This window comes from Lissotriton vulgaris, chromosome 10 (genome assembly GCF_964263255.1).
Source record: "Lissotriton vulgaris chromosome 10, aLisVul1.2, whole genome shotgun sequence".
In the NCBI taxonomy this organism is placed as follows: domain Eukaryota; kingdom Metazoa; phylum Chordata; class Amphibia; order Caudata; family Salamandridae; genus Lissotriton; species Lissotriton vulgaris.
The window spans coordinates 60680846-61834278 of NC_141698.1; the positions used below are offsets into that span (position 1 = coordinate 60680846).

A 1153433-nucleotide genomic window follows, 5' to 3' on the forward strand; every position below is an offset into this window, starting at 1 on the left:
GACAGACACACAGCACTGAAAGTATATAGTCTCATGTTTTAATTCATGTTTTTCTACAATCCATGCAGGAAACAGAAATGAGTTAACATCTATGTATTACTGCAAGTGACAATAATGGAGCACAGCTTCGGGCTGCCATGAAATCGAGTCCCCCCGGGGGCCACCTGGGCATTCCAGGCATTGTGTTCCATGTCTTCCTTCTGTAATTCCTAACCTTTGCAACTACCTCCATTATAATGTCAATTAACACAAATTACAGAGATAAACTTGTCATAGCTGACTGGAAGAGACCCCAGTAGAGGGCCTTATTGCTATTGTAAAAATGACACACCATAAAAGAGTCTTTTGGCATCGTGAAAGCTGTAACACGTTTTTTGTTCCCCATAGCCATTTAGAAAGTGTGATAGGTCAATGTAGTTGACCAATTAGGGCCTGGCTTATATTACAAGAGGTTCATAATCTCTGTCCTTCAAAAATGGACACTTCATGGGCAAGAACAGCAGTGCATTCTGGGAAGAGGATGTCATTCTGGGATGCAGGTGCCATTTTGCTGTTAGCTGGTCTGACTTGTTCTGACCTCTGGGTCCTAGAGTGAAAACCCATGCTATCTTATACTTGATCCCAATGCCCAACATTGGGTAAAAGGATATCCAGAGCGGATTTTCATACATACAAGGGGATTCAATTGGGTCTTTAGTTGGTCACTGGTTATCCTTAAAACCTGGCATGGATCCGGTTGACGTACCAATGGTGCACTAGAGGGGCAGCAGCGTACTCCGCATTTTACCTAAGGTCCACAGCAACGACTGGAATTTGATTTTTATTTAATATCACCCATTTTTTCTTACTTTTATGATTACCTCGTTAGAGGAACAAGTTAGATCACCTGGGAATTCTGAGGAAACCATAAATCTCTATTGAAGTCTATGACATTTAGAGTTTCTTTCATTTTTTAAAAATAGAAATTTTACATTTTCGCAAATCTGGCCAAGATTTACAATGGTGCAACTGAGAAAGGCCTTAATGATGGAACTAAATAATAATAATAAGGAAGCTTATAAAGCGCCTGGTTACGCCCACGGCGTGTCCCCGCTCTGTAGTAAGTGGGAGAAAATAGATCCCATGCCCAGAATAGATCCCAATGCACAGATGTATCATCGCTTCCCTCTTTTGGAAGGACACTTCAATCATGGTTTCAGTATTGTGAATATGTACTATTCACACTGGTTCCAATGACAAGTATTGAGAAATTCCATAAGGAAATTCTCGGTAGCCAGAATTATCAATAACTTCCTGCATTTCCTCATGGAAATGCTGCTTTTATGACTTAATGCCTTTGAATAGGGAATTTCTGTGCAGACCCTGTTTTACAGAGCAGAAGTCTGAACGTTGTTCTGAACATGTACCAGTTGTGATTGGCCCTCTCTCTTTTGCTCTCTTTTTTATAGGCCCTTTCCTGCAGGTTGGATCTATAACTCAGGTTCAGGGCCTCTAACGACCTGTATAACTCTTTCCAGTGGCTATAGTGATCCGAACTTTGTTTTCCAGCCTTGCCTTCTTTTACTTGAAACGCTGGTCTGCATTCAGGACTATTTTATTTTAAATTTTTTAGGTTACCACACAATTTCAGTGACAGGGTGCTTCATGTAGCTGTTCTATTAGAGTCTCTAAACTCTCTGCATACCTTCGTGGGTAATAAAGGAGCAAACCCTATTTCTGGGGTCATAATTTTGTAATTTTTTCAGGTAGAAAGAGATGGTGGAATAGAACTCATGAGTTATTCCTCACCAAATGTAGATGACTCTGTGATAAAATTGTTTAAAATCTTGTTTGAAGGCAAAGTATGAGGTTTCTGTGGTGGGTGCGAATTTGTCACTCGTATTGTGGACCTGGCTTGCAAGGCTGAGGTGGAGGCACCCTTTCCTCAGATCCTGCAAGCCCAAGTTTGCCGGTTAAATACAAGTGGTACAATATACTGAAGTAATACTAGTTCCCCTTCGTGCCGATTGTAACTGTTATATGCCTTTTGAATGGAATCAGCCAATGTGTAATGGTGATCGGCCATCTTGTCAGAGGCCTCTATGCGCACCGACAACAGCAGAACGGTCTCTTTGATTCACCCCATGTCAAGATGACAAGTGAATCATGGCGATGGGAGCCATGGGCCATCGTGAAAGGGAAGGATGGAGCCATGAGCTATCATAAGGGGTAAGAATGATTGAATCATGGAGATAGGGGCCATCATGAGGGGGAAGGATGAGTGAATCATGGAGATAGGGGCCAGGGGCCATCATGAAAGGGAAGGATGAGGGAATCATGGAGGTGGGAGCCATGGGCTTTCATGAGGGAGAAGATTGAGGGAATCATGGAGGTGGGAGCCATGGGCTTTCATGAGGGAGAAGATTGAGGGGATCATGGAGGTGGGAGCCATGGGCTATCATGAGGGGGAAGAATGAGGGAATCATGGAGGTGGGAGCCATGGGCTATCTTGAGGGGGAAGAATGAATGAAGTGTGCAGTTGGGAGCCAGGGGGCTATCATGAAAAGGAAGGATGGGTGAATCATGGAGATAGGAGCCATGGGCCGTCATGAATGGGTAGGATGAGGGAATCATGAAGGTGGGAGTCTTGGATGGTCATGAAGGTGAAGAACGAGTGGATCGTGGTAGGAGGAGCCCTGGGCTATCATAAAAATGTAGGACCAGAAAATCATAGAGATGAAAGCCAAGTGCTGTCATGGAAGAGAAGGATGAGTGAATCATGGAGGTGGGAGCCAGGGGCCACCATGAAATAGAAGGATGAGGGAATCATGGTGGTGGGAGCCATGGGCTGTCATGAAAGAGAAGGATGAGTGAATCATGGAAGTGGGCGCCATAGGCCGTCATGAAAGGGAAGGATGAGTGAATCATGGAGGTGGGAGCCATAGGCCGTCATGAAAGGGAAGGATGAGTGAATCATGGAGGTGGGAGCCATTGGCCATCATGAATGGGTAGGATGAGGGAATCATGAAGGTGGGACCCTTGGATGGTCATGAAGGTGAAGAACGAGTGGATCGTGGCAGGAGGAGCCATGGGCCATCATAAAAATGAAGGACGAGAAAATCATGGAGATAAAAGCCAAGTGCTGTCATGAAAGAGAAGGATGAGTGAATCATGGAGGTGGGAGCCGTAGGCTATCACGAGGGGGAAGAATGAGTGAATCATGGAGGTGGGAGCCATAGGCTATCATGAGGGGGAAGGATGAGGCAATCATGGAGGTGGGAGCCGTAGGCTATCATGAGGGGGAAGAATGAGTGCATCATGGAGGTGGGAGCCATGGGCCATCAAGAATGGGGAGGATGAATGAATTGCGCAGTTGGGAGTCAGGGGCCACCGTGAAATAGAAGGATGAGTGAATCATGGAGGTGGGAGCCCTGGGCCGTAATGAAAGGGAAAGATGAATGAATTGTGCAGTAGGAAGCATGGGAGACAAGCACCCGCATATAATACCCTGCTTGTCTCTTACATATTGAATGAATGCCAGGGAGCCATTAAGGACAATTAAAACCACATTTCATTAGCTCTATTTGGCACTAACTTATTTGGCTAAATTGGTTTCCATTTTGGAACTATATTTGATTTTTGCATTTTAGTATCTGTATCCGTACCTGCAGTCTGCTTTAACCTTTAGTGCAATTTTTATTAAAATCATATATATATATATATATTTTTTTATCATTGTACAGTTTCAAATGAGCATTGGTCTACTTTGAGCTTTCATAATAAATAAATAAATAAATAAATAAACAAACAAACAAACAAACACATAAATAAAGTCTTTCATGAAACACTTCCCTCCCAGCCTTCTGTCTCCTGTGCACTCTGGTGTGCAATATTGGCCAGACGCTTACTTTTTTGGCCTGGGTCAGCATTCCAATTAAACTGGCACAGGATTATCCGCCATGTTGGCGACAAAAAAACATAAACAAAGGACTGGACAACAGAATAGACCCTCTACGGATGCACACATTGGCAATTTGATGGTCTGGAAAATGAAACGTGAAGTCAAAGACGTTGGTCTCTTGTCGCTTCATGGCCTCAGGGCAACCCAACATCAGGAGAGGACAGAGAGAGGACATGGCTCATGGGCGGACACTCAGTGCCAGAGGGGAAAAGTGGTGTGAAATCGATGGTTCAGATCTTGAAAAGTTAGTACAACGCGTCCTTTGTTATTCTTTCTAGTAAAAAAAATCCTAATGGAACAATTTGCAAGTACCCCCTGGAGCTGGGACTTACTATATACTTGCCACCTACCCTACCTCTTCCCAGCTTGCACTGCCTCTGCTGTTTGGCCTGCGTGGACGCAAGTACTGCAAGAGCTGTTGCATGTGTGTACTTTGGCTGATAAATCTCTCTGTTAGGGATGTTTGCCCTGCTAGTTGGCTTGTGTGAGGGAAGCTTGCATTGCTCCTCGCGAACCAGAGGGTCCTGGAAGCTTGCACAGTGGCTGATGTTCCTGGTCTAAGGAACATTGCACTGCGAATGGCTTTGCTTGTGTGGATGTGAGGTCCCTTCTCACTTCTGCTAATCTGTACTTCTTGTTCACGAGGAAAGATTTCACTTCTGGTACCTCTGCCATCCTTGAAATCCGGTCCAAATATCCAGAAGTGTGCAAAGGAACACAAGATTGCCCCCTTTTCTCCCACTGATACACCTAGTCCCACATCCCTCTGACTCTGACTCATTCTTGCATTAAACTGTCAGTGGCATCTGCCCATCATGGCACCAGCCAGGGCACCCCCTACCTAGTGGTCCAGCAGACACCATGACCATGAAGGTGGCTGGTCTAGCTCTGATAGGAGTGAGGGCGGTGAGTGACCAGAGAGTGATGGAAGGAAGGCTGTCAGACTTCCTTGAAGCTGGAAACATTCAACAGTTCAAATGTGTTGTGAGGACAAGAACATATATCTCAGCATCAGCCGTAAAAACTCTTAACAAAGTTTCTTTTGATAATAAATTAAATAAATAAACAAAAAAGACACACAATTTGCAGACGTCGACAAAGATCCCCTATACGAAAACCATGCAGTTGACAAAAACGGTGACGCTGCAGCCACCTCCCGGTGGCGAAACGGCAGCGTTGAGTTTGGTAAGTGTTGGCCACCATGGTTTGGTTTCATAGACAAATGTGTCATCATCTCTGTGCACACCGCGGAGGGCCAGGACACGGACACACCAGATGCTAATATTGCAGATTGAGGCGATGCGTAATTTTTTGCTTAAACCTCAACAAGGAGAAACCAAGTGAGGATGGAACCCAGGATGGGCAAGTCCAAGCCTACAACCACCCACCATCTCCATCAATCCAGACAAGGATGTGTGGTCAGGCACCATGGAAGACAAGGGTTTAGCTCTCTGGCCCCCTTCCTGACATCACATCTCGCCCGGACCCTCCAAGCAACCCTCTTAAACGGAGATCACAAATTCGGGGTTCGTGTAGGAGAAGCCATCAAATTCGTTCTGATCCAAGTTCATGATAAAGAGCTTGTCCGTCGGTGTCAGATCCACCGGCTGTCGGGTAAACTCCTTGTCAAAGTTGGAGGTGTCTCGTTTGTCCTTCTGTGGTAAGAGAAAAAAGGCAAAAATAAAAAGGTGGTGTTACAGATCACAAAAGATTTAGCACACTGTGACAAAAGCTTGAAAATCTGCAAAACATCTGAGCATCAAAGACATTTGCCAAAGACAATTCATTCTTCTTTAGACAGGACTCCTAGGTATATTGATCACACTGCAGAGCCCTGGGAGGTTGCAGCACACAGGATGCACCAGGGATAATGGTCACAGATGGCAGATTACACATTTAATAACAAAGTGTGTGCATGTGTACATACCATGTCCAGAGTTCCTTTTAGGCACCATGAATTTAGGACTAGGAATTGCTATGCCCATCACTGTTCACCAAAAACCATTTTGGTACACCAGCACGACACTGGGACACTGCGGCCTATTGATGCCAGGCAAAGTAGCAAGCGGTGAGGGGTAGGTGAGTTGTGGGACAACCTGGACCGTTTTCTTCAACCAGCGGGTCAGTGCGGCAGGCAGGCAGCAGCAGGCTAGTGGCACTTAAGTGGTAAATCCGGCCCTAGGGCTGGTTGATAGGACTGTATTTTATTGTTTTTTTGGGGCTCCTCGTCATCTCATGGCACTCGGAGTGGGTTAAGGTGCCACACCACCACCACTCATTTCAGCCTTTACCCCACTCCCAGTGTTTTGAGATAATAGTCTGGCATCATTGACTGCAATTGGTGGGAGAGGGTCCAAAATTGACAGTATTCATGCCCTCCCCAGTCAAAGATCAAGCTCAGCAATCAAAGTGATGCTATTATCAATTGCCTCTACAGTAAAATTATGATTTACTCCCTAAAAACAATTAAATCTGCAGGCGCGGCTCACACAGGTAAGCGCTGTGGGGTGGTGAGCCGGGGTAGTGGAATTCGACATACGACGGGATAGTCAAAAGTAAATAAATAAATAAAACCTCTTACCTTGCGCTCGTCGCATCACTGAATCGGCGAAGCGGCGAGCACAAGGTAAGTGGTTTTATTTATTTATTTAATTTTCACTATCCCGTTGTATGTCAAATTCCTCTACCCATCACCCCGCCTCACCACCACACCGCGTTTACCTGTGCGAGCCGCCAGTGAAAACCTGGGCACCCCCAAAACATATGGGCATGATCTGCAGATGTTGCTGCACATTGAAGGACATTTTATCCCATAACTTCTGTTTACATTTTTGCAAGTGAACTAACCTAACAATAACAACATCAGTTGTCGCTGTTGTTTCAATTATGCCAAATGCTTCTCTCCTAGATACATAGGGACTGATTGACAAAGGGCTTCCACACTCATGGCGGACACCCCGCAGCCATGAGGGAGTCTCCACACTCGTGGCGGACGCCCCGCAGCCGCGAGGGCGTCTCTGCACTCGGGGTGGACGCCCCGCAGCCGTGAGGGAGTCTCCACACTCGTGGCGGACGCCCCGCAGCCGTGAGGGGAGTCTCCACACTCATAGCGGACGCCCCGCAGCCGTGAGGGCGTCTCTGCACTCGGGGTGGACTCTCCGCAACTAGAATTCTCAATGCAGACGTTCCGCTCCGAGTGCGGAGGATCCACCCTGAGTGCGGAGACTCCTCTACAACTGCGGGGCCTCCGGCACAAGTGCGGAGGCCTTTTGTGAATCAGGCCCATAGATCTTGCTAACATGGCATCTTCAGGCCATCCTTACCTATCTAGCAATCAGCAGGAGCCGATTCAGATAAATGTTTTCAGCCTCACTCAGTGGGGCGTACCACTGAGAGGCCTGATGACTTTAAATTTCCTTACAGCAACTGGAGCCCTCAATGAAGGTTGGACTGTATCTTGATAATAGTCTAAATGAATGCTCCTCCTATTTCTTACCCAGAAAGCTATTCAGCATTGCACTTATGTGAAGATCCAAGCCCAGGAGCTCAAAGTGAGAAGACCCATAGCAGGCAATTCTTTTTAAAATTCACTTTAATAAGAAGAAACGTTTGTTAAGGAATTTGGGCTGAGAGGAGAAAAGTTTTCTTCTGCAGAGCATCACAGTGACGAGAACCAATGGCTTAAGAGGGCTGAATCATTACCATATGTTGTATGCTGTGGTCGGTGGAAGCGTGTATGTATCAACCCAGGTGGTAACAAACAAAACTTGCCCACATAATAGTGATAGGACGCAACAACCTACTTCCGTAGAAAAGACAGTTAATTTTAATTAAACAAGGTACATAAAAATCCACCAAAGCAATTGTCTTAAAACTATTTTTTTTTAAATATAAGAAAAAATACAATACACATAGTCAAATAAGGAAATACAATAAAAGCAAATAGGACACAATAATCACAATTTCATAAGAACATAATATCAGTTCTTGAATTAATTATAAAATATGTTGTATTTATTGTGTCCTATTTGCTTTTACACTAACTACAAATGGTCGAGAAATAGAATGGCATTATTATAGGCCATAAAACACACAAAAGGTGACAGAAGGATGCTTGCAATAAGTCAAACTATTGGCATCAGGATGGCACTACAACCCAGCGTTCTTCTTCTCACCATGCCACCTCAGTTTGGGCCCAGCCATATGCAAATCAGTCTTGACCCTGCTCCTCATGGGAACAGTCCAGCCCGAACTGCCAGGCCAGGTCCTCCCTGAACCGGAACACAAGTAGCCCAGGAAAAGTTTCACCCTAGTTATGGGCTCATCAGCTGAGTATGGAATCAGGCCCAAGTGATTGCCCATGGCTGAGATTAATTCAAACATTCCTTCCATCACCCTGTTGTTTTTGCTTTTAAATAATCCGGTCACTCCAAAGGAAACAGCAGTAGCATTCACAGAGTTAACAAATGTAAAACTTTACCACCAGGCAGTTTCACAGAGGATTTCTCAAAAATGATCAACATCTTATTAATGTCAAGGATAAGAAAATAAATCCAGTGAATCCTGGATACAGGGAGAATGCAACGAAATTAGAGAGAAACAATTAAGCCTGTATTTGTTGTAAAAGATGAAAACATTTATTGTTGAGTGTCATGGCGGCTGGTGCCTCCTCTGAAAACTGAGTCTTAAGGCTGATTATAAAATGTTGGCTAAAAATATTAAACACATTTTAGTAACAAGTGATAAGTTAGTTAACAGCCAGATTTGATCCTAGGACTATAACATCTACAGCAGGACTATCGAGTACACTACACAACCGCCAGCAGTCATATTAGTCGACATCGATAAAGTTTGCAGCTTCACCTTCTGGAATCCTTATAGGGCAGTTCCAGAAAATTGACTTCTCCAATGGCATTTTACAAAGCTTTGAGGACTTCAGCACACAGTTCCATAAGTCCAAGTTTGACACTGCTCTTTAATATTCAGCAAGTAACTTGTGATGGATGCCCATAACTGACAGCATTGCCTGCAGTGTACTTACAATGATAGGCAGGCAAATTAAGACAATCCAGCACACATCACTCCTCTAACTTCTAACAGCATCACCTATTTAAAATTAAGTTTCAAGACGATGACTCAAGAGTAATAGCTACTGATGCAGCAACAACTTTACCTACAATATTCATAAAAATTAGACATATCTCTCCTTCCATGACTGCTTGGTCCATTTGGGGCTTGTTGGTTCCTCGTGTGGCTTTAGAAGGTGGTTTGGGATCTGTCGCCTGCTTGTAAGGAGCTTCTTTTTTTCAGTTTTCAGGGCGGTGGTGGGTGCCAATACTATTAGCAGGAATAATGCAAATGCAAGGGTTGATTCAATTATGGAAAGGTCAGAGGCTAGATTCAATACATGTGAACACGAAACAGGTTACCTCTGACACCATTAATGCACAAAATAGTTCTAGTCCCAAACGGTTTTTAATTAACGTTGGGGTGAAAGTATCACAGTTATGTTACTTTTTCTCTTTTTTTGTAGTAGTTGCCAAACAAACACGGCCCATCAAAACAGACCCCTTACATTTAGACATAAATACAAAAAATATATTTACAACAGACAAGATCCGATGTATCAGTGAATTATATACAGTGCAACATTCAAACTCAAGTATAGTGTACATATCAAAACAGTGAACCAGGTATACACATATTCACTCAAGAGGTACAAGATACCTGAAAAGTCAATTTTCAAGGGAGAAACAAAAAAAGTTCTATTATTTTCTGTAACAGGGCAGTACCCTACAATGGACTGTCCACAGAGATGCCTGACTTTATTGCCCAGTAAGAAGTATTCTGAATGTATCTCTAAGCACGAGAAAACCCCCGTTCATTTGAAGAAATGGTTTGGTCCAATGATGGGCCTGATTCCAATTTGGTTTAACTGAGAACTTCTCGCGTAAAAAGCAACGCGTTTCGACCTCCCTGTCGGCGAGAGGAGAAGCGGACCCCGGCGTACATTTGAACAACAAAGATGAATTGCTGTGACTCAGCGAGAGTACAACCACAGCATTACCAAGACATTTCCCCTTAAGGATCCCGGGTACCTTTGCAAGAAAAAGTACACAAGTCCTTAAAAACACATTCCCCCTGACGAAGACCTTCACCAAATCTGTGCCAACAGGAAGGTCGAAACGCATTGGTTTTTAGGCGAGAAGTTCTCAGTTAAGCCGAATTGGAATCAGGTCCATCATTGGACCAAACCATTTCTTCAAATGAACGGGGGTTTTCTCGTGTTTAGAGATACATTCAGAAGACTTCTCACTGGGCAATAAAGTCAGGCATCTCTGTTGACAGTCCATTGTAGGATACTGCCCTGTTACAGAAAATAATAGGACTTTTTTTGTTTCTCCCTTGAAAATTGACTTTTCAGTTATCTTGTACCTCTTGAGTGAATATGTATATACCTGGTTCTCTGTTTTGATATGTCCACTACACTTGAGTTTTGAATGTTGCACTGTATATAATTCACTGATACATCGGATCTTGTCTGTTGTAAATATATTTTTGTACTTATGTCTAAATGTAAGGGGTCTGTTTTGATGGGCCGTGTTTGTTTGGCAACTACTACAAAAAAAGAGAAAAAGTAACATAACTGTGATACTTTCACCCCAACGTTAATTAAAAACCGTTTGGGACTAGAACTATTTTGTGCATTAATGGTGTCAGAGGTAACCTGTTTCGTGTTCACATGTATTGAATCTAGCCTCTGACCTTTCCATAATTGAATCAACCCTTGCATTTGCATTATTCCTGCTAATAGTATTGGCACCCACCACCGCCCTGAAAACTGAAAAAAAGAAGCTCCTTACAAGCAGGCGACAGATCCCAAACCACCTTCTAAAGCCACACGAGGAACCAACAAGCCCCAAATGGACCAAGCAGTCATGGAAGGGGTCTGTTTTGATGAGCCGTGTTTGTTTTGCAACTACTACAAAAAAAAGAGAAAAAGTGAATTAACTGTGATACTTTCACCCCAACGTTAATTAAAAAACCGTTTGGGACTAGAATTACTTTGTGCATTGATGGTGTCAGAGGTAACCTGTTTCGTGTTCACAGTACTGTTAGCAGGGGCACCGATATTCTGATCACGCTTGAACCCATGTGGGCAGATTCTGTTGTTACAATACTTCTCTTTCTTACTGTGACAAGCGGAATGAATATGTGCACAATATGAAAGTTAGTTTCTATAATCTGTAAATGTGCGAGGGCCCGATTCACAGAACTAACTTAAGACAAAATCCTAAACTTACTACTTTTGGTATTCACAGAAGTTAGGATTTTGTCTTAAATTTGTCTTAGGACAAACTTAAGACAGACTTAAGACAGACTTAAGACAAAATCCTAACTTAAGTCTGTTTCAAGTCTGTCTTAAAACAAACTTAAGACAAAATCCTAACCTTTGTGAATACCAAAAGTAGTAAGTTTAGGATTTTGTCTTAAGTTAGTTCTGTGAATCGGACCCTGAGGGTTTGAGAAGGGTTGCTCTTGTCAGTTTCCTATTGACGGCACTGGGCTGTCCCACCTTCCTTCGGACAAACTCCAACACTCCACTGGAAAGCAGATTTAAAATTGTATTTATCATCAGCGTTGCCGCACATAATCCGTTTCGACTGGCTCCCCAGCCTTTTTCAAACTGACTATACATCATCACGGTAACCAATAAATACATGCAATATGTTACACATAAACAGGGAAGAAATACTTCATCACTCAGCTGTCAACATAAAGGGCAAGATGCGGCTTCAATTAATACATTCATTAAATGCATGCTTAAAACATTTATAACATCTATATTAGGCACAATTCATGAATGATTGTCCTAAAATTCTTTTTTAAATTATTGTTTTTAAAAATGTTTTCAAAAAAATGTCTGCGGAAATCTCTTACATGACATTATATATATATTTGTGCAATGGCAGTGAAAATAAATGACACTTTTACGACAATGCAAAGGTCAGATTCAAATGTATTTCCACATTAGGGACACATATGATACATGTACCCAGTCATCAAGATATGTCAGAACCACCATTCCAAGATGCTTTTCCAGCATTAAACGGATAAGGAACGTTAAACTCCTCTGAAGGGATTCTGGGGATATAAGCTTTGGGAGGAGGAGGGCAGGAATCCCAAACAGGGATAGTGTACGCGGCTCTTAACTTTTTGACTTCTGTGCCCCCCCCCTCTTAGACTGGGGACACCTACTGAGTCATTACTAAAAGCCTATGACCCTGGCCTAGGAATATTTGACAATTTGAACCACAAACAATGCAAAACAAATACAGAAACAAGCATTCATCAACCAAATACACAAATGATTAAATATTTTATTTCATTCCCAATCAAATATTTTATAAAAATATGTTTTAATTGGAATGTTGGACCTTGTCTAAATTCTGTTGAGGCAACTCATCGTCCATGGCATATTCTGTTTGATGCTTTTGCACTGCTCCAATGTCTCAATCTGAGGGCACTAACTTACATTTTAGCCTCCAATTTGAAATTCCATCACATTTGCAGAACGTTTTTAAATTCTAAATGTTGCTTCTTTATTTATATACACTTCATTAATCTGCTAATAATATTGAATATATTATTTAATTTCCTAAGCAGCCGCCGACCCACTAATTAGGCTTTGCATTCTCCAAGGGGTTTCTGGACCGCAGGTTAAGAGCCACTGTTCTAGTGTATTAACCCCTTCGATGCGAGTGACGGAACCATTCCGTCATCAGTCACGGTTGAGCTGTGCTGATGACTGAATGGTTCCGTCACGACCACACCCGCGATTGGAATGTTCAGCACAGCGCTGAAATTTCGGCCGCAGGCAAGGTGTTAAGGACCCAGTGATCAGTGGGTGACACCCACCGTTGCACGTAAACAGATTACGTAGTCGATCAAACTCTAAAAACAAATGCAAGCTAGGAGTGCTAAGGACTTCTATATTTTCTACATGATATTTCTCAGCATGTTATGAGCTTAATAGTTACCTTTTCCATCTGTTTCAACAGCTTTTTAGTAGCTATTTTCACAGATAAATCTGTTAATATGATGACAAATTATTTGCTCTAGATATGGTATATTTGCCATGACTATTTTTTGCAGAGTAACGTCGCTCCTTAGCAAAACTGATGATTGACCAATCAAAGTTTCACAGACCATATTCTGTGACACTTCGATGAATCAATGCCATGTCCCTATTGGTCAAGAAGAAGCCATTGCTCCGCTTGTCAAGATAGAGCCAGGTCTCTATTGGCCAAGATGAAGCCATCACTCCCCTGGTCAAGACAGAGCCAGGTATCTATTGGTCAAAATAGATAAATTGCTCCACTGGACAAGATAGAGCCTGGGCTCTATTGGCCAAGATAGAGCCATCGCGCCACAGGTCAAGATAGAACCAGATCTCTATTAGCCAAGATAAAGCCATCACTCCACTGGTCAAGATAGATATATTGGTCCAATGGTCAATATAGAGCCATCGTTCCAATGGTCAAGACAGAGTCAACACTTTTCTGTTCGAGACACGTCAACAACTCTATGGATAATCACAGAGTCTTCTGTCGACTATTCATGATAGATACATCGCCTGCTGTCGAAGAACGGGCCATTGGGTGACGATTCAAGTGAAAGCCTGCGTCCAATAGAGAATCATCACTCTGCTGAAACAGACAAAGCTATCACTCAACTGTTGAAGACCTTTGTTGAGCCCTCCAGGGACAATAAGTGAAGCTGTAAGTGGAAGTGAGGAGTCACAGAGAAGGTCAGTTAGTCATTGATTAAGAGGTAAGAGGAGACTTTTATGTATTCATTAAATTACAGGATCAATACATGGAGCAGCGTCACCAACGACTGGCTACGCCTAGCTGTCGATCAGAGTTGGTTCAGCGAATGAACCATATATAGTTTACATAACATGCACAAGGTTAGATGAGGAGAGGTGATGCCCCTCCCTCTTAGAGAAAAAGCCATTTATTACCTACAGCAGAGGCTCTTAAACCTTCGACTTTTGTGGGACCCCACATCATCATTACTGGAATCCGGAGATCCACACGGAATCGTTATTAGATTCCAGGGCCCGCACTGAGTCATTAATGAGAGCTGGGGACCTCGATCTAAGCATTGTTGATGATTTGAACCACAAAATGGCTACCCAAAAAACATACAGAAATAACATTTATCAAAACAAATCCATAAACAGAAAATTATTTTAGATAATTCACCCACAAATATTTAAACAAATCAAAATGTTTGTTTCAATGGAAAGCCCAGGGGCCTCAAATCACAGGTTAAGAACCACTGATCTTGAGTACATGGGCGGCCTCTTCATTAGAGCGGAGGAGCATTACCCCACTATCTAAAATGCCCCAGAGATGAAAAAAAAGGTAATAAAGTTAATTTATTACCATTTTATTTTTCATCAGCTCGTCTCTGAGCCTGCAACAAACCAGCCTTCATCACTGACTCACACAATCCCCATCACACCTTTACTGAAAGCTGGACCAACTGTAAGGACTCAGCCACTCCTCCAGTCCTTCACCGATCATGCCACCTTTTCATGCACACAACCCAGAAACACACAAAGGAGTGGCTTTCTCCTCAACAAATCACTTGTGACCACCACCACTCCATGCAACCTATCCTCCAATCCTCTTTCAAGTAACACTTAACATCCCTTTTAAAACAAACATATTAGTGCCCCCTGACTTCATTCAACACTTTATTGACAAAGTTGACACCGTCCTTGACTCACTTGCACCCTCTACTACTTTCATCCAACTACAACACATCCTATTATCCCACTTTTCTGCTCACTCATTGGCCAAAACATGCCTCACACCACCACATTCCCAGGGTGGTCCATGGACCTCATACTTATATCGAACGTACTGCCCACTCTCAACCTGCTGTCAACCCGTACCCATCTGACCATCCTTTGAAATTCATGAAAGTCAACATTTTCACAGCACTCCCCCTAATGAACACTCCTAACTCTAAGAAGACTCGCTGCCCGGAATCCTTTCGCATCACCATCTAACTTTCTTGAGGCAGCATACTAAACCTATTCCAAACGGGTTTCCACGGTAAACAACCTTTACGACGCAACTTTTACAACCCAAACCATTACAACGCATTGTGCTGGGGGGCGCTCTAGGATAGGGAATAGGTTTAATTTACTATCCAACATCTTCCCTACTATCCACGGGGACTGGAGTTGGAATAGTAAATTAAACTATTCACTATCCAGCGCCCCAAAGCACTATGAGTTGTAAAAACCGCGTTGTACAGGCATGTGTGGTAAAAGCATGCGTTGTAACGTCATACATCCAGTTTCCACACCCTTCTCACCAGCGAAACACCAGTATCACATCAATCCAGCTCAATACATATCAATGGGCTATCCAGTAAAACTAGATTAATAAAAGCTATAAAGAACCCTCTGCCGTACATGATAATGATATTTCAAGTCACCAAGGAGTTCCATAACCATATAGAGAAACAGGGCCAACGGTCAAGTCCGTTTGTAAGGTTTTTGAACTCCAAGGTAACTTGCAAACTCATAATCAGGTACGCTACGGGGTACTTTATCCCTTATAATATATGGTCACTTCATCACCTTTCCCACAAACCACTTAAAACCATGGTGGGTGGCTCTTTCATATGAAAGAACAAGCATATTTGAAAATATGAAGAATAAAAATAAAACCTCTGGTGCAAAATTAAACACATCAAACACCTGTTAGCAATTTGTTGCAAACAGGTATTAGAAACAGTTTAATAGAAGTCAGATAAAAAATAAAAGCTGCACTAGCTCAGAATATATAGAAACAAGCAGAGCCATTCTAACTTTTCTCTAACTATCTAAGGAGAGCAAAGAAACATAAACATGCTCTCTCGGCTTGTCATTGGAAGCTAAAAAATAGAGCAAAAGAATGAAAATCAAAGTTTCGTTTTCATTGCTTTAAGAAGCGGTTTCTAATTTTTCCAAGGCACGGCACAGAAACTAATATTATGCATTATCACTTTATTGCCCTCACACACAGCAGCAACAAATGAATCAGAATTAGAACTTTAAACATTCTGAAACTTGTTAGAAGATGCATATGACTCTGGACCTGCGGACATCTTCTTCCTTCTTTGTTGCTGCTCATACACAGATAAGTACATTCAAAGGTTCTGTCTTACTTTAGTGTATGAGAGTGGCCTACTTTGGACAGATTTGTAAATATATATCTAGGAATGTATATCTTCAAGGAATGATAGTAAAAATAGGAGGAAAAGCAGTAAGGAGCAAGTTGAAGAGCAAGCTCTTGATGTAGAGTCAGGGGTTATGTAGGAACTTTTTTGGTGGATCTAGCAGAGAGAATAGGCAAGAAAATTGATGATTGTGTAGAAAGGCACATAGGTAAAAGGGATACTGCTAGGAGTGTGGTAGAGGATGAGAGGTAATTGTCGGTGGAGGACGTTGAACCTGTGGCAAGTCGCTCAGGTCAGGTTGGTCAGCAAATTGAGATGCACGTCAATGCGAGTGTAAAATGGTCTGAGCGTAAGGCTCCGGAACTGGGGACAGCTATGAAGGCTAAAGGAAAGGTTTACAATGTGGTAGCATTTGACGAGACGTTAAGCAGTGGTGACGTAGATCTAACCTGTTCATCAGATATGGATGAAACAGAGAAAGAACGTGAGAAACCAAAGAATTGGAAAATGGATCTAAATAGGATTAAGATAGAAATTAGTGATTTTGTAGATCCATTGGGGGGAGAGATGTTTGACCCTGTTTTGATACAACATCCACCATCACCTGAGTGGATGCCAGCAGAGCGTGTGGCTCAATATATATCCTATTGGATATGGTGAAAAATCCCAAAGGACAAGGTTGAGGTCTGTGTGTCCAAGACCAATTTTGGATTCAAAGGTGGCATATATGCCAAAATTGGATCCGAAAATGATGAGTTCCTTTAACAAATCAGGCCGTGACCCTAAGAAGGGGTTAGATAAGGGTCTGTCTGGATGCCAAGATAGGCTCCTAGATATACTGGGTCCACTGATAAAAGCACTCGATATGTGTGAGAAGGCTCACCTAGGAAATGCAAGTGTGAATACTGAGGAAATGTGCCGATGAGTCCAGAGGACTATATGCCTGTTGGGCAATGCGAATGCTGCTCTGTGTATGGAGAGGAGGAAAAGCATTCGGATGAAGATCGACTCTAAGTTGGTGGAGTTGACCAGCAAAGAATTTGGGGTAGAGAAATGACATGTTATTTGGTGAGGAATTTGTGAGTGATATGTCCAGGAATGTGGGCACATTTAATCGCTTGCAAAAGGCTCAGAAAGATATCAGGAAGGTTTTTGGTGGGGCCGGGAGAATGCAGGGCAATTCCTTCACCATGGACAAGGCATCACTGTGGGTTGTTTACACGAGGACTCTATGGTTACTGATACAAGGTGGAGCAAGGTGTGCTTTATCCACAGAGGCAGAGATCAAGGTCAGGAGGGAGTCGAAGTGAGAGGAGATCGAGGGGAGGAGCAGCTATGTTTAAAGCAGGACCCTAAATGTACCCATGTAAAACTGGGTAGCAGACTAGCTCAGTTTGTGACACGATGGATGGAAATTACAAAAGACTCATGGGTGTTGAGGACGGTGCAAGGATATCAGATAGATTTTGTAGGGACACCAGTGCATAAAGGGTGTCTGAGAATGTTAAGATTTCCAAGAGAAAGGAAATGTTAGTGACTCAGAAAGTGGAGGCACTTCAAAGGGGCAATAGAGAGGGCAAGGAATTGTTCAGGATGTTTTGTGAGCAACATATTTCTAGTAGGAAAAAAGTACAAGGGTATTAGGCCAGTCATAAATCTTAGAGAGTTGACTGATTGGTTATGGTACAATCACATCAAAATAGAGGGTATACACATGTTAAGAGACATTTTAAGAAAAGGAGACTGTCTGACTCCGTTGGACTTGAAGGATGCTTACCTGACAATTCTGGTGTGTATGGAGCACAGGGACTACCTTCAATTTCATTGGAAAGGAATACGTTGGGGGTTCAAGGCACTTCTGTTCAGGTTGACCTCAGTTCTGTGATGTTTCAGAAAGGTCATGAGACCAGTAATGACTTGGTTGAGGTCAAGGGGAGGTACGTCTGATGGTTTATCTAGATGATGTTCTGTTAATGGCAGAGACAAGGGACTTGGCATTGGACCAGACAGGGTTGGCTGTGAGGATTTTGGAGGGCTTAGGATCTGTGCTAAATAGTGGCGAATCCTCTGCAATGCCTGACTCAGAGCCAGCAAATGTAAAATAAAACAATGTTCTTGTGTTGTTTTCTCTTGCATCTGCAGGCTCTTAGCCAGCTGTGTTGGGAGGGGCGGTGCAGAGGCATGGGAGGGGGAGGAGGAGTGCTAGTGTACTCCACTCCCTAAGAGTTCATGGGTGTTTGCCCAGCTGTCTCTGGCCGACCAAAACACACATGCACACTTAGGTTTTCTACAGCCCAGCTGCATTGAGCAGCCGGGCTGGAGAAACCCCCACAATCTCACTGGTCAGAGCAGGGCGTCTTTCCTGCCTTCTCAGATCAGCACAGGGATTGGACAAGGAGTCTTTCCCAGGGGCTGCTGGGATCAGACAGGAAGAGGCGAATCGCACGAAGAGATGCGACGCTGGAGACGGCAAACTGTAGGGTTTATTTTTAATATTGTATTTCTATCCGCCCATGCAATGCCTCCCATGTGACTCCACCCGTCCACCACCCTTTGTTTATGGCAGCCGCCGCTGGTGCTAATCAGGGACAAGTCATGTTTGATGCCCAAGCAAGAGATGGGTTTTTTAGGTTTTCAGATAAAGACCTTGGAAGCTGTGTTAAGATTGCCTATGGCGAAGGTGGAAAAAGATTCAAGAGAGTTGGAGAGTGGAACGTGTGGAATGGAAGGGCATGATTTGGGGGTTAAATACTCACAGAAGGTGAGGTTGAATGACGAAGCTCTGCAGAAGGTGAATTGGTGGTTGATGAATATAGAAGCATGGAACAGCAGGTCAATTTTTGGAGAGGTACTGGAAGTAGTGATTGAGTCAGTCACAAGTCTTCTAGGTTGGGTAACCAGGTGTGATTCAGTGACAACAGGAGGATGTTGGTCAGTCAGCAAGAGTGGGATGCATATCAATTACTTAGGGTTATTAACAACATCGTTTGCAGTGAAGAGTTTTGTCAGGGATCAGTTTAAATAATACATGTTATTGAGGATTGACAATGTCTCTGTGGTGAGGTATGTCAACAAGTATGGAGGACCACAGTCAAGAGTGTTGGCGGAGATAGCAAAGGAGTTTTAGGGTTATTGTCTAGACAGGGAGATCATGGTTCAAGCACAGTACATTCCAAAAGAAAGCAATGTGGATGCGGATTGGAACTCCAGATACCTAAGGGATTGGAGGAATTGGCCGTAACAGGGATGTATTTTTGAGTTTGTGCAGGAGATGGGGTCCATTGGAACTGGATCTATTTGCAGACAGGTTGAATGTACAGTGTCTGGATTTTTACAGTTGGAGACCAGATCCAGAGGCAAGAGCAGTGGATGCTTTTCTGAAAAATTGGGGGGAGGGGAGGCTTTATGCGTTTCCTCCCTTCGCAATGATTCACAGGGTACCGATGAAAGTCAGGAGAGAGAGGACGGAATTGGTGCTGATGACATCGATTCGGCAGTCGCAGGTATTGTTTCTGGATTTGATGAGTCTGTTGATGGATGGTCCGGTGTTGATCCCTTGTTTCCTGGTGGATTTTCAGAGAGGATACCACGATTGGTAGTCAGGTCAGCTAGTGTTGATGAGATGGATGATTTCACAAGAGTATGGCAGGTGTCTGGATTATCGGAGGAGGCTTCAGAGCTTATCAATGAGTCTTGGGCACCAGGTACAATGACGGCTTACGGGACAGCAATGGAGATGATGGAATGGTTGGTGTACTGCAAGAGGTTTTGCTTCCGTATCAGCACCTGTAGTGGAGGTAGTAAACTATTTGACAAAAGTATTTAATTTAAGGAAGGTTTTTATTAATGTTCAGTAAATTTGAGTCAGTCAGCAACTTCAGCCGGGCATGGTTTAGTAGATGGGGTGCCAGTATGGCAACATGAGTTGGTGAGAAGAATAATTAAGAGTGTTCGTATGCAGGCTCCACCAAAAACAAAGTATTCTTCGCTATGACAGTGTTAAAAGAGGTTGTAAACTGGGGGAGTAATGAGTTCCTTTCTTTGAAGCACTTATTTTGGAAATGTGCTGTTTTTCTTTGTTTAGTTTCATTTAGAAGGGTTTTAGATATAAGGACTCTGGAAGTGTCTTCAAGAAGTTTTCAGCCAGAAGGGGTATGTTTTGAGGTAAGGAAGAGAATGAAGACTATGTAAAGAACGATTTTTTATCCAACGGTGGAGGGTCATGAGACTTTATGTGCTATGAAATGTTTGAAGGAGTATGGGAGAAGAACATTGGGATTGAGAGCTACAGGATGTCTACAGTTGTTGATATACTTTAGGTATCCCAGTGCCCACACCTACTCTGGCTAGATGGGTTAGGGAGGTAATGAGGAAGGCACAAATTGATCTGAGTCAGTAAGGCTTACATGACTGGAGTAGCCTTACTGGTATTAATAAGGTAGCGGATTGGTTTAGTAATGAAACGTACAAGAGATTTTACATTAAGACTGTGGAAAATGCTGTAGACAACATTATGGATGGGCTTTGAACATGCAAAATATTGGCTTCCCTACCTTTACATAAAATTTAGATTTTCCACAATTTTAATGAGCAGAAAATCAAGATTTTGTGAAAGACCCAGAGGCTAATATTATCCCTCTCATAGTCTTCCCAACCCTATTTACGTATTTGCATTTGTTTTCCAGGACAGAGTTAAGAAGGAGTTTATGGAGAAAGGATCTTGGATATTATGGAGATCGTTGTGGATAAACAGCAGAAGAAAAGGTTTTTTTTAATTACATGTTGTATTTGAAATGAGTTTATACGCAGCAAAAGGAAGGAAGATGGCGGCGGGCTCCAGGGTTTTATGCATGTTCTAAGAAGTTCCAGAATGTTTAAAGTTCTAATTATGATACTTTTTTGGTGCTGTGTGTGACGGCAATAAAGGGAAAATGCATAATATCAGCCTTTGTGTCTTTAATAAAATCTTGATTTTCTACCCAACTAATAATATTCAGGTTCTGACGCTTTTTCTTTATAATCGGTGATTGTGTGTTACAAGTTGCAGATTATAAAGAAATTAGAGACTGCTGTTTATAAAGAGATTACAGAATACCATGGTGGAGATTTTACCATTTTTTCACGTAGCTCACTGCAGCAGCCATAAATGCTGCACTGAGTGAAAAGGAGAGAGGAGGATAGTGCCCAATTTACTAAAATAAGGCACTCTCTTCCCCTCCACCTTGCGCGGGTGCTGAAATCAGATGTCGTGCGCCACGCAGACACCTTAGCGACATGGTGCAAGGGTGTGTCTGTGAGTCTAGCATAGGTTTTGTACTGGAAGGGAACCCTTCAAGTGCAAAATACGATCCTGAGACTAACTTGAAGCCTTTTACCACTTTGCATGTGTGCTGTACAGTGGTTCACCGATAGAATGTCGATGTTAAAAATATTGATGTTCAAAATATCGAGAAAAATATATAGACTACAAAAATATCGACTCCCATACCTACACAGCGAAGTACAAAAATATTGAATCAAAATATCGATGTAAAAAATATAGATGTAAAAAAATTTTGATTTATATATGTATATAAAATAAAATAATATATATTAAATATATTAAATATTAATTCTTAACTTTTTTTTATTTAATATACATTTTTACAAAATATTTTAAAAAATAATACAAGAAATCAACACACAAACAGAATAATGTATCCATATATATATTTAATTTAAAATAATGAATCAACTGTTATCTTTAATTTATTTTAAAACTTTAACATTATATAAAAAATAAAATATATATACAAACAATTCAAAATATAAAAAAAACATTCCAGAATAAATTAAAACATTAAATTGTGAACAAATATTCAAACGTAAATTGCCCAATACAATCAATGCAACAATAGGAAAAGTGTTGGATAGCATAATAAGGACATTTACTATTCCAAATCCAGTGACTGCAACAGTAGGGAAAGTGTTGGATAGCGCAGGGGTAAAAATTACTATTCCCACTCCAAACAGTGCAACAGTAGGGTAACTGTTAGTTACCAGAGAGGTAAAAATTACTATTCCTACTCAGTGAGTGCAACAGTAGGGAAAGTGCTGCATAGCAGAGGGGTAAAAATTACCATTCCAAACTCCAGTGAGTGCAACAGTAGGGAAAATGTTGGATAGCAGGGGGGGGTAAAATTTAATATTCCCACTCCAGTGAGCGCAACAGTAGGGAAAGTGTTGGATAGCGGAGGGGCAAAAAATACTATTCCCACTCCAAAGAGTGCAACAGTAGGGAAAATTTTGACAGCAGAGCGGTAAAAATTAGTATTCCCACTCCACCGAATGCAACAGTAGGGAATGTGTTGGATAGCGAAGGGGAGAAATTACTATTCCCACTCCAGTGAGTGCAACAGTAGGATAAGTGTAGAACAGCAGAGAGGTAAACATTACTATTCCCACTCCAGTGAGTGCAACAGTAGAGAAAGTGCTGGATAGCGGAGGGGTAAAAATTACTATTCCAACTCCAGTGAGTGCAACAGTAGGGAAAGTGTTGGATAGCGGAGGGGTAACATTTACTATTCCCACTCCAGTGAGAGCAACAGTAGGGAAAGTGTTGGATAGCGGACGGGCAAAAAAATACAATTTCAATGCCAAAGAGTGCAACAGTAGGGAAAATGTTGGATAGCGGAGGGGTAAAAAAATGTATTCCCACTCCAGTAAGTAAAACAGTAGGGAAAGTGTTGGATAGCAGAGGGGTAAAATGTACTATTTCCACTCCAGAGAGTGCAACAGTAGGGAAAGTGTTGGATAGCAGAGAGGTAAAAAATACTATTCCAACTCCAGTGAGTGCAACAGGAGGGAAAGTGCAGGATAGCAGAGAGATAAAAATTACTATTCCCACTCCAGTGAGTGCAACGGGAGGGAGAGTGCTGGATAATGGAGGGGTAAAAATTACTATTCCAACTCCTGTGAGTGCAACAGTAGGGAAAGTGCAGGACAGCGACGAGATAAAAAATATTATTCCCACTCCGATAAGTGCAACAGTAGGGAAAGTGCTGGATAGTGGAGGAAAAAAAATTACTATTCTCACTCAAACACTTAAAAAGTAAAAAAATATTAAAAATTAAATTAAATAAAATATTATAAACAATGTTTAATATATATATATATATATATATATTAAATGTATAAAAAGAACACATAATATAATATTAAGTACATATAACAAAAACCTACAAATATTATATAAAATAAAATAATAAATACATTTACAATAAAATAATTCTTTAAACTAGAAAATATTTACAAACAGAAAAATTAATTAAAACATAAATGTATTTATTTTATTTCATACCCTATAACACCACACCAATAACAAAGCACTTCAACATTTTTAATTACATTTATTTACACAATTAACATAATTAATAATCAATTAAAAGATACAAATTAAAAAAACTAATAATCATTAATTGACTATACACAGTTTACAACTATAATATCCACAACAACCACCTAAACTAAACTATAAAATAAAACGCAATTAAAACTTGTTTTAAAATTAAAAACTATTACTTTTAACAACTAATAATTAAAATGTATTTAATACCCACCCTTTACCCCCTTTAAAAGTAAAAACAACACACACAAAATGAAAAATTAACCAAAATAAATATAAAATGATTAACATTAATTAACAACTATATATTAATTAATTAACCACAAATGACTTCCCATCCTTTACCCTAAAATTAATTACACAAATACCATAATTAATTATTAATTACAAATTAATTAATTTAATTAACAGCCAATTATTAATTCATCAATGAAAAATCAATTCCTTTCCACACTTTCCACCTATAAATACCACAACACACACCTAAGATTAATTACACAATCACCATAATTGATTGCCAATTAATTAATTAAAATGAATAAGCAATTAATTAAAATTACTTTACGCATTTAACACTGTTATATCCCAATTAAACAAATTCTAATAAATAAAAACTAATCAATAAAAGCAATATAATTAAATTGCTTCTCACCCTATTCCCCTTTAAACCCACAACCTGCTACGGAACTAAAAACGCAAAATTTAACAAAAAAGAAATCGTACATTTAATATAATTAAATGACTTCCCACCCTATTCCCCTATCAACCCACAACCCGCCACGGTACTGAAAAACGCAAATTTCAACCCAAAAAATTTAATAGATTTAATATATTTAAATTACTTCCCACCCTATTCCCCTATAAACCCACAACCCGCTACGGAACTAAAAGCGCGAAATTCAAATTAACAAAAATTAATAACTACAAAAAATGTAACATATATATTACAAATACAAACAATTCCTATACAAAAAAACATCCATCACATACATATAAAATATAAACTAAAATACATAATAATAAAAAACGATATTTTTAACAACTATGGGACTGATTAGGATGGGCGGCGGACTTGTGCATGGGAATGAAGGTGGGTCCCATGGGTAACACCCAAGTGCACCCCCCACTCCCACACCCCCTGGGGGCCCGCAACAGGCCCCCATTGCAAATCCCCACCAGTTTTTTTGCCATGGAAAGGCCTTTAAAACCCAGCATGCTAATCTGGATGGTGGTGCCTGCTAGGCACCACAACCATATTGAGGCCCAAGTCCGCCTGGCCGGCAATCGGAACGATTGCCAACTTGCGGAAAAGCGACAGACACACATTAACTTCTACAGCGATACCCCCGCCATTATAACATGGCGGTGGTAAATCAAGTTGCAATGGCGGGCGGATCGCCACCGCCGGGCCGGCGATGTCGATCCGCCCGCCATCCTAATGACCCCCCTATATTTTTGCAAATGATATTAAACACTTTGATATTTTTTACATCGATATTACTTACCTTAAGTCGATATTCTTGACCACGATATTCTTGCCATCAATATTTCTGACCCACGATATTAATGACTCGATATTTGTACAACTCGATATTTTGTACTCGATATTCTGTCTCTGCACCCTGTACAGTGCAGCACACATGCAAAGTCGGAAAAAGCAAGGAGAAATGAACGCATTTCTCTTTCCCTGCGCCTACTTGAAAAGGGCACAGTTTTCTCACGCTAAACCCTGTAAAATCGGGTTCAGTGCGAGAAACCTTGGGTGGTTGCATGGGGATGCCCATGCTCCACCCATGGTACGCCCCCTTGGCGCTAAGTAATGCTAAGCAGTGCTTTGCACTGCTTTGCATTACTTTCACATTATTTCCAACGCTAAAAAGTTTAGAAAAAAAAGATTTTGCATTGATTTGCGTCCCTTTTGTGACACAAAAACGGCGTAAAATCTTAGTAAGTCTCCCACCATGTATTATAAGGCTGTTATGCATGTCTTCCGTAGGAAGCCTCTATTTTTTACACCAGATTCTAATTCTGGCTACTCACTGCTATGATGTACCAGGCCAGGCTCTCGGAGAGCCTGTAAGCCCCATGATTGTCTGCTTTGACTGACAGCAGAAAGCACAGCTGCAGGAGGAGGAAGGAAGGTAGGAAAAGTGGTGAGGGTTGGGTAAGGATGGCAGGTAAGGTATTTTTTTCACATTTGGGTCAGGGAGGAGATGCCCTGTGTGTGTAACAAGAATTGCCGGTTAGGGGGATGTCTGTCACTTCGGGGTTTTGGCTGTCATAGACAACATGAGTGTTGTTCTTGTTGTCTATTTGATGTCACACAGAATCCCGAGGTCAAAAAAAATCTCTGTGAATCACACATATCCATCTATAATTCTAGATATAATTTTAATTTCTGAAATCCCAATTCTAACTGGGTAAATTGGTCTCAATTTCCCATTTTACCTTGATTTGACTAATTTTCTGTTTTTGCACAATTTAGAAACCTCTAGAATAATTTCAGTTCAGTGTGCTGCATGAGACGTATCCATTTTAATGCCATTTAAGTTGGCCCTTTAAGTAATGCACCAGATTATTGCGACTGTCACTAGGATCATTCATGGTAACCTCATCAGATCATTCTTCATGAAATCTTGCTACATTTATTTCAGATTTTAGTAACTGACACTGGATGCAATAATGCAATTTTAGAAAATGGACCAAAAATCTGGGGGACATGGAACAAATATAGAGGGAGTATTTTTGATCCTCCATCGGATGGGGAGGAAGATGTCTCAGAGGCGGATGAGGATTGAGATGAGATGGGTGGTGGGACGGGGCTTGAATGGCCGTTTACGGCTGGCGAAACTGTGCATTGGTAATAATGATTGACTTGTGTAATTCTGAAATGTGGTGCTATGATGATTTTTTATACAAAAGACTGTCTTATTTTGTAATAACTCTGAAAATGAATAAAAAGTTAAATTAATAATAATAATAATAATGCGATTTTATGTATTAAACTGAACAGCTTTCAAATGAGGTTAAGGGACAGAAAAGATGAGGACTAAAGCACAGGAAAGGATGAAGAAGGCCTCAATGAAGAGGCTACAATGGCACCGAAACGTGTAAATACTGTGGATCTGTGCCGCATGGTACAGGAGCTTGCGACAAAAAGAGGAGCTTGTGCTCCGCACTCCTGTGCATCCAGAGATACAAACATTAGGGTTGGAAATTCAAACATTTACATTAATACACATAGGGGAGATTTACTAAGATTTTACGCCGTGTTTGCATCACAATAGTGACGCAAATTGGAGCAAAATCTTTTCTTCCTAATTAACCTTCCAGCGCTAAACTTGTTTAGTGCTAGAAATAGCGTGCATTACTTAGCGCGCATTACTTATCGTCAAGGAGGTGTACCATGGGTGGTGAACCACCCAAGGTGTCCTACGCTAAACCTAATTTACTACACAAAGTAGTCAGAGTTTAGCATCAGAAAGCTATTCCCTTTTGAAGTAGGCGCAACGCAGGAGAAATGGTTTCACTTCTCCTTCCTTTTCCGACTTTGTACATGTGCTGCACTGTGCGTCACACACACAATGAGGGAAAAGGCTTAAAGTCAGTCTGTGCATAGTATTTTGTACTGGAGAGGTACCCTTCCAGTACAAAACCAATGCTAAACTCATGGAGACATGCTTGCACTTTGGCGCAAAGATCTTTCTGTGGTGTATGGCTGCTGATTTCAGCGCCGGGACTAGGGAGAGGGTAGGAGAGTGACATATTTCAGTACATTTGGTGCTCAGCTGCTGAGAAATTAGTAAATCTGGCCCATAATTCTTTGTGTAATTTTGCAACTCTCTCAGAATTCTCAGAACATTCAAGGATCATTTGATAATACATAAGTGCTCAAATGCCATGCACAATTTGTCTTTTCTTTCTTCACGGTATACCCAAGCAAACCCTCAGTTTACACACGTCTGGGCTTCACACATCAAAGCTTTGCCCAAGGTTACACATATTTAACAGGCTCAGGAAGCAATCACTCGGACACTGGCTTCTGAGCTGTCCACACAGACTCAGATTTAGGACAGCAAAGCTGCACTAGAGGTTGACAAATCTCATTGGCTCAGGCTTCAGGCAGCAAAGCCATCCCTCTGGCTGCACAGATTTCACAGCTCAGGCATCAGAGAGCAAAGCTATCCCTCAGGTTACACAAGTCTCATAGACTCGGGCTTCCGAAAGCTGCCTAGACTCCCGGCAGATGGAGGTTTCCAGTTATAAATGGCTAACTGTGGAGCACCATCCTGGCGGCAATCCTTTAAAGGCAACAAAAATATGTCACAATCTGCTCCCTAAACAACAGAAGAGATACTGGTAGAAGGAATTGTTTTGGGCTCTTTACATTGAAAAGTGGTTTGCAAGTGTGTAGAACACACAGAGGCGGTAAACCCTGGGTGGCGGTTGCAGAGGAGGCGGTGATTCCCGACATATAGTAAAGTTAGCACTGGGGCTGCCAGATTTGGGATTTGTGAAGCTTCATGAGCCCACCAAATCAGCCTTCTGTCTTGTTGGCAGCCATCTTGGAAATGGGCCACTATGACGGTACTAGACAATCACACTTTTATGCTAAGATAGTCTACCGACAGCAATTAGATAAAAATAAAACACCCTGGTGCATATTTATGGGGGAACATCCTTTACAACGTGGATGTTACACCGCAGTTCCCTTTCGACGCAACTTTTACAACGCAAGTTGTAACAACGAATTGCGCTGGGGGGCGTTCCAGGATAGTAAGTAGTTTAGTTTACTATCCAACTCCTTCCCTACTATCCACGGGTACTGGAGTTGGACTAGTAAATTAAACTATTCACTATCCAGCCCCCAACAACGCAAGTCGTGCTAACGACTTGCGTTGTAAAACATGCGTCGTAAAGTACTGCGATGTAAAACATCGCGTTGTAACGACATACATCCTATTTATGAGTTTTGTGGCGCAGGGCAGTTTAGCAAGTCAGCTTGGTGCACTGCCCTGCGTCACAGGGAAAGGGCAGGAAAGGTCTGCATTTGTCCAATACCCCTGTGCTGGCGCCATATTGGCAGACTAATACCAACTCAGGCCCCCTTGCACCATTGTGCAAGGGGGCCTAACAATCCTGAGAGGCTTTTTCCCCTCTCTCTCTCTTTGTGTGCTGCAGGATGCAGAACACACAGAAAGAGGTAAAAACATAGAGAAATAAAGATATTTCTCTTCATTACACCTCTCCTTAGGAGGCTTAAGATTAAAGCGCATCCTCAGGTTTACAAGTTCTTGTAAATCTGGGAGTGCAACAGAATCAATGGGAGTTGCGTGGGAACACCCACTGCAACGCCTTCCAAGGGCAGAGTAAGGTAAGATAGCGATTCATGTTGTGTTGCTTTACTCTAGGTTTTTGAAGCCATTCAAAGCCATGCAAAGTGGCTTTGCGTGGCTTCATAAACCTGACTTAGAGGTTTATGTCATGGAGGTACGACGTTCCATGGTGCAAGCACGGTAAAACGTTAGCTCAAGGTGGGAGACAGACACCTTGCTTGTTGTGACGGTGGGCCCGATTCACAAAAGTAATCTGAGACAAAATCCTAACTTTACAACTTTCGGTAGTCACAAAAGGCATTTAGGAGTAGTAAAGTTAGGAATCCTAACTTTACTACTCCTAAACTGAGACAAAATCCTAACTTTACGACTTTCGGTATTCACAAAGGGCATTTAGGAGTAGTAAAGTTAGGATCCCTAACTTTACTACTCCTAAACTGAGACAAAATCCTAACTTTACTACTTTCGGTATTCACAAAGGGCATTTAGGAGTAGTAAAGTTAGGAATCCTAACTTTACTACTCCTAAACTGAGACAAAATCCTAACTTTACGACTTTCGGTATTCACAAAGGGCATTTAGGAGTAGTAAAGTTAGGAATCCTAACTTTACTACTCCTAAACTGAGACAAAATCCTAACTTTACGACTTTCAGTATTCACAAAGGGCATTTAGGAGTAGTAAAGTTAGGAATCCTAAATTTACTACTCCTAAACTGAGACAAAATCCTAACTTTACGACTTTCGGTATTCACAAAGGGCATTTAGGAGTAGTAAACTTTACTACTCCTAAATGCCCTTTGTGAATACCGAAAGTTGTAAAGTTAGGATTTTGTCTCAGATTACTTTTGTGAATCAGGCCCATCATTCTTAAAATGAAAAAGACCATGGCATGGAAGAAGGACTACAGTATTTGTGGTGACAGATTGAAAGCCAACATCAAGCTACTGACACAAGAGGCTATATTTGAACTGCGCCTAGACAGTCTCAAAATCGATATTAATACCAACATAGGTAAAATATGTACAGTGTGCTTTACAGACAGCTGCCAAGAGGCCCCAAGTCAGTGCGCCACCTTTAGCCAGTACAGCCCTTTAAGCCCAAAGCACCTCACTTTCTTGGCCCTGTAGTTTCACTTTTAATATTGTAAGCAACTAGTGTGGCTTTAGAAACCAGCCTGGGCTGCTCAAAGCTAAATGTAATACGAAAACATTATAGGACTTAAAGGAATGTTCATGGGCAGCGGAGGCAGCGTTTGGTCATTAGCCACTGAATGTTCCACGATGAGAATGCATTGGAAGGAGAGAGTCACCGCCCCTTCTTGACGTTTACCTCTTTTCCCTTGATTTTATGATTTTCACTTTGCTGGTGTCTCTATTTTCATTCATTTCTTCTTATCCTATCAATCTCTGTTGCTCATGTCCAACTCTCTAATTTGTTCTGCACTCTATAGTCCCTTTTATCTCTAATACATTGTATGTTTTCTGTGTGTACAACAGGGCGAGTTTGACGAATGCAGGTGTGGCCCTCTCAGGAAATCATGCTTCGGAGTCAGGAGTGTGTATGATCGAGCTGCGGCCTCCGTCACTCGCTGCTGTGAGTAGCAGGCCGCACGCCGCCTTTCACCCATTTTGTGTCGATTGATTGTGTGCCATTTAATTATGTATCAGCAACTCCCATTATGTAGAGCGCCTAGACAAGGCTGTCCTGTAAGCGCTAAGGGTTATGCTAGGTATATTTACAACAAGGGGTGGTGAGGGACAGAGTCTCTGAATTAAGCAGAAAACTCTCACCCAGTCAAGAGATCAGGGCTAGATCCAACACCGTTTTTTAGCTCACTGCACCATCCCAGTTTCAGAACCTGGCTGTATGCAAATTAGTCTGTTCCTGTCCCAGTGCATGATGGGAACAGGGCAAACCAAACTACAAAAGCCAATTCTTACACTGGGAAGGAAACAAGCTCCCGGGGACCGGTCTCTGGCATTACAGCCGTCTTCGGCCCGGTTTGCTTGAATCCTGATGGTGCAATGAGCTAGGGACTCACATCTGAGTATACCCTTCCACGCTTAGGGTGGACAAAAATATTTACAACAAGGGGTGGTGAAGGACAGAGTTTCTGAATTAAGCAGAAAACTCTCACCCAGTCAAGAGATCGGGGCTAGATCCAACACCGTTTTTTAGCTCACTGCACCATCCCAGTTTCAGAACCTGGCTGTATGCAAATTAGTCTGTTCCTGTCCCAGTGCATGATGGGAACAGGGCAAACCAAACTACAAAAGCCAATTCTTACACTGGGAAGGAAACAAGCTCCCGGGGACCGGTTTCTGGCATTACAGCCGTCTTCGGCCCGGTTTGCTTGAATCCTGATGGTGCAATGAGCTAGGGACTCACATCTGAGTATACCCTTCCACGCTTAGGGTGGACAAAAATATTTACAACAAGGGGTGGTGAAGGACAGAGTTTCTGAATTAAGCAGAAAACTCTCACCCAGTCAAGAGATCAGGGCTAGATCCAACATCGTTCTCTTCATATGTTTTCCACCTTTTTAGGTCGAGGACCGTAGGCTGCGCTTGCGCAGTCTCGGTCAGAGATTTAATGTTTTGTAGAGTGGGGCTTGAACCCGCCCCTCTTCTCCATTGGCTGGCCTCGTAAATGCTGGCCAGCCAATGGAGGAGAAGGGCGTCACTCCCTTTAAGCCCCGTCTTCTTTCTCTCCCTGACATCACCGGAAGAGAGCACGCCCCTCATCTCGCTGCCTGCACGCCCAAGTCAGCTCTCTGATTGGTGTTCCTTATTAACCAATCAGAGGGACGACTGGGGCGTGCAGGCAGCGTGAGCAGACACATCGCCTCCTCTCCCCCCAATTCATTCCCCCGATCTTCTCCCCTCTTTTTCCCTCTCCTGATCCCATAGTTACATTACTTCTCTACAGCCCGCGCCCGGTATTATTTTCAGGGGGAGCTGTGTATGCGCGTGTTAGGGAGAGGCTGTATGTGTTGTGGGGGAGCTCTGATGTGTTGGGTGGGGACAGGAGTGTTAAGGGTTCGATGAGTGTTCTGGACCGTCACCCTTTCTCTTTGACTTCCGGGTCACGTCGCCTCAATGTTCTGACCCGATGCGTTCCCTGAGGGACGGGTTTTACTGGCTTGGAATATTTTCTCGGATGCTCGTGTACATGAGACGCCGCCCAAAGATAAACAACAGGGCGAGTTTGACGAATGCAGGTGTGGCCCTCTCAGGACATCATGCTTCGGAGTCAGGAGTGTGTATGATCGAGCTGCGGCCTCCGTCGCTCGCTGCTGTGAGTAGCAGGCCGCACGCCGCCTTTCACCCATTTTGTGTCGATTGATTGTGTGCCATTTAATTATGTATCAGCAACTCCCATTATGTAGAGCGCCTAGACAAGGATGTCCCGTAAGCGCTAAGGGTTATGCTAGAAGCAGCAGTTTGCAGGGGACGCCTTCGTACTCGAACACATCATTCGATGTTTGCTCTTTAGAATTGTGGGGACTTACAGCCCTTTCTCCTCGGTGCGTGTTCACACGTGCATAAATAGGACTGTCCGTGGATGAAAGGTTGTCTGTCGCCCATGCTGACGAGGGAGGTCACAATACCAGAAGAGCTCTGTCTGCGTCAGAATTGACAGCATTGAAGGAGCTCGAACGATGAGCACTCTTGTGGCTGATATTTCTTCTATGCCTGTGAGGTGTATGACTGCCTGACATCGACCCGGCCCCTCCGATCCGACGTGACTAGCTCTGATAACAAACAGCACAGGAGCGCCCTGCGGTCCGGCTGGGTAATGCACGCAGGAGATCGCTGTAGTCGAGGTACTAGGGCTGATGGCAATCAGTGAATCCAAAGCCCGGGCCTTTGTGTTGCTGAGGGTGATGGCGCACAGCGCGGCTGCTCGTTGCACCTAGTAAAGGTAGGCAGTATTGTGTGTGCGCGCGCACATATATTCTGTGACGCGTGACACACACATCAACTTTATATGTGAGGTAACTGGCCAGAACACAACTCAACAGCCTACTGCGCTTCAAATGGTAAGAAACAGAGAAGTGAGTGGCGCCTGTGTGCATTGCCATACACAACAGGATGTGTATGTCTCTGTACCCTCTTTGCCGTGATACACAGCACAGAAGATTTAACAGTCGGCAGACCGCTCCTGTTGACAAACAGCTCCGTCGGTGCCGACCACACTGTGCGTTGGAAGAGGTGGCTTTAACGATTGGGGTCAATGGGGAGGGTGTGGCGTTACGGCCAGACCGTCCAACTTTGGAACTAGGGAACCAGGTTGGAGGCTCGGCGTTGGCTCAACATCTCCTAAAATCACGTAATCCCCTGTGCCAAAAAACATGAATGTGACTTTGTGTAATGTAACTGATGCTGCTGTAAAGCGCTCCAATACCTCTGGTCGCACCCGTGCTGTGTAAAACTGCAAGAAAAAAACAGTCATCTCTGAGAACCGCCTCTCTTAGGGCAGAAATCCGGTATTTTGAGGTAGAAGGGGAATATGTGTTTCTCTCTATAAAGTGTATGCAAACCTGAGTGCCAGTTTTACACCAAATGTTTTACTTCTTGGCAGAGTCCTCATGCCTCGAGGTGGAACGGAGTCCAAATCATCTAATAAACAGAGTTACAGATCTCCCTACCCTGAGCCCCACCCCCTCCCTCGTCACAGTGCAGTCACGGGCAGTATGTGCAGTGCTGGTCGAGTTCAGATCCCTTCCCACCTCGAGGGGCACGGTGCAGTGATAGCCAGTATGTGCAGTGCTGTTAAAGCAGAGCAAGCCAGTGCATGCTGTCTCCAAGACAGCTGGAGGGGCAACATAGAGGAAGGACAACACGACAGGCAAGCTTGGTGACCTCTGGGCTATTTGCTATAGCCAAATGAGGCGACCATCTTGGAACAGGAGATGTTTTAACCTCCATTGATGTCAAATACGAGCGCTACCCCTCTATACCAAATGCAAGAGGGTATGTTAAAACACTGGACAAGCAAACTGCCCTTTAGACTGACAATGGATCACAAAGTATTATAGTGATCAAGCAATTTGTATTGTAAAGAAACATCACATAGTCTTTTAGAAGCTATGTACTGCTAATGACCATATACAACATATTTATCAGAAATAGACGATCAGAACTTCATAAAATATACATTTAAAAAAAGCTGTGCAACACACTAGCTTTTTAGGTCACATCTTTTGCCTACTGTGCTACTCCAAGCAGAGATCAGTCATACGAATAAGACTTGGTTCAGTTGAATCAGTCCAGCTGTAATTATTTGACCAAGACTCTAATCAGGAACACAGCAGTCCCAAAACGGTTACTACGACCTTGTTGTGCACACATCCACCTCCCTCTGCACAGTGTGGCGGTCTATTGTATCTATTTTCTAGCACTGCCCTTGCTACCCTGGCGTCATGTGTAATTAAGGCAACTGCAGGAACAGAACAAACTGGAGGCTGATGAGTAGGAAAGGGGGCTATAGAGGGGTTTTCCTTGTGATGGCACTGAAGGTAAAAGGTACAGTGATGTCACTTGCTGTATCTCTGGCATTTAGGTGAATCTTCTGTGGCTAATCAACATCCCTGCTGCACAGGGATTTTCCTTGTGATGGCACTGAAGGTGTGTGTGTGTGTGTGGCTCTGTGTGGGTGTGGCTCTGTGTGTGTGTGGGTGGCTCTGTCTTTGTGTGTGTGGGTGGCTCTGTGTGTGTGTGGGTGGCCTGTGTGTGTGTGTGTAGGTGGCTCTGTGTGTGTGTGGGTGGCTCTGTGTGGGTGGCTCTGTGTGTGTGTGTAGGTGGCTCTATGTGAATGACTGTGTAGGTGGCTCTGTATGTGTGTGCGGGTGGCTCTGTGTGGGTGCAAATGCAATAGGTCTGGCATTTGCGAGCGATTAAGCTATTGGCATTGTAAATGACAATGCCATTTATTTATGTTTTAAAAACAAAATCATAAATAAAAATAATGTCATGAGCAATGCCAATAGCTCTAACTTTAACAATGCTGAGACCATTGCATTGTTTCCTTTTCCTTTTCTGTCCACATTTAAAGGCTAAGTCAATTTCCTGCAGTTGCCTGGAATCTCTTTTTCTCGCCCTGGTTTTGCAATCACTTGTGCTTGTTCTTAAACTGCTCTCCCTCGATGTCTTTTCCTGTCATTGTTCCCTGTTAAAATGTTTACCTCGTTTCCGCCTCCTCTTTCGACATGCCTCCCCTTGTGCACAGCTGCTAGTGAAGTTGCACGTGTAGCACAGTATATGTTAGGGAGGTTCATCAAATTATCGGTGGTACCCAGCCATAGGTCACGTGAGCACTTCCAGAACTTTTAGAAACCTTGATCATCCACAAGGCACCCTATACCATATGTTACTGCATGCTCTCAGAGCCAGGCACCTCACAAACCAATCATTTATTACTTGCATATTGTGTCAACCAATCAACAACAGACACCTACACTGCTCTCCCACATGCCCATGCACCAGTCACAAACCAATCATGTATTACCTGCATGTTGTGGCAACCAATCATCAATGGACACCTACCTACACTGCTCTCCCATATACCAGAAAAGCAGCCTGTGCACACGTGAACCGTATACTTAAATCTACCTACTTGTTGACCTATTACTGAAAAGCAGGTAAAGATAGAATTCAGATGTATATATTGGAAAACTAATACATGCACGTATACAGGGCACAATTCAGGGATACACGCAGGTACACAGCATCCACCCACTGTTCTCACAGTTCTCACGAAGTTGGGCCCCACAAAAATATACGCAACTTATCCCGGTATAATTTTCAGACACCAGCACACGTTCAGCAGCGTCTGCACGCTGTCTGCTTTCCATTCCCAGCAGCAATGTGCAGGCAGTGAGGGAGCCTTTTTTCACCTCCAGCTAGGTCGAAGTTAAGGGGCCATCCGGCCTCCTTTTGTTTGTATATCCTGACTGGAGGGGGCCTGGAACCTCACACTCAAATGCAAATGCCACAGAGGGGAAACAAAGGCACACAGCTTGCCTTCTCTTCACAGGTACTTAAGAGAGGCATGCTTTTGCCTTTGTTTATTCGCTGTATATAAGAGATGCATGCACTGTAAGAATGTCAGGTATGTTGGTATGTCCCAGTATTTACACAAAAAACAATTTTAGGAGCACTATTTTATTTCTTTTATAGAGCTACGGATGTCAGAGCTCTTTACGTAACATACATATTATACATTGACAATAAATTATGTATATGTATAAATCAGTGTACAAGATGAGTTACATGAGACAGGGTTACAAGGCTTAGGAGTCACATGTCCTTCATAGCTCACTGTGCAGTATTACAAGGATTACAATTTATGAACTTCAGGTAACAAAAGGATCTCTGTGTTAAAAGCAGTAACCCACTTTACTATCTACATAAAATAAAAATCTGTCATCTGCAAGCTACATGATGTGCTTTGAAGAGACACATTAGCCTTATACTACTTTGATTCAAATCTGGGACTTCACAAAACACAGATCTCTCTAACAAATGTGTTCACCTCCAGAGTTATCTCACCATTATTACAATTCTCTGAGATTTACTGGCCACCTTTATAGCAGAAGCCTTAACCCAATCAAATGTTTTAAAATGTAGACTTTGCAACCAATGAAACATAACAGATCTACTGCCATGCTTTTCTTTGTTGCCAATTTCTTTGTGGCAGGGCTTAAAAAAATAAATTTATTAGTTGAGGCCCAGATTTTGCGTTGGGATTGCGCCACTTTTTTGGCACAACCCGACGCCAAATCTCATTTTATAAATCTCATAATGCGCTTAAATGTACCCATGATATGCCTGATAATCATATGTGTGAGGTCTTACTATCTGATGTCACTTTTTGTGATGTCACTTACAGTGATGTCACTTCCTGTGACTGCACATGCAAGGTCACGCGTCCTGATATCATGCACTGTGATGGCACGCTTCATGATTTCACGTGCATACTGCCTAACCTGGTTAGTCCACTGCTTCTTTTTTTAGGACTTGTGCCCTGCACGTATAGATGTGTTATGGCGTCTATTGAGTAATAAAACACTAACTAAGGGACACCAATGAGCAGGGAGTTATCATGCTGTCATCTGTATCTGTTCAAATTAACACCACCAAAGTCTGAGATCATGATATGCTGTTATTAGTGCTCTGAAGCGGTGTTCTGACTGCGTGAACGCTTACACAAAATTTTAAAATAAATTAAACTGCTTTATAAATAGACATTATTTTCACTTCACTCTGCTATATTTTGTTGAATGTGTATAGTTCTGTATCATTTATGCTAATCTCCTTTCCTCTCTTGTGTATATTTGGACACTTTCTTCGGTCATATAAAAAGGACCTCATCTTGTGCCTTCCATTGCAGTAGTTTCCTCCCTGTCCACAGATGTACATTACTGTCTGACATGTAGCATGGACACTACCCTTTTCAGTTCTCAGTGGCAACTACCTTCTGGTATTAATGATGGAAATTACTGTCTGACACAAGTGATTGGCATTAACTACTCATACTTGTGATCCAGATGACATTCCGGCTCATCGGATGGCCATGATCTTCTGGCACTCAAGCTGGATATGACCTGTGGGCGCATGTGACAGACATAACCTTCCGCTGCATGTGGTGGATACTTCTGGCATTCATGGTGGACATCACCTTCACACACATGTGCTAGAACATTTGCTGGACATCACCTTCACACACATGTGCTGGAACATTTGCTGGACATCACCTTCACACAGATGTGCTAGAACATTTTCTGGACATCACCTTCACACACACATGTGCTGGAACATTTGCTGGACATCACCTTCACATACATATATTGGAACATTTGATGGACATCACCTTCACACACATGTGCTAGAACATTTGCTAGACATCACCTTCACACACATGTGCTGGAACATTTGCTGGACATCACCTTCACACAGATGTGCTAGAACATTTGCTGGACATCACCTTCACACACACATGTGCTGGAACATTTGCTGGACATCACCTTCACATACATATATTGGAACATTTGATGGACATCACCTTCACACACATGTGCTGGAACATTTGATGGAAATCACCTTCTGGCACAAGTGATGGACATGATCAGATGCAGGTGGTGGACATTACATTCAGCCACACGAGAGGGACATTATCTTCAGCAGCACATGATGGACATGACCGTCATCCACACATAATGTACATTACCTTCTAACATAACAATGAACATTACCATGGAGCACACATGATGGAAATGAACTTCTAGCACACGTGATAGACATTATCTTCTAGAACATGTGATATACATTACCTTCATCTGTATGTGATGTATATTACATTCTGGCACAGGTACTGGACATTACCTTCAACCACACGTGATGAACATAATCTTATGGCATGCGCAATGAACATTACCTTTTAGCACACATGACAGAGAATACCTTCTAGCACACGTTGTGAACATGATCCTCAGATACAGGTGCTGCACATTACCTTCAGCCACATGTGATAGACATTACTTTCAGCAAAACGTGATGGACCTTACCTTCTGCCGCACATGATAGATAGACATTATCATCTAGCACACATGATGAACCAGATTACTAGATGCATTTGCTGCACATTACCTTAAACCACATGTGATGGATATTATTCGCAGGCACGTGTGATGGACATTACTTTCAGCCACATGTGATGGACATTACCTTCTGTCACACTTGATGGACTTTACATTGTAGCACATGTGATGGCTTTGATCATGAGATACAGGCGCTGGACATTACCCTCAGACACACATGAAAGGAAATTACCTCCAGCCACATGTGTGGATGTTACCTTCTGCCACATGTGATGGACACTACCTTCTAGCACATGTGATGGAGATGACCTTCTAGCACATGTAATAGACATGATCATCAGATACAGGTGGTGGACATTACTGTTAGCCACACGTGATGGGCGTTACCTTTAGCCACACATGATGGACGTTACCTTTAGCCACACGTGATGGACGTTACCTACAGCCACACATGATGGACATTACCTTCAGCCACACATGATGGACGTTACCTTCAGCCACACATGGTGGACGGTACCATCAGCCACATATGATGGACTTTACCTTCTGGCCCACGTGATAAACATGATCAGACACAGGTGGTGGACAGTACCTTCAGCCACACATGATGGACCTTATCTTCTGCCACACATGATAGAAATTACCTTCTAGCACACGTGATGTCCAAGATTATTAGATGCATTTGCTGCACACTACCTTCAACCACATGTGATGGACATTATTCTCAGCCACGTGTGATGGACATTACTGTCAGCCACATGTGATGGACATTACCTTCTGTCACACTTGATGGACTTTACATTGTAGCACATGTGATGGCTTTGATCATGAGATACAGGCGCTGGACATTACCCTCAGACACACATGAAAGGAAATTACCTCCAGCCACATGTGTGGATGTTACCTTCTGCCACATGTGATGGACACTACCTTCTAGCACATGTGATGGAGATGACCTTCTAGCACATGTAATAGACATGATCATCAGATACAGGTGGTGGACATTACTGTTAGCCACACGTGATGGGCGTTACCTTTAGCCACACATGATGGACGTTACCTTTAGCCACACGTGATGGACGTTACCTACAGCCACACATGATGGACATTACCTTCAGCCACACATGATGGACGTTACCTTCAGCCACACATGGTGGACGGTACCATCAGCCACATATGATGGACTTTACCTTCTGGCCCACGTGATAAACATGATCAGACACAGGTGGTGGACAGTACCTTCAGCCACACATGATGGACCTTATCTTCTGCCACACATGATAGAAATTACCTTCTAGCACACGTGATGTCCAAGATTATTAGATGCATTTGCTGCACACTACCTTCAACCACATGTGATGGACATTATTCTCAGCCACGTGTGATGGACATTACTGTCAGCCACATGTGATGGACATTACCCTCCGTCACACTTGATGGACTTTCCATTGTAGCACATGTGATGGCCTTGATCATCAGATACAGGCGCTGGACATTACCCTCAGCCACACATGATTGAAATTACATCCAGCCACACATGATGGATGTTACCTTCTGCCACATGTGATGGACACTACCTTCTAGCACATGTGATGGAGATTATTCTCAGCCACGTGTGATGGACATTACTGTCAGCCACATGTGATGGACATTACCCTCCGTCACACTTGATGGACTTTCCATTCTAGCATATGTGATGGCCTTGATCCTCAGATACAGGCGCTGGACATTACCCTCAGCCACACATGATTGAAATTACATCCAGCCACACATGATGGATGTTACCTTCTGCCACATGTGATGGACACTACCTTCTAGCACATGTGATGGAGATTATCTTCTGGCACATGTAATAGACATGATCATCAGACACAGGGGGTGGACATTACCTTTAGCCACATGTGATGGACGTTACTTTCAGCCACACATGATGGGCGTTACCTTCAGCCACACCTAATGGACGTTACCTTCAGCCATACATGAAGGGTGTTACCTTTTGGCCCACGTGAAGAACATGATCAGACACAGGTGGTGGACCGTACCTTCAGCCACACGTGATGGACATTGCCTTCAGCCACACATGATGACCGTTACCTTCAGCCACACATGATGGGCATTACCTTCTGCCCACGTGATGAACATGATCAGACACAGGTGGTGGACAGTAACTTTAGCCATACGTGATGGACATTCTCTGATGCATACACAATGAACACTACATTGTAGCGCACATGACAGAAATTACCTTCTAGAACACGTAATGAACATTACCTTAAGCTGCATGTGATAGACATTACCTTATGGCGTATGCGATGAATACTGACTTGTAGCGCACTTGATGGACAATAACCAAGCACAAGTGATAGACATTATCTTTTAGCACAGCTGATGGACACTACCTTTGGCTGCACATGACGAACATTACCTTCAGGCATACATGTTTGATATATTTTTATTTATTATTCATGTTTGCCGTTTTAGCGTGAACTTGGGCCAAGGCATCAGAGTCCTCGACATGTGCACCAGATTACATTACCTGAGGTCAGATTTATTTTTAAGGCTTGGAAAGATCAAGTGATTTGCCTAGAATCATAGCATGTTGACCAGAAGCCGGGACTCAAACCTGGTTCCCCATTTTCAAAGTCGGGAGCTCTCTTCTGACAGAGATGTTGAACAATGCCTTCAGCTACACATGATGGACATTACCTTCAGGGATATCCCTAAAGTTATTACCTTTTAGCACACATTTTGGAATGTACCTTCTTGCACACTTGATGAACAGTTCCTTCTGACAATGTATAGACGTCATGTCTGGCATTCACAATGGATCACCCTCTGGTACACAGATACAAGTCAGAATTCTCCTGGTGAAGCATGTTCAATGATTCAATCATACGGCAAGCTAAACTTAGGGCATCACTTGTAATGAAGACTCTTCCACGTAGTTGTAGGTTAATACTTTATTTAAATGACCCTAGCAATACAAAACTGTAGCTTCTTTGATACCATCCTTCCTAGTCTCCTCCAACCACCCATCAGCCCATCACGGCCATGAATGTCCCACGTTCCAAAACCACACATCACCCTCTCTTCAAAACCAACCCCCACAAAAAAACACACAAAATCCTGTTACAAGAATTCCATGTTATATAGAGCAACGATGCATTACTAAAATATAACGACAGCTGGAAGATCCCGTAAAAGCTATAAGAGCCAACGCTACCCTATCAATAAGAAACAAGCATTTACAATGCAATGGTTTCGCCTTTGGAAAAGTTCGAGCTATTGGCATTGCTCATGACTTTTTTTTTTTACTTTAAATAAATGGCATTGTTGCTACAAAAAAAACTAACAAGGGATGGTCCTTTGTCCGTTTGTATGAACATCTCTTTCTGTCTGATGATATACTGAGTGCTATAGGGCCTGTGTTTTGCAGTGTCTTGTCCTTTCTTTGTGGTTTGCAATGGCTTGGGGTGAGTGGTCCTTTCTTTGTGTTACCCCTACCGCTAATTGGGTGGTCTTAGGTTCCATAGTTTGATAAAATCATAAAATGGTGGGGCTTGTGCTGTATATCGATGTTTGACCGTCTAGGTCCCTTTTATGATCCCCTTCCTCAGTCTATCCCGGAGCGCTGCTCTGGGTGCCCCTCCACCGCCAGCTCATGAGTGAAGATCATATCAATGAACAAATGTTAAAGAGCAGCGCGAAAGTTGAATAAACCGAGTGCTACACCACATCGGTTATTCAGCGTGTTGACCTCCTCGTGCAAGCGGGGGCACAGCAGACCTATAATTGCAGCTCAGAAGTATGTGTGGGGCCAGGGAATGGAAGGGGTCGCTAGAGCAGTGTCATTCGTGACAGTAGCCCGCACTGATGTTGCATGCAGCTGGGTCCTCGGCGACTGTCGGGACTGCTCCTGTGTTACGATCCTCTGTGCGGGGGGGGTCATCCGGGTGCTCCAGCGTGCGGGGTGAAAGAGACTCTGGACCCTCCGAATCCGCCGTCTCAGTCCTCGTTGCCGAGGGGGCTCGCCCTGGTGCTCCGGGTGTCGGTGTTAGGCACTCGTTGTTTGGACGCTCCAGCACAACTGGGTCCACCTCGGATCAAGATCCTGTCTTCCTGTGTTCCTGATTTGGCTTCTTCGGGGATCTGCGAAATCCACTCTGCTAGTATGAGCCTGTACTATGCGGTAATCTAAGGCAATGGGTGAGTCGGTCGAACGGTGGGTCTCTGACGTTAAATATAGCACAGAAAAGCATGCCGATACGGGTACCGTAGGTGCAGTACTTCAAGGTGGCTGGTGACTAAAGTGTGAAGACTTCAGTCTCCTGCAACAGTATTTTTATCGGGAAAGACACGGAAGCGGGAGGGGGGGGCGGGAAAGACACGGAAGCGGGAGGGGGCGGCGGGAAAGACACGGAAGCCGGGAGGGGGGAATTGCAGCTCAGTAGTATGTGTGGGGCCAGGGAATGGAAGGGGTCGCTAGAACAGTGTCATTCGTGACGGTAGCCCGCACTGATGTTGCATGCAGCTGGGTCCTCGGCGACGGTCGGGACTGCTCCTGTGTTACGATCCTCTGTGCGGGGGGGGTCACCCGGGTGCTTTGGGGAACGGATGCGCGGGCAGTGGATTAAAGTGACCCTCATCCTCGTGCCAAGCAGCCGTGGCTGGCATCTCGGGCAGGGTGGGCACGGGGGCTTCTGTGCGGCCCGTGCAGTGAGCACCACACAGTGGGGTTTTCTTTAATGGGTTTATTTGTTGTTTTCATCAAGAGCGGCGCCTCGGTGCTCTTGTGACACCGGATACACAGGGGTGAAAGATTTTCACCTCTGCTGGAGACCCTTGTGAGCTGGGACTGCAGCGCCCTCTAGAGTCCTGGCACAGATGGCAGCTGTGTGCAGGGCGTCGAGGCGCCCTCTCTCTGCTCGGCAGGTTGGCACCCCGGGGCGCGCCGCCGGACTGTAACTGACCAATATGAAACTCAGAGCGGGCTCCACTGGACACTGGTTTCTAGGAGCTACATCGTCCTATGGCCTCTGGCTGGACAGTGCGAGCGTCCCCCGGACCCTTCCTCGGGGTAAAGTGTTCAACGGAGGACAACAGTTTGTACCCCCTCCCGCCAAAAAATCCACCCCAGACGACGCTGGTTAGACACTGAAGAAGCGTCAACTTCGGACCCCACCCCTCACCCCCCACTCGCTGTGACCCCCTCCCAGCCGCGGGTCGCTGCCAATCACCAGCATCGGGCACTCTTATGTCGCTCTGTTTGATGACGGGTTTAGCAGCTACTGTGACATTATTCACCAGACGCCCCCTTTATTATAAGGACAATATGTCGAGGCCTGCGCCCCCTCCCACCCCACCCACACCGGCTCGTTTCTGCAGGGGGGCTGCACCCACTGGCCGAAGATGGCGAGGTGTATTTGCCATGCTGATGGCTGGCAGAGACTGGCACATTCCGCAGGCCTGGCACCCGGAGCGGACTCTCCCGGGAGGCCAGGCCTGTCCACGAGACCTAGTTTCGGGTGTGGCTACCACTGGTGCGGCAGGTGCAGTGCACCGGGGCACAGAGCCCTGAGGGGCCCCTTGAACCGCGATAGTTGCCATATTTCACTGGTCCAACAGAGGCCACAGGGCTCACTTTCCTTGCTTGCACTGAGGCCCTCGCTTCCTTGCTTTGCCACTGTCTGGTTCTTGTATGTGCAGTGTCCACACACATGGAGGTATCATGCTACACCGGGGTCAAAGAGACTCTGGACCCTCCGAATCCGCCGTCTCAGTCCTCGTTGCCGAGGGGGCTCGCCCTGGTGCTCCGGGTGTCGGTGTTAGGCACTCGTTGTTTGGACGCTCCAGCACAACTGGGTCCACCTCGGATCAAGATCCTGTCTTCCTGTGTTCCTGATTTGGCTTCTTCGGGGATCTGCGAAATCCACTCTGCTAGTATGAGCCTGTACTATGCGGTAATCTAAGGCAATGGGTGAGTCGGTCGAACGGTGGGTCTCTGACGTTAAATATAGCACAGAAAAGCATGCCGATGCGGGTACCGTAGGTGCAGTACTTCAAGGTGGCTGGTGACTAAAGTGTGAAGACTTCAGTCTCCTGCAACAGTATTTTTATCGGGAAAGACACGGAAGCGGGAGGGGGGGGCGGGAAAGACACGGAAGCGGGAGGGGGGGGCGGGAAAGACACGGAAGCGGGAGGGGGCGGCGGGAAAGACACGGAAGCCGGGAGGGGGGAATTGCAGCTCAGTAGTATGTGTGGGGCCAGGGAATGGAAGGGGTCGCTAGAACAGTGTCATTCGTGACGGTAGCCCGCACTGATGTTGCATGCAGCTGGGTCCTCGGCGACGGTCGGGACTGCTCCTGTGTTACGATCCTCTGTGCGGGGGGGGTCACCCGGGTGCTTTGGGGAACGGATGCGCGGGCAGTGGATTAAAGTGACCCTCATCCTCGTGCCAAGCAGCCGTGGCTGGCATCTCGGGCAGGGTGGGCACGGGGGCTTCTGTGCGGCCCGTGCAGTGAGCACCACACAGTGGGGTTTTCTTTAATGGGTTTATTTGTTGTTTTCATCAAGAGCGGCGCCTCGGTGCTCTTGTGACACCGGATACACAGGGGTGAAAGATTTTCACCTCTGCTGGAGACCCTTGTGAGCTGGGACTGCAGCGCCCTCTAGAGTCCTGGCACAGATGGCAGCTGTGTGCAGGGAGGGTGCGGGTCAGGGCGTCGAGGCGCCCTCTCTCTGCTCGGCAGGTTGGCACCCCGGGGCGCGCCGCCGGACTGTAACTGACCAATATGAAACTCAGAGCGGGCTCCACTGGACACTGGTTTCTAGGAGCTACATCGTCCTATGGCCTCTGGCTGGACAGTGCGAGCGTCCCCCGGACCCTTCCTCGGGGTAAAGTGTTCAACGGAGGACAACAGTTTGTACCCCCTCCCGCCAAAAAATCCACCCCAGACGACGCTGGTTAGACACTGAAGAAGCGTCAACTTCGGACCCCACCCCTCACCCCCCACTCGCTGTGACCCCCTCCCAGCCGCGGGTCGCTGCCAATCACCAGCATCGGGCACTCTTATGTCGCTCTGTTTGATGACGGGTTTAGCAGCTACTGTGACATTATTCACCAGACGCCCCCTTTATTATAAGGACAATATGTCGAGGCCTGCGCCCCCTCCCACCCCACCCACACCGGCTCGTTTCTGCAGGGGGGCTGCACCCACTGGCCGAAGATGGCGAGGTGTATTTGCCATGCTGATGGCTGGCACAGACTGGCACATTCCGCAGGCCTGGCACCCGGAGCGGACTCTCCCGGGAGGCCAGGCCTGTCCACGAGACCTAGTTTCGGGTGTGGCTACCACTGGTGCGGCAGGTGCAGTGCACCGGGGCACAGAGCCCTGAGGGGCCCCTTGAACCGCGATAGTTGCCATATTTCACTGGTCCAACAGAGGCCACAGGGCTCACTTTCCTTGCTTGCACTGAGGCCCTCGCTTCCTTGCTTTGCCACTGTCTGGTTCTTGTATGTGCAGTGTCCACACACATGGAGGTATCATGCTACACGCGAGAGGGCCTGTACGACCTGCTGCCGCCCTTCCGCCTTGCCAGGGCGAGCTGGCATATGAGCATGCGCACTACAGAAGGGGTGCCAGCTGCTTGTGCAGAGGTGCAGCCGCCCGTGCCAGCCTAGCACATCACGAGAGGCGCGAGATCAGAAGGGGTGGGGGATGTGCCAGCGGGATTGTGTGTTTAGTATGGGCGTCCACGTTTGTATGTGTCTGAACACTTTTTAGTCTGTGTGTGCAAGGAGCGTGTATGTTTTTGTGCCTGTATGTATGTTTGTTTGTACGCATGTGTCTGTGTGCACACTTTCTTTTGTGTGTCTGTGAGCACGTGTTTGTGTTCTTGTGTGGGGGAGCAGGTGTGTGTATTGCCCCCACACTCCAAGTAGCACAATATTGCTTACACCCGCACACTGAGGCTAGAAGTTGTGAGTGTTTCTACCTCCGCCATCTTCTCCTCACGCCCTAGCGCTTCGTCTGAAGGGAGCGCTCAGGCAGCGCTGCCTGCCACCTGTGAACCAATATTCAGCCTTAAAAGTCTCCTGTCTGCAGATGAAATATTAAATACCCGAGCTGTGTGTCATGGCGCTTTTATTCCTACCTGGCTTGATGTGCGAGCAGGGCCTGTTAGTGCCACATGGACAGGCCGAGGGAAAGACACGGAAGCGGGAAAGACACAGAAGCGGGAGGGGGGGGGGGGGGGCTGCGGAAAAGACCACCCGCACACTGAGGCTAGAAGTTGTGAGTGTTTCTACCTCCGCCATCTTCTCCTCACGCCCTAGCGCTTCGTCTGAAGGGAGCGCTCAGGCAGCGCTGCCTGCCGCCTGTGAACCAATATTCAGCCTTAAAAGTCTCCTGTCTGCAGATGAAATATTAAATACCCGAGCTGTGTGTCATGGCGCTTTTATTCCTACCTGGCTTGATGTGCGAGCAGGGCCTGTTAGTGCCACATGGACAGGCCGAGGGAAAGACACGGAAGCGGGAGGGGGGGGGGGCTGCGGGAAAGACACGGAAGCGGGAGGGGGGGCTGCGGGAAAGACACGGAAGCGGGGGAGGGGGGGGGGGGGGGGGGTTGGGGGATCCCAGCGAAGCATTGTCAAAACCAACAGTCCCCCTGTGGGCGCGTTTTTTTTTTGAAGGACGGCCTTTCACCTGGTGTCTCTCTCCCCGGGACTCTCACTAGGGCATCGGCAGTCGCAGCCAGGTAGGCGCTATCGGAAGACTCAGTTTGCGCTATGGAGAGTTATTTTATTTTTTCCGGTCCAGGCCATGCTGGGGCACAATGTGAAGTTCAGTGTGCTGACAAGGGGTGAAGAGGCTACGGTGGCCAGCCGTTCCTGATTGATGCTTTCCGCCCCTTGCAGGACACCGCTTCTCTCTCTGGGCTGCCGGGGGAGGGGGGGACTCGAGCTGGCGCTGCCGTCCGCTTGCTCCGTTGTATGGAGCAGAGTTCCTTCTCTTTTCTGCGGGTGGGGTCCGAAAGTACACTGCACCTGAGGCAGTCCCCAAAGTCTGCTCCTCTCCTTCGTTGCTCTCCCCACCCGCCACAGTCTTTCATTACACGCGCTGCGCGAGGCGGGGAGGGGCGGCGTTATACTGCGGGTGGGCTTCGCTTGCTCTCTTGGGTGTCCAGAAGCTTCCCCTCAGGCTGCGGGGAGCTCCTTTTGAAGTTCACCCCACCACTGCAGCCTCACGTCAGATTAGGACACTACAGCGACGACCTGCGGAGCCACGCAACACAGCACTCACCGTGGGCGGAGGCGCGGGGCTGCAGCTGTCCTACTCGGCAACACCTGCCCGGCAACGTCCTCCGCTTCTTCCGGGGCTCCCTCCAGGCAGGCCACGGGAGCCCCGCGTGGGCCGCCATACTTCTTGTGGGCCGCGTCTTCCTTCTTCCCCTGGGCGGCGGGGGGGCGGGCACTTCCGGCCGGCCGCGCTAGGATTGGCCGGCCGGCCGGCTGAAGAAAACTCGGAGAAAACCTCGGAGAGGACGAGGGGGGCGGGCGGGAGAGGACGAGGGGGGCGGGAAAGGACACGGACGTCGGGAGGGAGGAGGGAAACGTGGGGACGGCGGGAGGAGGGAGGACAGCAGCAAGCACGGCCGGCCGGACCAGACACGGGGGCGTTCCCGGCGTCGCGTGACGTTGGCAAAAGCCAAAGAATCTCGGGAACGCCCCCGTGTCTGGTCCGGCATTGACGGACGCCTCTCTGTTCCAATGGCTAGCCTCCATTTATGGAGCTAGCCAATGAAGCAGAGAGGCGGGTTAAAGTCACCCATACTAGAAACTACAGATTTCGCTGGAGGAGGAGCCTAACGGCTCCGCCCCCCAGCGAAACCTAAAAATGGGGAGGAAAATATTAGAAAGAGAGTTAAAGGAGCTAGGAATAACATAATAAGAAAATAAACGAATAAGTAAAGGGAAATGAACATTCAGCTTATAAATATATGCTTCCTACCACAATCTTCATACTTATCTGGCAAATCAACTTGTCTGCCTGACTTAGCTACCCTTCCCTTTTGTCCAGCGCCTTTCACTTTTGGTTCAGCTACTAGCAGCATGAAAGACTTCTTCACATGTTAGTCCTCCAAAACAACACTTTCATACCATTTGCTGGTCCACCTGATGAACCTTGCACAATGGTGTCCATACCCAAGTTTTGTTCTCCTCGCTTCACGTCCCCTCTTCTCTCTGTTAGAACCACTTCCTTCTCAATTTGAGGACCACTTCCGATGCTTACTGCCACTACTTTTCATATTGACCCCATTTTTTAAATGACTACACTTAGGGCTCTATTACGAGTCTGGCCGTCCATGGACCGCCAGACTTGTGGGAGCGCAGCGGTGGCGATGTTATGGCCGCCCTATTACAATTAGAGTGGTCAGACCGCCATTGTCCCGCCGCAGCCACCAGGAAACCCCCTGTCCCCTGGCGGTGTTGCAGTGGTCAGGAAGCTGCGAAATGCTTGGCGGGACCGCCACGGACCCACCAAGCATATTACGAGTTTCCTCTATGCCACGTGGAGAGGGAGAGGAAGCAAAGGGGGCCCTACAGGGCCCCTTTTGTGCCTCTGCACCCTGAGGTGCATGTAGGGTGGTACAACATGTGCCCCCCTATGCGCATGCAGCACAGTGCCTGCATGGCATGGACTTTACAGTCGTTACAGTCCCTGCCGTGCAGGAATTGATGTTGGCGTTCCAATTGCGGTGCCCATTTTAAGGGCACCGCTGTGGGAAAGTTAAAAAAAGCCCACCGGATACAAGAAATACTCATATTCTGGCAGGCGGCCCGACCACATGTTTGGTGGTGCTGGACTGCGAAACTAAATCGTAATCAGGCCCTTAGCCAATTTTCTAAAATGCCATACTTCCTCATAACTAAAAGAAGTGGTAAACAATTTCATTACTTTGAAAGGCCCCTGGAACATAGCACAAATTTTAACTCCCTTCCTTTGTTCTTTTACGACGTCCCAATCTTCCACACTAAGTTTAATTTCCTTCACTCCGTGTTTGCAATCATAATCTCTCTTATACGTTACTTGTGCCTTCCTTATGTTTTCTTTCACCTTATTCAATGATCAATAGTTCATTATGTTGTTTTTCAAACAAGCTTGATTATTTCTAATACAAGGATCTCTCCCTCTCAACAATTTCAATGGACTATAACCAGTAAATGTAGGAAACGTACAGTACGGCCACAACAATCTTCTCACTTCAATTTCCCATTCCTTACAATTCCTGAGCACCATGCGAATCCCACCCATCAGAACACAATTAAACCTCTAAAATAGCACCATTCTCAACTGGAGGATACAAGGATGTGTGTCTCCGCGTGGTATTGTTTCTGGATAAATACGACCGAAAAAAACTTTAAAGTGAATTGTCCCCATTATAGCTTACCAATGACTTGATGACTTGGGAATGTCCTTCCATAAGCATGTCATATCAAGAAACTTCACTATGTTCACAGAATCAACTTCCTTAAGAACACACAATTCAGGCCATTTCATAAATTAATCAAGTAACAACACCACATAACTTGCACCACCATGGAAATTCACAATTAATGCTAAAATATCTATGCCTAAGTCTTCCCAAGGTCCATCAGGACATTTGTTGGGAAACAAAGGTAGACTAAACGTGACCAAGGATTTATTCTTTCAGTAGCATGTGCAAGAGTGTTCCTTACAAATCTTTCAGTCTCAACATCAATACCTGAAAACCAATAATGAGTCTTAATCCGTTTCTTATCCTTAAAAATGCCTAGGTGCCCTTCATAGTTAATTTGCAGTATTTTCCCCCTAAGACTTCTAGGAGGAATCACTCTGTCATTCCTTCTGAGAAACACATCGTTTTACAGAGAGAGTTCATTCCTAATTTCCCAAAACAGCCATAACTCATCACTAACTTTGTTCTTAAACGGCCAACTTTTTAACAGATATTTTTGTAAATCCCACAATACTGGATTCAATTTATATCCTTCTTTCCAATCTTCCTTAGAAATCTCTTAACACTTTCCAAAATCCACAATTGCCACAGACTACTTCTCCCACATACCCTTACAGGTTTGTGGCTGCAGTTTTAATGGAGCCTTGATCCAGAAATTACCTACCTTCTTATTAATCCCAGGCAGATACTACACAGCGTAATTATAATACAATAAATGACAATCCCACTAGCATGGGTGTTATCTTATTCATACTAGCAGTAGATATGACCTTGGTCATGCGCTTTTGATCTGCATGAATGACAAAAACGTGATCCCCACACATACTGTCTAAACTTGCTTGTACCACATACACAAGTCAACGTTTCTCTTTCAATTTTCTTCTGCTGCAGTCAGTGAGCATGGCAGAAATGATATAGTATGTTCCACCTTACCCTTGCCTTTCTGAGTTAACACTGCTCCCAACCCCTTCCCACTAGCAGTGTCGCTCTTAATGGTATCAAAACAAGATTGGAGCACCTCATTTCAAACAAATGTGTTACTCTTTCTCAACAACTGTCTGATCTCAAATATTTTATTTGCCATATATCCTTGACAAACTTCAATTAGAATTCTGCATTACCCAAAAAAGATCTGACATCATCTTTCAAAACAGGAGAGGGAGCTTTACGAATGGCTTCTAATAATTTCTTATCAGGAAGGATTCCCATCTCACTGAGCTCTTGCCCATAATAGGCCACAGAGTTCATCCCAAACTCACACCTTTTAACACCTGGAGTGCTACAGCAATTCCCACAGAGTGCTGACTTTTTTGAAATCCCATTGTTCATGACAAGGTCAGCTCGTCATAAGCACAGCGCAGGTAACACCCATGACGAGCTGACCTTGTCATGAGCATGGAAGGGGTTAAGGTCTGGTGTATGGTATTTGTCTCTAAGAGTACCCAAGGCAATTTTCAGTCTATTGTCACATTCTTCTCTATTCTTACCTATAATCAGGATATCATCCTGAATAAAAATCACCCCCTCTTGGTCTTTGAATAGATGGTACATGAGTATCTGAAATACCTCTGCAGCGGAAGCAAGCCTGAATGGCATGCAATACAATTGGAAACAGCCATAAGGCATGGTAAAAGCTGTCAAGTGTGTGCTATGAGGATGTAAGGCGATCTGGTGGTAGATTGCTGGCAAGTCCAAAGTGGTGAACCACTTTATGCTCCTGGTCTTGACCAACATTTCATAGATTTTTTGCAGTGAAAATGTATCAATTATAATGAATTTAAATCATGTAAATCCACACACAATCTAACATTACAGTTGGCTTTACATGTAACTACCAATGGAGCTAACCATTCACTTGTCTCAATCTTCTCAATTAAGCCCAAATAAATTAACTTCTCCAATTTCTATTTCACTTCATCCCTGACACTGAAAGGAATTCTCCTTACTTTATGTGAGACGGGTACACAATTGCCTCTAAGGATTATCCTATGCTGAAAACCTTGTAACATACCCACACTTCCAGCAAAGATTTCAGGAAACTCTGAGAACGTGGATTGACAGAACTCCATTACAGAATCAACTACATCTGCAAGAAAGACTTGTTCTGCATTATTAGGATTCAAAATTAAACCAATATTCCCTTGATCAACCATCTAAGTACTGAAGGATCTTTCTCTGCAACATATAATTCCCCTTCTGCTACCATTCCTTTAAATTCAAAAGTTACAGTACAATACACAATTATGGGGATTTGCTCACCAGTACAACTTACTGGATCAACATCAGATGGTAATAATTCCTTGTCCAGATAATCCTCATAATTGACTATAGTATGAAGTGAACCAGAGTCTTCCATAGTATCCAGGGAAATACGATCCAGGCACATCGAGCAGATTGGTTTTTAGGTATTACTTAATCCCAGAACATCATACTCCATAGTCAGCACACATTGCATCCTCATTTTCTTCTGGTATAATGACCTTCTCTTCCACTATAAGAGCAGCGTTGCTTTATAGCTGGGCAACGTTTGTCGTAAACCAGATGATCCTGACTACCACATCAGTAATGCGCTTTACAACTGTTCTTATCTTCTGGTTTTTGCAGTTAAGAAGTTTTAGATTTAGGAACAACCGTTCCCAGAGACACCTTTTGATTCTTAGATGAAGTGGAGAAGTGTGGCTCAATGGTTAGAGTGGCAGACCCTGATGCAGAGGTCTGGCCAGGACCAGGGTTCAATTCCCGGCGCGGCAGGGTCTTGGGCTCAATTGTCCATGGACTCGATAATTCTCACCTCGGTGCCTACTCTAATCATGGGTCCCCACTCTGCAACTCTGGGCAATAGCTTGCTTAATCTCCACAACGGCCCTAAAGCGCTGGGATGCCTGGTTTCACCTTGGGGGCGCCCAGTAGGGAGCATCTCACATGGAAAGCCAGGACGGGTTCCACAGCGGTATACAGCGCCAAGATGCCTGTCAGGTGATAGTGCGCTTTACAAGTATACATACATTTACATTTACATGAACACTTGGTGGCAGTGATCTTACGGATCATATCCTTCTCCTTCAAATTACTTAAAGCTGCTTTCGCACAACATTTCAATACTTCTGATTTTTTTGCAACCGCAATGGCATCCTTCAATGAGGTATCTCTGTTAGCCCATTATCTTTCTTGAACATTAGGGTCATTAGTGTGCATGACAATTTGGTCCTTAATAAGTTCCTCCTGTATCACTCCAAATTTGCAGGGTATAGCTATTTCCTCAAATCAACTAAAAGGCCATCCACAGATTCCTCAGTACCTTTCTGCTTTTGAAAGAAGTTGAATCTGTCTACTGATATGCAAATAGTAGGCATAAAAACATACAAATCCTCCAAGGCATGTTCAAAAACATTAGCATCATCCACAACTCTCTGTTTTTTTCTCCATTAGGTGATATAATCTTAGCCTTTCTAGCCCTAATGTGTGCAGTAACATTTTTTTTGCTTCTTTGCAAAACTTCTTCCTCCGGGTCCTACTCAATGGTTGAGATATAATTCGGAAAATAATTGAGGCCATTTCATCACAGGCTAACCAGGCATTGACAGAAATGATTGTGGAGGCAGTAAAGACAATGTTTGTGCACACATAGTGCAGATAACACGTCATGTCACTAAATTGAAATGCAGAGCTGGAAAGTCCTGGTAATTAAGCAAAGTAAGTAGCAAACACTCACTGTTAGAACTCACTGGGTGAATAACAAAGGGCAGAGAAGAACCAACTGTTAGAAATAAATACAGCTGTTCGAGAACTCTAAATGCGAGTGAGCAATAACTCAATGTTGTATATCATGCACCTGTGGCTTTGGTGAGAGTGCATCCAAGATGGCGCTTACAAAGGTTATGTCACATAATTTAATACATGGTGAGCACACAGAATTGTGGGGCGAGACTGCTAACATCGGCAACATAGCTACATCGCACTCGAAAACAGTAAGGTGCGCACGTGCTGTGCAACCATTAACAGTTATGCCAGGCTTAATCCTCCAAATGTCAATAGAAGTGACTATGTAAGCTCCCACATGCAATCACACGTAGCGAGAGCAGAAGTGGAGTCCAAAAAACATATATGCTGCCAATGAAGAGTCCGATCTCCAAAAGTCATCCACCCGCATGTGAACGGGTCTGGAGTCATATAGCTCATCACCAAGTCTGTAGTGAAGACGCTTCCACTTAGTTGTAGGTTGATCCTTTAATGAAATGAGCTCAGCAATACAAACCTGCAGCTCCATTGACACCATCCTTACCAGTCTCCTCCAACCAACCATCTATCCATCCTTTGTCATGGAACTTCATGACAACACGGCCATGCACATTCCACATTCCAATGCCACATTATTCTCATGGAAAATGTAGCTTTTCCACAGCCTTGGTGGGCTGAAAATCTGGATTTTATTAAAGACACGGAGGCTAATATTGGAATGTTGTTCAAAGTTCTTTATTCTGTGTTCTATAAAGCTTTTAACATGCTGCTGAGTGGTGGCAATAAAGGATTTATTGCATAATATTGGCCTCTGGGTCTTGACATAAAATCCTGCTTAAGGATTCATTTGCCTGGGAATTAATGCTTAAGGATTCGATCTCCAAAGCAAGCTTTGGTTAAAGTTCCACTGTACTGGCAAAGCATGCCTAATTAATTCTCTTGGGAATGTATGCTTAAGGATTTATTCTGCAAAGCAAACCATGCTAAATGATCCATTGCACTGCATTGCATGATTCATTCTCTTGCCAGGCATGCTTAAGGAATCATTCTGCTGGCAATTCGCAAAGGAAGCTCTTTCTACCTAATTCCTCTTTTGGCAGCATTCTCAGTCTGTCATCCAAGCAATACACATCTGTGAGAAACTGAGTTGTTGGTTCTGCCTATGCTTCTCTGGGGTAAGCCCATACTTCCTGGTAAAAGGGGCCTTCGTGATGGGATACCTCATCCTGTCCACTTCCCTAGGGCTAACACAGCATCCCTCCCTACACTGGGAATGTGTTTCTGGGACTGCCCCGTCCTCACTCCTTCCCTATGCATCTCTTGGGCAACCTCATAGCCCTCAAACAATTTATCTATGTCACCCCCACAACAAAGTTAGGCACTGGAAAGCTGTGAATGTGGACCGTCTTATCTACAGTGGGCACTAGGGTGTTTGCTGCTACCCCTGCTGCCGGACTTCACTTGCTTAGCTTCGATGTCCAGCTCTTGGAGACTTAGCTCATGGGCCGTTCTCCTCTCCTCCATGGCCAGCTCCTTTTCATCCAAAGCTCACATAGCCTTTCTCATCTCTGCCCCCATTGTTAGTCTGCGGTACAAAAGGGGGTGGTGATGGACGGAGCATCTGAATCAATCAAACACTCACCCCCAGTCAAAAGATCTGGGTTTAATCCATCACCGTTCTTTAGCCCACTCTGCCATCCGTCAAAATGCCAGAAACCGGTCCTCGGAAGCTTGTTTCCGGTCCAGGGAAGACATGGCTTGGCAGTTTGGGCTGGACTGTTCCCATGAGGCACAGGGTCAGACTGATTTGCATATAGCCATGTCTGAACTGGGGTGGCAGAGTGGGCTAAAGAACGGTGATGGATTAAACCCAGATCTTTTGACTGGGCGTGAGTGTTTGATTGATTCAGATGCTCCGACCATCACCACCCCCTTTTGTACCCCCATTGTTAGTCTGGTCATCTGCAGCCTGAATTCTCTCTCAGCCCTCCTTTCCACCAACTCCTCAGGGGAGAGGCCGTGAGAAGACACACTGCTCTCGGCCCCAGCAGGGAGTTCCTCTCCTGTGGCCAAGATGCCCTCCTCCTCCGAGTACTGCAGCTCAGGACTTGTCCCCGGGTCATCCCCATACTCCTCAATACCCTCTTCCTCATACTGGTCCTCTGTTGTGCCGGGCCTGACTGGCCATAGCATGCACCGGGCGTTTCCCCCGGTAGTCTGCTAGGGTGGGGACCGGTTTTGGGCCCCTGGGGGGCGTTTTTGTTACCGGGGTGGGCAATATCGGCCCCCTGTAACAAAATCGGCCGAAACCGGCCCTCGCAAATTGCTCATCTGCACTCCCCCTCACCCCAGGGGGTGCCGGCTGAGCAGTGTGCCAGGCCCGGTTTCTGTTCCTAGTCCGGGCCTGCTGTTGTGGCTTGCAACTGGGAGCCTCCTCCCAGGCCCTAGGAGCCTTCTGGAGCTCAAGCTTCCAGATGCTCCTCTTTGCTGGAAGCCCCCTCTCCTTGCAGAATCCTCTGACCTCATCTGCAGTGTAGCCTCCAACCAGCTAAGCTCAAACTCCATCCTTCCAGGTTGTGTCACAGGCACAGTCAACAACATGTATACTAAAAGCATGTGCTATGTTTTAGGTGCACATTTCTATACTTTTCTCTCTGAAACACCACACCCCGTCCAACTGTGCAGCAGCCCTTTGCACAAGAGCTACCTTCAAGATGGAAGCAAAAGTTGTTGTCCATTAAAAGAGAGCAGAGCATGTGTGACTGATGACTGTTCAAGATCCCCAGAGCAAAAATAAAAACACAGGGAGAGAACAGCCACAAAGAGGTGCGCTTCTTACAGACTTATTTTCAAACACTGAGCCCTGCACCAAAGTGAAGCAGGAGCGGAGGAAAAAAATCTAAATATTGGGTAACAATCCCTTATAATTGAGAACCTGTGTTTTTTTCTTTTTTTACAGAGTTTTATGTAGCGTGAACTGGACCCGAATCGGGTATCAGAGCGCTTTACATAGCATCAGTTGCAGTACATAAAGACACATTCATATTTGTTTTTATTGTTAGGGACGGGGGATTAAGTGATTTGCCCAGAATCACAGGATGCTCAGCGTCATTGCCGAGACTCGAACACAGGTCCCAGGTCGACCGCCCTAGCCGTTAGGCCAACTCCTCTCCCCTAGAGAAGAGGATGTGCTTAGAGTGGTGATTTCATACATTGAAGCTTCCTGAAACTCAGCCCCAGCTGAAGCAATGCCCTTAATTAATACTGTTTAATACACTTGCTCAGGCCTCTCCGGCTGAGCGTATTCCTGAAGCAGTTAAATGTCTGAGAAGATTCTAAGAGGTGTCTGAGTACAAATGAGATGAGGTGGCCTCATCCTCTCAAGTTATCTCCTGGGCTGGAAGTATAAATGTAGTGAAAATGGCCCAATCACAGAGGCTACTTTACCTGTTCCAGCTCTTGCTGACAATGATGAAGGGAAATTTGCTCAATTACAGAACATCATTTGGATCTTGTTTGGGGGAATGGCAATCCAAGGCTCTCCAAAAGACCATTGCACCAATTTAGCTAGAAAGGAGATATGGAGCTTCCAGAAGCGGGCGCACAGCTTAGTGACTTAGATCCATCTCAGAACCATATAGACCTCGCTGGCATGGGTAGAGCTGGCATGGGTAGAGCCCTGTGGGACCTGTTATGGCTCCACAAGAACCAGAGGCCCTGCACTACATACTTAATCACCCTGGTTGGTTCTAGCATGTGGGTTTGGGATGGATTTGCGGAGGAGCGCGGCCGCACATTGTTGCCCTTGCCCCACACTCCTAGTCTCTTCAATAGGGGCTCGTCCCTGGCACTGCAGGGCGGTCCTTTCCACAAATGGTGTCCAAAGGGCAGAGATCCAGACTTTGTGGTCTGCTTCAGGAGAATCCATCTCGGAACTGATGGGGCAGCAATAGGAACTGGGGACTGTTGCTAGGAAACGGTCACACAAACACAATGGGAACTATTGACCAAGGACATACGTTGCAGCTCCACATGCCTTAAAAATATTCAAGTGCCCTGTAACATCCTTTATGAGCGGTATTACGTGTCTACTCACCCACATCGCATGTAAGCAAATGTTAGCGAAAAATGTTGGCGTGAATGTGGAGAGTGGGGCGACACTTGACGTGTGTGGTGGAGTTGTCCTAATATTAAACAGGTTTGAAAAGTGCCCAGAACTATACAAACAACATTAGTATACCCTATACCACCAAATCCAATAATCACAATTATGGGTACCAGGCCTTCGGGTACAAATTTATGACTAGGAGTTGTAGACAGTGTTGCAAAGAGCTATTGCATTCAATTACAAAAAGAAAGAAGTCCCTTCAATAAACCAATGGAATCCGAGATTCAGGAACACTTGAGCAGCACTGTGGAGGGAAAACATGAGGAGTTTGAAGACAAATGGCAACTAGTATGAGACGTTTTGTTCCAAGGGGTTTCCCTTGGACCAACCAATGGTGCGCCCGGGATCTTCCCCAGGCCGCGAGGAAGGACAGCCTTAGATCTGTGGGCGAAGATTCCGCCTCTGTGAATGTTGGGTCTGTGGGTGTTGGCCTGACGGGAAGTGGCGTGGTGGGAGAAAAAACTCCAGGTCTTGTGGAGGATAAGAGATTTTTAGAAGTGTCGAGGTCCTGATAAACTGCCACGTTTTGGTGCTATTTTCTTAAATGTTCTTGGGATCATTCGGGGTGGAGGTTTGAGGAACTTGAGGGTCACTTGCGAATATATATTTGTCTTTAGTTGGATTCTTGTTCAATGAGAAACAACGCCTTTGTTTTAAGTCCTTCAAATGCTTTATAAGTTCTGCTGACGTAATAGTCAAAAGCCTAAATACAAAAGGAGTCTTTAACAAAACTACTGTGCCTGACAAACTATGATTTCTGAATTAAGGGGTGCCAAGATCAATTATTTCCTATAGTGCTGCTCCGCAGTAGAATACTGCCTCGTAAAACTGTCCAGTGAATCTACTTCTCAGAAACTTGGTGAAAGACCAAGCATGCAAAATATTATGATGGGGGGCCGAGCCAACCAATCAGAGCTTTCTCGACCTTGCATCCCATCTCTCTAACTAGCAATTCTGGATTAACACAGCCACCATTTTGTCTTTTTTTTTGTTTCACATATCAGTGTCGTCGTCTCAAAGAACGAAAGCCTTCGACTAAAAACATGTTGTCTTCCTGATGTGGAGAGATCTGGCAACCCTACAACTAACCCTGAAAAATGTGCTCAACACAGGCATGGGGTGGACGCCTCAGAGTTTAAGGCCCCTCCTGGGCAGCACTTTCGCCTAAAGGCGTCCACTGCCCTCAAACCAGTGTTGGTACCAGCAAATATTAAGGTAACTCAATGACAGTGGTCCAAAGATGACGGAAAGCCAGCCCGCCATTTAGTGCCCGCTTCGGAGCAGTGCACCTGGATACCTCTGCAAGGTGTGCTGTGCGGGGGGCGTTATATTTTGAAATATCTTATGGTGTTAAAAGCATCTGCTGCATAGTTTCTTATGTGCCCAGCAATTTTCATGCAATAATAAAATGGTCAAACTAACTCTAGCGATTAATGTAGTTGCTGGAGAGATGGGGTTCTGTTAGTTCAGTTTTTACTCACTATAAAGTATTGCAGAGGGTCAATGTACCCGCTGCAAGGCACGTGCAGCATGCAGATCACAGAATGATATTTATGTAGGTAGCTCAGTGGGTTACTGCTTTTGTCATAGAGATCCTTTTGTTATGTGTAGTTTAGAAGTTACAATCTTTGTAATATAGCTCAGTGAGCTATGAACTGGTATCAAAGACCTTACGTTTTTCCCCCCAGTCTTTCATTATCCTAAGCTTGCTAAAAAGGGTTCATTTGGGAAGAAATACATTCTTATTAGTAAAGCCAACCCCAACCACTGTTATGTTTTAAACCCTAAGTTTGTGCTTCTCCAGACCAAACCCTCTTAAAATATACTGCCTACTGGCAGAATGACGTGTGACTCCTACAACTTGTAATACCCAGTTTTTTATTTAACATTTCCTATACATTGATTTACACATGGATGACTCTGTGTCTCTGTATAATGTCTGTGTGATGTAAAGTGCTATGACACTCTACCTTGGTATGAGTAGCACAAAAAAATATAAACAAGTGAGGGGTGAGAGGGGCTATGGAGAGATGAGCGGCAAAGCTAGAAGGTGGTAGTGAGGGGACAGTGGAAAAGCAGATCAGGGGGGTGGCGCTATCAAAAATTGTCTCACCAGGCGCCACCGATGCTAAAGATGGCACTACTGCTATTTACAAACCAGTTTCTAAGTTGCTGAATACCTGTATTAACTGATTACCCTATGGTACGGTAGCCCATTGGGCTCAAAGGGCTTCAGCTCCCCCCCCCCGTCGTGTGTGTCAGCCCGGTCTGGCTACCGGCTTATTGCAGCCGCACCCGAGTACTTCACAGGTCTTTAAAAGCCCATTTACTTGTTAACGAGGCTATATTTGTGTTTTCATGCCTTCTTAGAGCCCCTGCATCTCCACTTTGCCTATTGCTGTAAGAAGTAAGCCTCCCCCATGACATTTTTTAAACCCCGCCCCCCCCCCACCGAAATTTGGCTCTAGTTGCAACTCTGGTCACGTGATATCTAGATATGTTGCATTTTTGTTCTGAGTCACATTCCATGTTCACTTGGGTGTTTATGACTGCGTCTCAGTTGTTTGCGCTATTTCCAGATCCTTGTTAGTCAATCACTAACCGAGGCCCTGAATGGTCAGCCAACTGGTTTACCTGGTGATGTCATAAACTATTCCCCTGTCAGAAGACCAATCATATGCGTGGACTCTGGACCACAAACGGATACACAAACATTCTACCCCTTGCTGAGGGCAGGGCTAAAATATGCCACTCTCCATCTGAATCCATCTCTTTTTGCTACTCAGCACATAAAGTACCCGCCTTCTCTGTCAAATGAAGCCGGCGTATGCGTCTTTTGTAAAGAGCTCTGTTGTCCAGTTGGGTCCAGTACACAATATATTACATCTCAAACAAATACATACATGCTAGCTATACCTGGTACGTATGTGATATGTCCTGTAACATATTATTCTGGGTGTTGGGGTACCCTATATGCTGCTCGGCTCCTCTGGTAATCAGTAAATTACAATGACTTTCTGTAAATAGTAGGGTGAAAGATCAATGGATCAGATTTGTAGAGCGCTACATGTCTCCCGTGAGAGGATCCAGGCGCTGGGATGGTAGTGTCACCTGGACCTCCCTACTACAGCTCCTGTAGGTTCGTCCATCCCAGCTCAGGGCCTTGTAGCTGTAGCTCCAGAGAATTGATTCAATGTCTAGGGGGGAGGGGTGACAGTCATGGATCATACAGGTGCAGCCTGTGGGGTGGTATGAACCTTTCTAAAACAGCTACAGGCACTGGAGGCACAGTAGGAGGGGGTTGGCGCATGTTGGGCAATATGTACACACCACACAAGATTTCTAAAATATGCTATACTTGTGGTGATTTGTGTACGTTAAACATGTCACAATTCGCCCACTACAGTGTGTTTTGAGAGCACGAAGAATAGAGCCACGTGAATTGGGTGGGTGGGAGTGGACACGAGGGGCGAGCAAGAGCTATAGATTTACTGGTCTTCCATACAATACATTCTATATGATGGGTTGATCTATTCTGATATAAAAGTCCCCACGTTTTTGGAATGTAGTTTTCTGGTTTCACCCGCAGTATAACATCTATGAAACCCGCCTCGAACCCTCTCTCCTGGGCTACTGATTGACACATATTGTTTGCAGCCTTCAGTGTTAGTTAGGTGAGCACAAATCCATCTGTGTCCATAAATGGCACATTCCGTTTTACAGATTCATGATGGGTACATTTTATGACTGAAATCAGATTTACAATGGCAGGGGATCTGCTTTTATGGGGGACTTCATGACATTGTAAGTTAAAAATTAAGAGAGGTAAGATGGGCAGAAACAGAGTGAGGAGGGGATTCCTATGTATGTTGTATTTACCATAACGGTAGAACTTTGTAGGGTTTTTAAAACCTTTGCCTACGTTTTAGCACTATGCACTCAATCGTGCTTTGAAATCAGCAAAATACAGGTGCAAGTGATTTTAAGGGGAGGGCACGGTTCACCACCAAATTCTGCTCTAGTGTCATTGACACTTTCGTCCCGCCCACAACATCGGGGACACAGGATCAGCTCCCTCCTGCTTTTGGTTTACCTGATTATGAGTGAGAGCATGCTGCTCATATACAATACATATCCACCCAACAGGGAACCCTTGTCAATGCCACAGACTACTGTGTGTACTTTTACATTTAAAAGATATTTTGGCTTTCAGACAATGTTTGTTTTACTTAAGTGAGAGACCGGCAGCTGCCCTAAAATCCTCCCCACGCCTCCAACACTGCAATTGGTCCGCTTGACACACATGTCTTCATATAAAAAAACTGTTATGTGTAAAATAAGCATTTGCAAAGCCAAAAGGTCAGTATCCAATGCCAGACCTATTGACTTTGTCAATGCTTGTTTAAGTTTGACTTTAAGAATTCCAGCGGAGGTGTTCCTAGAATAAAGCCTTTTCCAGACATAATAAGAATCTGGGATCCAGGTGCGGTAGGTGGAAATGTTGGCTTTCGGATGAGTTGAGTGGGAAAGGTAGACACGCGTAATGCCTTAAGGATGACGTTTCTTCGACGCACTCTTCAGAAAGCCTCACCTGTGTTCATTGGCCAGGTGTTCTGAGCAGGCATGGTCTGTCATGGTGTGTCTGAACACTTGGCTGTCTGTGGTAACTTGTAATGCCTTTCAAAACTCCTTTCCACCACATCACCAAAGTGTATTTCATGTCATTTCTTCTCTGTCAGTACAAGCATCCCACAGCCTAATGACACCATTTGATCACCGAGAACACTTGGTTACCCAACGAGAAACAGGAGTGGTCTATTATAAGCAGCAAAGGATGCCCTATTAACTGAAAAGTGCTCCAGTAAACACTTATGTATGTTTAAAGTAGAAAATACAACTTTGCACAGTTAATGCTTGCAAACTGCAGCGTTCAGCTGAGCTCTGCAACGCCTCCTTGGCTGGCCTTTAATAACACATCTTGAGAAGCCATGCTCTGCTCTAGGAAAAGGCTTGGAGCTACTGTCACCAAGTACAACAGCAAAGTCAAAAGAGACCAAGAAAATCAAAATCAAAATGAATGTTTGCTCGATAAACAAGAGGAAAGAAAAACATCCCATAACAATTCTGTAGAAAGTGATCAACACACAATCAGCGGCTAGACAGGTATTCAACTTAAAAAACTGTTCCAATAAAAACAAGCACTGGCAAAGCCAATCTGTCGGGCTTTAATGTGCTAAGACATGAGGTGTTAACACATTACAGCGAGACACATAAAGGGGGGAAACGCAAAGGAACAGAGATGGCTGTAGCTGTAAAGTAGTCCATCATGCAGTTCATTGCAAGCATTTAAGTGGAGGCGGAAGGATAAACTAAATAAAGCCAATAACATTAGTTGAGGCTAAGCCATGATGTGTTTAAAAAAGTCTTAAGCCAATGGCAAAAAGAGAATGGTTGAAGTAAGCCAATAGTTGAAAGGGGCGGAGCCAAAGCCCACTCTAAGTATGCTGTTAGCAATCGGTCTGTTAGACCTAAACATGGCAAAGATGGTTAAGACTTCATTAAACCGAAGAAAGAGCAACTGGATATTAATGGCAAACAAATCACATCAAATCATTGCAGATCTCACATTCGAATCCATATTTATACACAGCGAACTGTGTTTGAGTGACGCAATGAAGTATCGCAACGCCGGTAACGGAGAATGCAAGAAGCTGATTTGTGGCATCAGTTCTAACCAGTCTCAGAAGCTGTCAAACTGGATGGACTGGGTTTGAAGTGGTAAAAGTTCCCAGGCAGTTAAATTGGAGCTGATTAATAAAACCTGTGAATACCCACTGAGCTGCATCGAAGGTGAGCACAGATAAGCCGGATCCCATTCAGATCCTCCGGGCAGTGAACAGGGTTTGAGATTCACCGTTCAAGCTAGAGGGCAGAATGTTGAGTGCTTGGAGCTGCGTTGAGCAGGGCACTCGTAGTTGAGTTTGCATTTTGAATTCAACACTTGCAGTTATTGAGCTGCAACAATGTGGGTTTTAAAAGTCCGAAGCAGTGAATAGATCCTGTTGTGGATTTCGATACAGCGGTGGTAATTAAATTAATTTTATATTACAGAGTTTTATATAGAGCGAACTTGACCCGAATTGGGTATCAGAGCGCTTTACATAGCACAAGTTGCATTTTATGAGGACACATTCATTATTTTTTTATTATTTGTTAGGCACGGGGAGATTACGTGATTTGCCCAGAATCACAGGATGTTCCACGTCATTGCCGATTCTCGAACCCAGTTCCCCAGATTCGAGGTCAACCGCCCTAGCCATTAGGCCAGCTCTTGTACAGTTGATTGACTCAAAGAAAGAGTTTGCAAGAGATATGAAGATTATTGCTGGTTTTGATATCAGTCTTTAAAGAGCACACTTTGAAGGCAGTTGTGGGGGTCTGCCTGCAACTGCAGACCCCACAACTCAGACTCCTAGAGTTTCTCTAACATTCAGAGGTCAGTAGGAAAGAAGCACCACAGGGCATGGAGGTCCTTGTTTGCACTGGGTCTATTCCATCCAAATGCCCCTTTCCCTCTTGCATGAAGCGGGGAGGTTTAACGGGTCGCGACAATCCCAGCCGGCCGTAGACTCTTGTGTCTCTGGTAGCGACAGTCAGAAGACTGCACATCCTCAGAGACAGTTTTTTGGTCAAAGATATGTCCTTCTGCTTCTCAGTTCCAAAGTAGTTCTAAGGAACAGGGGTCCTGGCATAGGTTTGAAGGACACACATCCATACCATAGGGTAGAAACTTCTATCTTTTTTACCCTGCAACAACTTCTTGATCCCAATCCGTTGGACTGACAGATTACGAATCCTAGTGGGACTTCCTAAGCGAGTCAAATGGTCTCGCTGAAGCATTTGCGTTGTTGAGTTAGGTTTCCTCTCCTACGCGGAAATGTCAATTCACATATCCATCCTGAGCAGGAAAATAATGTACATTGATTTTCTCTCAAATGTCTTAGTTGGATGAATATATCAAACATATGTTCCAAGTCTAGGTTCTCAGTGCATAAACAGACATTAAGCTTGGACGGAGTTCGGGGAGTTCTGCTATGCAGAACTCCGTAAAATGCAAAAAGAGATCTGCAGAGCTCCGCAAGAGGGGAAGTGAGTTAGAAAAAATGCAGTTCTCTGTAATTTTCAGTGCCAGGTGTTTGTCCGCGCTGTGAAATTATTGTGAACTGCACCATTCACAGCACAAGCGGGCGCTGCTTTCTTTCTGCCACTCGAGTAGATTTTCAATTAGAGCGGCAGATTTCTCAAAGCGAACAGATGGTTTATTAATGCGAGAGGTCGTGAGCATAAGCGCCACTCACATTGAGAAATCTGACCGTCCACGTTGGGAAATCTCGCCAGGAGGTTGATTTCCCTCGCTTGTGCTTGCCAACATGACGTTGACGTGAGTGAATGAGGAAAAGTCTCGCCGGGAGGTGGATTTTCCCCGCTTGATCTTGCCAACTCAATGTTGAAAAGCGCAAGCGAGGAAAAGAACTCAGCTGAGCTCCGTGGAGCAGAGTTTTTCCGAACTCTTTAAGCTCCACGGAACGCGGAGTGTAGAAAACTCTGCAAACAGAGCGGAGTTCACCGCCCGGAATTCCTATGCATCTGAGTTTAACTTGTGGCTCAACAGTTGCCAAACAACAAACAAGCATTTACAATGCAACGGTTTCGCCTTTGGAAAAGTTAGAGCTATTGGCATTGTAAATGACAAAATTTGTATTTATGTGTTGGTGTTGAAAACAGATAAATAAATGGCATTGTCATTTACATTGCCAATAGCTTAATCTCTCGCAAATGTGAGACCTATTGTACCCTACGGACGAGCTCAGCAGACAGCAATTACTAACACACACCCAGTGCCACACACACACACCCAGAGCCACACACCCAGAGCCAGCCACACACACCCAGAGCCAGCCACAAACACACACACACCCAGAGCCAGAGCCACACACACACACACACACACACCCAGAGCCACTCACACACACCCAGAGCCAAACACACACACCCAGAGCCACACACACACACACACACACACCTAGAGCCACACACACACACACACCCACTCTCCCCGTGCCTAACAAGCCCCCACCGCTTCGTGGCACTCTACACTCTCTCTCTTGTATCAACCGGTGGTGCACTTTGGGCATAGAGCCTACTGTTCAGTGAACCAAATAACTACCTTCTGTGGGCACAGGCCCAGTAACACATTGTCCACTGAGGCAAACACGTCTCTAACCCCTGTATGGCGGTGGTGGCACGTTCGTCACAGTCCTGTACCGATGGCCATCCCTCACCCCATGAGACAGTGCCCACTGTCCTGGTTCATCAGTGCCCACTGCCCCTGTGTATACTCTCCGGGTATATGTTGCTCCCTGTAGCGCTGTACACACACTCGCCTCCCTCTTCCTAATACTCCAGTTTAACCCTGTCCCGGTACGTCACTTTAGTGAACTCTCTGCCTGAACTCATCTGACAGCGGCTCCTTACTGTAGTGAGGGTGGGGGCGTCCATGTGGCTGTGCCCCCTGCTACTTCCCGTCCGTGCAGCCGCGGTAAAGTAAACACGGCTAGCCACATGTAAACAAATGTGCACAGTCGTAATGAAACTGAAAGCACAGTAAAACAACTGATTTGCATAGAATCTCGGAGTGTTGCATGGTGCAGCAGACTTGAACTGGGACCCCCAGCTCTTGAGTCAGCAGCCCTGGCCGGTGCACCACATACTCTCCACTCCTGTCTTATTTGTTAGAAAGCTTTTTCCTTTTCCCGGACGATGATTTTTGAAAAGCAGCTCCTTATTCATTACTTTGGCAAAACTGAAGCATTATTGCTTAATTTCCTTAGCACTCTGCAGTCACTCTGCACTCCCTAGCACTCCCTAGCACTCTGCAGTCACTCTGCACTCCCTAGCACTCCCTAGTCACTCTCCACTCCCTAGCACTCCCTAGTCACTCTCCACTCCCTAGCACTCCCTAGTCACTCTCCACTCCCTAGCACTCCCTAGTCACTCTGCACTTCCTAGTCCCTCTGCACTCCCTAGTCCCTCCCTAGCACTCCCTAGCACTCCCTTGCACTCCCTTGCACTCCCTTGCACTCCCTAGCACGCCCTAGCACTCCCTAGTCACTCTGCACTCCCTAGTCACTCTGCACTCCCTAGCACCCCCTAGTCACTCTGCACTCCCTAGCACTCTGCAGTCACTCTGCACTCCATAGCACTCCCTAGCAGTCCCTCTGCAGTCCCTCTGCAGTCCCTAGCACCCCCTAGCACTCTGCAGTCACTCTGCACTCCCTAGCACTCTGCAGTCACTCTGCACTCCTTAGCACTTCCTAGCACTCTGCAGTCACTCTGCACTCCCTAGCACTCCCTAGTCACTCTGCACTCCCTAGCACTCCCTAGTCACTCTGCACTCCCTAGTCACTCTGCACTCCCTAGCACTCCCTAGCACTTTGCACTCCCTTGCACTCTGCACTCCCTAGCACTCCCTAGTCACTCTGCACTCCCTAGCACTCACTAGTCACTCTGCACTCCCTAGCACTCTGCAGTCACTCTGCACTCCCTAGCACTCTGCAGTCACTCTGCAGTCACTCTGCAGTCCCTAGCACTCCCTAGCACTCCCTAACACTCTGCAGTCACTCTGCACTCCCTAGCACTCCCTAGCACTCTGCAGTCACTCTGCAGTCCCTACCACTCCCTAGCACTCTGCAGTCACTCAGCACTCCCTAGCACTCCCTAGTCACTCTGCAGTCCCTAGTCAAGTCAAGTCAAGTCAATAGATTTATATAGCGCGCTACATACCCAGAGGGTCTCAAGGCGCTTGAAGAAGGGAGGGGAATTACTTGTCGAATATCCATGTTTTAAGTTGCTTTCTGAATGCTAGGTGGTTCTGAGTAAGGCGAAGGTGAGTGGGAAGTGAGTTCCAGGTTTTAGCTGCCAGGTAGGAGAAGGATCTACCTCCCATGGTGGTTTTGTTGATGCGAGGTACAGTGGCAAGGGCTTGGTTGGAGGATCGTAGCTGGCGGGAGGGGGTGTAGAAGGACAGTCGTGTGTTGAGGCATTCGGGTCCGATTTCGTAGAGTGCTTGGTGTGCGTGGGTTAGGAGGCGAAAGTAATCCTCTTATTGACGGGGAGCCAGTGGAGGTTTTTCAGGTGATCAGAGATGTGTTCTTTACGCGGGATGTCTAATATGAGCCTGGCTGAAGCGTTCTGGATGCGTTGGAGTTTTTTCTGGAGTTTTGCGGTGGTACCGGCGTAGAGGGTGTTTCCGTAGTCCAGGCGGCTCGTGACCAGTGCGTGGGTGACCGTTTTTCTAGTTTCGGTAGGGATCCAGCGAAATGTTTTCTTGAGCATGCGAAGAATGTTGAAGCAAGATGAAGAAACGGCGTTGACTTGTCTGTTCATGGAGAGTGAGGAGTCCAGGATGACGCCCAGGTTCCGTGCGTGGTCCTTCGGGATGGGTGCTTTTCCAAGGGTCTCTGGCCACCAAGAGTCATCCCAGGCGGAGGGGGAGGTGCCTAGGATGAGGACTTCTGTTTTGTCTGAGTTCAGTTTCAGACGGCTGTGCTTCATCCATTCGGCTACTTCTTTCATTCCTTCATGCAGGTTGGTTTTGGCAGTGTTAGGGTCTCTGGTGAGTGTTAGGATAAGTTGAGTGTCATCGGCGTAGGAGATGATGTTGAGGTTGTGTTGGCGTGCGATGACCGCGAAGGGGCTCATGTATACGTTGAAGAGGGTGGGGCTGAGTGAGGATCCTTGTGGTACGCCGCAGATGACTTCAGTGGCCTCTGACTTGAATGGTGGAAGGCGGACTCTCTGGGTTCTTCCGGTGAGGAACGAGGTGATCCATTCCAGTGCTTTTCCTTGGATTCCGACGTTTCTGAGGCGCTGTAAAAGGGTGCTATGACAGACTGTGTCGAAGGCTGCGGAGAGGTCGAGGAGGATGAGGGCGACTGTGTCTCCATTGTCCAGTAGAGTTCGAATGTCATCTGTTGCTGCGATGAGGGCAGTTTCAGTGCTGTGCTTGGCTCGGAAGCCGGATTGTGAGGAGTCGAGGGATTTGTTGGTTTCGAGGAAGGCGGCGAGCTGGTTGTTGACCGCTTTCTCGATGACTTTGGCCGGGAATGGAAGGAGTGAGATAGGGCGGTAGTTTTTGAGTTCGGTGGGGTCAGCTGTGGGTGACTAGGGAGTGCTAGGGTTACTCCCTAGCACTCCCTAGTCACTCTGCACTCCCTAGTCACTCTGCACTCCCTAGTCACTCTGCACTCCCTAGCACTCCCTAATAACTCTGCACTCACTACTCACCACTCTGCACTCTCTACTCTGCACTCTCTACTCTGCACTCTCTACTCTGCACTCTCTACTCTGCACTCTACTCTGGACACTGACTCTGCACTCACTACTCTGCACACTCACACTCTGCACTCACTAGTCTGCACACTCACTACTCTTCACACTCACTACTCTGCACTCACTACTTTGCACTCTGCACACTCACTCTGCACTCACTACTCTGCACACTCACTCTACACGCTCACTCTACACACTCCCTCTACACACTCACTCTACACACTCACTCTACACACTCACTCTACACACTCATACACACTCACTCTACACACTCACTCTACACACTCACTCTACACACTCACTCTGCACCCACTCCCTGCACACTCACTCTGCACACTCACTCTACACACTCACTCTGCACCCACTCCCTGCACACTCACTCTGCACACTCACTCTGCACACTCACTCTGCACTCACTACTTTAAAGGCACTTGCCGGGGGCCTGGCCAAGATGCCGAGCAGGTAAGATGTGCAGGTCTCGTCTCCCTGCTCCCGATTGCCCTTTCCTGGCTCCTACGCTGCTGTAAATCCTCCGAAACAATCGATTTTGGGACAGCAAGAGATCTGGGGCCGGTTGAGTGCCAGAGGGACTGGATTACAGGCACCGGCGATCACAGACACCAGGGGAGTGGAGCAGGCGCAGGGGCAGAAAATGGCAGCGCCACCGGGCAGAGCTCGAAAGGCCTGAGCACGGTAGAGCCATCCAGGTGTGCGCAGTGAAGGACTCTGCGGCCCGAGGCTCAGGCATTCGCCGGTGTGCAGCTGAGGCTTCGGATCCCCCGTGAGGAGTCCGACACAGGAGAGAGAGAGGCCCTTGGGAAAGACAGAGCCCAGACAGTAACGCACACAGAGGGGCCCGGAAACGTCTGTGAGCGGGACCGCAAGAGGTGGGATATCCCCACTGAGAACAGAGGTGACTGGGGGCCGAGCTGCCCGGAACACAGCCGCACCACTTCTGCGACCGTACTCGGCTGACGGAGACCTAGAGCGGGACCCAGGGGCAGCCAGATAAGGCCCAGAGAAGAACAAGGGCACAAGTTCTAAAACAAGACTGGGATTGAGGGAGGGCTGTATTATTCTTTTATCACTGTTTTCCACACGCATAACAATTCTGCACAATATCTTTGACCTCACACTCCATGTTTGGCCACCAGAAAAGTTGCCTCAGCCTCCCTCCAGTGTGTCTGTCATGCGCAATCCAATCCCGCCCACTCACTCACATTCTCTGGAAGAACAATGATCTTGCTTCCACAAATTAAATACAACTTCAACTCTCCCCCTAAATATCCCGATTCATTCCAACCGCTCCGTCATCGATTTTTTAATCCATCAAGTGAGCGTCCGTCGTGCTTTCCCTTCCAGAACTCTTCCACCTGTGATCATGTGCAGCAGAGGTTTGAGATCCATTCTGACCCTAGTGGAAAGAGCCCCATAGACGGTCCCTAAAATGAGTGATTCCCCAGCGGCGGACGGTGGCCTCGTTTGCTATTATTCTTTCATGGCCTTTCACTTTTGTGCAGCTTTTAGCCCCACATGACTGGCACCTGCAGTGACACACGCTCCCTTGTAGACATTGGAAAGGCCCTTTCACGTCTGCAAAGACACTTTCAGGCTCAACCATAGAAATACACTTCTTTAGGACTCTCATCGGTACAGCCACTTCCACAAAGGTATACACATATATTGAAAAAAATTCAGCCAATCCAAAATCGCTCCTTTTTCTCCGGTCGAGGAGTCGCCTCATTTGTCTTCTTAATAATCTTTTTAGGCTTGATACCATTCACAGAAATATCAAACCCCAAAACAGGTGACTTTATCTTTCTGTTCCTGAAGTGTGCTACTTTATTGTCAATCTGCTCCGCTTACAAAATAAGTCCTACGGGCTCAAAGATTTCCTTGAGATGCCTATGCTCTCTCCAACAAGGCTGCTGAGTACTCTGGAGTTTCACCTCATCCTATTTCATTCACCACCTCGCATTCCCAGACTCGTACCTGCTTTCTCCTGATATCACACTTTCGCCATCGTTCATTTCCTATTATTTTCTCCCTGATCTGCATTCTCTTGTCTTCAGCCCGCAGTCATCAGCACACACAGGCCAGAGAAGGCACCAGAGCATCATTTCACATTAGCAACACCCAGTGGCAGAGCACAGGAGCTTGGCAGCACCCTGAGGGAGGACAGACTGACCGAGGGCTCTAGGGCAACAACTGACTGAAAGATACGCTGGCTCCAAGCATGCTATTAAGGAGCAAAGTGCTAACAAAAAAAGTTCAATAGTTGAGAGTCCACAGAGAAGGCACCTCGAATGGTGGGTCCTCTAGCCTTGTCCTGCACTCGTCTCTCCGGGTGGGACTTGCGTGGATTGCAGACCTGAAGACACAAACGGGAGTCAGGATAGGGACAAGTCTCTCCTTAAGCATGACTTGCCTAATATGAACTAGTGTGACCTCACACAAGTGTGAACTCAGAGTTTGCTTCCTTGTGCAGCACTCCGTGTGTGCGCCATCTGCAACCAGGGACGCTCAGTTCACCTCTGCCCGTCTATACTCTGCAACTGACAGTGTTTCCCTTGTAGAAAGGAATCTCACCTAAGTTGATTTACTTTAAAAAACAAGCACCTACGAGGACACGGGGGGGGCAGGAGAGGACCAAGCACCTACGAGGACACCGGGGGGGGGTGGGAGAGGACACGGACGGCGGGAGGGGGACGGGAGAGGACACGAACGGCGGGAGAGGATACGGACGGGGGCGGGAGATGACACGGACGGGGGGAGGGGGGCGGGAGAGGACACGAACGGCGGGAGAGGACACGGACGGCGGGAGACAACTGACTGAAAGATACGCTGGCTCCAAGCACGCTATTAAGGAGCAAAGTGCTAACAAAAAAAGTTCAATAGTTGAGAGTCCACAGAGAAGGCACCGCGAATGGTGGGTCCTCTAGCCTTGTCCTGCACTCGTCTCTCCGGGTGGGACTTGCGTGGATTGCAGACCTGAAGACACAAACGGGAGTCAGGATAGGGACAAGTCTCTCCTTAAGCATGACTTGCCTAATATGAACTAGTGTGACCTCACACAAGTGTGAACTCAGAGTTTGCTTCCTTGTGCAGCACTCCGTGTGTGCGCCATCTGCAACCAGGGACGCTCAGTTCACCTCTGCCCGTCTATACTCTGCAACTGACAGTGTTTCCCTTGTAGAAAGGAATCTCACCTAAGTTGATTTACTTTAAAAAACAAGCACCTACGAGGACACGGGGGGGGCGGGAGAGGACACGGACGACGGGAGAGGACACGGACGGTGGGAGGGAGGCGGGAAACGTGCACAGGACAGCGAGGAGGGGGAGGGGGGACGGCGGGAGGAGGGACACGGAGGAAGGCAGGACAGCAGCAAGCACGGCCCGGCCGGACCACATTCGGGGGCGTTCCCGGCTTTTGGCTGACGTAGCATGACGTAGCCAAAAGCCAAAAATTCTCGGGAACGCCCCAGAATCTGGTCCGGCCATGACGGACGCCTCTCTGTTCCAATGGCTAGCCTCCATTTATGGAGCTAGCCAATGGAACAGAGGGCGGATTCCAAGAGTCCCTTACTGAAGACTAGAGATTTCTCTGGGGGCGGAGCTTACGCTCCGTTCCCCAGCCGAAACCTAAAAAAGGGGCGGGTGCATTAAGGAATTAGGAGCACATACATCATGCATTTCACTTGTCGCAAACAGGCAGAATTGTCCCGTTTGCGACCGGTAAAACGCTATTTGCGATGCATCAAGCCCAAAGGCATTCACAAAATAGGTAATCACAATTTTTGAGATTACCTATTTTGCGAATGCAATTAGGGAATCGCAAATTGCGATTCCTTAATTGCAATGCATTTTGCATTCGCAAATTCCATTTTTGCAAATTAGAATCGCAAATTACTATCAAATTCAAATCAATGGTAATTTGCAATTCCTTTGAAAAATGCACAAAAATTACATTTTTCAAAGTGCAATGTGGTGCATACACATGCCCTTAGGGAATGTTTGTGCACCACATGTGCATACTTATCTTTGCTGGGGTGCATCAGGGTGGCCTTTTGGCCCCCTTGCACCCTTGAAATTGCATGCGCAATTTGCGATTACCTATTTGGTAATCGCAAATTGCAAATGCTGTTCCATTCATTCCTATTGGCCTCTAGACCCATAGGAATGAATGGGAAGGCATTCCTTAATTGTGAATTGCAGTTTGCAATTCGCAATTAAGAAATGTGTAGGAATCGCTAACATTTTTGTGAAACCTAGATGCATAAGGAATTGCGATTCCTTAATAGCGATTCCTTAAGAATTCCCTAAGAATCGCTATTAAGGAATCGCTTTTCCTTAGCTTGATGCATGGGGCCCTTAATCCGGTCCAGCACACATCCCTCATTTAATATATAACAAATCACAAAATTGTGTGATGAACAACATATCCTTTCGTGGTTTTGCTCAAAAGTTGCCACCATCATATACATTATTTGAAATATTCTAATCATACTATTATGAAAGATGGCCGCAGATTGGGCTACCTGGCCACAGCCTCATTATCTGACATTATCAACGAAGAGCACAGGTTATTCAACTTCTGCATGTTATACATCGCATGTAACTTTGTCTACACTCCTACAGTTGTGAGTTATAAAGTATTTGTATCTTTTATTGGGAGTCTGTAATGTCAAAACATATCATTCCACTCTTGTGTCATCTTGTCTGTACTTAAAGGCAGGGAGGGCACTATTTTAAAGCAATGCAGGTGACTGGGCACCAGCTTTCCCTAGGGACTTTGATGCCCCTAATCATTTACGTCCAGAGATGTAGCAGCTTCATTTGCCAAATGGTATTCCACAAGTTTGCATTGAGGAATAATGACCCCACAGTTGGAATGTATAGCCACTTCAGCATGCATCAGAACAAGGGAGGCCTCCTTTGTTATTGCTTCAGCCACTTCCTACCAGGCTGTCCATGGATTGGTGTCAGACTTCAATAGTTTTCCTTCTTTTTCCCAAAATGCAAATAATACAGCCAAGAAACTGTATTTATTTATTTTTGCCATTTGTAGAGCGCACTGTAACCCTACGGGCATCCTGGCGCTAAGACAACATACGGACCGGATAACGCTAGGCAGATATTAGGTACAGAGTTAGAGACTCCGGGGGCGGGCTTTAGGAAAGAGCCAGGTTTTTACTTTCCTGCGAAAAAGCAGCAGGTTCCGTGTGTTCCTGATATCCAGGGGCATGCTGTTCCAGAGACGGGCAGCTGCCACACTGAAGGCTCTACCTCCCATGGTTGCCTTCTTTGTCTTTGGTACCCGGACCAGGTGAGCAGATGCGGAACGAAGATTGCAATTGGGTACGTACCATTGGAAGCTGGCTTGGATCGGCTTAGGTCCTTGCCCATGAAGAGTAGTCCAGGATGTCATTAATGGCAAGAGCAGATATACGGGCAGGTTCCCGAATAGATGCTCTTTGGCTGTGACCTCACCTTTGACTAAAGAGGAACACTGGTAGGGAAATCCTCAAAGATGGCCAAGATGGGGGGTCATCGGAGGCTCGTTACACTATCTGCGGCTCCTTCCAAGACGCGGTCTGGACCTTCCTCCATCCGACTCTAGAGACCAATACCTTAGGCCGGTTTCATGACAGACCTTAAACTCTTTCTTTTTGAACCCCTTTTACATACTGGGTTATCTTAGGACCTTTGCTCCGCCCGGTGTGTGGCTACGCCGGGGCGTTGTAGCAGACCCGATGATAAAGCATGTCACACACAGTGTGTGTGAGTGAGGGCAGTTTTTCATCACTCATGAGTGTGCCAATGCCTGCACACGTTTGTTGATTTTGTGTTCTTTTTTGTCGTCTCCACCCCTTTTTTGTGTATACTATAGTGACATAGGGGGTTCAGGGTGGAAGATTTGTATATAGACCCTCTCCCCTTTTGTGTGTGAGAATTATCTTAGGACCTCTCATTTATCTCCAAATGTGCAAATTGCTACCTCTTAGTCAACGTATGGTTTCAAACTTATATATCAGGGGAGACATTGACAATCGTCTGCCTCCGTTTAAAATCTCCTGCAAGTACTCACCTCCAGGTACTGACCTGCGTACTCAATGACCCCGCCCTTTCATCTCATGGGCATCAGATCTCTTGTACCTAAGGTCTGTGCATAATATGGGCATTCACTCAGTTCAATTTACATCTAGCAAACTTTCTGTCTTTTTTTTCTTTCATGCCAAACTTTATGTTTAATTCTCCAATGTCGCCCATGTACATCTTTTTTTAGCAACACACCCCCCGGCACTGACCTACAACTCTACAATTTCTGTCTTCTCTCCTCAAAACCCCAGATCTTAGAGCCTGAAGCAATTACTTGTGTAACAAAGACCTTCTGACATTCCAGTTTCCATTTGTTAAACTCCTCTTTTTATATTTTTTTTCTTTTATTAACGCTGCAGTCTTTTATATGTAAAGTAATCTAACTCCTTTTTCAGTCGAGTTTGCACTTAAAAACGGCCAAAGAATATTTAAATGCCTAATGTGCAGTTGGGTCTCAGTGGGAGCCCTCCATCCATCTGTTCCCTGCCGTTCTCCAAGCCCCGGAGGTCTTGTCTTCAAGAAAGTGCTGTCGCGTCACATTATTTAGCGCAGTAATTCACAAGCCACTGAAGAGTGAGACTTTGAATCTGGTTGACTCGGTTAGTCTTACACTGGCGATTTACCTGAGCTCTGCTGGCCACGAGGATTCCAGCCAACATTGTCATCATCAGGGCATTGCCGCTGACCCGTCATCCTGCTCACCCTGGACAGACACCACCTCATCAGCCCTTTGCTTCAACTAAGTCCCTTTTGGACATTTTTATATTCAGAAACAATTCAAAAACATTCAAGAAATATCAGAAAGAGATTCAAAGAATCAGTAGAGCACAATGGGGCAGATTTACAAGCCCCTTGCGCCACTTTTGCGTCACCTTTCCCATGTTAAAAGGGACGCAAAAGTGGCGCAAAGGGCTTGTAAATCTCCCCCCATTGTATTTAAATGATGACTTCTACGTCAAGCTTTGGACGTTTACAGAAACGGATTGACATCCAGTGTGCTTTCTTTTGGTGAATCTCAGAGCCTCTTTGTCCACTCCCTGTGCCAACGTAGGGTCTCCTACACACCCCTCTAGCGGATTGCCTTCCTTTTTGCTCTCGGACATAAAGAAAATGTGTCATGGGGATTACACTGGACACTTCGCCCACTTACTGAGTCCAGTTTCTATTAGTTTTGGCTTAGAGACAGCTTTAGTAGTATTGCAGAGATAAAGAAAAAAATCATAAGTAAATAGTCTACTGACACATTCTTAAATATCTTTCGCCCTGAAGAAGTCCTTCAGACGAAACGCGTTGGCTACGCTTTGTATGAAGATTTTGCATAAAAGCAAGAAAGAAAACTTTAAGTCCTACTGAATTGATTCTTTGATTATTGTCACTGTGTATTGTGTGGGGTGCTGAACCATTGTGTTGTATTGCATAAATTAATAGTCTATACCCATACATACATAGATGGGCTTTGGATCAGTTGATTTATATAGCGCTGTTTATCACCTGAAAGGGTATCCAGGTGCTTTCCATAGCCGAGGGACTAGCCGATCAGCAAGGTCTTGAGCGCCTTTCGGAATTCCGGTAGAAATGGGGAGGTCCGGGGCTGTGGGGGGGAGGTCATTCCATGTCATTGCGGCGAGGTAGGAGAAGGAGTGTCCTCCGCTACTGCTTCGGTGGATGCGGGGTTGTGGGGAAACAATACTTTACTTTTTTTCTATCACTTCTTTATATTTTTAAATTTTTATTTAGTCATCTGTGTGTTCAATTTTCTTCTACAACAAAAGTTAAAATATTGTAGTATTTTATGCATTAAAACCAACAAGCGTTTCTATGCTTGGGTTAAAAACATCTACCTGCTAGGAAGTGGCTATAACATTCAGTTATAACTGTATGCATTTTAATTTTATTATTTAAAAATATATATTGTAAGCATATGGCTACTATGTGTAGGCAGTGGCATACTTTATTTGTGTTTTCTTCTTTTTTATGTTTGTGGCATGTGCTTTTAATGCAAAAAGTAAAGGACAAATAACCATCATACCAGCTTGCCAAGCCCAGACATCTTGGTTTTGCCACTTCTTGTTTGCGTGGAGCCATTTACTGCCCAATCTTTAGGCGTGGAAGTGTTTAGAGTATAAAACTAAAGCAACTGCCACAAGTTTAGGAATGGAATGTTATGGCTTCCTCTGAAATTGATGCATGGAGGCTGAGCATCAGCTAAAGACCCGACTCCCAAAAAATCTTTGTACTTTGAGTCACTAGTTTGTGTTGTATCAGAGTCACCAGTTTGTGTTGTATCAGAGTCACCAGTTTTTTGTTGTATCAGACTGCACCGGAAGTAAAAGATACAGCTTTAAAGTGTGGGACAATCTACACTGCAGATATGTAGTAATATTATACAGCACGTCTGTGCTATGTATACAAATACATATGTTGTGTCTGTACTTCCTTATTGCTGTATATAAGAGGTGCAATTAGTACCTAATTTAACAGTACTATATTTGCTGACCTTGGAAGGATGAATGGCTGAAATGGTCTTCGAGAGATTCAACCGTGTATCGGTTGGTCATCTCAGCCATTTTATTATAGTATTAATTTTACTTATAAACAGTATAGTTATTCCTGAGAAGGTAGTTTTATTTCTGATTTTGCAGTTACCACTGGTGAGGTCGTCCCTTTGCTCTTCCGGTTTTGAAAGGAGGCTGGGGTGCACTGTGTATTACAGTGATACCAGCACCTCTACCACCTGCCCCCGTCAGCCCAGCAAACCATTGATTTCAGTTCTCCTGTTACTGCCAAAATGAAAAGAATGAACAGTTATATTTGGATCTCTTTTGAAGACCTGAGTATTGTACTGTACTGTATTGCATTGGTATTTATATAGTGCTTTCCATACCGTGCGGGTACAAAGCACTTTTTTGAGAGTTGAGAAAGGGGCTACTCCGATTATTTTATTTATTTAGCACTACATAGCCCTCGCAAGTACCAGATATATTCTTTGGTGCCCGCTGGAAGCAAGGACATCTTAAGGATTTTGGGAGTCCGGGTCAAAATGAATTTTGGGGGGCCCTTTTCGGACCAGCGTTCAATTAATGATCCAGTTTCAGCTCTTTCATGCTCTCTCTGGCCAGGTCACCGACAGTGCACAAGCACACTGGTCCAAATTCTAAATGTGTTTAAATCTATTATTCATGGACTACGTGTGTTTTCAATTTTGTAACACAGCAGCGGCTCACTAATATTACTGCAAATAATCTAAAGGACACCCTCCCATTTCTCATATGTGATGTCCTGTTTTGATCTAATATTAAAAAAATGATGGATGTTGCATGAATCAACAACAAAACATTTATCTGCAAAATGTCTGTAATAGACTCTCACACTTCACCCACATAAAAAATAAATTAAGGGAAAACTGCATTTAAAACAATATGTTTAAGAGTTATTTAAGATCATCAGGGCAAGACTCTGCAGAACAGACCTGGCTCTATCAGGGGACTTCTGAAAGGCTGGTGCCCTGGGCCAGAGCCCACCTTGCCCATGACTTAAAACGCCTCATGGTTGAAAGCGTGTTGGTCGCAGGGTGCAACACTGTTGAAGGTGTTGTGGTTGCAGGGTGATCACCGGAATCATGGTGGAAAGCATTTTGGTTGCAGGGTGATCCATTTGACATTGAATACTGCAAAGACTTCCAGTGCTTAAGCACGTTTTTGTTAAAAGCCATGTTTTATTACTTTTTCTGAATTCCAGGAGGTGGCACGTGCTCATTTTTAGGTCGAGCCTAGCGCAGCGCGCATGCGCTGCACTAGGAGATGACCTCTTGTAATCACTCTGGACTTCGAGCAAGCTTGTCCGTGTTGTAGTGACATTTCATTGGCCTTTGCATGTGGCTTCAAAAAATGAAAGCACCAACTGGCCGAAGGCGGCTTTTTGTTCCACCTTTTCTTAAAATGTTGACTCCTACAGCATCCACCTTGTGGTTACGAGCAGCGGCGCGAAGTGTGCCATCTGTTGAGTGTTATATTTCAAAGGTTGTTTTTGGTCTGCTTCGCGCGGTCGCGCTTGCGAAAGATTCCTCCCCTACCCCTTCCTTTCCTCCTCTGACTCCTTTGTGCCTCTTCCAGGAGCCGGCTGAGACAGGAGGAGACGCAATTGTTTTCGTGTTGCAGGCATTCCACACTTTCACCCGCTCTCCCTGCACGAGTTTGATGAGGTTCCGGCTATTGTGAGATGTTTAGTTTTAAAACCTTGGAAAGCATTCAGAAAGGACACATTTCTGCAAGTGTGTTACTCCTTTCTAACAAACATCATGTTATTGGGCAAACTGCTTCTCCCTGTTGCATCTTCCCTTCGAACCCCTTCTCCTCTTGGAGCCCGCTCCTTCTCTCGACCCCATGCCCCCTTCACACTCTGTCTTCCCATCTCTCCCTTTCTTTCAGTCTACACTGCCTCTCACTTCCCGGTTCTCACCTTTCTGACCCGCTTTCTCCTTTAATTTTAACCAACGCCCCAAGGGTGGATAATGTCGAAGGAAGGTACGCTGCACACCAAAAATAAACACATTATGTAAAAGTGTACCATTTAAAGGTCTACTAAAAATGTAGCAAACAAAAGGCTTGTGATAGCAAAAAACATTGTGGCAAAGCTGAGTGTCATACATGTACGTCCTTAGAAACCATTCAGAATGGACACATTCCTGTATGTGTGTTACTCCTTTCTAACAAACATCGTGATATTGTGCAAACTGCTTTTCCCTGTTGCATCTTCCCTTCCAACGCCTTCTCCTCTCGGTGCTCACTTCCTCTCTCAGCCCTATTCCCCCTTCACACTATGTCCTCCCATGTCTCCCTTTCTTTCAGCCTACGCTGCCTTTTACTGCCCCGTTCTTGCCTTTCCAACCCGCTTTCTCCTTTAATTGTGACCAACGCCCCCAGGGTGGATGATGTTGAAGAAAGGAACGCTGCGCACCAAAAATAAAGACATTGTGTAAAATGGTACAATTTGAAGGTCTACTAAAAATGTAGCAAACAAAAGGCGTGTGATAGCAAAACACATTGTGGCAAAGCTGAATGTCATACGCGTACGTACTTAGAAACCATTCAGAATGGAAACATTTCTGCAAGTGGGTTACTCCTTTCTACACCCATGGTGGCGCCAGGGTACACTTACCAGGCCGGCATACACTTAACTTTCACCAGCTTAACACAGGGGCGTAATGTAGGCCCCTGCAGTGAGCTTAATTTAAGCCGGTATCTGCCGGTACACACATGGGCAATCGCCAACAATGTTTAATTATGTCTGAGACCTATTGTGACACATTCACAGGATGGCCAAATAAGGTAACAAAATACTTATTACTTTATTATAATTTTTCAACCTGCTGCACAGCAGGTACGCTCCTCTACAACATATCCTAATCACATTGGCAAAGCCAAGAGGTCTGGCAAAACACTTATAAGGCCCCAAAGGCGAGACCTATTGGCTAAGCCTATGCTTGTTTGGGTAGGGGTCACAGATTTGTACAGAGGAAGATCTTTCATCTCTACTGCTTTTTTAGTGTGAGGGATGAATGCAAGTGGTACCATCCTCATTACCTGGGTCTAAAATGTAGATTTAGAGTAAGGAAAGGTCAGATTACTGTGGACTATACAGTGGACTCTGAAGGATGTGGGAGGTAACCAGCCTATGAATTTCAGGGCAGCGGTGGTCTCCTCAGTTCAGACAACGGTCCTCATTTAGAATATGGCGGATGGTTCATCAGCTCCCAGGCCAACAGAGGGATCTCCATCACTGTCCCAGTGACCCGGACCCTGCCAAACTTCAGAGATCGCCATCAGGAAGGTGCAGATCTCTAGGCCATCAGCAGAGGACATTGAATACGAATGTGTTGAGCCTTCTGCACGAACGGTGACATTAAGCAGAGAGGAGGAAACATGATTTGTGTTCTGTCATTGGTTTAGGATTGTGTACAATTCAGCCGTTGCTTTATATTCATATCTTGTTTAGTCTTTTAAGCAGGAGCTCATGGTCCACCGTATCAAAAGCTGCTGAGAGGTCCAGTAGGAGGATAGGAGGCCCTCCACTTGACTCTACTATGTTCTTGCGGTCATTCCAGATTTCAATGAATGCTGAGTCAGCAACTCTTCCAGGTTAGACTATGTTTGTTGGTCAGAGCAGAGTTGTTTTTTTGTCGAGAAAATCTGATATCTGATTGAATGCCGCTTTTTTGATTAGTTTGTCCATGAATGATCCATTTGGTACGGGTCTGTAGTTTGTTGAGTCTTTGGCATCTAGTCCTTGCTTCTTCAGGATTGGCTTAATGTAGCCTATTTTAAGTCTGATGGAGAACTCGCCTCTTGACAGTGATTCATTGGTTATTTCTGTGTCCTCTACAGCAGCATGTGTGGATTGAAGGATGTTCTGGAAAATATTTGGGAACAAGGGTCTGCAGGTGATCCAGCAATACTGATTGTCTTTATTAGCTTTTTTTGTTTCTTTTATGGACGGATGTTTAAATGCTAAGTTTTAGCTGTATATTGTTGCGGTTATAATTTAGCCAAAGTCCTAAAGCAGTGACATTACTGGCTGTCCTTGTTAGGAAGAGGGTCTCTGAATGTCTTGCTTTTTGATGAGTGATCCGCAAATGATTTGCACAGTTCTGGAGTGTGATTGCCTCTCTTTTGGCTGCACTTTGTTTTTTGAAATTCCAGAATTACCTTGAACAGTCTTTAGTTGAGTTGGTGGTATTTGAAATATACTAGCTTAATTTCTTTGCTTTTTTATGGGTGCTTTTTGCATTCTGTATTGTGTTTCTACAATGTTTTTATCCTTCTGGTCATGTTTTTGCTCTGTTGTCCTTTGAGTGATCTCTTTTTTAATCATTTTTCAGATTTATGCTTGAGTCAAGCAATCTTGCCTTCTGTTCAGTGCCGCTTTATTGAAGATCTTCGTCAACCAGTTCTAGAACTGTTGTACAGACATCTATCGATTCTGTTGATGAGTAGCTATAAATTCTTTCTGTAATGATTCTACGTTAAAGGCCTGCCTTGGCTGTTAGATGGTGTGTTTTTGATGTAGTTGGTGATGGACCACCTTTGGTGTGTTTACACTGAAGTAACTGATTTGATAATTGCTGCAGGTACTGGGTTGTATTTCTTCAACCACAATAAGGTTTTTTTCTTGCAAATATGGCATCAAGAGTATGGTCTGTGTCATGTTGGGTCCAGAAACAACACGGTGGTAATTCAGTTGTTCATGGTTGTTTCGTAGGACTGGCTTCTGGTGTAGGTCAGGTGTCTCAAAGCATGTGCTAATGTCTTCTAGGTTTCCGATATTAAGTCCAGGAGCTCATCTAAGAAGGTTGCAGCATACGGAGATGAGATGGCGAGTCAGGTTTGAAACTCAGGCGTTCAGTGATCTTCATTCATGGTTATATCTACGGGGGTACTTGTACACCACAGCTAGACCTCAAATGCCCCTATTGTTGGATTGGTTGCTGTGGAGCATTGAGAATCTTTATGGATGTGACCATGCAGAATGACTTGGGCATCGTCTCCCATCTAGGTTTGTGTGATGAACCGAGGTCTGGCCTGCAGATGTCTAGGGTACCACGTATGTGGGTTCCCTTCTGTCTTTAGGATCTTGCAGGAATAAGGATGCAAGCTAACTGTTCATTGGGATGATTGAAAGGTCAAGTGGTTTCTGTGCTATGGGCTAATAATGCGCAGTCATACGTGTGGTCAGTTCTACCCCCTGTAGTGTACGCTTGATCCCCGAGGCCATGGTTCTCCAAAGTCAGTGCTGGAGGGCCGGATCCTTGGCAGGTTTTTAAGACAACTACATTTATCTAAAGGGGGATATACTAAAAATCTGGCATGGATCCGGCCCTCCAGGACTGACTTTGGAGATGCGTGCATTAGGCCAATACCATGATGAAGGATGTGTATTCAAGACAGTTAATTTCATGCATCATATTTCCTGTGAAAGGATTTAGTTTCTGCTAGACTGAGGTTTGTCTGGTGGTCAATTTCTTGTCTTAAAATGTAATTATTTTTCATTTTTGCAGAATTATTGAGTATTTGGATATTCTCTCAGACTGTGATTCAATTGCCTATTCCCCTGCTAGTTCGCACGCTGCATAACAATACATCATATCCATTGATACTTACCGAGCACCCATGGGAAGCACAGTTTTAATACTGCTAAACTCTTGAATTCCCTGCCGCTGTATCTTCGCAGGGAACCCAGTCATCTTGCCTTTCGAAAACAACTAAAAACACTTTTGTTCCCTTAAGTCCCATCTCTCCTCTCGTGTTAGGCCTAGAACTGGGAAGCTCCCGGGTAGCCATGCGCTTTATAAATGTTTCTTTCATTCCATTTCAGATACTGCACAGTGAGATGACTCATTCTCTCAGCAGTCTGAGACACACTCGTCAGCTCTCTCGCGCTCTCTCTTCCCCTGTACCACTCTCCTCTGCCCCTTTTCCAAACCGAGGGGCTGATTCACAAAAGCATTTAAATTGGCGAAGAGGATGTATGACATCACAACGCATGCTTTTACATCGCAAGTTTTACAATGCATGCCTTTACAACGCATAGTGTTGAGGGGTGCTGGATAGTGAATAGTTTAATTTACTATTCCAACTCCAGTCCCCGTGGATAGTAGGGAAGGTGTTGGATAGTAAATTAAATCTATTCCCTATCCTAGAGCGCCCCCAGCGCAATGCGTTGTAATGGTTTGCATTTGTAAAAGTTGCGATGTAAAAGCACTGCATGGTAAAAGTTGCGTTGTAAAGGATGTTTCCCTGGCGAAGAGTACTTCTTTTTACATACTTTTACACACCACTTTCAATTGGCTCCAAAATGACCAACCCCCTACTAATAAAAGTAGTAACTATAAAGGAATATTATCTAAATATTTCAATTTTATTGCCATTTTAGATGTTTTGGGGCCAATTCACAAAAGATTTCAAGAGTATACAAAAGAGTACTCCACAAGTATTATTTTCCATCATCCAAAACGCTTTTGTGAATCGGCCCTCGGGTGTTTACATACACATTCTGATGCCAAAAACTACATTCTATTCAAAATTATTCTATGGAAATCCACCATCCTATATGGCACCGAAGTCCGGAGGCAATTGTAGGATCAACTTATGCAGCAAAATTGACAGATCTGTGCACCAAGGTAAGGCAACTTTTTTGACCTAAAAGCTTATGCTGCCCATACTGCATTATTGTTATCTATCTATTAAGATATTTTAACGCGTATAATAGATATTGATCAAAAGGGATCTCAAGCTTTAGAGCATTCATAACAAGAAAAACTATACACATTCAGCGGGTACTGTTCAAAATGTTATTTGCCAGCAATTTTAATACATTTGACTTTCATGAAAGCACAGGAGAATCTATGCATTAATACCGACCATGCCAATTTATAGAGTAAATCAATGCATGCGTAGAACAAAAACATAGCAGAACATAAACCTACCTGCACGTGCTTCTCCTAATAAAAATGTGCACCTTTTAAAACTTGAGTCCTAGAGCCATGTGTTTAAACTTGAGTCCTGATGCCATGTGTTTAAACTTGAGTCCTGGAGCCATGTGTTTAAACTTGAGTCCTGATGCCATGTGTTTAAACTTGAGTCCTGATGCCATGTGTTTAAACTTGAGTCCTGGAGCCATGTGTTTAAACTAGAGTCCTGGAGCCATGTGTTTAAACTTGAGTCCTGATGCCATGTGTTTAAACTTGAGTCCTGGAGCCATGTGTTTAAACTTGAGTCCTGATGCCATGTGTTTAAACTTGAGTCCTGATGCCATGTGTTTAAACTTGAGTCCTGGAGCCATGTGTTTAAACTAGAGTCCTGGAGCCATGTGTTTAAACTTGAGTCCTGATGCCATGTGTTTAAACTTGAGTCCTGGAGCCATGTGTTTAAACTTGAGTCCTGATGCCATGTGTTTAAACTTGAGTCCTGGAGCCATGTGTTTAAACTAGAGTCCTGGAGCCATGTGTTTAAACTTGAGTCCTGATGCCATGTGTTTAAACTTGAGTCCTGATGCCATGTGTTTAAACTTGAGTCCTGATGCCATGTGTTTAAACTTGAGTCCTGGAGCCATGTGTTTAAACTAGAGTCCTGGAGCCATGTGTTTAAACTTGAGTCCTGATGCCATGTGTTTAAACTTGAGTCCTGATGCCATGTGTTTAAACTTGAGTCCTGATGCCATGTGTTTAAACTTGAGTCCTGGAGCCATGTGTTTAAACTAGAGTCCTGGAGCCATGTGTTTAAACTTGAGTCCTGATGCCATGTGTTTAAACTTGAGTCCTGGAGCCATGTGTTTAAACTTGAGTCCTGATGCCATGTGTTTAAACTAGAGTCCTGGAGCCATGTGTTTAAACTTGAGTCCTGATGCCATGTGTTTAAACTTGAGTCCTGGAGCCATGTGTTTAAACTTGAGCCCTGATGCCATGTGTTTAAACTTGAGTCCTAGAGCCATGTGTTTAAACTTGAGTCCTGATGCCATGTGTTTAAACTTGAGTCCTGGAGCCATGTGTTTAAACTTGAGTCCTGATGCCATGTGTTTAAACTTGAGTCCTGGAGCCATGTGTTTAAACTTGAGTCCTGGACCCATGTGTTTAAACTAGAGTCCTGGAGCCATGTTTTACAACTTGAATCCTGGAGTCATGTCCATAAACCTGAGTCCTGGAGCCATGTCTTAAAACACAAGTCCTGGAGCATGTTTTAAAACGTGAGTCCTGGAGCCATGCCTTAAAACCTGAGTCCTGGAGCATGTTTTAAATCTTGAGTCCTGGAGCCATGCCTTAAAACCTGAGTCCTGGAGCATGTTTTAAAACTTGAGTCCTGAAGCCTTGTGTTTAAACTTGAATCCTGGAGCCATGTTTTAAAATGTGAGTCTTGGAACCATGTTTTAAAACTTTTGTCGCGGTGCGCAGCATCAGTTTATTCTGGGTCACATGGTGAGTCTGCTTGAATCATACATTTCCAAGAAGGAAGAGTCTCATATTGCACATTACGTATGTATTATTGAAGTGTCTCTTATGGGAACAGTCCAGCCCGAACTGCCAAGCTATGTCTTCTTTGGACCGGAAAAAGCATTACAACTTTAAAAGCACTTTATTCAAAAGGGCTTTCTTAAAGAAAAGACATAAGATATCGCTAATCCTCTATCAGAGTATAGTGGGGGCCTGCCCACCACATTTTGAGATGTTTTTACGGCCCCTGCAGATCTCTGAATGCACTGATGGTTTACTGAATGGCTGTCATGTTTCAGGTAGCTGTACATCAAACGTTCTGTTTTTTCAGAAACAAACTGCCACAGCAAGAGTTTGGTTTTAAAAAACAAAAGACTTCCTGGGGGATGCGGCAATGGTCCTCATTCCCAAAGAGGGTAAAGACTCACAAGACCTGGCCTCCTATAGGTGTCTATCGATGTAGAACACAGACAACAAAATACTCTGTAATGTTTTGGCCTCCAGGCTTTTCACTGCGGTGCCAGGTGTGGTGCACTCAGACCAGACCGGTTTTGTCCCAAGCCAGAGAATGATGTTCAATTTCAGATGACTTAACCATATTTTCCTCCTAGAGTCCTCAGAGGAAGATTATGCTCTTGCGGTGATGGACCTCAAACCTGTGTTTGAGTAGCTGGTTGGCAATATATGTGGGAGGTCCTGCTTTTCATGGGTGTTGGTTCTGGGGCCACTAGTGGGTGCAATTGTTGTACACCGACCCGGTGGCCAAAGTACGCACGGGCGGCATTGTTTCAGATCCTCGGATATCGGGTAGAGGGACTAGGCAGGGTTGCCCCCTTTCCCCAGTGCTTTTCGCAGTGGAGCTGTTGCTCTGTGGGCTGAAATCCTGGATGAGGCCCTATGGCATACGAATAGCGTACATGACCCACATCACATCTAGGTATCCTGACGACATGATGGTATAGTTGCGGGACCCTGTACAGTCGATACTCTTGCTGCTGGTAGAATTAGAAGCCTTCACACAGATGAAAGGTCTGTATACAAACAGAAACTAAGTCCAAGCTGTTTCCCGTGTGGTGATTGGGACTTAGGCGCACAGTGGGAGACTGACAAATTCTGGTACCTAGGGATCTAGGGTACAATCTGGCCAGAGGCGCACTATGACCTTAATGTTGGGAACCTACTGGAGCGACTATGCCGATCGGTCGAGTGTTGGACGAAGCTGACACTCTCTATGATGGGATGTGTGGCTTTGGGTGAAAGCACACGATACGCGTTTACACTTTAACCCCTTCCATGCTGCCGTCGGCCATTGGCCAACTGCAGCACTACCTTGCTGGTGCTGCCGTCGGCAAATGGCCGACGCGGCCCCGCCCATTTTTTAAAATGGCCGCACTGCCGCGAAATCGCGGAAGCAGCCAACGGGTTAATGTTGACCACACCCCTTTCTTTAGGCGCTGCTCACTTTAACCTGAGTAGCCGAGCAGCGTCTAAAGAAAGGGGCGCGGACACCATTAGAGTGTTCTCGTATTTGCGAGATTTTGAGCTATTACCATTAAAAATTACAATGCCTTTTATATATATGTGTTGCTTTAAAAAACACATAAATATAAGACATTGTGATTTACAATGCCAATAGCTTAAACGCTCACAAATGCGAGACCTATTGCCTTGAAAATTCTTGGTTTTAGGACGAGCCTGGGCAGCACATGTGCTGCTCTGCGAGGCATACTGTATTCAGGTATGGACTTGAAGCTCTGCCCACTCTCCGCCCATATTTTTCATTGGCTTGTGTCATTGTCAACTGTAAACTGTTCATTGTTCAATAGGCTTAGTAGTCCCTCCATAGTACCGCCGTGTCTCATTTTATAACCTCACATCAGGACACCCTCTGTTATGTGTTTTGTTACCCGGTGGCTTTCATAATAGCCTCCAAGCACTATTGTCTCAAATAGCTTTGTCCTGCCTGCTCTTGCAGGCAGGACACCTCTCTCCTAATACTTTTTTGTAATCCTTATAGCACGGGTGCAGAACGCATTTGCAATGCAATAGGTCTCACATTTGTGAGAGTTTAACAATTGATAGTGTAAATGACAATGCCTTTTATTTATCTGTTTTAAAAACAACCCATCAATAAAAGGCTTGTCATTTACAATGCCAATAGCCAAACTCTCGTAAAGGCAAGATCTATTGCATTGCAAATGCTTGTTATGAATGTTTTTCTGTTTGGGACCTCTGTGGCAGAATACACCGCTAGACTCTCATGGGCATATTACCAAGCAATAGCGATAATTATCGCTATTGCTTGGTTTGAGACAAAAATTTACCGCTGGGCTGCGGCGATTGTTACCGCAAATAAACCTTGGCATTACCAAGGTTTATCGCAAATGCGATAAAAATCGCCGCAATGCATGAATATCGCTGAAAAGTCAGCGATATTCATGCATTACCGAGCTAATGCTCTTAGCCATGTTATCCACCTTCCATTGAATAACATGGCTAAGAACTGCTCAGGGCAGGTGTTAGCTTTTAGAGATATTCGCGCTATCTCCAAAAGTTGGTAATAGGAGATAGCGATGTTAGCGACTGTTTTCAGTCTCTAAGATCTTATAAATATCACTGACATGCAAAGTGGGGCCCAAGATGTTCGCTATCTCCTACTAGCTGTTTCTAACTGGTGTTAGCGACAGCTAGGTAATAGGGAGATAATTGTATCTCCGCTTTCTTGGCTTTTAAAGCCCAAAAAGCGGAGATAAATCCCCTTGATAATATGCCCCTAAATCCGGCCCTATTTGTTCATTTCCTATAGGACATATTCGAAATTTAGTCAAGGAATTCCTAAATCATTGCAATTAAATCATTGGTCTCACATTACAGTCTTATCAGATCACAGCTCTACCCTCAATTATATATTGACATTCTCTGCAGAAGGACATTATGTGTTCATCTATATTTTACATTCCTTTATCCTCTGAAATGTGGTAGGCTTCATATTGTTTATTTACAGCACTTCCTGTATTGTTGTCAACATTCTTACAATATTTGATATACTTGATAATATGTATATTTAAAATGGGTCTCAGAAGAAGGCACCGACAAGAATCTTTGCATAGCCTAGACTTGCTCTTCAAGTCTAGATTTACTAATTTTCTTGTAAAAAATACCACAATTTACCGAGACGTGACTTGTAGATGAGCTGCCGTATAACTTCTGCGTGAGGCCTGCCATGCATGCTAACAATGGATGCGTACGTGCGTGCGTGCGTGCAGCGCCGTGACGCACAAACTCAGTCAGTGCACAGGCTGGGTACTGAGAGTAAGTGTGTGGGGGGGGGGGGGGGGGGGGGGGAGAAAGAGACAGCAGACGTGACTGGGAGATTTGAGCAGAGAGCAGAGGCAGAAAACAGAGTGAGGAGTGGAGAGATGCAAGACTGAAGGGGGAGGGGACAAAAAAAGAGGCGGGAAAGAGAAAATACGGGGTGACAGACTAAGGGGATTGATTTTGCGCGCACAGAGATTTTGGCGCGCATAAAGAGTGAACAAGAGACAGAAGGAATTAAAAGACGAGACAGAGCGAGAGGCTCACAGTGAGCGCAGTGGAAAGATAGAGGGAAGGAAAAAAATGAGGTGCGAAAGAGGGAGACGAGAAAGGTGTGAGAACATGTGCGACAGACGGACGAAAAAAGATGAGGTGTGACGGGGGTGGGGGGTGGAGAGGGAGACGCTGTGAGACAGATGGAGGGGAAAAGACAGCAGAGGGTGGAGAAAACTGAAGTGATGACAGAATGAGTGGAGGAGGGGCTAAGCAGAGTTGCGTCATGAGGAAAAGAAGGCAGGTGGCGAGGGAAGGAGAACAGCAAAGATGCTGTGGTGAGAGTGAAACCATGAGCGAGACATACATCTCTGAGATGACGTTATCTGTTTTTTTATGACGTGATCTGTTGTTTTCACTTCTGAACGAGCACCCCAGAAGCCTGAGTTTGAAATATGTTTTGCCCGGATTCGCATCATTTTAGGTTTAACTTATTCCGAGTTTGACGGATGTATGTGACAGGGTGAAGGCGGGGCAGCATTTCTGATTCTGGTCGCCTTCCTCGCACCAACATCCAGTAGTTACAAGGTTTTCCCAGGACTTGGGAATACGTGAACGGAAAAGGGAAGACCTGGTCCTTGTCTTCAGGGCAGGCAGGTGGAGGTCAAGGAGTGAAGGATTGTGGGAGCGGTCACTTTCCTAATCTTTTACTCCAATGAGATGTGACGCTCCCCGGCAGCTGGTATTTTGGGGGTCTGCGCCATTTAAAGAAGTTTACTAAATAAGGAAGCACTATAGCTTTGTGAGAAGCATTGTCACAGTTCTCTGTTTGCAACTGTATTTATTTAATATTTCAGCACCTTGGAGAGCACTCGAGTGCAAATGAGTTTGTTGTAAAGAATGTGTAGAAAAAAAGTAACCCTTTACATTCTTGCACAGAATGTCAAACATAAGCAATGCAAACATTAGAAGAGCAGTCTAATGTCTTTTGCATCTGCTTTTCAGGGATTGCGGAAGAATGCAAAATTTGGCTGTAAAGAAATCCATGTGTTTTTCCTAGTCTCTGCTTTTGTTTGTGGAAAAAGCATCACATTTTTGGCCTTCAGACTAGTTGAAACCCGATGACCTTGCATGCTTCGCTATGAAAAGAAAACAATATTTTGATATAACATTCAATATTTGTAATTTGGGCAGTGTCGCGTAATGCAATGCGATTAGTTTTGTGAATTTGCACATATTTCAATTATGGGCTACAAAACTGAAGGGAATCTTTTTCCCATTTGCGTCTAAATTGACTTACTTAGCGCGTTTCCTGCTGCAGGCTACAGTACAGAGCTTGCTTTTAAATGTACACCATGCATAAAAACCTTCATTTGATGATTTCTATCAGGAAAATGCTACAAACACCAACTTTGCACCCTCTAGGGTCAGTAGAATGCAAAAGTTGGATGTAAGAAATCCATGTGTTTTTCCTACTCTCTGTTTTTATGCAAACATTAGAAGAGCAGTCTTATGTCTTTTGCATCAGCCTTTCAGGGATTGCGGAAGAATGCAAAAGTTGGATGTAAAGAAATCCATGTTATTTTTAGTCTCTGCTTTTTTTGCGGGAAAGGCATCTCATTTTTGGCCTTCAGACTAGTTGAAACCCGATGACCTTACATGCTTCGCTATGAAAATTAAGCAATTTTTGATATAAAATTCAATATTTGTCATTGGGCCAGTGTCGTGTAATGCAATGCAATTAGTTTTGGAAATTTGCACAAATTTCAATTATGGGCTACAAAACTGAAGGGAATCTTTTTCCCATTTGTGTCTAAATTGATTTACTTGGAAAGCGCGGTTCCTGCAGCAGGCTTGCTTTTAAATGTACACCATGCATAAAAACCTTCATTTGTTGATTTCTATCAGGAAAATGCTACAAACACCAACTTTGCACCCTCTAGGTAATACATTACAATAATATCAGTGGAATCACTAGATTTGTATTATATATACATTGCATGTTCATGCTTAAAGTATGTAATATGAACAGTCTGAAACTTATCTGCAGGGTGTAACAAATAACTGGCCACATTCTGACTGCTCTCTTGCGGTTCTCACCTAATCTTTGCTTTTCACACCTACTCTCTTTCCCATGGGCTGAGGAAGCCAGCCACAGGGTTTCAGAATAAGCCCAAACAAAGCAATCAGGAAATGGTAGTGAAATTGCTCGAAGATTACAAGGCTACTTATCCCCATGAACTGCTCCCACAGGGGAATAGTCCTCTGTGAAGATGGTCCTTTCACGTCACATTCGCGCCACCCCAGCATAGGAGCAAGGAAAGATAGGAGATTAGAGATGGTCATGTTCTTTAGGTGGGAGTAACTGGTGTTGGAGGATTATGGAGAGTGGGAGAGGAGCAGCTGTGAATATTCTTCCAGAGATCATAACTCTGAACAAGAAACAGAATCAGTTTCCTGCAACTATTAGCTGAAAAAAGCATGTGAATCTTAGGGTCTGATTATGAGCATACTCGCGGTGGTGCAGGGGTTGCAGTCCACCGTATTGCCGATTACAACTTACAAAGTCGTATTGGCGGTGGACTGCCTGCTGTGCCAGGGCGGTGGTGCAGGAGCGCCACAACACAATGTGCTTAGCAGGGACTGGCTCAGCCCGCCCAGTATATTTTGAGTTCTAGCACCGCCAGCCATTTCATGGCGGAGCCCCAATATGAAAAATCTGGGGGTGCAAGAACCCCACGCCATGGGGATACATTCAGGGGGGCACAGAATGTGCACCCCTGTCTGTATTACCCCCAGTTCCAGCACAGCTTGGATGTCACCGTCCATGTTGTGCTGGAACTTTTTGGCTGTTCTCATTGAGATGCCTTGTTTTCAAGGCACCGCTAAGGGAAAGGCCAAAGAACCGCCAACTGTATTATGAGGTGCACATTTACAACTCATAATACAGTCGGCGGTGCTTGCGCAGCTTTGGCACAGAAGAAGTGGCATTGTGCCATCGACGCTGCGCCTAAGTGGTAATCAGGCCCTTAGTTTGATTCACCTAGGGTTCATTGGCAATCACAAATTGACTTCACAATTTGCATCATCTTGCTTCATCTATTTCCAGGAGAGAGCTGACTGGATCCAGAGTAAACAAAAGAAGACTTACCTGCTATGAGCTTAAAGAATTCCTGGCATTGGCTTAGTGGAGACTTTTTTTGAATTGGTCTTTGTTCCAATCTCTAGTTTGACTCCCTGGTAATGGAAAATCATCTCAGTGTCAGAACTGATTTCAGAGGTCCATGGGGCACCCAGGAGATACTGGGCCTGACTGTGTGAGTTGAGGCATTTTACTCCTGATGTCCTGGGACCCGACCTACTATGGATCCTGAGCAACTGGACCAAGTACCCCTTCAGCCCTCGATTCTCAGGAATAGCGTGTTCCGAGCAGTCCAAGCCTTCCTCGAAGGGAGGAGGGTAGATAACAGGGGAGTGACTGAAGGCTCAGAACTAAATATGAGTGTAGCTGCAGCAATAAATCATTGTCCAGCTAAATATTCTTTAAAATAGAAGTATTTTATGTCTACTGCTATCAACACAAAGGAAAAATACAACATTCTCAAACTATTCCACAGTCCCCCTGAGGTCAGGGCGCTAATGTTTCTATAGGTGGCCCCTCAGATCCCACTCCCTCCTTGCTCCTAGCGATAGTGGTTATTCACTCTTAGGTAACATCCAGGGCAAGCCCCACTTATAGTCGGAGTCTCAAGAGACCACTCTGACTCTATTTTAAAGTCAACAGTGTTCCAGCACCGTAGTGCTAGCTAGCAAACAAGTTCCACCGGGCCGGACTAATCCAAAATCAGTCTTGCCCGCACCTGCAGGCTTGGAGTGTCTGGAGTCCCTGGGTGCGCCCCGTCTATAGGCACTGGGACCGACAGCAGGTGAAGTTTGCTGAGTGCAGCCCAGGTGACGCAGAGTTCCTCACACACGGTATCTCCACCAAAGAAACCAGAGGTTCTTTGCAGCTCCTCCTTGCAGAGTAAGTGTCCGATCTGCCCCATGGTATGGAAGTGATGCAATGATCTTGAAACAGGCCCCTCGCCTTAGTGATGGTACGGGTGCTGACATGGTGGCCTCACTTCTCCGACTGGGTATTGTACATCAGGCCATATGTCTTGTTTCTCCCGGCGACCCCCTCTGGCATATGGGGTCATTGTACCTTCCCTGTACACAGGCATCGTCCCGCTTGGCACAGCAAAGTCTTCAGTGGTGGCCCCGCCTGACATACAAGGTTGCAGCTCACTACAGCTCAAGGGCTACAGCCCTCCCAGCCAGGCAATCTTTATGCAGCGACCCCTTCTCACATATGGGTCATGGCACGCCTCGGCTCAAGGGCTATAGCCTTCACAGCATGGCATAGTTTACGAAGTGGCCCCTTCTGGGATACGGTGTCGCAGCTCCATCCCCCCTACACACACACGCTCTAGCCTGAATAGCACAGTATTGCACACGGCTTAGTTCAAGGCAGGCCCTCCTCTGGCATACGAGGATCACCAACTTTATCCTGCACTCGTGTAATGACCCGATTGGTGCAGCAGCCATTTTCTCACACCTTACAAAGGGCAGTTCATTCAACAGGGCTCCCCACTGGACCTCACTTCCTCCAACGCTCTCCTCTTCCTTAGAGGGCACACTGTTTTTTTCAAGCAGGCAGGCGCTGGTGCTCCAGGGTAAATAGTCTTGGCTTCCCTGGGTGATGTCCCATCACCCAGCATAGAGAAAAGCAAGCCTTGGGCCCCAGTCCTGGTCACTGGCATAAGTCTGGCAGAGCTTCCCTTCCTCATACAGAACGTATGGCCGCTTGGCAGATGACAATTTTCAGGGTCTCACGTTCTCCATCTTACAGTCTATTTCCAGAAACCAAATGTGATTTTGAGTCTGAGTCTCTGAAGTTTATGTTTGGGTTCTGTTTCTTTTGAAGTCCCCACTCTCTGCCCTCTCTTCCTCTTGAAAGCAGTCTGCCACAGCAGGAGTTTCTCCAAAGTGGATAGCCCCACAGTGCAGGCCATGAGAGTGACTGGAGTTCACACCTGGATGTCAGCTACGGTGATATGTACAGTACAAGGCTAGACCAGGACCCCAGCCCATCTCTTTGCGATTCTCTTATCAGCCCCATCACCTTCCTGAGTTGTGCCAGGCCCTTTCCTTGTGACCTCTCACTAAATCAAAGAGCCCCCTTTGAAGTGTACGGGGGGGTGCTGTGTCTACATACTCCAGTGGGTGCCCCACCCAGCTTACAGGAATGTAGGAATACACAAATCTGTATGAGGGTATTCCTATATCTCTTCTTCTCATGTTTCACCATGGAGGCCTGGGTGTCCCTAAATGGAACATATAGCCTTCCAAGCATTGGACCATTCACAGGCTCACATACACCTAGTGTATGTATACAGCACACCCACACTGCACAGCACTGTATCCTTCCTGTTCTGTACAACTCATAGGCAGATACAATCAGCACATGCATTTAACATGCACGCACTGCACCCTTCATGTATTGTACCACACAGCATTTAACCAGCACACACTGCACAGCCATACATACTTCATGTACTGAACCACTCACAGGCACACACCCAGCACATTCATCAACCATGCACGCACTGCACACTAATGCATTATCCCTCTATTGTAACACTCACATGTACACATACATTCCAGCACAGGTACACCACTCAATAACAGCACTTCACAATAAACCAATTAGGTCAAGGGCAAGTTAAGGACACAGCAGCAGAACTTTAAAATGAGGGAGCCTGTAGGCCCCACTCCAGTGACACAAGATAAAAGGGTCCTGTTCATACTACTAATCATTACATGGTGTGCTGCCACCACCGCGCTTGTGCTGCTTAACCCCTGGTGAAGGCAGTAGCCTCTCGCCGCTATGAGGTTAGTGCTTTGGGCTCCCCTCTTGGTCCACGAAGACAGGAAAGTGTGAGACTGACCTATGTCATGGCATACACCGATAATCTGTGTTTGTTTATGATAACAAAAATCAGCATTAGGGATCCAGACATCAGTACAGTTGGGTGCTCAGGGCAGGAGGGCATGTCCAATACCATGCAGAGGACGTTTCCGTCCTAACGCTCAGTGTAAGAGAATCTATCTTCTAGCGGTCCTCAAGTATAGCGGGATTCAGGTTCTGCCAGAGGAGTCTGCTTGTCCTGTCAAATGTCTCGTCCTACGGGTGGCTAGAGAGTTTAGAAGGTCCTGAAAACAAGCAAAGCTGTAGCTGACTTAGGACCACCTACTGAAAAAATAACAGGGGTTCTGCCCATATTACCCTCCCATACCTGGACAAGGAGCATCAAGAAGATGAAAAAGTAGAAAAAAGTAGCATTGAGGGATTAATTCAACATTTAATTAAGAACATGAAAACATTAATTATCCTGTACAGCTGGACATTTCCTGCCCCTGCAAAACCTTTCCCATGTGTCTCCTTTTTTCAACAAGCAAATGAACCTTAAATTGTATCCTGAAGGTCAGTAGAGATGAAAGGGTCTTTAGTGCTAAGAAGAGGGAGCTCCAAGTAGACGTGGCAGAGACTGCAGGAATGAAGAATGCTTGATTGGTTTCAGCGCTGAAGGTTCGGGTCTTCATGTGATTTTGCATATTAAATTATTAGAGTGTCCAGAGACTTTCATATCACATATTAGACAGAGGGAGCAGCGGCATTGTGCAGTAGCAGAGTATGTTATGCATGTATAACTGCTTTCGAAGATGCCGAAGTCTTGGCAGGCAGGTCTGATGGATGCATGATTGACTAACTTCAATTCTGTAGGTGTGAGGAAATCCTCACTCATCCTGGTGAGTTGTAATTCAAGATTGTCAGATTTGGTAGAGTAGTGGTTAATTGTAAACTGAGAACACCTAGTATGAAACACGCCGGCGATATACATTAAGAGTTGAGGAGTGGTACAGTACCATAGGATATCCCTTCATTCTATAAAGGACTATTGAATACAAATACTTCCCTGATATTGGGGCACTTAGGAATCTAAACATCCCATTCTGAGACTCCATTTAATGCTAGCAGGGCAGACTTTAAAAAGGACCACCAAACCGCGTATATAAACTGACTGGGCACAATAATCCTATGTTTGATGATTTTGGATATAATTCGTTTGACTTAGCCTTAGGGCATTTTGTATCTATGTGGATTTATATTTAGTGTTATTTAATATTTTGACTATGTCACATTTTCTGTATGTTTACTATCCATGAAACTATGATATGAGTTGCTCTCTACTGCGCAGAACAATTTAGTATGAATCCTAGAGAGGTTACTTGGGCACAATTGAGATTTGTGAGCCATTCTCAGGATATCAGACCATGGTTCATCTTTTGATAGGAGGCTTTACATGTAATTCGCATTCTACCACTTACTTGTAAAGTTAGCTTCAGATAATTTTACATCATACAGTATTACATTTCATGTGTCAATTTTTGACATAGTTTGTACCTGATGGAAGATACTTTTAGGTAACTGTGGTTGTCACCAACAAACTGATAAAAGGATACACACAGTTTGTCTACCAGTATCCCCAGCACCTTTAACCCCTTCCATGCTCATGACGGAATGGTTCTGTCATGAGCGTCGGTTGAGCTGTGCTCATGACGGAACCGTTCCGTCATGAGCCGATAGGCTCATTAGAACCTTCAGCACAGCGCGAAAATTCGCGCCGCGCTGAAGGGGTTAAATAGATGCTGAGTAGCACTGACATTGAAGGAATAGTCAGGTTCTCAGGAATTAACTAAGAACTAATTGAGAAACTGGTCTCATGAACCCATGTGTTGATCATAATGTACAACATTCTCCCAAGGTCACTTGTATCGAAGGCCACTGGGAAATCAAAAAGGACTAGGATTCGGAAGTCACTATCGTCTAATACGGGGATGTGGAAATTAGGGTAAGAGTTTCAGAACTGCATCCTGTTCGAATTACAGACTGCTGAGGAGCTAGAAGATAGTCACTGGCTATGTGTTTGGCATAATTGACAGTCACATTTTTTTAAATCATTTTTTTTCAGGGGAACAGCTATGATTGGGCGTTAGTTGCTTCTGGACACAAGGAGGAGATTTGGTCTGGAAGCCTATTTGCTTACCACCCGTCAACTGGTTCTAATCCCGCCATTGGCATTTGTTATGTTATCCTGAACGAATATATTTATCACCATGTGCTTCTACTTTAAATATGTGCATTGCAATGTAAACATATGTGAGCAAAATGAAAAAAGTGGGTCTAGCACTGTTCAAATTGAGAATTCCCAATCTCTACAAATCCCATTCTGGTTTCAACTACACCACAAAATACAATGCTGTCTTATGAGCCAGGACTCATGTTCAAAGTCATCCAGCTGCAATAAAATGTTCTTTGAAAATCATTTTGCTTCTATTTGGAGCTGGGTTTACTCTTTAAATAAAATGCATGATCAAATCCACGGATGTTTCATTAACCACATCGCTGCTACAGGAATTTTCCTGCTGTGGTGATCATGTATGAACAGGGTGTGGTCGTGACGGAACCATTCCGTCATCAGCACAGCTCAACCGTGACTGATGACGGAATGGTTCCGTCACCAGCATCGAAGGGGTTAAAGGGGCAATGATCTATTTTTATTGTGTCTGGAAAAATTCTGGAGCTCAGTGAGGGTCAATAATTTTTTCCAAGAGAGACTCAGCAAGGCAGTCGAGGCTTTGACACAATGTGAACAGGGAGGGTCTTTGAAGAGGTTTGTGGCACTCATTTGGGCAGTACATTTGATGCGGTGTTCACTCAGTATTGGTAAAAACCTGTACCACTTATTGCACGTTTATGAGACTACTAAGGAAGTGTATTCAATAGCTAAGCTTTTTGAGTGTCGCTCTGATAGTATTCATTTTACCATTCCTGTATATTTTCCTTGTTGGTGTCTGAGATGGGGTGTTGTGCAGTAGGAGACATGGAGTTTGCAACCTCTTGCGGTACTGTTCAGGTTTTAGTGGTGATGATCAGGTTTGTGGATAGGTACATTTAGTTTGTCAGGCTTTGGTCTTGTAGGATTGTCTCACCTTCTGGGTTTGCTGGGCACACAGAGATGGAATCCTTTAGCAATGCTGTGTAGAGAGGCATTGGTGCAGAACTGTAATATCAGTTGTAGGTTCTTAAACGATAGTCTCATTTTGACAGGGAACTGGTCGAGGTTTCTTTGGACAGGAGCGATAGGGTATTTCAGTTTATAGGTTCACATTGAGCCCTTCAGACATATTCTGGACTATCTGAAGGAACCCTGCTTAGTATACAGGGAGGTCTGTATAAAGAGCAACACACAGCCAACTTTGCAAGGGATCAATCGAGGATCACATGGATATGAATAAATACACGGAGAGGTCCTTTAAGTCTGATTCTGGAAGACTTCTCCGATTATAGCACTGTTCTGAGATTTCATGCGAAGGTCACACAGTATCCCAGTAAAAAGTGAGAAAGCTAGAATGAAAAACCTATCAATGAGTGATATCCAATGCCCATTATAGAAAGCTCAGATTGGTCAACTGGTTAATACACCAGTGTAATCCAATGGAGGTTGGCACTGCTTCTGCCACCAACTGGAGCAGTCCAGATTTGTGCAAGTTGTGCCTCATTTCAAAGCAGGTAACTCAACCTCCTGCTGACACCAAATACAAATCTGGAGGCAACAGTGGAGGGGATACACAGGAACTGCTGGCCTAATTCTGGATGGTGCAAAAAGAACCGATGATGGACGGAATGCTAAACAAATCAAACATCCACCCCCAGTCTCAGATCTGGGTTGTATCCATTGTTGTTTTGCACGCCATGTCTGCCAGTTTAGACCCAGCTGTATGCAACTGAGTCTTGACCCTGTGCCCCATGGGAACAATCCAGCCTGAACTGCCAGGCCTGGTACTCCCTGGACCAGAAACAAGCATCCTGAGACCAGTTTTGTGGGATCACCCCTCATCAGCCAGGTTAGCTTGAATCTGGTGGCGTAGCAAGCACAGGACCCACATCTGGGCATACCTTTCCCACTTAGGGCAAACAATGAAAAAAGAACAGATGATGGACAGAATGCTGAACAAATTAAACATTCACCCCAAGTCACAGTTCAGGATGGTGGGCATCGCGGTGACAAATAAATCTTCCAAAGACTAACCTCAGTATGGGGAGTCCTGGAAAACCATCTCCCACTTCCAGAAAGAAGGAAAGCAGAACTCCACCCAACACATCTCTACACAACAGACTAATTCACACCTGTGTACCACTAAAGTAGTTGGCATAAACTATACAGCAGATAGAATAACAAGCCCATATGTCCATCCACCTGCGCAGAGACGATCATCTGTAATCTCGCTTTGCTCTTGAAATATTGCCCAGTTGGCGAGAAATACGACCGACCTTCGTGAACGATAATTACTTGGGGTAGATTTAAGAAAGGCGAGGGGATGTTGAAGAAACAGCAGGGGCTACCGACAGAGGGAATTAGATGTAGTTTATTTGCCAATGAGAGCTCTGGATTATAGCGATGGTAGATTACAGCCCCCTGCTTCGGCGCAAGGTTGTAGGGCTTGAGATTTGGGTATGGTAAGTTATTAGACTTGAAGAAGTGCCTGCAACACTTGAGGGAAAGAAAACATTCCAGGAGTGTGTTGAAGAGGAGCAGAGAGAACAGGGATAATTTAATCATCTTTATATCTTGTGCATCTGATTTACCTGCCGGGGAGTAACTGATAATATGAGCTTTGAAGGATGACAGCCTAACAAAACTCTTTGTCTCTCCGGAGACTCCATATCTTTGTAATTAATCAGCCTTTGAAGAGGAATGCTCCCTGATCACAGATACCTTTGCTAATGAATTAACATCGCTATCATCCCACACTGCTTCTGGCTGATCATTGTATTCACTTATACTGGGACGCTTTCTGAGAATAATTAAAGTACTTGTTACCAGAAACATGCTTTTGACAGATTCATAGTAAAAAAAAAAGTCTGTAGTGCATTTGATAAGGGTAATACATTCAAATGACTTTTACTAAAAAAAGAAAAGAAATTGTTTGTTTTTGTGCAGCCTAAAAATGGAGGGATCAGACTGTAATTTTGAGGTGTTTTTGTTTTAGGGATAAGTATATAGGCTGGCTGATGGTTAGGAACCTATGGCACGTAGGAATTGTTTCATAATGTATTCATCAATGTAGAAAACTCTATTAAGGTCTCTGAATATTATGTGGAATTATGCAAACGTTCAAGATGGGAGAGTTGAATTAAAGTGACTGCATGAGTTACAGGTGGCAACGGGGCGCCATAGTTACATGAAGCACCAATCATGGACCCTCGAACAGGCGGCCAAATGCCATTCGCCTTCAACTCCTGGACCTTGCACCATCATGGGTCTGGGTCCGAGTAGTTCATGCAGTGGCGCGGTCGATTACCTTTTCCCATCGCTGTGCTCGGAGGCACTGGTGCCCGATTTAGTGCCAGCCTGCTCGCCATGCCCAATGGAGAGACAAATGCTCTAATGTCCTGCAATGGCTAAGATGACAGAGAGAAGCAGTCCAGACCATCTGAGCACTGAGAGACAGTTATCAGCTATCAAGAGATACTTTCCATGGTATTTAAACAGAATATCGGAAACACAAATATCATGGGATAAAATATTATTTAAAAAATATTGAGGACAAAAATATTGTGAAGGGGGAGGAGCTACGCCAGCAAACAAGATGGCCGTGTAAGCTCCCTGCTCCGCCGACCTCCGTCTCCTGCCGGAAGATCCTGTTATTTATCCTGTTTTTGTGCCCTACCTCGGTGTGTATGAACCGGACTGGAGCTTAACGGTGCGATCCAGAGATTTCTACCAGTTTGGTAGACAAAGATACGTTGAGTGGCAGTTTGTGGCCTAGACCAGCCTGGAAGCCGGGGTCTCGAGTACTGGCCTAGCCGGGTTTCAGTTGAACAACATCGGCTGTAGTTGTGTGACAGGGTCCGGTCTACCGAGGTGGAAACATTTCTTGGACCGAAGTTGACGATGATTGGATGAATTGGTGACTATCGAAGGAGGGGTGACGACGCACAATTGGAGTGGTGGACGGGAGTCCCTGGCCCGGTGGCCCGGTTAGGGCCCCGCCGGTGTTCGCTGGGTTGGGATCTCCGCCTGCGGTGGCTGAGTTTGGATTGTTATTGTTCCCAACGATAAGTCCCCCTCTGAAGTCGTCCGTTCCGCATCCATCTATTCTCCCCAGGAAGACCAGGCTCTCTGGGGACATGAATATGACCGAAACTGAGAGAGATGTTGTGGAGCGGACTGAGAGTGACCCGTCACTACGATCTGTGTTGGCAGACATAAGGTCACTTCATGTTTGCGTTGAAGCCCACATCTATAAAATGATAGTGTCTTTGTCTGGAACTGGGCGGATGGGACCGGACCCTGGTCCACTCCAAGAAGCGGAATGACTCGAGATACTCAAGATGGCCACTTCGATGGAGGAAGCAGACCCCGTACTATGGGAGGCGTTGGAGCCTCTGACCAGTGTTTTGGGTGCTGAGAGCAAGCCTGATGCCGCAATTGGATTGTTAGGCCTACGATTGTTGCCGACTATGGTAGGGCTACTTGATGCTCCCTTTCCGGAGACTTTCGATGGGAACTGTTGTTGGTTTGAAACTGCGTCACTCCCCTATACATCAGCAAGACGGCAGACGAAACAACCTTGGGAATCCATGATGATGTGGGGAGTCTTTGGAGTTAGCAGAGTTCTCAACACTTTAATCTCTCTGCTTCGTCTCGGTTTGAACTTTGCTACAGCTTGTTCGTGCATTGACTATCCAGCGGAAGCGACAGTTTGTCCGGAAGGGGCACACATGTTCAATCGGAAGGGTCAAGGATGAGACTGTGTGATTGAGTTTGCCATCGGGTATTACTGGACACAGGGTTTACAACCATGATGCGTCCGGGAGGTTGGGTGGTGTTTGGAGTTTTCCCTGTTGTGCTACGTATTTGCTTAATAGATTTCGAGACCTTAGTCTGGGGATTCTCGGCTTTGACGGGGGGAGCGGAGACCGGGGGCATGTATGAAGATGCCCTCCTTCATTTTCTACTTTTAGTATTTAGTTAGTAGGGGCGACAGGCACACTGCTAGATGGGGTTAGGCGATAGCCATATGCAGGGGTGCAGGGTGGGGGGATGGGTTTATTGTTTTGTCTTTTTTTTTGTTTGTTTGTTTGTTTTTATGGTTTCTTTTTCTTCACACTCTCTTTCACTTTCCTTTTATAAGTATAGTTGGTGAAACATCCTGACTTTGTTGGTATTCCAGTATCTGGTGCTCATGCTTCTTCTATTATCCTGATTTTATGGTTGGACAGACTCTGAGAGCTTGCCCTTAATGTGAATCGTATATTGTACTGTGGCACATCCTGTTTCTCATACATTGGCGTAGGCGTCTTAGCCATTTCCTCACTGCTTAGTATCTATCCTGTATCTACATCTGTTCGCCTTATTATTATGTCTGAACGTATGGCACCTGATATGTCTATTACTTTCTTTCTTTTGAAACTAATAAAAAGATTTACAAAAAAAAAAGAATATTGTGAAGGTAAGTTTCTATAGGTAAGCATATTTTACTATATATATCTATGTATATATATGTACCTTTTCGATATATATATCTTGAGGTACGTAGATGTGGAGTTAAGAAGAGTAAACCTATTCGTACCTATTTGCACTTAGCTTCTCGATATTTTGGTCCTCGATAGTTTTGACACGATATTCTGTCCACATGAAATTTGTGTTTCCGAAATTCTGTCCACCTTCTGCAATGTTCTGTACACCTTCTGTACACCTTCTTTCTTCTCTACACTGAAAACACCAATATGACTATGGGCCAGATTTAGAGTTTGGCGGACAGGATGCTTTATCACAAACATGGTGGAGTACGCAGTCTGCCACGCCCTCGGTCATTACGTGGTATTATGAGTCGAGAAAATCATAATCTTTCTGAAGACAGAGACCCCGCTGGCTCCGTCATCTGAAAGCCTACTCCGGCAGGCTGTAGGAGCAGGGACATCAGTCCGCCTTCCTTATTTAGAACAGACAGTCTGTTGTATTTTTTTTTCTGTGTGTCACTGCCAGGAAAAACCTAACGGTACTAGACAGAAAAAAAGAGCTACACAGCGTGGGTAAAACTGGCAGGGTGTAGGGGGCATTAGTGTTCGGCTTTCAATAACAAGCTCCTGTTTGTGTATGTCTGTGTCGTCCCACTGGTGGAATCCAAGCCAGAGCATGTAAAACATACCTTTGGACAACATCCTTCTGCTGGCGTGGGTCCCACAGCATCTGGTGAGCAGCAGTACGTTGACTCATATATGTACATGCTACATGCTAAGCATCATCTGCTTAAATACAACTTCCCTTAAAACAACATGAGCTCTTTATTCCAAAAGCAATGACAGAGGCAAAGGTGCCAAAGGCCAAGTAAGAGGCGGCAGCTGTTGCCAACATCTACCCCTAGTTCATGCCTATGGCCCTTGCTACCAATATGGGGAAAAACTGCTCATTTTTTGCATGCCCAAAGCCCAAATGACAAGAATACCGAATGAATGTGCTTGCTTAAGGCCCAAAATTGTCAATGGTCCTTCTGATGCAACAGAACGCAGGATTGGCTACCCTCAGGATGGACAACTACCACCCAACATGCAATCCACCAGCTCAGCTGCCTCGGTGGAGAGGGCGGTGGATGGAAAGTTCCACAAGAATACCAAAGATATTCCCTTCTTGGCCTCACTGCAGGCAGGGTTTCGACAGACTGCTGTCTTAGCTTGTAAATGGAAAAAGCTCTAAATGTTAATGAACTAAGATAGTGTCAGGGATCTATTTTTTTTAACTTTATTAATTAGAGGCAGCGATGAACCACCATGTGTTTACTGATGCAGGTGCAGCATTAAAGCAGCAGATTCAGGCACTTAAGGGTAGTTAGTTGTTCACTATTTAGAGCTCATCATCTAAAACCACGTTTTGGAATGAACTCTATGGACAAAGTACTTTTTCATCAGTCATCACAAGAGAAAATTAAGTTTGAGTAAATCTGTAAACCTTCATCTTTAAGTATGTTTATTTGCATAGTGTACTGATCACCCGAGAGGGTATCCGGGCGCCTGTGTATGTGTGCGGGTGCTGATATGAAGAGCCAGGTCTTCAGCTTCTTGAATAACTCAATAAGTGAGGAGGAGGCTCTGTGTTGAAGGAGGTTGTTCAATATCTTGAGTGCGATGTAGGAGAGTGAGTGACCTCCAGTTTTGCTTTTGGAGGATGTGGGGAGTTTGTGCAAGTAATAGTGAGAGAGAGCATTGGTGTCTGGTGGTTTGAAGTAAGTGTATGCAGCTGTTCAGGTATTCTGATCCTGTGCTGTGTAGGGCTTTGTATGTGTGAGAAGTTTGAACTGGCTACGCTTGCGAATGGGGAGCCAGTGAAGCTTCCTGAGGTGCGGAGTGAAGTGGGTGCGGCATGAGAGGTTGAGGTTGAGTCTTGCAGCAGTGTTCTGGAGTCGGTGGCGCAGGAGTTTGGGCATTCTGGTGTAGAGAATGGTTTCCGTATTCCAGCCTGCTGGTGATGATTGCTCGCATGGCGGTCCGTTTGGTGTTTTCGAGACAGCCGTTTGAAGATCTTTTGCAGCATGCATTGGGTGTTGACGCAGGGGGTTCACACTGCATTGACTTGAACCGTCATGTTGAGCTTGTCGTCTAGGGTGATCCATAGATTTATTGCATGGTCTTTTGGTGTGAGTGTTGGTCCTAGCTTCGACCGCCATCCGATGGAGTCCCCTGGGGCAGTCTTGTTGCTGAAGACCAGTACTTCCATCTTGTTGGAGTGGAGCTTCAGGCAGTTGGTTTGCATTCAGTCTGCTATCATGGTAATGCAGTTGGTGAAGTTGGTTCTGGTTGGTAGTTGTCTTGTCCATCAGAGAGAAAATGAGTTGAGACACAGGAGAGGACTGTGATGTCTTGTAATCGGATGATGTTAGCGATTGGTGTCATGTATATGTTGAGAAAGTTGGGCCTGAGGACCGATCCCTGTGGGACTCTACATCTTACTTTCATGGTCTCTGATGTGAAGGCTGTCAACCTGACCCTTTGGGTTTTTGCACTGAGGAAGGAACAGATCCACTTGAGAGGATTCTTATATGCCAATCTTGTGGAGTCGTCTGATGATGGTATTGTGAGAGACAGTGTTGATGGCCACAGTCAAGTGAAGCAGGATCAGGGCAGCTCTTTTGCTCAGTGAAGTACGGCTTGAATGTTATCAGTGGGTGAGATGAGTGCTGTTTCGGGGCTGCAGTTCTTTCTGAATCCTGATTGGGTGTCTAGAAGATGGTGAAGTTTGAGGTGGGTTAAAAGTTGCTTGTTGCCATTTTCAATCATTTTGGCTGGATAGAAGAGGAGATGGGTCAGAAGTTGCATAGTTGACTTGGGTTGGCTGTGTTTCTTGAGGAAGGCGTTGATTTCTGCAAGATTCCATTCATCCGGGAACGTTGCGAACATGATAGAGGTGTTGATGATGTAGGTCTGGGTGGTGCTGATTGGTGATGTTGGGGGCATGGGTCCTTCGGGGCCCATAAGTGAATGGTACGCATGATTGCGGCTGTGTCTAGTGAGGGTTGTCCATTCGGTCAGATGGACATCTTGTTTTGTGGTGGATAGCTTAGCTGCGGTTGGGTTGGTGTGCCATTTTGCTGTGAAAGAAGCTGGATAGGTTGTTGCAGAGTTGTCCTTCATGATCAAGAAGATCTGGTTGAAGCTGTTGGAGCTTCCTTCAATGCAGTCCACTATTGATTGTTTCTTGGTGTCTCTTATTTGCTGGTGATAGTGTCTGAGTGTCTAAGTAGTTCTGTGTGTGGTGTTGTACTTGACTCCATTTAAGGTCTAGCTGTTTATAGTGTAATTTCGTGTCTCAGAGATCTTCGGTGTACCAACTGGACTGCTTAATGGGTTTGATGGGTGCAAGGGAGTCCATGCTGTGGAGCAGGGGTTGTTTTGGTCTTCTGGGTGAAAGGTGGGGGTCACTGAGTAGACTGTTGGCTATGGAGTCGATGGTGAGCAGATCAATGTAGTCAGTGATAAGGTTGATGAAGGTGGCTTGTGGTCTAGGTGGTTAGTAGGCAAGGGTTCTGTTCAAGGTGAGGTTTTCGGAGATTTGCAGCTGAAGTGCAGATATTCCATGAATGTAATCCTGTTGAGAGATCTTGTAGCCCGGTGGGATTTCTACGGGACAATCGGGAGCCAATGAGGGGTTGAGCCAGGTCAGTGTGATAAAGAGGATGTCGGATACGTCATTGTTCTGCATGTCCCATATTTCAGTTGTGTATTTTCGGAGGGATCGTGTGTTGAGAAGCATGCGTATGGGTGAGTGTTTATGTACGGGTTTGCTGTGGCGTGTGGTGTAGGGTGAGGGGTAGGTGTTGATGGTGCTTGCGTGGTGTGTGTTGGGACGGGGTGTTAAAGGCAGTGTAAGTATTTGTGTGGGGGTTTGGGTGGGTGGCTGCTAGAGAACCAGCAGTGGGTGCAGGGAAAAGCTCCTACTGTGGTATGAAGAGCGGTGCAGCAGCAGTTGGGGGAAATGACATCTGGCTCTAGCGACCTAAGAAGGGATGCAGAGTATTACTGGTTAGTGATCGGACCAGGTTTCCTGGAGCCGAGTGTGCTCCAGGCACGGATGGTTACACTTGGGCTTAACCTTGTTGTGCCTTGGCAAGCCCACTGTGTGCATCAGCTGCACGTCCATGTTGCAGCTGTCATTAGTAGGTCCTGGGAGGGAGGAGAAATGCAAGGTGCAGTGATGTTTTCTGAACTGATAGGTGATGAGAAATTAAGTGCTCTTACTTGGCTTCCTTTGAAGACAGTTTTGGCGGGGAAGCCAATAATGTTACGTCCTGTTCAGATGGATGATGAGAAATTCTGTGATATCATTTCCTGGGAGTGTAGATGATGGAAGATCCAGTGTGACACTTCCTATGCTGATGGGTGATGGCAAATTAAGGACTTTAGCTTTGCATCTTCTTTTAAATACAGTTTTGGCGGGAAAACCAGTAATGTCAGTTCCTGTCCAGATGGATGCTGGGAAATTCAGTGATGTCACTTCCTGTGCAGGTGGATGAAGGGAGTGCCAGTGATGTAACTTCCTGTGCTAATGGGAAATAATTCTAATATGAAAATGTAAATCTTTTAAGTAGTGCCCAGTTCCGGTGATAATATTGGACTCGGGGGCATCATTGTACATCATCACAATATTCTTTTGAGGAAGTTCTAATAAGTTGCAACTAAGGATTTGACACTGGACAACAATTCTTCATATTAATCCAAGTGAACTCTAAGCATTTTAGTGTGTTTATTTTATTTTAAGCCATCTACATGGTTCATAATTCTTCCCATGGATATGCTCTGTCGATTATATTTCTCAACATATGCTTTTGTTCGCTCACAACTCTCATCCACTCAATTGCACATTTGTTCTACAAATCCACAGGCGATACCCAAATAATTCTAAGACAAATGCTCCTACTTGCAGATCAGTTAAAACACAAGTGGAGTTTGGCCATCCTTGAAAGTAGGGATCATAAACAGCTATCTCAAATTTCACAGAGCAAGCAAAGTGAACCAGCATGGTTTCCGCCAGATATTCAATGGGTTCAGATCACAAGCCTTATGCAGCTACATGTGAAAAAAGGAAATAGTTGGGGGATTGTAATTTCCTGGGATACATGCACTTTCTCAAGCAGGGAAGAATGTCCACATGATGGCATTTCTAGTTTATGTAAATGGGGAAGGGGTGAGGTAAATGGATAAAAGAGGTGGAAAGAAGCTGGACAAGACAGGGTGGCCATGAACAATTATTGACAACCCTAAAAAACTGTTGAAATTTGTAGTTTTTGCAAAATGTTTGAGGTCATTTTTTCCTCCCTTTAAACACTTGTAGATGTACTCCAATAAAATGGTGGACTAAGTGTATTTGCAGGGTGGGAAAGGAAAGGTTATGAGGCATCAAATTTAAGGGTTGCAAGAGAAGGAGTTTGTCCATGGTAAATATTGATTTCAGCAATGAAAAATAGCAGGAAAAAATACAGTGGAAATGCAATCTTGTGCTTAATCCCAATTGCGTCTGATTAACCTCCAGCTGACAATCCGCCATGCTTAGGTGTACGGAGGAAAACTAAGAAGATGAATTCCGTGGAAAAAATATCTAAGATAAGACCATGTCCCCTTATGGAATACGCCATAATCACACAATTTTAAGAAGGCAACTCGGGTCTGAGGAAACTCAACATAACCTCTCCGCCTCCCCCCAATAACAGAGAGAAAGGAGACAAGTTCTTAATATGCAAGATTATATGTCAATAATTTGATTGCATCATGCTTCCATTATCTACCTTTGAGGAAGATTACTTCAAATGTGTTTGTAATTGCACGTTTCCCAATCTAATTTTAAGTTTTGCCTTATATCATAAACCAAAATGGTGATAACATAAGCCCCATCGCTGAACTTGGCATTGGGCTGATCAGGCACTTCCCCCAACACAATTGTGAGGACCCCTATTGCATCAATTAATAAAGTACAAAAGTTTATTGACGGTAATTGTCCCTAAGTGTCCCTTACTGTCCATAACACACACGTTAGTGCTTTTTGGCATATCCGTTGTTATGTATTACTCTTACAACCTATCAAACATTTCTACCCAATGTCTCAAACTACTTGTTCAATACCTAAATACCACACTCTAAGCTGATCGTCAAGGCCATGGATTATGAAGATCCTTCTTCCTACTCAACAGTGAGCTCCCGATAGCACTAAATAAAATGATCACTCATTAAATGGATGCAATTCAAGGAACTTAATGGCATACTAAGTTGGGACAAGACCGCAGGGCTTCTTCCTGACAAAGCCAGTTCCATAATCCATTATCCTCGTATGACGGAGTTACGATATCCTTGTCTTGTTTGTAGTAAAGTTATTTAAAAGCATGCTTTCCAAATACGATTGCTGCTAATGGCTGGGACTAGACCGTACATGGCCTTTCGTAGAGCCCAGGTGATATGCCTTATCTCACGTGCATGCCGAGGTAGAATACACTGCCCAGTATGCAGTCCCACTAACAGACCGACCAGACAGCGGTCATGGTGTACTGCAGAAAGGAATCCTCTGCATGTCACTCTCCTTAAATATCAAAAGAACAAAATAGAGGAGTACTACCCGATGAGGGTATGTGAAGGCTCTTGTCTGAACTCAGGAAGAATTGTTCCTTTGTTAGGAAACCCCTCACTCACCACCTAGTGGTGACTTGCTTCATCATCGGGGCCCACCCAAGTGGCCTAGCGTCACTTGGGTGTGCTTCAACACCTGCAACTGCAGTGGAGCTGGTAGTGAAGTGTGGGGTGCAAACAAAAAAGAATGTGAGTGTTAAAAATGTCCTGGTATTCTTTTGTATAAAGTTTTAATAAAAAAGATACTGGACAAAATTAAAAGATAAGGTTGAGATAATAGTGGGGAAGTTACGGTCCACTTATCTCTATTTTATGTGTTGGTCGACATGTTTCTACCATCAGGGGAAAATCCCCGGTATTCCTCAGGACCAAAACAAGGAAGTGGGTGGTATGTGCCCCCTAAAAGACACACCCAGACCTAAATCCTTGGACAACCAGAAGGAAAATCAGCTTCTGGGACGCACACCTAGAATGGAGGGTGCTTTAAAAACCTGTAGGGAAGGAAAAGAAATGAATAAAATAATTACTATCCTGTTACGTAGTGCAGTGCTAGAGTGCAGGATTCGTGCAATTATTCTGGCTTCCCACAGTGGTGTTTTGCACAGTGCCTTCATCGAAGCAGAGCGTGTCTACATGTGTTGTGCAAACGTGCTCTTAGCTATGGAGATAAAATATCTATGGAGTAAGGTCTGATGTTGGCCTTAGTGCGTGCTATATAGGAAAGAGACATGCTGGCAACAAACTCAGGGGTGCACTATGTAGGAGTGCTCATATTGTGTACCGCCGTGGATTGAATAATGTGCCAGCTAGGTAACATTTAATTACTTTTGTATGACCTGATCACAGTTTGTGGTCAACAGAAAAAGACAAACTGGACTGACAAACACACACAACATAAAGTAATTCACAACTTAAGGTATGGCAGACTGATGGAAAACAGGGCTTACAGTGCTGTAGCTCAACTCGAGCTGCATCAAGCAGGAGGGGGGCGCTATGCCGGTAACAACATAGTCTAAGGAGAAAAAGATATGTCCACCATGTAAGGGGGTCCCTATTAGGCACTGGCGTTGGCCTCCGATTTTGGTTCTGTCTGTTAAGAAGGAAAGAATAACTTACAGTTGTCAGGGCGAGATCAGGCGGTTCACCTACTTCCCCGTGCTCGCTGCTCGGGAGTAATGAGACAGCGTGGGCGTGGTGTTAAAAAACGTAAGGTAGCTGCCGGTCCCGCCCGGGAGAGTATGGGTGCCTCGGAGGGACAAGGGTGGGCATGGTTACTGGCAACAAGCCGCGCACGCGTGGTAGCGCGATAGCCGCGCATGCGTGGTAGCGCGAGGCTAACTGCTGATGGTAGGCGAGGGAAACGCTCGGCATCGTGTTTGAGCGGTTGGCTAGGCAACGGCAAAGCACTGCGCTTGCGCAGAAGTGATGTAAACAAAGTTGGCCCGGGAGTAGCGGAGTATGCCGCCCGGCGCCGGGTGTTTTGGCAGTAAGAGCGATCCAGGGGTATGCATGGCAACAGCGAAGCGCTGAGCCTGCGTAGAGGGAATGTGACTACTATTGGCCCGGGAGTAGCGGAGTATGCCGCCCAGCGCCATGTGTAGGGTAGTCTCAGAGGGGTAAAGGGAAATACTGAGATTATTGAACTACGGGTCAGTGAATCTCCTTGGAACCTTATCGGAGGCGTATCATAAACAGACAGAAGAAGTGTCTTCAGTCTGTGGGGAGTATAAGAAAAGGGCATATAAGGTGATCAAGACACACAGGGGGGGGCTGTATGTGGTTTGTATGCCCTTAGAGTCATTAGTAGAAAACACTGGGAAAATGAAGGGAACAGGACATGGGTTATCCTAGGTAGCCGGAGATGCTTATGGGGGTCTGATAACTTGACTGAAGAGGTGTCTTCAGTCAGTGGGGCATAATGCACCAGGGCAAGCGGGGTGGAAAGACGGTGCTTAGGCCATGGGGAACTGGATGGGTTTAGTTTGGTACTTCAAACATTGGTTGATAGTTAGGAGGGAAAAGGAAGAGTGACCGACAGCCATTGGTGTAATCGTAACTATGGGAGCTGATGTTCAGGCAGAGAAGATGGTTCATCTCAGCACAGAGCTGATGTTCAGACAGAGAAGATGGTTCATCTCAGCACAGAGTTCCATGGGATATTGTCATTAAGCCCATGGATATGAGTGGAAAGTCTGTATATCCATCTCTGTTCCTTTTCAAAAAGGCGGGCCTGGATGTTGGGGCCCGCTTGCAACTGTTCGATGACCGTCCACTTCATGTCGTTTGTAGTGTGGTGGGCCGTTAGAAAATGATCTGTGAGTTTTGTCACGTTCTTTTTACATCTTATTGTACTTCTGTGTTCACAGATTCGTTGTTTGATTTTTCGCGTCGTCATGCCGACGTACGGTTTGCCACAGGTGCAGGTGATAAGATAAATCACATTGGAGCTATTGCAATTAGTGTGGGATCTCTGCTCCCATGTCTTTCCTGGTTCCAAATTGATGGTCTTGGTGTTTTCAGTGAGGTGGCATACGCTGCAGTCCCCACAGCGTGAATGTCCAGTGACTGGTGGTAAACCCCAAATCTGAGTCAATGTAGGTTCGTTGGTGTTGTGATTGTTTTTGGGTCTAGTGTTCACCAAGGTATTTTTTAGACTGTTCGCTTTTTTGTACGAAAAGAGTGGTTTTTCCCAGTGGAATGATCCGGAGTTGATGATTGACCAATGTTTTCTAATACTTTTACTCACTTCATTGGAAATGACATTGTAGGTCGTGACACATGTCAGAGGGATGTTCTCAGTATCTTTTACAACTTCCTCAAGAAGGGCTTGGCGTGGTTGGTTCCTTGCCCGTTGTCTGCATTTTTTCGTGATCTTGGTGGGGTATCCACGCTGAGACAGTTTGGTGGACAGGTCATCCGCTTGTTCTTTGAAGTCCTGGAGATTGGTACAGTTCCTCCGTAACCTAAGGTATTGGCCATAGGGGAGGTTCTCCCGTAGGGGCCGCGGATGGAAGCTTTCAAACCTAAGAAGGTTATTCTTGGCCGTAGGTTTGAAGTGAGTCTTAGTGGTCAAGGTGTCCTGTTTTTTTTGGATTTCAATGTCTAAGAAGATCATTTTTTCTTTATCTATGCTGTGAGTGAAGTGTAGATGTGGGTCACGTGCATTGATCCAGGTGATAAAGGTAGTTAGTATCTCCTGGGGGCCCTTCCAGATTGCCAACACGTCGTCAATGTAACGGCGCCAGAACACCAGGTTTCCAAGGTAAGGGTTGTTAGGCGAGAGTATGTGTTGTGTTTCAAAATCAAAAACATAGAGTCCGGCTATGCTGGGAGCAAAAACACTGCCCATTGATGTGCCCCCTATTTGGAGGTACAGGGATCCCTCAAATTCAAAGAAATTCCTTTTGAGAGCCAGGGTGGCACAGTCAATGATGAAGTTGACGGGTGTTCTGTGTTCCCATGTGGTTTTTTCCAGAGTTTCCTTCAGTACTCTTATGGTGGCGTCTTGGGGAATGTTAGTATAGAGACTCTCTATATCCAGACTGATCAATATCATGTCTTCCTCCATTTTTATGGTTTCTAAAATGGTGAGGAGGTTTTTTGTATCTTTCAAATAGGTTGCAGTCCCTTGCACAATTGGTTTCAAAAAGTAGTCGCAGAATCTCGACAGTGGTTCGAGGAGTGAGCCTATTCCAGATACTATTGGTCTCCCAGGAGGAGGGTTTTTGTTCTTGTGCATTTTAGGGACTATGTAGAAATAAGGTATTTTTTCTTCAGTTTTGGTCAGATAGTCCGCTTCCTGTTTGGATATTTCGCCTCTGTATTCTGCTTCTTCCACCAAGTTCATAATTTCTCTTTTCAGATCATCTGTGGGATCCTGGGTGAGGGGGAGGTAATTGTTCCTGTCCTCTAACAATCGTCTGCATTCTTGTTGGTAATCGATGGCATTCATGATCACTAGCCCCCCGCCTTTGTCGGCTGGTTTAATGACGATTGTATCATCCCTTTTGAGGTCTGATAGAGCTCTTCTCTCTGCTCCACTGATGTTCTGATAGCGTTTGGGGATTCTTGTGGACTCTATGTCTTTAAACACTGCTTGCTCAAATGTGTTTATCTCCACAGGAACGGTGTGTGGTGGTGGAACAAAAGTTGACTTGGTTTTTAAGCCGGTTTCATTAGGTATTTCCTCCGTGTTTTCTTTGTTGCTCTTCTCAAAGAACGCTTTGAGTTTCAATTTCCTGAAGAACCCTGCTAGTTCGCAGTGTAATTTGAATCTATCAAGATTCGCAGTTGGGACAAATCCTAGTCCTTTGTTAAGGACCTTCTTTTCGATGTCTGTTAGGACATGTGACGATAGGTTGGTCACTAGGTCCTCATGTTGCTGGGGCCCGCCTTGTTGGATGCGGTTTTGTTCCTGGTGTTGCTGCTCACCATGTCCTCTTCCTCCCAATGGACGGTGTTGCCCCTTCTGTTGCGTCCTCTCCCGCGCCTGCCTCTGTTCTGAAAAGGAGGGCGGTATTGGTTTTGTTGAAATGGATATTGCTGGAAGGGGGGTTGCCATCCGTACATTGGAAATTGTTGTGGTTGTTGATATGGATTGAAAGGGGGTTGATTATATTGTGGCCACTGGTAATTGCCTTGGTAGCCACCTCTCTTTCTCTGTCGCGGTGTGCTATTGTTTGAGCCACCACTGCTGTTGGAACTGTGGGAAGCATTACTGGATGCATCAGAATCTTGGTCCTGTGCGCTGGTCCCTTTGTAGTCTTTATCAGAGTATGGGTAGGCCTTGACAAAAGAGAATTTTTTAAGATCTTTTTGGAATTTGGAGACCTTCTGTTGGGTTAGGTTTTCCCTATATTCATTGATCTCCTTATTTATTTCATCCAGTCTCTTTTTGTACCCTGTGATGGTAGCTTTTATCTGGCCTTCTACGTTTTGGATTTCTATTTGGATTTTTTCTGAGAGTCTTATGGCTGTTTTTAAAATCAACATGATCCAATCATGCGTACAGTGCCAAGCTATTAGTGCCCAATCCCTTCTAAACTCCTCATCCTCCAAGAAAATCCGTGGGGCATTGGTCACTAATAGACCTTTGGGGGCCATGTTATTTGTCACATACTCTTTGAGAATTGTTCCATGAAGTATCGTCCTGATTCGGTTGCGTTTGAGTTCAGAGAGTTTTTCCCAGTCAGATGTCTGTGAAATGGTATTGCTAATGCTGGGATCTGCGAAAGCATTGAGATCGCTCATGATTGAGTCTATTTCTTCTGTCGAAAAAGATAAACCCTGATTTTCCGCCATCCTAGTGTAGTGATCACTCTGTTGTGTGTGAAATTTGAAAGAAAAGAAAGTCTTAAACTCTCGCAGCTGTGCGCTGCCCAACACTTGGAAAACACGTAGGAGAGTAAGGAGTTGTGTCCGTGAACGTCGGACGGGAAATACTCCTGATTCCCTGGTCAAGGATCAAAAGAACAAAATAGAGGAGTACTACCCGATGAGGGTATGTGAAGGCTCTTGTCTGAACTCAGGAAGAATTGTTCCTTTGTTAGGAAACCCCTCACTCACCACCTAGTGGTGACTTGCTTCATCATCGGGGCCCACCCAAGTGGCCTAGCGTCACTTGGGTGTGCTTCAACACCTGCAACTGCAGTGGAGCTGGTAGTGAAGTGTGGGGTGCAAACAAAAAAGAATGTGAGTGTTAAAAATGCCCTGGTATTCTTTTGTATAAAGTTTTAATAAAAAAGATACTGGACAAAATTAAAAGATAAGGTTGAGATAATAGTGGGGAAGTTACGGTCCACTTATCTCTATTTTATGTGTTGGTCGACATGTTTCTACCATCAGGGGAAAATCCCCGGTATTCCTCAGGACCAAAACAAGGAAGTGGGTGGTATGTGCCCCCTAAAAGACACACCCAGACCTAAATCCTTGGACAACCAGAAGGAAAATCAGCTTCTGGGACGCACACCTAGAATGGAGGGTGCTTTAAAAACCTGTAGGGAAGGAAAAGAAATGAATAAAATAATTACTATCCTGTTACGTAGTGCAGTGCTAGAGTGCAGGATTCGTGCAATTATTCTGGCTTCCCACAGTGGTGTTTTGCACAGTGCCTTCATCGAAGCAGAGCGTGTCTACATGTGTTGTGCAAACGTGCTCTTAGCTATGGAGATAAAATATCTATGGAGTAAGGTCTGATGTTGGCCTTAGTGCGTGCTATATAGGAAAGAGACATGCTGGCAACAAACTCAGGGGTGCACTATGTAGGAGTGCTCATATTGTGTACCGCCGTGGATTGAATAATGTGCCAGCTAGGTAACATTTAATTACTTTTGTATGACCTGATCACAGTTTGTGGTCAACAGAAAAAGACAAACTGGACTGACAAACACACACAACATAAAGTAATTCACAAGTTGTGAATTACTTTATGTTGTGTGTGTTTGTCAGTCCAGTTTGTCTTTTTCTGTTGACCACAAACTGTGATCAGGTCATACAAAAGTAATTAAATGTTACCTAGCTGGCACATTATTCAATCCACTGACAAACACACACAACATAAAGTAATTCACAAGTTGTGAATTACTTTATGTTGTGTGTGTTTGTCAGTCCAGTTTGTCTTTTTCTGTTGACCACAAACTGTGATCAGGTCATACAAAAGTAATTAAATGTTACCTAGCTGGCACATTATTCAATCCACGGCGGTACACAATATGAGCACTCCTACATAGTGCACCCCTGAGTTTGTTGCCAGCATGTCTCTTTCCTATATAGCACGCACTAAGGCCAACATCAGACCTTACTCCATAGATATTTTATCTCCATAGCTAAGAGCACGTTTGCACAACACATGTAGACACGCTCTGCTTCGATGAAGGCACTGTGCAAAACACCACTGTGGGAAGCCAGAATAATTGCACGAATCCTGCACTCTAGCACTGCACTACGTAACAGGATAGTAATTATTTTATTCATTTCTTTTCCTTCCCTACAGGTTTTTGTAGCACCCTCCATTCTAGGTGTGCGTCCCAGAAGCTGATTTTCCTTCTGGTTGTCCAAGGATTTAGGTCTGGGTGTGTCTTTTAGGGGGCACATACCACCCACTTCCTTGTTTTGGTCCTGAGGAATACCGGGGATTTTCCCCTGATGGTAGAAACATGTCGACCAACACATAAAATAGAGATAAGTGGACCGTAACTTCCCCACTATTATCTCAACCTTATCTTTTAATTTTGTCCAGTATCTTTTTTATTAAAACTTTATACAAAAGAATACCAGGACATTTTTAACACTCACATTCTTTTTTGTTTGCACCCCACACTTCACTACCAGCTCCACTGCAGTTGCAGGTGTTGAAGCACACCCAAGTGACGCTAGGCCACTTGGGTGGGCCCCGATGATGAAGCAAGTCACCACTAGGTGGTGAGTGAGGGGTTTCCTAACAAAGGAACAATTCTTCCTGAGTTCAGACAAGAGCCTTCACATACCCTCATCGGGTAGTACTCCTCTATTTTGTTCTTTTGATCCTTGACCAGGGAATCAGGAGTATTTCCCGTCCGACGTTCACGGACACAACTCCTTACTCTCCTACGTGTTTTCCAACTCTCCTTAAATAACCATAAGGTAAGACTAGTTCCCCCTTGTTTCATCTACTTCTTTCGTTGGCACGCTCTAAGAATCTTAATAGTGATTCTACAATCAATAATCCTAATGTTTGCAGAGTTTCTCATACTGAAGCACAACGTAAGGTGTACCATGCTACTTCTTTCTGTTATACATTTTAATTTAAATTTCCAAAGTTTCCCCCTGCGTGCAATTTTTTTTCCTCCTGAGTTTTATATAGCGCAAACTTGACCCGAAAGGATCGGTTATAAGAGCGCTTTACATTAGCACCAGTTGGGTTACACAAGGAGACATTCATTTTTGTTAGGCACGGGGAGATAAAGTGATTTGCCCAGAATCACAGGATATTGAGTGTCATTGCAGAGACTAGAACTCGGTTCCCCGGATTTGAGGTTGACTGCCCTGGCCATTAGACCACATCCTCTCCCCAAAAAATTCTGTAAAACGAATTCTCCCTTTTTCTTTCAGTATGTGCACGTTAGTAAAACCTGTTCTGAACTTCACATTTACACCTAGACATTCTTTGTACAATAATAGTCCTAGAGTTTGCAGTGCTAACGCAATTCCTGTGGCGCTTACCACGTGTGCCCATTGCTGTCTCTTAAACTTCCTTATAGGTTACATTTTTTTTTTATCACGGAATAATCTGCTGCCTTGAGAAAGACTCTAGCGGATTAGCATTGGAGCTAAACATGTTGTGGCTGTCCTACAGTCATGGAATAGATGGATCAACGTAAAATAACACTGAGATATCAGTACTAATAATAAAAACAATTACTATCACAGCAAAAACAAAAATTGTTTCCTACCCTAAAGAAATATTACTAAAGGAATTATTTGGGAATAAAAATCAAAAATACAATCCAAGAAAGAAACCCAATTTATTATGTAATCATGTCCGGCACCCTTTCGCACATTAACTAACAGTTTTAACCTCTTAAGCGCTGCTGACGGCCAACGGTCGTCACGAGCGCTACCTCCCCAGTGCTGCGCACGACCATTGGACGTCCATTCAGCACTAGTTCCAATGGACAGCGCAGCACTGAGGAGGGATATTTGCGAAGCAGCTAAGGTGTTAACTACTATATGTTTTTCTCTAACTACTTTCAATGATATATTTATTGATATTAAGATAACAATGTTAGAGATAGGCTAAAAACACCCAACGCTATTATACGCTTTCATTTGGAAGGTGTGCAGATGAGCATATTTTCTTCATATTTTATGATGTAAAGTGTCGAAAAGATCAACAGTTTACCTATTTTCCACCAGAGATCAAAAATAAATTTGAGAAACAAACACATATTTAAATTTGTTTTGAACCACAGGGATATTTGTATTCATAATGCATGATTTGTATTTCTCCCCAGGTAGTTATTCTCCAATTACATCGCTGGCGAAGCATACTAATATCAGATATCTTTTATGTGTTTATTTAAAAGGTAGCTTCAGAATCCTTACTTGGTTTGGAAAAGCCAACATCTGACTATGGAGTTCCACGCTTAGTGATTTTGAGGGACGGCGTTTGATAAAGGTTATTGGTAGTCGCGGCCGGTGCAGGCAAGACTGGTGGGGCGGGCGAAGTCGACAGATTAGGGAAAATAAAATAAAAAATAAACAAAACCACGTACCTTGCACTCGCCGCATCGCCGATGAGGCGAGCGGAAGGAAACTGCACCGGCCGTACCCGAATATTGGTCCTATTCAGTCTTTTGGAAGAGAGCTAACTGTCCACGGAAAATTCGGATCCAGATTCACAAACTCAGCATTTGAAGATTTTTTCGTGTGTCGTTATCAACTAGAAGTGTGATAAATTCTCATGTGCAGGTTGTTTTTTTAACTCACACATACTTGTGGTGATGTGGGTGTTCCAGGTTCAGTGCTGGGGAATGGGCATTGCAAATGTGGTTAACACCTTCAAAGTAATAACAGAAACATTTGCAGTATCTTTCCCACCCTTACTTACACCACCGATGTTGCACCGGGTGCAAGAAATGTTGTAAACTGCATGAACCCTGCCCGTTTTAAGGTTACTGTTTACATGGAAAATAATATATCAAGTGAAAAACAAAAGCGAAAAAAAGATGTGACATTTCTTATTTACCCAAACCCAACACCGGCAGTTTCCGTGCAGATATAGGGTTAAGTGAGCCTTACAAAACAAGAAAGCTACAAACATATGTTTGCCTGGAAGACGATTGGCATTTTGTATATTTTTGCAAAAGTCTTAAATGTCATATATGCATGGGTGTTGGTCTATTCATGCTGAGACTTCTGATTGCTTTGTGAATCACATGCCCATATGACCTTGAGTCATAAAGCTTTCTCTGTGAGTAGTTGCGTCATACTTCTGACTTGTGTCTGTCAGGAGCTACTTTACTAAACAAATAGGCACATTTGTGCACAGATATTTCATCTCACTGCAATAGTTTTACTCCTTTTTCCTGCTATTTTTAAATACCCATTCTGAAGCCCTACAAATTTATGAGGCATCAACCTGAAATTGTCCCAGACTAAGGCACATCTGGCGACTAAGCCCAAGCTAGAGTTCGGTGCACAAAACCAACAATGGTCGTCCACCAAATCTTTAGTACATTCAAAGTGGTGCCTAATTTTATCCGATGGTTTTCAGGGCTCAGCACCAGCACTTAATTGTCTACCCCAGCTGTTATGACAGTTTGCTGCATGGTGGTGCTGTTTGTCTTCTTTAAAGATGAGTACAAGACACTTGTTTATTAATTGAGTATATCCATTAAAATGACTAATACCAGCCACCCAATCCAATATTATGGCGTAGGAGTCCTGGGATAGTTTAAATTGTCACACTTGTAGGGGTGCGGTGAGTGATAGTTGTGTTTGCACTGTCCTTGGCAGCACTGCCAGATGCAATGAATGGTGCATGCTGCAGTGGCTTCCTGACGAGGGCTTTGCCACTTATTTATTTACAAATGAAGCATGGATTTATGGTTTATTTAGTATTTTTTTGCAGTTTCTATAGCACAAACTAGACCCGAAGGTATCAGAGCACTTTTCATGAGCACCAGTTGCGTTATAAACCGACACATTCATTATTAGGCACTGGGGATTAGGCGATTTGCCCAGAATCACAGGATGTTTCAGCCTCCCGCCAGACTCAAACTTGGTTCCCCTACTTCAAAGTCAGCCACTCTAGCCATTATGACAGGTCCTTTCGATGTACAGAGATGATCGGTGGGACAATGGTCATCTATAAATTTGGTGGACTGTAGCCCATCAGAGTAACAGAGGAAATGGTCTCCTCCACCTCGACAGACTGTACTCCATCCGCCAAATATTAAATCAGTCCCTAAAGTTGCAAGAGAAGGACACAGAGAGAAAAAAGCTTTGTGAATTGGGTCCTATATTCTCATTATAGAGCACTGCCGCGAAAAGTAAATACACCGAAGGAATGGAAGCAGAGGGCTAAGCCAGAGAAACCAGAGGGATAAATCACAACACATAACAGATGATCATTTAATGCGGCAATCTCCCAGCGTCAAGCTCTCGGTATTATTTATATACGTGTGTTAGCACACGCTGAGCTATGTGCTTGATTTACCGCCCCCCCAGCACCATTTTCTGATGCTTTGCTGTTTTCGCAACATTTTATGTTGCGGCTAAATCACAACAGTTGAGTTATCTGCAGTTATTGCGCGCGCCTTTTGGGTTTTTCAGCGATAGAACCCGCCATGTGGTTTTCACAACCTGTCACAAGATCGACGCTTATTAAAAATTTGTTTTCACTGCTCTCGCGGTTTATATCATATGTGTTAAATTATCACCTTAAAGAGATGCTTTTTAATTAGACATGCAACCTCGGATGCTGCATCTGAATTTGCTGCTGTAGCCCCTACCCCAATGTAAAACTGTGGATTTTAATGTGATTAATGAATTTCATAATTAAGTGCGCAGAGTTCGTTAAGCGCTGATTGCATGAAAGCTGAATAGTGCATGACAAACAACACCTAGGCCCTCATTCCGATGTCCGAACGCCATCTCCTCAGGCAGGTGTCCGACCGACAACCTGCGGATTAAAATGCGACCGCCGTGTAGGCGGTTGGAAAACTGCTCTTTTCCATTCCAGCTTTTGCTGCGGCCGGAGAAAAGCGCAGCAGCACATGCCGCAGTGGAAAAGGACAGTTCTCAAACATCCTTGCATCGTGTGCCAGGCACCTTTTGGGGGGGCACTTTCCAGTGGCACAGGTGGGTCAGGGCCCTGCTTGGAGCCCCCAAAGTCTCTTTCCGCCTGCCTCTAAATGGCAGTGGGACCGCCATGTAAAGGCTGAAGGAAAGGGACATCCTAATCCCTACTGTGGCACCACCTCGATTGTAGGGATTAGGCTACCCGAGCCTGTTGGAGTGATGGTCAGCACCCCCCACCCAAATCGCTCTGATCGCCGGAACTGTAATACTGTGGTCTGGCCGATACACTAGATGTCAGGCAGACCCCCACCGACAGGCTGTCGAAGACGGTCTGCCCGATATCGGAGTGAGGTCCTGAGTTCTAAAACTGAGAATCATATAGGAATTTTTTGGTATAACCATGAAAATACATAGTAACCATAACTAGAAGGTAAGGCCCTAATAGTGTAGTTAAGGTTTGAAGAATTCCACACTGTTCATAACACCTATATACATTCATCTGTAGAAAGGTGATGGTTCTTTTGAGTCAATACAGTAAAAAGTCCAAGACTCCTAATGCAAGTTGAAGTTGTTGGGACTGCCGCACAGATTTGTAAAAAGTTATCTACCTGTAACGATGATTCTTCAGCAATTGGATATTCCATAGATGCTTTTTGGAATAATTCTCTGGCACCAAGCGAGGATCCTGGAATACTCTCTTCAGAAATAAACTGAAGTGGTGCCTTAATATCAATGAGCACAAAACATCCAATTGTATCATATCGTTTTAAATAGAATCTTAAAATCTGGCCTTAGGTGCTATCTTTACTATTAATTATAGGTTTTATATGGCACTAGCTAGACCTGAAGGTATCAGAGCGCTTTACAGAATCCAGTCACTAAGCATACGATGTGCAACAATCTTAGGTTCAAGTACACACAAAATATATACAAGGAAAAAATAGTTAGGCAATGAGGGTGGAACACACAAAATATAAACACGGAAAACTAATTAGGCCATGCTGGTGGATTACTGACTGTGGTCAATTACCACAGTAGGAGTCCAAGGAAAGAAAGACATTTTAGAAAATAGAAGCAAACAAAAACAGCCAATAGTTCAACAGGGTCTGAACTTCGAAAGAGAGACTTTTTGAATAGAGTTCAGATTGCTCATGTGTTCGAGTATTTTTTGAGGAGATGGAGTTTCAGGTCTCTTTTGATTCTGATTCGGATAAGAACAATTTTTTGCCCTAGGATGACCAAAGCGATATTGGCATAAAAGTGTAAAAATATTCTAAAAATCAGCAAAGGTAAGTGAATGGTAAAATATTTCTGGAAAAGTGTACAAAAAACTGATTACTACTACATTATACTTTTGTACTGGAATAGGCGTGGCCAGGGATCTGACGTGAACAGCTGGTCAATGTTCACACAAAGTCTGGGGGTCGCCAAGGTTGCTGATCAGTTAGTATGCTGAAGAATTTTTCACAGGGGAAAAAAAGTGCATAAAATCAGAATTTATTGTCAGGGAAGCCAAAACATTCAGGGCTCTTAAAGTCAACAAGGGTTAACCAACGGCCATTACGCAAGATGGCCACGGAATACTGTTATTTTTCAATCAATCATATATATTACTGAAATAAAACGCAGCTGTCATAAGCGACACATATTCTTCGCTGCAGAACACTAAAACAATGAAAAAAAAAAAACGAAATTCCTGTTTTTCCCGATTTCTCTTCCACACAAAATCTATCTCTGCCTAGGCCTAATTAACACGGCATGCATGTCTAAAGAAAAAGTATAAACATATTACTTAAAAACACAATGAAAGGAAAAAATATTGGAGGAGGACAAGTCTTCATCAAAAAGGAAAAGCAAAGGAACAGCTAAAGCAAAACAGTTTTATAGAAGTAAGTGTTCGTAGAACTTCTTGATAATGGAAAGACAGACTCTAAAATGAAATTTTATTGGATCAATTTTTACAAGGTTTTACTGCTTTTTATGTGAATATTTTTATTCTGTGATACTGTCTCTTGCATTTGTTTAAAGACTATGGTCGTAATAAACATATATTTTGACTTGACTCTAAAATGACAGCCATGCGGCTATGTTTTGTAGCCTGTGTGAGATTAAAATGGACAAAAAAGTTGACTCCTTAAGGATGACGAGCGGCTACTAAAGTATTTTCAACTAAATGTAAGTCTTGATTCTAGAAAGATCGATATTTGCTCATGTGGGCTTAACCTAGGTTTGGACTACATTTGTCTATTTTAGACTTCCGACAGAAGTCATGATATATGCGTGACGATGTATTTGTTTGTGCCAATTTAGCTGGACATGCGATTTAGGTCAATTTCCCATTCCACAACTTGTGGCCTTTGCTGCTTCTTGTTGTCAAAGAATCTTTTGACAACAATTGTGTTAGTTATTTACCTCTGATCTTTGATCTTTTAAAGCAAGCATAACTAAAGGTTGCTTTCACTGGAATAAAAAACAGTATCCACGACGGGTACCCATGCATAAAAGGGTACATATTTCACCATCTTATAAAGGCACATGCAATGCTTTCCAGTAAAGTGAAACAATTGAACTTTAACAAGAATAAACGAATCCCTCATTTTACTGCATTTTTTTATGTTATCATGAACATAGAGGGGGTTGGAGCATGCCCATTGGTTGGCTTTCCTTGTAACTCTCATTTGTCTGCTTCTTATTCATGTATCAGCGTTTCAATCTTCTGTTTGTCCCTCCCATGGAGCATTGCCTCTTCACCATGTGTGTGCCTGGTGTCTGTGAACTGTTGTTTTCTTTTTGTGTTTACACTCAGAGATAGTGCATGTGTTTTTGAGCCATCTCTCTCATGTCATTCTCTCTTCCCACATGCTTCTGCCTGTCTCTGTGTGCTTCTTGTCTGCCTTTCTATTGGACTTCCCTGTTTGCTTCTCCATCACTGTGTTGCTTCCATTTACCATCCACCCTCTCCATGTTGCTTCTGTGTCTCCTGTGTTGCTTTCGACCCCACTGTTACTTTGACTGACTTGCTTCCGCCCCCATTGCTGCAACATTGTTTCCGGTAACACCCACCTGCTTTAAAATATATATATATTTTGCATATTTTGTTTTTAGTTACCGATCTGACTTGGCCATGCTGCACAGCTGCACAGACTAGGGGATGCTGTAGAGTGGCTAAAAACCACTGGCGAAACCAACAGGTCACAAATGCAAGACCTATTGGCTTTGCCAATGCTTGTTTACAATCGTGTATTTTGGGCTCTCCCATATACCTGGTTCTGTAAAGCCAGAATTAATCCTATTCAGTCAATCAAAGGCAGCGCCTTCAGTGGTTTACCCAAAGCCTTCCGTAACATATTGGGCACAAACTCCGAAAAAGCGACATAGCAACACCTATGAGTATTTTGTCTAAGTGTGGAGGGCACGGGCAAGCATTTTCTTTGGACGGATAACCACCATGACTTGCCTCGCTTACCTCCTTTAAAAAAAACTTTTTTGAAGTACCATGCTTGCTTAAAAGCAGTGATGGGATTTGCGCCAAGGCGCTGGACTCCGTGCTGGTGTGTCGCACACTAGATTTCTTGTACATGCAGAGAGATGTTGCATTGTAATGCCAGCTCTGATGCATGCAGTACATACGTGTGTGAATACTAGTGATTATGGTGAGAAGATGCGGTGAGCGTAGCCATGGAAACATAAGTCAGTGAAGGCAATACATGTGAACTGACGTTCCGTTAAAATAAAGCCGCCATGTAATTACATTAATTTTCTTTTTTTTAATACTTACTTTAGAACTCTTTCCATTGGAAGTATTCTCTTGAAGCATTGACTGGGCATTACAGTGCCCACAGGCCATGACGTCACGCTGCCATTAAGACAACGCTGAATACGTACAATGGGGATGTGGCCATTTTCACCTGCATGAAAAACTCAATTCCAGGGTGCAAAGTTGAACATATAGTGTTGTCAATGTGTTTGTTGAATGCCCTGCGATTCTGCAACAGGTTATAGTTGATCAGTAGTATAGTAATAAAATATTGAAAATGTACTCTTCAGTTTGGGTTAATAGGTGTACATCAACAATTCAGTTATTAAATGTTTGAGCAAATGTATAAGGCAAATTAACTGTGTTGCTGGGGACTGGTCAAACGTCCTAAAACATATTTATTCTCTGGTGGCACTTTCAGTCTGAAAGCAGACGGGGCTCATTGTCTCCACAGAAGGAGTTGGGTAGAGGTGCATTTTAGCTCCATTTCTTTTTTTATTGTACACAAATGGCTTAGAGGCATTTTTAATAGAGAAGGAATTTGATTTTCCTCAAATTGGAGGCAACTCGGTCCCATTGTCATCTTATGCGGACGACACCGTGATAATAGCTTTGACAGCTGATAGCCTCCAAAAATCACGTAATGCTTTTATAGATGTTATGGCAGCAATGGATCTAAAAGTCAATTTCATTAAATTATTTGTTATGGTGTGTGGCCCCAAAGCAACCAAAACAAGAAAATTCGCTGTAAGGGTAAGATTACTGATAAACTGTCCAATTTTACATACCTAGGGAACATTTCTAGTAACACTATGAATTGGGACCCCCTTATTACTGCAGGGGTCCAACATACTAGTTGGGTTGTGGAGGGGTTATTCCGCTTTGCCTGCAAGTTAGGCCACAAGCTGGTGACAGAATTGCTTACCCTCTACAAAGCTAAATGCTTATCTGTGGCATCTTATGAAGCAGGAGTTTGGGGTTACCACAAAAGCCGACACTTGCAGATCTTGGAAAATAAATTCATAAGAAGGCTATTGTCGGCCCCAAATAGTGCCCCCACACTTTTTTGTCATTATGAGCTGGGGCTGGACTAGCTTGAAGATCAAATAGATATTGCCCCTTTGATTCTTTGGGCAAAGATCTGGCTATCTGAGGACTTATTGTTCTCAAGGGAAGCCATTAAGGACTGTGCCAACATGGATAGCGCACTTGTCGATCCCTTGGCTCCGCTTTGTGAATGATAAATTTCACGAGTTAGGGCTGTGGCACTACTATGACGTCCCTGCAAGAATCCATACAAATGCGAAAACCATTATAAAAGAGGCATATTATTCTGGGGCATATACGGGCCACTTACAGCTGGTAGTGTCAGGTCCCTCACGTTTGTTCCCAGCAGGACAGCAATTCTATCTAACTTTTACCACCAATGCTCAAGCACAATTCTTCTTGACTAGATTTCGTCTAAGTACCTTACACTTTTTAGTGGCATTTCCCAAACAATAAGGATGGGTTGATAGACTAATGCATTGTCCGTGTAACATTTTGGAAGCTCAGAGCACTTTGAACTTTATGTTGTTCCGTCCCCTTTAAAAAGAGCCATGGGGACAATTCTTAGCCCCACTTTTGAGGGAAATCCGGCCATGTACCTAGATTGGCGGTTTTAATTTTTTGCATTCTTTGTCTACTTTACCTATTTGTACTGCAGTTTCTAATTACATTAAAGTTGTAATGTTTATAAGAAAGAGCTATGAGTCAATATAGAAGAACAAAACTTTTGTAACCATTTAATACCAATTATTCACATTTTTGAAATTTTATGGTTGACATTACAGACTGTTGCATTTGGGTACTTGGTGTCAGGGTTTCCATTTCCTATAAAAATTGTCTGAATGCCATCTCTTGTTTGTTTGTTATACTGATTTTATTTATGCCTCTGTAATTATATGATAATGACATTTTATTGCAGAAAGAAGTATGTGTGTGAAACATTTATGGTCTTTGGAACCAAATAAAGTTAGTTTAAATTGAATTGAAAGCAGAGACGCACACCACTTCACTAAATTAATGTTTCAGAAACACCCACAACACCCCACCAACGTCATCTGATCACTGCTACTCTTCCTCCATTTTGTTTTTAAAGTGGAAAGCATATTTTATTTTGCTCCATACTCAGTAGCCAATGAAATGCTGCCTTTTCAGGCGCCAACCCAAAGATGGTGAATGCAACTCATTCTTCCACACAGATTAGTATCTCAGGGCATCCACTTGCTTTTTTTTTAACAACATGTCTTTCCATTGAGAAACTGAGAGGAGAGAACTCTTCCAATGTAAAAACACACAAAGAAAATTTTACTTAATCAAGTTTGTGACTGTCAAAGTGCCCAAGGCTAAGTTTCTTCTCAAGAGAACCAACCCAGCCCTATGACCATTTCAGTCTGCAATGTCAAGGACTAGCTCCCAAGTCCTGTGAACAGGGTGAAGAAGCTAGGGGGGAAAAGTGTGGCTACACCCAGTACAGGTATTTACTGAAACTTCTACAAGGCAGAAGTATCTTCAGCCATGGGCAGGCCCTATGGTGGTCTTACGATTTAAGGTAGAACCACTATAGCAGGCTTGCTAAGGAGATCATGGTGAACTCTCCTCACATTTTGTGCCTCAGTCTGTTTCCCTAGATGTAACATATTACATATATAATGCAAATTGCAGACCTACCGGCAACAAAATCTACTATATTGTTTCAGATCGCCTAAATGTGCATCTAGCCGTCATCCCAGCAACAACAAAGAAAATTGTGGGGGATGATTTTAACTGTAAATTCGAACCACTAAGCATTGACGACCATGCCTTCATGGCTGATGAGGACGCTGCCTGGTCAATCCTGGAATTATAAATCCCTGCCCCCATTAAGAAATGGTCTCCCGTAGCTGTTCAAATTAATGCCCTCACATTAAACCAGGGGATACGTGCCGGCAATGGTAGATCAATCTCCGACAAGTCAGGCAAACACACATTTGATAGGATGAACCACAGCAGCCTGATCGATTATATAATGTTGGATGTTAAATTATGGTCACATCTGATCGACATGATGGTTTTTCCCCGCTCCGACAGAGACTACAACGCCCTTATTCTCAAGCTGAGTGCGTCCACTAAAGTATCTTCTTGCACGTACGGTGAGCCCTTTGATATAAGACTGAGAATCACTAGCAACCGGGGTAGGATTAAATGGAGTAGAGTAGAGTGAAATGTTCATGAGAGTCTATTAGCAAGATCTATAGACTGGTCTCCAATGGCATGGTGGGCTTGGCAACTCTGGTCTTGGTAGGGGAGGCCTGTGAGTCCCTATGGGCAATTTCCGAGGTACATAATCGGATGTTCCAAAACTTTGTGAACCATTTCTATAATAAATCCGGGCGAATAGTGGAGCGGAAGTGCCCTTCATCTTGGTATAATAAATCATGAAGAGATGCCAAGACTAGACTAGTTCATGCGATCAAGAAGCAAGATAGACCTCTGATATAGGTCACCAGACAGTATTACAAAAAAGCGTTATCAGTCGCCAAAAGAGATTGCAAGCAGGGAATCCGGGAGGGCCTTTTAGATACTACCAGATCAAATGATCATTGTTTCTTCTGGAATTTGGTGCCACCCGGTAGTAAGGCGGGGTTTTGCTTGATAGAAAACAACATTGCAGCTAGTGATTGGGTCTCATTTCTCCAATTTGTACATGCAGAAGAGTGAGCAGTAGGCCTCCTTAGGTAGTTTAATGGGTCCTGAGGAATAACAACAGTTTTGTGGAGGTAGAGGGGAGGAGGCCATAAGTCCAAAGCCCGTATCGCCGAGGTTTGTAGCACAAAAGCAGGAGCCCAATGCCCAGGAAGGTTCAGTGCAGAAAATAGGTTTGCCCATCATGGGAATTGTCCCAAACAAAGCCCCTTGGTTAGACAAAATTCCATGTGATATGTTTCTGAGTGAGAGAGGCGTTTGGAGCATCTACTTTTCAGAGATATTCACGGATATCACGAACGGGCCACCGATTCCACCGACGAGGGCCGGGCTGAAATATCCCCATTTTTAAAAAGGGCTCCCGTGACACGCCTGCAATTTATTGACTTATAAGTCTAATAGACAGTACACAAATGTTATTCTGTAGGGTAATCCTAGGTAGACTCCAGGATTGGATCTCAGCTAATGAAATCCCGACACCTCTGTAGGCGGACTTTGGAGAGTGCACAATCACAATCGACCAAGTGTTCCAGCTACATATGGTATACTGGATTGTTCCCTTGGTGGGGGCCGACTTTATGTTGTTTTTGTAGAGCTGTGCTCCGCTTTTGATTTAGTCCCGAGATCGACCCTGTGGCGGGATATTCACTGAGAGGGGGGTGCCTACACATTTGATCGATATTATAGTGAGACTGCATTTCAAAAACTATGCGTAGGTACGGTGTGGTAAGGCAGGTGAGCTGACCAAGCCCTTTCCTGTGACTAGAGTAGTCACTTGCCACCACGTCTTTCACATTTTACATCAATGGCCTTGTTAATTTTTAAGACTAGGGTGGTAATGACGCACCCAGATTGGCAAACATGAGGGTTCCTGCTCTCATGTTTGCTGATGACACTTCTTCTTTCCAGATTCCCTATTGGACTCCAAACACTGCAGGACCAATTTGAGTCCATTTGTAAGCTGAGGGGTCTAGAGATCAACGTGAGAAAAACTAAGTACATGGTCCTGAACCCAGGGCACTCGACCATGGCCAATCCAACCTTAGCAGGGACCCCGCAAAAGAAGATGCATACTTTTGTGTATTTAGGCAGAACACTAACAAAGCACTTGGGGTGGCAAGCCCATATTATACAGCGTTGGCTAAAAGTTGGAACAAGTTGTGGGTGGAATTATCAAGATGTTGCTCGACTCACAGTTCCGCCCCCTACAGGCGGCTCTACAGATTTATAACCATCAGGCCCTAGTGACAGCCTCTTATGGTGCAGAGCTCTGGGGGCATCTTGGTGCGACCTCATTAGCAAGGGTGGAAAGGTGTATCCATGGGCACTCCTTTGCTTCCTTTTAGACTGGACTTTGGGCTAAGAGCATTATCTGATAGCAGAAGACTCTGCCCCATGTTTTACTGGAGGAGGATCTCTGCTACCTCTGAGCTTCTCTCTTAATGGCAAGGGTTAAAGGAAATACTTTCCCACGTGGACTCTAGTAATATATCCTGGATTAAACATGTGAAGGCCACCCTGTTGGAGATTGGGATAGCAAACTTATGGAGTACCCCTGGTGAAGCAGGGGCTACTACTAAGTTCAACATTAAAACAGCCTACTGGCAACATAAAGATTCTTCCCTACACTCTTAGACGAGCCAGGGTCCATTTTTTTTTAAACTCTTTATTCGTGACTGCATCAAGTATCACATTGTACATTTATACATGTTATCATCAAACAGTCTTTTCTCGTTTTCCCCTTTTAACTTTCGGCTGTTTGACATATAATCTTTCTCATTTGTACATTAAGTCTAATAATTGACTATCTTTTATTACATCAGTAGTCGTGTTGCGTTATCATTACATTGTCGCCTCATAACTTGTCCCTGTCCCACCCAATTCCCACCCTACCCCTTAGGAAAGCCCTAAAAACTTGGATCTACCCTTTGTCAGAATCAGGTTACAAAGCACTGCTATGATCCTCTCCATGTCCGATGATTGATTACTTACCATCATTACCTCTCAGCATTATCTGACAACTAGGAGTCGAAGCGCCAAGATACTCCTTGGAGTGGTAGCGCGCTATATAAGTACACAATCACATCACATCACATCACGTCTCCTGGCTCCTCCTTTGGTTAGGCACTGTGTTCGTCGGCATAAATACCCAATCCTGTCCAGAAAACTGTATTCGCGTGGTGCTGGCTAACCTGTGCACTTGGCGGACATATCCCTACTCTATTTCTTCTGCTCTCCATCCTGTAGGTCTGGCTATGGGGTATTCACCTGCGAGGGTACCAGGTCTACTTCCTTTATTTCCAACAGCATCCGCTCCCATTCCTGCGCAATTGGATGCTTCCGGAGCCCCCTCTCCTCTTCTCTACGCAGGGTTACACTCTCCGCCCTGCCCCATTTCAGCAAATCAGACCACCACACCTCCACACTCGGGGCCCTGGCTGATTTCCACCTCATAGTTATGACTCTAATTGCCAACAATAGTGCCAGGTCTAAGAACTTCAGCTGGGCTTTTTGGGTCTTGGGTCTTTTCCTGTGCCCTATCAGACAAGGCAGTGCCCCCTCCGGTAACTGCATGGTTTTGACAGTATTTAGTGTATGGCGGACTCTTCCCCCAGTAGCTGCGCAGTCGTGGGCATGTCCACAGCATGTGGAGGAGACCGGCCTCATCCATCAACTATGGGAGGAAGCTGGGAACATCCTCTGGGGGGTGAGATATGCTCTGTGCAACACCATAGCCTGTATGAATTTGAACTTGACGTTTCTGGATACCCTTCTGTGGTGTTCTAGGACAATCTTTCAAGGCCCGTCTGTCATAGCCAGGGTCCATTAACAGACGCTTTCCTTTCCGTCAAGGACTCCGTTATGAAGGAGGACAACATCCTGGATGAGATAGAGCCACCCTTAGCTTGGCGCTTGTATTTGCAATTCCGGTATTGGACGTTGCCCCTTCATTCTTCTACTGCCAAGTGGGCTCGGGCTCCGAGGGTTGCTGACCAGCGATGTCCAGCCTGTGATGCACCAATGAAGCCATTGAGCACGCCTTGTTTCTTTGCCCGACCTACGCGAGCAGCAGGAGATATTGGATAATTCCACTGTGCCGCAATATGGGTGTCAGGGAACAGAAGGAAACCAATAGGATACTGAGAGTCGACAACAGAAAAACGCTGGTTTATGTACTTACCAGATACCTGCTGAGGGTTTGAAGTGAGGCAAAAAATATGTGTGTTGACCTCGAAAATACAGATGGTCGTGACTCAAATAACGTGTAATGTAAATAACACCCAATCAACACCCCAAGTCACAGCCTCATTTGACTCAAATAGGTTGCTGTTTGTTAATATATAATAATTTGCTATCTTTGTTTTCTTACTGCTATAGAGTTTGGGAAATTTGTCTCTGATAGGTAATGGAGTTGGAAACCCAGATAATCATTGTGTACGACCCCTAACAATCCTGACAGTGGCATTTATTTACTGATGTGCAACACTTTCATACCAGTCTAACATCTCCCATCAGAGAGTTATATGCATCATACTTGCATGCTTTGTTTAAGACATTTCTTTTACGTTGATTTTAACTTAGTTATTGTCTATTGATTATTGGGGGCATTAATATATGAATGGATGTGCTCACTGGTTATAAGTGCTACCTAAATGTTTAGCTAATTTGTATTAAATGTTTTACATGGTTCTAATGTAATGATGTTTACTGTTTTTATGTGCTTTTATGGACGAGTGTCGAAATAAAGATCTTTGAATTGAATTCTTTGTGGAAAAATAGATTTCCAAAAATGGAAAATTAAAAGCAAGAAAGCATATAAAGCAAAATAGCTGGGCAAAGGCAAAATGTTTATGGAACATCTTAATATTGCTAAGAAGGAACCTAAGATGGCGGCCATGCAGCTATGTTGTGTACCCTCAGTGACATTAATATGGACACAAAAGTTGAATCCTTAAGAATGAGTGAACACAAAAGTATTTTCCACTATATGTAAGGTCTGATTGTAGAAAGCCAAAAAACAAGGTTGGTGGAGGGTCTAAGGGGAAAATTATTTAAAGACCAAAGGACAGACAAATCCCTTATTCACAGTATAACAATACAAAAGGACTGTCAATGGTCTGTACAACTAATGGGGGCAAAGAAAAATGCGACGGACTCTGTGTCTACCTATAAAATGTGTACAACAAAAAGGAAATGAATCCCATCAGCCCACCCATATGGCAGAGCTTCATCATCTGGGATAGAACCAAAGATGGTTCGGTGAAGGAGCCGCACACCTGTTGGAATTATATGCTTCTCCAAACCCAAGGAACCACCAGTGATGGATCGAACCAAAAGTCAAATCAGTTTGGAATGGTGTGGGATATTAAATTGCAGTGAGAAAAAAGTGTGCAAAAAGAATCAAAAAGTGAGATGTAAAATTGGCTACCATGATTTAAGGAAAACTTTATTAGGGAAAATCATGGTGTCAAGATTAAAATGAGTGTGAGACAGTTTGACACAATAACTGTCTATTAAGGATGGTATTTGGTGAACATGTTTCAGCCATTGTAGGAAAGTATACCCGGCTTTCGTCAGGACCTCTTGAACACTACTGCAATTAAGCTTGACCTAAGCTTAGTGAAAAAAGCAAAAATTAACACAAAATAATGATACAAAACATCCTACCGTACATTGGATTTTCCAGACGGGGGATGTCTGTTTCATAAGGTATTTAGGATTCTTTCCCAAAAATGCTTGGGAGAAAGCCTCCCCCTCGGCTCAGGATCAGTCCAGGGGCACCGACGGACAGAGCGGGCGTCCAACCCTGAGCAGTGGCCAGGAAGTGGTGAGGCTTTCTCCCAAGCATTTTTGGGAAAGAATCCTAAATACCTTATGAAACAGACATCCCCCGTCTGGAAAATCCAATCTACGGTAGGATGTTTTGTATCATTAATTTGTGTTAATTTTTGCTTTTTTCTCTAAGCTTAGGTCAAGCTTAATTGCAGTAGTGTTCAAGAGGTCCTGACGAAAGCCGGGTATACTTTCCTACAATGACTGAAACATGTTGACCAAATACCATCCTTAATAGACAGTTATTGTGTCAAACTGTCTCACACTCATTTTAATCTTGACACCACGATTTTCCCTAATAAAGTTTTCCTTAAATCATGGTAGCCAATTTTCCGTTCAAATCTGTTTTTATTGTGAACACAGCGTTAAGCCTACAACCTCGTGTCGAGGCCGGCCGCGTACATGATAACTCGTGCGTTGCTACTCCAACTGGGGCGGGGAAAAGGCTTTAACACAGCGCCTTGCCTACAACCCTCCAGGAAGGGCCGGCCGCATGTCTTAGGAGTTAAGTTCGCAGGAGTGTGTCGCATGCGAATGCGCTTCCGCTTCGTAAGAGAGGCGTATGGTGAGCAACTGGCTTAAGTGTCACAAAGGAGAGAAAGCCCAACCGGGCGTAACTGCCTCGTAGAGAGACGAAGGCCAGATTGGCAAGTAGGAAAAAAGGAAGTATTCGGGATTAGGTAGTCTGAGAGTAGGCAAAGTAAAGGAGCGGGGGTGGTAGGTATGTGTGGCGGTTCAGGGGGCAGGGCATGGGAGGGCATGTGTATTAGCAGTAGCGCTTGCAGTGCGAATGGCAGTCAAGGGCACAACCTGGCAGGGTCCGCAGGGGTGATGGCGTCATTCGAAGAGGTGCAGAGCGCGGAGCCTAGGGGGCATATGTCGCGCATAGCTAATAGAGCAGAGATATATGGTAGCCAATTTTACATCTCCCTTTTTGATTCTTTTTGCACACTTTTTTCTCACTGCAATTTAATATCCCACACCATTCCAAACTGATTTGACTTTTGGTACGATCCATCACTAGTGGTTCCTTGGGTTTGGAGAAGCACATAATTCCAACAGGTGTGTGGCTCCTTAACCGGACCATCTTAGGTTCTATCCCAGATGATGAAGCTCTGCCATATGGGTGGGCTGATGAGATTCATTTCCTTTTTGTTGTACACACTTTATAGGTAGACACAGAGTCCGTCGCATTTTTCTTTGCCCCCATTAGTTGTACAGTCCATTGACAGTCCTTTTGTATTGTTATACTGATTGTAGAAAGACCTAGGTTTAAAGCATATTTCTAGCTTTTTTAGAATTCCTAATCTATTCTGAGAGTAGTCAGGAAATACACACAATAATGTATGTGTTTTGTCTTGTTACCTTACTTTAGCTGTACATGTAGTTTGCATCAATTTTTCTTTCAGCAACTTCTGGACATTTTGAGAGTATGTTCTTGCCAACTGAACAGGAGCCAACAAATAATGTAACCTTAAGAAAAAAACTCAAAGCCACATTGTTTAATCTAAAAGCCATTGCTTCCTTGCCCAAAACTACCTAAAGCTTTAAGGGGCACATGCATCAAGGTAGGCAATTGCGTTTCCATAATTGCGATTCTTAAGGGATCGCAATTATGGAATCACAATTGCCTATACATGTAGGTTTTGCTGAAATATTAGCGATTTCAGCATATTCCTAAATTGTGAATAGCAAATTGCAATTCGCAATTAAGAAATAGCTTCCCATTCATTCCTATGGGCCTAGGGGCCGATAGGAATGAATGGGAATTGCATGTGCAATTTGCGAGTACCAAATAGGTACTTGCAAATTGCGCATGCAATTTCAAGGGGGCCAAAAAGCCACACTGATGCACCCCTGAAAATGGCATGTGTGCACACGTGGCACACACACATGCCCCAAGGGTATGTGTGTGCGCACCACATGGCACTTTGAAAAATTCACTATTGTGCATTTTTCAAAGGTTTTGCAAATTTCCATTGACTTGCAGTTGATGGTAATTCGAGTTTTCTAAATGCCAAGTCTCATATAGGAAAGGCTGCTTGCTGCATGCCAAATGCATATGCAATTCAGGTAATCGCAAATTTTGCGATTACCTATTTTAAGAATTTGCATTTGGGTTGATGCATCCCAAATGCCAAAATAGCGGTCGCAAAGGGACATTTGCGACCGGTATTTTGGTTGATGCAAGTGCCCCTTAGTACTGCATAGTAAGAATTCCTCATTCATTCGTGCACTATTTTGCCAAGTGAATAGCAAATCACCATTTTCCTTTACTTCATCAGGAACTTGTTCACTAAAGTTTTTTTTTAAGTGCCAACTTACTGTATATATAACTGCATATAGCTAGCACTCAGGGTGTCCAAGATTTGTCCACCAGGGACATATTAGAGGCCAGATTGGCATGAGATCTACAAGAGGCATTTACATACCATGAATCTACATGACACTGGGACGAACTTTCACTCCAGTCACACTATGCAAACGTTAGATATCCCTCCATAAAAATTAAACACAGATTTTTACTATCTAAAGTTTTATTCTTCATTATTCCAGGTAAGCGATTGCTGATTTAATGATTTTCTCTTGTAAATGTTGGATTAACAAAATTCCGCTTAGGGCGTGGAACTCTCACAAGTGACGTGAATGTTATTTTATGGACCGTCGTATAATGCGGATCACTGACAGAATTTCGACCTCCAAAATATCGACCTACAAGAATATCGAGTCAACAATATCGAGGACAAGAATATCGACATCCTATCTACAACATGGTAAGTACAAAAATATCGAAAAAATAATATAGATGTCAAAAATATCGATGTTAAAAATATCGTTTTTTTTTCTTTTAATATATAAATGTAAAATAAAGTATATAACACTAATAAATAAAATCTACATTGTTAAAAGTATCTAATAATGTTTAAAATTAATAAATAATACATATATAATAATAATACATTAATTAAATATATACAGTAAATATATAATATATATGTACTGAACAATAAGTATTAATAATTATTATACTAATTTATAAATTAATATAATATATTCTAAATTAATAATACATTTACAAACATAAAACAATAACATAAATAAAATGTAACAAATATAAATAATTAAATAAACATTTAATATTTTTACAATTAATTATATAAAATGTTGGATAGCGTAAGGGTAAAAACTACTATTCCCACTCCAGAGAGTGCAACAGTAGGGAAAGCGTTGGATAGCGTAGGAGTTAAAATTACTATTCCCACTCCAGAGAGTGCAACAGTAGGGAAAGCGTTGGATAGCGTAGGAGTAAAAATTACTATTCCCACTCCAGAGAGTGCAACAGTAGGGAAAGTGTTGGATAGCGTAGGAGTTAAAATTACTATTCCCACTCCAGAGAGTGCAACAGTAGGGAAAGCGTTGGATAGCGTAGGAGTTAAAATTACTATTCCCACTCCAGAGAGTGCAACAGTAGGGAAAGCGTTGGATAGCGTAGGAGTAAAAATTACTATTCCCACTCCAGAGAGTGCAACAGTAGGGAAAGTGTTGGATAGCGTAGGAGTTAAAATTACTATTCCCACTCCAGAGAGTGCAACAGTAGGGAAAGCATTGGATAGCGTAGGAGTTAAAATTACTATTCCCACTCCAGAGAGTGCAACAGTAGGGAAAGCGTTGGATAGCGTAGGAGTAAAAATTACTATTCCCACTCCAGAGAGTGCAACAGTAGGGAAAGCATTGGATAGCGTAGGAGTATAAATTACTATTCCCACTCCAGAGAGTGCAACAGTAGGGAAAGGGTTGGATAGCGTAGGGGTAAAAATTACTATTCCCACTCCAGAGAGTGCAACAGTAGGGAAAGCGTTGGATAGCGTAGGGGTAAAAATTACTATTCCCACTCCAGAGAGTGCAACAGTAGGGAACCCGTTGGATAGCGTAGTAGTATAAATTACTATTCCCACTCCAGAGAGTGCAACAGTAGGGAAAGCGTTGGATAGCGTAGGGGTAAAAATTACTATTCCCACTCCAGAGAGTGCAACAGTAGGGAAAGCGTTGGATAGCGTAGTAGTATAAATTACTATTCCCACTCCAGAGAGTGCAACAGTAGGGAAAGCATTGGATAGCGTAGGAGTATAAATTGCTATTCCCACTCCTGAGAGTGCAACAGTAGGGAAAGGGTTGGATAGCGTACGAGTAAAAATTACTATTCCCACTCCAGAAAGTGCAACAGTAGGGAAAGCGTTGGATAGCGTAGGAGTTAAAATTACTATTCCCACTCCAGAGAGTGCAACAGTAGGGAAAGCGTTGGATAGCGTAGGAGTAAAAATTACTATTCCCACTCCAGAGAGTGCAACAGTAGGCAAAGCATTGGATAGCGTAGGAGTATAAATTACTATTCCCACTCCAGAGAGTGCAACAGTAGGGAAAGGGTTGGATAGCGTAGGAGTAAAAATTACTATTCCCACTCCAGAGAGTGCAACAGTAGGGAAAGCGTTGGATAGCGTAGGGATAAAAATTACTATTCCCACTCCAGAGAGTGCAACAGTAGGGAAAGCATTGGATAGCGTAGGGATAAAAATTACTATTCCCACTCCAGAGAGTGCAACAGTAGGGAAAGCATTGGATAGCGTAGGGATAAAAATTACTATTCCCACTCCAGAGAGTGCAACAGTAGGGAAAGTGTTGGATAGCGTAAGGGTTAAAATAACATACTTATAAATAAAAGCTTTTTTTAATTTTATAAATATAAACTATTAAATAAATATAAACCATATACAATACCTATACATAATTATAAAATACATGATTAGCGAAATATATTTAACCAAAAATAATTTTTTTTAAATACCATTTTATAATATTTAATTACCATTTAATAATTAATTAACAATTATATTATTAACTAAACAATTAATTTATAAACATTATTACTTAATTAAATTAAAATGACTTCCCACCATATTCCCCTATAAACCCACTACCCACAACAGAACACATTTATCCATTTATGAATTAAATAAAATGATTTACCAATCAATTAAAATTAATTACCAATTAATTAAAATTAATTATCAATTACTTTATAATTCCTACTAATTATTGAATAATTAAACATAATTAATTAACTTCCCACCCTCTTCCCCATAAACCCACAACCCGCTACAGAACATATATATCAATTAATCAATTTATAAATATGAAATAACAATTAATTAAAAATATTTACAAATTATTTTAAATTATTAAATAATAATTACAAAATAATTTTTAATTTAACATAATTAAATTACTTCCCACCCTATTCCCCTATAAACCCACAACCCGCTACAGAACATTTTTATCAATTAATCAATTAATTAAAATAAATTACCAATTATTTAAATCTAATTACCAATTATTTAAAATTAATTAATAATAACTACTAATTATTAATTATTTAACCTAATTACTTCCCACCCTATTTCCCTATAAACCCATAACCGGCTACAGAACATATTTATCAATTAATCAATTATTTTAAATTAATTTCCAATTAATTAAAAATATTTACCAATTAATTAAAATGTATTAATAAATCCTACTAATTAATAATCAATTGAACATTATTAAATTACTACCCACCCTATTCCCCTATAAACCCACAACCTGCTCCGGTACTAAAACATATAATTTGCTTATAATTAAATGTATTAATATAAAAAATGAATACACATAATATTAATTATTTTAAATACTTAAGTAAAACATATAACACATACATAATAAAAAACAAAAAAAAAATACAAATATCGATATTAGTGTCATCGAAATTAGTAACATCGATATATATGCTATCGATATTACTAACTTCGATATTACTTACATCGATATATAGAATTTCGATATTACTTACCTTAGGGTCGATATTCTGTCCAACGATATTCTTGACATCGATATTCTACACCTTCGAAATATCCAACACGATATTTTGGTAGGTCGATATTTAAGACTCGATATTTTGACTGTGTACCGTATAATGCACAGCCCGCCACTAGTATGGCCAATGTGAGCCCCCAGGTGACTGGGTGTGACTTTCCAAGCAGATCTGAACTTTCACAGAAAGGAGTTTATGTTGGTTGGAGATTATGTGTTATAAAGATTGTGTTCCGGTGTGTCTCTCAGTGTGGTGGCTGAGTATTATCTACTGAACTGTGATTGCATGATTTGTTGTGCGGTTTGGTGTTTGAAAGGGGGGCCAGGCTTCTTTCAGCTTGGAGACATGCCCATTGCATGGTGAAATAAGGGTAGGACCAGACTGATTTTGGATGTCTGATGCTTCTGCGTGAGGTTTTATTTGTTTTTGAGATGCGTTTACAAAATGGCGGCCACACATGTGCATGACTTCTTATGGCAATAGTGAGTGATGTCAGACTGCTCCGGAACTCGATGGGCCGGTTTATAACTACACGGTAAAAGAGACCATATCATTGGCAGAATAATCGCATAAGACCACATACATAAATATACAGCATATTAATGCACTGGCTTCAATAGATCCCGCAAACCTAGACGTACATCTGTGTGTAGGCCTTAGTTCTACAGCCCAGGTGTATAGCACGTGTTAGTACATCACACCAGCTCCCAGATGTTGAAAGTGAGAGAACGCTAGATTTAAAGCAAAGTGCTTAAATCCCACACCCTGGATGCCAGCGGAGTCCAATGCGTGTATACTAGGCTAGATCTATGCGAAGTTTTTTACCCAGTATGCACTTAAACACAATGGATCTAACATAGATCATTTACAGAATACTTGGTTACCCTGAAAATGTGGGAAGGTCCAGCCGTCCAGCATCAAGAGTGGGCACCCCTGCTCATGAGGGTAAAATGACACAGAAACTCAGGTTTGTGATCAAAAACTTTCCTTTTGGGCACAAGTGCCCACCCTGGCCCCTTTGTGCAGTGATGGAAACAATGACTATTTCATACCCATTGGCTGTGAGAACATCATTTTCTCCCACTTTAAAAAATCTTTATTATTTTTTCAACCAGTAACTATAGAAAATAACTTGCAGTAGCGCACAGTATCAATATCTTCATTATATTAGTCAGGACACAATTGCACCAGGCTATCTGGCATTACATCTTGTTGAGCGCGGGGAGGCAAATGTCTTAAAATTCTATGTATCGATCATCAATCGACTATCACAACACAGTGCACACACAACTTCCCAATTCCATTCCTGGCCAGAGTCTCAAAGAAATCTGCCACTGCTCCCCAACCGGGCTTTCCATGTCCATTCCCAGATCTTCAACTTTCTTCTGCAACAATTCAATTGATTGAAAATTTGGCAGCTGATCATTCACCCTCTTGGGGCACTTACCATTTGGGGTTGGGAGAGGTATGGAAATAATCCTGATGACCATTCGTAAGGCCCAGTGAGTTTGGGGTCTTCAGAGATATCATGGTTTAGGAAGCCACACAAAAGGTAAGGTAGGTCCAGTCATGGTTGGTCAATGCTCCCGGTGTATCTTCCACGAGTCTGCTTCGATAGAAAACGTATGGTCAAGCCTGAATTATGAGGCCATGCCGCAATGTGTACAGGCGAACAAGATACGCAATGACAAGGACTGATTCTAGGCATCTGACCGGCTAACTCTGAGCAAGAGTTGGAGGATATAAAAAGGTGGATAGGAAGAGGTGGCTCTTAGGAGGCCACTATGATTTCGGGAAGCCTCCTTCCAGCATCAGGTGCCATTCCAAACAGCAGGTAGCACAAATGGGTTACACACACACTGGCACCCATCAATACAGGGCAGTTTGGGGCGGTGCTCCACCAGATTTAGAGGAAAGAGGTAGGGAGACAGACAACGTTGTGTACTGCTGGAAGAGGCACATGTTGGGCATGCAGCTTAAATTTCGCCCGAATCTCGTAGGCATTGTGGGTGTCCATGAGGCACCACAGAGACTTTGAGGCGCTGCCAAAAGCGGCAAACGAGCCCTGGCTCAAAGTAAGTGATGCCCCGGACCTGAGCCGTTAAGTCCGCTGAGTCCTGTCATCCAGTCCTGCCTTTCACGCTTTCTGTTCTCGTTGGCTGACTATACATGGGGTCAAGTTTTCAGAGCAGTAATTATGTGTTTACACATGTAAATGAAGGCAGTTAGCTGTACTCCCAGCTGGGAGCCAGGAAGATGCACTTCTGGCTCTGATCCCCAGGGGATGCTGTACCAGCCTCATCATCCGAGTCTTGTAGTGTCGTTTCTGGCCTCGTGGTTTTAGGCATCGCACAGGCAAGTACTCAGGATGCGCAGATTCCAGCCCCACAGCTTCAAGCAACACACCTCAGAATGGAAATGTGATTCTTCCTGGCAGAGTAAGAGCCAAATGACACCAGTTCCAAGTGCCGTACAATGCTGCGGACCACCCCGTCCCGCCTTTGCCCTAAAATGCCAGCCTGTAGTCCTCCATAGATCCTAAAAAAACACCCTGCCCTTTTCTTGTGATTCCCTGATTTACACTCTCCTTCCACATATTCCACCACTCAAATTACTTTCATATTTCACTATACTAATTCACCACTAATCCATTATGCGTTCCAGAGTAGCACACTTCGACACCTCGTATGGGGAAGTAAGCGCTATATAAATGCAATTACAATACAATATCATACTTCTATTGGAGTACTTACAACGGGTTATATAGAAGATTATATCCACAAAATGAGCTTTATTGCAAGAAAACGATGCTCAAAAGAAGGACATGTGTCTGCTTCTCTGTTACTTCAAGTCGTGCTCATGGCAGACAATACAAAGATGTCCTCTAATCTCGCCTCTATCTAGGTTCTCACACAGAGATAGCCTTTCTGGCTTTATTGTTATTCTGCAAAGGCCTTGCTGCAACTGAACACGTCAGTGAGCCTTGGAAGATGCAGACAATGGAGTGTTTTCTTCTGCACAGCCACAAGGCTGCCAGGTGAAAGCTTGCTGGATTAGAGTCTACCTTCCCAAAGTGAATGAGGATACTCTTTTCAACATGACCGGACTTCTAATAAATGAAATTATTATGCACCTCTCTCATGGTGATTATAGGCGTGTCTACCCTGATTAACATAACATAACATAACTTGTGTATTTGTAAAGCGCACATATCACCCAAGGGTCTCAAGGCACTGAATAACAGATGTATATTGTTACCCAACTCAATGGTACCCATTTTATCGACCTCAGATGGATGAAAGGCTGAGTGGACCCGCCGGGTTTAGAACCTGTGACCATGAGGTTGAACACAGGCCCCTACAGTGGATGCATTAGTCCACTGCGCCACCAGACCCGACCCGAATATAAAAGGAAGGGCAAAGGTTTGCCAAGCAAAGTGAGACCAGTTGGTCACCCATGATAAAGAGTGGACGCCAGTGGAAAATGTCCATCTACTCCTGCTTTTGGTCACTTTTGGGACAGAATTGTCCCCTGCATGGTTTGCAAGTGCGCGCCTGCCCTCGGTTACCCAAATTTAGGCAACTACGGAATGTTGGATTTTTAGTCCCCGGCGCATGCAACAATCATGCGTAAGGGCTGAAGCAGTGTATATGTAAAGATACTGAAGAACAAGAGTGGGGTTCTGTGGTCTGGAGCTGTGCACCGAGTGTGGGTTTTTGTTTACATGAGACTACTGTTCACAGAGCTGTTCTTACCAGTGGTGGCAGCATACTGTTTGTGATTCTCTAGTATCAGTGTGGTCTTTTCCCAGTCCCTGGTCATGAGGGAAAAGCCTACAGGCAGTGGTGTAGCAAGGACAGGTGGTACCCAGTGCGGAACACTTCTTGTCACCCACTGCTTGACAAAATGGCACAAATATGTGTTTAAAACACATATTTTTGCCATTTTGTCCCCCCATCTTGACACTTGAAAGTTCCACTAAAGTGCCATGAATCTTCTGCGCAGCATGAGAATATGTAGTTCTAAGACTAGTGGAATCCATTTTGGATTTTCCCTGGTAAAGCATGTCACAAAATGGCGTCTGGGTAATGGACTACCAGACAGGCAGAGTGTATGCCTGACCTTCCTGAAGCTTTTTTGAAGCACCAAACATTAGGTTATGGGACAATAAAGACAGAGCTCCTTAAGCAAATGTAGTAATGACCTTTCAGCAACGACTTGCCTATTTAGTTCTAACTGAAGACTCCATTCTAATAGCTGGAGGGTGTGGAGAGGTGGAGACACTGGTCTTTGTAAGAGCAGATGAGCCATTCTGTCGGGGTCTGCCTTTTGTCTCGCCCAGAGGTACTGATCCAAATGGTTGATGGGTGTTGAGTGCTAGGACTTCATTCCTCATTGTGCTCCTGTTTTGGGCGATATTCTTGTAGACATCCCTCATCACTTCCGGCTGTGGGATGTCACCTAAACACAGACTTTGCCCTGAAGAGGTGGGATAAAAGGACTGCGCGAGCCACCTCAACATTGGAATCACCGTCCCGGTCTGAATAAAGTCTGAAGTTTTGTCCAATGCTTCTCAGTGACTGAAGAGGTGACACTCTGCAGTGTGTCGGAGAAATGCTTGATTTCCAGGGATGATGTCACTGACAGCCAGTGCCACAGAGGGGAGGGGATATCCTCTGAAAGTCTTCAGCTACTTGCTGAAGCAGAGCTGTGGGAATGCCTTGAGAAGGAGTTTACCTGGGCTGCTGAGAGAAGGGAGCAGATGCCACCCTCCAGATTGAGCCTGGCAATCTGGGCTGAAGACCCCAGGTGTGACTCTTACCTGTGGTCATCCCAAACAGAAGGGTATTGCAGGAGCCAACTCAAGGGCAGATCAATGTGAACTTGGCCTGGTGCATGAACAAACAGATGTGTGACCACCTCCTGTGGTCCTCCTCGTGCTGTGCTCTCACGAACTGTAACCCGCAGAGGCACCGCCAGTAACCTGTGATCCGCTTGGGCACCTGGGTGACTCAGCGGTGACCTTCGGGTGGGCTATCATCAGTGTCTAGGTGGGGCTCTGTGACATTTGTGGTTCCATCGACAGAGCCAAGAGAGAAAGCAGGACCCCAAACATGCAACGTAACCAAAGAGGACCTTACACCGGAGACTCTATGTACCACAGAAGGTAAAAGTTATTCTAAGAGTGTCAGCCAGAGAAACACTTAGCTTAGAAATGAGACAGTCAAGTCAAGTCAAGTCATAGAATTTATATAGCGCACTACATACCCGGAGGGTTTCAAGGCGCTTGGGGAGGGGAGGGGGGGCTAGATATCCTTAGGGAGGGGATTATTTGTCAAATATCCACGTTTTAAGTTGTTTTCTGAACGCTAGGTGATTCTGGGTGAGGCGAAGGTGGGCGGGGAGTGAGTTCCATGTTTTGGCAGCCAGGTATGAGAAGGATCTGCCTCCCATGGTGGTTTTGTTGATGCGAGGGACAGTGGCGAGTGCTTGGCTGGAAGAGCGAAGTTGGCGGGAGGGGGTGTAGAAGGACAGTCGAGAGTTGAGGCAATCTGGTCCGATGTCGTAGAGTGATTTGTGTGCGTGGGTAAGCAGTCGGAAAGTAATCCTCTTATTGACGGGTAGCCAGTGGAGGTCTTTAAGGTGGCCAGAGATGTGTTCATTGCGTGGGATGTCTAGTATGAGTCTGGCTGAGGCGTTTTGGATTCGTTGTAGTTTCTTCTGGAGTTTGGTGGTGGTACCTGCGTAGAGGGTGTTTCCGTAGTCCAGTCGGCTCGTGACCAGAGCATGGGTGACTGTTTTCCTGGTGTCGGTGGGGATCCAGTGAAATGTTTTTCTGAGCATGCGAAGGATGTTGAAGCAGGATGAGGATACGGCGCTGACTTGTCTGTTCATTGAAAGTGAAGAGTCCAGGATGACGCCAAGGTTCCGTGCGTGGTCTGTCGGGATGGGTGCTTTTCCGAGGGCTTCCGGCCACCAGGAGTCGTCCCATGCAGAGGGGGATTTACCTAAGATGAGGACTTCTGTTTTGTCCGAATTCAGTTTCAGACGGCTTTGTTTCATCCATTCGGCGACTTCTTTCATTCCTTTGTGTAGGTTAGTTTTGGCGGTGCTGGGGTCCTTGGTGAGAGAAAGGATCAGTTGAGTGTCATCCGCGTAAGAGATGATGTTGAGGTTATGTTGGCGGGCGATGGTCGCGAGGGGGCTCATGTATACGTTGAAGAGGGTGGGGCTAAGTGAGGATCCTTGTGGAACGCCGCAGATGATTTCAGAGGCCTTGGACTTGAATGGTGGGAGACGGACTCTCTGGGTTCTTCCGGAGAGGAACGAGGTGATCCATTCCAGTGCCTTTCCTTGGATCCCGATGTTTCTGAGGCGTTGTAAAAGGGTGCTGTGGCAGACTGTGTCGAAGGCTGCAGAGAGGTCGAGGAGGATGAGGGCGACTGTGTCTCCATTATCCAGTAGAGTTCGAATGTCGTCAGTTGCTGCAATGAGGGCGGTCTCAGTGCTGTGTTTTGCTCGGAAGCCAGATTGTGAAGAGTCGAGGGATTTGTTGGCTTCGAGGAAGGCGGCGAGCTGGTTGTTGACAGCTTTCTCGATGACTTTGGCCGGGAATGGAAGAAGTGAGATGGGGCGGTAGTTTTTGAGTTCGGTGGGGTCAGCTGTTGGTTTTTTCAGGAGGGCGGTGAGTTCAGCGTGTTTCCAGTCTTCTGGGAAGGTAGCGGAGTTGAAGGAGCAGTTGATGACGTCTCGGAGGTGCGGAGCTATGACGGAGTCTACTTTGTTGAAGATGTGGTGAGGGCATGGGTCTGTGGGGGATCCAGAGTGGATGGAGTTCATCAGGCGGATGGTGTCCTCAGTGGTAATTGGGTTCCAGGCGTTAAGGGTGTTAACGGGGGGAAGATAGTCAGCTGATGGTAGGGTGGGTTGGCTTCCGGGTTGGTTGTCAAAGCTGTTGTGGATGTCAGCAATCTTGTTGTGGAAAAAAGAGGCTAGGGAGTCGCAGAGGGTTTGAGAGGTGGTGATGTCGTTGGAGTTGGCCGAGGGGTTGGAGAATTCCTTGACGATGTTGAAAAGTTCCTTGCTGTTGTGGGCGTTGTTGTCGAGTCGATCCTTGAAAGCTGTTTTTTTGGCTTTTCGGATCAGTTGGTGGTGAGTACGGATGGCGTTTTTGAAGGCGACCTTGTTGCTGGTGGATGAGTCTTTTTTCCAGGCCTTTTCATGGCAGCGGCATAGTTTCTTGGATTTCTTGAGGTCATCGTTGAACCATGAGGCCTTCTTGATTTTGTGGTGGCGTTTTATCAGTGGTGCTAAGGTGTCTGCTGTGTTGGATAACCAAAGGGTGAGGTTGGAGGCGGCCTCGTTGGCGTTAGAGGAGAGGGCTGGGGAGGTTTGAAGGAGCGATGAGGAGATCTGTTCCGTGGTGGTTTTGTTCCAGTTTCTTTGTAGAGTTGGTTGGAGGTGAATGATGGGTTTCGGCTTGTTGTAGGTGAAGTGGACGCAGCTGTGGTCAGTCCAGAGGAGCTCCGTAGTGTGGTTGAAAGAGACATGGTTGCTAGAGGTGAAGATGGGGTCGAGTGTGTGACCTGCGATGTGAGTGGGGGAGGTGATCAGTTGTTTAAGTCCGAGGTTGGCGAGGTTGTCTAAGAGGGTGGCGGTGTTGCGGTCGTTAATCTTCTCAAGGTGGAAGTTCAGGTCTCCCAGGAGGATGTATTCTTTGGAGGGGAGTGCGTGTGGAGTGATGAAGTCCGTGATGTCTTCACTGAATTTTGCGCGGGGACCTGGTGGTCTGTAGAGGAGGGTGCCTCTGAGTGTGGTTTTGGGGTCGATGTGGATCTGGAAGTGGAGGTGTTCGGAGTTGGCGAGGTTGGCGTCAGAGCTGGTTGAGATGCGGATTGATTTCTTGTGGACGATAGCGATTCCTCCTCCTGTTTGGTCGGTGCGGTCTTTGCGTGTAATCTTATAGTCGTCAGGGATAGCGATGGCGATGTCAGGGGCGGAGGAGGCGTTCATCCATGTTTCCGTTAGGAAGGCGACGTCTGGAGAGATGGTGTCAAGTAGGTTCCAAAGGTCAATGGCGTGCCTGTGGACCGAGCGGGTGTTGAGAAGGATGCATTCTAGGTGGTTGGGGTCGGGAATCTGTGGTGTGGTCGGAGCGGAGACGTTGACGGTGCCGCTAAATTTGCAGGAGAGGCAGGAGAACGATCCATGGGTGCGTCCTGGAGCGGCTTGGATGCAGTTGGGGGCGCGACCGGGGTTAAGGGCTAGGAGGGCGGCGGCATCGTAGGAAATGCGGGGGGGCTGGGGAGCGCGAGGGGCAGGGGGTCTGGCGCTAGGCGCGGTCCAGGCGCGGACGGGCTAAGAAACCGGATACCATTAAGAGACTGGCCTGCATGTCACAGATACAGCAACCTGCTCGCACATTACCACTGTGGGCCGGCACCCGTAACTTATCTTCAAACATCGCTATTGCCTTATCTATAGCACCTGATTTAGAACCGTGTTCCTTTGCATAACCTATCCGTGCTGAATTATGCAACTTGTTCAATGAAGTACTTTTCCTTTTTCATAAAGCTAAAGCAATGGGCTGGGCCGCCGCTATTGAATTCTCTTGTGCGACGGTTGAGTCCGGAGTCTCCACAGCCACACGAACTCCCCAGGAAGCCTTGGTCACATCGACTGGACACCCGGAAAGTCAAGTCCCAAAAGGGTGAATTTGGGGCTCTGTTTTCAGTAGCTGGAGTAGATCAGGCCCCTGGACGTCAATGTTAAATTAGCTCAACCACCACAGTTGTGGCCCCGTAACCCATGTTTGCCACCAAGAACAAGAGTTTGACAGTTGTTTGCATTGTTTCTCTTCCTACTGAGTCTCCTGTCTGTTCTTCGGTCACCTAAGCTCATCATCAGCTCAAAGATACAAATCTGGAAGATGTGAATAGCCTTAGTTTTTGATCCAATCAACCAAATTCAACTATGGAAAAATCAAGAAACCTCTTCTTCATACCAGGTAATTATACCTCATTTGTAGCTCAGCCTATGTTCTTCTGGGGATCTAGAAATGTAGCTAGAATCTGCTAGTCCACAGAACAATCCACAAACACTATGCTTCCTCTTCAGTGTCTCTGTGCACTTTCTCATTTACTGTGTCCAAATCTCATTTCCTATCCAAACATGAACAGCGTCTGTAGCTTTCAATGTCATCGTCAAACTTTGCATAAGAAATCACGGCTTGTGTGATGAGGAAGACACGGTGTTGTGCTTCTCTCGTGGACACTCTTATGGTGCAGATAGAAATCCAAAATCAATGCGTAGAGGGTAAGATAAAGACCTCGTCACTAAACATGTGTCGTGTGGGAAGACTTGTGGGACATTCTCAGTTCTGCGAACATGCAGTTCCTATCCTTAATTTGAATTCAATGATCTTTAATATTAACAGTTAGTCTATATATTGCATTATTAAAGTTTTGAAGCAATTCAAATAAAAGATTGACTTACTGTTATTGTCCAAAGAGTGATTAATAAAAACTTTACTCACTTATCAGCTAGGACTGTACCAGCACAGAACAATGCAAAGAGTCTGCTTGTTAAGATATACAAGCTGAGACAATGAAAGCTAAGGATCACAGTACCAGACGTTGCTGAGATGCAATGCCGACGAGAGGCCGTCAAAGCTAAAGATCACAGTACCAGACGTTGCTGAGATGCAATGCCGACGAGAGGCCGTCAGAGCTAAGGATCACAGTACCAGATGTTGCTGAGATGCAATGCCGACGAGAGGCCGTCAAAGCTAAAGATCACAGTACCAGACGTTGCTGAGATGCAATGCCGACGAGAGGCCGTCAAAGCTAAGGATCACAGTACCAGATGTTGCTGAGATGCAATGCCGACGAGAGGCCGTCAGAGCTAAGTACCACAGTACCAGACGTTGCTGAGATGCAATGCAGAGGAGAGGCCGTCAGAGCTAAGGATCACAGTACCAGATGTTACTGCGATGCAATGCAGAGGAGAGGCCGTCAGGGCTGAGGACCACAGTACCAGACGTTGCTGAGATGCAATGCCGACGAGAGGCCATCAGAGCTGAGGACCACAGTACCAGATGTTGCTGAGATCCAATGCCGACAAGAGGCCGTCAAAGCTAAGTACCACAGTGCCATTCGTGGCCAAGGAACAAATGTGAATCGAAACAATTAAAGCTATGGATCCCAGAGCCAGAAATCACTGAGGAGCAATGCCAACAAAAGCCAATCAAAGCGCTGGTCGTCCTTGAGGAACAAAGCTGACGAGAACCAATCAAAGCTAAGGATCTCATGCCACACCTTGCTGAGAAGCAATGCTAAAGAGAGCCAATCAAAGCTAAGGATCACAGCACCAGACGTCACGGAGTAGAAATGCAGAGGAGAAAAAAAATCTCAAAACTAGGATTTAAGTGGCAGATACTGCTGAGGAGAAAAACTGAAGAGAGCCAATCAAAGCAAAGGATCTGAGTGCCAGACGCCTCTGAGGAGCCATGTCGACACACATCACTTTCCCTGGTGATCTGTGGTCAGTGCGCATGTCTACTCTTGAAGACTACATTTGTTTGCTAGCTTAAGGAAGAGTTCCACTTCTGCTTATTTCAACATGGAGTCCCCATGACATACACTAGAAACACGGCCTGGTAAAATGGTCTGGATTTCATTACAAGACCGGGGACTAATATTATGCACATATCTTTTAATTGCCACTCCGGCAGCACCTTTAAAGAAGTAGAATACTAGAATAATACAACTATCCGAACTGGAACACCATCAATTCGTAAATAATCCCTACATAGAATGTTTCGCCTCTTTTTAAATGATGCTCCTGAGACAGATAAGTTACCTTATGTATGGTGTTTTGAGGACTTTATATGTGTAGGACAGAAGAAATATGTGGTATTCTGTTGCTTCTAATATATGGAAACAGAGTATGTGGCTTGTATCAGAATTTGTGTGATTAAATTACAGAATTGGCAGATCAGGTAAGTTATGGGAGGCGCGGTCGATGCACCTGGATTTTCACCTTGCAACAGGAATTCAGAAGCCGTCCCTGTGGGAGAGGGAATTTCACAGCAAAATACTACATAGAAAGAAGGCTAGTAATTTGCAAATGAACTAAGTAGCCAGGCCATAAAAGAGATGAAAAGGATAGATCAGTGGTCAGGCCTTTCGTCTTCCAGAGCCTGGATGAGGAGAAGAAAAGGCATAAGATGGAGCTACGCAAGGTACTGGAAAATAATGAAGAGGTGGAAATGGGATCCAACTTATTATCCGTGGCCTTCCCCACAGAATGTAGCAATGAAACTAGTATTTAAGATTACTTGGGTTAGTTAAGGAAGTAAAACGTGAGCTGAGAATTGAGATAAGTCGAAGCTGAAACGCATGATCTGTGCATTGAATTGGCCCATACATTTGTATTTAGTGCTCTGTGAAGAGTTTGAAGCCATGGACAACAACTGAGCACTTTACAAACTATACAATTAAAGAACAATTGCAAATCAGCGCAAAGTGGGAGTGTGACTTTTAGGAATAGACAGATGGGAGATGGGAGACAATGCAAAAGCAGTGGAAACTGATGATACCAGCGTTCAGAGAGGCTGGTTTACAAACGATATAGCTGCAAACAAAGGAAACGGATATTTAATGAATGGCAAATTTAAGAACACAATAGACCTGGAGAAAAAGGCATAAATATACTGTCAGACAAAGACAGGAAAAGAAGAAAAAAAACAATATTTTTGAGGAAAAACAATTTCAGGAAACGCGCGATGAGATACGGCCAGATGTTGCACATGGCGGAGAAGGTCTTGGTCCTTTGCTTTAATATGCAGACACATTTTGGGGGGAATGAAAAGAAACATGGATGAACACCTGTTCTAAAACAAGAGGCATAGCTCGTGGCAAGAAGGTAGGATAGATAGAAAGCGGGTAGCCTATCCAGGTGACTGAGAAAAATTTGGGACAAGTGTATGAGGGGGTAGGTGGCTTAATTTGACAGCTTACTGAATAAATTGAAGCATGAGGGACTCGAGACAAAATATGTAAGAGTTGCCTCCACTGCGACCTAAATAAGGGTGATATCGACAAAAACAAATGTGATATAGTTATGTCGTATGGGTGGATAAGACAGGCAGGTGTGGTAGCCCTGGAAGAGGTGCATACGCCGTCTGAGACAGCTGGGCAGATGTGGAAAAACTCATGCATTCTGGATGTTTTACGTCTTTGCTCAGTGGCTTCACATAGAGGGGTGATGGTGTTATTAACAAGAAATGATGGTGTTAAACTACTGATATTTGGAAGGTGTTTGTGAGAAGATGGGTAGACTGATTTAGTGTTTAGTGGATAAATTACTCCGTAACATACAAATAAATAATTGAAGGATAACCCACTCGCCTTATTACAAGTGCAGTAGGATATATTTGTAAAAAAGCAGATAGGATATCTGTTGAATGTGTGATGGACTAACATGTCCGGCAAACTCTAAATCAGGGCCCGAGTATGTTGGGTGCCCTTTGGGTGCATGTTTCAATCCATTGGGAGTGACCTGCTAATGAGCTTTATATATAAAGATTGTGCTTTGTATTTTTGTTGGGTCACACAAGTTCAGCAGGCTCAGGACCGGGTTAAATTGCTTGGAGGTTGAGAGTCTCCAAGATACAGCTCTCGCGCTGGACAGATTTAAGGCAACTTCTTAAAACCAGGAATCCTTGCCAGGGTGGAACTGGGACTCCAACGCAACCCTGGCAAAAATGTTCAAACCAGCTTCGCTCGATTCCTCCCCTCTCTCAAGCTCTCCCTCTTTCCATCCATCCATTCTCTCTCTTTTGCTCTCTGTGGTCTCTCTCTCTCTCCTGAAGCCTTCTCTGTGCTGCTGTGATTAACCTCCAAGAGCTGGAGATAGTAAAAATGACGGGGAACATCCATGACAAGGCAGTCAAAACACCGCGCTGCCATTACCACGTGTCTTTTACAACCCAAGTCGTTACCACGACTTGCGCTGGAGGGCACTCTAGACTAAGGAATAGATTTACTATTCCAACACCTTCCCTACTGCACGTAGGCTGGAGTTGGAATAGTAAATCTTACTATTCCTAAGTCCAGCACCCTACAGCGCAAGTCGTGGTAACGACTTGCGTTGTAAAAGATGCGTTGTGATGTACCGCAATCTAAAAGATCGCGTTGTAACACCGTACAACCAAAAATGACCAAAGCAGCGGCCTCCAAATTCTCCAGCCCCTTGGGAAAATGCCCGATGGGATAGATGGCAATTCTACCTCTGATGTTGCCTATGCATGTGTGGTATGTTTAGTATTTTACTAACTTCCACTAATTTTGTATGGGTTTTTCAGGGTGCACTGATTGAAGACGATCCGGCCCCAACATTCCTAAGCATACCCAACTAGAGTATTGTTATCTGGCCACAAACACTGATTGAGGCATCGGATCGTCATCAGCTCCTGGGCGAATGATCTCTGGACTGTGCTATGCTGTGTAATAATTCAGAAAAGGGGGTGGTGATGAACAGAGTTTCTGAATTAAGCAGACCACTCTTTCCCAGTCCAAAGATCAGGGCTTGATCCATCACCGTTTTTTAGCTCACTGCACCATCCCAGCTCAGAACCTGGCTATATGCAAATTAGTCTGACCCTGGCCCAGTGCATCATGGGAACAGGGAAGACCAAACTACCAAGCCAATTCTTATACTGGGAAGGAAACAAGCTTCCGGGGACCGGTTTCGGGCATTTCAGCCGTCTTCGGCCCGGCTTGCTTGAATCCTGATGGTGCAATGAGCAAGGGACTCACATCTGAGTATACCCTTCCACGCTTATGGTGGACAAAAATGATTCAGAAAAGGGGGTGGTGATGAACAGAGTGTCTGAATTAAGCAGACCACTCTTTCCCAGTCCAAAGATCAGGGCTTGATCCATCACCGTTTTTTAGCTCACTGCACCATCCCAGCTCAGAACCTGGCTATATGCAAATTAGTCTGACCCTGGCCCAGTGCATCATGGGAACAGGGCAGACCAAACTACCAAGCCAATTCTTATACTGGGAAGGAAACAAGCTTCCGGGGACCGGTTTCTGGCATTTCAGCCGTCTTCGGCCCGGCTTGCTTGAATCCTGATGGTGCAATGAGCAAGGGACTCACATCTGAGTATACCCTTCCACGCTTATGGTGGACAAAAATGATTCAGAAAAGGGGGTGGTGATGAACAGAGTGTCTGAATTAAGCAGACCACTCTTTCCCAGTCCAAAGATCAGGGCTTGATCCATCACCGTTTTTTAGCTCACTGCACCATCCCAGCTCAGAACCTGGCTATATGCAAATTAGTCTGACCCTGGCCCAGTGCATCATGGGAACAGGGCAGACCAAACTACCAAGCCAATTCTTATACTGGGAAGGAAACAAGCTTCCGGGGACCGGTTTCTGGCATTTCAGCCGTCTTCGGCCCGGCTTGCTTGAATCCTGATGGTGCAATGAGCAAGGGACTCACATCTGAGTATACCCTTCCACGCTTATGGTGGACAAAAATGATTCAGAAAAGGGGGTGGTGATGAACAGAGTGTCTGAATTAAGCAGACCACTCTTTCCCAGTCCAAAGATCAGGGCTTGATCCATCACCGTTTTTTAGCGTGTAATAGGCAGACGAACACTTGTCTTTTTTAACTGTGAAAACTCCAATTCTGACAAGATGGACATGGTATGTGAACCCTTCCACCTTTTGCTTCTGTCTCCGCTTTCTGCTCCAATACAACACGTTTCTTATGATTGTTCCAAGTTGATCCTTCAACGGCACAATAACAACAATATAGTTGATTCCCCATCTCTTCGTGATCCCCCTGTTTTTCGGTAATGACCTTTGAACTGTACAAAATTATTGCTCCTCATCACAATCTCTTAGATGGCAAACAGCTAACTTTAACCTCTACAGTTAACATAAATCGTCAGCGCCACTCTAGTCTCTGTTTTGCTGCTTTGACCATTGAAAAATACTATACCAATATAGTTCACTCACATCACCTTGCCCTTTGATGACCTAAAAAAAAAAAAAAAATTAAATTGATACTTGTATAGCACACTACTCACCCGCAAGGGTCTCAAGGCGCTTGTATGAATACCGCTGTGGAACCCATCCTGGCTTTCCCTGTGAGACGTCCACTCCTGGGCACACCCAAGGTGGAGGCCAGGCATCCTTAGCGTTGTGGGGGCCGTTGTGGAGATTAAGCAAGCTATTGCCCAGAGTTACAGAGTGGGACTCCATGATTGGAATAGGCACCGAGGCGAGAATTATCAGGTGCGTGGAATTTTGAGCCCATGACCCGCCGAGGCGGGGAATTGAACCCTGGTCCCAGGCTAGACCTCTGCAGCAGGGTCTGCCGCTCTAATCATTGAGCCACACTTCTTAGAACTGCTTGATGTGTGATAATGTTCAATTTCTCCATCTTCAGAGTTTCTTAAGTGTTCAATGTCAACCTTTGTGCTACACAAAATGATATCACTCACCTCCTCATGATTTTCAATTTGTCGAATGATCTTAAGGTAGTTCAGTTTCAATGGCCTCATGGTGGTCGGCTTGCAAACTTCTTGTCAGAACATGTTTAAGAACTAGGATAAAACTCATGCGGAAACATAGAACACCTCAATTCCCAGAACCATTCTCCTGACGTGAGGGTGAATTTACAGAGGTTATCTGCTTGGGAGGCAAAGCCACAATATATCAAGTGGGGTGGAAGGATATCTCTGGGGGTTTCTTCTGTTGTTGCACTGGTGTCACTAACATCATTAGCCGTGTAAAATTGTGTAATTTATGTTTGAAATTACATGAAATACCGGGAAGATGCATTCAAAAGTAAGCCTAAACTATGAGATGTACACTCTAGGGTGTGGTGAATCGAAATTGAATGCAAGAGCATACCTGGTACACAGCAAAGAGGAGAATTTGTCTTTAGTGACACATTTTTACTTAAACATATCCCTCGCATGACATTCTCTGCTAGAATTAGTCCCCGGCAGCAAAACATTGTGCACAATTTCACATTGACGTCATTCCTCAAAGCCAACTTGCGTGAATTACCCAGATTACTTATGCGCGACTGAAATTCACTTGTAAATGCACCTAAGTAACATCAAGTGGACCTTCAAACAGCACTAGAAGAACACTCCAACCTGTCCAGTTCTGGTCACACCCAACAACACTTGGAGGACAGGGTGTTGTTTTTGTAGAACCGGTGTTATCAGAAATGTAGGAAGTGAAAATGGAAATGTGACTCCCTGGTAGACAATATGACACGTTTGGTGATCTCACCCCAGTGTGTTGGTTATTATCTTGCAGAGTGAAAAAGCAAAGGACACACACATGATGGACGGCATGCAAAGCAAATCACACATTCACCCTTATTCAAGAGATCTGTGTTAAATCCATCGTTTTTTGCTCCCCATGCCACCCCAGTTTAGACCCAGCCATATGCAAATCAGTTCTGACCCTGTGCATCATGGGAACAGTCCAGCCCGACCTGCCAAGCCAGGTCCTCCCTGGACTGGAAACAAGCATCCTGGGACCGGTTTTGGGGCATCACCCCTCATCAGCAGCCTGGCTTGAATCCAGTGGCACAGTGAGCAAGGGACCCAATGGGGAGCGTTTTAGCTTACAACCCTATGAAGGTCTATCCTCACATTTATGGGGCCTCTGTGTCAATTTCCAGAGAGCCATTACTAAGTCTCCTGCTGATTTCCCTTGATCTGTTGATCAGCACGCGTGTGTACAAACACATCAACCAAATACAATTGATGAAAATGAATCAGTATAATGTTAAAGGGCAACTGTGTGCAGGTACATTATTGTTTTGGAGTTTATAAGTGTCTGCTTGAGTTGGCTTGTCATTGATCCCTTTACCCACCAGAGGGTCACAGAGGAGGGAGAAGGAAGGGTTGAGCTCCCTCATACTATGCTTCTCGTATCGCTGCCATGTGGTGCCACGTCATGGGGAATGCCTTTAGCCAGACGTGGATTTGTGGCCAACAGCACTTTGCACACTGGGCTTTTGAGCCAAAGTTAACAATTTTATAAGAGAAAAGCAAGCCCCAGATTATACTGTGGAGTTGGCTAAGAAGCCATGCAAGGCTGAAGGTATGACATGCGGCATCAGAACATACCGCTTAGCCGACAGTAAGATGAGCCTTTTTGCCGGTGCATCTTCCCTGCCACAATCATAACACAAAAAACGAGCAAACAAACCTGGTTAACCAAAAAAAAAGTCTAATGCAAGTTTTGTTCAAGGAGTCCCTTTCTTGAAGATAACACTGCTCTCCCAGATTATGTAGCATTTTTCATGATATGGTTAGAATTTCATTCTAGACAACCACAATGGGGTAGCTCTCAATTGTGGTTCAGCCTATGCATAAATTGCTCCTAATTCAGATTTATCAAGTCGAGCACGAGGCTGTTGGATCCTTTACTGCCTGTCCGACACGTGGATTTCACAGGGCTATATAGTCAAACATTTAATGTTCAGTGATTGGCCTAATATCTAAAAGGCTTACAGGTCTGACAAAATGGCACAGTGAGTATTGACTAACGCCACACATTCTAAGCATGCCATAAGAGTCAAGAGGATACCTCACAGACTTGGCTTACAAACTTGGGGAACCCCAACAACACATACTATGATGAATGTCAAAGATGGCCTCAGCCTAGCCAGGAATCCTGTACTGTTAGAAGAGAACTGTTACCATATTGCTTCCTCTTTGAACCAAAAGTTGATGCTCTGGGAGGAATAATTCCAAGATGTCCCACTTTTGTAAACTTCCTACTTATGGAGAATTATTGAGTAATTTACAAAAAAATATGCAGAGGAACTAAGGGGCACATGCATCAAAGGTTTTTGCGAGCGCAAACGGTGCGATTCGCACACATTGGCCGGTTGCGATCGCAAAATGGCCTTTTGCGGTGCATCAAAATTTTGGGGCCGAGCAATTTAGGTAATCGCAATTTTTTACGATATCCTAAATTGTGATTGCATTTAAGGAATCGCAATTTGTTATTCCTTAAATGCAATGCGACAACCACTTTTAAACAGCGATCTCGCTATTTGGGGGCGCAAATTACCAAGGAAATAAACTGGTCGGTAAATTGCAAAAACTTTGGAAAATGCACTAAAGTGCATTTTTCAAAGTTTCATGTTGCACACATACATGCCCTTGGGGCATGTGTGTGCACAACATGGGTGAACATCACAATTTCAGGGGTGCAACAGGGTGTCCTTTTGACACCCTTGCACCCTTGAAATTGCATGCACAATTTCTCATTCATTCCTAGGGGCTGTAGGCCCATAGGAATAAATGGGAAGACATTCCTTAATTGCGACTCACAATTTGCGAGTCGCAATTAAGGAATGTATAGGAATCGCTATTTTGATAGCGATTCCTACATGCATAGGCTTTTGCGAGTCCATAATATGCGATTCCTTAATAATCGCAATTAAGAACTCGCAAAATCCTACCTTGATGCATGTACCTGTAAGTTCCTGAAAAAAAATGAAGATTTGTGTATTCTGCAGAATTTAATTTAACCTCCTGGAGAAATTCACAGACATAGTAAACATTTTTGCGAACGTCATGAAAGTCAAATTACAGATCTTGACTTTCTTGAGAATCTAACTATCCCAAAAACTAAATTGAAAAAACCCTGTTTAAAATAAACATACAGCACTTCAATACGATATTAATGAACAACAAAATAATTCAAAAATAATTTAAAGTTAGAAATAATTTTTCCATTACACCAAAATGTTACACTAACAACTCTATTACACCATATAACTCTTCACAATTAAAACAGTTGTAAAGAAATAAAAAACGAATAATTAATGGAGAAGTACCATTGATGGGGTGTCAACACAAAACTTTAAAATACGGCAAGTTAAGCGGTTAATAATCTACCTAAACTTCAATCTTTCCAACGATTTTTAACAATGATAAGCTTAATACTATACATATTGCCAATATCACTAATTAAATCAATTATGATTGATTAGGGATGGAAAGCAACGTTACTTGACAAAAAAAAGTAAGAGTGAATGATACCAACTACTTTGGTCAATGTACTATCAGACAATGAAATGTAAGGCGTAATAACATAGGACAACCATAACAACAATCCTATGAAACATCCCCTCAAAGTCAGAAAAATACCAATATGTTTAAACATACAGAAATATTGCAAACCTAGAACTGAAATTCCGTATCATTGAATTTACCAGGGGCTAGACGTAGGTAATTCTATTTTACCACTTCTTAAATACCAAATTTTACCGATTCGGTATTTAAGAAGTGGTAAAATATAGGGTGGGGGGGGATGTAGGTATTACAGAATCGGTAAATACCGAATCGTTAAGATTCGGTATTTACCAATTCTGTAAATACCGATTCGGTAATGCTCATTGATTCCTATGGGCATTGAAGCCCATAGGAATCAATGGGCATTACCGAATCGGTATTTACCGATTCGGTAAATATAGATTCCAGCAAGGGTGCAGGGGGTGCCACTTTGACACCCTCTAGCACCCCAAATACAGTCATGTGTGCCATGTGGCACACAGACATGCCCTAAGGGCATGTCTGTCTGTCACATGCATAGGTGTGAATGCACACCTGGATTCTGTATTTTACCACCCAATTGGAGTGAGTGGTAAAATACTGAATCTGAAAGGCCTTTGGGACTCAGAAGAGTCCCACCTACATCTAGAAGTTACCGAATCGGTAAAAATATCAATTCGGTATTTTACCGATTCGGTAAATTTACCGAATCTGTAAAATTGGCCCCCTACATCACAAAACCCCATTTACCGGTCGGTAACGGCAAAAATCGGCTGTTACCGGCCGGTAAATGGCCACCTACATCTGGCCCCTAGTGTCATGATCATACACACTCATTCAAATAATCAGTCTCATTTCCATCTTTCACACATTATTGTAGAGCAGTAGTTGACAGTTAAGACAGGATCTTACCTGCTAAACTTACCATGTGTGTATATTTTCTGTTATACTGCCAGTATGGAAACTCCATCAACATGAACTTGACCTGAACACACATGCACACACTAACACACACACACACACAGCACACCACACCCTTCCCATCCCTCTGAAAATATAATATTGCCCAATAACCAAGTTATTTGGCTCATACATACTATTAAAATGACATTAGAACATGTATTACTGCAGAGCAAATTTAAAGTTTCATATTATGACATTACTACAGTGCAATCTAACAATCTGGAGAAATCACAATCACTGTTTACTGTCCCTCTTAGGCCCCTACTCACAAGAAGTATTTCACTGCACAGATTTAACCCCTTGTGCGTTTGTTTATGACTTCCACACTGGAAAGAACAGAATGGTATGAACCAAAATGGAGGTCCACCGTGACTGATATGCTCTTAATTTTCATTTTTGTGGGAATTATGTTGAATTCTCCAAGCAAATGCTTTAAATTTCAATTTTTTGGGGGAAAACTCTTTTTAAAAAATGTACAGGATTATTTTAAAATATTTGCAGCTCTTACTAAAATTTGGGTACCTTTTTTAGACCTATACACAAATGTTTTAAGGTAGGGTGAACTTTCCAGAATAATACGTAGAATTCTTTGTGAAAATATGCAGAATTGTTTTAGAACAGGCGCAGGATTGTGAAAAATAAAATTCTATATTATCCTGAAAACATGCACAAAAAGTTCAAATAAATCTGACAACCGCGATAAAATGACTAATAATATATGTTTTGAACTGTACAAATTTCCAGAAGCTATTGAACTATGATATCCGAGGTCCTTCAACTGGATCAAACGAAAAGTATCCTACTTCATCTTCACATGCAAGGCGCAGACAGAGACCAATGGCCCATTTAAAGGACCTATGTGTCCTCCCTTGAGAGATATGCCCCTCTCCCTCTCCATTCTACTAACATTCCGGCATCGGCATCCCCAGACCAGGTATAGGGTTCCAACAACTTTGAAATAAAAGGCAGCTTTTCTTAAAATAGTCTATCTTGGGTTTTATTGTACAGTGGTACTGAAAAAGAAAATAAACCTTGGCACGTCACAACTAGTCAGCAAAAAAATATAATAACGATACAAATATAACAATTAAAATATCAGAACAGCATTGAAGAAAAAAATGTTAATCACAAACATCGTCAATATGAGGGCCAGCATCTACTACTCCATTTTAAGTTTTTAACCAAAACTACTGACGCCCCCCAACAGAACGACGATGTTGGAGAATGTGTGCAAGACAGAGATTGGTGGATGAGTTTGTTTCTTTATCCATTTTTTTAAACAGGATTAAACTCTTAAATCTACCTTTTCAAACTTTGCTGTTCGTCTAAGACAAGTTAAGTTATATAGGGGATATAAAACATTTGACACATATTTTCGAAGCATACTGTTATGTAACAAACAAATTCATCATTTTGGCATTTTCAAAAAAGGAGAAAAAAAAAGAAAATAAAATATGGATAAAAGAATCTCATTAACGGGACAGCCAAAGCCTCTCAGAGCGGGTACCTGTGCAAGACTTCCTCCTTCTGGCAGTGCACACCGGAAAGTCCAGGCTCAAGTGGGGACTACTGAGTGTGTATCTTGAGGACTCTCGGGTCATGTGCCCTTGTTGGCTATGGGTGGTGAGTACTGGATAGCAGCTGCTGGTCAGGCTTAGTTACCTATAGAACTATGCTTCTAGAAGGATTGAAGATAACTCTCCAGAAGTTCAATTCACTACCATTAAGGAAGACTCTTGTCTGGTGCTGGGCACAGACTATGCTATTCATCTCACGAGAAGCCAATATGTTGGCTTTTGTACGCATGCAAATGCAGCATGCTAAACTTCTGAAACTTTTTCATTATTAGACCAAACACTAAAAAGGTTTATCAGACTAAGGTGGTCTTCTGAGTAAGACTTTGTTGTTGCACATAATCATGATCACAGGTATGACGGTTGTCTCCAGAGCAGGACCTTAGTTTAATTTTTGTTGTTTCAACATGACCATGTTCCAGGATATGATAGTTGTCCCCAGGGCGGGCGGGGTCAAATTTCATTTCCAAGTATACTTCTGACACATTCATTGGCAAGTCTGACCTCAAGCAGCAAAGGGGTAGTGTGAGCTCTGGTGTGGTTGAACACCAAGCCTTCATTACGAGTGCCTCGATAAAGGGTGAGGTATTACGGAACGTTGTAAATACATTTACCCCGGGGTGAGGTATTTATCAAATGTGCTGAATTTGAACTATTCTGAATTTATGTCTAAAATGGGGAAATGCATACAGAAACAGTTTTTATCTCGGTTGTCTATGCAAGCGTTTAATTTTTCCCGCAATTTTGCTGGGATTGACCCAGAATCCCGATCCCTGTGCGTACCTCTGTTTATTTATCATAATTTCATTCCAAACTCATAATCAGGGCCTAAGATGTTAAAATAGTTGTCCCTGACATTACTACTGGGATCACTGCACATCAAACAGAAGTAGTAACTTTACTGTTCAACTCTATGATGTAATTTCCATGTTTGTAGGACAGAGTGGCTCTACTATTTTCCCTGGCGGCCACTGATATAAGAGCTGTGGCAATATATCTTTCCAGTACGTGGTTGAAAGAGAGGCAACCCTGATTTTCCCAAATTATATTTAACTGCTTCAGAGAAATTATCAGGATCTGACAGTCGAGCAAGGGGCACTGGTCTACATTTGCGAAGCGCATCACACTTTGTGGCCCTTGTGACTTGGAATATATATATATATATATATGACGTCTTATGTACATGTGCAGATGACAGATTTCCAACTAAAGAGACAGCCTAAAGATTAAAAGAAAACTTTTCCTATCAAAGAATGAGTCAATTTATGTAGTAAAAACTATTTTGGAAGACTTGAACCCCCAACTATAGAACAACTGGGGAAACGCCAATGTAGACGCATACCAACAAATAGACGCTGCACCCCTAGAAATGCTCAACTTGATGCCCATCAATAGCCCACCGGTTCCCCTCTCCATATTACAGCCTTATGTCCAACTCCCTCTTCCCCCTACTTCTGTACAGAACTTGGATAAGCTATTGCTAGGTTTGCACTGTAATACCCACATACACATATACACGTGCCTGAAGGTCTTTAACCTTGATTATCGATCTATTGAACCCTTCAGACTACATATACCTGGGATAAACATGGGCATCTGTAGCACCCAAGGGCAGGTGTATTTTGGCATTAGCTTTACTTCTTGAAAACCCTCTGCCATCCCTTATGCCACAGGCACTTGCTTATCAAACACCACAATGGCTGCCAGCGCTCTCAAGGCCAGTGGCCCTATCCGAGAGTGGGGAGCTTTCCGCGGTAAACACCATGGAGGCGTGGGAGAAGCATTTGTGCTTGGTAGCAGAGTAGTGCTTCCAGGCACGCCTTAATCGTCCTTTAAATTTCATGTACTTCAGCAATCAGCAGGTGACCTGCCTCAATATCAAATTTCTAATATTTCAAGAATACGTGCTATTGAATATCTGCTAAGACTATATCATCAAGGTAAGTATGGATTAACTATCCTTAAATGCACATCCACTTCATTTAGTGAAATAGATTTCTTTTTGGCCTCAGCATTCTTGCATACACCCCCAGCAAGAGTGCAAGACGTCGGTTGCTACTTGACTGAGAATCTAAGCCACGCGACAGATTGTCCCAGTGGAATAACATCATGGTGGCTTGCGGCTGAGGGCTACTACAGCGAGATGGACTCAACCCTTGATGCGAGTCTCACGACTTAAAAAGCTGAGTTGAACACAACAGGTTATCTCTGGAACTGAAGGATCCAGATGCAATATTTTAATGGTAAAAAAGCATCCTTTTCCTGGCTGTCAAGGGGAGATCATCAAAATTCGCCTGACGGGCAGCAGAAACTTGACACAGGCCTCCATTAAAGGGTTTGTCGAAAAAGACTCCTCTACAATTGATTTAAATGCCAAAGTGCAGAGACTTGTGTAGGGTCCTAAAATGCCTAATTTGGTCACAGGGGCAGTGTACGGTGGCCTGGGAGAATGCTATCAATTTTGAAAAACCTAACTGGGTCTACGTACAATTTGCCGATGAAGGCAGCCGGTTTTGTTCAGGAGGCTGGTTTGCATTTTTTGTAAGTGCTTTTTTATTGGGTGTTAAACACTATCAAGCAAATTTGAGGACTAGACGAGTGCCTGACACCTCCATAGGCAATTTTGGTTATTGCTGGCTAGAGTTAGCTCCTTTAAGTTTTCCAAAAAGCCCAAACATGGCCGTGAGGCACTCCATATTCTGCATGGGGACCATTCAACAAAGCTGCGGTGTCCACCTCATGACAGAAAGCTGAAGAAAGCGAGTCCCTTTCGTTCAAGTTTTTTTTTTTGCAATAGTGAACACTGACCTTGTGAAGGGCGCTCATTGGATGGTTGGCTTTCAGGTGCTATTGCTGCCAAAAGAGGAGGCCTCTTCCCTGAGCCGTTTCAGAAATACATGGCTTTGAAACATGGTCACTCATCCCATTAAAAAAAAAAAAAACATAAATATATCTTTTTTTTAACGCAGCCCACCACCACAGCCCCGCCCATGGAGCAGCGGCGCCTATGTTGGCTGCGCCTGGCAGACGGCAGAACTTGAGCGCTCCGGCGCCCCATCCTAGCTTCCGACTTCCACTGGGAAATACTCAGAGTTAACAAAGGAAAATCCATCAAATTCTGATTGGTCAATGTTGCAGATGACTTCCTGGTCAGGTGGAGTGAGGACGGGTGGATGGCGGGTGAAAAACTTGTCGAAGTTCTCAGCGTTTCGGCCGCACTATGAAAGGGAAAAAAAAACTTGTGGTGGGTAGGGACAAAGTAACAGAAAACGGGGTGCAGGGAAAGGGGGTGGGGACTAAATGGGATCAGAAATAGAGACATTCAGGCGAAATGGATGCAGGAGCGGTAAAGGGGAGGAAGGCGGAATCATGTTAACAGAAGCATGCCAGTCAACATGACACAGTTAATGAAACAAAAACCAGTAAACAAAACACAACCAAAGGTGAGGTTCATGCTGGGCGCTAGCGCATGTGCAAGGCGTTCAGTACTCTAAGGGGAGTTGTGTTTCAGTTGGGGTGTAGGTTGTGCACTGTTTGGTGATGGCCTGTTTACCGGTCCCCTCGCTCATGAGTACAGGTTGCTCAGTTGTTGTAGGGTTAAGATTTTTTTAGGGGGATCCTTATAGTATTTGAATCAACTTATAAGTTACTTGGTGCATTTATTTATTTTGGTAATGAAATATGGTACTTGGAGTCTGCATACACTGCTTGGTGTTGAGGGCTTCAGTGTGTTTTTCTGTATGCATTAAATTGGTTTGAAGCTCAAGTTGTTATATGAAGACCTCTGTTGGGGTGTATTGGCTATGAATTATGTGGTAGGTGCCTTGTGGGCACCTTGATAGCTTGCCCCACTTACCATCAAGTGTCATGTTGCTGCTCACCACATATTTTTCCTAGGGTGCATTTATGATCCTCTTTTGGGAATCTGTATTGTTCAACCCCTACCTTACAAGGTTTCCAAGAGTCCTGCATAATGTTTGCTCAGGAGAATCAATCCCCCGTGCCTTTGCTTCTACACATATCTCCACTGCTTTCCGCATATGTCCTGAACTCTACACACACCAACAGTTGCATGCTTGCCCTTCCGGTTAAGTTGGTTGTTTAGTCCACAGGATGACTGTGTCTGCTTGTTCCACCCCCTCTAGTTGCACATCATGGAGTCACTGCTTAATGAAACTCCATGGAAATCTGATAGTTTTCCATTCTAGTTTGGTTTCCCTCCGGCGGTTATCCATGAAGCCCAGAGGGTGCCCATCTGACCCCACCTCATGGATTCTCAAATGCACCCAACAATGAAGTTGCGATAAATCCATATGTATATCCCACACCTCTCACATGGCGTCCAGCAAGGCGTTTAGGGAAGGGATACCCACAGGGTCGAAGGTTCAGGAGAAGGATGAAATGGTGGAGGAGGGCAGAGATGATTTTCCCGTCCATTGATGCTCAGCAGACAGCTGGAGATCATAGGATATTTAGGTAAAATGTTGTAGTTCTCCCTTTCTGAGGGCCAGGTTTTTGCATCTCACTCGCACTCAAACAAATCAATCGATCACCTTCGCGCTTCAGTGAATCCCAGCCTGCAGCACAGAAATCTAGGGTAGCCTAGAACTCACATCACTCCAGAAGTCTAGGGTAGCCTAGAACACACATCACTCCAGAAGTCTAGGGTAGCCTAGAACTCACATCCCTTCAGAAGTCTAGGGTAGCCTAGAACTCATATCACTCCAGATGTCTAGAGTAGCCTAGAACTCACATCAATTCAGAAGTCTAGGGTAGCCTAGAACTAACATCACTTGCTCCTTTCTTGCAAAGAGAAAAAGCCTCTCGAGGCTGGAACAGAAAGGATGGGAAATTACAGGTATGTAAGGAGGCGGGATGAGGGGTGCCGGACATGCAGTGGAGGGCACACTCGTCGGATTCCTACTGAGTCCAAGAAGTTTTCTAAAGCAAAAAAAAGGAGGGGTTGTCTCAGCAGTCTAGGCAGAATTATTTGTACCTTGGCAAGGGAAGTCATGGCAGAGGACAGGATCTCCCAGATGACTGGCATGGATCCAATAATATTTACCAACAATAGTACCTCTGACACCATAGATGCAAAATCAGTATTTTCACAGAAGTCCCTTTTATTGACTCTGCGTTATTGTTCATTAAATTCTCTTTATATTATTTAACATTGGTATCCGCATTCCTTTCAAAAGCTCTCCTTTTGTACACAGAAAAATTATAAAGGGTTGTTACCACGACAGAGCGTGTTTATATCACAAAAAAAACATATATGACTTTACACAAAAACATATATACATTCGCAAAACAATCAAAAGAAAGGGGTTATACTGTACACTTCAGTATTGTGGTTATTTCTAATCATCCTACTATACTTAAACCAACTGTGAATCTGGGGTAGAAGTATATATCCCTCAGATTTTAGGTAGACTCAATAGTCCCAGATAGTGCAGGAGAATGTTACTGTCCGAAATTATGCTCTTCAGGGTGTAAGTCCTTTTTCTTATATATACATGTAAGTTTAGTATTTGAGCATAAAGGTCTCCAATTCACTAGATAATGCCAACGCGTTTCGACCGTCTTGTTGTTGGGACTAGAACTACTAGTGTAGTGCGGTCTTCATCAGGGCTGGGGTTTGGTTGTAGGGCATCACCTGTAAGAGGTAATGATACCATTTCAGTATTAGTGTACAGGTATTCTGAACATGAGTGTTTTTGGGAGGTTGTGATCACGTACCATTGGTCTTTGTAGTCCATGTATTGGGGTGCTGTTGTTTCCTTTTCTTGGTTCTATGGGTGTCTACAATCTGGGTCTTTGTTTTCTCTGTCGAGAGAAACATAGCGTTATTAGTTTTTTATAGTCTGCTCTTTTATTATAACACATTCTGCATTAGTGCTCTCATCATAGCATGAATATCCAGGCGCTGGTTTAAAGGGGAGCGCGGGTTGGCAGGTTGTGGATTCCTGTGTTGGTTATTTTCGTGTGTTTCTCTCGGTGTGGCTAAAGGTTAAGGAAGTTCACTTGGTTGGGCGCACGAAGCCCTGTTTCTAATATTTACTTTCCCGGGAGCACTCTTCGTCACGTTTTTGCTAGCTTTAAGCTTAATCAGGCTCGGGTTAGCGCAGAGTGATAGGCGCGGGGGATCTCCTTCCGTACCTGTTATTATTTCGCTGGATCCCGTAGGTTCCTCTTCCTTACTCTTGCGGCTATCGCAGGCAGCGTCCGGAGGGTATCGCTCGAACCTTAGGTCGCCCGTGATAGGATTAACTTAGCCTTATTCCTATTGGGCGAGGGTCGCCTTCGTTGTCACGTGGGGTTTGCTTCCAGACGGTTGCATAGCAACTCGTGTGCGCTTTGTTTTTCGAGTCTTTCTCGGTGTGAATTATTTCGTGCATACTGTTGCATGTGCTCACCACGCTTCGTTTGTGTTGGTTTTGAAACCTAACTATGATGAGGAAGGTTCAATGTTCCTTGGTTGGAGCTGTTTTTAAAAACCTAATTTGAATGAGAAAGGTTCAGTGTTCATTAGTTGAAGCAGACTGTTAAAAGTACTCGACTGGTTTGAGGGGTGTCTATGGTTATTGTTACACATTGGTCACTTCTGACATCTCGTTTAGTCCGTTGTTCGTAGTGCCCAGGTACAAGATTGTCCTTGCTTCCAACTTTGACAGGATATTTACCGTCCAGCGCATTTCTTCTGGTCTGTGTCTGTTTTCTTCACAATGTGTGACCATGGGTGCGTTCGGGGTTTTGCATCTAATTCTTGAGCGATGCTGAGAGATCCTGGTTTTGACTGGTTGACTCGTTTTCCCTATGTATGCCATCTCACATGGGCATATTATACAGTAGATGACGTGGTTTGTATTGCAGTTAGTAAACTCATCGTGCTGTATATATTTGTTTCCATAGGTGAACCTCGTGCCTTCTATGGTGCTTTCGCACGAAACGCAGTTTCCACATTTTCTATGGCCTTTGATTGGTGGTAAACTCAACATGGATCTTAGTGACGTCTCTTCTTTTGGAATATGAGTGTCTGCTCTGACCAGCATGTTTTTTATATTGCCATTCTTTTTGAGGGCAAAGATTGGCGGTTGTTCCAGTGGTTTTAGGCCTTTAACTGTGTTCCAGTTTTTGCGGACAATTTTCTTAATGTCATTTGTGGCCCCTGAGAAGGTCGTGACGCACACCAATGGTGTGTCTGTGTCTCTTTCTTTTGGTGTGAGGAGAGCCTCACGGGGGTAAAACCAGGCTCTTTTCATAGCTCTTTTCAGCAGTTTTCTTGGGTACATCCTTTCCTCCAATTTTTTTGAGAGTTCTTTTGCGTTTGAAAAGTAATCTTCTTTTTTCGAACAATTCCTTCTGAGTCTGTAAAACTGGCTTAGAGGTAGATTTTCCCTCAGGTTTCTTTGGTGAAAGCTCTTGAAGTGCAGGAAGGTGTTCCTGTCCGTTTCCTTAGTGTATAGAGATGTGTAGATTTTTCCTTCTTCATGTTTTATCATCAGATCTAGGAAATTAATTTCTTTTTTGTTATGGGTCAATGTGAACTTGATGTTCTGATTCCTGTTGTTAAGCCAAGTGGCAAATTCTTGCAGTTGTTCCTCATTTCCTCTCCATAACATAAAAACATCATCTATATAACGACGCCATATTTTAATATGGCCGTCGTAGGGGTTATTGTTATATATCCATTTGTCTTCATAGAGCGCCATGTACATAATGGCCATTTCCGGCGCGAAGGGACAACCCATTGCCGTCCCCATTGTTTGTAGGTACTGTACATTGTTGAAATAGAAAAAGTTGTACTTTAGGCAAATTTCAGCTAGTTGGAGCAGAAAATCGGATGGGACACTGTGTGGTCTCTCTCTTGTTTCTAGAAAAAATTCTATTGCCTCCAAACCTTCTTCTTGAGGGATATTTGAGTAGAGGCTGACTATGTCCATAGTTACCATTATTTCGTGGTCCTCATCAAATGTTTGCTGTTCTAGGAAGTTTATGGCTTGCATGGTGTCTTTGATGTAGCTTAGGGTGGAGCTGACCAGGGGTTTCAGGAAGGTATCTACATATTTCGCTGGTCTTTCTAGTATTGAGTTTACTCCCGAAATGATGGGGCGTCCTGGTGGGTTTCTTGGATCTTTATGGACTTTGGGGAGGATATATAGACGCGGTGTTCTTGGTGCTTGATTGATTAAGTACTCCCCTTCTTTTTTGGATAGCCACCCTTCCTTTTGTCCATAGTTTTTCAGTGTAGTCAATTTGATTAAAATGTTTTTGTTCCAATCTTCTTCTGAACAGCAAACATTTGATGAGGACCACGAAATAATGGTAACTATGGACATAGTCAGCCTCTACTCAAATATCCCTCAAGAAGAAGGTTTGGAGGCAATAGAATTTTTTCTAGAAACAAGAGAGAGACCACACAGTGTCCCATCCGATTTTCTGCTCCAACTAGCTGAAATTTGCCTAAAGTACAACTTTTTCTATTTCAACAATGTACAGTACCTACAAACAATGGGGACGGCAATGGGTTGTCCCTTCGCGCCGGAAATGGCCATTATGTACATGGCGCTCTATGAAGACAAATGGATATATAACAATAACCCCTACGACGGCCATATTAAAATATGGCGTCGTTATATAGATGATGTTTTTATGTTATGGAGAGGAAATGAGGAACAACTGCAAGAATTTGCCACTTGGCTTAACAACAGGAATCAGAACATCAAGTTCACATTGACCCATAACAAAAAAGAAATTAATTTCCTAGATCTGATGATAAAACATGAAGAAGGAAAAATCTACACATCTCTATACACTAAGGAAACGGACAGGAACACCTTCCTGCACTTCAAGAGCTTTCACCAAAGAAACCTGAGGGAAAATCTACCTCTAAGCCAGTTTTACAGACTCAGAAGGAATTGTTCGAAAAAAGAAGATTACTTTTCAAACGCAAAAGAACTCTCAAAAAAATTGGAGGAAAGGATGTACCCAAGAAAACTGCTGAAAAGAGCTATGAAAAGAGCCTGGTTTTACCCCCGTGAGGCTCTCCTCACACCAAAAGAAAGAGACACAGACACACCATTGGTGTGCGTCACGACCTTCTCAGGGGCCACAAATGACATTAAGAAAATTGTCCGCAAAAACTGGAACACAGTTAAAGGCCTAAAACCACTGGAACAACCGCCAATCTTTGCCCTCAAAAAGAATGGCAATATAAAAAACATGCTGGTCAGAGCAGACACTCATATTCCAAAAGAAGAGACGTCACTAAGATCCATGTTGAGTTTACCACCAATCAAAGGCCATAGAAAATGTGGAAACTGCGTTTCGTGCGAAAGCACCATAGAAGGCACGAGGTTCACCTATGGAAACAAATATATACAGCACGATGAGTTTACTAACTGCAATACAAACCACGTCATCTACTGTATAATATGCCCATGTGAGATGGCATACATAGGGAAAACGAGTCAACCAGTCAAAACCAGGATCTCTCAGCATCGCTCAAGAATTAGATGCAAAACCCCGAACGCACCCATGGTCACACATTGTGAAGAAAACAGACACAGACCAGAAGAAATGCGCTGGACGGTACTAAGACATATAAAAGGCAAAAACAGGGAAAATATCCTGTCAAAGTTGGAAGCAAGGACAATCTTGTACCTGGGCACTACGAACAACGGACTAAACGAGATGTCAGAAGTGACCAATGTGTAACAATAACCATAGACACCCCTCAAACCAGTCGAGTACTTTTAACAGTCTGCTTCAACTAATGAACACTGAACCTTTCTCATTCAAATTAGGTTTTTAAAAACAGCTCCAACCAAGGAACATTGAACCTTCCTCATCATAGTTAGGTTTCAAAACCAACACAAACGAAGCGTGGTGAGCACATGCAACAGTATGCACGAAATAATTCACACCGAGAAAGACTCGAAAAACAAAGCGCACACGAGTTGCTATGCAACCGTCTGGAAGCAAACCCCACGTGACAACGAAGGCGACCCTCGCCCAATAGGAATAAGGCTAAGTTAATCCTATCACGGGCGACCTAAGGTTCGAGCGATACCCTCCGGACGCTGCCTGCGATAGCCGCAAGAGTAAGGAAGAGGAACCTACGGGATCCAGCGAAATAATAACAGGTACGGAAGGAGATCCCCCGCGCCTATCACTCTGCGCTAACCCGAGCCTGATTAAGCTTAAAGCTAGCAAAAACGTGACGAAGAGTGCTCCCGGGAAAGTAAATATTAGAAACAGGGCTTCGTGCGCCCAACCAAGTGAACTTCCTTAACCTTTAGCCACACCGAGAGAAACACACGAAAATAACCAACACAGGAATCCACAACCTGCCAACCCGCGCTCCCCTTTAAACCAGCGCCTGGATATTCATGCTATGATGAGAGCACTAATGCAGAATGTGTTATAATAAAAGAGCAGACTATAAAAAACTAATAACGCTATGTTTCTCTCGACAGAGAAAACAAAGACCCAGATTGTAGACACCCATAGAACCAAGAAAAGGAAACAACAGCACCCCAATACATGGACTACAAAGACCAATGGTACGTGATCACAACCTCCCAAAAACACTCATGTTCAGAATACCTGTACACTAATACTGAAATGGTATCATTACCTCTTACAGGTGATGCCCTACAACCAAACCCCAACCCTGATGAAGACCGCACTACACTAGTAGTTCTAGTCCCAACAACAAGACGGTCGAAGCGCGTTGGCATTATCTAGTGAATTGGAGACCTTTATGCTCAAATACTAAACTTACATGTATATATAAGAAAAAGGACTTACACCCTGAAGAGCATAATTTCGGACAGTAACATTCTCCTGCACTATCTGGGACTATTGAGTCTACCTAAAATCTGAGGGATATATACTTCTACCCCAGATTCACAGTTGGTTTAAGTATAGTAGGATGATTAGAAATAACCACAATACTGAAGTGTACAGTATAACCCCTTTCTTTTGATTGTTTTGCGAATGTATATATGTTTTTGTGTAAAGTCATATATGTTTTTTGTGTGATATAAACACGCTCTGTCGTGGTAACAACCCTTTATAATTTTTCTGTGTACAAAAGGAGAGCTTTTGAAAGGAATGCGGATACCAATGTTAAATAATATAAAGAGAATTTAATGAACAATAACGCAGAGTCAATAAAAGGGACTTCTGTGAAAATACTGATTTTGCATCTATGGTGTCAGAGGTACTATTGTTGGTAAATATCGTTAGAGATTCCACCTCTGATCCCCTTAACTGAATCAACCCCCCTGTATTTCTAAAAATGGATCCAATAATGACATCTCACCACCTGCCAGTGAGAGTGCCAATAGATTTCAGTCACCCAAAGGGGTGTAAAGTATCTAGATAGGTAGAGCACTACTTGTCACCCGTGAGGTTATTCAGGTGCTAACCTCATGCCCAATGCTTTTAATGCCTTTTGTCCACATGTCAGAGCTTACTGGGCCCTGGTTGTAAAAGTGCTGGTGGCTAGAAAGCCAAGACTAGCTGAAAATGTCACAAAACGTATAGGGGTCCTTGGCAGCAGTGTGGCTAGCTCCCATCAGAATTGCTTTAAATGGGCCAGTACTGTCCAGTACTGAGTACCGGCATCTTTTTATTTAAAGAAAGAGAATACCTGTAAGGTTTCAAGGGAAAAGTAATACATGTAATTGGAGAGTACCGGCACTCCTTAAAAACAAGCAGGTACTCTGGTACAGAGCACCTGCACTTCTATTTTTCCATTTGAGGCACTGGATACACATAAGACAGAGATCCCTTGTTAGCCAAGTGGCTAGCTCCCAGCTGAAATCGGCAAACATGGGACAGAGGCTCTTAGTCAGCTCTGTGGATAGATCCCAGCAGCATGTGGCACATATGAGATAGTGACCCCCTGGCTGATATGTGGCTAAAGGTCAGCTATAGCTGACAAACATAAGACAGGAACCCCTCCCATCCTAGCTAGCTCAGAGTCCAGCTAATTTTTCAGATGACTTCATGGCACCCTGACAGCTGTGTGGCTAGATTTCATCGATAAGGCAGGCAGCAGTGCCTAATTTGTCAAAGGTGCCAGGGCCCTTCTCGGGAGCCCCCTGCAACTTGCACCAGCCATTGTCCCTGCCAGCACTGCCAATGACAGTACCAACATAACTAATACTCATTTCACTTCACACTTATGCCAATTCTGACTACTCTAGGCCACCAAAAGCTAGAAGAATTGCATTGGTGGCTGATAATAATTCAAAATACATTAAAAATGAATATTATCTCAAAATTTGACAGACAGCGCCGCCATGTGGAAGACTGTCATTAGAGGTGGTGATGATAATAAACTGCTGGTGCGGAGCACCAGAAACCACTGGCTGAAATTAAGCAGTGCTTTGCAGATCTCTGGTGAGCAGCTCCTCTATGCACCGGTGGATGCTGTGAACCTTCCTGGTGCTCACAGGTAAAGGTGATTGTCTCAGGACCGGGCTGGGCTTTATTTCAGGCAAGGAGTCGGGACATGTACATGTGATGGTGCATACATTATGCTGACTTTTCTGTTTTGTATATGACTGACATTGTCGGAAGTCACTTTTGTGTGCTAGTTAGTGAACTGGAAGCGGGGGTGGCCTCCTTTTGAGTTAGGACCTGTTAAAAGACCTAGTAGAGTGTATCGACGGTATGGAAGGGGGTCGTGGCTGGGGTCCAGCTTTTAGAAACCATTCATGACTACGGTACACCTCTGATGTGACCAGGAATACTTCTATGATGCTGGAAGCCCATCTTCATGAATTCTGGTTATGCTTTTATTGTGCATGTTCACAGCTCTGCAGATCAGCTTTGATTTTCTTCTATTTTGTCTTCTAATGTGCAAGTTGAAATAAATGCATTCCTTTCTATTGTATTCATTACTGATGAGGTTTGAGTCTGAATTGAAATGACTCAAAATGGCTCCAGCTATTTAGGATTCCACAAAGAAAGACCACTAAATTGGGCAGAGAAGGGCGCTATTCATTGCACACTAGACCGGATACTGGATGGCCAACACCTGGGTTAAATGGGTACTACCCGGAGTCCGGACTAGCCATCTCGAAACCTCAGCCAATAGTCCCGCGCCCTAGGCAGGGTGTCCTAGAACCATACAAGAACCTCATGTTTTTTTTAAAAGGATTACCTACAACCACAACCTATTTGCTCCTGCACCAGCACACCACTCTTGGTACATATTACCTCAAAACCCAAACCTGTGGGCTAATGTTCTAGAACCCAGGGCTGTATGGGTGGGGACCCCTATAGAGGTAATAGGTAGGTACATTTCAAACTATGCACTGTTAGCTGTTTATTGGGAAAATCTATTCCTTGAGTAATATAACCAAGTTGGGTGTCAGCGGCACTATGCTTCAAGCATTAAAGCCTACATTTTGAGGGGTCCATGTATACCAGTGGGCCCGGTAACAGGTATACCCACCAGCCTCTGATATCAACATGGCCCCCAACAATGGTAAATTTGGGCAGGAATAACAGGGATGTTAACATGCCACTTGTAATGAGGGCCTATGTGTTTTATTCAATCTGTCGATGGATCGGATACTCCTGTAAAGTGTCAGTGCTTCGAAAAGGAGCCGCCAAGCCCCTGCGTTAGTAACACACACACACATGTAAAATAAAATGGAATAACATATGGAACATTGCAAACTTAATGGTTTTTTTCAGAACTTCTTCAAATGTCAAAAACAATTTAAAATGTTTTAGAAAACCGAGGCAAACAGTAAAAAACACAAATAATATTTTCTTTTAACATTATGGGCTAGCTACACTGAAAGTACAATTGTTAGTAGCAATCCATGCAGAGAACATGTGGATGTTGGACTGGCTTCCAAAGACAGGTAACAAACACAAGAACAAAACAGAGACAAACAGAAGCAACCCAATGACAACCGAACCATGAGAACAATACAGTGATACGTTGCTGCCATCTTGGAATGACTGAATCACGAGACAACAATACGGGGGTACATATTCATAACACAAGGCAGTCTGAAACAGACGGCAAAACGGTAAACCATCCCAACCCAAGATGGCCGAAATACATGAGAAAAATACGGAAGAGCATCACTGCCAGCCGTGATCAAACATCAACAGAAGACAACACAATCCAATGTCCACTGAACAACAAGAGTACAATAAAGCGAAACTGCTGCGATCGAAGGAGGAAAGGATTAAAAAAAGGACAGGACACTAACAGTGGAACATCAACACAACCACAAGAAGGCAATACACGGATCCAACACTAAAAAACAACGATAAACAGACTACTAGAAGACAACAAAGTACAACACATCTGCATTTCATGAGCAAGTGAATTGAAGGAGACCAGGGTGTAACTTCGCCACTATTAATGGCAGAACTACACGAAGGCAAAATTGATATACCGTTTTTTGCAACCCCCCCAAAAAACTCACAAGGCAACATCCCTGTCATTCAATGATAGTTGAACCATGGATGGAAAATATAGTGAATGTCTGCAATTGAATAATAACAAAACCAAGCACAGACAAACTTGAAATCAGTACAAAAAGTGTATCTCGGACTACCAAGAGTAATTGAACCAAAAAAACAGGGGAATGGACCTGTAAAAAGGATCTTTCAAGGGCGAGTGTCTAAAATTCAAGGACAGGAAGGCCACATGGATAGCAATGAAAATTAACGCACCGTCCACGAATGCCCCATCACAGGATCTGTTCATCACAGGACATCAAACTAAAAGATGACTTTGGGTACCACTGCCACAGTCAAAAGACAAGCAAGTAGGCAATAAAAAAGAAAACATTCCTTCATTCCAAGACAACTGGACCACAAATGGACAAAACAAAGGCGCATCGCCGCCGCCGTCTAAGGATGACCGATGTACATGGGGTTGACAATGGTATAGTGCTACATTCCTGGGTCACCCAAACTACACTGTTGCACATCGCTGATCTCCGCTATGTAACACATAGATGAGTCCTACTAAAGGCAGAGTGCCTTGGAGATGCTAAACAATAGAGATATGCTGTTCCCCCACTCAGACAACGAGATACAGGGAAAGGTGGAGGAAAGTCCTCCTTGTCGGAACCGGTTGCTGGAGTCTGTACACGTGGGAGATGTATCGGTGCACGTCTCGATTCAGACAGGACACCACGAATCTGGTGTCTAAGAGCCCCAACAAACTGTATGGGGCGAGTTTTACCCCTCAATTCAGTTACCTTTAGGATTGGCTGGACTTTGTGCTCGCTTCCAAGAAGTGCGGTAGGTAGGAGCCTCATTGCCCACCACCACCATGTGTAGATAGCAATTAAACACTAGGTCCTGATGAAATTCAATGGATCAGTATTGACCACGAAGCATGAAGCATGTCGACCACACGAAATTAGATGAGCTAAGTTCCACTGGACCATAGAGCAGCCACTCAGTTAGTTGTTAATAAGGTGTATTATCATCCGAATAAATAGTTTATGTGGACTATCCAACCTTTTTTTAACGCCACTCACTTGCACATCTACACTGTTCTTAAGGGCCCTCACATCCATGCACCAAACAGCAGGAACAGAAGATCTCCACTAAAGTGCCCCTTTATGGGTGCCCGTCGGGTATTGCAGCACCCACCCGACGAGGAGCAAGTCCATATGATGCAGCATGACACCTAGCTTGCTGGGTGTGTGAGGACTCTAGTTTCGACAAGGAGGACTTCCCTCCACCTTTCCGTGTATCTCGTTGTCTGACCGGGGGAACAGGATATCTCTATTGTTTAGCATTGTCAGGGCACGTATGCTGGACCCCGTTAACAAGCCCTCGAGTCCCCATTTGTTGTTCGTGAAAGTGCCTTGGAGAGACAGAAATTATGTCAAACTGTAGATGACTAGGACAGCAGCCCATTTTTGCATCAGTAGAGGGTAAAGTATGTCTGGATTGTAATCTGATGGGTAGTTCAATACTTAACTGCTGGTAACTGAAAAGTGTGCTCAGGTAAGTCTTTAAAAATAGAAACGAAAATAGCTGTTCTGCCCAGGACTCCAAAATCAAAGCAGTTTTGTGCCCCATGTCAGCTCCATCACCGGTCTGTCCTCAAGGGGTGCCAAGGGATGTGGGCCCCTTGCACCTTCAGCCATCAGCGTCTCTGCTCTGGCTGCTATGGCATGTGGGTCCCTTGCACCTTCAGCCACCAGCGGCTCTGCTCTGACATGTGGGCGCCTTGCACCCTCAGAAACCAGCTTATCTGCTCTGGCTGCTATGGCATGTGGGTCCCTTGCACCTTCAGCCACCAGCTTCTCTGCTCTGGCTGCTATGGGATAAATGGCCCTTGCATCTTTAGCCATGTGCTTCTCTGTTCTGGCTGCTATGAGATGTGGCCCCCTTGCACCTTCAACCACCAGCGTCTCTGTTCTGGCTGCTATGGCATGTGGGCCCCTTGCACCTTCAGCCACCAGCTTCTCTGCTCTAGCTGCAACTGGATGCGGGTCCCATCTTCTCTGCTCTGGCTGCTATGAGATGTGGGCCCCTTGCACCTTCAGCCACCAGCTTCTCCGCGCTGGCTGCTGCGGGATGTGGGTCCCTTGCACCTTCAGCCACCAGCTTCTCTGCTCCAGCTGCTAAGGGATGTGGGTCCCATCTTCTCTGCTCTTGCTGCTATGGGATATGGGTCCCATCTTCTCTGCTCTGGCTGCTATGGGACTTAGGCCCCTTGCAGCTTCAGCCACGTGCTTCTCTTCTCTGGCTGCTATGAGATGTGGGCCCCTTGCACCTTCAGCCACCAGCGTCTCTGTTCTGGCTGCTAAGGGATGTGAGCCCCAACTTCTCTGCTCTGGCTGCTATGGGACTTAGGCCCCTTGCACCTTCAGCCACCAGCGTCTCTGTTCTGGCTGCTAAGGGATGTGAGCCCCAACTTCTCTGCTCTGGCTGCTATGGGACTTAGGCCCCTTGCATCTTCAGCCACGTGCTTCTCTGCTCTGGTTGCGAGTGGATGTTGGCCCCTTCTGCCTTCAGCCCACAGCTGCTCTACATTGGCTGCTAGGGGACGAGGGGTCTTCCGCATTAAGCCACCAGCCTCTCAGCGGCAAGAAATGTTGTCCCTCTTGAGTAACAGGTTCTCCTCTGCCAGTGCAAAGAGATGCTGCCCCATGACACTTCAGGCACCAGCCTCTCTGCTCTAGTGCACAGGCATATGTGACCGCACTCTTCAAACAAATCAACCTCTCAGCTCTGAGTCCTAAGTGCTGATGGGCTACCAGCCTTTCCGCTCTGGGTACCAAGTGACGTTATGTCCTGTAGCCTTTTAACCACCACCCTCTCCTCTCTCTGTCCCATGGTATTATGTGCCCCACAGCCCTTTACCCAATAGGCCCTCCTCTGTGAGTGCTAAGGGATTATGTGCCCCATAGCCCTTTAAACAATATGGCCTCCTCTGTAAGTGTTACGATATTATGCACCCCATAGAACTTTAAACAAGGGCCTCCCCTGTGAGTGTCAGTGTATTATGTGCCCCACAGCCCTGTAATCAATAGGGCCTCCTCTCCGAGTGCTAAGGTAATATGTGCCACACAGCTCTTTAACAAATAGGGCCTCCTCTCTGGGTGCTAAGGTATTATGTGTCCCACAACCCTTTAACCAAAAGGGCCTCCTCTGTGAGTGCTAAGGGATTATGTGCCCCATAGCCCTTTAAACAATAGGGCCTCCTCTGTAAGTGTTAAGATATTATGCACCCCATAGTACTTTAAACAATAGGGCCTCCTCTGTGACCGTCAAAATATTATGTGCCCCACAGCCCTTTGGCCATCAGGTTCGGCTCTGGGTACCACAGGATGCTGTCCTCTGACGCAACAGCCATCATCTTGTTCTCTCTGGTTCTTAGAGGTGCTGGTTCCAGACTCCGTCAACCACCGGCGCTTCCTTTACTGAACTTATGTAAGCTGTAGTCAGGGCTTTAAGTAGGAAAAAACTGGTGGTGGTAAAAAAAGGGGCGTTGCAAATTTCTTAAAGGGGTGTTGCCTATCTGAGTAGGGGTGTGGTCTGAATCAAGATACCTAGCGTTGTGTGCAGGCCATCAGACGCACTGCAGGAGGAGGAGCCAGCATTGTGGCAGGCAGGCACAGCCCTATTGAGACCCAGGTGCTACTCCTCCCACCACTCTACATGCAGATGTGTCTATTCAGCCTTGTGCTGACTCAGCCAGCCTACTGGAGCCGCCCCCAGCCCCTGTCACTCACAAACCAGACAGTCAATACACAACCATGCAGAGGCACACAGTAAGGTTGAACTTTCTGAAAGTGCTATTTCCAAACTTAGAATTTAAAAACCCTCTTCACTAAAGGATGTGTTATTAAATTCTGAGTTCAGGGATACCAGATTCCATATGTCTGTCTTGCCGTTATGGGAAGATATGCAGGTAAACATGTTACACAGCATTCCCCATATTATCCTATGGGCAAGGTAGCCTTTCAATAGTGAAAAACAAAATTGGCAGTATTTCACTATCAAGGCATGTTAACCATATTAGTAACACCAAACAAAAACCTGAACATCTGGTCACCCTACCTTTGAGGCCTGAAAATAGAGCCCCCTAGAGCCCCCTTTCGAGCCCCCCCCCCCAAAAAAAAACTGGGGGGGGGCTCAGACCCCCCCTACTTAAAGCCCTGGCTGTAGGTTTGCATTGTGTCCATCAGTCACCAGCCTCTCGTCCACACTGGAGGTGCATGGGGTGTCTTGGTCCGCTCTCCCTCGGTCACTGGCCTCTCCTGCGTGGCTGTCTGTTCCATGCCCCTTCTGTTTATGGCTCCTGCATGATGAGCTCACAGAGAATCACCTGAGTTCACATACTGAACGAATTTAGAGCTCTGGTTTTGAAACATGTTATATTTTGCTGCGACTTCGGGGAAACAATCAAGTTATGCACTCCAAATTATGAAAAACTCTAAATGAGAAAAGGTGTTTCATTATCAGCTAGTCTTGTCCTAGTTCTTTAAGCAGGGAGGAGAAACACTGCCATCTCCCCAGCTCCATCCTGTGACCACCACCGCTAACTACACAGGCTGTGTGCACTGCTGACTTGAGCAGGCGCCTCCTGGGAAGGGTCCTCACACTCAGGGCGAGCCGAGCCTGAGAGAGAACATGAGAGATACCTTTAGACCCCATGCTCTTGAAGCATGGGACTGCCTCTTCCCCAGCCCTACTGGCCTTCCATCATTACTGGCCTGCCAGAAAACATCCCACAGTCTCTTTGTGCTCATCGGCATCTCAGGTCACCTGGGGTTTCTAAACCCAAGCTGCTGAAGTCAGAAATCAGGCCCGACTCTAGAATGTTTTTTTTGGGTGGGCCATAAATAAGTATGGGTGGGCCAAGAAGATGAGCCGGTAACTGGCCAAAAAACAACAAAGTATTTGATCGATCCAATATTTTAGGTATCGGCCGGTCCGGCTTTAGCGCTGGTGGCTCCTGGTGCATTAATGCTTTTTGGTGCCCCCATGCCCTATGACCGCCTCTTTGGACTCTCTCACTTCCACCGGGTAAAAGTGCCGCTCCTCTCTCCAGTCATAAGTTATTGCTAAACACAGCGCCCCCCTCTGAGGTCAGCGCCCAGTGCAGCCGCACCGGTCGCACTGCCCTAAAGCCGGATCTGGATATCGGCATATGTCCGCATTTAACAATGTTAACACAATAATCAGCACCCAAAGAGCTGCTTTCTTTGATGTGCTTCCGGGTTTCGGGAAGGGACACTGCTTGTCAAATCTTTAAGATGCAGGACTTTAGGTCTGCAGCAATGCTGTTGGTCATATGCAGCAGCAGAGATGTTTCAGCTGCCATACAGAGCCACTTGACAGCTTTTCGTGTTTTTTAAAACGTTGGCAGCTTTTTACTTTGCAAAGCATTGAAGTTTAAAAATACGATGCAATAATCCCAGACTCATAATTCTGTTTTTAGTATATCCATGCTGGTAATTTGTGCATCACAGCAGCTAACAAACTCTGCTGACCTCACACCTCTCCCCAGGCCTCAAAGTATCCCATATCAAAGGTCTTAACCCTTCGCTGCTCATGACGAGCTCAGCTCGTCATGAATAATGGGGAAAATCAGTTTTTAGCACAGGAGGGGAATTGCCTTAGCAGTCATGTGGTTAAAATAAATGATATGGGAGATCACACGGAAACATTAAGGTGAAAACGCTTGGTTTTCAGTTCTGGTTTGGCCTTGGGTGGGCCAATGTTTCCTTGGGTGGGCCTGGCCCACCCTCTAGAACCAGGCCTGTAGGAAACTGGTCTTTTTTGGGCGCTAAGGATGGTTAAAAGTAACTCTGATCCCAAACCTAAGGCCAAAAGTCTCACCTACCACAGAAGGAGGATCCTCAGACCGAGGCGGCCCCCCTTCTGCGAGTGCATGTGGAACCGACGCTCTGCTTCTGCAAGAGAAAGGCAGATGGGTGCACAGTGTATCTACTTTGAGCACTAGCTAAATGCCCCTCTTTTGCCATGGATATGAACACCCTCCTTCTAGTGCCTACTATAGCGTACCCACCACCACGTTTGTGCCCTGAGATTTCATCTCTGTGGACGAGTTTGAACTCTTCTCCAAAACTTTCTAATTTTTAGGAGCTTTTCGTCCTCTGTCGAATACTGAACTACGAGGAAGCCTTTCAAAAGCAGGGGTCCTTCATAGAAACCTGCATTCTCTGTCTGACTTTAGCTGCACTGGGAGGGAGCAGAAGGCTTCGGCTGAGGGGGCACCCTGCAGCTGGGAGGGAGATCTGGACTGCTTTCTAGGGAACCAGATAACTACCTGGACAGGCTATTAGGGTTGCGGTACTGGCAACCACATGGTTTCCTTAGTCCGTCTTCTCTTTCTGAGGTGCTGGCCTCTCTGGCTGGGCGTAGGGGCATGTTGCTGTTCATTCCAGGCTAGGTGAGATGTTATAGAAAGCCTTTCCCTAAGACTGGCTGTGCCCCTGGCTCTCATAGGCCTCTTCTTCCATAGAAATGATGCCCCTAATGTAGGGGTGTCCAATGCATGTCCAGAAGGGCCGCTTCCATGGCGGGTGTTTAGGACAGCAACTGACTATGGAAGAGGCTGGTCCCCCTCCTCAAAAATTGCCTTACGCCGAGATGGGTTGCCTCGCTTCATCTCCTGGGACCCGGGTTCAATAGCCCAGGGACCCCTAAGGAAGAATAATGTCACTGGAGATTGGTGAAGTGTCACAAGAGTGACTAGATCCTCTGCTAGGCAAGTTGCGGTCTCTGGCAAGAACTGCCCACCCCCTAAACCCAAGATGTGGAGATCACCCCATACAGGGGTTGTTCCCCCAAACTGCTACACGTGTCAACATAGCGTGCAGTATAGTGTCTCTCGACCAGAAATGGCGCTCATTAGCATCACCACAAAAAGTATGCTTCCCCGGGAAGGCGTACCTGCCCCTTCCCCCCACCACCCGCCCCTCCCCCATCCCCACCGTATTTAACTTTTCGCTGCTGAGAAAACAGATTGTGCATTTTTTATAAACTTAACCAGGGACCAGGGCGCGTCAATAATTCATGCCCGCTGTAATCTTGTAAACTGTCAAAGGTTCTTAGCTTCCTGTGCGCACCGAGAAATAGGGCGCGGAGAGTGCAGGTGCCTCGAAGGTGCACACGTTGCCCTTGTGCCACGTGGGCCACGTACAGTGCGGGGGGCGCCAGTGCCAGGCACGCAGAACCCACTGCCAGAAGGCGGGGGTCGTTTATCGGTCGCCATCTTGCGGCAGCACCGGGTGCCGTGGAAACACAGGGCAGGAAACTTTGGGGTGCAACGGTCAATTAACGACCTGTTTATGCTCCTATGATCCGAGTTTCACCAAATGCCAACAAAAGTGAAAGCGCGTACAAATGGCGTTTCTCTGTAAATGTGGCTAAAAAGTGGAATTCTCTCCCTTGCCGGATACGTACTGAACCCTGCTATCTTAAGTTTCGAAAGCTCCTTAAAACATTTCTTTTTCCCAAGGACCCCTAAGTAACGGTACCCTCTTCAGTTTATTCTCTGTTCTATTCCGTTAGTGCTGGGACGCTTGTGGGCAGCCATGCGCTTTATAAATCAAATTTCATTTCATTTCATTTCATTTCATTACACCACGGTATTGTGATGAATGTGAACGAGGGCCTGGCCGGGTGCCTTGGAGTGGTCTTAAAAACACCGCCTGACTAGCGGCACAAACCACTGAAGCCGGCGGGCAGTCCTCAAACAGTGCCGAGCTGTGCGCGTGACAGGGAGCGGACGGGGCGATGGCGATCTGCAGGGCACACACTTGGGGTACACGCAGGTAGACCGTGTCTACCCACTATTTTCACACCTAAGAAGTTGGGCCCCAGATACCAGGACACTTTTCGCAGCGCCTGCATTGAAGACTGCTCTCCACCAAAGAACATCATTCAGGCGATAGAGGCGCTTTTTAACATGCATTTTCCCCCTCCAGCTGGGCCTAGAACAAATGGCTGCTTTAATCCCTCAAAAGAAAGGTTTCTGTTTCCAGATACCTGAGAGCCTTGCTAGAGGAAAGGACAGCCACTGCTCAATGGGGTTGGCTGTTGGGAAAGTGTATAATGTGTAGAAAAGGAAAAATTGTTCCTTTTTTAGGTGTCCCCTCACTCACCGGGGTTGCCCCACGGTGACATGCTTCATCATTGGGGCCATCCCAGTCCTCTACGGGCTGGGGCGTGCTACGACTTGCGGAGTTACGTAGGAGCACTTAAATGGACTATGTGTGGTGCATGTGTATTTGTGGGGAGTGGACTATGTGATGAGTTAAAAATACCTGCCCAGTAGGTTACTAATAAACTTTATTCTGACCTCTAGGTGGTAGTATTAAAAACGGGGTAGGGAGATAGGCTGTCCTAAACTTAATGTGTCCAGATGTACCTATCAACTCCTAAGTCGACATGTTTCGTGCATACCCCAAGCACTTCTTCGGGACTACACAGGGACCAGCCCTGTGTTCGCCACTCCTTACTCTGTCACTGAGATATTTACAAAAAAGGTTTTAAACTGCAGCAAACTCTGTTAAGTGCATGCATTTATACCTACGTATTTTGTTCCAAAAACACGTGGTTCCTGAAAGATAGAAAACAACTTTAAAAATCAAGGGGTGGTTGGCCCCATTAGGTATCACACACAGTTTTTTACAGAAGTGATGTACTCTGTGAATTCGGAAGCAGACTCGTTGGCCGTGCTTGTTTTCATGCACAAAAACGTGATTGATTTCGTGCATTTTTGAACATGGTTTTTAACCAAAACACCTTTCGCAGTGTCACACCCATACATTCAACAGTCATACACACTCATACATACTTTCTTATGAGACCTAACTGGGCCCCATGGAGTCGGAGGGGTATCGGTATCCTCGCAACTCTGATGAGAAAGAAATGGAGTTGTTAAGTCACCCAGTATTGTTCGTTCTCTAGGCATTTCCTCCGTTTTCAAAATCGGCATTCCTTCGTGCCCTATTCCACTTACTTGTGCTCTGGTTACCTCCTGTATTCAGGCACCTACTCTTTCTCCCTCCGGTCCGGATGTTATCGGACTGGAGGTTCCGTGTTGTTTAAATGCTGATGCCATTCGCGGTATCCCAGCGCTGTCGTGGGAAAGCCCTTTGCGCACGCTAGAGCGTATGCTACTCTACCCGTGCCCCGTCTACGTGGCGGCCATCTTAGGGGTGGCGATCTTCGCTCATAGTCGGGAAAAAGTGTCTAAAGTGACTAATATTGTATTACGACACCTCTAAATAAATTTAGGGTGATATACGGAATACTAGTCATATTATCAGGGTTTTAACCGCCGTGTTCGAAAAAAATGGGAAATAGTTCAAAATCGAACTGATGGAGCTGGCGTGCTAATGCTACCCTTCCAAAGAGTATGGGTTCTCACTAATATCCCATGGTAGTTTATAGCTGGTACAATACAGTATTTTAACAAGGGATCTTAGCCTTCCAGTAATAGCTTCAGCCACACAGTATAATATTTCATCAGGGATTATACAGTTATTGCCAAAAGTTTGTAGGGACTATATTCAAGAGACTTTGCAAAAATTCACATATAATGGGGCTGGTTTCCTAATATTTACATGTGTCTTTTATGTAAACTGTCCCCAAGGTATGTCGTCATTCAGTCCCACGATATGGGAGCGGAGTCTAAACACCCAGCGTTGCTCCTTTTCTAATAATTTCTTCTCCATGTCAGCATGGGGTGGTTGGGTTTCCAGTACTACCCAGCGCATGTCATTGGGTGTGTGTGCTTTTTCCAAAAAGTGTGTTGTCATTTTGGTGTTCGAGTGTTTGCACCTAAAATTACTGCGATGTTCAACCATTCTGGTGTTAACCTTTCTGGTTGTCATTCCAATATAATGCAAGTTACACACACATGTGATCATGTAGACAACTCCTGATGTATTACAGTTTGAAAACTGTCTTAACTCCCATTTGAGGCCTGTATTACAGATCACCTGCTTGGTGGTTTCAGTCAGGTGCCACCTAGAGGTCAGAATAAAGTTTATTAGTAACCTACTGGGCAGGTATTTTTAACTCATCACATAGTCCACTCCCCACAAATACACATGCACCACACATAGTCCATTTAAGTGCTCCTACGTAACTCCGCAAGTCGTAGCACGCCCCAGCCCGTAGAGGACTGGGATGGCCCCAATGATGAAGCATGTCACCGTGGGGCAACCCCGGTGAGTGAGGGGACACCTAAAAAAGGAACAATTTTTCCTTTTCTACACATTATACACTTTCCCAACAGCCAACCCCATTGAGCAGTGGCTGTCCTTTCCTCTAGCAAGGCTCTCAGGTATCTGGAAACAGAAACCTTTCTTTTGACTTTAATGACTGGAGGGCGAGCCGAGCTAGTAACCCTCTAACTCCCTTAGTTTCTTCCTGCTTTAATCCCTCCCATGCTCGTGACGGAACCATTCCGTCACGAGCCTCGAGTGGGCTGTGCTGGTGACAGAACGGTTCCGTCACGGCCGCCGCGCCGCTCCTGCGTGGCGCGAATTCCGCACCTGCGCTAACGTTCTCTAGCGCGGGCGGGGCCGTGACGGAACCGTTCCGTCACAAGCACAGCTCACCCGCGTGCCGTGACGGAGCGGTTCCGTCACGAGCACGGGACCGCCGCGCGGCCCCCCCACCCCCTTAGCACTGCCGCAGTGAAGGGGTTAAAGGCCAACAGCTCTCCTTTTGTTGTGAGCATAATCCTGTCTGAGAGCTATCTGCAGCCTCACACCCAGGTGCCAGAACAGTCGAGGGGAAACATACAGAGTGTTACTGCTTCCCAAACAAGAGAAACTTCGACTTGGAAGGAAGGTTCCGGCTTTGTTCAATCCCAGGATAAAAGAGCATGCAATGTCAGCTGTGTTAGACTGTCTGTGTATTTACACGAATAGCCATTTAAATGCCCGCCATTTAAATGCCCATTTTGTTTATTTCTTTTCCAGATGCCACTTTTTGTGATCTCACTTCCTGTGATGCCACGTGACATCACGCACATTGATGTCACACGTCATGATGTCACTCGCATACGGTCTAAGTTAGTCCCTCACTATTAAATACATTGTGTCCTGGCTTAACAAGTCTAAGGGTTGATAGAAGGAAGTGGGGGAGACAAGGAAGCCCCGCCCCTTACCCTGCCCAGGGGGCCTGGGAGCAAAACAGAGAACTGGGGGTTCGCCAGCCAGGGAGTATAAGGGAGGCACCGGATACAGGTGGACTGCCTCAGGTCAGACTCTGAGGCTGCGGATAACCGGGGAGCCTCGGGCCACACTCTGCAGCCACGGACTGCCCTGGGGGCGACCCCCTGGCACCCTACCCAACCCCTGGTATTTCCATGGAGTCAGACACCGGCCGTCAGAGGGAAGAAAGAGAGAAAAAATGCAGCCCGAGGAAAAGGACGCCTTGCTTACACCTAGAAAAGAGGCGTGCAAAGGGTTTTTTCTCACAATAAAACCACACACGACTGGGCCTTCATGTACAAACTAGGGGTCTGGGATGCTTTTAATACCGCACTGCACCATTTTGTATAAAAGTGTAATTTGCAGAACCTTTCCAGGTTGTGCGAGAGGTCACCTGCAGCGTAAAACCTCACAAGGTGTGTGCTCGTGCACAAAACACTGACCTTTAACCTTCCATCTCCATATATTGAGAACAGACCATAGAGTGAAAGAGTGGATATTAAAGTGTTTTGTTATTTGGGGCAAGTTTTATTGTTTGAGTCAAAGTGAGGAGGGGGGGGGGGGGAGAAACTAGGCTTTGGTTTAGCAGCGGGTGGAAGGCAGTTCCTTGAAGACCAGTGATCGGCAAATAGGCACACCTAGGCCGACGTAATAAACCCTTCACATCCCAACATGGAGGAAGCGATCAAAAGTAAGAAAGGACATGTACCGAAGAAAAGTTCAGAACGAGTAAAAGGCCAGACACATGAAGGACAGGGGCGCAACTAGGAAAGACGCGAATGAATGCCGACCCCCAGCTGGTGCTATCAAAGAAGATCAAAAAGGAAAACCAGGGCTTATTTTTTATCGTCACAGCTCCTCAGTGACTCAGACCAAGGTTCTCCAAAGCCGGTCCTGGACGCCCTGATCCATGCCAGCTTTTTAAGATAACTACATGTATCTAAATGGAGATGATATACAAAAAATCTGGCACGGATCCGGCCCTCCAGGACCGACTTTGGAGAACCTTGACTTAGAGCAAAGGCCAACTGGCTGTAAAGTTCCAGTTGTTTCCCATCACTGAGCCTCTTAGCATCAACTAAAAGGCAGATGAGGAACCAACGGCATGACAAGAGGTCGACTATGAGATGTCATCGGGGATCAAGGATATGGGATATCACTTCGCAATCCCTATTATTTTGGCAATTGACACCTATTCTTAGCTAGATACTATTATGACTCAAAGGGGACGAGTTGACGACCATGGCGAAGGTGTGATCCACGACCACTGATGTAAGCTTGTATTTCTGCTCGGTGTAGTCCAAACCCATATAGGGCAGATCCTAGAGAAAGGGGATTAGGAAGAGCTACGTGGAAGAGCGGGTGGACCACCAGTAGACGAAGGTCTAGGAATCTTGTCTCACAGGGACCCTACAAAAGGCTGCAGCTGCCAAGCAGAAAAATCGGTCTGATTTATGAGCCACCAAACAAAAAGCAGCACGCGCCATCTTAGGATCAATTTCTAGAGGACTTGGAAAATGCACAAAGATCTTTCTGCGCAGATGATTTATTCCAGCGCCTGAGAGGAAGCTGCAGAGTTTTGACCAGGGCGCGCAGGCCTTCCACAGTTTGTTGGCGGGAGCAGCGTTATTGGATTACCAAGGCGGCAACAGTGCGGAAGATCTGGAGAACGTGACGCGCTATGTGTAAGTAAAGGATAATTAGATCACAAACAACACTAATTATCTCCATTAAAAGAAAAAAAACAAGTGTAAATAAACTTGGCGGGGTGACGGAGGGAACATGCTCAGGATTGGTATGCAGAGACCGAGCGGAGGAGCTGTAACGCAGACACCCAATGTCAAAACAGAGGACGCACAGAGGCGCGCGCTGCAATGAGGCGCTCAAAACTGCCATGTTCCAATCACCCAGACAAAGGTTAATCAGGCGGAAGAGAGAGGAGGCGCAGCAGGGTACCAGGCATGGCGGCATCTCAGCTTATAGCACGTCAGAGACAAGGCAGTGTTGCCCTTTCAGCCTAGTGCTTTAGTAATGGGACCCCAGGTCTTATAACATAGAGAAAACTGTTAACACCGCCAGGGAATCGCCCTGGCAACGATAGACACAACATGAGCACCACAACGGGAAGCCAATAGCACACGCACTACTGGTGGAGCTCCCACTATTAACACCAGCAGCAGATCTACATAGAAATAGTAACTAGAGATGCTGCAGCCACCAGGGTTGCTAAAGTGTTAGCACTATCAGGAGAACCAAACCCACAAACCCCACCAAAGAAAGCCAACCAAATAAACCAGCCCCACCAGGGAAGTCAAAACCACTAATGTCATTAGGAGAGCCAGACAACACATCTCAGGCCACCAGGGAAGTCAAAACACCATGAGGAGAGCTCACGATAAACCACCACCAGGTGAACTAAACAAAAGAGCCAAATCCACAGACACTATCAACACAGAGTCAGCCAACACCTCTAGACCCACCGGGGAAGTCAGAGCCACAAACACCACCACGAGAGCCAAGACCACAAACACCGACAGGGAAGTCAAAGCCACTGCAAACACCAGGGGAACCAGCCGCCAGCACTAGCGAAGCCAAAACCATGCCAGTCAGAAACACTAAAACCACCACGGGAACCCACACCACTGGTGCTGCCAAGGGATTCAACTCCATGAACACGTCCAGGGGAGCTTGTGTTCTTAACGCTAGGGTAACTGTCCATGTGGGCAAGAAGAGATGCCAAGCTCAGCAGGGAAACCAAAGTCACCAGCACTCCGAACGGAGTTTAAGTAAATAGCACTGCCAGGGGAGTCACGTCACTAGTACTCCGGTTGGGGTGGGAGGGGGAATTAGGGGGGGGGGGGCAAAGGCTACTACCACTACCACGGGGACCAGGGTTACTAACATACCAAAAGGTGTTGAAGTTATGAGCAAAGCAGCAGCAGCAAATACAAGGCTATTACCCGCAGCAAGGGAGTACAAGCTAATCACCCCACATTAGAAATATGAATTACTAATATACCAAGTCTAAGGTACCATCAGTGCCAGCCAACATCAGGCTGGTGTACCAACCCAAGTGGGAGAGTCTGAGTTAACACCAGAGGAGCCTAAAACCCCAACACAACCAGTGAAGCGTCAGAGGCGGGTCAGAAACCACAAGCAGCCGAGCAGCCGCAGATACCAATAGAGGTACCTGAAGTGCCACCCAGCACTGGTGGAACGCAAGTCTAGCTGAAGAACCTGGGCAGCATCAGAGCAGGCCGTGTTACCACAAGCATTAGGGGAGCCACATCCAGGGGAGGTTGAGGTGGCATCAGAAGAGCTGGAGCGTCACTAGCAGTAGACAGGCCTATGAGCTACTGCTAGAGGAGCCGGGGGAAGTATCGGAGCAGCCAGAGGTATCACCAGAACCAGGAACAAGATCATTCCCACAGGAGCCCAAGCTACCACCAGTACCAACCAACTCAAAATACCATCAACAGCAGTGGTATTCAAGACAACATCATCACCATCAGTAAAACACAACCATGAACACTCAAGGTACCATCAACCATGAATACCTGATGCATTATCAACACCAGCAGGATCTCAAAGTACAACATAAGCACTGCAGCAACATGTGATTCCACCAATAAACAGAGCATTAACTGCAATATCCGAAGACTCTTCAGTATTATTATAATACATTTGGTCAGGAGCAGAATATTTAACAACTATCTTTGGATGCTAAATGTACTGAAGTCGAACGGGGACAGCGAGGACACCAGAAAATCATTGGTAGCTCGATGAATCACTATTCACTTCAGAGATGGCAACCAACCCGGAATGCGATGTGTGCTATCAATTTCAGGCTTTCCTGAGAAGTCACACCAGCAGAGATTTAAGGAAGTCAAGAAGATGCCAGTACCGGTAACAAGACGAGAATCTATTGGAACCCACAGCGCATCTATTGGAACCCAAAGCGCATTCAATGATCATAGAGCAGCAAAGGAACCAGTACTACTCTCAACGCCAAGGACAATGGAAAGCCCCATCTGGCAACGGGGGAGAGTGAAGGATGCAAGACAGTCTCAGCGATTGTGTTATGACCCATGCACACTGTTAGTGTTTATGACTCTATCCAGCCAAGCTCCTTGATGTACCCAGAAGCAATACACAGCACTACATATACTCTGTCTGGGTATTGCAGAGGAGTGCAGCGTAGCACCATATACCGCTGGGAACAGGGTGTGGAAAGCATGCCAGGACTTCAGTTCTTCTATGTAGAACTTGCCGTGCAGCGTTATGACTGCATGACCAGATTGCATTGACTTTTTTCCACCCGTTGCTCGGACAACAGCACCCAGAAACCACATCAAACTGAACTAAAAGAAAAGAAAGATGAGAGAATTCCTTCATCATCCAGAAGTAAACTAGATTAAAGGGTTCACCCTCACTGCACATGGCCGATGAACACTGACTGTCCGTGCCGCTGGTGCAAGAGACAGGGGCGGTCGCACGACTCCCAGTCCCAATGGGCATATTGATGACCGGGCAGAGAGGAGTATATAACTTGGATTACTCAAAATATCATCAGTGTTGGGGCTGCAAGAAACACCATTTGTCCTGGGGGTGAGATGAACCCTAGAAGTACCATCAGAGTAGGCAGCACTCCAAAGAAAACAGCATCCTTGGGACGTCCCAGCTAAGGTGCTCAAGTTATGATCAGACTGGCAGGCACATTTGGTATAAGGGAGCCACCATTTCGAGGTACTCCGATGATGATGAGTGCAGAATACTTGTTCCAACATACTTACTGCACAATTGCAAAAGTCTTTCTGGAAGAACATATTTTTCGTGAGCAGAAAAATCCCTACCCAGACCCCAGAAATGTTCATAAACTGGCACGCGTAGTCAGGAATATAAGATGTTCAGGATGCCTGGTGGTGCAGAAAGACATGCAAAGGCCCCCTCAACAAACAGGCTAACATGTATCACAAACATACGAAGAGGTAACACATGTAAAACATATATAAGATTTCACATATAGATACATTAAATGTCACAGAATGTGCACATTGACAATGTGTTTGTTATAAAACCCGCAGTTTTGATAAGGAACTGCATCCAAAACCGGTCAATGATCCTTGGTGCAAATAGTAGTACTTGTGAGGATGCTTCACCTCATACTTTTCCAAAATACTTAAGTGAATTCTCCTCTTACGAATAGGACCATGAAAAGCTTCTCAAAGAGCTCAACAGTGTTCATGGAACTCATCCACTTCTACAGGGAATGGGTTACCTATAGTCAGATCTGGACATTTCAAAAGAGGAAATTTACGCCCCTAAAATAAAAGATTGACAAAGGTGTAAGCCCAGCGAGGTGGCGTGAGTTACTTTGGAGATTAAGCTTCGGGTACAAAGAGATCTAGTACTACATCGGCTCCTGGCCCTCCTTCGTGATGCCCTCCAAAGGGAGGCCAAATACAGTCATTGAGTTACTTCCACAGTGTGATCATCTGGAAGAGGAGGAAAGGGCCTTGGTGGGGGTGGGCCCTTGAGAGTGGCCATGGCTCTGGAGCTCCTAAAATGCTTGAGCAGCCGCCAAGCAGAGTCCAGCGCTTCAGCACATGGCCCACCAGTGAGAGGACCACAAGGAAAGGCCCTGGTGGCTGCTTCTTATGTCCTATGAAGACTGAAAACCCGGCATAGATTTTGTGAATATGGGGCATCCACCTTTGAGCTGCAAACCCATTCCATTGAATGGATTCCACAACCTTACTGTGGACCATGTGACAATGTCTCTTCACCGGGAGAGCGTGGGACAAGTGCGGACACTGAATGATACATGGTGGTACAGTGAGGATTGGCAGCTATGCACATATGCAGTAGGGTCAAGCAGGGACATTTCCAGAGGTGATGTGATGTACAACAGCCTTCCTGAACCAGGCATGGAGCTGGAAGTGAGAAAAAAGAGCATCGCTGTGGTGGGAACACAATATATCCTTGCCGAATACATGCTACCGGCTTCACAGCACTAGAAGAGTGGCCCACACAGCATTTTGAACAGGCTGCTTCCTCCAACATATATGAAATAAATTTACAGAAGGCAGAAGGTCTGTAAAATGAATCAGTAAAGAGGTCAGAGATTTGACTTTTTTTCTGCTTTGTGTTGCAAACTCCGACCACTCCTGGTCACTATCTCAAGAGGAACTGGTTATTAGCTAGTTCCAGCTATCACAATTCCAGTGATTTTCAGAGGGCCCTGGTGCCACCCTTTGGTAATTTGTGGTAGCGCTGCAAGGCAGGCACCTAGAACAGTCATTCTGTAGCACCAGCACTGTCTGCAAAGGTCCACTCAAGAGTTTAAAAACTGGTATGAGATTCCAGATGGGTTCAATCTCCTGGTGCACTTTCTTAAGCGTCACTGTGGATGCATTACCTGGGTTTCAATTCTTTCTTGGAACAGAGATGCTAAAGTCATCTCTCTGAGACTAGTAAGCACATCATGGGTCCTATTTTGCTAACAGCAGAGGCAGGAGCTACACAGATGTGTTTCTACAAATATTGCAGAGACCAGGCTAAGCCTAAAATCTGTGCTTCATAAAAGGAATAAAATGTTTCTCGTGTCTGAAGAGCACCAGGTTACGGGATCATCTAGGGAGAGACGTAGATCCCCTCCCTTCTGCGGAGAACCAACAAAATAGCATTAGTGTTGGTAAAGGTCCTGGTGTCGAATAAAGGATGTGAGTGCATCACCGGCTGATGTGCTGAGGGTTCAAATATTTCATAGTTCATTCAGTGCATAAGATCATGCTGTGGTTTCTGAACATAAATCTGATCCAGGCCTGTCACTGCATTGCTGAACACCTCTCTACACTGGGCATTATCTGCTCAAAAGATGGCAAATACTCAAAACACACACAAATGCTGACACGGAAAGCAATAATCATATAACAGAAGATGATACTGCCCAGTTTCAGGCAAATGCAATCACCAGAGCCAGCTGCTGAAACATAGTAAATGAATGGGTTCCATACAAGCGAAGGCCACATTGACGGCTGTTATGCTTAAAAGCCAGAGGCATGAAAGACTTTGACCGTCCGGTTCCATGTGAACAGTCAGAGCCGATGGCTATAGTAGTACATTTGGTTGCCATCAATATTTGGACTCTATGATAATGGATTAGGCGATGTTTACCACAGTGCCCGGATCTTCTCTCCGCAGCCCAGTCCATTCCCTTTATTTTCCGCGATTTAACTCTCTTGCCACGTGCTAAGCAATATCCTAAGATCAGGCTATCAACAGTGCTCTGCAAACAGCACGGCCATCATTGAACTGTGATTTTGGCATGGACTGTCACCAATGCTGCTAGAAGTTTTTGGATCCACAATATCAAAACTTTAGAATTCTTCCTACAATTACTCGTGTTGACTAAGTTATTGACATATATACTAAATATTGATCAATGGTGCTGACAGTTTTTGAGTAAAATAACACTACATAAAATACATTCGGCTATCTAACATAGGATTTAAAATAGGTCAGAGATATCAGAACAAAAACAAATCTATCACTGTTTTGAGATTATTTTCATATAGTGAATTAACATTATGTGCTTAAGATCATCCATGCGGGGGTACCGCCTTTCAAGATGGTCCCCACTGTCAACTCTTCCTTACTTCTCCGTTCTCCATTGATCTTTATAAAAGAAAGCGAGCAAGTTTGTGTTTACTTGTCTACACATGGGTGAAGCCTTCGTGTGAAGTACTGTGGGACACCCGAAATATGCGCACAAGTGGAGATCCCGACATTCTTCTACCAAGGAAGCTAAGATACGTACAATTTGAAAGCCAATAACAGAACTAAAGCTCAGCTCAACTTTATTGAAATAAGGAATATTAAATTGTTTTCTGATCTAAAAAGATTATGTTTGGACCACCTCATATTATTCATTTTTAAGAAAATCCTCATTATAAGAAAGCTTGATCAATTATCCAGCCTAGATTTAAAATGAACAAAGAAGCATCTCCTAAAGCCTATTTACTGCATACGTTATCACTGTAAAAAATACTTTGATAACCGCAATTGGAAATTTGTGCTTCCAGATCCACTGTCGACCCACATTTAAATGTTGTGTCCATGAACACTGCTTATTCCAAATCCGCTATGCAAAATCCTGCAGACCTCCTGCGGATCAGTGTGGGTTGTGCCATTAATACCAGAGCTCCCTGTGCCCAGAGAACAGCCGCAGGGTCCTCATCGCAAACAGCAGAATTCAGGGGTTTATATTTTTGGACAAAATGTTAGCGAATGCCATACGGAGTGGAACAAACATATACAGCAACACAAAACAAAGAGAGATTCTGTACAAAGACATGAGCACACATGTGGACAGAGACAGGAAGAGAAAGAGCACTCACAGCCTTTGGCTTGTATGGCGGCTGAACTTCTTTGTTCGTAAGTTTTTCCCAGTCGATAAATCGGAAGAACGCGTGTTCCTTGATGTCCCGCTCGCCTTCTGGGCCGCAGCCCAGCCGCTTACCAGGGTGCTTGGTCATGAGCTGCAAGGATAAAAGATGGAGAAGACATCATTGTATAAGGTCCGAGTCAAGTCGTCTGTCGACGTTTGGTAGACTATCCAAATAGGGATGCCCATTCCATGATACTTGGGTAGCAGTGAAGGTGGGATATGAGTCTTTCACAAGTAATAGGTCCACAATTGTCTTACTGGGAACCAAGTACCCACTGTAGCACTTATTTTTTTTTTTGCAACACAAACTTGTTTTTATTTATGTTAGGTTTCCAGCTGTTACAACAAATGGGACCCATGTAGTTCCCGCATGCATGTTTATCTTTTGACTTATTATTATTTCTATTTTTAATTTATTTATTGGCATTTTGGAAACCAACACAACAACCAATTTACAGAAAACAGCCAGTTCGTTGCTTATACAATATATAGTGACTATTCCGTTCCAGAAGCAAGGGAGTTACTACTACATTCACCCATGTAGCACTTGACTCTCTTAGGGTAGCGAAGCAGGGCAGTTCAAGATCTTCTCCGGGGTGGTATTGCGGGGTAGCATTCTGCATTTGCTGGCACACAACAACAACACTCAATAAATGATTGTCCAGTTGTTGTTTTAAAAAGGAAGAGTACATTTATTGCATACACACTCACACACAATATGAAATGCTATGCATTATATTACAAATATGTACATTAGGTAGATGGAAATATCTTTGGTGCCACCCTCCTGTAATATTAAACCCTTAGAGGGCCATGAACCCCATAATCACGATACCCCCGCACCTATACCAGATGCAACATTATAAAGGGGTGCTGCTGTTTATAAGGCAGGCTAATTGCCTTTGTTGAGAGGTCACCACATCAAATTATGAAGCAGGCCAATTGGCTTTGTCAAGGAGTCACCAAATCAATATCTAAGAAAGGTATATTGGCCTGGGGGAGGGATCACCACATTAGTAAATTAGTCACATATTATGATTTGCTACTAAAACCCAATTGAATCAATAACCATACGGTGATGCATTCATTATTGATACAAGCGCTGCAACATCCATCAACAATATTGTTAATAAAATATTTACAGTCATAAAAAACCACTGGCATATGTCAGAGTGCTTCTTTTGCACTACTCGGGCACCATGACGTTGCCGTAGAACCAACCGAGAGAGGTCCATGCACTCTGGAGCCCAAGAGCAAAAGCTGCAGCTCCCAGAGTGCTCGAAAGCATCATAAACCTTTCCTGAGGTCACGTTCTTTACTCCCCAGTAGACATAAGACCACCCTCACAACACTCAGAAAATATGCTGGCTGTGCCCCTGCTCAGATTGGTACAAAAGGGGGTGGTGATGGACGTAGCATCAGAACCAATCAAACACTCACACCCAGTCAAAAGATCTGGGTTTAATCCATCACCGTTCTTTAGCCCACTCTGCCACCCCAGTCCAGATTGGGGCATAACAGCAAGAAGAATATGTAAGTAAATAGTTTGCAGGGAATTATGGGCAGGGCCGGACTGGCTGTAGCGGGCACCGGGCATTTCCCAGGTCGGCCGCCACCAGGGTGGAGGCCGGGTTTAGATCCCTGGGGGGCCGGTTTTGTTACAGGGGCTCGGTTTTGCAACATGTAATATCAGCCCCCAGCAACAAAAGCGGCACAAAGTTTCCCACTAGCAACCCCCCCCCCCCCCCCCTCCCAGGGCCAGCCGAGCTCTGCGCCATGGCCGGTTTTGGTTCCCAGTCCAGCACTGATTATGGGTCGCTCTAGGGTCAGAACAGTATATATATTATAAGCGGGTCCTGCCGCTTTCATCACCTTGTTGTGGCGCTGCTGCACATTTCTTTTTCGTTTTGAGGGGAGGCATCACCGTCCTACCTGGGACCCAGATGCAGTGGACTATGATGGGGTTGTGGAAGGAGTATGCCCACCACCCTCAGACACAGGCATGGGGGGCTGGCGCTGTGCTTGGCCTTGCTGCTGCTGCCTCCCTTATTACCCTGCAGGATGGATTTCCAGGATATTTGTGGTCGGGCCATGGGGAATGGGATCCCCAGGGCCAAAGTCTGGATCAGGGAGGAGGACCCCACTCATTCCACTTTCCCGCTAAGATGAATAAAAAGTAACATTGGGCCAACCCCTAGGCCCCAAACCACCCGGTGGTTTCAACAGACATATCAGTGGAGCCTCACATACTCCATTTTTTCGAGTCAGTGGTCCTAGTTAAACTCCTTACAAATTAATGTCCCCTGCCCAGCTGTGACTATTTTTTCCATCCTGGGCTCGTTTTGATCCTGGTGGCAAGCTCTAGTCACCAGGAGTATTCTCAACAGGTCTTCTGGCCTCTAAAAGGGTGCATTCTAAAGGGAGCTGGGTTTACTGTTTCCCGGCACGAGTCTTCTCCTCTGCCTGGCTGCTGCTGCTCGTCTACTGCTGGTTGGGGTACCTTGCACAGCCCCTACACTATCAGCCCCCACAGCACCCTCCTGACCTCACTCCCAGACGCTGGAGCCCCCGACTGTCTTGATGGCCACCAAGGACAGGCACTGGAGTCCTGGTCTTCTCCCAGCTGGTCCACAGGCAGCATAGGGGTTTTAATGCCACTGGGAAAGAAGAGACCCATCCTAGTCCCGAGGTCAAATGGAGATGTGGTCCTCAGTCCACCTTGGAGGACATCAGGTGGCTTTTCCTTCCAGCTAGCCATCCTTCGAAGGCCTTCGCCTCCCAGGTCCAGGGTCTGTTCAACTGTCTCTTCCTTGTGCACGGTTCATTAGAGGGGGGGGGGGAGGCTCCAGATGCCATCCTGGCCAATCCTGGGATGCCACATCCTCCCTCCACCCCTCTCTAACCCTCCTGCACAGCATTCTGGGACAATCCAACATGCTGCCATCAAGTTTACTCTGCAAAGTTGTCCTCTGAGTGTCTTAGCTTTGCTCCTAACGGACATCAATACTATATCCCTTTCCACCAAACATTCAAAGGGAAGCCCCTCTTTTTTTAAAACATTCTTTTTATTTTGTACTATAAACAACAATACAGAGAACACTTAGTACATTCTTCAAATCACATTAATGATGTAGTGGAACTTGGGTCAATCTTGTATACATATCTCTTGGTCAGAGCAACCTATCTCGCTATGAATCTAAGTCTTCTTGGGAAGCTTGCACTGGTAAGCTGGGTGGAGTACATATGTTCCCTCTGTAATCATTCCACTTACTCTACATTTGTACCCACTTCTTCGGGCATCCCCTGGATATGTATACTGTTTTCTCCCGAAACATGCACCAATCCATGTCTTTTTTCCAGTCCTGTACTGTCGGGACCTCTCTTACTCCCCATTTCCTAGCTATATTCCTCTTAACCACCATCTGACCCAGTGACACCCATGTTCTCTCTTTACCAACTAGATCCGTTGGCTCTTACACATTCAGTAGATATCTTTTGACCTCGGGCATTAGTCTCTTCTCCAGCACCTCTCCCAAGCATTTGACAACCTCATTCCAATATCTACCAACATCCGGGCACTACCAAATAATATGGAGGCATGTACCTTCCCGACCGCACTGCCTCCTGCAACTAGGGTCTTCCCTATATCCCATTCTGACCAACGTTGGCCCAGTGACATATATTCTATGCCATATTTTTCACTGCACTAGCCTCAGTTTTGATGAAATCGCCACCTCTTTTGGCGATGCCAGTGCCACTATCCAGTCCTCCTCCTCCAGCCCTGCCAAGTCACTCTCCCATTTTGCACAGAGCTGCAGTAGGGTATCATTGAATGGTTGACTAGTTTTGAGTACGTCAAGGAGATTGCTTTTTTAGGCATATACCAATCAAGGAGCCTATCCTCAAGGGGAGAGGTCTCAGGAGGGGTCTCTCCCCTCTGGATCACCGCCCGCAATGCGTGTCGTATCTGCAATACCTTAATCTCTCAGTCTCCGCCATTTCATATTCTTGTTTTAACGTCTCAAATGGCACCACCTTCCCCTTTTTCCAAAGGTCACCCACCTTCGTTATCCCAATAGTATCCCATTTGTCATATCCTTTTGTCCGCCAAAGAGAGCCTAGTCATTACGTTTCCCTTAGAGGGGTGGGTAGTGTTATTTTTTGCGTCCAACCCATACTCATGTGCTGTATGCCAAACCTGGATTTATGCTTCGTGGGACCGGTCAGGTTCATTTTCCTGGGCTTCGCATAGAGTGCACAGGTGTAATTACTCCCAGGCAATAGCCATCTGTCCATTGCATATCCCGGGCCAGTTGGAGGTCGATATACACAATGGTTGATGGCTGCTAATTGTGCAGCCCAGTAGTACTTTCTGATGTTAGGTAACCCACTACCCCATCATACCAACCTCTGACTAATTCGCAGCGGACTGTTTCCCCAAAGCGACGCTCTCTATGCACTTTCTATTTCGGCAAAATTGAGTATTACTAGTATTCCTTCTCAGCCTATCCCAGTATCACTAGTACTCCTCTTCAGACTATCAAAGTATTACTATTACTCCTGCTCAGTTTATCACAGTATTACTAGTACTATTTCTCAGCTTATCACAGTATTACTGGTACTCCTGCTCAGCTTATCACTGTATTACTAGTACTCCTGCTCATCTTATCACAGTATTACTGGTACTCCTGCTCAGCTTATCACAGTATTACTAGTACTCCTGCTCAGCTTATCACAGTATTAATGGTACTCCTGCTCTTCTTATCACTGTATTACTGGTACTCCTGATCAGCTTATCCCAGTATTAATTGTACTCCTCCTCAGCTTATCACAGTATTACTAGTACTCCTCTTCAGACTATCACAGTATTACTATTACTCCTGCTCAGTTTATCACAGTATTACGGGTACTCCTGCTCAGCTTATCACTGTATTACTAGTACTCCTGCTCATTTTATCACAGTATTACTGGTACTCCTGCTCAGCTTATCACAGTATTACTAGTACTCCTGCTCAGCTTATCACAGTATTACTGGCACTCCTGCTCATCTTATCACTGTATTACTGGTACTCCTGATCAGCTTATCACAGTATTACTAGTACTCCTGCTCATCACAGTATTACTGGCACTCCTGCTCAGCTTATCACAGTATTACTGGTACTCCTCCTCAGATTATCACAGTATTACTAGTACTCCTGCTCAGCTTATCACAGTATTACTAGTACTCCTGCTCAGCTTATCACAGTATTACTAGTACTCCTGCTCAGCTTATCACTGTATTACTAGTACTCCTGCTCATCTTATCACAGTATTACTGGTACTCCTGCTCAGCTTATCACAGTATTACTGGTACTTCTGCTCAGCTTATCACTGTATTACTAGTACTCCTGCTCATCTTATCACAGTATTACTGGTACTCCTGCTCAGCTTATCACAGTATTACTAGTACTCCTGCTCAGCTTATCACAGTATTACTGGTACTCCTGCTCATCTTATCACTGTATTACTGGTACTCCTGCTCAGCTTATCACAGTATTACTAGTACTCCTGCTCAGCTTATCACAGTATTACTGGTACTCCTCCTCAGCTTATCACTGTTTTACTAGTACTCCTGCTCATCGTATCACAGTATTACTGGTACTCCTGCTCAGCTTATCACAGTATTACTAGTACTCCTGCTCAGCTTATCACAGTATTACTGGTACTCCTGCTCATCTTATCACTGTATTACTGGTACTCCTGATCAGCGTATCACAGTATTACTAGTACTCCTGCTCATCACAGTATTACTAGTACTCCGGCTCAGCTTATCACAGTATTACTGGTACTCCTCCTCAGCTTATCACAGTATTACTAGTACTCCTGCTCAGCTTATCACAGTATTAATAGTACTCCTGCTCAGCTTATCACAGTATTACAAGTACTCCTCCTCAGCTTATCACAGTATTACTAGTACTCCTGCTCATCTTATCACAATATTATTAGTACTCCTGCTCAGTTTATCACAGTATTACTAGTACTCCTCCTCAGACTTTCACAGTATTACTAGTACTCCTGCTCAGCTTATCACAGTATTACTAGTACTCCTGCTCAGCTTATCACAGTATTACTAGTACTCCTGCTCAGCTTATCACAGTATCACTAGTAGTAATTGGTATTACTAGTACTCCTCCTCAGACTATCACAGTATTACTAGTACTCCTCAGTATTACTAGTACTCCTGCTCAGCTTATCACAGTATTACTAGTACTCCTGCTCAGCTTATCACAGTATTACTAGTAGTCATTGGTATTACTAGTACTCCTCCTCAGACTATCACAGTATTACTACTAGTACTCCTCAGTATTACTAGTACTCCTCAGCTTATCCCAGTAGTACTACTCCTCCTCCTCAGTTTATCACAGTATTACTAGTACTCCTCCTCAGCTTATCACCGTATTACTAGTACTCCTGCTCAACTTATCACAGTATTACTAGTAGTCATTGGTATTACTAGTACCGTTCCTCAGACTATCACAGTATTACTAGTACTCCTCAGTATTACTAGTACTCCTCAGCTTATCCCAGTATTACTGGTACTCCTCCTCAGTTTATCACAGTATTACTAGTACTCCTCCTCAGACTTTCACAGTATTACTAGTACTCCTGCTCAGCTTACCACAGTATTACTAGTACTCCTGCTCAGTTTATCACAGTATTACTAGTAGTCATTGGTATTACTAGTACTCCTCCTCAGACTATCACAGTATTACTACTAGTACTCCTCAGTATTACTAGTACTCCTCAGCTTATCCCAGTATTACTAGTACTCCTCAGTTTATCACAGTATTACTAGTACTCCTGCTCAGCTTATCACAGTATTACTAGTAGTCCTGCTCAGCTTATCACAGTATTACTAGTACTCCTCCTCAGACTTTCACAGTATTACTAGTACTCCTGCTCAGCTTATCACAGTATTACTAGTACTCCTGCTCAGCTTATCACAGTATTACTAGTACTCCTGCTCAGCTTATCACAGTATCACTAGTAGTAATTGGTATTACTAGTACTCCTCCTCAGACTATCACAGTATTACTAGTACTCCTCAGTATTACTAGTACTCCTGCTCAGCTTATCACAGTATTACTAGTACTCCTGCTCAGCTTATCACAGTATTACTAGTAGTTATTGGTATTACTAGTACTCCTCCTCAGACTATCACAGTATTACTACTAGTACTCCTCAGTATTACTAGTACTCCTCAGCTTATCCCAGTAGTACTACTCCTCCTCCTCAGTTTATCACAGTATTACTAGTACTCCTCCTCAGCTTATCACCGTATTACTAGTACTCCTGCTCAACTTATCACAGTATTACTAGTAGTCATTGGTATTACTAGTACCGTTCCTCAGAATATCACAGTATTACTAGTACTCCTCAGTATTACTAGTACTCCTCAGCTTATCCCAGTATTACTGGTACTCCTCCTCAGTTTATCACAGTATTACTAGTACTCCTCCTCAGACTTTCACAGTATTACTAGTACTCCTGCTCAGCTTACCACAGTATTACTAGTACTCCTGCTCAGTTTATCACAGTATTACTAGTAGTCATTGGTATTACTAGTACTCCTCCTCAGACTATCACAGTATTACTACTAGTACTCCTCAGTATTACTAGTACTCCTCAGCTTATCCCAGTATTACTAGTACTCCTCAGTTTATCACAGTATTACTAGTACTCCTGCTCAGCTTATCACAGTATTACTAGTAGTCCTGCTCAGCTTATCACAGTATTACTAGTAGTCATTGGTATTACTAGTACTCCTCCTCAGACTACCACAGTATTACTAGTACTCCTCAGTATTACTAGTACTCCTGCTCAGCTTATCACAGTATTACTAGTACTCCTGCTCAGCTTATCACAGTATTACTAGTAGTCATTGGTATTACTAGTACTCCTCCTCAGACTATCACAGTATTACTACTAGTACTCCTCAGTATTACTAGTACTCATCAGCTTATCCCAGTATTACTAGTACTCCTCAGTTTATCACAGTATTACTAGTACTCCTCCTCAGACTTTCACAGTATTACTAGTACTCCTGCTCAGCTTATCACAGTATTACTAGTACTCCTGCTCAGCTTATCACAGTATTACTAGTACTCCTGCTCAGCTTATCACAGTATTACTAGTAGTCATTGGTATTACTAGTACTCCTCCTCAGACTATCACAGTATTACTAGTACTCCACAGTATTACTAGTACTCCTGCTCAGCTTATCACAGTATTACTAGTACTTATCAGTATTACTAGTACTCCTCAGCTTATCACAGTATTACTAGTACTCCTCCTGAGACTATCACAGTATTACTGGTACTCCTCAGTATTATTAGTACTTCTCAGCTTATCCCAGTATTACTAGTACTCCTCCTCAGCTTATCCCAGTATTACTAGTACTCCTCCTCATCTTACGAATACATTTCACGTCCTCCTTGATCTCAGCAGTATATTACTAACAGTGATGCTGATCTTGTAAATGTATTAACAGCAATCTTTTGATCTTGGGTGGGCACCCTCAACACTCATAATCTTAGCACTGTATTTCTTAAATTAATTTTGATCTTAGTAATTTATTTATAATACTGTTCTTAATTATGTAGATGTTATGTTAACTAAGTTGTGTGTTATTACAAGCCCTCCTTTGATCTAAAGTCTATATTACTAATACCCGCCTTATTTGTCGCAATGTATGACTAGTACTTTTAATCATACAACAGTATTACCAATTATCCTGTGGGCCTTGGGTATGCATTACTGACACTCCTTTTGTTCTTGGCATTGTGCAGTTTACACTTCCTTTAATCTTAACACTGTATTACAAACCCGCTCTTGATCTCTGCAATGCATCCCTAACACTCATTTCATATTAGCACTGTGTTACTAAGGCTCAGTTTGATCTTGTAAATGTATTACTAGCCCTCGTTCCATCTTGGAGGTGCATTGCGAACACTCACTATAATTTAGGAGAAGTGTGGCTCACTGGTTAGAGGAGGCAGACCTGGAAGCAGAGGTCAGCCCGGGACCAGGGTTCAATTCCCGGCTCGGCTGGGTCTTGAGTCCTCAAATGTCCATGGACTCGACAATTCTCGCTCCGGTGCCTACTCGATTCACGGGTTCACACTCTGCGACTCTGGGCAATAGCTTGCTTAATCTCCACAACGGCCCCTTGTGGCGGGATGCCTGGCTTTCACCTTGCGGATACCCTGCCGGGGTTATCTCACAGGGGAATACCAGGACGGGTTCCCTAAGCAAGCGCTTAGAAACCGCTCGGTGATTTGCGCTATATAAATTCCTGTACATTTACATTTACATTTACATAATTTAAGCCAAGTATTACTAATGTTTTTTGCAGCAAATTGGATGTTATGTTAACAGAGATTTGTATTAATACTAGCACTGTTCTGAAACTGGGAATATATCACTAAGAAATCTTTTGTTGTTAGGAATGTATCAATAGCACTTTTAACGAAACCATAGTATTACCAGCACTTGCTTTGCTCTCAGCAATTTAATATTTACAATCTTACTTTGATTTTAGGAACGAATTTCCATTTTTCCTTATGACTGAAGAAATGCACCGCTAACACATTTTGTTGTTATAATTGTATTGCCAGCACCCCATCTATGTATGGATGAGACCCTATGCATTGTGCTATTAGCACTGATTTGATGTATGTGCTCTATTATCAAAATTCACTGATTTGATGTATGTGCTCTGTTATCAAAATTACCTTTAATATTAATAAAGTAAAAGGATATTACCAATTCAGTATTAATGAATATTACCCACTTTCTAAATAAAAATACTTTAAATATACTTTCTAATTTTCAATGCAACCTTAAAGCCGGAGATTCCTGGCTCCAATATTGAAATGTCAATGGCACAAGTCAGCGGCGTTGCATTGCTAACCCCCTGCCGCTCTCTATACAGTAAAGCTAACCCGTGTTTCTGCCTTGTGCCATCACACGGGTGACAGCGCCTTGAAAGCACGCAGTTGTATGTGTCCGTGCATCAGCAAGCTGTTTGATCCTGTGAAGCTGAAGTCTGCCTACCTGTGGGAGTTATCCAAACATTCATTGATCCGAGTCTGCATCAGTGACATAACAATGACGTGTTTGAAACCCAACGCAGGGATCAATCCTAACCCAGTTACACGAGTCCGGGGTTGGCAGCAAGCCACACTCAACATTGATCTGTGCTGTGATACATGGGCGCCGGGGCTGTGGGGCTGAGGTCTCTCTCTTTACGTCTGCGCTTCGAAGCCAACAGGCGAAGTCTGAAATCCACCTCTTGCAGCTTTACCTCAACACCATATCCCTTTCAGGATTCGCTTCACCCTCACTGTGTGCACATCTAATGCTGCCAAGCTAAAATGTGTATCTTTAATACTACTCTCCAGCATGCAGATCGGCTGCACAGCCTTGGTAATGCGTGTTATGTTATGTTACTGTGCTTTTATATAGCGCTTGTACATTGAATGGTTTCATGGCGCTCTAGAGAAGCAATAGCGTGTATATCAAGCACCGTACACCAATGTCTGCGTCTCAGCACTCCCTCAACGAGTGAGTCTTCAGTCATGCACACAAAAATGCGCATATCCAGCACTGCCCATCAGTGTGAGCCTCTCCAGCACTGCCCTGACAATGTGTGAGCATCTGATAATCTGCCCACAAAAGTGTGTATCACAGCACTACGAATGAATGTTCGCATCTCCAGCATGCCCAGCAGGAGCAGTATCCCCAACACAGCCCTGACAAGGACAGCACTGCCCAAGTGTGTATCCCCAGCACTGCGGTGCATCCCCAGCACTGCCCAAGTGTGCTTCTTCAGTACTGCCCACCAATGAGCACTTCTCCAGCACTTTCCATAAATGTGTTCACCCCCAGCACCGCTCCTAACTTCTGCCGCTTCAGTACTTCACACAAAAGTGTGTATATCCAGCGCTGCTCACCCATGACAGCATCTCAACCATCCTCCACCAAGGACTGGTCTTCAAGTGGGCCGGGTCCCTCCGCGCCTTTGATCCGGCAGTAAGTAAAAACTGTCACTGAAACAGATCCCCATCAGGCTAGAGGCATGTCTTTAACTTGACAGACAAATGCCGTGATCGATTTCTGAACAATGACTGTAAAAACGGTTAATTTAATCCAAGTTAACAATGTAGTTCCACTTTACATCTCACATGCTGTACTGAATCTTGCCTTACCAAAAGTGGTTAATTTGTAACAAAATAAAATAAGTGCCTGGGCTCTTGTCAGGAGGCAGCTGGCACCAGCCCATTTCTCCTGTTAGCGCCGCCTAAAGAACCAACTAATAACCATGAAAGTGGGGAGAGGGTGTGGAGTAATGGCTAATGCTGCTGACCGCAGAGTTGGGGAACCAGGTTCCAGCCTCGGCGTCGGCTCAACATTCTGTGATTCTGGGCAAATCACTGAATCTCCCCGTACCTACAATAAATGAATGTGTCCTTCACTGGTGCTCATGAAAAGCACCGGTGTTGATGATTAAGTGCAAGAGCTGGACATCGGAACCCACCGGCTGAAATTAAGCACTGCTTCCCTATACGTTTTTGCCTTTTCCAGGGTGTTGTGCTTCTGTAATTTCTTTCTGTGCTGCATATTTCTCTGGTGCAGTGGGTACTGTGAGTCGTCTGTATGTGTTTGTGAGAGTTCAGGTTGCGGGTGGGGGTTTAAAATGAGCTTCGACTGAGACCTCTGATGTTGAGGTTGAAGGTATTGCAAGTTTCGCACGGTGCCCGTCAGTGAATCATAACGGGGTTCAGAATACAGAGCGCACTGAGCAAGGCTCGTGTGCACCACCTGTAATTGTGATTCAATGCAAAAGTGTGTGAAAGAGGCCCAAAGTTGTCAAAATATTGACAGGTTGAAACTAAAAGAAAAGCGACGCTGAGAGGTAAATGGGTGTCTTGCTTGTGCAGTGGAGGTGGTGAAGTTGAGGTGATATCACCAGGAGAGAGTGAAAAGAATGCTTTGAAGAGAGATGAGGTGTGAACTACACAGATGGAGGATTTCAGAAAGATGTGAGAAAGAGAGAGACTGCAGACTAAAGAAGTGTGAAGGGACGAACATAAGGTATTTGAAAACCACCAAAGCTTCGCAGAAATTGTGTAATGTCTAGTCACAGTTTCATATTTTCAGAATTTAAACTTTTTCCATTCTAGTTATTCACATTAAAATCATAAATTTTACTCAAGTATCTCATACTGGGAACAACCATTGGAAAAGGCAATACGTTTGGCTTGTTTTAGGTGCATCTCAGTTACTGTATTTTATGTCTGGAGGCAAAAACAGAAAGCTCGGAGAGAGGATCAGAAATACTGATCTGGTAGTACATCATGGGAACCATTCTTGCAGAATTTGGAATTCCCTACATCCGGAAATCAGACTGGATCATTCAACTGCTTCTTTTTTTTTATTGATTTTTTATTTCAGTACTTTTATTGAGGTATTTACAAGGTACAGTATACAGGTATAGAGTCACGAAAAGGGAAGTTAAAGCGATACTGATGAAGACATTTCTGACCTAGATACCAAGCCTCTCTGGGACTCGCATGTTTACATCTGTCTATACTGAACTGTTATGATTGTAAGTTGACCTTTTGGTTCACAGTTACTACTTCCTGTACCATGGTGATAGCCAAACTGTAAAGCGCTGTGATACCCCCAGGGGTCATGTTCACACTATATAAAACTTTTAAAATAAAAATAAATAAACAGGATTTTAATTTACATGTTTTTAAACCACACCCATAACCCCTTGTGTGCTGAGTGCTGCCGTCGGCCAGCGGCCGACGCGGCCCTGCCCATTTTGCGGAAGTGCCGCACTGCCGCGAAATCGCGGCCGCGGCAAAGGTGTTAATTATGCAGGCCACGCGCCTTGAAAATAATTCCTAGTTATGTTTCCTAGGTCACGCCGGTTTCAGACCCCCACCCCACTTATTTCATCCCACGTAAAGCCCTGCACCAATGTGTGAATCTTTGAGCGCTGTTCTAACTGTGACAGCCTTTGCAGCGCTGCCCACAATTGTGTGCATTTCCATCACTGCCCCAGCACGACAATGTGTGCATCTCCAGCACCGCCCCTCAATATCTGCAACTCCACACAGCCCTAAGAGCGTCCGCTTCTCCTGCACCAATCATCAGCGACAACATCTCCGGCACATGACTGATAGTATTGTCAGTACCGCCCACTAATGTGTGCATCTCCAGCACAACCACACCGAAGTGTGCAGCCAATAATGTGGGCATCTCCAGCACTGCCCGCCATTGTGTGCATCTCCAGCACAGTCCTGATAATGACAGTATCTCCAGCACTGCCCACCAATGGCAGCATCTCAAGTACCGCCCACCAATGACAGCTGCTCCAGCGCTAACCACCAATGACAGCATCTCTAGTACCGCCCACCAATGACAGCTGCTCCAGCGCTAACCAACAATGGCAGCATCTCAAGTACCGCCCACCAATGACAGCTGCTCCAGCGCTAACCACCAATGGCAGCATCTCAAGTACCGCCCACCAATGACAGCTGCTCCAGCGCTAACCACCAATGACAGCATCTCTAGTACCTCCCACCAATGACAGCTGCTCCAGCTCTAACCACCAATGGCAGCATCTCAAGTATCGCCCATAAATGACAGGTGCTCCAGCGCTAACCACCAATGGCAGCATCTCTAGTACCGCCCACCAATGACAGCTGCTCCAGCGCTAACCACCAATGGCAGCATCTCATGTACCGCCCACCAATGACAGCTGCTCCAGCGCTAACCACTAATGACAGCATCTCTAGTACCGCCCACCAATGACAGCGTCTCCAGCGCTATCCACCAATGGCAGCATCTCAAGTACCGTCCACCAATGACAGCTGCTCCAGCTCTAACCACCAATGACAGTATCTCTAGTACCGCCCACCAATGACAGCTGCTCCAGCTCTAACCACCAATGGCTGCATCTCAAGTACCGCCCACAAATGACAGGTGCTCCAGCGCTAACCACCAATGGCAGCATCTCAAGTACCGCCCACCAATGACAGCTGCTCCAGCTCTAACCACCAATGACAGCATCTCTAGTACCGCCCACCAATGACAGCCGCTCCAGCGCTGCCCACCAATGGCAGCATCTCTAGTACCGCCCACCAATGACAGCATCTCCAGAGCTGCTCACCAATGACAGAATCTCTAGGACCGCCCACCAATGACAGCCGCTCCAGCACTGCCCACCAATGACAGCATCTCCAGCGCTGCCCACCAATGACAGCATCTCCAACGCTGCTCACCAATGACAGCATCTCTAGTGCCATCCACCAATGAGAGCATTTCAAGTGCTGCCGATCAAAGTGTGAATCTCCAGCACCACCCACCACTTCAATATGTCCATCTCTAGCACTGCCCACCAGAGTGCCTCTGCAGCACTTCCCATCCAGAGTGTGGCCCCTCCAGGACTGCCCACCCATGCATGCGTCTTCAGCACAGCCTTGATAGTGACAGCAGCTCCACCAGCACCAACAGGTGCTTCTCACGCACTGCCCACCAGTGTACACATCCCCTGCACTGCCCACCAATGTGCACATTGGCTCAGAGGAATAAAGCAGCCACTGCAGGGGCCTGTGTTCGATCTCATGGTCACAGGTTCAAATCCCGGCGGGACCACTCAGCCTTTCATCCATCAGAGGTCGATAAAATGAGTAACATTGAGTTGGGTAACAATAAACATCTGTTATTCAGCGCCAGGACACCTACGGGTAAGTGTGCGCTTTACAAATACACCTGTTATGTTATGTTACATCCCAGCTCTGTACTGACCATGTGAATTCAATCCCGACGCAGTGCCTCAGCTACATTTATGTTTCCTACTTTGACTATCTTGAATTACTTCTCTGCAGCAGTTTCCCCTCATAAGTGTGTTTGTACTGTGACTTGTATAGCGCTAGGAGGCAGGCCCAGACCAGGGACCCACAAGCAGCCCAGCAAAAATGTCCATGCCAGCCGCCCTCTCTTCAGTTCCTCATGCAATCTCTCCCCTTTCCACTCATCCATTCTCTCTCCTTCTCTCCTCCGCCCTTCTGATCTCTTGCTCTCTCTCGTTCTCTCCTGAAGCCCCCCTGTGACTGCTGCAGTTAACCATAGGAACCTGGGGAAGGTGACAGAGGCACAAGCAGAGGTTCAGGCTTTCAAAACCAACCTACAGGGGCTCCAGCCCATCGGGGAAATGCCCAGTGGAATTAAAAGGCCAGTCCGGCCCTGCAGTCAGGTGCAGACTTCAAAGGGCTCGCAGGTTCCAACATGAGTAAGTTGGAAAAGCAGCGAGCACACCTCATACCTTCCCTGGCCTTTCTGTTTACAAGGAATTCCATTTGATTGTATTATTGAACTAACATTATTGCTTTAAGTCACCTAGGGCCAGATGTAGGAAGCCAAATAACGACCGCAAACGCCGAAATTTGCAGAATTTCAGCCTCTGCGATCGCAACTTGGCTTTGAGGAATGTAGGTAAGATTAAACCTATTCGCAAAATAAGGAATCGCAAAAATAGCGATTCCTTATTTTGCGATTGCATTTAAGGAATCGCAAATTGCGATTCCTTAAATGCAATGTAAGTAGCAGAAAAGAAAGTGCACTTTAGCCTTAAGGAATCTCTAATTACCACCAACTTCAAGTTGGTGGTAATTAGCGACTTCCTTTAAGCAAGCATTGGAAATGCAATAGGGCTCGCATTAGGAAGGTTTGAGCTATTGGTCTTATAAATGATTTTTTTTTTATTTATGTGGGTTTTTTTTAAATAGCTAAATTAATAGCTTTGTCATTTACAATGCCAATAGTTATAACTTTCGCAAATGTGACACCTATAGCATTTGTAATGCAACACGTTTTGTATTTACGTGACTTAGATGTATTGATATTACAAATAACAATGGCTTTTAATTTTTAAAAATAATACTTAAATAATTTATTTAATTTGTAATGGCAATAGCTTAAACTTTTGTAAATAACTTTTGTGAAGATTATGTTCAGTGTTTTTTATTGTGACGAAAATTCAAGAACAGAAGTGAAATATTAACATCTTTTTGTGATTTGTAATAAAGCGTGAAAGCTTGAAAACAGCTTGAAACATTGAAAGAACATATTTGAAGCAGTGATGCTGTAGTTGCGCTGAGTGATGCTGTGGTTGCGCTGAGTGATGCTGTGGTTGCGCTGAGTGGTGTGTGCATCGGTGGAGCTGTTTGGGGGGTGCATCGGTAGAGCTTAGTTGGAGCATCGGCGGAGCTGTGTGGTTGGTGCATCGGCGGAGCTGTGGTGGGTGCATCGGCGGAGCTGTGTGGTGGGTGCATCGGCGGAGCTGTGTGGTGGGTGCATCGGCGGAGCTGTGTGGTGGGTGCATCGGCGGAGCTGTGTGGTGGGTGCATCGGCGGAGCTGTGTGGTGGGTGCATCGGCGGAGCTGTGTGGTGGGTGTATCGGCGGAGCTGTGTGGTGGGTGCATCGGTGGAGCTGTGTGGTGGGTGCATCGGTGGAGCTGTGTGGTGGGTGCATAGGTGGAGCTGTGTGGTGGGTGCATCGGCGGAGCTGTGTGCGTCGGCGGAGCTGTGTGGTGGGTGCATCGGCGGAGCTGTGTGGTGGGTGCTTCGGTGGAGCTGTGTGGTGGGTGCATCTGTGGAGCTGTGTGGTGGGTGCATCGGCGGAGCTGTGTGGTGGGTGCATCGGTGGAGCTGTGTGGTGGGTGCATCGGCGGAGCTGTGTGGTGGGTGCATCGGCGGAGCTGTGTGGTGGGTGCATCGGCGGAGCTGTGTGGTGGGTGCCTCGGTGGAGCTGTATGGTGGGTGCATCGGTGGAGCTGGGTGGTGGGTGCATCGGTGGAGCTGTATCAGTGGAGCTGTGTGGTGGGTGCATCGGTGGAGCTGTGTGGTGGGTGCATTGGTGGAGCTGTGTGGTGGGTGCATCGGTGGAGCTGTGTGGTGGGTGCATCGGTGGAGCTGTGTGGTGGGTGCATCGGTGGAGCTGTGTGGTGGGTGCATAGGTGGAGCTGTGTGGTGGGTGCATAGGTGGAGCTGTGTGGTGGGTGCATTGGTGGAGCTGTGTGGTAGGTGCCTCGGTGGAGATGTGTGGTGGGTGCCTCGGTGGAGCTGTGTGGTGGGTGCATCTGTGGAGCTGTGTGGTGGGGGCATCTGTGGAGCTCTGTGGTGGGTGCATCGGTGGAGCTGTGTCGGTGGAGCTGTATGGTGGTTGCATCAGTGGAGCTCTGTGGTGGGTGCATCGGTGGAGCTGTGTGGTGGGTGCATCGGCGGAGCTGTGTGGTGGGTGCATCGGCGGAGCTGTGTGGTGGGTGCATCGGCGGAGCTGTGTGGTGGGTGCATCGGCGGAGCTGTGTGGTGGGTGCATCGATGGAGCTGTGTGGTGGGTGCATCGGTGGAGCTGTGTCGGTGGAGCTGTGTGGTGGGTGCATCGGTGGAGCTGTGTGGTGGCTGCATCGGTGGAGCTGTGTGGTGGCTGCATCGGTGGAGCTGTGTGGTGGCTGCATCGGTGGAGCTGTGTGGTGGCTGCATCGGTGGAGCTGTGTGGTGGGTGCCTCGGTGGAGCTGTGGGGTGGGTGCCTCGGTGGAGCTGTGTGGTGGGTGCCTCGGTGGAGCTGTGTGGTGGGTGCCTCGGTGGAGCTGTGTGGTGGGTGCCTCGGTGGAGCTGTGTAGGTGGAGCTGTGTGGTGGGTGCCTTGGTGGAGCTGTATGGTGGGTGCCTCGGTGGAGCTGTGTGGTGGGTGCCTCGGTGGAGCTGTGTGGTGGGTGCATCGGTGGAGCTGTGTGGTGGGTGCATCGGTGGAGCTGTGTGGTGGGTGCATCGGTGGAGCTGTGTGGTGGGTGCATCTGTGGAGCTGTGTGGTGGGGGCATCTGTGGAGCTCTGTGGTGGGTGCATCGGTGGAGCTGTGTCGGTGGAGCTGTATGGTGGTTGCATCAGTGGAGCTGTGTGGTGGGTGCATCGGTGGAGCTGTGTGGTGGGTGCATCTGTGGAGCTGTGTGGTGGGTGCATCGGCGGAGCTGTGTGGTGGGTGCATCGGTGGAGCTGTGTGGTGGGTGCATCGGTGGAGCTGTGTGGTGGGTGCATCGGTGGAGCTGTGTGGTGGGTGCATCGGTGGAGCTGTGTGGTGGGTGCATCGGTGGAGCTGTGTGGTGGGTGGAGCTGTGATGCAAAATGGAAGAGGCTGTTGGGGTAAGCCTTACTGGTTAGGCAGGCGGAGTGAGTAAGAGACAGGCAGCAGTAAAGAAGACTGCCCAAGACGTTTCTCTCTTTTGGCAACACTTTGGTGGCCGAGGCACCGCTCCACTCCGGATTTAATACCCATCTCTCATTCTGAAGTTAGTTGATAAACCTTGTTTATGCACCTGTACACTTGGCTGAAGACGAGCACCATCCAAAATGCACAGGTAGATATCCACATTTATCACTTAATTCCAAGCAGAGGCAGTCTACAGGATAAATATGGTGAATGTAAGGCCTGACTCTTATCTCTTCCCCAACCTCTTGAATTTATGAGCAGGAGCCAGCAAGAGGTCTGCAGTCCGAGACTCAGTGCTTGCCTCGAAATCCTCGAAATCTGAATAATAAGGCAGAAAATGTATAGCAGACGCTCCACCAACCTTGATTTCCTAAACAACAATACTATTGAGCCATGTACTATGATATCATCTCATCAAAACAATACACGGCTCAAGGACCTCAGGCGCTCATTACAAGTGCCCTGCTGTCGTAAGCCATAATTATCGAACCCAATAAAATCTTGTGCCAATATGTTTAGCATTTATTTGGTATAATAATGGTCATCTACTCTAGGTCTTTCCCCGAGGCGTAACAAGTAGATTTTGAGACTCGGAGCACCAAAACCAACAGGTCTCTGCATTTTCCTCGCAATTTCATTTGGCAGGTTTGACCTGCCGAAAAGTACCTGGGCAAATTGTTGGTGTGTGGTTTGCAACTAAACGCATCATTCACGTATGTACAGTGAAAGGAGTTACCACACATACTGGAATTTAAAGCGCCTCATTAGAGAACTAAATATCAACCGATGGCAGGGAGTTTAAACAAACATACCATCAATCACCCAGCCAACCCCTTTGAAAGAGGGAAACAGATACCACGCTGTCCATAACCTTGCTATCTAATGCATTTTCGTGTCGGAAAAAAGAAACGGATTGAAAGATTTCAGATAAGTTACATAACTTCCTTATTATGTGCAGACATCTTTGTTACATACCATGAGTCTACAATCATGAGAAAGAAAATGGGTCAGGAAGTTTCTCATTCTGAAGTGCAAAATGAAAGTCTCTTGCGCGACCTCCTCCCACATACATAACCTCTATGTCGAGCAACAAACTGCAGCTTCCCGGTACATTCCATTCATTCCTGTAGTTGGAAAAGCTTTCTCAAAGTTTCTTTTGATCATCGGAACCCAGTCAGCAAAATACAACAAGTTAAACAAGTTATAAAAGGAGACTAAACTGAAAGTACGGCCAGCAGGCCGTGAATAATTAGGGGGTGACAAATGCGCTGGGAGGGCTGCCTTTGATGTGGTAATGCCAGGCAGGCAGGCAGGCGGCTGGTGGCATTGTGCACGCGCTTCGTGCACTGCAAGGAATCGCCAGTGGTGGTTAAACACTGGGTAAGCCCCCTATAGAGCTTGCCAGCTGTGCGCATGCGCACAGCAGGCGAGCCCTAAAAAGCACTTTTTTGATTTTTTTAAAAGTGCCATGTGGCACACATTCATGCCCTTAGGGCATGGCATGTATTTGCGCCACATGTGCACACATTCACATTTCAGGGGTACAACAGGGTGTCCTTTTGAAACCCTTGCACCCTTGAAATTGCACCTGGAATTTGCGAGTGCCTCTTGGTTACTCGCAAATTGGGGGCCGCTAATCCTATTCATTCCTCTGGGCCTCTTGGCCCATAGGAATGAATGGGATGATATTGTCAATGTAAATTGATACTTGTATAGCGCACTACTCACCCGCAAGGGTCTCAAGGCGATTGTACGAATACCGCTGTGGAACCCATCCTGGCTTTCCCTGTGAGGCGTCCACTCCTGGGCACCCCCAAGGTGGAGGCCAGCGTTGTGGGGGCCGTTGTGGAGATTAAGCAAGCTATTGCCCAGAGTTGCAGAGTGGGACTCCATGATTGGAATAGGCACCGAGGCGAGAATTATCAGGTCCGTGGAATTTTTGAGCCCAAGACCCGCCGAGGCGGGGAATTGAACCCTGGTCCCGGGCTAGACCTCTGTATGAGGGTCTGCCGCTCCAATCATTGATTCGCAATTCCTTGATTGCGAATCTCAATTTGCGATTCGCAATTAAGGAATATCAAGGAATCGCAAATATTTTTGCGATTCCTACCTACATTCAATTTAGCGAGTCCTTAATAGCAATTCGGTAAAAAAGGCTATTAAGGACTCGCTAAATTGAATTTACCTACATCTGGCCCCTAGAGTGCAGTAGGTGGAAATGACTAAATGGACAACAAAAGTGTCACAGATTAGAGGTGAGCAAGTTGCAAATTCAGAGGGCCAGGGACGAGCCAGGGGTCTGGCTTGGCTCCAAGATCCAAAACACAAGCAAAACCATCAAAAGATTCAGTATGTGAAACAGGCAACAAATGTCATGAAATAAATGGAAGTAAGACTATTAAAAATGAAAAACCACACGTTTTCAACATATCTGAGTTTCTCAAGTGTATACGAGTCTATTACTACTTTGAGTGACATTTATTGAAAGTGTGGCTGTGGGCCTGCTAATCAGACCCACAGCCCAGCTGTTCTCTCTCTAAATTGATACCATGTACTTTAGGTACATACCTGATTGGGTATTGGGTCACCTTTGTGAGCCCCTGTATAGTGTATCATAGGTACCCAGGGCATAGGTGCATCCAAGGCCTACCAGCATGTATTATGCCACCCCTGGCTGGCCATCCAAACTGACACCACAGGCTGATCACTCAGCTTGGGTAAGGTGGTGTAATCACCCCTTACTTAGATATAGTATATCTATATCTACCCATATATATAGACACATATGCACCTATAAGTCACTCCTATGGCAGGCCTTGACAATCATGAAGGCAGAGTGCTTGGTTTTATGTGAGAGGGTGCCCTAGCATGAGCTGAGCCCTTCTGCAGCTTTCGGAACCCTCTCCTTATAGCTGTTCTATGATATAGCCATACCATATACTCTTAAGTGCATTATAATCCTCGTGGTTAATGCTAACTTTGGTTTGGCTTTATCAAAACATGTCGTGTAAGGTGTCAAACACTTGGAATACTACCCCCCCCGCCAGTTCTGGGGGGTAGCATTCCACCCTTCTAGAGGGAGAAGACATGTAGTTACTGCTTTACTCGATTAAAGTTAAACAGAGCCTCAGCATCACAAAATGGATACTGATGCCACAGACACGAGTCTGACCTCCTGCAGCTGGGGGAAACTCCAGCAAGGGAGGCCTGGACAATAGGGTTCCTGTCGAGGGAGGTGCTAGCACCTCCCCAGACAGCCTATAGTGTATTGGGGCAGGGTGGGTTGAATGGAAAGATGCTTTTCCAGACACTGTCTGGTGCACACAAGGTGCTCCATGCATAGCCCGGTTCAAACCAGTTGCTGGGGCACTCCAGCCCCACTCTGGCGCGAAACTGGAAAAAGGGAAAGGGGTGTAACCACCCCCTTCTCAGGTCCACCCATAGAAGGGACCTAGTAGGTAATCCAGCCCATTTCTTTAGTATAAAGATAGGTGCTGTGTCCCCAGGACTTTAGATTATCCTGAAAGAAACTTTGATACAAACTCTTGGACCTTCAACGTTCTATATCGAGAAAAACACTGAAGACGTCTCCCTTGTGGTCAAGGAGTGACCACCATGTGCAAACAGGCACCACCAGTAACATGCCGGTCTGCTTTGTCGAAGTTCCTGCCGGAACCCGAAGATTCAGCGACACAGGAACTGGACTCTCAGACTTCTCTGACTCTGACCCACATCCACAGCAAAGCTGAGACCCGTGGTGGACACGAGAGACGTGGGACCGGACACCCTGGACATCCTGCATTTCTCTAACAGTGCAACTACCGAGGCACCCTCGCAGTTGTGCATTGGGGTATGAGAAGCCCCAAACCCGAGCGCCATTTGCACCGAAGCTCAGCCCTCCACGAGTGCCACGTGGGGCCCGCTCTTGCATTTCAGCTCAACGCGTCTTCCCGGTTGCTAGCCGGCTGGCTAGTTAGCCCTCTGAAGACTTTCCTTTGAAACCAAACTGCTTTCCTGGTTGCTCCAGGCTTGCTCCAGCTTCCCTGCAAAGGAGAAGCTCACCAGATCTTGCTGGTCTGCTTCGAAGCCAATCTTCACTTCCTGCGTGGATTGCGTTTACTAAGGCTTGTTGGGTCCAGTCCGGATACTGACACTGCAGTCAACTAGATCCTTCGAATCCAGCTCCTGGTCATCGTCGACACCTCCTGGTCCTCGTGGCTGCAGAGACAAGCTTCACCTAAAATCAACTCGACATCACCTGGTTCCTTCCTGGTTCCTTCCTGGTCAATGGCTAGTGGCTCAGACTCTGTCCCCTCTGCTTTCAGGTTCTTCTCATCTCCGATCCACCCTTGGATCCTCCGGGACACTTTTCCTCTGGTCGCCTGCAGCACTTCTTTGCAGATCTCCATAGAAAACATCAACGAAACCCAACACGAAAAGACACCTATGCACCCGGCCTCCCTGGGTGAGGTAACTCGAGTACTCCGGTGCTCCCGTGGGTCTTGACTCTCGAAGTGTCCTAGTTTAAAGGGGTTTTACCGTAGTCCACCCGGAAGTGTCCTTAAACAGTACCTTTGTAACTTCTTCGTTCTTCATTATAAGTCAATGGTAACTCGCGACTGTGTTTAGACACTGCACGCATCTCCCGTGGGTCTCCTACTTCCTCAACTTTGGTTGTCTAGTGTAGCCCCAGCGATTCCCTAGGCCTATTCACTATTTCTGAAGTGGTCCTTATACCACGGTTTGTGAGGCCCCTAGGGCAGAACTGTATTTGTGCAACTTATAGTATGCTAATTGAGTAACTTGTGATGAATTTCGATCTCTGACCTCATAAAGAGTGCATAGGGGTTGTGTTAGAAATAAATACATATATATTTGATATATACCTTGTGTGGTGTCCTTTCATTTGGTACTCAAGGAATTATAATTGGTATAACAGCTTGCTTTACATGCTCTCTGAAGTTTTAGCCTAAGACTGCTGGTCCATGCTACTACTAGGATAGCTTGTCTATAAGGTTGACTTTACAACCACCATCAATAAGGGTCGTTTAAACTGGCGCAAGGTGCCCACTAAATTAATGGACATCATATGCCAGGCTAACTTCTCACAACAGGCGTATGAATAGAAAAAAGCAAAGAACGGAAAAAAAGAAGAAAAATGGAAAGAGATTGGAAAAGCCAGAAAGAAGGGTGGAAGGATGGAAAACGAACTCAATGTGAACAGGAAACAATGGAAAAAGATGGAAAAGGACAAAGAATGTTCACAAGAAGAAAACATAAATGGAAAAAGGTTTGGTAAGAACAAAAACGAAAATAAAGTAGGAAAGATTAAATGAGGAGCAGGAGAGGGATGAAAGGAGAAAAAGAAAGCTGGTGTGGAACAAAGAAGGAAGTGAAGAGAGAATGACGTAAACAAGAAAGTTAAGACGTGATCAAAATGAAAGAATTGAAAGAAAGGAGGGCAAAAAAGGGGGATGATGGAAAGAAATATAATTATATATATATTTTAAAGATGTGAAGTAAAAAGAGAATTAAGAAGCAAAATAAAAAATAGATAAAAATGTTTTCACAAAGCCAATCTTTCACTTACATTGTGCAGTGTTTGATTTGGCTTCTCCCTAAAGGAACAGACTTCAGTGACTAAAAAATATATCCTCCAATACGTGAGCAGGAATGCATTCCATTGATTTAGGTCTCAGAATTAGTGCAGCAGAATAGAAAAATATCAAGTGAATACCATTGGCTGAGGTCTTGACGGTAGGGCAGAACGTCTAAAGAAAGGTATTGGCTGGAATACTGGGGGGAGTGCAGAGTAACTAGCTAATGATATTGGCCGACATCTTGGAGGAAGTGCAGAGTATCTGTAGAATTCCAGCGGATGAGGTGCTGTAGGGAGGCAGCATACATTAAAGCATATATTGAGGTTTTGTAGAAGAGATCAAATGGTACAAGCGTGGCGCAGACACCCTGTGGACAAAGGGTTAAAATATGGGTTGACATTATAACTACATTTCACTTGCAATCCTCTGCTTTACGTTTACAAACAACTGTAATTTCGTACTTTCTGTTGGTCTCTTTGGAGTGAACTAAGACCACAACTCCCAGAATGCAGGTGTTTGTTAAATGCAAGCCCAGGACTGTAAACATGGCGGCTCTTTGATATGTGTCCGGGACAAGCAGTCACTGAGGTTGAGTAGGGAGCATGTGGGGTGCAAAGTAGAAAATACAAGTGTGAAACTAGCATTAACTGGCCCTCTGATGCAAGTGGTCACTCTCACACCTATCTGAGGGAAGAGAAAGGAAGGGAACTGATACACTTGCCAACCTTAAGGTCATGTTCACCATGAGATTCCTCACCCCTGCGAGCTGTGGTGGATTTTTTGTTTGTGTGTACCCTTCATTTTCAGTCTTGTAATGTTCTATTTTGTACCACTTTTCTCTTGTAACGTAACTAGCTCTGTTGTACAGCAGTCTGACACCTTCGGGTAATGTCCGCGCTTTATAAAAATGCACTAAATGTTAACCCCTTCGCTGCGGGGGTAATTCCCCCGCTGTGCTGGGGCCCCATGCTCATGACGAGCTCAGCTCGTCATGAGCTACAGTGCTCCTGTGCTCATGACGAACTCAGCTTGTCACAGGTGCATTGGCTCCTGTGGAACTCTCAGCACAGCAGGGGAATTCTCCCCGCACCTGAGCGTTCCACGGCTCATGACGAGCTGAGCTCGTCATGAGCACCGGAGCACCGCACCGGAGCACCGTGCCTCATGACGAGCTCAGCTCGTCATGAGCATGGAAAAGGTTAAAAATGTTTAAAAACGTGTGGGGCTTTAGACGCTGTGTCCTGCCTTATCGCCCACCTGTCCCCAACAACCCATATCTACAATTAACTCATCTGGAGCTACATTCTATGTCCTGGGGAGGTTTAAACTGCGCCCCCGTTTTGCAAAGTATTTACACTGAGCTAGCATCCTCTTCTGCAAGAGGGTTTCCAGTTCACCTGCCCTCGTGTCTTTTACTGAAATGGCGGATTCCACCCGGAAGCTGCTCCCCATTTTTTGCGACCAGGCGTGCGGTGCACGCGCCACCGGGCGCCATAAGTTGGACGTGGCGCTGTTTGCGGCCATTCTTCTGGGTTTGACGCGGCCTCGGCGAGTTTTCCAATCTGGGGGAGGGGAGGCGTGATGAAAGGAGCCCTCGTGCGCTTGATTGATGCCCCCCATCTTAAAATGTGCTGTACGAGCCCGCCAACCCCGCAGGAGCCCCAGCCGGCGCGCGCGCGCCCCCCTCCTCGGCACGCTCGGGCGCCCTCGCGCCACCAGGAGTGTGAAGAGCTCCATTAAGGAAACAGCCCCCGAGCAGCTGTGGCACTCCCGGGGCCGGCGCACGTGCCCGCCCGCGTGTGAGTGATGTGACGGAGAGCGGAGGGGACAGGTGCATTTATCCCATCCTGTGCGCCCCCCTCCCCCACAGCACACTCGAGCGGGCAGGGCTAAACAACCCCCCCAGCTTCCAATCAAGACTAGGATACGCGGACGTGAAATGACCTAAACGCCAGGGCACCGGAAGTGATATCATGCACCCTTTGCCCTCGATGACATCACAGGCTTTGTTCTCAACGCCTCCCTCTGCTTTTGATGGTCAACCGGAAGGGCAAGGCGTGGACACTACAGAACACAGATAGGGGCCTGATAATCCTGTGTTTATTTTCTCCTCCTGAACGTAAGCAGTACCCCTGCAATGGCAGGGACAGGAGTAGGGAAGCGCAAGGCTGCTAAATGCACAGCAGGGGCTGCATATTTGAACCTTTACTACTGCTAACTGCCCCCATACTAAGAAAACCCATAGGCCAAGAAAAATGCACACCTACACCCCCACACCCGTCTCCCTGGTACACCTAACTGCAGTGATGCCCGGCATCTCCTCCATTAAAATGCATATCTATTGATGGTTCCCGGCATTGACTGTGAAGTGACCTGGAAAAAATTCCCTGAGGCCTTGGGCGTACTTTGCTCACAATCAAAGTGGCTTCTGCGTGTCGCGCCCCACGAATGTCATCAGTTACGTAAACAAACGAAAAAGTGATGGAGGGGGGGGGGGCTCGGGGATGACCACTGTTTTCACCACTTGGTCGTTGTAGACAAAGACCTGCCGTATGCTTGTCAGTCTCGGGCGAGCTCCAGAGGGCCAGTTTAGCCTCCTCGCCAGACCAAGTCCCTGAGCGATGGACACCGACTGAGATCACATCAAGCGTTCCATCCATCTACCTGTTGTTTGTTGCATCATTTACATAAAGCCTGCACCTGATTGGCCTGCAGATCCATACAGGGAAGGTCACTGCGAGGAGTCCAAGTTTGTGTGTGTAGGTGGAGGGGGAAGTTGTTCCAGTACTTGGCAGTGAGTTAGGAAATAGTCACTTCCACAGCGTCTTCGACAGATGGTGGAGTTAAGTGGGACAGAGGTTCTTTCACCGGAGCTAGTAAGTCATTCTACAGGTAGTCGCCAGTCTGTCTTTAAGGACCACAAGATCCACTCGCTCATCATTCCACCCAAGCGGCAACCAAAGACTTAAGGGCAGAGCTAGTAAGGAGTCAGGGACTCACTTGTCTAGATGGAGATTCTCTTCATCTTCTAGGCATCACTTTGGTAGGAAGACAGTTCTCAGGCATCGCTCCTTATTTGTTCCAGATGACCGAAGATGGACAATGCTTAGTTCAGCATCCTGGAAGCATCACCATAGGTCTTACAGGCTGGGTTGGAGGCACAGTTCTTCAACCATACTACATAAAAGCACCAGTATACGTTGATTTAACAGGGACCTGTGCAGGATCTCAGATCTAATCAGCGGCTATACTTTCTTTGAAATACATAAAGGCCTGCCTAGGAGGGATCACAGGTGGATTCCATGGCTTTTCTGCTGAACAGTGACTGCAGCAACATTACTTTCTTAGGCAAGGAGTGTGTGAAAGGACCAGGAGGACAAAAGTTCCAAAACATTTCTGTGCTTCTTCATAGAGCGATGAGGAACCAAACACCAAAGCAAAGTTCTGAAGTACTACATACAATCGTGAAGTTAATATTATATTTTTTTAAGGGACATTCACAATGTCACACCAGCTTCTATGTGTAAAGTAGGCACCTGCCACCTCTGTGTCTACCAGCATTTTGCATTTTCTGGGGGGATTAGTGTGAGCCAGGGCCTACTTAGCATTATACAGTAAATGTGTCTCCCATTAAGCCTGTATCCTCTTCTCCCTATTTGTTCTCGTGTACCCATGACCTTTCCACTTCTTTCAGAGTTTGTCTCTCTGTGAATCAGTCTCAACACGCGCCTTCAGCTCGCAGTCTTGTCATAATCATCCCCTGTGTGTTCCAGTCCAAGAAAGATGCTCAGGTCCTGAGTTTGTTTTGTTTTCACTGCAGATTATTAAGACAACCCAGGCGTATTGACATGAGACTGGAAGTTGGGTCTCAGCACAACAATCCCACAGCATTCAAGCACCTTCTAAACTTTGGTATTATGCAAAGGTTGTGCCTTCACACAACCAGCACGTGACAAGAAGCATATGGCTGTCCTCAATGGCTATGCTAGATTGGGAACAGTTTTCTAGCCTCTATTCCATGGTCATGCCCAACAACCTCCCCGAGACGGCCCAGAGGGACGCCCGAAGTACCGGCGGGAAGAGCGGTGCTCTAATTTACCTGAGCCGCAGCCAGGTGAGGCGCAGTTCTAACGTCCCACTAATTCGTAGGACAAGTACTTCACAAAGACGTCCAGGTGACATCTTTTTGGTTGATTTTAAATACACTTAGTACTTTAATTTTATGCAGTAGCGACGACACGGTCCTGAAGAAAGCAGCGGACACTTTTGAGGTCCACAAACTGCAGAAACATGTTGACCACTTACATCGATATAGTAGATATTTGCTAAAACTACTATGATCCCGCACTGGCTTTTAGACCTGAAAATACGAGAGACACCTATTAAAGTCATTTAGCTCTCTATTATCCAATTTTTAAATCCCTTCACACATTTTTCACCTTTTTTTCACTAACTTTACGCACTGCATCCCAGTCACCTCTAGTTGGTTACATCTTTCACCCACAGAGTTACATTGGGTTACGCTCGTGCATACAGTACATTCTAAACTGATGCAAGAGTCTTCTCCTTGGTGAAAGGAGTCCCAAATGATGACAAGGGCGGAACCAAGAGTTGACTGATGGATACTTTGTTCACTTGAAGAAGTACCTTGCACAGCTATGAGGTCAGTTGTCAGACACGCTTATCACACTTCATGATTAGACCGACAGTTACTCAGGAGTATGTGTTAAGTTATTAACCCCTTCGATGCGTGTGACGGAACCATTCCGTCATCAGTCACGGTTGAGCTGTGCTGATGACGGAATGGTTCCGTCACGACCACACCCAGTTATGGAATGTCCAGCACCGGAGAGAAATCGGGGCATCACGCAAGGTGTTAAGGGAATGTAACTGTTTTTGGTCTCTAAATATTTCCCTAGGACCCTCCTTGTATTGGTTGTTTTATCATGCCCAACAACAAACAATTTCTTCTTTATCATTGAAACACGTGTGGCAGTAATCCCATAAACAGCTAGCTAATGTGCGGATCAGAACTTAAATGTGTAACCACAGAAGTCTTTGAGAGCACAGGAGTGGGTTGGGCGCAAATGTCTGCTCAAAAGTTTGCCCTCTTTTGACCTAGCAGATGTAGGTGAAAGTTAGGGCGTTTAAAAATTGCACAGTTTCTGCTCTGGTTGCCAACTTTGATTTCTCTTCCACATATTTCCTCACCCATAAGGTATATTTGCACTAAAGTAGGCAGTCCACCTGCCTTAAACATTGTCTATGGCTACCGCTCCTGTTACCAACTCCCATCCCTGCCTGTTTAGTATCGTTTTACTCATCTAATAATATCTCTGACTTTCTGGGCCTTCTCTCATTAACCCCTACCTCCATTTTCTGGTGTATATACAGAACCCTGCTGCCCCTCTGGCAAGATTTGCACTGGTTAGCTGCCTATACGTTTTAGTCTTAAATGCAGGGCCATTGGAATTACGCGGCAGATGAGGGTCAAATTATGCGGCTGGGTTGAGTAGTAGATCATGCGGCAAGAAAAGCCAAATCATGCAGCATTATGTGGCACATTTTGGGATTGTATTATTTCATTATTTGGACATTTTTAAACTTGTTAACACTGTCTAGGCATACTTTTCCTGTTGATTTATTCTGTGATAGGACACCCCCTCTCTTTCATAGACCTGCTCTCATTCTGGGTCATTTTCACCCCGCGTAATTGCTTTGCCCATGGTGTTTGCATTCGGATTCTCATCCCCGTCAGTCTTTTACGCATCCCAAGGGACTATGGAGTCCCACTCCCACCATCGTCTTACCCCCTTGCAGATGGCCACCGCTTCCTTTGACATAGATTTGGGGTAGGCAACGTTGTGTTCCATGATAGACTGGAAAAGCTCGTCCTCGTCTTCCCCTTCGAAGGGAGCCTGTAAGGGTGAGAGGGAAAGGGAATAAATAGACATGGCATTCCCCACAAACCAATCAGACAGGAAGCCATGAGACTTCCAGCCATCCAACCAGAGAAACGGAAGCAGCCATACAACAGCTAGGAATGCAACAGAAAGGAGGAAGCAGCCATTTCACTCGGTGCCACCTAACCAAGGAGGAAGAAGCAGCCATCCTTGCTATCCAACCAGAGAGGAGGAAACAGCAATGACACTCCTAGCCATCCAACCAGAGAAGAGGAAGCAGTCATGACACTCCTAGTCATCCATCCAGAGAGAAGGAAGCAGTGAGGACACTCCTAGCCATCCAACCAGAGAGGAGGAAGCAGTGAGGACACTCCTAGCCATCCAACCAGAGAGGAGGAGGAAGCAGTGAGAACACTCCTAGCCATCCAACCAGAGAGAAGGAAATAGCCATGACGCTCCTTGCCATCCAACCAGAGAAACGAAAGTAGCCAGAAAACAGCTGGGAATGCAACGGAAAGGAGGAAGCAGTCATTTCACTCATTGCCACCCAACCAAGGTGGAAGAAGCAACCATTTTACTACTAGCAAGCCAACTAGAGAGGAGGAAACAGCTGTGACACTCCCAGCCATCCATCCAGAGAGGAGGAAGCAGTGAGGACACTTCTAGCCATTCAACCAGTGAGAATGAAGAAGCCATGACACCCCTAGCCATCCAACCGAAAGGGGAAGAAGCGAGGACACTCCTAACAATGCGACCAGAGCGGCTGAAGCAGTGAGGACACTCCTAGCCATCCAACCAAATAGAAGGAAGCAGTGAGGACACTCCTAGCCATCCAACCAGAGAGAATGAAGCAGCCATGACATCCCTAGCCATCCAACCAGAAAGGGGAAGACTCGAGGACACTCCTAACCATCCAATCAAAGAGGCTGAAGCAGTGAGGACACTCCTAGCCATCCAACCAGAGAGGGGGAAGCAGTGAGGACACTCCTAGCTATCCAACCAAAGAGAAGGAAGCAGTGAGGACACTCCTAGCCATCCAACCGGAGAGAATGAAGCAGCCATGACATCCCTAGCCATCCAACCAGAAAGGGGAAGACGTGAGGACACTCCTAACCATCCAATCAGAGAGGCTGAAGCAGTGAGGACACTCCTAGCCACCCAACCAGAGAGAAGGAAACAGCCAAGACACTCCTTGCCATCAAACCAGAGAGGAATAAGAAGGAAGGCACTGGCTGTCACTGAACCGAAAAGGATGAAGTAACAATGAACTATGACACCAACAGCCGTATAACCAAAGATGACGGAGCAACATTTACACTGCCAAGCAGCTAAAGGAAGGAAAAGCAGCCAAGATATTATTAGCCATCCAGGGAGAGATGAGCAGGACTTGTGACTACTACAAGCATCTATGTAGCTACAACACTCACAGTCACCTACCATAAAGTGTTGAAGTATGGACAAACTGGTCATGCACAGACATTTGGTGATATAAAGTCACAAGGCCAACCCCCGCCATTCACAGATAGGACAAGACGCTCATGCTGTTTACCTGTCCGGCCAACATTTCGTAGAGTAAAACTCCGAAGGCCCACCAGTCCACCGACTTCCCATAGGGCTGATAGGCGATGATCTGCAAGGCACATACAATGTGAACATGAGTACTGCACGGCTGGCGGAAAACTCTGCATTACTAAATATGCACAAATACATAAACAAATGCTACGTTCATTGATCTCCCTCACCTCTAGCAGGGGTGGGCCTGGGGGTCGTGATATAATATATATCATATGGTGCTGAATCTTCGCAACTATAGGTTAGGCATACCAGAAGCCTAGTTGCAATAGACCTATTCTGGGCTTACCAAGAACTTACTCCTGCTTACCTCCACCCATTGTTTAACATTGGTTGGCTTTATTGTCACTCATTTGCTTGCTTCTTATTTAAAGGCTTTCCTAGTCTCATCTTGTGTTTGTCCCTCCCCTGGAGAATAGACTTGTTACCATCTTTCTGACTGGCCGGCTTCTATCCTTCTACTACTCACTTTAGGGTGCTTTTTTCCCCTTTTTGGTTAAACATGCAATAAGAGTGCATGTGTTTTCTACTTCTCTCTTTCTCTCCCCATATATCCCCCAAAATGCTCCCCTGTGCACCCTGTTTCTCTCTTGTGTACTCTTCCCCACCCCTCCTTCGTGCGCCGTTTTATTCTCACCATCATATGCTTCTACCCCACTAGCTGTGTGCCTCGCTTCCTCAGTGAATGCTTTTCACCTCCTAGACCCAACCGCTCCATGCTTTCGCTCCTCTGTTACCCACAAACCCCAGCAATCCATAAAAAAGTGCTATTGTGCTTTAAAAAAAACGTTTAAAAATTATCGATCCAAGTGGCTTCTGCCATCTCTTGCACCAGTTAACAAAAAATGAAAGCATATGCCGTCTGCGGCATTGTGCTGGCACACGCATGTGTTTGAACTCATGCATTTGCCAGTAGAACACGGCTGCATCTTAGAGCCTTTTTAATGATGTCGAGTATCGCCAAAAGGCCCCAAGAGCGAAAACTACTGGCTTTGCCAATGCTTGTTTAATTTTATTCTGAAAGCCAAGAGTTCGGGCATCACTGTGAGTTGTGGTGGGCGATGGTGGTGCGTTCCTTCGAAGGGCGCTTGAGGTGCGCAGAAACCACCCCTGGAGTGGTTCTATCCGAACCTTGCCACTCGGAGCGACCTAGTGTTTCCCGCCTTTGGCTTCTCCGAAGCGCCTGAGGATGTACAGGCCTCTGGCAATAGTTTGGGCCTTTTCGATAAATCAGATCATTCTCAACCTAACCGTCATTTAACAGAAGCCAACCCAACTGGACCAAAAAGTAGCAGAGAAAAGTGTCTTGGTTTGTTTCATGGAAGCATTTACATAGTAATATTTTGTTTTTTTCCTTTACTGAAGAAAGGACGAAAGCCCCTGACTGTGCAGCTGCCCTTTCCCGCCTTTTCTACCTTTCACCCTGAAGTTCTCCTGTTTGTTTCCTTTTTTTGCTCAGTTTGGGGATGCCACTGATTCCAGGGGGGGGGGGGGGCTCTACACTGAAAATCTAGGGTTCCCCGATTACACCCCTGGTGTGCCCTAGGACAGTGAAGAAAGGGATAATAACTAGTCTCCCCACCACCTCCCGCACAGCCATTTTGCTCAGTATTTTCTAGCGCCACGTAGGGTTCTAAGGCACTATATTGCATAGAATATATCACATGGCAATAACACCTCTTCCACTACATCTACCACTGCTCTGTAAGGTAAGAACATATTTACTATTCTTAATTCCACCAACATTCACCTCCCATGGTAAGTATGGGTGGAGTTCAGAAAGGTAAATATATACTTACTTTACAATGTAGCGGCGGGTTCATGTAGTGCTCGCCTTGGCTGGGATAGTAGGCTCTATATACGTTCCAATAGTTGTAGCTCGATATTAAGGACATTGATATATTGTCCTAAAGCCCAAAGAATTGGATCCAGGTTCTAAGTGCCTGATATATATGGCTGATAGCTGGTGCACATAGATTTTTAAGACTTCATATACAACATATGGCCGAAAATATGCAATTACTCAGTTAGCTGGGCTACTGAGTGACTTTGCATCGTCCACAGTGCCGGCCCCACCCCTTCCACCCACACAGTTTGGGATCATGTCCTCCATTTTCAACATAGTGATCACAGTAAAGAGTGGATGGGTTGGGTAATTCTTTCTGAATTTTGTTTGCATTATTATTCACAATCATTGCACAAGGTGGGAGCATTTACTGGCACTGAGCTGGGGGCGTGTCCTCAGGGGAGCTATGTCACGGCCCCTTAGTAAATTTAATCTTAAGTTTGTAGTTGGACTTAGTGCCTACAAGTCTGGTTGTGACATTATCTGTGTGGAGATTCACAGACATCACAGGCTTCACTCAAAAGATGCTTGTCCCCTTGAACGACAGGGGTGTCAATGTCACCCCCTCTCTTGACCACACCCGCAAAAACCCAGGATGAGAAACAAATGGTGCAAATAAGTCCCTGACGGCTCTGTAAGCTGCTTATATCTGGAAAGCTTTCACATTTAAAACAATGCATTTAAATTGCATCAAGTTGTTTTCACTTGTTTATTGTTTGTTCAGATTTGGATATGTGCACATAGACAAACAGGGCCCAAGTCACAAAGGTATTTCCTCTCATAGACGTCCATTTACTGCTACAAATACCTCAATTTACACCTGCCAGGAGTTCACCACAGGATTCCTGGCTGGCATAAATAGTTTTACTATTGCAGATTCCTCATCCAAAAATATGAAGATACCAATCCCTGTCTCATGTTAAACATGGGGAACGTATTACTTCCGGTTTGGTGTAGGGGAAGGGCTTTCTCAATAGGGGATTTTTTTTTTTTAAACAAATCTAGTTTGTACAGAGAGCTCCATCCGCCTGTGCATAATTTTATGCTATGTACGAAGGGGCGAATAGTAGTAGTTAATTTGTAAAAAAAATATAAGTGTGGGGGCTCTAGTCAGGAGACAGCTTGCACCAGCCCATTTCTCCTGTTATTTACAACAAGGGGTGGTGAGGGACAGAGTCTCTGAATTAAGCAGAAAGCTCTCACCCAGTCAAGAGATCAGGGCTAGATCCAACACCGTTTTTTAGCTCACTGCACCATCCCAGTTTCAGAACCTGGCTGTATGCAAATTAGTCTGTTCCTGTCCCAGTGCATGATGGGAACAGGGCAAACCAAACTACAAAAGCCAATTCTTACACTGGGAAGGAAACAAGCTCCCGGGGACCGGTTTCTGGCATTACAGCCGTCTTCGGCCCGGTTTGCTTGAATCCTGATGGTGCAATGAGCAAGGGTCTCACATCTGAGAATACCCTTCCACGCTTAGGGTGGACAAAAATATTTACAACAAGGGGTGGTGAGGGACAGAGTCTCTGTGTTAAGCAGAAAGCTCTCACCCAGTCAAGAGATCAGGGCTAGATCCAACACCGTTTTTTAGCTCACTGCACCATCCCAGTTTCAGAACCTGGCTGTATGCAAATTAGTCTGTTCCTGTCCCAGTGCATGATGGGAACAGGGCAAACCAAACTACAAAAGCCAATTCTTACACTGGGAAGGAAACAAGCTCCCGGGGACCGGTTTCTGGCATTACAGCCGTCTTCGGCCCGGTTTGCTTGAATCCTGATGGTGCAATGAGCAAGGGTCTCACATCTGAGAATACCTTTCCACGCTTAGGGTGGACAAAAATATTTACAACAAGGGGTGGTGAGGGACAGAGTCTCTGAATTAAGCAGAAAGCTCTCACCCAGTCAAGAGATCAGGGCTAGATCCAACACCGTTTTTTAGCTCACTGCACCATCCCAGTTTCAGAACCTGGCTGTATGCAAATTAGTCTGTTCCTGTCCCAGTGCATGATGGGAACAGGGCAAACCAAACTACAAAAGCCAACTCTTACACTGGGAAGGAAACAAGCTCCCGGGGACCAGTTTCTGGCATTACAGCCGTCTTCGGCCCGGTTTGCTTGAATCCTGATGGTGCAATGAGCAAGGGTCTCACATCTGAGAATACCCTTCCACGCTTAGGGTGGACAAAAATATTTACAACAAGGGGTGGTGAGGGACAGAGTCTCTGAATTAAGCAGAAAGCTCTCACCCAGTCAAGAGATCAGGGCTAGATCCAACACCGTTTTTTAGCTCACTGCACCATCCCAGTTTCAGAACCTGGCTGTATGCAAATTAGTCTGTTCCTGTCCCAGTGCATGATGGGAACAGGGCAAACCAAACTACAAAAGCCAATTCTTACACTGGGAAGGAAACAAGCTCCCGGGGACCGGTTTCTGGCATTACAGCCGTCTTCGGCCCGGTTTGCTTGAATCCTGATGATGCAATGAGCAAGGGTCTCACATCTGAGAATACCCTTCCACGCTTAGGGTGGACAAAAATATTTACAACAAGGGGTGGTGAGGGACAGAGTCTCTGAATTAAGCAGAAAGCTCTCACCCAGTCAAGAGATCAGGGCTAGATCCAACACCGTTTTTTAGCTCACTGCACCATCCCAGTTTCAGAACCTGGCTGTATGCAAATTAGTCTGTTCCTGTCCCAGTGCATGATGGAAACAGGGCAAACCAAACTACAAAAGCCAATTCTTACACTGGGAAGGAAACAAGCTCCCGGGGACCGGTTTCTGGCATTACAGCCGCCTTCGGCCCGGTTTGCTTGAATCCTGATGGTGCAATGAGCAAGGGTCTCACATCTGAGAATACCCTTCCACGCTTAGGGTGGACAAAAATATTTACAACAAGGGGTGGTGAGGGACAGAGTCTCTGAATTAAGCAGAAAGCTCTCACCCAGTCAAGAGATCAGGGCTAGATCCAACACCGTTTTTTAGCTCACTGCACCATCCCAGTTTCAGAACCTGGCTGTATGCAAATTAGTCTGTTCCTGTCCCAGTGCATGATGGGAACAGGGCAAACCAAACTACAAAAGCCAATTCTTACACTGGGAAGGAAACAAGCTCCCGGGGACCGGTTTCTGGCATGATGCACTGGGCCAGGGACAGACTGATTTGCATATAGCCAGGTTCTGAGGTGGGATGGGGCAGTGAGTTAAATAACGGTGATGGATCAAGCCCTGATCTTTGGACTGGGTAAGAGTGGTCTGCTCAATTCAGACACTCTGTTCATCACCACCCCCTTTTCTGAATCGATTTTGGCCACTATAGGTGTGGCAGGGTATACTCAGACATGAGTCCCTTTCTCACTGCTCCATCAGGATTCAAGCAAGCCGGGCCGAAGACGGCTGAAATGCCAGAAACCGGTCCCCGGTAGCTTGTTTCCTTTCTGGTGAAGAATTGGCTTGGTAGTTTAGTCTGCCCTGTTCCCATGATGCACTGGGCCAGGGACAGACTGATTTGCATATAGCCAGGTTCTGAGCTGGGATGGGGCAGTGAGATAAATAACGGTGATGGATCAAGCCCTGATCTTTGGACTGGGTAAGAGTGGTCTGCTCAATTCAGACACTCTGTTCATCACCACCCCCTTTTCTGAATCGATTTTGGCCACTATAGGTGTGGCAGGGTATACTCAGACATGAGTCCCTTTCTCACTGCTCCATCAGGATTCAAGCAAGCCGGGCCGAAGACGGCTGAAATGCCAGAAACCGGTCCCCGGTAGCTTGTTTCCTTTCTGGTGAAGAATTGGCTTGTTAGTTTAGTCTGCCCTGTTCCCATGATGCACTGGGCCAGGGACAGTGATTTGCATATAGCCAGGTTCTGAGCTGGGATGGGGCAGTGAGATAAATAACGGTGATGGATCAAGCCCTGATCTTTGGACTGGGTAAGAGTGGTCTGCTCAATTCAGACACTCTGTTCATCACCACCCCCTTTTCTGAATCGATTTTGGCCACTATAGGTGTGGCAGGGTATACTCAGACATGAGTCCCTTTCTCACTGCTCCATCAGGATTCAAGCAAGCCGGGCCGAAAACGGCTGAAATGCCAGAAACCGGTCCCCGGTAGCTTGTTTCCTTTCTGGTGAAGAATTGGCTTGGTAGTTTAGTCTGCCCTGTTCCCATGATGCACTGGGCCAGGGACAGACTGATTTGCATATAGCCAGGTTCTGAGCTGGGATGGGGCAGTGAGATAAATAACGGTGATGGATCAAGCCCTGATCTTTGGACTGGGTAAGAGTGGTCTGCTCAATTCAGACACTCTGTTCATCACCACCCCCTTTTCTGAATCCATTTCTCCTGTTAGCAGCGCCCAAAACAGAACCAACTACTAACCATCAAAGTGGGGAGAGGATGTGGCGTAATGGCCAAAGCTGCCAATTTCGGCGCTTTGGAACCAGGTTTAAGTCTCAGCACCAGCTCAACGTTCTGTGATTCTGGGCAAATCACTCAATGTGAATGTGTCCTTAACTGGTGCTCCTGAAAAGCGCTGGTGTTGGTGATTCAGTGCCGGTGCTGAGCACCAGAAACTAGCGGCTCCAATTAAGCACTGGCGAATAGGACCCTCTGGGAGACATCACATGAAATTCCCAGTAGTACGCCTGGAAACCTTTACCCGGTGCAACATTTTAGGTGCAGTGATGGAAACATAAGTGAACTGCAAATAAAGAAAATCCACCCTCCTAGATAGGAGTACTTTTATGGCTGCAAACAGGCCTCACAATGCAGATTATGGGAAAGAGTGGTGAAGGCTGAAATATCAATGATCCCTTGTACAGCAGCTCTTTTGTTAAAAAAAACTTACTGTGCTGTAAAAATGTACTGTGCATTGTGCAATCTAGCAGTGTTGTAATACCATGGTGACAGCCCTCAACTCCTCATTACTTTTTGCCCCTGTTAACATACAAATGTTCTCTAGAGCTCATACAACATCAAATGGATACTGTCAAATCAAATTACACTTGAGACAAAGAGAAATGTGCTCACACACACCATTGTGTGCAGCAGCTGGTTTAACCCACCAAGCTATCTTACAGACAGTGGAAACTGTGACTGGCAGGTTCTTTCCAGTCACTGTAGCAGATTTGCAACATCCTCTTACTGGGACTGGAGCCTGCCACCTGGAGGTGGCACCCTCCAGGGCTGTACCACTCTCACACTTTTTAGTGGGGTTTACTGCAAGTAGTTGGTTCTTTATTCCTTTAGGACTTGAACTTCCTGTATTTCACTAAGTTACACCCCTGGCAGTGTGCAGGGCTCCCAGTGTATGTGGGGTAGTTGTGAGCAATAAGGAACATTCAGCCCAATTCATCATTGTGAAGTTTTGCGAGTCTGAAATAGCGATTAATAAGGAATCGCTATTCCAGACTCGCAAAACGGGATTCATGTAGGAATCGCAATATTTTTTGCGATTCCTACAGCTTCCTTATTTGCGATTAGCTGATTGCTAATCGCAAATAAGGAATAACTCCCCATTACTCCTTATTTGCGATTAGCTAATTGCTGCTCGCAAATAAGGAATACTCCCCATTCATTCCTATGGGCCAAAAGGCCCATAGGAATGAATGGGGAGTATTCCTTATTTGCGATTAGCAATTAGCTAATCGCAAATGAGATTGCGATTTCAAGGGTGCAGTGGTGTCCAAAGGACACCCTGTAACACCTCTGCAATGGAAATTTACACAGATGTTACACACACACATGTCCAAAGGACATGTGTGTGTGTAACATGCAATTTAGAAAAATGCATTTTAATACATTTTTCTAAGTTTTCGCTATTTACCACGAGGTTTGACTTCGTGGTAAATAGCGGTTCTAAATTGCGAATTTGCAATTTTTAAATGTTTCAAGAATAGCATTTAAGGAATCTCTAATAGAGATTCCTTAAATGCTATTCCTCGCAAACTTGCGAGTTCTTAAATAGCGATTTTTGCATTTGGGATGATGAATCCCAAATGCAAAAATCGCACTCGCAAAGGGCCAGAATCTAAGAATCTGGCCCTTTGCGAGCGCTATTTAGCTTCATGAATCGGGCTGTAAATGCTTTGAAAGGCAAATCCCAGTCTTTTCTTCATCTTTGGCCTCCTGGGCTGGAGATGGATTTTATCTGGTGATTATTTGGTACTTGGGGTAGGAGCTCCTTACCTGGCAACAGGAATTTTCAGCCACTCCTGCTTTGTATGTGGGTCTTACATGGTGTTTTCACAGGTACGCACGCTCTGCGTCACACTTCTCTGCACCGCTCACGCTAGCCACAGGTATCTTCACACCCTTGACACTGAGTGCAAATATTTCAACACTTATTGGCTAATGCAGAGGTCTCGGTGCACTGTGAACCCTCAATGCAGTCATTCCCATGCCTCTGATACAAACTGCTCTTGTCTACACACTGCTAGAGTTAACTGCAGACATCTCCGAGCATCTGCTGCCTACACCAATATTTCTACACCTTAAACACTGTGTACAAACACTGCCACAGATGAATACCGAAATGGTAACAACGCCAAGCCTCCATTGCTAACGACACACAGAAAAAACTTGTCTTGTCCTAAATACAAACACCTCTACACTACAACGCACACAACTGCAAGGAACTCTTCAACATCGTGAAAGAGCTCTCCAACCCCAACGCCGGAAACAACGACATCACCCCATCGCAAGACCTCTGCAACTCCCTCGCCTCCGACTTCCACAACAAGATCGCGGACATACACAACAGCTTCAGCCCACAAACAACGCTCCCCACGACTGCACCAACGCTCCCCACCACCACCCTCAGCGCCTGGACCCAGATCAACACAGAAGACACCATCTGCACAATGAACTCTATCCACTCCGGATCTCCGACCGACCCCTGCCCCCACCACGTCTTCAACAAGGCCGACGCTATCATCGCACCCCACCTGCGGGACATCATCAACGCCTCCTTCTACACCGCCACCTTCCCTGAGAGCTGGAAGCACGCCGAACTCAGCGCTCTACTAAAGAAACCAACAGCGGACCCCACCGAACTCAAGAATTACCGCCCCATCTCGCTCCTCCCGTTCCCAGCCAAAGTCATCGAGAAGACCGTCAACAAGCAACTGGCCGCCTTCCTCGAGACGAATGGATCCCTCGACCCCTCACAGTCTGGCTTCCGAGCCAACCACAGCACCGAGACCGCCCTCATCGCGGCCACCGATGACATCCGAGCCCTGCTGGACAACGGTGAAACAGCGGCCCTCATCCTCCTAGACCTCTCCGCGGCGTTCAACACTGTCTGCCACCGCACCCTAGTGCAGCGCCTCAGCAACATCGGAATCCAGGAGAAGGCACTGGAGTGGATCATCTCCTTCCTCGCTGGAAGGACACAGAGAGTCCGCCTACCACCGTTCAGATCTGCAGCCACGGAAGTCATCTGCGGCGTTCCTCAGGGCTCCTCGCTCAGCCCCACCCTCTTCAACGTCTACATGAGCCCCCTTGCGGACATCGCACGCCAGCACAACCTCAACATCATCTCCTACGCCGACGACACCCAGCTGATCCTCTCCCTGACCAACGACCCCGCCGCCGCCAGAACCAACCTCCACGAAAGGATGAAAGACGTAGCCGAGTGGATGACGACCAGCCGCCTGAAACTGAACTCAGACAAGACGGAAGTCCTCATCCTTGGCTCCTCGCCCTCCACCTGAGACGACTCCTGGTGGCCCCCCGCCCTGGGCGCCGCACCCAAACCAACAGACCACGCACGCAACCTGGGCTTCACCCTGGACTCCTCCCTCTCCATGACCAGACAAGTCAACGCCATCTCCGCGTCCTGTTTCAACATCCTACGCATGCAACGGAAGATCTTCCGATGGATTCCCATCGAGACCAGGAAGACGGTCACCCAGGCCCTCGTCACCAGCCGACTAGACTACGGCAACGCCCTCTACGCCGGAACCACCGCCAAGCTCCAGAAGGGACTCCAGCGGATCCAGAACGCCTCAGCCAGACTCATCCTCGACATCCCCCGACGCAGCCACATCTCCGGACACCTGAGAGACCTGCACTGGCTCCCCGTCAACAAGAGAATCACCTTCCGTCTCCTCACCCACGAACACAAAGCCCTACACGACCAAGGCCCGAGCTACCTCAACAACCGCCTCAACTTCTACGCTCCCACACGCCGCCTTCGATCGCCCAACCACGCCCTCGCCGCCGTCCCCCGCATCCGAAGAGCAACAACAGGAGGAAGGTCCTTCTCCTACCTGGCCGCCAAGACCTGGAAAACCCTCCCCACCGACCTCCGCCTGACCCAAGACCACCTCTCCTTCAGGAAGAAGCTCAAGACCTGGCTGTTCGAGCAGTAGCGGCACCCCACCCCCTCCCCCAAACGCCTTGAGACCCTCTGGGTAAGTAGCGCGCTCTATAAATGCCTTGATTGATTGATTGATTACACCTCTAGCGCTAAAGCCCCCACTTAAACAAACACTGCAGCAAGTGCAACAAGCATTTGCAATGCAATAGGTCTCGCATTTGCCAGAGTTTAAGCTATTAGCATTGTAAATGACAATTCCTTTTATTTATCTGTTTTGCTCAGTGCTTGAAATGGAAAAATAGAAGTGCAGGTACTCTGTACCAGAGTACCTTCTTGTTTCAGAGAATTGCCGGTACTCGCCAATTAAAAGTATTGCATTTCTCTTGAGAAGTGCCGGTACACTCTCTTTCAAAATAAAAAGGTGCAGGTACTCAGTAGGGGACAGTACCGGCCCATTTAAATCACAGTTTTTGCTAATTAACACATACATAAAAGGCAATGTCATTTACAATGCCAATAGCTCAAACTCTTGTAAACGTGAGACCTATTCAAAGTAGCTGCCATTGTCCCGTTCTGCTCGGAAAGTTAAAGCATGCATGCTGCACTGAATGTTGCAGGAAAGCATCACATGCCTGCAGTAGGAGAAACTTGTTAAAAAAAATAGTGCTTACAGACTAAAAAAGACATACCATGTAACAACCGAAGTAAAAGGGCCAGTCCTCATGGGAGGTTACAAATGAAGACAAGGCGGTACTATGGAGTGTCTAACAAGCCTATTAACGAATCAAGAGCCAACATTTACAAAGGGCAATGACACAAGCCAATGACAAATATGGGCGGAGCTTCAATTCCATACTCCAATACAGCATGCTGCAGAGAAGTGCATGCGCTCCCCAGGCTCGACCTAAAAAGGGGGCATTAGTAGTATCTGTGCACATTTTTTTTAACAAATGCCCACTGGAAGTTGGGGACCATTTGCATTCAGTCTTGTTTAGCAATACTTAGTGTTACAACTAGGGAAAGCGAGGCAGGTCCATCCTGAATTCAAAAATGGAGGGAGGGGTTCTGGGTGGAGATGCTGGGAGAGTGGGTGGGAAAGGTCCTCCTGCTGGGTTTCTTCTTTTTGCAGTTTTTGACATCTAGTCTAGTGTGGCACTGTCCATCTGAGAGGGACAAGTCCTTAGACAGGCAGGCGGGAGTGGTGCTTCTGGAACTGTGCGTGCCATGCAGTCGGTCTTGAAGGTGATGTGGCTTTAAAGAGAGAGCTGGGTATTCCTCTGACGAGGACAGCGGCAGCGTGGGTGATATCTTTCAGGGAAGCCAGTGTGATGCTGGGGGGCCTTGGATCAGGCCATGAGGATATTGCCTCCAACTAGATAGAAGAGGTCTCTTGTGTGCACCTGAAGTCTGTTGCCGCAGCAAAATAAACCAGTTTTACTTCCTTGAAGAGGGGTGGCTGCTTCTGTGGTGTCTCGGCTGCCTTGATGATGTGTGCTTGGAATGAAAGGTTGGTGCTGAGGGTCAGTCAGCCACCAAAAGGAGACCAGCTAACCTGTGCACTGCTTTCTTTTGTAAATTTAGATCCTTCTGAGCTAGAAGCTAGAAGGAACCACCTTCTTGAATGCTGCAAGTCATGCAACAGACGACAGATTATGCGGCAAGTGTGGTAAACACATAATTATGCTGAAAATGCTTCGCCACAGAATCGCATAATTCCTGTGAACCTGTGTACTTTCAAGGATTAATCTTAAATAAACCTTACGATTCGTCGAAAACAATAATGACAACCAAAATAAACAATTACATCACTAAAAAGAAAAGTAAACAATGGTTCAAAGGGCGTGCCATGCTTAACCTCATCCGGTGCCGATTTACCGCCGGTGCTGGGCCCTAATGTAAATGGGTGTGGTTATGACGGAACGGTTCCGTCATGAGCACAGCGCGACCGATGCTCATGACGGAGCCGTTCCGTCATGAGGCTGGACCACGTCTTACAGCAATTGCAGAAAACAAATTATGAAGTAACTAAGCTGCCAAGATAGCTTAGAGGGTTGAGCACCTGCAGTTGATGACCATGGGTAACCTGAAAATCATAAGTTTGAATACAGTGGCTTCTCAGTCCTTCGTCTTACTGGGGTCCACTGAACGAGAACCATTTTGTTGGGTAGGCCGGAGTTGAATGTGATGTGCTGGTGTGATAACTTGCTCCTCATTTTGTATGGAAGGTGTCGGGGTGATCCAAGTTGGGACCAGAAAAAAACCTGTGAGGAGGATGGAAGGTCTAAGGGTGACCTAAATTGGGACCGGGGAACACCTGTGAGGAATAGCAGCCTGTTTTGCCCTTTTCAACCCAGAAAAGGAGGCTGGTAGCGTTGAGGCGCCCCCTACAGGCTGGAAGTGGATAATACATTAAGGAATGTGCTCTCCACCTGGAAGAAACCACCTGTTATTGTGAGCATTTCTTTGTTTGCCCCCGAGACATCAGAACCAAAATCAAGGGGGAGCAACATAGTGCTGTGAAGTTTACCGTTTTCATAATGAGCTATACATGTTTTCCTAATGTGCGCAACAGGGACTGCTCTAAAGGACCTTCAGAGAGTCTCCATCGTATACCAAGACCTGCGGTCACTCATCCTGTGTGAGGAGTGGGAAGCTAGATAAATGAACTCCCACAGTTCTGGACAGGAGAGTTCAGCTCACTGAGCTGCCGCTCCATCCATACTCCTGACTGTGCAGGTGAGGAAATGTAGAGCGTGTTTACGCAGCAGGAACACATCCTTCCCCAGACAGGACCAGCCCTTGTGTCCCCAGGATTGCACTGCTAGGCAGAGCGCCTTGAAGTGGCCATGAAGTAATATGGGGTAGGAAAAATGGTACAGAAAGATTGTAGGTGACTCTTACACCCTGGCTTTATTTAGGTCCCAACCAATGAATGCATTATTTCTGTCACGACACAGGTTTGAGATGCAGGGCTGGCTGTAGCGCTGGTGGCACCTGGTGCAACAATCATTTTTGGCGCTCCGCACCCCATGACTGCCTCCTCAGATTCTCTCACTACCACCGGGCTAAAGTGACCCTCATCTCTCCAACCATAAGTTATTGCTAAACACAGCATTCGCCCCTCCAAAGGTCAGCGCCCAGTGCGGCTGCACCAGTCGCACTGCCTGGTTGAGATCGGTGAGGCAACCAATTATTAGGGAGAGCCGAGTCAGAGCCGAGCCGAAGGTCAGGGTGGGCTCTAAGAGCAGATGTACAAGGCGAGCCCCGAAAATGTATAGCACGTATACTGTGCAAACAACAAAATTTAAAATATGATAAAGACTCTTCAAAATTCAAGCAAGGGCATTTCTGTAACACACAGATGCGTTTCAACTTACTACATCAGATTATATCAGTGCATTGAGAGGCATTTGATAAAAGAGACAGCTTTGAAACATCACCTTAAACATATTCAGGTCCCCCTCTCCCGCCATGTTATTTGTGAATTAAGAGGCAAGTCAGCTGTCGTGTGAACACTGTATGTGGGCTAGATTCCTACATGGAGATTCAATATAGTCTATTTAAATCAGACACAAGAGAGGTTTGGAAAGCACGCCCTGAAATCACATCATTTCCAAAGTGCTCTCATATGCGACTAGGAAAAAGGAAGCTCAGTGAAATAAAATATTTGCCCAGGATCACAAAGTTTGTTAAAGCGGTGAAACTGGGAACATTGGTAGGTTTTCTGATTTCACATTGTGCCATTCAGCCACTAGATGTAGATTTATTTCCCACCCCTGTTTTTCCATCAAAGTCCAATGCTTCTTCTTTAACTCTTGGTGATGGAGGGTAGAGCGTGGGTGGCAGATAGAAGCCACATGAACGCTCAGCTCGTTTTGGGGTTCAAGAGGACCCCCAGCTGATCCGGAGCAGGCACCCGGCTCGAGCTTTCAGAGGCGCACCCCTCTCTAACACAGGGGTGGGCCCAGAAGCTGCGTTTTAGTAGACCTGGGCGAAACTTGAATTACCCCGGTCTAACAGGTGTAATTTTGGAAATTTTGCATGCTGAAACGTACGTGTAATTACACAATTACACCAAATTGCATAATTTGGGGTAGAAATTTTAATGTGAGATGTACTGTTTGGGTAATTTTTGAACGCAAGTGTCATTTATTGACAAGTTGACCATAAAAGGCATTGAGCAACATAAAGACACATTAAATAGGTGAAACGATTTTTTACAATGAAAATTGTTCCCATAAAAATATGCAATAACAGAACATAAGTTCCAGGAATCAAATAGCGATAAAAATGAATTAAAAGCATAAATATAGCAGCAGTGGTATTTTAGTAAAAACAATTGTGCAGTTTTCAAGACATTGCACCCATAACTATTATGGTGGTGTATAACAACCAAGACGCAGTGCATAAAATAATGCATACATTATTTAAGACAGTGCTTCTGGCTTTTTCCTAAGTAACCATACTGCATATAAGTTTCGCTAATTCCAAAGACCGAAACCTGGCTTGTGTCAGACAGCAAAATGAGATAGGGCTCCCGGTAATGTCTCACCCCAATCAAAATACATAAGGGTTTGATCCTAACTCCCCCTAGGCCTGTCTTACTTGGGGTAGACCAGGGTGGTAAATTTTGTTCCGCTCGCGGAATTTGCAGAATTTGGGTAATTTGCGTTCTGTGGAGAAAGCGGAATTGCCCAAAAATTCCACGATCCAGGGCTTCGCTGAATTATTTTCTTGCTCGCGCTTTCAAAATGGGTGTTCGCAAGATATTTCACCCTGAGCAAGCAAACAGTGTTTGCCAACAGGAAAAAAACACCGCAAAGGGGCGGAACAAGCAATTCCACGTGTTTGCGAAATTCTGCGTGCCCTCTGAGATTTTTTACCATTTTGCTGAGCTTTGCGTGGCGAGACTAAGCAAATTCTACTCACCCCTAACTTGGGGCAAAAGAATAACACGTGTTCAACATCTTCACTTGCAAGGTTACAGAATACACAAGCTACTGTCCTCGGTTAGTTGGATTTCCAGCTTTTTATACATTTATTGACCAATAGTGTTCCCAGCTTAAATTTTATAAAAAAGTCTGCGAACTATGGGTGGTTGAATCTGGTCTAGGAATATTTCTTTTGCAGGTGTGGTTTTGCAGGCTAAAAATTCTTCCACCAAACCCCTGGTTTTGTCCTTGCAGTGGTGTTCAATAACATCAGGCAGCTTTAACTCTACCCTTGTTGCCAACACCAATTGTGAATGCATTACTCCAATGCCCACAAGACCTAAGTCACTGAGATGGAATTTAACCCCTTCCATGCTCGCGTCGGTCAACGGCCAACGCGAGCAATACCTCGCAGGTGCTGCGAACGACCGTTGGTAGACACAGCCCCGCCCACTCAGTAGAACTGTTGCACCGCGGCGGAATGTCTGCCGCGGTATACGGGTTAACGAACTTAAACCAGGGGAGGAGTTGCCCTTTACTAAGGCTCAAAATTTCGTCCACTGCCAGCCTGTAATGATGAAGCTCTGGACTGGACCCCAGTCTGACCCAATAAAATAGGGGTTTCAGCAGTGCCAAGTCACCCATCCTTTTGAGACCTGTGTCAAGGAATAGTGGTGACATAGGGGTGCTCTGTGGTCAAATAAATAGGGATCTCGAGAAGTTATCTCTTTTGTGATCAGGCCTTTAATATATTTAATCCCCAAACTACTGCCCCATACAGCGTAGCGGCCTGTCACTTTTCCCTATACACCTCTGTAGCAGGGGATGCAGGTTTGGGAGGGGTAGCCTTGAAACCGCTTAGTAATTGCTGAGGCAGAGTGAAGCAACACCAATTCAGTATGTGATTTCCAGTTTTTGCTCTTGTCAATGTTGATCCCAAAATAATCAACATTTCCTACTATTTGCAGGATCTTCCCATGATTTTAGTGTTTGCTGTATTCACCTCCAAACCACGGGTGTCACAAAACTCCGAGAATTTATCAAGGAGGTTTTGGAGACCAGATGGAGTTTGGGAGAGCAGAAGGGTATCATCTGCAAAAAGCAACGCGGGATGAAACAAGCAGCTAGCCGTGCGGAATTATGAGCACATTCGGCTAGAAATTCGACCACAGCATTAATACACAATGAGAAGCGTGTTAATATCCTTTTGACTCTACTCCTTAGCTTGTTTTTACATTTGAAGCAGATGTTCCCACCTCTTTCTTTCTTCTCCCTTTTTCTCCCTCTTCTCTTCTTTACTTTCTCCGTCTTTTCTTTTTTTCTTTCTGTTTTCTTCTCTTTCATTCTCTGCTCTTTGTTACCAGCAATTGGCTGATGTATGAATTTCATATGTTTTTAGGATGGTACTTCTACTTACCCCGTATACCTGGGTTTTATGATACTATCTGTTCTATATTATAACATATCACTTTTGTCATCTCTCTTTGTATTGTGGATTTTCTTCGTTTTAAAGAGATATGTTATTACTTCTTCTACCCCCGCTCACTAATTGCCGCTATGTCATCTGTTTTTGATCTGTAATCGCTTTATTATCTAATGCTATGTAGAATTGCATTATATTATCAATTTGTTACCTCTCTTAAATAACAATACAATATTTGAACACAAAAAAATACACTACGAGAAGTGTTGGCAAGAGTATGCCCCTTGTCGCACCCCTCACTGAACCGGGATATGATCAGTTAGGTTTTCACATGACCCCCACCTAACTTGTGCAGTGGTTTTGTTGTGTAATCTAATAAGAGTGTCCAAAAGGATGCGGTCTATTCCCATGGCGTATGAGTGGCATTTGTGCCCTGAGGTCCACAAATGCCGGGTATAAGTGGTCCCTAGAGAGCCTAAGACATTTGACCATAATGAGATCGAAGGAGAATATTTGAACTCATTGTGCTCACCTTGGAAAAACCCAACCTGTAGTGGTGACAGAATAGAGGCTTCATTGATCCAGTCCAGTAATCTGGCTAGGATCTGCCAAGACAATAGAAAACCTTCTGTAGGTTATCTAGAAGGCTGATGGGCCGATAGTTGTTTGGAAATCCTCTATCTCCTTTTTTATTGACTGGGAGAATTTCCGCATTTTTCCGAGGTTCTGGCTCTGTCCCATCTGCCAATATTTTGTTTCAAGGAGTGTTTATGTAAGGTGCCCAAACAAGGGGTTCAGAACTAAACAAATCACTGGGAACTCTATTGGGGCCAAGCGGCTTCCCAGGAGGCATGACTAGACTAGCTAGAACGGTTTCTTCGGAGGGTAAAGCAGGGTGAGGTAGTTACATTAGCATTCTCCAGGTCTGGCATTTTTGTTGTTGAGACATTCGACCCTATGCTAGGTTGAGCATGTATTGTGGGAAAATGGTTAACCCACTCTTGTGGTTGTCTTGTTAATTCCACAGGGCTGTAAGATCTTGGCAACCATGTGAGAAAATAATGCTATAATGTCTGAGAATCATTCTTATTGGATGCTTCTACTAGAGTTAGCCAATTAGAGTCTGTTAGACCTGACAGTCATAGGGTGGTCTTTCCCAATTTTTGCCTGCCTTCCTTCATTTGTCTGTACTTGTTTTTGCTGGCCACAGGACTCTCGCACTTTACAACTGCTAATCAGTGATAAAGTGCTTGTGCTCTCTCCCTAAACATGGTACCATTGGCTCATACTCAATTGGCATCTTTAATTTAATTATAAGTCTCTAGCAAAGTGCACTACATGTGCCCAGGACCTGTAACTTAAATGCTATTAGTGGGCCATTGTCCAGCACTCTGTCTATCAATTGTTCTTTTTGCATTTTCTTACCCAGACTACGACGAGTATGCCCTGATGTGGGTCCAGTCTCACCAGACCACTGGATTGAAGTTAGCCTGGCTGATAGGGGTGACACCCCGAAACTGGTCATAGGATGTTTGTTCCCGGTCCAGGGAGGACCTGGCCTGGCAGTTCGGGCAGTTCGGGCTGGGGAACAGGATCAAGACTGATTTTGAAATCACTGCCACTTAAAACTACTTGCCAAGACTTAAACTACTCTTTCATTACATATAAGTCACCCATAAGGAAGGTCCTTGGTAACCACAAAAGGCAGGTAGCTATGTAAGTAAAAGGCGGGACATGTACTTCTGTGTTTTACATGTCCTGGTAGTGACAAACAGCTAAATTCGTTTTTCACTGCTGTGAGGCCTACTCCTCTCATAAGCTAGAATTGGGACTTCCTTAAAATACCTTTAAACTGTAAATGGATCAGAAAGAAGTAGCTTTTTCGTGTTTCCTATATTTGGAATGGTATTCATAAATCCTCTTTACTAGTAAGGTCGGATGTAACATTAATATTTTAGAAATGCCACTTGTAGTAAGTGGACATTTCGCTGCTTGTACGGCTCTGGGTGCAATACAGCCTGCCTTTAATACATGTCAGGGCTAGGTGACTGATCACTTTGTGCATTCCTTCTTGACAGCCACAGACACAGGAGAGTGCTGGGTGTAATTTGGCACCCATCTCCATTTCAATAGGTCTTCTTGGGCAGATGGGAGGAAGTGGCTCACCCTTACCCTTCAAAGGGTAGTGGCCTGACCAAATACAAAGGACTGATAACTCCCAACTGGGAGTCCGGATTGAGGGCTGGGATTGAAATGGATACTGGTGCCCTTCAAACCCACTCTTTGAAGTTTCCCTCGCATCAAAGGGCCATTTGGGTATGCGTGCCGGGTCTCTGGCCCCATCAAATCAGACCCTTCTGGACCTACACCGAATCTCTGTCAGAAAAAATGGTGGTGCTGCGTAAAGGACTCAACTGGCTTGTTTTTCGGGAAAGACTGCATTTCTGTTTGTTGCCCTGTGGCCTGCTGCTCTCTGACTCTGCTGGAAGGACAGCTGGGTTCTGTCTTCCCTCCAAAGTGATCTCCAGGGGCTTGTTAGCTTGCCTCCTGTTTCTGAAGTCTCAGGGACACAAAAGACTTCCTGCAGTTCTGCAGCTGAGTTTCTGCCAAATTCGATACCAAGCAGCACGAAGCCTCGCAAAGCCTCACTGCACAGCCTCTCGAAACCTACGCCGGCAATTGCAAAGCCTCGTCGTGCAGACTGCGCCCAAGGATCCAAGATACTGTGCTCAGTGGGCCCAAGTGGGTCCCTGTAACCGGCCCACACTCCACTGCGGTTGGCCTGAACTTTGGATCTGCACCAGTACCTCATGACCTGGAGTCACCTTTTTTGCGCTTCCTGCTTCTAAGCGCTTATCGCATTTATTTCTTCAACATTCAATAACTCACCTTCTACTTGATGGATTTACACGTTTTGGACTGGTTTTACTCAGATAAATTTGTTTCTATTTTTCTAAACTGTTGTGGAGTCTTTAGAAGTGAATTTACTATGTTGTTGTATGATTTACTGCACAAATATTTTACACATTGCAGTCTAAGTTAAGTCTGCCTGCTCTGTGCCAAGCTACCAGGGGGTGAGCACAGGATCATTTAGGATTGTGTTGTGACTTACCCTGGCTAGGATTGTGGTCCCTACTTGGACAAAGTGCATTCCTCTGCCAACTACAGTCCCGATTTCTAACAGAGACTACCCAGCTCAGTTTGGTGCTTGTAATTATCCATTTATAGTTTGTACGGGTCACAAGTATTCCCTTGTGGACTCCCTCTTTCACAGATTCGAAGAGTTGGCCCTTTGCCTTGCAACATTCTTTGGTGTACCATGTAGGTGACTGTGAGTAAAGGGAATTATTACTGTTTAGGGCCCTAGTGCAGCATTGCTTCAGGGCAGCAAATAGGGCAAGGTGATAATCTGGAAAATGTCATAGGTGTATTTATTAGGTGGTTTCAGAGTGTCATTAAAATCATCATAAATACCAGTTAGAGTGCCCATATCTAGGCACAGCTTGGACCACTTGATTGCTTTCCTGTTATTGCCCAAGTTTACGATTGCTTCTGATGTATCACCTATTGTAGCAGAATGCCTCAACATGTGGCCATCCAGTGTGGGCCTCAGTCACGATTGGTCCATGTGAGGATTTCAAAATTCTCTGCCATATGCCATCATTTGATGTCCAAGAAGACATAGTCGATTCTACTTTGTGTAGGGCTGTGGGCAAATGTGTGAGCATGCTCTATATCGGACAAGAACCTCTCATTGCACGCATGCCATAATACAAGGTTAGAGACAAAAGCTGGGTAGCTACTACTGTCCATGATAATACGGGTTTGCTCTCTGATAGGGGTAGACCTCCAGCTTCATCTTTTAGACCACAAACAGAAGCTAAACCATCCAGCGGCTTGAAGGTGGTATTGAAATCACCAGCAATTATAAACTGAGCGCCATCTACTCTCTTAGCAAGGTTGTGAGCAAGTAAATGTAGTGTGAGGGATTCTTTAATGCGTGGTACAGAATGATAGTAGACATTAAAGAAATTTAGCAAGTCAGGGTCATCTTCAGGACCAGGTTACTGTTGTGTTCGTGCTGATGTGGGAGAAGACCTGGGAATAATCGATCACTTGTTATGGGCGCGAGGCCCGGGGCAAATGATGTACTGCCAGCCGGAGTACATCAGGGGTATGCGCCACAAGATTCCAGGGGTTGAGAATGATCCAAGGTCAACATTCAAGGAAGTGTTGGAGGATCGGTGACAACACATGGGTGTCCTGTGTGTGAGGGGGTTGGCAGCCAGGGGCCGGTGGCATGAGTGAGCGTCCGGGGGCTGAAGGTGGGACGGTGTGGCGGTAGTGCAGGGCGGAACTGCGATCAGCTGCCAGCGTCAATGGTAAAGCGTCCGGGGGCTGGAGGTTCAGTCGGGAAAAGAAACGGCTGGTGTGCAAGGTCCAGGCAGGATCCTCTAGGAGCTGGCCACCAGGATCCGCATGAGTCCCTCTCACACACAGGACACCCAGTCCTGTGTGTGAGAGGGAGCAGGAACACAACGGTAACCTAGTCCTGAAGATGACCCTGACTTGCTAAGGGTCGAAACGCCATTGACTTCCCAGCGCAACTTTAGGAGCTATTCTGTGGTTCACAAAATGTTAAATCCTGTGTAACTCCTGCAAGTAATTATTTGTGAACCTAAAGTACTTTGTAAATGTTATCACTATCGTTCACCCTGCGCCGATAATCGCTGTGTCACTTGTCACTTGTGCCGTCCACCCTGTGTGTCACAAGCACTTATGTGCACAAAGTGTTTTTAGGTTACACCCACATTCAGTGTAAACAGTGCTGATACTACTGTTTTCCTACATTTGCTCTGAATACATAGTGCCTTTGGGATATCCTTTAACCTTGGTCTCCCTTCTCTTTATTTTTGCAACTGTATGTGCATGTTTATTTAATAGCCTATTTAAATATCACCTGTTGAGAGACATTGTTCTTGTTACATACGTTCATCACCCAGGTCTCAACTGGGTATACGGGTGTACTCCTGTTGTTTGATCTCTGATTCTAGTGTCTGCCAGGAGAACCCACTATATCATTATCTCGCATGAAGATTTAGTTTGAGTCCCGAATTGCATCCACAAACTGCATTCTACCTCCAAAAAGCCACCTCTAGATTTCCAAAACCATGCATGAAAAACTGACCTTTTCTTAAAACTTTTGATGGTGACCTCTCCTTTTTACTTACAAACTAGCAGCCTGCCCCGGCGTTGCCCGGGGCAGAAGGGGCTGGGGGCAGCATCGCAGCAGGAGAGGCGCAGCAGAGCGGCCGTTTTGTTGGTCCTGTCCGCTTCTGCCCACGCTTTGTTTTCCCCGACGTCCCGACTTTGTGGAAAAGGCTTTCTGAGCACTCAGTGTTCATGGCCCCCGCCCGTCGTAGGTCCTGGCTGCTTCTGCCCATGCTTTGTTTCCCCCCACGTCCCGACTTTGAGGAAAATGCTTTTTGAGCACTCAGTGTTCATGGCCCCCGCCCGTCCCTTGGTGCGCACCCGCGGATGCTTCACTTACCTCATCCGCCACTCCTCCCCGCGCTGCTGAGTTTACCGCTCCACTGCTCCTCCGCTTCTCGTCGCTCCTCACCGCTTGTCCGCTCGCCGCTCCTCCCCGCCTGTCCGCAGCTCCTCCCCGCGCTCATGTCAGCCGCTCTTCCTCTTGCTCCTGAACGCCGCTCCCTCCGCTCTCCCGATGTCATCACGCACATCGTGGCCGGCGCTACTTCCAAGGGACTACTTTTTTTTTATTCGTAAATATTTTAAAGAACGTATATTTTTTTTTATATAGCCTATGTCCTTCTGCTTGCCGTGACGTTTTCAAAGATGTCTTGGGTGTTTGGATTATCTTATCTATACTACTATTATAAAGAGAGAACTGTGTCCTTTGAGGCAAGGTAAACTCGAAAAGTACACCACCAATCCAAACACCCAATACATCTTTGAATACGTCAGGGCAAGCAGATGGACATAGGCTATATAAGAAAAAAATATATATGTTAGAAGGGAAAAGCAATTTTTCAGGAAAAGTAGTCCCTTCAAAGTAGTGCCAGCTAACGACGTGCGGGCTGACATCACGGGTCGGCGGCCAGGAGCGTGGAAGCAAAACCCTGCGAGGGCCGGAGCGCGGAAGTGACACCCTGCGAGGAGCGGACAGGAGCGCCGAAGCAACACCCTGCAAGGTTCGGAGCGCAGAAGACACACCCTGCGAGGAGCGCCCAGGAGAAAGAAAGCGACACCCTGAGAGGTCCGGAGCGCGTAGGAGCGGCCAGGAGCGCGGGGAGGACCGTCGACATCGACATGCCCAGGAGAGCGCGGAGTAAAAGGGGACAGGAGCGTGGGCAGAAGCGGCCAGGAGCAAGAAAGCGAGAGCAAGGAAACAACACCTGCGCACGTGATGCTGGTGAGTACGCTGTGCTGCTCCCGATTCTGGCCGCTCTGCTGTGCGTCTCCTGCTGCGGTGCTGCCCCCAGCCCCCTTCTGCCCCGGACAACTTCGGGATGGGCTGCTAGTATAGTATATAGTATATAGTATAGTATAGATTGTGTTTTTGTTGTTATTGTGCTTGTAAGTAGTGTGACTATTGTAGTGGTAACACAGACTTGAATTGTTATGTTGCTGAAAGTGTATTTTTCTTTTTCCGTTTTTCTATCCCTTTAAAAAGATTTTTTTTTTTTAGGATGGCTGTGAGTAGTGCCACAGTTTCAAAATAGAAAAATGTGACCTGTTTTCTGATGAACATTTTTTTGGGAAGTCTCTTTCTTTGTTTAACATTTTTTATGCCTTAAATAAAGTTTCAGTTTCCTTTGTTGAATTGTGTGGGCAACCCTTGGCACTATTCAAGTGTTTTTGGGCAGTTGTGTTATTTTTGTAATAGTTCTGTATTGCTAGTATCGTTTGATGCTGTCCACAAGATGGGAGGAAAGTGTTGTGTGACCTGTTCAATGAATCAGCTTTTATTTTCAAGTCTGTTGTTTTCCTTTTTGTATTCCTTTAATAAACTTTTCTTTCCTGTTTGTCAATTGTGTGTGCAAGTCGTGGCACTGTTCGAGTGATCAGGGCTAGTTGGGTTATTTTTTTTGTTCGTATGTATTGCTTTCAGCGTTTAATGTTTTCCGGAATGTGGGAGGAAAGTCTGTTCAATGTGCACTTGTTTGCGTTTCGACCGTGAAGAAATGTCGGCTTGCTTTCTTCGTGTTTCCTCCCCTTATCACATAGTTGGGCAATGGTTAAAGAGTTCTTATTTTTTTTCTGAGAAGTGGTGTGTGTATTGTTATTTCCGCGTTGTGATTGGTGTACTGTCTGAATAACCCTGACCCCTGTGTGACGTCATTTTGGAGTCATCTTCGATGGAAGTCACGGCCGCTTTTAAATGTAATGGGACTAATGCGTTTTTTGTATGTATTGCTTTCAGCGTATTATGTTGTCCGGAATGTCTTGTGAATGTGCACTCGATGTTGGCTTGTTTTCTTCCTGTTTCCTCCCCCTTATGACGTTGTTGGTCAATAGTTAAAGAGTTGTTATATTTTGTATCCGAAGTCCTGTGAATGTTTTTTTTGCTGCCTTGTGATTGGTGTACTGTCTGATTAACCCTGCCCCCTGTGTGACGTAATTGTAGAGTCTTCGTAGATGGAAGGCACGCCCGATTTTTAATGTAATGGGACGAAGGCGTCAATGTTGTCTGGGTAACTGCAAGGAATGTGTGTGTTTTACTACATTTGTCATTCCGCACTGTATGTGTGTACATAAATAGATTGAAAGTGCATTTCCGATGTATGTTTTGGGATTTACAACTGTTTGTTATACATTTAGTGAAAGCGCATTTCCTCTCTCGGTCTGCATATTATGCGTTATAAATTCAGTGAAAGCGCATTTCCGGTGTATGTGTGCAATGTAAGTGTGCATTTCCTCTCTCGGTCTGCATATAAATTCTGTGAAAGCGCATTTCCGTTCTATGTGTGCAATGTAAGTGTGTTGTGAAGGCATGGCCCTGTAAACGCCCACATTTGTTGTTTGAGACGCCCACGGCCATGTTCTTACACACGACCACGCCCCCAAGGGACTACTTTGACACTTTTGGCATTTTTGCTTTTTTAATGTATATGGTGTAGACATGTATAGTTTATGTCCTTCTGCTATATCTCTCCTTTCAAATGGTGTATTGGGTGTAGTGATTGGTGCATTACTTTTTTAGTTTACCTGGCTCAAAGGTTTGTGTTCTCTCTTTATAATAGTAGTATAGATTGTAATTGCATTTATTTAGCACTGACTACCCCTGACGAGGCGTCTAAGAGCTTTTTGGTGAGTAGAACGCTACTCTGGAACCCAAAAAGGATTAGTGTTGAATAAGTATAGGGAGATATGAAATTAATTCAAGCCTCAGACATCTGAGTTTGTTATTTGGATTGAAAAAAGATAGTGGAGGGATGAAAGGGGGAAGGGGTTGACCCTCTTCTACCCTTCGGTATGCCGTCTCTCTCTGAGCAGAACCTATGCTACCTCACACGCATGTTTGCATAATGTCAAGCATTGCATTTCTGCAACCTGCTCACAACTAATTTAAAGATCACAGTCTGTCCCTCCTTGAAAGTCAAACATACCCTTGAAATCCAACAAGATGTATTGTCCTCTAGCCCATCTCCTAATCCCACCAAACACATGCATGGTCTCACATACCCCACCCACTAATGATCACACCTCACTCCTAGGAATTTACTCCACCACAAAGAAACTGGGGTAAATGCATGGAATGGTTTGCATTAGAGCACAGGGCTAACCTCAATACTCAACTGTAACCAATAACATTGTACTAATCACTAACCTTGGGTTTCCGAGCAGTATGCTGTGCCTACATAGCGCTTTAAAGCCTCATGCGGGGTAGTAAGCGCTATGTAAATGCAATTACAATTCAGGCTTCTAAAATCTTACAATGCATGCTTCACAGAGCAAAAGCTGTCCCTCAAGTGACACAATCCTGCAGGACTTGGCAAATGACAGTAGAAGAAATGATCAGGCGATGCAGAATTTACAAGTTGAGGCCACTAAGAGCAGAGTTATCCCTTGGGTGACACAGAAAATAAGAACCTGGGGCTCACAGCAGAGCTATCCCTCAGTGAACCCCGAGCTTGCCAGTCTTTACCTTTTAGACAACAGACCTCTCACACTGCGGGATTATACAGACCTCACAGGAGTTGGCACTAGACAGCAGAGCAATCTTTCAGGTTACACGGAATTTACAGGTTGAGGCCTCACACAGCAGAGCTAGCCCTCAAGTAACCCAGAATTTACAGATGTTTATATTTTAGACAACAGAGCTATAGTCCTCACATTTGGAGGGTTAGGCATCAAGTGACACAGACAGCACAGGTGCTTGAACTTGACATCAGAGCTACCTTCAGACTACAGATGATTTACAGGTTGAGATCTCACACAGCAGAGCTAGCCCTCAGGTAACCCAGAGCGTGTGAGTGTTTATCTTTTAGACAACATATATGGAGCCCTCACACTGCAGAGTTATGCCTCAAGTGACACAGACCTTACAGGTGTTGGCGCTAGACAGCAGAGCTACCTTCAGACTACAGATGATTTACAGGTTGAGATCTCACACAGCAGAGCTAGCCCTCAGGTAACCCAGAGCTTGTGGGTGTTTATCTTTTAGACAACATATATGGAGCCCTCACACTGCAGAGTTATGCCTCAAGTGACACAGACCTTACAGGTGTTCGCGCTAGTTAGCAGAGCTACCTTCAGACTACAGAGGATTTACAGGCTGAGGCCTCAGACAGCAGAGTTAGCCCTAGGGTAACCCAGAGATTGTGGGTGTTTATCTTTTAGATAACAGAGCTATAGTACTCACATTGCAGGGTTATGCCTCAAGTGACACAGACCTTACAGGTGTTGTTGGCGCTAGACAGCAGAGCTACCTTCAGTCTACAGATGGTTTACAGGTTGAGATCTCACACAGCAGAGCTAGCCCTCAGGTAACCCAGAGCTTGTGGGTGTTTATCTTTTAGACAACATATCTGTAGCCCTCACATTGCAGGGTTATGTATCAAATGGCACAGACATTGCAGGTGTTGGCGCTAGACAGCAGAGCCACCCTCCGGCTGCACAGGATTAACAGGCTGAGAATTCACGCAGCACAGCTAGCACTCAGGTAACCCAAGGTTTCAGGTGCACATCTTCTAGACAACAGAGCTATAGTCCTCACATTGCAGGGCTATGCAGCAAGTGGCACAGACCTTACAAGTATTGGTGCTGGGCAGCTAAGCAATCTTTAAGGCTACACGGAATTTACAGGTTGAGTCCGCACACAGCAGCGCTAGGCCTCAGGTAACCCAGAGCTTACATGTGTGTATCCTTTAGACAACAGAGCTATCGACCTCACATTGCAGGAGTAGGCATTGAGTGACACAGACCTTACAGGTGTTGGCGCTAGACAGCAGAGCTACCTTCAGATCACACAGGATTTACGGGTTGAGGAATCACACAGCAGAGCCAGCCCTCAGGTAACGCAGAACTTACAGCTGTATATCTGTTAGACAACAGAGCTATCGTCCTCACATTGCAGGGTTATGCATCAAGTGACACAGACCTTACAGGTGCTGGAACTAGACAGCAGAGTAATCTTCAGACTACAGAGGATTTACAGGTTGAGTCCTCGCACAGCAGAGCATGGACTCAGCTCACCCATAACATACACGCATGCTTCAGGCATCTGAGTTCTCATTGGTGAACCAGAACATGCAAAGCTATCTCTCAAGTTACACAGATCTGACAATTTGCAACAAACAGTTTGCACCTCCACGGATACATGGTTTCAGAGGCGCAGGGGGCGTGGACACCTCACCGGAAGCTGAGCTCTCCTGCTCGCCCCTCCCTCTTCTGTCTGTCCACTACACTATACGTGTGCACGGAAGCACGCTGCTTCAAATCTTCACTTGTCCTGCCAACACTATGCATGTGCACGGAAGCACGTTGCGTCAAATCTTCACTACTCCTGCCTACACTATGCGTATGCACGGAAGCACGTTGCGTCAAATCTTCACTACTCCTGCCTACACTATGCGTGTGCACCGATGCACGTTGCGTCAAATCTTAACTACTCCTGCCTACACTATGCGTGTGCACGGAAGCACGTTGCGTCAAATCTTCACTACTCCTGCCTACACTATGCGTGTGCACGGAAGCACGTTGCGTCAAATCTTCACTACTCCTGCCTACACTATGCGTGTGCACGGAACCACGTTGCGTCAAATCTTCACTACTCCTGCCTACACTATGCGTGTGCATGGAAGCACCCTGCATCAAATGTTCACTACTCCGGCCTACACTGCGACTTAAACATGGCTGTTAATGTCAAATTTGGTGCAAACAGGTTTTTGTGCTTAATTTGTCATAAAAGTTTGTGCAAAATGTGTTATCTCTCGAGATCTTCCCGCACTTATATTCCCATGCTGGAGCTGGAGGGTGAGTGGGGTTGCTGGGATTTGTGGATACCCTATAGTGCCATGCTCTCTAATAGAGTGCCTGGCACAAAGTTAAAAAAAAAGGACCTGGAGCAGGGTGTGGCCAGCGGATGGACTCTGGGTGCAAACAGGAAAAGGTGCTTGGTCCATGCTCCATGGGAGGGACAGAAGACTCTGGAAAATGCAGGGGGAGATGTGCAGCTGGCATGAAGCAGGAGGCATGGCCAGTAAGAAGCAAGGAAACACTAGTGACATGGAAGCCAACCAATGCTAAGTATTGATAATTATTGGGCAGACTCTAAGCCTGTTTTTTAAGCTTTTTTATTACAATAGCTTTTGCTGACCATGCATGTTTGCTGCAGGTGAAACCTAAAAACCGCTCAAAACACTGCCCTGTTGATACCACGCCTGTGCTTCCTTGTATTAGGACATCCTCTCTGCAGGAACTCTTCAGGACTACAAGAACCAGAATTGCTGACGCATTGACCTGGGAAACACCAGAGCTTTGTGAAAAGCCGTGCCTCGATCAATCAATCAGGATTTATAAAGTGCGGCTGATCACTCAATAGGGTATCCAGGCCAGGGCTCGAGTCGGGGTACCACGCGGGTGGACGGCGTCCCCCCACTTATTTTACCGGGGGGACGCCATCCCCCCTACCAAACAGCTGGACTTCACTCTTTGGCCTCTCTGGGACGAGATGCTCAGCACCTTTCGTGACGTCACTTCCTGTCGTGACGTCACTTCCGGCGACAGCGTCCCACCACTTCTTTTTTTACGACTTGTGCCCTGATCCAGGCGCTTGCAGGCCCCGAAGGCTCATTCGGACAGCCAGGCCTTGAGGGCCATTCGGAAATCACCAAATGAATGCGTAGGGCACTTACATCACCAAATGAACGCGTAGGGCTTTGGTGCGTAGGGCACTTACATCACCAAATGAATGCGTAGGGCTTTGGTGCGTAGGGCACTTACATCACCAAATGAATCGCGGGACATTTCCAGGCCCGGCGCAGGGATTAAAGGATTATGAAGATTGGAAAGAAATGGAAACAAGTTTCCCGAGAGAAGCGCTGGTAGGTGATTGAACGCTGCTAGGGGAGGGAGCGAGCTACCTGCGCGGAATACTGAACAACAAGCAGCGGCAAACACAAGCATCCGGCACACAGAGCTCGCTGGCGAAGCACTGTCAGGATGACCTTGGTCCACGGGGTTTCAATCCCAATCACAACACGTCTTGTGTATTTATTGGTTTATGAAATTTTATATAATGCGGACATTACCCAAAGGTGCCAGAGCGCTTTACAATAAAGCAAAGATCATTCCATAAAGATTTGCGTTACATAGTTATGTAAAGTCTCTGCAGAAAAACATACGTCGTTATAATAAGGTCCAAAATGACCAAATGTTTGATCCTTATAAAGGGAATTATATCAGGTCTGCAATTCCCAATGCTCGATCGTAAAGGTTGTTATGTTACACATTTACAAATCTGTGGATCCTTCCAGATTTGCAGCTGATCGATGGAGTAGGTCATATAAGATGTGACAGAGTACAGGTTGCCATCTGGGAAGGGTTAGTGAAATGAAGGTAGAACAATTAATTTAAGGATATAGTCATAGGTTAAACCATAGGGGTAAGAAGGCAGGTTCCAGCAGGAAAGGGTCGCTAAGAAGTCATTACCTGGAATATCTTTGAAGGAGAAGGGCTTTTACTTGTGATCTGAAGGTCGCCAGCGAGGTGGTGGTGGGTGGGTTTGGGGGTAGGGAATATGTTCTGGTTACGCTGCCAGAAGAATATTGAGCCAGGAGTCGCTCCTTTTTGGAGATTGGGGGTTCTAGCAGGATTTTGGGGTGGTCTGGCACCCCCAGGGAGCTTAAGTTTGTTGACCAGGTAAGTGGGTGTGGATCAGTGTAGGGCCTTGTGGGTGATACAGGCAGTTTTGTATATGGTCCTGGCTTCAATGGGGAGCCATCAGAAATTGGCGGGCATGGGTGAGATGTGGTCACCTCTAGCACAAGTGAGGTGTGGTCAATCCTAGCACAGGTGAGATGTGGTTAATCCTAGCACAGGTGAGATGTGGTTAATCCTAGCACAGGTGAGATGTGGTTAATCCTAGCATAGGCGAGACGTGGTCACTCGTCGCATAGGTGAGACGTGGTCACTCCGAGCAAAGGTGAGATGTGGTCACCCCTAGCACAGGTGAGATGTGGTCACCCCTAGCACAAGTGAGGTGTGGTCAATCCTAGCACAAGTGAGATGTGCTTAGTCCTACACAGGTGAGATGTGGTTAATCCTAGCACAGGTGAGATGTGGCTAATCCTAGCATAGGCGAGACGTGGTCACTCGTCGCATAGGTGAGACGTGGTCACTCCGAGCACAGGTGAGATGTGGTCACCCCTAGCACAGGTGAGATGTGGTCACCCCTAGCACAAGTGAGATGTGGTCACCCCTAGCACAAGTGAGATGTGGTTAGTCCTACACAGGTGAGATGTGGTTAATCCTAGCACAGGTGAGATGTGGCTAATCCTAGCATAGGCGAGACGTTGTCACTCGTCGCATAGGCGAGACGTGGTCACTCCGAGCACAGGTGAGATGTGGTCACCCCTAGCACAGGTGAGATGTGGTTAGTCCTACACAGGTGAGATGTGGTTAATCATAGCATAGGTGAGACGTGGTCACTCGTCACATAGGTGAGACGTGGTCAATCCTAGCACAGGTGAGATGTGGTTAATCCTAGCACAGGTGAGGTGTGGTCAATCCTAGCACAGGTGAGGTGTGGTCAATCCTAGCACAGGTGAGGTGTGGTTAATCCTAGCACAGGTGAGGTGTGGTCAATCCTAGCACAGGTGAGGTGTGGTTAATCCTACACAGGCGAGACGTGGTCACTCGTCGCATAGGTAAGACGTGGTCACTCCTTCTGGCCCCATAAAGAAAGCAGGAGGGATGTGTAGGGATTCAGGAAATACTTTACCAAAAGCAAGAGGTACACGGCCGGCAGCGCTCTGAGGAAAAGGTGACTCGAGGGCAACATTCCCAAAGAGATTTCTTATATTAAAAGAAGGGTCTTTCAAAAATAAGATTTATTTCACGGTCTCCTGCAAACCATCAAAGTTAAAAGGGTGGCAGACAGAAGCCCTCCCTGATGCTGGGATTGGACAGATGCTGTGCCTGTCATCGAGGTCAAGCTGATGGGTTTATGCACTGACGGTGGAGAACTGTTCACAACTTGCAGGGTCATGTGTATGAATCAACCACGTCTTGTGCGGACATCTCAACTCATGCCTGGATTTTATCCACCAGCACTTTAAATGCTGGGTCTATAAGCCCCTCTTCACACTAGCAAACGTGAAACTGCAAGACCCCCCCCCCCCCCTTCTTTCACAGTCTAGCTGCCTGACTGCAATCCACGGTGGACCACAATGCCTTCCACAGGAAGTTAAACACTTTTCTTTTTCTCTAAGCCAGCTTTAAAGACTTTTCATAGTCCAGCAGCTCGGCCATTTGTACCTTCTGCTGTGTACTTTTTAGATCAATCCTTTCAGCGCCAAGATACTGAAATATGTTTGAAAGGCGCGCTTTACAAATGCATTCAGTCATTCACGTCCCAGGGCGCAACACTTCGTGTCACACAGGCCATAGGGACACCTGGCGGGGTAAAGTGCAGGGCAGACTGTTTTTTCAGCGTGTGTGAAATCAGTGGCAAACTGTGAGTTCACACTCACACAAGTTGTCAGAATACTGCTAAGATCCGTTCAGACCCCTGCTTGGACTGGCCTCCATATGTGTGGTATCTCCAAACAAGCCTTCGGGTGGACTAAACATGGAGGCACAGCTCTGGAGTGAGTCAGTGAGGGACTATACACGGAGGCACAGCTCTGGGAGTGAGTCGGCGAGGCACTATACATGGAGGCACAGCTCTGGGAGTGAGTCGGCGAGGCACTATACATGGAGGCACAGCTCTGGGAGTGAGTCGGCGAGGCACTATACATGGAGGCACAGCTCTGGGAGTGAGCTGGCGAGGCACTATACATGGAGGCACAGCTCTGGGAGTGAGTCCGTGAAGGACTATACATGGAGGCACAGCTCTGGGAGTGAGTCGGCGAGGCACTATACATGGAGGCACAGCTCTGGGAGTGAGTCGGTGAGGGACTATACACGGAGGCAAGGCTCTGGGAGTGAGTCAATGAGGGACTAAACATGGAGGCACAGCTCTGGGAGTGAGTCGGCGAGGCACTATACATGGAGGCACAGCTCTGGGAGTGAGTCAGTGAGGGACTATACATGGAGGCACAGCTCTGGGAGTGAGTCGGCGAGGCACTATACATGGAGGCACAGCTCTGGGAGTGAGTCCGTGAAGGACTATACATGGAGGCACAGCTCTGGGAGTGAGTCGGCGAGGCACTATACATGGGAGGCACAGCTCTGGGAGTGAGTCAGTGAGGGACTAAACATGGAGGCACAGCTCTAGGAGCTCTGGGACTGAGTCGGTGAGGGACTATACACGGAGGCAAGGCTCTGGGAGTGTCAATGAGGGACTAAACATGGAGACAGCTCTGGGAATGAGTCAGTGAAGGACTAAACATGGAGGCACAGCTCTGGGAGTGAGTCGGTGAGGGACTATACATGGAGGCACAGCTCTGGGAGTGAGTCCGTGAAGGACTATACATGGAGGCACGGCTCTTGGATTGAGTCAGTGAGGGACTATATATGGAGGCACAGCTCTGGGAGTGAGTCGGCGAGGGACTATACATGGAGGCACAGCTCTGGGAGTGAGTCAGTGAGGGACTAAACATGGAGACACAGCTCCCGGAATGAGTCAGTGAGGGACTATACATGGAGACACAGCTCCGGGAATGAGTCAGTGAGGGACTATACATGGAGACACAGCTCCGGGAATGAGTCAGTGAGGGATTATACATGGAGAGACAGCTCCGGGAATGAGTCAGTGAGGGACTATACATCGAGGCACAGCTCTGGGAGTGAGTCAGTGAGGGACTATACATGGAGACACAGCTCCGGGAACGAGTCAGTGAGGGACTATACATCGAGGCACAGCTCTGGGAGTGAGTCAGTGAGGGACTATATATGGAGGCACAGCTCTGGGAGTGAGTCAGTGAGGGACTATACATGGACGCACAGCTCTGGGAGTGAGTCAGTGAGGGACTATACATGGAGACACAGCTCTGGGAATGAGTCAGTGAGGGACTATACATGGAGCTCTGGGAGTGAGTCAGGGAGGGACTAACAATGGATGCACTGCTATGGGAGTCAGCCAGTGAGCAGAATGCGGAGCTCACTGAAACTGAGCTTCAGGGAGAAGCAACGCTATACCGAAAATACCTGAGCATTGTTCCAGCCTGCTTTCCAGTAAACACCACCCACCCACCTCCGGGTGGTATCGGAGGAGGGACCCTCCCTTTACCGACTGTCTCCAACGCCCCATTCTGTATCCCACTTAGCATTCTAAACTAGAAAAAAGCAACACACAACAAAAAACGCTAAATAAATATTCAGACATGATTATAACCTGCCCTCGTTAGCTGACCCTTAAGAAGACAAGATCTGCAGACGTGAGAAAGTGAAATAATTAGAAAAGCGCATGTTACAAGAACATCTGCCTCAAGGCACAGCAGAAGCTGCCAAGCCTTAGTGGAGGAAGCGGATCTGCAAACACCTCTAGGGAGAAAACATCAAACACAAACATGCTTAAAACTCTACTTAATTATTCTTGGAACTAACACCTTCTGATTGTAATATCAAACACAAACATCCGTAAAGCTCTTTTTCTTGGTACAAATACATCTATGGTGGAAATATCAAACACAACCATCCTCAAAACCCTACTTCTTGCAACAAACACCTTCTGATGGTAATATCAAACACAAGCATCCTTAAAGCTCCAATAATTCGTGCAAACACCTAAATGGTGGTAATATCAAACACAAAGGTCTTCAAACCTCTAATTATTGGTACAAACACCAAAGTGGTAATATCAAACACCAACATCTTTAAAAGCCTACCCCTTTTGAGATCTAGGAAAGTTTGAGGGGTGACTAAAAGAGCAACAAAAAAACCCATAAGGGCAGCGCAAAGGTGAAGCCCGCGACCAACCCTGATCCCGACATCAACGCACCAGCTCTAGCCCGCGACCAACCCTGATCCCGACCTCGACGCACCAGCTCTAGCCCTTGACTCAGAGTTATCAGAGGCGACACGCAGGAAGGATAGCACCCAACAAGAACAGCCTCCAGCACCAAGTCGTCGGACCCAAGAAACCCTAAATTAAGCTTCTTGAAAGCCAACTGTGAGGCGCTCAACTCCCCCACCCAAGCAGTCCATAGGGCCAAGCCAAGACCGCAAACTGTTTCCAGTGAAGGAGATACTCACTTCTATTGCCAAGACAAGGCCACCACCACAGCCTTTGTCAAATCTGACCGGGATAAAGATAACACAGGTTATGTCCTGGAGCAACAACTTCAGGCTTTCCCCAACCCACAAAAAAAAGCCACGCTTGGACACCCGCGCCAAGACCGAGCATCTGGTGGAGGTACTAATGAACGATACGAAGCAGTGGCCCCTCAACCTAAGCCTCCTGATGGGCTGTCCAGCCACTCCGTATATAGGGCCACATGGAAGCCAACTGGACAGAGCTTCAATGCAGATCAGGTGATAGCGTAACTCGCGGCGACACTGCACAAGCCAGTCACATCATGGTCTAAACAACGCTGTTCTGGAGGTGTCGCAAGATGACTCCATAGTATGGCGGGAGAGGCTCCTAAGTGCTTTTGAGCAGACGTAGGACCCGCCCACCGACCAGCTCTGTTCATCCCCCTTCTTATTCCCAAAACACGACTATAACACCTTGCTCTCTCTCCCATTAAACTCACCCAGGGGCCCACATTTCCTTGGTGGAAGACTCCCACCCCAAGATACACAACAAGGAGGAGAATAACAAGAAACCTTAACCCACCGAACCCCTCCATGCTCAAAAGGGGGCCAAGATAACATAGCTATTACCTCATCGGTTCAGATGGCAAGGCCACTCCCAGATTCGCCAAACCACTCCCCCAAGTCACATCCACCTTGTACCAGCTGTAGAGCACCATGGAAGTGATTTTGTCTGCATTAACAAGCTGGATACGCAAGTCGACCTAGTCAACACTCTTGCAGTCCATGCACGGGGAATCGAGCACAAACTGCGGGCGCTGAATGTCATGATAAAAAAAGTACAGCATGACCCAGTTACAACTCACCATTCATGGTAATGTTCTTCGACCATGGACACTCTTGCCAATGTCCACATAATATTACCAGAGCTATTGGAAGAAGTCAAAGCCACCCAAACCAGACCCTCCGCCAGCAACCGACGGGCTACTACCGAACAGTGTCACCTCAAGAATCCACCAATAGGAGCATCACTCCTATTCTCCATACAGGAGGAGCCAGATGACAACTTATCCCAGCAGGTGGGGCATCATCAATGAAAGGATTAGATACCCCCCATAACACAGCCAGCTTCCCAACAAGAGCTGGCAGTGGTTCTGCCACCTACAAGTCCACGACATTCACTCTCAGCGAGGGAATGTAAAGGCCTGAGAAAAACAAGGAAAAGCGAAGGTGAAAAATTGAATGACCATGCCTACTCCGCACACAACCAAGCACACCACGGCTACTCCGAAAAGAAGGAGGCTACAGAGCAGGCCCAAGACGCAGCTCTCACCATTGTTCCTTATATATTTCAGTGGCCCGAGAAGCCCATGGAAGCCATTGACCCAGACACGGTCACCCTGTCAAGAGGAAATTCTGTGCCACAAGCACCAATAACACCTGAGCCTCATGAATACGCACAGGTGTCCTCTCCCGACACAGTTCGCCCATCAGTGCTTCTCCAGGGCACAGAATTCACATCAGCTAGATCACGCCTCGTCAGTGCACCGAGTATCGGCGACCATACCAACCTTAAAAGATCGCTCTTTCTTGGTTGGACCGAGCCTCGTTACAGGCATTCTCTAACCTCAGGGAAAATCAATGCTCAGAGATGGGTCACCGTGGTGTCCCCCCACCCCGAAATCCAAAGAGCTGCAGACCGACCTTCCCATCATTCAAACCTCACAAAGCCGGGCCCTGCCACTCGCCGTGCCAGCCGCAACATCCACAACGTGGGAACAGCACCAGGGGCATGGCAGCACAAATCAGGAGGACGCAAATCTCGAGTTGATCCCTCGTTAGAAATCCAGGGGACGCCAGGACAACCTAAACCAGAGGACAGTTCTAAGGCTGCTTGATGCATCACGAGGCCTGCACCATATCGGGTCCAACAACGAAGAAGTGGTCGGATTCAGTCCCAATCCAGAACAACCAGGGTACGAAATTACTATCATCAACTGGTCTTACAAAAACATTGCATCCCAAGTCTGGAAGCAGCGGGGAAAAATTGCAGCACTGGGAATTGACACGAGGAAACCAGCTCCAGTCTGCTATACTAGCCCTCTACTCCCGCAACGTCCAATGTCATCTAGACCCACACTCAACTTAATGCACCTTCAATCAACCGAGCCACAGCTAACAACCTGCTGTTCACATTTCAAACCTTACAATGAAAGACACAAAACACCTTGACACACTATCTCCTCTAGGTGCTAAATTCATGCCTTCAATATCCCATGGCTCAGAACTGCTCAAAGGGAAAGATGAGGCAACCTTAAAAACCCTAGATTAAAGCCTCTTCAAAAATAAAAAACCCTTTTTGTGGTTGCACAATTAATTACGCACTTATAACTACGCACTTATATAGCGCACAACTACCCGTAGGCATCTTGGCGCTTGTACGAATACCGCCGAGGAAACCCTCCTGGCCTTTCCCTGTGAGGAGCCCACTCCTGGGCACCCCCAAGGTGAAGTCAGGCATCCTCAGCGTTGTTGGGGCTGTTGTGGAGATTAAGCAAGCTATTGCCCAGAGTTGCAGAGTGGGGCTCGTGATCAGAATAGGCACCAAGGCGAGAATTATCAGGTCCGAGGAAATTGAGCCCAAGACCCGCCGAGGTGGGAATTGAACCCTGGTCCCGGACAGACTCCTGCATCAGGGTCTGCCGCTCTAACCATTGAGCCACACTTCTCTACACGCCTTGCAAGCGCAAATCAGGCTTGAGTTCAGCCTGCACAGCCAGGGCCCAGTCACGAGCGGGGCCCTAGTATAATTTTGCTAGAGGACGAGGGCAGATGAAGCAAACTCGCTCTCACATCAGTGCTGGCTGGAAATAGAATATCAGGCCCACGAAAAGGAATCCGCCTTCCATACATTGCAGCTGTCAATCTCAGTTCTACAGTTAGAAGAAACTTGGCACACCCCTATGGAGTGTGTTGCCTTCAAACGAATCACCAACAGAGCAGCCAAGCTTTTATCACACATCACAGACAAGGCTGCATTAGCGAGCAAACTGCACGCGTGGGCGGTTACACCATCGTACGCAGCATGAGGTCCCCAGCCCGACCTCTCTTCCCATGTCTCTGAGGCCAAGACACATGTTCTGATGCTAATCCACCTTGGTGTCTTTCCAATGAGACACTTGGGGGCACATGCATGAAAGTTACATTTTGCGATTGCCCAATAGTGATTTTTAAGAAATCGCTATTTGGTAATCACAAAATCCAATGCATCAAAACCGGCTGCAAATAGCGATTCTCTGACTGCGATTCTGTAAGAATCGCGAATGCATTTAGGGAATCGCTATTTGCTATTGCGACTCCATTTATTCCTATGGGCTTCAAGGCCCAAAGGTGGGAATGGTCTTGCATTGCTAAAATTGTGATTACCTTTTTGGTAATCGCAAATTAGGTAATGCAAAGGCAAGGGTGCCCGGGGGTCTAAGGCCCTCCTGAGGTGCCCCTAACAAAAACTGGTGCACATGTAAGGCAGGGCATGTGTGCGCCACATGGCACATTGAAAAATGCAGTTTTTAAATTGTGATTACCTAAATTGTGAATCTCAAAAACCTTCTTGCATTGCAAAAGGCCATTTAGCGATCGCAAACGGACAATTTTTGTGAATCGCACTGTTGGTGATCGCAAAATACCTTGATGCATTGCCCCTAAGTGCCCTCCCGGAAGCAGTCTTGGCCCGCCACTCAGTGCAGTCTTTGCGGTTATATCAACAAAACGCGGGTTCACTTACTGTGTGTCTGCCCGGCCATGCAAAAACTTCTAAGAACCCCTTTAAGATCTTTGCAGTTCAGGTCATGCCACCCAGCTCCAATAGCCTTACTAACGGGCTGGAAGTGCATAGCACCTGACTTAACTCACTCCTCCCACCTGATCTTCCAGTAGAGGGTCGCTTCAGTACACTCAAAATCACACTCTAGCCACCGTTAAGAAGTTGTAAGAGCACAGCACTTTACTCTCATGGTCCTCCTCTTATACTTACATCCTTATACCCCTACCTGGACAGGCTAGTGTGCTAACAGCTGAGTGTCGCTTCAGTACAATCGACACTGTACTCCGACCACTTTTAAGAAGGTGGAAGAGCACAGCATTTTACTCCCTAGGTCCTGCTCTTCTACTCACATTCTTACACTTCCACCTGGACTGGCGGGTGCAACTACATTAATGCACAAAGCACTATGCACTTTATCCTTCGGGTTTCAGTCCTCAACTGAGGAACGAATGAGGTTCATAAATCATTTGCCTATACATGTAATTTGGTCTTTTATGTACTTTTATCCATAATTGATTCCTTGACCATGTATATTGAAAAGATTTTAATTAATCTATCAACAGAGATTTGCTAACTTCATGGTGGTGGTATCAAACAGAAAAATCCTTAAAGCTCTAAGAACACAAAATGCAAATCCCTTCCAAGGCAGGGCACCAAACACAACATCCTTAAATCTGTAATACTTAGTGAAATTATCGCCATGGTGGTAATACCACACAAACAACCTTCAAGCTCATACCTAAGCAAACACCCTTATAACTTCTGCACTGGATGAAAACCTCTTCCAAGTGGGTAGGACTGAACAACAAGCACCCCTACTGCTCAGTGGCTGATGGGACCCCCCCCCCAGAATGTGAAGGGGCCCCCAGTCTTCCATATCTCGCAGATATTCATTGGCTTTTAGCTGAATGGAGGCCCCCTGATGGGTTAGGGGCCCCCTGAAAGACTGGGTCACCAGCACAGCTGAGTCTGCAGGGATCTAAATTACATCCCTTCTAAAGGTCCAATACTATGCAGAAACACATCTCCTGCAGCAATGCTTTTGAGAAACATCCTTAAAACTCCAGAAGTAAAGTTAAACATACTTAAAGCATGGCACTCAAACGGATGTATGTCATTACTACGCTGTTTCTACACCGCGCTACCATTCCAACGCAGGTATCACAACGCAAGTCGTTACAACGACTTGCGCTGTAGGTGCTGGACTTAGGAATAGTACGATTTACTATTCCAACTCCAGCCTACGTAACAGTAGAGAAGGTGTTGGAATAGTAAATCTACTATTCCTTAGTCTCTAGCGCCATCCAGCGCAAGTGGTTGTAACGACTTGCGTTGTGATTCCTGCGTTGTAATGGTGTCGCGGTGTAGAAACCGCGTAGTAATGGATGTTCCCCCATCAAACACCCCTGCAGCTACATTACTTGTGGTAAGCAACTCAATAGTTGTGATATGACGCACACACATCCTCTGGAGGTCCTGAACTTAGTGTATTCACTGCAAGGGTCTCAGAACTAACCAGACACATCTTTAAACCTTCCTCACTAAACCAAACATTCTTAGACTGCCAGCACTAAATGCAACCTATTTCCAAGGTGATAATACCAACCACAAACGACCTTAATGCATACGCTGATAAGATTTCAGTACTAAATACACGCTTCCTTAAAGCGTCCTCACTAAATACAAATATTCTTAGAACACCAACACTAAATGCAAAACCCTTCCATGGTGATAGAACCAACCACAAGCATTCCCAAAGCTCCAGGGTTTTGTTATTAAATACACACATCCTTAAAAAGCTCCTTCACTAAATCCAAGTATTCTTAAAGCCCCAACACTAAATGCAAACTCCTTCCATGGTGATAAGATCAACCACAAACATCCTTACAATTCAAGAATTTTGTGCATATGCTGACAGTGTCTAAGGCCCACATGTATGAAGGCATTTTGCATTTCCAAGCGGTGCGATTCACAATTTCAGGCCATTAGGAACCGCAATATGCCGAATCGAAATATACAAAAGGTTGTTTTGGTGTCACAAAATGTGCTTTCTAACCAGTAGAAATTGCCTTTTGGAAATCACTAAATAGGAAGCAGCAAATGGGGTTTTTCAAATAGCAATTCACTAACAGCATGTACAAAGGAATTACTAATTGCAAACCTGCTGCAAAGGATGTGTATCATGCAGGCCACAGAACAGTATTTTATGTGCATAGCTTAGTGGGTTACTGCTTTTGTCACAGAGACTCTTTTGTTACTGTGTAGTTCATAAGTTACAATCATAATCTAGCACAGAGAGCGCTGAAGTGGTACAGATGAGAAAGTTATGTTTTCCAACTCTTTCATTATCCTAATGTTGCCAAAAAGGGTTGGTTTGGGTAGTAATAAATTCTTATTAGAAAAGCCAACCCTAACCACTGTGTTACGCAGTAGCGGCTGCTACAGGGTCGTAGTGGTGAGGCGGGGGCGGGTCAAAAATAAAGAAAAAGGGGAAAAGGAAAAGAAAAGGTCTAACATTCCCAGCTGCCACATTCCTCCATCCTCAACCTCTTCGGTCGACGAGCCAGGAAGCATCCAGGCTCCACACTCCCCTGACCAATAACAACGCTGCTGTGCAGCATTGTGATTGGTCTGAGCGCCGTGGTTCAGCGCTCAGAGAAGGGCTGGGAGGCTGGGCATGTTCTCCACTGGGTTGTACAACACAGCCCAGTGGAGAACATGGCGAGTGCGCATGATGGGCCGGCCAAACAGTCATGCGCACTTAGGAGAGTGCCACCACTCCTTCCCCTGCTCTGCGGGACGCGCAGCCCCGCACCGCCCGCAAGGGTTTTACATACTCAATAATGGAAAATAAAATGATAATAACGTTGTTATTATTAGTGTATTTTTCTTGTGTGGCAACGCTCCTCCGCATGAGCGTAGGAGCCGCCACTGGTGTTACGTTCTGATTCTTGAGTTTGTGGTTCTCCAGACCAAGAACTTTAAAAAAATGGCTACCAGTATGGATGACTTTAATCTTACACCATGTAGTACCCTATGTCATATGCAACATTTTCTATACACTGATTTACACACGTTTGATCCATTGTCTCTATACTTGTGTGTGATCTAAAGTGCTCTGACACCCTACACTGGTATGAGAGGCGCTATAAAATAAATGAAATATATATGAGAAAGGGCTAGGGAGAGATGAGGGTGAGGGGCACTGTTGTAGGGTGATAGGGAACCACTGAAGGGGCCCAGCAAAGATTATTGTATCCAGGTGCACTGCAAGGTCACCATTTACTATGCTTTAAAAGCGAATGCAATTGAATATATAATGAAACATGTGTAGAATTCACTATTTTTGCCAACATTTTCGGGGGGGGGGGGAATCCCCTTCCGCCCCCCCAACCCTCCTTTTAGTGGTCAGGCTCGCTCGTTGCACTCACTGTGCACTGTACAGAGGCTGGTCTGACAAAATTTGCCAGGGTTGCTTTGGGCTCTCAGTCCGGCCTCGCGTCCTACCCTCACGGGCCCCTTGTGATCAGGCTCGGTTCTAGCGGGTGGGCCGGGTGGGCCAGGCCCACCCAAACATTACCTGGCCCACCCAAACAGATGCCTTGGCCCTCACAGTGAGGGCTGGAAGGCAGGCGTGCAAAGTAATTGGGCTCAACAGCTTCCCGGGCGTGCACACAACACACAGACAGTTTTAGAGGAAGCCGCACCTGAGTAGTTCGCAGGTCTTTAAAAGACCATTTACATGCTAAGGAGGCTTTGTTTATTCTTTCACCCTTCATCTCAACATGGTGAAAGGCAACAAATCCTTTCTTTGGCACTGGTAACCTTTGCCTACTGTTCTGCTGTGTGGATATTTCTTTTTCTATGCAGCCAGGAGAAAAGAAGTTTGTTTATTCCTATTCACCTTTCCTGACCCCTGCAGCTGCTTATCACATGAGGCTGTGACACAAAGTTTGACTAATGAAGTAGTAGGTAAGAGAATGTGATACTATTTTTTTTTATCTGCACAGGCCCAGCAGGACACATACTTCGTGTATGCTTCATTTAAACATTTTTTATCATTATCATGGCTGGTGCAGGACAACAAGACAATAAAAAATGCCCAGATAACGCAAACATTTGTCTGTTAGTAGTTTTTAAATTCAGATGAACTGTATTTTATGTGGACAGCTCAGTGGGTTACTGCCTTTGTCACAGAGATCCTTGTGTTACTTGCAGTTCAGAAGGTACAATCCTAACATAGGACAGTGACCAATGAACTGACACCCAAGAGCTGCATACAAACATGAATGGTATAGTTAGAACTTAGCTTTTTTTGTGTTTTGTGATATAGTTAGAACTTCCTCAGTCTTTCCTTATTCTAATGTTGCTGAAATGAGTATGTTTGGGCAGATATACAGTTTTATCAATAAAGCTGACCCCCATGGAATACTCTTTAAATCCTAAGGTAGTGTTTCCCAGACCAAACCCTCTTAAAATATACTGCCCACCAGTACGGATGACGTGATTCCTACACCTGGTAATCCTCATTGGCTTATGTGACATTCCCTGTAGACTGATTTACATATTTGTATGATTCATTGTCCCTGTTTAATGTGTGTGTGAGATATAAAGTACTGTGACACCCGACACTGATATGAGTAGCGCTGTACAACAAATGAAATACATATGAGAGAGGGGGTACGTAAAGATGAGGGGCACTGTTGGAGGGTGACAGTGAGGGAATCCGAGGAGGAGGGGGGCTACAGGGCGATGAGAGGCACTGGTGGAGGGTGGCAGTGAGGGGGCCTGAGGGGGAGGTCACAGGGTGGGGGGACTACGGAGAGATGAGGGGTGCTGGAGGAGTGTGGCAGTGAGGGAATCTGAGGAAGAGGTCATGGGGTGGAGGGGAACAAATAAATAAATGTGAAAACTACAGAGAGATGAAGGGCACTCGTGGAGGATGGCAGTGAGGGAGTCCGCAGAGGAGGTCAAGGTGTGGGGGTGCTATGGAGAGATGAGGGGCACTGGTGGAGGGCAGCAGTGAGGGAATCTGAGAAGGAGGTCATTGGAGGAGGGACTTGAGAGAGATGAGGGACACTGGTGGAGGGTGGCAGTGAGGGAATCCGAGGAGGAGGTCATGAGGGGGAGGGGCTATGGGGAGGTGAGGGGCACTTGTGGCATGTGGCAGTGAGGGAATCAGAGGAGGAGGTCAATAGGGGGGCCATGGAGGGATGAGGGGCACTGTTAGAAGATGGTAGTAAAGGTATTTAGGGAGAAAGAGGTTATCGGTGCCGCGCCAAAAAAGACTTTCGCATCAGCGCTAAAGCCTGCCCAGTCATGGCCTTCCTGTTTTTGTTTATTTAAGTAGCAGTCGGGTCATAAGGGCTACTGTGGAACATACTTTAAAGTGTGTGCTAATTATATTTACTGCTATATTCAATGTTTTAAGTTTGAAGGTGATTTTACTAATGTTTTTACCAGGAAAAATGAAAGTGGAGCCCGATGGTGCCTGATATTGGGTTGGGGCCCAAGGTCAGCTGTGAGATAAGGTGCACGGGAGAGGAGTAGTGGATAATCAAGTCTGTAAGGGAGTGCGTTGCAGAGTCCGGGGTCAGGTGGAAGTAGTAATAAAGAGGGATTCTCACTGAAGGCTCGCACAGAGGGAGCCCGAGATGTGTCACTTGCCTGATAGTCCCACCTCAGAAACCTCCGCTTCCCATCAAAGGAACTTTACATGGAAAAAACACTTTTTGAGAGTGATAATATTTAGGAAGAGATTTGGAAAAGAGTGCGTTTTACTGGGCCTTGTAAGACTAAGAAGAGATAAAGGAGGGCCCTGAAGCAGGCCTGCCCAGGCATATATGCGACAAATCAAGCCCGCAGTGGCCCACCCAAATAAAAATTCCTGGAGCCGGGCCTGCTTGTGATCTTGAGCAGGACAGTTGTGTCCTCAGGACCTTATGAGGGCAGCCGTGTCCCCGGGACCACATCGACTGGCCCAGAGTGCAGCCCAGTTGATAACAACAACACAAATCAATAGCACAATTAAAGGCAGCAGAGCGTGGTGCGCTCCTGGTGCCGGCGGGACGTGCGCGCGGCTGCTGATGGCTTCATTGTGGAAGCAGCGGTGGAGCCGGTGTCACCTCCGCAGCATTGGACGGACCAGATAGGAACTGCAAAGCCAGGACCGCTTATTTCATGTTTCTTATCTTTCTACATCGTAGAGTCGGACCTGCAAGCCGTCTGCAGAAAACAGTACGCTTTTTGCCATTGGAGTGTAATGTGTCCAATGCTAAACAAGCATTGTCAATGCCAATAGGTCTCGTTTTTGTGACCTGTATGCTTTGTCCATGGTTTTTAGTCAAAGTGCACAGCATTTGTAATGCTGAACCACCTCCCATACACACACACCTTTGCCCACGGCTCTCACTTCATTTGCGTGCCTACAAAATGATACAGAGGCTTTTTTTTCTTCTTAGTTACTAATCTGAGTTGGGTTTTCTATACCAGAGGAGCCATCTCTACCCAGGGGTTCTATACCAGAGGAGCCATCTCTACCCAGGGGTTCTACACCAGAGGAGCCATCTCTACCCAGGGGTTCTATACCAGAGGAGCCATCTCTACCCAGGGGTTCTATACCAGAGGAGCCATCTCTACCCAGGGGTTCTACACCAGAGGAGCCATCTCTACCCAGGGGTTCTACACCAGAGGAGCCATCTCTACCCAGGGGTTCTACACCAGAGGAGCCATCTCTACCCAGGCGCTCTATGGCACAGCTAATAATCATCCTGAGAATGCTTACAGGAGGACAGAAGAGCTTTTAAGGAGGAATCCAGAGACCAGCAGGGAGAGCAATACAAAATAATATTTGTTCGCACTGAAGTCAGCGGCCTAATATGGTGCCAACTCTGGTTCTAGTCCAGAACGATGTTGTAATGATATATTCTGTTATGATATTTGCATAGCACACATATGAACAGTGATGGGGCATCAAAGTCGTTTTGGCCTGCCAGTGACTATTCCACTTGTTTTGGGGCCACTGTTGAAGAACACAATGTCAATCCTGTTGTGATGCTCTGCCGTAGCGATTGTGCGCTTATTCTGTTCTGGGCTGTTCACATGGGGGGCTGGGTCAAAACTGATTTGCATATGGCTGGGTTTAAACTGGAAGGGCATGGGAAGCCAAATAAAGATGGATTTAGGGCCAGATCTCTGTACTGCGGCGAATGTTTGACATTGTTCAGCATTCTGTCCATCAATTGTACTTTTTCAGGTCAAGCCTAGCGGCAGCGCTCAAGCACTGCTCGCTCTGCGAGGCATGCAGTAGTCAAGTATGCTGTGGAAGCCTCGCAGTCTCTCCGCCCATATTTTTGATTGGCTGGTGTCATTATCTTTGGTAAATGCTAGCTTCCGATTGATAATGAGGCTTGTTAGTCCCTCCTTGTTACTGACTTGTCACCATTTGTTACCTCCAATGCAGACTGGATCTTTTACTTCTGACGTTACACGGTCTCCTTCATAAGTTGGTAAGCACAATTTTTTATTTATTTATTTGCAGCGTGGTCCACTTTCACTTTAGCGGGTGCGCTTGTTTATTTAATTATTTTGCCACGCAGGCCGAAAGAGAGAGTTTCTACTCACTAATCTAATAAGCATTTGCAATGCAATAGGTCTCGCATTTATGCGAGTTTGAGCTACTGACATTGCAAATAATGCCTTTTATTTTTGTTTTCATTTTTAAAACATAAATAAAAGGCATTGTCATTTACAATGCCAAGAGCTTAAACTTGCGTAAATGTTAGACCTATTGCATTGCAAATGCTTGTTGCATTCTGTTATAGGCCCTTGGTCGCTACCCTGAGCTTTCTCTGTTGCCTGTGAGGATGCGGGAAGGATCACATGAGCCTGAAGGTGTTCTGTGCTGATGAGAGAGGGGTTTCTGAGCCCCCAGCAGATCTCTGAAGAAGAGAGAAGGATTCTCTGATCTCCATGGGAAAAGAATTTTCTCGGGAACTGAAGGTACTTTATGAGGATGAGAGGTATGCCTGAGATCACAGATGCTACGCCAGGATGAGAGAAGTATTATGGTTCCCACACCTTTAAACCAAAACTTGGTTTGAACCATTTGAGCTAGCAATAGACAAGTCTAAGGCAGAAAAGAGGGTTTCATGGCCCTAAAAAGAGGCCGCAATTAGCAGCCAGACTGCGAAATCTGCAATCAAAAAAGACTTGTGGTAGTTACAGCGGCCCTAAACCCCAATGAGAGATACTGGCTACTCGCCCCTGGGCTATCCGAGGCCGCCCTTGTCTCTGTGGCTGCTCTGCCTTCCCCATGTTTGAGGACTTACAGATGGCAGGCAGCGGGGTCTTCCTGACACCACAGCTAACTAATGAAGGGAGGGTGGTTCTTTTCACACCCAACCCACCTCACGCAGGACGGTTCTGCCTCATCACCCCACCTAACTAATGCAGGGGGCTAACTGATGCCTAACAATCCATCCCAATGCAGGGGATTCTCTCCGACACCCCCACCTCACTAATGCAGGGGAATCGATCTGACAACAAACCAAACTACTGCAGGCTGGATCTCCCGACTCCACACCTAACCCATGCAGAGACTTTGTCTAACACCTCACCTAAGAAATGAAGGGAGATCTTATGTGATACCCTACACTACTAATATATGGGGGGGTTTGCCTCAGACTTCACTTAACCCCTTGCCTGCGGTCGGAATTCCGCTCCTGTGCTGCACATTCCGATTGCGGGCGTGGTCGTTACGGCTCTCGGCCGTCATCAGCACACCAGCACTGTGTGCCATGACGGACGGGAGCCGTCACCAGCATGCAAGGGGTTAACAAACACACATTATTTTGCTAGACAACACAACTAACTAATACAGGGGCTTTCTGCCTGCCACATCTCATAACTAACACAGGGTGCCACTGCCTGCCACATCATGTGACCAATGAAGGGGAATACCGCCTGGCACATCCCATTTACGTTTAACCCCTTCGGTGCTTGCGTTGGCCAATGGCCGATGCAAGCACTACCTCCCTGGTGAGGCGCCCGTCCGTTGAAGCCCCGCCCACTCATTAATTCTCCTGCACTGCGGGAGAATTCGCGCCACGGTTTGGGGGTTAATTGTCAGCGACTCACAAACTTTTAAACAAGGGACATTAAGATATCCAGAAACATGTAAAGACTTCCTCATGTATAAGTATGGACCATTTTACTTCCTCTCTCAAAATGGCAACTTATGTTCTGGGCACAAATCGCTCACAGGCTACAGCGCTGCCTATCAGTCTGAGTGATCTTTGTTAGCTGTTCGGGTTAATCGTGCCTTATACGGCACTAACAACAATGTACACAGCACATGGGTGTCTGACTATGAGCATCCCTAAACAGAAAGGGAAAGCGAAGGCACAACAATCATGCTACTTGCAAGAGGTTTGTGAGAAGCAGTGTGAAACATGCCTCACCACTGCCTAGTGGCTTTTGATAAGACCATATGCTGAGTATGGGGCCAAAGCATCCCTTGGACTAAGAGATTCTTTACCGATAGATTCAGAAGAACAAACCTTTACCCAAGGCTATTTTTCAGCTTTTATTGAGACTCACTGATCCGGCAAATTGAAAGAATTCTTGAAAAATAGGTTTGCAGGGTGACAGCCCACATCTCAACCATTGTTTCGTAGGAAGCGACTCTGGACATAAGGGAAAGAAGATGTTGCTGATTACCTACTGCAGCTGTCACTCTACACGTGAAGGACATACGGTGACCAGGATAATCTACTGTGAATGTGATGCTGATATAAAGGGCACACCATGTTCCTGATTATCTACTGCAGTGTGATCCTGGACACGAGGGAGACACGGGGAACTCTACCACCCACCTCAACAATCTGCAGAGGCTGCAATGCTTGACTTGAAGAACACACTAGATCCCCGATCATCTTCCTTTGTGAAGATACAGGACATTCTGAAAATGAGGTTGGGACATGAGGGATCCCAGATCCTCCTCAGCAAATGTGATCCTGGATACAACCACCACATCATTACCCAATCATCTATTGAGGCTTAGATCCTGACATTATTGTCACATATATCCCCAATCGTCTCCTGAAGCCGTCATCCTGGATATGAATGACACATGTGGGGAGAGGAGTTGGCCTATCAGCTAGGGCGGTCGACCTCGAATCTGGAGAACTGGGTTTGAGTCTCGGCATTGACACTGAACATCCTGTGATTCTGGGCAAATCACTTAATCTCCCCGTGCCTAACAAAAATGAATGTGCCCTCGTGTAATGCAATTGGTGCTATGTAAAGCGCTCTGATACCCGATTTGGGTCAAGTTCGCGCTATATAAAACTGTTAAAAAACAAAAATGTTAAACATGTCTTCCTGGCCATCATAGAAGGTTTTCATACTGAGCATGAAGGACACACCATGTTCTCCAAATGCTGGGTTATTGGAGGTACTGGAGGTTAAGGACACAGGTCCCTTATCTTCTGAGGCTGTGATCCTGGACATGATGGACACTCTGTGTCTCCAATCATCTCGTATGCCTGTGAACCTGCCCATGATGGACACTGTGTCTCCAATCATCTCGTATGCCTGTGATCCTGCCCATGATGGACACTGTGTCTCCAATCATCTCGTATGCCTGTGATCCTGCCCATGATGGACACTGTGTCTCCAATCATCTCCTATGCCTGTGATCCTGCCCATGATGGACACTATGTGTCTCCAATCATCTCGTATGCCTGTGATCCTGCCCATGACGGACACTCTGTGTCTCCAATCATCTCGTATGCCTGTGAACCTGCCCATGATGGACATTGTGTCTCCAATCATCTTGTATGCCTGTGATCCTGCCCATGATGGACACTATGTGTCTCCAATCATGTCGCAGGGCTGTGATCCAGCACTTGATAGTCACTGCGTCTCTAATCATCTTGTAGGGCTGTGATGATGCACATGATGGGCACTGTGGCTCCAATCATCTTATAGGGCTGTGATCCTGGACTTGAAGGTCACACTGTGTCTGTAGTTATTTCCTGATGATGTGACCACGAACACGAAGGAGATGCTGTTTCTCCGAGCATCTCCTGAAGCTGTGATCAAGACTAATATGGATACTCTGGCGCTCTCATCTTCTCCCCAACCCGTGATCCTGGACATGAGTGTCGCACTGTGATCTTCCGGGGGCTTTGACCCTGTATACTAAAGATTTGCTGTGTCCATGAACATCCGCTAAGTCACTCATGCTACAAAACGAAGAACTTGCCACATCCTTAGAAGCTGAGGTCCTTGGTATTATGGGAACACAAGTCCCTGACTGTCTCCTAAGACTGCAATCTTGGACATGAAGGATACCTGTTCTCCTCACGTACCCTTGATCAGCTCTTGAGCATGTGATATCAGTCATGAAGGATGCACAGTGTCTGTACGTAGGTCCTCTGTGCACCAGCAGATGTCCTGCATCCACCAACCTCTATAAAAGGTCCATTGTCTCGCCTTTACAGCCCTGTGCCCAGCTGATGCTGGCCTTCTGAACCACCCGGAACTTGGCAATGAGTATTTCGATATTCCTAGATCACAACTGTTGGAGATAACAGGACAGAAATAGACTTTTAGTTCCAACCAAAAGATATAGCGTGCTACCCGCCGAAAAAGCGCTTTAACACACGATCAAGGGTAGCAAGCGCTATATAAATGCAAACCTTTTTCCCTCTTCTATCCCTCCACTATCCTTCTTAATCCAAATAACTGACTTACATATCCACCATTCAAATTACTTCCATATTTCACTCAACTAATTCACCACTAATCCTTTATGGGTTCCGGAGTAGCCCGCTACTTGCCGAAAAAGTGCTTCAACGCCTCGTCAGGGGTAGTAAGCGCTATATAAATGCAATTACAATACAATACAATATGCCTTAGACGTTGTAGCAGGTGAGGTTTTGGTTAGCCAAGGCACAATGAAGAAAATGTTCTCATTGACAAGGTTTACTAGCTCGGTCTTGATCCAATGATGATAACCATATGTGGAAGAGTGCTTTTCCTACTGGAAATTAAAGCCAGGTTGTCTATTGGAGAAAGAGGACATACGTTTATCACCATTATTTCTTTCCATTGAGTTGTGGCCGGTTCTGCACACGATTTTAAGCACTGCAGACAAGCAAGCAGGATGCAGAGGTGGCCGGGGATCTGTACACTCTTATCGTGATCTGTGAACCATGGGGGGACTGAAAGGTGCCAAGGAGAGCCAGAATTGGATCCCGCATTAAACAGCCAAGGGGAGAAAGTGTAACCTTGGGGAACACCAAGCCAAGGAGAGCAGCACGCTGAAGAGTAAGTGAAAGGCCTGGGGGAGAAGCTGGGTCTGCCTCCTAGGGCACCTGTCTGTCTCTGCATGCATACACATACAGATGGGCATGGGAGAATCCAAGGCTGCATGTCTGTCCCCCCTCCTCTTTCCCATTCTGAGCATCTGCCCCTCCCCCGCTCCAGGTTTATTTGCTTAGATGCCGCTGCAGGGCTCAGTATCAGCTCCACTTTCCAGCGGCCTCAGGCGGGTCCATCTGTGCATCAAAGAAACCAATTACACCAGGCAGGCAGTTTAATTACAGAAGGAGGACCCAGCGGAGACCCCCTGCCCAATGAGAAGCAGAACATTCAGCGCGGACTGTCACGCTGCAGACAAAGCGCTCTCTGGTGGGCCCCGCTCTCTCAACGCTGACTGTCACACTGCAGACAAAGCGGTCTCTCAGGGTTGGCTGTCACACTGCAGACAAAGCGCTCTCTGGTGGGCCCCGCTCTCAGTGCTGACTGTCACACCGCAGACAAAGCGCTCTCTGGTGGGCCCGCTCTCAGTGCTGACTGTCACACCGCAGACAAAGCGCTCTATGGTGGGACCGCTCTCTCAGTGCTGACTGTCACACTGCAGACAAAGCGCTCTCTAGTGGGCCCCGCTCTCTCAGTGCTGACTGTCACACTGCAGACAAAGCGCTCTCTCAGGGTTGGCTGTCACACTGCAGACAAAGCGCTCTCTGGTGGGCCCCGCTCTCAGTGCTGACTGTCACACCGTAGACAAAGAACTCTCTTGTGGGCCCTGCACTCTCAGTGCTGACTGTCACACTGCAGACAAAGCACTCTCTCAGCGCTGACTCTCATACTGCAGACAAAGCGCTCTCTGGTGGGACCGCGCTCTCAACGCTGACTGTCACACGGCAGACAAATCGCTCTCTGGTGGACCCCACTCTCTCAGTGCTGACTGTCACACTGCAGACAAAGAACTCTCTTGAGGGCCCTGCTCTCTCAGTGCTGACTGTCACACTGCAGACAAAGCGCTCTCTCAGCGCTGGCTGTCACACTGCAGACAAAGCGCTCTCTCACTCTCTCAGCGCTGGCTCTCACACTGCAGACAAAGCGCTCTCTGGTGGGCCCCGCTCTCTCAACGCTGACTGTCACACTGCAGACAAAGCGCTCTCTGGTGGGCCCCGCTCTCTCAACGCTGACTGTCGCACTGCAGACAAAGCGGTCTCTTGTGGGCCCGTTCTCTCAGCGCTGACTGTCACACTGCAGACAAAGCGCTCTCTGGTGCACCCGCTCTCTCAACGCTGACTGTCACACTGCAGACAAAGCGGTCTCTCAGGGTTGGCTGTCACACTGCAGACAAAGCGCTCTCTGGTGGGCCCCGCTCTCAGTGCTGACTGTCACACCGCAGACAAAGCGCTCTATGGTGGGCCCGCTCTCTCAGTGCTGACTGTCACACTGCAGACAAAGCGGTCTCTTTGTGGCCAGCTCTCTCAGCGCTGACTGTCACACTGCAGACAAAGAGCTCTCTGGTGGGCCCGCTCTCTCAACGCTGACTGTCACACTGCAGACAAAGCCGTCTCTCAGGGTTGGCTGTCACACTGCAGACAAAGCGCTCTCTGGTGGGCCACGCTCTCAGTGCTGACTGTCACACCGCAGACAAATCGCTCTCCGGTTCCCCCGCTCTCCCAGAGCTGACTGTTACACTGCAGACAAAGCGCTCTCTGGTGGGCCGCGCTCTCTCAGTGCTGACTGTCACACTGCATACAAAGTGCTCTCTGGTGGGCCTCGCTCTCTCAACGCTGACTGTCACACTGCAGACAAAGCGCTCTCTCGTGGGCCCCACTCTCTCAGTGCAGTCACACTGCAGACAAAGCGCTCTATGGTGGGCCCGCTTTCTCAACGCTTACTGTAACACTGCAGACAAAAAGCGCTCTCTGGTGGGCCCGCTCTCTCAGTGCTGACTGTCACACTGCAGACAAAGCGCTCTCTGGTGGGCCCGCTCTCTCACTGCGGACTGTCACACTGCAGACAAAGCGCTCATTGGTGGGCCCGCTCTCTCAGTGCTGACTGTCACACTGCAGAAAAAGCGCTCTCTGGTGGGCCCGCTCTCTCAGTGCTGACTGTCACACTGCAGACAAAGCGCTCTCTGGTGAGCCCGCTCTCTCAGTGCTGACTGTCACACTGCAGAGAAAGCACTCTCTGGTGGGCTCTGCTCTCTCAGTGCAGTCACACTGCAGACAAAGCACTCTCTCTCGGTGCTGACTGTCACACCGCACACAAAGCGGTCTCCAGTTAACTCTCAACGTAACCTAATCAAGCCTGTAGTAACCTAGACATGCCTCTATATAATCCAGTTAAACGTCTTTGTGACCTAGTCAAGCCTCTGTTTAACCTAGACGTGCCTCTATTTAATCCCGTTAAACCTCTTTGTAACCTAGTCAAGCCTCTGTTTAACCTAGACGTGCCTCTATTTAATCCAGTTAAACCTCTTTGCAACCTAGTCAAGCCTCTGTTTAACCTAGACGTGCCTCTATTTAATCCAGTTAAACCTCGTTGTAACCTAGTCAAGCCTCTGTTTAACCTAGACGTGCCTCTATTTAATACAGTTAAACCTCTTTGTAACCTAGTCAAGCCTCTGTTTAACCTAGATGTGCCTCTATTTAATCCAGTTAAACCTCTATGTAACCTAGTCAAGCCTCTGTTTAACCTAGACATGCCTCTATTTAATTCAGTTAAACCTCTATGTAACCTAGTCAAGCCTCTGTTTAACCTAGATGTGCCTCTATTTAATTCAGTTAAACCTCTATGTAACCTAGTCAAGACTGTTCAACCTAGACTTGCCTCTATATAAATCCAGTTGAACCTCTATGTAACCTAGTCAAGCCTGTTTAACCTAGACGTGCCTCTATTTAATCTTGTTAAACCTCTATGTAACCTAGTCAAGCCTCTGTTTAACCTAGACGTGCCTCTATTTAATCTTGTTAAACCTCTATGTAACCTAGTCAAGCCTCTGCTTAACCTAGACTTGCCTCTATATAAATCCAGTTAAACCTCTATGTAACCTAGTCAAGCCTCTGTTTAACCTAGATGTGCCTCTATATAATCAAGCCACTGTTTAACCTAGACGTGCCTCTAGTTAATCTTGTTAAACCTCTATGTAACCTAGTCAAGCCTCTGTTTAAGCTAGACGTGCCTCTATTTAATCTTGTTAAACCTCTATGTAACCTAGTCAAGCCTCTGTTTAACCTAGACGTGCCTCTATTTAATCTTGTTAAACCTCTACGTAACCTAGTCAAGCCTCTGTTTAAGCTAAACGTGCCTCTATTTAATCTTGTTAAACCTCTATGTAACCTAGTCAAGCCTCTGTTTAACCTAGACGTGCCTCTATTTAATCTTGTTAAACCTCTATGTAACCTAGTCAAGCCTCTGTTTAACCTAGACGTGCCTCTATTTAATCTTGTTAAACCTCTATGTAACCTAGTCAAGCCTCTGTTTAACCTTGATGTGCCTCTATATAATCCAGTTAAACCTCTTTGTAACCTAGTCAAGCCTACGTTTAACCTAGATGTGCCTCTATATAATCAAGCCACTGTTTAACCTAGACGTGCCTCTAGTTAATCCAGTTAAACCTCTTTGTAACCTAGTCAAGCCTCTGTTTAACCTAGATATGCCTCTATTTAATCCAGTTAAACCTCTAAGTAAACTAGTCAAGCCTTTGTTTAACCTAGACGTGCCTCTATTTAATCCAGTTAAACCTCTATGTAACCTAGTCAAGCCTCTGTTTAACCTAGATGTGCCTCTATATGATACAGTTAAACCTCTATGTAACCTAGACAAGCCTCGGTTTAACCTAGTTAAGCCTCTATTTAACTTAGACGTGCCTCTATTTCATCCAGCTCAACCTTTTAAATAACCTAGTCAAGTCTCTGGTTAACCTAGACCTGTTTCTATTTAACTCAGCTGAGTCTCGATTTAAAACTCAAGCGACCATAAGGTTCTGTCTATTTTTTAGCCGATCGTCCTCATCCAGCCTTTTCCAGAGTTTTGGGAAAGATGGTGCCTGGTCCGGTGCATTCGTCAAATGTTCACCCCAAAACAGGCGGGGTACCATACAGGTCATACCCGGTGTCCGGATCCTGCCTGAAGGAAAGAGCGCGAGCAAAGACAGCAACGTTACTCTTAGCACAAAGGACTTATTTACACAGTTTCCTTTCCCTACTTCACGGTGCAAACGTTTTAACCAGGTGCATAAGAACGAAGGGTGTGCAAACGAGGACTATGTTGGGCAATGTTGGTGCGCGAGGGCTCTCCGTGGAATCAATCAATCAATCAATCAATCAATCAATCAATCAATCAATCAATCAATCAGCACATTTATAAAGCGCACTACATACCCGCTAGGGTTTCAAGGCGCTGAGGGGGGGGGGGGGGGGGTAGCTGCTACTGGTCGAAGAGCCAGGTCTTGAGGAGTCTTCTGAAGGTGAGTAGGTCTTGGGTTTGTCGTAGGTTGGTGGGGAGAGTGTTCCAGGTCTTGGCAGCAAGGTAGGAGAAGAATCTGCCGCCGGAGGTCTTTCGATGAATGCGAGGGACGACGGCGAGGGCGAGGCCTCCGTGGAAGCTCCCTGGAGGCTGTGCTGAGGCCATGCAGGCACAGCTGGTGCCAGTAAATGCACAAGTGTGAAATCACGAGCGTGGAAGCCCAAACCTTGGTAGAGCGCCAAGCCCGGGTACAGCGCCCACCAGCGCGGTGGAGGGGGGGGCAGTGAGGGGGTTGCAGAGGGAATCACCGTTTTGGTTAAATATTCTACAATTCTAACAATCCAGCGCAAGCCCCATTGCACAGCCTTTAACATCCTTAGTACCTGGCTCCGGTGTTGCTAGGGGTCCGGCGACCCATCCCTGGGGGCGGCCGTTCAGGCTCCCAGTGGCCCCAAGCGGGCCCCTGATCGCACCCGGGTCATTAACGCGCCAGGAAGAGGCTTATTCGGCGCACAGGGGGCGAGCCCCCCTACCAACCCCCCCCCCCCCCCCTTTGACTCATCACCCGCAAACGACAGAGGCGACTCATTATTACAAGGCGCTGTCAAGAGAATGTATCCCTGCGCGACACGTCCTATCAGCGCGGATTAATATTCCGGGCCCGCGCTGTCACTGCGGACAATGTGCTGAAAAGGCCATTCCGGCAAAATCTGAATTCCATGAAGGTTGTTAATTTTATCTTAAACACAAATGTGCCCCTTTTTAACGCAACCCTTTATTTAGCATTTGAACATGCATGCTTGATTTAAAAAAAATATATATTTTCCATTAACCAAACGCAGACATATTGCATTTGTTTTCATGATATAAAAGCAATTTTAATATTTTTGTAGCCTGAGGTATTCGGTTGGCCGTTGAAAAACGTGGCAGAATAGAATACAAACAGGTGCAAAGGAATTTATTAAAAAGGCATTAATAAAATGTGAGCAAACAGGTAGGCAGCTTGTCATAATTACTGATGCGGTATCACTGGGCGTTTTATAATGGCTGAAAAACGATGATAACAAAATTCATAAGTCATTGCATTTGTAATAGGTGGTTTGCTTGCCATGGTTTAATTAGTTGTTTACACGCCTTAACTTGGTAAATAAACAAACGTTAAAAACAAAGGACGAAGAATCCCTTAAATGTTTTTTTTAAAGGATGAATTTTTTAATTCAAAGAAACACTTGTCTATTTCTTCAAAAATCCTTACACACAAATTAATCTGAAAAACAAAAAAAAGGTTTAAACTCAAACTTCATGCCACCAATGGCAAACACAGGAGCAATAAATATGCATATTCCCTGTCTCTCATGGTTGCCAACACGTTAAAACATCCCTCATATGTTGGGATTAGGGTCAAACAGGCACATGCATCAATATTGCATTTTGCGATTCCTTAATTGCAAAAAATAAGGAATCGCAATTAAGGAATTGCAAAATGCAATGCATCAAGAAATTGCTAAAAAAATTGCGATTTCTTAATATTCCTTAATTGAGACTCGCAATTTGAGAGTCGCAATTAAGGAATACCTCCCTATTCATTCCTATGGGCCTAGAGGCCCATGGGAATGAATGGGAAAACATTCTCAATTTGCGATTCGCAATTAGCGAATCGCAAATTGAGAATGCGATTTCTAGGGTGCAGGGGTGTCCAAAGGACACCCTGTTGCACCCCTGAAATCAACCTGTGCACATATGTTTTGCACACACATGCCCTTAGGGCATGTGTGTGCACAACATGAAACTTTGAAAAATGCACAAAAGTGCATTTTTCAAAGTTTTCACAAATTACCTTGAGGTTCAACCTCAGGGTAATTTGCTCCCCCTAATTGCGAAATCGCTATTTTTTAAAGTTTCATGCATTGCATTTAAGGAATCGCAAAATGCGATTTCTTAAATGCAATCCCAATTTGAGAATTCGCGAATATTTGCAAAATCTCAAATTGCGAGGGCCTTCACCCTTCATCCTTCATGCATTCCATAAGCAGATTTTGCGATCGCAAACAGTCGATTTTTGCGATTCGCACCGTTTGCGATCACAAAATCCTTTGATGCATGTGCCTGATAGAGACTTCGAAGTCCCCATGCCAGCGTCAGAAATTGGCGTTCTTACACTAGTGAGAACGCGCAGGAATAAAATGAGTTCTAGCATAGCGTGCGGCCTTGGTATTTCTGACCAGCAAGTTTGTAAAAAAAAAATATATTGCGTGATCTCAAAGTGTACCCTAATATAGGTATAACTTGGCACAGGCCAATTGAAACTAGGAAAGCGAAGGCATCCTTTACGTATGCCGCAGACTGGCATCACACCACCTCAAAGCAGATAGAAGGACCAGAAATAATATTTTTTCGGTTAGGAAATAGAGCAAGTTCCTACAAATGTCTTTTTAGAAGGCTTCCCAGATTGGCATGGAGGCGCTGCTAAGATTAACTGGGCACCTGTGCCAAGACAAACCAAGGGGCAGTTCACCCACTCTAGTTGGACGCAGGAGAACCATCATTTTCTGCCCTCTGAACATGATGTGATCAGCCAGAGTGCTTCAGACCACACTTCCTGTTTAGGGCAGACATTCTGGCAAATTGTTGGTTCTCGTTCAGGACACCATAGGAAAAACCTGTTGGTCCCAAGCATGAAAACAAAGAAATAATCCCAATACACTGGGGTAAAACTCTCAGCGTGTCAGGGCCACATGGCCTTTGTGATTCAATTAAAAACCTTCTTGAGAACAAAAAACATTTCAGTATTGGGTTACTGAACATGGCGCCCGCGCTGCTAAGCTTCAGTGCCTTCAGCAGAGTTGCTTTATCAGAAGCTCCTCTGAAGGCAAAAAGACCTCTGCCACTAATCTCAAAATCTGTAGATATGATGGGCTTCACTCCACAACGTCAGCAAACTTTATCACCCTGGGGAATGGAGTACAGAGCCACACACTCTGAATACACCCCCAAATCAGTAATATCCCCAAATCTCTTGAAAACCGGTTTAGAAACTGAAATACAAAATAAAGCAGAAAAAACCTACGTCACCTGGGTCTACATCTGCAAGTCAACTATAGCCATAGAGACCAAAATCATTGACTTAAATGAAACATAGGCCTTCAACTATGTCAGTTGGTTGTCCTTGTCAAGAAGGGCTGGAAGGGCCACCAGGCCACATATTGTTCTACTCAAGAGACATACTCAAAAGAAAAAAAGAAATCATAAAATAATTATGCAAGTGAACATCTGATGTCCATCTGCTTGTGTGTTCGTCTTGGCGTAAATCTGTGGCCACAAAGCAAGAAAAGAGGCAACATTTCCGAGGGAAGCGTGGAGATTCAGATGCCACTAACAGCAAATGTGACGCGGAGTTGTGTCATAGCTCACGACTGACCGCCTGCTCTTCAAAGAGATGAAAAGCTACGGAACCTTAAGTAAGATGTCCACCCAAAAAAGTATCTACGGGAAGACTGCAGGAACCTCAGGGCGAAAACAAGAACTGTGAAAATAATACATTGGGATGAAATCGATGTATGAAAATAATGACATGATATCAACATCATTTCTCTATGGTGCCCTCCAAGAAAGCTATAAGAACTGGGACAACTTCATGGCCATCTTCCGTAAGTACGTAAAATTCCGCAAATGGGGTAAAGCATATCAGGTAAGCGTACATCTATCGTTACGCTTGGTGGTGGGAACAACGTTCCCCGGCTTTATTAATTTGATCAAAACGGTTCCCATAAATTATATTAAAAATCAAGCATTCTTGAACAATTGAGTTCCTGTGAGGTGAAAGAAAAGTGTCTCATCTACGTTAAGTTAGAGATGTGAGACCGCTAACGAAGAAAGAGGCCTTCTTTCTAGGTCCCTGCTACCTCACAAAAAGGAGAATGTGTGCAACTGGTTAATCAGCAAATCTAAAGGCAGCCTGGGAGCAAGTAAAGGCTTTAATTGATAGAATTTGGAATTTTCCATTTTAATGGAAACCTATAAAAATGCTTTACACTGGGTACAGTTAGCGTCTCACTAAAAACATAACTTTTGAAAGTACTGACACATTTAAACAATCTTTTTACACATTTTGCAACAGCTCATGTATAGTAAAATATATATTTTTAATTGGCACATATTCACAGTGCTTTCTATCACAGGCTTGAACTTCGTAGCACTATACATACAAGTCACTATTTACCCAAGGTGCTGACCAGCACTAAGATCAGTGACTGTCTGGATACACGCAGTGAGCACATCAACCAACTGAGCTTTCCTACCAGAAAAATGCATTTCCACAGATGAATATGAGTTGCATTTAATTTTCATTTACGGTGTGGACATTAAATTTAAGGTATTTGTAGGTGAAACGCCAACCAAAAATACTATAGAATATTTTCTTCATTTCAGCCATGTCTGACCCCGCCCCACCACACTCGCTGACCCCGCCCACTGCACTCAAGATCACAGTTCCCAAACTTTTCTTCATGCACGTCGACCACTGTGCACACTCAATTTAACTACCATTTGTATTGAAGACTCATGACTTTGCCACACAAAAACACATGATTAAATATAACATCTTGCCTTTGTGTTTCTTTTGATGGAGAATCTTTTATCAGTGGATTCTCCACCGGATTTCACAGCTCCAAGTTTATTTACAACGATTTGCGAGATGAACTGCAACTTTATTATAACAGTGCACAGCAACTCTATGCAAAATTAGTAGAATGTGCTCACATGTTCGCGTATTTATAAAACCGGTATACTATTGACAATTATTGTTTAGAAATAGGATTTGAATGAAACTATGAATTATCATTGATTTGTAAACGTTTTTGAGCATATTCGAAAGTCTGTCTTCACTTTTCATGGTGAAAGGGCATCACGTGTTTATATAAAAAAAGATGCAAACATGGATTCCGGCGCTCGTGAACAAGGGAGTATATCCTGAAACGCATTGAGTGTTTTTGCCGGCCACCTGTGCAATACATTTTTATTGCTGCTAAAGACCTTCGTTGTGTCCGTGACTGCTGTTTGGTGAAACGCAAGACAGCCTTGTTGTTGGATTTATTGAGGCTGCCTGCCTCGTCACGGACCGCTGTCTCGAAGTGGCCAGGGATAGGCGCTGCAAGCGATTTCGCTTGCGTTTGGTTTGACATATAATATATATATATATATATATATATATATATATATATATATATATATATATATATATATATATATATAGAGAGAGAGAGAGAGAGAGAGAGAGAGAGAGAGAGAGAGAGAGAGAGAGAGAGAGAGAGAGAGAGAGAGAGAGAGAGAGAAAATCGCCACTCTGCAGATAGCCTCTGCCAAAATCCCAATGACGAAGAGTGAACCCTTCAATTGCTGGTGCAAAAAAGTGCTGTTTAATAAATTAAAGCCAGCGCGTCCGCCATGACGCGTTTCGCCTCCAAGAGGCTTGATCACATGACAAACTGCAAGCCAAAAGGTAGATCATTTAAAGTGACAGTGCAGGGTAACACATTATGTACATGGAAGAAATACTGTGCAAATTTACAATGAAGGAACCAATAAATAAATAAATATGTATCGTTCCTGGATTATAAAACAACCTGTATATACATAGTGGCAAGCTTAAGAAATGGCAATTCAATATTTCATATTAGAATTTCGCGAACCACTGTTTCCTGATTTTAAATAGGTATGCATAGTATTAAAACACAGGCAGTAACACTCAAAAATAGTTTCCTGTAAGCCATGGTGACTACATCATAAATAGAAAAATAATTCTGTTTGCCCATTCATAGTTTTATGTAGGGCCAAAATGAACAAACAAATTTGCTAGCACAATATACAGCCCCATATTGTGAAGCGTGCCCATGTCATTGTTACCTGATACAATTTTTGCCCGAATTGAACTATAAACACATGAAACCCAAGTGGGCCATCCTGTGAGTTAAAGTCTACCCAAATGGATTAAAGTGCCAATAGTGTTGTGCAAAGTGCAAGAAAATTGATAAAGTGCCCGAATTTAACTATAAACACATGAAGCCCAAGTGGGCCATCCTGTGAGTTAAAGTCTACCCAAATGGATTAAAGTGCCAATAGTGTTGTGCAAAGTGCAAGAAAATGGATAAAGTGCAAGACAATCAGATTAAAAAAACGAATTTTTATGTAAAGTGCCAACTGTTCATACAGCCACTTAGTTGTATTAAAACTAGTTAAAAAACCCTGATTTTGTATTTCTATCCGGACAGGCTGAGTAATCCTAAATGCAGGTGTAAAGATCTTCCCTGTCATTCAATCCATTAGGATTCTTCGTGTTCAGCTCCAGTATATACCTAGTCTCAAGGAGACAGAGTTTCGCCTCTCGATCCCCTCCTCTTCTTGAAACTTCAACTGAATCAATGATATAATACTGGAGCTGATCAGGACTGCCTAAATGTTTGACCTCAAAATGCCTGGCAACCGGATAGGTCTGGTTGTGTCCCACAATAGCCCTTATGTGTTGGAGTATCTGCTTGTGGGCGGGCAATAGGATGCTGCCAACATATTTCAACCCACATGGACACTCCAACACATATATGGCATGATCCGTCATACAAGTTAACCTCTTGGTGATGGGAATTGGTTCCTGCCGAAAGAAACTAGTATAATGTGTTCTGTTACTACCATAGTGGCTGGACTTGCATTGGGGGCATGTTTTGAAACCCTTGCTGAGAGATAACCAGGTAGTGGACAGTTGAGGCTCTAAGGTGTTCCTTTCTAATGCTTTGGCCATTGAGGGTGACCTGCGAAAAGTGAGTAAAGGTTTATTTCTCACTTTTTGTCCAACAATTGGATCACTTTGAACAAGGTTCCAATTTGTGTATAGAATCTTTCTCAGTTCCCCATTTTTGACGATTGTAGGTCAATATCACACGGGAAGGTACTGCAGGGACCTTGTCTACAACTAGATCAACCCTTACCGTTGCTCTATCCTTTGGGACCATAGCCTCCTGTCTCAAAATGGACCTGGTCGGTTGGATTGCTTTCAGTAGGCTTGTGTTTGAGTAACCTCTGGCCAAAAAGCCAAGTCTACTAGCCTCTTGCGCAACTGCGCACTCTGCCTCTGTGCTACAAATTCTTCTGATCCGAAGCATCTCCCCGAAGGGAATGCTCCGGATCAGGTGTGCCGGATGGTGGGTACTGGCGTGTAAAACTGTATTACCAGCACTAGGTTTTCTGTATAGTCTGGTTGCCAGGTTGTTATTCTCAACAAATACTTCTACATCTAAAAAACATAGTGACTTGGAGCTAATATTGGAGGTAAAATTCAAATTGATACTGTTCTCATTGATTAGCTCAACAAAAGCCATGGCACTTTCAGGGGTACCCCTCCAAACAAGGAACAAATCGTCAATATATCGCAGGTACAGCAAAATATTATTGGTGGCAATTTCCTGGTGTTGGCCAAAAAGGAATGCTCCTCCCACAGCCCAACGTGTAAACACGCGTAGCTGGGGGAGAAGCAGGCCCCCATCGCCACCCCTCTGACCTGCTGATAGATGGCACCGTTAAAGACGAAGAAGTTTTGCTCTAAACACAACTTTGTCATGTTCAGTAGCAGCCTGTTATGTGCCGCTGAACTGGAAGGGCGTTTGTTCAAATAGAATTCCATGGCTTTACACTTTATGACTTACTTTTTTGATACCTGTCAGTTTCATACTGCGGGCCGACGCTGTGTATGGCACTCCTGTATTTCCGTGTGCCACTGAGGGGGGGTGTGGGCAGGCGCTGTCTGCATTGATGCAACACTGGCAACATTTCCAAGTATAGCGCTGTTTGCACCACTTAAAAGGGCAAACTTATGCTCGTCCTCGGGGCATTGGGGTTTGCTTTAGCACCACATTCTACATTACCACCAAAGTAAACATTGTGTTCCTGATTCATGTTGTGGCAGGCAGGCGGGGTGGCATAGATTGCCCCAGGCTGCCAATGTCTGATGGTAAAGTGCCAGCCCCCATCCAGACAGGACAGTCTTCTGTTCTCTGGATTAGGGATGACAATGATCCATTTGGTGGTAAAACAACACAGAAAAACCTGAGTTGAAACAAGTGGTGCACAACGACCCTTGGCCTCCCATGAGGGTAAAGTATGGAAACACAAGCAATTCTTGAAAAACAACTGCTGGAAAAAACGTTGTGTGTCCTGCATGCCTACAGCGCGTGCACACACAAGCAGAACATCCTTGTGCACAAATACATCACACATAAGCAGAGCAACGTAGCTACGAGGTAAGTTCACTAGAAGACTGACACTCAGACACTCAATCACACAGACCAGCAGAACTACAGGCATCTATACGGAGACAAATGGACACAGAACGACAGACATACAGGCACCCATGCACACAGACCAACAGGCACCCATCCACATGGACCAACAAGCACCCCTGCTCACAGACCAACAAGCACCTCTGCGCACAGACCAACAGGCACCCATGCGCACAGACCAACAGGCACCCATCCGCACAGACCAACAGGACCCATCCACATGGACCAACAAGCACCCCTGCTCACAGACCAACAAGCACCCCTGCGCACAGACCAACAGGCACCCATGCGCACAGACCAACAGGCACCCATCCGCACAGACCAACAGGACCCATCCGCACAGACCAACAGGCACCCATCCGCACAGACCAACAGGCACCCATCCGCACAGACCAACAGGACCCATCCGCACAGACCAACAGGACCCATCCGCACAGACCAACAGGCACCCATCCGCACAGACCAACAGACACCCATCCGCACAGACCAACAGACACCCATCCGCACAGACCAACAGGCATCCCTGCGCACAGACCAACAGGCACCCATGCGCACAGACCAATAGGCAACCATGTGCACAGACCAACCGGCACCAATCCGCACAGACCAACAGGCCCACAGGTACAATTGTATACAGGCAACACACATGTACACAGGCAATACCCATACAGACTCATACGAATGTACAAACTGTTACGGGTGGGTGGCTGACTTGAAAGCATTGACATGCTGATAACACACCTGCTGGCATCTGTTCACACACAGACCAACACACAAACCTGGCAACCACATGGTAGTGAGTTGGCACACTGTGGCAAGACTGGCTACGCTGGAGCAGGCATGCATTCATTTTGCCCGCTTTTTCTACAAAAATACATATATTTGCTTAAAAGAATGTTCTTTCTTTGTATATATTATTTTCAATGTTTCTATTTTTATCTTATGTTTCTGTCTATGTTTAGGTCTTTAACCAGGCTAAAATCCCAAGTTTGTATGTTTATGTCGGAATTTCGCTTGAGTCCTCGGTTTGCCTTTCACAGTAGCACCGATGAAAACTTTACTCTCTGCTGTACTGATTATTTTACTCAGCTTTCCTCTGACTTTCATTAGAATGTGTTTACATTCCCCTGAAAAAATGAATGGGTCACATACAATAACACTATGAGGCCTATTCCGTTGTCGGACGGACCTAAGTCCGTCCGACATCGGCCCAGAGCTGTAACCGACCGACCTGTTGGTTGGACCATGGTTCGGTCGCATTGGTATACCTTACAATGCAAGCATGCTTTCCGACCGAAAAACCATGCTTGCATTGCTGAAAGCAGGGGTGCAGTTCATCCCTTCACCCTGTGGCCGGTACCCCAAGGTGCCTGCCACTGGGTGCAGGGATCAACGGTGGGGCACCATAGGTGCCCCCACCCATGGGGGCCCTGCTGGGGCCACCAGATACAGCTTCTGACTGCCTTTTTGTGCCGGACAGACCGGCACGAAAAGGCAGCGAAAAGCTGCCATTGTACTCCCTCGGTCGCACAGAGGCAACGGGGGGAGTACTGGAGGATTTATAGACTGTGGACAGGCTCTCTGAGCCTGTCGTCCGTAATCCGGAAATCCGAGTCGGATTCCTTCCCGACCGAGCCCATCGAAGGAATCCGACCGGGGCTGACCAATGCGGTCGGAAGGGCTCTGAACATGGTTCGGAGCCCTTCCGGCCGAAATCGGAATCGGCCCCTCTATGGGACATGATGAAATACAAGCAGCTGACGACTCAGTAACTTATTTCACAGAGAAAGTGCAGTGATATGGATACAACATTTAGTATACAAGGCTGTCCTCAAGATGGACTCTTTGAAGATGAGACTTCTTTTCGACCGTGCCACCAATGAAAATCCCAGCCGAGACATTAAAGCGACGACGAGGGTAAACTCTAATTTTCAAACACGACGCTTGTATGGCTCAAATGCAAAACACATCCTGTGGGCCTACAGTTCCACTAAGTACACCAAGTCTATTATTGTTGCAAATTTAGAATGAAGGCCCAAAGCTGTATTAGGGCAAAACTGAAAATGTAAGCTTATTTGCACTCAAAACCTCAGGTTCTTGGAACTGGAGGCTTCCGGCCCCCATGTAAACGCAGCTAATGCAAAACCCGTGGAAGGGCGAAACTCCAATAGTAAAAATGTCATTTTCCAATAGATGAGAAAAATAATATTTTTGACTTTGAAAGGGGATTTGCATTTATTTAGAGAACCCCTTACAGAATTTAAATTGGTTTTCATTATACCTCTGGCTTCTATTGGGGAGATAAGGATTTGGCATTTTGATAAATTGATGACATGGCACAGAAATGCTCTGCTGACTGCATTCCCTCCAGCCAGACCTAAGAAAGTGTAGTGCTGAGCAGCAGTAGTGTGGGGTTCCCTGGCGGGGTGGCAAGCTCACCTCTGGCGCGATGTAGTCTGGCGTACCGCAGAAAGTCTTGGTGGTCACACCGTCCCAGATGTTTTCTTTGCACATCCCAAAGTCTGCAATTTTAATGTGTCCTTCGGAGTCCAGCATCACATTGTCGAGCTTCAGGTCCCTGCAGGAGAAGCAGCCGCTCTTGGTCAGCACTCGGAGGATGTGACAGACAGTTATACAGAGACTTACCTTAAGTTCCTTACTATGAGGAAAGTGGAAGAGTTCCTCACCCCACCACCTCTTTTAAGGAACATTCCTTACCCACATCAGGAAGGATAACCCCTTTGTTTCAGACCTTCCCCCCCCCCCCATGCCAGGAAACAAATCATATAAAAAAGGAGATTTTTGCTTTTCCCTATACCGAGAAGAGCAGGGTTTCCCTTCTTTCTAGAATGGTCTCCCTTAGCCCTATCCACAGTGGGGCATCCTCCTTTCAAGTGGTATAAATCTTACCTGTACCTGTCAGGGAGCACCATTCTTAAAAGATGCTTCACTCCCACCCATACCGAGTGTAAAACACGTCACTATGAAGGCATCTCTCACCCATAGTCCCAGTTGAGCACTTTTTAAGGAGGTTTCTTACATACTCATAACTAGAGTGACAGAGTGAGGTGTCCTTGTTGAAATCATATATAGAATCCTGTATCTTTCATTAAAGAAGCTTCTCCCTTATCCGCATCCTGTGTGGATCGCCTTTATTTGCGAAGTATCTCTCTTTTGTCTACATCTTCCTTTAACACAGCTGTGTTCCTACCTATATCTTGGGTAGTGTCCCCTTGGGTAAGGCGGCTTTACTCTTATCTATTTCTAGAGTGGATCACCCTTCGATAAGAAGGCTTCTCGCTTACCTCATATCTAGAGTGGGCACCTTTCTATAAGGAGGTTTCTCTGTTTACTTTTTAAAAATGTGGCCTTCCCTAAAAATGGTTATCAATTTTACCAATATTAACAGCATAAGAACCTACTTTTAGGAGACGTTTCCCTTTGCCGTATCGTGATTGGGGCATCTTTTTCAAGGACACTTCTCTTTTACTTATTTCTAGAGTAGAGCTGCTTTCACTAAGAAGGTGTCTCCCTCATTTATATTTAGAGTGACGCACCCTTCTTGAAGACGGCATAGTCCTTTACCATATCTAGAATCCTTTAAAGATATACCTTCAAATGTCTCTTCTACATACGTAGAGAGGACCACAAAAAGGAGTCTCTTACTGATCACTAAAGTGGAGTAACCTTTTATATGCAGGCATTTTTTTTAAAAGAGATTTTTATTAGTATTTTGCAAGAAGAAAAAACCATACATATGTCAAATATAATTTTTATATGCAGGCATAACTATTAGAAGAGATACGTCTTTTTTAAGGAGGTTTTTCCCTGATCCATATTTAGAATGAAACCCCTTTATTAGGAAGGAGACTCATTTTGTTAAGGAGGGGTCTTCCTTGCATATATCTTGAAAGGACCACCCTTCAGTAAGCAGACCATTTTCTTTGCCCGTATCTGGAATGACACGCAGATGATGGACGGAATGCAGAGCAAATCAAACATTCACCCCCAGTCAATATATCTGGGATAAATCCATTGTTCTTTTGCTCACCATGCCACCCCAGTTTAGGCCCAGCCATATCCAAATCAGTCTTGACCCTGTGCCTCATGGCAATAGTCCAGACCGAACTGCCATGCCAGGTCTTCTCTGGACAAGAAACAAGCATCCCAGGACCGGTTTTGGGGCATCACCCCTCATCAGCCAGGCTAAAGCCAAAGAACGATGGATTTAACCCAGAACTCTTGACTGGGGGTGAATGTTTTGATTTGTTCTGCGTTCCGCCGATCATTTGTGTGTCTTTTTCGTATCTAGAATGAAGCATCTTCCTTTGAGCCGAGAGAGGAAAGGCAAGGAAGATAGAGTAGCAAAAAGGCACGGTGCAGATGAGGAAGAGAAAGGATCTGGGAGGGGAAAAAAGAACACAGAAGGGGGAGCAGGGTGGTGGGGGGCTCAGAGGGAACATAAAGAATGCACACAGAGAAAGGTGCCTGAGAAAATGGGGAAACAATGATGGGCGAGAAAGGGGACGGGTAGAGTTTGGAAGGGAATGCAGGCAAGAGGCAAAACATAAGTCAAAGCCCAGGAGGTACAAGGAGGATAGGAAGTGGGGGAGCAAACACAGTGATTTCTTTACTAATCCCTTCTAGGCGCACACGTTCAGCCCTGGTGGAGCCACATAGAATTAGCAATGGTCAAGACAGTGTGTGCACGCGTGTGCTTGAACATATCTAGTAAAATATGAACTCAAAAAGTCAATTTGAATGTTTCTTTGGGTAATATAAAGAAAAATTAGCATTTCAAGAGAATAGATCATTCTGTCCACCTTTTTTTATTAGAATTTTTTTATTGAAGCTGGAGTTTGTCAGACATACATGTTCACATATTGCATTATCATATCATACAAAAAACAGAGATAAAAATCTACTTTAAGAATATAAATCAAGAACACAGCACTATCAATACCCCCCACATCCCAAACCTATTTAACATTCCATACAAAAAGTTTAGCCAGAGGCAACATCACATTCTGTCCACCTGTTGCAAATGTGTAACTTTTTGCCCTCAAGACAGAGAACACAAACACTTCCCCATCACATTAACACAATTAACAACTAGCAGGCAACAGTCACAATTCACTAATATTGGTGGCTGGTGATAGATCTCACCTGGTGAAGTGCAGACGAGAGAAGAGGAAGATAGGAGGGAAGAAAGGAAGAGAAGCACAAAGAGGTGAAGAGCAGAAACAGAGGAGAGCGAAGAAGACAGGGTGGGAGGGGTCCGTAATACCAGCAGAGGGAGTGACTTGGGACAGAGAGAGGAGAAGAGAAGAGAGAGAGGACAATGGTAAGGAGGGAAAATAGGGGTGAGTGAAAGAAGAAAAGTGCAGATAAGTTAAAGGGGGGATGGGCGAGGACTCAAGATGGTGGTGCCAACTCACCGATAGACTATGCCTTTGGAGTGCAGGAAGAAGAGGCCAATTGCAATCTCTGCTGCATAGAACCTGCAAGAGAGAGGAGACAAAATGAAGGGAGAGAAAGAAATAAAATGGACAAAAACTAAGTCAGTCGTCTGATGTTCAGAGAATCCCAGCATAGTGCTAGATGTCACCGGCATGACTACAGCGCTACGGTTCGCCAAAACCTGAGATTCAACTTAATTAGCAACGGGAATTCATAGGGAAAGCTCCTCCTAGGGGCAATGAAAAGAAGAGCAAAGACAAATAAATGTCTCTGCCCATGGTCTGGGATTTCTGTAGTGTAAACCCTGCTGCATGAAATGGGGTACAGCACACCTTATGTAGCCAGAAAGTAAGACTTGTGGACATGGTTTGGGGTGGGACGGGCGCAACCCACAGAGTAAAAGGCGTGAGGGGCTGGGAGGTTCCTAAAGAACAGTAGACGAGATGCTCCTTGAAAAGATGCATTCACAGCTTCATCCTGAGGTGGATTACTTCATAATCTGGGTGCATAATGAATGAATGAAATAACATTTCTAAAGGGGGATCAGCTGCTTCAGAGAAGCTTCCCGGCGCTGAACAGTAGGACTGTTATTCACCAACAATTAGCCTTGCTTAGAAAAGACAAGTCTTCATGTCATAGACTGAGAAGGCCTTCCCTTCTGCCTTCTCCTTTTTGCCCATCTTGAGCTCCAACCTGCCAGGTTCACTGCTTCCTGAGCTGCATTTGCAAAGGGTTCCATTGACTCCAGCCAGGAAGCCTGGGGCTCTTAGTTGCTTCTGCCTCTGAGACTGCACAACAGGTCCTGAAAATGATGCCTATGAAGCTAGTGCAGTTCTAATTAAGGAGCACATGTGACCAACTATCATACTCTGGGTGTCGCGGGTACATTACCTCCCGTAGGTCTTCAAAACAAGGGAAGAAAAGAGTAGCTTCCTCCCATCATGAACTTTAAAATGAGTCCAAAAAGGACATGTCAAATGAGCTTTACTATCTGTCCAGGCTCATGATTGGAAACAAAACATGTTTAGACCAATTTGTTGAGAACAGCCAACATGTTTCATTGGCACACAAAACTTCAGGCAAATGTATCTGGGCATGGGGCCCAAATGTCACCCAACTGTGCACCGTCCCATATGACCACCAGGTGAAGGCCTACCAGTGGGCCATAGGAGAAGCTTCTGTGTTGAAAGCAATAGGTCGCTTACGGTGCCGGCGGACCATGAAGACACCGTCTGGTTGTCTTCAAGATCCACCGGCCTCCGAAGGCAACCTGTTGCTCTCGTCTCGATTATGAACAGAAGCTACTAACTCTTATTCCTTTTTTGAGGACCTGCCGGAGGGTGACGTACCCTTGAGACGCTGAGTATAAGTTATACATGCGGATCACCAATAGGGTCATTCATTGTACTTGCTCCTCCGGCCACTATAGGAAAGTGCCGATAATGATACAGCGAGCCCGTTGGTGCGCGTATCAGCCAACAGGCCATGGTGGTTATGTATGTGAGGCCCTTCCTATAATCTTCTGTATATTTTTTCTGTACACATAAGGTCCCTAGGCACCACACTCTGCTATTTAAAAATCTCACCGTGACACTAGGACTGCCTCTGAGTTACACCGGAGCAGTACTGAGCCCTAAGTATGACGTATGTTATAGGGCTTGTATTTTGAGTGTTCTTCTATGAGAATTGCAGGTGTGAATGCCATTAGGGCCTTTTTTTGTTGTGATTGATTTTTGAGCGGAGTGCGCCCCGTGTCTTCTGATCCCCTTTCAGCTCCAGTTTTGCATGTGATATCTGCACAGCCCTGTCTGCTCCGCTGAAGAAGCGAGCTTGTGCATAATGCATGAACGTCAGCACGGACGTGTCCTCATTTCGCTGCCACCGCAAGAGCATTGGATGACACAACTTCAAGCTGAAAGCAATAATTAAACACCGGGGAGCATTGAGGGGTGCGGTACATGGTTCCAGCTCCTTGGGAGGCAGCAGTTTTGATTGACACATCAAAGAGCCGCCCTGTTGCATTGTTTTGTAAATATATAGCGCTCACTTTCCCTGATGATGTGCTGGAGCACTTTAAGTGGAGTAGCAAGCTACTCTAGATCTCATAATTAGTGGTTAATCCAGTAATTATTGCTTTTTGTTGTTAATTGGGATTAGCCTCGGGGTCCCATGGAAATGAATCCATGCATGTGCTTCAGTTTCATTACGGTAGATTAGATTTAAAGGAGCTAGGAGTGATGAATAGTGAGGTGTATTGCGAGTTCTGGTAAATGGTTGGTGGGAAGAATAGATTGATTGCAGGTGAGTAGGTTTTGTTAAGTTGTATGGATATGGTTTCAAAGAAGTGAAGGTGGTGGTCACTAATATAATAAGATGTAGGAAATTCTCAGAAATACAATAAAGAGGATTAAAAGGGACAATTGTGCAAATTACAGTAGGTTGTACTCCAATGTATTGTCCAAACAGTTAACCTCTTCGACGCTCATGACGAGCTCAGCTCGTCATGAGGTACACCTCTCGTACGCTCATGACGAGCTGTGCTCATCATGAATGCATAGGTTTCCGTTTGCGGTCAGCGCACCGCGGAAATCTGCACCGCAGCGATGCGGTTAAGAGGAGAAACACAATCAAAGTTTCTCAGACTACTGTGACAAGGACTGCTTCCGGGTTGAATCTGTTGATAATAAAGAGACTGCGGGGTTACAGGGGAGAGAACTGCACACTCAAGTCAAGTCAAGTCAAATATTCCTATAGAGCGCACTTATCACTGATAGATCTCAAGGTGCTTGCAGCAGAACAAACGTCGACAACAGACAGCAACTCCTGACCGGCAAGGCAATTAATTAGGGAAGTGTTTACTTAGGAAAGAGCCAGGTTTTAAGATTTTTACGACAACATTTATGATCCACTATGGATAAAAGGTGGAATGGCAGTTTGTTCCATAGCATGGGGTCAAGATATGAAAAAGAGCGACAACCATTACGGGATGTACGTGCACGAGGCTGAACCAAATATGATGTGGTGCCGGACCGTAACGATCTCTTTGGTATATACCATTGGTTTTTTTTTGCTACATACTTTTGGCCGGTATCGTACATTGTCTTATGTGTAAGACTTAGGATTTTGAGCTGGCTTCTTTGACGCACTGGGAGCCAGTGAAGATTTTTAAGGTTTGGGGCAGCTGGAGATCTGGGGGGAAGGTCAAGGACCAACCAGGCCACAGTACTCGGAAGGGTATGAAGCTTGGAATGAAGATCTTCATTTAATGCTGTGAACAGGGCATTGCCGTAATCAAGACGGCTGATTACTAGACCCTGCACCAGTGGTTTCCTTGCTTCAATGGGTAGCCACTTAAACATTTTGCGGAGATTGCGCATAATCCCATAGCAGACACCTAAGACCTGGTCGACATGAGTTTTCATGAACAAAGTACAGTCGATTGTAATTCCTAGGTTGCGTACTGCTGACTTAGGAGAGGGACATGAGCTTAATTCCAGAGGCCACCAATCTTGTGACCAGAATTTCTCTGCTTTGCCAAACAGAATGATTTCGGTTTTGCTGCCATTCAGTTGTAGCGTGTTACTACCCATCCATGTATTTATTTATTTACTGGAATCTCTCTCTCTCCTGCAGCAATGCATGCTGGGACAGGGGGGCCACAGTCTTTCTGTGAATAACTCAGGAAAGAACGTATTAACACAGGCGTCTGAGACTTCTAATAAAAAAATCAACTAAAGTACTTATTCACTCATTTATAGGAGAGATGACGGCATGATAGTACCTTGTAATTTTCACAACTTAAATAGCTCATGAGGCAAAATCTCGGGTTCCAAAATTCATTATCTTAAAAACATTGAGTAAAATAAAAACCTGTGGAAAACATACAGGTAAGAATATATGTTGGGGATAGAGGGAGTGTTCAGGTGCGGTGCACAAGTACGTAAACATCTGGGGTAATCATGGAGTAAGGTTTAGGGAGACTGCAAGATTTAGGATTATTTATAGATTTAAAGTTAGGGAAAGAGTAAAGTATAGGGTTATCGTACATTGTAGATTGAGTGTTCGATTAGCTTTAGTGTTAGGTTTAGGGTAAGAGATTGTGGAAGGGTTAGCACTAGTTTAAGAGTTACCCTTGTAATATCTTATTAAGACTTAGAAAGGCCATCAAATGCCCATGAGACATTTGTAAGTGAGAAGTGGTGAAACAGAGCAATATATACACACGCTCCCTTTCTCACTGCTCCATCAGGATTCAAGCAAGCCGGGCCGAAGAAGGCTGAAATGCCAGAAACCGGTCCCCGGTAGCTTGTCTCCTTTCTGGTGAAGAATTGGCTTGGTAGTTTAGTCTGCCCTGTTCCCATGATGCACTGGGCCAGGGACAGACTGATTTGCATAAAGCCAGGTTCTGAGCTGGGATGGGGCAGTGAGATAAATAACGGTGATGGATCAAGCCCTGATCTTTGGACTGGGTAAGAGTGGTCTGTTTAACTCAGACACTCTGTTCATCACCACCCCCTTTTTGTAAATCAGGTTGCGATATCAGGCCCACTCGAACCCTCAGTAAAGAGGCAGGGTTTGAGGTCCTTGGGTTTTTCCAGGTCGTCAGGGTCCCTCGTGTTCAGCCCAGTTCCTTTTAGCCTACCCTGAGTGCATGGTTTACGGTTAGGGTTTGGGCCAGAGGAAAATGGGGGGATATAGTTAGGTTTGATATATGAAAACGGAAAACTGAAATTTATTTCGTAATTTCCCCAAAAAGGTCTTAGATATTTGAGAACGTAATAATATTAAGACCCTCTGATTTCCCCCTCGGGTTAATCGCCCCAAAATAACAAATAGAATTAGATGAAAAAGATGCAATAGCTCATCAGCATGTATAAAACTGCTTTGAGAATAGTCTCCTGGCTTACAAAGAGACAAGACACTCTTACCTGCCTCACCTGTGCAGCAACTCTGCTTCGTTTAAAATACATTTAAAGACATTGAAAATACATTTAAAGACATAGAAAACCAGTCCTTGAATGCAAATAACAAACCCACATGGGCGGAGAGTGAACAAAGTAAACAAGAATGAAATATCTGTTGTCTCCTGCCAGTGTGTTTGTTATTTGCTTTTCTATGTCTTTAAATGTATTTTCAATGTCTTTAAATGTATTTGCTAAGATATGCATACACTTTTTATTTATTTGTGACACCTTTTCTAAGTTTGTGTTAAATGTTAAAAAACTGTTATAATTTTGAGCTGCCCTTTATGATGACATGATGAAAATGAATCTAACATTTTTCTAAAAAATGATAAAGAAAAGTGAAATAAATCACACGAGCTTGTGTATTAGAGACATCAGCCCGTTTTTTGGTAAATAGTTTTTTAGTGTAGTAATGCAACTAGATACTTCTTCGTATACAATGAATTAGTGGTCCTATCTAGTTTGCACAGGTACCCAAGTCTTCCTTAGGTCTTTAGTCTGCTGTGATCTGGCCACCGAATTTATAATAAATGTAAAACAAACAAAAAGGAGCTCCTGCAAGGCCCCAGGGAGTGGGGCTGCTTGCAGGGAGCAAGTAGGGCTGTGGGGGACCTGGGGCACCCCCTACAGCCCCCCAGAATAAGTTAGTTGTGTGTCTTCCGGGTGGGGCACATCTTATGACTGGATTATGTAGCTTGAGGCATGTGAAAAGAAAAGGCTCTAAACACCTGTTTAATGGTGTTTTGACTACAAATTCTTTATGTAATTGTTTATTGATAGACTTTTGCAATGACCCCTTAAACAACAAAAACAATAGGCCATCCTTGTATATATTGACAGTGACTTACGTAAAAAAAATACATAGAAATTCACTGAAAAAATCAAAAGTTAAAGTTATAGTTAGGTATTCCAAAAAGGAAACCCTAGAAATTCACTGAAAAAAAACAAAAGTAAAAGTGACATACTTATTTGACAATGTCAATTACAACATAACATTTCAAACTAAATGAAATACTAAAATTCACCAGTTATAGATAACGGAAGTAACTATACCTAGAGCCCAGATATAACTACGACTCAAGTGCTGAAGTAATTATAACTTACACAAAGTCCGCTGCAATATAACATTTTAAACAACAACAAAAAAAACGGAAAATCCCCAGTTATAGATAACTGAAGTAACTAAAACTCGAGCCCAGAAGCAATTATAACTTGTGCATCTAAAGCTTAGAATCAACTTCCAACATGCAATTTTGCACAATATAAAATGTAATATAAATATATATTTTTTATTACCATCGCAATATTGCAGATCTCAATATTTGACCACAATACTTTGGCAGGTTGATTTTAAACTCTCCATGTTTTGGTAGAATAACAAACTCAGATTTATTTCTCTCACGCATTGCACCAACCTCTCTTTAAGGATATGTAGGACTGTTCTAGGAAACTCACATATGACACCAGGCACTTTAAGTCTTGAGTGCCTTATACCTGTACCTGAAGGTTGCACATTCCAGCCGATAACTTCCGCAGTCTCCAAAACCAAGCAGACAGTGTAATTTAAGACAAACTTTATCAGTTCTAACAATGTGGTCTCTTCATGTGTACCTTCTACTTCAAAATCAATAAAATCTGTCAGCTTATCTCACAGGCCTCTGTTTAATGTGGGAAAGAGGGTGCCTAATTGGCTGAGTCTACAGATAGTACAAGGGATCTTCCTTCCCGACCATCAATCTTCTGACCGGAGGAGAACATGCAATGGATTCCCACCGGCTATGACCACAACTCTGCAGTCAAGGGCAGAGTGACTACTAAAAACAGGAGAAACAGTATCAAACGCATTGTAATTTCAATTCATAGGCAAGCAGGATCTGATAAATGTTATATTATGTTATTGGCACTTGTTATAGCACAGTGACTCACTCCAGAAGGAGTATCTCGACCCTATCTGCTCAGGAATGGTACAGTGCAATTAGAACATGCTTTTCTTTAGACGTTTTTTGTACTTGGGAAGGTCTGGACAAGTGTGAATACGCAGAGGGAGTTTGGTCCAATGAAGTGGGGCGATGTAGGAGAAGGATCTGCCTCTGAATCTTGAAGTATGTATGCAAGGGATCCGTAATAAAGCTTTATATGCTGACATAAGCAGTCTGGTAGGGTGGCAGTGGCAGAGTCTGGAGTACAGGTAGGTAGGTAATATATTATTACCTGTTACCCCAAAACTAGTCCTAGGATGCTTGTTTCCGGTCCAGGAAAGACCTGGCTTTGCAGTTCGGGCTGGACTGTTCCCATGAGGCACAGGGTCAAGACTGATTTGAATATAGCTGGGTCTGACCTGGGGTGGCGAAGAGACCTAAAGAACGACGATGGATTCAACCCAGATCTGTGACTGCAGTTGAGTGTCTAAAAAGTTTCAGCACTCTGTCCATCATCTCCTCGTGCTTGCTTTGTTCACCCTACCTTGGTGAGGTACGGCCAGATGTGGGTCCCTTGCTCACTTTGCCACTGGATTCAAGCTAGCCTGGCTGATGAGGGGTGTTACCCTGAAACCGGTCCCAGGATGCTTGTTTCCGGCCCAGTGAAGACCTGGCTTTGCAGTTCGGGCTGCACTGTTCCCATGAGGCACAGGGTCAAGACTGATTTGAATATAGCTGGGTCTGAACTGGGGTGGCGAAGACACCCAAAGAACAACAATGGATTCAACCCAGATCTGTGACTGCGGGCGAGTGTCTGAAAAGTTTCAGCACTCTGTCCATCATCTCCTTGTGTTTGCTTTGTTCACCCAAACTTGGTATGGTACGCCCAGATGCGGGTCCCTTGTCCACTTTGCCACTGGGTTCAAGCTAGCCTGGATGATGAGGGGTGTTACCCTGAAACCAATCCCAGGATGCTTGTTTCCGGTCCAGTGAAGACCTGGCTTTGCAGTTCAGGCTGGACTGTTCCCATGAGGCACAGGGTCAAGACTGATTTGCATATAGCTGGGTCTGAACTGGGGTGGCGAAGTGAGCTAAAGAACTATGATAGATTCAACCCAGATCTGTGACTGGGGGAATGTATGAAAAGTTTCAGCGCTCCGTCCATCATCGCCTTGTGATTGCTTTAATATATTAAGTGCCTTATGGGTCACGCAACATTGCTTGAAAATGGCCCGTTTTCTAATGGGGAGCAACTGCATGGCTTTCGAATTGGGTGCAGAAGAGGAGCATGAGGGGAGGTAGCAGATTAGCTGAGCCACCGTGTTCTGCACTACTTGAAGTTTGGACAGCAGTGGGTCATTTACTGCCACTAGCAGTGCATTCCCATAGTCCAGGCGACTCATGATTAATGGCTGTACTAGGGTCTTTCTTGAAGTGGAAGGAAGCCGGGGTAGACTTTTCTTAGGAGGCGCATTTTGGCAAAGCAGGTGCCACAGGTTGTGCTGACCTGGTCTTTCATTAATAAAGTTTGATGTCACCTATTTTGGGAATGGGGCTAGACCAAATTCAGCGGGCCACCAGTCTGCCAACCAGAGCTCCTCAGCCTCTTCGTATTCTCACCATTCGAATTGGAGGCAGTTTTTGGTCATCCACTTAACAATTTCTCTCATGCAGCTCATAAACTAAGTTTAAACTTTTTCCAGATCTTGACAAAAGGAAATGCATAGCTGGGTGTCAATAGCATATGATAGGATGTCAAATCTGTACAATCTTGCAATTTGCGCCAGGTGAACTACATAGATATTAAATAATGCCAGGCTCAGAGAGGAACCCTGTGGGAATCCTTTGTTGACCAAACAGTCTTTGAGACTTAAAGGATATGCAGAGTGGGGATTGATCGAGATTAGTAGTCACTGCATATATTTGCCTAAAATTAGGACAGTGGTAAAAGATGGATAAAGGCAGTGCTTAATTTGAGCCAGTAGTTTCCAGTGCTCAGCACCGGCACTTAATTACCGGAACCTGCACTTATGACAGCTGCCACTTGGTGGTGCTGTTTGTACAATTTGAAGATGAGCAGAAACAGGTGGTTGTTAATTCAATATACCTTAAACACAACGAATATCTGCCACCTAAGCCATTCTTAAAGCTTTGGTGGCCTCAAACAGTCTGAATAGCGGTGTCTCCTGACGGGGGCCCGGCACTTATTTCTTTAACAAATTAAGCACTGGATAAAGGCCTCCACTTGAAAGCATTTGGTTTCTTCAGTTCAGTTCAAGAATATGCTCTACCATTATGTTGCACTTGGGAATCACCCAGAAAAGTCTAAAGTGTAACTAATTGGCTTGGTCTGGAAAGGGGCAGAATAATGTTCTCTCTGGGTTCAAATTGTATTTAATCCCATGCTTACAATCAACTACTTCATAGTTTTACACATTTAGTTTCAAAGCAGGAATCCTAATACATTTCTTGATAAGTAGTCCCAGAAGAGGTTGCAGAGAATGTACATCGATACTTTCCTCGACGCCGAGTGCTCTCTCGACGCCGAGAAGCCTCGACATATCAATAGCACAGACAATTGAACGGATTCTTAATGCCAACATTTCTAAAGGGTTTACATGATGAGCAGAACTTTTCCTCAAAGATCCTGACCCCATGAGAACTGACCATCTTGAAATACCAGATGAAGTACAGGAAAGCTAACAGTACAGAGACTCATGGTCGAATGGGAAAAAATGTGTTCTGAACCTGGGCTACTGGAGGGCTCTCGTGCACAAGCTAGGAGGACTTTTACAGGTGGCGGCTGCACAGGATTTAATTGAGCTCTTTACTAGATCTGCAGCTCAGCCTTTTTTTAGGTCTGGCTTTGGCAGGGCTGCTGTCTGCAAGGCGTATTGTAACTAATTATTTTAAAGAGACATAGATTGGGGGTTGATCTCACACAGAGGAGTATTAATCTGTCACCTCGTGTTATTGGCAATTTGATTTATTATTCCGCCTTCCATGAAGCGCTTCCCTTTGAATGCATGAGGGACTTTTTTTTACATCTGAAAAGAACACTCAGTCAGGATGCAGTTTGTCATATTCAATTCTTTATCTCCCCTGGGCATTCTATGCAGAATGTAAACAATTGCCATTACGGGTTTTCCCCAGCATTTGCGAAGCCACTAGGGCAGGCTTTAAAGTGATTTGCACATGCAAACAGCATTTGTGAATGCCTTTGTTTATGTGTGTTGGCATAAAAAAAGCTAGGCTTTTGGGCTTTGCGATGTTTGTTTAATGCCATATTATGTCACTATTATATAGAGTTATTGGCTTTGCCACTGTCTTTAGGCCATTTTGTGCCTCAGCCTGTGAATTGAAGTAAAGCAGAGTGAAGTGGAGTGGCATGGTGCTGAGAGGCGTAGAGTGGAGTCGAGTCGAGTGGTCTGGAGTGGCGTAGAGTGAAGTGACTGTAGTATAATGAAGGGGGTCGAAATCCAAGAAGTTTTCATGTAGATTTATTGAGCTTATGCTACATAGAAGACAGCCCCACCGGGAGCAGCTTCCCCGCTGCTCAGCCCATCACCAACTGACATAGGCACTCCAACATTCTACATACCAACATTCTCTCACGCACTCATTCTGGCTGAGCAGTAGGATACCACAGTGGTGTAGAGTGGAGTGGCGTTGAGTAGAGTGGTGTAACGTAGAGTGGTGTAGAGTGCAGTCCTTACGCATCAAAGAGCTTTTTCTGCGAGCAGCACACTACTCCATACCCAAGATCAGTGGTCAGTAAGATTTATTTTTTGCGTGCCTTACTTGTGTTAGGTTTGTGCTCTTGAGTTCATGTGTGTTTTGTAGAGTTTGGGGTAGGGATAGAATGATAGGAGTGTATTTTACAAAGGGAAGTTTGGAGAAGGGATAGAATGGTGGGAATGAATTTGAAATATATGCACTTTTCATCTTCCAAGGAAATAGTCTGAAGGTTTTATGTGTTGAACCTTCAGTTTGATGGGTCAGAATGAACACTTACAGGGAATGCAGATGTGTGCCGTGTACATTGCCGAGTGGGTGGCTTTTACACTACAGCCAGGCAACTTGCTTCATATGAAACATTCTTCATCAACTACATTTTTAAACATGGATCTTTTCTTCTTCCCAAGCACAGATGGAGGCTCAGCTGGACTGACAATTCAATTGGATGTCCCCATCACACTGTCTAATCAGGCGACTGCTGGTGCATACTTTAACAGGCAGAAACGCCACCTTTAGGTCACTCTAAAGTGTAACAATTTAGGTAAATTATATTTGGAAGCTTACCAGGCGAGCCGATCGACGTGTTTAGCTTTCGATGTACTTTTAGCAGGAAGATTATACTAATGCCAAAAATAGTACATCCCACAGAAGTCAGTGATGCGAAGAGGCATTACATAGCGATAAACAGGAAAGGTGTCTTTTAAAGAGAAGCGTGTTTTGCACAGACCTTCATTTCTCAAATTTAATGAAACTTTCTTCTCTAATACTTGAGGAGCAAGTAGAGCAGGGTTTTGGAAGACACAGACTGCACACAATGTTTACTGTCCTGAAGCCGGGCACTTATCGGCAGGAGTGTCTGTATGGGCATCTGTGTGTAGCGCCTACACTCATGCACCGACGTGTGAATATGATTAGACTCATCGCTAGCCCCCTTGGCTCCTAGGAGGGCTCTTAAGGCAAAGGAAGCAGATCAAAATCCAGGAAGCAATGTCAGGATCCGACTTTGAGACTACCAACACCGGGCGCCTAGAACATGCTACAGACTGACCAGAGGTGTAGCAGGTTGGTCTCAGCCAAAGAGCCACAATGTTGACCACTGTAGCGCCAGACAGACAGACACACACAGACACACACACAGTCCCTTCTGATTTATGGGAGTTTACTACCCAACTCATTGGTGATTGCATAGGTGCAGTGGCCATGGTGCCTGACTCCGGACCACGGGGTTCAGGGTTCGATCTCCGGTGCTGGCTACAGGTTAGCCCAGCAAAACACACATGATGGACGGAATGTAGCACATTGGCAAAACATTCACCCCCAGTCACAGATCTGGGTTTAATCCATCGTTATTTTGCTCACTCTGCCACCCCAGTTCAGACATGGCCATATGCAAATCAGTCTTGACCCTGTGCCTCATGGGAACAGTCCAGCCCGAACTGCCAAGCCATGTCTTCCCTGGACCGGAATCTAGCATCCTAGGACCGGTTTCTGGCTATCAACCGTCTTCGGCCAGGATAGGTTAGCCCAGCACCGCGGGACACTGCGCAATTGCTTGCTATATCTTCTCGATGGTCCAGAGCACCGTGACACCTCTCCGGAGGTAGCTGTGTGCTTTACAAATGCTGGTATTTATAAAACGCTAACATTCCACATTATATGGCCGCTTGAGACATTCTGAGGTACCGTCTGCAAGCAGAGAGGCCAAACAAAGCTGTGCCCGGTGAACAGGACGAGCATTGCATATGCAAGGGTGTAAACTAAAGGGTGAATCTCTCACTGGCGCCCTGAGTTCCCATTGGCGCTCCTTGAAAGGCCCGATAGGGTCAGCTTCTCCACGTGAATTGCGTGGGACTAGGGACTCACTCGCCTTTGGGTGAGCCTCCGTCTGAGGGTCTCTAGAGTGCAGCAGACACCCTCTCCTGCAGTCTGCTCAGTGGAAGTCGGGGTGACTATGGCCAACTAAGCAGGGCCGGACTGTCCATAGCGGGCACCGGGCAATCCCCCGGTGCGCAGCACGGTGGGGAACGGTTTTGGGCCCCTGGGGGCCGTTTTTGAAGCAAAGAGCTTGGCGGCACCTTGGGCGGGCGGTGGGTGAAAGTTACTTTTGGAGCGTGAGGAGGGTGGGGTTTTAGGTGAAGATGGCCAGAGGGAGGGGACATGGGGGAGGGTGAGACTACAGAGGGGTGGGAGGGAGGCTGACACTGCAGAGAGCGGGAAGGGTATCTCCACGGAGAGCGGGGATGAAGGAGCGGTACTACTGAGCATGCACACTCTAAATGCGTGCAGTTAAATAAAAAAAAATAAAAAGAGTACCTGCTGGCCAGTGCAAGGACATTGGCCACAGGAAGCAGTACTTGGTCCAATACAGGTACCAAAGACTCCGAATAATCCAAAGCCCTGGAGGAACCCGGACACCAGGAGGAGCAAATGAGAAAATGGGAAGTAAGGAAACAACAGTGACATGAAAGCCAACCAATGGTAAGTAAGAGTAAGTAATGGGCGGGCTCTAAGTCCCCTTTACTTTTTTTTAGGGCAATTGCTTTCGCCGACAGCGCAAGCGCACGGTAGGTGAAACCTAAAAAGCAAGGTGGTTTTATTATTGATGGTGCCAAAGTTACATTAGCATGTACCAAAATGACCAAGGGTCAGCTCGCAACAAACGTCTGGAGAGGGACAGTTCCCAAACAAAACCTTAGGTTTAGCTTTCTCATGCATGCGGGTGTCATCTGGGGGAGATAGGTCTCAAAACCCTCTGTTGTTTTATGTCAAAGATGATCAGGACAGAGGGTTGTTTTTGAGATACTGTTTAATTCCTCAATCACCTTCCTGTCCCAGAATCTTACCTAAATGAGTAGGAATGTGGACCGAGTAATACTACCAGGATCTATCATCCAAGCATTAGAATTCTAACCGGGTTTGATGTCGGTCAGTAAACCAAGCAAGCTGAATAGCATCAATGCGCCATGAAACCGGTTGGTGTACGTGCGCTATATAAGTGTTTGTAACATAACATAACAATACATGAGAACAATTCCTATAGTCACTCTTCATAGACTAATGCCTCCAGGTTTACCCAAAGCCTAGCACAAAAAATGAAACAGGTTATAGACGACATTTTCACCCCAGTTCTATTCGTAACAATTGCAATGGGTTGGATTTAGGCACATTAATAAGATCAATCTAGGGGGCATTAATGGCTTTACGTTAACAGAAGCTCATAATTCTACTTTTTAAAGAGCCCTAGATTACAAGTTATTGTCTTTAAGAGGGCCTGTGATATGGTACCAGAATATCATCACCAAATATATATTCTTACAGAGGTACCTTGTCCTCAATATCCTTTACAAAATATCTTAACCACTTCCGTCCTGATGACGGAACCGCTCCGTCATCAGCCGCTGTAGTGCTGTGCTGATGACGGAGAGGTTCCGTCATGGCCCGCCCGACGCGCCTGCGCGGCGCGGATTCCGTGCCTGTGCTGGGCGTTCCATTGAGCGGCGGGGCCATGACGGAAATGCTCTGTCATGATCACAGCTCAACCGAGGCTGGTGACGGAGCGGTTCCATCACCAGCATAGGCGTGCCGCTCGGCCCCCTGTCCCTTTAGCGCTGCGGCGGAATAGCCGCCGCAGCGAAGGTGTTAACAATAACAAAAATATTTTAACAGAGAACCTACATGTGACTGCCGGCAGAAGATATTTTTGCTAACAATATTCTGACATACAACTGATAACAGTTCCTTTTCCTCCTTGGCACTCAATTCTCTTAAGGTGTGTGCAGTGCTGGTTAGCACAGCAGCACTCCTCCCAATTTGAGATGACTGTGCCTCTGACTGCTGAAATGGTTGAATCAATTCTCTATTAGAAGTATACTGTCATGGAGAAGGGAAGACTTCTTTGAGGAATACCTCCAACATTTTGGGTTATTGGGATCAAGCTTTTCTATTTCGGATTATATCACAAATTCCTGCCGTAACCTGTGAGGCAAATGTGATAAAAACCTAAAATTAAGGAAACAGGCATCACCCGTGTAATACCCTCTCTGCCCTTGCTAATAGGACCAATTCGTCTGCGAAAAGTCAACATGGGGACATTGCTAATGGGGAAGTCCCTATTACACGCTCTTAAATATTGATCCATGTTGTTGTTACAGCCATTAAAGTGTGTTCTTGCCAGAAGGTAGTCTTTTCTTACTCCCCTGGCAACTTTTAAAGATCTTGTTTATCCATCTCTGACACCATCTTCTGCAAGAAAGTTGGCAAACACAACAAACTGTACCTTCATGGAAACCAGAGCAGAATAAGAAACAAGAGCAACGGGCAAAGCAAATAAAAACATATTGGATCAAATCTTGAGCACCGATAATCAAACCTACCGCCACATTTAGCACAACTTCAATAAACCACAACCGGAGGGTGACAAATACGAAATAACCCTTTACAACATAGTTAGGGGATAAACACAGGCCAAACAATAACCAAAAAGCCATGGATCCAGATTCTCTGCCTCTTTCAAAACTTAGGCAGTAAGGGACATCGGACAAAGTAAGATCATCTTCCACGGATCCTCGCGGCTGCGGACAATCATTGTGTTTTGTCGCAGCGAGCTTGAGCAGAAGATGGCTGTACAATCCGTGACCTTCAAGTGGACTGAAGAATATGAATAATTGATACTTACACATCATTTTCAGATGGAGGATCTGGTATTAAAATAGTGTTGGTGATCTGAGAAGTTCATAGGATATTACCTAGGACACAAGCTATCAAGCTGTGCAAGACATGAAAGTGGCGACCAAACCCACTTTTTCGACGGTGAGGAGTTGCAGTCTTTGGACAGATTGCAGCATAAGTGCCATGGAGTAATAAAGATCTAAAGTCTCAGATTTGATTTTGCATAAGGTGGGGACCACTCTTAGTCAGGGGTACTCTTGATTTAATTGCAAACATGCACTTGTGTTGAGCATGTAATCCTGGTATACGGTGCCCTGAATGACTGATGAGACTTGAGGCATTTTAAAACCCCCGGATGGTGGTCTCACATCTTCCAAGCTTGAAGCCCCTAGATTTAGCTGAATCTAGCTCAAGGATCTATTTCAGAAGATAGAAGTTAAAATATCGACTACCACAATATCGCTTATTGGAGCAAATATTTATATATATGCGCTATGCAGTAAAGGAAAGCATAATAACAGAGAGTGTGGTGAGAAAGGAACAACAAAGTGCGACCAAGGCTAATATCTTGGAGGTGGCCAATCACAATGGTACGGTCAACTGTGTCGAAGGTTGCAGGCAGGTCCAAAGGGACTAAAGCGTTGGTGGTTATGACATCGGAGACCATTCTAAGATCATTAAGCCAAAACACACTTTCCGAAGAGATGTAAAAGCCCAACCCCAAGCGAAATGGGGGTAAAAAGATAGCATGAAAGTGGCCTTAGACAGCCAATACTTACACTGCGTGAGGCTCCTTAAAGCGGCCGACCTGCTGGATCTGGTACATGAGATCGCCTCCATTCACGAACTCCATCACAAAGTACAATCGATCCTGAGCACAAAAGGGAACAGAAGAGATTAGCTTCCAAACATCTCGGATATAGATGCAAAAAGTAACAACTTCAAGGCCGCCAGTGGTGTGCATCAAGTGAATGGCAGGGGCAGGTACCCTGGCACAGAGCATTGGATGGGACAGAAGAGGCACCTAAACCCTTGTCACAGCCAAACTCACTCCTTATGGCCAGACTACATGAAGGAGTACCCTGATTGATGGCCACTGGTCATGTGTGCACAAAGGTTTACCATTCAATGCACCCCACGGAAGACCTCAAGCAATGTGTTGTACTGGTCCCTCTGTCACCGTAAAACTACGTAAGGCCTGTCTAAGTTTACACCTGGAATATAAGTTGAGACCTGAAATATAACATTAGACCTGAAGTCTAAGTTTACACCCAAGTCTAAATTTACACCTGAAGTATAAGTTGAGACCTGAAGTATAACCATAGACGTTAAGTCAAAGTTTGGACCTGAAGTCTAAGTTTAGCCCTGAAGCCTAAGTTTAGCCCTGAAGCCAAACATGAGACCTGAAGTCTAAGTTGAGATCTGAAGTCGAAGTTGAGACCTGAAGTCTAAGTTGAGACCTGAAGTCTAACTTTAGACCTGGAGTCTAACTTTAGACCTGAATTCTAAGTTTAGACCCGAATTCTAAGTTTAGACCTGAAGTCTAAGGGCCTGATTCACAAAAGTAAACTTAGGCCAAAAGTCTAAGTTAAGCCCTACATTCTAACTTTACTACTACTAAAGTTAGACTTTTGGTCTAAACTCAGACTTCATGTCTAAACTTAGACTTTTGGTCTAAGTTTACTTTTGTGAATCAGGCCCTAACATTAGACCTGAAGTCTAACTTTAGACCTGTACTCTAAACTCAGACTTCATGTCTAAACTTAAACTTCAAGTACCCGAGAGAGACAGAGACATTTACAGGAGATTTCAGATCATCTTCTTGATTTGAAACTGTGTAATGGTAATGCACTCAATGGAATCTTCAATATGAACTACACACAGGAACTGAATCTTGTCAGCCAAATACATTTCTTGGCTTAGTGATTGTTTGTGGAAGCGTTGAGATGTGAGATGTAATATGATTTCACCCTTTAAAAAAGACTATTTCCAAAACGCAGTTGTTATTATTTGAAGGCTGGCTTTGTTAGTCCCAGTAGATCCAGTCCATGACTCCTCAGGCAGGGTCTTCCAGATGTTAGTGACTATAATTAAAGAGTAGCACCTGCGTACAAGCACCAGGCAGCATCTGGACAACGATGCTGCTTTCAAGGGGGTTGACCCCATCGGCAGCAAGACCTACTACAGTGGTCCAGCATGGATGAAATGCCCCCAATCCTAGACTCCCCGTCACCCATTCCACCGCCTTCTTCTCATTTGGTCCCTCCTGCTCTCCATCGCTCTTCTCTCATGCCTTCCACAGCTTTGCCTCCATTGGTCCTCCTTCCCTCCAGTCTCCTTACTTCATCCTCTACATCCTTTCACATGCCACCTCCCATCTCTCGCCTCCATTGGTCGTTATTCCCTCCAGTCTCCTTAATTCCCCATCTACATCCCATCACCTGCCATCTCCCGCCTCCTTGGATCCCCAAAGTTAGCACTGAGGTGGTCTCCGCGGATCACCTGTAAGCTGTTTTCAGCAGACTAACAAACTACAGTTTCATTAAGATGGATTAGGTAATTAGGCTCTTGACAGTGAGAACCCGGACTGTTTCTAAGGAGCGCCTTTGAGTCATTAAGGACGATAATTTGAAGCTCATTAGAAGCCATTCCCAATGCGGAAGGCCCATCCTGGTAACCTCGACAGCTTGCTTCCATCCAGCAAACGGGAAGTCAATGGCACAACGCTTCCCAAAATGGCCACTTTGGCCAACGCATACAAGAACATTGACTGAACTGCTGTCAGTCCGTCAGTCTGATCTGCACAGTCGCACCAAGGTGTGGCAGGATGAATAGCTATCAATGCATTCTGGTGATGATGTGCAAACCAAACAGAGGGTGTTGGGGGATGCAAATGCATGTATCTGAGCTGCACAGAGAGGGAACTTCAGGCTGAAAGAATGCCAATGCATTCGTCAAATCCTTGACTAACCCACACGAAGGGCCCGATTCACAGAATTAACTTAAGACAAAATCCTAAACTTACTACCATTTTGGTATTCACAGAAGGCACTTACTCATTTTGGTATTCACAGAAGGCACTTACTCATCAATGAGTAAGTGCCTTCTTGAATACCAAAATGAGTAAGTTACACAAAATGAGTAAGTTACTCATTTTGGTATTCACAGAAGGCACTTACTCATTTTGGTTATAGCAGAAGACACTTACTCATTATTGAGTAAGTGCCATCTGTGAATATCAAAACGAATAAGTTACTAAAAATGAGCAAGTTCCTCAAAATGAGTAAGTTACTCATGTTGGTATTCACAGAAGGCACTTAATCATCAATGAGTAAGTGCCTTCTGTGAATACCAAAATGAGTAAGTGCCTTCTGTGAATACCAAAATGAGTAAGGACCTTCAGTGAATACCAAAATGAGTAAGTGCCTTATGTTAATACCAAATTGGTAGTAAGTTTAGGATTTTGTCTTGTTAGTTCTGTGAACCGGGCCCAAAGGGAGCCAGAAGCTGTGATTGCAAGCATCTGATCCTGCCCAACCCACACACAGGAGTTGCAAGGCTGGCTGTCAATATGCAACAAAGCCATGCCCTGCACGGTTACCTATGCATGCTTGAGTCATGTGCAATTTACAGACTGGAAGGAAGCACTGCTTTCGATGCATTTTGGATGTGAGGAGACATTTTGTGCTAAAAAAAATAGCGCAAACACCACAAGCGTAGCACACAGAGCTGCTCACATTGTTCCTGCGCATCACACCGAACTTTAACTGAAATTTTGCCCAGATCTTCTTTTCAGTTCCATTTCCTGATGGAGGTCCCGGTTACTATCATATGGTGTCAGGCTCATTTGTGCCCGCACTGCAAGAGTGCAGGGATCCGAGGCAGCAAACTAGTCATGATGCTGATTCCAAATGTCTTTAAGCGCCCAGTAACTCACTGGCGCAAGATAAGGGCATGACGCCCACATCCTGTTACTACCTGAGATGTACACTGACGTGCACTATTACTTATCTGACCTGGTTCAAATGTTAATTACAATCACACAAATGGCAATGACCGGAATGCTTGCAAAAAGTCTAACCACCGGCAATCGCTTGGGTAGCATTCCATGCTATCATTTTTAGTCCAGTGCGCCACCCTCGACAAAGGCCTGCCAGGGGAGGAGCTGGCTCTGGAATTTGGTCTGAACTATTCCTATTGGAGCACAACCAAGGCTGATCTGCATAAGGATGGGTCTAATCTAAGGAGGAATGATAGGCAAAAGAAAAATGGGTTGGAACGCTACCCCAGGTGATTACCAGTGGTAAGACAAATTGCAAGCATTCGTCTTGTCAGGTATAGTGCGTTTGCTGTAACGTTCTAAGGTGCCATGGGTATGCCCAGACATTGGTTCCTTGCTCACCGGATCCAAGCTGCACCAGACCGAAGGAGGAAACCCATCTTGGGTTGGTTGTGTTATTGTTTGGAGAGGACCTGGTTGAGCATGTGAGGATGGACTGTTCCTATAGGAGCATGACCAGGTCTGACCTAATCTGAGGCAGCAAAGTGGACAGAAGAACAACGGGACAGAATTCTACCCCGAGTGTTTTCCAAAGGTTAAACAAATTGTGTTTAAATTTTAATTAGCGAAATTTGCATGATGCCCAGACGTGGGTCCCGTGCTCACAACGCCACTGGAGTCAAGCTATCCTGGCTGATGATGGCTGATAGCCCAAAACCGGTCTTAGGATGCTTTATTCCTGTCCAGGGAAGACATGGCTTGGCAGTTCGGGCTTGACTGTTCCCATGAGGCACAGGGTCAAGACTGATTTGCATATGGCCACGTCTAAACTGGGGTGGCAGAGTGAGCAAAATAACGATGGATTAAACCCAGATCTGTTACTGGGGGTGAATGTTTGACAATGTTCAACATTCCGTCCATCATCTTTTTGTGTTGCATTTTCACCTTAAGTGGGAAGGGTATGCCCAGACGTGGGTCCCGTGCTCACTACGCCACTGGAGTCAAGCTATCCTGGCTGATGACGGCTAATAGCCCGAAACCGGTCCTAGAATGCCTGATTCCGGTCCAGGGAAGACATGGCTTGGCAGTTAGGGCTGGACTGTTCGCATGAGGCACAGGGTCAAGACTGATTTGCATATGGCCATGTCTGAACTGGGGTGGCAGAGTGAGCAAAATAACGATGGATTAAACCCAGATCTGTGAGGGGGGGGGGGGGGGGGGGTGAATGTTTGACAATGTTCAACATTCCGTCCATCATCTTTTTGTGTTGCAAATTTGCATGATTACCAAACTTCAAATTACACAATTTCGCATAGTTTTTACATGCAGAAGACTCTTCTGTGCAGATATTTTCTGATTGAACAAGTCTACTGCTGGGATCCCATGACTTTTTTTTCTAAACAAATTGCATGCGTGCGTGAACAACAGTTTTGCGAGATACTTGCTAATCCAATTTTGTTCTACCAGCATAATGTTTCCACATTATTATGGAATTTCTTCGAGAAAAGTATGCAGTTTCGCACACCTAATCTGTTCGTTCGATGCAGTGACCAGAATAAGCAACATATTCAAGGATTGGAGAGCGGTGTGCTCCGTGTCAAGTGGTGTTTGATGAGCAGCTGCCCACAATATGCCGCACAGGCGCCGGGTGGGGGCGCCCGCCCGCCCGCCCGTCCAGGGGGCATTAGTATGCAGGCAGGAGGACGGCTTAGCATCTCTGGAGAGATTGCTCGAGGGATGAGCTCGGGACTCTCTTGTGATGCTGCCCGTGTGCACGCGGAGCGAGGCTCTTCATCAATCCTGCTCAGCGCGCGACCTCTAGCCTCGCTGCGACAAGCGGCCACACTTGGGTATTCCAGGCAAGATGTCCGCATGGAGGGGAGCGGGGAGGGCGGGGCGAGGCCCTTCGTGGTCGTTGCAGCAGACGCCCTGGAATAGCACACTTGTTGTGCAGAACATGCCCGTGTGCGCGAGGGAAGGCCAGTCCACCCCTGCAGCCCTTGATGAAACTAACGAAGGTCGCACTGACTCCTACGATGCATCCGAGCCTGGGTGGCAACAGTTGGAGAAACTTAGGACTCCGGACGCAGGGCGGCATCCCTCCATCGCAGATTGCTTTTCATTATCTTTCCCAAAGCAGAGATCAAAAGTACAAACACTGCTCCATGACACTGTGTTGTATTGTAATTGCATTTATATAGCGATTACTACCCCTGACGGGGCATCAAAGCGCTTTTTCGGCGAGTAGCACGCTACTCCGGAACCCATAAAGGATTAGTGGTGAATTAGTATAGTGAAACATGCAAGTACATTTTAAGTGGTGGATAGGTTAGTCAGTTATTTGGATTGGAAGGATAGCAAAAGGATAGAGAAGGAAAAAAGGTTTGCATTTATATAGTGCTTGTAAACCCTCATGGGGTGTTTGAAGCACGCTACTCTGGAAACCCATAAAGGATTAGTGCTGAATTCGTATGGTGAAATATGAAAGTAATTTGAGTGGTGGATATTAGTCAGTTATTTGGAGTGAGAAGGATAGCGGAGGGATAGAAGAGGAAGAAAGGTTTGCATTCATATAGAACCTGTTACCCCCCATGGGTGTTGAAGCGCTTTTCTGGTGAGTAGCACGCTACTCCAGTACCCATAAAGGATTAGTGTTGAAAATTAGTATAGTGAAATATGAAGTAATTTGAGTGGTGGATAGGTTATTCAGTTATTTGGGTAGAGAAGGGTAGGTGGCGGGATAGAAGAGGTTTGTATTTATATAGTGCTTGCTACCCCTGATGGGGTTTTGAAAGCGCAAGTAGCACGCTACTCTGGAACCCATAAGGATTAGTGTTGAATTAGTATAGTGGAATATGGAATTTGAGAAGTGAACATGTTAGTCTGTTATTTTGATTGAAAATGATAGTGGAGGGATAAAAGAGTAAAGGATTTTTGTTTAGGTCATTGCAGTAGAAGGAGACTTTTGGATGAGTAAAAAGGAATTTTGGAGGGGAGGAGTCAGAGGGAAGAGTTTAGAAAGGCTTGTTTTAGGGGATCGGTATAGTAAAAGAGGTGTCAGATGATGCAAGGAGGGGTAGAGGCGGAGAGAATCTAGAAAGGGTTATTTTGGGGATCATAGTAGTGCTATAGGGTTTGGGATAATTGAGAGAGTGGATGTAGAGGATAGATTGATAGATGTATAGGATGAGAGATAGGGTAGTGTATTGGAAAGAGTAGTAGAAAGAAGTTTGAGATGAGTTAGAAGGTTGGGCTAGAAGATATATTGAGCGAGGTATAGGCTGAGAAATAGGGTACTGCATTGGAAATGTTCAATTAGAAGAAAGTGATAAATATATAGATCCATAAGTACATTGAAAGTATATAGATACATAAAGGAGATAAGTATCTGTAGATTAAAGATATTGATAGAGGCACAGGATGAGAAATAGGGTAGTGCATTGGATATGCTTTTCAGGACAGTATTGTAGAGCGTTGCACACTGCTCTATAACATCACACCTAGTAGTGTAGAGCACTGCACACTGCTCTATGACGTCACATCAAGTAGTGTAAAGCACCGCACACTGCTCTATGACAGCACACAAGTAGTGTAGAGCGCTGCACACTGCTCTATGACATCACACCTAGTAGTGTAGAACACTGCACACTGCTCTATGACAGCACACCAAGTAGTGTAGAGCGCTGCACACTGCTCTATGACATCACACCTAGTAGTGTAGAGCACTGCACACTGCTCTATGACGTCACATCAAGTAGTGTAAAGCACTGCACACTGCTCTATGGCATCACATCAAGTAGTGTAGAGCACTGCATGGTGCTCTGTGACATCACATCAAGTAGTGTAAAGCATTGCACTATGACATCACATCAAGTAGTGTAGAGCATTGCACTGTGACGACACATCAAGTAGTGTAAAGCACTGCACACTGCTCTATGACGTCACATCAAGAAGTGTAGAGCACTGCACTGTGCCCTGTGACATCACATCAAGTAGTGTAAAGCACTGCACACTGCTCTATGACATCACATCAAGTAGTGTAGAGCTGTGATGACACATCAAGTAGTGTAGAGCAATTGCATGGTGCTTTGTGACATCAAATATTGTGCCATAGCCCACTTCATGCTACACTGTGATATCGCATCCTGTGGTGTAGAACCCTACACACTGCTGTGACATCGCTTTTTGTACTGAACATCATTGTATGCTGCCCTGTAGCATCACATCCTGTACTGTAGGGCACAACACACTGCTCTGTAACATCACACCCTGTAGTGTACAGCATTGCACACTGCTCTGTGACATCACACCCTGAAGTGTACAGCATTGCACACTGCTCTGTGACATTGCCTATTGCTCCGTAAATTAACTCCATGCTGCTGTGTGACATCATATATTGACTCTAGGCTATTGCTTATAGCGCTGTGAGATCACATCCTGTGCTGTAGATCTCAGCACACTACTCTGTGACGTCATATACGGTACTGTAAATCGCTACACACACTGCTCTGTGTCATTACATTACACCAGGTAGATCACTGCACGTAGGTCATTGACATCACATCCTGCATGTGTAGATCACATCACACTACTCTGACGTCATGTATTGTACTGAAGATCACTGCACGCAGGTCTTTGACGTCACATCCTGTGCAGTAGATCACAGCACACTACTCTGTGACGTCATGTACGGTACAGTAAATCGCTACACACACTGCTCTGTGTCATTACATTATATCCAGTAGATCACTGCACGTCATTGACATCACATCCTGCATGTGTAGATCCCATCACACTACTTTGACGTCATGTATTACACTGAAGATCACTGCACGTAGGTCTTTGACGTCACATCCTGTGCAGTAGATCACAGCACACTACTCTGTGACATCATATACGGTACAGTAAATCGCTACACACACTGCTCTGTGTCATTACATTATATCCAGTAGATCACTGCACGTCATTGACATCACATCCTGCATGTGTAGATCACATCACACTACTCTGACGTCATGTACTGTACTGAAGATCACTGCAAGCTGATCTTTGACATCACATACTGTATTGTACATCAATGCACAATGTTCCTGTACATCACATCCTCTACTGCAGAACAGTGGACGCTATTCTGTGACATCATATACTGTACTGTAGAGGTTTAACAGAAAGAATAGAGGCAATAAGAACAAAAATGTTCAAGTTGCAATGATATTCAATTTACTATTTTCAGTGTGAGCAGAAGATTCTTCATTTCAGTTTCTCCAAAATCAAGTGGACATAGCCAACACGTTTCGCCCAATAAAGGCTTCTTCAGGGCACTGTAGTGTACCAACACTAGATCTGGATCATAGTAAGAGACGCCAAATCTCTACTGCAATTATTTAAATCCTCTCAGTGTTCCTTTTCTTTTGCTTCCTTACACCGTTGCCTTATATAGTTCAATAAACGATCAGGGCTTATTCAGTAGAGACAGGCCAGTGTATATGGGAAAACAGCCATAGTTTCAAGTAACAGGTTTCAAAGTCGAAGGTTGTAGCACCCAGTTCTCCCCAAGTCGTGAATGTCGTCCGAGACTGAACTGTAGAGCACTTCACACTGCTCTGTGATAACATATTTAGTAATGAAGACATTTCAGTGACGATTCATACTATAGATCAGTGCACACTGACCAACACTCTGAACTGAACACCGTACTAGAGGTCAGTACAGAGTGCTTTGTCGTGCTGCCTCCTCATCAGAACAAGGCCTACACTGCTCCGAGGGGCTAGCTCCTCACGGGTGATCACTGCTCACAGAGCCACAATGACCTCCCCAGATCACCACATATCACAGCTTGGGTGTGTACTGAAGATGCAGAGCAGTACTGTTGGGGTACCTGCGCTAAGGGAGGCAGGGGGAGATGCTCTTTGGTTGGCAGGTGACTTACCATCGTTTGAAAACAGGAGTGAAGCTGAGTCAGGAAGGGCGGTTTCCCGGATAGCGCCAAGACGCGCTTCTCCACCAGCGTGCACTCCACGTCATCATCCTGGATCACCACATCCTTCTTCAGGATCTTCACCGCATACAACTCGTCCGTACCCTTCCGCTCACATAGAATGACCTGAGGATGCACGAGACCAGAGCGGAAAGAAGGCCAATGGGGAAGACGGGAGCATAGAACCAACAGATGGAGATAGGGACAGGTGGAACCGGAAGTGGTAGAGAAGACAAGGGTACCAGGAAATGACATAAAAAAGAACAAGGTGGGTGGAGCGTGGTCCCGACATGTGTAGAGTAAGGTGAGGTGAACAGAGAAGTGGTAGAGCAAACAAGGGTACCAGGAAATGACATCAGAAAGAACAAGATGGGTGGAGCGTGGTCCCAACATGTGTAGAATAAGGTGAGGTGGAACAGGAATGTGGTAGAAAAGATAAGGGTATCAGGAAATTACATCAGAAAGACCAAGATGGGTGAAGTGTGGGACCCACACAGTGCGAACAGAGCGAGGTGGAACAGAGAAGGGGTAGAGACGACAATGGTACCAGGAAAAAATACCACACGGAGGGGGACAAAGACAAGATGTAGTATTGTCACAATCGGGAAATTAAAAGAGAGAAGGGCACCGAGAAATGTCAATAGAAAGAGATGGAGGAAGCGAGGCATAGACATTGAGAGATAAATACATGACATTGGAATACAAAAGGGAAAAGGAAAATGGGAGCGAGGAAAGGAAAGGTAGATGGTGGGGTGGAGGAGGACTCCGAGAGAGATAAGAGGAGAGAGGAAAAAGAAAGAAGAAGGAGAGAGGAAAAGAAAACAAATCTTTATTTCTGTTATGTGATCTGCTATTCATCAGTTTCTAATAAACAGGAGACTTCTCTTCACTTAGAAATACAACGGGAAACACATGGACTAAAATAAAGACTCAACAGGTGCAGCCACCAGGCAGAGATCTATCACAGCGCCCTTCATGATTGAACCTTCTGCCTTCACACCACTCCAGCAAGGTATCACACAAGGAATAATGCCAGCTGCCAGCCCATCAGATCAATGCTACCCCATGCGCTTGAAGCCATGCCAGGGCACTCCGACGCCCATCATCACAGGTATATTCATCATGTCTCTCAAAGGAGGGAGAGGACTGGGCATCTTGAAAGAAACAGTTGTCTCCTGCGAAAAGCCCACTTTTTAAGCCAAAACCCCTCGGCCGGAGTAATAGTCAGATGTTTATGGCCAGATGCCAAAGGAAGGGATGCTCTATAGTGCAGCAGTCTGTTGTAAACACTCCCAAAGATCCCACTGATTCATTTTCTAAAACTCACTGAATCCATAGACCATCAGCTGGGAGCCCGAGGGTGAGAGCCTTCCTGTTTTAGGGACTAAAACTAAATACAATGTAAAGACGGTACTTTGCAAGTCATTCCTAAAGGAGACAAGTCGTGGTCTGTATGATATTAACGTACAAGAAGATATAGTTTAGGCATTGTTTTCTTGCTGAGAATTAGGCAAGTTAAAGAGAAAGTATTTGTGCCCAAAATGTGGCTAAGAAGAGTTAGAGTCCCATACATTGGTCCCATTGCCTGCCTCTTTTAGAGATGGGGGGCCAGCTAGGTCCCCAATGCTGGAGCCTCACCTGGCTCTGCTGTCAGAATCCCCTGATCTGGGTGCCTGGTACCCAAAGGACCATTGGGTTCCAGGTCTAAGCATCTATATTTATGTCGCCTGCAAACAGAAAAATGCTGCCTTCAAATTTCCACGCAACAAGGTGATTCATGGGAAGGATTTGCTAAAGACGACTGCCCTGTTTGCACCCGCTTACTCTGTGCTTATTTACTAATGTCAACACTGTGTGCCACCAACAAACCAAAGTACCAGAGCACCTGCTCCATCAATGACTGCAGCACACATCCTTAAGGTACTGTGAGAACAGACTCCATCCAACAACACAGCACACACCCCTACCTCAATCACCAACATTAGCACCACAACACCCTTCCCAAGGAGCACCAGCCCTATCAGCACAGGCCCCTTCAGCGCTGCAACGTCTGCCTGTGACAGTACTACAGCTGACGTAACAACCGTGGCAGTCTTTTACGGTCTACGAGTGTCAATCAAGAAAGCGCGTCACTCATAGTACCGCAAGACTGCAGCCCGCCTTTGGGTCACAGTACTAGTCTTCTGCGGCACCCTGTCCAGCACAGGAACTATTTGCTTATAAAGAAACAGTTGAAAGCCATACTTCAGTTTGTCTACGTTACCTGCCTTTCAGTGCCCTACCACCACTCCAGCCCTCAAGGACTTGCACTAACATGCCCACATTTTTTTAAAGCATTTTATTCGTTTTCATGTCAACATGGCATTTACAGTGCAGACACTCTATCCAGTATGTATATCTTTGACACATGCTCTTTAGGACCTGGTACACTATTGGCCACATTTCACAATCGCCTGTCAACTTCCCCCATATCATCTTAAAGGTATTTGCATACATTCCTGCCATGGGGTCAGTCCATATGTTGAAAGTGTGTGTGTGTGTGTGGGAGGGGTGGGGGAGGGGGGGGGGGAAGTCTCCTCATAGGAACCTGGAAGCCTAGTGTTAATATTGCGTTGCCCACTCTATGTAGGCATATATTTGGTTGTCTTCTTGCATCGCCTCCAACCACCCCCCTCCCCATTAAAAAAAAAAAGTGGGGGCATCCCCTATCTTTATAAATTCGTTGTCCAATTGCCATACAGCTGTCCATCTCTCTCCTCTTATCTGTCACATATGGTACATCTGCACGCCCCCATTTCTGTGCTATGTCCCTTCTGCCCACTGAAAAGCCCAGACTGATACATTTTTGGGTGTAGCTTGTTGCATCCAAGAGTGTTGGGGGGCATTTACCTCTAAGGCGATTAGTGTGATTGCAATCAGATGTTGTCCCACCGCTCTCCCATACTCTTGGATTTTAGGACAGCGCCGTATTATATGACAGAACGTGCCTTTCTGCCCATATCTTTTTTTTTTTTTTAAAGTTTTATATAGTGCGAACTCGACCCATAGGTATTGGAGCGCTTTACATGAGCACCAGTTACATTACACAGGAACACATTCATTTTTTTTGGGTAGACATAGGGAGATTAAATGATTTGTCCAGAATCACAGGATGTGGAGTCGACCCTGAAGCTCGATTCTTGGTTTCCCAGCTCCAAATTCATCAGTCTAACCGTGAGACCACATCCTCTATTACACTGTTCGTATATGCCCTTACTGGGTAGAGCGGAGATGCTTCCGAAGGTCTGAATAGGAGTATGAGGGATATTTATCGCAGCTGATAAATAACGATACAAGTTATTTATCTGGGGTGATAAATAGCACCTATTACGAGATTCTGGGGAATAACATTCAGGTTCTGGCGTTTAACGCATCAGAATTTTGCAACAGTACATACAATATGCTTTTCCCCTGTTAAACTTCGACAGGTTTGACCTGCCGACATTTAACGAAGGTTGAGTTACCTACCGCATCCGATAATTATCAGATACTTTAAATAACACTCAACTTGTAATTCTGACCCTTGTCCATACAGGGGTTTACGCAGGGGTTAGAATATAAATACACCTTACGTAACAACCCACTCATAATCTGGCTCATAGTATTTCTGGATGTTTGAGAGCGCTACCCCATCTTAACAATTGGATTGTAGTGTTATGCAAAGTGCTTTGCGTAGTGCCAAGCTTGCCCGTATCAGTGTCCTTACTATGTGGTCGAGTTTTTGAAAAACACAGTTTTGGTACCTTAAATTTACTGTTCTGTAGAATGAATGTGAATCTGGGATAAACAATCATTTTATACACGAGATCGGAATATTAGGCCAATCTTCCACATCATCCTCAAGTTTGCAAAGTAGGGGGCTTGAATTGTCATCGTAACGGGCTTGTGCATCTCTTGATATCCATAACCCCAGATATTCAAGGTGATGGGGTTAAATTCTCAGTGGTAAGGGCATGTTCTCACCAAGGGTCCTTCATCCCACTGGGTGAATCGGGGATTTCTCCCAATTAATGCTCAGTCCTTTGTGTTCCCAGTAGATCTCAAACATTTGTTTGAGCAGTTGAGCATCATAGAGAGGTGTCTACATCAGCTAGATTTAACAGAATGTTATCCGTGTAAAGTGAAATTATTTTGTCCCAGTCCACCCTGAGGTCCACACTCAAAGATGTGCATCTAGTCTATTCTAATTAGCCGATGGATCATCAGCCGGGGAAAATGGCATCGGAGACAGCGGGCACCCCTGCCTTGTGCCCTATTTAATCCAAAATCCCCTAGATAGTGTACTGTTATTGTTGACTTTCGCCATACCGTCTTCATAAAGCAGCCTGATCCATTTTATGAAAGTTGGCCCTAAATACATTCTGTCCAAAATGGCAAAGAGAAAGGACCATTCAACCGAATCAATAGAAAAATGCCCATATTTTCTTCTCACTTCTTGGCAGGACCAAAAAGCGGACTCCTGAAGATACAAGTTTCCCAAATATTTGCTGACGAGTTAGAATAATACGTTTTTCTTTTGGAACCGGACGCCCCGATCCTACATCTGGGAGACATTTGTCCCATTTACTCTTTGTTCTACTCATTCACCGAACCAAAGTTTGACATGGAGAACTTTTATAACAAGTTTTTGACACGCTAAGATTTACTTCTCGTACCATTTATTCATCTTACCCAAGTTTGACATGGAGAACTTTTGGAATAAGTCCTTGACACACTAAGCACTGAAGAAGTCCCAAGAGGGACGAAACGTGTCGGCTGTCAACTGTGCTGTCTGTTTTTAAAGAACAACCATTGAATAAAAAGAATAAAGAAAAAAGAGAAAATATTTTTCTAAGAAAAACGACTTGCTACGCAATTCATTTGGGAGATACCATTTAGTTTTTTTGATTATGATAGACTGTGGATAGAAATATTTTGTTTTAGAATAATAAATAACCCCTCCTCGAATAATTGATTCTATTTCCAAGCCTTCTCTCCACTTTTGAGGGGAAGCATCAAAATATGGATGTTCCAGGAGGCAGAGAAACACGAGGAGACGTAAATGGTTAGAACTCCGTCAGCGGCTGCAGCCAAGGCGGCATCCATATTGAGCTCCCGCCAGGAGGAAGCTCTGGTTCAGCGCTGAAGTCATCAGTTTTCCCTGGTGGGGGACTCTTGCCGCCGTGCAAGATCGTGTGTTCTGTGGATGTTCATAAGTGATCGTGCCGATCTGGAGATTTATTTAATAGAACGAGCCTTGGCTCCAGACGCCTCCTGCTGCCCGTATCCCGTCTCATTAATCACGCCAAAGCGGCTGGAGCTCCCCAAGGCCCAGTGACACCCCGACCATTATGAAGATGCACAGTTTCAATTTAGCGCGGCGCAGAGGAGCCAGCCTCACCAAGCCAAAACAACACTGCCTTCATCTTTTTTCTTCTTTCTGGTCAATACAAACATTTACAGCTACCAGCCCAGCAGAATCTCCCTCCTCATCATGGCCTGGCCAGAAAATGGAGGTGTACTTTACCAGAAGCACCTCTAGAAATTTCTAGAAAAGAGTGGATAGAATTTACAATTACTGGAACTTAATCCTCTTTTGTGTTTTGGAGAATAAAACATGTTGAGACAGAAATTAAGAAAGCTCTGTATGCAGCAGCAAAACAATTTCCTCCTGTCATATAGATCAGGCACAGCAAGAGCAGATACAGTGCAATTACATCAACACAACAAGCACAGCAGCAAAGCAAGCTTTTTCTGGGAAAACACCACAAGATACAAGATTAGCTGCCTATCAATTCTTTGCCCCAATCCTTGCATTATGAGCAGCGGTGGCTCCTCTGTGAAAAGTGAGGAGGGTCACCTCGCCACCTAAATTGCCCCCAAAAGCCCCAGAGATGAAAAATAAAATGGAAATAAAGTTAATTTATTACCATTATATTTTTGATCCCCCCCCCCCCGTTCCTAACCGAGGGTCTGATCGGGGCTTGCAGAGTGACAGCAGCAAGGAGGAGGGTAGGCTACCGGGGCACTTTTCAAAGTGCGCATGTCCCTGCCGTCTTGCGATGGCCAGCCAGGCATGCGCACTTTGAAAGCTCTAACCCAGCTGTCTAGTGCAAGGCTCCATTGTCCTCGGGAGTGGTGAGAGAGGCAACTTGCTCCAATCCTGGCGCTTCTCTCATGCTGGTGTGAACAGCACTGGGATTGGTTAAGGCAGTTGGCTGAAGCCTACATCGGACTGCAGCAGCAGGAGGAGGGGGACGTGCAGCGAGGAGGATGCCGTGTTTAAGGTGTTTTTTTTTCCCACCTCCCATTTGCCCGCCCCACCACTCCCCATAGATGCCAGCCGCTATTGATTATGAGGTGTGTCCACACGGAACACTGGCCCTCTTCTTACCTACATAAAATTAAGCTGCTCCACCTACAATACAGCTTATAAACAGGCCCACTGTAAATCTGCGATTCAACAGCTTCAGAGCTTTTCTACATAATATATGTAATTATTGCACATGCCACTTAATCCGCCATCTGCGACATTATTTGGATATTTCAAACAAAAATATTTCTAAGTTGATCAAAGAATTGCAACACATAGAGCCGTGCAGCGGCAGCCTCTTTGCAAACCTTACTCTTTCAGTTGCTTTCTGCTGTACTCCGATGGTAACTCGGTACAGTATTAATGTGTGTTAAAATGGCAAAATAGCAAAATAATACTGTCAAAGAATGAGCCATGTCATTTACCATTTAATGCTGCACAACTTAGTTAATGCTCCTGCCTAACTCTGCAGGCGCTGCTTATAACGAAGCGCGCAGTGGTCGAATGCTACAGTGTGGCTAGCCTGCAACATCTAATAAGGACCCACTGAAAGCCCCCTCTCATTGAAAAAGACCTTCTTTTATTTATTTTACAGAGTTTTATATAGCGCAAACTTGACCCGAATCGGGTATCAGAGCACTTTATATGAGCACCAGTTGCATTACATGAGGACATATTCATTTTTGTTAGGCACTGGGAGATTAAGTGATTTGCCCAGAATCACAGGATGTTCAGCGTCATTGCCGGGACTCAAACCCAGTTCCCCAGATTTGAGGTCAACTGCCCTAGCCAAGATGGGTGGGGGGCCCTGATGGGTGGATAACACGCTGAAGTAGACCCCCGGTGTGTGAAGGTGGTGGCGGCCATGCCTGCTTTTTGTGGGAAACACAGCTGCAGGTAGGTGTACTTGTATGACTGCGTTTCTACCAGTTCTGAATTTCCTCCGTGTCCATGAGTCAGCAGCAGGCATTTTACTACTGTCAGCCATCTTTCAGTAGGGTGATCAGTCTGGGCTGAGCTAACAAGTTGTGTTTTGGGAACAATGATGCTCCATGGTGCCAACTTCTTTTAAATGCTGCAATGCATGCTGGGATTTGTGGATCCAAGAATGTGATGTGGGGACATTTTCTACCCCTGGGATGATTACCTAAAGTAACAGGACCAGAGAAGGTTTGCTGAGCATATGTCTATATCTGTATGTTTAAAGTAAACTGATTGCTATGTTTTAGATCAGCTGAATCCTTGAAAAACAGCTAATGTTATCCTGTTATCGGGGTAAAGGATAATGAATATAATGACAATCCTTTTTAGCAAATATACTTTATGAATACTGTTTTTAATGATTGGTTTTAAGACATTTGGGTAGTTTTTATCTGGGTGTCTTTTTACCGATTGTTTATAGGAGTGTCACGGAGTGTAGCTTATTTATATTCAAGGGTTCCTTATATTTGCTCATTGACTTTGCGCACTTGTTGACCAACTACAAGGTTCCGTATTTCCACAATTATTTGATATGCATACATTGTTCACTATCCATATTGAATCTTCATCATGCTTCCATTTTGCACTTTGCAGGCATTAGTCACTTTACTACCAAGTACTTAGGCATATGACACTTTCAATCATAGTATGTTGCACCATGGCACTTTATTCTTAAATGAAATTTTAATTGAATACTCCTGGGAATATAGTACTGTAGCACGATAGCACTTCATCTTTCAATTACATTTTTTAATTGAATGTTCTCTGGAAAGCTACAAAGAATATGCTATAGTTTATTGGTGCAATATTTTTCTTAACTATGATATGATTATTGCTTGGGGAAATTCCAGTTTAGTGACGATAAAATGTTGTTATGCTATGTTTATCAATTTATGTTATCGTTTGTTACACATAGAGGTGAGCACTTATTATGTTATAATTTTTTAGTGCATCACAAGAGTTGGACACTAAAGAGACAATATAAAAAAAAGCATTTATGCAAACAAAGTTTTTGTCTTGCTCATCCTCAAAGTTTAAGAAAAATAGTTTTTCTTGATTGGATAATGCAATTATTCTGTATGCATTTAGGCAGTTATTCATAAAATATCCAAAAATGAGTCTTTGGTCAAAAGTATAACAAGACAATGTGAAGGTATTTAAACCCGAAAGTAATTTGTCTATGTCTATGCACAATGTGAGAAAAAATGTGATGCACTAGCACTTTAAATTTGGGACAGTCTCTGTGCATGGTCAGGTGATCATGGCCGCTTGGACGGCCGAAACGCGTCTTGACAAATGTGGGAGATAATAAAATAATGCTGGATAACAAAGTTGGTCTACGCTCGTGATTTCCGCGTGTAAGCGTTGTTTTTTGCCGAGTTGAAGCTGATTATATATATATATATATATATATATATATATATATATATATATATATATATATATATATATATATATATATATATATATATGTACCAATTTTGCTCCGAGGAACAAACATGAGCCGCACTCTGTGTGGAGGTCAGAAAGCTTTATTTTTCCGGCATTGTCCTGATATATTTTGGTCTATCCAGACCTTCGTCAGAGGACCGCCGCTACATCACGGGACTCCAAAACGTGACCTCATTCAGCTCTCGGCGTTTTTAGTCCTGTTCCTGAAGCCCCCTAGTGGATTCTTGGATGGTAGGGAAACGCACATGCTGGTACTTGTGGTCCGTTGGGGTGACAAAGTTCCTCCCCTTCAGTGGGTGATGTGTTTGCTGCAGCCTCCACAATCCACTTGCAAACAGCCTTTTGTGTTGCGGGGGAGCCAAGCCAAAGCCCAGTCCTTGGCGGCTGCCAGCTGCCTAGATTGCTTTCGCAGTCAAAAGGTTTCGGTCCAATTTGGGCAATATGCTGGCGCTCTTGTCGGCGGTGTTGAGCTCTTAGGCAGAACCACGCCTATTTAAATGTACCAGTTTTGCTCCGAGGAACAAACATGAGCCGCACTCTGTGTGGAGGTCAGAAAGCTTTATTTTTCCGGCATTGTCCTGATATATTTCGGTCTAACCAGACCTTCGTCAGAGGACCGCTGCTACATCACGGGACCCCAAAACATGACCGCATTCAGCTCTCGGCGTTTTCAGTCTTGTTCCTGAAGCCCCCTAGTGGATTCTTGGATGGTAGGGAAACGCGCATGCTGGTACTTGTGGTCCGTTGGGGTGACAAAGTTCCTCCCCTTCAGTGGGTGATGTGTTTGCTGCAGCCTCCACAATCCACTTGCAAACAGCCGTTTGTATATATATTTTCCTCTCTCATGCTTTATGATTCAGCTTACATTTTATTGTATAAAGTTACATCACTGATTGAATGAATTATGTGACAGTGAGGAATGTGTAGCCGAAACGCGTCTGTCCATTTATTCGTGTAACCCAATAAATCTTTAAAACGTACTTTGTCAGTGTGCGCCTCGAATCATGAGTTTTGGAGAGGTCACATGCTGGGAAATATACATATATATATATACTAGCAGCCCGTTCCGACGTTTTCCGGGGATGAAATGTTATGTGTGTAATGTTTGTAATGGTAAATTGTAATTTATTTTTAAATTTCACGGTATACAACATTTTTCGTCTCATTTGAATGTGGGCGTAGAATAAATTGATTTTGCACATTGCCGGACCTAGAGAGTGCTACATATAACTGTCCATGAGTGAAGCAGTCTTCTCTTAAGTTGAATGAAGAGGGAGTAATGTTTCTTTAAGGGCTTTATCCACTTGTGCATGCAGTGTTACAAAGAGCTTTTTTGATATGTGCCTGTTTAGCTGTCCCGTATTTGCATGTCCTTAGTTCTGTGTGCGTCCTCAGCTTTCATTTTTAGGTCTCGCCTGTCGATGCGCATGCGCATCGAGCAAGCGAGACTATGGGGGCTTATCCACTCTTTATCCACTGCAAGGAATGGTGGCGATTCCTTGCAGTGCCCGTGACTTTTAAGCTCAATGCGCATGCGCATTGAGCTTAAAAGCGCGTGCACGTCCGTCTTGTTTTACCCGCTCCGCCCCCTCCCCTTCCCGCCGTGTCGCATTTCTCATCCCCCCTCCCCTCTCCTCCATCCGTCTTGTTTGTTTAATTTAACCCGCTCCGCCCCCTCCCCTTCCCGCCGTGTCGCATTTCTCCTCCCCCCTCCCCTCTCTTCCCTCCGTCTCGTTTGTTTAATTTAACCCGCTCCGCCCCCTCCCCTTCCCGCCGTGTCGCATTTCTCCTCCCCCCTCCCCTCTCTTCCCTCCGTCTCGTTTGTTTATTTTACCCGCTCCGCCCCCTCCCCTGCCCGCCGTGTTGCATTTTTTTTTAAATCCCCACTTCCCCCCTACCCCCCATCAATGCCAACACTGACGCCGTGCTAAAGCCCGCTCTCCCTCCATTTACTGGCCTTTAGCAGCCTGTGGCAGCAGAGGACATGTAAAAGCAAGGGCAAGTATAATAAAGCTTAACTTAGTATTGTAATGTTGTCCGTGTGATCTCTTACCCTGCATTCCAGTCACTACATCTAGCTTACCTTTTACTGCCACTAGTTCTTCTGCATGGATTGTATAGTCATACGGCGTATTGAGCTGCCAAACAGAGAAACCATGCCATGACATAGTATCATCTGATACAAAGAGCGCGTTAGGAGGTGGAATTTTGATGACAAAATACCATCACAGCTTTACTCTCGGTCTCTCCCCTCGGCCAATGTCACCATACTTGGGAAATGTATACTCTGAAATATCGTGTACTATAATGGTACGGTCTCACCCATCCCTCAACAAATAATAATTTTACCGTCGTCAGATGTACACAACACATTAAAGAACAGGGCGGGGTCAAGGTGTTATCAGAAATAGAGCGCCCTAGGGCAGAAAAGAACACCCTTTCAACCCAATGTCCGTAACCCTGCTCCAAATAGCATAGAGTATTCCTCCCGCCGATTGGTTCAGTCACCCGCCCGTCAAGTTTAGCTCTCCTCACCCGAAAGCCCCGCGGCCCACTACCCGGATCCGCTCGTACTTCTCCATTTCTAGGAACAAACTTCCATCGTCTCCTTGGTAACGCTTCCGGGCTAGAGATTGCCGTCATAGACACAAAAGACAGACTCACATGAACCATGGAGCGAGGTGCCGTGGTCAGAGAATAGAGACTTTCTTTAGAGTAGCGATCGAATGGCGTTTTTATTTATTTATTTAATGCGACTTTTATAGCGCGAACATTACCCTCAACCCCTCACCCTCAACCCCTCACTCACCCTCACTCTCACTCATCCTCAACACCTCACTCACCCTCACTCACCCTCACCCTCACTCACCCTCAACACCTCACCCTCAACACCTCACCCTCAACCCCTCACCCTCACTCACCCTCACTCACCCTCACTCACCCTCACCCTCAACCCCTCACCCTCACTCACCCTCACCCTCACCCTCACTCACCCTCACTCACCCTCACTCACACTCACCCTCACACAGTGCAATAGTTCTCAGACCATTTCAGTTAGAGCTTTTAGAAATGTTTATGGCTTTTTTTATTTGTAATACTTTAGCATTGGCTACAGGAAACAAAAATGCTAAACATTTACAAAAAAAACCCATAAACAATTCTAAAAGCACTAACTCTAATGGTGCGAGACCTATTGCATTTCCAATGCTTGTTTTTCTTTTCATTGTTGTGTAGTGTGTTGGTTATGTAATTTCCAAGCGCGTTGAGTTAGACGTTAATGTGACAGTGTCCCTTCAATTTATCGTATTTTAGTAACGTTTATTTTTTTCAAATGTCTGCATGCAGTGTTATTATCATTGTTTTTCATCTGTGTCTTGGTATGTGGGCCGTATTTGCGATCTTTGGTTGTGTGTGTGTCCTCAGGTTTAAGTATTGTCTGGCGTGATTGTGTGCTTGCGGGGGCTACTTTGAGTCCCAGCGCACGCGTTGAGTTTCACATATGTGGCTTGTTAGCTGGGCCGTATTTGCATCTCTTTGGTTGTGTGTGCGTCCTCATGTTTAACTGTTGTCCTGCGTGAATCTGTGCTTCCAAGTAAATATTCAAGTCTGTTACATCGTCTTGTTGTGAGGCTGCCTTTACTTCCCGCTGTAGCCGTTGGAGCGTGAATCTCGTGGTGAGTGAATGTTGCGCTTGCGCGCCCCTTTATTCTTTTTTTCTTTGTTAATGCAGCCACTTGTCCCAAATGTAACGTAAGTAAATGATTGAATGTGAATTCCGTTATTCAAGAATAGGCGTTTGGATGTGAAGGATCATTTAATGCGGCGCAGCTTCTTTGTAGACGTACGTCTGAGAAGTGATACGAACCGCGTCGGCGAAAGCCGCGCCCCTTTATTTCATCATAATGTAGCGCATCCCCCTGTGAGTAAGCTGACGCCCACAAAGTTATCGTCGCACAAAGTTATCGGCGCACTATCATGATACGGGCAAGGTGAAATGTTAATGTGCGCGCACATTGCTTGCGTCAGGCGCGCCCCTTTTTATTGTAAATGTGTTTTATCCCCGTGGAGAACGTTAACGCTTATGCCCATAAAGTTTGTTTCGCAACATATATTATTAACGCCGCATGATGACAATGTGCGTGAATGCGGCGCACCCTGTGGTTTGTATACGGACGTCTGAGAAGTGATTACAACTTGCGAATGTAAAGGCGCGCTACTGAATGACGCGGCCATTTTTTTGTTATTACATTTGTGGCACGGCCCTCTGAGTGAGTACTTTGACACGCCCACGCCTCTCTGAGAACGGTTACGCCCACAAAGTAATAATGTGTGTAGTTTGATACGCCCACGACCATGCCCCGTCACGCCCACGCCAACGCCCACAAGGGACTACTTTACCCCTAAGGTTCTTTGATGTTTCTAATGTATATGGTGACCACCTGTATAGCCTATGTCCATCTGCTGCGTCTCCCCTTTACAATGGTGTATTGGGTGTTGTGATTGGTGCTGTACTTCTTGAGTTTACCCGCCTCAAAGTTTTCAGCTCCCTTTATAATAGTATAGTAGAGTATAGTATAGAGTATAGATATAGATATAGATAGATATTATATTTGCATTTACATAGCTACGCAAAAAAACGGGACATGCTAGACATAAAAGTAACACCAAAAACGTAAGTCTTACTTTTATGTCTGACCAGTCCTGGTTTTTGATTTTCAAAATCTGGTCTCCCTGGGTCCAGGGAGAAAGGCTGTGGTCCTGTGGCAGGTCTGCCATGGGATAATGGGGGTCTTTGGAAACAGGTCTGCTGCCCACGTCTCGCGTCTGCACTGAAATAAGGGTTGTCAAGTTGAATGGCTGAAGGGAATTTCCCATGAGGTTTCTTTCACCTCCTCTTCTCGCCGCCTGCCTCCCACGGCGCTCGGCTGCTTTGCTTTGATACAAATAGCCGGATCTCGCCTCTTTGTGTTGTGGCTTTCGAGGCAGAGGCAGCGTGGGGAGATAACTGTTTAACCCCCTTCCTCACCCGCTTTCCATTAATGCGGACCGTCTGCTTCGGCTTTCTTCCTGCGAGAGGGGTATTTATTTCTGTCACTACGCGTACCCAGCGCCCCTCCAATCCCAGTGCTTCTGATACCCTAAAACAGAGGTTCCTAACCCTTTCGATGCTGATGACGAGCTCAGCTCGTCATCAGCTACGGCGCTCGTATGCTGATGACGAGCTGAGCTTGTCATGTAACGCGGTATTTTCAAAACCGCCACACACAGCGGGAAAAGCCGCCGCAGTGATGCGGTTAACCTTGGATCTGTCTGTGACACCCACTCAGGGGGTCTATGTCTATCACAGTCCCTCTTACAAAGCACTCGGGGACAAAAAAGGGCAATGAAGAGCTGTGGAGAACACAGACCAAGCCTATAGGTCTCGCCTTTGGGAATGAATGGCCTTGCCAATGTTTTTTAGTGGTGCTGTGCAACATAAAGACATAACAAAACAAGCATTGGCATAGCCAATATGTCTCACCTATGTCTCCACTGTTGAGAGCAACGTGCAGGGAAGACAAGTAAATGGAATTCACTTTCTTATAAATAAGGATTTGCACGGGAAAAGTTTAACAAGGATTTCAATGTGAAAAGTGAAGACCTCGGGGAGACTACCAAGCAAAGGTATATTGTTTGAGGGTCAGTGATGAAATTCACAAGCAGGTCCCACAGCCAGAACTTGAGGGCCTGGAGGCCATTCTGGGCGAACAATACTTCTGTCTTGGTGGCATTGAGTTTTCAGTTGTGGGAGGGCATTACGTCTTCAATGTAGGTTGGACAGAAATCAAGGTGGTGGCTGTAACATGTATCGTATTGTACTGTATTATGATGCAGCATTTATATGAGACATGCTTATGTGGGGCACTAAAGCGCATGCCTACAAGGGTAGCAGGCTACACCATGTAGGAAACTTTTAGATAGTGTTGGAACCCATCTGCATACAGATTCATATACATGGCTCCCCTTGAGATACGACTAGAGAATGGATAGCATTATTGCCGGGGGAGACATGGAAGGCTCCAAGTTGTGGTTCGGATTTACTCCCTGGTTCACCTCGTCCTATGTTTGCTTCCCCAGTTCAGAAGGTTGATAAATTGGTAATTCAGTGCCCCTTCATATAAATATATATACACCTTTTCTTCTTGGAGACAACACAGTGTCACTATGTATTATCTCCTTGCTCCCCTCGGATCAGTCTGCACCTGTCACACTCAGTGTCTCTAGTCATCTGGAGCTTCTGGCCTGCATTGCCTTCTCCTATTGGTTCCGACCAACAAGAAACATGTCTCTCTCCTTTCAAAAGTGTTCCTGGCTGCTATTTCCCGGATGTGAGTGCTCTAGGTAGATTTGGGGAGACTGAAAAACTAGGAGCTATTCACAAGGGCCATACAGAAGCACATTAAAGGCAGGTACATGGAAAAATACAGAGCAAATTGCATGGCCAAACGTGAAGCCAGCTCATGAGGCCATTGGTGAGTCCGCTCCAGGGAGCACCTTATAGGGCAGATAGGGAGTCAGTTATGTTAGCCACTCTGGACTTAGTTACAGTAGCCAATGGGGAGCCTTTCACCCGGGGCGGATCATCCGTATGAGTGTGGGTGTGTTGACCCGCTACTGCGAGCCCCTACACCCCAGACTCCATTTCCTGAAGAATTTGATTCCTGTAGGGGTGGGGCTATGGAGCAGTGCGGCGATCGATTGAGGCTCTATTAAAGAACTGTGCATGTCAGATTGTCCGTCTTTTTGCCCATGGCTAGCCTGACATGCGCAGTTCTGACTTCCATAATCAATGCTACTTGGGAGCTGAAAGAGCATCAACACAGCCCAATCAATCTCCGACGGAGCGTTGTGCTTCACTGACCCAGCCAATCAGGGCAGTGCTGTTATGCTGTTTGCTATTAAAAGCAGCATGACAGCAGTACATGGATTGACTGGAATGCTATTACCCAGCATGCACATGGTTGCCTGGTAGCGCAATTCTGGAGAATCAGCTCATCAAGGTAAGGTTATTTTTCTTTATGTTTATTTTAAATAAAGTTATATTTGCATTGCAAAGGTGATCGGTGCACATTCTAAATAAATAAAAAACATACCTATAAGCATGTCTGTACTTTAAGAAATGTTTTAACTTTTTATATACTCGCTGAAAAAGCACTTCAACACCTTATCAGGGGTAGCAAGCGCTATATAAATACAAACCTTTTTACCTCTTCTACCCCTTTGCTATCCTTCTCAATCCAAATAACTGACTAACATATCCACCACTCAAATAACTTATATTTCACTATACTAATTCAACACTAATCCTTTATAGTTTTTATATATAGGTTCCGAAGTAGCATGCTACTCGCCGAAAAAGCGCTTCAACACCCCACCAAGGGTAGCAAGTGCTATATAAATGCAAACCTTGTTCCCTCTTCTATTCCTCCACTAGCCTTCTCAATCCAAATAACTGTATAACATATCCACCACTCAAATAACTTTCATATTTCACTATACTAATTCGCCACTAATCCTTTATGAGTTCCGGAGTAGCGTGCTACTCGCCGAAAAAGCGCTTCGTCAGAGGCAGTAAGAGCTATATAAATGCAATTACAATACAAGACAATGTGCTGCACGTGCCTCACCACTTTTAAAAGTCTCCAGCCGCCACTGCCTTTCACAGTAGCTAATGGGAAGCCAGTGCAAATGGCAAAAGGAGAGCAGCTGCATGGGTCAGTGGGGAAGGCCACAGATCTACTGTATGGAAACGCTGGCCTGCTTCTAAGACCACGAGGACACGAATCCGCGCGCCCATTTGCTAATGAAGCCGCCTTTCTTTTCATGTTCAGAGCACTCACCTGCAGCTGCTGCAGTCAGGATTAGCCGGGTTCCCACGCGCCGCGTCCCCGATACTAATTGCTGCGTATTTACACACAAACATCTGGGAAGCCGCGCGCGTCTCTTGCCGAAGACTTTGAATCGAAAACGCATTCGCAACTTCCTAGCTGAAGAACTTCAAACGAAACAAACAAACGAGACGCTGCTGTTGGCACAACAGAGAGACAGACGCAGAGCTCAGCTCTGGGGCGCGAGAGGGAGCGCATCCCGCGGACGCAGCAGCCATGTTCACCCGGAAGCAATGCGGGTTATATCAGAGGTGCGTTTCACTCACGCAACCTTCACGCAAAACATCGCCTCTGAGACCATCAGAAAAAAAGAGACTCCAAGCGCATCATGTCACTTTAGACTGGAGTCTAATTGGATCTGACGCGGGACAGCTGTCAGAGGGGCTGAGGGACGGAGACGCAGCCCTAAATAATTGTGTGATTAGCACAACGTAAAATACCCAGGGATTAACAACTGTTTTCATCCCTCGTCCTATAAATGAGTTACACTGGCTGTTGCCTGCACAGCTCAGCACAAGGGGTCTATTGAGACCATCAAATGCCTAAAAACTCCCCCAGGAGCCTTTGGGAATGGCTTGACTGCAACTGGGGGAGGTAGACTGACTCCTCTTTATAGGTTGTCAGTCTCTGTTCACGGAAAGTCCCATCGGCCTGCTCATCACATTGAAGACAGGGGCCCTGTGAGTCTGAGCCTCTGACAGAAATTAAAGCTTGATTGGAACCCTGGACATTGCGCTTCTTGGAATGACCACCTGAGGGTGTATTACAGTACATGCCGCAGGGCGCAACAGGATATTTGTGCCAACGTCTGCAGTCCTTTCTATAATACGGATGGCGCGGAGCACATTTTGCACGAGGACGCGGTCCCTCATCTGCAACGGGAGGTGGCCATACCTTGGCACACCACGTTCCACTGCATGACATTACAGTTCATGACATCTCTATCAATGTGTATTTTGTAAGTTTATTTCTATGGTTTTACATACATTTGAACCTTTCTGTACATACATACACGTAGGTTGGCTTGGGTGATATTTTAATCCAAAGCTGTAATACTGTGCCTGGAATGATGAAAAGTTTTTGTAATTTTTCAGCTTGGCATGGATAAAAATAGGGCGCAGGGAGCTTTTTCTCCCATTGACTAATTTCAGTACCGCAGGACTGTACAGAGCGATATGACTGGCTGGCTCAACACTGAAGAAAATACAGCCACCATTACAGGACTCAGCCTCAGTATCCAATAAACGTTTAAAAAAGTTTAAAAAGTACATAATAATGGGGTAGGGACATCCTGACCCCCCCTAACACTTGTGGAGAGGGGTTCAGAGGAACCCCCTCAAAGCCAACTTTAACATAAAATAATGTGTGCCTTGGAGTATCACAGTACTCCTGTAAGACCCAGCACAGAAATCCTGTGAGGTACAGTTTAGCACAATACAAATTTTAAGGGAAAAAAAGCCTGGCGATTCACCTCCTGCACCCTACCCCTTTGGTGCATTTATAGATTGCTGTTCTTCTAATGGAGGTCTTACAATCATTCCCATCTCATCAATACTGTGAAAAAGCTACCGGCCAATTCTCATGTGATGTTGGTCCAAAATAAAAAGGCAAGAAACTGTGGGTTTGTCTCCTGTGAGGGTGTTGGGTGCCTGTGGGAGATTTGGCACAGAGCTCACCCAGGGGCCACCCCCCCCCGGTGTCCAATACCCACAGTCCAAGGCCATGTGCAGTGGGAGGTTGCCCATCTCTGGTTAGAATCTGTGCAGAGCCTGGCAGGAGGCCAGGGCCTGTAGCCAACTGCTCAGTGTACACAGCCAAAGCCCGTGCCAGCACCTAGGTCAAGGACAGAGCTGATGTTTTGATTGTAAATTGCCCTATTGATCTTTCTCCATATGTCTTGGTAATCCTTTTCACAGCTTTGCTGATTATACCAGCTTTTGTTTCTTTGTAATGATACTCATGGACCAAGTTAACGTCTTATCATAGATTATTCTTAAATACTTGTAACTCTTTACTTTTTCAATTGGTCATTGATAATACCTTCAATTCTTTCTTTAAATTTATTTACGAAATTGATTACTTTGCTATTGTCAATAGAAACTTTGGCCTATCTTGCAGATTTTTGGGAACAGGTTTTGACCTTAAGCCAAAAACATACCTCTGCATCTCATATCAGGTACTCTCACACTTTACCTTATTTAACATGGAATAATAGTTGCACCCCAAACTTTAGTGATATGAAAATGGTGCACCAAGTAACTTTCAACATGCACAATCACGTTTGTCTCCAGGGCTTATGCTATTGCCATGCTATAGACCCACAAATGTATGCTCAATATATACTGTATAATATGGCATTGTGATTTGAGATGCCATCAGTGATGTCATCAATGTTGTAGTTTAACATGTCATCAGTAATGAAATATGTGAGGTCATAAGCAGGGCATGACATGGGTGTAAGTTATAGTTAGCTCACTAAACTATAAATGCTAAATGTTTTAAATCATAATTCATCACGTAACTATAATCCTACTTTAGCCCTTACTTTATATAATTAATGTATCTTTTTTTTACCCAGTGGTGATTGCCACTGGGTAGTTACATCTAGGACCACGTTTCAAGAGGAAATTGATGTTAGTCATTGCTTTTAACTTTGTGGCAGTTTGACAAATTTACACTAAACATTCCAAAAAAAAGAAGTTCATCCTCCTCAGCTTCTTTCTGGAAAGTTTCAGAGTGACCGTGAAGCAGGGGCGAAGAAAAAAAGGGGGACCATACTGCGCTTTCCCCATGCCATTTTCCATAGAGAAACTGAACAGTGATACTGTAAAAATGACTGAACAGAATTCCACCATAATTGGCAGAAAGCTCAAAAAGGTTGCCACTTCTTTGCTTTAACCCCACTCACACCCCCCCCGAGGGGCCAGGACCAAGGGTATTTTTTATATTCATTAGGAAGGGGCATGTGTCCCCCTTCCTGGGTAATTGCCAGGCCCCAGGGACTCCATCCCCCAGAGTCACATGATACTTTTATGGGGATGGGGCAGCGCCACCCCCTCCCCCCAGGCCCTTACATGGTCCACAGACCCCATCTCATGGATCACAAAAATAAAAGTTTGCTCCAGCTGAGTGGTAGGAAATCTGTGTCCCCTGCCAGTAAGTGTGAGGGCAGGGAGTTGAAGCTCTCTCTACCCACACTCTTGCAGGCAGGGTACAGCAATGTCCCGGAGGATGGGGTCTCAAGGACACTGCTGCCATTGGGCCAAGGGAAAATGGGTTCTTCAGGGCCACTGGATGCCTCGGGGGCCCATGCCCCTCACCCAAAACTAATAATTAGGCCAAAGGAGATGCATTTCCCCAGGGCCATTCCGAGTCTCAAAGAGGGGTACCCGATGCACCTTTCCCCCCAAAAAAGAATCCTGCCCCGGGAGATGGGATCCCGGGGCCCTTCGAACCCTCGAGGCGGGGGCACACACCCCCTTGCCATTTAGAAAAGTGATCAGACCTGGGCAACGGTATCCTTGTGGCCTTCAGAAGGCTCAGGAAGGAGGGCAGCATGCCCCCTTCCCCTTTAAATCCTTGGTCTTCACTGCACCCCCAAAGATTCAGCTTCGACCATCGGTCTATATTGTAAATTACTAGCTGGAAGCCAGTGCTCAGAGCTCGCCATGGTGCTGCGGTGGGGGTAGTCAGACGAGGATGCAGTCGGGATTCAGTCGGATTTAATGCGCCAGCAGATTAACTTCTCTTCAGGCTGAGTTGCTAAGGCAGAAAAGTATAGGAGCTTGGCAGGTTGCCGCTGAACAGGGAGGACACAGCATCCACTCCTCCTTACTGAATGCCTCGAATTTGTTACATGGGAAGGAATGTGTAGGGATTTCTGGTCCTCCAGGCAACAAAGATTGTTTTTTTTGTACACCACAATAACCTGTCACTTGTGCAAAAGAATATGCTGGTAATGGTCTCCACAGAACCACCATCTTGCTCGGCGCTCAAGAGTTTGTGCGCATAATCATTTGTATTCCTGTTATCATGTAGATATGCACTAAGCAAAACCAAAGGGGATGATGGATGGAGTGCTGAACATTGCAAGCACTCACCCCCAGTCACCTGATCTGGGTCTAATCCATCATCATTCTTTAGCTCACTCTGCCACTCCAGTTCAGACATGGCCATATGCAAATCTGTCTGACCATGTGCCTCATGGGAACAGTTCAGCCCGAACCGCCAAGCCATGTCTTCCCTAAACCGGAAACAAGCATCCTGGGACGGGTTTCTGGCTAATCAGCCATCATCAGCTAGGCTAGCTTGAATCCAGTGGCAAAGTGAGCAAGGGACCCACGTCTGGGCATACCCTGCCAACTTAGGGCGAACAAAGCAAAACAATGCATGGCGAAAAGTCATCTAGCATGTTCCTGTATAGACTACGCTGTCCTTTCCTGGTGCCACTAGAATGTTTCTTTGTAAAGACCACCTTTCACTCATGCTCTTTCTCGTCAGAGGTACTAAGCACTATATTAATGCAATGAAACCGGTCCCAGGATGCTTACTCCGGTCCAGGGAGGACCTGGCCTGGCAGTTTGGTCTGGACTGTTCCCATGGGGCACAGGGCCAAGACTGATTTGCATATGGCTGGGTCCAAACTGGGGTGGCGTAGTGGGCAAAAGAAGGATGGATTTAACCCAGATCTTTTGACTGGGGGAGAATGTTTACATTGTCAGCATTCCGTCCATCATTTACTTGCTGTAACACTTTTCGCCCTAAGTGGGATGGGTATGCCCAGACGTGGGTCCCCTGTTCACTGTGCCACTGGATTCAAGCTAGCCTGGCTGAAGAAGGGTGACATACCCTGAAACCGGTCCCAGGATGCTTGCTTCCGGTCCAGGGAGGATCTGGCTTGGCAGTTCGGTCTGGACTGTTCCCATGGGGCACAGGGACAAGACTGATGTGCATATGGCTGGGTCCAAACTGGGGTGGCATAGTGGGCAAAAGAACGATGGATTTAACCCAGATCTTGTGACTGGGGGAGAATGTTTGCATTGTCAGCATTCCGTCCTTCATTTGGTTTTTGTTTGCTGTAACACAATAGCAACCATGTCACTTGAAGATAAGGCATCTGATTCAGGTTTCTGTGTTTATTTATTGCATCTCTTTTTGGTTCATCAATTTAACTGCAAATTAATTAGGTGATTGAGTTGTAATACACAAGACCCACAGCACCAATTAATAAAAGTTGTGGGATTTCGAATCTCTTCCATTTTGCTAAAGTTTGCTTCTACTGATGAGCCCCTGAAGGACCTGGTGAGTATAACAATGCATGGCGAAAAGTCCCCTAGCATGTTCCTGTATGGAATAAGCTGTCCTTTCCTGGTGCCACTAGAATGCTTCTTTGTAGAGACCACCTTTCACTCATGCTCTTTCTCGTCAGGGGTAGTAAGCACTATATTGATGCAATTACAATTACAGTGCTTCTGTCTATAGTGAGTTTATGACAGTGGAATGTTCCTTTGTAGGTGAAGGCCATGTCGTATCACGCTCCTCTGTAGAACTAGGCAATACATGTGGCATGATTATGGCTAGACCGTGCACAGGCATTACCCATGTCCTAGTGTGCTTCTGCCAGGATTGGGGGTAACGCCCCTCGCATGCTCCTGTCTAGACCGAGGAACCCCCTTTTCCAAATCCCTGTCTAGTAGAACACAATCTTCTTTCACTCATGTAGTGACATAGCAAGGGGGTGGGGGCACGATTTTTTTAGGGAGGGGCGGGTGTCCTATCCCCCTCCCCGCTCTTACCTGTGGCTGTCGTGGGGCGGCAGACGCAGGAATCACCAGCACCCCCCGCTCTCCCATTCGATGCAGGGACCGCCACGGGCAGCCAAAGGTCTAGCTACGCCGCTGCCCTCATGCCTTTATTAGAGCCTGTCTTATCCCATAAACTAAACTCAGCATTTACTAGTCAAGTGTTTTGACCTTCTTAGATCAGGCAGTTTCTGGCAGACTCCACAAATATACCTTCTAATCGTGTCATGTATGTAGCTGGGATAGGAACAGACTAATTTGCATGTAGCCAGGTTCTGAGCTGGGATGGTGCAGTGAGCTAAAAAACGGTGATGGATCAAGCCCTGATCTCTTGACTGGGTAAGAGTATTCTGCATCATTCAGAAACTCTGTCCATCACCACCCCCTTTTCCAAATTTGTAGCTGGATCTACGCCAGGGAGAACCTTCTTCATTATTCTTGGATCAAAAAAGGTCTACGAAATTAAATGTCCTTCTAAATACACAATCAATGTTGGGACTTTTGAGACCAGGGAAGACTTGCAACAACAAAGTGTCTAAGAGGCTGCTCCTGTTGAGTAAAACTATTTTGAATGTGAAATGTAAATACGAGAGAGGCCCTAAAAATAACAATGTCCCGCCCTTCACCATTACGCATTTATTTTAGTCAGGCAACTTGCCAAGAAGTTTGATCCTAGAGGTCAGAGTCTGCATCAAACAAGGATGCTGAAAGATGGGCAGCGGCACAACTTGTTTGTGAAGTAAAGGGTCCTTCGGCCAGACACATTGAAGGATGACAGGCCAGCGTTGCTTCCCCCATGGAGGTATGACTGGTCCTTTCAAACTTCTGATTGTGTCAACTTTAGTCTATCTACAGCTCATATTGTGCTAAGCTGGAAAGAGAAGTCACTGATGTGGAATGTATGTTCCCGTGCAGCGCTTTGTCCACAGGTATGACCGCAGTGGCTGCCTCCTTACCTTTCCAAAACTTCCTTTCCCCAGAACTTTAAGGAAAGAGAAGTCTGACAGCTTCATGCGGTCTCTGTTTCCATTATTGTCAAATCTGGCCGTCGAGTTGGCCATCTTTCCATCTGCATCTTTGGGTCCGGGGCCAATTTTTGCTCTCTGAAAAGAGAAGAAGCACATGTTTGCTATTAATGTGTTTGGGATAGACAGTGTTGGATAAATCTGATGCACAAGGCATTAGCCCACGCCAGGTCAACGCCAGAAAGGGATTCTTTACACTGAACCACCCTCTTCTGCTGGCTCACTCTGGAGAAGGCAGAAAATCACATGAAAATCTACTTTATCTCTTCACAAACGAAAAATAGCCTCTTATTGTTCACAAAATTGCCCCTCCTTCAACAAACCTTGTGCATCCAGAAGTACGCCAACACATCCCCAAAGCTTCATTCCCTCAAAACTCCAAGACACCCCCTAATCTTCCATCCCTGAACATCCCAAGAAACTCATCAACCCCTGGTTTTACCCTATGGTACAAATAGGGCAAACAGGAACTCAAAAAAGAGAAAGAGAGAGAAAAAAAGAAAGGAAAGAGAGAGAGAAAAAAGAAGAGGCAATGAAAGACAGACCATATGAAAAAGGGCATGAGAGAGAGAGACAGAGAGAGAGAGAGAGAGAGAGAGAGAGAGAGAGAGTGTGTGTGTCTCTCTCTCTCTCTCTCGCTCTCTCACACACACACAACTGGAGTACTCTGTCTCCAATGTGCAAAATCCATGTTGACGGGGATAAGGTATCATTTTTTAAATGGTCAAAGCAAGTGATTACACTCCTAATGGACTTAGGGTGACTACAACTTTAAAGCCGAACACCGGGACATTTCCCAAACATAGAAGAAGGATTACAATTTTACTGCAACCCATTGCTCCTTAGGAGAGAATTACAGAAGAGGCAGTAAGAACATACATAAAAATTCCATTTTAATGGCAGTAGCATGCCTGTTAATAAAATTGCTTTTATATAGCAGCTGCTAACTATTCCTGCTTTGCAAAAAAATAAAAAGATACCTCCAACCGTTTTCAGCCGACCCTGTCTGAAAACCAGGACATGAGCTCAATTTCCTAAAATCAGCCGGGACAGCTGGTGAAAAACAGGGACTGTCCGGGTAAATCCGCGACGCCTGGTCACCCTACTTAGGCTGCATAAAAACAAAAGTAAAATACCATCTGCTTTACACCAAAACCCTGATGGCACCAAGCAAGTGAAGGAAGTGAGCCCGGCCCACCCTAAAAGTGCTCTCTTATCTTGTACATCCAAGCACCTGTCCATTCACCCGTCCATGCACCCTCTGATATCCACCATTTCACCTTTGCATACTGTTATCGATTTGTTCTTTCATCCATGATTCAATGTTTCTCCATTCCATGTAAATGTAAAGGAATTTATATAGCGCAAATCACCAAACGGTTTCTAAGCGCTTGCTTAGGGGAACCCGTCCTGGTATTCCCCTGTGAGATAACCCCGGCAGGGTATCCGCAAGGTGAAAGCCAGGCATCCGCCGCGAGGGGCCGTTGTGGAGATTAAGCAAGCTATTGCCCAGAGTCGCAGAGTGTGAACCCGTGAGTCGAGTAGGCACCGGAGCGAGAATTGTAGAGTCCATGGACATTTTAGGACTCAAGACCCCGCCGAGCCGGGAATTGAACCCTGGTCCCGGGCTGACCTCTGCTTCCAGGTTTGCCTCCTCTAACCAGTGAGCCACACTTCTCCATCCAGGGCTGGCTTTGGCGCTGATTGCGCCCTGCGTGTGATTCTCTTTTGGAGAGCCCCAATGACCTTGTCTCCACAGATTCCATCACTACCACCCTCCAATAGTGCCTCATCTCTCCATAGCCCCTCTTCCACATGCATTTGATTTGTTTTATAGTGCCTCTCATACCAGCTTAGGGTGTCAGAGCACTTTACATCTCACACACAATACATGGAGACAAAGAATCATACATGTGTAAATCGGTGTATAGAAAATGTTACATACAACAATAGGGTTACAGGGTGCAAGAATCACATGTTATCCATGCTAGTAAGCAGTATATTTTAAGAGGGCTTACTCTGGAAAACACAAACTCAGGATTTAAAAGATACAACGGTGGATAGTTTTCACTTTACTGATAAGAATGGTTTTTTATCCCCACGAACCCTTTTTAACAATAGGAAGATTAAAATTGTGGAAAAAAGATTATGGTCTAACTTATACCATGGAGTCTGCATGCACCTCCTTGATGACAGTTTATAGGTCACTGTGATATATTAGGATTGTAACTTATGAGCTGCAAGTAAGAAAGGGATCTCTATGACAACAGCAATAACCCACTGAGCTATCTACATAAACTTCAGTTCTGTGATATTCCGTGTACACGTTCTTTATTACAGGTATATTAACCCTCTGCACTACCTTATTATGATTCAAAATGTGATCTCTCTCCAACAGGAACATTAATCATCAGAGTTCTCTTCACATTGTTACTGTTGCCTGAAAACTGCTAGACACAAAAGGAACCCTGCAGCAGGTGCTTTTAAAAGCGTGTTATTTTAACACAGTGTGCCCCGGGGGTAAGTGCCAGGAGTGGCTGCACCGGTCCCCCTGCCCTAAAGCCAAACCTCTCTCTATCCTTCCATTGTTTATTCCATCCAACCATACGTTCACACATCCATCATCTATGCATGCATCCATACATCCATTCACTCATACACCCATCTTTTGACTTATCCACCTATGAATAGATCCATCTTCTCAGATTTCCCTTTACTCTACAACCCTTTCACCCATCCAGTCATCTGTCCATTCAGCCACTCATTCATCGTTCCTGTCACACATCCTCCTTCTCTTTCACTTCTCTTTCCTTTCAACCTTTCCCTTTTCCATCAACCCATCTTCCTTTCTAACAGCATTAGGAGCTTTTTTTCTGCTGAGCTGCTGACAAAAGAGGCCTATTAAAAAAACACACCCCCTCCTACAGATGCTAAAGATTAGGGGGCTTATTTAGAACGCCCTTGCGCCACTTTTGCGTCACTTTTCCCATGTTAAAAATGATGCAAAGGTGGTGCAAGGGCCTTGTAAATGTGCACCAAGGTGTTCACGACGCCCCCGGCAGCTGCCATTAGTGCAGCAGATGCAGAAGAGCCCAGAGCCCTGAAGGGCTCGTTGAACCCTGAAAATTGCTGTATTTACCACCCCAACAGCTATTTTCAATGGTTGCAACAGGGCCCTGGCACCGTCTGCCTCCCTGCTTTTGCTGTGCACCAAGTAGTAACATGAATGACAGAATATCTCTTACTATATATAATGCACACAGTGTGCTATGCGACTGATAGCCCTTGGTGGGGAGAGAAGCGGATGATTGTTTTTTCTTCACAGTGCATGCACGCCTCTCCCGCCAGCACATGAACCACCACACTCCTAGTGCCAACACTGGATAACAAGGTCAGACTAATGCTCTGTCGCCTCCGAGCACGGCCCAAGCAAGCGTCCACCCTCGCTCCACCAGATGTGTGCGCTCTCTAAGCGCGCATCCCAGGTCCCATGCCCTTTCAGGGTTGCGCCATATTGTGGCGCGCGCACAGGGCGCAGTCTGGCGTGAAATCCCATTACCCCGCGCGCAGCGGTGCGCTCGGGCCGCCGCGCGCCGCAGAGGCGAGGGGCACGCGCTATCTCCCGACCTCAGCCGGAGATAATTGCTTATTTCGCGCCCATTCCTGCCGCACGCGCCTCTGCGCCCCCTTCCTCAAGGTCACCCGCGAGGACCCGCTCGAGCTCCAGGGCAGTGTTTGCTCTGAAAAGAGGGATCAAGGCTCGGGCCGGGCACCCGGGGGCCCAGCGCGCGCCCCCGAGCCCGGAAGTGCAGCCGCGGCCTAGGAGGCTGTCGTCGCTGTCTCAGATCTCTGGATGAGCTCAGGGGAGAGCTGCCGGAAAATCCACTTAACGGCCGCAAGTGCATTAAAATAAAAAGTGTCCTAAAAACCCCCGAAGCTAAATTACATCTGAGATCTACAGGGCTTTGCTTGCGAGTGAAGTGTTGAATCTCCACGAGGGATGAAGTGTAATCCGAACAGGACCGAGCCAGGGTAGCAGAAAATTGCACACCGGAAAGGGCTCTAGGAGTCTGTAAGGCATAGAACATCTGTAGTGAAGGCAGGTCACACAGCTCTCTCTGCAAGTGTGCCAGGTCCATGTGTGATGTGCTTCTCCAGTTCAGGCATGTCTTCTGCTCTCCCTTGTGAGTCCCGGCATGGATATACCAATGGCTTTAAGTGGGCCGGGTCTCACCCGTGCTGAGCACCAGCAGTTTTTAAAAGGAGGCCTCAGAAATGGACTATATCGGGCTCTGTTTTGTGCCCTGACACAGGCGGTCCATTTTTTCCCCCGGACTGTCGTTGTGCGCGTGCTCACACTGCTCACTTCTCACTAGTGGAGAAGTTACGGTATGACGTCATGCCAGGTGAGCCCTGTAGGGGAAGGAAAATCCTTTAACCCCTCCCCTGCTGATGACGGAACCGCTCCGTCATCAGCTACAGTTGAGCTGTGCTGATGACGGAGCGGTTCCGTCATGGCCCGGCCACCGCGCCTGCGTGGCGCTGATTTCGCGCCTGCGCGGCAGGTTTAATGAGCGGGGCGGGTCATGACGGAACCGCTCCGTCACCAGCACAGCTCAACTGTAGCTGGTGACGGAGCGGTTCTGTCACCAGCATGCGGCGGCCGCGCGGCCGCCCCGCCCCTTTAGCGCTGCGGCGGAATAGCCGCCGCAGCGAAAGGGTTAAAGAGTCATTTTCTCTCTGGCTTTCCCTTCTCTTTTTGAAACTCAGGAGCAGCAACATTGTTGTGGTGTCACCAGGGCTTCAAGTGGAAGCTTTTTCAAAAATATATACAAGCCATAGTTGCTGCTTATTTATCTTATGCAACTAACAACCATTGACAAAGCCAATAGTCCTGATTTCTTGTAGGTATGATGATACTTTTTGTATCAGATATCTGGATGCAATAACAGAAACAGCAAAATACAAGTCAGGCGGCACACTATGCTAAGCACAGATTTTTAGTTTATGTGTTTGTAAGCCAAGCCCTTAATTACAATGGCCACGCCCCTTTGAGAGACCCCCCAGTTTTTTCATCCCACTCAAAGCCCTGGATATACGGATTGCCTCTATGCTCGTCTCGGTTTGCAATATAGAGCTATGGTGGCCAACCTGACATTATCCCTTCGAAGGACACTTTGCACATGTGAAGACACGTGCTTGTGGAGACACTTTACCCACGCATAGACATCAGTAGACTTTTAGGGGGGCTTAAAGTCTTGTAGCCCATTTCTATGGTTTAATTTTAAATCCCCCTCCTCTAAATGAGGTTATTTTATGATATAATATGGCTGGAGATTGAGTTTATCGTCTGCAATTACTATTTATCCTGTCTTTGAGTTCTAATCCTTTCCCCACCTCCTGGTGTAACCCAAGACAGCTCACTATTGCAACTTTGGAGAAATAGGTTTCCATATAATAAGCGACTCTGGTATACAAATGGAATTAAATAGCCTTAAACTTTGAAACACCAATTATAAATATCAGTATGTAGCACACGCAGTGCGTACCAAAAACACATTGCCAGGTCCAGTGAGAATGTTTTAGCTCTGGAACAAGGATACTAGAAGTCTGTACCTTTTGCACTTTAGTTATGATCTTGCCTACTTACTCATTGATGTAACATGTACTATTTGTTTTTTAGAAACTGTGATTTTATCTATGAATTGTTTAATGAATTTTTGTGCTTTTATGGATTGAAATATATCCGAAATAAAGTCTTATTGAATAGAAGTCTAATCTCAGCTTCAACACTTGACCTAAATATGCAGGAAATAAAGACCGTATTCTAAAGTTGGGCAGGGCCACAACACTGACCTCTCCCAAGGAAAGGTAACCCCTTGGCTTTGCCATCAAAATCACTGCCACCCTAATTGCGGTCTATTGGACTATTTGGAAATGTAGAACCAGGAGACATAGTTTTTAATCTTGGCCTCCAATTTAGCCAAACTGTGTGCTCTTTAGCAATCACTTTTTGAATGTATTCCTCTGCTCCCTTTTTGATAACATTGGGAGTCTTCAGAATTAGTGTGAAAGATGCTAGTAAGCATGTGATTGAAAATAATGTAATGGATATTACCTGGGGGAGAAAAGAAATACCCAGTCTCTTTGGGCATTCACTAGAATGCAATATGGTGGTAAATAAAAACAAGTAGTAGTGTGCTTCACTCCGGTGTTTACTGCTTTAACAAATTCTTTGATCCTGAGCGACTCATACTCCCCCGGTGCGTCTGTTCACTGATTAACAAAATGTCAGCACTCTAAAACACGCTTAAAGGAAGATTTAAATACCACAGCACCAGGAAAGGTCGCCAGCATAGTTTTCATTCATGTTTGTCAGCAAGTGGCTGTTTTGCATCTCAATAGCTGAACGGGCTCCTATTGCTGCATTGGCAAGGTCTCTCCTATAGGCTGCTGTTTCTCCCTCCCGGCCATCGATAGTACCTCTTTTACAGCTCTTCCGGGCTGATAGAGGGAAAATATTGCTCGCCCTTTGAGATGGTTACAGGTTGAGCAGAACCAAAATGCAGGATGGTTGGCATCTGCTCTGTCCTGGCCCCTCACCCACACTTCACCCATAGGCAGTTGGATAAAAGATCTCCGACAAAGAGCCCCTCTTTGAGGTGAGCCCGTTGGGCATTGCACCGCCTGCCCAACGAGGAGCATTGCCGATGATGAAGCATGACACTCGCAATGGTGTGTGAGGCCATTATATCCAACAAATTGGATACCCAGGGGTGGTCCTCCATCGAGCACTATCCCTCCTACCTTAGTGACCGTTTCCTTCTCCTTAGGAACAGCTCAGTCAATTTTTTGTTGGCATCCTGTAGTGCCTCTATGGGAGAGAGAACACAATTCATGACTGGAGAACTCACGCGCAAAGTGCGGGCCGGATGGCCACGGTACGTACAACAGGGAAGGGCTATGAGCATGAATCAGACTGGAAAACCTAGAATAGATCTGTGGGAGGGATATGTGTTGCTGTCAGTGTGTCCGCCTAGGACCAATACAGGAAGGATATAAGTGCTAAGCTTGATGGGGGACACAGAACATCTAGTGATGGGTTATGCGCAGGTATCAATCTAGGAGACCTACAACAGATCTAGGGCAGGGATATGTACTGGTCTCTTCCCGAGAAACCTAGACCACATGCAGAAGAGATTAAAAAAAAAAACTTAATAGCATATGTGCCAATGTCAGCCTTGAGGCAGCAGTCAGGAGCGGGTATATGTCAGCCTTGTATGCAAGAACTAAAACCGATACTACAGTCAGGCATCCAGTTAAAACCATAGTCTAAGACACTTAGAAAAGATACTCTAGGCGGACAGGTAAATAGGATTTTGGAGACTTAGAACTTACAGTTCATGAAGAGGGACATACAGCCCCAAGGTCTCAGAGAATAAGATCTGAGGAAATACTGTAACTGTAAAGCAGATAATGCAAATACTATATATCACCCAGGGTGTCCTAGGCCATTAATAGATAGAAATGCTAGCAAGAAGGTCCAAACATACAATCCTGGGAGCTTTAGGAAAGATATTGTGAGAAGGAAGGCAAACATGCAGCCCAAAGGATTCTGACTCGGTGGTCAAGAAGAATACATTTTGTAGATCAGACTGGCTGATATCAGACAGAGCCTAAAGGTCTCTCGTACACTCAGATCAGACACTATAAACAGACTGAGATCAGACAGCCTACAGGTATTGTGAGAAATTGGGTTACTGGTTGGAGGAGGTGAAACCCTACTTAAGCAGCAATCACCATCCTTGTCAGGGTGAGGTGCAAGCAAACTCCAAATTAACCTGTGCTCAACCCTCCAGCAGCTTAGCACAGAGCAATAGGCGTAATTTAGAGGCAATGTGTGAAGTATTTATGCAGCACTTCAGACAGTAATAACATGAAAACACACACAAGAAAAACCCCACATCAATTTAGAAAAATAGAACAAATATTAATAAATAACTCCAGATCAAAATGACAAAAGTCCAATCAGAAGACTGGAGACATGCAATTTTTAAGATTTAAGTGAAAATAGCACCAAAAAGCCCAAAGCGCCACTCACGCTATCTGGTCGTGCGATTCCAGGAGAAAGTCACAAGATCAGGTCGACCGTGAAAAAGTGCAAATTGGATACAGGCACCAGATTAGTCCTGTTGAAAAGTTATCTTCCTAGTTCAGAGTCCCTTTTGCGTTAAGGTGCCCATGAGGAGCATGAAGCAGCGTGGATTGTAGTTCTTGTAGCATTAAGAGCAGGCCGGAAGCCGCGGACGGTCATCGCTCTAGCCCAAAGATCCTGTTGTCATCGCAGGGGTCGGCTAGAGCTTCATGATGGTGCTCTCCGCGATCGTTCGATGCTGTAGTGCGAAAGGTTGTGTTGATGAAACGTCGCAATGGTGAGCAGTGTGAGCGACAAGGTTTTGGCACCAACTGGCTCATTTTCAGTTTCAAAGAGCCCAAAAACTTCAATTCAGCTCCACGGAGGCAACACCAAGGGACCAGGACTTGAGGGGGTACCACTAGGGGGTCAGGGACATGTTCCATCTGTATCTGGGTGCTGGTTCAGGTGGTTGGGAGCCTGTTATGTCTCTGTGGTTCTGAATAGGAGGCCAGCAGACTAACCCTTGGAGTCCCACCTGGGTTCAGGTGCAATTGCAATCCCTCTAACTCCAGCAGGGCAGCATGGCAGCAATCCGAAAGACTGTAGTCCATCAGGGCTGCAGTCCAGCAGGGTGGAAGTCCTTTCAGCAGCACAGCAGACCTTCCTGGCAGAGTCTCCACAGGTCCTGAAGTGTATTGAAGAGTTGATGTCTGGGGTCCAATATTAATACCTGGGCCTTCCTTTGAAGTGGTAGAAGCTTCTAGAGGTTTCCCTTTGAAGTGCACAGGTGGCCTGCCTCCCTGGCCCTGGCTCCAGACTAACTACAGGGGATATGCAGTCCTTTGTTTGGGGGCAGGACACACCCTGTTCAAGTTTAAGTTGGGCTGTACTCCGCTCTGCCATTCCATCCTGCTAGTGATGACCCATCCATGCACACATAAACTCTCCATTGTATGTGGCTGTCTAGGAAGAATACACAAAGCTCGACTGTCAGTTACACCCAGTCATGTGATCCAGACACAGGCTGCAGGCACTAAATGGCTAAGGCAGGAAAATGCCAACTTTCTAAAAGTAGCATTTTCCCACTTTACTATAATAGAGGATTTTCCATTACAATTCCAAAGACACCAAAGATGAACTGGTTACCTGTTCCTATTTGGAAGTTCGAGCTTATTAAATGTAATAAGGTAACTCCATCATTATCCTATGGGAGAGGTAGGCCTTTTAGTAGTTAAAAATTAATTTCAGAGTTATTCACTAGTAGGAAAAATAAAACTTAAAAGTACATGTCCAACGTTTTAAATACACTGCACCCTGCCCTCAAAGCTGTCAAGGGCCTACCTTAGGGGTGACTTACGTGTATTAAAAAGGAAGGTTTGGGTCTGGAAAAAAGTTTATTTAGTCAGGTCGAGTTTAAAACTGCACATACAGGCTGCAATGGCAAATGTGAAACATGTTTAAAGGGCTACTTACAAGCAAATTACATATTCCAATTGGGTATAAGCCTAGTCTACCATACTTTAAGGAGAGAGTACAGGCAATTTAGCAGTGGTTAGCAGTGGTAAAGTGCCCAGAATACAAGGGCAGTAAAAATGAAGTCAGCAAAACAGGAGGTTTGAAGGGCAATAAGTTATGGGGAAAACCACGGCAATGATGCCAGGTTTGACAGTTATTAGTTTGGTTGACAGAGAATAGATACCAAACGACGAGAGGCTGCAAACAGACTGCTGAAAGTGTCGGGCTGGGAATCTTGGAGCAAACAAGCATGCTGATAAACCTACAGGCACATATACACTCAGCCCAGGGGATCATTGTGCAAACCGTATACACGAACTAACGAAGATAGGAGAGTCAGACAAGCTCAAAATACTCATTATGAGTATACACATGCAGGAACAACATCACTCCAAATGTAACTCGTACGACTTTGCAAGAACAAATGGCTGAATATTCTCATCCGTGTGTCAGTCTCAGAAAGTTGTGTGTCAAGCTCCTACCTTAAACTAAACACAACCAGAACCAAATTCCTTCTCTTCAGAAATGACATTATAAAAGCTCATATTAAAAAATGCTATCATACAAGAAGTTGTAGGGATGCTCCCCTCCATCTGCTACTAATAATAAGGGTCTGATTTAAAGTTTGGTGGACACAGTACAGTCTGTCAGCGTGGCGGACCTAATATCTGCCAAATTTACCGCCTACAGCTGGCCCAGTGGTGCTATCTCTACCTTGAAAGAACCGCTGTCATGGTGGTTCCAGGCAAGGTACAAAAATTTTGCTGGACGGCCGATGTTTGGTTTCATGGCAGTTCTCAATCTTTAACAAAGTTCTTGTTTATCAAAAACAAACTCCCAATGTGGGAGCTTGTTATTGAAAAACAAATTATTAAAGACCCGCACACCCAGGGAGCTTTTTTTTAGTACGTGTGGGGGTCATTATGTTTTTTTATTTTTTTTTGTCCCTCACCCCTAGGTTTTATTTGGCGATTAGAGACCGAAACAATGGAAGTTACACAGTTAACCATAAACAGGGCTGGCCATGTAATGCCCTTCCTCCGATGGCCACTGCTCCATCATAAACACGGGCTCTGCCGAGGGAAAGTTGATTGTCCTCTTGACTCTAAATGAGACCGCAGACCAAGTGTTTGGTGGACAGTCTGTTCTCCAAACAAAATCTGTCCTTAAATCCCTTTACCCCTTGAATCCCCTCTCCTACATGACAGATGTTACAAGAAAACAGACAGCCCGATACAGGTTCTCAGTGCTGAGGAAATGAAGATCTGACCTCCCTGAAGCAGACTTCGCAAAGACCATCTAAGCAATAGACCCTACCTACCTAGATATGGGAAATGTTCTGCACGCTCGCCTCCTTATTGATAGGCATTCTGCTCACGGCTTCCAAACTTAAAGAACAAAAGAACCTGATCACATCCTTCTCACAGTGAAAGACCTGCATCGGCTGCTTCACCAAGACAACACCATCTTCAAAACTTGAAGGAAGCCTTAGTGCACTATCATGGTTGCTGGAAGAACCACCACTTCGTGCAGTCGGAGTAACAGACACCATCAAGACATCTCCAGCCTCAAACCCAAGAGGTGCAAAGAAACGAAAAAAGGAGGAGTCTAAGCTTACCCCCGGCATTGAGTATCTGGAATAGCACCCTTCCATACATCCGGGAGCACCCTCCCGCCTGCAATCGAAAGGGACTAAATATCTACTTCTTCAAGGAGCACTTTATCGACCATCGATGAAGACCGCTTCAGCTCCTCCAGTCACTGACCCAAGAGCAGAAATGCTGCCCTTCTAATTCTCTTCTTTACAAATGTATAGGATCTTGAATCATTCTCTAGGCCCTATGCCCATTTATTAATATGGAATATGATCTACTGCTCACCAGCCAGGCTTCCAATATAAAAATACCAATAGATAAATGACATGCATACCATTACAAATGTGAAACCAGAGCAGATGTCACTTTGAGTATATAGGTGACTAATGAACTCAGACAGTAAAAGTAAATATGTTCAATGCAAACGTATCGCCGTAGTGTACACACAACGCCGAGCAGCCGGTGCACGCAGATTACATGAATGTCTCTATTTGTCACTTTATTACGGTACCTTTACTCATGCCCAGGTGTGGTACTCCAACAGATTACAGTTTGCACGCGCATTGCACCGTACTTTGTGCTTACACACTCATTCGTCGGATCTCTCCGCCGCCATCCAAGTGCCATATCACATACTTCTAATCGATCATGTCTTCATAAGCGATAGGTTGAGGGTGTAACAAGGAGAGATGGTGGACGGCAGGTGCATAAAAGAATTTCAGGAATGACTTGTTCCTTATGATTCTGGCCTCCTAACTACTACTCCCCTTTTTTGACACACTGAGTTGTTCACTTGGACACTGGATGGAAGAGGCAGTCCTTCATTCATGAAAAAGCATACTGTGAATCTTTGTTGGTTTGGTGTATGCTGTTTCAGGTCACTTCTGGTGCCAAGAAGCCTTCATGAAATCATGAGTTATATTAGGAAAATGAACAGATGCAGATTTTTAGAAATCGTTTAACACCCTGAATAGCATTATGTATAATGCCGACCTTTCCTTATAAATATGAATTTATTCGTCGAGGTGTGACGCGGATCTCATCTGCTGTGTACACACCTCATTTATCAATTAAAAAGTATTCAGCGTGGTGCGATAGCGAAAATACAGCCACATTCAACACGTCTTAAGCAGCCAGCGGGCTGCAGGTGGCGCGTGAAAAATCAGTAATACATAATAAAGCTGCATTACTCTAGGATTTGCCAGAAAAATTGCTTCAAGGGCCCTCTGCTGCTGAGCACCAGATGAGATGATACAAGGGTGCTGCAAGCGATGAAGATTTTCGTAGAGTGCTGCTCTTCAGGTGTTATGAGTAAAATATGAAGATGGTTTAAGGGTGCCGCTCTTCAGGTCTTATGAGTATTAGAAAAAATGTCCTAAGAGTCCTGCTCTGAAAATCTTACTAATAAGATGAATACGCTCGAAGGGTGTCGCTCTTCAGGTTTTACGAGTAAGAGATTAAGATGTTCTACGGGTGCCTCTTTTCGCATCTTATGAGTAAGAGATGAAGATGTTCTAAGGGTGCTGCTCTTCAAGTCATACGAGAAAGAGATAAAGATGTTCTACAGGTGTCGATCTTCAGGTTTTACGAGTAAGAGATGAAGATGGTCTACGGGTGCCTCTTTTCGCATCTTATGAGTAAGAGATGAAGATGTTCTAAGGGTACTGCCCTTCTGGTCTTACGAGTAAGAGATAAAGATGTTCTAAGGGTGCCGCTCTTCGAGTCTTACGAGAAAGAGATAAAGATGTTCTACAGGTAACGCTCTTCAGGTCTTACGAGTGAGAGATGAAGATGTTCAAAGGGTGCCGCTCTTCAGGTCTTACGAGTAAGAGATGAAGATGTTCTACAGGTACCGCTCTTCAGGTCTTAGGAGTGAGAGATGAAGATGTTCAAAGGGTGCCGCTCTTCAGGTCTTACGAGTGAGAGATGAAGATGTTCTACAGGTACCGCTCTTCAGGTCTTACGAGTGAGAGATGAAGATGTTCTAAGGGTGCCGCTCTTCAGGTCTTACGAGTTAGAGATGAAGATGTTCTACAGGTACCGCTCTTCAGGTCTTACGAGTGAGAGATGAAGATGTTCTAAGAGTGCCTCTCTTCAAGTCTTACGAGTAAGAGATAGGCATGTCCTAAGGGTGCCGCTCTTCAGGTCTTACGAGTAAGAGATGGACATGTTCTAAGGGTGCCGCTCTTCGAGTTCTACGAGTAATAGATGAAGATGTTCTAAGGGTGCTGCTCTTTGAGTCTTACACGAGTGAGAAATGAAGATGTTCTGAGGGTGCCGCTCTTCAGGTCTTACGAGTGAGAGATGAAGATGTTCTAGGGATGCCACTCTTCGAGTCTTAAAAGTAAGAGATGAACATGTTCTAAGGGTACCGCTCTTTAGGTCTTACGAGTGAGAGATGAAGATGTTCTAAGGGTACCTCTCTTTAGGTTTTACGAGTGAGTGATAACGATGTTCTAAGGGTGCCACTCTTCGAATCTTACGAGTAAGAGATGGACATGTTCTAAGGGTACCGCTCTTCAGGTCTTACGAGTGAGAGATGAAGATGTTCTAAGGGTACCTCTCTTTAGGTTTTACGAGTGAGTGATAACGATGTTCTAAGGGTGCCACTCTTCGAATCTTACGAGTAAGAGATGGACATGTTCTAAGGGTGCCGCTCTTCAAGTCTTACAAGTAAGAGATGGACATGTTCTAAGGGTGCCGCTCTTCGAGTTCTACGAGTAAGAGATTATGTTCTAAGGGTGCTGCTCTTCGAGTCTTACGAGTGAGAGATGAAGATGTTCTAAGGGTGCCGCTCTTCAAGTCTTACGAGTAAGAGATGGACATGTTCTAACGGTGCCGCTCTTCGAGTCTTACGAGTAAGAGATGAAGATGTTCTAAGGGTACCGCTCTTCAGGTCTTACGAGTAAGAGATGAAGGTATTCTAAGGGTGCTGCTCTTCGAGTCTTACGAGTAAGTGATGAACATGTTCTAAGGGGGCTACTCTTCAGGTCTTATGTGTAAGAGATGAAGATGTTCTAAGGGTACAGCTCTTAGAACATCTCTATCTCTTACTCATAAGATTCAGTCATTTCAGAGGATGCAATAGGCTGAGTAGACATGGACACCCCTCTACTCAGCAGTGATGAAGGGGCACAGTTCAGAGGATATGTAGGGCAGAGTACACCAATCTTGAGGTATGCTGTAATAAAAGGGCTGATAGATAAATGCAAATGCCTCCGGGTGAAGCCCTATTTGTGTCTAGACCTCAGATCCTTTACAGACATAACTAATGTCAAAGAAAATGTTGTCAAAGTTATTTTACTGGCCAAAGGTGATCCTTTGGCCATACATCGAATGTGATGTTGTGTTTATCTGCAGATTCCTAGCCCAGGAGGCAAGGAAGCATAAGACAGGTTTCATTCATGGGCCCTCCTGGTAAACTGGAATCTGTACTTGTGCTTACGTGTTTGTCCATGAGGGTAATGGCGCGAGCAGAGTTCCTGGCAGGCATCAAAAGTGCCACTGGGGCTACTACTACAGCAGAACAGGCCTGACCCCCGTGGCTACCAATCTGGTGCTTTAATGAGCCAGCAAATGAGAACATTTGCCGGTGGCGAACAATGCGCTGTAGAAAACATTTCAGTCTCTGTATTACAACATTTACAATATTTTTGGTTGATTAGACAGCACACATATAGGTGATACACTCCGGCCTGACAATCGCGACCCCCTTCTCGCCCACGGCTACCAATCTGTACTTACTTAAGTCAGAAAGTTTGGCCATTTGCCATTGACAACCAAATAAGTTCAGACATAAGTTTTATGACGAGAGCATAATCTTGCAAAATTCTAATTTTTCAATTTTTGGCATATTTCTTGTACTTTGTTCCTGTTTTGCAGTTACATCTTTTCAAAGATTCTTTGCTCCCGGGAGTATGACTGGAGTAGGCAAGTGCTCTCCGGAAACAGTAAAACTGATGCCTATCACGGATAGAGACAATACTTGCATCTATCAGTCTCCCTGCATCTCGTCTGCTTTCTGACCCAAGTTATGCACTCCTGCTCAGTTTTCAGGCAGCGAAATGCATTTCTCGTAAAACACGTAATTTTCATGAAAATACGCATAATTTTCGTGAAAATACGCATTTTTTTCCGTGAAAAAATATTGCCACTTTCACCTAGCCCTGTTTAAGTGCTTCTGGAAATATTACAGAGGATGCTTTGTACCATTTAGAGAGTCCGGCTTCAGATTGTTCATCGTCGGACAGGCTCCTTGTGACAGAGGACATTAAAAACTGTGGCTCGTACTAATTTATTCTCCGCTCGGGCTGTCAGTGCTCCAGGCTCAGGGAGCACAAGAACGGCTTATGGCTATTGGTGGGCAGAACTCGCGGTGTTACAGAAAAACTCTGCAAGATTCCACAGAATTCTGCCAATGGGCGGAAAATATGCAGCTCGCACTACAATATAGCGCAGGTAGCGCGAGCAACGCTGAATATCAGAGCGAACGACACCATGCGTTGCGCAGGAGAGAGTGGCCATTCAAGTGGATTTTGATGCCTCTCAAGTAGAAAATCTCATCGAGCTGCAGCAAATCTACTCGAAATCCGGCCCTCTTACCGAAAAACGCTTGCAAATGCCGCGGACTACCCGCATTGGAAAATCGAGCTCGCCCACTTGCATATCTGGAGCCTCACTGGGGAAAAATTCTGCCACGTTGCGAAGGGTGGAATTTGGCCAGAACTCTGAGTTAAAGAGTAATGTAGATTGGCCAAAATTCCGACAATTCCGCTGGCAGAACGGAACATTCCACGCACCCCTTTTTTATGGCTCCGGCTTGGTAAAGGGGGCTGGGAATGAGCTCTTGAAAATATCTGGCAATAAGCCCTGTTTCTGAATCCATGTACCCAGAAAGCAAGTGGGCCAAGTGATTCTGGAAAGACTGAACTTCTACATCCTGCTCAGTTCGTTGTCAACAAGGAACTGGAAGAATTTCCTGGAAGGAAAGTGGGCATGGAGTCAAAAGGAGATACGCTACTTTATTTGCTGTCACAGTGGTGGTCTGCAGCATGTAGGAGCATGTGTGGCCTTCAAAAGCAATAAAAACTATTTATAATGAGGAGGCTGCTTGCCCATCTCCCAAATACTATCACCAGGCTTGGAATATTGCCCACTCCCATGTACCCAAGCCCAGAAGCCAGGTAGGGAGGCCAGCTGGGGCTGTTCCACCCATCTGGACTCTCCGGTTCATGCCTCACTTTGCTCTCCCAGTTGCCCGAGTCTGACAGTGGTTACGGGGCAGTCTTCTCCAGCATCTCCAATGCGTGGAGAGGATACATCTCTCTTCGGCCACGGACCTTCTCTGATAGGTTGTGGATCGCTCCCTACAATACTCCTGACATCATGAAATCCCTGAGTGTTTAGAGTGGGCGCATTGGTGGCACTCCTTCCAAGCCACACGAAGAGCTTCTTCCTGCCATCGGGGCCAGTTGTCTATCGGATCAGTCTTCCTTGAACAGCTGTATTGCTAGGTTTGGGATTCTGTCTGTTCAATTTCTATGGAAAGCCTGCTGAGCCAGGATAGCCTTTCGCACCTGGAGGTGTTTCTCTACCAGACAGGTAACACCAAGTACCTCTGGCACGGTCACTCCCGCTACTGGTGCAATGCAGGTCTATCCCAAACGAACCACCGAAGGCACACTGCAGGGTCGCCGCTGGAAGTGGATGAGACAATTCATTGGTGAAGCCAACAGCAGAGAACGATAAAGGCAGGACCTTCAAGTCAGCTTTGAAGACAAGGGTAGAATGGAAGTCACTGCCATTGCCTTGCACAGTACTGTACTTGGTATTCCATAGTATGTATTGGCAGAAGGAGTGTAAGGTTATGAGTCTGTGCGGCTGACCATGGGCTGTAGAAGTTGCCAGAGTGGTACTCAAGCTCACAACCACTTGTGCTACTCGAGTGTCAAACACTCAGGTCAAACTTCCTGTACAAAATCTAGTCTTTCACCATCTCAAACCCCCCTTGGGCTTACAGACTCCCCACTGCCTTCCATGAAAGCAATTGTCCATGCGGCCATTTGTTCTATCTCTGGAATCCAGCATTAAAGCCCGTGTCACCTACGGCCACTCCAAAGACACTTATTCTTACAATAAAAACTACCATCTTGTAGGAGGTCTTCAACAAGAAAACCTCCACATCAATAACAAAACACCTCTGTGCGACAACTCTCTCTGGTCATAGCCAATTGTAGCCAGATTCACAAACAAAATCTCCCTGACCGTGCTCCAGGCTTTACACCTTCCCCACCTCTCTCTCAAACTTTGCCTCTTTTGACAACTTCAGGAGAGAACTGGAAGCACTTCTCTTTCAGCAACATCTCTGGTGCCTCCACCAACCTAATGCCTTCTTGGAGGTACCCCGCCCAATGAGAAGCAGATCCTTAAAGCCTACGTATTCTCCCCTATCTGGACACACTCACCTAACACCTCACACAACTGTCATGTAAACAAGCTCTGAATTGGCGGACTGACACCAGCCATATTACTTTCTGTTGTGTTAACCCACCCGGAACCCAGATCTATTCAAAGCACTAGGTGGTCTTTCAAGGCCTGATCAATGCACCACAAACAGACCACATAAAATATAATTAAACTTGAATACACACACACGCACACACACACCTATGCTATTGACCATGTGGCATGCAGGTTATCTATAGTTAGGGCCATTCGAATTATGCGGCACTACATGACCAAATTACGAAACAGGAACAATTAATATATATGAAAATAGAAGGCAAATGATGCCCTATATGTGTTATTTTGCTATTTCTTCATTTCAGCAAATATTTATACTGTCTGAGCAAACATGTCACTTCATTTACTACCATATTAAAAGCTTAATATGGCAAAAAGCAACTAAAAGGGGTTCAGTTAACCTCTGCAAAAGGGCCTTCCGCTTTGTGGCAAGACACAGGGATCTTTTTCACTGACATTTGATGCGTGTGTGTTAAAACTTTTTTTTTTCTTGAAATTTGGATCTGTAGCAGAGGTAGAATTATGCGGAATATGCGGTTAACCCACAAATATGTGGTACACACCATGAGAGCAGAATCTCAGATTTCAAACGTCCATGACTACGCTCATGAGACTGGCACATGTTGTGGTAGTGCCTCACATGCATACACACGTCAGTTTTACCTCACTTTGCACGCACATTTACATGTCTGATCTCACTCGGTATGCACACATGTCACTAGGATTCAATTGTTCATGCACATGCGCGTCACTCTGGTTTGGTGCAGGCTGGAGCATGCCACTTACCTCACACAGCACTTTCTCCTGTCTCCCTCTTTCAGTTTCTCTCTTTTTAAGTTTCTAACCTCTTTGTGGGTATCACAGGAACCAGGACACAACTCATTGGACTTACATCCTGGATGATCTAGTCACTGGGAGATGCCCGCACCAGTGACATCATGCGTGTGCGGCTCGAATCACTGGGACTGCAGCTAGCTGCGGCTGCCTTCAGATCTCACACACATCCTACTGCGACATAGGCAGAGTTCTCCACTCCACCTCCCGGATGCACTCCAAATGTGGCCACGCCTCGACCCCTAGGTCCTCACCAGTAGAGCCAGCCAAGCGCCAGGCCTAGAGTGTGGCAGAATGGACAGGTCTCTGTTGCATCAGAGAAGCCCATGGCCTAAGCTTCAGAGCCCTTAGAGGGTAGGCATGAACCCTGATGCTGAATTGGAAGGTGTCTGCAACTGCAAGCCTCCTAGAAACCACATCTTCAGCCCTGTGGACAACAGCGTGCAGCGTTGATCAAGAAGTGAGTAGGAAGAGGGAGCTATCTCAGGGAGAGGTCTGTAAGACAGGGCAGCAGGGGACAGAGTGACATGGGGCCACATGTATCATAGTTCCGTTTTGTGATTCCTAAATAGCGATTTTTAAGGAATCGCTATTTAGTAATCGCAAAATGGTATGTATGAAGAAAATCGCTTTTTATTAGCGAAACCTTAAGCTTCCTTAATTGCGAATTTGCATTTTGCGAATTCGCAATTAAGGAATAATTTCCAATGCATTCCTATGGGCCAGGAGGCCCATAGGAATGATTTCCAAATAATTCTCAAATTGCGAATTCGCAATTTGCTAATCGCTATTTGAGAATTATTGCAAGGGTGCAGGGGTGTCTCAAGGACACCCTGCTGCACCCCTGTAAATTACATGTGTGTGCATATGGCGCACATACATGCCCAATGGGCATATATGTGCGTCATATGCCACCCTCACAAATGCACAATTGTGCATATTTACAAGAAATCGCAAATTACCACCAACTACAAGTTGGTGGTAATTTGCGATTTCTTAACTAAAATTCGCTAGCCAAAAATGCTACATACATAGCATTTAAGGAATCGCAAAATTGCGATTTCCTAAATGCTATGGCAAAATAATGAATTGCACAAGTTTGCAATTCCTTATTTTGGGAATGTTTCATACATCCCAAAACTTGCAAAAAGGCCGTTTGCGTTTCGCAAAGGCCGAAATTCTTCGAATTTCGGCCTTTACGAATCACAAAAGGCTTGATACATATGGCCCATGGTGATATGAGGAGCCCAAATCTAGAGAGGGACAAGCAAAAGAGCTATACTTGTGGCAAGGAACACACTAACTCCAGCACAGGGGTTACGCAGACACTGACTCTGGGGACAAACAGTGACAAGGAGGAAATGGCAAAGACAGTGATACACAGGAACAGGAAACAAACTAACTTCGATACATTGTTTCAAGGTGGCAGACTGGGAAGAATGACACAAAAAATATACACTGAGATAGACAACAAACTACAATACATTGTGTCAGGGAATGGGGAGATTGGCACATAGAGAGTGATACACAGGAACAGGAAACAAGCTAACTTCAATACATTGTGTCAGAGTGAAAGTGGAATGCGGAGAACGACCCACAGAACACACACAGAGAAAGACAACAACTTAACTTTGATACATTGTGTTAGCTTCATACACATGGGCAGGCAACACACTATCTATGATACATTGTGTTCGGCTGACAGCCGGTGGAAATGGGAGAATGACACACAGAGAGTCATACACAGGAACAGGAAACAAGCTAACTTTGACACATTGTGTCAGGGCATCAGAGTGGAGTGGAAAGACTGACATGCACAAGTCATTCCATGAAACAAGAACCCACCTGGATGGGAACAAGCAATATACTTACACTGTGACAAGAAACACTATTTCTGGGACAGAGACACAAACAGAGGCAATGAAAACAATAACATGATAATGAAAGGCAGAGACCAACACAACGGGTCACAAAGACTAATGGCTTATTGGCAAAGTAGGCCGAACGCCGTAAATTGGTGGTCTGCAGCTCCCATGCCCGATTTACAGCTGTTGGGGCAACTGGGATGCCACTGATGACACTTCTGATGTTTCTGCTAGGCCTCGGCAGAGTTTGCAGTGTCCAAAAGCCTCCGCCACCCTGCGCGGATTTCCGCAAGCTGCTGAGTGTGTTAGGTTGTGTCGTTTGCTCTGCTTTTTAGCGCCAGGTGTTTGTCCCGCGCTGGAAAATTCAGCGCGAACAGCATCATGTGCAGTGCAACAGGGCACTGCTTCCAACTGCCGCTCGCGTAGATGTTCTACTCAAGCGACGGCTTCCTCAAAGATTTCTCAATGCGAGTGGTCGCTGTCATCCGCGACCATCGTGTTGAGAAATGTCTCTGGGAGGTGGTCTAATGTTGGATTTTCCTCGCTCGCACTCAACAGCTTAACGTTGGCGAGTGCGAGCGAGGAAAAATCTCTGCTTGCTTCATGGAGCGGAGTTTTTTGGGACGCCGCATTCTCCACAGAGTGTGAAAAACTCTGCAGCCTCTGCGAACGGAGTGGAGTTCCGCGCCCAGGCCTAGTTTCTGCCAATGGGAACCCGTGACACAATGACCTGCCCACCACAGGGTCGCTGGGTCACAGCGCCAGTCGCACCACTGTATTGAGGTTGGGACGCCCATCACTGATTTTCATTCTTATGTTTGCCCACTGGCAGGGAAAATGTAAAATGAACCCCATGCGCAGGGAAAAATTCCCTGTGCTGTTTACTCCTTACAAAAAGATTGATCCGCTGGGTATTTCAAACATGGCATCTGCTCAGCAAATCACCTGTGCTGGGAAAGTAACCGCTGCAGTCCCCTACGCAGTACATAGATAGCAGCCAGGGAAGCCAGGGTCAGTCAACTGGGCAGACAGTCCTCCGCCAGGGTGGCGATGGCCATGGCCTCCCAACTATAGCAGAGCCACTGTTCTGGAGACAAACACAATTCACACAGTGCCACCATGGGACACATGATATCGGCTCCGACCAGCCTCAGCAACCTTTCTTTTTTTTTTTTTAGGAGTAGGTGGCTTCTGGGCGGGGTGGGATTCAAAAGTGCCTGGTAGGTACTTCTCGGCACAAGGTTCCGCCCCCTACTCAACCTGTAAGGTTGTTCTTCAAGTTGGCAGGTATGCCAATAGAACAGAACGAGTGACATGCAGAGGGTCAGACAGTGAGGCAGGGGGTAGACAATACACACTGTTCACACCTGGAACAAGAAACAAAGAGGCATAGCAAACGGGATCACAAGAGCCACTCTTCACAGTCACAGGTTCAGTGTCCTCAAAGCAGCCTCTACTAGGGGGCCAGCTATGACGTTCGGCCAACAAACACTCTAAAGCGCCAAGAAGACATGGACATTGCCTGCGCTGAGATGCACACAAACAAAAACTCAGTGCATTATCAGAATCTGTCGCTGCACACATGGAATGCTGCATGCACATGCTGGTCACCGCACACGATGCACAATGCCACCCGGGTCACGCGCTGCAGGCATGCGCGTGACTGCCTGCACTCTGCACGAGCACACAGGTGCAAACCTTGATGTGAAGCATGGTGCTCGCTAGACAGGCCAGCTTGAAGGGAGACAAATACAAAATTCAAAGTGAGGCTGAGGCAGGCGCAGGAGGCAGCATCCTCAGGTAGCGCGTCAGACGGCGGCTGATCACAGCACTTTAACGAAACGTCGACAGTCGGAAAGAAGTCTGCTCAAAGGCAGGGACTGGCGGAACAGACATCAGCGCCATCCCTACAACTTCAAACTGACAGGAAAAAAACATTTCCCCACAAGCTTTTCAGATAAAGCTTCAAACTGAAGAAAGGAGACGGGCTGAGAGGATTGTGTTTCTAGGAAGGAGATTAAACGCCGTCATCTGGCGACTGCGGCGATTCCAGGGAGCAGGGGCGGCCTTAGGCATGTGCAAGCTGTGCACCTGCACAGGGCCACCAAACCCCAGGGGCCACCACGCCAATTTATATCCTTAATATAATAATCCTCTGAGGATGGATACATATTTGTGTGGCGCCCCCTGGCAGGGATTTGGCGGCCTCTGGCTCTGTTCCACTTCCAAACACCCTGACCCCCCTCTTCACTGGCCTCCGCGCTCCACCCCTCCCGGACCCTCTCTTCCGGGCCCCCCTACCTAGGCTCCTTCCCAGGGCCGCCATGAGCCTAGAGCCGCCCCTGCAGGGAGCGTAGCAGCGCCAGCTGCGGGAGATGGGGGTGGAGGAGGTCCGGGAGTGCCCAGGAGGGGGGCAGGGCACTGGAGACTGAGCCGGGGCCTAGTGCAAAATGATGCCCCTGCAGGATCCGATGAGGGGCCTGAGTCACTCATAGCTCACAGATATTCATTGGACTTGGGCTGAATGGGGGCCCCCTTGAAGGGTTGGTGGCCCCTGGAGGATTGGGGCCCTCAGGGACGGCAGGGGTCCGTGTTACGTGCACAGAGTTACGTTACAGAGCACAGGAGGAGCAGCAGGCAGAGGAGAAGTGCTGGGATACACAGGAACAAGCACACAAGGGCACTTGCAGAAATCCAAATGCACTAGAACACGTGTATACAGGCATGGAGGAGTAGAGACCCAGCGCAGGAGGAACAAGCAGAAGAGAAGGTCTGGGATGCACAGGAACAAGCACACGAGGAACAGGCAGAGAGACGTGCAGGGAGACAGGCCCTTGCTCATGAGGAAGAGGCAGCCAGAATTGCAGCGAGACACCCATCCAAGCACATGAAGAACAGGCAGGCAGAAGTGGAGGGAGACACAGGTCCAAGCACATTAGGAACAGACACAGGAGGAGGGCTCAGATACACAGGAACAAGCACACGAGGAACAGACAGAGATAAGTGCAGGGAGACACCCAAACACACAGGGATACAGGTAGAGAGAGGGCAGAGCAGGCAGACACCCAAACACACAGGGATAGAGGCAGAGAGCAGCGCAGGCAGACACCCACACACACAGGGATACAGGCCGAGAACAACGCAGGCAGACACCCAAACACACAGGGATAGAGGCAGAGAGCAGCGCAGGCTGACACCCACACACACAGGGATACAGGCCGAGAACAACGCAGGCAGACACCCAAACACACAAGGATACAGGCAGAGAGAGGGCAGCACAGGCAGACACCCTAACATACAGGGATACAGGTAGAGAGAGGGCAGCGCAGACAGACACCCAAACACACAGGGATAGAGGCAGAGAGCAGCGCAGGCAGACACCCACACACACAGGGATACAGGCAGAGAGCGAGCAGCGCAGGCAGACACCCAAACACACAGGGATAGAGGCAGAGAGCAGCGCAGGCAGACACCCAAACATATAGAGATACAGGCAGACAGCAAGCAGCGCAGGCAGACACCCAAACACACAGGGATACAGGCAGAGAGCGAGCAGCGCCGGCAGACACCCAAACACACAGGAATACAGGCAAAGAGGGAGCAGCGCAGGCAGACACCCAAACACACAGGAATACAGGCAAAGAGGGAGCAGCGCAGGCAGACACCCAAACACACAGGGATACAGGCAGAGAGCGAGCAGCACAGGCAGACACACAGGGATGCAGGCAGAGAGCGAGCAGCGCAGGCAGACACCCAAACACACAGGGATACAGGCAGAGAGCGAGCAGCGCAGGCAGACACCCACACACACAGGGATACAGGCAGAGAGCGAGCAGCGCAGGCAGACACACAGGGATACAGGCAGAGAGCGAGCAGCACAGGCAGACACCCAAACACACAGGGATACAGGCAGAGAGCGAGCAGCGCAGGCAGACACCCACACACACAGGGATACAGGCAGAGAGCGAGCAGCGCAGGCAGACACACAGGGATACAGGCAGAGAGCGAGCAGCACAGGCAGACACACAGGGATGCAGGCAGAGAGTGAGCAGCGCAGGCAGACACCCAAACACACAGGGATACAGGCAGAGAGCGAGCAGCGCAGGCAGACACCCACACACACAGGGATACAGGCAGAGAGCGAGCAGCGAAGGCAGACACACAGGGATACAGGCAGAGAGCGAGCAGCCCAGGCAGACACACAGGGATGCAGGCAGAGAGCGAGCAGAACAGGCAGACACACAGGGATACAGGCAGAGAGCGAGCAGCGCAGGCAGACACCCAAACACACAGGGATACAGGCAGAGAGCGAGCAGCCCAGGCAGACACACAGGGATACAGGCAGAGAGCGAGCCGCGCAGGCAGACACAAAGTGTGAAGGAAAGATTTTGTGGATGGGCTTAGACTAATAAATTAAATGAGCCTCCAAAAACATTTGTGATACGTGCCTTGGAAGACAAAATGAAAGACAAAAACAGGGTCCTGTCTTTGAAACAAGGGGCGTAGCTTGGCCAGTAAGATGGGGGGTGGGGTGGCGGGGGGGAGAGGGGGGGGTGAGCTTTCAGATTTCCCAATCACACTGGCATGCCATCCTAAAATACATTATATGAGAAGCAGGGCACGAGGGGAGCTTTAAACGGCAGGGGAGGGGCATGGGGATTGTTGAGGGTACTAAAAACTCAATATTTTGTAAGTTAACCAACATTTTTAAGGACTTCAAAACAGAGAGAGAGAGTGAGTGTGTGTTTTTGGCTGTGTGTTTATGTAAAAATCCCAGGTGAAATCTGTCAAACTCACTATACCTGACTGAAAGCATCTGTACCCAACTATTTAATAGACAATACATTTACTATGAGGGTGCAGCACACCAAACACCCCCTTCCCGCATCTACGCCCCTGATTGAAACCGGGGCATGTACAGGCCAATGGTTGAGAGAAGCTTGCTCAGCACACAGTGGATCCATCTTATTTGCCCCCCTCGAGGCGCTGGGACATGAGGGGCTGAAGTGGTGTGGTTGTCACGTTTGAGGAACGTGTTTGGTGTGTGTGGGGGGTTCAGACATTGGATGCAGTTGTGAGTCTGGGGCACAGTGTAGCAATTGAAGACTCTCTAACATTTTTACACAGGTTTGTTACAGAGGTTGGCGGAAAGACTCCGCCCCTTGGTAAGAGATACAATTCAGCTGCCATTGGATGACAGTGCGAATGACTGTGATGTAAGAGAGGTGCGAAATTGTCCAAGCTCATGTCACGCGGCAAATGATCACACGCCGTTTCCAGTAATGCGGGAGAGGAAGACGGGCACCCAAAGTGCTCCATTTTGGTAGTTTATTTCAGGAAGATGGCATGGATGTGAGTGAGGTGGTTACAATAATAATGGCCAGGCAACGGAAGAGCCAAAAATATTAGGACAAAAAGAAAGATGGGGCCTGGATAAACACATGGCCTGGAGATTTGCTGAGGGCACACAATCTACATTGTGTGTCAAGAGGTCTACTGTTGTTCATGAATCCCCTGCAGGTCAGAAGAAAGAGAAAATGTCACTTTTGGAGGTCGTAAGCGGAATTTACATGAAGAGTTTCAGAAGTGAAATTAGTAGGGGAAGAGAGAGTGTGAGGTGTGTCTGTGGTGGGTGTGGTGTATGTGCGTGAGGTGTGTCTGGGGTGTGTATCTGTGGTGTGTGTGTGTGTGTGTGTGTGGCGTGTGTGGTGTATGTGTGTGTGAGGTGTGTATGTGGTGTGTATGTGGTGTGTGTGTCGTGTGTGTTGTGGTGTGTATGTGCGGTGTGCGCACATGCTCCAGTGTGTTGAGTAGGGTTTGCCGGGGGCTGTTTCATTATGTGTTAAATAAGGATGTAATGTGAGGCGTGGCGACTTAGTTACTCTATACAAAGAATGATGTCATACAGACCGCGGACTAAGAGTCCAGCACTTCAGGTTTGATATTTACTGTACTCCATACAGAATGATGCCCTGTGGACCGCCATTTATCGAATGCAATTAGTAAGGTCAATTATGAGTTTCCCCGTGAAAATTGGGCATAATATGGAGATGTTGGTGCTTGCCACACCTAAATCTGCATGTCCCAGTATTTACAGGGCTTTTTTCACCCAATGCATTTTAGCAGGTTTCTACAGCGCAGATGTATCAATGAAAAAACCTGACTATTGTAATTTAACAACTGGCTTACAATTCTGACACCCGGGCAAACAGGGGCCTTCAAACTGGACGAGGCCAGAATGTTCTCTCGTGAACTGTTCGAACACCTTTGGGACTTCGAGCTTAGCACATAGAGCAGCAAAGCCTGCAATGTGGATTAGTTAAGGGTGGCGAATTAAAACGGGCTGCATCGATATGTGTAATGTACATCCTGTACCAGCCCAAGCCAGACCCCTAGTGTCTCCAACAAAAAAGCTAGAACATAAGTGTTCTGCCCTTTTGGACTAGTTCTCAAAATTGTAAATCAAGCTCTCGGAATATTGTAAATCAAGCTCTCGGAATATTGTAAATCAAGCTCTCGGAATATGTGGATATGGATCCGCCCTAGATTTACAACCATAAATTGTCCATATTGGACAAGTTGGGCCAGCAGTGTCCAGATGTACACCTCGAAAGACCTATATTGACCTGAATGGTATTTTCTAGACATTGCAGCAAAGTGCTGCCCTCCCCGCGGCGCCCAATGCCCCTCACTTGGGATGAAGCTGTACGAGATGCATCTGGGGATTGACCAGACTGCCTGCTAAAGGGCTTGTCAAAAAACCTACAAGATCCCCAGAGCTTCTGAGGTGAGCTCTACAGCCCCCTGCTTGATCTGCCAGTGAAGATAATGCCAGTCTGAGAGATGACCTGCAGAAGCTGTTATGGAACAGAGGACAAAATAACAACAATGAAGCACAGGTGACCCGCCTGGAGCAGTCTCTCTGCCCGATGAACTTAATTTGATGCACCAAAGTGAGAATTCTAGATCCTCTCTAGTACCAGGGCCTATGAAACCACCATGGTCTGCTTCGAAATTGATGGAAGCCCTTGAACTTTCTTTAAACCTCTGTCAGGTGTGGCTCCTACATCCAGAAGGTGGTAGCCAAGTACCAGATCCAAATCATAAACTTCTTTTATACCCTCAGTAGAATTTAAGGTCCCCTTGACCATAGAGGTCCAGTCCTTGCACAAAAGCTCTTCAAACCCATAGGGATCTACTGGCAAAGAAGATTTCCAACAGCAACAGCCAATCCCAGATGCCCTGAGGGACTAGGAAGTTATAATTCTGTCTGCGTCCGGATATTGGACAGTTTGCCAATGTGGTAGCCAAAACTGGTCCCGGTCAGTTCATGGGACAATAGCTGACATTATAAAGCTTGCAAATGCAAAGTCTCAAAAGACACTTATCAAATAAACTTAGTGTCGCTATAGTTTTCTGGAGATTAGCCGGTGTTTGATACAAAAATCCTGTAGCTGCAGTTAAACTAACTGAGCTGCTTCAGAATACCACACCTACTTCCAAAGACTATCCTGCCACCTGGACAGAATCTCAAAGACAAAGTGAACACTTCATTTGAGCCGCTGGAGTAAAATGAATCCATACACAGTGTAGGCCTCAGTTTTATGGTGTGCCATGTTACCATGTGCGAAATGAAACATATTTGATCTCAGGCACCATAGCCCTTGGCATTCCGGGGTTTCATTACTTCTCTTGCATTCGACTTCTTCTATTTTTTTAAATCTCTGTATTAAAAACATTCTTCTTCAAAGACAAACCGCTGCCTGAAGATTTACTTACATTAAGTATGCCAGCTAATGTGTTATATTGATCTGAATCCATCTTTCTCATCACCTTTGCTGTGTAAGCCCAGGCTGCTCTGCCAGAGCCACCTTTGGGGAATAAGGGAAGCAAATGGAGTCTGTGTTAACCTTTGCAGGCACCAGTGTTTATCCTGGGCAAGTGATGAACACAGGCAGTGCCATCTCTAACCCTGCCCAGTGCTCCCTACTTACCCCATGGACCTGTTAAAATGACAAAGAAGCGGAGGGGAGAGAGAATTAATGTGTATAAGAGCTAGAGAGTGAAAGAGAGGGAGAGTACTGGAAAATATGTTTTTTTGCTGGTTCCTCTAATTTTTCTCCATTAGGGAGGTTGTTTGTCATGCAGGGCAGAGCCTCCCTTGGGTGTCCTGCTCCCGCAGAGCGCATTTCCTTTGCAGCGGTGCACCGCAACCAGATCTGTGTTGGCTTAGAAGGCAATCTCTAAGTTCTTATATTCAGCTATCAATGGTACAGAATATATACAGAATTCCTGAGGAAGGCCATGCCGAAACGCGTTGAAGGAATCTTTTCTGTATATAGCTATGAATAATGATGTTGTATCAATTGAACACTGTATTTTGTAGATGTAAATAAGATTCGTTATGTAGCACATAAGAATATAATATATAAAAAGCAGAAAATAGGATAAAAATAGATTTAATAAAATAAAATTCTATCAGAAATATAATTGTCATTTGAATTACATCAGATAAAATCATGCATCTTGAGGATGTGTGAAAATATGCACAAAACCCGGTGCTAACTGTACTTTTCTTATAAAAATTGGCTTAGAAGGCTTCCAGGTGGCAATGGCTCTCAGCTCTGGCAGAGGAAGTTACAGCCCACTGGCAGCAGCTTTACAATGTTTATGGGTCGAGCAACATCAACTGCCTCCATGCCCTCCCATGGCAACAACGTCTGTCAGAGACCGCTGGGGCAGAGACAGGGCTCCATTCACCCGGCACAAATGTCGACTGGGGGGGGCAACTGAGCCCCACTGGGTGGAAGGCCCACGCCAAGCGACAGGTATCGACGATGATGTCGGCTACTGACCTAATCCATCTTGACACACAAACCAAGGAGCCTGAAGTGTGCGAGTAAGAGGCCCGATGGAAACCCTGTGGTCCAATGAAGGTGAGGGCCAGCATGAGCGTTTGTGATAGGATCGGAAAGATGGTAAAATAGGCCTGGGCATGTCACAGAAACTTTGGTAGAGATCTGCAGCGATCCGGGCAAGTAAATTGGTCCCCCAACCGGACTGTGAGGGCTAAAGACTAATCTAATTGTCTAGTAACTGGTTCCATCAGAAGTTTCTCTTAGGAATGGGTTTGCCCCAAGAGGGGACCGAGTCTTGGAAAGCGCTGTGGTTTCGATGGTGCCAGGTCAGCCGTCGCTGGACCTTGAACATTTCCTACCGGGCCATACCCATATTTGCAGCACTCAAAGGACGGAGTCTGTTGGGCTGGGTTATGAAGCGGGACTGGTGCGTGGTGTGTCTGGATGAAGCATCGCCCTCCTGGGCTGTAGTAACTCTGGATGCAAGCTGGGCCTTCCTCTGGTGGCTGCGGTTCGAGGAAGTGACGAGGCAAGCTGATTGGTCGCTCTATGTAGGGCCTCCTGAGTGCTGTCCTAGTGTGCATGGGCACCCTGGTCTGCAGCTCCAGTGGACCTGGTGACCCAGATCACTGGCTCAACCCTGGCTATCTGATTGATGGCCAGTCCCAGCCATCTGGTAAGTGGCCCAAGGGCTCACTCACTTGTGTCTCCACCCAGGTTCCGTAAGCTTGCACTTTGTGGGGTTTATCTGTCAAGGAAAACAGTTTCCTAGGGAGGGCCCAAAGGGATTAGCTGGGGGCCTAACCCTCCTTGGCTCTGGGCCCAAGGGGGGTAGAAGGCACCATGAGCTGATGGAATTGGGTGACAGTCCCAACACACAACAAGTTGGCTTCAGAACGGGGAGGACTCTTGTGCTCCTCCAGGGCATGGAGTTGAGACAAGACCTCCATGAAGGCCAGGCTCCTGGGTGACCAGCTCAAACAAGGTCCTGTGAGAGCTGTGGGAAGCCCTTTTTAGATGCCTGGGAACTGGGCCTCCCGGCACCAACCATTCACATCCCAAGCTACACCCGGAGATGTGGGTAAGGGTCTCTTTCACTCCTCGAACAATGCTTAATGCTCTAACTGGTCACTAGACAGACCTCTATTCGGCAGTCTTCTGTGTCACCGAGTGCCCAGGGCAGGGTGTAGCGGGCTGGGGGATGCTACTATTGGCTCCGGCAAAGCTCGGATTGGGTCCCCAGCCTGCTGAGGCAGGCCCAGGGCCTTGGGCTGCAGGCACTGACCATCGGTGTCCCAAAGGAGCTAGGATACCCAGGTGCAGTTTCAGTTTGGGCTTTCGTGCGCACATGTTCACAGGCCCATGGAGGTTTTCAGTCTCAGGTGGGATAAGAAGACCTGACCAGGCCCTGTTGCCAGAGCTATAGTGGGCTGCAGGCCCCAGGGCCTTGTCTCTATTTTCTGGACTGCGGTGTAGGTAAGCACTGATGACAGAGCTCCTTTACTACGGTGTGGTGGAAAGCTCTGACCGGGCCAAATCCTGGGGTTTGCAAAGTTTAAAGAAATCTTGTTTCATTAAAATCAGTTAAAGCTTGTCAGCTTTAAAATCATATTTTCTGCTACATCACCACCAGTAATAGTTCATTCTCAAGGTAGACCAGTCCAATGGGTTTGCCAACTCAGATTCCCTGCAATGAACCACATGCTCTTTTGTGTACAGAAAACATCACCAGCCAAGCAGGCGTAATTTCACATAATTTTATACATCCCTAGATGCACCAGCCAGAGACACCTGGCTCTTAAGGAAGTCTATGGTGTTTGGCAGCTGTGAACTGTGCTTGCTCGCACAAGGAGAGTAACTTTCACCCAGCCAGCGAGAGTGGAGAGCAGAGAGGATGAGACGAGCAGGGAGAGAGTGGAGAGGAAGAAAGACGAGGCGAGCAGAGAGAGAGAGTGGAGAGCAGGCAAGACAAGGCGAGCAGGGAGAGAGCGGAGAGCAGGGAAGACAAGGCGAGCAGGGAGAGAGCGGAGAGCAGGGAAGATGAGGCGAGCATGGAGAGAGCGGAAAGCAGGGAAGACGAGGCGAGCAGGGAGAGAGCAGGGAAGACAAGGCGAGCAGGGAGAGAGTGGAGAGCAGGGAAGAAGAGGTGAGCAGGGAGAGAGTAGAGAGCAGGGAAGACGAGGCGACCAGGGAGAGAGCAGATAGCAGGGAAGAAGAGGCGAGCAGGGAGAGAGTGGAGAGCAGGGAAGACGAGCCAACAGGGAGAGATTGGAGAGCAGGGAAGACGAGGCAAGCAGGGAGAGAGTGGGGAGCAGGGAGGACGAGACGAGCAGGGAGAGAGTGGAGAGCACGGAAGACGAGGCGAGCACGGAGAGAGCGGAGAGCAGGAAAGACGAGGCGACCAGGGAGAGAGCAGAGAGCAGGTAAGACGAGGCTAGCAGGGAGAGAGTGGAGAGCAGGGAAGACGAGGCGAGCAGGGAGAGAGCGGAGAGCAGGGAAGACGAGGCTAGCAGGGAGCGAGTGGAGAGCAGGGAAGACGAGGCTAGCAGGGAGAGTGGAGAGCAGGGAAGACGAGGCGACCAGAGAGAGCGGAGAGCAGGGAAGACGAGGCGAGCAGGGAGCGAGCGGAGAGCAGGGAAGATGAGGCTAGCAGGGAGAGAGTGGAGAGCAGGGAAGACGAAGAGAGCAGGGAGAAAGCGGAGAGCAGGGAAGACCAGGCTAGCAGGGAGCGAGTGGAGAGCAGGGAAGACGAGGCGAGCAAGGAGAGCGGAGAGCAGGGAAGACGAGGCGAGCAGGGAAGACGAGGCGAGCAGGGAGAGTGGAGAGCAGGGAAGACGAGGCGAGCAGGGAGAGCGGAGAGCAGGAAAGACGAGGCGGGCAGGGAGAGAGTGGAGAGCGGAGAGCAGGGAAGACTAGGCGAGCAGGGAGAGAGTGGAGAGCAGGGAAGACGAGACAAACAGGGAGAGAGCAGGGAGCAGGGAGGACGAGACAAGTAGGGAGAGAGTGGAAAGCATGGAAGACGAGGCGAGCAGGGAGCGAGTGGAGAGCAGGAAAGACGAGGCGAGCAGGGAGAGTGGAGAGCAGGGAAGACGAGGCGAGCAGGGAGAGAGTGGAGAGCAGGGAAGATGAGGAGAGCAGGGAGAGAGTGGAGAGCAGGAAAGACGAGGCGAGCAGGGAGAGAGTGGAGAGCAGGGAGAGAGCGGAGAGCAGGGAAGACGAGGTGAGCAGGGAGAGAGCAGGGAAGACGAGGCGAGCAGGGAGAGAGCAGGGAAGACGAGGCGAGCAGGGAGAGAGCGGAGAGCAGGGAAGATGAGGCAAGCAGGGAGAGAGCGGAGAGCAGGGAAGACGAGGCGAGCAGGGAGAGAGCAGTGAGCAGGGAAGACGAGGCTAGCAGGGAGAGAGTGGAGAGCAGGGAAGACGAGGCGAGCAGGGAGAGAGGGGAGAGCAGGGAAGACGAGGCGAGCAGGGAGAGAGGGGAGAGCAGGGAAGACGAGGCAAGCAGGTAGAGAGTGGGGAGCAGGGAGGACGAGACGAGCAGGGAGAGAGTGGTGAGCAAGGAGGACGATGAGCGCAGAGAAAGCGAGCGGAGAGCGGGGAGGATGTGGAGAGCAAAGAAAGAGTGTGGAGAGCAGGGAGAGGGTGCAGAGCAGAGAACGTGTGGAGAGCAGAGAGGATGAGGAGTGCAGAGAGAGCGTGGAGAGCAGGAAGGACAAGACGAGCGGAGAAGAGTATGTGTAGAGGACAGAGGACGCGGCGAGCAGTGGAAGTGTGGAGAGCAGAGAAACAGTGGAGGGCAGGGAGTGTAGAGAGCAGGGAGGACGAGACGAGCAGGGAGGAAGAGGCAAACATGGCGAACACGCCAAGTGGGGTGAGCAAGGAGAGAGCCAGGAAAGCTGCTGTCCTATTGATCCGCGCTGGTCAGAAAGAGACCGGATCACGTTGGACTAATGCACATTGATTGCTGCTCTTTCCATCTCATTGTTTGAAATGAAATGACAGGCTCATCCCCGCTGCATTTCAATTAGCATCTCCCTGTGTGCCATGAAACCCCTCAGGGTGGCTGTGTGAGATGGTCACAGAGGGGAACGCAGCTGCCTGCTTGTGCCAAAGGAGCTGTCACTTGAATCCCTCACAGTTTCATGTCCTCCTTAAAAGACTTGAGGATCACAGGCCATTGGCCTCTCTCCCTCTGCTTGGATCAAGTGCTTAATTTGTTTATAAAAAAAACTTTAATGCAGGAGCCCAATATTTCTGTTTGGAGCCAGCGGTGGTGAATGCCAGGGCTGCTGAATACCAAGGCTGCCTATTCTTGATTCCACCTCATGCCTCTTTGGCTCATCACCCTACAATTCCTGTCTCCTCTTCTGATTTTTGTAGGTTATTTTTCATCTCCACGTTCTCCCTTTGCCTCTTTTTCTTTTCTTTTCCTTCCTCTTGCCTTCTCCCTCTGCTGCCTATCTATCTATTGCACTGGACAAAAGGCCAATAATGAACAATAAGGCCATCCAAAAATGAGTTCAAGTCAGTGCTTAATTTGAGCCAGTGGTTTCCGGAGCTCAGTTCTGGCACTTAATCATCAACACCAGCACTTTTCATGAGTACCAGTTAAGCACACATTTGTTAATAGTAGGCCCACGGAGATTAAGTGATTTGCTCAGAATCACAGGATGTTGAGCGAATGCTAAGACTCAAACCTGGTTCCCCAGCTCCAAAGTCGCAGCTCTGGCCATTACACCACATTCGCTCCCCACTTTCATGGTTAGTAGTTGGTTCTGTTTTAGGTAGAGCTAAAAAGAGAAATGCAAGCTGCCTCCTGACGAGAGCCCTGGCACTTAAATTTTTACAAATTAACCACTGCTTCAAGTGTCCATGACCTGCAAACATTGGCACAAATTAAGCACATGTCCGCAGGACTTGTTTCCAGTCACCACATGCCTTTACGGCGCGTGTTCATAACCAAGGGCAATCCAAAAGCACTCTCAAGTGTGCTTGTTTCATCTCTAGGAAGCACACATCAAACTCAAAGCCACCACCAAAATTCACCAGACGGCAGCTAGCATCAATAACACAAAGGCAGTAGATTCAGCAGAGGAACATCTTTATGTATAAACCAGCTCTCTTTACACAGGCCAGCATCACTATCACCTACAGTACACATTCTAGAATGTTGCTTTGTTTGATGATGTCAGCTAGGATTTAGGGTGCATTGTGACATGTTTCACTGGATGGCCCCTTTAAAGGCTAGCAGTCAAAAGTGCCCAAAAAGAACCAACGAATGACAAAATGCTTTTTCAAAAATACCAATTGCCTCAAAAACAGTCCAATATGGATACAGTCTCTTAACCCACTTTACTAAATGTTAATTACAGCTCTGGTACTTTGACACTTACATCTGACTGCAGCCTGTCGGCGCTTGTTGCAAGACCAGTTGCAGGCATGCCAAGCTATCTCTGAGTCTGGGGTGGTGTGGTGAGTGAAAGATTACCTTGGCTGAGTCTGACAAAGTTGGTGAATTGCGAACTTTGCCTGAATCATAGTTTCTTTTTAGCTTCACCCATTCTTCGCTGCTAGCCATCCAATGTAGAATTAACAACAGCCTAAGTGGAACCTGTCTTGGCACTTGGCCTACGTAGAGCTATGTTTCCCCGCTGTGACTTAACTGTTTTGTTTCCTCCAAAATAGTAGAAACAGAGGTTGCCCCTCACCTCCAAGAATACACAGAGAATTGAAACTTCTTTGCAGATAAGCAGTCAGGGTTTTCGGCCAGGTTGAGGAATCATGACTGTTTTTATGAATGTATGAGAACAAGTCCTTGAACTAAGGGACCATGAGCACACTGAAGCTCTGGTCCTATTGGTTCTGTCTACAGCCGCCGACACTGCGGATCATGAAACACTCCAACAGCACCTGAAAGAACGGTTCGAAACTACAGGCAAAATACTGCATGAGCCCAACCATTCCAACAAGACTGCTCAGAATACGTGAAAGAGAAAACCTTTCCACGCAACCTCCCTCACTAGAGCATGGAGAACATCAAGGCTCCGCCTAAACCTCCATGGTGTCACACCTGTATAAGTTAACCTCAGCATATCGGGTAAAGGGCAGAGGACTCGCGTGTGATATGTACGCTAATGACATGCAGAACCACACAGACAATGGCAGTCTAGTCCAACACCCCATGTCAATCAGGAGTTGGATACATGTTCTGCGGAGTGTGGTTTAATAGTGAAAAAAATGAATTCCTGCTGATTAACAACATGATCAGTGCACCCCCCAGCTGTCCGCATTAAATTAGCTCCAGCACCCAAACCGGTTGCCGCAGTAGGGAATCTTGGGGTTCTGCTTGTCTCACTCGGGGTTCATCCCCCAGATTAAGGCGGTAGTTAAATCAGCTCTCTTTGACCTAAACGCTAGGACCAAAATCTGCCCTCTGGAATCAAAGGAGCAGGAGAAAAGGTTGGTTTAAGCTGTGGTCACTTCTAGGCCCCTGTACTGCATAAGTCCATACCTAGGACTGGCAAAAAGAGATCTACGAAAGCTACAAAAAGCTCACAACAGGAACGTAACACAGTCGATGCCTTCAGCAAAAATAACCAATGTATCAGCACAGAGAACGGAATTACAATTGATGCAGGTGAACTAACAAATCCAATAAGGGTAGAGATTTTCCTTTTTTCTTTTAAAGAATCAAACAACAAAACGCCAACATACCTATTAGACTCTTTTTCCTACCATCAAATGGGAAGACTGTCCAACTCCAATCCAACTCAGAACTAACCATCCTGAAATGGCGATTAAATACATTTGCAGACCAACTCCTGTAAGTTGTTGGCACAATACATTGGAAAGATCTTAAAAAATACCGTGTGATGCCTTAAAGAAAATAAAAGGCATTGGAATCATGCCTTCTGCAATCTAATGGCCTAGATTAAGCGGTCTTCCAACTGCTATGATCAATGTGTTCAATGTGCGACAACAACACTCTCTGATGGGCCATAATTTGCAAAGCTGTAGTAGTGACTTTCTTGTTTTATTTCACAGTGCTTCTTCCTGAAGTTAGTGTCTTGGCACTTGCATGGAATATGAATAAATGAGCTAACCTGTCACCTTATGGCATGCACTGAAGCCTCCTCAGGGCAGGAAGCTCCCTTTGTCTAGACGTGTGTATTTATGATGTGTTCATGTAAGCTCTGCCCATCTCATCATATGGAAGGAGGTGACTGATGCACTGCAAGGTCAAGGGAGGTGGCTGCATAGTAGGGTCAACAAATTAATGATGCACAGCAGGTCAGGGGAGGACACCAACAGAGGTGAGGACCAGTGATGGGGCTACAGTAGGGTCCTGACCAGGATGGGCACCGGAGAAATAAGGCGGGAGGAGTTTCAGGAGATGACTGATGAACAGCAGGATCAGGAGAGGATTCATGTATGTTTAAAAAATGACTGATGCACTGTAGGCTCTGGAGGGGACTGAGGTACAGTACAATCATGTGCGCAGTGACGCATAGTAGGCTCGGAAACGAGTTGGCTCTTATTGGGTTTGATGGAATTTTTAGTCTTTTCGATGCTGATGACGGAACCGCTCCGTCATCAGCCGCTGTAGCGCTGTGCTGATGATGGAGCAGTTCCGTCATGGCCCACTCGCCATGCCTGCGCGGCGCGGATTCCGCGCCTGCGCTGGGTGTTCCATTGAGCAAGCGGGGCCATGACGGAACAGCTCCGTCATGAGCACAGCTCAACGAGGGTGGTGACGGAGCGGTTCCGTCACCAGCATGGGTGCGCCGCGCGGCCGCCCCGCCCCCGTCGCCCTGCAGCAGAATAGCAGCTGCAGCGAAGGTGTTAGGGAGAGTCGTGTCAGGAGACAACTGGCGCGCAATAAAACCACAGGAGGATTGATACACCATATGATTAGGTTGGTAGGGTCAGGGAGGTTTTAGACAAAGTAGGGTCAGAAGAAAATTGATGGATCATAGAGTCATAGAAAGCTGAGCCACAGTAGAGTCTGGAAGGATTGATGCTCAGCAAGGTTTGGCTAGAAATATGTAATAAATAGGGGTGGGTGGTAAAGCCTGCTACGCTGGCAAAGTTTGCAGAGTTTTGTCCACTCTGTGCTCTTCTTGAAGTTCAGCAAAACCTCTGCCAACCACTGCGTGGTGGAGTTTCTATCACGCACAGCTCGTCAACGTTAAATTGGCGTGCGTGAGCGAGAAAAAAGAAGCACTAGACGGCCTTCCGCTAGATTTCTTTACGAGGACGGTTGCGGCAGGTCGTTTCTGCTCACATTAAGAAAGTTGCCTCTCGCATTGCGAAAGCTGCAGCTCAAGTAGAAAATCGACTCGAGCGGCATAAAGAAGCAGCACCCTCCGGCGTGCCACGTGCCATTCACACTGATTTTACAGTACGGGAATAGCTCCCGGCACAAAAAACAGCGTAAGCAACGCAAAGGACCGGAATTCCGCTGCTTGCGGAACTTAGCGGCATTTCACAGTGTTTTTAGGTAACTCAGCGGAATTCTACAGAGTAAAACTCAGTGAGTTCCGCCCACCCCTAGTAATAAATGATGAGAGTTATGGGATTCTTTCACAGCAGTGTCTGGATAGGATTTGTGCCCATTAGGATCAGAGAAGGTTTGGTGCAGTAGGTGCATGAGAGGCCTGATGTGCAGTAGTGTTGGTGGTAATGATTCAGTGTACAGTTGGAGAAGGGCCTGCTCCACAGCGGGCTCAGGTGACAACGCCTACCCAGAAATTTCACGATAGCACTGAGACAAAGTAGGGTCAGAAAATAATTGATCCACAGGAGGCAAAATTGATGCACGGTAGAGTCAGTGGAGGTTTGAGGCACAGTAAGACTAAGTGGGGAACGACACACAGGATGGCAGGGAGAATTTCTACAAAGAGTGAGGAGAGGATTTTTAATGTGGTTAGAAAAACCGCCCCACCTCCTCTGCACTTTAGTAAAACACAGGAACAGATATCAGCATTTCCTGGCTTTTACTACTGCTACCTGATTGGTACCAGACAATCCTGGTCTCTAGCTAGTTGGATGCAAGGTAGTTAATACATTTCAGCAATAGGCGGCACCTGAGATTAAAGGGCATTATGTGTTGGACCGGTAGCCATTCCAGATTCGTTCGGGCTGAAACACAAAGCCCCATCTCCCTAGATCCGAAATCACAGGGAGCACTAATTATGTCTGGCTTGGAGGAATTATATCTGAAAAGCAAGGGGCCAGAGCAGTGGTGGGCGGCATGGGTCACGGATAGGACGGTGGGGTCAGAGGGAGGATGAGGGCGATTAAAAAATATAAAAAAATGTACCTGATTGCCTCGTCCCTCCTCGTCTCTCCTCTGTCGTCTCTTGAGGTCTGAACAGAGAAGTAGGAAGCACCCAGCTCCCCATAGCCAATCACAATTCTGCAATGCAGCGTTGTGATTGGTCTGAGCGCCATGGTTCGGCACCCAGCCAGAGACTAGGGGGGGGGGGTTGGCATGTTCCCCACCCAGGCTGAAATGAAGCTTAGGTGGAGAACATGCAAAGTGTGCATGAATGTTTTGCCGGCCCGCCAAGTATACATACGCACTTGAAGTGGGCAAACCACTTCTCCCTGCTCGCTCTCAGAGCAGAGCAGCCCCACCCGGCATGCAGAGCTGTTGCAGCAGGAAACATAAACTGATAATAACATCAAGTTATTATCGATTTATGTTTCCTTTATTTACAATGCTAAAAAGCAGTGAGGCGACACTTGTCCGCCTTAGCGGAGGAGCCGCCACTGGGCCAGAGTATACCCTTTTGCTGTAGTTTAATCAGGAATTGATTACCAGTAAATCGAATGTTAACTTAAGTTTGGAAGGAAGGAATGGAAGATGGATCATAGAGTACTATGTTGATGGAAACTATTGTCAGAGACACCACCTATCCGGCACTTAAGTAAATATCTCCTTCAATAAACTCTAAATTCTTCCCTTTGATGGAGATTGGAAGAAAATATCACAGGAGCTCAGAAATGGAGAGAGATGACACAGAAGATCTGACCACAGTGCCAAGGAGTATGGGCTTTCTTTTGGAGTTATTCAGCTGGAAACATTGGTTCTATATTCGGGTCTCCGATTCCCTCAAAAGCGGTTGTAGATTGTTGCGTGGACCCTATCCCAGGACTATATGATGTACAATTGTGTGTCATCAGCAAAGAGAATTAAGAGTAGAAGAGGTGTGACGTGGAGTTGTGGCTGTAAAGAAATAATAGCCAGCAGTGTCAGAGGAAGATTGATGCCCAAAGTGGCAGAAGAGGCCTAGTATGGAGAAGAAGCGATAAACAAATGACGGTCAGCACGGTTAGACGCAGACTGATTCACATTGGGGTCATGAGAGTGATGGTGATAAATGAATGATGCCCAGTTGGGTTAGAGGCAGACTGATAAACATTAGGGTCAAGAAGGAAAGTTCTCGTATATAGCAATTTATGGAAATAACAGATGAATAAGCCATGGATGTACATTGTTACAACGCATGCTTTTACCACACATGCCTTTACAACGCAGGTTTTTCATCGCAAGTCGTTACAGCGACTTGCGTTGGGGGGCGCTGGATAGTGAATAGTTTAATTTACTATTCCAACTCCAGTCCCCGTAGGGAAGGTGTTTGATAGTAAATTAAACTATTACCTATCCTACAGCGCAATTCGTTGTAATGACTTGCGTTGAAAAACCTGCGTTGTAAAGGCACTGCGTGATAAAAATTGCATCGTAAAGGATGTTTCCCATAAGCCATACAACCCATGCAGAAGTTTGTTTATTACTTTTAAAGTTTCACTTTATCCATTCTTAGGAATAAGGACAGAAATCATAAATGCAGTCAAACAGACAATCACCTCAAATTTCTGCCGCAGCTCTTCATTTCCTTCCTCCCCTTCAGGTGGGACAGGGACATTAAAATATTCCCCTTCCTCTTGGCTCAGTAGTTTAAACCTGAAACAGAGAGAGGAGAGGCTCAGAGGTTCATGAATGCAAAAACACTTTGTAGGGTTTTGAGAGGTCCTTCCCCCTGAACCACCCCTGTACCCTAGATCCTGCTCAGACTTTTAGTAGGGAGGAGGAGGCACACAAGTTATTGAGAGACAGTGTTTTGAATCCCCCCCCCCCCCCCCCCCACCTGACCCCCCTCAGTACCAGACAGGTAGATTCTTGAATCCCTCTTAGCATCAATTGGAGACAGGACAAGGTCATCTTTGTTGCATCACTATGATGGATTTATCTGCAAACAAGTATCGCCAGCCTGTCCAGTCATTATATATACTACATGCAAGTTTACAGGGTGTGACCAGATTTTGTTCCATTGGTGGAATCTCAGGTCACACACAGAAGCATGGGGTGTTGCCAAATTACAGAAGGAATCCGAGGTTACTGGTGTTAAGCCTGGCACGGATGGGTGAACACATGGTTCTAGGGTTGACGGTCTGCAAGAATACTGCATGTCCCCTTATGTGTACTGGATTAGTTTCTTTTTCATCTCAAATGTTATGAAATATTTAATATGGGCTGAGATTAATACATACTTATTTTTTATGTATTGTTGGTATAGTAATACGTCACTAGAGACTTTGTTTTTGCTTTTTGCTCCTATTGCTGGATGAAGCTACACTAATCATTTGTTCTCGATTAGTATTTGATGTGTTGTTATTTATTTTTAGCCCTGAGGAAGTCGGAGGCGTATGTGCCCCTAGGACGAAAGACGTGTTGGTTGTTTTGACTGTATATGCCTTCTGTGGTGACTAAGAAGCTTTACCTCTGTCTATGAACTGATTAAAAGAAATATGGGCGTATTAAAATATTTGTGGATCCAATAAAAGACAACGGAAATGACAACTTTTATTTAGATATTTAATGTGTTACTTTGAGTGCCCAGGACAATTTTTGTATATTTTAAAAACCTTTGGGTTATATTTGGGTTGTGAGGTGGCCAACTCTTGCCTTAGAGCACGAACTGTAGTTTGTATATTACACCAGATTACCCCGCTACACCGAGGAGAGCACCCGCGTGCCTGGCTACCGTTTGTGATTAGTATCCTATAGATTTCAGGACCGATTCTCAGCATGTATAGCTCGCTCTTTTATCATCGCAAGAGCAATACCTCAGATATTGCTAAGTTTGGAAATAAAAATATATTTTAATCACTAATAGACATTTGAGTGTGTGAACAACATAAATGGTTACGATTAAGGTCTATACAATATTAGTTACTAAAAGGATGCATTTTTTACACAATAATCATACATTGTATCTTGGACAAATCTCAATTTAGAGTATACTGTAAAACCAGAAAACCTTCAGAGAGTAGGCTATTCGGTGTACATGGACACACAAGGTTTCATGTAAAGAACTTCTGAAGAAAATGCAGGGTATGCTGAGTCCTCCTGAGACTTTATTAAGGAAACCAGGATGTGATGAATACAGAATTAGGTATGTAATTGCCCCATTTCTAGACATCACACTGTACAGATACTTTCAGCTTTCTACATTACCCATAATAGCATTACAGTTGTGAGCTCCAGTTGGGTTTGCTTCAATACCTTCTGGATTGCCTTCAGAGAATATATATTAGAAGCAGGCTCAACTTGCAAGAGGTTTTCCAAGAAGCGCCATCTTTTTGCCAATTCCAAATTAAAAAAAATAGGATCTAGTTGGGTCTGCAGCCTGTTATATCTGCAACTACCAATGTCGATGCCAGAGCCTTTCCAACAATACGATGAATTTCACACTGTGATGTTGCGCATGAAGACATCTTATAGGTTAGAACTGCTGTAGCACATTGTCAGGTCAAACCAAAGGACTGCGAAGACATCTTACGGACTCAATTTGCTATAAATAGCTCGATTGCAAATTCTGTGAGCGATTAAAAGCCATACGGCTCCACTTCCATTCCTCTTAATCACGGAATCCATGTTCTCGCTAATGGCAAAAAAGCCTGTGTGGTCTATGAAGATTTTAGAAAGAGACAGCACAACTTAAGAAAACTTCAGCTGTCCTTGACTGATTTAGAATCTGAAACAACATCCGTGCATCCATACGGACCGCCAAAAACTTTCTCCAGTTTAGGAAAGTGTTGAAGACACGCCTCTTTAAAGAAGGCTACCTCATGATTCAGCGACAATCAACTTCTGCTCCGCGGAATACGCGAAATCTTGAATTACTCCTCGCCTTTCACCCTAGACAGTGCTCCACTGCCCTTTAGCGAGGCGAGGCTGTACGAATAACATATATAGACATACATTATCAGGGCGACTGTAAAGTCAATTTGCTCTGATTGTGTCCATTGTCTCTTTCCCTAAACAGACAGTAACGTAAAAAGGAAAAGAGGAAACATAATACAAAATAGTTCAAGAGTCTGTCGAAGGTGCCTTAGCAAAGGAGAGACCTCTTTAGATAGGAGGGCTGAGTGATGGCCAAGCAGCAACGCAGGCAGTTGCTGGTAAAGAAGGTGACCTTGGGACTGCCCTCAAGAACTTTAAGCAGAAATACTCTTCGCTCTAGAGCCCTCAACACAGTTTTCAGACAGGCTGGTGGTACTCGGTTCAAATTCTTCCGCGGCTATGGCTAACGTGTAACAAAACATTTCTGGCACCTCTCATTTTGTGGTGTTGAAAAACAGCCCCACTTCAGGTTCCATCTGTGTATTTGCGCCCTGCCCCACACCGTGTTGTGGGTTTTGGAGATGCAGCGGGGCACTTGTCGGCTGAGTAGTTGGAATACAGGCAGATCCTACAGCATTTATTTCTGCCTCTTGGCTTCTAGGAGCTTCTGGCAGGATCTCTTATTAGCGGTACCGGTTCTCGGAGTCTTACTTTCTGGTTTGCAGTTTGTGCTCCTAGAATGACTTCTCCATCAATGGTTTGTGCTCTGGTTGTATGTCAGAATATTATATAGAGAAACAATGGGGAATTATTTTTATAGACGGTCTTTAGGGACTAACATTTATGTCAAAATATATACTGGCACCACACCGTATCCCAGCACTCAGGTTCCTTGTTTTATATGACTTCCGCAATCTTCAGAGGATTTTATTCTCCCACACTTATTTCAAGCTGGTGGCACAAAGTAGGAGAAGTGTGAAAGAAAGACAGGCATGTAGGAACATGAAATGGAAAGATTGTTTAGGAGAGAAAACTGGAGCATGTGAGAGAGGTGTAAGATACGAGAAAGAGATGGCATGGAGAGGGAGAGCATGAAAGACAGGGGAATGGAAAGACAAGCAGGAGTACAAAAATGTAAGAGAGTAGAGATGGGTGTGAAGATTCATGGAAAAGGGAACATGAAAGGGTGGAAGGATGAAAAAGTAAACCTCTTGCAGAACAAAGTTTAGTTTTCTCTTTAGCATCAGAGGTTGGAGCACAATGGCTGCAGAAAGGCTTGGTTGGGCACCACAGAGATAATCTCTTTCACGCACTCGCGACCGAGTGAATGCAGAAGCGAGTGGCTGATTTCAGAGATAAAGTAGAATTTCCAATCCCAGAGGAGTCTTATCACAGAACCCTGATGCCTCTGATCATGAAAGTGCATTAGCAACTTCCGATCCCATCTCCCATGAAAGAATGACACATGGCTTGAAATCAACCTTCCATTCAAAGCACTCTCCGGTCTCTGGACATAAGAAGCCATGGCTCCCGCCCATTTATCGGATTGGCTCTCTGAGGCTTCAGGAAGTAGGTGAGCTTGTCGAGATCATCAGGCAATCGAGGGATTTAAAACATAGGGAGCACATCCACTATTGCAATATGAGAAGGATGTTTGCAAGTTTGCTCCAGGTACCAAGTATATAGATCTTGGAGGCCCACTGTGGTGTTCACTATTTGATACATACTAAGGCCCTCGTAACAAGTTAGGCGGAATTGATAAGGTATTTACCACACGTGGTGAATACCATTACTCCGGAATAAGGTACTTACCACGAGTGATAAATAGGGGTGGGCGGAATTTGCGTAATCGCGCTACGCAAAGCTCCGCGAAACGGTAAAAAATCTCCACGAGCACGCAAAAGTTCTGTGAACATGCGGAATTGCTTGTTCTGCCCATTCGCGATCCTTTTTTCTTGTTTGCGAACGCTGTATGCATGCTCGGGGAGAAATATCTCGCAAACACGTAGTTTGAAAGCGCGAACAAGCAAAAAATTCCATGAAGCAGCGGAGCGCCGAATTTTTGGCAATTCCGCGTTCTCCACGGAAAGCGGAATGACCTAAATTCCGCAAATTCTGCGAGGCCTCCTATTCCGAATTTCCGACTTGCAAATGAGGACTAACATGCAAAATCAATATTTACCACACCAAATTTCGCATGTTTCATTTTTTCCCGGCATTGTCTCCTAATAAGTTTCATCAGGTTTGATGCGCTGGAATTAATGGAGGGAAAACTGTGAGGTATTACTAATTATCACACAACTCCTAATCCAATTCCTGCGCAAATACGTGTTTGCACGGGGATCGAAATGTAGCCCTGTACTTGTAATGGGGGTGTAAATGGGTTGGTTAACCGATTGCCGGCACTTGCATAGTACCAGATCTCAACCTGCCGGGCTCAGTGGTCCTCATTCCTAACCTTTTTGTGGCATAGACCCAAAATGGCCCCCAGATTTCGCCTTCCGCTGCGAGAAGGACTGATCCCTGTACTCATCTGGTACTGCCCGTGTACGGGTGTAGCTGGATTCGGCATGATTGTCAGTTACCCAGGGCTAGGGAGGGGGCGGGCACACTATGATTTCACCTCCACTGACAGTTAGGTGTATGAAAATACAGTGGGAATAATCAGCTACTGGAATTAATATCACTCTTTCAGGGCATCAACTTTTATGACAATTTAGAAAATTGCTATCAAGCTTACTCTTTTTCGCTCCACGAGCAATTATTGAACTCAACAGAAGAGTTTGACAGATTCCTGCTATCTCCAGCTTTCTGCTCCAACTTTCTCTTGTTTTCTGACTTTTACAAGAACCCTGATTGCTAAGATGTGTCACCGTGAGGCCAACGATTACTGGCCACCTTAACTACAGTTTGGAGAACAGGGTACTCTGCAACAACCGCCCTATTTAGAGTCGTGGTAATCAGCATGTGTCTGACGGCGGAGTCTCTGCTGGTGTCACTGGCAGAAACTTTCGACCAATGATCTGACTGACTTTGGGCCGTGTTGAGAGTGGACGTCCCACTGTAGGAGTCAGGGCAGCCAGAGAAAGCCTCCTCCTTCCAAAGAGGGAACCAAATCAATGACCCCCTGCATGCTCACAGCAAACTCCTAGCAAATGCGGGTCAATTGTTTTTTGTTTTTCAATAATAACAAAAATCTTTGGTGTGTGGGCTCATCGAACATGGCACCCACACAGCAACTGCATTGCCTTCAACGGAGCTGCCATGGCAGCACATTTTCTGAAGGCACACCAGATGCTCCTCTGCCCAGCGGACATCTCTAAATGTGGCATGCTGTACTTGACCAGGAAGGCGGAGAGCCTCCCTCCGTTCACCAGCCAGGATGGAGTACAGCTTGTCAAACCCTAAATAAACTCCTATGTCATATGTCTGGTGTTTGGCTAGGGACACAAACAATTTAAAGATTATCCCCTTCGCTGCGTGGGTTATTACCCCGCTGTGCTGGGGGGGAGGGGGGCGCGCACAGCGCCCACATGCTCATGACGAGCTCAGCTCGTCATGAGGCATGGCGCTCCTGTGCTCATGACGAGCTGAGCTCGTCACAGGTGCATTGGCTCCAGTGGAACGTTCAGCACAGCAGGGGAATTCTCCCCACACCTGAGCGTTCCACGGGCCATGACGAGCGGAGCTCGTCATGAGCACCGGAGCGCCGTGGCTCATGACGAGCTCAGTTCGTCATGAGCATGGGAGGGGTTATAGAAGAAATTTCAGCTATTCAAGGAATACACCAGGGAGAACCTAAAAAAAATGTTTAGCTTTTGACTTTTTTTTTGTTTTTAATAAGGCCAGATGAAGGACTTGCACCTTGGGATGTAAATTGACACCTATAAAACATCTGATGAACCTTATTGACTCTGACAAATTGCATAAATGTAATAGATTGAGATCATTTTTGGAACAAGATCTTTGTTCTTAGCTAGAGGACAGAAAGTAATAGTTAGCGAAAAATGACTGAGTTGTTAAAAGTAATCCACTAATACTTGAGGAATAGTGGAATATTACCACACATGATCTGGACATGCCCAAGCATGTTGGCTTCAAACTAACTTCAAAAAGCCCAGCAATACAACAGATTTCGAATTAGGGCATTCTTTTTCATTCAAAATTGTGAGATTGCATGGCTTATCTGTTAAATGGAGTTACAGCAAACAGCGTTAATAAATCATTGCCTGGGAAAACACAGAAAGAAAATAACTTTGCCAAAATGGCTCTGCACATATAGCGATAGGTTCCCACGTGACTTGCTGAATCATCTATATCAGCTAACACTTGGCCATGCTAAGGATCTGACTGATCCTGTGCTAAATGATGTATGGTCCATGTTTCTATAGATTTGTTTTAAGGCAAGTGGGCTTTATCTAACCAGAGATGTCTCTGACCTACCATAACCTCTCCTCCAGGATGAAAGCTGTTGTGTGAAAGTTGGACCACTGCATACCATAATTTTGTTATGGATATATTTTATTGATATTATGATCTCATAAGAACATTTTAAGATGCATTTCCTTTTCATACTGGTGATTTTAGTGCAAACAATCCGCGCCTACCTCTGATCAATATTAATGTATAATAACCTTTGCCAATGCATGGGTTTTAGATAAATGATGATTGATTATAACTTTAGAAGGAGCAATTGAATAGGAGGCAAGCTTTATACACATTTCATGATCTACCTCTTTATTTAATAAAATTATTGTATCTGATTAAAAATGTAGGGTGCAATATAAAATGTGGTTAGCTTCAGAAACTATTATTAAAAACCCATCAACATGATACTATATTATTTTTATAAATAAAAATAATAATTTCCTTTACATTGTATCAATGGAGCTAGCCTCACCTATTCCATTGCCCCCACTCATGTTGACCTCACGTTATCATCTTGCCCGTACTCCTTTCCCAATTTCGCCCTATTTTTTACAGATTCTGGATCTCCCCGTCACTTCACATTTCTCCTGTTTGATACTTCTTCTGACCCATTCTTATTCCGCCGCCCTATACTTTTCTCACTAACCAATGTTTGCGACATCACCCCAACCTTATCACACCCCCCAAATTTGTACTGCTCCCCCTCCTTCACTCATCCACACCATCGTCATCTCTGCAACTGCATCCTTATTATACCACCAAATCCTTATCTAGGCCACTCCATCAATCTTCCATCCTCCTATAGCCCCTCATGCTTATTTCCTCACTCTAACCTTTACCTATTACTGCATACATAACCCATTACCTCACGCTTCCATAATTCCAACTGGATATTCCTGCCTTCCTATTTTTCTCCTCCTACCCCGTTTACCTCTTTCTACTCCATCGCCTTTTGTCAGTCTTACTTTTCCTTTTATCCTGTTCTTGTGCAATTACACATCCTTTTTCTGATGGTGTGTCATGTGTCTGATACTATTTCCTTTCACCCACTATTCCACTCCTTTCTTGAAACACCACCCATCTCTCAATTCCACTTTGCTCCTGATATCATAAAGTTTTACAGCTATTAAAACAATATGCTTGTGTGCCAATCCTTTCTTGGATACTCTAACTTTGAACTGCTGGTCCACCCTTCTCCTAGCACCCCATGGTTCTCCTCCAACTCCACCAGTCTCTTTATATTCCACCAACCCTCTCTGCTACCACAGCATTCTCCTATTTTCCTATGTTTCTCTTGGGGCCCATCCTTCTTTTTCTACTTAATCTTTCCCTGTTATTCCACCCGAATGTCCTATTAGTTCATCCTTTTTCTTCTCCATTTATTTTCCATCATGCCACCCTTCTCCAGTTACTCAATATTTCTCCCATCTAATCTTTTTTATCCTATTGCCCTAAACATTTGCTGATAATTAATTACTCAATCCTCCCTGCATTGGATAAATATCTTTTGTATGCCTATATTGGGGAACAATAAGTTTACTTCTGGTGTGGATGAAAATGCTTTTAGGGTGTGTGTAACCTCAAGGGATGCATTAGACCAGGTGACCCATTTGAGTAGAGATATATTAAAATCCTTCTACACAATAAAAGCAGAATACAGTTTGTCAAAGACAAGGCAATGCCAATCCTGCCAGATTCATCACTGGTCAAGCACAGTTCTATTAGACATTGTGCTAGTCGTCCCCTAACAATGTCGGAAAAGTGGTGGCTAATGTAAGAGGATGACAAAGGCTCATATTAGAAATTCATGGTTTCAACCTTCAAAGTAGGATGCCTTACTGGGGAGAAATCTTCATGGCGGGCAGGCTTGAAGTGACTACTCACAAAGTATGAAATGATAGAGATATTCATCAGGTTGCAAGACACAGCCAGTAACTCTGCAAGCAAGGAGGCCCAACCCTGCACTGGTATTGTACACCTGTTAATTTGCAGGAGTGGGCACCAAGAAATTTCGATAAATGCAAGTGGGGGTGCTGGTACCCTGGTACACAAATCCACCTGCTTTGGCAACATCTGAAATGTCCAAGTATTGGATTGATGTTTTCAGGAAAACTGATGCGGTGTTCAACAAGGCCATCCGCGGCACTCCCAGCATATACACTCATGGGCTTACTTGACAGACAGATGTATTGCTTCTTCTTACAGTAGATGATTCAGCACTTGTGGGTGGCTAGTAGGCCCTGCCCACTCTCTGAGGGAATATTCAGGTTTTGAATCTCAGCGAATGGTTGAATAAGGAGTGGGATGTTCTGGGAGTGGACAAATGGCACTGTTTCTAGAGTGTAAACTAGAGGTTTTAAGAACCCCTCTAGGACACATGGCTGATGAATTGAGGAACTTACTTACTCATGATACCTGGGAGTCTTGTGGACCATACCACGGAAGCATTTGTATCTGCCAAAGGGCAAGAGAGCGGAGTAAGTGGAAGGGGGGGACGAGCCTGATGATCGTACAAAAGCACAAGTGAGTCTCTGTGGACCAGATTTTTTTTATCTAGCTACTCTACGTGGTTGGAATTATCTCTTTAGGTAACTATTTTTGGAATGTTACCTGGTTAGGGGTTATGTCAATTAGCTTACCCCTGGCTAGACACGCATATGTGTCTTAAACTGAAATAAAAATATTTCATTGTTAAACAAGCTCCTTTTATTTACCTCAGCATTTCTTCTCATTATCCATATTCACTCATTACCATATTCTTTCCCTCTTTCTCAAACTTTCTCCTGCTAACTTTTCCTTGTCTTATCATATCCATCTTCTGTCATCCACATACCACCCAATAACATGTCCCGCGCCTGTCGCCCACATCACATCACTGTCACTAGGCCCTTCTCTTGATACCCCTTCTTCCTCTTGATACCCATGTTTCACCTCTCACCACAGTCTTATACTATCATCTACATCCAATATTGACGCCCTACCCTTTTCCTGGCACCCCATCTTTCAAACAATACTTCATATTTATTGTGATACTTTAGCTTCTGTTGTTGATCCTTCTCTTAATATCAAATCCTTCTCCTGTCATCTAAACCAATGGTTCTTAAACTTTACACATCTGAGGATCCCCACTGAATCCTTACCGGACTCTCGGGACTCCCGCTGAGTCATTATTGGAAGCTGGGGACCCCCAGTCTAAGCATTTTCTATGATTTGAATCTCAAAACAATACACAAAAGTAGAAAAACAGGAGCACACAATACAAATGCTCGAATACAAAAATATTTTGTTTGATTCACAATCAAATATAGAAAGTTTTACATTTTTCGATTTTGTTTCTCTATTTGTATATACTTTATGAACTTTCATTCATTCATTTTAAAATTACGTAATTTTTCTAAAATAGTCACGGACCCCCTGAGAAGGCGTCACAGACCCCCAAGGGTCCTCAGACCACAGGTTACGAACCATTGACTTACGGTGTTCTGTCTCCACATCCTTCTTCTGTTACTCCATAGTTCTCTGGATGCCCCATCCTTCTGTCACCAACACTATTCTGTCACAGCATCTTTTGCTGATTCTTCTCCTAATACCTTAGCCTTCTTCTGATCTCTCACCCTTCTCCTGTTACCCAAACCGTTCTGTCATTGAATCCTTCTCCTGATACTCCATCCTTCTCTCACACCCCATCCTTCTCCTGATGCCTCATCCTTCTTCTGATCCCTCATCCATCTCCTCACGCCCCATCTTTTTCCTGTCACCCTCACTCTGCTGTCACTGTCTCCTTCTACTGCTACCCCATCCTTCTCCTGATACCACATCCTTCTCTTGATGCCCCATCCTTCTCCTGACGCCCCATCATTCTCCTGATACCACATCCTTCTCCTGATGCCCCATCCTTCTCCTGGTCCCTCATCCTTCTCCTGATACTGCATCCTTCTCCTGAACCCTCATCCTTCTCCTGATCCCCCATCCTTCTCCTGATCCCTCATCCCTCACCCTTCTTCTGATCCCTCATCCTTCTCCTGATCCCACATCCTTCCCCTGATATCCCATCCTTCCCCTGGTCCCTTATCCTTCTCTTGATCCCTCATCCTTCTACTGATCCCTCATCCTTCTCCTGATCCCTCATCCTTCTCCGGATCCCCCATCCTTCTCCTGATCCCCCATCCTTCTCCTGATCCCTCCATCCTTCTCTCACACCCTATCCTTCTTCTGATCCCTCATCCTTCTCCTGATCCCTCATCCGTCTCCTGATCCCTTATCCGTCTCCTGATCCTCCATCCTTCTCTCACACCCTATCCTTCTTCTGATCCCTCATCCTTCTTCGGATCCATCATCTTTCTCCTGATCCCTCATCCATCTCCTGATCTCCCTCCTTTTCCTGATCCCTCATCCTTCTCTCACACCCATCCTTCTCCTGATCCCTCATCCTTCTCTCACACCCTATCCTTCCCCAGATCCCTCAGTTTCTCCTGATCCCTCATCCTTCTCCGGATCCCTCATCCTTCTCCTGATCCCTCATCCTTCTCCTGATCCCCCATCCTTCTCCTGATCCCCCATCCTTCTCCTGATCCCCCATCCTTCCCCTGATACCCCATCCTTCCCTTGGTCCCTCATCCTTCCCCTGGTCCCTCATCCTTCTCCGGATCCCTCATCCTTCTCCGGATCCCTCATCTTTCTCCGGATCCCTCATCCTTCTCCTGATCCCTCATCCTTCTCCTGATCCCCCATCCTTCTCCTGATCCCCCATCCCCCATCCTTCTCCTGATCCCCCATCCTTCCCCTGATACCCCATCCTTCCCCTGATACCCCATCCTTCCCTTGGTCCCTCATCCTTCTCCTGATCCCTCATCCTTCTCCTGATCCCTCATCCTTCTCCTGATCCCTCATCCTTCTCTCACACCCTATCCTTCTTCTGATCCCTCATCCTTCTTCGGATCCCTCATCTTTCTCCTGATCCCTCATCCGCCTCCTGATCCCCCTCCTTCTCCTGATCCCTCATCCTTCTCTCACACCCTATCCTTCTCCGGATCCCTCATCTTTCTCCTGATCCCTCATCCTTCTCCTGATCCCTCATCCTTCTCCGGATCCCTCATCCTTCTCCGGATCCCTCATCCTTTTCCTGATCCCTCATCCTTCTCTCACACCCTATCCTTCTCCTGAGCCCTCATCCTTCTCTCACACCGTGCCCTTCTCCTGTCACCCCATCCGTCTTCTGTCACCCTCACTGTGCTGTCACTTCATCATCCTGATCCTTCTTCCCTCTCTCCTTGCTGCATCATCTTCCTGTTAACCCTGACACCGCCTGTCACCGCGTCTACAGTTTGTTCTGTGATGCCCGGCCTCGCTTCAAGCAGGCCTCCTGAGGAAACGGGCACCCTCCTTACCATCCATCCACACCCGCCTTCAGCAGCTCCGAGATGCCGAACGACAGCGAGCCCATGAAGTCATTGCGACTGGTCAGGTCCCAGTCCCAGATCTCCACCGACAGCCTGCGGTCCTTGTCGCTCTCTTTCAGTTTACTGATGGAGAGAGAAGAGACAGGGAGTGAGTGACAGGGGGTGCCCGAGAGCAAACATCAGCAGATATCATTAGGAGTAAAAATAAACAGGCATGCTTACTCTGAGGCAGAACCTAAAAAAACTGATTGTATTCTCCATTTGGATTTTATTATGTTCTGAAGTCATGCACAGTATTCAGTAGGACAACACAGCGAGTTGAACGCTCACCACTGAAACATGCAGTGATAAGCAGCTCATAATATCGATACACACCAAGGTTAACTCCTCCTTTTATACTTCAGACGCAAGTAAAGTGAGTACCTTTACATTGGGTAACAGTAAAGCCTATTAACTGCAGCACTTAGAAATGGTAGACATGAGGCATGAAGCACTACTTAAAATAAATTATCGTCATAAATAATTTTTTCCAGTACGTTAATAAACAGCATTTCATTATAAAAAGGTTATTAACGCAAAAGCCCGAGCTGGAATGGTTGCTGGTACTTTACAATAAGTTGTTTATACCTTAGTTATTAAAACTGATAGCTATCAAGGGACGACACATTAGGTAAAAAATAAGAACCTCAAATGATCCCAGGCAAAAGAGTTACACCGTGTAAAATCGCACGAATTAAAAACACCAGAGGGTTATGACGAAAGATGCTAGAATAGTAAAAAAAAAAACAGACAGGGTAAAAAGCAATAGGTATTTGTGTTATGGAGATATGTGAAGAGAACTCTGCAATGAATTAAAGACAAGGAAGGTGAAGGAAAAAAGTTGCAGTACAATACATTTCGGGATTGTTTCTCCAGAAGCCCTTCTTCAGGGGATTGCCAATGCATGTCCTTTTAAAAGGCGAGAACAGCTTAAAACAGCCACCAGAGTAGCGCAAGGTCTTTACTTGTTCCTAGTCTGGGGTATATTAACCCCCTGAAGAAGGACTCCTGGAGATACGAGGAGCTGAAACGCATCGGGTATTTAAATCATGTTACACCAGATGTATGAATCAATGAAAGTTTGGATGCAACAAGCCTATATTTAATGGAAATTACAGTGAATAACATTTACAATAAAAGACAAAATTATTTGTAGACAAAGAATGCTTCAATAAAGGTTAAGAACAGTAAACATGGCGTGAAAAATAGAAGTTGGAGGACACTAGTGAAGTAGTGCAACCAGAGAGCACACTATCCCCCAGAAGGGGAGGTGCATGCTTTAAGATACATAATACCCTGGAATCTGTAGGTGACACCTAAGGTAGCACACAAGAATTTCAAGCATTATATTATGAGATTTTAATTCCTAAAACAGGAATTAAAAAAGCAAGTGCTAAGGCCTCCTTATGTTTATACTGATCTGAATGCCCCACTTTTGCTGCACTGCATACCCCCACTGTCCAAGAGCTGCACGCCCGCAAGCAGTGAGCTGCAGGCCCCCAAAGCCATGGACCTCAGTGACCCACCGCCACTGGACAGTGTGACCAGCCAGTACTTAGCTTGCTACTCACAATTTAAATGTCTCATTCCAGGATGGATTCAAGTTGCATTTGATGGTTTTTGTCTTCTGTTTGCTCTCCCCCTTAGGATCCGGGATGAGCTTCAGTTTCACGTAGGGATCTGACGAACCATTGGGGTCCATGGGAACCAGATTTTTACCATCCCCAACTGCAAGAAAAAATAAAATAAATGAATAAGACCAGGCCATACACACTGGAGGGAGTAACAGGGAAAGGAGGGAGTGGAAGAAGGACAACGTATGTTTGGAGCAATGAAATAAAGGTGGCCGTGCAAAGCACGGAGAAGGAAGAAGTTACTTTCCTGGAACTATAGATTCTCAGACCTTGTGGAATAGCAGAATTCATGACAGAGGGCGGGAATGGAGGCAGCATGGAGGATTTTCCAATAAAGGACTTCAAAGAACTAGTTAGCCAAGAAGTAATACAAATATATCACTCTCCGAATATTGTCGGATATAAATATTGTGCCCTAAACAATGCACATAAAGATATTAACCTATTTGAGTTATTAATAGAAAATGTACACCCTATAGGATGATATTTTTCTTAATGAATTTAGAACATGAAAGTTATTAAATTTAATGCACACAAAGGATTTATACGGAGATGCCCAACCTGAAATGCTCAAGTCTCTCAAAAACATGAAACTCACACACCCAGTATCCAAAGAAAAAGGAGAGGACAGCAGGAAAAGTCACTATCTCCAGGGAAGAGCGCGTCTTTAAGGACGAGAACCCTCACTCACCCAAAGGTGAGGAGCAGAGGTGTTTTTGATCAGATGAGCAAATGTTAGTAGAGAGTGAGGAGCAGAGTGCAGAAAAGAGCTAAAGATAGAGAGAAAACTACCTCTATACATAGGTGGGGAGTATTTGTTGTCAATCCCCCAATCCTCTCTTGGTTTTAACCCTATCCTGGAGGGCACCCGAATAAATTCAGTTCAGCTCTTCTGGGTGTAGTTTTAGCTCTATCTTTAACTCTTTTCTGCAATCTGCCACTCACTCTCTACCAACATCTGCTCACTGATCAAACAAATATCTGTTCTTCCCCATCCGGGTGTCCTAGTCAACGCCAGGTAGCACGCGATCCTGGTGTGAGGAGGGAACCCAATGATGAAGCATGTCACCTTTGGGTGAGTGAGGGTTCTTGTCCTTAACATCATCCATTCTGGTGACGAGCTCAGCTTGTCATGGAGTACAGCTGAGCTGTACTCATGACGGGCTGAGGTCGTCACAGCCGTTGGAACGTTCGCACGCGGGGCTAATTTCCCCGCTTTGCTGAACGTTCTAAAAACGGGTGCAGCCGTGACGAGCTCAGCTCGTCATGAGGGCAGCTCCGCTGTGCCTCATTACGAGCTCAGCTCGTCACCAGCATGGGGGTGCTCCACGCCCCCCTCCCCGCACAGCGGGGGGAAAACACCCCGCAGCAAAGGGGTTAAAGAAGCACTTTTCCCTGAAAATACAGACTTTTCTTGCTGTCCTCTCCTTTTTCTCTTTGAATACCAAACATAATCTGTGTGAGGAACAAGATTCTTATCTAAAGCAGAATACTCCCTGCCCCATACTATCAAGCAAGGCCCTAGGACAGGCTGTCTTGCGGATTGTACGGCAAGCAGTGAGGCGTCCTGCTGAGCCCCCGGTATATTTCGAAAGGCGAACCTTTGCCGATTCGTCCCAGTGTCGTCTGTTGATGAATATTCTGAGTATCTGAAACACTTGGACCTGCGACTCCACTGGAATCTTCCCATCTGGTTTGGACTTAAGAGAAATACATTTTGTGAATCCTGGATTAGAGAACTCCGCCCTATTCTACCTGGTGTTTTGTCCCACTTCCTATTGTTAATCTCCGTCCTGATGAAGGTGTAGCCCCGGCTGGGGCAACACACCGAAACGCGCGTTGGCGTTGTTCGTGAGGGGGCAGCAGGATTGTATCTACCCCTCCCCCCTGATGATTTTTTCCATTCTGTCGTCCGACTATCTTGTGGCTGTAATGCACAATTTTTAATATTATCTGATCCGTGAAAGTGTGTGAGTGATGTGTGAGTCATTATGAGGAATCCTGGGAATGCATGATGGTGTGATTGTGACATATGAATTAGGAGTGTGGGACTTGATCTATGAATTTCGCCCCATTAAACTATGGAGTGTTATGATTATTACTATATTTTTGCGTATTTATAAAATGATGAAATGCCTATTTAAAAATAAATAAAATTGCTATACGTTATGCAAAACTTGATGTGATATTGTATCTTTGCCCTTGATCTGCTCCGTTGATAGCGGATTAATGTAAGGATCCTGTCCTAGGGCCTTGTTTGATAGTATGGGCAGGGAGTTTTCTGCTTTAGGTGCCTTTGATTTCCTCTGTTTACCTGCCCCCACTTTGCCACGGGTCCCCCTTCTTATTTGAACATGAACGTTATGCCAGATGATATTTGTGTACACAATATTCTGACATCCAACCTCTGCCAAATGTGACAATTGTCCATCATCTGTGCCTTCTGGTGGCAGACACAAGTGCCTAGGCAGAGGCTTGCAGATCATAACAAGTGCAATAGTTTTAACCAAGGCTGTGGCTATTGCTTTAACATTTGCTGAATAGGCCATGGTCTTTGGATGGACAGATGCTGAGCCATTTTTACAAATTGATTAACGCCAGAAGTTCTTGCTGGTACACTTAGCGTGTCTGCTTTCTCTATAGTAATCCAAAACTTGGCACAACTTCCTAATAGACTTGCATCTTTCTAATTAGAAGGTCCATTGAAGGTTAATAACCAAACATAAACCAGGCCCCCAAGGGACATCTCTGGAATAGCAAGCAACAAGACAGCCCTAGGCTAGGCTGGCCAGAAAGGTCGCAAAGACAGACAAGATTTAAGGGCTTGTCTCAATTCCTCAAAAATGTATAAAGAGTACGCAGACAATATATGATTTTAAGTGGCCATCTTAGGATATGTAATAGCCGGGGAACATCCTTTACCACAAAACGTTTACAACGCGGTACCATTACCACGCAGGTTTTACAACGAAAGTCGTTACAACGACTTTCGCTGGAGGGTGCTCTAGGATAGGGAATAGTTTAATTTACTATCCAACACCTTCCCTACTATCCACGGGGACTGGAGTTGGAATAGTAAATTAAACTATTCACTATCCAGCGCCACCCAAAGCAAGTCGTTGTAACGACTTGCGTTGTAAAACCTGCATCGTAACGGTACGCGTTGTAAAAGCACGCGTTGTACCGTCATACATCCGTAATAGCCTGTGTAATAACCTCCTTAAAGGTGAGTCGTTTAAGCCACACGCTGCTTTGTTCTGACTACCTGAAACAAATTCCTTGAGTGAATCGAAGTACAGGAAAATATGTTCAGAAATGTACGTAACATGTATAGACTAAACAAACCTAGCTAAGGGCCTGGGCGGTAGTGCTACTCTAGTTATTGCTAAGCGCAGTCCTGGCTGATTCTTCTGTTCAGGCTTACTTCTAGATCAGTACGCTGTAAATTAAGATCGTTGTTTCAATTCTGGTCTTCTCATCCTTTTTTTATTTCAGTGCTTCAATGCAGTGCTCATGGTTAATTTTGGATCACCTCGGCTATCAGTTCTTCAAGGAATGTGCTTGTTGAAGAGATGGTGCTTCAGTGGGTGTCATTTACAGGACTTCCTTCTGTCCTTGTCTCCCTTCCTGCATGATTCAAGTCTCTCTTGTGCTGAAACTCGCCTAGCTCCTTAATAATACCCAGAAGTGGCCCTAAATTAACTGCCAGCAACTGATGCCCTGGACAAATCATGCAGTCAATGCCTTCAGATATATGTTTCCAATTAGCTTTTTAAAAAAATGCTTACTTGAATGTGGTGCCCCGGTTGACTTGTCTTCTGGATAGCTTGTCTATGCCTGTGGCAATTATGGTATTTTCTAGTGTCCAAGGTTTTGTTTTAGCACAGTTTTCTCCGGATATGCATTTTTGTCATCCATTCGGGTGGTTACTCTCCCTTGGATAATGTTTTTGGCTCGTATTGCGGAGATTTTCTGGAGCGAATCCAGCATACTCTGTTTTGCCACTAGTTTGAATGTTTTCAATTTCATTTTGCAGAGTAACACCATAATGCATCTCATATGTGGGACCTCATTATGATCACTCAGATACCATTCCTCAGTCTGTGCTTTGTGTTTTTGGCATTTATCTCACAATCCTACTTTTTAGTAGTGTGTGATTTGTTTCCTTGGCCAGCTGGCTCACTTCTTTTCCGAACCCTATGGGCGCCTCTTTTTCCATGATCCTTTTGCTGTACTCCGCACCCTTGTCTATCTATTTTGGCGTTCTTCTCGTGCTTGACAGTCAACTGCCAGAAGTGGCTCCTTTTTTAGGTCTTGATTTGACAGCTGTCAAAGAGACATGTTGTATATACTTTGTGGGCTTCAGCCCGCCCACAGGCTTCCCATTTGCTAGCTCCATCGTGGATCTCCTGTTCTTTCTTCCCATATTGTATTGTATTGTAATTGCATTTGTATAGTGCTTACTACCCTTGACGAGGCGTTGAAGCGCTTTTCGGTGAGTAGCTGTCCATGACATGCATTTGTCATGCCTCTTTCTGTGTTTAGCCTTGCCCGGGAGCAGGGACCAATTACAATATCAATCCACTGGTCACCATTTTAGCATCTGTGTTAGGAACTACTTTTTCCTTTGTTGAAATTCTCATGATTGGTCCTGTTTTCACTCACTCTGTAAACAGACCTGTAAATCTTGTTCTTATTTCGTCACATTTGCTGAGCAAAGAGAGATCAAATGTCAGAAGCTGTTTTCAGAGGGTGCCTGTTCCGTGTCCCCACCCTCTCCCTCATCGCTGCTTGTTTTCCTTGCTGTTTATGTATGTTATTACATAATGTTCAATTGAGCCATATATAGAATTACTTGGACAATATCAATCTCACACTAAAGGCCATGTCGCTCTCATCAGATATGTAACATTTAAAATCAACTTGTTCACAATTTAGAAATTGTCGCAAACATGCACGTTTTAAGTGAGAGGAATGTTGCATTTGTTATATCTGGATTTATGCTGATATCCACTGATGGGAAAAAATGTCTTCTCTTCGTGACTTTGATGTCAGAATTCACATGTAATTAGCAAATCACTTAAAGGGTTACAATCCTATTACAGGGAGATAGACTGGGAGAGCAGAAATACTGCCTCTATCTTATCATATGACACAGTAGCCTCCAAAGCTGGGCTTTCCATCCGGTGAATAGCATGGGCTGGATACAAGGAGGAGGGCAATGTGCTGTGTGTTTACAGGTCAATAAATACACCCTTAGCTGGTGCTCAGCGGAGCTGGGGCCCTCCCGGTGTCTAAAAGTCCCTGCCGCCCATCTCGGCCCTGTGGAGCCCTGTGTTAAATCCATTTAACTGTGCTGGTTTACCAACACACTGTGAGCACTGTAGCATTTCTGTCTAATTAGTAGCCTGACATGTTAGCAACAAAGCGCAACAAAGGCGGGGCAAGGGCCACTGTTCAACATCTGCCCCTGGGGGATGAGTTGTTAACTTTTATTAGCTGGTTATTATTTTATAGCCATCCTGAAACACTCTAGAAGGTGACCCTACTGGAAAATGATAAACATATTCTTTCAACGCCCCATAGAGGTTTCTTTTATAGATGGGAGGATAATTGCTAATTAGATGCCAATATCAGTGGCACTTATTCAGATGGCAGCGCCACAGATACATTTTGGATGGCGGTGTCACCACTCGTGTAATGAAGCGATGCTTTGCATATATTTGAGTCAATCTTGGCATTTTCCATGTAAAGATCAATTTGACCATATATACAACTACTTGGACAATATCAGTTTCATACTAAAGGGCATACCTCTGCCGTCATTGGCCATATAGATTTTCACCTGCCTTGCTGTCACATGCAAGCAATGCCTGAGGAATGGAATGTAAACAAACCAACCAAGTAGTAAAGTAAAAATATAACTCTTTAAATGCTGCATGTGTGTACTATCACCTTTGCCGCGGGGCTAATTCCCCTGCGGCGCTGGGGGGAGGGGGGGCGTGTGCAGCGCCACGTTGCTTGTGACGAGCTCGGTTCATTACGCTGCATGGTGGCGCTGTGCTGATGACGAGCTGAGCTCTTCATGACCGCGCCCGTTTTAATCGAACGCTCAGCACAGCGGGGGAACTAGCCCGCGTATGAGCACTGCGCGTGTCATGATGAGCTCAGCTCGTCATCAGCACAGGCCCACCATGCCTCATGACGAGCTGAGCTCGTCATGAGCACAGAAGGAGTTATATAGGTGTTTTGTGCACGTGTCAGCAAAGACCTTGTCACAAACCCATGCCGCATAATTCCACTACACATAACTCCACTCGATACCACATAATTCCACACCACACAATGCCACAACAAACAGTCAGGTATTTCTGACTGGATCCTGTAGCCTTTTAGAAGTCAGCTCATACATAGCTCACATCAAGACTGCCTTTCTCAGAGATCAGTACCTCAGTTTCCTACACTAACCACTAGAACATCTGGAAAGGAAAACAAAACATGTAAAGATATGAAAAGAATGCTGGTTGAGTGAAGTGCATTGTACAGGAGACAGACACAGAAGAAATTCCTATCAAGGTGAAGGGTAATTTAAAATTTTAGGTCCGGACAGTTATTCTCTAGAAGATAGTCTTACAAACTGAAGTAAATTCGCAAAACCCCAGGGGAAGTGGAAGTAACATTCCACACTCTTTGACCCCAGATATCAACATAGGCTTGGCCACATAGCCAACCCTTTGCTCACCACAGTCTCTATAATCAGTTGAGGGTCAAAGCAAAAAGCAAGGGAGCCCTGGAACAAGTGGTAGCAACAGCAGGGTGAACTTACCTGGATCATTCTTGGATTGTTGCCTCCAATCTGTAAAACTGGCAACATTGTGGTCTCTTCGCAAACCAGTAAGATGTGACATACCCTACGGCTCCTTGCCATCAACCACGCTGTTCAACCAGTAAGTGCCACCCTATCAGACATTATTCCTTGGTTTGGCCGCCAAGCACTTTCTATGCAAAAAAACACACAGCTATTGACCCAGTTGGATAAGCATTAAGCAGGCACCCTATTCTGCAATGAGGCTAAAAGCCTGTTTAGGGACACTTTAGCAGTGGGTGGATCAAAACACGTAAAGATCAATCCAGACAAACCTGAACTTTCACAGTTGAAGAGAAATAGACCCCATTGGAATAACTCTCTATGGTCCAGCTCCATCAGTCGGCTGTCGAGCTCCCAGTTTAGGAATCAACTCGACCTTAGCAACCGTGGACCCTATTCACATAGATAAGTTCGCATTGGGAGCTTTCTGCAAGTGGAGATCTTCCCCTACACATAAGCAGAGATTTCCTCATGGATGGCGATCACCATTTCTGTGCACAAATTTCCAAATATATTTAAACTTATGAATCTTCTTCCCCTTATATGAGAGGATGGAAAATCTATGGCCGAATTTGCCACAGTAAAATCACTGAAAGGAACTTTACGTCTCTTTTTGGTAATATGTGCCACGGCAGCCGATACCTTCGTCTTGAAAGTAAACTTTATAAATAAATAAATAAATAAATAAGAGGGTAAATTCATCTATTTTAGTAGAAATCTAAAAAGAAATCATATTTAATTAAAAACGTAAAAACACTCTTTCCAAATTCCGTTTCCCATAGGGACTATCATACTAGCAAGAGAAAACACACAAGCTCAAATACTTTACACCCTTGTTAACTATTTTTTACATCTTTTTTATATCAGGTGTACTCAGTCAGCTTTGTTGTACGTTATGGTTTGTGCTTTTTCTTAAAGTTACCATTTAATTAAATGCAAATATGTAATTCAATTTTTAGATAAATACATTATTTACATTACACTAAACAAATATTTTATTTTAAAAAAAATCTATTATTGAACATATTTAAAAATGAAGGTATATAAAGTTTAATTTACTTTAACTTAATTTATTTACATTTCTTCCCTTTATATTTTTAGTGTAAGCGTTATTCACTGCCTCCATTAATTTCTATGGAAATGTGTTCTTGTAACAGTAGTGGTTGGCCATATTCAGTATCTGCCTACTCCAAAAACAAGTTGTGGATGGAATGCTTGAATTAATCTTAGCCATTGGCAATTGCTCGGCATCCCCGGTTCATTGTTTTTCGCCCACCATGCCACCTCAGATCGGACCCAGTCATATTCATATCAGCCTTGACACAGCTCCTCATGGGAACAGTCCAACCCGAACTACCAGCCGAAGCCTCCCTGAACCGTAAAGAAGCAACCCCGGACCACCGGTATTTCCCCAGTGATACCTGGCTAATGAGCCCATAAGAAGGGTGAAACTGGTCCTCGGTTGGTTGTGTTCCAGTTCAGGAAGGACTTGGATTGGCAGTTCGGGCTGGACTGGTCCCAATGGAGAGGGGCCAAGACTGATTTGCATATGGATGGGTCCAAACCGAGGTGGTATGGTGTGCAAAATAATGATAGACTGGGATGCGGCCTGAGAAATTACCAGTGGCTGAGATTCATTGAAGCATTCCTTCCATCGCTGTTTTGTATATTTATTGTGTCTCCCTGAGTGGACGGGTATTTCCAGACATGGATCTTGTGCACACTGGGTCACTGGAACCAAGCTATACTGAGCTGATGAGCCCATAGGAAGGGCAAAACCAGTCCTCGGTTGTTTGTGCTCCGGTTCAGGTAGGTCCTGGCTTGGGAGCTCGGACTGGACTGTTCCCATTGGAGAAAATCCAAGACTGATTTAGCTGGGTCAAAACTGAGGTAGCAGGGTGAGCGAAACAACGACGGGCTGGGATACCAGTGGCTGAGATGAATTCAGGCATTCCATCCATTACTTTTTGAATACTTTAGTATTTTCTGATTTACTCCGAGACTTGGCTGGGGCACATTTAGACCTATTTTGTCAGTAGTACTACAGAAGTAAAGGTAGGTGTGTATTTGTGAAGTGTTAATGTGTTACTCATTTGTGGGTATTTTCTTGTATTGTCATGTCCCTCCCAACATCCCTCCTTTAATTGTCTTAGTCCCACCCATTTCTTAGTAATTACTCTCAATCTTCCAACCACCCCCCCTTGCCACTCCCATATTTACCACTAAACGCTATACCTCCTTGTGCAGAGAACTCCACACCTGTGGCAGAATCATCATATAGAAACACAAGGAGAGGAGGAGCAGATCTCTGGCTGGAGGCTTCAGAAATGCATTATGAAATATGAAGTGTTACAAAATGCAATTTGCAAACGTCCACCCAGAGTAGTAATGCTTTTCGTACTCGAAAATGGCTTTTGTGACTAGTTTTCCGTATTCCCTCGACAGTGAGCTCCTGCTCCAGCGTAACAAAATCCACTGGGGGAATTCTTCCTTTACTCTCTACTGAGCAGCTGCTGTCGGTGTTATCATCCTACGTCACTTCCAGACTGGATTATTGCCCTTTACCTATGCATATCTCAGATGGACGTAGCCAGATGCGAGTATATTCAGAATGATGCAGTCAGGCTGGTCTGCGACCGAAAGAAATTCTAACAAGCATCATCTGCAAGATACATCTGTAATGATGGGCCACTGACCAAAGAGTCACTCAAGCGCATGCCTGGTACAGCAAACATTCTATGAAAGGCCTACAAGGATGGGCGGTCAAATGCAGCTTGTCAGGTGAAGCGCCGTTGCCCTCGGTGATCAGTAAGACCATAAAGCCCATCTTCCTTGCCCGCGTCAAGAATAAACAAAGTTCACAGTGGGAGTCCATCCTTCCGCTAAAAAAAGCTGCCAACTGGGGAATGACCTTCCCGTGACCTTGAGACAAATATCTGTCTGTCCTTCAGAAAAATACTTAGGGTCCCCCGGTTGAATTAAGGTACGTTAAACTTAGTCATAGCTCGCTCTTATTATTTTGAGCTGTTTCAGCTCCAAGGTTCCATATAGGTGGTGCATGTGGTGATTTATAAGTAAATTAATCTGTCAATCAATCAATGAATCAGTTAGTGTCATGGTTCCAAAAGAGCAATCCAATGGTAGCGGTGGTTGGGTCTGGCTCCATCTAACTGCCGCCCAACGACTCACCATCTTTGAGTAAGTACCGTGACAAGGATGAAGAGAGTAGGCAGTGGTCAAGCCCCAAACGTTTAGGTGCCGTGCTGAAGATCAGGGTGGCGGAGCTCTCAGACAGCCTGTGATAGCGGCCAGTGACTTTCAATTTCCTACGGACAACACAGTCGCTCCACATCAATAACCTCATCTCATGGAGAAATGCAGATTTTCCGGGCTCCATTTGAGCGAAAGACAAGCCTATCTGAGCACACATCTGTGGAACAGAAAGAGACTGCGCTCAATCAGGGCGACGAATCACCGCCGCCACAGTAATATTGCACGGGGCAGAGGGAGAGACCGCTAAGAAGCTTTTCTCCATCTGAAATTAGTTTTAGAAAACAATCTCCATTTATCACTGATCTGGAAGCTGCAAAAGCTACCAGTTAATAAAGCAACCTTATTTATTTTTTTGGTGACTGAACTTTCTAAAATTTGAACATGCGCACACACACACATTCTACAGACAGGTACACGCATACATAACACACACAGAGGTGTTGTAAGCAACCTAGTGGGTTGTTCACAAACACAAGAATGTGGGTTTAGCATTGCAACTCTTATGGGAAATGAGATTCTCAGGTCCGCATAACAGGGAGTCTGATCCACAAGAGAAAATGGTACAAAAATAAAAATTATTTTTTCTTTAAAAACTCATTTTCCATTCTTGAAAACTCCATAGGAAGGGACTAAGCAAACCATATACAGGGAATTTCTATGATTGGTGGGGCCCTGGGTAGAAAAGAAACATGCAAAGCCCCTCTGTTTGCATAAGATTTAATATCACAGGAAGTGACATCAATTGACCATTACTTTTCTAGCATTACTGAAGCACCTTTGCAAGAAGCTACCTACCTAGTGCGGATATCACTAAAATGGCTAAAATTATAAATAGTAACCATAATAAAATAGGTACATACATTTTAAAGCTCTATTAAGTGGAACTACATTACATTAATCAAACTGGGTGGGAACGCTAGGCACAGGTCTCTCCAAAACCAACATGATTGCTTCGATGTTTCCAGATTAGTGCATGATTAAAATTCCAAGTCAGATTATCCCAGAACTATAGAGTGGATCTTCAAGTGACTCCCCAGCCCTCCCTTTATGCCAGTCAGGTTAGAAGATCAGGCAGTTTGTTTGCAGCAGGCATGGGGGATCAAAACATATGGATCTATGGTACATCGAGTGAGTGACCGGCAAGGGCTGCAGCAAATGACAGAAAGCACAGATTGCAAAAGATAAGGGGACATATGTATCATAGTTCCGTTTTGCGATTTCTAAATAGCGATTTTTAAGGAATCACTATTTAGAAAGCGCAAAATGGTATGTATGTAGAAATCAGCTTCTTTTTAGCGATTTCTTAAAATTCCTTAATTGCGATTAGCAAATTGCTAATCGCAATTAAGGAATAATTTCCCATTCATTTCTAAGGGCCAGGAGGCCCATAGGAATGAAGGGGAAATGTGCGATTAGCAATTAGCTAATCGCAAATTGAAAATATTTTCAAGGGTGCAGGGGTGTCCAAAGGACACCCTGCTGCACCCCTGAAAATGACATGTGTGCGCATATGGCGAACATACATGCCCTAAGGGCCTGTATGAGCGTCACATGGCACTTTTTGTTTTAAAAAAAATTGCGTTTTGAAAGGAATTTGCAACTTACCACCAACTTGAAGTTGGTGGTAATTTGCGATTCCTTAGGGACAATTAGCAATATTTTTTTGCATGATACATTGCATTTAAGGAATCGCAAATTGTGTGATTCCTTAAATGCAATCGTAAAATAAGGAATCGCAAATTGTGCGATTCCTTATTTTGAACCACATTTGCTTAATACATACCATATTGAGAATTCGCATTCGCAAAGGCCGAAGTTCTGCGATTTTCGGCCTTTGCGAATGCGAATTTCAATGATACATATGGCCCAAGATGAGGAAACGACATGGACGTCATACATGGGAGGAGTGGCTAACACATTTGAAGGGGGAAGCACCAGAGGCTGCACACTGAGCACCTAAACACAGCAATTTCAATCAAACTCCATTTCTAAGAGATGCAAAGAGCTCAACTAAGTTAAAGATATAAAGAAGAGATGGCTAAAAAGGAACACCAATTTGTTGATAGGGATAAAACTGCCAAAAGCTACAATGAGAGCTAGTCACTCGGCAGACAAGTAGCACATTAATGTAACCTAACAAGAGAGACTTATTATAGAACACTCCATGCAGTTCATACCGATAAAGAAAGGAAACCTAGCAATGTGGACTACTTTTAAAACTGTAAGTCACATGCCCCAAATTTCTGAGAAGACACTTGTCAAACTGCACAGGGTCCAGAACCATGCCGCTCAACTCATATTTAGCCTAAGTAATAATTAACTTGCGTCTGTCTTAAGGTAAATGCATTAGATCTTGGTTAAAGAGATAATTAAATGCAAGACAAGTCACTCAGGTCATGCTTCAGGCTACCAAACAAAACACTTTTGGTCTTTCCAACTTCCAATGCAAGATCTGCCTCCGTGAACTGGTCACTAACTCACATAAGCTCAATTTTTGGCAGAACACGTCATGCTCAATGCAGTGCTTAATTTGAGCTGGTGGGTTCCGGTGCTCGGCACTGGCACTTAATTGTAAATACAAGCACTTTGGATGGTCTGCCACATGGAGTCCGGAAGACCCTGAAAGATATCAAGTATCGGAGCGCCCGCTGCCCCGAGTCATGAAGGTCAGTTGGAAAAATTAGCACATCATCGGCATACAATGCAATCCTCTCCTCCATCCTAGGCCCCCCCTCAAACCGCCGCAGCTGTCCATCAACAGGGAGCCAACTAACCAGCTTCACTGAATCTTTCAGGAAACCTAGGCTTGTTTCATTATGTGTTATCGGGCTTGCAATAGATCTAGAGAGTCCTAAAAATTTAGAAAGAAATGCATTCTCTACTGTCTGTAAGGACAACCCCGGGGCATACCCCCATACTTGGACCAGAAGGAACATGGAACACCCACCTCCAGACAGACCCTTGCTTTTATATAACATCCCTATTTCTTTAGTTGTTTATGTTCAATTTTTTTTTTGCAAATCTATAGAGTGGTTTGCATGCTGCTTTGGTAAGTTGTGACCTCTGATTTACAAAGCTAACCCAGGACAGGTTCGCCAAAAATAAAATCCCCAGATATCTGAAAGTTGATACTTTCATTATTGGCGTACCTCCCACAAAAAACTTCCTAGAGCGGGTGTTTTGGGGCCAGCTAGTCAGATTATAAGATTTCTGATGAATGACCTTGAGCTTCAGATCGCCTATAAAGGTATTAAACCCAACCAGCAAGGTTTGCAGCCCGATAGCGGTGCTCGATAGAAGCACCGCATCATCTGCATAAAGGAGAACGGGAATGAGACGGTCGCCCACTTTGGGGGTATCAGCAGTTAGGACTTTAAAAAAGCATCTAGTGAATGAATATAAAATAAAAATGATAAGGGGGCCAAAATGAAACCTTGTCTGACCCCCACAAGTAACTGAAATTGGAGAAGTCAAATTCCCATTCTGTGTAAAGTGAACCCTCATAGTTCTGTCTTTATGTAACCTTCTCAATACCATTAAATTGGGGGATCAACCCCAGCTCGGCCCATAATCTCCCAAAGTTTATCTCTGTCCACTAAATCAAAGGCTGAGGATAGATCCATAAAAGCCATTGGCACGGCACCATCTGTTGGCATTGACATACTTATTTAATAAAAGGGACAGATTGCGTGCCTGTGCTGAGGTATCTAAGCTTGGTCGAAACCTGTATTGGACCTCCGTGAAGAAGTCTCTGGGGCATATGTATGAAAATGCGTTTTTGCGATTCTCAAATAGCGATTTTTTGAGAATCGCTATTTGAGAATTGCAAAACGGGATGCATTTAAAAATTCGCAATTTTTTGTGATTTCTTAGTATTCCTTAATTGCGATTAGCAAATTGCGAAATCGCAATTAAGGAATACCTTCCCATTCATTTCTATGGGCCAGGAGGCCCATTGGAATGATTGGGAAGTCATTCTCAATTTGCGATTCGCAATTTGAGAATCGCAAATTGAGAATAATTTCAAGGGTGTCATAAGGACACCCTGATGCAACCCTGAAATTAACATTTGTGTGCATATGGCGCACATACATGCCCTAAGGGCATGTATGTGCGCCACATGGCACCTTGACAAATGCCAAAAAGTGCATTTGTGAAAGAAATCGCAAATTACCACCAACTTGAAGTTGGTGGTAATTTGCGATTTCTTAAGGAGAAATCACACAACTTGGGAGCTTGATACATAGAATTTAAGGAATCGCAATTTGCGATTCCTTAAATGCTTACGCAAAATTAGGGAAGAGCAAATTTTGCGATTCCTTAATCTTACGATTCGATTTCACCTACACATCGCGTTTTGCAAATTTTTAGTCGCAAACGCTGCTTTTTTGCGAATGGCAGCGTTCGCGACTAAAAAATCTGTTTCATACATATGCCCCTCTGTCTTTTGCCCAGGTTTTTTCCCCCAGCATCACTCTCCCAAAGATCTTAGCTGTAGAATTGATGAGAGCAATGGGCTAGTAAATTAACAGGACATTTTTATCACCCTTTTTAGAAATTGGGACTGTCGTTGATTCCTTCCAGGAGTCGACTGAACAGGCGTCGAATGACCAGAGCTCTAAAAACACTTGATATCAATGGGGTCCAGATATCAAGATTATACTTAAAAAGCTCAACAGTAACCCCATCTAGGCCCGAGGTTTTACCTCAAGCTGGGCTCGCAATAGCTTTTCTGGAGTCCCCAACTGTAATTGAATTACTGAGGGTCACCAAATCCTCACAATTAAATACAGTGTCTTGTGGAGCAGAGGGGACACTTACCCTAACTCTGCAGTGAATATTTTTGAGAAATGGGTGACCCAGTCTTGTTCTAAGATAAGACAGACCATTCCAGAGGGGGGTTTGCCTGTGAGAAAAGGACGGTGTACTATCTCCCAGAAAGCCTTGTTATCTTTGATTCTCCGCCTTGCCTACTGGAACACAGCCCCCTTCTCGGAGCCAAGCAGCAGGTCCGTCTCACAGGGTAGCCTAGTTTTCTATGTCACTTTGAGGATACTTTACACACACAGGGACATTGGAAGAAGTTTTGGGGGGACTGGGGTAGTCTTAATCACAGAACACATTTTTGAGTGATTCATTTCAAACACGGTAGGGTATAGATACCTTCAAGGGATTTTGTTGCTATATAATTCAGACAAAATTTCAAACAGTACTTAGCGGCCTTGCACACATGGGGCCGATAGTGCAAAGCAACAACCGCAAATATTCAATCAATATACATAAGTCACTATAAGTGATCCAAATGGAAAAGAGAGAGAAAAGGTGAGTATGAAAAAAGTTCGTATTTAATACTCAAAATTGAATTTGAAAAGGGTACAGAATAAATAACAATGTTATAAGAAGGATAGTTCCAGAATAACAATCAAAAGAAACTTCTCTATAACAATTGTATACGCGTATCTGCCTATTCACAGTTAGTCTATTGGTTGAGCAGACAGAGCGTGTGTCAAACACGCCTTCTCTCAATAAGTCACTTTTAAAAGTCATGAGCAGGCAGGCTGGCTAAGGTGCTTATCAGGTGTAAAGAATGTGACCTACTGAGTTTGGGTTTCAGTACTTTTATCACCTCCTGAAGAAAGCTTTGGCTGCGCGATTTTGCCACCTTTGGACAGACGAGTGTCCACAATGAGTAACACATATCCAAATGAAATTAAGTAGTCTTACATTCTGGAACAATATTCCTAAGAAATGGTATACACCACCGATCCGGACAACTGACCACCTACGGCCCCCAAGCAAACGTCACACAATATACTGCAGCCTTTTACCTAGTTAATAAAAAATAATGAGGGCGTTTGAAAACATTCCCGAAACAGATAGAGATTGCAACAACAAAAAAACACACCTTGACAGGTCCCTAAACAAGAAGGGGAGTTTACTGGAGTGGGTGACACCATCAATAGATGTGACTGAGGAGTCTGTATTGGCCAAGAGCTAGGAGAGACATTACCAAATACCCTGGAAATAACAACTGTATTGTAGACGTGGACATGAGTGACAACATGGTGTAATCTCCACTGGAAGGGAAGTCTCTGACATTGACACCACAATCACAGTCATTCTTGTGGTGCCAGACTCATGGCTTGTAATAGCAGCCTTGCCGTGTGGCCAAACTGTGTGATCATAGGCAACGTCCTTTTGATCTTAATCGTCTGCTCGAATTTTGTGTCAATAATGGGTGCCTTTATAACAATCTGAAAGGTTCCAGTAAGAGTGTGTGGTAAAAAAGAAATGGTCTACATATTAACTTTAACCCCTTGCCCGCGGCCGAAATTGTGCTCCTGTGCGGCACATTCCGATCGCGGGCGTGGTCGTGACGGCTCCCAGCCGTCATCAGCACACGAGCACTGTGTGCCATGACGGCTCCCGGCCGTCATCAGCATGGAAGGGGTTAACAACAGTGCAAAGTACCATCACCTAGCCATTAGCATGTAACTGGGTGATAAAGTTAGAACCTTGGGCGCATGCAGGACTGCAGTGCAGTCTGGAGTCCCCTAAATTATGAAAGTGTTTGACCTTAGGCAAATCATACTCGTCCTGAGCTCACTTCTCTAAAATGTGTGCACCCGTATTCACGCTTCAAAGAAATAAACATCAAGATATATTTCCATGATGTGCCCCAACAAGGTTACAATCTGATTGGATGTCAGCAATTGCATCACTAGGCTCTTACTGGAACAGGTGCAGACCTCCATATCACGCTGTCCCGTCTTCTTAGGACAGACAGACGCATGTGAAACCTGCATAAAAACTGAGAGAACGCGGTCAAGTGGTCAATGAATATCCTTCAGGTGCTAATGATCAATATTGAATAAGATAAGGGTTTTGTGCCACAATACTTCAGGCGGCACTTCAGAGAAGAGAGATGAAGTGTGTATGTCATTTTCTGCAACCTAACAACACCGCCCCCCCCCCCACCACCCCCTGGCAAGAAGCTAAGGCAGCCACAGAACCCCTTGAGATCCCGCTTCTTGCATGAACCAGGGAAAAGGGATAGTGTGACCGTACATGGCAAAGACCAGCGAGCTAGAATGGGTGTCCTCATCAGCTAAAGTCAGGATCCCACCCCATTGGGATTTCCATCCCAATTCCATAGGCAAAGATATGTAATCCACCTAGACGTCCCAGGCTGAGAGGCAACTTATTTCTAACATCTAATAGATCCAGGTCAAGAGATCCAGGTCAGACTGGTCATAGGACGTCAATGCCTATAAAAACATAAACCATTTAGTGAAGATTCATTATTAAACCAAGTGGCTGGTAATAGTCGATTTTCAAGGACTACTCATGATAATACCATGAACAGCAGGTGAAGGGAGAGACAAGTCTAGATTGATATTTATTTATTTTATTTTATTTTTTATTTTGAAGGTTTTGTATAGCGCAAACAAGACCCTAGCAGGTATCAGAGCGCTTTACAGGGCAGATGTAAACAACTGAAAGAGGTGTAGAAAAATATACGTGATAATAAAACAAACCAGCATCTAATATAAAATAGCAGTAAAATTACACAAAGTATACATAGTTCATGTGAATTTGACCAGAAGAATATATTCCTGTGTAGCAATGGAATGTATGGAGTCATTTGTAAAACCCACAGGTCACAACAGGATAAGCAATCCCAGGATGCATTCCTCATTCACTACCACGAGGAGACCATTGGCACCGGCAGTATTGTCAATGCTCAATATGTTGCTGAGATTTTAGGAAGCCACAATCATTTAGCCGTCAGGACCTCCAATTAGATTGGGGCACATATTATTCATAAATAAAATATGTTTTCTGGTTTACAAAAGCAGACTGAGGGCCGGATTTAGAGGTTGGAGGACGGGCTACATCACAATGGTGACAAAGAGCCAGTCCGCCGAAATATAAATCCGATTACATCCCATGTGAATTATATTTGGATATTGGGGGGATCATTGTGACGGAGTAAGCCGCCTGCCAAGATCTAAATCAAGCCATGAGTGACTTCAGGGATATACCGTGCACTGAGTACTATGTAATTAATTGAGTGAAACAAGATAGTTTACTAGAGTGTTTCAAAGTAAGGGTGGGCGTAGTTCGCGAAGTAGCGCTACGCGGGCTGCGTAGTTGCATGTTCGCACTGTGCAAGATGCGTTTTCAATGATTGCACAGTGCGGACAAGCATCCGGCACTGTTCAATCATTGAAAACGGCATCTTGCACAGTGCGAGCTGTAGTTTTCTGCTGCTCGAGTAGATTTTTACTCAAGTAACAGCTTTCTCAACACGAACTGGTAGTTTCTCATTGAGAGCGGTCGCAAGCATGCACAACCACTCGCAATGAGAAACCTGACCTCCCCACGTTAAGAATCTCGCCGGGATGTCATTTTGCTTGCTCGCGGTCGCGAACATGATGTTAAGGACCGCGAACAAGCAAAAAATGATCGCTGCACTACGCGTGTTTGCACTGTGCTACGTGCAGCTCGCGTAGTGCGAAGTTGCGCAAACTTCGCAAACTACGCGAGCGTAGCGTAGTACTTCGCCCAGGGTTATTGCAAAGGCGTCTCCTCTGCGGAGAAGGTTGTTTTCTGCTAGAGATATTTTGAAATTCAGCTTGATGGCCTTACTGCTTCTTAATGCAGGTCAGTGTTACCAACCTATCAAGGCCTTATACATCACGCAGTTAACCATGAAGAGGCAATGTAGGTGACGGCATTTAAAGTACCACAACTCAAGAATCTCCCCAGGATTTTGGCCCAAAATATATGCATTCAGGAAACAAATTTGAGTAGAACTCACAGGCCAATAGCATTCACATGGAAATGGCGATGACCTTCGCAATGATTTTGTTAACAACATCAATGTTATGATGCAATTTTCTTTGGCAAATGCAGTCTATATGTCACTTTATTTTCATTCTTTTGACATTTTCATTTTAAGGGTGGGCAAAAACCCAGCCCCTCGCCAGAATGTCCCTTCTCGCGCCTCCATACGGGTCAGTGGAGTCAGTGCTCCTGCCCACATCTTATCTTCTTGCCTCTGTTATGTTTTCACAGGGAGGGAGAGGCCTTTTTCTGTTTTAAGATAACTCCTCATTCTCATTGGAGGGCTGTGCAACTCCCAACCCCCTTTTTAATTGACTGGACATAGAAGAGGGACTGCCTTAGCATTGCATGTTCTTTAACAGTTAATGTCTGTCCACGATTACAAAACGGAACAGTAGACCACAAGTTCAATTTTTTTAAGTACATAGCCAGAACCCGCGAGGCCACGAGCTGGCCTGTGTCTTTTTTCCATTATTATGGACAAATATTATAGTTATTTGTGGTGTTCGTCAATGATACCTTTCACCATTGGTGTTCACTCATTTTGATGTTCATACGAGTGTTTCTTTAAGAGGCACATTATCCAGGTGTATCTAATCTCACCAAACCAAATCCTGATTTTCCGGCCTAGAATAAATATGGTCTTACAGGCCTTAGGCCTGCTTAAGTTACTGCTTCTATTTGATTCCATGATATTCCTAGAACTTATCTCTTTTAGAAACAGCCCAATATAATTTATTATGAATCAAACTGGTACAACTATTCAAAGTCCTGCTTTTCAGTGGTCCTAGTGCTCTCTGGCACTTCTGTGAGCTAGACGGTCTAAGGAGCTATTGAAATGCGAAATATCGAGCATGTACGATACTGCACTGATCTGAACTAACTGGAGATGCGGCATATATCATAAGTCACCTGGTCAGGTTAGGCTCAGATAAACTGCCCTGGAGAAGTGACCAAGTTTAGATATGAGCTAAAAAGAGCACTGACTAGTACAAGCCCAGGTCCAGGACAATAACCCTTTGCTCCTTCCAACATCTCATTGGGAGGGAGGCTTCACTGCGACCCAATCATCACTGTTTACAGGAAGCTCCTCAAGATGAGACTATGGCAACCAGTGTGATAAACACTCAACTAAAGTTGTAAACAAAGGGTTGAGGCCTTTATTCAGCCGCCCTACTGTGACTAGCCTGATAACCCCCTCATCTGGAGCTGCCAATGCTTACACCATGGGATGCTGATACATTTCTCAGACCTGAAAACATGTTTTGGACAAGGACAGTAAAGCCGAAGTCCAAACTCCAACCAGCGGAAGCACAAGTCAGAACTGTAGAAACTCTTTATCGAGCTACCTTTCAGAATGGATGAAAGCTAGGACATAGGAGCCCATGACCCTCTGAATGACTTACTGTCTTGAAAAAATTTAGTAAATAAAGTAATTTGAACCCCTCCCACATACGCAGATATCTTCGCTAGCCGGGGGATTTGCAACAACTTGTCACCAGCTATGTGGCCAAACCCATGTCTTTGGGTCTCCTGGCAAAGTCCAGGTGGTCGTCTCCGGGATACGAAAGAGAAGGCTGCTGACAACGACTTCCAAAATGCTCAGAAAAATGCGTCATCTGGCCTCCATTTCTCCAGTTACGGCTTTACTACACCAAGGTCTAATGTGGCACTTGTTTCCTCAGGAAGTGCAACGTAATGTAGGACACCTTCGTAAGTCAATCACTTTTCTGGTTGATTAAAGAACCTTACTAACCATACCGTCAAGCCTATACGATTCCCTGAGGGAAGGAAGACAACTGCATTAGGTGTCTTCTCAATCACAAAAACCTGGTAATTCTGCAAGCCTCTGAAAACCCTGACTTGGTTAGATTACCATAAAACAGCAAAAACTCTATTGCAGTGAGATCCTGCTCAACACCCTTCGTGGAAATTCCAGTTGACAAGTTTCAAATCGTTCCTTTTGGATCCAGTGTGGCGTATAGGATTAGCGTACATAACTACTCATATGAAGTAGACCAAAACAATGTCAATTATACAGTTTCATTGGGAATACCATCCAAAACCAATCCCCAATAACTGGAAGTTGTCCGGGAAAGCACACATATCAATGCCTGGATCCAATAGAAACCATCTGTAACAGGGTAACTGGTATCTCGACCAGCGACTCCACGCATATCACACACCTGCAGCTACTTATTTCACGGGTTTCTTCAAATGCAGGCATTATGAGAGCTCTGCGGTCTCCAGGAATCCCGGCTCATGGCTGTGCTGAAATTAGCATTCACACAGCAGCAAAGCCATGAAGCCGAGACACAAAGGCTCAGTGACATTTAATGTTCTACAGCATCTGGCTTGATTCCACTTGGTGTCTGAGCTGAAACATGCTCAGAATTAACCACCCAACTGGAGCAGCTCTGCCCTCTTACAGCATAGTACCAGCAGGAGCAGCGCCAGCCCTCAGCATCTCCACTGCCTCGCTGCTGCGGCGGCGAACATGCTGGCTCCATTTTGTGGCGGGTTTTTCGGGGAGTCAGTGTGATCCCTTATTTGCAAGCAGCTGCGGCTCATCTGCAATGGCGGACGAGCGTCGCCCCACTGGCTCAGAGCCAGTACCTGAAAAATAAAGCAATATTTTATCATGGTTTTAGTTTTCAGCTGATGGCCGAGCCAGTGTGTGTAGGGGCAGGGCTGGGGTTACAGGGAGGTGTGGTTGGTGCACTTCTAAGTGCGCATGTCTGTTTGGCCAGCCATCTTAGCCCCCGACCCTCCCCCACTGCATATTGGCAGCAGCCGCGACTGCTTGCTAGAACTATTTAATCACCATGCTGTTTTCAACAGAATGCCAACTGGCAAACACTGACGCGATTTCACCAGAGCAAACAAACCACCTGCTGGCCTAAGTAATGAAGCTGTAAGCTGCCTGTAAGCACTGGAAGAGAGTAGGAAGGGACATTCCCTGTGCTAGACTGGCCATAGGCGGCAGAGGGGAACACTCCAGTAGGTTCAGGGACAGAAGGCTGCTTTCAAGGCTGGGTAGGCGGAGGGATCATCGGCTATCCTGTCCGGCAAACTGCCCAGAGGCACCATACACTATTTTCCTACAGACATGTATGTAACTTGACCTCAAATCCTTCCGAAGACAGTAGTACTCACGCGCTACAATCCCTTGCTACAATACAGGGCTCTGAGAGCACATTTTCTAGGGCTCCTTTTAAATGCCAGCCCACCACTTGGTATCTCTCACTACAAAAAAAACACTAAAGGCAGAAAGAGATATAGGGAACAAATTACCTTCCACTGACCCCCACTCACAGCATCACCCACTCCACCATGCAGAATGCCCTGATCCGCAGAGTTCACCTCGGTCCATAGGGTAGCTCTGAAGTACAGTCGCCTATAACCCTGGCTGCAGAGTGCAGTGATGTGTGGGAGGATGAAAGAGGCAGAGAGAGCCACAGAAAGGAAAGAAGGACTACAGAGCCACAAGGTGTCTGCTCTGCAAATCGCATCACATGTTCCGCGGGGGGACTGCAAGCCATGCTGAAGCCTGGTTCCCATGAATTAAGTTTGCATTTTTGCACATAACTGGTGCCAGCTCAGATTAAGTTCACTTTTATATCAAACCTTGAATTCTGTATGAAACCCCCTCAGTTACATTGTGATCGCTTAAAAGTTTCCCAAAGGAGATTTTCCATACGGATTACATATTTTTGGTGCTGCTGTAATTGAAGATGTGTACAAGTCTGTCTAGAAAATACCATTTAACTATTGATGTACATTCTCGCATACCCCTTTTATTAAAAGTTACTTTTTTACAATTACAGAGGAAGGGTGGAGGCACTGTCCATTGGAAGAGGGTGTAAACACACACTTTGTGCCAACATAGTTAGGGGGCACCGTCAAAGGTTGTTAAAATAAATTGACAATCAAATAAATTCACTCAGTATTTGTATAGTGCAGCACTGTCACCTCTAAGAGTATCTAGGCGCTAGAGTTGCCGTGTCTTTGTCAAAAAGTCAGGTCTTGTGTTTCTTTCTACAGTCCACCAGGAGGGTGCTGTTCGTAGGTGGAAGGGCAGGTGGTTCCAGGTCTTCGCAGCGATGTAGGAGAATGAGCGGCCCGCTGCAGCTGCGAAGGACGCAGGGGGTGTGAGGGCAAGCAAGGCAGAGCGCAGGGTCTTGCAGGGAGGTGGAAGCTTAGTCGAGGGTCAGTTGGTTGTTGAGGATTATGCCGAGGTTGTGTGTGTGGTCTGTCGGAGCGGGTGTAGATTCTAGTTCTGCTGGCCACCAGCTGTGGTTTCATGCGGAGGGGTTCTTCCTGGAGCTCAGTACTTCTGTCTTGTCGGAGTTTAGTTTGAGGCAGCTGTTTTTCATCCATTTGGCTACGTCAGTCATGGCATTGCAGGCGCTGTTTTTGGCGTTGTGGGGGTCATCAGTCAGCGACAGGATCAGTTGAGTGTCATCAGCGTAGGAGATTATGTTGAGTCAGTGGGATCTGACTATGTCGGCAAGGGCGGTCATGTAGATGTCGGCGCTGATGTATGCCACAAAGGATAGTTGGAGGTATTTTCGTATGTACATAAAGTGCAATATGGAAAGTGGAAGGCTAGAAGGAGATAACCGGTGTGGTTCTAATACTACTGCCAATAACGAATAAGATTTTCAAGTGTAATGCAAAGTTGTGAACACTGAACAATGTTTCGGTCTCGATCTTCCTGCCAACGCACATCTTACTTGACTGTGTCCCTCCTACACCTAAGACTGCTTCCAGGGCTGGTACAGTTGGAGAACGTGAAGAAGCCCCCCCGAGGTAGTGCGCAGCTGCTAGAGCACATACCATTACTTCGCAAGTGCTACTACAATGCTACAATGCGTACCATTAGTACGCAAGTTGTTACATCGCAAGCGTTGTTACAACACATGCGTTGTAATGGTGTGCGCTGTCCACATTGTTGTTTGGAAGGCCCTTCCGTTTCCAAACAATGACGTGCAGATCTGACGTAGCTGGAAGCCGGAGAAGAGAGGAACCACGGAGGAGGGAGACGTAAGTGTAGTTTTTTGGGGTCGTGCAGAGGTACTCTTTTTGGTTGTAGGGTTGTGTTTGAGTAGTGTGGAGTAGTGTATTTAAGTTTAGGGTAGTGTCGGGGGCCGTGAAGGGTAGTGTTGGGGAGTAGTGATGTGGTGTTTGTGTAGTGTAGGGTAGGGTAGTGTTTTAGGGATTATGGAAGTGTCTGGGGTCATGCAGGGTAGTGTTTCAGTGTAGGGACCGGACTGGGGGTAGGGGCAGGGTCGTGCAGGGGGTAGTTTTAGGGTATAGGGTAGTGTTGTGGAGTTAGTGTAGGGTAGTGTTTTAGAGTTTAGGGTAGTGTTATGCAGGGTAGTGTTTTGGTGTAGGGACAGGACTGGGGGTCGGGGTGGGTTGTGCAGGGTGTAGTGTATTAGGGTTTAGAGTAGTGTTATGGTGTTAGTGTAGTCTAGGGTAGTGTTTTAGGGTTTAGGGTAGTGTTGGGGTGTCATGCTCGGTAGTGTTGAAGTGTAGGGAGCAGACTGGGGAAGGGTGAGGGTCGTGCAGGGGGTAGTGTTTTAGGGTAGTGGTGTGGTGTTTTTGTAGTGTAGGGTTGTGTTTTAGAGTTTAGGGTAGTGTCAGGGGGGTGTGAAGTGTAGCGTCAGAGTGTAGGGTCTAGGAAGGGGGAAGGGTGAAGGTCGTTTAGGGGTAGTGTATTAGGGTTTAGAGTAGTGTAGTGGTGTTTAAGTAGTGTAAGGTAGTGTAGTGTAAGCATGATTTTAGTGCGATGTTTTTAATTAGCATAAACCATAGTACATTTATAACCATTTGCGTTATAAATGCATGCGCAGTTAAAAATTGCGAAGTAATGGTTTATGCTAAGTAAAAACATCGCACTAAAATCATGAGTATTAATGGTATGCGAAGTATCGACATACATTCGTGACTTGGGCTGCCTTTTTTATGATCAAGTACCTGGAAGCTCCAGAGAAGCAGAATCTCACCCTCACATGCCCAAGATGAAAATATGGCTAGATTTTGAGGCATGAACCGGTCTTCCCCAACTGTTGCTCATTCAACTTTGGCAGCCTTCAGGAACATGAGGGGGACTGAGGACTCCTTTGGCCTAGGAGTAGGCGGAATCTTAACCTTGAAAAGTTTGTGTTGTTTCTTCCCAGGCCTCCAGCTTGGATATCTCTTCCACTGATTACCTCACACCTGCGGTGTACAGGAGCAGCAGTCTGCACTATCCCTGCCTCTTAAAGGTTGCATGCCTCCTGCTCACATTGTCATATCTGATTTCTGAGCCAATCAATCTTTCGTTCATTTAATATAGCCTCATAGCCCGCCGTAGCGGGTTATACCGGCTATTAAAGGCCCGCTGAATTGTTAAAGGCCCGAGCCGAAGGCGAGGGACTTTAACGAGACAGCGGAACTTTAATTGCCGGTATAGCCTGCTACGAAGGGCTATAAGGCTATTAAAACATTCTGCCACTAGAGGGCAGAATGTTCTAACAAATTAAACAAAGGGTTATCGAAGCTCGAGGGGATATAAATCCCCTCGAGCTTCGAGAAGCCTTTGTAGAACATTGGAATGTTGCTCTGCGGGCCTTTACCGGCCCGTAGAAGCAAGGAGCACGCCATTGTCTGCAATGGAGCTCCCAACATTCCAATGTTCTAATACCATTTCAATCATTTGACAATTCCACTGCCTTGTTCACGTTCCCATCACAATTACTGGGCCTTCTGCGCTCACCCTCCTATCTAGTGTTAATGCACACACTGACCCGCTGCTGCTCTGACCAGGGGAGTGGTATGTGAATGCAGGCAGATCTGATATACTCTCCCACCCACACAGGGCTTCCATACACCCAGCAGAACTTGGGCTGGCAAGGTTGAGCCTCTGTTTGCTTCTGGGTGGACTATGCAGTGTTTACACTGGTTGTTTAATGGTGTATCCAGGAGTTGGGTCTCTGTTGCTTCGGGGTGTCTCTGTGGTGGATCCCACAGCATGCTATGCACTGATCGATCGATCAATCAATCAATCGGTATTTATAAAGCATGCTTATCACCCCGGGGGGTATCCAGGCGCCGTTGATAGTTTCAGCTTCGATACTCTACACGCCTAAAATGATAGTTAGGAGAGTATGTAAGTATATTCAGAATCTCCATAACACCTCACATCATGTGCAAAGAAAGCACACCTTTGAAACACGCACACCTCACCAAACACCTACAGTATAGACTATAGCCCTGTAAACCATGCATCTGAGAAGGCACCAAGAACCCAGTGTAAATTGGAAAGCTTTATGGCCATATCAGGGGGGTGATGCCCTATACAGACCTTCCAATCGGCACCAGAACCTGCAGTCGCTGAGAAACTCTGCAATAGAAAGGTAATACATCTAGATTTCTCTCGCTATGTGCTCACTTACGTTTAGCATTAGAACTGTTTTAAGTAAAAACAGTACAGGAATAATGATACTGAGTTGTACTAATTTTTTTAGCAAGTTGTGCCGTTTATTCTTATCCTCACTGCTTCCATCTCAAAATCTGACCTTCTGAACATCAAATATTTAAATCAGAGTTACTTTTTTACTATTTTTATGTCAGCCATGTTTTGTATTGTATGTATTGCATTATGTTTGCTGATTGCTTCACCCCAGCACCTCTGGCACAGGGAAGACTTGTGCTCAGCCTATGCTACCACAGCCTGAACCAAGGTGTACTTTAAGACATGTTTCGGCCTGCTGCGGATTTTGAACAGCTGTATGAGGGTATTTGAGGAGCTCTGCTGCAGGTCTTTAAGCCTCTAGCTCCCTCCCACTCTATTCTGTCAGTCAGGTCCTGTCAGATGACATTATTGATGGGGTACTGCATAGAGGAAGGTGAGGTAAGCAATGAAGATGCTTTGGTGGAAGATAATGACCGGTAAAGACATGGGCGAGAGATGCATAAAGAGTATCTTAAGAGCAAGAGATGCACAAAGGTCAGATATTAAGGAGGGGGAGAGGCCTAAGGGCACAAGACAGAGGGATATATCCAAAGAGTGGAGACAGTGGAGAATAATGGGACTGAAATGAATAGAAAGGGTGCTAAGAGTAAGAAAGCAGAATAGACATAAATAGTTGATTGTGAGAAGGCGGTCGTGGCATAGACACCGTTACGAGAAGGAAACAGATGCATAGAGGACTAGAATGAGAAGCAAGAAAAGAATCAAGACGGACATCTACGTATTTAGTCTAGGATACAATAAGCAACTTGGTGCACATGCTCCGGAACCCTAAGCACCACAATCTTCTTGTTGTACACAATGCATAGTTTATTTTATTTTATTTATTTTAAAAGTTTTCTATAGTGCTGTCAAGACCCAAATGTACCTGAGCTCTTTACAGTAGGAGCATAGTATATAATCAACAGAAACAAGACAAGTGAGCGATATACAATAAACGAGTGACATCGTATAGAGCGGCATAATTGTCATGTAGAGCTTCTTTGGTGTTAAGGTTCTTAGGGGTCACATAGCTCTATGGTTGCTGTCTGTCCCATGTTGTCCACAACCAAGGGAACGGGTAAGGAATAGGGATTTGAGTTGACTTTTGAATTCCATAAAGGAGGGTATGGTTCTGATGTGCGGAGGGATGGAATACCAAATGTTGGGGGCGTTTTCAGTGAAAGATCAGGCCACTATTCTTTTCCTTCTAGTTTTAGGTGGGAAGAGTAGGAGGGAGTTAGAGCTTCTCAGATTTCCGGCATGACCTGCCTTTTTGATTTTTTTTGCCAGGTATTCGGGTTTGCCAGTATGGAGGGCTTTGTGGGTTAGGCAGGCCGTTCTGAAGTTACTTCGCATTTCTACTGGAAGCCATTTGAGTTCTTTAAGTGCAGGGGAGATATGATCAGATTTTTTGATGCCGGTGATCATTCTGGCTGCCGCATGTAATGTTGTTGTGATCGGTGCCAGATGCGATTTAGGAATTCCTGTTAGGACTGCGTTCCCATAGTCCAGTCTTGACAGTCCCAGGGATTGAGTGGCCAGTTTGAGATCCTTTGTTGGGATATATGACTGAAACGCTACGGCCTAGAGCAGATATGGCGAGAGATGCTTATACACTTCACAATGCAAACCCTCCTCAGTCCTCCGAAGAGCCTTGCCAGAGAGCACCGCCACGGTCTGGACTTCGGGAATGCTAATAATGTGTGGGACGTAAGCTCAACAAAGCACTCTATCGGCTGCACGGGGAGTCTTCTGCTCTCGCACACACCATCACCTGCTGCAACACACGACACGTGGGCCCATCGGGGCCGCCGCGGCACCTCTGTGCCAAAGCGCCGTCCCAGCATTTCCACTATGAATGCATCCTGAGCCCAAGCACGTTCCCATCCACTTACGCCATTTAAATAAATCAGTTTGTTTTCCTGAAAACAAGATTTTAGGAACAGCTGGGGGCGAGAACCAGATTTTGCTTTCCAGATCTTCAACTCTCCAAGCAATCTGAACTGCACCAGCTCCGAGGAGGAGGATCCCTGAGCAATCAGTAAAAAGTAGGGCGTTCTCTTAAAGGCACAGTGACGCTACTAGAGGCAGCGTGGAGAAGCAGCGACAGATAAGGCGCCGGTCACAGAATGTCTGACTGCTGCTACTTCATGTCATTGGTGGTCAGCAAGTCTGTGCTTGGCACAAATATCATTAACCACTGAAATGTGGCAGAAGCAATGTGTGACAAAAAAGTATGCATTTTTGCTGTGTTGCCTTTTGTTAGTTGAAGTGATGTGTTGGCTCTTTTTGTGCAGTATTTATTTTGGTAGAGCTGTGTTTTACTCTTGTAGATGCACTGCATTTTCTTTTGACTAATTGTATTAAGCTCCATTATGGTTTTATTGTGTTGCTATTTTACCTTGTGTTACGCTTTTGTGTTGTGTTATGTTGGGATCTGTGATTACTTCTGAGGTCAAGGGATACAATGTCACTGCTCCACTATTGAATCAACCCACATCAGAGGCAGAGAACGGTCCTAAATTCACCCTTCCAGTGTTCACTTTCTGTGACAAGGCCCCAGTTTAATAGTGTAAGAGAAGAGAAACTAGAGACAGACGAGGAAATGTGAAACAAATCCTGGAGATTAGAGACAGACCAAGGAGATTAGATGGAGATCAAGGAGCTAAGACACAGATCGAGGAGACCACAGACAGGGATTAACTTGAGAGGACCCGATTCATAAATCCTACATCTGCACGCGTATAAATACTGTTCCTCGCAGGTGCAGACTTACAGCCCGATTCATCATCGGCATGTTTTGCGAGTCTGTAATAGCGAATAATAAGGAATCGCTATTACAGACTTGCAAAACGGGATTCATGTAGGAATCGCAAAATAAATTGCGATTCCTACACATTCCTTATTTGCGATTAGCAAATTGCTAATCGCAAATGAGGAATAACTCCCTATTCAATCCTATGGGCCTTAGGCCCATAGGAATGAATGGGGAGTTATTCCTTATTTGCGATTAGCAATTTGCTAATCGCAAATAAGGATGCGATTTCAAGGGTGCTAGGGGTGTCCATAGGACACCCTGTAGCACCCCTGAAATGTAAATTAGACTCCTTTTGCGCACACACATGTCCAAAGGACATGTGTGTGTGTGTAACATACAACTGAGAAAAATGCACAAAAGTGCATTTTTCTCAGTTTTCGCTATTTACGACGAAGTCTGACTTCGCGGTAAATAGCGGGAAAAAATAGCGAATTTGCAATTTCTTATTGGGTCATGAATAGCATTTAAGGAATCTCAAATTGAGATTCCTTAAATGCAATCGCAATTTGAGAAATCGCAATTTTTTGCGATTTCTCAAACTGCGAGTACATGACCCAATGATGAATTTCAAATGCCATTTTTGCAGGTGCAAAAGGCCGAATTCTGCGATTCGCACCGTTTGCGCACGCAAAAATGCTTCATGAATCTAGCTGTTACAATGTTCCCTTTATTTAAAACCGCTATTTACGCAAAGCAGTAATGTATGTAGTGTTCTATTGCACACTGTAGAAAGGAAGTCTGGCATTCATATGTCTATGTTTTTGTCTCCACGGGAAATATTTTTTTCCCTATGGAGAAACCCTTTGTCGTGCACCCTTTTACACCAAATTTGAGGTGACTGATTCCCCTTAAGGCCAGATGTACGAAGCCGTTTGCAACTGGTAAAATGCATTTTGCCATGTACATAAGGCATCCCTTCCTATTAATGAATAGCACTGGTATGCATGAATGTTTTGCGACTGGAATGTGGTTGCAAAACATTAATTATTTTCCGACTCCGTAGAGGAGGCTGTAACTCATTCACAAACAGGAAGGAGTTCCTATGGAACCGTTTTCTCTTAGTGAATGTGGGTGAAAACATTTTTTAAGAGAAGGCAGTGGTCACAAGGACAACTGCCGACTCTTAAAGAAAAAAAAGGAAGACAAAAAAAAAATGTAAATGCAAAAAAGGAAAACGAGCTGCATTACAAAAAAATATATTGCTTTATTTTAAAAGTAATCCCAGACATGGTGGTCTGCTGACCCCAGCAGGCCACCATCTCTGTGATTATAGCCATTACCAATGGGTCGTAATTTGAGACCTGCCTCATGAATATTGATGAGGCAGGTCCATTTGCGACCCATTCGGAATCACAAACAGTGTCTGAGACACTGTTGTACATAGCTGTTTGCAATTTCCTAATTGCGAATCGCAAAAATTCACAATTAGGAAATCGCAAACTGACTTTTTTGTACATCTGACCAAAAGAGCTTTGTTTCAGTAAAGCCTCAACCATTTCCAGCTGGGAAAGGGTCAGAGAGGGGTTTCTGGGAATGCACAAACTTCCACGGAAGAGCATGCCAATCCCCGCTCCCCACCCTTTGTGTGAGGTTTAATACTGTGTAACCCTACGCACGTATGTTCTTCAATTAATTACTAGTAAGTTGACTTACAGCTGGTAGGTCACCTTTTGTGAAACCTGGCAGATTTCTATCTGCCAGGGTTTCACAAAAGGAGACCTTTTGTCCAAAAGGTGACCCTGCCATTTACGCTTTTTAAACTTAATTTAGAAGTTTTGTGAATTTGACCCAAAGCCAGGAAGTAGGAGTTAGTGAAGACAGGAGTGAAAGATCAAGGCGATGAAAGGCAGGTAGAGGTGACCACAGAAAGGTCGAGGGGATGAGAGACAATGCACCGGTGGGCGGTGATCTCTTAATTTGATGAGGCCTGAACCCCCTCAGTGAATTGGACAGAGAAAAACAAGTAAACCAGACACCCTCCAGGTGTGTTTGGCATGGGGCGGTCTCCTCCACAAATTTTAGTTTAATTCGGACCAATGTGTGGATTTTTACAAAATAAATCTCAAATTAAAGTGCTAAAAATCACAAGAAAAGTTTTGTAATTGCATATTGTGCCAAGCAATCCTGACCCTCCCCAAGAGTGTTGGGGGCTCGTGCCCCATAAACAAAAGTTTCAGAAAAGATTGGCCAAATGGTGCATTATCAGCACAATCTCCCTAATTAGCATCTAACAAAGAAGCTGTGGGGGGTGCAGACAGTCAGAAAACACTTTCACCTGGTTCATTATTTTTCATGGGATCTTTAACTCCTACATTTCACCTTCTTTCTTTATTTAATCCCACCCTTCCATGTTGATTCTCAATCATATGCTGTGACTGAAGGGACAACGTGGAAAGAAACAATTTCACAATCTCAGATCATACACAGCAGGACTAAACACATTTTTCAGGCTTAGACTGATCGGTGACTACTCAGGTTAGAGACCATACAGGTTTGGGTACCAGACATCTTCTACATGCTTAGGGTATCAGACAGCCTGGATTCATCTTCATTCAAATATCAGCTTTAAATATATGCTTGCAAATGCAATGATTTTTTTCCTCTAGCGTTTATGAAAATCACACTTTCTGATCTCAAACATATTTTGGAAAAGTAAACCCAATTTCTAAAAACAAAGGGCATGATGGACTAACACTGGATTTGCAAAAAGTGCTCACAAATTGTGTGTCAACCAGTCCAATTATATTTTGCAAAGTGATCTACATAATATTAGGTCAGCCTGAAAAATTACCATTTGAAGTGGGTTGCAATCAACCCACTTTATGAATATTAATGATTCCTAATTTGCAACTTAATCCAATTGGATGCCCTCAGAAGGACGGTGGTCTGATGGGATTAATACATCACTATGTATGTGATTGCATTTAAGTAAAGTAAGATATTTTTTAATGCAGCAAAATTATGAAATACAAAAAATAAAGTTTGTTTGATAGTTGACAGTGGTCCCCGTTATTCTGAGGGACTTTCAGTAAATTCTGGGAGTTCCATATGCCAAGAATATAGGTATCTTCTTTTCCTTGGCAGTCTCTCCTGTGTCTCTGAGCAGGCAGGCTGGCTTTGGGATGTTAGGCAGACATTCAGCTTCTGGGATCAGGACATTGAAAGACCACTGCCTGACGAGGAATGGGCAACAATGTTGGAATATCCAAAACGAACTTCTCGTGATGCCCGTTTCAAGCTCATTCAGTATATGATCACGCAGAGAGCATACCTAGCCCCACATAGATTACACACCTATCTTCCCTGTCATCCTACCAAACTGTCCTAGATGTCTCAATCAGCTTCTCCAGTAAGTTGTGCAGACATCAGGTGATATCGCCTAACCTTTAGGAGACTGGTTGGCCTGCAGCCACCAGCCTTGGTCATGCTCTTTGGATACTTTGTGGGGCACTGCTATCGGTGGTCAAGAATAATGTGGAACTGGAAGAAATTGGGGTGATATGTGTTGCACGTGTGTATACATTTTCCAGAGAGGGGATCTGAATCCTATGCCTCAAGCTTCAAAACCTGTTTGAGTTGCTTCTCTTTCAAGTGTCTTTAAGTTGCTCTCCAGATACAGCCTTTGTGTAAAGTGATTCTTCTCACAACAGATAGCACGTCGGCTGGCTCCAAGCAGAAGCACCCCAAACATGGGGTTAGCGAAATGCAAGTTATCTGCAGTTGGCTGTCATCAGCCTCCCTGAAGCGTTAATCAGAGCAACACAAAAGAGTTGCCCATCCCTGGAAACTTCTCAACTTTAACAACAGACATCACAGTACCATCCCTCACCCCAACAATCTACCAGTTGCCAGTGCTCAGAAACAATTAATCATTCCTTTTGCTAAGAAGTTCTTTACTGAATTTCTAAAGTAAGCCAAGACTTCAATGTTTCTAAATTTTAGGAGGATTTCTGCTTCTTTTTCTTGAAAACTAAATGCCACTAGGATAGTTCTCTCCCTCCCATGAAGACTCCATCAAACAACTTAGGAACACACCCTCAATTCCATAACATAGAAACCGACTAACAACTCCACAACCTGGATTGACACCATCCACTGCCCAACCCATCATACCCAAATACCACCTACACATAACATAACAGGTGTATTTGTAAAGCGCACGTTCGCCCCAGCAACAGGGCATCTTGGCGCTGAAATAACAGATGTATATTGTTACCCAGCTCAATAGTACTCATTTTATCGACCTCAAATGGATGAAAGGCTGAGTGGACCCGCCGGGATTTGAACCTGTGTCCATGAGGTCGAACACAGGCCCCTGCAGTGGATGCATTAGTCCACTGAGCCACCAGACCCGGTGATGGTCACTGAAAAATCCTAAATCTGGGACTCTCCCACAAACTGCCTAGCTGGAGAAACACTGCCAAGAGCCCAAACTGGGCTCAAACCACCAACTCCAAAACATAGGAGGCAAACACAAACTGCACATTCAGAGAAACCAAGGTTAACTGCACAATCTAGACCACAACTGCCAGCTTCTGGCAACAACTGACCACTGCCTCCTGTTCTTCTCAGGGCCACGCCGTCAGTGGTGAAGCAGAAAGTCCCATAATCAGCTGTACTTTTCATAGGTCCACCTCCACCTGGAGGTTTTGGATCACCCCGCGGTCAGCTGTACTTCTCGGAGGACCACCACCTGCTATGGGTTCTAGGCCCCCCCTGCACCAGCTGTAGCTCCCAGAAGCCCATCATTAGCTGCAAGATCCAGACCCTGCCACCAGCTATACTTCCTAGAGGCCATCCATCAGCTGTAAATTCAAAAGGCCCACCACCAGCTGCAAGTTGTAGCCCCCCACACCGCTAGCTTTATTTCCCAGCGGTCAGCTGCAGTTCTCAGAGGTACATCACCAGCTGCAGGTACTAGGCCCCCACACGGCGAGCTCTACATCAAAAGGTCTAACTGCTTGCTGGATATCCTAGGCAGAGGCAAACAGCAACATGTCCTAGTACCCACTTCAAGCTGCGAAACCTAGGCTATACCACCAGTTGCTAAACGGAGGAGTGAACCGTCAGCTGCACATTGTAGGTAGGGGTGGGCGGAATTTGCGTAATCGAGTTACGCAAATCTCCACGAAACGGTAAAAAAACTCTTCGAACACGCAGAAATTCCGCGAACACACGGAATTGCTTGTTCGCAGTGCTTTTTTACTGTTCGTAATCGCTGTTTGCGTGCTCGGGGGGAAATATCTTGCGAACAAGCATTTTGAGAACACGAACAAGCAAAAAATGTTGCAAAGTCACAGAACGCAGAATTTTGAGCAATTTCGTGATCTCTGCGAAACGCAAAATTACCCGAATTCCGCAAATTCCGCGAACGGAACGGAATTTGCCGCCCAGGCCTAATTGTAGGACTCACCGGCAATTGCACATCCCAGAGGCTCATAAAAATACAGCAGAACATACCAGGGGCCCACTGCTTACTGCACAGCATGGGAACTCACTGTAAACTGCCCAGCCTAAGACCCTACTGCCAATAAACAACCTCTGAACTCGGTGGAAGACTGGCATTATAGGTCCCCAAGAACAACTGCATGATATGGGAACATAGGGTCCCAATGTAAACTACCAGAGCCTATGCTATAACCTAAGGACACACTATTAGTGTGGCTCCTATACCATCCTATGCCCACAGTAACCAGCATACTTTCTGAGAATTAGTTTTATTTTGTTTCCCACTCTGCTTATGGTTCAGCACAATGCCAACCACTTAAGGTATAGAGTGCTACATGGAATTCAGTTTAAAAATGTATATATTGTGTGTGGGTGTAGACATGAACTTACACAGAAACACCCAATGTGGCAGGCATGCCACTCATACCACACCCCTCTCTTACAAGAAAAAAAGAAAAATATTGCCCGGCTATAATGTAACTGTTTTGTGCATTGTTTTTTTGCATATATATTCTATTCTCGTTATGTGCATACATTATCACATGTTTGAATATATATCCATCTCTATAAGTCTGAATGCAACTGTAACAGACAATCATCTTCAGACAGAATAAACGTATATGTATTTTACATCTCAGTGATGGGAGGGGCTTTGTGACTCATACAACTCTGCCTCTGCCACTTGTCAGCCGTCGCCTTTCAATCACTCAAATATACAACAAATGGCGCGTTCTTCTGGCGCATATATCCCGCACGCCAGATGGTCCCAAAAGGCAAAACGTACCAATTAGATGCATCACAACACTTTGGCACAATAGCATCATATGTTGGGGGAACATTTATTCCTACCAATATGGTATGCATAATTACCGTAAAGTCATGTTTTTGTTTTGCTTATCGAGGAATTGTGTTATTTTAGCAATGACCTATTTCAAAACTAGGGTGAGCAAAACGCATGAACTATAACATCTACTGTAATGTACAGCAAAAAAATGATGCTCCCGTGATCATGTACTGCAGATAGAAGCAGCAATTGCATATAGTGTTTTAGATGGGTAACTAAGGTATGTTTTTCACCGAGGGGTTCTGAGTGACATCAAATAGACAGCAAGAGTGAAGCTCAGTGAAAAACATCCCAATAACTCAAAGTCATCCATCTATATTTTTGTTATTAATGGCCCCCAAATTCATCTCCCCTGCTTATACCTTCTGCTTTAAGTTTAAAAAGCTTTATTGATTAGATTAAAACAATGTAAAACATGAGTACAATAGCAAAGAAGAATACAACAAAAAATAGATAAGAAATGATCGGAAACATTGCAAATGGAAAAGTAAACCCCAATAAGGGGTAAAAAATAACTTCTGCTTTGAGGCAAAAAAGGGCAATGGGGTTGCAATACATAACGGGGCATGTTCTGTCAGCCACAAATATGAAAAAATAACCTACCTGCCATCCTTATTCAACCCCCACCACCTTCCCTGCCTTCCTCCCCCCTCCTGCAGCTGTGCTTTCTATTTTCAGTCAAAGCAGACAAGCAGCGCTGCACCAACAGGCTCTCGGAGAGGCCTGCCAGCCAGGCCAGGAGGGCCTTTATGAAGTAGCAACAGCGGGCAACGAGTTCTTTTTAATCAACTATTGCTTCATCATTGCAGTGAATTATCTGATTCCGAATCTGGTGTGAATGATTAAGCCTGCTTACGGAAGCCATACATAACACATTTCAATGGAGGTTAATGAAGGGAGTTGTCCAGGATCACAACATACGGTTAGCTAAGTAATCGAGGATTAGAACCATCTCCCCGGGACATCATTGGGCGCTAACAGACAGGTGAACTGCAAACCTAGTGCAGCTGCTATGCCGCAAAGAAAGAGAATAGAATATATATGTTGGTAGTTTACAAGTAAGTCCACTTCGGTCTCTGTCGTGTTAGTAGCTCGTCACTTGCGACCGGTTATCTTTTTTTTATATATATATTTTTTTTTTATTGACTAGATAAAGGCATCAAAATATGAACCAATAAGAAACATGTTATATAAACAAAGAATCATCTGATATAATCCCTCAGAAAGAAAACACAAAAAAAGAAAGAAAGAATGAATGGAGAGTTTTAACAATTTACAATTTCATTCAAAAATGCGTCCCCATATTGCCGTACATTTGGTCATAGAACGAGTACCTCTCGACCCGACCAATGAGAATTCCATAACATAGATCTGTCTTACTAACATCCACTAATCTGTCACAATTGGAGGTTTCGGAGATGTCCACACCCTAGCTATAGCTAATCTTGCTGCTACTAGTAAGACAGAAACCAAGCTATTACAGTTTACATTTCTAAAACTATATCCCATCATAACCTCGGACATCAGCAAAGGTACTCCTATCCCTAGTTTTTGATGTAGAACATCCCTGACTTATTGCCAAAATGTTGCTAATTCTGAGCATGTCAAAAACATATGCTTAATGTCTGCCGCATATAAGTCACACATTTTAGACATTTTGTCAATTCGTTATTGGCATTATTACCCAATGACCATTTTACAATTCTATCCGGAGTATAATATAGAAGACAGATCATACGGTGTTGTTGCAGTCTCAAATTAGTCGTGTGTACGGCTTTGTCTATAGTGTTAAGGGCCTGTGAAATAGTACCAGCCACTACCGAAACCCCCAATTTTCCGCTCCACCGTTCCGCCAATCTACCACAATGGTCGGGTCTCCCAATGCTAAGCCATTTATGTGCTCTACTTATCAGAGATTTCAATTCCCCTGCATTGAGAAGACCCCATATCTCTGAATCATTTGTGTTCTCCAATTTCAAATTTTTCAAAAAAAAAGTCTTTGAATCTGGTAGTATTTAAAAAGCATAGACCCTGGTAGCTTGTGTTTTTTTTGTAAGCTCTTGAATGAGACAAAACCGTTATAATCATATAAATCTCCCATACAGTTAACTCCACTGCTAACCCATTTCCTGCCAACCGTGTCGTGGAATATCTCAGGCAATCCTGGATTCTGCCAAAGAGGCAGCTCCCTGTGATAGCATGAGATATTCTTACTTAGCAGGATTGAACGGCAAGTATATACATCATCTTGTATAGTCTTACATTTTACCCTTTTATAGTAGTTGGGCTCATTGAATCTGTATAAAAACATATGGCTCTCTGCCCCCAAAATAAACTTATGACTGAAAGTAATGTTGGCTGGATTAATAAGGCTACGTAATCGAATAAAATAAGCTAACCAAAAGTATGTTTTAAAGTCTGGGAACTCTAGACCGCCTTGACTAAAAGGGAGTTTTAGCCGATCTATCGCTCGCCTTGCCTTCCTATATAACCCTATAAAACTACTTCGTATTCCATCCAGTTTTTTAAAGAATGTGTTTGGAACGCGAAGTGGAATGGCACAGAAGAGGTCGAGAAATGTAGGAAAAAATTTCATTTTAATAATATTAACTCTACCAATAATCCCAATCGGTAACTTGTGCCATTTTTTTAAAGACCTGCTTGTCTCTTTTAATAGTACATCATAATTTAGCAATAGCATTTGATCAATCCGTGTTGTTATTCTAACCCCTAGATAAGTTACGGTTGGCCAGGTACCAGGTACTGGCCACTAGGGTTTAGGTTGAGGAGAACTTGCGTCTTATTGACATTTAATTTATAACCCGATATTAAACCAAACTGTTCCGCAGTTTCCGTTATCATTTTCAGCGCTTCTCCCGGTTCTATTGAGAAAACCGCTATGTCGTCTGCATAGGCGACTACCTTCAGGGAATTCACACCTGATTTAAAATCCCTTATTTGCAGGTCATTTGGCAAAACGGAAATGAAAGGCTCTATATAAAAAGCAAATAATAAGGGTGACAAAGGGCATCCCTGATGAGTACCACACAATACCCCAAAGTTAGATGACTGCAGACCCAAGTAAGCCAGTTTAGCACATGGCTTGTTGTAAAGTGCTTGTATCTGCTGCAAAAATTGGCACTTTATCCCAAAAAACTGTCAACATGGCCCAGAAGAACTCCCACCCCACTTGGTCAAACGCCTTTTCTGCGTCTATTAAGATCATACCAAGTGGGGTGTGTCTGATATTTGCAAGATCAAATGCACTTACTGCCGTGTTTACATGCGAGGTTGTGTCCCTCTCTTGAATAAACCCATGTTGGTGGGGGGAAACTAAGTTGGGCATTATTGGGGCCAAGCGATTAGCTAAGGTTTTAGAGTATATTTTTGCGTCTGTATTTATCGGTGAAATTAGTCTATATGACCCACATTCCTCCGCTGGTTTACCTTTCTTCAGAAAAAATATTATTTTTGTCATGTGCCATGAATCTGGAGTTTTCCCTTTAATTCCAATTTCTTTTATCACCTGACTAAATGGCTCCATCATAATATCTTTGAATACTTTATAGAATTCTAGTGGATTAGCATCTTCTCCCGCAGCCTTCCCTGAAGGTAATGCACCCATCACTAATTCTATCTCACTTTCTAAAATATCTTCCTCAAGGAAATCGGATTCCTCGCTCCCCATCTTTCTAACAGGACCATTTGGATATACCTATGGAAATCCGCTTGTGTGGGCTGTATCGTTGGAGTATACAGTGTTTTATAATGAAGAGCAAATTTTCTAATATTTGCAATGGCTGCTCATATATTTTACCATCTAGCCCCTTATTTCTTTTATGTGACCCTTAGCCCGATCGTCTGCCACCTTAAATGCGAGTACTTTACCTATACTTTCCCCAAATTCGTACTGTGATAAACGATATTTGTTGTATCTTGTCACACTTTTCTCTCTCCATGTCTTCTTCAAAGCTGAGCGTAATTCTATTAACATAAAATCTAGTCGTTCGATGTCCTCTGAGCCCTTTGTAACAGCCTCTGCGTGCTGATCCTCCACCTTCCGGATCTCTAATATAGTTGTATTAATTATGTTTGCTCTTTTTTGTTTTGTAGCCAGATATATTGCTGTTTGTTTCCTCTGATAATTGATTACATGTGTCCCACACAACTATAGGGGCAGCAGTTCCTACATTTTCCCTGAAGAAAGTCTCTAGTTGACCCCTAGCCATAGCCACATACTCCTGATCGGTCAGAAGATATCTAGGAAATGAAAAAAGTCTCATAACCCTATTTCCCGCTGAGATTTTAAATGTAAGAAATATGAGGTTATGGTCAGAAGTCATCTTTGGGCAAATTTCCATGTCAGTAGACCATACAATAGAGTCAGAGGCCCAAGCCATATCAATCCGAGAATATAGCTTATGTGGGGCTGAATAGTAAGTGTACCCTGGTATAGTAGGATATAAGGTTCTCCAGACATCCCTAACATCCTGTAGCCGCCCTTATTGCGGCTCTTGTCTTTCTCATTCTTTGAAAAGCCCACCGTCGTGTTGTATCAATATTATAGTCCATGATGCCGTTAAATTCACCCATCACAACCCTCTCCCCCTCCCAATTTAACATTTCTGCATTTATCGCATAAAAATAGTAGGTTCATCCGTATTCGGGCATACACTACACAGAATATATAACTCCTTCCTTTTATCTTCATCAGTGCCATTGCCCACCTGCCACCTTTATCTGCCTTTGTATTACCGATTACCCCCTCCGCCCTTTGATGTCTCAAAATAGCCACCCCTCGTTTAGAGGCACTTTGTATAGTACACACTACCACTTCGTACCCTAACTACTTTAGTAGTCCGCGATCTTTATATGAAAGATTTGTTTCCGTTAACATAACAACATGGGGGTTAAACATTTTTAATTCCTCTGACACTTGGTCTTACTGTTCAATCCGGCCACATTCCATGCTAAACATTTAAACTTAAGTTGATCCATAAAAAATAGCCAATACTATCCTTTCCGCCACTCAAACCCTCCATTTTTATTGTTTCGTTATATACCACTACTTTGCTAAACTTTTGGTTCCTTATTACCCTGCCTTTGTTTTTTACCTGTTTTAGCCCTCTCCCTTTCCCTCCCACCACCCTTACCGCCACTAAAACAAATCCCACCCCCAACTCCTAGAAGGAGGAATCTTCCTCTTCCTTAGGCTGCCGCTGGTTTTGGCAGCAAAAGTGAGACTCCGGTCTCCACAGTGGCCCCCGAAAATCTGACAGTCCGAAATTTTTATCTTAAGCCAAAAGATAGAACCCAAATTATATACAGCTATTAGGGAAAAAAACTTAAGCCAGATATCAATCTCTGTTTGTTATTATGCCGCAACATCACATTTTCCAAAAGAGGATTGTTTTGAAGAAACATAGCCTGTAAACAGGGTCAATGGATGTGAGATGTCACTTCATACTACGTCATACCCAGTGCTTCAAATGGAAAAATAAAAGTGCAGGTACTCTGTACCAGAGTACCGGCTTGTATCTGAGAAGTGCTGGTACTCTACAATTAAAAGTATTGCATTTCTCGTGAGAAGTGCTGGTACTCTCCACCTCAAAATAAAAAAGTGCAGGTACTCCGTACCGGACAGTACCGGCCCATTTAAAGCACTGGTCATACGGCATCACCGCTGACTTGGGTGAAAAGATTCCACTGTAGTCCGATAATTACCCGTCATCCAGTGCTTAATTTGAGCCAGTGGTTGCCGTTGGGTTTAATTTGTACTCATTTTTAGGGAACAGCACTTATTTTTCCTTATGAGAAATTGACCAAGAGCAGGAAAGGAACAGGCAAACATATGGTAAAGGAGGAGGAGGAAGGGAAAGGCAAAACACTGGCACAAAAGGAGAACGCGGAGGCCTGCAAGAGTGAGATAGAGGGGTAAGGGGTGCCTGGTAGTGGATTAAAGAATCGTGAGAGGGATTCAACACTATGCAGCCTCAGCATTCTGCGCACTGACATTTATTAGCTCTGCCGCAGCCGTCTGAAGAGAGCTTTGGGCGCCGACACTAATTCTTTTACAAATGAAGCACTGGCGTCATCAATATGACCTCGCGTCCACATCCCTTCCCAGAAGTCCAAGGCATGGCGGATGGATTCGCTTTATCTCTATTTATACTTGCTCTTGAATCGAAGTGTTTAGCATCATACACAGAGCTGCATTATTCGGTTTCTCATTTTATGCATCCTATGTAAAGCTACGTAATGCTATTTCTTTTTATGTAAAGCGCTCTGACACCTTCAGGTCTAGTTAGCGCTATATAAAACTTATAAATAATAGACGATGGAGTTTGAAGTGCTCCTGGGTGAAGCATTGTTGTATTTTAGAAGCCGGAAGACCAGGACGGATCAGGTAGTCACAGCTTTACCCTTTCTAAGTGTGCTTAACACCTTGGGTGCCTTGACTTTTCCCCTCCTGTTCTGAGGGATCTGTAAATCCCATTGTTCACGACGAGCTGAGCTCGTCATGAGCACACGAGAAGCGTACTGCATGACGAGCTGAGCTCGTCATGAGCACACGAGCAGCGTACTGCATGACGAGCTGAGCTCTTCATGAGCATGGAAGGGGTTAAGATATGTCAGACGTGGTGTTCCCACTGCATAACCTTTACACCTTCAAATAAAAATTATGCTCAATGAATGCAACCAAAACAGGTGCTTCTGGGTCGGATTTATTGTGGCTAAATGAATCCAGCAGAGGTTGGATCCCTTTCATCCCTTCTGTAATGTAGGCCCATAACTGGCTGCCGAGGGCTATTCCTGTTGTTTAAGGCTCTGTGGCAAGTGCCTCTAACGAGGGAGAGGGCCTTTACCAACCGATATAGCCCGAGGCAGATGAGCTGTAATGGTGATCGACCATTCCATCCACTTAGTGTAGAATGCTCTAAATTGAAAAAGGGAGAAACAGAAAGACAAACAGTGTAATGTTGGAGCTCCGGGCTTAGTCTTCAATGGCGCTCTCAACATTCCAGTGTTCTAATTCTGGGTTTGAGCCTGCTTCTAAGTGCTCCCATATGTTTTTGGATCTGAACCCCAGGAGGCAGATATAGTTCAAAGATCACCCGTGCTGAAATCAGGACCCAAAACAGATCCGATGGTTCTACAGCCAGTAACAGGGCCACTTCACCTCATCCCCACCAAAACAACTTCTAGACAGAGGATCTTGCACCACTGTGAGAGCTGCCACTTTTCATATTATTGACCCTTTATAAAGTAAAGTAATTTGTGACAATCCATCTAACTCCTAGGGTTTTTTATTTTTACTCTTCATTTGGACCTTAGTGCCGGTGCCTCTATGTGTGGTTGTTGTGGTGCTGGGCCCTTCAGAACTTGCTATTTGAACAGTATTTATTAATTTATATATTGGAGATTTATAAGGTAAGCCAAGTCTTTATTAGTTAATCTAGGGAATAGAATGACTGAAGCCAGTGCCACGGAATACATTGAGGTGCTGTTATTGTCCTTGTTGTGGCCAGGGACTACTAATGCGGTGAGTCCTGTTATCTATGCAGAAATTCACCTTGTCTAATTAAAATATTAACCTTTTATCGTAAGTAACTCTTCATGCAGGTATCCATACGTGTAATAATAACAGATTTTACTATTACCCAATTCAATAGTACTCTGTTTATCTACCTCAAAAGGATGAAGGGCTGAAGATTTACTGAAACCTGTGAATGCAGGTTGAACAGAGATCTCTGCAGCAAGCGCCCAGTTCACTGAGCTGCCTTACAAGCTAAAGGCTGGATAGCAGTGCAGTTAAGGTGAACAGTGAGTGGCAGTGTGCCTTGGATGAGCCTTGAACTGCTCAACTGGCACTTTAGAGCTTTCTCTTGTCTCCTTTGGGACTTCCCTCCTTCCTCAGCTTTGGCTGAAGAGTGGATGGAGTCTGCCAGGGCTGACTTAGCTGCAGGCTTCCTCGGAGCCAGTTCTGTGAAGCCTGCTCTTTCGTCATTTAAAACTAGGAGAGGGGACACGATCAACCGGGCCCCTCCCAACTACACCAGACCACAACAATTTTATTTTTCTAGCACTTATAAACGGAAAGGCTTGAGCTCACAGTGCCTTTGATATGCATGTGTTTGGTATATATCGAAAACCGCTCACTATTTTTATATACCAGGAGTCTCCAACTTTTTCTGTAGTGAGAGCTACTTCTGATCAGTGAAAATCATTGTGAGCTACTGAAGGCTAAACAACTCGGGCATCGGTACCAGATAACCCCATGCTCAGCTTCACTGACTTTAAGCCTAATGTCCATAGAGCCAGATACCAGGGTTTGAACAAAATACTTTGACTAGGGGCACCATGACAGGGCTGTCACGTGGGTCAGTAAGACCGTGGTCTTTGGGGATGTATGAACATGTCAAAAACTCCCGGATTGCAACCAGGCCGGCTTTCGAGCAGGCCACAGCACCGAGATGGCTGTTATCACAGTGGTAGCTGACTGTCGAAGAAACATGGACTCTACAGGTCCGGGAGCATTAGTGCTCCTGAACCTCTCAGCAACTTATAAAACCATCACACAATCTTACTAAACGCACTGCTTGATACAAGTATAAGAGGTGTGACACTATTATGACTGAAATCATTCCTAACATCAAGAGAAATGTGGCATGTGGGGTGCCTCATGGCTTTGTCTTCTCTCTACTGTTGTTTAACATTTACATGCACCCTTTGTCAAAGTGATTGTATCACATGTGCATAATTTGGCATGTACGCCGAGGTTTCTTAACCTATTTTGGGGTGCCTCCAACACAGACCCACACTTCATATCCCCTCTTGATAATTGTTTGACTGTTACATGATGGTGGATATAAAAAAGGTATTTCAAGTTAAGTCCTGAAAAAACAGAGTAGCTACTTACTGTCCCAGAAATCAGTCAGACGAATCTTTCTTTGCCTAAGTCTATGGGCCCTACTCCAATTCTTGCAAAGTTCAGTTGGAGTTTTGAGATATATATATACAATAATCTTAGTGCTGAACCTCAAGTAGTCAATATTTCTAACTCTACTTTTTTTAAACATTTTTAAAAAGTTGTTCCTATTCCTGGTAGTGAATTAAATTGTTCATTCAAGAATTGATTATGGAAATACAGTGCTCTCAGCAGCACCTAAAACGCATTTAATGCAACTGAAAATGGTTTATTACGCCATGGTTCACCTTAGATGTGACCTAAAAAATAGGACTAGGTGACTATGGGGAGAAGAGAGTTATATTGGCTCACAATTCATGCTGTGTCCTCTCCAAATCGCGTTCAAGGGAGACAAGGACCACCCTACTCACACGGAACCAGGGTACATATTATATTACAAGAAAACATTGGTACCTGTGGAATTAGTATGAGAATAAACTGTGTATTTATAATAATTATACAAATTAAGCGCAATGGCAATAAACTAGCAGAAGATGTACGGATTTTCAATAAAGCACAATTGGAGCCCAGTAGGTAAAATGCATTGTGATTTATATTAAGTAAAAAAAAAGTCCCAACAAGGGGGTTCAAAGAACTGCGTTCAGTGTCCCAAGTGAAACCTATAACCTAAAGTGACAATTAGTGACATACATGAATGTTTCAAACAGATACAGACAGTAAAGAAAAAAGCGACCAACTAATCAGTTTGCAGTAAAACATTCACAGCCTCCTGTAACAATGACGAAGGCTGTGTACAATAGTTCGCTTTGCAGTAGTGTCGATGACGTTTTGACCTCTTTAGAATTATGAGGTGTCATCAGTCCGTCGTTGGTCACTATTTGTCACTTTAGGTTATAGGTTTCACTTTCTCTTGGGGCACCGAACACGGTTCTTTGAACCCCCTTGTTAGGACTTTTTAAACTCAATATAAATCAGAATGCATTTTACCTACTGGGCTCCAATTGTGCTTTATTGAAAATTAGTAAATCTTCTACTAGTTTATTGCCATTGTGCTTAATTTGTATCATTATTATAAATACACAGTTTATTCTCATACCAATTCCACAAGTACCACTGTTTTATTGTGATATAATGTGTCCTCTTCAAAGCCATGGCCACAGTATACAAGACAATTATTTTACAATCACCTCGTTTTTAGCCAAAATATTCCAATGGCATAAGTCCCAGGAGCTCAATACCAGGCCACCAAATCTTCCTACAACTGCCTAAAAATCAACCTTCAAATGTGGAGAGAGGTCCGTTTCTGTAGCAGCCAATGCTTGGAATACTTTAGCACTCTCTCCCCAGAGCCAACCTTCTGACAACACTTTTTGAAAGGCCTAGAAAAACGTTATTTTCAATAATTAACAACCTTATACAATAAATTCTCCATTTAAGTGCCAAGAAACCCATATGGTGAATGTCACTTTTTACCAAATACACTAATGCTAATGGATAGTCTGTCCAATAGGCTGAATGTCAGTTAAAAAAAAACACTGCCTATTGCAAATACTTCCTCTTAAATAATGTTTATAAATATATCATCCCTTTGAGGGTAGATTTTCTATTCTTAAATCCACTTGGGTGAACTTTTTGTATACGCTATTTAAGACACAACATTTTTGTCAGACAATAATTCGCCCAGGATATCTGGCACCAAACAGCAAAAAGGCAGACTGCTAGATAGGTGGCCTAAAACTTGGAAAAGCATCAAAGGAGTCTTTCAGCAAAGCAGCACCAATGAAGGGGTATGTAACAGCATCTTTAACAGCAGTGCCAGAGAAGGACCTCACTGTTATCTTTAACAGACCCCTAGAAAGGTGTCGCTCCTCCGTCTATCCATGTCATGATGCTGGCACCATCAAGACCAGATTCACAAACCATTTTGAGCTCTGAACTATAAGGCAGACAGGACTAGCTGTGTGTGCTGCATGTCCATATTGCTAAAACTGTTCACATTCTTCACCCAACTTTTTGCTTTTCTGTTTAGTTTGCCGCGTTTTACCAATAGTGTATGCCGCTACAACCCAGCTCTCCACCCCTCAGTCCTCTTGTCACACTTTTTTATTTTCTTACAGAGTTTTATATAGCGTGAACCTGACCCGAATCGGGTATCAGAGCACTTTACATAGCACCAGTTGCATTACAGGAGGACAAATACATTTTTGTTAGGCACTGGGAGATTAAGTGATTTGCCCAGAATCACAGGATGTTCCGAGTCATTGCCCAGACTCGAACCCGGTTCCCCAGATTCAAGGTCGACCGCCCTAGCCGTTAGACCAACTCATACCTTGTGGCTGCATTTTTCTCTAGATGAACCCCCTTCCTTCCCGTCCCTGAAATACTCCTTACCAGGGCCCAGCTATCAATAGTGCAACTGGTGCAGTGATACCAGGGCCTGCCCACTACAACCCAATTTTTATTGTTAAGTGCTACAGAAACTGGAGGGGAGGTATTTTCATGGCTTGATTTAGCGCTTAAGGCACACATGCTTCAGTATTGACTCCTCAATGTTCACCTACATTCGCACCCCATGCTCGGCTTCTCCCTGTCCTCTCCTACTCATTTACTAATCTCTTGGTTCTCTACCCTCTAGACCTACCTTCTACTCTCAGCCACAAATCTACTTTTATATGGCCTCTCCAGCCTCGCTTTCTGTTGCTATCCACCCCTTCTCATCACCTACAGACCCACTTGACTGCTCTTTACCCCCTCGTGCACCCGAGCACCCCTAGTGCTCTCTTTCCCCTCTCACCCTCTATTGACCCTACAGCTCTCTACTCCGTCTTGCTTTCTAGCGCTTATTACTCTCTAAAGACAGTATTGCTCTCTCCTTTATTTAGTTTCATTTCGGGTGTTTTAAAAAGCGCAAACATGAGGGTATCAGAGCGCTGTACATATGATTGAAAAACAAACAAAGAACTGAAACAGTAACCCGTTGACCGCTGCGCGAATTCAGCCGCTGTGCGGGTGATTTTTGTAGTGGGCGTGTTTCGGACGGCCCCCGCTCGTCCTCTGCACACGCCCACTGTGACGTCGGATGGCCGGGGGCTGTCCGACGCACTGAACGCGTAAAAATGAAACACCTAACCAAAAGATAGGCCAAAAGCTAAAAACTGAAGGAAGATATGGTATGTTGTAACCAAGATATTATTACCAATTCACCGTTAATTTATGAAGCGTTGGGATAGATTCTACAAGATGGTTTTCTGAGCCAGCTCCGAATCCGATCAGTTCCAGGCAGGCTGGCAACTAGAGCCAAATTTCGGGGGGGGGGGGGCTAATTCTTCCAACCATAGCCAGAGAGGCTTTTGTTGTGTGTTCACCCATTCTTACAGCCAGTAAGAAGGGGTGAACACACAACAAAAGCCTCATTTACAAGAAAATGGTCTTTTAAAGACCTGTTAAGTACTCAGGTGCGGCTGCAATTAAATGCTCGCCAGCCCGCGAAGCTGTCTCCGCCTAGGCTGACACAAACGACGGGGGGAGGGGCTGAAGCCCCGTGAGCCCAATGGGTGTTGCGCGCCTGGTTCCAGGTACCCGGGAGAACGGTGAAGGCTGTGCTTCTGCGCTGTATTGGTATTAATATCATTATGGCATCACTGAACCCAAAGGGACAGGCTAACCCAAACTTTATGGGAGGAATCTGTTGATTGGGATCTTTTTCACCTTTTAAAAAAATGTGGGTTAATGGGTTTGACCGAACCTTGGGTAATAGGGAATTCCAAATCTTTCGAGCCGATCCTGAAGAGGAGCGTGTTCAAGTTTTTGGCTTTCTGAAGCTAAAAAATATTGTTCTCCTTGCCCACTTTGGGTTGAATACCCCACTTGCGGTCTCGCACCTCTATTGCTCTCTACTGTCTTTTGCTTTTTAGCACCCCTTCTGCTACCTGTAGTGTGCCACCCTCATGCACTCAAGCACCCTGGCGCCGAGGGCAAGATCAGGACCCAATAAATGGGGATGCTGAGTGCACGGGCTCGGTCCCCATCCTATAGAGAAAGTGTCTGTCCTGGTGCAAGCCTTACTGCACTGTTGTGAGGATTGACTTGCACCTGCCCACCTTGGGTGTCGGCCACCATAGGAAAGAGACCTCATTAACAGACAATTGTTAATGAGGCCGAGAAGCTAAAGGCCCGGCCCTACAAGCCTCCATGGGGCAAACACAGCCAGGTGCCAGCAAGAGCGACGACAACCCACGGCTGCACAGCGCAGGAGCGTCCATAGGCACAGCTGCCATTGGTGCAGCTGGTACAGTGGCACCAGAGCTTAGAGCCCTGAGGGGCACATTGAACCCTGATAATTGATATATTTTACTACCCCAACATCAGTGAAAGGGTCATTTTCCTTGCTTGCACCAGGGCCCATGGCATTCTTGCTATGCGACTAGGAGCATTGAGCTGTCTCTCACCCTGTGTCTGAAGCTAAGGGAGGGCCGAGCAGCCGGCCTGCAGGCTCATGACGAGTCCAAGCCAGCCTTCGGGAGTGCTCCAATCAGAGTCACCAGTGAGCGCGTATGTAAGAGTATTAAACATCAAAATGGACCGGAAATAAAGAGTATGTGTTAATGCACGCCCTAGTGCGATAGAAGACATTCAGAGAGAGGGGAGCACGTGTGAACTGGCACACAAGACCTTGGCTGAAGAGAGGAACCCGGTGCGCTGCGCGGAGCGTGGAAGAAAAACACATAATGAAGCCGGAAAAGAAGAAGGTAACAGAGGCATTGATCACCAGGGCCCCTGGTGGTGCCCAGTGCGACAATGTTTGTTGGTGCCCCCCCCCCCTCCCCCCCCAGCGACCTCCTTCACTACTGAGTCTGTCACTACCTACCTGTCCCCATGGAGTCTCCATAGCCACTCTCTCTCACATGCATTCCTTTTGTTTTATAGCGCCACTCATGCCAATGTAGGGTGTCAGAGCACTTTACATCACACAAACATTGCACAGAGACAATGAATCATACAAGTGTAAATCAATGTATAGGAAATGCTACATAAGAGAACAAGGTGTAGGAGTCACATGTCATCCATACTGGTAGGCAGTATAGTTTCAGAGTGCTTGGCCTGAAGAAGCACAAACTCAGAATTTAAAACTAAACACCATGGCCGGGGGTTTGCTTTACTAATAAGAAATTATTTCTACCCAAATAAACCCCTTTTGTAAAATTAGGATAATGAAAGACTGGGTAAGAAAACAAAACGTTCTAACCTATACTTTGCAGTCTGCATGCAGCTCTTGAATGTTCGGTAATTGCTCACTATTCTACATTAGGATTTTAACGTATAAACTGCAAGTAAGAAACGCATCTCTGTGACAAAAGTAGTAATCCACTGACCACTTTACATTATGTACACTTCTGTGTACGTTCTTTGCAGCAGGCACATTAACCCTCTGTGCTACCTCGTGATGAGCCAAAACTTCCACTAGGCAAAACTCTGATCTCTCTTCAGCAGACCCATTAATCATCGGAGTTATCTTGACATTTGTATTATTTTCTGGAAATGGCCGGATGCAAAGAAGCTGCAGCTGGTGCTTTTACATCCAGAATATATTTAAAACACGTCGCCCCCCGAAGTCAGCATCCGGTGCAGTGGCACCAGTCGCACCACCCTATAGCCCACCCTGTTGAGCACTATTACACCTCATCAAAGAACAAGCGTGCTGCTTCATCCTACATAAAACCACAGTGTCTAGTGCCAACATTAGAGCAACATGTGTACCACCAGGCTAGTCGCCACTAAGCCAGCCAAATCACAAGTCAGTAAGCAGGTGGCAGCTCCAATGCCCTCTCATCCTTTAGCGAGTGTCGTGGCCCTGCCACCGCAGCACCCAGGTGGCATGCGTGGGTTGCCCCTCTACACAATTATTTCAAAGCCACGAATGAAACAGATGGGAGATCAAAACCCTCCTTGCTATTGCACTTTGCCGGCAACAAAATCTTTAACTTATTTTGGCGGGCTTGCCTCATTTTGAATTTCACAAAGTCAAGGTTCATCTGCGGGTCGAAATTAGAGGTGGAGTTAGCTCGCGGAATTTCACTTTGCAGCATTGCATGTAGTTACATAAAAACTCTGTGAGATTAGGCGGAGTTCTGCCAATGGGTGAAAAAAAGCATGTTGCACTGCTCGTGATGCAATTTAGCGTCGGTAGTGCGTTCCAAGCTGAAAAATCGGTGCGAACGGTAACACGTGGAGTGCAAGAGCTCGTGGCCTTTCGAGATGGTTTTGCCGCTCCTCAAGTAGAAAATCTACTGGCCATAGCGGGCACCGGGCGTTTCCCGGGCCAGATTTGGGCCCCTGGGCGGTCGTTTTTGTTACCGGGGTCGGCAATGTCGGCCCTCGGCAACAAAATCGTCCGAAACCGGCCGTCGCAAACTGCTCAACTGCAGTCCCCATGACCCCAGGAGGGGCAAGCTGAGCAGTTTGCCAGGGACGGTTTCTGTTCTCAGTCCGGCCCTGACTGGAAAAACCGCCCTGTGACCGCGAGCGCTCCTGCAAACGCTTGCGTTAGATTTCACAACGGAATGCTTCCTAGCCACTGGATTTTGCACTGGTAGATGCCTAATCTAGCTGGTGCTTGCCCGCTCACTTGCTGGAGCCTGCCTGGTTCCTGTAGTCATCACCTTGCTTGAAAGACAAAACATTCTGCCATGTGGTGATTTGGCGGAATTTGGCCGGATCTCCCCGTTAAAAGAGCAATACAAAGTTGCCAAATTTCTCCAATTCCACGAGCAGAATTAATAGTTCCGCCCAGATCTAGCCAAAATGTGTGGTGTGTATTGCAGTTGCTTTTTCATACTCACAGGTTTGCTGCTGTGTTTGCCCCAATGACCTTGAATACATTTTTTTTAACAGATTATTTCAAATACCATTTTCCTTTAATTTATTTTAAATGTGGGTGATGTGTGACAGTCTATTACAGACATTTCGCAGAGAAATGTTGTGTTTATGTTGAATAAAAAATTCATTAAAAAAAGAAAAAAACGTTCCTTTGGATCCAAATAGGACCTCAATCTGAGAAATGGGAAGGCGTCACAGAGAGTATTTGCAGTAACATCAGTGAGCTGCTGTTACAATATTGAAAACACTCGTCAATGTCTGCCAACATATTTAGAATTTGGCCGAGTGTGTCTGTGCACTGTCAGTGACCTGGCCAAAGAGGGCATGAAAGAGCTGAAATTGGTTCCGAAAACGGGCCCCGTTTGGCCCAGGGCCCCACATTACTCAAGATGTCCCTGGACGTGGTTAAGGCGGCCTTGGCAGGAACGAGTCCGCAGTAACAGCTGCTCTGAGGACACGTTGAACTGCAGCAGAAGCTTGGATGGGTAAACACTGCCCCCTGGTGGTCATGGAGCAGGCCTCAGGCGCAGAAAACACGGTTCCATCTGTCACCTACATCTCTCAACAGACCTTATTGCCTTTCTAATTCCTCCGTAGCGAGCACCCGGCAGCCAGCCAGATCAGACCCTCTGAAGCAAGCCCTTGCCTCGGAGAACGAGGCGTATCAAAGCTAGCAGCACGAGAGGAAGAGGGAAAGGGGGTCTTTGGGCAGGGGCGGCCTTAGGCATGTGCAAGCTGTGCACCTGCACAGGGCCACCAAACCCCAGGGGCCGCCACGCCAATATATATCCTTAATATAATAATCCCCTGAGGATGGATACATATTTGCGTGGCGGCCCCTGACAGGGACTTGGCGGCCTCCGGCTCTGTTCAACTTCCAAACACCCTGACGCCCCCCCCCCCCCTCTTCACTGGCCTCCCTGCGCTCCACCCCGCCCGGACCCTCTCTTCCAGGGCCCCCTACCTATGCTCCTTGCCCAGGGCCAACATGAGCCTAGAGCCGCCCCTGCTTTGGGAGAGGGTAAGGGGGTCATGGGAGAGGGAAAGCGGCACGTTGGTGGGAGAGAAAGGGGACAGCGAAGAAGAAAGAGATAGGAATTAATTGGGTGGGGGCTGGACATGTAGAGGGGAAAAAAGAAAGGTAGGATTAAGCAAAAAAGTGGGGAGGATTAGATGCACAAAAAATCGCTTACAACATTTTTTAATAGTAACATATATATATACATATATCTATATATATATATATATATATATATATATATATATATATATATATATAGATAGATATATATATATATATATATATTCCTCAAAAATGTGTAAAATGCCAAGATTTATATGGGTTTCAATTTAGAAATACAACAATAGAATGGTGAAAATGTTAACATTTGGCACGTATTCCCTTCAGCCACAATTTAACCCATACACTAACCCCTAACTAATCCCATATTATGACATAATCCTAGCTCTCTAAATCTAACCTATCCTTTAATCTAACCCCATCTTTTATCCTAACCATAACTGTTACTCTATTCCTAACCCTAGTATAACTCTGGCTAGCCTAAACCAAACCCCGACCACAAACTTCACCTTGACCTTGTTATTCTGCCTAGCCATCATTCAGACTAATTACCCATAAACCTTCCTCTAATCCATTACTAGCAAAATGCTTGCTGTTAACCCTAACACTTACCTTAACCCCATCGACGCTCATGATGGAGCGGTTCCGTCATGAGCGCCGGTTGGGCTGTGCTCATGACGGAACCGTTCCGTCACGACCACGCCCGTTTTTTAGAACCTTCAGCACAGCGTGAAAATTTGTGCCGCGCTGAAGGTGTTAACCTGTTACCACTGGAATTATATGATTGGGCGGCTGCAGAAATTTTCACATAATTTTAGAGTTGCCGCAAGCGCCACATAATCAATAATTTCCAGCATAATCTGCAGATTTGAACCCTCAAAATGTTTGGTTCAAGCTTAATCGGTTCAAAAGTTGCTAAAAATGCGATGACACGTGTTGCAGCGCAGTGGAAGGCTCTTTGCAAAGCTAGACTGGTCACTTTTCTGTTGCTTATTGCTATATTTGGGGGTTAAACAGGCACTAATGAGGTGCAACAAATGCACAGAGAGTGTTATCAAGTTTAAAAATGAGGAAATAATTAAGTAATACTATAACAAAACTCGCCACATTTTGCTGCATAATTTTCCTTTTCTTGTTGCATAATTTATTCAACCCTACTGCATAATTTGGCCTTCTCCTGACTCATACGAAACACTCTCATTTGTCCTAAACCTTAACAGCAACCCGAATATATAGCCAATAGTTAAACAAATCTTATTTTTAAACAGTAAAAACATAAGTTAAAAATAAACACAACATTCAAAAACAATATTTTTAAAATACTTTAGAGATAGTGCCATCTTTACTGGAGTTTTACATATCATTGCTTTGTGAAGAAGTGTATTATTACTACACATTGAAGAGAGTGAGGGGAGAGCATAAGGGAGAAAGGGAGAGAAAAAGTAATCTCAAAAATAGATGAGTGGTGTGAAGACAGGAAAGACTGAAAGTGTAAAGAAACCTGTGAGTGTTGGGAAGTGAGAAAAAGGAGCTGGGAGAGATATAGGAAGAGAGACATAAAGGGTAGAGAGAGAGAGAGAGAGAGAGAGAGACATAAAGGGTAGAGAGAGCGAGAGAGAGAGACATAAAGGGGAGAGAGAGAGAGAGAGAGAGAGAGAGAGAGAGAGATAAAGGGGAGAGAGAGAGAGAGAGAGACATAAAGGAGAGAGAGAGAGACATAAAGGAGAGAGAGAGAGAGAGAGAGAGAGAGAGAGAGAGAGAGAGAGAGAGAGAGAGAGAGAGAGAGAGAGAATAGATGAAGACAAAGAAATTGGACAAGGGAGCGAGGCAAGGCTAGGGATTGGACGAGAAAAGAGATACACGGAGAGAGGTAGGAGAACAGACAGATGAAGGGGCGAAAGGGAGGGAAAGAGATATGTAAATGAAGGAGTTTATTTGAGAGGAAGTGTGGATAAGCTCCATGTGAGATGCGAAGAGGAAAACAGATGAAATAGAAAGAGAGAGGGGACTGAAATAAAGTAAAGGAGGGACATAGGCGGTGAAAGCAAAACGGTGGAAGAAGGGGTGAAAGGAACAGCAGAAATGAAATGAAATGAAAGTGGATTTGTAGATGGCTGCCCGAGAGCGTCCCAGCGCTATAAAACAAAGAATGCTAAGGACAGTACCAGCGTCTAGGGGTCCTGGGGGAACAAAAAGGTTTTGAGAATGGGAAGAAGTAAAAGGGAAGAAAAGAAAGGGCGTACAAGCACAAAAAGAAAGAGAAAAAAATTAGACTGCGCACTGACTTTTCAGCTGTTACTATAAGCCTCTGACTTTGTATTTAAGAGTCAGAGGCTACTAAGACAGATGAAGGACTGTTGGGGATAAAAGGAGGCGCTCCTTTAAATCATGCACATCCCGGAGTGTGAAAGATGCTGCATCTAGCCCTCGGTGCAGTGTGGGAGGAGGAAGAGTGCATGTACACTGTCTCAGCGGCACCGCAGAGGAAGGTCTGCCAGGTGTGCGCACAAGGAAAGTGGGTGGAGCACTGCACCCCGAAGCTTACATGTGCTCTGATTGAAACTGTGTGAGCAACAAACACCGCAGCTCTGTCCACAACTAAAGCTACTACATGACATCTATCAATATAATGGGTTCAATGGGGCTCACAAAATGGATTTCAGGCACATTTAATAACAAATAGCGCAACTTGAAGCACATTGGGCAGGTCCCATTGAACAGACATTTGGTAGGATTTAAAGAACACCTTGGATGCACACCCGCTAGGATTATTTTTGTGAAATATAGCTTAAATGTGTAAGAGCGTCGGAAAAGTTGGGGTCTCCAACCTTTTCTGTAGTGAGAGCTACTTCTGATCAGTGAAAATCATTGTGAGCTACCGAAGGCCAAGTAACTCGCACATTATTACCAGACACACCCACGCTCAGCTTCACTGAGTTAAACCTAATGTCCACAGAGCCAGATACCATGGTTTGAACAAAATACTTTTGACGAGGGGCACTATGACAGGGCTGTCATTTGGGTCAGTGAGAGCGTGGTCTTTGGGGATGCATGAACATGTGTGTGTATGTGTGTGAATGGGATGTGTTTGTATGGGTGACTGAGAGCCTGTGTCATGTGTACCTGCAGCACAGGATATTCCTTTCACCATTTGTGCACAGATACGTGTATAACACAAACATACAATCATTAATTTTTAAATAAGAGAAATTTAAAGTGCAGAAAAATGCTCTGCAAAATTGTTCATAATATGGAGCATTTTTCTGCACTTTAAATTTCTTCCATTCTACAAAAGAGGGCTGTATTTTTTAGTTATACTTATGGCACAAGTCTTCTGGCCACTTGGAGCATGCAGCACACTGTTTGTAAATGCAACCATTTGAAATGGGAGAAAATTAAAGAAAGAGTTAACCTAATCAGTAGGTTAAGCTTTCATTTAAATTTTCTCCCATTTAAAAACATTCGAACATCATTCAGTTCCAAGCTCCAAATCTGAGTTGCCAATGACTTTTATTTGAGAGTTAAATGCCTCAGTGCTTCAGTTCTTCACCTCTGAGCCCCAGCCTGGGTCATAAATCTGACTGAGCTGCTCACTACCAGGCCCTGCTACCTGCAGTTTGATGATGATAATGTAAAATAAACAAAGCCTTCCCTTATCTTCAAAGGGAAAACCTGACCTTGTGGGGTATTTAAAAATGAACTCAAGGCTGTGAGCTACTCTGAAGGTGCCTGGGAACTACTGTCAGCTTGCTATTGACTGGTTGGAAACACTTGGTTTAAAGACCGCTTTACACAGGCCAGGACAGCCTGGCAGATACCCCAAGACATAAAACTGCACAGTTCTTGCATGACAATTATTTGCAAAGGTTGTTGTCTGACACACATCTAGTCTCTCTTTTTGTCTCCACCTCCCTCCCCCCACTTTCCCCACTGTGAGATGTTTACTTTCAATTTCACAATGAAAAATTTGAATTTTAAAATCCCAGCATGCAAAGTGCAGTTGGCCATAAAGCCAGGACTGGCCAAGCAGTAAGGTGTGAAATGCAACCACTTGGCGACCACGAGGAAGATGCATCACAAACCAAGGCGATGAAAGCTAGCACAAGACTTTAGAGGTTAGTAGTCACTACATTTAGCAAAACTATAAAAAAGTAAGTGCTTGACTGCTGAAAATAAAAAAAAAACAATTTGGGTAGTGTGACAAGTACTTTCCTTCTGCATCATGGGACATTTATGTGTGATTTAGGTGCAGACATGAATACATTACAAAAGAGCACACGGCCTCTACCATGCACCAGTATAGGATGTCTGTAGGTTGTAGTCTGGCAGCTTGAGAGTGGAAGTGAGGCCTGCGGCTTGGGTACTCCTGCAGAGGTCACCTACTTTGGTATCCCATAGCAGTGAAGCCATCAACAGTCTGTGCTTATCTGGGAATCTATTCCCCTCAATGAAGGTCTCTTCCACAGGGATTCAGGCGCTCGGGGTGGTCTCACATACATCCAATGGGACCAAAGCCAAGCCATGATGCGTTCCAACTGAGAGAGCATTCTGGGAGATTTGGATCAGTAAAAAGGGGTGGGGTGTTGCTCAATGTGTTGACAGAGAATACAGCACAATGCCATCAACTGCTATTACAGCTCTAATCTGATTACCATATCATGGGTCCGTGGCTTCCCTTCACATCTCAGAGACATCACCAGAATCATTGACCCGACCAGGAGTCTTACCGTCAAAGGATTTACAGGCTCCGGCCTTTTGGGGCGCAATCAACTCTAACGTTCTTAATCTGGATGGGCAAAGTTCACCTATCATTCTCTCTACAGTGTCATCAAAGTTCTTATATAGTGGTTATTATGGACCCATACATGAACAGTTGTTGTTTCTATATTTCCCAGGTGCTCGCTTTCTCTCAACTGGTCATCCCATCTTTCTGTGCCCTGAAGAAGGTGAGACCCACCATTGGGTCGCACACCGAAACGCATGTGGGTGCCGGAGGCCTCTGTTTTCAAGGTCTCTTCCTCAGACTTTATCTTCATGACATCCATCGAATTGTGCAAACAAACTGTGTTAACATATTGCTCCATCCAATGAAAGGAGATTGTGCTGATGGGATTGCCGTCCTATCATATTGTACATTGTGGTCTAAGACAGTTATCTCAGCGCCTTTAGTCTTGTTGTGGGGGGGGGGGGGCACCAAATGATAGAATTCAGAGACAATTGGGCATGTGTGACTCTTCTGTATGTGCGAACGAAGGAGTATGCATTGGTTTGAGGGTGAGTGGTCTGTAGTGTGAGTGGTGCCCCTGGGTTTTTCTTATAATGTTTTGTATATTCTTGAATGTTTATCAACTGTATGTATTATGATTCTTTGTTGATTTGATATAATAAATTTGATATTACAATTTTTTTTTAAAATAATAATTTTGCTTGAAACTTGTTGGCATTTTGACACTGTATTGCTTTACTGGGGGTATGTGACTTTCCTTTCTTGGCTTTTGTACCAGTGACGATTAGCATTTCTCCAATACTTTTCAGGCAGTGGGGTTTTTCTGTGAGTATTAAAGTTCACCGAGTGACCACGCCACTCCCTTGTTCATTCTCCACAAAGCTCAGGTAGTAAAGGGAAGGTTGAGGTGAGAAGAGACAGATATATACTACCCTAGCTTTAGAAGGAGTGCATAACATGGATGAGCACGCACGTGGTTGGAATAAGACTTCAGAGGTCTCCCATCATAAATGAATTAACGCCTTAACCGCGGCGGCAATTCAACCGCGGTGCTCTCGTTCTGAAGAGTGGGCGGGGCTGCGACGGCCGTTGGCCGTTTGCAGCACCAGGGAGGGAGTGCTCACATCGTCCGTTGGCCGAAGGGGTTAACAAGAGTACATTCTGAGATTAACCTTACAACTATTGAGACAAATGATCTGAGGTCTATGTAAAAAAAAATTAAATAAATAAATAAAAGAATAGCAGTCAGGCAACCTTCAACTTCAGAATACTCAGTCAAGATTAACGAGTAAGGGCTCGAAAAAAATACCACAAGGCACCACATAATATTGTGAAGTGGTGGGGAGATGGGGGACTAACTTGCAATAACAGATAAAGCCCAGTTGGTACCATGTATCAAGCAGCTTGATTGTTTGCTTCTACTGGTTTAAAATCAACAGGGGTTCATGGCCTTAGGATCTCAGCTTCATTGCTGGCACATTGTGTGATTTTGAGAAGATGGCTGTGTTACTGAGTTTTGATTATTGCATTGTCAAGTTTCCTAGATACTGACACTGAAAACAGACAGCTTAATGGCAGATGGTTTAACTTCATGGTGTTTCCAATGAAATGCAGATAGCATGGGGCAGAGGGCGCCATGATGGATTCACTCATTTTCTTATACAGGGTCAGGACAGAGGACAGTGGTTAATTTGTAAAAAAAAACTAAGTGCTGGGGCTCTTTTCAGGAGGCAGCTTACACCAGTCCATTTCTCCTGTTAGCGCCGCCTAAAAAAGAACCAACTACTAACTATGGAAGTGGGGAGAGGATGTGGTGTAATGGCCAGAGCTGACGACTTCAGTGCTGAGGAACCAGATGAGTCTCTGGGCCGACTCAACACCCTGTGATTCTGGTCAAATCACAATCTCTCCGTAAATGAAAGTGTCCTTAACCCCTTCCCTGCTGCCGTCGGCCGTTGGTCGTTGCGAGCACTACCTCGCTGTTGCTGCGAACGTCCAACGGCCGACGCGGCCCCCGCCCACTTATTAAAACTGCTGCGAAATAACGGCCGCGGTTAAGGTGGTAACTAGTGTTCATGTAAAACGCCAATGTTGATGATTAAGTGTCGGTGTTGAGCACTGGAAACCACAGGCTCAAATTAAGCACTGGCAGAGGAGTCACTGTGAGTAGATCCGTAGGTACTGCCCTCATAAAAGCATTATGGACTCCACCCTGAAAGGGCATGTAGAGGCAGAAACCTTTGCTCGTGACAGTTGAATCCACAGTGTTCCCTCCGCATAAGGGAAAGTAAAACCTTGTGCCCTTATCAAAAGCTTTTAAAAAAAATATATATATATATTATTCCTTCACTTGTATCAGTGCCCTTCTCTCAAAGGATACCTGGCGAATCTGGGATGGACTAGTTCAACTAATCTGAGGCTTCAGGTGGACAAAGTCCCCACAAAAGCTACCTAAGCGCATCATTATGTTGGACCGCGGTAACATGGCCGTGAAGACCCTCTGTCAAAAGTGCAATCGAAAAGTGTGTTCAGAGTTTCAGTGTTGTTAGGAACACGTGATTAGAACTCAATTAAATGTTGTACTCTCCACTGCTTGTCATTCTAGCCTAATACTGGTTTTAAATGGATACAGGAAAAAGTTTTGGAGTTTAAGTTGCCCCACGAAGGGGAAGATTCAGTGTGTTCCTGAGGCCCAGGGGTGGGTGAGACTCTCAGAGGAAATGCTCTGTTCATGAGATGCGCCCTCACTGGAAAGGTGCTGACCTTTTAACACTTGCAATTCTCTGATAAAGTGCCAAGTAGATATAGGGAAAGGTGCATCTATTATTAGAACATTGGAATGTTGGGAGCTCCATTGAAAACAATGGAGTGCTCCGGGCTTATAATGGCTGGTATAAGCCCGGAGCTCCAACATTACAATGATTCTTTGTTCACAGCTCTGGCTGTGAACAAAGGATTCAGGGAGCCTGAGGGGATTCCAATCCCCTCGCGCTTCCATAAGGCTTTGTTCTTTTTTGTTAGAACATTCTGCCCTCTAGTGGCAGAATGTTCTAATAGTCTTATAGCCCTTCGTAGCTTGGCTATACCGGCTATTAAAGTTCCTCTCCCTTGTTAAAGGCCCTCGCCTTCGGCTCGGGCCTTTAACACTGGAGAGGGCCTTTAATAGCCGGTATAGCCCTCTACGGCAGGCTATAAGGCTATATTATTGGAAAGCTCAACTTGTGAAACATAGGATACATTTATGAATATCTAATTACAATCTAAATCTGTTATAGTTTTTGTTGTAATGTCTCCATATACTTTGGTAATATTGTTAATGAACTCGTAAAACAGTTTGATTTTAGCATGGTAGTTTTACATTGTTTAAAACAAATTATTTATAGAAAGTAAATGAAAATAAGTGATGGGCGTGAAGTTGATAAGGGACTTTGTGTGGCCTGTGCTTCAGTGATGCACATATACCGTTATATAGCGCAAACTCGACCCGAAGGTATTGTAGCCTTTACATGGGCACCAGTTACGCTTCACAAGGACGCCTTCCTTTTTTTGGGTAGGCACGGGGAGATTAAGTGATTTGCCCAGAATCCCAGAATGTGGAGTCGACACGAGGCTCGAAACTTGGTTTGCCAGCTCCAAAGTCGTCAGCTCTAGCAGTGAGACCACATCCTCTCCCCTTGTTAACCACCCTTGAGAGCTTGTGTCTTAACCCTTTCCCTCCCTCCTCCAAGCAACTATAGTGGCTATTTAGGCTTGAAAGCTGGTCAGCAAGGTCCTCCAGATGAAGCCAAGAAGTACACCAGCGGCATCATCTGCGGCCATCTTTGTTGCATCTTATCAACTGCAGGCATGAGGACATTGCCTGCCTTGGTACCGCAGGGGGAACCTATTGAGAGACAGAAGTCTCTACACTAGAGGCTCCATGGGCATTTAAAGAAGCCTGGCTGGATTCTGATGCAATGAAATGCACCCCTGGACATCCGCTTAGGTGACTAGGCATCCCGGATGAACCAGGATTTCAGTACATTTAGCTCATTTTGTGTTTTTTGTTTTTTTTGACAGGGTGGACTAACAGAGGAAAGCACGTTTTTATGTGTTCCATTGCAGAATTAGACCTCAGTCATTTTCAGGAAACAATTATTTTAACAGATGCCTGTGTTTTTAAATGTGTGAGCTGGGTTGGTCTTTCTGTACCCCTCGGTCGATGAAAAACTGACCCCCATTTCAATGTTAGGGGAATTGCCCTTTTTAGGTTGAGTATGTGAGACCTTTTGTATATACTTTAGTATATACTTTAGTACATACTTTAGTATATACTTACATGTGTATGTACTTTGTGGGCTCTGGAGAGCAGCCCTGGGACTTGTCTGCTTCTGCTTTGGGACTTTTTTTCTGTTCAACTTCCTCTATAGAACTGTCTTGATCGAAAATGACCAGCAGAGATCAGTAAAATACCAGCATTGCTTTCGGCTGATGGACGTTCTTTTTTTAATTTTTCTGGCAACTGCCTCTATTTAACTTTCTTGATAGAAAATGGCCAGCAGAGGTCAGTAAAATACCAGAATCACTTTAGCATTCTCTAGATTCCAGTCCAAAGAAACTGTCTTTCAAGAGCCCCCGTAGACAATAATATTTTTTTCAAATCTTGCATTTGCAGGGATATGACCACGAAGGCCCTGATTTTAAATTAAAAACAGAGCTTTGGACTATACCATTGAAAGACAATATTTGTCTCCATGTGTTCCCATATCTGGCGTGTCACGCAGCTTGGTGCTTACTTTCCCTCCATGTTAACCCCTTCACTGCGGCGGCTATTCCGTCACAGTGCTAAGGGGGTGGGGGGGGCGCGGCGTACCCATGCTGGTGACGGAACCGCTCCGTCACCAGCCGCGGTCGCGCTGTGCTAATGACGGAGCGGTTCCGTCACGGCCCAGCCCGCTCAATGGAACGCTCAGCGCAGGCGCGAAATCCGCGCCGCGCAGGCGTGCCGAGCGGGCCGTGACGGAACACCTCCGTCATCAGCATAGCGCAACCGGGGCTGATGACAGAGTGGTTCCGTCACCAGCAGGGGAGGGGTTAAAGAACAGTAGATGTTTCAGTACCCAGACTAATGTGCTGCATAGCTAAATACATCTAAGGTCCCAAAGGCGAGACTGAATGCCTTGCAAATGCTTGTTGAAAAAACGTCTTGTTACCCAACAATTGCCCCCTGCCGTTTACAGATACAGCACGACACTCATCAGTCGTCTCTAAAACGCGACTCAACCGTTTTTGAGAATTTCCAGAGAACCATATTTCCAACACCGCCTGTACATTGAGCCGAGCTCTCGGGATCTTCAATATAAAGTAAGGAGAGAAATATAACAGCAAATCCTAGAATACAACACAGAGCAAAGGCATTATTAAGGCACTCAGTGATTTTCATTTTGCAGTAACACGCATGCGGAATTTGCGGTCCAAAGTTGATATATTAAAACAAGTTACTGTCCAATTGGTTTCAATGGTTTGCACACAGTGACATAAGTTGTCTTATACCACCATCTAGTGGATATCTAAAGTATTGAAGGAGCCTTTGTATTTCGTTGAATACAGAGACATTTTGATTTTTGCTTATAAATGTGAGAGCAGTGCCATCTGCTGGGGATGCTAGGCATTGTACCTACAGTATCAGTGAAACTCAAGATTAGGAGAACGACAAACATGACGTCATCAACAGATCCATACATGCAAATGGTAGTACTGTATTATGAGAAAAGATGTAGAAAAAACTCAAGTTGTAAAAATAGGGCATGATTTTCTCAGGGAAATTTATAAATGTAAATCATCTGAGAAATAACTATTGTGTTTCTGTAGTGCTTCACAGCACTATGTGAGAGCACAAAGAACATTTTCGGTGGGGTGGCACACCGCACTGTGGGGGACTGTGCAGCTGGTAATGTTGTAAGGCAATGTGGGAAGCCGTTTGGTGTCGTGCATGAGTGACTGGAAAGGGGCTTTAATCTAGCCTGGAGCGCAGTGCACCGTGGTGTGATGGAGGAGGAGAGGCACATTATAAATATCTTTGTAATACAAATATTTAAGGAGCTACACAGGCCCAGCCTGGACAGAGAGGCAGCAGGGTGCAGTGTGCATGTACTCCAAAAAAGGGGGATAATCAGAAAAGGCCCAGTAGCCTATATGGCAATATGGCTTAAGGAACAAAAATGGTCTAAATTTTGAATAAAACGTAACACAACATCGACTGATGATCGATGAACCACAGCCTTCCTGTGCACTTTGGGTCTTCCACTCTGTTGTCGGAGTAGCTGTATCCTTTTGAAACATGCTTAAGGAAGCCACGCTGCCCAGTTAGTAGAGTGATGCCAAATGGGCAAGAACTTGAGTTGGTGACATGCGCAGTAACGCTGCACCTTTTTGAGAGGCAGTGATACTGCCTGCTGCTGTACATACACACCTCATGAACGAGGGAAGAAGGGTGTGATGGATCAAGCTTGTCCCCCTCAGCAGGAATTACACAATATTCAAAAGGTCCAAGCTTCACCACCTCCTACCAGATTGAAAGAGGACAAAGGTCGCTGCTTCTGGATTCCAGCCCGTAGTGAGTAGAAGTCGCCTTCGCCCCTCATTTCCAGGTTCCAAAAAGAATCTTCTCAAAGACCAGTGTCACACCAGTTACAACTGGTTACTGGTCTGCTTCACAAGAAGAGTCTCTTCAATGCCCTGTGGTGTCCCTGGGGGCCACCGGAAGATAAACAAAGTCTGATAATCTGGGAGAACATACAGTTCTTAGGGTCAGTGGTTACTTCTCTTCTCTTCTCTCAGAGCTCCAGCAGTCTCTCCTCTGCTCTTAAGCTCTGTGCCATGTATGCATGATCTGGCTGAACTCCTGATGTGTTCAATTTCCAGCTGTGTTCGGTCTCTTGGAAGCACTCGTAAGCCGCGGCTCTGGTGACCACATACAGCCTCCAGGCACTTCCTTCTGGTTGGTGCCCAGTGTCTACATCTACCCCGACACGTGTCTGGGAGCAGACTTCACGACTCAATACAAGCCAGGGTAAATCTAAAGCTTCGATCTCACGACCCAATCAGATATAACAAATCTAGCAGAGGTGTGGGGGTGTCCCCATCAGCCCCTCCCTAGTCTACGACAGCGCTCTCCCTTATGGTTAACTGTAGTAATGGAATGTCCCCTAGAAAATCATTTGCAATCAGTTCTTCCCATGGAACAGCAGCATTAGTCTCACTCAAACAGATGTGGTGCACCCCTGGAAAAGGAAGCACAAATAATACTTCGCTCCACCCTACCATCCTGATTGCTCTTGTCCTTTGAAGCCGCAGTGGGGCCTATCCACCCCTTCACATACCTTTGCTATTTCATCTCGGTGCTTAACAGGGATGTGATGTTGACCCCCCACCCTCAGCTTCAGGCTGCTCACTTCTCTAGGATGCTCTTCTGTAGTGCCCTCATGATAGGACCAGGCAGACTGCTCGCCTGTGACTGACAAAACTAAATTAAAGACATTTCTATGCATTTTCAAGCATTCATATATTGCGTCGTACCCTTTCTGGCAAAAAGTGGGCGTCCCCGACTTTAATTATCACTCATCTACGATGGTGACTTTCTTTTTATTTTTTGTATTGAGTTGACCAATCCAAGATGGACTCCAGGAGATGTCCTCTGACATGTCCTGCTTCACCAAATACTGGGGGCTGATGCATCACAATATATTTGAAGTTCATTTTTGTTGTATTCCTCACCCCTACTGCTACTATTTAAATCCCATATTTTTCCCATTCTTTGTTTTCTCCAGATCATTCTGGATCTGCCTTGAAGTCTAGATCTTGCTTCTGCTCTAAATCTGTCTTGAGAAGTTCAGTTCCTTGACTTCTCTTTTTGATTCTTCTCTGCTTCCAAGAGCCTGAAGACAGCATCTTAAGAGCTTTTTGAATGCAATTTGCTTTTAATTCCTTTTGGGCTGAATCTAGAAGACGCTGGTTCCCATTCACTTGTTTGTACTGTGCAGGGTGGCACCGGGGACACTGGAAAAGGCCACTCTTACCTCCTGTAATCAAGACCAATCAGATAGGAATAACTACCGCCTCCAGTTCGTGACTGGTTGTGATGCCAACAAAATCAGAGCCTAGTGCCAGCCATGAATTCATCACAGAACATAGCCCAAACACCACAACAAACGTCACAGGAAATACAGCACCTCTGTATGACATCCGCGGCCTTGAAGCTTGGCCTGCAGACATTCTAAGAGTTCCTTCTGTTATGCCCCATTTTTCTGGTTATCCAATAAAACTTAGGGAGTTTCTAGACTCCCTTATGGTGCATTTTGCCTTCCACCTTGCACATTTTTCAAGTGTTCTTGCCAAGGTAGAAATGCTCACTGGATCTCATTCTGGGGCAGCCCTGGCTTGAGTAACCCATTTGGTTGAACCTTCATATCCTTGCTTGGGTAGATATACAATTTTCCTTGTAGAATTCATGGAGATGTGTGGATGCCCAGATGTTCAAAATTCTGCCCACAAAGCTCTCTCTGGTATGAAGCAAGGGAACACGCGCGCCTTGGCTGATGTTTCTCGATGTTGCTAATTGATCGCTGAGAGTCCATTGCTTGACACTGTGACACTGATTGACACTGTGACACTGTTTTACCAAATGACACTGTTTTGATGTGGCCTGAGAAGAAATTCAGGCTGAGCTGGTCCACTGGACCCATCTCGCTAACTTAGCCGATCTCATTGAATCAGTTTTGCTAATTGAACACAGACTAAAGGTATGACACAATGAACAGATGATCTAGTGCGTTACATCTTATATGTCTTTCTGAACCTATACTTCACAAGAGGACTATGGACTTGAACATCCTGTTTCCCACTATGCCACATATGGTCAGGAAGTGTATAATGACTCGGTCCTAGAAAGGAAACTTTCGAATACGAAAATTGCTGCTATCGAAAAGAGACGTCTATCTGGGAAATAACCAACCCTGCAACCTGCAACGCAAGAATAGTTGTCGTGCTCAGTGGTCATTTTTTTGTGCTATAACTTGACTTTAACCTATATTCCTCCTTCAAGAAATCTCCTTGGTGAAGGTGTGTTCCAGTGCTACCTAAAGCTTTTGCTGTTTCCGATCAAGTTGTGGTACCTTCCCACCGATTGGTCGGTGTGGTACAGTTATTTCTGGAAAGAGGCAAAGGAGGCTGCAGAACAACTGAATCAATGAACCGGAAGCCTTCCGAATTACATCTCCGCTTACAGAGCACAATAATTTTTAATTCAGACAACAAGCATTCGTTATTCCAACCAACAATTTACAAAGTGATGTGATGCGTATGTGATTTGCCCATTTCCGGGCATAATGGAATTAGAACAACATTGGATCTGGTATTGCGTGCCTCTGGATGGCCTACTGTCCATTGTTATGTCCAAGGCTACAGGGTCAATTTTTAGAGATTAGTTGAACTGAGTACTCCACCACAAACGTGGCACATTACCCTGTCCATCGAACCCTGGGTTTGACCGCTATATTAGGAGTCAGGAGGACCTTATCGTTCCATCAGCGATGTCCCCACTCTTCAATGGAATAACAGGTTAGGGTTTGTTGGAGTAAGGACATTAGATGGCCTGCCTTATTTACAGCTGATGGTATGAAGTATTTTGTTTCTGCTCGTCACCACTAGGAAATTTGGTGCATGGCCGCCTGGTAGACGGCTTTGGTATACCAGGTTTGCAGTGCCTTCAGAGGAACAGCCATGATTTCAAACATGGGTCCTCTTTCCCAAAGCATAACAGTTAGTTAGGCACGCAGCCTTTCCAGGTTCCCCGTTAGCCGTCTTAGCGACAGTGGTCCTTTGCCGCCCGCTCAGACTGTCGCCGCCTGATCTTATGCACGCACTGATCTGGCTTTAACTGGAGCATTCTGGACGCCAATCATCATATAAGATCCAATTATACACCTTATTAAGGGACTTCTCACTAACAGAAGCCTGGAGCAAACACCTTTCCCAGCAAGTATTCAAGAAACGGGCCTCTCCCACAGCCCAATAAATGTCGACACTAGAGGACAAGGCAGTTTTGCGTAAACGCATGCATGCATGGTCAGTGATGAATTTGTATTCCTCAACAAAGCAACAGAACTACGTAACCAACACCTATCCAGTGTGGATGAAATCCATGCTGGGCGGAACGAAGAATGGGGGAGTGGAACTTTTTGGACCACCTTCTGGCCTGGCGTCACTCTGCTGACTTCGATACAAGCTGCCACCTATGTGGGCTCAGAAAAGAAACCCTAATTCATGTGTTATGCATCTGCCCTCAGCTCCTATCGTAAAGGAAATTGTTACTACGTGCCGACTTTAACAGCCTCTGTGTACGCAGATGCCGTCAGGCAGCAATCGCCAGCCTGAATCCACAAAATTGTCACCTTAACATAAAAAATATAAAATTTCTTAAAATAGTAGCCACCAAATTAGGCGCAGCCAACACTACAAGTAGAGCGTAAAACAGGCACCTGGACATAAAGCGGATGGGATACAGCTAGCCTGGAAGGGGGGGGGATGAGTAAAACTGCCTATGGCTAACCTCCTGTAGACTCGAAGCCCTGCCTGCTCCTTTAGGCTGAAGCACATCGGCTGGAAATTTCAAATCGCGCTACTTGAACATCCAGGGGAAGGCCGGAGTAATGGTACTAGTTACCCGCCTGTACAACTAACTCTATGGATCTGTACAGCTCAAAATCACTATTTTAGATGGTAGGACTAAACTATACTTCAGTACGCCTAGTGACGCAAGGAAGGCCGGCTATAGCCAGCCTTACTACGGACTAAGTATAACATCTTTAGCAGCACATAGCACTTTAACATTGCTTTTACTTGAAAAGGTTTTTCATGGCATTCAGCATTTTATATATATATATATATATATATATATGCTTTTTGTAAAGGTTTTTAGCAATTGTACAGTAAACATGACTATGACAGTGGTCCTTCCAATACCTGTTCACATCCCTGGTTTATTTTTCAGACCCGGCTGTGTAAGCTCAAGCAGGGATGTTCACCTGCCTACTCTCTATCATTGTTACAGGCATAGTACCGGTGGGACCAGTCCTATTTTTAGTCATGCAAGATGGAAACTTTCTCTGTGTGCTTTATTGAGCCTGACTAGTCCAAGATGGATTCCAGAAGACTACTTCTGACATTGCTCTGATCATTTTACTATTAGTTTCTCATTTTGTGTTGTGAAAGCTCTTCAATTTAAGTTGAAGGCTACTAGTCTGACTCGGAAATGGTCCTCGCTGGACATGTCAGTTTTTTTAAATTTGTTAAAGTCTACTCTGCCAGAGCAGAGCTCAGATGTGGAGATAGCCGATTGCAGGCTTCAAGATTGGCTAAACTCGGCCATTAATGTTTGTGTTCCCCTCACTCGCTTTGATAACTCACGCGGCGTGGACGCGCACAAGTGGTTCACGCCGGAGTTGAGGAAACTAAAACTTGAAGTGAGGCAGCAAGAAAGAACATGGCGTTCCAATTATTGTCCTCAAGCAAGGATCGCATATTGTTCTACTCGCAAAGCCTATCAAAAAACGTTGCACACTCACAAAACTGCTTATTTCTCTTCTAAAATACTTAACGCGACCAATAAGTCGAAAGAAATTTTCAGGATTGTGACTGAGTTGTGCAATGATGAGAGAACTTCTCCCCCGGTTGTCCCCTCACAATTGCTCTGCAACTCGCTGAATGACTATTTTAATGATAAAATAGTGTTGATTAAGGACACTCTATCCAAGCTTCCAGTTTGTGCCCCGATAGACGACACCTTTTTAAACCCTCTTACTTTGCATTCCTTCCCCTTAATCACTCACCAAACCCTTCAAGATTTACTCACTAGAGTCAAATCAGGATCTCCTCAGGATGCCTGCCCTTCCCAAGTAATGAGAGAAATTGGTCGGGCACTCCCAAGTAGCCTGATTCCACTGCTCAACAACTCCCTCACATCAGGGAATGTTCCTAATAGTTTTAAACAGGCCTTATTGATTCCTTTGAAAAAGAAACCTGGCATTGACTCCTCAGACCTTTCTAATTATAGACCTATATCGTTACTGCCTTACTTATCCAAAATATTGGAGGCGCATGTAACCAACTGCCTATCAAGTTTTGTGGAAGCCTCTGGGTATTTACAACCCAACCAGGCAGGTTTCCGGCCTGGTCACTCTACTGAGGCAGTGATATTGGCCGTTCAGAATACTTTGAGGTCTAATGCAGACAGGGACTTGCACCAGGCCCTGGTTTTATTGGACCTGTCTGCGGCGTTCGACACGGTTGACTATACCATCTTGGTCAACCGTGTCGAACAGGCCGGTCTTCGGGACTCGGCCTTGGCTTGGCTCAAGTCCTTTATTTCTGGACGTACCCAATCGGTCCGACTAGGTTCTTTTACAACCCCTAAAAAAATTTCCTTTTGTGGGGTTCCTCAAGGATCCTCCTTGTCCCCTTTATTATTTAATTTGTATATGCGGCCTCTGTTGTTCTCTCTTCGAGAGTTTAAGGTTGATGTATATAATTATGCAGACGACCTGCAGTTGGTCTTTGTGCTAAACTCTCACAATGCTGCCGAGGAATTTCGAGCAACCATGTCTCTTATCCAGAGGTGGATGTCTCTAAACCACCTAAAGTTAAATCCGGGACAAACGGAGCTCATTCTACCTGGGAAGAGTGAGATCAGTTGGAGTCCTAGTTTTTGGCCATCGGACATGGGCTCGCCCCCAAAAAAATCCCGTACAGTAAAGAGTTTGGGAGTGACTCTTAGTGAGGATCTTACCTCGGTAAGTCAAGTCGGAACTGTGGTCTCCTCTGGGTTTTTTCAGCTGAGGAAGATCAGGAAAATAGCACATCTTCTTACAGGTCTGGCCTTAATTCAGACAGTCAGTGCTCTAGTCCTGTCCCACATTGGTTTCTCTAATGGCCTCTATCTGGGGGCGCCTATTGGCCAACTTAAAAGATTGCAATACTTGCAAAATCAAGCTGCGAGACTTATTTGCAAAGTCCCTAAGTGGGAATCAATTAGACATGGACTAGAGACCCTGCACTGGCTGCCTGTGGAACAGAGAGCTACATTCAAGGTGGGCTGCATTGTGTTTAAGGCTCTGGAGGGTAAGGGTCCTATGTTCCTTAGATTACTACTGCGCAAATATATACCTTCGCGCAGTTTGAGATCAATCCACAAAGACCTACTTGAGGTCCCCCGTTTCAAAAAGAAACGTCAGGGAGGCAGCAGCTTTCAATTTTTAGCCGCTTCATTGTGGAATTCCCTCCCTCTGACTCTGCGACATAGCAAGGACCTCCTTGCTTTTAGGAAGGCATTTAAAACTTTTCTTTTTTCCCAGGCTTATTGTAAACAGTGATTGTATTTCTTTATGTATTGTTATGTTTGATTCTCTCACCAGCGCCAAGAAGCCCTTGGGCGTATGCGCGCTTAACAAATAAAAAATAACATAACAAATAACATAACATTGCCTCCTGCTTCACCATATACAAGAAAACTTGTATATGGACTGAATGTGTCGCAAAGCATTTGAAGTATATTTTTCGTTGAATGAATTGCCTCTTCTGCAAATGTCATATTTGTTCGACTTTTTTCTCCATTTTCTTCTGGATCTGCCTTCTGCCGTTTCTGGACCACGTGTGCTTGATTCTACTCCAATCTCTCTTGGATAGTTCAGCGCATTGCCTCCAAGCAGTTGAAGCCATCTTTCCTGGGGGAGTTTGTGATGCCATTGGCTTTCTCCTCCTTTGGAACTGATTCTAGAAGGCACTGGTCTGCTTTCCTTTCTTTGTGCATGCAGGTTGACACTTTGCTACCGTAAAGGCTGTCAATACCACCGGCAATCAACACCAACCATGAAAGCGGTTACTGCGTCCAGCCGGTGACACCAAATGGGGAAGAGAACGGTGGAGCTCCCATTTTTGCAGTGAAACTGTTTGAATTCTACCCGAGGTACTATTGTTTGAGGAACATAATGTTAACATTATTTGATATAAGCACTGAACATACAAATATATTACAATTATTTTACAAAATAAGAAGGCTTTCTTTTAAAAATATATACAGTATAGGAGAATGGTAAATTTTGAGGATGTATGTTAGTACGCGGTACTTTACAATGCAGTACTTTACAATGCGGTTTTTGCAACGCAAGTCGTTAAAACGACTTGCGTTGGAGGGCGCTGGATAGTGGATTATTTTAATTTTCTATTCCTACTCCAGCCCATGTAACAGTAGGGAAGGTGTTGGAATAGAAAATTAAACAATTCCTTAAACAAGAGCGCCATCCAGTGCAAGTCGTAGTAATGACTTGCGTTGTGATGGCTGCGTCGTAAAGGCCCCGCGGTGTAAACACCGCGTTGTAAAGGATGTTTCCCACATTTTGAATGCCAGATATCAAAGGAGGCATCAAAGCATGCCACAGCTATGATGGCGAGTTCCTCAAAGAGCATACATTTTTTTTTTAATGAAAAGCTGTGTGCGGTCGAGACCAAGCACTGACTGCGCTACCAATGAGCTGTCGGATATCCAGTTATGGCAATAGCAGGAGAGGCAACTGTACTACAGCACTGGAGAGAACTGGCAGAGATATGAGCTATGGCTATCGGAAGAAGCCTCCGGGACCTGCGAGCGCCTGGATACCCTATTGGGTGATTAGCAGCGCTTTATAAATCCTGATTGAGTGAGTAGGGAGGGTATTGGCAGAGTTGAGATTTTTTTTTAAACAAACTTTATTGTTTTTTCCGATAATTCCAGCTGTGCATATGATAAATTCTCTTGACATGCATAGCAGTACAGGAGGCACATCATTGAGCGATGGCTGACACAACAAAGAGACCACAGTAGTAAACATTGTGCCCTTTTAAAACCAGTGAACTATAAGAGAGTTCAACTAAACAATAATCCTGACCCAGTGAACCAGTTGTGAGCATTTTCATTTGGTTGCGGCGAGGCCTGCACAGCGTTGGAGGCGTGTAGCGCCTCATCTTCGTTAACTGCGCTCATGTGTATGGGTATACCGTGGGTGAGTCGGGAGTGACAGAACCTGTGATTGTTCAGGGGTGGAAAAAACCAGAGGGTTGTACATGTGTCCAGCAATCATGCCTTCAGGCTATCAGTAAGGCTAATCTATAAAGCGGTTAGTAGCTCCCCCTGGTCTACGGCATCTGTATAGTCCCAGGATACATCATGCCCCACAATTCAGGTCCTGTCCACCAGTGGCGCACGAGGGCTAGGCATATCCCTGTCCAAAATGCTCGGGCTTGTGGGCAGTCCCAGAACATGTGTATCATCTATGCCACAGTATAGGCACACCTGGGGCGAGGCGGTGGCATACGTTTTGTGTCATTTTTCGGGTGAAGGTTAAGTCTTATGTAATATGTTATGTTGTATGGATAGGCCTTTCATGGATAGGCAGTCTCTTTTTTCTGGTTAAATGACGACCAAAGTCCTGCTCCCATTTCTGGTATAGCGGCGGTAGCAGTCGTGAATTTGTGTGTGGTAGCGTCTTAGCAAGCTAGGAGATCACTCGTCGGCCCAAGTCCATTGGGTAAAGAGTTTGCACCAGGGGATGGGTTACCAGTTCTGAGATTGTCACTACTCACAGTTGCTCTACCTGCACCAGTATGCGTCTTTGCACTAGGAATTGACTCACTGGTAGACCCGTCTGCCTAAGTGAGGTGGTCAAATGGAATGAGTACCCGCCCTGAAATAAGTTTCTCAAGGTCTCTTTACCCGCTGATTTCCAATACTCAACTTCCCCCCAACCTGTCTGTCTGAATACGCTCATGTACCGCAGGGGGATTTCTGGTGTGCATGGCGGATCAGTCGAGGAGGCTAACTGTGCCTTGCGTTGGTAGCCATGAGCCACGCACAGCAAGATATTTGAAGTGGGGGGGGGGTAGGTTTGATCCAGGGAAGAACATCTCCCGGACTGCGTCCTGTGCCCCGGCACCCCCACATCTTTGCACCTCCTGCAGATTGGACCCGACTAGCCAATGGATAGGCCATTGAAGTTTCATCGCTAGATAATAATGTTCTAACACTGGGGCCCTCACCCCACCGTGTTCTGTCGGTAGTTGGGCAAGGGTTGAGACAGCAGTATTTGAATACCTGGCCTGGAGCAGCAGAGGGTACTAGACCTCTAGTCCTAGCTCCGAGCACTGGAATAGATTGTTCTTGCGCCGAGGTCATTTCTGCCAGGGGGTTGCTTGGTTTTTCTTCTTCCGGCTGCCTGTAACTACAGTATTACAAGCCACGGTAAGCGTGCCTTCAAAGATGACACACTTATGCTATATAGTGAATATAATAATAACTACAAGAGGTATTTTGTACAGTCCAAACTAAGCTCTAAAGTGCAGAGGACTTTGCAGAAAGCATGCATATAGTAATATAAGTTACTGAGAAATGGGTATTGTATCTACAGCAGTATGCAGCAGACCCAAAATTACAGAAACAAGAATGTGTAGTGAAAGAGTGTAAACATCTTAGTAGGATAGAACCAGGCAACACATGGAGCAGTTAATTATTATAGATTTACACATCATTAAACATTTACATCACACAATCGCATATATTTACAGTTTTTGATACTAAGAGATGAAAGAAATTACCCAAACAAAATTCTCAAAAAATACAAAGGCTGTGTTTTGATTATGTGTGGAGAAAGTTGTGTATATTGTTCTTTGTGCAGTATGTGTAATTCTCTCGAAACTAATGAAAGAACAAGAAGTACGCGTAGTTGGATGCAAGGGTTGGTTCCACAATAAAATCAAGACTTTCACAAAAAAAAAATAGTTGCGCCAAGTCACTCAAGGGGAAAAACTACAAAGGAATATACTCAAAATACACGCAAATTACTAGAGAGATATGGGTTCACAGTACTTGAAAAAAAAGCTACGCTGAGAATGCACTTGCTTCACGGACGGTCTTGTAAGTTAGTGGTGTCAACTAAAAAATGTCAAAGATAACTAATCAAGTGTGCAGGCATAAGGTAATGTTCCTTTTTAAAGTATTGGGGGACATTTGTTGCAATAAACATATGGCGGAGAACATGTGACTAAATCCAGCAGGAAGATTGTATTACCACTTCATTCCCTTCCTCCACCTTTTTCTTATTTCATTAGGTTCTTCCATTGAGAACACCCTCAGTTGCTAATTTATCAATCTGTTTTTTATGTCTATGCTAAAGACCCGCCTCCCTATAAACAGTAACGCCTCCCAAGGAACTTCCTCTTTTGCTTGGGTCATCCATAGGACACTACCTACCCTTTAACAGGAAAATTGTTTGGGCACTTTCTTATTTTCAGAAAGTGTAGTGGCCTCTCTATTTTTATTTATCATTATTCCTGCTTTTTATGTTTTGGCGGAACTAGGCACGCTCACTGTCTTTTATTGGTGAAACGCTGGACTAATGAGCGAAAGTTGCAGGATGATGTTGTCAATTGTTCCCAGAACCTTAAGCGGTGCCCAGGCCTGCACTCAGTTTATTTTGGTAATACGCTCTTGGAGGGGTGAGCTGCATTTACTACATTTGGATATCCTGTACTACCCGTAAGTGGGGCACTGACGTGTTTAGCCACAGGGGTGGCGCGCTACTAAGAGCGAACACGGCTGACTTTCTTGCACCAAATTGAATACATTAGAGTAACTCTGCGTCTAAAGTTATAAGGCGTGTCACTAACATTCAGTCCTGTGGCCCACTCACTTACCTACAACTGTAAGGACCTCATTGCTGATTTCTGCCTTGATGTGTAGCCGACCCCGGCGTTCCGTGTGGTCGGTCCCACAAAGGCTCGGCACGTTCATCACACAGCGATTGTGAACATTCATCATGCAATCTGAAAATAAAAAGAGAAGGTGGGGTAAGCAGGGGTACTCCAGGACGTGTGCTGTACTCCCAGTTGGAAAGGTGCGATGTGTGGGTAGAGATGGGCAAGCCAACAAATTAACAGGGAGAGCCGAGCCAAAGGAGAGCCAATGGTTGGCTCTGACTCGAAGAGCCTATGCACAGGTTAAGCCCTGAAAATATCTCGTATGACAATTATGCAACAAACATTATGTAAAAATATGAAAAATCTATTCAAGATTCCTAAAAGTGGGCTTCTTAAATAGTGGAATGAGGTGGTTCACCTTAGAACACCAGATACTTATTAAAAGTGATACATTTTAAACATTAACTTGGAACCCTTCCTTCCTGCTCCTCTGCCCTGATGACAATGCCATTAGTGAATTAAGAGACAAGTCAGCTGTCATCTGTACCCTATATATGCGATTTCTTTTTACAGATGGTGCAAAGTTATAGTCCATTAAATCAAACACAAGAGGTCTTTTACATCGAACACTCTGAACACAATTGTTTTACGGTGGTGTCATGTGTAAATGAAGAGAAAGGAGGCAAGCTGAAAGTTAATGTTTGCCTAGCATCACACAGTCTGGTCAAGTGTGTAAGTCTGAAGTGTTCTTAGGTTTCTGATTTCACAATATGCATTTCAGCAACTAGAGCGGGTATCTCTTCCTTTCTAACATCAAAGGTTTATGCTTTGGTTTTTATTCTTGGTGCATGAGGGTAGAGTCTGGCTGGCAGGGAGAAGTCACTTGGAAGCTCTGCTGTTTTTTTGGCTCGAGTGCCCAAGATAGCGCCAAGCTGAGCCATAGGCAGGTGGTTTCTGTAGCTCGTCCACCTCTAGGTGTGAACACCACCACTCACTTGGCAGACTTCTACAGTGGACCAGGGCGCGAGGGTGAGACGTGAGCTCTGCTAGTATTAATAACGTAACATAACATCAGTGGCGTAACATAGGCCCCTGCATCCCCGCTGTGTGGGGGACCTGAGCTCCAGGGGGGGCCCACAGCACAGTACCCTGTCCTGAGAGCTCCTGGCTGGGTCCAGAGGGGTCCCCCTCTATGTACCCTGCAGGGGGGCCCCCTCAAGTTCTGTTACGCCACTGCATAACATACAATACATAACATACCGTACCATAGCATAATACAGGACCTGAAGGCAATGGGGGTCAATTATTTTATATTTATAAGCTTACAACAGGTGCAAAAAAATACCCCAGTTAAACTAACTTTTGCACAGGGATATTAATCAATTATGCCCTTTGTGGTAAATTATTAGAAATAATTGAGGAGATAGAATTACCCTTATGCACCATTCTGTAAGGGAAAATTCAAGCTGGTGATAAGTGCCTTCTTAAAACCTAAGCAAGCTGGCTCATAGCAAGGGCCCCTGGGGGCCAATGGGAGGTTGGTGAGCTGGATATAAGAAAGCTGACCCCGCCAGCTCATATTCTTGTTAGGATTTCTTAAATTATGTTGTTGGATTCTATTATTTGTTGCATTGGGTTGTGAATTAAACTTTTTGGCTCTCAGAGGTCTAGAAGTTTCATTTCCTTCCCCTTCTTCAGGGTGGAAGAAAGAGATGCGGAGGAGGTGAGGGGTCTGGGCACTTCTCTTCTCTTCTCTCCCCATCCCTCCTTTTCTCTCCCTATTGATTTTTCTTTCTTTATCCTTCGTGCTCTCTGTCTTTCCCTCCTATCCATCATCATTGTACAAACGGTGACTTATGATGGGAGGAGAGCTGTCACAAAAGTTAGGATACTTTTTTACTTCACGGCCACTAATTATGACCTATGTTTCTTGTAAGGTGCGCACGTGCGCGCACCCAACGGTTTGCAGGCGTGCAGGGCCCAGGGGCGGCTCTAGGCTCATGGCGGCCATGGGCAGGGAGCGTAGGTAGGGGGCCCCCAGAGGAACAGGTAGGGGCCCCCCCAGAGGAATGCCGGTGCAGAGGCCAGTGAAGAGGGGTTGTCAGGGTGTTCGGAAGTGGAACAGAGCCGGAGGCCGCCAAATCCCTGCCATGGGCCGCCACGCAAATATGTATCCATTCTCAGAGGATTATTCTATTAAGGATATATATTGGCATGGTGGCCCCTGGGGTTTGGTGGCCCTGTGCAGGTGCACAGCTTGCACATGACTAATGCCGTCCCTAAAGCTGCGGCTGCAAGGCCAGCAGCATGACCGCTTTACAGTATGGTCGGCTGTGCTTGATCTGGGAATGATTGGTCTTATTGGATTCTTATGATAGGAATCAAAATTAAATTACTTTTAGCATCTTGTCTCTTTTCTGGCATTTACGCTTCCAAACCACTTCCTTTGTGGGCTTCTCCCCACCCGCCGCCCCACCTTTGATTAAAGTGAATGTATTTGTAGAGTTTGCATCTATGACACCTGTAACACTCCTTTCATGGGATTTGTTACTTGCAGGCGGTACAAATACTGGGGCAGCTTCTGAGAATTGTCTCAGGATAATGATATTTGTCTTAATGAGAATGCTTGGCTTGACCCTAGTAAATTTGAGGCATCACATGGTTTGCAAATGACTTTCTTCCAGCTACAGTCCCTTCCCGCTTCTTCATGTCTCGGCTCTTGCATATTTCCCTCAGCTTCCTAATTTTTAGACCAGTGAAAATCTTCCTGAAAATCCTTGCTGTCTTCTCATCGTCTATGAGCTGCAAAGCCTCGTCTTGCGTCACCCTCCCTGCGAGGAAACGTGCCATGCAAGGGGGAGCAGGAGTCTCAAAGACACAAGCTTCAGGACAGCATTCAGGCTTCTTTAAAAGCTCCCTGGGAGATTCTGCTAAGGAAACCTTGCAGGGAAAAGCCTGGAATCTAACTACCCTTTGTGCACAAAAAGACTAGCCCTGTGTTTGGAGGACTGACTGAAAGGTAATGCCCAGCATTAAATAATCTGTCAATCATAACATTCCATAGGTTGTATCCTCAGAATCTGAGGAGGCCTCATTAGCATTAGTTACCGCCCAAGGGATGAGTATAAAACTGTGAGGAACCCCCCTGGTGTAAGACGCCGCGTCCTGAAAAGCCTCTTGGACGTCTGACTGCCTTTTGCTACATGTGGATTTATGCGACTCTTCCACCCACATTATGCTGCCTGGAAAGAACAGGAGAAGCTCCTCGTGTCAAAGGTCTTTGATAAAAAGGTGCATGAAAAGAACCAGGACCTATCAGAACAAGCAGAGCAGAACCTAGTGCAAGAGCCCAACAAGTCTCAAGAAAGTAGAGTTTAACCAACCAAGCTGAGGTCATTAGGGGAATGGACAGGGCCAGTAAACCATACCCACTACAGCCTACAGGAGGCAAGGCCTCAGGAGGGCAAGGCCCCAGGAGGGCAAGGCCCCAGGAGGGCAAGGCCTCAGGAGGGCAAGGCCTCAGGAGGGCAAGGCCTCAGGAGGGCAAGGCCCCAGGAGGGCATTTCCTAAATGAATGCCAGTGCACCCATTGGTATAAGGCGGGTCCTAAGTTAGGCCCTGATTTAGATCTCGGTGGGGGGTTACTCCGTCAAAGTAGTGACCGATATCCCATCTGCCGAAATTTACATCCCACAGGATATAATGGAATTTATATTTCGACGGACGGGATATCCGTCATCGTTGTGGCAGAGTAACCCGTCCACCAAGATCTAAACCAGGCCCGTAGTCTTAGTCCCACTGTCTCTTTTTTCCCCACCACCAATAGGCATCAGAACTGGGTTAGTCTTTGAGTGTGTAGAGGCCCTTGAGAGCTAGAGGGGTTAAAAACATGGTTACTAACTAGACTGTGACATATAGAATGCACCCTAGCTTCATGCCCTGCCTTAAGGTGACTGTCACACTGACCTGCCCAACACCCAAAGATGGTAGCACAGAGATGAGCCCTAAAAGCAGAGCAGACCTTGAAGAGACATCCTCAAATCTTCGCAGCAGCTCAGAAAAGACGGACAGGTACGCGCCTACATCACTTCGCAAAGAGTGTTCTGCCCATCGTTCTATCTCTGCCTCTTTAAGGCATGTCCAAAGATATAATGAACTAACATTATGTGCAAGTTCATCACTAGGCCATGGTTGAAGGTTGGGATATGTTTGGAACAGAAAACACATCTTGTTCATTCCATTTTTAATCAAATCAGTGGATGTGTCTGTCCAAGAACAATATATGTATCTTGGGGATAGTGAAATCATTTTAAAAGACAAGATCAGTACAAAGACACAATATTACATTAATTCTCGAGACCACAAAGGTGCCTTTTTTGGGTGTAAACCTGTTTGAAACAGGAGAACAAGTCTGAGTTACACCAGGACTGGGCCACCTGGCCATCTCTGTGTGTCACTTTCTTGGAGACTTGAATCAGAGGGTCTGTCTGTCTGAGGGTGGAGCTAGGAGGCAGATGTTTTCTAATGTTGTAAACTACAATAAAGTGCTGCCAGTTCATGACAGGTTGTTAGGAAATCTAAGGAGCCCATGTATTTTGAAAACCACATTACTGTAGTCTTTTATACCCTCTTGAGGGCTTCCCAAAGTTCTAAATAGGTAATAGTGTTGTGTAAACGTCTTTAGTAACTAAGATAGTAGGTTTCCATGGGGTGTACCAATACCAAAAAACATCAACTTAGCGGGTCTGAGAAATCTCAAACAAATGCAAAAGCCCACAGGGCGGAGCTTGACGTATGTAGCTGCAAAGCTCTTTGTAACACAGAACAACTCGGAAAGGTGCATCTTACATTTTTGCCACCAAGAAAATATGGGATGTGCTTTCATATACTTTCAGCCCTTTAGTGCAATAATGCACCAACTGAGTAGTGCAAAACAATCTTTGCACCTATGGCAAAATGTGACTCCTTCCACAGGTCTGTTGCTGCACCTGTGTAGAGTGTTTATAATCTGGTGCCTGATCCATAGGTAAGTTTTGTCTCCCTCTGTGGCCAATTATAGAACTACAAAAAAGTCTGCTTTCTGTACATGCTATTATTGTGTGAGGATGCAGAGTTGTGCCCTACCTGGGTACCCACTGACCCATGGGATCAATAGCAGCCCTTCGGCGTAACTGAGATGACCAGATTTTGCTCTCCTGTCCAGCTCCCTCTTTCAAGCATGGGAAGGAAGGCACCGTTTAAATCCCAGTGTCTATGGAAGATGGGTCAATGGATGATTAGGTCTATGCAACCGAGAGAGCCCGCGACAAAAGCTGCCATCCTGGTTCCTTTTCTCCTCCATCTTCAATTCCTATCACGTCGCAGGCAAGAAAAAGTGCACTCGCGACTGTGCCTGCCTCCTATTTTCATTTATGTATGCAGAAGGTAGGTCAGACATTTCGATATTGGATCAGTCGGGGATAGAAAAATGAAAATATGAGAAGAGAGCCCGTCACAGTAGATATAGATTCCCACAGGAGACCAGAGGAACATGAAAAATCTATATGGTTTGTCTGCACCCTCGCAGGGCTTTTACAAATTGGAAGTCACATCACCACTTACCAAACACATCCTTATTTGTTAATGATTCTTTTTGTAATTTAAAAAGTCTTGGGCTTGGGAATGAAATATTGGAGGAACAAGATGTGAGACAGACTAATTAGCCAGGTATTCAGATGACTGGCACATTCTGGAGGGTGTATGGATTTGGTTCAAGAGTATATTCTTTAAAAGAAGAACGTCTGCTTACCAACTAACCCCATTCATGTTATGTAGACTCTTTCTCATTGCCACTTACTTGGCAATTAGTTTTAACAAAAGCAAATAGGCATTTGACAGCTGTTCACATGGAAGTCATGCAACTGCACATGTGTGTCTCATCCCTACAGACCTGGCCTGAGACCCACACACCCTCTGCGGGTTGAACTCTCACATGCCTCCTGATTTCAATGTGCCAGTTAGTAGTCGATATGGTCGCCCTGGACTAAGGCGGCCCTTCTGGCCTTATTGGGCATATCCCAGGCATTACAATAGTCATGATATAATGTGGTCTTCCTTGGATTGTGCACCTTCTAGGAATTATGCTGGCCATGACATAAGGTCAGGTGCATAAGCGTACTGTGACAATGTATGCATTATTGTGATCTAGAATAATGTGTCGCACATGCCATCCAATGGGAATCTAAACATAGGTTCGGCATCCCCAACATTTTCCTGGTCCCACTTAGCATATAAAGGGCACCCCTTGCTTGTGATTTTGATACATGGGCATGGGAGAAAGAGTTTGTCCAAGTTGGGTTGCAGAGCAAGTGCGTACTTTCCTTTAAAGGTCTAGTTGCCACTCATTTTCAGAAGGACAATTTTCTGGTTATTCAAGAAATTTCTCCCAACTTGTCAGATAGCACTCCTCCATCCTTGCCCGAGCCTCTTCCCTGTTTTTGTGAATAAAGTCACTATCCACAATACCACTACAAGAGAAGTTAACACTCTACCTGGTCAGTATAGTTGTTCCGCCATTCATTCTATTTTTCTGTGACTCTTTGACTATTACTTGGCCAGCATTTTTCAGCGGCCATCTTAGATCAGGATCTCCGCTCAACACTTGTCCCTTCTTCCTATCCAAGACAATGAGATGTCACTCTCATTAGTAATACAGCTACTTCGCTGGAGCCTAAAGAAAATCTTGAATGCATCAGTGGTCTGCATTTGCCCCCGGCGAGTGACTTGCATTCACTACCTGTCACATGTGTTTCTTGTAGTTGCACAAGATTCAGGCTGTATCTTTCTTTTAGCTGATGCACCACCCCTCTCTTTAGCTCTTTCATTTTCACCCGCTTTCATTAATGTTCCACATTAGAAGTTTCAATGTAGTTAATTTACTCTCCATCGAATCAAAGCTGTAGCCTAAATCGCCACCATAGTGGCTCCCTAGTCATAATATCTTCTGTTCAATTGACCACACTTAGACTAACAACTCCTTGAAACCGTACATCCATATTTACTCTTCATTTCCCCCGCTAACCTGCGACAAGACTAAATCTGTCGTCCTATCCCATGCAGGATGTGTCTCTCATCCAACTCTCATGATCGATGTTCAAACCAACATCACAGATTACCATAGGGCACCAAAAATCCTAGGGGTCATGTCTAGCAAATAACCCCCTGTGTTGCAACCATTCGATCCCCATTTTCATAAATCAATGTGTAAACACAAACCTATGTACAGAAATTGTTTCCATACTCACACCTCATTTCTCAGGGAGTCGGCTTCTACGATTCAACCGTACAGAGGCTGACACACAAGGATGGGTCGGATCCGGTACCCTGGGACAATGATTGCTTGATTGCATTCCTGGAGTTGCGAGAAAGTCTCTGTCGTGCCCCGGCACTAGGAATGCCCGACTATAATAAAGCGTTTTGGCTTTTCGGCAGTGAGAGGGAGGGCTGAACCGTCTCAGTGTTAACACAGAATCAGGGAGGTGCACAAAGACCAGTTGCATACTTTCCCAACCCCGTTAGATCCGTGGCAGCGGAGCTGCCTTAACCCCTTCGCTGCGGGGTTATTCCCCTGCTGTGCTGGGGGGGTGGCGCACAGCGCCCGCATGCTCATGACGAGCTCAGCTCGTCATGAGGCACGGCGCTCCTGTGCTCATGACGAGCGGAGCTCGTCACATGTGGATTGGCTCCCGTGGAACGTTCAGCACAGCAGGGGAATTCTCCCTGCACCTGAGCGTTCCACGGGCCATGACGAGCTGAGCTCGTCATGAGCACCGGAGCGCCGTGGCTCATGACGAGCTCAGGTCGTCATGAGCATGGGAGGGGTTAAAGCGGTATTGGCGACAGCATTGAAAGATGCAAAAGCATTGTGATGGGACACCCTTTAACTGGGACCCTCACCCCTCCCTGCTCTGTCAGTAGTGGACGAAGGTTGAGACTTTAGTATTTGAATACCTTGCCAGGAGCCGGAGAGGGTACTAGTATTCAAGTCCTGGCTCGGAGCACCGGAATAGATGGTTCTCGATCTAGGTCATTTCTGCCAGGGGTTTATTAGGTTTTTCTGCTTCCGGCTGCCTGTAACTCCAGCCCTACCAGCCACAGGTAGGCGTGCCTTAAATATGACACACTTATGCTATGTAGTGAATATAGTAATATCTACAAGAGGTATTCTGTACAGTCCAAACTAAGCTCTAAAGTGCAGAAGACTGCAGAAAGCATGCATATAGTAAGAGAAGTTCCTGAGAGACGGGTCTTGTATCTGCAGCAGTACGTGGCTGACCCAAAGTTACACACAAGGATGTGTGGTGAAAGAGTGTAAACATGCTAGTAGGATAGAACCAGGCAAAACATGGAGCAGTTAATTATTATAGATTTACACATCAATAAACATTTACATCACACAATCGAATATATTTACAGTTTTGCATATTGAGATGAAACGATGAAAAAAATTGCCCAGTTCACATTTTCAAAAAATACAAAGGCTGTGTTTTGATTATGTGTTGAGAAAGTTGTGTATTTTGTTCTTTGTGTAATTCTCTCAAAACTAATAAAAGAACAAGAAGTACGCGTAGTTGGATGCAAGGGTTGGTTCCACAAGAAAATCAAGACTTTCACAAACAATTTTTGTCCAGTGTTGTTTGTGCCAAGTCATTCAAGGGGAAAACCTAAGAAGGAATGCACTCAAAATGCTCCCAAGTTAGTCGAGGGGCATGGGTTCACAGCACTTGAAAAAAGAGACATGGGTTCAAAGCACTTGAAAAAAGAGACATGGGTTCACAGTACTTAAAAAAAAAAAGCAACGCTGGGAAGGCACTTGCTTCACAAACGATCTTGAAGTTAGGGGTGTCAACTAAAAAATGTGAGAGAGAACTAATCAAATGTGCAGGCATAAGGTAATGTTTTTTTTGTAAGTATTGGTGGACATTTGTTGAAATAAATATATGGCGGAGAACAAGTGTCTAAATCCAGCACTCCCTTCCTCCGCCTTCTTCATATTTCAAGAGGTTCTTCCCCTGAGAACACTCTCGGTTTAAACTTTTTTTCTTTACTCTCTGGCTCTCTCAAACTCTGATCTGTAAAGAGGGCTCGAAGTTTCTATTCTTTCCACCTCTTCATGGCGGAACAAGGTGAGGGGTCTGGGCACCTGTTCTTTTGTCTTCTCTTCTCTCGCTCTCTCTACTGTTTTTTTTCTTTCTTTATCCCTCGTGCTCTCTGTCTTTCCCTCCTATCCATCATCACGGTACACAAGGCGACTTACGGTGGAAGGAGAAGAGCTGTGTCACAAAAGTTAGGATACTGTTTGCTTCACGACCGCTAATTATGACACTGATGAAAATGACGTCACATGAAAATGACATCACGTGCCCTGATCCCTTGTTGTGACAGTAGGAAATTGGCAAGGCCTAAAAAGCGCTTTACTCCACAAACCTGCCCCTCTCTTTAGAAGACTCTTTAGATGGTCTCCGTTTTTGGTCCTTTCTGCACACCTAAAGTCTCCTTTTCCTCTGCTTCTGTTTAGAACCCAAGTCCCTTGCAAAGCACCTTAGTCACCAGGCAGCTGTTCTGATAGCGTCAAAACACAATCTCTCCTCTTAGGGAGGTAGCTCATCAATCGCCTTTCTCCAACTTGTACTTCCTCCTCCTTCAGGCAGTCTACACCTTCCTCCTTCTCCAGGCAGTCTACACCTTCCTCCTTCTCCGGGCAGTAACACCTTCCTACTTCTCTGGCCAGTTTACACCTTCCTCCTTCTCCCGGCAGTCTACACCTTCCTCCTTCTCCAGGCAGTCTACACCTTCCTCCTTCTCCAGGCACTTTACACCTTCCTCCTTCTCCCGGCAGTCTACACTTTCTTCCTTCTCCAGGCAGTCTACACCTTCCTCCTTCTCCAGGCACTTTACACCTTCCTCCTTCTCCCGGCAGTCTACACCTTCCTCCTACTCCAGGCAGTTTACACCTTCCTTCTTCTCCCGGCAGTCTACACCTTCCTCCTTCTCCCGGCAGTCTACACCTTCCTCCTTCTCCAGGCAGTCTACACCTTCTCCTTCTCTGGCCAGTTTACACCTTCCTCCTTCTCCAGGCAGAAACACCTTCCTCCTGCTCCCAGCAGTCTACACCTTCCTGTTCTCCAGGTTGTTCACACCTTCCTCCTTCCATCAAAAAGCAAACAACCACCCCTTCCTTACAATTACAACCCCCTGAATGGCTGAACATCGTTGGGTTCAATCTAAACAAAGCTTCTCAGCTTATGATTCTGATGGTTGAGGGTGGCTAGGAAAATCTGTGACTACATCATTTCTTGCAGGACCAGCTTGCAAGCAAAGAAATTCTTAATTTGCCAAAATACCCCAGGCCACCATTTCCACTGACTTTATTGTTGACAGGCCTCCCCCTTAAAGGCTGAACTGGGGGGCTCATGAACATCAGTCATGTTATTTTTGCCTCTTCACTAAGGTGTTTTGACAAAATAACTGCCTTGAAATAACTACCAGAGCCATTAAGGATTTCTATGCCACTGAGATAGAATTGTCACAAAGGTGCCAGAAACACTATAAGAACTGTGAAAACAGAAGATGTAAACCTCGTACTCTGTATAAAGTTGTCAATTCTGTGTTGAAATTGTTTTTGTATCAAGGGGTGAGCACTTAGCAGGTCTCTTTTTCTCAAATGTTGACTGCCAGAGGTAAAGGCAACCCCTTCCAGTAGCCACGACGCTGCAGATGCAATGGAAACGTCAATCCCATCGGTGCCTCCAAAAACGAGCCTCTTGGAGGAGAAAGTCAACCAGCAAAAACCCTCCAAAGAAGGTGGTGTTCCTACTATGGAATCCGGCAGTCTTCCAGGGTGGGCTGAGGTGGGGAGGATGGCAGATGTAGATGGCCAATTAGGAGCAGAAAAGGAACAAAGCAGGAAAAATAAGCAAAAACCCTACAAAAATCCTGGACAGAAAAAAGAACCATGTATGGAAAAATACAAAAGTGCTGCTGTGCAAGGAAGGACCAGATTGCATTTCCTTATAGAGGATTAACCGGAAGATATCCCATAATTTCTTCTAGTTCTCCGTCTTGGGGTAGGAAAGTTGAAATAAGAAGTTATGGACAATCCACTCTCCCAGTGGATTTCTGGGAAGAAGATTAGGGCTTGAGGCAAGAAGGAATTACACCCTTTGAAAAATATTCCAATATGCAACGTGGCGGATCGGAAAGACCACAGAGGCACCTGGCAGCCACACCGGGAGCAGAGAACAAGAAAGAAAGTTCAAACAAGTGATTGACTGCTGCCTGGTAAGTAGCGTTGTTCATCCACCGCAGTGTTGCAGTGTCTCACTTTTATCCTGCTAGTGTTTGCCCTAGTGTGAGGAGTTTCAAGCTTGCCGGCGAGAGCACTGGGGTAGCCAGGGCAGCAGCATGACAGCTTTACACTATGGGTGTCTGAGCTTGATTTGGGAATGATTGGTTTTCATTGAATTCTTATGATGGGGATCATTATGGACTTCATCTTGGTATCTTGTCTCTTTTCCAAACCACATTCTTTGTGGGGTTCTCCCCACCCGCCGCCCCACCTTTGATTGAAGTCAATGGATTTCTAGAGTTTGCATCTATGACACCTGTCTCCTTTCATTGGATTTGTTAGTTGCAGGAGGTACACTTACTGTGACAGCTTCTGAGAATTGTCTCAGGATAATGATATTGGTCTTAATAGGAATAGCTGACTGCACCCTAGTAATTGTGAGGCATCACATGGTTTGCAAATGCCTTTCTTCCAGCTACAGTCCCTTCCCTCTCCTTCCTGTCTCTGCTCCTGCATAATTCCCTCAGCTTCTTAACTTTCACAGTAATGAAAATCTTCCGGCAAAACCTTGCTCTCTTCTCATCGTCTATGAGCTGCAAAGCCTCGCCTTGCGTCGCCCTCCCCACGAGGAAACGTGCCATGCAAGGGGGGAGCGGGAGTATCCAGAAGACCAGCTTCAGGACAGCATTCAGGCTTCTTTAAAAGCTCCCTGGGAGGTTCTGCTAAAGAAACTATGTTGGGAGAACCCTGGAATTACCTTACATTTATGCACAAAAAGATTAGCCCTGTGTTTGGGGGACTGGCTGAAAGGTAATGTCCTGCATAAAAAAATCTGTCAACCATAACATTCCATAGGTTGTATCCTCAGAATCTAAGGAGGCCTCATTAGCAGCAGTTACCATCCAAGGGATGAGTATAAAACTGTGAGGAACCCCCCCTGGTGTAAGACGCCGCGTCCTGAAAAGCCTCTTGACGTCTGACTGCCTATTGCTACATGTGGATTTATGCAACTCTTCCACCCACATTATGCTGCCTGGAAAGAACAGGAGAAGCTCCTCGTGTCAAAGCTCTTCGATAAAAAGGCGTATGACCAGACCCAGGACCTACTACTGCTTCAGAAGAAGCAGGGCAGAACTTAGTGCAAGAAGCCAACAAGTCTCCAGCTGTAGGGAGTCTGGCACCCAGGAGAAAACAGAGTTTAACCAACCAAGCTGAGGTCCTTAGGGGAAAGGACAGGGCCAGTACTCCATACCCACTACAGCCTACAGGAGGGCAAGGCCTCAGGAGGGCATTTCCTAAATGAAGAGCCAGTGCCCCCATTGGTATAAAGGTGGGGTCCCAAGTTAGGGCCTTATTTAGATCTCGGCGGACGGGTCACTCCATCGCAACGGTGAAGGATACCCCGTCAGCCGAGATATAAATCCGATAGGATATAATGAGATTTATATTTCGATCGTTGTAACAGAGTAACCTGTCCGCTAAGATCTAAATCAGATACTTAGTCTCAATTCTACAGGGCAATTTCTCTTCCTTCCCCCACTACCAATAGGCATCAGAATTGGGTTAGTCTTTGAGTGTGTAGAGGCCCTTGAGAGCTAGAGGGGTTACAAATATGGTTAGAAACAAGTTCGCTACATATGGAATGCGCCTCTGCTTCATGCGCTGCCTTAACCCCTTGCGTGCTGATATCAGAACGGTTCCGTCATCAGCATCGGTTGAGCTGTGCTGATGACGGAACCGTTCCGTCATGACTCCGCCCGCGCAAGGCGGAGTCAGCACAGGCGGAAAATACGCCCCGCACGCAAGGGGTTAAGGTGACCGTCACACTGACCTGCCCAACTCCCAAAGACGGTAGCACTGAGATGAGCCCTCGAAGCAGAGCAGAGAGTGAAGAGACATCCTCAGAGCTTCTCAGCCGTACAGAAGCTGCTGAAAGGTACGCGCCAACTTGCACTTCGTAATGAGTGTTCTGCCCATCGCTCTATCTCAGCATCTTTAAGGCACGTCCAAAGACTGAAATGAACTGACATTATGGGCAAGTTCATCACTAGGCCATGGTTGAAGGTTGGGAGATGTTTGGAACAGACAACACATCTTGTTCAGTCCATTTATAAAAAAATCAGTGGATGTGTCTGTCCAAGAACAAGATATGTATCGTGTAGGTAGTGAAATTATTTGAAAGACAAGATAAGTACAAAGACACAATATTACATTAATTCTCCAGACCACCAAGGTCCCTTCTTTGGGTGTAAACCTGTTTGAAACAGGAGAAGAAGTCTGAGTTACACCAGGAATGGGCCACCTGGCCAACTCTGGGTGTTACTTTCTTGGAGCCTTGAATCAGAGGGTCTGTTTGTCTGAGGATGGAGCTAGGGGGCACATATTTTTTTCTAAAGTTGTAAACTACAATGCAGTGCTGCCAGTTCATGACAGGTTGTTGGGAATTCTTAGTAGCCCATTGCGGTATTCTTTTGTAACCTCTAGAGGAATTCCTGAAAACTACAAATAGGTAATAATGTTGAAAACATCTTTAGTAACCAAGACAGTAGGTTTCAATGAGGTGGAACAATTCCAAAGAAAAGCGCAAACACACATACCCCTAGCGGGTCTGGGGATTCTCCGACTAATGCAAAAACCCACAGGGCTGAGCTTGAAGTGGGCAGCTGCAAAGCTCTTTGTACCGCAGCACAACTCGGAAAGATGCATCTTACACTTTTGCCACCAAGAAAATATGACTGCATATCCTTTCAGCCCCATAGTGCAATATTGTACCAACTGAGTAGTGCAAAAACAATCTTTGCACCCAGCACCTATGGCAAAATGGGAGTCCTTCTACAAGTCTGTGGGTGTAGAGTGTATATAATTCAGCGCCTGATACACAGGCTAGTTTTGTCTTCCTCTGTGGCCAGTTACAGAACTAAAAATATTTTTTTTCTGCTTTTTGTACATGCTAATATTGTGTGAGGATGCAGAGTTGTACCCTACCTGGGTACCCACTGACCCATGGGATCGCTAGCAGCCCTTCGGTGTAACTGAGATGACCAGATTTTGCTCACCGGTCCAGCTCCCTCTTTCAAGCATGGGAAGGAAGGCACAGTTTAAATCCCAGTGTCAATGGAAGATGGGTCAGTGGATGATCCTGTCTATGCCACTGAGAGAGCCCGCGACAAAAGCTGCCATCCTGGTTCCTTTTCTCATCCACCTTCGCCTCCTATCACTTTATAAGCAAAAAAAAGCGCACTCGCGACTGTGCCTGCCTCCTAGTTTCCAATTTATTTTTGTATGCAGAAGGTAGGTCAGAAACTTCGATTTTGGATCTGTAGAAGGTAGAAAAATGAAAATATGAGAAGAGAGTCCTTCGCAGTCGATACTGACTCCCAGAGGAGACGGAAGGAGCATGAAAAATCCATAGGAGGTGTCTGCACCCTCGCAGGGCTTTTAAAAATTGAAAGTCACATCACCACTTACCAAACACATCCTTATTTGTTAATGATTCTTTTTTTAATTTAAAAGGTCTTGGGAGAGGGAATGAAATAATAGAGGAACAAGATGTGGAACAGACTAATTAGTCAGGTATTCAGCTGATTGGTTGCATCTGTGTTCAAGAGTAAGAAAATCTGTTTGCCAATTTAACCCATTAATGTTATGTAGGCTCTTCCCATTGCCACTAACTTGGCAACTAGTGGTAACAAAAGCAAATAAGCCTTAGCAAGTTTTTCACTTGGAAGTCATGCAACTGGGCATGAGCGTCTCACCCCTACAGACCTGGCCAGAGACCCATACATCCTCTGGAGGTCGTACTTTCACATGCCTCAGGATTTCAAGGTGCCAGTTGGTAGTCAATATGGTAGCCCTGGAACAAGGTGGCCCTTCTGGTCTTATAGTGCATATCCTAGGCATTACGATAGTCATGATATAATGTGGTCTTCCTTGGAGTGTGCACATTCTAGGAATTACAGAAGGGCATAAGGTCAGGTACATAAGCATACTGTGACCATTTATGCATTATTGTGACGTGGAATAATGTGGCATCCCTTGCATGTGACTTTGATTACATGGGCATGGGAGAAAGAGTTTGTCCAAGTTGGGCTGTAGGGCAAGTGTGTACTTTCCTCTAAAGGTCTAGCTGCTACCAACTTTGAGAGGGACATTTTTCCAGGTTGTCAAAGACATTGCTACCTCCTGATCAGATGGCACTCCTCCCTCCTAAAGAAATGCCCGAGCCTTTTCCATGTTTTTTGTGAATAAAGTCACTATCCACAATACCACTACAAGAGAAGTTCACACGCTACCCGGTCGGTATAGTTGTTCCGCCATCCATTCTATTTTTCTATTGGTCTTTGACTATTACTTAGACAACATTTTTAGGTGCCATCTTAGATCAGGTTCTCCGCTCAACACTTGTCCTTTCTCTCTATTCAAGACAACGAGTTTTCGCTCTCATTAGTAATACAAATACTTCTTTGGAGCCTGAAGAGAATCCTGTGCGCACCAGTGGTCTGCATTTACCCCAGGTTAGTGACTAACATTTATTCCCTATCAGATGTGTTTCTTGTAGTTGCACCAGATCCAGGCTGTATTTGTCTTGTATCTGATACACCACCCTTCTCTCTACCTCACCAGCTTTCACCTGCTTTAAGTAACGTTCCAGGATAGAACTTTCAAAATTGTTCATTTACTCTCCATCCAATAAAAGCTGTAGCCTAAATCAACACCATAGTGTATTCCTAATCATAATACCTTCTGTTTAATTGACCACATTAAGACCCTCAACTCATTAAAATTGAACACAATTACTTACCTTCATTTACCCCTGCACTCAACTCCCACTTGCAACAGGACTAACACTGTCGTCCTATCCAAAGCACCATGTGTCTCTCATCCAACTCTCATGATCGAAGCTCAACCCAACATCACAGATTACAATGGGGCACTGAGAATCCTAACGGTCAAGTCTAGCAAATAACCCCCTGTGCTGCAAGAATCCCATCCCTATTTACATACATTATTGTGTAAACACAAGCCTATGTCCAGAATTTGATTCAAGTAGGAGTCAGCATCTCTGATTCAACAGTAAAACATACAACTCTCCAAATATATTACTTCCAACATCTCATTGTACCCACACATGGAATGTGATTTTGTTAATTGTTGCATGTTGCATGTTTGTTCATCATAAGTAGCCCGATCTAAAATGCTTTCATGGTCCCATGGTCCCTGGTTGAGGCACCTCTGTCGCTGCTGATGACTTCCACCCTATTTCATCTCCTGCATTAACTTCCACCTGCCTCTGTGGTTTCCTAAGCCAGGCATCCAACCACTCCCAGGAGTCTTTGGAGGAGAATACGGGCTGTGATTTCCCTTCTGCTCTCACTTCAAGGTGTGCAAACTACATCATGTAATTCATTTGTCCTGCTTTGAGTGCTGTTTTCAAAGCATCAAGTTCATATTTGTGCTTGAACTGACATGTAAAGGAACAACAATGCACATGTGTTTTCATACAATAATTTCATGCTACTCTGTCTAATCTTCTGAAGAATCATGTCCCGGTTTCTAAAATTTAGGGATGGGTGACAATGGGGGATGCTTAAGGAGATGGCAAAAGCACCAGAGCTCTGTGCATTCCGTTCACTGAAAAAATGTCAGAACACTCTCCAGCTTCAGCACATTCAGGAGCCAGCCTTGCACTATGTTACACACTTGGACTTTCAGATCTTTCTGGTAACCCTATTATCAGAAAGTTGTTCCTATTTGCTCAGCCTTTCACAGCCTCCATCCTGACAGACATAATTTTAGCTTCTGATTGCAATTGCTCCACTGAGTATTTGAAAGGTTTTTGGCATCCGAGTTATCCCTTGTTGACAGTCCAGAAATCAGGAGATTAACTAATGTTATCCACATCGATCTTTGCTTTTGAGTCTTTTACCACTGCTCGTACTTCATCCGGTGAAAGTTCAAGGGGATTCAAGTGCCCAAGGACCATTTCTACCTTACCTGTAAGGTCTTTTGGCACATCCGTCGATAAAGTCCTTAAGAAGATGTTCTTATCAGACAATTTGTACTGTGAATAACTGGTTCCTCCCTTGCATCCCTTTGTATCACATCATTAAAGGTATGTCTCACTCTGAAAATATTTTTGCCCCTTGTAGATGAAAACGTAATGTAGCTTATCATCCCTTATCAGTTCCTGTCACTCAACCTATCTAATTTTACATTCATATTTCTTGCGCTTATCACAACCAATGATGGGCAGCCATCCTTTGAGACAATTCAGCAGTCGGTCGGTTACTCCACCCACAGTAATCCAGGATGCCGATATAAAAGCAGAGACTGGATGAGCAACTTTAGTCCCTAGTGTAGCCCATTGTATCATGTCAAGGCTGAAATGGTTAGTACCAAATAGCTCGAGCCTAGACCCGTGCTCCACTTCATTCCATGTACTCAGAGCCCCAGGGATCAAGAGAATGTCCCACAAACACGAGTGGCTTGCAATTTAATCACCATTATAAGGACCCTTTCACTCATGAAGCTTTTTTCCACTCATTGGACTGGGCCCATATTTACCAGATCTTCACAGAGACTTCTATCACAGGAGCAGTTTAGCCATTCAGGCCAACATACATAGGAAAGAAATGTGTCAGATAATGCAGGCTATCTGGAGGATCGCAGTGGCTGCCTTGAGCGAACCTACCTTGCAGCCATCTTAGATGGCTCCCTGCCACATGTGTGCCTGACTCAATCAATCCCTTTTACAGGGTTTTGTTCCCCCTAAATGTGGTATCATCTTACTTAAACTAAGGTTTGGTCCTCACCCCAGGCCACCATGGACCCATCTCTTTGTTTTCCTTGGCTTCAAATGTCATTGAAAGAGGTCTATGTAGACTATTCTCACCTTAGATGATGCTACGGCTATGTTCCGACTTCATCAGAGCATGAAATCAGTTCAGTTGGTTGTCCTCAACTACTCGAGGATGGTCACGGATGAGAGGAGTGTCATTGTCCACATAATCTTAGATCTGTCGGCAGCTTGAAAAGGCCTCAACTACTCAATCTTCTTGAACAGTCTTTGGGAGACTGGCGTAGATGGCAATGCCTTTGATCATATGCCTCCCTTCTTGACAAAGCATTCTGAAAGCACCTGTATACCCGAGAGGAAAATGTGGCATTTGGGAACAACATATATACAATTTCAGAGTATGGCAAGCTGACATTTGAGTATATATTTTTGTTTTTTCCACAGCATGTCAACATATTTAATGCTGGGGCTCGAGTGGTGGTAAATGTAGAGCAAAAACATTTATTGCTTACGTTGTTTCTATTGAGTTAAATGACACCTGCTGCTTTGCATTTTATGAGTCATTTTATGACTCCTGCGGAAGCATCGCACCATCTGTATTGAAGAAGCCATTATCATTACTTATGCTGGCCGAGGCCAGGCCCTGTAAGATCGATGAGGAGAGGTGTGGCGCAGCAGCCAGGGCTGCTGAGTCCGGAGCGCGGAGCTCACGGTTCGATAGCCGGTGGCAGCTCAGCTCAACGCCATGTGACTCTGGACAATAGCTCACATACAGCCACATGCATCAAGCTAAAAACCGGTCGCAAACGGGCAGATTCTCAGAATCTGCCCCTTTGCGACCGGTATTTTTGCATTTGGGATGCATCATCCCAAATGCAAAAATCACAATTTAAGGAATCTCTAAATTGAGATTTCTTAAATTGGGATTGCATTTAAGGAATCCCAAATTGAGATTCCTTAAATGCAATGCATCAAAGTCAAAAAATTAGCGATTTCGTTAATAGGAGTAGTAAATTACCATGGAGTTGAACTTCATGGTAATTTGCAAAAACTTTGAAAAATGCACTTTTGTGCATTTTTCAAAGTTTCATGTTGCGCACACACATGCCCATAGGGCATATGTGTGCGCAACATATGTGCACAGATCAATTTCAGGGGTGCAACAGGGTGTCCTTTTGACACCCTGGCACCCTTGAAATTGCATTCTCAATTTGCGATTCTCTAATTGCGATTCGCAAATTGAGAATGTCTTCCCATTCATTCCTATGGGCCTCTAGGCCCATAGGAATGAATGGGGAGGTATTCCTTAATTGCGACTCGCAATTTGCGAGTCGCAATTAGGGAATTTTAAGAAATTGTTATTTTTAAAGTGATTTCTTCTTGCATAGCATTTAGATATTCCTTATTAGCGATTCCTTATTTTTCGCTAATAAGGAATTGCAAAATGGGTGCTTGATGCATCTGGAGGTCATTCTCCCCGACGGCGCCTGAGACCCTTAGGGGTGAGTAGTTTGTGCTTTAAAAATAGATCTGTCTGACCTCTGAACTTCATTTTTACCTGAGCAGCAGCTCCAGTATCTGTGTTCATGAGATGTGCCATCGCTGAGAGACAGAGCTAGCATCTACTAACTTGGACTATGAGATGTGTGAAACTTTTCATTCCACCCCCCAATTCTCTTACAAGTAGGCTCTCTTGCTTTGGTCTAGGAAGCCAAAAAAAGCTTGAACAAAAACAGAAAACTGGAAATGTTGTTACAGTCCACAAAAAGTGATTTATTCACACAATACAACTTTTTTCACACAATAAAGCCTCTTTAATCTAAGGAAGATTAACAAAAGCATGTCATTAATCATATCTATGTATGCCTGTCCCATGCTAGTGCTGTACTGCAATGTCACCATAACTTCCTTTTGTGACTAAGGTACTAAGTGGCACGTGGCTTCTCTTGTTTACCACTGGTGTTCCAGGACCTAAAGTAATATTTCATTCTAATAAATAACTTATGTATTGCCTCTTACTTTTAATCTAACCATGTCAACTTTTTAAGCTGTTAAATAAAACATCCTGCTGACTCTTGATTAAAATTTGTCCAGTGAGCCCCCTTTAGGAGTCTGTCACGTGATACTGTTTTACATATGTTCATTTTATAGGCCACGCCTCATGTGATGTCTTCTTAGAGCCCTCCACTTTTTTTTAGCTCAGTTCTAACACAACTTATAGGTGTATTTGCCTATTTTCTTTCCCACATGGAAAGAATTGCTTCCTGTTAAGCCATCCTTTTTTTCCTGAACCCACACAAAACACATATGTGTCATGCCCTAACCCAAGCTTGCTGCACAGCTTACAGTAACAGTTAAAGGTATATTAATGTATACAGCCAGGCAGAGAAAATCATTACTGGTGTTTGGGAACACGCACAAATGTAGGTGCTGTTAGCGTACTGCTGGTCTGGTGTTTTTAGTGACAGAAGGTCACGTGTTGTCTCACAGTTGGCAGAGCTGGGATGAGGATATTGTGGTACTGGTGGCCTGTGTGGTCTGTGATAGATTGAACATACACATATACATGGACTGAAACATCCGTTGGCAGTTCAGGATGCACCATAAGGTCGCGCAGGAATTTCACCATCACTTGAGCACCCACATTACAGCCAAGTGGGCGACCACTTCAGTTCATGTCATCACAGATACTACTGAGTCCAGCTTCAGGCTTTAGTGGCTGTGCCATACGCATTCTGGGTAATGTAGTCCTGGGTTGCTTCCATTCGCTAACACACCACCGCAATTTGTGTGCATTTACTTTCCCCAGAACCATGTAAATGGCTATGAGCAGTGAAATAACACAGGCCCTTGTAGTCACGGGGCCCTCAATTCAGTCTAAAGGCTATGAATATCTTTGAGGTATGGGAGTTTCAGGGGCCCTCATCACATTCTGCAGGGGGGCACCCCATCATTTTACGTTAGGCCAGTGGCTGTAAGTGCACTTTGAAACAGTGCATAGCTCCTAAATCTAATACTATGTATGGCGCTCCGCTAGCCCTATATAGAATACACACAATTCATTAAACAGGGTCCACTTCTGGCTCTTGCGTCACGGCGTCATCATAATAGTAGACATCCCGCTCTCTTAGCCTATGGCTGGGATGCATTCATGTGTCCTCGAGGCTTTCAGAATATTCCATGTGAATATTCAGTAGAAAGATGGGGCACGTTGGGTACAGGTTTTCACAATATCCCACGTGAACAATCAAATTAAATGTGCCTACGATGGGTACAAGTAGGGGTCATTTATGAAACCCGCGAGGATATTCCGAAATGTAGCTTTGATTGAAGGCTCTAGCTCCAATGAAGCCGAGGGAACCTCTATGGGCTAGCAGCTGTGAAATAAACAAAAAAAACTAAAATTCGTTTACGAAGAGGCAGTAAAACGTTCTGCGTGTAGTTACTGCACTTCACCACTCACTGAGAATTACAAATGTGATCACTTCAAGTGTAAAGTTGGATGGTTCCACGTACTGACCACAAGAGGGCACCATTGCCCCACTACTCTGACTGCCGGTTCTCAGCCGCAGGAAATGCTGTGGTCGGATCTGGGATTTGCTCGAGCTCAGCCTCATTTTATGAAGCCCGCGGACGGGATCAGCGCTCTAGCGAAGTAAGCGAACGGTACCAAATTTTAAAAACCCAAAAAAACGGGACACTTAGCAATAATAGAAGAACGACTACAATTTTATATCAACCGAGGGGCATTGAATGACAGCGATCTTTAACACAGAAATCGAGACAAGGAGATAATGAAATAAAATGCAATTTTTAAACAAAGTTTACAGGGCCACTCGAATTATGCAGCAGGAGGGCCAAATTACGCGACAGGGTTGAGTAAATTATGTCGCATGAAACAGAAAATTATGCGGCATTAATTGGCACATTTTGTGATTGTATTACTTTATTATTTTGTCATTTTTAGGTCTCGCCTCTCAATACGCATGCGCATTGAGCAGAGCGAGACTACAGGGACTTAAACAGACTTTACCCAACTGGCGATTTGGTGCTGTGCCCGTGCGCTTTTAGGTCAATGCGCTTGAAAATGCGCGTGCACATCATCAAATCGCCATCTGTTCCCCAGCAGCTCTTCCCGCTCCGCCCCACAAGCTTCCCCCAGCGTGCGCTCTGCCTCAGCCACACTCCTCCCACACCTTTGAAGTGAAGCTTAGCTTCACTTCAAAGGCCCCTGCTGCTTCACACCCTCATCGCCGCTCTCCCCGCTCCGCCCCCTCCCCTGCCCGCCGTGTCGCATTTCTCCTCCCCTTCTCTGCCTTCTGTCGTAGTTTGGTCTCCTTTATTTTCTTGTTGATTTCCTAAAAATAATTAAGTGTAAGCCTATTTGCTTTTCAGTAAAGGTTGTGCACCTTTTATCCATCTTACTTTCGCATCGTTTATGCATTGTCTTGTGAGTTCTAGTTTCATACCGTTTTAAGTTTGCTTTTGTGTAAGACTTGTCTTAAAATTATGTTTTGGAAGGATGTATGACGTTACAACGCATACTTTTACTCCGCATACCATTACAACGCGGTATTTACAACGCATACCGTTACAACGCATAGCGCTTTGGGGTGCTGGATAGTGGTAAGTATAATTTACTATTCTAACTCCAGTCCCCGTGGACCCTAGGGAAGGTGTTGGATAGTAAATTAAACTTACCTCTTATCCTAGAGCGCCCCCCAGCGCAATGCGTTGTAATGGTATGCGTTGTAATGCCTGCGTTGTAGTGGTAGTGCGTTGTAAAAATTGCGTTGTAACAGGTGCATACCGTTTTGGAAGCACTGCTGGCCGCAACGTTGGTACTACTCCAAAAACCCGCTTAAAACAGCTTGACACTTCACTTCGCTTTGTTTTGCTTGAGTTTAGCTGCTCCCTTGCTGATAAATGTTCAGTTGCTGCGTAAAAAACCTGTTTTTAGGCTGCACTGTTCTAAACTTTCACTCCATAAAAGCATGGTTATACAAGAGTGGCCAGACTCCACCAATGTATTAAACACAATTTATGTATATTAGACGCCATGTCTCGCATAAAATAATACAATTTCGCCCTATTTTTTGCTTTCTTGCGAGTGTGTTACTGAAGCACTGTCCGCCCGATTCACGCAACCACGTGCGCACCAAAATGCTACTTGGTGCACAGAGGGCGCGGTTCTCGTTTCCCTTTCATAGAGTGCCCTTTCACGCTCCTAAAACGGCATAGTGTAATACATGGGAGTATAACTACTGCCAGAGCAGGGATTTGGGTGCTGTAGGACAGGATGCTTTAAAAAATAGATGCACGCATATGAACTTGTGAATTTGTGGATATTTGCATATTTTAGCAAGGCACATTCCAAGCACGTGGAAGGTAGTATTTGTTCCTATCAAGTGTGGGAGTAAATCTGTATTCGCTGGTGGGGTAGAGCAGGGGGTGCAGTAACATGTAAACGTCACTTTTATAACATCCAGTGTTTACTATTGACGACCGGTGCTCTAACCGGAACTGCATCCGAGAGTGCAAAGTATCAAGAATAAAAATGTATTAAATTATTAAGGTGCACAAGTCTCATGAGTAACAGCCGCTGCTTTTATACTTCTCTTTTCACAGGTACCCTTTGTTTTTCTGAAGGAGGGAGGCCATTAACACTGCCGAAGTGTCAGTATTGGCTTTCTTTAAGGCTCCGGATTTCCCTAGCCTCCTTTGAGGCTTTGCAGTCTGGTTCTGCTGTTGGTTGCTCTTTCACTCTACCTTAGACTTCCAGTAGATGTGATCTGTCGGATACTGCAGCGTAGCAGCAGGCTGGCTCACCCCCCCTCACCCTCTCACCATCACCCCCCTCACCCTCACACACCCTTACCCTCATCCCCTCACCCTCACACACCCTCAGTCACCCTCACCCCCTCACCCTCACACCCCCTAACCCTCACCCCCTCACACACCCTCATTCACCCTCAAACACCCTCACTCACCCTCACACCCCCTCACCCTCACACCCCCTCACCCTCACACCACTCAGTGCTACAACACATATTGTGTTACAATATGTGTCACATTTGCAAAAGATAAAACTATTGGCATTGTAAATAACAAAGCTATTCATTTCGCTATTTTCAAAACAAGCACATAAATAAAAAATGTGTCTTTTACAATACCAATAGCTCAAACTTTCCTAACGCGAGACCTATTGCATTGCTGTGCTTCTCTCCCCTGCTGCACTCTCCTGCTCTCTAGAGATGTGGCCTAACGACCAGAGCTGCCATCTAAGTCACGTAAATACAAAATATATTGCATTCCAAATGCTATAGGTGTCACATTCGCGAAAATTATAACTATTGGCGTTGTAAATGACAAAGCTATCAATTTAGCTATTTTAAAAACCAACAAATAAATAAAATATTTGTCATTTACAAGACCAATAGCTCAAACTTTTCTAATGCGAGACCTATTGCATTTCCAATGTTTGTTACACTTGTTAGCACTATCTGGGCATTAGTTTCACCACATTAGTATAGGTTATAACCCAAATATAGCAATAAACTACAGAAAGGTGACCAGTCAACCTTTTCAAAGGACCTTCCACGGCACCGCAACATGTTTAGTTTGAGCTAGACAGCAATTTTTTGTTAAAATATGCAGATTACCCTGCAGATTAATGATTATGCGGCAAAGGCGTCAAATCCCGAATTATGCAAAAATCGCTGCACAATCGCATAATTCCAGTGGCCCAGCCAGTATCTTACCTGTTAATTAAAATGCTTTCTGATAGGAGCTGCTAACTAGTCCTGCGTTGGAACACAAAAAAAGTGCCCCCTTCTGTTTTCAAAGTGGTACAAAAGGGGGTGGCGATGGACGGAGCATCTGAACCAATCAAACACTCACACCCAGTCAACAGATCTGGGTTTAATCCATCACTGTTCTTTAGCCCACTCTGCCACCCCAGTTCAGACATGGCCATATGCAAATCAGTCTGACCCTGTGCCTCATGGGAACAGTCCAGCCCGAACTGCCAAGCCATGCCTTCCCTGGACCGGAAACAAGCTTCCGAGGACCGGTTTCTGGCATTCCAGCCGTCTTCAGCCCGGCTTGCTTTAATCCAGTGGCAAAGTGAGCAAGAGACTCGCATCTGAGCATACCCTGCCAACTTATGGCAAACAAAGTGGTACAAAAGCGGGTGGCAATGGACAGAGCATCTGAACCAATCAAACACTCACACCCAGTCAACAGATCTGTGTTTAATCACATCACCGTTCTTTAGCCCACTCTGCCACCCCAGTTCAGACATGGCCATATGCATATCAGTCTGACCCTGTGCCTCATGGTAACAGTCCAGCCCGAACTGCCAAGCCAACCCTTCCCTGACGCCCGAGTGTTTCCTGTATTCGGTAATACCTTCGACACAACTCACCGGCATACCGCCGCTCGTGTTCCTGACAATAGGCATTACCCGTCTTTTTTCCAAGACGAGCTTTGTACCCTTCAGCTAAATATACCTTGTGCGGACCTGCACAATATACAAATACACCCGATCAGGACCGGGTTGGAATTATCACCGGTCTCCCGATACGACGATATATCACACCCTCTCAGCCCTGAAGAGTCAAACGCGTGTCGGCTGGTTTTCTTTCTTGGTGGTGTCTCCTTTGAAAGGAGGACCACTCACATACCCATTAAATTAAGAGAGAAAGAACATCGTGCGTGATCTTATCCAGACGTGAGTCCCTTGCTCACTGGATTCAAGATAGCCTGGCTGATGAGGATTATGAATCCGAAACCGGTCCCAGGATGCTTATTTCCGGCCAGGTAAGACATGGCTTGGCAGTTCGGGCTGGACTGTTCCCATGAGGCACAGGCTCAGACTGATTTGCATATGGCCATGTCTGAACTGGGGTGGCTGAGTGAGCTAAAGAATGGTGATGGATTAAACCCAGATCAGTTGACTTGGGTGAGTGTTTGATTTGCTCAAACGCTCTGTTCATCATCCCCTTTTGTACCCCTTCTGTTTTCAGCCGACCCCCTCTGAAAACCGTGACTCGAATCAAATCTGCTGAATTCTGCTGGGACAGCTAGTGAAAACCCGGGACTGTCCCATGCAAATCCAAGACGCCTGGTCATCTTACTCGAGCCTCCAGGGCATACTGTATAATTGTGCTTCAGTGGTACAGCATAGAGAGGAATGGAACCGATATTACTTTAATGAACACGCATATCTGCAGGTAGGGTCTTCATATAGGTGTAGGGCAAAGGTCAGGGATGAAAGGGAAAGTACAATTTACAAACGTGGTGAATTGAGTCTTGTCCACCATAGTGTTAGTTCCCTGCTCTATTTTAAATCATATATAGAGCGAGGTGGTGGCCTACCTGCAAAACCCTATATCCCTTCAGAGGACCCGATTCAAAAGGAATAGTCATAAATCCACACCCATTCATGTACAACCAGGGCCTAATTTGTGAAAGAAAGTGTGCCGGTGCTGAAGCTCTGCTCAGAAGCCGACGGCCGGTGCAATTAAATGTCAACATACCAAATACCAAGGCTATTAGTCTTTAATTCACTTCCAGACCCTCCCCAACACTTTTCCTCACTTTTGCTGGGTCCTACTTCCTCTTTTTGTTACGGCTTTCCATCTTTCTCTTCCTACATCTTTCTGATCCATGTGTTTATCCCTCTCTTGCGCTCAGAAAATACCTGAAGTAGGAAATAAGTGCAGGTGCCCCCCACCAGCAACCACCAGTTCAAATTAAGCACTGACTCCTAAACATGGTTGTACAGTCACAAATGTAAGCAACTCAAAGAACTTTTATTTGAAAGTCTGGAAAGCTACACCAATTGTAGTTTCTGGGCATGCTCCTGTGAAAGTCATGTGACTTATTTAAGTGCTGGTGTTCCCCCAGTTTAGAATTATACATCTAACGAAAGAAGCCTGTTCCAAGAGTGCATTATTTTTTTCTCCATTAGACAAACATATTTTACCTTAGAGAAAGAAACTCTTTCTACACCACCACAGAGTCTGTGGTGGGTTTATTCTCCTTCACAACCTAGGAAGTGTTACCTTCCAACCATTTCCAGTCTGGGGAAAAGGAGAAAGAAATGTTCACTGATGTGTTTTTTGCATTTCAGGCATATCGTCTTAAGCACACATATGGTGAACCCGTTGCCATTACTCTGATTCTTTCCTCCTCATCCCAGGCCTTAGTGTATGAAGAGGCTCCACCGCCCGGCAGCACGTCCATAGCATATAACACATTTACTATCTCGCTCCCACTGCCCGACAGCAGGTCCCATGAGGGGGCCCATACTCAGCCTCCTGGTCATTGGACACTAGCCCCGGGCTCAAGTCCTAAAAAAAAAAAGTGGGAGGAGTCACCAAGTTGGGCAGAATGAGTGTGACATCACCACATGTGAAATCACAGGAAGTGACATCACTGCATGTGACAAGACAGGAAATCAAATCATGGCTGATGACCGCTTGTAGAATCACAAGAAGAGGCACTACAACCCACGACCTCACAGGAAGTGACGTCAGATCTTAAGAACTCACATATGTTTAGCAGGTCTATCATGAGTACATTTGAATGCATTACAATATTTAACAAATTGGATTTTGCATTGGGGTTGTACCAAAATATTGAAGAAAACCCAGACGCAAAATCCGGGCCTCAACTTATAATTTTTTTTCTATTAAACCCTACCACAAAGAAATTGGAAACAAGGAGAAATGTGGCAGTAAATCTTCTCTGCTTAATTCGTGCAGTGTCTGTATTTTAAATTATCTTATGGGGTTAATGCACCTGCTGCAGAAATCTTTGTGTGACAGCTAAATTTTAGGGAATAATAATAATGGTAAGATAACGCAGGATGATAACATATTTGCTGGAGAGATCTGTGTTTTGGTTAGTACAAGTTCTGAATCAAAGTAGCATAGAGGGTTAAGATGTCTCCTGCAAATCACATTACATAACACACAGATGACAGATTTTTATTTTATGCAAATGGATAAGTGGGTTACTGCTTTTAATACAGAGATCCTTTTGTTACTTGCAGTTTAAAAATTGTGTAATCCTTCTAATATATCACAGTGAGGTATGAAAGATGTAAGGCTCCCACACATTGAAACCATCACTGACTTTATGTAACAGATTCTTTATATCGATGTATAGACATGATTTATAATCAATGTATAATGTGTACGGTTGATGTAAAGTGCTCGGACACCCTGCATTGGGCTAAGTAGTGGCATTACCCATCCCAATGCAGGGTGCAATTTATTACACATGTACACAAATAACTATTTAAATACCACAATTTTGTATATTTCTTTTATGGCGCTTTAGCACTACTGTAGAGGTAAAGCGCTATGGAAGAAATGCAATAAAATAGTGGTATTTAAATTGATATTTGTATAAATAATGGGGCGACCAACCCATCTCATTCTTACAGTGAATTCATATCTCTTATTTACAGAAACTGAACAAAGTGGAAAGCGTGCCTCTCTTAAGTACCTGTGAAGTGATAAGCGGTGTGTCTTTGTTTCTCCTCCATTGTATCTAGGTGTGAGGCTCCCGATAGCTCCCAGCCAGGATACGCCAACAAAAAGATGCCTAATGGCCCCTTAACTCCGGCTTTTGTTTTGGGTCCGGCTGGAATCTGATAAGCACCTTCCCCGCCTGCACGTTGCTGCTCGAAACAAAAGCAGAAAACGTACAGGTGCTGCTGAAAGTGTCCGGCGTCAGCAAATGACAAAGGGACGAGTTCAGTATAGTGAAGTGGCACTCCGCTGAAAGCGGGCAGCTTTGCAGCAGGGTAGGCGGCATCTACCCGCTGAAAATAGTGGGTAGACAGCATCCACCCGTGTCTAACCTCAACTCGATTCCTAGCCCCAACCAAAGCAGCAGATCAAATGAGGCAGAACGGTGGGGGAAAAAAACCTCAGACAAGGAAGAAAGAAGTAGAGTAAAGGGAAATGATAATTGTCCTCAGAACCCAAGTTCAGCCGATAATGGGAAACAAAGGTAGAAGGAGACGCCCAGGTGACTGCTAAACCAATGTCAACAGTAGAAACACGGCGAGCTTCTGCCCAAGACTCAGCCTTGCCTCTAGTTCAATAAACTTACACAGGTTCAGGCAGATCCCTGCCCACAACCTTGAGTGCCAGGGAGATCCTAAACTTAACCAAAATACTCAATATTCTTGAAGAGAGTTTTAACCACTTGGCTGCCGGGGCTATTCCCCTGCTGTGCTGGGGGGCGGGGGGCACACACAGTGCCCCCATGCTCATGGTGAGCTCAGCTCGTCATGAGCTTCGGTGCTCCGGTGCTCATGACGAGTTCAGCTCGTCACAACCACACCCGTTTAATGGAACGCTCAGCACAGCAGGGGAATTAGCCCAGCGTGCGAGCGTTCCAAGGGCCATGACAAGCTCAGCTCGTCATGAGCACTAGAGTACCGTGGCTCATAACGAGCTGAACTCGTCATGGGCATGGGAGGGGTTAATGAGCCATGGCGCTCCGGTGCTCATGACGAGCTGAGCTCGTCACGACCACGCCCGTTTAATGGAAAGCTCAGCACAGCAGGGGAATTAGACCAGCGTGCGAACGTTCCACAGGCCATGATCAGCTGAGCTCGTTATGAGCACCGGGGAACCGTGGCTCATGACGAGCTGAGCTCGTCATGGGCATGGGAGGGGTTAAAGCTTGAAGAGCTGCCAGTGGCATCATTTTAACAGAGGACTAAGGGTAAAATACCCCTGTAGGCCGCCACAAACTACCACGTGCCTCTCCCCTCATTGTTTGTTATTTAATTTAGCAGTGTTCATGAAAACACAACTTTTGTATTTTCATGAAATCAGCCAGGTCATCCTCTCTATGGTCCTTATGACACGAGGAAGAGGAGGGAGGGAGGAGGGAGGAGGGAGGAAGGAAGGGAGGGAGGAAGGGAGGAGGGAGGGGGGAGGGAGGGAGGGGGAGGAGGAGCTATACAGAGCAGTCGGGGCAAGATCCCAAGGACTGCCCCAGGGCTGTACTTCCAGTCCCATCAAGAAGCTGGGAGAGGGATTGTGGCGTACCTTCCCCTTTTTAATCCTGGCCCTGCTGCTCTGTCCTGGAGCCTCGATGTTGCCAGCAAAGAAGCAAGATAAGTAAAAAAAAACAATAATAATAAATATATATATATATTTCTCTGTGTATGTATGTTTGTGAGAGTGTTTCTGAGTGATTGAGAGTAAATGAGACTGAGTGAGAGTGAAAGTTTTAAAGTGTCAATGAGAGTGAAACTGAGTGAGAATCAATGAGTGTGAATAGGTACAAGTGAGTGTGAGGGAATGAGTGAAGGAGCGTGAGTTAGAATAAGTAAATAAGGGGGAAATTGTGAGAAGGATTTGGAGTCAGTCAGAGGCCACCAATGGTGCAGCGGGTGCAGTTGCACCATGGCCCAGAGGCCAGTTCCGCTAACTGAATCCGATTCATTAAAGCAGAGCACCGGTACCCCGAGAGTACAAAGTAGACCCCCTACACACCAGCAGTTGTGAGTGAAAGTGTGAGTAACTGTGAGTGTGTTTGGGAGAGAGAGTTAGAATCGGAGTGTAGGCATGTGAGTATGTTTGTGTGGGAGTGACACTAAGAGGGAGGGAGTACGAGTCAGAATTAGTAAGGGTGAGTGTATGAGTGAGTGCGTAGGAGAGTGTGAAAGAGAAATGGAGTGAGTATGAGTGAAAGTGAGTGAGAGAGTGTGAGCAAGAGTGTGTTAGCATGTCTTATGATTGAGAGTATGTCGCTGGCCATTAAATACTCGAGATAATTCTTGACTTATGTGATCTACCAACATAAGCTGCTGTAAGATACTGTTGCTGGCAAATTGGAGGTCATTTTTGGCAAAGGGGAGGACACCCATACCAGAATATAGGCCCTGACATACTGGAAGTAATTCATGAAATGTGGGCACCTATGGCAAAATGCTGGCACTGACATACTAGAGTTAATTTTTTACACATTACTCACCCATGGTTTAGGAGCAGTTTCAGTTGCAAAATTCAGGTACTGGCATATTATATGTAATTACGGCATTTGGGGGTATCCATGACAAAATGCGTTAACTGGCACAATGGAGGTAATGCTTAACATATAGGGGGTATCCAAGGCAAATTTGAAAAAATAGGGTAAGCCACTTACACCACAAAACAGGAAGAATAGTGGGAAGAGTTCCCTTTAATGGGACGCGCTGGGAGGAGAGGTTAATCAAAAATATATAATATATGTTATAGAAATGGCTGCCAGGGAGGCAGGGCCTCCTCATATGGAAAGAATGGTGACAAGAAAAAAGTAAGGAGGTAATGGATTTAGGACTTCCCTGTGTTTGAATACCTTTTACAAATAAATCCTGCACATTTTGATTGCCATGGTACGTTTAAAATGGAAAATGTCTGTGACGCCACATTGCATCTGGAGCCCTCTCCGGAATTTTGCCAGAGACTATCCCCTGAGAAGGAGCACCTTCCCTCTTCGAAATCTTGATTTTACTATAAGCCTTGCATCATCTCACAGGGCTGTGGGCGCCCGGTAAGACAATCGTTTTGGTGCCCGACACAATATGACCGCCTCCTTGGATTCTCTCCCTACCTCTGGCCAAAAGTGCCCCTCATCTCTCCAATCATACGTTATTGCTAAACACAGCCTCCTCCCCCGAGGTCAGTGCCCCCTCCACAGGTCAGCGCCCAGTGCGGCCGCACCGGTTGCACTGCCCTAAAGTCGGCTCTGTCATCCCAAAATGTTGCCTGACTTCTCTGCACTTTCCTAGATACAAATTAGGTGTGAGAGTGCATATTTGAAGCACTAATATAGCTTAATTTCAGTCCTCTCCACAGCTTCAGGCATCAAACTAGTCTTTGCTCCAAGCTCCTCACCTGGCACCCTCTTTTCACTCTCCCTGCCTGGCCTTTGAGCTCTGCCCGTCTCCACTCAGGTGCTGCCTCTTATCCCTCTCACACCTTGTAACTTCTTTACCCTCTCGATCCAGCGTCTCAAAGCACAGCAAGGAGGCCAACGGCACCCTGCAGGCATTATACAAGACACTGAAAACAAATGAAGCTCAGGTCTCGGGCACCTCGGGTAGCTGCGAACAAGCTTCGAGAGGCACCAACTGCACATATGATACAGAGCATGAATCCAGCAAAGTGCGGCTACCCTGCAGGAGCTAAGCACACAAGCAACTATGAGTACTGCGGGGAACAGCGTTTACAACGCAACTTTTACCACGCACTACCTTTACCACGCAACTTTTACAACGCAAGTCGTTACGACTTGCGCTGGGGGGTGCTGTAGGATAGGGAATGGTTTAACTTACTATCCAAAACCTTCCCTACTATCCACGGGGACTGGAGTTGGAATAGTAAATTAAACTATTCACTATCCAGCGCCCCCCAACGCAAGTCGTTGTAACGACTTGCATTGTAAAAGTTGCGTGGTAAAGGCATGCGTTGTAAAAGCATGCGTAGTAACGACATTCATCCAGTACTGCAAGTGGTAGTACAGGGGCCCTCTGATTCAGCCCGGAGACGCTACACTGTTCCCTAGTAGTAAAAGTGCAAAGAGGACACAACCCTTTCCATCTGTACCAATTGTATATGTATATTCCTTGAATATTCACATTTTAGATGTTTTGAGGCCAAATCACAAAGCAATGCATGAGTATTTCACACAAATTACTTTACGTACTCAAAATTTGTTTTCAACACAGGGTGCCATATATTTGAGCATCAGCTTACTCACAACAGCATGATATATTAGGACATCACACACCACCCCTACTTCAGAACTCATTAATAAAGGACTAGGCATATTTTTTCTGTGTTGGGTGTGTGCCCAATTAGGTACCCAGCATCACCTGCATCCTGCGAATAACTGCCACACATTTACATCTTCTGGACTATGTGTGCGCTAACCAAGGATAAATATGTTCAGTGTTTGGTGCTGCCCTTTGGCCTCACTCATGAAACTGACAAAACACCAGTGCAGACGCACCCACTCAGAAGAGCCACAGTCCCAACCACCACTGGCCACACATCAGCACAAATCAAGCCAGGCTCCATTCTGTGGGGGAAACATGAAACCATTTTGAAAAGGAACCCCTTGATTTGGGAATCGTTACAATGACATACTAGTTACATGTTGTGTGCGGCACACATGCTAAACCACAAAAACAACATGCCAAAGTTCAGGCACCCTCTGCATTGGCATTCGCCTGACCAGCATTTAGCAGGCAGCAGAATACCAGATACAGTCCAGTCCCGTGTGGTCTGCCCTATTCCTGCACACATTTTACGGGTCGTGTCTCGGGTTCTCCCCCAGACCACATTCCCACTTAATCGCCATTCCGGTAACTCCAGGTCCTTCCGCATTCATCAGTCACCTGCCAACTTGAAGAACAATCTCACCATGTGAGGAGGGGGTGGGGACTCATGCCGAGAAGTACCTACGAGGCACATTTGAACCCCGCCTCGCTCCCAAGCCCCCTCCACCTACCAGCAAAAAAAATTGTTGAGGCTGGTGCCAATGTCCGGGAATGTTTTCAAACCCCTTAACCCTTTCTATGCTGATGACGGAACCGCTCCGTCATCAGCTGCGGTGGCGCTGTGCTGATGACGGAGCGGTTCCGTCATGGCCCGCTCGCCGCGCCTGCGCGGCGCGTTCTATTGAGCGGGCGGGGCCATGACGGAACCGCTCGGTCATGAGCACAGCCAACCGCGGCTGATGACGGAGCGGTTCCGTCACCAGCATGTGGCCGCGCGCGGCCGCCCCGCCCCCTTAGCGCTGCGGCGCAATAGCCGCCGCAGCGATGCGGTTAATGGCAGTCGACAGTTTAAAGCCTCGGAAAACGAGCTGAAAAAAAACACTGATTACAGTGGTTTTCAGCTCACTTTCCCTGCCACCGTGTGATCCGCTCCCCACTGGGAGACCATGTGATGGAAGCCGATATCGTGTGTCACACAGTGGGACCGTGCGAGTTGGCAGGTATGTAGTTGTGGTCAGCACTTTATAGACATATGACCCCCTCTGACCACACTTGAACGCCCAGATACTCCCACCAGCCACGCTCCCCACAGCCCACCCAACCCTATCCACAGATCAGGCCCCGCACTTACTTTCACATTTCATCCCTTGGTGGATCAGCCCGTACAGCAGGGAGCCGCAGTGGTCACAGAACGTGGGGCTGGAGTAGGTGTGGATTTTAAATCTGTGTTTGCTTCGAGGGTCCTGAAAGAAGAGAGAAAACAGAAAGCATGTTAGAAACATAAATGGACAGGCAGGGCCAGGTGAGGATGAACGCTCACACCACAATCACACAATCTTGTCAACACACTACACAACTGGCAACTTGAGAAAGTCCCTGGTCATGCAGCCACTTCCAGGACACAGAAAGATATCTTCTAAGCAGCAGTATATCTGATAACAGCTCATCCAGTGTACATGTATATAAGATAAGTTAGGGCTCTGAGGGAGTTTAGCAACTTTCTCAGAGAGTGAAAACAAAGAAGAGTTAATTCAACTTTCAATCTAGTAGTAGGTTTTAATATATTTCTGAGACCCTGGTTGCAAATCTGGGGCCAATCCCATTGGATCCAAAGTCATTCCAAGTGCAAATGGGAGTTTGCAAAGAAACACAATTAGTAGCCTCAGTTGTACACAGATCTCTAAACCATGAATAATATAAGAAACAAAGTACCCCTTGCAATGTGTTAAACCTATGGCTTAACAGAGAAACATCCTAACCGCCGACTTTGTTTACAAGGAAAACCAAGCTAACATGCAAAACATGCAAAACCTGTTGGATGTACGGTAGAGAGGTACTTCATTCCTTAAAATGCATGCTATCAGACGAATTCTGGATTTATTGAAGCGTTGAATAAGAAAGGTCGGAAGGCCTAAATAGAGATTGATGGCATCGTACAATTTAGCTGTGACCAAAGCGTGGACAACTGTTTTTCAGGAGTCCATCGGAGTCAAGGGGTGCATTCTTCAAAGGGATCTCAGAGTGGCAAAACAAGAGGCAGAGAGAGAGATCTGATTTGAGGTTAAAAAGTAAGCTGCAAATCAGTTTTCTGGCCAAAAAAGTAGGGGCCGGAGAAGCTCTGGCTTCAGGAGTGTCATATGGTTACTGCGTTTCTATATTTTGTGTTAAGTTAGCATGAGTTTATTAAATGTTTAAACACCATATTTTCCTTCGGCTTCAGTTTGCACACGACACCTAATTGTTATTATAGCTTTCAACCTAGACGAAAGATGTGATTTATTTGAGAATAATATGTTATTGCTCTGATATCAGTCGTGCTTGGTACACTTGGTACAAATGTCTGCACACTGAGAACTGCACCCTCTAAGAATAACCTAACACAAGGTTGCTGAAGGCCTGATCCTCGCACCACATTAGACATAACACAAATAATGTTGCTGCCAACATTGGGCTCTACTCGGGTTTAAGATAGAGTTACAGGGAATGAATCAACACACTTGATGCTTCGCATGCAGAGAGCTGGTAGCTGTTGATGTGATCCGCTCCTACTGACCATTAGAGGTATGGGCCCGCCCTGCTAAAAACCCAAATGAGACGTTCTTAGATATAATATAGTATGCTAAATAGGGTGCGCAAAATATAGGTGATACAGAATTTCTATAGATTTTGCATTATATTATGCTATCACCGTTCGCTTATTATGGACTAGTGACTATGCTGATAACTCTGATTTTTATAATATGTATGTTGATATTATATAAGATACTGCGTTTGAGAACCTTGCATTGAAAAATAAACATTTCAAACTTGCACGTGTGTTCTTTGACTCCCCGTTTTGGTTTGGACTGATTATATAACGAAAGAGTGTTCATGTGTTCCACGATACCTGAGGTACCCTAAGTTCATGTTCTGGATTGTCTAAGTCATTGGGAAGTTATCACTACCAATGAGACACTGTAGCTAGCTTGGTAAGGGGATTTCTGAAACTAAGGTGAGTTTTGGGTCACCCTAACTCACCCAGGTTCTAGATCTCTGTGCACAGTTCTGTGGGAGAACGGAAACCCTGCTACATGGCGCCCATACGTTGTTGGCCTTATATCATGACACTCGAGTAGTATATAATTCAAACCTTAACACCTTCATTCCCGTTTCCGGAAAACGGCAGTGTCGGAAAAACCTACCTATTTTTGAAATAGGTCTTTTCAAGCTTGAATATATCTAAAACGGTTTCCTTGAATTACTACCCAGTTGTGCTACAAAGTAATCTTTGTTTTTTCACTTTCCTGTGCTGACATGGCACAAGCCGTGGACATCCCGCAGCATAGTCGCATTGCGGTGCGTGACCACTTGCGGGCTTATAATGTCCCTGTGGAAGGCTTGGCTGTGGTTCTGGTGGTGAGTGCGGAACATGCTTACCCGTACGAACTGTTTTATTCGTGGGTGACATTTCCGGCAGTGAACGCTAATTCTGGAGTGTTCCATTCTTACACTGCTACAGCTGTACCGGTTGCGTATGCTCCGTACAGAGCACTGGAGGTTCCTATTGATGCTTGGCGGCATGGAGTTTGGTTTGGTGGTGCCCTACCTCACGCTTTATCCGCTCCGAGGTTGGGTCCTTTGTCCATTCCGGGCACACCTTGGCCCGCTTTGGCTGGATTCACTCCTCATCCTAATCGAGCCACTTGTGGCGTGGCTGATCTGCGGCAACTTCATGAAGTCGCAGTGTCTGTGATTAGAGCGCTTGTTCATTACACTAGCCGTAATGTTCAGGACGCGGCCCCTAGGGGTGCGCAGCTTCGTGCAGAACAGGCTGGTTTGAAAATCAATCCCGTCCTGGTGAATTCCGTGATGGGCAAAAAACCCCAGGACAAGGATGATTTTCCGTTCTGGCTTGCTGAGAAATTCGGCCAGCTGGAAGCTGTGTTTCCCAACACGAATCCTGGTGACAAACACAGGATTCTTACACTTAGTTTACCGAAAGATTTGGCACCTGAACTTGTTGACTGTGAGACCTGGGGTAAGACTTTTGCAGCGGTCTATTCAAGGTGCTATGGCACCCCGTCTGTGACCAATCTGGGTGCGGTCCTTAAGCGTGTTCAGGACGAGCACGGACCGGAGTCGGCGGTTGAGTTGGGTATGCGCCTGTGTGGCACCTTTGATGTAGTTTGCGATCTGATCCTTGCGAATTTCAAGGGGGATGCAGTGAACTTTCAGGTTGCTAACCCTTTGGCGTTAATTCCCGAGGCCGAGAGACCCCGTCAGTTGGCAAGGATTATTGTGGCTGCTTATAAAACGGTTGGCCGCAATGCAAAGGGGCTTAAGGCTTTTCCTGATAAAGAGAAAAAGCAGCCCCAGGGTCAGTCTTCGGATACTAGTGGTCAACCTAAGTCCAAGAAACAGAATTGGCCTAAAAATCAGAATCAGGGTAAGCAACAACAACAACAAACACAGGTTTCTGTTCCTGCGACTCCGTTGCCTGCGCAGTCGGATCGAGTTTATGATTTGCGCGATCGCGCGATGATTAAATCACCTGAAAGGTTTCAGGCTTCTGACCAACGCTCTCCTCGTTCCTTTCAGGACTCATCGGCTCCGTCAACCGGTGGTGGAGGGGGCGGCAGGGGCCGGGGTGGCCAGCAAGGACGTGGTCAGCCCCGCCTGCGTAATGGTGGAGAGCAGCAGGAAGGCGCTACGCCCAAGAGACCACAGTTTGCCAAGAAGAAAGTCGCCGCCCTGACAGTGCATCGATATGCCCCAGATAGTGAGAACGCGGCTTCGGAATCTGACGTGGGCTCTGACCTTGCTGGACAGCGCGGCAGAGATTACCATAGTGAGAGAGGCCCTCCGTCCACTGTTGAAGGTGACAGCGACTGACTCTTATGTTGTGATTGAAACTGCTGATACGCATGTTGCTCCCCCTGAACGTCTTTTTGAAATTGTCCTGTTAATAGAAGGTGACATGCAGCGAACTGTAAAAGGGGTATTTTGGGAAAATCTTTTGTCTACGTATGACATTTTGCTTTCGGAGGCTGACTGGCCCCCACCTTTTGTTCTCGCAGCTCCGCGAGGGGAGGAGGTGATCCTCCCCAGTTTCGCGCACACTGTATCGAGAGTGGAAGCGCTGCATTTTGCAGAAGAGTGGGCTCTGGCGCTTGCGCCGGCTGTGTACCGCAATCAGTGTGGCTGGGATAAATTGTCTCCAAGCCACTAGATTCCTTTACGGTCTCAGCCGCAGCCTCAACCTCAATATCCCATACGGCGTGAAGCCAAAGCTTCAGTCGCGGCTATCCTTGAACAATTGGAATATCAAGGTGTAATTGAAACGTGTGTGTCACCGATGAATAACCCCCTTTTTACTGTAAACAAGCCGGATGGCTCATATCGTTTGGTTTTGGATTATAGGCATTTGAACTCGCATTGCCGTAACTGCGCAGTACAGAATACTCATGGCTCTGCGTTAGTGAATAGTCTTGAGCGTAAACGGTTCAAAACCACGCTTGACATTTCCAATGGTTTTTATGCCCATAGATTAGATGGTCTAAGTTCCCAATGGACCAGCTTTACATGCGGCGGTGTGCAAAAAAAGTTTTGGCGTCTCCCAATGGGCTATAAGAATAGTCCTGGAGTATTCTCCGCCCGCATAGTCTCTCTTTTGGAGGGCTTCGACCCAGTTGCTTGTTCGTATGTGGATGACATTTATATCACAGACGACGATCTTTGGGAGCATCTGTGTCGAGTAAATAGCATAATTTGTAACTTTGCAGACATAGGTTACAAGTTTAACTTTGCAAAGTCGCACATTGCAGAGTACACTGTGTTGTTTCTCGGCTACGAGCTTAATAATGAGGGAAAGGGGTTGGCACCTCACTTCCTGGAGAAATGCGCACAGTTGCGCTCCCTGACAACACTGAAAAAATTACAATCTTTGCTGGGTTTTTTGAATTTCGGGAGGACTTACATTCCGGAATATGCCCAGCGTATCAAGCCTTTGTATGCTTTGATACAACCATCTTTTTCCAAATCATGCTGGCTGCCTGAGCATTCAGCCATTCTGCAGTCTTTGCAGGCTGATTTGCTCGCTTCTGAATACTTACAGACTCGTGATAACCAGACCAACCTGGTGATAAGAATTATCCCTGGGGCGGTGGGTTTCACGTACCTGACTTTTAATGAAGGAGATACAGTACCTATTGCTTACAAGTCACACTTGTACACTTCGGCTGAACTGACTGTGGAGAAAGTTTTAACGGCTGTACAGATGGCAATTCTTAAAGAACGTGCCCTGTCACAAGGAAAACGCATGTTGGTTGTTACTCCGTGTCCTGCCTTGGAGGCAGTTACGAAAGCCAGTGTACCTAATTCCAAAGCTTTGCACCCTAGGTGGATTCAGTGGGCTGCTTCCTTGACATCCCAGGATGTCACGTTTATTTTTTTCGCCACTTTACGGTCGCAGGAGTACTTACAGTATGAATTTTTTCATCCTGCTCCTTTAGCAATGCGGCCGTTGGAGGATTTCCATTGCATCATTTACACTGATGGTTCGGCGCAGGTTGCGCATGGCTCTAAACATGCCTACGTTTCCGCTTGCGCCATTGTGGTCGGTGCCATGGTGAACGATGAGTTCAAGTCCAGTGTCGTGCACACGCAGACGCTTGGGGACTGCACCGCGCAATTGGCAGAGCTTCGTGCCCTGATGCTTGCATTGGAGTACGCAGATCCTGGTGTGACGACTTTGATCGTAAGTGACTCTTACTACTGTGTCCAGTCTTACAATGAAAACTTGTTCTTTTGGATTCAGAATGAGTTTCGTGATTCCAAAGGTAGCACAATAAAACATAAAATGATCTGGGTCCGAGTGGCGGAACTTAAAGAGAAGTTGCCACTCGTGTTTGTGATTCATACTCTCGGTCATCAGCGCGTGGGGGTCCACGCTGTTGGTAATTCGCTTGCTGATGAAGCAGCGAAGTCAGCGGTATCAAAATACTTACTTGCAGCAGTCACGAGGTCCAAAAGCAAAATAGATGATGACATCTTGGCAGCTGTGGCTGCGACTGCGAAGGGAGGTAAATATCCTGCGGGGTTCCCTTCAAAGTACACATACCACTTAAGTCCCGATAAGGTTCCTTATGTGAAAATTCCTGATGTTGGCGAACGTCTAGTTCCCAACTCGGATCGCAGGGCTGCTTTGCTTACAGCGGCTCATGAAGGTGTGGCGTCTGCGCATGCGGGCGTCTCAGCCACTGTAACTCAGCTACAACAAAGATTCTGGTGGCGGGAACTGTACAAACAGACGCGCGATTATGTCCTTCAATGTGACATTTGCCAGCAGATTAAACCTTCAACTGCTGCGCGTCCGCCTCAGACACAGTTGTATATCTCGAATAAACCGCTTGGATGCGTTTATTTGGATCACTGCGGTCCATTTTCTTCTGATACTGCATACAAGTACATCTTAGTAGCAGTTGATTCATGCACACGCTTTGTGTGGGTATGGCCACATCGGAGCGCTGATTCACGGACTGTCATCAAGGATTTGCGAGTCTTTATAGGGATTTTTGCCTGTGGTACCTTCCATTCGGATCAGGGTCCGGCTTTCGCCTCTAAGGCGTATAAGGATGCTATGGTTTCGTTGGGGGTCCAAGTCAAGTTTTCAAGTCCGTACAGACCCGAGGGTAACAGTATGATGGAACGAATGAACCGTGACTTAAAGCAATCTTTGACAGCCCGAGTTATAGGCACTGGCAGAAACTGGTTAGCCCACCTCAATGGCGTGCAGCGTGCGCTTAATAATCTCCCTAGAAGGTCTTTGGGTGGGCGGACCCCATACAAAATGCTCTTTGGTATCAAGATGTACGTCCCTGACCTCGATGGTTTAGACTGCAAGGCCCAGGCCTCGGCCTTTGACGTAGATGAACATTGCAATGTTTTACAGGATCTACAAAAGACCAGAGACAGTCTAGCAAAGGAACATTTGCCCTCCACATCGGATGATGCGTTGCAGATCCCGGTAGTTGGCTGGCTACCCCAAGTTGGAGAACTGGTTCGAGAGAAGATCGATAACAAGAAAGAGTTTGGTCCCTCATATCGTACACCGGTTCGAGTTCTTGGAGTGAAGGGCACAAGAACAGTCATTTTACCACCACTTCCAGGTCGTAAGGAAAACAGATTTATTTCTATTGACAATGTCAAGACACACAGGGTGGCCGATTCTTCATAGCATGACACCGGCTGTATCCTGTCCTTCCATGGTGAGGCACTCTGTGCTGGCTATTACATCTGGTGCAGAACAGGAGGTGTCCCTCAAGATGCCTGCCATATCCAGTCCTTTATTGAATACTATTCCTGTTACTAACATTGATGAGCTGAACTATACCTATCCTGCTGATTTATCGATGCCTGATTTGCAGACTCGTTTGGCCGACCAGTCCAGATTCTCTTTTGACTCTGTTTCGGAACTTTCAAAGAAACCCTCAACTATTGCAAAATATGCCACGTTGTTTAAAAAACATTTTTTAATTCCCCCTTGGACATACATTTGGTTGATCCTATTTTCATTTTACCTTTTTATGTCAGTTGGTTTTGTGTTTTATTTTTTCCGCCTGATCGATGGTCACTACGTTAAAGAAAGAACAGGAATTCAGTACCTTAATGGAACATTGGCCCCTCTTTCCTCTTCACATTCAGCACACAGACTGAAACGAAACTTGAATACAGTCAACATTACAGCTTGGCCTGTCCTTGATGGGATTGTGTGGGATGCAGTTAGATTTCAAATACATGGGCCCACTGAAGTGATTAATGTTCCGAATGTGCTTAGAGTAAACATGGGAGATGTGATTAAACAAAATATACGTTCTGATGATTGGGATATTCAGGCCGTAGATGCATTATTTTCTGATTTAAAGTGCTATGCGGCTTTTGATGCTGAAGACTTATATTTAGATTCTATTAATTATGGTGATTTGTTTTGCTTCCAACATTATGGTAATCATTTTCTCCATAAGACGAATTCCAGGAGGGTTGCTGTGAATTACACGCAGTGGGAGCATTGCCCAGCTCCTTTAATTGGAAGCTCCAGTACATTTCTGAAAAAATACAGTTATTTTACAGATTTTAATCAATCAAATCCTGAGTCATTTTATTTCAGAATGACGGAAAAGTCCACGTCCAAAGTTAGACTTACCGATACAAAGTTGCTGTATTCGAAGTCCTTTCTAGACAAATTGGCTTTAGATGGCTACGAGTTCTGGAAGGGAATAATTGACCTTAAATCGGTTTGGGGTACCAAAGATTGGCAGGTACAAGGCACTGAGGCTTTGCACCGTGCATGTCTCATCCCAAATCACATGTTGTTTCTAAATTCTACTATTTCCCAGACAACATGCTTTGGACTGGCTACTTCTAAAAAATTAAATACACCAATTATCCCCTAATTAGAAGAATATTCAGGTTGGGGTAATTTTTCTGAATTGTCTATTCGTGAGCTACAGTCTCTACTACACAATTCGTCCTTTAATGTATCCAGCTTGGATCCAAAAGGTTGGCTGTTGTGGCAGAAGAGTTCTGATTCTTGCCAACGTCGATTTCTGGGGTTGGCTGAAGGGTTCACACAGGTACGACCAGATCCCCGTTTTGAAACTGATTATACGGTCACCACTTACTCTGTAGGGAAACTGTGTCAGAATTGGTTACAACATTCCACGTTAGCTGCAGTTAAGCTACATCTGTCTCAGTTAACTGAAAATGTGGATTTAAATGATTTTATAAAAGGCCCGGCTAAAGGTAGATCTAAAAGGTGGATTTATGCTGTTTACAATGAAATTTGGAAAGTGTCTCAAATTGAGGCTGCTAAGCGCCTAAGGGCAATTGACCAAGCAAATTTAGAAAAAGTACTTGCAGTGGTTGATAACAGTATTAACACGCTTTCTTCCCGAATTTACACATTGAACAATATTGTCTCTTCTGTTGTTGACATTGTGCATGATGAAGTGTCCGTATTATATCATGGTCAAAATCAATTGCGTTCTGTTATGCAGTTTGCCTGGACACTACAGACTCTGAAGGCTGGTCGAGTGCCTTGGAGTTATATGAACGTCTCATCACTATTTGCCCCATTTAATTTTCCTGACAAGCAGCGCATGCTTTCCATGCGAGATGCATCATTTTCTATGTTACACATTGAGAAGTTAGAATCTTTGCCATTCTCTGTGGCTGAGGCGGCTGCTGCTACATGGCTTATCCATGGTAATATTACTTTACCATTTGCTCTGTATAAATTTACAAATTGTATGCAGTATATTGCTATAGGGCGATATGAACCACTAGGTAGTGCTTTCCTGCATGAGACATGGTGTTTGCCATATACATACAGATGTCTGAAAGAAGGAAAGGAAGTGAATCTGAATGGTGAAGAATGCACACAGTCGCCTGACCGTTCACTGATATGTAGGCACATCCAATTGCATGGTTCTTGTAATCAGGACAGGCCAAATTTAGCCTGTGTTTTAAAAGGCACACCGGTTCCTGCATTAGTTCCCACATTCACTTTATTGTCTAACGGTAGTTATTTACTTTTGAACAACGAAATGTGTTGTGGGTTAATGGTCGGTATCGCCTATGTGGTTACTGTATCAGAACGTGTGGTGTGTTGCAAGAACGTGTTATATCCACCCACGCATGGGAATTAAGATGTTTCCATTTGGCCGTGAATCCCAACCTTGAGAGCGGAGTTCAATGGTTTGAGCCAAATAAGAGCCCTATTGTCTCAAAAAGAAGTGGCCCTGAGCTCGGCCCGTGAAACTTATGTCCTTCACATAGCTAACACACGCACAGAGGTGCAGGCGCTTTTAAATACTGATTTGCCGTTTCATTTCTGCGAGCTGGTTCATCAAATCTTTAATGCCTCCTCCACGTCTGGTCTCGCACATTTTTTTAAATTGGTTAGCAGTGGTCTCGTGACTACGTTTGAAAAAGTATTTGGTATTATCCCTGCGTTTTTTCATTCTATATTCGCAAGTTTGTTTGGCGGATTCCCTGTTTTGCTGGTTTTGGCTGCAGGCGTTCTGGTGATATTTTGCTTTATAAAACATGGATGCCCTTCCTGCGCAAGAAAACGCTCAGCCCCTACTGATGCTGTTTCGCAACCGGATGTTTGATTACTATGGCTCCTTACCGCTTGCGACTTTAAGCACGGCTTTTGGATTATCGTTTCGATTTTCCTATTTCACATGTGTCCAGCCTGTGTTTCATTGCCTGAGCTGTGATTTCGACTGGGCCATTGATTTGTGTCTCTGCTTACCGACTTCTCCTGACGTCGATTTTGATCAGCTGATGAGCCCCGTAGTTGCTCATGAGTTGGTTTGTTCTGGCGAAAGGGTTATGGCCGTGGCAGCGATGCATGGACTAATGGGTCAGTGGGACATATTCGCAGCTTAATTGGATGGCTGAACTGTTTTCGGACGATGACAGTGATTTCATGTTGGAAGCTGTGGCTACCTATTTTGCATATTCTATCCACCCATGAGTGGCTTTGGAGACTTTCACTATTATGGCACGTGACTTTTTAGTAATTCTGAATGGTGCCTTTTCTATTACGAACATTGGACTTTGATATGTTCTGGGCCTATGATTTTATAAATGGCCTCAAGTTCAAGTTTTTTATATTTTTGTGTGGCCACTATAGGCATTCATACATATTTTGTATTATTGATTTTTATATACATTTACATACATTTAGCTTGGCTCAATATTGTTGAACTCTGCTTTCATGTTTTGCCTTTCTTATAGTATTGGCTTATTTTTTCCTTTTTTGACCGTCCTCGGATCATTGGGGGGGTGTCATATGGTTACTGCGTTTCTATATATTGTGTTAAGTTAGCATGAGTTTATTAAATGTTTAAACACCATATTTTCCTTCGGCTTCAGTTTGCACACGACACCTAATTGTTATTGTAGCTTTCAACCTAGACGAAAGATGTGATTTATTTGAGAATAATATGTTATTCCTCTGATATCAGTCGTGCTTGGTACACTTGGTGCAAATGTCTGCACACTGAGAACTGCACCCTCTAAGAATAACCTAACACAAGGTTGCTGAAGGCCTGATCCTCGCACCACATTAGACATAACACAAATAATGTTGCTGCCAACATTGGGCTCTACTCGGGTTCAAGATAGAGTTACAGGGAATGAATCAACACACTTGATGCTTCGCATGCAGGGAGCTGGTAGCTGTTGATGTGATCTGCTCCTACTGACCATTCGAGGTATGGGCCCGCCCTGCTAAAAACCCAAATGAGACCTTCTTAGATATAATATAGTATGCTAAATAGGGTGCGCGAAATATAGGTGATACAGAATTTCTATAGATTTTGCATTATATTATGCTATCACCGTTCGCTTATTATGGACTAGTGACTATGCTGATAACTCTGATTTTTATAATATGTATGTTGATATTATATAAGATACTGCATTTGAGAACCTTGCATTGAAAAATAAACATTTCAAACTTGCACGTGTGTTCTTTGACTCCCCGTTTTGGTTTGGACTGATTATATAACGAAAGAGTGTTCATGTGTTCCACGATACCTGAGGTACCCTAAGTTCATGTTCTGGATTGTCTAAGTCATTGGGAAGTTATCACTACCAATGAGACACTGTAGCTAGCTTGGTAAGGGGATTTCTGAAACTAAGGTGAGTTTTGGGTCACCCTAACTCACCCAGGTTCTAGATCTCTGTGCACAGTTCTGTGGGAAAACGGAAACCCTGCTACATGGCGCCCATACGTTGTTGGCCTTATATCATGACACTCGAGTAGTATATCATTCAAACCTTAACACCTTCATTCCCGTTTCCGGAAAACGGCAGTGTCGGAAAAACCTACCTATTTTTGAAATAGGTCTTTTCAAGCTTGAATATATCTAAAACGGTTTCCTTGAATTACTACCCAGTTGTGCTACAAAGTAATCTTTGTTTTTTCACTTTCCTGTGCTGACATGGCACAAGCCGTGGACATCCCGCAGCATAGTCGCATTGCGGTGCGTGACCACTTGCGGGCTTATAATGTCCCTGTGGAAGGCTTGGCTGTGGTTCTGGTGGTGAGTGCGGAACATGCTTACCCGTACGAACTGTTTTATTCGTGGGTGACATTTCCGGCAGTGAACGCTAATTCTGGAGTGTTCCATTCTTACACTGCTACAGCTGTACCGGTTGCGTATGCTCCGTACAGAGCACTGGAGGTTCCTATTGATGCTTGGCGGCATGGAGTTTGGTTTGGTGGCGCCCTACCTCACGCTTTATCCGCTCCGAGGTTGGGTCCTTTGTCCATTCCGGGCACACCTTGGCCCGCTTTGGCTGGATTCACTCCTCATCCTAATCGAGCCACTTGTGGCGTGGCTGATCTGCGGCAACTTCATGAAGTCGCAGTGTCTGTGATTAGAGCGCTTGTTCATTACACTAGCCGTAATGTTCAGGACGCGGCCCCTAGGGGTGCGCAGCTTCGTGCAGAACAGGCTGGTTTGAAAATCAATCCCCTCATGGTGAATTCCGTGATGGGCAAAAAGCCCCAGGACAAGGATGATTTTCCGTTCTGGCTTGCTGAGAAATTCGGCCAGCTGGAAGCTGTGTTTCCCAACACGAATCCTGGTGACAAACACAGGATTCTTACACTTAGTTTACCGAAAGATTTGGCACCTGAACTTGTTGACTGTGAGACCTGGGGTAAGACTTTTGCAGCGGTCTATTCGAGGTGCTATGGCACCCCGTCTGTGACCAATCTGGGTGCGGTCCTTAAGCGTGTTCAGGACGAGCACGGACCGGAGTCGGCGGTTGAGTTGGGTATGCGCCTGTGTGGCACCTTTGATGTAGTTTGCGATCTGATCCTTGCGAATTTCAAGGGGGATGCAGTGAACTTTCAGGTTGCTAACGCTTTGGCGTTAATTCCCGAGGCCGAGAGACCCCGTCAGTTGGCAAGGATTATTGTGGCTGCTTATAAAACGGTTGGCCGCAAGGCAAAGGGGCTTAAGGCTTTTCCTGATAAAGAGAAAAAGCAGCCCCAGGGTCAGTCTTCGGATACTAGTGGTCAACCTAAGTCCAAGAAACAGAATTGGCCTAAAAATCAGAATCAGGGTAAGCAACAACAACAACAAACACAGGTTTCTGTTCCTGCGACTCCGTTGCCTGCGCAGTCGGATCGAGTTTATGATTTGCGCGATCGCGCGATGATTAAATCACCTGAAAGGTTTCAGACTTCTGACCAACGCTCTCCTCGTTCCTTTCAGGACTCATCGGCTCCGTCAACCGGTGGTGGAGGGAGCGGCAGGGGCCGGGGTGGCCAGCAAGGACGTGGTCAGCCCCGCCTGCGTAATGGTGGAGAGCAGCAGGAAGGCGCTACGCCCAAGAGACCACAGTTTGCCAAGAAGAAAGTCGCCGCCCTGACAGTGCATCGATATGCCCCAGATAGTGAGAACGCGGCTTCGGAATCTGACGTGGGCTCTGACCTTGCTGGACAGCGCGGCAGAGATTACCATAGTGAGAGAGGCCCTCCGTCCACTGTTGAAGGTGACAGCGACTGACTCTTATGTTGTGATTGAAACTGCTGATACGCATGTTGCTCCCCCTGAACGTCTTTTTGAAATTGTCCTGTTAATAGAAGGTGACATGCAGCGAACTGTAAAAGGGGTATTTTGGGAAAATCTTTTGTCTACGTATGACATTTTGCTTTCGGAGGCTGACTGGCCCCCACCTTTTGTTCTCGCAGCTCCGCGAGGGGAGGAGGTGATCCTCCCCAGTTTCGCGCACACTGTATCGAGAGTGGAAGCGCTGCATTTTGCAGAAGAGTGGGCTCTGGCGCTTGCGCCGGCTGTGTACCGCAATCAGTGTGGCTGGGATAAATTGTCTCCAAGCCACTAGATTCCTTTACGGTCTCAGCCGCAGCCTCAACCTCAATATCCCATACGGCGTGAAGCCAAAGCTTCAGTCGCGGCTATCCTTGAACAATTGGAATATCAAGGTGTAATTGAAATGTGTGTGTCACCGATGAATAACCCCCTTTTTACTGTAAACAAGCCGGATGGCTCATATCGTTTGGTTTTGGATTATAGGCATTTGAACTCGCATTGCCGTAACTGCGCAGTACAGAATACTCATGGCTCTGCGTTAGTGAATAGTCTTGAGCGTAAACGGTTCAAAACCACGCTTGACATTTCCAATGGTTTTTATGCCCATAGATTAGACGGTCTAAGTTCCCAATGGACCAGCTTTACATGCGGCGGTGTGCAAAAAAAGTTTTGGCGTCTCCCAATGGGCTATAAGAATAGTCCTGGAGTATTCTCCGCCCGCATAGTCTCTCTTTTGGAGGGCTTCGACCCAGTTGCTTGTTCGTATGTGGATGACATTTATATCACAGACGACGATCTTTGGGAGCATCTGTGTCGAGTAAATAGCATAATTTGTAACTTTGCAGACATAGGTTACAAGTTTAAATTTGCAAAGTCGCACATTGCAGAGTACACTGTGTTGTTTCTCGGCTACGAGCTTAATAACGAGGGAAAGGGGTTGGCACCTCACTTCCTGGAGAAATGCGCACAGTTGCGCTCTCCGACAACACTGAAAAAATTACAATCTTTGCTGGGTTTTTTGAATTTCGGGAGGACTTACATTCCGGAATATGCCCAGCGTATCAAGCCTTTGTATGCTTTGATACAACCATCTTTTTCCAAATCATGCTGGCTGCCTGAGCATTCAGCCATTCTGCAGTCTTTGCAGGCTGATTTGCTCGCTTCTGAATACTTACAGACTCGTGATAACCAGACCAACCTGGTGATAAGAATTATCCCTGGGGCGGTGGGTTTCACGTACCTGACTTTTAATGAAGGAGATACAGTACCTATTGCTTACAAGTCACACTTGTACACTTCGGCTGAACTGACTGTGGAGAAAGTTTTAACGGCTGTACAGATGGCAATTCTTAAAGAACGTGCCCTGTCACAAGGAAAACGCATGTTGGTTGTTACTCCGTGTCCTGCCTTGGAGGCAGTTACGAAAGCCAGTGTACCTAATTCCAAAGCTTTGCACCCTAGGTGGATTCAGTGGGCTGCTTCCTTGACATCCCAGGATGTCACGTTTATTTTTTTCGCCACTTTATGGTCGCAGGAGTACTTACAGTATGAATTTGTTCATCCTGCTCCTTTAGCAATGCGGCCGTTGGAGGATTTCCATTGCATCATTTACACTGATGGTTCGGCGCAGGTTGCGCATGGCTCTAAACATGCCTACGTTTCCGCTTGCGCCATTGTGGTCGGTGCCATGGTGAACGATGAGTTCAAGTCCAGTGTCGTGCACACGCAGACGCTTGGGGACTGCACCGCGCAATTGGCAGAGCTTCGTGCCCTGATGCTTGCATTGGAGTACGCAGATCCTGGTGTGACGACTTTGATCGTAAGTGACTCTTACTACTGTGTCCAGTCTTACAATGAAAACTTGTTCTTTTGGATTCAGAATGAGTTTCGTGATTCCAAAGGTAGCACAATAAAACATAAAATGATCTGGGTCCGAGTGGCGGAACTTAAAGAGAAGTTGCCACTCGTGTTTGTGATTCATACTCTCGGTCATCAGCGCGTGGGGGTCCACGCTGTTGGTAATTCGCTTGCTGATGAAGCAGCGAAGTCAGCGGTATCAAAATACTTAGTTGCAGCAGTCACGAGGTCCAAAAGCAAAATAGATGATGACATCTTGGCAGCTGTGGCTGCGACTGCGAAGGGAGGTAAATATCCTGCGGGGTTCCCTTCAAAGTACACATACCACTTAAGTCCCGATAAGGTTCCTTATGTGAAAATTCCTGATGTTGGCGAACGTCTAGTTCCCAACTCGGATCGCAGGGCTGCTTTGCTTACAGCGGCTCATGAAGGTGTGGCGTCTGCGCATGCGGGCGTCTCAGCCACTGTAACTCAGCTACAACAAAGATTCTGGTGGCGGGGACTGTACAAACAGACGCGCGATTATGTCCTTCAATGTGACATTTGCCAGCAGATTAAACCTTCAACTGCTGCGCGTCCGCCTCAGACACAGTTGTACATCTCGAATAAACCGCTTGGATGCGTTTATTTGGATCACTGCGGTCCATTTTCTTCTGATACTGCATACAAGTACATCTTAGTAGCAGTTGATTCATGCACACGCTTTGTGTGGGTATGGCCACATCGGAGCGCTGATTCACGGACTGTCATCAAGGATTTGCGAGTCTTTATAGGGATTTTTGCCTGTGGTACCTTCCATTCGGATCAGGGTCCGGCTTTCGCCTCTAAGGCGTATAAGGATGCTATGGTTTCGTTGGGGGTCCAAGTCAAGTTTTCAAGTCCGTACAGACCCGAGGGTAACAGTATGGTGGAACGAATGAACCGTGACTTAAAGCAATCTTTGATAGCCCGAGTTATAGGCACTGGCAGAAACTGGTTAGCCCACCTCAATGGCGTGCAGCGTGCGCTTAATAATCTCCCTAGAAGGTCTTTGGGTGGGCGGACCCCATACAAAATGCTCTTTGGTATCAAGATGTACGTCCCTGACCTCGATGGTTTAGACTGCAAGGCCCAGGCCTCGGCCTTTGACGTAGAAGAACATTGCAATGTTTTACAGGATCTACAAAAGACCAGAGACAGTCTAGCAAAGGAACATTTGCCCTCCACATCGGATGATGCGTTGCAGATCCCGGTAGTTGGCTGGCTACCCCAAGTTGGAGAACTGGTTCGAGAGAAGATCGATAACAAGAAAGAGTTTGGTCCCTCATATCGTACACCGGTTCGAGTTCTTGGAGTGAAGGGCACAAGAACAGTCATTTTACCACCACTTCCAGGTCGTAAGGAAAACAGATTTATTTCTATTGACAATGTCAAGACACACAGGGTGGCCGATTCTTCATAGCATGACACCGGCTGTATCCTGTCCTTCCATGGTGAGGCACTCTGTGCTGGCTATTACATCTGGTGCAGAACAGGAGGTGTCCCTCAAGATGCCTGCCATATCCAGTCCTTTATTGAATACTATTCCTGTTACTAACATTGATGAGCTGAACTATACCTATCCTGCTGATTTATCGATGCCTGATTTGCAGACTCGTTTGGCCGACCAGTCCAGATTCTCTTTTGACTCTGTTTCAGAACTTTCAAAGAAACCCTCAACTATTGCAAAATATGCCACGTTGTTTAAAAAACATTTTTTAATTCCCCCTTGGACATACATTTGGTTGATCCTATTTTCATTTTACCTTTTTATGTCAATTGGGTTTGTGTTTTATTTTTTCCGCCTGATCGATGGTCACTACGTTAAAGAAAAAACAGGAATTCAGTACCTTAATGGAACATTGGCCCCTCTTTCCTCTTCACATTCAGCACACAGACTGAAACGAAACTTGAATACAGTCAACATTACAGCTTGGCCTGTCCTTGATGGGATTGTGTGGGATGCGGTTAGATTTCAAATACATGGGCCCACTGAAGTGATTAATGTTCCGAATGTGCTTAGAGTAAACATGGGAGATGTGATTAAACAAAATATACGTTCTGATGATTGGGATATTCAGGCCGTAGATGCATTATTTTCTGATTTAAAGTGCTATGCGGCTTTTGATGCTGAAGACTTATATTTAGATTCTATTAATTATGGTGATTTGTTTTGCTTCCAACATTATGGTAATCATTTTCTCCATAAGACGAATTCCAGGAGGGTTGCTGTGAATTACACGCAGTGGGAGCATTGCCCAGCTCCTTTAATTGGAAGCTCCAGTACATTTCTGAAAAAATACAGTTATTTTACAGATTTTAATCAATCAAATCCTGAGTCATTTTATTTCAGAATGACGGAAAAGTCCACGTCCAAAGTTAGACTTACCGATACAAAGTTGCTGTATTCGAAGTCCTTTCTAGACAAATTGGCTTTAGATGGCTACGAGTTCTGGAAGGGAATAATTGACCTTAAATCGGTTTGGGGTACCAAAGATTGGCAGGTACAAGGCACTGAGGCTTTGCACCGTGCATGTCTCATCCCAAATCACATGTTGTTTCTAAATTCTACTTTTTCCCAGACAACATGCTTTGGATTGGCTACTTCTAAAAAATTAAATACACCAATTATCCCCGAATTAGAAGAATATTCAGGTTGGGGTAATTTTTCTGAATTGTCTATTCGTGAGCTACAGTCTCTACTACACAATTCGTCCTTTAATGTATCCAGCTTGGATCCAAAAGGTTGGCTGTTGTGGCAGAAGAGTTCTGATTCTTGCCAACGTCAATTTCTGGGGTTGGCTGAAGGGTTCACACAGGTACGACCAGATCCCCGTTTTGAAACTGATTATACGGTCACCACTTACTCTGTAGGGAAACTGTGTCAGAATTGGTTACAACATTCCACGTTAGCTGCAGTTAAGCTACATCTGTCTCAGTTAACTGAAAATGTGGATTTAAATGATTTTATAAAAGGCCCGGCTAAAGGTAGATCTAAAAGGTGGATTTATGCTGTTTACAATGAAATTTGGAAAGTGTCTCAAATTGAGGCTGCTAAGCGCCTAAGGGCAATTGACCAAGCAAATTTAGAAAAAGTACTTGCAGTGCTCGATAACAGTATTAACACGCTTTCTTCCCGAATTTACACATTGAACAATATTGTCTCTTCTGTTGTTGACATTGTGCATGATGAAGTGTCCGTATTATATCATGGTCAAAATCAATTGCGTTCTGTTATGCAGTTTGCCTGGACACTACAGACTCTGAAGGCTGGTCGAGTGCCTTGGAGTTATATGAACGTCTCATCACTATTTGCCCCATTTAATTTTCCTGACAAGCAGCGCATGCTTTCCATGCGAGATGCATCATTTTCTATGTTACACATTGAGAAGTTAGAATCTTTGCCATTCTCTGTGGCTGAGGCGGCTGCTGCAACATGGCTTATCCATGGTATTATTACTTTACCATTTGCTCTGTATAAATTTACAAATTGTATGCAGTATATTGCTATAGGGCGATATGAACCACTAGGTAGTGCTTTCCTGCATGAGACATGGTGTTTGCCATATACATACAGATGTCTGAAAGAAGGAAAGGAAGTGAATCTGAATGGTGAAGAATGCACACAGTCGCCTGACCGTTCACTGATATGTAGGCACATCCAATTGCATGGTTCTTGTAATCAGGACAGGCCAAATTTAGCCTGTGTTTTAAAAGGCACACCGGTTCCTGCATTAGTTCCCACATTCACTTTATTGTCTAACGGTAGTTATTTACTTTTGAACAACGAAATGTGTTGTGGGTTAATGGTCGGTATCGCCTATGTGGTTACTGTATCAGAACGTGTGGTGTGTTGCAAGAACGTGTTATATCCACCCACGCATGGGAATTAAGATGTTTCCATTTGGCCGTGAATCCCAACCTTGAGAGCGGAGTTCAATGGTTTGAGCCAAATAAGAGCCCTATTGTCTCAAAAAGAAGTGGCCCTGAGCTCGGCCCGTGAAACTTATGTCCTTCACATAGCTAACACACGCACAGAGGTGCAGGCGCTTTTAAATACTGATTTGCCGTTTCATTTCTGCGAGCTGGTTCATCAAATCTTTAATGCCTCCTCCACGTCTGGTCTCGCACATTTTTTTAAATTGGTTAGCAGTGGTCTCGTGACTACGTTTGAAAAAGTATTTGGTATTATCCCTGCGTTTTTTCATTCTATATTCGCAAGTTTGTTTGGCGGATTCCCTGTTTTGCTGGTTTTGGCTGCAGGCGTTCTGGTGATATTTTGCTTTATAAAACATGGATGCCCTTCCTGCGCAAGAAAACGCTCAGCCCCTACTGATGCTGTTTCGCAACCGGATGTTTGATTACTATGGCTCCTTACCGCTTGCGACTTTAAGCACGGCTTTTGGATTATCGTTTCGATTTTCCTATTTCACATGTGTCCAGCCTGTGTTTCATTGCCTGAGCTGTGATTTCGACTGGGCCATTGATTTGTGTCTCTGCTTACCGACTTCTCCTGACGTCGATTTTGATCAGCTGATGAGCCCCGTAGTTGCTCATGAGTTGGTTTGTTCTGGCGAAAGGGTTATGGCCGTGGCAGCGATGCATGGACTAATGGGTCAGTGGGACATATTCGCAGCTTAATTGGATGGCTGAACTGTTTCGGATGATGACAGTGATTTCATGTTGGAAGCTGTGGCTACCTATTTTGCATATTCTATCCACCCATGAGTGGCTTTGGAGACTTTCACTATTATGGCACGTGACTTTTTAGTAATTCTGAATGGTGCCTTTTCTATTACGAACATTGGACTTTGATATGTTCTGGGCCTATGATTTTATAAATGGCCTCAAGTTCAAGTTTTTTATATTTTTGTGTGGCCACTATAGGCATTCATACATATTTTGTATTATTGATTTTTATATACATTTACATACATTTAGCTTGGCTCAATATTGTTGAACTCTGCTTTCATGTTTTGCCTTTCTTATAGTATTGGCATATTTTTTCCTTTTTTGACCGTCCTCGGATCATTGGGGGGGTGTCATATGGTTACTGCGTTTCTATATATTGTGTTAAGTTAGCATGAGTTTATTAAATGTTTAAACACCATATTTTCCTTCGGCTTCAGTTTGCACACGACACCTAATTGTTATTGTAGCTTTCAACCTAGACGAAAGATGTGATTTATTTGAGAATAATATGTTATTGCTCTGATATCAGTCGTGCTTGGTACACTTGGTGCAAATGTCTGCACACTGAGAACTGCACCCTCTAAGAATAACCTAACACAAGGTTGCTGAAGGCCTGATCCTCGCACCACATTAGACATAACACAAATAATGTTGCTGCCAACATTGGGCTCTACTCGGGTTTAAGATAGAGTTACAGGGAATGAATCAACACACTTGATGCTTCGCATGCAGAGAGCTGGTAGCTGTTGATGTGATCTGCTCCTACTGACCATTCGAGGTATGGGCCCGCCCTGCTAAAAACCCAAATGAGACCTTCTTAGATATAATATAGTATGCTAAATAGGGTGCGCGAAATATAGGTGATACAGAATTTCTATAGATTTTGCATTATATTATGCTATCACCGTTCGCTTATTATGGACTAGTGACTATGCTGATAACTCTGATTTTTATAATATGTATGTTGATATTATATAAGATACTGCATTTGAGAACCTTGCATTGAAAAATAAACATTTCAAACTTGCACGTGTGTTCTTTGACTCCCCGTTTTGGTTTGGACTGATTATATAACGAAAGAGTGTTCATGTGTTCCACGATACCTGAGGTACCCTAAGTTCATGTTCTGGATTGTCTAAGTCATTGGGAAGTTATCACTACCAATGAGACACTGTAGCTAGCTTGGTAAGGGGATTTCTGAAACTAAGGTGAGTTTTGGGTCACCCTAACTCACCCAGGTTCTAGATCTCTGTGCACAGTTCTGTGGGAGAACGGAAACCCTGCTACAGGAGGCCACCACAAACTAGCCTCATTGGCAAGAGTAGTGCCAAAGGAAAGAACCTCCCTTTTATCTGAGTTTAGTTTAAGACAGCTTTCCTCCATCCAAGTTACCACATCTTTCAGACACTGCTTAAAAAAGCTTAGAGACGAAGGTGGATGTTCCTGGAAAGCAATAAATAATATCCTTTATATCTCAGTAGAAGGAGCTTTGTTCCACGCAGCCCACACTAAAACATAACTGAACCAAGGTGATTTGCAATGTCTTTGCTACAGACTGTAGTGAAACTTGATTTATTATAATAAATTCTATCAGTTAACGAAACTGCGAGGTCCTTTGCACTATCCTTAGTACCGATTGTAGTGGTACTTTATTCCTTAAAGAACCTACTATAAGATCACTGGACTCCATGCTAACTTGCGATAGCATTTGTCTGTGGTAGGGCATACTTTATTCCATATAATGCATGCAAATATGTCACTGAACTTCAAAGGGACTTTCATTATTGTTTGGACTGCTCACTATTACTCATAAAGCATGCCATGTAGTCTCTGACCTCCAATTGATCTGGGAATATCCTTTGCACACATAGTTAGTGGTAACTTACTCCTTGCAATAATCAGCTCGAACATGACTTACAATACCCTTTGTCCGTACTTTCTTTCTTATTACTTCACTCCATCTTGCGACCTAATACGTGATGGTCCACATCCTGGTACATAAAAGAAGTGCCCTGAGCAGATGTTCAGAAAATGCTAGCAAGATAGCCCATTGTGTTACCACTCAAATCTTCTATGGCCTGCGGGTCATGTTTTCTAATTCTAGCAAGGCCAACTCAATCTTCCATCCTTCCAAGGTTGATAAATTGAGATAAAATTAATTGGGCAGCAGTAACATCCTGTTATTTACAGCATTTATAGATGGCAATGGTGCAGTATTGTCTTCTTTATAAAGAACAAGTTATTGTGATAGTCACTATGATTGTTAATTCGTCAGTTCTGCCAGGTAAAACAAAGCAGTGTGCAGCACAGCACAGACTACAAGTAAATGTAGTGTGCTGAGGGTGTGAGGTCTCGGGACGTCTGCCCTTTATGTAGCAGCACTGCCCTGCAAAAACAAAACAGGTGGCTATGAAGTGTTTTCTCACCACCTCCAGCTAATGGCTCTGCACCCTCAGATGTTCACAATAAAGACATTTGAAAGAGGAAAAAGTCGCCACGAGTCATAACATGTTACTCTCTGTGCAGGCAGCGTGGTCGCCTTATGCAATGTGACGTCAGATGGAGCTTATAATAAACACTCTACATACAGCACTGTGGTGCAGTAGCGGCCCGTGGTGGGAGTGCTGCTGGGCGCTGACGTCAAGCAGGGGAGAGGCAAGTTGGGGGGTAGTAAATTACGGATTACGGCTGATTAGAGGGAAGGAAACATATAAATAAATAAAATGAATTCCGTTGCGCTCGCTGCATCGCCAAATGCGATGCAGCGGGCACAACAATTTTTTAATGTTTACTTACCTCTAATCGGCCGTAATCCATAGTTTAATACCCCTCACCCTGCCCCGCCCCAAGTCAGCGCCTGGCAGCACGCCTGGCAGCACTCCCACCACGGGCCGCTACTGCTGTGGTGACCGGGACATCATTGGTAGCCAGCCACGGCCCGTGAAGGGAGTTTCGGTGGGGCGGAGAGGCGGGGTGGGGGAGGGGCAGGGTGGGGGGTGCTAAAAACCGGAGTATGGATAATCGAAGGTAAGTAAACACTTTAATTAATAAAACGAATTTCGTAGCGCACCCTGCATCGCAAAATGTGGTGCAGGGTGCGCTATGTGTACTTGCAGCATTTTACGCTGGCTTTGGGCGAGAGTCTTAAATGTATGTATTTGGTTTGCTGTGCTTTTCCGGATTACTTGCTAAAATCCGAATAAAGTTTAAATTGACCTTTGACTGAAAGCATATGAAAGAACCTTGTATCAACAATACATTTTAATCGCAGTGAAACCAGAGAGCATGGTGCCTGAACTGTAAGGGTTTATTAGAAAGATTTAGCCATCCATCTTTTAGTAATGCTAAGTCAACTACCTACAGCAGAAAATCCCTTCCCAACTGCTGCCCAGACACCTGTAGTTTGTTTCTTACGCCTTCAATTCTGTCAACGCTTCTGTGAGGGTCCTCTTTTTGTAAATATGTTTATTGTTTTTATTTGCATATACAAAATCCTCATCTCTTACAAGTCCAATAGAGGGGGGAAGTCGACCATGTGCTCCTCATGCTCAGCAAATAAGATACACAGCAGAATATGCTCAGGCCTCGCTGTCAGTACATAAAGCATCGAGCATAGTTGGTAGGCATAAAAGAGAAATAAGGAGAAAAACAATAATGATATTTTTTTAAAGCATAAACAATGTAAAAAACAACCATTCTATACCGTGTATGCATGTGTGCTGAGGCGCAACAAGTGTGTTCATGGCGGATGTTCATTGAAACCCACTGCTAACTTCTCTAAGTATGCATCCTAGAGGCTCAGTGACCTGTGCACAGCTGACTCAGCCACAGCCCTGCAAAATTTCCCAAGAATCAGAGACAGGTTGTGAAATCGCAGGAGGCCCTTTGTTTTTCTAGACATATAACCCATGTCTAGACTATATTCACATCAAAAGGCTTTAGACCCAGTTACAAAATAAAAGTCTAATTCATGGCAGGTGCAACCTATACAAAAAGGGCACTGATGCAAGTTACAACTGTTTAGGTAGTCTGGAAGAGTTTATACTAAAACAGGTGTAACATTCTCCTTATCAGAAGAGCCAGACACAGTGAGTGGTGCTTACAAATAAAATGTGCCGCCTTTCTTTTTGAGAAAACTGCACCTTTAGGATTTGGAAATATGCAACTTTTTACATTAACTTCTGAAATCATTGTTAAAAAGTGCCGATTTTGCGGGCACTTTGGTAAAAATTGCAGCAGTTTTACAAAAGTGCCGATTTTGCGGGCACTTTTGTAAAATCGCGGCATTTTTACAAAAGTGACGATTTTGCGGCAAACCCCAAAATCACGAAACCGCGAAATCCTGGAGGGTCGGATTAAGGATTGGCAAAGGGGCGCAGACACTCATCTTCTGGTAGATAAGAGGTGGGCTAGCGGAGGGGTGTGAAAACTGCCCATCTACGAGAGGGCACGCTAAGGGAATTGGCACAGAAACACTGGTAAGGAAAAGATAGTCTTAGGTGACTGACACACAGCCAAGTACTTCAAGACCTCTCCTGGCTCTCTAGTGCTGGCCTCCACCGAAGATGGGCCAAGCTAAGCAGCACCCCACAACGACCACTGGAAGGAGTTATTGGTCATTCTTGATTTCACAATTTAGCTCCAGAGGTATGACCACTCTCGACCCCATCTGTGCTTGCCTGGGGCCCAGCCAAGGACGATTAAAAGAAACTGGTCGGCCACTCCTTGACATGAGACTGCATAGGTTCCAGAGGCAGCTGGGACCTCTTCTCCAGACAGTCCACTGGCCGGTACAATTGAAAAGACTCGTGGGAGCAGTCTGGCACCAAAGGGTGCTGTTCAACAATAAAAAATCTTTTTAGTGTTGAGCTCTCTGAGTAGTGAAAAATTGTACTTGTGATCTGAGACAGGCCAAATACAGTCAACCTTTCCTCTCTATGACTTGGAGGAACCCCTTGGACCTAGTTTGCTCCCTGGGGTGGAATTGGGTAGGTGATGGGCACAGAACTTCCCCAAGAGGTTCTAAGAAAGCTGCCAGTGACCTAGAATAGACCCTTCAAGATCCCTATTAATAACAAACTTTGCAACCACATCCACCCGCTGTCGAGATCCTTCTATGGTTTCTGAGTCCTCGTATGTTAGATTTGAGGTGCGTAGGTTCTAACTTTCAGAGTTCCTGCCCTATATACCCTCTAGCAGACGAATAAGTGGCTGTATGCCGCATGTTACTGAGGTTACCACATGGCTGCGTCATCAAGGAGAAAACAGTGGGAACACCATGGCTTTCATCATGCGTTTTCCGATATCGCAAGCGTGGACACGCTTGCCTTAACCACGCATATATCTTAGCCATGCATGTGGCTTAACCACACATATCTGTGGTTAAGTCATTTTGGCGATCTAGTTGCTGGCTGCAGCTCGGCGGAAGAGCAGGAAGAGGAACAATCAGGATGAGGTGGTGAGATAAGTAGGGTTTCGGGGGGTGGGGTAGTTTGTAGGGGCTGGGGGTAGTTTGCAGGGCTTGGAGGGGAGTCGGGAGTTTAGGGCTCAGGGGATGGGGCTGGGGGTAGTTTGTTTGGGTTGTTTTGGGGGCTTGGTGGCTGGGGTAGTTTTCAGGGTTGGGGGTTCAGGAGTTTTAGGGCTCAGGGCAGGTGACAGGAAAGGGGCAGTTTTGAAGTCGAGGGGGCATTTGGGCTGTGGCAGGGGGGAAGTGGGGGTAGGTTTTAGGGGGTGGGGCTGTTTTAGTGCTCAGGGATGAGGGCTGTGGTTGTAGTAGTTTTTAGAGGCTGGGGTGTCGAGTAATAAGGTTCAGGATAGGGGGTCGGGAAGTTTATAGGCCTGGGGCAGATAGAATAGACCACAAGAGTACCGAATTTTGGGATTAAGGGCAGAGGGGAAGAAGTGTAATCTTTATCACACATGTCCCATTAGCAATCATGTCTTTTGCACGCAATTGCACGGCAAAGGCATGGGTAGTAAAGTCTTAATATCACGACAGAGATGTAGAACCAACCACTGTATAAGTGGACTGTGGTGCCACAGCAGCTCTGGCAAAATGCTCAACCCAGCCCCAATCTGTTCATGTACTTAATTTGAGCCGGTGATTTCCCGTGCTCCACACAGACACTTAATCATCAACACCAACACTTTTTATGAGCACCAGTTAAGGACACACTTATTTTTGGTAGGCACGGGTAGATTACGTGATTTGCCCAGAATCACAGGATGTTGAGCCAACACAGAGACTCTGACCTTCCTCCCCAGCGCCTAAATCGGCACCTCTGGCCATTATGCCACACCCTCTTGCCGCTTTCATAGTCAGTCATTGGTTCTGTTTTAGGTGGCTTTAACAGCAGAAATGGGCTGGTGCAAGCTGCCTCCTGGTGAGAGCCCCAGCACTTTTGTTTTTAATATAAATTCACCTCTGCTCTGTTCATCTCCTCAAGCAATCTCTCTCTTTCCAGGAATCCATGCATTCTCTACACCTTGATCACTTTCTCTCTGCCTTCCGCCTCCCCTCCTCTCTCTCCAAGCCTCCTGTGCAAGTTGCAATTTATCACGGGGAGCTGGGAGAAGCGACAGAACCAACAGGAGCGGCCATTTGCCTTGAGAACTGACTCTAAGGGTCTAGCCCACAAGGGAAATGCCCGGTGGAATAAAAGGCATGTCCGTTCTGCTGACTGAACTGCAAAAGGTGCAAAGCCTGTCACCTCCAAGCCTGGACAGGCTCATTCGTAGCAATGCCACAACTCACAAATACAGTGAATGTTTTACCGCGTCGGCCCGCTAGGTGGCGCACCTGCTCCTTGACTGTTTTATGATGCACCAGCGTGTAGGTCAAAAGTACCAGTTCCCTTTCACTGAACGTGTATAGGTAAATAACTGCCCACTTCACGCCTTTAGCAGTATTTCTAGGAGCCATAAACGGGACGGGCAAGCTGCCTGCAAACCTAATGCCACGTGCTGCTGCAGTGGTGTTGTGAACCCCCTGCTTTAGCAGATAAAGTGGGGGCTGCCACTGGACCCGATGGCATGGTAAAACAACTCACTAATACATGTATTAGTTTAATTTTAGATTTTGCTGATAAACGCGTTTAAGGGAATACCAAGTCAGGACTACGACTTGGGGGTCAAGGACTGTGAGGTGAGCCAACTTCGTTTAAGGAGAGCGACAAGGAAGATAAAAACATCGTAAATGGAGAAGCAGCAAACAACAAAAGGAGAAAGGTAAGAGAAATCAATTTGATGATTAAAAAAATACATATTGAGGGTAGAAAAAGGAGAGGAGAAAAGGATGGAAGAAAAGGTGAAAGTAAGAAAATGTGACGGAAAAGAAGCAAGACAGGAAGAAAAGCGAAAGTCTGACAAGAGGAAGGAATGAAGGGTAAAAAGACGAAATGTGGCAAGTATGGTTGAAATGATGGGTGGAAGGTTATTGAATAGAATGGTGGCTGGATGGACCAGTGAAAGGATGGATAAACGGGGCGTGGCCGAGACAGCGATGTAGCCTGACGTGTCTTGAGAGAGCTCCGTCGCCCCGCTGCATTAATCAGCCTGTTCCAGCGTGGTTCTTGGGGGGCATCTGCTCCTGGGGACCCCCCGTGCTGTCCTGACCCTGCTGGTGCTCATTCTGGCGGCGTTCCGCGGCTGCAGGCACGCCCGCGGCCCCTGCTCCGAGCTCCGGAGCTCCCGGGCTCCACTGTTGGCCGCCATCTTTCGGCAGGACCCTCTGCCGGGCCGCCTGACCTGCCCACCACGAGGGGGACCACTGCTGCGGACTGGGTGAGGCTCTCCGCCGCTCCTGCACCTCCGGTGGCTGCACCTCACCGGCGGACCGCGGCTGCAAGCACGCCCGAGGCCCCTGCTCCGAGCTCCGGGGCTCCCGCGCTCGACTGTTGGCCGCCATCTTCAAGCAGGGCCCTCTGCCGAGCTGCCTGACCTGCCCTCCCGCCACGAGAGGGACCGCTGCTGCGGGCTGGGTGAGGCACAGCATCGCTCCTGCACCTCCGGCGGCTGCACCACAGCGGCGGAGCCTGATTGACGCCGGCGGAGCCGCGCCGGAGCTGCCGGGGTTGGGCGATCACCGGCGGGACACTCACCATCAGCGGCCTGGGCACCGCACCTACGTGAGCCCCCGGCTTTGGTGGCGACGACGGGCCCCGATCAGAGGGGTTGCGGGGATCCCCCCGCCCGCGAGCCTGGACCACGGCTCCCCCGCCCACCGCTGGACGCCCCGGTGCACTGAGGTGAGACGCCCCCCCTCCCCTGCCGCCTCCCTGCGGGGGCCCGGCGCCTGCGGGGGCCTGACTGCTGACCTGCCCGCCATTTTGCCCTTCTGGTGGGGGGCCGACTCCCGCGCTTTGGCGGCCCCTGAACACTCCCTGCAGCCTGGGGCGCGTGGGCGGAGGCCTGGAAAGAGAACCTGCAGCTGCGTGTGGGTCAGTCTTGTACCCTGGGGGCCCGGGCTTTGCTGGACACGACCCCTGGCCACCCTGCCACTCCAGTCCGACCCTGGGGAACTGCAGCCTTGAAGATCCGGCTGGGCGCCTGCGAGGACACTAGGGGTCCCCGCCTTCTACCTCCCCTGGCCCGGGGCTTTTCGCTGCTGGACGTCACGGGGGGACTCTCCTGGACACGGTCGCCTGGACATCGCGCTGGGGGGTGGATCCTGGCCCAGGCGGGCCCACGAGACTGTGCCGGGCCGCGGCCCTTTGGGGGCCCTTCGCTAGTGGAACCTGCACCCGACCTGCCGTGGAACACCCGCGGCCGTCACCTCCTTGACGCCTCCCCGACCTACGCGCCACCTTGTCCTCCGGACTGAGCCCCGTCACGGCCCGGATTACTGCTGGACAATTATCGCTGGCACGCGCCCCAGCCCTGTGGTCTTGTGCTACTGACCGTGGAACCCGGGCTTGATCTCCGAGGCACCAGCGCACCCTCTCCTGCACTGCCTTACGCCGCCGACCAGGAGTTGTGCACAGCGGCTGACGCAGGCCCCCGCTGCCCTTCGACGCCCTGAGTGGACCTTGACCCGCGGCAAGGGGAACAAACCGGACCCCCCATCCACGACGACCAGGGGGGCGTCGGTGGCCTCCATGTGGGGCAAGGCGGGCTCGCCATCATCCTCCGGGGGCCCCCCGTCGACATCCGAGGGGAAACCCTCAACACAGGCTGACTCCCCGCCGGTGACGCAGGCCTTCATGTCCTCCTTCATGGCCGATCTGAAAACCGAGATTGGGTCCCTCAGGACGGAGGTCCACACGTGCGTCAAAGAACTACGCAGAGAAGTCACCGACCTTGGCGACCGGGTCGACGGCCTGGAAAGGACGGTAGATTCCCGCACCGAGGACCTGGAGCAGATCTGGCAGAGAGTGGCGACCCTTGAAGAGCAGCACATCCAGCTCCAGATCAAGCAGGAGGACTTGGAAAACAGAGGACGCCGCAACAACCTCCGCATTCGGGGTGTGCCACTCGGAGAAGAGGGGACTAATACCATGGCCTACGTGGCCCTACTCCTGCAAGAGGTATGGGGCGAGGAGGAGGCCCCCCCGCCGCGCCTTGACCGCGCGCACCGCGTCTTTGGAGCGGGAGGGAAAGCGGGCCTCCTTCCCGACATCGTCACCAGACTGCATTATTTTACTGAGAAAGAGGCCATCTTGAAGGCGGCTAGAGACAACCCTGACTTGCAGTACGAGGGTCACAAGATCCAGATTTTCCAAGATTTGGCCCCCACCACACTCCACAGGCGGAGGGTCTTCCGTCCGATCACAGAGAAGCTCCGGACCCTGAACATTTCATACCAGTGGGGCCATCCCTTCGCGCTCATCTTCAGGTGGGAGGGCAAGCGCAGGGCCCTCCGGTCCTACCGGGAGGCGGCACAACTACTAGGCATGCCGGAATCCCCGGACCACAGCCCGACTCGTCCTCCCCGCTCAGGGAAGGCACCTCCACGCCCGGAATGGTCCACTGTGCGCAGAAGTCGACGTACTCCTCCGGTGGACGCACTCTCTGTCTCGCAAGCCAAGCAGGACATCATCGCCCACATCCGCTCCCTTGAGGGCGACCGCGAGGAGCAGACCTCCCAGCCCAACGCCGCCGGCTCGGAGAGTGGAGATCGCCCCCCGACCCCGGACGGCTGCTGACCTTTGCCGCTGGACCTCAAGCTGCCCTGCATGCACGCCGGCCCTCTGGGCCCTCCGACCCGTCCCCACGCACCAAAGTAACTCGTCCCATTGTTCTCGGGGATGGGGTCCTCCCACCCTCGTTGGCGGGGACCGGAGAGGCTGGACAGCGCCCTTAGCCTGTGCCAGGCCTTGTGCCGCGTCACGGAGCCCCAGTGCCATACGGACACTTGCGTGAACTATGTGGACCCCACAGCTCGACACACCCCCGGACTACCTGGAGGCAGCGGGGTGGGCGGACTCCGAGACAACCTGACCTCAGTTTTTCTACCAGACTCTCTGCTCCCTCCCTTTGTCCCGTAGGAAGTGACATTCCTGAGTCCATCCAAACCCTCGGGTAGAGGATGTCCGGTACCCGGGACATTGTACACCGGCCCTGTTGGCCTGTTTTGGTTCTGCTTTTTCTCTGCTCCTCTTCTCCTCTTCCTCTCTTTCCTCTTCCTACTTTTCTCTCACGCTTTCCTCTCTGCCTACTCCTTCCCTGCGCTCGCGGAGGGGTGGCGTGGTGGGCCTGGCGGGGGTTGGTGCTCCGGCGGCTGGACGAGGCTGCCACTGTCCTTCCTGCGGGGGGGTCTGCTGCGCTGGATCCTGCGCGACTCCCATCCCCCTTAGTGCTATGACGGCGAACATCCCTGCGCCCCTGAAGGTCCTCTCCCTCAACGTCAAAGGGCTCAACTCCCCTAACAAGCGGCGGCAAGTATGGCGCTACCTCCTGCATCACTCCCCGGACATTATCTTCCTCCAGGAGACGCACCTTCTTCGGGGGGACACCACACGCATGGCACACCCTAGATACCCCACACAATACTGGGCATCCTCTGACACCAAGACAGCGGGGGTGGCAATCCTTTGCAGGGCTGGCATTAGGCGGGGACCCGCGAAACCCTTCAGGAGCGCGGATGGGCGTTTCCTCCGCACCGAGGTGCAGATGGGCGGAACACGGCTCACTCTAGGATGTGTGTATGCACCCAACCAGTCGCAGGACAAATACCTCCAGGCGCTACTTCGGGATCAGCTCCCACCGGGCGACGCCAACGTAATCCTGGGCGGCGACTTCAATCTTGTGTGGGACCCCGAGTTAGATCGTGCGGGAGCCCCCTTCAATGGTGCGGGAGCAATGTCCTCTACCCTTAGAGCGCAACTTACCGATCTGGGGCTTGTGGATATGTGGCGTTACCACAACCCGGGGACCCGAGACTACTCCTTCTACTCGCATTCCCATCGGACATACTCCCGGATCGACTATCTTTTCGCCTCCCTTGACCTGGCCCGAGACTCCTTAGCTGCTGCCATGTCCGACATTTCCCTGTCGGACCACGCTCACGTAGAGCTCTTACTGCAGGATCCCCTGTCCCGGGCCCCTCGTGAACGCAGGTGGGCGCTCCCGCCGAGGATCCTTCGGGACCCGGACGACGTTGCCAGCGTCCGCGACGCCATAGACTCGTATTTTGCGGTCAATGACACCCCTGACGTACCCTTCCACACGGTCTGGGATGCCTTCAAGGCCACCATTAGGGGCCACATCACCTCCCTGGCGGCGGCGCGGAGGAAGGAAGCGTTCAAGATGGAAGCCGATCTGGCGGCTGACATCAAATTAGCGGAGGCCCGCGACCGGGATTCCCCATCGAGAGCGTCAAAGAGGACTCTTGCCACCCTACGGGGACAACTCCGCACTCTGCGAACTAACAAGGCGGAACACTCCCTGCTGGCGCTCAAACAGCGGTATTACGAGGGGGGGGACAAGGTTGGCCGCCTGCTGGCTGGCAGGCTGCGGGCACGCGCCGCTAGGGCCCACATCGCCACTGTTAAGAGGCAGGATGGCACCAGTGCCACCGCTGAAAAGGCCAAGCAGGCTGCGTTCGTCGAGTATTACACCTCCCTGTACGCCGAAGAGCCTACCTCTGCGGAGGCACGGGAGGCCTTCCTCGCGGATTTCGAGGGCTCCCCACTGTCCCCGGCGTGCGCTGCCGCGCTGGAGGGCCCGCTGCTGGAGGAGGAAGTGACGGAGGCTGTCAAAGACCTCCCCGTGGGGAAAACCCCGGGGCCGGACGGCCTGCCACTGGCCTTCTATCGCCTGTTCCTGACCCAGCTTCGCCCGCACCTGCTGCGGCTCTATAGCTCCTTCTCCGATACAACTGGCCCGTCCCCCGATATGGGTCTGGCGGAAATCGCCCTGATCCCCAAGCCGGGAAAGGCTCCTGACCTTTGTGCCTCCTATCGCCCCATCGCCCTTCTTAACACCGATCTCAAGATCTACACTAAAATCCTGGCCAAACGACTGGATCCGCTCATGCCGGGATTGGTGAACCCGGACCAGGTGGGCTTTATACGGGATCGCCAGGGGGCTGACAATGTTCGCAGACTGGCGCACCTCGTGGGGAAAGTGCACCACTGGAAAATCCCGGCCTGCCTCCTCTCATTGGATGCGGAAAAGGCCTTCGACCGAGTCGATTGGACCTTCCTCCGTGCGGTTCTTCAGAAACTTGGTCTTGGTCCTAACATGATATCCAGGTGCATGGCCCCCTACCTCGGACCGCAGGCCAGAATTCGAGTCAACGGCCAACTGACGTCGCCGCTTTCCATCCACAGGGGCACGCGGCAGGGGTGCCCGCTCTCGCCGCTCCTGTTCGCCTTGGCGGTTGAGCCGCTGGCGGAGCTGATTAGGCGCGCCCCTGACGTTCACGGTATCCCCCATGGGGGACGCTCCAACAAGGTGGCGCTGTTCGCGGACGATTTGATTCTTACGCTCACGAACCCTCGGGTCTCCCTCCCGGCGGTGCACGAAGCACTCACACTGTTTGAGCAGGCGTCCGGCCTTAAAATTAACCACACCAAATCTTGGGCCCTCAACCTCACCATCCCTGAAGAGGAAGTCTCCTTTCTGAAGGGGGTGATGCCCTACCGCTGGGCGGATGACCACATTCGATACCTGGGTCTGGACATTACACCCCACCTTGACTCGTGGTCCTCCAGAAACTGGGCCTCTTGCCGCAGGGAAGTCCTGGCAGACCTGCGGAAATGGAAGCCTTTGATGATATCCTGGCTGGGGCGACTCAACGCGGTCAAGATGTCGATCCTCCCCCGTATCCTCTATGTCTTCCAGTGCCTCCCCACTCCGATCCCGATCCACTGTATCAGGTCTCTTCAACGCGACCTCACGTCCTTCATATGGGGGGGTAAGCGACCCCGGTTCTCGCAGAAAGTCCTCATGGAACCGAGAGACAGGGGTGGTCTCGCCTGCCCAAATCTTCTCCACTACTACTGGGCGGCACACCTACGGTTTGTGATCGAGTGGGGTGTGCGCGAGAGCGACAAACACTGGTTCCATATGGACCGGGTGGTTACGGGGCGCACCATATGGGACCTGCCCTGGTTACCGCGGGTGGCGCGTTCCAGAAGCGCATACATGGCGGTCCCCACAAGGACGGTGCTTGAGGTATGGGACCGAGTGGCGGTATCTAAGGGATTAACCACGTTCCCTTCTCCGCATACCCCCATTGCGGGCAATCCACACTTTCCCCCGGCTGCCCAGACCCGCGCCTTTGAGAACTGGACGCAAGGCGACTGCAGGGTTGCAGGAGACCTTTTTCTCGGTGGGTCACCTAAGTCCTGGACGGACTGCAGGGAGGAATTCGACCTCCCTTTAACCGCTAGCTTACAGTATGCACAGCTGCGCCACTGGCTCTCGGGAGACGACATGTACCAAGCTGCTACCAGGGCCTTTACCCCTTTTGAAAAGTTGGCACGCTCCTTAGGGGGTCTGAAGCGACTCATCTCCCAAATCTACGACATCTTGCAGCATCCCTCCACACCGCCCGCACATACGTACCAGAGGCAGTGGCAGGCGGCGACTGGCACCGACATCACGCCCTCCCAGTGGGCTAGGCTCTGGAACGACATCCCCAAAACATACTGCAGCATCCCACAGAGGGAAAACGCGTATAAGCTGCTGACGCAATGGTACTACACCCCCCTGCGGCTCAGCAAAATGTTCCCTGCGTCCTCGCCGCTGTGTTGGAGATGTGGTACTGCGACTGGCGACTTCATACATATCTGGTGGTCGTGTCCTGCCCTGGCTGTCTTTTGGAAGGAGGTCCTCAGCCACATTAGGAAGGTGCTGGGTTTCCCCATCCCCGAAGAGGCTTGCACACTCCTGCTGGGCATTCGACCCCCCACACTTCGAGCCCTCACGCGCAGCGACTGGATCCTCACCCTTCATATGCTAGGAGCCGCCAAGCAGCTCATTGCTCTATATTGGAAGCGGGCTGAGGCTCCGCCGATAGCTTCCTGGTTCGTGCGCCTCTGGCAGGTCCTGACCATGGAGCTGCTCACAGCGCGGATACAGTTGAGGGGGGTGCGCTTCAGGGCGGTGTGGGAACCTCTTGTACGTCACCTGTGCTCCATTACCTATGCCCGCCAAATGCCCCCCAGGCTTCGCGCCCTGCAGTTGTTCGAAGACGCCCTCCTCCCTGCAGATCCAAGCAGGCTAGGCTCTTAAATCGCTTTCCCCGGTGCTATCCTGTGTTTTGAACCCCCTGTAGGCACCCTCAGACGCTTCTTCCTGGCCCCTCTCCGCCTCGCCCTTGCCCCTTCTTCTCCGACTTTTTCTACTTTCCTACTTGCCACTCTGGCCTTCGCCCCTTCTCGGGACAGTTCGGTCCCTGTTGGACCTTAGAAAATGTGACACCACTACTCCCTTCCCCCTGCGCGCCTCCCCCGTACAGCACCACATTGTCAGCATATGGCTTCCTCTTGCTTTATCTTCCCCATAACTCACGCAGCCGGCCCCTCCGGGGGTTGTGGGCAGTACGCTGTGTTAAAGACTCTATCTCCCCTAGTTGCCTATGCCTGCTGGCTCTCTTTTTCTGCGCGGCCGGCCCCGATCAGGGGTTGTAGGCTTATCGCTGTGTTCACAATAAAAACAGATTTGAACAAAAAGGATGGATAAACGTGTGAACGGAAGTAGAATAGAGAAAGGTTGGGCGGAAGGGCGGGATAACAGAAGGATGGACAGGATGCATGAATGCAAGGAGGATGGAACGGTGGGGAAAATGAATGAATGAATGGGTGGGTGATTGGAGCTATTCTAGAAAGGGTCGCTTTGCTCACTGTCATTAGAGGTTTAGTTCTAAGTAGGGGGTATTTTAATTTTCCGCTGCTCCCTTGTGCTGCTCATAAATCCCCCCCCCCCCCCCCCCCCCCCGCAGGGGGGTCCCCCACCGCGGAGGAGCCTCCTTCCTCCTGGCATAATGGCTTTTCTCATCGCGCGGCGGGAACCCATTTCTCTCCCTGACAGGAAAGGACAAGGGAAATGTTAAAAGCTGCCTGGGCGCGCTCCCGCCCGGCGCGCGGAGGGGAGGCGCCTGCGCACTGTGCCGCCGGACACGTGCGCAGCGCGCGAGCACCTCAGACTGCGCTTTACTGTTAGGGACGCAGACCAGGTCCCTGCATCACTCGGTGGGACCTAAGAGGGCTTGTATTATACAGATTAAAATTGAGTTATAAAAGTGTCCGAAACTCGGTATACTACAAGACCTGTTTGCTACTCAGAACTCACAGTAATCTCCCATTGACAGCATCAAAAGCCTATTTAAACCACTGGTCTGTTGTATTCGTTTGCTCAGCGGGAGGGAAGACGCGTCTGTCGAATGTGTATTTTTCTGATGTGGTTGTAGAACTTTGTGCATTCAGATTAGATGTGTCAGGTGAAAGGGGGCACACTTCTATTAAGTTGACCTGTGTAGCGCAATGAGACAATGTGTTCCTTTTTGCAAAGAAGGCTGAGGTATTCCACCTTAGCCTGAAGCAAAATATAGCTCACAACATCTGATATTGGTCGGGTCTGGTGGCTCAGGGAACGAATGCGTCCACTGTAGGGGTCTTTGTTTGACTTCATGGCCACAGGTTGAAATCCCGGCAGATTCATTCTGCCTTTCATCCTCCTGAGGTCGATAAAATGAGAACCACTAAGTTGGGTAACAATAAACATCTGTTATTCAGCACCAAGATGTCCATGGGTGAATGTACACTATACAAATACTCCTTAAGTCATGTTTTGTTATATCGCTTGGATCCGGAAGTCTTGCACGTCAATTGACTGCAGAGATTCAGTCTCCCCAAAGTAACTCAAGGCAACCAGCCCTATCCTTGAGTAACCATGAGGAAACTCAATTGCTGCCATCTTTACCCCCGCTCAATACTCAAGGTCTTGCCTAGGAAATTCCAGCCACAGGCAAGAGAAAAGATGTGGCTCCCCAGGAGACTGTGAGCCTGCGGCTGCACAGTGGCATGTCTGCTGCCCTATGCAGTTGCAGAACGTTCCCACTGCAGCGCAGAATCGCTTGTTTTAGCTGCTTTTATTTATTTCAGCAGCTTTGAAGTTCACACAAATGTAAAAAAAATTGTAAAGTTGTGAACCGTCCAACAATACCATTTTGTACAACCCTAGTCAGCAAGCAGAGCTGTGTAATCCCTTGCTCATTGAGGGATGCCCAGCACGAGCATATATGCATAACAAGGTTTTATGCAAAATGGCTGCTCTGGTCCAGATCTTTCTAGTCTCCTTTATAGCTAATGTCTGTATTAAACAATTCAGCCTTGTCCTGTCTCGGTCATGAGGGTGCCATTTTGAATCAGCCACCCAGATTCAGACCACGTGACTTGCAGGTTTCAAAATGATTTTTACAGTTGATGCGTGACCCCCACTGAGCTGTCTTGATCAACATAGTGATTCAGCCAGATGATATTTCTAAATCACCCTGACACTCTACCCTACACCTGCTCCCCATACCCTGGGACCTCCCCACAGACACACAGGAACAAAAAAATAGCCTATGACCCTTCCTCCATCTTGTCTGCATCTCACTGGACTGTGAGCAAGTATCTGGGCTCTTCTTTACCACACACTTTGGAAACCGAACAGCTTCTAGGCACTTATAATTAGTCTGTACGTTGTATAGCTATCAGAATGTGTGAGCCTAGGTAGTGAGTTTTGGACTCATTTGGATTGTAATTTTGGAAAGAAAAGACCTGGACAAGAGGACAAAATTATCCAAAAGACAGTTCAACGAGGGACAGAGAAAGGCACCCCGTTAGGTAGAGCAGAGCAGTATGTAGATATTAAAATCAAACTAGGAGGGAACACATTGGGATCTAATAAATGCACACAGTGCTCATATTTTTGGGTTTGCTGGTTTGCTTGGCACTAGTGCCGTACTGGCCTACTGAGCAACCTGGCAGTTCTGGGAGGGCTGGTCCAGGACCGGAATGGAATAAAAGCCCAGGCACCAAATTAGGAGGGGGGCCTCGTTAGTGAATTATATAGATAGAAAAGTGGCCCTTATTTGCAAGTTGAGGCAGTTTTGAACTAGTAAAGACTCGCTGCAAACATGTTTTGCACAGTACTGAAGAATACGTGGATTTGTGCTTGCTGCTGGCAATGTGTGTGCTCATATCAAGGAAATCCACAGGAAAAACTGGCCCACCAGACCATAAAACAAGCCCACAAATATCCCAAAAAAGCGACCCACAGACTGAGCTGTCAGACCAGCCCACCGTGCACTGCCTGATTGACGTACAGACCAGCATTCCCTAAGCTGGACTGACGTCAGGTTGTGGGTTGTGCTTTTTTGGGTATTGTGTGACCTATTTTGCGGTCTGGCTATCCTGGATATTACCACAAACATGTTTTTTCTTCCATATCTTGTAAAACACCTATACAGCACGGCTTTAAAAGTTGAAAATTGCCTCGATTTGAGAATGTGGGCCACTTTTTTAGCTATCAGGGGCCGCATTACACATGCAACGCATTTTCCTTGATTGAACTGAGCACCAACGCATTTTCCTTCATTGCGCCGAGCGCACCTTCAACCCCTTCGAATCTCATGACGAGCTCAGCTCGTCATGAGCCACGGTGCTCATGTGCTCATGACGAGCTGAGCTCGTCATGACCTTTAGAACGCTCGCACGCTGGGCTAATTCCCCTGCTGTGCAAACGTTCTAAAGAAACGGGTGTGGTCATGACGAGCTCAGCTCGTCATGAGCACACGACCACCGTGGCTCATGACGAGCTGACCTCGTCATGAGCACAGGGGCGCTGTGCGAGCCCCCGCCCCCCAGCACAGCATGGGAATTTGCCCAGCTGCGAAGGGGTTAAAAACATGCGGCCAATGCAATGAAGAAAAATGAGCCACATTAAGGGGATTGCGCTGCCCCCAGGGCAGCCGTCAACTCGTGCTGCCTTGGGGGCAGTGCATTCACGTGAAATACGGTGCAGCTGCTTTAAAGCCACTCCATGTTTCAGTGTGCAGGCGGCGACCTGCCTGGTCTTTTAAAGGGAATTAGCGAATCCCTTTAGGCGGGGGCAGTCACTGACTGCACCCGCCTGAAAAGGGCTGTTTTGTGAGTCCATAGAACCCCCTCTACACGCTGCAGAGGGCTGCTCTCAGGGTGAGCACTGACAGGGCACCATCTTTCAGGTCGCACACTATCAGTGCGTCTCCTGAAGGCTTCTTTGCCTTTGCGCCCCCGTCGGTAATACGGCACAGAGGCAAAGGAATTACCTCAATTGCAAGTGGCAAGCTCCTATGCAAATGAGGGAACACCCCCTTGAAGATAGCGCTGGTGCTTTATTTGCGCCAGTCCGGTGCTGTATGTATTACAGGAAGGGTTGCACAAGCGTCTGCAGCCCCTTCTGTAATACCGAAGTGCCCTGGGGGTACGCAAAGCGGGCGCAAACGCTCATTGCGCCCCAGGGGCACTTATATAATTCCACTCCAGGTTTGCTAGTGGGGGGGGGCACCTATTTCGGTACCTGGACCTATTTTCTGCCCCAGTATGACCCTGTTTTAGCATGATACTATGACACAGGGCGACCTCATTTATGCTGTTGTGCCAAGAGCTGCAGGTGGCACAGTACATTTGCACATCAAATTTTATATGTCACACAAAACGTGTGAGGTTTAAGCAAGGCAGCTGACATATTTGGAGGGCTGCTAAGCCTCCCTGGACTCAAGAAGGTCTGCATGTCCCAGGTGATATGTACCCCAAAACTATGAGGTATGAATGCATTTCATGCTCTTTTTGACTGGAAATCTACAATCTTTGTTTTATCCTCCCTAGCACTGTAGTTAAACAATTGAAAAAGATGATTGCTAAAAATACCAGGCAGAGAACACCCTGCACAGATGCATGCTGGGATATGAACATTATGTAAATGTAAAGAGATCCCTGGCTTGCCAGGGTATGCCTGAATTAATTGGGCACTTTTTGTTCATACAAAGGAAATAATTGCTTGAGGGGCACACCCTTTCAGAACAGCATATGAAACGGATACTGGAAGGTACTGGGAATGTATGGATTACAACAAGAAGATGACACCTTGCAAACACACCCTCCGCCTACTCAGAAATGGAACAAGCATTACCAGTCCTGCAGGCAAAATATGAATTTACCGCTGGAGCACTCCCCATCAGCTAATAAAAAGGCTGTTTTCTGACTATTTTCATCTAATTTGGGCACCATCTAGTTACTACCTTACATCTGTGCACAGAAGTGCTAGCCCTGTCCCTCCGCCAGTGGCTATGTGTCAGAGGGGACAATCAAAGCCCACTGTGCTTTGTTTTGGTACCGTTTTGTAGGGTGCCAACCATGCAACTGGGGGTAGCCACAAACCACCTGAACACGACCAGGCCCATCTGAATGACTATTAGGTAAAGAACCAGATTTTGAAAGATTTTATGAACCACCAGAAGCTTTCAGGTGGGGAGAGGTGTGGCGCCCGGGACAGGGTGACTGACGCTGAAATCTGGGGATCACGGTTCGGTACCCGGCTCCGGCGGCAGATTAGCCCAGCACCATGTGACTCTGGGCAATAGCTTGCTTAATCTTCCCGACGGCCCCCAGCGCCTGGAGACCCTTACCGGTGATTGTTCGCGCTTTACAAATGTGGATTATTATTATTATTATTATTCAGGTAAGGGGAGAAGAGCCACATAGTTTCAGAAGAAGTCTCCCAAATTACTCGTGGGAGGGAGTTAGAAAAAAAGAGTATTGCATGGGTTGCAGTGATGATCCCGTCCTTCTAAGTACAATACATAATTCCAGTATGAATTAAAAATACTTTTTTTACTTCAATTGCAATAAACTATATGTTATAAAATAAATATGAGACAGGTTACTTGAATATTAACCGAACAAAGACATTTTAGTATTCTTATGCCATTTAAAAACAAGCATTGGAAAAGCTAATAGGGCTTGCCTTTTCAATGCCAGGATGGTTGGTTTGCCTGTAAAGTATTGTTAAGAGGGAGAGGTGTGGCGCCACGGCCAGGGCGACTGATGCTGGACTCCTGGGATCACGGTTCAATCCCTGGCTCCGGCGGCAGGGGTCTGCCCAGCACCATGCGACTCTGGGAAATAGCTTGCTTAATCTTCCCAACGGCCCCCAGTACCGAGATGCCCCTTCGGGGGTGATTTGTGCACTATACAAGTACTGGATTTACATTTTTTTTTTAAAAAGAAGCTATAATAAAAAACCATTCGAAATACTGGAGGAAAAATAAACACACATCTTATGATATCTCAAAATAAATTACATTGAATCAATGTTTTCTATCTTTGCAAATGGCATAGTTTATTCTTTTTTTAAATCCCTTAGGAAACTCTGAACAAAATATAAAAAGAATAAAGAATTGTCAGAATGTAAAGGGAAACATTTGCCAAGGCCTGCAGTAAGCCAAAGAAAATATTTGTGAGCCTCTAGGAGAAGTGTCATTCTAAGCACACCTTCTTCCGCAGATCCCAGCTGATTAAGTGCCTCTACAATCAAAGGAGTGAGCTCCTTTCGGTTCTGCGGGGTCTGGATTTCTCCAGTGTTGACCCGAAACCCTCAACCAATCTTAGCCACTGGTGGTGTTATCACCACTATGGTGTATTGTTGGGAGGCGTCATCATTGGGTTTTGCACCTAGGTACTCACTTCCCTAAATGAGTACAACCTCCCTCAGAGGGAAAATACTGGTAGGATCTGTATGGTGATATATAAAAGTGCCTCCTGTATCTCAAAACAATTACTTTAATATGGTTTGAAGTGCACAGGAGTAATGGTAAAAGGTGAAGTGGTGACATTCTACATAAGTGTAAATTGTCCTTAACATCACAAGTGAGTAGTCAACATGTTTCAGCCTACAGTGCCAATCAGGTTCAGGTCTTTCATCAGGACCTAATTCTAAGTTCAATGGATCCATTATTGTTAGATTTTGTTGGTTCATAAATCTATTACGCATGTGTCTTCATTCTGACACCCTCTGTCGGAAGGTTTTATGGGCTTCCATTGAGCCTATAACTTTCAAAAGTCTCCTGTTCTGCCTCATAGGTACAGGTGAGGTGGGGCGTTGGGGCAACTTCTCAACGGTGGGCCCTTAGGGACTTGACCTACGTCTTCCTCATCCGTCCTGGACGGAGGATGATCAGGTATACAGGAGCTGTTCGAGTGCAGCGGATGGCCCTTTGTTCAGTGCCAAAAAAGTATTTTGGGATAAAGCTTGTGCTTTCATGTAATATGTGGAATGCAGGAGACAAAATAAAACAACCCTTAAAGTCAGCTCTTCAAACATACCCCAGCAAAAATATCCCCTGTTGCTCTGCTTTTACAGAGACGTTGGGTGTGACTGGGAGCAACACAACGCACTTGAGGGAAGGGGGAGGCAAGTATTTAATAGGTGAAGCAGAACTGCAGAGAGACAGCTGGAAAACACATGCATTCTCACAGAGTGCTGTATAAAAAATAAAAAAAAATCCTTAAATGTGAGCAGTGGCAGGATACAAGTTATAACAATCAAAAATATTGTAAAGCGGTTGGACTCTAGGAGAGAGACAAACACAAAAAGAGGATGGCAAACCATCAAGTGAGAAACAAGCAAAAGAGAGTGACAATACAGCCAACCAATGGGAGGCAGAGGGTGGAGTGTAAGCTCAGTGTATGCCCACAATGAAATACTTGATGACATCACCACATCACTATTACGACTATATAGTATATATTAAGATACACTTAATAGCGATACATAACCTCCTACACAATCTTCATAATCGGAGGCAGCAGTGATACGTGGTATGTCCAGGTGCTCCAGCAATGGCGGCGTAATGAATAAAGCCGGCAAATGCAGCAATTATAAGTTGAAAAGAGCGATACTTTGAGGCTTCTGTGATGCCGCGGATGATAAAAGTGGAGATGTGATACATAGTGTTATTAACAATGTTACTTATCATGCCTTCTGGATGTAATAAGTCATCTTTCTGAAGATACACCCAGCATTAACATTCTCTTTCACCTTCATTGTAATTGGAAGGCTGCAGTACCACTTTCAACATGCAGATGTCCTCGTAAAGGATTCATATGTGAACAACGCGATGCTTACATGGTCCGCAAAGAGATCCGTAAAAGAATAGTTCTTTGAGACTTCAGTGATGCATTCAATGGTGGCACCGGCCTTCTACTAGGAGTTGTGTAAGGTGATAAAAGTGATAATGTTTCTGCAGTGTAAATAGAAAAGAAACATTGTTGTACTTGCTGAACTGTTCACCCCCTGTTGCTCGAGCGCCAAGAAACCGCTAGGTATTAGTTGCGCTTTAGAAGTAATTTTTACATTACATTACATTACTTGCAATCAACAGCAATGCACAGCCTCTTATACATTTAGCATAACAATTCAAAAGTTGTGAACCCACTTTAAACATACAGGGTCCACAAATTGGAGAGAAGTATAAACAAGATTATGTGTATGCATCAGCACACAGATGGGGAAACAGCAGCTGTTTGTTGCTCTCCATTATTGTCACTAAATGGCTATCATATTGTCTTTAATTTTGCCACTGATGTCCTCGAAGATGTGCGAGGTTGTGAGCATTATTACATAATGTATACATACGTACTGTGCCAGATGAAACTTTGGGCTAAATGGTCTGGAGGCCGAACGTCTACCGAAATGAGGGTAAGTTTACTGAATTCTTGCATTACGGTGAAGAATACCATTCTGTACCTGTTAACGGGTAGACGCGTGCCAGGGCATTCCTGCGCATGTCAGAGTGAGGAATGATATACACCAATCCCTAGCCCTTGAGGCCTACAGTTTGTCCTTTTTTTATTTCAGTTGGGTTTAGACAAGTATAGTCACATAGAATGAGTAGAAGGGAACACACACAGGGAGAGACAACACCCTCTGCTTCTGGGTGCCTAATATTCCATTGTTTATTACACTTAAGCTTAGTTCCTACCAAACAATTCATCTTCATAAATATTTCAAGGTAATGGCTCCTTTTATCATTTCCTTGTCCTTAAGTAACATATTGGTACAGGAGTGCTACATGTAATTTACTTCTGTTTAACTCTTCTAGTTTTACTCACAATTGATTACAAGGTCAGTCCTTAAGCCTTTTGTGGCTTTAATAAAAGTTATTTTGCAAATTAATCCTTAAGTCCTTCTGGCATTTTACCCAGAAGCTGCTCATGAATTTGCATAATTATGCCCCAGTATTTCCTGAGTCAGGACAAGTGTGCAGACAGTAAACAAACATTTCTCTGCTGCAATAAATCAGTTTAGACTCCTCGCTAAGTTCATGGTTACCCTCTGGGCTCTCACACACACTCTGGGTTAATGACAATGTTCTTGCATCAGCACCGCAGGGGATCTTGATAGATCATCATAAATTCTGTTATCCCAGGGACCATCTCTTATGCACTTTTTTCTGAAGTAAGAAAGGCAGGTTCATCCACTCCAGGGCATCAAGATGGGAGTCTGGGACCGTCCTCGCGAGGAGCATAAGGGAGCCCCAGGTAGGGGTTTACATAAATGCTTTCCTACCAGCTTCATCAGGTGTGGGCATTTTCAGGACACCAGACTGGCTTCAAGAGCCTGGCACCTCCTGGTTCTTCACCGGTCACTTTCCAACGGCCAGGATCGGGTCGCGCCACAACACCTTCTACTCTGACATCACTAGCCACCAAGCCTTGGTCACCAGCACAGTGCAGTGTCATCAGAGCCAGCTTTAGCACTGGTGCTACTTGGACAGACAATAATTTTTGGTGCCCCCATGACCACCTACTCGGATTCTCTCACTACCACCGGGCAAAAGTGCCCCTCATCTCTCCAAAAATATGTTATTGCCAAACACCCCCCCCCCCCCACCTGAGGTCAGCGCCCCCTCCACTCGTCAGCACCCGGTGCGGCCGCACCAGTTGCACTGCCCTGAGTGTCATACAGCCACAATCACTCAGATTCAAACAAAGCAAGCATAAGTGCTGCTTCCCACACAATCTCACAGTGAAACTGCACAGAGACAAAGCCCAGTTAGATTAAAATGAAGGCCCAACACCCTTAGATAACCAGCCTGCTTGAAAACTATCATGAAACAATCTCAAGGGGTCATTACCGCCTTTTAGTGCTCCGATGCTCTCCAGTTGGGTTGGCGGTACTATACAAATCCCCCTGCAAGTATACAGACTACAGCTAAGAGACAGTGGCCTCCCCACACATCCAGAAACGGGTCAATCAGCACTGTACAAAAATATATAGAGGACCTTGAAAACAAAACTGATGAACAGATTTGTAGTCAAAACAGACCCAATTCACCCTAAAGGAGGACGAGAGCACAACAAAGAGGGGACGATGATACCCTTGTCGGGAAAAAATTGGTCATAATTTGACTACCTTTGAAATTGATTAATAGTAACACCAGTTATTTACAGTGCTTAGAAACACCAGACTTGTGGAATGAGATGCTACATGAAATCAAGCTATTTTTTATTCATTAACACAAGGCATCTAGTGAAAAGTACAGAAACCTCATATTTTTAGATAAACTATCACCATCAGCGTAAATGCAGCCTTTCGAGTACAATGCATTAACCAGAATGACAGTGATGTTTGGGTCATATAACGTCACCAGTGATGTCATCAATGATGTCATTTGTGAAGCTATGCATTGCTATTTATATACTGTTATACCCCAAAAGGAATGTATACTCCTACACGGCCATAAAAGGGGAGGTACCACGAATGTTCATTGATCAAATAACTAAGCTGTAAAAAATGTGAGAAACTGAACATGATCTGCCTTCAGCAGGAGGTTCGGGGACAGAAAATTCCAGAGGGTGGTAGCTTCACTGAAACGATTGCCCATTACTTTGTACCCTTCTGAAAGGAGGGTCAGGATAACCAATTGTTTGGATCAAAATCTCATTAAATGTGTTTGAGTGTTTTTGGGTAATGTCTCTCCGAGGAATTCCCTGTGGTAAGTGCTAACTAGAGATCCCATAAGCCGAAACAGGTGCCCCGGATATCTATACATGAAAACCAGTGGCGGCTCCTTCACTAAGGCGGAGGAGCGTCGCCCTACAGCTTTGCAGCAGTGAAATGAAGGAAAATGAAATTATAACTCGAGCTTATTATCATTTTATTTTTTCCTGCTGCTGCAGGTTTGCGGGAGGGGCTGCTCTGATGACAGGGGAGGAGGGGGAGGAGTGGCGGCACGCTGTAAGTGTGCATGACTGTTTGGCTGGCCGTCTACTGCCGGCCAAACCGTCATGCGCACTTTGCATTTTCTCTACCCAGGCTGCAGTACAGCTTGGGTGGAGAACATGCCCCAGGCTCCCATTCCCTGGCTGAGCACCGAACCACAGCGCTTAGACCATTCACAACACAGAATTGCAGCGTTTTGATTGGCTTAGGAGATCCTAGGTGCTTCCTGTTTAGGGCCCGATGCGGAGGAGTGAGACGGAGAAGAGACGCACAAAGTACGTTTTTTGTCTTCGTTTTTTAACACTCGCCTGCCACCCCTGAGCCGCGCCGGCTGCCACTGATGAAAACTCTGTTAGCAAAACTATCATCACACAGAAATTGTGGGTCTTAAATATTCACAAATATAGCGGTCCGTTGGGTCTAGATGTTGTATTACTTATCCCAGAGGGGTGGAGACATTTTTGTAAGCAATATTTAGGACACAATATTTCTTCCAACATTTAGGACACACTATTTCTTCCAGTTAGCATTTTGCTTAGAATATTCTGCTACCATACCCTGGGCCCTTATTACATCATCGCCCATGTGTTTTCCAGGTGACACTCTATGGTTGTAACTGCCCAGAGTGCCGAAGCGGCCTTTCTCGCCATGGCCTGCCAGAGCAGCCTCTGTCTCAATCCCTCCCCTCCAATCCGAGGCAGCACAGCTTCCAATCAATCACCCCGGAGCCCGGATGATGAGGGGGCGCGCGGAGGCGCAGCTCCGAAGATGGATGCGCGTCCCCAGGAGAAGTGAAGGGCGACCAGGCGTCATCCATCACTCGCCCGGCGGCCGGAGGAAGGCCTGCTCGTGTCCCGACAGTCACTTCTCCCCTCGGTCATCCCTCGCCCTGCCTCTCGGGCAACGAGGCGTGTTGTTAATCCTTTTAAATGCCTCTCTCCAAGGCCCGCCCTCTGGCAGCTTACCAGGAGCCTTTGTTACCGATCGGACAGGCTCGTGGCTCTTAGCCCCTGCCCGCTCAGACATTAATTAAAGCTGCTATTTAAGCTCTTAATAAGGTGCTGCGGAGAAACTCTTCCTAACACCGCGCGCGAGCAGCCGGCCCAGCTGGGGCACGTGCACTAGAGCTATTTGTAGAAAAGGAGGCATTATTAGCCCTGCAAGAGTGAGGCAAAAGAACGCATTTCCTGTGTGGCACTGAAAGCTACATGTTGCCAAATTATAGTAAGGACAGGGCCACTGGAATTATGCGGCAGGAGAGGGCGAAACTATATGGCAGGGTTGAGCAAATTATGAGGCAAGAAAAGGACAATTATGCGGCATAAAGCAACACATTTTGTAATAGTATTACTTCATTAGTTCGCCATTTTTTAACTTTTTGACACTCTCTGAGCATTGGTTGCACCTCAAAGCTTTAAGCTACAGAAAAGTGACTAGTCCAGCGTTGTAAAGGGCTTTGCATAACGCAGCAGCTCCTGTCTTCGCCTTTTCATTAAATTTTGAACCGTAGGAGCTAGAAACAAAAATATTTTTGTTAAAATTTGCAGATTTTACAGTAGATGATGGATTATGTGGCAAATGGGGCAAATTCATAATTATATGAAAATCGTCGCAGCCGAACAATCGCATAATTCCAGTCACCCTGAGTAAGGATGTCTGCAGGACGGGGCACACGGGCAGTTTCAATACGGTGACCCTTTAGTTTTCAGATTCGCAAGCCACTCAGCTCCCCTCCTGGAGCCTACATTCTTGAGTAATGCTATGACGTCCCGTAGCCCTTTTGGGGCTGATGGAAGCGGGCCAAACCTACAGATTTGAAAGAATGAAATAAATCCTTTTATCGGCCGTAAATAACGGCTGGATTACTTACCAGTAACCCTCATTACTTCGATTCTCCATTCCTCATTCCAGTACTTACATACCCACCGAGAACGGATGGGAGGGGGTAACAAATTTGGTTTCACCAAGAGCTTAATCTGTCAAAAGACAACCTCTGAGGACTCCTCAGAAGAAGCAATCTTTGAAAAGTTGTTAAACCACTCAAAAGAGGAATCTTGACCTATTCCCTTCAGGGGGCCCCCCTCCCAAAGTGCTCCCACAATTTTCGCACTCCATTCTGCGTAATACCAAGTACCAGACAGGATAGCAGACAAATCCCCTCCGGCCTAGAGAGTAGGAGTGTAAGAACTGGGATTAGGAAGGGAGAATCCGAGTAATGAAGATTACCAGTAAGTAATGCTGTTATTACTTCCTCATCACCTTATGCACCAAATTCTGTACTCTATGAGGATATACCAAAGTAGCGTGACTTTGTCGCAATCCAGAGCGCACCAAACAAAAACTTATCAGCCAACAGATGGTAAGCCACACCCAGGGCCGGACTGGGAACCAAAACCGGCCCTGGCAAAGTGCTCGGCCCCTCCCCACTCGGGGAGTTTGGAGGTGCCGCCAAGGGCTTTGCTAGGGCCGGTTTTTGGCCGATTTTGCAGCTATGCTGCAAAAACGGCCTTGTAACAAAATCGGCCCCCACCCTTGCGGCGCACCGGGGGATTGCCCGGTGCCCGCTATGGCCAGTCCGGGCCTGGCCACACCGAACCACAGACAGAAAAATGCCAGTTCTCAGGACATGAGAACAAGCAGGGTAACCAAGCAACCCAGATCACCTTAAAAGCCCAAACGTCCACCACACCAGCACTTGCCAGATAATCAAGTACAAGCACACAGGACCACCAACAGAAATGAAAGATCACAGGAACAACTGAAAAATGTAAGAGACAAAGGACCTGGTCATGAAAATCCAACAGAAATTACCTCTCCTGGCAATAAGAGACACCCAGGACGCGGCCACAGGAATGAGACACTAGAATCCCGTCCTCAAAGTAAATCACCAAGGACCCCACCACGCCCAGACCAAGGAAACGATCAACGATGGACCGAGCTACAGAAATGGAGGCGTTGGGGCCAGCCATGGGAATGAGACACCCGCAGAGCCTAACTACAGAAAAAAACATAGATGGAAATTAAGCATGCACAACACAGCCACAGAAGAAGAACATAAAGGAACTAGACGCTGATAGGAGAGACACACCAGACCTAGACCTGGGAATGACTCAAAGGGCACCGGGCCCCAGAGCCACAGGGCCAGGCCAGGGCTAGACCACAGAGATAACATGCATACATTCAATCTACAGGCATAGGAGCTCTTAGGAGGCAGCTACTGAAATAAAACACACACTATGCCAATCACAGAAATACAGGACACAAGGAACTCAGCAAATGAAATAAGAGAATCACATTACCCATCCACAGATAGGAGAACACCCACATAACGCAGTCATTGTGCTTGGGCATGGAGGACTCGGCTACACAAATAAAAGACAGACAGGTCACAGCCAATGCAATGACACTTGCAGGGCCCAGCAACAAGGATGAATAAAAGGCAGACTGGATGTAGCCAGTGGAATGAGACATTCAGGTCCCAGAAATGGTAATGAGGCATTGGCCCCAATCCCTGCAGAGCTCTCCAAGGCTGGCTTCTGATAGTCTAAGGGGAGGTCTTCCTACCCGTCAGCTGCCTCCCAGGTCTTCAGCATCTCTTCCTTCCATTGTAGAAGCATTATCGTTCTTTCGCTCTTCAAGTCAATGCAGTGGTCAAAGAAATCAATCTCCAGCTCTCCCTACATCAAACAATCCTCTGAATACTCCAAACTGACCACCAGATCGAACGGACAAGAGTCCTTTACTGGCACAGCTTGGCGACTGCAGCATCACCTAGATTGGTCGCCCCACGAAACTCATAGCCAGGTTACAAAGCATACATAAAGAATCAGGGAGGCGGTTGTGCGTAAACCTCCGTAAATGCGCTCTCGTCAAGCGAGCCCAGCAAACTCCTTACTGGCTTCAAGAAGAAGCTAGGATTAATTCAAGGTCCTTTTTACCATCCATCAGGCCGGCTAGAGCAAAGACCAAGTAACCGTCTCCATGTTACAGCCCAGCCGGGAGACTCGGATCATCCATCGCTCGCTTGATCCACTATCAATCTTTCAGGAAGCCCTCGGCCCCAGAAAGTGAAACCCCCTCAACCCTTCTTTGACCCAACTAGAAGCATCTCAGGGAACCTACGAAAATGGAACTATTCAGACTGGCTTTCTAACTGAACTTCGCACAGATTTGGGGTCGCGGGCAAAGAATATCGACTGATGCTCTCTGAGTGGAACTTCATTTTTCCTGCCTCCTTCGCCAAACTGTACTTTTTCAGCATTCACTAGTACTCTCAAGTAATCAAAAATGAAGACGTGCCTTTTTCTATAACATATAAATAAATACAGAAAACCAAGTCGATCCTATTATCACAACGGAGCCTCGGTTACTGCATTGACTGAGAAGAGACAGCGAATGCGCAGCCATTTTAGCGCCAGCTCCAGGGGCAAAGCAGCGGGTGCCGAGATGGGATAAAATGTCTATTAGCAAGTGTCAGAGGTCTGATGGCCTGTAAGTGCCAGAGAGCGGCTGGGGTCTGTGGCGAGGAGAAGGGCAGAGGCGGTATAACTGGGGCGGAGCGTAGAGTGCCCCGCGGTGCCTGCAGGGATGAGCAGGGGTCACTCGCTAAAAGGAATCGAGTGAGCGGCGCAGTCAGTGTCCATGGAGGCAACCGTGGAAAGGACTGAAGGCTGGAAAAGGACATTAGTGACTGAATTAAGAGGTGTCCGCAGTGCAAGCGCAAACAAGTCGATGGGTAAATTTGGAGCAATTCATTACCCCCAGGCTGCAACTCTCTCTAAACTGCAGTATGAACAGTCTGCCCCCCCCCTCCCACTCCAAAAGTAAGCTCGAGACCACAGAGAGTAACAAAACATATGTACAATAGTCAGGCATCTAGAGAAAACAAGCATTGGCACAGCCAATAAATCTTGTCTTTGTGTCCTATTTGCTCTGCCAGTGCCTGTTGTTCATGCTGTAGAGCATCAGCAAAGGCTGTAGAGCATCAGCAAAGGTAAAAAGGTGCAATTATGTGGCCGCCGGCAAATGCATTATTCTGTAGGCGCGTGGACACGTCATGAGGTGTACACGTGATGCAGGCGCCGTTTTCATTTAGTTACAGATCCGAGATGGATCTGTAAATGTAAAAAAAAACAAAATGAAGTAGCATGAAGGCGCTTTTATAAGGATAAACTGAAGGGTCGGCAGCAAATTTGCTGACTGGCCCTCAAAAAAAAGGGGGGGATTTATAAACAAAATAGAACCGTGGGGGGCAGACAAAAAAAAGGTAGGGTAGCGGGTGTGTGGGGGAGGAAGGAAAAAGCACATGAGAGAGGAAGCAACAAGAAAGTAAGAAGCACTGTAGGAAGAGAATAATATTACGGAAAAGCACATGGACGAGAGCAACAGGGAACGCGGAGAAAAGAAGCATACATGTTAGCGACAACAACACAGTGTGAGTGGCGGAGAGAAGCACACGGATGAGAGAGAGCAGAGCAACACGGAGCTGGAGGATAGAAGCACACAAAGGTGACAGATAGAAAACAAATGCGCTCTGAGAGAGTGCTTGAGAAAAAAGTTACCTAAAAGTAAGGAGTGGAACGCCACAATGAAGAGACTATGCACAAGATGGTCATGGCAAGCCACTGGATAAGAAGCAAGCCAATGAGAGAGAGGATAAAGCCAACATTTGGTAAGAAATGGGTGGGCCATATTTTTGTGCTGTGCGGCTTTTTTCAAAAAGCCGCGTTAGATGACTAGCTCAGCTCGTCATCCGCACACGACCACCGTGGCTGATGACGAGCTGAGCTCGTCATCAGCAGCGAAGGAGTTAAGCACACTGCAGGTTCTTGGTAAGCCTGCAACCGGTCTAGAGCATGGATAGTCAAAGTACGGCCCGGGGCCCACATGTGGCCCCCGTGACCTTTGCATGCGACCCCCTGGTCAGGTGGACCACTGGGCTGCTCTGTACTCAACTCAGCCCTAACAATACAAAGATATTAGGTAGACTGGCAATTATTTATTTCAAGGTTAATTGGTGTTAAAGAAAAGAAGTAACTTGGGAGTCCTGCCATAACTCTGTAAGCACCTGCTTTTTAAAAGAGATCTTGCACCAAAAGTGTAAAAATATGACAGACTCTTCAAAATCCCAAAAGTGTATTTAATTAACACGCAAAACCTTTTCACCCTAGTATATATCAGTGCATTGAGAAGTATTAATTTAAATGAGATAGTTTTCAAACATGAGTTTAGAAACATTAATTCGCCACCCTAACCTGACAACAATGCCAAAAGTGAACTAAAAAGGCAAGCCAGTTGGTATGAGTGGCCTGGGTTACTATTATACATAAACAACAATATAATTTAATTAAATCAAACACGGGAGCAGGTTTTGTACAGCTCACATCCTGAAATCATGTATTTAGAGGTTCGTTGTGAGTACCTATGGTCCAGAGCAACCAGACAGGTTGCACTGCCTCGTAGCTTGAAGGAAGCCGCCAAATATCATGCGTTGCTAGAAATGTCAGACTCAATTCACGCAAACAAATCCTAAATATACTAGTGTAGGTTTACACATATACTGAGCTGACTTATAAGCAACCTGGAATGTTAAAAAAATCCCAGAAGTACTGAGATGTGTAAACTGCGATATGTGTAATTGTACATGGTTTACAACTACACATAAAGAAATGTCTAGCAAAACTGGAAATGCAACTCACAACTTTTTTCTGCTTTGGCCAAGTAATTTACCCTGTTAAGAAATCCTACTACTAAACCCTTCACAGTTTTTGAGAAGTTCCTCACTCTTCCCACCCTGGATATGTATTTAGTTATGTCATTGAAAAGAGAATATATGTATTTATTTGGGTTTTATAAAGCCCTCTAGCATGCATAGGCACCTTGGTGCGACAATATTAAATGGCAAAGTCAGATAGGAAGCAGTATGACTATTGTGGGGTGAAGAGTAAAGGTTGTAAGACCTTCTTAAACCTTAGATGTTTTTTCTCTTGGTTGAAATCTGTTGTGACTTGGCTTTAGTGGACAGCAGCATTCACCGAAAAAGCGCTACCTCCTGTCTCCATCTTTTAGTTTTAGGCACATTTAGGAATTTAAGCGTACGGACAGGCACTATTTCTGAAAACAACTAGAAAGAAGTGCCACATGGTTACAGTACAGGGTCTTATGAAGTAGACACATGGACTCAAACAAAATTCTCTGTTAATTGGTAGACAAGGTAAGGATGCTGACCCAGATACTATGTGATGATATTTGATCCGGCTTTGATAATCCCAAGATCATTCTGGCTGCGGCATTCTGGATCAGCTGGAGTCTAGAAATGGAACCGGTCGAAGGTCCATGTAAAGTGCATTGCAGTACTTGGTGTGAGCCAAGAATATGGCATTCAGAATCATTATCTTATGTGGCAAAGAGAAAAAATGAACAATTATTTTCAATACATGAAGATGAAAGCGGAAGTCAGTGGCTACACCACTTATTTGATGTGTAAGATTCAGGCTGGTGTCTAATGTAACTGTCAAATTCTTCACAGAGTGGACTCGTTCTAGATGCTTCGACCAGGTCTGGAGGCCAGACGTGGTAAAATGTTGTAGGAACAAATTGGCTAATATCTCAGTTTTATCATCCTTGAGCTTAGGTTGGTTACAGCGCATCCATGTCTCAACTTGTTGTAAACAGTTGAACAAGGCTCCAGCACTGGCATCTTAGACACAAGATGCCTTAAGTCCAATTTGTGTGCCTTGGGCATACACAAAGTATAGTGGACAGAATCAGAAAGGCCGATGGAAGGACAAATCTGAAATAGTAAAGGGGAAAGAATAGAATAGGTATTCCACAGATAATATGTTGTGAAAGAGATATAAAGTGGAATAAAGCAACTTTCTGTGAGCGAGAAGGGTCTGAAATCAGGCTAATACCATACCCTGGGCACCATCATCATGCCCTGGGTACCGCGGCCACACATATGTTCTAGCAATATCGGTGGTCTATGCTATCTAACTCTGCTAAAAGGCCCAATAGTGTCAAGGCTGCTGGCACACCTGCGTGTGATGTCAATCTAAGTTGCTAATGCAGCCACTATTACCGTTTCGGTCCTGCATCCCAATTAAAAGCCGGCCTTCAGAAGGTGAAGAAGATTTTTCCTGTAGTAGGTTATATGCTGAGTTCTCAAAAAGTTTGGACATGATTAGTAACTGGGATATCAGCAGGGAATTGGCCAATATTACAGGATTCAGCTTGGCTTTCTTTAAAACAGGAATACGACCAGAGGATTGCAGTCTACCCAGTGGGTAACGATGCATTGATCAGCATTTTTACGGCGGTGTTATCTATTAATAATGTCTCTTTAAGAGGTTTGGCCAGTAGTATCTCTTCAGAAGAGCCCGGTGCTAGGACTTCCTCAATTAGTAAAGAGAAAACTGAGAAACATGGTGTAGATCTCGCCATGTGTAACCCATATCTATGTGCTTTAGGAAACATTTGCGAATATAATCTTCAGCAAATGTTCGTGGTATTCCCGCATTAGAATGTGCTAGGAGCAGATTTACTGCCACCATACTAATGTTATATTATATGCGAGTAAATCAGTTTATGGATGCAATTTCATGTTTTGTGCATTGCAAACGTACATTTTCTATCATAAATCATGCTATTTAAACACTTGGGTACCTAGGCCTGTAAATTTATTTTGGTAATTGAAAAAAATGGGCTATGTTGGGGAGTAAAGAATACATATAATGAGGTGTAGAAACCATCCCCCATGTTATTATGCGCTATACAATTTATTTAGTGTAATTACACACGGGGAAAGACATTTCTTTTATTCATACAAAGCCCACATTCCTACATATAAAGACAGCTTGAGTGACAAACACTTTTAAGTGTCACATTAGCTCTCGGAAACTTGTGTAGTGACACCTAAGTGTACTTTTGTTTATTCTTTTGTTCCGCAACATAGAAGCAAGATTCCAGCCTACTGCTTCAATTGACTCCCAATCATTTCCAGGGTGCCATTCAGCTCGAAAAAAAGAAATTGGGGATTGTCCCAAAGTGAACCTTTTACTGATGGACTGAGTTTGGAAGAAAACAAGAGCCTTTCATCCTCCAGGCTGAACCCTGCTCAGTGAAAGGAACTAATTGTACGTGATGCCCCTCAATGTGTCCTGGTGTTGGCATAGAGCATCAAGACACATTCAGGAACATTCAGTTGACCCTGATTCTGGCTCAAAAATAGCTGTTGTAAGTATGACCTTGCTGATTCCAGTACTGGCTTTTGCTCCTGCATGGGCTTTGTTGATAGAGTAGTGTACATGTTGGTACTCACCACTAGAACCGCAGAGGGAGCGGCTGGTAAACTCTGAGGTTCACATCAAGAGTTTAGTGACAACCCAGAACTCAAATGATAGGGTCTGCAGACCATGAAGGAAGCACATTTATTCCAGGGCTAAACAAGCAGCGGCAAAGCCAATCGGTCTGAATTGAATTTTGAGTCATGCCATGTCATGTCATGAGTCAAACATTTAGCAAGTGTGCTGCAATGGGGAAAAAAAAGAAATAATATATTGATGTATGTACATCATGCATCCATCAGAAAAAAGAATTTAATGTTTGATGATTTAGAGTCCTTGTGAGATATAATTTAGTCCCTCATGCAATGTAAATGTAAATGTACAGGAATGTATATAGCGCAAATCACCGAGCGGTTTCTAAGCGCTTGCTTGGGGAACCCATCCTGGTATTCCCCTGTGAGATAACCCCGGCAGGGTATCCGCAAGGTGAAAGCCAGGCATCCCGCCGCGAGGGGCCGTTGTGGAGATTAAGCAAGCTATTGCCCAGAGTCGCAGAGTGTGAACCCGTGAATCGAGTAGGCACCGGAGCGAGAATTGTCGAGTCCATGGACATTTTTAGGACTCAAGACCCCGGAATTGAACCCTGGTCCCGGGCTGACCTCTGCTTCCAGGTCTGCCTCCTCTAACCAGTGAGCCACACTTCTCCACAGAGCACTTGTAATGCAAGTGCTCTACAGGAGGCAGAATGATACACCAAACAACATCCAATAACATGAAGTGCGTTGTTCCTGTGCTCCCATGCTATAATTTAGCCAAGTCACGAACTACAGCGTAATAACATAATATCACATAACAGTGTAATTTCACATGACAAGCGTAATGCGAAATTCCAGAAATTACACTGGCGTAATTTAAAAAATTTTCCTAGCCAAAAGTCACTCAAATACAGAATTTCCCTGCTGCAATAGGAGCCAGCAGTGCTCGAGTGGGGTCTCTCCCCAAGTTCGGAGGTTCGTGGGCTGATCCACTGTGTGCAGCTATGTGGTAATCCTGGTACCGCCCTCCCCCCTCATGCTCTCCTCGGTGTTCTTTCCCCGCCACTGCCTTCCTGCTGTGACAGCAGCAGCCATTTAATTACACTGCAGCCAGGAAGGGCTTTCCCAGTATCTACCCATGTGCACACCAGTCACGCCACCAAATCAACACGGCTGTCTTCCCACGCATCATGCGGGGCTCGGAGGCGGGGCTCAGAGTAAGCAGCCTCGGTTTAGCTGAATGTGAGGGGGAGAGGAGAGAAAATGCACAGAATACCCTCCAGTTAACAACAAAAAGCTTTGGAGGAACTCTGTGAGAGGGAGGGCAACAGAAACCATCTGAGTGCCTGGCTTTCACTACAATATTACAAAGTGGTACTCCAGTCGCACACAGGCAGTTGTACACTGAGCCACCTGGTTGCATCAACTTAACCAGTAGGAGGGCGGTAAAATCACCACTGAACATTAAAGTTCAAAGGCATCGGTCATGGGTTACACTTGGAAAGAATGAAAAGCAGCAAGCTAATTGCCAGATGATGAGCTTGATGGATGCCTGTGGTCTGATGTGTTGTGATACCCCGAGACCGGTCCTAGGATGCTTGTTTCAGGTCCAGGGAGGACCTGGCAGTTCGGGCTGGACTGTTCCAAAGGGGGAACAGGGTCAAGACTGATTTGCATATGGCTGGGTACAAACTGGGGTGGCGTGGTGAGCAAAAGAACAATGGATTTAACCCAGATCTGTGGCTGGGGGTGAATGCTTGACAATGTTCAACATTCCGTCCATCATCTTTTTGTGTTGCTATTGAGTGATGTTTCCAACCAATCACTTTGAGTCACTAAGGTTTAAATGATACAGACCACCCTCGAGGAGGCCACGAAGCCTCGGGTGAGGGTCAATCATTTGCAATCTTTAAGAAGCTTTTGCTTACTCTATTTTTACTTCCTCCTTTTTTGGTCTTGCTTTGAGCATTTACTTGGAGTGGACTTTGGGCTCTCTTGCTTGCCGCTGACATGGTCTGGTGTTGTATTGCTGGACTGTTCTAGTGTTTGATTTGTGTGTCAATCATTTTTCAATACGTATCTACTGGAGGCCGTCACCATTGTATTCGAAGACGTCCTGACTTTTTCAGGCACAGATTCCAGAGGGTGCAGCACTGGGTGTAGATTAAGTGCTGTCCGGCGCCCGGCACTTGGTGATGCTGGCTTAGCGCACTGCTGTAACTCGGTGTGAGGTATGTTAGAGTACTGGTGCACTTTTGTGAGTGTGTAGGTGCAGTGTGTTGTCTTTGTGTGGATGAGTGTGTGTTTATGGTGAAAAATGTAGAAGATATGGAAGTTTGTTGTGCTGTGTAGTTTAGTAAAGAGATGTGGATGTCTGGGGACCTGTGCAAGAGTGCGGTTCTGAAGACAGGTAGTGTGTGTGAGTTTGGTAATGGAATTGAGTTGATGCATTGTTAAAGTTTCCAATTTTGTTTTGTTTTGTGCCTTGAAAGTCTAGACTCAGGGATGATGGGGCAACCCTTTGTCGAAGGAAGCAGGTATGTTCTGTACCATGTCTGTCACATGACTGAGCGTCTGTGTCTATATGTCCTGCATGCATAAATGTTGTATGGTGTCATTGTAAGTGTGCAGACATGTGGTGGTAGGGCATCACGTTCGAGGATGTCACACGACAGCCCATTTCAAACGATGCCTAACTTCACTGTGAGCTGCAGATTTCTGCTCTTTCACATGGAGCACATTTTAACACAAAGTAGTTCCCCTTGGGGCAAGCTTACTATTGCAAAGTGTGCTTTTTGTGAACATTTTTTCTTCTTTTAGATACATTTTTTATATTGTCAAAGGCCCAGCAGCTCCCTAATAAAATATAGCAAATCAAACATTTGTCGGAGCCAAAAGGCAGTCAATGGCCGAAAGGTTGACTTTGCCAATGCATGTTTTGTTTATCTTGCAGTTCGACATATGCATTGGATTTATGCAGCACAAACCTAGTTCTGAAGCAATTAAGTACTGCACACTGCATGAGGGTTTGGGAGACTATCGTAGATCATGGACAAATAAATCAAGCGTGGATTACACAAATACATTTTACCAACAATTAGGCACTTGGCGATTAGGTGATTTGCCCAGACTCACACAATGTTGGGTCTTGTGTCGAGGGCAGGTTTTAAACTTTTGTTCATAGGTTGGAAAGGCAGTAGATCTTGACATTTTTTTTTACATTTTAGAGAGGAAATGGCACAGCAATTTGTTGCCAGGCCACACCTTTTTCAAAACAAAATGGCAGCTATGTCATGCATAAATGTGCATATATCATTATCCTGGGCCACCGTAGCGTTCAGACGCATAAGCTTGCCTGCATGATTATGCATGCTCGAGTACACCTCTTTTTTGTTTTTGTTTTGTTTGTTCGACCTCTGCACAGTGGCGTAACAAAACTTGAGGGGGCCCTCTGCAAAGTACATGGAGCGCCCCCCCTCCGGACTCATTCAGGAGCTCTCAGGCCAGGATACTGTGCTGAGGAGGCCTCCTGAAGCTCGGCCCCCCGCACTGCAGGGACGGCAGAGCCTTTGTTATTCCACTGCGTCTGCAAAAACCATTGTCAAAGCCAATAGGTCTGCTCTCGCAGCCAAAAGGCGAGACCCAATGACTTTGCTAATGCTTGTTAATCATTTGGCCAGTTGAGGCCTTTTCAAAGCCAGGCCAAACCTGTAACATGGTCACCGCCTCTTTTTCCAGTTATTATGCGTTAACGGTTATTGTGGCGGTGTGATGTATGAGTTGTGGGCTCTGTCGAGTGATGGAAGCCCTAAACTTCTCCCAACAAAATATGATTCCATATTAACATCAGATCAGATGGGGATTTGAAGAGTCCACATGCGCATCGTCAATTGATTCAACAGCAACTTCCACATCAGATTTTCAGGGTACGCATAAATTAAATATTTACAGAAAATGAATCGAAAATAAATCTACCTGCATGGTCCTTTATCTTGAGGATGCGTAGGGCCTTTTACTTATTTATTTATTTATCAATTAAATAAGCACCCATATGCCACTAAAGTCTAATGGGGTATTAGATTTGTCAAGAGGGCGAGTTTGAATCCATGGTGGGCAAACCACATCCAATGAGGGTGAAGGAAGTGGACACAATACAGTCGGTCTTTGCTAAGGGCACAGTGCAGGTGAAACAACCAGGCAACATTCCAGGAACAGAACGCCAAGCGAGTGCTTTGACATGTTTCAGCTTCCAATGACTTAGTCAGGAGGTGTGGTGGGGCCCAGCACACACAGATGGGTTCCCGGGCTTCATTTGTGAGGCTGCCAAGCTCACACTGTACGAGGAAGGCGGCAGTGGGCGAGTCGCCATCTTTGAATGATGAGTGTAGACAGAAAATAGGGCTACATTCCAGCGCCACATAATGAAGAGAGGCGCGAGACTCCAGGGCCTCTGACGGGAGGAGAGGGAGGGGTGTCACACAACCATTAAAGGGGGCGACGAGCCAATTCAGGCTTCTCCTGAGTCCAAAGTGCGGATAATCCATTATTGATCCCTGCCTTCCCATTATCACCACGTCCAGGAGCACTGCTGGGATTTTAACAATGCTCTTTACAGAATAAGGACATTTTTTTTGCAAAGGGGAGTGTAGAAATTCAGCACTGCCACGCCACCCCCCACGAATAACCACCCACCCACAGATCAGTCAAAACGGGTACGATTCTGCCAGTTGGACATGATACTGGCAGAACACACAACGAGGCTGGTGAAGAAGGGCATTTACAAGCAAAAAAATATATTTTTTTTGTCTGCCCTCAAAAGAACATGTTACCTTGGGAAGAATGAGCGCGTGCAGCCTGGTGCAGGCGAGGCTCTGCAGAGGACATGGGTCTGGGCAGTGTCCACTGCAGGGCCTGCCCCTTATATTTAGATTCATTTTCTTGTAAATGGTGCACAAATGCTGGACTGCATGGGTGTACTTTGGAGATGTGGGCAAGCCCAGTGCGCAGTCCCCGGAGGTAGGAAAGGCTCTGGGGGAGTCAAGTGTGGGACACCCAGAGCTGGTTGAAAGGTGGGGTTCAGAATGTGTCAGCCTTGCAGTGGAGTGAATTGTATAGATAAGACCCCAGTAGGGCCAGGGGGGCTGAACCCAGGCGCGTCACTGGTGTGTTATGGTAGAAGAAGCTTCACTGGACAGGGCACCAGGCAGAGATGTTTAATTTAATCTCTGCTCGGCTGCGAGCCTGGACTGTGTCTTCAAGGACAGAGTGGTGCAGATGTGCCTTGTTACCCACAGGTTCATCTCATCTCTGCTCGGCTACGAGCCTCGGCTGTGTCTTCAGGGACAGAGCGGTGCAGATGTGCCTTGTTACCCACAGGTTCATCTTATCTCTGCTCGGCTGCGAGCCTGGACTGTGTCTTCAAGGACAGAGTGGTGCAGATGTGCCTTGTTACCCACAGGTTCATCTCATCTCTGCTCGGCTACGAGCCTCGGCTGTGTCTTCAGGGACAGAGTGGTGCAGATGTGCCTTGTTACCCACAGGTTCATCTCTTCTCTGCTAGGCTGCGAGCCTGGGCAGTGTCTTCAAGAACCGAGCGGTGCAGATGTGCCTTGTTACCCACAGGTTCATCTCTTCTCTGCTAGGCTGCGAGCCTGGGCAGTGTCTTCATGGACAGAGCGGTGCAGATGTGCCTTGTTACCCACAGGTTCATCTCTTCTCTGCTAGGCTGCGAGCCTGGGCAGTGTCTTCAAGAACCGAGCGGTGCAGATGTGCCTTGTTACCCACAGGTTCATCTCTTCTCTGCTAGGCTGCGAGCCTGGGCAGTGTCTTCAAGAACCGAGCGGTGCAGATGTGCCTTGTTACCCACAGGTTCATCTCTTCTCTGCTAGGCTGCGAGCCTGGGCAGTGTCTTCAAGAACCGAGCGGTGCAGATGTGCCTTGTTACCCACAGGTTCATCTCTTCTCTGCTAGGCTGCGAGCCTGGGCAGTGTCTTCATGGACAGAGCGGTGCAGATGTGCCTTGTTACCCACAGGTTCATCTCTTCTCTGCTAGGCTGCGAGCCTGGGCAGTGTCTTCAAGAACCGAGCGGTGCAGATGTGCCTTGTTACCCACAGGTTCATCTCTTCTCTGCTAGGCTGCGAGCCTGGGCAGTGTCTTCATGGACAGAGCGGTGCAGATGTGCCTTGTTACCCACAGGTTCATCTCTTCTCTGCTAGGCTGCGAGCCTGGGCAGTGTCTTCAAGAACCGAGCGGTGCAGATGTGCCTTGTTACCCACAGGTTCATCTCTTCTCTGCTAGGCTGCGAGCCTGGGCAGTGTCTTCAAGAACCGAGCGGTGCAGATGTGCCTTGTTACCCACAGGTTCATCTCTTCTCTGCTAGGCTGCGAGCCTGGGCAGTGTCTTCATGGACAGAGCGGTGCAGATGTGCCTTGTTACCCACAGGTTCATCTCTTCTCTGCTAGGCTGCGAGCCTGGGCAGTGTCTTCAAGAACCGAGCGGTGCAGATGTGCCTTGTTACCCACAGGTTCATCTCTTCTCTGCTAGGCTGCGAGCCTGGGCAGTGTCTTCATGGACAGAGCGGTGCAGATGTGCCTTGTTACCCACAGGTTCATCTCTTCTCTGCTAGGCTGCGAGCCTGGGCAGTGTCTTCATGGACAGAGCGGTGCAGATGTGCCTTGTTACCCACAGGTTCATCTCTTCTCTGCTAGGCTGCGAGCCTGGGCAGTGTCTTCAAGAACCGAGCGGTGCAGATGTGCCTTGTTACACACAGGTTCATCTCTTCTCTGCTAGGCTGCGAGCCTGGGCAGTGTCTTCATGGACAGAGCGGTGCAGATGTGCCTTGTTACCCACAGGTTCATCTCTTCTCTGCTAGGCTGCGAGCCTGGGCAGTGTCTTCATGGACAGAGCGGTGCAGATGTGCCTTGTTACCCACAGGTTCATCTCTTCTCTGCTAGGCTGCGAGCCTGGGCAGTGTCTTCATGGACAGAGCGGTGCAGATGTGCCTTGTTACCCACAGGTTCATCTCTTCTCTGCTAGGCTGCGAGCCTGGGCAGTGTCTTCAAGAACCGAGCGGTGCAGATGTGCCTTGTTACCCACAGGTTCATCTCTTCTCTGCTAGGCTGCGAGCCTGGGCAGTGTCTTCATGGACCGAGCGGTGCAGATGTGCCTTGTTACCCACAGGTTCATCTCTTCTCTGCTAGGCTGCGAGCCTGGGCAGTGTCTTCATGGACAGAGCGGTGCAGATGTGCCTTGTTACCCACAGGTTCATCTCTTCTCTGCTAGGCTGCGAGCCTGGGCAGTGTCTTCATGGACAGAGCGGTGCAGATGTGCCTTGTTACCCACAGGTTCATCTCTTCTCTGCTAGGCTGCGAGCCTGGGCAGTGTCTTCATGGACAGAGCGGTGCAGATGTGCCTTGTTACCCACAGGTTCATCTCATCTCAGCAGGCTGCGAGCCCGGGCAGTATGTTCAAGGACAGAGTGGTGCAGATGTGCCTTGTTACCCACAGGTTCATCTCATCACAGCAGGCTACGATCCTGGACAGTATCTTCAAGGACAGAGTGGTGCAGATGTGCCTTGTTACCTACAGGTTGGGATAAGCGCTATGGTTATCAGCTTTTTGGCCATCATTCTAGTGGTAAGGCCTTAGTGGTTAGAAAATTGCTTAATAGGAATGCACTCCTTCCCTTGTCATTATTCTTGTGCTACCATAGTTCAAGCAGCTTTCATCTGCGAGTGCGTGCGAACAGGCCCTGTGAACCGTCCCAGTCACAGTATATGCAAAAGCAGAAAACCCGGGCACCACCTGGCGCACGACCCTGTCGCACTGCTATAGGGAAACTTCCCTCATGCTAAACACTTACTGCTCACTTAATCATTTTCACAAATTTTTTTTAAAAATTTTTTTTCAACATAGTCGGACCCAAAAATGTGCAGTTCCTTGTTACATCACTCTGCGGAGCTCCATAAATCACTGCAGAGACAACGAAGTTCCATCCTGTTTCTTTATTTAATTTTTTCATATGTTCACTGAGTGCTCAAAAGGCTTTTCACAGTCACACGTTAAAATAAAGGTCAAGATAAAAACTTGCAGCAAAAAATGACTCATTACTTATGCCCAATGCATTTTGAGCCTCACCGGCTCTTCGTCAGGGGTCTCTGTAATGAAATAAGAAGCACATCTCAGCTACCCGTTCACTGCTAACAAACAACATAAAACAATACTTAACGCTCCTATTAAACCCGCCCTCATTCCACCACACCTCCTATTTCTAATATGCTGGAGCTCAAGTACTCCGAAAACCAAACACATCCTTATCCCTCCCAGGCCTTAGTGGTTACCACAGCAGCTGTGGGTGTAGAGAATACTGCTGCTAGGGATAAGAGAGGGCAGCAGATGAAGGGACTACATTCATGCCAAATTGCAGCAGAGAGACGGTCTAAGTCAAGGGTGTGTGGTGGCCCAGGGAGGTGCTATGGCAATGATGTGGTCGGACGGCTAGATTGCTGACTTTGGAGCTGGGAAACCAAGGCTTGAGCCTCGGGGTCGCGTCCACATCCTGTGATTCTGGGCAAATCACTTAATCGCCCGTGCCTACCAAAACAAGCCTTGGCATAGCCAATAGGTCTCGCCTTTGGGACCTTATGTGTTTAGCCAGAACTTTAGGCTATTTGAGACGTCGACCTTAGAAGGAGGAAAGGTGCTGTTTGTAAAGTTTGAATGAACCTGTTTATCAGCCGGAAGGGAGGCAGGCCCTGCGCCCGGAGAAGTGCAGGAAGGCCTAGCAGAGACGAGTGCCTGTAACCAAGGGGACTGCAGGCTGGCTGTGTACTCTCGGCTCCAGGCCTCAGGTGGGGCCAGGTGCTGCGGTCACCTTGGTCCGAGGGGGCGCTGGCACTGGGCAGTGTCCGGCGCTGCCAGTCTGGGTTTACCGAGCACCGGAGGCACGGTGACACAGGGGAGGGGTGTCTGAGAGGCTGTAACCTCAGGGCGGAGCACTGCTCTAGAGCCTTGTGGGGAACGCATCCAAGAGCTTCGGCGCGGTACAAACCAAATATTTGGCGAGGTGAGTGCAAACGACAAACGTTCAAGTAATGAAATATGGGTTTGTAGAGCGCTGCTTGTTACCCTGGCTGTGAGAGTATCGAGGCACTGGTTCTTACAGGTTCTTCCCAACTGCACAGAGTGTCGAAAACCCCACAATCATTTAATTTTTATTTATGTGTTATTTTTGTTTAACATAAACCCTAACATTGAGCAAGAGGGTACCGCAAAACATACAAATAAATCGGTATACGAGTAAAGAAGTCAGTACAGATATTATTCAACATGCAGACAGTTCTGTTCATTAATGATTTGCGCACGCACATCCAATCCCACTGAAAATGGTGACAAAAGAGCGGCTTAGAAATCTTCAAACAATGCCCCACACAAGACAAACAAGCGCAGCTGCGCCTGCCAGGTCGGCGGCGAAAGTAAAAGCTCTGCGTTTGTATAACCATCTGTTTCCAATTAACACGACCGCGAGAAGCGGGCACGATAATTGAAAACAGATGGCGCTGCTGCTCGATCCCGAGCACTCTAGGCCAGTGGACAGAGAAGGCAGGACATGCACCCGCCTTGGACCAATTGCATGCTGTCATTCTTAGAAAGAAGCGTGTCTTCAGAGTTCAAAATCCCTTACTAAATGCCTCGCAGAGCAGCGCTTGTGCGCTGGCTCAGGCGAGACCTAAAAATGAATGTGTCCTCATGTAACATAACCGGTGCTCATGTAAAGCAGTACAAAACCTTCAGGATGAGTTTGCACTATATAAATCGGCAACAAAAAAAAATGGAATGATCTGTGGCGACGCGGGGCTAAGGCAATGTTTTGTGGCAGAAGCTGGAGGGGCTAACACAATACTGTGTGGGAGCACAGGGAGGGTATAAGACAATGTGCTGTGGCGACAGAGGGAGAGGCTAAGGCAATATACTGTGACGACAAAGGAAGGGGGATAAGACAATGTGCTGTGGTGACAAAGGAAGGGGATAAAACAATGTGCTGTGGCGACAAAGAGAGGGGATAAGTCAATGTTCTGTGGCAGAAAAGTGAGGGGCTAATGCAATACTGTGTGGCGACACAGGAAGGGGGATAAGACAATGTTCTGAGGCAACAGAGGAAGGGGATACGGCAATGCACTGTAGCGACACGGGGGGATATGGCAATGTGCTGTGGTGACAAAGGGAGGGGATAAGACAGGGTTCTGTGGCAGAAAAAGGAGGAGCTAATACAATGGTGTGTGGGAGCACAGGAAGGGGATAAGACAATCTGCTGGGACGACAGAGGGAGGGGATAAGGCAATGTGCTGTGGCGACAGAGAGAGTGGGTAAGGCAATGTGGTGTGGTGACAGAGGGAGGGGATAAGGCAAGGTGCTGTGGCGACAGAGGGAGGGGATAAGGCAAGGTGCTGTGGCGACAGAGGGAGGGGATACGGCAATGCTCTGTGGTGACTCAACTTCAAGATAGCGGTAAGATATACATTCAAAAGTAGCATCCAGCCATGGCTTAAACTACATCAATCATCCACATGCTTGCTGCCTGCTATCAGTACCCATCAGGTCAATCTTTTTCTCTGGCCATACCTTGCATCCTATGGAACATTCACTCCAGTCTCATACCCAACAAACATTTCTCACAAAAACTATGAAAAACATGTGCCGGTCCCAAAGTTCTAGGTATCTGGCCTTTTGCATCCAAAATGGGACTCATGCAATGCTTTTCATATTGGCTATTCCAATTTACACCCAATAAAGCTTTTACATGTCTGAAAAATGTTGCAGGAAACCATTTGTCACAGCATTAAACATGTGGGGGCCACATGCACTGACTGGCTCTCGCTGAAACTGCGTACAGCGACTGGATCTTGCTGAAACTGCGTACAGTGACTGGCTCTCGCTGACACCGCATACAGTGAATTGTTCTCCCTGAAACCACGTACAGTGACTGGCTCTTGCTGAAACCGCGTACAGTGACTGGCTCTCGCTGACACCGCATACAGTGACTGCCTCTCGCTGAAACCACGTACAGTGACTGGCTCTTGCTGAAACTGTGTACAGTGACTGGCTCTTGCTGAAACTGTGTACAGTGACTGGCTCTTGCTGAAACTGTGTACAGTGACTGGCTCTCGCTGAAACCATGTACAGTGACTGGCACTTGCTGAAACTGCGTACAGTGACTGGCTCTCGCTGACACCGCATACAGTGACTACCTCTCGCTGAAATCACGTACAGTGACTGGCTCTTGCTGAAACTGCGTACAGTGACTGGCTATCGCTGACACTTCATACAGTGACTGGCTCTCGCTGACATCACATACAGTGACTTGTTCTCGCAGATACCACGTACAGTGACTGGCTCTCGCTGACACCGCATACAGTGACTGGCTCTTGCTGAAACTGTGTACAGTGACTGGCTCTTGCTGGCACCGCATACAGTGACTTGTTCTCGCTGAAACCACATACAGTGACTGGCTCTTGCTGAAATCGCGTACAGTGACTGGCTCTCGCTGACACTGCATACAGTGACTGGTTCTCGCTGAAACCACGTACAGTGACTTTCTCTCGCTGAAACTGCATACAGCGACTGGCTCTTGCTGAAATCGTGTACAGTGACTGGCTCTCGCTGAAACCACGTACAGTGACTGGCTCTTGCTGAAACTGCGTACAATGACTGGCTCTCGCTGACACCGCGTACAGTGACTTGTTCTCGCTGAAACCACGTACAGTGACTGGCTCTTGCTGAAACCGCGTACAGTGACTGGCTCTCGCTTACACCGCATACAGTGACTGGCTCTTGCTGAAACCACGTACAGTGACTGTCTCTCGCCGAAACCGCGTACAGTGACTGGCTCTTGCTGAAATCGCGTACAGTGACTGGCTCTCGCTGACACTGCATACAGTGACTGGTTCTCGCTGAAACCACGTACAGTGACTTTCTCTCGCTGAAACTGCATACAGCGACTGGCTCTTGCTGAAATCGTGTACAGTGACTGGCTCTCGCTGAAACCACGTACAGTGACTGGCTCTTGCTGAAACTGCGTACAATGACTGGCTCTCGCTGACACCGCGTACAGTGACTTGTTCTCGCTGAAACCACGTACAGTGACTGGCTCTTGCTGAAACCGCGTACAGTGACTGGCTCTCGCTTACACCGCATACAGTGACTGGCTCTTGCTGAAACCACGTACAGTGACTGTCTCTCGCCGAAACCGCGTACAGTGACTGGCTCTCGCTGAAACGTAGTACAGTGACTGGCTCTCGCTGAAACTGAGTACAGTGACTGGCTCTCGCTGAAACTGAGTACAGTGACTGGTTCTCGCTGAAACCACGTACAGTGACTGGCTCTCGCTGAAACCGCGTACAGTGACAGCCTCTCGCTAAAAACTGCATACAGCGACTGGCTCTTGCTGAAAGCGTGTACAGTGACTGGCTCTCGCTGAAACCACGTACAGTGACTGGCTCTTGCTGAAACTGCGTACAGTGACTGGCTCTCGCTGACACCGCATATAGTGACTTGTTCTCGCTGAAACCACGTACAGTGACTGGCTCTCGCTGAAACTACATACAGCGACTGGTTCTTGCTGAAACCGTGTACAGTGACTGGCTCTCGCTGAAACCACGTACAGTGACTGGCTCTTGCTGAAACTGCGTACAGTGACTGGCTCTCGCTGACACCGCATACAGTGACTTGTTCTCGCTGAAACCACGTACAGTGACTGGCTCTTGCTGAAACCGCGTACAGTGACTGGCTCTTGCTGACACCGCATACAGTGACTTGTTCTCGCTGAAACCACGTACAGTGACTGGCTCTCGCTGAAACCGCAAACAGTGACTGCCTCTCGCTGACACCGCATACAGTGACTGCCTCTCGCTGAAACTGCATACAGTGACTGGCTCTTGCTGAAACCACGTACAGTGACTGGCTCTTGCTGAAACCGCGTACAGTGACTGGCTCTCACTGACACCGCATACAGTGACTTGTTCTCGCTGAAACCACGTACAGTGACTGGCTCTCGCTGACACCACGTACAGTGACTGGCTCTCGCTGAAACCGCGTACAGTGACTGGCTCTCATTGAAATTGCATACCCAACGCAACACATCCTCATTCGACAAGCAGATGGAGGGAGGTCCAGCATCTGTGGAGACATAGATCCAAAGCATGACCTCAGAGATTAATCATTCACTCATCTCAGTTTCCCTAACACCCCACACTTCTAGTTCAAGTGTTCCACGCAAGAGATAAATCCAAACAAGTATTGGCTAAGCCAATATTTCTGGTCTTGGCTGCAAGTATTTTGGCTTTGTCAATCTTTGTTTTATTTCGTTTTGTCACAGTTTTTGTAAAAGTTTATTGTTGGGGAAGCTACTGGGCCCTCGCCAGTATAAAAAAAGGAAAAACCTGTCTAAAGGCAAAAATATATTTTGTCCCAAAAGACAAAAACATTCCCATAGTAGTCCCTGGAACTGGTAACTAGTTTGCCTGTGGATGCGCATCCAGTGAAAGGGCAGAATGCTGTCCCTCACAGTGAAGCCAGCCAGATGCTGAAGTGGGCTGACCCACTGCCACCTCCTGAATGATGTGCGCTATAGTGGGAGGAAGAAAAGTGTGAATGACACAACAGGCCAATAAATAAAGAGGGCTGTGTGAAAGCCCCTGAAATATATATATATATATATATATATATATATATATATATATATATATATATATATATATATATATATATATAAAATATATCATTTTTTTAAGTACGATTAAAAAGGTTATATGTGTATATATATATATATATATATATATATATATATATATATATATATATATATATATATATATATATATAGATAGATAGATATATATAGATATAGATATATATATATAGATATATAGATATATATGTATTTATTTTTAAGGAAAATCAAAAAGGTTGACCTACAAACACTTGCTTTGAGCTGCAGTCTATTAGAAAGGCCTTATAATGACATTTAAAAAGGCAATAAGACATAAAACTTAACACCTACTAAGCACAGTGCAAATATGCAACTGCCTGACTATGACGGCGTCCACACACAGTTTTTCCACCAGCTGTCAACACCACACACATACATCTGGCAATGGGCATGGATACGGACTGAGAAGTCTCGTAAGTGATCAGGTACTGTCCTCTGAATTTACCTGTCAAACTCATGACAGATTCCCCTTAAAGAGATACATCATCATTGACTCCATTGACCATCCGTCTCTGGAACAGAGTAGCATCACCTCTGCTCTGGCTGCTGTCTGCCACTTCTGAAAAGACCTGTGATGCCTTACCAGTAGAAGGTTGTGTACTACAAAAATGCTAACTAGTAACAACGATACAGTTATTAAATATAACTAAGTATATTTCGGAAACTGTGTTTAGAGTACCCCTAGAAATTGTACCCCCACACGCAACCAAAGTTTTAATATTGGTCTTAGGACAAGGAACCATGTTAGAATTTGCCAATTTCATATCATCCAAATCAACACAAATCATCAACTGTTTTATTCTGAAATAAATTAAGAAACTTTCTAGGCCTGGTCCCTCATTATGGTAATGCCAAGTTGAAATGGCTCAGAGTTTGTAGCAACATTAGGTGTAACTGTATGACATGTGCAGTGCACCACTGCCTGACCGTCTAACATGATGGGGCTGCATCTCGACACAAAAGCGCAAAGCATTCTTGATCCAAGAGCTCAAGGCTTTTGAAGTGAGATATTAAGACTGGCTGCCAATGGACACCTAGTTATAAGCTTCGGAGGGGAAAGGGCCTTTACAACACAGGCAGCGCCACGAGTTCCGTTTCCCAACAAGCTCAACCACGCATTCCTTAACCACACATATGCGTGGTTAAGGCAGTGCGCTGTCTACATGCTGGGCTGAGCGGGCCCAGGAACAGAAAGGATCGGGAGAGGATACGGTGAGGTAAGTGGGGCTGGGTTTTGGGGAGTAGTTTTTAAGGGTAGGGGTAGTTTTTAGGGCTCGGGTGTCGGGTAGTATTTAGGCTCGAGGGGATCGGGATAGTGTTTAGGGCTCGGGTCGGGGTAGTGTTTAGGGCTCAGGTCGGGTAGTGTTTAGGGCTCAGGTGGGGTAGTTTTTGGGGCTCAGAGTAGGGGTTGAGGTGTGATCTTTAACAAACATCCCTTTACCAGTCATACTTTTACAACGAAATTATGTGGTAAAGGCATGCATTGTAAAGGCATGCGTGGTAAAGGATTGTGTTGTAAAGACGCATTTGTTTTTGTGGCCTCGTAGTAGAGGCACGTGTGGTTTAGCCATATGTGCCTCTGTCACGCAACCATTTCAGAGCCCTCTTCTGGAAGCCAAATCTCCACATGAATTAAACACAGATAAGAAACAATTCCAATATGGGCTCAGAAGGGTGCATGGTTTAAAATAGCCCTCCTATGAGCGGAAGCTCCAGAAGCCACACTGGCCAATAATAGAGGAAAGGAGAGTAAACGATGGAAGGATGGGATGAGATAGACTGTGATGCTGAGATCGGATGAAGAAGACTGAGAGAGATTCAAGTTGCTATGGGAAATACAGACAGTGTAAGAGAGACGATCATTGTGAAACAAGGAGTACTTGTAGTAAAAGGAAGAAAGTCAATTCCTGGTAGTTTTCCATGTAGGTTTATTGAAGTAAGGAGTTACATAGGGGAGAGCCCCACCAAAAACAGCCTCACTGCTGCTTAGCCCATCTCCAACTGACACTCATACACACAAACATTCCATTGACCCACATTCTCTCCCAGGCACTCAGGCTGAGCAGCAGCAGTATAACACATCCCCTTTCCTTGCAATGTAAAAGAAAGAAATATCACATATAACAGCAACACTGATGAGAAAGCTTGGCGGAGGCTGGAGGCCTTGCCCAGCAATAGTCAGGTGGACAGTGGTTGGACAGGGAGGCCGGACGCCCCCGCCTGCAGTCCGAGTCAAAGCTTCTATGGCTTTTGCGTCGATCTTAGAGGCAGAGCCACGGTCACTGAGTTTATTAGCATCGACAAACGCATTGGGATTATAAAATCATGGCCGGCCAGAGCTTTGGAGCCGACACCAGCACGAAAAGCACTCAGAGCCTTTTAAAAAGAAACAGACTGAAGACAACCCCCCGGGGGCGAGTGACGGAGTGAATTAATGGAACCCGAGGCGTGGATGAGACGGGAGGATGAAAAATAGATGTTCTATGGATCGCAGCATGCGCCACGCGCAGCGCAGACGCCGTTCCATTAATGTCTACATTTAGATGTAAATTTCGATGCATACATTTTAGTGTTGTCAATGTTGATGACAATGCATGCCTGTAAACTGGTCTCTTTCTTCCAGCCAATAGCAATGGAAGCTGATTACAAACCAAATCAAACTCTTCTTGCTGCAGTACTCCCTGCACAGAATCCTCTTCAGTCTGCGGGGTTATGATTCTTCTGGCAAACTCAGCTCTCTCAAATTCTTTAGCACACACTCTCGGCGAGATTATATTTTCCATCTCTTCCCTGAGCTGGCATTCCCAACTCTCTTCACAAGTTGTCACTCCTCATGTCCCACTGAGAGGGTTTCCCAGCTTCTTTCAGTTAGGATACTCCATCTGTCTTAAAGATTGCACGTCTGCCTCTCTACGAGTTGGCATTCACCACCACTATCTAAGTAGTTACACACCTCTTTATGAGTGGGCATTCCCCATCTTTCTCCCAGCAGGCATTTCAAATCTTCCTCCGAGGTATGCCCCATCTCCCCCTGTGTAGGCATTCGCCAGCCCCCCCCCCCTGTGTAGGCATTCCCCATCTCCCCTTGTGTAGGCATTCCCCATCTCCCCCTGTGTAGGCATTCCCCATCTCCCCCTGTGTAGGCATTCCCCATCCCCCCCTGTGTAGGCATTCCCCATCTCTCCCTGAGTAGGCATTCCCCATCTCTCCCTGAGTAGACATTCCCTATCTCCACCTGTGTAAGCATTCCCCATCTCCCCTGTGTAGGCATTCCCCATCTCCCCCGTTTGTAGGCATTTCCCATCTCCCCTGTGTAGGCATTCCCCATCTCCCCCTGTGTAGGCATTCCCCATCTCCCCCGTTTGTAGGCATTCCCCATCTCCCCCTGTGTAGGCATTTCCCATCTCCCCCTGTGTAGGCATTTCCCATCTCCCCCTGTGTAAGCATTCCCCATCTCCCCATGTGTAGGCATTCCCCATCTCCCCCTGTGTAGGCATTCCCCATCTCCCCCGTTTGTAGGCATTCCCCATCTCCCCCGTTTGTAGGCATTCCCCATCTCCCCCTGTGTAAGCATTCCCCATCTCGCCTGTGTGGGCAGTCCCCATCTCCCCTGTGTAGGCATCCCCCATCTCCCCCTGTGTAGGCATTCCCCATCTCCCCCTGTGCAGGCAATCCCCATCTCCCCCTGTGTAGGCATTCCCCATCTTCCTCTGAGTAGGCATTCCCCATCTCCCCCTGTGTAGGCATTCCTCATATCCCTCTGTGTAGGCATTCCTCATATCCCTCTGTGTAGGCATTCCCCATCTCACCCTGTGTAGGCATTCCCCATTTCCCCCTGTGTAGGCATTCCACATCTTCCTCTGAGTAGGCATCCCCCATCTCCCCCTGTGTAGGCATTCCCCATCTCCCCCTGTGTAGGCAATCCCCATCTCCCCCTGTGTAGGCATTCCCCATCTTCCTCTGAGTAGGCATTCCCCATCTCCCCCTGTGTAGGCATTCCTCATATCCCTCTGTGTAGGCATTCCCCATCTCACCCTGTGTAGGCATTCCCCATTTCCCCCTGTGTAGGCATTCCACATCTTCCTCTGAGTACGCATTCCCCATCTCACCCTGTGTAGGCATACCCCATCTCACCCTGTGTAGGCATTCCCCATCTCACCCTGTGTAGGCATTCCCCATCTCACCCTGTGTAGGCATTCCCCATCTCACTCCGAGTAGGCATTCCCCATCTCACTCAGAGTAGGCATTCCCCATCTCACTCCGAGTAGGCATTCCCCATCTCCCCCTGTGTAGGCATTCCCCATCTTCCTCTGAGTAGGCATTCCCCATCTCACCCTGTGTAGGCATTCCCCATCTCCCCCTGTGTAGGCATTCCCCATCTCACTCCGAGTAGGCATTCCCCATCTCCCCCTGTGTAGGCATTCCCCATCTTCCTCTGAGTAGGCATTCCCCATCTCACCCTGTGTAGGCATTCCCCATCTCACCCTGTGTAGGCATTCCCCATCTCACTCCGAGTAGGCATTCCCCATCTCACTCCGAGTAGGCATTCCCCATCTCACCCTGTGTAGGCATTCCCCATCGCCCCCTGTGTAGGCATTCCCCATCTCCCCCCTGTGTAGGCATTCCCCATCTCACTCCGAGTAGGCATTCCCCATCTCACCCTGTGTAGGCATTCCCCATCTTCCTCCGAGTACGCATTCCCCATCTCACCCTGTGTAGGCATTCCCCATCTCACCCTGTGTAGGCATTCCCCATCGCCCCCTGTGTAGGCATTCCCCATCTCCCCCCTGTGTAGGCATTCCCCATCTCACCCTGTGTAGGCATTCCCCATCTCCCCCTGTGTCGGCATTCCCCATCTCACTCCGAGTAGGCATTCCCCATCTCACCGTGTGTAGGCATTCCCCATCTCCCTGTGTGTAGGCATTCCCCATCTTCCTCCGAGTACGCATTCCCCATCTCACCCAGTGTAGGCATTCCCCATCTCACCCTGTGTAGGCATTCCCCATCTCACCCTGTGTAGGCATTCCCCATCTACCCCCTGTGTAGGCATTCACCATCTCACCCTGTGTAGGCATTCCCCATCTCACCCTGTGAAGGCATTTCCCATCTCCCCCTGTGTAGGCATTCCCCATCTCCCCCCTGTGTAGGCATTCCCCATCTTCCTCTGAGTAGGCATTCCCCATCTACCCCTGTGTAGGCATTCCCCATCTCCCCCTGTGTAGGCATTCCCCATCTCCCCCTGTGTAGGCATTCCCCATCTCCCCCTGTGTAGGCATTCCCCATCTCCCCCCTGTGTAGGCATTCCCCATCTCCCCCTGTGTAGGCATTCCCCATCTTCCTCTGAGTAGGCATTCCCCATCTCCCCCTGTGTAGGCATTCCCCATCTTTCTCCGAGTAGGCATTCCCCATCTCACCCTGTGTAGGCATTCCCCATCTCACCTTGTGTAGGCATTCCCCATCTACCTCCTGTGTAGACATTCACCATCTCACCCTGTGTAGGCATTCCCCATCTTCCTCTGAGTAGGCATTCCCCATCTCCCCCTGTGTAGGCATTCCCCATCTTTCTCTGAGTAGGCATTCCCCATCTCACCCTGTGTAGGCATTCCCCATCTCACCCTGTGTAGGCATTCCCCATCTACCCCCTGTGTAGGCATTCCCCATCTCACCCTGTGTAGGCATTTCCCATCTCCCCCTGTGTAGGCATTCGCCATCTCCCCCTGTGTAGGCATTCCCCATCTCACCCTGTGTAGGCATTCCCCATCTCACCCTGTGTAGGCATTCCCCATCTACCCCCTGTGTAGGCATTCCCCATCTCACCCTGTGTAGGCATTCCCCATCTCCCCCTGTGTAGGCATTCGCCATCTCCCCCTGTGTAGGCATTCCCCATCTTCCTCCGAGTAGGCATTCCCCATCTCCCCCTGTGTAGGAATTCCCCATCTCACTCAAAGTAGACATTCCCTATCCCCCTGTGTAGGCATTCCCCATCTTCCTCTGAGTAGGCATTCCCTATCTCCCCCTGTGTAGGCATTCCCCATCTCCCCCTGTGTAGGCATTCCCCATCTTCCTCTGAGTAGGCATTCCCCATCTCCCCCTTTGTAGGCATTCCTCATATCCCTCTGTGTAGGCATTCCCCATCTCACCCTGTGTAGGCATTCCCCATCTCCCCCTGTGTAGGCATTTCCCATCTTCCTCTGAGTAGGCATTCCCCATCCCCCCCTTTGTAGGCATTCCCTATCCCCCTGTGTAGGCATTCCCCATCTCCCCCTGTGTAGGCATTCCCCATCTCCCCCTGTGTAGGCATTCCCCATCTCCCCCTGTGTAGGCATTCCCCATCTCCCCCTGTGTAGGCATACCCCATCTCACTCAAAGTAGACATTCCCTATCCCCCTGTGTAGGCATTCCCCATCTCCCCCTGTGTAGGCATTCCCCATCTCCCCCTGTGTAGGCATTCCCCATCTCCCCCTGTGTAGGCATTCCCCATCTCCCCCTGTGTAGGCATTCCCCATCTCCCCCTGTGTAGGCATTCCCCATCTCACTCAAAGTAGACATTCCCTATCCCCCTGTGTAGGCATTCCCCATCCCCCCTGTGTAGGCATTCCCTATCCCCCTGTGTAGGCATTACTCCTCCCCATGTCTCTCCCTGTGTAGGGGTAAGGCTCAAGTGAGTCATTAAATCAGTGGCGGCTCTTCGGCTAAGGCGGAGGAGTGTCGCCCCACTGCTTTTTAACAGTGAAGTTAAGGAGAAATAAAATGATAACTCACGTTATTATCATTTTATTTATCATTTTATTTTGTCCTGATGTCCGTCAGTTTTGCGGGTCGTGGCTGCCCTCACGACAGCAGCAGGGGGAGTGGTGAGCACACTAAGTCCGCACGAATGTCTAGCCAGCCTTATGTTTGGCCGGCCTTCTCGGGCCGGCCAAACATTCATGCGCATTTTACATGTTCTCCATGTAGGCTGCATTACAGCCTGCATGGAAAAAATGCCCAGGTTCCTCACTCAGCGGCTGAGCGCCGAACTACTGCGCTCAAACCAATCGCATTGTAGCGTTGTTGATTGGTTGACTGGGAGTCTGGTGTGCTTCCTGTTCCAGCCTGAGTCAGGGACTACAAGGAGAGACGTGGCAAGGCAGCAGTGGGAAGGTACGTTATTTTGTATTTTTTATATTTAAACCGCTTCTCCCGCACCTCCCACCCGCGATCCATACCAGCCGCCACTGCATTCCATGTTGGTGCACAACGTTCGTGTGTCAATCAATCAATCAGTACTTGTAAAGCGCACTACTTACCCGTGAGGGTCTCAAGGCGCTAGGGGGGGGGGGGGGGGGGGGGCTACTGCTATAAGAGCCAGGTCTTGAGGAGTTTTCTGAAGGTGAGAAGGTCTTGGGTCTGTTGTGTAGGTGGGTGGGGAGGGTCTTCCAGGTCTTGGCGGCCAGGAAGGAGAAGGATCTGCCGCCGGAGGTCATTCGTTGGATGCGGGGGACAGCGGCGAGGGCGAGGCTAGTGTCAGTGTTTATATTGTGTCAGTGCGTGTGTATCCGGTAGGAGTGTACCTTTTGTGTGTGATATTGGTGGGAGTTTACACAGCCTTTGACTGCGTGTGCCTAGTGGTAGGTGTGTCTGCGTGTGTACAACATGAAGGAATATAGATTATGTGGGTGATGCAAGCGCACGTGTGCTAGAATCAATACACAAACACACCCTGTAGGTATTTATCGTATGTTTGGTGCCAAGTATGTGTATGTAGTTATTAGGTACAGAGTCTGCAGGGAGTAACACCTACTTATGTATGAGGTGCAAATGTGTGTTACATTGCACTGTACACACTATATGTTGTGCTTAGATCCCTGAACTAACACTGGCCATTCATTCGCCACACAAATTACCCTAGGCATGAGGTACAACCGTGACACCAGCCACAAGCCAAATAAGTGGCTCTCCACCCAAGTGGCACTAGACTTAAGCAGCCATAAAAACACTGGGCAGCCATAAAAACACTGGGCATGCGCAACAGAAGAAACACTGGGAACAAGTCACACAAGTGACATTAGCATGAACTACACAAGTGAGCCACAAGACTTACGCCAGGCGTAAGCCACACCACCAACAGAAGCGTGAGCCTCACAAGAAACACCAGGCCACACAAGTGCCACTGGGCATGAGCCACAGCAGTGACACTGGGCATGAGCTACACAAGTCGCACTGCACATGAGCCACAGCAGTGACACTGGGCATGAGCCACAGCAGGGACACTGGGCATGAGCAACAAGTGCCACTGGGCATGAGCCACAGCAGTGACACTGGGCATGAGCCACAGCAGGGACACTGGGCATGAGCAACACAAGTGCCACTGGACATGAGCCACAGCAGTGACACTGGGCATGAGCCACAGCAGGGACACTGGGCATGAGCCACACAAGTGACACTGGGCATGAGCAACACAAGTGCCACTGGACATGAGCCACAGCAGTGACACTGGGCATGAGCCACAGCAGGGACACTGGGCATGAGCCACACAAGTGACACTGGGCATGAGCAACACAAGTGCCACTGGGCATGAGCCACAGCAGTTACACTGGGCATGAGCCACAGCAGGGACACTGGGCATGAGCAACACAAGTGCCACTGGGCATGAGCCACAGCAGTGACACTGGGCATGAGCTACACAAGTGCCACTGGGCATGAGCCACAGCAGGGACATTGGGCATGAGCTACACAAGTGCCACTGGGCATGAGCCACAGCAGTGACACTGGGCATGAGCCACAGCAGGGACACTGGGCATGAGCCACAGCAGGGACACTGGGCATGAGCAACACAAGTGCCACTGGACATGAGCCACACAAGTGCCACTGGGCATGAGCCACAGCAGTGACACTGGGCATGAGCTACACAAGTGCCACTGGACATGAGCCACAGCAGTGACACTGGGCATGAGCCACAGCAGGGACACTGGGCATGAGCAACACAAGTGCCACTGGGCATGAGCCACAGCAGTGACACTGGGCATGAGCCACAGCAGGGACACTGGGCATGAGCAACACAAGTGCCACTGGACATGAGCCACAGCAGTGACACTGGGCATGAGCCACAGCAGGGACACTGGGCATGAGCCACACAAGTGCCACTGGACATGAGCCACAGCAGTGACACTGGGCATGAGCCACAGCAGGGACACTGGGCATGAGCCACAGCAGGGACACTGGGCATGAGCAACACAAGTGCCACTGGACATGAGCCACAGCAGTGACACTGGGCATGAGCCACAGCAGTGACACTGGGCATGAGCAACACAAGTGCCACTGGGCATGAGCCACAGCAGTGACACTGGGCACGAGCCACAGCAGGGACACTGGGCATGAGCAACACAAGTGCCACTGGGCATGAGCCACAGCAGTGACACTGGGCATGAGCTACACAAGTGCCACTGGGCATGAGCCACAGCAGGGACACTGGGCATGAGCTACACAAGTGCCACTGGGCATGAGCCACAGCAGTGACACTGGGCATGAGCCACAGCAGGGACACTGGGCATGAGCCACAGCAGGGACACTGGGCATGAGCAACACAAGTGCCACTGGGCATGAGCCACAGCAGGGACACTGGGCATGAGCAACACAAGTGCCACTCGGCATGAGCCACAGCAGTGACACTGGGCATGAGCCACAGCAGGGACACTGGGCATGAGCAACACAAGTGACTCTGGACAAGATTGACAAATGTAACAAAGGGCAAGGGCCACACAAGTGACACTGGACAAGAGTCACACATGTAGCAAAGTGCAAGGGCCACACAAGTGACACTGGACAAGAGTCACACATGTAACAAAGGGCAAAGGCCCCACAAGTGATACTGGACAAGAGTCACACATGTAACAAAGGGCAAGGGCCACACAAGTGACACTGGACAAGAGTCACACATGTATCAAGGGGAAAAGGCCACACAAGTGACACTGGACAAGAGTCACACATGTAACAAAGGGCAAGGGTCACACAAGTAACACTGGACAAGAGTCACACATGTAACAAATGGCAAGGGACACACAAGTGACACTGGACAAGAGTCACACATGTAACAAATGGCAAGGGACACACAAGTGACACTGGACAAGAGTCGCACACATAACAAAGGGCAAGGGCCACACAAGTGACTCTGGACAAGACTAACACATGTAACAAAGTACAAGGGTCACACAAGTAACACTGGACAAGAGTCACACATGTAACAAATTTTTAACAAAGAACAAGGGAACCCAAAGGTATATCACTAGGGACCTTGGGCAGTTACGTATTTCAAATGACAGTGGTCCCTAGCAGTTCAGGGATTTAGGCAAAATGATAGACATACACTAAATAGTATGTATGACCTTTGTCCAGCCGGACAGGTTTTTTATTCGAAGAGATTTTGAGAACATAAAAGGATTCTTTACAAGGTGGGTACAACCAGTAACCCACAGGGGACAAGACAAAACAGGGGGGTAAACTTAACGCAAACAAGGGCGGTCTGTACTAGTAGTTCAGTGGACAGACAGGAATACATTCCAGAGCATCATTGTATACAATTTTGCATTTACAGGGTACATATGACGCTACTATGTCGACGACGTTTCGATGCATCATCTTCAGGACAAAGGGATAATTAGCTTGTCTTGAAAATCTAACAGTTTGTATGGCCAATATTATGGTCCAGACAGTAGTCCCCGCCCACTCGTATCCTGGACTTCCATCGAGAAGCCAAACCAGGAATGAGATACGTCCGGTCCGGTCTCATATGCAGAGGCTCCCTTGCCCTGGTTTGGACATTAATGTGCTCGCACACTCATCAACTCGTCCGGTTTGCTTTGATTCTAAAGCAACGGCTTCAGTAAACAGACTACTGTCTGGACTATAATATTGGCCATACAAACTGTTACATTTTCAAAGACAAGCTAATTATCCCTTTGTCCTGAAGATGATGCCAAGTATTTCTTTGTAGGCATCGAAACGTCGTCGACATAGTAGCGTCATATGTACCCTGTAAATGCAAAATTGTATACAATGATGCTCTGGAATGTATTCCTGTCTGTCCACTGAACTACTAGTACAGACCGCCCTTGTTTGCGTTAAGTTTACCCCCTGTTTTGTCTTGTCCCCTGTGGGTTACTGGTTGTACCCACCTTGTAAAAAATCCTTTTATGTTCTCAAAATCTCTTCGAATAAAAAACCTGTCCGGCTGGACAAAGGTCATACATACTATTTAGTGTATGTCTATCATTTTGCCTAAATGCCTGAACTGCTAGGGACCACTGTCATTTGAAATACACATGTAACAAATGGCAAGGGCCACATAAGTGACACTGGACAAGAGGCGCACACATAACAAAGGGCAAGGGCCACATAAGTGACACTGGACAAGAGGCGCACACATACCAAAGGGCAAGGGCCAAACAAGTGACTCTGGACAAGACTGACAAACGTAACAAAGGCAAGGGTCACACAAGTAACATTGGACAAGGGTCACACAAGTAACACTGGACAAGGGTCACACAAGTAACACTGGACAAGAGTCACACATGTAACAAAGGGTAAGGGCCACACAAGTGACACTGGACACGAGTCACACATGTAACAAAGGGCAAGGGCCACACATGTGACACTGGACAAGAGTTGCACACATAACAAAGGGCAAGGGCCACAGAAGTGACTCTGGACAAGAGTCGCACACATAACAAAGGGCAAAGGCCACACAAGTGACACTGGACAAGAGTCGCACACATAACAAAGGGCAAAGGCCACACAAGTGACACTGGACAAGAGTCGCACACATAACAAAGGGCAAGGGCCACACAAGTGACACTGGACATGAGTCGCACACATAACAAAGGGCAAGGGCCACACAAGTGACACTGGACATGAGTCGCACACATAACAAAGGGCAAAGGCCACACAAGTGACACTGGACAAGAGTCGCACACATAACAAAGAGCAAAGGCCACACAAGTGACACTGGACAAGAGTCGCACACAAAACGAAGGGCTGGGGCTACACAAGTGACACTGGACATAATTCGCACACATGGAACAATAAGTGTGACACGAGCATGGACTATAACCATGAGTGGACATTGGCTGTAAATGTGAATGTACATGGGCAACATATGTGACATTGCACACGTACCACACGCTTTGACACTGGAGAAGAAATCACAAGAGACACTGAACAAGGACTGCAAATGTGATAGTGGACAAGCATTGCACAAGTGGCACTGGGTATGCGCCACCACATTAACACAGAGCATGAGCCACACGGATGACTCTCTGCATGGACAAGGCACGTGACACTGGACAAGGAGTGCTCAAGGGACACGTGGCATGGACCAGACATGTGATACCAGGTACAGACGATACATGTGACAAGCTGATAAGAGTGACACAAGAAACACTGGATATGGACTACATAAGTCACACGGAGCATAAACTACTCATGTGACACGAGGAATGAGCCGGACAAGTAATGCCGGGCACGAGACATAGACATAACACTGGGCATGAACTAGAGATTTGACTCTGGACACTGGCTGCACAAGTGGCACTGGGCATGGATCACACGTGTCTTTGGAAATGGACTTTAGAAGTATGAATGTGCAGGGGCCACACACACAACACTAGGAAGGGACCAATCACATGACTGTGAGCTTGGACCTAGCAAGTGATGCTGAGCATTGACCACCCAGTCACCCTGAGCAAGAATCTCACCATGGCACTGAGCAAGAACTTCATCATAAGTGACAGTGGACAGAAGGTGCAAAAAGTAACTCTGCACAAGCCTCTCAGGCTAAAAAATGGACAAGTGACACTCGACAAAGGCCACACAACTGGCAGTAAGCATGGACCTCACAGGAGACACTGTGCATGACTTGGACCCTGACTCTGGGCATGATTTGCAAGTGGCCCTGAACATGGTCTGCACACGTGTCAGCGGACATGAATCGCATGGGCGACCATTGAGACAACATAAGGCATGCAGTGGCAGCTCCTTCAGACACAGATGCATTATGGCTGGTCTTTTCTGATGGGATGTGCTGTAAACATATTTTTATAGCACAATTATTTATGTGCATGTATCACACCTGAGGGGGAGGGAGAATCTATGAAAGGGAAACCCTCAGGCGCCTAAATGACGTCAAATCACTACAATCAAGGAGGGTTACCCTTCTCTGCAGTGATCTCTATACTATGAAAGAACAGTAGTGGGATCCTGGCCTATGTTAGATATTTCTATAGGATCCTCCATACAGGTATCCCGTTTGGCTTGCTTCATCATTGGATCCTCACCCACTGCACGTAGTGTGAGTGGGTGGGCTCGCTGCAGTTTCTTAGCAGGACACTTTACTAAGAAGGAAAGATTTACTTTAAGATTAAAATTGCCTTCTGAATCTTCTCCCGATTTAATCTGAGGTCCTTTGACAAGGCTAAAAACAAAGTGATGCATCTGGGTATAATGGCCCAAAACATCCGTGGGTCAACATGTTTCGGTATTCTATATGCCACTACGGGTTAGGAGGCTTTCTTCAGGACCTGAGCGAATGTAATCCTTACAATCAGTAACTTGGTATTACCAAAATATCTCCATTTACTAGTGGTGTGACTCTTTCACACAGACAAGAACAAAGCATGCACCCTAATAGAGACCATTGTGGACCGTATCCTCTGTATTATATATAGCCTTAATTATATACTACGTTTACTATTTAGGCTCCTTAAGGCATAGGGGGAGGGCGATCCCTGAGGTGAAACATTCAACAAGGGAATTTGTCCTGCCTTTTTACCCACTTGGATTCCCTTTGCGCCTGGGAATTAAAGGGAATAAGGGAGGCGGAAGGGGGGAAGAGATCCTAACTACAACAATTGCAAATCAATTTCCAGCGTCAAAGCGACTAAGGCTGAACGGATGTCCAGACAAAATTTCACTCCCGAATGTTTTGAAAAAGTATTGTTATTTCGGATTATCGTTCATGTGGCGGTAGAACCTAACAGTGCAACAGAGAAATAGAATAGGAAGCACATACATTACTTGATTTCAGGTTATATATACGTTTTTTACACAAGACCGTGTCAGAAGCATTGATTATAAACCCAAGGGAGTCGGCTACCTCAGTATATGCTCCTTGTTTATAGTGTTTATTTGTACACACATTTTTTAAAAGCTTCAATTTGCCCCAAAATCTGGTTCTACATTGTAAAATGAATTTAGGGTTATACGCGAGGATCCAGCAAGAACATAATAAGCACAGAACACACTCTCCTCTCACCTCCCCACCTCACACATGTTGTGCTTGTCCAAGATGAGTAAATCCCTCACATAAAAATTCAGTGACCTTCTTGCAATTCCGAGGACTAATGTCAGATTCCTTGACCAATTCACGGTCTTTTCTGGTCTTGTTAGAAAATACGTCCACCATTGTGGACTCCTAGTAATTTTCAGTAGTTTTGGTGGGAAAATAAGTGTGAATTGAATTGTATTATTAACTGTGCACTACTGCAACTTTTAGACTTCGCCACTGGGATAAGTTTCCTATCCCCTGTAGTTTGTGTGTTAAAGAATGGGATATCATCTGAACTTGTATGCGGTTGCATTGTAAAGCGCTCTGACACCCAAGCTTTCGGGTCATGTTCGCATTATAGAAAACATTGATTAAATAAATAAATAAATAAATAAATAAAAAAGCCTGACTCATGGGTTTTCTCCCTAGTGGTGGAGACCGAGGCTCATGGGATGGTAGGCAGGAGTACTCTCATGAACAAGGATGGAGACCCATGAACCCCAACAGGTATGGAGGGAAGCGGCACCATGGAAACGTGGCCGGCCCAGCCTACGACTATCTGCAAAGTCAAAGAGACCATCGTCGCGGAGGAAGACTCTGCCGGGTGGGCATAGTGTTCCTTCTTCCCTCTGCACCTGTGAGAGTTTAAATCTGCTCCGGAGTTCTGGTTTGGTTTCAGCTCCCTGAAATGACTAGTAACTGACGAATAAAGAGAACCTAGAGCTTACCAGAAAGTAGAGAATGCCTTTTCACTAGCCTTAGCCCTTTAATTAATGTGCAAATAAAGATTGCCTGCTTCACGCCCTTGTTTGCTACAAGGCTTTGCTTTTGTTTAACTTCCTGAACGAGGATGATTACAGAAACGAGTACCTTTCCAACACTCATTTATGTTCTTTGTGTTCCTGATCATCAAAGGGAATGTTTGCGGTGCAAATTTGCAAGACTGCTTATTCGGTAGAGGCAGAAATCCTGTATTAGCTACAGACGACTCAATAAGATCACGGGAGAAATGTGCTTCTGGGTTTCTGTAAATAGGATAAAGCATCCAGGGTCACTTTAAAAGCAGAACCTGTTGACTAGATCACCTCAGAATAATGGAACCAAACTAGGACCTGATTTGGAGTTCGGTGGATGAGTTACTCCGTTACAAACATGACGAATATCCCATTTGCCGTAATACAAGTGCCATTGGATAAAATGCACCTGTAATGCAGAGGACGGGTTGCTCAGTCACTAACAGGACAGATAGGATATTCTGTCCGGCACATTAGAAGTGCCATTGGATATAATGCACCTTTAATATAACAGACAGGTTGCTCTGTCACAAACATGACAAATATCCTGTACACCGTAATAGAAGTGCCACTGGATATAATGCACTTGTAATACAGCAGACGGATTACTCCATCCCCAGCGTGATGAATATCTGGTCCCCCATACTACAAGTGCCGTTGGATATAATGCACTTGTAATACAGCAGACGGGTTACTCTATCACCAGCGTGATGAATATCCGGTCCGCCATACTACAAGTGCCATTGGATATAATGCACTTGTAATACAGCAGACGGGTTACTCCATCACCAGCGTGATGAATATCCGGTCCGCCATAATACAAGTGCCGTTGGATATAATGCACTTGTAATACAGTGGACAAGATGTCCGTCTGGTTTGGGCCAGATTATCCCGTCCACCGAACTCTAAATCACGTGCTTAGTCTTGAAAAATCAACCTCAGGGGAGATGCTTGCTTTTGCTCACTCACTGAGATACTTCGAGGGACAGTGTAAGGAAGACAGGACATTTTATTTCTTTTTTTATTTTACAGAGATTTATATATCGCGAACTTGACCCAAATCTGGTATCAGAGCGCTTTACATAGCACCAATTGCATTACATGAGGACACACTCATTTTTGTTAGGCACGGGGAGATTAAGTGATTTGCCCAGAATCACAGGCTGTTCAGCGTCATTGCCGAGACTCAAACCCAGTTCCCCAGATTCAAGGTTGACCGCCCTAGCCGTTAGGCCAACTCCTCTCCATTGCACCCATTAACTTTAGACCCCTTCGTGGAAAAGCTCATAAGAGAATCAAACTCGTTATTCAGTGGTGGAATGTGAGAACATGCTATAATAATACAGCCTGTCCATCAATAAAGAACCTCTTGGGGAATATATCTGTATTTTTGTATTGCCTACAGAGCAAACGTTAGATAAGTGGCATCTATTGCAGGGATAGAGGAACCATGTCTACATTCTCAACAATGTATTACATACTTAATTAGTACCCATTAGCCTGGTGCAGCACACAATTTAGTAATATCTACAAAGTAATAAAATGGCCTGGGATTTAACACAACAACTCAAACAATTTTCAAGAATTGCTTTAACACTAAAAAGGAATAGGGTGCTGGGTGTTCTGCAACATTCAAGGGAGTTCAAACTCAGTTCTAGCTATCAAATTTGCAAAAATCTGGTTACTTTTTTTTATAGATAGGGTAACCAGATCTTTCTACATCACAAATACACCATGTATCTAGTCCAGTCCTGTACATACCTTTTGCAAGTTAGATGCCTGGCTCTAAATGATTGAATTTCAGTCAGCTACATCTAACGAGCTACGTATGTACCATTTTGTAAAATGAAAGATTGGGTGGAAAGTTGGTGGTCGGGTTGCATAGTTCTCATTACCCTATACAGAGAGAGGTTTCCAACTCATATAGTCTCCATAACGCATCTTACTTAACTGTAGGTGAATGCCGGAGGAAATGTGGACAGCGACGTACTGACCCCGATGTTTAGTGGACTCGTAACACTATTCCAGATATATCAGGAGGTCGAAGGGCTTGGGTGGGAGTTGTCCGACTTCTAGTAGATCTTGAGATCTTCCTACTAAGTCACCCAGAACCTCCTGCTGCTGAACATGAATTCCTTCTGCTAGTAATGATCCAACTTATACCAAATGTATCAGGGGTGTCCTATATTGATCTCCTAGGGCTGGATTCATGACAAAGTTTGAGCATAATCACTGACTGTGTAAATGATTCCAATTTAGAATCAATGAAGTAAAATGCACCCACACGAGTTCCCCTGAAAATATGGCATAGATCACAAAAAATGCAAAACACTACATAGAAACATTACTATGAGAAACCCTTATTCGAGTTTAAAAAAAATAATTCTTTCAATGTTTTCGTCTTTTAACTTATTATTTTACTTTCAATGAACGCCAAAGTAGCCATGGTCCAAGAATGAAATATTTTTAAAGATGGGAGAGTAACAAAACTAGAGTGAAGTGGATGAAGCATCATTGATACTGGGAAGGAAATTTGGCATCCTGTGAGAGGAACTCTGTATTTGTCTTGAATGATGTCCTAGCCATGAAGTATCATTGCATACCTGTGAATAGAGCTCTTGAAACTGCTGCTTCGCTAACTGTGTTTTTGAATCACATCAACAGAGGGCCTAAATAAGAGTTTAGCGGGCCATAGGACCACCAAACTCGTGGTGGAGGTGCGGTGGCGGTCAGGAACGGCCGCATCAGTGGTCTAGTCGCCGTATTTCTAGTATAGCAGTCGGACGTGAAAGGACAGCTGCAGCAGCTAGGTATCTGCAAACACTGGCACTGGTGCAGCGGTCTTCAGGCTGCAATATGATTGGCGGTGCCACTGCGGAACCGCCATGCATATTACAAATTTCCTCACTGCGACCCTAACCACGGCGGTGAGACTGCATTGGAAATGGTGGAAATGGGAGGAAACAAAGTGGGCCCTCCAGGGCTCCCTAGTGCCTCAGATCCATTGGATGCATGAGGGGTGTTACCCCCTGTGTGCATGCACCCCCTTTCCTGCACGGCATGGACTGCACAGCCCATGCCGTGCGAGATGGGCTTTGGCGTTTACATTGCGGTGCCTTTTTGAAAGGCACTGCCATGGGAACGACAAAGGACCACCCGCCAGACTACCAGGAAACTCATAATCTGGCGGGTGGGCGGCGGCTGAGTTTGGCAGTGAGTGAGCGGGGCGGTGGCGTGCCGCCCCGCTCCTGTAATCAGGCCCAAAATTCCTTGAGTACACAATCTGATCCTACTTTACTACATAGTTCCACACAAGCCATGATATGCCCCATCCTTCTATTGACACTTTCCTCCGCAGCAATGGTCGATGGATTTATGCGAAAAGAAAGAATGCCAAAACTAAGAAAGAATGCAATGTCCTCAAAAAATCGTTTCATATTTTGTCACAATCTCTTTTTTTCCATGGCAAATTATCTTCTCTATCATCCTGACACTCACTCCAAGCCACCCCTCACCCCCGTTTCTTGACTCTCTTTTACTTTAACGTTCTTCCCAAAACATTGTGCTGCCACTCTCTGTGCATCTGACCGAACACCCTAATATTTAATTCAAGATAAGGAATTTTGAAATGGTATTCATTTCTCGTAATATTCTGGCTTTTTAATGGTTATTTATAACCTTATTTAGATTATTTAGCTAGTGCTCCTCGTCTGGGCTACTGAAAAAGAATTCTCTCCACTCCCATCTTTAAACAGTTTGTGGAAATGTTTTTTCCCCAATTCAAAAACTGATTATTTTATAGTTTCTCATATTAATGGGTTTCATGATTATTGGTTCGAGATTTCCATACAGCTCTTATGGACTAATGTAATATTAGTCTGCTCACGGATGCAGATCTAGCCAGCTGCACCGTGGTCATCTAGCAATTGACGACACAGTCCACAGCGGTGGCCAAGTGCATGCAACTGACCTCATAGTAATGTCTGTGTAAATGTGAGATGTTACAAAGTTGTTCTGTTTATGCCTACTCGCCTGTGATGGTGCTTGATGTTCTCGTATGGACTACACAACAGTCAACGGCAGTGCATGCGCCTGTTGTGGTTGTCAAGAAACGTCGCCTCTCCCACATCTCACAGAATTACAAAATGGATGCCATGGTTGGTTGTGACGGATCAGGTAAGTTGACTGGAGAGCAGTGCTGGGGTGCCTAGCAGCAGCCATTATTACACAGAGAGGGTCACACAGATCTTATATCCTCATGAGAAACCTCTGTACCGGGCGCTTCCATAGGCTGAAGCACTTCCGGGTCGATCTCCGAGAGCTTCCTAAGTATTTCTGGCCATCAGCCGCTTGCCATCTGGGCTAGCAAGCAGGAATAATCGGAATCAGCTTCTGCAGACGTCTCAATTATTCTGAAACTAGAACATCACCGCGATGGGTGGGTGGGTGAGGAGGTCAGAGTCCTCATAGTACCCATAGGGGCAACCAGCCTTGTGGCAGCCAAGAGGAGAAAAATTGAGGAATTAACACTACTCAAAAATAGCCTTTCTGCAATTAGCATGGTTGAGAAGGGCAGGGAGGAAGAGGAGGCAGCAGGCACGAGATAGCAACACAGTGCTTTGGATAGTGAATCTCCAAATTCCTACAGGTAGAGAAAGTGACATCAAGCACTCTATGGCCATTGATGACAACGCAGGTTGGACCACCTCACCGGCCTCCTGTTAACTGCTGATGGGCTTGGAGAAGAGAAATGTGCAGTGCTTCATTTTAGCTGGTGAAGGCCTCTGCCACTCATTATTAGGGACCCGTACTTATTTTCCGCTGTGGACATTAACCAAGAGTAAGAGAAGGAAAAACATACAAAGTGGAAAGACGGAGGAAGAGAAAGATGGAAAAACTGTAGGAAAGGGAGAAAGCAGGAGCCTGCAGGAGTGCAATAAAGGGTCAGTGAGTGCCTGGCAGTGGATTAAAGAGCCAGGAGGTGAATTCAAGACCACATAACCTTGATATTGGGCACATAGACATTTTAACATTTAATTGCACCAGCCGTGGGCTTCTGGCAGGGTTTCAGGCACCAGCACTAATTCTCCGGCAAATTAAGCACTGGAAAGGTGCAGATCTTTCAACTCTCACAGTGCCACCGTGTGTCACACGATATCGGCTCCTTTCACACAGTCACCCGGTGAGGAGCTGATATCACACGGTGACAAGCAGATGGGCTGGAAACCACTGAACAGAATGGCGTCTCTGCTTGTTTTTGGAGGCTGTAAGATGTCGTCCATCAAGGGCTGTGAAAACACCCAAGGATATCGGCAGAAGAGTGGTTCCTGGGGGTGCAGTCTGCCTCTTAGGTACATGTGGCCACTCCTATCAAGGTGAAATATATTTTTTCATTGGCAGGTTTGAAGGTGTGTAATCTACTTAAAATGGAGCAGGGATAAATTCTTTCCGCACATGGCCTTCTTGACCTCCAAGATCAGGGGTAGCAAAGGCAGTGTAAGTGGTAACAAAGATAAATAGGGGGTAAAATCCTGGCTACCACAGATATTCTCACTACACGAAGGTTGTAGTAAAAGGCCTGCCACATGCTTCAGCGAATGGCACAGCCGTGAAGCAAGTCCACTCCTCAGGGCAGCCTGACCTGCCATCTCCCCATCATCAGTGGAAGCAGAAGAAGTGAAGTGGTCCTCAAGCGACGATTGCTGCCAAAAGTCATCCGAGTAAGAGGGCTGAAACCACAAAGAGCACTCAAGAGCCCGGAAGAAGCACTGCCCGCTCAACACTCAGGGGGACATGTTTTTAATCATGTACATAGGGGTAAGAGCGTGTTCGTCCTGTTCAATATAAGTGGTCCTGTGTTTATCGCGCCTGCTGAAATCCGAGGCCGTATGGATCAGAATTAATCATGTGCAATGAATGGTGCTCAAAAAAGAGTTTGCCCTGGATAATGTGGAATAACATTGGGATTTGTTGTCTATTGTCCCAAAATTCACATGTCCCAGTATTTACCAAGCATTTTCCCCCTGATAAATTTCAGCAGGTTTGATCTGCCATAATCTCAGGGCACAAGTCGTAAAAAAAGAAGTGGGGGGGGGACGCTGTCACCGGAAGTGACGTCACGACAGGAAGTGACGTCACGAAAGGTGCCGAACTCCTCGTCCGAGAGAGGCCAAAGAGTGAAGTCCAGGTCTTTGGCAGGAGGGACGGCGTCCCCCCGGTAAAATAAGTGGGGGGCGCCGTCCACCCGCGTGGTACCCCGACTCGAGCCCTGCATAATCTATTCAGAGAAAGCTAAGTTGAGTGCGGTGTTAGCCGCCAAACTCATAATGGTAGTAAGGGTCATAACAATAGTTACAGCACATACAAGAGCTATACAGGTAACTCATAATGAGACTTCTTGAGCTTTCATATGTAGAAAGAGGAGATGATACCTAGGTATTATACATGGCATAGGTATAAGTACAAGAGCCAGACAGATAATTGTCATTGTCTTCTCTTGCACTGTTCTATTTTTTAATTAGGAGGCGTGTCCAGTCCGCAGAATAAAGTATTTAGAAGGAGGACATTCCATCCTATTTTAAATCACTTTCTTGTTCGTTGCACTATTTCTTCTTACTTACTTGGCTTGGAGGAGTGCGATTGATGTTTAAAGAGCACGGAAGATAACAGGGGTATTGAAAATGTCTCACGTATTTTGGGGTGTACTGAGGAAAAAGGATCTAGTTGTTTGAAGCCAGGTCCATATACTGCTGTAATATGTGATGAAACAATTAATAATAGCTTGCCTGTTGCATTACCTGTAGCGTCTCCTGGGACAAACGAGGGTTCTCTTTTGTTATCAGTCGCCCCAAGTCAAAAAAGTAGAGATGCTGGGGGGAATGAAAATGTGTCATGTACTTTGGGATACCACCACCGAAAAGAAGGTAATAGCTGTCCTAAGGTGGACATATGTTCTGTTGTTATAGGTACAGATGAAGTCAATAGGAGCTCACCAGTCGTTTTACCTGTTATGCCCCATGATTCGAATGAGGGATCTCCCCTGTTTACACTCGTCTCATGGAACATTGCAGGGGTGCGTGCAAAATTAAATGACCCTGACTGGAATGCATACATGAACACCTTTGACATCTGCGTACTACAGGAAACATGGGCTACAGTACAAATGCACAGGGTTGGTTACAAAACCTAGCAAATAGAGGCTGTCCCTTCCCTGAGAGGTCGCGCATCCGGAGGCCTCCTAGTATGGGTCAATGTTTCCATTAAATCAGGTATTAAAATGATTAACACTGACTCCCTAGACATTCTTTGTCTAGAAGTAACGACAGTGGATAATAGGGTGTTTTACCTACTTAATGTATATAACAGCCCCCAGTCTTCCCACAAGGAATCCTTATGTATAGGGAAGTTAGAGTCACTTATGGATTCACTAAAAACAGAGGCAGGTGTTATTCTATGTGGAGACCTGAATTGTAATTTTGAACCAATCTCAGGGATAGCCCCATTGTTTGAAGAGGAGGACAATGCCAATGCAATACCCGCCCTGAACGAGAATTGTATGGTGGCCGGTACTGCATTGGCTCTACAGATTACAAGGTTCTTGACTTCACATGGCCTGAGAGCATGTAACGGCCGTATGCCATCGGACAGCCCGAAAGCCCCCACATTCAAGAGACGTGATTATGGAAGTAACCTAGACTATGTTATCGTCTCCTTTGACCTTTGGCCCTTTACAGTAGACCTAAAGGTCAAAGAGAGATATGAAAGTGACCATTGCCCTTTAGAAATGAGTTTTTTACTAAGCATGGTAACGGGGCTTGTTAACACGGAGGGAGGTCATAGCATAGCATCCTCATCCACAATTGACAATATTGTCCTTAGCAACAATCGTAGGGCGGTTAAATGGGCCTTTGTGTTAGAAAAAGAGGACCTATTGGCCAATATTTACTGCATTTTTGCAGATACCCTGGACTCATATTGTCCCCATAGCTGCGACCCTAAAGAATTTATTGATCTACATAAGTCCCTTTTCAGCAAATTATTAGAAATTCTTACAAAAAAAACTAAAAAAGGTGTAGGCAGGACCAATGCAAAATCCATAGGCAAACCTTGGTATAACAAGGAATGCCGTCTTGCCAAAACTGCACTGATTAATGCTGTCAAAGGGGAAGGTCCGTTAGAAATTAGAGAGAAAGGGAAGGCTTATAACAAAATAATACTAAGAGCGAAATCCTCATGGGATGAGGAATTATGGCTCAACATGTTAACAGCCGCTAAAAACAAGGACCAGAAACAATTCTGGGAACTGGCAGCCAAGGAAAATAAACGGGAGAAAGGCTCCAGGGAGGTTTATTTAGATGAGGACACTTGGGTTAAGCACTTTTCGTCATTGTATGCAGCCAAAACTCCAACTGATGCTGCAACCGACGTACCCCCGGTTACAATACAGCTAAATACCCACCCGGTAGTTTTTACTATACAAGAAACAGAGGCAGCAATTACTACAGTAAAGAAAGGGAAGGCGCCAGGGCTTGATAGAATTCCTGGTGACCTGTATCTGTATAATATTGATGTTTGGGCACCCTACTTAAACCATCTATTTAACATAGTTGCGGCTAGCGAGCACATTCCGGACACTTGGAATGGCGCAGAAATTATCACCATTTTTAAAAAAGGGGATCGTGGCGAACCAGCAAATTACCGCCCCATTAGTCTTTTAGATATTACGCAGAAAATATATGCCAGGCATATTTTAAATCGAATAAATTCATGGCTGGAGGAGGAGTCAATTTTATCCAAATATCAGGCGGGATTTAGAAATAAAACAAGTACTATCGACCAAGTATTTAGGCTATGCTGCTTGTACTGGAAATATGTCATCATCTGCAAAGGTCACTTGTATGTGACCTTTGTAGACCTACGAGCAGCATTTGATCTAATTCCACGCGACTTACTCTGGGAAACCCTGAATAGGCAAGGGCTGCCAGGCGAACTACTAAAACTTGTAATGGGTCTGCATCAGGAGAACTACGCCAAGGTTAGGTGGGGCCCAAATGGGGAACTCACAGACCCGATCCCCATAAAAAGGGGAGTGCGCCAGGGCTGTGTCCTGGCCCCCACGCTATTCTCCCTTTATGTAAATTATATTGCAACCTATATGGAAAATTGTGATAACGATTCTCCTCGACTAGGAGGGGAACGTGTTGCGTCCCTCCTTTTCGCGGATGACACAATTTTAATTTCACAAACGCCACGCTGCCTACAGATCCTACTAGACAGGTTCCAACAGTACTGTATCCATAAAGGATTAGAAATTAATATAAAAAAAACTAAATATATGGCACTAAACCCGCACAAAACTTTTAAAAAGAACTTAATGTTAAATGGGCAAAAATTAGACTACGAGCACAGTTTTACTTACCTGGGGGTCTTGATAGACTCTGTAATGGGATGGGGCCCACAATTGGAAAAATCAAAATTGGTGTTCAAACAAAACTGTTTCCCAATAACACAGAGGTATAATAAAAGTGTGAACAAGGCAGTCACTCCAGCAATAGAGCTTTTTAGATACAAGGTACAATCTGCCTCCTTGTACGGGGCAGAAATCTGGGGGCCAGTATGTAAAAAAACCTTTGAAGTACTGGAGAATAAATTCGTTAGGGGACTATTAAAAGTTCCAACTAACACCCCCCTGATACCCCTATTCCTTGACCTAAATATTAAACACACAGATCAGCACGCTATATTGAGACCATTGCTGTTGTGGGTCAGACTATGGACAACCCTGGAATTGTCTGACTATAAAAATGGGTTGAAGGAAGTACTAGAGCTTGATAGGGACAGTAAGATCTTTTGGTTTAAGCATGTAAAAAACTGGCTAACCAAGCTCGGATTAACACACTTTTGGAACGAGCCAGGATCTCTAAACTCAGCTTCCAAGAAAATTGTTAAATTAACTTTTTGGTCATATGTGAGCTACGATTCTGTGTATACAAGAACACACGGTCCCCTCACTGAAAAAATTCTTTTGTCAAAAAATGAGGCATCATTCGAACAATTTCTCGATGAAATCCAGCCCCCATTGGCCAAATCCCTATTTCTAAAATTTAGGTATGGAACGTTGAGGATAAAGGTAACTGAGAAAAGATGGGGGAAGACTGATAAAGACCATTGTACCTTGTGCACTAATTATCAAAGGGAGGATATTTTTCACATATTGTTTTTTTGCCCTAGTTACGGCAAGGCAAGAAAAAAATGGATAGTCCCCTTGTGCCGTAACATCGGCTCTACTTCCCATAGGGAAGCTGGCAGGATCTTAAGCACGGACACCAGTCAAGTAATTGTGTTCGGTATTAGTAAATTTTTATTGTCCACTTATTTTATTAGAAGGAAATTATCTCTTTCATTTTAAGTAAGAAAAACTGCTTATTCGGACTTTCCTTAACCATGAATAATGCCAAGGCATTGTATTTTTTAATCTTGGCTGTTCAAATTCAATTTAATATCTTTTTAACTTTTCTACTGTTTTAAACATTTTAATATTTATTTGATTCTGTGCCAAACTGAAACTGTAAACTTATGTGTCCATATATGATGAAATGCAAGTCAATGTGTTTAAATATGATGAAATGCAGAAGCAATGTAGTTTATATAGGGTGCTCATTATAATGAATGAACTGAAGGTTTCTATACTGTTGTATATTTTACTATGAACTGTATATTTTATGGTTATCTTTTATGTTGCAATGCAACGAAATAAAGATTGAAATTGAATTCTTACTTTACCATCAAAAGATCAGTCATCATGGACGGTTTGTGTATTTGGTGGACCAAATCCTGATACAACAATAAGGTGCGGAGCTGAGTGTCCCACTGATCAGGGGACCAGCCTCATTTGCACATGGGTTTGGCCAAATGATAGGACTGATCATTGAGTCTAATTTGATGGAAACCCTTTACAATCTGTTGTGGATTAATCAGCCATTTTGCGAATAATCGATGATGTACCGGTCTCCTCTATGCATGTAGTGTTAGCCTTTTTTCCTTCTCTATCCTTATTAATACGCTATGTGTGTGCGATAAAGATATTTTGAGATCTTGTTGACTCAGTATCGACAGTGTAGCCTCTCAATTTGGCTGTTAGACCCCCTGTGTTTCGTGTGTTATACATTCAGTTGGTGCTGGGGATAAAATCAGGTGTGGGTCTTTAAAATATATATCCCTTGGACCCTATTTTAAATGGTTTTGTTTAATCCAACCCATAAGTACAAAAGCGCCCATAGAGTCATATATGCACCTCGAGCCGCCAAATGTGAATAGAGATTACACAAAAGTATATAACAGTACGAGAACATTCCCAGAGTCACATATAGCCCTTCAGCTTTCAAATGTACAAAGACATTACACGTCAGAATAGCAATGCATAAGATTTAAATATATGATACACAATGGTTATGTATTGAAGATACACATAGGTCATGCCTGGCTTCTTTTATTGCACAAAAACAATGTATTTCGCTATCATAATGACAAGCCCCACTCTGTAGCCTTTAACATTTTCTGGGCTACTGGGATTATGTAATTTGGAGGACCACATTATGTGGCAAGGTTTTCTTAATTATGGGGCCAAAAAATAAAAAAACACCACAATAGACATGGGAGACATACTTGATGGTCCACATACTACTAAACAATCGTACATGCCGCTAGTTCAACAAATATAACACATATTTCATTAGAATCTAATATGAATTCATAATATAAGAAAATTATTATTTGATATTTGGCATCAAGTCTCCAAATTACACTGTTTTCATTTGGCACAAGGTAATCTGCTTTAACTGGTAGAACAGCTGTGGCTTTTAATATATTAATCAATATTGTTGCCAAATATCAAATAAAGAGTCTGAACTTCCAAACCTTTACAAGACGACAGAAGTTCTATCAATTCTCTCAGCCCTTATAGTTTCAGTTTCCATTCTTGCATGATTAGGCATGTCCATGTATTCTTTATTGTGTGTTCACCATGTAGAAAAATACTACTTGTATTACAAGACACAATAAACCCAAATTGGGGAATCTGGGAATTATAGTGTATTGCAGCACACACTGCTGTCCAGTGAAGAACTGACACAAAGTTACATTATACGCCGTTGAAATAGGTTGGGTGTAGACATTAATGTCATCATAAGGAAAAAAGTGCGACCAGGAGAGAAGTCTCCGGTTGGATCCAAAGACGGATCAAGGATGAAGAGTACCTGAAAGCAGAGGGGGCAGAGTCTGGGTCACTAGCCAGTGACCAGGAAGGAACCAGGCGATGTCGCAAAGCAATCAGGTGATGTCGGGAAGCTTGTCTCTGCAGCCACGTGGACCAGGAGGAGTCGACGACGACCAGGAGTCAGGCACGGACTGTCCCACAAAGGCTCTGGCTGTCGGCGGTGTCGGCTTCCGGATTGGAGTCAACAAGCCTTGGCAAAGGAAACCCACGCAGGAATCGAAGTTGGCTTCTTAATCAGATCAGCAGGGTCTGATGGGCTGCTTCTTTTCAGGGAAGCAGGGGCCAGTCTGGAGCAACCAGACCAGTGGTGTAAATTCAAGGTTTCGTCGTCAAGATGGCCACTAGCCAACAGGCAACTTACCGGACAGACGTGTTGAGCAGGAAAATGCAGAAGGGCCCCACGCAGAACTCGTGGAGTGTGCAGGGCTGATCTTCGGTGCAGATAATTCTCGGGGCTGGGGCTTCTCAATCCCCAAGGCACAGCTTTGAGGATGCCTCAGAAGCTGCACAGAAAGCACGTCGCTGACTTTTCAAGAGGGCCGGTCCCGCGTCTCGCGTCGCCTCCACGGGTCTCAGCTTTACTGGGACTGTAGATCGGGCTGAAGGAAGTCTGGAAGTCCGGTTCTTGTCAGGCTCTGTGCTTGGGCTCCGGTGGGAGCGTCGGCAAAGCAAGCTGTTAATCGCTGGATGGTGCCTGCTTGTGCAGGGTGGTCACTCCTTGACCACAAGGGAGATTCTTCAGTCTTCTATCTTCAGGTAGGATGTCGAAGGTCCAGAGTTTTGTTTCAAGTTTCAGTCAGGATAAATCTGAAGTCTTGGGACTCCTCTCCTACCTATATACCAAATCTAGGGGCTGGATTACCTGCTAGGTCCCTCCTATGGGTGGGACCAGGGAAGGGGGTGGTTACACCCCTTTCCCTTTGTCCAGTTTCGCACCAGAGCTGGGGCTGGAGTGCCCCAGCACCGGTTTGAACTGGACTATGCATGGGACACCTTGTGTGCCCCAGGCAGTGTCTCATTTCTTTCAGCCCTCCCTGCCCCAATACACAAGAGCCTGTCTGGGGTGGTGCTAGCACCTCCCAAGACAGGAAACCTATTGTCCATGCCTACCTCGCTGGAAGGACTCCCAGCAGCAGGAGGTCAGACTCGTGTCTGTGGCAGCAGCATCCATTTTGTGAGGCTGAGGCTCTGGTTAACTTTAACCGGGATTAGTAGGAACAACATGTCTTCTCCCTCTAGAAGGGTGGAATGCTACCCCCGTCGCCAGAACTGGCGAGGGGGTAGTATTCCAAAACGTATGACACCTTACTCGACATGTTTTGATAAAGCCAAACCAGAGTTAGCATTTAACCGCGAGGTTCATAATGCACTTAAGAGTATATGGTATGGCAATATCCTAGAACAGCTATAAGGACATGGTTTCGAAAGCTGCAGACAGGCTCAGCTCATGTTAGAGTACCATCTCACATAAAACCAAGCACTCTGCCTCCAGGATTGTTAAGGCCTGCCATAGGAGTGACTTATAGGTGTATATGTGTCCAGATATAAGGTTAGATATAGGAATACTATATCTAAGCAAGGGGTGATTACACAACCTTGCCCCAGTTGAGTGATCAGCCAGTTGTGTCAATGTGAGTGGCCAGCCAGGGGTGGCATAATACATGCTGCAGCCCCTGGTAGGCCTTTGATGCACCTATGCCCTGGGTACCTATAGTACACTATACAGGGCCTGAAAGGTGACCCAATGTCCAATTGGTAATGTACCTAACGTACATTGTACTGAATTTAGAGAGAGCACAGCTGGGCTGTGGGTCTGATTAGCAGGCCCACAGCCCCATTAAGTCGAAAACCAGTGAAGCAAAAAGCAAAAAGTGGGGTGACCATAGGAAAGCAGGCCCTACTCTCCTACCCAAGAGGTTTGCACCCTTAGTGTATATACCACGACTATAATCAACATGGCCTTTTCCCCACAAAACTGATTGAAATGGTGGCCCTGTAGATTGACGACCCTATGATCTGATCAAGCGAGGTCTCCACTTGGATCGGAAATTGCGCCCAGACGCACCAAGAAACTGCTCGTTTTATTGAGGCCGCTGGAACTGGTAGATGTCTGTCAGGGACATTATTCATAGGACCATGCATAGGCCTTTTATTCACCTTTCCATGTTTCCTACAGCAAGACCAGTAATGTAATTATGAGTCAGGTGCTGTATAATGGCTATATAATAATAATAAAAATAATAATAATTACGCACTTATATAGCGCACGACTACCCGGAGGCATCTCGGCGCTTGTACGAATACCGCCGAGGAACCCTTCCTGGCCTTTCCCTGTGAGGAGCCCACTCCTGGGCACCCCCAAGGTGAAGTCAAGCGTTGTTGGGGCCGTTGTAGAGATTAAGCAAGCTATTGCCCAGAGGTGCAGAGTGGGGTTCATGATCAGAATAGGCACCGAGGCAAGAATGATTAGGTCCGAGGAAATTGAGCCCGAGACCCGCTGAGGCGGGAATTGAACCCTGGTCCCAGCCAGACTATTGCATCAGGGTCTGCCGCTCTAACCATTGAGCCACACTTCTCTACAATGGCTGTACAATACATAGGCAGGATACTGTCAGATAATTTCCCGCATTGTCTACTGTACTCCTAGATTAACATATGACCCTGAACCCTGTCTTGGAGGCTTCGGTGGAGAGACTGGTGGAAGATGCATTTAAAACTGAGGTTGGAGAGTTATTACAAGACTGACAATGTAGTCTCTTTTCTCATTATGTAGTAAAATATGTTATGTTAATTATTAATGTACATGTATCTTATATATTTTAAATGTAGAACAAAATTAATTGCTACAGAACTATTTTACTTTTGAATCAAATCTCCAGTTCATTTAAATATATTAAAATAAAAATCATTTTTCAGAAGTTTAAATGAAATATTAAATTCTCACCTACGGTAAGAAATACACTTTATTATGCGTTAAGAATTATTAAAAGTGATTTACAGAAGTAAATCAAAATAATGCAATTATGTTTTAATAAATGTTAATTCAATTCATCTTTATACGGTTTGAAAATAAATAAACCATAAAAGAAAAACTATAAAACATGTGATGAAAACAATTGTTAAAATACATATAAATAATCAATACAAAGCATCAAGTGATTCAGAATTCATATTCCCTGAGTAAATTCAACAAATTTCCACATACAACAATCAATGAGACATCAAGTGATTCAAAATTCAGAAGATATGGTAGCTGGATGGCAAACGGCTGATCGCCAGAGCTCCTCCCCCCTCCCACGTCAGGCTGCTATGACGCTACAGGCCGCGCAGTTCAGGATGGCATCCATCAGCTGAGTGTGGGCCATAAGGAGGAGAACAAGGATACGGCATTGCTACCCTGGCTCCTGCCAACGCGCCATGCCAGCGCATGAAGTATGCGTCAGAGCCCCGCAGTGAATGGGTGGATTTCATGAGGCCAGCATTGGGGACGGTGTGCTCTGCATAAATGGAGGAATTGAGGACAGGAGCATACACGTTGGCTCCCAGATCGGCAGCTGAGAAGTTAGCCCGGATTTGGACTGTAGTGCCTGACATTTTATAGCCAGAGCAAAATCTGGCAGAGATTGACTTTTCTTACTCTGTATGTACACAGTAGGACTCTTCTTCATTGTGCATTTATAGAGTAATCAATCCATGTGAGGCCACCAGGTTTCTCACCGGGGATAAGTGTTCAGCGCTGCGGGATGCTAAACGCTGGGCAGGAAGGTACTTCCCGGTAGAAGGTCGCTGGGTGGAGCCTTGCCGGACTCATAGTTCCATTAAAATATGATTGGACATCGCAAGCTCCTTAGTTCTAGATATTGGCTCTAGTAAAGAGGATTGTGGAAATATGCGCAGTCACTCAAAAGCCTCGGGCACTGCAGCCAATCTCGATACAACAGCCCAGCTCGGGCAAACCGCACACGGCCTCCCTGAATAAAGATCTGGCCTTGTCTCTTAATCCAGAAGATCAGGATGGAGGGGTAAATTCTCCAAGGAGAGTGTAAGATGAAGAGCTGGAGGACTTAACTATCAGGTATGCCGGCATTGCTGACAGCCCTGAACGACTGGGGGAAATCTCATGGAGTCTACGCTGGTTTAAGAGGTTGTCTCCGTAAAGATTAAGGAATATCCTTTGTTCGTTTAGTCTAAGCTACCCCAAGCACGGGAACAGAAGTTTCATAGAATATTCAGTTTGTTGTTTCACCTCCTCCTCCAGTGTTGGTGGCTCCTTTGGGCGGGGATCCCTATATTCAGCAGTCATCAGCACCTACCTCACAGAAGCTTTTGTCTTTGTCTCAAGTGTCCAAACAGGCTGTCTCAGTATGTGTAAAGAAACACTCTGAGCCGCTCCCAGAACTCTCAAGTAAAATCACGGCACAAGAAGGCAAGCCTGTAACCATACGGTGGGACGCTAAAAGTATGCTCAATCACATTTTAGAAGAAATTAGGATCTCAAAATTATTCAAACCACAGAAATAAACACTTTGCACGCACAGCTCTCCAAAATTGGGATTGTTATGGCTCAAATCCCTGAAAGGCTGAAAGAAGCCGAGTCTAGGATTTCGCAGTTAGAGGATCAGGTCACTCTGATACAGCGACAAGTGGGCATTTTCAAAAACAAAAATCTACAATAGAAAACAAACCAGAGGAGTTAGAAAACCATTCTCGACTTGATAACCTTCGCATTGTGGGAATTCCAGAGATATGGAAGGGCCAACATGCACTCTAATGGGTTGACTCTTTCATAAAACACGTCTTACCAGAGCACGCTGGAAATTTGACAATAACGAGAGAGTGCTGTGTGCCTTCATATCAGCCTCCTAATTTAAAGTTACAACGCACTATACTTGTCAACTTCGGGGACTATCGCATTAAGGAGCAAGTCTTGACTAAGGCAATAAAAGAGAGACCGTTTACTACGCCAGATGTTCCCATGTGCTGCATAGTCCCAGACTTGTCAGCATCAGCAGCCAGGCTGCAGGAAGAATTTGTAAAAATGCTTCATTTGTTTAATGCTTAGGCAATGATCGCACAACAATCTAAGTTGAATGTGCTGGTCGAGGGGAAATGTAATCGATTTTGTGATGTTCCGGTGGGACAGGAATTGCTTCAATAGATTTCTGCATAGTGCTGATAAATAGTTAACACCTGGTGTGAGGTTGTTTATGCAACACAGAATAGTTATCCTTAGTCCACACAACTTATATTTTCTGTGGAGTGGAGGTGCAGGGATAGCAAAGATCTCTGATAGGGTGGTTCGTGAGGCTAAACCACAATTACGGTGACTGTCTTTGCTGCTTCTTCTTTGCTCCTTGTTTTCTTCTCTTCTTTTCCTTTTTTGTTCTTTCCCTTTTTTGGATCTTTATGGTTCTCCTGGCGTGGGGAGAGTTGGGGGAGACAGGCCGTTGGGCACAGGCACAATGTCACTGTGCCAAGTTGACTAGGGGGCGCAGAGCATGTCAGGTGTGAGTGGGAAGGTGAACCACTCACCACTGCTCTGGATGGGGTGGAGGGGGAGTGTGGGGGGAAAAGAGGTGGGAGTATGGTGGCGGGATGGGGGGAAAAGGTGTGTTGAAAAGAGATCCAATTGTGCAACTTATTTGGAGGACGGAATATGTGATTACATGCACAAATGCACAACTGCACATTTGCAATGAACATGCTAACCTTGTATGAAGGGGGACATTATCAGTGTGTTGATTGCTCCATTAGCCAGCAAAGAGTTGCGGATCAGTTTAGAATGTACACTAGAGGTATAGAGCAGATATATGTTTTAATTAACTTAGATTATATTCTCCATAAGGCGATCAATAACGGGCTTGCAGTATTCAGCTTTGGTTTTAATTTAAGAATAAGAATGATAAGACAATAATGAATACTATTTTGAAGGTAGTCTCGTTCAACGTCAACAACCTCAATAATAAAAAGAAACTGCGGGCTATTGAAAATTGGATTAAAATTTAAAACCCATTTCTGATTTTAATCCAGGAGACTCATATTAGGGCAGAGAAAATGGCAGGATTCTCTATGTTTAAAACCTGGGCAGCATACAGGGGTTTTTCTTCCTCCCAAGTGGCACACCGGGGTACCACGATTTTTGTGGGGAAAAGCTTGGATGTTGGAAGTGGTTAATTTTTCTAGCGATATAAATGGAAGGTCATGCTGGGTGACCTGCACGGTGGGGTTAAGATACCTCACGTTTGTCAGTGTCTATGCCCCAGTTGAAGAAAATACCATGCTCTATGAAGAGCTATTCCAATCTTTATTACAAATTCCTGGTGAAATAATCATGTGGGGGATTACAACTTTTTGCTAAATCCGAAAATTGACTCCTCAGCTAAATTGAAACGGCAGTTAAAACCAAAAACCCTTTAAGTTATTCAAAACTATTGCATAAACTATTGCATTCATTGATTCCTGGAGGGAGTCCATTCCTACAAAAATTGCATATACCTGTTTTTTATGAAGATTTTGTACCTCAGCCTAGATAGATTTTTTCCTACTCTCTAAGGCCCAACAAATTCTACCTAATGGCTTTTCAGACCACGCAATGATGATTCTCGAGTTTGAGATAAGGAAAGCCCCAGTACCTCCTAGGGGCAGGGTTATTAACAAGCAATACTTGCAGGACGAAGCGTGGGTGCAATTTTGTAAAAATGAGATTTAAGAATTACTGCCAATGAGCCAGGGGACTGCTCCCCAAGCATTGTATGGGATATTTTAGTCATTCATCCGAGGGTTGGAGATGGGTGAGGATGTGGAAAACACCAAAAAGACAAATTACAAAAGCAAACTCTAGAAAGAAATGTGCAGCAAAGTTACAAAATGTTCTTAAGAAATCCATCTGTGTCTAATAAAAGAAAACTCAATAAGGTTAAGCAAGCGCTAATTGGGGCGCATTACGTAAAATGAGAAACAGTGAAATGCACCTTCATGCAAAAAGTAAATGAGGAAAGCAATTTTACGGGGAGGCTTCTAGCTTAGCAGGCCCGTGAGCAAGCTGCCAATAATCGGATTGACTTTTTGAAATGCCCAATCACCGGCAGTCAGAGTAAGGACTCGGCGAGGGTGGGCGGAATGATGCTAGAACACTACAGACAAATCTATTCACAAAATCAATTAATTGATAAAGAGTCCCTTGAGAAGTTTCTATTGGAACAGACTATTCTGGTGCTATCTGAAGTAGAAGGGGCAAATATTGAGTGACCCTTTTCTAAAGAAAAATTGACTGAGGTCATTAGGAATTTCCTGAACGGCAAAGCCTGTGGGCCAGTTGGTTTCCCAGATGAATTTGTTTAAAGATTTATTAGAAGTCTTGGTTGAATATTTTTTACTACTCGCCAATACAATGCTAGAGGGAGGCCCTATACCGGCTTTATTTTATAAGGGGAATGCTGTATGTTTTTTTAATGGGAAGAATGGTGAGGACCCAAATTCATATCGCCCAATTACACTATTAAACACCGATTCCAAAATCATCACAAAACATTTAACAAATAGATTTAATTCAATAGCAACAAAATGAATTCATCCGGACCAGAATAGTTTTTATTGCGGGGAGGGGGTTAGGGACAGAGACACAATATTTGGCCAAAGCATTCAATTGTTTTTGTGGTTAGTAATACACCTGCCTTAGTGCTTCTGCTAGACGCTGAGAAAGCATTCAACCTCGTGGTCCGGGAAACGGTATTTCGTATTCTGTCCAGATTTAGGATACCTTCCCAGGTCACAGGGATGATACAAAGAATGTACTGTAATGCAGAAGCTGGTATTACTGTGAACACAATAGAGGTGAGCAAAATAAACATCCTGCGTGGTGGGGTAAACATCCTTTACCACGCGGATTTTACTACGCGTGGCCTTTACAACGCGTCCATTACAACGCTGGAGGGCGCTAAAGGATTAAAAATAGTAAATTTACTATCCCAACACCTTCCCTAGGGTCCACGGGGACTGGTGTTAGAATAGTAAATTATACTATTTGAAATCCGCGCCCCCAACGCAAGTCGTGGTAATGACTTGCGTTGTAAGGGACGCGGTGTAAAGGAATGCGTTGTGACGGTACGCGTTGTACCGTCATACATCCGCGTGGTGGATCCCAACAGGGTTGACTACTATCACCTATTCTATCTGCCTTCTTTATCGAACCACTGGCAATAGCAATTAGAGAAAACGTCAATATACTGCTAACAGCCCGGAGTGAGGGAATTTTAGATATATTCTCTAAATTATGCTATGTTTAGGCATTTTGCAGGCGGAACACTGTCCACATGGGTGAGGCCACGCCCCCATTGCATATGCCACACCTCTTACTATAGTTCGAAAATAAATTATGCCTCTAAGGCCACACTAAACAGTTCTAAGGTCACACCCCAGGTACATTTTGCCTATGTGATTTTGGCCATAACAGACAATGGGAGACTCGAAGAACCATCACAAAATACACAGAACTGTTTTTGACAACCAAAGGCCACCTTGGCCCAATCAGAAGCCCCCAACTCCCATCCCATTACATCACCCATGAACACGGCTCAGGGGTTGGCCGCCTCGCCTCTAGCCCATATTTCCGTCTCCTGCAAAGGAACATCCGATTACCTCAATGTCTTGGATATCCCTAGTGCAGCAGGTGCAGTGACACCAGGGCCGCCGGCTGGGAGGGGCCCACTGCACAACAATGATAACGGTTTCTACTACTGTGTCGAAGGGCGGGGCGTTTTCCTTTCTTCCAATATGGCCATGGCATCCTTGCAACATCACTGGTTGAGCTCCCCTATTTAGGCCACTCTGGCTACTTGTCTGACATGGTAACACTCATACAACTCAACCTTGGACCAGCGTCGGATTGGTAACGCTGGCACCCGGGCAATGCCCAAGGGGCCGGTCTGGGCAATGCCCAAGGGGCTGGTATTTAAGTTCCAGCTGTGGGCTGCTTTTTTTTTATCAGCCTGGGCGGCCGATTTGGGCCGTTTCTGTGGTTGGGACGCCACCAGCGGTCCAGTGGGCGCCTGAGTGGCCTTTCTGGAGGCAGAGGGGCGTCCATTACCTCCCTTTTATTAACAGGCAGAGGTGTCACTCCCTTTCTCTCGCTGACCCGACCCATTAATATATGCTGATCGGGCCTGAGCAAAAGTTGCCTCACTTGTTTTCAGGTGTGTTTCACCTGTGTAAATTAATCTGTGATTGTTTTGTAACCCCCTCCCCCACCTTTTTTTAAATAAAATTTCGCTACAGCAGTGTTTTGTGAAAAGGCAATATGCAAATGTGGGCCACTTTTTTTTAGCGTGCCCGGGCCGATTTTTAATCCCAATCCAACCCTGCCTTGGACGTATCCAGCAGCTTCAACGTTTTAGCCTCCAGTCCGCACACCTCCACGCCCAAACGTATGATAGGGGCGTAAAGATTCCTTTTCACGAGCAAACAGGCGTTTCCTCTTTCACAGGTCGATAAAATATGTCCAATTTTGCTGAGTTGTACTTAAATCTATTATTCGAATCGCAGTGTCAATTAGTGGCATACGCCAAGAAACGGCCACCCTCTTCAGGGACTACTTCATCCACCTTAAATGCTCACTCGGCCTCTAGGGGGCGCCAGATACCAGCCTACAAGGCCTGCCTATGCCAACAGCTGTAGCGGCAGAGGGGGGCACGTCGAGCACCGCAGACTGCCAGCGCCTCCCCTGGCGGAAGCCTACGAGAGAAGCGTCAATAAAGCGCCCCCGTCCCACCACCCCCGGGGATAATTGCACCCCGGGCTGACGTGACGCCGCCCCCACGTTGGAAGGAACTGCGGGCTCCATGCACTCTCCAGTCTCCCCGGCGCGTGGGCGAGAGGTTTCCCCGCTCGTCCATCACCGCCCCTCTTACGCACGGCGCTGCCTTAGAGAGAGCCGAGGCCCCGGCGGGTCTTTCCAGCGTTTGCTGTAAATAAAGCTAACGGGGTGCAGGGCACGAGTCGGGGTACCACGCGGGTGGACGACATCCCCCCACTTATTTTCGAGGGTTTTTCAGGGTGGACGCCGTCCACCCTGCTAAATCAAAACCGCGTCCACCATTAAAAAACGGGAGAGCGGCGCGCACAAAGTAAATAAAGTATTTCCGGTTGGGCGAGTGGCTGGCTGAATCCTGAAGTTACCAAGCACGCCGGTGGTCACCACGCTCCTGCCATTTGTCCGTAATTTTAACCGGGCACAGCTTGCCCCCACCTCCCTACTTGACTGCGATGCTGTATGAAAGCTGACCCCCAGCAGCATTGTAGAGGCCCAGCGGGATGGCAACCCTCACACCTCCAGCCCTTGATGAGCTGTTAAGAGGTGCTTGAAGGTGACAGAGGGGGGGCGTCAGCTTCGGAGCAGGAGGCATCCATTCACTCGAAAACAACCCTGAAGGCGTCTTGTATCTGCTATTTAGAGGGGGGCTCACACATTCCATTTCTACCCAGGGCCCCAAACATCCTAGACTCGGCCAGATTACACCCCAGATTACACCGAGGCAGCACCTGCTTCTCTTCACCGAGCTTAATTACTGTCACTAATTTGTAAGCAAACCTCGGTTCTTCCAACATGCATAATGTAATACAATAAAGAAATGGCACAATCGCACCCACACTGATTAACAAAGTATGGAGGACAATCAGTTCCATCAGTTCTCTCGGAGTATCTCCTGTAAGTACTGTACATCACAATGGGGGATGGTATTTTGGACAGAGAGCCTGTCTTCTCGTTATCTTTTGCAGGAGGGGGCGAGAAGCCCAAGATGATACTAGAATACTGCATGCCCACCCCTGTGCCCACCCTGGTGGATCACGTTCCCTCTCCTGTGATGACTCCTGCTCCTGTCCCCCCATGTTGTGGCTCCAGTCCACCCCCCACAGTGATGGCTCCTGTCCCCCCATGTTGTGGCTCCAGTCCACCCCCGCCTGTGATGGCTCTTGTCCCCCCCTGCGGTGGATCCTGTCTCCGCTTTGGGTGGCTTCTGTCCCATTCCTGGAACGGCCCCTGCAGCGAGGGTGAAGTTCTTGATGGGCCTCTTCTCAAAAGGGCTCAGCTCAAAATGAATATGGAAAGGTGGGCGTGTAAGTAAGTGAAGGGATGTGTGAATGGCTGGATGAATTAGTGAAAGGGTGAATGGATGAATGAAAGATTGAATAAATGGATAATGAGAGAGGATAGATGGATTGATGAGTGAGGGGAAGGATGGAGAGAAAATGTAAATAGCTGGATATATGGGTGGAAGGGTAGCTGGATGATTGATGAGGGGAAAGATGGATGAGGGGAAGGATGAGGGATGGAGGGGAAGGATGGATGAGGGGAAGGATAAATGGATGAGGGGAAGGATGGATGGATGGAGGGGAAGGATGGATGGATGAAGGGCAGAATAAATGGATGGGATGGGTGAGGGGAAGGATGGATGAAAGGAAGGATTGATGAGGGGAAGGATGAAGGATGGATGGATGAGGGGCAGGATAAATGGATGGGATGGATAGATGGGTGAGGGGAAGGATGATAGATGAGGAGAAGGAAGGATGGATGGATGGAGGGGAAGGATGGATGGATGAGGGGCAGTATAAATGGATGGGATGGATGGATGGGTGAGGGGAAGGATGGATGAAAGGAAGGATGGATGAGGGGAAGGATGGATGATGAGGGGAAGGATGGATGATGAGGGGAAGGATGGATGGATGGATGATGAGGGGAAGGATGGATGGATGGATGATGAGGGGGTGGGTGAAAGGATGGATGATGAGGGGAAGGGTGGATGGATGGATGATGAGGGGATGGATGGATGGATGATGAGGGAATGGATGGATGATGAGGGGGTGGGTAAAAGGATGGATGGATGATGAGGGGAAGGATGGATGGATGATGAGGGGAAGGATGGATGGATGATGAGGGGAAGGATGGATGGATGGATGATGAGGGGAAAGGATGGATGGGTGATGAGGGGAAAGGATGGATGGGTGATGAGGGAAAAGGATGGATGGATGATGAGGGGAAGGATGGATGATGAGGGAAAAGGATGGATGGATGATGAGGGAAAAGGATGGATGGATGATGAGGGGAAGGATAAATGGATGATGAGGGGATGGATGGATGGATGGATGATGAGGGGAAGGACAGATGGATGGATGGATGGATGATGGGTGGGTGAAAGGATGGATGGATGGAGAGTGGGTAAAGGGATGGATGGATGGATGGGTGGGTGAAAGGATGGATGGATGGAGAGTGGGTGAAGGGATGGATGGATGGATGGATAAGTGGGTGGGTGAAAGGATGGATGGATGGATGATGAGTGGGTGGGTGAAAGGATGGATGGATGGATGGATAATGAGTGGGTGTGTGAAAGGATGGATGGATGAGTGAGTGGGTGGATGGTGGATGGGTGAAAGGATGGATCAGTGGATTGGATGGTGGGTGGGTGAAAGGATGGATGAGTGGGTGTGTGGATGGTGGGTGGATGATGGTGGGTAGGTGGATGAGTGAAATGATGGATGGATTGATAAGTGCAAGGGTGAATGAATGGACATATGAGTGAAAGGGTTGGTGCAAGTATGGATGAGTGAGTGAAAGGGAGGGTAGATGGACAAAAGGATGAATAGATGTGTGAAGGAGTGAAATGATAGATGGATGAGTGATAGGGGCAATGGATGGATTCATGAGTGGATGAGCAGATGGATGGATGGATGGGTGGGTGGGTGGATGGATGGAAGGAAGGCTAAGTGAAAGGGTCGATGGAGAGAGAAAGGGAGGATGGATGGATGACTAAAAGAGTGGATGGGTGGAAGGATTAGTAAGTGAAAGGATGGCTGGATTGGTGAAAGGGTAAATATAGCTGAATGGATGAGTGAATGGATGGATGGGATGAAGAGTGGATGGATAAGTGTACAGATGGATAGGGTGGATGGATGGATGGATAATGGAGGATGAGTGAAAGGATGGATGAGGGGATGGATGAGTGAAATGATAGATGGAAGGATACATGATGGATAGGTTTGCAAATGGTTGAATACTTTTGGAAATGGCTGGGCTTACTTATATACTATTGCGCGACCTCTGATGTGTCTGTAAAATGTACCTATTGTCCTGAAGTTTTGTCCTGAATTTTGACCTCCTGTCCAGAATTTGTGTCCTGAATTTTGACCCTTTGTCCTGAATTTTTACACTCACCATCCTGAATTTGCACCAATGCCAGTTGGTCACCCTAATTCTAATAAAATAAATAAATCTAGCCACAGCTAGAGAGAGGCAGCTGAGACAAAACTATTTAATACAGAGTCGCTAGTTTACAATAGGTGGGGAGATAACATATAACACTCATCGATAGAAGAACGTGAATATGGAGCCCTAATGTGTGTAATAGTCATTGTCGAGTGTGGGAAGCAGCCTCTCTGGGAACCTGTAATGTATACAAAATCTTGCAGTCAAACTTTCCTGTAGCATTTTGAAAATGTGTTCATGTCACCTTCGCCAAACTTCATCCACATTTGGGCTGCTAATTCCTCCAGGCAGGGACCTTGAGTCACAGGCTTAAGTACCAAGCAGCTTCAATTGTTAAATCTTGCATTAAATGCAAATGATAGATCTGCCTTACATGTGATGCACTTCATGTTGTGATGTCACTTCCTGTTGTGATGTCACTTCCTGTCGTGATGTCACTTCCTGTCGTGATGTCACTTCCTGTCGTGATGTCACTTCTTGTCGTGATGTCACTTCCTGTGACCACGCCTACCTTGGAGAGTCCCCCCACTTCTTTTTTTAGGACTTGTGCCCTGACGGGGTGGGGTCGCAAAAGCTGTGTGTGTGACAGCAATCCACTAGTGACCCCCGGAGTCATCAACAGGCCCTGTGGCGCGTGAAGCCTTTAGACAGGCCTGACTTTTGGCTAGCAGCCATGTGCATTCTGGGACTTGCAGTTTCACATGCAACCTTTGGCAGTACCTGGTTAAAGTCGGTGTTTGCAGCAGTTGATGCTGGATAAAATGTCTGGAATGGTTGAATGTTTCACACGAGTTAGTGTCTGGCTCCATAGATATTTGACTGGGAACACACGAAGGTCAAGGAAGTAAGTTAAGATCTGGGGACAAAACGGAGGGTAAACTCACGCTGCACCGTCGTAGTCCGGTGGCCCGGTATCACAGTACTCCCCCAGACTCATAAGTGAGGACCTAGGCCTGATTTTACGTTTGACGACGGAGCAGTGTCCGTCGGGCTGGCGGATGAAATTACCGCTGCTATCCAGGCTGTACTACGTCGGTCTATCTTACAGATGGCTGCCAGCCCAGTGGTCATCTCAGTACCTTGAAAAACGTTCCCCTACAAAGTACAAAGAGTTTGGTAGACAAATGCCACTGGTTTTGACGGCCGCCCACCAAACTTTTTAAACTGTTCTTGATTTTCAGAAGCAGACTCCAAAAGCCTGAGTTTGTTTCTGAAAAACAGAAAAAAAAATCTATTGACCGCCACACCCTTGGAGCTTTGTCCCAGGGTTTACTAGCAGAGAGTGGGGTCAAAAAAATAAATAAATAAAATAAAAAATAAAAATATATATATATATATATTTCTCTCCGTCACTGCCAGAACTTACCTGACAGCGATAGAACTTACCTGACAGTGATAGACCGAATAAAACAAGGGCATCACACCGTCCACTTTAAATTGGGAGGGTGGGGTAATGCCCTTTGTTCAATTGCCCCTACTTCTTCGGGATGGAGGAAACTTTCCATCAATGGAGCCGCCAGAGGAAAACTTGGGGACCACCAGTCCATAAATGTGGTGGGTGGACTGAGACGGAAGCTGTACGTGGAGGGAAGCCGTCAGACCATTTGAAGACCCTTAATTATTAAAAAAAAAAAAAGTGGTCCAGACACAGTTTGGCAAGTTCCAAGCATGTGCAATTATTAGCACTACTAAGAAGATAAAAACCACAAATCCGGCTACACTTCATCACGATTTTACTGTGATGTGCGAGCCCAGAGTTAATTAAATACGGTGGCCATCCCACGTAAATGTAAATGTAAATGTACAGGAATTTATACAGCGCAAATCACCGAGCGGTTTCTAAGCGCTTGCTTAGGGAAACCGTCCTGGTATTCCCCTGTGAGATAAGCCCAGCAGGGTATCCGCAAGGTGAAAGCCAGGCATCCCGCCGCGAGGGTCCGTTGTGGAGATTAAGCAAGCTATTGCCCAGAGTCGCAGAGTGTGAACCCGTGAATTGAGTGGGCACCGGAGCAAGAATTGTCGAGTTCATGGACATTTTAGGACTCAAGACCCCGCCGAGCCGGGAATTGAACCCTGGTCCCGGGCTGACCTCTGCTTCCAGGTCTGCCTGCTCTAACCAGTGAGCCACACTTCTCCACAGCACATATATTGCTTTTGACTGTTACATAGCAGGTTAAAGTATTTTACCCATACCGGGACCGGCTACAAGGCAAATCATAAAGCTGACTTGTTTGTCTTAAAACTGAAACTTGATTACTAGTCTCCATGTAAAGACTAGAGAAAACCGTCCTGAAGGTGTTACATCTTGAAATCACCAAAACGCTGCGTCGACTGTCTGGTTTTTCTGTATATGAAATGTACATTGCTTTTTAATATGTGGAGGTTAATCCCTCTTTTTTATAATAAAATCTGATGTTTTTAAGTAATTTCATCTGCTGATTTATGGTGCAGTGCTCCACTGACGTACTTAGAATTGTATTTTAGTTTTGTTGCATATTATGTTTTTAATTAATAACCACATAAGTGGTCATAGTGACATTGTATGTTTGCAGTAGGGACTGTTATTACTGAGAGTTTCGCCAGCAAGTTGCTCCCCAACATTTGAGCTTCATCAGGCCCATAGTGTTGGGTTTAATTCCGCAAGGGGTTGGAAGAGCTGGGTGTGGCCTCAATGTTGGGGTGCAGAGCTTCTTTTCATCAGAGTTTCGCCCAGAGTGAGAGAGAGAAAGGAAGAAAATGGAGAAAGAGTGAAGAAGAGAGAGACGGAAAACTGTAACAAAGGGAGAAACCGGGGATGAAAAAGTACCTGAGGTAAAGAAACCGAAAGTGTAGTGTGCTGGAGAAAAGAGGCATGAAGTGCAATCACTCCTTTCAGCCTTTTTTGTTTTTAGACACAAATTAAGCACTGAATTCGCACTGCATGTATGTGTTGCACTATTATACACGTCCATTACACCCAAAAACGCTATCAACCCAGCTGAGCTATAAGTTTCCAAAATGTGGTCTCAAATAAGCTTTTACAAGCTGAATATTTCGAAATGAAATTAGAATTTCCAAGATTAACAGTGGTTTGTTGACTCTCAGTCAGTCGTCCTCAGTCGAAAGTGCAGTCGCAACCATTAGGTTGCCCGATGCCTTCCCTTCTAGTCTGTGGGGAGCATGGTCGGACTGGGATCAAAAACCAGGCTCAGCCACCAAACTAAATGTGTCCCTCATTAGTGAAATAAAAGTGGTCCATGTTTGCAACACAGGGCAGTTTTGAACTTGTAATGGCGTGCTGTATATGTGTTTTGCAAGGTATGGAAAACTGCATAGATTTGAGCTTGCTGCAGGCAAGGTTTGTTCTAAAATCAGGGAATTAAACAGTAAAAGCTGTCCCAGCAGACCATAAAACAGGCCCACTCACAGCCAAAAAGACGGCCACACACTGACATTTCAGACCAGCCCATCAGACACTGCCTGATTGCTCCACAGGCGAGTCCCACCCTGGTGGGGAGAAGACAGCCACTATGGACCAGAGGGTGACGGATCAGTACCAGTAGCTCCGAAGAGTTTGATTGGTTGGGCTGAATGCCATTCTCCAGGGAGGTGGGCTCTTCACTCTGAGCAGATGCCTGATTATTCGAATATGGGGAGGCGGTACTCAAGAGTGGACTACAGAGAGGTCAAACCAATGTGTTTCGGCAACAAAATCTCCCAGGTGAGAACCTCTGCTGGATGAATCATGACCCGAGGCTGGAGGCTACTCGAAGGACTAAGAGGACAAATCTTTTACACAGACGGAGCCATAAAAATAACCATTGATATAACATTTCTCCATGCTCACTGGTGCTCACTGGTGCATTTCCAGCCACTTCTGTGTCAGGCTGGTGGACTCCGACACAGACCTTTGCAACGTTTGGCGCGTGCCAGAAAAAAGCTTCAGTTGACCTTTTTTTTTTAACTCGTCTTAATTAATCCGGGATCACAAATAGGCCTCAAAAACTATATTCAATGGACAATAAGCTGGGCCAATGGAATTGTTTAATGCTACGTCTGCAGTGTTTTCCACATAATTATGGATTTGCAGCATTTGCTGGATAAACCAGGACGTCAACATCACAAATAAACTGTTTCTAGCTCAAACGAATGAAAGATTACGAGACAAAAACATAGCGGGTGGTTCCGCTCATTGGATGACTCTATGCGGAGGTAAACCGCCAACTTTCAGCTTCTTATTCAGTGCCTAATTTGAGCTGGTGGTTTCCGGTGCTCGGCACTGGCACCTAATTGCCAGCACCAGGGCTCAAAACAGTCTGCCACATGGTGGCGCTGTTGGGCTAATTTAGGTACGAGCACAACAACAGTTGCTTATTATTTCGGTTTACATTTACAATGACTAATACCTGCCTCCCAAGCCATCCATATAGCTTTGGGGGCCTGGAATTGTATGAATTGTCACATTTGTAAGAGTGTGATGGTTAGCAGCTGTGTTTGTGCTGTCATTGGCAGCATAGCACGGGCAATATATGGTGCAAGCTGCAGTGCCCCCCTTACAAATTAAGCACAAGCCTATAGCTGTATTCTATACTGGTAGAAGTGTGGTACATCTTTGCCAGGATAGTGTTAACAATTACTAAAATGAGAAAATGATGAAGTACTGCTACAGATTATGATGCCCCGTTATGTCCCAAAATTGGTCTTTTATTGCTGCATAATTTTGTCAACCATGCCGCATAATTTGTCCCTCCACTGCCGCATCATTCCAGAGGCTCAGACAATGAGCCGATAGACCAGTTCATATATTCATGGTTCATTGTATACTTTAATTTTCGTTTTTTGTTTGATGTCAGTGCATTATTGGAGGAGTGGGATGTTTCCCTTCTCTACCCCGCGTACCTCCTGCTTGTTAAAAATCTAATACTGCAAGTTAAAAAAAAGGTAAGGATGCTTTTATTTTGTTAGAAAAATGCTGGAGTACAGGACGGACATCGGATCCAAATGTGTACAACAGAAGGAGTTCTAGACAATTCCACTGGAACACGCGCTCTAGCATAATCCCCGAAATCTAGAACAGGATTAGAAATACATTTTTTTCAGCCTAAAACCAGGCTTACAGGCTTTCTTTTTTCAGTACAATGTGCTGACCTTAAATCCAGGACACCCTTATTTATTGTGCTCTGGCTCTACGCAATCTTGAATCATAATGCGTGTTTCAAATTACCCTTTTAAACACAGTTTACTGCTGCCATTAAACACAATATCTGGGGTCTCCCGTGGTGCATGAAAGCTGAATCTCTCTCCCATAAATAATACAGACCCCTGGAACCTTTTATCACTGTAGGCGGGCCTGCCGCAGTGTCAATCAGGATTCCAGAACCGCAAGCGTTTCAAAAGACAACAAGGCACGTCCTGGCCTTGGAGCTGTGCGGGTTCTAGGTAACTGGTGGACTTGTCCATGTAGGCCCCAAAACTACTCGAATCATATCCCCGCTTACAAGATGTGCAGAGATGCCTGATGACTCTACGCCTGCAGGGCCACGCTGTTCAGATAGGTCAACCAATTGAGTTAATTGAACTGAACCTGGACTACAACTCCCAGAATGCACTGTTTGATAAATAGAAGCACAGGTCTGGAGGCAAACTGTCCTGGTGGCAGCTTACCGTCATCTGGTAACCCAATGTTTGTAGCCAAATTAGGTGGAAATTATCTGACCGCATTTCCCATTATCAAAATTAAAATAAAGCAAGCATTGGCAAAGCCAATAGGTCTCGCCTCTGAGAGAGCGATTGGTTACGTTTATTTTAGCTGTGTTGCACAGCACAGTGGTTGTAAAGTATGTTTAAAGCTTTATTTTAATTTGCTGTGAAACAGCCGTTATTATTTTGTTATTTATTAATATGTGAGGGAGGGTCTGAGCTTTGAATTAAAATGTGAAATGGAAGGGAAGTAGCAAAGTGAACAACGGCTGTCTTATAGTGAACACTGCACTATTTTATGGGGTTTAGGCAGTGTTTAATATACAGAATGGGATGGATAGTGGTAGCAAACAAATAAGGTGGATAATCGGTAGTGTGATAATAAATATACATCATGTTACAGTGGAAAAGACTTTAATTTTAATTTATGAAATTAAAATTGATTGAAATAGTGCAAATTAATTAACGTGTACTTGTAAAAAAAAAAAAAAAATGAAGGACAATTTTTACCGTAACATTGCAAGTGAAAGGAGGTGTGAAGCACATTTTGTTATCCCAAAGGAAACAGAATGTGAAAGAGTGTGTGTATAACAGGCAAGCAGTTGCTCGAATGTGATAACGTGCTTCAGCTAAGAATGAATGCTATTTGTTTTGAAAAGCACAGTAAAAGTGTGTCCTTGAAGATCGTTTTTTGGCACAGTAAAGTTGAAAATACAACTTAGTTTGTGGGTGAGGTTCAATTGCAAATATTGTTTAAAGTTGTGTAACTTAACAACAGGAAGGCAGCACTGTCCACGGTGGATTGAAGGTAATATTAAAGCTTACATGCTATTTTTGGACACCCATAAGCTAAAATACATGATGGGTAACATTTGCCTGTGTACCGTGCACACATATTTTTGTTTTTGCAGTCACCACTATTGTTTAAAGCGGTCTAACAAAAGAATTGAAATACAGCATTGTTCGAGGGGAATAAAACTTAGGTTGTAGTGCAGTTGCAAATATTGTTTAAGCTGTGAAATAAAAAAAAGAAAGGCAGCATTGTCCAAAGAGGACTAAAGGTAAATATAAAGCTGAAAGTAAATGTTGCCTTCTTGGTCCCTTTTTGGACACCCATAAGCTAAAATAAGTGAAGGGTAATCATTTCCAGCCTACATAGCACATATCCTAGGTTTTTGCAGTCACAGCTATTGTTTGAAGCTGTGTAACAAAAGGATTGAAAGGCTGCATTGTTTGAGAGGAATACAACTTAGGTTGAGGTGCAGTACCAAATATTGTTTAAAGCTGACTAACATAACAGATGAAAAGCAGCATTGTCGGAGGTGGAATATAGATACAGTTAAAGCTGAATGTAAATGTTGCCCTCTTGATCATGTTTTGGACACCCATAAGCTAAAATAAGTGAAGGGTAACATTTTCCCGTGTACCTTGCACACATCCTGTGTTTTTGCAGTCACAACTATTGTTTAAAGCTGTCTACCAGAGGAATTGAAAAGCTGCATTGTTCGAGGGGTATAAAACTTAGGTTGTGGTTGCGATGTAGTCACAAATATTGTTAAAGCTGTCTAACTTAACAAATGAAAGTGAGCATTATCTGAGTTGGAATAAAGGTAAATAAACTACCCCCCCCCACATGAAAGGTTTGTTTCGTATGAGAAAAAAATGGGCTTCTCATCCTGCTTTCACTTGAAATGTTAAGGGGGGAGGTGGGGCCGGAATATTCCCTTTTTTACATGTCCACATTAACTAATTTGCACCACAATCACAAGAAGTTGTGGCGCCACTAGGACTTGAATGGGATTCCTCAGTTTCAAAGTTGACCGTTCTGCACAGAACAAAACACACAGCAATGTAGGTCTTGTTATCTACAAACCAGTGGCCTTTGAAGTTGGGGAACCCATAATACTCATGTATCATAGAAGAATGACATTTCCCCCTGTAACATTGCGAGTGAAGAATGCAGATGTTTTAAAACTTTAAAAAGGCTACACACACTGCCTCCATAAACGAACGTGACTATGATGCTTTCACAAACACTTGCACAAAGCAAAAAAACAAATTGCACCCACAAACAAACTCTACAAAAGTGGAAGGGCTAAAGTAATTGGGCCATGCTTTGTGGGAGGGAACAACACATCAAAAGGAGGGCCATCTACCAGACAATGACCACGTACAAGCACGCATTCGCAACTGACACTCAGCACAACAAATAAGAAGCAATGGGCGGGATGTAAGCCCACAAAGTGTAAACAACATGTCTCAAAGAGGCAGCGCATGCGCTGTCAAGGCGAGACCTAAAAAGAACAGCCTGCCTGAATCATTTTGGACAGTGATTAACAAATAACAATTTCTTCTGAACACTCGGTCTTGGAGACACACTCATTGGTGTTATCCTCTGTTGTATGCGTAGGTAAAAGAAGCGTCATCTTGTCAGAATTTACTGTGCTTGTAAGTTTAACGGGCCGTGCTGGCATTCCCAGTGCAGATGATTAGCTTACCTCGGACAAAACCTTTAATTACAACTTCCAAATTTAACGGGGAATCCTCGCCTGTGCCGCAGGCCCTTACATTTACACAGGTTGCAAAAACTGGATGGGCTCCAGTAATTGATTATTTCCAGGTAGAGGCTAAGCATGAGCCTGCACAGGCCTCAGCTGTCTTTTCACGAGGAAGCATTACTCGAACTCAGATTGTGAACACAAACAATCACTGGCAAAGCAAACAGGTCTGCCTTGGCAAGCCTGCATTATTTTGCAAACATATGCAACAGACATTAAGGCCGTGATAAAAAGTCAGGCAGTGGAGAATTGCAGTGGGGAATTAGGTTCTATCCGCTCACAAGTGGGACGGTATTCCAACATCACCTGCTTTTCTGGGAGAACAAACGCAGATTTTAACTGCAGCAAAACTGGCGATAATAAAATTCACTTGCGGCTTTGGCTGCAACAACATCAAGCATCTAAGTTTCACATGCTCCCCCGGGGGGTACCTTTTTAACGTTCCCCTTAATCCTTTCCTCCAACCTCCCCAGCACCTACCCTCATATTTACCTCCTGCTTAGAGCAGGTTGTAAACGTGTCTGTTAAGATCCATGGAATGGGGAAGCTGTGTGGTTGTATGTCTGGTAAAAACCAAATCCACCCCATTATTCCCATTTCCATGGAGTTTAACTTGGAATTGAATGGTACTGGGGGGTGTTACTGCATGGTACTGGTAATTATGGGGGTGCAAAGAGTCTTAAAGTAATCAAAGTAAAAATGTTATCTCCTTGTTAACCTGTAGGAGTGGTCCATCCATTAAACAATGGTGCAGGAACTGGCTGGGGGATTTCCATCACTTTTAAAGGGACCATCTATCCTCTCCTCCACACCCTACAGTCTGACCTAGTTCCAATGGTCTCATGGAATGTTGTGGTGGAGTCCGGCAATTAGCATTGCTCCGACACTCTTTCCACCGTCCATCCTATTAAGAACCACTTGGCCACGTGCATCATACAGTCTATGGCCAACTTACACACACAAGTAGCACATACACATGCACCATCCACAGATGGCACAAAAAGAAAGATGCATGCAACTGGAAGACTAATCTAATAAATAGAGGGAAGGCCAGTAGGCAACTCCATCTGGAAGAACACGGATGAAAAAGGCAGGATCACTCACAATAATCTTGTCACATCCACCACAGGTGATCAAGAGTAGCCTGGTGAGCTGATGATAGGCATGCTCAGTTAAAAGGAGAGTTAGCACTGTGTGCCCCTCCAGAGAAAAGTATTTTGTTGGATGGGCAAGATATGAACACTTCAGAACTTTAGAGTCAGGAACATCAGTGAATTATAGGACTTTCAATTTTCTTAATCTTTACAGATATCAGTGAATAAGAAAGAAGTTACTGAAGTAATTGAGGGAAATGTCCAAGGTTATCCTCAGGTCCAGTATGCTTCCATGCACATGTGATTTCTTCAGTGTGTTTTGGGAACCATCCTGAAAAGATGTGTTTTTCTGTAATTGATGTACCTTAATTTACAATGGGGTTGACATTGCTTTTGCCCGGCATTGACTGGGCAAAATAACTTTACATCTGATTATTGTAAGAGCACTTATTTGTGATTTTAAGAATCCTCTAAGAGTCACAATTCTAAAGCATTACCGGGAATAGCAAATCCTTAGTTATTAGTTTTATACCTACTTTACCCCTCTGTTGTGAAGTATTCTAGGATGTATTAATTAAGAAAGTATATGACCTTCTCATAGGAGTTATGATTGTAAGTATAGAATCTGTAACACCAGGGCCTTGTAGTCGAGTATATGCTCTCAGAGTCAGAAAAAGAACATCTTTGACAGAACACAGATGACAATATGGCTAATGAGTTTATTAGACCATCATAATCACCCTCTTCCTCTCCATTATTTTTTATTACGAATAAAGGAAGCATAGACTATGTAGCAATTAACAGAATAAAAGCTAAAAATCAATACCTACTGCCTTTGATTCCTTTTCTGTCAGATTAGATTTGCCATGCACACATTTTCACCAAGCAAGACCTAAGGGTACATCATTATCCAGAGTTCAAGAGGGTGACAAGAAAAAAACGATGGGCCCGATGTAGGTAATTCTAATTTACCACTTCCTAAATACCGAATCATACCGATTCGGTATTTAAAAAGTGGTAAATTAGAGGGGGGGAAATGTAGGTAATTCAGAATCGGTAAATACCGAATCTGTAAGATTCGGTATTTACCGATTCTGTAAATACCAAATCGGTATGCCCCATTGATTCCTATGGGCCTTGAAGCCCATAGGAATCAATGTGGAATACCGAATCGGTATTTACCGATTCGGTAAATTCCGATTGTTGCAAGGGTGCAGGGGGTGTCACTTTGACACCCTCTAGCACCCCAATTCCGGACTTGTGTGCCATGTGGCACACAGACATGCCCTAAGGGCATGTCTGTGTGTCACATTGCACAGGTGTGCATGCACAGATGTGCATGCACACCTGTATTCGGTATTTTACCACCCAATAGGATTGGGTGGTAAAATACCAATCTTAAAGCCCTGTGGCACTCTGACATGTGTGCCAGCTACATCTGCATTTACAGAATCGGTATTTTACCGAGTCTGTATTTACTGATTCGGTAATTTTACCGAATCGGTCAATACAGAATCGGTAAAATACCGATTCTGTAAATGCATGCCCTACATCTGAAAAACGTAATACCGGTCGGAAACGGACGAATTCGGCCGTTTCCGACCGGTATTAGGGCACCTACATCGGGCCCAACGTTTCATACAAAGGGCCTAATTTATGGTTTCATGGCTGGAGTCAACGCAGACCGTATGGCAGAGGAGTTTACGTCCGCCAATCTAACTTTACTCTGCCTGTCTAATTTAGAGATGTGTACCGGGCTCCCAGACATCTCAATATGCATTGAAAGGAGCCGCTAACATAGCAATTCCCATCAATGTAGGAAAAGATTGGTAGATGGCTCCATGAAACATTAAGGGGGGCCTTCCACCATCACACTTTTCCAAAAAGCCATCTGAGTGTCCACTCTCCGATAAGTTCTTAGCAAAACTTGGTCGTGAGGGCCTGCTGAAAGCTCAAGTAAACCTAAAGAACTTAAACAACGCCCCACCAACGGTAAAAATGGCCAAGCAGGTGAGCCATTACGGGTGCAGGTTCGCCTTACTTAGCACTCGCTCGCTACAGAGGCACTGCTTGGAGGTCTTCTCACTTCAAGAAAATAGCCTGGACCTCCTATATGTCACAGAAACGTGGCTGAACGAGTCAGATATGCCGGATCTGGTCGCAGCCATGCCCCCTAATTTTGCAGCTAGTTGCTTGAATCGATCTGATGACAAGAGGGGGGGGCATAGCGTTTCTTTTTAACAATACATTGAAATCGGAATTTCTGTGCTCTGAAAGCATAGAAGGTGCCGATGTACTGGGAGTGAAATTCTGCTCCCCTACAGACTGTGTTGTGTTTCTCTTAGTATACCGCCCGCCACATACCCCAGCTAGGTTCATGGAGCCCTTCCTGGGACTAGTTCAAGAACTCCGTACACACTACCAAAGTTTGGTGGTGCTCGGAGATTTTAATCTTCATTGGGACATAATCCCAAAGGACGGCCAGGCAAAGCAGCTGGAAGAGGTTTTAACTTCTATAGGACTCTGCCAAATGGTGGGGGGGCCCGCACATGAGATAGGCCACATATTAGATCTGGTCTGGTCCTCCTGCCCGCTGACTGGCCCTATAGTCATCTCTCCGTGCTCCTGGTCGGACCACTATCTAATTGCTGGCCAGTGCCCTCTCTTTACTAAAAAGATTACTGGCTTGCCTGAGTGGAAAATACTGCGCAGCTGGAAGCAGGTCAACGTGACCGACCTGACAGCTATCTTACTGCTCACAGATAATCTTCCATCCGAGAAGGATAGCTTGGAGCCTGAGCGCGCCACCCTACTGTCTAAACTCGGGGAAGCCATTGAGGTTGTGGCACCGGCGCGGAAGATCAGATTGGTTGACAAGGGTAAGGGGTAACCCTGGTTTAACCAGGCACTCAGGGAATTAAAACAAGCACTAAGTCAGTGCGAGAGGGTATGGCGCAAATCTCAGGACCCCTGTGCCCACTCTGCATATGTATTGAAGTTTGCCGCTTACAAGAAAGCCATCCAATTACGGAACGCTGAATTTTATGAGGCTGCCATCACACAGGCGGCCAACCCCCAGAAAGAGGAATTTAGGATCCTAAATGAGTTAAGGAAGGCTAAGTTGCAAGAAGCCACCTTTAGCCAAAAGGATTGCTATGATTTTCAATCCTTTTTTCCTGGGAAGATTAACGATCTGATGACAGACATTCAGCACATCCCAACTTTGCATTTTTCAATGGAGCCCCCTTACCCCTGCCTTAGGTCGACGAATTTACTGACCACCCTACCATTACTTACTAAGGAGCTTCTGTCTATCTTAGTGGGACAGGTGAAATCTGTCTCCCCAGTTGATCCCTGCCCCCCTAAAATCTTTAAAATGGCTTGGCCGGGCATTGAGGACAAAGTGTTCTCTCTCCTGAATCGCTCCTTGGAAACAGGGCTTGTCCCCTCCAATTTTAAGGAAGCTTGGGTGATCCCACTGTTAAAGAAACCTGGTGCCGATCTAAAAAACGTTAAGAACTTCAGGCCAATTTCTCAGTTACCTTTTCAGGCAAAAATTATTGAACAACATGTATTACAATCTTTTACTGGCAAACTGGTGTCCAATCAGCTTCTTGAGTCTAATCAGGCAGGGTTCAGAGCCCATCACAGCACGGAATTGGTCATGCTTTCCGTACTGGACGATCTGAGACTTAGGGCAGACAAAAAAGTGCTGTGTGCTCTGGTACTACTAGACCTATCCGGGGCGTTTGATACTGTCGATCATCGCCAACTACTAACGCGGATTAGTGATCTAGGGATCCAGGGCACGGCTCTGGCTTGGCTGACCTCATTCCTTTGGGATCGCTCCCAGCGAGTACAATTAGGAGATCTGGTGTCCCATCCAGCTATGCTGGGGTGTGGAGTACCCCAAGGTTCAGCTTTATCTCCCCTGCTTTTCAATGCCTATCTGCAGCCTTTAATTGCTGCATTGAATCAGTTGGATTGCAGGGTTTATAATTATGCCGCCGACACCCAAATTTTGATCCAGATTGACCACTCACCTATGGCCTACCTGAGAATGCAAGATATTCTCAAGTTCACCATCAACTGGATGTCGGAAAACTCGCTAAAAATCAACCCTGAGAAAACTGAGGTTTTAGCAGTTACTACAACCTCAAACCCTTGGAATGACCTGTTCTGGCCTGCAGAACTGGGGCCCTTCCCCGAATAGGCCGTGGCCGTAAAAAGCCTTGGTATCAAGATTGATGCCTTGCTATCCATGACACAGCAAGTATCGGCGGTGGTTGAAACCACTGTGGTTTTAATGCGTCAGCTCCGGAAACTGTCTCAAATTCCGTCCTTCAGTACCCTTAGACTGGCAGTTTCAGCTCTGATCCTATCACGTCTCGATTATGGGAATGCTCTATATCTTGGGCTGCTAAAAACATTTTTGGCTAGGCTTCAGGTGGTAATGAATGACGCAGCGAGACTAATTTTTAAAAAACCCAGACATACACAGGTCACGCCCTTACTGCAGAACCTATATTGGCTCCCGATCTTACAGAGAACCACATTTAAAAGTCTCTGTATTGTGCTTAAGGCTGTTCATGGCTCAGCCCCTAGTTACATTAAGGGCCAATTGACTAATTACTGCCCGAGTAGGGCCCTCCGGTCGGCTGATGTCTGCAGCCTGGCCTGCCCCCAGGCATGGAACCGTCTCCCCACTGAACTTCGTAAGGAAACTAATCTCCTCCGCTTTAGGAAGAGTTTCAAAACTGTACTGTTCTTAGAGGCATGGGGATCACTATGAACAGCTCACTTTGTTCTCAACCAGTCTCGACGTCCGCTGACAGCGCTTAGAGACCTCTGGGTGATAACGCGCTCTATAAATCCATAGTAACATAACATAACATTACCGTATCAGAGTATGACTCGGGAATCTAAGGCGCGACTCACAGAAAGCCTCCTCAGTCGTGGCGGAGGCTTCGCAGTTGTGGTGAAATCCCCGCACTGCAGTTTCTCATTGCCTAGATTCCGCCACGAGCGCAAGGACTCTGCCACGAGTGCCGATACTCTACCAGGACTACCGAACCTTCGCCACGACAGCAGAGGCTCTTTGTGAACCAGGCCCCTAGTGTCTAAATGAGAGAAAATATTGAGTAAATGGAAGGACGAAGGTTTCGTAATCCAAGATCAACCAATCGCATAACAGATTGTCTCACTAAAAACAATCTAGTAAAAACAGCAACATTAGGAGAGGAATTTAGCAAAACACACCCACACAAAAGCCATAGCATGTGTACGTGTGGATCTGTGAATGTCCAGAACCGTACTGTACGGCCTATGGGCTTTAAAAAAAAGAATCTTGGAAAAGACACCGACATGATCATCCTCGGATGCAATTAACACACAGTGCTATAATGGATACAGGCAAATGTAACATATATGACGGAAAGAGCTAGGCAATGCACCCAGATGCAGGTATTGAACATAGGAATTTCATAATATAATGAAAGCTTTACAATCTTTAGCACCAGTTGTCAGAACTAACAAAGAAACGGTCCACACCATGGGCCCGATTCACAGAACTAACCTAAGACAAAATCCTAAGTTTACTACCATTTTGGTATTCACATAAGGCACTTAATCATTTTGGTATTCACAGAAGGCACTTACTCATTTCGGTATTCACAGAAGTTAGGAGTCCTACCTTTAGGACTCCTAAATGCCTTCTGTGAATAACGAAAGTCTTAAAGTTTAGATTTTTCTCAGTTTAGAAGTAGTAAAGTTGAGATTCCTAACTTTAGGACTCGTAAATGCCTTCTGTGAATACCGAAAGTCTTAAAATTAGGATTTTTCTCAGTTTAGGAGTTCTAAAGTTAGGATTCCTAACTTTACTACTACTAAATTGAGAAAAATCCTAATTTTAAGACTTTCGGTATTTACAGACGGCATTTAGGAGTCCTAAAGTTAGGAGTCCTAACTTCTGTTTACCGAAATGAGTAAGTGCCTTCTGTGAATACCGAAATGAGTAAGTTCCTTCTGTGAATACCAAAATGGTAGTAATTTTAGGATTTTGTCTTAAGTTTACCATGGTTTTGGTAACTGAGGACAAAGGGGCTTATTGAAGTATTTAAGACACCTGTGGCTAATAGCCAGGGTCACTGGAATTATGAGACAGGGAAGGTTAAAATTATGCAGCAGAGATGACTAAATTTTGCAATAAGAAAAGCCAAATTATGATGTTTCATGCGGCATTTCATGTGATAGTTGTAATTCTTTATTTTGGTCATTTTTGAACAGGTCAACACTGCCTGGAGAAATGTTTCATCACATTAGTACTACTTTAACACCCCCAAAACAGCAATAATTCACCAGAGAAAGGGACAGTATACCTTTGAACAATGTCTTCCACTGTTCAGAAACACGTGTTGCCGCTTTTTTAATAACTTTTGATCTGTTTGAGCTAGAAACAACATTTTTTTGTTAAAATATAGATTATGCCACAGATGATGGATTATGTGGCATATGTGGCCAACCAATAATTATTCTGAAAACGGCGCAGCTGCAAAATCACATCATTCTGGTGGCCCTGCTCATAGCCCCAGGACACAGATACAAAGAGACTTGTAAGGTTTAAAACAATTGTTCCCGTACATTTTGAACTGGAGATTGCTTGTAGTTTTTCTTTTTCTATACCATGGTCCTACAAGCATGTTATGTTATGTTATTTTATGCTATATGTTATGTTGATTTGTATAGCGCACTAATCACTGAGAGGGTATCCAGGCGCTTGGGCAGGTGTGTACATGTGTCGTCCCTAAGCTGCTTATACGACCAGCCAGGCCTTCAACTTCTTACGGAACTCAGGACGTGAGGAGGAGGCTCTGATGTGTTGAGGGAGGTCGTTCCATGTCTTGGGTGGGATGTTGGAGAGTGAGCAATGACCAGTTTCGCTTTTGCGGATGCGGGGGAGTGTATGCGATTGAGGCAGAGCGTAGGTGCATTTATTTCTTTCTTTATTTATTTATAAAGTTTTATGCTCAGTGTGGTTGGCTAAAAAGTGAAGACCGGATAAAGATGATTCAAAAGGACATCTGGCCAGTTGGCAACTTTGCAGGTGATAAAGTGAGACTGAGAGTGACGTCAAAGAATAATATGACAGGCCCAGATGCAACAAGTGACCATGCAGTACACGTTAGCACACGCGTGACACGGAGCATTTCGCTCAATGGTAAAAGTACAGATATTTTTTTAATCCTTGTTTTGAGCATCAACAATCAACATTCTTAATCTGGTCATTCTTTTCGAGTTTGAAAGCACATTGTTAACAGTTTGCATTAAATATTACAATATAACAATATTAAATGGCACAATGTTATAATAAGAATATACAATGTTATCTTTGACTTATTATACAGGGTAATGCAGATGCAATGAGCAGGTGCACTGAGGCAGAAGCATCAGGGAGTGATGCTGTGCTGTGGAGATCATTGGAGGGTTCAGGGAAGAGCTCGGAAGGCGGAGTCTTAGAAATAGCGCCAAGAGGGCAAAGCCCGACATAGCCGCTATAGGTACACAGAGACGGGAGCATAGACGAGCACATCACTAGAGGAAGGACTGTGGGAAAAGTAGCTAAGAAGGGAGGGAGGGAAGACGAGTTATGGAAGGTCAAAAGAGGAGCTTCGAAACCGAGAAGTGTTGGTGGAGAGAGGGGAGAGAAATGGAGGGTTGTGTGAGTGAGAGGGAAAATGAGGGAACTCAAAAGTACATAGCTGTGAGCCAGAAATGAAACAGGACAAGAGGGGAAACAATAGAGAAAATAGAGGGAAAAGGGACAGGGAATTGAGGGATGCGTTCAGTGGCAAATAAGAGGTAAATTGTTTAAAAGCATGGTGGGGGAGGGGGGCGATGAAGGAAAGTGAGAACCAGGAAGTAACCAGAAAATAAACATACCCCACACTTCATCCACACATCTAATCATTCCAAGCACGTGAAGTAAGCGACCCTGACCCTCTTTAGAAGAATTCTCTTCAACCTTTCACCCTCCTTCCATCTTCTATAGATGTACCCTTTGACCCTTCCATCTGTCCATCAGTTCACCTTTCCATCATCCACCTATCCATCAGGCCACCCTACCACTTATGCTGTTTTCCATCCATCCATTAATCCATGATTCATCCTTTTACCCATCAAGTCTATCACTTGTCCTTCCCTCATCCTTTCATCATTCTGTCCATTTCTCCGTTCTCCATCTATTAACTCACCTATCGGTCCTTTTATTCTTCCATTCATCCTTTCTCCTTCCATCTTTTCATCCTTTCACCTTCCATCTTTTCATCCTTTCTCCTTCGATCTAGTCTTCCTTTCACCTATCCCTCATTTCATCTTCCCTTCATGGCGGAAAGTTGAGGGATATGAGGGTTGCAGAGGCCCCAAAGGGAGGATGGTATTGTGAAAACATCACCCCAATCACTGCAGACGTTACGCCCCTAGGGCCTTTGTGCTCTGAAAATGGAAGTGGTCTAATAGCTGGCCTTTGCACCTTACGCAATACACGTAATCAATGATTGGATGAGAGTTGGACTTACGTCAGAGGCCGGGCCTTTGTCTGCACCCGGGCACTTGAAGGTGACGAACTCATGGCAACGCTTGTGCACGACGAAGCAGCAAACTGCAAAGAGAGAAAGACACCCTGTCAATGAAATGGACCCAGGAAACGTCACAGGCTATAAGCCAAAATGGCACAGAAAACAGATAAAGTCACTGTCAAGGCAACAAGTACAGGAAAATCGATTACAAGCTTTAAAACAAAATGGCATCTGGTACAATGTTTAATAAAAAGGGCATTTGAGGAAGATTAAATCGCAGTAACCACACAGCATCTCAATGAAGCTTGCCAATGCAACCACAGAGGCAAACTTTCCTCTCTGGGATCACAGCAGCTCAAAAGAATTATTTGGGAACCCAGGCAGACTGCGCTGGTTGTCCTATGCTCCGAAGAAATGAAGAAATTCACAATTTCTTGAGAGGAGGGAAAGGATGTAATCTATTCATAACACAACCTCAACAGTCAGACTCCAACTGTCAAAGCTGTGCAACAGCCAGGACAATGAACAAAGAATGGCCCATGACATTAGAATGCAGGGGGAGAAGGGAATGGACCATTGCATTATACAAACGATAAATTAGGTGACATTTGTCAACTACAGTACAGTTACACTACACAATAAGGCTTATGATTATTGGCACATGAATTAACAGAAGACCACAACCCATTTCCTTCCTATACTGAATTACTTAAAAGAATAATCCTTGGGCCACACAGGGACATGGTGTTGACGAGTCTAAAGGAAAGACTCTGATTGTAATTTTGAAGTGCTCAAGGGGTGCACAGCACCAGCTGGCCAACCAGCAGTGAAGACCCTGCACTTAGAAATTTTGTCCACGCTCCACACCCTTCCATCCTCAGTCTAGGGTCACCACATTGGTACTGACTTTTGTTATTCTGAGAGGTTTTGAAAACTTACTGACTACTCCACCCCTTGCATCACGGGATCTAACCACAACCCACTCACCCACCATAAAATTACCTTCCTTGACTCCGTGTTTGCTGTCGTACCTCTTTTTATAGTCATCCCGGTAACTCTTGAAGCACTTATCCACACTGTCACAATGCACCCATCTGGTTTCTCCACCACCCATCCAATTAGGAAACATTTTAGTACCAGGAAGTCTACCTTTTAGCGGTAAGAACAGGAGGACACCAGTGACAGAATTAGGGGCAGTGTGGTATGACCACAACAACTTCTTGACAGCAATATAAACAGAGACCCTGGAAACTTGAGCTGCTTGGATGCATTCCCTTGACATGTGATTTACCCTTTCCACCATCCCATTGGCCTTCGGACAATACAGGGTGGTTTTGAGGTGCACAATGGATACATTTTTTAGAAACTCCTTCATCTTATCTGAAGTGAACTAGACACCATTGTCGGTTATGATAGACCCAGGAATCCCTTCACACATAAAGGCATCGGTCAAAAAGTCAATCATATCCTGTGTAGTAATACGCTTGACTACTTTAACTACAATGGAGAAGTAATCCACCAGGACTATAAGGAACTTGTCTGACCACATGGTACCCTTAATAGGTACCGTAATGTCTAACCCCAGTTCGTCCCATGGTTTGGAAGGAACACTTACTGGGGACAAGGGCGCCATTCTTACATGTTTGCATTTATCACTCAAGGAGCAAGCGAGACATTCTTTCACCTTTTCTTCTACCAAATTGTCCATACCAGGAAACCAGTAGGTAGCTCCTACTTTGGATTTGGTGATACTACGCCCCAAATGCCCCTCATGAGCCAAGTCCACAATTCTTTCCCACAAATCTTTAGGTGGGATAATTTTCTCAACTCTCATGACCGTCTCATTGTAAATATGCAATTCGTGCCTTACTTCCCAGTAGCTCCGAACATCCTCATGTAACCCACTAGGTCTAGGAGGCCACCATTGAGTAATCATATCACTTAACACAGAAAGTATGGCATCCTTACCAGCACATTCAATCCATTCTTCTTTTGAAATGCCAGGGTGAGTCACAATTAAAACAGGGTCATCAGCAATCACTACACCTTCCACACGGTCGCCCTTTTGTGGCATGCACGATAAACAGTCTGCAACCGGATTTTTATTCCCCTGAATAAAGTCTTTCTTGAAACTTTAGCCCTTCACACCTCAAAATTAGGCAGATGATGAAATGTACATGAATTAACAAGAAACCACAACATGCTCCTCATTGATTTACTTCTCCAGATCATAACAAAACATTTGGTACCTGCTGGGCTGTAGTTCTGATCTAATCACAAGTCATTGGGCGGGAGGGTACAGCACAGACCACTGGCATATTTATAGCATGGAAAAGGCTGTTTTATTGAAGCAAGTGCACATCACAAACATTTTACCCATTGCAAACATGCCTTACAAAACTACCACCCTCATTAGACATCTTTTCTTACCTTTTCTCATCCCTATGTGCTCCCCCCACCCTTACCCTAAGCAGACTTCTTGTATCTGGGTCCGCCTTTCTGAACTATCATAATTCCTATATTAATAAACCTTGAACATCCTGTCTTCAGCAATTGTCAACTTCAACTTACTCCCCATCCCCTTTCCAAACTCCTTTACCCACCCCAACAGTAATATCAACAATTCAACCACACAAACTTGTCTGAAAGCCACTAGTGAAACTGCCCAAAGAGACCAGCGTAAAACAATCCACTTTCTTGCACACCTGGTCCAATAAATGCAGCCTTCCCCACCGAAAAAAAACCCTGACTGCCTCGCCTTATCGAGGGTTGGGGTGTCAAACGTTTCTACCCTGCCTCGCCTGCTATGCTCCCAGCTACTGTGTCACAACGCAAAATGACGGCTGGTAGCCCAATCCTCACTTATTTCCCCGCCTAAGACCGCCCTAGTCTACCAACAACAGCCCAATTGGGTTTCATTCCCCTGGACTGAACCACCCCACCCAAAAACCAGAGGGGCACAACAACCCTCTAGACACCAGCCTCCCAGACCCACATAATAACAGTGAACGTTTTAACATAATGTGCATAATGTTTGTGGAGGTTAAATGTTGACAGTGAAGGCCCCATCAGGGTTTCTTTACCTTAGGGTTGCAAGAAAGGTCAACTAATATGCCGCAAATAAACATGTAGGGTTTTTGGGGAATAGGGCCAGTCACGGCTTGGCATGTCCAACTATTTTACGGTCTTAATTGTCCAAACAAAGCAGATTACGATGGTAGACAATACAAGACAATATTACAAACTTAGCGCCGTTTTATAAAGAGCAGGTGTCATCTCAGAGTGTTGTGAACACACTCGGGCCCAATAAGGGAGCAACATCTTTTCAAATAAAAGGGCTTCTAAAACTCTTAAATCAGGAACCCGCCTGAATTCAGGGAAGGGACAATTCAGGTTCCTTCCCAAATCTCTTTACTGAAAATTAAAAAGTGTAGTGTCTTAGTGTGGACACGTTCTAGTGTTCCTATGTAATGTATCACATTCTACACCCACCCACCACAGACGTCATGGTGTCACATGACGCTGCCAATAAAAGAGGCTGAGCGCACGTGCTCAGGACCTTTTCCTACCACTCATTCTTGGTGTCCGTGTTCATCCTTGCTGCGCCTAACATGAGGGCCCAGGGCCCAGGGCCCATACTTTCAATCATTACAATGGCGACGAGGTCGGTAGTGCAACCCATGCGTGCCACTACCAATCACTGAGGAAAAGGGGGAGAGAGTTGCCCGCCTGAAGGGCATCCCCTGCAGCAAGGCACAGCGATCCGAGAAGCCGGTGAGCTCGTAGGAGCCCCGCAGTGACCGGGAGCCACACAACGAGCCGACCGGAGTCCACCCGCGTCGACTGCCACCAACGAGTGCCACCAAGTAACGGCGGACCGCCCAGAGCCCACCTGTGACGACCGCGAGGCTGAAAAACCCCACCGGAAAAGGGCATGGGCCGGGCGGAGCCCACCCGCCGCGACCGCGACGGAGCATCTGGCCTGCCGGCCGAAGGTGAGCCCCAGGGGTGAAGTGCCCGCCATGAACTGTGCCAGGAAATAAGCAGCGCCAGCGGAGCCTACCCGCGGCCTGCCCGAGTCATCCCTTGCCCCCGCCGCGTGTGTAACGGAAGCGGCGGGGCCCGGAGTAAGCCACGGCGTGAAGGGAAGGCGGCCGGACCCGAAAGTTAACAAAATCAACGAGGGGGAGGGAGCGGAGTAGCTAACCGCCTCCCGACCCCCCTCGCGACGTGGTCCGGGCCAGCGGAGCCCACCCGCGACCGGTTGGCGGCACCTCCACCGAAGGAAGACCCAGCAGCGCCAGCGGAGCCCACCCGCGACCTGCCGGCGGCACCCCCAGCGAAGAAGAGACTAAGCAGCGCCAGCGGAGCCCACCCGCGGCCCGCCGGTAGCGCCCAGTGAAGGACAGTGACTGCAGAGCCAGCGGAGAAGCAAGGCAGGTCTCCGCCGCGCAGCGTGTGTGTGTAGAAGCTGCAGCGGCGGGAGACCGGCGAAAGTGGGGCCAGCGGACCAAGAACTTCCTTGAACACAGAGCCGGCGGGGCCCAACCGCGGCCTGCCTCGAGCGTCCCCCGCCAGGGAGGAGTGACCGGAGCGACGAGCTCCCCCGCCGGAGTGAAGCAACGTCTCCCCCGCCCGCGTGAGTACTGCCGAGGAGGCTGCGGACGGGGAGAGAGAGCGAGGGAGAAGCAAGCATCTGCAGGCGGCCAGCGCCGCCAAGATCAGAAGGCGCCCCCCCCCCTCCTCGTGTGCTCCGTGTGAGGAGCAGAGTGCAGGGAAGCAGGGGTGAAGTGACCGTCTGCACGCGGCCAGCGCCGCCGTTAGCATAACAGCCCCACTCCTTGTGTGCTCCGTGAAGGGCAGAGTGCCGGCAAAGCGGTCAACACCGCCAGAAGTTCACATAAGCCCCACCGGGACACTGCAACAAGAGGAACCACCGGTGCACCCACAGAGACAGCCAAATTTGCCCCCAGCATCAAAGCTGCACAACACCAGAGGGACATAAACAGTGCTTTAGCAATGTCTGCCTGACTTCAGCACATTTATAATTCGGTACATTTCTGGAACATTATAAGCAAAGAAAATCTACTCACCCATTCTCAACAGCAGCTCCAACCCCCTGTGCACTGAAGCAGTAGAGTGCACACCCGGGAAAGACAAGACAGGCTGCTAACAGATCCAGCAACACTGCCACCCAGTGGCCAAAAGCATTAGTGCACCAACATCCTCCAGCACTGAAACAAGCATTGTTCAACGCAAAAGAAGTTAGTACAATCTAAGGCAACAGACGGAGTAGCGCCCCAAGGGAAAGCATCTTAACGCCCGAATCCAGAAAGCACGCTCTGCGCAGAAGACGCCCACACGCACCAGCAAGGAGTCTGCGGCTGCCACTTCCGAAGCGACGTGGGAAGAGGCACGAATGTCTCACGTAACATCAACACCTCACCAAGCATTCAAGCAAGGACAAAACTTCTGGAGAAAACGACTGCCAAGCACTGGAGGAACGATCAGGGAATAAGACTGCCGAGATCAGAAGGCGGAGAGAGCAGTGACTCCTAGTGGCCACAGGAGATCACCGCAGCATCAACTACTCCCGCCAACGGTCCGAAGCAGCAAACGTCTGACGCCAGCCAAAGCAGCAAGTACCCAACGGTCCAAAGCAGCAAAGCACTGGACGTCAGCCAAGCAGCAAGAAAACGACGCCAGCCAAAGCTGCAAGTACCAACGACATGCAACAAGTGTCCGAGAGCCTTGAAAAGAACGGGCGCAGATAACGCGCCAAGTGACAAGGCACAGCCCCCACGAGATGGAAGAAGGGCACAGTTAACGCCACAGTGCAGAACAGTTACCGAAGACGACCACTAAGTGTGGCGCGCCCAGAAGCCGATTCACAGAAAGATCGCGTACCAAGTATGACCCGCGTCGGGTTCTCTAACCTACATCAGAAAGTCCGACAGGACGACCGAAGAAACCTGCCAAAACATCAGCAGGAGCGGACCGCCAAATGGTCCAGGACGTTCGACCTAGTCAAGGTCTCTAAACAACATCCCACGAACGTCACCTACAAGAATCTAGAGAAGAGGGTTCGCGACACCAACTCAGGAAGCTGAGGAAGAAGGAGGAAGTGTCCCAGTCGGGGACAAACCAGGATCACGCATGCAGCGGGCGCGCCCTGCATGGAGGAGCCAGGTCAGGAGAGAAGATGCAGATCGGACCGAGGGATGTCGCGAAACAGGAAGGGAGGAAAGGAGATATCCGAGTGGCGCGTCGGCCACCGTGAACAGAAAGGAAGAAGAGGAGAGAGCTGTGTGGCACGTCTGCCACTGCGAGAAGAGAGCTGTATGGCACCTCTGCCACAGTGGAACAGAAAGGAAGGACAGGAGAGAACTGAGTGGCACATCTGCCACTGTAACAAGTAAGGTAGAAGAAGAGAGATCTGAGTGGCACCTCTGCCACCGAGAAAAGAAAGGAAGAGAAGGGGAGACAGGTGGCACCTCCGCCCCTGCCAGAACGGAAGGAAGCATATTCCACGTGGCCGTTGCCACAGTGGAAGAGCAGAAAGAAGTATATCCCCGTGGCCGTTGCCACAGTTAATAATGGAAGGAAGTAAATCCAAGTGGCCGTTGCCACAGTTAATAATGGAAGGAAGTAAATCCACGTGGCTGTTGCCACAGTTAAGAGTGAAGAAGAAGTCAGTGAGAAGTGGGTCCCCACAGTGAATCCAAGGCCAACCATCATTCCACGGCGAACTACAAGAACTCCAACCGCACCCGTGACCACGGAAGTCAACAACACAAGGACTGTGAGGAAAAAGGGGCTACCCAGTCGTTTACAGACTGTTTCCATCCAACACCACCAACCTGGCTAAAGCGGACAAAAGTTCCCCGAAACAGACGGAACTCCATCCGCCCATTCCCAAGCTGCGGCGGATAGAAAAGCTTGATGGAACTGAACACTCCACTGCATCCTGAGATAAGTTAATTCCCCAAAGGTGAATTATTAAGTTGGGTCTTTTCATTGAATAAAAAGGGGAGTGATGTAGTGTCTTAGTGTGGACACGTTCTAGTGTTCCTATGTAATGTATCACATTCTTGGTGTCCGTGTTCATCCTTGCTGCGCCTAACATGAGGGCCCAGGGCCCAGGGCCCATACTTTCAATCATTACAAAAAGAAAGTAGAGCAGCATTGATAAAACTGAATTGAGAAGAGTGTAGCTGTCAGTCACCTTATCCCTAGCAGTGCCTCCCCGGGACAGTCACATAACTGTATTTACTGCTTAGACAGGCACCTCATTTCCATACTTTGCAACAAAAGATTGTACTAACCTTTGCCTAGGACGAGGCCCCTCATTCCTTTCCCCTGACGCATCTGCCACCCTTTACTTCGCAAGTAAAACACGTGAAACATCATAAAAACAGAGCTTCGAGGGGAATAAAAACACTAGGGGTGTCTCTCAAAGGGACGTGGCCAATGTAATTAAGGCCGTGGCTTAAAACACATAAGCTAAAAATCTGTACTTAGCATAGCGTACCGCCCGACTGGTATTTTGCTGTTTCTGTTATTACATCCAGATATATAACACAACAAGTAACATTACACCTACAACAAGTCAGGACTATTGGTTTTGTCAATGGTTGTTAGTTGCATAAGATAAATAACCAACAACGACTTTGTTGTAAAGGATATTGAAAATGCTTCCGTTTTGAAATGACGAGACTGTGAAAGAACTTTAAGGAGTCCCTTTGACATTTCATCACAGGCAGGGAAGGGTGGTACTGCTGCAGAGTAGAGATTTATTTTTTCACCCTGTAGGTGAGGGCGAAAATGGAGAGCCCATCAGGGACCTATCTCAGCAGCTGTTTTTCAGAACTGCCGGTGCTGAGCACCAGAAGGACCCGGTCCACTTAAAGTCCTGCATAAATGCAAAATGTATCTGAAAAGTTGTGAATCATGGCCACATCTGTGGGCTACAACTCCCCAGGGGGACGAGCGGAGGTGTTTTGTGATAAAGATGAGCTATGTCGATGTACTGAAGTGAGTTGCAAGCTCTATCCCATGGGGGCACCAGAATAAAGGACAACGTTCGCCCACAATGAGATAGTTTTAGATTACACTTTTTCACTTATCTTGCACTCTGCCCATCACTCCTTAAATTATCATTTCAGTGAAACAAATGTGAGAAATGTGTTAATTTCAGTTTCTTTCCTTGGTTATTGGGAGGGGGCAGTGAAAGCAGCACACTTTTTTGTTTTTAAATATTTTATTTTCAAGTTTTTAATGAGCTATACACAATAAAAAAATTACAATAGGACATACAGTACCACCCACAACCAAAAGTCAAACGCTATTTAAAAGTCTATAATATCTATAAAAAGGTGCAATCAGTGAGAAATGGAGGAGATAAAAATATATACATATACAACGTATTACAGATGAACTATAAGACATCAGGGTATGCATGCTCCTGTCATGTGACACAATGTTTGCAATCCGAATTGTTGCTTTTGTCTTACATAAAATGCTAAATAAAGATACAAAAAGAAAAGTACGCATGCACCACTTCTTTCTGAGTTGTAGAAGTGGGTTTTAATAATATGATGTACCCTTAAGAATAAATACTTATTAAGTTATCACCAAAATAAGGCAATTTAATGCAGCACGCAGCCTTAGGGTGCCACTTAGTGGCCGTGTTTAATTACTACATAAGGCCTGAAAATAATCTTTTCTGTGGTTTGGCAAGAACTCCAGCAGACAAAAACGCTGTTGTGCCTGTGGCATGGAAAATCTTCACACACAACTCGAAAGCAGCAGTTTTGCGAAACTACAGAACAAAAACCAACTAAAATCACCTTGGATCTAGGGTTGCAGAACAAGACGATGTTTGATTAAAAGAAATGTAGCAACTAATTAATTTTATTGTAAAGAGGAGAGGTGCGCCATTTTCAAAACAGTATAAATTTAACACAAGTAAAACCCAAATGCAAAATTAACACAATAGATCTGCACTACCAATAAATTTTGCAGAAATCCACTGTGAAACCGGTTTCCCTAACCGTCAAAGAGCCAGGGCCGCTCAGCCGGGCAGAACTAACACATAAGGTAAATATAAAGAGATTGCTCTTTAAGAATGAATAATGTAAGAAAAACAAGGTTCTTATCTCCCGTCCAGCCGGCTTCTGTTACCGAGCAATCCAAGAACATCAGGAGAAGCCGCTAAGGCAAACCACAACACAGAGCGGTTCAACAGAAGCAAAGCCAGACAGAGAAAGAGACAAGGAGAAAACGGATCAATGAAAGAAACGTAAAGAGAAAACGTGATGGCAGATGGGAAGATAAAAATTAGGCAAAGGTATGGAAATATCAAAGGGAAACAAACAGAAAAGGGATTGGGCCAAGGTCTATGCAGTCAGGAAAGACCCTGGGCCGAACCGCCTTCCATCTTAAAGGTTCAAGCATGTGGCCTCGGTCCTTCTTCTGCCCCCCCAGCTATGTTTTAATAAGCCACAGACAATATTCCTACCCTCTCTGATTGCATGTAGGTGTAATAATACCCAAACCAGTTGGGCCTCAAGACAGATGTGAATCATTCTATCTAACGCCAAACTCCTGGCCAAGACGGAACATAGGAAACCATTTCTTTAAGGCGATTCATAGATCATCCAGCGAGATCAAAATGGATTTTTTGGATGGTATGGACATGCCAGGTTTAGATTCTGGAAGGGGGTGATTGCGTGCCTCGCTGATGTCCTGGGGTGGGAACTTCCTAGGTCTCCCAGGTTGACTCTGCTTCACATTACCAATGAGATTGAAGGTGATAGATATAAGCGCCATCTTCTATTTTTAGGCCTCGCACTCACCTAACGAGACATAGCTAGATTATGGAGGTCCGATACGCCACCCGTGGCGAGTGCATGGAGTAGGGGGATGGATTTCTGTATGGTGTTGGAAGGCTCTTTGTCTTTCAAGCGTGTGGATGCTCCGAGAAACATACAAAGATTTGGCAGTGGTGGGCTGACTACCGAGGCCTTACCCTAAAACGTTCGATGACAATTGGCAATGTTATAGATGGGGAAGTGCAGACATACGGTTGAGTTGGGTGATATACGGTATGAGGCGCCATCCGATGATCATAGGCAACGTCTGGTACGAACGTAATGCGATACAGACAAGTAATACTGCAGCGGGTTGTATTGTTATGGTTTTGTTGTTATTACTAATATGTAATGCAATGCCACTATATGCAAGGATACGTTTATGTGTATGGAGCATGTTGGTCTGTTCAAAGGCAAGAAATGCAATAAAATTTGTTGTGGAAAAAAAGGGATTTTATGGCACACAATGCGACCAGACGGTCTTCACAGGCTCCATCTTGCTTTTGCACAATCTCAGGATCTTTCGGGTCACTCGGCCATTATCTCGATTGCTTGAAAATCCACTCTCTGGATTGGAATTATCTATTCCATGGCCTCAAGATTATGAATTTTGGGCCATGATTTTTGTATGTGTCAGACTACTACATACATACCCAGTCACAAGGGTAAGTGTGAACAAAGTCCTTTCCTCCCCCTTCCATATAGAACATAGCACCAGACAGGGCTGTTCCCTCGCTCCGCTCCTCTTTACCCTGGCCATTGAATTCTTCGCAGCTTGCACATCCACATTAAAGACATACATATGGGAGCAGATGATGTGCCCGGAAGTTAGCCCTCGAGACACCAAGCTGTTGACTAGCCGAATACAGGAGAAGGCAAGAGGCATCGTGGACTACAAGCAGTCTAAGAGGAGAAACGGTCTGGAGGAGGAAAATAGATCTAGCGGAGGAGAAGAGATTTAGAGGAGTAAAACAGGTCTAGTGGAGGAGAATAAGAGAAAAGGAGAGGTCTGGAGAAGGAGAAAAGGAATAGCAGAAGAAAAGCAGTTGAGTGCAGGAGACGTCTAGTAGAGAAGAAGGGTTCTAGAGAGGGAAAGAGGTCAAAAGAAGGAGGAGATATGTAACAGAGAGGACGCTTAACAGAGGAGAACTGGCTAGGTGGAGAAGATACCCAGTGTAGGAGAAAGAGAGGAGAAGAGCTCAGGAGGAGACTGGGTTTCATGGAGAAGAAGGCTAATGAAGGTCAAGAGGAGGAGACCAACTCTGGCTGTTGAGGTCTACTAGAGTATTTTGTGCTTTGGTGGAAAAACAGGATCCAGCGGAGATGTGGTGTAGAGGTTGAGATGTGGTCTAGTGTATGAGAGTGATACCCCAGCCCACTGCCTATTAGGATGGTTCCCCCACACATCCAAGACTAAAGTCACCAGCAAATTCCAAGGTCTAGCGTTCATCCTTGCTAAGCGCGAGATAGCCAGAAAGTGGAAGGCATCGGGAGGTCCTAGACTGCACACATGGAGGGGAGTGTTGCTGAAGTGAGCAGGATGCGAGGGCGGATATCGTTGAGAGATGCTAAGAGAGCAACAGGGAACACAGAGGTGGCCAGAGCCTGGGAAGCCCTGTTAGACGACTTGTCACACAAAGACCCGGGAACACCCTTGAGATCCACATGGGTGCTACTTGGAGAATGCACACCTTTACAAGTTAGACCTGCTATACAGACTTTCAGAAAACAAAAGCCACTAGGTTGTTAAATTGGTTTGGGACTACCCAGCCCTCGCCTGGGTATAAAAGAGATACAAAACAGGCATCTATCACCAAGTAAATCCATATACATTATACAGTACTGACTCATGGGTAAGGGGGACAGTGTCTTGTTTTGAATTGATCTTGAGACTGTACTATTGCAGTGCTCAGTTTTGTACATATGAAGATTAAACATCTGTATGCTGATTAAGTGTGACATTCCCACATTGTTTTTTGCATTAAAATGTATGAACCTGACTGGGATTAGTCAGTTACATACTATACTGTGCTGTACTCTGTCATTTATTGTAATGACCGGAATAATGACAAGACCTAAAGTAGATTGGACAAAAACAATAAAATCTGTTTACAAAAATAAATAAAAAATAGTAGGCGAGAGTGATGGAGTGTTGGAGGTTTAGTCCAGTACGCAAAATGTGTTTAATTGCTTAGTTTGTTCCCTGTGAATCCATTAGATCAGTGTTCTAATCCTGGCTTTGCTTCTTGATCTAAATGTATGATCCTGGGAATATTCCATCATCTTGTCGTGCTTTAACGCCTTAACTGCTTCGAACGTTCCGCGCCAGTGCGGAACGTTCTAATAAACGGGCGGGCCGTGTCGGCCAACGGACGTGCGCAGCACTACCGAGGTAGTGCTCACGACGGCCGTTGGCCGACACCCGCAGCGAACTGGTTAAGTCCCTTTCTGACAAAATTAGGAATGTTTATTTACAAGCCAAACAACAGTAATATGTACTATTTAAAAACTTGGATTTTATATTATTTTATATTAAATTCTCCTCTTTCCCTATTTCTCAGCGGCCAATCCTGTTTATATCTAAACGGCATGTACGTCGTGTTTATATTTTTATATTCTGCTCTAGCGGTGGGGAACAGGCAGCTCCTCGTTGAGATGGAGGCATGCAGGCTGCCTCTGAAGTCCCATCCACCCCCTCGAGTTTTGTCTTACAACCTCTCACCGCCCTCGTTTGAGGTTTTATTTCAGTCTCAATTATTAAAGAAGTCATTAAAAATATATGGACCTCACACCTCCTGGCCTTTCAGTCGCCTCCTCCAGGCCCATTAGGCACGCTTGGCTCACCTGCACACCAAGGAGAAATTAATTATCCTTTCTGTGAAATGTTGTACATCTTAATTGATCCCCCGCTGACCAGCGGGGCGGGGCTCCTCCGGCCAGCAAAGGGCCCCGAAGAGAAGCCCTCTTGTCAGGAGTAAAGAGACACACCAGGAAGACTTACACTTTGCAATGTTATCAACAAACTAAAATAGAAGAATTGCTACCGCATAAGGTTTTCTAGTTATCTAGGTAATCTATATTTGTACACTGCGGCACACTTTTTGGTGAGTGACAGGTACTACATTTGTGAGGCAATCTCGCTTTCCACATGCTAGAAGCCTTACCTCATGCAGGGATTTTGAAATATCAGAATGCAAGTTCACTGCACTCTGTCATTGCACTCTACGCTAGTCCACTCTACGCCACTCCTCTCTATGCCACTCCTCTCTATGCCACTCCTCTCTATGCCACTCCTCTCTATGCCACTCCACTCTCTGCCACTCCACTCTACGCCACTCCACTCTACGCCACTCCACTCTACGCCACTCCACTCTACGCCACTCCACTCTACGCCACTCCACTCTACGCCACTCCTCTCTATGCCACTCCTCTACACAACACTCTACGCCACTCCACTCTACGCCACTCCTCTCTACGCCACTCCTCTCTATGCCACTCCTCTCTATGCCACTCCTCTCTATGCCACTCCTCTCTCTGCCACTCCACTCTACGCCACTCCACTCTACGCCACTCCTCTCTATGCCACTCCTCTACACAACACTCTACGCCACTCCTCTCTATGCCACTCCTCTCTATGCCACTCCACTCTCTGCCACTCCACTCTACGCCACTCCACTCTACGCCACTCCACTCTACGCCACTCCACTCTACGGCACTCCACTCTACGGCACTCCACTCTACGGCACTCCACTCTACGGCACTCCACTCTACGGCACTCCACTCTACGGCACTCCACTCTACGGCACTCCACTCTACGGCACTCCACTCTACGGCACTCCACTCTACGGCACTCCACTCTATGGCACTCCACTCTATGGCACTCCACTCTATGGCACTCCACTCTATGGCACTCCACTCTATGCCACACCTCTCTCCTCTACACCACACCTACCCCTTTCCCTCTTATGAACATCTGTTCCTAAGTGTGAAGGAAGCTTTCATGAGAAGTAAAGTCTTTCTACTAGAAATACTTTTACAAGATAACCTCTACTTATAGTCGCTTGGTATTTTCCATGTCTACATTTGCAACTCACTACTTAACTCTGCTCACCAGATTTTCTTGTGGTTCTGGGACTAAAGCGTAAAATCCCTGCTGAAGGACACTTTATACTATCGGCCTTAGGAAGACTTGTGATCAGGCAGGTGCAACAGTTGCACCAGAAATTGCGCTAATAAATACTCGATGACTTGAATCTCTGCAAACTGAAAGAGATGACAGAGACCACAGATATGATGGTTTAAAGACAGTGGCTCTAGAGGTAGTTGACATTATAAAAGACTAACCAAGGGAAGGCCTTTGAGCTTCATTCATACACATTGTTTCCACAAATGAATGAAAAATGTATGGAAATGTTCTCTGACATTAGTCGTGAAAAATTAAGATGCAAATTCAGAGGTGTTAGACCTGGCATCTTTTGGCAAGGTCACCCCTGAACTTTTCCGGCCTCCTGTTTGAACCCTGTTTTGCTGGCATAGGACTTTGAGTGCCAAAGTGCCAAAGTGCTGTGCTTGTCACATACATACTGGTGATTGGTGTATACATAATTGGCTGATTTGAGTTAGCTGTAAGTCCCTTGTCTTGGAGTAAGACTTATACCTAGGGGATGTATCTCAAATGCTCCTCCGTAGGAGTGCAGCACTGGTTGTGTCATCTACGTACTTTGCTCTATAAACGTGCCCCAGGTTTGCCCTGGCAGGGCCTATGTGCAGGTTACTGTTACTCTGCTTGGCATTTCAAAAGCTACTTACCAAGCTTGTGCATGTCTCCTGCTATATCAGTATACTCCCTGGGAGCAGGGTGCAGTGTCAGGAAGAGGCCAGGCATGTGTGCGATGTGTGCGCTACAGGTACTGGTAGTGAATGGCACTGGATGGTATGTTCGGTACAGTGGGGCCGGCTTCTCACATTGAGTAACATGGGGGGTCTGTAGAAAGGGTATTGAGTGGTATTTCCTACATACAAGGGAGTAGTAGTATAGTGTTTGATATTGATGAGTTAGTAATAACAAATCCTCTCTAGTAGTGCGAGTGAATTTGTGAAAATGTGCCTTTTGGTGCTCATGGTGCCTGTCTCCATTCCACATGTGGGTGCTGGGTTTACAGCTACATCTGTGCATTTCTGATAGAAGGCCATAAACTAGGAGCTCAAGGGATACTGCAGACCTTTGACTCTGAGGGGCCTTCCAGGGACGGATACGAGGGGGTGGAATTTGCACCTCCATTCCCAGGGGCTGTGTCCTTACCTCACTATAGATATTGATCAAGCCTTCCGGGAGAGGATGGCAGACAGAATTTTTTTTCGAGCGGTCCTGTGCATTTCCAAGGATGCCTTTTGAAATTATCTAAATTTCAAAGGCTAGTGTGGGTACAGCTTCTGGGGCTCTGCCCTCAGGAGTTAAGACGCTTTTGGGATTAGAACCATTCTACGTTGGTGCGATGCTGGGACATTGACAAGAGGAACTATTGGGGCAGGAGGGACTGCAACTGCACTATCCGCAGACTTGTGGTGACCAGGGGGCTTCTCGTGCTCTAGGAAGGGGAATATCATCGGTGGATTTTGTCTGGATGTTGTTGGCCAGCAGCTAATTCCCAACTCTCGTGGCCCGGGTCCCTAAACACTCTCCAAGGGTCGGTTGGCTGGAAACCTCTCCTCGATATCCCAGGGACAGAAAGATCTCTCTGTTTCCAGGAGATTGTAAAAAATTTGCAGGGTGCAGTGAAAACGAGAGGAAGTGATCGCTGGTTGGGAACAACGACTGCCTGCCCTGATGAATGTAGTAATCATACTGTGCAGAGTAGCGTGCTCATAAAGATCTGCGGCCTACCTGGGGTGCTGGAACATCAAATGTTTGAGGAGTGCTGGGGAGGTTTGCAGAGTCCTAGGGACCAGTTCTTGTGACTAGAAACCTGTGCTGGCTCGTACTTTGCAGTGTGTTGTGTCTGTGGGGTGTTGAGAGACATCTGCCGAGTCCGCGTGACCCGAGCTGGAAGCCTAGATTGTCTCCGACCTCCAGATCAGGATGACATTGCCTGGCATCATGGCTTCCATCCTATTTCGCTGGCTCACTCTCCCCGGACCCACGCCACAAGGTACTCTGTTGTTGAGACTATCGTGACTGGACCCGAGGGGTCCCGTTGTGCCTTGTGTGCAACCCGGACTGGCTGCCGAGAGCAACTGCAGCTCGCACCTCTGCCTAGGGGGAAACACTTCTCCAATTTGGAAGCGTGCCATCTTACAGTGTCTCAGTATTTTGCCGGATAGGGATCCCACACTCGTGAAGGTGACACTGGGTGCGTGAAAGCCTAAACTGGATGGACGAAACCACGTAAGTGTTTCCTTCCACTTAAGTGGTCCCAACAATCTAATCCAAGTGTCGCCAGTGGGTGCAACTTGTTTCATTAGCTGGTGTCCTTTGGAGTGGCTGAGGGGCTGGGTCACAAGGCACAGTCAAAACCTGTGATTTCTTGACCATTACAACTGTATGGGGTATGCAACATTGGGAATGTTGTGTTCTGTGCTAATGTGTTGCGGGAAAGTGGAATATTCCTCTGAACAGCTTGCATATATGTTTCTGTTGCTTATGATGTGAATGGGATAGCTTGGATCGTGAACACATCAAGGAAGTGCACACATGGGTTTATGTTCCTTATGAGGCTGAGGGGATAACGGGATAGGTGCTTACCTATGATTAGTATGTATATATATTAATATATATATATATATATATTAATATATATATATATATATATATTTATATATATATATATATATATATATATATATATATATATATATATATATATGTATGTATGTTCATGCCGTTATGCTGCTAATGGGAGAGTTCGACAATTGCATTTAACTGTAAAGAGTTTGGGTCGTTTTAATTTCAAGGTGTGTGTGATACAAAAAACAATGTTTTTTGTATCAACTGGTTATTATTATATTATCTGGTTGCGGCACCAAAACTATGGAACACACTCCCCCAGTTTATCAGGACCAGCCCCTCGCTCATGTCATTCCGAAAAAAACTGAAAACGTGGTTGTTTAATCAGTAATGGTCATAATGCAGTAGTGGAGAAGTTCGCAGCAGTAACAGCGCCGAGACGCCTACGGGCAATTGTTCGCGCTTTATTAAATATCAAAAATAAATACAATAAATGCATACGGTGTGGAGTCTTTTTGCAGTGTACTCAGTGTGTTGCGAGGGTGGTATTTTGCCAATACTTTACAATTTGGCCCTGAGGATAAGCCTGACTGCTCTGTGCCAAGCTACCCAAGGGTGAGCATAGGTTATCGGACAAGTGTATCATACTCCTCCTATCTGGGACGGCGGATTCTGTCTGCTTTGATGTGTCTTAGCCAGCCAGACCCTGCTGGGTCTAACAATAGGGTTCAGTCACAAAGTATTAATCATAGTCAAGATCACACAGAAAACAGGAGACTGAGTAGAACTAACAGAGCCTCATCTAGTCATCTGTCTAAGGGCAGACCAGAAGACGATGGCTGTGGTCACATTTGATATCTATTTGATGGTCACTCCATTCCACGACACTCTGCTCCACTCTACGACATTCACTTTTAGCCATGCTGATCAGCAGCCAAGCTGGTGTATAAAATAGGCTAAAAGACATTGGCAAAGCCAATAGCTCTTGCCTAGGTGAGACCGCTTGGCTTTGCCAATGCTTATTTGAATAGCAGTTGATAATAGTTTTATTGTACATTGACATGTCTTTAACCATATCATGTTCGCAAAACTGCAAATATGAGCCAATAGACATTGCTGCTAAGGTGTCCTGTGTCATGCCTGGCCCTTACATCCAGCCCTAGCTTTTTAGCCAGTAGTACTTTGCTTGTTACAGTTTTCTTTTGAAGGTTAGAAGCATGTGTTCCCAAGCTAGGTAACTGCAGCTGCCTAGAAAGCCAGGACTGACCGGGAGTATCAGACGTGCCATAAATCAAGTGAATACAATCCTTTTTGGTGTATTTGTTAGAAAATAGAAGCTCTTGAGAAAAACACTGCAGTCAATTTTCTGAAACACAGAGATGTTTTAAGGCATAGGAAAAGTGAGCTCTGGCCAAGGCCCCAGCCTTTCAGGCCCCTCCCACTGTTAGAGTCGCCCCACCTTTGTTCTGGAGAGAGGCTTGCCCTAATGATCTAGAATAATTTTTAAACAGATTGTTTTAAATACTGTTTCCTTTAATTTATTTTTAATGTGGGTGATGTGTGAGAATCTAGTACAGACATTTTGTAGGGAAGTGTTGTTTTTATTTTTCATGCAACACACATCACATATGAGAAATGGGAGGGTCAAACAGAGATTATTTGCAGTAATATTAATGACCTGCTGCTGTGTTACAATATTGAAAACACACATCACTATCTCTGAACATGAAATGTAAACACATAATTTGGACGAGTGCTCCTGTTCACTGTCAGTGACCTGGTCAAAGAGGGCACGAGAGAGCTGAAATTGAATCATAAATTCAAATCTGTTCTGAAGAGGGGCCCCCAAAATAGGTTTTGCCCAGGGCCCCCAAAATCCTTCACATGTCCCTTCTGAAACCGCTGAGATTTAGTCTGCATTCCAATGTGCAGGAGCCAATTCTGGTGGAAAAAATCCTACTTCCGCAGCTTCAGGAAGTTCAGTGCGGAAAAGCAGGAGATTATGGGATAAGCGCCACTCTATGGGTGTCCACGGAAGCGGAGCGGGCAGTCTCAGAACATGGCTTTGGAAATGCAACAGCATGTGCTGGGCTCCCCCTTCAGCGAAAAACCCGTCTGGAAGCCGTGCAGAGGGGTCACGCTCAGGTCAAGAGATAGCATGTTACATTACTGCAGCGGCGGAGATCAAAGCAGCGCGAGAAAAAAAGTAATCCAGCCACAGCATCTGCCACTAAACCAGCCATATGTATAATTGCAGGATTTTCCCCACACCAGCGGGGAATCATCCTCTGGGGTGAGCGCAGGAGCTGCTGGCAGGCAGCCCGCGGTGCGTGCCAAAGCGAGTATCTTCCAGGTCCTGCTCAGAAACGTTGTCCCGCCAGCGGTTCTTCTTTGTTAACAATTTGGCGACCAAGCCTCTCCCCTACCACCCGATACTAAACCCTGTTTTTTGGATGTTTTGGGTAGAACGCTCTTAACCCTTCATAACTTACATCCACAAAAGATATCCACGCTAAATATGTGTTCTTTTTTTCCAACATCCTGGGGATTCTAAAGGTACTCAGGGTTTGTAGATTCCTCTGGAGGTAAACGAGAAAATAGCCAAAATTTAGCTACATTTTGATTTTTTTATTGAAAGAAAAATGGGAAAAACGTACTGTGCAGGAAAAAACTTTTTTTTTTTTAAGTGGCATCAATGAAAGGTTGCTGAGCTAGAATCACCAGCTTCCTGGAACCTGCTAATTTGTAAGAGTACAAACATTTTTTTCACCACAGATTTAGCACTTTCCTAAGAGGCAGTCCATTTTCCCTATTTTTTAATGGTTTCAGGTCTCGTGCACTTTGTGTTGAAAACAGGTGTGAACCACTGAGAAAATCCTGTTAAGCTATGCATTTCTGAAAAGTGGACACAATTCTGAATTCGCCAAGGGATCACTTGTTTAGATTTGTCCAGATTTTCCTAACAAATTGTTGAAATAAAAGAAAAATAAGGAAATTAAGACAAAATAGTCCGTTTTTACTTGTCACATGTATAATACTGTGTATCACTTATGACTATATTTTAATGTTTTTAATATTTTTTTGAGTAATATAACTGTGTGATCGCTTTTATGATTTTTATTAATCGAAATAAAGTGCTATTGACTTGAAAAAAAGACAAAATAGTCATTGATGACAATGTTTTCATCAGTAATTCAGACCCTTTTGGTCACTGGGATATATAGGGTTTGTAGGTTCTCCAAAAACACACAATACTCAGAACCAACAACAGAACTGCAGTGTATAATGATTTATCACTGTGTACTGACCATAATGCAATTCAGCTCATTTTCAAGGTAATTGCATCAGCATCCCATGCGCACTGATGATCACTGGGGAAAAAACAACCTCAGTCTGCTGGGGAAGCTCCTTCCCAGACGCCCAACTTGAAATAAAAAAGGGAATCCCTCCGTTGCCCGCATCGGAAGGATTTCCTGCCCTGGGTGGTCATCACTGTCCAGCTGCAGAGGGGTCATGTCAATAGCGCCCAAGAAGCGAAGCAAAATTTCTTAGGTATACATGTCGAACAACTGAGCTCACTAAGCAATAACCATTGATGAAACGCAAAGGGCCTAGTACTAACAGTTGTGGAATTATGGCCTACACTGATAAAATGTGTTACATGAATTTGTAATGCAGCCAAAATACAACTCCATGTAATGGGCAGTCAGGCATAACTGAGACCAAAAAGGAAAGGGTGGAAATCCAAACTGTTATTCCCTTGCTGCGCCACCACAGACACTGAACAACCACATGCAAATCAGTACTGGTTGTGCTCCAATAGGATGCTCCGTCCATCACCACCCCCTTTTGTGCTCCAATAGGAACAGTCCTGCCTGAGCTGCAAAGTCACGCCCCGTCTGGATGCAGTCCTTATGCAGGAGATGCTTCTCCTGTCTGGCAGATCGAATTCCTTAGCTGAAACACAAAAAGTTCCCCCAAGATGGCCCCCGTTACCCAGCAGCCACCACAAAAGGGAGGATCTAACGAAGCATTTCCTGTAACATACCACGTCAAAAAGACAACAGTAAAACAGGAAATAGTCAACTGCCATGCCCTGGCGGGAGGGCGGGACTCAGGGCTGCATCCAGGAAGACAGGGACTTGGAGTAATGAATATTACTGGTAAGTAGCCGGGGCAACACTCCCCATGCCTCCACCACTACCTCTGTTTTATTGTCACTACCCAGCATGCCTTGCGATGCTCTACATGTTATGCACAATGATCAGATAATGAAAAGGTGAGGTGCTGCAGCGGTCTGTCTTAACTCGTAGGTCAGCAGAGTCTGCGAGCCCAGACCTTTCTGTGCTTTTAATTACTGCGGTATTCATTAGGACAAGTGCTCATCTTCCAAAGTTTCTCCCTTAGGCAGCAAAGCGAGTGTGGGTTTTCTCGAGGACTGAATGTGCCTTTTCCCGGTAACTGAATATGGATTTACAATGCCTGGACCAGTCAGGTTGGCAAGCCTCAGTACTGAAGCAAGAACATAAACAAAGGAGGCTTAGATCTTCCTCGCTTTCATATGCTGGGTCTGTGAACTTTCTGGATCTTGGAGACGACCCCTTTCTTGGAAACTGATGCCAAGGAGACCTCTATAGCAACTATTTTATAGTTAATTTATAAGTTAAAATGAGCTACATATAAACGTTGTATTAATATTGAATATGCAATATCGACATCCCACTCAAAATGAACCAAATTACGTTCAATATAAAATTAAACCATAAAAGTAAACCAAGCCATTTCGGTGATCAACAAGCTTGGTGAAAACGTTGAATGAATTGATTAAAAAATCCAATGCACACCTATCGGGCCCATTCAGTATGACATGAAGTGCTTTCAGGGGAACCATTGTACAGTACTAGATGTTAAATAAAAGACTGCAAATTAATATTAACTTTTGAAAGAACTTGCAATAAAGTAAAATATGGTGAGGTGCTCCAATGCAGTCACTGCACAATCCACAGCGCCGGTCGCTTAGCTGGGATCCATAACATCACCATCATCACCAAAGCTTTTGATGCTCAGTGACAACCTTGTTTGTAAATGCTCTTTTCCCTGGCCTGTGTCTAAGATGGTGTTGAATGCCACCCCAACATCCCTGATCATATAATTTTAGGCTATATTGATTCTAAAGTTCCATCACCCCAATATCGTAGCCAGTGCAGGTTCCATGCGCATAGACATGTCTATTTCACCCCCATATGAGCCAATGGGATGCATGTTGAACATTGCCAAGGATGCTTTTAGTGAACTAAATGGCTCTCTGCTGAAGCCACAGGCCGTCTGGTCAGTTGTTGATTTTCCGTGCATGGTCCAGGTCCAACCATTAGTGTTCCTGTTGAAATAGGGCTAACTTGTGTTAGGTAACATACCTACAGATTTTACCTTTAGCAACACAACTTTCACCACCTAAATCTACTATCACCCCATTGCCCACTCCCATTGAAAATATCACACATAGACAACCCTTCTGAGAAGGTAAGACGAAGCCCACCCGCACGGAGGTCAGGCGTAGCCCCTTCGCCCCCTGAAAAGTCCACCTATTGCATACTCCATTGAGAAGGTGATACCTAGTCCAGCCCACCTCCATTGAGAAAATAAGGCACAGCCCACCTCCTTCATTGAGAAGATGAGGCATAGGCCCCCACCCCCCTTGAGAAGGTCAAACATTGCACTCTCCAATGAGAAAGTGGGACATAGTTCACCCCGTTGAAAAGGATCAGATATACACACCTTTGAGAAGGTCAAAGCGAGCCCACCCTTTGGAGGTCAAACAACGCCTGGCACATTGAGGAGGTCAGACCTAGCCCTCTGAATGGCTGCAATCTATTCCTACAAGGATAGCAGGATGTCTGTTCTAAGCACAGGTGTCTTTTTTTCTCCGCGGCGCTGTGTATTTTCCTCTGTTGGCTGGTTCTCATAGTTGTTGCTGTGGAACAGTGGCTTATGCAGGGCCAACCTCTCTTCTCAAACCACGTTTCGAGCCTTCTGTGTGAGGTCAGCCATGCTGTACACCGTGAGCATTCTAGGTGTCAAAGATAACTGATCTCATAGTTGGGGCTGTGCCATTTATTTACAAGAAATTGGAAGAATCAAAAACTTTGCCTAGTTGAGGATTTCTAGCTTTGTTTCTGCTTCACGATGTGCAGTGGGGCAGACATCTTATAAAAGAAAATTAGCCCCTTCTGCAAGGCATGAGATACCAAGGAGGAGGGCACAGAGGCCCTGGGTGGAGAACAGCCCTGGGGTTGGCTAAGGAGTCTCCTGAAAGGGAGCGTTGCAAGAGACAGCGCAAAAGGGGCAGCATGGGATGCAGAGAGTTTTCAATGGGGTTCTGCATTTTCTTTGGGGTATAAGAACAGGGGATGGCCGCCAAGCGGCAACAGCCAACCTGTGGCCCTACAGGGCAATGGGAGAGGTTTTCACTTCTACCAAGAGCCCTTTCCGAGCTTTGTTCATCGTTAACCTCATTAATGAGTAGGGTAGCCAATTATCTTGCATTTTACAGTTTTGTTGTGCAATCATGGCTTCTGTCCCACTCCCACCCATAAGCTCACATTTTCGACTACCTCTGTAGCGCTGCGTACGTCTGTTGGCCGACGCGGCCACGCCCACTCAATAAAACCGCCACAGCGGAATTGCCGCCACGGTTAAGCGGTTAGATCCGCACTACTTTTAACCCTCTCAAAGGATGAATACTTCTCACTCTTTCAGCCCTTTATGAGCTGTGAAGGGTGTCCCATGGGCGCCTGGGAGGGAGGAGCTTCAGCAGAGGAGAGATCCTGCACCATCACTGCTGAGATGCAAGTCCAGCCGCTTGTGATAAACAGCCCTGAATGTGTCAACGAGCGCCATGCTGGGGCCTGTCCTGAAAGCATGCCCTGGGTGGGTATGTCTTCTATTGAGCTTGTTTCAGGGTGCCGACATTTTGTCTGCTCAGAGGGCAGAGGCGGCACAGGAGGAGTATGATTTGCCCAAGATCAAACACTTTGTTAAAATAGTCGACTTGAGACTGCGGCACGCTGCTACTTGCTGAAAAGGCTATACATTTACCACCTTATTGCATTTTGTTGACTATACCAGGAGATTGACCACTCTCTTCCCTCAGTTCCCTTACACTTATTCTAAATACACCCAGTGTTGCCAAAGAGGGAGGGGAGGAATAAGTTCAAAAAGTGATTGCCAAAGAGCACACAACGACGAAACTGGGATGCTGGGATTACAAAGCATGCAGCCTGATTCCATGAATCCCCTAGTCCAACAGAGCACAACTAAGTAGCAATGATGCTGATGGCACGGCCTAGGCACTGCCCTTCCCAGGGAAGTCACACATTCTGGCCCTGCCCACCCTGAGAACAGGGCTTCCAGCGTACTTAGGTGAAGAGGTAAAACTGAGACGAGATGTGAAGTATCCTAGTTCCATGGCTGGGGCGTACCCACTGGACCAGGTCTAGTGACAGTAGGCGGTCACTGGGCAGTATAACTGGTATATGCCTACAGTCAGGGCTTTAAGTGGGCCTGGTCTCACCGGGTCTGAGCACGGCAGTTTTTTTAAGGGGGCCTCGAAACGGGTCTCTATCGGGCTCTGTTTTGTGCCCTGGCACAGGCGGTTCTCTTTTTTTCAAGCGTTGTAGGGGAAGGGAAATCCTTTAAAGAGTCATTTTCTCTCTGGATTTCCCTTCTCTTTTTGAAACTCAGGAGCAGGAACATCGTCATGGTATCACCATGGCTTTAAGTGGAAGCTTTTTTAAATATTATATACAAGCCATAGTAGCTACTTATTTATCTTATGCAACTAACAACCATTGACGAAGCCAATAGTCCTGCCTTGTTGTAGGTATGATGTTACTTGCTGCATCATATATCTGGATGCAATGACAGAAACAGCAAAATACAAGTCGGGCGGCACCCTATGCTATGCACATATTTTTAGCTTGCATGTTTTAAGCCACACCCTTAATTACATTGCCACGCCCCCTCGAGAGACCCCCCCCCCCCGTTATTTCATCCCACCTAAAGCCCTGCCTACACTGACCATTGCTTTTTCAAAGACTATTTAATTCCATTTGGATACCAGAGTTCATTTTCTAAACTTGTCTCTTAAAAGTGGCACATGTGAGTGGAGGACTTACTCCAGGAAATGGTGAAGGGATTAGAATTCACTTACATGATGATTAGTAGCCACATATGGTGGATTCAATCTCCGGCTGAGTTATAGCTCCTAAAGTAGCCTGAATTGGAGGAGGGGGGTTAGAATGAAACTCCAAAAATGAGGTGTGAGGCTCCAGTACCCCCGCTACCGAACAAACTTCTTCAAAGTGCCCTGTGAAATAAATGGCAAAAGGGACAATGGCCACCGTATCAATATAAGAAGAACTTGCATCTTCCTACACACACCCTGACAGTGGAGGGGGGTTTCCACCTTCAGGAACAGATTTTGTTTGCATATGATGATAATGTAATTGCAAACTCTCCTTTGCGTGTCATTCAGTTACTAATGTACGTCATTATTTCTGAGAATGCGCATGGTTAAGTGACCTCTGTGCGGTGTTTATCTCGCTGCTGGTAATGCGGCCTGTCCACGTCCAGGGTGCAGCCAGCGTGTCCCCCGTCTGTGGTGGACACCTTGCGTCCCTGTGTTCACAGTGCACTTAACCCGGAAGTCCCTTTCTAGTTAGCGCCGGAGGAGAGACCATTAGTCCCGCCGACCCTTCGTTCCTTGGAGTCGATGGAGCCTAGAAGCCGCGCGCGACGGAGCAGCAGCGCGAGCTCTGCGTCTCGCGCTGCGTGACGCGCGCGGCGCTGCTGTGGGCGACGAACGGAGGTTTTCCAGTCACGCGCTCCCCCGGGGACGGCGCGCGCGCTGCCAAGTGCCTGCTTTTCACGCCGCGCAAATCTGGTCCCGGCGGGGCTGGTGCTGCGCCCACGAGGGCGGAGGCCAGAGATAATCCATTCCACTCGCCAGATTTGGGTAACAATAAACCCTACCGTGATATGACTTTTGGGTTCCAGCAGCAGCCAGGAGGCGCTGGTGACCCTTGGCGACCAGGAAGATAAAATAGCAGAAGTCAACGAAAAGGTCGATGGCTCGATGAGTTAAACGATCGCCGCTGAGACATGCGGCAGTGTGAAGATCGTTCATTTTAATCCCGGCACCATGGACTCAGTCTTTACCCTCCAGAGGTCAACTCACGGACTACCATTAACTTGGCAAAAAGGAACAACTTTTAGAAACGCAGACTTCAGGTACATGAAAACAAGTTACTGTTAACTTTTAGGCCTTGAAACTGACCAAGGTGCCACTGATTCCGTCTCTAAGTGTCACCAAGCAAATCCCTTCATATAAAGGACCACCCAAAAGCGGTATTTCAAAGTAATAAGGGAGGGCGACATGTACTTCTATTTGAATAGCACTTACCACCAGTAGAGTACAGAACGCGCTAAAAAATGGTGCTTTTATTAGTGGACTGAGAGCCACAGATACAGCGTCACCCGGCACCAGACCCGCATCTCAGTAGCGCCATCTTCCCAGGCCTCGCAGCACTGCAGATCCACCGAGCACCTGCCAGGCCTGGAAAAGTTCTGGTTATTGTTTGTTTTTTTGCTTTTACCCACTCATTTGATCGTCCCTCTCCCCAACTGGTTAACCCACCGAAAGGTTTAAGCATCTCTGCTCGTCCCACCACATTAAGCATCTCTTTCACAAGGCTGCTTTCGCTAAAACAATAATTTACAGCTTTCAGGCGCTGAAGGTTCACCCCATCCATTCTCCTCCAGCCAAAGTTCGAAGTGGACGGATCCGTGGGGCACGATGTGACCTTACTTTTTTGATTTACTAAAAACAGTTCTCCAAATTTTTGATAAAAGATGGCCTGGCCACCCAGTGAGGGTTCATGCAGAGAGCTGGGGTAGCTCAGCTGAAATAAAAGCGAGGGAGTTTCCTGCGTTGTGAAGTTCAGGGAGGGACCCACAGCTAAACCAGATTCAAGCCTTCTTGATAGAAATGTAAATGTGTGACCCTGGCTAATCTGCAAATGTGAAGGCTGCTCCGAAGCCAGTGTGACGTTAAATGATGGAGACACTTGAAGCTTCGAGATGGCGACGGTGAAGAGAAGCTTCGAGACGAACAATGGGCAGTTATAAAAATGCAGTAGGTGCAGTCTGCTTATTGCTAAAGTCTATATCTTGAAATCACTTTTTTCTTCTTAAATCTACACCTTTTAGCATTTTGTGGCAGCCCACCTTATACCGTATAATGCAAGTTTTTTCAATAATGACTTGCATAGTCTCACTGCCTTCTGCCAAGCGCTGAGACCGCGTACCACTATAAACTATTTCCAACTGCACCAAGCAGGATTCAGTTCTATGGCTGTCTGGCTACACACACACACACAGACATCTGCAGTGATCAAATAAACAGACACGGCCTGTGCATGTAAGAGCAGTGGGGCCCGTAGGGGGGTCATTTCGGCTGATGCTGAGGAGGGAAAATTAATTATTTATTTAATTTTCCCTCGTCATCGAAAATCCCCACACCGGGCCTCACCGCCCCACCGCTCTTACCTGCACAGGCCGCAGCTGCCAATAAACCAGTAGAGGTTTCATAACATAAAATAGTGCACCTCCCCTCGACAAGTTTAACTCGCATTTATTTTTTATTTAAGGTGTGCGTGATTTTATATGCAGTTAAATTGAAAAGTGAAAGATCAACAAAATAGTTACAGAATACTTTGTTATATTTTTAGCCACACCTTGACTGCGCCCCCACGCTCACTGACCCCCCCCCCCACCCACTGCACTCAGGATCACAGTCCCATACTTTTTTTAAGTACTTGGATCACGGCCTTCAGCCGTACCAGAGAGTCACCTTCGATGTTAGTCCTAAAGGCCATGTTATAGATTCGGGTACCCTGAACCTGGTCCTCCTTCATCAGACACTGTCCCCATCACAAGTGATAACAATACACCCAACTATGGGCCGGCCACTGTTCCCCATCACAAGTGATAACAATGCACCCAACTATGGGCCGGCCACTGTTCCCCATCACAAGTGATAGCAATACACCCAACTATGGACCGGCCACTGTTCCCCATCACAAGTGATAACAATGCACCCAACTATGGACCGGCCACTGTTCCCCATCACAAGTGATAACAATGCACCCAACTATGGGCCGGCCACTGTTCCCCATCACAAGTGATAACAATACACCCAACTATGGGCCGGCCACTGTTCCCCATCACAAGTGATAACAATGCACCCAACTATGGGCCGGCCACTGTTCCCCATCACAAGTGATAGCAATACACCCAACTATGGACCGGCCACTGTTCCCCATCACAAGTGATAACAATGCACCCAACTATGGACCGGCCACTGTTCCCCATCACAAGTGATAACAATGCACCCAACTATGGGCCGGCCACTGTTCCCCATCACAAGTGATAACAATACACCCAACTATGGGCCGGCCACTGTTCCCCATCACAAGTGATAACAATACACCCAACTATGGGCCGGCCACTGTTCCCCATCACAAGTGATAACAATACACCCAACTATGGGCCGGCCACTGTTCCCCATCACAAGTGATAACAATATACCCAACTATGGGCCGGCCACTGTTCCCCATCACAAGTGATAACAATACACCCAACTATGGACCGGCCACTGTTCCCCATCACAAGTGATAACAATACACCCAACTATGGGCCGGCCACTGTTCCCCATCACAAGTGATAACAATACACCCAACTATGGGCCCGCCACTGTTCCCCATCACAAGTGATAACAATGCACCCAACTATGGACCGGCCACTGTTCCCCATCACAAGTGATAACAATGCACCCAACTATGGACCGGCCACTGTTCCCCATCACAAGTGATAACAATACACCCAACTATGGGCCGGCCACTGTTCCCCATCACAAGTGATAACAATATACCCAACTATGGGCCGGCCACTGTTCCCCATCACAAGTGATAACAATACACCCAACTATGGGCCGGCCACTGTTCCCCATCACAAGTGATAACAATACACCCAACTATGGGCCGGCCACTGTTCCCCATCACAAGTGATAACAATACACCCAACTATGGGCCGGCCACTGTTCCCCATCACAAGTGATAACAATGCACCCAACTATGGGCCGGCCACTGTTCCCCATCACAAGTGATAGCAATACACCCAACTATGGACCGGCCACTGTTCCCCATCACAAGTGATAACAATGCACCCAACTATGGACCGGCCACTGTTCCCCATCACAAGTGATAACAATGCACCCAACTATGGGCCGGCCACTGTTCCCCATCACAAGTGATAACAATACACCCAACTATGGGCCGGCCACTGTTCCCCATCACAAGTGATAACAATACACCCAACTATGGGCCGGCCACTGTTCCCCATCACAAGTGATAACAATACACCCAACTATGGGCCGGCCACTGTTCCCCATCACAAGTGATAACAATATACCCAACTATGGGCCGGCCACTGTTCCCCATCACAAGTGATAACAATACACCCAACTATGGACCGGCCACTGTTCCCCATCACAAGTGATAACAATACACCCAACTATGGGCCGGCCACTGTTCCCCATCACAAGTGATAACAATACACCCAACTATGGGCCCGCCACTGTTCCCCATCACAAGTGATAACAATGCACCCAACTATGGACCGGCCACTGTTCCCCATCACAAGTGATAACAATGCACCCAACTATGGACCGGCCACTGTTCCCCATCACAAGTGATAACAATACACCCAACTATGGGCCGGCCACTGTTCCCCATCACAAGTGATAACAATATACCCAACTATGGGCCGGCCACTGTTCCCCATCACAAGTGATAACAATACACCCAACTATGGGCCGGCCACTGTTCCCCATCACAAGTGATAACAATACACCCAACTATGGGCCGGCCACTGTTCCCCATCACAAGTGATAACAATACACCCAACTATGGGCCGGCCACTGTCCCCATCACAAGTGATAACAATGCACCCAACTATGGGCCGGTCACTGTCCCCATCACAAGTGATAACAATACACCCAACTATGGGCCGGCCACTGTTCCCCATCACAAGTGATAACAATACACCCAACTATGGGCCGGCCACTGTTCCCCATCACAAGTGATAACAATACACCCAACTATGGGCCGGCCACTGTCCCCATCACAAGTGATAACAATACACCCAACTATGGGCCGGCCACTGTTCCCCATCACATTGGATAACAATACACCCAACTATGGGCCTGCCACTGTTCCCCATCACAAGTGATAACAATACACCCAACTATGGGCCGGCCACTGTCCCCATCACAAGTGATAACAATACACCCAACTATGGGCCGGCCACTGTCCCCATCACAAGTGATAACAATACACCCAACTATGGGCCGGCCTATCATCTAGATCAGCAGTACTTACTCTATGGTCCGGGGACCCCTAGGGGCCTGCAACACCTACCAAGGTGATCCGCAACTGCTTTGAAAATTAAATAATATTAACAGATTAACAAAGTGTATATAAATAAGGAAGCAAAATGTAAAACTGAATTCTTTTTAAAACCGTATGTAAAAAGGATGAAATTTGAAATTGGAGGCTAAAACTTACGTTCGTGTTCTTAGCTTGATTTGTGTGCAGTGCACGTGTATCAAATCAATCAATTAATCAATCAGAGAATTTATAAAACGCGCTACACACCCGCGAGGGTCTCAAGGCGCTGGGGATCGGGGAGGGAGAGGGTGCAGCTAGTGGTCGAAGAGCCAGGTCTTGAATAGTCTCCTGAAGGTCTGTGGGTCTTCTGTCTGATGTAGGATGAGGGGGAGGCAGTTCCATGTCTTGGCGGCGCGGTGGGAGAAGGACCTGCCCCCGGAAGTGGCTCTGTGGATGCTTGGGATGGCGGCCAGTGAGAAGTCGGCGGAGCGGAGTTTCCTGTTTGGTACGTAGAATGATAGTCGGTTGTTGAGGTATTCTGGGCCGGTATTGTGGAGTGCTCTGTGTGCGTGGGTCAGGAGTTTGAAGGTGATATAGTATGGTCAATGGGTGGCCCTGACTGAATTTCCAAAACCTCCCCTCTTCCTGTTAAAATTTAGATTAAAAAAAAGTTTTTGTATAAAATATTTTGTTATTTGTGTACTTGTTTCATATTTTTGTGCATTGTTTTGTTGTTCAACTCAACAAAAGTGCTGAGGTTGGGGTTCCTGGTCTCTAATAATGACTCACTGGGGGTCCCCGGATTCCAATGTTCATTCGGGGGGTGGGGGGGTCCCCGGATTCCAGTAATGATGAAGTTTAGGTCCACAGAAGTCAAAAGGTTAGGAACCACTGATGACGGACCTCTTGAATGACGGACAATTGCTTGAAATTAAATACAATAAAACAGAGGTGATGTTTTTTAACCAATCTTCACCCCCACCCGGCTGATCTCTGGGGGTCGACGCAGTTGAGTCCCGCTCCTATCCCTGTCTCCTCAGTCAGGAATCTAGGCTTTAAATTTGACTCTAAATTCTCGGCCAAGGCTCAGATAGGTCAAGTTTCAGGAGCATGTTTCTGGAAACTCAAAACCATGCGAAGATTTCTTCATCCATTGCCGATGGACTGTCGAGCCACTATAGTCCAGGCCCTTATTACATCTCAGCTGGACTATGCTAACAGTTTATATTTAGGTTTGCCAGCCTATCTTATCCATAGGCTGCAGACAGTCCACAACGCCACAGCCAGGTTCATCAGAAATGTGCCCCTTCGCCACCACATCTCCCCTCATCCGCGGAGCCTTCACTGGCTCCCTGTGAAAAGGAGAATTGAATGTAAGGCACTGTCTCTTGCTTTTAGAGCCACAAGAGATAGAGGTCCAGGATATCTGAAACAAAGACTTCTGAAATACCATCAGTCCTGGACTCTGCGTTCCAACTCTCAGATGCTTCTCCATATCCCTCACTTCTCTAAAGCCAGGATGGGCGGGCGAGCCTTTGCAGTGAGAACGGCCGCTCTCTGGAATGCTTTGCCTTACCATCTGCGGAAAACAGATTCAGAACCTACTTTTAGGAGGGCGTTGAAAACATGGCTGTTTGAATTGTCTTAGCGTGCTCCTTCTCCTCCCTTTCTGACCTCGTAGCGCCGGGACACTCCCATTGGTGGTAGCCGAGCGCTTTATAAACTCCTTGGTATGGTATGGTTAAACAGCAGGAAGAGAGCAACCAATTGGAATTGGGCATGCCTCACATGTGTGCTGACATCCCATTGGTTCTCCTGAATGCACACTCGCAAAACGGGGCCTCTTGAAGGGACGGGAGACTAAATAGGTAACACCAAACATAAGTGCAGTGTGGCCCCATTGCGCAATGATTGTGTGGTAATTCATATCTCATGAAGGCCTTCAGGGTGGTCCCTAGAGAGTAGTAAACTTTCAGGTAGGTAATGGTTATGATTCCAATCCTGCCAGTGGGCGTCCATTCTTTATGTTATTTTGCAGCTGTTGCGATTTTCACATAATTATAGATTTGTTGATTTGCCACAAAATTCATCTTCTGCTGAATAATCTGATGATTTTAACAAAAAAGAATGTTTCTAGCTCATACGGTTCAAACGTTAGTAAAAACACAGCGACACGTGTTGCTGTGCAGAAGAAGGCCCTCTGCAAAGGTTGCCTGGTCACCTTTCTGTAGCTTATTGCTATATTTGAATGATAAACTGGTACTAATGAGGTACATATAACTAATGCCCACACAGTGTTAACAAACTTAAAATGACAAAATAATAAAGTAATATAATCACAAAATTTGCCGCAAATTTTTACTTTTCTTGGCGCATAATTTACGTAACCCCTTCCATGCTCATGACGGAACGGTTCCGTCATGAGCGTCGGTTGGCCTGTGCTTATGACGGAACCGTTCCATCATGGTTCCATTGGTTCTTTAGAACATTCAGCACCGCAGCGGAATTCGCGCAGCGCTGAAGGGGTTAACCCTGCAACATAACTTGACGCTCCCTTGCCGCATAATTGCAGTGGCCCTGTTTATAAGCAAGAAAGGAACCAGAGACTGGTCAAAGGTGAGAAGATGAGATGGCGAAGTCTTGATATCCGAGCAGTGGCTAAAGAGACTGCGGTAAGGCAGCGGTAAGGCTATCCACCTGGAGAAAAGGAGCCCGAAGGGGTGACACGATCAGTTCTGAAATATTAAAGATGGGAGAGCGAAGGCCTTTTCACCGGATAGGTTTCACTAAAAGGTGAATGAGGTCACCACGAAAGAAGAAGGGATGGATGATCTGGGAAGGTGTTTGTGGGAGTGGCAGAAGCAGGGGACCATGGCTGAAATCCAAGATGGCTGCCAGAATGAAGAAATAAACAAACACTACAGAAGATTTGTTCTTCTTCTGTGAAGGGTTGGCTGGGGTAATCTACATTTCAGCCTATTTCTGAGCGCTTCTAATTCTTCGTAAAGGCATTGTTATTTATCACACTTGATAGGTAAAGATACCAGGCACCGCCATTTAGCGAATGGGATACAGATTGGTAACAACCGTGCAAATTGTGATTTTTAATAGTGTCAGAATTTCACGAAGCACTCTAGTGTAGTAGGTAAGTCCAGAAATAAGTATCAATAAAAACAGCTATATTCAAAGAATCTTTCGGCAACATATATCCTTTGTGCATTGCTATTTATGACATCAAATCTGCTTCCAATGACTTTTTGCGAAAGTTCTGCTTCGGGCCAAGCACCGAATTTACGCCGTAGGCCCAACAGCCAGCACTGTGGCATCCGCGCAGAGTTGAGGCGAATACACATTTTGTAACTGGGTTATTTAAATTCAATCGTTTTAAAGTGATTTGCCTGACTTTAGCCCCGAACTTGCAACATATTTATCCTTCGATGCAGCCGGCTGTATTGAATTTAATAAAGCTTTGCACAATTTTAATCCACTAACCCGACAGTAAAATATTCCATTCTCATGGACAAGGCAGTGGCACATTGAAAAAGAGGTGTACCTCATGAACAAGTATTTTCTGAAGTAGTTCTGGAATCCCGAACATGCTTTACATTTTCTTCTAGAATTAACTGTGCCTAAGAGCACACGTCTCACTACTAATATCATTATAAAAGGTTCAGCAACTGTGAGTGTATCAGGGACAACCGTGGGAGAAAATAACATAAAAACGAAGGGTTTTCGCTCGTTACCAAGAGATAAACCGGAAGCTTGCTGAAATATGGTTGCGTTACATCAGTAAATAATTTGCGCAGCATAAACGCGCAGTGGGGCCCTGCGCAGGCGCGCGAGGAGCGAACAGAGAGCTTTGTGGGTGAAGTGCACAACATTCAAAGCAGCAGAACTATAGCACGGCACTGGTTAAAAGAAATGTACACACCTTGCAAATGCACAAACACACACGGTCATACTATGGACAGACCAGCAGGTGATGCTGCGAGGGACAAGGTCATGCTATGGACAGACCAGCAGGTAATGCTGCATGGCACCGGTCATGCTATGGACAGACCAGCAGGTGATGCTGCATGGCACCGGTCATGCTATGGACAGACCAGCAGGTGATGCTGCATGGCACCGGTCATGCTATGGACAGACCAGCGGGTGATGCTGCATGGCATCGGTCATGCTATGGACAGACCAGCAGGTGATGCTGCATGGCATCGGTCATGCTATGGACAGACCAGCAGGTGATCCTGCATGGCACCGGTCATGCTATGGACAGACCAGCAGGTGATGCTGCATGGCTTCGGTCATGCTATGGACAGACCAGCAGGTGATGCTACATGGCTTCGGTCATGATATGGACAGACCAGCAGGTGATGCTGCATGGCACCGGTCATGCTATGGACAGACCAGCAGGTGATGCTGCATGGCATCGGTCATGCTATGGACAGACCAGCAGGTGATGCTGCATTGCACCGGTCATGCTATGGACAGACCAGCAGGTGATGTTTCATGGCCCCAGTCATGCTATGGACAGACCAGCAGGTGATGCTGCATAGCACCGGTCATGCTATGGACAGACCAGCAGGTGATGATGCATGGCACCGGTCATGCTATGGACAGACCAGCAGGTGATGCTGCTTTGGGCATGGTTGTTCTATGGACAGACGGGCAGGTAATGCTACATGGCACCGGTCGTGCTATGGACAGACCAGCAGGTGATGCTGCATGGCACCGGTCATGCTATGGACAGACCAGCAGGTGATGTTTCATGGCCCCAGTCATGCTATGGACAGACCAGCAGGTGATGTTTCATGGCCCCAGTCATGCTATGGACAGACCAGCAGGTGATGCTGCATGGCATCGGTCATGCTATGGACAGACCAGCAGGTGATGCTGCATGGCACCGGTCATGCTATGGACAGACCAGCAGGTGATGGTGCATGGCACCGGTCATGCTATGGACAGACCAGCAGGTGATGGTGCATGGCACCGGTCATGCTATGGACAGACCAGCAGGTGATGCTGCATGGCCCCAGTCATGCTATGGACAGACCAGCAGGTGATGCTGCATGGCACCGGTCATGCTATGGACAGACCAGCAGGTGATGCTGCATGGCCTCAGTCATGCTATGGACAGACCAGCAGGTGATGCTGCATGGCACCGGTCATGCTATGGACAGACCAGCAGGTAATGCTGCATGGCTTCGGTCATGCTATGGACAGACCAGCAGGTGATGCTGCATGGCATCGGTCATGCTATGGACAAACCAGCAGGTCATGCTATGGACAGACCAGCAGGTGATGCTGCATGGCATCGGTCATGCTATGGACAGACCAGCAGGTGATGCTGCATGGCACCGGTCATGCTATGGACAGACCAGCAGGTGATACTGCATGGCACCGGTCATGCTATGGACAGACCAGCAGGTGATGCTGCATGGCCCCAGTCATGCTATGGACAGACCAGCAGGTGATGCTGCATGGCATCGGTCATGCTATGGACAGACCAGCAGGTGATGCTGCATGGCACCGGTCATGCTATGGACAGACCTGCAGGTGATGCTGCATGGCCCCAGTCATGCTATGGACAGACCAGCAGGTGATGCTGCATGGCACCGGTCATGCTATGGACAGACCAGCAGGTGATGGTGCATGGCACCGGTCATGCTATGGACAGACCAGCAGGTGATGCTGCATGGCCCCAGTCATGCTATGGACAGACCAGCAGGTGATGCTGCATGGCACCGGTCATGCTATGGACAGACCAGCAGGTGATGCTGCATGGCTTTGGTCATGCTATGGACAGACCAGCAGGTAATGCTGCATGGCATTGGTCATGCTATGGACAGACCAGCAGGTGATGCTGCATGGCATCGGTCATGCTATGGACAGACCAGCAGGTGATGCTGCATGGCATCGGTCATGCTATGGACAGACCAGCAGGTGATGCGACCTGGCACCGGTCATGCTATGGACAGACCAGCAGGTGATGCTGCATGGCACCGGTCATGCTATGGACAGACCAGCAGGTGATGCGACATGGCATCGGTCATGCTATGGACAGACCAGCAGGTGATGCTGCATGGCACCGGTCATGCTATGGACAGACCAGCAGGTGATGCTACATGGCTTCGGTCATGCTATGGACAGACCAGCAGGTGATGCTGCATGGCACCGGTCATGCTATGGACAGACCAGCGGGTGATGCTGCATGGCACCGGTCATGCTATGGACAGACCAGCAGGTGATGCTACATGGCTTCGGTCATGCTATGGACAGACCAGCAGGTGATGCTGCATGGCACCGGTCATGCTATGGACAGACCAGCGGGTGATGCTGCATGGCATCGGTCATGCTATGGACACACCAGCAGGTGATGCTGCATGGCATCGGTCATGCTATGGCCAGACCTGCAGGTGATGCTGCATGGCACCGGTCATGCTATGGACAGACCAGCATGTGATGCTGCATGGCATCGGTCATGCTATGGACACACCAGCAGGTGATGGTGCATGGCATCGGTCATGCTATGGACAGACCTGCAGGTGATGCTGCATGGCACCGGTCATGCTATGGACAGACCAGCAGGTGATGCTGCATGGCTTTGGTCATGCTATGGACAGACCAGCAGGTAATGCTGCATGGCACCGGTCATGCTATGGACAGACCAGCAGGTGATGCTGCATGGCATCGGTCATGCTATGGACAGACCAGCAGGTGATGCTGCATGGCATCGGTCATGCTATGGACAGCCCATCAGGTGATGCTGCATGGCCCCAGTCATGATATGGACACACCAGCAGGTGATGCTGCATGGCATCGGTCATGCTATGGACAGACCAGCAGGTGATGCTGCATGGCACCGGTCATGCTATGGACAGACCAGCAGGTGATGCTGCATGGCCCCAGTCATGATATGGACACACCAGCAGGTGATGCTGCATGGCATCGGTCATGCTATGGACAGACCAGCAGGTGATGCTGCATGGCCCCAGTCATGATATGGACACACCAGCAGGTGATGCTGCATGGCATCGGTCATGCTATGGACAGACCAGCAGGTGATGCTGCATGGCCCCAGTCATGCTATGGACAGACCAGCAGGTGATGCTGCATGGCATCGGTCATGCTATGGACAGACCAGCAGGTGATGCTGCATGGCACCGGTCATGCTATGGACAGACCAGCAGGTAATGCTGCATGGCACCGGTCATGCTATGGACAGACCAGCAGGTGATGCTGCATGGCACCGGTCATGCTATGGACAGACCAGCAGGTAATGCTGCATGGCACCGGTCATGCTATGGACAGACCAGCAGGTAATGCTGCATGGCACCGGTCATGCTATGGACAGACCAGCAGGTAATGCTGCATGGCACCGGTCATGCTATGGACAGACCAGCAGGTGATGCTGCATGGCACCGGTCATGCTATGGACAGACCAGCAGGTGATGCTGCATGGCACCGGTCATGCTATGGACCGATCAGCAGCTGACGCTGCATGGACCACGGCCATGCTATAGACAGACCAGCAGGTGATGCTACATGGCTTTGGCCATGCTATGGACAGACCAGCAGGTGATGCTGCATGGCATCGGTCATGCTATGGACAGACCAGCAGGTGATGCTACATGGCATCGGTCATGCTATGGACAGACCAGCAGGTGATGCTGCATGGCATCGGTCATGCTATGGACAGACCAGCAGGTGATGCTGCATGGCATCGGTCATGCTATGGACAGACCAGCAGGTGATGCTACATGGCTTTGGCCATGCTATGGACAGACCAGCAGGTGATGCTGCATGGCATCGGTCATGCTATGGACAGACCAGCAGGTGATGCTGCATGGCATCGGTCATGCTATGGACAGACCAGCAGGTGATGCTGCATGGCATCGGTCATGCTATGGACAGACCAGCAGGTGATGCTACATGGCTTTGGCCATGCTATGGACAGACCAGCAGGTGATGCTTTACCAGCCACAGTGGATTGTCCAGCAGGTGATGCTGCATGGCATCGGTCATGCTATGGACAGACCAGCAGGTGATGCTACATGGCTTTGGCCATGCTATGGACAGACCAGCAGGTGATGCTTTACCAGCCACAGTGGATTGTCCAGCAGGTGATGCTGCATGGCATCGGTCATGCTATGGACAGACCAGCAGGTGATGCTGCATGGCACCGGTCATGCTATGGACAGACCAGCAGCTGACGCTGCATGGACCACGGCCATGCTATGGACAGACCAGCAGGTGATGCTGCATGGCACCGGTCATGCTATGGACCGATCAGCAGCTGACGCTGCATGGACCACGGCCATGCTATGGACAGACCAGCCGGTGATGCTTTACCAGCCACAGTGGATTGTCCAGCAGGTGAAGCCTTACACCTCAAAGTGCTTCCTAGTGAGACACTTGCATAATAAATGTCTAAAGCAACATTAATAACAATAGGTACAGCCAGATCTAAAAAGGATTGCTGTGTGAAAACAACGCATATATGAGCTAAGGTATTTTGTGTGTGATGATAAAGGGGCAGGAAGACCAGTCTTTCACCAGCTCCCTCATAGATGCAGCATCGATTAATGTTATCTGTCATGCCCTTTTCTAGCCGATAATACCCGGGCACAAGTGGAGGGTACGCACGGGTAGACAGCGTATACCCATTCTCTCCACAGGGTGGACACCGTCCACCCTGCCAAAAGGTTGGGCCCCACAGAAACGTGCTAAACTTGTCCCATGTAATTTTCAGACACCGGGACACATTCAGCAGCACGTGCACATTGTCGTTCCAAGCGGCAGCGTGGTGCAAGGTGAAGAGGACTTATCAGATTCCAGCAGGGTCCAAAACAAAGGCTGAAGTTAAGATGCCACCAGCCCTCCTGGCTGGGAGCCATCAGGAGCTTCGCACCTAAAATCCATGGAGGGGAAATAAGGGCACACTGCTTCCCCTGATCACTTCACAGGTACTTAAGAGAGGGATGCGTTCCACTTTGTTCCTGCCCTGTACATAAGAGATATGTATGCACAACAAGAATGTCAGAGGTGTCGGTCAGTTCCAGTATTTACACAAACAACAATTGAAATACCACTATTATGTGTTATTTTATAGCGCTACTCTTCCCAATGCAGGGTATCAAAGCGCTGAACAACACACGTATTCATTATACACTGACAAAAAAATCATGTGTGTAAATCAATGTGTAGGATGCGTTTCATAAGACAGTGAGGGTTAAAAGGTGTAGGAGTCACATACCCTTCAAAGCTCACTGTGTTATATTAGGATTACAATCTGTGAACTGCAAGAAACAAAAGGATCTCTGTCTCAAAAGCAGTAACCCACTTACACATTTACATAAAATAAAAATCTGTCATCTGCGTGTTACACAATGTGCTTTTCAGGAGACATATTAACCCTCTGTTACTTTGACTCACAACTTGGACCAGACAACACACAGATCTCTCCAGAAAATACTTTATCCTCCAGAGTTATCTTACCATTATTATTTCCTGAGATTCAGTGAGGCACACAAACATCTCTGCAGCAGGTGCCTTAATCCCGTAAAATATTTTAAATGCAGACCAATTAAGCAAAACAGATTTACCTCCACATTTCTTAACCTCATAAGAAATTTTAAAATGCAATCAATTAAGTATAACAGATTTACTGCCACTTTTCTCCTTGATGCCAATTTCTTTGAGGCGTTTTTTTTTTAAATGCATAAGTTGGGGCCTAGATTTTGCGTTGAGTTGCGTTGCTTTTTTTGGCGCAACTCAGACACAAAATCTCATTTGATAAATATTGAAATGAGATGAAATGTACACATGATAGCTCTGCTAAACATATGCCTGACGTCTTAGGATCTCATGTCATTTCTTGTGATGTCACTTCCTTTGAGTTCATGGGTTGTGATGTCACTTCCTGTGATGTCACATGCGATGTAGCGTGCTGTGATGTCACGCACTGTATTGGCAACTGCCACTTGCATACTGCCTAACTTGGGTAGGCCCTTAACTTCTGTTTTTAGGACTTGTGCCCTGGGTAATACACTTCTTCTCTGAACCAAGCTTGGTTAGACATTCTTCCGAGCTTCCGCCCTTTGTTTGGCTTCCTAGAACCGGCCCATCTCTGCTTTTCTTTTCCATCATGTGCAAGTGCCTGCCTCTTTCGGTCTCCTTTTCGCCTTCTCTGTGACAACGCATCTCCTGCCCCTTCTTGGAAAGAAACGATAGCCAGTGAAGTGATACTGCTGTCTGGAGCAGACAAGGGGAATTAAATACCACTTACTGGACCAGTGGTAATGTCTTCACGCCCCTGTGCATCCATTATTCACCGGCCCTTTTCATTGGGCCTTGCTTTCCTCGACGGCTCTGTTCTCCTGTCTTAGCCTTCTTGTTCTCTGCACGCGCCTGTCACACTTCCGCCTGGGGCCAGGCGAGGGGCTGCGTGTGAGTCAGGCTTTAGTCAGCACCCTTTGAGACAGAGAAGAACCCTTTACTGACCCAATCTCCCCCTCCACCCCCACCCTGGGAGAGATGGGGGCATTAATCCATTAATAGCACGCACTCGGGGAAGAGACGCCTTCTCGTGAGTAATGCCTGCAGATGGAAGGGCAGTCTTCCCACAGTGATGCCTCACAGGGGCAAGCCTCCACTCCTGCGTCGTGTCCGGCGGGAGGGGCTTCTGCAGCAGTGGCGGCGGGGAGGGGGGGGGGGGGTGCAGGGAAAGCTGCCGGGGCGCGGTAAAGGCCTCTCCCTTCAATAATGCAGCGCGTCTTCCACGCGCCCAGCAGTGCATTATTCAGGAGGCGGCCTCGAGTGACGTCAGAGCCGACTCTCGCCTCATCAATAAGTGAGCACCTCCCTCTCTGAGAAGCTGCGGCCTGGGTAAGTAGGAAAGCCTCATCCTGCTGGTGGGTCCAAGGTGCCGCCCTCAGGGACATCTTAATGATTTTGGGGGGCCAGGGCCAAACATAATTTGGGGCCCCCTGCTCGGAAAGATTCTGGATGTATTATCCCGTTCCAGCTCATTCACACCATCAGCAACTATGATCTGATCATTCACAACCCTCCCTCGGGGGTCCCCAGTCTTTCCGGGGGTCTCCATGCAGTGCAAAACCTTTGAATATTTATAAGATATTGAAGACCTGGGAGATCCCTTTCATATTGCAGAGGGCCCCATCCAGGCGCGCAACGCCCATTGGGCTCGAAGGGCGTCATCCCCCCCCCACCCCTGTCGTGTGTGTCAGCCCAGGCTGAGACAGCTTCCCGGGCACACACACAGCCGCACCGAGTACTTCACAGGTCTTTAAAAGAACATTTGCTTGTTAATGAGACTTTGTTTTTTTTTCACTCCTTCTTAGAGCCCCTGCATCTCCACTCTGCCTATTGCTGAAAGAATTATTCCCCCTCCCAAACTTTTTCTTAGTCCCAACCCCCCTTCCCCCCAAAATTTGACTCTAGTTGCACCTTTGGCCCCATCATTTTTGTCTTATGTCACTCTCTAGAAATGTCCTGAAAGCTTAATGATGGGGCCCCCTGAAATAGTTGTGGCCCTGGGCCAAAGCCCACTTTGCCCATGCCTTAAAACATCCCTGGCCGCCGTGGGCCTTTGTACCTTCATTTAGACAGTCTGCCCCTAGAGCTGGTCTCTGCCACGGTCCTAGACCCCTTTCAAATATTTGGCGGTTTCGGAGCGCTTAACGTAAGCACTAGCTACATTAGACAAGGTCACTTTTTGTAGGCAAGAGGAGACAAAGTCATTTGCCCAAAATCAAGGGATGTTGAGCTGACACCTGGACTCAAACCTGCTTCCCCAGTTCTAAAGTCGGCAACTTTGGCCATATCCCACATCCTCTTCCACTGTCTCAACGTGCGGGAACCCCTGAAGGGAACATGCCAAGTGCAGCCCTCTCCCGGGTCAAAGAACGAGGACTGTTTCATGAACAAGCTTCAGTCAAGCCTTAAAAGGCTTGTAAAATGTCTGTAGCCTGAAAGATAGCTTTGCTGTACGAAGTTTGAGAGATGTGCGTAAACATATGGCTGGGTCTGCTGTAGGACGTATGTCCTTTTACAATGTCTGTAACCCAAGGGACACTCTCAACTTCTAAGCTCTCTATGGATGACAGCTGCCTGGGCCTGTAATTTACTTGTAGCTAAAGGAGTGGCTTTACTGTCCCACTCCTTAGCCTCTGAGCTCTGTGTCCAGCGCCTTGAGACCCTCACAGGAGATTTGCAGTGCTTTACAAATCCTTGATTGATTGTAACCAGAGAGACCAGAGATTTTATCCTATAAAGGTCTCTAACCTATAGGACAGTTTTGCTGTTCAAAACCCAAAAGATCTGCGTTACAGAGGATAGCTCTGCTGGAAGTCTGAGACCGGTACAATTTCTGTAACCAGATGGGCAGGCCTGAAGCCTGAACAGATAAGATGGTTGTAACCTGAGGGACTACCTGAGCCTGTGAGGTGTACATAGTAGGAGATTTCTGTTTTGCAGGAAACTTCAGTCTGCTTTAAAATGTGTGAAACCTGAGAGATTGTTCTGCTGTCAGAATCTTAGATCTGTAGGAGTTGTGTAACCTGGGTAATAACATTGGTGTCTAAAGTTACAGCAAATTACATCTGTGTTTACCCCTCTAACCCAGACGGTATGTAACTGTTACCTAGGATTTTTTACAACGCATACCATTACCACGCATACTATTACAACGAAGGTCATTTTACAACGATTACCTTTACAACGCATTACACTACAACGCACATACTATTACAACGCATACCATTACAACGTAAGTATAATTATAGGTAAGTTTATCTTACATTTTATTTTACATTTTTTAGTGGTATTTGGTTATGGGGTACAGGGGTATTTTTAGGTTTTAGGGCTGGGTTTGGGTTTTGGGGTACAGGGGTATTTTTAGGTTTTAGGGCTGGGTTTGGGTTTTGGGGTACAGGGGTATTTTTAGGTTTTAGGGTTGGGTTTGGGTTTTGGGGTACAGGGGTATTTTTAGGTTTTAGGGCTGGGTTTGGGTTTTGGGGTACAGGGGTATTTTTAGGTTTTAGGGCTGGGTTTGGGTTTTGGGGTACAGGGGTATTTTGGGTTTTGGGGTACAGGGGTATTTTTAGGTTTTAGGGCTGGGTTTGAGTTTGGAGGTACAGGGGTATTTTTAGGTTTTAGGGATGGGTTTGGGTTTTGGGGTACAGGGGTATTTTTAACATAAATTTACAAATAATAAAATTAACATTAATTTCATTAATACAATTATTTAATAATTAAATAAAAATAAATACATTAAATAATACAAAAATAATTATTTACATTATATATTGTTATTATATACTTACCTATACTTACGTTGTAATGGTATGCGTTGTAATAGTATCTGCGTTGTAGTGTATTGCGTTGTAAAGGTTTCCGTTGTAAAATGACCTGCGTTGTAAAAAATCCGTGGTAATGGTATGCATGCTAAAAGTACGCGTGGTAACATCATATATCCAACTGAGACAGCTCTACAGCCATTATACAGATTTTAATTCAGGATATATGTAAATGTAAATGTAAATGTAAATGTATTTGAGCTTATATAGCGCACAGCTACCCACAAAGGGTTTCCCGGCGCTTGCTTAGGGAACCCGTCCTGGTATTCCCCTGTGAGATAACCCCGGCAGGGTATCCACAAGGTGAAAGCCAGGCATCCCGCCGCGAGGGGCCGTTGTGGAGATTAAGCAAGCTATTGCCCAGAGTCGCAGAGTGTGAACCCGTGAGTCGAGAAGGCACCGGAGCGAGAATTATCGAGTCCGTGGAATTTTTAGCCCAAGACCCGCCGAGGCGGGGAATTGAACTCTGGTCCAGGGCCGATCTCAGCTTCCGGGTCTGCCGCCTCTAACCCCTGAGCCACACTTCCACATCATATGTACCATCGTATGTACCTCATACATATGTCTACATATATGTCAACAGACTGTAAATTGGATTGGGGTGACCACACAGAACCTCAACACTGGATTGGGGTGACCACACAGAACCTCAACGCTTCACTGCATCGAAAATGCTTCTACAGCAATTATGCTCTGCAAGCATAGTTTACAAAAAATTAACATAAAAAGAACATAAGCCTAAGCGTGAAATCCATCTTGTAGTGCCTGGCGGGATCATCTCTTCTGTGTATCTCAGGTGTGTTTTAAAGCTTATCGTCAGTCTCGGGTTTACTCTGTCCACAAGATAGTACTTCTAGAGACACCTCCTAAATAAGAATCATTCCTGCAAAATATATATCAGTAGTTCAACCTTACAGTTCTATCTGGTAAGTCGTTTAAAGATTATAGTGCCTCATAGGGGGTTGATTAGTCCATAATACCAATTTATTGATGATCCCTGCCCACGAGAGTACAGCTGATCTCACGCAACGATGGTGTCCTCCAATAGCTGCATGCATTGATTCATCCGATCTGTTCAGTGGAATTAACATTGGACCAGACACAATAGATCTTACCTTTTACTAGTTTCTCTAACAGAATTAAAAGAATTGAACTATAAACGAACTAGCCCTGAGGAAGCTTCATCTGGTGCGAAACATGTTAGCTGTCAGAATAATAACAGCCCGAATGGATGACCCTCCTTTTAGTTGAAACTTGTGAATATAATATTGGACTTTTGAATAAACGATGATGTTTGGAGTGCCTACTTTGGACATACTTACTGTATACATAGGTTTTATTTATCTTATAACACTAGCTCTAGGAGGAGGAGCCGAGACGGGAAGGACGTGGACCGTCTCGGCTCCCGGCCAGCGCGCTGCTCCGGCCTGGAGCCCAGCATCCTTGGGAGGCCCCCCGCGACGTACACGCTTCATTATTGTGGCGGAGGGTGTGGGGCACCTGCAGGGCTACCCAGATCGCTGCTGGTGCCGGTGGAGCGGCGATTGCTGAGCGCTCCTGATCCCCGCCGAGGACCCAACATGGCGGCCGCCCGGTGCCAGCTCGGGCTGTAGAGCAGCGGGGAGGAGGAGCGGAGACCGGGGGCGAGTCGGATGGGCGCCGTGCACCCGAGCCGTGTGTGGGGCTCCTGCCGCTTCCCCCGCTGCCACCTCGTTGCTGGTGTCTGTGGAGCGGCGCTGGCTGGTTGCTATCGGTCCCTGCCGGGGACCAAACATGGCGGACGCCCGATGCCAGCCCGGGCTGAAGAACGGCAGGGAGGAGAGCGGAGACCGGGGGCGAGTCGGACAGGCGCTGAACACCTGAGCGGTATGTAGGCCCCCGCTGCCACCCGCTGTCACCCGCCAAGACTCTTGCCCCCCCTTCCCCCTTGCTGACCACGCTGTGTAGCCGGTGCCTGACTTTAAGATGGCGCCCTGGGAGACACGCTTTCTCTTTCGAACACAAACGCAGAGGATAGTGCCCTGGTGGACTCTGGAGGACTTTTCTCGTGGACTAGACCCTCCCTCCATACCCTGCATCCTACCCACCCTTCATCTATGCTGTGAATGCTGCTGTTTGGACCCTGGGGGACTTTTCTCGTGGACTAGACCCTCCCTCCATACCCTGCATCCTACCCACCCTTCATCTATGCTGTGAATGCTGCTGTTTGTTCGGACAGTTTTCGCTGGACTCTAGCCCTTCCCTCCAGACCCTTGCATCCCACCCACCCCTCCTCTATGCTGGTACTAGTGTAGTGTTTGCAGTGGTCCTTTGTACTCTCTACCACCCCTATATATTACCCTTAGAGTGTTTCTAGTCACATCCCTCCTGTCAGGATAGAAGACAACTCTAACGACTAGTATCCTATGTGATTATTAGATTGTATCCATGTGTATCCCCTCCCTGTGTTTAGAACTATAGCTTTAACGTCTAATCGCCTGTGGAACTGTTGGAATACAGCCAGGTGTTCCCCTTCCCCCGTGTGAAGAGATAACCCTACTCACTAGAGCAAAAAGTAATGTGTTCCTAAAATGTGTAACGTAACTGATTCTATGTAAAGTGCCCTGTAAAGGGGCAGCTGACATTCCAGGAGCCTAGTCCCGACAGCTCGACGACTTCGGAGGGTTGGAAGAGGTCCCCCGCTACACGGCGGAGGAGGGCACTGGACATCGAATGCTGTCTTATGTAAAGCGCACTGATAACCTAATCGGTTCAAGATCCTGAAATGTGCAACGTAACTGATTCTATGTAAACTGCTGTGATAACATGTAACGGAACTGGTGCTATGTAAAGCGCTCTGATAACCTAATCGGTTCAAGTTCGCGCTATAGAAAACTCTAAAAATAAAATAAATAAATAAATAAATGAGACACACCAATCGTTATAAACAGTTTATAACTATGCAGAGCACTCCTGTTTCCAAGTTCCATGCAAGAGTAGCAGGCTTTTCTTTGAATTCTTCGGGCCCTGATTGTATAATGGAATAAAAAAAAAAGGACAACAAATCCCAGAATGCAGAGAACTAGCCTGGACTTGACGGACACATTAACCAGGGTAACTCGAGAGCTCTGATTACAGTGCACTAAAACTTGAGAAGATCAGCTGTATTCCTAAGCCATTAGTTCTAGCCATTTAGGAGCTATTGCAAAAGGGGTAGTAGACCTGTTTGGGTCGACAGGCTGATCCTGGAACCTTTTACTGCCCTTTGTGAGGGTTAGGAGCACCCTAAATTCATGAGTTTCTTGTAGTTCTGGTACAGTACGGGACAGCAGAACAGTGGATGGATTTCCAGAGATCTGAGGTAAACCTACTTATTCCCTGCTGGACAGCTCCCCTTTGCACTTAGAAACAGCAAATTCTCTGCCTTGTTTTTTATTAGTATGGCATCATCACATGATGTGGCGGGGGTCTCCAATACAGGACTTTAAGACCTGGCTCTTCGACTGATCCGGAACTGCCTCCCCCCCTTCCCCCAGCGCCTTGAGGCCCTCACGGGTGAGTAGTGTGCTATACAAACCCCCAATTGATTGATTGAATACGCAGTATTCCTGGGCAGCAGGTTACAGACTTCACCAGGACTTAAGGCTTGGTACCAGCATAGGAGAAACAAGCAGAACAGATCTCATCCTGCTCAGAACACTAAAGTTCCTCTCTGGCCAACGTGTCAAGGCGTTGGAGTGAAGCCCCAACTTATATCCTTCAACCGTAAGCACTCAGGCCAGGAGCACAAAGCCAACCACATTGAAAGTGGTGTTCAACTGTTTGATGCCATCGAATCACACTGGCTGGGTCTTTGCATTTGTTCGCCATTACGAGGCCACAACATTTACAAGTGGGAGTAGATATACCTCATCCTCAGGGTGCAATCATGATGTATCCCCAAAATACTTGGATCACTGCAATCAGCTAGAAGACTGCAGCAAAAGGTTACCCTCTTGGGGTAATTTCTACTCAACAGCAGCCAATGGTTATTTTGGGAAACATAGGAGCCAATGTTTAAATTGTCACTTACGTTAGGGTTATTACTCAGACCCCCACACTACCTAAAATTTAAAAAAAATACAGTCGAACTTCAGGGACTGCGGAGGAATATAAAAACAGCAGTATGGGCGGCCTGCCACAACCGGCTGTAGACTTTCGTCCTTACACCCATTATACACTTTATTGAGGAAGGATGCACTTTCTACTTGTGCAAGTATGTGCTTACTCCTGTCTCCTGTCTGTGTATACAATACTGCAGGGTGATGCTTGCCAGAGCCTAGCATGAGCTCACCTCTCATGTCTACAAGTGAGTTATAGATAGGAAAGGCACATGTGACAGACAGACAGACAGACAGGCACACACACACAAAAAAGGGTGCCACTTGCTTGGAACGCACTCAATGACAGGCCGGACTTCTGCGTATTGTAATAGGGTCCTTTATTTCAGCAGGTCAGCATTTCAGGAGTCCCATTAAAATGCCCAACGCATTTCGAAGCCACATTGCTTCTTGTTCACGGGCTGGCACACAAATGAGGCAGGGATCACGATCAGGAGAGGTCAGTTAATTTGAATTGCCTTTTCCAGCCCCCTGGTGAATGTGTGTGTGTGTGTGTGTATATATATATATATATAAATCATGAAAATCCCGACCGCCTCTTGCTGCGGTCATAAACGGGCGCAGACCTCCTCTCCACAAGTGCATCAAGTACCAATGATGAACGCCATTACACCATTATAGTGACAGCAGTGCCAAAATGTATTCCAATGTTGTCAGAGCAAGTGCCCTCCCTGACGCGTTTTGCTCCGCAGACGGAGCTTGGTCATATGTATATATATATATATATATATATATATATATATATATATATATATATATATATATATATATATATATATATATATATATATAGTGAGGCATGAGCTAATGTTAAAACACTCAAAAACAACTGAAATACGGCAGTTATAGTTTAGTCAAAAAACTACAACTTCTGCTGCATCATGCACGGGCCTTCGGCCAGGTCCTGCACCCATACCTCTGCAAATGCCCAACCCACATTATTGTCTTTTTTTTATTCTAACATATCACAAGTGATGTAATATGTGAGGTCATAAATAGTGCATGAGGGGGTGTAAATTATATTTTTATGACTAAACTGAATAGATTGATTAAATCACTGAGAAATGTTCTGACTTTTTGCAAGTTCTGGTGTATTTTTATGTTTCGGAGAACAAAATTGCATATGAGAATTAATATAGGAGTCAATGTTTTGACGGAATCTATTTTTGTGGCCCCCGATTCACAGATCAGCTTGAAAGTTTCCTTTAAGGATGCAAAGTGCTGAACTTTTAGTTCTGAAAGCTGCATGCAGATCTGTCAAACAAAGCCAGTTATTAGCAAAACAAAAAACACTCGTCCTATGGAAACTCTGACCTAACTATAACTACACAGTGGCAATTACCATTATGTAATTTATATATATATATATATACGAAAAAGCGAGGGAGAGAGCCTTCAGCCCACTCTTTGTATCCGTTGGTCTGTCGGTGTGTCATTCACATTTTTGTTCTGCCCACTTGAGCTTGGGGCACAGGGCCACCTCACTTTAGTCAATAGCTTACCTATTCGTGAGTGATGGCATGACTGTTGTACAATATTTAAAAAGAATCATTCAAAAACATTGGTAAAGCCAAACATTGGCAGCCGACACTAGATCTATTGGTTTTGCCAATGCTTGTTTTTACATGTGTTTCTCAAAAGTGATGTTGCCCTGTTTTTGCCCATCCCCTTTTCCCGCATTATTATTGGCAGGGGTGCCCTCTGTGTGCCAGTCCAGTTTACCCCCTACACCCCTTTGTCTATCTGTGATGCTGGAATGGTACTGCCCTGCATGGCTTGAATGGTAACCCAAACCAATAATGTTCAAACCAGCCCCACTCTGCAGGAGGCTATGACTAAAACATGACCCACGAGCATGGTCCACTCATCACATCCCAACCTGTTCTGAAATCAGCCCCATACCTTGCAGCATCTCAGGGAAATTTTCACCTGTGGGCCTGTCTTTCCCATCTATGTGCCTGACATGTCTCACCTCTCAGTTATGCACAAGAGTGGAGTGCGCCATTCAGAAGCCGCGAACTGAAGAGTCGCTTACCCAAGAAAACAATCAAGCTTCTTGGTATTCTCTGAAAGGTTTTCATGCGTCACGTACTAATGATCTCCGTTGTCAGTGCGCAGCGGGCAGCTCTCAGCCTTCAGATATCTCACATATATAATGTCTCCAGAATGTTCTGGTCTATAGAACTCGATTTTGGAAAAGGGGGTGGTGATGGACAGAGTTTCTGAATGATGCAGAATACTCCTATCCAGTCAAGAGATCAGGGCTTGATCCATCACAGTTTTTTAGCTCACTGCACCATCCCAGCTCAGAACCTGGCTACATGCAAATTAGTCTGTTCCTGTCCCAGTGCATGATGGGAACAGGGCAAACCAAACTACCATATACTATAGAACTGGAGCAAGCATTCTCTTCACAACTGGGAAAGAGACTACAGAACTAATTTTCTTGTCCTGGTGGCTTGATTGGCCTAATTCATTCACACCGGGCATCTGTGCTTAACCATATGGTCACAGGTTCAATTACTAATGTGCACTTTTTCAATATACATGTTATATTACAAAATCAGTAACCATGATCACTCCAGTTGAGGGGAGGCCTGACGACCCTATGTGTCTTCAGTTTCACCAACAACCCATATATGACAAAGAGAGGTCCCGCATGCTATGCGCAATAGTGGGAGGTCAAAATAAGCTCAACTTGACCGTAAGGCATCAATGTAAGCTAGAACCATGGGAGGACCAGCCTACGAGAACCCAAGAGAATCATTCATGACATCCTTCGGACACGCCATACATGACCAAGAGAAGACAAGCTATGTTACGCAACACAAAGGAAGTCAAGCTGTACAGGCCTATGTAAGACGAAGAAAGCCTATAAGCATTCAGGAATTGTATATGACCTTGTGATGCAAATACCAGCCAAACACGAGCACAAGTGGTCAAGTCAAGCTATCTTGGCCATGCAAGGTGAAGACGAGTTATACATGACCATAAAAAGCCAAGATGTACTACATCTAACTTAAAGTGGTTAGGATAAGCCAGTGGGAAGTAGTGCAGAAAGAGTCCTACTTCATATACTCATAAATGTTTTGTGAATCAGTCCCGTAATCTTCAGGAAACTTGACTACCGAGCAGCCTCCAAATCTGCCCACCCGTTCTTCTTACATTCCTTAAAAAGATCTTCAATCATGCAGTCTGGACCTGCCTAACCTCCCAATATCCACCTCCATTCTCTATGTAGACATCACACAAACTGCCTCACTATGCACCATAGGTTCAGAAACAAATTTCTCATTCTAGGTTTTCCAAGCTGCACATGGCCTCCTCCCAGTTAGGCAAGCTCAGAGGCCCTCCGTTTATCACCCTGACCATCTATTTCAGTTGCAAACCCTGCATACCGACTCCACTCCAAGACCCTACGTTCTCTCCTCAAACTTCAGATCTTCGTACCGCTTGTCACCTCTTCTCTGCAGAATCTTCTTCCAAAATTAAATCTTCCTAGGGCCACCACTAGATTTATCATCGCACAATTGACCTACAGACACCCATAATTCATCCCTATTGGACCGGTGACCACTGCCCATCACGGTGGGAAACATCCTTTACCACGCGGATTTTATCCCGCAAGGCTTCAACAACGCGTCCATTACAACGCAAGTCGTAACCACGACTTGCGCTGGAGGGCGCTAGAGGATTAAGAATAGTATATTTACTATTCCAACACCTTCCCTAGTGTCCATGGGGACTGGTGTTAGAATAGTAAATTATACTATTCTCAATCTGCGCCCCCAACGCAAGTCGTGGTTACGACTTGCGTTGTAAGGGGCGCGTTGTTAAAGCACGCGTTGTGACGGTACGCGTCGCACCGTCATACATCCCATCACGTTGACCCTCATATGCACGGAGGACATCAAGGAGCCTTCGACTCTAGCACACAGTGCTGATGAAACTGATGCAAATGTCTAGTAATGCCCCGGACACCACAGTCTAATCAACAACAAAAAAATTTTGATAACATCCACTACGGAGTTCTAAAGTTCTGTTCAACTGCACCCCTGGAGAGCAATTCTGTACTTGGTGCAAAGTAAATAAATCAATGCAAATGCAAGACAAGATGCAAAAGGTCCAAGGCAGGTCAATGGACCAATGCCAGGTCGCGATCCATCATAAGACTCAATGAGAGTCCAAGGCATGATCTAAAAATCATAAGTGACCAAGAGTTGCCCGCAGTAGGTTTTCTTGAAAAGTTAGGCTTTGTCATAAAGTAAAGTGTCCAGAGCGTGCTGCGGGGACCCATGGAGGGCCAAGATGCCCCATAAAGATTTTTAATAGTCAAGACACAATCTTAAGATTTGCGACAAGCAAAGAGACATCTTTCTGAAAATACCCGGTTGCTGCCTATGGCGATTCACCATTGTTCAGGTACTGTCCAGAAGACTCCATCATTTGGTTTATCTAGTCTCCTCCTTTCTACTCTCTAAGCCCTTCTTTTGTCAGCTTTCTTGCCCACTCACATGACACTGAGGCAATGTTGAGGTGAGCTCAAATGCTTTGCAGGAGTCTTGGAAGACCAGGGCACACAATACAGAGACAGAACAAGGTAAGACCAAAAAAACATGAGCGGCTGCAACTCTCGCTAAGGAATCATCAGACTCCAGTGCATGCCAAAAAGCAACTTGTGGGGTGTTTAGTTGTAGCTCTTAGAGAGAGATCCACCCTCAGGAGAGGATCCGGTGAGGCACCTCACTTCCGGCCTAAGGGACTAGTCCTCAGCAGCACATCAGACCAGAGAGCACGGATCGCACACCCAAGGTCGAGACATGGCTAGCGTTGGTACCAAGGGAGCTGAAACGAGACATGGGTAATGACCAGGAAGCTCTTAACCGCGTTATCGTGTGTTTGTGTTCCAAATAATTTACTCGCACTCCACTCCAGTCCAGTCTCCTCGCGCGAACTAGCTGATCCAGAATGCTTTGCGGCTGATCATCTGAATTCCCAGCAGCAAATGAAGATAAATTGTGGTAAATGCCTATGGAGGCTGACAGGGAGCTGACATAGTTCCCGGTGAGGGAAGAACAGGGACAAAACAAAGTCTCCTAATGGAGGAGGGAGAGTAAGGCAGGAACTGGAACAAGGTGAGTGAAAAATGTAAACACCTAACAAGGCAGAGAGGCAGGGGGCAGGTCTGGTCAGCAGGAGTCTTAGCTGGAGCAGCCTCTTACAGTGGAAGCAGATGAGACCCTGCCCTTCAGTGGCGGTGAGTTAAGGCCCTTTCCTGGCAGCTAGTTGGTGTTGGGTGCCTTGGCGGTGTGTGTGAGGCGGAGGGTGGGGCCTCATCAGAGTGGCCTGAGCTATAAAGATAGAGCCTCCTTGCTAGTGCTTTCCAGCTCCTTGCATTCGTCTGTTTCCTGGGGCTCCTTCTGTGTGGACTGCTTCCCCACACACTTAGCCTGCACCATGTTCTTGACCTCGATATTCCAGAGAACAATAAACAAAATGCATTATATTAAGGATACATTTGTACTTGGCTGGAACAAACTAAAGTTGCAGCTCATCTGCTGTGGAGCACAGCTGCTGCTTCCAGGTCCTCTCAGATGAGATCAACAGATCTCTTGGGCTTCTCGGAAATGAGATCCTATCCAAGAGATTGCTGTGGCTGATGACGTCATGGACTGCTCCATTCAAACAGAGGGGGGATGCAAATCTCGACTACCATGTTGGTTGCACGCTTGCTACTAGGGTCATAGCTGTGAGTGGAGCAGGTGTAGGGCACCAGGGCCCACATGTATGCGGGGCCAACTGCATCCGCATAATGTCTGCCTTTTGCTGCACACCAGGGGACCGGAAGGTACATGTCCTTTCGTTGCTTGCTTTGCTGTAGCCCATTGCACACTTACTAACAATGCACGCTCCCACACACATGATATCATAAGAACCACTGGAAATATCGAATTATGTGGCCAGAGAGTTATTTTTTTGCACAATTATTGTTTTGCTGCATTTGCCACATAATACACCAACTGCGGCAGAATTTGCAGATTTTAACAGATCTATTCCCAGCTCAAAAAGATCAAAAGCTACCATAAAAGGAGCGACACACGCAGCCGCACAGCGGAAGGCCCTTTGCAATCCTGCCGCTTAATTTCGCTCTCTCCTGCCGCATAATTCCAGTGGCCCTGTCTATAATGAGCCTGGGCTCGAACATGCATGACTATGCATGCTAATGCATGGATCCCATGACCCATAGATATGTTCATATTGCATGTATGTACTCAATGGGATAGCCAATATCTCTCCCCTACGCTGCACAACTCTGAAGTTCTGCCCATAAAAAGTGCGCCCGTCCCACCGAGCTGAAGTGCATGTACAGGATCTGTTTTGGCAAGCTGCACACCAACACCACCCCTTTAGCTCCAAAACTCACCCCTACACCCCCGCCCTCTGAAAAGAAGAAGCAATTTGCTGAGACAGCTCCTGAATTAACTGTTTTTTCTCCCCTTTGAAGCGCGGGAGAATATTTCTGTCACAATAGCTTTTCTGTGACAAGATCCCTCTTCCTGGCGTAAGTGACAGCAGCACACCCTCACTTACAGGAGAGGCGGATTTAATCAGCGTTTAAAACCGGCGACGGCATGTCACGCGCAATCAGGCAGCGCGCGGAGAATATTTTTAGCCTCCCTTGGTCTAAGGAGGATGCTGCTTGCCGTCCTCGTGCACATTTCAAGGCTGAACCAGCAGAGACAGCCCCTGGGCCCCGGCTGGTGTCTCGTGCCCCCTCTCCGCCTCTTAGCAGGGTTTTTGAGACAGAGCTTGGGGCGTCGGCGATTGAGCACGCCTGGTGACGTCAGACAGTCACTTCCGCTGAGTGCACAGCACACAGCACACTTTCAGAGACTGGATGAAGACGTGGAATTCTAAAGATGCAGATTCAGGCAGCTAAGACTGTGCCATCTTTTAGCATTTTTGGTGGCATGTATTTCTGCAGCTAATCTCTGCACAATAGGGCTCAAGTCCTAAAAAAAGAATTAGGGGGACTTGCCAAGTTAGGCATAATGGGTGTGACATTATTACCATGCGTGGCATCACAGGAAGTGACATAACTGTGTGTGGCATCGCAGAAAGTGACATCACATGTGGCATCATAGGAAGTGGCATCACAATCCATGACCTCGCAGGAAATGACATCAGATCTTAAGACCTCACATATGTTTAGCAGGTCTATCATGAGTGCATTTGAGCACATTGCAATATTTTAAAAATTCGATTTTGCATTGGGGTTGTGCCAAAATATGGACACATTCGTGACACAAAATATGGGCCTCAACTTATACATTTATTTTTTTAAACCCTGCCGAAAAGAAATTGGCAACAAGGAGAAATGTGGCAGTAAACCTGTTCTGCTTAATTGGTTGCAATGTCTGTATTTTAAAATTGGGGTCAAGGCACCTCCCTCAGAGATCTTTGTGTGCCAACAAAATCTCATGGAATAATATTAAAGGTAAGATAACTCTGGAAGATAACTTATTTGATGCAGAGACCTGTATTTTGCTTAGTACAAGTTTTGAATCAAAGTAGCATGGAGGGTTAATATGGCTCCTGAAAAGCACATTACGTAACACACAAATGACAGGCTTTTACTTTATGTAAATGGGTGAGTGAGTTACTGCTTTTAAGACAGAGATCCTTTTGTTACTTGCAGTTCACACAGTGTAATCCTTCTAATATAACACACACATTGTATAATCCTTCTAATATATCACTGTCTTATGTAACGCATCCTTTATAAGGATGTACACACATAGGATTTATTATCAATGTATAATTTATACATGTGATGTAAAGCGCTCTGACACCCTGCATTGGGATGCGTAGTGCTAAAGCGCTATAAAAGAAATACAACAAAATTGTGGTATTTAAACTGGTATTTGTGTAAATACTGGGGTGACCAATGCATCTGACATTCTTACAGTGCATGCATATCTCTTATACACAGTGACTTAACAAAGTCAAAAGCACGCCTCTCTTAAGTAACAGTGAAGTGATGAGATGTGAGCCTTTGTTTCCCCTCCATTGCATCCAGGTGTGAGGCTCCTGATAGCTCCCAGCCAGGATAATCCAACAAAAAGAGGACCAATGACCCCTTAACTCTGGCCTTTGTTATGGGCCCAGCTGGAATCTGATTAGCCCCTTCCCCGCCTGCATGCTGCTGCTTGGAACAAAAGCAGACAAGGTGGAGGTGCTGATTCCGATGTCAGAAAATGACACTGGGATGAGTTCATCATATTTCTGTGAGCTCTGGGAGAAGTAGGATAGGAACGGGGTACTCCGCTGAAAGCGGCCAGCTTTGCAGTAGGGTAGACGGCGTCTACCTTCTGAAAATAGTGGGTAGACGGCATCCACCCGCATCTATTCTCGACTCAAGCCCTGTAGCACAAACTCAGGGTTGGTGAATAAAAGGGTAGACTTGACGTAAGCTTCACGCTGTGCACGCAGTGTATCCTTCAATTTGACGTCACTGCTTCGATTTATACAGAGATCAGCTTCAAAATGGCAAACATCCTGGATAAAACCTAAACCCATTTTTGGTTGGATGAAATGTGGGGCTTATTTGCCAACCGTGTCTGCCACGTTTAGTGAGCAAAGGACTCAGTCAACAAAAAAGATAATGGTAGAAGAAGGGACATCACTTTGACCTTTGATGATGTATGTGTTTGTGTGTGTGTGTGTGTGTATGTATGTATATGGTATTTGTATAGCACAATCGTAGTCATACATTATTGGAGCCCTGTACATGGTCAAAGACAAGCGCAAGTCAACAAGTAAGAGGAGCTGGACTGAGGATGGTGAATGCACTGCGATGTAGTTTCTTTAAAAAGGTGAGTTTCAACTCGTTTATAAACCGGAGCAGCGGTGCGGCAGTCCTGATGGAGACTGTTCCAGAACCTGTGTCCACAGATGGTAAAGGCCTGCTGTTTTGTTATTATTTGTACACCTATGTCTCTGACGTCTGGTGGTGTCCACCAGCCAAAGAAGGGGAACTTGTCTTCAAGATAAACCAGGGCTGGTTTTGAAGATGGTACAGGCCGGCAAAGGGAGCCAATGGAGTTCCATCAGGATGTAAATGAGGTGATCATATTTCTTTAGGCCCTGGATGAAATGTGCTGCAGGATACCCCTAAGGAGTGTCAATGTGGTGTATGGAAGGCCATGGCATAGGGTGCTACCATCATTCAAATGGAGGAGTAAAAGGGCTGAAGTTGCTTCCTGGAAGAAATGGTTTGACTTTCTTTAGAAGAAAGCGCTGGTACCATGTGGTCACTGTGTTCCTTCTAGGGTGAGATTGTGTTCCGGGTGAATCCAAGTGACTTGGCATTTGGGGAAAGTTGGGGTTCAGATTTGTCAAGATGCCTGTAGTTGACCAAGGTTTGCACTGTATCTTGTTTATTGTTCTTCGTAAATACCAGGAACTTTGCCTTGGTAGGGTTGGGCTTCAGGGAGGCGCTGCGTATCCAGGTCTGGATGATGTGCAAGCAGTGTCCGAGGCGCCGGATGACTGGATCAGAGGAGCCTTTCAAGTAGAGCTGCGCATCATCGGCATATTGGTGAATGTTGGTTTACGTGAGTCGAGCACCAAGTGGCTCCATGCAAATGTTGACGATCACATGATAAAGTATGGATCCTTTGGGGCTCTGCAGGTGTTGGGCTCTTGTGTGACCTGGACGTGCCCATGTGAACAAACTGGTGTTGGTTTGAAGGTAGGAGGAGAGTCGGTGAAGGACAACACCGGAGACTCCCATTCAAGACTCTAGTGTGCGTATGAGGGTGCACGAGGCAGCCGAGAGGCCCAGCAGTATCGAGAGGGCGGGGTCATTCACCCTGTGTCCCACCTTTAGCCGCTCAGCAGCCTCCTATTTATTGCTGCAGGGCAATGGGGAGAAACAGCTTTGTGGAAACTCCAGGAAAGAGACATGGTTCTTAGATCCATCCTTTCTTCTCCTCCTACCATTACCTTGGGGAACGGGACCATGCATAGGAAGGGCAGCGCTGGTGGTAGCAAAGGACAAGCAAGGGGTAGAAGCTACTACACGCGGAAACCACCCAGAGAAGATGAACTGACAATCAAGTGTTTAATGTAATTTAAATAACACGAAAATATTTAAATGAGGAAATTAAATCGTTACTTCTATATTATTTATAATGATCATTTTGGTTGCTGATTGTGCAGGGCGTTAAAAATACGTATTAGATCCAAATCAGTGAAGAGTAGCGAATGCCTCAGGATGCAAAGGTGTGACTGGAAAAGTTCCCCTGGGGAGAAGGAAGCACGGAAAATTATTTTCAAAACACTCTGAGAAAGTGTGTACTGATCAAATGGGTTTTTTAAAAGAAGACAGTGGCATGGCTTGATGAAGTGGCAGTTAGAGGCTCTTTTTCTATCTATTAACAAAATTCTTGCTAAAATGTAGATGCAATATTCATTTCCCTTTTAACAGTCCCACTGCGTTACTCAATATCCACCGCTAGTGGCCACTAGGTATGAGGGGATGAGAAACATGAAGCTGGACGTGGTCTGTCAATTACCATCCAACCAATGAGATGAGGAACTCAGTGGACAATGAAGATAGAAGAAATACTTTCTGGAGAAACGCTACTTCCGGACTCCTTGTGGGAATGTTAGGTGAGGTGAAGCTTCCAGGGAAGCCCACCTACTGGAGGATGGACGTTGACTACACAGACGAACCCCTGGAAGATAGAAAGTGAGCATTCTCCAGGGCTTACGACTACTTAGAGAGAGGCCAGGCCCAGAGCAGCGCCCTCTACAGGAATGATTGAGGTATCTTTGGAGGACAGCTGTAGGGAATCAGAGCCCAACTAAGTGCCACAGAGTAGGACCAATCACATGAAACAGTTGCAACAGCTTTGACATCTTCAAAGTCCTGCAGTGAAACACGCCGTCCTGCTGCATCCTCAGGTGCCCAGAATACACCTTTCCCATCAATGGCTTCTACAGAGAGATGGTACATAAGGGAACCCCACGGCGATGTTCTAAGTGAGGTAGCATGGAGGGGGTGGCGGGGTACATCTCATCCATGACGCCTCATGGCAGCAGTAACATGCGTGTGGCCCTGGACACGGATCCCGCCCTTCCCACAATACCCACGCCAGCAGCCTCAGAGTGTGGATGGACGCCCCCTACGGGTGGACACTGCCCACAGAGCAGGCCAACCTTTCCTGAACGTTAAGGGGCGTCTGAAAGTTCATCTAGGCGCTTCCAGGGATGCGCTGAAGGAGGATAACAGTGTGTCCTGTGGGGTCAGAGATTGCCAATTCCTGAGCAGGGCATTCCCAAGCTGTCCTAGGGTTTCCGAAATGTTTTACCTCCTCCCCAAAACTTGTTCATGAGTCATAAAATAGTCTGGGTGTAGGATGGGCCTTATTTTTTTCCAAACATATTTTATTTAAATTTTAACATATCTGAAAATGCAAAGCATTGTAGAAAACGTACAGATATATTCAGTGGCGCTCAGCGCTGCTCCACAAAGGGTGGAGGCCTCCACAGGAGCCGCTGTGTTCCATTCCATGATACGCCTCCTCTAAGGCCTGCCTGTTCGGGGCTGCCCCACGCAGGGTGGAGGCCTCCACAGGAGCCGCTGTGTTTCATTCAATGGTACGCTGCCTCCGAGGCATGCGTGCTCAGGGATGCCCCACGCAGGGTGGAGGCCTCCACAGGAGCATCTGTGTTTCATTCCATGATACGCCTCCTCTGAGGCCTGCCTGCTCGAGCATGCCCCATGCAGGGTGGAGGCCTCCACAGGAGCCGCTGTGTTCCATTCCATGGTACGCTGCCTCTGAGGCCTGCCTGCTCGGGGATGTTCCACGCAGGGTGGAGGCCTCCACAGGAGCCGCTGTGTTCCATTCCATGGTACGCTGCCTCTGAGCCATGCCTGCTCAGGGATGCCCCACGCTGGGTGGAGGCCTCCACAGGAGCCGCTGTGTTCCATTCCATGGTACGCTGCCTCTGAGCCATGCCTGCTCAGGGATGCCCCACGCTGGGTGGAGGCCTCCACAGTAGCCACTGTGTTTCATTCCATGGTACGCCGTCTCAGAGGGTGGAGGCCTTCACAGGAGCTGCTGTGCTCTATGCCATGATACGCCTCCTCTGAGGCCTGCCTGCTCGGGGCTGCCCCACGCAGGGTGGAGGCCTCCACAGGAGCCGCTGTGTTTCATTCCATGATACGGCTCCTCTGAGGCATGCCTGCTCAGGGATGTTCCACGCAGGGTGGAGGCCTCCACAGGAGCCGCTGTGTTTCATTCCATGATATGCCTCCTCTGAGGCCTGCCTGCTTGGGGATGCCCCATGCAGGGATGAAGCCTCCACAGGAGTCGCTGTGTTCTATTCCATGATATGCCTCCTCTGAGGCATGCCTGCTCAGGGATGTTCCACGCAGGGTGGAGGCCTCCACAGGAGCCACTGTGTTTCATTCCATGGTACGCCGTCTCAGAGGGTGGAGGCCTCCACAGGAGCTGCTGTGTTTCATTCCATGGTACGCCGTCTCAGAGGGTGGAGGCCTCCACAGGAGCTGCTGTGTTTCATTCCATGGTACGCCGTCTCAGAGGGTGGAGGCCTCCACAGGAGCTGCTGTGTTTCATTCCATGGTACCCCTCCTCTGAGGGTGGAGGCCTCCACAGGAGCCGCTGTGTTTCATTCCATGGTACCCCTCCTCTGAGGGTGGAGGCCTCCACAGGAGCCGCTGTGTTTCATTCCCTGTTCCGCCGCCTCTTAAGCCTGCCTGCTCGGACTGCTCGAGCCCTCCACAGGTGACTGGCTCGCAGCTCGCCTTGCCAGCGGCCCTGCCTGACACACAGCACGCGGCGGCCTCAGTTGACTGATGGTGACCCGCACGAGGCCTGAAACGTTATATCTCCTTTTATCACAACAAAGCATAAGTCACCGCAACGGCCGAAGAGCTTATCAGGCAAACATCAGTTATCTCTGGCCGGAGGACAGTGCGAGAGCCGCGCGCCCGGGCTCCAGGGAAGTCGGGCTCACAGGCCCCGCCTCTCTTACTGTACCCAGTACCACCCGTGCTGCAGTGCACCCCCACCGTGGTTATCAGTACTAGGGAGCATCCCTCGCTCACAGACCTCCGCACCGGCAGAAATACTGACTGACTCCAGTACTACTGGTACTGCACTGCCGTCCTCCCACACTGGTGTCAGTACCACCAGCCCTGCACTTTATCCCTTCCACGCTGGTATCAGCATTTCCAGCACTGAACTTTATCCCTTCCAGCCTCGGGCCGGTACCACCAGTCCTACACTCTATTCCTTCCTCCTTGGTGTCCATACCACGTGTTCTAAACTCTATGCCTTCCTCGCTGTTGTCAGTACTATCAGGACCACACTCTACAACTACACTCTATCCCTTCCTCGCTGGTGCCAGTACCAACAGTACTACACTCTATTCCTTGCTCCTTTATGTCCATACCACCAAGACTTCACTCTATGCTTTCCTCCTTTATGTCCATACCACCAGTACTACACTTTATGACTTCCTCGCTGCTGTTATACCTTGCTGGTGTCTGTACCTTCCTCACTGCTGTCAGTGCCACCAGGACTACACTCTATCCCCTCCTCGCTGGTGTCAGTACCACCAGTACTGCATGTTACCCCCCTTACCCCCTTGCACTGGTACCATTACTAAAATCAGTACATTGCACCCTTCCCACAATGGTATCAGTACCATTAGTATTACAGAGTATCACCCGTCTCTGGCCCTGACAGTACCATCAGTACTATAAACCTCTCTTTCTCACTGGTATCAGCGCAGGGCATCCCTTACCAACTGTTACCAGTCTCACCGGTACTACAGAGCGTCTCTCATTCCCTGGCACCAGCAGTGGTAGCCGTACTGTGTACCCCTGCAAACTGGAATCCATACCACCAGCACCACAATGCATCCCTCCCACACTGGTATCGGTACCAGCAGTGCTACACCGCATCTTCCTCCCATGCTCTAAGCACCAACAGTACCATACTGCACCCCCTTCTGTGAGTGGAGTGGTGCAGAGCGAAGTGGCACAGAATGGAGTAGAGTGGTGTAGAGTGCAGTGGCATAAAGTAGATTGTTTCAGATTAGAGTCAAGTGGTGCAGAGTGGAGTGATGTAAGGTAGAGTGCATAGGTGTAGAGTAAAGTGGCATAGAGTGAAGTGGCATAGAGTGAAGTGGTGCAGAGTATATTAGAGTGAATGGAGTGATGCAGAGTAGAGTGCTATAGAGTGTAGTGACGTAGAGTGCCGTACAGTGGCATAAAGTGCAATCGTGCAGAGTAAGGTGGCGTAGAGTTTAGTGGTGAAAAGTGCAGAGTAGAGTTTCGTGCAGTGGTGTGGTGTAGAGTGCATTGGAGAGAGTGGATTAGCATAGAGTTGTGTAGAGAACAATGGCATAGAGTGCACTGGTGCACAGTAGAAAAGAGCAGCGTAGTGTGCAGTGGCATAGAGAGCAGTGGTGTAGAGTAGAATAAAGTGGCATAGAGTGTGGTGGCACAGAGTAGTTGGCGCAGAGTGCAGTGGCATAGAGTGTACTGGTTTTGAGCAGCCGCATCCGCTGCAGGTAAGAGCATTGGGGCCGGGTCAGGGGGGATTTCGAGAGATGATCGCCAGGGAAAATTAAATAATTGATTAATTTTCTCTTGTGGTCGTTTCTCGAAATCCCCCCACCCGGGCCCACCTCTCTTACCTGCAGCAGCCGCAGCTGGTTTTGAGTAAGGTGGTATAGAGAGTATTGTCAGACAGTGTCGTGTTTTAGAGTAGAGTGGCGTAGAGCGCAGTGTTGTAGAGTAGAATAGTGCAAAGTACAGTAGAGTGGAGCAGTATAGAGTGCAGAGGCATAAAGTACAGTGGGTAGAGTGGTGTAGAGTGCAGGGGCATAGAGGTCAGTGACGCAGAGTAGATGGTTTCAAAGTACAGTAAAGTGGCGTGGAGTGGGGCAGGGTAGAGAGGAGTGACAGAGTAGTGGTGTGGAGTGCACTGGCACGGAGTGGTACAGAGTAGCGTGCTTTGGTGTAGAGTGCAGTGGCATACGGTGCAGAGTAGAGTGGCCTAGAGTGGAGTGTCATAGAGTGGAGTGGTGCAGAACAGAGTGGAGTGGCCTATACTGCAGTGGTATAGAGTGCAGTGACGAAGAGTGCAATGGTGCATAGTAGAGTAGAATAGGGTAGCATGCATTGGCATAGAGTAGGGTGGTGCAGAGTAGAGTAAAGAGGCGTGAAGTGCATTGGCATAAAGTGCAGTAGAGTGGTGCAGAGTAGAGTGCAGTGGCTCAGAGAAGAGTGGCAGAGAGTGCTGTGTTGCACAGTAGGTACCCTTCCTTGGCTTCTTGTTTTATAGATTCCAGCCTCTTGGGTCCTTAACTGAATCTATCCCCTGACCTGAAACCAGTGTTGCACAGCAGTGTCATAAAGTACAGTGGTGCATAGTAGAGTGGTACAGAGAGCAGTGGCACAGAGTACAGTGGTGCTGAGTAGAAGAGAGTGGCGTAGAGTGCTGTCACTTAGTGTACTATGGTTCAGAGTGGCGTAAAGTGCTGTGGCATAGACTCGAGTGCTGCAGAGTAGAGTATAGTGGCATAGAGGTGCAAAGTAGATTGGGGCAGAGTGCAGTGGCATAGAATACACTTGGTTTTCAGTAAAGTTCTGTAGAGTGCATTAGCGTGGAGCGCAGTGGCATAGAGTGCAGTGGTCAGAGTACAATGCAGTGGCATAGAGTAGAGTGGTGCAGAATAGAGCTGAGTGGCACAGAGTGGAGTGGTGCAGCATAGATTGCCGTGGTGTAGAGTAGAGTGAGGCACAATAGATTGTTTAACAGTAGAGTGGAGTTGTGGATTGTAGACTGGAGTTGTGTGGCGTAGAGTGCATTGGGGTTGAGTGCAGTGGTACAGGGTAGATTAGAGTGGCGTAGATTGGATTGGCATTGAGTGGAATGGTACAGAGTACAGTTCATTGCAATAGAGTGCAGTGGCACAGAGTGCAGTGTTGCAGAATAGAGTGTCATAGAGTGGAGTGCCACAGGGTGGAGTGGTGTAGAGCAGAGTGGTGCAGAGTGGCTTAAACTTGAGTTCTGTAGAGTATTATTGTGCATAATAGAGTAGAGTGGAGTGGAGTGCATTGGTGTAGAGTAGAGTAGAGAGGCATAGGGTGGAGTGGTGCAGACTAGAGTGCAGTGGAGTGGTACAGACTAGAATGGAGTGGGGTAGAGTTGAGTATGCATGGTGTGGTAGCGCACTGTCATTACTGACAACACATGTCAATTGAAATGACCATTACATTTGCACAGACATATGGTTTTACTGATAAAATTATACAGCGCACAAATGATAATGTGGCATGCCAGAGGGCCGCACCGATGCCAGCAGGGCACTGATCGGTGTGGTGAATGGTGGGTGTAAAGGGACTTAAAACAGATGCATGGTATCTGGACAACAAACGAAACCTTCACGCGATGTCTGTCTGCCTCCAACACTCTATTTGCATGCACCAAGAATTACAGTCAAAGCAACGCACATGCATGTTAATAAAATACACTTTTTTGAAGTTTGGAGAGAGTTTATTATGTTTTTACATGTTTAGTGCAAGATGTTTTTAAAACTAAAGATAAGTTGTCCAGGACACCATCTTTTCTGTTACTTTAGTTAATGTGTAAATAAAGGAAACCCATTTGTTTCACAGTTTGCTGAATGTGCGTACTCTGTCAAGTGAACAGCAGTCAAGTGCTGCGGTTCACCAGGGGGCCGCAATTAAAGGTCAGGAGGGACGCATGCGGTCCCCGGGCCGTACTTTGATAATCTATGACTTAGTGTATTGATTTGTTTTGATCGTATTATTATATTAGTTTTATTTGTGCTTATCTCATTCTGATATATTTGGAAATATCTGAACAATTAATTTACAGACATTTAAATTTCCAAGGGTGCCAGAAAAAAATAACTTTGTGTAGCCTTCCGTCCAGCACCCCCCAGTAGCCAGCATTATTTCACATAAATTGTCTCACTTTGATGTCAAAATAAAGTAAACATCAAGCTCAATTGTAAAAGAGAGCCTGACATTTGATGTCTGTCTTTGAATACACAGCATAGGTGACAAGATAAGAACAAGATATAAAGGGCTGTTTACAGAAATCGAGTACTGGTGGAAGGATAACATAAGTGGGGGATGGGCTACAGGATGGACTAACTCGAGCTGGACAGCCTAAAACAAATAACGCCAGCAAATAGAAAGCGTGAGTTACAAACCACAAAGCCAATGGCAATGGGTGGAATGCATTCCCAGGGAATCTTTTCAGAATATCCCCAAGATGCCTTTAGCAAACCAGAAATCTGTGCTGTCTATTAGAACATTGGAATGTTGGGAGCTCCATTGCAGACAATGGAGTGCTCCCTGCTTCTACGGGCAGGTAAAGGCCCGCAGAGCAACATTCCAATGTTCTACAAAGGCTTCTCGAAGCTCGAGGGGATTTATATCCCCTCGGGCTTCGAGAACCCTTTGTTTAATTTGTTACAACATTTTGCCCTCTACTGGCAGAATGTTCTAATAGCCTTATAGCCCTTCGTAGCAGGCTATACCGGCAATTAAAGTCCTGCTGTCTCGTTAAAGTCCCTCGCCTTCGGCTCGGGCCTTTAACGATTCAGCGGGCCTTTAATAGCCGGTATAGCCTGCTACGGCGGGCTATAAGGCTATAGTAGGCTTCTACCTACTCATACGCCTGAGTTAAAGGGTCGCTGCGATCAACGATCTCCGCAGGATACCCTTCATTTTGTATTATTATGTCCATTTTATTCATTGCCCAGGCGCCTTTTTTTAGTAAGTTTGCTGAAAAAAGCTAAACTTAGGCATGCAACGGAGGCCCTTTTATATTTACAAATGGCCCAAGACCCTCTGACTTTACTTTCTGTGACGAGTTTCTTAAGGTTAGCAGTAAAATTAAGAGACACTAGAGGGACTCGTTGAGTAAAATACCCCCACAACTACGACTAATATGTGGGGGGGGCAATGGGCCCTAGGAATTGCAATAGTAACAGTTTCTGTATCTTTTTTAAACTGCACCTTATTGTTATTTTTAATCTGTACTTTTATGGCGTTAATGTAAAATGCCGAATAAAGAATTTTGGACTAGTCATGCGCTAAAAATTGAGCATATGGTCACAGGACAGGAACACTCGGTTTCTGCTTTTCTGGAGGGGTGTGGGGGGGGGGGGTGTCTATGGTCTAGTTACTGCAGTAAACTGTTTAAGCTCAGCTTTAATGATGTGCGTACATAAGTGTGAATACAGCTACAGAGAGCTGTTCAGGTGCTGAATCTCCTTCAGGGGCCCTTTTATATGTGTGTATGAGGCCGTGTGTGCACCAGGTACATGGTACTCGACAGGAGCTGAAATTCCTTCAGGTGCCCTGTTGCATTTGTGTATAAGGTCTTCTGTGTGCTTCGGGTACAGGCCTCTCTGTACTGAAGTTCCTTCAGGGGGCGGGTTGCATTTGTTTACAGTGCTTCTGTGTCCTTCCAGGTACAGGGCGCTGTCCGGGTGCTGAACGCCCGTGAGGGGCCACGTTACATGTGTGTATGAGGGTCTGTGTGTGCTTATAGGTGCAGGCAACTGTCCAGGTGCTAAACTACCGCCAGGGGGCCGGTTACGTGTGTATGAGGGGCCCGTGTGTGTCTACAGGCGCTGAACTTCCGCCAGGGACCCAGGTACGTATGTGTATGAGTGCCTGTGTGTGCTTCGGGTACAGGACGCTGTCCTGGTGCTGAACCTCTATCGGGCCTAGTTAATTTTGTACATGTGTGCAAGCAGGCGTTTACAGAAAAAGAAAGCTCTGCGGCTGCTGAACGTCATTCCGAGGCCCATTTACATGTGTGCAGGCGTGTGTGTTACCAATGCACCTGCATGTGCATTTCTGAATGTTTAGGAAGCCGCACAGTGGCTAAACTACCTCTAGGGGCCCAGTTACATGTGTTTATGCCTGCATGTGTGTGATTACAGGATCAGACAGTCGTCCAGGTTCAGGCACCCCTTCGAGGACCAGGCACGTGTGTGGATTTGTTTACAGGCGGCGGGAGCTGTCCATGGTGCTGAATTGTGCCCTTTAAACTTTGTGCCTAGGTGCAAATATGCTCCGGGGTACCGGAAGCTGCCCACTTACTGATTTTCACCAGGGGGCCCGTAAAGTTGTGTCTGCACTAATGCGTGTGCGGGCATGTGCAGTGATCCGCGCAGGTCTATGGGACCCAGCTACATTGCTTTGTGTGCCCACATTCACAGGGTGTTTTAGGACTGCGAAACTCCCTTCAGGGGCCCTGCTAGATCAATGTCTGCATGCGTCTGGGTGTTAGCACAAGCGCTGACCTGTCTAGGGGCTGGCCTGCTTCTGGGAAGTAAGAGTGTGTGTGTGTGTGTGTGTGTGTGTGTGTGTGTGTGTGTGTGTGTGTGTGTGTGTGTGTGTGTGTGTGTGTGTGTGTGTGTGTGTGTGTGTGTGTGTGTGTGTGTGTGTGTGTGTGTGTGTGTGTGTGTGTGTGTGTGTGTGTGTGTGTGTGTGTGTGTGTGTGTGTGTGTGTGTGTGTGTGTGTGTGTGTGTGTGTGTGTGTGTGTGTGTGTGTGTGTGTGTGTGTGTGTGTGTGTGTGTGTGTGTGTGTGTGTGTGTGTGTGTGTGTGTGTGTGTGTGTGTGTGTGTGTGTGTGTGTGTGTGTGTGTGTGTGTGTGTGTGTGTGTGTGTGTGTGTGTGTGTGTGTGTGTGTATATATATATATATATATATATATATATATATATATATATATATATATATACACCACGTGTGATCACAGGTTGAAGGCGCTGTCCAGGCGCTGATCTTCCTTCAAGCGTCAGTTACATTTATGTACTCACCTGTGTCCTGCCCATCTGATGAACTTCATCCAATGGGCAAGCTCCGCTTGTCTGTGCATGATGTGTGCGTAAATGGGTCTGGCCTAGCGCTTGGTCCCAAAACTAGTGCGAGGCGCACGACTTATAATTCTTGGAAAAAGTGCCAGGCCTCAGTGAACTGGGTCCATGTTGGCGCCTGAAACAGGGTGGTGGGGTTTCACCTTTGGACTGAGCACAGCCTTGAGGGGGCCTCGGTGGAGTCAAAGTGCCCCTCAACAGGGCAGCTTCAGAGCACTTCCGGGGACTATGATCCGCCTGGAAGCCTTGGATGACGCTCCAAGGTGTGAGCCCTGCACGCTGATGGGTTTCCCTCTGTGCTTCTTGCTCTTCTGTGTGGACTGGCTGGCTTGCCTTTCACTGCTTGATCTGGCTTCTGGCTGGGGTGCAGTGTGTGGACAGTTCTGCCATGTTTCTGGTCCTTTGGCTGAAGGCGGGGCAAAACACTTTAAATATGAGAATTTGTTCCAATGGAAGTCAGTGGCGATCCTTCCCTGCTGGAGAAGGGCAGTCGGAGTACCTCAGGCCCAGACAGACTCTTCCCACCCAGATCCTGGTCCTCTGGCGTCCCAGAAGGTCCTCCCAGTGCAGACCACAATATGGCAGTTGCGCCATGACAGTAAGCGCCCCTTTGTACACTCTGTCCTGTCGTGCAGGTGCAACAATGCGGGGAAACATGAGCTGGGCATTTGTTCTGTGCTCTGTGGGTGGTGGTGTGGCCTGGTGGTGTGCTCTGCTGCTTGGAGTCTGTAGAGGTGGTATTGAGAGTTGATAGGTGATGCCTTGCTGTAGGAATCTATTCAGCAAATCTGACTTCTGATATCAATAGAGTCTGGTAGACACTTGTCTGTGGGACTCGAACTACAGCTTGGAAAGAAACCCTAAATGTTTCCAGAACTTGGGGGTGAAAACAGTGAAATGATGTTTGCGCTTTTGGAGGGTGACCACAGTTGTACTCTTGTGAGCCTTTGGTTGAAGACCTTCAATAAACTCAAGTGCAAAGTAGGATTTTCAGCAGCTACAAAGTGCACTGCATAGTAGGCGTTTTAGGCCTTTAGAGTTGCTCATGGTGGCGCAGCAGACGAATTGTGCAGGTGAATGTGTGATGCAGACATGCAACCCATTCAGCATCTTGTTCTTATCCTTAAAGGGTGTTTTACAGCCCCGTTGAGCAGTCCATATGTTTACCCAGGTGAGGTGGTTGAACATAGCGTCAAGTACGATCATCTGCACCCCGTGTACAGCGCCCAGAAGAAGAGCAGCGCAGGTACAACAATGAGCGTCACTTCCCCCAACCCTTCGATGCAAGTCTTATCTCCATGGTAACCATGCAGCAGCGTCTAAATAAAATGGCCTTACATCGCTACACACCAGCCAGTGCAAAGCACTTAGAAAGAAATATGCGGAGTCATCAGAGAGCAGGAATTGAGAAATGTTTGGAAAATCAATCTCCAGAAGAGAAACCGAGCTCAAGCTGAGAACTTACACCATCAGGCTTGTACTGGGGTATAAACTCCCCCTATGGAGTTGGATGATAAAGAGGACAAAACAACCAACAACTCATCTCCTAAGCACAAGTCATTCCATTATTAGACCTTTAAGGCCATCTCGCCTTTGGATATCACCGTTTCAGCTCTTTGCCCGAGTGCTACCTGTGACCCATCTGGAGACCGCGTACTCTGCACTGTGGAGTTGCGATACCTTCTTTTCCCCTACCGCCCTCTCCGTTCGTCACTCACTTTCTCCGTCTTCTCTCCCTTTGTCTTCTGCGCTTCTCTCTCACTCAATGACTTTCCACCTCTCCTGTTCCTACCTCTACTCACTACATATTTTTTCATGAAAAACCGTATATGTTCAGCCTTGAGAAAGCCCTGGCTTTTTTGGCCCTCGGGCGAAACACGTGTCAGATGTCTTTCTTTTCCTGCGCATGATTTCAAATAAAAGAAAAGAATACCAAAGATGAGTTCTTAGTTTCTCAGCATATATGACACAGAAAACTAAATGTGGGGATTCTACTACACCTGAAATCTACATTCAGAGAGCATAAAACCAACCACACGACGCACTGTGGAGTTTGCTTTTGAATTATTTCCTCTCTATTCCAGAGGGAATGAGTGACTTCCACATCTGAGTCCGCTCACCTCATAAGCGCCAAAGAATATCAAACCCTCACATGCACATGCCTTGTGATGTAAACCATTGAAACATGTCTGTAGGCGAGGCGGACTCACAGTAATCCCTCATCATATGGTCAGGAAAAAAGACGCTCCAGCTGCTACTCCACTTACGCAATATTGATGTGCTAGGAGTGTTTTTTCAGATCCTTACTAGCCGGCTGCTTGCCACTGGTCTTTGGAACAAATTGACAATGTAAATATTTTGCCTGATCACAACATGGATGCCAGGTTCCTTCACCCATAGTACATTGATAAACCACATTTGATTTGCCTGACCCTTACATGGTTGCATATGTTATTTTTTACTATCAAACTAATACTTTATTTAATTGGCTATAGTGTAGATTTTGGGCTTTTCTTTCGTAGAACATGTATAAACCACGCATGACAAACACTTGGCTGGTGGGTCACTTCTGTAAAACATGAACTAGCTTGTGGTGTATTACATAACCGAATGTTACTCCTGCTCATGTCACACAAACATTAATAAAACTTATTTTGCTGAGGCGCCCTTGCGCTAAGGCCTAAAACACTTGATAAGCACTATCTCCTGGACATCTCCTCGGGTTGATTGTCAATACCCACAGCACCGTAGCCATAGCAACAAGATGCCAGCCTTTCTAATCTCCACAGCAAGCCGTCCACAGCCCTCTGGAACAGGACGCCTCTACAACGGCCTGCAACGGCTGTTAACTGGACCAGTTGCTCTTAGCAACAGACTCCCGAAAACCAACACAGATATGGAAATGGTACTTTAAAAAAAAAAAAGAAGTGTGCACCTTCCAATAAACAGATTTAGGTTGCAACCATTGTCTGCCACTGGGCAAATTAGGTACGTCGCAGTCATCACAACACACTATCTTTACAACGCAACTGCCTTTACATTGCATGCCATTACAACTTATGCCATTACAATGCATGTCACTACAATGCATGCCATTACAAGGCATACCATTACAACGCATGCCATTGCAACGCATTATAAGTTAAGTAATGGAGATTTTTCTGTTTTTCCCTACTGCCGCACTCACTGAAGTGGGAATAGTAATTTTTACCCCTACACTATCAAACACTAACCCTACAGTTGCACTCGCTGGAGAGGGAATAGTAATTTTTACCCCTACATTATCCAACACTTACCCCACTATTGCCCTAAAAGTATTATGCATTGTAATGGTATGCGCTGTAACGGAATGTATTGTAATGCTAGTTTTTAAAAATGCGTTATAATGGCATGCGTTGTAAAATCATGCGTTGTAATGGTAGTTCTGATGTAAAAAATTGTGTGGTAAAAGCATGCGTTGTAATTGTTTGCGTTGTAACATCATATGTTCAATTAAGTACATTGTATTCAAATGACATACAAAGGAGATAATCAAAAATAATACATAACCGTCAGGGAGGCAAAACCAAAACGCAGTCAAAATTTTATATGAAAACCAAAGTTTGTATTTTATGTGCTTAGTTCTATTGATGACAAGCTTCCAAGCGCTCTAGTGTGTACAGTTATTAAGAACGTGAAGTATAGGTAAACAAATGGATCTGTAGAGGATCACACATTTTGTCAACTAAGTAAACTTAGAATCAGGTAGGTTTGTTACAAAGTCAGTGGCCTGAGCAGTTGACCAGCACTTTATTAGATTAAACGTTCTGTGCTAAAGTGTATCCCAAAAAAATCATCAACAAAGTGATGCTCAAATACATTGGCGCTGTATCAGTGAGCACCGACACAATCCTGTAAAGGCGGCATTCCTCTGTAGTCATGTGACTGTCCATAACAGATCCATTAGTCATCTTTTCGTATTCAAGACGGAAAAGTTGGCTGATAGACTACACTGTTATTTTGACAAAGGTATTCAGATAGACCCTAACGATTTGTAGAATTTTTAGAATCAGCATCCCTCAAACTGAACTATTAGAGTATCAGGTACTCTCTTTAACCCTTTCGCTGCGGTGGCAATTCGGCCGCTCCGCTAAGGGGCGGGTGGGCCGCGCGGCGCTCCGACGCTGGTGACAGAACCGCTCCGTCACGCCCCTCGGGTGGGCTGTGCTTGTGACGGAGCGGTTCCGTCACGGCCCCGCCCGCTCAATAGAACGCGCCACGCAAGCGTGAAATCAGCACCGCGCAGGCGCGGCGAGCGGGCCGTGACGGAACCGCTCCTTCACCAGCATAGCCCACCAGAGGGGCGTGACGGAGCGGTTCCGTCACCAGCGTGGGAGGGGTTTAAAAGGCCATCCGGAAATTATGTCACAGTAGTTGTCAAATCTCCAGCTGACATCCTCCAACAACAAAAACATTCTAGAATGTTTGTTATTGGTGGCTGCTGGTGATGCAAGAAGGGGAAACGAGAACAGTTTTTTGTATCTTCCCTGGATGACTCCGTTCTGAAATGCAATCATTTCAAACACAGGTTGGTATTAAGCAGTGACCTGAAATCACCCCTCGTGGTAACAGTCTGTCTCCCTGTAATAAAACCATGAAAGTGGAAGCATTATAATCCGGTGAAGTTATTCCAGTAATGGGAGCTTTAAAACGCGGCAGCTTTCCCAAGGGAGCACAGTGGAAAACGTGTGATTCTAGCAGTGAATTAATAAAAAGTGACTGGAGATTTCAGCAATATCAATTATTAAAACGTTGGTAATTTATTGTAATATCGCTTATTGGTTACACACTTGGTAAATAGCTTAGCGCACGTTGTCATTTTACTATTTATCAATTATTTTTATTATTAAGGGTCCAGAGAGCCAAAATTGTATATGAATGTTCTTCATTATCCAGTGGAGTTTCAGAAATTTATTTAGATCTGATAGTGTGCATTTTCCAAATTACTTAATGGTTAATATATGCAGCATGTATGCTTCTTGTAACTTGTTGAAATCTTTTAATGTTCATTAGAATAACACCTGGCTCCTCTCTGGTTTTCATACAGCCCAGGGTCTGGTTTGAAATGTACGGCTCTACCCACGAATTATCTGGCTTGCTCAGTTCTATGGGGGGGGGGGGGGGGGGGGGAGTGGTTTATAGAAGATAAACATGGCTTTGAAAACCAGGAGTTGGGGTGGGTGGAGCTGCCCCTTGGGCCAACAACTGCAGCCCTAATCCATAGAGCTTCAGGTAGCTAAAACACTAAAGCAGTGGTCTTCAAACGTTTTAATGTTGCACCCCCCATCCCTTGCCCGGGTGATTAAAAAAATCACTGCCCCACCCAAAAAACTTTTTTTCACAATTATTCTATTAAATTGCCAATGTTTAAATATGTCTAGACTTCTTTAAACACTGCAGTTAATTAAGATCTGTTACCGTTTAAAAAAATCAATCAAATACATGATTGCCAAACATACTATTCAGGTCAGGCAGGCGGCAGGCCTCACTAACGTGTGAACATATCCACAGTGTGATTACTAGAAATGGAGGGTGGGGGTTTTAAAGAATATTTGGAGTTCCTTCCCTTGTGACACCTTCTACCAATCTGAATAAAAATGACAAAAGATGTTAGTGGTGGCCCATTACAGAGCAGCCTACTGCCCTCTCTCTTCTCTCTTTTCTCTTTTCCTCTTTCTTTTCTCTCTCTCTGGCACCACTAAACCAGAAGGACATAATGCAAGACCAGCCAAAGAAAGGAAACAACTGCGTGTTTTTTCTTGTATATGCAAAATTTATTTTCAATAAAAATATTTTGAAATAAAAAAACAAAAAAACAAAAAAAACAAAGCACTGTTATCAAGATAATGCTTTTTTAGCCATAGCTTGGCACCCCATCTGGGATCACTTTAGCCGCCCCCCAGTTTGAAGACCTCTGCACTAGAGTGTAGTATAACCCCGCTGCTATTCTTGCAATGAAATGTGACATGCACTAATTGGAGGAGCGCGTGCGCAACCCCTCCATGGAGGAGGAGCGCGTGCAGGCGGCGGCCATTACTGAACGGTGTGAGCAGAAGGAGAAAGTGCAGCTAGGGAAGAGAGACAGGGGAACAACAGTTTAAGGATGCCAGCAGGCGGTGCGGGAGACCAAGGGGGCGCAAAGGAGGGCGGCATCAGAGTACAGGAAGTACAGGAAGAGGCGTGCACGGAGGCACACTTCCTGTGATGGAATCTACCCCGGAAATGCGTTCTCTTTAATCATGCCATAATGTCACCCGTGCTTATCCATCACGGCTAGGGGTGCAGACATCGGCCCACTCTGAAAGCCTTTACCATTATTATTTTTTTTTAAACTATACTGGGAGCGAGGAACAGAAAAAAGGCATTTGCAATAGTATCTCGCTTGTGTGATAGTGAAGGGAAAATTGTATTTGGGTGGGAGAAAAAACAAAGCTGGTAAATTTCAGTGTCTTTGCTGCAGATTATTTAGAATTCATTGGGGAAAATTCGTTTTTTTGCTTTTCAAGTGTGAAAATTCGAATTCGAATACTTTAAGCAGGGTCAGCCTAGTTCCACTGTTATTCGAAGCGACGATTAAATAATGAGAAAAAACAGTTTTCTCTGGGGTTTTTTAAAGGGTTATTCACGGACTAGGATTTCATTGTAAAAGTAAAATATCTTTTGAGCACACACATGAAATACAATGAAAAGGTGGGCGGTGTGTGCTCAGCAATGGGGTCACCGTCATTTTTCAATTGTTGCCTTACAGAAAAAAAGTAATTTACTAAGGACTATAATAACATGTACTTGCTACTTCCTGCATTATTCAAGCAGCAAAATAATGCAGTGCAGATTGGCTTGTTTCTTTCTTTTGGCAACAGTGCAGGGTTTTTATGAAACTACCCATGGCTGGTTTGTTTTCATTCAAGAAGATATCCAGATTGGTCACAAGGCCCTTAAATAGGACATGCTTTAACCTCTTCCATGCTCATGAGGAGCTGAGCTCGTCATGAGGCACGCTTGAGCTGCACCTATGACGAGCTGAGCTCGTCATGGCCGTTGGAACGTTCGCACGCGGGGATAATTTCTCCGCTGTGCTGAACGTTCGAAAACGGGTGTGGCTGTGACGAGCTATGAGTGCAGCTGCACTGTGCCTCATGGCGAGCCGAGCTCGTCACGAGCACATCGGCGCCGCGTGCGGCCCCCCTCCCCACCGCACAGCGTGGGGAAAACACCCCGCAGCGAAGGGGTTAATTCCTTCACCCCTACCCCTTCACCACACATCACTGCTGGGGTCAGAGCCCAAGACCTGGGCAGACCGTCCTTCCACACATTGAATAACCCTTTCACTGCTAGAATTCAGGTTCCAACAGGACCGAGGTGGGCTGCAATCAAAAGTTACTGCCCTCCTGATGGTTTACCACAGCCTTTGTCAATATTGAAATCAGCTGCGCAAACAAGGAAAGATCGGAGCACACAAAAGGAAGTCCACAGGTTATTGTAAAACTGGGCCGATAAAGTACTTTAGAGTCCAATGGTACGTCGTTTAGTGTTTATTCTTCATATCCATTGCCTTTGTGGGGCAGGGTGTGATATCACAGATACAGCGGCACTCGACAAGTGTTTCGTCTTAGCAGCTTTTTCAAGGCTGAAACTAGGTAACTAATGCATAAAAAAGCGCAAGCTTGGAAGTGCTTCGAAACAATCTGAAAAATACATACGAATGGTCCGAACCCAAAAAAAAATGGCAGGTATAATACGCTGTTGGCGTGTAATGTTAGCTGATATTTATATAGCGCACGGCTACTCCCAGGAGTGTCCCGGCGCTTAGAAACATAGACCACATAAAGTCAAATAAAGCAAACCATTGCTACGAAGCTCACAGCTGAAAGAGCCACGCTTTCAGACTCTTCCTGAAAGTAAGGAGGTCCGGAATCTGTCTAAGGGAGAAGGGTCGGCCATTCCACAGCCGAGAGGCCCCTGCTTGGAAAGATCTACCCACTACCCGAGAGAGCTGAATCTTCGGGGCAGAGATCAAAAGCCGCAAAGAAGATCTCAAAGTCCACTGTGGAATATAATGTTGAAATCTATCCCTAAGGTAGGGGGCACCAATCTGGTGAAAGCTTTAAAATGTATTCTTTTCCACACTGGGAGCCAGTGTAGTGAGAACAGACCTGAGTGGTGCGAGTCCTGCATAATAGGAGAACATTTAATTTTTGAGGACACAGAGAATTATAGATGGGTACCTGTGAATAACAAGGCTGTTTTCCACCAAGGGAAAGTGACATACAATAGACAGGAGTGAAGGTTGAGTGGTCTCTGATGCACTGGGAACTCTAAAGGTTCTGATGTGAGTAGTAACAGCAGAACCTTACTAGGGGGCATATGTAGGTAATTTCCATTTTGCGATTCTCAAATAGCGATTTTTAAGGAATCGCTATTTGAGAATAGCAAAATGAAATGTAGGTAATAATTCGCAATTTTTTGGCGAATCTCTAACATTCCTTATTTGCGATTAGCAAATTGCGAATCGCAATTAAGGAATGAGTGTCCCATTCATTCATATGGGCGGCCAAAAGGCCCATAGGAATGAATGGGGATACATTCTCAAATTGCGATTTTCTGTGAGAAAATCGCAATTTGAGAATCGCAATTCCAAGGGTGCCAGGGTTTCCAAAGTACACCTGTTGCACCCCTGGAATGTTCCTGTAAGTACATGTGGCATATGGCACTTTGAATTTTTTTTTAAAAAATACAGTTTTTAAAGGAAATCTAAAATACCATCTACTTGAAGTAGGTGGTATTTTGCGATTCCTTTTGCCAAAATCGCAATTTTTAAGACACCCCTACATAGCATTTAAGGAATCGCAAATTTGCGATTCCTTATTTTGCTAAGTGCCACCTACATACCAAAGGGACGTTTGCAATTCGCAAACGCCGAAATTCGGCGAATTTTGGCGTTTGCGAATCGCACACGCCTACCTACATATGCCCATAAGGCCTTATGTGCAGTTTCAGGTTCTCCACGACTGGAGCTCCACACAGTGTGTCCGAACTTCCCTGCGTCCAGCACTCGCGTGCCCCTCTGCTTGTAGTTAGGGGGTGAGTGGACTTGTCTTCAAGTACAGCTGAGGGGCATTCTAGATATTCGGCACAGCGCTCTGTTCTGCACCCTAATCTGAACCCAATCGGTCTAGTAGGTTTACTTTATCCGAGTTATGTTGAGTTGGTCCAATACTACATTATTTATTTTAATTCACTGGGAGTCTAGAGAGACAGGACATGCTGTCGGATAGTACAGGTCCTAAAAGAGTCATATAAGGCTCAGGGAAAGGGCAGAAGGTGGCTCTTTCACCCCATTCTCATTTATCCAATGGTCTCCAAGTCCAATGTACATCAGCTCCGGTCCTTCCTTTCCAGAGCTGGCGGCTGCTTCTGATGGAAGACTCCATAAGTGTCCTCTTGTCCCCCCATCAACCTAGAAAGATTATCCTATCTCAAATAGAACCCTTGCATGGTGGATGTCTATATGGTGGAAGTGTTTTCTCTATATAGGGATAGTACCCATTTCTATGTACCCCTGGGATGCGGTCTCCTGACTCCCCGTGTAAAATCCAAATTGCTTCGGTAATGCACACCCTCTCCCCACCTTGAGTGGATGGTGGAAAATGCAGGTTGAACCAATGTTTTAAGGGCTGCGTCTACCTGTGTGGTGTGGTGTGGTGTGGTGTGTGTGTGTGTGTGTGTGTGTGTACGTACACACACACACAGTGGTCTGGACTTGACGAACCACCCTTCTCCAACCTTACAACTTCATCAATGTAATGCCTTCCTCACGAACCATAAATGGGGGTTGTGCCATTTCCAGCCTACCAGCCATATCTCAAAAGTGCAAAAAGATGCCCACAAAACTTCCCAAGAACGAACTTCGTATAAGGATTTGTTTTATTTAAGTCTGGCTTAGAGGAGGAATCAACATCCTAAGAAGCCGCACTACAGAAATTCTTCCGGCTCAGCCTTGGCACAAAGCCAACAAATGATCTTCTCTGTCTGACTGGCTCCACCCTCAAAACTTGAATGTTGCTTTTTTAAAATCTTAATAAATTATTGAACAGAAAAACTTGAATGTTGCCTCTTTGTTGATGAGAGTTGAGCCCCCAGTATTGAATATATGCTAGAGAACCACAACGCATTAAGAATAAGAAGGATCCTTCACGGGGTCAAGATTTCAAATGGAGAAGGTGGGACTGAAGAAGGCCAGCAGGATGCACTGCCCAGTCCAGGGATGAAAGAGTGCAGTTTCTTTGCAGTGGTCAGAAGGGTCTTGGCTCCAATGTTAAGGTTGCATTTTCCTCATCACATAACATTTGAATAAATAAAAGGGGCTAACATTAAATACATTTTTTAGAGAGTGGTGTCTAAGAGCATACGCCGAAGCACTAACCAAGTTAAAGTATAACTTGGAATAATATTAATAATACTGACATTTGTAGAGCGCGAACAGCTACCTCCAGCAGAGGTGTCCCAGCGCTAAAAATCAATAGACGTCGCGCAGTGATACCTCATCTTGCGAGAACCCTGAGAGCAATTAAACTTGACTGAACAGCCATGTTTTTACAGCTCTCCTGTAAAGTGGTTCTGACTTAATCAGACGCAAGCGGTTAGGCAGGGAGTTCCATAGCTGGGACGCCCCCACTGTAAAAGATCTGCCACCAAGGCGGGCTTTCCTAACTCGCAGTACAAAGCAGATTTTGAGAATTGGACCTCAAAGCGCGATTCTGTTTGTAGATGCATAACCGTTGTCTCAAATAACTGGGGCACTTCCCATTGAATGACCGGAGTGCCAAGGTTAGGGCTTTGAATTCAATTTTTTTTGGCCACCGGCAGCCAGTGAAGCTCTTTAATGTGCGGAGAGATGTGATAGCGAAATGAAACACGTCTAATCAGTCTCGCAGCCACATTCTGTACCCTCTGTAGTTTTTTAATATGTTTTTTTTGTATAAGGTACGCTGGCAAACCCAAGTAAAGGCCGTTAGCATAGTCCAGCCTAGATGTCACAGTGGCATGGACTATGACCCGGCAGTAATCCTCCTGCAGCAAATGTAGGAATTTCCGCAGGTGTCTCAGCTTGCTGAAACAGGAGGCTTTCACTTGTTGTATCTGCGCAGAAAAGGAGAGATCTGCCTCTCACTTTACTCCCAGATTTTTTTTACTGAATCTGCTGGAACGGGTGGGATGCCCATCTCCATTGGCCACTACAGATCCGCTGCAGGCGGCTGGATCTTGCCGACGAACAACAACTCAGTTTTCTCTGCATTGAGTTTAAGTTTGTTGTTATTCATCCAAAGAGCGATGTCCTTCAGTCAGCCTTTAAAATTCTTGAAAGAACCCGCCGACTGATCTTTAAAAATAAACACCAACTGTGTATCATCTGCGTATGATATCGCCTTCACGCCCCAGTTGGCTATTAGTGAGAACAGTGGGGCCAGGTCTATATTAAAAAGGAACGGCCTCAGTGCCGACCCCAGAGAGACCCTTTGAGTACGATTTTTAAGAAAGGACTTTAGCCAAGCAAGGGCTACACCTCCAATACCATTGTCCTGGAGGCGCTGTACCAGCCTTAAATGATCAACCGTATCAAATGCTGCCGACAGATCCAGGAGCACCTGCATAGCTGATTCCCCTGAATCTGTAGCCATCCTCACTGACACTGGCTGTGGAATAATTCTTGGGGGCAGTTGCAAGCCCGCATATTTATTTAATCAAATCCCAAGTCAAACCATGTCCACCCATGTCGGGTCCTGTAGAAGTCATGGAGATAGTGCAGAACCATTGATCGCCAACAAAAATGAGCGGGAACAACCTTAAGAGAGATGTTCTCCATCCTGCCTCTTGTGTACAGTAAGAGTTTCCTGAGCCGAAGGCTGTCTGGGACCCAGCCAGGGTATCTTATGGCTTGTTATGTTTGGTTAGCTGTGCGCATGCGCAGTTAACGACATTCACTGTAGTCCACGATAGGTGCACGTGGAGCTCTGTACGAGGAGTACGTAAGCTCCGTAGATCCACAGAGGTGAACTTACCACCCTGGGGTGATTAAAAGTAGATTCTGCTTTGAGGAGAGTGGAGAAGAGAGAGTGAAAAGAACAGTGACCTTTCCTCAGCAGATGGTAGGCTGGAGTCTGAATTTGATATCCGCTTAATTACCGTGGTTGGCTCCAGTCCAAAGTGAGGGCTCAGCGGAGTAGCACAGACTCACAGCAGACTCCATGCACACCGGGGCATGGAAGGCATAGAATGGGGACCACACACAGGGGCATGGAAGGCACAGGATGGGGACCACACACAGGGGCATGGAAGGCACAGGATGGGGACCACACACCGGGGCATGGAAGGCACAGGATGGGAACCACAAACCGGGGCATGGAAGGCACAGGATGGGAACCACACACCGGGGCATGGAAGGCACAGGATGGGAACCACACACCGGGGCATGGAAGGCACAGGATGGGAACCACACAGCGGGGCATAGAGCACAGGATGGGGACCACACACGGGGCATGGAAGGCACAGGATGGGGACCACACGGGGCATGGAAGGCACAGGATGGGGACCACACACCGGGGCATGGAAGGCATAGAATGGGGACCACACACCGGGGCATGGAAGGCACAGGATGGGGACCACACACGTGGCATGGAATGCACAGGATGGAGATGACCCACTGGGGCATGGAAGGCACAGAATGGGGACCACACACCGGGGCATGAGCGGCACAATCAATCAATCAATCAATCAGAGCATTTATATAGCGCACTACTCACCCAGAGGGTCTCAAGGCGCTTAGGGGAGGGGGGTCCGCTACTGCTCGAACAGCCAGGTCTTGAGTTGCTTCCTGAAGGCGAGGTGGTCCTGGGTCAGGCGGAGGTGGGTCCGGAGGGAGTTCCATGTCTTGGCGGCGAGGTAGGAGAAGGACCGTCCCCCTGTGGTGGCTCTTCGGATGCGGGGGACGGCGGCGAGGGCGTGGCCGGTCGATCGAAGCTGGCGTTTGGGAGCGTAGAAGTTGAGGCGGCTGTTGAGGTATCCTGGGCCTTGGTTGTGTAGGGCTTTGTGTGCGTGGGTGAGGAGTCGGAAGGTGATTCTCTTGTTGACCGGGAGCCAGTGTAGGTCTCTCAGGTGTCCGGAGATGTGGCTGAGACGGGGGATGTCCAGGATTAGTCGTGCTGAGGCGTTCTGGATCCGCTGGAGTCTCTTCTGGAGTTTGGCGGTGGTTCGGGCGTAGAGGGAGTTGCCGTAGTCCAGACGGCTGGTGACGAGGGCCTGGGTGACCGTCTTCCTGGTCTCAGTGGGGATCCACCGGAAGATCTTACGTAGCAAGCGCAGGAAGTTGAAACACGACGAGGAGACTGCGTTGACTTGCCTGGTCATGGAGAGCGAGGAGTCCAGGATGAAGCCCAGGTTGCGTGCGTGGTCTGTAGGTTTGGGTGCGCTGCCTAGGGCGGGGGACCACCAGGAGTCATCCCAGGCGGAGGGTGAGGATCCTAGGATGAGGACTTCCGTCTTGTCCGAGTTCAGTTTTAGGCGGCTGTTCTTCATCCATTCGGCTACCTCTTTCATCCCTTCGTGTAGGTTGGCTCTGGCGGTGTTGGGGTCGTTGGTGAGGGAGAGGATCAGCTGGGTGTCGTCGGCATAGGAGATGATGTTGAGGTTGTGCTGGCGTGCGATGTCTGCGAGGGGGCTCATGTAGACGTTGAAGAGGGTTGGACTGAGCGAGGAGCCTTGAGGGACGCCGCAGATGACTTCGGTGGCTTCAGATCTGAACGGAGGGAGGCGGACTCTCTGTGTCCTTCCGGCGAGGAAGGAGATGATCCACTCCAGTGCCTTCTCCTGGACTCCGACGTTGCTGAGGCGCTGTACTAGGGTACGGTGGCAGACAGTGTCGAAGGCCACGGAGAGGTCTAGGAGGATGAGGGCCGCTGTATCTCCGTTGTCGAGCAGAGCTCGGATGTCATCGGTGGCTGCGATCAGGGCGGTCTCGGTGCTGTGGTTGGCCCGGAAGCCAGACTGCGAGGGGTCGAGGGCACCATTCGTCTCGAGGAAGGCGGCCAGTTGCTTGTTGACGGTCTTCTCGATGAATTTTGCGGGAAACGGGAGCAGCGAGATGGGGCGGCAGTTCTTGAGGTCGGTGGGGTCGGCTGATGGCTTCTTGAGTAGGGCGCTGAGTTTGGCGTGCTTCCAGCTCTCCGGGAAGGTAGCGGTGTCGAAGGAGGTGTTGATGATGTCCCGCAGGTGGGGTGCGATGACAGGGTCGGCCTTGTTGAAGACGTGGTGAGGGCAGGGGTCGGTCGGCGATCCGGAGTGGATGGAGTTCATCGTGCGGATGGTGTCTTCGGTGCTGATCGGAGTCCAGGCGCGGAGGGTGGTGGTGGGGGGGCGGAGGTTCGGTCGTGGCGTGCGTCGGTTGAGTGCTGAAGCTGTTGTGTATGTCCGCAATCTTGTTGTAGAAGTAGGAGGCGAGGGAGTTGCAGAGGTCTTGCGAAGGGGTGATGTCGTTGTTTCCGGCGTTGGGGTTGGAGAGCTCTTTGACGATGTTGAAGAGTTCCTTGCTGTTGTGTGCGTTGTTGTCCAGTCGTTCTTTGAATGCGGTTTTCTTGGTGGCGTGGATGAGTTGGTGGTGCTTGCGGGTGGTGAGCTTGAGGGCAGCCATGTTGTCCGGAGTTGGGTCTCTGCGCCAGGTTCTCTCGAGGGCTCGGCAGTTCTTCTTGGAGCTCTTGAGTTTGTCAGTGAACCATGGGGCTTTCTTGCTGCTGGGTCTGCTGGGCGGGGTCCTCAGGGGGGCGAGGTCGTCTGTGCAGTCGCTGATCCACTTGGTGAGGTTGGTGGCCGCCTGGCTTGGGTTCGTTGTGCTGATGGGAAGGTTCCTGCTCAGGGAGGTTGCGAGCTGGTCGGCTGTGATCTTGTTCCAGCTTCTGCGTGCAACCTGTTGCTGGTGGTGGTGGATCGTGGTCCTTCTGAAGCTGAAGTGGACGCAGCTGTGGTCCGTCCAGTGGAGTCCGGTGGCGTGGCTGAAGGCGATGTCCTTGAAGAATGAGAAGACGGGGTCGAGTGTGTGTCCGGCGTAGTGGGTGGGGGTGGTGACCAGATGCTTGAGTCCCAGGTTTGCGAGGTTGTCCAGCAGGGTGGTGGTGTTGCGGTCGTTGTAGTTCTCCAGGTGGAAGTTGAGGTCCCCAAGGAGGATGCAGTCGGTGGAGCAGAGGGCGTGCGGGCTGATGAAGTCGGCGATGTCTTCGCTGAATTGTGTGCGTGGTCCCGGGGGTCTGTAGATGAGGGTGCCTCTGAGGGTACCGGATGGGGACCACACACGTGGCATGGAATGCACAGGATGGGGACCACACACGGGGCATGGAAGGCACAGGATGGGGACCACACACCGGGGCATGGAAGGCATAGGATGAGGACCTCACAATAGGGGCATGGAAGGCACATGATGGGGTCCACACACGTGGCATGGAATGCACAGGATGGGGACCACACACCGGGGCATGGAAGGCACAGAATGGGGACCACACACCGGGGCATGGAAGGCACAGGATGGGGACCACACACCGGGGCATGGAAGGCACAGGATGGGGACCACACACCGGGGCATGGAAGGCATAGGATGGGGACCACACACTGGGGCATGGAAGGCACAGGATGGGGACCACACACCGGGGCATGGAAGGCATAGGATGGGGACCTCACACCGGGGCATGGAAGGCACAGGATGGGGACCACACACATGGCATGGAATGCACAGGATGGGGACCACACACCGGGGCATGGAAGGCACTGGATGGGGACCACACACCGGGCATGGAAGGCACAGGATGGGGACCACACACCGGGGCATGGAAGGCATAGGATGGGGACCTCACAATAGGGGCATGGAAGGCACATGATGGGGTCCACACACGTGGCATGGAATGCACAGGATGGGGACCACACACCGGGGCATGGAAGGCACAGAATGGGGGCCACACACAGGGCATGGAAGGCACAGGATGGGGACCACACACCGGGGCATGGAAGGCACAGGATGGGGACCACACACCGGGGCATGGAAGGCATAGGATGGGGACCACACACTGGGGCATGGAAGGCACAGGATGGGGACCACACACTGGGGCATGGAAGGCACAGGATGGGGACCACACACCGGGGCATGGAAGGCATAGGATGGGGACCTCACACCGGGGCATGGAAGGCACAGGATGGGGACCACACACGTGGCATGGAATGCACAGGATGGGGACCACACACCGGGGCATGGAAGGCACTGGATGGGGACCACACACCGGGGCATGGAAGACACAGGATGGGGACCACACACCGGGGCATGGAAGGCACAGGATGGGGACCACACACGTGTCATGGAATGCACAGGATGGGGGCCACACACCGGGGCATGGAAGGCACAGGATGGGGACCACACACCGGGGCATGGAAGGCATAGGATGGGGACCACACACCGGGGCATGGAAGGCACAGGATGGGGACCACACACCGGGGCATGGAAGGCACAGGATGGGGACCACACACAGGGGCACGGAAGGCACAGGATGGGGACCACACACCGGGGCATGGGAGGCACAGGATGGGGACCACACACTGGGGCATGGAAGACACAGGATGGGGACCACACACCAGGGCATGAGAGGCACAGGATGGGGACCACACACTGGGGCATGGAAGACACAGGATGGGGACCACACACGGGGCATGGAAGGCACAGGATGGGGACCACACACGGGGCATGGAAGGCACAGGATGGGGACCACACACCGGGGCATGGAAGGCATAGAATGGGGACCACACACCGGGGCATGGAAGGCACAGGATGGGAACCACACACCGGGGCATGGAAGGCACAGGATGGGAACCACACACCGGGGCATGGAAGGCACAGGATGGGAACCACACACCGGGGCATAGAGCACAGGATGGGGACCACACACGGGGCATGGAAGGCACAGGATGGGGACCACACACGGGGCATGGAAGGCACAGGATGGGGACCACACACCGGGGCATGGAAGGCATAGAATGGGGACCACACACCGGGGCATGGAAGGCACAGGATTGGGACCACACACGTGGCATGGAATGCACAGGATGGAGATGACCCACTGGGGCATGGAAGGCACAGGATGGGGACCACACACCGGGGCATGAGCGGCACAATCAATCAATCAATCAATCAGAGCATTTATATAGCGCACTACTCACCCAGAGGGTCTCAAGGCGCTTAGGGGAGGGGGGTCCGCTACTGCTCGAACAGCCAGGTCTTGAGTTGCTTCCTGAAGGCGAGGTGGTCCTGGGTCAGGCGGAGGTGGGTCGGGAGGGAGTTCCATGTCTTGGCGGCGAGGTAGGAGAAGGACCGTCCCCCTGTGGTGGCTCTTCGGATGCGGGGGACGGCGGCGAGGGCGTGGCCGGTCGATCGAAGCTGGCGTTTGGGAGCGTAGAAGTTGAGGCGGCTGTTGAGGTATCCTGGGCCTTGGTTGTGTAGGGCTTTGTGTGCGTGGGTGAGGAGTCGGAAGGTGATTCTCTTGTTGACCGGGAGCCAGTGTAGGTCTCTCAGGTGTCCGGAGATGTGGCTGAGACGGGGGATGTCCAGGATTAGTCGTGCTGAGGCGTTCTGGATCCGCTGGAGTCTCTTCTGGAGTTTGGCGGTGGTTCGGGCGTAGAGGGAGTTGCCGTAGTCCAGACGGCTGGTGACGAGGGCCTGGGTGACCGTCTTCCTGGTCTCAGTGGGGATCCACCGGAAGATCTTGCGTAGCAAGCGCAGGAAGTTGAAACACGACGAGGAGACTGCGTTGACTTGCCTGGTCATGGAGAGCGAGGAGTCCAGGATGAAGCCCAGGTTGCGTGCGTGGTCTGTAGGTTTGGGTGCGCTGCCTAGGGCGGGGGACCACCAGGAGTCATCCCAGGCGGAGGGTGAGGATCCTAGGATGAGGACTTCCGTCTTGTCCGAGTTCAGTTTTAGGCGGCTGTTCTTCATCCATTCGGCTACCTCTTTCATCCCTTCGTGTAGGTTAGCTCTGGCGGTGTTGGGGTCGTTGGTGAGGGAGAGGATCAGCTGGGTGTCGTCGGCATAGGAGATGATGTTGAGGTTGTGCTGGCGTGCGATGTCTGCGAGGGGGCTCATGTAGACGTTGAAGAGGGTTGGACTGAGCGAGGAGCCTTGAGGGACGCCGCAGATGACTTCGGTGGCTTCAGATCTGAACGGAGGGAGGCGGACTCTCTGTGTCCTTCCGGCGAGGAAGGAGATGATCCACTCCAGTGCCTTCTCCTGGACTCCGACGTTGCTGAGGCGCTGTACTAGGGTACGGTGGCAGACAGTGTCGAAGGCCACGGAGAGGTCTAGGAGGATGAGGGCCGCTGTATCTCCGTTGTCGAGCAGAGCTCGGATGTCATCGGTGGCTGCGATCAGGGCGGTCTCGGTGCTGTGGTTGGCCCGGAAGCCAGACTGCGAGGGGTCGAGGGCACCATTCGTCTCGAGGAAGGCGGCCAGTTGCTTGTTGACGGTCTTCTCGATGAATTTTGCGGGAAAGGGGAGCAGCGAGATGGGGCGGCAGTTCTTGAGGTCGGTGGGGTCGGCTGATGGCTTCTTGAGTAGGGCGCTGAGTTTGGCGTGCTTCCAGCTCTCCGGGAAGGTAGCGGTGTCGAAGGAGGTGTTGATGATGTCCCGCAGGTGGGGTGCGATGACAGCGTCGGCCTTGTTGAAGACGTGGTGAGGGCAGGGGTCGGTCGGCGATCCGGAGTGGATGGAGTTCATCGTGCGGATGGTGTCTTCGGTGCTGATCGGAGTCCAGGCGCGGAGGGTGGTGGTGGGGGGGCGGAGGTTCGGTCGTGGCGTGCGTCGGTTGAGTGCTGAAGCTGTTGTGTATGTCCGCAATCTTGTTGTAGAAGTAGGAGGCGAGGGAGTTGCAGAGGTCTTGCGAAGGGGTGATGTCGTTGTTTCCGGCGTTGGGGTTGGAGAGCTCTTTGACGATGTTGAAGAGTTCCTTGCTGTTGTGTGCGTTGTTGTCCAGTCGTTCTTTGAATGCGGTTTTCTTGGTGGCGTGGATGAGTTGGTGGTGCTTGCGGGTGGTGAGCTTGAGGGCAGCCATGTTGTCCGGAGTTGAGTCTCTGCGCCAGGTTCTCTCGAGGGCTCTGCAGTTCTTCTTGGAGCTCTTGAGTTCGTCGGTGAACCATGGGGCTTTCTTGCTGCTGGGTCTGCTGGGCGGGGTCCTCAGGGGGGCGAGGTCGTCTGCGCAGTCGCTGATCCACTTGGTGAGGTTGGTGGCCGCCTGGCTTGGGTTCGTTGTGCTGATGGGAAGGTTCCTGCTCAGGGAGGTTGCGAGCTGGTCGGCTGTGATCTTGTTCCAGCTTCTGCGTGCAACCTGTTGCTGGTGGTGGTGGATCGTGGTCCTTCTGAAGCTGAAGTGGACGCAGCTGTGGTCCGTCCAGTGGAGTCCGGTGGCGTGGCTGAAGGCGATGTCCTTGAAGGATGAGAAGACGGGGTCGAGTGTGTGTCCGGCGTAGTGGGTGGGGGTGGTGACCAGCTGCTTGAGTCCCAGGTTTGAGAGGTTGTCCAGCAGGGTGGTGGTGTTGCGGTCGTTGTAGTTCTCCAGGTGGAAGTTGAGGTCCCCAAGGAGGATGTAGTCGGTGGAGCAGAGGGCGTGCGGGCTGATGAAGTCGGCGATGTCTTCGCTGAATTGTGTGCGTGGTCCCGGGGGTCTGTAGATGAGGGTGCCTCTGAGGGTACCGGATGGGGACCACACACGTGGCATGGAATGCACAGGATGGGGACCACACACGGGGCATGGAAGGCACAGGATGGGGACCACACACCGGGGCATGGAAGGCATAGGATGGGGACCTCACAATAGGGGCATGGAAGGCACATGATGGGGTCCACACACGTGGCATGGAATGCACAGGATGGGGACCACACACCGGGGCATGGAAGGCACAGAATGGGGACCACACACAGGGCATGGAAGGCACAGGATGGGGACCACACACCGGGGCATGGAAGGCACAGGATGGGGACCACACACCGGGGCATGGAAGGCATAGGATGGGGACCACACACTGGGGCATGGAAGGCACAGGATGGGGACCACACACCGGGGCATGGGAGGCACAGGATGGGGACCACACACCGGGGCATGGAAGACACAGGATGGGGACCACACACCAGGGCATGAGAGGCACAGGATGGGGACCACACACTGGGGCATGGAAGACACAGGATGGGGACCACACACCAGGGCATGAGAGGCACAGGATGGGGACCACACACCGGGGCATGGGAGGCACAGGATGGGGACCACACACCGGGGCATGGAAGACACAGGATGGGGACCACACACCAGGGCATGAGAGGCACAGGATGGGGACCACACACTGGGGCGTGGAAGACACAGGATGGGGACCACACACCGGGGCATGAGAGGCACAGGATGGGACCACACACCGGGGCATGGAGCACAGGATGAGGACCACACACCGGGGCATGGAAGACACAGGATGAGGACCACACACCGGGGCATGAGAGGCACAGGATGGGACCACACACCGGGCATGGAAGACACAGGATGGGGACCACACACCAAGGCATGAGAGGCACAGGATGGGGACCACACACTGGGGCATGGAAGACACAGGATGGGGACCACACACCAGGGCATGAGAGGCACAGGATGGGGACCACACAACAGGATGGGGACCACACACCTGGGCATGGAGCACAGGATGGGGACCACACACCGGGGGATGAGAGGCATAGGATGGGGACCACACACCGGGGCATTAGCGGCACAGGATGGGGACCACACACGTGGCATGGAATGCACAGGATGGGGACCACACACCGGGGCATGGAAGGCACAGGATGGGGACCACTGCAAGCCCAAACCTGTAGCTTTGGATTTGTTCACTACAGGTGTATGGAGTCAACCCCAGCGTGGAAAGTGCATTTAGGAACTTGAGGGACTCAGATCAAGGAGACAGGTGTCTATAGCCTCACAGATGGATGGATGTCTGACGCAACCTATGTAGCGTAACCCCAGCTCAAAGGCAATGGAGCATGGTGTACTAAACCTGGATTAAGGGAGGACTCCAGAAATGTGCAACAAGCATTGGCAGAGATAATAAGCCTTGCAAGCAGGTGCGACGGGTAAATATTTGTTTTTATTGCAAGCAAATGCAATAAAAAGTAAAAGAAAAAAAATCACTGTACGTGTAAATGTGGTAGCTAAATACTTACAATAAAAAATCAGAACAAGGCAGGTGCAGAAACCCTTTCAGTCTTTATGCCAATCATAGGGAATGATTGTTCTTATTGGCACAAAGAAAGGTATTATTTGCTTTAAATTACAGTAACCAGATGAAATTCTTGAAGCACACAAGGATGATTACAAAATGGAAATAAAAAAAGTGCAGAGCATTGGACCACCAGGCATGGCCCTGAAAGAGGGTTATTGCTTGGTGGATATGCACAGGGGATCAACCAAAATGCTGTCACTCACAATGCAAGAGACAATGTCTAAGTCGGCTGACTATCAGAAAGAGAGTGAGATACACATAACTCAATAGTATAAGAAATATGACAAATGTTTCATGGTTGCCTGTAAACTAGGAATTTCATCATCATGAAAGCCCTCAATCCTTTCTACAGAGCTTTAGTATTTTTAGGCCTGCTAGGATTTTGGTGCACGGAGGATAAAGTGATATAGCACGGTTACCTAAACTACGTGGCAAAAAATGCAAATTATGCTGCACGTTAGGCCAGTATTACTTATCTTTTAAATTTGAGATAGAAGCAACATTTTGGGAGCTATCTGCAAGCTTTGCAAATAATGTGGCAAATTATGTAGCTAATGCATAAATCCATAACTAAAAGGGAAAGAGGAGGGCAACTCAATAAACCCTTATGAGCAAGGGTACGCGTATTTCACTCAGCGGACCAGCATAGTAGAAACGGTTCCACGCTGAGGGGCCATTTTGCAAATGAATCAGCAAACCCCAGACCACTTAAAGTAGTTTCGAGATTTTTCTTAGTGCAATTTTGCACATGTAACAATTAACCCTTGCAGGGATCCTCTACATTAACTATTGTCTCCTCTTAGTCCTGAAGATGGCCTTGCGTATTCATACAACAGGAGACCGAAACGTCAAGAGACATTCCACTACACTTGTATAGATTAATTGTCATTGGGACATACCCTATACTACAACGATACGCTCTCCGCGAATGTTCCTTGTACTAAGATTGGATAACACACTTTTGTAGCACTGAATCTTTGTATGAAATATGTTGAACCGACACACAGGATAGACACTTGTGTTTTTTTTGCTGTTCATAGACCCTCTTGGTACTTCTTGTTTTAATACAAATCAACTGATCGTAATTACATTGCTGTTATATCGGTTTCTTAATTAAATACTGTATTCTCTGTGAAAATCCACAACATCAGAGATTTGATTGGTTCTTGTGAATTTCGTTCATTGCAATATAGGTCACTAACTGATAAAGATTTAAATGACAGTATTTTGCAGTGTAAATGACACCTTTACTGGCTATTTACCTCGGTTTGCAAATACATAATTATGCAATAAACAGAATCACCTAAATCCACTGACCTTCACCACTGCCCATTGTTTTTAATGATAATTGTTCCAAAAAAAGTAAAGTAAGCCATAATGTTAGCTGCCCTTTGAAGAAACGTTTTTTCAAACGAACTATCCCAAAATAAATAAGTTAGATACAAAAATACTATACAAGTACCATGTGTAATATGGTTTGATATTGGCCCTTACCATTCAGTAGTTCTACATTATCTGACAAGATTGTATCTCTAAATTGGGGTGATTCAGTCGGTGGTTTCAAAAATGTATTAATTCATTCTGACACGACACGACTTCATTCTGACTCCTCACACAAAATGTAACACAAGAAGGGTACAAAGTTCCCCGATGGGAAACACAAAATCCTTTGGTCAGACGTACCATTAGGCCATATACCCTGCACCGTTATGCTGAGAAGAGTCAGTAGTTTTGGCCTGTGGTGGCGGCATGTCCTTAGGCCATTTTGCACCCTGGATGTAAGCAAAAATAATAGTCTTTTGGGGCAACAAAAGTACCAACAAAAGTACCACACAGGTGCACCATACGCAGCAAATGTACTTTGTCAATGCACATTAGGTTCCAGTGCATAGTGTTCCCTTTACTGGACTCCAGTGCACCCCTGTCTTGCCCAGTTCATACTAAAGCAGCTTCTCAACACTGGTTACTCTTCTGGCAGCCACCAGGGGCGCCATCACAATGTTTTGGGGCCTAGGTCTTCTCTCAGGCATCACTGTTCACTGCTTTCTGCACTAAACACAGGAGTTCAGTATCTGGTGTGCTTAAGGAAGATTGACAGAAGTACCGACTCTGGCCTCAGGAGGCGCTGTCATACAGCATTGTACAATGCTTTCCAATGGTCATCAAGGGAAGCTGCATCCATGGTACTCCTTACTCTGCAGATACACAGATGGTACCCTAACCATGGGGAGATCAACACAATGTATATCCTGAGCCAACATCAATAAATAAATATAGATATGCAAATGACAAGTCGTGTATATCTTCTCTTCTTTTTATTTTTGTTTTTTTGCAGTGATCCTTCTTAAAAAACTCTAGCTGTGCCAACACGTGTTTCGTCCTTGGTGGTATTGGACCACAGACTTCTTCAGGGCTAAGCTAAATTCCAGATATCTCTCTTGTTACCCATAAAATGTCGTGCTTGACTGTATATTTTCAATAACTCAAAAGTATGTGTTTCCCAGCTCCGTGACACCGCAATTTTAAATGAGAGTCCAAACTCCAAGTGTGAGGAGCGATCATATGTTTTACCAATAGACGGAGTATCGTCTCATGCGGGAAAGGAGAACTGGCGTCTAGCCGTGGGGACCTTCGTCCTAGATGTACCGATGAGGACCAGGAAATGGTAAGTTACACAGATCTGTAAATATAAGAGAACAGGCTCATGATATTTTCAGAATACAGCATTCCATGCATTCTGGGACTTGTAGTGTCACTTAAAAAAAATTGGAAGTATGGACCCCAAAATCCCAGCATGCAAAGTGGTACTGGCTGAAAAGTCACAAGTGACTGGAAGTGTCAAACAGGACATGAACCCTCTTGGCCTGGATACCCTCCCGGGTGACAAGTAGCGCTCTACAAATCTACTGCTTGATTGAATGATGACGGCAGAGGGTAGGAAGCAAGCCTTACACCTGGGCACCTACACCTAGAAACCTTTCCCTGTTCCCCGAGGCAGGTAGGCTCGGAACAGTATTGGTGCGCACACAAATGCGGGACCTTTTGAAAAGGCGTCGAGCCACAGAAAACAAGTGACCTCAGGGAACAATGAAAAGTAGAATGCACCTTCGGCATTCACATCAATACCAGCAGCCGCGAGCCCTTTGGAAACTCCGGCTGCATTCAGGTCACGTGCTTTAAAGGTTAAGCGACAATCCTGTCACTTGATGCTCAGAGAAATATCGCATTGTGCTGCTTTGTATGCGTGACGAGGAAGAAACAGCTTAAGGTCCAGCTTCAAGGTATAGAAAATATTGATTTGGAATTACTGCTGGATGCTATATAGGGAACAGGTGTGGCGCCGCGGCCAGGGCGACTGACTCTGGAATCTGGGGATCACGGTTCGATCCCCGGCGCCGGCAGCAGATTAGCACAGCACCACGTGACTCTGGGCAATAGCTTGCTTAATCTTCCCGACGGCCCACAGCGCCTAGAGACCCTTACGGGTGATTGTTCGCACTTTACAAATGTGGATTATTATATTATATTTATTTTATGCTGTTTACAAGCTGTGCTCCCTTTGCCCTAGAAGTAAAGCCTTTGTTTAGTCAATTTCTTACAATCTAGCATCCTCTTGTGGTCATTTGTGGTAGCACCACAAGGCTGCTGTCTACAGTTGCCTTAAGGTAGCCCCAACCAGGTACCTGCCTCTACACATGAGCAGCGCAGCCAGCAGGCAGGGAATGGAGAAGACAGAGTGAGAAAATACAAGGTGAAGAACTGCGCTGTCACTACAGCACTGCAGCCATCGGCAGGCGTAGTGTCCCCTGAACCTCGTGACAACCCCTGGTATGCTCTTGGGGACCACAAGACTGCTTGGAAGGGCTTACTCTGGCTACTGAGTCCACCCACCCTGGGTAGCACTCTTTTTAAAAAAAAAAAAAAATTATGATTTTTATTGGTATTTGCATATTACAGAATACAACAATGTGACATATAACAAATAGCAAGTTTCCTTGAAAGAGAAAATGTAATTTTCATAAAGGCACATGCATGATTTGCTGCTGCGGAGAAGCAATGCTCATTGCTACTGTGGCTGGCAAATAGTATAGAAATAGCTCACGAGTTTCCTTTCAAAACTGGTTGCACAGCATATTCACTTACAGCAAATATATTTTGGAAAATAAAGCTGTCAAATGAATCGTTTAGCACATTTTTTTCAATAATTGCAGGAGTTTTGTCAACCCTGCTCAGAGGTAGTCAGATTCATTCACATCCTCTGCCCAGTGCAATACGTGGCTGGAATCACCAACCTCATCATCCAGGGCCGCCCTGTCCTTGAAGCATCAAATATGACCAGCCTGCCATTGACAAAGGTGCTGGCAACAGCTCAGCCCAAAAAACATACCCGGATGTGGTTTCTTCACTCGAGGCAGCTGTTCCTTATGTTTCAATGCAGCCAATTAATTCCTTCTCTTCTAATGTTCTGCTCTGCTGATTCTGGGCTTGGCCTGTGACCCCATATTGGAAAAGGCAATACTCGGGGCGTGTTTCGGCCTGCTTCTAATCAAGACCTTTTGTGTGTGTGTGTGTGTGTGTGTGTGTGTGTGTGTGTGTGTGTGTGTGTGTGTGTGTGTGTGTGTGTGTGTGTGTGTGTGTGTGTGTGTGTGTGTGTGTGTGTGTGTGTGTGTGTGTGTGTGTGTGTGTGTGTGTGTGTGTGTGTGTGTGTGTGTGTGTGTGTGTGTGTGTGTGTGTGTGTGTGTGTGTGTGTGTGTGTGTGTGTGTGTGTGTGTGTGTGTGTGTGTGTGTGTGTGTGTGTGTGTGTGTGTGTGTGTGTGTGTGTGTGTGTGTGTGTGTGTGTGTGTGTGTGTGTGTGTGTGTGTGTGTGTGTGTGTGTGTGTGTGTGTGTGTGTGTGTAAGGTTGGAAATATCAAAGGTACTTTACCATAATTCACGATGAATGATAGATGAATTCAGGTTTCTTGGTTGTTTTGACTTGTAAAGCATAAATGTGACATCAGATGCAATTTACTGTTATTTAAGAATAATGGTAGAGAAAAAAACAATAAGAATATAATTTGCAGCGAGAAATGTAGTAATTATAGATCTTGAAAATTAGATCTTGGAGATTTGCCTTTGTTTTTCAAAAATATTCCCTAAAAATACTTCTTGATAAAAAAAAAAAACGCGGCAGAATAAGATATTTCACTCTTGAAAAATAAAAATAAATGTTTAAAAAGGAAATAAAATATCAGCTTGCCGTTCAAATTGATGAACGATATTTAGGTGAGTGTCCCAGTTACGTGCTGTATTTTTATTGTTGGCGGGGAGGCTCGCTCCTTCAAGCAAGCCGGGCTGAAGACGGCTGGAATGCCAGAAACCGGTCCTCGGAAGCTTGTTTCCGGGCCAGGAAAGGCATGGCTTGGCAGTTCGGGCTGGACTGTTCCCATGAGGCACAGGGTCAGACTGATTTGCATATAGCCATTGTCTAAACTGGGGTGGCAGAGTGGGCTAAAGAACTGTGATGGATGAAACCCAGATCTTTTGACTGGGTGTGAGTGTTTGATTGGTTCAGATGCTCCGTCCATCACCACCCCCTTTTGTACCCCTTTTAATTTGACAGTCTAAACTTAGGAACTTTATGACCCTTTGGAAGGCTCACACCGAAACGAGCACTTCGTTTGTTTGCTGCATCGTATGAGAAAATGTAATTAATAAGGAAGAACGCAGGCACTCCTCAGCAGCAAACAGGGACTTTGTGTAACTGCACTTATTACTGAGCAAGGGAGGAGCGCAGGCACTCCTCAGCAGCAAACAGGGACTTTGTGTAACTGCACTTATTACTGAGCAAGGGAAGAGCGCGGGCACTCCTCAGCAGCAAACAGGGACTTTGTGTAACTGCACTTATTACTGAGCAAGGGAGGAGTGCAGGCACTCCTCAGCAGCAAACAGGGACTTTGTGTAACTGCACTTATTACTGAGCAAGGGAAGAGCGCGGGCACTCCTCAGCAGCAAACAGGGACTTTGTGTAACTGCACTTATTACTGAGCAAGGGAGGAGCGCGGGCACTCCTCAGCAGCAAACAGGTACTTTGTGTGACTGTACTTATTACTGAGCAAAGGAGGAGCGCGGGCACTCCTCAGCAGCAAACAGGTACTTTGTGTGACTGCACTTATTACTGAGCAAGGGAGGAGCGCTGGCACTCCTCAGCAGCAAACAGGTACTTTGTGTGACTGTACTTATTACTGAGCAAAGGAGGAGCGCGGGCACTCCTCAGCAGCAAACAGGGACTTTGTGTGACTGCACTTATTACTGAGCAAGGGAGGAGCGCGGGCACTCCTCAGCAGCAAACAGGGACTTTGTGTAACTGCACTTATTACTGAGCAAGGGAGGAGCGCGGGCACTCCTCAGCAGCAAACAGGGACTTTGTGTGACTGCACTTATTACTGAGCAAGGGAGGAGCGCAGGCACTCCTCAGCAGCAAACAGGTACTTTGTGTGTCTGTACTTATTACTGAGCAAAGGAGGAGCGCAGGCACTCCTCAGCAGCAAACAGGGACTTTGTGTGACTGCACTTATTACTGAGCAAGGGAGGAGCGCGGGCACCCCTCAGCAGCAAACAGGGACTTTGTGTGACTGTACTTATTACTGAGCAAGGGAGGAGCGCGGGCACTCCTCAGCAGCAAACAGGTACTTTGTGTGACTGTACTTATTACTGAGCAAAGGAGGAGCGCGGGCACTCCTCAGCAGCAAACAGGGACTTTGTGTGACTGCACTTATTACTGAGCAAGGGAGGAGCGCGGGCACTCCTCAGCAGCAAACAGGGACTTTGTGTGACTGCACTTATTACTGAGCAAGGGAGGAGCGCAGGCACTCCTCAGCAGCAAACAGGGACTTTGTGTAACTGCACTTATTACTGAGCAAGGGAAGAGCGCGGGCACTCCTCAGCAGCAAACAGGTACTTTGTGTGACTGTACTTATTACTGAGCAAAGGAGGAGCGCGGGCACTCCTCAGCAGCAAACAGGGACTTTGTGTGACTGCACTTATTACTGAGCAAGGGAGGAGCGCGGGCACCCCTCAGCAGCAAACAGGGACTTTGTGTGACTGTACTTATTACTGAGCAAAGGAGGAGTGCGGGCACTCCTCAGCAGCAAACAGGTACTTTGTGTGACTGTACTTATTACTGAGCAAAGGAGGAGCGCGGGCACTCCTCAGCAGCAAACAGGGACTTTGTGTGACTGCACTTAGTACTGAGCAAGGGAGGAGCGCAGGCACTCCTCAGCAGCAAACAGGGACTTTGTGTGACTGCACTTATTACTGAGCAAGGGAGGAGCACGGGCACTCCTCAGCAGCAAACAGGGACTTTGTGTGACTGCACTTATTACTGAGCAAGGGAGGAGCGCGGGCACTCCTCAGCAGCAAACAGGGACTTTGTGTAACTGCACTTATTACTGAGCAAGGGAAGAGCGCGGGCACTCCTCAGCAGCAAACAGGTACTTTGTGTGACTGTACTTATTACTGAGCAAAGGAGGAGCGCAGGCACTCCTCAGCAGCAAACAGGGACTTTGTGTGACTGCACTTATTACTGAGCAAGGGAGGAGCGCGGGCACTCCTCAGCAGCAAACAGGGACTTTGTGTGACTGCACTTATTACTGAGCAAGGGAGGAGCGCGGGCACTCCTCAGCAGCAAACAGGGACTTTGTGTAACTGCACTTATTACTGAGCAAGGGAAGAGCGCGGGCACTCCTCAGCAGCAAACAGGGACTTTGTGTGACTGTACTTATTAATGAGCAAGGGAGGAGCGCGGGCACTCCTCAGCAGCAAACAGGGACTTTGTGTGACTGCACTTATTACTGAGCAAGGGAGGAGCGCGGGCACTCCTCAGCAGCAAACAGGGACTTTGTGTGACTGCACTTATTACTGAGCAAGGGAGGAGCGCGGGCACTCCTCAGCAGCAAACAGGGACTTTGTGTAACTGCACTTATTACTGAGCAAGGGAAGAGCGCGGGCACTCCTCAGCAGCAAACAGGGACTTTGTGTGACTGTACTTATTACTGAGCAAAGGAGGAGCGCGGGCACTCCTCAGCAGCAAACAGGGACTTTGTGTGACTGCACTTATTACTGAGCAAGGGAGGAGCGCGGGCACCCCTCAGCAGCAAACAGGGACTTTGTGTGACTGCACTTATTACTGGGCAAGGGAGGAGCGCGGGCACTCCTCGGCAGCAAAAATGGACCCTGTGCACCTGCACGCATTGTTATAGAGCAAGGGAACCGCACGGGCACTCGCTCCTCAGAAGCAAACAGGGACACTGGGTACCTGCACTTAATGATTCTTATTTCATGCACATCCCGGAGGAAGCGTGCACAATGATGTGGCTTGAATTAGAACTGCATGGGTGGCTCCGGAGGTGGTGGCCACGATAGAAGCAGGCAAGGAGTCAGGGTCGGTGGGTGGGTGGGTGTAAATCTGCATGGGCGGCTCTGGGGGAGAGGATCCACAGAAAGCCTGCACTTCAAAGACTGAGGGGCAGAGGGTGGAGATAGAACTGCATGGGTGGCTGTGGAGGTGGCAGCGCGTTGAAAAGCAGCATAGAGTGAAGAGCGGAGAGCGGGGGGTGATGGGGGTGGGGTGCAGGCGGGGTTTTAGTGGTGGGAGGGAGGAGGCCAGAGAGCAGAGCGGATTGGACCGCGGCTTCCCCTGCGTGTGCTCGTTTTATGAATGACTCCACTCACTCACAGGAGAATGACAGCCTGGATCGTAGCTGCATTGCAGTCCTGACATGAGCTGGAAGAAACGGGTGTTTTTCTGCAAATTGCGAATCATGTTGAAAATAAAATGAAACCATTGCAAATTAGGAGACAGTTTTTCACGGGTTTCGTTTTATTTGAAAGTTTTTTTCCAGGAATGGATTTCCTTTAGGGAATGGAGCAAGTGTTTTAGCAAAATATTAATAGATTAAATTCACCCCAAAGCTAATTTTGTCGTATAAATTCATCCCAACATAGTGCTGACAGGTTCTGAAACAGCTCTCGAGTTACAGTAATGATTAATTTGTGCCAGTGTTTTCCGGTGCTCAGCACCAGTATTTTATTTTAAACACCGGCACTTGTTGAGAAAGTACACCACATGGTGGTGCCCTCGTTCTATTTTTCTCAGCACAGCACCAATATTTTGGAACACACAGTATTACAAACATGATAACAGTAGGACTTCCAGGCTGTCCCTACATCCTGTGAGGACCTGCAGTAGTCCCCAATGTCACACTTGTTTAAGTGTGATTGTAAGTAGGAGAGGCAGGAGCTGTGGGCGGTGCAGTAGAAGGGAATACCTTGAGCGCCGGCACTTATATTTTTACAAATTAAGCACTGCAGGAAGTGATGGTTGCACACTAGGGAAGCTATAAACCCCTGGCCCTTAGTGAGTCTTCGGTAGACATTACGCCAGGGGGGCGGAGGCCATGTCCTCTGGTCCCTGGCAGAGGACCACTTGCCGTATTGGAGACCCGCACCTCCAGGCAGGCATCTCTGTGCTGAGAAGGGAGCCCCCGTGTGGTGGAGAAGGGGAGGGCAAATGAACCACGGTCATCCCTCCCCCAACAGGGCGGGGCGACTGTACACGCGATTTGGCAGGCGACCGCCAGATTATAGGTTTTTACCAGGGAATCCGGGAGTGACTTCGCTAATGTAAACCTGCAGCTAGGCCTGACTAAATAAAGCGGGGGAACCAAGAGTTTGCGGGGGATTGGGCACCACCAATGTGCAGCGGGACTTCTGCTCCGCCAGACTCTAAATGAGGTCCTCTGTGTAATGCATAATCCACTTCATGGTGCTATATGCCGAAGAGCAACACGAGAGCATCACTTTGGGTATCAGACACCACTATCTAACCCACCAGACACAACAGTGACATACTCCTGTGTCTTACAGAAGATGTAGCCTTGCAGCTAAAGCTACCGACGAGCTGAGGAACCGGGTTCGCGCCTCAACGTCGGCTCAACATCCTGTGAGTCTGGGCAAATCACTTAATCTCCCCGTGCCTACCAAAAATTAACGTGTCCTTGTGTAACGGAACCGGTGCTCATGTAAAGCGCTCCAATATCTTCGGGTCGAGTTTGCGCTTAATAAATCTGCAACAAAAAACAAAATACACTAAAGCGTCCTGTCGCGCGCTCCTCTACCTATCACACGCTCAAGCGCTGTGAGATATCACGTGATAGGAGCATCACTCGGGTCATCATGCAGCACAACATGAAATCACTTTGCCTGCAGGGCACACCTGCAACCAGCAGCCTTGCAATCAGGCACAGCAATGGCTTAGAAGCATAAGTGCCCCATCTCTCACTGCTCTCAACGACACTAGGGGGTCAAGGGCAATAACATGTCAAATGTGATATGACACCACTTTAGCCACCATGCAAAACACCTCATACGTAGTCCACACTACAAAATCACATCTTTCAAACTATGTGCAACTCTTGGAGTGCATGCTACTTGTCTGCCAAGGAAGTGCTGGCTCCTCCACTAAGGCGGAGGAGCGTCACCCCACTGCTCACTGAGAGAGTAATTAAAAATGGGGGAAAAAATGATAAGTTAATGTTATTATCATTTTATTTAAATGCACTGGCTCAGTTGTTTAGGTGCGGGGTTAGGCTGGGGGTGGAGAGGTAGAAAAGTCTTAGTGCGCATTATATCTTGGCCGGCCATCTCGGGCTGGCCAAGCATTCATGCGCACTTTGCATGTTCTCCACCCAGGCTGCATTACAGCATGGGTGGAGAACATGTCCAGGCCCCCAGTCCCTGTCTTAGCGCTGAACCACGGCACTCAGACCAATCACAACGCTGCATTGCAGCGCTGTGATTGACTATGGGGAGCCTGGGCCCTTCCTGCTTCTACAGAAGCCAGGAAGAGGACGGAGGAAAGGTGGCAGCCAACCGCATCCAGGAAAGGGGGTGTTTTAAAAAATATATATTTTTAATTACCTCCCCCGACAACCGTTTGGTAGCAGACGATACTGTGCCAAGGTGATTCAAAGCATTGTCAGTGATACAAAGCGCTATACTAAAAACTACATTGATCAATCCTAAAATCTTACAAAAATCAATGTAAAGTCATAGAGAGGCTTGCGTCTGAACCACTCTCACCCCATATTGCCAGATATGATCTTCTTGCCTCTACCAGTTGAGCTTCCTCAAGAGGAGCAGCTTAGGAGCAGCATGTCGGACATGGATGGAGCCGACCACCACCTCTTCCATCTTGGTTTATCCGCAGCTTTTGCCACCAATGGTCATCCCTGGCGAGTTCGACCCCTTAAACTTTGAATGTGCTTCAAAGGAAAAGCACTGAGTGTAAATCGTTCCTTGCCAAGGACTGTTGCTCGCGCCAATGTCGCTTCAATGGTATGAATACACCTATCTTGTAATGACACCAAAGTTTATATGGAAATTAATTCATTCCAATATATACCCACTCTGAATATCTTCCAATCGGAGATGAGTTTGTGCTAATGAACTTCATGGGCGCTCGGTGTAATCTACTGACATTCATCTCAGTTCTGAGTGTGCGAATATCATTTGCCAGAGGTCAGGATGTTATAATAAACTTCAGACGACTGTAATGTGTGCCAAGAAGCCTCATGGGAACTCAGTGTCTGCCAACAAACCTCAAGAGAGCCTACTGTGTGTCGATCTCACCACATGTTAGTGTGGGCCACTAAACCTCACCAGAGCTTGATGTGTGCCACCAAACCTCACCAGAGGTTAATATGTGCTCATACCTCTCACCACAGACTGGTTGTGCCTCTAAACCTCACTAGAGCTTAATGTGTGCTAATAAACCTCACCATAGATTAGTGTGTGCCACTAAACCTCACCAGAGGTTAATGTGTGTCCATAAACCTCTTTGGAGCTTAATGTGTGCCACTAAACCTCAGTAGAGTTTAATGTGTGCCACTAAACCCCAAGAGAGTGTAGTGTGTGCCACTAAACCTCAAGCGAGCTTAGTATGTGCCACTAAACATCACTAGAGCTTAATGTGAGCCACTAAACATCACTAGTAATGTGTGCTAATAAACCTCACCAGAGGTAGGTTAATGTGTGTCCATAAACCTCTCTGGAGCTTAATGTGTGCCACTAAACCTCACCATAGGTTAATATGTGCTCATAAGCCTCACCACAGACTAGTTGTGCCACTAAACCTCACTAGAGGCGCAATGACTCCAGTCCGCCCTAGAGCGGACTGAAGTTGTTCCAATCGGAACTCTAAGACATCTTCCACATCATTGGAACTACCCTTGACGGTTTCTCTCGACGAAAAGACTTCAGCACAACTGTGCAACGAACAATTGTTCATGTACGCCAACTCCAAGGAACTGGATTCCCAGGCCCTCACCAAATTCTCACCGGCGCCCTACTGGACCGTTGAACCGTGACCACGCCATATCCAAGGCTGCCAAGAAATCGGTTCCGTTCTACCCCTTAGACGGCTGCCCACTGTGGCTGCCCGCCTCCCAGCTACTCAAGGCTTGCAAACTCAGGCATCGTAATTTTAGTCCTGATGATGATCCTTTATTTTAAATAGGATTGAAACGCCGTTGACAGTTTATGTAGTCACACGCCAGTTTTCCATTGTGTTACCCAACTGTGTTTACTACATGAGTACAGCTAGGCTGATTTATTACTTTCACTAGCGACTTGCTATTTCCTAATTGCCTGCAAATACCCAGACCTTTGTCATTCCTTTGTTTTTGTCTCGCCTTTGTAATGTGTACTGGATACAGGATTGTATCCCACTGTATTACTGTTCACCTTTATTTGTTTTATTTTTTGCAACTGATTAAATTAGTGTCCGACTGGACATGTTCTTCGTTATAGCACAGATTGTTGTCTATAATTCATTAATTGTTTCTGAATATTCAGTTAAATTGAGGACCGTTGTTGCCTGATAAAACTATCACCACAGGTCCTTGATTACCTAGAGGGTTCCCTTGTTTCCTTAAATACTAAACCTCACTAGAGCCTAATGTGTGCCACAAAACCTCACTAGAGTTTAATGTGTGCCACTAAACCCCATGAGAGGGGAAACATCCTTTACAACGCAACTTTTACCACGCAATCCCTTTACAACACAGGTTTTTCAACGCAAGTCATTACAACAAATTGTGCTGGGGGCGCTCTAGGATAGGTAATAGTTTAATTTACTATCCAACACCTTCCCTACTATCTACGGGGACTGGAGTTGGAATAGTAAATTAAACTATTCACTATCCAGCACCCCCAACCTCACTAGAGCTTAATTTGAGCCACTAAACCTCACTAGAGCTGAATGTGTGCTAATGAACCTCACCAGAGGTTAATGTGTGTCCCTAAACCTCTTTGGAGCTTAATGTGCACCATTAAACCTCAAGAGAGCTTAGCGTGTGCCACTAAACCTCACTAGACCTTAATGTGTGCCCATAAACCTAACAGACTAGTGTGTCTATAAGGACAAATTCCCAACTGCGGACTTATGACTCTGCACCTCACGCTTGTTTCCTTTATATAGAGTCCTATGCATTGACCTTTGTGTGGTGCCTCTGTGTTACAGATCCTGAAAAGTTGCTGCAAGTGGGGGTGCGCCAGGCTATGAAGTCCAAAACACTGTTGCAGTATCAAAAGTCTTTAGAACAAAATAATCTTTTCCTTAAGTTAATAGCACATACAGCTCAGCCAACACGTTTCGTTCCCACAAGATGAACTTCATCAGGGCCTATATAACAATATAAGCGCTTCAGTTTATTGCACGGAATGCAGTGGTAATTCCCAGGGCTTAGTCATGCCTGAATGTGATAATCTGTTCTGTGAAAGAGTATGTCCGAATCCTTGTTAGACTGACTAGTGTGTGTCACTAGAGCTTAGTTTGTGCCACTAAACTTCACCAGAGGTTAATGTGTGCCCATAAACCTCACCACAGATTTGTGTGTGCCACTAAGCCTTGCTAAAGTTTAATGTGTGCTGATAAACCTCACTAGAGCTTAATGTGTGTAACTAAACCTCACCATAGATTAGTGTGTGCCACTAAACCTCACCATAGGTCAGTGTGAGCCACTAAACCTCTTGAGAGCTTACTGTGTGCCAATGACTCTCACCAGAGGTGTGTCCCACTAAAAGTCACCAGAGCTCAGTGGTGTGCCTGTAAACATCTTTAAATATACAAATAGGCTAACCCTCATATACAAATTACACGGTCACTCGAAAGGGATAGAAGAATCTATACAAAAATCAAGTAAACCCTATATTTCTTTTTAATCAAATCCAACCTATCAAACTCTGTTTTTTTCTTGTTTTTGTAAATATCTTTTTATTGGTTTATACAAAAAAAAATCGACATAACATAAATGACGATCGGCAAGAAGTACAGGTAAAATGTGGAAACACAGTGGTGACAGTTGCAAAATAATATTCATTACATAAAACAATGACCGTTCATCCCTCGAGTTGTGTCAGGAAGATAGTGGCTCCTCCTCTGAGGAATGTACCGGGGCCACACAGATCCTTCCCCTATAGGGGTTCCATCCAGCCAACACGGCAGACCACTTTTTAGGGCATCCTCGTGCCAAGTATACCGTCTTTTCTCTGAACATGCACCAGTCCAGACTTCTCTCCCAGGAGGCCAGGGTAGGGTAGGTGGAGCCGCCGCTCCCCACTGCCGAGCTATGTCTCGTTTGGCCACCATCACCCCCAATGTAGCCCAGGTCCGCTCCCTAGCTGCTAAGTCGGTGGGACCCCACATGTTTAAGAGACATTGCTTAGCTTCTGGACGAATGGTCTTTTGTAGCACCTCCTCCATTACCTCATGTACCTCTTGCCAATACTGTTGTATTTGGTCGCATTCCCAAATGATGTGGATAAAGGTACCCGTGTGCCCACAGCGGCGCCTGCAGTCTCCCCCCTCCCCCCTCCCCATGTGAATAAGCTGTGGCCCAGTGATATATGTTCGATGGAGTATCTTGAGCTGGACCAGTCGCAGGCGTGCCTGGATGGCGACCTCTCTAGGTGAGGCAACCACCTCCTGCGATTCCTCGTCATCATATTTTAAGCCATCTTTCTCCCAACACGCACGCAGGTGCCCAAGAGGGTCTGGGGTATTGTTAATCAGTTTCTTGTATGTGAGGGAGATCACCTTTTGGGGAAGGGGGGGGATTGTGCCTTTCTGTAGGGCAGTGGTTATGGCATGCTTAATCTGTGTGTATCGGGATAATTCTGTGGTGGAGAGTTCATACTGCTGTTGAAGAGTGGGAAAGGGGACTACAGCGCCCTTGATCCAGAGGTCACCCAGATGGGATATACCGATCAAGTCCCACTTATCGAAACCCTTTGTGGACCAGAGGCTACCCAGCAGTTCAGAGTCCCACAGAGGCGTCGCCAGTGTGAGCTTCCGGTCCCTACCCAGGCTCTTATTGGCGGAGTGCCAAATATCCACCGAGTGTTTGGTGGGGCCCGTGGGGGAGAATTGAAACTCTGTTTTTTATTTTATTTATACAATAATCATATGAATGTTCATTTACAAAATATGAATTCGACTACATTCATGATGGGGAAATGTTCTGATGTTTGTGCATAAACGTAATCATGCATATATGTATGTTTAGAGGGGGGTACAGTTTCGGGAAGCCAGGAAAGGGAGCTAAAATGAACTGGGGAGCAGGGTGACTGGGGTGGTGTGTCTTCTGCAGGGTATTGGGGAGCGGGGGTGACGGTGCGGGGCAGTGTGTCTTCTGCAGATATTGGGGAGCAGGGTTGACAGGGGCGAAGCGGTGTGTCTACTGCAGGGTATTGGGGACCAGGGGTGACTGCGGTGGGGCAGTCTGTCTTCTGCAGGGTATGAGGGAGCAGAGATGACAGGGTTGGGGTGGTATGTCTTCTGCTGGGTACTGGGGAGCAGGGGTGAGGCAGTGTGTCTTCTGCTGGGTACTGGGGAGTAGGGGTGGGGCAGTGTGTCTTCTGCAGGGTATTGGGGTGCAGGGGTAACTGGGGTGGGGCAGTCTGTCTTCTGCAGGGTATTGCGGAGCCGAGGTGACAGGGTTGGGGCGGTATGTCTTCTGCCAGGTACTAGGGAGCAGGGGTGGGGCAGTGTGTCTTCTGCAGGGTATTGGGGAACAGGGGTGACAGGGGGGAGGTGTTGTGTCTTCTGCAGGGGTGACAGGGGCGGGTTGTGTTGGTGGTGTGTCTTCTGCAGGGATGACATGGGCGGGTGGTGTATCTTCTGCAGGGGTGACAGGGGTGGGGTGGTGCGTCTTCTGCAGGGGTGATGGGGGAGTAGGGGGGTGTCTTCTGCAGGGTAATGGGGGGCAGGGGTGACAGAGGCAGGCCGATGTGTCTTCTGCAGGGTATTGGGGAGCAGGGGTGACAGGGGCGGGTTGTGTTGGTGGTGTGTCTTCTGCAGGGATGACATGGGCGGGTGGTGTATCTTCTGCAGGGGTGACAGGGGTGGGGTGGTGCGTCTTCTGCAGGGGTGATGGGGGAGTAGGGGGGTGTCTTCTGCAGGGTAATGGGGGGCAGGGGTGACAGAGGCAGGCCGATGTGTCTTCTGCAGGGTATTGGGGAGCAGGGGTGACAGGGGCAGGCCGATGTGTCTTCTGCAGGGTATTGGGGAGCAGGGGTGACAGGGGCAGGCCGATGTGTCTTCTGCAGGGTATTGGGGAGCAGGGGTGACAAGGGCAGGGACACAGGGGTGTGTCTTTTGCAAGGTATTGGGGAGCAGGGGTAACAGGGGCGGTGTGTCTTCTGCAGGGTATTGGGGGCAGGGTGACAGGGATGGGGCAGTGTGTTCTGCGGGGTACTGGGGAGCAGGGGTAGGGCAGTGTGTCTTCAGCAGGGTATTGGGGGCAGGGTGACAGGGATGGGGCAGTGTGTCTTCTGCCAGGTACTGGGGAGCAGGGGTGACAGGGGCGGGCAGTGTGTCTTCTGCCAGGTATTGGGGAGCAGGGGTGACAGGGGCGGGCAGTGTGTCTTCTGCCAGGTATTGGGGAGCAGGGGTGACAGGGGCGGGCAGTGTGTCTTCTGCCAGGTATTGGGGAGCAGGGGTGACAGGGGCGGGCAGTGTGTCTTCTGCAGGATATTGGTTAGCTGGGGCGACAGGGGTGGGGCAGTGGGTCTTCTGCAGGGTACTGGGGAGCAGGGGTGACGGAGGCGGGGACACAGGGATGTGTCTACTACAGTACCCGAGGCAGCACCGCACACTGCTGCAGCACATGGCCCCCTGCTACGCTGACAAGGGAGAGGGTGCTAGGCAGCACCGTCTCCACTTAAGCCCATGGGGTGACAACCGCCCTTATCTGAGGCCACCCTGCGGTCAAGTGAGACCTCGCGGTATCTCGCCCCTGCAGGGCGGATAAGACTGCTCAGTCTCTAACGGATTCCGCTGCCACAGCGAGATAACCGAAGAGCGGCAGATTGCTTTGTGTCGCCCCCGGCAGCGGGTGGAGCAGAGAACAGACGGGACAGCGGCGACTCTCTGCAAAACGTCACCAGATGTGCCTGGAAACGGAGGGGTGGGACTGATTACCACATCTGGCAGGTCCCGATAGAGAGCGACAAAAGAAACTGTGATTAGAGATACCGGCGGACCCCCGTCAACCCTGGGCGGAGCTTTGGAACTGGAGAACCAGATTCGAATCATGGCGCTTGACCAACATCCTGTGATCTTGGGCAAACCACTCACTCTCCCTCTGCCTAAAAAATGAATCTGACCTCGTGCAATGTAACTGATGCTCACGGAAAGCGCTCCAACGCCCCTGGGCCGAGCTCGATCAATTCACAACCACGGAGTGAAAATGACAGAAATGACACAAGATTAGACAAATACTAACCATGGAAAGAATAAAACACTCATAATATCACAGGGAGATAGGATGACTGGCGATTGAGTTCATAGGCAGGTAAGGGAAAAGGAGAGGTCTGATGCCCAGTGGAGCTACCTGGTAGCTGAAGAGGAGGTGGGCTGTGGATTCCCCCTCGGCCGTCACCTACCCAGCCGGACCTTGGACAGACCATCCTTTTGTCTCTTTGTCGTATCCCCAGGACTCGAGTCGGGGTACCACGCCGATGGACGGCGTCCCCCACTTATTTTACCGGGGGAACACCGTCCCCCTGCCAAACAGCTGGCCTTCACTCTTTGGCCTCTCTGGGACGAGGAGCTCGTCACCTTTCGTGACGTCACTTCCTGTCGTGACGTCACTTCCGGTGACAGCGTCCCCCCACTTCTTTTTTAGGACTTGTGCCCTGCGTAACCCCCTTCACCCTACCCCTTTCCCACTCTACGCTCCGTTCCTCTCGTCATCTTTGCTCTTTAAATGTTTTTCCGTTGAGACCTAGCTATCTGACCGATGCCCGGTGGAGCTACCTGATAGCTGAAGAGGAGATGGGCTGTGGATTCCCCCGTGGCCGTCACCTACCCAGCCGGACCTGGGGCAGACTTTCCTTTCGTCTCTCCGTCATATCTATACCTTACCCCCTTTCCCTATTTCCCTCCATTTTATTTACACTCTATACTCTTTAAATGTTTTTAATGGTTATGTTTTTTGTAATTTGTAACTGATGTAACTTGGCAATTATGTGGATCCTTATGTAAAGCGGTCTGATACCTTCGGCTCTAGCCAGCGCTATATAAAACTCTTAAAATAAATAAATAAATAAATTGGGACCTGGTGTCTAGGAGCAGCGGTAGTGGGAGGTGAACTCATGGAAGGGATGTGCTCTCTGGTCCTTCCTGAGGCGAAGGAGTGAATTGTTGTGTCTGATGTGGGGTCGCATATTATTCCAGATTTTATTTTTAATTCTGATATGGTGCACAAACATCTGAAGGGGTCCTGGCTCAGGTGAGTAAGCCGGACCGAACTGAAGGACCAGGGCGAGCTGGACCAGGAAGCTGCGTGAACTGCCAAGTTTTACATTTTTTCCTGAGTGCAGAATAAATATTTTTCAGTTGGACCAGTAAGGGATTCCAGAGTCTGGCAGAGAGATGGGGAACAACAGGGCCACCCATCCAGGTGTTTTTGATGAGGGGAACAGACGAAGAAGCTGACCTGAGAAGGGGTGGAGGAAGGGCGTGATTGGATATCTTCCTGAGATACGCAGGACGGGAATTATGGATGGTCCAATGGGAGACGGACATTGCCTTAAATTGGCAGGGCTTTCTCACTGGAAGCCAATGAAGCGTAGGTATATTAGATGAGACCGCGGCAGATCGATGACGAATCCAAGGGATTTTGCTGAGGGTGGGACTGAGATCCCGTCTGAGGGCTGTTCCTGGACCAGGGGTTGTTCGGAGCTGTTGTCGATGAAATCCAGCTCAATATCTGGTGGGCTTCCTTTGAGGTAGGCCCTGGCATCCAGTCTTAGGGTGCAATGAATCAATCTTTAAGTTCTCTTAGACCTCACCAAGATGCTGTCCCCACTTGTGTTGGGTCTCACAAGGCCTGAAACAAGCAAGAGTTTTACTTGAGAAGTGTGGCTCACTGGTTAGAGGAGGCATACCCTGAAGCAGAGGTCAGACCCGGGACCAGGGTTCAATTCTCGACGCGGCAGGGTCTGAGCCCAAGTGTCCACGGACTCGATAATTCTCACTTCGGTGCCTACTCGAATCACGGGTTCACACTCTGCAACTCTGGGCAATAGCTTGCTTAATCTCCACTACGGCCCCCCGCGGCGGGATGCCTGGCTTTCACCTTGGGGATGCCCAGTACGGGTTATCTCACAGGGAAAAGCCAGGACGGGTTCCCAATGCAAGCGCCGAGATGCCCAAGGGTAAGTCGAGCGCTATATAAGAACACACATACATACATACATACATACATACTTCTGCTCGCCAAAACAGGTTGAATGTTTTAATAAACATAAATTGTTCCCAAATGGATAGTTGAAACACAAGCCAATTGAATAAAACATAAAATCTCCAGTAACAGAGCGGACAAAGATACGCCCAAGGAAATTCAATAAAGAATGGCACTAAAGTAATTCAATCGGAAAAAAGCTAAAAAGTCAGGAAATTAAAAGTGCAACTTACATGCACCCCAGGCAGTATGCGGCCATAAATATCGACTGCTGAAGTTAACACTTAATTATTTTCTTTTATCACCCATTTAGGGTGAGTAAATAAATGGCTTGTGAATCCAAGTACAACATTAAAACTGCAACACAGCCTGTGCCAAACACAGGAACCCTCAGGCATACAACAGCCCTACTTCACAGGAGTAATGAACTGCCTACCAAAAACGATGTGACATACTATTTAACCCCATCAAACCTAACGGAAACCTACAACACTATTGTGACCTCCACAAGTTAGACATGAAGCCTAAAATACAGCCACTGGCCCCACTAAATGACCCTGCATCCATGATCAATGCCCTGCATCCATGATCAATGCCCTGCATCCATGATCAATGCCCTGCATCCATGATCAATGTCCTGCATCCACAATCAATGCCCTGCATCCACAATCAATGCCTTCATCCATAATCAATGCCCTGCATCCACGATCAATGTCCTACATCCACGATCAATGCCCTGCATCCATGATCAATGCCCTGCATCCATGATCAATGCCCTGCATCCATGACTAATGCTCTGCATCCACGATCAATGCCCTGCATGCACGATCAATGTCCTGCATCCATAATCAATGTCCTGCATCCACGATCAATGTCCTGCATCCATAATCAATGTCCTGCATCCATAATCAATGCCCTGCATCCGCGATCAATGCCCTGCATCCACGATCAATGCCCTGCATCCACGATCAATGCCCTGCATCCACGATCAATGCCCTGCATCCACGATCAATGCCCTGCATGCACGAACAATGCCCTGCATGCACGAACAATGCCCTGCATGCACGAACAATGCCCTGCATGCACGAACAATGCCCTGCATCCACGAACAATGCCCTACATGCACGAACAATGCCCTGCATCCACGAACAATGCCCTGCATCCACGAACAATGCCCTGCATCCACGATCAATGCCCTGCATCCACGATCAATGCCTTCATCCATAATCAATGCCCTGCATCCACGATCAATGTCCTGCATCCACGATCAATGTCCTGCATCCACCATCAATGTCCTGCATCCACGATCAATGCCCTGCATCCATAATCAATGTCCCTGCACCCATGATCAATGCCCTGCACCCATGATCAATGCCCTGCATCCACGATCAATGCCCTGCATCCATAATCAATGCCCTGCACCCATGATCAATGCCCTGCATCCATGATCAATGTCCTGCATCCATGATCAATGTCCTGCATCCACAATCAATGCCTTCATCCATGATCAATGTCCTGCATCCATGATCAATGTCCTGCATCCATAATCAATGCCCTGCATCCATAATCAATGCCCTGCATCCATAATCAATGCCCTGCATCCATGATCAATGCCCTGCATCCATAATCAATGCCCTGCATCCATAATCAATGCCCTGCATCCACAATCAATGCCCTGCATCCACGATCAATGCCCTGTATCCATGATCAAAGCCCTGCATCCATGACCAATGCCCTGCATCCATGACCAATGCCCTGCATTCATGATCAAAGCCCTGTATCTATGATCAAAGCCCTGTATCCATGACCAATGCCCTGTATCCATGATCAAAGCCATGCATCCATGGCCAATGCCCTGCATCCATGATCAATGTACTTTATCCACGATGAATGCCCTGCATCCATGATCAATGTCCTGCATCCATGATCAATGCCCTGCATCCATGATCAATGCCCTGCATCCATGATCAATGCCCTGCATCCATAATCAATGCCCTGCGTCCATGACCAATGCCCTGCGTCCATGACCAATGCCCTGCGTCCATGACCAATGCCCTGCGTCCATGACCAATGCCCTGCATCCATGATCAATGCCCTGCATCCATGATCAATGCCCTGCATCCATGATCAATACCCTGCATCCATGACCAATGCCCTGCATCCATGACCAATGCCCTGCATCCATGACCAATGCCCTGCATCCATGATCAATGCCCTGCATCCACGATCAATGCCCTGCATCCACGATCAATGCCCTGCATGCACGATCAATGCCCTGCATGCACGAACAATGCCCTGCATGCACGAACAATGCCCTGCATCCACGAACAATGCCCTGCATCCACGAACAATGCCCTGCATCCACGATCAATGCCTTCATCCATAATCAATGCCCTGCATCCATGACCAATGCCCTGCATCCATGATCAATGCCCTGCATCCATGACCAATGCCCTGCATCCATGACCAATGCCCTGCATCCATGATCAATGCCCTGCATCCATGATCAATGTGCTTTATCCACGATGAATGCCCTGCATCCATGATCAATGTCCTGCATCCATGATCAATGCCCTGCATCCATGATCAATGCCCTGCATCCATAATCAATGCCCTGCATCCATAATCAATGCCCTGCATCCATAATCAATGCCCTGCATCCATGATCAATGCCCTGCATCCATGATCAATGCCCTGCATCCACGATCAAAGCCCTGCATCCACGATCAAAGCCCTGCGTCCATGACCAATGCCCTGCGTCCATGACCAATGCCCTGCGTCCATGACCAATGCCCTGCATCCATGACCAATGCCCTGCATCCACGATCAATGCCCTGCATCCACGATCAATGCCCTGTATCCATGATCAAAGCCCTGCATCCATGATCAATGCCCTGCATCCATGACCAATGCCCTGCATCCATGACCAATGCCCTGCATCCATGATCAATGCCCTGCATCCATGATCAATGCCCTGCATCCACGATCAATGCCCTGCATCCACGATCAATGCACTGCATGCACGATCAATGCCCTGCATGCACGAACAATGCCCTGCATGCACGAACAATGCCCTGCATCCACGAACAATGCCCTGCATCCACGAACAATGCCCTGCATCCACGATCAATGCCTTCATCCATAATCAATGCCCTGCATCCATGACCAATGCCCTGCATCCATGATCAATGCCCTGCATCCATGACCAATGCCCTGCATCCATGACCAATGCCCTGCATCCATGATCAATGCCCTGCATCCATGATCAATGTGCTTTATCCACGATGAATGCCCTGCATCCATGATCAATGTCCTGCATCCATGATCAATGCCCTGCATCCATAATCAATGCCCTGCATCCATAATCAATGCCCTGCATCCATAATCAATGCCCTGCATCCATAATCAATGCCCTGCATCCATAATCAATGCCCTGCATCCATGATCAATGCCCTGCATCCATGATCAATGCCCTGCATCCACGATCAAAGCCCTGCGTCCATGACCAATGCCCTGCGTCCATGACCAATGCCCTGCGTCCATGACCAATGCCCTGCATCCATGACCAATGCCCTGCATCCATGACCAATGCCCTGCATCCACGATCAATGCCCTGCATCCACGATCAATGCCCTGTATCCATGATCAAAGCCCTGCATCCATGACCAATGCCCTGCATCCATGACCAATGCCCTGCATTCATGACCAATGCCCTGCATTCATGATCAAAGCCCTGCATCTATGATCAAAGCCCTGTATCCATGACCAATGCCCTGTATCCATGATCAAAGCCATGCATCCATGACCAATGCCCTGCATCCATGATCAATGTGCTTTATCCACGATGAATGCCCTGCATCCATGATCAATGTCCTGCATCCATGATCAATGCCCTGCATGCACGATCAAAGCCCTGAATCCACGATCAAAGCCCTGCATCCACGATCAAAGCCCTGCATCCACGATCAAAGCCCTGCATCCACGATCAAAGCCCTGCATCCACGATCAAAGCCCTGCATCCACGATCAAAGCCCAGCATCCACGATCAAAGCCCAGCATCCACGATCAAAGCCCTGCATCCATGATCAATGCCCTGCATCCATAATCAAAGCCCTGCATCCACAATCAAAGCCCAGCATCCATAATCAAAGCCCTGCATCCATAATCAAAGCCCTGCATCCATAATCAAAGCCCTGCATCCAATAGCAAAGCCCTGCATCCATGATCAATGTCCTGCATCCATGATTAATGTCCTGCATCCACAATCAAAGCCCTGCGTCCACGATCAATGCCCTGCGTCCACGATCAATGCCCTGCGTCCACGATCAATGCCCTGCCCTGCGTCCACGATCAATGCCCTGCGTCCACGACCAATGCCCTGCGTCCACGATCAATGCCCTGCGTCCACGATCAATGCCCTGCGTCCACGATCAATGCCCTGCGTCCACGATCAATACCATGCATCCACCGCCAATGCCCTGCATCCAAGAGCAATGCCCTGCCTCCAAGAGCAATGCCATGCATCCAACAGCAATGCTCTGCATCCATGATCAATGCCCTGCATCCATGATCAATGCCCTGCATCCATAATCAATGCCCTGCATCCAAGAGCAATGCCCTGCGTCCATAATCAATGCCCTGCATCCACGATCAAAGCCCTGCATCCATAATCAATGCCCTGCATCCATGATCAAAGCCCTGCATCTATAATCAATGTCCTGCAACCATGATCAATGCCTTGCATCCACGATCAATGCCCTGTGTCCATAATCAATACCATGCATCCACGATCAATACCATGCATCCACGATCTATGCCCTGCATCCACGATCAATGTCCTGCATCCATGATTAATGTCCTGCATCCAAGATCAAAGCCCTGCATCCACGATCAAAGCCCTGCATCCACGATCAATGCCCTGCATCCACGATCAATGCCCTGCGTCCATAATCAATACCATGCATCCACGATCAATACCATGCATCCACGATCAATACCATGCATCCACGATCAATGCCCTGCGTCCATATTCAATGCCCTGCCTCCACAATCAATGTCCTATATCCATTATCAAAGCTCTGCTTCCATGATCATTGTCCTGCATCCACCACTAATGCCCTGCATCCAAGAGCAATGCCCTGCATCCAAGAGCAATGCCCTGCATCCATGACCAATACCCTGCATCCACGATCAAAGCCCTGCATCCACGATCAAAGCCCTGCATCCATGATCAATGTACTTTATCCACGATGAATGCCCTGCATCCATGATCAATGCCCTGCATCCATGATCAATGCCCTGCATCCATGATCAATGCCCTGCATCCATGATCAATGTCTTGCATCCATAATCAATGTCTTGCATCCATAATCAATGTCTTGCATCCATAATCAATGTCTTGCATCCATGATCAATGTCTTGCATCCATGATCAATGCCCTGCATCCATGATCAATGCCCTGCATCCATGATCAATGCCCTGCATCCAAGAGCAATGCTCTGCATCCACGATCAATGCCCTGCATCCACGATCAATGCCCTGCATCCATAATCAAAGCCCTGCATCTATGATCAATGCCCTGCATCCACAATCATTGCCCTGCATCCACGATCAAAGCCCTGCATCCACGATCAAAGCCCTGCATCCACGATCAAAGCCCTGCATCCATGACCAATGTCCTGCATCCATAATCAATGTCCTGCATCCATAATCAATGTCCTGCATCCACGACCAATGCCCTGCATCCACGATCAATGCCCTGCATGCACGATCAATGTCCTGCATCCATAATCAATGCCCTGAATCCATGACCAATGTCCTGCATCCATGACCAATGCCCTGCATCCATGACCAATGCCCTGCATCCATGACCAATGCCCTGCATCCATGACCAATGTCCTGCATCCATGTCCATTGTCCTGCATCCATGACCAATGTCCTGCATCCATGGCCAAAGCCCTGCATCCACGATCAAAGCCCTGCATCCACGATCAAAGCCCAGCATCCACGATCAAAGCCCAGCATCCACGATCAAAGCCCTGCATCCATGATCAATGCCCTGCATCCATAATCAAAGCCCTGCATCCACAATCAAAGCCCAGCATCCATAATCAAAGCCCTGCATCCATAATCAAAGCCCTGCATCCATAATCAAAGCCCTGCATCCAATAGCAAAGCCCTGCATCCATGATCAATGTCCTGCATCCATGATTAATGTCCTGCATCCACAATCAAAGCCCTGCGTCCATGATCAATGCCCTGCGTCCACGATCAATGCCCTGCGTCCACGATCAATGCCCTGCGTCCACGATCAATGCCCTGCGTCCACGATCAATGCCCTGCCCTGCGTCCACGATCAATGCCCTGCGTCCACGACCAATGCCCTGCGTCCACGATCAATGCCCTACATCCACGATCAATGCCCTGCGTCCACGATCAATACCATGCATCCACCGCCAATGCCCTGCATCCAAGAGCAATGCCCTGCCTCCAAGAGCAATGCCATGCATCCAACAGCAATGCTCTGCATCCATGATCAATGCCCTGCATCCATGATCAATGCCCTGCATCCATAATCAATGCCCTGCATCCAAGAGCAATGCCCTGCATCCATAATCAATGCCCTGCATCCATAATCAATGCCCTGCATCCACGATCAAAGCCCTGCATCCATAATCAATGCCCTGCATCCATGATCAAAGCCCTGCATCTATAATCAATGTCCTGCAACCATGATCAATGCCTTGCATCCACGATCAATGCCCTGCGTCCATAATCAATACCATGCATCCACGATCAATACCATGCATCCACGATCTATGCCCTGCATCCACGATCGATGCCCTGCATCCATGATTAATGTCCTGCATCCATGATTAATGTCCTGCACCCAAGATCAAAGCCCTGCATCCACGATCAAAGCCCTGCATCCACGATCAATGCCCTGCATCCACGATCAATGCCCTGCATCCACGATCAATGCCCTGCGTCCATAATCAATACCATGCATCCACGATCAATACCATGCATCCACGATCAATACCATGCATCCACAATCAATGCCCTGCGTCCATAATCAATGCCCTGCCTCCACAATCAATGTCCTATATCCATTATCAAAGCTCTGCTTCCATGATCATTGTCCTGCATCCACCACTAATGCCCTGCATCCAAGAGCAATGCCCTGCATCCAAGAGCAATGCCCTGCATCCATGACCAATACCCTGCATCCACGATCAAAGCCCTGCATCCACGATCAAAGCCCTGCATCCATGATCAATGTACTTTATCCACGATGAATGCCCTGCATCCATGATCAATGTCCTGCATCCATGATCAATGCCCTGCATCCATGATCAATGCCCTGCATCCATGATCAATGCCCTGCATCCATGATCAATGCCCTGCATCCATGATCAATGCCCTGCATCCATGATCAATGCCCTGCATCCATAATCAATGTCTTGCATCCATGATCAATGTCTTGCATCCATGATCAATGTCTTGCATCCATGATCAATGTCTTGCATCCATGATCAATGCCCTGCATCCATGATCAATGCCCTGCATCCATGATCAATGCCCTGCATCCATGATCAATGCCCTGCATCCAAGAGCAATGCTCTGCATCCACGATCAATGCCCTGCATCCACGATCAATGCCCTGCATCCATAATCAAAGCCCTGCATCTATGATCAATGCCCTGCATCCACAATCATTGCCCTGCATCCACGATCAAAGCCCTGCATCCACGATCAAAGCCCTGCATCCACGATCAAAGCCCTGCATCCACGATCAAAGCCCTGCATCCACGATCAAAGCCCTGCATCCACGATCAAAGCCCTGCATCCATGACCAATGTCCTGCATCCATAATCAATGTCCTGCATCCATGACCAATGCCCTGCATCCACGATCAATGCCCTGCATGCACGATCAATGTCCTGCATCCATAATCAATGCCCTGCATCCATGATCAATGTACTTTATCCACGATCAATGCCCTGAATCCATGACCAATGTCCTGCATCCATAATCAATGTCCTGCATCCATGACCAATGCCCTGCATCCATGACCAATGCCCTGCATCCATGACCAATGCCCTGCATCCATGTCCAATGTCCTGCATCCATGACCAATGTCCTGCATCCATGGCCAATGCCCTGCATCCATGGCCAATGCCCTGCATCCATAATCAACGCCCTGCATCCATGACCAATGTCCTGCATCCATGACCAATGCCCTGCATCCATAATCAAAGCCCTGCATCCATAATCAAAGCCCTGCATCCATAATCAAAGCCCTGCATCCATGACCAATGCCCTGCATCCATGATCAAAGCCCTGCATCCACGATCAATGCCCTGCATCCATGATCAAAGCCCTGCATCCACGATCAATGCCCTGCATCCATGATCAAAGCCCTGCATCCATAATCAATGCCCTGTATCCATGACCAATGCCCTGCATCCATGATCAAAGCCCTCCATCCATGACCAATGCCCTGCATCCATAATCATTGCCCTGCATCCATGTTTAATGCTCTGCATCTATGATCAATGCCCTTCGGACCGAAGAGGCGCAAGTAGGTGCTAATAAGAGGGAGGTATCCTGTTAGCAAATTGCTGGGATACTGAACCCCTTCGAGTCCATGGGGCGCAGTTAGGGCCCACTACATGAACTTTGTGATTCAATTGAATACGTAGGTACTATATGCATGCACTAAATGTCGATTGCAGCATTTTATTAACCCGTTGCACACTGATGACGGAACCGCTCCGTCATCAGCTGCGGGTGCGCTGTGCTGATGACGGAGCGGTTCCGTCATGGCCCGCTCGCCGCTCATGCGCGGCGCGAATTTCGCGCCTGCGCTGAACGTTCTATTGAGCGGGGCGGGCCATGACGGAACCGCTCCGTCATCAGCACAGCTCAACTGAGGCTGGTGACGGAGCGGCTCCGTCACCAGCATGCGGCCACCGCGCGGCCGCCCCGCCCCCTTAGCGCTGCGGCGGAATAGCCGCCGCAGCGAAGGGGTTAAAAAGCTCATTGCAGCGTTAAGGAGTGGCGAACACAGGGCTGGTCCCTGTGTAGACCCGAAGAAGTGCTTGGGGTATGCGCGAAACATGTTGACAGGAGTTGATAGGTACACCTTGACACATTGCGTTTAGGTATCCTAGTTTTTTCCACCCCATATTTTAATGTTACCACCTGGAAGCAGGAATAAAGTTTATTGAAAGCTTACTAGGCAGGTATTTTTAAACACATCACTTAGACCACTCCACTATCACACCCGCACCACACATAGTCTAATTATAAGTGCTTCTACGTAATTCGCCAGTCGCAGCACGCCCCAGCCCGTAGAGGACTGGGATGGCCCCTATGATGAAGCATGTCACCATGGGGCAACCCTGGTGAGTGAGGGGACACCAAGAAAAAGAGCAATTCTCTTTTTCTATCTGCTATACCTTCCAGGCCAACCCCAATGAGTGTTGCGAATGGAATTATAGTGACCGGCTAGGCTTTCTGGTTTCTGGTTTCAGAAATCTTCTGTTGACTACAGTATTTGGAGGGTGAGCCTATGCCTTTTTCCTCCCTCTACCTCCCTTTCCTTTTGTACTTCCCTACCCCAGGCATTTTGGTGAATTAACGTTCATGGCTCATGGTTTATACATTGTCATTGGAACCAGTCAATGGGAACCTGGGACCATAGTCTACATTTAAATTACCCATCCTTTCTCATATATGTATCTCTGTCCCTCTCTCTCCTTTTCCACATGCAGGGCCGGTGCACTTGCCAATGGTAACAATTAAAAAGAAGAAAACAAACAAATGGCGGCCGGAGGGATTCGATTGGAAGCCTTCGCCATCACATGCAAAGCTTTGATTTACCAAGAGCTTGCTTCGGTGGAGGAGCCGGCAGGAAGACGGCTGCAGCACTAGACCCCCGGCTCCTCCCTGGACACCGCTTCAGCTCTACCCATCCTTCAGAGGCCTACACTTGTCATGAAATCCCTAGGGTTCCTGCTTGGTCAGTCCGCTGCCATTATTGGTCCTCAGTTGCATCGCTCGATTTCATCACACGAATGAGTTGAGTGTCTGACAGTGACCCTCTTTCCAACAGCCTAAGCGGGATGCCAGGACGCCCAGTAGTTGCTATGTCCTTGGAAAGAGCGGTCTGGGACCTACGCTTCTGCACTGCCTCTGAACAGTCCTGCCGCAGCGCCCCCTGGGGAACCGGTACACTGAGGAAAGACTATGGAAAAGGAGGCCATTTTCTTTACGCCGCATCTTTGAGCCACTCCATGCCTGACATAGCTGCAACTATCTCCTAATCCTGGCAGTTGCTTTTATTTTCATATTTTCTTTATTATAGCCTTAAAGCCCACTGCCAAGGGCTATATCAGTTAATAAAGGTCATGAACCCAAGTTATAGGCCCGAGCCACAGGCGAAAGCTTAGAACAGGGGAGCCCGAGGCTATTAGAACATTTCCCTCACTACGGTAGAATGTTCTAAATTAAAAAGGGAGAAACGTTAAGACAAACTTTGGAATGTTGGCTTCTACCAGCCATTATAAGCCCAGAGCCCTCCATTGTCTTCAATGGAGCTCCCGACATTCCAATGTTCTAATATTCTTTATTTAGAGTATCCTCTTTCGGGAGAGCAGCATTAAACAACAGAGCTATCTCAATTGTTACCCAGGTCTCACCAATGCTACGAAGAACACTAGGTCGAACAGCCGGGCTAACCCCCTGTTACACAGATTTTATAGGGTCACCCTTGGAAAGCTGAGACACTCATAGTTTTATACAAATGACAAGGGTCAGACCTCGGACAACAGAGCTCATCTCCGTTTTTCTTTGCATTTAATGGCCTCTGCTTTTGACAGCAGAGATATGCCCTAAGTAGGATAAATGTCACTGGATCAAGTTTCTCCGAGCTTACATAGACCGTGTGCACCGCATCCATCTCACATGTAGTACACATACGGACTTGGACCAAAAACAGCAATGCTCTATAAGCCACGTTCCACTCTCTCAGGTGACCCAGACACTTCAGGCTTTAATGTAAATTAGCAGAACTTTTGAAAGCCTCACTATACAGACCACACAGGCCTTAAACACCAGAACTATAGCTCAGGTTCTACTGGTCTTACAGGATCAGTCCTATAACTTATCAGTATTTAGTGTGAGATTGGGGTCAAAATTTAATGTGGGGACCTCTGGGTGCTCCTTCCATTTTTTTACAGGTGTCATCAGCACCTCTTTCTAAGTCTTGAAAATAAATTGCATTCCAGGGAAAGAGAAAATAGCATCTGGTCCCCTCTGGTGGTCTCGCCATGGAAGCTGCCTCGTTCTTAGTGAAGATGGCAGGCTTACTTTCAATTAAAGTCTATATTGTATTGTAATTGCATTGTAATTGCGTTTATATAGCGCGTACTACCCCTGACGAGGCGTCAAAGTGCTTTTTCAGCGCGTAGCACGGTACTCCGGGACCCATAGAGGATCAGTGTTGAATTAGTATAGTGAAACATAAAAGTAACTTTTAAGTGATGGATAGGTTAGTCAGTTATTTAATATATCTAAATGTTGCTTAAGAAGTGGGGGCCTTGGAAAGTGCAAGGCCTGGCATAATGGAATCCCTGTGCCAATCATGCATCAGCCAAGGTATAATCTCATACAGCAGACCTATCCCCCTCTTGGGAAGCTCCTAGGTTAGTGTCACTGTTACCAACCCAGTCAGCAAGCAGCAGCGAGGGACGTCCACCCCGGCGCACGCGCTGCACTGAGGCTCGTGAGGGACGTCCACCCCGGTGCACGCGCTGCGCTAAGGCTCGTGAGGGACGTCCACCCCGGTGCACACGCTGCGCTGAGGCTCGTGAGGGACGTCCACCCCGGTGCACGCGCTGCGCTGAGGCTCGTGAGGGACGTCCACCCCGGTGCACGCGCTGCGCTAAGGCTCGTGAGCGACTTCCACCCGGTGCACGCGCTGTGCTAAGGCTCGTGAGCGACTTCCACCCGGTGCACGCGCTGCGCTAAGGCTCGTGAACGACTTCCACCCGGTGCACGCGCTGTGCTAAGGCTCGTGAGCGACTTCCACCCGGTGCACGCGCTGCGCTAAGGCTCGTGAACGACTTCCACCCGGTGCACGCGCTGTGCTAAGGCTCGTGAGCGACTTCCACCCGGTGCACGCGCTGCGCTAAGGCTCGTGAACGACTTCCACCCGGTGCACGTGCTGTGCTAAGGCTCGTAATATGAATTGCCTCCACCTCCTCTTATTGAGTTTCTGCTTTCATGAATAGAGCGCCCGCCTAAGTGAGCCATCCATCACTGGCATGCCAGACAGAAGCATAAATGCCTGCTTTGCAAATGTCATGGAAACACCATGAGAGATTGCAGCCTGTCCCCGCGCTCCTGGGGGTGCAGTGTGTTATACCTGCTTACAGGGTACCGCTCTCCACAAGGGAGCCTAGAATAGCTTGAGCGGCAGACAGAGGTTTTAGCCTCTAATCCGCCCTGCGAGAGCCTTGCATCCTATAAGGAAAGGCAGGATGTGTATCTTTATTCAAGGTCCAGGACCAGCCGCAGAGGCGAGCCGGACACCACAGACCAACGCAGAGGCGAGCCGGGCACCACAGACCAACGCAGAGGCGGGCCGGACACCACAGACCAGCGCAGAGGCGGGCCGGACACCACAGACCAGCGCAGAGGCGAGCCGGACACCACAGACCAACGCAGTGGCGAGCCGGACACCACAGACCAACGCAGAGGCGAGCCGGACACCACAGATCAACGCAGAGGCAAGCCGGGCACCACAGACCAATGCAGAGGCGAGCCGGACACCACAGACCAACGCAGAGACGAGCCGGACACCACAGATCAACGCAGAGGCAAGCCGGGCACCACAGACCAATGCAGAGGTGAGCCGGGCACGACAAACCATCGCAGAGGCGAGCCGGACCCCACTAGCCAACGCAGAGGCGAGCTGGGCACCACAGACCTACGCAGAGGCGAGCCGGACACCACAGACCAACGCAGAGGCAAGCCGGGCACCACAGACCAATGCAGAGGTGAGCCGGGCACGACAGACCATCGCAGAGGCGAGCCGGACACCACGGACCATCGCAGAGGCGAGCCGGACCCCACTAGCCAACGCAGAGGCGAGCCGGACACCACTAGCCAACGCAGAGGCGAGCCGGACACCACAGACCAAAGCAGAGGCGAGCCAGGCACCACAGACCAACGCAGAGGCGGGCCAGGCACCACAGACCAACGCAAAGGTGAGCCGGGCACCACAGACCAAAGCAGAGGTGGGCCGGACACCACAGCCTGACGCAGAGGCGGGCCGGACACCACAGATCAACGCAGAGGCAAGCCAGGCACCACAGACCAACGCAGAGGTGAGCCGGGCACGACAGACCAACGCAGAGGCGAGCCGGAAACCACGGACCATCACAGAGGCGAGCCGGACACCACTAGCCAACGCAGAGGCGAGCCGGGCACCACAGACCAACGCAGAGGTGGGCCGGGCACCACAGCCTGACGCAGAGGCAGGCCGGGCACCATAGCCTGACGCAGAGGCGGGCCAGACACCGCAGAGGCGGGCCGAGCACCACAGACCAACGCAGAGGCAAGCCGGGCACCACAGACCAAAGCAGAGGCGGGCCAGACACCACAGACCAATGCAGAGATGGGCCAGACACCACAGACCAACGTAGAGGCAGGCCGGGCACCACAGACCAACACAGAGGTGAGTCGGACACCACAGCCCAACACAGAGGTGAGCCGGACACCACAGCCCAACGCAGAGGCGAGCCGGACACCACAGCCCAACGCAGAGGCGAGCCGGACACCATTAGCCAACGCAGAGGTGAGCTGGACACCACAGCCCAACACAGAGGTGAGCCGGACACCACAGCCCAACACAGAGGTGAGCCGAGTACCACAGACCAATGCAGAGGCGAGCCGGACACCACAGACCAGTCCAGAGGCGAGCCGGACACCACAAGCCAACACAGAGGTGGGCCGGACCCCACAGCCAACGCAGAGGCGAGCCGGGCACCACAGACCAACGCTGAGGTGGGACGAGCACCACAGCCTGACGCAGAGGCGGGCCGGGCACCACAGCCTGACGCAGAGGCGGGCTGGGCACCACAGACCAACGCAGAGATGGGCCGGGCACCACAGACCAACGTAGAGGCGGGCCGGGAACCACAGACTAACGCAGAGGCGAGCCGGGCACCACAGACCAATGCAGAGGCGGGCCGGACACCACAGACCAATGCAGAGGTGGGCCGGGCACCACAGACCAACGCAGAGGCGGGCCGGGCACCACAGACCAACGCAGAGGTGGGCCGGACACCACAGATCAACGCTGAGGCAGCCCAGACACGACAGACCAACGAAGAGGCGGGCTGGGCACCACAGAGCAACGCAGAGGCAGGGCGGGCACCACAGCCCAACGCAGAGGCGGGCCAGGCACCACAGAGCAACGCAGAGGCAGGGCGGGCACCACAGCCCAACGCAGAGGCGGGCCGGACACCACAGTCTGACGCAGAAGTGAGCCGGACACCACACCCCCGCACAGAGGCGAGTTGAACACCAGAACCCGACGCAAAGGCGAGCGGGACACCACAACCCACTGCAAAGGTGTAGCTGGACACCACAGCCCGACCCAGAGGCAAGCTGGACACCACAAACCGACATATATGTAAGCCACACATCACAACCCAACGCAAGGCAAGCCACACACTACAACCAGACGTAGAGGCAAGCCGGACAACACAGCCCCGTGCAGAGGCGTGCCGGATACCACAGCCTAACGCAGAAGTGAGCCAGACAACACAACCAGATGTAGAGGCGAGCTGGACACCACAACCCGACGCAGAGGCAAGCCACACACCACAACCAGACGTAGAGGTGTACCGGACAACACAGCCCAGTGCAGAGGCGTGCCGGATACCACAGCCTGACGCAGAAGTGAGCTGGACACCACAAACCGACATATATCTAAGCCACACATCACAACCCAACGCAGAGGTGAGTAGGACACCACAAGCCAGTGCACAGGCGAGCTGGACACCACAGTCCGACGCAGAGGAGAACAGGATACCACAGTCTGACGCAGAAGCGAGCCGGACACCACAACCCGATGCAGAGGCGAGCCAGACGCCAACACACTAGTCACTGACTCATATGTGCAATCGAAGACCACCCCAATGGTGTTTTACACCTTTAAAACATAGGTTTATGAGATGAGAAGTGACACAGGAAAAGCCCCCTTACGTAGGATTACAGCTTTCAAAAGAATTGAAAAATCTATGTTAAATCAAATAATCCAGGAACTCTTGGGGTAAAGAGGAGGGGATGCGTCTGCTGTGCTCAGAATGATTGGCCTAACGGCTAGGGCGCTCGACCTCGAATCTGGGGAACCGGGTTCGAGTCTCGGCAATGACGCTGAACATCCTGTGATTCTGGGCAAATCACTCAATCTCCCCGTGCCTAACAGAAATGAATGTGTTCTCATGTAATGCAACAGGTGCTATGTAAAGCGCTCTGATACCCGATTGGGTCAAGATCGCACTATATAAGACTCAATAAAAAACGGAAATGTACACCGATAGGAAGAATATCTTTTTAAGCAATATTTAGGACATTTTTGGGGCCCACTTACAAGGACATTTTATAGTATGCAAAGTAATACTCCTGAAGACTGTGGAAAGGTGCTCTATGCATATTCGTCATTTCAGGTCCCAGCTCCCACCCGATGCAAGTGTGATCTGCGACTGCTGCCTTCACCCCACCCACAGTCACGCTCCGGTAATGCTTCAGCTCGTGCGGCCTCGACATTCAAAACTCAATAAGCGGGAAGAGGTGGATAAAGTGGACGCCTCGGCCAAGAGCCGGCACTTGGATGATGAAAACGCCCATTAGGAGATTGAACGCACAGAGACAATGCCGAAACCCGTCAACAAATCAAGGAGAAACGAAAATGCGAGGGCAGCGGTGGGCTGCCAGTCACAGGGCTTGGAAGGCACCGGCCTGCAGCCAGGTGCGGCTCTAGGCTCATGGCGGCCCTGGGCAGGGAGCGTAGGTAGGGGGCCCGGACGAGGGGGTCTGGGTGGGGCGGAGCCCCCCGGAGCTCAGGAAGGGGGTCAGGGTGTTTGGAAGCGGAACAGAGCCGGAGGCTGCCAAATCCCTGCCACTGGGGCCGCCATGCAAATATGTATCCATCCTCAAAGGATTATTATATTAAGGATATATATTGGCGTGGTGGCCCCTGGGTTTTGGCGGCCCTGTGCAGGTGCACAGCTTGCACATGCCTATGGCCAGCCCTGCTGCAGCGCCCCGCGGTGTCTACAGCGTACAGAGACGCGAGAAAAGACTCGTCTGCACCACTCGCCACACCTCAGTCACAGCTCCCTTTCCCGCCCTATTCCAAGGGCGCTGTATCCAGATTAAAACAATGCCCTTCTGCGGCAACCACCATCTCCACCCCCGCCCCATGCCACCCCCAACCCACCTCTCCACACACACACACAAAATGCTTAAATCGACATAAAAGGCCCTTCCTGCCAACTGGCAGCGCGCAGCCATCAGCATCGCAATATTACCCATAACTTGGAGCCCAGCCTGTGATGGGAATCATTTAATTAAAATGCTAATTTCTGGGCACATCCAGGCGGCGCGCGCTCCGATAGCGCTGAAGACCGGACGTAACGATGGTAGATTAGCACATCCAGCGCTTGGGTGCCCCTGGAGGGTGGCATCGTGGGAGGGGGTTAACACAAGCCTGGTAGGGCACAGGACTCTGAAGGGGAGGGGCCTTGATAATACAGGTGGGGGCGGGGGGTGTTTAGGACTGGTAGAGGCGGTCCTTTTGGGAGTCCTGTGCTCTCAGGTGTCACAATTCATTCATTAAAATATTTAATCAATAGGGCCCCTCCTAGTGGCACTGTACATAGAGGAATGCCAGCGCCAAGGTGGCAGCCTGCTAAGAACAGTTGCCAAACACTAACATTCTTATAAATGTCAGAACATATCCATTCAGCAAAAAACAACCCCAGGCGCGAAGCAGAATCCACAATGCAAACAGCAGCACACAACAAATCTGCAGGTGTGGAAAATACGAGGAAAAACACCACCAGGTGGAAAGCCACGCCATCAACGCCAGACCAAGTACCATGGCAGCTACTGGAAGTTACCATAAGCAAGACAAGGCTTGAAAACTAACAGACCAAACCCAATGGCACGCCAAGATTCTACCTGTACCAAAATCAGAAGAATACTAGACTGAAACAATGCCAAGCGAAGACAAAATCAGGCCAAGACCATATACGGGCGTAAGTCAGTCCCAGACCAGCACCTGTCGCAGACCAATGCAAGACGGAGAACAAAACCAGTAAAACAAAGGCCGATCCTACACCAAGAACAGTACAAGAACCCATGCAGTGCCAACCCCGGCACAAAACGAAGCATGACATCAATCACTGTGCAAGACTAGCCACAGAATAATACAAGACCAAAAACAATACCAGAAACACAAAGGCCAATCTTACACCTAGATCAGTACAAGAAGCCATGCAGGACCATCCGCAGCAGAACACCAGGCATAACACCAATCACAGTGCAAAACCAATACTGGTCACAGAATAATACAAGACCAAAAACAATACCAGAAAACAAAGGACAATCCTATGCTGAGAACAGTACAGGAACATAAGCAGTGCCAATCACCAGCACAATGCCCAGCCTCACACCAGTCAATGCAATACCAATACTGGTCACAGAATAATACAAGACTAAAAACAATACCAGAAAAAAAGAACTATCCTATGCAGAGAACAGTTCAAGACTCTGTACACTACCAGCCCTGCTCAACATCAGGCCAGACACCAATCACAACGCAAGACCAATACTGTTCACAGAATCATTTAATTTGTAAAACAGTACTATGCTCAAAAGCAATACCATGCGGAGAACAATACCAGCACATAAGAACGAAGAGCAAGACAGCACCAACAGCAGTACAAGATTCTAAACAATACCACACTCAAGCAAACAGCAGGCCTGGACATACATACTAAGCTAAGTCCGAAAATACCAGGCACTAACACATACTAGGCACAGACCGATCTAGAGAACAGACCAATCTCGGACGCAGACCAATCCAGGCGCAGACACATCCAAGGCGCAGACACATCCCAGGTGCAGATACATCCCAGGCACAGACACATCCAAGGCGCAGACACATCCCAGGTGCAGATACATCCCAGGCACAGACACATCCAAGGCGCAGACACATCCCAGGTGCAGATACATCCCAGGCACAGACACATCCCAGGCACAGACACATCCAAGGCGCAGACACATCCCAGGCGCAGACACATCCCAGGTGCAGATACATCCCAGGCACAGACACATCCCAGGTACAGACACATCCAAGGCGCAGACACATCCCAGGTGCAGATACATCCCAGGCACAGACACATCCAAGGCGCAGACACATCCCAGGTGCAGATACATCCCAGGCACAGACACATCCCAGGCACAGACACATCCAAGGCGCAGACACATCCCAGGTGCAGATACATCCCAGGCACAGACACATCCCAGGCACAGACACATCCAAGGCGCAGACACATCCCAGGCGCAGACACATCCCAGGTGCAGATACATCCCAGGCACAGACACATCCTAGGCACAGACACATCCAAGGCGCAGACACATCCCAGGTGCAGATACATCCCAGGCACAGACACATCCAAGGCGCAGACACATCCCAGGTGCAGATACATCCCAGGCACAGACACATCCAAGGCGCAGACACATCCCAGGTGCAGATACATCCCAGGCACAGACACATCCCAGGCACAGACACATCCAAGGCGCAGACACACCCAAGGCGCAGACACATCCCAGGCGCAGACACATCACAGGTGCAGACACATCACAGGTGCAGACACATCACAGGTGCAATCCCAGGCGCAGACCCATCACTGGTGCAGACCCATCCCAGGCGCAGACACATCCCGGTAGTTATATTTGTGTGCAGTGACTTTCTCTCTGAAACTAACTGGATAGTTGGACACATAACTAGTCATCACCAGAATGAGCCGCACTCTGCCTTTTTACAAGGCCATTGGGCATCCAGGTAAAACCCCGGGGTGACGACCAGTGCAAAGGCCAAGCTTTCATCACACTGATATGGCAGCATGGAGGTGCCAGAGATTTACTTTACATTAAAAGTACAGAATATATGTATATGGTGCACCCTCACGATGCCTTATGCTCACATATGGGATTTTAGCATCCTCATCAGCTTAGGACATTCTGAAAACATCCCAGAGCTCCTGCCTCACAGTGAGGGAGTTGTAGCCCTCAATGGGACTATGTTTTCCCATTGGGAGGAGAAGCCCATATGATGAAGCATGCAACCTCTGGTGGGTGAGGGCATTCGCCCTGAAAGGGATTGCTCCCCTTTGGGGCTTTATTGAGAGACACAATTTCAACTTTTTATTCTTCTTTGTCTAAACACTGGCCACACCTTAGTATAGACCCGATAAGTTTTGTATTATAATCAAACAATCACACAGAGAAGTGGTCCCCTATTTGCCCGCATTCACCAGATTTTACTGAGAAAAGAAATCTGCTTAGGGGATTCTGGCCCTCTTACTAAAGACCATTATTTCGTCATTTCGCTACACTCTCAACACCGGAGGGAAAATCAAAGTTGGTATTGGCCATGGCATTTCAACACAAACAAACGCTGATAGCGGCCTCAAACAGGGGTGTGTACTATCCCTCGTATTCTTCTGCCTTTATACAGCAGATATCAGCAATGCAGGACCACGGACTACAAATTCAAAAGTACACCAACAATATGGTAATATTTGTTCAAACCTACATTAGACTACAAAGGGCCAGTGCTTAATTTGAGCCAGTGGTTACCGGTGCTCGGCGCCAGCACTTAATTGCCAGCACTGTTCCTTATGACAGTCTGCAACATGGTGGCGTTGTCTGGCTAATTTAGGTACAAACACAACAGCAGCTGTTTAAGAGTTCACTTTACATTTACAATGACTAATACATGCCCCCAAGCCAGTCTTGCAGCTTTGGGGGCCTGGAATGGTCTGAATGATCACACTTGCAGGAGTGTGATAGTTAGTAGCTGTGTTTATACTGTCATTGGCAGCTGGTAGGGGAAATGAGTGGTACAAGCTACGGTGGTCTCCGACAAGAGCCCGGTGCTTATTCTTTTACAAATTAAGCACTGCACAGAGCTCAAAATGAACTATATAGCTACAATCTTGAAAATGAGGTAGAATTAAACTAACAAAAATCAAACCCAATGATTTTTGGGAAAATAAGCAAACAAATCAAAAATACCATGGAATTGAATCTAGGGTAGGTAATAGCCTACAACCACCTCGGAATATGGCCAACCGAAAAGCATATACAGAGATAAATTAGCAACCATAAAACACGTAGGGGCCATCTCACATTTGGGTTGTGCAGACTAAACGCTAAACTCCAGAGGCCATCGGCCAGCACAATTCTAAAAGTTACAAGAGCAAAACTTCTGCCTGCCTTGATCTGTGGTCACCAAGGATTTCCAAGTCACTTTGCAACTACCTTGGACTTGATATAAAGCAACACTTTTAGAAAGATCTTTCATCTGCCAAAGAATGCATCGAGCGCACACTGGGTGCGAGCTGGTAGAGCTGAAAGAACTTGTTTAATGTATCTGTTTGTTTGATAATTTAATTAGGTGGTTTTATGTACCACAGATATTACCCAAAGGTGTTTCAGCACTTTACAATTGAAATAGATAATTAAGTAAATTATATTACCCAAAGGTACTGGAGAATTTTCAATAGACGTAGAGGAATATGAGGTATAAATACGACAGTCACAAATATTGAGTAACAGAGCGTATTCAGGTGCCAGGTTCAAGATGGTTCCAGGTCAGGGGAGAATTGCAGGAGTTAGTTCAAGATAGCATCAGTGATTGGAAAGGGTCTTGAAATCCTTCTCTGGGGTGAAGCGGCAAATTCCCTAGAGAAGACACAATTGAAAATGTACATTTCAGGCCATGGTGTTGACTTGGGATTGTAGACTGTTGATTAAGCCTTTCATCTAGGATAACGTCTAGGGATTTAGCACCGTGAACGTGGGTAGATTTACTGCTGAGGGTGTTGAATGAGTCTATCCTAGACCGAGCTGGTAGTGGTGATTAGTTTTGGATGGGTTCAGTTTTAAATGATTGGTAGTTACCCAATCTTGAACAGTCTTTAGACTATTGGCAAGTTGTGTCATGGCATTTGGAGGGGATGCCTTTAAGTTGCAGCAGCAAACTGATGATAACGGATCCCGGAGATTCTCAGTAAAACTCCAGCTGTTCGATGTGAAGAATGAATCAAGATTGGGCTACGATAGACCCCTGCAGGATCCCTTGGTTAAGGCCATCAGATCAATTTTTAACCCTTGACACCTGCCTGGATGTATGGTTTGAACCTTTTAAGCACCACACCGTCAATGCCCATCCAATTTTTCAAAGCATGCGGTGATCCACTGTATTGAAGGCCACAGAGAGTTCAACAAGGATCAGGAGTCCGGAGTTACATGAATCCATCAAGCACATTGGATCGGCTACAGCATGGCGCAATGCTGCCTCAGTGCTGTAACCCTGACTGAAACCCGGCTGGTATTTATGCAAGAATGTCTTGTCTTGGATGTATTGGGCAAGTTGGCTCGCTACACATATTTCTATGATTTTTGCAAGGAAAATGGATGAAAGTTGCTGGCATCGCTTGCATTTGCAGAAGGTTGTTTGAGAAGTGGGGGTACTTGTCCACTCTTGAGACAGTTGGGAGTCACTCCCTGGGTGAGCAAGAGATTCATCAGTTTAATCCAGCAGGGAAGCGCGTGTGTCAACGTCTGTGGTAATGTTGCCAGGAATCAAGTCTATGAATTGGTTCAAGGGATTGGGGTTTGGGATATCTTGAGAGCAGCAGTGGGAATTCCTGCTTTTAATATGATTGTCAGCCGTGCTTAATATGTAAAATCAAAATAGGCTTAGGAGCCAGAAATGCATCTCGGAGGTCTTTGCATGTGCCTGGATTTGGGGGCGGTGTCCAAGGATTAAGTATTGTAAGGGGTTTGTAGAGTGCACCAATCCTCAAGGAGGTACTTCTATCCTGCGGCTCACACAACACTTTCAAACATTCAACATTTGCCTACTTTTGTCCTTTCTAGAAGTCTCACATCAATACCAAGTAAAGTTTATGGGACGATGCAGTTCACAACTCAAAGACTTGTGCTCATGTGGTTAGCTGTGTTCCTTGGCATGCGCACTACATCCAGGGCAAACCTCTGTTTAATCACAATGGGGACATTCAGGCCTTCTCTGTAGCCAGTGAAAAAAGCCAATCCATACAGACGGTGTGCTCTTATTGTCTCACTCTTTCGGCACCAATGACCCCCCCTAACTTCTTACGGGCACTGATAAAGAAAGACCCCACTGCCCGCTCAAAAGTCCACAGACTTGTGATCATTTAAGCAATTTTGAGGTCTCTGTGGGTCTAACAAGTTTTATTGAAGTGAGATTGTAAATGTTAGAACATGGCGCTCACAATCAGCTTGTGCTCACGGGTTCTTTGTGGCAGCAGCTCATGCCCACCGGCGTACAGTGGTGGTATCTTCTGCCCATGTCATGTGTTTTCTGCATGGCCCACTGTTGTTTTCCCTATGTGAATCTAATTGTGCACATTGTAGGCCGCATTTTCATTTGCACACTATATAAACGCGCTTGCTTTTGCGCCACACTGTACTTTCATACAGAGCCTGCCTATCTTTTCGTGTTCCGTTCTTATCCTGGGATTTAGTCTGAATGCCATAGACAAGGTCAAAAAACAGTGCCCCTTGTTATTCTATCTGATCAGGAATTAGCACCTAGACATAACACGAGAACAATCTGCTAATGCGAGCAGACGTCTTGTCATACAACTGACTGTAAGAGATAAAATACGAACACTAAGCCAGAACTCTGAGACAAGAGTGTTACGTCAGCTGAGATGTAGAACGCCCATCTATGTATGCTAAGGTATGGGGTCTGCCGCTAATCCCAGAGATCTTTGATGTATAATTATTTAGCCTACGGGTACGGCTAATCTGTCTTATAACATCAAAGGGCTTTTCATAGTATACGGTTTATTAACCATGCGAATAGTATTTTTACTATACATTTGTTTTCTGATTGTGGAAGGAATACTGCATTTTAGGACCCAATAGTTTGAATAAACAGCCTAAACTTCCTTCAGGTCTTCTATTTATTTTGTTGTAGATGAGTGAGAGCGAAAGGGGGTGTCCTGTTACCGTGATTTTGAAGAGGGTCGAGAGCGTTGTGTTCTGGGGTGCAAATTCACTTGTTTCTTTGGTAAGGTTAGGAGGGCAAGTGAGGCACTATGGCTAGTCGGACTCTGGTTCATGGTACTGAGGTGGTATGGTTACTCAGTCATCACATGCCAATGTTCTGTGGTCCGAAGCATAGTTCTGTCCCTGCACAGAATCCCTGTAACACATGCTGTGGTACTGTGGCGTCTGCTTCTGCCCAGTGTTGCATTATCGTGGCAACTTCTGACTACTGTCGCACTGTAGTGACAACTTCTGCCTGCTATGGTGCTGTGACGGTAGAATCTGTCCACTGTCGTCCTGTGGTGGTTGCTGGTGCCTGTAGTTGTGCTATGGTGGCAGCTTCTGCCTGCTGTGCTACTGTGGTGGTAGCTTCTGCCCGCTGTGGAGGTAGCTCCTGTCCGCTGTCGTACTGTGGTGGTAGCTTCTGCTCACTGTGGTATTGTGGTGGCAACTTCTGCCCGCTGATGCGTTGTGGTGGCAGCTTCTGCCCGCTGCCGCACCGTTGTGACAACCTCTGCTCAAGGTCATTTTGTGGTGGTGGCTTCAGTCTGTGATTCGCTTGTGGTGGCGGCCTCTGCCTGGTCTTATATTTTGATGGCTGCTTCTGTCTGTTACCGGTCTGTGGGGCAGCCCCTGCCCACAGTCTTACTGTGGTAGCAGCCTCTGTTCACTATTATGCTGTATAGAGCATTGTGGCTGCTGTGCATTATGTTGAAAAGTTGTGATAAAATATGTTAAGCATTTTTGTTACCTTTATTCATAATAACTTTATTCGGCCAAAGAGGCCGTTAAAGTGCATAAAAAAACATTTTTTACAATCAGTAAGGAAGCGCGACCACGACCAATTCACAAATGCAGAGATCTACATACACAATAAAAATACAGTTTTCCACCTAGGGAATTAGACCATTAAGAGCGACAGTATGGGACGGATTAAAAAAATATGTCTTTATTATATAAATTAACATATACACATTAAAATCCGATTAAAAGAAACGTTTTAAAAGCGTCAAATAGGAACATCACAAGTACAAAACCCACGGCAGTAAATATTATATTGCTATACTTGTGATCTGAAAGTCCATTGACAATTTCCCCTCAATTTTTAAAAGGTTGCTCTACGCAGAAGTTTAAACACTGCAATGTCGCCCTCCTTATTAGCACATTGCCCTAAATAATGGATCTATCGACTACAAATATTACAGGTCAGTAACCCCAGGACCAAGGAAACCCCTTTTCCTGGACCACATTGCAAATAAAAATTTCGATATCCCAGCAACAGTATCTGATTTTAGAATTCAAAAAATTTCTCTGTAGTTCCTAATATCCAGGTTTTTGCAAAATTGGATCACCCACCTAGATCTGGGACTCATATGCTGGATAGAAGAATACCACATGTATAACGGTTTCTTCCTCCTCTGGACACCCGGGACAGAGGCGGCCTGCTCCGCCTACCCATTTGTTTGTACGGGCGTTTAGGGGGAGGGGCCCATACCTAAAATTGTAAATACAATTTTTTAACTAATGCTGGTTGCATAGTGTCAATCACTTGTTTAAATCTGTATTGGCACTTGTAGTCCAGGAATTCATCGGTTCAACTAGAGGTAACAGCTGTCTGCACAGTGCGTGTCAGTTTGTAGTCCTTCAGAGCGCATACTAGGGTTTTTTTTTTTTTAATTTCGGCACATGCAGCTTCGGGTATAGACCATAGGTCTCCCAAACCCAATGCTCTAGTCAAATCCCTAATAGAGGCCAACCAAGGGGTTTTACCCGCCCCCGTAATTAACAACACAGCTTTCAAATCATCTCTATAGCGGGACAGTTCTGGAGTGCTCCAGAGACGTCTCCAGTATAACAATGGGCGGGACGAGATCAAATCTGCAATGGGACTAATACCCAAGTCCATTCTAAGCGAAGTGATAGGTGTGTTCTTAGGTAAGCCTAGGATCTGTCTCATGAAATTATTTTCTATAACTGTGAGAGATTTTGCGGGGCAATACCCCCACAGTTCTGCCCCATTTATAGCTGATTCCCTGGCTTGTAGTTTAAATATTTCTGCTGGGGGACTAATCACTTTTAAAACCGAAGTTTTACAGAGTGTTAGTGTCCCTCCAGTAGCTTGTGTCAGTTTTAGGTTGGCCTTGATAATTTGGGAGGTCCACCCCATTTTGTCATTTAGGGAGAGTCCCAAATAATTAAAGATAGAGACTCTTTCCAATGGTCTACCATCCAAAGTAGGGTGGGGGCAATTGGTGGAATTTGCATTAAAGACCTTACATTTGGTCTTTCTGATATTAACCACCAAATTCCTCCTCCTACAAAACTGGCCAAATTTGTCTAAGACACGCTGCATCCCCATAGGTGATTTCGATAGGAGCAGGGTATCGTCCGCAAACAATAATGCAGGATTTTTGCGGGCTGCCAGTTTTGGGGGATCTATATCTTTGACTGCAAGAAGGTATTCAATTAACCCATTGAGAAAGAGGGGAAAAAAGGGTCGGAGCAAGCACACACCCCTGTCTCACCCCCTTCTCAACGGGAAATGGAGAAGTCAAGTTGTCATTCTTGCCGAACCTCACCCTAGCAAAAGTCCCTAGATGGAGGCGTCTTAACTGATAGCATAATTACGGGGGGCTCCCATATCTAGCAATATGCCCAACTGTTCGCGGTCAACCATATCGAAGGCTGAATTTAAGTCAACGAAAGTGAGGTATAGACTCCTTCCCTCCAAGACTATGTTTCCAGTGGATCAGTTGTAGCCTAAACAACTGATCAATAGTCGAGGTTTTGTTTCTAAAACCTGCTTGGAGGGGGGTCAAAATATCATGGTCCTCCACCCATTTGTGAAGCCTGGCTAATAACACTCTGGCATAAGTTTTTTGAGACACGTCTATCAGACTTATCGGCCTGTAGTTTACAGGATCAATTGGGGACCCCTTTAAATAAATCGGGATGATCTCCGCCCCCTTCCACGTGGCAGGGGGCGACATCCCATTATAAATCGTGTTAAAAAGCAATTGAAATTATGGGGCCCACACTGCTTGTTCACTTCTGTAAAGATCCCCGGGGACTCTATCTAACCCAGGGGCTTTATTAGGTAATAACTTCGCAATAGCAATGGACACCTCAGCCAAACTACAAGCGGGTTGATCTAAAGGGACGGCTAAAAGTCAAATATCGGTTGTATTACCATGCATGGGTTGATCTCCTGTTGAGGTTGAATATAGCTGTTTAAAATAAAGTCGCCAGGCATCCTCAGAAATATTGGGCTCAAAGGCAGACCTGCCCTCGACTCGTCCCGAATGGATCAAGTTCCAAAAGCCTATACCTTTGTACAAACGAAGACATTATATACAACTGATAACCCTGATTAAAAAAAGATTTGAAGATAAAAAAAGTCCTCTTTTTTTTGTACTTGCACTGCTGGCAACTTCTTCCTGACTGTTCTCATGCTTGTTTTAATTATTTTTGTTATGGAGGAGCAGGACATAAATAACGGGGGAGTGGAGGTTGGGAAACAGTCATTTAATTAGAACACGAGCAGCGGATGGACACTAGGGGAGAATCAACAGAGGCCAGATTTCAAGGGCAGACTGACGTGATGCTTAGGTGGTGCGCTGATGCAAAATGGTGGTGGTGAATGATGTCTGGTGCTCACGTGGTGACACTATATGGTGTGGATTGGAGGTACGTTGTGAGTTGTGGAGTTAAAATATATGTTGTTTGGTGTGTAATTATGCGGTGTGTATTGGAAATGTGTGGAGTTGAATTGTGTGGCCTAGAACTGGGCTGTTGAGTGAAATTATGCTTAGTGAAATTGTGTCATGGTGTGAAGTGCATTTATGTTGATTGGTGGTATGTGGTATAGCGTGCATTTATGTGGAGTATATTTATGTTGCATTGAGTGCATATGCTGTGTCTCTCTCCTCCCCTCCTCTTTCCCTCCTCCCTTCTCTGTCTACTTTCCCTGCTCTTACCCCCCCTCCCTGGAATCTCTTCCCTTGCCTGCTTTTTCCCTTACGTATATGTTCCTTTTTGTTTGTCTCGTCCTTACTTGTAATGATGTTGCCAGGCTCTAATAACTGTGTAACCTTTGTAACGATGTAACCTGTAACTATGATCTGATACTCATGTAAAGCGCTCTGATACCTCCGGGTCTAGCCAGCGCTATATAAAACCTTTTAAATAAAATGAAATAAATAAATTATGTGGAGTATCGGATCGCAGCTGCAGCCCCTGCCCCATCAGGTTGTGGTGACGGTTTCTGCCTGCTTTTGTACTGCGGTAGAAGCTTCGTACTGTGGTGGCAGTCATTGCCCGCTGTAGACTCTTGGTGGCCGCCTTTGCCTACTGTCGTAGGGAGCTGGCAGCTTCTGCCCGCTGTGGTACTGTGGTGGTAGCTTCTGCCCACTTTGGTACTGTGGTGGTAGCTTCTGCCCACTGTGGTACTGTGGTGGTAGCTTCTGCCCGCTGTGGTGCTGTGGTAGTAGCTTCTGCCTGCTGTGGTACTGTGGTGGTAGCTTCTGCCCACTTTGGTACTGTGGTGGTAGCTTCTGACTGCTGTGGTGCTGTGGTGGTAGCTTCTGCCTGCTGTTGTACTGTGGTGGTAGCTTCTGCCTGCTGTGGTGCTGTGGTGGTAGCTTCTGCCCGCTGTGGTGCTGTGGCAGTAGCTTCTGCCCGCTGTGGTACTATGGTGGTAGCTTCTGCCCACTTTGGTACTGTGGTGGTAGCTTCTGCCCGCTGTGGTGCTGTGGTGGTAGCTTCTGCTTGCTGTTTTACTGTGGTGGTAGCTTCTGCCTGCTGTGGTGCAGTGGTGGTAGCTTCTGCCTGCTGTGGTGCAGTGGTGGTAGCTTCTGCCCGCTGTGGTACTGTGGTAGCTTCTGCCCGCTGTGGTACTGTGGTAGCTTCTGCCCGCTGTGGTACTGTGGTGGCAGCCATTGCCCGCTGTAGACTCTTGGTGGCTGCCTTTGCCTACTGTCGTAGGATGCTGGCAGCTTCGACTTGCTGTGGTACTAGCTTCGGCCCACTGTGGTATGTGGTGGCAGCCATTGGCTGCTGTGGACTCTTGGTGGCCGCCTTTGCCTACTGTTGTAGGGTGCTGGCAGCTTCTGCCCGCTGTGGTGCTGTGGTGGTAGCTTCTGCCCGCTGTGGTGGCAGCTTCGGCCCGCTCTGGTACTGTGGTGGTAGATTCTACTTGCTGTGGTGCTGTTGTGGTAGCTTCTGCCCGCTGTGGTACTGTGGTGGCAGCCATTGGCCGCTGTAGCCTCTTGGTGGCCGCCTTTGCCTACTGTCTTAAGGTGCTGGCAGCTTCTGCCCGCTGTTGAGCTGTGGTGTTAATGCAACGGTTGGTCCAAGATCACACCAAAGACATGCACCGTAGCCGACAGGTAAAATACACTTAGCCAGCGAGCCGCGCACAAACCAAGCAAAAAAGCACGACTAATAACCGCGCCATGTCCATGTACATAAAAGCAGGACAAGCACTTTGACGCAAGGGAGATCGGACCCGCTTAAAAACAAGAGCTTGTCATAATGTTCAGAGCGCAAAACACAAGCAAGTTTCTCCGTCTGCTGTTGCATCTTGACCCTCTCAAGCGGGAAACGCCAGATGGCCGCGGATGGAGCTAACGTGTCAGACCGATTTATACGTGCTCCTCTGTGCCTGCTGCTGTCCTCTGCCACCCTGGCCTGATCTCTTGCCAAAGACCCTTACTCAGGGTTTTAAGTGGGATGAAAAAACTGGGATGGGGGAGCGCTCAAAGGGGTGTGGCCAATGTAATTAAGGGCTTGGCTTAAAAACACATACGCTAAAGTTCTGTGCTTAGCACAGTGTGTGCCGCCGGACTTGTATTTTGCTGTTTCTGTCATTGCATCCAGATATATGATACAACAAGTAACATCATACCTACAACAAGGCAGAACTCTTGGTTTTGTCAATGGTTGTTAGGTCCATAAGATAAATAAACAGCAACTATGGCTTGTTGTATATAATATTGAAAAAGCTTTCACTTAAAGCCCTGGTGACACCACGACAATGTTGCTGCTCCTGAGTTTCAAAAAGAGAAGGGAAATCCAGAGAGAAAATGACTCTCTTTAAAATATTTCCCTTCCCCTACAATGCTCACCTGGCATGACGTCATGCCGTACCTTTTCCACTAGTGAGAAGTGAGCAGTGTGAGCACGCGCACATGATGTGCCTGCTGTCACTGTAGTCCGGAAAAAAACAGAGCGCCTGAGCCCGGGCACAGAACAGAGCCCGATAGACAGGGCCGGACTGGGAACCAAAACAGGCCCTGGCACAGTGCTCGGCCGGCCCCCCCACACCCCTGCAATGCTGCAAAAACGGCCCTGTAACAAAAAAACAGCCCCCAGAGGCCCAAAACAGGCCCCCACCCTTGGGGCGCACCGGGGGATTGCCCGGTACCCGCAACGGCCAGTTCGGGCATTCCGATAGAGACCCGTTTCGAGGCCTCCTTTAAAAAACTGCCGGTGCTCAGCACCAATGAGACCCGGCCCACTTAAGCCCTGCCCTTAGTTGAGGGGGGGGGGGAACCTGCAGACTTGTTATTATGCAACAGGTGTTCTAAGGGTCAGACACAGACGGGTGACACTGGGAAGGCTACTGCAGCACCAGCCCAGTGGCACACAGACACAAAAGCAGAAGTTGCAAGGGCAGATTTAAGCCAGCTTTGCAGGATAACATCTGTCGGTGGAAATTATACAAATCTACAGTATGTGGCTATCCAGAAAATATGGCATCATGAATGCAGCCTACCTGCACCTTTGTTGGACATCACGGAAACAGACCCCCAACCTAACAATTGGTAATAGACCCTTAGTCACATTACAGTAGCAAAACAGGTCCAATTTCATTGCTGCTCTACGCTGCATGACCTAAAATAACATGAACAGGAAATATTAAGACTGTGTGACTGGGCTGAAGAGGAGGTGTGGCTAATGGTGTGCAAGTGTCAATGTTTTTCGAGGAACCAGCATTTTTTCCAAAATAGTGACTATTCACGCTATGAAAAGAGTTGTCCAAATATTTATAATATTAGATATTTTTCATTCTTCAGGGGGAATGCTCGTACATGTATTCGTGAAACTGTGAGTTCGGTTTGATGAAAGACTTTTCACAAATGGCGGCTAGAGACTTCTAATAGGTTGCCTATTAAAATGCTATAATCCAATATGCCTGTCTCTAGTTGAAGGGAAGGATATACCACAAGTTAGCTAACTCCTTTGGGGACTGGTATTACCCCCCTCATTGAGCTCCGTTTTATGTCCCGCCTGAGACAGCATACATGTGCCGTTGCATGCGAAAGATTTTGCTTACTAAAAGGGGCTTGGAGCCCGCCCACTGCTTACCATTTGTTGGCTCCATTGTCACTCTTATTTGCTACCTCCTAATTGGCCATTGCGTTCCAGTTTCACTTCCTCTTTCGACCAAGCACCTATAGCTTCATTTTGCTTAATGTCCTTCCGCTGCTCGCATTGTGACTGAGGTACTATTTATCTTTGTGCTCCCCGTCAACTGTCCATGTTGCTTGTTCCGTTTGGCTTCATTTCTCCCACCCCGTTGTCCATGTTGTTTCTTCATTCTCACCCCCCACGTTTTCCATGATGCTTCTTCCCTCCCACCTCCTATTGTCTGTGTTGTTCCCACCATCGGCCATAATGGAGAAAAAAAGTGCTTGACGTGGCCAGCCCTGCCCGTGTAATAGCGTTCAGTGTCGGTGTTGCTTCTTCCTTCCCACCTAACTCGTTGTCAGTGTTCCTTCTTCTTCTCACCCTCCTGTTGTCCGTGTGGCTTCTTCTCTCCCGTGTTCCTCCTTCTGTCCCACCCTTCCATTGTCCATGTTGCTTCTTCTGCCCATTGTCCCTGTTGCTTTTTCCCTCCCACCCTTCTATTCTCCATGTTGCTTCTTCCTCCCACCCTCCCATTGTCTGTGTTGCTTCTTCCCTCCCACCCTTCCATTGTCTGTGTTGCATCTCCATCCCACCCTCCCATTGTCCCTGTTGCTTTTTCCCTCCCACCCTTCTATTCTCCATGTTGCTTCTTCCTCCCACCCTCCCATTGTCTGTGTTGCTTCTTCCCTCCCACCCTTCCATTGTCTGTGTTGCATCTCCATCCCACCCTCCCATTGTCCCTGTTGCTTTTTCCCTCCCACCCTTCTATTCTCCATGTTGCTTCTTCCTCCCACCCTCCCATTGTCTGTGTTGCTTCTTCCCTCCCACCCTTCCATTGTCTGTGTTGCTTCTCCATCCCACCCTCCCATTGTCTGTGTTCCTTTTTCCCTCCCACCCTTCCATTCTCCATGTTGCTTCTTCCTCCCACCCTCCCATTGTCTGTGTTGCTTCTTCCCTCCCACCCTTCCATTGTCTGTGTTGCTTCTCCATCCCACCCTCCCATTGTCCCTGTTGCTTTTTCCCTCCCACCCTTCTATTCTCCATGTTGCTTCTTCCTCCCACCCTCCCATTGTCTGTGTTGCTTCTTCCCTCCACCCTTCCATTGTCTGTGTTGCTTCTCCATTCCACCCTCCCATTGTCTGTTGCTTCTTCCATCCCACCCTCCCATTGTCTGTGTTGCATCTCCATCCCACCCTCCCATTGTCCCTGTTGCTTTTTCCCTCCCACCCTTCTATTCTCCATGTTGCTTCTTCCTCCCACCCTCCCATTGTCTGTGTTGCTTCTTCCCTCCCACCCTTCCATTGTCTGTGTTGCTTCTCCATCCCACCCTCCCATTGTCTGTGTTCCTTTTTCCCTCCCACCCTTCCATTCTCCATGTTGCTTCTTCCTCCCACCCTCCCATTGTCTGTGTTGCTTCTTCCCTCCCACCCTTCCATTGTCTGTGTTGCTTCTCCATCCCACCCTCCCATTGTCCCTGTTGCTTTTTCCCTCCCACCCTTCTATTCTCCATGTTGCTTCTTCCTCCCACCCTCCCATTGTCTGTGTTGCTTCTTCCCTCCACCCTTCCATTGTCTGTGTTGCTTCTCCATTCCACCCTCCCATTGTCTGTTGCTTCTTCCATCCCACCCTCCCATTGTCTGTGTTGCTTCTTCACTCCCACCCTCCCCACTGTCTGCCTTGCTCCCACAACCCGCCATAAGAAAAGAAGTGATATGATGCATCCAATTGGTGCCATGTCCTAGAACTTGTTTTACCCTCTTGTTGCCTGCATTGCTGGTTCCCTCCCTCCCATTGACCTGTTTCCTCCCACTCTACCTGCTGCTGTCCATGTTGCCACCCACCTTAAGAAAAAAAGTGCTAAGACGTGGCCAGCACTGGCCGCATCATAGTGCTTTTTCCTAACTTTTAGCCACGCTGCTACACAACATGGCTAAAAGACAGTGGCAAAGCCATAGGTCTCAGATAGGCGAGAGCTATTGGCTTTGCCAAGGCTTCTTTGCTTTACACTTGTATCCGGAGTATTGGAGTCAAAGGCTGCCCCCAGGTAAGGGAAGGCTGGGGCTGCCTTGGAGCACTGTCACTAGGTGGCACCAAATTACAGGACCGTCTTCCTGTTGGCCAGTAATATTGGGGTTTTCTTGGATAGACAGGACCCATCTGTGGACGCAGCACAAGCGCTCCAACGGGGTCCGCTTGCCCATCAATGCAAGCCCCGGGAACACTGCGACACTATGCTCTGAGGGTGGCAGTAATAAGTTAAAACTATCCAGCAAGGCGCCCTCTCTACTTTTTAGGTTTTGCCTCGCCAAAAAGATGCGCTCTGCGCATCTTTTTCGCGCAGGCGAAAACCTGATGAGAACTGTAGTGTGCTTTGGGTCGGCCCTCGTCATTCATTGGCTGGCTCTGTAAATGGAGCCTAGCCATTGGATGAGGGGCCTGTCCGTCAATGCCGGACCAGACACGGGGGCGTTCCCGACATTCTTTGGCTTTTGCCGACGTCACGCGACGCCGGGAACGCCCCCGAGTCTGGTCCGGCATTGCCGGCACCCGCCTTCCGTCGTCAGCGTCTTCCTTCGTGCTCCGTCTCTCCTCCCCCTTTCCCGCCCCCTCCCGCTTGTTTCCTCATGGCCGCCTTCCTGCTCCAAGGCCGTCGTCGGCGTCTCTCCTCCCCCTTTCCCGCCCCCTCCCGCTTTTCTTGTTTCTTGTTCTTGCCTTATGTCTTCCCGCCCCCTCCGCTCTCCGTGCCTGTCCGTGTGTGTCTGTTCCTGCTCCCCCCCCACCCGATTGCTCGCAATGAAGCATGCACCACTAAACCCCAGCACAGCGAGGCACAAACCAGCCCGAGGGAGGGGACGGGGCTCTCAAAAGCGCCAGGCAGCGGCGCCTCGGTCAGGAGAGGAACGCAGAGCTGCACCAAGCGTGGAGAAAAGGTACACCATGTCCACCGCCCGGTCCCCCGCGTGGATCATGGCCACACCAGGTACCCAGGATGGCCGAAGAGCACCTGACTATCGAGCGCTAACCGACCCAGCGCTAACGGGCTCAAGATCATGCCCACCCAGCACAGCTAGCCGGCCGGCCATGCCAGGTAAGAGCGCTACTCTCTCCCTTCCCCCGGTTAACCACGACCGAGGAGGACCATATCCCACCCCCCAACCCCGAGTCGGGTAGGGGGTGGCAATTCAAGAGGGGGGTGCATGCTGCGCCTGCCAGGGAACCCGTAAACGCTGAATTAGCCGCAAAATAGATTCGGCCCATCTTCGGCCAATGTTCGAGCCTTGGGGTGTAGCAACATTACGGTAAAGAGTGTCTGGAACATTCTAACAGGAAGTGGACACAGCACTTTCACCTCAACCATTAGGGAAGTTCACTGCGCTGTGACTGCTTCCGCTGCCATGCAGATGAGGAGCGACCACGGACCATTTCCGTCAAATCGTCCACAACCCCATAAAAGCGGGATTACCATGTGCGGAACTCTCGTCCCGGGGGTGGTTATGAGAAGGGGTAAAATCCGGCCCAGTTCGCCCCTTCACTAGCCGCGGTGGTGGGGTCGGTTTGGCCCACCCCTCACTGTAGCAGTCCCAGTGAGCTGCCACTTACGACGATCCACCGCGTGACCTTGGGCATCGTGGTACCACAGCCGAGTGACTGACGTAGATTCCGCTTCTTGTTATGACAGCGCAGGGCGCGTCTATAGCCACCATCACCTGTGCATGGGGCAGCGATGTCTGACACTGTGATACAGCCACTTGTTAGTGTCTGTAGTAGCCAGCCTTGTGACACCCATCACTGCTGAAACCTACCACCCGAGGCTGCGCGTTGGGGGGGGGGGGGGGCTTTCTGAGCAGCAGCGTGTCTGTTGTAGCAAGCCTGGTGCCACACAATACTGTTGGAACCTACCACATGAGGTAGGTTGGGGGGGGGGGGCTTCTCTGAGCAGCAGCGGTGTCTGTGGTAACAAGCCTTGTGCCACCAAGCACTGGTGGAACCTACCACATGAGGCGGGCAGGGGGCTTCTGTGAGCACCAACGGTGACTGTGGGAACAAGCCACGTGCCACCCAGCACTGCTGGAACCTACCATGGAGGCTGCCAGGTGGGGAAGGGGTGGGGGCGGGGTCTCAGCATCAGTGGTGTCTGTGGAAACAAGCTTTGTGCCACCCAGCGTTTTGCATTACGTGTGTTCTGTTTTGTGTAAATCTGAATTGTACACCAGGGGTCTGCATCATGTTGCTGATTTGTGTGTCTAGTGTGCATCTCGTTGTGTTGTGTCTGTATATGCTACCTCTAAATCGGATGGGTTGTCTGTGTGTGTTTTGTGCTGTTTTTTGTCTATGTCCTGTTTCCTACGTGTCACCAGGTGGTGTAATATATTGATGGTCCTGTATGTGGGTCTGTGGGGTGTGCTGTTCTTTGTGGTGTCTGTCTATGTTCTACGAGTGTTGCACTGTCTGTGTGTTTGAGAGTCGTGTGGGCCTGTAAGTGCTGTTGTGTGTTGTGTATGCCTGTGCCCTGCTTGTGCTGTGCGTGGGTTGTCTGAGAGACTCGTCTGTTCACGTGAGTTGTGGGTGTTTTACTCTTTAAAATATGATGCCTTTTTTATTTTATGTTTTATTTGGACATTTATATTAGAGCATTGTACTGCGCATTGCTTTAATGCACGGGGAGGCAGTAAGTGATTCGCAGGGTGTGGCACTGAGGCACTGGTTGGCACCTGGCTGCTGGAGTCCGAAGTGGTATGTCTGCCATCACCAGGCCACGTCTACGATCTCCCCCTGTGCTACTCTCGGCTCCCTCCCTGTCGCTATCTCCCCTTGCGCTGCTCTCCCTCCCTGTGTCACTATCTCCTCCTGCGCTGCTATTCCTCCCTGTGTCGCAATCTCCTGCTGCACTACTCTCCCTCCCTTTGCCATTATCTCCCCCTGTGCTACTCTCCCTCCTTGTGTCACTATCTCCCCTAATCTGCTCCCCCTCCCTGTGTCGCTATCTCTCTCTGCAGTACATGGGAAGAAGAAATGTTCAACTCAACACTGGAAAAAGTGTGGGGTTCAGAGACCGTGAGAATGAGGGGCCTGAAATAGCGTATAGCAAGAAGTGGTGGATAGTTCGGGAAAAAAGGGGAGAGTTGGTTTGTTATAAGTGATCCGCCTGTTGCCTGCTTGTGACCCTGTTTTCGTGCCTCTGTTGCCTGCTTGTGGCCCTCTTTACGTGCCTCTGTTGCCTGCTTGTGACCCTGTTTTCGTGCCTGTTGCCTGCTTGTGACCCTGTTTTCGTGCCTCTGTTGCCTGCTTGTGCCTCTGTTGCCTGCTTGGGACCCTGTTTTCGTGCCTCTGTTGCCTGCTTGTGACCCTGTGTTCGTGCCTCTGTTGCCTGCTTGTGCCTCTGTTGCCTGCTTGTGCCTCTGTTGCCTGCTTGGGACCCTGTTTTCGTGCCACTGTTGCCTGCTTGGGACCCTGTTTTCGTGCCTTTGTTGCCTGCTTGTGGCCCTCTTTACGTACCTCTGTTGCCTGCTTGTGACCCTGTTGCTTGCTTGTGACCCTGTTGCTTGCTTGTGACCCTGTTGCTTGCTTGTGACCCTGTTTTCGTGCCTCTGTTGCCTGCTTGTGACCCTGTTTTCGTGCCTCTGTTGCCTGCTTGTGACCCTGTTTACGTGCCTCTGTTGCCTGCTTGTGGCCCTCTTTACGTGCCTCTGTTGCCTGCTTGTGGCCCTCTTTACGTGCCTCTGTTGCCTGCTTGGGACCCTGTTTTCGTGCCTCTGTTGCCTGCTTGGGACCCTGTTTTTGTGCCACTGTTGCCTGCTTGGGACCCTGTTTTTGTGCCACTGTTGCCTGCTTGGGACCCTGTTTTTGTGCCACTGTTGCCTGCTTGGGACCCTGTTTTTGTGCCGCTGTTGCCTGCTTGGGACCCTGTTTTCGTGCCGCTGTTGCCTGCTTGGGACCCTGTTTTCGTGCCTCTGTTGCCTGCTTGTGACCCTGTGTTCGTGCCTCTGTTGCCTGCTTGTGCCTCTGTTGCCTGCTTGTGCCTCTGTTGCCTGCTTGGGACCCTGTTTTCGTGCCACTGTTGCCTGCTTGGGACCCTGTTTTCGTGCCTTTGTTGCCTGCTTGTGGCCCTCTTTACGTACCTCTGTTGCCTGCTTGTGACCCTGTTGCTTGCTTGTGACCCTGTTGCTTGCTTGTGACCCTGTTGCTTGCTTGTGACCCTGTTTTCGTGCCTCTGTTGCCTGCTTGTGACCCTGTTTTCGTGCCTCTGTTGCCTGCTTGTGACCCTGTTTTTGTGCCTCTGTTGCCTGCTTGTGACCCTGTTTTCGTGCCTCTGTTGCCTGCTTGTGACCCTGTTTACGTGCCTCTGTTGCCTGCTTGTGGCCCTCTTTACGTGCCTCTGTTGCCTGCTTGTGGCCCTCTTTACGTGCCTCTGTTGCCTGCTTGGGACCCTGTTTTCGTGCCTCTGTTGCCTGCTTGGGACCCTGTTTTTGTGCCACTGTTGCCTGCTTGGGACCCTGTTTTTGTGCCACTGTTGCCTGCTTGGGACCCTGTTTTTGTGCCACTGTTGCCTGCTTGGGACCCTGTTTTTGTGCCACTGTTGCCTGCTTGGGACCCTGTTTTTGTGCCACTGTTGCCTGCTTGGGACCCTGTTTTCGTGCCGCTGTTGCCTGCTTGGGACCCTGTTTTCGTGCCACTGTTGCCTGCTTGGGACCCTGTTTTCGTGCCTCTGTTGCCTGCTTGTGGCCCTCTTTACGTGCCCCTGTTGCTTGCTTGGGACCCTGTTGCTTGCTTGTGACCCTGTTGCTTGCTTGTGACCCTGTTTTCGTGCCTCTGTTGCCTGCTTGGGACCCTGTTTTCGTGCCACTGTTGCCTGCTTGGGACCCTGTTTTCGTGCCTCTGTTGCCTGCTTGTGGCCCTCTTTACGTGCCTCTGTTGCCTGCTTGTGACCCTGTTGCTTGCTTGGGACCCTGTTGCTTGCTTGTGACCCTGTTGCTTGCTTGTGACCCTGTTTTCGTGCCTCTGTTGCCTGCGGGGGGGCTCGCAGCGAGCCCACAGTGTGTGGGGTGGGGCTCGCAGTGTGTGGGGGGCTCTGTGTGGGTGTGTGTGTGGGGGGGCTCTGTGTGGGTGTGTGTGGGGGGCTTTGCGTGGCTGTGTGTGGGGGGGCTCTGTGTGGGTGTGTGTGTGGGGGGGGGGTTGTGTGTGTTGGGGGGGCTCTCTGTGGGTGTTGGTGTGTGTCATTTGCAAGAGATAAAGCTAGTGGCATTGTAAATGACAATGCCATTTATTTATGTTAAAAAAAAAACATAAATAAAAATAATGTCAAGAGCAATGCCAATCGCTCTAACTTTAACAAAGGCAAAACCATTGCATTGTAAATGCTTGTTATTCCTGAGTCCTTCCTGACAGGGCTAACAAAATTGTGGGTGTACTTGGAGGAGTAACATCCTTCTTACCCTCCCTGCTTTAATCAACATGTTTCGGCCAAATTTATCAGCCACTTAGGGGTCATAGACTGGGCCCATCTGTGGGCAAGGCACAAGCGCTCCAACAGTGTCCGCTCGCCCACCAATGCAAGCCCCGGAAAACTGCTGCACTATGCACTGAGGGCCCGTTTTACACTTTAAACAAGGCTCTTTAAATGTGCCACTTTTTTCTAAGTCCTGGGCCAGTGCCAATTCTTAAACTACCTGTTAACCCACGACCTAGCGTTGTTTTTAATATTGGTAACAGGCGCTTTTCTTCTTCTTTGGAAAATGACATTCTACAATGTGTAATGTAATAAAAAAACAGTTTGCAAGCAAAAGGGAGCCATAATATGTCAAAAATATGAGGAACTTGTCTTTAAAAAGAGGAAGTGCCCTTGACTGCAAAGTGCTGCCAAGCTGCTGTAATTTGCATGTGTCCCACCACAGAAAGGTGCCACTGGAGCCATTACAGACCACAACTGCCACCCAGAGCTGCCCTCCACCCCATCCGGCCCCACCTCGCTTCCCCCGAAGGGAATATGTTGTTCCCGCTTTATTACCTGGCGGACGCAAGAACTGGCAGTAAAATGTGAAACTGCACACACAAAACGTAGTGGTTTGTAGCAGGGGCGGCCTTAGGCATGTGCAAGCTGTGCACCTGCACAGGGCGCCCAAACCCCAGGGGCCACCATGCTAATAAATAGCCTTAATATAATAATCCTCTGAGGATGGATACATATTTGTGTGGCGGCCTCTGGCAGGGATTTGGCGGCCTCCGGCTCTGTTCCACTTCCAAACACTCTGACCCCCCCAATTCCGGGGCCTCCTACCTACGCTCCCTGCCCAGGGCTGCCATGAGCCTAGAGCCGCCCCTGTTTGTAGTCAAGAGGTGGAGGGGTGAAGGGCCCAGGTATCACCCTACACCAGGGGCTCCCAACCTGGGTTGCCCACACCCCCAGGGGGTGCCAGATGGCGTTTCAGGGGGTGGGACAAAGAGGGAAAGTATGTACTGTATGTATAATAGGATTCCGGCGAGACTTTCGCAGGGGATGCAAACATTAATCAAACATTTCCTAGGGGTGCAAAGGTCCCTGAACATGCAGGGGCTGAGAGAGTGAACACTACAGCTCCCTGCCAGGGCCAGTGAAAGCAGAAGCAGCCGCGCCCCTGAAAAGCGACAAGAGAAAGACAGAGCCAGGGCTCACCCTGGCAGCTCCGAACACTCAACCGAATGACGTCAGCAGCCAAAGGACACGCCGGCCAATGAACGCCGCAAGATCTGAGATAAATAACCAATCAGTCATCAACCCAGCGACGCTTGACACCAGTATGCCATCCTTTCACACGTGCCAAGGGTGCCCATCTGCAATACACGGCCCAATAGCTGATAAGGGAATAGAGAATTCCCACGCTAATAAAGTCAATACCGTAAATACACAAACTACGGTCATCGGTTAATGACACACACCCAACTGTTGTTATCAGTTCTGTGAGACACGACCAAACTCACGCAACCAGCCCTGCTACATGCAATCAAACTGTCGAGAATGTCCCTGGGACTCTGCTATAAACAATCTACCTTTTGTCGCCAATTCACTGACGCAAAACACATAATGCAATCATTTCCGAGACACACCCCAACTTTCACCATCAACTCAGAAGCACACAAGCAACTCTTGTCATTAGCTCAGCCACAAATCACCCAACTGTTATTAGCTGCTCTGCTACATACAAGACAGTTATCAACAGCAGATCTGTTATTGTCATCACTAGCCCTCCCATCATCAACCCAACAAAAACCACCAGCTCTGGGGCAAACAACCAACTTATGCCATTATTTCAGAGAGAAACAACCCAATTGGGCGCTCAATTCTGAGATAACTCAACCCATGAAACCTATTCTGAGACAAACAACCCAACACGCAACATCAATTCTGAGATAACTCAACCCATGCAATTACTACAGAGACAAACAAGCCACCATGTGCAATCAATTCTGAGATAACTGAAGCCATGCTATCAGTTCTAGACAAACAACCCAATACGCACCATCAATTCTGAGATAACTGAAGCCATACTATCAGTTCTGAGACAAACACCCAATCCGCGCCATCAGTTCTGAGATAACTCAACCCATGGAACTTATTCTGAGACAAACAACCCAACACACAACATAAATTCTGAGATAACTTAATCAATTCCATTACTACAGTGACAAAAAAGCCACCCTTTGACATCAATTCTGAGATAATTGAAGCCATGCTATCAGTTCTAGACAAACAACCCAAAACGCAACATCAATTCTGAGATAACTGAAGCCATGCTATCAGTTCTACACAAACAACCCAACACGCACCATCAATTCGGAGATACCTGAAGCCATACTATCAGTTCTAAGACAAACACCCAATCCGCGGCATCAGTTCTGAGAGAACTCAACCCATGGTATCAATTCTGAGACAAACAACCTAACCCATGCCCTAAATTCCGAGACAAACGTCTGTACCATGGCATCAGTTCGAAGATAATCAACCCAATCTCTGCACTCAATTCTGAGACAGACAACCCAACCTCGGCCCTCGATTTTGAGAACAAGCCAACCCATGTCTCACAATTTTGAGATAAACAACCCAACTCAGGCCATCAATTCTGACACAAACAACTCAACTAATGTCATTAATTTTGAAACAAACAGCGCAACCCAAGCCAGCAATTCTGAGACAAACAAAGCAACCTATTCCATCAATTGAAGGACAGTGCTATCCATTCTGAGACAACACTCATATCCATGCCATCCAAGCAACCAAATCCAATCCATCAGTTCTGAGCTATCCATTCAGAGTCAAACAATCCAATGAAGGCCAATAATTGACACAAAGAACCCAACCATGGCACCCTTTCCAAGACAAACGACCCTAACCATGCCATCAATTCTCAGAACAACAACCCAGTTTGTGACATCACTCAGGCAACACATACCACAACTTTCATTGATAGCACTACATCACAGACCTAACCTCCCCTCCTGAGCCATTCAATCCAACTGTTGTAAGCTCTGAAGAATACACCCCATATCAATTATTAAGGCCTGCAACACACAACCAAACGTATGCCTTTGGCTCTGTGCCACATCGCATATAACATATTCAGCTCTGAGGCACACAACCTAAAAAGCCCCAATTTTCGAATGTCTTAAGTTTTAAATTTGACCAAATGGCATGATCAAATCAATAATCAATCAGCAGCCTGCATTAGATTGGCATCTTCCACACGTACGAGAGGCTGTTTACGTGTGTCCCTTAATGGCTCTGGCAGGAAATCCCAAGTATGCAGATGGAATACAGGAAGGAGCCAGCGGAGGACCCCATTGGTCACATTGTAACCAATCCTGAAATATGATAAAGTGAATGTTCATTAGATCTGTTTAAGCTACAAATGATGCTCTGCTCAGCCAGGGTGCTCGGACGGCTTTGAATTACTGTATTTGGCGCTCTGCTTCCCGCTGCTGTACTGTGTGGGCTGGGAAACCGATGTTGCCTTGTGCAATAGTGTTCTGCAAGAGATTTAGATCTGTGGGTCTACCGTCCTTTTCAACTGCTATTTCCAAGCCGGTTTCGAATTTCCGAAGTCTGTTCTTTCATAAATTGGATCATCTTAATGTCATCTTGTGCTTTTGCGCATGTTCGATATTCAGTATGGAAAACCCACCTTACTAAGAGGAGATTTTCAATACTCTGTTCCTGAGATCGTTTTTACTTGAGAAAAAAATTGATTCATGGACCTTGATCTTAAGATCTTGCATTGCATAACTGATTTTCATGATTTGCCCTGTTCCTACTTTTCACCGTGTCATTTCATTTTTAAATCCCCTTTTGGCACAAATGTACTAAATACCTATGTTTGCTGTCTTCTAAATTGCTGCTGTGTTTTTTAATCTTTGTTGAAATCGTGATCCGCGTTGTTTGGCCATGAAGCGACAGGTAGTCAGTATCCTCCTCAACTGATCAGGGTCATTTCAAGTCACTGAGCTTTATTTAGATAACAAGGGCCCTCACACCACAGTGCAGGTGCCGCCTTGCAAGGACTCCGTATGAATTTCTTTGCTCGAAGTCCCATCCTCGGACTACAGGTGTACAGTGCAATGATCTTCCACCGTTGAGCAGCGTGTTGGACTCCCTGCATTCCAGCATGAACTTTCCTGTTGCAGCACAGAGCCCTTTATTGCAGCCATCTTTAAAAAAAAATATCGCAAGCTTATAAGTTTAAAAAATATCACAAAGTTCCAATACGTAGAACTTAAAAACTTTGTATACCCCTACCTATCACCTAAAAAAACACATGGGCTTCTACTATGAGCTCCGTGAGTTTTAAATATATTCAGTTCTCCTTCATGACCTATTCCATCGTGGTTCGGTTTTCAGTCTGAAGCGCCAGGATACCCGTGGGGTGACAGTACGCGCTATATACGTTTAAAAACAATCAATCAATCATGACCTGTTGCAGTCCAATGGAGTGGGCCGAAACATATACACTAATGACACCCTACTGGCCCATCCCCTTAATTGCTGCACAGCCACTAGCTCAGAGAAGCTTAGAGATCTTACCAAGGGTATACAAACATGGATGTAAGATAACTGGTTAGACCTAAAAGCACAGAAATTTAAGCTGATGTTAAGTAAGATCTAATTATTCTGCTGATAACGTGGGTGCAAACTATAATTAATAATCAATTGCATATTAGGTCTTTCCCTTGCACAAAGGCACAAGGTGAAAATCATAGATTTCTAGTTTGACCCTCAACTAAATATGAAGGTCAACCAAACCCAATGAAATAGAAGTAGGGGTATTAAAAAAATAAAATTCTTTAAATGATCCAACAATTAGGGGGGCAGGAAATGGGCCAAAGTAGCTATAGAAGGGTCCTGGTTATATTAGTATTTATCATTTGTTAAAGACAAACAGTGCTGGAAGGTACAAGCTTCAAAGCACATAAACAGTGAACATATAAACAATAAAAAACCTCAAGGCCCAGCTTCTTAAAAAGTAGAGTGGACATCTGAAAACATATGGTTCCATGACCTTAGGCATAACTTCCGCCGGATTTGTGTCCTTGAGACTATTTGAGGTAAATCCATGGCCCACTTTAGGACTCCTGTTTCGTTAGGACCACCCTTGGTGGGCCGCGTCTCCCGGTGAGAAGGCTCACCTTTGAAATACCTCCATCAAGAGATTAAACAAATCCAAACACGCACCTGATTCCAGAAGACTGGCACACCTTGAGTTGGAGAACCTTAGAGTGGCTGTCGACTGCACGCACCTGACGGTCATGGCATGCTGTAACTTTTGTGGACTTTGGCACAACTTTCAGTGCATGAATCTGCAAAAAAAGAACTTTTTTTCCACCTTCTCAAAGTTTAGCTTTTGTGCTTTGCCGCTCCATTGTGAAAACTGTGAATTTTGCAAAAATGTATTTTGTATACATCATTATTTATTAAATACTGTTTAATTGTGTAATGCTAACACCTGTTAAAAAAACGGCGATTACAAATTGCAGAAGTGTGGTAAGAAGTGCAATAAAAACACAACGTATTATTGTGGTTACAGAGTTATTGCCCGTGGTGGGTCTAATATTCCTCCACCGCTGTTTTTTTTTTTTCCTGGTAAGCCGTCAAAAATGACATGGATGGGCGATGACGTGGGTACTGAACTCGCTTTGTCACAGATGCACGAGGCGCAGCATGGCTGTAATATGTCTGAGGTGGCTTGCATCCCCATACAGAGGGCACGTGGGCTAACAAATTGGTCTCCGCTGCCCCTCCCTGGCGCAAAGCTGATTTGAACAAGGTCAGCCCTTTTCTGAAACCGGAAAAGTAAGCAGAAAATGGGGGAATGGAATACTCACAGATTTAGGTTTCTTTATTTTGCTTTTGGGTCTAATTGCACTATTATTAGGTAAGGCAGTGGTAGTTTTTGATAGTTTTATATTGTTCTAAAGTTATTGAATGCTGACACAATGTTATTACACGAAACAAATACAATTTTCAGACAGTCCTCCCCTTCACCCTTATGCAGTTGCGTTTTTTTCTCCCCCTCCTTTGTCGTGACAGTCTAAAAAAACTGAATTGTGACAGTCTAAAAAAAAAAACTAATTGTGACAGTCTTAAAAAAAATTGTGACAATCTAAAAAAAAACGAATTGTCAAAATCTCTCTTCTCTTTCTCTCTCTCACTCTCCAAACTACAGATAACAAATACGTTAATTGGTAAATTATAAAGAAAAGGCACTTGAAGCGCAATGTCTTATGATTGGAGAGATGAGGGGCTCTTTGCCTGGTGGCAGTGAGAGAATCCGAGGATGAGGTCAGGGGTTGAGGGCGCCAACAATGATTGTCGCACAGGGCGCCACCAGTGCTAAGAAGCTCTGCCACCAACACAGGCTCTGGCAGCGCTAGGCCCCAAGCCCCGCCCCCACGCGGGCTGCCTCCGTTTCCCATCTTGCTGCTACGGTCCGTGCAGAGTTCTTGTGGAGATAAGGCGGCGATCACATGATCCGATAAGGTTCAGATTGGAGATGAGTCAGCAGCCTAGATAACTGCAAACGAACTGTTCCGAAGAGACCAAGAAAACGACCCCCGCGCTCCCAAATCTAATTTAGCACCGAGCGAAGTCATTAACCGGGAGGAGACACGCTTTCAAGTCAGGTTGAGGCTTTCGCTGCCCGTGGCTGGCCGGAAAATGTCACGCTGTGGATTACATTAAACCCTGAATAAAGCACAGGCGCGGGTATTGTTTGCCTTGCAGCAGGTGCCCAACCCGCCGAGCTAGCTTATTAGCTGATGTAAGGGAGGGCAGGGAAGGTCTGGCAACTCCTAAACACATATCCCGCGCAGACAGAGGCCTGGTTGTATGTTTCTGCACGTGCGGCTGTTTTCTTACAACTTCCGCATCCCGTCGCGCTCAAGTGCGGCTAAAAGTTCACCACAACATGATAGCGCTAGCATCCGTCTGAACCTGAGGTTCTACACAACCACACATGCAACTATAAGCACCTACTCTACCAGCCAAGCACAATAAAAACGCAGCCTCCATCCTCGCCTGAAAAGCGCTCAGGGCCTCAGCATGTGTATGAAGCGCTATACCAATTCTATCTGGCATTACCCCTCAAGCCCAATGTGCACTAAATCAATCAGCTCTAGGCGCTTGTGAATAGTGCTTGATTGAAACCACAAGTAGGTGAAACCTGCCATTCAGAGGGCCTTCTCCTGGCACTAGGGGGAAAGTGGACTTGCAAATCAGTTTCCGCACAAACCGCGAACTCATTCGAAAAGTCTCCATCAAGTGATACAGGCTGTCTTTTAATTTGCAGTCTGGTTTGAATAGAAAAGCATAGAAAATAGGTAAAGAGTTGTAAAGATAAAAACAAGCAGTGATTTGGGAAAGGGGGAAACACTTTGTGAAGCGTCGGGCCCTGGCCCAGACAGGTGGTTACAGGGGGCAATTTCCCTTTCACAAAAAAACAACCTTTCCACAGATGGAAAAATAGGGCATTTCCACTCCAGATTGTTTGCACTTAGAGAAGAAGAATTTAAGAACTAAAATACACTGTGCAGATCAAAATGAGCCTGCAATAGTCAGAATACCCGGTTTACAGGAATGAACAAGCATTAGAAATGCAATAGGTCTCGCAGCATTAGAGTTAGTGCTTTTAGAATTGTTTATGGGTTTTTTTGTAAATCTTTAGCATGAGGTTGAGGGTGAGTGAGGGTGAGTGAGGGTGAGGGGTTGAGGGTGAGTGAGGGTGAGGCTGAGGGGTTGAGGGTGAGGGTGAGTGAGGGTGAGTGAGGGGTTGAGGGTGAGGGGTTGAGGGTGAGTGAGGGTGAGGGGTTGAGGGTGGGTGAGGGGTTGAGGGAGGGTGAGGGGTTGAGGGTGAGTGAGGGTGAGGGTGAGTGAGGGTGAGTGAGGGTGAGTGAGGGTGAGGGTGAGTGAGGGTGGGTGAGTGTGAGTGAGGGTGAGTGAGGGTGAGTGGGGGTGAGTGTGGGTGAGTGTGGGTGAGGGATTGAGGGTGAGGGGTTGAGGGTGAGTGAGGGTGAGGGGTTGAGGGTGAGTGAGGGTGAGGGAGGGTGAGGGGTTGAGGGTGAGGGGTTGAGGGTGAGTGGGGGTGAGTGAGGGTGAGGGGTTGAGGGTGAGTGAGGGTGAGTGAGGGTGAGTGAGGGTGAGTGAGGGTGGGTGAGTGTGAGTGAGGGTGAGTGAGGGTGAGTGAGAGTGAGGGTGAGTGAGGGTGAGTGAGAGTGAGGGTGAGTGAGAGTGAGTGAGAGTGAGTGAGGGTGAGTGAGGGTGAGTGGGTGAGGGTGAGTGAGGGTGAGGGTGAGTGAGTGAGGGTGAGTGAGAGTGAGGGTGAGTGAGAGTGAGAGTGAGGGTGAGTGAGAGTGAGGGTGAGTGAGAGTGAGGGTGAGTGAGAGTGACGTGCGTGCCAGGCCCGGGTTCTGTGGTCCTAACCACAAGCGAGAGGACTCACACTCGTGGCTGGTGAGATGGGATGGATGCCTTTGCAACACTCAGACGGCTGATCCCCGGAGAGAGCCTCGCCAAGCCTTGGTGTATTGTTGTTTGTCAAAACAAGAATGGAGACTTCAAGGGGAAGCTAGTCGACCAGATCCGCTTTCTTGCCAAGCAGTCTCCCTTGGGGAAGAGCTGACGGAAATAGTCAGTGTTTCTGGGTAGAGCTATGCGCAGAATGCTGCTTACGAGGGGAAAGGTGCAGCTTCTCTGAAAAGTAATTCAACGCTGGGATCTTTCTGTGCCAGTAGCTACCAGTTTGTCTTACATATTACTATTTGCTTAGACATATTTATATTTTCTGGTATTGGCTGCTGCTTTGTTCAAAATCAAGAAGTAAAGGATTGCTAAGCTTGGGGTTAGCAAATTACACTGTGGGTAATTATAATCATCGATTGTGAATATTTATAGCTCTCGATACCTCCTTATGTGTTTTTAAGTGTGGTTAGTAGTTGTTAGCATTAACATACAATTTATTGATCTGAAGAATAATAGGCGGAGTTGGTCTTGCTAGAATTCAAAGTCGTAACCTACAGATAACACATCTTAGCAGCAAACTCTTTGCTACTTTTATTCTTGTTAGTGGCATTTTTTTTGGGGGGGGGGGGGTGAAGGAATTAATCAGTGCTGCCTTATGTAGAAGAGGAGATGTGACCTACTGTCTGGAGCTGCCAACCGTGGAATATGGACAACCAGGTTCGATTCCCGGCTTCAGATCAACATCCTGTGATTCTGGGCAAACCACTTAATGTCCCTGCGCCTAAAGGGGAGTGGGCGTGGACTCGCAAGATGGCCGCAGCTCTGTAGAGCTCTGTGTTGCTTGGGAGCTTCACGACTAAATGTCGGGACCCACGCTTCTATCATCTGACTTGGCAGATGACCCACTGCATTGGAACACAGCACCTTTCAAAACATGCCCGCATTGTCCGTTTTGAAGAAATGCTGACTGCGGGACAGCTGGAAGTCTGACTGACCATTGTGAGGCTGCCATCTTAAAAGCATTCCAAACAGCCTGAGGAGAGCGCATCCATAGCGCTTGCCACCTCCAAAACACGTGATTCAATTCTCAATGATTGAGGGAATCAGCGGAACAGTCTGCGCTGCGAGGGATATACCCCAGTGGTGAGGATTGCCGTGAATCAGACTCCAGACTGGTGGCCGCCGTGGAATCAAGATGGCGTCGGAGAGGGCGTAGGTGGAGGGTCCGTTGCATCGGGAGGGTGGCGGAGAACTGCAAGCCCCCAGGGAGCCAAGACACTGTGTTGGAGGTGAGCCTGGCAATGGTCCTCTACCTGACATCACTGCACTGAAGTGGCAGCGGAGACTCAGAGCGAAGGGGAAGACCTGTGAGCCACACAATCTCCCGTGTGTCCCTCCAGTAACAGTGGAGAGTGCCGGGGAACACAGGGGGTGATTGATGGAGATGGCAGGCACATTCAACAACGTAGTCAGGAGGCCTGCGCCCGAGGCCCTGAAAGCTCCTGAACGTTCCCTGAACCGGTGAGTGAAGAGCGGAAGCGGCTCATCGCGGTGAGCGGGTCACTGGGGGCGCCTTGACTGCCTTATCTTTGGGGGCCTCTCTTTATCTAAAATTAAACTTCGGCACCACTAACCTCTAAATGGTGACCCGAGAGAAGCCCTTTACCCTCAAATGGTTATATTAGGGATCGGAGGGGCACCTTTACACACACAAGATACGTGTGACGCTGTGCTCTGCAGCTGGAGGACGGGCGGCACCGAGGGAGCTGCGACCGGCCTGTGGGAATGACTGGCAGGATCAGTGTGCCTGCAGCCCGGTAGATGAGCATGGCTCGCGGCGGACTGAGACGTAGTCTTGCTGTAGGCTGCGACACGGCGGGGAGGGGGCGGAGCGGAGCGGGTGAGCTGCGCGAGGGACGCAAACCGCGTGGAGTCTTACCGGGGGAGGGGGGGGTGGGCTTGGAGGACGGAGGGTTAGCCTTAGTGTTAGGAAAGACGAGTGATGTGACCGTTGCGGCGATGTTACACGGAAGGAAGTTAGACGGAAGGAAGAGAGGGGAGGGGGAAGAGAAATGCGACACGGCGGGAGGGGGCGGAGCGGGTAAACAAAGACGGACGTGCACGCGCACGCGCTTTTAAGGTCAATGCGCATGCGCATAAGCTCAATGCGCATGCGCATTGACCTTAAAAGTCACGGGCACTGCAAGGAATCGCCATGATTCCTTGCAGTGTAGATAAAGAGTGGATAAGTCGCAATACTCTCGCTTGCTCGATGCGCATGCGCATCGACAGGCGAGACCTAAAAATGGGATACAAAATGAAAAAGAAATAGAGAAGAATTTTAGAAAAAAATCTAAACAAGATTTCGAGATCCCCAAAGCACTACAAGATATGAGGTTTAAGGTAAGAGCGGTTTTACTTTAATTAAACAGACAAGTAGGCATGGATAAGGTAGCAGGGCCCGCCTATACGCCACATATGTAGAGAAAGATGTTCACAATACATTGAAAGAATCTACGCTATTTCATCTCAATACACAAAGAGAAACAACATTTGAGAGGGAGATTTCACCCAAAAATGTCCCCGAAAAATCAGATTGTGTAGAGGCCCATGAATGATTTAGCCATTAAAAGATATTTGGGAATATATTTAAACCCAACCCTGAGCAAGGCAGAGGCCCCAAAATAACCCTTGATTCTAGCCAAAAATTAAAGCTCACACTCACCCCAACCAAACATGGTCCTAACTCTGTCCTTAACTTCTAACCAGAGCCTGACTTCATGCAAATCTTATTCCTTACAACCCTAATCATGACCTTTCTTGGGTCTTCCGTACACCCGTCTTTGGTCCTAATCTAATTCTAACCTCGATCACAGCCGAACCAGAACCCTGAAGCTAGCCCTCAGCTTGACTTTAATCCTTATCCAAATACTAACCTAAGATTAACCCTAAAATGTAACCCTAACTTTTATTTTCAGCACAGCCCTGACACTGGACCCTTATCCCCAGCCTATCAATGACCCTAAACTTGACCCGGAAATAGAGGCTGTCTTTGAACTTTACCCTCCCTTCAATCTAACCGGGTCCCTAGCCTTAATCTAGACCCGGTCACTCAATGTAATATTCTAATTTCTATGCAACACATTTCTCAAATTTGTATGTCTTCAATTTTCTTCTCAATTAAATCAATTTTTAAGTAAATGCTTCCTTGACCCGGATTTCGCTGAAATGTGAATTGATGAAATGAGAATATATAGTTAAAAATGTATCTCTGCAGCAGGATTTCAAACTTGCTAAGTAATCTTCCGGTTAGTTAAAAAAGTTGAAAGATTAATATTGGCCACGGGAATACAATTCGATATAGAAACAGGGTGCAATGAGGAACAAGAAACTAGGTGTGTGATAAGTTCCAGTTTATTTCTCTTAACTTCTGCAAATTTCTCTCGAAATCTTCACAGGTTTGCCAAGCTGCGAAGTTTTACTTCACACTTCACCATATTTGCGAGAAAATCGTGACTCTTGAAAATAATGTCACAAAAGGTAAATTTACAGAGGCAAAATCTGCAAACTTTGGCCACTGAGCACAGAAAATCTAAGTTTGAAGAGCAAGAAGTCTGCATGCATTTTCCATCTTGACTGGGTTTGATTAGAGTACAAATTATCTTGGAACACAATGAGAATAAACTCGAAAAATGCTAGAAAACGGCATTGGTGAAGGCGAACTTAAAATTGGAGAGATTGTGAATGAAATGAAATTGTGGAATTCGCAAAACATTGGCAGCGGGGGGGTGAATAAAATCTTTTTTCGTGCTCACATAAAAAGGCAATTCCTGATTGATATATAATTATGCAAGACTATTTACATACACCTTTGTTTAGCAAAATAAAGGGATGTCAATCGCTTTAGAAATAAAAGGTTATCTTGCAAACAGAAATGGCAAGCAGGTTTATGCCATGTTTCATGTCAGGAATTAAAATGTACGAGAATACAAATTATTCAACATACATTTGTCAATGCGCTGTCATTTTTTCGAGTATTCTAAATGGCTGACATTTAAAGGAAATATTTGTTTCAAAATATTAATTTCAGTGGGATAAACATGTAGGGAAGAGAGCAGCCAGCAGGTGGATTGATGGGCACACCATTGAGATGCAGTCAGACTGTAGAGTCTTGACTTTGGTGTACATCCCCAATGCCAATGTATCTTTGCTCTGTCTACTTTCAAGCTCTAGGCAGGGGTAAAGCTGGAAACCATCTGAATGATCCAAAAGGAACTGGGTTGCATTTAAAAAGCCTTGTTTTATTCCAGAGGCGTACCTAACGCTCAACAGTACAGCAGGTGCAGTGACACTGAAGGGACCACTCCACCCTAGTTATACCTGGTTTTTTTCTACTACCAAAATGGCGGCCCAGGCCCATTTTCCTTGCTTGCATTATGGCTCATGATAGCTTTGCTATGCCACTGTTTATTTCATACACCTACTGAATTTGCGAAGTGTTTTAACAAAGCACTGTACAATTGTTTAGAGAAATATTTCCAAAATAAGGGGGAAATAGATCAAAACACTGCAGTCCTATTAAAAATGTGAAGTGTTACAAAGGAGAGGCTCGCGGATGCTCCTACGGGCAATTCAGACGGAGAAGCCAACGTGGGACAGTAAAACTTTGGCACAAAAAGGTAAAAATAGAGCAGAACCAATTTTGACACTGGGACGAGGATAAGAAAGATACAGATTGGAGGTCAGAGAGGGGAAACAGATTGTAATTAACACAAGCAGAGTGTGATAGGACTGTGGAAACGCATCAAAAGTGTGGCTCAAGCAGGAAAGCATCATTGTGAAGACTAGATTTGAATCTGGATATTCACTGCTCTGACATACGCACAGTGAAACACCAGGCTTAATCTTCACTGTGCTGATATCGCAACAAGGAAACATATACTTCCTCTGCTTTCTCCCGCCTTCCTGGCAAATAACGGATCAACATCTCTCCGACCTTCCCCATCTTCCCTCTGGTCTCTGAAGACCCAAGAGAGGTGGTAGAAGACCGGTGATACCATGTCACGGACAAGCAGCATCTCCCCTACCTCCCCCAACTCCCGCGAGTCTCTGAAGACTTGATGTAGGTGCTGGAAGACTGGATGATGCGGTGTCACTGACGAACGATACACAAACAATTGGTGGACGGAATGTTGAATGAATCATACTTTCATCCCCATCAAAAGATCTGGGTTAAATCCATTGTTCTTCTGCTCACTCCACCACCCCATTTTGGACCCAGCTATATGCAAATCAGTCTTGACCCTGTGCCTCATGGGTACAGTCCAGCCCAAACTGCCACGCCAGATCCTACCTGGACCGGAAACAAGCATCCTGGGACCGGTTTCAGGGTATGTCACCCTTCATCAGCCAGGCTAGCTTGAATCCAGTGGCAAAGTGAGCAAGGGACCCACGTCTGGGCATGCCCATCCCACTTTGTGCGAAAAGTGATACACAAACAAATGATGGACGGAATGCTGAAGAAATCATACATTGTTCCCCAGTCAAAAGATCTGGATTAAATCCATCATTCTTCTGCTAAGTGCGCCACAAGTGGGACAGGTATGCCCAGACGTGGGTCCTGTGCTTTCCATGCCACTGGAGTCAAGCTAGCCCGGCTGACGAGGGGTGAAATCAAATTGCACCGTGTGTCACTGACAAGCAGCATCTCTCCTACCTTTCCCCACCCCAGTGAGTCTCTGAAGACTCAAGGGAAGTGTGTGTGTGTGGGGGGGGGGAGGGGTGGGGACAGGTTGATGCGATTTCACAAACAAGCAGCATCTCTTCCACCTTCCCCCATCTCCTGCGGATCTCGGACGAGTCGAGGGCAGTGGGAGGAAGACCAATCATGCTGTGTCGCTGACAAGCAGCATCTCCCTCACCTCCATTATGTCCATGGAGACTGGCCACAGGCTCCCGATGTCTACACCTGTGTGGCCATGGCTCTAACATAGCCACTGCCACCATTGATCCTGCACTCTATGCTCTTAGGCATCTGAATGCACAACCCACGGAAAGTAGGAGGGAGGAATGGCCCAATAAGAAGTTAGAGAGACTAGCAGGACCCTAGACATCAAGACAAATCATCAATCCCTTTCCTTGAGAAGTCCTTGTTCTTTCCAATACTGGTGTTTCTACCCCCTGACCATTTCTCACCACTCCCTGCCTTCTACCCTCCTACTCTCGAGAAAACAGATGCTAGTCCTCAAGCTATTTCCTCCAATTCTCCACTCAACCGATGTTGCGCTACTATCCTCAAAGCTTTATTCCACCTTCTCAGCCAAGCCTTTTCACACACTGGTAATGCCTCTCTTTTATGTCCTGCCACGCCATTTGGACCTCATATACCCTGTATATACACTATCTATACACATGCGCTATCAGTGCAGAAAGCAAGCAATAATCACAATTTATTTAAAATTTCATAAACACCAGAAAAACACTGTTTCTGTTGTTTTTAATATCGCAAAACTTTGTAAACACTGATAATCACTGTTTTTTAAGGTATTGAAAAAACTGAAAAAAACCCCACCAGAATTAGCCAAAAATAGAAACTGGAAACAGGAAAGCCTAGTTATAAACAATGGTTTGCGATGGTTCTCCTATATTCTTGAATGATCACAAGCAAGCTGCTGCTTGTCCTCTCTTTTAGTTACTTTTCTGTGAGGTCCCTTTAAGATGTCCCACTGTTTTTTGCTCTAAGCCTGACACACTTCAATCTTTATTATCCCCCAACATCCCCACCCCCTTTCAGCTGATTATGAAACATAAGGCCTTGTTTAGAGTTCTGCCGACTGCAAACTCCATTAGAAATGTGGACGTAATCCCATCCGCGATATTACAAGTACATTATACCTAAGGCGCACAAGATAACCGGTACATTTGTGACAGAGAATGCCATCCACAAAAATATAAATTGGGCATAGAGGCCACGCAGGCTAGAAGCCCCGGAGCAGTGCCCTCTATGGGCTCAGAGGCCACGCAGGCTAGAAGTCGTAGAGCAGTACCCTCTATGGGCTCAGAAGCCACGCAGGCTAGAAGCCACAGAGCAGTACCCTCTGTGGGCTCAGAGGCCACGCAGGCTAGAAGTCGTAGAGCAGTACCCTCTATGGGCTCAGAAGCCACGCAGGCTAGAAGCCACAGAGCAGTACCCTCTGTGGGCTCAGAGGCCACGCAGGCTGGAAGCCACAGAGCAGTACCCTCTGTGGGCTCAGAAGCCACGCAGGCTAGAAGCCCCCGAGCAGAACCCTCTGTGGGGTCAGAGACCAGGCAGGCTAGAAGTCGTAGAGCAGTACCCTCTATGGGCTCAGAAGCCACGCAGGCTAGAAGCCCCGGAGCAGTGCCCTCTATGGGCTCAGAGGCCACGCAGGCTAGAAGCCACAGAGCAGTACCCTCTGTGGGCTCAGAAGCCACGCAGGCTAGAAGCCCCAGAGCAGTACCCTCTGTGGGCTCAGAGGCCACGCAGGCTAGAAGCCCCGGAGCAGAACCCTCTGTGGGGTCAGAGACCAGGCAGGCTAGAAGCCTCAAAACAGTACCCTGTGTGGGCTCAAAGGCCATGCAGGCTAGAAGCCCCGGAGCAGTACCCTCTGGGGATCAGAGGCCATGCAGGCTAGAAGCCCCGGAGCAGTACCCTCTCTGGCCTCAGAGGCCACACAGGCTAGAAGCCTCAAAACAGTACCCTTTGTGGGTTCAGAGGCCACGCAGGCTAGAAGCCCCGGGGCAGAACCCTCTGTGGGGTCAGAGGCCACGCCGGCTAAAAGCCCCGGAGCAGTACCCTCTGTGGGCTCAGATGCCACGCAGGCTAGAAGCCCCGGAGCAGTACCCTCTGGGGATCAGAGGCCATGCGGGCTAGAAGCCCCGGAGCAGTACCCTCTCTGGCCTCAGAGGCCACACAGGCTAGAAGCCCCAAAACAGTACCCTGTGTGGGCTCAAAGGCCATGCAGGCTAGAAGCCCCGGAGCAGTGCCCTCTGAGGGCTAAGAGGACACGCAGGCTGGAAGCCCCGGAGCAGAACCCTCTGTGGGCTCAGAGGCCATGCAGGCTAGAAGTCCCAGAGCAGAACCCTCTGTGGGCTCAGAGGCCACGCAGGCTAGAAGCCCTGGAGCAGTGTCCTCTGTGGGCTCAGAGGCCACGCAGGCTAGAAGCCTCAAAACAGTACCCTTTGTGGGTTCAGAGGCCACGCAGGCTAGAAGCCCCGGGGCAGAACCCTCTGTGGGGTCAGAGGCCACGCCGGCTAAAAGCCCCGGAGCAGTACCCTCTGTGGGCTCAGATGCCACGCAGGCTAGAAGCCCCGGAGCAGTACCCTCTGGGGATCAGAGGCCACGCGGGCTAGAAGCCCCGGAGCAGTACCCTCTCTGGCCTCAGAGGCCACACAGGCTAGAAACCCCAAAACAGTACCCTGTGTGGGCTCAAAGGCCATGCAGGCTAGAAGCCCCGGAGCAGTGCCCTCTGAGGGCTAAGAGGACACGCAGGCTGGAAGCCCCGGAGCAGAACCCTCTGTGGGCTCAGAGGCCACGCAGGCTAGAAGCCCAGGAGAAGTACCCTCTGTGGGCTCAGAGGCCACGCAGGCTAGAAGCCACAGAGCAGTACCCTCTGTGGGCTCAGATGCCACGCAGGCTAGAAGCCCCAGAGCAGTCCCCTCTGTGGGCTCAGAGGCCACGCAGGCTAGAAGCCCCAGAGCAGTCCCCTCTGTGGGCTCAGAGGCCACGCAGGCTAGAAGCCCTGGAGCAGTGTCCTCTGTGGGCTCAGAGGCCACGCAGGCTAGAAGCCCCGGAACAGTACCCTCTGTGGGCTCAGATGCCACGTAGGCTAGAAGCCCCGGAGCAGTGCACTCTGTGGGCTCAGAGGCCACGCAGGGTAGAAGCCACAGAGCAGTACCCTCTGTGGGCTCAGAGGCCACGCAGGCTAGAAGCCACAGAGCAGTACCCTCTGTGGGTTCAGAGGCCACGCAGGCTAGAAGCCCCAGAGCAGTACCCTCTGTGGGCTCAGATGCCACGCAGGCTAGAAGCCCCAGAGCAGTACCCTCTGTGGGCTCAGAGGCCACGCAGGCTAGAAGTCCCAGAGCAGTACCCTCTGTGGGCTCAGATGCCACGCAGGCTAGAAGCCACAGAGCAGTACCCTCTGTGGGCTCAGATGCCACGCAGGCTAGAAGCCACAGAGCAGTACCCTCTGTGGGCTCAGATGCCACGCAGGCTTGAAGCCCCAGAGCAGTACCCTCTGTGGGCTCAGAGGCCACGCAGGCTAGAAGCCCCGGAGCAGTACCCTCTGTGGGCTCAGATGCCACGCAGGCTTGAAGCCCCAGAGCAGTGCACTCTGTGGGCTCAGAGGCCACGCAGGCTAGAAGCCCCGGAGCAGAGCCCTCTGTGGGCTCAGAGGCCACGCAGGCTAGAAGCCCCGGAGCAGTACCCTCTGTGGGTTCAGAGGCCACGCATGCTGGAAGCCCCGGAGCAGTACCCTCTGTGGGTTCAGAGGCCACGCAGGCTAGAAGCCCCGGAGCAGTACCCTCTTTGGGCTCAGAGGCCACGCAGGCTAGAAGCCCCAGAGCAGAGCCCTCTGTGGGCTCAGAGGCCACGCAGGCTTGAAGCCCCAGAGCAGAGCCCTCTTTGGGCTCAGAGGCCACGCAGGCTAGAAGCCCCGGAGCAGTACCCTCTGTGGGTTCAGAGGCCACGCAGGCTGGAAGCCCCGGAGCAGTACCCTCTGTGGGTTCAGAGGCCACGCAGGCTAGAAGCCCCGGAGCAGTACCCTCTTTGGGCTCAGAGGCCACGCAGGCTAGAAGCCCCAGAGCAGAGCCCTCTGTGGGCTCAGAGGCCACGCAGGGTAGAAGCCCCAGAGCAGAGCCCTCTTTGGGCTCAGATGCCACGCAGGCTAGAAGCCCCAGAGCAGTACCCTCTGTGGGCTCAGATGCCACGCAGGCTAGAAGCCCCGGAGCAGTGCCCTCTATGGGCTCAGATGCCACGCAGGCTAGAAGCCACAGAGCAGTACCCTCTGTGGGCTCAGATGCCACGCAGGCTAGAAGCCCCGGAGCAGTGCCCTCTATGGGCTCAGATGCCACGCAGGCTAGAAGCCACAGAGCAGTACCCTCTGTGGGCTCAGATGCCACGCAGGCTAGAAGTCCCAGAGCAGTACCCTCTGTGGGTTCAGATGCCACGCAGGCTAGAAGCCACAGAGCAGTACCCTCTGTGGGCTCAGATGCCACGCAGGCTAGAAGCCCCAGAGCAGTACCCTCTGTGGGCTCAGATGCCACGCAGGCTAGAAGCCACAGAGCAGTACCCTCTGTGGGTTCAGATGCCACGCAGGCTAGAAGCCACAGAGCAGTACCCTCTGTGGGCTCAGATGCCACGCAGGCTTGAAGCCCCAGAGCAGTACCCTCTGTGGGCTCAGATGCCACGCAGGCTTGAAGCCCCAGAGCAGTACCCTCTGTGGGCTCAGATGCCACGCAGGCTAGAAGCCACAGAGCAGTACCCTCTGTGGGCTCAGATGCCACGCAGGCTAGAAGCCACAGAGCAGTACCCTCTGTGGGCTCAGATGCCACGCAGGCTTGAAGCCCCAGAGCAGTACCCTCTGTGGGCTCAGATGCCACGCAGGCTTGAAGCCCCAGAGCAGTACCCTCTGTGGGCTCAGATGCCACGCAGGCTTGAAGCCCCAGAGCAGTACCCTCTGTGGGCTCAGATGCCACGCAGGCTAGAAGCCCCGGAGCAGAGCCCTCTGTGGGCTCAGATGCCACGTAGGCTAGAAGCCCCGGAGCAGTACCCTCGGTGGGTTCAGAGGCCACGCAGGCTAGAAGCCCCAGAGCAGTCCCCTCTGTGGGCTCAGATGCCACGCAGGCTAGAAGCCCCGGAGCAGTGCCCTCTGTGGGCTCAGAGGCCACGCAGGCTAGAAGCCCCAGAGCAGTCCCCTCTGTGGGCTCAGATGCCACGCAGGCTAGAAGCCCCGGAGCAGTGCCCTCTGTGGGCTCAGAGGCCACGCAGGCTAGAAGCCCCAGAGCAGTACCCTCTGTGGGCTCAGAGGCCACGCAGGCTAGAAGCCCAGGAGAAGTACCCTCTGTGGGCTCAGAGGCCACGCAGGCTGGAAGCCCCGGAGCTGTACCCTCTGTGGGCTCAGAGACCACGCAGGCTAGAAGCCCCCGAGCAGAACCCTCTGTGGGTTCAGAGGCCACGCAGGCTAGAAGCCCCGGAGCAGAGCCCTCTGTGGGTTCAGAGGCCACGCAGGCTAGAAGCCCCAGAGCAGAGCCCTCTGTGGGTTCAGAGGCCACGCAGGCTAGAAGCCCCGGAGCAGAGCCCTCTTTGGGCTCAGAGGCCACGCAGGCTAGAAGCCCCGGAGCAGAGCCCTCTTTGGGCTCAGAGGCCACGCAGGCTAGAAGCCCCGGAGCAGTACCCTCTGTGGGTTCAGAGGCCACGCAGGCTGGAAGCCCCGGAGCAGTACCCTCTGTGGGTTCAGATGCCACGCAGGCTAGAAGCCCCAGAGCAGTACCCTCTGTGGGCTCAGATGCCACGCAGGCTAGAAGCCCCGGAGCAGTACCCTCTGTGGGTTCAGAGGCCACGCAGGCTAGAAGCCACAGAGCAGTACCCTCTGTGGGCTCAGATGCCACGCAGGCTAGAAGCCACAGAGCAGTACCCTCTGTGGGCTCAGATGCCACGCAGGCTAGAAGCCACAGAGCAGTACCCTCTGTGGGCTCAGATGCCACGCAGGCTTGAAGCCCCAGAGCAGTACCCTCTGTGGGCTCAGAGGCCACGCAGGCTAGAAGCCCCGGAGCAGTACCCTCTGCGGGCTCAGAGGCCACGCAGGCTAGAAGCCACAGAGCAGTACCCTCTGTGGGCTCAGATGCCACGCAGGCTTGAAACCCCAGAGCAGTACCCTCTGTGGCTCAGAGGCCACGCAGGCTGGAAGCCCCGGAGCAGAGCCCTCTGTGGGCTCAGAGGCCACGCAGGCTTGAAGCCCCAGAGCAGTACCCTCTGTGGGCTCAGATGCCACGCAGGCTAGAAGCCCCAGAGCAGTGCCCTCTGTGGGCTCAGAGGCCACGCAGGCTAGAAGCCACAGAGCAGTACCCTCTGTGGGCTCAGATGCCACGCAGGCTAGAAGCCACAGAGCAGAGCCCTCTGTGGGCTCAGAGACCACGCAGGGTAGAAGCCACAGAGCAGTACCCTCTGTGGGCTCAGATGCCACGCAGGCTAGAAGCCACAGAGCAGAGCCCTCTGTGGGCTCAGAGGCCACGCAGGCTAGAAGCCCCAGAGCAGTACCCTCTGTGGGCTCAGTGGCCACGCAGGCTAGAAGCCACAGAGCAGTACCCTCTGTGGGCTCAGAGGCCACGCAGGCTAGAAGCCCAGGAGAAGTACCCTCTGTGGGCTCAGAGGCCACGCAGGCTGGAAGCCCCGGAGCTGTACCCTCTGTGGGCTCAGAGGCCACGCAGGCTTGAAGCCCCAGAGCAGAGCCCTCTGTGGGTTCAGAGGCCACGCAGGCTAGAAGCCCCGAAGCAGAGCCCTCTGTGGGCTCAGATGCCACGCAGGCTAGAAGCCCCAGAGCAGTACCCTCTGTGGGCTCAGATGCCACGCAGGCTAGAAGCCCCGGAGCAGAGCCCTCTTTGGGCTCAGAGGCCACGCAGGCTAGAAGCCCCGGAGCAGAGCCCTCTTTGGGCTCAGAGGCCACGCAGGCTAGAAGCCCCGGAGCAGTACCCTCTGTGGGTTCAGAGGCCACGCAGGCTGGAAGCCCCGGAGCAGTACCCTCTGTGGGTTCAGATGCCACGCAGGCTAGAAGCCCCGGAGCAGTACCCTCTGTGGGCTCAGATGCCACGCAGGCTAGAAGCCCCGGAGCAGTACCCTCTGTGGGTTCAGAGGCCACGCAGGCTAGAAGCCACAGAGCAGTACCCTCTGTGGGCTCAGATGCCACGCAGGCTAGAAGCCACAGAGCAGTACCCTCTGTGGGCTCAGATGCCACGCAGGCTAGAAGCCACAGAGCAGTACCCTCTGTGGGCTCAGATGCCACGCAGGCTTGAAGCCCCAGAGCAGTACCCTCTGTGGGCTCAGAGGCCACGCAGGCTAGAAGCCCCGGAGCAGTACCCTCTGCGGGCTCAGAGGCCACGCAGGCTAGAAGCCACAGAGCAGTACCCTCTGTGGGCTCAGAAGCCACGCAGGCTAGAAGCCACAGAGCAGAGCCCTCTGTGGGCTCAGAGACCACGCAGGGTAGAAGCCACAGAGCAGTACCCTCTGTGGGTTCAGATGCCACGCAGGCTAGAAGCCCCAGAGCAGTACCCTCTGTGGGCTCAGATGCCACGCAGGCTAGAAGCCCCAGAGCAGTACCCTCTGTGGGTTCAGATGCCACGCAGGCTAGAAGCCCCAGAGCAGTACCCTCTGTGGGCTCAGATGCCACGCAGGCTAGAAGCCCCAGAGCAGTACCCTCTGTGGGCTCAGATGCCACGCAGGCTAGAAGCCCCAGAGCAGTACCCTCTGTGGGCTCAGATGCCACGCAGGCTAGAAGCCCCAGAGCAGTACCCTCTGTGGGCTCAGTGGCCACGCAGGCTAGAAGCCCCAGAGCAGTACCCTCTGTGGGCTCAGATGCCACGCAGGCTTGAAGCCCCAGAGCAGTACCCTCTGTGGGCTCAGATGCCACGCAGGCTAGAAGCCCCCGAGCAGTACCCTCTGCGGGCTCAGAGGCCACGCAGGCTAGAAGCCCCGGAGTAGAGCCCTCTGTGGGCTCAGAGGCCACGCAGGCTAGAAGCCCCAGAGCAGAGCCCTCTGTGGGCTCAGAGGCCACGCAGGCTAGAAGCCACAGAGCAGAGCCCTCTGTGGGCTCAGATGCCACGCAGGCTTGAAGCCCCAGAGCAGTACCCTCTGTGGCTCAGAGGCCACGCAGGCTGGAAGCCACAGAGCAGTACCCTCTGTGGGCTCAGAAGCCACGCAGGCTAGAAGCCCCGGAGCAGAGCCCTCTGTGGGCTCAGAGGCCACGCAGGCTAGAAGCCCCGGAGCAGAACCCTCTGTGGGGTCAGAGACCAGGCAGGCTAGAAGCCTCAAAACAGTACCCTGTGTGGGCTCAAAGGCCATGCAGGCTAGAAGCCCCGGAGCAGTACCCTCTGGGGATCAGAGGCCATGCAGGCTAGAAGCCCCAGAGCAGTACCCTCTGTGGGCTCAGTGGCCACGCAGGCTAGAAGCCACAGAGCAGTACCCTCTGTGGGCTCAGATGCCACGCAGGCTTGAAGCCCCAGAGCAGTACCCTCTGTGGCTCAGAGGCCACGCAGGCTGGAAGCCACAGAGCAGTACCCTCTGTGGGCTCAGAAGCCACGCAGGCTAGAAGCCCCGGAGCAGAGCCCTCTGTGGGCTCAGAGGCCACGCAGGCTAGAAGCCCCAGAGCAGAGCCCTCTGTGGGCTCAGAGGCCACGCAGGCTAGAAGCCACAGAGCAGAGCCCTCTGTGGGCTCAGATGCCACGCAGGCTTGAAGCCCCAGAGCAGTACCCTCTGTGGGCTCAGATGCCACGCAGGCTTGAAGCCCCAGAGCAGTACCCTCTGTGGGCTCAGAAGCCACGCAGGCTAGAAGCCCCAGAGCAGTGCCCTCTGTGGGCTCAGAGGCCACGCAGGCTGGAAGCCACAGAGCAGTACCCTCTGTGGGCTCAGAAGCCACGCAGGCTAGAAGCCCCGGAGCAGTACCCTCTGTGGGCTCAGAGGCCACGCAGGCTAGAAGCCACAGCGCAGTACCCTGTGTTGGCTCAGAAGCCACGCAGGCTAGAAGCCCCAGAGCAGTACCCTCTGTGGGCTCAGAGGCCACGCAGGCTAGAAGCCACAGAGCAGTACCCTCTGTGGGCTCAGAAGCCATGCAGGCTAGAAGCCCCGGAGCAGAGCCCTCTGTGGGCTCAGAGGCCACGCAGGCTTGAAGCCCCAGAGCAGTACCCTCTGTGGCTCAGAGGCCACGCAGGCTGGAAGCCACAGAGCAGTACCCTCTGTGGGCTCAGAAGCCACGCAGGCTAGAAGCCCCGGAGCAGAGCCCTCTGTGGGCTCAGAGGCCACGCAGGCTTGAAGCCCCAGAGCAGTACCCTCTGTGGCTCAGAGGCCACGCAGGCTGGAAGCCACAGAGCAGTACCCTCTGTGGGCTCAGAAGCCACGCAGGCTAGAAGCCCCGGAGCAGTACCCTCTGTGGGCTCAGAGGCCACGCAGGCTAGAAGCCACAGCGCAGTACCCTGTGTTGGCTCAGAAGCCACGCAGGCTAGAAGCCCCAGAGCAGTACCCTCTGTGGGCTCAGAGGCCACGCAGGCTAGAAGCCACAGAGCAGTACCCTCTGTGGGCTCAGAAGCCACGCAGGCTAGAAGCCCCGGAGCAGAGCCCTCTGTGGGCTCAGAGGCCACGCAGGCTTGAAGCCCCAGAGCAGTACCCTCTGTGGCTCAGAGGCCACGCAGGCTGGAAGCCACAGAGCAGTACCCTCTGTGGGCTCAGAAGCCACGCAGGCTAGAAGCCCCGGAGCAGAGCCCTCTGTGGGCTCAGAGGCCACGCAGGCTTGAAGCCCCAGAGCAGTACCCTCTGTGGCTCAGAGGCCACGCAGGCTGGAAGCCACAGAGCAGAACCCTCTGTGGGCTCAGAAGCCACGCAGGCTAGAAGCCCCGGAGCAGAGCCCTCTGTGGGCTCAGAGTCACGCAGGCTAGAAGCCCCAGAGCAGTCCCCTCTGTGGGCTCAGAGGCCACGCAGGCTAGAAGCCCCAGAGCAGTACCCTCTGTGGGCTCAGAAGCCACGCAGGCTAGAAGCCCCGGAGCAGTACCCTCTGTGGGCTCAGAGGCCACGCAGGCTAGAAGCCACAGCGCAGTACCCTGTGTTGGCTCAGAAGCCACGCAGGCTAGAAGCCCCAGAGCAGTACCCTCTGTGGGCTCAGAGGCCACGCAGGCTAGAAGCCCCGGAGCAGAGCCCTCTGTGGGCTCAGAGGCCACGCAGGCTTGAAGCCCCAGAGCAGTACCCTCTGTGGCTCAGAGGCCACGCAGGCTGGAAGCCACAGAGCAGTACCCTCTGTGGGCTCAGAAGCCACGCAGGCTAGAAGCCCCGGAGCAGAGCCCTCTGTGGGCTCAGAGGCCACGCAGGCTTGAAGCCCCAGAGCAGTACCCTCTGTGGGCTCAGAGGCCACGCAGGCTGGAAGCCACAGAGCAGAACCCTCTGTGGGCTCAGAAGCCACGCAGGCTAGAAGCCCCGGAGCAGAACCCTCTGGGGGCTCAGAGGCCACGCAGGCTAGAAGCCCCGGAGCAGTACCCTCTGTGGGCTCAGAGGCCACGCAGGCTAGAAGCCCCGGAGCAGAACCCTCTGTGGGCTCAGAGGCCACGCAGGCTAGAAGCCCCAGAGCAGTGCCCTCTGTGGGCTCAGAGGCCACGCAGGCTAGAAGCCCCGGAGCAGTACCCTCTGTGGGCTCAGAGGCCACGCAGGCTAGAAGCCCCAGAGCAGTGCCCTCTGTGGGTTCAGAGGCCACGTAGGCTAGAAGCCCCAGAGCAGTACCCTCTGCGGGCTCAGTGGCCACGCAGGCTAGAAGCCCCGGAGCAGTACCCTCTGCGGGCTCAGAGGCCACGCAGGCTAGAAGCTCTGGAGCAGTGCCCTCTGTGGGCTCAGAGGCCACGCAGGCTAGAAGCCTCGGAGCAGTACCCTCTGTGGGCTCAGAGGCCACGCAGGCTAGAAGCCCCGGAGCAGTACCCTCTGTGGGCTCAGAGGCCACGCAGGCTAGAAGCTCTGGAGCAGTGCCCTCTGTGGGCTCAGAGGCCACGCAGGCTAGAAGCCTCGGAGCAGTACCCTCTGTGGGCTCAGAGGCCACGCAGGCTAGAATCCCCGGGGCAGAACCCTCTATGGGCTCAGAGGCCACGCAGGCTAGAAGCCCCAAAACAGTACCCTCTGTGGGCTCAGAGGCCACGCAGGCTAGAAGCCCCAGAGCAGTGCCCTCTGTGGGCTCAGAGGCCACGCAGGCTTGAAGCCCCAGAGCAGTACCCTCTGTGGGCTCAGAGGCCACGCAGGCTGGAAGCCACAGAGCAGAACCCTCTGTGGGCTCAGAAGCCACGCAGGCTAGAAGCCCCGGAGCAGAGCCCTCTGTGGGCTCAGAGGCCACGCAGGCTAGAAGCCCCAGAGCAGTCCCCTCTGTGGGCTCAGAGGCCACGCAGGCTAGAAGCCCCAGAGCAGTACCCTCTCTGGCCTCAGAGGCCAGGCAGGCTGGAAGCCCCGGAGCAGTACCCTCTGTGGGCTCAGAGGCCACGCAGGCTAGAAGCCCCAGAGCAGTACCCTCTGTGGGCTCAGAGGCCATGCAGGCTAGAAGCCCCAGAGCAGTACCCTCTCTGGCCTCAGAGGCCAGGCAGGCTGGAAGCCCCAGAGCAGTACCCTCTCTGGCCTCAGAGGCCAGGCAGGCTGGAAGCCCCGGAGCAGTACCCTCTGTGGGCTCAGAGGCCATGCAGGCTAGAAGCCCCAGAGCAGTCCCCTCTGTGGGCTCAGAGGCCACGCAGGCTAGAAGCCCCAGAGCAGTACCCTCTCTGGCCTCAGAGGCCAGGCAGGCTGGAAGCCCCAGAGCAGTACCCTCTGTGGGCTCGGAGACCACACAGGCTAGAAGCCCCGGAGCAGTACCCTCTCTGGCCTCAGAGGCCAGGCAGGCTAGAAGCCCCGGAGCAGTAACCTGTGTGGGCTCGGAGACCACGCAGGCTAGAAGCCCCGGAGCAGTACCCTCTGTGGGCTCAGAGGCCAGGCAGGCTAGAAGCCCCGGAGCAGTGCCCTCTATGGGCTCAGAGGCCACGCAGGTTAGAAGCCCCAGAGCAGTAACCTGTGTGGGCTCGGAGACCACGCAGGCTAGAAGCCCCGGAGCAGTACCCTCTGTGGGCTCAGAGGCCACGCAGGCTAGAAGACTCAAAACAGTACCCTCTGTGGGCTCAGAGGCCACGCAGGCTAGAAGCCCCAGAGCAGTCCCCTCTGTGGGCTCAGAGGCCACGCAGGCTAGAAGCCCCAGAGCAGTACCCTCTGTGGGCTCAGAGACCACGCAGTCTAGAAGCCCCAGAGCAGTACCCTCTGTGGGCTCAGAGACCACGCAGGCTAGAAGCCCCGGAGCAGTACCCTCTGTGGGCTCAGATGCCACGCAGGTTAGAAGCCCCGGAGCAGTACCCTGTGTGGGCTCAGATGCCACGCAGGCTAGAAGCCCCGGAGCAGTACCCTCTATGAGCTCAGAGGCCAGGCAGGCTAGAAGCCCCGGAGCAGTGCCCTCTATGGGCTCAGAGGCCACGCAGGCTAGAAGCCCCGGAGCAGTACCCTCTGTGGGCTCAGAGGCCACGCAGGCTAGAAGCCTCAAAACAGTGCCCTCTATGGGCTCAGAGGCCACGCAGGCTAGAAGCCCCGGAGCAGTACCCTCTGTGGGCTCAGAGACCACGCAGTCTAGAAGCCCCAAAACAGTCCCCTCTGTGGGCTCAGAGGCCACGCAGGCTAGAAGCCTCAAAACAGTCCCCTCTGTGGGCTCAGAGGCCACGCAGGCTAGAAGCCCCAGAGCAGTACCCTCTGTGGGCTCAGAGACCACGCAGTCTAGAAGCCCCAGAGCAGTACCCTCTGTGGGCTCAGAAGCCACGCAGGCTAGAAGCCCCGGAGCAGAGCCCTCTGTGGGCTCAGAGGCCACGCAGGCTTGAAGCCCCAGAGCAGTACCCTCTGTGGCTCAGAGGCCACGCAGGCTTGAAGCCCCAAAACAGTCCCCTCTGTGGGCTCAGAGGCCACGCAGGCTAGAAGCCTCAAAACAGTCCCCTCTGTGGGCTCAGAGGCCACGCAGGCTAGAAGCCCCAGAGCAGTACCCTCTGTGGGCTCAGAGACCACGCAGTCTAGAAGCCCCAGAGCAGGACCCTCTGTGGGCTCAGAGACCACGCAGTCTAGAAGCCCCAGAGCAGGACCCTCTGTGGGCTCAGAGACCACGCAGGCTAGAAGCCCCGGAGCAGGACCCTCTGTGGGCTCAGAGACCACGCAGTCTAGAAGCCCCAGAGCAGGACCCTCTGTGGGGTCAGAGGCCACGCAGGCTAGAAGCCACAGAGCAGGACCCTCTGTGGGCTCAGAGACCACGCAGTCTAGAAGCCCCAGAGCAGGACCCTCTGTGGGCTCAGAGACCACGCAGTCTAGAAGCCCCAGAGCAGGACCCTCTGTGGGCTCAGAGACCACGCAGTCTAGAAGCCCCGGAGCAGGACCCTCTGTGGGGTCAGAGGCCACGCAGGCTAGAAGCCCCGGAGCAGTACCCTCTGTGGGCTCAGAGACCACGCAGTCTAGAAGCCCCAGAGCAGGACCCTCTGTGGGCTCAGAGACCACGCAGTCTAGAAGCCACAGAGCAGGACCCTCTGTGGGCCCAGAGGCCACGCAGGCTAGAAGCCACAGAGCAGGACCCTCTGTGGGCTCAGAGGCCACGCAGGCTAGAAGCCACAGAGCAGGACCCTCTGTGGGCTCAGAGACCACGCAGTCTAGAAGCCCCAGAGCAGGACCCTCTGTGGGCCCAAAGGCCACGCAGGCTAGAAGCCACAGAGCAGGACCCTCTGTGGGCTCAGAGACCACGCAGTCTAGAAGCCCCAGAGCAGGACCCTCTGTGGGCTCAGAGACCACGCAGTCTAGAAGCCCCAGAGCAGGACCCTCTGTGGGCTCAGAGACCACGCAGTCTAGAAGCCCCAGAGCAGGACCCTCTGTGGGCTCAGAGGCCACGCAGGCTAGAAGCCACAGCGCAGTACCCTCTGTGGGCTCGGAGGCCACGCAGGCTAGAAGCCCCGGAGCAGAACCCTCTGTGGGCTCAGAGGCCACGCAGGCTACAAGCCCCGGAGCAGTACCCTCTGTGGGCTCAGATGCCACGCAGGTTAGAAGCCCCGGAGCAGTACCCTCTGTGGGCTCTGAGGCCACGCAGGCTGGAAGCCCCGGAGCAGTACCCTCTGTGGGCTCAGAGACCACGCAGTCTAGAAGCCCCAGAGCAGTACCCTCTGTGGGCTCAGAGACCACGCAGTCTAGAAGCCCCAGAGCAGGACCCTCTGTGGGCTCAGAGACCACGCAGTCTAGAAGCCCCAGAGCAGGACCCTCTGTGGGGTCAGAGGCCACGCAGGCTAGAAGCCACAGCGCAGTACCCTCTGTGGGCTCGGAGGCCACGCAGGCTAGAAGCCCCGGAGCAAAACCCTCTGTGGGCTCAGAGGCCACGCAGGCTACAAGCCCCGGAGCAGTACCCTCTGTGGGCTCAGATGCCACGCAGGCTAAAAGCCCCGGAGAAGTACCCTCTGTGGGCTCAGAGGCCACGCAGGTTAGAAGCCCCGGAGCAGTACCCTCTGTGGGCTCTGAGGCAGTGCCCATTATATGCCAGAGAGTGCAGCAATTCTAGGTGGCAATCTGCAGCAGAGCTCGATCAGGGACTGGCACCAAAATGGAGCATTTGTTTTCACCTCATTTCATCGGTGCATATGTTGTATATGAAATTAATTACACGGGTGTTAATAACACCGAGAGAGGCTGCTAAAAGCGTAAAAACAATTCTCGAGCAGTTATTTATTGTTCCTCCGGAGCGGGGAGAAGTGCTTCACGTCTGTTCAGCTTTCATTAACTTCATCAGCACCGCTAAGGAGCCTCGGCGCGCGCCGGGTGCAGTCCTGAGCTGTCACGCCCGAGCCTGTCAATCACGGGGCTTGAGATCCGCGAACATAGAGGAAGGACCGCGCGCACCTGTGCAGCCGGACCTGGGAGATGTACGGATGCCGCGAGAGCTATCATCAGATTCTATATCTCGTAATCAGGGCACCAGTCGGGGGTACACGCAGGCGGACGGCGTCCCCCCACTAGTTTTACAGGCTGCTCATCAATATCGTGATAAGAGCGCACCAAACAAGCATTTCCAGGTGATTCCGGCTGCCGGTCACCGTCCGTCTCCACTCCGGTCTTGATATCTCTTCATAGCCCTGCTTTTCAATCACCAGCCCCACCTCCCTCACCTTTGCCTCTCTCGATTCCCCCATCAACCCCCTGTCATCACTGTACTTCCGCTCTCCCAATGCGCCTGAGGACCTGTTTTGGGCTGATTCTTGGTGAGTGGAATGAAGAGGATGGAGGAAAAGACGTTTACAGTGACTAAGAGAGAGCGACAGTAGTAGAGCGGGCGAGTGACTAAGAAGAAAATATTATGTGAAGTGGAGTGTAGGGGGGGGGGGGGGGGGACTGATTAATCTTTTGAACGAAAAGGTGATGGAGTTCCAGTGTGTGTCTGACAGAGGGCATCACCGAGCTGGGCCAAGCAAGAGATTTAGTTAGTGGGAGAGCCAGTCACTCAAAGGCTGTTTTGCAGGCTCTCTGCCCCTGCAATCATTGGCCTCCCCGCTGAGACTGCAGGCCTGTGATGTCACTTCCTGTGATGCTACCTAACTCGGAAAGTCACCCCACTTCTTTTCTTAATACTTGTTCCCTGATCGTAATTTACTGCAATGACGTAGCAACAATGAGGAGCAAAAGTCAACTAAAGAGATTCCAAGCTGCTCTGACAGAGCTCCCAAAAAGCCTGCCTACATGGTGCTGGCTCTCTGCTCAGATGGAGAGCAGAGAGCGCAGCTTCGGGAGGGCCCGGGAGGCATAGAGGGTGTTGGTCTTGGCTCTTGTTGTCTATTTGATGTCACTCAGAACGCCTCAATGGAAATAATTCCCGGTATTCATGAATACCCTGGAATAGTTCTGTCATTGGAGGCTGCAACCAGGCAGGGGGATCTCTTGGTGTCAAGCAAGACCCCCCAGTGTCCTGTTCTGCCACTGGCCCTGTTGTATACCTGTCAGACCGGCCATATTAGTGAAATGTATGGACTCTTCGCCAAATTTGCAAGAGGGTCCTAGTCATTTTATGTTGTGCCACTGACTTGGGCACCCTGCCCTCGATACAGATGAGGGGAGTCAGGGCTCTGAAGGTCATCGTGCCTTCTATGACTGGCTCCAGAAGGTCACTGTGCCTTCTATGATTGGCTCCGGAAGGTCATCGTGCCTTCTGTGATTGGCTCTGATGGTCAACGTGCCTTCTGTGATTGGCTCCAGAAGGTCATCGTGCCTTCTGTGATTGGCTCTGATGGTCATCGTGCCTTCTGTGATTGGTTCCGGAAGGTCATCGTGCCTTCTGTGATTGGCTCTGATGGACATCATGCCTTCTCTGATTGGCTCTGAAGGTCATCGTGCCTTCTATGACTGGCTCCAGAAGGTCATTGTGCCTTCTATGATTGGCTCCGGAAGGTCATCGTGCCTTCTGTGATTGGCTCTGATGGTCAACGTGCCTTCTGTGATTGGCTCCAGAAGGTCATCGTGCCTTCTGTGATTGGCTCTGATGGTCATCGTGACTTCTGTGATTGGCTCCAGAAGGTCATCGTGCCTTCTGTGATTGACTCTGATGGTCATCGTGCCTTCTGTGATTGGCTCCGGAAGGTCATCGTGCCTTCTGTGATTGGCTTCAGATTGGTCACAAACGTAATGGGTTATTCAAGGAAGAGTTCCTACTAGCCATGGGCCCTTCTACAAAGGAGTCAGAGAGGGTAGTAGTGATGGCTGCCAATGGCAAGCCGGGGGCAAAAAAGAGACCACCATTTTGCTTGTGTTTTGTTTATTGCCTTTATTTTTATGATAGTTGAATGCAGACTGGGTGCTATTTTCTTTAAATGGGCATTGAAGGTTTCCCGTTCTTGAACCATGTTGGTGGCTATCTGTAAGCATACCAAGGACAACACTTTGGAAAGACCAACAAAAAAATCCTAAAACTCACACATTATTTACATGTATTTCCTTTTCCAATTGTATATCTTTACTTGAGCGGTATGCCATAGACCTAAGAACCTTGTGACCAAGCAACGTGCAAAGTTAGCAGTCTTACATACAAAACAGAACAGCCTGAAAATTAAAACACTCCCACTCTGATCTACCGCTCAAATAGTGCCCAGCGAGCAAGCTTGACAGACCCTCCACATTAGAGGTTCTTCAACATTCCATCCATGCACCCATCCTCTTAGCTGTCCGCCGTCCGCTCGTTCGTTCGTTCGCCCGTCCGTCCGTTCATCCATCAGTCCGTCCATCAATCAGTCCGTCCATCAATCAGTCCGTCCATCAATCAGTCCGTCCATCAATCAGTCCATCCATCCATCCATCCATCCATCCATCCATCCATCCATCCATCCATCCATCCATCCGCCCGCCCGCCCATCCATCCATCCATCCATCCATCCGCCCGCCCACCCACCCATCCATCCATCCATCCATGAGTCCGTCCATCCATCCATCCATCCATCCATCCATCCATGCGTCCATCCATCTATGCTTGCGTCCATCCATCCATGCGTCTGTCCATCCATCCATCCATCCGTCCATCCATCCATCCATCCATCCGTCCATCCATCCATTTATCCATCTGTATATCCATTTATCCATATATTTCGCTTTTCCATAAACTCTTTCACCATATATCCATGCTTTCACAATCCCATTCATCAATTATTTACCATTCAATTCTTCCATCCATCCTTTCACCCATTAGCCAGCCACCCAGCCATAAACTATTCCACCCTTTCTGCCACTTAAAACACCCATGTTTTACCATGATAAATTAATCAATCCACCGTTCTTTTAACCATTACACCCTTCCTTTCCTTTACCTATCAATCATTTTACCAGCGTAACCACCCACCCTTCCTTTCATCTTTTCACTGATTCATTCATCCATGAATCCACACATCCTTCCGTTCATCCACACTTCCAGCCATTCATGTAACCTTTCAAATATCCATCTATCTGTTCGCCTATCTACCCCTTTCACTTTTTCTTTCCGCGCATCCTTTCACCTTTCTACCATGCCCCCATCCACCCATACTTTCACTCTTCCATCTGCCATCATTTCCCCATCCATGAATCATTTCACCCATGACCCATCCATGGTTTCATCCATCCATTCACCATTCCATTCATCCATACTTTCACCCTTCCATCTACCATCATTTCCCCATCCATGTATCCATCCATCAATCCTTTCACCCATGACCCATCCATCCTTTCATCCATCGTTAGACCATTCCATTCCTCCATACTTTAACCTTTCCATCCACCCATCCATACCCTTGCTCTACCTTCCTTCTTTTGACCCTCCTTTGATTCCTTTTCCCTTTCCTTCCTTTCTTGTGATTTAGTTCATCCTCCCTGATTCTTCCTCTCGTCTGCCCTTCCTTTCACCCTTCTTTCAGCCCTTGCTTCTCTCATGTCTCCTATGTACCCATTTTTCCTTCCCTCCCTCCTTTTTGCTTCTTTCTCCCCATTCTATTTTCCCTCCCTCTAGTCGTCTCTTTCTCTTTGTATTCTATTCCCCCCAGTTTCCACATTTCTTCTTCTCAGGTCTCCTTCACTGTGCTTGGTTCCTCTGACAGAGCCCCCCCCCCCCCCCCCCACACGCCTCTGCAATGGCATGGCCTTCCCTTATTTGTCATTTTTTAGCACGTGTCACTAATCAGCCATTTCTCAGCCAGCCCATTGGTCCAGGGCCTCCCGAAGGCCCATTTTAGCTGCTGGTGTTAAGGCTCCACTTTACCACTCCATATACACAGGGAACAGAACATCTGATGTTCCTAACTGGGACAAGGCTGCCTGGACACCCACTTCAAGGTGGCTTTCCTGGACAGAAACCTTCTAATCCCCCTCTGTGCAAATGCTACTTCAAGAGGCGCTAGAAGAGGTATTTACCACTCACTGCACAGCTGTAAATTAATTATATAATGGTGAATATTCAACTTTTCGTCATCGTTCTCTGATCATTGTCAAACACCTACTAAAGCCACTCCAGTCCTATAGTTTAATCGCCCACCATAAAATAATGCAGTTTTTGATCTCCTAGGTAATGGGTTTCTTGGCACTATAATGGGATATAGGACTACTGGTGTCGGTGGATTTAAATATAAATTTGATGGAATATGCACTGAAAATCATTCATTGGACGTCAAGACTTCCGTACTCTTTATGAACCGTACCTGGCTGGCTCATTGACCTCCCATGAAAAATTTCTCCTAACGAGGTTCAGGCTAAATCTCTTCCATCATCTGCTGATCAGACCAAAAACAGACATTTTTAACGAATTGGCAGCACCCTGTGGCTGCGACGAAAAGTCTCCGCAGGATATGCTGCATTTTATATTTTTAATGTAAATTTTATGAATTCCCACACAAGCGCTACCTGGTAACTCTTTTTAAAAAAATTTATTTTACACAAATCAGACCGGCACTAATGTATTTACAACTTTTGCATAGAGACAGTATCCTCCGAATTAAGGAATTTTTAAAACTAACTGTTAAACTGAGAAATTGTCTGGACCAGTAATGACTCACTGTGAATTTTGTATTATTTATATTTTCATTTTCTGTTCTGACATTATTCTGTGGAAGAAAGCATATTTTTTCACTTTTGGCACTTTACATGATATGTGTTTACATCTTTTTGTGTGATAAGAATTTTATATTGTATATGTAATTTTATGGTTTGCAAAATAACTGAAATTAAGTTTTTATTGATTGATTGGTACTCTTTATGATTCGAAAAAGGAGTATGTTTCCTCTGACTTCAGAAGAAAATACTGGATTTACTAACTGAGCAGGCAAAGTTTGGAATTAGCCCATTTCCAATTATTGCAGGTAGCTCGGGTTGGTAATAAAAGGTTTCATTTGAGTGAAATAATGAAAATTACAATTAGTTCAAATCAATTGGTTCTAAAAATAATTTATCCAAAAACAATTCGTCGGACTAGATAGAACACTTTAAAAAAGCAATTAAGATAACCGCTTCTAGCATTAAAAAAAAACAAGTCACAGGATTGGAAGGTGGAGTGGAGGTTTTAGACACAAAGGGGAGGGGGTAGGTGGGAGGCAACGTTAGGACGTTTAAATGAATTGATTGAAATTAATTACAAATACAGCTCTATTTTAAAACAATTTATTCCAAACAATCTTATCTTAATGCATTTTAAATCACTCTCTATTGATTTTACCGGTTAATATTTACATGGAAAAGTGAAAATACTATTTACTTGTGTAATAAGAATAGCATGTACTACAGACTGAATTATTATAAAGCACTTAGCATTTATTGACCACACCTGCATTCAAAGTTTGCTGGGCGGGAGAGGAGCGGTGTAAGGTGAGGGACCCACATTGGTCACAGGTTCAACTGGTTCACTGGTAGTCTATCTTCCTGTGTTTTTGTCCAACCCGCGATTAAGAGGGATTGGTGGAGGTTGACTAACTTGGACAACGTTTCGGCCAAGTGTGTTCTGTACAGAAGTTGGTCTTCAGCACCTTTCTGAAGTAAAGAGATAAGAGTGGCAGAACAGGCAGAGGGCACAGTTGTTCCTGAGCAAGGGTGCTTGAGCAGAGAATCTTCTGTCACTGTGCTGCCCAAGTGTTGTAGTTGTGGTGTGACTTGGAGAGGAGTTGGTTGGCAGTTTGCAAGTAGCTCTTAAGTTTCTACAGCCGGGTCTAGTGCCTTACTGGGGTTATCCGAACACTCAAGAATATATGTTTGACCTAATGGTTACAGATTTAAACTCTGGAGGGTCCAGGCAGCCTTTAATTCTTCAGAGGGTGATGAAATAAGTAGCACTGAGTTGGGTAAGAATAAACATCTGCTTTTCAGCACCTAGATGCTAGAATCTAGGCGCCTAGAATACTAGAATGGATGAATGTGCATTTTACAAATATACTATTATGTTGTGTTTGAAGCGCTTGATTTTTCTCCAGAGGTTGGTAGGAGGTTTGCGTCTGCTGGGACGGACAGAGGGTCTTCAATCTGATCTGGAATCTGAGCAGGAGCCAGTGGACTTTTGCAGGGTTCGATATATGGACGCTCCCTTTCATTGGGTTCGTGATGGGATCTATGACAGTCTTTGGATGTGTTGTAGGGGAACATGTCCTTGAAGAAGCTGCGGATTGGGCTGTATTGAGGGTCTGCAGCTTATTTTAAAGGAACAGCTTAATGCTAAAAAAGACATTCAACTGTTAATCACTCACCAGTGATTAATCCAACCTTGGTTGGAAAAAAGTCCAAATAAATCATCTCACACATTTCTATATGATTTGAGGCAATGGAATTCTCTTTTCAGATTCGGGTGTTGTAGGGCAGATTACACACATTTTAGAATGTTATCTGGCCGCAGCAAATGGTCTCTCAGGGGCCGCTGCGTAGGGTCTCTTAGGGGCCGCTGCGTAGGGTCTCTTAGGGGGCCCCTGCAAAGGGTCTATTAGGGGTTCCTGCAGAGGGTCTCTTAGGGGGCCCCTGCAGAGGGCCTCTTAGGGGGCCCTGCAGAGGGTCTCTTAAGGGGCCCTGCAGAGGGTCTTTTTAGGGGCGCTTCTGCGATCGGTCTCTTAGGGGCCCCTGAAATGGGTCTCTTAGGGGTCCCTGAGATGGTTCTCTTAGGGGCCGCTACGAAGGGTCTCTTAGGAGGCCCTGCAGAGGGTCTCTTAAGGGGCCCTACAGAGGGTCTTTTTAGGGGCGCTTCTGCGATCGGTCTCTAAGGGGCCCCTGCGAAGGGTCTCTCAGGGGCCCCTGCGAAGGGTCTCTCAGGGGCCCCATGCGAAGGGTCTCTCAGGGGCCCCATGCGAAGGGTCTCTCAGGGGCCCCTGCGAATGGTCTCTCAGGGGCCCCTACGAAGGGTCTCTCAGGGGCCCCTGCGAGGGGTCTCTCAGGGGCCCATGCAAAGTGTCTCTCAGGGGCCCCTGCGAAGGGTCTCTCAGGGGCCCCTGCGAAGGGTCTCTCAGGGGCCCCTGCGAAGGGTCTATTAGGGGCCCATGCGAAGGGTCTCTCAGGGGCCCCTGCGAAGGGTCTATTAGGGGCCCCTGCGAAGGGTCTCTCAGGGGCCCCTGCAAAGGGTCTCCCAGGGGCCCCTGCGAAGGTTCTTGCAGATGATGTCCAGTGGGCCCCACAGGTGAACCTCCAAGGCTGCACAGCGCCTTCTCTCTCCGAGATGCACACGGGGAGCTGCGTCAAGGGCTCACACAGAGCCACATCAGCCGATGGCAGCCAGCACTCCCTGTACACAGGGCAGCCCCCGGCCCCCGGAGCACAGAGCGCCGCTAACAGGCCTAAGCTCCACGGCCCAGGCCCAGGGGACGATGAAAGAGCGCAGTGTGCTTACTCAAGCACAAAAAGGTGTCGGGAGCCTGGGAATGGCACGCGCCTGAGGTCAGACAGACAGCGGCCTGCACCCCGGCAGGACCCCGTGCTTGTCGGAGGCAGGCTGGGGTCAGAGAGCGGCCTGCACTCCGGCAGGACCCCGTGCTTGTCGGAGGCAGGCTGGGGTCAGAGAGCGGCCTGCACCCCGGCAGGAGCCCGGGCTTGTCGGAGGCAGACTGGGGCCGGTATGAGGCTCGCCTGAGGCGAAGTGGGAGTCGGGCTGAGCGGAGGCGCCTAGGAGTGTCAGAAAGTTGCGTTCGTCTAAGCTGGGCAGGTATGAAGGCCTGTGGAGTAACAGCACAGGTCAAAGGTCATGGCAGAGCCAGACCTAGCTTGCCAGAGATTAGCAAAAGGTACAGCCTCTGGGACAGAGGGAAGCCGGGGACAGAGGGAAGCCGGGGACAGAGGAAAGCCAGGAGACAGAGGGAAGCCGGGGACAGGGGGAAGCCGGGGACAGGGGGAAGCCGGGGACAGGGGGAAGCGGGGGACAGGGGGAAGCGGGGGACAGGGGGAAACAGAGGGAAGTTGGGGACAGAGGGAAGCCGGGGACAGAGGGAAGCCGGGGACAGAGGAAAGCCAGGAGACAGAGGGAAGCCGGGGACAGGGGGAAGCCGGGGACAGGGGGAAGCCGGGGACAGGGGGAAGCGGGGGACAGGGGGAAGCGGGAAGCCGGGGACAGAGGGAAGCCGGGGACAGAGGAAAGCCAGGAGACAGAGGGAAGCCGGGGACAGGGGGAAGCCGGGGACAGGGGGAAGCCGGGGACAGGGGGAAGCGGGGGACAGGGGGAAGCGGGGGACAGGGGGAAGCGGGGGACAGGGGGAAACAGAGGGAAGTTGGGGACAGAGGGAAGTCGGAGACAGAGGGAAGCCAGGAGACAGAGGGAAGCCAGGAGACAGGGGGAAGCCAGGAGACAGGGGGAAGCCAGGAGACAGGGGGAAGCCAGGAGACAGGGGGAAGCCAGGAGACAGGGGGAAGCCAGGAGACAGGGGGAAGCGGGGGACAGGGGGAAGCGGGGGACAGAGGGAAGTTGGGGACAGAGGGAAGCCAGGACAGAGGGAAGCCGGGGACAGAGGGAAGCCGGGACAGAGGTAAGAGGGGGACAGAGGGAAGAGGGGGACAGAGGGAAGAGGGGGACAGAGGAAAGCCAGGACAAAGGGAAGCCGGGGACAGAGGGAAGCCGGGGACAGAGGGAAGAGGGGGGAAGAGGGGGACAGGGGGAAGAGGGGGACAGAAGGAAGAGGGGGACAGAAGGAAGAGGGGGACAGAGGGAAGAGGGGGGCATAGGGAAGAGGGGGACAGAGGGAAGAGGGGGACAGAGGGAAGCTGGGGGCAGAAGGAAGAGGGGAACAGAGGGAAGCCGGGGGCAGAGGAAAGTCGGGGACAGAGGAAAGTCGGGGACAGAGGAAAGCCAAGGACAGAGGAAAGCTGGGGACAGAAGGAAGAGGGAAACAAAGGGAAAGCCAGGGACAAAGGGAAAGCCGGGGACAGAGGGAAGCCAGGGACAGAGGGAAGCGGGGACAGAGGGAAGCCGGGGACAGAGGGAAGCCGGGGACAGAGGGAAGAGGAGAAGAGAGGGAAGAGAGGAACAGAGGGAAGCTGGTGACAGGGGGCATCCAGAGACAGAGGGCATCCAGAGACAGATGGAAGCCAGGGACAGATGGAAGCCAGGGACAGAGGGAAGCGGGGAATAGAGGGAAGTAGTTTGTCTTTTGCTTTCTCGCCCTAAGTGCGCAGGTTATGCCCAGACGTGGGTCCCTTGCTCACTGTTCCACTGGATTCAAGCTAGCCTGGCTGATGAGGGGTGATGCTTTGAAACTGGTCCCAGGATGCCTGTTTCAGGTCCAGGGAAGACCTGGCTTGACAGTTCGGGCTGGACAGCTCCCATGAGGCACAGGGTCTAAACTGAGGTGGCATCGTGAGCAAAAGAATGATGGATTTAACCCAGATCTCTTGACTGGGGTGAATGTTTGATTTGCTCTGCATTCCGTCCATCACCTGTGTGTCCTTTAGAGTTAGACAAATGCAAAAACAACAACTGATGGACAGAATGCAGAACAATGTCATACATTCACCCCAGTACAGAGATCTGGGTCTAAATCCATCGTCTTTTGCTCACCGTGCCATTCCAGTTTGAACCGAGCCGTATGCAAATCAGTCTTGACCCTGCGCCCAATGGGAACAGTCCAGCCTGAACTGCCAGGCCAGGTCCTCACTGGACTGGAAACCAGCAACCTAGGACCGGTTTCGGGGATTCACCCCTCTTCAGCCAGGATAGCTTGACTCCAGTGGCATAGAGAGCACGAGACCCGGGGAAGCCGGGGACAGAGAGCATCCAGAGACAGAGGCAGCCACAGGGAAAAGGTGACTAAGGAGAGAGGGCAGTGGGAGACAGTGTGCTGGTACAACACAGTAACGAGAGAATCAGTGCAGGCAGAGATAATTATAGGCAGAGGGCAGCCTGAGGGCAGACAGTGCACACCTAGAGGGCTGCCAGAGATAGAGAACAGCCACAGGGGACCAGGAGGATCATACAGAGAGCAACCAGAGGGCATCGCAAGTCACAGGAGCTACCGGGGGGGGGGGGGGGGGGCAGCCTACGTCAGGGGACATCCAGGCACAGAGGGCAGGTATGAGTCCAACACAGAAAGAGTGGAGACAAGGAAGCAGCCAGAGACAGTGGGCAGCCTCGGGCAGTGGGCAGGTAGGGGCAGTGGGCAGGCAGGGGCAGTGGGCAGGCAGGGGGAGTGGGCAGGTAGGGGCAGTGGGCAGGCAGGGGCAGTGGGCAGCCAGGGGCAGTGGGCAGGTAGGGGCAGTGGGCAGGCAGGGACAGTGGGCAGATACAGGATCAACAGAGGAAATAGGGCAGGCTGAGAAAGGGGGGGCCTAGGACAGGGGTGCCCAGAAAAGCCAGCAGACAGATGGCAGGAAGAGGGCATCTTTAAAGAGGGCCGAGCCAGAAGGAAGACAGGAGGCAGCCAGAGTCAGTAAGAATACAGACCTCAGATAGTAGCAACAAGCATTTGCAATGCAATAGGTCTTGCATTTGCGAAGGTTTAAGCTATTGGCATTGTAAATGACAATGCCTTTTATTTATCGGTTTTGATAATTAACACGTAAAGAAAAGGCACTGTCATTTACAATGCCAATAGCTCAATCTATTGTAAATGCGAGACCTTTTTCATTTCAAAGAAGTGACCGCAATTGTCCCGGACTGCTTGGAAAGTGAAAGCACACATGGTGCGCTGAATGTTGCAGGTAAGCATGTCGTGTATGCAGTAGGAGAAACTCTTGAAACTCATGAAAAAAAGAATGCTTCTAGACTAAATAAGACGTACCATGTAACAATCAAAGTAAAAAGGGCTAGTACTCATGGGAGGTTACAATTGAAGGCATGGCGTTACTAAGTAGACACTAACTAGCCTATTAACGAATCAGAAGCCAGCATTTACAAAGGGGGAAGATACAAGCCAATGAAAAATATGGGGGAGAGTAGACAGAGCTTCATGTCCATACTCGAATACAGCATGCCTCACAGCATGTGCTGTCTAGGCTCAACCTAAAACGGCCAGAGACCAGAAAGGGAAGTCAGAGATACAGTGCAGTCAGAAACAGAGCACCCAGAAACAGAGCACCCAGAAAAATAGTGCACCCAGAGACATGGGGCGCCCAGAGACAGAGAGCTTCCAGAGAGACAGAGAGCACCCAGAGAGACGAAGGGGAGACAGAGGGCACCCAGAGACAGAGGGAACATGAAGACAGAGGGCGCCTAGAGACAGAGGGTGCCCAGAGACAGACAGTGCACAGAGACAGAGGGAATGTAGAGACAGAGGGCGCCCAGAGACAGAGGGCACCCAGAGACAGAGGACATCCAGAGGCAGAGGACACGTCTGAAACATAGGGCACCCAGAGAGCGCCCAGAGATAGAGGGCACCAGACACATAGGGCAGCCTGAGAAAGCCACAGGAGAACTGGCGGCTCATGGCAGTGCCAGTGAAATAAACTCCCCTACTTCTCCATTTCAGGGCCTGTTAATGACTGCCCACTTGCCCGCAGGTTGGCAGAAGTCACAAGTATCAAGGTTTGTCGTGGCAGAGAGCAGGCAGCAGCCGCCTACCCCCTGTAGGGCTTCCAACAGGACCGCCTATCCTGACTGTACAGCGATTACCCACTCTTCCAGCCAATAATAGATAAATGTCTGTCTATCCATACCTGAAGCCTGCTGCCAAGGACATGCCCAGCATCAGGCACCTGAGCTCAGCTGACCTGGCAGGGCCGCCAGGCACGCACACCGCTACTACTTGTATCTTAATAATAATAATAACATACTAGGTGTTGGAAGCTGCCAGAGCCGCCTTCAGTTCTTGGCTCACACCCAGGCTGCCCTGGGATCTCCTGGCCAAGCCTGCCACTGCCCCCATCAAAGCGACGATTGCCTGCACGGAGCCTTCTATCCCATATCCACTGTAGAAGTTCACACCACTCATTGACCCATCTCTACCTTTAAAATGTTTCCAATTCACACCTCTGCGATGGTGTCCAGTATGGAGCTTCGTTAGATTGCTTCTTTTCTAGTAAGGCTGGTTCTGGCCTCCTGGAGGCTGCACCTTTTCGCCTGAACACCTCAAACCCTCAAGACGATGGCAACAAGGCCCTCCGATATCTGGGCCTAGCTTCCATTCAGTCCCAAGCTTTCCCTTGGCTGTGCCAGAGCTAGTTTTATGGCAATAACCCGTACTTAAGAAAATGTGTTATCGCAACAACCAGTATTAGGCCTATAATGTTCGCATTGGCATATATGCAGCAAGCTGCAGAGCCCAGTGTTTAAAAGACTTCCTCTTGGCCCCATTACTCAGTCTAGCAAACATTAAGCCTCGGCGGAGTTCACAGAGTTCTGCTAGGCGGAATTCCGCGAAGTGCAGAAAAATACTGCTGAGCTATGAGGAGCTCTGCAAGCGGCTGAGTGTGTTGGATAACTGCTGTTCGCTGTGATTTTCTGTGCCAGGTGCTTGTCTGCACTGTGCAATCTTTGCCAACGGCACCATGCGCAGCGCAAGTGGGCGCTACTTCCTTTCTGCCGCTCGAGTAGATTTTTACTCGAACGACAGCTTTCTCAACCCGAGCAGACAGTTTCTCAACGCAAGCGGTCGCGAGCATACGCGACCACTCGAAATGAGAAAACTGACCGCCTGCGTTGAGAAATCTCGCCAGGAGGTTGATTTTCCACACTTGCGCTCGCCAACTTGATGTTGACGATTGCAAATGAGGAAAAAAATCACACCAGGAGATAAATTTTCCTTGCTCATGCTCGCCATCTTGACGTTGACGAATGCGAGAGGGGGGAAAACTCTGCTCCACAATGCAGAGCGGAGTTTTTCGGAAATCCGCGACTGAGGGGCACTGGCGAGGCTACAAGGAACTGACAAAGCAGTAGTATTTTAACCATAGACTGGTTGGAAGAGTTGGGTCTTCAGACTGTTTTAGGGAATCTTTTTTAGTTTTAAGCTTGCAGGTAAATTGTTTTGGGAGGAGAGATCTGATTCCATCTTAAAGTATTTCTACAATTGTTCAGGGCCAACAGCCCCATCTGGAACGGATGGTTTTACTAACTCCCCAAGTGGCCTGGTGCAAGCTTCTCTCATACAAACACACGCACAGCACAAGCTTCTCTCATACAAACACACAGAACGGATACCACACTGGCATGAAAAGTACAAGCTTCCCTCATATCTACTCAAAATTGATTCACAAATGGCAGCAACAGTGCAGGTTCCCTTCAAACACTAACACACACGCACTTAAAAACGCCATCACTAGCAACAACAATGCTAATTTCATACCCACATCCTTAGCTGACGAACAAACGTTCTTCACACAGATGCTGTACAACAAAGTCTGCAGGAGCGAAAACTGGGTTCAGCTTCCCTGCACCGCTGTGCTTCCGAGGGCTCTCCTCAGAGGACGAGAACGAGGCTCAGCCGCCATGTTCAATTGATTCTTGACATCTGCTAACGAAGGCGCTAATTAATGGCAGCCCTGATGGTGCTTTTTAGGGAAGCTGACAGCTCCCACACTTGGGAAACCACTGAGACCGGCAACACGGAAGGCTCAGAGCAAATTACCAGAAACCAATGACTTCTCGACATTACTGACCGGGCATTAACATAGGCTTCATCCCACTAATCCAAGAGCTGGAGAAACAGGACAGTTATTTATATTTATAATTATGTTATATGGAATCAGGAAGTCTGTAGGCAGGGTTCCGCAAAAGTCTTTAGGAAGATGGCAGGGCAGCGGAAGTGACATCATGCACCATGTCACCACTGGGGTCACTGATCACAATAATCATGGGTTGGCCCTTGTTCTCACTCATAGGTCTTCAACAGGCTCTTCTTTGTGTTGAGTGGCAACGGGAAAAGTGCAATAGTCGTGGCTCTAAGCGAACTGGTCATTCCAGTGGTCTGCACCTGCCTTCATGACCAGTTAGACAAAGGGTAGTGAGGACAGCGCTTGGTTCCTGGATGTATAAGCCTGGGTTGGCAACTTCTATGCCTCACTGACCACCATGTTTCGATCAATCAGAACCAAAAAACGCTTTACGCGGTGGAATGCCATTCCCTGTTCCAAGATATCCAAGATCTCACAGGATATAAAGTCAAGCCATGCCCTGAATGTACTGGATAAGGGTCAAGGGTGACATCCATATGGCTGAGTCCAAAGCAAGGTGGCATGAAGGCCTGGTATGTGGCTCCGAGTGACCGCTATTGGCTGAAATGAATTCAAACATTCCATCCATCACATTGTTTTGGATGCCCTGAGTGTTCTGGATCAGGGACAGACTGGGAACCAAAACCGGCCCTGGAAAAGTGCCCCCCCCCACTCCCCCCTCCAGGAGATGGGGGGGGGGGCAGCAGAGCTCTTTGCCAGGGACGGTTTCGACTGATTTTGTTACAGAGCCGATATTGCAGCTATGCTGCAAAAACGTCCCTGTAACAAAATCGGCCCCCACCCTCGCGACACACCGAGGAAACGCCCGGTGCCCACAACGGCCAGTCCGGGCCGGTTCTGGTTGGAAGAGTCCAGCACAAAGGACATGGCCAATGGCTTTACCCTTCTTCCTGTACATGAAGCACATTGAGTGTGGCCACATCCTGTGGGTGCAGTTGGGAGTTTACAGGGCAAAGGGGCAGGCTCGAAGTCATGCTTTCAGCACAGTACCTGTAGGACATAGCCAGGGACCGGGCAGAGGATACAGATCTTTACCAAACCCAACAAATTCACAGATTAGGGATCGCTCCGAAGATCATGCACAAACCAACCGTATCGCAAAAATATCAGCAATGACCTGAAAAAAATATAAGCTGAAGGTAGTTTCAAGTTTTCAAATGTATTTCATTTATGCACAGCTAATAAAAGCCATTGCAAGTTTGTGATAAAAACCATTACCAAAAATATTTATAAAAAGATTTAAAGTGGGAAAGGAAGCGACCAACTTAGGTCTAGTGGCCAGGAAGCTATAAAATATTCAGTTGAATAATAAAATACAAGTTACAAACGCATCTCCCAAGGCAGTGATTAATAAATAAAGAGGTAGTAAAAGCTGCTGTGGCATAATTATGAGTATTGTATTGTATTAAACACTTGTAAAGCGCACTGTCGCCCAAAGGGTATCCTGGCGCTGTTGAACATGTGCTCAAGTCAGCCGTGGATGGATAAGCGGCCATGAGCAGATTGATCGAAAGTCCATCGAAATGACAGCTTCATCATTATTAAAAATAGTTTAGACAGACTTTGGTCGATGTGTTATCCCAAACCTCTTCAATCACTGTAGTAAGATGAGCTGTGGGTAATTTCCTGCATTTGGAAACACTGTCCACCATTTTCCATGATTAGGACAGTTTAAACGTGTTTTGACCCGTGAGGTCGTTCTGTACAGAAATAGTTTTACCCTGGTCTTTCCTAGGTTTCTAGCATAAAGCCCTGAGGATACATATAGAGCCTTCAGCTGAAGGTACATTACAGTCAAAATCCAAAGCTAAAAATATTTGATGCCAACAGTTCTAGTCAGCTATTGGACCAAAACTTAGCCCTGGCCTAAGATCTTTGTACCCAAGTGCCCTGAACTCCGCTTAAAAAGGCTTTACTGTTATTTAAAACCGAGGTCCTGATTTTCGGTGGAGATCAGGATATCTGGTCAAGCGACTGGTGGCCCCCTTCTCTTGGAGCCTGCCCATTGCCCACGATATCTGCCCGGAATCTGGGCGTGATGATCGACACCCCACTTGCTATGGTCCAGCAGGTAAATAGAACGGTCTCCACTTGCTGGGGTCTTATCAGGATCTTGAGGAAAATCACCCACTACCTTTCCTTGCAAGCCCGCAAACAGATCGTGCTTGCCTTAGTCGCCTCACAGCTAGACTATTGCAACACGCGCTCTACGCGGGCATCAATAAAGGCCTGATACAACGCCTGCAGACTGTCCAAAACGCGGCAGCTAGGTTTGTGCTTGATGTCCCCAGCTTTTCCTCTACCGCAGCAGCTAGGAAGAGCCTGCATTGGCTCCCGATTCAGGCCAGGATCTCTTTTAAGATCCTGTGCCTTGTCTATGGGGCCCTGTCTGGCGAAAGCTCTGAAGGCATAAAATCTCTGCTGGTTCCATACGCTCCCAGCAGAAACCTTCGCTCCGCCAGAAAGAATCTTCTGTCTGTCCCTCGGGTTCGCAGAGCCAGGTGGGGAGGAAGGGCCTTTTCCTCCCTAGCCCCTAAGCTGTGGAACACCCTCCCCCTGAACTGAAAGCACAACCCTCTATCTTGCTTTTCAGGAAAGCATTAAAGACGTGGCTCTTCGCCGAGGCATATCTGTAATCTGGCACTTGGCTCCTATATTATAATTATTCTTTGTTAGGCGCCTGGATGCCCGCTGGGCTAAGTTGCGCAATATAAGATGTCTTTCATTCATTCATTCATTCATTCATTCATTCATTCATTCATTCATTCATTCATTCATTTAAAAAAAGTGTAGGCTATGTTTTTCAATCAAAAAACATCTTCTGAAAACACAGCTGGATGTCCTCCCAAAAGCCCTCACCTCTTTCCAAAATTCTCTGGGTGTCATTAAAAGGATGATCCTAACAGGTCCTAGAATGTAATAATAACAGGCTGGTGCTCAGGCTGATATTCCCACTGAGCCCACTGGAATTATGCGATTTTGTGGCTGTGCCTTTTTCTGTACAAATACGAATTTGCCACATTTGCCACATAATCCATCATCTACCATATAATCTGCAGATTTTAACAGAATAAATTGTTTCTAGCTCCAACAGATACTAAAAATGCTTTAACATGTGCTGCCGTGCAGTGAAACCCGCATTGCAAAGTTTGACAGGCCTCCAGTGCTTAAGTTGAGCAGGTAGTAGCCAGGCGCGGTTCATCCATTGGGGCGTGGGGGCATAGCCCCCCCTGCCCGAAGCCGCCCGCAGCTCCCTCGGCGTTTTTGACAATCATGTCAATGAATCAACATGACGTCAGACCGCCCTGCCTGGCGCTCTGGCGTCATATTTATTGATTGACATGATTGTACAGGTGGCAACACAAGTGCGCATGAGTGGGGAAGGAGGGTGAATTTTTACCCGTGTCCATGCATGCGCACCTGTGTTTTTGCGACGTTGCGCATGCACATTAGGAGCCCTAATGGGCGTGCTGCGGGCGAGAAGGTACCTGTGCCCCTGGCGCCAGGACTGGCCAGGGGCGCTGTGAGTCTGTGACGTGTGGGGAGCAGAGCCCAGAGGTGGCGCGGACCGGGACCGGCAGCAAGGTAAGTGTGTGTGTTTTTCTTTTATTTTAAAGTGTTTGGTGCGAGCGTGCGTGTATGCATGAATGTTTGGTGGAGAGTGTTGCGAATGGATGTGTTTGTGTGTATGTGTGTGTGAATACATTTCTTTGAGTGTTGTGTACGTGGGGGAGGGGGTCGCCGACGGCCTGAGTGGCCTGGGGCCCGCACTCGCAAATCAGTTTGCGCCGCACCAATTTAAAATGTCACCAGCCGCCCCTGGTAGTAGCAAACCGAGGACATATGTACTAACACATTTTCCCATAGACTCAGAAAGGTAAAAAAATCCGTCAGGGCCATTTTACGGATTTTTGGGGCCCCGGGCCAAGCATATTTTAGGGGCCCCTGTTCAGAACAGCTTTGAGTTTATGATCCAATTTCAACTTTTAATGCCCTCTTTACCAGGTCACTGAGGTGCACAGGCACACTCTTTTAAAAGTGTTTACTTGTAATATTCAGAGATAGTGCTGTGCGTTTTTTAATATTGTAACATAGCAGCAGCTCATTAATATTACTGCTAACGATCTATGTGACACCCCCCCCCCCCTACCATTTCTCATATGTGAGATCCTGTAGATATATGAGGTCCTGTTTTGATTTAAAATAACTTTTTTATGGGTGTTGCCTGAAGCAAACACATTTCTCTGCAAATATGGCTGCAATAGACTCTCATACATCACCCACATCGAAAACAAGATTTAAAAAAATATATTTAAGAATTATTCAAGGTCCTCAGGGCAAGACTCTGCAGAGCTGAGCTGGGTCTCGGAGGGGCGCCTGAAAGGCTGGCGCCCTGGGCCAGAGCCCACTTTGGCACTCCCTTAAAACGTCTCTCACCCCTTTGATACCTGGGGTCCTCGGACCATCCCTGAGGCCTGCCCTCATATCTGCCTGATATTTCTTTGGTATTTTTCTAACCTTTGTTCTTGCTGTGAGTTTTCGGAGTTGTTTTCCTCGCACCCGGCTTGACCCGACTGCCGGCATTTTCTATAGGGTTGATTTTAATAACAATAATAGTAATATCTCTCCACCGCGCGCCCGCCGGAAGTCCCAGCCCCGCGCCATTAATCAGTGCACTCATTGTGGCGCAGCAGCGCGGGGGCTGGGAGAGGAGGCCCCCGCGGCCCCCGCGGATGCATCACGGGTTCCACAATCAAAGGATCGCATCTGTGCACATATTCACTCCACAGACAAATAGATATTTAAATGTGTGTGGAGTCTGTACGGGTCTGGAAAGGGCCAGAAATCAGCACAAAGATGCAATGCAGAAACAGCACTTACAGGAAGGTGACGCCGGGGCAGGGCCACCACAGTCCAATATTGCACATGTGCCACCACTTTGTGTGCGGATGCAGAGCAGAACTAGCACTTAGAGGCAAGTGACCTGAATGGATGGCGCGGGTCACCACCGTCCAATAGTGCACAAGTGCCAGCACTTTGTGTGCGCATGCAGTGCAGAACTAGCACTTACAGGCAAGTGACCTGAATGGATGGTGCGGGTCACCACCGTCCAATAGTGCACAAGTGCCTGCACTTTGTGTGCGCATGCAGTGCAGAACTAGCACTTAGAGGCAAGTGACCTGAATGGATGGCGCGGGTCACCACCGTCCAATAGTGCACAAGTGCCAGCACTTTGTGTGCGCATGCAGTGCAGAACTAGCACTTAGAGGCAAGTGACCTGAATGGATGGCGCGGGTCACCACCGTCCAATAGTGCACAAGTGCCAGCACTTTGTGTGTGCATGCAGTGCAGAACTAGCACTTACAGGCAAGTGACATGAATGGATGGCGCGGGTCACCACCGTCCAATAGTGCACAAGTGCCAGCACTTTGTGTGCGCATGCAGTGCAGAACTAGCACTTACAGGTAAGTGACCTGAATGGATGGCGCGGGTCACCACCGTCCAATAGTGCACAAGTGCCAGCACTTTGTGTTCGCATGCAGTGCAGAACTAGCACTTACAGGTAAGTGACCTGAATGGATGGCGCGGGTCACCACCGTCCAATAGTGCACAAGTGCCAGCACTTTGTGTGCGCATGCAGTGCAGAACTAGCACTTAGAGGCAAGTGACATGAATGGATGGCGCGGGTCACCACCGTCCAATAGTGCACAAGTGCCAGCACTTTGTGTGCGCATGCAGTGCAGAACTAGCACTTACAGGTAAGTGACCTGAATGGATGGCGCGGGTCACCACCGTCCAATAGTGCACAAGTGCCAGCACTTTGTGTGCGCATGCAGTGCAGAACTAGCACTTACAGGTAAGTGACCTGAATGGATGGCGCGGGTCACCACCGTCCAATAGTGCACAAGTGCCAGCACTTTGTGTCCGCATGCAGTGCAGAACTAGCACTTACAGGTAAGTGACCTGAATGGATGGCGCGGGTCACCACCGTCCAATAGTGCACAAGTGCCAGCACTTTGTGTGCGCATGCAGTGCAGAACTAGCACTTACAGGCAAGTGACATGAATGGATGGCGCCGGGTCACCAGAGTCCTATAGTGCACAAGTGGCAGCACTTTTAGTATACACATTCAATGAAGAACTAGCACTTACAGGTAAGTGACATGAATGGACGGCTCAGGGTCACCACAGTCCAATAGTGCACAAGTGCCAGCACTTTAAGTGTACACATGCAGTGCAGAACTAGCACTTACAGGTAAGTGACATGAATGGATGGCGCCGGGTCACCACAGCCCAATAGTGTACAAGTGCCAGCACTTTAAGTGTACACATGCAGTGCAGAACTGGCACTCCTAGGTAAGTGACATGAATGGACAGCACAGGGCCCCTACAGTCCAATAGTGCACAAGTGCCAGCACTTTCGCAGTCAGGCTACAAGTGCGAGGCAGAAATACCACCTATAGGAAGGTGACATGGAATGGAGAGTGCTGGGCCACCACAGTCCAATGGCGTACACGTATCACCACTTCCACAAATGGACAGGGTACACGAGCAATGTAGAAATACCATTTATATGAAGAGGACACGGCATGCATAGTACGGGCATCCACAATCAGAGAGACCAGAAGTGCCAGAACTTCAGCACTTCAATGCAAAAACAGCACTTACAGGAAGGGGCTATTGTATGGGCAGCACACCGTCACCACAGTCTAATAATATACAAGTGCCAGCACTTCGGCAGTCACACAAGGTACACCTGCAATGCGGAAACAGCACTTAATCAAAGGTGGCACGTCATGGACAGCACGTGGTAAAGAAAAAAGTAAGAACCGGGGCTGAAGACATTTTTGGGGGCACCACTGAAGCTCGCACCACCCACTGCCCCAGCCAGCACTGCCCAAAGTCAGGACCAACACTACTACTAGTCAGTACACTCCTACAAGTTATGTTATGTTAATAAGCTTTTAAAGCGCACTTCTACCCAAGGGTGTCCTGGCGCTGAGCACTGCCTAACTGGTTTCCGGGAATGGAGATGACTTATTCAAGAAACAGCCATGTTTTCAGTCCCTTCCTGAAGGAGAAAAGCTCGGTAGCATTCCTGAGATGAGCTGGTAGGCTGTACCAGGCTTTAGCAGCACAAGCAATAAAACTACTGCCACCCCAATTGGCTTTTTTCGCTTGGGGGACGGCCACTTGCTTTGCTTCAAAGGAACGCAACGCTCTTCCGGGGACATACCATTGAAGGCGTTTTCTCAGATAGTCAGGGCCACTGTCAGTCAAGGACTTAAAAACCGTGCAAAGCGCTTTGAATTGTGCACGTTGTTTTACTGGAAGCCAGTGGAGATGCCAAAGTCCCTTTCTAACTGAGACAAACCTAGGTGTGCCCGTTAACAACCTGGCTGCCGCATTTTGCACCAGCTGGAGTCTGTTCAGATGTTTCTTATGAATATTCAAATACAGACTGTTGCATTAATCCAGCCGGGACAAAATGAGCACAGTGACTGCAGTCCTAAAGCTATCCTCAGGTAGGAGGAATTTTATTTTCCGCAATCCTCTGTGAAGATAAAAGCACTTTGAACCAACTCCGCTAACCTGATCGCCGAAGGTAAGTTTGTTATCTAAGATCACCCCCAAGTTCCTGGCTTTCCTAGTAGGGGTTGGGGGCGTCCCCATTTCTTCCGGCCACCAGTCCGGAGTCCAGAGATTTGGATTGTTGCCGAAAATGATGACCTCCGTTTTGCCTGCGTTTAATTTCAGGCAGTTTGAGGACATCCAGCCGGCAATGGCTTTCATGCAGTACTGGCATCTTAGGCCAAATTCTACTTCTTTGCCTCGCTGGAAGGACAACACAATTTGTGTGTCGTCCGCATTGGATGTTAATTTGAGCCCAAACGATCTTAATCAGGGCTGCCAGCGGGCCAACATAGATATTAAAGAGCGTGGGGCTAAGGGATGATCCCTGTGGGACCCCACAGGGAAGGGAGAACAGCTTGGACCTATTCCTACCTAGATCCACCGTCTGAGTTCTATCAGCCAGGAAAGATTTTAGAAGATTCAAGGCTTTGCCCTAAACCCCCACAGCTGATAAACGATCCATCAGAACATCGTGATGGACAGTATCGAAGGCTGCCGGCAGATCCAGCATAATCAGGATCGCCGCACCCCCCTGGTCCACCGCCTCTTGCACCTCCTCTGTGGCTTCGATCAGGGCTAGCTCTGTGCTGTGTTCTGCACGAACGCCAAATTGCGTAGAGTATAACAGATTGTTGATCTGAATGAACTTGCTAATTTGTGCGTTCATAGCCCGCTCAATCATTTTGGCCGGCAGTGGGAGGCGAGAGATAGGTCTGTAGTTGTTAGGATCACAGGAACCCAGATTTGGCTTTTTTTTTATCAGTGGAAGAATTTAGGCTGATTTCCAGGGTTTGGGAAACTGGCCAGAGTTGAGGATGGTATTGAACAAAGGGGTAAGGATAGAGGCTATGACTTCGGGGATGCCTTTGATCGCGGACACTGGACAGGAGTCCAGAGCAGATCCGGATCTGGTTGCCATTAGAAGGTTCATTACATCTTGCGTCTCAAATGGTATAAAATCCTCTAGTAAAGGTGCAGATGGTGTGGCAACGAGCAGTGGCCTTACTAAGACCTCCACCCTCGTTGATTGCTGGTGTGTAAATGAGGAGAAGATGGCATCCACCTTATTCCTAAAGAAAGAGGCTAACGACTAGCAAGGCTGATGTGTGTTGGGCTCTAGCAGGCTTCGTCAGATAGTTTAAAACAATTCTCTGGAGGAGGATTTGGCCTCATTAATCTACTTGGCAAGATATGCTTTCTTAGATTAAGTAAGTAATTTTTTGTAGTTTGCAATGCTAGCTTTGTACGCCTCTTTGTTATCGCTGTTATACCCTTTTCTCCATGCCTGTTCCAGCCTTTTACAGTCTGGTTTGAGCAGTTGTAAGTTGTCAGAGAACCAAGGGGTTGAAGGACGGGCTCGCTTAGGGGTATGCATTTTAACCGGTACTAGTTTGTTGCATGCAGCCTCAATCCAACCCATATATTCGGCCGTGGCCTCTCCCACGTTGGCAGGGAGACTCTGGGCTGTTGCTTCCAGTAGATTCCCTAATTCAAGGGTGTGCACATTTTTCCAGGCCCGTATAGCTATCTCCTCCTTGTGCTCTGGTTTATGTTTGAGATGAGGAGTTTTGGATAATGTAAAAACTGTTACAAGTCTAACAATTTGAACTATTCCCGATTGTCAGATTGGCCTGAATTCACTGGTATTATTCATTTTTCATGTTTAATTGTTGAACATATTTGCTGGGGTCTAACCTCCAAAATAGACAAACAGCGCCACCAATTGATGGCCTATCATAAGTGCCAATGCTGAGACCCAGCAAACACCTGCTCAAATCAAGCACAGCGTAGTCACTACAGGCAGGTTGTGTGCACGTGCCACCATTTCTGCTGCAAATCTATCAATCAAAATTCTTTATTTCGCAATGTTTCCAATGCATATAAAGTACACAAGATAAAAGCAACTGTAATAAATAAAATATGTAAATATCATATAAAATGCATCATGCAGACAGAATTGTTATGTTATGTTATGTTATGTTAAAGAAATTTGTAAGGCGCAGCTAACACCATTAGGTTTCTTGGCGATCCATAATTAAAATCTGGAAGTTAAAAAGACAATCGTCGTCATCAGAATGGATCCTTAATCGCCTCACTTGAATCCTTCGCTCATGGCCCTTCTACTATTCAAGGAGGACCAGAGAAACAAAGCCGCCGCTGAGTAACATACCAAGGGACTGGACAGTTGTTTTATAAAGTGGAGAGCAGGTCGACACTGTTTAAAATGCAATCTATGCAAAAGAGGGAGGATAAACGCTTCCCTTAGTAGTTTATAAAGACTGCAAAGAAACAATAAATGCAAATCTGGCTGGACTGACCATTCGTCACAGGGGAAAACTGGCAGATAGATTCAAACAAAACCTAACTACGACAAAACAAATGTTGGGGCGGTTAGACACAAATACAAAGTATGATTCGTCAACCTGAGTGGAAAGGGGACGCGTAAGGTACAGCTTTACTGATGATTTTTGTGGCTTGCTTCCACTGTCTCTCCTGCCGTCTCCTCTAGGAAGATTTGTTTGATTTTTGCTTTGGACACAGATCTACAGCTCGATGGATTAACATATAGATCTCCCAGGCCCAGGGATCCCAGCGTGGACTTCACATAGTGGAGACGTGTGGCTCAATGGTTAGAGCGGCAGACCCTGCTGCAGAGGTCTGGCTCAGGACCAGGGTTCAATTCCTGCCTCGGTGGGTCTTGGGCTCAATTTCCTCGGACCTGTTAATTCTCGCCTCAGTGAATATTCTAATCATGGGTCCCACTCTGCAACTCTGGGCAATAGCTTGCTTAATCTCCACAACGGCCCAAACAACACTAGGATGCCTGGCCTCCACCTTGGGGGTGCCCAGAAGTGGGCACTTCACAAGGAAAGGCCAGAAAGGGTTCCTCAGCGGTATTCGTACAAGCGCCGAGATGCCTCCGGGTAGTCGTGCGCTATACAAGTACCTCTACATCTATACAAGTACCTCTACATTCTGCAACCAAGTGATCTTATGCACATTATCCAGGGCTAAACAGTCCCTGATAATATTTTGGGTCAGGCTAACAGGGTCTCTCCTCTGAATCGAGTGCCGTAACAAAATAGGTGCTAACCTCAAAATATCAGAAATGTATGGGGCCTTTAGCTCTGTCCTACAGTTCAAATTTGAGCAATTTCTAGGGAGGGCTAATAATCTTTTGCAAAAATCAACCTCTAGTTTTTGTAAAGGGTCAATTGCCACCATCCCCCACACACACCCGCTCTGTACGACGCTATAGCGATAGATTTTGCTGCGTACACCTTTTTTTTACCGCAAGCGGTTTAGACCCCAGTTTCTGCTGTCAGATACAGCGCCATGCAATGAGGAACTAGCACATATAGGAAGGCGACATGTCGCGTACAGCGCAGGGCCACTAAAGTCCAATAGTGTACAGGTTCACTACTTCTGCAGTCGGATAGCGCAAACGTGCAATGAGGAACTAGCACTTACAGGAAGGTAACACAGCAGAGACAGTGCAGGGCCACCACACCACCATATCGACAAACTAATGAGGTGCATGTGCAGGGCAGAACCTTCACTTCCATGAACTGATGGTATTTAAAGCTTCATAAAATAATGACTAGTGAACCAATGTGTGCAATCTCCTAATGGCTACATTTCCATGCTATTTAGAGTTCACCAAAACTCACACTTTTTCGAAAACTTGGTGTAAAATCCATAGACCCCGGACAGCAAGCATGAGCGAGCAACTACACAACAGATCAAAAGGTACTGCAGCAATTTCTGCCTGGAGGTTTTCCCATAAAAACAAATTTTCTCCATGATCCAGTTGCAGAATTTGTAAATCAAGTGGACCAACAGGCACCTTGACTGACAAATTGTTATGTTATATATTTTAGTACGATTTAGAAAAGGGGGGGGGGGGTGGTGATGAACAGAGTGTCTGAGTTAAGCAGACCACTCTTACCCAGTCCAAAGATCAGGGCTTGATCCATCACCGTTATTTATCTCACTGCCCCATCCCAGCTCAGAACCTGGCTATATGCAAATCAGTCTGTCCCTGGCCCAGTGCATCAAGGGAACAGGGCAGACTAAACTACCAAGCCAATTCTTCACCAGAAAGGAGACAAGCTACCGGGGACCGGTTTCTGGCATTTCAGCCTTCTTCGGCACGGCTTGCTTGAATCCTGATGGAGCAGTGAGAAAGGGACTCATGTCTGAGTATACCCTGCCACACCTATAGTGGCCAAAAACGATTTAGAAAAGGGGGTGGTGATGAACAGAGTGTCTGAGTTAAGCAGACCACTCTTACCCAGTCCAAAGATCAGGGCTTGATCCATCACCGTTATTTATCTCACTGCCCCATCCCAGCTCAGAACCTGGCTATATGCAAATCAGTCTGTCCCTGGCCCAGTGCATCATGGGAACAGGGCGTGGAAGGGTATACTCAGATGTGAGTCCCTTGCTCATTGCACCATCAGGATTCAAGCAAGCCGGGCCGAAGACGGCTGAAATGCCAGAAACCGGTCCGCGGTAGCTTGTTTCCTTCCCAGTGTAAGAATTGGCTTTTGTAGTTTGGTTTGCCCTGTTCCCATCATGCACTGGGACAGGAACAGACTAATTTGCATACAGCCAGGTTCTGAAACTGGGATGGTGCAGTGAGCTAAAAAACGGTGTTGGATCTAGCCCTGATCTCTTGACTGGGTGAGAGTATTCTGCTTAATTCAGAGACTCTGTCCCTCACCACCCCTTGTTGTAAATATATATTTTAGTACAGCACTCACATACCCATGGGCGTCTTGGCGCTAGCTAGTTGGAAGCTTGCAAGAAATCTAAAAAAGAGGAGAACAGCCATGTTCTCAGAGACTTCCTGAAGAGACGGAGACTGGGTTGTGATCAAATTTGAAATGGAAGAGCATTGCAGGCTTTGGCAGTGTTGAGTAGAAAACCTCTGTCTCCCCAGGTGGCACGCTTAACTTGGGCACTGCCATCGATTTAGCCGTGGCTGAGCGTAGGTCTGGCAGGTCTGTACCAAGAATTTTGTTTTTGAAGAAGCTCGGACCTTGATCGTGCCGGGCCTTCTGAACAATGCAGAGAGATGTAAAAAGTGTCCTTTGCTTGACTGGCAGCCAGTGAAGTATTCCAAAGGAGCTTGACACCAAGTGATATTTGGGGGTTTTGAGGACCAATCTAGTGGCTGCATTTTGCAAGGTCTGAAGTTTGTTAAGAAAATGCTGATGGGCATTCAGATACAGACAATTGTTGTAGTCAATCTTCTTTGGCACTAAAGAGGGAACCACAGTTTTCTGAAGATTGGCGGGAATACATGGGACAATCTTCTTGATCATCTTAAGAGTAAAATAGGCAGTAGAAGAGACGGCCTTGACCTGGTCATGATAGGACAGCTTATTGTTGCCACCTGTAACTGGGTAGATAGGAAGCCCAACTCCAAAGGCCACCAGGCCGTAGACCACAGGAAAACCGGGGACCGAAAAGCACAACCTCTGTCTTACTTGAATTTAGTTTCAAGCAGGTCCTAGACATCCAGGAACTGACTGCCCTCATACAGATGCAGAAATTGGCCCTGGACCGGCAGTCCTCAGAGTCTACCTTGACTGCAAGTCAAATGTCATCTGTATAAGATGTTAGCGAGAAACCGAAGGATCTCGCCAAGTCTGCCAGTGGAGTAACATAGATGTTAAATAAGGTTAAATAAGGTGGGGCGGAGCGAGGACCCCTGGGGGACCCGGCCAGGCAGACTGCACACACTGGATTCAAACTCACCCAGACGGTCGGGCTGTTCCCGACCGCCGAGAAAAGCGTTCAGCAGCTTTTTGGCAGTGCCAGAAATTCCAATCCTAATGAGACTGACTTGGGTAAAATACCTGGAATTTCATAAATAACAGAGTGTAGAAATGTCCTATTTTCAGAAGAGGTTTTGTTGGTGCCAAAACTCATCATTCACACATTCATGAAAAAGTAGTAAATCTGTACCTGCGATTTACTTCTGCGTTTGGAAGCAGACTGACTACTTTTTTTTAATTCTCCAACTTATCAAGAAATCCACATGGAAAGCTGTGGTGGTGCAGGTTTACGTGCACATTCCCTGGGAAATCACCTTCCTTCCAGTTTGAGAATCCACCATCTGTACCAAGTGCTTCCTGCTGGAGTACTCTGCATGGGGGGATGGATTCCCTTCTGCAAACCCATGTTTCTTTATTCATTCTCTCCTCAGCAAGGAAACCCACACCCCTACATGTGGCCATATTTGGGAGTGATCCTTTCTCCTCACTCTGGAAAGGGAGTTACGCCAACCTTTGGACAAAATGTGACATTTTCCAGAAAGTCGCCTAATTTTTGCCTTCAAGCGAGAGTCTATACCAGGATTAATTAGACACTGGTCTAGGTGCTGGGTATGGATTAAGACCACTGTCCTTTACTCGTTCTACTGTTTGAATATGTCCTATAATTCTTTGAGGATTTCTTTTCATGCGGAAGCCCTTTCTCATATCAACAGCACGAAGACATTCGGTGAGTGCTTCAGAAAGCAACATCTTAACCTCACAATTATGAAGTGCCTCTCTCTCGCGCCCTGTAATTCACCCAAGGATCTGTTTTATCCTGTGGCAGAGCTCTCCACTATAAACTGTATTTCCTTCAGACTCTGCTGCCTTGGTGAAGGAGCTGGGAGATCCATTGTAGGAGGCCCACTGGTGGTTGTACGTTGAGATGCACAGATTCCACAGCAAGGTCTGGTTCCATCTAGCCGGGTGGTCCTTCTAGATTCCTGGTGTTTCACAAGATGTTATCCAAGTGTTGGGACTGGTGTCTCTAGGAGCTGCCGTGACCATCTGGCCATTACACAGTTGGCCCAAAGATTGATAATTTCCTGCACGTGAAGATTGCTAAGAAATTCAATAAAGACATCTCAGATGACTTGGTTCGTGAAATGGCTCGCCGGTCTCAGGGGTGGGAGCCACCTGAATGGTAGAGGCAGTCATGAAAGTAAATTAGCGGTAGCCGAAGCGGCATCTTCCAGCTCTGCTCGCCTCTTGGCAGCCCTAGCTCCGCCCCGCTGCTGCTAGACATCTGGGCCATAATGACAGTGACAGGAACAGAAAGAAAGCAAGGCTGAAAGAGGCCTGCTCAATTTTGACTGCTTGGCCATCATTGCTCCTCAGCAGCAAATAGAAGGCCCTTGAGAGATGAAGCCTGTGGCAGATGTTCAGCCCTGTGACGTCACTTGAGGTGAGAGAGTGAGTGTGTGTGGCAGATGTTCCAAGCCCTGATCTTTGGACTGGGTAAGAGTGGTCTGTTTAACTCAGACACTCTGTTCATCACCACCCCCTTTTCTAAATCGATGTTCAGCACTGTGACATCACTTGAGGTGAAAGAGTGAGTGTGGTAGATGTTCAGCCCTGTGACGTCACTTGAGGTGAGAGAGTGAGTGTGTGTGGCAGATGTTCCGCCCTGTGACATCACTTGGTGTGACAGAGTGATTGTGTGGCACGTGTTCAGCCCTGTGACGTCACTTGAGGTGAGAGAGTGAGTGTGTGTGGCAGATGTTCAGCACAGTGACATCACTTGAGGTGAAAGAGTGAGTGTGGTAGATGTTCAGCCCTGTGACGTCACTTGAGGTGAGAGAGTGAGTGTGTGTGGCAGATGTTCCGCCCTGTGACATCACTTGGTGTGACAGAGTGATTGTGTGGCACGTGTTCAGCCCTGAGATGTCAGTTGAGGTGGGAGAGTGAGTGGGTGGCAGATGTTCAGCCCTGTGACGTCACTTGACTTGGGAGAGTGAATGTGTGGCAGATGCTCAGCCCTGTGATGTCACTTGGGGTGAGAGAGTGAATGTATGGCAGATGTTCAGCCTGTGACGTCACTTGAGGTGAGAGAGTGAGTGTGTGTGTGTGTGTTTGAATTCACTTTTAATACCTCTAGCCTTTCCCCTGTGATGTCACTTGGGGTGAGAGAGTGAGTGTGTGGCAGATGTTCAACCCTGTGATGTCACTTGAGGTGGGAGAGTGAAAGTGTGTGTGTGTTTGAATTCCCTTTTAATACCTCTAGCCTTTCGGTGCGCTGGCATCTCCCGAGACTATCTGGAAACGGATTGTAGATTTCACCTTACCCAGGAGTTTGCAGATCTCACGTCCCAGGGAGAGTTTCCAGTCTCGGCGCCAAGGATTTATTAATTTACTTTTGTGGCCCCAGGCAGGTAGAGCACCGGAGCAAGGCAGCAGGTGATGGATTGCAGCTGGGACAAGAGAGGGCAGACCCTGTCGGATAAGCAGCGCTGGGCTGTCTGGCTCTACCCAGCGCTTCCCACAACACTGAATGAACACTTATTCCAAATCCATGCTTGTTTTTTTCTGTGTGCATGCATTTAAACTTAATTCTAAAAAATGGCATTCCCTGGCTCGTAAAGTTAACTTCCATCCATTAAAAAAAAACATCTAAATGCGTTGTGCCCAAACCCAGTCAGAAACCAGAAAAATACCATGAATTTATTTATGCTGTTGCATTTAAAAGCAGCCAGCCTACTGGGAATTCCAGACCCAAACTTTTAATGAGACAACTAAAACTACATGTTCATGCTAAAAGTAGAAAGCTGAAGCAAGATAACTGACAAAGACATCCCTTCCCCTCTCCATATGACAATGGGGCTACTAAGCAGCTATGTTTCAATACAAGCATTGGCAAAGCTAATAGGTCTTGCCTATGAAAGAGCTATTGGCTTTGCCCATGTATTTTAATCATGTTTTACACCAGCGTGACTGCTGTACAGTGTGGCTGAAAGTTTGTGGCTTAGAGGAGAGTGCGTGGAGTGTCAAAGAGTGGATTAGGGTGACGAAGAGTGGAGTAGAGTGGAGTGGAGTGTTATGGAGTTGAGTGTCGTGGAAAAGAGTCTCGTACAGTGCAGAAGAGTGGAGTTTCATGGAATGGAGGATCGTTGAGTAGAGTGTTGTGGGGTGGAGTTGCGAAGAATGGAGTAGAGTGGCGAGGAGTGGAGTGTTGTGGAGCCAAGTGTCGTCGAGCGGAGTAGAGTGTCGTATGGTGGAGGGGCATAGAGTGGCAGGATGTAAAGTGGCAGAGTAGCATAGAGTGGAGTAGTGTGTCGTACAGTGGCGTGGAGTAGAGTGGCATAGAGTGTCGAGGAATGTCGTGGAGTGAAGTAGAGTGGCCTAGAGTGAAGTGGGATCGAGTGGAGAGGCGAGTGGTGGAGTGTTGAGTGGTGGAGTGAAGTAAAGAGTCATAGAGTGGAGTAGAGTATTGTGGAGAGGAGTAGTGTGGCGTAGAGTGCAGGAGAGTGACGCTGATTGAAGAGGCTTAAAGTGGAGTATGCATGGTATATTACCGCACTGCCATTACAGGCAACACACTTTCATTTTTGCACATACAGTTTTACTGATAAAACTATACAGCGCACAAACAATAATGTGTTGATCTTGTATCACCTAGTGTACTGATTTGCTATGATTATATTCAAATGTTTATTCCCACCACACTTCAGACTTACAAAAAAATGTGCTTCATTTGTGCTATCCTAATTCTGATATATTCTGAAATATTTGCACAGTTCATTTACAGTCATTTCAATTTTCTTGTGTGGTAGAAAAAAGACACTTTTGCATCCCACCACCAAGAAAGATTGTGAGATACATCCGCTCACTTTGAAGTTAGAGAACTCCTACTGAGTGTTACCGGCGGTCATGTCTGAATGAGCAACAGTGGGGATAATAAATTAATACAAAGAATACAGTAAAAAAAAACAAATCCTATAAAGCAGAAAAACGCTATCTACTGCTTTTTACCACTACAATTTGTTTTAGGTCTATAAATATAACAAAAAAAATGGAGTCTGAAAGTTTTCACTATCGTTTTCGCATTTCTTTAAAATTTCTGACATTTTTGCCCTCTAAGTCCCACAGAGTTTGTCTTAACTTCCCACAGGTATAGACTGAGTTACCTAAGGGTATAGATTATTATAAAAAGACAGTGCAACTAGGAGTAGATTAGATGATAAGCAAGCAGCGCCACTGAAATCATGCAATTCTGCAACTGCACCATTTCAGCCGAATTATAGATTTACTCCAATGCCACGCAAACCCCCATTTCTTGCATAATTTGCAGATTTCAACAAGAAAATATTCTAATTCAAGCAGATCAAAAAGTACCAAAAAGGGTGCCATACTTGGAGCCACAAAATGGCTGACCATGTTCAAAGGATAAGTAGTCGGGTCGTCTTGCGGATTGCGGCGTTCAGTTATTAAATTAGCACTAGTGTGGTGGTACATTTGTCCAGATAGTGTCAATGTGTATTAAAGCGACAAAACAGTGAAATAACAGCACCACAGAATGTGTAACATTATGCAACATTATTTGATTTCCCAACCACATAATTCAGTCAATCCTGCCACATAACGGGGTCTCCCACTGCTGCAAGCTTCCAGTCGCCGTGCCAGGGCGCCCTCTCAACATTGTGGTGCTGATTAATTTTGACTGCATCCTCCAATTCTCAACAGCACGCTTGCGAGCTACCGTAAGCATAAGCCCAGCTCAAGCTCACTCAACGGGCTCCTTTCTTTCGAAGATTAAATCCTAATGTTTCCTCCTGGGTGGAAGAACAAGCTGGGGATTCTCAGCCTGTGATGCTTTAATTGGTAGCAGCTTTATCTTTACTTCTGTACGATGATCATAGTCCCAAGCAATATGGCTACCGGGGGGAGGGGTAGACAGCATATGGGGTACAGAAGGCTTAGTGAATTATGCCTCAGTCTCCATCAGTCACTCATTATGTCCATCCAACCATCCAAAAAAGGCATGCTCCGCGTCCCAAGATGGTTAGAATGCAGTGTGATGTCTGAGCCGCCATCTTTGGGACGAAAGACCATAGATCGACAACTCCCGCGTCAATACTCTATGATTACTATTGATTCTTGTGGCTTCCTTATAATCAGAAATGGCTCACCGAAGAACCTTCTCCGTATGAGACAGTGTGTAGCCCTGCGAACATCATTAAAAGAAGTGCTCCCACTTTTGTAGTATTTTGTTTTACATTTCCATCAGTATTTATCCAGATTTATTTTGTCCTCATCCTAATGCTATTTGAGCACTTTCAGTAAATGCTATCCATGCCTTTTAAACCCCCTGTGCTGTCAACATGCACATCCGCTGGCACTGAAGTCATGATTGACAGTCAGCATGAGGAAACACTCAAAGCAAATCTGATTTCTGTGTTTTTCCTATATACAGACAAGGGAACAGTTTGCTTCCCCATCTGTATTTATGTCAAAATAACTACTGTGCGCATTATTTTAAAAGCTATGCGTGTTCTCTATTGCATTTGTTTACTGTCTTTGTAAAATGCAATGATAGGTCACCTCCATTAAAGCGAGCCAATGGGTTATAAAGCCCTACAGCCAATAATGCCATGTTCCAAACCAGGAAAAGTCTGACAAGTGTGGCCCTTTCAAAAGAAATCCACTTGAAACACTAACCAAGTAAGCATAAAATTAGTAGAAAGTAGTAAAGATAGGTACATTTTTAGGCAAAAATATTTCAAATTACCTTGGAATTTCATAAGAAAAAAAAACATTCTCGCATTGTTTTTTTAGCTATTGCAGTAAGACAAACAGAAGTCTCAGGAAAATGCGAGAAAGAGTTATCCCTACACTGCTTTCAAAAAAATAATGGAATAAAGTGGTCAAGACCTACAAATCTCAAACAATAACAGAAATGGAAACTAAACACCGTTCACACCTGCATCTAACTTCATTTCTTCCTTAAAATTTCAACCAGGCAGGGCACACTCTTGACTCAATTTTCACCAACATGCTCAGTCTTACCTGCGAACCACCTCAGCCCATGACCTGGACTGATCATTTCCTTGTGAAATTTAGTTTTCTCAGACTTAATGAGTCTGGGACCACAAATCGCACAGAGACCAGGTTAATTCGGCCTTGGCGCAAATTGACACCGGAGGCTTTTCTGACCCATTTTAAACCTCCTAAAGATGCTTCCAATAATATTGACCTAATGGCCAACCAGTTGGAAGCATCTATTAAGAACACACTGGATAAGGTTATCCCTGAAACTAAAGTCAAAGTAAAAACCATGGCCTCTCCGTGGTTTACGGAGGAGTTGAAAGTAGAGAAAACCACCAGTAGATCAGCAGAAAGATTGTGGAGGAAAACCAGAACGCCGGAAAATCGCAAAAACTACAAACTGACCCACTCTTTACAAAACATAAAGGTAGCAAAACCTGGTTATCTCACTCAAAGGATCAATAAAGCGTTGCATTCCGGCAAAGAATTGTATAAAATATTGAATGAGTTCACTTCTCCGCAGGTGGAGCAGTCAGTATTTACTCCCACCCGGGAGTGGGTCAACGCACTGGCAGCCCATTTCGACAATCAAATCAAGTCGATTTACTCCACTTTTGCAGTTTCCAGACCTGATGTCACCCAAGTCGGAGAGGAATGTGCCCGTAACTCCCCTATCGCAGAATATATTGAGTGTCCATCTCTCACGGAGTTCGAGCCCACCACGACAGCTGAAGTGTTAGAAGCCCTTGGGAAAGTGAAATCGGGTTCCCCCACCGACTCACTGGTCCCTCGTAAGTGCAACCAGATTTTCCCTCTACTGGCTTGCTCTCTCTCCAACATCTTCAACACCTCATTTGAGCTTGCATCCATACCCAGCAGCTGGAAGGTGGCTCAGGTAAAACTCATTCTCAAAAAGCCCACTAGGGACCCCTCTATTGTGTCCAACTATAGGCCAATTTCGCTACTGCCCTACTTTGGAAAGGTACTGGAACACCTAGTCAACAAGCGCGTCTCCACTTTCAGTGAAGCCCATGCGCTTCTAGATCCCTCGCAGTCAGGGTTTCGCTCTGCATACGGCACGGAAACAGCAGTAATAGAGGTTGTGGATAATATCCGTCTTACCCTAGATAGAGGCGAGTCCGCAATCCTGATCCTATTAGATCTCTCGGCGGCCTTTGACACCATCTCCCACAGCATTCTCTACCAACGGCTGTGGGAGATTGGTGTCAGAGGCAAAGCCCTTGCCTGGTTTGAGAGCTATCTTGCAGACCGGCACACATATATAAAGGTTAATTCTTTGGAATCCAATAAGACCCCTCTCTCCGTTGGGGTTCCACAGGGATCTATCCTTAGTCCCCTGTTATTCAACCTGTATCTCACCCCTTTGGCCAACATCATAAAATCTCATGGCTTCTCCACAGTGTCCTATGCGGACGATACTCAGGTGCTCATCACCTGCAGCGTAGATGTCCTTGAAACCCGCACTAAATTTAAGAAGTGCATGATTAAGATCAGTGAATGGATGAACGGAAACAAACTCCAACTCAACCATAGTAAAACAGAAATTATGCTATTTGGAAAAGCAAAGACTATATGGTCACATGACTGGTGACCCCAAGAACTAGGACAGTGTCCAGAACCCAAAGAAGTGGTGAGTGACTTGGGAATAATGATCGAATGTGCTCTCTACATGAAGGCTCATGTCACCCAAGTCTCAGGCACCTGTTATGGAATTCTGCGGAAATTGCGGAAGATTTTTAAATGGCTTTCCCTTTGAGTCCAGGAAACCTCTGGTTCAGGGACTAATCGTTAGCCGTTTGATTAAGGCAACGCTATGTTCGCCTCCATCAACGAGTGTCTGTTGACAAAGCTCCAAACTCTCCAGAACGCTACCGCACGTTTGGTACTAGGTTTGCCTCCAGGTCTCCCTCCTTGCCTAGCCTCAAAGAGCTGCACTGGCAGCCTGTACGCCAAAGAAGTCAATTCAAGATCCTCAGTCTCACCCACAAACTGCTCCACGATATAGGGCCCTCTTACCTAGCGGAGAAATTGGTCAGGTATAAATCCTCCAGAGCCCTAAGATCCAGTTCGATATCCCTACTGGTACAGCCGAGGGCCAGGACCTTGAGAAATGGATGCAGGGCCTTTTCTTATATAGCCCCCCAACTTTGGAATAAGCTGCCTCCTCATCTGCTGTCCCTACCCAATCACCGAGCCTTTCGCAGGGGCCTAAAAACTTGGCTTTTCCCTAAGTAATTTTCACCACCCCCTCATCACAAGGTTGTCATTTCTTTCTCTGTTGCCAGCGCCTTGAGACCTTTCTGGTGATTTGTGCGCTATATAAGAGCTTATGACTATGACTAACCACATCACACATAAAAACATGTCTGTCAGCGCAAGTTTGTTTTTTATATAAACTAAAGCTAACCCACAGAAACATTCATACTGTTCTCAAGAACAATAAACTATGTTTCATATGTGGATTTTTTTTAACACATCCTTCATTATTTTGGGATTTTTCAGGACTTCTTTGAAACTTTTACAATAAGACATGAGACATGGGGAACAATACATATTTCTCTTAATCTGAAGGTGGTGGTGCCTGTATAGTTCCCAAATACATAAGATGACCTCTTCATTTCTCTCTAATTTCATCCAAGCACCTGTATCCTATTAGAGCTGAACAGCCTTCGTGAGGCCTCCCTACACACACCTGTAACATTACATAACTGGAGAGTTCCCACTGCCAGATTAGTTCATGATCTCTTCCTATATAAATCCCATTCAGATCTTACACTTTCTCAGACTGTCCATCCTTAAGAAGACATTTGAGAAACACAATACCCCTAATTACGTAACTAATTAAAAATATAAGACAGACATCAATCTGAAGAAACCTGTAACAAAGTGTTGTTAAAGGTCAATAATGTACACTATGTTACAACATTTTTACTAGCATTACATTCGTCTTGAGACACAACCCATGAAAATTAAACAAATAATGATTCAATTTACTTGCATGAAAGGAATATCTGGCATTAAGAGCAGTGAAAAAACTCAGAGGTGGGAAGAAAGAGTTCATCTCGATTCCTGTATCACTGCAATTTATTTCTTCCTATTCTCAATCTATTGCGGATTCATCGCTTCCAAATAGCGCACTGAGGACCCTTTTCCTTATAGCTCCAATAGGGTTTGACATATAAACACCACAAGCACTGTAAATCAAACCATAACTAAAATGGACCATCTGACACACAAACTAAAGTTTTAAATGTAAACCTCTAATTAATGATATAGATTTATTTTGAAAGTTTGAGTGACAAGGAGGGATCCATAGCTGATTTGTAGGTTTCCCCAAATGAAATCAGGCGCACTAACAAATAAAAGTTAAACATAAGCAAGGTTTCTGGGCTACCGCGGTCAGTGGAGTAGTATTTTATGTTTAGCTCTGAACAGCCTCCTTCTTCATACTCCCCATTTTAGCCTTTAGAAATTGGTGGTTCACCTTGAAGGACCTTCGCTGTGCTGTTAGAAATCAATGCATGTATGTAAATTTATATCGAGGGAATCCAGATGCAAAGCAGAAGGATTGAAGCTGAGCGAATGGGGCGAAACATGTGATATGGAAGAGAGGTGGGAAAGAAGCGGGCGGATGTCAGCGGAGTGAACTTTAAGGACGTCTTGGGCAGCCCATGGTAGGGGTGTGGCTGCAGTACCTAAGGGGGTTCTCTTTAGAGATTGCCTGGTTAACGGGGTCATAAGGCAGTAGAAGAGCTACGGCAAACAAAGCTGATTGGTGTCCTCGTTTCACTTATGTACTTGCCTTACCTGTTTTTCCTTGCAATTTGTTATACCAGTCTCATGTGCCACATACAAACAATCATTAACTTTGTCTTTTTGTTTTTGAAGATGTCACCAAGAACTGCTAAAGTGCATGCATTGGAAAAGAGCACATCAGGGGGGCGGAGAACTGACAGCTAAAAAATGTTCCGCAAAACGTGTTCATACCAACCCCCTAGAACACTGAGCGAATGAGTCTGCCCTTCTCCAGGAGGATCTTGGGATGGGGTCAAAAACTGCGTGGTTTCCTCAATTCCAGGCTGAATAGACAATGATCCCGGATAGATCACCCCTAAAAGCAGCCCCTGGTCCCCAGCCTAATGGGTGTTTCTCCTTTTTCCCACAATGCCAGTTCAACCCTGTTTCAAGAGGAGCAGGGTTCACCCACCTCCAAATGATGCGGACAATTTACATTACTCGATGCAAATGTCGGCCTTCATTCAAGGAGTGGCCCTGGGTCTGGCACCACTCTTCCCAGAGCACTTGAGGGCCACAAAGGCCCACGGCGTCTGTCAGTGGCCCAGGGCCAGCTCTTCCAGCCTGGAGGGATGTCTTCAAGGTCTCTCCGCGAGGGGCTGAATCTTAGCCGCTCCACAAAACAATCACAATAAAAAGCATTACAGAGCCAACTTGGCTCAGAACCTTCGCTTTTAGTCAAATGACAACGACTTTGGGTCCCCCGCCAACCCTCTTCCGTCGGAGCCAAGTAATAACTGCTCTATGGTCCTGGAACCCGCTGAGCTTGTGCCTACTGGAAAAGCAGAGACATATAAGATGGTAGGGGGAAGAGAGGATGCAATGTAGTGTTTAAGCAAAGGAGAATGTGGTATGCAAGAGAGAAGGAAATGGTGCATGAGATTCCCTTGACGAGGAATAAAATGGAGAATACTTCCTTAATTGGGTTCCTCTAAACATGCCTCCAACCATCCACAACAAAGTAGTTACAGGTGGGTGAAACAGGACTTAATGCAGCAGCCATAAAAGGAAGCGTTCTCTAAAGAGGACATCCTGGACTGGGAGAGAGGAGGCAGTGCAGCTAGCCCCGCCCCGCGCGCCCATGGCCCGCGCGCTACCACGTGTGCGTCACTGAACAATGGCCGCCGCCTGTCACGAGCCAGCCCGGAAAGACAACACTTAAGGAGAAATGCTTAATTAGGGGATCAGTGAATGAGTTCAAGGGAAGGGTGCAGACCGGCGCATAGGAGTGGAGAAGACAAGAATACCAATTAATAGACTCGGGTAAAATGTCAAGCGGTCCTGTTTCACAACAGAGGGAGGGGAGAGGGAGGAAAGAGAGGGAGAGGAGAGGGGGAGAGAGGGGGGAAAGAGCGAGACACACGAGAGAGAGGCGAAACTAAAAGAGAGAGTGAAGGAAAAAGACAGGAAGAGAATGATGTAGAAAGACAAAAGGAGAACCAAGAGAAAGGGAGGGAGAAAAGTGAGAAGGTGAGAAAAAGAAAGAATGAGAGAGATCGAGAGAAAACATGAAGGAAATGAGAGAAACCGAAAGAGAAAGACCAACAAAGAGTGGAAGAAAAGGAGAACGAGAAAAGAGGTAGGGAGAGGATGACAGAGAAAAAAAAGACAGAAAGAAAGGGAGAGAGTGCGTGGAAAGGTGTGGATGGATGAGGAAGAAAAAGAAGACAATGGAAAGAAATACAGTGGTGTTGGGGAAACAATGAAAGTGAGACATGAAGAAAAAGGAGGTGTGAAGGCGCATTGCGACCCCCCTCCCCCCCCCCACACACACCTTTTATAAGTGACTCTTTCCTCTACCTGACTGTCATGAAGGGCATAAGTCTCCGCTAACGCGGATGGAGTCGCAGCTCCCAACCGCCGGCCGACCCCGAGACAGGTTATATTTTCTTTTTTCTTCATCTTTAGATTTAAGTTCATAGTTAGGCATTTCTAATCCTCCACAAAGCTCCCAGGCACTACTATGCCTGACCAGAAGTGCAGAGGAGGGGCGATGCACCGTGCAATAGAAGTGAACCCCTGGGGCTTGTGTATTGGGCTTAGTATAGGACAGAAGGGCTGATGGACACTGCCACCTTCAGGGAGTGAGGTCAGACCGCCCGCCAACCAGGACTGCCAATGTAAAGTACAGATTGATAGCACTATAAGCAACTAATACCTTATAGATCTAATGTATTTGGATATTCTATTTATTGTAACATTATGTTCTACTGATGTTTCCTATGCTCCGCACTGTCAAAGAGAAAAAAAAGGTGATATGCTATATAGGAAAGCGCCCCATTTTGCACGGTTGCCCAACACTTTTTGTCTAAAGTTGATGCACTTTGATTGAGTGTGCCCTGGGTTCCTCCCAACCAGGTACACAGGGTCTATGTTCTTTCCATGAACTGTAATGTTGCAAAATCCAATTGGCAACTCTCTGGTCACATGTTAGCCCCTTGTAAAAGGTACCATGGGTAACAAGGTCACTGTGACCAGGGAAGGTCTCTAAGGGTTGCAGCACTTAATGTGCCACCCTTCGAGGCCCTGTACATTTACACACACACACACACACTGTGGTTCCAGGCTGCATGTTTTGGTGCAGACCAAATTGAAGAGTCTACGTGGCCCACATACCTGTATGCCATGCCTACAATCCACTGCCCTGGCATAGGTCAGCCGCCCCTCTAGCTGGGTGCACTATACGTGTGGTGAGTGTACAGGTGCATGATCCGTGTACCCCTAAAGTGTTAAGTCAATTTTTGGACATTGTAAATGCACTAATGCCATAAAGAGTAGATGGTATGGGAGTTTGTCATTATGAACTCCACAGCACCATAATGGCTTTACTGAAAACTGGGAAGCTTGATATCAAAATTCTCAGCACATTAAACCCACACTGATTCTAGTGTGGGATTTAATGAAAAATGCACTCAGAGGGAATCTTAAAGACGCCCCCTGAAAAATGACCTGACTCTACTGTATTGCCCGAGTGGCTGCTCGCCAGCTGCCACCACCAGACATGTCTGTGCATCCCTGGGCCAAGAGCCTGCTGCTCTCAATGTCCTGAAACAAAGCACAAAAGCACATCCTGGGTCGAGCATCCTACCAGAACCCAGAGGACCATGTCTCCTGTGAGCATCGGTTTTGCTCACCAACAGACTCCGAGTCTGGCCAAATCTGCAAGTTTACACCACTCTGCACCCAGTGCCCACAGCCTGGGTTTGTTTGTCCCAACACCACAAGGAGGTCTCCCTGGCAATCCTGACCTGTGATCTGGTGATCCCTGAACTGCCTCGAGCACCCGATGATTCCTGCAGCCCCTTTCTCGAGGATCCCCCCAACCCAACCGGAGCCAGTAAGAAAAATCAGACATCCTAGCACCCAACGCCTGCGGTCTTGGGTGGCCCAACCGGCATCCCTCGACATCCCAACTTACATATCCAACCGGTGGTCGCCTCGAGAAGATCTTCGTCCCGAGCCTGCAGTGTTTGTTGCAAACAGAGAATCACCAATTGAAAACAACAGGGCAGCAGACGCCAAAACAGCACCCTGCACCCGCCTGCCCATGTGCCGCTGTGGGTGCACCTTGTGTGCTAATTCTGATCCCCCTTTGCCCTGAGCCTAATTCCAGGAGCTTTGCTCCCACAACCTCGTAGCCTGCTCGTGAGCAGACACTCACCGGAGGCCCTCTAAGCCCCATTGGATTACATTGGGCTGCAGCACTCTGCACCCGGCTGCCCTAGTGCCGCTGAGGGTGCTTTGAGAGTGCATTCTTGACCCTGGGGGAACTCTGGTTCTAACCCCAGAAACCCAACTCCCAAGACTGATTACTCACCTTTAAGCCGATGACCTGATTTTCTCCCTTGGGACTGCATTGACTGCTTTCTTGTAAAAAATGTTTTTTCAAGTATGGACTTGGGAAATTGTTTGAAAAACATAAGAAACTGTATATTTACAAAAAACTGATGTACTCATCTTTTATCTAGGGAATGTCCCAGGGTGATATCTAGGCATATCACCACGAGTAGAAAAAGGAACTTAAAAATTAATCTGAAAAGTAACATACAAACTAATGTCAATAGTAACTGAAAAGTAATTCCAACTGTTTTATGAACAAGTGATTTACCTGTAACCAAACCAATTGCATTTAACTGCATTTAAACTGGGCTTAACTGCATTATTCTTGCAAAGTATTATTATAACTTACCTGTACCAGGCCTGGCTTGATTGTAGAAAATAAAATAATTCTTGCCGGAGTGTGTACAATAAATGCTTAACACTACCCTCTGATAAGTCCTTACTGCTCACCCGCACTATCACAAATAGAGAGTAAGGTATTATCTACTTTTACCTCTGCCTGCCTTTGGGGTTCCTCTGGACTCTGTGCACACTATTCCTTACTTTGGTATACACGCTATAATTGTTATATTTGAAATAACAAAAATACCAAAAATAAAGATTTTAAAAAAAAACAACAAGGAAAGGAGGTGGGAGAATGAGAAGAAAGGTACCCAAGGAGGGAGCAAGCAGCAACAAATAGGCAGGTAACACTGCAGGGCTGGCGGGGGTATTTCTAGGGAGTAACATACTACATAACCATGGGTGCTAGCGAGAAAGAGCGATGGTGTCATGGTCCTAGTCGGTCAGAACTCCATCTCACGTCATGCACACAAGATCCCTCTTGGACAGTCCCTCGCTAAGATCTGCCTTGGTACTCCCTCGGGTAGCGCTGTCCAGAACGGTAATCCAATGACATCGCTCGCTCCCGGCTCTCCTACAGACTCTTTCATCTTGTTCTGGTTCCCTTAACACGCCTTCAAAGCTCAGCTTTATTAGATCCTTTAATGTAGGCACTGATGGGAAATAAAAGGCTTTTGCGCAGGACAAACTCCAAGAATTTTAAATCATCCTGCTCCGAGGGCATCAATCAGATTTCTGGTGGGCTCTCGCTCGACGGTACAGGTGGAGTTAACCGCAGGTCTAACATGGATATTTCTGCTACAGCTCCTCAAGGGGCTTTCAGGAGCTGTGGGTTTCACAAACAAACGTGAGCAGAATTGATAAACGACGATTAATGCAGAAATACCTGCAGGCTTGGGTTGCCTGGAATTTGTGGATCTGTGATTCGGACACAAAGGCGAAACAGGAAAACAATTTTGGGGAAGAAGGTATGGATCTGATGCCCATGTGTGATCTTGGCTGTCCAGGGTCATGGACGGTCTACCCCCTACAAAATTCCATGGGGTTGAAACCAAGAAACAAGCATTTACACCAAGGAGGTGCATCTACCACACAACTGCCCTTTTACTTTCCCAATGAAACTTTTATTGTGGGAACTTTTGCTTTCCCCTAAAAATACCTGCACCTCAGTGCATATGAAGAGCTTTTCGAGCGGCAAACAGTACTACACTATTGCCGCACAAAGATGAAATAGCAGACACCATGGCCTTGCTCATCTGCATCAGAGCTCCCCTCCAAGATGGCTGCCAGAATCGCTGGGGTCATTAAAGACCCCAAAGTTTGACTTTTTTTCTCCTCAAATGGATGGATCATGGGGAACGGATGAAGGGCATAATGTTGAGGACAAAAAACATTTTGGGGTCAAAATATTGGAAACAAAATGGAAGACCAAAATATTGAGAAGGTAAGTGCGTATAGGTAAGATTTAGTATTCTAAACTCTACATCTATGAATGAAACTATATATATATATATATATATATATATATATATATATATATATATATATATATATATATATATATATATATATATATATAAATAAATAAAGATATCTATATCACACTATTTTGTTAATTGTGTTTTTTTCTTTAGAGATTCCACAACATGGTTATGTTTAGTACTTCCAGCTCGGCCAGGGGTTTGTCTACTGTTATGGTTTGCCCACATGTCATTATAAGTACACCCAGTGTTCCTATTGCTTTGTTAGGCAGACTTGATTATATTTAATTTAACACCATGATCATGCTTATAATCAAATTTGAGTCTGTCCGTTAGTTTTAATCGTATTCACTTGCACTTTTTGTCCACATATCAGGTAATCCAACCAAAGTGTGTTTTCAGTTTTTTCAATCAGTTCTAAATGTCTTTCATGATTAAGTTCCTTGGTCTAATGGTGTATGAACTTCACTATTGGCCCAAACCAATATGTGTATTTATTTAGTGACATTGTCCTAAAAAGATGGTATATGGATTTATCCACACATAGATAGCAGTTCGAAGATTTATACTGTCCGGTTGCATTTGATAACATTTATACACACTATTGGTTTGTTCGATCGTATTTGTGTGAGCTTGATCTTACCAACGGGTTTATCCGGCCATTGTGGAAACAATGTATATATATATATATATATTTTATTGTATACATACAGACATTTACAATGTTATTTGTTTATGGGATTCATCCCAATACTGGCGAACGTTTATCATTTGCAAAATTGTTGAGTGCGCGATTTATGTCAACAATGTAGTTACGTAATATTTTTACTATGTTTATTGCACTATGCACTTTACGCCATTCTGGTTGGTTACCGCCGTTTTGCACTTGCACTTTAAATTCTGCCATTCGAATGTGTAACACCATGTGATCAAGGCCTGTAAGAGGCCGAAACGTTATGCTGCCGTCTGTTGCTGAATAAAATAACAACTCACGGAATACCTGGTCCTGCTGTTTTCTTTAAGGTAGCGTGGCTGAACGTTGCTCCGAGTGCCTTGTCGAGGACCCGTTTGGATATATATATATATATATATATATATAAAGATATCTATATCACACTATTTTGTTAATTGCCTCTATACTTTGCAGTCGATATGTTGGTGGATATCAGGGGCAGGAGACAGCGGTGTCATCTTTTGGGGCTTCATTCATTGAACCTAATCAGAGTTAAAGCTGAAATCGGAGGAGGAAATTATTTTCAAATTGCTTAAAGAGTGATGGTTAGGGCATGGAGGGTGTTCATTGTCATCTGCACACATAGCACACATTTTAAGGCCAACATGCACCTCTTCCTGGGGCAGCAGATTTCAGACCAAGGAAAGTGCTAGCTTGTTTTCATTAACATGGCAGCCGGGAAAAGTTTACAATAGACCACAGTGTAGAAAAGTGGGGTAACAAGAACTAACAAATCAGGGAAAACGGACGAGAAAAGGAAACAAAGGAGAACATTACATTTGTAGAAATAAAATTAACAGCGAAATACAAGCCCAAAAGTAATTATTGTATCCTCTTCTCTTCTTCTCTTTCTTTCTCCCTTTTCCTTCTCCTATCTTCCTACTTCTATCTTTCTTTTCTAGCTTTCTTTTCTACCTTCCTTTCTCCCTTCCCCCCCTCACTCATAATTGATTTAATATTCATAGTCATTCTATATCATCTTTATTGCTCTATTTGAATGATTTATATGACTTGTTATAATTATCTTGTATGTTCTTAAAACAAAATAAACATTTCTTAAACTGAAAAAGTATAGCTTACAACAAGGCACCTTGTGTTCAGCTATCTGGTGTATGATTCTGAGACATGTATATGAACTGTACCTATAATTACAATAGAAACCAACAGAAAAAGAGCATTCATTAAGTTAACCCTTTGGCCGCAGCCGGAATTTCCCCGCGATGCGGGAAAATTCCACGCCTGCGCAGATCGGACGGCTCCCGGCCGTCCGACACATGCAAGGGGTTAAACAGAGTGGTTCTACAGTTTGGAAACAGAAAATAAGAACGCCGTAGCACTTCTGTTGTTAGAACAAAGCAGTAGATAGTTTAGCAATGGCACCTGAATGCTGAAGCTTGCTCTGGTCCAAGATGGCCGCCGTCGAGTGATTTACAGTTGTGTAATTAGCTGGATAGTCCTATAGTGTTCTGAGGACCACAGCGACACTGGTACTGATGACAAAGGGCGTGGATGGCGGGAGTCAAATGTGGAGGAACTGTCTTGTCGTAAAATGGCAGCCCAAGAGAAGTGGTTCTTTTCTTCTCGACCATGTTTCTGTCGTTAAACTCAGCTGATTCAGTGTGTGGCCTTGCGACTGAAAGACGCCTCTTTATCTCTGGCGATCCAGAGACACCAAACATGAAAAGGTGCGTGACACCAGCAGCGGCTCCTCCGCTATGGCGGATGAGCGTCGCCCCCTGCTTTGAGCAGTGTAAAGGAAAGGAAATTTAAAATGATAATAACTTTTAGTTATTATCAGTCTATATTTCCTTCCTTTGTGGGAAGGTGGGTGGGCGGGGCTGCTCTGCTCACGCGGAGGAGCACGGGGGGGGAGAGTGGTTTGCCCACTCCTAAGTGTGCATTGACTGTTTGGTCGGACTCTTGGGCCGCCCAAAACAGTCATGCACACTTTCCCCGCACTCTATGCAGGCTGCATTACAGCCTGCATGGAGAACAATCCCACGCTTCCATTCCCCGGTTGAGCGTTGAACCAGGATGCTCAAAACCAATCACAATGCTGCATTGCAGTGTTGTGATAGGTCAAGGGAGCATGGGTGCCTACCACGTCCCACGACGACAGCAGGTTCAAGAAGGAGAGATGCGGCAGCGGGACTGGTGGCAAGGTAAGTGTTGTCATTTTTAAGATATATTTATTTTTCATTGACCTACCTCGCGGGCCCAAGTCACCCACCCACGCCTTACCCGGCCCCGCCACCCGCAAGTCATGCTAGCTCCCACTGGGTGCGTCCTCTTCACAAAAGCACTGAAGAAGGGGTAGTTGCCAACATATTTTTTGAACATTGATACTTCAGTCTGAAAATAGGCATATAACACCTTGTTGCCTAATGTGGGTTCATTGGCATGAGTTCTTTACAAAATGTAACACAAACCCTCCTTCGGAGAGCAGCAGGGCGGCCCATCAGACACTAGGACAGTGGACGCTATAGCTTCTGCTGCCCCCAGTGCAGCACCCACACACCGTGACCGCAGCGCTACAGGTTAAAGAGTTTGCAAACCAGGTGGCAAGGTTGCTGAGCCCGCTTGGTAATCTTTGTGCTTTTCAAGAATACACTCCCAAAACAAAAGTTTGTGCTTTAAATATGAAAAACCAATGGCTCTGACTGCAGGAAGCTTTCTTACCTCTCCATGGCAGTGTGTGTCAATGTTCCTTTGTGAAATAAGGCTAGAAAAGGAAAGATCCAACGAAGAGATGAAACTTGATGACGCATGCCTTGGTGACCATTGAGATTTACTTTCCTAGGTTATGGTTGGTATCCAGTAACATGCCTAAGTTCCTAACTAGGGCAACTGGTTTTGGAAATTCCTCTACAGAGGACAGCCGTAAGGATAGGATCCAGACGATTAATCTTGTTTTGTACTGGTAACATTTCTGGCTTGGAAAAAATCTATTTCAGAAACTGCTGGTTCATCCAATGGTGTACCTTTCTTTCATGGTAGGAGTTCTATCATAATTGGGTTCATCAGATCAGCTTGAAAATGTATGAATAAATGGATTCATCGACATAGAGGAGTGGTCACGTGGACCTGTTGTAAGCACACAGCCGAAGACTTTAAGTACATTTTGAGCAATGGGGACCAAGGTGACCCATCAGGGAATCCCATGCAAACTGGTGTTTGTGCAGAGAAAAGGCATCCTAGGTGTACTCTTTGTGTTCTGTTGTTGATATATGGTTTTAGGGCCATATGTAGGAAGCCTAATTGCGCTCGCAAATGCTGAAATTCGCAAAATCACAAAATTTTCGATTCCTTACTTTGCTATTGCATTTAAGGAATCGCGAATTGCGATTCCTTAAATGCAATGTAGGAAGCACCCAAGTTGTGCGACTTTTGGCTTAAGGAATCGCAAAATACCACCAACTTCAGGTTGGTGGTATTTTGCGATTTCTTTGAAAAATTCACTTTGGCATTTTTCAAAGTGCCACAGATGCCCACATGTCAATTTCAGGGGTGCAAAAGGGTGTCCTATTGACACCCTTACAACCCTGAAATTGCATTCTCAATTTGCGATTCTCTAATTGAGAATCGCAAATTGAGAATGTCTTCCCACTCATTCATATGGGCCTTCTAGCCCATAGGAATGAATGAGAAGGTATTCCTTATTTGCGAATCGCAATTTGCGATTCGCAAATAAGGAATACGTGGGATTCGCAATAAAATTTGCTAATCCTACCTACATTTCATTTTGCGATTCTCTAATTGCGATTCCCTAAAAATCCCAATATGAGAGTCGCAAAATGAAAATTACCTACATATACCCCTTAGACACCAAAGGCCAGTGCCCTTCATGGCAAAATCTACTTTGAGATAGGCGGGCCACTTTAAATCCAATGGGTGCGTGAACATCATCATTGCGTTAACTACAACACGGTAAGTGATCTCATTCAAGTTCCCTGCCCTCCTTGCCCCTCCACTCCTCCAACGCCAGCTCACCCTGTAACTGTGGAGTGGAGTGCCCACTGTCCAAGCTCCCAATACTACAGATGGAGAGAAACAGAGGGAGCATCAAGGCTACGGAAGCCTAGGGAACCGCAGCTGTTCATACGAGAGACCGGACACCGGCATTGCTTCCATGTATGACTGGATGAAAGCACCGCCAACAGAAGTCACCAGACTTCGGCACTTCTTTCATAAAGAACCAATGCCAGCAGGGACACGAAGAGTGACTAAACATAAGCCCTGCTTTCGTAAATCACAAGAGGGTTGTTCGTCTGACAGAAGTCACCATACACCAGCACTGCTATATATTACCAGTTGCCGACACCGCCAACGGAAGAAAACCAGTAACAGAACCACTTTCATATATCACCTGATATCAACACGGCCAGTGGAAGACAGCAGCGCTGTTCCCATATATTACCAGATGCCAACATCGCCAACAGAAATCAACAGATACCAGCACTGCTACCATATATTACCAGATGCCAGCACTGACAACGGAAGTCACCAATAGCAGACCCACTTTCATATATCATCTGATATCAGCATCACCAACAGAAGACACCAGCACAGCTAGCATATATTACAGATGCCAGTACTGCCAACAGAGGTCACTAGACACCAGCACTGCTTCCATATATTTCCAGATGCCGACACTACCAACAGAAGTCACCAATAGCAGACCCACTTTCATATATCTAGTCATATCAGCATGGCCAACGGAAGACATCAGCACTGTTTCCATATATTACAGATTAGGACACTGCCAACAGAAGTCACCAAAATCAGAACCACTTTCATAGATTACACAATATTAGCGTGGCCAACAGAAGACTCCAACACGGCACTGTTTTCCTGTATTACCAGATGCCAGCACCACCAACAGAAGTCACCAATAACAGAACCACTTTCATAAATTACCCAATATCGGCATGGCCAACAGAAGACACAAGCACTGTTTTCATGTATTACCAGATGCCAGCACCACCAACAGAAGTCACCAATAAAAAAACCACTTTCATAAATTACCCAATATCAGCATGGCCAACAGAAGACTCCAACACGGCTTCCATATTGTACCAGATGCCAGCACCACCAACAGAAGTCACTATATTACCCATTATCAGCATGGCCAACAGAAGACTCCAACACTGATTCCATATAGTACCAGATGCCAGCACCACCAACAGAAGTCTTCAATAACAGAACCACTGTCATATATTACCCAATATCAGCATGGCCAACAGAAGACACAAGCACTGTTTCCATGTATTACCAGATGCCAGCACCTCCAACAGAAGTCACTATATTACCCAATATCAGCATGACCAACAGAAGACTCCAACACTGATTCCATATAGTACCAGATGCCAGCACCTCCAACAGAAGTCTCCAATAACAGAACCACTTTCATAAATTACCCAATATCAGCATGGCCAACAGAAGACACCAGCACTGTTTCCATGTATTACCAGATGCCAGCACCACCAACAAAAGACAACAGATGCCAGCACTGCTTCAATATATTAGCAGACGCAAGCACCACTAACAGAAGTCCCTATACCGCAGGACTGTTTGCATATATTACAGATTCTGAAACTGCCAACAGAAATCACCAAAATCAGAACCACTTTCATATATTACCTGATATCAGCATGGCCAACAGAATACACCAGCACTGTTTCAAGGACTGATTATATCCTGATTAGTAATGACCTAAGGGGTAAAGTTGAAGATATAGGTTATTTGTCTCCCCACCTCTCGGACCATGCAGCAGTATGGATGGACCTAGATCTGTCGGGAAAAGAACAAAGAAGGGTATGGACATTTGACCGCACACTTCTCCTAGAGGAACCTGAAATCCTTTATTTATACCAGGAGACGCAGTTGTTCTTAAATATAAATGTAGGATCGTCAGAGCCCTCTGTGGTATGGGACGCTCTGAAGTCAAATTTGAGAGGTTTGGTAACAAACAGGACCGCCTATAAGAATAGACAGTACAGAGAGGAATTGGCATCTATTGAGAGGGAAAAGAAAGAGGTGGAAAAGAAGATTAACTATGAAACAGAACAAACTATTTCCCATGCACCTGTCGTGAAACTGAAAACATTGACAGATCAATTAGAAGACACCATAAAGGCCAGGATCTCTAAAAGATGGGAGGCAAGTAAACCTGCACATTTTGAATATAGTGAAGGGGCTGGAAAATTATTAGTATGAAAAGCCAAAACTGACAGAAGACAAAACTTTATTAGACAAATTGATAATGTGCAAGCTAATTTGTCGGTAACTAATGATGAAGAGATAGGAGAAGCCATTTTATACTTATTTAAAGATCTTTATAAAGAAGACAACGAGGTAGACAGTACATCAGCACATGATTGCCTAAACCCAATTAATCTTACCCCTTTAGACCCTGTCCAACGAATAAACTTAGAGTCTGAGATTTCCCAACAGGAGGTCAGGAAGGCGCTTTCAGCTTGTAAGGCAGGTAAGGCCCCGGGCCAGACGGCCTTCCTGTTAAACTATATAGAAGTTTGGGAGAGGGGATAATTCCATTCATGACAATCCTCTTTAATAAAATCTTAGTTGGAGGAGTTAAACCACCTGCTTCGTGGGGCGAAGCCAAAATAACGCTGATTTTAAAACAGGCAAGCCTTCAACAAAATGCGCGTCATACAGACCTATCTCACTTCTAAATACAGATTATAAGGTTTTCACCAGAATTTTGGCGGACAGGTTGGGTCTGGTAGTGGGCGGTCTGCTGCATACAGACCAAAAAGGATTTTTAAGAGGCAGGAATCTTTTCAATCTCACTTATGATTTCATTGGTGCTATTGATTTTGCCACAACTTTTTCACTCCCTTCGGCAGCAATGACCCTGGATGCCACTAAGGCATTTGACAGGGTCAATTGGAACTATTTAGCGGCAGTGCTCCAGAAGTAAACTTTTGGGCCAAAATCTTGCCGTACTATTAGTCTTATATATAGAGACCCTTCAGCGAGGCTTGTGATTAACGGACAACTGACCAAACCTTTTAAAATTAAGAGAGGAACCAGACGGGGCTGCCCCCTTTCCCCCCTCCTATATAATATGTATACAGAACCATTCGCACAACTTCTTAGGGAGGAGACACTCATTACACCATTTAAAAGTGGAACATGGGAGAGGAAGGTAGCCCTGTACGCTGACGACATATTAATCCTCTCGTTAGATCTAGAGTCATCTTTTCCTCTTGTCATCAATATAGCGCTGGATTTTGGTCGGATCTCAGGCTACGAGGTCAATGCAGAAAAAAACGAAATCATGACATGGAACCTGCGGAGGTGTCGACACCAGACCAAAGACGAGATAAGTTACTTGGGGGTGAAGATAGTTCACGATATAAATAAGATTGCAGAGACTAACTTTTCAAACATCTCGAAGTAGTGCCAAAAACTCATGCAATCCTGGACGCATCTCCCCTTGACCATCCTAGTTAGAATCAACTTAGTAAAGATGGTAATCCTGCCAAAAGTTACCTTTCTGTTTAATACCATTCCTCTACACTTTGAGAAGCAAATAATAGAAAAATTCCAGCAATCTATTAATTCATTTGTGTGGGATTATAAAGCCACTAGGATATCCCGGAAGAAATTGAGACGAAGGAGGGAAAAGGGGGTCTTACTCTTCTGGACATACAATACTACGCTTGGGCTTTCCAGCTAACACACTCAAGAATGCTGTTAAAATCTCTGGATCAGGGCCGGACTGGGAACCAAAACCGGCCCTGGCAAAGTGTTCGGCAGCCCCCCCCCATCACCCCGGGGTCGGGGGGCGGGCGAGCACTTTGCCAGGGCCAGTTTTCGGCCAATTTTGTTACAGGGACGATTTTGCAGCTATGCTGCAAAAACGGCCTTGTAACAGAAACGGCCCCCAGGGGCCCAAAACCAGCCCCCACCCTTGCGGCCGACCGGGGGATTGCCCGGTGCCCGCAACGGCCAGTCCGGCCCTTCTCCGGATTCATCAGAGATGGGGTAATGTTCTTAGCTATGTTGGAGCAAGTAGGGTTATTGCATGAAGGTTTTCTTTTTAAATATGGAGATCAGAAATGCTTCAAAAAAGTAAGACAAAAAGTCCTATGGAGTGTAGTTTACACATGGGCCAGAATTAAAAAACTAACGGGTCTAGAGTACTGTGCAAAACTAGCTCCACTGTGGGATAGTCCGGGGGGACCAAGTTGTTTGAAAGATAAACTGGCGACTCCTTTAAAAACAGCCAGGTTTTGGTGTGGGGAGACCTTATAGCAGACCCACTTTCATATATTACCCAATATCAGCATGGCCAACAGAAGACTCCAACACTGCTTCCCTATTGTACCAGATGCCAGCGCCATCACCAAAGGCAACAGATGCCGGCACTGCTTCCATATACTACCAGACAACAGCACCAACAACAGAAGTCACCAATAACAAAACCACTTTCATATATTACCCAATATCAGCATGGCCAACAAAAGACACCAGCACTGTATCCATGTATTACCAGATGCCAGCACCACCAACAAAAGACAACAGATGCCAGCACTGCTTACATATATTACCAGACGCAAGCACCACTAACAGAAGTCACTAGACACCAGCACTGCTCCCATATATTACAGATTCTGACACTGCCAACAGAAGTCACCAAAATCAGAACCACTTTCATATATCACCCAATATCCGCATGGCCAACAGAAGAATCCAACACTGCTTCCATATAGTACCAGATGCCAGCGCCATCAACAAAGGCAACAGATGCCAGCACTTCTTCCATATATTACTAGACGCCAGCACCAACAACAGAAGTCACAAATAACAAAACCACTTTTATATATTACCCAATATCCGCATGGCCAACAGAAGAATCCAACACTGCTTCCATATAGTACCAGATGCCAGCGCCATCAACAAAGGCAACAGATGCCAGCACTTCTTCCATATATTACTAGACGCCAGCACCAACAACAGAAGTCACAAATAACAAAACCACTTTTATATATTACCCAATATCAGCATGGCCAACAGAAGACACCAGCACGGTTTCCATGTATTACCAAATCCCAGGACCACCAACAAAAGACAACAGATGCCAGCACTGCTTCAATATATTAACAAATGCCAACACTGCTAACAGAAGTCGCCAATAACAGAACCACTTTCATAATTTCACCTGATATCAGCATGGCCAACAGAAGACACCAGAACTATTTCCATATAGTACCAGAGGCCAGCACCACCAACAGAAGTCACCAATAACAAAACCACTTTCATATATTACCCAATATCAGCATGGCCAACAGAAGACACCAGAACTGCTTCCATGTATGGCCAGACGCAAGCAACGCTAACAGAAGTCAACAGATGCCAGCACTGTTTCAATATAATAACAGATGCCAACACTGCTAAACGAAAGTCACCAATAACAGAATCACTTCCATAATTTCACCTGATATCAACATGGCCAACAGAAGAGACCAGCACTGCTTCCATATATTACCAGGTACCAGCACCACCAACATAAATCAACAGATGCCAGCACTGCTTCCATATATAACCAGATGCCAGCACTGCTTCCATATATTTCCAGATGCCAGCACTGCCAACAGAGGTCAAGAGATGCCAGCACTAGTTCCATATATTACCAGATGCCAGCACTGCCAACAGAAGCCAACAGATGCCAGCCCTGTTTTCATACATTTCCAGATGCCAGCACTGCTTCCATATATTTCCAGATGCCAGCACTGCCAACAGAGGTCAACAGATGCCAGCGCTGCTTCCATATATAACCAGATGCCAGCACTGCTTCCATATATTTCCAGATGCTAGTACTGCCAACAGAGGTCAACAGATACCAGCACTGCTTCCATATATTACCAGATGCCAGCACTGCCAACTGAAGCCAACAGATGCCAGCACTGCTGCCATATATAACCAGATGCCAGCACTGCTTCCATATATTTCCAGATGCCAGCACTGCCTACAGAGGTCAAGAGATGCCAGCACTAGTTCCATATATTACCAGATGCCAGCACTGCCAACAGAAGCCAACAGATGCCAGCACTGTTTCCATATATTTCCAGATGCCAGCACTGCTTCCATATATTTCCAGATGCCAGCACTGCCAACAGAGGTCAACAGATGCCAGCACTTCTTCCATATATTTCCAGATGCCAGCACTGCCAACAGAGGTCAACAGATGCTAGCACTGCTGCCATATAATACCAGATGCCAGCATTGCCAACAGAGGTAAACAGATGCCAGCACTGCTTCCATATATTACCAGATGCCAGCACTAGTTCCATATATTACCAGATGCCAGCACTGCCAACAGATGCCAGCCCTGTTTCCATATATTTCCAAATGCCAGCACTGCTTCCATATATTTCCAGATGCCAGCACTGCCAACAGAGGTCAACAGATGCCAGCACTGCTTCCATATATTACCAGATGCCAGCACTGCCAACTGAAGCCAACAGATGCCAGCCCTGTTTCCATATATTTACAGATGCCAGCACTGCTTCCATATATTTCCAGATGCCAGCACTGCCAACAGAGGTCAACAGATGCCAGCACTGCTTCCATATATTTCCAGATGCCAGCACTGTCAACAGAGGTCAATAGATGCTAGCACTGCTGCCATATATTACCAGATGCCAGCATTGCCAACAGAGGTCAACAGATGCCAGCACTGCTTCCATATATTACCAGATGCCAGCACTAGTTCCATATATTACCAGATGCCAGCACTGCCAACAGATGCCAGCCCTGCTTCCATATATTTCCAGGTGTCAGCACTGCCAACAGAGGTCAACAGATGCCTGCACTGCTTCCATATATAACCATATGCCAGCACTGCTTCCATATATTACCAGATGCCAGCATTGCCAACAGAGGTCAACAGATGCCAGCACTGCTTCCATATATTACCAGATGCCAGCACTGCCAACAGAGGTCAACAGATGCCAGCACTCCTTTCATATATTACCAGATGCCTGCACTGCCAACAGAGGTCAACAGATGCCAGCACTGCTTCCATATATTAACAGATGCCAGCATTGCCAACAGAGGTCAGCAGATGCCAGCACTAGTTCCATATATTACCAGATGCCAGCACTGCTTCCATATATTTCCAGATGCCAGCACTTCCAACAGAGGTCAACAGATGCTAGCACTGCTGCCATATATTACCAGATGCCAGCATTGCCAACAGAGGTCAACAGATGCCAGCACTGCTTCCATATATTTCCAGATGCCAGCACTGCTTCCATATATTTCCAGATGCCAGCACTGCCAACAGAGGTCAACAGATGCCAGCACTGCTTCCATATATTTCCAGATGCCAGCACTGTCAACAGATGCCAGCACTGCTTCCATATATTTCCAGATGCCAGCACTGCCAACAGAGGTCAACAGATGCCAGCACTGCTTCCATATATTACCAGATGCCTGCACTGCCAACAGAGGTCAACAGATGCCAGCACTGCTTCCATATATTACCAGATGCCAGCATTGCCAACAGAGGTCAACAGATGCCAGCACTGCTTCCATATATTACCAGATGCCAGCACTGCCAACAAAAGCCAACATATGCCAGCACTGCTTCCATATATTTCCAGATGCCAGCACTGCCAACAGAGGTTAACAGATGCCAGCACTGCTTCCATATATTACCAGATGCCAGCATTGCCAACAGAGGTCAACAGATGCCAGCACTGCTTCATATATTACCAGATGCCAGCACTGCCAACAGAGGTCAACAGATGCCAGCACTGCTTCCATATATTACCAGATGCCTGCACTGCCAACAGAGGTCAACAGATGCCAGCACTGCTTCCATATATTACCAGATGCCTGCACTGCCAACAGAGGTCAACAGATGCCAGCACTGCTTCCATATATTACCAGATGCCTGCACTGCCAACAGAGGTCAACAGATGCCAGCACTGCTTCCATATATTACCAGATGCCAGCATTGCCAACAGAGGTCAACAGATGCCAGCACTGCTTCCATATATTACCAGATGCCAGCACTGCCAACAAAAGCCAACATATGCCAGCACTGCTTCCATATATGTCCAGATGCCAGCACTGCCAACAGAGGTTAACAGATGCCAGCACTGCTTCCATATATTACCAGATGCCAGCATTGCCAACAGAGGTCAACAGATGCCAGCACTGCTTCATATATTACCAGATGCCAGCCCTGCCAACAAAAGCCAACATATGCCAGCACTGTTTCTATATATTTCCACATGCCAGTGCTTAGTTGGGTTGAGGCAGAATCTGTACACATGATTTTAAAAGGAAGATCCCCTCACACAAGGCACCCGCTGCAACACATAAATTATTCAGGCACCTTTCAGCAAGAAATATTTGCAGTCCTCTCGTCAAGAATGTTTGCTCAAAACAAGGATTTACAGTAGCAGTAATTATGAAGCAGGTTCTGCGGTGCACACAGAGGCAGCCGCCCAGCCCTCCGGCTTGGCTGGGTGTTTGGATGTCAGCAAAGGCTGGAATAGAAAGACAGCTCTGGCAAAGAGGGCAGAGGCAACCGCACCAGAGGCCCTCTGCCAAGGCACACCAGGAAATCCATTAATGCTATAGATAAACACTGGAACACACCACACACACAGAACACCCACACTCCACACATGAACTGTGCACACATGTGCATACACAGCAAACATTCACAGATGTGTGCACAAACACACGTATGCATGCAAGCACATCAGGAAATCCATTAATGATATAGACAAACACTGGAACACACTACACACATACAACACTCACCCGCCACACATGAACTGTGCACACATGTGCATACACAGCAAACATTCACAGATGTGTGCACAAACACACATATGCATGCAAGAACAAAAGCAAATCTATTAATGCTATAGATAAACACTGGAATACACCACCCACACATAACACCCACACGCCACACGTGAACTGTACACACATGCCCATACACAGCAAACATTCACAGACGTGTGCACAAACACACATATGCATGCAAGCACATCAGGAAATCCATTAATGATATACATAAACACTGGAGCACACCACACACAACACTCACGCCACACATGAACTGTGCACACATGCTCATACACACCATTCACAGACGTGTGCATAAAGACACATAAGCATGCGAGCACATCAGGAAATCTACTAATGATGTAGACAAACACTGGAACACACCACACACACACACACCACTCACGCCACCCATGAACTGTACATGCATGCACATAGCAGCAAATATTCACAGACGTGTGCACAAACACACATGTGCATGCAAGCACATCAGGAAATCTATTAATGCTATAAACACTGGAACACACCACACACACAGAACACCCACACGCCACACTTGTACTGTACACACATGCTCATACACAGCAAACATTCACAGACGTGTGCACAAACACACATATGCCTGCAAGCACATTAGGAAATCCATTAATGATGTAGATAAACACTGGAACACTCCACACACAACACTCACATGCCACACATGAACTGTGCACAAACGCACAAACACAGCAAACATTCACAGACGTGTGCAAAAACACACATATGCATGCAAGCACATCAGGAAATCCATTAATGATATAATGATATAGACAAACACTGCAACACACCACACACAACACTCACACACCACACATGAACTGTGTACATGCGCATAAACACAACACATGAACTGTGCACAAAGGCGCATAAACACACACCAAACATTCACGGACGTGTGCACATACACAAACACACATATGAATGCAAGCACACACATGCCCGCGCACACACAGAGCTAGATTATGACACAAGGTCAGAACTTTGCAGTCTGTAATACCAAAACGGCTCTTATAATTTAATTACTAGTAATTCATCATTCTATACTCTCTCTAATATACACAACCTAGCCTCAATAATCTGGAGAAGGGGACAGTTTTCTAACTCCCCCCCCCCCCTAAATAAAAGTAAGGGGTGCTGTAACTAAAAAGCATTTCAATATAGGATGGAAGCAGGTGTGCCCATGTTCACACAGGGTTGTTTAGTGAGGGGGTGGCAGTAGCAGAATACATCAAGGGGTGTGAGGGCATAGAAGGAGTACACAATATTGGGAGCAGTCACTGATTCAATAAAAAAGAGAAAGGGCTCGGGGGAGGGATCTGTGTCAGGCGATTAATCGAATGTGGGTCCTTGGGGAATCCCTTGACGACCCACAAGCAAGACCAAGAGGTCTGTCAACTAAGGTATTAAACGTCACTATTTAGGAGTCCACAGAAATGAGTTAATAACATAGCACATAGCAATCCAACTGCTTCATGTCCTGGTAGTGAAAATAAATGAGGCCTAATAACATATTGTTATTTAAAGCAGCTGCACTAATACACACTCATTCACAAATGTATTACTACAGGGCTAAGGTCAATTTTGAGGTTTTTTGCAAAACTAAAGCAAAGAAGACATGATAAACCCTGTTTAATGCCTCACAGATCTCATGTAACAATTACTTTGCATATGGGAATACATTTCCCTATTGTCATAGGTCTGAGTGTGACAGCCTTGCTGGACAAATTGAAGCCATTGAATGCTAGTTTTGGTTAAATACATGTCTTAAGACAAATACTAATGAAAAAATATGCCTCACGTGAGTCGGGCACCTCCGCACACCTGTCAATGGTAATACGTGGCATAATATGCGTTATGTAGCCAAAGGCTGGTGGGGGGAATCACACTAGGTTACCACAATTCATCTCCATCCTAATAAACATCAAGAAACATGCAATAAGTTGAAGTGACAAAGAATCCACCAATTTAAATACTGAACACTCGGAAACGCTCCTGAAACTCACACAAAAAATAACTTTATCCTGCAGCTGAAACTTTCAGAAAAAGCACTAAATTGACAATCTGTGGTTGATAATCACATTGTTATAGTTATTAACAACAAAATACTAGACATATGCTCCAGGTACAAAAAACCTGAAACAACAGAAAACAGTGCAAACTTTCATCCCCTGGCAACATGCCCCTCACCCGCTCATGCATTTCACAGACTGGCTGAAAGTTAAAAACTGTGTCACCAAGCAATACAAGTATTTATTTTCCACAAGTAATAAAAGAGGTACACCAAATTGCAATGCAATGTGGGAAGGAGTGAAGCAAACCTGAAGGGTTTGTTCGTGTAATTAAATGTGATTATAGAAGACAAGGCCTGAAATACTTTTAAAATAAAGCAATTAAGAACACAGAAGAGATATTCATGCAGCTAGAGGGAACAGCAGGTTTACACCTGGCACCAATGAAGGGACACTGCTCTAAAATCCATCAAGCAGTGTATGCCTTCATGAGAACTAGACAATCAGAACACAAGCCAGGAAAGAAAGCTGGAAGGCTCCTGGCCCGCGTGCTGCAAACGTTGAAGTCCACAAAGAAAATCTACAACAGTCACCATCATAACACACATACAACAGATACTGCAAATACATGTATACGTTCGTTGTTCATAGAATAAAGCAAGCCTCTGCAATGCAATAGGCAAGTTTGAGCTATTGGCATTGTAAATGACAAGGCCTTGTATTTATTTTTTGGTTTTTGAAACATAAATAAAAGACATTGGCATTTCCAGTGCCAATAGCTTAACTCCTTCGCTGCGGCGGCTATTCCGCCGCCGCGCTAACGGTCGGGGCGGGCGCGCGGCTCACCCGCGCTGGTGACAGAACCGTTCCGTCACGTCTCGCGGGTGAGCTGTGCTTGTGACGGAACGGTTCCGTCATGGCCCCGCCCGCCTAATTAAACCCGCCGCGCAGGCGCGAAATCAGCGCCGCGCAGGCGCGAAATCAGCGCCGCGCAGGCGCGGCGGACGGGCCGTGACGTAGCCGTTCCGTCACCAGCACAGCCTACCTGAGGAGCGTGACGGAACGGTTCCGTCAGCAGCATCAAAGGTGTTAAACTCTTGCAAATGTGAGACCTATTGCATTCCAAATGCTTGAAGGCAGCGCTGAGTTGCCCCATTCTGTCTCCCAGAGTCCCTGAAGAGCTCCTGGTTTGCTCCGAGATGAATAAACAAGCCGGTGGTCACAACTGCACATGAGAGACCTTCCTGCCCGCCTGCAGTAAGAGAAACTCATTAAAGAAAATAGTGCTCACAGACGACATAAAACATACCATGGAACAACCGAAGTAAAAGTGGCAGTCCTCATGGGAGGAGGTTACAAATGAAGACAAATAGGTAGTAAGGAAGGACTAACAAGCCTACTAACGAATCAGAAGCCAGCATTTAGGAAGGACAATGACACAAGCCAATGACAAAAATGGGCGGGGTGTGGGTGGGGCTTCAGGTACATACTCCAATACAGTATGGCTCGCAGAGCAGTGCATTTGCTGCCCAGGCTCGACCTAAAAAAACATATATATCCCTGAGCATTAGAAAAATGGAGACTAAAAAAAGTAAAACCTCCTTCTACATAAAATAGTTTAAACCATTAGGTGACACTAAGAATAGATGTCTAGAGGAAGAAAATTAAGCTGGGCAAGTCCTAATGCAATGTGAATGAGATCTCCTCTATTACAGATACATTTTTGAGAGCATTGTACAAGAAACAGCTTTAAAAATATCCCTTCTATTCAAGTTATGATCTGTGGTGTCAAAACAGAAATGGCTGGATTTATGCTTTGGCAGTAATTACTCTGTCGGAGAGGCAGAGGGCATTATGTCCGCCACTCACATGGACTGAGGACCGCCTTATTTAGTGATCACCGCTGGCCCAGCGGTGATCTGTGTATCTTCAGAGAACCTGCCGCCATACCAGTTCCTCCGAAGGTGCCAAAACATTGATAGATGTCCGCAGACGGTTTTGACCGCAGTCCACCAAACTTTTTATTTTTCAAAAACAGAAACCTAAAGGGGAAGTTTGTTGTTCAATACCACATAACTAATGGCTTTACACCCAGGGAGTTTTTTTTTCCATTTCCATTGGGTCATTATTCTAATAATGACCCAAACGGTCATTGTTTTCAGTTTTCTGATCGCCCCTGCCAAGTTTTCTCTGGCAGAGATGGCCAGAAAAGAAGAACAACAGACTACTCGATGGAAGGTAGTGTGATGCTATTACTCCAATGGTCAGCACTCCATCTTGCCATCAGAGTCAGCTTTCGATCAGAAGAATCAGAGCGGGCCCCACCGACGGAAGGCAGACAGACAGACCTCCTGATTTTCAATAGTGCAGGCGGACCGAGAGAGTTTAGGGGATTGGGTACTACATCAAGCTTGAGACAGAGTACCCTGCCGGGTAAACTCTAAACCAGGACTATAGGGTTCAGCAATCAGGCAAGCACTGATGCTGTGTATCGCAACAGCTGGTCGAGAACTAGAAGTCTCCTTATTACAGATCCGCCAACTTCATAAACACTCGTGGTCAGAACTGTCAGGAGACACTTTTTAAGGTGGTGAAAAAATTATCGGATGGTAGTTCAATATCCCCAATTCCCCTTCTTTCCCCGAGTCCCTGAGCTTGCTCTTTTCTTCACTCAAAAAATCGAAAACATTTGCTTGCAGTTGGCAAAGGCAGATCCCAACTTAAATAACAATATTCCAATCCAGGCGGTAGCGGAAGCTAATCTCCAGGTACCAGAATCAGTGTGTGGCATTAAATCAAGCAACTGGTCTCCTATGGATCTGGCATCCTTGTTTGATATTTTGGGCTCTATTAACTCTGGCTCTTCTCATGATCCCCTACCTGCTGATGAGCTCAGATCACTGGATACAACTCTCTTAATCAGGATATTGGAGCTTCTCATTTCTTCACTGATATAAGGGCCTGTGCCACAGAGACGGAAGCACACGATGGTCCTTCCGTTCCTGAACAAAGTTTGGATCCCTCTAGTATCTGTACTTTTCGGCCTATCTCTTGGCTACCAGTCTTTTCCAAAGTTTTGAAGAAACATGTGAATTTCCCAGCTTACTGCATTTGTTGAGGCCCAAAATATGTTCCATCCCTCGCAGTCTGGCTTCAGGACTGAACATAGTACGGAGTCCGCCCTTTTGGGCATCACTGACCATGCAAGACAACATCTAGATGATGGTGCCACCATCGCACTCATTCTATTGGATTTGAGTGCGGCTTTCGATACGGTGTCCCATTCAATCCGGTTAGCTAGACCGCAGGTATTGGGTTTGGCTGATTCAGTTTTGGAATGGTTTGCATCCTTTTTAAAAGACCATCTGTTTCAGGTCTGTTCTCCCAATCTGTGCTCTAAGCCTCAAGCCCTGACCTCTGAGTTCCACAGGGCTCTGTTCTGAGCCCCCTGGTATTTAACATCTACATCCGCCCATTGGCATTCCTATTAGAGAGTTGCGGAAGTGCCCTTTTTTCATATGCTGAATGATACTCAGATTATTTTCTCCTTATCATCAGCACAGAACCATGACTCTTCGATTCTGAACCAGGGCTTGAATAAAATTTTGACGTGGATGAATGAGAACTCCCTCAAGCTTAACGGTGATAAGACGGAGGTCATGGTTGTGGGTAAGAACGCCTCTCTGAGGGGTTCTTGACATTGGATAGCCCACCCTATCTCACCCTGTCTCCTTTGGTGAAAAACCTGGGTGTGTTCATGGATAATAAACTTTGCATGAAACCACAAGTGTCTAGAGTTACTGCAACTTGCTCTGCAGTTCTCAGAAGGCTGAAAAAGATTCCTTGGCTGATTCACTCAGCGGCTCAAAGAACAGTCGTTCAGGTGTTACTCGTATCCAGACTGGATTATGGTAATGTGCTGTACCTAGGTGCTGATATGGCCCTGATTCATCGTCTTCGGACTGTGTGAAAAGCTGCAGCTAGGCTGCTCTTTTGTTTACCAGAATCAGCCTCAGTTTCCCATTTGCTGAGGGATTTGCATTGGCTTAGAATCACCAAGCGCATTGAGTTTGAAGCACTGTGCTTTATGTTTAAAGCCAAACAAGGCTTAGGACCTGGCTACATTCACACCAACTCACACCCCGAGATCCTCTAATCAAACCTTCTTCTTGGTACCAAGGTTTCATTTAACTCGTATGAAAGGGTGTTCTTGTGCATATCTCGGCCGAAAATTGTACGACTATCTCCCTGCAGTTTTAACTCCATCCATGCTGCTGACGAGCTCGGCTCGTCATGGAGTACAGTGGAGCTGCACTCATGACGAGCTGAGCTCGTCACGGCCGTTGGAACGTTCGCACTCGGGGCTAATTTCCCCGCTGTGCTGAACGTTCCAAAAACGGGTGGGGCCGTGACGAGCTCAGCTCGTCATGAGGACATCTCCGCTGTACTCCATGATGAGCTGAGCTCGTCACCAGCATGGGGGCGCAGCGCGCGGCCCCCCTCCCCCGCCCAGGAGGTGAAAAATCCTCGCAACGAAAGGGTTAAGAAATTGTAATTCACGCCTGAGCTTCCATAAGGGTCTGAAGACCTGGCTATTTTAGCCCACTGCTTCGACTACTTATCTGTACTTCTACCTTGCGCCGGGAAACCCTTTGGGGTAGCTGCGCGCACTACAAGTTGCATATTAATAATAAACCAACCTTCAGGCATCAAAAGTCAAATCTTAACACAGCTGCTAAGAAATTAACTATGGGAGATAATTAACTGCACCTGAAATGAAAACAAGGCAGCTTTTTAAAAAAAAGCACCCTAGGGAAGGTATAGGTATAAACTTAATTCATATTATATGGTCTAAGTAGTCCTTTAAAGCAGATGAGGAAGAAGTGGGTCAAGGTTATGCTTTTTATCCAAGGGTGGATGAACTGCAACCACCTCAAACTGAACCCGGACAAGACCGAGTTGGTCCTGACGGGGGGTGGTTGCAGTCCCTGGTCTCCTTCCTTCTGGCCCTCTACCCTTGGCCCTTCCCCTCTTCCTGTTTCCAAGGTTAAAACCTTGGGTATTTTCATTAATCCCATGCTTACCCTTCATACGCAGATCAATGCAGTTGTATCTGCTTGGTTTTTCTCTCTGCGGATTATTCGAAGGGTTGCCCGCTTCTTCTCAACTGCTGCACTCAAGCTCATTCTCATGGCCATGGTGCTTTCGCGCCTCGACTATGGGAACGTCATCTACAATGGTGCGCCGGCTTATCTGCTCCGCCGGCTTCAACAGATTCAGAATCAGGCGGCCCGCCTGATCTACGGTCTCCCCAGGTTTAATCATACGACCCCTCTGTTGCAATCTCTCCATTGGCTCCCAGTGAGGGAGAGGGCCCTTTTTAAGCTTGGGTGTATCACCTACCAGGCCAGATCAGGGACCGCTCCCGTCTTCCTGTGTGAAGCCATTTCCCCTTACCTTCCTTCCCGAGAACTCCGTTCCACTCATTTGGCTTTTCTGTCAGTCCCTCGTTTCAGAAAACAGAAGTCCGGTGGGGCCAGATTTGCAGTGCTGGCTCCCTCCTTCTGGAACTCACTTCCATTTACTCTCAGGTCGTCATCTTCCTACCTGGAATTTCGCAAACATCTTAAAACATTCTTGTTCTCCAGATCTGTAGCTTTATAACCCTTCCTCCGCACCCACTGGTTTTCTGCCATCTAGCGCCATGAAACCGATTTTGGTATAAGTGCGCTCTATAAATATTTTAAAATTCAAATTCAAGTAGCTCTCAAAGTTTTGTTAAAGGTCTTGCCACATGATCTAAAAGTAGTAGTCGGATGTACAATCTAGAGTTTTCAGAACTGCCTGGTTTATCTGCAGGCCAGGATAAAGCGGCACTAAACTATCAATGTGACACTTTCATACCACAGTCCAGACCGATTCACTGCAGAGCAAAGGTTTTTTATTTTTTATTGAAATTAAATAAAGAAGCAACTAAACCGAGGATTTACAAAGTGCAAACTTATGTAAACTTCAGTAAAAGGCAACAGTCATTCACACCAAACCAGCAGACACATCAGAATCAGAATCAGGGGGTCCTGGGTTATACAATGAATATGGAAAAATACTGTACTGGAAACATCACATGGCTGCTTTAACTAACAGTTTATCGATTAGATCCTACGATGGGTGTGAGTTTAGATACAATAATTGCAAATAAATATCGCAGAACAACTAACAAACAGTCTACCCTCCCCACCCAAAAAAAAATCAGCCAACAGGGGACCAGGAAGTCCTCCTTTCTGTACTGGACTATGGGGCATATGTATCAAGCCCTTTTCCCGTTCGCAACCGGGCCGATTCTCAGAATCGGCCCGTTTGCGAACGGGAAAAGGCCTTTTGGGATGTATCATCCCAAAAATGTATCGCAAATTAGAGAATCGCAAAATTTGCGATTCTCTATTTTGCTATTACATTTAAGGAATCGCAAACTGCGATTCCTTAAATGAAATGTATGAAGCACCTAAGTTGTGCGATCTCTCCTTAAGAAATCGCATATTACCACCAACTTCAAGTTGATCCTACGATGGGTGTGACTTTAGATACAATAACTGCGAATAAATCCCGCAGAAGGACTAACCAAACAGTCTACCCTCCCCACCCAAAATAAAATCAGCCAACAATAGAAAAAAGTAAGAACAAAAATGTTAAACGATGGCCCCTCCATTAACATTAGTTGCTGTGGGTACATTGCATACAAGGAAAATAACTGTACCCTTGTAACAAATGGATGCATTTAGATTTTTTCCTTGTAAACCCAGCAATATAGTGTTTACAAAGACTTCTGATGTTGGTTACACGCGGCTCAGAGTAGGTTGTAAAGCAAGGAGGGGAATCCATAAATTATTGATCAAGATGTCCTTCATTTTATTCGAACATGTGAACTTATGAAAGATGCAAAAAAAGGATTCTAATTGGATTCCAACGTCAATCAGCGATCTCAGCGAGGGACCCTCAAACATCGCTGGTGGCGGACCCTTTCTCTTTGTCGTGGTCTCCTGAGATGACCTGCATTTCACATCCTGCATCTTCCTTGGGAAATAACTACAATTTCTGGGTCTTACCATCATGAAGCAGCAACTCCCCATCCTAAGTGATGTGAAGATAGTACAAATGAGATGCCGATATAGGTAAGGATAGATAGAAAGTCACACAATCGACTTACGCAATCGAGAAAGAACGTTGGATCTCACTGTATAAACACCAATACAATGCAATACAAGACACACAATACTGCAGGTCACAAATAGATCTAATTTAACCAGAGTGGTGATGAGATTAGCCGCCAATAGGAGCATAGCTATCAATAAAGCAGCAGACGAAGCAGCACCGGGCCCAGGTTTTTTTATGGGGCTCTGGCACCCCAATTACGGCTGTCGATCCAGCACAAGGGTAAGGGAACCTATTCTGCTGCCATGTAATAGGAACAATGGCACCCTCGTTACGCCTCCGATCACAGAAACAAACTCCAACAGTCAACATCCATGCATGAAGGATGCAAGCAGATGGTGGCTCAAGTGTAAGGTCCTTACTTCCAGGTAAAGATCCACCTTCTTTTCAAAAGGGAGAATACTTTAAAAGCAAATAAAGACTTTAGGTGTCCAGTGAAATCTGGTAACAATGACGTAAACTGGTAATAGAAGCAAGTTGAGGATGCAGTCAATTGTAAATGTAAATTGATACTTGTAAAGCGCACTACTCACCCGCAAGGGTCTCAAGGCGTTTGTATGAATACCGCTGTGGAACCCATCCTGGCTTTCCCTGTGAGGCGTCCACTCCTGGGCACCCCCAGGGTGAAGCCAGGCATCCTTAGCGTTGTGGGGATTAAGCAAGCTATTGCCCAGAGTTGCAGAGTGGGACTCCATGATTGGAATAGGCACCTAGGCGAGAATTATCAGGTCCGTAGAATTTTTTAGCCCAAGACCCGCCGAGGCGGGGAATTGAACCCTGGTCCCGGGCTAGACCTCTGCATCAGAGTCTGCCACTCTAATCATTGAGCCACACTTCTCCACTGCAGTGAGTAACTCTATAAAGAATTTTAGAACCACTTGGGGTAAATGCAACCATTTCCAGGTAGATTGATGCTGTTGCCCTAGGAACTTTCACTAAAAGGAGGATGTGTGAGGGCTGGATAGGGGAGACAGAGCTTGTGTGCACAGTGAGAGGGGTGGGGACCCTGCATACAGGACCTTGCACTGTGATTCCCCTCTGTGCCTGCTTACTTTATTAATCCATAATTACTTCCTGAAAACAAAGGCTAAAAGCATAACCAGCCCAAATCTCCACAGAGGCCTACCTGTAGCTTCCTTGTGATATGCTCTCCTCCTCTCCCCATCCTCTCATGGCTCTTTCTGGGACCCTTTCCCCCCATCGACCACCAAAATATTGTCTGTCCTTTCAACATGTAATCCAACAGTTCAACACAAAACAAGAGGGAAATGCCTGCTAAAGAGGTCCCCGCTCTGCAGGTCAGCAGAAGAAGCGATGAGACCTGGGAGAGATTTGTCGATCTGCGACAGGAATATGTGACACTTGTAGGTTTGCAGCAGCGAGATATGGATGGGTTCGGCAACGGCAATAGACGATACCTCTAACTTGTAGGGGCAGAAGCTGCAACGGGAAGGGACGATGCCTGGCGGACGCGATGGGGAACCCTACAAATCTTCTGCAAGACAAAGTGGACCTCTGAAATGAGAAAGAGTGAAGCCCACATGACTGCAGGAGGAAATGATGAGGACTAGAGGTCTGTCGCGGGGATAAGACCTTCACGAGGGCGTGTTATGTCCATAGTCCAAAAGGTCTATGTGATATGAATGAATGAGGAGTTTGTGAAGCACTCTCTAGGACAACTGTAGAAGCATAAGAACAGAAGAGAAGGAAACAGGGCTTTTCAATTGCTTCAGATACAGTTAGGTTCTTTATTTGAGGGGAGGGGAGGGAGGAGTGTTTCAGTCTGCAGCAGTGATCACCAATCGATCGCAACCTCTGAAGCGGGATCGACAACATCTAGGCGCTGCAGGAAGATGGGTGTTCCCTGAAGCCAGTGAGCGAGGAGGCTTACAGTAAGAGAAAAGAGTATGCATTTAAGTGGAAGCAGCACCAGAAATGACTCTATAGCATGAGCAGAGAGCCTTAAAGCGGTATGGTTTGCATCTCTGCAGCCGGTGTAGGAGACCAGATAGGATGAGACGTGAGGATGAATGCTGGTCAGATGGAAGGAGTGAGGCCTGCAGATCAATTCTGCAATAGAAGGGTCAAGGCTTAGAGGTCAGCGGCAGGAATGAATGATGGTTGTATTGATGCAGGTGGAAAGAACGATGGTCTGTAGGGGAAGAGGGTACAGTCTTTTTGGTTTGCAGCAGGAAAGAAAGTTGGCTGCGCACCTGCAGGTGAACGCAGTGAGGCCTGTAGATCGAGGTCTGCAGCAGACTTAGGGTGTCTAAAGCAGGAAATGAGGCAAGATGTGCAGGACAGCGGCAAGAAACGAGAGGTCTGTGTGGAGAGTGTACGAAATGCAAAATAACATCACAAATTGCTTCCGGTTCCCCTGTGGGTCTTCTGAAAGTGTGCTTAAGCCAACTTAGGGGTGTGCACAGATATTCTTTTCTTAGTGCCCCCAGGGGACAAGGAAGTCCTCCTTTCTGTACTAGACTAAAAGCAGTAGGTCTGCAGCCAGAGGTGTGCGGCATTCAGCAGTTAGTAATGTTTCCTGCAGGTCTACCACCGGAAGTGGCATGAGGCCCGCTGCGGGAATTATTTTAAGATCTGCAGCAAGAAGGGCACGGCCTTTAGCAGCTGACAGAAGATTTCCGACTGAGCTCTGAGTAAGTTTACTCAAGGGCGAGCCAGGAACACAACTAAAAAAAAAAATAAAGTTCAGTACATATGACGGGACATTTCAACAGCGCACCTATACCTCTCCTGCCTCCACATACACGAGTTATGGACGTCAACCCTAGCAAGTCCAAGGCGGGAGCATCAGGGCTGGCTGCATGAGCACGGTGGGGGGCAAGGCTTACCCCGCCTTGGGGGCTAATGTCTTCCAGAGGCAGGAAGAGATGAGAACCAGCCACCCCTGTCCTGGAGGGGCCCCCCTCTCCTTTCACTGGGAACATGAGCAGATGTGAGTGTATCCCTCTCATATTGTTTAAAGTTTAAGAAACTAGAGCCATTTGATTTTCACTTTCTGGAGGTCCACCACATACAATTATGCAGCACCCAGCTCCAGACTACAAAACATAATATTAATGTATGTTTTCCAAGAACAGAGCATAAAGAGATTTATTTTTAACTCTGTGCCTTCTATGAACTGAGAGCATTCCTCCCAACAGTGTAAGGTTACAAGGACTAAACAAGCCTTGGTAAAGCCAGTATGTCTAACATTCTCTGCCATCTGTTTGCCTTTGCCAATGCTTGTTTTGGCGTGTTTTTTTTTTTTTTTTACTGTGTAGTTGCAGGAGCTGTAAGCTGTTCGCTAATATCAAAAACATTGGCTAAAAGCAAAAATATATTTTGTCTCAAAAAGCGCACAATGCCATCGTAACCCATGGCCCGAAAGGAACTACTTTATGTGTGGGTGTGTTCTTTGTAATACAGCAGAATGCTGCCACGCACAGTGTAGTTAGCCAATGGCTGAAGTGGACTGCCCCATTGCCCCATGCCGTGTACCGGTAATATTCAAAGTACGGCCCGTAGCTGCATGCGGCTCTCCCGACCTTTACATGGGTCTGAGCTGCTGTGTACTTGACTCAGCACTAACAGTAAGAAAGCTATAAAATAAACGGGCACACATTTATTTAAATGTTAACTGAAGTTGAAGAAAGATACCAACTAAGGTGTGCTGTACCATTTAACTTTAAGAACACCTTCATTTTTAAAGATCTCTTGTAACAAAGGTATAAAAATATAATAAAATCTCTTCATATTCAAAAAGAGTATTTCATTAATAAGTTGAAAATATTCACCTTTGTACATCAGATTATATCAGTGCATTGAGGTATATATTTTTTTAAGGTAATAGTTTTAATTGAGAAACATTAATGCTTCACCCAACCCTGGGCAACAAAACAAACAGTGAACTAAGAGACAAGTCCGTTGCTATGTTAACTCTTTGGGGAGCCTGGATTGCTACTATGCATGGACAACTTTATAGTCGGGGGCCACTGGAATTATGCGATAGGGTTGACTTAATTATGCAGCAAGAAAAGGCAAATTATGCAGCATAATGTAACACATTTTGTGATAGTATTATTTCATTTGTTTGTCATTTTTTAACTTATTGACACTAGCTGGGCATAGGTTACACCTCATTAGTACCAGTTTGACGCACAAACATTGGAGTAAGCAAAAGAAAGGTGACCAGTCATCCTTTGGAAAGGGCCTTCCACTGTGCGTCTACACGTGTTGCTGCATTTTATTAACACTTGAACTGTTTGAGCAACACTGATCGCAGGTTTTCTGGTTTCACAATGTGCAATTCAGCCTTCAGGTGAACATGCTTCACCTACGCCCACCTTATACAAGCCTCCCAACCCCGATTGCCACCCTGTAGCATGGTTGTGTCCCTCGGCCACACCACAGACAAAACATTTTGGCACCAAGGAAAATGTTTGGGAGTACTCATGCTGGAAGAAAATATGACATAACAACAGGCCAATGGGTGAAGGCGGTTGGCTGAAAGCTCCAATGGTAATTTAATCACATATGCAATTTTAGTAAAATCAAAATGCCTTGGCTAATGCCAGAGCTAAAGAAAAAGATCAGCAGCTTTCAACTCTAATCAGTCAAAACGCTATTTTATTAATTCATTTATCGATGTTAAAATAGCGATAGACCCCAGCAGATTCTTACTGCTGCTTTTGGGGTGATGGGAATATGCGGACAGTAAGAAACTAGAGATTGGTTTCTACCATGGATTTTGAGCTGGATTTTTCTCCAGTGTGTCTGGAAGCCCCCGTTACATAGGAGACTGTAGGATAAAAAGGCCATGGAGTTAAAGCAATGAGCACCACTCAGGCGGTGTACTTGCCTAATGATGTTGCAGGCTGTGTCCTTGATTCCCCTCCCAGCTCAGTGCTGTGGCGGACAGACTGGATCTCTTTTCTAGGCAACTGGGAAGAGTCCAGTCCAAAACAATCTGCAAAAACATCAGATTCTCAGTTGTGTTTGAGTCGAAGGTGCTATTGGAACTTGTTCTAGAGTAGGGATGTCCAATGTTGGTCCAGGATGGGCAGATCTATGCCAGATCTACCAGATATCCACCTCTGTTTCAGAATATCGACCTTGGGTCAGCAGGGATCTCTGCAAGCTAGTCATGCCTCTGTCGGGCACGCTAAAGAAGCCAGCCTCTGAAGGCAGGCAGATCGGAGTTTGAAAATACTTGGAAAGCCAGCCCAGAAAGTGGCCATGCCGTGCTGTGAGCATCACTCTCAAAACATTGAACTGTGACCTATTTAGGTCGAGCCTGGGCAGCGAATGCGCTGCTCTGCAAGGCATGCCGAATCAAGGTATGAACGTGAAGCTTCGTCCACTCTCCACCCAGTTTTTTTCATTGGCTTTTGTCATTGTCCATTGTAAACTGAGGCTGTTCATTGGTCAATAGGCTTAGTAGTCCCTCCTTAGTACCACCTTTTCCCATTTTGTAACCTCCCATTAAGTGTGTTGTCGCTCAGCCGGCTTTAATTACAGCCTCCGAGCACTATTTTCTCAAAGAGCTTTGTCCTGCCTGCTCTTGCCGGCAGGAAAATGCAGAACACGCTCACTCCTAACACATTTGCAATGCAATAGGTCTCGCATTTGCGAGAGTTCAAGCTACTGGCAATGTAAATAACAATGCCTTTTATTTATATGTTTTTTTTAAAACATGTAAATTTAAAAGCATTGTCATTTACAATGCCAATAGCTCAAACTCTTGTAAATATGAGACCTATTGCACTGCAAATGCTTGTTTAAAAAGCCACAGGGTGGTGGGTCTAATGTGATTTTAATCTCTGATGCTGCATCCAAGCCTGGCTGCTTCCTACCACCTGATCACTACTAACTAGTCCAAATAGATAGTGCCAGTTCTGATACCACTTCTGTAACACATGGTGCCCCACAAAAACCTCAAGGTGTAAGGATACACCCAAGCAGTCAATAGATCAACAGTGAGGCTAAAATACTACCGTAGGCTGATCCAAGATGGAACCTACAATGTCTAAAGCCAATGGCTGAGGGTACCAGACTAAAAGAAGCCAATGGCTGAAGAGAGCTGACAAAATCCCCTTAATGCAAGTATGGAATGCAATATGTTCACCCTTAATGGGGCAAGCATCACACCTAATAAAAAGGGGATTTATTCCTTAACCAGGCAGTACCTTCCAAACTTGAGGGGATCCAAGCTTCAGCCAACAGGCAGCGCTATCTGGTCTCCAGGACCGTAAATTCAACAAAACATTGTCCCAGCCTTTCTATAAACCCAACCCAGCAGTAACCACAATGCCAGGAACTGACCTATTTCCCAGTGTTTTGTTCACAGCCATATTTGTCAGAACCCCTGCGGGCTATCTCTGTCCCAGAAGGCTTTGAAAACATTACACATGTGACGTAAGAGTGTTGACGGCCCTTTGGCACCACCCAGTCGATATCCCTCCGCTATCACTTCCTGAAGCACAATCACAAGGCAACAGGCTTTCTCCATCTATGCACCAGCATCCGGAAAAACATCCCTGTATCCATCAGGACCACCCCAACGCTGCTCCTATTTCGGAAAGAGTTCAAGATACACCTCATTAAAGGACACTTCTACGACATCACAATGTGTTAACTTGCCACAACCCCGCTACCTCTCCTATCACTTCATGCTCATCTTTGACCCTGTACAGCTCTCCGCTACCTTTTGGCTAGGTTTGCGCTATAGAAATACTACATATATACAGACATAAGGTCTGCCCTGATCCCGAGAGTATCAGAGCCACTGGACTTGTAAACTGGTTTTGCGCCAGTTCCACGGTGTTGCGTTCTTGTTCTTCTTTGTGGCGCTGATCCAGAATGCTCCCAGTATGACCACACAAGTGGCCTTTTGTACGTTTTTTCGCAGGTCTGGATCCCTCCCTCTTTCTTTCAGTTCCCGTGCCAACATGGCACTGTCTGTCACCTGTGTCAGCTGAAGAGACATTGTTTCTGCCTGTTAAGTTATTTCATGCGGCTCCTCGACAAGTCTCGAGTAGAGGTCCCTCTCACCAGCTGTCTGCCTGGGTTTCCTCTTGCTTTACTGTGGGTATTTGTTTCACTAATGCGTCATCCGGATGTTTCTTAGGAAGACCCAGTGGTTCCTTCCCACAAACATCTGCTTCTATTGCTGCGGTGGCAAGTGACACACTTGTCCGAGCACAGGTAGTGTGCGTAATGTCGTGTAGGTGTCAGTGATGACACAGTACAGTAATCACCCCACTCTTTCTGTACTGTTAAGGATCCGAGACGTATCCGACATCAGCACTTACGTACGCACTGCACTTTATTTCTCAGGGGTGCTTACTTCGTGTTCCTGGTGGTTGTGAGACCCCCTCACTGCACAGTCTCAGTACTGCTTGTTCCTGGAGGCTTTGTTGGTGTACCAGAATATTTTGTTCCTACACCCGGCCATTATCCCTTTGCCACAGCTGTTCTGCAATCCAGATAGCTGGACCACTAAAAGGCTTAAGTGAACAAAGGCACCTCGGTGATGGACTGATTATAAGAGGAAAAACTGTTTGGTTCAGGAATAAATAGCAATTCTCCAAATTTGATGACAAGAAATTCTGAATTTCATTAAAGACATGGAGGCTAACATTATGCATTATTCCTTTAATGCTGCTCTTCACAGCAGTTGGAACGGATTACACCTCACAAAGAAAAACATTCCAGAATAGAACAGTCCGTACACATAAGAAGTCCATGCAGTCGATATTCTCTTTTAAATGCGAAATGGAACTTCCATCCAAAGCGAAAAAAGGGAACAACTGCTCTTGAATGAAGAAAAACGAATTCTCATGAACAGGGACAAAACTGATATGGATCTCTCTGCAAATTACCAAATTACTGGGAATGCTCAAGAATAAAAAATGAAAATATTAGCTCTCCGGCAATGTAAAAATATTCTAAAACAACAAGTTTATGAGTTTTAACAAGTTAACAATTACTCATTCGAATATAATCAAAATTCAGAGAATTAGAATCTCTATCAAGCATTTCATTAACAATTACAAGTATTATTAATTCCTCACCTACTACTTATTAAGTATACATGTTAAAAAAAAAAATTATTACCTTTAGACGGGGTAGATAATGTTAGCCTCCGTGTCTTTGATGAAATTCAGATTCTCTTGTCATCAAATTTGGAGAATCGCTATTTCATTACAAGACCAAAGGCTACCATTATGCATGTTGATAGCCCCTCAACATTTCCTCAGACATATGTTCAAGTGGCTTACAATAATGCTGTGAAAAGGTAGAGGAATTGGACCAATCAGCCGCCTTAATAATATCCTCCAACCTGCCACCCCTGAAAAAAACACTAACTAGTCATTGCACCCCTCGTAGAGGGAGCTTGAATTTTCCCTAAATCTACACCAGCCTGTTGCATAATGTGTTTTACCCATCTTGCAATTCTAGCTGTGGTAACCTCTTTGTAAGGTTTAACAAAGGAAAGCAGGGGCTGATCAGACCCCATCTGGTCTAAATTCACTTATTCTGGAGTCCTACTCCTTCATGTAATTCACAACACAGAGCTTGTTACAAAAGTCCAAAACAGGATAAAATATGGAATCGAACATAGACTTCGTTCTTCTGGTAATCTCAAAGGAAACACCATAGGCATCATAACCCCTGCTGCTTACTTCCAAAGCCTTAACATCCAGCACTCTACAACAAGATAGAAGGCAAAGTAAGGAGGCTAACTTCATAGAGACTCTTAAAATCTAAATATCTAGTAGTGGGCCGTGCTAAATGCAGAGAAAGCACTAAATTATTGTCCCAAAGTGTATCATGGCTATCTTTTGGAGGTCTCCTCAATCAGGTGCTTTCAAGTACTAGACAGATCAAAATACTCTTTTCTACGAACCTGCCATTAACTAAACAATGACCTGCAGATATTGCCGACCTATAACAGTTTATTGTTCTATAACTCAGTCCTCTATCAAACTTTTTCACAGGTAAATTGACCACTTGAACTACAGGAACCTCCACAGGATCCGAATCTCTTTCCAAGCACCAGCAAACCCGTGACTTCCAGATTCCACTGTACCTACTGTGTATAACGGAGGTTCAGGATTTTGTCAAGAGCTGATCAGCTCTTGTAGAAAGATCTGACATTTCTATAGATCTCATGATAATTTCCAGGCAAGAAGGTTCAAAGTCCCCTTCAACACCAATGGATGTTCTTCCACATCTGTATTTTGCAGAAGGCCTGGTAGAGCCGGAAGCAGAAAGGGAACCTTCGCAAGCAAGCTTCTAGGTGTTAGGGAACCATACCTGAGAGACCCAAAACAGGGTTCTCAGGACAATTAAGCACTTATCTTCTGTAGAACTCTCAGAATCATTGCAATGGGGGGAAATCCATATGCATTCTTTCTCTTTCAAGTTTCTAGCTGTAATAATCTTTCAGCTGAAACGTCAGCCTGCACGCAAAAAAATTCAACTCTAGTGGACCCCAAAAATGATTTTGTTTACTGAAATAAGAACGGTTAAGTTTCCAATTGCTGAAAAACCGTAAAAACCTTGAATTCCAGTCTACTGAAACATATCCCTGCCCAGGTGAATATTCTGCCCTGAAAACAAGAGTCTTGATGCTAAATCTGATAGATCTGAGGATCTTGACCACCCAGGCGATCTATATAAACTACAGCAGAAATATTGACCAGGTTTGGCAAAACTGCTCTTCCTTGTTAACAATGTCTGAAATGCATAAGGACATAAAGACCTGCTGTCAATTCTAGATAATGTATATGATGCACTCTCCCTGCGTATGAGCACAAGCCACCAGTATCTTGAACCCCTAAGCGCACCCCAGCCTGTCACACTGGCATTCGACTTGAGGATAAAGTCCAGGGAACAACGAAATATCGCCCTGCCATTCCAGGAATCCAAGTTCTCCAACCATCAAGACAACTCTTATCCAACCTCCTCATCTAGGCATACCTTGTCTCCATAGCACAGGCCCTCCCGAAGAGCCTTTGCTTTTACCCTCTATACGGCGCAATAATGCAGCGGGCCTAGAAAAATTGCCTGAACAGAAGATGAAAGAAGACCTAACAACCTGGCCAGTTCCCTCAATGTTAGATACTCCCACTTGAGGACAAACCTTATAACTTTTTGAATCCTGACAATCGTCTTTAAGGGTAAAAGCGACATTACTTTCACCGTATCTACAGTGAAATCCAAAATCCCTAGGGATCTTGAAGGACTTAAGACAGACTTTTCCCTGTTGATCAAAAATCCCAAATCTTCCAAGAGGGACGTGACCATGTGAAAAGTCACTCAAAATCTGCCGTTGACATTGTGGCATAATAAGTATGTTGTCTAAATAAACGATCACCCGAACCTCTCTCTCCCTGAGATGGGAAGCTAGAACTCTCATTACTTTGGTAGAACACCACGGGGCTGAGGAAAGACCAAGGGGGAGCTTTTTAAACTGATATAGACGACCTTGCCAGGTGAACTGAAGATAAGCTTGAAATTCTTCTGCCATAGGAATTGTGAAACAGGCGTCCTTCAGATCTAGTTTCACTAACCAATTCTTGCTTAACACGTCCCTCAAAAGATGGACCCCTTCCATCTTGAAATGTCTATAGGTTAGGACCCTGTTCAGGTCTCTCAAATTTATCACAGGCCGCTATCTTTTGTCTTTCTTTTCCACCAAGAATAAGGTACTTTAGAGGTACCTGAAGGATTGTTCCGTTTTGTAATAAGGTTTTTACCTCTTTTTTTACTTTTTGCTGCTGTTCAGCGGGTAAGGAAAGTTCTCTTCGGTTAACTACCTGAAATGGCTCTTTCCAGAATTCTATCTTGAACCAATGGACGGTTTACAAAACCCAAGGCTCCAGTGTTTTAGTCTCCTAGATGTGGGAAAAGAGTCTTAGGTGACTCCCTACTTTTCCCAGGGAAGAAGGTAAAGTTTCAGTACTCACCGTGGTAACTGGAAGAGCCTAGTCCTCTTGACATGTTTCCTCTTCCCTGTGGGCACGTCCTCTAGGGGATAGAAGGAGCCGGTCTGGAAGCCTCCAGCTCGGTAGCATCTTCCAAAACCTCTTGATTGTCTAAAATTGAAGTGGGACCTCTGTGAACCACGGCCAGCCAAAAGTTCCCCTTCTGCCGCCCCGTCGAAAAACACTTGTATTGAATTCCCTGCACATATTATTCTGTGCCTTATCAAGGGCTGCAAATGTTGCTACATATTTACTTAATGGCTTAATCATGTCTTACCCAAATAGGATTCTCAGATGGTTCTTGTTCTGCCAGGTCACCAAGTTTCTGACTTATTTTCATTAAAACCACCTTGCGCCTTTTTGAATTCAAGACAGCATTAGCGTTCCCTAGAAAGACCATGGCTCTTTAGTCCTAGACCTCTTCAGGGGGTGGAGTCAGAGGGAGGCCATTAGCGGGTGCCTCCTCCACCATATCTATTATTCTTGCCAGGGGCCCGATTACATCAAGTAGATGATCCTGGCATGACTTCAGGGACCTCTCAGTTCCGGCTCAGGATTGGGAGTAAGGCACAACATTTTCTGATTCACAGGTCTGGAGCATTCAGCTCTCAATAAATGTTGTGTCCGCTTGTCAAGTGGATTATGGATTTAACATTTTATAAACTTTGCAACATGATCCTGCGGTCACCATTCCGCACTAAGCGGGTGCCTGATATTATCAGCAGAGAGCATTTCCCCTCCTAATGGATCTTTTATTGTAGTCTTGGAGGTAGTGGGGCACTCTGAATCCATAAAAAGGTCGTCCTCATCAAGTGTCCCTTGTTCTAAATCGAGGACATATTCGCCAATGATCAACGGGAATCTCGTTAAGAGGTTCTTACTCTCCCACATCAGTGGCCATAATCCTGCTTGGGATATCTTAGAGCGCTGTACCACTTGGGGTATTCTTTTTTGTATCGCCTAGGACGCCCATACTCTGTGAGGTGCTTAGATCTCCTGATATACGTGAGGTGCTTAGACCTCCCAGGCTCATCGAGGTGCTTGGACCGCCCATCGTTTGTGACAGTGTTGCACGATTTTGCGTATGCTTGCTCTTTCTCTTCCTGTTACATCGATAACCTGGATTTTGCGTATGCTTGCTCTTTCTCTTCCTGTTACATCGATAACCTATCAGGGTTGAGAGTTCACCTGAGGCAGACCCACGATCCTCTTCACTTTGAGCACCTCTCAAAGCAATGACTTAATCAAGTGTCTCTCTTGGGCAAGTGTTCGTTTCACTTTGAATAGCCTTCTTAATCATGTCTTCGTTTAAAATCCCCAATGGGGTGTCACGAGTTTCTTGGTCAGACCTGTTATCCAAATTATATAATAATATTCTAAGAGCACTCTGTTAAAAACCCTTTAGTCAGAAAGGCCAATAAGCATAGGTTCCTATAAACTGTATTTCAATAAATTAAAAGGTATGCCTCTGAGCAATATTTAGGAATGGACCAATAATTACATTAGTTCATAAAACCTGTATCTCACTAAGTGAACAAAGGTTATCCGAATAAGCGTTAAAATATCCAAATGCCTTCAAATAAGCATTCCCAGATTTGACAATATTCCTTCAGAGTTAGCGCCGATCACCTGACAGCTGATCACCACGGAGGAGAGACTGTAACGTCAACTGTCAGCTTTGACACGTCCCAATGACCACTAGTGGTAACCTGAGCGCCATGCGATCGTACTGCTCTAGGCCAGAGTCAAAATGTTGCTGTGCAACGTCTCAGGGCTTTTGCCCTGTGCATTCCTCAAGGGTCGGACATGATGGTGCAGCTTACCGCTGCGGGCGGCCTACCGCCTCAGAAGCCAAGGAGATGGGTGCAGCTTGGACCGTGGAGCCCGGACCTGCCTACCGCCTCAGAAGCCAAGGAGATGGGTGCCGCTTGGACCGTGGAGCCCGGACCTGCCTACCGCCTCAGAAGCCAAGGAGATGGGTGCCGCTTGGACCGTGGAGCCCGGACCTGCCTACCTCCTCAGAAGCCAACGAGATGGGTGCCACTTGGACCGTGGAGTCCAGACCTGCCTACCGCCTCAGAAGCCAAGGAGATGGGTGCCGCTTGGACCGTGGAGTCCAGACCTGCCTACCGCCTCAGAAGCCAAGGAGATGGGTGCCGCTTGGACTGTGGAGCCCGGACCTGCCTACCGCCTCAGAAGCCAACGAGATGGGTGCCGCTTGGACCGTAGAGCCCGGACCTGCCTACCGCCTCATAAGCCAACAGGATGGGTGCCGCTTGGTCTGTGGAGCCCAGACCTTGACATTGAAGCCCATCGCCTCAATTGGGAGTGCAGCGGACGGATCAAGTGGGTCGTGTTTCGGAGAAACAACGAACCGCAATATCAGGTAAGCTGCACTTCAAATATTGGAGCATGCTTGCCTTATGACCCTCATAAAAAATACCACAAACATTAGAAGAGCCGCAAACTACGAAGGGGAAATGTTTCCATAAATTGAAAGCAGTAACAAAATACTAAAAGGATATAAAAAGGTATGCAGCGTTTCCAAGTAATAAGCAGCACTCGCCTAGTTACTTATGCTCTAAACAGAAAAGAACATATTCAAGAACAATAAACCTAGACAATAAGAAATGGAGGTTACTTATCTGCGAGGAGCAGCATTTAAAGAGACAGAATATTGACTGCATGGACTTTTTATGTGTACGGACTGTTCTATTCTGGAATGTCATTCTTTGCGATGAATAATACTTTCAAGAGCTGTGTGGAGTAGCATTAAAAGACTAATGCATAATGGTAGCCTCCGGTCTTGTAATGAAATTATGTTTTCAACTTTATGGGGAACAATGGTTAATTGTGGGGTCTGCCTGGGGTCTTCAGAAAACTATTTTACAAGATGGCAGCCGCACAGTTTATAACTACACGCTGCACTAGCTTCGGGGTAGTTGGACTGTGATCCCGGGGAAGAGATTCTCATAATCTCTTGCAAAATCCAAATCACTCACCATGTGTGACCTTGAGCAGGTTTCCAATAGGAAGATGTCACCACATACATCTGAGCCATCCATGCCCCCTCCATGGATATCGACCACAGGCAGCGAATATTTCTCAACAGCTCCCAATTAAAGACTGACTTTCACCCAAATCCAATCGACTCGCCCACAAGTGATGTAATTGTCCTAGAACTACGTAATCACAGCGCCATTCGACTTAAAATGAAAATACACGCTCATTGTGCGAATAGATCACCTGCAGACTAACCCCGTGTTCATGCAAACATAATATGTCTGTTAAGGGGGGTGTTTGCAGCAGAGTTGTTGCTGTTCTGAGTGGTCGAAGTAGTGAAAAGGCCACAGCCTTCAAGGCACGGATGCTAGTACAGTTTTTAACGCCAGATACATTCAACTTTCTTCTGACGCTTTCACTTCCGCCTTGGGGGTGGGGTGTCAGAAGCGGATATCCTGTAAACTGCGGTTGTCGGTCTGTGCTGCACCGAGGCCTCTGCAGCCGGGGCTCCGCTCAAATATCTATTGCTTTTGCTACAGACGTCAGCCAGGCTGCGCCTTCAAGCTTCCAGAGGTACACACAAGCGCCTCGCAGCGCTGGCCCCTCCTCTGCGTTTACTAAAGGAGAGAGGCGGGCAAACATGCAGCACCGTTTTGTCTGTTTTCAGACGGATCATATTTATTCGGAAACTCCCATTCCCAGAAAACCTACTTCCGTATATAATTCATACTTAAACATTTAATATCTCCAAACAAACAGCTAAAATAAACACTACAATTTCGGCTTCTAACATGCAATAAAACATACAAACACATAATAAAACCGTTCAGGCCAGAGGCTGCAATCAAGGCCCGTGCAGTTCATTCACGGAATGCTTTGGGGTCCTGACAAGTCTGAACACGGAAATATTTGTAGCCAAATGATGTATTCCTTTCACATGGTGCGCCCAGGGTGTTCTCAAACTTTACAGGGTTATATTTGCGTGGTTCTGTGTTAGTGCCTTGATATAACAGTGTACCCACTGATATCACGGAAAGAGGTTCGCGCCAACACTTCCACTGATTTTAGCCTTGACCACCTCCATTACCGGAGCAGATACACCTGTACTGCGATTCCTCGTGCTACCATCCCTAGGCCTTAAAGCGCCATCAGGTGTCATGTCACAATAGGTCTTAAACACCAAGAATGCACCACGAAACAAAGGAACATTCTAGAATGCCTATTGTTGCTGTTTGTCGCCATATGCAGGACTGGGTAAAGAATGTCTACACAACAGTTCGCCAAAGTCGGCCCTGGAGGGCCGGATCCATGCCAGATTTTTAGCGTATCCCCATTTAGATAAATTTAGTTACCTTAAAAATCTGGCATGGATCAGGACCTACTTAGGAGACCCTTGGTCCACATCAACTAGCCCCGTAAAGGCTTTCGGCCTTCATTCTGAGTGCACCAGTAATTCCAATGGGGGCAGTAGAAGACGTCAACGGCTCCTTCTAGATTATACGACTGATCATACCTTTTTGGATCGGTTTTGTTTCACCCAGACACTTCGGCTGCTGAAAGTTCTGCTTCAGTGCACCAGAAGTTTAGCACTGGTGTGCTACCGGCACCTCTCTGCTGGGGCACCAAGGCCTTACTTGAAATAAAATGTACGCCGCCTGGCACTACTCATCTTCCTAGTCAACAACCATGTTTCTTCAATGCACAACAGCTCTCTAGCACAAGCAGTGCAAACATGAGGCCAAGCATCTGAATTAGGATCTGATGCTCTATAACAAGGCCCCGAGCCGAATTCTGGCCAACACCTGCTCAAATTAAACACAGCCTCCTTTCGACCATGATCCTGGCTGTGTGGCATTATGTCTGGGTTTTCGGGCATTCGTATTTTTACTGGACAGTATCTGTGGTAAGTATTCTCGATTACTACTGATGGCCTAGCTCAGGTCATATTACACCCCAAGACGATAACGAATGACTCCCTTTGTACACTCGACTCTCCAAGGGTAGTGAAGTTGAGCAGTCAAAGCTTATTGGAACAGGTTTAGAACTCAGACACAGTTGGACAGTGTACTCATGATAATGTCCAGTCAGACCAATGTTTTTACATAGTAGAGGTAATTTTTACTTATATGGCATATAGGCACCTCAAAAAAACATAAGATCTTGGAGCTGTATAAGACCACTGATCAATATTACACTGGAACAGGATAAAGACCATGTTTGATGTGCACAGTGCGTGGGCTCTCATTTTTGGGGACGGCAGTGCCTAATTTGTGCCGGTGGTTTCCGGTGCTTAGTCCCGACTCTTAATCGTCAGCACCGGCTCTAGTGACAGCCACCACATGGTGGCGCTGTCTTTTTAATTTTGAGATGATCACAACAACCTTGAAAATGAATAATACCAGCCTCTCATGCCATTATTGTAGCTTTGTGTGGCCTGAAACAGTCTTAATCGTCACACTTGTAGGAGTGCGATGGTTAGGTGTTATGATGGTTCCGCTGTTTGCAGCACTGGCAGGGTATTGGTGGTGCCGGCTGCAGTGGCCTTCCGAGAAGGCCCTGGCACTTAATTTGTTACAAATTAAGCACTGAATTATTTTTAATCTCCAGCTTGGACTAAAGCTGGAGAGACAATGTTAATAAGAGAGAAGAGACATGAGTGAGATAAAGAGGCAGGAAGTGTAGGAGGGTGGAATTTGGCAAGCCCAGGATTCGGCAGCCTTTGGATCCTAAAAAAAATACTCTAGGTCTCTAAACTTTTGTGATTTTTAGAAATGAAGCCCAGCATGTTATATTCCAAATATCAAATGTGTCTTTAAATGTCTGGCTTTTGGCCTAGTTCCTTAGCAGCCCTCGGTGCAATGAGGCATAGCTCAGTGGGTTTGAATCCAAGTGGCTTATACTCTGCCAAAAAGTCTTACAAATCCAGTTTGTGCTGCAATGATCATGCCGTCACAGAGGGCACCATTCACACAGCACACAAACCTTTCCAAATGTATAATAAGATACAATGAATGCAGCAAAAATGTGCCAAAGGCCGCATTCCACCACAATCGCCATTTACCGACAGGGTCAGAGAAGGACACCGGATATGGGAAACAGGGCAGAGTTTACATATAGAGGTGGTTAGACGACTCCTCCCCTAGGGATACAGATAAGAAGTGCCACCTATCCCTAGAATCTCAGCTGCCTCTCACCACCAATGTCCCTGGGCAGGTTCACCCGTAGGCATCTTGTCGCTGAATAACAGTTGTTTATTGTTACCAAACTCAATGGTACTCGTTTTATAGACCTCAGATGGATGAAAGGCTGAGCCCCACCAAGAGTTGAACCTGTGACCATGAGGTCGAACACAGGCCCCTGCAGTTGATGCATTAGTCCACCGAGCCAGCTTGTATAGGGAGGGGGTTCATATGGGTGCACCCCTTCCCCCATTTCAGCGGCGTTTTGCTCACTTTTGGTAAGGAAACCAGGACCGGACTTGCCATAGCGGGCACCAGGCAATCCCCCGGTGAGCCGCACAGGTGGGGGCCGGTTTTGGGCCCTTGGGGGCCGTTTTTGTTACAAGGCAGTTTTTGCAGCATAGCTACAAAATCAGCCCTGTACCAAAATCGGCCGAAAACCGGCCCCGGCAAAGAGCTCGGCGGCACCTCCAACAGTCCCCCCCCCACCGCCCGAATGGGGAATGGGGGTGGTGGCGAGCACTTTGCCAGAGCCGGTTATGATTCCCAGTCCGGCCCTGAAGGAAACCCATACATACATGGGCATTTTCATGGAGGCTCACAGATGCAAAGTCCACTGGGATCAGACCGGAAGTCAAAAAAAGTGGCGGATGGATAGCTCGGTACGGGCTTTCGTTCCAAACCTCATCACACCCTAACTTGTTCTCCTCCGCCCCAAGTAAGTGCACACTTACCCACTGCTAGGGTGGCCCAAAAAGTGCACACACCCCGGTCTAATATCTACTCCCACCTGCTACTACCTTCCCCATGCGACTTTCCTCCTTCCCCACCCCACCCCCGCCCTGCTGGCAGCAGAGACACCAAAAACAGATCCTTGACGAGTTGTGGTTTGTGACAGTGTGAAGCGTGCAGTGTGTTTCAAGATTACAGTGATAGTGTGGGCAGCCGAGCGTTCTGTACACCAGGGCACAAGTCCTAAAAAAAATAAGTGGGGGACGCTGACGTCATGACAGGAAATGACGTCACGAAAGGTGGCATGCACCATCAGACTCGTTGCCTCCCCTAGCTCACCCCTTAGATGCGACTGCATCAGAGAAGCCAGCGCGTGAGCAGCGTTCTGAATGGGTTCCGATCTCGCCCCAGAGAGGCCAAAGAGTGAATGTGTGGCTCCATTTCTCCCAGTTATCGAGCTCCCGGTAAAATAAGTGGGGGGACGCCGTCCACCCGCGTGGTACCCTGACTCGAGCCCTGCTGTACACAGACAACACGACACACGTGGCAGTCCACGGCTCCAGACGTCCCAGTCAGGGCATGCATGCTACCGAGCACACACAGGAAACACAGGGTCCTCCCATGCAGCCCCTCCTCCTAGGCCACATAAAGGGAATCAAGAGCCCTCGACTGCCACCCCCCTCTCGCTCAGCCATGGTATCATCCAGATACAGGGGATCCAGGGCCCTCGACTACCAGCCCCTCCCTCTCTCGCTGCCATGGACCCATCCAGGTACAGGGAATCCAGGGCCTTTCACTGCCAGCCCCACCCTCTCAGCCATGGTAGCGTCTAAATGCAGGGAATCCAGGGCTCTCCACTGCCAGCCCCTCCCTCTCAGCCATGGTACCATACAGATACAGGGAACCCAGGCCCGTGCTTGCCTGTACCATGCACCCAGGCATGCAACCATACAGATACAGGGAACCCAGGCCCGTGCTTGCCTGTACCATGCACCCAGGCATGCAACCATACAGATACAGGGAATCCAGGCCCGTGCTTGCCTGTACCATGCACCCAGGCATGCAACCATACAGATACAGGGAATCCAGGCCCGTGCTCGCCTGTACCATGCACCCAGGCATGCAATCATACAGATACAGGGAACCCAGGCCCTTGCTCGCCTGTACCATGCACCCAGGCATGCAACCATACAGATACAGCGAACCCAGGCCCGTGCTCGCCTGTACCATGCACCCAGGCATGCAACCATACAGATACAGGGAACCCAGGCCCGTGCTCGCCTGTACCATGCACCCAGGCATGCAACCATACAGATGCAGGGAACCCAGGCCCGTGCTTGCCTGTACCATGCACCCAGGCATGCAACCATACAGATACAGGGAACCCAGGCCCGTGCTTGCCTGTACCATGCACCCAGGCATGCAACCATACAGATGCAGGGAACCCAGGCCCGTGCTTGCCTGTACCATGCACCCAGGCATGCAACCATACAGATGCAGGGAACCCAGGCCCGTGCTTGCCTGTACCATGTACCCAGGCATGCAACCATACAGATACAGGGAACCCAGGCCCGTGCTTGCCTGTACCATGCACCCAGGCATGCAACCATACAGATGCAGGGAACCCAGGCCCGTGCTTGCCTGTACCATGCACCCAGGCATGCAACCATACAGATACAGGGAACCCAGGCCCGTGCTCGCCTGTACCATGCACCCAGGCATGCAACCATACAGATGCAGGGAACCCAGGCCCTTGCTCACCTGTACCATGCACCCAGGCATGCAACCAGGCAGATACAGGGAACCTGGCCCGTGCTTGCACCGCAGGTTAAGTGTGCATCTTGCACGAGTTCGCATCCTGACAGGCCTCATTCTAGAACCCAGCACTGCATCCGAACACAATGATGAGGTTATGGTGCTGACGGGAGCCCCCATACAAGCAGCACCCCATCAGTCCCTAGGATGGGATAATGGCAGGGCCACTGGAATTATGCGGCAGGGGAGGGTCAAATTATGCGGCACATTTTGCATAGTATAACTTCATTATTTTGTCATTTTTACACTTGTTTATACTGTCTGGGCATTAGTTGTACCCCATCGGTACCAGTTTAACACAAAAATAGCAATAAGCTACAGAAAGGTGACCAGCCAACCTTTGCTCCAACACGTTTCGCTGTGTTTTACTAACTTTTGAACCATATGAGCTACAAATAAAAATGTTTATTTGTTAAAATCTGCAGAATATGCGGCAGATGATGAATTGTGTGGTATATGTGGCAAATCTACAATTATGCAAAAATCCCCGCAGCCACGCAATCGCATAATTCTAGTGGCACTGGTTAATGACCAATGCCTTGATTGTGCACTAGCCCATTATGCCGCCCGTTGCTCCGCACTCCCTTATCAAAGCAAAAATGCTGCTACGAGGTGATTGGTCCGTCTCCCTATTTTATCAGCAGAGGCGTCAGCCATCCATACTGTGTGATCGTGGGCAGACCTATTACTTCCACGAGACAAACTGGAATCACTTATAAATAAAATATATTATACTAAAAGCGCAGTAATAACAAAATAATGAACATTTATATCTAGAAGGTGAAGTCATGGGGACTTTTGGATTTAAGTGCATTTCTCCTGCTGTCATGTATTAATAGTTTTTAAAAAAAGAATCTGAAAACCTACACTTTTTCCTACTTCTAACCGGATTAGAGACTTGATTTCCCTTGCTCTATTGATATTGATCTGTGTACAAATTATAGCTTTGTCTTTATCAACATAACGAGATATAGGTCACATTACAGAAAAAATTCAGAAACAAACAAAACACAGGAAATCAGTTTACACCAATGTTGCTGTGCGGTGTGTGGTACATGGAATAGGTATTTGCAGCAGTGCAAAATATGGAACAGGCGACATTCACACTGATGTGGAGTGTTTATATGGTAGAGCACTGAAAAAAATGCACTTCCTGCATTTTTCAAACGTGAAAGATGTAAATAAGCCTGAGGTGATGTAGTTAGTTCCTTTTTCATATCATAAAAAGATGCAAAACAAGTTTTCTCAATTTGAAAGAAAAACAGAGATCTCGGTTACTTTAAAAAAAAAAAACTAAAAACCTTTATTAAGCAAGTATAGAATATAGTTAAACAGTGTAGTAAAGATTTAATAACGGGTCTGCTATCGTCTTTTTCTCAATTGTTTCTTTAATACGATATGCGGTAAAGGTTTGCTTGAGTGCATTTCACACACAGCAAATCAGCAAGCATTTACCCTGTTTTTGCACTAGTGCAAAGTTTCTTTAATCCAGTCACTGGGGTTCTCTATGGAAAAATAAGGGTGCATTTGTACTGCTCAGCAGTAAATGTAAATGCGCACTACTCACCCGCAAGGGTCTCAAGGCGCTTCGACGAATACCGCTGTGGAACCCATCCTGGCTTTCCCTGTGAGGCGTCCACTCCTGGGCACCCCCAAGGTGGAGGCCAGGCATCCTTAGCGTTGTGGGGGCCGTTGTGGTGATTAAGCAAGCTATTGCCCAGAGTTGCAGAGTGGGACTCCATGATTGGAATAGGCACCGAGGCGAGAATTATCAGGTCTGTGGAATTTTTGAGCCCAAGACCCGCCGAGGCGGGGAATTGAACCCTGGTCCCGGGCTAGACCTCTGCATCAGGGTCTGCCGCTCTAACCATCAAAGCCACACTTCTCCACAGTCCATAACAACTCTGATAATAGCCCCCATTACTTAAAATATTTTGTGTATCCTTGACTTCTTTGCTGGCTCGTCCCCTCTTTCGTTGTTTTCCATCTTTTTGACTCGAATATGGGTGCACCTGGTGTCTTATTAAATGATGGTGTCTAGTTTCTCTATTTTTAGGCCTGGCTTGACCACTCAGCTGTCTGAGGAACTAATATTTGCAATTTTTCAAAATATAGATAGGAAAGGGCTTTGACTCCTCTCAGAGCAGAATGACCAACTCACTGTATGTTATTGGCGGTCTGGTGCCCTTCCACCTTCTAGGACGTGCTTCCATTGGCGGTCATGAGGGATTCTTTTTTTACTTCAGAAGCGTACAGACATCAGGTTATCACCTATATGCATTCTATATAGAAAGCTTTTGTTTCTGCTACCCTTTCCCCCCTAGACTTGGCAAAGCCAACAGGTGCGGCTTTAAAAAACATTTGCAAATGTCACGCAAGGGCCACCAGGTCTGGCTTTGAAAAGCATTTGCACATGTCACGCATGCCAACTGCGTAAGCTTGTGATTGGATGAGTTAGGGCATTACAGTCAGACCTATTGACTTTGCCAACGATCCTGTAATTCCTGACAGGGTGGTACTCGGCTCCCCAAGTGCAAGGACCCCTGGAATGATAGTGAAGTGAATCTTTGGCTGCACAGTACCAGAATCCATGGCAGCAAGGTACGGAAAACCTCAGCCGGGGCGGGACACGATTGATGGCTGCAGCTTCAGAACATAGATAGGACCTGGCTATTCGAGCAATAGCAGCACCCCCCCCCCGCGCCTTGAGACCCTCACGGGTGAGTAGTGCGCTTTACAAATGTTTTCATTGATTGATGCTACAGGAATCAGGGATGTTACTGGAATCCCCACGAGGAATAGGGATTCTGAAATACCCTAATGGTATGTCCTCCGGGCTGGTTACAGAGTTCCTTGGAGTCCGGTAGTACCAGAATCTTCGGCAAGGCGGGGCCAATCCTGCACAGGACAGTACTGGAATGCCCAGTATGAAGCTGGGGTTGGTGGGAAAGTACCAGAATCCCAAGGAGGGCAGAACAAGAATCAGCTGCAAAATGGCACCAGTGGACAGGAGCCCCTGCAGGACATTGCTAGAACGATTCCAAGGGGTGACTTCTTAAAGAGGATGGATGGATGGATGGATGGATGGATGGATGGATGGATGGATGGATGGATGGATGGACTTCATAAATGACTTAGCAGCTCTCAATCTAACCTTAAAGAACTCAGGGCCTACACATCGTGCTGGACACCTGCTAAATGAAAAAACTAGATGTAAAAATCTTGAACGTCAATGGAGGAGGAGTTACTCACCTGTAATCAAGGAAAAATACAAAATTCAGTTAATAGCGTATCAAAAGCAGTGTAGCAAGGCTAAAGCAGAATTCATCTGCACAAAAATCACAAATGCCTTAGACCACTCCAAAACACTTTTTAAGCTTGTAAAAGAGCTGGCTGGCTCTAATACGTCTCAACTCCCACCTGAACTTAATAAAACTCAATGTGACCTACTAGCTGCCTTCTTCATCAATAAAGTCGACCAAATTCATCAAGACAATAATCAAGCTTCTAAAAAATATAAGTTAACCACTGAAGCTACCCCAAATTGTGCATCATCTACCTCGGGTAATACCCCGGGCATTCCGGATTGCTCTACTCCGGTTAATGCATCTTCTGTCACACTTGATAGTTGGCCCTTGCTGAACCCTGATATGGTTCAAAGGCTGCTAAAAACTATTAAATCTGGCTCACCTAAAGACCCATTGCCATGCTCAGTCTTAAAGCAACTTAACAGCAACGTCTTGGTTACCATCACTGATCTTCTCAATGCTTCGTTACTGGAACAATTTGTACCCAGTGAATGGAAGCATGCAATGATTCATCCGCTCCTGAAGAAAGCTGGCGCAGACCCCAATTTGCCAGCTAACTTCCGCCCAATATCCTTGCTGCCCACCTTTGCAAAAATATTGGAGAAACATGTACATCGTTGCCTCACTGATTTCATCACCACTCATGACCTATTACCATCCAACCAGTCGGGATTTCGTGCAGGCTTTTCCACAGAAACTACCTTGCTGGGGGTAACCGAAAATATCCGCCGCATGGTGGACAAGGGCGAAACAGTGGCACTTGTGCTGCTCGACCTCAGCGCGGCATTCGACACCGTGTCGCATGCGGTCCTCGCCCAAACACTCCACTCCCTGGGCATCCGTGGGGCAGCTCTCAACTGGATTAGATCATTATTGGAAAACCGCACGTTCCAGGTCTTCTCAAAAACTGCCTGCTCCAATACCATGACATTCAAACACGGAGTTCCACCGGGCTCTATTCTTAGCCCGTTGCTTTTCAACGTGTATATGAGCCCCCTGGCCAAAATAGTGGAGGAAACAGGGCTTTTAATGTTTTCTTACGCTGATGATTCCCAGCTGCTTTTTTCTTTATCAGCTGCAGATTCTGATAATTCCTCCACCCTACAACTCGGACTCTGTAAAATCGCCGACTGGATGCAAAAAACTTCCTAAAACTTAACGGCGAAAAAAAAGAGTTAATCGTGTTGGGCAAAAATAAAGAACTTTGGGGACCCCAACATTGGCCAACTGAAATGGGCACCCCCCCTACCCCGGTTACTCATGCTCGCAACCTGGGCGTCATTATTGACGGCTCACTCAGTTTACATCAGCAAGCGGTAAAGACTTCAGCCACCTGCTTTGCCATATTAAAATGGCTAAAAAAGATCTGTTGGATGCTGCCTGAAAACACCAAGAAAACAGTTGTCAATGCCCTAATAACATCCAGGCTAGATTATGGCAACGTTTTGTACCTGGGGGCGAACAAAGCTACTGTCCGCAGGTTGCAATCAGTGCAAAATGCAGCAGCCAGACTACTCTGTAAAATTCCCATCTCTACTCCAACCACTAAATACATCAGGAAGTTACACTGGCTAAAAATTGAAAACCGAGTTAAATTCAAATCTCTATGTTTTATGCACAGGATTTCCACCAACACCGCTCCTAAATATCTGCAAAACCTGGTGCGCCCCTACCGTCCTTCCAGATCTCTTCGATCTTCCACGGCAAATCATTTTGAAATTCCAAGGACCAGGCTGTCACGCATGGGTGGCAAGTCCTTCTCATTCCTAGGACCTTCTCTCTGGAATTCAATGCCACATACATTGCGGTCTGAGTCGAATTATATCAAATTCAGAAAAGCCCTAAAAACATGGCTCTTTAACATCTAGTTTTCTGTAACCGCATTGCTATTGGGATCTGCCGCGCCGGGAAACCCTTTGTTGGGTAGCTGTGCGCATTACAAATGTAAACAAATAAATAAATAAATGGATGGATGGATGGATGGATGGATGGAGTCCTATTACCAAATTTCTGGATGGACACAATTTTATAACCATGCAAAGAAAAAAGTAGCGCTGTATAATTTACGAGAAAAAAGGGTATTAAACATCGCCAGGATTAGAGTGAAATCCGCCATCCTGCCAGACAGAGAGTGGGCGATTAAAGTCAGTGGACACGCGCAAGCAGAGAATTATTGTCTGTTTTGGGTATTATATCGCGTTCTAGTTGTCTGGTTCAGCACTTTGGTTGCACAACCTTAAGCAAGTGGCGCCTTCTTAAACTGCAGCAAAGTAAGGCAACGGACAGCGGCCAGCCCCCACCTCTCCACCATCCTCGCAGAATGTGACGAGGGGGGTCTGTAGTCTTCCATATGCACAGATATTCATCGACCTTAGGCTCAATGGGGCCCTTGAAGGGTTGGGGGGGCCTAAAAGGCTGGAACCTTGTCCCCACGCGCAGTGTCTGGTGACAGTGAACTCTGGAAAGGGCGGGGTAGTTTCTACCTGCACTTCCGTGCTGATCTCTAGAAAGCAAAATAACATGATATTAAAACATAATCTTATTGTATTGTAATTGCATTTATATAGCGCTTACTACCCCATACAAGGCGTCAAAGCGCTTTATCGGCAAGTAGCACGATGCTTCGGGACCCATAGAGGATTAGTGTTGAATTAGTATAGTGAAACATGCAAGTACATTTTGAGTGGTGGATATGTTAGTCAGTTATAGGTTAATCAGTTATTTGGGTTTGGATTCGGAAAGATAGCAGAATCTTGAAGCACGCTACTCCGGAAACCCATAAAAGATTAGTGCTAAATGAGTATGGCGAAATATGAAAGTAATTTGAATGGTGGATATTAGTTTATGTGTTTAAAGAGAGGAAAATGCGCACTTCTTGAAGTTTGTTCTCTGTCCTCTGACAGTTTTGGTTTTTTTATGAAATTCTGATGACGTTGTAAAAGGAAGTAAAGTTTAAATGGGGTGACCCTGTATTCCTCAGAACCTGGTTATCAATCAGTACATAAAAACAAACGGCTAGGTAGGAGCAAAGAAACTAGTGTGCATGCACTTACTAGCTGGACAGCACTTTCACTTAATTGCACTTATGGACCATCCGTCTCGCACATTGACGTGAATCAATTTCCTTAATCATCATTTGAGTTTATGAAAGAGTGACTATAAGTTAACCCCTTGCATGCTGATGACGGCCCCCATCCGTCATGCACTACGGCGCTCGTGTGCTGATGACGGCTGGGGGCCGTCATAAACCCGCCCACTCGTGATTTTGCCGCACAGGCGCAGAATCGCAGCAGCATGCAAGGGGTTAAAAAGACCCCTGGGAGCTTTATTCTTTTGTGTTTTTTTCCAAAGGTTGGTTATGGCCTGCATATGCCATACATGGCAATAGACCCGATTCAGGTGGGAGACTACCGATTTTTAAAGTCAAAAATGGTTTTATTTTAGCTGCCTCCCGCCTGAAATTGCATTTTCTACAATAGAAGTCAATGGGGAATTTTTGTTCTCCTGATTTTTTTATTTTAAATCTCCCTCGTCCCGGTCCTAAAATGTTGGCATGTTCATGTATGATATACACATATTAAGTAAATGTAGGCACACTAGTTTCTTTGTTCCCACTGAAATATCTGTTTCTATGTTGGAAAAGGAAGCAGATTTTACAGAAAAGGAAGGCATGTTTCGAGCGTGGACAAGAGGCTTTGTGCAAACCAGAACCAGTGTGTTGTCCCAGTGAAAAGAAGTCACGTGGTCGGCTTATAGCCGCTGTTCATTATCGAGATCTCCTGTGGATTCTACATCCGGTTCAAAGGTCACGTGGATACTAGGAGACTTCTCCCCTACTCTTCAGTAGAGATCAGCCTCGGTATGCCCAGGACTGAAAAGAAAGTTGGGGAGAGAATGTGGCCTTACGGCTACAGAGGTCGACCGAAAGCTGTGGAACCGGGTTCAAGTCTCGGCAGGGACGCTCAACAACCTGTGATTCTGGGCAAATCACTTAACTTTCCCGTGCCTAATTCCGATAGACGATGCCGAGGGAAAATTAATTATTTATTTAATTTCCTAACGTCATCGTCTGTCGAAATCTCCATGCCCACGGGCTTTACCACTCTCACCTGCACGGGCCACGTCTGCCCATCCGGTGTCTCTTTAACCACTTGCGCATCTCAAACAATGCTCCACAATAGGCATTCCACACCGCGGCTTTGTTTGATGACGTCTACTGCGGTTTTGAGATCTATTGTGACGTCATTCACCAGCAGGCCCCTTTAAACCACACTGGAGTGGCCTCCTTACTCCGTGCATGCCGCGTGCACTACTGGTTGGCTGCCTCGACTGTGGTTTTGAGATCTACTGTGACATCATTCACTGGAAGGCCTCTTTAAACCATACCAGGATGTCCTCCTTTCTCCACGCACGCTCCATGCACTACTGGGAGGCTGCCTCGTTCCATGTCACCATGGACACTGTCACCAGTTCTGAACTTCTCACACACAAATCATTGATTTCAGGTGTGTTAGTCTAATCAGTTCAACGGAAGCAAACAAAGCCTACACCACCAAGAATGCACTAGGCTTTCCCACAGATGTCCCGGACCAGAAGCATTGCCCATAATGCTCTGGAAGGCAGGAGGTCACTCTACCCAAGCCATCCAAGCAGCCTGGCAGTGTGTGGGCATGTAATGGGCACCCGCAGCAGCATCCAAGCGACATCTAAAGCGATGCAGCCGAGCCTGGAAATCACTGCACTGCACTGCACCAGAGGGAGCGACGCGGCACCAGGAACGGAGAACCTCTGCTGGGGGATTTCTGAGAAAGCGGCACGAGGCGAAACAGAAATAGACAGAGAAATTGTAAAGGAGGCTTCTTAAAAAGGGCTCACTGCCTAATACAAAGGGAGGCAGACAGCGTGACTAGAAAAGCATAGCAAGAGCCCTTTTATTTCATTTAGGTTTCATTCATTTTGCAAAATGCCCTGCCACGCGTCATGCTGGAATCCTGCGCGGCGGAGTGTGCTGCAAAACTAACAATAAAAATATCTTGTTTTTTATGTAACGCTTCAAATCACGCATCTAAGCACTGTAGCTAGCAGATATTACTTTAATCCAATTTAATGGTGTTCAGTCTGGGAACAGTAGAAGCCTGACTTACGCTTCTCGGAGTTGAACTCGCCCTAGACCTAATTTTAAGACACTGAGCCATCTTTCCAGCTCTACAGTTCTGCACTTGAAGTCAAAAACACACTAGAGCTGTGGTTCTTAACCTTCTGATTTCTGTGGACCCCCACTGACTCATTAGTGGCGTCAGAGACCCCCACTGAGTCCTTATTGGGACCCAGGGACGTTCAGCCTAAGCAATTTCTATGATTTGAACTTCAAATCAATACACACACAAAACAAAAAAACTGTACACACCAAATAAATTCTCAAATATTGAAAAATATTATTTAATTCACTGTCAAATATAGAAAAGGTTTTTAAATTTTTAGGTCGAGCATTCAAGACCTCCTGTATATACTTATATGTGTATGTATTTTGTGGGCTCTGGAGATCAGCCCTAGATCTTGCCTGCTTCCGCTTAGGGACTTTTTTCTTCTGTTCAACAGCCTCTATTTAACTGTCTTGATAGAAAAGGACCAGTAGAGGTCAGAAAAATACCAGAATTGCTTTCTGCTGAAGGACTTTCTTTATTTTTTTCTTGCAACTGCCTCTATTTAACTTTCTTGGTAGAAAACAACCAGCAGAGGTCACTAAAATAACAGAATCACTTTCGCATTTTCTAGATTCCAGTCCATAGAAATTGTCTTCCACAAGCACCCGTAGACAATAATATTTTTTTAAAATCTTGTATTTTCAGTAATATGACCACCGAAGGGTGTGATTTTATATTAAAAACAAAGCTTTGGACCGTATTTCTCTCCATGTGTTTCCATACCTGGTGTGTCACGCAGTTTGGTGCTTACTTTCCCTCCATGTTAAAGAACAGTAGATGTTTCTGTACCCATGCTAATGTGCTGCATAGCTAAATACATATCCCAAAGGCGAGACCGATTGCATTTCAAATGTGCTTCTTTATTTGTATATACTTAATTAATTGTAATGTATTCATTTTAATATCATTTAATTTTGTAACAGAGTCGTGAACCCCTAAGTTGGCCTTGCAGACACTCATGTGTCTCCGGACCAGAGGTTAAGAATCACTGCACTGGGGATATTACCGCCCACGACCGGGTCATGATGCTGTGGTCAGCAATCTCAAGAAGGGTCCTGTACTTCATGGATTGGTCTGTATTTTTTCAAAAGTCTCTTCAGGGGATTTAGGGATTACCGCTATGTCAGTAGTGAAATAACCAGTGGCCCTTAGGTCTGATTTATTGTCCGGTAGTAATGGCCAATCCCTGGGATTTTGGAGGAAATACTACATTTGCAGGAGAATCCATCAGTGGGATTTCCACCATCAGAGGAAGAGCGTGGAGGAAGATACTCGCCGAGGGTTTGTCCACTGGATTTAGAGGTCCGAACCTTCGTCCGGCCTCCATTGACATTAAAAAAAGACCACACCTGACCTGTAATGATCCACACCTGTGCTACAGGAGGGGCTACAGACCCACTACAGAACCACTGCCTTTTGCAATGAGCAGAAAGAACAATTGATGGAAAGAATGCAGAACAATGTCATACATTCATCCCAGTAAAAAGTTCTGGGCCTAGATCCATCGTTTTTTTGCTCACCATGCCATTACAGTTTACACTCAGCCATATGCAAATCAGTCTTGACCCTGCGCCCAATGGGAACAGTCCAGCCCGAACTGCCATGCCAGGTCATCTCTAGACTGGAAACAAGCAGCCTAGGACTGGTTTCGGGTTTTCAGCCCTCATCAGCCAGGATAGCTTGGCTCCAGTGGCATGGAGAGCACAGGACCCATGTCTGAGCATACCCGTACCACTCGGGGTCACGAAGGCAAAAAGAACAATTGATGGAAAGAATGCATAACAATGTCATACAGTCACCCCAGTACAGAGATCTGGGCCTAAATCCATTGTTTTTTTGCTCACCATGCCATTCCAGTTTGGACCGAGCCATATGCAAATCAGTCTTGACCCTGCGCCCAATGGGACAGTCCAGCCCGACCTTGTCTGGACTGGAAACAAGCATCCTATGACGGGTTTCGGGTTTTCAGCCCTCATCAGCCAGGATAGCTTGGCTCCAGTGGCATGGAGAGCACAGGACCCATGTCTGAGCATACCCGTACCACTCGGGGTCACGAAGGCAAAAAGAACAATTGATGGAAAGAATGCATAACAATGTCATACAGTCACCCCAGTACAGAGATCTGGGCCTAAATCCATTGTTTTTTTGATCACCATGCCATTTCAATTTGGACCGAGCCATATGCAAATCAGTCTTGACCCTGCGCCCAATGGGACAGTCCAGCCCGACCTTGTCTGGACTGGAAACAAGCATCCTAGGACGGGTTTCGGGCTTTCAGCCCTCATCAGCCAGCATAGCTTGACTCCAGGGGCATGGAGCAGGCCATAACCGCATAATTATTCCAGATCTCTCCATGTCTCAACAATCCTTCCCCTTGTTACTAGGGACTTTAAACTGTTGAAACATTCTTTAAGCCTGGACCTCTGATGTGTACTCAGAGGTCCCATTGAACTAAGGAGGACACTTCTTTTCATGCTGTATCTGAACGTTCTGGTGGGTCGCTTGAACCCGGTCTCCTGCCACTGAGCTGTAATGCCAGGCTTGATTCCAATACACCAGGCCTCCTGTCTACTGCCCACAGGATGGTCCAGTGACTTAACAATCACTCCTGACATCTGCTGTCATCTGTAGGTCATAAGTATGAATGCTGGCAAGACCTACCTAGGCTTTCATCTCTCCGAGGTCAGTAAAAGGGGCACCTTTGTTATTTAAAGCTCAAAAAACAACGGGCGTGCAGCTTGACGTTAGCTCACATTTCTATCTAAATATTGTTGTCGCTCTCATGCCTCCTTTCTCTGTCGGTGTCAGTCCGTTGTTGCTTTCTCTGGCTCCCCCCCCCCTCCCCCCTGTCAGCTTCTAGTCACATCCTAACCTCTTCGGTCTACAGTAGCCGTTCCCGAAAGGGAAGCCGATGCAATCATTAATCTCTGTTCCTGTGCCTCTTCTTCATCAGGCGGTCTCTTGCACAACTCTACCCCCGCTTATCTGGGCTCCAGCGGTTACCAGCCAGATGAACCAGTGAGAAGTGTGAGATAGATCACACGGTGAGGCAGGGGCCGCTGCGACGGTCATGTAATTGGTCGGTTTGCTGTTTGTGTAACGAGCAAGAGCTACATTGTTGCCTGCTACAATCCTGCAGAGCCCCCTCTACATACATGGAGTCTGCTACAATCGCGTCCAGAACCTCCTCTAACATACATGGCGCCTGCTACAATCCTGCCCAGAACCTCCTCTAACATACATGGAGCGCCTGCTACAATCCTGCCCAGAACCTCCTCTAACATACAAGGAGCCTACTACAACCCTGCCCAAAACATCCCCTAACATACATGGCGCCTGCTACAATCCTGCCCAGAACCTCCTCTAACATACATGGCGCCTGCTACAATCCTGCCCAGAACCTCCTCTAACATACATGGAGCCTGCTACAATCCTGCCCAGAACCTTCTCTAACATACAAGGAGCCTACTACAACCCTGCCCAAAACATCCCCTAACATACATGGCGCCTGCTACAATCCTGCCCAGAACCTCCTCTAACATACATGGCGCCTGCTACAATCCTGCCCAGAACCTCCTCTAACATACAAGGAGCCTACTACAACCCTGCCCAGAACATCCCCTAACATACATGGAGCCTGCTACAATCCTGCCCAGAACATACTGTAACATACATGGAGCCTGCTACAATCCTGCCCAGAACCTCCTCTAACATACATGGCGCCTGCTACAATCCTGCCCAGAACCTCCTCTAACATACAAGGAGCCTGCTACAATCCTGCCCAGAACATACTGTAACATACATGGAGCCTGCTACAACCCTGCCCAGAACATCCCCTAACATACAAGGAGCCTGCTACAATCCTGCCCAGAACATACTGTAACATACAATGAGCCTGCTACAACCCTGCCCAAAACATCCCCTAACATACATGGCGCCTGCTACAATCCTGCCCAGAACCTCCTCTAACAAACAAGGAGCCTGCTACAACCCTGCCCAGAACCTCCTCTAACATACAAGGATCCTGCTACAATCCTGCCCAGAACATACTGTAACATACATGGAGCCTGCTACAACCCTGCCCAAAACATCCCCTAACATACATGGCGCCTGCTACAATCCTGCCCAGAACCTCCTCTAACAAACAAGGAGCCTGCTACAACCCTGCCCAGAACATCCCCTAACATACATGGAGCCTGCTTCAACCCTGCCCAGAACATCCCCTAACATACATGGAGCCTGCTACAATCCTGCCCAGAACATACTGTAACATACAATGAGCCTGCTACAATCCTGCCCAGAACATCCTCTAACATACATGGAGCCTGCTACAATCCTGCTTAGAACATCCTCTCACATACATGGAGCCTGCTACAATCCTGCCCAGAACATCCCCTAACATACATGGCGCCTGCTACAATCCTGCCCAGAACCTCCTCTAACATACAAGGAGCCTACTACAACCCTGCCCAGAACATCCCCTAACATACATGGAGCCTGCTACAATCCTGCCCAGAATATACTGTAACATACATGGAGCCTGCTACAATCCTGCCCAGAACCTCCTCTAACATACATGGCCCCTGCTACAATCCTGCCCAGAACCTCCTCTAACATACAAGGAGCCTGCTACAATCCTGCCCAGAACATACTGTAACATACATGGAGCCTGCTACAACCCTGCCCAGAACATCCCCTAAAATACAAGGAGCCTGCTACAATCCTGCCCAGAACATACTGTAACATACATAGAGCCTGCTACAATCCTGCCCAGAACCTCCTCTAACAAACAAGGAGCCTGCTACAACCCTGCCCAGAACATCCCCTAACATACATGGAGCCTGCTACAACCTTGCCCAGAACATCCCCTAACATACATGGAGCCTGCTACAATCCTGCCCAGAACATACTGTAACATACATTGAGCCTGCTACAATCCTGCCCAGAACATCCTCTAACATACATGGAGCCTGCTACAATCCTGCTTAGAACATCCTCTCACATACATGGAGCCTGCTACAATCCTGCCCAGAACATACTGTAACATACATTGAGCCTGCTACAACCCTGCCCAGAACATCCCCTAACATACATGGAGCCTGCTACAATCCTGCCCAGAACATACTCTAAAATACATTGAGCCTGCTACAATCCTGCCCAGAACATCCTCTAACATACATGGAGCCTGCTACAATCCTGCTTAGAACATCCTCTCACATACATGGAGCCTGCTACAATCCTGCCCAGAACATCCCCTAACATACATGGAGCCTGCTACAATCCTGCCCAGAACATACTGTAACATACATGGAGCCTGCTACAACCCTGCCCAGAACATCCCCTAACATACATGGAGCCTGCTACAATCCTGCCCAGAACATCCTCTAACATACATGGAGCCTGCTACAATCCTGCCCAGAACATACTGTAACATACATGGAGCCTGCTACAACCCTGCCCAGAACATCCCCAACATACATGGAGCCTGCTACAAACCTGCCCAGAACATCCTCTAACATACATGGCGCCTGCTACAATCCTGCCCAGAACCTCCTCTAACATACAAGGAGCCTACTACAACCCTGCCCAGAACATCCCCTAACATACATGGAGCCTGCTACAACCCTGCCCAGAACATCCCCTAACATACATGGGGCCTGCTACAATCCTGCCCAGAACATACTGTAACATACATGGAGCCTGCTACAATCCTGCATAGAACATCCTCTAACATACACGGAGCCTGCTACAATCCTGCCCAGAACATCCCCTAACATACATGGAGCCTGCTACAATCCTGCCCAGAACATTCTGTAACATACATGGAGCCTGCTACAACCCTGCCCAGAACATCCCCTAACATACATGGAGCCTGCTACAATCCTGCCCAGAACACCCTCTAACATACATGGAGCCTGCTACAATCCTGCCCAGAACATACTGTAACATACATGGAGCCTGCTACAACCCTGCCCAGAACATCCCCTAACATACATAGAGCCTGCTACAATCCTGCCCAGAACATCCTCTAACATACATGGAGCCTGCTACAATCCTGCCCAGAACATCCTCTAACATACATGGAGCATGCTAAAATCCTGCCCTTGACCTCCTCCAACATACATGGAGCCTGCAACAATTCAAGAAGGTGTCTTCTCGGGTCTTGCTCTGAGAATCTGGAACACTCTCCCGCCAGAAATCAGAAAGAACCCCTCAACCTATGCATTTAAAAAAGACGTCAAAGGTGTGCTCTGGAATAGTTACTTGTGACATTAGTTTTTTAGCCCTACAAACTAATGGCGTTGAACTACAGCCCGGTATTCCCTTGTCCACTATGCAAGCTTCATCTTGTTAACTGTTTACATGTCTACTTTGTCTCCATTGTTCTTCAACTGCATACGTTTTGCTATTTATTATGTCCTCCTGTACCAGGCCACCAGCTGGCTTCGTTGTGCAGCGCTCTGATACCCAGCCGGGTCTTGTTCACGCTCTATAAAACTTTTCAAAAAAATAAATAAATAAATAAATAAGAATGGCTTTCCAGATGAATCTGGACCTTTCCTTTGCAGATCAGAGTCTGCGTGGATTTAGAGGTGTGCGGTCTGTAGGACACGGAGTGTGCTCAAATAAAGAAAAAAGAAGCTTAAGAAAGAGCTGACTTTCCTTTTGATATTAAACGCTGAGCCATTAACACATGAACAGATGGTGGATGGAGAGAAGACACCCAACCTCAGCCAAGCCCCGCCCACCGGCAGAGGAGCTGGCCCAGCATCATGCCTGCTGTGAGGAGGGCCTGGACCCAGAGCACCGTCTGAGCCCTGGACCAGTGAGGAAGCAGAGAGCAATGAGGGGTGTCTGTCAGCTGAGGAGGCAGGCGAAGCACTGTTTGAGGAGGAGGTGAGGCAAACAAGTGTTTGAGGAGGAGGTGAGGCAAACAAGTGTTTGAGGAGGAGGTGAGGCGAAGCACTGTTTGGGGAGGAGGTGAGGCAAACAAGTGTTTGAGGAGGAGGTGAGGCGAAGCACTGTTTGAGGAGGAGGTGAAGCACTGTTTGAGGAGGAGGTGAGGCGAAGACTGCTTGAGGAGGAGGTGAGGCAAGCACTGTTTGAGGAGGAGGTGAGGCGAAGCACTGATTGAGGAGGAGGTGAAGCACTGTTTGAGGAGGAGGTGAGGCGAAGACTGCTTGAGGAGGAGGTGAGGCAAGCACTGTTTGAGGAGGAGGTGAGGCGAAGCACTGATTGAGGAGGAGGTGAAGCACTGTATGAGGAGGAGGTGAGGCAAACAAGTGTTTGAGGAGGAAGTGAGGCAAGCACTGTTTGAGGAGGAGGTGAGGCAAACAAGCGTTTGAGGAGGAAGTGAGGCAAGCACTGTTTGAGGAGGAGGTGAGGCAAACAAGTGTTTGAGGAGGAGGTGAGGCGAAGCACTGTTTGAGGAGGAGGTGAGGCAAACAAGTATTTGAGGAGGAGGTGAGGCGAAGCACTGTTTGAGGAGGAGGTGAAGCACTGTTTGAGGAGGAGGTGAAGCACTGTTTGAGGAGGAGGTGAGGCAGGCACTGTTTGAGGAGGAGGTGAGGGGAAGACTGCTTGAGGAGGAGGTGAAGCGAGCATTGTTTGAGGAGGAGGTGATGCGAAGCACTATTGGAGGAGGAGGTGAGGCGAGTTTCAGGAGGAGGTGAGGCGAGCACTGTTTGAGGAGGAGGTGAGGCTAACACTGTTTGAGGAGGAGGTGAGGCAAGCAAGTGTTTGAGGAGGAGGTGAGGCGAAGCATTATTTGAAGAGGAGGTGAAGCACTGTTTGAGGAGGAGGTGAGGCGAGCACTGTTTGAGGAGAAGGTGAGGCGAAGACTACTTGAGGGGGAGGTGAGACGAGCACTGTTTGAGGAGGAGGTGAGGCGAAGACTGCTTGAGGAGGAGGTGAGGCTAACACTGTTTGAGGAGGAGGTGAGGTGAGCACTGTTTGAGGAGGATGTGAGGTGAAATAGTGTTTCAGGAGGAGGTGAGGGGAGCACTGATTGAGGAGTAAGTGATGCAAAGCACTGTTTGAGGAGGAGGTGAGGTGAGTTTCAGGAGGAGGTGAGGCAAGCACTGTTTGAGGAGAAGGTGAGGCAAAGACTGTTTGAGGAGGAAGAGGGCAAACAAGTGTTTAAGGAGGAGATGAGGCGAGCACTGTTTGAGGAGGAGGTGAGGCAAAGACTGAGAAGGAGGTGATGGGAAGCACTGTTTGAGGAGGAGGTGAGGCGGAGACAGCTTGAGGAGGAGGTGAGGCGAGCATTGTTTGAGGAGGAGGTGAGGCGAAGCACTGTTTGAGGAGGAGATGATGTGAAGCACTGTTTGAGGAGGAGGTGAGGTGAGCACGGTTTGAGGAGGAGGTGAGGCGAAGACTGTTTGAGGAGGAGGTAGACTAAGCACTATTTGAGGAGGAGGTGAAGCAAAGAACTGCTTGAGGAGGAGGGGAGGCGAGCAATGATTGAAGAGAAGGCAGGCAAAGAACTGCTTGAGGAGGAGGTGAGGCAAAATAGTGTTTCAGGAGGAGAGGAGGCAAAGCACTGCTTGAGGAGGAGATGAGGTGAAGCACTGTTTGAGGAGGTAGTGAGGCAAAGCACTTCTTGAGGAGGAGGCAGGCAAAGCACTGCTTGAGGCGGAGGTGAGGCGAAGGCCTGCTTGAGGAGGAGGTGAGGCAAAGCCCTGTTAGAGGAGGAGGTGAGGCAAAGCCGTGCTCAAGGAAGAGGTGAGGCAAAGCACTCTTTGAGGAAGAGGTGAGGCGAAGCCCTGCTTAAGGAGGAGGTGAGGCGAAGTCCTGCTTGAGGACGAAGAGGTAAGGGATGCACTGTTTGTTGAAAAGCAGATGATCACATTTTTCTTTGAAACAAAACATTTCTTATTAACAGCTCAATAGAGCGTATATAGTGGAGAAGTGTGGCTCAATGGTTAGAGCGGCAGACCCTGATGCAGAGGTCTAGCCCGGGACCAGGGTTCAATTCCCCGCCTCGGTGGGTCTTGGGCTCAAAAATTCCACGGACCTGATAATTCTCGCCTCGGTGCCTATTCTAATCATAGAGTCCCACTCTGCAACTCTGGGCAATAGCTTGCTTAATCTCCACAACGGCCCCCACAACGCTAAGGATGCCTGGTCTCCACCTTGGGGGTGCCCAGGAGTGGACGCCTCACAGGGAAAGCCAGGACGGGTTCCACAGCGGTATTCGTACAAGCGCCTTGAGACCCTTGCGGGTGAGTAGTGCGCTATACAAGTATCAATTTACATTTTATATATGTATATCCTGATATTTATTTAGCACATACCTAGTTGTTAAGCAACGGAGCACTGTACATTACACGAGGGGTTTGGAGACAATCACGTATACCACAAAGGGATTACACAAATACATTTTACACGCATTAGGCACAGTGAGATTAAATGATTTGCCCAGAATCACACAGTGTTCAGTCTAGTAGGCCGGGATTCCAACCTGGGTCCTCAAGTTCCAAAGGCAGCAGCTCGAGCTGCTAGGGCACATCTCCCCAATTAATGCAAGGGGTACCTATTGATGCACATAGTCAGTGTGTGCAATCATTAATAAGAATGACTATACGGCGGATCACCCTGTGATGGCCATGAGCTGTCGATGAAAGGTACTTGTTATGAATGCCCAGTCGCTGATTCAGGACAAGGTTTCTGGGATTCAGTGAAATCGACAATATGATACTGTTTGTAGAATTCAAATAATTCCATTTGAACAAATGCAATATCTAGATGGCTTCAAAAGATGCGGGTGACTAATCGTGCAAGTTATGTATTTATGTCCTTCCTCTAGCTTTCAGTCATTTGTTTTCCCAAATCCTCTTTTTAATCCAGCTGCTTTAAGTCCCTTCACTTTCAGGAAATTGCTGAAGGAACATCTCTTGTCATCCAATCAACTGCAACCATTTTGTTTCTGCTTTATTATATTTTCTCCCTTGAATTACTTTTATTGTTTTTGTAAAAGGCATTGGAAAATAGAGCTGTAATGAATTGATGAATACCAAGTGAGGGGACAATGTGCAAAAAAATCCTTCTCCTGAGAGCGAGCCAAAGGAAAACCACCGGGTCTACTGTGAAACGAGCATCTAACCTCACGTTAAATGACCCCCGCTTCACAAAATGACACCGTCTGAGCACCAAAAGGTCTGTGAGCTCCTTGCCCATTATTTCTATCGGTTTAGTAGTAAGTAGATGGTCAGCCGGTCACCTTTTGTGAAGAATGTGACCTCAGCCTTCTAAGCACAAGCGGGTTGTCATCCGGAGCCATTGGCCAGCCCAAGCGGCAACCTCCAACAGTGCAGCTCTGTTGAGACCTTCTTGCCAGCATTCCAACATGCCTTGGTGGTGTGGGTGGTGGCACATTTGTCGTACCACAAATTTCTACTTCATGCTCGGTAGCAGGGGCCATGGTTCTGTAGCATCGCTGGCACTACGTGAAATGGTCCTGGCGGGCTTGGCTTGGTTCCACTAGCATGCTTCACGCCTGCCATGTGCATTACTACAGCAATCAATCTCAAAAAACAATGTCCGCCTTCCAGACTCATCTAGTCTGTGCTTCCGCTGAGAGTCTGAGAATAAATTCAGGGGATGGTCGCCATATTAAGGCTTTCTGATAGAATGAATATGGTATGAAAGCATCGCAGACCTTCAGCGGGCACTACTTAGGGTGAACAAGGCAAAAGCAAAGGGGATGATGGACGGAGTGTTGAACAATGCAAGCACTCACCCCCAGTCAACTGATCTGGGTTTAATCTGTCATCATTCTTTAGCTCACTCTGCCACCTCAGTTCAGACATGGCTATATGCAAATCAATCTGACCCTGTGCCTCAAAGAAACAGTCCAGCCCGAACTGCCAAGCCATGTCTTCCCTGGACCAGAAACAAGCATCCTGGGACCAATTTTGGGCTCACAGCCATCATCAGCCAGGCTATCTTGAATCCAGTGGCAAAGTGAGCAAGGGACCCACTTCTAGGCATATCCGGCCAATTTAGGGCAAACAAAGCAAAACCAAAGGGGATGGATGGAGTGTTGAACATTGCAAGCACTCACCCCCAGTCAACCGATCTAGGTTTAATCCATCAACATTCTTTAGCTCACTTTGCCACCCTAGTTCAGACATGGCCATATGCAAATCAGTCTGACCCTGTGCCTCATGGGAACAGTCCAGCTTAGGGTCCAGAATCGCCGTTCAGCCACAATTTTGCCAGTCCCTTGGGTACCACTGTGGGCCTAAAGCTCTGTGCTTACTCCAGGTGTACCTTTTGCAGCAACTGGACAACAACAACCAGCAATTCCTACCACCTATGCCCCTGCCTTCACGGACGTCAACCCGGGGCGACGCTGGAGAAGAAAGCACCATTTGCAATGCTTAAATTCTGGTGGTAGGTTTAGGTGGGTTTTCTCAGTTTTATATAGCGCGAACTTGATCATAAGGTATCGGATTGTTTTACATGAGCACCAGTTAAGTTACATAAGGAGACATGATTTTTTTTTGTTAGGCATGGGGATATTAAGTGATTTGCCCGGAATCACAGGATGTTGAGAGTCGTTGCCAAGACTTGAACCCGGTTCCCTAGATTTGAGGTCGACCGCCGTAGCCGTTAGGCCACACCCTCTCCCCAGTTGGTACCAACACCCATTTTTTGGGATCAGAACTTCTTTTTCCTAATCTGACTTTGACCCAGAGCCAGAGAGAAAAGGGAGGAGGAGAAAAAACAGGACAACAGTGACAGGGAGATTGCAGAGATGAAAAAGGGCCCTCTAGGGTGGGATTGAGAGAGAGGAAGAGTAGGGTGGTTGAAAGAGGCAAGAGGTGGAATCAAGACTTGGTATTCAGCAACCCCGGCAGTGAGCTTTTAATTAAGCATTCACCATCTGTGACATTTGCCTTATTTGTATTGTGCTTTCTGCCATTAGACTGGCATCATAGCACCACCACTGGGCACCATTATTATACGGTTGTGTTGGTGTTTGTATGTGAATGGTCAAAAGAGGTTTACATGTTTTGTACAATAATGGTTTGTGTTGGTTAATGTGAAAATATAAAATATGTTTGTCTGCCCACCCTTCTCTATCCAAATAACTGAATAACATATCCACCACTCAAATTACTTCATACTTCACTATACACATTTTTCCAACACTAATCCTTTATGGGTTCCAATGTAGCGTCCTACTCGCCAGAAAAGCGCTTCAACACCCATCAGGGGTAACAGGTGCTACATGAATGCAAACCTTTCTTCCCTTTTATCCCTCTGCTACCCCTCTCACTCCAAATAACTGACTAATATCCACCACTCAAATTACTTTCATATTTAACCATACTAATTCAGCACTAATCCTTTATGGGTTTCCGGAGTAGTGTCCTTCAAGATTCTGCTATCTTTCCGAATCCGAATAACTGACTAACCTATAACTGACTAACCTATCCACCACTTAAAATTTACTTGCATGTTTCACTATACTAATTCAACACTAATCCTCTATGGGTCCCGGAGTAGCGTGCTACTCGCCGTAAAAAGCTCTTTGACACCTCGTCTGGGGTAGTAAGCGTTATATAAATGCAATTAAAATACAATAATGGGCCAAAACACATCTCCAGTTTATTTGTTGAGGTGAAAGGCGGAGTTCCCATGGCTTGGCCACTGCAGACAAGCATCACTCACATCTTTACTTAGCTAGTAAGGCACATCTTGATCACTTGGGACACAGTTAACATTGCAAGGTCACTTCTCTGGCTGCACCCTCAAGAAGCACTGAAAGTATCGGCGGCTCCTTTGTAACATATATATCCATGTACACTTCCCACTGGTTTGGAACTTTAATATCTACGAGCCCTAACAACAAAAATACCATATTTACTCCTGCAAGAAATTCACAGAGGAAATGGGGTCTCTCTGCCACTAAAGGGGCAGGAAACAGGCTTTAAGATATGTTGCCAGGTAAGGTAAGGGATTTCCACAGATAAAATGTGCGTTTTCACAGAGGATCCTGTGCAAACTTCTCTGCTATAGATTATTCCGCCGAGCATGGAGAGGAACCTGTAGGGAAAGTATCTGACCTTCCAATGAGTGCGCCTGGAAACATCCTCAGGCAGGCGCTTTCCAGGTATCATTCTGGGAGGATTTGTAAACAGCACAAAGTAGGAAAGGTGTGTTTAGAACGAGATATAGATTCAGGGGCGGCTCTAGGCTCATGGCGGCCCTGGGCAGGGAGTGTAGGTAGAGGGCCCTGGAAGAGGGGTCCAGGTGGAACGGAGCACGGAGGCCAGTGAAGAGTGTGGGGGGGGGTCAGGGTGTTTGGAAGTGCAACAGAATCCCTGCCACTGGGGCCGCCACGCAAATATGTATCCATCCTCAGAGGATTATTATATTAAGGATATATATTGGTGTGGTGGCCCCTGGGGTTTGGGGGCCCTGTGCAGGTGCACAGCTTGCACATGCCTAAGGCCGCCCCTGTAGATATCCTTTGGTACCTTTCCATGTTTTTTTCAGAATTAGGCTGCATTGATTGGGCGTGATGTCCTTCTGCGCTGGTGCTAGGCTACAAAGCAGCTGTGTCCGGCTCAGTGGACGCCTGGGGGACTGGTCACTGCCTGGGGCGTGAACATGTTGTGCTAATAACCTAAGAGTTAGAGAGAAGGCAAGCTGCAGGTGAATCTAGATGTGGGCCAGGGGTTATCCCGCTAACCAAGGAACATGAAGAGACTACCTCTAATCCCAGCTTTGCCACTTGGACCCAAACATTTTATGATCCTGGGCAAATTACTGTCTCTGCGCCTCAGATTTTAAGTATGTGAAGTGCAAATACCTAAATTTACATTCTGTTGCCCAGTACTAACCCAGGTACTCGCTGCCACGCTTCCGCCTTCCCCAGCTCATCCTGGTTCCTGTTCAATTTGAACTCGAGTCGGCCCCATAGACAGTGGAGTGATGCAAATTGATGGGTGGGGGCACTATGCAAAATAGGGTGACGCCCCCATCCTCCCCAGATATTCATAGACATTAGAGCTAATGGGAGGCTGTTGAAGAGTGCCCCATTACCAGAAACTGACAGGTGCCTTTGTTATGCCCCTGTCTATAGTCATATTGTTCCACATAGACAATCTTATGTGAAATGCTCCCGATACAGTAAAAGAAAATGTATTTATAGATGTGTTCTCTAGAGCGGTCCGCTGCTCCTTTGAGATAGATCCGAACTATATCAGTTCCCCAGAAGGCGGCGCGACCAGTGCGGAAAGCATTGGGTGTCAGTGTGTGAGGGCCATAGGGGTGCCTTAACAGTAGCGTAGAAGGAAGCCATGGACTCCGGCGCAGGCAAGGAAGATGGTCTCTTTGACTGTTGTTAGGGTAGTATACTACAGCAGTTATCCGGGGTCAACGGACCACGGTGCCACTGCACCTGCTGCATCAATGCTACCTCCGCCCCTGTGCTCTAGTCATGTGTCTGCTGAATTTAATTTACTCTGGTCAGTGATTGAGAAGGATGATAGGCAGCTAGCACTGCACTTGGGCATCCACACCACCACCCGCTAGTTTCCAAGGATGTGCATTATGACGAGGGGTTGTCTTGGATGGGTGGTGTAGTGATGTGTTAGTTGGTAATGACAGAACCTTTGTGGCTCCTGATGAACTTCATAGAACTGTGACATAAGCTTTAGAGCATAGTGAATTGAATGCAGGTTTAGAATGTTGAGTTCGTGGTTACACGCAGAAGAATGAAGACGTGTTATACTAAGTTCCGTTTGTGGAGTAGCCATCGGTGAGTACCTGGGCTGAGGAGGACGCTACACTTGGCAACGAGATAGGGAATAAGTAATTCGAAGATCGACAGTGCTGAATTTGCCGTGGTCCAGGAAATTGCATGTGCGTGCCAGGTGTGCCTCCGTCGAAGTGTAGAATTGATGTCTGAAGTATGTGGAGTCAAAGTGCAGCCCCAGTTCTGTGTAAAGCATTTGAAGATAATGAAAGCTTCACTGCAAAGTCTACACATCAGTCGCTGAGAGCCTGCTGGGAAGGCCGCACAAAGAGGTACTGCGCTACTACGCAACTCGAAGCCATACATTCATGCAGAGTCATAACACTGCGAACAGGAGCGCTCCAAGGCAGAGATCAACCAGGTGTCGGACCACACAAAGAGACGCTTAACTTCAAAGTGATACATGATATGGTCCTTTGCTTACCAGTACTGAGTAAAGGGAGTCATCATGTCACAGCGCTGGAGGGAGTGACAACAGAGAAAGCAACTGAGTTAGTGCTTGCAGAGCCGTCTATATCGGACGTGGCACACCATCAAAGCTGACTAGTGGGGATCAGAACAACTCCAAAGGTCTCTGAAGTTCAAAGGGCCAAGAGCATCGATTGGAATCGTGAAAGTTTGCTTTTCCAATGGAGACCAAGAAAGGGCTCATGTTTCCTGTCATTAAAAAAAGATGATCCGGAGGCCAGCATGTTGCAAGGCCTCAGAGCTAGGGTGCTTAAATTAAACAAGATCACCGAGCAGCCTCGGCGAGAACTATACTCTCAACACCAGTAAGATCCACCAGTGGTTACAATGCTGCTGCCTTCTTGAACCTACCACTGCACTTCGATATCGCCAAAAAGTTGAATACTGGTGACAGATGGACTGCCAGGATAGAGTCACAGGGCTCGAAAAATCTGGAAAATGGTACTAGTCCGGCAGGTCTAGTACCTTGAAATATCTCCTCAACCTAACAGTAACCTACTTGACCTCCGTCTCTGAAAGCGGAGCAAATGTGACAAGATAACAAGATTTAAAGGCATCTTTATTGCTCATTTGCTTTGTGAGCAATAAAAGGCCTTTAAAACTTGTTATCTTTTCACATTTGCTCCGTTTTCAAAGACAGAGGAAAAAAGTTAGTATGTTTTCCTACTCGCCAGAAAGGGCGAGCAGGACCCTAAAATAGCTCGACCTCATAAAATTTATCTTGCAAATGCAACGGTCGAGTGGATTTGTCGAGCCCTAAGACATTTGATGATTTCATTGATGTGACTGAGAAGCTGATAACAAAAGGATGATCTCTTCCTGGTGAAGGTGTAAAAGAAGTCATAAAGAATTCGCTGTGAGCTGATGAAATTACATGCAGTCAAATCAGAGCAGCTTTTAATCTCAAGTTCAATCCAATGCCAAATGTAGGTTATGGAAGGTACATCTTCAATCAAGAAAGACAGAAAGTAGGTGAGACCATCGACAAATTTGTTGAGACTCGATACGCTCATCAAACACTGTAAGTTCAAAGAATTTAATGATAAGAAAGCTATATGCCTCAGAGTGATTGATTTATGCTTGTCAGGTCCATTCAGATGACGAATGATGAAAGAAACTCTTAGTTTGTAGCAAGTTCTCATGGCTGCCAGAGCTGAAGAGCATGCTGGTCGAGAAGCTGCTGACATGGAGGCCGGAGGTGCCCAGAATCCCAGAATAAGTGAGTCATGAATGTGAGAAATAAGCTAAAGTGCAAGGCCAAGGCACATCAAGTGAATTCTCCACAGAAAAAGAAGTTGTGCTTCAGATGTGAATTTTCATTTCCACACGAAGGCGGATGTCCCACCATTGGGCAGACCTGCAAAGGCTGTGGAAAGGGGAACCATTTTGTGACAGAGTGAAAAGGCAAAGAAAAAAGTATGAGGGTCATGACGCAAAGATGATAAATTGGCCACCCAAATGGCCACCCAAAGCGACGTTCGACGCCCACCCATAAGGTCAAATGACCGCATCAACCGAAGCAAATGAACAATGAAGTTGATCGACATCTAAATCTTCTCAAACAGCTCTTCCATATCAATATCAATTTAAGGTGAAGAAGATTGTTGTGATATGTTGCTGTTTACCTCAGAAAAGCATGTGCATGTTGGAGTGGCCACCTGTGATGAAAAACACGGTCCAAGAGAAGTCGACCCGACAAAACACCAAAGTCATTCAAACATTGTCCGAAGAGCACACTGAAAGTCAATGGTTGTTTAATACCTTTGATTATCGATTGTGGTGCGCCAATAAATATTATGCCCGAGGAGTAATATAATGAACTCTTCCCCATTACACAACTTATGCCATCCAAAACTAAAGTATATACGTGGGCTGCACAGACGCCACAAAATAGTCAAGGTTCATTTGTAGCAATGATGAAGCGAAAGAAAACCAAAGTACAATCTACCATTCATTTACTTCAAGGTACAACATCAAACGCCTGTTTATTCAGCTTCAGCACAACTGCTGATATGGGACTCATATCCATGGACTATAACGTGAATGTTCATCACAAAATAGTAGGTAGATTCCCTATGTTATTTTATGGGTTGGTAAAACTCAAAACTATGAAAGTCCAATTACACATTAATGAGGATGTCTGTTCTATTGCTCAACGACACAGACAAATTACCTTTCACGTACAGGAAGCTGTTGAAAAAGAACTTGAATCTTTACTCAAACATAATTTCATTGAGCATTCCACTGGTCCAACTGCATGGGTTTCTCAAATAGTGGTAGACCCCAAAAAGGACAATGAAGGAGCTGTACGCATATGTGTGGATATACGTCAAGTGACCAAGGCCACTGAAAGAACAACATCCAGGTACGCACACTGCTGACAAAATAACACACCTGAATGGTGCGAAGGAATTCACTCACCTGGATCTGAATAAAAGATGTCATCAGCTGGAACTTGAGAAGAATTGCAGGCAATTACAACCTTTGCTTCACATGTTGGTCCGTTTCATTATAAGAGACTACGTTTTGGTGTGTCATCAGCTGCACAGCTATTCGAAGACTACATTCGACATATCATACAGCCTGTCATGAATGCTTTTAATTACAGTGATGACATGCTGGTTTTTGGAGCTACGCAGATGGAGCATGACAAAGCTCTCACGTAAGTTTGTCAGTTTCTTGCTGATGCTGGTTTAGCTTTCTATGCGGAGAAATGGGAGTTTGATAAGACAAAATTAAAATTCTTTGGCCATATCTTTGCTGATGGGGGCATGACACCAGATCCAGTTAAAGTGTAAGTGTTGTCCACTGCCAGTCTCCCACAATATGTTTTTATGTTACATTCATTCATTGGCATGGTTAGCTATTGCTCGAGATAGTAGTGTGGCTCACTGGTTAGAGGCGGCAGACCCGAGAGCAGAGGACGGCCCGGGACCAGGGTTCGATTCCCGGCGCGGCAGGTTTCTGGACCAGGGTCAGCGGACTCGATAATTCTCTCGCCTCGGTGCCCACTCTGATCAGCGATCACACTCGGCAACTCTGGGCATTAGCTTGCCTCATCTTCACTAACGGCCCCACCAGACCGCCGGGGATGCCTGGTCTCACCCTGGAGATACCCATTAAGGGACCATCTCTCAGGGAAGCCAGGAAGGGTTTCGCAGCGGTCGAAGCGCCTTGGGACCCTACGGGTAAGTAGTGCGCTATATAAATGCCAATACATTTACATTTACATTTACAAGACGTTGCCAGTGTCAGTGTGCCACTAAGTGACTTGATAAAAAATAATGTTTCTTTCTTTGGTCAAATCAGTACGAGCAAAGCTTCCAGAAAAGTAAGCAAGCTACTGAGAATGCTCCTGAAAAGGCATATTTTTCTCCAAAGCTTCATATAGAGGTTGTTGTAATGCTAGCCCTGCTGGGTTGGGCGCCATCCTTGCAGAGCACAGTGTACACCGAAATGCTCGTAGACGTATTGTGGCTTATGCAACTCGAAGTTTATCCCAAACTGAACGTGCTTATTCCCAACCTGAGTAAGAACGCTTCGTAGTGGTGTGAGCTTGTGAACATTTCCACGTATTCTTGTAAGGGAAGCCCTTCACACTTGTGAATGATCATCAAGCATTGTTGACTGTATTTGGAAATCTAAAAGTAAAAATGCCTCTGCGCTGAATGTTGGGGTCTGCGATTGCAAGAGTACAACTACACCATCGTGCATCATCCAGGGAAAGATTAGAACCCTGAGGACTACTTCTCACGAGTACCTCTACAATGCCCTAGGACCCATTCTAAGTCGGCTGAAGGTTACATAAATTTCATGATAAAAATCGAGCACTCCAGCTGCCATTTCATTGCAACAAATTGTCACTGGCACAAATCAAGATAGTGGCATGCTGAAAGTGAAAGACATTTTTACAAATCAGTCTTGGTACCAGCACCCTTCACCTCTTACCAGTGACAGTGAATTTCAAAAGGTTATGAATGTCAAAGATGAACTGTTACTCAGGAAGGCATTATCCTGAGAGGTCCGAGAATTGTCATTTCAGGGGAGTCTGCGAGAACAGATAATTGAACTGGTCCATGAAGCAGATCATGGAATTGTTGACACCAAACAAGCGCTCAGTGACTGAGTCTGGTTTCCACATCTCAATAGGAGAGTTGAAAGGGAATTAAAAGGCCTATCATCGATGCAACTGCATGTCACCCAAAACTACTGAACACCAGTTAAACATGGCAGAGTTACCAATGTATGCATGGGAATGAATTGCAGTGGACCTCTTCGGTTCTCTTGACAACAAACATCACCTGATGGTTGATGAATATTCCCCATTTTCCATTGATCTAAGACCTCTCAGATCTATCACTCAAGAATGTGTCATTGAAATATTAAATGGCATCTTCGCGACCTGGGGTGTTCTGTCAATCTTAAAATCTGACAATGGCCCACCTTTCCACAGTTGAGAGTTTAGAGATTGTCTCAATCATCTTAATGTGAAGCGTCAGAAGAGCACCCCTCTTTGGCCACAGGCCAATGGCCTTGTCAAACGTTTCATGAGTACTCTAAAGGAAGCTGTCCATTGTGCTGTACTAGAGACACCTGACCTTAAAGCTGTCTTTTATACCACTCTTCGAGCCTACCGCTCGACCCCTCACTCGACCACAGGTGAGAGCTCTGTCTTCAACTTTGATGTTCGAGAGAGCCATTTCGACCAAGGTACCTCACTGGACCAACAGAAGAGCAAATACGGAGTAAGAAACACGCATGAAAGACTTGGATTGTAAGAGAAAAATGAAAGCCTTTGCGGTCAAGTGTCGACCTGCAAGAGATGTCACGTTTACGAGATGAGATCAAGCGCTTGTTCATCAGCATAGAAAATGAAAGTCTGATGCTCCTTATGATGCTGAACCATTTCATGTTGCGACCAGTAAAGGACACATGATGACTGCCCAAGGTGTTGGGATGTACATTACACTAGCCTCCTTGCAATTCTGATAAGTGGCTCATCACTCGTCAGGAACTGATGTCATTGCAGAGACTGGCTCTGAACGGCCAGTGAAGAACCACTGACTGCTGCTATTTCTCCATCATCAACACCATTTATGGACATTTCTAATGCCAGCACCAAGCTTCTGTAGGCACAGTCAGGATGTGTGATTCAAGCGCCACACAGACTCATTGACGAGCTCTACTGCTATACTTTTTAATATATATATATATATATATATATATATATATATATATATATATATATATATCTTTTATTTAACAGATGGGGAGATGTAGTGTTGTGTGAGTTTGTAAGGACGTCATTTTTGAGACTCCTGATGGACTCTGTTGAAATGTGATGTAAGCATCAGAGCGTAGTGAACTGAATGCGGAGTTTGCGGTTACACGCTGAAGAATAAAGACGTGTTACACTTATCCTTGTGTTTGGCGGAGTGATTGGCGAGTACCCAGGCTGGGAGGACATTACAGTTGACAGTGTCAAGTGCTTGGAAAGTGCCGGGCCCTCCTAGTTCTTAATTTATGGAGCGGAAGAACGGCCTTTTGTCTATGAGGCGGGCCGCGAGGAGCATGGCGGTCCTCTCTGGAGGAGTCCACTTGTAACATGTACTCATGGTGTTAAAGTGGCTGCATTCTTTGCCGCATGCCCTACTCCAGGGCATGGGCTCCTTTACTTATGCCAATAAACCTAGGTTTTCACATATTACCTGTGTGTCAAGTCATCTTTACACCACTTCTGTTAATATCTCGAGAGGATTGCAGATAAAATGTTTGCATTCTACATGTAGGAACTGAGCAAACGTGGCTTCACCTATACAGGTGTGGTTCCCCATTGCGAACTAATCCGAGTGCTAAGAGTCCTGGCAACATTTGCATTTTTCATCTCAGTGAAGTTAAGAAAGCATGCCTCTTTGGAGAAACACCCCCACCCCCCAAAAAAAATCTTTCATAACACTTAAAACACTGAAGCAATGTTTTCCGAAACAGCGCAATCCGCAAATGTGTGGTTTTTAGGCTGCCCGGGGCCTATTTATAATCCCAATCCACTCCTGTCGGTGAACGTAAATCGCGCCTTACAGATTCGCTGTGAAGCCCGCATGCATGCCCGCAGCCCAAACAACTAGGCCCTGTTTCCAGACCGCAGATGTCCCGCCCCAGTTAGGCCAGACATCCTGCGGCTGGACCCAGCTCCCACGTGCTGCAGGACGCGGCGGGGCAGAAGGTGAGGGCGGTGGAGCTGGAGGGGGTGCTGCAGCCGTGGAAAACTGTGGAAGTGGTGTGGATGGTCCGAAGCTCTGCGGTGGCGCGTTGGGGAGGAAGAAAGAGGGGTATATTACAGGTAGCGGCCTTGTAGAGTAGAGTGCATGGAAAGGGTGTGGTCCTTAAAGGGGACAGCAGTTCACCCGCTCGCCCATCGAGGCAGAAGGAATGCGGCTGCCCGAGGCCACGCAGTGGCCATTGAGAGGACAGGCACCTAGTCACGGAGGGCGGTCCCGCCCCCAGCAGAATGTCCAGCGCTTCCGCCTCACTGGTTGGAGAAGGCGGCTGGCCGGGAATCTCGTCCGGGCGGCGGGGAGGGGCTTCCAAGGTACTTAAGCTACTGTACCCCTCTGGAGAGCCTCTTTGCCGCCCGGACGCCGTCGTGTAATTTCGGGACACTCTTTTCCCTCCCCTCCTCTTACCCAGAGTGTCAGTATGAAGGGGTTGGGGGGCATTTTAATGTCTTGTTTTTTCGTTGCAGGCGGAGTTACTGGGCGATCCGGAAGAAGAGAGGTGCAAATGATGTACTTCAGCGGGCACATAGGGGTGCCAGAGCCTAACCTGTAACCTCATGGGAGGTGCAGGAATTCGTGTCGGCACCCCAGTAGTCCTTCGGGCGGTTGTGGGCCTGTGCAACCGGGGGTTTGCCTAGTCACGCCTAGCAATGGGCGTGTCAGTAGTTAATTTTATTGTACAGCAGTTGGGTGGTTCGCCACTGTGCTGTTTGGCTCAACAGGCGGGCAGGTGGCGAGAATGCGGCCTGCCCTGGATCGCCCGTAAGCTAACCCACCATCTTTACATATGTTGTATGTAATAAATCCTGCAGCAATCTTTACCCAAACGTACAAGTTGTCTGTGTTTCCTTTGCGGGTTTGGGTATGTGGGGGCGGGGAACTTCTTGTAGCCCTGATGTGACTAGGGTTTCCCACTCCCACAAAGGGCTGGTGAAGATGCTTTAAAATTCAAGATCTCTGAACTTGGCAACATTTTACAAAACTTTGCAAGGAAACCCCAAAAGGGCTGGTGAGAGCAGAGAAGAGAGGTCACTCGCAGGCAACATTTCCAGCTACTACTGGGCTGAAATCGAGGCAGAGGCGAGGGGGGAGGGGGGGTGTAAACTGCTTCCTCAAATGAAAACAAGCTGCAGCCAGCGACATTTGTTTCCAGGACTCTCCCTCCTCCCTGACTTCTCAGTAGGGAGGAATGGCAGGTATGTGTGTGCCTGGGGCGCCTCCCGCTACAAATGATGGGGGAGGGGAGCGTGATGGGGAGAGGGGGGGACACTGCCTCTCTGGAGAGCCGTCAGGTAAACAAACAGATTAGCATTTCACAGAAACTGCAGCCGAAAAGAAACAATGACGGCAAAATTCCATTTGATCTGTCCTAATTGAAAGAAATGTCCCTCGTCGATTCCTGGAATTCATTTCCGGGTCCATCCTGATGTCACGCGATGCGCATCGGAGGGGTAGGGAAGACTGATGCACCACTGAGCGGGGGTCGGGGCGCGTGCAGGGGGTGCCAGCGTGAACGTGCTCTGCAGGGCTCACGGGCTCCAGCCGTGATCCACGCGCTGCCACTGGCTGTGCCCATGATGCACAGCTGACCAGGTGTATACTGCCCCCAGAGGACACACGTGATCACTGTGCCCATGAAACATAGGTCCTCCACGCCGGAACTCATGTGCAGGCGCTCAGTCTCCCATGAAAGTGGCAAGAATGCAGGAGCATGCATCTAACGTGCCCATGAAACACGGACACATGTCAGAATTCAGATGCATGCGAATACTGTGCCCATGAAACACGGACACATGTCAGAATTCAGATGCATGCGGTCGGATACTGTGCCCATGAAACACGGACACATGTCAGAATTCAGATGCATGCGGATACTGTGCCCATGAAACACAGACACGTCAGAATTCAGATGCATGCGGATACTGTGCCCATGAAACACAGATCCATGATGGAACTCACGTGCAGGCGCTCAGTGTGCCCAAGAAACAGACATGTCAGAATTCAGGTGCCTGTACCTACTGTGATAATGAAACACAGACACGTCAAAATTCAGATACAGGAAGTTACTGTGCCCATGAAACACAGATCCACAATGGAACTCACGTGCAGGCGCTCAGTATGCCCACGAAACAGACACATGTTAGAATGCATGTTCATGTATCTAATGTGTCCATGAAACAGACACGTCAGAATACAGGTGTATGCACCTACTGTGACCATGAAACATATAACCACGATAGAACTCACGTGCAGGCTCTCAGTGTGCCCATGAAACGGACACATGTCAGAATTTAGATGCATGGGGTTACTGTGCCCATGAAACAGACACGTATCAGAAGGCAGGTGCATGGGGTTACTGTGACCATGAAACACAGATCCACGATAGAACTCACGTGCAGGCGCTCAGTGTGCCCATGTAACAGACACATGTCAGAATTCAGGTGCCTGTACCTACTGTGACCATGAAACACAGACACGTCAGAATTCAGGTGTATGCACTTACTGTGACCATGAAACACAGACACGTCAGAATGAAGTACAAGTACATACTGTACCAAACAAAAAAACACACCAGAATTCATGTGCAGGTATTCATTGTGCCCACGAAACACAGGTGTTTGTCAAAACTGAGGTGCGTCCACTAACCATGCCATGAAATACAAACTAATTCCATTATATGGAATACAGCGTCCACTTAACTCCAAAATTGAGGTTCAGCCTCTTACCACACCGTAAAAAAGCATTTCCAAACTTTTTAGAACAACACGCTTTTGCGACCCACCTTGCTTTAATGCACATGGGGCAGCCGATTTTGAATGCAATTAAAGCATCAAGTGGTAGCGCATTGTCATTTACAAACAGAACATTTTCCATTGGCATGGCCACTAAATTGCACATACATAGTTTTACTAATGAACCTATATTGCACACCTATGATAATGAGTGGAAATCGGGTTTCTGTGAATATTTAGCATTTGTGTCACCAAGTGTCTTGATCTCTTTTGATCCTATTGAAATCTCTTGTTTCCAGCACACCTAAGAATTGCAAAAAAGGGCTTAATTTTTGCTTTCGTAACTGCTGGATGCATACAGTTCATTTACAGGTATTGACATTGTGTTGCGTATTGCCAACAACAACATTCTAAATGTCACGAAATTCACTTTCAAAACTTCTCTCACTTTGCAGTCAGAGAAAGAAAATTAAACACCAATCCACATGTTAAAAGAATAATGTAACCTGACATTGGACCTTTGTCTCTGAATCACGGGCAAGCAGTTAAACACAGAATATAAAGGCATCTTTATTTATTGCTTTGACTTTCGTGACCCACCAAAAATCATCTCAAGACCCACATTTTGGGAAACACTCCCATACAACACAGCTTTACACCGGAATTGAGGGCACCCTCTTACCATAACCTAAAAACACTGCTTCACACCCCAGAATTGCGGTCGATCCTCTTACCATGCCTTAAAACACAGCTTCACACCACAGAATTGACTGCACCCTCTTACCATACCGTAAAACACCGATTCACGCCCCAGAATTGAGGGCACCCTCTTACCATACCCTAAAGCACATTGAGGGCATTTCCTTACCATACCCTAAAACACAGCTTCACACCCCAGAATTGAGGTCCATCCTCTTACCATGCCTTAAAACACAGCTTCAAACCACAGAATTGAGGGCACCCTCTAACCATGCCTTAAAGCACAGCTTCACACGACAGAATTGACTGCGCCCTCTTACCATACCGTGAACACAGATTCACGCCCCAGAATTGAGGTCCATCCTCCTACCATTCCATAAAACACAGCTTCACACCCCAGAATTGAAGTCCATTCTCTTATCTTACCATAAAACACAGCTTCACACCTCAGAATTGCGGTCCACGCTCTTACCATGCAGTATAACACAGCTTCACACTCCAGAACTGAGCTGCGTCATCTAACGATGCCGTAAAACACAGATTCACACCACAGAATTGACTGCACCTTCTTACCATACCCTAAAACACAGCTTCACACTCCAGAATTGACTGCACCTTCTTACCATACCCTAAAACACAGCTTCACACTCCAGAATTGACTGCACCCTCTTACCATACCGTAAAACACAGCTTCACACTCCAGAATTGACTGCACCTTCTTACCATACCCTAAAACACAGATTCACACTCCAGAATTGACTGCACCTTCTTACCATACCCTAAAACACAGATTCACACCACAGAATTGACTGCACCTTCTTACCATACCCTAAAACACAGCTTCACACTCCAGAATTGACTGCACCCTCTTACCATACCGTAAAACACAGATTCACACCACAGAATTGACTGCACCTTCTTACCATACCCTAAAACACAGCTTCACACCCCAGAATTGAAGTCCATTCTCTTATCGTACCATAAAACACAGCTCCACACCCCAGAATTGATGGCACCCTCTTACCATGCCGTAAAACACAGCTTCACACCCCAGAATTGCGGTCCACGCTCTTACCATGCAGTATAACACAGCTTCACACTCCAGAACTGAGCTGCGTCCTCTAACGATGCCGTAAAACACAGCTTCACGCCCAGGAATTGAGGGCACCCTCTTACCATACTGTAGAACACAGCTTCACACCCCAGAATGGAGGTGCATCCTCTCACCATGCCATCAAAGAGAGCTTCACACCCCAGAATTGAAGTCCATCCTCTTATCGTACCATAAAACAGAGCTTCACACCCCAGAATTGAAGTCCATCCTCTCACCATGCCTTAAAACACAGCCGTCATCCTCTCCGACAGGTAGAGATAGCAGCAACTTTCTTGATGCCCAGGAGGACAGTGATTACAACAGAGCAGGCTAGGCCCAGATTAGGGTAACAGTGGCACTGCTAAGAGGACAGGAATGTACGGGGGTAACACGGAAGGGGGAGAAATGAGTTAAACTGGGTGAGTGTAAATATCAAATAAACGGGGCAGAGAGAACCAAAAATGTCTCATACCAAAATTCAAGTGCACTATAAGAAAAACAGTGTTTACACCAGGTTAATTGAACAACATGATTCCTTTATTTATTTATTGAGTTTTATATAGCGCGAACATGACCCATGGGTATCAGAGCGCTTCACAATTACATGTCATAAGTCGTTTCTAATACAGCAGGTGTAGCAGTAGTAATATACACATGTGTCCGGTGCGTACCTTTCATATCAGTTTCAACAATAACAAGCTTAGGATTAGTTTTGGGTACAATAGGTATAGCAGTAGTATTATACATATGGTTCCGGTGTGTACCTTTCGTATCTGTTACAACAATAGCACAAGTAGGATCCATTAATTTTAGTAGTGTTCAGCCTAAGGTGCCATCGTAACTGTTGAGTTTATCCTTGCATACGTCATTGTCTTGTTAAGGTAAATATCTATATCTGATCTAATTGTAATAACTCTTCGATCATTGGTGCGGCCTGTTTTGATGTCTTTGTGATCTTTCCTGTGTAGGATGCATCCAAATCTGACAGGACTATGCAGTGCCTAGCAGTTAACCACATTGCATATGATGATCAATTGTTGTTTAGGGTAGGAATTTGCTCATTAGGAAAATCTTAGCTTCACTCTTGAAGGTTGACGTGTTTGGAATGTTTCTAATGTTTGGAGGGAGTGAGTTCCAGATTCTGGGGGCAGCTCTAGAGAATGCTCGGTCATACGTTTTCTTTTTCTGAAAGATTGGAGGTTTATATTTTTATATTTCTTTCAAGAAACCTGTTTCACAAGAGTAAATCTATAAACCCGTACCTAAGTATAACAAATGTATTTCTCACCGAGCATGCAATAATATTGTGACAAACTAGCAATGTGGGTAGCACAGTGCATTTGTGGAAATGCATCAGTTAAAACTTAAAATAACCCACTAAAAAGCATAAGAAATATCATTATACCAGGGTGTCCCCTAAAAATGTTTTAGTATGTCAGTCCAACAAATCATTCGTCATGGCAAGGTTGGGTCAAGTATGGGATCCTGTAAGTTATAGTAGATCATGTGCTGGCAGTCAGAGTTTCGGCCCTACTGAACAATGTAACCGGTCATCATCAGGGCAGAGAAACAATGAAAAGCCTCCAAGACTGGTATTGGGAGAAGACAGAAAAGGCAACAAAAGATTCCTCAATCATAGTCAGTCAGTCAAGATGACCCAGAACTCCAAAATGGGCTCAACATATACTTGGCTTTAAAGTTCCTATCATGAACTGGTTTTAAGTCTCTTCAGAAGAGGTTAACAAGAACACTGATAGCTGCAAGTCTGCAGCTGCAAACAATTATAACACGTAGTCAGGCAACCTTCCTGGTCAGCGAAGCGCTACAGACTGGGCCTTCAGGTGCAGGTACCCACTGTGCCCATGAACTCCAGCACAACAGAATTTAGCCACATGTACTCAGTGTACCCATGAAACAGGCATGCATGGCAGAGTTCAGGATCCATAACGGAATTCAGGGTCAGACCCCTGCTTTAAGTACACGCTCTTCCCATGTCCATGAAACGTGACACACTAGAATTCAAGTAGAAGATCGCATTATTGCCTTGAAACACATGTATGTATCAGAATTCAGGTTTAGGCCATTTCTGTGTCCCTGAACGAGGACACACCAGAATTCAAACGCATGCACTTCCTGTGCCCATGAAACACAGATATATGAAGTTACTGTGCACATGAAGCACAGTTATGTGGCAAAATTCAAATACACGACGGTTCTGTGCATAGGATCGTTAACAAGCATTTACCATGCCCATGGAAAACAGTTGTGTGGCATAATTCAGGTGTTTGTGCTTCCTAAGCCAGTAAAGCGCAGATACATTCTGGACTTCCGGTACTGTATTCACTCTGCCCATGAAACACAGATACATGCCAGAAGGTTGAATGCACCCATGAACCAGAACACACTGCTCTTGTGGAAAGTCTCTCTGAGTTCATGAATATGTCACATGACAGAATTCAGATAGATCTATTTAATGTCCATTTATTCAGTGACTTCCATTGTGATTCCCCATCATTTATTTCTTTACTTACATTAGACAAACTGTAGCATTAATTCAGGAAACTCACTAGGACCCAATGTGATAGAAAATATGTTGTGCATAATAAGGTATAAAGAACAATGACTTCTTATATGTGCAGTATTCTCACGCGTCAAATTAATTTTTAGTCCCATTAAAAAAAAAAAGCGTTTGCGGCAGCGGGAAAAAAGGTGTCTGCATACATATTGATCTATGAGATAATATTTTTAGCTGAGGACTTGGTGTATTTTTGAGATTTAAAATAGTCTCTCATGCAATCCAACGCAAGCACTCCACTAAAGGTGAAATAATAGATCAATTAGCCAATTACACGAGATAAGAGAAGATACTCCTCTGGGGGAGCCTAAACGTACTTTTATTTGTATTTTTTAAGGAATTGGTAGCATAGGTAGAACTGACATGTGCTGGCAAGCCAGACCTAAAAATGTAGTCCGCCACAGAAGAGAAAAACACTGGATATTAGCCTTAAAGAGATCCACAAACGGGCTGAACACAGAAGATGAATAATTCTACAGGTTAGATTATGAGTTTGAACTAATAAGACAACCATCAGATTACCTCATTAAATTGTGATAGTCTGGCAAATGTGAGACAGTGCAATCACAGAGAGTCACGTGAGGAAATAAGCTGTTCCATATTCATCATTCTCAAGTTCTCCTTCTTCTGTGTCAATGACTAAGTTCATTAATATGGGGACAGACTTTAGGGCGGAGTCTTGCAGCTCCTGTGATAGTGCAGTACCCAAGTTATGATCCTCTGCCGTAATTATTTAACAAGAAAAAGAAAAAAAATCAAGGAGGGCATAGATATACAAATCTTGTGGTAAGATATTTCAACGCGCATCAGTGTGTTTTATCATAATGTCATCTGAAGGCAAGGACAGCCTAACTAAGAGTATTATCTTCTACGAAGTAAAAATTTCTTTGCATTTTAATTCATTTATATATGGTTTATGAATATGTTCAATGGAATTCAGTTTTGCTGCTAGAAAAATAAATGTAACGAGAGAACAGCAGGCAGGTTACCTTTGTGGGCACACTCTAAAACAAGAAAATATAGTCAATTGTGGTAAATAAATGTAACAATGCACATTTTAATGTGACATCAGATAAAAAAAATTAAGATAAACACATGTCTATGCTTTTACTTGAACTTGCGATTGTGGTTCTGACATCTGTAGTTCTGCGACTCCCGCCTTGGTGAGCTAAAATGGCTATCTCAAACTAAAGTGTGACGAGACAGCATCAAATAGATGATATACATTATAGACAAGCCCAATGAAATTGTGATTTTGCAGAAGTGGTATTCACCGCATGATTATGGCTGTATAGCTTTTGCCACACAATCCACCAAATGATGCATCATTTGGAGCTTTCACCGAAAAAAACTTTGATTCTACCTCAAACGGATCACAAGTTACTAAAAAAAGCACCACACTCGGTGCTGCACAATGACACACCCTTTGCAAAGGTAAGCAATTCACCCTTCAATTGCTGCTTGCTGTATTCTGGTGTTAAACTGGTACAAAAGAGGTTTTGGTTTTTCCTGAACAGTATTCACAAGTGTTAAAATGACAATGAAGCAAAATAATACGGTTGAAGAATGTGGTGCGCTATGCCACACATCCAGCCTTCTATTTATGCATAGTTTAGTCAACCCCGCCACATAAAATAGACGACCAGTGCTGTATAATTCCAGTACTCCGCCTCTATCCTATGAGTAAGGGGATGGCTATGTCTGACTCTTCCAAAGCCATTCTGAAGGCCAAGGGTGTATATTGCACAGCCACATCCACCCCCTCTTTACCCCTTGCTTGTCTTGGGAACAGTCATACAGGCTGTGCTCATGGTCATCACAGACCAAGGTGGAGCAGCATTACTGTTTATTAATATCCAGGCTCCTTCCTTTCCAATTTACCCCACAAATCTGACTCAAAGACGTGCACAGGGTTGGCGCCGGCATGGGCATGGACACTACAGAGTAACATAATAGCACTAAAATAAACCTACATGACTTTCACATTCTCACTGAACCCACAAAACTTGATTCTGGCGGAGAGAGAAGTTTGCGCCCGAGCCAGGGTTCTGTGTGTTGCAGTAGATACAACTTCTACCAGTTGTACATACAGTATTTTCTCTTGGCTAAACCTAGCGGAATTAGTGTGGTCTGCACATTCGGAGGATGTGTTACTCAAAACAGGAAAACACACATGGTGTCGGCATTTACTAGTGCAGAATTAAGGCAGCAGCTTCCTGCAGGGCTCTTCGGCCATGATTGGAAGTGGCCCTTGGAAAAGCCTGCAATTTCCCAGAATTACTGTTACTGGAGGTCCTGGTAATTCTGAGGGCGGGGACGTTTCAAATGGAGAGTCTTTGTGGGAAACACACAACACACAATTCCCATGGCCCGGTAACTCCTGCTAGTAGGCCCAGAGGAATTTAAGGGCCACTCGTAATGGCAGCCTTCATGAACTCATAACACTTGAAATTTCAACTTCTATTTGAAGGGAGAGATGGCAAAACTGGAGAAGTGTGGCTCAATGGTTAGAGCGGCAGACCCTGATGCAGAGGTCTAGCCCGGGACCAGGGTTCAATTCCCCGCCTTGGCGGGTCTTGGGCTCAAAATTCCACGGACCTGATAATTCTCGCCTCGGTGCCTATTCCAATCATGGATTCCCACTCTGCAACTCTGGGCAATAGCTTGCATAATCTCCACAATGGCCCCCACAACGCTAAGGATGCCGGGCCTCCACCTTGGGGGTGCCCAGGAGTGGACGCCTCACAGGGAAAGCCAGGATGGGTTCCACAGCGGTATTCGTACAAGCGCCTTGAGACCCTTGCGGGTGAGTAGTGCGCTATACAAGTATCAATTTACATTTTTTTAGATTTTACATTTTACATTACAAAATCTCCAACTCACTGGAGACCAGAGTAGCAGCCTTTAGAAGGGGGGGGGGGGGTGCATTATTGGACGGAAGAAAGTAGGCGGTCCATTGTCCCTGGTTACCGGCCTTCCATTGGTCCAAAGACATACCCCTCTGGTCTTACATAGAGAACGCCAAAACCCTTTCCACATAGGATCACAACAAATACAATATCCTGCCAATCATGCACTTTTCACAATGTAGGGTGCTACCCATCCGAAAGTGGGCTTCAGCGCTCAACAGACAGTGTGAAGCACTTTACAGATCTGATGATACAAAATAGGCCAGGCTTCTCCAACGAGTAGCTTGTGAGCTACTGGCAGCTCTCCAGCTTCCGCTAAGTAGGTCTCCTGTATATGAGAGTGTGCATTAGAGACGAAAATGTGTGTATTTTCTGTTCTGCTATGCTGATGGTTGGTGAAAAATAGCTGTGTTTCAAAAATAAAATTAAAGCGAATACTTGAGTGATAAATCACATGGTGTTTGGGAGACTTTTTACGGATATTACCTTGGTGACGGGGGCATTGCAGCAATGGCCGTCCTATATTAACCTTGCGGAGGCATTCCAAATTGACAAATCCTTTTTGACATTACTGCTGGCAACCCTGCCAGATGCACTGAGGTGATCGCAGCTGGTAGTCCTGCATGGAGCGGCCTAAATAAAATCTTGTCTGACGCGGTCACTGTTACAACACTAATATTAGTAGCTCTGGATGATTTTCATTGAACATAAGTAGCTCTTATTACAGAAAAAGTTGGCGACCCGTGATATAAACACACACTGTGCTTACCAGAGAGAGCGCCCCGCGCAAGAAGCCGCCACCCATGGCAAGCAGTGAAATGGAGGCCGCGGGGAGAAGCCCGCCTACGCGAAGCTATTCCTCCCGCCAACCCTCCGTCTAGCACGGCCCCGCCCCACCGCCCTGCACATGTCAAAATCCAGTCTTGTACGCCGCCCGTGCCACGCGATCCCCATCCCAAATGCGTATCCATGGTTACAGACCAGTTCCTGGCACGAGCCCTGATAATATAGAGAGAAGGCGCTAAATGACCGTAGCGAAAACAAAATCAATTCATAACCTAAAAGCGGTTGTGGAGAAGCGCAGCATATTAACGCAGAGCCTTCGGGCGGGAAAGAAACTATAAATACTGGTTATTTCCCGCAGCAGGGTCGCCAATAACAAAACAGAGGCAACAATAACAAGCTAGAGCCAAGAGACAAATTACACCAGGGCAAGAGCTGGGAGTGAGAACAGCACACACATTCCCAAAAGCTCACACTCTGGGTACTACTTTTTAGCATTACTATGTACAATCTTTAAAAATGTGCAAACTGTGAAATGCCATATACAGTGGAAGTACCATCACAATTGCAGGATAAAGATTTAACATGTTGAAATAAAGCGCTTGACTGACTTTATAAGCATTCAGACTGAGCTAGTGTTTATCAGTGTTTACATACATTCCGCCAGTCTTTAAAAAATAAATATCTATAAAACTAAAGGGGGGGGCTGGGGTCCATAGTTTTTTCTTCTGTGCTGCCAAATGAAAAAGCTGCCGAATATCAAAGCGCCAAGTCTTGATTCCATCTCACGCCATTTTTTACTCCACCATCCAACACTTCCTGTCTCTTTATCTCACTCTTACAGGTTCTCTTTCTATTTTGCTTTGGGTCAAAGTACGAGGATGAAAATTAAGCCCCAGTCTCCAACAAGCATTGGCAAAGCCAATAAGTGTGGCCGAAGCGAGTTCGAGGGAGGTTTATTTTTATTTATTTGCTATTGCAAGTATAGGCCACAAAAATGAAAAAGGAAAAAAAAATGCCGTCATCTAAAGTTGGCTGCCGTATAATCGCATAAAAATTAGAAATGTAAAAAGTATTCATCTATACAACTGTTAAACAAACCTTCCAGCTGTGCCATCAGTTTTATTATTTGTGAAGAAGATTCAAGAATAAACCAAGTATTCAGATCGCAGGCAGCTACAATGTTACAATTCCACTTAAACTCTTCACTACAAACTTTAAAAAGCAGCGCAGGAAAAAGAAACAGCTGGAATTTAAAGCCAATATAAAAAACAAATAAGACAAAAAAGGCCCTTTGAACCAGCTGAGTAACGGAAGAGAAGGGAACTATGTTTACGCATATGTGGACACTGGACACAGGCTTTGTGCAGAGACTCAGTGTAGGGAGCAGTAGGTAAAGTGGGCTGGCCTACTGCTCGAGTTGGAGAAGCCAAATGTTAAGGACATTTCAACAGACCAATGGATGAAGTCTGCTGGCCAAAAGCCCTCTAGTTATGTATGTATATTGTGCATGGTGTTTGTGAGGAAATAAACAATAGTCTATCAAGACAAATAGTTGTCTCAAAGCTCAGACCTAAAAGTAAGTGCCCGGGTCCTTAAATGATTTATAGTTCCCACCGGAACAAAAAAATCCCTGGTTTCTGCCACCTGGAGGGTGCTCTTGCAAGGAACTATAAATCCCAAATTCTGCTTCCTTGACCTAGATCACCCTCTCTCCATTAACACAGGTAGAAGCATCTTCAAGCAACCCCAATGTTGGCTTACTCTCTTTCATAGGCCTTTAACTGCCCCATGCAGACTTAAAGCCGCGTGATTTAGAAGTAAAGTGCAAACCAATGGACATAAAAAAAAGACTCCAGCATTTGCCACCTCAGAGAGGGTTTCCGATCACATCAAAGAAACAGTTTGTATTTACATTTTTGTAAAGGCTTACCAACCACCCTGGAGCCCTCCTCTCCGTCACCCTTTTAAAGACAGGGTCCCCCCCCCCCAGTAATGAGGGGTGTAGACTTGTCTTCACGCCTTATTTTTCTGTTATTAAAATTCCATCTACCGGTCTGGACTTTAGTCGATAGTGAGGAGGTGAACAGCACAGAAGAGATGGCTTCAAGGCGCTGGCCCAGTGCACTTTTTCTCACAATGACCCAGGAAGGTTTCCCAGTTCAGACTTGACCTGACTTTCTTGCTGACCTCAGCAAGACATTGGAGATGGGTGGCTTCGAGAACCTTTGAGCCAAAGGTCACAGAGGTGAGTGTGTCAGGGTGCCTTGCAGGCCATCACTAAAGTCACCCCTGTCCAATGTAGACAAAAGTCACTCCATCAAAAGGTGGTAAAATGCACTCCATATTTATAAACTTGCTGTTTAGCCTTTTCGATGCGATGGATGGGACGTCGTGGTGGGCGTGTGCGTCATTTTTTTTCCGCAACGTGGCGGAATGTCCGCCGCGGCGAAGCGGAGATTTTTAATAAAGCTCAAAGGCTTATGAGTGTTGGAGCGTGCAACCCTGAGGAGCGCCCCACTTATGTAAATGTAGTATACTTGTAAAGCGCACAGCTGCCCCAGCAACGGGGCGTCCCGGCGCTGTATAACGCTGTGGAACCCTTCCTGGCTCTCCGTGTGAGATGCTCCTCCTGGGCACCCCCAAGGTGAAGCCAGGCATCCCAGCATTGTAGGGGCCGTTGTGGAGATTAAGCAAGCTATTGCCCAGAGTTGCAAGCTGGGACCCATGATTAGAGTAGGCCCCGAGGCGAGAGAATTATCGAGTCCGCAGACATTAAGCCCAAGACCCCGCCGCGTCGGGACTTGAACCCTGGTCCCGGGCCTTGTCTCTGCTTCAGAGTCTGCCACTCTAACCAGTGAGCCACACTTCTCCACTTATATTAAAGTCAAGTTGGAGCCTTGTACGGTACCAGTCCGGGATGCACAGCTGAAGGAGCAATTTGTGAACAAATATATTCCAAGAACTTTGTCCACAATTAGTCTACTTTATTTTTTTTCAGCTTTCATTCCATGTACCATTCTTTTCCAAACAAATTCAGTATTTAACCATGTTCAACGAACGCCTATCCTATCCTATCCTATCCTATCCTATCCTATCCTATCCTATCCTATCACAACACAAATACCAGCATTTGTAAACCCAGGCTCCGGGGATAGCGCCTGAGTACAGAGGCGCTAGGTGGCATTTTAAGAAGTATGCAGCTGGTTTTGCACGGCGGTCCGCCAGCTCTCGTCTCAACAGTGGTCCCTCAGATTAGAGCATGCAGGGTGATGGGGCACCCCCACCCCTCTTCACCAAACGCCCGAGGGTCTCCCGCCTATTCATTCTCATATATAATACCAAAGTCGACACACATTCTCCAGCAGAGGATGCGGAAGCGCGTGCCTGAGGCCTGGGAGCCCCGGGCCATCGCCGTGTTTGAGTAAGGAAAGCGCCACGGGCGGAAGAAGAGCAAACGGGGCCGGCCACAGCTCCGAGCGCGTCACCAATCACAGGGCACAGCAGGACGCACTGGAGCAAGCACAGCTCCACTGCACCAGGAAACAGCACTGCACGCCAGAGGGCACGAGCACAGAAGGCAAATACCCCCCTCCAGGGGTACAACCCACAGCAAACAGGGCAGGCCACAGCTCCGAGCGCGCGTCACCCATCACAGGGCACAGCAGGACGCACTGGAGCACAGCTCTACTGCACCAGGAAACAGCACTGCACGCCCGAGGCCACGAGCACAGAAGCCCCCCCCCCTCCCCCCCTCAAGGGTATAACCCACAGCAAATGGGGCAGGTCACAGCTCCGAGCGCGGGTCACCCATCACTGGGCACAGCAGCAGGACGCACTGGAGCACAGCTCTACTGCACCAGGAAACAGCACTGGACGCCCGAAGGCACGAACACAGCGGGCAAATACCCCCCTCAAGGGTTATGACACAAAGCAAACAGGGTCGGCCACGCCTCCGGGAGCACGTCGCCAGTCACTGCATGACACACTGGAGCACAGCTCTACTGCACGAGGAAACAGCACTGCACCCCTGTGGGCACGAGCACAGGAGACCAAATACACACACCTACACTCTGTGCAGGGGCGACCTTAGGCAAGTGCAAGCTGTGCACCTGCACCACCAAGCACCAGGGGCCACCACGCCAATATATATCCTTAATCTAATAATCCTTTGAGGATGGATACATAATTGCGTGGTGGCCCCTGGCAGGGATTTGGCGGCCTCCGGCTCTGCTCCACTTCCAAACACCCTGACCCCCCCCCCCTCTTCACTGGCCTCTTCACTCCGTCCCGCCCGGACCCCCTCTTCCGGGCCCCCTACCTACGCTCCCTGCCCAGAGCCGCCATGAGCCTAGAGCCGCCCCTGGCCGGAGGAACCGATAGCAAACATGGCAGGCCACAGTTCCGAGCTCCCGTCGCCGCTCACTGCAGGACACACTGGAGCACAGCTCTACTGCACGAGGAAACAGCACTGCACGCCCGTGGGCACGAGCACAGGAGACCAAATACACACACCTACACCCGGTGAAACCGACAGCAAACACGGCAGGCCACAGTTCCAAGCTCCCGTCGCCGCTCACTGCAGGACACACTGGAGCACAGCTCTACTGCACGAGGAAACAACACTGCACGCCCGTGGGCATGAGCACAGGAGACCAAATACACACACCTACACCCGGTGAAACCGACAGCAAACACGGCAGGCCACAGTTCCGAGCTCCCGTCGCCGCTCACTGCAGGACACACTGGAGCACAGCTCTACTGCACGAGGAAACAGCACTGCACGCCCGTGGGCACGAGCACAGGAGACCAAATACACACACCTACACCCGGTGAAACCGACAGCAAACACGGCAGGCCACAGTTCCAAGCTCCCGTCGCCGCTCACTGCAGGACACACTGGAGCACAGCTCTACTGCACGAGGAAACAGCACTGCACGCCCGTGGGCACGAGCACAGGAGACCAAATACACACCTACACCCGGTGAAACCGACAGCAAACACGGCAGGCCACAGTTCCAAGCTCCCGTCGCCGCTCACTGCAGGACACACTGGAGCACAGCTCTACTGCACGAGGAAACAGCACTGCACGCCCGTGGGCATGAGCACAGGAGACCAAATACACACACCTACACCCGGTGAAACCGACAGCAAACACGGCAGGCCACAGTTCCGAGCTCCCGTCGCCGCTCACTGCAGGACACACTGGAGCACAGCTCTACTGCACGAGGAAACAGCACTGCACGCCCGTGGGCACGAGCACAGGATACCAAATACACCCACCTACACCCGGTGAAACCAACAGCAAACACGGCAGGCCACAGTTCCGAGCTTCCGTCGCCGGTCACTGCAGGACACACTGGAGCACAGCTCTACTGCACGAGGAAACAGCACTGCACGCCCGTGGGCATGAGCACAGGAGACCAAATACACACACCTACACCCGGTGAAACCGACAGCAAACACGGCAGGCCACAGTTCCGAGCTCCCGTCGCCGCTCACTGCAGGACACACTGGAGCACAGCTCTACTGCACGAGGAAACAGCACTGCACGCCCGTGGGCATGAGCACAGGAGACCAAATACACACCTACACCCGGTGAAACCGACAGCAAACACGGCAGGCCACAGTTCCGAGCTCCCGTCGCCGCTCACTGCATGATACACTGGAGCACAGCTCTACTTCACGAGGAAACAGCACTGCACGCCCGTGGGCATGAGCACAGGAGACCAAATACACACACCTACACCCGGTGAAACCGACAGCAAACATGGCAGGCCACAGTTCCGAGCTCCCGTCGCCGGGCACTGCAAGACACACTGGAGCACAGCTCTACTGCACGAGGAAACAGCACTGCACGCCCGTGGGCATGAGCACAGGAGACCAAATACACACCTACACCCGGTGAAACCGACAGCAAACACGGCAGGCCACAGTTCCGAGCTCCCGTCGCCGCTCACTGCAGGATACACTGGAGCACAGCTCTACTTCACGAGGAAACAGCACTGCACGCCCGTGGGCATGAGCACAGGAGACCAAATACACACACCTACACCCGGTGAAACCGACAGCAAACACGGCAGGCCACAGTTCCGAGCTCCAGTCGCCGGGCACTGCAAGACACACTGGAGCACAGCTCTACTGCACGAGGAAACAGCACTGCACGCCTGTGGGCACGAGCACAGGATACCAAATACACCCACCTATACCCGGTGAAACCAACAGCAAACACGGCAGGCCACAGTTCCGAGCTTCCGTCGCCGCTCACTGCAGGATACACTGGAGCACAGCTCTACTTCACGAGGAAACAGCACTGCACGCCCGTGGGCATGAGCACAGGAGACCAAATACACACACCTACACCCGGTGAAACCGACAGCAAACACGGCAGGCCACAGTTCCGAGCTCCAGTCGCCGGGCACTGCAAGACACACTGGAGCACAGCTCTACTGCACGAGGAAACAGCACTGCACGCCTGTGGGCACGAGCACAGGATACCAAATACACCCACCTATACCCGGTGAAACCAACAGCAAACACGGCAGGCCACAGTTCCGAGCTCTCGTCACCGGGCACTGCAGGACACACTGGAGCACAGCTCTACTGCACAAGGAAACAGCACTGTATGCACAGGGGCAAGAGCACAGAGGGCAAATACCCACCTCCAGGGGTATAACGCAAAGCATAGAGGGCATGCCAGACCACACGATGGAGGCACAGTAAAGGAAAAACACTGCACACTCGGGGCACTGCAAGACCATCAATGGACCTACAGCCCTCAACAAACAGGAAGGAGCAGGCAGCTCTGTGCAGGTGCCAGAGTCACCAACAAACACCAGGCACAGCAGGACACACCATGGAGACACAGTAAAGGAAAGACACTGCACACCCGGCTGCACACAGAGCGCTGCAAGGTCAGCAACAGAGGAACAGCCCTCAACAAACAGGAAGGAACAGGCAGCTCTGGGCAGGTGTCAGTGTCAACAACAAACAGCTGGCCACACTATGGAGACGCAGTAAAGGGAAGAGACTGCACACCCACAGCACTGCAAGATCAACAGAGCTGCAGCCCTCAACAAACAGGAAGGAACAGGCAGCTCTGGGCAGGTGTCAGTGTCAACAACAAACAGCTGGCCACACTATGGAGACACAGTAAAGGGAAGAGACTGCACACCCACAGCACTGCAAGATCAACAGAGCTGCAGCCCTCAACAAACAGGAAGGAACAGGCAGCTCTGGGCAGGTGTCAGTGTACAGCTGGCCACACTATGGAGACGCAGTAAAGGGAAGAGACTGCACACCCACAGCACTACAAGATCAACAGAGCTACAGCCCTCAACAACAAGCAGCTGGCCACACTATGGAGACACAGTAAAGGGAAGAGACTGCACACCCACAGCACTGCAAGATCAACAGAGCTACAGCCCTCAACAACAAGCAGCTGGCCACACTATGGAGACACAGTAAAGGGAAGTGACTGCACACCCACCGCCCTGCAAGATCAACAGAGCTGCAGCCCTCAACAAACAGGAAGGAACAGGCAGCTCTGGACAGGTGTCAGTGTACAGCTGGCCACACTATGGAGACGCAGTAAAGGGAAGAGACTGCACACCCACAGCACTGCAAAATCACCAGAGCTACAGCCCTCAACAAACAGGAGGGAACAGGCAGCTCTGGGCAGGTGTCAGTGTCAACAACAAACAGCTGGTCACACTATGGAGACACAGTAAAGGGAAGAGACTGCACACCCACAGCACTGCAAGATCAACAGAGCTACAGCCCTCAACAAACCGGAGGGAACAGGCAGCTCTGGATAGGTGCCAGTGTCAACAAACACCAGGCACAGCAGGACACACCAAAGGACAGGACACTGCACACCAAGGGCACCTTCAGGGCACAACCAAGGGAGCTCCAGCTTCAGCCCAGACCAAGCAGTCCTGGGCAGACATCAACAATAACACAGGGCACAGCCGGAGTCACAGGCGGGCAGGCACTGCACAGCTGTGGCCACCCTCAGAGCCACAGCCGGAGCAGGCAGGGAAATACAGGCAGCCGGGGGCGGATCTCACTGGCTACTCCGGCGCTCACCTAGGGGAAGGGTATGTTCGGCTTCAAGGGCACAGGGGGCGGGGGGGGGAGGCTGCACACTGAAGCTCACTCACAGCCCTACAGAAGGAACGCCAAAGAAGGAGCCCGGAGCGAACAGGATGCCCTGAGCAGAGGGCAGCATGAGCAGGGGACCCCGGCGGACCAGGTTCACTGCACACTCGCAGCAGAGCACACGGCGTGTCAGAGGCACAGCTGACGGCAACATGGAAAGGCCTGAGCACCGAGCAGGCGTTGAGCGCCAGATACAACTGGGCACACTTGCAGCACTGCACATCAAGGCGTTCACTGACAGCACCAGGGACCCGCCCCCGTAAACCACACCCTCAGGGCATGCATACCCGCAGCAGCTCACAGGGTAAAAGCAAAGAGACGAGGAAGGCCCAGCAGCCTTGGGGTGTGCCTGCTACGCAGCACCTACAGGCACCACCCACTAGAAGCAGTAGTACATCCTGGATTCAGCACTTAATTTGTGGCGGTTCTTGGTGGTGGTGGGCGCCGACACTTGTTAATGGGGACCAATAAGTAATTTTCATCAGACTGCCCCAGAGCAAGAGAGAGAAAAAAGAAGGAAGAGAAAGATAGGGAACTATAACATACCATATGTATTTGTAAAGCACAAGTTCACCCATGTGCATCCTAGCGCTGAATAACAGATGTTTCTTCTTACCCAGATCAATGGTACTCATTTTATCGGCCTCCGAAGGATGAAAGGCTGAGTGGACCCGTTTGGATTTGAACCTGTGACCACAAGGTCAAACACAGGCCCCTGCAGTGAAACTAAATACAGGCAGGAACAAGGATGAAAAAGAACCTGCAGTAGTGAGGTAAACAGACAGGAAGTGAAGAGCAGGGTGGCAGAAGAAAGAGGTAGGAGGTGGAATCCAGACTCAGCAACAATGGTGTCCAGCAACCCCCCTACTCAGCAGCAGACCCCCCACGTATGGAGTTTTTTAAAAATAAATTAAATACTTCTTGAGTTCACACTTCTTGAGAGAGCCTCACAGCACCTCTCCAAACATTGCAATCGGATGCTACCGGTCAGAAGCACCCAAGATAAACTAACCCATCACACCCACCAATCACATGTAACTCAGAGCACATCAGCCTCCAGGACCATTAGTACAACAAGCTCGACGGGTCACTCTTACCTTGACACTGGAATCCTTGCTTTCCAAATCCCCTGTAACAAAAGAAATATTCAGATGTTTAGAGATGTAATAGCCCCCCAGATCTGAGCCATCCCAACCATATCGGCACATACTGATCAACCACTTAAATACCCCAGCATCTCAGCCACTAACCTAACACAGTCAGTAATAGACACCCTGTGTCCCCAGGTACCCAACATGCCAGTACTGCACTCTCAAATTCAACCCACAAATCACAGAAACGCACACTACCATCCACACAAACATTGAAGCACATATGCTGCAAGCACAACAAACACCGCTGCATTGTATACTGCCGGAACCACAAACGTGCAAGCAATGTGTGCTGAATGCACCACATATATACAACACTGTACACTGGCAGCTGTGAGAGGATCAAAAGAATGTATACAGTCAATGCTACATATAAACAAACGCCATTTGCTGCCGGCTCCACAAATATGCCAATACAATTTAATTCAAGTTTATTTGCATAGTTAATAAACATAATAGCATACAGTTGCTAAAAAAAAAGAATAAACATTTCTTATGTGTTAATTTAAGATACAGGGAAAAAAACTTTTCTTTGGTAAGGTAGTCATCAATTAAAAATTGCTTCCATTTGAACGGTTGTAAAAATCCCTTTCAAATACACTCATTTGTGGTCACAAAAGTAAAACATAAAAACGTTTTCAGAACTGTAAAATCACCTATTTAAAAGTCTCCACAGTTCAGTTTTATTGTGTGTCGAAATGTAGGCGCCCTCAAGCCCCTACTGCCCCAGTGGCACCTTCCCAGGGGTTTGCAAAGGATAGTTTTAATGTTCGATTGAACCTCCTATTAGGGTCATAGCGTGCACTGAATTAGTGCCAATATAAAGTGCGAGTGGCTTATGACGTTCTTAAGAGTAGCCTGTCCTCGCTCCTTCATTGGCCCAGATCTTAGCCCGAGTTTGTTCGTTCACGGGTAAAGTGCAAGTGACTTGTGCAAACCAGTGTTCTTTAAAAGGAAGCCAGTCCCTGCTGCTTCGTTGGCCTTCTAAAAGCAAGGTATAAAGTGCAGGTGAGTTGTGCTGTTGGACGCTCCTGAGAGACGCTTGAGCTTGCGCGCTCACGGGTGAAGTGCAAGTGACTTGTGCATATGTGAATACTGTGGATTCCCATCACTACATGTACATAAATATTGAATAAGGCCAGAACCACAAACATCCAGCCAATGTACACTACCAGCATTGCAACGACAGGAGGCCTAACAATATACGCTGCAAGGGTCTCAAACACCACAAGAATGTACACTACCAGCATTGCAATGACCAGAGGCTTACACGTCCCAACAATGCACGCTCCAAGGGCCTCAAATACCAGAACAATGTACACCACCAGCATTGCAACGATCCAAGGCCGTACATGTCCCAACAATGCACACTGCACAGGCCTCAAATACCACAACAATGTACACTACCAGCATTGCAATGACCAGAGGCTTACACGTCCAAACAATGCATGCTCCAAGGGCCTCAAATACCAGAACAATGTACACCACCAGCATTGCAACGATCCAAGGCCGTACATGTCCCAACAATGCACACTGCACAGGCCTCAAATACCACAACAATGTACACTACCAGCATTGCAATGACCAGAGGCTTACACGTCCAAACAATGCACGCTCCAAGGGCCTCAAATACCAGAACAATGTACACCACCAGCATTGCAACGATCCAAGGCCGTACATGTCCCAACAATGCACACTGCACAGGCCTCAAATACCACAACAATGTACACTACCAGCATTGCAATGACCAGAGGCTTACACGTCCAAACAATGCATGCTCCAAGGGCCTCAAATACCAGAACAATGTACACCACCAGCATTGCAACGATCCAAGGCCGTACATGTCCCAACAATGCACACTGCACAGGCCTCAAATACCACAACAATGTACACTACCAGCATTGCAATGACCAGAGGCTTACACGTCCAAACAATGCATGCTCCAAGGGCCTTAAATACCAGAACAATGTACACCACCAGCATTGCAACGATCCAAGGCCGTACATGTCCCAACAATGCACACTGCACAGGCCTCAAATACCACAACAATGTACACTACCAGCATTGCAACGATCCAAGGCGGTACATGTCCCAACAATGCACACTGCACAGGCCTCAAATACCACAAAAATGTACACTACCAGCTTTGCAGCAATCCAAGGCCATACATGTCCAAACAATGCACACTGCACAGGCCTCAAATACCGCAACAATGTACACTACCAGCATTGCAACGATCCAAGGCGGTACATATCCCAACAATGCACACTGCACAGGCCTCAAATACCACAAAAATGTACACTACCAGCTTTGCAGCAATCCAAGGCCATACATGTCCAAACAATGCACACTGCAAGGGCCTCGAATACCGCAACAATGTACACTACCAGCATTGCAACGATCCAAGGCCGTACATGTCCCAACAATGCACACTGCAAGGGCCTCGAATACCGCAACAATGTACACTACCAGCATTGCAACGATCCAAGGCCGTACATGTCCCAACAATGCACACTGCACCGGCCTCATATACCACAACAATGTACACTACCAGCATTGCAAGGATCCAAGGCCGTACATGTCCAAACAATGCACGCTGCAAGGGCCTCGAATACGGCAACAATGTACACTACCAGCATTGCAACAAACCGAGGGCTTACATGTCCCAACAATTATTCAGAAAAGGGGGTGGTGATGAACAGAGTGTCTGAATTAAGCAGACCACTCTTACCCAGTCCAAAGATCAGGGCTTGATCCATCACCGTTTTTCAGCTCACTGCACCATCCCAGCTCAGAACTTGGCTATATGCAAATTAGTCCGACCCTGGCCCAGTGCATCATGGGAACAGGGCAGACCAAACTACCAAGCCAATTCTTATACTGGGAAGGAAACAAGCTACCGGGGACCGGTTTCTGGCATTTCAGCCGTCTTCGGCCCGGCTTGCTTGAATCCTGATGGTGCAATGAGCTAAGGACTCACATCTGAGTATACCCTTCCACGCTTATGGTGGACAAAAATTATTCAGAAAAGGGGGTGGTGATGAACAGAGTGTCTGAATTAAGCAGACCACTCTTACCCAGTCCAAAGATCAGGGCTTGATCCATCACCGTTTTTCAGCTCACTGCACCATCCCAGCTCAGAACTTGGCTATATGCAAATTAGTCTGACCCTAGCCCCGTGCATCATGGGAACAGGGCAGACCAAACTACCAAGCCAATTCTTATACTGGGAAGGAAACAAGCTACCGGGGACCGGTTTCTGGCATTTCAGCCGTCTTCGGCCCGGCTTGCTTGAATCCTGATGGTGCAATGAGCTAGGGACTCACATCTGAGTATACCCTTCCACGTTTATGGTGGACAAAAATTATTCAGAAAAGGGGGTGGTGATGAACAGAGTGTCTGAATTAAGCAGACCACTCTTACCCAGTCCAAAGATCAGGGCTTGATCCATCACCGTTTTCCAGCTCACTGCACCATCCCAGCTCAGAACTTGGCTATATGCAAATTAGTCTGACCCTGGCCCAGTGCATCATGGGAACAGGGCAGACCAAACTACCAAGCCAATTCTTATACTGGGAAGGAAACAAGCTACCGGGGACCGGTTTCTGGCATTTCAGCCGTCTTCGGCCCGGCTTGCTTGAATCCTGATGGTGCAATGAGCTAAGGACTCACATCTGAGTATACCCTTCCACGCTTATGGTGGACAAAAATTATTCAGAAAAGGGGGTGGTGATGAACAGAGTGTCTGAATTAAGCAGACCACTCTTACCCAGTCCAAAGATCAGGGCTTGATCCATCACCGTTTTTCAGCTCACTGCACCATCCCAGCTCAGAACTTGGCTATATGCAAATTAGTCTGACCCTAGCCCCGTGCATCATGGGAACAGGGCAGACCAAACTACCAAGCCAATTCTTATACTGGGAAGGAAACAAGCTACCGGGGACCGGTTTCTGGCATTTCAGCCGTCTTCGGCCCGGCTTGCTTGAATCCTGATGGTGCAATGAGCTAGGGACTCACATCTGAGTATACCCTTCCACGTTTATGGTGGACAAAAATTATTCAGAAAAGGGGGTGGTGATGAACAGAGTGTCTGAATTAAGCAGACCACTCTTACCCAGTCCAAAGATCAGGGCTTGATCCATCACCGTTTTTCAGCTCACTGCACCATCCCAGCTCAGAACTTGGCTATATGCAAATTAGTCTGACCCTGGCCCAGTGCATCATGGGAACAGGGCAGACCAAACTACCAAGCCAATTCTTATACTGGGAAGGAAACAAGCTACCGGGGACCGGTTTCTGGCATTTCAGCCGTCTTCGGCCCGGCTTGCTTGAATCCTGATGGTGCAATGAGCTAGGGACTCACATCTGAGTATACCCTTCCACGCTTATGGTGGACAGCGATCCAAGGCCATACATGTCCCAACAATGCACACTGCACCGGCCTCATATACCACAACAATGTACACTACCAGCATTGCAAGGATCCAAGGCCGTACATGTCCAAACAATGCACGCTGCAAGGGCCTCGAATACGGCAACAATGTACACTACCAGCATTGCAACAAACCAAGCGCTTACATGTCCCAACAATGCACACTGCACCGGCCTCATATACCACAACAATGTACAATACCAGCTTTGCAGCGATCCAAGGCCATACATGTCCAAACAGTGTACACTGCACAGGCCTCAAATACCACAACAATGTACACTACCAGCTTTGCAACAGCAGGCCTTACATATCCAATGTACATTGCAACAGGCTCAAATACCACAACAATGTACACTACCAGCATTGCAACGATCCAAGGCCTTACAAATCCAATGTACGCTCCAAGGGCCTCAAATACCACAACAATGTACACAATCAGCATTGCAACCATCCAAGGCCATACACGTCCAAACAGTGTACACTGCAGGGGCCTCAAATACCGCAATAATGTACACACTCAGCATTGCAACGGCCAGAGTCTTACGCGTCCCAACAATGCACGCTCCAAGGGCCTCAAATACCACAACAATGTACACAATCAGCATTGCAACCATCCAAGGCCTTACACGTCCAAACAGTGTACACTGCAGGGGCCTCAAATACTGCAATAATGTACACAATCAGCATTACAACGATCCAAGGCTGTACATGTCCAAAAAATGCACGCTGCAAGGGCCTCAAATACCTTAACAACGTACGCTAACAGCATTACAATGACTCACGGCCGTACATGTCTAAACAATGTACGATGTAACGGCCTCAAAAACCTCAACAATGTACACTACCGGCATTGCAAGGATCCAAGGCCGTACATGTCCAAACAATGCACGCTGCAAGGGCCTCGAATACCGCAACAATGTATACTGACAGCACCACAAATATCTAACGGTCTGTAGTGTGTCATACATATCCCAGCATAGTATACTTCCATCAGCACAAACGTCTATGCACTGTAAATTGGCAGGGCATCAAATACAAAAACACTGTGTACTCACAGCACCACAAATATCACAGCAGATATTGCTGCTAGACCACAAAGAAACACACACTCCATGCGCCAGAATCACAAATGTTCAAATACCATAGACAGCCGCCACTGCAACGATTCCAATAGAGTATGGACGCAGCCGCACAGAAATCTAAGTATATTGTACGGCCTGCACCGAAGACATCCAGACACTTTATACTTCCAGCATTACAAATACTGTATAGTGCCTGCACCAGAGACATCGAGGCACTGCATACTCCCAGCATTACATCCAGTCGCTGTATACTCCCAGCATTACAAATACTGTATAGTGCCTGCACCAGAGACATCGAGGCACTGCATACTCCCAGCATTACATCCAGTCGCTGTATACTCCCAGCATTACAAATACTGTATAGTGCCTGCACCAGAGACATCTGGTCGCTGTATACGCCCAGCATTAAAAATATTGCGTACAGCCTGCACTACCAACATCAAAGTGCTATATACTTCCAGTATTACAAATATTGTATTCTGCATGCACCAGAAACATCCAGACACTGTATACTACCGGCATTACATCCAGTCACTGTATACTCCCAGCATTACAGATAATGTATACTGCTTGCGCCAGAGACATCCAGTCATGTATACTGCCAGCGTTACAGATATTGTATAGTGCATGCACCAGAGACATCCAGTCACTCTATATGCCGGCCAAGAAGACAGTGGTAGCAGCCTTAACTCTATCTCGCCTGGACTACTGTAATAGTCTTTATGAAGGAACCAATAAAAAGGTCCTGCGAAGACTAGTCCAGAGTGCTGCGGCGAGGCTGGTGCTCAAACTACCCAGAGACTCCTCCTCAGCAACAGCACTAAAAACCCTCCATTGGCTGCCGGTCCATAAGAGGATTCTTTTTAACCCGTTGGCTGCTTCCGCGATTTCGCAGCAGTGCGGCGTTTTAAAAAACGGGCGGGCCGCATCGGCCATTGGCCAAAGGCAGCACCAGCGAGGTAGTGCTGCCGTCAGCCAATGGCCGACGGCAGCATGGAAGGGGTTAAGGTCCTGATTATCATTTATAAAACAACAACAAAAAAGGACCAGAATATCTAAATGTCAAAACTAAACCATACACTACCCAACGCACTCTACGGTCATCTTCTGAGAAATTTCTAATAGTACCCAATGTTAAACTTAAAACTAGGGGGGGGGGGAGACTTTGGCGGTCCTAGGGACCAAAGTCTGGAACTCCTTGCCAACACAGCTTAGACACTCACAAACAGAACTCAATTTTAGGAAGTCCTTAAAAACTTGGATCTTTGGTATCCCAGATAACACTGTATGTCTCTTATCAAATGCTCTAACATCATAGATCTATGCCAGCTATTTCTCCTACTCAGTTGCCTTTTTATCTCCCGCTAACAGAGCCAAGATACTCCTTGGAGTGAATGTTGCGCTATATAAAAGCTCTTTCATTCATTCATTCATATACTACCAGTATTATTACATCCAGTCATTGTATATTTCCAGTATTACAAATATTGCATACTGCCTGCACAACAGACATCCAGATGCTATATGCTACCAAAATTACAAATACTGTATACTGCCTGCACCAGAGACATCCAGATGTTCCATAGTACCAGCATTATAAATATTGTATACTGCCTCCACTGAAGATATCCAGACACTGTATACTACCAGCATAACAAATATTGTATACTGCATGCACCAGAGACATCAAGTCCCTGAATACTCCCAGCATTACACACAGTCGCTGTATACTCTAAGCATTACAAATATTGTATACTGCCTGCACCAGAGACATTCAGTCGCTGTATACTCCCAGCATTACATCCAGTCGCTGTATACTGCCAGCAGTACATCCAGTCGCTGTATAGTTCCATTATTACATACATTGCCTATAGTCTGCACCGCAGATATCCAGATGCTGTGTACTACCAGCATTACAAATATTGCATTCCTCCTGCACCAGTCACATCCACTAACTGTATACTACTACTGCAAAAGGAGCAATTGATGGACTGAATGCAGACCATACATTCACCACTGTACAGAGATCTGAGCCTAAATCCATCCTTTTTTTGCTTACCATGCTATTCCAGTTTGAACCCAGCCATATGCAAATCAGTCTTCACCCTGTGCCCAATGGGAACAGTCAAGCCCGAACTGCCAGGCCAGGTCCTCCCTGGATTGGAAACAGGCATCCTAGGACTGATTTCAGGGTTTCACCTCTCATCAGCCAGGATAGCTTGACTCTAGTGGCATGAAGAGCACAGGACCCACGTCTGGACATACCCGTCCCACTCAGGGTGATAAATGCAAAAAGAACAATTGATGGACAGAATGCAGAACAATGTCATACATTCACCCCTGTACAGAGATCTTGGCATACATCTATCGTTTTTTACTCCCCAGGCCATTCCAGTTTAGACCCAGCCATATGCAAATCAGTCTTGACCCTCCACCCAATGGGAACAGTCTAGCCCAAACTGTCGGGCCAGGTCCTCCCTGGACCGGAAACAAGCATACTAGGACCGGTTTCGGGGTCTGACCCAGGCCCGGACTGGCCGTTTCGGGCACTGGGCAATCCCCCGGTGCACCGCATGGGTGGGGGCCAGTGTTGGGCCCCTGGGGACCGTTTTTGTTAAAGGGCCGTTTTTGCCTCATAGCTTCAAAATCGGCCCTGTAACAAAATCGGCCGAAAACTGCCATGGCAAAGGGCTCGGTCGCACCCCCAAACCCCCCGGGGGGGAGAGGCGGCCGAGCACTTCGCCAGGGCCGGTTTTGGTTCCCATTCCGGCCCTGGTCTGACCCCTCATCAGCCAGGATAGCTTGACTCCAATGGCATGAAGAGCACAGTACCCACGTCTGGGCATACCCATCCCACTCGGGTTGACAAATCCAGAAAGAACAACTGATTGACAAAATGCAGAACAATGTCATACATTCACCCCTGTACAGAGATCTTGGCATACATCTCTCGTTTTTTGCTCCCCAGGCCATTCCAGTTTGAACCCAGCCATATGGAAATCAGTCTTGACCCTGCTCCCTATGTATAGTCCCTGCACCAGAGCTGTATACTACTAGCATTACAAATATTGTATTCTGCCTGCACCAGAGACAGCCACTCGATGTAACTACCAGCATTACATATATTGTATACCACCTGCACCAGAGACATCCATTCACTGTACGCTTCCAGCATTACATCCAGCCACTGTATACTACCAGCATTACAAATGTCGTATACCACCTGCACCAAAGACATCCAGTCACTGTATGCTACCAGCATTACAAATAATGTATACTGTCCGGGGCGCAAATACTGCAGCACTGTATGCTCTAAGCAGTGTTGTGCATGAGTCCAGTTCTACAAATATAAAATCGCTATTGTTGAAAACTCCCCCAAACCACTGGTGTGCCATATGCCCTGGCACGGCGTACTACCAATAGTGAACATTCACTGACTGCACCCTCCCAGCCAGCTGCGGACCCAGCACTGCAGCCGTCAGCCACCCACACAGGCTGCAACCTCCCAAAAAGGGAGCAACCTCAGAAACACCCCATAAACACAGCCCCAACGTCCGAAGGACCGCAGCACTCAGCAAACCACAAACCAGGTCAAGAATCAAAAGCAGTGGGCGCTCACATGGCTTTCGAGGCGCTACACTGCCAACATCACAGGTGCTGTACATTGACAGAGATGTATTATTTCAAAGCTTTGTTCTGTCAGGTTCAAACGTGCCACCGCACTGCAAGTATTACAGATATCCAGACACTGCACACTGCCAGATTCACACAAAGCCAAGCACAGTGAGCTGCCACTTTCACAAGTATCAAAGCACTTTCTAATTTCAGATCCATGGATATCCTAGCACTGTAAGCTGTCAGTTTCACAAGTATCTGATTCACAAATGCCCCAGCACTGCAAGCTGCCAGTTTCACAAGTATCTGATTCACAAATGCCCCAGCACTGTAAGCTGCCAGTTTCACAAGTATCTGATCCACAAATGCCTCAGCACTGCAAGCTGCCTTGTATCTGATCCACACATGCCCCAGCACTGTAAGCTGCCAATTCACAAGTATCTGATTCACAAATGCCCCAGCACTGTAAGCTGCCAGTTTCACAAGTATCTGATCCACAAATGCCCCAGCACTGTAAGCTGCCAGTTTCACAAGTATCTGATCCACAAATGCCTCAGCACTGCAAGCTGCATTGTATCTGATCCACAAATGCCCCAGCACTGTAAGCTGCCAGTTTCACAAGTATCTCATCCACAAATGCCCCAGCACTGCAAGCTGCCAGTTTCACAAGTATCTGATCCACAAATGCCCCAGCACTGTAAGCTGCCAGTTTCACAAGTATCTGATCCACAAATGCCTCAGCACTGCAAGCTGCCTTGTATCTGATCCACAAATACCCCAGCACTGTAAGCTGCCAATTCACAAGTATCTGATTCACAAATGCCCCAGCACTGCAAGCTGCCAGTTTCACAAGTATCTGATTCACAAATGCCCCAGCACTGTAAGCTGCCAGTTTCACAAGTATCTGATCCACAAATGCCCCAGCACTGTAAGCTGCCAGTTTCACAAGTATCTGATCCACAAATGCCTCAGCACTGCAAGCTGCCTTGTATCTGATCCACAAATACCCCAGCACTGTAAGCTGCCAGTTTCACAAGTATCTGATCCACAAATACCCCAGCACTGTAAGCTGCCAGTTTCACAAGTATCTGATCCACAAATGCCCCAGCACTGTAAGCTGCCAGTTTCACAAGTATCTCATCCACAAATGCCCCAGCACTGTAAGTTGCCAGTTTCACAAGTATCTGATCCACAAATGCCCCAGCACTGTAAGTTGCCAGTTTCACAAGTATCTGATCCACAAATATCCCAGCACTGTAAGTTGCCAGTTTCACAAGTATCTGATCCACAAATGCCCCAGCACTGTAAGCTGCCAGTTTCACAAGTATCTGATCCACAAATGCCCCAGCACTGTAAGCTGCCAGTTTCACAAGTATCTGATCCACAAATATCCCAGCACTGTAAGCTGCCAGTTTCACAAGTATCTGATCCACAAATATCCCAGCACTGTAAGTTGCCAGTTTCACAAGTATCTGATCCACAAATGCCCCAGCACTGTAAGCTGCCAGTTTCACAAGTATCTGATCCACAAATGCCACAGCACTGTAAGCTGCCAGTTTCACAAGTATCTGATCCACAAATGCCCCAGCACTGTAAGCTGCCAGTTTCACAAGTATCTCATCCACAAATACCCCAGCACTGTAAGCTGCCAGTTTCACAAGTATCTGATCCACAAATGCCCCAGCACTGTAAGCTGCCAGTTTCACAAGTATCTGATCCACAAATGCCCCAGCACTGTAAGCTGCCAGTTTCACAAGTATCTGATCCACAAATGCCCCAGCACTGTAAGCTGCCAGTTTCACAAGTATCTCATCCACAAATGCCCCAGCACTGTAAGCTGCCAGTTTCACAAGTATCTGATCCACAAATGCCCCAGCACTGTAAGCTGCCAGTTTCACAAGTATCTCATCCACAAATGCCCCAGCACTGTAAGCAGCCAGTTTCACAAGTATCTGATCCACAAATGCCCCAGCACTGTAAGCTGCCAGTTTCACAAGTATCTGATCCACAAATGCCACAGCACTGTAAACTGCCAGTTTCACAAGTATCTGATCCACAAATGCCCCAGCACTGTAAGCTGCCAGTTTCACAAGTATCTCATCCACAAATACCCCAGCACTGTAAGCTGCCAGTTTCACAAGTATCTGATCCACAAATGCCCCAGCACTGTAAGCTGCCAGTTTCACAAGTATCTGATCCACAAATGCCCCAGCACTGTAAGCTGCCAGTTTCACAAGTATCTGATCCACAAATGCCCCAGCACTGTAAGCTGCCAGTTTCACAAGTATCTGATCCACAAATGCCCCAGCACTGTAAGCTGCCAGTTTCACAAGTATCTGATCCACAAATGCCCCAGCACTGTAAGCTGCCAGTTTCACAAGTATCTGATCCACAAATACCCCAGCACTGTAAGCTGCCAGTTTCACAAGTATCTGATCCACAAATGCCCCGGCCCTGTAAACCGCCAGTTTCACAAGTATCTGATCCACAAATGCCCCAGCACTGTAAGCTGCCAGTTTCACAAGTATCTGATCCACAAATACCCCAGCACTGTAAGCTGCCAGTTTCACAAGTATCTGATCCACAAATGCCCCGGCCCTGTAAACCGCCAGTTTCACAAGTATCTGATCCACAAATGCCCCAGCACTGTAAGCTGCCAGTTTCACAAGTATCTGATCCACAAATGCCCCAGCACTGTAAGCTGCCAGTTTCACAAGTATCTGATCCACAAATGCCCCAGCACTGTAAGCTGCCAGTTTCACAAGTATCTCATCCACAAATACCCCAGCACTGTAAGCTGCCAGTTTCACAAGTATCTGATCCACAAATGCCCCAGCACTGTAAGCTGCCAGTTTCACAAGTATCTGATCCACAAATGCCCCAGCACTGTAAGCTGCCAGTTTCACAAGTATCTGATCCACAAATGCCCCAGCACTGTAAGCTGCCAGTTTCACAAGTATCTGATCCACAAATGCCCCAGCACTGTAAGCTGCCAGTTTCACAAGTATCTGATCCACAAATGCCCCAGCACTGTAAGCTGCCAGTTTCACAAGTATCTGATCCACAAATACCCCAGCACTGTAAGCTGCCAGTTTCACAAGTATCTGATCCACAAATGCCCCGGCCCTGTAAACCGCCAGTTTCACAAGTATCTGATCCACAAATGCCCCAGCACTGTAAGCTGCCAGTTTCACAAGTATCTGATCCACAAATGCCCCGGCCCTGTAAACCGCCAGTTTCACAAGTATCTGATCCACAAATGCCCCAGCACTGTAAGCTGCCAGTTTCACAAGTATCTGATCCACAAATGCCCCAGCACTGTAAGCTGCCAGTTTCACAAGTATCTGATCCACAAATGCCCCAGCACTGTAAGCTGCCAGTTTCACAAGTATCTGATCCACAAATGCCCCGGCACTGTAAGCTGCCAGTTTCACAAGTATCTGATCCACAAATACCCCAGCACTGTAAGCTGCCAGTTTCACAAGTATCTGATCCACAAATGCCCCGGCCCTGTAAACCGCCAGTTTCACAAGTATCTGATCCACAAATACCCCAGCACTGTAAGCTGCCAGTTTCACAAGTATCTGATCCACAAATGCCCCGGCCCTGTAAACCGCCAGTTTCACAAGTATCTGATCCACAAATGCCCCAGCACTGTAAGCTGCCAGTTTCACAAGTATCTGATCCACAAATGCCCCGGCCCTGTAAACCGCCAGTTTCACAAGTATCTGATCCACAAATGCCCCAGCACTGTAAGCTGCCAGTTTCACAAGTATCTGATCCACAAATGCCCCAGCACTGTAAGCTGCCAGTTTCACAAGTATCTGATCCACAAATGCCCCAGCACTGTAAGCTGCCAGTTTCACAAGTATCTGATCCACAAATGCCCCAGCACTGTAAGCTGCCAGTTTCACAAGTATCTGATCCACAAATGCCCCAGCACTGTAAGCTGCCAGTTTCACAAGTATCTCATCCACAAATGCCCCAGCACTGTAAACTGCCAGTTTCACAAGTATCGAATCACTATATAGTGTCAGAACCACAAATATATCAGAATTTTGCAAACTTAGTTGCACAAGTAACCTAATACTGTCTACCAAACTACCCTACAACGTGAAAGCCACAAAATCGCAGCTTTCAAACTTCCTCCGCCATTGATATCTCAGGACTGCACACAAGCATCACAACAAAATCCAAGTATTGGGTAATAAATATGTGAGTGCCACAATTAACCCAGCACTGTACACCAAAGTGGGTTAAAGAGTCCACACTGCGAAGGCAATGGACATGTACAACACTGACCCGCACTATGTCAGTCTAGTCTACTCAGCCAGGCATATCAGCAATAGACTACTTCAGTCTCCAAAATATCCCAGCACCACACCTTTGTGGAGCCCAAACTCACTGCATGCTGCCACCATCCCAAATATCAGTGCACTGCACGCGTCAGCTCCATAAATATCCGCGCACTGCACGTGTCAGCTCCACAAATATCTGTGCACTGCACGTGTCAGCTCCACAAATATCTGTGCACTGCACGTGTCAGCTCCACAAATATCTGTGCACTGCATGTGTCAGCTCCACAAATATCCGAGCACTGCACACTGTCAGGGCCACAGGTGTCGCAGGACTGTGTACTGTCATCACCATAAATTGCTAAGCACTACATGTCAGCACTATTGCTATTACAGCACTGTACACCCACCGCCAGCACCACTAGCCTTGATTACTGTATTCTGCCAGCATCACGCGTATTCCAGGACCGTACACTGCCAGCACCACAAGCAGTGAGTACTGTCTACCGCCAGTGTCACAAACACAGAGCACTGTATACCGCCAGCACCACACGTATTCCACCTCTGTACTGCACTATGGATACCATGAATATCTGCGCAATGAATGCTGCCAGCGCCATAAATACCTTACACTGTATACAGCCAATGTCATCCATTACTGAACAGTGAGTGCTGCAAGCATTACAAATATCCCAGCACTGCACATATTACAGCACTGTACAGTGCCAGCATTACAAATATCCCAGCACTGTACAGTGCCAGCATTAGAAATATCCCAGCACTACACATATTAAAGCACTGTACAGTGCTAGCATTACAAATATCCCAGCACTGCACAGATTACAGCACTGTACAGTGCCAGCATTACAAATATCCCAGCACTGTACAGTGCCAGCATTACAAATATCCCAGCACTGTACAGTGCCAGCATTACAAATATCCCAGCAGTGCACATATTACAGCACTGTACAGTGCCAGCATTACAAGTATCCCAGCACTGCACATATTACAGCACTGTACAGTGCCAGCATTAGAAATATCCCAGCACTGCACATATTACAGCACTGTATTTGATCTTTGATATTTATTTATTTGTATAGCGCTGAATCACCCATGAGGGTATTCTCGGCGCTTCGGACATAGACATCAAAATTCAGGAAATACATTTAGAAGAGGTGGGTCTTGAGCATTTTTCTAAATTGAGCCAAGTTCTGTCCTGAGTGTAACGAAGAAGGCAAATCATTCCAGAATCGGGGGGCAAAATAGGAAAAAGATCTGCCACCACTACGAGCTTTTTTGATTCTGGGGACGGTTAGCAAATGCTCACTACTGGATCTAAGATTGCGTAATGCTGTATAAGGGGAGAGTTTATTAGTGAGATACTTGGGGCCCTTGCCATTACAAGCTTTATGAATAATGCAGCCTATTTTGAATTTTAGCCTTTTCTTTATGGGGAGCCAATGAAGTTGATTGAGCATAGGTCCGAAGGGTGTTTTGGATGCGACGTTAGTGGTGAGTCGGGCAGCAGTGTTCTGCACCACCTGAAGTTTGTTAATGGCACTTTCATTGGCCGAAAACAACAAACCATTGCAGTAGACATGTCTGCTCAATATCAGGGCCTGTATAAGGGGTTTTTTTGGTGGAAGGAGGCAAGAGTGGAAAAATCCTCTGCAAGAGGCCCAAGATATAATAGCAGATACCTTATAATAGCAGATACCTGCAATGACATTGGCATGTGTGTTATGAGTGAGTCTACGGTCGATCCTAACACCCAGATTCTTAACCACTTCTTTGGGAATGGGGGCACTTCCCAGCTCTTCCGGCCACCAGTTAGGTGACCAATAAGTGGTAGCTCCTCCAAACAACATGATCTCTGATTTGCCTCCATTAAGTTGTAAATAGTTGTTGCGCATCCAGGCAGCGATAGTTTTCATGCCCTCAGAGAAAAGTAGATCAATGTTGGGAGTATTTTTATCAAATGTTAGCCGGAGCTGGGTGTCATCAGCATATGAGATTGGAATAAATCCCAAAGATCTCATCAGCCTGGCCAGGGGAGTAACATATATATTGAAAAGGGTAGGACTTAAGCAAGATCCCTGCGGGACTTCCTTGCTCACCTTGGTCGTGCTAGATTTAAATGAACCCATTGTAACTGTATGAGTTCGATCTGTAAGAAAGCTAGTAATCCAATTCAAAGCTTGCCCCTGAATACCTATATCATGAAGTCTTTCCAAAAGGATGTGATGTGAAATGGTGTCAAACGCTGCTGACAGGTCAAGCAGCACCAACAGTACCGCTTGTCCCTTGTCAGCAGCCATATGTATATTATCAGTGACTTCAATAAGGACTGCCTCTGTGTTATGTTTGGCCCTAAATCCTGATTGGGAAATGTCCAGTTATTGATAAGTTTCCAAGTAGTTAGACAGATGTCTATTAATATATTTCTCAATGAGTTTTGACTGTAGAGGCAAAAGAGACATAGGTCGATAATTATTAATTTCAGTGGTCGCGATCTTGGGATATTTCCGTATTGGTCTAATCTGCACATCCTTCCAGGCCGAAGGAAGGCAGCCTTCCCTAAGGGAGCAGTTTAGTATAGAGCCGAATGAAGGAGCTAATTGTTCCGCGAATGTAGTAGAAATCCTGGCAGGGATGATGTCCATGGGTGAGCCAGATTTCATGGATTCTAAGAGAAGAGTAACTTCCTTTATCTGAAGCTGCGGGTTCCATGGGCGTATTAGGCCTCTGTACCCTGGTGCCACTGCACCTGCCGCACCCATGGAAGCTACGGCCCTGCACGGAATGCTGCCAGGCCCAGGAACACCGCAGCACTGTATGTGCTACAAATATCCCAGTACTGTGGAATGCCACCACAATCAGTTCATTGGGTACATGTCTACGTTACACTTAACCCTGCGCTGTACACTGGTGGGTCACAATTATTTAGCAAAGCAGAGTACAAGAGCCAAAACACTCCTGCAGTCACAAGTACCCCGGATTGGTGCGCCCCAGATCTACAAATCTCACCAAATGCAAGCGGTCAGACCATCAGACACCACAGTGATGCACACTGCCTTCCCCCCAGTACTATGGGCCGGCCTAGGGTCCCAGTGCTGCAGTCTGCCAGCCCAGCACTGCACACCTGAGACTAACCCAGGGCAGCAGCCTGTGCCACCATTGCAGCACACCAACGCTTCTGGCCTGCACCAGCCAATCCTCCGATGTGGCAACCCAGCCACACCATCCCCCAAACAAACAGTTCTGCAATACACCAAAGCCCCTATCGCCACGTCAGGCCATCCTCCGATGTGGTAACCTCGGGCCACTATTATACTGTGCCATACTGCCCCACTTCTTCACTATACGACTTAAACCAACACCCCAGCGCTAAGCTCTACTAGACCCATATCCAGAGGTCTCTATGAAAAACAAACAGCGTATCATATTTTTCCAACAGAATCCAGCACAACCAGCCCCAGCCTTACTCCCCTCAAACCCACCACACAAAACCACAATGACAAGTAAAACAATACTTTAGATCGCGAATACTTCACCATAAAACACAACGCTGCACCACTGCATGCAATCAAACACATACACCCATGCACCACGCCTTATTACGCAAGGCACCAACACACAAACCACAAAATACACTACTCTCACCCCACAGTAATCCTTAAAGACAGCCAGCTCCGCACTCTACTAAACCCACACATTTAGCACTGCAACAATTTCAATACTACACGTTGCTGAAATATAACCACCAGCTGCACTACGGTAACCCCAAAACACCCCTGAATCGAATCATGCTAACCCCCAAAGCCTGAATTCTGTCATCTATTAACTTCACCCACTCAGCACTATGCCACGCAAACCCACCAACAGCCCAGCACGCTAGCAAACCCCAATAACTCGGCCCTGTACCAGACAGGGCCCAAATAACTCAGCACGAACCTGTACCAACCCTCAAATACCCACCTTTGCACGTTAGCAACCCTCCATTACCCAGCACTAGACCATCACAATCTAAATAACCCAACAGAGCACCACGCCAACCCACAATGGACCTACAATGTATCATACAACCCCACAATAGCCAATCACTGCAGCAAACCAACTGAGTACTGCACCACTTTAATGGCCGAAGACAGCACTCTTCAGTCCACAATCACCCCACACAGCACCATACAATGCCAAATAACCCAGTACCGCACTACGATTCACCAATAACTCAGCAAAGTACCAGACTTGGTCCAAATAACTCCGCTTTGACCTAAAGCCACTCATAAATAACCCATGTTTGCACTGATTCAGACCCCCCCCCATTCCAAGTAACCCAGCACTGCACCACAGAGCCCACAATGAACCTAAATTGCACCATCTGCCAACATACAATATCGCAGCACTGCACCGACCTCCAATACCCAAGCCGTGCAGCACATCAACCACCAGTAACTGAGTACTGCACCAGCCTAATACCCCAACACAGCACCATCAAACCCACAATACCACAGCGCAGCACTAAGCAACCTCCAATAATTGAGTACTGCGCCATCCTAATACCCCAACACAGCACCTTCAAACCCACAATACCACCGCGCAGCACTAAGCAACCTCCAATAATTGAGTACTGCACCAGCCTAATACCCCAACACAGCACCTTCAAACCCACAATACCACAGCGCAGCACTAAGCAACCTCCAATAATTGGGTACTGCACCAGCCTAATACCCCAACACAGCACCTTCAAACCCACAATACGACAGCGCAGCACTAAGCAACCTCCAATAATTGAGTACTGCGCCATCCTAATACCCCAACACAGCACCTTCAAACCCACAATACGACAGCGCAGCACTAAGCAACCTCCAATAATTGAGTACTGCGCCATCCTAATACCCCAACACAGCACCTTCAAACCCACAATACCACAGCGCAGCACTAAGCAACCTCCAATAATTGAGTACTGCACCAGCCTAATACCCCAACACAGCACCTTCAAACCCACAATACGACAGCGCAGCACTAAGCAACCTCCAATAACTGAGTACTGCACCAGCCTAATACCCCAACACAGCACCTTCAAACCCACAATGCCACAGCGCAGCACTAAGCAACCTCCAATAATTGAGTACTGCGCCATCCTAATACCTCGACACAGCACCATGCAACCCTCAATACCACAACCCTTCACTGTAGCAACCCCCAATAAATGAGTACTGTACGCGCCTAACACACCAGAACGCCCTCTCACCAGTAATAACCTACCACAGTCCCATAACAACCCCAAATAACCCAACGTTACTCTATAGAAACCCCCAATAAACAATCACTACACAACAGCAGCCCCAATAACTGAGTTGAAAGCCTGAAGCAGGTCCTAGGGTGCTGGTTTCCAGTCCAAGGAGGACCTGGCCTGGCAGTTCAGGCTGGACTGTATTTGCATATAGCTGGGTCCAAACTGGAATGGAATTGTTAGCAAAAAAACGATGGATTTAGGCCCAGATCTCTGTACTGGGGTGAATGTATGACATTGTTCTGCATTCTGTCCATCAAGTGTTCTTTTTCCAATAACTGAGTAATGCACCATCCAAGTACCCCAACACAGCACCATTCAGCCCTAAATACCACAGCCCAGCACCAAACCAACCCCAAAAAGCCCAGCACTGCACTACAGCAACCACCAATCACTGCAGAGCAGCAACCCCCAATAACTGGGTACTACAACTGCCGAATACCCCAGAACAGCGCCCTCTCACTAATGATAACACACCACAGTACCATACCAACCTCAAATAACTCAACGTTACTCTATAGAAACCCCCAATACCCCAGAACAGCGCCAATAATAACCCACCACAGAACCAGATCAACCTTAAATAACCCAGCACTGCTCTAAAGCATCGTCCGATAATTCAGCACTACACTACAGGAGCCGTCTCTCCTCCAAACACCACAGCACTGCATGCTGAGAGACCAGCACTGCAACAGTCACTCCGGGAGGGCTGAGCAGAGGGTGAGGTGTCCAGTGGGATCTTGTCCGACCCAGAAGTGCCCGGACAAAGACTACATTTACTCACCCCTTCCTGCTTAAAACCTGTTAAAATAGCATGTGAATTTGTAAACGTGCAAGTTCACCCAGAAGAGTATCTTGGCGCTGAATAACAGATGTTATTGTTACCGAAATTCAGTGTATTCATTTTATCGACCTCAGAAGAATGAAAGGACTAGCCAGGTTTTTAACCTGTGACCGTGAGATCGAACACAGGCCCCAACAGAGGACGCATTAGTCCACTTAGGCATCAGACCCAGCATGATGCTTAAAGCTCTTTAGTAAAGATGCCCCTGCGGGGGAGGGAGGGGGGGGGGGGGGGGGCTTGGACCTTTGGAATTAGAGAGGCAAATAGTCAACCAGTTCCCCATATCTGCCACTATTTGTTTACCTCGTCCCCTCATTAATATGGATACGGCGCCACCATGTCCTCCCACCCCCCCCCCCCCGTGAGTGAGTGTAGATGTCCTTATCAACATACAAGAGAGGGAACCATTAGACAACGGCCTACTGGCCCCTTTCCTCGCCATCCCTTCCCCGGCCTCGGTGGGCACTCTCGAGGCCCGTACATAGCGCCTGCACTCTCCTCCCAGTGCAGCGCCAGCAGCAAGTTTTACACACACCCACGGAGCCTCCTTCCCTGGCTCGGGTGCTCTGAGGTAAATGACACCGCCCCGGGGCTGACCTGGTGAGCGAGGGCTCCCCAGCATGCGCCCTGCCGCCCTCGGGCTGCTGCGCTCTCCAGGAACGCTCGGCTGGCACTGCCAGGCGGGTGGCAGGGGTTCCCCTCGCCCAGTGCCCGCTTCAATGCGCAGTTTCTCGGGAGCGCCCTCTAAACCTCCCACGCTGCGTCCCCCAGATGACAAATGCGCCAAATTATCCTCCACGCGCTCCCACTAGAGGGTCTCAGAGGCCCAATTTGCCCCACCACAAGCTGGCCTCTCGGCGATTCTTTAACCTCATCCGTGTCCCTGGACTGGCTCCCCACCCATGTACAAAACAAGCGCCGGCTACCTCTTTCTAGGCGCTCCCTGCCCCACAACCACCAGCTCTCCCACTCCACCAAGGCTGAGCGAGGTCTGAGTAAGAAGTGGTGGGTGGTGTTCCCCGAGCCCCCCCCCCCCTCCCTCTATCCCTGCACCCACATAGTTTCCAGAATTAGAGATGGCAGCAGCGGGTGGGTGGCGTTCACTAGGGGCCTCCCCCGTCCCTGCAGGGTCTGACACCTGGAATTCGGGGCAGTCACTGCAGGTGCACATCTGCCCTAACCCCGGGCGGCCACACACTTCCTGTCCCGGTGATGCCCTCCGTGCACCCTCCTCCCCCCCTCCTCCTCCCCCCCCCCCACACACACGCACCAGGGTTCACACCACATGAAGGCAGTGCAGTAGGTGCAATGGGTGACCCCCTCACACCCGCCCCCTGCACCCTAAGATTCTCTTCATATGAAGTCGCTGCAGTGACTTCAGAAGACCCACCTCTGGAGAACCCCCCCCCCCCCCGCCTTCCGCTCCTGCTCCCCCCAGGGTTCTCACCCTAGGAAGTCAGTGCAGTAAGTGCAATGGGTAACACCCCCCCACACACACCCGCCTCCAGTCACCCGCCCCTGCACCCCAAAGTTATCATCCTATGAAGTCGGTGCAGGAGGAGCACCTCTGGCGCCCCCTCCCGCCCCTGAACCCCCAGGGTTCTCATCATAAGAAGTCAGTGTAGTGGGTGCAATGGGTAAGTCCCTCACACCCGCCTCCAGCCACCCACCCCTGCACCCCAAGGTGCTCATCATTTGAAGTTGGTGCAGTGACTTCAGAAGGACCATCTCTAGAGCCCCCGCCCCCATATCAAGTCAGTGTAGATGGGGAAATAGGTATCCCCCCATCCACCCCCAAACCCCCCTCCAATCAACCGCCCCTTGAACCCCAAGTCTCTCATCATATGAAGTCAGAGGGGTGACTGCAATGGGCAGGCTGCACCCCTCGCATGTCTCCCCCCCCCCCCCTTTTAAGGCTCACCAAATTACCCACAGGGCTCCTATGATAGAAAGTTAGTGCAATGGCTGCAAAAGGTAGGATGCACCCCGGAACCTGCCACAGCTGTCATCGCCCCCTGCATGCCAGGGTCCTCGCCCTATGATGCCGAGGCTGCAGGTGGCACCGTGGCAGGGGTCTCCCCCGCCCCTGCACCCCCGGGGTTCTTACCATATGAAGTCAGTGCAATGGCTGCAAAAGGTAAGGTGCACCCCGGAACCTGACACACCTGTTCCCGCCCCCTGCATGCCAGGGCCCACGCCCTATGATGCCGACGCGGCGGGGGTCCCCCCCCCCATTCACCCCCGGGGATCTCACCATATGAAGTCGGTGCAGTGGCTGCAGAAGGTGGGCTGCTTGAAGAAGCGCGCGGTGAATTTGTGCTCCTTCACCTCGTGCACGTTCTTCTGCCGCAGCGCGCCCTGCCGGGCGAAGCGCACCGGCTCCTGCTCGGGGCTCTGCCCGGGCTCCGGGGTGGCGACGCTGCTGGGCTCGGCCATGTCCGGGAGCTGCAGCCTCCGCCGCCCGAGAGAGAGCGCTCACTGCCCGGGTCCAGGGGGCGCAGGGCTGCGGGACCCGGGGCACGCCCCCTGCCGGCGCAGGACCGCCCAGGAGAATGCACAGCTCCAACCTTTCCGCCTATCACGGGGCCTCCTGGGCCCGGTGATCTGCATAGCCACGCCTCCGTAATTCACAGAGCAGTGCGGAAGAGCAGGGCTCGAGACGCCCGCCCCCACGCAACAGTATAGCCGCGAAGACACGCCCCCTTTGCTGACTACAGGCGCTGAGGTGGGCGCGAGGGAGCTGATAACATCTTCTCTCCCGAAAGCAATCCACGTAACCACGCCCACCTGCCTGGTACAGTCCATTGTAGGCTTGACGTAATATGCGCCCACTGTGTTATCGGCCACGCCCATTCAACCAATACCACTACATTCCGATAACTGAGATTTGCCTATCCACGCCCCCTTCCTTATTTCGCTACTGCGGGTGGCAGAGGTCTCGTGGTAGCGCGACAGCCGTTACATAAGCACGCCCGTCTTAGAGCCAAGCAAACTCGCGCCAATGGCGTTAGAGCCGTCTCCGCTCTTGTTTGCATAGCCACGCCCCCGGCCTTGTTAGCGCGAGCCAACATTCCGTCACCTCACCTGCCGCAGCAACACCATGCTCTTTGACAGCACGACACGCCCCAACCACAGTAGCCCCGCCCTCACCAATAAACTGCAATTTTATTTCCCATCATTTGCATGAGCCGCCTGCTTCCTGTAGCTAAAGCTGTAAGCATGTTCCTGTCTCCACCTCTGTCCTTGTATTGCAGAGATGCAACGGTGAGGGAGACTGCTCTGAGCAAAGCGGATGTGTGCAATTGTAAACAAACGAGAGATGAGCCCAGCTATGGGAGCAGGCAGCTAGCTGTGAGATCTGGCGCATAGCCTTACATGACAATTTTTTCACGTGTAACTCGTGCAACAGACATCATGTAAAATAAGTCAATGCTTTAAATGGGCAGTCACCATTAGGTTCTCAGTACCTGCACTTTCATTTCCCGTCCAATATATCTTTATTTCGGTTATTCAGCATAAAAGAACACACACAAGTATATACAAATGGTTACAACGATTAAAAGAAGTTAAAAAGAGATAAAACAATTCATCTAGAGTAGTACTTTTTAGGTTAAGAAGATAGTTAAAAATCTTCAATTTGGAAGGGATAGTACCAGCACTTCTCAGCAATATTCTAATGCTTTTAATGGGCGAGTACCCTCAGCAGCAAGCAGTTACTCTTGGAGAAGGAGTACCTGTACTGTTATATATTATTCCCATTGCAAGTACACAATTACATCTCTTCAAAATACAAATAAAAAGTTTCTTTTTTAGCATGCAGGAGCATTTCACCTTAATGCATCAGCTATCACTCCATTGAGATGCATTTATTAAAAATGATGGTTATTTAACAAGAACTTAGAAATATTCAGGCCCGCCCTGCCTTGATGACAATGCCATTAGTGAATTAAGAGGCAAGTCTATTGTCTTTATTCACTCCATATGTGTACTATATCCTTGTTATACATGGAGCAACATTAGTATTCTAGATCAAAGACGAGAGATTTTCGTATAGCACGCATCCTGATCTCACGTATTCCAAGGTGCTCTCATATGCAATAATGAAGAAAAAGGAGGTACATTGACATAAAATACGTGCCTATGATCAGGCACTTTGGTAAAGTTGAGAAGTCAAGACTGAGACATTTTTTTCAGGTTTCACATTGTGCATTTTAGCAACTAGATGGGTACTTTTTTCCTCCCTTTTACAATAAAAATGAATACTTTGCCTTTAATCTTTGGGCGCGTGAGTTCAGAGTACAGACAACATTTGGCTGTTTTTGGGCTCCAGGGTCAAAAGAACTGGGAGCTGAGCCCAAACCAGGCATCTGGCTCGAGCCTGGCTGAGCATTCAGTGGCTCTCCCACCTCTATTATAAACGAGTGAAGTGGATGGAAGATTCAATTGGTGGCTGAAGATCAAGGGATAGTGGTATTTGTGCTGAGTCTCTCATTCTATACACCAGTACACATATAAACAATATCTCTACACACACATGTCCTATATTTTACTGTAGTTGCATTTCTTTTGTGGCCTCATACCCGACCACAAAGTACGTTTCAGAATTTAGGGAGCACAATATTCTGCAAGTTCCAATTGGTTGAGAGACTGTGAGTTTATAGTATTGGATATGTGGGAAGCATTTTAGAGTCAAGTATGTCATGTGTGTAGCATATTTCCCAGCCTTGGTACCTGTAAATGACTATGCCACACACAGAGCTTAGTATTACACTTCTTTATTCTTCTGCATGTAACCCCAAACTCAACATTCTAAACCTGCATTCACTTCACTACGCTCTAACACTTACACCACAGTTCGCCAGCATCCGTCCGGAGCCACAAGGGTTCCGCCACTGTAACTCTCACAACGCTGCATCTCCCCCTCTGTTAAATAAAGAATGTTAAATTTTTTACCAACATGCATTCAATTATAGCTCTTCAATGAGTCTTTCATGGCACCCTGATCAAACGTCCTGATCGTGTCTCCGGAAACTGGGTACAGGCAGTAGAAGTGTCCGTGGTCTGAGTTGGCGATGTAGGAACAACAGCAGTCAGGTGGTTTTCACTTGTGCTTTCAGACCTAGTCTCAACATTGACATCAGTGCTTGACGAACGATGAGCCACATGTCGGAAGCGCAGGGAATCTCGTGTAATGGACTTCCTACGACGCTGGGCAGTCACCATGTGTCCTTTGATGGTCACAATAGGAAATAGCCTGTGGTCGACTGAGGGGTCGAACGGTAAGCTCGAAGAGTAGAATTCATGACAGTTTTAAGGTCGATCGATTCCGATACAGCATGCTGGACAGCTATCTCGAGAGTACTCATGAAACGTTTGACAAGGCAATTGGCCTGTGGCCAAAGAGCTGTGCTCTTCTGATGCTTCATAATTAGAAGACTGTGAAAATCTCTCAATTTTTCGGCTGTTTAAAGGCGGGCTGTTGTTGGATATTAAATCCCCAGGAACACCCCATGTCACAAAGATGTTGTCTAATCTATCACTGACTCTTTCTTGAGTGAGAGATCTTCTATCAATGTAAAACAGGAGTATTCATCAACAATCACCATCAGTTGATATCCGTTGTCAAGAGGACCAAAGAACTCATCAGCAATTCTTTCCCGAATTCCTAAATATGCTTTGGCAACTCTGACATGTTTAAGGTGTGTTAAGTGGTTTCTGATTAAAAGAAGTTGCAGAGATGACAGTCCTTCAAATCTCTTTCAACTATCGCATCGATATGAGCTAACCAGACTCGGTCGCAGAGAGCTCGTTTGGTGGCAATGATTCCACGATGTACCTCATGGGCACTTTGGGCATTTCCTTGCCTCATCTCCACAACGGCCCCCCACATATGCCGGGGATGCCTGGTTTCACCTTGGAGATACCCAGTAGGGACCATCTCACAGGGAAAGCCAGGACGGGTTCCCCAGCGGTCTACAGCGCGGAGATACCCCATGTGGGGTGATTCATGCGCTCTACAAGAAATCATTACATTACATTACTTCAATTATCTGTTGTTGCAGTGTCTCAAGAATAACAATTCTTGAACCTCTCAGGATAATGCCTTTCTGAGTAACGGACAGTTCATCTTTGACATTTTTAAACTTCTGGTACTCACTGTCACTGGTAAGAAGTTGAGTGTGCTTGTTTGAAAATTGATGCATAATACTGTCTCGTAGTTTTAACATGTCACTATCTTAACTACTGGCAGTGATAATTTGTTCCAGCGAAATTGCAGCTGGTGTGCTTGATTTCACAATTAAATTTATGTAGGCTTCAACCGTCTTGTAAGAGTACCATGACACTGTAGAGGCACTCATGAGAAGTAGTCGGCAGGGTTTTGATCTTTCCCTGGATGGTACACGTTTGTGTATTTGTATTCTTGTAATCGTAGACCCCAACGTTCAATGCGTGGAGCCATTTTTGCCTTTGGATTGCCAAAGATGGACAACAATGCTTGATGATCTGTCACAGGCGTGAAAGAATTTCCATATAAAAATGCGTGGAAATGTTCACAAGCCCACACCACTGCTAAACATTCTTTTTTCAGGTTGTGAATAAGCATGTTCAGTTTGGGACAAACGTTTGCTTGCATATGCCACAATATATCTTCGAGCATTTGGGTGTCTGCTGTGCTGGGCAAGAATTGAGCCTAACCCAATGGGGCTAGCATAAACAACAACCTCGGTATGAAGCTTTGGATCAAAGTATGCCATTTCAGTAGTGCTCTCAATAGCTTGCTTGATTTTCTTGAAGCTTTGCTCTCATTCATGTGACCAATGAAATGAAATATTCTTTTTCGTCATGTCTCTTAACGGCGACCTTACAGTGGCAAAGTCTCATATATATCTGAAACAGTACAGCCAGAGGTGCACCACATTCAAAATGTATTCAACGAATGTCAAAAAATGTATTCTCTAAAAACAATTATCCAAACAAGGTTTTATGAATCCATACGTGATCTTCATTAATTGATGCTTCTTAAATATACTTCAAAAGCCAGCCAACACATTTCCTCCAACAACAGGGCATTAATACGGTAAAAGCGATGTACATCACGTGATCAAATTCAATATGTTGCATGTGAATCCGCCCAATATTGTAAGTGGAAAAGTATGTGAGCACGCATGTGCAGTTTTCCAGAAGAAGTCGCGATGGAGACGGAGGGAAGTCTGGGGACGCCGCCGATAAGTTAAGGTGATTTAAATTGTTATTATAATGGTTTGTAAAGTTTTAATACTGCGGGCGGGAGGCGGGGGAGGCCAACTCCGTTCTGCCCAAGTGTGCAGAGATTTGCCTGTTTCTCCGCCTACATCGCGGAAGGCGGAAGGGGCAAATCTCCGCACGTTCCGTGGGCGGAACGGTGTTGTCCGCCCACCCCTAGTCGTGGCACACCTACTTTTGTCTTCGCCTTGCAACCCATTACAAAATGTTTATCCTTCCCACAGCCTTTGCAGAGCTTTGCATTTACCTTTGTGTGGAAACGTAAATCCACAGCTGCAGCACAACATCTTTTTCCATAGAGACATCACTCTCTGTCCTTCTGCTTTGTACTTTTGTTTACTTTTTGTGCTCATGACTGACTCACTCTGGGGAGCTCCAGCCTCCATGTCAGCAGCATCGCTCAGCACACTCTTCAGCTCTGGCAGCCATCAGAGCTTGCTCCAGACTAGGAGTTTCTCTCATCATTCGACATCTGGATGAACCCGACAGGCATCCATCAGTAACTCTGAGATGTATAGCTTCCTCATCATTAAATTAATTGAACTTAAAGTGTTTAATGAATATATCTGTCATCTTGGTCTTCAGCCATTACAGTACCTATTTTCAAGAAAGCTGAAAAGGACAACCCATAGTGTTATCGTCCCATTTATCTTATCAACGCAGTCGTTAAGGTACTTAGTTGGGTCTTAACCCCTTAAGTGCTGCTGACGGCCAATGGTCGTCAGCAGCGCTACCTCCCCAGTGCTGCGCACGACCATTGAACGTCCATTCAGCACTAGTGATAATGGACAGCGCAGCACTGGGGAGAAATGTTTACACGCAGCTAAGGTGTTAATAGATAGATAGACTATAATATGAACTGTAAAATGAGATATTAACAGAAGCTCAGTATGGTTTCCGCCCCGGTAAATCAACGACTGATCAGTGTCTAAACCTCTATCTCATAGTTCATAAATAGACTATGGCCCAACCTGGTACTTAGTTGTGAGCATTTATGGACCTTAAATCTGTTTTTATAGGGTAAATCGAAAGAAACTTTGGGACGTGCTCCTTTCCTGGGCGGCTGACCAGGACGTTGTAACCCTATTAAAAAACCTCCATGCTCACACCAAAGCAGTGGTTAGATATTCACAGGGGATGGCTCTTACAGAACTGTTTAACTGTGTAAGGGGTGTTCATTAAGGGTGTATAATTGCTCCCTTCTTGTTCACCTTGTACATTAATGGCTTAGAACATGCTCTTTCTTCAGTACAGTCTGACTGCCCTATAGAAGGTGTAAAATAACTGCCAGTCTTACGATTTGCAGACAATGAGGTGTTTATGGCCTGCATAGCAGTGGGCTTGCAGGTTTTAACCCTTCCCATGCTCGTGACGGAACCGTTCCGTCACGAGCCTCGGGTGGGCTGTGCTGGTGACGGAACGGTTCCGTCACGGCCCTCTCGCCGCGCCTGCGCGGTGCGAATTCCGCGCCTGCACTAACGTTCTCTAGCGCGGGCGGGGCCGTGACGGAACCGTTCCGTCACAAGCACAGCTCACCCGCGTGCCGTGACGGAGCGGTTCCGTCACGAGCACGGGACGGCCGCGCGGCCCCCCCACCCCCTTAGCACTGCGGCGGAATAGCCGCCGCAGTGAAGGGGTTAATTGACAGGTTTGTTTCTTTTATGGACAGATTGGACTGGACGGTCAACTTCACAAAAAATTACTTAATGGAAGTTGGCCCTTGGTTGACTAGGTCCAAAACATTTAGGGTGAGGAGCCACACACTGGCCAAGGTCCTGGTTTTCTCTTTCTTGAAAATGCTATTCAATGCTTAATTGAATTGGAAGCCTTTGGTAGAGGGAAAGCCGTGCAAGATGAACAAGTCAATAGGCGCCTTAGCTAACTATGCTCGTAGACTGGGCTCTTGGTTGCCAAGTGTGCTAATAAAGCTTTATCACTCTAAATGGATTTCCAGGGATTTATATGGAGGTGAAGTGTGGAGGTACACTCCCGTGCATAAGATACAGCTTGGACAAAACAAGTTTTTAAGGCGGATCATGAGGGTGGCCCGGAGCGCACAGTCCTTTGCTGTACAAGAAGAACTGGGTGTCAAATACATTACTGACTCAGTGGTTGTAAAACCTCTGTTGTGTTGGGTTAAGATATGGTCCAGGGAGGGTGCCCAGCTAAACCTCCTGATTTTGACTGACTGTCACTTGACAATGCGCATAACATCCCCTGGACTTCTTCGTAAAGGCGTCTTTCATTAGTTTAGGTAGGGCAGCTATCTTCTATAACTATGACCCGCTGAGTTCTTGTGAGCTTAGGTATGTAAAGGGCCTGTCCCTTAAGCATGCCCTTTCTCATTGTGAAAGCGCCGAGCTTGCAAAGTCTGCAGTGTGGGGGCATTTACTACTGAAAACTGTGCAGGGCATGGAGAGTTAACATTCTCTCCTTCGTAGTGAATGGGACAGGTTCTTGGTGGCCCGTTTCAGGTTTAACCTGCTTCACCGTCTCTTTGCCACCCCATCTGGTTGGTCTCAATCAAGTACGAGAGGGCATTGTGGCTGGAAGTATAGGTCTCCACAGGATACCCTGCAGTTTGTGCTTTTATGTAAATATTTTAGCCAGCCCAGGAAGCAATTCCAGCGGCCCTTCCTGAAAGACCTGAATTTTACGCAAGCCTGTGTGCCCTCATGTATCTGCAGCTCTTGCCAAATGAGTATACCCTTTTTGCAGTAACCTCCTTTCTTCTGGCAGCTTTGAGGTCAAGACAATCGAGACCCGGCTGATATTTTGTGGATATGTTTTACTGTATACTGTTTTAATGGGATTTTATGTAATTTTTAATGATATTTATATATGATATTGCATTTAAATGTATTTGCTCTGTGGTTTTATCACTTATGGTTGTGATTGTGACCGAATAAAGATTTATTTGATTTGAGTGTATCCAGTCTGTCAATAAATTTGTCGATGGTTTTAACAACTTTCTGTCGTTCTTGACGGAAAATGTATCTTTTGTAATCTACATTTGGAATTAGACTGAACTTGAGATTCAAGGCTGCTGTTATTTGACTGGATGTAATTTCGTTAGCTTGCAGCATTTTCTTTATTACTCCTTTTACAACTTCACCAGAAGGATTATTAAGGTATTCAATAATCTTCTTGTTATTGGATTCTTCTATTGCATCAATGAAATCATGAAATGTCTCTACCCAAGCAGTCCATCTGTCGCCAATATTTAGCTTTTTGGCAATATCGAATGGTGGTGGTGGTTTTAGGAAGGTGGTGGCATTGTAAACATTTATGAGACTGGCTTACACTGAGAGTGGAGGTCTGTCCTACGCTGTCTGCCGTCCACTTGCACCTGCTTAATTCATACCATCTCTGAGGCTCTTTGATGGCTTCTGGGTCATCCTGGACAGTCCGTGGAACCTTGACCTCCCTCTTGGTCTCCATTGGAACCCTTCACTTTTATGAACATCTTTGGAGTTGTTCTGAGCCACCACTCTGCAGCTTTGTTGGCATGCTGCTTTGTGTATGGATGTTTTGCATTTGTCACCCCGAGTGGGATGGGTATGCTCAGACGTGAGCCCCGTGCTCTCCACGCCACTGGAGTCAAGCTATCCTGGCTGAAGACGGCTGATAGCCAGAAACTGGTCCTAGGATGCTATATTCAGGTCCAGGGAAGACATGGCTTGGCAGTTCGGGCTGGACTGTTCCCATGAGGCACAGGGTCAAGGCTGATTTGCATATGGCCATGTCTGAACTGGGGTGGTGTGGTGAGCAAAAAAACAATGGATTTAGGCCCAGATCTCTGTACTGGGGTGAATGTATGACATTGTTCTTCATTCTGTCCATCAACTGTTGTTTTTGCATTTGTCACCCCGAGTAGGACGGGTGTGCTCAGACGTGAGTCCCGTGCTCTCCTTGCCACTGAGTCAAGCTATCCTGGCTGAAGACGGCTGATAGCCAGAAACCGGTCCTAGGATACTTGATTCCGGTCCAGGGAAGACATGGCTTGGCAGTTCGGCTGGACTGTTCCCATGAGGCACAGGGTCAAGGCTGATTTGCATATGGCCATGTCTGAACTGGGATGGTGGGATGAGCAAAACAACAATGGATTTAGGCCCAGATCTCTGTACTGGGGTGAATGTATGACATTGTTCTGCATTCTGTCCATCAACTGTGGTTTTTGGCTTTCTGTATGGACGGCTCCGTAAGCATTTCCTCTGTGGCTACTCCACCTAACGCTGTGGTATGATGACTCTCATTACTCTGTTTTGGTAAGCAGATGGCCATTTCTTGTATTTGAATTGCTTTGCTTTTAGACATCTCTTTGTACTGTCTGACACCTGGTTGGTATCTGCCTCGCAACACTTCTGATCGCAACCTTGTCATGCAATTTGGTGTCACTATTTGCTGCTCTTTCAAAACCTGATTGCCTCCTCTTTTAACGTTATCACCTCATATGATATATAGCTTTAGGTTGCGTAGTAGCGCAGTACCTCTTTTTACGAATTTCCCAGCAGGTTCTTTGCCAATTATATGTAGACTTAGGAATTACATTTTTGCTATCTTCAAATATTTTGCACTGGCTGGAGTTGCACTTTGACTCCATGTACGTCAAATGCCGATTCTGCACTTTGACTGAGGCACATGTGGCACGCACTAGCAGTTTGCTGGACCACGGCAAACTCTCTGGGAGAGCACTGTCAATCTTTGGGTTACCTATACCCTATCTCGTCGCCAGTTGTAGCGTCTTTGGGAACCAATGACTATGCCATAAACGGAGCTTCGATTACATATCTTTACTCTTCAGCGTGTAACCGCGAACTCAACATTCTAAACCTGCATTCACTTCACTACACTCTAACGCTTACGTCATAGTTTGACAGAGTCCATCAGGAGCCACAAGGGTTCCGTCACTGCTAACTCTCTTAACACTACAATGTGTAGCTCCTCTTAAGCATGAAGTGAAGGCTGCATGTATGTACTTCATTACATTGGCATTGAGGATCCCTGGTATAGCATGCCATTACAGCAGTTTTTGAAAGAGCTGGCCGGGTATCTTATTGTGCAAGTTTGGTACTTAGAGAGCAAGTCACAATGTATTTCTCTCTCTTGTGAGATACAGCATGCAATCAAATGGCTACTAATGTCTCCGCGTCTGTAGCGACACCTGCAGAAAGAGTGGCTGACCTATATAACGAGTGCTGGTGTTAGAACTGGCAAACACAGGTACAAATTAGCAGTGGCACCCACAGTTTACTAGTTGGAAGCTCAAGAGGAGAATGGAAAACAGTGAGCACTTTTGCAGTATTTTTATTTAGTTGCCATTTGTATGTGCATGTTGGTGAACTAGTCAAATGTAAAAAAAACGGAGCCGAGTCCTGCAAGCAACTTGCTACACAGCACTGAATATTCAAATATCGCGCAGATCTATGTTAATGCTTGTCTGGATACACAGTGATGCTCTTGTTAGTGTCAAGGAAAAGGTCAAAAAAAGATCCCCTGTTGCATGTTTCTGAGTGCTAAAATATGCATCGCTTCTTGCTGAAATGGGAAAGGAATAGCAATTTTAAAGAAATCACAGGCAATATTACTTTCTGGAATAAATCCTAGGTTTTACATTTAGTGTTATGACTTTTATGTTATATTTCTCAACGATGTCGTTCCCTTATGTTTTCGCTTTACCCTTTCTATTTCTCTCTTGGTCCGCGCTTTATATCCGATATGCGGTGCCGTTCTGGTTTATTTCGATTCTGGATCCTTTAAGGTTTAAAAATGAGCTAAGATAATAAACTGCTCTGTGTCTGCCATTACTAGATGCAAATAAAATTAATTTAGGCAACCAAGGACCTTATCTGTTCCTAACTGCAGCAATCCCAGGCATTGGTGTTGATATTGGTTATTTTAAATGTACATCCCACGTCAGCTGCTGCCCAGTGGTCCGTCGCTATGGGGATAAAACAGTAAGGGCCAGATGTAGGTAAGTATATTTTACCGATTCATAAATACCGAATTTTACCGATTCGGTATTTATGAATCGGTAAAATAGAAGGGGGGAGATGTAGGGAAAATCGGTAATTGAATTACCGATTCTGTAAGAATCGGTATTTACCGAATCGGTAAAATCGGGCCCCTACATCACAAATGACCATTTACCGGTCGGTAACGGCCGACATCGGCCGTTCCCGGTCGGTAAATGGCCACCTACATCTGGCCCATAGTGAGGTAAAGTGATGGACTGTGGGTCACACACTTTATTGAAGTGTGGGCCATGGGAATAGAACTCTGGATTCTAGATTGCTCATTGTGCAATTAGTGACAGTAGGGGTACATCCTTCTCTCTTCCATTTAACGCCAGCAGTCACTGCTTTGTGTTCTGTTATTCAATTATTATTATTCGATTAGTGCTAGTATATGGAGTTCAATAAATTCACTAATCATACCTTAAATGAGGCTGACACTATGTACACATATATACGTGTGTGTAGTCATAAAATTTAAAGATGTGCTTTTTTGTTTGGAATGTTTCCACAGGCACTGAAGATCAATTATTATTATCATTATTACATTTCTAAGGTGCACAGCTACCCGGAGGTTTCCCGGCGCCAACAGGACCCACCCAAGAAGAAGGAGCTACCCTATGGGTTGAATAACCATGTTTTTAGATCTTTGCGGAATTTATGATCAATAGTTTAATCAATCACAGTGGTACAGACCAATCTGTCCGAAGCCATGCAGCAATTCAAAGGAACTGAACTTAAGGTACAAGTTTTTTTGGGGGGTCCAAGACTTACCTGTTTCATGCTGATTGTTTAATTGTAGTCATCAAGGTGTTGAGCCTCTCCAAAAAATGCTTTTTTTTCTTAAATAAGCCAGCCAGCAGCAACATTTACATAAGACACCATCTCCAACCTTCCCATATACTGCTGGCTGCCTGGCTTGACAAACAGAATGGTTTTAGGATAGGCTCAACGCCTCAATGACCGCAATCAAATAATTAACAAACCAAAGTAGACAAGTTTGCTCCTTAGGTTACAGCACTTCTGTGATGACACTCGTTGATATAATTAGACTTGCCCATACAGTATAATCGCATTCCTTCCAAGGCAACTCTCCAGCCAAAGCAGTATTGTGCTGCCTTTGTGTATTTGTAGACCTTTTCTTTATTGTATCACTGTATTTTGTAATAGGAAATATGCAATTTGATTCAACATCTATATTATTGCTGAGTAAGGGTGATCTGCCTGTACCTTGGGGAAAGAGGAGTTCACAAGGTATATGTGTGTCATTAAAGGTGATATAATGCTGGAAGACAGGTGGAAAACCATAGTATTCAGGAGAACAGGAGGTGATAGAAACGTATCAATAGCCGTTTCACAAGAGGGTCAAGGTGAGAGCAATGATTCTGTTGAACCCGGGTTGAGGATAGAGTAGTGCTGTAATATTGCTTTGGAAAGTTACACATTTTATAAACTGCCCCAAAAGAAAAGGGGAGTTAATTGATGAGCTTTTGACCAGCCATATATCCTTGTCTGCTCTATGTAACTTTGAACCAATGACAGATGAATTTGCAAGGGCTTAAATAATTGTCAATATTAAGACATTCAGGAACTGTTGTATTGGTGAACTAAAATTATAGCAAAACACACAAGATGATGGATGGAATTTTGCACAATGGCAAAACATTCACCCCCAGTCACAGATCTGGGTTTAGTCCATCGGAATATTGCTCACCATGCCACCCCAGTTCATACATGGCCATATGCAAATCAGTCTTGACCCTGTGCCTCATGGAAACAGTCCAGCCCGAACTGCCAAGCCATGTCTTCCCTGGACCAAAATCAAGCATCCTAGGACCGGTTTCTGGCTATCAGCCGTCTTCAGCCAGGATAGCTTGACTCCAGTGGCGTAGTGAGCACGGGACCCACGTCTGGGTATACCCTTCCCACATAGGGTGACCAGCAAAACACACAAGATGATGGACGGAATGTTGCACAATGGGAAAACATTTACCCCCAGTCACAGATCTGGGTGTAATCCATCGTTATTTTGCTCACCAAGCCACCCCAGTTCAGACATGGCCATATGCAAATCAGTCTGACCCTGTGCCTCATGGAAACAGTCCAGCCCGAACTGCCAAGCCATGTCTTCCCTGGACCGGAATCAAGCATCCCAGGACTGGTTTCTGGCTATCAGCCGTATTCAGCCAGGATAGCTTGACTCCAGTGGCGTAGTGAGCATGGGACCCACGTCTGGGTAAACTCTTCCCACAGTCCCTGGGGGTGAATGTTTTGCCATTGTGCAACATTCCGTCCATCATCTTCTGTGTTTTGCTGTTTAACCTATGTGGGAAGGGTATACCCAGACGTGGGTCCCGTGCTCACTACGCAACTGGAGTCAAATGACTTTATTGTACTGTAAATGGCTAAAACCTATTGGAAATTCAAACATGAGTAAACATTTGTCAGTTAAATAAATGTGGAAATACATCCATTGCAGCTTCAATTTTTACAGTAAGCCTAAAATAAATATGGATAAATACAGATAAAATGATTTTTTTTAAATGGATAAATACGGATGGAAATGTAAAAAAAAAAATCCTAGAAAACTGGGAGCACTGATTATAATTAGCCAAAAGTTGCACAAGGGTACTCATAAATGGTGGGGCTAAAATGAAAGAGATTTGGACAAAATGATTGAACAAGACATTTTAGAGGAGGTGGACTCATCAGAGTGGATGATACTCTTTTTTTCTGTCCAAGAAAGTTGACAAATGTTAGAGACTCAGTATGGACCTGAGAGCACACACACCAACATTGCAAACAACAGCCATCTTTAATTTAAACAATAGTTAAATGGTTGTCACCTTGGAAGGTGCTAACATCTTTTAGACACTGGACATAAGATCTGAATATCACTAATTAGTGTTGTTTCCGCAGTCGCGTCCAAGCCTCGCAGCTTTTCTTACTCCCCAAGGTCTATTTCAATTCAAGATCATGCTTTCGGACAAGCCCAATACAGCATCTATATTTCACCATTTTCACCATTCACCATATTTTTAAGGATATTGACCAGTATGTCAAGGGTTTCTAGGATGATATCCTTGCATTCTCTAAAGATGTAAAGTAGCGCATGGGATATATTAAGAGAGTTTGCAAGAGACTGCAGAAGAATGAATTGATGTTGAAGAAAGAGAAATGCAAATTACTTTAGAATCAAGTGGACTATCCCGGGCACACTATCCCAAGTACCTAAGTACCCCTGCACAGCACAGAGACAGGGAGCAGCCAGACACACTGCAGCACCACCACATCGAAAGGTCAAATTCCAGTAAGAATACTATTGCTTACTTGAAATCAACTGTCTCAAAGGAAACAGGATCAAATAGGAAGTTGTAGAAGGAGAAGGATCTTTTTTGATGAAAGAGAAGTGGTTTCTTTTATAAGAATAGAGAAAATACTTAGCCGTAAACTGTTTCAAGGGGGTTGGGTCACCTAAATTTGTTAGGACAGGGACAGGGAGGATGGGTGAAGGATAATGAAAATGATCATATGGATTTTGCCACCACAATTGGTAAGTGTGTTGGAGACAGTGGAATTTTGTGAGGATGAGTGGTGCTTGGATGATAAGGAGGTTAAAGTGATAAACCAATTGAAAATAGCAGTCATGGTGGAGTGGCTGGATTGTAAGTTGATTGACCCAGGAATCAAGTCACTCTTACAAATAGCAGATGAACTGGCAGTAGAAGATGATTTGCTGTTCAAGACAGGAAAGAGTGCCCGTTGGAAGGTATTCTCCCGACCATCCTTAAGACTGCCCAGGAGGGACACCCGGGCACTTTGCCCATGAAATGCTTGCAGAGATTGAGAGTGTGTTTTTTGGTGGCCTCGTCTAGATACTATAGCTGACATGTGAGTGAGGGAATGTGTGAGTAGAGTAATAGTGAACGGGTTTTGTACTCCATATATGCACCACTCACTCCTGTACCTTGGTCCCACCACCGTGGAAGAAAATTACATATGATGAGTCCCAGGCAAAATCCAAACTACAGCGGCGTAATTCATGTAATTTTGGGAAATTTGCATTATGCTTGTTACTTGAAATTTCCGACAGTATGTTGTTTCATCACATTGCATCACTACAGTTCACCGCAAAATGTTACAGCGAGCACTCAGTAACAGAGCAAATTGCCAGAATGCTTCCGGTTGTTACTTGCTGCACTTTTGTTTTTATTGCTATGTTTTATTCCTAAATGTGTCCTCACATCAAAAATTGATGTGTTGACGAATTTCATACTAAAATAAAGCGTACACAAAACTTTTAATTTGGATAATTTTACTGAAATTTCCCATAATTATTATGTGAAAACAAATTTCACACACCCCTACTTTGGATGTCTTTGGGTGTACATCTATTATAGAAGGCCACTGTGGAAGGCTGTGATTGTGACTCCCTTATGGTCTAACTGCAAGCTTGAACATAACCTGCAGTGCACCTGCCAATACTGGATGCAAACAAACTTCTCTTCATTATACACTTTCCTCACCTTTTTAAAAAAAACTTTATTTTCCATTTTTTTAAAGATGGTGCCAAACATACTCAGCAAGTAACTATTAAACAAGAATCAATACATTCCATCGCCCTGTACACGCAGTCGTACATTGAGCACCCACTATTACATATACAATCGCATCATCTTTAAACAAGGATAAAATTCCCCAAAATCATCACTGCACTTTGAGTGCTAAGGACGAGACGGTCTTGTCCTCAGCACCACTGGGACTGGGTGCCCTAAGGGCCCTTAGCACTTAAGTGGTTAAAAAAGACCTCTTGTTCAGTTGCACACTTATGAGATATGTTCAAAAATTCCGTGGATCCTCACTCCCAGCCCTCAGTGTGACGTACTTGACTAAGCCTCCAGGCCAGCCCACAGTGTCTACTAGCCGTGGTCCGCGCAGGTAACAACCATGGGGTGGTGAGGCCATGTAAGGAGGATTCTGAGGGACGATGCAGAGGGAAAAGTAAATAAATAATTAATTTTCCCTCGGAATCTCCCCTTCTATGGCCCCAACCATGTACGCAACACCCATTGGGCTCACCGGGCTTCAGCCCCCCCCCCCCCCCCCCGCCCCCTGTCGTTTGTGTCAGCCCGGGCTGAGACAGCTTTGTTGGCTGGCGACGTCTAATTGCAGTACTTCACTGGTCTTTAAAAGACCGTGTACTTGTAAATGAGACTTTTGTTGTGTTTTCATCCCTTTTTACAGCCGCTCTGGTTACGGCTGGAAAAATTAGCCCCCCCCCAAACCTTTTTCAGCCCCCCCGAAATTTAGCTCTAGTTGCCCGCCTGGCCCCAACCTCTCACCGCTGTTACCTGCACAGACCGCGGCTGGTGTCTACGGATGTTCAAGCTTCAGGGCACCTGTGGAGCACAGTCCGCTCTAACACAGAGGCGGCGCCAACACTGACGCCCCTACACTATAGCTTTTATCATTTGTCACAGTCACTGGGTTTTCTGCTGCCGAAGCCTTAAAACTGCGCTGTAACCCAGTCTGGCAATGCTGGTTTAATACCTTGAGTTGAACTAAAAGGAAAATCTAATTTCAGAATAACATAACAATAATCCTGGCAAGAGAGCCTGAAACTTCATGCAGTCCCCTTTTGACACACATTTCTACTTTGCTCCCAGGACTTTAGGTGGGATGAAAAAAGTGTGTGTGTGTGTGTGGGAGTCTATAAAAGAGGTGTGGCCTATGTAATTAAGGGCGTGGCTTGAAAGCACTGTGCCACCCCCAACAGTACTTTGATGCCTCTCTTTGCTTTCTGTTATTGCATCCAGACAGGTAACACAACAACTGATGTAGACAGACTTGCCAACTCACCTGGTGCCCCGTTGTGACACAATTTCGGCTTCCTTTACACGGTCTCCCGGTGAAGAGTTGATATCACACTCTATCACAGAGTGGAACAACAGCGCATCTAAACATAATATAACGTGTATTTGTAAAGCGCCCATTCAATACAATGGGTATCTTGGCGCTGAACAACAGATGTTTATTGTTACCCAACTCAATGGTGCTCCTTTCATGGACTTCAGACCTCAGAAGGATGAAAGGATGAGTGGACCAGCAGAGATTTTAGCCTGTGACCATTAGGTCGTAAACACAGGCCCCTACAGTGAACGCATTGGTCCACTGAGCCCCCAGACCTGGCAAAGGATGAGGTGGAGACCCTTTTACAGAGTGGGCTTCCAGCACATGTTCAGAGGCCCTGCACAGCCTGTGTCCATTATGGGATGTGACTCTTCCCATGGATATCAGCAGCAGCCTGAGAAGTTTTTGGTTTGGATGGAGTGGTTGGGGAGCATAGGAGTGCCTCAAACCTTCTTCTCGGCACTAGACCCTGCCCCCTCCAAGGTCCCACCCGCCCCCTTGCACACGGTGAAATGTTGTAATAAGTTTGCAGGCCTGCATACACCTACAACCAGCCCGAACTATTGGCTGCGTCAATGGTGGTTGGCTGTTTAAGATAAATGAGAACTAATGATTTGGTTGTGAATAATTAATGTTGAAGATGGTTTAATTCTAAGTTATGAGACTGTGAATGAAGCATTACTGAGGCGGGTGGAAGGGGCTGTGGTTTTCAGAGTGTCTCATTCACTCCCATTATGTTCGCTCTTCGTGGTAGAAATGAACTCCCCTTTCCTTTCCGCTCCACATCACTTCGATCGGCATATCTTACACCTCACCTCGGTCCTCTTTATCGCCCTCTCTTCCCTCTCTCCTCAGTGCGCTTCTCCGCATATCCTTCGCTTCACCTCCCCAAAATAAACAACACACCTACCTGCCCATAGACTCTGTATCTTCTTTTACTTTGGCCTTGTCTATGTCTTAACAACTGAGTATCTCCTTCACACACATTTGCACAGAATCACAATTACAACCAGAATTCGCGACCATATCAGTGTGCACTCTGCAGAGAGGCCAAGGATTCAACGACCATATAGTCTGAGCATCTTTTTGACCCACTGGACATGAATATAGGTCCCGAGGGGGACCTGTTTCCACACCTGTCTTTAAATACAACTGGGTCTGAGACCCAGAGGGACCCGGACCACTTAAAGCCCTGTTTGCCCCTCATATTGGAAGTGACATTTTTGGAAGAATAGTAGTTGGCGCCTCCCCAACATCCCTTTGCATATGTCTATGAAACCGAAATCAGAACAGGAAAACACTGCCAAAGGAGCAACGCTAAATTATCATTTATCAATTATAGAGCGCAGCGACTCACCTGTGAGGGTCTCAAGGCGCTGAGGGGGAAGCGGGGCTGCTGGTCTGTTGAGGTGCTGGGGTTCAGTCAAAGAGCAGGTCTTGAGATCCTTCGTGAATTGGGTCAGCAACGGGGATTGCCTGCGGTGGAGGGGCAGGGTGTTCCAGGCCTTGGTGGCGAGGTTGGAGAAGGGTCATCCTCCATCTCTGGCCTTATGGATCCATGGGACGGTGGCCAGGGCCAGTTGGGCGGAGCGAAGGTCTCTGGCGGGTACGCGGAATGAAAGGCGGTGGTTCAGATATTCTTGTCTTTTTCAGGTCCTCATATTGGTTTGGACAGCAGCAAGAGTATCTGTCTAAATATGTATCACAAGTCATGCGGTAATACCACAAGCGGTATTACCACACTGTTTCCCAGAGACAAATTCCCTACATCAAACCTGGAAAAATTTGTACAAGGAAAAGGGCTCAGGATTATGGGATACCATGCGGCAATTGCTGCAGACCAAATGAGTTCCTCTAATTATGTCAATAAACGTAAACCAAGACTACAAGTCCCAGAATGCCTTATGGTTTCCTACAAAAGTCGATGGCTGAAAACAGTGCCTGTGATGCCATTGAATGAGTAGGCACCCTACTGATAAATGCATTAATACCACCTGTAAACATGTTTGTAATGTAAAATATTATTAATCATTTTTTTTGTTTAAAAGATTTTTATTAGGATTTTTGCAAATACAATACACAAACCATATGAAAAATAAGTAATTAACTTGATGAAGTAAGACATTAGGCATAAATCATATGAAAAGTATATCCTACAAGAAAGAAGAAGAAAGAAAAAGGAGAATAAAGAAGAAAATATGAAAGAAAGAAAGAAGATAGGCAGAGGGGAGGATAAGTGGAGAAAGGAAAGAGAGGAGAGGGAAATAAATATTATTAATCATGATATGCAGTAATACAATTCCACACATATACCAGAGACATCTTCAAAGTCAAATGTTGAAATTGACAACCATTGTTGGCACTTTTACCAAGAGTTGTCCCTTCTTCTGGTTTCAAAACTCAGCTTTTAATAAACACTATTTTTCACCTCTCAGTTCTTTTCCAACTCACATATTTAGGCCACCAGAGGAAAAGTGGAGTTTCTATGGGACACCCACAAGGGGCCAAATTACTAAAACATGTGCATACGTAAAGCAGACTTTCACATGTAAATAAGCTTTTTCACGAGTGCAAAACCACTTTTGCTAGTCTCCGAAGTTGGTTTGGCACGTGTGCAAGGATTTAGACACATTAATTAGAGTGAGTAAATCTACAAGCAGGCGTGGAGGATGTCAGGTGAGGGGGATTTACACAGTTTGAATGCAGTAGGAGTTGTATTCATTGGAACCTTACATATTTCTGGGTATTCATAAACTCATCTTAGTTCTCACCTCTCCTATTTTGGAGATGGTCAGAAATTTACGCATAGTAAATCCCTTTCCATAGCAGGAAATGGATTAAGATTGTGGTATTGTGGATTTGTGGAACCTCTTCCCCAACAGGAATAACATGCTTTTTCTATAGAGAACCACCCCAAAATAGTTAGAAACTGCATTTGCACTGATGATGTCCGTTTGCTCATGCAAAATATACTTATGCATTATCAATTGTTAATTTTTTTTCTACAGGAGTATGACTGGAAAAACCTGCCACTGTGACAGGTTTGCAGTCAGAACATGAGACGGTTTTGTGAATTTCAAAAATTTCGAAATCTGTACACATGCTAGGTCGGAAACCTATAGGTCCACCTTTCAAATTTTCTTTGATGATCATTCCTTTGACCCCCAAATATGCTCACTCTTCCCCCCTCGCCCCCCATTCTCTGTGATTTTGTTTTGTCTTCTTTCTCATGTCCTTCCTTGATTGGATGGACAGACTGCTAGTTCTTCTTTTTGTAATGTTTTTGCTGAGGAGCCTTTTCCAAATTCTATTTTTTTTTTTTTCAACTTATGGGGCACTTTAAATTGTTTTGCTGCTCTTGCAAAAACATCTTCCCTTTTCTTGCTCGGTAAGTCTGTAAAAACGCACAGAACAGCGAAAAAAGAGTTCTGTTTGACAACACACAAAGGCTCTTTTAGGGCCCCGTGAAGATCTGGACGACGTGTAGATAATTGACGAATGTTTTAAGCTAATTACGAGAGACAGATAATACCGCATGAACAGCAGGCATCCCCATCATCTGCTTTAAAACTGACGACCAACACCCGTAAGCACCACACAGAGTTGTATGATACAACCACGCATGCCTTAACAACGCGGTATGAACTACGACGGCGTCTTTAACACGCATTCCCTTACCACGCGTGTCTTTACAACGAATTCCGTTGGAATTGCATGTTTTCTAAAGGTATATGCATGGTAACTTGCATATCCTTGCCCACCTGCCCAGCACCCTAATACCTGATACCCTAACCCTGTAATCCAACCTGCAGCAATCCTTAAAACTACACTGAACCCTCACCCTAAGCCAAACACTTGGTCCCTGCCCTCAAAAACTACCCCGCCCCAAAAAACTACTTCACCCCCACCCTAAGCCCTGTAACCGACCCTGTCCTGGCCTTAAAACTACCCCTTCCCCTCCCTGAGGCCTAAAACCCTGCCCCTGCCAAAAACGACCCGTCTACTTTTACTGCCTTTTGTTTCCATTTGAGTGATCTTTGGAGAGGTCTTCTGACAGGTATTATTATATGATCCATTGCTCTTGGGGAAGTTGGTTTCTTCCTTATCGTGTTCAGCTTGACTTACTTGAAGAAATTTTATTTTTCGCGATCCTCTTTTTGATATTCTTCGTTTAACTTTTTTCTTCGACAGTTTTGGTATATTCTTTTTCCCGGCCTTATGTTTTTCCTTTTTTTGTGTCGCTCTTATGGGTGCCTTGGTCGGCTAATCAAGTCAGGTGCCATTTCTATTAATTCTTAGAATGCCTGCACCATCTATATGTGAATTCACTCTGCATCAGTGACAGGCACACCATTCGACAGATTTCGATCGTATGCCTGCACCGCGAGGCTTACTGGAGACCCCGACTACCCAATGTCTATTTCAATTCAAGATCATGCTTTTCGGACAAGCCCAATACAGCATCTATATTTCACCATTTTCACCATTCACCATATTTTTAAGGGTATTGACCAGTATGTCAAGGGTTTCTAGGATGATATCCTTGCATTCTCTAAAGATGTAAAGTAGCACATGGGATATATTAAGAGAGTTTGCATGAGACTGCAGAAGAATGAATTGATGTTGAAGAAAGAGAAATGCAAATTACTTTAGAATCAAGTGGACTATCCCGGGCACACTATCCCAAGTACCTAAGTACCCCTACACAGCACAGAGACAGGGAGCGTCCAGACACACCGCAGCACCACTAAATCGAAAGGTCAAATTCCAGTAAGAATACTATTGCTTACTTGAAATCAACTGTCTCAACGGAAACAGGATTCAATAGGAAGTTGTAGAAGGAGAAGGATCTTTTTTGATGAAAGAGAAGTGGTTTCTGTATTACAAATAGAGAAAATACTTAGCCGTAAACTGTCTCAGGAAGGTTGGGTCACCTAGATTTGTTAGGACAGGGACAGGGAGGATGAGTGAAGGATAATGAAAATGATCACATGGATTTTGCCACTAAAATTGGTAAGGGTGTTGGAGACAGTGGAATTTTGTGAGGATGAGTGGTGCTTGGATGATAAGGAGGATAAAGTGATAAACCAATTGAAAATAGCCGTCATGGTGGAGTGGCTAGATTGTAAGTTGATTGACCCAGGAATCAAGTCAATCTTACAAATAGCAGATGAACTGGCAGTAGAAGATGATTTGCCGTTCAAGACAGGAAAGAGTGCCCGTTGGAAGGAATTCTCCCGACCATCCTTAAGACTGCCCAGGAGGGACACCCGGGCACTTCGCCCATGAAATGCTTGCAGAGATTGAGAGTGTGCTTTTTGGTGGCCTCGTCTAGATACTATAGCTGACATGTGAGTGAGGGAATGTGTTGAGTAGAGTAATAGTGAACGGGTTTTGAACTCCATATATGCACCACTCACTCCTGTACCTTGGCCCTGAGGCCTAAAACCCTGCCCCTGCCGAAAACTACCCCGATCCCAGCCCCCCCACCATGAGGCCTAAAACCCTGCCCCTGCCGAAAACTACCCCGATCCCAGCCCCCCCACCCTGAGGCCTAAAACCCTGCCGAAAATGACCCCTATCCCAGCCCCCATCCCCACCCTGAGCTCTAAAACTGATCCCTGCCTGCCCTTAAGATTACCCCTTTCCCCTGCCCTGAGGCCTAAAACCCTGTCCCAGCCCTTAAAACTACTCTACCCCCCCCGAGCCCTAAAATGGACTTCCACCCCTAAAAATGACCCCCCAAACCCAGCTCCAGCCCCACTTACCTGGTTGCGCCAAGATCTTCCTGTCCCAATGATTCCTGCTCCTCTCCCTTCCCATCCGGACATCTAGACCGCTGTCTGCCTTAACCACTTGTGCTTAGTTAAGGTAGAGGCGTGGTTAAGGCAGATGCGTTGTTTAGGCAAGATTAATTCCGCTTGCTGGGAAACAGCACGCGTGGCTCAGTGCGCGTTGTATAGGCCGTTTCCCACCACACAGCCCACGATAAGTATCTTGATTAGTCCAAAAAGAAAGAAACAGCAACAGAATTGGTTCCTGAGCAAGCTATCATAAAGTGATCACACTAACACCTCTGTACATGTAGACCACACACTAAGCTCCTCCGCAAACCAGTGTCAGAGCTTCATGGCGCACTACATCTGGCTGTCCTCGTACCGGGCATCAAACGGCGCATTGATAGGTTTGTGGTTGCCCACAATTATGGTGCTCCCAAATTTCCAGTGAGGAAAACTAAAATGTGGTCTGTAGATTAATCTCAGCCATTGGCTGAGCCACAGTCCCTCGATTGTTTTGCCCGCCATGCCACCTCAGAGAGGAACCAGTCATATGCAAATCAATCTCCACCTTCGGCCTGTTTGGGGCATCATTAGTAGAATGACGTTTCAGTCCTATGGTGCATATGGAGCCTTCGTCTGGGCATGCCCTGTACACTTTGGGCATCACACTGGGGAAATCAAACAAAAATGATGGATGGAATGCTTGAATGAATTCCAGCTGCTGGTAATTGGAGCAGGAACAAGGTTTATTTGCATAGAGCTGTTTCCTGTTTGAGGTGGCACAGTGGGCAACAAAATGAGGGCCTGGAATGCAGCCTCGAGTACTCAATAACGGCTGAGATTAATTCAAGTATTCCACCCAGTGCTTCAGTCCTCAGTGCTTCCCTCTAAGCACCTTAGATATGCTCAGACATTAGTCATATTCTCACTTTGCCTAAGGAACAAGGCCATGCCTCTCTGACTAGGAGAAACTCGCCTGGGGTTGCCTGTGTTCCCATAGAGAGTGAACCCGACCCGGTCATTCAGTCTGAACTCTTCCTATTGGTGCAGGCCCAAGGCAGAATTGCAACCGACTGCTTCCTGTCTACGGTGGCATGGTGGGCGAAAAAATGATGAACTGGAATGCATTCCTCCCATCACCTTTTTGTTTGCCTCAGTGTGGAACACAAGAGGGAACCAGGTCTGACTGGACTGGAATGCAGCTCCAAGTAATTGCCAGTGGCTGAGACTCCAACCATCATTTTTTTATGTTTCCCCCAACCTTCCCAAGGCACCTCTCCCTTGAATGTCAGCTCCCTCACCCTGGTAGAAGGTTGGTCAATCCATTACACTACATTATTCTAGGGTTAAAGTAACCCTGAGTAAATTAATTCATGAGTGCAAATTCCCCTTTTCTGAATTCCTTGCACTCTTAAAACAGGCAATATGGGACTGTTGAACTTACATGCGCAACAGGCTTTGTGAAACACACCTGGAATATGATCTCAGGGCGATGCAGTGTGATCTGCTGCTCTTTCTGGGGATATTCTGGCCATATTCAACAAACTCTGTGAGTCAGAGGTCCCACGCCTGGACAACTACAAGATTTTTAAACCAGCAGCATACTTAGATTTAACATACTCGGTCCACCTAAAAAAACAGCTAATGGCACTACGTTTTGTTAAATATCCTTCACTGGCAGATGCCCCAAAGTGGAAAAATACGGAAGTAAAAAGTTGTTGTCTATGTGGAAGCCCTACAGAAGACCTTATCCACGTAATATGCATTTGTAAGAAACTTCAGCCTGCACGAGAGACCTTACTAAGAAAAGCTTTTTTGGATAGAGGAATAGGAACATGTCGGGAGGCTATAATTAAAGGGCTTGATCCATTTGATCCCCAGATGAACTGTAAATTGATTAAGTTCCTGCGGATACACAATCAGGCAACAAAGTCAATACAACAAAGAGAGGGTCTGCTCACAGAAAGCTTAAGGCTAGTATTACCAGATCATTTTTTTATGGTGACATCACAGGGAGGGAGCCAGTGGTCTGGTCCATCGGCCTGCAGAGACAACTACTTTTATTCATATTGACTTATTGCTGGTACCGAATGGACTAAAATTTGACATCTTTTAACTGTCTATTCATGACTGTAATCCATGTAGAAAAAGTAGAGTACAGGTATTATTTCATCGAATTTTACAATAAAATTACGAATTAACAGTGATTTTAATCTGAAAGACTCTTTTTGGTGCAACTGACGGTTGAATGATTTTAAATCTTGTTAATTCTTGGTTGCTATCAACAGGGAAGAAAATTATAATGGTTTTAATTAACTAAACAATACCATTTTTACTTACTTACTTACTTAAAAGAGTCACTTACTGCAGCCCATGGAACACAGCTCTGCAGCACATTTCATTCCCCATCCACAGCTCTCGCCTGATTCTATTCCTGTTTACTAAGATTGATGTAGGGGTCAACTTTTTAGTCTAGGGATATCAATCAAGTCCCACTGCGATGGATTACCACAATATGCCAGGGATGGGCACCATAGATTAATAATATCTACCGTATGCCTCTGATGGCACCGTAACCAGTGAAGGGTACCATATGCTATAGCTGGTCATCATCTGTCAGGAATGGCTTCCATACGACAGGGTTGGCCTCCCGGAGCAAGGGATAGCTGTCAATGCCAGGGATAGCTACCATATGCCTGCAATAGCTGCCAGAACCGAGGGGTAACCTCAGATGCCAGCGATGGCTACCACAACCCAGGGTTCACCACACCACAGGGATAGTGACCATAACCCAGGAAAGCTACCATATGCCAGGGAGAGCGACCAAAAACCTACCAATGACCACCATTTGTCAGGGATGCTCACCAGATACCGAGAATGCCTGCTGTATGCCAGTGGTGGTGGCCACAGCCAGTGGGGGCTACCATGTGCCATAGAGGCCCCCAGCTGTCAAGAATGGCTTCCACATGCCTGGGATTGTCACCAGAGCCAGAGATGGCTGCCATATGCCAGGGATAGCTACCATATTACCAGGGTATCTACCAGCACCTAGGGATGACCACAATATGCAAGAGGTGGTCACCAGATGCTAGGGATGCCCAGCCTATGCCAGTTTGGCCAACAGGAAATAGGGGTGGCCAGAATTGATCAAGGAGGGTCGCCAGATGCCAGGAATAGCTACTATATACCATGGAGGCCCACTTAGCCCCCAATTCTAACTATCATTTTCTATGCTTAACCCACAGTTGCCCTACAAATGTTGCAACCGGATGGCATCTTGGTGTAACCATGCTGGGGCAAACCATATCATTCCAGTGGAGGTAAGCTCGCTTTCCAGGTTAAGGCAAACTCCCTTTGTGCTATTTGACATTGCCAGGCCCTGACCCCCAGCTAAAGGCACAGTGTTTGAAAGAAAAACGAATTCTTAAAACCTTGTCCCCCGCGGCAAGTCTTAATTATGGACATAGCGTAAACACCCAACTCAACATCCCCATCCTTCTTTACAAAACCAAGTGACATCAAGGGGAAAGTGGGTGTTCCCAGGGGAGTGGCCTATGCAATATTGTGAACGCCCACAAACTAGTTCCTTTGTGGATAGCTCCCAACATTGGATATGTAAACCTACGCCTAGAAGACCCAAGCATAATTGGTGCTAAAAGTGTGAAAAAGGCCACAGAACTTCTCGAATGTTAAGGGTATATAGAGGATATGGAAGTCTTTAAATAGACCCTAACCTTAGAAATGTGCATGATGAAGACATTCTGTACATGTAAGCTTAAGAAATATTGACACCTGTTTTGGAACCTACAGCAATCATTGGGGTTGGAAAACTCCTATGTTGGCCACCTCCTTTCAAGGACATTGCAGATGCTGTCTCCAGTTTAGGACATTTGTGACACAGCCTAATGCATTCTGGGTGTTGCAATCTTGTTTTGCTTCAATTGAACTAATTAGACTAACACTTTTGAAAATAAAGTTTTGTAGGTGAGAATTTCAGGACTGGAGAGAGGGTCTTTAATGCTATGGAATGAGGTGGTCATCCTAAGATCTCCACAATTCAAAGGTGTACACAGAAGGCCTGGTTCACAAGGAAAACATACATGTTTGTGTAAGTTTACTCTTTATCAGTATTCATACAACTGTAATTTAATAGTAAGTTTACAGGTGTGGAGACTCCACAGTCGGGGAAAAGAACTCCACTCAGAAAAAGATAGGCCTGTCTTCGCACTCGCAAACTATTAGTTACAGTTTTGTGAATAATGAAAAAAAGTAAATTAACTCCAACGTGTATGTTTACCTTTGTGAATCACAGCCTCACAAGTGCAATGGTAACCGCTGACCCTTGCCTAAAAACCTGTTTGCACAGGGGTTGCAGTTACAACTGGGTTGGACTTTGCTGTGTAGTATACCGGGATGTACAGTGTGAAATAAAGTCTGCATGTCCCGGATACATTTTAGCGGGTCAAACCTGCCTATGTACCAGGGGAAAAGGCTTTTTTTGTGGATTTTGGTGTGGAAAACACCAAAGTCTGCATGTTATGCCCCATTTCTTAGGGTTACCCTTCCAATAGGTGACATTTATCAGAACTGTTCAATTCCAAACCTGGGATATTGATATTTCAACAGGTTTGATGAATGTTTCATTCCTTGCCAGCATTGACGCCGTTTGACCAAAATGCCAGCGGTAGCGAAAGTGACATCATATACCCTATGACCTTAATGATGTCATAGGAAGTGACATCAACCGACCTTCGACCCTGCACCATCCCAAGAAGGGCTGTCACATAACTTTAATGCTGATGACATCACAATAATTAACATTGCTGAAGTTACATGATTGCATAATTACTATTATATATTGTTCTAGGGGAGAACAAAGGGTGGGGAGTTCTCTTCCCTGGGAAAAGTTTGGGAAAAAATGGGCTTTGCTAGTGCATTTAAATGCACACTTTTCCCATAAATTTGCTAAAAAGCCATAGGCTCTAAAAAAACAACCACTAAATATTCAAGTCCATTCATAGTGTGACAAGCTACTGAATTTGACAGTCCCCATGAGTTCACCCAATTATGGTTTTAAAAATGTCCTCTGGTTGCCTCCTTATTTTAAAAATTACCTCTATTGCTAGGACCAGCAATTTGCCATAGTGGCCCCTTTTGCCAAAACATTACATACAATATGCCAGAATTGTCCTACTACTGCTTCTCTTGCCCTATGGAGGTCCCTTATGTTGAAGATATGTCTAATATGCTACGGACCAGATTTGTCATGGATGGCCCTATGCCCTTGCCACAGTTGTCTTCCCCTGTGCCAAGAATGTCCTCCAATGTGCCATCACCAGCAATTTGCCACAGGTGCTACCTATGCCAAGGATTTCCTCCAGTAGGCCCGTGCTTGCCTTTTTTCAAGGTTGCCACGTGCTAAAAATTACCTACAGAGTGCCAGTACTAGCATTTTGCCATGGGTGTCCTATATGCAAGTATCGTCTATAGTATGCCAGAGCCAAGATATTGGCAAGGGTGATTATATAAGCCAAGAAGCATGCCAGGACCAACAGCGGATTTGCAAGCATAACAACACATATCTCACTCACATTTACTTATTCACACTCATTCTATCATTAGCACTCAGTTGCACTCATTCATTTTCACCTACTCTTGTGCACGCACTCTCTCCCTGAATAACTCGTTCGCACTCTCTCACTCTGACTCACTTATACTTACTCACTCATTTTGACACACACACACACACACACATACCATGATCCATTCCATGATCCCATATACAAACATACATGCTCACACAAAAACAAGCTCTCTCACCCAAACTCACTCTTACCCACATGTACGCACACAACATACATTAAAACCATTTTATTTTTCTTATCTAAGATGTCAGTGAAGGTCTATATTTTGCTGCTGCACTTTATAGCACACTAATAATGAATAATAAACTATTATTCACTATTAATATAATAAAAACGAGCAGACAACAGGTTAGAGTTCGACTCTGATAATGAGAGATTCTCCTTTTTTCTTGGCACTGATTTTGCCACCTTTGAGGCCAGAGGTCGCAAAGGCAGTGCCAAGGGTAGCAAGAGGCAAGCTAGGGGTCACACATGCGACCCCTGGTGACCCCTAAATGATGTTCATACTTGCTGGGCACATTTAACAGAGGCCTTAGTGATGTTTGGCTTCTTTGCAAATGATGCCCAGCGTTTCTGTTTTCAAAACAAATGTATTTAATTTAAAATGCAGTGTAAGGTTGGCACAGCCTGAGTGCATCAGTGACACAAAAATATATGTTCTGAACACAGCATGCAAACCTCAGTGGTTCCAGACACTCGTCCATCACACGTGCAAAATACATTTGTGTACAAAGTAACCCATTTATAAGTACAATCTTCAAAGCACATAGAAAATTCTTCGTCCCACAAAATATCCACAGGCTGTTAAACATAGTACACCTCTGCATAGTGTAAACAATATTTGTTTTAGAAATGTCAAGCATAACACCCCTGAGAGGGCATGCTGTAAATGTTGGAAACTATTTGCTTTTGCTGTGAATTTATCCTTTGAGTTTTTTCCTTTTCATACCAGCCCTAGTGAAAAGTAAATATTAAAGTGGCAGAATTGCAAAGCAATATTGGGCCCGATTCACAGAACTAACTTAAGACAAAATCCTAAACTTACTACCATATACTCATTTTGGTATTCACAGAAGGCACTTACTCATTGATGAGTAAGTGCCAACTGTGAATACCGAAATGAGTAAGTGCCTTCTGCGAATACCAAAATGAGTAAGTGCCTTCTGCGAATACCAAAATGAGAAAGTGTCTTCTGCGAATACGAAAATGAGTAAGTGCCTTCTGCAAATACCAAAATGAGTAAGTGCCTTCTGCGAATACCAAAATGAGTAAGTGCCTTCTGCGAATACCAAAATTAGTAAGTGCCTTCTGCAAATACCAAAATGAGTAAGTGCCTTCTGTGAATACCAAAATGAGTAAGTGCCTTCTGCGAATACCAAGAATACCAAAATGAGTAAGTGCCTTCTGTGAATACCAAAATGGTAGTAAGTTTAGGATTTTGTCTTAAGTTAGTTCTGTGAATCGGGCCCATTGTTTTGAGAAAACCGTTTGAAAATGAAGAGACAAGACTGAGCGCGGTGTCAATGCTTCAGTGGCATAGAACGAGGTGCAGAGAGCACTTCCAAGGGTGTACTGATGCAGGCACCATTGACCAGCGCCACAAGGCCATCTGGACTTGTCAACATTCCTGAATCAACTATGGCGATGTCCTTGTTTACCTGTGTCATTGGGGTTTACTGGGTGCAGCTTCTTATGGTGTGCCTATGCTTCAATAGGACAGACTAAGTGTTAATTAGGAAAGAAAGATTAGGGAAGAAAGTTCAAACCTGCGTCTCATGTCCCTGAGGTGCATTATGCACAGTACAATTGTATTGCGTACACAGCAAACCACCAACTACTGTTCAGAGAAAGTTCATCACCCAACTAAATCAACTCAGTTGCCTGTTTGTTTTGTAACCAATGTATTTGTACTTCCACGATCTGACATTTCTGGGTAAGTGGTGCCTACATTTGACAGAAAACGAAGAGTCTACTCTATGTTAATGGACACAACTACATGCAGAATCTTTGTTTTTGTTTATCTTATAATTTATTAATGATGCTGCCCATGTAGACAAGTAAACAACTATCATTTGAATAGCTACTCGGAGCAATAATAATATGTTCTGATGTACTTGCACTCTACCTATAATTAATAATGTTTGAACCATAGTGTTATATTCAAACAATTGTATTTCAAAATCATAAACAAATGTACTCTTTACTATTTGATAACAAAAAACAATGTCCCACTAGGTATCAATACCAGAGACAATTCAGATTTTTGCATACAGTACGTATTGCAAGAAAGGAACACCAAGGAGTCTCAATACATTTTGTGAGAAGGTTGTTAATCACCAGTTGCATTAAACACGGGAAGCACAGTTAAAGGCAGCACTGTACATGAAAAGCATCATGAAGCAACCCAAATAACACTTGGTGAAAATGTGATGACGCAGTGATAGTGACGACGCAAGTGAAAGTGAAAGACAGCGTGGTCGGCGCGAAGTGATAAAAACAATCAATTAAAGGCTTTCACATTAAATATATACAAATGGACAAGTTCAATTTGAGATGGTGATAAGCCTATTGGTAGTGCGCCGTGAAATCGCACTGTTGTTGTCGACGGCGTTTCGATCCTCTATGATTCGGGATCCTCTTCAGGACAGGGTTGGCGTTGAATTAGGGTGCTGGAAGTTAGGAGCACTAACTGGATCCAGGGGTCAGTCCTTCACAAGGTAGTGGGTCCGGAGCCTCGTATATATTCAACGAGTGTAGTTTCAGGTAACTGTAGGGCGCCTGAATCGCTGGAAGCTGTAAGTTACAGGTTGCGGGTCAAGGGATCACGCTGGGGGTATAATAGTTCTACTCTGCGCGGGACGCTACCGCCAAGATTGAATCGGCAGCCGCTGCCCGACTAACCCAGGCATCTGACTTAAACGGAGAACTATTATACCCCCAGCGTGATCCCTTGACCCGCAACCTGTAACTTCCAGCTTCCAGCGATTCAGGCGCCCTACAGTTACCTGAAACTACACTCGTTGAATATATACGAGGCTCCGGACCCACTACCTTGTGAAGGACTGACCCCTGGATCCAGTTAGTGCTCCTAACTTCCAGCACCCTAATTCAACGCCAACCCTGTCCTGAAGAGGATCCCGAATCATAGAGGATCGAAACGCCGTCGACAACAACAGCGCGATTTCACGGCGCACTACCAATAGGCTTATCACCATCTCAAATTGAACTTGTCCATTTGTATATATTTAATGTGAAAGCCTTTAATTGATTGTTTTTATCACTTCGCGCCGACCACGCTGTCTTTCACTTTCACTTGCGTCGTCACTATCACTGCGTCATCACATTTTCACCAAGTGTTATTTGGGTTGCTTCATGATGCTTTTCATGTACAGTGCTGCCTTTAACTGTGCTTCCCGTGTTTAATGCAACTGGTGATTAACAACCTTCTCACAAAATGTATTGAGACTCCTTGGTGTTCCTTTCTTGCAATACGTACTGTATGCAAAAATCTGAATTGTCTCTGTTATTGATACCTAGTGGGACATTGTTTTTTGTTATAAACTACATACCCAGTCCCATTTTGGTCTATGGGTTATACTCCTGTCTTCTTCACTCTTTACTATTTGAGCGCACAAATAAATATTCACAAGTAGAAAGGATTTATATGTTGGTTCTTCTATATATGTTTTACTAATCCAACCCACTTTGTCATACCAGCCCAGGAAGCTATATCAGATTGTACCACAGGTCTGTATATGTCAATGGAATATACACACCTGACTGTCATGTACATATACACAGCACTCATCTAGCAATCTCTATTTATGAGCCACCTATTCAAACTAAACTTAATACCCACATCTGCTATCTATATTGAACCCTTTGCTTAACAGCATATGTTTTTTTGAGGGTGAAGAAACATTTTAAGAGAGATCTCAGATAACTTCCATCTACACATGGTTGTATCATATCTCAAACAAAGATCACGAGTATGCAAACATTGGCACATTCATGAGTGATGAAAAACTGCCCTCACTCACACACAATGTGTGTGACATGCTTCATCATCGGGTCTGCTACAACGCCCGGGTGTAGCCACACTCCGGGCGGAGCATAGGGAGGGGCAACGAACATTTTTTTTTGTATATACACAAGGACAACGTGTAACAGACAACTAAAAGTGACAACAGTGTTCACAAACAAAAACCAACAGGTCAAGACTGAGTACAGTGAAAAACAAGAAAATGCAGTAGAGAGTGAATAAAACTGGCTCCTGAATACCAGATATACATTTTATTGGTAGGTTCCAAGGTCAGGGTTTGGGTGGGGGCCGGTTTTGGGCCCTGGGGGCCGTTTTTAGGTCTCGCCTGGAAATAGCATCCGAAGGATGCGTCCAGGCTGGAGACTTATAGCTGCCTGACACGGGGGAATGAGGGACACAAAACTGTCACGAGCTTATCCTTGGCTGGATTGAGCTGCGTGCACGAGCTTTTTGCCTTCAGCCTCTAGTTTCTTTTACAATGTTTCTTTTTTCTTTGTGTGAGCTTGCCTTAACCGACAATGTTTCTTTCTTGGTGTGATCGTTCTTTCACTTTCGTTTCCCGTGTTTCTCGTCTTAGACTAGAGTGTTGTTGTTCTGAACATGAAGTATGGGGCACAAGGCAGACATTCACGTGATACGCAGCAATCAAACATTTTAAATAACAGATGCACGATGTTAAAAGCAAGAATGAGTGCATGTTGTTTTCGACTAGAGCGCCATTATAACACGCAGCAATCAAACCTTTTAAATATACCCGTCCGACTGCATGCAATGAAACAGCACAGATGCACGATGTGAAAAGCAAGAATGAGTGCATGTTGTTTTCGACTAGAGCGCCATTATAACACGCAGCAATCAAACATTTAAAATATACCCGTCCGACTGCGTGCAATCAAACAGCACAGATGCACGATGTTAAAAGCAAGAATGAGCGCATGTTTTCGACTAGAGCGCCATTATAACACGCAGCAATGAAACATTTTAAATATACCCGTCCGACTGCGTGCAATCAAACAGCACAGATGCACGATGTTAAAAGCAAGAATGAGTGCATGTTGTTTTCGACTAGGGCGCCATTATAACACGCAGCAATCAGCAGCAATCAAACATTTTAAATAACAGATGCACGATGTTAAAAGCAAGTATGAGTGCATGTTGTTTTCGACTAGAGCGCCATTATAACACGCAGCAATGAAACATTTTAAATATACCCGTCCGACTGCGTGCAATCAAACAGCATAGATGCACGATGTGAAAAGCAAGAATGAGTGCATGTTGTTTTCGACTAGAGCGCCATTATAACACGCAGCAATCAAACATTTAAAATATACCCGTCCGACTGCGTGCAATCAAACAGCACAGATGCAGGATGTTAAAAGCAAGAATGAGCGCATGTTGTTTTCGACTAGAGCGCCATTATAACACGCAGCAATGAAACATTTAAAATATACCCGTCCGACTGCGTGCAATCAAACAGCACAGATGCACGATGTTAAAAGCAAGAATGAGTGCATGTTGTTTTCGACTAGGGCGCCATTATAACACGCAGCAATCAGCAGCAATCAAACATTTTAAATAACAGATGCACGATGTTAAAAGCAAGTATGAGTGCATGTTGTTTTCGACTAGAGCGCCATTATAACACGCAGCAATGAAACATTTTAAATATACCCGTCCGACTGCGTGCAATCAAACAGCACAGATGCACGATGTGAAAAGCAAGAATGAGTGCATGTTGTTTTCGACTAGAGCGCCATTACATACGCAGCAATCAAACATTTAAAATATACCCGTCCGACTGCGTGCAATCAAACAGCACAGATGCACGATGTTAAAAGCAAGAATGAGTGCATGTTGTTTTCGACTAGAGCTTCATTATAACACGCAGCAATGAAACATTTTAAATATACCCGTCCGACTGCGTGCAATCAAACAGCACAGATGCACGATGTTAAAAGCAAGAATGAGCGCATGATGTTTTCGACTAGAGTGCCATTATGGCGGTGCTTAATGCAAAGTGAGACTATGCACATGCAGCAAGTTAAAAGCTACAACGAGCTTATGTCGTTTTAGCCCATAGTGTGTTTATTTCACTGTTCACTCTCATCCAGGGTCACATTTCAACACAGACCACATTTTAAATACAGCCTTCCGAGTGCGTGAAAGTAGCACCCAAGAAGGGCGGGAGTTATTGTTCGAATCCAGGCGCCATTGCGTGAAAGCAGCACCCAAGAACGGCGGGAGCTAATGTTAGAGTACAGGCGCCATCATGGCGGGGCTCAATGCAAAGTGAGCCCATGCATATGCACCATGTTAAAAGAAACAATGAGCGCATGTTGTTTTCGACTAGAGCGCCATTTGCCGGTGCTTAATGCAAAGTGAGGCCATGCACATGCAGCAAGTTAAAAGCTACAACGAGCTTATGTCGTTTTAGCCCATAGTGTGTTTATTTCACTGTTCACTCTCATCCAGGGTCACATTTCAATACGAAATAATTAGAATATCATGTGTCTTTCTACCATCACTTTCGTTTCTTGTCTTAGAGCTGAACGTGTTTATTTCTACTGACCGTTTAACAATGGGCATTTTCCAACATAAAATATATAAAGTAATATTGTGTTTCTTTCTCTGTGCTATTGTGTTGTATTTTACAAATATAAAATGTGGCATACAAGCATACGTTTACTTCACATGCAAAAACATTAACTAAAGTAATCACTTGCTTTTTATTTAGCACCGACTTCACTCGAGTGCGTAAAAGGAGCAGGCAACAGTGGGCGATTTAACCTGTATTGTTGACTTTACTTATGGTTGTTTCTGCTTGTAATTGTGCTTTCTAGAGCGCATCAGCCTATCTTACGATACACCCGCCATTATTGGGGGGCTCCAAACAAAGCGAGTGAATGTACACGCAGCAATTTAAAAGCGACAAAGATACCATGTATATGCAGTCGCTCGTTGCTTGTCTTAGAGTGCCTTTACTTACAGTACAATATTCTCAAAAATAATAAAACACTTTTGATGTACTGCTTCTGTCTACATTAACATTATTTTGATTTTCTTTCCGTAAGCAGTTTGCTACAGACTTTAAAGCCTGCAGGTATCTACTTGCATGAATTCGTTTACACATTCTTTTCTCGCCCCTACAGTTATCGACATGGTGTTATTTAGTAGGTGTAAACAGTCGGAAATAACAATAGCACTTCAAAATGTGCTTTGCGGCGGCACTATGTCTGCGGCGATGCTATGTCTGCTTGTGTAATGAGATTTAGAAATGTTGTGCTTTGGCTTTATATTTACAGAAAAAGATTATAGTTTTTATAGTGTTGCATTATATATTGAAGGTACTGGCATTATACATAATGCGATAAAAAATAGCGCTTTTTAAATACGTCGTTGGCACCAACTTTTGAGGCCTTGATTGATATCTGAAAGAAAAAGCTTTACAGTAACATGCTGCAAATTGAAATAGTACGTTTTAAAAAACGTAGTCTTCACCCTCTTAAAGATCGTGTTTACATGTGAAAGAGTTTTTACTGATTACAAAGCCCGTTTGTAAAATCGTCGGCGGCATACTCCTTCAAGGTTCGTGTTTACATGGTAAACAAGAAGCTTTACAGATTTACATAGCATACGTTTAATTTACACGCAGCAATTATATATCTCGTCGGTATGTTCCTCGATGGTCTAGTTTCAAATGTTGAAGTTTGCATACTTGCATTCTGGCCAAAACACCCAGGCTTAGTTACACCACTTGTAGTTTCATGTGCCACATGGCATCGCCTTCTTTGATTTAGGAGTTTAACATTTATAATATGGTGCATTTACTTATGCGTGTAATGAGTGAAAAATGTTGGAACGAGTTATCGCTGAATACAAAGCTCCATAAAACATAAGCAGCAATATTCTTAGAATAAGGCATACGTTCACTTTACATACAGCGATACAATAACTCAGCGGGATGTTTGTAAAAGGCCTTCATTCAAAAGTTCAAGTGAATGCATGTGCCTCATATTAAAGGCATCACATCAAAAAACTGCCAACAGCATTTTACCAAAATGTTTTACGTCTATACATTTTCAAATCCATTTTGTAATATATTTTCGCATGCATTACTTTAAAAATATATCCATTTACATAAAGCATTCTAAGACTTGTGGTAAACAACTAATATACATTCATTAAGTTATATTTTACAAATACGAAATGAAACTCAAGCATGTATTAAAAGAAACGAAAGTGTTTAAAACCGAAACTCACGGCATGCATTCAAAGAAACGAAACTGTTTAAAAAGAACAGTCCCCTTTGCCCTTTTAATTTACATTGAGAAGTGCCAGACATGTTTTTTCGCACTTAGCCGACTTTCTCACGGCACTGAAGTATTTGTTAGTCCTGTGAGCCTTGCATTTTATTGCTTTTAACTCTTGGTATCTGATCGCAGCCGATACTTATGTTGGGACTTTACTAGTTGTTACACAGACCTTCTGTTGCTGAGAACAACAACCTACGTTCGGATACTTATTTGCTTCGTACTGGACTTCGCTGCTGATCTACCAATTATTTGCATTTAAAGGTAAGCTTTTATTTGCGTATTTTTTAATATTATTTGCTGCTATTAATGTACCAGCATTCAATAATTCATTAAATTCGTTACTTTATTTACTGGCACGCAGTCTAGTCTGACCAAATTGATCACCTGATATTGTGCATGCAGGTCTTTACAGAGAGTTAGTAGAGCACTATATCTTAAACAAATACAAAGACTGTGCTTTGTACTGTTAAATCATGTATGCGCGTTTGCACGACGAAACGCTAGTAATAATTTGTTGATATGTTGGTGAGTGCTTCGAGAAGCTACAGTTCATCGAAAGTCATTTTTTAAGTTACATAATTGTGCGTCAATGTGGCATTATTCAGTTAAATATTTCTGTAATGTTACTTCCATTTGTATAGCTTTGATATAATGAAGACGGAAACGGAGTTTTCTATTGCGCAAAATATACTAGCTTTTAAGCATTTCCGCCATTAAGTCTACCTTCTACCGTACACAAATACTAGATGTTTTGCCTGCAAATATTATATTCGGCAAAACTGTTGTGCTGAATTATAAAATATTACACAGGCAGTGTGCTTTTAATTAAGGCCATGCACACGCAGTTATTTGAAAGCAACAGCAAACGCGTTGAAAAATATAACCGCTCCTTGTTGTATCATTCTGCTTCCTACACTGCGGAAGTCCATGTTAACAGGCGCCAGTATGGCGGCTCTCAACGCAAAATAAAGCTACGCAGCAATTAATAAGCAAGAACGAGCCCATTTTAAAAAATACAGCCGCTGGTTGTCTGTCCTATAGCACCTTTGCTGATACCACTGTATTTAAATAAAGTCATCTGTAGCAATTAAAAAAGCGCGAACCTCACCCAAGTGCGTGTAAGCTGCATACTACGGGTGCAGTCATGTCACCCGTAGTGTCGACTTAGCAATAGACAACAACGAGTCCATTTTAAAAAAAAAGCCGCTCGTTGTTTTTTTTCATAGCGCCTTTAATTAGACAACCGTATTTAGATAAAGTAATCTGTGACACTTGTAGATAGTGCGGACTTTACCTAGCATTTTATAATTTCTTTTTACTCGTTACTCTATATAGTGCCCCGCAGTTTTAGTCTACCTTAATTGATATTTAGATATTTTGCATGCAGGTTTCATTTACGATGAGATGCACAACTCTATATTTAAAACAGATACAAAGAGTGTGCTTTGTACTATTAAATCATGTATGCGCGCCAGCACGAATAAACGCCATGTTCAATAATATATTCATATGTTTGTGAGTGCTTCGAGAAGCTACAGGCCATTGCAAGCCATTTTTCTAGTTATATGATTGTGAGTTAATGTGGCACTATTGAGCAAAGTATTTCCGTAATGTTACTGGCATTTGTATAGCTTTGATATAATGAAAACAAAAGCGTTTTCTATTGCGCAAAATATACTAGCTTTTAAGCATTTCCGCCATTAAGTCTACCTTCTACCGTACACAAATACTAGATGTTTCGCCTGCAAATATCATATTCGGCAAAGCTATTGTGCTGAATTATAAAATATTACACAGGGAGTGTGCTTTAAATTAAGGCCATGCACACGCAGTTATTTGAAAGCAACAGCAAACGCATTTAAAAATATAACCGCTCTTTGTTTATTATTCTGCTTCCTACACTGCGGAAGCCCATGTTAACAGGCGCCAGTATGGCGGCTCTCAATGCAAAATAAAGCTACGCAGCAATTAATAAGCAAGAACGAGCCCATTTTAAAAAATACAGCCGCTGGTTGTCTGTCGTATAGCACCTTTTCTGATACCACTGTATTTGAATAAAGTGATCTGTAGCAATTCAAAAAGCGCGGACTTCACACAAGTGCGTGTAAGCTGCATGCAACCGTGCAGTCATGTCACCCGTAGTGTCGACTTAGCAATAGACAACAACGAGTCCATTTTAAAAAATAAAGCCGCTCGTTGTTTTTTTTCATAGCGCCTTTAATTAGACAACCGTATTTAGATAAAGTAATCTGTGACACTTGTAGATAGTGCGGACTTCACCTAGCATTTTATAATTTTTTTTACTCGTTACTCTATTTAGTGCCCCGCAGTTTTGGTCTACTTTAATTGATATTTAGATATTTTGCATGCAGGTTTCATTTACGATGAGATGCACAACTCTATATTTAAAACAGATACAAAGAGTGTGCTTTGTACTATTAAATCATGTATGCGCGCCAGCACGAATAAACGCCATGTTCAATAATATATTCATATGTTTGTGAGTGCTTCAAGAAGCTACAGGCCATTGCAAGCCATTTTTCCAGTTATATATCATTGTGGGTCAATGTGACACTATTCAGCAAAGTATTGCACACACACACTGCATACACACACTGCATACACACACGCTCCCCCCCTCCCCCTCCCTTCACGGCGCTGTGCCCATCTCCTGCCTCGCAAGCACTCACGGGGTCGGCTCTTATCTCCTGCCTCGCAAGCACTCACCGGGTCGGCTGGTGCTCGGCGGCGGGCCGGTCTCTCCTTCTCCAGCGGGGGCTCCATCTTCTGCACGGCCCCCCCCCGCCCCGCCATGGCTGGCACGGCATCTCCGGTCACAACAGGCTGAGGCAAAGCTTCCGCGAGGCAGTGGGAGTGGACACACCTCTTTCCGGCCCCGCCCACAACCAGGCGGCGGGCCGGACATCTGCTTCCGGTGTTTTCCTCCGGGCTGCGGCGGTGATTGTTCTCTCGTCTCCTCCTGTAATGCACCGTTCGCTCCTCTTGTTAAGCTATAGGCGAAACAGTTGCAAGAAAACCTATGGGAACTAGACTAGTGAATTGAATGTATGTTGCACGCACTTGAAAACAACCCTCACCAGTGGACGACGTGTTACGTTAAAATTGCATTCTAGAGGCCACTGGGGCAGATAATTGCTCCTGTGTAAATGTGTGTTTATTTATCCCATGCAGCACTGGATTCTGTTTCCGAGCTTGAAACAAGGCGCGTTAACAAGCTCTCTTTTGCATGCTGGTTAGTTACCTTTCTAGAAATTCATTACACTTGCGCCATCTTGTGGCACCTCCTTCACAACATTCATCCTCAGCTGCCTGTCAACCAACCCTCGAAAGAAATCCTTCCTTATTTTTGTTCTTTTTAGCATCACTGTTTTCACCTCCTTAGAATCCAGCCTGCTGTAATAGTCATCTGCACAGTGCATTCAACTTTCTGCTTTATGTTTGCCGGGCTCGATATAAGCATCGCTTCTCTAGTGATGCGCATTTTGCTTAAACTCGTCAGCTTCTCTAGTTTGCATTTATTTCAGAGGAAGGAATAGCGCAAACTCCACCTTCCAATAGTAGTAAGCCTTTTATCGACACACTGTACTGCCAAATGTGTGACGCTTTCTCATAAGTAAATGCTTTGCGTTACCAGGGTATGTGGAAGGGGTAGTGGTCTTCGGTATTTCTCAAGGCGATCCGTCCTGTTCTCCCCTTTGCACCTCTTACCTCTGCAGTCTCTCCCACTACGGCCCTTTTTCTCCCCATATCTTTTTTGAAATCCTTCATCTGCATGTCTTGCATGTCATGCCCTAGCTGGTAATCACATTAGTTTGACTCTGTACTCTGCACCACACATCCACCCATTCTCTCTTCCCTTATCTGAAGACGCATCATTTTCTTTATATTTAATGCTGTCAGTGTTTTGACATCTGTTTGTGTATACCTCCTTCACACGCTCCTGTAAAATGGCATTTACAATTGCACATGTGTGAACATTGCTCTGTGTGGTAGGCGAAGAGACCAAGTACCAGATAAACTTGTAGCGTGAATAACTGTATCACTCACTAAAAGGCAGGATGAGATCAATTGTGCCCACATTAATATTTGTGATGCAACTTAAAACAGTTATGTGGAATGTCAAGAGGCTTAGAAAACACCATTAAACATCAGCGTGCTTCATCTCTCTCAGCTCGATTGAAATTTCATACAGCTCTGCTACAAGAGACAGATCTTAATGATCCATAGGCTGCTAGGCTTAAACAAGCATTTGCAATGCAATAGGTCTTGCATTTGCCCGAGTTTGAGCTATTGGCATAGTAAATGACAATGCCTTTTATTTATGTTTTTGTTTTTAAAACATAAATAAAAGGTATTGTCATTTACAATGCCAATGGCTTAAACTTGTGTAAATGCGTACAGCTATCATGCATGCATTCATGCAATTATACATACATCATTAATGCATTCATCTATCAACTGATCCAATTATCATGCACCCATTTATCATACATGCATTCACCTATTTATGCATCCAACAATGCTGTACCATTACATTACTAATCAATTTACCCACACATCTAATTATACAATTATCCATCTATTCACAAGTATTTATCATGCATGCATTTATTTATACATCATTCTTGCATATACTATTACATCCACCCACTTGCATATAACACTTTGGCTGCTAAGGGTTTTGCCACTTGGTGCTGGATCTTTATTTTACCATTGTTCATGACAAGGTCAGCTCGTCATCAGCGCAGTGCAGGTAACACCCATGACGAGGTGACCTTGTCATTAGCATGGAAGGGGTTAAAAATCTCAATGTGATTTCTAAGGTTAAGAAAAACAAGACAGCATTACTATTTTCAGTGTCAGTCTCATCACTCCTGAAATCCCTGGTCATGTACGTTACCTCTGACGGCAGTAGTGTTCAAGCAGACACTAACAAGCATTGGCTACTGCAAGTGCTTTCATACACATGGCATTGGCACAAAGGGACACTTGGATAGTTTAGCTACTTGTAAACTTCCTAGAGAAATAGGACCTGACCACCTACTGCCTGTACAACTTCCTACTGAAAGGCTGGTACCTTACTGGTACCAATGTCTAACAACACAGTGAACTAAAGCAAGGGTGAAGCCTGCAGAGGCACAGAAATGACCATATTATGTCAAAGGAAATGCCAGATAGTTGGCAAAGTGTTTAACAATCCTGCACGTGTTATTGAGAAAGTAAATTTTTCAATGATTTGGGATTTGCATTTGTTGAAGTACCAACAGACAGGCAGGTTTTGATGCCAAATTTTGCTGTAGTTCTCTAGTTCTTGCATTGACTGCTCTTTTTTGTCCTTCGTCTATTCCCAGGGAGACAAATTATATCTGTAGTAAAAGGGGGGGGGGGGGAAGGGAGCATAAATTAAATACTCAATTTGGGGGTACTCTGGAGAGTATCAATTTGCTAATGGCCTACCAACCACTAGGGTGACTATACCCCTCTATATAACCTACATGTGGGAAGTAGGAAAAGCCCTAATTCAGAATTCTTTACTTTTACCAAAATAATGATAGTGAAACCCGTTTTTGGTAGTGCACCTTAGGTAGCCCACCTTTATGTGTATGACCAGCCTGTATGTGAAACACGCCTTTTGAATATCAAATTTCTCTTCTAGAATGATGGCAAATAGGCTTCAGGGCATGGATGGCATTCCCAGATCTGAGGGGAAGCCGTAGTATTAATTTCAATGCAGTAGATGCTTTGAAACTTTTGGCCTTGTGATGGTAATCTGCTAGACATCCTTCAGGAGGAGGTGTAATCACTTATGTTAAGCAGGCCCTGTTCGTAGCCACTGGGAGGGCGGGCTCTGACCTGTTACAGTCAGAAACTCTCGGTAATGTAATCGCAGGCTGTACAATTTTAGTTAGCCATTACACTAAGTGACTAGAAGGATTAAGAGAGCACCTTTAAAAGCCTTTAGTGTGTATGTATTTATAAATACAATACTGTCATCATACTTCATATGCCATGCATTCATCCATTCATCTTTCCATCTATATATATCCATAATGCATATTGTTATAATGCATGTATTGATGCATTTATACAAACATTAATAATTCAAGCATTCATCAATAAATACAATTATCATGCGTTAATCTATCAAGCAAGCATTCACCTATTATATACCCATCCTGCCTCCATACAGCATTTATCAATTCTTAAAACTTACATTTTCACTGTAACTATTACTACTTGTGTTTGTAACTCGTTAAAATGTATAATATAATGACATCTTCATGTAAAGTACTTCCTAAATAATATGACAATAAATGAATACTTCAGAATATAATGTAGCACTATTATAGTCTACAGGTAATTAAAACAAGCTTTTTATATACTGCGTACTGTATATGAGGCCACTAAATATTTCATACAACTGCTTTCAAAAGTACTAATCAGTTGCATTATAAAGATTGTTACATTTTATTATTGCTTAATAATACAGTATAATTTAATATGAACTTTTGTAAAATACCCACGAATAATGCTTTCTAATATTTCTTTACAGCATTTATTACGCCTACACTAAACACCAAAAGAAAACAAAGAAAAGTTCAACAATAAATACAACGTAAGTGCATTTGAATAGTTTTTTAACTTCTGCTTTACAACTAGTTATTATCCTAATGTAGACATATATATTTTGCATATTACTAGAAATTCTGTTCAAAACTGTTCTCTTACATGTACAAAAGGAGTTTATTGAGCAAATTGTTTACTAATTTCAGAAACAATTAATAATCAACATAATAAAGTGGTTTTGTAAAGGATGGTAAGTTAATGCTATTGTAGGCTAAAAGGTTGACTGCTACTGTAGCTATTCAGAAATGAGTACCATTAAAAGCAATGGAAATTAAGTGGTGATATAGACATTAGCCATTAAGTGATGATATGAACAATGCAGATTGAATACTGCTATGTGCAATATGTTTCAATAATACTGTAAACATTGCAAGTTGAGGAATGATATAGTGGCAAATTACTTGTTACTGTATGCATTCAATTTTTTAGCAAGCATACTCCTTTAGACATTACTGCATGCTTTCATCATACACACATCCTTATTTGTTAGTGCATGCTTCAGCAAACATACATAACCTCAGTTATCACTACATGCTTTACAAGCCACATATACTATCAACAGTTAGTGCCTTCTCTACAAAACACAAACACCACCAGCTGGCAGTATACATTTTCAACAGGAACACACATTATTAGTTATTGGTACACGATTTTACCAAGCAGACATCAACAAATATCAAAGCCCACTTCTAACAAACATACATCCTTCCAGCCTTCACAAAATGCTTTCATTAGCAGCTAGCTGTGCACACTTACACTATGCACAAACAGCAGTAGCCATGAGTACATGCTACTAATCAAAAACTACCAGCTGACAATACATACTTCCACCAGACACACACACTATCCATCAATATACAATTTTTACATGCACACACACCACCAACCATAAATGTATACATCTTTTCTGGACACAATTAGAATTAGCTATTATAGCAATGGCACTATTGTGCACCTTACTTTTAAATATATTCATCTGAAATGCAACATGCCACTATTGCAACAAAAATAAAAACATATCTTTTATTGCTTCTATTTATACAGTTTTTGGCATTTGATGTTCAAATATTTAGCAATGCTAATAGCTAACATATTAATAAATATAACACATATTGCATTATAAATGCAAGTATTTTAAGCTGTCAGGTGTTTTTCATGCTGTGAATAATGAACACTGACATGTTTTATTCTGTTAGAAGATAACACTGCACTCTTCCACTTAACATACAGCACCATCTGTCATGCATGCTTTCACAAAAAAAACATCAACAACATTCAATATATGCTTTCACCAGGCAAACATCAACAACTGAAACGGCATATTTCAAATAAACAGACAAACATCCAGCCATCAATGCATGACTTCCACAGACACACATATCACAAAGCTGTGCATGCATTATGTTAACATATTTATAATTTACTGATATATCAATTGCAATATGTCACACCTAACTTTCACACTAATTCATAGAGCCAGCATGCCACTATTGCTACGAAAACAAAGATACACATTTTTGTGCTTGCTATTTGTATTCTTTTGTTGCAGTAGCTGTTCAAATATTTAGCAAAGCAATTAGGTGAAACTTACTATAAAAATATATCGCATTAGAAATGCTAGTATTTTAAACTGTTATCAGATTTACATTAAAAATTAATAACAAAATATGTATAAATTTTCTTTTATGGAAATACAAGCCTAACATTATAGTAGGATTGAGTAATTAAACATTATAATATTATGGTAAGGACTAATATGTAAGCGCCCTGAAAGCACCAGCATAGCTAAATAGACAATAAGATGCTACTTATATATACTTTTAAATGATATAGAATGTATTAATGATGCTGTATATAATATATTTGTGCAATATTACAGCAATCATCTCCAAATAAATCTTAAATGTTTGATATATTATTATATTAAATCATCCAAAAGTTTATTATAACATCTTGGTATCATCCGGTTCAACATGTTTCTTAAAATATATGTTCTTTAACATGCATATTGTTTTAATGCTATTATATTACAAATATATCATATGTACATATTATTAATTATATTAAACAAAACTTTGTATTTCAGGTACTTCAAATAAAGAAGAAGAAAACAATAAGGTAAAGATCTATTCTTCTATTGTTATTATAATTTAAAAGCTGACCTATAAAACAGAATACTTGTTATTATTTGTACAAAATTGTAGATATACAATATATTTAGTAAATACATACAATTTGTAAAATATTAACATACAAATAACCTTTTCTAAATATAAAATAATGCATAATAGCATACAAGCTCAATACCATCAAGGCCATGAAAAGTTTTCTATACATTCAAGAGGCAAACAATGCCTTCCAAACAGTACTTTTGCTATTATTCACAACCAAAATAAAATAGCTAATATATGGGATGCAGAAGATTTACATAATATAATGGATCTTGGAAATGCATTATATTTAGAGATGCATTCCATCAATAAACAGGATTATATGCATCCTGATGATCTGCCTAAATATATTACACATGGAAATGATATTTATGCAATTAAATTAGGAGAAGCTTACTATGGTAATATATTTACACGTTTTGATTTGATATATCCAGACATACAAGAAGCATTAAATTTAACAATAACAGCTTCTGGAGTATTGCTTTGTATGGATGTCTATGTTATATCTATTTTTAAAAATGAAGATAGCTATTTTGTATTTGATTCACATAGCCGAAATGAGACTGGAATGCCACAACATGATGGCACATGTGTACTACTTAAAAAAAAAACTTTTGAAGAAGTAATTCATTATATTAAAAATTTAGCAAATAGCATCAAAGCATTTAATGCAGGAGATGTCCAGTTTGAATTAACGGCAATAAATATTCAGAAAATACTAAAAACATCATTTGATCGTGCTTTAAAAATAGAAGAAAAAAAATTAAAAAATAAAACAAATTTTTTTGTACATAAAGCAAACATTTATGTACAACAAAATAGCAATAACATTGAGAATGATAAAGCATCAACATCTAGATTGCAAAATACACTTACAGAAAATGCTACAAATATCGAAGTAGGTAAATCAGCCTTAAATACATTATCTGAAACGACTACTTTAATAAAAACAGCAACAAAAAGACCTCCCACTAAAATTAAAAATAGTAAACGTTGTAAAAAACAAAAAATTACTGTTCTTAGCAAAGAAACAGAAGTTACTAAACACTTGCAAAATTTTAAAAAAGATAAAAAGAAAATATCAAAGAATAAAACAAATATAGAAGAGTTAATTTTAAAAGAGCAATTACTATCAAATATAACATTGGATACTAGCCAAAGTAAAGTCAGTAATGTTACTGCAAAAAAATCTAAAAATAGTCATATCAAACAACTCTCAAACAAAGCATTACATTTTAGTAATATAAGCATTGTCAATAATGAGTTTACAGGTAATAGCAAGTTATTGGAAGTAAATAATAGCATTTTAAAAACAAAATTTCAAGATAATGAACTACATAGCTTATATATTTGCTATATTATATTTGCTGTACTTTACAACAAATTAACATTGATGAAAAACTGGTCCATACAAGAGATACATAATATAATGCATCTTGGCGAAAAAATGTATGAAGACATGCTGATGTTTTATAAAACACAAAATATAGACATAAATGACATACCTAAATACATTAAATATAATAATACAACATATTCAATTCAGCTTAAAAAAAAACACATACATATAATATTACAGAATGATACTTTACAAAGAAATATTACATTTGCTTTACAAAATACATTAACTACATATAATTCTGTCATAATGTACTTGAATAAAATTGTATTTGTTATTACAGAACAAGATAACAACTACTTTACTTATTATTTGAATACAACATCACATAGTCAGGAAACACATAATTGCAAAACAATACTTTTACATAGTACAACAATAACACATTTAGTGAAGCATCTAACAATGCTTTCAAATAACATCTTGCCCCTAATTTATGAATCAATCTCACTAACTATTATACCAATTACTATTAATTCGATACTTAAAAGTTCTTTTCAAAAAAGTCAGAGGAGACTTATTACACAAAATAAAAAAGGACTTGCACATATGATAATACATTATAGTGTTAAGTTAGCATCTGAAACTATACCTATTACTCCTATAGATATTAGAGTAAATGTTACTACCAAGAAGGATAATATTAGTTTACAACAAACAAATAAAACAGAACATACTATAAGCCCTAATATTTGTAATGACTACTCAGAAATACCGGACGCTACTATTAGCCAAACAAAAAATAATGATTCTTTTGTTGAAAATGTAGCATTACATGTAACACAGAATACAAATATTAATCAACCAGCTACAAAGTCCATCATAGATCATTTTATTAATGAAATCTATTATGGGCCTGAATATATATGCACTATTTGTAACCAAATGTGGCATAAAGAATCAGTTAGAAATATCTGCAATATAATGCACAACAAGACTTTTATATTATGTAATATTAGTAACCAGCCAAGTAATTATTCATGTAATACATGCTATAAGTACATTATTCAAAATAAAATACCACCATGTTCAGTTTATAATGGCATGAGTTTCCCTGATATACCACCTGAATTACATTTGTATGACTTAGAAGAAAGATTAATATCTCCAAGAATACCTTTTTTACAAATTAAAACACTGCCACGTGGATTTCAAAAATCCTTAACAGGTGCTGTAGTAAACGTTCCAGCCGATGTTATGACCACCGTTACAATATTACCAAGACAAATAAGTGATACTATGACAATACCAATTAAATTAAAAAGAAAATTACAGTACAAATCATACACACACTATGAAAATGTAAGACCAAATATAGTTAAAAGAGCAGCTTCATGGTTAGCATACAATAGTGATTTGTTTAAAGAATATGGAGTAACTATAAATTCAGATTGGGAATATGTTCCAATTGAAACAAATAGTCTACAAACATCTAATAGTAGTGATGATTCAAGTAGTACAGACAACATGCCTGTAGGCAATTTAGATACATTATTAACTAATGAAACAATAACAGACGATAACAGAATTGTATTGAGTTTGGCACCTGCTGAGCATAATACACCACGTGGATTATTTGAGGATAAAGATTCAGAATATTTAGCATTTCCTACAATATTTTGTGGTAAACGTAGAACAGCTAATGAAGATAGACATGTATCAGTACATTATAGTACAATATGTAAAGTGGAATTAAGAAGTTATGATAAGAGAGTAGCTAATAATATAACTAATCTGTTTTTCAAATTAAAAAAATTGCAAATTAAACAAATACAAGATAAAATATTTATATCACTTAGAAAACATTTTACAGATGGCAAAATAATAACAGTAAAAGACATAAAAGAAAATTTACAAACTATATTGCACTTTAATGAGGGATACAAAATATTGAAAACAATACGCAGTTCTCCTCCTTACTGGGAAAATTGCAAACGTGATTTGTTTGCTATGATAAGACAATTGGGCATTCCAACTTTTTTTTTGACTTTGTCTGCAGCAGAAACAAAATGGTATCACTTAATTAATATACTGTTACGTATAAAGAAACTTAAAGAATGCACCAGAGAAGAGTTCAAAAGTATGTCTTGGGAAAGTAAATGTAGTTTAATACAACAAGATCCTATTACTTGTGCACGACAATTTGATTATCAAGTAAAAAAATTATTTAACTGCATATTATTACACAAGAGTAATCCAATAGGTAAAGTATCAGATTATTTTTACAGAGTTGAATTTCAACAAAGAGGATCACCACATATACATGCTTTACTTTGGGTAAATAATGCACCACAATATAGCAGAGACAAAGATGACAAAGTTATATCTTTTATTAACAAACATATAACTTGTCAAAAAACAGAAGAACTGTCCTTTGAATGTTTACTTCCATTGCAGAAACATGGACATACTAAAAATTGTCGTATAAAACATAAAAAGATTTGCAAATATCAATACCCAAAATATCCTATGCCATGTACTAAAATATTAAAGCCATTACAATTAGATAAAAAAGATACAATTGCAAAGCAACAAATTGATATTATCTATTCGACTATGTCCTCAGAAAGCTTTCCACATTACACATATGAAGAGTTTCTACACAAAATAGAATTGACAGAAGAGCAATATATAAAATGCATACGCTTACAAATAAACAAAACAACTATATTTTTGCAAAGATCACCAGCTGAATCTTTTATTAATAATTACAACAGAATAATATTACAGGCATGGCAAGCTAACATAGATATACAATATGTCTTAGATGCATATGCTTGTGCAGTATATATTGTATCATATTTGAGTAAATCTCAACGGGGATTAAGCAAAATAATAGCACAAGCCGCGAAAGAAGTCTCTCATAATGTAAACATTAAAGAGCAATTAAAGCATATTGGAAACAAATTTTTGAATTGCACTGAAATTAGTGCACAAGAAGCTGCTTATCTAATTCTACAAATGCCATTAAGGAAAAGCTCTAGATCATTTTTATTTATCAATACAAGTTTACCAGACAAACGGACGTACTTAATGAAAGACATGCATACAATTAACATGATGCCAGAAACATCAACAAAAATACAACTTGATAATATAATTAATAAGTATAGCAAACGACCAATAACATTAGAAACATGTACTTTAGCTGATTATGCATCTAAATATGATATAGTACCAAAGAGTAAAATAAGAAAAGTACAAAACAGTTATGATAATTTACTGTTAGAAACAAACTTTTATAGTTCTGATGATGAAGAACTTGAAATAAATGAATTAATTTCCAATGAAACTACTAAAAAATACACTTGCCGTAAAAAAAATAAAATAATACGATATCGCAAATTTAATAAAATTAATGAACCTGAAGACTATTACAGGGAATTATTAATGCTTTTTTACCCCTGGAGAATAGAAAGTAATATAATTTCAGACAAAGATACATACTACGAAAGATACCTGGAGTTACAAATAGAAATTGATAATAATTTTTCATTATATAACAAGCAAAATATAACACCCTATGATGATGTAGAACATAATAATGACAATACACTAATATCACCAGCATCACCAACAGAACAAATACCAATAGATGACAGTGAAATACCTGCACATAATGATGATAATGTAAACTACGACTTGTCACTAGATTTAGGAGTTAGAAGCACAACAGAAGAAGATTTACTGGTAAATAATTTATTACCTGAAGAAGAATACAATAACATAATGCAAAATTTAACATCCGAGCAACTAAATTTTGTGTATCACCATTTACATTGGCTCAAAACTCAAACAACAAATTTCTTTACTTTTTGTACTGGAGGTGCTGGAGTAGGTAAAAGTTTTCTCATAACTGCACTTTACCAAACATTACTAAGATACTACAATACCAAAGCAGGAGAAAATCCAGACAATATTCATATCTTGCTTACTGCACCAACAGGACAAGCAGCACATAATATTAGTGGACAAACATTACATAGCACATTCAAAATTCCAATCTCACAAACTTTATCATATAAACAATTAACACATGAAAATAGAGCAGCACTACAAAGCAAACTAATGCATTTAAAAGTATTAGTAATAGATGAAATTTCAATGGTAGGAACAAATATGCTCACTTTTATACACAATAGAATGCAAGAAATAAAAGCCTCAAACAATACTTTTGGAGGAATTTCTATAATAGCTATTGGAGACTTTTACCAATTGAAACCTGTTTTTGATTCATATATATTTGAAAATTCAAGACACATGTATGCACCATTAAGTACAAACTTGTGGCAAGCAAATTTCAAATTATATGAACTTACTAAAATAATGCGACAAATAAATGATTTACCATTTGCAGAAATGCTTAATAGACTAAGAATAGGTGAACATACTAATGATGATATACAATCATTAAAGACTCGCGAAATACAACCTGACTTACATACAATGAAATCAATACCATATATCATGGGTACGAATAAAGAAGTAGATGAAATTAATAATAATGTTTTACAAGAACACATGAAACACTATGCTGTGTACACAACAATAGCAATAGATACAGTAGCAGGAGACCTAAGTGCAATGGCAAAAGAAGCAATACTAGAAAGATTACCTACAAATGCAACACAAACAATGAATTTATCAAGGACATTACATATTGCAATAAAATTACGATATGATTTAACTTCAAACATTAATGTTAATGATGGTTTAACTAATGGTGCAACAGGCATAGTTGAGTATGTAGATTGTGTAGATGATATCCCAATTATTATTTGGATATTTTTTGACAATCAGAAAATAGGTACACAAACAAGACAACAAAACAAGCATCTATTTCATACAAGTATTTCTAATGCTTGGACACCAATATTTAAAATTTCTCGTCAATTTCAATACAGCAAAAAATGTATCACTATTATACGAAAACAATTCCCAATACGACAATCATCGGCACGTACTATACATAGAACACAAGGACAGACAATAGAACCATTATATATACATTTTAATAACATCAAAACACATCACTTACATTATGTAGCAATTAGTCGAGCAAAATCATTGAAAAATATATATTTGAAAAATTTCAATGAAAATAAGATAGCAACACATTATAAAGTACATGAAGAAATGCTACGCTTAAAAAAAGACATGATATTAGAAATATCTATAACACAAATAGCACAATATAGCAAATACTTTACAATAATAACACATAACATAAGATCATTACAAAAACATTTCAAATCAATGAACGCTGATAATAACATATTAAGCGCAGACATATTATGCTTAACTGAAATTAATATAACACACAAAACACCTAGCAATGCATATAATATAGATAATTATAATTGTGTAATATTTGACAAATTTTCCAATAAACAAACAAAACATGGAATTGCAATCTATTCCAAAGCACAAATAATTATAAATCCAATATTTACTACAACACAACAAGTTGACATACTGACAATAACACAAACAATAAACAACACAAATTACTTAATAGTATTTGTTTACAAACAACCCAAAGTGCCAACAGAAACATTTTTAGCAATATTGACAACTACAATGAATGCATACCCACTCCATAAATATATAATAATGGGTGACTTCAATATTGATTTGCTACAAACAACACACAATGCTAAATTACTTTTAAGTCACATGTTAACATATTTCAATTGCGAACAAAGAATAACAACAGCTACGACAGACTACAATTCTTTATTAGACCACATTTTTACAAATACATGCTTTATAAATTGTGGCACTTTAGAATCATATTACAGTGATCACAAACCTATATGGATAGCTATCTAAATAAATGCATTACATTACTGTCTGTATATATTTATCTTACAACATTATCTACCATTCTAACTTAATGCATTATATTTTACAGATGATTTCTATTGAAGAACTCAAGAACGACAAACAAGTAGATGCCAAACCATATCAAAAAGGAGTCCGTGTCAACGTTATACAATGTTCATCTAAAACTTACTACAGAAATGCCAAAAATGAGAATAAAGTATTGTACCACATGTCACTTGCAGATGAAACTGGATGTATTAAATCAACTTGTTATAATGAAGAATACTATCAACAAACAAAAGAACAAAATGGACTCATGATTAGAAATTACATTTTGAAAGATGGTGTAATATTGATAACCAAAAAAACTAAAATTGCAAGAATGCCTGCACTTTCTATTTCCCGATCTCTTATCCAGGAAGCACAGTATATTTTAAATCCAGTGGCACCGCCAGTCTCTCCTATTAAGGCTGTACGCGAAGCTGCCATAAAAACACTACTAAGTGTATCTGGAACAGTAACAGAGGTAAGATGCAGTAAATTATTTGCTATTACTATGATATTTGCAATTCATCTCCTTTGTAATGCCAAAAAAACATTTCCACAAATGCCTATATATAACTGTTTGCTATGCAATTGTACATATAATTTGCATATAATCATATGTATAAATAATTTGCAGTGTACATGCTATACTATATGAACATAATATTATCCAATGTTATTTTCAACTGTTATTACCAAATATCCAAGAAAAATTTATAAATGCAGCCAATCCATAGTAATTACAAGGTAAGTAAAGCGCTTTACATGTGTTTGCATTTCCTAAAAAATTACATTCTACAGAAAAATTGAATTAGTACTCTGCCCCCAGAAATCATTGGAAATACAGCCAATCAATAGATATTATAAGGTAAGTAAAGCGCTTTACATATGTTTGCATTTCCTAAAAAGTTACATTCTATGAAAAAATTGAATTAGTGCTTTGCCTAAAAAATATTCTTTAATATTAAGTGAGCTATCACATTGCTTACTTGCAAACAATTTTCAAAACAAAATACAAATTTTAAGAATAACAGTTAACTACCAACTATAAGGTAAGTAAAGCCCTTTATATATGCTTGCTTCTTTAATAAATATTCATTCTGAAAAGCAAATGGCATTTGCAGTATTCTACACCACAAATTCTTCCAATGCTTTGTAGAGTTTTAACAATGCTAACTAGCAAACAATTATAGACAAATGATACTATTTTAGAGTAACAATTACCTATCAAGTATAAGGTAAGTAAAGCATTTTACATTTGGTAGTAATTACTGTTAAGATTAAATACAATAAGAAAAACGGATGTGAAAATGCTTTCTGCATACAATTTTATCCAGTACGAAATACATTTTAATACTATTTTGTACTAAAAATTTTAATACAATGTTTACAAATATACAGCAACAATCAATTTAAATTAAGAGGTAAGTAAAGCACTTCAGAAATGAAAATAGCATTTCTTTCAATAGTAAAGTAAGTAAAAAACTCTAATACAATGTTTACAAATATACAGCAACAAACAATTTCAATTATAAGGTAAGTAAAGCGCTTTAAGTATGATAGTAACACATTTATGTAATACTAAGGTAAGTAAAGTACTTTAAACATGATAGTTTCAATACACTTACAATAAGGGCAAAACAACAAATCGCAACTAAATATAAGGTAAGTAAATAATTTACAAATAAATATTGATTGCTTAAAATAAATGCTATTCTTTTACAAAAGTATATAGTCCTAATAAAAATGTGTAAACAGATTTATTAAATTAAAACAATACATAAATGTGACTGCATTAACTCAATACTAAAAACAAAATTTAAATTACAGATTGAAGATACAAGAATCATAATCGTTAAAGGACAAGAAACAAAAATAAGAAGCATCACTATAAAAGATGCTACCGACTCTGTTAAGATAAGTCTGTGGAGAGAAGCAACAGACTTTATTTTTAATCTGGGAACATATGTACAGCTAACTCATATGACTGTACACGAATTTAGCGGAGAAAAAATATTAAATACAACAAGACATACAATCATACAAGTAAGTGAAATTTCTAAACTATACAACACCAATGTTATCCTTTTTAATTATTTTTTCCACACAATAATGTTTTTCAGGCAAAGTAACAATATGTACAAATGTCTTTTTGGGGTAAACTAAATAAGCCCGTGCCCATGCAATTGGATCGAAACAGAATATCTGCCACTTTTTACCACTTTACAACTTTTATACTAGTTTTAGCAAGTTTTATATAAAGCAACTATTTTTAGAACACAATACGTGTGATATAACAGTTGCAATGCAACTCTTATTTGACCTGTCAACCCCTAATATATGTTACCGTCTAGCAACTTATATTCTTAACTATATCGAGCACAGGAAATCAATTATAATATGATCTGCATTAAAACAGACACCTACTTACCCCTGTGAGCTATTGCAAAACGTTTTGCATTTCTCATACACATGAACTTTAGTTATAATTATCTCTTTAGATCTCATTATCTTTGTTCCCTTGGCTTTGTACCCCTCTGGACCTATACCTTTTAAAACTTTCTATATATAATTGTTGCTAAATACATAGGAAACTTTATATTGCACCTTACTTATAATTGCATATTTGTAACATACTTGCATTTTATGCCAGATTTAGGCCATTCTTTTGTTGCTACTAAAATACGTAAGAGACGTTATTAATTGCACTTTAGTTATCCTTGCATATTTTGCACACACTATTGCACTTTATTCTCAGTTTAGACCTCTCTCCGACTAATACTACCTCACTTGTCAAATTTTGCACTAGATGCTAAAAATTCCTGTTAATATAACATTCAATTTTTGTATATTTTGCACATACTATGGCACTTTAGGCCTAGCATAGGTATCATATTTGTACCATCTATTTGCATGCTATATCAAACGTTTAAAAAGACTGCTATATATAAGTGATTATTTTTAATATGATATGTCTTTGCATTAATTTGCAAAATTGCTGCTAAATGCTATATCAAATCTTGGCTTATTTTGCACATATTACTGTACTTTACATCCTATATAGGCCTCTTCTTTAGTACTATTCAACTTGACATGCCCTGCAGCAATGTTTACATTGATGCTACATTTAGTGCTTACTTTCTTCTTGAGGTTTTTATCTTGATTAGCTATATTAATGTATTAATGTAATTGTTTTAGCATGTTTCATCATGCTGTAATACTTTATAAAAGTGACTTCAATTATACATGAATGTTGCTATATAATTGTAAGTGTACAAAATGAATCAAGCATTTTAAAACTGAGACTGAATTCCAAATAGAAAATTCCAACAAGCAAGCATGTCACTTAAACATCCTGTAGCACCCCCATAATATACTACAATGCAATAGCTTAAACAAAATATGCAATCACAATTTTGCATATCTTACCATAAGTCTACGTACATGCATATAATGCATGCAAACTATTCTAGTATTTTACAATTACAGAAATTTGATTGTAAAATACCAATACAAAAAAAATCTACAAAAAAAGCATATACATCTATATGCCTACACATATAAAAAAAACTTAATTGTTATTTTACTAAATCAATAAAAATGTAAATACATTGATGATTTAGTAAAATAATGCCCGCAACATACCTATTACATGTCTACCAATATATATAGACTACAAGATTGCCACTATCTCGATAAAATAAAAGGCTACTTACAAGTCCCTCTTTTTATGATATTGACTTTTCATTTAATGTATGCTGCCGAAGTATGTAAATATTTTTCTACAACTTGATGTATTGCATTTATAACACTTGCATATATTTTAGAAATAATGCAAATATAACAATAATGGTTTTTTACAACAATTTTTCAATAGGTTGTGCAACCTCCAAAGGAAACAATTTTCATTACCTTATATGGAGTTGAAAAAATATTTCAGGAAAATACTACGATGACAGCTCAAGTGGAAACAAACGAAAATTTACAGTCAATAGACATTGTGAATATTGCTTTAATGGACTTCTTAGGAATAGAACAAGAGACTGACAACTTTGAGGATGCTCTAATGGCATATTTACCCATTAAACTAAAAGTCTTGTTTTGCAATGGATGCATCACAGATGTCCTGGAACAAATATAAAGAAAAAATAACAACAACAAAATTTCCTTCAACTGCAACAAAATTTTTTTTTTGCCTAGAACACTTATCACATGTGTATTTCCATATCTAAAGTCATTCTTTGAAAGTATACAAATGATACTAATACAAAAAACTATTTTTGTGCAAAACTGTACTTTTATATACTGCACCTAATTTAGAATGTAAAAGTCGTTTCTTGAAAAACCATGTTCATAAAAAAAAAAAACAGTATGAGTACAACAGCATTGCAATGTTTGCACAATATTTTTATGATGTTTACCATTACACTATACTACTAATGTATGTTTATTATCCAAAACTGTACCATTATATGTTACATTTTATTAGAGTGTTTGCCTTTTACAATCATTTTCTTACAAATTACCTCATAAAACGAAAATATTTATGGTCAAAATATTTTGCCCTGTTTGCACGATTTTGTGGTGTTTACAATTATACTATACTATTAATGTATGTTTAATAGTTATAACTGTACCATTAAGAATTACATTTTAATTAGAGTGTTTGCCTTCTACAATCATTTTCTTACAAACTACCTCATAAAACGAAAATATTTATGGTTAAAATATTTTGCCCTGTTTGCACGATTTTGTGGTGTTTACAATTATACTATACTATTAATGTATGTTTAATAGTTATAACTGTACTTTTATATGTTACATTTGAATTTGAATGTTTGCCTTTTACAACCATTTTCTTACAAACTACCTCAGAAAACGAAAATATTTATAACTAAAATGTTTTGCACTGTTTGCACAATATATTTGTGTTGTTTACACTTACCTATTTGATATTAAAATGTACAAATAAACATTTTATCAAGTGAAACTTTTTTGTTAAGAAATTCTTCTAGTATTTTATGCAAATAAATTAACATACTATATAAATAATATTAACAACAAATACTTATATGTTGCTTTTTATTTAAATAAAAAAATATAGCAGAAAGCAAAAAGAATTGCCATTTACAATAATAATAGCTCAAACTTAAATATTGCGAGACCTATTGCATTGCAAATGCTTGTTGTTACAGGTCCGTTTTTTCAGCATAGCTGCAAAATTGGCCCTGTAACAAAATCGGCCGAAAGCCGGCCCCTGCAAAGAGCTCGGTCGCACCCCCAGGGGGCCGGCCGAGCACTTTGCCAGGGCCGGTTTTGGTTCTCAGTCCGGCCCTGTGCGCAATCTCTGACACATTTCAACACAATGTCTTTCAGCTCGTTTTGATGTGTGTAGATTTATTACGCACAATTAGTTATTTGCTTGTGTGAATGAAAATAAAAAAACACAGATGAAACAGCACACCCAGCAGCATTCTAATTTTTAAAGTGGCTCACAACTTTGGTAAAGTAATTATTAGATTATGTACAAGACAACAAGTTAGTAAGAATTGCTTCCGGTAGACAGAAGGATGAAAGTGGAGGGGATTGGCCAAAGATGTAGACAATTTCTGTGTTTAAGCTCACAACAGCCTCGTTCCTCTCTATATGGTCACAAAACTCCCCTATGACTTGCGTGTCTTTGTAGTGGTTGGTAGTTGGTCCTTTATCCCATATATTATATTTTATTTGCATAGTAATATTGGTCGTGGTTTTGAACAATCCCAAAATATTTCACACTAAATTGAGATGCTGAAGTCTTAACAATTAAAAATAAATATAGAGCTCATAAGGGATACATCTCTTGTGTTTTAATGATGAAAAGAAGTGACATTTAGCAAATGGTTATTGAAGAAGGTCTTACGTGTAACAGGAATTACTAAATAGATGAAGGAAGTTGATGTTGGCGTTTTGAGGATAAGAAAAAATAAAGAAACTAAACCACAGTTTTGACATCATAGTTGAGGATGCGGACAGGAAGCAGTGAACGGAAGAGCAACGATGGTGAGGAAGTCAATATATTTTGAAGTTGTAGTTGAGAAATCAAGAGGTTTAGGAATGTAGGCCATGAAACATAATATGACAGAAGTGAAAATAAATTGTAATGAAATGGGGAAATGATGCAAACACAAAGAAAAGAAGAAAATGCAGCACTATTAAGAAGTTGAAAAAAAAAATCTTGCAAGGGGAGTGAAAGATTGTTGAGACGGAAAAGTTCTCTTCATGGTAGTCGACGTTTACCCCTGCCCTGAGTGCCCAACTGTCCTGTTGTCTGGATCCCTAGAGCTGATTTTTGTTATCATAGGCAAACACAGATCATGTGTGTGCACCCTAACATAAAACTGTGTCATGGATTGCAGTCTTTTTGGACCGGAAGGGCCACTCAGAGCCCTGCACTCCTAAGTGGTAGAACGCTACTGCCTTCATCAGGAGTTAAGCAGCACGAGCGCAGTGATGGCAGCATAGGGTGTAGTGATCAGTAGGACCGAACAGGCCCTTTTTAACCTGTGTCACGGGAGTGAGGTCCACAGGCTGACTCCATTTTTAAAGTTGTGCTGGATGTGAAGTGCTGCGCAAAGAAGGAGTGGTGACTGTATGTGTGCCTGCGAAGAGTACAAAACAGGGATAGGGCGGTGCATGCCTGGTGAGTGCATGTACTGGGTGTAAGTGTACCTACGAGGAATGCCGTCCATGAAGATTGTGGTGTTATGCAGCATGCACATGATGAATGTGGGTGCTGGGTGTTGTGTCTCTGCAAGTGGTACAATACAAAAATGTTACAGTGCTGTGCAGTGCAAGCACAGGGAATGTGTGTGCGTGTCTTGGAGGCAAAATGCATGGAGGTAACAGTGCTGAATAGTGTGTGCGTGTCCACATGCCCTCCGTGCACGCACACCTGTAAAGATACATTGCACTGAGGAGCCTTGGTTCCATTTTGGGAGACCCAGGCTTGCATGATAAAGACTTTAGGAGGTAGAGGAATCCCCCAGTCAGATTTGTGTATAGCTGCCTTCCTGAGAGCTGTGTGGGGCACACTGGGGAGGGGACAGTATGGCTATCCGTGTACATTTCAAAGAGTGTTCCTTGATTTAGTGAGAGGTCACAAGGAAGAGGCCTGGACACTTCTTAGGAAGGAGATGAGTCTGAAAAGAGAATCATAAAGAGTAGGACTGGGAGCTTGAGTTTAACCTTTCGATGCACATATTATTATGGCTGGCAGCCTGGTGTGAACTCTAGTCACTTCCATGGCCTGTGCTGTGGGGCTATCAGATTATGAGTTTTTCCTGCTGTGACAGATGGCTTTTCAAGAGGAAGAAGGAGCAGAGAAGTGGACACTTCAAAAGAAGCACAATGTAAAAAAATTGAATATTATGGGAATTATATTTCGGCTGACGGGATATCCATCACCGTCGTGATGGAGAAACCGATCCACCAAAATCTAAATCAGGCTCTCCGACTCTAAATCACATTTGGTGTCTGAAAATGGACTATAAGAAGAGGAGTTTTAGACCCTAAAAAATATAATCTGCCAAGCAACCAGACAGGTGTGTGAGAAGAGGAAGCTCTGCAAGACCTCTGCCTGTGACCAGGAGTGGGGGCCAAGGACTGCTAGTCTCCTTGTTAGGTGAGGGGACATCACCCAGGGAATCCAAGACCACCTGCCCTGGAGTCTGGAACACCAACACTTGCCTTCTTACCAAAACCAGTGTGCCCCGCGAGGAAGAGGAGAGCATTGGCAGGAGCAAGGTCCTGTGGGGAGCCCTGGCAGTACGAGGTGAGAGGAAATGGCTACTGCACCAATCGATTCTTCGTCCATGAGGAGAGCTTAGTCGGTGACCCCAGTATGCTAGGAAAAGACAGCTGTGGGAAAGATTGCAAAGTGGTGAAGGCAGAAGACTGTGCCGCACCATTGGGGCAACCCTGTGTCCCGGGAGGGGGCACCATGGAAAAGGCTTCATTGCAGAGAAGGGCCAAAGACTGCATGACAGCTGTTCGGCAACTTAATATGCCAGGAGGGCATGCCGGAGTACTTGTGACATGTTGATCGGTAAAAAGCTTGTACACTGTGAGCAGTGGTTACCTGCAGGTTACTGGGAGCAACGAGGACTGTGACGGACCCAACCCTGTAGAAGGAGTGAGGGCGCCATTGAAGCATCGCTACCTCAGTTCAGGATCAGGGACATGAACCTCGGAATCACTGACCCCCCTTCGGAGATCAGGGAAACCCCACTGAAAAGTGCAGAAAAACTTCTGATTATTGCTGGAGCGTGACCACAAGGGAGAGGGCAACAACCTGCATCTGCCAAGTAAAGCTGCTGAGTACGCATGCAGCCAACTCACCGATCAGGACCGAAGCTGCCGAGAGTGCGGTGAGCAGCCATGGCAACGCGGGCTTTACCCCGTGCTGCCATTACGACGCTGCTATTACAACGCAAGTCATTAGAACGACTTGCTCTGGAGGGCGCTTGCCCACGGACAGGTTACACTCCAACACTCTGCATGCTTCACTCCTACCAGAGTAGGTTAGACTTGCGGGAGGACTCGCTGCTGAAAGCTCTTCGGTGCTAGGACACTTTTTACTAGATTTCTAGATTTGGAGTGGACTCTTGTGATACGGACGATTAATTTAGTATTCATTGTATGTGGCCACCGTGAATTTGGAATTACCCCTGCCGCACTGTGAAGAAAGAATGGGACAGAGAATTGCCATTGAGACACTAGAGCCCCAGCCTCAAGGGGAAATGTGTTATTATTTGTGACAGTCATGTTCTTTCTTTGAATAAGTAGAGGTAGAAATAAAATACTTTTTTTGTAAAGTGAGTACTTGGCTGGACATTCATTTATTGTTACTGCCGCACGCTATTTGAGTTGTGAGTCCCTGTGCACTGATCTGTACTTACACATCCCACCACCCATCATAAGACCCTTGGACTGCTCATCCATGTCTACCACTGAGAGTCAGGTGCAGAAGGGGTACTAGGCCCAGTTGCTCTGGATCCATAGTAAGTCGGGCCCGGAAACATCAGGAGTAAAACACCAAAGCCCCCACTTCTAGGACCATCTGCGTGCCCATTGGGCTTCTGAAAGGGGGTTTGACAAGGATTAGATGGACCAGTGATACACATAATTTGAGAGATTGACAAGAAAACCAAGTAGGATGGATAAAGTGCTTATGTGGTTGTATTAGACTGTATAAGTGAACCAGCATTTCCAATTTGCAGCCCAAATGAAGTGCATCAAATGGCATTTGAATGTATTGTAGCCACACATTTCTCACAGACACCTATCTACTGTGTCCTGTTGCTCAGGGCGAGATGTTTACCCATAATCCGTGTTCAGGTCTTCCATTGTCCAAGATATGGGCGATTGTTTTTAAAAACCACAATGTCACCACACACTGGAATTTGTGTTAGGCAAGTGCCCTCTAGAAGCTGCCCCCTTCCGGGAGGAAAAACCAAAAGTGAAAAAAACGTGCTTGCTCAATGAAGTCTTCAAGAGATAGAGGAAACCCAGGAATCAGGAACCAAACTATGGAATTCTTCTGGAAAGAAGAGTCAGAATCAGCAAGAGGGCGGAGCAAGGAAATAATCGAAGGAACACCGCTTTGTTGCAACACACTAGACTGAAGCCCTAATACAGCGAAAGAACATGAAAAGTAAGTTACATTATACATAGCAAGGCAGGTGTTACGCCCCGTGCAACGTGCATGGTGCAAATTCAGCAGTTGGTTGAGAGGATTGGGGCTGGGAGCCTGTTGATGGAGCTGCTGCGAGGGCTGCTTGTTAATGGGAGTGCCCATGAAGCAATATAAAAACCATAGAAAGACTCAACGCCATGCTTGGCTTCAAGTCTTTGGTCCCTTGCGTCCTCACCCCCTTGCTACTTCATGTGAGTAGACCTTGGAGGTTGGTGGGTCTTGCTGTTGCCTGATGATCCGCTTCCTGGTTTCTGGATCTCTTGTGGTTAATATTGCGATATTAGCCGTGGCTCGGTGCAAGAACTTCATGGGTCTATTCAGCCTTGTAATTTTGTCCTCCGCTTTGAGTGCACAGTTCCCTGATTTTCCTCCCGCTTTGAACAGGATTTTTGGCATCGTGTTTTCGGTCACCCCGCTTTCGTGCCATATTCTTCGCTCGCAGGACTGTACCCGTTTGTTGCGATGCAACTCTTCGCCTTCGTGCTTATTCTACCCGGCACCCCTGGTTTACTTATATAGAGAAACAACTACCAAAGGTCAGTGCACTGATAAAATAAGTCTATGGATCTTGTGAAAACCACACATGATTGTGGGTACTTTTTTTGTTCTTTTTCATTTTGTTTGTATAATTACCTTATATCCTTTTGAAGGAGCCTTACTTCTTGGTTATTTTTTGTATCCCCTGAATATTGGCAACTCACTTATTTCAGGGAGTATGAGTGGGGTTAACTGCTCCAATAAGATGCCTGATGGGGACTTCATAGTTGGTGAGTTAACACAGACACATACCAGTGTGGGTAGGTTTATAGAAGGGACACGTATACCAACTAATTGGTTTTCCTTTTTTTGTTTCATTATAGATAGTAACTGCCAAGGGGGATTGCCTAAAAACAATCTGCCACCGGGTGTGACCATGTCCTCGTCTAGTACGGGTCCTCCACTTACCTCCTCCATTCTTCCCACACTTTTTGTTTCTTCTATATAGTAGGTTGGGGCCGGTTCCGTGGGAGATTGGTTTGGCCATCTTCACTCCCGCAACTGCTCAGATTGGTAGGTTCCTAACCCCTTCGCTGCGATTTTGTAGGGCAATAAATCAGTTATATAAAGACCCCACAGTAAATGGGAACTTATCTAAGACCTTTAACATCTACGGGGGGACAAGACAGGGGTGTCCGCTATCCCCCTTCCTTTTCAACCTCTATATTGAACCCCTAGCGGAGAAAATTAGAAAACATGAGAGTATAATTTCCTTCAAAACTCTAGGCTGGCAAAAGAAAGTGGGATTATAGGCGGATGATCTGGTGGTGCTGTATACATCAGATCTCAGTCTTGCATTACCAGCAGTTTATGATTTGGCTGCTTGTTTTGGGGAGATCTCAGGTTATGAAATAAATCATAGCAAAACGGTCATAACTGTATGGAATATAGTCACACAAGTGAGTTGTGTTAAAGAGGAAATGAGGTATCTGGGCATTAGAATTGTTCAGAAAGTAGAACAAATACCTGAAACCAACTTTCAGAAGATCAATAAGGAAGTGGGGAAACTTTTACTGGGCTGGTCTCATTTGCCATTGTCTATCTACGGAAGAGTTAATCCTGTTAAAATGACAATCCTCCCAAAGATTACCTTCCTATTTCAGAACATCCCTATGGCCTTTAAGGAAGATTGGCCCAAAAAGACCCAGTCAAAAGTCAGCAGTTTTATTTGGGCTTCTAAAGGAGTGAGAATCTCATGGAAAAAGTTAAGACGACAATATGATAAAGGGGGCTTGAGGCTGCCTGGCTTATCCTATTATGCCTGGGTCTTCCTATTAAAAGTAGGGAAAGGTATGTTTAAGGTACCAGACTGCTCGGAAGTCAGGAAGATGTTCACAGCAATGCTAAGGGATGTAAAAGGGGGAGAGTATGGTTTTATCTATAAATATGGAGACCCGCGTTATTTCAAAAAGATACGTCTGAAAACCCTACAGGGCTATGCAATAACATGGTATAATGTCAGGAGAGAACTAAAAATCAACTATTATAGTGGAATGGCCCTTATTTTTGACTCTCCGGGATCTCCAGAGTGGTCTAAGGACTGTTTGGCTCACCCACTAAAAGAAGCAGGAATAACTATCTGGAGTCAACTGATGAAGAACTGAGTTTTAATGTCTTGGGAAGAGGGTCAAGAATTAGTTAAAGGTCGATCGTCAAGATTTAAGTATCTTCAAATAAGGAGCTGGAGCCTTACGGAGGGTCTTGGAGCGGGACTGTCTAAAAAAGAGGTGGCAAATTGGTACTGGCTGTTAATGGAGATAGCAGACGGAGATTTTAACCTGCCAACAGTACTGTGGGAGAAGAACTTGCCAGGAGAACAGATCAAAGACTTATGGCAAATATCTTGTGACATATTATACTCCACAGTACGGCCCGCAAATTCACAGGGTTTACTGGACGCCATACAAACTATCTAAATTTGGGGAAAGGAGCTATGCCCAGCTGTCCCAAATGTAGCAAAGAGAAAGGTGGCAATATACTTATGTTTTTAGAATGCCCGGCGATTCAAGGTTTCTGGCTGGATGTGAGTAACACTATACTTTTAATACTTTGCGAAATGCTCCAGGTAGGCAAATCTTTAGTTTCTTTGGGCTCATGGAAAATCACGAATCTTTGTTAAAAAATACCAAAAAATTGATATATTATCTATTATTGCTCGCTTGTAGGTAAATATGTAAAAATTGGGTTAAAGCAACTCCTCCAAACAAAATAGAATGGTGGGTGTCAATAAAATATACCAATAGATTAGACAGACCATGTAAACGTAAGCAAAATGAGTTCTGGCTCCCCAACGAGAACTGGGAACAATCATTTATAAAACAGTCCAGTGATTAGGCCTCTATACCATATTGCTTAAGTACTCTGGTGGTGGCTTTAACAGACGATTGGGAGAACTAGTCACCTATGGTTGAGTACAGAAGGCAAGGTGTAGAGTGAACCACCCCGGTAAACAAAAGATCACTGGTTGGCGCCATCTCGGGGGTGATGAAGGAGTATAAGTCTTGTAAACCTGGGCAATGAGGACAAAATATACAAAAAATCTAACCCTGACACAGATCAAGAGCGAGAAAGGAAGGATAGGGTGAAAGACAGAGAAAGATAGGAAAACTGTGACCAAGGGTGAAAAGGAAACTTCAAGAGTAAGATAGGGTTGTGGCAGAAGGATGCATGAAGTTAAATGACTACCAGGAAACCCTAGCATTTGGCCAGTAGTGGCTACTACCAGATGGGAGTGTTTCGGTGGGGGGGGAGAATTAGATAAATAAAAACACTTACCTTTTCGTCAGCCGCCGAGCTCTCCTCCTTCTTCTTCAGTTTCTTTCTTACTGCAGTCCCAGCAGCAGGAAGCACCTGGCACCCAGCCTCCCCACAGCCAATCAGATTGCTGCAATGCAGTGTTGTGATCATACGGGGGCTGGGAGGGTGTGCATGTTCCTCACCAGGCTGTGTAATGCAGTCTGATCAAGAAGACACAGAGTGCGTATGACTGTATCGGGCCGGTAAAGCAGTCATGCCCACTCAAGTTGTGAAAACATTCCTTCCCTGCTCTGACCGGCCCGCCTTGAGAACCACGGAATTCAATAGGGAATATACAACGATAACAACGGTACGTTATTCTCATTGTATTTTTCCTTTTGAGCGGAGGGGCGACGCACCTCCGCCATAGTGGAAGAGCCGCCACTGCATTTGGCACAGCTGGCAGTGGGCTCCAAAGAAAAACCTTGGTCTCCTGACCTTATGTTTATTTACTTAATACAAATTAACCTCTGGACGGCCCCCATCTTCACCTTTCTATAAAGTAACCCCTCCGTGCACCATCTTGGTTTTCCTCCCACCGAGCTGCCTCTCTTATTGTTGAGGCAAAGTGCTTACCTTGAGCTCTTGTTCTTTAAGTGGCTTTGGTGGGTAGAAAGCGAGATGTGCCTGAGCCTTCCCATGCTATTGCTTTAAGGGCCATGGGTCACCTCTCCAACACTGCCTTTCACCCTATGTGTCCACCCTCAAGTAACCTCCTCCAGGCCCTCACCAGCCTCCAGCCACCTCTCTTTATATGTCCTTTAAGGCTTTCCTTGTGTAGCTGTTGTCATCACTCCAGGAAGTGGTACCACTGAGGCTGACCTTTAACCCGAGGGGTGCCTCACCAGTACCACTTGGGTCTATCTGCTGACACCCTGAGCTACGTATACTTTTTTTCTTAAATTTTATTTTTAGCGTAGTTTTACTTAACTTTTCATAGCGTTGCCTGAACTTCCTAATATTATCAGCTTCTTTTAGAGTGTGGCCCTGCTACCCTGCCTATCCATGTATTGGGTGAAACAGTTGTTCCTTCACTGCAGCTCATCCCATAATTCACATCTTGTCTTCCTTTACCCAATACTTTGATGTCAGCAACAGGGGGGCAATATTTGTTACTAAGCGCTAAACTGTGAGTTGCACGGTGCAAGTGTGCCAAAGTCACCAGGGCCAGAATCACCTAGGCTGGGGGTTAAGTACCCCCACCCCAAGCACATGCAACTACAGTTTCATTTTCTGGAATGGTGAATAACCACGTGGGCCTAGACTTACCAGTATGTGTTCCACATCGTTTAACGCATTTTTTAAGACATTTATTCAATTTTTTCTAATTATTTGTCCACATTTTTCTACTGTTTTGTTCTCCTTTTTGTTAGTCAAAACTTTACGTTTAATTACACAGTTTCTAATGTTGTTGTTTTTCTTACGTAGCAGTTACCCTTATCCCGTTATGTTCATTCTCTCAAATCGATGGTGGAAGGTCTGAGGCCTATTACAGCGGCTTACTGAATCTTAGTGAGAACTGAGGGGCTCATTAGGATCGCAGACGGACTTGAGTCCGTCCAAGACCCCAGAGTAGGAGGGAACGTCCGCATGGGCAGCGGCGTTCCCTCCGTGCAGATTAGGATGTGACCGCCAGGGTGGTGGTCATATCCTCTATCTTTAACATTGCGGCGGGTGCAGCTTCAAGCTGCACCCGCCGCAATGTTAAAAATGCATGCACCGCATTAACGTGCACAAAGCGGCAGGCACAGCGCGGTACCTGCTGCTTTGTTCACACAAATGCAGGGGGGTACCATAGGTACCCCCCATGTGCACCCCCCACCCTCCCTTCACACAGGGGGCCCGCAACGGGCCCCCGAAGTGAAGGTCCGAATGTTTTTCCACGGCGGAAAAGCCGCCGCGGAAAAGCATACATTTTACACCATCCTAATATGACTGGCGGTGTCTGATAGACACCGCCAGACATGTTAAAGCTTTTCCGCCGCGGTCGGAAGGCGACCACGGCGGAAAGGCTGCGGATGGATTTCAAGACCCACCGCCATCCAAATATGGCGGTGGGTCCGTCAAGGCTCCGCAGCGGTTTTCCCGCATCCTCCGGGCCGGCGCTGGCTTCCGCCGGCCCGGAGGATGCAGGAAAACCGCTATCATAATCGGCCCCTGAGTGTGCAAGTAAAGTGAGCCTAAGTGCAAAGGGATGACAGATTATACTCAATGGGACACATTTCTGAATAGTGGGATTTTTTTCCAAGGTTTCTTGGCTGGAAGAAGGCACCCCAAGAAGGAACCATAATTAATAACCTTGCTGAGGGTCGTTCTATTGGAGTTCTTTACAGGTTGGTAACTATAGCTAAGGTGGCCTCATTAGCATCTGGTCCAGAGACCTTTGTATCACTTGCTGCTCAGTGAGAGATGCAAACTGTTGTGAGGCAGGTACAAGTTTATCAGTTAGCACGGTTTAATTTTATCTCAAATCAATACGCAGATCAATGAAATGTTATTAAAACAATTATTATGCGTGGGCAGCTGAAATGGCAGAGCTCTGAAGGTTTAAAGTTCAATAGCGCATATCATTATCAAAATAAGATAAACCTCAATGTATTCATTATGTGTGTTTATATGTTCTATGTATATAGTACGAACATAGCGGAAAGCAGCGGAGCGCTGTGCAGGACAAAAGGCATACAATACAAACAGAGAACATTTGCTGGTTGGAGGGCATGGGCTGCAGAGTTCTGTGAGGGATAAGGGCATATCTGCTGCGTTGATTGTATTACTGAATATTGACCCCTAGAATGTCGTGGTAAAAGAATATCGCGAACAAAATATCAAAGAAAAAATATCGAACAATAAGTGCATATAGAGCAGTGTAAATTTACTATTCATAACTCTGCATTTACGTACCTTTAAGATACATGTACCTTGTAGGTACTTATATGTAGAGTTGGGTATAGAAAATCTAGACGTACGGTACAACCCTGTCGATATTTTTTTGAGATATTTTGTCCTCGGAATTGAGACCGGTCAATATTCTGTGGTCGATATTCAGGGTGCACACCTAAGTCATTGAAACGTATTATTCGTCAGATTTTCCCTTCATTGGAGGAGAGGGTGGTTAGCGTTGATGGATAACTGCAAGCGACTCCAGACCCAGTGAGCATAGAGAAGGACCGTTTCGTGAGTGGTCCATCCGGGCGGGAGATGTGTCAATGGTGATGGCCTTGTGGAACAAGCAGCTGGTCTTGAAGATGGAAAAGGCAGGTTTGGACGACCAGTGAAATTCCATAAGGGTGAGGGTAATGTGGTTGGATTTCCTCAGACTTTTGAAGTGTAATGTAGCATGTTTGATGCCTTTAAGGGTGGACAGTGTGGTGTACGGCAGGCCGTGGAGCAGGGCAGTGCTCCAGTGAGAATGTATGAGCGGTTGGATGTCAGCTCTGAAGTCGTTTTCCAGGAGGGATGGTTTCTCTTTCCTCAGTGGAGAGAGCTGGTACCAGGCCATCTTGGTCTTCTTGGTGATTTGCTTCTCGAGAGTGACGCCATTGTTGGTGATCAAACTGAAAGACTTGGCCTTGGGTGATAGTTAAACCAAAGGTGATGACGGACGGAGCGTTGACAATACAAACACTCACCCCCAGTCAACTGATCTGGGTTTAATCCATCACCGTTCTTTAGCTCACTCGGCCACCCCAGTTCAGACATGGCCATATGCAAATCAGTCTGACCCTGGCTGTGCCTCATGGGAACAGTCCAGCCCGAACTGCCAAGCCATATCTTCCCTTGACCGGAATCAAGCTTCCCAGGACCGGTTTCTGGCATTACAGCCGTCTTCAGCCGGGCTTGCTTGACTTCAGTGGCAAAGTGAGCAAGGGACTCACGTCTGAGCATACCCTGCCAACTAATGGCGAACAAAGAAAAACCAAAGGTGATAATGGACGGAGCGTTGACAATACAAACACTCACCCCCAGTCAACTGATCTGGGTTTAATCCAGCACCGCTCTTTAGCTCACTCCGCCACCCCAGTTCAGACATCGCTTGGGTGATAGTTAGGCGTGTATCTGTCCTGGTTGATGCAGGTGTGGACTAGATATTGTTGGTGAACAGAAGGAATCCAGTGTGCTCCATTTAGATGTTGAATATGATGGGGGAGAAGATGGATCCCAGGGGGCTCCACTGGGGACCGGCTGGATATGCCCATGTGAACAAACCTGTGTCACTTAGATAGCTATGCAGAGGGCCTTGGAGGACTTGGAGGATGTTGCAAGTGAATTCTTCTATTCAGGACTTTAGCGTGTGGATGAGTGTGGGATGGACCATGGTGTCAAAAGCTGCCAAAGGGTCCAGAACATCAGGAGGAAGGTGTTATCTTTACCTCTGGTCAGGAAGGAATTGTGCTGGGACATGTTTAAAGGAAGATTAGAAGTCATGCAGTTAATGGTTGGAGTTAATGGGATTTTCAAGTTGTTTTTTAAATTGCTTTTTCAATGATCTAGCCCTGTGTTTTCCAAGCTGTGGGTTGCAACCCACGCGTGGGTCGTGAGTTGATTTTTGGTGGGAAGTGAAAGTCAAAGCTCTAATAAAGATGCCTGTAAATTCTGTCTTTGACATGTCACACTTGCCACTGATCAAATGCCAGGCTGCTTGATTCTTTTAGCATGAGGATTGGTGTTTACTTTTCCTTCTCTGGGTGGAAAGTGGAGGGAGTTTTTAAAGTAAATTATGTGACAATGTGGGATGTTGTCTATTTGCAATACACAGTAAAATGTAAATGAACAGTATGCACCCAGCAGCAGTTAGGAAACCAAAATGAAGGACTTTTATGTAATTCTGAAGATTTCTGGAAACAAAATTTGAGTAGGCTCAAAACAATTCAACACATTTACTTGGGATGCTCAAATGATCAAAATTCACAGAAACCCTATTTCCACACATTATCATTTGAGTGCAATATTTTTTTATCAGTAAAACTGTTTGCCTGTGCAAATTTAGTGGCCATTTCAATGGAAAATGTTCTGTTTGTAAATGGCAATGACCTACCACATGATGCTTTAGTCACATTCAAAAATCGTCCTGCCTCATGTCCATTAAAGGAAGGTGGGTCGCGAAAGTTTGTTGTAACACAAAGGTCCCAATCATACACCACTCCCCTCCATCCCTGAGCCAGTCCATGCCAAACAAGTTTATTCCAAACAACAAACAGCCTGGCAAAACTGCCAAGTAAATTATCTCTGTATTTGCAATTGCTGAAGACTTTGCCCCACTGTATTGTCAAAGTAGTAGCAGTAGAACTCCCCACAGTTGATCTAAAGCCTTGAATCCCCATCTTACTTCAATTCTACACCACCTGGCACAAGGGAAGGTGTTAGAGCAATTTGCTGCATTTGCGGCATGCCCAAAGGTCTTGAGTACAAGTGCCCTGATTCGTAACTCATTAAAACATGAGTGCTGTAATAGTGATTAACAAGAATATCTTCACACTCCAAATATTGCAACGGGGATGAGCTCAAACAGCAACATATTTAGGATACAAAGGACTTGTCCCAAACCTCTTGAAAGTCTTGCGAAGAGTGGCATGCGTATAGATGAACTTTTCCAATGAGGCCTTCTCAGATAGGAACGTTAGCCAGCTATTAGGGTTCTGCAATGCCATTGCTCTCCGATATCATAACATGAAAGCTTCTGATAGAATATCAGAGGAGCCATAAGAGACAGTCATATTAGCAGTAAGGAGAGTACATGTGTCATAGACTTTCTCTCCTGCCAGATCTTTGCACCGTAAAGCGATAGGGGGGTGGGGGGCATATAATCCTACGTGCCATATCTCCAGAACATTAAGGTAGGGCATATTTTTCTGCCTGTTGTAGTCTAGTCAAGTCTGAATGTAATTGAAGGAGAATTTTGAGATAGCTTAACTTTATTTTAGTCTCTCTAAGCCTTTGTTGATATTTAGGAATGTCATTGTAGTCCTTATCTGTGAGATGGGTGGGTAGTTGATTCCCCACCAGTGTTTAAGAGCAGTTATTGTTGGTTCGGAGGAAACCGGAGATTGTTCCGTTGAACTTCCCCCATGTTTGCAAATCTTCCCTCTAGCAAGAGTCATGGTGGGCTCTGTCATAAATACGCTGGTGAGTTTGTTATTGGGTTACCCCCATGATGTATATTTGGATTTTTCTTAGAAAAGATACTCAGACTGCCCACTGGTTCCAATATCTTCCACTCCATTTGCACCCTTACTTTTAACTCCTTACTGACTGTAATGTATAGAGCTGTCTGTTAGCATTGGGGGTCTCTAGTTGGCACAGGTGGGTACTTGTGACAAATAGGGACCCTCTCCTCTAGTCAGAGTAAGGGGATTACACTCCTAAAATAACCCCTGCTCACCTCCTTGGTAGCTTGGCATGAGCAGCAAGGCTTTATCTCAGAGGCGTTGTAAGTTAAGCATTTGTGACCACATACAGTAACCCAGTGACAACACTACAAATTGACACCACACAAGGTTTTATATCAAAAATAATTATATTTTATATGGAGTTACCACAAGACCAAAAAACGACAAAAAGAATCCACAGAACTATTAGATTTCAAGAGTTCTGGTTAAAAAGGCTTAAATCAAGGTTCTGTACGAGTTGGTAGCCTGGACGGGCTACAGCGTTGTTGAAAATAACACAAAGTCTAGCAAATCCAGCGGACCGCGTCGGTACGGGCCCACTCAAATGTTGACAGACTCAGTCACAGAACCTTTTACTTAGGGCGGCCGGCACGGATGTGCGAGCCGGTTCCGGTGTTCGTCGCGGTGCAGAAAGGAAGCGTTGCAGGATGCGTTGTCCCTCGATGTGGTGCAGGCAGCGGCCCGTTGACAGAGTCGGTGGATCCAAGGCTGCGTTGCAGGGCGAGACGGTGGATCGATGCGGTGCTTGTGCGGCGAACGAGCCGGAGTTTCGGGAGCCGGCGTCGCGGTGTCTACCAGTCGCGATGCAGGCTACGGCTCGGTGACGGTGTCAGGACGGAGTTGGTGAGTGCAGAGCTTGCGTTGTTCGAGGTGGACGTTGCTTGATGTGGTTCCTACAGGACACCGGGCCGGTCGTGAGAGTCGGTCACAGCTCCCTGCCTCTGTAGCCACTTGTTTCCAGCAGCAATTCACAAAGGCTGGTGAAGTCCACTGGTCCTGGGACTTCGGTCAGGGGGCATGCTCCCTTCCAAGCCCTTGGAGATCTTTGCACAAGTTGAAAGAAAAGTCAACAAAGTTCTTTCTCCTCTCTTTGGCAGTCAGGCAACCACTGCAGGCCAATCCCCCAAGCAGCACTTCAGCTTGGGAATAGTCTCTGCTCAGTTTCTTCAGGTTTCTCTCCTCAGCAGAGGTTTTGTCTTGTAAGTCCAGAAGTGATCTAATTTCATGGGATCAGGGTCCCAATACTTATACCCCAAAATCCGTTGTTCTCTGAAGGGAGAGGAGCCTGTGCCCAGTTCAAGCCAGTTCTAAAGCACTCTATTTACCAGACTTTTACTTTCCTTTCACAGCGCAGGGCAGGCACATCAGACGCCCCACAGGAGGTGGAGCCAGCATTGTGGAAGGCAAGTACAGTCCTGAAGCACTTTGTTGGTAGTCTTCCTTCTCTTCTTTCAGTGTGCAGGGCAGAGACATGAGACGCACCACAGGAGGTGGAGCCAGCATTGTAGAGGGAAGGCCCAGACCTATTCATGTCCCAGGTGCAACTCCTCCCTCCCATCTAGATGCAGATCTCCCTATTCACCACCGGGCATCCTCAGCCTGTCTCTTAGAATCCCCCAGCCCTGTCACTCACAAAACCAGACAAAGGAATACACAACCTTGCAGAGGCAACCTCAAATGGTTAGGCAAGCAAATACCTACTTTCTAAAAGTGGTATTTGCAAACACAGAATACTAAAATAAACTTCACTAAAAAATGCATTTTATTATTCTGAGTCCAGGCATACTAAACTCGAATTTCTACCATGTTCTCTGAGTCTGCTAGGATTATAAACATGTAATAATCTAGCAGCCCATTCTGGCCTATGGGGAATAGGTAGACTTGCAATAGTCAAAAATGAAAATAGCTATAATTCACTATTAGAACATGCCACACACATCAGGGCCTGTCCTACCTTATACTTACAATGCACCCTGCCCTTGGACCTACCGTAGGGGTGAATAATATGAAGTTAAAGGAAGGTTTAGGGACTGGTAAGTGGGTGCACTTGCCCAGTCAGCATGACAGTACCAGACTGCATGCAGGCTCTGCAATGGTAGACCTTAGACACATTTTACAAGGCCACTTTTGTGGGTGGCACAATCAGTGCTGTAAGCCCACTAGCAGCATTTGGATTTACACACCCTGGGCACACTCAGTGCACTGTACTAGGGTCTGACAAGTAAATCAAACATCCAATCATGGAACCACTAATCAATACATCAATTTACAGTAGGGAGCACTCGCACTGAGGCACTGGACAGCAGTGGCACAGTGCCCAAAGCATCTAACACCAACAAAAACACATACGGCAATGGCAAAAATGTAAGGGGGACCCACGCCAATGGTGCCAGGTCTAACACTGTCAGTATAAAAGTCAGTATCATTCCATATGCAGAAGTCTTAGCCCCTTGGCTGCTAAGTCGTCTGACCCCCTCACCCTCCATCTCAACCCCCTCATCCTCAAAAGGAGTTGTTTTTGAAGTTTGGTAACTTTACACTTAAGCCTCCATACCTTTCTTTCACATAATCTGTGCTGGCCAAATTTGTGTCCCCCCCCTCCTTCACATGTTGGTAATTCTAAAGGTACCCTGGCCCTTTGAATTCCACAGGAGGAAACATAAATAAAAGCCTACATAGAGCATAGAGAGGGGGGATGGGGGTGGGGAACGTAAAAAATGTGCTGTGCAAAAATTGAATGGGTTTCTCTTTGTTAAAAATTGTATCAACTAAAGTTTTGCTTGACCACTTCCTGAAGTGTGGCCTTAAATATCCTCCTTTTTCATTAGTAACTTGTGAAAAGTCACACTCTCCATATTGATTCCATACTAATACGGACCATGTTTTTTGATTTCATCAATAATTTATAGTGCCAGTTGGTGGCGTAGAAACATGCTAATATACTTCTGGAGCTTCTCAACAATTGTGAAATATATATAAACTCTGTGATCACCTTGAAGTTCTAGCAGAGAGTCAAAGTTCATGCTAACGTTTAGCTCAGGAAGAAATTTGACTAGGGATGAAAACAAGTACATTTTTCCACTGTCTTCCGGAACACTAAGACTATCTTCTTCCGTAATCACCATACCTATGGACTCCACTTTTGATGATAGTCAATCCTTTATTCTACATACACCATTGTCTTTTGTACAGAGCTATGTCTACAAGATGTGATTGAATTTTTGTCACTGTTTTGGACGAAGCTAAATCTATGGTGCCCGTAAAATTTTTAATGTGTATCAATTTTTTCAAGAACATTTTCAGAGTGATTTTCTGCATCATAGTTGCAGAGATTTATCATGCTGTTTGTTTTGAATTGTTGTTCTCAGCTCTTGAAAAAAGAAACTGTCTAACTGGCTTCTATTTAGTCATCAGTTGGGTGTCCTATTATTTGTCAGACCTAGAAGTCATTATAGTTATTTTAAGTTAAACACATGCGTGGTTCCGTCACACAACCTTGCCATACACCAGCACAACCATCCTTCGAGCTGACTTGTGCTTTCGTTGAGTACGTCATGCTCCAAGTTGATTATTCAATTTCTAAGGCCCGGGCATGACCAAAATATATAAAATCAAACAAAACAAATGGTGTATTTGTCTACAGCAGCCCTGGCAACTTAAAAAATATATATATTCACAGTGTTAGAGACAGGGGCAGTGCATTGAAGGGGCAGACATTCGTGCCAAGCACTGCTTAACATTCACTGTTGCCCCTGCTCCCACTGAATTTCCCCCCACTCGCAAAAAAGCACAAAAGCCCATTGAGGCTACAGCCAATGTCCTGGGGTGTTTACAAAACAAGAAATGAATATTGGTTGTTCAGATGCTCCAAGGACAAAATGAAAACATACTCAGGACAGGCTTGTCCAGCTCACCTTCCCTTGCAATGAGATCTGAACCGGGCTGCGCTGTGAATCCCAGGGAGGGGCAGACAGCTAAATAGGCCTTTTTACCAGGGTGCCTGTTCCCCTCAAAGAAATGTAAATGTTCACATTCATTCTTCGTGGGAGGTATTGTAGGGGAGTTACCAGCTTAAGCGGTGAAGTGTGTACTTTTAAAAAAGTTATATTAAATGTATTACTAAAATCGATTTTTTGAAAAACTTTTTTATCTTAAAACTTTTTTAGCACTCAATCTTTCACTGTGTGTAATGCAAGTTTAAAATAATGACGTATATGTTCACAGTGCTTCCTCTCATAGACTGGGACCTCGTAGCGCTAAACATACTGGGCCGGATTCACAGAACTAACTTAAGACAAAATCCTAAACTTACTACCGTTTTGGTATTCACAGAAGGCACTTACTCATTTCAGTATTCACAGAAGTTAGGAGTCCTAACTTTATGACTCCTAAATGCCTTCTGTGAATACCGAAAGTCTTAAAGTTAGGATTTTTCTCAGTTTAGGAGTAGTAAAGTTAGGACACCTAACTTCTGTGAATACCGAAATGAGTAAGCGCCTTCTGTGAATACCAAAATGAGTAAATGCCTTCTGTGAATACCAAAATGGTAGTAAGTTTAGGATTTTGTCTTAAGTTAGTTCTGTGAATCAGGTCCACTGAATTCACTATTGCCCACTGCACCAACCAGTGTTCAATTCTGTGGAATAATGGAGGTTTCAAAATGTACAATGCATAGTGCATTTCCCACTGATTAACGTAACTTGCATTTAAGTTTCATTTTAGCTGTCAGTCACTTTACATGAAGTTACCTAAAGGTGCAAGACCAAAAAACTTCCAAAATATTTGGGGGCAGATTTACAAGGTCTGGCGCATCTCTGCAAATCCCTAGGAATGCACCAGAAAACTTGCGACACACAAAATTACATGTGTGCCACCACTGATGTGCCTCATTTACAATGTGGCACGCCGTGGCGCATGGTTGGGCAGATGCGTGTAGCATCCCGTGGCATAAGGGCAGCGCATTGCTGGAGTCGTGTTGCAAGCGCAACGCGGCTCCAGCAATGCTCAGGGGCGCCCTATGACTAACATGCTGCGTCACTCCTTACGCCTGCTTCAAGCAGATGGAGGGTTTTGACGCAGCATGGCAGTAAAAGTGACTCCGTGAAATCTTGTAGATTTCACTGTGTCACTTTTACGAGGCGTTCCTGCGACGGAACGCCCAACCTGCGCCGGAACGCCCACATGAAACCTGACGCAGGTTTCATGTGGCGCAGGGCTTAACAACATGGCGCATCTCCCTAGATGCTTCACATTGTAAATAAGGTGCAACGTGGCACATGGTTTACGCAGACGCTGCTTCACAGAAGTGACGCAACGGCGGCGTAAATGTGTGGCATGGGTCTTATAAATCTGCCCCTTGTTTTTAGCCAAGACTTTGACCACGCCCACACACTCACTCGCCCCGCCCAATTGCGCTCAGCACCATAGTTCCCATACTTTGTTGACTGAACTTCGACCACTGTTTGAATGACAGTGGCACAGTGTGACCTGGCAGTTCTGCTAAGGCACGTTTGCGAGCTGGTTGGTTGTCTTGCGGCTTAGTTCTGTCAAAAGGATTACTTTTATACGTTGCTGAGGAAGCAAGACCTGCTTTTGGACAACATGGGGTCTCGTGCACAAGGACCACGCGTTGTAACTGAGTGATGTGGAAATGGGATTCTGCTGACGTCACAAACAAGAGCAGGGCCTTTAGTTACAAAGTATCACCCTTCACTGGATACACAGTACTGCCAATGGAACCAGAACAAACACCCATGTTACAAAGTAACCTGAACAGTTGCTCCCGCCAATTCAGAGAGAAGCAAAAGTGCTGAAACAAACAGAGAAAGAGCGAGATAAAAGGAGGCCACAATAAAGAGAGAATGCGTGTGAGAGAGAGATAGACAGCCTGTGAGCGAGAAAGACAGGGATTATGTGTATGTATGTGTACAAGAGAGAACAACAAAGTGTGCTCTTCAACCATGTCTTTATCTGTGTGTTGTGTGTCTAAGTGTACATGTTTGCCTGCCTGTGTTTTTTATGTGTCTGTGGGGCTGTGCATTTGCATGCATTTGAGTGTGTGTGTCATTTTGGCCGATTATTTGTGGCTACGTTTGTATGTTGCCAGGGCACAATTCCTAAAAAAGAAGTGGGGGGACTAACCAGGTTAGGCATTTTGCAAGTGAAATCATGGTGCGTGCCATCACAGAGCATGATGTCACAACGCGTGACATTGCACGTGACATCAGAGGAAGTGACCTCACTGGAAGTGATATCACAAGAAGTGACATCAGATATTAAGACCTCACACATATGTTTATCAGGTATATCATAAATACATTTAAGCTCATTATGAGATTTAACTAATGAGATTGGGCATTGGGGTTGTACCAAAAAAGAGGTGTGATCCAGACGCAAAATCTGGGCCTCAGCTAATACATTAATTTTTTAAAACCCTGCCACAAAGAAATTGGCAACAAGGAGAACCATGGCTGTAGATCCGTTGTGCTTAATTGGTTGCAAAGTCTACATTTTAACATATTTGGTTGGGTTAAGGCATCTGCTGCCGAGGTGCCCAGTAAATCTCAAGGAATAATAATAAAGGCGAGGTAACTCTGGAGGTGAACTCGATTGTTGGAGAGAGCTTTGTTTTGTGAACTTTACTTGAGCCCAAATGTACTAACATTCACAAAACGTAGCTCTGCGTGAAAATCTATAGCACTGCAGTGCACCAGAATAAAAAAAAATGTACAGAATCAGATTTACAAAGAATTGTGCGCTAATGATATCACTCATTGTGTCCACGCAAAAGAAATGCGATACTGAGCATTGTGCTATGGTCAAAGAACAAACCAGCGTTGTCTAGGACACCCTTCAGAACAAATTTGTATGTGATGACAACTATATCGAGAGGCCGCCATAAAAGGTGAAAGGTGTAATATCACGGTTGTTAAACATCATAAGCCCAGGAATATCACAGAGATTTATATTTGCCCATTGCTTGCGCCTAGTTTCTTTTGGTGATTAGTGGAGAGGTGTGGCTCACTGGTTAGAGGCAGCAGACCCGGAGGGAGAAGTCGGCCCGGGACCAGGGTTCGATTCCCGACGCGGCAGGGTCGTGGACCAGGGTCAGCGGACTCGATAATTCTTACCTCGGTGCCTACTCTAATCAGGGGTCCCACTCGGCAACTCTGGGCATTAGCTTGCCTAATCTCCACAACGGCCCCATCAACGCCGGGAATGCCTGGCTCCACCTTGGGGACTCCCAGTAGGGACCATCCCACAGGGAAAGCCAGGACGGGTTCCCCAGCGGTATACAGCGCCAGGACGCCGGCTGGCAACAGTGTACTTTACAAGTAATACATTACATTGGTGATAAGGTTTTGAATCCCTTCATTATCTGCATCACCCTTATGCCTCCTGCCGAGACTTTCAAACCAGTGATCAGAGGGTGAGAAAAGGAAGTAAGACGGATTGTAGGTCCATACAAGTGACCTGTGGCCATCTCCGCATCGGACTTTGAGCTCAAGCAAAGCGGGCGGTCTACTTTCACACTGCCCCGCTGTTTGCAACTGCAAAATCCCTCCCTTTTGATTGGTGGATAAGGAAACTGCATTTCCTTAAGGATACCCTTAAATATCAGCCACTTTAAAATTATTTGTGTTATTTTAAGTCCGCCTGGAATTTTGACTCCTTTTCCTCTTAATTTACATAGCAGTTGATTTTGAATTTAAAATTAAAGAGTTTATTATATTTAAACTGAGTCCAGATATTAACATGTTCTTCTGCAGTAACACCAGGGCCCTCATAATGTAATGGGTGCACTGTCTCTGTTTGCGCCACAGCACACCTTTAAACAGATGCGCCCTGGAGATGGGCGAGACGCTGAAAGTGTGAGCCAGATGCCTGTCTCTGGCTCAGCTCGAGGTCCTCTTGGAACAACGGGTCCAATTGAGCCGATCTTTCATGGGAGACAAAGTGGCCTGGTGGGCACAGCAACCGACCAGGCAACATGGAGAAACAAGTTTGAATCCACAGCCTTGGCTCAGCATCCTGTGACTCCTGGCAAGTTTCCCTGTGCTGAGAGAAAAAACATGTCACATAGTCTGTGTCTGCCGTGACATGCTCATTTGTCCTTGGGAAAGATTTGTGCTACGTAAAACTCCCCAAAATAAAATGTGGATTCTGCCAGTCACCAATGCTCTAATCCCACCCTCCAAGAATTTAGGACAAAGCATTAACCCTTGATGACCGAAAGAGATACCCATCTAGTTGCTGAGTTGCACAGTGTGTAACTGAAAAATCCGGGATCAATCCTGGCTTCCCTCCCTGGCGAATGGCGTGATCTTACACAAATACTTTATTTCACTGAGCCTCCTTTTTTGTACATTATCATGTATAAGAGCGCGTTCAAATACATGAGTTCAGGCTGTGTGCAGCACAAAAACCTCTGTTGTGTTTCATAGCCTTTAATTTTTCTCCATCCGGTCCAGCACCCTAAGCCATGTATAGGGTAGACATGTCAATTGGCTTGCCTCCCAGTTCATGAATAGCAACGGCATCAGGGGTTTGCAGGCATCTTTCTCAGGTCTTGGTTAAAAACACTCACCTTTAATAAATGCCTTTCAATGCAGACATATAGTCTGATGTACTAAGGTGAAACGCATTGATATATTAAAGAAACACACTTCTTAACATTTTGAAGAGTTCATATCATATTCTAAAATGATGTTTGTTGCATGATTTGCATGCCAAATACTTTCAAGACTCAGCTTGTACGTGGGCTCTTGCAGCCAGAGCCAACTCTTGGCTCAGCTCTGGCTTGGTTCTCGCTATTGATACGTTGCTTACCCACCTCCACCGGGTGTAAGGAGGAACAGTGTGCCCTATTACAATCAATGCACTGCCCTTGGAGCAGCTGCAACCTCACACTGCCCTGAGGCAGCGCATTAGTGAAAGATGGCTTTTCACTGTGCAGCCGGCACCTGCCTCCACTTCAAAAAAGGGAGAGAGAGACCCCCCCCCCGCAGGTGGGTGCAGTGTATGAGTACACCGCCTGCATGGGTATGCCTGGAATACCCTTGCTCCAATCCAGAAGGAGTCCTCCAGGGGGCGCACTGACTGAGCACCACCTCTTTGTGATTAACCCCTTTGACGCTCGTGATGCAACGGTTCCGTCACGAGCGTCGGTTGGGCTGTGCAGTTCTGTCACGACCACGACCGTTTTAGAATCTTCAGCACAGCGTGAAATTCGCGCCGCGCTGAAGCGGTTAATATGGCCCCAGATGTCCCTTTCAAATGGTCACCGAAGACACTCAGGTTATTATCTGACGGTAGAACATCTCAGCTGACCTCTCAAGCAACTCTTTCTGCTTAAATGGAACAAAATCAATAGGTGATCTTAATATTTGGAGTGAGATTGCCCTGATCCATTATGTTTGATCAGTCTGATAACTGAGGCCCTTTGGACACTGTGCGGAAAGTAAACATCCTGGGGGTTAATGTCAGTGTAGATCCCTCCTGTTGCGCTCATTTCAACTGAGAGCTAAAATGAGTCAACCTCAACATTCTAGGTTTCAAAATAAAAATTCTCCCAAGACTTTAGCTACAATCGAAGGTGGTATTTAGTAGAAAGAGGTAGTTGGCCTTTGACTACTGCCCAATCATATGCGCAAGCCTTCTAATGAACTGAATTGGAGGTGGGGGGACCCGGACAAAAAGTCTGAGGCTGACCCCACGCTGTGGGTACTACTGACCTCGGAGCCTGAAGAGTCACCACATAAGTAGCCTGTGCAGTGCGATGGGCAAGGCGGTGGAGCCGACGCTGCTTGGCCGGAAGGAAGGATAAATGGAGTCATGACTTGCAAATTGCTCTGACTGGCAATGAGGAGGACAAGATCCTGGTGCATATCCCACAGGTGTCGAGGAATGCACGCTTAAAATTACTGCAATTTAACGCCGAGCATTGCACATGTCTTACCCCAGCATGCCTCCTTAAGATGTCCGCTGAATCGTTCCATCAGTGCCTCAAGTGTGGAGTTGAACAGGCAGACGTCTACAGCATGAAGTGGCAGTGCACTGCACTGCGCCCCTTTTGGACAGATATGTGTGCATACCTTACACATCTGACAGGCAGGCACACATAACAGAACTACTAGGAGTTCTGATAATCTTCTACTTAAACCACAACGTTTCTCCATAACAAAAAATTACAATCGTACCTTCTCAGGAATGGCCCCCAGGGTTTGGAATGCCTTGCCCCCAAAAACAAGACTGAATCCGTCCGCTGCTTTCTTCAAAAAAGAAGTGAAATCGATTTTCTTGTCCAGATTCACCTGAACTTTCTTATACACTCTTGTTGATATGTGCTGTTTGCTAACATTTAACAGTAATGTATTCGCATAACTCATCGTATTTATATATGTCTGTCAATCACCTGCATGTGCCCTGAAAAACGCTCTGATACCCGCAAGGGTCTTGTTCGCCCTATACAAAACTGTCAAAATAAAATAAATAAATAAGAGCCTTCTGGGATGGATGCCTCGTCCTAAGACGGATAAAGCAGGAAACAGACTCATAGACCTCAGACTAGCACTGGCAGGCTGTGCGATTGTTATGCAGTGGAAGTCGTCTGCGGTGCCAGTGATGGGCGCATGGAGGGGCAACGTCAGGTAATGGTCAATAGCTGAGGATGGCACTTTAAAGCGCCTCCGCTGACAGGCCGGGCGAGATGCTCTGATCAGGGGATATACTGTTATTGGCACTGGAAGACGAACTGGCCGCCATGAGGTGGGACGTGCCACGCTCAATCGGTGGCTCCTTTGGACAGGCTGGAATCCCTGGACATGGCCCCCAAGTCTCACATACCTGCACGACTCACACCACGGCGCCCACATAGTTCCTCCCAAAAGTAATGTATGTTACCTGCATTGATGTCTGTACAAGATGCTGCAAACAACGGCATCCTGTGTACACTGTTCTGATTTACCTGTAAAAAAGCATTGAAACCTATTAAAAAAGTAACTTAATTGGTATATAGTGCAGAATTAGCGATCTTGACCCCCAGAAGCGAAGCTACACAAAGCCTTCTTTAACCGCATGGATGCTGATGATATCCTCCTACTATGCTGAAAATGGTGATATCCCATTGTTCATGAGGAGCTGAGCTCGTCATGAGCATCGAAGGGGTTAAAGACTCTGCATCGGCTCATGGTTGGGTCAATGATTAATTTCAAGGTTGTGTGCACCGTACACATGGCATACCAGGATACAGGTGCAAGGTGCTAAGTATTGTATTTGTATTGTATTGTATTTGGTATTTGTTAGGCGCATATATCCCTCATATGTCTCACAGCGCCAGCAGAGTACTCAGATAATCGTGAGAAGTCTCTCGTTATTGCTGAAAAAGCCAGGTTTTGAGTGATTTGCGAAACCTCTTGTGGTCTTGTTCTGCGCGGAGATATAGCGGTAGGGCATTCCAGGAATCAGGGCCTGCTTTGGATAAGCGTTGTCTTAGAAGCGTTGACACAACATTACAACATCGGATCGGTCATTGAACCCACCACTGTATGCCAAATCAAACAACAAGGACTCAACACATTGTAACACGGAGGCATAACCTGTGGAGTAAAAGTCTCAAGACAAGAGAATGACCAGCAACTAATGCGAAGCGAGACTCCGAGATCCGGTGCTTCAGAAAGTCTTGAAAACTGAGCTCCCGAGGGTGGTCTTCAAATTAACTAGTCCCAGTACTTACATTCAGTGGTGATGGAAGAATACTGCAAATGGGACCTTCCTCATCCAATTAGACTGCCTGTTTCAAGCTCTATCTGCATGTGCTACTGCTTTTAGAGCACAAAAGAAATTGCACAATGACAATGCAGCCCTAAATAACTCATTAAATACATTTTGTTGCTTTGAGGGTAGCATCTGAAGTGCGGCTGAGCTGATAATGGTGCCCTGAAGTCATGCTCCCTTACTAATTGTCCGTAGCTTGCAAAGCTTGCCTGGGACTCCAGTGTCTCTCAGCCGCGGCCGGTAGTGGGCGTACCTGCCGGCCGGAGACGTGGAGAGGGGGAGGGGCAGGGTGGGGGGTAGTAATGTATGGATTACGGACCTTAACAGGTAAGTAAACACTTAAATAAATAAAACAAACTTCGCTGCGTGCACTGCATCACCAAATGCAGTGCTTCCTCGCTCCCTAAAGCCTCAGCCTGGGATACCATGCTCATGCAGTTTAAGGAACTAGCTGAAGAGGACACCCCTCCCTCACTATCCCAAATTTAAAGGCCTGTGGTACCCGGCTCATCTTAGCGCTGCCATACATTTGTTTGGGTGTTGACCCAAGTTTCCCATAAAAAAAAACTAACATTACCCTCTCCCCCTTCAGATTAAGATTCACGCCCGCTCCGCAAACCCCTCAAATTCTGTTCCACGTCATTATACCATTATCTGTTAAGCTCCCCCCCCCCCCCCCCCGGTTTCTTCTTCCCAGTTCTTCAACCCATCCCCATTATGCATTGGGCCCCCCTCATCCTTCCAGGACACATAGGGAGACAGCTTTTTGTGGCAACACACAGCTGAAGGGTTCTGGCATTTTCATCATTATCAGCCTGTGCATTTTTCTCTTATCCGATAAAACGATGCACAAACTGAATCCGGCCCCCTGTCGTTACTTGCTGTTTGTCTTACACATTGATTGTGCTGGCCCTGAACCCTGGTTTCTATCACGGACTGAAAATGAAATGTATCTGAAGATCGATACCCGTTTCTGTGCTTATCCTGCTACAACTGCTGATGCCTAAAGTTGATCAAACCCAATCAAAATTGTTTAACGACTAAACTTAGCAAGATGATATCTAAACATTTTTAGTTGCCATGGCTGGGCGGGCCATATATCCCCTGGGGGGGAGGGGGGATGGGCGCTGCTGGAGACTTTTTATGTTTCTACAGATCCTGGAGGCGGATTGCAGCATGTGCGGGGCAGGAAAGAGGGGGAGAGAGAGAGAGAGACAAAGAGACAGAGAGAGAGACAGAGAGAAGGAGAGATGAGAGAGAGAGACAAAGAGACAGAGAGAGACAGAGACAGAGAGAATGAGGAGAGATGAGAGAGAGAGACAAAGAGACAGAGAGAGACAGAGACAGAGAGAAGGAGAGATGAGAGAGAGAGAGACAGAGAGAGACAGAGACAGAGAGGAGAGATGAGAGATGAGAGACAGAGACAGAGACAGAGAGAGACAGAGACAGAGAAAAGGAGAGATGAGAGAGAGAGACAAAGAGACAGAGAGAGACAGAGACAGAGAGAATGAGGAGAGATGAGAGAGAGAGACAAAGAGACAGAGAGAGACAGAGACAGAGAGAAGGAGAGATGAGAGAGAGAGAGACAGAGAGAGTCAGAGACAGAGAGGAGAGATGAGAGATGAGAGACAGAGACAGAGACAGAGAGAGACAGAGACAGAGAAAAGGAGAGATGAGAGAGAGAGAAGGAGAGATGAGAGAGAGAGGCAGAGAGACAGAGAGAGAGACAGAGACAGAGAGAGACAGATAGCAAGAGAGTGAGAGAGACAGAGAATGGAAATAGAGTTACATGGAGAAGTGTGAAGAAGAGTGGGCTTGTTTGATTTCTTCTTTGCCAGGACTGGTTTTGGTTCCCAGTCTGACCCAATTTAGATACACTCTTATATAAGGGTAGTTTATAAAGGGCTTAGTTACGCAGAAGCGTGTCCCCGCGCTACAACTGAAAAAACTCTGTGCGAGGCTGGAGACCGAAGATCAGTTATCTGGAGAACAGGTATGTTTTTAGGTTTTTGCGGAAGCTGGATTCGGAAGGATCAAGACGGAGATGGAGAGGGAGGGAATTCCAGCTTTTCGCTGCCAGATGGCGGAAGGAGCGTCCGCCCATACGGGCCCTTTTGACCCTAGGAACACTATTGTCAGCACTTGTAGTGAGTTGTTGGTGTACATTATTTGGCTCTGTGTGTCCAGCAAGTGCCACAATACTGTGTTCTAGAAAAGTCCAAAATGCTTAGCCCCTTGGTGCTGCTGCCCTGTGCAAGAACAGACAGGTACCGCCTTGTCTCAGCTCACCCTTCATGTGGCACCTGTGCACACCCACGCTCATGAACAGCACAAGAAATGAAATGATGACTTGTTTCACGCATACAATGCACACTTAACTAGAACCATCAGCAACATTACCTCTGCCAGGTACAGGAAAAGCCTACAGCTCTTTACACGAAGACATACCCCAGCAGACAGAAGCCACTGCAAGGCCCCTGCTGAATCTATCATGGAAGGATAAATCACAAAGAAAGGAATAGAAAGATTCTATGCTGTCATTATTTATATTTCAAGCTCATCACGTTGTCCAGGATATTTCATGAAATGTGGGACATGCTGTAGAAGATTTGTGATCAAGTTATGCGTTTATTAGTGCCTGGATGAGGGCTTCTTACAGCTTCAGCGCTACATGGAACAAAAAGCTATGATAAATAATATGACCTAACTACAGTCTGAAAGAAGGTTTAAATGTAGGTTTCACTTGTTGTAGGTTACTTGAATTTCTTTGACTTGTAAAGAGAGAATTGAGCTTAGACAACCCTTAAAGTGACCACCTTTGAGAACTCACTGGGGAGCACATTGGACGTGTTTTCCTCAGTGACAGACAGTAGATCTATTGGGCTGCTTGTGTGTTTTGAGAAGGTCATGATTTGGTCTTCAAGAGTGAGGGACTGTCATCAGGCTGGGATGAAATGTTTACTTGGATGAAATGTCTGCCATCCCTTCTCTGCAGGCACATGTCTGGGTGTGGTGGTTATAGGGCCGGTTCTCACTAAAACGCATCTCACACCTGCACTTACTAAATATATGATATGTCCCTTTTCAATCAAAGCCTTCCCATGCTTGACATATTTTTATTTTCTGTGTTATTAAAATTGGTGTCAGTTTCAGATTCATGCTGAGTGCAATCACCAAAAGCGGAAGTGACGTCAAGCATCATTTGGCCACCAGTGATTTCACAGCGCTCATTCTTTGTCCCCCTTTAACCCTTTAACAGTCTTCTTTTGTTGTTATTGTTCTTGTGCTGCTGCTGAGCCAAAGTGTGGCAAAGGAGTGAAACCCTCAGAAACTAAACAGAGCTCCTCCCAAAGCCTTGCTTACTTCCGGTTCCCGGTGCTGACTTCATGACCTCTGAGACTAGGGGGCAGCAAGGCTAGTCCCATGGGTCCCAAGGGGTAAGCCAAGACAAACAGCTTGCCAATGATGCTACCCCTAAATACAGCGGCATAGGGTGGGTTGACAGTGCCCGGGGCAAGGCAAGTATTGTGCGGCGCAATTTGCACCCCCAATTTTGTGCTCCTAAGAATTTTGCACCTGGGGCAACTGTCCCTGAGCCCCCCCCCCCCAACTCCCCGCTACGTCACTGCCTAAATGACATCCACGGGAGCTTGGAAGAGGTACATCGGGAAGCAAGGTGAGAGTTGATCATGGCTCCCAGAAATTGCATTTTGCCCCGTTGTGTCAATGGTGCAGCTGCACAGCTGTACATCCGTTAAAGCACAGATTGTTTCAGGCCAGCAGGCGTCGCGTGGCAATTGTGTTGTCTATTAACAGTGGGCTCCAATGGGATTATATAGAACAGCGGTTCTTAAACTGCGGTCCAAGAACCCTTGGGAGTCCGCGAGGACTAATCACGGGGTCTGAGGCTGATTACAAAAATTAAATATTATTAAAATGAATCAATTAGAATTACTAAAATACATTCAAATGGAAAACCAAATTGAACACTTGCAAGCTTTTTCCATATTTGATTGTCAATTACACAAAATATTTCAATATTTGAGCATTTGTGTGGTGCAAACATGTTTTTGTATCTTTGTGTATTGTTTTGGGATCTAAATCATAGAAATTGCTTAGGCTAGGGGTGCCCGGTAATGATTCAGTTGGGGCCTCAGATTCCCGTCTTGATTCAGTGGGGGTCCACAGAAGTCAAAAGGTTAGGAACCAAAGATACGAACTTCAACAATGTGGGATGGTCAGATACCTACGACCAACACTAAAGGCCTTATTACAAGTTTGGCGGTCCCATGGACTGCCTCTCGGTGCTGTTGGTCCGAGCGCGGTGAGCTCAGTGGTCTGATCACAGTATTACGAGTTGGGGGGTCGGCTTAGAGAAGACCACCTCTGGACCGCTGAGACTGCCAAGCTCGTGGTTGGGGAAAGACAGCCACCATAGGGCGGTACTGGGGAGCTGTACTGCTGTGCGTATTACGAGAGGCCTGTTTCAAGAGCCAACTGCGGTGGTATGACCACCTGCTTCAAGGGAGTAGTGACTAAGGATTTGGGGTGCATACTCACCCCTTTCTTCTTCTTCCAGGCAGATTCTAATGTGGATCAATTTTTCTAGGTCCCCCTTCACAGCAGGATTTTCACCCCAAGGATTATGACCCTGTTTGTGGCGTACTTCAGGTGAGTCTGTTTCGAACCATAAACCCATCGCCAGGACTGCCCACATATGGGCTGAACTCCGGTAATGGGTATATGGTATTTTTCCACATATATCATGCATAGGTGTTCATCCGACATATATGCAGTTAAAATGCACACACAGGCATTGAAATATTTGTGAAATATACTCACCCCTGCTGCAAGAGCTCCACCTCCACACCGCTGGCCCCATGGTCAACTCGTAATATGGTGGTCTTTGGACCACCAGAGCCATGGGCTGCTGGCGGGAGCAGACGCGGTCATACGGTGGCTGGACAGCCAAACTCATAATAGGGCCATATGTCTCGACCGTTGTCAATTGGGACTCTATTCTTCAAGGCTCTGTCGTTTGTGGGTGTCCTGTCCTGGCATCTCTATCTCTTACCATTTGGAATAATTGACTTTCACCATTAAATTGTGCTAAGCATCACACCTCTACCCACCAATCCTTATGCTCTGAGGCTGCTATTGGTTGGTGAATAGCCAGAGCCGGACTAGCCATAGCGGGCCCTGGACGTTTCCCTGGTGGACCACCTGGTTAGGAGCCGGTTTTGGGCCCGGGTTGGGGGGTGGGGCTGCCAAGCATTTTGCCATGGCCAGTTTCGTTTCCCAGTCAATAAGGCACAACAGTAAATAAATGTAAAGTTTGTGTGCTCTGTACTCCTCTTCCTTCCACTGGGAGCCTAGGCAGAGCAACTTAATACAGCATAAGAACACCACTGTGGTCCCTCCTGCCAACACCAAAACACTGCCCAGATAGGCCACACTGCTATTCAACACTAGAACCACCAAGCACCCCTCCATGTTGCAAGCATGCTACCCATCTGCTAATTTGGTTTGGCGCCGCTCAGTGGTATGAAGCACTATATAAATGGAATACAATACAAGAGCTTGGCTGCAGATGTCTCAGTAAAGGGAGATCAGGAAACGATGAAACCCCTAGGCTTGTAATGAACATCTGGATGGGGCGCCCATCACATGATTAATGGGCCAGTTACTGTAGGGGACTCTGAGGCTGAGCCGCACACAAGCCATGATGAGGGAGTCTGTCACATGATGTATGGGCCAATTTCATCTGGGCGTGAGAGACGGAGCATCGCTTGCGGCATATTCCAAAAAATAGAGCGTGTTATATGATTTGTTGACCACTTAGGGCATGATTACAAGCATAAGTGCTATTTATCACACCTAGTAAATAATCATACCATGGGGTTTCCTATTTATCAGCTGTGATAATGGCATTTATTATTAGTTTCCCTGGAACAGAATTTTGATTTTGGTGTTTAAGGCAACAAAATTGCATGAGATGCTAATTGCAATATGGTTTTCCTTTGTTAAATTATGGCAGGTTTGACCTGCAGAAATGTAATTAAGGTTGAGATATTTAACACCTTAAGTGCTGCGCCCGTCCAACGGCCGACGGCACCACTACCTCGGGAGTGCTGCAGTCGGCCATTGGACGTTCCAACTGCACCTGCGCAATGGAACGTTCAGCACTGGAGCTGGACGTTCCATAGCCGTTAAGGTGTTAACGCATCCGATACTTCAGATGCGTTAATTAACACCCAAGTCGCAATTCCAACCCGTGTGTAAACAGAGGTTTACACATCGGCCGGAAAAAAATAACAGACTGGCAACCGGGCCCTTAATTTGGCATTTGTCGGGGAGGGAGGTTTAGAACTGCAAAGAGTCATTCAGAATCATTTATGACTGCAGGGTGTGTGCTTTGCAAGTCATGCACCAGGGTTAGTGGCTCAGGCAGTGGCACACAGGTGTACTTCTTTAGCTTCAAAAGTTGAAGGATGGAGCCTGCCGTGTGGGGATCTGACCCACTGACTGAAAGTTGCACACAAAACTCATTGAGCTATGTCACAACTGGTGCACAGATAATAAATCCTCTGTGAAATGTCTGTGGGTGTGGTGGTCAAGGCGTACTCATCAAGAACATGGTTGTTTTTCTCTTTGGAATTGACATGCTACATACTACACAACAAAGTGAAGCTTAAGTTGTCCATCAAGTCACTTCAAGTTCCTCTGTGAAAAACTATACAATACTGACAACCACACTTCTTCAATGTTAGTTTGCTTTGACACCCCAAGGGGCCATCCCCTGCTGCAGCACCTCTTGCACCCCTAGTTCCAGTGCAATTGTAACTGAACTCCTTGGGAAAGGAGAAATGTAGTATCTGTCCTCAGACCAGGCATGATGAACTTGTGTTTTTGCTCTTCAGGACATAAAACAACCCCCAGCCTGTCTCTGTTGCTAGAAACAAGCTGGAAGGAAGCTCTTTTCAAGATGGCTGCCTGCTTGCCTTGTGTGAAGCTGCGGAATCGTAACAGACATTCTGAGCATATTATCTACATGATCGAAGACCACTACCAAGGCAGCCATTTCAATGATTTTCTGAAATAAAGAAAGACACATGCACGCGGAAAGCTCATACACATAAAATAAATAGATCCTATTCTTCTCCAGCAAATTTGAGACAGGCTATGGCCTAGTGTAGCTAAAGTAATCATTATTTTTTTAATAAATTAAAATTCTCCTACCGATGTTTCACCAGCACGTGAAGTCTGGGCCCAGAGACTCAGTACACTGCCCTGATGAAGGACGAGCGATGGTGGAGGAAGAGATTCAGCAGTCTACAAAAGAATGACAAGCTACAGATATGCAGAGTCCAGCCTTGGAGTAATGGCCCTAGCTCTTAGATCTAATGCTTTGCACTGATAAATGACACTGCTTCCTCTCTGCACCAGTTTCTTTATTGTGCCACAAGGTTATACCAGCCTCCAGCCTGCTGGATGTTGAGCCTGGATGCCACACCACCTTGACTGGGTGCAAAGGGGTCCACAGACACCCATCCAACAAGGAGCAGAAGGTCTGACAAAGGCGCAACAACTAAGACTCAAATGAGAGACTTCTTGGCCTTATTGGGTAACTGCACGTTTATTTTTCTCAGTATCCCAACAAGGTGACCTTGGCCTATTGGAGTGGCATAATACATTTATTGACAGCAACAGAAAGATGTCAAAGTATTGGGCTTGGTAATTTCCACAATAACCCTCCATCAGCAATCACCTTACCTTGTCTTATACAACTAGGAAGCAGCGAAATACTTTGTCCACGAGGATCACTGACATAATATCGATGTATACAACATCAAAACACAAAAATATTGGAAATTAAATATTGATAATTAAAACATCGGCTTCCTATATTTAACTAGCAAAACCACAAAAATCGAGAACACAAATATCGATGTTAAAAGTATTGATTATTACCTATATCGAACACAAAAATATCAGAAACAAATATATTGTTACTTTTAAATGACAAATATAAAGTGCCAAAATATTGAATTACATAATATCGACTGCAATATTCTTGCCAAAATAGTTAAACAATCATTATTACAAGTAAAACAATATTAACAGTGTAAAACATGTAAAAAATGTTGTGATAAAATGTTAAAGTAAATTAAATATTAGTATAAATTATATCAAATTATTTAATATAGACTGAAAAAAATGTTTAAATGGTATTGAAAATATGTATATAAAACAATTTTGAAAATTTTAAAAAACTGTTAAACAATGAAAAATAAAAGTTGAAAATGTACAACATACAATAGCATTTAAATACAATTTACATGTTTTTTAATAACTAAAAAATTATAAAAACTGTTTCATATTGTATTTTACAAAAAATGTAATTAATAATATTATTGGTTACAAACATACAACTATTTCTTATTACATATATTTTTTAAGGTTTTATTTGTAAATTATCGTCAGATACAAACCTCAGCTATCATCCATCACATGCATGAAAGGATTAATGGGACAGAATATTAGTATGCATATACATTATCTTCACCAAGTGTGTTCAGCAGGCTGTAGGCATTACCAGTCAAGCCTATTATTTAACGTCCTGGTTTCCATGAAGCAGAACTGCTTGAGTTTCCATTGTAAACAGAACTTATTACATGTTAAAAAAACAAATGAAAAATAACGCAAAGGAAACGGCAGGTGAAAGAGGGGATAAGGAGATCTTTCTGGCCATCAAGCAGGAAGTATTTCCAGGGCACTTGCAGTGTGATCACTCAGTGTTTGAGCAGTCTCCTTGTATCGTCTATCCTTCAATGGAGGCGGCCTCCGCCTGGTGGGACGGAAGGGCACCGAGGTAGCTTTGCAGTGGTTCCCAGTGTGGCTCACTGGTTAGAGGCAGCAGACGCAGAAGCCGAGGTTGGCCCGGGACCAGGGTTCAATTCCCGACGCGGCAGAGTACGGAACCAATGTCAGCGGGCTCGATAAATCTCGCCTCGGTACCTCTCTAATCATGGGTCCCACGCTGCAACTCTGGGCAATAGCTTGCTTAATTAATCTCCACAACGGCCCCCTCGCTGCCGGGGATGCCTGGCTTCACCTTGGGGATGCCCAATAGGGACCATCTCACAGGGAAAGCCAGGACGGGTTCCCCAGCGTCACACAGCGCCAAGAAACCCCGGGGTGAACGTGCGCTCTACAAATTCATACTAACATAACATATATTCTTGGGCCGCGCCTGCACCCGCATTAGTTCCCAAAACTCTGCTAGCTGGTTATGACAGAAAGCTGCATCTTTAAGCCAGTCAGCCAAGTGTGGCAAGGGGACCAGCGGGGATCGCTCACATCTGTGCCCTATTACTTCTTCCAGCACATTAAATATGCCTCCCCAGCACACCGCTACATCCAGGCATTCCCATTCCAGGTGCAGGAAGGAGGCATCAGGCCTCCTGCAACGCACACAGTGTGAGTCTCCACTCAACCCAACTTTATGCATCCACACAGGGGTCCTGTATAGCCTATGAATGAACTTAAAATGAATCAACCGCAGTCTGTAATTGGGCGCCAGCACCCTAGCCCGCGTGCAGCAGGATTCCCACACACGCTCCTCAAAGGGGACTCCCATGCTTTTTTTCCATTCACGCTGTGCAGGGGATGCTTATCGGGGATTTACGCTGCACACCAGAGTATAAACTTGTAATGAATTTGCGAGGCGAGGGGTTGGCTTAAAACTCTTTCAGTACTCAGAAAGTTGGTGGTGCTATCGGGAACGATTCATAAACCATGCGTAACGCTGCTCAGAGCTGGAAATACGTAATTCTGTCCATCAGTCCAGTGTGGTCGTCCTCTAGTGCAGCATCCATGCTAAAAAAGACCCCATCAGGGAATGCATGCCCCAGCGTGCACAGCTGTCGCTTTCGCAATTGTTGGCAGACTCCCGCTTCGGCAGTGAAAGGGATGCTGTGTGTCTAATGAGTGGCACTTAAGGTGCGAACAGTGTGTCCAAACGTGCCCCACGGCCACGGCGAAGCTTCTGCCATGCCCAGACTGTGTAGCTAACCTGATTCATTTCGGCCGAGGGCGGCCTGGTCGCCGAAACAGTACCATAATGGGACTGGGTCCACCTGGTCACTTTCAGGGGCGCTATGCACCATAACCAGAGTTGGATAGATCCAGTGAAATCCAAAGTGGGCCTGCGCACAGTTATAGTACAATTCGAGGTCCGTAGTGCCTAAACCTCTTATTATATTTCTAATTAACAACAATATTAATAAAATGACAAACAGAAATTCACCACAAACAAATAGAAGTAATATAAAAATGTACAGAATAAAATTATAAAATTAAATAATCACACTCCAACATAAAGGGATTAAATGTATTCACTTCAATATAAAACATTTTCACAAACGATTCTCCATACTCCGACACATGTTTTACTATAAAATTAAATAAAACATAATCTAAAAACACACTAACCAAAACCACACATCTATATATACATATTTAAATATTAAAATATCATATATTTGAAATACTTTTCATAATTAATATATTGAAACATGCTATTACCATTCTCACACTTTAAATCATAAAATGTTTTATATTGAAGTGAATACATTTCATCCCTTTATGTTGAAGTGTGATTATTTAATTTTATAATTTTATTCTGTACATTTTTATGTTACTTCTATTTGTTTGTGGTGAATTTATTTTTGTAATTTTGTTAATATTGTTGTTAATTAGAAATATAATAAGAAGTTTTGGCACTACGGACCTCGAATTGTGCTATAACTGTGCGCAGGCCCACTTTGGATTTCACTGGATCTATCCAACTCTGGCATTGGTGTATACCGCCCCTGAAAGTGACCAGGCGGACCCAGTCCCATTAAATACGGGACTGTTTCGGCGACCAGGCTATGAGGTGGGAGAAGGAGTGTCCTCCGGCAAGGGTACGATGAATGCAGGGGACAGTGGCGAGGGCCAGGATGGCAGAATGCAGGTGTCTGGTGGGCGGGTGGAAGGTCAGGTGGTTGTTCATTCTGGTCCAGTGCTGTGGAGGGCATTGTAGACATGCGTAAGCAGCTTGAAGTGGCATCTCTTCTTGTGGGGGAGCCAGTGCAGGCTATGGAGGTACGGGTGATGTGGGCTCATCTAAGCAGGTCTAGGATTATTCTTGCACAGCGGGCCAATTGGGTAGCCTGTGGGTGGTGTGAGCAGGTCTAGGGGTGCGAGGTCAGTGATGCGCTATCGATGCAGGCTGAGAAAATGGTGGCCGGTTGGTTGTCAAGCAACCGGTCGCACTGAGCCGGTAGCTGGGGAGGCGAGGGGACAGGGGCGCTGATGGAATCTGGATGAAGTCTCTCGATTAGAAGAGGCTCCAAAGTAGTTACAACCGCATTGCTGTAGCTGGCACAAACGTCAAAGTAGTACTGGGCTCAGCTTACTTCAAATGTTTATGACAACAGTTCTTGTTCATAAAACAGAAAAGAAACTAACCTCACCTGGCCCCACCGTAAATTGGAGAGGCATAAAAGAAAGGCAAACAACATAATAGGTAATAAAAGTAAGAATAAAGCACTCATAAAATGTAAGAATAAAACACTCAGTTATCAAAAGCACATAATAAAGACACTCATTTGAGAAAGCACAGGAAAGGAAGTGCTTATCCTGTCTGGAGCAGTAAATAAAAGAGAAGGATATCTGCGTGCTCTGATTTATGTATTCTGAGCATTCTTTTTGCTTTGTGATGTATTGATGTTCATTTCGATATTCCTCTCGACAATATTTTTGATATCCCGATATTCGCGACACAGTATTTTTGTATCGCAATATTTTTTTCTGATATTCTGTCCAAACACCTGTCATGATGAGCCCAATATGAAGTACAGACAGGTGAAGAATTCAGTATTGTGATATCTGTGATCGAAGGATTTCCCAATGCTTGCCCCTGAAGTGCCTCTTGCAGTTGCAAGCATTCACCACCAGCATAGAGCGGGCCAAGGGCAGCAATGGGCTATTGTAATGTGTGGACATCTTATTGGTAACCTTCATTCCTCTGATTCTCCCCTCCTTTTCCTAGTACCCACCTGAAAAGTGTATTAGAACATTGGAATGTTGGGAGCTCCATTGAAAACAATGGAGTGCTCTGGGCTTATAATGGCTGGTAGAAGCCTGGAGCTCCAACATTCCAATGTTTCTTTGTTCACAGCTCTGGCTGTGAACAAAGGCTTCAGGGAACCTGAGGGGATTCCAATCCCCTCACGCTCCCAAAAGGCTTTGTTTTTTTGTTAGAACATTCTGTCCTCTAGTGACAGAATGTTCTAATAGCCTTATAGCCCTTCGTAGATGGGCTATACCGCTATTAAAGTCCCTCTCCCTTGTTAAAGGCCCTCGCCTTCGGCTCGGGGCCATTAACGCTGGAGAGGGCCTTTAATAGCCGGTATAGCCCTCTACGGCGGGCTATAAGGCTATAATAAGACCCACTTCTTGCTAGCACCGCATTTCCGAACCCCCTTCTTTCCTGTCCGCCAACTTTCTTTAGCCCTTCTGTGGAGGTTCGGTCCTTCAAGTAATAGCACAGAGGCGTAGTTCACGAGCAAAAAGAGGTTTATTCAGGAATCAGGAACATAGAGACCCCATCCAGCAACAGGCTGGAGCTAAGTGACAAAACTCATGCTTCTAACATGAGTGCCTGGCAACCTTCCCCACATTCCAGAACATGGGAGTGGATGACATGAAGGTTCAGAACACCACATCTCCTCCCCCCTTGCACCCTAAAACAAAATTCTAAAAAACTTTGTACAAAACGACCAAAACAACTTTAGTACATATAAACAATGCATGTCAGACAAATTTAAGAAACACAGGGCCAGATGTAGGTAGCCCTTTACCGGTCGGAAACGGCAGAAAATACAGATTTTCGGCCGTTTCCGACCGGTAAAGGGCTATGGAGATGTAGGGGCTAAGAAAACGTACATTTTCGGTAATTTTACCGAATCGGTAAAATTACAGAATCAGTAAATTTACTGATTCAGTACATTTTACCGATTTGGTAAATTTACCATTTGGTAAAAATACCGAAAATGTATTTTGGGATGTAGGTAGCACTTCTAACAGTGCTACAGGGCCTTTAGAATTCGGTATTTACCATGCAATACAATTGCATGGTAAATTAAGAATTCCTGTGTACATGCACATCTGTGCATGTACACCTGTGCAATGTGGCACACAGACATGCCCTAAGGGCATGTATGTGTGCCACATGGCGCAAAAGCCAGTTACAGGGGTGCAACAGGGTGTCAAAGTGACACCCTGTCCCCCTTAGCAATTCGGTACTTTTACCGATTCGGTAAATATCGAATCGGTATTTGCTATTGAATCCTATGGGCTTCAAGGCCCATAGGATTCAATAGCAAATACCGAATCGGTATTTACCGAATCGGTAAATACCGAATCTTACCGATTCGGTAAAAAATAACGTTTTTTTTACCTACATCTCATTTACAGATTCATAAATACCGAATCTGTAACATTCGGTATTTATGAATCGGTAAATGAGATTTACCTACATCTGGCCCACAATCTTGCAAGCGGCGAGAAATGCATCTTGAGCGACATGCTCTAGAATCCCCCTTCAGATGCTACAGGGTCCGCCTGCACCTGAACTCGAGGGAGTTTGATCAGTGGTACCGGCAGAACCCAAAGAAGATTGAACACAACACTTCGCCACTCTGCCAAGATTCCAAATTTCTATGATCACTGGTCTTTATGCCATTTTTGAAATCTTTGATCACTTGAAAGGGCTGACTGAATTTAGAACCACCCCAACCTTTCCCGTGAGATTTAATCTTAACCCAGTCACCAACGAAGATCACTGTGTCCTTCTCCGCTCTTCTTTCATAATTCCAGATCTTCCTCTTACTCATTACATCTCTCTCTTTTTCTCTCAAGCCCTCTGTACTATTCACATTGCTGTCCACCAACACTCTCTTGGAACATACCCATGACGGAGTCATTTCCACTTTCGCCATCCTTCCTTTAACCCCTTCACTGCGCCGGCTATTCCGCCGCAGTGCTAAGGGGGCGGGGCGGAGGAGCAGTGGGCGCATGCTGGTGACGGAATCACTCCGTCACCAGCGTCGGTTGCGCTGTGCTTATGACGGAGCGGTTCCGTCATGGCCCCGCCCGCTCAATATAACGCCCAGCACAGGCGCGGTATTCGCGCCGCGCAGGCGCGTCGGGCGGGCCATGACGGAACCGCTCCGTCATCAGCACAGTGCCACCGCGGCTGATGACGGAGCGGTTCCGTCATCAGCAGGGAAGGGGTTAAACAAACGAAAGGGGGCCTCACCAGTTGAAGAATGAGGTGTGAAACAATACTCTCTGACTTCTCTTCTCATAGCAAACTCCCAACTTTCACCACAGGAAGTAGCTTGTTGCATAGCCTCCTTAAGTACTGTGATAAACCTTTCCACAACACCATTACTTTGTGAATGGTACAGGGCAGCTGACTTGTGTTTGATCCCCCTAGAGGCTAGAAATTCTTCCATGTCTGCCGAGGTAAATTGAACACCCTCACGCTCGAAAAGTTCTTCTAAAAACTCAGTCACAACACCGGGCTCCACAGAATTTACCACCTTGATCTCAGGCCAACGAGATAACATGTCTATGCAAACAATGACATAGCGATCTTGACCCCAAAATGGGACACAGGCCCCAAAATGTCTATTGAAATGTCAGTCCACGGACCAGTTGCCTGATCTCTAATACCCATAGGCTGTGTCCTGCACTTTAGAATCTAGTCACAGCTTGCACACTCACGCACCAATCTTTTACCATTTACATCCATGGCAGGCCGCCAGTATGCCTCCCTGATGCTTTCCTTGGCCTTGGCGATGCCCATGTCTGAAGCGTGAGCGCTTTTGATAAGTGTATCCCTCAGAGTGAGTGGCAGAATAAGCTTGCTACCACCCTTGAGAAGTACATCCACCACAGCCAAATCTTCCTTCACATGCCAAAACCCTCTGAGCACCTCCCCACAGTCCTTCTTCTTGCACCAACTTCCTTTCACCATGGTGAAGACCTTCTGTAAGTCCACATCATTCACAAGGTGTTCCCTCCATACACTTTCAGAAATCACCCCTTCGCTGATCAAACACACATAGACCTCTTCCTCTAAGTCATCCCCACAAAACCACTCAACATCATCCACCGTCTCATCATCTCTGCAGCCAAGTCTTGACAGACAGTCAGCCGGGACATTGTTAGAGCCAGGTAAGTATGAGATATCCAAGTCCACCACCCATTTCCGTATACGGTGAGAGACAAAATGTATGTCTTCCTAGAGCAGTGGCGTAACGAACCTTGAGGGGGCCCCCCTGCAGGGTACGTGAAGGGGTCCCTTCCGGACTCAATCTAGATCTCCCCAAGAAAAGTGCGGTGCTGACGGGGCCCCCTGGAGGGTGCGGGCCCCCCGCACCGCGGGGGCTGCAGGGGCCTGTGTTACGCCCCTGTCCTAGAGAATACTTCCTTAAGGTGTTTGTGGTCCGAAAGTATCTTGAATATCTTCCCCCACAAAAACTTCCTTAGCTTTAATGCTGCAGGGGTTGTATAGGGGCCGGCTCCTCAAGCATATCCTGTCCATACGAAGCACACACACTAATCACATACGAAGGATCATCGGGTAGGAGGGCAGGAACGTAAAACACAAACACAGAGGCACTCACTAAACAGTTGCCCACTAGCTTTCGATATGTGCAGTAAGACCTGTTTCCACACATATGGAAATTATGAGTTTTGCAGTTTGTATCGCAATGGATATATTCTGACTGCAATTTCTGCCAGTGTTTGCGGTGGCCACCACTGGAACGTATCTCGGTGGACCGGCATTGTTTGGGACATGAAAGGCAATCCCAGGCCAGGCTGAATCTGCCCCCATCTCACAAGCCTTTGTTGGTTGATAGCAGAGACATGGATTTGGAAGCTGAAAGAGGTAACCACAGAGGCCCACCAACAATACACAATAACGAAAGCGAGCTACAAGACAAAGAGAATCACCAGTTTCAAGCATGACCGTCATTGGTACAAGCCTGGGAGATGGTGTCACCAACCAGGGCCAGATGACGGAGGCCGCCTGGGTTGGTCACCCTAATCTTATTAACTTTGGTTGTCCAGGTAGCTCTATGGGACTTCATATCTAAAACTCCCTGACCTAATAAAAAAAGGGTTTATACCTCACCCGGTCTAGAGTCATGTCTGACTCCAGATTACAGTGTTATAAAGACCGAAAAGCAAAACAAAACAACACGCAACAGTGACTATTGAATACGTCTGTGTCTTTATAAAAGGCTAAGGCATCCTAACCACGCTATACTACCAGAAGATCGCACACAACACTGTCATTGTACAGAAATATCATGGGCAGAATATTAACTAGGATTATATTGTGGAGATAGGTATGTGTGGGTAAATAGAGTGTCCCTATACCTAACTCTTCATATATGTACCTCATTGTTTAATATAACTTCAAGGTAAGTAGATATGGAGTTAAAACATTGTTAAAAAAATAGGTCCACCCACCTACTCAAAGTCTAAAATAGTTTATTATATAAATAAAATCTACCTGTGAATCACAGAAATGGGCCACAAGGTGAACCCAGAACCCCAAAAGAGCATGAGCTACCAAACCACAGACAAGGCACAACTTCATAGGTGTTTGTATACAGGGCCTAAATGACAATCATGTGATGAGACTGAAATAATGATGTCATGAGAGATGCAGAAATGTAAACTCTCACCTCTCAACAAGCTCATCTGAAATGTCTCACTTCAAATGCCAGACACTTACACCTTATAGAGTGCTAGACTTGTAGGTATAGTTAGAGGGCTGCAGCAGCTACAGTCACTCTAAGGCATTGTTTTTTTAAAATCTTAAAATAGTAAATATATACTTAACCATTTATACTTATGTTTAGTATATTAAGCTAGTTGATATTTTGGTACCAAATTATTTTTGTACTAAATATTCTGTCATATCAAACTAAATAGTAATAATAAGCAATTAAAAGGTTTCTGTGTCAGAAAAGTAAATACATCAAAGAGTACACACTGGCTATATTCTAACAAAAGGTACAGTGTCGGCTGGTGAGTTTTAAAAGTGATGAGGCACATAAAAAATGGCATTCAACCATTAAAAAAGAAAATGACCTTGCTTGATGATCTTCTGCAGCACACGTTCGGCTGTAAACACACCCAAAGTTTTGCCTGTCTCGTGCTACTTGCTGCACAATGGCATACGAGCCAATGCAAGCACTTCTCTTTTGCTGCTTGCAACGCTAAACAACATAAGATTGGCTGGAGAAGGCAAACACAGCACTCCATCGGACACCTACAGAGCTGAGCCTCTGCTTCTCAGCTGCCATTCAACCGTTGATTGCAGAAGTCTGAACTGTGCATGTCAGGCTGTCCACAGTGAAAACACCGGCCAATCTGACATGCGCAGTTCAGATGACACAGCCTCGGGTTGTCCCACTGAACTGCTGTGATGCAGTGGGGAGGTGAGAGGGCCAACGCCCCTATGCTCCTATGGACGAACCGCCCCCCTGAAAAGAAATAATTGGTCCCCATCACTAAACCCTTATGGGAACACACATGTGAAAAATATAACTATCCTTGAAGTACACCTGATGTAATGCAATGCAACAGCCCATCAAGAACTGGATAAGTGTGAAAACATTGACAAATGAATTGCCTGAGTGCACTGGCCAATGTTCTCCCAGTAATTCTAATTTCACATCTTTGAAGAATTGATTACATGAGTTCTCCCAGAAGGGTTAGGGCCAAATTACGAGCTTGGTGGTCCATCAGACCACTGAACCTGTGGTGGCGGTCCACCAGCCGTATTACAACTGTGGTGGGGGGACCGCCACAGGACCACAGCAACCACGGGGGTACGCTGATCCTGCGGCAGAGGTGCATCCGTGTGAGGCAGTGCCGCTGCGGCAAGGCCAAGCATATTACGAGTTTCCTTATTGAGGTGAGTCTGCCATGAAAAAGGTGACGTGAGGAAACTAAGCGGACCCTACACGACCCCCCTATTGCCTCTGGGCCTGGGGGCCCCGACAGTAGGCACGCGGTGTGCCTCCTGTAGGTATACACCCCCTGTCCCTGCACAACATGGATTGCACTGTCCATGCTGTTCAGGAACGTGCTTTGGTATCCCACGGGGCTGCCTTTCTAAGTCTCACATGTGAGCCTTTGAAAGGCACCGCCGTGGGACCACCAAAGCAGGACCGCCCAACCTGAATTCCAGTCGGAATCCGGTGGGCGGCCTGCCTTCAGGTTTGGTGGTGTTACAGCGGGGCACTGGCGTGGCGGCCTACTGCAACACCGCCAAACTCGTAATCAGGCCCTTTTCTGTCTGTAATTATAACAGCTGACAAGAGCACCCCTGCAGGACCATCCTAGATACAGGCACCTACCAATGAATCCTCTCCAGTGTGTGAAAATAAGGATAGTAAACAAGAGCCCTGTCAGCAAAAAGCTAACACCACATTTCACTTTATTTTCTCTTGAGATGTCTTGTTAAACCTAACCTACAGTGTCAATATATTGAAAAGAATAGCACATTTTAAAGAATAATAGTTTTTAATTTTCTTACGATGGGCTTTGCATTTAGAATTTGATTTATATTAACACACATTGTTGCACAAAGACATTTTGGGCCAGATGCACAACCCTTTTTTGAGGCCGCAAACAGGAGAACCTCCTGTTTGCGGCCACAGTTGAAAATAATTAATCCATGCCTGGGCACCAGACATGTATTTACTAAAACTAAAAGCTGATATTCCACAACGAAAAAATAGTTCCATGAAAATTATGAGCATTATTTGGGGAAATGAAAATAGTTATTTTTTTATAGCAAATTGTATTCATTTTAGTACACAGACAAGCTGATATTTGAGGAAATAATTATTGTATTTCTAAGTGCATATTTTTTGCAGAAATTTGAGTGACACACACTACTGCTTTCAAAAATCCTCAGCTGTAAGGTTACCGTAACCTGTCTGCGGCAGGTCTCTGTAACCCCAGCGACAGCTCTAGGAGCATGTGAAATCTTTCTCTCTAGGAAGGCTGACGCAACTGCCTTAATGTTTCATTCTTGCAAGTTCCCTTTCGAGGAAATTCTGAATTATTAAATATGATGGGATGCTAAAATGTTAAAAGAAAGAAGGGTAAATATAGAGATGTAAAGAGATGCTTTGGTATGATTAGCATTGGAAATAGCATTTTCTAAATTACCTTTGTCACCTGATGTTGCGAAGAATTTTTGGGGACAGTTCTGCTGCAAAATGTCATGAGAATATCAGGGAGAGCTGTGCTGGCTCAGTGCGTAGCAACATGCCCATTTTAATGTGTTTGATTTGTCTAATGTTCATACAAGCAGTGGCGGCTCCACCACTAAGGTGGAGGGTCATCGCCCCACGTAACTCCTTCGCTGCTGGTGTCGGCCAACGGCCGACGCAAGCACTACCTTCCTAGTGCTGCGCATGTCCGTTGGCCGACGCGGCCCCGCCCACTGCGCTTAACCGCCGCACCGCAGCGGAATTGCCGCCACGGTTAAGCGGTTAACAAAAGGAAAAATAAAAAGATAATAACAATTGTTAATATAATTTTCTTTTTATTTTCGCTATATACTTCAGTGGCTCTTGGGCAGGGCTGGCGGAGTAAGGAGAGGAGTGATTTTCACTCGTGAAGTGCGCAGGACTGCCTCTCGGGCCGCCCCAAGCAGTCCTGCGCACTTTACAGTCCCTGTCTGAGTGCCGATTCATGGTGCTCAGACCAATCACAAACCTACATTGCAGCGTTGTGATTGGCAATGGGAAGGCTCAGAGGGCGGGTGCTTCCTGCTGAGGGCCGGCAATGCAGGAAGATGTCGGAGGGACGGAGGACTGAAGAACTAAAATCTTCATTCTCAGGGGTCTCACTAATACAAAAGAACTTGGCACAGAAGCTGAACTATGAAAAGACATCTTTATTAAACTTAATAGGTGAGGCCACGTCACACAGAAGCCGTAGCAACCGAATGAGGTGGTCTAAAGGGTACAAAACACAGAGGCCTTTTATATGCTTAGAGTTACAAACTCAGCATCAAAGAAAGGGGCAGTCCTAGCTTCTGCAAGCATACAAAATACCTAATATGGACATACAAGATCTGCAAAATATTAGCCAATAGAAAAACATCATGTAACCAGAATGTCCCCCTTACGTTGTGTTTCTGCCCAACCCATAAGTAAATTAATTACAGCACCTATAGGTCAATCGGTAATGGCAGGACATGTCTGTATGCAGTTAGGCCAGCTAGTGTCTGAGATTGCTTTCAAAGCAAAGACAGAGGGGGGTTTTCTACACGTTGCAGTCCAAAGGGCAGAGACACTTCATGAATAGAGCAGTCTATGTAAAGGCAACACAAATTGATGACAAATGTAAGATGGAGTCAAAATTAAAGAACCTCAGGACGAAGGAGAGGCGGCGGCCTTTTCAGGTCAGTGTTATTTTGTGTGTTTGTTTTCTTTTTTTGTCCCCACCCCACCATCCGGGTCTGGTAGCATACAAGTCAGAAATTCTCAGAGTTAATTAAACCACTTTAATCAGAAGCATGGAGGGACAATCTTGCTCATTCTTTCCAGCTCATGCTGCCTGCATGTAATGCATTAATTCATAGAGATTCCAAGTTATATGTATTAACTTTAGACCCCTGAAACGCAAAAAAATAATGCTCTCTGGCTTTGTGCTGTGCCAGTGTAGGTTTTTAAGATACGGCCCCATTTTGCCATCATTTTCTCAAAGTTATTTTAGGGTGAAATAAAGAGCATAAACCTAACACAACTAATGCAAAAGAAAAAAAATGGTACTAACCTACTAAGTACTAACGTGGGTTTCTAGAGTAGAGTGCTACTCGCCGAAAAAGCGCTTCAATGCCTCCTCAGGGGTCGTAACTGCTATATAAATACATTTACAATTGCAATTATGGTTGGACAAGCCTGTTGTACTCCCAGCACCGGATGTCTGTAATAATTTTCCTCATGAGTTCTGAAGAGGTGTGTGCCACGTGGGGCCGGTTTCACATTCTTCTCTGACATAAACACTAAGGGGCCGATTCACAGAACTAACTTAAGACAAAATCCTAAACTTACTACTTTTGGTATTCACAGAAGTTAGGATTTTGTCTTAAGTTTGTCTTAAGTCAGACTTAAGACAGACTTAAGTTAGGATTTTATCTTAAGTCTGTCTTAAGTCTTTCTTAAGTCTGTCTTAAGACAAAATCCTAACTTTTGTGAATACCAAAAGTAGTAAGTTTAGGATTTTGTCTTAAGTTAGTTCTGTGAATCGGGCCCTTTCAGCCCAAAGACATAGATTTCTTTGCTGCACTGAAAAGCAGAAAGTTCACGTTTTTTTTTACCCAGGCTGGTGTTCTGTTTCTGTAAGAGTGAGTCATCAACATTTTTTTCTATTCGGCAGTAACGCCATACAAGTACAATACAATAAAACTCAACAAGAACATATCCAATACAAACACTAAAACACAGCAGATGTTTTAGACACATTGGGGCTAATGTACAAGCCCCTTGCGCCACCAGTACGTCACTTTTCCCATTTTAAAACCTTGTAAATAAGCCTCATTGTGCCTAAAAAGAATCAGAAAGATTGTGACATAAAAAAAAAATTTTCTTAATACATCTCTAAGAAAAAAATCATCAATAAATATGATTAAATTACACTTTTGTATCTTTTCCTATCTGCAAAAAACTCTGATAAAATTAACCACAGCAAGACACAGTTCCGGGGTCTCAACGCACTGTAAATATTGTAAGCCTAACTTATACATACTAATAGCCGAGGCACGTAGAATTGGGCGTAGAAGCCGCTCATGTTGGTAGCTGTATAAAGTGCAAAACAATGTACGGTACATAGTGCTCTGAGGAGACATATTGTCACATGGAACATTTGGCGCATTCATTAACCACACGCCCTGGGCTAAAAAGGTCAGAAGAAAATGCAGCATGCCCAGGCGAAATCGAGAGAGGTAAAAGCTGTGTTGTGAGTTACGGGCAAAAATCAAGTAAGGTTCCAGACAATAAATAGGTTGTAATTAGTGGGTAATACAATAGGTACGACTGCCATACCCTTTCGTTACTACGGAAACTAAGGAACATATTTTTAATTCGCAGCTTACAGCTTGATATGATAGATTCTGGATGAGTAAAATACTCAGGAACTCCCAGATTTGAAAAGGCTGTTTTATATAACTAACCCGTAAGATCTTTAACCTGTTATCTAACAGTAAAAAAACTTTGAATGTTAGTCTAGTAAAAGACGCCTCAAGTGTAAGACATGTCTCAAGCCATAGCAGCAAGTTAGCTAATCTTAAGGAATCCTGAACATAATTCATTTCCGGTTCTGTATGGCAGAAAGGTACACAAGGAAACGAGACCACCCCCGGGACGACCGATTGTCTCAGGTTGCAACGCACTCCTAGAGCCCCTCTCAAGGTTCTGTGACTTTTTTCTTAACCTTCTAGTACAGGTTGCAACCACTTACATCAAGGACACCAAACATCTCCTGTCCCTCCTTCAAGAAATGGATTTTAACCCCACAACCCAGTTACTTGTGGGACTGGTCATTAAAAGCCTGTACACAAGCCTGCCCTAAGACGACACCCTCAAGGTCTTAGAAGAAACTCTGACCGGCTCACAGTGGGAACACACCACACCGAGAGAATTTGTCCTAGACTGCGCAAGATTGGCATTAAAAGAAAACTTTTTTGAATTTGAGGGAACATACTATCTCCAGACAAACGGAACGTCCATGGGCAGCATTTTTGCCCCCAGTGTGGCGGGACTATACGTCTACCACCTGGAACAGTCACACATCCTCGAGCCCAACAACCCTTTCACGGAATCAATACTTTTCTGGCGTCGATACATTGATGACGTCCTCATGATATGGGAAGGCTCGGAGGAGTCCTTGAAGAACTTCCTGACCTGGCTCAACACACGTGATCCCTACCTACGCTTCACGTACTCCTGAAGCAAAGACCAGCTACCTTTCCTGGACCTACTGATCAAGGCCGCCAATGTTAAACTGTCAACCACCACGTATTACAAACCCACGGCAAGAAATTCACTACTGGCCTTTGAAAGTTTCCACCCACAACCACTAAGGGAGAACCTGCCCTATGGCCAATTTCTACGCATAAGGCGCAATTGCAGCAATAAGGAGGACTACAAAACACAGGCCACAGACCTTTCCCACAGACTACAACAACGGGGCTATCCAACAAGGATCATCAACAGGATCAAGAAATGGGCAAAGAACCAAAATAGAGACGCCCTCCTGGAAACACCGACCCGTCAAGAAACAACAATATCATTGACCTGTGTCACCACGTACAACCCTATCTCCAATACAATGGCTAAAATCATTAAGAAAAATTGGAGAATCATCAACACGGGCAAACGAGACTGGGCCCTGCCCCTCTTCGCCTATAAAACATCGAACAGCCTACGGGATCAACTCATCTCCACACGGCCGAGAACCACGGAAATCACCATCAACCCCACACTACATCAAGTGTGGAACCTCCCTAAAGTCACAGGTCACTACCCCTGTGGCGACTGCAGCATCTGCCATCTCACGACACATACCAAAACCCTCAATCTGGAAACCGGTAAAACATGGCACCAACGCAAGCATACGAACTGCAATTCAACCAACCTAGTGTACTTGATTGAGTGCCCATGCCAGCTCCGATACGTGGGGATGACCACGAGAAAAGTACGCACCAGAATCACTGAACACAGAAGTACGATTAGGTGCAAGAAGACTATCAGCAAACTCACAGACCACTTCCTTAGACTTGGACATACCACTAATGACCTCAGATGGACAGTCATCGAACAGATCCCTGTCCACCCCACAGACAACGAGAAGCAGCTATTGTCCAAAGAACAACGCTTGAGGTACAGATTGTCTACCCACACGGAGGGACTGAATGATAATATTCCGTGGAACAGCCTCAGCAGATGAGGTCCCCCCCTTCTGCCAACACCTGACACATCATCTCCACTCTCGCAATGCCATCTCGCCAACAGGGCCTGCGCAGGGCCAGGGATGACCATGCCCTGTTACATGTCCCAACACCAAACGTCCACAGTGCGACGTACTGGCTCCAACACCTAGGTGGTGACCGACTCACTCTGTGGGGCGACATCAAATCCCGCCCACTGATGCCCTCAGAACCTTACTGCACCTGGCAGGGCACTTAAACTCCACGGCCCGCCTGGACCCACTACACTGTGCCAGGGTATACACACTCTGCGATGTCCCTTCCCTGAAGAACACGTGTACCCCCCATGTGTAATCTCCCTGCACATTCCCATGAGCCCCCACTCAGTGTATTCATCACCTCCATTTATGGCAGGGCCAATATGCAGCAACTTCACTGCACATTAGCGTACGTTACCTCCTCAGCCCCACCTAGTTGCCGCTTTACATCTAAACAGATAGGGCGCCCCTCCTTTATAGTGCACAGATGGAGCGCAACTCCCCTAAATGAGTTAGCACTCCCCTGGACAACGGCACATTTGCACGCGCATGTTAGCAACTTAGACTTTCAATTGTACTATGAAAATAAATAGAGAGAGCGCTACATACACCTGCATGCGAGTCTTTCTTCTATTTCCTCTACTACAGGCATCTCCTTGAGACAACAGGAAGCTGAACACGCCCCGTGACACGTGCCCAGGCCAGAACACCTGACACAGCTAACAAGCAACACCTGGCGCTTTCCACAGGTATTTAAGCGCTCTCCACACTGAAGCTCACTTCCCACGGAGCCTCTGCCCGGACAACAGGTTCATTGCGGGCCCAGCGACATCGCGCAGTAAGTACCTGAACTCGACTTTGCTAACGGTACAGCCACCATTCATGCTGCCCCCGGCCATGTTTAAGTGAGCATCCTTTTACCGTTACCTTGTTGGGTGCAGACTACCCCCCCTTCCCCAACAGCCTTTTTCCATTTTCCCCCAATTTAGAGTGCACATGATCCTGGCCCCTGGCTGAGCTCCATGGTTAGTTGTTCACTAAAATCAGGTGTAAGCAACTTCATTTTAATGTTTCTTATTCCTTCACCACTGCTTACGCCAACTGTGGTTACAATACTTAGGCCTAATTTCACATATAATAACACATATTGTGAGACCGGCCACACTTTCACTACCCGCCACTGACGCCAAAACTGCCGCCTTGTCCGTGGTCACCTCTAGGCACCTGGCGCGGCCTCACTAAATGCTTTTAGCCCGCTACAAGGAGCCTTTACTTAAATGTTATGTCTGCCCTTTTTTACCCCCTACAGGTACAACTCGAGAGGAAACACCTCTTGCACATATAAGCACCGTAGCGTGTGCTTTACACACAGGGCACTGACAAACTTATACTAACCCCTGTAACACCCTACACATTTAAGGTCCTGACGAAAGCCAGTAGAAGAAAAGGCCTGGCTGAAACTAGTTGACCGCACAGGATGTCGGAGGCTATAAGCCTACCGTGCACGTCCGATAGCCTTTGTTTTTATTGACTGCCTGGGGCCCACCATTAAAACAGTCTTTGGGACACCCAGGACAGTATTTTAAAACTCACTCAGAGCAACCTAACAAAACAAAAAACCCGCTCCGCAGTAATCTGGCATCGAAGCACACCTGAGGTACACTGGGTACCTCGGGTGGGCCTGATGATGAAGCATGTCACCAACTAGGTTGGTGGATGAGGGCCTTCATAAAACCTAATGGTTTTCCTCCACTCGCAGACATACAAACAATTTAAACCAGAGCTAGTTCTCATTGATTACTAAGATGTATGAGGTGACACCCTTTGGGACAGAGAGGAGTCTGCACAAAAAATGCTCTCTATTCTTTGTAAAGCCTCAGGATTTGTGTACCCCCCAAACACCAGCGCTATATAGTCCTACTGCATACATTTACTCATGTGTATATGGAACAATTCCTTTACTGGTGTGTGCTGCACAACGAAAAATTGCTTCTATTGCACAGGACAATATTTTTGATCTGATATCTAGGAGATGACCACAGCGTAGCGAAAAATCACAAGGTATACCCATATTTAAATGTCTTAAAGCCCCCCCCCCCAATAAAATACAATTTGGGTTTTACATTCTGGGACCACAAGTCAAGATAAAAGATTTTGTACGGTTCACTTTTAGGTCTAAATTACTCACAAAAGCAGTGAAAGCATCCAGCATGGCTGAATAGTATTTGCAATTTACACAAGGAAATGCATCTTCGGCACACAACGGGGTAGGTATTGGTCGATTCTCCACTCGCGGCACATCAGCACCTTGCTGGACTAAATACGTTTCAAGCTCATTCATGTAAAATAAAATACAAAATGTGACAAGATGCACACCTAATGCACACCCCCATATGGAATGCATAGGTGTTGTACTCTCACCATTTGGGCCATAGCGTATCCTGACAACTGTATCCATATGCAATCTTCTCAGAAGAGTAACCAAAGCCTCTTCGAGTCCCATATCCCATCATGCTCCAGAATTCATAGCGATTTACATTTGTCAACGGCACAGGAGAGGTCCATGACAGCCATGTGTAAAGTCACTCCTCTGGCTTTCACATATTTCCCTATTACCAGGGACAGATTTAGGGATTTCTTTACAGTGCCAATTCCGGGACAGCACCCAAACTGTACACAGTGCTTTAAATGGGCCGGTACTCACCGGTACTGAGTACCGGCACTTCCGAAATTTTGGGTCCTTAGTACCGGCACTTCTAGGTAGCACAGGGAGAGTACCGGTACCCTCAACGACGGCAGGCTCAGGCTAGGCATCTCCTCCAGGGCAGGGCAGGGCTTCCGAGCAGCATGCAAGTAAATGAGCCGTGAAGTAGCCGCCCTTTGGCAGAGTTGCTGCTGAAGATCAGAAACGCTCATTTCATTGTTCCCAAACTGCAGGGGTTTGAGTGGGCGCTCGTCACACAGTGATTAACAGGGCAGGGTCTCTAAACAGACCCTGCTCTGTCAATATGTTGTGCAGCGATGAAAGTGCCAAACTGGGGTGTGTTGCAAGGGGAGCGTTGTGATTCTGGCCTCCGGTAATGTGCTTTGCAGGGGGTTGATTCACCCTTCATTAAACCCTGCTGTGTTGCCTGACTTAAGTCAGGCAGCACAGTAGGAGAATCTTTCAAACTGTTCTCTGTCCCTGGTATCTTGAGAGGGCCGGTGTGAAGGTGAGCATTCACAGCAAAGTGTAAATGTTCGTGCTCACCCGACCATCTCTCAAAACCGGGACATTTGATCATTTTTGCAATAAGTGTCGGACACCGGGACATTTCCCGAAAATCGGGACTGTCCTGGCAAATCCGGGACGTTGGGTCACTCTAAATTAGTGAGTACCAGCACTTTTAATTTTCCACTTAAAGCACTGACTGTACATCAGATAAAAAGTATTCTTTCAGCCCTCTCCTCCAATCTGGAGAGCAGGATTCAACCTAATATTTTAGAGGTAGAATCTACAAGTGAAATTTGCCAGTAACAGTTTGGGATATTCCTATCGCCTTTCTTATTGATGATCACAACAATTGATTCCTTCCAGGATTCTGAAAAGGGACCCTTAATAGCAGCATGTAATATATGTGTAACTAATGGAGCCCACAAAGTCAAGTTGGCTTTAAATAGGTTCATTGGGACGCCATCGGAACCTGGTGATTTCCCTTGTTGACTTTTCTGGATAGCAGACATTGATGGAGGACTATAGAGAGGTGGCCCGGCCCGGCCTCACTCGGGGTGAGCACCTTCTTAGCCTGGTCTTCGCCCGGGTAAGCAGCCAGGTGTGTCTCGCAGCATGGGTAAAATGACGGGTGCCCGCTTGGGTCATTTCAAAAGTCCCACCACCTGGCACTCAGGAGAGATTATGGGCAATGAAGTCCAGCCCTTGAGTCTCAATTCCTGTGGGTAAAGTGACCGGCCTTTATGCGCACGTTTGTGTGCGTCAGAAGTCCCCTATTACTAAACTAAATATAATTTTTTTGGTCCTATTAAATGTTTTTACAGACTCTACTCCCAGTTTCAGGGGTGGGAACATACAAGTCTACACTTTAAAAAAAATGTACATTGTGAAATGTGAATAGCCCAAAGTAGTAAAGTTACTAGGTAGTGTAAGAGTAAGATTACACATGTAGATTTACTCTTGTATAAGTTCATCTTTGTGTATAGGCCCCACAGTGTTTAATGTACATGTAACGTTCAGACTCCGCACCCATGCACGCAAGGCTCTCCACGACTTGGGCCCCGAATACCTCAACAACCGCCTCACGTTCTACACGCCAACCCGCCAGCTCCGCTCCGCTCCGCCAGCCTCGCCCTCTCCACCGTCCCACGGATCCGCAGAACCACCACTGGAGGAAGATCCTTCACCTACCTGGCAGCCAAGACCTTGAACACCCTCCCCACCCACCTACGACTCACCCAGGACCATCTCTCCTTCAGGAAGCAACTAAAGACCTGGCTTTTCGAGCAGTAGCAGCCCCCCCCCCCGCGCCTTGAGACCCTAGCGGGTGAGTAGCGCGCTTTACAAATACTCTTGATTGAATAGAAAACCTAAGTATGTCATATGTTAGTTTTAAAGAAATACAGGTACAACGCTATAAACACGCGATTATAGTAGAACATTTATATGTACAAACTTGTGTCTTATCACAGGAACATTCTGATGTCTAAATGCACAATAATAGAAAGATTGCATCACTGTTTATTTATAAACGTTTTTATGAATGGGCGGTGACATCACAATGCCCTTTCCCTGCAGCTGGGAGAGGTTATGGGCGCCCTTCTTCCCTCCAAACTGTCAGAGAAGGCGGGGCTACTCGAGCACCCTCCGTGCACCGGAAGTCTGCAGTTATTTACCTCCTGAGATCCCAGCAGAGGTGGGCGCCGCGGGCCGGTCTCACGTTCTTTTCTGACATTAACAGCCCGAAGACATATCTCTCTGCTGCCCTGTAAAGCACAAGTTCAGGTTTTAATTCGCACAGCCCGGCCTTCTGTCTCTGAAAGAGCGAGTCCCGAAAGCACAAGCGATAAATAACCGGCATAACATCACATCCGGTCGGGGAATCCCGATCTTAAAATGGCCCTTTGTACTAATCAGAGGTGTAGGATTCATTAAAAAGCATTTTTATCGAATGCTTTTAGATGAAGCACTGTATTCTATATTATTCGCAAAATATGTAGTGCTTGCCAACCCCGGCATGGCGCTGAAGCTCTTTTTTCAGCAAGTATCACACTACCCAGGGGGGGACCCAGAGTGAGTGGCTAGCCACATTGTTTCGTTTGTCAATTCTTATACACGTAATTGAAGTGATCATCTTAAGAACACAGGACTAAAATATATATATATATTTTTGTCTAAAATATTAACAGATATATTTATACATATATATGTGTATATATATTTTAGTCTTGTGTTCTTATTAAGATGATCACTCCATATTTATATATGTATATTTATATATATATATATATATATATATATATATATATATATATATATATATATATATATATATAAATACCCCATCCCACTCCGACACGAAGAAGGCACGTACTCAAAGAAGTAAGGTATTTCTTTATTATATCAGGTCGACTGAAATCGACAGAGCCAGTACTTCCCTGTTGTAACAAGATCCACTTTAGCTTCACACCCGGCACAGCGTACTCGCCCCCTATCCGTAGGCAGACACTGGATGGATCACAATACTTTTTTACGGTTTGACACACCACCATACTCATTCTTCGTCGCTGTGATATGTCGTATCAGGACGTACTACTCTCCCATTGAGGTCCACATGTTATTAGTGGCCCACCAGCCCCACTGATACGCATTTTGAAGGGTCCGCCGCTCTATGCCCCCTTTGTGCATCTAACCAGGAACTGTGACGTCGACCATTGTTCCGCTTTGACCCCCTGGCCTGGTTGGAATTATCACCGGCCTCGCAACACCGCATTGTAGTTCTACATCGCCACATAGCCCAGAAGAAGTCACGGTATACTTCCTGCATGTGACGAAACACCTGTTGGCTGGTTGCTTTTTGTTGTTGATTCATTAAATACACTTAAATAGCATCCTGGTTTCGACCAAAGATATTACCTAAATACGAGACATTACCACGTTGTTATATCCTCATCACATGTGCCCAGGTCTGCGTTCCCATTATTGGTGTGGGTTTTTCGACTCACACATTTGCGGGGATTACGGGGTATTTCCCCCGACCTGGCAGCACCGTACATACTTTGAGCATAGTAAAAATAACACGAATAATTCTGAGCGCCAATCTTCCTGCCTTTACTAAAAACTCTACAGAGATGAAGCATATATATATATATATATTAATGCTCCAAGTTCGCCCCAGCTGGGGAGGGTGCACTCCGGGATCAGCTATGCCCCATAGACCCCTCAGCACACAAACTGCAGCCTCGTTATGCGGAGGTCCACCAATGCACACCCTAGATGGGCTCTGCGCACTGAAGGGAATCGAATTCCGGCACTGGTCCCTCTCTGCTTCCTTCCTCGCAGTGGTGCACCCTCCGTGGCCGGGCCTGCTACGTGTAAATTAATGCTCCAAGTTCACCCCAGCTGGCGAGGGTGCACTCCGGGATCAGCTATGCCCCATAGACCCCTCAGCACACAAACTGCAGCCTGACGCGTTTCACTAGTATAGCTTTTTCAAAGGCATTTTCCCTCTGTGTCACGGCAGCATTCGCGGTTCCTCATATGTAAATCTGCTGCCTTCTGATAGGCTGTGCTCTATGTGAGAGTCTCTGCTGGGATAGCATGAATCATGTTTGAAAGAAAACTATTATCTCATGCTTTTCCCACAGTGGTTTGGAAGGGGGTCTAAAAGCTAAACTGAAAGCATATTTTCTGTAAATTCACATTATCTTTCTCAGTCATGTGAGAATGAAGTCTGACATTCTCAGTAAAACATGTACATCCAACAAGGACAGAGACTGTCAGTTGATTCCTTTGTGTTCTACTGCAGCCTCCTAGAGTGTTCTAAAGAACAACTAGAGCGCTAACAGTCCTACTTATTACAAAGGTATGGCACACCTGAAGCCATCTTGATTGGAATAAAGTGGTAACCCTTAAAACATTTAATTTAAAAAGGAACAAAATGAGGGGGTATATTTTGCCATAGAAAGTATGATTAGTGCTGCTGAAAGAAAAATTAGGGCACATTTTGAGTGACTTCTCAAATCCTCTTCAATTTCATTAAAAAATTCTGACATGCAGTCTCCCAAGATGGCCACCAGAGACAAAAGAGCCCAAATGTAGCCCAAATATCACCAGATGTAGCCCAAGTATAGCCCAATGACAGAATGTCCCAGAGTGTTCTAAAGAACAACTAGAGTGCTAACAGTCCTACTTATTACAAAGGTATGGCACACCTGAAGCCATCTTCATTGGAATAAAGTGGTAACCCTTAAAACATTTAATTTAAAAAGGAACAAAATGAGGGGGTATATTTTGCCATAGAAAGTATGATTAGTGCTGCTGAAAGAAAAATGAGGGCACATTTTGAGTGACTTCTCAAATCCTCTTCAATTTCATTAAAAAATTCTGACATGCAGTCTCCCAAGATGGCCACCAGAGACAAAAGAGCCCAAATGTAGCCCAAATATCACCAGATGTAGCCCAAGTATAGCCCAATGACAGAATGTCCCAGAGTGTTCTAAAGAACAACTAGAGTGCTAACAGTCCTACTTATTACAAAGGTATGGCACACCTGAAGCCATCTTCATTGGAATAAAGTGGTAACTCTTAAAACATTTAATTTAAAAAGGAACAAAATGAGGGGGTATATTTCGCCATAGAAAGTATGATTAGTGCTGCAGAAACAAAAATTAGGGCACATTTTGAGTGACTTCTCAAATCCTCTTCTATTTCAAATTCTGACATGCAGACTGAAACATGCACTTTGAATACCAGCAGCAGACTTTCCTGGTGAGCAGTAGCTTTACTACAGTGATCTAATGATAAACTAGAGTGCTAACATTCAGAATTTATGGCAAATGTGTGACACATCTGAATGCCTTCTTGATGGAACCAAAGTAAACAAGCATTGAAAATGGAATAGATCTCGCCCTCGTTTAAGTTAAAGCCATTCTGTTTGTAATGAGGTGGCTTTTTAGCTTTGCTTTTATTAGTGTTTTTAAAACTTTCATGTAAATAACATGCATATGTATGCATATATGTATATGTATGCATGCATTTACATTTGTATTTATATAGATATGCAGATTATAAATGTTTGTATATGTATGTATATATATATATATATATATATATATATATATATACACATACATATATATATATGCAAATGCATATATATATGCATATATATATATATATATATATATATATATATATGTGTGTATATGTGTGCGTGTAGAGAGAGATAGAGAGGTAGAGGTGTAGAGGTAGAGAGGTAGAGGCAGAGAGTTAGAGGTAGAGAGGTAGAGACTAGTAGAGAGAGAAGTAGAGAGAGGTAGAGAGTAGAGAGTGACTAATAGAGAGTAGAGAGTGAGTAGTAGAGAGTAGTAGAGAACAGTAGAGAGAGTAGCAGAGATTGAGTAGTAGAGAGTAGTAGAGTGAATAGTAGAGTGAGTAGTAGAGAGTGAGTGGTAGAGAGTAGTAGAGAGTAAGTCGTAGAGTGAGTAGTAGAGAGCAGTAGAGAGTGAGTAGTAGAGAGTAGTAAAGAGTGAGTAGTAGGGAGTAGTAGAGAGTGAGTAGTAGAGAGTAGTAGAGAGTGAGTAGCAGAGAGAGAGAATAGTAGAGAGTAGTAGAGAGTGAGTAGTATAGTGAGTAGTAGAGAGTAGTAGAGAGAGTAGTAGACAGTGTGTAGTAGAGAGTAGTAGAGAGTGAGTAGTAGAGTGAGTAGTAGAGAGTGAGTAGTAGAGTAGTAGAGAGTGAGAAGTAGAGAGTGAGTAGTAGAGAGTAGTAGAGAGTGAGTAGTAAAGAGTGAGTAGTAAAGAGTGAGTAGTAGAGAGAGAGTAGTAGAGAGTGAGTAGTAGAGAGTAGTAGAGAGTGAGTAGTAGGGAGTAGTAGATAGTGAGCAGTAGGGAGTGAGTAGTAGAGAGAGAGTAGTAGAGTAGTAGAGAATGAGTAGTAGAGAGTGAGTATTAGAGAGTAGTGGAGTAGTAGAGAGTAAGTAGTAGAGAATAGTGGAGAATATTCCAAAGTTTGGCACAGCACCACTTGCACAATAAGTCCAATTAAATCATATCACTAGAGTCCTTGAAGCGCTGAATCTTGGTGTATTTTCAAATGCTTTTATTTTCCTTAAGTTTATGTACCACAGCCAGCCGACACGTTTCATTCTGTACAACAGAACTTCTTCAGGGCGTTCTTATTTCCTTCAAGTTATGTCGGTATCCTGTTGTCATATAACTAGATATTTCTTCCAAATGTTAGACGAGACGTAAGTACATTCTTATTCAAAGTGACTAGGTATCAATTTTACCCACATAATTCAGGCAGACTTGAGTAATTTATAGCATCCTCAAAGTCAGTCTTTCAAAACTTCCAAAGAATAGGACATGATAATCCAAATCCAAATGTTTCTCTAGAAAAGTCATTTTCAATCGTTCGGAATATCGGCGTGTGGGCAGATATGACCCAGGGGCCCCCAGTATGTCCCCCCTCTGCAAACGCGCCAGTGGCCTGCGTTCCAGAGAGGTGTAAAAAGGGGCATAGCCTCATTACACCTCTGTGCAATGCAGCCCCCTGGCGCATACTGGAGGTTCCAGGTGGGCTAGTTGGCCCCCAGGGACCCCTAGTATGCAAGGGGAATTAGTTCCCCCTCTTCAAACATGCACAGGGGCTGCGTTGCACAGAAAGGTAAAAAAGGATGTGGCCTCATTACACCTCTCTGCAATGCAGCCCCCCTGGTGCATACTGGAGGCTCCTGGTGGGCTAGTTGGCCCCCAGGGACCCCCAGTATGTAAGGGGAATTAATTCCCCCTCTGCAAACGCGGCAGGGGGCTGCGTTGCAGAGAGGTGTAACAAGGTGCATAGCCTCATTACACCTCTGCAATGCAGCCCCCTGGCGCATCCTGGAGGTTCCAGGTGGCTAGTTGGCCCCCAGGGGCCCCCAGTATGCAAGGGGAATTAGTCCCCCCTCTTCAAAAATGCACGGGGCTGCGTTGCAGAGAGGTGTAAAAAGGGGCATGGCTTCCTTACACCTCTCTGCAATGCAGTCTCCCGGCGCATACTGGAGATTCCTGGTGGGCTTTCAGGTCTTGTATAGTTAGGAATTAGCATTAAAAAACCTTTGAAATTCACTGAACAAAACATAGGTTTCAAGCCTTATATAGTTAGGAATTAGCATTTAAAAAACCTTGCAAATTCACTGAAAAAACCATAGGTTTCAGGCCTTATATAGTTAGGAATTAGCATTTAAAAAACTTCCAAAATTCACTCAAAAAACTATAAGTTTTAGGGGTGTTATAGTAAGCTGGACATTTCACTCATACAAAACCATTGAAATTGCTCCTATATAGTTAGTTGTATAACTATATTTCGCGCACCCACAATCCACTGCTGATGATGTCACATATTACATCATTCATGACATGGTCAGTGACATCACTGATGACATCTCAAATGACATCACTGATGACATCATCTACGTGACAATCACATACACCTTTTCATACACTAGTAAAATCTTTCATCACTCTTTGTAAAATACAGAGTATCATATTTGAATCCATTGTCATAGCAATACAAGTATCTAAAAACCCACTCAGTGATTCATAGATGTATACACACATCTAATCACTTACCTGTAGATTCACTCATACATGCTGTCAATGAACAATAGAACACTATCAAAAATACTTATACACCTAAATCGACATTACACACCAGCACACATCCTATTCACATATGAAGTCATCCTACTCACTTATGCAAACAATGGATCATACTTACATATTTACTTAGCTACACACTTATACAAACACAACTTCATCTATTCATTTAGATAGTAAGTCATACTTAGTGAATTATAAAATCATTATTACAAGTATAAAGTTATCCATACAGTCACTCACACAATCAATGAGTCTTATGTATACTTATTTATATACAACTGACACATACACTGCCTTTTATTTTTCTAGTTTATTGGACATGTACCATTGAGAAATATATTTGCTCATCACCACACCCATAAAGATATTCACTCACCCAAACAACTGTTAGAATATGTAGTTTTAACTTCATATATCTAGTGAATCAACTATTCACACATCTTTGGGCAGTCACACACCCCTCACAGAACCACACACACATTCACTCTCCCATACAAATACTCAGTTAACTAATCAATAACTAATATAGACTTTCACATAGCTAGTAACCAACTGGAGAACCAGTTTACACAACAACTGACAAAGTGATACAGATATTCAAACAGTTTAGTCACTATCCACTATATTTAGTGAGACACTATAAATTGGTCAAGTAAACAGTCAATTACACTGATACTAAATCCTCCATCCAAATATTTAGTTTTATATATCCACTCATTCTTCAATGCAAATTGCTATATATATAATGCATATTTAAATAACAAAGCAAACCACATTCACTGGATGATGTCATCAGTGATGTCATCAGTGATGTCATTTGAGATATCATCAGTGATATCACTGACCATGTCATGAATGATGTAATATGTGACATCATCAGCAGTGGATTGCGGGTGCGCGAAATATAGTTAGTACAACTAACTATATAGGAGCAATTTCAATGGTTTTGTATGAGTGAAATGTCCAGCTAACTATAACACCCCTAAAACTTATAGTTTTTTGAGTGAATTTTGAAGGTTTTTTAAATGCTAATTCCTAACTATATAAGGCCTGAGACCTATGGTCTTTCAGTGAATATATATATGTATGTATTAGTCTTGTGTTCTTAAGATGATTCACCCCTTCACCCCAAGCATTTGTTTTTTCTGATGTGAACCAGCAGAGTGCTCTGGACAAAGCACATGTTTTTCTTTTTTGTTTGAAACTTCACAACTGCCAAGTATCTGGATAAAATGAGCCCCACCTCTAGGCATTTTAGCCCACGGAATGTTTAATTATGGGGTTTGCAGTTTATATTACAAACTTGGGGGTGGAGTCACAAAAGTACTCCGTCACTTGAGTATGAGTCTAGTAAATTGTCCTACTCTTTTACGTACTCTGACATGCCTCAGTGAATGGACCAAGAAATGTTCAACTTCCTAATAATAAGAGTGCAAAGAGTGCCCAGTCCTTTCTGTTTGTACTAACTCTATATGAATAGTCTGATTATTTCCATTTTATTCCCATTTAAAATGTGTTGCGGCCAACTTGCAAAGTCATGTATGTTTAAGAGTACTTTTCCATTAACACCTGATGTTTTTCATAAATTTTACTAAATCACACACCCAGGCAGATCTTTTTACTACACTAGGAGAATCACTTACTAAAGCCAAGCATTTGTTCAGTGTAAGCACAACATATTTAGGCTTCTTGGGTAAGTGTAGATTTATCTTGGCCTTAAATGAAAAAGGTGTGTATTAGTTCTTCAGTAAGTGCTTTGAAGTAAATCTTTTCTGAGCATTTATCTCTGGTACAAGCACAAGAGCCCAAGAGGCAGTCAGGAGATTGGAAAAACACTTTGATATTCGGCCAAGTATACACATAAAAGTTTTACAAGAATTTGGCAGGAACAAGAATTGATTGCTTCTAAAGTCATAGCACTCTGGTTGTTTGCTACTAACAGCCAATTTGAGACTTTTATCGCATAATTGATAATTGTCACATTAAATGTGGTAAGGTTAAGGGATGAAAAGATTCAAGCAGAGTTGCTAACAACAAGAAGCACATTGTTAGATAAAAAAGACTGATATCACCAAAGGGATAGACCAATCACAGTTTGAGGCAAGTGAGTACAATAAGATGAGCAGTGGTAAAATCTGTGTGCCGCTCAAAGGAACTGGGAAAGAATACGAAGAGCCTGATTACAGATTTGGGGGTTTGGGAGCGGGCTACCACGCCGGAGACCCGCTCCAACACAGCAAAACTCAACCGCCGCCCACCAGATTAGGAGTATTCTCCTGGTCTGGCTGGCGGTCCTTTGGCATTCCCACAGTGGTGCCTAACAAAAAGGAATCGCAATGGGGGCGCCAAAGCCCATTCTTGCACAGCATGGACTGTAAAGTTCATGCTATGCAGGAAAAGGGGTGCATGTAGAGAAGGGGGCACACCATGTGCCCCTCTGCATGCATCCCATGGCCCTGAGGCAACAGGGGGCTCCGTAGTGCCCCCTTTGATTCCTCATCGCTGCAGTTTTAATGGTAACCTCACCAGCTAGCAAACTGAGGCAGACAGGAAACTCGTAATATGCATGGCGGTGCAGCAACGGCCCCAACAAGCATATTGCAGCCTCACATCGCTGCAACACTGCCGAAGGATCACGGATCCCTGGCGGTTGCAGCAGTCTTTTGGCATTCTGACCACCAAACTCGTAATAGGGTAGTTGGACCACCGTTGCAGCAGTGCCTGCACTGCCACCGTAGCTACGGGGGTCCATCGGATCATCAGGCCCTAAGTCTGCTGTACAAAAAAAAAGGCACAAGATGTTTTAGAAGCGACTGTAGCATATAATGTGTGGCTCAGGGGTTAGAGGCGGCAGACCCGGAAGCTGAGATCGGCCCTGGACCAGGGTTCAATTCCCCGCCTCGGCGGGTCTTGGGCTAAAAATTCCACGGACTCGATAATTCTCGCTCCGGTGCCTTCTCGACTCACGGGTTCACACTCTGCGACTCTGGGCAATAGCTTGCTTAATCTCCACAACGGCCCCTCGCGGCGGGATGCCTGGCTTTCACCTTGTGGATACCCTGCCGGGGTTATCTCACAGGGGAATACCAGGACGGGTTCCCTAAGCAAGCGCCGGGAAACCCACTGCGGGTAGCTGTGCGCTATATAAGCTCAAATACATTTACATAATGTCCCGCACAGATGAATTGAGGGCAGACAAGGTGTCCTAATGACTCGCAGAGAGAAGATTAATCCCTATTCAAATATAATGTATTCTTTACAAAATGTCAATGGTATGTTGGACGTATGTAATATCTGCATAGGTTAAAAAAATATTGTTTGAAGTCCACAATGTTTAAATTTAATAATGTTGCACAGAGGGGTATTGAGCATGTGGGGAAGGCAGTCTTTGCGGTGGGCTGTGTGGACTTTAAATGAAGTGTGAGCGTGTGTAGTAAATTTGGAGGAAGTAACTAGTAGAAACACTGAGTTCAAAAACAAAAGAAGCAGAAGTCACAGAGAGACACATCCCTTAAAGAAAGTCCCTCACCGTTTCCTGACAAAGCCAGACCTTCCAAACACAACATTCTAAGTAAAACTACCCACGGTATGTGCACAAAGGGGAGAAGGAGTTAAGAAGGAAAGTAAAGGCATAGCACATGTTCCTCCATAAAAACAAAAGACAAAATACAGCAATAGGATCTTCAAACGGTAATTCTTAGAGTCTTCTGTAGGGTGGAGTATAGGTCCTTGAAGAATGTTTAACACGGTCAGCAATATAATCTTCATTTAACTTATTGTATGATTCAAAATCAGGATCATGAACATACTTACTAAGAGTGTGCTCTGCTTCATTCAATCATGTAATCTTCTAGTATCAACATCTCACTTGCATCAGGAGGTATGATGGAATGGTCCAAGAAGACTTTTCAAGTTATTGAAAGGAATTGGACACATCACCATATACACATTTTTCGCTTACACATTTGTCACCTCTCCTGATGTTCCAGCATTTCCATCCTGATAGATGACACTTGGCTTGTTTACTCTAACAACTTTGATAGATCTGGAAAGCGCACAACTTTACTTCTCAAATCTAATTTTAACCACATCGCCTATCCATGTTTCAGAATGTTTAATGCCACGTTCAGAATCATACAACATAGCTAAAAGAAACAATTGACAAAGCCAATAGATCTTGCATAGGCGAGCCCTATTGGGTTTGTCAGTGCTTGTTAAAACATAGCAGTGATATGACTCAAGGTCATCTAGGACATCTTCAGACAGTGCCTGGTTATTGAGCTGAAGTCCCATGTATGTTGGGATTCATAGGCCATTATGAATAATTGAAAAATTAAAACCACAAATCCAAGAAAGCATAGTGCAGTGGGCTAAAAAAAAGCCACAAGTGGCGAGAATGCTACGTCTATGGTAAGAATGGACTAACGCTCGCTCAGGCATAGGAAGTCTGCGCTCTTTCTCCGACCAGGCTGTGCAATACAGCTGGGTTGGAGACACCCAAGTGCGCATGCCAGTTTTGCAGGCCTAAGACCGCTTCCCAAACTGACATGCGCACTTTAAAGTGCACATCTACCACTCCTCCTCCCCCCTCCCAAGGCCCAACCTCGCCTCTCTCTGCACACACTGGCTGAGCTAGTAGCTGAAAAAAACCAAATATAAAATATTGTTTTCTATTTCAGCTCCTGGCTCTGAGCCAGTGGGGTGATTCTCCCCTGCCGTTGCGGAGAAGCCGCAGCTGAAAAACTGGCGAATATTTACTTCTCTGGTTTAAACTTCCTACGTCTCAGACAGAATCCCCCTCCCCCGGGTACACAGATTAGTGGCACACTTAAATATGAAGTATAGGCCTTTGTAGATTCTAGGAGTTGCCATGGACAGTTACATTACCTAGAAGAATGGAAAGGGTATGATATTCCAGAAAGGTCCTCCGAAACTGCATCATGTGTGCACGCACGCCACCTTGTAGGTCAGTTCCACAAACATTTGAATGAACAACCCAAACTTTCCTAGTAGTTGTTTTCCAGTGGGGTTTACAAAGAGAAACAAACTTTACATACAGCTACATTGTTATGATTCGCAATGTACCCCAATATAGGCTAGGGTCATTTCATCACCTACATTTACCCTGCCATTGCACCACATAACGGTTTTTGGTGCTGACCTTTGAACTAGTTAGGTATTGCATAAATGTCGTGTGGTTTTCCCAAAAAACTAGCCTCCTTTATTATGCATGAGGATTCTCAGAATCGCAGCAGGATTACCATCTTCTGCATAATAACTATGTAAAAGGTTCATCACTATCGTCATCCGCGGCTGACATGACACACACATCAAGGTAGAACACCCTGAGGGTGCCTTTTGGGTATATAAGCTCCATATCTTTGCTGAGGCAGGCAGAGGAGAAAGAGGAGAGGAGAAAGACTTCCATGCTGACACATTGACGCAAGACGCTGAGCAGGGGAGGCCTTAGGCATGTGCAAGCTATGCACCTGCACAGGGCCACCAAACCCCAGGGGCCACCATGCCAATATATATCCTTAATATAATAATCCTCTGAGGATGGATACATATTTTCGTGGCGGCCCCTGGCAGGGATTTGGGGCCCTCCGGCTCTGTTCCACTTCCAAACACCCTGACCCCCCCTCTTCACTGGCCTCTGCGCTCCACCCAGCCCAGACCCCCTCTTACGGGGCCCCCTACCTACGCTCCCTGCCCAGGGCCACCATGAGCCTAGAGCCGCCCCTGCGCTGAGGTCCCTGCACGCAGACACTCCAGCACGCAGTGTTCTGGTATCCCATGCTTGGTGTCCATCTCGAGGCCAAGATGGGGTCCTTTTCTCTCTCACATCAGGTAATGGGGTTGGCTCTATCCTAAGGGGATTCTTGGCTATACACCTACATACATGCTAGGTACATTTAGGTACATCTAGTTGCATCTAGTTAGGTTTAACATCATAGGAGTACGCATTATTACTGTCATGTATTTATATGCTAACATATATCCATTGTTCTAGCAATATGGTAGAACTCTACCATCTATTTACTCTATTGGTGCTTATATCAGTGTACATCTGTTTCTGTCTTATGGTTACTACAGCAGGTAGAAGGGGCTCATAGTGGCACTGTGAGCTAGCAGGACTGCAGACCAACATATCCTTGGGCGTGTCTGGAATCAGTCTGGACACCAATCCCTTAGTTTATGTTTTCTAAACACGCAGAACCTATATAGATTTGTAGGAAATACACCACAACATGTCTCAAAATTTTGCATTTATTTAGAATACATTTCACAGAGAATAAAAAAATATAAAACATATGAGCACTACAAGTAAGGAAAAGCATAAAACAATTAACTATTAAAGCTGCCGGACAGTATCCCCCTCTAAGAATCATGTCAGGGGCCTCAAACGGAGAAGGTAGTGGTCCAGCAGATCGATATATTCATAAACCGGAAACTATCTATAAAAGCAGCACCTATCCATGTAGTGGACACTGGCTACTTTTAAACACAAATAATTCCCGTTTTGAGCTGAAAATGCAGAGAAGGAGTTCTCCGGTTTCAGCGGTCTCCATCCTTGCACCCACAGTCAATCATAAGCGTCTCAACATGCAACCTGCCAAATAAATTTTTTTTTTTTTTTAATAACGTTTATTATGCAAAGATAACAGCACATTACAATGTGCGAGGAGCCCTTCGCCTACAACCCTTCACAGGCCGGCGGTGGACGGCCTCGCCACAGTCATGACACTTACATTTAGCAAGCAGAAGGACCTATAGATCAAGGTTTAGGTCTCAGTAGCAATACAGATCAAGCCGGGCTACCCCCGCTCTCTATTCCTGTCTGCGTTGCGGTGTGCATTGCGCGTATCTTACACAAAAACTGTACATTTTTATCATTTTCTCCCAACCAAAATCCCATCCCATGAACCCCCCCCCCCCACAACCGGTCCCATGTGTGTGCTTCTCGTGTTTGGTAGTGTGCATCCCAGTGGCGTGTACGGCTCGTGTCACTCTCAGCTTCCCAGCATCCCAGTAGGAGCCCTCTAATATCTCATGCAGGCAGGGGTGTGATGGCCTCTCCCCCCCAGTGATGTACCACAGTGTAGTGTATAGCCCTATCCGGGCTCCATGTGCAGGTCACTGTCTTGGTCTTCCCCCTCTCCCTCCGTGGATGCATCCCCGTCTATTCCGGAGGTTAGGTAAGTCTGGTATAACCCCCAGAAGTTCTTGGGGCGGCTTCGGGGCGGGAGGAGCTCGCTGTATGTGTCTGCTTGAGTGTTGCAGTATTTCATGTCGCTAGTCCACCTCTTCAGTGTGGGGAGGGGACCCCTCAACCAGCACAGTGCCACCACCCTTTTCGCAAGGAGCATGCCCATGCTCACCAGCTTCCTCACCGCGACAGGTATCTCCTTTGTGTAACCCATCAGTGCGAGGGCCGGGTTAAGGGTCAAGTCCAGCTCCACTATATTGCTAAGTTCTGCAAATACGCATGCCCAGTACTTCTGAACTCCTGGGCACCACCAGGCTAAATGCAGGAAGTCCGCCACTGGCGCATGACATCTCTCACAGCGGGGCGTGTCTCGTAGGCCGTACCTGTGCAAACGTTCCGGCGTGTGATACACCCGCTGCAAGAATTTAAAGTGGATCAAACGGTGCCGCCCGTTCAGGGAAATGCGCCTGGAGGCCGCGCAGCAGTACCCCCACATGTTGTCATCAATTGGAGTCCCTAGGTCAGTCTGCCAGGCTAACCGCGCCCTAGTGTAGTGTAGTGCCGTGTGCTCATGACCTATCTTATAAAGCCTAGAAATCAGTTTCTTCGGGTTCTCAGTATCTATGATGTATACTAGTTCCGGGACTTCAGGGGGTTCCTCCAGGTCGGGGCCCAATAGATCCAGCAGCGCACTTCTCACTCTATGATACTGGAAGCGTTGGAGCACTGAGGCACGCACCCCCCGTGCGCGAGCTGATCCCACGTCTTCACCTTCCCTTGCACAAAGAGGTCACCCATGGTGCGCGCGCCTAATTCGTTGAGAGCCTTGTATACTCCAGGTTCTGCCAATGTTGGGAGCCATAGCGCCCATTGTATCGGCATGTTGGATGCGTACATCAGTACTTTGTCTTGGCGCTGCAATATAGAGTGCCAGGCATGATTAGTGGACAGGAGGGAGTCCAGCACTCCCACTCTGCGGTCTTTGGGTCCGCATATGGTCGCTGGAAGTGGGGTGGGGTCCGCGAACAGCCGCTCCAGGATCACATGCGGGATGTCCCGGTCACCATGAATCCAGGTGTGCAGATGGGAGGCTTGCGCAATCCGGTAGTAACGCTCCAGGTCTGGGGCAGCTAGACCACCCTGCTCGTACGGCAATTGTAGCACCTTCCATTGCACTCTAGGTTGCTTTCCAGCCCACGCTAATCTCACCAGTAATTTGTTCATGGTCACAAAGAAAGCCTTCGAAAGGACCATCGGGAGGTTATTAAAGAGAAACAGAAATCTTGGGAGAATTACCATTTTCATCATAGCTATTCTGCCCATCAGTGACAGCGGAAGCTTGATCCAAATCTCCACGTCATCTACAAGTTTACTGTAGGCAACCCCGTAGTTCTCCCTTATCATCACATCAGGATCTGTGTGGAGCATGATGCCCAAATACCTCACCGGTTCCGTGGACCATTGGAGCGGGTAATCCATCTCGAATGGCTCGGTGATAGGGGTCAGCGGGAAGGCCACTGATTTTGGCCAGTTGACCTTTAGTCCCGAGAGTGCGCCAAATCTCACCACTTCTCTCAAGACCGAGGACAAGTTATTGGCTGGGTCTCTAATGTACAACAGAGTGTCATCTGCGTACGTGGATATGCCAATCTTGTACGTAGGGTAGCTAATGGCCTCATAGGTGTGGTATTCCCGCATCGCGCACGCCAGTGGCTCCGCCACCAGTGCATATAGTAGCGGGGAGAGGGGGCACCCCTGTCTCGTGCCTCTGCTAATGGCGATCGGCTCCGAGACTGCGTCCCCTAGCCTGATCCTCGCCGTGGGCATATGGTAAAGCGCGCCCAGGAGTTGGAGGAAGAGCTCCCCCAGACCCAGCCTTTTCAGCACCCTGCGCATGAAGGGCCACTCCACCGAGTCAAAGGCCTTCTCCATATCGAGGAACACCGCCATGGCTTTAGTATCATGTCTAGTGTGCTGCATGGCCCCCATAACGGTGCGAATGTTGTAAGTGAGGTTCCTTGCTGGGATAAACCCTGCCTGCTCCGGGGCTACCAATTCCGGGGCCACCAATGCCAGTCTGGTCGCCAGGACCTTAGCATAAAGCTTAGCGTCCACATTCAGCAGGGAAAGGGGGCGGTAGGAACCTGGGAGATCAGGGGGCTTGCCCGGCTTCAATATTGTGACGATGAGCGCCTCTCTCATCGAGGGCGGCATAGCGCCGTACTCGCAAATCTCGTCAAATAGGGTGGAGAGGTAAGGCAACAACTTGTCCTTGTATGCCTTATAGAATGCCACCGTCAGCCCGTCTATCCCGGGCGCACTTTCGGACCTCATGGTGTCTAGCGCGTCCGATATTTCCTCACGGAGTATAGGGGACATCAGGAACTCCCTCTGCCAGTTCTCGAGAAACGGCATCTTAATGTAGTCTAAATAGTTGTCAATTTGGTCCTCCACCCCAGTGATCTTGGTAGTATAGAGGTCCTCATAGAATCTCCGAAATTCCGCTAGAATGTCGTCCTCCGCGGTGACTCTCTCCCCCCCCGGAGTTTGCATTTCCGGGATTGTCTGCCTTCGCCTAGTGCTCTTCATTATCCTAGCTAGCAGTGCTCCAGGCCGTTCGCCTTCTCCATAAGAGCGCGCTGTTGCATACTTTCCTAGGTGCCTAACCTCTCTATCCGCCTCCTCCTGGAACTCTTTCATTAGGTCCTGCAAGGACCCATCCCCGAGTGGCGTCGGGTCCAGCAGCTGGCGGCGTTCGCAGTCCGCAATCTGCCCCTCAAGGTACTTAAGCCTGTTCCTAATCGCTTTGAGAACACTGGAGTGTTTTGCCATGGCTACCCCCCTGACGTAAACTTTGAATGCCTCCCAGACTGTCCCAAATCTGTCAACTGAGCCTACGTTAGTGGCGAAGTAGGTATCAATGTCCTCCCCCAGGTCTGCCCTGAACGCCTCATCTAGAAGTGAGTATGGCGGGAAGCGCCACGTGAACGGAGGGATCCTCTTCTTGGGAGTGGTCAGCACTAGCACTACTGGGGAGTGGTCCGACAGGGTGCGGGGGAGCACCCTGCAGCCCTTAACCATGGGAAGCAGCGTGTGTGTGGACAGCCAGTAATCTATCCTGGTATGGATGTTATGGTACGCAGAGTAGTGTGTGTATCCCCCCTTATCGTTGTGCCTATCTCTCCAAACGTCTACCAGCCCTAGTCGCAACATTTCAGCCTGCATTTGCAGAGCGGCCGCCGCCGGGCGCCGGGGGGGGCCTGCCGACCTATCTAGCTCTGCATTGAACGTGAAGTTGAAGTCCCCCCCCCAGAGTATTCTATCAGCGGGGCATTCAGCGCAGTGGTCCGCCACTGCCGCATAGAAGTCAGGGGAATCGTAGTTTGGACCATAAATGTTCATGACTAGTATGTCGTGGCCCTTGCCTACGCACCTGCTCAACACAAACCTACCTTCCGGGTCAGCTTTCAGTAGTGTGAGCGACAACTTGGATTTCGGGTTGACCCACGTAAGAACTCCCCTTGCGTGTGTGGTGAAGCCCGCGTAAGTGGCGTTTCCCTGAATCCCCCTATGCGTGAGCATCCTGCTGGTGTCGGGTAAGTGAGTTTCCTGCAAAAGCGCCAGGTCTATGTGGTGTCGGAGAAGGTACTGCAGCACCTTGCGCAGTTTTCGATAATCATTTAGCCCCCTAACGTTCCACGTAACAGCCTTGAGAGTCTCTGTGTCACTCAATAAGTCAGCATGTGATGCATCAACCATAGTCCCTAAAGAAGCACATTGATGTCAAGGCCCAGCCATGTACCACCCCCCTCCGTCCATAGCATCCGCCTACGCCCTCCAAGGAGCACAACAGTTCAAAGCACAGTTTGGACCCCCTCCCCGAACAGTTCTGAACCCACAAGCCCCATCTCCCCCCCCCCCACAGTCCACCAACCCCAACCTGGTGTGATCGAGTCCTCCAACTTTCGCGACCCCCCGCCTCCCACAGTCACCCAACCCCCAACCTGGTGTGACCGAGATTCCCGTGTCCCCCCCCCCCCCACATTCCGACTCATGCAACAATTCCCCATTTCGGCTCAATCCGAGCCGTAACCGCAGTATGCGCTGGGGCAGAGGTAGCCTGTGTAGTCCTTTTGTCGTCCTCTTCCCCACTAGGACTATCAAACCATGTCCTTCAGCTTGCCCCTTCGCCAGCGCCTCGGTAACAAGTTTTAGCAGTGTCCGCAAAGCTCCACAGTTCACCAATGTGTGCGCGATCACGTCCCCCCATCCCCCCAGATTCTCCAGTACCTTCCAGTGTCTCGCCTTTGGGAGTCAAATCGCGCCAAGGGCAGTTTCAGTAGCACAAACGCAGCACCACGGCGGCCCCAGTACGTAACACACAAATCTCACCCACAGTACAACGTGTAGCAGTCCAGGGCCTGTGGCAGTGCGCTCCGAGCAGCTATCTCCCATTAGTTCAGCGAGGGGAAGTAGGGGCGCTGAGGCGATCAGATAAACGGATTGCACTGCTTACCGCCCTCTGTTACTCAGTCTTGTTCCTCAAGGTCCCCAGTGCAGTTCCGCTCCGCCGTGTGTGGGCTCGGACTCCCCCGGGCATCTTTCATCCAAACCTTCAAGGATTTCTGCAGTTCTTTGGGATCCGTGAAGAAATGCGAGTGCCCCTGCCTGTTGATGCGTAGTCTCGCTGGGTATAACATAGCGTAGTCCAGGCCCAGGTCTCTGAGTTGCTGTTTGTATGGAACAAATCTCCTTCTCTCTTCCTGGACCTTTGAAGTGAAGTCTGGGTATAGCGATATGTCCATTCCCTCATACTGTAGCTTGCCCTTTTCACGGGCAGCTCTGAGGGCAGCGTCTCTATCCCTGTAATTTAACAATTTCGCAATAATCAGCCTAGGGTTGGCGCCCGGGGGAGGCCTCGGGCCGAGGGTGCGATGGGCGCGTTCCACTATAAACATTGGCGAGAAGGTGTCGTCCCCTAGCATCGTCTTCAGGAGTTTTTCAATAAACAGTTCCATTTTGCCCGTTTGGGTCGACTCGGCCACGCCCGTGACGCGAATGTTGGAGCGCCGGGAACGCGCCTCTAAGTCCTCCGACTTTTCCTGGATGATCTGAAGTAATCTACCAAATTGTTTACGGTCAGAATCCCACTCGGTTTGCGCCTCCTCCGCCTCGGTGAGTCTGCGTTCTGCCATGTCCAGTCTCTCCGCATGCTTGTCCACTCTTTCTGTCATCCGGTCCATCCGGTAGGCCAGTGCGTCAATCTTGCTTCCAATGGCCGACATACCCTCCTGCAGCCCCTTCTCCATAGTGGTAAGCATCTCTTTTATCTCGGCGCATAGTGAGGGGCTCTGGTCGCTAGCCGTGTTCGGAGGCTGGGCGGCCGGTTGTTCCGGTTCCTTCTGCCTTCGCTGCTCGAACGTCAGCTTCGTTTGGGTCCGGTCCCCCTTGCCCATTGTGAAAGTTCGGGGAGGGGGCGGCTGTCTCCGCCGGGGGCCCCGCTGTAGGTCCGGGCTGCCCGCGCGCACCCTCGATGGCAGTGAGTGGCTTCAGTGGAGCAGCAAGTTGGGCTGCGTCTGGAGTGCGGCCTGCTGGGGCCCGGTGGCGCCACTTATGCCCTCCAGTATCCCCGATATGGCCCAGGGCAGTAAGGGGAGTCCGTTCTCGTAGGGGGAGAGCTCTGCCCACAGGAGGCCGCTCGCGCCCCGAGCAATGCCCAGTTCCCCTCAGCCGTGGGGACGCGTGTCAGGATGGGGCCCGGGCCGAGCCTACCTCCAGGGCGCTCCGCGGTCACCACGTGGGCTGCAACCGGCCCTGCAGTCGCACCGGTGTCTCCCTCGCTGCTCCCGCCGGCTCTCAGGTGCGCGCCAGCACCTCCGGTGCGCGATTCCACAGCGTGGGGCAGTCAGAGGGCCAGCCGCCGTCAGGTTTCGTCAGGCCCCCAGCCGTCCGCTCGCCTCTGCCGCACGTCGGGTGACGTCGCTCGGCCTCGCCGAGTAGGAAAGGCCGGGGATTCGGGCCTGGTCCGGCGTCAGTAGGGCAGTCGGGCAAAGTAGGGTTTCCCTAGCCCGATTTCGGCCAGAATTGCAGCCGGAGATCCGCTAGTGTCAGGGGGGACGACGTCCGCTGGTTTCACGTGTGTGGCACTGCTAGAAGAGGATTAATGCCGGATAGATGTTGGCGCTGGCTCGGAGCTTCGCACTTACGCGTCCGCCATTGACGCCGGCTAGCTCCGCCCCAACCTGCCAAATAAATTTACATGAGACAGGTAGTTATACAACCCCCTGCAACTGGACAATTTGCTATCCGACCTATTAATACATTGGTTGCATTGCAAATTTCACACCCGGTCGCAGAGCGACTTGCTTAATCAATTTTCTTTAGACAAGTAGGGCCAGATGTATTGAACATTTTTCCAGTCGCAAACGCCCGATTCGCAGAATCAGGCCATTTGCAAACGGGAAAATGTATTTTGGTGTGCATCATTCCCAAATTGCGATTTCAGTAACATTACCGAATCGCACTTTGAATTGCAAATACATACATATTCGGTATAAGGAAGGGGCGTGTTTAGGGTATTCTTTCCCAATATCGAATCGCAGTGGTATGTAAAAATGTTTAGCGACCGAAATGTGGTAGCTAAACATTTGCATTTTACCATCTACTTCAAGTAGGTGGTAACCCATTCGCAAACAGGAAGGGGTCCCCAAGGCACCGCTTCCACTTTGTAAATGTTCGTAAAACGCTTTTAGGAATAGGCACTGGTCCCACGGACCACTGTCTGCTCCTAAAACATAAAATGACATTTTTTGATTTTTCTTTTTTAAACAAAACCAATTTTCCTTTAAGGAAAACAAGCTGCATTTTTTTAAACAAATGACCTCAGCAGGCCACCATCTCTGTGATTTTAGCGATTCCTATTGAGCCACAAAATGCGACTTACCTCATTAATATTCACGTGGCAGGTCGATTTGAAATCCACTAGGAATCGCTTAATGAAACTCTATGACTTTCATATATTGGGAATAGTGATAATCATATTGCGTTGATCAGAAAAGTGCAATTAGGTAATCGCTATTCCAAATTTTGATACATCCGGCCGATGTTTTACAGCTCCCTGCAACCGGACAGTTTCTAATCCGACATAATAATTCACAAGTTGCATTGCTAATTTCACACCCAGTCACATTGGGACGGGAGACATCCGTTACAACGTGGTCTTTACACCGCAATATGTTTACAACGTGACCATTACAACGCAAGTTGTTACAACGACTTGCGCTGGATGGCGCTATACACTAAGGAATAGTATGATTTACTATTCCAACACCTTTCCTACTGTAACGTAGTCTGGAGTTGGAATAGTAAATCATACTATTCCTAAGTACAGCGCCCTACAGCGCAAGTCGTTGTAACGACTTGCGTTGCAATGACTGCGTTGTAGACGTAGCGCAGTGTAAAGACCGCGCTGTAACATCATACATTCCATTGGGACACGCCTAGTTAGTTTTCTTTAGACACGTCATGTCACGGCTATCTGCATGTGGTCAATTTACAATCTGACCTATTAATACACTGGTTACTTTGCAAAATGCACACCCAGTGGCAAATCTAATCAGTGTGCAATTTACAAATTCTGGTTTGTGAATGGATATTTGTACATCACAGCCCTGGTTTCAGACTTTCCATTTTGGCAGTCACAGTTTTTGAATTACCATTAAAATATCTAACTACAACTCCCAGAGTGCAAAAGAATGCTCGGCGAGCAACCGTTTCACAAGAAGTAACTTGTGACGTACACAGGCCGGGGCATCTGACAGTAGGACACATTTGATGGCATTTTATTTTGTGCCATGTGAATTTTCAAGGGCTAAGACCTTTGATAGTGGCATCGGTATACATTACACTTTATTAAAACCTGGTGTATTTCCTCTTGGCTTGTGAGTTATGAATATTATTTTTCCTCTGGAAAAGTTATCTCATACTTCACTAGGCACTGTTTCAGTATCTTTATCTGTAGTGCATCCACTCACCCTTCCTGATGGCCACATATGTGATTTGTTGCTGCGTAAACCATAAATCATAAATCATCATCACTTAGTGATGAAGATAAAGTGGAATCTGGAAAGCAGATTTGATGGGCTCAAAGGATTTGGGGTTCTTCTGGTCTCATAGTTGGTCCGTTGTGGGCTACCTTGGGTTTTCTTTCCAAATTCTGCCAGCACTTCTATGAACTTTCTGCATGGAGGCGGGTCGCAGGAGAAGTGCATTCTCTCAAAGTGTGCCTCACACTGTCAAATGTTTTTCTTAGACCAAAAAGCCTGGGTTTCTTTGGCATGGTGTCAGTACTGAAAGCTGTGTGGGTTAGTGCTGGTGGCATCTGAGAAGGGTTCAGTAAGTAAAACACTGTTGATGATTCCAAGGGCATGGGTCAGTTGAGAATCAGGATTTGTTTGCTCTGTTGTGTTAATTCTTTGAAAGATTCGTTCCAAGAAGACTTTGGTGTTTTTTCAGTTTTTTTTGTTGCTAAGGTTTGTAATTTTTGTTGAGGGTTTCAGTTATTTTAAGGTATCTTCGATTACAGGTTAGTGTGTGGTTCTTTGCTCTTTTCCACTGTGTAGGTCTAGTATTTTCCTTGACACACGCTCAAGTGTTTTGTTGGTGGCTTTGAAGGGACAGGCTCCATGGCGACTCATTTGGCTGACTAGGTTTATTTCAGGTCTTTGTTATTACATCCGTTGACTGAATTTTAGAATTGCAGGTGCCAGGCAGCTCAAAATATCATGAGGTGGTCATGAGTGTGCATTGATGGTTTCCATGAATCTTAGGTTCAGACCCTTCCTAGTGCAATATTGTATTAGAGGTAAGGTTAGTTTGGTGTTGCTGCATTTCGGTTCTTTCATGTTGATGGGAATGACAAGGTGGCCATTCCATGTTCAGTAAGAATGGTGGTTGTGTAGTGCACACCTTCTTCTCTATGCTTGTAATTATTAACCCTTTTGCTGCGGTGGCTATTCCGCCGCAGCGCTAACGGGGCAATGCGGCTGCGCGGCGGCCGCATGCTGGTGACAGAACCACTCCATCACCAGCCGCGGTTGAGCTGTGCTCGTGACGGAGCGGTTCCGTCATGGCCCCGCCCGCCTAATGGAACGCGCCGCGCAGGTGCGGCGGCCGGGCCATGATGGAACCGCTCCGTCATCAGCAGGGGAGGGGTTAAAGTTCTTGTCCTAGCTTTTCATGGGGTGTGCTGGGTGGGAAGGAGGAGCCACTCTCCATTGGAATTATGATGAATATATACTAGTGACGGACGTCATTAGACCCTACCCGCACTACTGATGGTAGAAATCCATCTACCTGTGTACTCTATTAATTTTTCAAACACTTTTATGTGAATTCAAATGTTTTAATGACTTATCATATCATAATTTCAAGTTTGTGAACATTTTGTACATGATTAACTTTACATGTTTCTTCAACCTGTTCTAGACATTAAAAATTCTGTCTAAACCAGAAAATAAATAAAATGCATTACAATAAACAAATCATCCAATCCCAATGCATTTCGGGAAGATTTCCCTTCGTCAGGGGCACACGTTCTACGCGGGAGACAACTAGATCCCGGGCCTTTGCAATTAAAACGTCACCTTAATTCAGATGATTACTTGCTGTATGGAGGCCACTAAACGCTGTGGTATACGACGCTACAGGGTCGCCTTGCCGGCAGTACTACGATAACTTTCGGAATAGAAAGCGGAATGACAGAAAATGTTTGAAGGAGTCCTCACTGTACACACCGGCACCTTGAGGAACGCAGCGGTGAGCCCAGCAAAGCGTGCTCGGGGTTTCTGGAGGCAGTGGTCTCTGCGGCGCTGTGCTTTCTCATTGCCTGACCTCAACAATCCAGCGAGGGACAAGATGGCGGCCGGAGCCCGCCCGTGATGAGACAGCCCGACCCCTCTGAGTAACATCGCTGCTACTGACACTCCTGAACCTTGAGGATCCATGAGGTGAGCCCTGCGAAGCGCGCTCGGGGTCCCTGGAGGCGGTGGAGTCTGAGGCGCTGTACATCCTTAAATGCCTGACTTTAACATGGCGGCCAAAATGTGCTCTCAAATGCGCCTGGAACTGAAGCTCCGTGTCCACCCTGCTCTCCAGGCTACAGAAGGGATTATTTGCAGCACCACACTCCGGAATGGAGAGCGTGTTCCAGCGCCGGAATCTGGAGGATAGTGCCTTTGGTGAACTCTGATGATCGCAAGCTCTCCAAGATGGCGATGCGCCTGCAGCTGGCCTCCATCTCCCTCCTGGGCTCCTACCTTCTCTCCTGGACTTCTCGACTTGCGTGCTATCCTGAATGACACTTTGCTGCTGTTTTCGGACAGTTTTCGCTGGACTCTAGCCCTTCCCTCCATACCTTGCATCCCACCCACCCTTCCTCCATGCTGTGACTGCATCTTTGACCTATTGCAATAATGCTAAGCTTTGGTAATCGCTGAAGTCCTTACGCCATATACCACCCCTATGCGTCTTAGAGTTTAACCAGTCGTTCGTTTCAAAAACTTTATTCGATACATAAAATGAATCATAAAAGTATTGAACATACAATTCATCATGCCTCATAGGCTTAAAAAGTTCGGATATAAAAAGCACGATTTTTCCAGAATTAAGAAAGACATAAGAAAGACATAATAATGACCATAAAAGAATATACAAGACATGATTTTCATCAGGAAAAATTCTATACATGTAATACTACCCATAAGTCTTCCTAATCTTTAGTGAGATTCTAATAAAATTTAACATGGAACAGCAGATTTCTACGGAGGATAATGATGACAGATATTCGTACCCTTCCTCATAAGTGCAAGGTTGCCTCCCCTTCAGGATTGGTTTGATGAACCGGAGTCTTGGCTCCTTATATAGGGAGCAAAAAAGAACCAGATGTAAAGTGCTTTGTCTATCCCTATTATTACAAGGACAAGGGGGCAGCCTCTCACACCAACCCCCTTGTTTCGGGAATGCAAGCAAGAAGTGCAGAATCTCCAGCCTAAACCTTGTTAGAAGGAATCGCCATTGCACATTAAGGGTAAATGTTAAATAAAACTGAGGTTGGGGTTTACAGGCATAGGCAATAGCATTGTCAGTAACATTGACTATAGGCGGTGGGTTCAGTGTTTTCCAATACCTTGCTTTTATATCCGCCTTATAGTTTCCCTCGATTCTTTCCGGATTGTCATAATATGACCCCAGTCCAATCTTATTCAGCATATTATAGACATAAGACAACCAGGGAATCTGTTTTGAGTTTTCTAAAGCCATGCAATCGGTAATAATGTCTTTGGTAAGTTGCAGGTCTTCAGATTGCCAAATTTTACCCCATAACAGTAGAGGGGACAAGCGAATTGTATCAGAAACACAGGCCATACCGATTTCTTTGTGGCAGAAAATATTTGAGGAGCCTTTAGGAACTGATAGGACCCTTTTTATAAAGTTATTTTCCACCACCTGGATCACGGATGGTATTTCGGTACCCCACACCCCTGCCCCATAAGTGGCTACTGATAAACATTTTGAAGTGTAAAGGGTTCTGAGGTGCATAACATGTTTTTGCCCTAGTTTACTACAGAAACGAAAAATACCCTCTATCGCCCTTGTCATGTTCTGGGCTCGAACCTTCATGACCGGTGTCCAACTTAGTTTGCTGTCAAACAAGTTACCAAGGTAGTTAAAGTTTCCCACTTTTCCAATTATGCGATTGTTGACCACGTATTTCCTAATAGTTGACCCTTTAGGGCCACAAGACATTACAAAAGATTTCTCAAAATTCACCTTTAGGTCAAGATCAAGCATGAATGTATTGAAAGCATCTAGACACACTTGCATGCTATTTCCTGTCAATGTCATGAGGACAGTATCATCTGCATAAGAAAGCATGGGAATACTTTTACCATTGATTTTTGGGAAGTCACAACCCTGGTTTAATAGGTACTGTTCTAATCCATTTGTGTAAACCAGAAAAAGAAAAGGCGCCAGGATGCACCCTTGACGCACACCTTCAGTTGAAGGTATTGGTTTTGTTATTTCCCCTCCAGAACCAAATCTAATAGATACAGTTGTTACTTCATGTAACCTGCGGAGCAATGTGACTAAAGGTTCCTCAAAGCCCATATCATCCATCATCCGCCACAACTTATGCCTGCAAACAGTGTCAAAAGCACTCGTCAAGTCCATGAAGGCAAGATGGACAGAGGATTTTTTTGCCTTCATGTACTTGCCTAAAATTAGTGCCAAATTAAGGCACTGCTCGTTTGTCCCCTTTCCACGTCTAAAACCATACTGAGAGTTAACTATGAAACCTGTAGAATCTGCCCAACTTTCTAATCTCGCCAGGATTACCCTACCCAGAATTTTACATGAGGCATCTATTAAGGAAATCGGGCGGTAGCAGCGTGGGTCAGACCTATTGCCCTTCTTAAAAATCGGCACTACAGTTGCCTCCTTCCATGTACCAGGAATACGCCCAACCACAACAGCCTTGAAGACATTCAGTAAGATGGGTGCCCACAGACTGACATTGGACTTAAAAAGGTCCAGGGGGACAGCATCTGGGCCTGGGGCTTTTAGTGATGCTCCTTTCCCTAAGGCTTCCTCAATCTCAATCAGTATAAGTGAAGAGCTGAGGGTCAAAGCCGAGGGAGGTGCCACCAGATCCCCTGTCCCTTCGGTACTTGCCATTATTGAGATAGAATTGGGGTTAAAAATCTTAGTAAAATGTTGAACCCATTGATCAGCGGTAACCTGCATAACTATAGATTCTTTATTGTCGCTCTTAAAGAGGGGACGATTTATGACCTCCCAAAAGAGCCTACTATCTTTTAGTTCTGCAGCCTTTTCGAGATCATCCCAAGCACTGACTTTTAAGTCTTGCTTTCTTTTTGCAACAGCATCCCTATAAGCCTTTCTGCTAGTCCTTACAAGCTCTTTGTTTCTTGGCTTTTGGCGCAGAGCTAGTTTTAACGATCGGTGTGTAGCAGAACACACAGAGTCAAACCATCTAAAGGCCTTTTGGCCTCCCTTCCCCTTGGGTTTTCTAAGGTGCTTTGCTGCATGACCACACAACTTCTCGAAGCTTTCAATAACCTGATGGGGGTCAGATCCTGGGGCTAGACATAATTCCATTTCCGTTTCACAGTTAACAACAATGTCTTCCTCCAGTTTTGTCACATTTACCTTCCCCCATTTCAATGTGACACCCTGATTCTTATTATACTTAATTGGCTGTTCCCAGATCCTTGGTGATTCTTTTGTTGGCACACACAATAACAGCATTAAGGGGTTATGATCACTTACAGGATTCGCCACCACCTCCAACTTATCAACATACTTGAAAAAGGTGCTGGATACCAAAAAAAAATCAATTGTGCTCATCTCCCCCCTCGTGCCCTGAAAGGTTGGTATATGCAGGGTATCTGGGGCAGACCAAGGGTCTACTACACGCAAATCATTTGTGATAATAATATTATTCAAAGCATCCCCCTGAGGTGTATGTCTAAAGTGGGTCAGAGGCTGGGCATTCGAGTCCTCTAGTCCACACACATTCGAGCCTCCAAAACTGCACAACGTACAGTTGAAGTCGCTGACCCAAATGAGAGACGATGTAGGGTGCCTGCTGCGTGCTTTACCCAATGCATCCTCCAAACTTTGGATTATCGAGATGTCAGGTTCATTGAAGATGTTATAATACCAATTAATTAATAGCACAGGTTCTGGGAAGAGATGTTCTAATAACAGCACTTGGTACCAGTTTGTCTCCACCAGTTTCGAGGTTTTCAGCTCCTGTAGTTTTGTAGACAATGCTGTCATTATTCCACCTTTTGCCCTCCCCGATGTAGATGGAACAGCCGGAACAGTAAATGATTGAAAACCCTCGATGTCACAAGTGGTCCTAGACCACGTCTCCTGTAAACACAGGATTCCATGAGCTTCCACAAAAACCAGCCATGCCTCATCTTCCAGTCTACTCGCTAATCCGGAAATGTTCCAAGATAGTAAGGATAATAATAATGATGATGATGATGGCCCTTGTATTCCATGGATGCTTCCCAAAGCATCTCTTGTGGCGGAGGTGCTTTGTTCAGGCAATAATGACCTATTCCTCTCATAGCCCATGGAGATGGAGATGTTTCCCACAGGCGTGACAGGAGTCCCTGGCTGAGGAGGTCCAGTATTCACATTGTCACATTCAAGAGTCACCAACACTGAATCATCATTGATGCGTGTCCCTAAGTCTTCATTCTTTCCCACATTCAAGGTAGTAGGTGCAATGCCTTCAGTCCCGGATGATAGTCAGTCTACCCCATCCATACCCATTAAAGGGTCAAAACGATTCCTCAGTGGGATATTATTGTTATTATTTGGGAACCAACCAGGATAATCTGCGCCCTGAAACCTTGGTCTTCGTGGGTTATAAGGGACTTGTGTGAAGGGGCCCATACTTGGTGGCCCCATAAAGTGAGCTGTCTCGTGCCAAGGGGTATAATAATTTTGCGGGCCTTGATTCATATTCATGTTGTGTGCCCAGCCCATGTGCTGTTTGCCATTTGTACTATAACCACGATGATAGGGGTTTTGGTTTGGGATAGTCTGGTAGAGGTTGGGATAAAAATATTCGAGACCCACACACTGAATATCCCCCACCCTACCAAGCCTCGCCTTACTGCAAATGATATCCTTAACCCAGTTGTCTCTGAAGTTAATCAGGATGCAATCACCCTCCAGGTCTTTTTTACTTGGCCCAACCCAGGGGACCCTCCGCACACTTAAGATTTTCGTAGCAGTGTCCTCGGTTAAAGGCCTATTGGTATTTAGCCAGAATTTTGTTTTGTTTAAGAGGTCCTCGCTTTTCTCATATTTATTCTCTGGGATTAATGGAACTCCTGTCAGGATTGCCATATATGGGGCAGACTCCGGGGGTATATTTACATAAATCTGTTTACCTTGTAAGGGGGTTTTACTAGGGACCAGAGGTTTAGTATCTGGAGTTTCTTTCCCTTCAGTGTTAGGCAAGGTCAGGGCAGCTGTGTTAACCGGTGTAGTCACCGCCAAAGAGTTGCTAGACTTAGGGCCTGCTGTAGTCACCTGCTTAATTTTAATTAAAGGAGCTGGTGCTATACAAGGGGTGATACCGTTAGAATCTGTAGATATTGCAGGTTTAGGTTGCTGTAAATGTATCTGGTTGTTCTTGGGGCCCTTTTTTCCTAAACTGCTGTTGTTACTATTAGTGTAACCACCAGTAATAACGGATTGTTTGTTATTACCTACCAGACTCTCCAGTAGGGCGGTGTTCTTGGATGTTAAAAACTCCAATTGATCTAATTTTAGATTTATGATTTGGGTTTTTTCCATCAGGAGGTTCAGCAGACTTTTTGTAAGCTTTTCAAGACTGGCCATGAGATCCTTATCTTCCTTATGGGATGGTTTTTTCCCCAAATTTGAAAAGCTTTTTTCCATGTTCAAAAGCTGGGATCCTATCTGAGATAATCTATCTTCAAAGGGATTTTAAAGTTTTTTAAGTGTTTCCCATACCACGGTCAGAAATTCAACATCTTTCCCTTTTATAACGCAGAATGGTACCCCACTAGTTTCATTCTCTAGTACGAGATTATTATTATCGTGAGTTATCGCCAACGAGTCTACATCAACATCTGGTGGCAAATCAGAAGGCTGCGTGTTAATCACTGGGGGCGGAGATGGTGGCTTAGTGGATAGCTGAGCCTTCGCAATCTTTGCCTTTTTCCTAGCGTATGCTGTTTGGTTATTACGCTTCCTTTTAGTATGTGGCCCTTGCTGTTTAATGTCAGAGATTCCCCCAATCTGCTCTATAGATGTTGTTTTTAGCGCCATTTCCGGGGAGCCTCCGTTGCACTCCTTCATTTCCCCTATTGACCCAACCATAGGCGTTTTTAAAGAATTAGAGGATACTGATGGTGAATCCTCCTTCGGTATGGATATAGTGGGTACTGATGGCTGGTGAATATCTGCCATTGTTTCAATCAGGGTAAGAGGTGGGCCAATTAAACGGTCAGGGGTTTTAGCTAGAGCTATGGACCCTAGTGAAGATTTTTTGGCCGCAGCTAACTCCTGTGACAGTCTCCTTGCAGCATCCAGTTCAATGGAAACTCGACGTTGCATTTTAGCAATCTCTGTATCTATGGCTGAGTGAGTCCTGGTAATAAAATCATCTAGGGTGCCATTTTTCAGTTTGGTTTTAGCAGCCCTCTCTTTGTACTCACGTGATGACATGATGAATGGTCACGAGAGAGTCCGAGGGTTAGGACCAAGAGGGATGGCCCAGTCCAGTCCTCTCAGACCTCTAACGGCCTCAAACGGCCCGCTCTTAGCCCGGTCTTCGCCCCGGTCGCTCCCGCGCGCTACCGCGCAGCGGTTACTCCACCCTGTAAAATAGGGCTGGGGCAGGGCAGGGGGCGTGGCCGGCAGGGAGAGCGGCCACAGGTGTAGCACGCAGGGACTCCTGGGCAATGGAGTCCCTGCTAGGCTGCTCGCAGCCCTGCCGGTAACAGAAGGGGTTCAACAAAGTCCAGCTCTCCTCCACAACACCCCGCAGAGTCAGCTGGCGCAGCGGGACCCGCGCAGCGGGTCCGGCAAGTTGTTAAGATCTTTCCCGGTCTCACGAGGGTCCAAGGACGGCAGGCAGCAGGGATGACGGAGCCTCCTCGCAAAGCAGCAGCAATTCCAATTGTCAAGGTTTCCCAGTCATATCCCTTATTATGTGTATGTAGTTGTCTCTTATCACTAGTGTATGCAGTGGACCTTTGTACTCTCTACCACCCCTATGTGACCCTTAGAGTATTTCCAGTCATATCCCTCCTGTGTAGATAGAAGATAACTCTAATGACTGGTATCCTATGTGATTTTTAGATTGTATCCATGTGTATCCCCTCCCTGTGTTTAGAGATATAGCTTTAACGACTAGTCGCCTGTGTGACTGTTGGAGTATAGCCAAGTGTATCCCTACCCCCGTGTGAAGAGATAACCCTACTCACTAGAACAAAAAGAAATGTGTTCCTTATGTAACGTAACTGATTCTATGGAAAGTGCTTTGATAACATGTAACGGAACTGATGCTATGTAAAGCGCTCTGATAACCTAATCGGTTCAAGTTCGCGCTATATAAAACTCTAAAAATAAATAAATAAATAAGAGGTGTATACTTTCTAGTCAAGAAGATTAAAGATGCGAAAACCGGCGTTTCTGTTCAATGATCCACGACGCAAAGAGTGGTAACTTAATCCAACATGTAGCGCGAGCCAGCAGTCAAAACTGCTGGCTCGCGCTACATGTTGGATTAAGTTATCACTCTTTGCGTCGGGATTGGATGATTTGTTTATTGTAATGCATTTTATTTATTTTCTGGTTTAGACAGAATTTTTAATCTTCTTCCCGTTGCCTCTTTCTTTCTTTATCGTGAAATATCCCTGAGGATCTGTTCTCAGAGACGCAATCCTCCTCCATTCTGTGGCTCTTTTTGGTGACAAAATCCCCCCAAATTGCTCACGATTGAGGTGAGAGTGCTGCATTTAGAGTTCTAGGTGGGCATCTGCCAGAAGAATCCTCTGCTTCATGGGTGACCCAAACCCTACCTAGCTGGCCAATGCAGTGTAGACTGAGATATGGGAGGACATTCCCATGAGTAGCGGTGCAGTGGGTGCCTACACCCTAAGAGCCAAGGCGTGTGGTAAGCGCTGGGAGGATCTTCAGCAGTGGCTAAGTGCCAGCCCCAAAGAGGTGACCATAAGCCATCCCCACTACACAGGGTGGTTGCCAGGACAGACGGACCGACCGCACAGGCTGAGTTTGAGGTCCACTAGCAGTAGCAAGGTGGTAATATTTTCAATAAAAAAAAGTTGCTAAACTGTATCTGTGGATAATGCCCTGCAGCATATTTAATTTGTTTATGCCCATGTTTTCACTCTTATATGTTGTTCACTAAAATGTGTAGGTGAATGATTGCTAGCAATGTAAATATTTTTACCTTACATTATATATTTTATTAAATAATTTAAATATCTTGTATATTTTTTGGCACACAGCAAAATACTGAAAAAAACCATGATTTTGTAAAAAGTGTAGATTAAGATTGTTATATTTCTTTATTGTAATGAGGGAGTTACTAATGGTAAATTGAATACATATAATGTATGTAGATTCTATAATGTCAGACACACAACATAGAAAGTGTGAAACACGTCATAGACATTTTTTCTACGTTACAGACATAAAATGATCATTACCATGTAATGTAAATATCTGTCAGCGTGAGGCCACATAGTACCCATCAACAATTGACATTCAATTCATGCGAATATTACTTTTTGCCATTGTGTAGAAAGGTTATTGTGACTTATTGTGACATTGTTTTAGCATGTCTAGGAATCCCATATTCTGCCCTGATATTTCTACTTCTATATCATATATAAATTATATTGTTTCATCGGGAATTGAATTGTCCTTCATTTGCACCTTTGGCAAAGGTAGTCACCTACTGTTAAAGGTGGGATTTGCCTTTTATTTTATCTAGGGCAAACTCGGCATGAAGGTATTGGAGCACTTTACATAAGCACTAGTCACGCTACACAAGGAAACATTAATTTTTGTTAGGCACGGGGAGTTGAGTGATTTGCCCAGAATCACAGGATGTTGAGCTGCTGCGGAGACTCCAACCTGGTTCCCAAGCTCCAAAGTCGGCAGCTCTGGTTGTTGGGCCACATCCCTACAGCCTTGCATGGTGCAAGGTGGTGGGTTGTGACAATGTCTTTCTTGGTCACATTTAATGGTACAATTATTAAAGATATTTCTTCAGTTACATTCAGTAGCAGAGATATACAGGCATTAGTTTTTCCTCCTTTTCTATTCAACAGGCAGCCATGGAAAAATCAGGGACCATCAGGACCAGCAGCAAGGAGCAAGAGAACCTCAACCACCATGGAGGCACTTGAAGAGAGGACCACCAAAACAGAGGATGCAGCATCCACCAGCACAAAGGGTGCAACTGGCATGAGAGCTTCTCCCTCCCAGTCTACAAGACGTAGGGCAGAGGCTGTGTAGACCACCACTGGAGAATTGTGTTGTATTGTATTGGAATTGCATTTATATAGCGTTTACTACCCCTGACGAGGCGTCAAAGCACTTTTTTGGCGAGGAATGCACTACTCCGGAACTCATAAAGGATTAGTGTGGAATTAGTGTAGTGAAATATGAAAGTAATTTGAGTGGTGGATAGGTTAGTCAGTTGTTTGGATTCTTAGAGGAAAAGTGGAGGACTGTGCCCTTACGTTTTGTCAGCAGTAATCCGAAAATGAAATACAGACGTTCTTTGAAAGTTTTATGTGCGTAGTTTTTATTTCATGTTACATCTGTGGATAAAGAACAGCCGACACATGTTTCGCCCTGATGACCTATAGGCCGTGGGCTTTTTCAGGGCAAGGGTCTGGTGTTGGCGTAGGTCAAGATCATGATTCTGTTAGAAAGTCGGTATCTTGTCTCTGAGGCCCAATAATTTCCACCCAAACAGTTATTTGGATTCAGAAGGATGGCAGGAGGATAGAAGAGGGGAAAAAAACAGTACCTATATAGCTCTTGTTTCCCCTGATAGTAAATCTTGACACCACATGAAAGGAGAAGGTATATGATGGGGTTTATGCCGGCCAATAAGTAGCTACATCTGTGGTGCCAAGAAGCAGGCCCTCCATCGTCAGGGCCTGAAGGCTCACTTTGCACCAGCCATGGGCCCTCTATAACAACAGGGCCCACCGCTGCACCAATAGCTACCCCTCCTCATACGGTGAGGACCCATTCAGAAAATCAATGACAGATGATGCAATATGCCCCTAACACTGCTGAGCTCTAATATATTGTCCCACCCCAGGACTCTGAGTCTGTGACCATGGCTGCTTCCCAGGAGGCCATGGGGCAGTAAATTTCCATTCCCGAGATGCTCTCTTAGATGTCAAAGACCTAGTGGCAGAGGTGAGGGCAGGGTGAGGGGTGCTGGTGGACCAGCACCGAGACCTCGGTTACACTTCCCACACTGCCGCCATTTCCACCCGTCCTGTCTCCCAACCCTCCCCTACTGGTATGGTTATGTCCTTCCAAATGTATTGCCCCTCTGTCCTTCAATCCACCAGTGTCTTTTCTGATTTTCTGGAGGTGTCCACCCTGATGGCTGCAGCTGAGGAGGAGCTCGCGGTGGTCCTAAAATTAGAAGTCCAAATTGAGAGAGGGCTGGAGTTAGTCCTCCGTTGGAAGGGAGAGCACAGCCGCGGCCCGCGGAGGGAGGTCCGGTGGGGCAGACAGGCGTGGCGGGGGAGGGGCAGGGTGGGGAGTGATAAACACTGGAATATGGATGATTGCAGGTAAGTAAACAATTAAATTAATAAAACGAATTTCGTAGCGCGCCCTGCATCGCAAATTACCACCAATTTGAAGTTGGTGGTAATTTGCGATTCCTTATGCATCGCATTTTGCGATGCAGGGCACGGAACGAAATTCGTTTTATTCATTTAATTTCTCTTAGGGCATGTATGTGTGCCACGTGTGCACACATGCACATTTCAGGGATGCAGCAGGGTCTCCTTTTGACACCCTGGCACCCTTGAAATTGAATTCTCAATTTGTGATTCTCCCATTCATTCCTATATGCCTATAGGCCCATAGGAATAAATGGGGAGGTATTCCAATGAATGGGGAGGTATTCCAATGAATGGGGAGGTATTCCAATGAATGGGGAGGTATTCCAATGAATGGGGAGGTATTCCTTAATTGCGAATTGCAATTTGCAATTCGCAATTAAGGAATATGTAGGATTTGCAAAATTATTTGCAAATCCTACATACATAGCGTTTTACGTTTCTGATATAGCAATTCGCAAAAAATCGCTATTTGAGAATCGCAAAACCAAAGTTTCATACCTATGACCCAAAATTTCCACATAGACAAATTGGTTAGTGGATAGGCATATTAGAAATGGGAAAGGGTGAAAATAAGTTGCACAAATGGATGTGGATAGTGGTACATGTATTTTGGACACAGATTTACCTCTCCAACTGATGGCAGAAAACCGAAGTGACTGCTTGAAGGATGTCCTGTAATGTGTCCTGTAATGTCGTCTGTTCTCTGGGATGTAGACTGGACAAGGAGAAATTGTATTGATGAAGCTGTGGAGACTAGACACATTCAAAGTTAGGAGATATCCCTACGCAAATCACAATAGTGTATATTAAACATGATGTGGTCAATACATAAACAAAAGCTTAAACATCTCATGGATCACAGTCAAGCAGTTGCGGCTGCTTCAGAACGGCTGTTGTGGGGCTGGGCAAATGGATAAAAAAAATAAAAAATAAACTTACCTTCACCGCCGCACGCCTCTGCTCCATCTTCACTCTGCTGGCAGCGCCGGAAGCACCCAGGCTCTTCCAGCCAATCACAACGGTCCATGAGCAGCGTCGTGATTAGTCTGAGCAGCCTGTTTGGTCGCTCAGTAGTTATAGGAAGGGGTCCCAGTTACAGTAGGACAATAATCAAAAAAGGTAAAAACATAAGTCAACCAAACAACAAATCAATCCACACTGTTTTAATCACAATGGGAACGTATATTAAATATACAGTATATTCGAACAATAAATAAGTGGTTTGACAGTGCCCCAAATTGGGAGAGGAAGTCGGTGGGGGGGTGGTTGGTGGTCATGTGAGGATAAAGTGAAAGAGGAGAAGGATAATTCTTAAGTGGCAGTACAATCAACCAATATAGATCATTTGGTTGTCAACGTTACATAATATGTACAAAAACCAGGACCATTAATTCAAAACAATTTTTCAAAACAAAGCATACTCCACATGGTTCAACTAATGAAACATTCCGGCGTGAAGTTGGTATTCAAAAGCAGGTAGTTGTCGACGTTTCGACCCTCATATATACGCAGGTACTAGTGCTATCCTTGCAGTGGGGTCTTCATCAGGACTGGAAAGTGGGACACGTAACCACAACGTGGTATGGACAGCGCGCAAACTTGACAAGGCTTTGTGGCTGATCACGGTCCAACGGACCGAAATTAAATCACTTCATGATATAGACAGCGCGTTGGTTTTACAGGGCTCTGAGGCCGGCCGCAAACCAACGTACCAACGTTATTGTGAAATCAATTGGCTGTGTGGAATACACGTTCAAACAGGAATCGTGAAAATGTATGGTCCGATTAGGAAAATATCTCGAGACATCAGGCACGGAATGAATCTCGTCCTGGACAACGCTCGAATTCGTTTGGTCGCTCAGGCAGAGCCTGGGAGCCTGGGCATGCTCTCCATTGGCCTGTGCAACACAGCCAGGTGGAGAACATGCTAAGTGCACATGAAAATTTGGCCGGCCCAAGGTGGCTGGCCAAACATTCATGCGCACTAAGGGAGTGCAAACCACTCCTCACTTTGCTCAGCCCCGCCCCGACCTGGCTCCAGTCCCGCACAGAAAAATAATATGAAATTAACATCTGTTATTAGACCTTGACTCAGGCATTAGTTGGGGCTTACATTATTTTTTGGAACAACACGTTACGTTTCCTGACTCTGAGCACAGGAAAATATGGTTAAACAAATTCAAAATGACCTTGATAAAGGCTTACTTGTGCTGTCGTCTGTCTGTTGTCTGTGGCAAGTTCACATGCTGGCACTCTGATTGCAGCTGGAGAGGAGGTGTGGCAGATGGGCAGACAACACAGGACCTTCAAAGTAAAGTCTGACATGATATGGATGGCACATTAGAGGCCTGCTCAATTACAATATAAACATGTGAGAGCACGTTTTGTCCCAACAGATATGAAGAAGATGCATTAACGTTAGTGTTGCTGCAAAACAAACAGAGAGATACAGATAAGGTTCTCCAGAGTGCGTTAGCGACACTGATATCAGTGCGGCATACTCCTGAGAGGTAGGGATGCTTTTAGATGCATGGCCTGGTTGTGTCCCTGCCAAAGGAAAAGCTACTCTTGGGTATGTATACAAGTAAGCGTGCAAGGTGACTAATATCCACCACTCAAATTACTTTCATATTTCACCATACTAATTCACCATTATTCCTTTATGGGTTTCCTGAGTAGCGTGCTTCAACACCCCATCAGGGGTTACAAGCGCTATATAAATACAAACCTTTTTTCCTCCTCTATCCTTCTGCTATGCTTCCGAATACAAATAACTGACTAACCTATCCACCACTTAAAATGTACTTGCATGTTTCACTATACGACACCTCGTCAGGGGTAGTAAGCGCTATACAAATGCAAATACAATACAATATTGGTATAATGAATTTACACTTTAGAGAAGGGGTAACGCCGAGTGTGAGTAGGATGCACGCCTACCTGTAGGGAGAGTGTGACATGAGCTTTAATGTGGTGCATCGATAGAGGGGTTTAGGTTCTTACCTGGCCTTCATTTGGGATTTCCAGGAGCAGGTAGGCCATACTGTAACTCAAGATGGATGGTGGTAGGGTACATTCATCAAGGAGGGTGAAACATAGACAGGAATCCAGTTCTGCCTCCTGAAAGAGTCTTTGCCACCTGTATCCTTGAATATGTCTCCATCACCCGCCTCCACACATCTTGCCCTTTCTTTTTGAGATCCCCACCAAGCATACCTCCATCCCTAATGTATTGAATCATTCACTGTGAACTGCATGGTGGGTAGGACACAATGGAAAATGAGTCCTGTAACTGCAGGATCCACTTTTAGTTCAGGGGCGGTGGGTTGGATGAGCTGCCCTTAGTGAGAGGGATTCAGTACTTAACCCCTCCCACGCTCATGACGAGCTCAGCTCGTCATGAACCACGGTTCTCGTGTGCTCATGAGGAGATGAGCTCGTCATGACCGTTATAACGCTCGCACGCTGGGCAAATTCCCCTGCTGTGCGAGCGTTCTAATTAAACGGGTGTGGTCATGACAAGCTCAGCGTCAGTGTTAGTGACCAACTTATGCAAAGACAAAGTAAGGTCTTAGTAAACCTTAAGTGGCTTTAGATAGAAGAGTTTGATATCAATTCAGTGCCCACAGAAAGGTTAAGCACCACTTAATTGGAAACTGCAGTGACCCTTAACCCCTTCGATGTTATTGACGGAACGGTTCCGTCATGAGCGTCGGTTGGCCTGTGCTCATGACGGCACCGTTCCGTCATGAGCCCGTTGGCTCATTAGAACGTTCAGCACAGCGCAGGAATCTGCGCCGCGCTGAAGGTGCTACAACAGCCATGGGTGATCCGGTCCCACTGGTTTAGCATCTAATTGCATCTTCTCTAATTTAACTTACTTGTGTCTAATAGCATGGTCTTTTTTGACTCTTGCCAGGATGGTTGGGCTCAGCATTAGGCTCTAAGGGTGCATGTACAGAGTACCCCCCACCCCCCACTCCCAAACATTCAATTTAAGCATTCCACCGGACAGGCTCCGAGACAGGCCTCAAAACATACATAGCACCAAGGCCTTTTTGGCACAGAGTTTCCTATCACAACCTGAAGGTGTCACAGAGCACATTCTAGAAGTCTATGGTTCTGATTTAGATCTTGGCGGACGGGTTACTCCATCACAATGGTGATACATATCATGTCTGCCGAAATATAAACCCTATTATATCCTACGAGATTTATATTACGGTGGACGGGATATCTTTCACTCCTGTGACGGAGTAACCAGTCTGCCAAGATCGAAATCAGGCCCTATATTCTGGCACAAGCACAGTGCGGTGTGTCAGAGATACCTAGGGCCTACTTGGTTTTTTTATACATCTTTTTTTTGTAGTTTTATATAGTGTGGACTCGATCCAAAGGCAATGGGGCACTTTACATGAGCACAAGTTTCAATACCTAAATTCATATATATATATTTTTTTAAAGGCTCGGGGAGATTAAGGGCCCGATGTAGGTGGCCAAATACCGGTCGGTAACGGTGAAATTCGGTAAATTTCACCGTTACCGACCAGTATTTAGCCATTCCTGATGTAGGGAAGGATCGGTAATAAGGAATCGGTAAAAACCGATTCCTTAATACCGATTCCTTATTGGCCTTGCATTTAAGGAATCGTAATACCGAATCCTTAAATGCAATGTAGAAAGCACATATAAGAGTGCTTTTGGGCCTTAAGGAATCGGTAATTACCACCAACTTCAAGTTGGTGGTAATTACGGAATTCCTTTAAAAAAAGCACTTTCTTGCTTTTTTAGAAGTGCCATGTGGCACACATCCATGCCCTTAGGGCATGGATGTGTGCCACATGTGCACACATGCACATTTTAGGGGTACAACAGGATGTCCTTTGGACATCCTGGCACCCTTGAAATACCTCCCAGTATTACCGAATCGGTAATACCGAATGTCTTCACATTCATTCCAATGGGCCTCCAAGCCCATAGGAATGAATGGGTAGGTATTCCTTATTACCGAATCGTATTTACAGATTCGGTAATAACGAATATTAAGCATTCTGTATTTTTTGCCGAGTTCTTACCTACATCTGAAATACCGATTTCTTAATACCGAATCGGTAAAATTCGGTATTAAGAATTCGGTGTTTCACGATTACCTACATCGGGCCCTAAGTGATTTGCCCAGAATCACAGAATGTTGAACAGACACTGGGATGCGAGCCTGGTTCCCAGGGCACAAGTCCTAAAAAAAGAAGTGGGGGGACGCTGACGTCACAACAGGAAGTGACGTCACGAAAGGTGGCTTGAATACTCAGACTCATCGCCTCTCCTCACTCACCCCTTGGATGCGATTGCATCAGAGAAGCTAGAGCGTGAGCAGCGTTCTGAATGAGCTCCGATCTCACCCCAGAGAGGCCAAAGAGTGAATGTGTGGCTCCATTTGCTCCAGTTATCGAGCTTCCGGTAAAATAAGTGGGGGGACGCCGTCCACCCCCGTGGTACCCCGACTCGAGCCCTCTGTGGTTCCCCAGTTCCAAAGCGGTTCCAAAGCGGGCAGCTAACACCCAAGTCACTACTTGAAACAGAGGCCTGCCAGGGCACCAGACACCGTATCCATTGGAAATCCGGCAGCACCTACAGCCTTGACTGTGAAACTGAAACTCCTAAATTGTAATCTCTTTCAAAAACATGTGTGATCCTAAGCACATCGCTTGGTCTCCCACTTCTATTGCCTGCCAAGCACAGGGAACTACTGGAGAACGGGCAGAAAGCGGACCTTGCGGCCGAGCGACAGAGGGGCCGGAAGTCTCCCCGCGTGTTCCCGCCACCAGCACTGCCTCGGTGTCTGGACAGCGGAGATAATTGAGTCGACATGACGCTTTACTCGGCTCAGACTGATGTTTTTCCGCCTGCCGCAGTCAGTACATCAGCCCCCGGGAGCGCCGAGGAGAACATGTTTGCGTTCACTCCATCTCGGCGGCCCGTCTGATCGCATCTGAAGGCTGGGAGACTGCTGGCGTCAGGGCGGGCGGGAGCTGGTCGCCCGGCACCGGCCAGGCCCTGACAGGAAACCGGGGGCAGCCCTGAGGGGCTACACCCCTGACACCCTGGCTGATTAGATACAAAATAAAGAGAGCTTGTCAGAGGCGTAAAAATGGTAGGGGGGCTCCAACGCAGGAAAGGAAAAGGTTGGGTGGTAAACACAGGAACAAGTTCCAGTGCTTTAAATGGGCCGGTGCTGTCCCGTACGGAGTGCCGGTACTTTTTTATTTTGAGGACGAGAGTACCGGCACTTCTCACGAGAAATGCAATACCTTTAATCATAGAGTACCTGCACTTCTCAGAAACAAGCAGGTACTCTGCTACAGAGTACCTGCACTTTTATTTTTCCATTTCAAGCATTGGGAACAACTGGAGTGCAGTCTCACGCTCTTAGGTCCTGGTGCCACTGCACCTGCTGCACTGACAGCTATGCCACTGGCTGTGATATTGGGTATTATTTCTCAAGTCAATACAGACCTGCCAACTAAAAATAAAATGTCACTTTGTGAGGAAAGGGCGGGGCCTTTGGAGAGGGTGGGGGTTGGTTCCAGAAGTACCTGAAGTACTTTAACCCTTTCCCACCGCAACCCCTCCTCTCCCCGCCCCCCCTTCAAAAGAATTGATTGTGGTGCCCATGTCCTGTGGTGTTTTCATCCGCCTTTGTGGACATTGGCTATCAGCTACACGCCGGTTACCACGTGAAGGAAGTCATTATCATGTGACACAGGGTGGCAATCGAGGGGACAGGTCTGTCGAAGGCCAGTATTATCAACTGCAGAAGGATGAAAAGCGTTTGGCCCTGTCGGGTTACCAACCTTGGCCGGCAGATTTTCGACGAGCTCTGTTTCGTGATGTCTGCGGGGCGGTTTAAGAGCCGGTAGTGCACGTTTAGTAATATAACATAATAAGAAGCATGCTTCAGTACACCCCTTAACCATTATCCAGTACTTAAACTGAGCCGGCGGGGGCCAGCGGCACTCATTTTTGGGGATTGGCATTTGTTTTTCCTTAGTACACCTTTCCTGAGAGCAAGAGAGGGAAAAACACACACATGGGAAAAAAGAGGAAGAGAAAGACGTAAAAAACTCGCCAAGGGAGAAAGGAGGAACCTGCCAGAGTGAGATAAAGAGACATAGAAAGTCTGGCAGCGGATTAAAGAGGCCGGAGGTTGATTCGGGACTACACAGCCTTAGAATTCAGTGCGCTGACATTTAATAGCGCCAGCCACGGGCTTCTGAGCAGCGCTTTGGGCTTCATCACTCATACCCGTTGTTGGACTTGGCCCTTTTTGCAGGGTTATCCCCAAACTTTTTGCTTCTTCCCCCTATTTTTTCCTGACCTGTTGTTGTTGGTTTTAGGACTCTGGGTATTTTACTACTGCTAATCAGTGCTAAAGTGCATATGCTCTCTGCGTACATTTTTATTATGATTGGTTCTCCCTGATTGGCATATTTGATTTACTGGTTAGTCCCTAGTAATGTGCACTGAGTGGGCCGGTGCTGGTAAATCAAATATCACTAGTGGGCCTGCAGCACTGATTGTGCCACCCACATGAGTAGTTCTGAAACGGTAACTCAGACCTGCCACTGCAGTGTCTGTGCGCAGTTGTTAACTGCCATGTCGACTTGACAAGTGCACCCACTTGCCAGGCCCTAACCTTCCCTTTTCTTACATGTCAGTCACCCCTAAGGTAGGACCAAGGTACTCCTGTGGGCAGGGTGCAGTGATGTGAAAGGTGGGACATGTACTGGTGTGTATGACATGTCCTGATAGTGAAATACAGCCAATTTCGTTTTTCACTATTGAAAGGCTATCTTACCTCATTGGGCAGAATGGGGAATGCTTTCTAACATGTTATAAGCATATCTTTCCACAGGGATAAGATAAACAAATAAAGTTTAGACTCGCTGAAATCAGAATTTAATAACACATCTTTTACTAAAGATGTTTTTTTTTTTAATTGTGTGTTTGAAAATGCCACTTTTAGAAAGTAGGCATTTTCTTGTTTAACCATTGGTTTTGGAGTGACAGTGGCTGGGGAGGTGCATTCTCTCAGACAGCCACCAGGCGGGAGGGGGGGTTGATGTGTATCCTTCCTTTCCTGAATGAGTCACACTAGGTTGAATAGGCCTGATCTGCATTTGGAGCAGGGGCGTAACACAGGCCCCCGCATCGCCCGCAGTGTGTGGGGGCCCCGTGGCTGCAGGGTGCCCCCTCAGCACTGTACTCACGCCAGAGAGCTCCGGATTACATCCCGAGCGGGGCCCCTCTGTGCACCTTGCAGGGGGGCCCCTACGACTTTCGTTACGCCACTGATTTGGAGTGGTGGGACAAGTAGCACCAGTACCAGTGGCGGCTCACCGTGGGACTGCTGCGGGGTGGGTGGCAGGTGGGGGAGGGGCAGGGTGAGGGTGTAGTGAAGTATGACATATGACAGACAGGATTAAGGTAAGTAATTAAATAAATGAAAACAATTTACCTTACGTGCGCTGCAGTGTGTGGTTGTTTTTGCTGGTGGTTGTTTTTGCTGCTGGGAGCTGGAAAGCAACGCAACAACAGGAAAGTCGACGCATCCCTCTTCTTGTAACAGTTTTTCTTATGCAACGCTGTGGTGCGAGAAGAATCTCCCCGCACCGCTTTGCCGCTGCTGAAAGTGATGCAGTGCCTGTTGCCATGGCAAGAATCGACACATTGAGGGATCGCAGCTGAAAAGGTTGACGCATCGTTCGCCTACACATCCCGGATTTCCACGCATCGTCCCTGTTTGGCAAGTTTTCCCTGATGCATCAACCGCAGATTGGAGTCGTCTCAGAATCGTCGCATCGCTTTCCCCTACAGACCAGAGCCGACGCACCGTTCCCCTGTGTCCAGCAGAACTGTCACACCGCATCCACGAAGGTCCCAGGAACCGATGCATCTCTCTGTTTTTCTACGCTTTCCATCGCTGTGGCTGTTTGGCTTGGTGAATTTTATTGCAACCACAGGTACTTTGCAAGAAATCACGCATTCATATTTTACTATGGACTCAGTTGCTAAAACCTTTTGAATGTCATTTTTCTTAATGCTTGTACTTTAGTTTTTTGTCATTTTGGTCTTGTTAAGTTTAGATAAAGATACTTTATTTTTTCTAAACCGGTGTGGTGTCCATTTGTGGTGTTATCACTGTGTTACTGTAAGTGTTGGTACAAATACTTTACATATTGCCTTTGGGATAAGCCTGTCTGCTCGTGCCAAGCTACCAAAGGGGTGTGCAGGGGTTATCTAAAGTGTGTATACCCCTTACACTGACTAGAAGCAAAGGTCCCTATTTGTACAAAGGTACTTACCTCTGCCAACTAGAGACCCCCATTTCTAACACCAGTCGGCTCACCAAAATGTTAGGGGTAGCAGAGGTAACATTACGCTCCTTTTGACATCACATAACCTTTGCCCTTATTGCATAACAGGAAGTGATGTCACATTACCTTTAACCTGATGACATGAACAGGAAGTGACATCAACAACGTATAGTAAAAACCCTAAAATAAGATTAAAGTTTTACAATAAGTTAAATAAAATAATATAACAAAAAAGTTGCTAGAGCAGATAACTATAAGTCTATTTTAAATTAAAAAATAATTTCCTACCTACAGATTTTTTTTATTTTGGATGAAGCAATGTATATAGAATTATTTGCAATAATTTAGCTACATTTTAATAAAAATGAAGACATTCATTTTTATATTCAAACGAGGGTATTACAATCTTTTATAACTCAATAATAAATATTTTTATATTTCATTAATGAATATTTTTATCTTTTTTACATTAGATTACATTTTTTTAACTATGTTTTTAAAAATATAGTCAATGTAACATATTTTCTATGGGAACTAATTTTAATTCTATTGTTTCATTATTGTCTATGTAAGGGTGTTACAGTACCAACGGTCGGCCATGTGTATTGATGGACTTACTACTGTGTTTTTTGACAGAAACATTTACAATTTGCAGCAATATTGAAAATGTGTTGTTCTGCTTTTCTCTGGAAAGTTCCAACATTCAGAAAAGGAAGCTTGCTTTGACTTTTACGACTATCTGCTGGGAATAGTGATGAACAACAGTTTTAGATAGTGGATAACATCCACCAGATGCAAATACTTGGGAAGGAAAGCCATGTTCTAAAAACATTAACTCCTCTCAAGCTCTTAATATGTTAAAACAATGTCCAAAGAATGAAACAAGATAATAATACCTTTTTTGTTCATGCAGATGTATGTAGAATCAATGGCTTTTGCTATGGGGTCTAAACCATCACATTTAAATCCTGTTTATTTGGTATCCCCATACCTCTTCCACTAGAGTTTGCAGATGACACTCATTTTTTTAGTCCAAGTTTACAGGGAGTGAAAGTTGCGTCCTATCATCACTGCCATGGTTGTGCTGTACATTAGCGCAGCTCTCCCCGGCACTTCCTATTTAGACCCTGTGCAGTTGGTGTAGTAGGAAATAAGCATACTGCTGTACTGAGCCATCCACAAACCTTGCAGTTTATGTTAGATCCCTAATACAGTGCGCTTGTGCCATTGCTCAACACAGCACTATATCTCCAGAACCAAAAGTCAACACAACTTGTCTTTGCCAAGAACGACCTCACTCTTTATACCCAGTAGGCGTATTATCTGATGCATCCTGCCCTGATGACATGACAAGACAGCAGCATCCAGGCCCCACCGCTGAGTGCTGCCAGGGGTGCAGCCATCATTGGTGCAACAGGTGCAGTGGCACCACAGCCCAGATGTGTGAGGCCCAACTGCACCCCAATTATGGCTGTTTATTGCTTCCACAACTAGATGATGGACGGAGTGCTGAAACTTTTCAACTACTCATCCCCAGTCACAGATCTGGGTTTAATCCATCATTCTTTCGCTCAATATGCCACCCCAGTTTGGACCCAGTCAAATGCAAATCAGTTCTGACCCTGTTCTTCATGGGAACAGTCCTGCCCGATCTGCCAGGTCAGATCCTCCCTGGACCGGAAACAAGCATACTGGTACCGGTTTCAGGGCAATACCCCATATCAGCCAGGCTAGGTTGAATCCAGTGGCGCAGTAAGCAAGGGACCAGGGTCTGGGCATACCCTGAGCCACTTAAGGCAAACAAAGCAAACACAAGGAGAGGATGGACGGCGCACTGAAACTTTTCAACTCCTCACCCCCAGTCAGAGATCTGGGTTTAATCCATCCGACTTTTGCTCACTATGCCACCCCAGTTGGGACCCAGCCATATGCAAGTCAGTTTTGACACTGTTCCCCATGGGAACAGGCCAGGTCCTTCCTGGACCGGAAACAACCATCCTGGGACCAGTTTCAGGGTATTACACCATATCAGCCAGGCTAGCTTGAATCCAGTGGCACAGAAAAGAAGGGGCCCACATCTGGGCATACCCTTGGCCACTTAGGGTAAACATAGCAAACACAGCAAGATGATGGACGGAGTGCTGAAACTTTTAAACCACTCACCCCCAGTTACAGATCTTGGTTTAATCCATCGTTCTTTTGCTCACCATGCCACCTCAGTTTGGACCCAGCCATATACAAATCAGTTTTGACCTTGTTCCTCATGGGAACAGTCCAGCCAGAATTGCCAGGCCAGATCCTCCCTTGACAGGCAACAAGCACCTGGGACCGGTTGCGGGATATTAACCCTCATCAGCCCGGCTAGCTTGAATCCACTGGTGTTTATTGTTTCCCATCATGGGTGAGGAGCGAGAAAGCCCATTTTCCTTTCTGTAGCACTCCTATTATGTCACACGGCGCAGCCACCACGGAGGGATGGTACTCTGAGCATTAACTGCAGGGTGTGACATAATATCCCCGATCACGTGCCATGCACCCTCAAAAGCAGCATCAGCAAACACTGATGGAAGACCAATCAGAAAACAATGAATACAAAAACTTAGGTTGATGCAAAATTAAAGGATGTGTGCGAGCACAAATTTATGGTGTCAAAAATCTGAAATCTTTTTTTTAAATACCTCTGAACCCTATCTGAAGGGCACAGACAAACGGTCAATTCGAACTAAAAAAACTGGATATCATGTTAGATTAAAAAAATTGGAATCCTTTATAACATGGGAAACCGTTAAAAGTAACCAGACTATTGTTTTTACTGAAGATCAGTGTTATTACCTGAGTGTGTTGTGGCAAAGGGCACATATGCAAGAATGGCCTAGTAAAACTTTTAATGCAATAACTATTAAACAGGCAAGCGGCATATTCCGAACACGTGGGAGGCGATCCTTCAAACTTGACATTTCAGTAGTGCCTCTGCACACAGATGCTGCATGTAGCATGTGGGCTGATCATGGCTCCCTGTGGTGCTAGTCCCTGGATCAGTTACATGCCACCTATTGCCCAGCGGGATTGCCGCCAAGGTAGATGGCTACCGTCCAGGCACCTCCCCACTCATATGTGGCTGCAGCTGAATACTTTTATTTGCACTTTGTGTGTTTTTAATAAAAGCACTTCAGCTGTGGACCAGTCAGGGCACATTTACATTTTCACAGCCGAGCCTCCCACTGCGGCCCTCAAGGTCCCACTCACGACACTGGATGCAGGGCGATCAGCCAGTTAGAAGCACCTGTAGCAGAATACATTCTATTAAATGGGCATGCTCGGGAAATTATAGATGGCAGGCACGTGCCATTCACAGGCTTTTCTAACTTCTGCATCAAGTCCTGGTAAGGTACAGAGGGATGTGAAGCACCACGCCGTACCACACCTCTAGATTTTCAGTCTGGGACAATTGGATTACAGCTAGAGAACGTGAACATGTCTCTCCGACAGTCGCGTTTGATATCTGTTCTTTTCCCAGCCCAGTCCCTTCTGTGCCAAGGGTCTCCAGGTAAGTGCCAGGGGTCGCAAAAGGGTAGTCGGAGGTTGCAGCTGCAACATCTGGCGACTGGTAATGGCTGTTATGGAACGGTGGTGGGGCGTTGGAAAAAAATAAAAAATCACTCCTGTGAACAGCTGCCATCTCCCCTCCGTCCTCTTCTTTTCCTGACTCCCGGCAGCATGGAAGCACCCAGGCTCCCAGATTCCCCTAAGCCAATCACAACGCTGCTGTCACCAGCATGACACCAACATCGTGATTGGTCTGAGCAGCCTGTTTGGCAGCTCAGGCAGTGCATGGGACCCTGGCACAGTTCTCCACCCAGCTGTGCGTGTCTGTTTGGCTGGCACAAGACGGCCAGCCAAACAGTCATGAGCACTTATTGTGGACCAACCACATCTCCTTTGTGTGACCCCAGGCCTAGCCCGCCCTAACCAGGCCCGGTAGCCCATACTAAAAATAAAGTCAGTCAGTCAGTCATAAAGCTTTTATTATCGGTTAAAAACCATAAAAAGACATATTTACAGATGTGCACATACTTCAATACAATTTAAATATAAATACAGTTTAAAAAAATGCAAAAGACCTCAGTGGGCAACGTTCTTAAAAGAATAAAAAGTATGAAAATACATACATAAGTATCTCACGAGGGCAACAAAGATTCCCTACTGAACTGCCTGATTTCTTTATTAGGAAAAAACCCTCCGCTGTTATAACATTATAGCCCCCGCGAAGCAGTAATTAATGAATTAATGTTTTTTTTAATATTGCACACCTAGTAAACCACATAGACAGAAGAAATTTTGCCATTGCATATGGTGTCAGTTTTAAGGACACGGAAGGTCTCCCTGTAATCCCTTATACCCCTGGACTTGCAGAAAATAATTATCCATTTTGCTCTTGCCCGAGAGTACGAGGGGCAAAAGAGCAGAACGTGCAGTTCTGTCTCCCTGCTACCTGCACACCCTGGGAAAATGCTCCTTGGAGGTGAAGCATTTGACCACTTATCAGTAGCCTCCCTGAAAGGGAGTGAGCGGTGCCTGAACTGCATATAAAGTTTCTTGGCCAGGGGGGGCTGGATGTCGTCGAGGAATCTCTCAAAATTGGGATGTGCCTTAATCTCTAAGAAGGTGTTAGTAAGTCTACCCAGGGAGGAATTTGATAATAAGAGGGCCATACCATGCTCTCTCAACTGCGAGCTCAAGGTTTTTCTTGAGAGCTGGGCACAGGCCTCCTCAGAAGAAGTCAACAAACAGCAGGTTTTCCTTTTTCCTCACTTTATCAAGGATAATGATCTTCATGGGTCACTAGATCTTAGTGCGCCCTTCCCACCCAACATGAGTATGGTCAATGCGAGAGTTACCAAATGTACAAAACTATTTTGGGACAATTCTTCAACAAGAGCACATTCTCACACATGAGTTTAAAATTTCAATGATTTATTGAAAAAATGGTTAAAATATCAGTATTCTATTTGGGTCATGGTGTACATTATTTCCAAATCAGTAATCACAATTAAAAAGACATTTCCATTAAAATCATAAACAAACACAATTTATTGCAAACAATTCTTTTGGTCACTTTATAGTTAAAAATAAAAGAAACAGGAGAAGACCACTGGTCCCCCCTACCAAGAGACTGAGAAAGGTGCTGGATATACTTTAACCATGGGATCCTCCCCGCTCCCCTTCTTGCTAGCAGATATATAAATAAAGTGATTATAGTGTTGTGTTATTTTCATTTTATTTTTACTTTTTTACGCTGCCCAGAGAGGAGTGGGGCGACGCTCCTCCCCCTTAGCAGAGGAGCTGCTGCTGACCCCTAATTGACGTCCATGCCGGCGCTCATTATTTGACAAATTAAGCACTGCTGTTGTCAATAAGTTGAATGACACTTTCTCCACCACCACAAAAAGGGCTGCCCAAAACAGTGGGGGAAGGTGGTCTTTGCAAGTGGCGGAGTGTAAATACCTGTCCCCAAATGCAGAGCAAGCGAAGCAAGCTACCCTAACTCGCTCAAGGGTGATTCACATCTGGGGGTGAGGTGGGGGGTGAATACTGCCTAAGGTAAAATTGTAGAAGAAAATATGATGCCAGGGGATCAATACTCACTCTATTTCTAGCAGGAAAAACATGAATTAATCCTACCTTCAAAAACTCATTAAGAAAAAACAATATATCTATTTTTCAAAAACTGCCTATAACCTAGTGTAGTCCAGCACGCTTAATCAAGCAATTATTTTTCAAAGCATGTATCAAATTTATTTCTTCATTTTTTCTATGCTTTAAGTACTGTCTTTTCTTTTTTTCCATCAACAAACAAATATACAGAAAATTACATAAATATATACACAAAATACATATTATACATACAGACACATATTATACATTGTAGGTCAAATCACTTGTTGGACCTTTTTTGCTCTATACATTCACAAGAAAAGGATGCTTTGTAAGATTATAAATAGCATTCCTTTAGATACAGATCACCCTTGGAACAATTGAGTGCACAAGGTGCAATACTTCCACCTCAATATTTTTGTGTACTCTCTTTTGTTTATTATACCAACACTTTTTATAATTTCATATAGGGTGTCATTGTAGAACTGTCGACGCGTTTCAGCCCTCTGACTATGGGCCTCATCAGGACATGGGCTTTCCAGGGTCCATCATCGATCTTATTTTCACGGAGGGGCACGAAGAATGGCCAGGTGAGCACCTATAAGGGTGCGCTAATGTTATCTCCCGACTAGTCTAGGTAAAATTGTGGCACAACATAATTACATACATTTGTAAATAAAGCCAAAGGGCCTGAGAGTGCATTCATGAAATATTCCATTATTTTGATTGCATGCCAAGCAAACCCCACTCTCCCCCTGGGTATTTGAGGCTTCAGAAACGTTGGAAAATGGAGCAAACCTGGGCATTTATCAGCACAATTTCTCTAAAAACTGGCGAAAAGTCATTGGCCAGTTTCACACCGACCTAACATTTTTCAAAATGCACATAGCATCTTTCTTCACTGCCACATCCTTCTTCTTTTAATTTGTGCATCCTGCCACTTCCAAGCAGATTTTTAGCCCTATTTTAAGACTGAGAATCTACTTGGAAGGAACGGAGTAAAACCATAAAAGTGATAGAGAACTTCCAATTAAAGGCTGTTACAACACTGCTGATCTAATTTGCTGCATCAGCAGGAAGAGCTGACACAGGTTATAGAGGCCTTAGAGATCAGATTGTTGACATGTTACCCCAGTCTTACAGACTCAGACAGTGCCAGCAAAAGAGTCATAAGAATCTTCATTGGTGCAGCTAATAAAATGCTTTCACACGAGTAATAAATATTAAATATTGCATAGGAAGTGCCCTCTGCCACTAGGAAAACACCGCAATAAGCCTCTTGAACTCAGCATCAACTTTCACTGAAATATGAGCTTTAAATATCCCCAGCAAACGCAAATATCTTTTCTTCTAAGATCAGCAAGCTAGACTCTGAAAATATACATTGTATGTTTTTAAATGGAAGATGTTCATTTTAGTTTATTAAACCTATAAACCCACAAACCTCAGCATGTCATTTGTATTAAGTGCTCATATATGCTATTTTCAGACATGGACCAAATTGAAATTAGTCATGCCTACCATCATGACAACAGACTAATTTGCATATAGCCAGGTTCTGAGCTGGGATGGTGCAGTGAGCTAAAAAACGGTGTTGGATCTAGCCCTGATCTCTTGACTGGGTGAGAGTATTCTGCTTAATTCAAAAACTCTGTCCATCACCACCCCTTGTTGTTAAATATTTTGTCCACCATAAGCGTGGAAGGGTATACTCAGATGTGAGTCCCTTGCTCATTGCACCATCAGGATTCAAGCAAGCCGGGCCGAAGACGGCTGTAATGCCAGAAACCGGTCCCCGGAAGCTTGTTTCCTTCCCAGTGTAAGAATTGGCTTGGTAGTTTGGTTTGCCCTGTTCCCATCATGCACTGGGACAGGAACAGACTAATTTGCATATAGCCAGGTTCTGAGCTGGGATGGTGCAGTGAGCTAAAAAACGGTGTTGGATCTAGCCCTGATCTCTTGACTGGGTGAGAGTATTCTGCTTAATTCAGAAACTCTGTCCATCACCACCCCTTGTTGTTAAATACCATCATGTGCCAGGGATTCCCATCGTCGCCCAAGGACTTTCATCCCATAATGTCATGGCATTGTGGACACTGCAATGTCATGGATGCCCACAATATGGCAAGTGTTACCATCGCTATGCAGCTGTGAATTTGTGGCACCATTACTACATTAAAGTGAGCAATATTTTGTATGCCCTGCTGTTGTGGGGAAGAAAGGAAGACCCCGGGGGCCTCATTGATGTGATTGTGGCATAGGGCAGCAAAGCAAGGCCCTCGCTGCTCTGCCTATGCCAAAGTGAAAGGGAAGGAATGCACTGTATATGTGCAATACGGCGCATTCCTGTTCTTTCTCCCTGCACTGGTGCCGTTTCGTCAGCCTAGCACCAAAGTAAGGATGCCCCCGTTGCACGCACTATTGACACTCGTTGATTGCCATTACTTTTCATATGTCATGTTCCTGCTGATTATTTGTCATTCTCTTACTGTAAAGCGCTCTGTTACCTTTCGGGTCTTGTTAGCGCTATAGAAAACCTCCTAAATAAAATAAATGAATAAAAATGCAGGATTGTTTTTGTGGAGGAAGGAGCACTTTCTCCAGATGATGCCGGCGGTGGGATCCAGCGCTTCTCCTGGCGTTAGAAGGCAAGAATGTGTTTGATTCTTCGGAATGGCCCTACCTGGTGGCCCTTCTGGACCGTATGGGCTTCGGCCCTATCTACTGGGAGTGGGGGAACCTTCTCATTAAAGGTTGACAGCTACAGTGTGGCTGAATGGCACGCTATGAGAGGAATTCGAGCTGGTCAGGGACACCCGGCAATGATGTCCCATGTCTATGCTACATTTTGCTGTAGCGATGGAACCACTGGCAAACTGGGTCCGCCGGGAAACACTTCTGCTGAGCCTCCACTGGGATGGTGACTGAGAGGATGTGGTTTACCTACATGCTGATGACGTCCTACTATATCTTGCAGACCCAGACTAGTACGACTTAGAACCCTGGAGACCTTCAGTCTCTTCAACGGCATAACAATCACCTGGGGCAAATCCACAGCATACCCACTGCCCTGGGTTATGCTGCGAGTGGTTGCCCCATCCCACTGGTTGGACTGACATTGGCTTTACCTACCTGGGAATATAGATGTGGAAAATTGGTGTGAGTTCCACATCTCCCTACTAGGTAGGATGGCCCTTTATAAAATTATTTATCTCCCTGAGTTTCTTTATGCAGCACAACATTGGATGTTCGAGGTCCACGACCGCATTTTCTGGGCAGTGCGAGGATGAGTTTAGATCCCTTCTCTGGGATGGAAGCACCTCACAGATTGCTCTCGAAATGTTGATGAGGCGGCCGGTGGATGGGGGTACAGCCCTGCCAGATTTAGAATTGGACTACTTAGCGCTTGCATTCTAATAATTAATGACTGGTCCTCACGGACCAGAGAGAACTGGCTCTGATGGCAGACAGATGGGCCCTGGAGCCCCACGGTTTTACAAGATGGGTCTGTGGTGCAGGAAAAACGACAACCCTCCTGAAGCCAATGGCTTTGGTGGTTCGAACCTGAAATGTGCAACACAAAAAGGCTAGGATGGGTGAGCCAACGGACACTGGACTTCGCTGTGGGACTCGAGCATTTTGGTAGAGTTACGCGGGGTGTCAGGACACCAGCGGAGGGATATGATTGGCATTTCAATGGTGGGGGACTTCTTGGGGGACATGAGACAGCTGACGTTTGCGGACTTACAGAGTCAGTATGACATGGCCGAGGGATAATTCCTGTGGTACTTGCAGATTAAGTATATTGTGCTCCAATGGATCCTCCGCCCTCAGGACTTAGAGGACGAGAGCCCACTGGAATACCAGGAGCTACACTCCGTAGGGATGCTATATCCCGGCTGTACTTCACTGTCATTACCAATAGCCAGGCCCCACTGCAGAAGCTACAGGAGAAGTAGGAGGGAGACCTAGGTAGATTGGACGATGATGAGTGGAGGCGGCCTGTTAATATCCGGGGGAGGTTGCCACCGGGTAGGATTTCAGCTAATACATATTTTTCACACTCAAGGCTCCCTCTATGGGGATGATTGACACAGGCGGAGTAAACTCCGGCATAAAGGTCAAACGGAGGTAAGTAAATAAATAAATAAATAAAAGTAAATATATTGCGCACGCTGCAATGCCAAATGGCGAAGCAGCGTGTGCAATGTAATTCATTTTATTTATTTATTTATTTACTTACCTCCGTTCGGCCGTATGCCAGAGTTTACTACCTCCCACCCTGCCCCTCCCCCGCCCTGCCGCACAGCCCCGCAGCACTCTCTCGAGGTACCGCTACTGGATCTTACCCCTAGGCGGTTCCTCCTGGGTGTCTGAGGAGAGGTAACCATGGACAGATATACACTCCTGCTCTGCGACCCGGCCCTGGCAGCCACATGGCGAGATGTGATAGGAAACTGGGGTGCACACGGATTCCGAGACTGAGAGACTGGATATCCAATTAGTAATGGTGCCGACAGGCAGAGGAACCGATAAACTGAGCGAGAGGCTGCCCCTGGAGATTCCCGAAGATATGGGACTGCTGGTCAGAGATAGAGGGAGAGAGATGTAGGGGTTCCCCCTGGACTTGTTGATTGTGGGTAGTATGCCCGGTGGCCGAGGGGAGCTTCGAAAGGATGGGGTGTCCTTGGGAGACCTGATCATACAAAGACCTGAGGGCAGAACCATAGCATCTATGGACCTGAGTCTCACACAATTTATGTCACAAACAGTCACTCAATTTATCCTACATTCCTCTACGCTGCAGCAACCAGGGTTTTTTAAATCTATGTTACGTTGTAGGTATTGTTTGCTTGTGATAAATGCCCAATAAAAAAGTCTTAGAAATGGGATTTCTGGTTGGCTGAGGCTTGCGCCAAAGTCATGCAGAAACCACCACTCTAGTTAGGGCAAGGAAGTTATCCTCCAAAGATAACCCCTGCTCTCCCCCTTAACAACGTGACACGAGCAGCAAGGCTGATCCCGGAGGCAATGTGAGTTAAGTATTTGCGCACGCACCCACCAGCAACAACATCCCAGGCCCCCCACAAAAGGAACTCCACACAAGGTATATGTAAAAATAGCCTTTGTATTACAAAACACATTAGATAGTAAACACACACTTTAAAAGGTGCCAGATACACGGGCAGAATTTACAGGGGATTATATACATGGGACAGGGCCACATGGGCCACTGTGAGGAATAAGCACTTTTAGAACTAGGATACTTGTTAGAAATTAGCACTTTGTAGGAATATTAATACTTGTAGGAATAGCGCTTAGAACACAGAACAATAATAACTGTAGCACCAAATAGCAAATGTAGCACACAACCAGTAACCACTGGTAAGGGGTAAGTACCACCTACGCAACCCTAACCACCTTAGGAAAATATTACGCAGGGAACCAGGAACTCACTAGTATACCTATACTAGTAAAACAACCACCTAAGCATCACATACATTCAGAGGTATAAAACATTACACATGATGCAGAAATCACATTAGGCAGGTATATCACAATTGCGCAAAAATCACATGGGTCCAGAAACACCACCAGAACTGTCCCCCAGGCCGACTGGCCTCTCAGGGGCTACAAACGCCCTTTGTCCAGAAAAGTCAGGGCAGGCTGTGCAGGCAGCCAAAGGAAAGGAGCGAAAGGGCCTTATCGGTGCAGCTGCCCACTAAGTGCCGGGCAGCTGGAGAACTGAGCCGGGCACCAGCGTGCCTCCTGGCTCTCCTCTGGGGCTTTAAGCACAAAAATGCGGCCACACATGATGGGGGAGCCACGCAGGCTCTAAACACAAAATGCCCGGTGGAGCCTCGTGGGCTCGAAAGGAAATGCTGCCCACTGGGGGGGGGAGCGGCCCGCTGCCAGCTTGGGCCGCTCTACCACCCGAACTGCCCCCGTGATCGTTGGAGCCTTCTCGGGCTCTAAATACAAAATGATGCCCCCAACCGTTGGAGTCCTTCGTGGACTCGGAGGAAACAAAGATGCAATGGCCCCCAGAGCCCCGCAGGCTCTAAATGCCTCAATGCCCCCTGAAGCCTTAGTGGGCTAAATCAAGAATGCCCCCTTTATTGGAGCCTCTCGGGGGAGCTCGATAAAATTATGCACAGGAGCCTCTCGGGCTCTAATTACGAATGTGCCCCTTGGTGGAGCCTCGTGGGCTCTGGAAGATGCCGGCACCAACGTTGGATTCCCTCACTGGGGACTCAAAAGACCATGGCCCCGGGAGCCCTCAACAGGCCCTAAATACTAAATGTCCCCAGAAACGCAAATACGGAGCCCCACTCACCGGGACTCCTGGCGTGGGACTCTTACTCAGCAGGACTCCTCCGGGGGAGACAACGTGCCTGGACAGGTCCCGCTCCGGTGCTGCTCCGGCTGCGGGACTCTCCTTGCCTGCTTCTTTCCGGGTTTGGCCCAGCATGGGGTAGGCTCCCGCCTGGGTCTTTTCTGTTGTCCTGGACGGGTCTTTCTCCTGCAGACACCGGAGCGCGGGGTGGGCTCCCGTCGACTTCCGGTTTTGGGGCCAGTACTTTTGGGTCGTCACAGGCAGTGCGGCGGCCCGGTGGGGGAGGGGGGGGGGGTGGGAAGACGAGCAGCTTCACTCGATAATCCGGGGTAGGCTCTCGGCAAGTAAATAATAAAACGGGGTGGCACAAGTATTAATAAAATATAAAGTCCCTGGCGGGGTGGGCACCCTTCAGGGGGGGTAATAAGACTCGGCAAAATCACGGGTCAAATGCAGGGTGCGCACCTGCTATGGAGGGCAAAAACAGGGGGATCCCCACGCCGGGGAATCCCTTGAGTCAGGGATCGCAGCGCTGGGCTGCAGATGAGAACAGCAGCGCTCCTGGGCAGGGAAATCCAGCGCTGCCCAGGCGCTTTAGGGACAGAGTTCCCAAGTCAAAAAAAGAAGTCCAGCAAGGTCCTTAGGCAGGCAGGGGGCATGGCTGGGCCCAGGATCCAGCTCACAGGGCCCTCCAGGCAGGAAGGCAGTCCGGTGGCGGGCCTCCTGGCGCCCAGCAGCAGCAGCAGGCCCCCCCCTTAAATTAGGATCAGGAGAAGTACATTTTGCAAGGGGACACAGCCCCTTTTCATACACAGAAATCTTTTGTCTGAGGCTGCAGGGTGAAGGTAAAACCAGATGCAACTGGTTTTGGAGCACTTTGTTGTACTGAGGCACCCTTTCCATTCACTGGCCAGGCTAGGGACATTAGACGCACCACAGGGGGTGGAGCCAGCATTGTGTGGGGGAAAGCCCAGCCCTATTCAGGTCCCAGGTGCACTCCTCCCCAGCCATCAGCATGCAGATCTCCCATTCACCACCAGGGCAGACCCATCCTGCCTCCTGGAGCCTGGCACACCAGCCAGCTCCAGCCAATCACAAACCAGCACATACATTCACTGCACAGACACACCAACTTCTAGAAGTGGCACTTCCATGCTAGATACATTCACGCCGCACACATCATCGCGCAGCATTTAATCACAAGAGTCCGCACATACCAAACTCGAGCTCGCACTCCCCACGCATCAGGAACTAACATGGACACATACATTCCCCATGCATTCCTATGGGAGGGCAGGCCAACCTCACTACATGCACGCACTTTACCCTGGGACACAGTGGTAAAGTGCGCAGAAGCCAAAAATCACTAACACCAAGTCACCTTAACAAGCAAAAATTTCAGGGGTGAACCTGCCAGAAGGGCCAAGTACAACAAAAATATTTTTCTTTAAAATAATATCTTTGAGTCAAGATATTTGTCTTTACAATGTTTTAATGGTTCACTCAGTATCTTAAGATAAACATAGAACATTTTAGGAGAATATCAGACATTGGGGCTGAACCTGACAAAGTAGAATGCAGGATCCAATCTGAACAAAACCACTCAAACCATGACAATAATAACAATGTGTTTAACATGGAGCTTAATACCACAGGTTTGCTGTTTCAATGCACTCTAACAGCAGATCCTCTGTTTACCATCCTCACAGGGATGAGTCACAAATCCCAGGATTAGAATCTGTGGCATGAAGACCATTACATATAGAACCGTCATCTCACCCAGCCTTTCTGCCATCTGTAATGATAGAAATTCTGCATTGGGACAGACCTGGGCAGCCCACCTTCTTGTTATGTATTTACTTCATTCTATGAAATTTGAGGCAGGGCAAAATTGATGACCAGATAGTTGAAGAATTTTTCGGTCGCAAATGCTCAGAATCAGAGTTTGCCACCGCAAGCAAGTTTTTTTAATGTAAGAATTCCATTTTAGAAGTTGGTGAAATTTTACTAACTCCTAAAATTGGATTTCAACTTGATACTGATTCACACTTTGAAAGTGATTTGTTGTGAGCTTCACTTCTAAATACTGAAACATTATTTGACGCATTAATGGTTTCAACAGTAACTCCAGTTGCAAGCCATTGAAAAGTTATTAGTTTCCAAGTAGGGGTGGTAAACCTTTTTGCCCCCTTTTAGACACTTTCTCCCTTGTGAATGTTGAAAAAAGTTTCAGGGAGAATAGATAGAGGTCCATGGGATAGTTGGTAAATTTCTGTGAAACTTTTCTAAAAAAACAAAAATGTCTTTTTAATGCAGTTCCATTTCATTTAAGTAAAATAGTGGCATTTAAAAACCTTTTCTTTACTCATGTATTTTAAAAAACTTTTCTTTATTTAAAGACAAAGTCAGACATGGTGGTCTGCTGACCCTTACAGACAAGGACTTCTGGGATTGAGGACAGTCAGAGTGAGTCTCAATTTGCCACCTACTTATGAATATTAATGAGGTAGCCCAGCTCAAACAGAGCCCACCGGCACTGTTTTTTTTGGGGCCGGCACTTATTTTTCCTCATCGGACATGTCCCAAGAGACAAAAAAGTGGAAAATGCACAAAGTGGAAAGGAGAAGGAGAAAGACACCAGCATCACGAAGGGATAATGCAGAGACCTGCAGGAGTGAGATAAAGAGGCAGGGAGTGTCTGTTAGTGGATTAAAGAGGCATGAGGAGGATTCAAGACTACGTAATCTCAGCGGCGGCTGGCACGGATCAGGGGTGGCAGGGAAAGGAGAGGGATAAGGGGGTCTAAAAAAGATCCAAAAGAAAAATGCACATTGCTCCTGCCATGTCTCTCCCACTTCAGGCCAAAGTCGCAGGACAGAAGCACATTGAGACACCCCCGAGCATATCACAACGTTGCAATGCAGCATTGTGATTGGTCGGGACTGGGGGCCTGGGCACGTTCTCAGGGCAATAGCTTGCTTAATCTACCTGACGGCCCCCAGCGCCGGATGCCTTTGGGTAGCTGTTCGCGCTTTACAAATACTGGATTTAATTATTATTTTTTTACCCAGGCTCTAATGCAGCCTGGGTGGAGAACATGCTAAGTGTGCATGATTATTTGGCCAGCCCTTTCGGGCCGGCAAAAGGGTCATACGTTCTTCAGAGGCCCACTACTCCTTCCGCTGCCATACTCTATGAGCAGAGCAGCCCCGCCCACAAGATGAGCCGCTGGACAAAATAAAAAGATAACAACATCAGGTTATTATCATTTTAACGTTCCTTTCTTTCACTGCTTCAAAGCAGTGGGGCGACGCTCCTCCGTCTTAGCGGAGGAGCTGCCACTGCGTAGCCTTGGTATTCTGCGAGCTGACATGTAATAGCGCCGGTCACTGGCTTCTGGGCAGAACTTTGGCCACCGGCACTTATTTATTTACAAACTAGGGACTGGAGGTAGATCAGATAGCGAACCACTCCGATTTGGAATTTTGTGTCATACGTAGGTCGGTTTGCAAAATTCCACACTGGGTGCAACAATACAGGCAAATTGCAACCAGTGTAAAATAACATCTGGCCCCAAACTACTATCCCAGAAATGTCTGATTCCTCTGGTCAGGCACCGAAGCCAAGACTAGAACCCTGGTCTTTGAGCCCAGCTGGGGTACTCCTTTCAAAGCGTGTCCGTGTGCCTGTCTAGTACTTCTGTTACACGCGCAGTCAGGGGCTCAGCAATTGCCTTACGTTTTGGAGCTCAGCTGAATCTCATGCTCGCGCTTCTTTGAAATCTGACTGACAGGCTGGCCCACCTCTAGCGGTGATCAGGAGGCGGGACCTCGGCCATCCTTGGTCATTCAGCAAGGCGAGTTTTAGGTGCCCTGAGGGTGCAGCTGTGCGTGCCATCTCGTCTGCTCTGGACAGTTGTTTTGGAGTCAGGTTATTACATGCCCAGCAGGCGGGGAGACATTCTTTCTTTCACATAGTTTCTGTAAAACCAGAGGTGGAGACGAGGCTACCATATGCTCCGGAATCCCAGCTCATTTCTCCTGAGTGCTTTAAAGCCTGCATTTATCCTGCTTGCCATACTAACATGCTTGTTACAACATGCACAGCTGTGAATGGCTGGATTTCTGTCAATATCACGGCAGACTGGTTCATGCAAGCCGTGGTCACAGGTATAAATAGGGTGATCATCTCACGTGATGTCATCTTAGAGACTCTTGGGTCGCCATCTGCCAAGCTAATGAATTCTGGGTATTGTAGTCTTGGCTTGCTTCCTATGAATTACTTAGGCTAAAATGCAATCTCTGTATAAAAAGCTATTTCTAATGTTCTAATTACAATCTAATTGTGACATCACGAGCCACATGTAATAAGGGAATGACGCAGCTTCTAAACTGGAGTAGCTGACACGGTTGAGTCGTGACATCACAAGGCCTGCTGCCAGAGTCAGCCAACAGCATCAGAGGCAGGTCACATGGCATCATTGCACCTGACATTTAAACATTAAGGGCCAGATGTCTCAAGATACCGTTTTGCGAATCCTAAATAGCGATTTTTTGCGAATCGCTATGTAGAATTCGCAAAACGGTATGTATGTACAAAATCGCTATTTTTTAGCGATTTCTTATTATTCTTTATTTGCGAATTCGCAATTTGCGGATTCGCAAATAAAGAATAATTTCAAATGCATTCCTATGGGCCAGGAGACCCATAGGAATGATAGTGCAATAATTCTCAAATTGCGAATTCGCAATTTGCTAATCGCAATTTGAGAATTATTTCAAGGGTGCAGGGGTGTCTCAAAGACACCCTGCTGCACCCCTGAAATTTACATGTGTGTGCATGTGGCACACATACATGCCCTATGGGCATGTATGTGTGTCACATGCCACCCTCACAAATGCCAATTAGGGCATTTTTAAAAGAAATCGCAAATTACCACCAACTACAAATTGGTGGTAAATTGTGATTTCTTAACACAAATTCGCAAACCAAAAATGTGTCATACATATCATTTAAGGAATCGCAAAATTTGCGATTCCTTAAATGCTATGGCAAAATAAGGAATCGCAAATAATTGTGTTTCCTTAAATTGCAATTTTTTAATACATATGAAAAATCGCAAATCGGCTGTTTGCGAGTTGCAAAAGTCTTGATACATCTGGCCCCAGGATTGAGAGCTATCTCTACTGAACTGTTTTCCTGAAGTGAGTAGTTAGGAGCAAGAAGAGGAATGTATGGCAGAGTGTTTATTCTAAAGCAGAAAGTTCTCTACATAATAGCACACACGATGACCTACAGCTAGTTTTCAGAAACAAAGATTTTTGTCGGATGGATAATGGTGTGACCATGTATTATACAGAATAAAATATCCTCAATGGGACGTTACAAGGATATCCCAGTCACTTTGAAGTTCCATGTTTTTATTAATTAATTACTCAGTGACTTACAATAGCCTCATATTGTACAGAAGAGGGTACTTTACATCAATTCACAAAAATGCCAGGGGTAGAGGAAGTGACATCATGTGCCCTTTGACCTCAATGACAGCAGAGGAAGTGATGTCATTTGAACATTGATCCTGTGTCTTTACAGAAAGTAATACTGGGACATTTGAAATCATTTGCTAAGTTATAAAGGGAAGAAAAAGAAAAGGATAGTGTACTTCAGTTATCAGTCATAAAACTAACTATCCTACTGCCATGATGCAATTAAGACTGCAACCACAAAAAAACAGAAATAGAGCCCTTGCAGGCAAGATACAGCCATAGCACTCCCAAGTATAGCTTCATGCTCAGGCATAGAATTGGATGCCAAGGCAAATGTCTCCTGATAATTGATACTTGTATTGCTAGGGGTTATAAAACAGATCAGTTTATTGACTTCAGAAAGAAGGAAGTCTAGTTCCACCAGTCATGGATTCTAACCTAGCTGGGCAAATAAAAAAAATGATTATTTTAAGCATGATTATCAGATGATGTGGTTAGGCCGGAAAATCAATAATGTTTTCACACCGACTGGACACCGCCACAAAGCTGTATTAGACTCCAGTTTGGGAAGGAAATGTTTGGAATGTCAAACCTGGACTACTGGAATGTGCTGTCAGGGCTAGCTTTAGAGCTGGTGGTGATCGGCACAACAATCACTTTTAGAACCCCGCCAATGCCTCATGGCCGACTCCTCGGATTCTCTCACTACCACAGGACAAAGTGCCCCTCATCTCTCCAATCATAAGATATTGCTAAACACAGCACCCCCCTGAGGTCATTACCCCCTTCACAGGTCAGCACTAGTGCGGCCGCACCAGTCGTACGGCCCTAACGCCGGCCCTGTGTGCTGTAATCGTAGATTCAGTGCTATGCAAATGCTAGCCAACAATCACAGTGACAGTTCCTAAGGTCCTTGTGATAGTGCACTACCACTGTATGGAAGCCTGTAACGGTCTCTGTCTCAACGCCCATCAGCAGGTTCTTAGCAAGCTGCAAGCCTTACAAAATGCGGCTGCCATGTAAAGTTCCCAAACGTCATTCTGTCGCAAAATGTATTTCCAAACTTCATTAGCTCCCTGTGAGGGAACGGGGTCACATTTAAAGCCCTGTGCACAGTATTCAAGGCACTGCACGGGATAGGCCCAGACAGCTTGAGGAAAAGCTTCTCTGTGCTCTATATCTGCCAAACTACTGACAGCTCCCAGATTTAGATATGTTAACTGGGGAGGCAGATGTTTCGTGCTTGGAGCTTCCAAAGCATGGAATGCCCTTCCTCTGCATATTAAATCTCTTCCTAATCTTCCAGCATTCAGACACTAACGACTTGGCTCTTTTCCACTAGTTAACCTCATAGGAGCGTCGAACGTTCAGCGCCCAGTGCTGAACGCTCGAAGAACGAATGCAGGCCCGTCGGCCAACGGTCGTGCGCAGCACTGGCAAGGTAGTGCTCGCGACGACCGTTGGCCGACGGCAGCACTTAAGGGGTTAATAGTTTCAATTCTCACTCTGTTTTCCCTACTGGGCTAGCGCTATGATGCCCTTTTTGGGCAAGCGAGTGCTTTATAAAAAATTTTAACATAACAAAAACCCACACTACAGCAAAAACAAGCATTGGCAACACCAATATGCCTGACTGTAATATTCTAATGCCCTCAAACAAGGGCATGCAAAATTGTGTACTTGTGTATGTCTGTTGTTATTTATTTCATGTGTATAGGAGGCTGGCTTTGTATATGGTGCACACTTATTTAAGTGAAGCACCCTGCACTAATCCACACAACCCTTATGGTGATTTTAGTGGTCTTAGACAACTATGGAAAGCTCTCTAATTGGTAGCTATGGAGAGCAGCCGTCAGGCTTAGTCCAGAAGGAGTGCAAAGCAGATTGTTTTACCAGTACTAATCATATAGTGTGGGTTAAGTGAAAAAAGAACCACACAGTGTAGTTATAAAAATATGTATTTATTATAAAAAGTCACTAACACATTGAGATATCTCCTACACAGAGATATAATCACAATACAAACAATACTTCAATAATAGAACAGGTAAGTAGCACAAATACACAGTGGCCTCCACTGGGGGACCCAACCATGTACTGATAAAGTGCAATACGAACTGTGACTGAAGTTGAGATTGGATCCAGAAGACGTAGAAGAGCTGGGACCCAAGGAACCATCCAAGATAAGTACCCCGGAACCTCACGGAGGCCTTGTGCAGGTTGGAAACACAGCCGCATACTCAATACACGTCAATGGAGAAGTTGCTGTTGCAGTTTTCAAGAAGAGGCACCCTTCTCAGAGGACCCTGAAGAAACCCTGTGGAAGATAGAAGTTTGGAGAGTCACCCCACCTATAGATACCCCAGGAACAAGGATACCTACACCAGGTAAGCTGGGTGCATAGGTGTGAAGTGACGTCAGAAACCGCCGTAGACCACAATGGAGGACTTCAGTGAAGATGCAGCTGGTGAAGAAGGTGAAAGAGTCCGGTGGAATCCAAGGGTGGATTCATGAAGAGGAGTCCCTCCCTGCAAGCAGAGGGGACAGAGTCTGTGCCACTAGGGAGTGACCAGGAGGCACGGAAGACTAATGACCACCGATGAACGCAGATGCAGGAGAGTTGATAGTGACCTTGTCACTGCAGCTGTGAGGACCAGGTGATGCTGTGGAAGACCAGGAGCCATTCACGAGCTGTCCCAGATTGGATGCCAAGAGCCAGGGGGTCGATGTCTGGTGGGAGCACCAACAAGCCTTGGCAGCAGCAACAGACGAGGAAAGCGACAAAGGTACAGTGTCGGGACCAGCAAGGTCCAAGGGACTCACCAAACACAGGAGAGTCAGAGCAGGCCCCAAGCAAGTAGGGGAGCCCACTGGAACCAAAGAAGACCCTCAAGGGGATCCACAAGCCGAAGGCACAGGAGTTGCAAGAGGATCTCAGCAGCTCACCAATGATGCAGGCCTACGGTGCAGAGGATGCGGTGAGGACAAAGATCTTGGTGGCAAGAGATGTTGGAGGCTGGAGCTTCTTAGAGCCCGAATATCTCTGGAGAAGAAAGTGAACAAGCCTTGGCAATGGCAAGTCGACGTGGTGCACAGGGGTGCAGTTCCAGCGGTTCTGACTAGGGATACTGGCCTCAAACTCAGTGATAAGGCAGGCCTCAAGAGAGTGTTGCAGAACTACCACCTGTGTTGCTGAGCCTCTCAGAGTCCATGGGAAGTCAGGAACTGCAAACCGATCAGCTTAGTTGCAGTGTCTGCAGATGTAGGGGAGTGACTCCTTCACTCCAAGGGAGAATCCTTCGGGTGTCTTGGATGCCCACAGGCCTGGAGAAGAATCTTGATGGAGCACAGGCACAGACGATGCAGAAGACTGGCAGGACGACGAGACCAGGAGCCTTCCAGATGCAGTCTCAGTTCCCAAAGCAAAGTCCAACAAAGTCCAAAGTGCCCAGATGGTTGAAGATGAAGTTGTTTTGGATCTGAATCTTGTCCTACAACGAATTTAAAGAGCCACCCACAGGTAAACCCTTAAGTACCCAAAGGAAACGGCTGTGCCAATTCAGGGGTCCCTCCCACAGGAGGGGCTGGGTAGAGGGGACGATACTCCCATGTCCTTTGTCCAGTTTCATGCCAGAGTGGTAGCCAACAGCTCCCTGAACTGGTTCCAACTGGAGTATGCAAGGAGGGCACCAAATGTGCCCTGGTGCTGGCAAGCGCCCCCGCCCCAGCCCAATACATTAAGTCCTAACTGGGAGGTGGTTACACCTCCCTGTGACAGGGAACCTATTGTTCTACCTTCCCCTGCTCGAGCCTGGCTCAGCAGCATGAGAGCAGAATCATGTCTGTGGTCAGGAGCAGCACTAGCTTGCTGTTAAACCCTGAAAGACTTGTACCTGGAATACAAGGGCCTCCCTAGGGTAGCCCCCAGTACATGGGATCCTACATCCAACACAGGAATCAGTGTTGGGGTAGGATTCCAACATGTTTGATACCAAACATGACCGGCTTCAGTGCATCCAATATATAGTTAGACATCTGGTAATCGGCTTGATGTCCACTATATGTCTAAAATGGCTGACCACACTTACAAAGCCGGGAGAATCGACTCCTAGGTTTGCAGGGGGATCCTGCACATGCAGGGCACCCTCACACTTATAACCAAGCACCCTGCCTTCAGGATTGAAAGGCCTACCTTAGGGGTGACTTATAGGTTTTAAGTGCAGTGACCTCAGATATAAGGAAACTTATATCTGTTGTGAGTAGTACTAGCACCAGCTTACAAAGGCTGCTATGGCAGGCAGATAGTCACAGTTTGAGTGGTCTCTCATGGGTCTCTCAAGCTGCAGCCCATGGGAGACCCCTGGTGTACCTATGCCCTTGGTACATTAGTACGACATACTAGGGACCTAGAAGGGTACACCAGAAGCCAATGAGGAAGGTACCAAAGTACTTACCATAGTCCAATTTAGGGAGAAACCACAGAGACGGGTCCTGATTAGCAGGATCCCAATCAGACTAGTCAGAAAACAGAATGACACCAGCATAAAGTGGAGGTGACCATGAGAGCAGATCCTACTTTCCTACAATGAGCCATAATCCATTTAAATCGAGTGATGTTAACATTGATGCCAACATTATAGCAAATCATTATCTGTACACTAGGTCAGAACGATGAACTCAGTTTCATCTCAGGTAAAAATGTGTTGATCACCGGCATCTGCACTTTAGTATTCATTAAAGGGACTGCGCCAAAACATACAAGACCCAACAGTGCTTTCAGTAGGAGGTCTTATGTTTTTGAGGTAATGTGAGTTGTAGAAGATTTGGTTGAGCCTAGAAATCTTGTTTTAGCAGTTTATAATTGGCTGTAAGGCTTTCTAGTAATAAATAAACTCTCTCTCTCAGAACTTGTTAATCACACAAGGAGGCAAAATGTGCTTATCCTTTCCAACATCTACATTGAGCAACTTGCAGATTACTAATAAGGAAACAAGAAAAAATTCCCTCCGCATGTACTGACTGGTAAAACAAGAAAATACTCTGTTTGTATATCATGTTTAACATCAAACCTGATGATGAACTTGTGATGATTATTGAAGTCGGGCCAGCAACAAAATAAAAAGCATTTAGGAACCTGACAGAACTCAAAACCGCGTACAAAACAGCTATCTGCTGCCTTTTAGTTACGTTTGCACTATACAAACACCACATAGATACTATTTCTGGATGTGAAATTTCGATGGGTTTTCCCACTCCGCACTCCCCATAGTGGGCAGAGTTCCAGAGCAGAGTTTTTTCCTCGCTCGCTCTCGCCAACGTTAAGTTGGCGAGCATGAGTGAGAGAAAATCTTACTCTAGACCACCTCCCGGTGAGATTTCTCAACACGGACAGTCATGGATGGCCGCTACAGCTCATGTTGAGAAACCTTCCGTTCCCGTTGACGAAGCTGCTGCTCGAATAGAACATCTACTCAAGTGGCAGAAAGAAGCTGCGCCCTCTTCCACTGTACATTGTGCAGTTTGTGCTGATTTTACAGCGCGGGACAAACACCCGGCACTAAATAACAGTGCGAATGTCTCGATCTAATGCACTACACAACTTGTGGGCCTCTAAGTAGGTCGGTGGACTTTTTGGTCACTTTGCTGAGTTCTGCATAGGGGAACTCCTCGAACTCCACCCAGGCCTAATAGATACATACAATACCAATCAAGTCTATCGAAATAACTTAGGATGGCTTTTTAGTACTGCTGTGCATCACCTTACCCACATACTACTAACTTATAAATCAAAGTACATTTCCACCATTATTTAACGGGTGAACCCAGCTATTGATGATGATGATGGTGCACCAAAATTGGAATATCACTGAATGCTTTCTAGTGCCGAACCCCACAGTTAACACAAAGGTGTTATCAATAGAGGTCTGGAAAAGCATCCCACCGGGGGATGCTGTTATTATATCTGTCAGTGTATAATGAAGTATGATCATCAGTGATTGTAGTTTGCTACATTGTGTATCAAACTACACAGCTTTATACATTTTATATCATAACTCCTAGCTACTTCTAATAAGTCAGGGCTGTAGAAAATGGGTATATAAGAAACACACAAAGCCATTGCTATTCATCTTTGCATCAGTTAACTTTACTTTGGTGTTTATCAACTTGCTTCTTATGAATAGTTGTGTGATTAGCAAAAGAAGGGAGGGAACCAGGACTTTGGATGGTCCAGTGGACGTACTCCCACACAAATATCACCAACCTTCTTTGGCAATATACACACACACTGACATAAGCTTGACACGTTATATATATATGTATATATAACATATATTACCTACTGGCGGTCGCCAGTAGGTAGTTATAGTTAGGATTGATTTCCATAGGAAATCCACAACATTCTATTGGGAATAACTTTGGCTCCGGTGGACGAATCTTCGTGAATTTCTCCAAGAAAATGGCCAGCTCCGCTCTGCTCCTTCCCTGACAGTTTGGGGGGGATTCGTCAAGCGGGGTCGAGTTAAAAGGGGGGTCCCAAAACGTGTTTTCCCCATGTTAATTTCCATAAGGCGGTTGGACTCACTTTTAGCCCGAACGGCTGAATGGATTTCCACCAAACTTGGCAAAGTTGTAGGGACTGGTAGCCCGATGTGCCTTTGCTATGTCTCAAGATATGTGCTCCAGTGGATTTTGAGTAATTTAGGTTAAAAAAATATATATATCTATAAGTGCGCCCTGGTACGCGCACCGGGGCGCGAACCAGCGCGCTACGCGAGTTCGCGCGCGGAAAGCTGATTGGCTCTTGGGTGTCTGTCAACATTCCAAACAGTCCGGAGCGGCAGCCATCTTGTGTCTCGGTAGGATCGACACACAAGAGGTGGCAAAAACAAAGGGGGAAATGACCAAAAGGGGGCAGGGTAGACCCCCCCTGACCGCCTAGGTTTGATGTGGGGGCCATAAAAGGGCCCCGTGGGGCAAAAAAAATCTTTTTTTTTTTTCGATTTTCACGGGGGGAGCGCCCGGTACGCGCACTGGGGAGCGTACCGGGGAGCATACCATGGGGAAAAAAGAATGACAGAGTTTTTTTAAAATGTAGCATTTTTTTATAAATTGGAGGTAGTTCTAAAAGGAACTGTTTTTTATTTCTTTTTGTTGTTTTATTTATTTATTTTTTTTTTGAACATTTTTTACTTTTTTGGCTTTTATGAACAGTTTTATATTTTTTTTGTATTTTTTATGGGGACAAACAAAAAACAGGGAATTGTAAATGGCTCAACTGGAGCAAAAAAAAACTGGAAAAAATTAAGGTTTTTTGGGGCACTTGTGGTTGTCACCAGCACGGTTAATACGTTTAATGCTTTGCTCACCATAGCTAATTGTCCCTCCACAAAATATGCACACGATTTTAAATTCTGCAAACTTGGGTTGAATGCTTGGGATCATCTCCCTTGCCTCTGGACCCGATGGAGTGGGATGTTTACTTTGGGAGGTGCTGGGAGATGATTGGGGAGGGTTTCTGGCCAGTTCACGGACCTCTGCCCTAGCCTAGTTGTTAGGGTGCCGGCGTTGCATGTGGCGAATCATGGTGTTGTTGCCAAAAGAGTATTTTTTGTTAGGGTTCCCCCTTGAAAGTTGAGTGCCACAGATTAAGCAAGTCACCTTTGGCGCATTGACTTTCTTCTGGTCCTTTGGGATGGAAAAAAACAGATATTGTGCTCCTTTGGCTTATATGGGGTAGTATGTTCAGGCAGAAACCTGCTCCTCTCCTCTTCCTCCTCCTCCTCCTCCTCTTCTTCATCTCCACCACTGTGGTGTTGTGGTGGTCCTTGTGGTGGTGGTGCAGATGCTCCTGCTGCTGCTGATACTGTAGCCATTTTTCGGACAAATAGGTACAGAGAGGTCTTTCAACAGGTCTTCCTCACTCAAAGTACAAAGTGAGAATGAGGAAAATAGGTGGGGCTTTCATTATTTGGAAAACAAAACTGTCCTGAACCAATGAAAAGTGTTATTTTCAGGTCACATGACTCGGGCCTTCATCATTTGAAAACCAAAACTGTTCTGAACCAATGAAAAGTGTTATTTTCAGGTCACATGACCCGACGCGCTTACGCTACGCGACACGGGGTGCTTACGTAGCGCGTTCGTATGCGCGTGGGTGCTTCCGGGCGTGCTTATGCCGTGCGTATCACGCGGACGCGGCTACGCAATACGTTACAATGATTTTTTAGTTCGCGGCAATAGCGCTAACGGGAAGCTCCCCGGTACGCGCACCGAGGCGCGCCGCAAAATTGCGCTGACCGGGGCGCTCCCCGGGAGCGCACCAGGGAAAAAATTAAAAAATTAAAAAATGAAGAATATACATATAAAAATAGTATTACATAAATATACAATATAGGATTCATTAAAAAAAAATTATATTTGATAGCAAAAGAAATTTGCTATTAAAAAACCTATGAAATTCACTGAAAAAACCATAGGTTTCACACCAGTTATAGTTAGGAATTAGCATTTAAAAAACCTATGAAATTCACTGAAAAAACCATAGGTTTCACACCAGTTATAGTTAGGAATTAGCATTTAAAAAACCTATTAAATTCACCGAGAAAACCATAGGTTTCACACCAGTTATAGTCAGTTGGAAATTTTACTCGCATAAAACCATTGAAATTCCCACGTTATAGTTAGTTGGACTCACTATAACTTGCGTGTGCAATGCACCTCTGATGACATCACATATTACATCACTCATGACATGGTCAGTGACATCACTCATGACATCACTGATGACACCATCCTTGTGACAGAGTGACAGACTCACTGTAATGTAACCCTTGAAACACATATTGAAAAATAGAAACTAAAATTTTCAAAAAAATGGAGATACCCATACCAGTTACAACAACCAATTCAGTAATTCCACCATCTATATACACATCCACTCATTCACCAACAGTTCTATATAGTCACTCATACATATACCCACTCATCATATGTAGTGATACATCTATACATCCTGTTACACACCGTCAGTCACCCAAAAGTTACTCACACACATACTCACACATACAAATAAACTATTGAACATCCATTTATTTGCAAATACAGCTATACACACACTACCACTTTACTTCTAAATAAACTTACACATACTTACTCTCTTAAACAAACACATACTAATTTAAACAGGAACTCTTACAATCCCTCACTCTCACATATACTCACTTATATACATCAATATACTAAATAAAACATCTAATAACCCATATACACACACATGTAGATACACTAAGATACCCTTAATAAACCAGTTAACCAATCAATTTTTTTTATAAAAAAACATCCATGAAAACACTTATTTAAACATTTATTCTTCCATCAACTTTTACATTTTCATATATAACACATATTTATTTTTTAAAAAGACACACATTCACTGGATGGTGTCATCAGTGATGTCATGAGTGATGTCACTGACCATGTCATGAGTGTTGTAATATGTGACGTCATCAGCAGTGCATTGCACGCGCAAGTTATAGTGAGTCCAACTAACTATAACGTGGGAATTTCAATGGTTTTATGCGAGTAAAATTTCCAACTGACTATAACTGGTGTGAAACCTATGGTTCTTTCAGTGAATTTAATAGGTTTTTTAAATGCTAATTCCTAACTATAACTGGTGTGAAACCTATGGTTTTTTCAGTGAATTTATAACATATATATAACATATATATATATATATATATATATTTATTTTTTCAAACAATTGCCCAAAGCTTTTGAAGACGCACTCAGCAGGAGACGTAAGTAATACAGGCAGCCAACAATTTCATTCCATTGTAGGTATTTAATTAATTTCGCCGACGCGTTTCGGGGCGGCACGCCCCTTCTTCATAGGCAGTTAAGGATGTGCAGAGTGTGCTCCCTTTACTCTTTTTATATCCATGCATTACCTATAGTAGGTTCACGTTTAGTACGAGATTTCATTAGGCATGTTGGGACTTGTAGTCCATTCATGGGGCACATTGTTTTCTTTAAGTAAGTCCCGGCACATCCTCAATATTAAAAACATGTATTTCCCTCAGTGGGCCTCTGGATGGATTGTTGGCCCATTTCACCGCATCTCCTACGCTGCACCATGGGCATGGACACGAAACGCGTCGGCGAAATTAATTAAATACCTACAATGGAATGAAATTGTTGGCTGCCTGTATTACTTACGTCTCCTGCTGAGTGCGTCTTCAAAAGCTTTGGGCAATTGTGTGGAAAAAAAAATATATATATATATATATATATATATATATATATATATATATATATATATATATATATATATATATATATATATATATATATTTGTTTTAAATGCACACTAAAGGTCATGCCATTTAATTAATATGTGATGTAGCATATTCGCAAACAAGTCACAAATGCTTACCAATATGTGTACTGTACCTTTTAAAGCAATTCTTTCATTTTTGGGACATCAACAGTTTTGAAAGTCTATGTTTTCTATGTCTATGAACATGACTATGTGTAAATGCACCTATATATATCTGCACTTTGGAGACGTGGGTCATGTGACCAAGACCACGGACGTGGTCGAAACGCGTCGTCTTTTCTGTCCAAAATAAACGTACTTTCTGCAACTGCTGTGGGCTCGCCTGAATTCCTTTCCTGTGGAATCCTTGGATCGCAATATATATATATATATATATATATATATATATATATATATATATATATATATATATATATATATATATATATATATATATATATATATATATGAGCACTCTTACTTTTCAGTCCTAGGTCCTGATGAATTTACATTAGATCCTTTTGGTTTTCTTTAGGGCATGAAACATATCGACCGAATCATCTGTAGTGTAGGTAATCTCACACACAGATCTCCTTAATCAGTTACTTGGGGTACATGGACTCAACATAAAGACTGACACCCAGGGAATATCAGGCCATTATTCCTGACAAATTCCCACTTCCTGTTTTTAACCTTGGCTAGGTTCCACCGCTCACAGTAAAATTACAGCACCGGATCTCATAGCCAATTTTAGATCACATCCATTCCAGTCCTTCACTATTCACCAATCAGGGAACACTTGACACTCCTGACATTCTTCTAGCATTTATCTTTGAAAGATCTCCGGCAAAGAGCCCTC

General features: G+C 46.1%; 2 protein-coding genes across 3 annotated transcripts; one reads left to right on the forward strand and one right to left on the reverse strand.

The window, feature by feature from the left end:
* Positions 1–5309: 5309 nt before the first annotated feature.
* On the reverse strand, positions 5310–969155 carry PRKCB (protein kinase C beta). 2 transcript variants are annotated; one of them, XM_086940462.1, is made up of 17 exons: positions 968910–969148; positions 947037–947068; positions 635551–635633; positions 508189–508300; positions 473913–474041; positions 398879–399035; positions 397257–397391; positions 385182–385278; positions 344918–345064; positions 321421–321594; positions 312271–312362; positions 296181–296243; positions 293182–293320; positions 227390–227470; positions 225748–225855; positions 195965–196105; positions 5310–5595 (listed from the first exon to the last, which is right to left on the reverse strand). In XM_086940462.1, the coding sequence occupies exons 1-17, from the start codon at positions 969089–969091 to the stop codon at positions 5443–5445; spliced, it is 2025 nt and encodes a 674-aa protein (XP_086796588.1). In that variant the 5' UTR covers positions 969092–969148; the 3' UTR covers positions 5310–5442. The 2 variants fall into 2 exon arrangements, with proteins under 2 accessions (XP_086796588.1, XP_086796587.1); XM_086940461.1 differs by lacking the exon at positions 5310–5595 and adding an exon at positions 161252–165062 and having other exon boundaries at positions 968910–969155.
* Positions 969156–1021747: 52592 nt separating this feature from the next.
* Positions 1021748–1025939, forward strand: LOC147684623 (uncharacterized). Its single transcript, XM_086942373.1, has 3 exons — positions 1021748–1022195; positions 1023545–1023760; positions 1025592–1025939. Exons 1-3 carry the CDS (start codon positions 1021758–1021760, stop codon positions 1025853–1025855), a joined length of 918 nt encoding a protein of 305 aa, XP_086798499.1. The 5' UTR covers positions 1021748–1021757; the 3' UTR covers positions 1025856–1025939.
* The last annotated feature ends 127494 nt before the right edge of the window (positions 1025940–1153433 follow it).

Coding starts and splice junctions, on each gene's coding strand:
- LOC147684623 (XM_086942373.1), top strand. CDS start 1,021,758: ATGATTTCTATTGAAGAACTCAAGAACGACAAACAAGTAGATGCCAAA. Junction 1,022,196..1,023,544: donor TATCTGGAACAGTAACAGAG/GTAAGATGCAGT, acceptor TTTAAATTACAG/ATTGAAGATACAAGAATCAT. Junction 1,023,761..1,025,591: donor CAAGACATACAATCATACAA/GTAAGTGAAATT, acceptor ATTTTTCAATAG/GTTGTGCAACCTCCAAAGGA.
- PRKCB (XM_086940461.1), bottom strand. CDS start 969,091: ATGGCCGAGCCCAGCAGCGTCGCCACCCCGGAGCCCGGGCAGAGCCCC. Junction 385,279..397,256: donor AAGGCGGGTGTGGATGGATG/GTAAGGAGGGTG, acceptor TCTCTGTTTCAG/GTTTAAACTACTGAGCCAAG. Junction 227,471..293,181: donor CAGACTACATCGCGCCAGAG/GTGAGCTTGCCA, acceptor TGTGCCTTGCAG/ATCATCGCCTATCAGCCCTA.